This window comes from Anabrus simplex, chromosome 3 (assembly GCF_040414725.1).
Source record: "Anabrus simplex isolate iqAnaSimp1 chromosome 3, ASM4041472v1, whole genome shotgun sequence".
NCBI lineage: Eukaryota > Metazoa > Arthropoda > Insecta > Orthoptera > Tettigoniidae > Anabrus > Anabrus simplex.
The window spans coordinates 183,951,196-185,104,628 of NC_090267.1; the positions used below are offsets into that span (position 1 = coordinate 183,951,196).

Sequence of the window (1,153,433 nt, forward strand, 5' to 3'; positions counted from 1 at the left end):
CTCAGTTAGGAATGTTGAATTGGGTGACATATGGGTAAGATTTTCTCTCGGTGCATTACATTTCGGATACTTATGTACAGCTACAAACATAGAATTTGGCTCACATGTAGCTACTGGGCGAACAAATGTTCGCGTAGAATTTGATGATCCCATGTTTCGGATAAGTGAATCACACTACCAACTACACGTGTAAAAAATGCAAAATTTATGCACAATCCAGAAATAGAGCCAAATTTAACGTATAAAGGATAGAGATACGAAAAATAAGTCATAGGACCAAAGTTGTAGATCACTCCTAATTGAACTGAGATTGTGCCATCCGTTTTGTCATGCGACTTACCGTTTCTCAACCAAATACCTCGAAAGTAAGCTCTGAACCGTCATTAAAATTGCCTCCTTATTTCGATCTCTTTCTGGGGTAAAAACGAAAAATTGGAACACCTCGTAACTATTCCGTCGGTTACAGGCTAAAAGCCACAATTTTGCCAAATATCAATTTTCTAGCTCGTCTGGCAGATTGTGCCACCACCTTGATTTTGGGGAGAGGGATTAAAAATGAGGACTTTCATGAAACTTTTCAGCCCATGAAACCTATAGGTTTTGCACAAATATATCCGACTGCGTTCTTATGCAAATTTGGAACTCTCATCGTGTTCCCCCTCAGAAAATTTAGAGAATTTTAGATTTTTGTAGGGATCTTGAAGTCATCAGCTTGTCTTTTTTGCTAGTGGCTTTACGTCGCACCGACACAGACAGGTTTTATGGCGACGATGGGATAGGAAAGGCCTAGAAGTTGGAAGAAAGCGGCCGTGGTCTTAATTAAGGTACAGCCCCAGCATTTGCCCGGTGTGAACATGGGAAGCCACGGAAAACCATCTTCAGGACTGACGACAGTGGGATTCGAACCCACTATCTCCCGGGTTTAAGGTAACAGCCACGCCCCTCTAACCGCACGCCCAACTCGCCCGCTCATGAGATTGTCTGATACCAAGTTTTAAGTTTCTAAGATGCCTGGAAGTGTCTCATTAATTCACGTCTGTTCTCAGTTTTATGCCTTAGTTTATAAATATATACAGTACTTATATCGCTGCAAAATGACTTCCATTTATTAATATGGTTTATTTTTCACCCCCTTCCCTAGTGGTTCTAAGGGTGTCTTACTCCCAAAGTATATTTTCCAGGTAGTAAGCCATACTTGTAAGTCATGCAATAAGTCATACTTGTAAGTCATACTGGAACACCCATACGTCCATTATCTCGGTCATTTCGGACAATTTACTTTCACCCCTATGCAAAAGGGGGCTGAACTTGAACTTTAAAAAATCCGAAACGTTACTATTCATGTCAGCGAACCGGAAAACTATGGATTCGACACTATTTTCGATTTTTATATATCCCCCCCATCGCGCCCCACCTCGAAGTGGCTGAACTTGGTTTAAAAATTCTGGAGTGTCACTGTTCATCTCAGCGACCCCGAAAAGTATGATTCGAGAATACTTTCGATGAGTTTTAGATCTCATCCCCTTCACCCCCTCGCCTCTAAAGGTGCGTGGGGTGTTTTACCCCTACCCGGTTTGTCTCCTGATACTAAAAATACGGAGTGCCGCTATACATCTCCTCGACCACGAAAACTGTGGATTCGATACTATTTTCGTTTATTTTTATATATCACTCCCACCACGCCCCCCACCCCAAAGTGTGATGAACTTGGACTTACGAAATATCCGGAGTCTCACTATTCATATCAGCGACCCCAAAAACTATGGATTCGACACTATTTTCTGTTATTTTTATATATCACTCTCCTATCGCCCCCTATCCCGAAGGGGGCTTAACTTGGACATTAAAAAATTCCGGAGTGTCACTATTCATTTCAGCGAGCCCGAAAAGTATGGATTCGATACTACTTTCGATGATATTTATATATCAGCCCCCTCGCCATGCCCCTCTAAGGGTTCCTGGGGTGTATTAACCCCACGTGATTTGTCTCCTGATACTAAAAATCTGGAGTATCACTATTCATCTCGTCGACCCAAAAAACTATGGATTTGAAACTATTTTCTACTATTTTTATATGTCAACCCCCCATCTCTCCCCCACCCCGAAGGGGGTGAACTTGGATATTGAAAATTCGGGAGTGTTACTATTCATTTCACCGAGCCCGAAAAGTATGTATTCGACACTACTTTCGATGATTTTTATATCACCCCCTCACCCCCCCTCCCCATTCCTAAGGTTTCCTGGGGTGTCTTACCCCCACGTGGTTTGTCTCCTGATACCGAAAATCTGGATTGTACAATTCACCTCAAAGACCCCAAAAACTCTGTATTCGACCCTATGTTCGGTTAATTTTATATATCACTCCCCCTCACCACCCTAAAGGGGGCTGAACATAATTCTTCTCGGCAACCCCGAGAAGTATGGATTCGACAATATTTTGGTTTTATGTTTTATCAGACCCCTTCGAACCCCCCCCCCCCCCCACTCCAATGGATGTTCGGGGTGTTTTACCCCCACGCGGTTTGTCTCTTGATACTAAAAATCTGGAGTGTACAATTCACCTCGACGACCCCGAAAACTATGTATTCGACACTACTTTCGATTAATTTTATATATCACTGCCCCGTCGCCTCCTACCCTAAAGGGGGCTGACATGGACTTACAAAAAATCTGGAGTGTCACTATTCATCTGATCTACCCCGAAAAGTATGGATTCGACACTGTTTTCGTTTATTTTTAATCTGACACCCCTCGCCTCCCGGCCTCTGTGGGTACTCGGGGTTTCTTACCTCCACGAAGCTTGTCTCCTGATACTAAGTCATAAGTGTACCAAGTTTGGTTGAAATTGCTCCAGTGGTTTAGGAGGAGATGTGTCATTTACACCCACACACACACATACATCCATTTTTATATAGAGTAAGATTTTCTATTAATTTCTACTTCCCTAACTGTATTACTTTCATCCTTAAACACTCCGTAAGTATGCGAATGTGGTGTAGTGGTTTGTGTAATTAGCTGCCACCCCCCGAGGCCCGGGTTTGATTCCTGGCTCTGCCACGAAATTTGAAAAGTGGTATGAGGGCTGGAGCGGGGTCCACTCAGCCTCGGGAGGTCAACTGAGTAGAGGTGGGTTCGATTCCCACCTCAGCCATCCTGAAAGTGATTTTCCGTGGTTTCCCACTTCTCCTCCAGGCAAATGACGGGGTGGTACCTAACTTAAGGCCAAGGCCGCTTTCTTGCTTTCTTCCCTCTTCCCATCCCCGCGCAAGTTCCCTGTTCAGAATAGCAGGTGAGGCCGCCTGGGCGAGGTACTGGTCATACTCCCGGGTTATATCCCCCGACCCAATATCTCATGCTCCAGGACACTGCCCTTGAGGCGGTAGAGGTGGGATCCCTCTCTGAGTCCGAGGAAAAAGCCGACCGTGGAGGGTAAATAGATTAAGAAGGAAGAAAAAGAAAGTATGCGAGTGCTAATCCCGAAACCTAGACATTCTTTGAGGAAAAGTTCCAAGCTGTTCTAATGTACAAATTTTGACCCCGGATAATATCAAAACATCGATGCATTTTAATGACGGCGCAGACCTTCGTTTCTGGATAATTGGTGGCTAAACGCTAAGTCGCAGCATAAAACAGTTATTTTAAATACCGTGTAATATTTGAAGCTAACTGCCAATGTTTGTAAAGGTAGGAGTTGACTTATATCTGCTCGCTGATGGCTGGATGTCAATTGTCTCATTGCGTTTCTGCGTTCTTTGTACTTAGTGTGGAAATTACATTTTGTTTGTCTTTTGTAAGTGATTTTTTGGGGGGTGGGGGTTCTTGGCTTTTGAGTTCATTGCCTGATTGGGAAAAATTGTTTCTTTATTTGAGTTTCATTAGTTAATGTGTTCCTCTAATGTGATGTTGGTTCTTGTTTTGGGAATACGTACCCTTAAAGTGGCAATTCATGCCGTTAGAATTTATTTCACTCTTCAACATGCGAATTTACCTTGTGTTATTCTGCTCTTTATCTCTCCTGTAAAGCTTCCTTTCCATGTTACAACACTTCCCAAATATTTAAGAGACTGTACTTGCTTCAACGTTTTCCCTCCTGTCTCTACATGCATATTTTAGATTGTTTTGAAATTTTATCACTTTTGACTTAGTGATGTTAATATTAATTCCGTGTCATTCTCCACTTTATTTTAAACTGCTCACCATTTTTCGTAATTTTTCTTCACTTGCTTGATTCTCTGCGTACTTGATGGCCTTTATCCTTTCTCTTTGAACTACTGTCCCATCGATGATTTCCAATGGCTCTTCTATCAGCTTCTCTGCATATTTATGTTGAATGGGATAAGAGACAAACAACACCGTTGTCTTACACTTCTTTCTGTTCTTGTCTCCTCGCCATCGATTATCACCGTGGCTGTCTGTCCTATATAAAAGTGTGTAATAAACCTTCAATCTTTTTTAATCTACTCCAATATCCTTAAGAGTCTTCAGGAGTATATTGCACTTCACTCTGTCAAAGACTTTCTCCCAGTCAATAAAGATAACATACTCTATGTTCTCTATGGCATACTAGTTTCTTTACCTTTCATGACGCCAGATTAGTTTTCTCACATACTTTCCCCTACCTTCCTCTCTACCGTTATCATTATAATCCTCGCAGCTTCTTTCGCCAAATGTGCTCTCAGACTAACGCTACGGTAGTCCTTACAAGCTTGAGTGTTGTATTTCTTAGGGATGAGAAACGTGTTTGACCCAAAAGATCATTCGGCCACACTCCATCAAAAATTATGTTGATTAAATCTGTGTCTTCCCATCAAATTTTCTTTCAATACCTTCAATACTATTACTGGTATCTCATCACGAAAGGAAGCCAATTAGAACAACCTTAACGATCACACACACACACACACTCTTTAAAATATCACGTTTTATACTCCTTAAAGCTTTAGCTGTTGTTAATTCACTATTGCCTAATAAAACATGCAAAAAAAACGGTGACGTCACCACTGCAAAACAAGCGGAACATTACCGGCGAGAACAACGATCTGTTGTGACGTCAATGATCGCGTGATTCAGTTAGGGTTGCCATACGCCACGGATTTCACGGACAGTCCGCGATTTTAGGGTAAATGAAAACGTCCAGGCCGAAAAGGCAAATGTCCGCGATATTTGCTGGATTTGAAGTCAACTTTCGGTAATTTAAAAAATTGTTGTCGAAGAAGCATCAATATGTTATCTCTTTGTCTTCAAATTATATCAAATCCAAAGAGAACAGAACAGCTTTAGAGATATCGAAACAGTGGGCAGTCAGTCATCTCTGTTAGTATAGAGTACATCCTCTTTGATTTGCGAGATTGCGAGTTGTCGATATAGTGGGCGGTCAGTCATCTCTGTTAGTATAGAGTACATCCTCTTTGATTTGCGAGATTGCGAGTTGTCGATATAGTGGGCGGTCAGTCATCTCTGTTAGTATAGAGTACATCCTCTTTGATTTGCGAGATTGCGAGTTGTCGATATAGTGGGCGGTCAGTCATCTCTGTTAGTATAGAGTACATCCTCTTTGATTTGCGAGATTGCGAGTTGTCGATACAGTGGGCGGTCAGTCATCTCTGTTAGTATAGAGTACATCCTCTTTGATTTGCGAGATTGCGAGTTGTCGATACAGTGGGCGGTCAGTCATCTCTGTTAGTATAGAGTACATCCTCTTTGATTTGCGAGATTGCGAGTTGTCGATACAGTGGGCGGTCAGTCATCTCTGTTAGTATAGAGTACATCCTCTTTGATTTGCGAGATTGCGAGTTGTCGATATAGTGGGCGGTCAGTCATCTCTGTTAGTATAGAGTACATCCTCTTTGATTTGCGAGATTGCGAGTTGTCGATACAGTGGGCGGTCAGTCATCTCTGTTAGTATAGAGTACATCCTCTTTGATTTGCGAGATTGCGAGTTGTCGATACAGTGGGCAGTCAGTCATCTCTGTTAGTATAGAGTACATCCTCTTTGATTTGCGAGATTGCGAGTTGTCGATACAGTGGGCAGTCAGTCATCTCTGTTAGTATAGAGTACATCCTCTTTGATTTGCGAGATTGCGAGTTGTCGATACAGTGGGCAGTCAGTCATCTCTGTTAGTATAGAGTACATCCTCTTTGATTTGCGAGATTGCGAGTTGTCGATACAGTGGGCGGTCAGTCATCTCTGTTAGTATAGAGTACATCCTCTTTGATTTGCGAGATTGCGAGTTGTCGATACAGTGGGCGGTCAGTCATCTCTGTTAGTATAGAGTACATCCTCTTTGATTTGCGAGATTGCGAGTTGTCGATTGTAGTAACCCCTCAATGGGGGTATATGCATATATGAATATATTTATTCATAAATCCAGCCAAGGGAAATCCAAAGTATCGGTGACACCATGTGCTTACAAACAGTAGGGAATAAATTTACGCGATGAAAAAAATGCCAAATTGAGAATTGAGGCCGTGGTAAAAAGGGTTCTTCAAATAAACATTCCAGAATAAACACAGATAGCGCAGTGGAAACGATGCTAGATAATATTCAAAAAAAACTAAAAGAAAATGGCAGGAGAAATAAGGGACAGGTGAAAATAGAAGAGAAACCAAGACAAAATTTGGAAATATACATATATTAGAAAAATCAAATCAAACTCTTACAATATTAGAAGAATAGAAGTCAGTACGAATACGGAATTTTCCCAACCAGAATTAATACAAATAGTTACATCAAGAGTAAAATATTCAAGAAAATGAAAGCAAATAAGAAAAGGGGCCAGGAGAGGAAAGGGATGGACGAAAAGGGGATGAATACAGTTTAAAGAAAAATGTTGAACAACGAGAATAAGAAAGAATGTTCGCAGTTACCAGATTGAAGTATACCAACATGAAGTCTACAAAGCAAAGTCTAATGTCATGTGAAAGTTGCCACCTCTTCAATTAACACCCGAAAATAGGCACAAATAAAGATTGTCCTACTGGCTTAAGTCACTGTATACAATAATGAAACAGTCTCCAAGTGTACCAAAACATACATGGTGAAGCATTAACCACAAGTGTGTATAGGAGTCGCAGAGTTGCGGATATACCACACGCACATTTTGAAAGCAAACAGTCACTGGATAGTCAATAGAGGCTTTGAAATTGAAAATGCAAGTAAAATCTCGGCCTGGAAATGCACTGCTCCCAGTCAAAATTTGCAAATAAAATAGCTCCAAATGCAACACAGCATTATTTACAATAAGGACATTTTTAGTTTGTCATACCTCATCTTGAACCAAGTAGTTCTGCCCAAAAATGGAGAGTCCAGGGCACATGTCGCTAAAGACGGAGATGATGTTAAAGGTTCCTCCCTCCACACAGGCCAAAGTCCATCTCAACACATTCAGAGGAAGGCCGGGTATTTATAGTGTGGAATAATGAGACATATGTCTGGAATATTCCAGAAGTTAGTGGAGCATGCGTGACAAAGCGGACGATGTCACATGACGTCAGGCAGCGAAAGGGAGGTTAGTTTATCGTCGATCGGAAAGGTGGATAAGGCAGAGTTCGTGCAAGGTATGATGTGTGCAAATCCACATAAGTATATAAATTCCAGTTGAAGAGAAAATGTGGTGTGTATCCAGATGAAGGTAAGTCCATATTAATTGTAGAAAAAGGTTATGTGCGTGGCGAGGTTGATAACAGTAGTTGCCGGTGAGGTGAAGAGTCCGTTACACGATACAGTGGGCGGTCAGTCATCTCTGTTAGTATAGAGTACATTCTCTTTGATTAGCTTGTTGAATGTTCACATGGTTTGTTGTGCTTGCTATGTAGTTGTGTTATATTGTATCAAATAGTTGTTATTATTGGCCTGGTGGTTTAATAATGTCGGCTAGACGAAAGGTTAAGTTCAGGGAGGAATATACTGAACAGTTTCCAAGTATAAAGCGAGGAAGAACTGAATATGAAGCTTTCTGCAAATTTTGCGGGTGAGTAACATTGCGTTTATACACAGACCCATTGAAATCGTTTTTAAATTGTTAATTGTGCAGGTGCTACATCGTTGTTTTTCTAGAAAAATTATTCTATTATACGTTTTTTCCTCTTCACAGTTCCTACATTTCAATCAGTAATGGAGGTAGACGTGATATTCACGACCACGTGCAATAGAAAAAGCATAAGACAGCAGTGTGTTCATCATCTTCCAAACAGCTCACCAGGTTTTTTAAAACACAGGCAGATGGTAATAAAGTATCTGCAGCAGAAGCTACATTTGCATTTCACTGTGTCAAGCACCATCCTTCATACAACTCCAGTTCGTGCACTTCAAAAATTATATCTCAGGTTTTTAGTGACTCAAAAGTTGCAGTAAACATTTCCAGCGCCAAAACTAAAACAGAAGCCATCGTTAATAATGTAATAGCACCGTTCATTGAAGACAGAACAAGGAACATTCTATCGAAGGCCAATTATGTTAGTATTAGCACTGATGCTAACAACCACAAGTATTTGAAAATATTTCCTGTTCTTGTGCAGTATTTTGATTATGACGAAGGTGTCCAAAGTAGATTGTTAAATTTAAATGAATGTGACAGTGATAATTCTAGTACAATAACAGAGAGTGTGTATACAGTGCCATTTTAGAACATGGGCTTAGTGACAAAGTATCTGCTTTAGGTGGAGATAACACAAATACCAACTTTGGGGGTGTTGCGAGAAAAGGAGAAAACAATGTGTACAAGAAACTTCAGAATAAACTGAATAGGGAAATTTTAGGAGTAGGTTGTCCAGCTCATATTTTGCATAAAACAATTCAGACTGGTGCAGATGTCTTCTCTCATGATATTGAGACCATTATCATAAAGGTTTTTAATTATTTCTCCATATATACTGTTCGTGTAGCATCGCTAAAATAATTTTCAGAATTTGTTGATGTGACACATAAGGACCTACTTAGACATATAATAACCAGGTGGCTCACCATGTTTCCTGCTATAGAGAGGTTCATCCACATGTTTAAGGCACTTAAGTTTTACCTTCTTTCACTTGATACGTGTCCTTCCCTTCTCAAGAAATTATTTTCTGATTCTATTGGTGAAATGTATCTGTTCTTCTTGAATGTACAAATTAATCCTCTCCAGAGGGCAGTTAGCAGTATTGAGAGGGAAGACATATCAGTGAATGAGGTAAGATTGGAGGTAGAAAATATACTGGAAATTTTAGGAGAGAAAAAATAGTGTGTTTTCGTTACGTCTAAAGTTAAAGAATCAATGTTTGACCTTACACAATATCAGCAGTCTACATTTCTATGGGAAGTCTCTCTTTTCTATCTATTATTGATTACTTGATAAAATGGAGTAAGCCCTTGTCTGATATTAAACATTTTGACTGGATTTTGCTAAAGACTGTACCTTCATGGAAAAATGTTGAAAATACATTCAAGTGGATGCATGAAAACACAAGCTGTAAATTGAATGAGTCCCTTCTCTTTGACCAAATACTGAAATTAAAGTGTGTTTTAGGGGAGGTCAAAGATGAAAGTTTTGAGAATTTGATGTCACATAAGAAATGGGTGTTCTTCATTCGTAATTGTATTTCTAGTGAGCAGTATTCAGAGTTGCTGAAAATTGTGGAATTTTATTTCTCCGATCCCGGTCATAACGTCAATGTAGAGAGGGTCTTTCCCTCAAGAATTCTCAATGGACAGAAGAAAGGAATAGGTTAACAATAAAATCAGTTAATGCAATGTTGCAAATACAGTACAATATAAAAAATGTTAGTTGCAGTGAATTTCATAAACTGATTGGGAACAAGATAAAGTTCCTTTCATCTGTTCAAGGTTCTGTAAAATACGATTGTATAAGAAAAGCTTAATAGATTACAGTGGAACTTCGTGTACTGAATAATTTTATGCATATTCTCATTTTTGGTAATAAATGCTTCCTTAATGAAGCAGTCCTTCCTCAACACTGGACCATTAATTAAATGCGCATTTCCCTTAGCTTAGGGGCATGAGGAATCCTTATTCCTCATATTTCCATTTCCTTCGATCGGTAGCGCTGACCGTGAGTTTTATCCTGATTTTGGATTTCGAGATTATGGCAACCCTAGATTCAGTCCATACTTGACAGCTATGAGAAGACGACGTGCAATAACCGGAGTGCAGTATGATAACTTAAGCTTTCAGAAGCATATCCACAAGTAATAAGGCATTGAACACACAATTTACAGTGCAATTTGGGTACGGGGTTTCAGTCATTTAGCTGTGAGCTCGCATTTGGTATATGGTGGTTTCGAACCCTACTATCGACAGCCCTGAGCATGGTTTTCCGTGGCTTCCTATTTTCACACAGGCAAATGATGGGACTGTACCTTAATTAAGACCACGGTCACTTCCTTCCTAATCCTACTCATTTCCTATCCTATCGTCAATATAACGCCTGTCTCGCTCGGTGTAAATTAAATAGTAAAATGGAACCCAGAATTTCAACATACAATGTTTTCACATTTTCTCGTAATAATCAGCCATTCTTAATCAATAACATTTCCACCACCGAGTGAGTTGGCAGTGATATTTGGGTACCTATGAGCCTGTGTACGAGAGATGGTGGGTTTGAATCCCTCCGTTGGCAGCCCTAAAGGTGCCTTTCCCTGGTTTCTCACTTTCACACCAAGTAAGTGCTGGGGTCTGTACCATAATTAAGGACACGGCCACTTTGTCCCCAATCTTAACACTTTCCTATCATTGCGTTGCAGGCATACCAAGGTCACGAACCGACTGACATCTCTGCGTGCATGTGAAACAACTGTTACGAGCGCTAGCCCAGGACGATATCAGATAGCGCAAGTCTAAAGGGGTGTATATTACACGTCCATAACTACGCTACTCCGTGCAATACAAGTATCATGTAAGGACTTACATAATTAAATATGTTCAACACAGCGCTTGCATAAAATATGCGACACACCATGTTTTGTAATCACCATGAACTAGGGAAGTAAATACTATAACGGTTGGCATAGAGCAGGGCCTCTCAAACGCCCAACATCTCACGCGTGCAAACTGAGGCTCAGAGTTCCTGTGCACAGTGCATCGGTCCCACTCGGCTCGGCTCGGACCAACGCTTCGTCTTTGGTCTACTTGGCTAACCTCGGCTCAACTCGGCTCGGTTTGAAACGCTACGGAGCAAGTGAGGAAGAGGGAGACAGGCGGAGCGAGCGAGACAGGCGTGGGGCATCAGAGAGACAGCTTATTGCTCCAAATCGAAAAGTGGGCGTCTGCACTCTGGTCAACCAAGCGAAGTCGTCTTTTGCATCGTGCACAGCGCAATGCACTGGTGCATGCACTCTGAGAGGCCCTGGCATAGAGTACGAAGTACAAAATAAAATGCAGTCATTCTTTCAGGGTTTTAACATGCTCAACTATTCTGTGAACAATTATGAAGCAGAAAAATGCCGAATACTCTGTTCCAGAAAGTCATGTTTTTATAAACTGAGAAAAAGGAATATAGGCTTCGATAAAAGTAACATCTCCTCAAGTAACCGTGTTGATACAAATGTACACAAATAGAAACACACACTAAGGAATTATTGTCAATCTTTATGTCACAGCTCTATGGAGCTGTACGTTTCAACCATTAATTGTAGACCAAAGCAGATGAGTGGAGCCTGTCATCGATAGACGTGCACAGCCCCGAGTCAGCAACGTGGGGAAGTACAAGCTGACTGAGGGGAAGAGATATACATCTGCATGCTCAGGTATTAATAATAATAATAATAATAATAATAATAATAATAATAATAATAATAATAATAATAATAATAATAATAAAAACTGTATTTGCTTTAGAATTCACTAACTACTTTTACGGCTTTCGGAGACGCCAAGATGCAGGAATTTAGTCTCGCAGGATTTCTTTTACGTGCCATTAAATCTACTGACACGAGGCTGACGTATTTGAGCACCATCAATACCGCCGGACTGAGCCAGGATTGAACCTGCCACGCAGGGCTCAGAAGGCCAGGCCCTCAACCGCCTGAGCCACTCAGCCCGGCACAGGTATTTCTAGTACAGACACTGTGCTTTTTACGACGGGGCAAAGTTTGACAACCGTGAGTCAGTGGGACGTTAAACTACTAGACAAAATAAAGGACGTTGTCACCGACACAGACAGGTTTTATTGCGAAGATGGGATAGGGAGTGGCTAAGACTTGGAAGGAAGTGACCATGACCATAAGGGCGAAAATGGGAAACTATGGAAAGCAACATTCAGAGTTGCCGACATTAGGATTCGAACCCACTCTCTCTATCGAATATAAACTACGTGGCCCAAATTGCGTAGCCACTCGCTCTGTAAATAGCCTATAAACAGTCACGCAACATTAATAAATCAATAATATCTGATACCTTGTAAGTTGATACTTAGGAAAAGAGGAAGTTACTTTAGAATAGAGTGAGTAAAATGGGTTATTAACATTTTGTAAATACATTTTTTACTTTTGCCGATTAATCAGTATGTCCAGCTCCATGGCTAAATGGTTAGAGTGCTGGCCTTTGGTGACGGGAGTCCCGATTTCGATACCCAGTGGGGTCGGGAATTTCAACCATAATTGGTTAATTTCGCAGAAAAGGGGGCTGGGTGTGCGTGTCATCTTCATCATCATTTCATCCTCATCACGACGCTCAGGTCGCCTACGGGCGTCAAATCGAAAGATCTGCATCTGGCGAGCCGAGCTTGTCCTCGGACACTCCCGGCATTAAAAGTCATACGCCAGTTCATTCAACGTGTTTTATGAATGAAGTTTTCGTGGAAACAGTTTAGTAATTCATTATTATTATTATTATTATTATTATTATTATTATTTATTATCATAAATCGTAAAAAAGTTATTCATAACGTAAAAGATAAACTGGAGAAATTAATCGCCGCTACACTCCTGAAAGATGATCAGAAATTAAAGATACTAAATAATCACATGGAAACAGTACTGTGAGAAGTTGTATAAAGAAGAGACAGTAAAGCCGATGATTGAATGGCGAGATTTTGAACAAGAACCAGACATCTTACTTCAGGAAACAAAAAGGGCAATTACATCGTTGCGACCGCACAAAGCACCGGGTTCTGACAACATAACAGCTGAACTACTGAAAGAGACGAGCGGTATTGGTGCTCAAATTATCACAGAAATTTGCAATAAAATATGGAGAAATGGAAAATGGCCAGCTGACTGGGTTACATTCATTTTCATCCGCTTGCATAAAAAGGGCTCCACAATGAAATGTGTTAACTATAGGACTTTATCGTTAATCTCACATGCTAGCAAGGTCATGTTGTGTATCTTGAAAGAGAGGCTCCAAAACTATATTAGTTCACATATTCCTTCTGAACAAGCTGGTTTCGTCAAAGGAAAGGGCACAAGAGAACAGCTGTTAAACATCCGACAACTAATCGAAAAGAGCAGATAATTCCAGCTTCCTATGATCACTTGCTTTCTAGACTAGAGGAAAGCCTTTGACTGTGTTCAATGGGAGAAACTTTGGCAAGTGTTATTGGAAATGGGAGTTCCAAAACATCTTACCTGGTTGATAAAGAATCTATATGAGTTTAACTCAGCAGTTGTCAAAATAAATGGCAAGATGTCAATCTTCAAGACACTAAGGGGCGTTTGCCAAGGCTGTATATTGTCACCCCAGCTTTTTAATATTTCTGGTGAGTACATCATGAGAACTGCATTGACAGGATGGACTGGTGGATTTCCTATTGGTGGCAGAAAGATATCAAATATCTGATATGCAAATGACACTGTATTGATTGCCATGGATGAGTCAGAAATGGCAGAGCTCTTAATCCGTGTCAGAACTGAGAGCATCAGTTTGGGTTTGCAGATCAACATGCAAAAGACAAAAATTATGGTAGTTGATAGGCCTGGCAAGCTGAACGAACTCGGTGCCTTCAGCGAAATGGAACTGGTTTCAGAAATGTTGTACCTGGGTGCCATTATAACTAGCAACAACAGCTGTGAAATAGAGATCTGGAGAAGGATTGCCATGGCCAAGAATATCATGTCTCGGTTATCTCATATTTGGAAGGATCACTCCATTTCTGTAAAGCTAAAAATGAGACTAGTACAGAAACTGGTATTCTCTATCTTCCTCTATGGTGATGAAACGTGGACTTTACGAGCTTCAGATTTGAATAAGGTCAACTCATTCGAGATGTGGTGCTGGAGAAGAATGCTTCGCATTCCTTGGACAGCATTTCGAACCAACGAATCCATCCTCAAGGAGCTGAACATCAGTACCAGGTTATCGGCAAAATGTCAACAGAGGATTCTCCAATTCTTTGGTCATATTATGCGCCGTGGAGAAGGAAGCCTTGAAAAGCACATAATCTTGGGAAACGTGTCTGGAAAGAGGGAGCGTGGGCGAGTACCTATACGCTGGACAGATGGCATAAAACATGCAACCCGTATAGCAGAAGATCGTGGAGGATGGAAACGGGTACAAAGAAATATCTTCAGAGCTCACGATCCTCAGGATTGAGGGACCGATATAGACAGACAGACAGACAAATAATCACATATGGCCAACGCATGTGTAGCCATTACGGAATGCCCCGTTCGGTCAGTTGTCAAAAGGATTCCCTGAGGATGTCGATCAGTCCTTAAAGAACGCGCTCAAAGATATTCTTTCACTTCCTGATGTCCGGCTTCATGACCAAATGGTTAGCGTGCTGGCCTTTGGTCACAGGGGTCCCGGGTTCGATTCCCGGCAGGGTCCGGAATTTTAACCTTAATTTGTTAATTTCGCTGGCACGGGGGCTGGGTGTATGTGTCGTCTTCATCATCATTTCATCCTCATCACGACGCGCAGGTCACCTATGGGTGTCAAATCAAAAGACCTGCATCTGGCGAGCCGAACATGTCCTCGGACACTCCCGGCACTAAAAGCCATACGCCATTTCATTTTTTACTTCCTAATGATATTCCAGATGCCATGATTTATTAAAATACAAAGGTTTATACGGGAGATAGTGGGTTCGAATCCCAATGACGGCAGCCCCGAAGGTGGTTTTCCATGGCTTCCCATTTTCACACCTTAATAATAGGCCACAGCCACTTCCTTCCAACTTCTAGGTCTTTCCACTCCCGTCGTCGCTATAGGACCTATCTGTGTCGGTGCAACGTAAAGCCACTAGCAAATAATAATAATAATAATAATAATAATAATAATAATGCGTCCGCCTCTGTGGTGTAGTGGTTAGCGTGATTAGCTGCCACCCCCGGAGGTCCGGGTTCGATTCCCGGCTCTGCCACGAAATTTGAAAAGTGGTACGAGGGCTGGAACGGGGTCCACTCAGCCTCGTGAGGTCAACTGAGTAGAGGTGGGTTCGATTCCCACCTCAGCCATCCTCGAAGTGGTTTTCCGTGGTTTCCCACTTCTCCTCCAGGCGAATGCCGGGATGGTACCTAACTTAAGGCCACGGCCGCTTCCTTCCCTCCTCCTTGCCTATCCCTTCCAATCTTCCCCATCCCTCCACAAGGCCCCTGTTCAGCTTAGCAGGTGAGGCCGCCTGGGCGAGGTACTGGTCATTCTCCCCAGTTGTATCCCCCGACCATAAGTTTGAAGCTCCAGGACACTGCCCTTGAGGCGGTAGAGGTGGGATCCCTCGCCGAGTCCGAGGGAAAAGCCGAACCTGGAGGGTAAACAGATGATGATGATGATGATAATAATAATATAATGATAATAATAACAACAATAATAATAATAATAATAATACAAAGATTTAGCGTTAGTTAAGGTTCAGTGGGAAGCATTTATACAACATCTTAACGTGGTAAAGATTCTAGAAAAATCTTACAACGTATTACTCTGTGGGAGAAATACTGAGAAAGAGAAAGCCGATTGCTTCCGTAATTTGAACACTGAACAAAAACAAATAGCAAAGCTGTCAGGGAAAGGCTAAGAAACGTGGAGTTCAAGAAATGGTGCTCCCTTCCTAAAAGAGGTAAAGGAATTGCCTTCTTCGCTCAGCGCCTTCACGGAAATAAATGGTTCGCAGTAAAGGTAGACCTTTCAACATCAGAGTGGACTGAAAGCATCAAAATGATATGGCAGACGTGGCTCCAGTAAGAAGCTTGTATGGTAGAAGCCATACATGCGGGGAGATGGAAATTTTGGGACATGTTATCGGCTACTGTCCATCCTGCTCACTGCTTAGAAATACTCGCCTTGACAGAATTCAAGGCCTTATTGCAAAAGCGATTCGTTATAACGCGTGGGAAGTACATGAAGAAGTGAGCTGCTTAGCTAAAAATGGTAGCGCGAGAAGAGCAGATATTCTAGCCATGCATAATCAGAGAGGTCGTTCTGTAATATAGGACCCAACAATACGGCTAGAATCAGGCGTACATTAGCCGCACGATGTTCACCTTCAAAATACAAACGTTTATCCGGGAGATAGTGGGTTCGAATCCCACTGTCGGCATCCCTGAAGATGATTTTCCATGGTTTCCCATTTTCACCCCAGGCAATGCTGGGCCTGTACTTTAATAACAAGGCCACGGCCGCTTCCTTCCAACTCCTAGGCCTTTCCACTCCCATCGTCGCCATAAGACCTATCTGTGTCGGTGCGACGTAAAGCCACTAGAACAAAAAAAGAAATACAAAGGTTTAACGTGCTGAAGAAATGTTAGGAAGGAAGAAAAGATCAACTAAGAATCAGTGGATAACTCAGGAGATACTAAACCTGATTGATGAACGACGAAAATACAAGAATGCTAGAAATGAAGAGGGCAGAAAAGAATACAGGCGATTAAAGAATCAAGTGGATAGAAAGTGCAAGGTAGCTAAGGAAGAATGGCTGAAGGAGAAGTGCAAGGATGTCGAAGGCTGTATGGTCCTGGGTAAGGTAGATGCTGCATACAGGAAAATCAAGGAAACCTTTGGAGAAAGGAAATCTAGGTGTATGAATATTAAGAGCTCAGATGGAAAGCCACTTCTAGAGAAAGAAGACAAAGCAGAAAGATGGCAGGAGCATATCCAACAGTTGTATCAAGGTAAAGATGTAGATAATTTGGTTCTGGAACATGAGGATGCTGTTGATGCTGATGAAATGGGAGACCCAATTTTGAGGTCAGAGTTTGACAGAGCTGTGAGCGACCTCAATAGGAACAAGGCACCTGGAATTGATGGCATTCCCTCTGAATTACTGACTGTCTTAGGAGAAACCAGCATGGCAAGGTTATTTCATTTAGTGTGCAAGATGTATGAGACAGGAGAAGTCCCATCCGATTTTCGGCAGAATGTTGTTATACCTATTCCCAAGAAAGCCGGTGCTGACAGGTGTGAAAACTACCGCACTATTAGTTTAGTATGTCATGCCTGCAAAATTTTAACACGTATTATTTACAGAAGAATGGAAAAACAAGTTGAAGCTGAGTTGGGAGAAGATCAATTTGGTTTCAGAAGAAATGTAGGAACACGTGAAGCAATCCTGACTTTACGTTTGATCTTAGAGGATCGAATCAAGAAGGACAAGCCCACGTACATGGCATTCGTAGATCTAGAAAAGGCATTCGATAATGTTGATTGGACCAAGCTATTTATGATTCTGAAGATGATAGGGATCAGATACCGAGAACGAAGAATTATCTACAATCTGTATAAAAATCAGTCTGCAGTGATAAGAATCGAGGGCTTTGAAAAAGAAGCAGCAATCCAGAAGGGAGTGAGGCAAGGCTGCAGTTTGTCCCCCCTCCTTTTCAACGTTTACATAGAACAGGCAGTAAAGGAAATCAAAGAGAAATTTGGAGAGGGAATCACAGTCCAAGGAGAGGAAATCAAAACCTTGAGATTTGCCGATGATATTGTTATTTTATCTGAGACTGCAGAAGATCTCGAGAAGTTGCTGAATGGTATGGATGAAGTCTTGGGTAAGGAGTACAAGATGAAAATAAATAAGTCCAAAACAAAAGTAATGGAGTGCAGTCGAACGAAGGCAGGTGATGCAGGAAATATTAGATTAGGAAATGAAGTCTTAAAGGAAGTAGATGAATATTGTTACTTAGGTAGTAAAATAACTAACGATGGCAGAAGTAAGGAGGACATAAAATGCAGACTAGCACAAGCAAGGAAGAGCTTTCTTAAGAAAAGAAATTTGCTCACTTCAAACATTGATATCGGAATTAGAAAGATGTTTTTGAAGACTTTCGTGTGGAGCATGGCATTGTATGGAAGTGAAACATGGACGATAACTAGCTCAGAAAGAAAGAGAATAGAAGCTTTTGAAATGTGGTGTTACAGAAGAATGCTGAAGGTGAGATGGATAGATCGAATCACGAATGAAGAGATACTGAATCGAATTGGTGAGAGGAGATCGATTTGGCTAAATTTGACGAGAAGAAGAGATAGAATGATAGGACACATCTTAAGACACCCAGGACTTGTTCAGTTTGTTCTTGAAGGAAGTGTAGGTGGTAAGAACGGTAGGGGTAGACCAAGGTATGAATATGACAAGCAGATTAGAGCAGATGTAGGATGCAATAGTTACGTAGAAATGAAAAGGTTAGCTCAGGATAGGGTGGCATGGAGAGTTGCATCAAACCAGTCTATGGACTGATGACTCAAACAACAACAAGCCTCAGTGATAAACATTTATAAAACATCTTAACGTGATAAACATTCTGGAAAAATCTTGCAACGTATTTTCACTCTGTGGGAGAAATACTAAGAAAGAAAAAGCCGACTGCTTCCGTAATTTGAACATTGCTGCGGAAAAAACAACAACAAAAACAAATAGTAAAGCTGTCAAGGAAAGGCTAACAAACGAGGAGCTCAAGAAATGGTGCTCCCTTGCTAAAAAAAGGTATAGGAAATTGCCCTCTTCGCTCAGCACCCTCACGGCAATTTACGTTCCAGTATACAATAATAATAATAATAATAATAATAATAATAATAATAATAATAATAATAATAATAATAATAATATAATTATTATTATTATTATTATTATTAACAATTACATAGCAATTGAGAAATATTCCGGTGAGAATGATACTTACAGTAGGTAGTGTGATAATATAGTAAAGTTAAAACATAATTACACAACATCAATAATTACTACTACTACTACTACTGCTACTACAGAGTACAACAAGCAATTCCATTGGAAAGAAAATATTACTAGGAAATATCACTAGTTTAACATTCTAAATCCAGCATCATCGTGTACAAATTCACACACAACTTACGCACTTCCAGTGCTTAAGACTAAGGCGTACAATACTATAGGTTGAGCAGCTCAACATTACGACACAGTCCTATAAAAATCACACGTACCTTAAGTATTTCAAAATTTTACACTGTGACTTACAGTAGATTGAGCGGTTCAGTATAATAATAATTTCGTGTGGCTATTTCTAGCCAAGTGCAGCCCTTGTAAGGTAGACCCTCCGATGAGGGTGGGCGGCATCTGCGATGTGTAGCTAACTGCGTGTTATTGTGGTGGAAGATAGTGTTATGCGTGGTGTGTGAGTTGCAGGGATGTTGGGGACAGCACAAACACCCAGCCCCCAGGCCAGTGGAATTAACCGATGAAGGTTAATATCCACGACCCGGCCGGGAATCGAACCCAGGACCCTCTGAAACGAAGGCCAGTACCCTGACCTTTCAGCCAAGTAGTCAGCGGTCCAATTACTAACTACTATCTTAGCATTGTAAACACAGCACGTTCATATAAAAATTCACACATATCTTAAATAATTCAGATGCCTTAATAATACAATTTACAGTGGTTTTGAGCGTTTCATTAAAATATGACACCATCACATAGAAATTTGAGCGTTTCATTAAAATATGACACCATCACATAGAAATTTGTATACAATTTTCAGAATTCTGCAGTCTATTCCTGAAGCATCTTATATTTTTGGGAAAAGGCTCTAAGACAGCTGAAGGTAATTCATCCCTATCATCAATTCCCCGGTTTACAAACTAAAATTTACCGTAGTTAGCTTTTAGCGATCTACCTTTTACTTTATATGGATGATCTGTCCTACTTATGTAGCAGGACTTTTCTAGTCGACTGTTCAACTCTCCCCAAACTGGCTTATTCATGTAGGCATTACAATGGCACATAACCGTGTTCGTTTCCTTCTAGTCCCCAGCGTCTCCCACCCAAGTTCTTCTCTCATACTTGTCACACTACTTATATGACTGATATCGTTAAGCACAAGTCTTTCGCTATAACATCTCAGGTTCCTAAATGAGTCCTGTTTGTCATGGGTCCCATATGGCTGCTCCATATTCCGGGAATGGCCTAATGAGAGATATACAGATGTTAGGGGTATACGTGCAGATATTTCTTGTAGCAATAAAGAAATACTGAATATGACGAACTACTATATATAAAACTTTTAGTAATCCTTGGAAGTTATTTTCGAGAGCAAAGGGATACGATGTTTTTAGAATAAGAAGGATGCCTTGTTCTTGTGAATGAATAGCTTTTCTTTGTAACCGGCAAGTTACGCGCCATCAGTGCCAAACTGGTTTCTGTTTAAGTTTAAGAGCAAATGTAATACTGTACCAGCTAAACGCTACCTATGCAATGCCACGAGATGTTACGTAACATACTTGCCAGACTGGTTTTATGTTTAAGAACAACTGAACTACGATAACAGCTGAAGGTCAGAATGGTTTTGCGGTTGTTAGTATTTAGTTTCCGTCTTAGGGGCTTCAGGCAACCCTGGTCATCGGTTTTGGATCCTGGAGATGTATCGAATTGTCAGCATTAATACTGGTTCATTTGCTGTTACGTCCTTTAGGGAATTGGGATATCTGTGGTCATCAGCCCCGTGGTCTAGTGAGTATGGAAATGATCTGAAAACCTGTGTCGGTGCGGGACCTGTACGAGCGTGTGATATAATTATTGGTTGAGACAGGTGCACCGGGGTGTGAAATACGGTACGATCCACGTTGTGAATTGCCTAAAGGTAGAAGAAAGAAGGCAGTTCCTTACGCCAACGAAAGCGTGCATGGGATAGGATGTCGAAATGAGTGGCATCGGAACTGAATTATCGAAGCACATCGAACGTTTTGTTTCAAACGAATAATGAACATGTTATACAACTAAATAAATTAATTGCACCTATATTTCGTGCTTCCTGCCGGGCTGAGTGGCTCAGACGGTTGATGTGCCGGCCTTTCGACTCCAACTTCGCAGGTTTGAACCAGGCCCAGTCTGGTGGTATTGGAGGTGCTCAAATACGTCAGCCCCGTATCGGTAGATTTACTGGTGTATATAAAAAGAACTCCTGCGGGACTAAATTCCGGCACCTCGGCGTCTCCTGGGTTTGTAAAAGTAGTTTGTGGGACGTAAGGAAATTAATATTATCATTATTATTATTGTTAATATTATTATTGTTATTATTGTAATCATCAGGTCATTAAGAGCTGAAACACGTGGAAGAAAATAGTAAAATTTGCGTGGTTTAGGAGGACACCAGGTAAAATGTACATCACGCGAGGCAACATCGGTCGCAGTAGTTATCTACAGATTACTGTGCGTAAGACGAGAACCAGGTAAAGCTCTTGGGGATGAGTCAGCTGTAACCTCGTATTGTGGTTAGCACGAGAGGACGAAGTGTGACAAACAGGTTTTGTGTATAAACATCAAACATACACATCAACAAATCGGAGAAACATAAGCAAGGTTACACGTGAGGGACATGCAGCTATTAACCTGAACGCCGGGCCGACGGTCGCTTTCATGAGTACATGATGATATCAAATTATACACAATTCACAGATGTTGAACGTGTCAACTACATCCTACATTTTACTATGATGGTGCTAATAACAAATCGCAGCAGATCACGCTACTGCGTGTTAAGTTGATGAAGGTAGAATACAGTATACCTGTTAAGACATAAGGCTCCAGAAGTAGTAGAAGAAGAAGAAGAAGGAAAAGAAGAAGGTAACGAAAGCCACATAGTCAAGCAGGACATGGCCCATCAAAGCTCACATTAGTGACACAGACATAAGTGTAGCGTGGTCGCAGGAACTACAGTCGTAATAGTAACACTCTGTTGTAGAAAATAATGAACTAACATACAGGAGGGGCTCCGTAATTCTAGGTGGACGGTAACAATAATATCTCGAATAGAAAAGCACGGATTTACGAAAACGCCTGTGTACACGAAAAATTTACATTACAGCACAACAGTTTAGAAAACAAAAACATACAGATTGCCTTACACTGAAAGAAATTTTAAATTGTCCTTTGTAAATGAAAAAACTCTCTAGGCAACATTCTTTTAAATGTTAACTTATAGTTCTTAGTTCTTATTTCATTAGTGATGAATATAAAACAAGCTTTTTATTGATATTTTAAATGTGATAATGATGATTGCTGTTTTAAGGTCATGGGCACTTAAAAACGCAAAGTGTCTTCTATTTTAACTCATAGTGAATAAAAAATTAAATATAAACTGCTCGAAAACACGTAATGAACCCAAACCACGTGCAGGGTAGGATTGAGGAACTGCCGAACTGCGTTCAAGGTGAATGTCTAGCGTTTTACCAAGCACGTCTTTCGCGTATTGTGTTCAGCTTTCGCCACGTACAAAGCAATCGCGCACTGAAATTCTTGATTTATAATTTTTGTTACCGCTACATAAATTTCTCTCCTCGGATTTGTGGGAATATCGAGCTATCGAGACTCAAAATACTATATAAATTCTGTACTGTACTCCCAAGTCAATACGTTGCAGAAATGGCGTAACATCTGACATACCGGAGTGAAAATCGCAGCAGAGGTTCAAAGTGACCACCTTGAGATTCTCTGCAGGCTTCACTTCTCCAAATCCAGTCGCAACGCATTCGAGCCAAACACCGGGGTTAGGTTAGGGGTGCGCAACTGTGAGCTCGCATCCGGGAGAAATTGGGTTCGAATCCAACTGTCGGCCGCCCTGAAGATGGTTTTCCCTGGTTTCCCATTTTTCACACCAGGCAAATGCCGGGACTATACATGTCCTATTAGTTTTCTCATAACTGAGCCAAATATTTCATAACCTAATGTGTTTTGAACGGCTGTAGCAGGATACGCGTAGTGGAGGTACAGTAGCAGAGTATAGGTGTTATTGAAACTGTTTCTTATCGCAGACCAACACATGCTGTTATGCACTTGTCATAAACGCTTGGCAAGTAGGGGAGGCTGACTCACGTTCCAGGCCACTTGCTGTACTCGAAAACCGGTCTAGGGTACTCTGTGTGAAAACTACACACAATCCTTACAGAAGTATCCACACTTGTACTTTCTCATGTTTCTGCCGAATGTTATTTTGTACTCATTTACGTACAGTACTAGATGTCCAAGATCCGTACCAGCACATACATGCGAACCCCACTGTCGGCAGCCCTGAAAATGGTTTTCCGTGGTTTCCCATTTTTTACACCAGGAAAATGCTGGGGCTGTTCCTTAATTAAGGCTAGGGCCGATTCCTTCTTACTCCTAGGCCTTTCCTATTCCGTCGTCGTCATAAGACCTATCTGTGTCGGTGGGACGTAAAGCCAATTGAAAAAAGTGAGTAGGCCTGGAGTAAAGCGGAACGTCGAAGCTGTTGACGAGCAGACAGTCAGTTGGCGTCAAATTAAAATGTCCGCACACGGTAGCTGAGGTCATACGATTATTATTATTATTATTATTATTATTATTATTATTATTATTATTAATCAGATGTCTGTCTCTTTAAAGGATGAAGTTATAGGCAAATGAAGGAGAGGAACACGAAGGGGGTCAAAATGAGGTACCGTAGGCCTCACAAAACTAAAGTAATCGGGATCAGAAGACAATGAGGATTGATCAAGGGAGTTCGAATAGGAAGGCCGAATATGAGAAGCCTGGTACAAGTGGAAGGAGTAGTAAACTCAGCTACGAGACTCGTGATCGCCAACCCACACTCCCAAATTGGGCGACTGCCCTAAATGCAGGTCAGTAGTGATTGATTGATTGATTGATTGATTGATTGATTGATTGATTGATTGATTGATTGATTGATTGATTGATTGATTGATTGATTGATTGATTGATTGATTGATTGATTGATTGAAATTGATCGACCCTGGAATTTACCACTTTCACTCACCTTTCACGACAGACGGGGCAGATTGCGAATGTACCCTGCCACCCCGTCAGGAGGTGGAAAATACACCCACCTCTTCCACTACATTAAAATTTTAAGTGCCGCGGTGAGTAGCTCAGGAGGTAGAACGCTGGCCTTCTGAGTTCAAGATGGCGGGTTCGATCCCAGCTCACTCCGCAGGTATTTGAAGGTGCTAAAAAAAGGTCAGTCTCGTGTCGGCAGACTTACTGCCGCATTAAAAAACTCCCGCGGGACAACATACCGGCATCTCGGCGTCTCCTGAAACCGTAAAAATGTAGGTACGTAAAACCAATATTATTATTATTGTTAAACCTTAATTGTTCCACGTATTTCTGACCGGGTCACTGGATGAAATTAATTCATCACGCATTTTTTGGTAAAATTCCACTGTAATGTTTAGAAAGCATTCTAAACTATTGTAAGTTATTAATGGATTAAACTTATCTCAATTATAAAACATTACCATTTAATAGGACGGACAACGGGCAAATATCCTCTCTTAACACAAATCGGGTGACATAAGGTTTCAGTACTCCATTACCTGCAGATGATGTTTAGTTTTCGAGGTTTGACTCGGGGTTTTATCCAACAGCAATCATTCAATCAGTTACTACTGATATGCATTTAACGCAGTCGACCAGGTGGCAGATACCCTATATGTTGTTTTCCTAGCATTTTCTTACATGATCCCAAAGAAATTGGAAATTTATTGAACATCTCCCTTGGTAAGGTTTTCCAATCCTTAACTCCCCTTCCTATCATATTGCCCCAATTTGTCCTCTTAAATTCCAACTTTTTCTTCATATTGTGATCTTTCTTACTTTTAACCCCCAAACACACGCGTATGGGGTGGAATCCACCCCAGGTCATTTTATTTCCTAGTGAAATGTACAAATAACTCTCCTGTGCTCTCCCCGCTCTTATATCTTTCTGGCTGGATCCTCGCAGACAGAGTCATTCTTATAAAATCTATATTAAAATCCCCAAATAATACAGTAATTCATATTTTACAATGCAATGATATGTCGGGTGGAAAGCACCCCCACGCGTGTGTCTGCGTCCTAAAACTTGGCGCGTGTGCTTGAGGGTTAAAGACACCACTCAAACTTATTCGTCTAATAATGTCATTCCACGCCATCTCTTCATTGACAGCTCGGAAAATACCACTTAGTCGAACAGCTCGTCTCCTTTCCCCTAAGTCTCCCCAGCCATAAACTTACAACATTTTGTAACGCTACTCTTTTGTGTGGTATCACCCAGAACAAATCGAGCTGCTTTTCTTTGGACTTTTCCCAGTTCTTGAATCAAGTAATCCTGGTGAGGACCCATACACTGGAACCATACTCTAGTCGAGGTCTTACCAGTGACTTATATTTCCTCTCCTTTACATCCTTACTACAACCCATAAATACCCTCATAACCATATGCAGAGATCTGTACCCTTTATTTACAATCTCATTTAGTGATTACCATAATGAAGATCCTTCCTTGTATAACACCTAGGTACTTACAATGATCCCCATCAGGAACTTTCACCCCATCAACGCAGTAATTAAAACTGAGAGGACTTTTCCTATTTTTGAAACTCACAACCTGACTTCTAACCCTGTTGATCATCACACCATTACTTACAGTCCATCTCACAACATTCTCGAGGTCATTTTACAGGTGCTTACAAACTTGTAAATTATTCATTACGCTAAACAGAATAACATCATCCGCAAAACGCCTTATATTTGTTTCCACTTCTTTACCCATATAATTTATATAGATATAGTCTACGTAAACATAAAGGTCCAATAATACGGCCTTCAGGATTTCCCCTCTTAATTATTACAGAGTCAGATAAAGCTTCGGCTACTCTAATTTTTTGAGTTATATTTTCTAGAAATTATAGCTACCCATTCAGTCACTCTTTTTTCAAGTCCAATTGCACTCATTTTTGCCAATAGTCACCCATAATCTACCCTTCCAAATGCCTGTGATAGGTCAATCACGATACAGTTCATTTGACCTCCTGAATCCAAGATATCTGCTATAATTTGCTGGAATCCTACAAACACGAGCTCGTTAGCTGCAGTCGCGTAAGTGCGGCCAGTATCCAGTAATCGGGAGATAGTGGGTTCGATCCCCACTGTCGGCAGCCCTGAAGATGGTTTTCCGTGGTTTCCCATTTTCACACCAGGCAAATGCAGGGGATGTACCTTAATTAAGGCCACGGCCACTTCCTTCCCATCTAGGCCTATCCCATCGTCGCCATAAGACCTATCTGTGGTGTGCGACGTAAAGCAAATAGCTACCAAGGAATCCTACAAGTTGAGCTTCAGTGGAATAACATTTCCTAAACCCGAACTGCTTTCCATCGAACCAGTTATCAATTTCACAAACATGTCTAACATAATCAGAAAGAATGCTTTCACAAATGTCAAACTGACTGGCCTGTACTTTTCAGCTTGATGTCTATCACACTTTGCTAGATACAATTTCCTAGAATGTTTTCAATTTCTCCTTATTTCCACAGCCATTTCTAACTCTGTTTCTTTCCAACCTGCATCTCCTTCGCAGTCTCTCTCTATTTCACAATTATAATAAAGTGGGTATTCACCATTCCTTAACCCCTTAAAGGTGCAAATCTGTTTTCACATTTCTCAGCAATTCCTTTAAACCATCGCAGAGGCTGGTTTTACTAGCACCACGTCCAGTATATTCTCCCCTCTAGTTGGTTCCATCACTTTCTGATCAGCTGCCTTTCCCTTATTATTTGCCAATTGTTGGTCTTGCTTCCTGTCGCTCACACTACCTTCCCAATTGACATTTGGTAAATCGAGATCACCCGCTACAATTACATTCCGTATCGTTTCCCACATACCTGGTTATCTTATCAAATAATTACGAATCAGCGCCGGAGTATAAAAATACCTCCCTATCTGAAGAACACTGTCTTTCTAGGCAACAAAAAGCTGAAATGTAAAGGAAGTTTACAGAGCCAAGACAAATTAAACTGGAAATCGGACAACAGCATATCAGAAGTTTGAAACAACTGTTTATCACGGGAATCAATCAATCAATCAATCAATTAATCAATCAATCAATCAATCAATCAATCAATCAATCGATCGATCGATCGATCAATCAATCAATACTGATCTGCATTTAGGGCAGTCACCTAGGTGGCAGATTCTCGTTTTCCTAGCCTTTTCTAAAACGATTTCAAAGAAATTGGAAATTTATTGAACATCTCCCTTGGTAAGTTATTCCAATCCCTAACTCCCCTTCCTATAAATGAATATTTGCCCCAATTTGTCCTCTTGAATTTCAACTTTATCTTCATATTGTGATCTTTCCCACTTTTAAAGACGCCACTCAAACTTATTCGTCTACTAATGTCATTCCACGCCATCTCTCCGCTGACAGCTCAGAACATACCACTTAGTCGAGCAGCTCGTCTTCTTTCTCCCAGTTTTTCCCAGCCCAAACTTTGCAACATTTTTGTAACGCTACTCTTTTATCGGAAATTACCCAGAACAAACCGAGCTGCTTTTCTTTGGTTTGTTTCCAGTTCTTGAATCTGGTAATCCTGGTGACGGTCCAATACAATGGAACCATACTCTAGTTGGGGTCTTACCAGAGACTTATATGCCCTCTCCTTTACATCCTTACTAAAACCTCGAAACACCCTCATAACCTTGTGCAGATATCTGTACCCTTTATTTTCAATCATATTTGTGTGATTACCCCAATGAAGGTCTTTCCTTATATTAACACCTAGATATTTACAATGATCCCCAAAAGGAACTTTACAGAGCTCGATAGATGCAGTCGCTTAAGTGCGGCAAGTATCCAGTATTCGGGAGATAGTAGGTTCGAACCCCACTGTCGGCAGCCCTGAAAATGGTTTTCCGTGGTTTCCCATTTTCACACCAGGCAAATGCTGGGGCTGTACCTTAATTAAGACCACGGCCGCTTCTTTCCTACTCCTAGCCCTTCCCTGTCCCATAGACGCCATAAGACCTACTAGCAAAAAAAAAAAAAAGGAACTTTCACCCCCATCAACGTAGTAATTAAAACTGAGAGAACTTTTCCTATTTGTGAAACTCACAACCTGACTTTTAACCCAGTTTATCGTCATACCATTGCCTGATGTCCATCTCACAAGATTGTTGAGGTCATATTGCAGTTGCTCACAATCATGTAACATATTTATTACTCTATACAGAATAACATCGTCCGCAAAAGCCTTACCTCTGATTCCACTTCTACCGTATCATTTGTATATAAATAAGAAAACATGAAGGTACAATAATACTGCCTTGAGTAATTCCCCTCTTAATTATTACAGGGTCAGATAAAGCTTCGCCTAGTCTAATTCTCTGAGATCTATTTTCTAGAAATGATAGCACCCATTCAGTCACTCTTCTGTCTAGTCCAATTGCACTCAGTTTTTCAGTAGTCTCCCATGATCCCCCCTATCAAATGCTTTAGACAAGACAATCGCGATACAGTCCATTTGACCTCCTGAATCCAAAATATCTGCTATATCTTGCTGGAATCCTACAAGTTGAGCTTCAGTGGAGTAACCTTTCCTAAAACCGAACTGCCTTCTATCGAACCAGTAATTAATTTCGCAAACATGTCTAATATATTCAGAAAGAATGCCTTCCTAAAGCTTACATGCAATGCATGTCAAACTTACTGGCCTGTAATTTTCAGCTTTATGTCTATCACCCTTTCCTTTATACACAGAGGCTACTATAGCAATTCTCCATTAATTTGGTATAGCTCCTTCGTACAAACAATAATCAAATAAGTACTTCAGATATGGTACTATATCCCTACCCATTGTCTTCAGGGTCAACAACAATGTATCACCCAGTTTAACTGTAATATTCGAGAGATTATCATAGTCATTCTCAGGTATCTTCAACAACGCAGCACTGTGCCTTTCATCGTCCTTAGTACATCACTTAATCCTGCAAAATGAGACGCGTTATCAAGTGTTAACGATCACAACAGAACTCCCCATTTGGCGCTGGTCTTTGTACTATCAAGATGACACTACGCATGTGTAATCTGTGATTCGCTTCATGTTTTGATCGGGTTACAGAGCATGGACGGAAGAGTTACAGGTCAAAATATTAAGACGCAACTCTCTCCCATCCCATTGTAGAGAAATATCGATTTTAAAATGTCGCTTTGGTTTAAATATATTAAAGGTACCAGAGTTTGTCGGTCTATCATCCCGATAACCTGGTTTCAGGTCCCAACATCGCTATCTTTTCTTTTTTAAATATTTGTGTTTTACTTTATTCATTTTATCCCGTTAAAGTTTTTGTATTCAACAAAATAGTTTGTTTTTGTCTGTTTTTGAAATAGAATTCCAGAATTCTGAAAAATATTTTATTCCGATTTAATATGCTTGTTTTCGTCACCCATTTGACGATTGACGGCGGTTGGTTAACATACGGAGTTGAGTGAAGGTGGATTTGCAATGTAGGGTATATAATCAATCTGAATAGACTGTCACTGATGCTGCTTGCTTATGTGCTTCACGTCTCTGCCATGTTTCACGCTTCCCTATCCCACCATTCTTCCTTTTCGGCTTATGACCTCACCCTTTTCCCTTAACTTTTACCTACCTGTTTACTGTGCCTTCTGTGTCGTTTGGATGTTATCTGAGCGACAGAAGTTTCGTCTATTAATTAATTCATCAGAACGTACTGTACGTATATATATTATATTTAATTCTGTCCGTAATTCACAGCGATATTGAGAAAAAGAGGAACTTTCAACAGGTGAAATTGGTACCAGTTATAGATTTGATAAGTCTTCTTTACAATAAAAATACGATGAACCTCTGGCGACCACGACTTTTGTACGTTTTAAAGAAAAATCTGTTTCTGTCAGCGAAGTTATTGTCACATCGCCATGATGACGCAAGTACACAGCTATATCTAGCAGCATGAGTTGGAACTACGTACACTATGAATTCTGTTGCCTTCTATCTGGTTATAAGAATAATGCAATCTTGACTATCATATTGTTTAGTGAAGTATGCTTTCAGTAAAATAAATGATTTTTTTTCCATCGTGGGGTATGAAAACACAGGCCGTCTGTGGCCGTAGTCGTTAAGTTGTAGAATTTATGGTCTGACACCGAGGTTATCCGGTTCGAATCCCATTGTTTGAAAACATTTTTTCCATCATAATGTTAGCTGGAAATGTAAGAGAGGTGGAGGTATACAATTCCTAATAACTAGATTGCGTGCCAAAAACCTGTATTAAATTTCAGACCACTTAAATTGAGAAACTAATATATAGAAGCTGTCGATGAGTACATCTATCTTGGACACAAGATAAAACTTGGAAAAGACAACCAACTTGCAGAAATTCCTTGCAGGATAGGTATGAGTTGGATAACATTCCGAAAACTAAGATTCATCCTGACCAACAAGGATGTTTCAATTAACCTGAAGAACAAGGTTTACCGACCTCGATAGCTGCAGTCGCTTAAGTGCGGCCAGTATCCAGTATTCGGGAGATAGTAGGTTCGAACCCCACTGTCGGCAGCCCTGAAAATGGTTTCCCATGGTTTCCCATTTTCACACCAGGCAAATGCTGGGGCTGTACCTTAGTTAAGGTCACGGCCGCTTCCTTCCCACTCCTAGCCCTTTCCTATTCCATCGTCACCATAAGACCTATCTGTGTCGGTGCGACGTAAAGCAACTAGCAAAAAGAAAAACAAGAACAAGGTTTATAATACGTGCGTGCTGCCAGTTACTACTTGCGGTCTGGAAACGATGACTCCAACTAAGTACTCGCAAGCTTCAGAGAACACAACGAGTCATGGAGTGACAGATGCTAGGAATCAGCCTTAGGGTTAAGATCCGTTCAGAGGACATCAGGAGAAGAACGAATGTAACATACATCCTGGAGAGAGTAACAAGATTAAAATGGCGATGGGTAGGACACATAGCTCGACAAGACTACAACAGGTGGACCTCTAGGATTGTTCATTGGAGAATATGGGAACACAAGAGAGGCACTGGAAGACTCCAGAAGAGATGGCTGGAACTCGCTGGTTCCAAGTGTCTCAAGGCCGAAGAAGATGGAAGCATATGGAAGAGGCCTACATCCAGCAGTGGATTGAAATAGGATAGAAAAGAAGAAGAAATTTCAAACCTCTCCACAGTGCTCATATGGGGTGCGGGCACCTCTCTTATCTATATTGTAACAGGAACGCCCGTACTTTAGCCTTATCGGAGAGCATGGTTTGATGCCAGTGCGTGTACGGTTCATACTAAGAACCACAGAGAGAAGGGTATTAAATAATTTCTTTTGAAATTTAAGTCTTTGCTTATTCAAGTTAGACAAGAAATATATCACCTTTCACAGATGTGAAGGATGAATCTGAGAAAATCCAAACAGTGGTTGGAAGTGACGCTCTCTGTCGGCATCGGCGTCGGCGATATTTCGCGTTGCCGGGCTCCTACCCTCTCACCATGATCTCCTCTCAGCACCATGAAAATCCATAGCCTGTTTCCAGTCATTCGACCGGGTCAGGAATGGAATGAATGAAGCCCTCATCTAGCGGCGAGGATAGGAAATGTACCGGCTGCCGAAGCCTGTCATACTCCTCTGGGACAATGATAAATGACTGACAGATGAAATGAAGTGTTAATGGAGAGAGTTGCTGGATTGAAAGATGACAGGGAAAACCGGAGTACCTGGAGAAAAACCTGTCCTGCCTCCGCGTTATCCAGCACAATTCTCGCATGGAGTGACCGGGATTTGAACTACAGTATCCGCGGTGAGAGGCCGGCGTGCTGCCGCCTGAGCCACGGAGGCTTTTCTCTCAGCACCATGGCACCACGTTAACCTACGGCGGTTGACAATTCTTGAAGATCCGATGAGGATCGGGATCGAATCCGAGAGTCTGACGTCTGATGATCGATTGCGTGCAATATGGAATTATTGATTTAGCATTTAATTCCACTTCGGCCCCATGAAGGGAGTAAAGAAGTGTATAGGAATCGCACAGAATGTCAATGAGATCTGGTACGATACTTCTTTACGGCATTGCAAATTTTGCGAATTAGTACCTTCACGGAATATTACTATATATTCGTAGAATTTACAAGTTCCACAGTTCATAACGAAAGAGGAAGATTAACACAGTTCAATGAATGTCGTTCGATGCACTTGTCGACGTAACTCAAGTTAATAGAATATCACAGTTCATAATGAAAAGAAGATTAATCCAGTTCAACATAAATGAAATCATTGTCGTTCGATGCACTTTTCTAGTGCACCAAGCCTACTTAGTTCAAAAACCTCGAGTCTGTTCTGTCACTAAGGCATAGTCTCATGAAAATAAATTCTGTTATTAAAGCACAGTTTTTACGAAATAAATTTCATCACTAAAGCACAGTCTTATGAACCTAAAAGGCACTAATATAACGTTATCAGCATAATTCTAAGGACAAAATTAACACTGCCCAACAAATAAACGACACAGTCTTTAGAAATTAATTATGACGCAGTTCGTTGAGAAAGATTGACATGAGTCAAATGGTCTCGTTTATAACTGAACTATCACTCCCCTGAATATGTACAATAACACGACGAACAACTATTATGTATCAAGTCCGCCCAGTTTATGCAAGTTGATAATACTTTATGATTATTCGCTCGGAGAATTTAGTCCCGTTCTCAAGAATGTTAATTATTCGAACTGTTCAAATTTTAATGCACAAGTCTATGAGCTGTTGACGACTCAAAATAATATGTCACTTCCTATCTCGCACAAAAATAGAGTTCAAAGGTTTCACTTTCGACACTTAGAAATGTGTATGTCAACAGACGCGAACACTTATACTTTCCGTAAACACAACTACCGTCGGCAGTCCGCCGAACAATGTAACGATCTCTGACCGATATCTTCCACAGCTGGCTCGCACACCGTGGCAGCTGAGAATACACACAGATACTGATTTAAGCTAACTCAACCCGTAGTCCGGGCATCGTGGCTTCTGATTCGTCAATTTTCTATCTAAAATTTCTCGGTTATCCCACCGTCAATTTAATGAATTTAGGCATCCTACCCTCTCTTGTTATGGGCTACACGATGATGTAATTGTAATTTTTGTATCACATTCTGTTGTGGGAATCATGAGATGAAAGGAATCGAATGTTCGATGGCAACGTCATATGTCCTTGGCTGGCTTTCCATCAGCGAGCAGGTTGCGTGCATAGCTGCTACATCCGTCAACTGCACGCACACCGTTCTTTTCAAACCTCTCGTATAGCTGTTGTTACGAGTTGCGCTCGTATGCACCAGAAATACTTTGTAAAAATGTCGCTGTGACATTCCCGTTTCAATATACAGCATCATGCGTAATTATGTCTGTCATTAACAGCGATATTGAGAAAACGAGGTTTCAACAGCTGAAATTGATACCAGTTACAGATTTCTATGTCTTGTGTTAAATATTTTGATCCTCACCAAGTGTCTGGTTCCTCAGATCAGAAGAAACTACGCTAGAGCCGACAGGTTGTGTGTACAGTGATACAGGTAAAGTGCAAGTGACGATGTATTGAGAGATGCTTTTTAAAACATGCCTCATTCCCGCTATTTTCTTCCCAGAGGTTGTTCTTTCCTGTATATCTCCCTCCTGGATCCCCACTTCTTCCAAGTCCTAGTGAACAGTGCTTTTAGAGAAGTGGTGAGTTGTGAGCTTTTGCACAGTTACGGCCAATATGGACGTCCCTTCACATCCGCATAAAAACGAAGACTATCAAATGGCCGAACTAACAGCACCAAGCCATCAGCGGAAAGAGTGATCAATTTGGTTTTCTGTCCGGAGATCAGGCGACACCCACCAGATCTTATGGAAGTTGTTATGTGGAAATAGTGATCCACCACTTACAAATCCAAAATTACTGCACATGTCTATGAATCTCTGACAATTATATTTTTCATCTTCTATTCCATGACTACCAACGATAACACCTCATCCTTCATTTCAACTACAAATTTTCGCATTTATAACTCCCATTAATACCACAATGTTCTTATTTAACACTGCCAGTGTTGACGTCAGCCGACCATAAAACTCCTCTGTCTCTTTCTCTTCTGCTAACTCTGTAGGTGCTTAGCACTGCACTATTGTCACAGGTCTAACTTTGGTTCATATTCGTACAGTGTGATATAGGGTTCTATTCCATTATGCTATGTTTTTGCTTTCTTTATGTGTAAGACACCCACTCCACTTTAATGCTGTTCATTTGCTTCTCTTCCGGAGTAAAATAAGACACCACCCTCTTATGTTCTCACCTCTACATAGCCAGTCCGTATGTTTCACTCAATCCAAGTTTCTCCATTTTATATTATTTCATTTCAGCCATTACTTCTCAGCCTGCCAGTTTCATACAAAGTTTTCACATTCCAGAATCCAATTCATGTCCTGTATTTCACTGCAAAAGTCGTCTCCATAAAATCCGGCCTGCATAAATTTCGTCGGCATTCTGTAATAAGTTTCTTTTCATGTGTGCTAGTTATTAGCTCATTCCACCCTAGTCCAGTGCAGGGGCTGCCTCCTGTCTGCGCTAGACCGAAGGTATTTTTGTAGGGGTTATCTCCCTTAGCCTTTAAAGACGCCACTTTACCACAAGGCAGTGTTTTCATCTTTGTTTATATTTGATCCATTCACCATAACTTATATTCACTTGGGTTGGGCTTTTTCTTTCTCTACAGATTTGGTTTATTATATTCTACACTTTCTTAATACCCTTTCTGAATCTCATCTCTGCTTAGTTTGTCAACTTGTTTCTTCTGCCACGAGAACTTTGTGTTTACCGACAGTTCTTTATACGATTTTTCGTTTGCTACAGAATGCAATTCCTGTTTCACTTTCATATATAATTTTAATGCTATCGTTACTTCCGTCCTTTTTTTGTATTCTTCATTGTACCACCCACTAGTTCTTAGTAACCCTGTCCCCTGAACTCTCATCTTTTGTCCTGCTATCAATATAGTATATTATAAGCTATATTGTCGCATCGATTTGGTTATTTTCAATCGTAATTCCTATCCCTATCTTCAAAATTCGAAACTTCTACCTTTAAATTGCCCGGCTCTATGGCTAAGTGGTTAGCGTGCTTGCCATTGGCCACAGGGATCCCGGGTTAGGTTCCCGGAAGGATCGGGAATTTTAACCATCATTGGTTAACTTCTCTGACAGGGGGCTGGGTGTATGTGTAGTCTTCGTCATCAATTCATCCTCATCACGACGCGCAGGTCGCCTCTGGGTGTCAAATCGAAAGACCTGCACCTGGCGACCCGAATATGTCCTGGGACACTCCAGGCACTAACAGCCATACACCATTTCCACCTTTAAATTTAAAATGATCCTCAAAGTCTTTGCTGAGGTCTTTTCTATATTTATAAACTAATGTCTTTTTAATATTTTCTTGATAACAACTTGTAAAATGCTCTTCCATACTTACTAGATTAATAATTTGTGATAAGTAGTGAAATTCTTCCCAGTTTTTCACTCTTACCCTTTGGACGATTGGTAATGCCTCCCTTGAAAATATTACTAGGTTTATAACACTTCCTCCCGTTCCTGTCACATATAACAAGTTACTCATTTCATATCATGGCCACCACCCGTTCCAAACATGCAATTCTTCTCTACGACATAGTTCTAGTAATTTTTCGCCCTTCATCTTGAATTGTTCTCATATTAACTACTCTTTCTCCTACCTCTTTACAATACACTGGTTTTCGATCTGCAATCTTTGCACTGAAGTACCTACATCTGCACGATACCTACATCTGCATACATATTCCTTAAACTGTTATTTCTGTTGCTAACTCATGGAAGAAATCTTTGCAAATGGGGAACCTTCAGGAGGGTTGTAGACAAAACCAAGACGTAAGCTTAATTCGTCTTAATTTTCTTCAAAGAACCTCTTCTATTTTTGTTTCTGTCAGTTCAATTTTCTCTTTTATTAGGTTAGTATTCTATCAGGATATATGCTCATCTGATATCTCTTATCCCTCGCCTTGCTATATATTTTAAAACCATCCACATGGACTTCATATCCTAGTGCAATCCAACCCTCGAAGAGGTAAACATGTCCATTTCGGCCATTAAATTTTTCACCTCTTCGCTTCCTATCTTGCTCAAAATTCCTCCTAAATTCACACACCCTAGTCTCCATTCTAGTTGCTTTTTATTGTTACCCACTATCAGATTGGTAGCCTTACTTCTTGTTACCCTCATTTTCTCTGCTTGTAAGGTACTGCCTTCTGGTAAACCAATACTTTCTTTGTCCATTTTATACCCATGTAACTTCCCTTTTTCTGATCAGAAGTCCTTTAAACTTATTCTTTTAACTCTAGCCGTTCTTTCCTTCCTCTTGTCTTCTGCCCATCTGCTGGACTCTTCACGTGGCTCGAATCGGCAGTCAGCTAATCCGATGTTCAAGACTTCTGCAAGCACAGCTGCCTGTTCACTATTTCTCACCGACCTTAGAGTGCACTGAACCTCTTTGCCATCTCTAGATTCACAAGTTAAGCCTCCGTGGCTCAGGCGGCAGCGCGTTGGCCTCTCACCGCTGAGTTCCGTGGTTCAAATCCCGGTCACTCCATGTGAGATTTGTGCTGGACAAAGCAGAGGCGGGATAGGGTTTTCTCCGGGTACTCCGGTTTTCCCTGTCATCTTTCATTCCAGCAACACTCTCCACTATCATTTCATTTCATCTGTCAGTCATTAATCATTGCCCCAGAGGAGTGCGACTGGCTTCGGCAGTCGGCATAATTCCTATCCTCGCCGCAAGATGGGGCTTCATTCATTCCATCCCTGACTCGGTCAATGACTGGAAAACAGGTTTTAGGTTTTCACTTTCAGTTTCACAAGTTGCCGCACAAGCACTATCCTTACTCGTAGGAACATTGCACGTTCCTTCATCTGTCGTACGCGCCACACTGTGCAGTTGCTAATGCTTCTCATCAATTTCCTTTAGTTGCACTGGTGTCCAAGCTCGCTACCAACAGCGATCACCTACTATTAAGCGCTTTCCTCGTATGTACACCTTGAGTTCTGAATTCCTTGCTCCTCATAAATGCAAATCAACAACCGGTTCCTAAGTATGGTATGGATGCAGCAATTGCTCCTGAGTGTTCGGTGCAGCAGAGTGAGAAACCTCCACCTCCACCTCATGTGCAATGTTCCTGGTGCTCCTCTTAAAATCGCTAGGACATGCCCAGGATTTCTTTTTCGGCTGTCAGTAAGCTTTGCTGCAGTGAACGACCCCTCCCCTCAGAAAAGGGCTGTAATCAAGTCTCTCAAGCACTAGGACGACACTTGAATGTCTTCGATCAAAAAAACGTTCACACTATAGTTGTCGTACTCTTGTACTGTCACCTATTACTTCACCATAAATTAATAACATGTCGCATACCTCATTTTTCGACAAGCCTATCATCCCGTCCCTGACTCAGTGTGTTCGTATCTGAACTTTCTTTTTGCTAGGGGCTTTACGTCGCACCGACACAGATAGGTCTTATGGCGACGATGGGATAGGAAAGGCCTAGGAGTTGGAAGGAAGCGGCCGTGGCCTTAATTAAGGTACAGTCCCAGCATTTGCCTGGTGCGAAAATGGGAAACCACGGAAAACCATCTTCAGGGCTGCCGATAGTGGGATTCGAACCTACTATCTTCCGGATGCAAGCTCACAGCCGCGCGCCTCTACGCGCACGGCCAACTCGCCCGGTCGTATCTGAACTTAAGTCGTCTGATGGCACTGGCGCTTACTCTGAATACATAGCACTTTGTGGGCGCTAAAGGATTTTCATAGAAGAATTATGCAGTCGCCTACCAATTGCACTCAATTAAATTGTCCTCGTATAATCGTAGTAAAAATGAAGAATTATATTAACAGTATTGGAGAAAGAGTAGGAAAGTTGATTAAAGGTAGGGAATGAAGAACCCTCTAGGAATCGCAAGTCTAATACTATTTTTGCTCGAAATAAACAAAGGTGAAACTAGGGACGTTGGGTAGGAAAGTTGACGGAAGGGGCGTGACACATGAAAATAGAAGCAAATTCAGTCTCAGCTTAGACTCTGTGCTTTAGACACACGTTCCACCAGGTTTTATTCTCTGTTTGGTAGGAACTAACAGCCATGGATGACAATCAGTTCCTCTATGCTTCGTCAGTCTCTCCACTGGTGTCTACCTTTGGACTTTTGAGGCAGCGGATTTTATTCTGAGTAGAATCAGTGGCATTTTAAGGGATTAAAACATCAAAAACAATCTCAATCCGAAGACAAGACGACTCATCCAACAAACTATAACCGATACAATTTCCAAGGTCAAATTCATTGAAGTGATCTTTCAACATTTTCCCATTAAAACCGGTGTGCGGCAGGGTGATGGACTTTCTCCGTTGCTGTTCAACATCGTTCTTGATAAGGCCATCAAGGAATGAGAAAAAATTGAAAAGTCGCAACATCTGGAAACCTGTCATGTTAGGAAGAAAACATGATAATATCAACGTTACTTGCTTAAACTTTGCTGATAATTTGGCAATCCTATCTGGAGATGAGCAGACGGCAATTAACCAGAATGAAGTCCTCAAAGAATGTGCTGGAAAAGTTGCTTCACAAATATCCTTCACAAAAACTGCATTCATGGTTACAAAACACATTGAACCACAAACATTGGTAACAAAATACGGCACAATAAACAAGGTTAATCATTTCAAATATTTAGATGAAGTCATTGAACCTACAGGTACAGGAATGATAGCACAAAAACACGTAAACTCAAAATACGGAAAGCACATGGGAAAACCACGAATATCTACAACAAAAATGCATGTGCATTAAGACACACTCTATGCCAGTGAGACTTTAAACCTCAATTATAAAGGGGATCTCGAATATATCAAGAAAGCTGAAATGAAAAACATCCGAAAAATCCCCGGTTCAAAACTTACAGATGAAAGATATCGTCTACAATCGTACAAGATCACAGAAGAATATTTTAAAAAAATTAAAAAATGATCGAAATTTTACGGAAGCATTATGAGGCTGGATGACAACCGACTAACAAAGAAAATATTGATGTACTCACAAATACTAAAGACGACAACGGTTTGGATCAGAAAGTCCAAACTGATCTCAATAATGCCAACATCACACCTACAGATTTCGAAGACCGCAAAACTTTCAGACATAAGATCTACACTTCGAAAGTTGCTTCAGAAACTAAGCCCAGCAGATCTGGGAGAAAATGTACTGACAGACGTCGAGTTAAACATAGCGACATGATGAAAGAATTCTGGAAGAACAAGAAAAATAACAACAAATCATAATTTGCTTAATGTGACCGTTTATGGGTCGAAACAAAATAAATAAATAAATAAATAAATAAATAAATAAATAAATAAATAAATAAATAAATAAATAAATAAATAAATAAATAAATAAATAAATGCTATTCACAAACTATTTATACGATTTTCGGGGCCACCGAGATGCCAGAAATATTTCATGCGTAAATGATCTTACTTTCAAACAAACTTACCGACGCGAGACAGAATATTTTAACATATTCAAATACTACCGGAAAGAGCCGCGATCGAATCCACCAACTTAAAATCAGGGGACTAACATTAAGGTCATCCACCCAAAAAGTTATGAATTAGTGCAACATTGAACAGCTAGCAAAAGTCAGATAATTCGCATTATTTCTAGGATTGTTGGAGCCATTCTGGGTTGTAGTCAGTGGCTTGAGACCGTATGATTTTCTTGACATCACTTAGTCCCTCAGGTGAATATTCCACCTGGAAGATATGGAATTCGAATCCTAGCAGTCAATGAAGAAATTAGACTGCTTATCCACTGATCATCGTACTCTACTGTACTGTCAGAACTACAATGACTTAGCAAATGTCATGGGATAGTCACCTAATAGCGTGTGGGACCTCCTCTGGCCCTGCCAACTGCAGTGAGTGGAAGTGAGTCGACAAGTCCCTGGAAGTCCTCTGGACGCAGGTGACACCAAACCGTTTGCAGAGCGGCCGTCAGTGCTGGTCTGTTCGTGGGTACAGGATCCATGGCACGGAGCCTGCGTTCCAGGATATCCCAGATATGCTCGATAGGGTTCATATCGGGGCTCCTGGGTGGTCATGGCAGTCGTTGGACCTCCGTTGCATATTCTTGGAACAATTCCCGGGCGACGTGGGAGCGATGTGGCGGCGCGTTATCATCTTGAAACACCACAGAACCGTCTGGGCGCTGGAAGGCCAAAAATGGGTGGAGATGGTCTCCGAGCAGCTCAACATACCCGCGTACCATTCAAAGTTTCTTCCAGAACAACTAGGGGGCCCATTCCATACCAGAAAAATGCACCCCAGACCATAACAGAGACACCAGCGCCCTGGACCACACTTTCGAGGCAGGCGGGATCCATCGCTTCATGTGGTCTGCGCCATACACGGTGCCTCCCATCGGCATGGTGCAGTTGAAATCGTGATTCGTCCGACCACAGCCATTGTTCCAGTGTCCATCCCTGGTGACTGGGGACAAATGCGCGTCGTTGTGCCCAATGACGTTGGGTTAACAGTGGCACCCGTGTGCGGCGCCGGCTCCCATACCCCATAGAACCCATGTTCCTACGGATTGTCCACTGGGAGACGTGTCTAGAACAGCCAGTGTTGAATTGAGCCGTGATTTGTTGCACGGTTGCCCGTCTGTCACTATCGACAATCCGTCTCAGATGACACCGGTCACGGTCATCGAGGGTGGCTGGACGGCCGGTGGTTTGTCTGTTGTGGACGGTGACACTCCCATTCAACCATTCACGATACACCCTGGACACGGTTGATCGTGTGAAGCCGAATTCCCGCACCACTTCCGAAATCGCACTTCCCATCCGTCGGGCACCGACCACCATACCCCGTTCGAACGGTGTCAGCTCACGACGACGTTCCATGTTACACCTGTCATATGCACAGCCACTGCTCACAAGGTCTCCTATACAACTACCGCTGGCACACGGTGCGTGTGGTGCGCAGGCAACACACCTGCGCATCAGTGCTCCGCTATCCCATGATATTTGCTCGGTCTTTGTATATTATTTATTTATAACGTTTGGCATCACCGTCAATTCATGTGGGATTTTTCGAATAGAAGTTACGTCGAAGTGGTTCGGATTCAACGTAAAGCTTGGAAGGATTTTTTTTTTTTTTTTTTTTTACAATTTGTTTTACGTCACACCGGCACAGATAGGTCTTATGACGACCGCGAGACAGGAAAGTGCTAGGAGTGGGAAGGATTCGAGCGTGGCCTTGATTTAGGTTCAGCCCCAGCCCGGTGTGAAAATGGGAAACCACAGAAAACCATCTTCAAGGCTGCCGACAGTGGGGTTCGACCCCCACTATCTCCCGAATGCCAGCTGACAGCTACGTGACCCAAACCGCGCTGCAACTCTCTGAAGTCCCATAGCTATAGTCATGAAACAAACTGTCACATATGAGTACAAGCTTGGTTTAGAAAGTGTAGTAATTAAGTTCATTCACGTTGTCATCACACTTTTATCAAGCAATATTTGTTCGATTCCCGATCAAAAAATGCAAGATTTTTGGAATTGAAATTCTTCTTCCTTATCCGCTTACCCTCGTTTTTCACTCGGACTCAGCGAGGGATCCCACCTCTATCGCCTCAAGGGCAGTGTCCTGGAGTTTCAGACTCTGGGTTGGGAATACAACTGGGGAGGATGACCATTACCTCGCCCAGGCGGCCTCACCTGCTATGCTGAACAGGGGCCTTGTCGGGGCATGGGAATATTGAAAGGGGTAGACAAGGAAGAGGGAAGGAAGCGGCCTTTGCCTCACGTTAGGTACCTTCGCGACATTTACCTGTAGAAGAAGTGGGAAAACACGGAAAACCACTTCCAGGATGGCTGAGGTCGGAATTGAACCCACCCCTACTCAGCCTCCATATACTGAGTAGACTCCGTTCCAGCCCTCGTACCACTTTTCAAATTCCGTGGCAGAGCCGGGAATTGAACCCGGGCCTCTGAGGGTGGCAGCTAATCACAAACCACTACACCACAGAGACGGGAATGAAAATTCATTCCTTGTAATTCATCTTCTGTGTGGAACTCAACATCTTGTAGCTTGTACGACAGGATTAAGTCACTTCATATTGTAGCTTAATTATTTCTGAAGGTCTTGTGCGTATAACGAAGCTTATGTTTTCACTCAAGTGTATTCTTTGTTGAGAGCAAAGCTGAGTATGGAAGCATCAGTCAGTCATCTGTCTTCTTTTATTTCATTAAGCTTTCTTTCTCTCTTTGCTTGGAGTTGTTACTTTTCAGATGATCTCTTTAATATGAAATAACTTCTCTTAAAAGTTATACACAAACTTTTACGAGTGATGGTGTTGGAAGCAATAGAAATATTAAAAATGTTACTTGAGTCAAAGAGAAAAGTAGGAAATTATAAATGCGGCACAGAAAAAAGTACGCATTAAGTATCGGTATAACGTAACGAAATAGCTTTCTATATGAGTCTAAAGAAGAAATAACTTTCAACCGTAGTTTGGTAATGACCTGGAACATTAGTGTTCTTGATATCTTGCCGGTTAGAAACTGTTTCCAATACCTTTGCAGTACAATATAACTTTATCGTAGTCTCTATTTTATCAGTGAAGTGTTCTGCATTTGATTTCATGTGGCTTCCCTAGCAAAGCATTATTAATTATGGTACCATTTAAAGCATGGAACCCAGTATTCGGGAGATAGTAGGTTCGAACCCCACTGTCGGCAGCCCTGAAAATGGTTTTCCGTGGTTTCCCATTTTCACACCAGGCAAATGCTGGGGCTGTACCTTAATTAAGGCCACGGCCGCTTCCTTCTCACTCCTAGCCCTTCCCTGTCCCATCGTCGCCATAAGACCTATCTGTGTCGGTGCGACGTAAAGCAACTAGCAAAAAAAAAAAAGCATGGAACACGAAAATTGTTTCAAGTTTCTAACATACATTCCTTCGAGTATCTGCGGCACATCGTATATTAAAACTAAAACAACACACACAGTGAATATATTTCCGGGAGTAAGGAGCATCCGTCATTATGAAAACATGTTATTCAAATCTCTGTGCTCGACAGAGCGAGCTGGCCGTGCGGTTGGTGTCCGGACATTTGCGGTCATCGCAAAATCACGGACATTTGCGGTCAATGAGATAAACATGTGCCCACTCACAGAAATTCCCCAGTTGTCACAGGACATTTGCGGTCACTGCAGCAGGGTGTGGGGCTCATCGGTTTAATCTTGGAATATCCCCGCTAACCTGCCTGATCTCCTGCTCGCTCCTTGCAGATCAACATTTTTCACCCGCGGGCATTATTTAGAGACTGATACTTTCAGACACAAACACAATTCTATATCTAAACTTCCTGGTGTAATTAGTTACTGTTGTGTGCTGTAAAGGATTTGACTATTACTAATAAGGCAAGTGGTTATATGTACAGGAAATATAGGGAAAGTCAACATGAAATCGTCACCTGGGTGTGTCTGAAGGAGAACAAGTCATGTCATGTTTTTGGTAACATACAATTCTGTAGATGATAAATGAATATATTCTATTCTATTTCCAATCCAGCCTCTCTTGGTAAACTCTTGTTCGCTTCCGACCCCCACGGTAGGATGTTTGCCAAACCCAGGCAGTCTTATATTTTCACATCCTTCGTTGCTTTTCCCTTCTTTTTCCCTAAAAGAGAGTCGGATCTATTCGACATTTTTTTTGGTTACTTTTAAGGAAGGATGGTGGCACGGTTCTACTTTTTCACAGAAAAGCAGTAATCACCACCATCACGAAGAGGTCCCGTGGCATCACGCTATAAACATTCCCACAGATATACAAGCTCGTATTTTTTATATTTAAACTCTAATTTAAACAAAGTGAATTTTTATATACAAACATCAGAGGCTAATTTAAAAAATAAGTTTCCTATTTATTTATCGTGGAATAATTAAAGGTAGGCCAGGGTAAAGGACACTGTTTTATTCAACACCAGTCCTTCATGTTTAGTAAAACTTAAGTTAATCCATCGCTGATTAATAAAAATCTACTTATTTATTTATTTATGGTAGTCTAACGTCACTTTAAACATGTTTTTCGGAGAAAATGGGATGGAAAAGAATTTGAAATACCAGACTCAGTGACTCACACGGTTGAGGCGCTGGCCTTCTGGCTCCAACTTGGCAGGTTCGATCCTGCCAACCCACGCTTCCAAGTTGTGAGCTCCCGGAGACCCATTTAGTCACCTCTTACGACAGGCAGGAGATACCATGGATGTATCCTTCGTCTGTGTCCCCCACCAGCAGGGGGTCAAAACCTCCAAACTCGAGTATATACAATAATTTTGTCAACAGTAAATTATATGTTTTAAAATGCTGATTAGCATCACACTTTATCAGGCTTTGGACTGGTATAATGACTGTATTAAAATGATTTTGGCGTGTTTAAAATCAGTTGTAACAAAGCTTCGTCAGTTATTTTTATCGGCTTCAGGTAAGCGTCGTTATAATTTTGTTCCTTTGTACATACCTATTTATATTAGGAATACCTAAAACAGCAAGGAGATTACGTAAGATTTTCTATGTAAGAAATTGCCTTTAAGCAGGACCTGATGTCGCTAGTCTCTTCATAATTTTTAAGAGTTCTTTCAATCCTGTCATCTTCCTTCACAAATTTCGTTTTCCACCTCTTACCTTCAAGATTGAGTTCCAGTTTCAGGTGCATGTAGTTCGTCGCTTCTGTTTTCTTCTTTAAACAAACCACCAAATCGTTGAATCGAGGATGTGGATTTCCAACTAAAGAGTTGATCTTGTGATGTCGTCCCTCTACAGCATTTGTTGTTCGATGTCGCTTTTTGTAACAGCTTCACATAGTGATTGGTTTCTTGCTGTTTTCAAGCCACACGTGTACAAAATAGTCGAAGAAGCAGTAGCAGGAGCATGAGAATGTATCACCAACCATACCTCACTGACGTCATCTGGCTTCAAAAATGCCAGAGCAGTGCACATTCGGATGTGGAGACGTATATCTTCGTTCTCCTTGTAGTCGCTCGTCAGGCAAGTTCCTGTACTTTTCTCCACATACGTTGCTTCATGTGAATAAAACAGCCACTTAACTCTGCTGACGGAAATACTTCTTGTAGGTCTGATATCGTACCTGCTTCGAAGTCAATAGTGATTTTCTTAGGATTCCATTGGGGAACCGCTTCCAAGATAAAGTGAAAGAAACGAATATTAAGTCCCTTTCTTTTTGTTAGGCAGGAACGCAAAGACGACTGGATAAACGTTGCTATCATCACTCCGGCCTCCAAGGTCTGCGTAAATGGTGTATATCTGGGCGAACTGTTTGCTGCAACTGTCGAACGTGCCATCCATAAAGAAAATTGCGCATAATGCCTAAGACTTTCTCTAACTTTTTCGGCACTAAAAATTATAATTTTTTCTCCCGTGCCGTGGTCAGCTAAAAGAGACCGACTGCCATTATTCATCCCTAACGCCTCTTCATTAAGAATTATCTGAGCACTTGTTTTTGGCTCTAGAAGTCCACGTGCATGATTTCGTTGCCGAAGCACTGTTATTTTTAAAGTGTATTGAACTGGCATGTCAGTGACAAAGTCGTAGCCTCTGTTTTGCAGATCACCCAACTCCTGCACGTAAATCTGTGATAGTGGAGCCACTTCTTCTCTTGCTCTCTTCTTTCCCTCTTGAATCTGCTTTCTCACTGTGAAGGCCGCTTCTTCAGGTGGACCATGCTGATGAACGGCGGTATAAAGCATTTCTTCACCTCTTGTCCTCAGCCGTCCTCTACACTTGTCCTCCTTCAGACACACCCAGGTGACGTTAACAGGTTGACTCTCCCTATACTTTCTGTACATAACGATTTGCCTGATTACTGATTAGTAACTGTTAACTGTAACAGCACACAATAGTAAACACAGTACTCACACCACTAAGTTTCGGTACCGTAATTTCCTACAACTATGTACCACTTTTTACATGTTTCTGTGCATAACTTGGTTCTATAATTCACGAATCAGATGAATAATTTTATATATGTAGAATAGGATATAAGAAGGTCGATTACTATAACAGTTGACCATAGAAATTTCTATCTGCAAGTGTAAAAATGTGCAAAAAGTGGTACATTGTTGTATGCTGAAGTGCCCAACTATAGTCCACTGAGGGATTTGTATATTAGACCATAGTTGTAAGTACTTTAAACCATATATTTTATACTTGTTACACTTACAATTATCATAGAAGTATTTTTTGACAATCAACTGAAACGGCGATAGGTTTTGAAGATTTACCAGGGCACACCATTAATTGTGGCCTAATGTTAAAGAAAATTGACAGTCTACTCCATAATACCCCACTTGCCTTTCAGTTCAGGGACGTTATGTAGCTCCCTCTTAGATGATACCTTTGTAGGTGGCTTGATTTTACAAACAATATCTGATAAACTGTAACTTAATATATCCTCCTGAGAAGGCCATTTCCAAAAATTTCCACTTCTTGTCATACAACTCACTGTGATGCCTGATTTGTGCACTTTTGTTATAACACCAGGCCAGTATTCTTCTTCATATTTAACTATCACATTATCATCTACTTCAGGGACATATGCTTCAGTCTCTTCCAGAGGATGTGTCAGTCCATCCTCACTTTCTGATAGACTCAGGTCAAAGTCATTATCTGTGTCAGATTTGTATGACACAGTGTCGTCATCACTACTGATAGTTTCTATCTTCTTAGGATTCTGAAAAAGAAAGTTAAATCAAATCAATAAATCATGGCTCTAATCTCAACAGTACAAGGTAATGTAAAGAAAGTAAATGTAACCCAAACTTACCATAGATTTATTTTTCTTTTGTGAAATTCCTGAAGATCCTTGTTTATCTTGTTGATCACTGTTGATTGAGAGAGCTGGGATATCTGTAGCATGTACACTCCTTCCTGGTTCAGCATTGAGTTTTCTTTTCCTTCTGTTTGTACCGGTAAGTGTCTCCTGTGCCCTGACTGATTCTAGATGCGTTATAAAGGATGAACTCATTAATGGCAATGACGAATCTAGTTCAGCATTCGGGAGCCTGGCTAATACTTCCTTCCTGTTGATAGGATACAGTCCAGATTTTCTGAACCCAGCCTTCAAAATTGATGGTCCATTGTTGGCTAATTTGTCCACCAACTTCTTTAATAGTGAAGGAAATGTGTCCTTTGGGATTGTTGGGTATTTCCTTCCGAAAGATGTTCGTTTCCATTCATCTAGTATCTGCCGCCAGTAGATCTTCATGGGGCGGAAATAAGACAAATCCAGAGGTTGTGTCAGGTGTGTAGCATTTGGAGGTAAACAAACAAATGCAATATCATTGCGTTCACACGTATCAATAACTCTAGGGCTAATATGGCTACTTAAATTGTCCCCTATTATAACCTTTCTCCCATCCTTTTTCTTTAGCTCAGGTAAAAGTAAAGTGTTAAACCAATCTTCGAAAGTAGTCCCATCGAACCATCCGATTTTTGTACGGTTATATCTGGCACCCGTAGGGCCACCCTCAGTCCAAGTGTCCCTATTTTCTCCGCCTTATAATTAACATAAGGTGGTAAAATCTCGCCAGCTGAGTTTCCACACATCATGACAGACACTGATGCTTTGGATGAATTCTTTATGGCTTCAGAATACTTACATCCCCGTTTTGTTAACACCTTTTTCTTCCCGGGATCATCAACCAGGTTAGTCTCATCGTAATTATACAGATTTCCAGGAGGAATACCTTCCAGTTACTTCTGAATGTTATCAAAGTATGAATTTATTATGGCCTTATTCACAGCAGCTCTACTCCTCTTAATATTACTGGCAAATCTTTGTGATAAGGCACCATGATGGCGTTGAACAAATGATTCAGCCCAATGTTTTCCAGGAAAATTTGCAGTAAACCTCAGTTCCTCGCGGCCGCAAGCGTCCAAATACATTTTTACAATGCAGCGAAGGTCAAATGTTGAAATAGGAAAACCGAATTCACTCAGTTTGATGGCATGTTGTAGAAATGATTCCTCCTCTTCAGAAGTAAAGACACAGCAACGCCCAGGCAATGCCTCGTTATTTTCCCTTACAGCCTTCATCTTAAGTATTATAGAACTACGGGGAATTCCATAAGTCTCAGCAGCCTTACGAGATGATAATCTTTTCTCTTTTACATCTTTCAAACACTGTTGCATTACGTCCTCCGAATAAGGTTTGTACGGGCGACCTCCTATTTTCCGTCTCTTTTCTTTGCTGTCACTCATTGCTGCCTAGGCCTAAAAAAAGTAAACAAGAAAGCCATACGGCTTGTTAGTTTGCGTTTATTGCAATAAATACCCGTGAAGAAGCTTGCACCATCAGACAAGTAGGCCTACACTGAACACAACTATGGTCCACCCAGAAACATGGACCATAGTTGTGTTCAAGGTTACAGTAATTTATTATATTGCACGTTTCTCATAAACTGAATCGACAAATCTACTTCAAGCATGTGATAATGCGTGCCTAATACGCAACAATGTAAATAAAGAAAACACACTTGAGGTAACACTTACCTTCCTTTCAGTACGATGGAAAGTAGAACACCAAAGAACAAAGTATTCACCCTCGTGGTTATGAATCAGCTCTCACCATGCACTGTCATGCGGAAACATGCAGTTCCCGACCCTGCCAATAGATGGCAGAGTAGTTTAGCACTTCAGGAACGATGATAGCGCACTGCTGTCCATAAATGGTAGTACGCGGAGAATTTATAATCATAATGGACCATAGTTGTGCTTAAGGACCATAGTTAGGGGAAATTACGGTATAGAATGGTGTTTGTGGCTGAAGGTATCAATCTCTAAATAATGCCAGCGAGAGAAAAATGTTGATCTGCAATGAGCGAGCAGGTGCTCAGGTAGGTTAGCGGGGACACCTCGAGATTAAGCCGATGAGGCCCAACCCCTGGTGCAGTGACCGCAAATGTCCGGTGACAACTGGGGAATTTCTGTGAGCAGGCACAATTGTATCATAGTGACCGCAAATGTCCGGAGACCGCAAATGTCCGCGACCGCAATTGTCCGGCAACCGTGCGGTTAGGATCGTGCAGCTGCGACTTGCATTCGGGAGATAGTGGGTTCGAATTCCTCTGTCGGCAGCCCTAAAGAAGGTTTTGCGTGGTTTCCTATTTTCACACCAGGTAAATGCAGCGTCCGTATCTTATTTCTTTTCATACAATTGGCTTTACTTCGCACCGACACAGCATGAGCCTGGTGTGAAAATGGGAAACCACGCAAAACCTTCTTTAGGGCTGCCGACAGTGGTGTTCGAAGCCACAATCTCCCGAATACTGGATACTGGCCGCATTTAAGCGACTGCGGCTATCGAGCTCGGTGTGTACCTTAGTTAAGGCCACGGCAGCTTCCTTCCCACTCCTAGGCCATTCCTATCCGATCGTCACCATAAGACCTACCTGTGTCGGTGTGACATCTCGATTTGTTCTGAGTGATTTCCGACAAAAGAATAGCGTTACAAAAATGTTGCAATGTTTGGGTTGGGAAGAACTGAGAGAAAGAAGAAGAGCTGCTCGACTAAGTGGTATGTTCCGAGCTGTCAGCGGAGAGATGGCGTGGAATGACATTAGTAGACGAATAAGTTTAAATGGCGTTTATAAAAGTAGGAAAGATAACAATATGAAGATAAAGTTGGAATTCAAGAGGACAAACTGGGGCAAATATTCATTTATAGGAAGGGGAGTTAGGGATTGGAATAACTTACCAAGGGAGATGTTCAATAAATTTCCAATTTCTTTGAAATCATTTAGGAAAAGGCTAGGAAAGCAACAGATAGGGAATCTGCCACCTGGGCGACTGCCCTAAATGCAGATCAGTATTGATTGAAAAAAAGTTGTAAAAAAAATATTTTACTAACAGACTTAAGGTACCCGCGGAGGGTACAATAGGAACAGATAGTGTGGGACGAAAACTAGCGTGAGGGTAAACCTGCATTGAATGTGGCGGGTGAAAATTCGAACAGCAAAACTCAGTGTCCAGTGTCCAGTGACTGACTGACTGACTGACTGACTGACTGACTGACTGACTGACTGACTTACTTACTTACTTAATTACTTACTTACTTACTTACTTACTTACTTACTTACTTACTTACTTACTTACTTACTTACTTACTTACTTACTCACTCACTCACTCACTCACTCACTCACTCACTCACTCACTCACTCACTCACTGGAAAAAGAAGTCACCTCGCATATTTGCACGCCATATGCTTGGTGTAGATAACTGCCTTCGCGATCCTCTGAACCAAAGGCCTTAACGCTGACCAGTCAGCCGAGGACGGAGTCGGCACACTTCCTATCTTCGCTGTTAGATGGGGCTTCATTCTATTTCGAAGCTGGAAGTGACTAGAAACAGGCTGTAGATTTTTATTTTCACTTCTAACATATAAATCAGATATTTCTAGTTATTCAATAATAATAATAATAATAATAATAATAATAATAATAATAATAATAATAATAATAATTGTACCGGGTGGTACACCTCCACGCCGCTAATTTAAAATGTGTGCCTGTTGAAACTCCCCTGCTGGAGGAGGGCTGAACTTTATCTACGCTGTTAATTCTTTACCTTCTCAGAAGATGTCACCACGTGGAAAATTTTGAGTTTTTGAACTGTGTCATTTTTGATGTGTTTTTGTTTCGCCTGAAGTAAGAAGTGTAAACTTTCTCTTCTAGAGGACACTACTGAAGATCTACAATAGTGCAACCTAGTGCGGAGTCAAAGAACTATTTTGTTGGAGAAAATTTAATTTCAAGAGTTTGTTCTTTGTTAAATTTCTTTCTATCTTTGTTTAAGTTGGCAATATTTACCCCTTTCTTCCCCTTGTTATGAATGTATCCAATCCCGAAATTCTTCTATTAATTTCTGACCAATCTGGTGTATCTTCCCCCAACTTGCATCGGTTGCGGGGTCCTACCCAATAAAATAATTGTGGGCGGGTGTTTTCATTCCCCTAACGCCTAGAACCTTCCACGAGAGGATATAAACTGCTGATTTTTGGGTCTCCGCGCCACTTCTGTTCCATCTTTCAGTGTGTTAAGTACATAGCAGGGGGCGGGAAGCGCCTCTTTCTTCGGCAGCGGTCAACAACAAGGTAATGGCCGATTAATAACTTCTTTTTTTGCTAGCTCAGCAGTTTAACTTTCGGGGCGGGTTCTAAGCGTTCAACCATGTAACCTTTTCCTAAAATGTAACTACTCTTTTCATATATTCTCTTTTAAAACGACATATCGGGATAGAGAGTGCTTAACCCTCTCGAGCTCCCACTCACATCGTCTTGAGGTGAACTTATTTTTCTCAACCAATTCTTCCGTAATGTAATGTAAATTGCTATTAAGTCACCTCTGTAGTATGGGATTAGCCCTTGTATTAACGGCCTAGTGCCAAGTAGGTCTTTAGCAAAGTGTATTAGGAGTGCAAGTTCGCCTCCTCTCAAATTGTTTTAGAGGTCATTTAATTAACCTGCTTTTCATTTAATAGACCTCAGTAGATTGGGTATTTTACCCCTGTGTTTATGTCCGTTGAGGACAACTTGAAGGTGGAGTTTGGTGTGGCCTGGGAGAGGCTTAAATTAAAGAGCGTGTGGCTCTTTTGGAAACGGAGTGTTGTATGCCTCGAGGAGGCTTTACTGTGTAATTTGGAGCAAGTGCTCCAGGGTTTGATTGGGGTATTCTGCCCCTTTGTTAAAATTTGTATATCGGAAAGTTGGGCTAGTTGCTCAAGAATTGTGAACTCAGGGCTCGAAGCCCAAACTCTGTAATCCCTGTAATTGTACATTTCAAATTGTGTTTCGGCTACTAAGTACCTGTTCTTTGTTATTACTTAATATTGAAAAGAAAATATAACCTTGTTAAATTTTACATTAACTTTGATTCCGTAGTTTGAGACCCATTCACGCCCGCACCTTCTTACACCTCTACCTACCACCAAAACACGGTAACAAGTGGTAGCAGAGCGTGGTTGAATGGGTCTCAATTTAGCCCCTTTTGACGGCTAAACATTGTTTGTTCCGAACTCTAACTATTTTCCCAGTTGCTGGAATTTTTTTTGAGTTTCTCAAAATTGTTCTGTCACCATGCCCGGCCCTCGCGATGTTCTCCATCTTAACTATTTGCGCAAAGAGGAGTTGATCTATGAATTAACTATTAGAAATGTACAATCTGGAGGCACGGTTGCAGTAGACACAAACAAGCTTAGAGAGTCCCTAGATTTGCCCATTTCCATCCCCAATTTGGGAGAGAAAGAAATTGACGACTCTCTTTCCACGATCACGGAGAATATTACTGGTCTAGCTTCTGTAGTTAGTTTTTTTGATGAAAATGATCCTTCTCCTAATCAAATTAAGCGTGTGCAAGCTAGGCTATATCACTTTTCAAATAGAGTTAACGATCTGTTGTCTCTAAAACTGAATGACGTTCAGAGGAAGGAAGCTAGTACGCTGCTTGAAAATATGTCTGAATTATCTAACAAGGTCACTCAATTGTTAACGGGGGAGGTTCCTCCCAAAACTGATCAACCCGTCACGGTGAATGTCGGTAGTGAGGAAGAACCTCCTAAGGGAGAAGTAAATAGGAAAACCATTGCTGCCCAAACTATCTCTGCCCCATTGGACAACGAGCCTGAACGCCGTGCATCGTTGAGTAACATCCGTTCTGAATTAACTTCCTTGCCATTGAAGCCTTTACCTACTATGTCACCCGGGTTTAGCAGCTTGCCTCATCCATTGGCAATGTTGCTCAGAGGTATCTCTAAGTTTTCGGTTAATACCACCAGTGAAGTAATTTCATTTTTAAGATTTCTGGTTGAATTTCAGGATCATGCCCTTGTGTTTTCTCTTTCTCCATGTCAAATTTTGCAAATCATCTATCCTTATGCTATTGGTATTCTCTCTGACAAAATAGTAAGAGCCATAGCCGAACAGTCATCTATTGAAGATTTTCATGCACACTTGCTTGCAAATTTTATTCCCGCCCGCGCGAGGTCATCTCTGATTCAAAAGTACTATTATCGTGTACAGCGATTGGATGAGAACTTGGCCTATTTCATACAAGACATTAAGTTTTATACCAGGGTGTTTGCTCTTCACTTCCCTGACGATCAAATTGTACAAGCTATTGTGGAAGGCATTTCACCATCTTATAGGTCATACTTGTGTTTTGCGGCGTGCCCGCAAACTTTCTCTGAACTTGAAGCGTTGGCCGTCTCAGCGGAAGGAGTTAGATACGCCGATTCTTTGCGTGTAGCGAAAGAACCCCCGCCTTCCTTTAGTAACACTCGGCCTCCACCTCGCCGACCAGTCACACCCCGTAAATGTTATGCTTGCGGGTCGCCTGACCATCTTCGCAATAAATGTCCATTGGTCAAAAGTAGTAGGGCAAATAATGGAGCTGGTTCAGCACAAGGCTGTTTTAAATGTGGGGCCTTCTCACATATCGCCAAGAATTGCCCAAACTCAAATAGCACCCCCTCCTGCTCAACTTCTGGTGCAAATTCCACCTATGCCAATAATAAAAAGTGACTAGGGCCTTCGGCTGAGTCGTATAATCCACCTTCCCGAGACTCAGCCCCGGGTAAACAGGTTGTAACATTAGAGAACGAGCAATTTTCAAATTTATCTTTTGAAGGTCCCAAAGAGTGTCTCAGGATTGCGGCGGATTCCCCCGCACCGGTTCCTTTTCTTAAGATTGAGGTAAATAACGAGCCTATTACAGCTCTCTTAGATTCAGGCAGTGTTTGTTCGATTATTTCGGCGGAATGGAATTCTAAATTGAAATCTGTTTGTAAACTACCTGCCTATGTCTCATCTCCTGTTCAATATGTTTCGGCTAATTCATCTCCATTAGAAATTCTCGGTTCCTTATATGTCAAAATTCGTATTTTTCAATTCACATGGAAAGTTAAATTGTTTGTGGCCAAGCAATTGTCTTGCCCCATTATATTGGGAGCTGACTTTATTTCTCACACTGGTCTTGTGCTCGATCTCCAGTCTAGGTCGTGCACATTCAAATTTGCTTCTAATTGTAAAATCCCACTATTAAAGTGTAATTCTGTGTCATGTTCTTCTATTTCGCCTACCCAGGATGAGATGTTGTTAGACCTTAGACATCTACCTGAGGAGCAGGCTGATAGTATTCGCAAACTGTGTCAGTCGTTTCCCGAGGTGTTCTCTGATACTCTTGGTGTTACTGACCTTATTGAATACAAAATTGAGGTCACTGATTCGATTCCTGTCCGTTTTCCACCGTATAGGCTATCTCCACCTAAAATGAAGGCTCTGAAAGAAATTATCGATCAGACGTTGAAGGATGGTATTATTAGGCCCTCTAAGTCGGCGTATTCTTCGCCTATTTTTCTAGTTCCGAAACCCCAAGGAGGCTTCAGGCCTGTCATTGATTATAGGGCTCTCAATCGGAAGGTGGTGTTGCAATCTGTGCCCCTTCCTGACCTTCATTCTTGTTTTTCATGGTTTCGTAAGGCCAAGTTCTTCACCATCTTGGACTTAAATCAGGCCTACAATCAAATTCCCCTTGCCGAAGAGTCTAAACATCTTACAGCGTTTGCCACGGACTGGAATTTATACGAATACAACCGCGTGCCTTTCGGGCTCCCCACCGGAGCAGCTGTACTCACTAGGCTACTAGATAGGGTCTTCTCCGACATCAAATTTGAGTACTTATATCACTACTTGGATGATGTCGTATTTTCAGAGACTTTTGAAGAACATCTAGATCATCTGCGAGAGGTTCTCGATCGCCTTCGTAAGGCTGGGTTAACTGTTAAGTTGTCCAAGGTTGCCTTCGCTAAGCCCTCTATGTCCTTCCTAGGGCATATTGTGTCACCTGATGGTGTAGCAGTCGATCATTCTAGAACCCAGGCCATCCGTGATTTCAAACCTCCCAAGGACATTAAAGGTATCGCCAGGTTCATTGGTATGGTGAATTTCTTCAGGAAGTTTATTCCTAACTTCGCTAATAGAGCGGCGCCCTTAAGCCTTCTTCGTAGGAAAGGCATCAAATTCGAGTGGGGACCTTCTCAACAAGCCGCTTTTGAAGACCTTAAATTAGCTCTTTGTAATGCCCCTGTACTTGCTATGCCTGATTTCTCGAAGAAATTCATCGTCCAAACCGACGCGTCGTCGTCAGCGGTAGCGGCAGTCCTTCTTCAAGAGACTGAACTAGGGAGGCGACCCATCGCCTATGCATCTAGGACTTTGTCGGCTCAAGAAGCCAAGTATTCCATCTATGAGCTCGAAGGTTTGGCAGTCTTATTCGCCTTAGAGAAATTCCGTCTCTATCTGGAACATGTTAAATTCGACCTGGAGACAGATAATCAAGCCTTAAGCTGGGTCTTAGGTAGGCCGCGTCGTAGTGGTCGTATAGCCCGTTGGGCCATCCGTATTTCTGCCTTCCAATTCGATGTCAGGCATATCAGAGGTACCGAAAATGTTGTTGCTGATGGACTCAGCCGTATGTTTTCTAACGACGTCGAGACCCGGGAACCGGTCAACAGTTCATCACCTCCCGAGTCCATACTATCTGGTGTTAATGCCATCTTAACAGATGCTCCCATGCTTTTTAGGGATATTGAGAAATACCAACGCGAAGATCCGACGCTGGCTCCGATAATGGATACCCTTTCTTCTGGGGAACATGTTGTCCCTTATGTTCTGAGGAATGGTGTTTTATGTTGCCCTTCGAGGCACGACAAGATGATGAAGGTTGTCGTTCCAGCTGTTCTTGTGCCTATGATCTTCAAGTACTATCATGAGACCCCATTAGGGGGGCATCTTGGAATCTTTAAAACTCGTGAAAAGATTCGTGAAATGTTCATATGGAAAGGTATGGACGGTGAAATCCGTGAACTAGTAAAGGCTTGTAAACCCTGTTTGATTAGTAAACCCACCATGTCCACCAAGGTAGGGCTTTTGTCTTCGCATCAAGCATCGCGCCCCATGGAACGCCTGTATATTGATTATGGAGGACCCTTCCCCCAGTCAAAGGGTAATGCCAACAAGTTCATCCTTGTATGTGTAGATGGTTTTACCAGATTTTCTTGGTTATTTCCGACTAAGCTGGCTACCGCTCAGTCTACAATTACTTGCCTAAATTCTATTTTTGCTTCTTTTGGTCCGTGCCAATATATTGTATCTGATAATGCTAAGGCTTTTACATCTAATTTATTTCGTAAATTCTGTTTTGACTTGTCCATCTCTCATGTAACTACTTCGGCTTATTACCCTCAACCATCTCTGGCTGAACGGGTTAACCGGAATCTCAGGTCCGCACTTATTGCCTATCATCATGAAGATCATTCCAGGTGGGACACGTCCCTGCATTGGTTAGCTTTTGCTTTGAATTCGGCGGTTCATGAATCACATAAATTCACTCCAGCTTCTTTGATGTTCAAGTTTGTTCCCAACTCGCCGCTCTCTAACCTCTGGTCTCTGAGTGACATTCTACCCGAGACAATAGATCCAGATAATATTAAAGATCTTTGGAAGAAGGCTAAAGCCAATCTTAAAGTGTCTCATGAAAAGGTTAGAGAAAAGTATGATCGTGGACGGAGACCCACCACTTTGAAGGTAGGTGACCAGGTGATGGTCAAGAATTTTGTTCCCGCGGGCAAGCTTGCTCCCAGATTTCATGGGCCATGCATTATTCTTGATTTCCTTACGCCGGTTACGTTGTTAGTAAGCAATCCAGCCACCGAGAGGATATTTAGGGTTCACCTGTCACAGGTGAAACCAGTGTAAATTTTGTGTCAACTTTCTTCATATAATTTGAAAGGAATATGAAGGTTATATTTTTTTTTTTGAGTTCAACTTTTAAGGCTTTCTGCCCCTTCTATAATATTTTGGTCTTATATGTAAGCCTCTTGTAAAACCTTCCCCGATCCGTTAAACTGCCATTCTGTCCTTGCCTCGGCCATTACCACGCTCCCGTCTCCTGCTTCAATACACACTGCGGCTTAATTTGAGTAAATGCCATGGATATCTGCACGCCGCTGACCCCTCAACCTCCTCACCAAGCCTGTGCCCTCAAAAAAAGATGATGGTCCAACACAATTCTGCCGCCTAGCTTTAATGTTTCAGTGCTCCCGCAGCCGCGCGGCGCCGTGCAGCAACTGGAGCAGAGGACGGGCCCCCTCGGCCCCAGCGAGGACGACATGTGCACGGCGAGCCGGAGCTCTCCTCCCGGCCAAGGCTGATGTGCGGCGCACGACCTGCTACTTGCCCGCAGCCTGTATGTTCACCGCGGGCGCGGCGTGCTTCAACACCTCTGCTCCCCTCATAGTGCGGGCGAGCGGTATCTCAGGGTACTTAAGGGGTCCGAGCGGCCTCCCTTTGGACGCAAGCTGCAACGGCCGGTCTGGCCATCCAACTTAGCCTACATCAACTACATAGACATTCCTGTTCAACCTTAATACCGTTTCATGGGAATTCAACAGCAATATTTGGTGGACATTGCAAAATTTTCCTTCGTTTTTAAGTATTAAAAGTTTATCTTCAGAACTCAACTTCTACAAACATAAAGACTTTACTTCACTTGCAACAACAAAATTTTGAATTTGAAACAAACCAAATTAAGTAAATCTCATAAATGCTTCTGCAATCTATCTTCATATTCACATCATAACTTGGAACTTGTTTCAAACTGACTTCATGTGTCATCCCTGGAGGAACTTTTGGGGGGGGAGGTCTGTACCGGGTGGTACACCTCCACGCCGCTAATTTAAAATGTGTGCCTGTTGAAACTCCCCTGCTGGAGGAGGGCTGAACTTTATCTACGCTGTTAATTCTTTACCTTCTCAGAAGATGTCACCACGTGGAAAATTTTGAGTTTTTGAACTGTGTCATTTTTGATGTGTTTTTGTTTCGCCTGAAGTAAGAAGTGTAAACTTTCTCTTCTAGAGGACACTACTGAAGATCTACAATAGTGCAACCTAGTGCGGAGTCAAAGAACTATTTTGTTGGAGAAAATTTAATTTCAAGAGTTTGTTCTTTGTTAAATTTCTTTCTATCTTTGTTTAAGTTGGCAATATTTACCCCTTTCTTCCCCTTGTTATGAATGTATCCAATCCCGAAATTCTTCTATTAATTTCTGACCAATCTGGTGTATCTTCCCCCAACTTGCATCGGTTGCGGGGTCCTACCCAATAAAATAATTGTGGGCGGGTGTTTTCATTCCCCTAACGCCTAGAACCTTCCACGAGAGGATATAAACTGCTGATTTTTGGGTCTCCGCGCCACTTCTGTTCCATCTTTCAGTGTGTTAAGTACATAGCAGGGGGCGGGAAGCGCCTCTTTCTTCGGCAGCGGTCAACAACAAGGTAATGGCCGATTAATAACTTCTTTTTTTGCTAGCTCAGCAGTTTAACTTTCGGGGCGGGTTCTAAGCGTTCAACCATGTAACCTTTTCCTAAAATGTAACTACTCTTTTCATATATTCTCTTTTAAAACGACATATCGGGATAGAGAGTGCTTAACCCTCTCGAGCTCCCACTCACATCGTCTTGAGGTGAACTTATTTTTCTCAACCAATTCTTCCGTAATGTAATGTAAATTGCTATTAAGTCACCTCTGTAGTATGGGATTAGCCCTTGTATTAACGGCCTAGTGCCAAGTAGGTCTTTAGCAAAGTGTATTAGGAGTGCAAGTTCGCCTCCTCTCAAATTGTTTTAGAGGTCATTTAATTAACCTGCTTTTCATTTAATAGACCTCAGTAGATTGGGTATTTTACCCCTGTGTTTATGTCCGTTGAGGACAACTTGAAGGTGGAGTTTGGTGTGGCCTGGGAGAGGCTTAAATTAAAGAGCGTGTGGCTCTTTTGGAAACGGAGTGTTGTATGCCTCGAGGAGGCTTTACTGTGTAATTTGGAGCAAGTGCTCCAGGGTTTGATTGGGGTATTCTGCCCCTTTGTTAAAATTTGTATATCGGAAAGTTGGGCTAGTTGCTCAAGAATTGTGAACTCAGGGCTCGAAGCCCAAACTCTGTAATCCCTGTAATTGTACATTTCAAATTGTGTTTCGGCTACTAAGTACCTGTTCTTTGTTATTACTTAATATTGAAAAGAAAATATAACCTTGTTAAATTTTACATTAACTTTGATTCCGTAGTTTGAGACCCATTCACGCCCGCACCTTCTTACACCTCTACCTACCACCAAAACACGGTAACAATAATAATAATAATAATAATAATAATAATATTAATAATAATAATAATAATAATAATCCCCTACGAACCATGTGACCTTGGCGCAGTGGGGAGGCTTACGCGTCCCAGTGAAGCAGATATCCGAGCCGCAGGTGCAACTATATCGGATAGGTTTCTGTTGAGAGACCAGACTAAGGAATGGTTCATCGAAAGGGGGGTAGCAGCCTTTCGGAAGTTGCAAGGGCGGCAGTCTAGATGATTGACTGATATGGCCTTGTAATAATACTCAACATGGCTGAGCTGTGTTGATACACGGTTGAAAGCAACGGGAAACTACAGCCGTAAATAACTCCCGAGGACATGCAGCTCTCTCTGTATGAATGATGTACTGATGATGGCTTCCTCCCGGGTAAAATATTCCGGAGGTAAACTAGTCCTCCATTCGGATCCCCGAGTGGGAACTGTACGAGATGGGTGATCATCAGGAAGGTGGATACTGACATTCAACGAGTCGGAGCGCGGAATATTAGAAGCTTAAATCGTTGTGGTAGATTAAAGAATCTGAAAAGGGAGATGGATAGACTAAAGTTAGATGTAGTTGGTGTAAGTGAAGTACGTTGGTAGGAAGAACATGATTTTTGGTCAGGCGACTACCGAATTATCAACACAAAATCAAACAAAGGAAATGCAGGAGTTGGTTTGGTAATGAATAAGGAAATAGGGCAGCGGATAAGCTACTACGACCAGCAAAGTGAAAGAAGTATTGTCGTCAAGATAGTCACCAAACAAATGCCCACCACAATAGTGCAGGTCTATATGCCTAGTAGCTCAGCGGATGATGAGGAAATCGAAAGAACATATGAAGAGATAGAAGAGATAATACAATATGTAAAAGGTGACGAGAATCTAATTGTGACGGGAGACTGGAATGAAGTGGTAGGCCAAGGAAGAGAAGGTAATACAGTAGGAGAATACGAACTGGGACAAAGGAACGAAAGAGGAAGTCGGCTGGTTGAATTCAGCACTGGTCATAATTTAGTCCTTGCCAATACTTGGTTCAAACACCACAAGCGACGGCTTTATACGTGGAAGAGACCTGGAGACACTGGAAGGTATCAAATAGACTCCATTATGATTAGGCAAAGATTCAGAAAGCACGTGTTGGATTACAAAACTTTCTCAGGAACAGACGTGGACTCTGAACACAACTTGTTGGTAATGAAATGCCATCTGAAGCTGAAGAAATTGAAGAAAGAAAAGTCTGCAAAAAGATGGGATCTAGACAAGTTGAAAGAAAAGAGCGTGAGGAATTGTTTTAAGGAACATGTTGCAAAATGGCTAAGTGAAAAGACCGAAGGAAACACAATAGAGGAAGAGTGGATATTCATGAAAAATGAACATATCCAACAGTTGTATCAGGGTGAAGATGTTGATAATTTGGTTTTGGAACAAGAAGATGAATTGGGAGACCCAATTTTGAGGTCAGAGTTCGATAGAGCTGTGAGCGACCTAAATAAGAACGAAGCACCTGGAATTGATGACATTCCCTCTGAATTACTGACTGCCTTAGGAGAAACCAGCATGGCAAGTTTATTCCATTAATGTGTAAGATGTATGAGACAGGAGAAGTCCCATCCGATTTTCGCCAGAATGTTGCTATACCTATTCACAAGAAAACCTGTGCTGACAGGTGTAAACTATCGCACTATTAGTTTAGTATCTCATGCCTGCAAAATTTTAACACGTATTATTTATATAAGAATGGAAAAACAAGTTGAAGGTGAGTTGGGAGAAGAACAAATTGGCTTCAGAAGAAATGTAGGAACACGTGAAGCAATCCTGACTTTACGTCTGATCTTAGAGGATCCAATCAAGAAGGACAAGTCCTTGTACATGGCATTCGTAGATCTAGAAAAGGCATTCGATAATGTTGATTGGACCAAGCTATTTAAGATTCTGAAGGTGATTGGGATCAGATACCGAGAACGAAGAATTATCTACAATCTGTATAAAAATCAGTCTGCAGTGATAAGAATCGAGGGCTTTGAAAAAGAAGGAGCAATCCAGAAAGGAGTTAGGCAAGGCTGCAGATTGTCCCCCTCCTTATCAATGTTTACATAGAACAGGCAGTAAAGGAAATCAAAGAGGAATTTGGAAAGGGAATCATAATCCAAGGAGAGAAATTCAAAACCTTGAGATTTGCCGATGACACTGTTATTTTATCTGAGACTGAAGAAGATCTCGAGAAGCTGCTGAATGGTATGGACGAAGTCTTGGGTAAGGAGTACAAGATGAAAATAAATAAGTCCAAAACTAAAGTAATGGAGGGCAGTCGAACGAAGGCAGGTGATGCAGGAAATAATAACTTAGGAAATGAAGTCTTAAAGGAAGTAGATGAATATTGTTACTTGGGTAGTAAAATAACTAACGATGACAAAAGTAAGGAGGACATAAAATGCAGATTAGCACAAGCAAGAAAGAGCTTTCTTAAGAAAAGAAATTTGCTCACTTCGAATATTGATATAGGAATTTGAAAGATATTTTTGAGGACTTTCTTGTGGGACGTGGCGTTGTATGGAAGTGAAACATGGACGATAACTAGCTCAGAAAGAAAGAGAATAGAAGCTTTTGAAACGTGGTGTTACAGAAGAATGCTGAAGGTGAGATGGATAGATCGAATCACAAATGAAGAGGTACTGAATCGATTTGCGAGAGGAGATCGATTTGGCTAAATTTGACGAGTAGAAGAGATAGAATGATAGGACACATTTTAAGACACCCAGGACTTGTGCAGTTGGTTTCTGAAAGAAGTGTAGGTCGTACGAACGGTAGGGGTAGACCAAGGTATGAATATGACAAGCAGATTAGAGCAGATGTAGGATGCAGTAGTTACGTAGAAATGAAAAGGTTAGCACAGGATAGGGTGGCATGGAGTGCTGCATCAAACCAGTCTATGGACTGATGACTCAAACAATAATAATAATAATAATAATAATAATAATAATAATAATAATAATAATAATAATAATAATAATAATATTGGCCCGTGCCCGGTCAGCTTGCGTGGGTGTCTAGCTCTGAACTTAGTAGGAGTTAGGCATAACTCTATGTAAGACACTGGGGTGGGGCCCTCAACCCCGACACGGCGCGTCCCAATGGCTGATAGGGAAAGTTCCTGTAGATATGCAGGACAGGTGCGAATAAGGTGTAGCCAAATAAGCACCCGCGTATCAACTGAGGGAACAAGGAAAATGGTCAATGGCCTCGTCGGCAGAAGAGGATTCATCCCGATGGCGGAAAGGGCGGAAGAACTGACTGAAATCCACGTCGCGTCTGACTTACAGCAAGCGGCAAAGTGGTCAGCGTCTGTTCACCAGAGGTGCGGCTGGAAATGTATGTTCTGGAACTATCCAGTCCAGTCCTATGAAACTGGACTACGGTCCAATACTTGGATAATCAAGTACCATGAGGCGTGGCAGGAAACAAATTTGTACTCCAGGTGGTAACCAATCCACTGCTGACATTAGCAGCACAACCAGACTATCGGATTCTGGGGAGTCTGGCTGGACACGCAAACAGAGGGAGTCGGAGACCTCTGGCCAACTTCGCCCAAACAGCAAAACATTTTTCGAAACACTGACCATAAATTCTCTCTTGCGGACAGGGAAGTTGTACGAACTAGAGCAAAGCCTAAATGATCAAAAAATAGAAATACTGGCACTCCAAGAAACAAGGCTGACTGACGAACACGCAATGGATTTCGGGAACTACAGATTCTTCAAAAGTAAAACAGACAAACAGATTCTAAAAAACACACCCCATTTAGGAGTTGCTTTTGCAGTCAAGAAGAGCATACTTAACTCAGTAACAGGTGTGAAATGTGTAAACAATAGGCTAAAGACAATCACCCTAAAGTGTGCAAATAAATCATACACACTGATCAATGCACATATGCCAGTCAATGAAGACAATAAAACAGATCGCGAGAAGGTAGACAAATCCCGGGAAATACTAGAAGAAACAGCATCAAAAATTCCTCAAAACCACGTCAAAATTCTGTTAGGAGATTTCAACGCTCAGCTAGGCAAGGAAAGGAAATACAGGAAAACAGTTGGAAAATTCCCAGCACATAAATGGACGAACCAAAATGGACGGAGATTAGTCGAATTCTGCAGGGCATTAAATCTTAAAGTCATGTCGACTCACTTCAGGAAGAAACCTTCTAAACAAATGACATGGAGATCACCCAACTCCCTCTTGGGCGAGTTTCAAATTGACCACGTGGCAATTTCATACCCAAACCACAGAGAAATTATGAATGTCCAAGTAAGGAAGGGTGCAAACACAGACTCAGACCACTATCTGACAAGAGTCAAACTACAGTTGATACCCCAAAGGTTCAGAAGAAGGAAGCAAATAATTCCGAAATTTGATGCTAGTCGGATCCAGCCATCTCTCACCGAAGAATTAGAGAAAAAGCAGTCCAACAATTGGCAGCAACTCAAGACCAAACTAATTGAAACAGCATAAACACTGATTCCTCTGCAGAAAAGAAAAAAACACCCTTGGTGGAACGCAGACTGTGAACAAGCCATCCAATCCCGGCAGAATGCATACAATAAGTGGAACAGCAAAAAGACCGATAAGAATCACAAAATGTTTTTGGCAGTCAGGAAAGAGGCAGCGAAATTAATCCGACAGACCAAAAGGAAACTCGAGAAAGATCAACTACTAGAAATTGAAAAGGACTTCGAAAAAAAACCACACATGAAATTTCTACAAGAACTTCAAAACAAAGCTAACAGGGTATCAGCCACAAAACCTTTGCTTTAAGAAAGTAAATGGGCAATTTGCACTGAACAATCAAGAAAACTGCACCGAACTTGCAAGGTATTTTGAAGAACTGCTTAACTGCCCAGAGCCAACACAAAGATTTCCACCGCAGGAACCTGACTTCACAAACCCAAATTCAGTACCACCGGATGAAGAAGAAATTACCAGACAGATAAAATGACTTTAAATTAATAAAGCTGCAGGTGAGGATGGGATCATAGCAGAAATTCTCAAATCAGCAGGCCCAAATACTATAAAAGAATTCACCGGTATCATCCAAGAGATTTGGGAAACAGAACAAATTCCAGAAGAGTGGAAAAGTGCACTAATTCTTCCTTTACATAAGAAAGGAGACAGAACAGACGTACATAACTACAGAGGAATCTCATTGGTATCTGTTGCCTACAAAATTTTATCTCAGTGCCTTCTCGATAGAGCCCAACAGCAACTAGAACAAAAAATTGGAGAATATCAAGCAGGTTTCAGACCAGGCCGTTCATGTCCAGAGCAAATTTTGAACCTATAATCCTAAGGCATCAGAGAATTTGTAGCAAAAATGTAGTTTGTACTTTTGTTGATTTCAAAAAGGCCTATGATTCAGTTGATCGCCAATCACTGTTTCAAATATTAAAAGAACAGGGTCTAAACCGTAAAACACTCGCAATTGTAAAAGAGATATTGACAGACACAAAATCTAAGGTTAAATTCATGGGGGAAATCTCAGACCCTTTTCCGATCAAAACAGGAGTAAGACAGGGAGATGGGCTCTCTCCACTACTCTTCAACTGCGTCCTTGAAAAGGTAATACAGGAATGGAGCAAACAGAAGTCTGTCCTCAAGATTGACCAACCAATCACTCTTGGTAGGGGCAAATTAGCAGTAGACTGCCTGGCATTTGCGGACAATCTGGCAATCTTAACTCATGACGTTTCAACGGCCATAAACCAGATCGAACTCCTGAAAGAAACAGCGGAAAAAGTCGGCCTCCAAATATCGTTTGAAAAAACTGAATACATGACCTGCAGCAAAGAAGCCCCTAAATTCATGGAGACAAAATATGGCAAAATAAATCGGGTCCAGCAATTCAAATATCTCGGTGAAATAATTCAGGAGAATGGAATAGAAACAAAAGCCAACGAAGTTAGATGCCAAAAAATGGAAACTGCACATAGACTCACCCAAAATATCTACAACAAAAAGTGTCTCTCCAAGCATGCTAAACTAAGACACTATAATACAGTAATAAAACCAGAATGCCTCTATGGTTCAGAGACACTAATTTTGAACAGGAAAACTGATCTAGAAAATATTCAGAAAAAGGAAGGCAAGATCATTAAAAAAAATTTAGGCCCAAAACTCGTAGATGAACAGTACCGCCTTAGAGGAAACAGGAAATCAAACAATTTTCTAACATTCACAGGGACATCAAAAAACGCAGATTAAGATTCTTTGGACATATAAAAAGGATGAACCCAGATAGACTTACCAAGCAAATAGTTGAATTTTATGAAAACCGAAGTAAAGCCAAAACGGACACAATAAAATGGATTGGCGAATTTAAAACAGATCTCAAACTGGCAGGAATTACACCTGAAGACATCCAAAGCCGGGTTATCTTCAGAGCCAAGTTCCTAAGTGGCAAGTTGACCAAGAGGAGGAACCAAGGAAGAAGACCGGAACAACATGGTCTCAAGAGAGAAAAGAAGCACACAGCAAACGAATGAAGGAAGTGTGGGCACAAAGAAAGGCAAATGCCCGTCTCTAAGTACTTTGCGTAGTCCTAATGGGCTCATTCGCAAATAATAATAATAATGTTATTGGCTTTTTATCCCACTAACTACTTTTACGATTTTCGGAGAAGCCGTGGTGGCGGTATTTAGTCCTGCATGTGTTCTTTTACGTGGCAGTAAATCTACCGACACGAGGTTGACATATCTGAGTAACTTCAAATACCACCGGACTGACCTGGGATCGAACCTGCCAAGTTAGCGTCAGAAGGCCAACGTCTCAACCGTCTGAGCTTACCGATCTCAATTCGGCAGGTTCGATTTTGGCTCAGTCTCGTAGTATGTAAATGTAGTCAAATACATCAGCCTTGTAACGATAGATTTACTGGTATATGAAAGAACTCCTGCGGGGCAAATTTCACCACCTCGGTGTCACTGAAAACCGTAAAATGTAGTTAGTAGGACGAAAAGCCATTAACATTATTATTGAATATCTAGGAGTGATTCAATTCCTCTAGTAAGCGGAAAATGGAACCCGGGCCCTCTGAGCCGAAGGCCATAACGCTAAGCATTCAGCCGAGGATGGGTTTCGCACAATTCCTATCTTCTCTGTTAGATCGGGCTTCATTCTATTTCGAACCTGGTTAAGTGACTAGAAATAGGCCGTACACTTTTTTACATAAAATAAGATAAATTTATTTAATAACAATAATGTCATTGGCTTTTCGTTGAAATAACCACTTTTATGCTTTTCGGAGACGACGTTGTATCGGAATTTAGTCCTGCAGGAGTTCTTTTACGTGTCAGTAAATCTACCTGAACGAGGCTGACATAGATAGATAGATAGATAGATAGATAGATAGATAGATAGATAGATAGATAGATAGATAGATAGATAGATAGATAGATAAATAGATAGATAGATAAAGCCTTTATTTTCTGTGGCGAAGTTGGGGCTCCTGGCCCTTTCTTACACTTAACCACACATATATTAGTACTTATTAATACAATGACACTGATAAACTTAAAATACTAAGAACTACGAATGGCACTATTGTTTAAGACAAAAATATGAATATAAACACAAAGAAGAAATAAATAAAAAAGGAACTGCCTATATAATACAGATTTGAAATAAATACTCATTTCAATTTACAGCGAAAGAAATACAAAAGTAAAAACACTAGTAAACTTAATAAAAATATTCAATGAAATTTAACTAATCGTATTCTTGCGATATTACATCTAAGTTAAATACTGTAATTTATACTAGCTATGTTTACTTATAATTGGTAACTACAGTACGGATGTTTTCAATTTAATTAAATAAACACATTAACCCAATATATTATTAAATTTTACAATAATCTCATAACATCATTTTCACCCACAATCACTCGCTCCACTCATACAGGTACCTTGCTGGAAGCAATTAACGAGGAACTGCTGGTAAGAGGTTTTAAATATACTCTTTGATGCAGCATCCTTGATGTCTTTGGAAAGAGCATTCCACCATCCCGAAGCGGTAATAGTAAATGATCGATGGTATGTTGTTGTTCGGTGTACAGGTATTTCTAGGAAGGACACTGAGCGAGTATCGTGGAGATGTCAAGAACCAAGGTGACGAAAATTGCTGGAGAGATAAGCAGGAATGTCAACCGAAAGTACCTGGTACACAATAATATTTAAATGTTGTTTACGCCTGTTGTCTAGTCGTAACTAAGATAATTGTTTATAGTAAGGATAAACTCCAGCGTGATACCGTAAATTCATAGCATATCTAAGGCAAGCATTTTGAGTGCGTTGTAGTTTCAAGCTTAATTCATTTGTTATATCCGTAAGAATTACATCACAGTAGTCAAAAATGGGAAATAATAAAAGACTGAACAAGTTGAATATTTAGTGATCGATATTTATGAACCGTTTTAAGGGGTGCAAGCCACAATACACCTTTTTAACAGATATTCTTAAATTGCGCTGACCAGTTTAGAGTTTCCGTTTTATAATAACTCCAAGGTTAGAAACTGATTCACTAAAAGGTATAACAGTACTATTAAAAGTTATGGGAGGAATGCAATTTTGTTTTAAAATGTGAAGATTCTTTGATGTACCGATGATAATGCCTTCCGTTTTATGGGGTTTTAATTTAAGGTTGCTTTTAATTGCATATCCATTAATTAGCTCAAGTTCAGCATTTATATTACACATGGCTTGTATATTATTCGTTCTAGCGTGGTAATAACTTTTCAGATCATCAGCATAAAGATGGTACTTGCAGTGCTTAATTGATCTGGTGATATCATCTATATATATAAAATAAGAGTTTTGTCCGTATATTGCTGAGTATTTGAAAATAATGGTATTTGTGTATCGGTCATGTCCATAGTAACAAGAAAATGCACTTTTTACTTTTCCGTAATTTCTGTCTGTCTGTCTGTCTGTCTGTCTGTCTGTCTGTCTGTCTGTCTGTCTGTCTGTCTGTCTGTCTGTCTGTCTGTCTGTCTGTCTGTCTGTCTGTCTGTCTGTCTGTCTGTCTGTCTGTCTGTCTGTCTGTCTGTACACGCATCACGAGAAAATGGTTGAAGAGAATTTAATGAAAATCGGTATGTGAAGTCGGGGGATGAGCCTCTATCATCTAGGCTATAAATCATTTTGCTCACGCTGAGTGAAATGGTAGTTTAGGGGAAGGCCTAAAATTGAATTCTCAACTATAATGTTATTAGTGGTCTAATGAAAATCGGTATGTGAAGTCAGGGGATGAGCCTCTACAATCTAGGCTATAAATCATTTTACTCACGCTGAGTGAATGGTAGTTTAGGGGAAGGCCTAAAATTGAATTCTCAACTATTTATGTTATTAGTGGTCGTATTTTAAACAAAATGGGTATGCAAAGTTGGGGAGTAAGTTGCTACAATCTAGGCTATCAATAATTGTATTCACGCTGAGAAAAATGGTAGTTTAGTGGAAGGCCTAAAATTTAATTCCCAAATATTGTTGTTATTAGTAGTCCTATCTTGATGAAAATCGGTATGCAAATTCAGGAAATAAGTCGCTATAGTCAAGGCTGTAAATTATTTTATTCACGCTGAGTGAAATGATAATTTAGGGGAAAGCCTAAAATGTAATTCTGAAATATTTCTTATTAGAGGTTTAATCGATGAATGCTACATAACTAAGGTTATATAGCATCAAATTTCCTATTATTCATGTCTTATACATTGTTACCGTACTGGCTATGATCACAAAGATATTCATGAATTTGGATTTTTGTTACTACTGTTAAGTCCATATCAGCGCCGAGTAACGAGAAAATGGGTAAACAGCATTTAATGAAAATCGGTATGTAAAGTCGGAGAATAAGAAACTACAATTTATGGTTTACAAATCACAGAGTCGAAAGAAAACTGAATGTGAAGGCCTACAATATAGAAAGCTCATAACATTGATCAACAATAACATTACATTGACCATTGTTTGTCGTGATGTGCTTTGTGTCTTCTGTTGCCCCTCATCTCCGGTAGATAGGATTACTGCTGCGTACAGAGTATTTTTATTTGATTTACGTTACACCGACATAGATAGGTTTTCTGGCGACGATGGGATAGGAAAGGGCTAAGAGTGCCTTAGGCCTTAATTAATGTACAGGCCCAGCATTTGACTGGTGTGAAAGTGGGAAACTGCGGAATACCATGTTCAGCGCTGCCGACAATGGGGTTCGAATCCACTATCTCTCGGATGCAAGCTCACAGCTGCGCACCGCTAACCACACGGTAAACTCGCCCAGTCGTACAGAGTGTAACAGCCTGTCTGAATATTGATGGGAAGTAGCTAGGGAGTTAGATAACTTTCTTCTTTAGCATGCCATACCCCTGGTTTATAAATTTTCTGATACAACTGGTACGTAACACACTGGATCATCATAGCATTCGGGCTATTCAATCCCTACTCTGAGGAACTGATTGGAATGAACAGTGTGCATATTTAGCGGAATAATGGCAGATGAGTGTTCATGGCAATCTGCGGCCTGGTCATCCCAGCTCTGGAACTTCGGACTATTAGTTTGGCACCGCAATCTAACGGCAGCTCTGTTCGTTAAAAGTGATAAAACGTGCGGCTTTCCATTTGATCGAGTATTTTATATGATAGCATTGCTTTTAATCGCTACATTCATACTTACGTTTTTGTAATGACCTATGTTGATTTCAGGTTAGGGAAACCACAAAGTCAGTCTTTCTGAGAATCCCGTAGCGAAGCACGGGTACATCAGCTAGTTTATATATAAAGGGAACCGGAGAGGGCCCAGAACTGACCCTTGTGGGACACCAATATATTTTTTTGGCCACGTAGATTTTTTATTATTATTATTTGCAAGCACATACTGCCGGCGGTTTGTGAAGTAAGAATAGAAAAATTCCAGCACTTCCTGGCTAAAGTTTATGGACTGTAATTTGGAAAGAAGCAACCTTGGATCGACAGTATCAAATGCGCTAGTGATATCTAAAGAGTAAGTATTGTCACTCGTTTCTTATCAATTGTATATCTAATGTCATCTGTCACTTTCAGCAGAGCTGTCGTGGTATTATGTTTTTTCTTAAAGCCCGATTGGTAAGAATCGAGTAAAGCATATTTATGTAAGTAGGTAAGGATTTGCTCGTATACGCGTTCCAGCACTCTGGACAGAGGTGATAGGATAGAAACTGGTCGGTAATCTGAAGGAATATTGGGTGCATCTTTTTTCGGGGTTGGGATGGCGAGGGCATCCCTCCACGCCGTAGGGAAAATTCCTTGGGTTATATAGTAGTTAGAAATGTGTGTTACGATTGGCAGAATGGCGTCAATCACATATTCGTAGAAAGATAATTGAGCACCTTCAAATACCACCGGACTGAGCCGCGAGTGAACCTGCCAAGTTAGCGTCAGGAGGCCAGTGTCTCAACCGCCTGTGGCTTCCGACCCCAATTCGGCAGGTTCGATTCTAGCTCAGTCTCGTGGTATGTAAATGTTGCCAAATATATCAGCTTTGTGACGACAGATTTACTGGTATATAAAATAATTCCTGCGGGACAAAATTCTGACACCTCGGTGTCTCTGAAAACCGTCAAATCTAGTTAGTAGGACAAAAAGCCGATAAAATTATTAAATAACTCACAGTAATTTAACTCCACTACTCGGACAGTGAATCGAACTCGCGATCCTCTGAACCGAAGGCCTTAACGCTGACCATTCAGCCGAGGACGGAGCTGCTACAATTCATATCTTTGCTGTTAGATGGGGCTTCATTATATTTCGATAATTCTCTCCGCTGTGCTCGTATGGAGTGACGGCATATAACGCTGATGTTGGTGATTCGTCTGTCGGATTGGGACGTAAAGTCTTGAGCAGACCTCTTAGTGGTATTCTAAGTGAGAAGGCTATGCCCCATTACCTGGTTTTACCCTCTCCCTTTCTGCTATCATATACCATGTTATTCATTTCATCTTATTAACTTCCCTGATGAGGTTGACGTCAGGAAGTGGATCCGGTCATAAAAATCCATCTTGACAGATTCATCTCAGCACAAACCCGACACCGTAGAGAAACGGGAGAAGGAATAGACAAACAATAGTTTTTAAATAGTATATGTTTCTTCTTCTTCTACTACGATGGACCACGTGGTTCTTGACTCTGGTGAGCTCTTTTCTTCCTCATAGCCCAGTATTCCTTCCTTCTAGCGCTATGGATGTCTTTTCTTTCTTGAGTCCATTTCACTCCTACTCCTGGGCGCAGTGATTTAGTTGTTAGTGACTGGAGAGAGTCAGATGTCTTGACTAACTTTCTGAACTTATCACTGTTGTAAATGTCAATGTGATCAATGTTTAGGTATTGTAGGTCTTTCCGCACTAAATTCGTCAGTATATGTTTATTATTATTATTATTATTATTATTATTATTATTATTATTTTTTTTTTTTTTTTTTTTTTTTTTTCAATGTCTGACTCCTTTGCTGAATAATCAGCTTTGCGGCTTTCGGTTTAGGAGGTCCTGGGCTCTATTTTCAGCCGGGTTGGGGAGTCATCTCACACAGTTCGAGTCCACGACCCCACAGATGTAGGGAAAAAGCGGTGAAGTTTTCTTCTTCTTATTATTATTATTATTATTATGGGACCACCTGTAAAACCATCAACAGCATAACTACAAAGTAGATCGAGTGACCTCCAGAAGTGCATAAGATAAGCTGAAGGAAGTTTATTATTACTGCTATTTATCACCTCTGGCTAAATGGTCAGCGTTGAGGCCTTCCGTTCAGAGGATCGCGGGTTCGATTCTCCGTCGAGTCGAGGATTTCAATCTGATTAAGTATTCTGGCTCAGAAGGGACTGGATGTTTGTGTGTGTGTCTGTCGCATTACTTTCCTCTACATTTTCAGACAATACGCTATACTACTGTACCATTACGCTATCCGTAAAGTGGAAATATATTAAGGAGATCGGAACAAATGCAATGGCTGGCGGTGACATCAAACAGAGTAAATAAGCATACAATGTCATAGAATTCCAAATTCGCAGAATAGCACAATACATGGAATCATGCTGGCCGTGTAAAAGACAAAGAAATGAGATATGGATTATTAACACGAAACAACAGTAGAAAACAATGAACGACTTTTAAAATCGGCAATCCAAGTATACAAACGTCCGAGGGAAAAACCGACCCTGGAGTGTAAAAGTACGAACGAACGAACGAACGAACGAAAAATATTCTCGACGTATGGGACATCTATAATAACCTTGGCTATGATTTGGCGTCTACACATTCTCGTAATGCTCTCCCATGGTATAAAAACTGTTGGGAAGACTTGGATTCATTTATACTACGGTCACTTCTTACTTCAATATAGATAGATTGGCACATAATGTTAATCGTGAGAGCTAGACATGTCAAGGAAGTTGATTTCCACGATCACAACAGATGAATTGGGTCAGATTATACATGTTAATGCAGTTTTCTCTAGCAATCTTTGAATTGATTAAATGTTAGCCCCTGTATAGTTTACTCTGGTCTCTAATTACCTTTAAGTGATTATTTTCTGAACTATTTCCGTAACTGAATGAAATCCGCGTAGATTTGATCTCTTTATATGGGCTACTTTGTAGCTTATCTGTAGTTTTGATCTTTTTCTCCGTACGGATCGATTGTGTATGCGTAAAATGCTCTACTCTTCTTCCAGTTTTTAAGTTGCACTTTTCTTGAAGTGCGTATCCTTTTTCCTTGCTTGCGAATGGATATCGCTAATTTGGCAGGCTAGACTCCTTAAATCGCTTCTAGGTCAGTATTTCCTTTTCTTTTCTACAGTTTTGTAATATGATTTTCTCTTCTTGGCTGAATTACGTCGAAAGACGGTCTGAGACAAAAAATTTCATGCTTTCACGCTCACGGCCACCAGACTGTCGGCTTTATTGGTTGTTTATGTATAGTAATACTTTGTTTTTACACTTCAGAATGGAATACAATTATTCATTCAATTCACAGAAAGAGACTATTTTTCACTAAACCGTTCAAGGATGATGGTCACCCTTGCACTGTTCCTGTAAACCATACCTTGTACCAGCTTATGTCTGTCAAACGTTATCGTTTTCTCAATATACTGTATATGTGGAAAGCAAAAGATGCCTGGCTCAATTCGAGAACATGCTGATAGATATAGCTGTGTGTCAACGTCATCATGGCGATGAGATCGTAACTTCGCTTATGGAAACATATTTTTCTTTAGAAAAGTACGAAAGTCGTGGTCGTGAGAGTTTCATTGTATATTTATTGTAAAGAAAACATAGTCCGCCTGTGTGGTGTAGTGGTTAGTGTGATTAACTGCCACCCCGGGAGGCCCGGTTTCGATCCCTGGCTCTGCCACGAAATTTGAAAAGTGGTACGAGGGCTGGAACGGGGTCCACTCAGCCTCGGGAAGTCAACTGAGTAGAGGTGAGTTCGATTCCCACTCCAGCCATCCTGGAAGTGGTTTTCCGTGGTTTCCCAACTCTCCTCCAGGCAAATGCCAGGATGGTACCTAACTTAAGGCCACGGCCGCTTCCTTCCCTCTTCCTTGTCTATTCTTTCCGATCTTCCCATCCCTACACAAAGCCCCTGTTCATCACAGCAGGTGAGGCCGCCTGGGTGAGGTACTGGTCATTCTCCCCAGTTGTATCCCCGACCAAGGGTCTGCAGCTCCAGGACACTGTCCTTGAGGCGGTAGAAGTAGGATCCCTCGCTGAGTCCGAGGGAAAAGCCGATTCTGGAGGGTAAGCAGATGATGATGATGATGATGATGATGATGATGATGATGATGATGATGATGATGATGATGACCAATATCAGCTGTTGAAACCTTCTCGTTTATTCAATATCGCTGTGAAAGGCAGACAGAATTAAGTATTTTATATATAAAGAAGATAAATCGTTTATTCAATGTTAGCACTGAGAGTGTTACTTTTGTTTCAAGTGTTGTTCACACACTATGCACCTAATCACTATTGACCCCGCTTGAATATTACGGATATAAAACATAAATTTTAGTTTATTGGTGCAAGAAAGGACACGTCCAATTACAAGTATAATATATTTCTTATAGGAAATACATACTTATTTCTGGTCCTTTCGTAGTATCGTGCGCAAGACATATACAAATCAATCAGTGCAATTGGGTTTCAAAAATTCCAAAGAGTTTGCGTTTAACTCTCCTTTTTAATTTTTAAATTCTTTTTAAATTTGGACTTACGTTGTATTTGCACCAATGCCCTCAATTATGTTCAGTTTATGGCTTTCAGCAAGCCTAAAATGTTGGACTGTTCCTACGGAAATGTACGAACGTATTGCCGCCGCTAAGTATATTGTGTGGGAAAACGCAGCTTATAATACTTGCGATATATTGTAACCATTTTCCACTGAGTATGCGATGCTTCATCCAATTGACTGTCGTAGTAATACCGGTAGGTAATATATTCTTCAATGTACATACTGTATATCCATGGCGAAATGTCAAAAGGTAGGACTTTAATGCCCGAACATACAATCCTCTGACACCAAGCATTGTAAGTGAAAAGTTCAGTTTTTGGTTCTTACGACCTTAATCCTTAAAGAAGCCTGAAATTGAAGTCTCGTTGGAGATTATAGTATTCAGAGAAGCGTATACGCTGAAGTCACAACACATTTGGTGTTATACAGTCAACATTAAGACAAGACAGAGACGTCTTGTGTTAGATGGGTAGTTCACAGTGCAGTCCGCTGTCATCTAATCCGCCAGGACACGGGCACTGTGTAAAATTTACCCGACCAGTTCATCGGAATAAAACATTGTGTATAAGCAGGTCTGCTTCGTCTTAAATGGGGTAAGACAAAGGTAATGTCTATTTGTACCTTTAAGAATCTAATAATACCACGTTTGCGGGAATTTATATTAAACGTTAATGCGAAATATGCATCTTAGTACTGTTTACGAGGCGTGTTTTTTAAGTAAGGACCGTTTGTAAATAACTACACAAGAAAGGCGATTTTCAAACACCATATTTATTTTCAGATTCCACATGCTTTACTCTATTTATCAACATAGCTGTCAATTTGTTTAAACACTTATCATGCCTCATAACTAAGTTTTGAATACCCTCTTCATAGACACTTGCCGCCTCCTCCGAAAACAAGAGTCCTTGATCATGATCTTGCGCTGGGACAGAGTCTGTTTTGCCTTCATCCTTACAGGAGAATGTGCGTGTCTCCATTCCATGCTCTGTTGCTTCGACTCGGGCGTGATATGCCAAACCCATGTTTCGTCTCCCGTTACGATCTGACTCAACATATCGTCACCTTCTTCGGCATAATGAGTCAAAAACGTCATCGAACACTCAAATCTGTACAAAAACAAAAGAGACGATATTGAATTTTGGCATCAATGTTTGCATGTTTTGAAAAGTGACTGCCCAGATAGGGAACGTGTTCAATATTTTTAAGCTAGTTCCATTAATCATGATAGCAGGAGCAGCAGCGTTACAGGTTGGTGCAGACTGATATATAAAAATTTGCGTTTTACTGGTGTTTATGTCTAGAACATTGCTCCTATATGCCTCGTTAAATGCATTCAGGCCATGCTGAAGATCATCTTCTGACTTTGCCAATATAACATTAGAGTCTGCACAGTGGAGTTCAAGAATAGAAGTAGTAGATACCTTAGTGTTTGCTCGCAGTCTGCTAAGATTGAATAGTCCTCCGTCTGTCCTGTGTACAGTGTCTACACACTTTGGATTTTTTATTTGACCAGATGAAGTATGACACCAATATACAATATTGGAAACAGTGTGAGGGGCATCACAAAGCCCTGTTTCGCACCAGTTGCGGTATTAAATGGTTTTCCAGGTCCACTATTGTGAAGGACTGCACCATTCATATCATCATGCAGTAATCGATGAATCTGTATGCAATTTGGAAGGCAACCAATTATAGATGGGTCCGATGACCTATATGTTAGGCCCCTTTAAGCAACAACCATCATCATCATCAGTTATAGATAGGATCCTCCAAAGAGTTTCTCGACTGATTGAATCGAAGGCCTTTACGATATCAATGAATGCCGTATATAGAGACTGACCTTGTTGTCTTGATTTTTCCTGCAATTGCCTAGCACTCAAAATCATATCAGTTGTGCCTCAATTTGGTCTGAAGCCACATTGAGTTTCAGGCAACATTGTTTCGGCCAGTGGTTTCAGGTGGTTGACCAGAATTCTGGCGAGAATTTTTCCAGCAGCAGAAAGCAACGATCTAACTCCATAGTTGCCACATTGCGCCCTATCGCCCTTTTTAATTATGGTTACTATCAAGGCATCCCTTAGATCACCAGGTATGGTTCCATTTTGCCATATCTCGTCAATGAGCATGTGTATGTGGTGAATTAGTGATGTGTCCCGTTCCTTGAAGAGCTCAGCAGGAATTGCATCCATGCCTGGTGCCATATTACTCTTGAATTGACTGATAGCAATTTTCAGTTCTAATAGACTGTGAGCTTCACGAAGGTGGCCTTGTATAGGGCTCTGAGGAATTTAGGTAAAAATATTGTCATCAATTTTATGTGTCCCTGTTCAGTAGTTCTTCAAAATATTCTTTCCAGCGGGAGTTGATGGAGTTTGTGTCTCTACGAAGTTCAGTGTCATCCTTCGATTTTATGGGATTTATTTCGTTGTGAGATGGACCATATGTTGTTTTAGTTGCATTGAAGAAAGCATCGATATTGTTTGAGTCAGCTAGATGCTGCTTTTCACGGGATTTATATATCCACCATTGGTTTTTCATGACCCTAGATTTCCTCTGAACTTCATATTTTACATTTTGACACATTTGCCCTTTGGAGGTAGATTTAGTGTTAATTTTCCACACATTAAATCCTTTCATTTTCGTTTCTCTGAGAGACTGAATTTCTAGGTCATTCTCATGAAACCAATCTGCATGATTCTTTTTGGAGAAACCAGCCGATTCTTCAGAGGCTGAAAGCACTGTTGACTTAAACGTTTGCCAATGGTTTTCGACATTCTCTGGATAATTCTCAGGCATCTTTTCCTCAAAGAGTTGGTGTATTTTTCGATTTAAAGCTATCATCTTTGAGACGCTCGGTGTTCATCCTAAATCTGATGTGGATGTTTCGTTGGATGAAACTGTACGATTCGGTCTGACACACTCTGACGGCACAATATTGACATTTCTAGCCTATGTGGGCGGGTTTCATCCCAGCTCATTCCTGTGCTAGTTGAAGGTGCTCAAATACGCTAGCCATGTGTGCGCAGATTTATCGACACGTAAGTGAACTTCTGCAAAATTAAATTCCGGATTTTCGGTGTATCCAAATACCGCAATAGACTTAGTTGAATATAAAAATCCCATAGTATAAATATTTCGTATGCCTATTTCTAGCCTGGGTGCTTCCCTTGTAAGGCAACCTCTCCGACGAGGGTGGGTGGCATCTGCCGTGTAAGGGAAAATGCGTGATATTGTAGTGTTGTGTGTGGTGTGTGAGTTGCAGGGATGTTGGGAATAGCACCAACATCCAGTCCCCGGTCAAATGTTAACAATTTAAGGTTAAAATCACCGACCCGGTGCCCTCTGAACCGAAGAGCACTACGCTGACCATTTTGCCAAGGAACTGGACAGAATCCAATAACTTGATGATTATTAAATCGTACGTGCGATAGAAGAGAGAGTTCACATAAGATAATAACGAACAAAGCAAGTACTGTAGGTTTATAGTTTCATATGATTCCTTGTACATGCAGCTTTATTTGGAATCCGAATTACACGGACGTGAATCTACATTTCAAAATTCCACAGGCGTTGATGGGGATTCGAACCACGACTGGCTTTCTGAGATTCTACTCGGATATTCTAGGTACTGAGAGAAGTAGAGAGAGGATAATAGTTTCAGTTTTTATTATTTCGGGATACTAAAACACCGAAGAGTACAACGTAGTTGGAAAGAGTGGATTATGCGGTACTTGGTACATTCGCAGAGGCTTGCGAACTGAATATAGAAGGAAATAAATGCCTATAATCATACTGGATACCTAATTCTTCGTCATCTTCAGATATGTTGCAGTACATTTTCCCATGAATTATTCATGACGTTATTTTCCCTTACCGCATAGCAAGGACGTATCTTGTCAAACACAATTTGCACTCTTCACTGAGCTCTAATTATCGGCGCGTTATGAAGTCACTCTACCAATGAATTTTTTTTTTTTTGCTAGTTGCTTTACGTCGCACCGACACAGATAGGTCTTATGGCGACGATACCAATGATTTATGAACGAGACATTAATACTTGTTTAAAATATTGTATTACTTTAACTACGGCTAGGGAACCCTTTCTTAGTGAACTCATACTGTAACGGTTAGCAAGAACATGAGAGACGAGGAGCATAGTCACTGATATCTCACCAAAGTTGCTGCGGTTCAAATCCTGGTCAATGCATGTGAGATGTTTTAAATCGAAATTCTCCTTCCTGTGGTTTGGATTACACGTAACACTGTCGTTTTCATGGCTATGATCACGATGTCAATAGTCATGTAAGACTACACTGGCGGAATAAAATATCCAAACACCAAGAAGGTGTTGTGTTAGATTAACAAAAGTTGGTAGGCGTGTTTACACATCTGAAAGATGACGTTGATTCAAATTTCCCGCAAAGCGCATCAGCGTGGTGCTAGTAGCGTCCTCATGACCTTTAATATCAGGTTTGCTTTAAATACGGGTTGTACTGTGCCAGAGCGTTAATCACCTGTGAGATTGGACGGACTGACTGTGAGTGGGTCCAGAATGCCTTTAAGGCAACGAAGAGGCCAGTATCAACAGCTCACTGCGGTTGAACGAGGCCGTATAATAGGGCTATGTGAAGGTGGATATTCCTTCCGCGCTATTGCAGAACGATTTGGCAGGAACGTCTCCACAGTGCATGCGTGTTGGCAGCAGTCGTCACGAGAAGGTACGCAAGAAGACCGGGCTCCGGACGTCCCCGTGGCTCCATCGAGAGGAAGGAGCGCCATATTCGGCCTATGGCTGTGGCACAGCAGACTGCATCTGCAGCAACAATTCGAGCGGCAGTTTGCACCACAGTACGCAACGAACTGTGCGAAATAAGTTACTTGAAGGATAGCTCCGAACCATTCAACTTACCCCAAACCACCGCCGTCCGCGACTTCAGTCGTGTCAAGCGAGAACTCATTGGAGGATGGAGTGGAGGTCCGTTTGTGTTTCCAGATGAAAGCCGGTTCTGCCTTGGTGCCAGTGATGGTCGTGTGTTGGTTAGAAGGAGGCCAGGTGAGCGCCTGTATTCCAACAGTCTGCGGCGTCGACACACTGGACCTACACCGGGAGTTCTGGTCTGGGGAGCAATTTCCTATGGCAGCAGGAGCACTCTCGCGGTTATCCCACGCACCCTGACTGCATATATGTACGTTCGTCTGGTGATTTGACCTGTTGTCCTACCATTCATGAACAACATTCTCGGGGGTGGTTTTCCAACAGGATAATGCACGCCCCCATGGCACTGTTGTAACCCAACGTGCTCTATAGAGTGTCCACATGTTGCCTTGGCTTGCTCGACCGCCCCGAACTGTCCCCAGTCCAGCACGTATGGGATATCATTGGACGACAACTCCAGCGTCATCCATAACCGGCATTAACCATCCCTCTATTGACCGACCAATTGAAACAGGCATGGGACTCCATCCCACAAGCTGACATCCGGCACCTCTACGATACAATGCATGCACGTTCATGTGCCTGCATTCAACAGTTGTGTCGTACCCACTTGGCCCACAGATGAATGACAAAATTATAACATGGCGGGTCACTTTAATATTAAAATAAATAAATGATATGTCATTGTTTCTCCATAAACAGTATCCCAAGGGCGCCAGTCTTCAAGCTTATGGCTTGAAAACAAAAGTAGATAATTAATAATAATAATAATGCGTAATGAGACTCAAAAAACTCCCAGGGGTGAGGTGAACGGAACACAAATCATTAAGTACACTAACTTGGAATTTAAGGATCATTAATAATCATTTCATAAAATACAAATTAGAACAGCTGTTTATTAAGATGAAAAAAACGTGACGTAACGGCGTTTTAACGACATCTGAACTTACGGAAGCAAAAGAAAAATTGAATGAAATTAATTTTAAAAATGAACTGTTGCGCGAATACTTGCAGTAACTTATGCCATAAGCTCACCATATGTAGACTCTGTTGTCTTGAAGCTGATGATATGTGGATCTCGTACCGGCTGCCTTCTCTGTTGTTGGATTCCAGTCCTACTTCTACATTTCCTGTCCTTAACACTTCCTACTGTACTCCTTACATAAAGTCGTAATGAGTCCTAATTTTAAGTGTAAAACCACCATGGGTTATGTTCATGGAGAGAATACATTCGTATTCTTCCGTATTACGGAACAGTAGCGTAGCTAAATTCATAATAAAAGCTCTCCTGCCCTATACTAGTCAAAGCCGGTCTCCCGTTGACTACCTCTCGTCATTGAGATAACAAGTCCCAATGAGAGTAACTTTTGAGTAGAATATACTCAGATGCGAAGTGAACTAAGTTAAAATCTTCTCCGATGTGTAGACGTAGAATCGTAGTAAGAGTATGAATAAGAATATAAATGAGAAAGTCCGAATGTCCTCTCCAGCCCTTGTCGGTGGTATTTATCGGTTCAAAAGTCTCCTTCCATCAGCCATATCACATGGTCCAGTAAGATTCGAGGTCTCATCCCTTCTCCCTTGTATTGCTGTGAATCCATCACGTTGCTTCATTACGTTCATTCACATAGGCTGAATTTTCCCGCTGAAATAAAGCGTCTCGAAGTGGAGTTTGAAAAGTGGGTGTTAATAATGTATCAACTGTCTCTTCATGAGGTGGAGAGGGTAATATCTCTCGTAACCTCGATGACGTACTTTTCCTGGAACTGGGCTGAAATTAGCCTGCTGACTCTGGTCACCTCACAACGGCTATTGGAAAATTTACTGCAAGTTATAAATAAGCGTGATGTTGAAATACTTTACCCAATAATTTGTTCGTTCAGAATACGTTATAGCCGCGATACAAAGAAATGAAATGATGATTGAAATGGATGATAAAAACCCTATATATATATATATTAATTTAAAAATGACCTATCAGTGATTAAATATATACATCTTATCAATTAAAAATATAGTTCAATAATTAAAAATATACAGTGATGTCCCAAACATCACACAGTCAGGCGATTACACCGGTTAGTAATGGACCAGCATGGTATCTTTGCGATGTCTTTTCTCGCTCGGATATTAACCTGTTGTACCTTTAATCAATTAAATATGTTACCCCGACAGATATATTACCAAAATTTCCGTATTCTATATTCCTTATTCCATAATGGTTTGGTAATTCTTTTTCCGCCAGTGTAAAAAAGGCCGGGTTGAGTGGCTCAGACGGTTGAGGCGCTGGCCTTCTGACCCCAACACGGCAGGTTCGATCCTGGCTCAGCCCGATAGTATTCAAAGGTGCTCAAATACGTCAGCCCCGTTTAGGTAGATTTACTGGCACGTAAAAGAACTCCTGTGGGACGAAATTCCGGCACCTCGGTGTCGTAAAGCTAATAACAATATTATTAAAACTAAAAACTATCTTTCTAGTCCAGTGACTTGTGTTAATGCATCTGAAGACAGACCAGGATGGGTGTATACAAAGAAATGTTGTGAGGTTGATAACTTCTGAGATAAGGAGTTTATGTAAATTCCTAGAAATGTGCCAACGGCCGTAACTGTGTTGAAACACCGGATCCCATGAGATCTCAGAAGTTAAGCAACATTGGGCGTGGTCAAGATATGGATGGGTTGCCACGCGCCGTTGGTGCGGGGTAAGGGAATGGAGGAGCGGAAAGGAACTGGCCACCCTACCGTACGTAAACTTCGGCTCAGGCACACCTCTGCGGAGGTTCGGGCCTGCCTTCGGACAGAATATACCCTTACCTTACCCTAGAAATGTGGATCACCTATGGAACGTTAACTCTTAGCACTTGTTATGCAGCAATAGTGACATCATTGTCGTAAAATTGATGATTCATTGACGCCTTTCTAGGCTTCGAATGAAACTGGCTCTGAATTACAGCAGTCACTGTGTGCCGCGGAGGTAACCGAGATGCTAAGTCGAAACGGGAAATTCCTCTCAGTGATAAATTGTTTATATGGAATAGAAGAGGAAAGGGTAGACTGAAGACTAGGTAAATACAAGACACCAACATAAGTGATACACATTAACATCTAAATGTTATTGAATCTAACAACAAGCGGGAATCAAACCCAACCATCAACTGGAACTTGTATTTGAATTTAATATTTTAATATTTAACGGCAGAGAGTCACACAGCTTTAAAGCACACGGTGTTATTTTAAAATAATATTTACTAATATCGATTTACCACATTTGTGCGAACTTGAAAATATTGAAACGTAGTATCTAACTCACATATGTCACATACTGTCCTAAGTCCATTAAAGTTAGGAGGACAAATTTTATATTAATTAAGAATATTCCGCGGAAATAACATAGTAGTTGTTGTGGAATAACTCCAGGATTCTACAGTTCCCTTTACGGTCGCCAAGTATATATCATTTGTAGTAGTTTACGCAGAAATTGTTTACGACTTTACAAATTCCTGTACTTCATAACATCGCAATACCGCAACTATATCAGGAATGTCAGCTATTTGATTATTCAACTACCTAAACTAGTTCAAAGTAAACTCCCTCTATTCTGGACGAAAACATAATTGGCCTCTTTTGATCATTAAAGCTCTATATTTAAATGGCACTAAACAAGTAGATCTTTTGTATTTGTTGATTAACTACGTTCTCATCCATGGTCTGGTACTTAGTCCTTGTGGGGAGTTGATGCCGGCGGTAACTTCGGCTCCTGACAGGGTTTACCAAATTAGTAAGATTGAGGATGAGAAATCAGACTAAATAACGGACTGCTTTCATATAAGATCCACGGTAATGTCAGTAACGGCAGCTTACGTGGAGGAGACTTTCAGTGCGCTGAAGTTCTTGGATGAAACAACTTTCCCTCTGAGGATTAAATACAGATTATCTTGAAATGACGAAGGATCTTTAAAGGCTAAGGGAGATAATACCAATAGAAAACAACACGCTTGAAGGTTTCAGACAGCAGCCCTAACAGTGCTACGGCTAATAACTGGCACATATTAAACTAAGCTGTTATAGCAATGGTAAGACCAGGTATTGGCGCACTTTGTTCAACATCATATGGAAATTCCTTATAGTAGACGATTTATCGCTGGTGGGAGGAACGCATAGTGAGGTAATAATTAATTGAAGCTTTATAAAGAACTGTTATGACGGAGCTTGTTTTCAAACACACCTTTGCAGAGAAGGAAAATGTTATCACTCTTACCTGAGTGGCGTTCAATCCTGTAACTGATTTAAAACCAGACACAACACATACCCCCTACACTTTAACCTTTTTCATTGATTTTTCCCTTTAGATATGGCCAAAGAGCTCCTTTGTTGAGCTGATGGCCCGCCCTTCCACGTGGGAGGAGTGGGAATGAAATAACTATTTTCGCTCGCTCGGGTATACTTCATTAAAGGAAACATCTCTATCCGGCTTCTTGTCTGCATGTTCAGGGGGGCCAGAGTTCGATTCCAGGTTGGGTCGGGTCAGGTCGTGCCGGGGATTTGAATCCCGTTTAGTCGATTCCTCAGGTTCGGGAACTAGGTTTTTTTGTCCCAGCACACTCCCTTTCATACACACCCATTACACCACACTACCAACCACCGCAAAAACACGCGAGGGTTGGTGTCAGCTGCCGTGGATATCTACACATGAGACGCAGTTAACATCTGCAAACCAATCAAGGGAAAATCGGTAGGAAGAGGAGATTGCTGTACGTAAAATCTCTGTTAATGGAACGACCAGTTCTCTGCTTATAAGGCTATCGTAAAATAATTTCGTTTCAACATTTAGATTACGACCCGGGCTGAGTGGCTCAGACGGTTAAGGCGCTGGCCTCTGAACCGAGCTTGGCAGATTCGAACCTGGCTCAGTCCGGTAGTATTTGAAGGTGCTCAAATACCTCAGCCTCATGTCGGTAGATTTACAGGCACGTAAAAGAACTCCTGCGGGACTATATTCCGGTATCTCGGCGACTCCTAAAACCGTAAAAGTAGTTAGTGTGACGTTAAAAGGATTATAGTATTATTTAGAATACGATTCGATTTCGTATTAAGAATTTCAGTGTGTTATTTTTGAAAGGCGGCAGTTTTGCGAAATTAATAATTACGCATTTACAATAGAGTCTCGGAAATCCGAGGCTCAGTTAAATCCGAGAGTTATTAGAATTTTTATTTTCGCAAATTTTAATGAGTTTTCAACAGCTAGACGTTGCGGAATGGATAAAGAATGATGAACAGTATGAACTTACTGTACCTTTCCAAGGCATCAGTACATGAACCAGTTACCATTGTTCATAAATATGACGTTAAAATGGAGCACCATCGGTGAGCCTCGAACTCAGCCCGGTTGTCGAAGCCTCACCCTCCCCTACTAGAATAATTCGCTAGCCGAGTCGGTATCGCATTTTCGGGTCTGTAGACTGTCCGATGGGGGCGGTAAATTCTTTAGCAATAGTCTCTATAGTAGGGGGAAAAGTTAATTATGAGAGGAATACCATTTCATTACTAATGAGAAGAGAGACAATATCTTGTATAACAAATTTTTACTTATACTAGTGAAACACATTATTTACATGGATATGCCATACAAACACCTTACATACAGTAATTTGGGTGATCTTGACGTTTAAATGTTCGGTAGTCTTTTTCTACACTTCATTATACGTTTAAATATTCAAACTTGAGAAGGCGTTCCCTCTTGGGTTATTTACACTATCTCAGATTTAGAGGGGCGTTTCCTCTCGAATTATTTCACTCTACACTTACATTAAATCACACACATATTTAATCAGTATGGACACACCCCGCTGTAAATCTGTTTACCTGCCAAGAATTAATATATTCAATTTGCATCAAATTATGATATAAGTTTGCTAGAATCGGATGAACTGAAATAGGCAATTTACACTCCCAATCCTTTGAAAGTCGCGTTACAACACTTCCTTAAGTTAAACGTTGCCAAATATGCAGTATAATAAACACCGTCATTTCATTAGGATTTTTATCAATACATATATCAGGACATTATTTACACAACGTTGCTACCTATGGACAAGCACTTAGCGACTTCAATACCAGACATCATAAACAAAGTATCATAGCACTACCTGCGATAAATGGACAAGAATATATACATTTCACACACACACACAATGAGTCACAGATGGTACAAGCCACTCGCTGTTGGTAACAGTGAACATAAACTTTCACTGTCTCCTGGAACGAACCCAAGATCTTCAGAGACGGGGTATATCTAACCTGGAATTCCCTGCACGCTATAAGTAATTAAGAAAATAAATTGGGGGGATCCTTCCTTCAATGCTCATTTGGGATCTCTGCGACGTTGGCTCTATTTAAATTAACACACGTAATCTCTGTGCCGAAAGGAAAGAAACTCGCCACTTGTATCTGTTCTATTTCACTGAAGAAAACGCCTTCACTCCCCCGTTTGAAGGGGCTCATAAAACTCCAGCTGTTAGCTGAACGTGACACACTTCCAAAGAGCGGTCCACTAAGCCTTCTCGGACAATGGTTTCACGGCAAATAATCTATCTCACTTCTTTCTCTCGGGCCACAATGGCATTACCACAAATCTCGGCCCTATATCCGGCCGTACTCAACATATTCACATCGCGATATGCACCTCTCGTATCTTAATGACAGATTCCAAGGGAACTTCACATTTTCATTTCACACTATATATTATGGCTACAGCCTGTTCAACCATCTCATTTCCTCTCGGTACATTGACCACGATGCAGATTTAATGATGATCTCCTGCCACCAGGGTACAAATTAAGTTGCGCATTCGCGAACTAAGTAATTAACGATGTAATATACCCACTGTCTCGATGCCTTGTTCCAGGTGCCTTAGTTACTAATTAGGAGGGATCACTACCAGATGAAGCACACCAAAAAAAAAAAGAATTACTGAAAAATCTTGATGACTCGTATATGCTATGGAAAGATGATAACTGGAGTCATTTTTACAGAATATTTAAGCCCTCTCTACTTGACAGCGCTTCACACTTAATTAAGCCAAGTTCCTTATAATTACGTCATGCATTATCGAACCCTTATACAAGGATGGAAGTAAAATATGGTCATCCCAAAACCATGATGAAAGTATTCTATAAAAGACCCAAATAAAAATGAAAGTATTATTATTATTATCCCTCTGAAATGGCGTGCTTGCACTCTACGTTAAATCTAAGTGAAAAATCTACATATTTACAATGGGACACGACCTTCAAAGATATAAATACTTGGAAATGTACTCAGCCTTCTGGATACTACGTTCAGAGCTTTACAGGGAGGCAACCATGGTTTACTCGGCTTCCATCACGTCATCAGCGATCCATGATGACTTCCTGGCAGGTCACACACATGACAGCGACTTTCCAGACGTTCTCTGCTACCAGGCGAAATTTCGGCAAACAGCTAGATGACTCGTTCACTCCGGTACACAGGCAAAACTTTGGCATTCAGCTGGATGTCGACGTTATCACAGACATGTAAATGAGGGGAAGTTATCTCATGTGAATGCGTTAGTTTATTATACATCACAATTTGAATATATGGTTGGATATACTCATTAGCACGAGCATTCTAACACGATGTCGGTAATGTCCAGAAACCCGACATTAATCCCTTCTCATTTATCTATTCTTCTTGTAGGCAGCTATTATAGGCCCAGAAATTTCACTAGTTTCTCTAGAAACGACAGTGGTTAGGCCACTAATGTATTAGCATTCTTGTATTTCATGATACTAGTTCAGGCCTGTTCTATTGCACTTATCCGTAAGTCGAGCTCTCAACTGCACTACGGATTACTTTAACGTGGCACTGTCCTCATTTGGGTCGACAATGAGCCGTTCACTGACTTTCTTGGTAACTCACATTTATATCAAGCCCGCTCGTTCCACACACTTCGCTAAGTACGTCCCTATATATGTTAACTGAGCCGTATTAGCTTAGATACATAGGAGGCTCGATGTACGACCTCTTCTACACACGGACATCGGTTATTGCGGTTTCGCACCGTTCCTATTTTATTAATTAGCGGCACACTGTACACGCTAACATCTCACTCAGAGGGTGATTATTTTCACATATATTCACAGACTTTAATAAATCACTTCATTACACTGCTCAAATTACAAGATTATTTCTTCACAAACGACTCACACACAAACCACGACGAAATACTACCGTACTAGCGTTACACTGAAAATGCACTGGGTAGTGTCTGCCTCTCAGCTCTTGAATATATAGGCGAGCTACGCGAGAGACCCGAATGCTGAGGTTGGGGGAAAATGCAACCCTTTCTCACACGTTGGTCCGTTAATACGCAACGTATAGTGACGAACAGGATATCAAATTGTAGCTCTTGCATTCTCATTTCCACTGAGTGAATTTTTTTGAAATAGATTCGTAGATTCTCAAGCAATCTTAAAAGCGTCCTTTTGTCTCTGGCGGTGAATGATGACGAGCACAGGGGATTCCTTGTGTTCGCTGGCACGGTTAGGGCCCAACATCTGTTAGTCATTAAGACGCGCCCTTGTTTACAGCGTAGTTACCGCTCTGTCTGTTAAGTAGAGCACTTCTCGGTCTCATAATTATGCGTAAAATTCCCTGATTCAAATGAATGTTTGCGCTTAATTATCCATTGGGTATTTTGCGATTTATAAAAATTAACAGAAATAAAACAGCTGAATGCGATAAGTTGGCAGTGGTGAATGAGCGAGAAAAACAGGGTATAATGTTAGTTTTCACGTTGGATATACTCTCTGGGCTCAGCTAGTGACTTAGATTCTCTGTCACGTGATAACGCGTCTCTTTTCATCTCGCTCGCGGTTGGAGTGAGAAAACGTCGAGTACAAGCGCTCTTGCACCGCCTTGCTGCTAATTACCAGCAACTAGAGCTGGGTCGCGCGACTCTGGATACTGCAAATCGAGTCCTGGAGCGGGCAGAAAAATTCTAACTTGGGCAGTTTTTATCCCAGAATGTCGCGGAAAATGGCATATTTCATCGCCTGTATATCATGACATACCATAGGTGACGTTGTGAACGGTCACATTACTGATGCATCAATTATTGAAATGTTGAATGAACTAACAAAATATAGCGAGAAGGAATTTTAGTACAGATGGCGCCAAATATGTCTCAGAGTGAGGGTCTCACTACGTAAGCTACGTAGAACAACAAACAGAGGTAACTCCCATGGACTCCCTGCTCTGCGAGCCAATCACGTAACATTGCAGAACAGAAACAGAAATTTAAGGACTTAAGGAAAACCTTAATCCACGCCATATCACTGTAAGAAAAGGACCTTAGCTCCAATCGTTGTCGATTTTTTTTTCATATTTCATGATTTTATCTGTGTTGCTCCGTGTAGTTCGAGTTATTCCAAATCCGAGGTACCTTCCCCACTAATTACCTCGGATTGTTGAGGCTATACTGTATACTCTATGTACGTCATGTATAAGTAATCATCAAGCTATTAATGACAGTTAATTTCCTCTAGGAAACACTTTCTTTAGTGTTCCCTTATCATATGCTAGGTGTCCGGCTCCATGGCTAAATGGTTAGCGTGCTGGCCTTTGGCCACAGGAGTCCCGGGTTCGATTCCCGGCGGGGTCGGTAATTTTAACCATAATTGGTTAATTTCGCTGATACGGGGACTGGGTGTATGTGTCGTCTTCATCATCATTTCATCCTCATCACGACGTGCAGGTCACCTACGGGTGTCAAATCAAAACCTGCATCTGGCGAGCCGAACTTGTCCTCGGACACTCCCGGCACTGAAAGCCATACGCCATTTCATATACCAGGTGTATGCATAAGTTTTCTCCGGTTTCACTAAGAGATGGCGCCAGCGAACAGTTCGCAGCGTATGAAATTGACACATACGTCAGTCTGTTCGTCTGACATTAACCTACCAACACACACAAGTTGACTCCATCAAACACTAGCGTCTGTGTTGTATCGTTCAGTGATCATGCCGACGTTTGTGCCTGAAAAAGGACATTTGCGGTACGCATTACTTTTCTTACTTAATCAAAAGGAAAAGGCTGTGGAAAGTCATCGTTTTCTGGTAGAAACATATGGTAAACACTGTTCATCGATTGGAACATGTGAGACATCGTGTCGACAATTCAAACGTGGTGATTTCAATGTGAAAGACAGGGCGCGCTCTGGTAGACGACAAAAGTACGAAAACGAGCAATTGCAGGGGTTACTGGATGATGACCCAACTCAAACTCAACAGGATTGGCACAAGCATTAAACGCGTCACAAGAAATAATCTGCAGACGTTTAGGGGCAATGGGTAAGATCAATAAACGCGGTAAATGGGCGCCACACGATTTGAATGAACGGCAAGCAAAGTCACTTGTGAAATGCTGCTTCAACACCAAGAAAGAAAATCATTTCTGTACCGAATTGTGACGGGTTAAGAAAATTGGATTTATTTTGAAAACTCGAAGCGGATAAAATCGTGGCTGTCACCTGGCGAAGCCGGTCTTTCAACACCATGGCCAAATTGCTTCGGCAGGAAGACCATGCTTTGTGTCGGGTAGGACCAGAGCGGTTTCTGTATTATGAACTCTTGAAACCCGGCACAACGCTATCGCCAACAAATTATTAATTTAAGTCACGCATTGATAGACAGACGACCGCCATGGGCTAGAAGACATGGTAAAGTTATTTTGTTACACGACAATGCGCCGTCTCACACAGCAAAACCAGTGAAGGACACCTTCAAATCGCTTGGATGGGACATCCTTCCGCATCCACCGTACTTGCCCGACCTGGCGCCATCTTCGCATCAGTGGGGCACGCGCTCAGAGACCAGCACTTCAGCAATTTCGAGGAAGTTGTAAAATGGCTCGCGAATGGTTTGCTGCAAAAAGCAAGCGATTTTTCTGGCGTGGTATTCATAACTTAACTGAAAGATGGGTAAAGTATGTAGAAGCCGATGGCCAAGATTTTGATTAAACAAAAAATGAATTTCCCTTGCAAGTTACGTGTTTCCCTTTCCACAAAACCGGCAAAAACTTATGCATACACCTGGTATGTCTGTTTTACAATACGTAAGTAACTAGTTAATCTTCCGAAAAGAGCGATTTCGCAAGTGTGGGTGTGGTAAGACATGCTACTTCCATTGGATTCCCGAATTATTGGACAGAACCTGAGAAGGGTACTGATATTGTTTATTAATGCCAGGAGAGTTTCAATTTCCTTATTGTCCAGTATAGTAGACTGAAACGTCGAAACTGACAGGCAGGCAGTCTAAGTGGTATCAAATCCAAATGCATTCAAATGGTGGTGGTGGTGTTGGTGATGATTATTGTTTTAAGAGAAACTACAACTGGGCAACCATCCTCAGAGAGAAACTTCGAAAAATGAAGGTATCGGTCAAAGAAAAGCAAGAGCCACGAAGAGCATGAGAAAGAGAGACTCCCTAGTACTTGTAAACCTAATAACATTGGAATCGTAAAAGAACAAGAGCTGACCAAGGGAGGGTGGATAGAATTGATGACAGTGAGGAGCCTGTCACAAGTAAAATGCCTGCACCATGGTAGCCGAGGCATTATTATTATTATTATTATTATTATTATTATTATTATTATTATTATTATTATTATTATTATTATTATTATTATTATTATTATTATTATTATTATTATTATTATTATTATTATTATTATTATTATTATTATTACCGTGGTTTGGTGGATTAGCAGAGGTGAAAGAAGGTACCGGGGTGAATGGGTCTAACTACTTTGTCAAGGAAGAATTTAAACTGAAATGGAAAGTTATACTTTCTCTAAGCAACAAGTTAACAATTTCTCACTTAGTGAGTTGACAAGAGCAATTTAAAAACAAGACTAGAATAATCCAAGATATCAAATCTTTAACACACATGGGCTACCAGCCCTTAGTTTTACAACCTTTGAGCTTCCAGAACAAAATTTACAGACAAGCATAAATTTACAAAGGGGCAGAAATCCCCTAGTACCAGGAGCACCAGCTCCGTAATTAACAAATGTCAAGCCTCTTAGAGGCACTTTTATAACGCATAAAATAGCTGACCCGCTCTCAATTTTTCAAGCCTATTAAAGGCAATTCCAGACTTTACACTTAATTGCCATCAAGGCACAACTTACAAAATGAAACGGGGGTATCTTGTACCCAACCTACTGGGCTTTAGCAGAAAAAGAACGGTTAAGTAAATGGCCTGACATACAAAAGGAATGGAGGCGTGAATTTGCACTCCTACATGAAACTTCTTAAAACCTAAAAGGCACTAGGCCGATGAAACAGGGGCTATTCCTAAACTATGGAGGTGACCCGTATAAGAAAGAAATCTGAACATTACGGAAGAAAAGAAATTCAGTTACCAAAACGTAGTCACCTCAAACCAAAATGAAGGGGAGCTCGAGAGGGTAAATCACTCTCTATCCCCGAATTACAGTTACAAATTTACTTAAGTTTTTACATAAGCAGGTAGAAATGTACATATTTATAGAGATGGGTTACGTGGTAAAGGTTTCGGACCTTTCCCGCGCGTTAAACTGCTGAGCTAGCAAGAAATAAGATGTTAAATGGCCATTACCTTATTGAAGACCTGCTCCTAAATGAAAGAGGCGCCTCCCGCCTCCTGCTACACGTCCATACACTAGGCTAGATGCTAATCAAGTGGCCGAGAGACAAGAAAATCAGCAGTATATAAACCCTTGGGTAAAGTTCGAGACTTTCATGAATAATCAAGCCACACCCACTTACTTTCATGGTCAGTCTTGAAAGTACACTCAAAATCGAAGGAAAAAGACACGATTGGTCAAAAATTAATTACAGAAATTCCGGATTGGCTAAGTTCAAAACCGGCGGAAAGAAAAGATTAATATAGCCAACCCACAAATGAAAGAACGAAATTTATTTAAAAAAAAACTAATGAGTACAAAATTTCTTAAAGAAAGTTCCTTCGCTTCGCACCAGGGTGCATGATCATAGTTTTTAGGCAGTGATATCTATGAGAGAATGGCCAAACTTCTTGATAAATAGTAAACAAAAACACATCGAAATTCACACAGTGGCATCTTCAGAGGAAAGGTTTAAGTAGGTCCAGATTTAAGTTCACTATTTCTCCTGTAGAGGAGCACTTTAAGGCGGAAAATTCAAATGAGCGGCGTAGAAGTGTACCACCCGGTACAATTATTATTATTATTATTATTATTATTATTATTATTATTATTATTATTATTATTATTATTATTATTATTATTATTATTATTATTATTTACCGAGCGAGTTGGCCGTGCGTTTAGGGGCGAGCAGTTGTGAGCTTGCACTTGGGAGGCAGACCCCGCTGTTGGCAGCCCTGAAGATGGTTTTCCGTAGTTACCCATCATCACACCGGGCTTCCTACAAACTCCTAGCCCTTTCCTATCCCATCGTCGCCATGAGACCTATCTGCGTTGGTGCGACGTAAAGCCAATTGTTAAATATATGTACTTTACTTTATAGGCATATCAAATGTGTTTGTCCCAACACACTCCACTTCGTACAAACATGTATCACAATGCCAACCACTACAAAAACCCGCGAGATTTGGCATCAGGAAGGTCATTCGGCCGTATATGTTTAATTGGTGAGTGGATTTTTTGTCATATAGCTGATGCGTAGAGTGGCATTTGGTACAACGTAAATAAGGAATTTAGTTCTTGTTACATTCTGCTCCTACAGATAAAAATGTAAGGAGCGTTTCGAAAAACAATTTCACGTACTTTAAGAATGAGAATCTATCCGGCTTTTTGCATGTCTCCCGTGTTATGTGTTTCAGGATCAATGTGGGTATATCCAATATTTAAATGTTTACTTTTGGTTTCTAATAAATAAATAAATAAATAAATAAATAAATAAATAAATAAATAAATAAATAAATAAATAAATAAATAAATAAATAAATAAATAAATAAATAAATAAATAAACTAGAACAAAAATAGATATTTTGGGCTGCCAGTGTGACTGCTGTCCAGCCAGATGTCGTGGATGTATTACAGTGTTAGGTGCTCAGACCGATAACTTCCTCAGCTTTATTGACCGGTCCTATACCTCTTTTATCAAACAGTACCTCGACTATTCGCACAAGTCTGAGTGAACTGTGTTTCGGCCGGATCAATTAAATTGCCTCCACATGTAAAAAGTTGACTGAATCTTCCTCCTGTTTACATGAGCTTCGGTACGTAAATTGCCTCCCTTTTACCTGCGAGAGCGAACGTGCTTCCAGTATATAAATACTCCACGATAACTACATTTACTTTCTTAATTTCAGACTTAAGACTTTCCGTATTATAGGATTTATCTGTATAATTTGCACAAAATACTGGAAGTAAGAGTTGAACATATCGTTAAATGTGATTAAAATATAGGTCATTTTCAATTTTAATAAACTTTGTCTTGAAAGGTCTGACATTAATATCTGTTCTCTAAATTTCTAAATACCAAGCAACTGGAAATGTGTAGACAAAAAGATGAACAGAAAATTATTATATGGGTAGCGAATCAGTGGAGAAACAGCAACGACCTGAATAAGTTCTTATGTGCAGTGAAAAAGCAATGTATGAAAGAAATACGAGGTTGTATATGATGCAAGATCTTGGAATGTAAATAGTGGTGTAGATAGCATAAATAGGTCAGTAGGAGATTGGCACTTGGCATTTTAAATGTTAGAAACGTCAGCTTGTAGTAATGATTTCATTAGACATGCGGACAGGGTAGGATGCAGATGGAGGTGTACATTTAGGCAAGTGCGTTTCTCTCACTATTCACGCATAGTAGGGAATGGTAAGGAATGAGGGGCAAGGGAGATCAGGATACAACCGTAAAGGGGATGGCAAGGAATGAGGGGCAAGGGAGAACAGGATATAACCGTAAAAGAATGGGTGGGACGGGCCCACCCGAAATATGGAAAAGGGAGAAATGTGAGAAGTGGGATGTGTTTATAGATCTGTTTATAATTGTTCAGTTTCGTTTGCTTTAATGATTATTTCTGTTTTATGGAGTGGCAACTTAGCAGATTTAGTCTAGAGGTGGTGCCTTGCATGGAGACTGGTATCCCGCTCGTGTGGGGGGCCACCAAGTTAGTTGTTAGAATATAGGGTTGCAGGCTTGGCCCTTACATGTGGACTGGTCATCCGCCCATGTAAGGGACCGTTCAGTAGATTAGTGGTAGGGAAGAGAGCGGCTCCAGCTTTACGTGGCCGGCCGCAATGGAATGGTGAGAGAAACACACGATCATCTGGTAAGTTGTGGGGGTCCTTCTTAGGGCCCCACGGATAGGGCCGGTCGTGTCATCATCGGGAGGGCGGCTTCTTCTCACCAGGGGTGATGACACGGCCGGGCAGTAGCGGTAGATGTTCTTAATTTTAGTCCTTGTTTTACTTTAGGATTAGATTATAGTGTTACAGGGTTGGCCCTTACATGTGGACTGGTCATCCGAACATGTAAGAGGCCGCTTAGTTGATTTATTTGGAGTGTTTATAGATCTGTTTATAATTGTTTAGTTTCGTTTGTTTTAATGGTTCTTTCTGTCTCATGTAGTGGCAACTTAATAGAATTATTATAGGGTTGCAGGGTTGGCCCTTACATGTGGACTGGACATCCGCCCATGTAAGAGACCGCTCAGTAGATTTAGTTGGTGAGTTTATGGATCTGTCTATAATTGTTTAGTTTCGTTTATTTTAATGTTTTTTTCTGTTTCTTGTAATCTGGCACTGTGAACATGTATCTTGGGCGAACAGCCTGTAATGTTCAATAAATTACTACTACTAATATCTGTTGAATGATCACTTATTCTGAAATATCGTATCTTCATAGTTTGAGTATGGTATATATTTAGGCTACGATGTTTACTTACAGATTACCGTGACAATATACTAACATAAATATATTTGCCTAAAACTCAGCTTTTTGTCTCAGTTGGTTGATATAGGCTAATGCAAAGGTTTCAATAGGTGTAAAAATGGACTAATAATTAAAAGCGGTTAAGTAAACGTCAAAATACAATTTCTAGAACGAGTAAGAAATGAATAATAAATTTTATTCGTTCAGGAAATTCGAAATTATTTTGCGGGATACATACCTAGAAATGTCAAATTCCTAGGCTTTTACGATTCTAATTCCTCTTGAATAGTCATCGGCACACCCCTTAATTACTTTAGTGATGTCGTTTTGTGTCACTTCTGAATATATTGCAAATAATTGTGTTGCGTTTATCCTGGAAAGAGTTCCTTGTGTTACATAGTTCATTTCGCACCCTCAGTGCGTTAGTGTATCAGCTCAAAATTGCTTGTTTTGACGAAAATGTCTTCGAAGTTGCGAAATGAAGGAAACATGTACAGCCAAGCATTCCTGCATTTGTTATTGGTAACGATATTTCCATATTCAAGTTTTGAGTTTTTGTAATATATGCTAGGAAAATAAAGTAAATTGTTCCTCTTTTAGCAAATAAATCACTGATTTTAAGTTATAATAGTAATGCACTGAGTTACATGCAGAATTTCCGAAATGCTATAGGTACATCCTTACCTTCTTTCAAAATAAAGCTGGATAACTACTGTAATTTATTCTCTTAAATATTGTGGTAAGTCATTATTTAATTTCACAGACTCTTTTAAAACATGACGAAGAAAGGATGCAATATTGGTCTTTGTGCTTTCAATAATATTCCTGATTGAATATTTTGTTTTTGCCACACATTTATTGAAAAATGACGCTTTATCACCATATTTTCAAACACTTAGATTGTAATAGAAATTACATTACATAGTGGGCATCAAATTAACAATACAAAGAGAAATCAGGTCATCGTTCTTGCATTTAGACATTTTCGGAGACTATCTTTTCTGGATATAAGTTTCCGATCTATAATGTTGTAAAAATTCGTGACCTTTCAGCAGTAAAAGAAATGGCCGAACTTCTGATGGTAGAAAACTCTGTCATTGCTAGCAGTGTCCCTGATTTGTTTAGAGTGCTGCAAATTTATCTCACTTTCCCGCTTATAACAGCATCCGCCCAGCGATTGATCAGCAAACTAAAACTTATAAAAATATACTTGCGCAGAATTCTGTCACACGAAAGGTTACGTTCGCTGGTTTTACTTTCAATTGAAAGCCATTAAACCAGAGATATTAATGTAGAAAGTGTGGTTAACGAGTTTCGGTTAAAGAAATAACGACGCTTCGGAAAATTGTGATGGATGCCACTTCTGATGTGTTTCAGTTAACTATAAAAATCTCTTTTATGTAAGCATGCAGTGATTAATGTAGGAAGCACCATTCCCGTACTATGTCAGAATTCGAGGAAGGTGGCCCAAAATATTATTTTGCGGGGAACCCGTCATTTCTTAGTTACGCCACTGCCTACGACTCATTTTATTTTTCAATCAGTTCAGTTGACAATAAATGCTCTACACTGGTTGCAATCGTTGTAAACAAAACACTGAAGTCCGGTAATAATATATGTGATAATGTTCTACTGCATCAGTAGTCTCGTGCATTACTGTAGTATCTCTGTTAATACAGTAATGCACTGGGCAGTTGTACCAAAATGGCTCGTTGTAATATTGTATTAGCCTGTCATCTATGGAGGTTATATGGAATTATTATTACTACGGTATTTCACTGGACAGATCACATTCCGACGAAGTCTCGTATGTAAGTATCTCAAAATCAACCTTTCATGACTTACTACACTAATACACTGAGGGTGCGATTTCATGCTAAAACTAATCGATATGGATGCACTGTAGTCTACTATAGGTTTATTTCTGTACTTGGTTTGGAATTAAATCCAGTCTGTTATTTCTATTTTATTAAGTAGAGTATTCAAATCCAGTAATGAGTCTGTGTTTAATTCCATTAGTTTGATGACTTTATTCATAATGTATTATACATTTGGTGGGCTAGAGCTTCGCTTAATCGCATTCTATGATGAATAGTTTCTGTACCCTTCCTGCATATCTGCACTATAGGTTGCTCTTTAGTATTCCCATGTTATTTGAGTGTTTCTTCACAAATGCGTGTTCGGAGAGAACTGCTACTATGGATCTTAACTGAATTATGCTGCACTTTACAGTTATTTTCTTGCATGTTCCTTCAAAAAATAAGTTTTCCATGTTCGATAACTGTGAATGTTTTGAACATGTTGAGATATTTGGCCACAGACCAGTGTATGATGTATAAAAAAACTGGTTATTGTAAACATGATGTCGATAACTTTCGCGCAAGTAAATCAGATTAATCATTTAATTCGATGTCTCTGTTACACGAGACCCTAAACCGTTTTACAACAGTGTGTTCTATAAGTTTCAACAGTGCACTGAGGCACTCTTCTACCAGCTTAGAAGTTACTTTGGGATTCAGTAAAAATCTAAGCATTGAATGCTACCCGATGCTCATCAGTGTTGTGCCAATTAAATTTGAGGGTCGGGACACAGCACCAGGTATTAAGAACAGAATACTCATCACGGCTAGAGCCCGGATTTTTGGGTACTGATAGGTTAGACTGCAAACTTATTTAAGCCAATAAGAAGTGTACTCTACCGTGTACAACAGTTATGCTATGAGGTTTGCATAGACATTAGGAGTACGGCCTATTGAACTCCTAGAATTTATGTTACTCTTGCTACAGTATGGAAGAGCGGGTTGTGCGACACTTCGTATTAAACAAATAAGTTTGCATTCTAACCTATTACCACCTAATAATCCGAAGTACGGCTCATTAGTTTAAATGTGAAATTGCAATTGGTGTATATTGAAGGCAAGGTACTGCTTGACAGTATACGAGCTGAATTCTCAAACCAGTGGTTGTCGTTATGATGAGAACATAGTAAATGGGATGTTTCGGCAAGACAATGTCCGCGTTCAAATTGTAAACTATCTATGGTAGCACAACTTTGCAATGGGAGGTAGGTCCCTGACCTAAGCCCTATTGATCGACATGGTGGACAGACAACTAAACCTCTCCTTTTCATCACCTTAAGCTAATCCGAAAATTCTGCAGGACATCGTCCAGGGTCTTATTGCCTGCATACCTCAAATACGTCTTTGTACTGTAGTTCCAGTACTGACTTCGGTCCAAACGCAGAGGAACCAGAAACTGTTGTCACGTCACTCTCAAAACCTTGCCACTTGTATTCATTTTTGTTTTGGTAGCCATGTCCCTTCGTACCACTGCACCTTCTATTTGATTATTGTTTGTGGAAATAGGAATTCGATGCAAATCTATCAACGAGTGTACATATTCAAATTAATTTTGGTTGGTTGGCCAATTTAAGAAATGCAAGGAACACTTCTTAGATAATAAAACACAAGCTTATAGGAACGATAGATTGATTAGGTAACTGGCAAGCAACTGATATGATCGCAATTAATGGATGTGACAGAAGAGAAGCGACCAGTACTGCTTGGCCAGCTCAGTCGCGGCTTTTGTTTCTTTCTTTTTTCAACTTGCTTTACATCGCACGGACACAAATAGGTCTTATGGCGACGATGGAATAGAAAAGGGCTAGGAATGGGAAGGAAGCGGCCGTGGTCTTAAGGTACAGCCCGAGCATTTGCCTGGTGTGAAAATGGGAAACTTGCATGGCTGTTCACTTTTTGAGAGTTTGTCATCCCTTTTACACACCATAACTCTGGGTTTTTGTGGATATAATTTTAGATTCCGCCATAGATTCTTGTGAGTTAATCACTCACTTAAGAATCTCTGGCGTCTGTTAGGTACCATCCTGGTGTTCGACTATAGTGTACTGTGGAACTATCTTCCTGCTTTTTACATGCTCTTCGGGGCCTTCAAATTCGACCACGGGGTCGGGGTAACGTCTAGAAAGCTCCTTAGCCATATGAGAAACAAAGCGGCTGGCTAAAACTCAGTTAAGCAGGACAGAGTCTAACTCATTTATACAACGACTGATTTGTAGGCGTGTCGTGCAGTATATGCGCTGTGAATCACCAATGAAGTACTGCCATTAAGCACTTACGACAAATGCATCACTAACAGCAGCACTGTATGTGAATATGAAGTACGGTAACATTTAAAGGTGACTCATAAGAATACAGCTCAGCTTCGCCCTATGGTATTGCATCATCAAACCCATCATATGTTTGTGCAGCATACAGTGATTAAAATATTTTTAGATGTAGGACTAACTAATTTAATTCTTAAATAATACAGAAATCCGTCAGTAACAATGTTCTATACAAATAAAACTCAAAAACACATTTTTCCTAATTATTACATTTAAAATGAAAAAGTTTTCTATGACGACACTACAGACCACGAAATTATCCTAAAATCATGTAAAGCTTTAGTTTATATCCCGGCGAAGGGAGATATTTAGTTCTTTTATAGGGCTGCTCTCAAACACCGTCCATTAAGTATTTAGTACAAGATCCGTTATGCCTTCTGCGCTTTAGCAAGCCTCTTCTGTACGAGCTTACAGTACTTTGTCTGATATTTTACTTTAAACAATCTGGAAAGTATGTTCAATCCTACATATATTTCCGCTATGTGCCTTAAGTAACCTCTGATGCATAAAATCATTCGTTGCCATGAGCATTTTATGTATATAGTGTGATTCAGTAGCCCCTGACAATTTCTTTTGCTGCAGCCCAACTGCACATGGTTATAGGAGTGCTATTCCCCTGCAGGCGTACTGTATGGAACCAATGTTCAGTGAGCACATTTCACACAGGATTCTGAACCCTAGCGCAAAGTTATATTATCCATTCGCAAAACATGACGCCTTGAAATCATACAACAACATTCTTTACCATGAAACTATGTTAATGTCCGCCTCTGTGGTGTACTGGTTAGTGTGATTAGGTGCCACCCCCAGAGGCCCGGGTTCGATTCCCGGCTCTGCCACGAAATATGAAAAGTGGTAGGAGGGCTGGAACGGGGTCCACTCAGCCTCGGGAGGTCAAATGAGTAGAGGTGGGTTCGATTCCCACCTCAGCCGTCCTGGAAGTGGTTTTCCGTGGTTTCCCACTTCTCCTCCAGTAAAATTCCGGGATGGTACCTAACTCAAGGCCACGGCCGCTTCCTTCCCTCTTCCTTGTCTAACCCTTCCAATCTTACCATCCCCCCCCAAGTTCCCCGTTCAGCATAGCAGGTGAGACCGCCTGGGCGGGGTACTGGTCATTCTCCCCAGTTGTAACTCCCGAACCAATGTCTCACGCTCCAGGACACTACGCTTGAGTTGGTAGTGGTGCGATCCCTTGCTGAGTCCGAGAGAAATCCAAACCTGGAGGGTAAACAAATTAAGAAGAACTATGTTAATGTGTCGTACCTCGTTACCGGGTGTAACGAAGAGGGGAATCAATGCATAAAACTAGGTAACAGTGCAGTAATTAATGTCTTAAACACCGAACCGAATGGCATATATATTCTGTCTCGTCGTACAAGCAGCGTGGTTCAAGCAGAGTAGCGTAGGGGATGTGGTTAGACGTTCGCCCAGCAATCAACGGAATATTCCAGCGGTGGTTCGAATCCTGCGTCGTGGAAATATTTTTACATCGGTATGATGCTTGATTACGTAAACACAGGTCCACGTTTGCCACATTCAAACAGTAGAATGACGATGTTATACATCTTGTGCTCTGCGCATACTCCGCTGGTTAGAGCCTGAGTGTACTGTAATCTCTGCTTTCATTCGGCATGTTTTCCACAGAGGAATACGTTGACATACTCCTCATTTATGGAGAAGCAAGCCAAAATGCGTGGGAGGCGCTACGTTTGTACCAAGAACAGCATCCCGACAGGCGACACCCGGCTGCTACGACATTCCGCCATGTTGAAAGAAGCCTAAGGACAACAGACGTGATTTCCTACCAGCTACCAATCCACGATAGGTCGTTACATCGGGTGAAACAGAAAAGGCCGATCTGGAGGCAGCTCGCAATAATCCACACATCAGTACAAGGGCGATTGCACGACAGATGAACACCAGCAAACCGTCCGTCTGCCGAATACTGCATGAAGATAAATTTCACCCATACCATCTCGAGCTACACCAAGAGCTCCATGAGCGGGATTTCGAAGCTCGAATGGAGTTCTGTCGGTGGCTATTGGGCAGGCTGGACAATGATGCAACATTCGTATCGCATATCTTGTTCTCGGACGAATCGCTCTTCCACAATAATCGGAACGTCAATCCACACAATATGCACTATTGGAGTTCGGACAATCCCCTCTGAGTGCGACAGGCAGCCCATCAAGTACGATGGGGATTGAATGTTTGGTGTGGAATCTTGGGAGATCGCCTGATTGGACCTTATTTCTTTGAGAGTCATTGTACGGGTCCACGCTACCTGCACCTTCTGCGTCAGGAACCCCCACTGCTGGAGGATGTGCCCTTGCACGGTCGTTTGACGATGTGGTTGCAACAGAATGGAGCTCCCCAACATTCGACTTCACCCATTAGTAACCATCTGAACAAGCAACTGCCAGGGAAATGGATAGGACGAGGAGGCCCTGTTTCTTTGGCCCACCAGATCACCGGATTTAACGCCGTTAGACTTCTTCTTGTTGGGACATTTGAAGAACGTCGTTTACACTCAAGCGCCGGAAACTAGCTCAGGAAACTCATCACGGACGCCTGCCGTGCAATTACACCTGGAATGCTTCAGCGCGCAAGACGAACTATTGGACGCCGGGCCCGAATGTGCATAAACTAAAACGATCATCACATCGAGCATGTGCTGCGATGAAACATTGTCAAGGCAGTTGTGTTCCTATTATTTCCGGTCTGTATGTGTTCGGCCTGCTAACTAATCGGCCCTTCTTAGGGCCACAAACACATTCATTCACACACAGTTTGCATGAAAGCGGGTACTGAACTTACATTGTGTGCGGTACGTATTAAGCTAATTTTTCAAAGTTTGTAATCTTCGCTAGGGACTCGATCATCCCACCTGACATGCAAGCCCTCTCCGCCACGTCTTTACCTACTATACTACGGTTCCGTACGGCACACTGGGCAGCTTATAGCATGTATTAGTTTTAGTGCGGTCACAATATCAATTTAGTGTTTCGCCGGCGTGTCAGGCTCATATGATCTAGAAGGCACACGCATGTCGTCTAGTGTTTAATACGAGTATAACATTAAAGCGTCCTATCATGGTGAGGCGGTAAATACCAAGATATCCGGTTGTGATGTCTGAGCATACCGGCAGGGCAGATGTTTTCAGGATGGAATTAATATTGTGTGTTGCATAAAACTACATTGGAAGGGGCGGCTGAATCACGCTGTATACATCTACTAACCGCCGTCACAATCCTCTACTTGTAACTAGTTTTGTAGCCTCGTTTAGTTCTAAACATCCTTTTCTTAAATCGTTAGAATCTTAGTCTAACCATCGTCGTGTGGGTCTCTCTCTACTTATCATACCCTTCATAACTGAGCCCATTATTCTCTCAGTGATCCACTCTCCTCCATTCACTTCTCAGGACCCCCTCACCGAAGCCTGTTTATGCGTACAGCTTCATCCATCGAGTTCAATCATAGCATTTATCTCCTCATTCAGAGTACCTTTCTTCCATTTTCCCCACCTGTTTGTACCAGCAATCACCCTCACTACTCTCATATCTGTTACTTATGAATAAAATATCCTGTGTCCTCCCAGCTTTCACTCCCGTAAAGCAGGTTGATCCGAAAACAGATCGACGCAAAGATAGTTTCGTCCGGGAGCTCTCTTTCTTCTTATGTTGATTTCAACTCTGAACTCGACTAATGCCCTCAAACCGGTCTTAAAACACCTGCAGATTTAGCAACACCGCCCTGCAAAGCCGATTTTAATTCGTCCGCGAAGCGATCTGATTGTCTAACTTCAGCAGCTGTTAAAATGATAACGACACGAAATATCATAATACACTGACTGACAGAGCAAATGCAACACCAAGAAGGAGTGGTCAGAACTTTATGCCAATTGCAGGGTAGACTGACGTCACTGAGGTATGCTCATGATGTGAAATGCGCCGCTGTGCTGCGCACGTAGCGAACGATAAATGGGACACGGCGTTGGCGAATGGCCCACTTCGTACCGTGATTTCTCAGCCGAAAGTCATTGTAGAACGTGTTGTCGTGTGCCACAGGACACGTGTATAGCTAAGAATGCCAGGCCGCCGTCAACGGAGGCATTTCCAGCAGACAGACGACTTTACGAGGGGTATGGTGATCGGGCTGAGAAGGGCAGGTTGGTCGCTTCGTCAAATCGCAGCCGATACCCATAGGGATGTGTCCAGGGTGCAGCGCCTGTGGCGAAGATGGTTGGCGCAGGGATATGTGGCACGTGCGAGGGGTCCAGGCGCAGCCCGAGTGACGTCAGCACGCGAGGATCGGCGCATCCGCCGCCAAGCGATGGCAGCCCCGCACGCCACGTCAACCGCCATTCTTCAGCATGTGCAAGACACCCTGGCTGTTCCAATATCGACCAGAACAATTTCCCTTTCCCGTCGATTGGTTGAAGGAGGCCTGCACTCCCGGCGTCCGCTCAGAAGACTACCATTGACTCCACAGCATAGACGTGCACGCCTGGCATGGTGCCGGGCTAGAGCGAACCGGATGAGGGAATGGAGGAACGTCGTGTTCTCCGATGAGTCACGCTTCTGTTCTGTCAGTGATAGTCACCGCAGACGAGTGTGGCATCGGCGTGGAGAAAGGTCAAATCCGGCAGTAACTGTGGAGCGCCCTACCGCTAGACAACGCGGCATCATGGTTTGGGGCGCTATTGCGTATGATTCCACGTCACCTCTAGTGCGTATTCAAGGCACGTTAAATGCCCACCGCTACGTGCAGCATGTGCTGCGGCCGGTGGCACTCCCGTACCTTCGGGGGCTGCCCAATGCTCTGTTTCAGCAGGATAATGCCCGCCCACACACTGCTCGCATCTCCCAACAGGCTCTACGAGGTGTACAGATGCTTCCGTGGCCAGCGTACTCTCCGGATCTCTCACCAATCGAACACGTGTGGGATCTCATTGGACGCCGTTTGCAAACTCTGCCCCAGCCTCGTACGGACGACCAACTGTGGCAAATGGTTGACAGAGAATGGAGAACCATCCCTCAGGGCACCATCCGCACTCTTATTGACTCTGTACCTCGACGTGTTTCTGCGTGCATCGCCGTTCGCGGTGGTCCTACATCCTACTGAGTCGATGCCGTGCGCATTGTGTAACCTGCATATCGGTTTGAAATAAACATCAATTATTCGTCCGTGCCGTCTCTGTTTTTTCCCCCAACTTTCATCCTTTTCGAACCACTCCTCCTTGGTGTTGCATTTGCTCTGTCAGTCAGTGTATTTTTCAAACTCATCACATTATTTCCGAACACCCTATATATACAGGAATTACATAAATTTGTGTCAAATACTTTGGAGTCATATTCCTAGCAAGAAAACGTTAAACTGTCTTCATACGTGCATGTCTCTGAAAACACTTAATTTCTAAATTAACAAGAAATCTATTATACGTCCCTTGATGAGGAATCAAATCAAAATGTTGTCTTCTTACAGTAAATGTTTATTGAGAGCAAACCATGATATTGATGATTATGATGATGATGATGTTCGTTGTTTAAAGGGGCATAATATCTTGGTCATCGGCCCCTAATGGTACGAAAAGGAACGAAATATCATGACAATTTAAAATTCTAAAATTCATCCACTGACCAGAATTCAAAACTTGATGATGAAGAATGAATGGATGAATATGAATGTAAAATAATCAGCGGATCCAACTCACAATATTAAAAAATAATTCCAAAATAAAACCACTGACTAAAATTCGAAAAGACAACAATGAACAATGAAGTTAAAAGCAAAAGTTAAAAGCAAAGTTAAAATAATAGTATATACTGACCAAGGGGCTGCTTCCAAAGCGAAATCCTGAATCGATGATGTTTGTTGTCTAAAGGGGTCCAAAAACCAGGTCAACGACCCATTATAATGATACTTATTGCTAGTAAAGTAGAACCATGGTATTTATCATGTAGCGGTGCTAATCACAAGTAACGTAGACTCACTGTGTTCCTCACATTGTGCTCCTACTCACAGGTAACGCAGACCTATGGTGTTTCTCACATTACGGCGCACTCATAGCCCACGCAAATTCATGGTATCTCTCACATAGTGGTACGCACAGCCCGTGGTGTTCCTCACATAGTGGGCACTAATCATCGGGAATACAAACCATGGCTTCGCTCGTATTGTACCACTAATCACAGGCAACACCCAGACCCGTGGTGTACCTCGAAGCGCAGACCATGATGTCCACAACCAGATGTTGAAACACCCCAACAGGGATAGCCCCGTTTCATCTCCTCCGGGTGTTCCAACCTTATCTAGACAGAGGTTAGCCTCCGTCAAAGTGTCGGATAGTATAAACGTGTACTGCAAACCCATAGTTATCCACCCACAGACCCATAGTATCCCGCACATACTGGTACTAATCACAGGCAACGCCCAGACCCGTGGTGTTCCTCGAAACGCAGACTCACGATGTCCACAACCAGATGCTGAAACACCCCAGTGAGGAGAGCCTCTTTTTATCCCCTTGGGGTGTTGCAACGTACATAGGGGAACCTCGTCATATTTGCGGATAGTATATACGGGTACTGCAAACCCCATAGTTGAGCTTAAGCAAGTAGTGACAGTGGATGTGCTGAGTGGTTGGGGCCGAGACATGATTTCAGTTGAGCAATATCGAGTGGTAATTGGAAGATTGCAGAGGAGCATGAAGAGAAAAGCAATAAGGAGAGCGTAGAAGGGTGATATGGAAAGTATGAGGGAAGTGGCATTGGTGGAAGCTTTGGTGGCAATTCTACTAGTTATTGGAGATGTGGAATTGAATCACTGCCCTGCTATAAGTGGTAACATCAGTTGGGATGATAATGAAGCCATTAAGGAGGTGGTTAAGGATGTGGTTAAAAAGGCGTGTCAAATGGACCAGATTAAGGAAATGATAAGTGATCAATCGAAGGAGATAAATTACATGAAGAGGTGGATTCGAGAAAAAATGGCGGAGACAACGTCCAAGGTGAGAAGCAATGCGGAAGAAATAGTGCCACTGAGGAAGAAGGTGAAAATTTTAGAAGAAGAAAGGTGAAGCAATTAGTAGCCAGGAACGTCCAAGGAAATGTATATTTATCTATGGTGTTCAAGCGGGAGCGAAAGAGAATAAAGTGGATTTAGTGTACAAAGTGGTGGGGGTGATCCGAAATGAAATGGAGATTAATTTCAGTGAAGTGGATATTGACGATGTGGAAAGGGTAGGAAAAGAGAGAGGTTAAAGGTCAATTCAGGTCAGGCTGTTATCTACCTTGATGGCCGATATTGTGGTAAGAAACGCAGGGAATCTACGAGGGGAAAAACTATGGGTGAAAAGAGACATGGGGAGTGAAGGTAGCCAGAGTTTTAGAATCTTAAGAAAGCACCTAGTAATAGCCAGGAACCAAGGACTGAGAGGATACTTCAGGGGCCAACAGCTTGTTGTGGCAAATGGAAGATGGTCGAGAACTCGAACAGTGGCTAAGTTACTGGAAATGGATGAAAATCTTAAAAAGGAAGAGTGTCTGGAGACGTGGCAAGAGGCGGGGACATGGTATAGGACAGAGCCAATTCAACTCAAGAGCGGATACGAGATGTCAGCAGGTATTAGTGGAAAGAGAAATTGATGAATCAGGAAGTATCGTCTACAGTGTGCACGTGCATGGAAAAGGCGAGTGAACAAGAGAAGAAAGAAAAAGAAGCGAGGCCTTGAGCAGAGCAAAACGTTTTAGTTTAAGGGACCTATGGGGAAAGAAAAATAATGAAGTGGAGATAAACACGGATAAAAAGAGTCACAAGATGCCTGAAAAGACGGAATGAAAGTGGAAAATGAGAGGGCCAGAATAACAAGAAGTAAATCAAGTAATGTGGCAGAGGGGTTAAAAATAAGGGGTGAAGGGGATATGCAGGGGAGGAAATGTTAAAACTAGATTGAAGGATAGGTTTTAGTAAATATTGAAGGTTTTCAAAGTAAGATGGGCATGAAAAAGTGATAAAACTAGTGGGAAGCTTCGATATTGTAGCACTGCTAGAGACGCGGTTAGAAATACGGAATGTGTTAACGTGGAGGGTGTTTGTGATCAAGTACAAATGAAAAAGAAAGGAGAGGATGAAGGGCAGGACGCCGCGGGTATAGTTGTTTTAATAAAGGAAGGAATTAGTGAACTAATTTATGACATTGAAAATGAGGTGGAAGAGGTGGTCTGGATTAAGTTCAATATAGGGATTGAGAAAGTGAGATAGAAGAAGGTGTGCTTGGCTTTCCTATACTGTCACCCCAAGGGATCGCTATACGCTCGTGATTTTTTTCAGGATTTATTATTGGAAATAAGTGTCCTTGGGGGAAATATGAGGAAGACGGGATGTTGTTATTTGGTGACTGGAATGTTAGGATAGGTGACCTGTGTCCAACATACAGCAAAGAAGATAAGACGATGATGAGAGGAATGAGGTGTAGTGAAGATGAAGAAAGGAATAGTTATGGGTTGAAACTGTTAGGATTATGTGCGACAGGTAACCTATATATTCTGAATGGCTTGTGGGAAGGGGATAGGAAAGGGAAGCTGACGTACATTATACCGCAGGGTGGAAGTGTTATAGACTTAGCAATTAGTTCGGAGGACATGTTGGAGAAAATTAAGAGGATAGAAATAGGGGACTGGGTAGAATCCCATCAGGCCCTGGTATAAGTTAAGCTGGAAAGAAGTGACAGGGATGAAGAGGTTAGAGGAAAAAGGAGGAATGTAGAGAAACGTAGAAGATACATTAAATATATGTGGACAGAAAATGTTAAACGGGATTTAGATACTCTTGTAGAAAATCAATTGCAATTAATCAAGTATGGGTGGGAGGTAGCTTTAAGAGAAGTCATTGTTGACAGAGCGCTGGAGTTAATTGAATATCCAATGAAGAGGGTAGCCCAGACAGCTACGTTCAAGGAAAGAAAGAAGGGAGGGGGAACACGGGTGGTATAATAAAGAGTGCAAGTAAATGAGGAAAACAGTCATGAGGGCTCTAAAAGACTATAGAAGGGGCGGAGGGAGTGCAGAGAGAGAAAAGTTTTGCAAATTAAGGAAATAATACAAGCATAAAATTGCAGAGAGGAAGAAATTATGGCTGAGAGTACAAGCAGAGGCGGTAAGCAGGGAGTTCAGAATGAAGCAACCTGTTAAGTTAAGAGTGAATAAAATTAATAAAGGGGGAAGAGGGTTGACAAACCGAATTTTGACTACGATTCATTGGTGACTATTATGAGGAGGGAAGGATAGGGGAGAGAAACAAGAGGGAAGAAGGTTTTTTACAGAGGGAGTAGATGCACAGATTTATGAGGTAGACAAGGAGATATCAGTAAAGGGGGTAAGGGGGCTGATAGGAAAACCAAAGACTAGGTCGGCAGGAGGAAGGAATTAATAATTTAATTTGGAAAGAAATGGGGAAATATAATCAATTGATACAGGGCATAGTAAAGTTGTTCGACAAGATTTTCGAGGGTGGTAGGTTCCCTAAAGAGTGGAAAATTGGGATTATATGCCCAAATTATCAAAAAAAGAAAGGAGAGAGAAATCTCCCGAGTAACTGTAAGGCTCGGTTTCATCAACACGTGTTAAATATATACTAAGAAGTAGTTAGTTACTACGGAGTTAAAAATGTAACATCTTGTTAGGTTTCTTGCGTTTCATCAAACTTTTCTTGTGAAATGTTAACTAACCGACTGTTATTGCGAACTGGTGCGAATCAAGGAGGCAGTGGTACGAACATGCTGTTTTACAGCGCGCTCCGATGCGCTTCTGTTTGAGTACAGCTATATGGCGCGTGAAGTGAAACGGAATCGTAGTTCTAATTTTTCCTCCTTCGAAAAAGAGTTGTTAATTGAATTAGTTAGTAAATATATATGTTATTGAATGCAAGCGCACAGATGGCTTGACGATAAAAGAAAAAGACGAGGCGTGAGAGAAAGTCCGCGAGAGTTTCAATGGGGTTAACAGATACTTTTTAGCGGGTATCCACTGTTACCTAACAAAATCACTTCGTTAATTGTCCCACTTCAAACTGTGCTCCGATATGGGAGTTATTAAATATTGTATTGTCGTGTGCAGAACCAGACCACCTAGCAAGTATATCCCTGATTTGGAGGTTAGGCTCACTAGTCACCTGAACATTAACATTAACAGAGAAATATCCCTTCCGATTACGATATATTTCGGATCAATTGCCTCCAAGTGATTAGATTCTTACGTGTGTGCAATCTATTTCACCTAGAACAAACACCAGGAAAACCGCATATTTCATAGAAGTCGCGGATAATTTGCTGACGCTCTTCTACTGAAGGGAATGTTATATACCTCCCTCTCATGGATGCTATTGCTGCAGACACTCGACAAACAACTCTACTAAGAGTGGATTTAGAAATTCCAGCATTGTCTCCGACCATTATGTGAAAAGGAAAGTTTCTATTCGTAGGATAATCCAACCTCACTAGCATTTCATCAACAACCTTACCAACGATTATTTTCGATAACCTGTATATGAAGAAGTCCCGCATCGTCAAATTTTCAAAGTCATTACGTCGCTGAACTCTTCTTTGATCAGGATTGTTTTGTAAAAGATCTAAATAGAGCAATTCCACATCGAAAGCTAGATTCACAGCAGCCATTTTGTAACAGGTTGCTAAATGCTAATGTTAGCCATTTAACATTGGAAATAGCTGATGTTAACTTTAATACTCAGTTTAACATTTGTTAATGTTAACAGTTCTTGATGAAACGCAAATTTTCTTAAATCGTATGTTAAAATTATTTAACACCTTGTTACGTACTAACATGTGTTGATGAAACCGGGCCTAAAGGAATAACTTTACTGACTCCTTGAGTAAGATTTACACAGGTATATTAGCGAACAGACTGAGAGATTGGGCTGAAAGGCAGTCGATACTGTCTATTTTTCAAGGTGGTTTTAGAAAGGGCAGAAGGACGACAGGTAATATAATGATAGATAAGATGATCCTGGAGAAATATCTGAATAAGGAAGGAGGCAAAAAGCGTATTTAGAAGCCATTGATTTCGAAAAAGCTTTCGATACAGTGAGTAGAAGCGCGTTAGTAAAATAATTAGGAAGGGTGGGGGTTTCACGAAAGATAATCCGAGTGATTGAGGCCATTTATGATAAAGTCTACTGTTGTATTAAACTGAAAGAAGGCTTAGTAAGCGACCTGATTGAATGTAAGATTGGATTGAAGCAGGGACGTAAACTATCTCTGATTTTATTTTTATTATTTATAAAGGATATTTTTCAAGATCACGGAGAGAATAATTGGGCATGTCCAGTTTTAGGATGTAAAGAGATCCTAGGATTGTTTTTTGCTGACGATGTGATATTAATGACTTTAACAGGGTGGGGTTTACAGAGAAGTTTAAATGCGGTTTCAGAGTATGCAAGTAAGTGGTGCCTGAAAAGTAGTTGTAATAAGTCGACGGTGTTAGTAGCTCGAAAGAACAGGAAGATAAAAAAGAGGAGGAAATGGGTGGTCCAGGGGGAGAGGATTGAAGAGGCAGAAACATTGGAATATTTGGGGGTTCCTATAAACAAAAAGGGGGATGGGCAGATCGTATTAAGAGAGCGAAATGGAGGCTTTCTCAGTTGTCAAGATTTTGGAGATCAAATACCCTGGAATAAATTATAGTATACAAAGGACGGTGTACAAGACATTAGTGTTAAGCAGAGTACTGTCTGGAGCTGAATTATGGGGTCTGGAGGAAGAAAGGGATACGCTAAACCAGATTACTAGTAAATTTAGTAAAACGTTGATGCGACTTCCCGATCGCACAGCAAACGCGCGGGCGACAATAATTTATGGGGAGTGTATAGAAGTAGAAATTGTGAAGAGGGTACTTAATTACTGGATGAGATGAAAGAGAGGTGAAGAGGGCATATTGCTACAAACTGATTATCAGCACCGGATTAAAAGCATATATGGCGAGAGCTGGCTGGTGAAGATAGAAAGGTATGTGGAAAGGATGGGTACATGGTACGAGGATTGGAATAAGAGAGGAAGTAGGCTCCGGAGAGTTATTATAATGAGGGTTATGGATAGCCAAGTGCAACGTTAGATGGAGGAATGTTGGGAGAGAGCGTCCCTAAGCATGTTTAATACTGTAAGACAAGTATCGAGGATAAGTATTAGCAATGTAGATAGAGCTGCAAGGACACGTTTATTATGGTGGAATTCTGACCAATACAAAAACAAGGGGTGGATTCGAAAACAAGGATAATACATTATGTTTATTTTGTGGAGAAGTAAGGGATGACCTGCCTGTGTTAGAAAGATGAAAAGAAACAAAAAACTGAGAGTGAAAATATTGAGTGAAAATCAGCAGGGCGCACTAAAGCACAATGGTAATGATCAGAAAATTATTGGATGGGTGGTAAAAGAATGGAATATGGTAGGGAATTTAAATTGGTGTTTAAGTGCAGTGAAAAAATTATACGTAAAGAAAATAAAGGAAGTGGATGTATGAGTAATGCTCGAAAGAAACTTGCACCTGAAATTAGATACAGTATGTATAAAAGTGTGTGTAGGAATTTGACATAGTGATTTTGTATGGTTAGGTAACGTTTGTTGTTCCATATTGGGGTTCTAGGTAAGAAGTCACAGGAAATGAGGAATATATGGCACTGAGGCTCAGCTGGATAGGGAGGAAAGAGGGTTGAATCAGCAAAGGTCTTGATTACAGTGAGGCAGGTCGGGGCCTGGAGCATAGAGCCTTGACGAGAATCAGTGAAATATGATTCAGGGACGAGGTTATGCATTGTTCTAGGTCGTGGATTGCGAGTGTAGAGTTTAGAGTTGGAGGACAAGACTTGCTGATTCAACCAGGGTTTGACAGGTAGGCCATTGTTCTTTTGTTTTTGTTTTTGTGTTACCGTTTTGCCGCTGAGTTTTATTTAATAGTTTTTCATTATTTGTATCTTTGTAGTGTTATTGATTGTATTCATTTGTTTCTTTTCTTTATTTTCTCCATAAAGGTTAATAGTTTGAGAAAACTGTAAAATCTGCAGAAAATAAAGATACATATATACTGTAAATCCATAGTGATCCACTAATCGCAATAAAAGTCGACTCATGGTGTTCCCCGAGTGATGGTACGAATCACAGCTAAGTTCATGGTTCAAAAATCAGCAAGCCTTTATCGCCCCTTTTAGTCACCTCTTACGAGAGGCTGGGGATACCGTGGGTGTATTCTTCGTCTGTGTCCCCCACCCACAGGGGTAAATCATGATATTTGTTTTCCTCCATTTGATTCTCGTTTGTTTGTTTGTTTGTTTGTTTGATTTGTGTGTGTTTGTTTGTTTAAAATAACAAGAACTGGTCTAAACAGTAGCAATAAAGTAGTAGTTTCATTCAACTGTGTATAATTTCAGTATCACAATATTACCTCTGTTCCGGTTTTAGTACATTACAAATTAAAGAAATACAGTAATTTTCTTTTATAATGTTGTTCCTCCAAACGGTGAGTGGAGGTCACGGCTACAATCGATCCTCTTGTTCGAGAGTAGGCCATATCGCGGACAGCAGACCGGACTGTCGTCTCACCACTCCGTTCAACACCGGACAATGTTACGAGATGCCTACCTGGTGGTCATAGCCGTTAAGACTTCAAGTCTACAGTATATTTCGAGTCCTGTTGGTGGAAAAGTTGTCACCATCACAGTGTTCGCCAGCAGGATAGGATTACGTGACAAAAGCCTGTATTCATTTACAGTTTTCTACGCAGTGTTAATATGGAATGAGGGCGTATGACTCTATAGATTTTTTTTTTGCTAGTTGTTTTACGTCGCACCGACACAGATAGGTCTTACGGCAACGATGGGACAGGAAAGGGATAGGAGCGGGAAGGAAGCGTTCGTGGCCTTAATTAAGGTACAGCCCCGACATTTGTCTGGTGTGAAAATGGGAAACCACGGAAAACCATTTTCAGGACTGCCGACAGTGGGGTTCGAACCTACTATCTCCCGAATACTGGATACTGGCCGCACTTAAGCGACTGCAGCTATCGAGCTCGGTTCTATTGATGTTGATTGGTCCGTCAAATGGAGACATTAAGCCATGAGCAGACCACTTGGTGTTACTCGACAGGAGTAGGCAATGTGGCGACACTTGATTTCACCCTCCGCCTACATCATCATCAGCAGCAGCAGCAGCAGCAGCAAGTGGCTGTGCGGTTTGGGTCACGTAGATAACAGCTTACATTCGGGAGATAGTGGGTTCAATACGTGGTCTCCTATCTTCATACCAGGCAAATGCTGGGGCTGTACATTATTTAAGGCCACGGTCGCTTCCTTCCAACTCCTAGCCCTTTTCTATCTCATTGTCGCCATAAGACCTATCTGTCTGTGTCGGTGGGAGTAAAGCAGACTGTAAATATTTTTAAAAAAATCTTCATCTCACCCATGAGCATAAAGTGCAAAAATCTGCACTAGGCGAGACAAACATTTCCTGGGACACTCCCGGCACTAAAAGCCATACGATAAATAATAAAATGACATTACGAGAAGAATGAGATATAATTCAAGCATTTCACGCTGATGTTGCGTCTAAAAGTGAGATCTGGACAAGTACGGCACAGAGTCATACAACTCGTTACTCGTATCGCGTAATCGATGTTGAACGCGCCCTTCATGAAACTGATGAACTGTGTGTTCTGCGTTACGTCAACACTGAAGTCGCCGCATCGTTTACTGAGCCCTCTCAAAGTAGAATGGTCGCTCGGAACAGTGTTTGTTTGGTAGATCATAAACCAGGGCAATCTATACATCGATGTAGGTAATTGTATAGATGATGGAACAGTTGACAAGAAGACTTATACAATAACAGACTGAACGTAGTGTTTAGGTTATTGGTTTCGTCGTCGATGATCTTTCGCATATAAAATAAATAAATACAAATATGTAGGAACAATGGCAGGAGAGTGCCCGAGATGTTAAGAATAAACGCGATGGAGGAAGCTGTACGCACAATACACATATCTGCTTCCACGGTGATATCCATGGAACTCTATACTGTATAAGTAAAGTTGTAGGAGGTACACTGTCTGTAATTTAGTTTGTTTTGCCAGTTTTCAAATACTGGTCCGTTTAGGTCAACTCAAGACCGTATGAGTGGTTTTGAGCTTTCATGTCTGTTCGTCTGTTTGTTCCACCATCAGGCGAAACGGCTCGGTAGATCTCGACCAAACTTCATGTTTAGTATAGCCTATTCATCCAGAAGCAGGTTTAGATATGCATATGATTTAAAAATCCCTCAATAGACTGGGGATTTATAAGAAAACCAGAACAGGTTTTCCATTTTTCTTTTATACTATTGATTTTGTGTAAAATCATTAGAATAATTGTGAAACTTCACTTCATTTTAAACAACTTTCTATGTACTGTACATAGTTTCGAATACTCTTCCAATGACTGAGAAAAATACTATTTTCTGCGGGTTTCATGCTCTGCATGCTCTACACGTACAGGCCAAGAACGAACCTATCGGTTACCATGGCAACGTCTCTGGCTGCTTGCCAGCAGGGGAGTGACGTAATGCCAATTTCGTCATACTCGTGGTTGTTCGTTGGGAAGAATGCGAGAGAGGCGTCAAGCTGCCATTCTGCCGAATACCGTTGGAAGTTTTAATCATCTTCGAATAGCACTAAGAGTGGCTGTTAATATTTGAAAAGTACCAGGAAGTATAGCCCATTATTTCACACCGTAAGGTGTTTTCTGACATTTGCTCTAACTTTTACTGTATTTCTGTTCTACTTCATATTATTATTAATAAAAACAAAAATAAAAATTCAAACCCGTGGCGTAACAGCCCATTCCTGCCAAGACGACTGTTGCTCAGCCAGACGGCTTTCAAATACTGGAGTTCTGCGTGATCATTGTGAAGATATACTCCGCCGTACTGCTTGCATCTCTTCACCGAGTTTGCTGAATCTCGCGTAAGTTTGCTCCTCTGTTCGTTTCACGAGGCTGTGTGAACCCATTCCACCCCTCAATCGATGGACTGACCGGGAATCAAAATCAGGCTTCCGGATAAGAGGGAGGCACGCTACGTCCACACCATGGCGATGAAAATAATAATAATAATAATAATAATAATAATAATAATAATAATAATAATAATAATAACATATGGAGACATTATCTACCTCGCTGTGTTCACGATTTCCAGGTACCTCGCCACTGACTCCTATGACTTGCTTAGGTCCTGGCTTCTTTCCAGTCAATACCTCCAGAAGTCAGTGCATCCAGGATGTTTCTCTGCCACTTTATTCGAGAACGACCCCGTTGTTGCTTCCCACCAAGTTGTGTTTTCCCAGCCATTTATAGGTACCGATTCTCAGACATCCTGACATGGTGGCCAAACCAGCAAAGTTGTGTTTCCAGAATAACTTCTTTCACAAGTTCCACGTAAATTCTCACCTGAATGGACTCGTTGTGGACTCCATCCCATCTCTTCTTGTTTTCCACTCTTCTTAGGTTCCACACATCTGACGTTTATACTCTACTTCGTTGACAGGCAGTGAGTGCTCATGACTGGGGCTTATGTGTAAGAGCAGCAAGGTAGACCGTACGATGACTGTCAATTTGGTTTTCATGCTCATTTCTCTTTTCCTAACGAAGTTCCTGTTGGTAGCATGGAACAACCACCCTTGTTGCTCCAGCTCTATGGTTGATTTCGTAGTCGATCTTCCCTTCCTGGGTAATGACTGCTCCGAGGCATTTGAAAAGTATAATCTGCTGTAGTTGCTCTCCAGTCAGATTAATTTATGCTGTCCTCGATTGCATGCGTTGATCATAGTATTTTGTCTTCACAATGCTGTTGACCCTGCCACGTCGTCTCATATCCTCTTGCCGGACGTCTAGATTGGACTTTTAAGTTCCTGGCCGTGCTCGCAACTAGAGCTACGTCATCCGCAGAGGCAAGTTCTGATATTTGGACTGGAATCTTATTCCAGTATCTAAGAGTGAAAGGGCTTCGTAAATAATAATAACAATAATAATAAAAATATAATAAAACTTTAATAATAATAATAATAATAATAATAATAATAATAATAATAATAATAATAATAATAATGTAATGCCCTTTTAGCTGTACATAGATTTAAGATAAGTTGATGTGCAACAGTTTTTTAGTCATATTAATAATTTCGTGTGGCTGTTGCAAGCCCAGTGCAACCCTTGTATGGCAGACCCTCCGGCGATAGTGTGCAGCATTTACAGTGGACAGAAAGTTGCATTTTATTGTGGTGGAATATAGTGTTACGTGTAGTATCCGAGTTGCGGGGGTTTCACGGACAGCACAAACATCCAGGCCCTAGCTAAAAATAATCGTTATGTAAGACTAAAGTTGCTCAAGCAGCCAGGAATCGAACATTGGGCCCCAAGGACCGAAGGCTAAGATGCTGACCACTCATCTAAGTGGTCGGACAGAGCTGCAGTGAACAAAGTTCATTAACGTAGTCCTAATTGTACTTACATAGCTTTCTTATTTTTTAAGTACTCGTAAATGCCGAATCGAATGTCCTGAGATTGGATTTTGTGATCGTGAATATGGATGATAATTTCCTGACAACCACGTTATGCAGTGAGTAACCAGCCGCGATTCTCTTGGTCTCGATTTCACATGTGATTCATGATGTAACGGGCAAGACACTATTGTCCCGTATTGGTATATTTTGATCACAAGGGCGAGGATCGAGGATATGTAGGCTGGTACAATATGCATAACCCGACAACACTTTGTTTTCGCATACTGTTGTTGTCACAATACTGTAAACCTTTTAGTATTAATATCTCAATTGTTATAATACAACATAATTAGGTGGTTTATTTCATATTATAATAATGTTGATTTAGGCCTATAACCAAACAAGTGGAGTGAATTTTAAGTGCCTGCTTCTGTTATACAGTTTAACTGAATATTGGAGATTTATACAGCGTAATGTAAGCACTCATTTATTATGGAAAGTTTTACCCCTTGTAATGACTAGTTATGCCTTTTGCTGTTTTCTGATGGGTGAAGTACCTTTATTTGGTGAAGTATCTTAATACCTTATCTTTCTTTTGGGCAGGCAAGCGTTGGTCTCATTTTTGACGTCGCACCGACAGAGGTAATCCTTACAGCGACAATGAGCTAGGAAAGGACTAGGAGTGGGAAGGAGGCAGCTGCGGTATTAATTCAGATGAAACCCCAGCATTTGCCTCTTGTGAAAATGGAAAACCACGGAAAACCATATTCAGGGCTGCCGACAGTGGGGTTCGAACACATTAACTCCCGAATGCAAGCCCACAGCTGCGAGCCCCTAACCGCACGGCCAACTCGCTCGGTGGTCTCATATATGGAAGGAGAAGAAGAAAGAAGGCTACTTGTCTTAACGTCGCACTAATACATCGAAGGTTTTTGGTGGCGGAAGTATAGGAAAGGCTAGAATTGAGAAGGTAGCGTTCGTGGCCACAATTAAGGTACAGCCCCAGAATTTGCCCTTTGTGAAAATGGGAAATCACGGAAAATCATCTTCAGGGCTGCCGATGGTGCGATTCGAACTCACTATCACCCGAATGAAACTCACAGCTGCGTGCCCCTAACCACACGGCCAACTCGCTCGGTCTCGTTCATGGCTATCCGGCTCCATGGCTAAATGGTTAGCGTGCTGGCCTTTGATCACAGGGGTCCCGGGTTCGATTCGCGGCAAAGTCGGGAATTTTAACCATCATTGGTTAATTTCGCTGGCACGTGGGCTGGGTTTATGTGTCATCTTCATCATATCATCCTCATCACGACGCGCAGGTCGCCTACGGGAGTCAAATCAAGAGACTTGCACCTGGCGAACCGAACCTGTCCTCGGACACTCTCGGCACTAAAAGCCATACGACATTTCATTTTCATTTATTGGTGAGAGAATTATGAAAGTTGCTGCGGTATGAATGGTACTAAGAAATAATATTTGGAACACAACTAGTGGTTCTGGATTTTAAGCAGGGTACTCCTCACAGGTCTGACTAGCTGCAATAGAAATTTCTGACGCAGAGAGGAAAGCAATGCCGTGTCACCTCACGCTATATGTCCCTCATTATGCCACCGCCATCGGCTTTTGTAGTTTCCCTATAAATACAAAATCTTTGATGGTACTATTTGAAGATCCAATTATTCTGTACGCTGAAAACTCAACAATGTCTAGAATTTGGAACATGACGGGACTCGGAACTACCAAGTGAGTTGGCCGTGGGTTAGGATCGCACAGCAGAAAGCTTACATTCGGGAGATAGTTGGTTCGAATCCCACCGTCGGCAGTTCTGAAGGTGTTATTCAGTGGTTTCCCATTTTCACACCAGGCAAATGTGGCTATACCTTAATTAAAGCCACAGCCATTGCCTTCCCAATGTTAGAGCTTTCCCATCGTTCCGTCGCCGAAAACCGTGGATCTGTTACAGTAGTAGGACGTTAAACAAGTACCATGAAAAACGAGCTGGGAACTATCTTCATCGCTCTATTTCTGGAAACATCTCCTCATATATTTATCCTTTTATGTCCACATGTAAAATTCTCTGTTTCTTCTTCCGCTGCATTTTTCACACGTAGGTGGAATCGCCGGTGTTAGTTGGGTCACATATTTGGAGCTCCCATTTTAGGACCGTATATCCTCCTTCACATCAACCCTATGTGGAGGGATGTGTTCAGTACTGGAGTAGGTGGTCTAAATATCGGCTAAGATCAAAATAAGGGCCAGAAGATGCTACTGTTCTATCGGTTGTGCTGCCATCCTTTCTAATCATAAAAAGCAAGCTTGTAGTTTAATGCAGCTGTTAATTATGATCGAAGCTTTTTATTTTCTTTTTTTTTTTTTGCTAGGGGCTTTACGTCGCACCGACACAGATAGGTCTTATGGCGACGATGGGATAGGAAAGGCCTAGGAGTTGGAAGGAAGCGGCCGTGGACTTAATTAAGGTACAGCCCCAGCATTTGCCTGGTGTGAAAATGGGAAACCACGGAAAACCATCTTCAGGGCTGCCGATAGCGGGATTCGAACCTACTATCTCCCGGATGCAAGCTCACAGCCGCGTGCCTCAACGCGCACGGCCAACTCGCCTGGTATGATCGAAGCAATGGGACCTCTAGTTCTCTAGGAATCTGCATATAGACGTGACATTTCAAATCAGAAATTCCTCATAAATTGGCTGAGATTTGAACTGAGGCTATCTTATGTATAAGCCACTGATCAAGTCACTCTGCCATACTCTCCCTTCGTACCTTCTATTACTGTTCTAAATAACTCCTCGTTTGAGTGCGAAAAACAATTTACCCACGCATATCATTCTGGAATTCTATCAACAATTCTGTGTTCACTATAACCTGGAATCGTACATTCTAGTACAGATTTGAGATTTATTTTATACCTTGATGATCTTGATGATATTTTGCCGTAAATCACCCGATTAGCCAGAAACGTCAGATTCATCCGTATACAAGAGGGCATAACAGTACCGCGAATTTTTCTGAGTAGTCTTGAACGAGTGCTTTAGTTACAATATGTGAGGCAGGTGAACGATGCAGATACCAGAATCTGTAACGTGTTCAACGGTGATGTAGACCCATTAGAACTAACTTAACTGACAGGAGCACTGTCCCAATCGTTATCCAGTCTCATGACTGTCCAGAGAGAATACAAGTTATTCGAATAGAAGAATGATGGAATTACTACTTTTCTCGTAACTGTTGCAGCTCAATTATTCTGACGAGATCCTCAGTTACAGCTGTCCAGGATTGTTACTCATCCCTCTGGCTTAGGCCACACTGAACAGGAGGACTGCACAAGGCTACCGTTACAACTGCCCGCTCGTAAATGTCGGAGTGACACAATGCTTTGGCGGATTTCCTTTAAACCTTATTTACGTATTGCCTGTACATTTCATTATGTGGCCTAACCGTCATTATTGTTCCAGGCTACATGAACCCGGTGAGCGAGTAATGCGTTGGTTAACGACTGTAGCATGTGTTGAGAGTGGATGAGGCGAACTTTATATTACCCATATGGTGAGTTACCATTTTGCTATTCAAACCTAGATCCATCTCCTGTGAGATAAAGAGTTCATGACACATGATACCTCCTAATAAAAGAGAGAATAAGTTCGTAAAATCGTAACGACCGTGCGTCTGTACATTTCTTACATTTATCCGTTTCACGTGTGATAATGACCATCTGAATATATTTTAGCTTTGGAGTCTGTTTGTGTGTCGGTGTGTCTGTTTGTCTGAGTTCTTACAGGTGGAAAACTACTGGATATATTTATTTCAAACTTCATATTTAGAATCCACCTGTCCTTCGATAGGTTTTAGGGCCAAAATTATTTCTAAATCCCTGAATGGATTGGTAGTTTATAGGAAACCGAAACAGTGATTTCACTCTCCCACAAAATATACGAGACCCAACCGAATAGAAATCTACCAACCTTAATGGAAATACATTTCTAAAACTGTTTTACATGTGCACCTTTTCATGGGAGAATTAATAAGGGAAATGAAATGGCGTATGTCTTTTGGTGCCGGGAGTGTCCGAGGACAAGTTCGGCTCGCCAGATGCAGGTCTTTTGATTTGACGCCCGTAGGCGACCTCTGCGTCGTGATGAGGATGAAATTATGATGAAGACGACACATACACCCAGCCCCCGTGCCAGCAAAATTAACTAATTAAGGTTAGAATTCCCGACCCTATCGGGAATCGAAACCGGGACCCCAGTGACCAAAGGCCAGCACGCCAACCATTTGGCCATGGAGACGGACATTAATGAGGGAGATGTCCCAGTGGACGTAGCACAAAAGTGGGTGTAATTTGTAACGTACTCATTCAGGATGGTGTTATCAGGCGCATATGGCATTAAGGTATATTTGAGTTAGCGTTCGTAGAAAGATTATTCCCAAATTATATAGGCTATTCGTTGAATTAAGTCTTTCAAAGGACTGTATATAACAAACGCCTAAGAATATGTTATTTCCGTAATTTTATGCCGTGTGCGTATTTATCGTACGACGGATAACAAAGGAGATGCTTATGAAAATTTGGATTTTTGGTCCAAGCCTCGTGGATCACTTGGTGCATGTCACTTTAAGGTACGTTAGCGGGAAGAACTAACGAGACAATTTTAATCTTTTCGATAGAACTGATAGTAAGGGAGCTTATCATCGGCGATGGGTTTCATGAGTCTTCAGCAGTAGCGCCACTGCTGTGGTCAGAGAGATAACAATATGTAACCGAGAAAGGGAGAATTTCGCACAACTTCGGACCAGGAAATTTACCGTCCAATAAACACTGCAATCGTCCTCATTCAGTTTCGACTTTGTTCAGCTTTATCATACTTCACGCTGCTCTCACGTGCTTTCGTAGAAAAGTATGTTTAACATGCCCTATTAAACGTTTGCTTACAGACATGTAACTTCGCAAAAATTCATGAAGGGACCGTGTAATCAATCCATTTCAAATTCCGTGTGATGAATGGGTACACATGTTAGCATTTATACATACCTAATGGAACGAACTTTAACAACGTGTTGCTGACGAACAGGTAATTATCGGCGAGCTTTTGGGTGTGAGAGTACAGAGGATCATCGACTTGAAGTGTCCCTCGGAGGTACGAAATAATTCATCTGCAAAAGTATCCCATTAGCATCGCTGAGACAAGCAAAGGAAAACCAGATCGCTCATTTTACTACCTCTTAGTGACACTTGGTCTATCTATGAACGCTGATGCTGGAGCTGTTGGATATCCTTCAGGCTGATAACTCAACATATTCATGTTAGTCTAGGTGATGAAGCATATATATTTCATTCTAACGCTCCGCAAGGAACAACGTTAATATGACATTTCCTTAAATCCACACAAATGCTCCAAAAATTTACAAATTATCACTTATTTCTAATATTGAGGATTATCGAACTGTGTTTTAGTCCGCCTCTGTGGTGTAGTGGTTAGCGTAATTTGCTGCCACCCCTGGAGGCAAGGGTTCGATTCCCGGCTCTGCCATGAAATTTGAAATGTGCTACAAGGGCTGGAACGGGGTCCACTCAGCCTCGGGAGGACAAATGAGTAGAGGTTGGTTCGATTCCCACCTCAGCCATCCTCGAAGTGATTTTCCGTAGTTTTCCACTGCTCCAGGCAAATGCCGGGATGGTACCTAACTTAAGGCCACGGCTTCTTTCCCTCTTCCTTGCATGTCTCTTCCAATATTCCGATCCCTCCACAAGTCCCCTGTTCAGGATAGGAGGTGAAGCCGCCTGGGCGAGGTACTGGTCATTCTCCCCAGTTTCATCCTCCGACCCAGAATCCAAAGCTCCAAGACACTGCCCTTGAGGCCCGTCGAATCAAACATGTTTTTGCTTGGACACGCTGGCATGTGTCACAGATAATACGATTTCTCTCACTGTTTCCCTTAAATTGACCCACGTAAGGTTTTCCTGTATGGTTGACACCACATTGTTAATGCCACCATGATGTAGGGCTTAATGTATACTACACTAGTCCTTTCTGAAACTGTGGTGTTATCAGAATTCGGGATTTTACATGGTCCTTACCCACGAACGTCGGGGAGCTATGATTACTATATCATAAATGCCTTCTAGAGGTATCTGGAGGCGAAATGTGGAAATAAATTCCATGTTCATAGCGAAAAGCTCATTAGGCTTCGAAAATAAGAAAGGAATAGGTGTCCGTGACCATCGACGAATTCTCGAAATTTACAACCCTGTTTCCCATGCAAAATATTAAAACCAAACTTGTTCTAAGATGCATAATTCACAATACCATGCCTGAAATGGGAAAGTCCCAGTTCCTTTTGACCAATCATGGACCACAATTTACGTCAGCATAATTCAAAACGGCCATCCAAACATTAGAAATTCACCATATCCTCAGTAGCAAAAGATATCCGGAAGGAAACTCTTCTGAACGGGTAAAGCAAGTTATCCCGAAGTCCTGCAGGATTTATTGCACCCAGAAACACTGAAAATGGGTCAATGTATTCCATATGATAGTCAATTGTGTCATCAGAATTCCATCAGTCGTTCATTTCAATAGCTACCCTGTAAGACAATGGCATAATGTAATCCTGACGATCCTAGAACATCCCAGGAACTATAAACTCAACTTCCGGCAGAATACCTACGTGAACAATCAGATCTCCGTCTCTGCAGAGAAATAGAAGTTTTCACTGTCCCCTAGAAGATAATCTTGACATGGGATCAGTAATATCGACTCGACAAGGGAATGTCTATGCTAAATTTTCTCCCTTCTATATGGGACCGTTCAAGATTATCCAAAGTTTCAGAAACAATTCATATAAAATTCAAAGCCTGGGCGGAACTACGGAATCAGTTTTCAACGCGGAAAGCTTAAAGTGATTTAACAGCCAGTGGACGCCAGCATACCAGCAGGAGGAATTCCCGCATAAGAGGAAGGAAATATACAGCCCGTGAATGTCACCATATCAGCAGGAGACACACCCGCAGAAGAGAAAGATAAGCAACGTTTTGAAACCTGTGGTATAAAGGGCGGAGAAGTCTTCCCAGAAAGTATGTCCATCATAGAAGGGAAGGTCAGAGAAGCATGCACAGAAATAATGTCCCGTCATACAAAAAATCGGAGGATATGTCAAGCGATTGAAATTCTACGACAGAAACGAGACCGACCGGAATTTTAAGAAAATTTGAAAAGTTTAATGTAGGATTATGGCTAATTTTAAAGTTTCAAAATTTTCTCCAGGCATTTTAAAATTTTGAGTAGAAATTTAAAAGATTACCCAAAGCTTCAGGAACAATTTATATAAAATTCAAAGTCTGCACGGAACTACGGAGTCAGTTATCAACGCAGAGAATTTAAAGGTGTACCATCCACCAGGAGAAGAGATTCAACAGCCAGTGGACGCCACCATACCACCAGGAGACATCCTTGCAGAAGAGAAAGGAATTCTACAGATAGATTATGAAGCCATAATCCTACAGATTCAAAGGAACCGTTGCGGGAGTCATGAGAGACAGAGCGCGGGAAAGAGAACATCCGTCTTGTTGTAAAGCGAACTTCCCGGTGGAGATTTAGATCAATGTTCATTGTTTCTTCAATTTTCCTTTTCGTCGCACCGACACAGATAGGTCTTATAGCTACAATAAGACAGAGAAGGCCTAGAAACGAGTAAAAGCCGCCGTGGCCTAAATTAAGGTACAGTCCCAGCATTTGCCTGGTGTGAAAATTGGAAACCACGGAAAACCATCTTCAGGCCTGCCGAGGGTGGGGTTCGTACCCACTATCTCCGGGATGCAAGCTCACAGCTTCGCCACCCTAACCACGCGGCCAACTCGCCCGGTTACAAAATTTTACCTCACGAGGAGATATACGGAAATAAGTGCCTCGGTCAAACACCAGAGATAAATTGGCACGTGTCGAAATCAACTCATAAAGCCGCGGGAAAGTCAGGTAAGAACTTTTGGTAATTACGCCCGCTGGAGGGAAGGGAAAAATTGACAAATACCACCATTGTAATCAGTCTAATGCGAGGAATGCCTGGTGATAAAATTAGTAAAAATAGGCCCAACGATGTAGAAAGTGACGTGTTGTGGTGCAATAATACGCGCATTGCCTAGCGTCCTAGGATTTCTAATAAATACTCTCATACCTGTGGGCACACTCAGTCTGATTCAGCGGTCCGAGGGGGTGAACCTGCTCTAGAAATCAACACGAAAAAAGGAACTTTTATTAACTCTCAGAATTAGGGGATAGACCTGAGATCTTGAAAGCTGTAAGGGCTTGAGAGGCGGTGGAAGAAGCGAAGTTTTGGGAAAAATTCAAGTGAAATCTAAGTACAAGTAAGATTTTTTTCACAGTAGTGCTATGGTAAATGTAGATAGTGCGAAGATTTTTTGAACTTCTGCAGAGGATAAATACACTGACTGACAGAGCAAACGCAACACCAAGAAGGAGTGGTTCGAAAGGGATGAACGTTGGGGAAAAAAGCAGAGACGGCACGGATGAATAATTGATGTTTATTTCAAACCGATATGCAGGTTACACAATGCGCACGGCATCGACTCAGTAGGATGTAGGACCACCGCGAGCGGCGATGCACGCAGAAACACGTCGAGGTACAGAGTCAATAAGAGTGCGGATGGTGTCCTGAGGGATGGTTCTCCATTCTCTGTCAACCATTTGCCACAGTTGGTCGTCCGTACGAGGCTGGGGCAGAGTTTGCAAACGGCGTCCAATGAGATCCCACACGTGTTCGATTGGTGAGAGATCCGGAGAGTACGCTGGCCACGGAAACATCTGTACACCTCGTAGAGCCTGTTGGGAGATGCGAGCAGTGTGTGGGCGGGCATTATCCTGCTGAAACAGAGCATTGGGCAGCCCCTGAAGGTACGAGAGTGCCACCGGCCGCAGCACATGCTGCACGTAGCGGTGGGCATTTAACGTGCCTTGAATACGCACTAGAGGTGACGTGGAATCATACGCAATAGCGCCCCAAACCATGATGCCGCATTGTCTAGCGGTAGGGCGCTCCACAGTTACTGCCGGATTTGACCTTTCTCCACGCCGACGCCACACTCGTCTGTGGTGACTATCACTGACAGAACAGAAGCGTGACTCATCGGAGAACACGACGTTCCGCCATTCCCTCATCCAAGTCGCTCTAGCCCGGCACCATGCCAGGCGTGCACGTCTATGCTGTGGAGTCAATGGTAGTCTTCTGAGCGGACGCCGGGAGTGCAGGCCTCCTTCAACCAATCGACGGGAAATTGTTCTGGTCGATATTGGAACAGCCAGGGTGTCTTGCACATGCTGAAGAATGGCGGTTGACGTGGCGTGCGGGGCTGCCACCGCTTGGCGGCGGATGCGCCGATCCTCGCGTGCTGACGTCACTTGGGCTGCGCCTGGACCCCTCGCACGTGCCACATGTCCCTGCGCCAACCATCTTCGCCACAGGCGCTGCACCATGGACACATCCCTATGGGTATCGGCTGCGATTTGACGAAGCGACCAACCTGCCCTTCTCAGCCCGATCACCATACCCCTCGTAAAGTCGTCTGTCTGCTGGAAATGCCTCCGTTGACGGCGGCCTGGCATTCTTAGCTATACACGTGTCCTGTGGCACACGACAACACGTTCTACTATTACTGTCGGCTGAGAAATCACTGTACGAAGTGGGCCATTCACCAACGCCGTGTCCCATTTATCGTTCGCTACGTGCGCAGCACAGCGGCGCATTTCACATCATGAGCATACCTCAGTGACGTCAGTCTACCCTGCAATTGGCATAAAGTTCTGACCACTCCTTCTTGGTGTTGCATTGCTCTGTCAGTCAGTGTATTACAGTCTGTCAATCGAGCTACACGAAACATTTAGATACATTTGGGACAGACTGGAAGGCGAGAAGGAGCTATTTCCTCCCACAGTCGCGAAATAAGAAGCATATGGTCGGGTAGTAGTAATTTTGTGTGTGCCAGGAAGGGTCAGTTCCAGAAAGTTTGTTCTGCATATTGTCTGTCTCGTGCGGAGAGGCTGAAGTGTGTTTTCGTCATAAATGTTCTCTGTATAGAATTAAAAGTTCAATCATATTTTTTGCGTGTGCTAGTTATATAGTATCAGGATCATTTAGTGTCAAGTTGCGTGCGAATTATTTTAAATGTTCCTGTGGTTTCGGTTCAGGTCAATTTCGTAAGAATGGGGCACGTACTGTAATAATATCCTTAAGTTTTGAAAATAATAATCGTGGTAAAAATTATTTAATTTCGTTTATGGCGGTTAAACCTGTAATAATAATACTTCTTGTTCTTGTAGTGCCTTTTCCATTTCCGAAGGTTGGTCACAATCACAGCGATGTCTGTACGATGTTCGGCTGTCCTCATCAGTCTAATAGAATCTAGTCCTGTCTAATCTCGTAAAAGTGATGAAATAATAATAATTTCAGAAGTAAAATAGCGACGGTGATAATGTACGTAATGATCATGGGTCGTATGAATGAAAGTGAGTAACTTCTCAGCAGTACTTTCTCTGGAGCAGAGAAGAAGTGGCTCACTCGAATGAGCAATTGCTTAGTTCCGTATGAATAAAAAGTTGTTTGCAGCTGCAGATACTTTGCTCTGCGATTTGAACAATCGCTTAGCTACTGCTCACTTATGACATCAGCGCAATCGTACTTCTGGAGCCGTCTAAGCATAAGAAAAACTAGGTGGAAGTCAGGGGGATTTAAAACCTCTTAAGTTCGTCATCATTCCGGAATAGACAGCAGTTATGAAGAAGAAACTAGCTGAGAGGCTCAGGCTTCATTCTTGCCAATGAGTAAACGTTTCCTCGTTTTGGGTGAAAAGTAGCAATTACCAAGAGTCTGGTAAGCAGAAATCTGAAGCTTTAAAACAAATTGTATCAACATATCAGTCAAAATATGTGTAGGAATTACAGAAGCGCAGTTAACTAAGAAAATGTTCAGTATGCGAAGTAGGCTGGGAAAGAAGACAAGCCTGAAGAAAAGTGGAAACAGAAGGCTAGTGTTTAAAGCCTGGAAGCAGACCCTTCATGATCTTATTGAAGAAGACAGGAATATATCAATTTAAAAGTTAGATATTTAACGCCACTATCTCAATTTAAAATAATTATATAATTTCAGATTAACACGGGTGGTCACTGGGAAACATCGTCATTTGCAGGTGGATGTGGTGGTTTTGGTCCTGCGACAAGTGGCAGTTCACATCATCTTCTATGCCCATGTCCAGCTCATAAGAAAGCAGACAAGAAATTTACGGCCAACGTTAAAGAAACAGAGGAAACAAAATCGATGTCCAATAACAAGTTGCAGAGATTAGTTCTTCTAGAGCAAATAACTGTGCTGAGGATAAGAAAAGGAAAACCCCTTGTGGAAGAAAGGGGATAGAGAAAATATTACAAGTGTTGACATTGTTGCAAATATTTATCGTATGTACTTTATACTGTGAGGTCCTTCCTTCAGTGATAACATTGACGTGCGTATAAAGTGCTGTAGGGCCTACTGTATTTTTTATTTTAGTTTCTGTAAATTGTGAAAAAGTGATTAAATACTGTTGCAAACTACCCATAGGAAAAGATATTGGTAAGTTTCTTACTTGTCACTGAAATCCGTATAGAGTACAATCCCTGCAATGTCATCTCGCCTTCGTTGTTCTCTCCCTCCCGCACGCAAAAGCCAATGAGTAAACGAGTAATCTGTAAATGAGTAATCTGTCGTGTTCTCTTCTAATACTCTACATACAAGGAACTTTCTCTAGACGCAGGAATCGTGTACAGATTCAGGCCCAGAAGCATCTATGCTTATAAATCCTTATTTTACGTTACATGTGGCTTGGATGATAATGCTTTCAGTGCAGCTTCATCTTCCCCAATGATTTCGTTTTATATTTGTTTCATTTTCGGACACATCATGATCCTGATAATTTACATGTTTAGCAACAATATGTAGAATGAAGCGGCATGGAGCAGTCGAAGGTACTTCCTCTGTGGCTAGTATTACTTTACTCTGTAGTATATAAAAGAGCTGTTGTACTTGACCTAAACTCCTTTCAATTGTTAAGCTTTTCTTTTTTATGGCACTTGTTATGCGATAACTGCTCTGGAGTTGTAGGGCTCTGATACAGTGACATCAGCCAGGGCGCAACTGCATAACCAGCATCACAGTAGCACAGAATCTGTCGTGTTCTCTTCTATTAATGTCTTTCTGCACATGGCGGGGCTCAGGCTATGAAGCCTGCTATTATGCCAAACCATATAATTATGCACCTGCATAAACATAATATACTGAACATTATAACTACTTTAAAAAAAAAGTTAATTATAATTTAAAGTTAATGTGAAATGTAATTTGTATGAAATGTAAAGCATCATAAAAATCATTTTAACATTTTAAAATTAATTTATAATATTTACTATTATTAAAGCTATATCTCGAAAAATATAAACTATAATGTTTCTAACCTTACATTGACATTTTATTCATTTAATAATCTAAAATTTAAGGGTACTTCTAAGAGTAAATCAATCTGAGTGTAGGTAAAATTTCCAGCACATTCTTCTGAATAGCTTGAGGTTGCTTATGTCTCTAATTTCAGCCGGGAGAGAATTCCAGGAACGTATGGTCCCCGGTACAAATGACTTGTTATACGTACTATTGTGATGAGTGGGGATGGACAGCAGGGTTTGTACTGATGACCTTGAGAGTGTTCTGCCTGAGGGAGAGAGGTAGTTGAAATCTATTCTCAGATAATGTGGTTTACCTGTTCGTAGTATTTTGTGAAGAAGAGAAACAGCATGGTATTTACGTCTATCACATAATCTTAACCAGGACAGCTGATGGAGGAGTGGGCTGATGTGGGAATGGAGCGGAACATTTAGAATGAATCGAATGCAGGCATTATGCGCCCGTTGAAGTTTAGAACCAAGTGAACAACTTATGTTATTATAGACTACATCACCATAATCAAATATTCGTAGTATTAGTCCTTGAATGAGCAGTTTCCTGGTTTTTACAGGTAGAAAATCTCTCAGTTTGTATAGTGAGTGTAATGAACCGAATACACGTTGACAAAGTTTTGTTACGTGCTCTGACCAACTTAAATACTTATCAAAAATTATTCCAAGGTTCTTAACGGAATCTTTCAGTGCTATAGGTGTTTCATTGATCTTGACAACCGGTACGTTAATGCTTTCTAACTTGGCATTCTAATACTCTACATACAAGGAACTTTCTCCAGACGCAGGAATCGTGTACAGATTCAGGGCCAGAAGCATCTATGCTTATAAATCCTTATTTTACGTTACATGTGGCTTGGATGATAATGCTTTCAGTGCCTTTTCAATTAATTTAATCATCTCCGAAACTACTAGGCTTTTCGCTAACATACGAGTACAATCGAGAGCTCCAATAGCCGCAGGGAATCTGTACTTTTCTTGCCATTCGACTGATGCGGCTTCCAGGGCATCGTTAGTAGCATAAAATCGTATCCATTGGTCTGCATTTGCTAAGATGGCATTCATCAACTTTGTATAGTCTACGTCAGAGGTACAGCGGTCTGTTCAACTCCTACTTCTTCTCGTACTCCACGCTGAAAATAGTGATTCACCCACATAACACAAGAAGATTCGCATTTTCTCTTCTCTACGAAAAGCTCCCGTCTTCTTTCATTGGTGTCCACCAAGAAGTGCTGCGCTAACCGTCGAACTTTCTGCTTCTCAAACCTATAAAGCTCTGTACAGTTTTTATGAATATTTCTGCGGTGTACCACAAACATATACTCCGCCATTTCACGTTTTCACTCAATCTTGAGTCACCTACAGAGATAACTCCAAAATTCACGAGTATTTACTCCATCAGGTGAAAAATATGTAGATTTTATTCATACCATTATTGAGTAAATGTTCTGCGGCTGAATAGAAAGAGAGCGACTGCTCAAGGTGGAGAACTTGCTCCCAAAGTGAGCACGTACTGCCGAGTTTTATTCATACCAATGCGAGTAACTGCTCCAAAACTGTAAATAAAGAGTAATTACTCACTTTTCATATGACCCCATGCCTAAGAGGTATTTACGACGTCATTATCGGAACTCAGAGAAATTTAGCAGCGTGTTTTTGTGACAATGTGTGTTAAAAAAACTATTCATGCCATTTAATTTCTTTCTTGAGGTCTGGAATATTTTGGACATTTTTCGGATATTTTAATGAATTTATTGGGTTACGGAATTACTTGTGATTAAAATTATTTGAGCTCTGAGATAAAGAAATGAATTTTCATGAGAATGAAAAGAAAGTTTTGCGGCAGGTTGTGCTGAGAGAAGCCACTATATTTTTATGAGGAGGAATTTTTTGAGATAGTTTGTGTTGGTGGAACCAACGGTTGACAAATTTAAGTACAAGCGACGTCGAACCCATGATTTTGATTCCATGCGAATCGTTAGTTAACGTCGTTTATGTCCATGTGACGATTTTCCGTAATGTGAGTGAGAAGTTATTCAGTAACCAACCTCAATAATGACCTATGTTTCGATGCAGTGTCAAGGTAGCTAATTGCTGTTTGGAGACATATTTCGGCTTATTTCAACTTCACTTTAAAACACTGCAGGTTAGCCAAGCAGGTTGGGTGAACTGCAGAGAGCCAGTGCGGAGAGAGTTACTGCCAGCGAGTTTAACAAAAGATGAACTTTGGTGAGTAGTTGAGTCGTCACACATTAGACGTTGACTTTGTAGGCAGTTTGGATCTTCAATTATTTCCGGTCATTTATAGTTAGCTTCATGTTTGATTTGAGTTTAGCATGGATTGTCATGTGAGATCATGTGTTTATCTTTTATGAGAACTTCACTTTATTGTTTGAACATTCAAGATACATTTAGACTGAACCGTCCGCTAGCTAATTTTATTTTTATTTACAGTGTATTTTCCGGAACATCGTAGATAGTGATCGTTAACCTCAACGATAAAATCGGGGCACTGTAGGTATTTCGTGTTCTGGATTAGTTGTCTAATTTGGTAGTTTGATCGACAGTAGTGTCTGGACTAGTGGACTCAGACAGCGAAGGTATTAGCAGGTTTTATTCATGTCACTGCAAGTTAATTCAGTTCGATTAAGGATCCATTCGTGTGCTATTCCTCTATCCGATAGGATATACGACTGGTGGATAACCTTAATTAAATGTGAGTCTGGAATTCCTTTATGAAGGCCCTATTTTCAGCGGAGCGTGTGAGTTAACTCACAGTTATCGCTTGGAGTCAGCGTTACCCGATTTTCAGGTTTTTGCGCTTTCTTTCTGGTTTTGCTGTTCGCATATTTTTCGCATCTACATTTCAAGAAATGTTGTAAGACTCTAATGTAATCATTTAAGATATTTTCAATAACTTTCTCGTCGTCGAATGTGACAGTTAATTTGTGAAAAATGTCGATTTTAATCATTGCTTCCCTCATAATTGCTCCTTTTGAACACATTTAACTTAAACTTAGGATTAACAAACTTCAGTTAGCTTATTATTTTAAGTAGTTATGCTCTCGTCTGAACCCTGTCGGCGAAGTGACAAGAAAAAACCCGGAACATCGTAAGATTTCAAGATTTGAATGTCCTACCGGAGCAGTTGAGACAGACGACCCACGATCGACGGGTGAACCAATACTGTAGATACGGTAGATTACTGCCTGCTGTCATTTCTTGATGGTTACAGTACTTTTGCATCTATCTCATGGCACAGGCCAGAGTAAAGTGTAGCTTCCACCGAAGTCCCAGTCAACATCCATGGCTGTGATAATATGGAAGCTGCTGGGTAATGACATTCAGAGCACGACTAGTGCATCTGAGTGTTATGAAAGGTGCTGCTCAGAGGGTCAGTCGTGCTGCAATAGTACTTTCTGACCCAGTGAGGAAAGCAATGGCAAACTACCTCACTCCTCATCTTGCCTAGTACGCCTCATTTTGGTGCTGCCATTGGTTTTCGGGGTTTCCTTATAACCGCATAACCTTTGGTGGTGCTATTTGAGGATCCAACCAGCCCCTGGGCTGTTGACCTGACAGACACTGTAGATTCTTGCCTATCATTCTGAGCGCTTCACAGTACAACCGACAAGGAATACACATTTGATCTTGCTGGTGTGAACTTTCATGATCCGTGCGGAGCATCATTTTTCATTTGCTGTTCATTGTGTAAGTTAAATTTTGGTTCTGGACACTTTGTGTACGTCTATGATGTCAGTTTTGTGAAGTGTACGTAATAAATTCCATAGAAGGGTGCTCTCTACACTTCCCGCACATTACCTTCTTGTTGTTCTCGCATGCATATGGCAAATCATTAGCATCTTACTGTATATTTTATCCTCATCAGCAGAATAATCTTAACTGGACATTACACATCCATCCTCGCACTCAAGTAGGTTCATTTTTACTGTATTCTACCTGGCACAGGAGGCGATCAGCTGAATATTTCTGAGACTCCTAGTACAATACGGACCAAAAGAAAGGAATATATTACTCTAGAGATTCTTTGGCTAGATAGTTATTATTATTATTATTATTATTATTATTATTATTATTATTATTATTATTATTAATCGATACGGCCACCTGTGGGCCACGTTTACACAATCTTCCTTCTGTCACGCAGACTGATACCCTTCTCTTTACACTCTCGCCAAAGATTCTTGAGTCTTTGACTTCTTCTTGCTCGTTCTTCCACCGAGATGTTCCGTGGCTTCGCATGTTGCTCTTCAGACGTATCCCTCAATCCCGTAACCTTCTTCCTAAATGATGTCCTTTCTTTTATATCCTCCTCCTTGATACCTATTTCTGCCAAGTCATTGTGCACGTGTGTAAGCCATCCCGGTTGTTTTTTCCACCTTTCCTGCAGAAGAAGTATCCTGTTGGTCAATCTCTCAGGGTTCATTCTTTTGATATGTCCATAAAACGTCAGTCTCCTTTTTCTCATCACAGTCGTGATTCTTTCTACTGTCTTGTAGAGCTCCAAATTCGATCTTAACCGGAATGTGTTTGGGTCACTCGTCGACTTTCTAGGGCCTAAGATTTTTCGCAAGAATCTTCTTTCTCTTTTTTATTATTATTATTATTAACAAATACATCACAATTGGGAAATATCCCGGTGGCAATTATCATTTCCAGTAGAGTCACAAAGTACAGTTAAAACATAATTACCCAACAACAACAACAACTACTACTACTATTACTACCACCAGTATTACTACTACTACTACTACTACTACTACTACTACTACTACTACTACTACTACTACTACTACTACTACTACTACTATAAGAATACAACATTCGGTACCATGGAAACAAAATATTACTAGGAAATACTACTAGTTCAACATTATTTTTTTTTTTGCTAGGGGCTTTACGTCGCACCGACACAGATAGGTCTTATGGCGAAGATGAGATGGGAAAGGCCTAGGAGTTGGAAGGAAGCGGCCGTGGCCTTAAGTAAGGTACAGCCCCAGCATTTGCCTGGTGTGAAAATGGGAAACCACGGAAAACCATCTTCAGGGCTGCCGATAGTGGGATTCGAACCTACTATCTCCCGGATGTTAGCTCACAGCCGCGCGCCTCTACGCGCACGGCCAACTCGCCCGGTAGTTCAACATTCTAAATCCAACATCATCATCATCATCATCATCATCATACTCAAATTCACACATAAATAAATGATCATCTGCATATTTTTATCTTTAGTTTGCTGAAATTCCTCATTTTTACCCCCTTCCCTCACAATCAAAATTGCGGCACAATCTTTCATTCGAGCTAGAAAACAAAAATTTGGCAAAATTATACGTTTTAGCCTGTAATTGGCGGAAAATTTCCAAGGTCTTTGAATTTTTAACTTTTTATCCCCGAAGAATATCGAAATATGGAGGCAATTTTAATGATGGTGTAGACCTTCGTTTCGAAGTATTTCGTGGCTATACGGCAAATCCCATCACAAAACTGATGGAACAATCTCGGTTCAATTTGGAGTGATCTACAAATTAGGTCTTATGATTTTTTGTCGTATCTATATCCCTTATACGTTAGTTTTGTCCCTATTTCTCAAATGTAAGTACATTCTGCACATTTTACACGCATAATTCATACATTAATCACATATAGCAAAGATAGACTCATCAAATTCTACACCCAGTAGCCATATGCGAGCCAAATGCTATGTTTGTAGCTGTCACATAGTTATCCGAAAAGTAATGCACTGTAATACAATCATCCACAAATTACACCCTATTCTACGTTTCTAACTCAATCTGACCCATGAATAGACGAGATACGAGAAAATATCATAGGATACGCCGTTTAGACCGTTAAATGTGGCGTCGTATGGTATAATTCGTTTGCTTCGCTACGGTATTCTCCATTGTATACGGATATCGAAATAAATTACTGCGCATGCAGTGAATAAGATATTTTTAAATTGTATATCTCTTAACAGTATCCGAGAAACAGCAAGCGGAGTTCCACATACGTTGATTCCAATGTAAAGTGTGAGTTCAGGAGTTGTGCTGCTAATGGCAGGCTCACCCCCTACTGTCATTCACAATCGAGTTGGAAAGTCTACAGTATAATCGCAGGCCCCCCATTGCCTACTGCGCGGTCACAATCGATTTGGGGAGTTTTCGTTAAAATAGCAGGCCCTCTTTTCTATTTTCAGACGAATTACATTTGAGGAGTTTCTATTATAATGGCAGACAACTTCCCTACTGCGAGTCTGTGCTGTTATCATTATAATGAAAGGCCCCTTCTCATACTGCCAGCCAGCGTATTGCCAGTCACACCGAGTTGGCGAATTTCCATTAAAATAGCAGGCCATTATGCCTAATGCCAGTCATATTTTAGATTAGTACACTTTGTTTATAATGGTGGGCAACCTTGCCTATAGCCAAATACAATCGGGTAGGGGAGTTTTGAACAAAATTACATGCTCTCTTGCCTTCTGCAAGTCAAATCGAGAAGGCAATTACTTATTACAATGGTAGGCCTTTCTTACTAATGCCAGTTATCTAGAAGGTGGAGAAGGATCCCATTCCTACTGCCAGTCAAAGTCGATGTGGGGGTTACTGATTACAATAGCAGGCACACACTTTCTCGATCGCTACAAATCGACATCAGTGAATATATATAGATCGACATACGAAAGTATATGCATGTCTCGAGCACTAAAAATCGACATCAATTAATATATATAGATCGACATACGAAAGTATATGCATGTTTACAATATTGCAGACCATTTACAGACTAACTGCTGCTAAAAGGGTACGTCATATCGACAAACGGATTGTACTATAAGACGCCGTATTTAGTGGTCTGAATAGCTGGTCCCATGATATTATCTCGTATCTAATCTATTCATTGGTCAGAATGAGTTAGATGAGTTGACTAGGATGAAATTTGTGTAAGATTGTCTCACAGTGCATTACTTTTCGGATAATTATGTGACAGCTACAAACATAGCATTTGGCTCACATATGGCTAGTGGGTGGGCTAATATTCGTGCAGAAGTTGATGATTCTATCTTCTCTATAAGTGATTCAAAGTATGAATTATGCATGTAAAAAGTGCAGAATGTACTTACAGTTGAGAAATAGAGACAAAACTAACGTATAAGGGATAGAGATACGACAAAAATCATAGGACCAAAGTTGTAGATTACTCCAAATTGAACTGAGATTATGCCATTCGTTTTGGGATAAGACTTGCCGTTAGCCAGGAAATACCTCGAAACGAACGTTTGCACCTTCATTAGAATTTCCTCGAAATTTCGATATTCTTCGGGGATAAAAAAGGAAAAAATTTCAGGATCTTGGAAGTTTTCCGTCGGTAACAGGATAAAACGTATAATTTTTCCAAATTTAAATTTTACTAGCTTGTCTGGCACATCGTGCCGCAATCTTGATTTTGGAGGAAGGGGTAAAAATTAGGACCTTCAGGAAACTAAAGCTTAAAACTATGTAGGTGGTCATTATTACCCCTTAAAAGGATAGCTAAACGAAAATTTCACCAAAATAGTCAATGTACAGACACATGGTAGTTATGATTTTATTTATATAGATAGAAGATAGATAAGGAATCTGCTGCACGTACAACACATTTTGGACTATTTCCGCTGGACTTATCCTGCAAACTCGACCGTTATTAATTCTCCCGTCGAAAAATCGCATGAGAAAAATTTTAGAAGTGGATTTTCATCAAGGTTGGTTTATTTCCAGTTACTTGTAGGTTGGTCTTGCATTTATTGTGGGAGAGTAAAATCATTGTTTCAGTTCACTATGAACACCCAGTCCATTCTGGGAATTTGAAATGTTATGGATCTTAAGACCTACCTGTGTACGGGTGGATGCCAAACAAAACGTTTTGTTGAATTATTTTCAGTAGTTTTCAAATTATAAGAAATACCCCTTACACGCACCCGCTTTTGTGTTAAGTCCGCTGGGACTTGTGCTGAAAAACCGTCCGTTAATGATATCTCCCTTGTTAATCCACCTAACGAAATGATGAACATGAGAAAAATATTTAGAAATTGATTCCATTAAGTATGGTAGATTTCCATTAATTTTTGTTATGCATATTTTGTGGGAGTGCAAAATCATGGTTTCGGTTTCGGATAAACCCGCAGAAAATTTAGGTATTCAGAAATATTATTGGCCCTATATCCTGCCCAAAGATAGGTAATGCACTGTGAGACAATCATACATAAATTTCACCCTATTCAGTTTATCTCATTCTGACCAATGAATAGATCGGATACAAGATAATGTCATAGGACATATATTACCTCCATATTCCAGGACTGGCCTAAGGAGTGATATGTAGCCTGTGCCTTCGCCTGGGAACTACTGCCCTTTAGCACCCTCATCACGAAGTATAAAGACTTGTACGCTTTAGAAATTACACTTCCTACGTGGGTATCCCATTTTAGATCTCTCTTTTTCATATGCTACCTCTCATGCGACAGTATCGCAGTGCCATTTTTCAGCAGGACAATGCTCATCCACACACAGCACGTGTGTCTCTGAACTATCTACGTGATGTTGAGTTACTCCCGTGGCTAGCAAGATCCCCAGATCTGTCCCCTATAGAACATGTGTGGGACCAGCTCGGGCATCAACTCTGTCCCAGTGCAAGTATCCAGGATATCGAAGACCAGTTACAACAGTTGTGGGCCAGCTTGCCTCAGCAGAGGATACAACGGCTTTATGACACCCTTCCCAACCGAATCAGTGCATGCATCCAGGCCAGAGAGGATGCAACGTCGTACTGATAAGTGGCTCGTACTGTCAAGTTGTTTATAAATTTGACTCGACTTTGTATTCACTGAAATAACATCACAATACACTCTCAACATGTGAAGTTTCTTTTCGTTTCCTCCTCTCCTAGGTCCTTTACATTTTTCAGGCAGTGTATATTATAGTATTATATACTCGTATTTATACGAGTAGTATTACATTAATTGCACTTTGAGATCGTCTACTTTTCCGTTTTTTAACTTGATTTACGTCGTACCGACGCAGGTAGGTCTAATGGTGACGATGGGATAGGAGTGGGCTAGGAATGACAAGGAAGCGGCCGTGGCCTTAATATTAAGGTACAGACCGATTTGCCTGGTGTGAAAATGAGAAACCGTGGAAAACCATCTTCAGGGCTGCCGACAGTGGGGGTCAAAACCACTATCTCCCGAATGCAAACTCACAGCTACGCACCACTAACCGAATGTCCAACTCGCTCGGTATTTTTCCATTCAATCTGTATTGTTCTTATTATTGAAAGATTATTTTTATTATTATTATTATTAGTATTATTAGTAATATTAACCAACAAGCGCAGGAGAAGGGAAGAAGCGGCAGTGCCAAAACAGCTAAAAAATGAGACCACACAAAGAATTTAAAATTTGAAGATATGTACTAAATAATGTTTTTGTCTTTACTGTTTCAATTTATTTTCAAAAATAACATCAAAGCAATTCAACAAATTTTAACAAGAGAAAACAAAAAAATTTTTATAAGAGGAAATAACAAGATAAGCTTTATAACCTAATAATCAACAATCTTTAACAGGGGAGAAGTAGCTCTCACTTTTACAAGACGAGACTTGCTAGACTATCATTGGTTTGATGCCGAGGCTTGATCCTCTACTAAGAAATGTTTCCCTCCAATTGGAAACAGAATCTTAAATAGTGATTTACTATGAATATGAAGGAAGGAAGCCAAGGTTTCGAAGACATCAGAGGCGATTCGTAACCTCAACTTCAACTCCAAATTTCAATGGCTTAACGGACCAAGAATAGACATTAGAATACCTCTTAATGCATTTAAAAGCTTAGTAGCTTTTACATCACGTGACACTTTATTCAAAGAGTAGCAACACAATCCAAGGATTAGAAAAATTCATAACAACAGGAGCCGAAGCTCATACTAGACGGTCAAGAAAGACATAAGCAAAAGGTTAATAAAAAGAGCGAGAACAAAATGGAATAGGATGATGAACCCACTCAGGCAATCCCGTGACATAACCTGCCACCTAAACAAGGCAGAAGGCCCGATGACACAAAGTGTGAGCGATACTACGTTGGTGACTAAGGCAAGAAAGAAACGTTAACGACCGAAATGCGAGATAGAAAAAAATAGAAGAATTTTGAGAACCTTAGTCACCAAAAGCAAAGTGAACAAGGGGCACGAGGGTCTACACTCGTGCTTCCTTATGAAATTACATTATACTCACTAGGGGGATTACACACCATCCGTAGACAGTCTAAAACGTACCTATTACACGCTAACAGAATATTAGGATGCATTACATTAAAACTAAGATAAACGTGGCACACCCCAACTATTACATGCTAGACGGGAACGCTGGTATCTTCCCGTTGGCACACGCAGAGAAGCTAACAAATTAGATCAGAATATAGAGGCCGTTCGTAGTCTCCTGGGAGAACTTCTCTTATCACCGCGCAGTCCCAAGATCCAGATAGATAACAATGTTATTGGTTTTTACGTTCCACGTACTACTTTTACGGTTTTTGGGAACGCCGAAGTGCCGGAAGTTTGTCCCACGGGAGTTATTTTTACGTGCCAGCAAATCTACTGACACGAGGCTGACGTGTTTAAGCACCCTAAAATACCTCCGGTCTGATCCAGGTTCGAACCTGCCAAGTTAGGCTCAGAAGACCAGAGCTCTACCGTTCAAAGTACTCAGCCCGGCGAGCCAGACAGACACATAAGACCCAATATTACCAGTATTTAAAGAGGTGAGCTAGGCGCTGATTTGTAGGTTTGATTTGAACTGACAAAAGTAGCAACTTACAAACAGATGACGTAAGTTCACGAATACCAGCTCACAAATAGGTTGAATGCTCTACTGATACTCATGCGTTCCAAGTCCATAGGTGGCACTCATAGTCGGAGGTTGTGACATCCATTAAGCAAGTAAGTTGAGTTCATAAAGTTCTGCCTGTCTCAGAGAGCCTATACTGCTCTCAGCCGTTAAAAGTGTTGCCTACCCCTAGGGAGAGGCCGTGCTGATGTTACACTTACTAATTATTATTAGTATTATTATTTATCGTTACGGCCACTAAGGACCGCAGGAACTCAACTGTTTGTCTTTTTGTGGACGCATCAGGTTTTCATCCTTTCGAAGGGTGCTTTCTTCCATGCATCAGAATGGACATGCTTCAGTCGAGTTGGGACTTCTTCTTGATGAACCTGTTTAAGTTTGTCTTTGAGTGGTGCTCGGAATTGAATATCTGTTTTTGTGATTCCATACTTTAAAAGATCCTTGTCGATATTCACCAACAAAGGAGGAATCTTTTTGAGATTTCTGAAGTTGGATAACAAACGTTTACTGATTCTTTCAGCTAGCAGTCTGAAGTGGTGAACGTAAAAAAGTTATCCTTCTATTTCGGATTACGCTTGATATAATTTTGGCGTGGGTGTATATTTCTAAGTTTCTCCGAAGTCTGTAAAAACATTCATTGAGTTTGGGGCCAAGCTTTTTTCGGATAATCCACCTTTCCTTAATCGCTAATTTTTCAAACAGGCTGTGTGTTCGAAGTGTTAAACATTCTTCTGCATATAATGTTTCAGGTCTAGTTACAGTTTGATGTCTACTTATTGTATTTTGAGAGATATACTTTCGGTTATATATGATTTGAGTGAGTCGGAGGGCTGTTTCAAACTTGTTGACACGTGTTAAGATAACGAAATTCACAGAATTATTATTATTATTATTATGATTATTATTATTATTATTATTATTATTATTATTATTATTATTATTATTTTCATTATTACATCAATTTAGGAAGGCTCGGCTTGTGCCGGTAACATCATGGGCTGACTCGGCCTAAGCAAGGAGTCACCCTCTTGATTATGAAACTATAGGTACATATACAGTATCTACAAATATTTACAACAGAAATAATTACAACATATACATTTATACAATAAATATGAACTGATGATGACGCTGAACAATTTCTTATCTCCCCGTTTCTGGAATCTGTTCTTCAGTATTACTAGAACTGCTGCCTGCAACTTCGTGCTGTTTGGCGTAAGTCACAGGAAAAGTCGTTTCTAGAAACTTTCTCACAATGTGGCAGGTGCTTAGGAGGGTGGCTTTCTGTAGTTCAACGTATGTGTATTGATGCAGGTTCACCGAGCTCGATAGCTGCAGTCGCCTAAGTGCGGCCAGTATCCAGTAATCGGGAGATAGTGGGGTCGAACCCCACTGTCGGCAGCCCTGAAGATGGTTTTCCGTGGTTTCCTATTTTCACACCAGGCAAATGCTGGGGCTGTATCTTAATTAAGGCCACGGCCGCTTCCTTCCCATTCCTAGGCCTTTCCTATCCCATCGTCGCCATAACACCTACTGTATCTGTGTCGGTGCGATGTAAAGCAAATAGCAAAAAAAAAAAATGCAAGTTTAATGCGGCCAGAGAGCTGTGCAAGCTTTTTGGAATAACACCGGTACATGATATTACTACTGGAACTGTGGTGATTGATTCTAGTTTCCACAGGCGTTGTATTTCTATTACCAGTTCTGTATATTTTGATATATTTATGGCTAATGTTTGCAGATTGGAGGTGTTTAGACAAGCAATTCCTATAAGGGATGCGGATCTTTTTGATTTATCGATTAAAATAATATCTGGCCTATTGTTGCTGAGCGTGACATCGGTTATGACTTCTCGGTCCCATAGTAGTTTATATCAAGAGTTTTCGAGAACGGGTGGAGGTGTATATTTCCAATGTGCAGTTGTTGACTGAAGAAATCCACATTTTACAGAAAGTTTTAGGTGAATTATTTTAGCTACATGATCTTGTCGGTGTTTATAATCGGTGTTGGCCAAGTGTGGGCAACCAGAGATGACGTGCTATATGCTCTCTGTTGTTCTGGAACAGCAGCGGCAGTTGTCTGAGACAACTGTTGGATCATTCATGATGAATCTACGGTAGTTCCATGGAGCAATTACTTCATATTGGATGGCCAGAACAAATCCTTCTGTTTCTGGGAAAAGACCGGAGTAGGTCAGCCCAGCGTGCGACGCAGGTTTGTCGATATGAGACTGATCCAGTTCGTGGGGGTATTTCCCGTAAAGAGGTGTTTGCTTCCACGTGACCATATTCCTCTCCTTTATAGGTGAGGTAGTAACAGGCATTATTATTATTATTATTATTATTATTATTATTATTATTATTATTATTATTATTATTGAGCCTCTCCCTATTTTCAACTATTGCTGCTCAGTTGTATATAAAATTTTATTAAATACAATAGTGAATTCTTTAATCCAGTCTTGACCTGCTGGAAACGGAGTGAAACACTAAACCTGTTTGTATGGAGATAGAAGGAGCATTTTATTCTCCTGGACTCCACACGGCCGACTTGCCGTTGCCATAGGGACATCGCAATTCACCTGCAATACTGACTGCCCGAAACTTCAACCTCTTCACATGTATTGTGAGGATAAGGGACCAATTATCGGTTTCCTTAGGCTTTCAGACTTCCAATTGGAGAGGGGATGGGGAAAGGGGATGCAGCAAGCTGCTAATTAGAGATCCAAGTTTTCAATACACGCTCTGACAGGTATCATTTCCAATGCGAAAATCAGTGAGTTCCTATACTCTCACGAGGTAAATGCCGGAACTGAATATGAATGGATGTATGAATTAATTTAATTAATTAATTAAATAATCAATCCCAATTATACAATAGACCTCATGTCAGACTACAGAAAATAGTACCTGTCAACAATATATCGTTCTCTTATATGGTTGTAACAGTGTACTGTAGCAGCAGTATTGGTGTGATGGTGCTGAGTGATGCCGTTCATAACGCGTTAGTGCCTCTGACTGCTATGATCGATGTTACTTAGACGATCATTTGTGTTGAGACAGCATTTCCTGGTTTAGTGAGCAATGCAATAGGAAACTAGCTCATCCCACTTACGTAAGTAACAACAATTTAACCTTCAATCTTCTCGCTTATCTAGTCAGTCTTCGGAGAAATGAATTAACAGATATAAGGTACTGGCACAAATAAAACTATAAGACACTTAAGAACGTTCGGAGAGTACATAGAACCGATGACCGCATGAAAAGAGGATTTCTAATAATAATAATAATAATAATAATAATAATAATAATAATAATAATGTAAAGAATATCATCATAGAAAAGAAGGAGTAGCTGAACTGATGAGAAAGAGAAGGTTACAGTTCTATGGACACTTGTTGAGGATGGACAATAATAGACTAACGAAGAGAATCTTTGAAAAAACTGAAATGGTTTCGAGAAGTAAGGTTGTACTTGACGAAGATGGGGGTTCCGGGTGATTACATTATGGACAGAAATCAATTTAGAAAATTCGTCAAAATGTTCCGTGCCGGGCTGTTCGGCTCAGACGGTTGAGGCGCTGACCTTCTGACCCCAACTTGGCAGGTTCGATCCTGGCTCAGTCCGGTTGTGTTTGAAGGTGCTCAAATAGATCAGTCTCGTGTCGGTAGATTTACTGGCACCTAAAAGAACTCCTACGAGACAACATTCCGGCACCTCGGCGTGTCTGAAAACCGTCCAAATTAGTTGGACGTAAAACAATAACAATATTATTACCAAAAATTCCGCGCTCACCACGAGACTGTGGAATCGCTAGTGAGGAAAAATAGGTCCTATACAGTAGAAAAGAAGAAGGGAGTATGATAAAGGATGAAAAGATACTGGCGGAGAGAGAAGGATAACAATACTACAAAGATTGTCAAACGTGATCCATGAATGGCCGAAAATAAACGAAAAGAAAAATTATGTATAAAGAAACCATTGAAGATGGAAGAACGTTTAGAAGTCTAATAAACAAACATAAATGTAGGCTACACATAAACCTAAAAGAAAATATACAGGTTGGGCATAAAAACGCAAAAAGGAACTCAGTATGTGAATGAAGGAATATTGGGAAGAAAAGATTAAACCGTGTGTTAATAAGTTCATACGCGCTCTCTAGTTGAGATTAACAAATCAATGATGATGATAACAGAGATGGTCTTTAGAGTTAATCACGAAATTTACAAATCCAATTTCATGTCCATTCGAGCTAAATTAAAGTGTTATTGTACGAAGTCATAACGGAGAGTCATCGTGCTGGGGCAAAAACCCCGTCTTGGGTTACGGATCTGAAAATTATTAAAAGGGAAAAGGATTTCTTAGAAAGATTCTTGGTCTAACGAGGTCATTAAAGGAGTGACTCGTCTTCTACACGAGATAAAATCACAGGCTTAATGAAAGAGTAGGAACAATAACAAACTACTATGAAATACAGGAGACTAGCTTTCCATGGACACATCAAAAGGATGAACCTGGAGAACCTGGTTCACAAGAAACTGACCCGGAAAGAAAAATGGTAAACTAAACCTCTGTGGCTAAGGAAGGTATACAAAGACTTAGAAGATATGAGTATCGAAGAGAGTGAAATACAAGAAATACCAATTATTAGGGAGAAAATTGTGAATGAGGGGTGCACGCGAGAAATAACTTGCCAAGCTATGAGGTATCTCACTTGAAGAGCGAGAAAGGAGACGTTAGTACCTTAGACGGTAGTGCAAAGAAAAAGTCTTTAGTCTAGGGAATGCAGAGACTGGTGGCTTGCGTCAGCGTGGTCCATAAATGGCTGTAACGATGAATGAACGAACAAATGAATGATTAAATGAATGATGACGATGAAGTTCAGAGACTCATAAACCGTCCAGGATCATTCAATGATAGAAAACTACCCAGTGGTAATGTAATGTACTTTACTGAACCCTTGAACTTACCCTTCCATCGTTAGTCGTCAGCCACAGCTACTTCAATAGAGCAATATCAAAGTCTTAGATCGTGGGGTCGTAGCGAGTACTTACTGTCACTACAATGACCAAACGATGGGGTTCAGAAAAGAGCCTAACTACTTTAAATGAGGAGCAAAAATGTACTTACTAAAATATTTATTCAAAATCACGTTGAACATATTTATTAAATTGGTTAGAAAAATCACTTAATAATTTTACAACGTTTTAACGCAGTAACAATACATAACGTGAGTTTTATCCTGTTAATATTATTGTTCCACAGTACTTAGAAGAATGAAAATTTCATGTAAAATTCGTGGACAGCAAAAATCAAAAAAACCAGAATTAAAACCTGAAAATCGGGCACCATTAATCCGAAGGATAACTGAGAGTTAATCAACACGATACGTGGAAAATCTGACTGTCAACAAGTAGAATTCCAGATTTACATTTAATTAAGGTTATCCACCAGTTTAATATTCTATCGGATATTGGAACATCCCCCGAATTGACCCTTAAACGAACCAAATCGACTATCAGTTGCTTTGGATAGGTTGCGAAACATTACCAGAAAACATGGTGTTCATTACAAGTTAACAACAATTAGCAAATCAAAATAAAATTCCACCATGTATTGTCATCTCGGGACACCCTCAAGTTACAGAATAATCGTGATGCTGAAACATGCATCACCCCAAACAGATGTTCAGAAGGAACGAAAAACGACTTGATCCGAGGGGATCTTACGTTACGTCGCCCTGAAGGAAAAAAACTGCGAAATGCAGGAAACGTTTATTCACTATGCATTTAGAAGAAATGCCAAACACTGAAGTTAAAGAAAAGCGATAAGTCACTTGAAAATGTTCTTACTATACCTACTTTGAGGTCATAAAAAGTTATGTCCTTAAGTTTATTAACATACAAGTCCACATCCAAACAAAGTACAGGAAATCTTTCAAATTTCTATAACTACGACTGCCATTACAAATCTGTCTACCTACACTTGTCCCATTAAACCAAACTACAACTGATCGGTACCACGTCTCACCTAACATAAAGTGAAATAACAGAAAATAAAAATGAAATATTATTAACAGCTAACGAATCGAAACCCCATTCGTAGCGTAAATCCTACATAAATCAACTACGTGTCAACACATGGTACTGCCATAAGATACCGGACATACAAATAAATAAATATAAAAGTAAAGAAAGTAAATAGTTCATCGAACTTGAACCCGCGCGGCTAAGCAGTAATGATCAATCTCCATTAGCTAGGCTTCCACGTGGGGCAACCCTAACATTCATGCCACTACTGATGCAACAATATTATGGGAGCACCTTCTGGCTAGTAAGAATTATGCCGAAACATGGCCTGGATAATACCTGCTAACAATCTTCACATTCGTATTCACTACTGCAGACACTAACATCGTTCAAGTCGATTCGCAAAAATGACTAAGCCATGACTTCACTATATACAGATGACGCCCTAATCCTGTCGTCCCATGTCGGTGCGACGTAAGGCAACTTGCAAAAAAAAATATATATATATCCTGTCGTTACCGGGCGAGTTGGCCGTGCGGTTAGGGGTGCGCGGCTGTGAGCTTGAATCTGGGAGATAGTGGGTTCGAATCCCACTGTCGGCAGCCCTGAAGATGATTTTCCGTGGTTTCCCATTTTCACAATAGGCAAATGCTGGGGCTGTTCCTTAATTAAGACCACGGCCACTTCCTTCCCACTCCTAGGCCTTTCCTATCCCATCGTCGCAATAAGACATATCTGTGTCGGTGCGACGTAAAGCCATTAGCAAAAAAATCCTGCCGTTGAGCCTACGTAGTGTCTACACATCCGTATATTTATATAATACACCCTGCATCCTAAATCTATCGCTGAGCCTACATTAGGATGTCTACACATCATTTACACTATCAGGCGAAATTGAAACTTTAAACACAATGCCCGATATTTAAATCTAATCCTCGATGTACAAAACTCGAAAACATAAGAAAAGGAAGCATGAAATGGACACAAGTACGCATTTACGGAGTTTATCGGTGATTAATAATTCAAGTTGTTTAACGTCCTTCCGTTCTTAACAGACGCCGGGGTGTCGGAATTTCGTCCCACAGTAGTTTTTTAACGTGCCGGAAGTCAACGACATGGAATTGTCACCGTTAAACACCCTTAAAAGCCACTGACTTCAGTCGGGTTTGAACCCGTTAAGTTGGGATTAGTAGACCAATACCGCATCCACTACTCCACTGTGGCCGGCAGACAAAAGTTAAAGCAAAAGTCAGTCTGATACCTCCGACTGTACTGTACACTACATATGCTAAGAGTACAATAGAATCCCGACGAGCAGAAGAGTAGAATTTTGCTTAACTTTTGACTCGATCGTTTCCGGAATACAGTTCGTTATCTCATATTGATCCATTTGTCGTCCTCCATCAACCCTGAAAGTTTGCAACATCATCACGGATACACCCCATATGTGTTCATCAAGTGACTTCAAAGAGTTCCCGTCCAAAACTTAGGCACTTCTAGAGCACTTGAATTACCTTGAGTCAAATCACTCATTGTACATCTGCATGGGCACAGCTGATAATAAAAGATATGTTGTGTTGTTTGAAATTCACCATAATCACATAGAACTGTCTTGCTCTAAAAATGCCACTTATACAAGTTGTCCCTTGTTCATTCAACTTCAGCTCGCAGTCTGTTCATGGACTTCCAGATTGCCCAGTTTTCTGTGTGGCAAGGAGGTATAGATTCCTCCGGTGCCATCCATTCACACAAATTACTAGTTCTTTCCATCAACATGCACCTTATGCTTTTGCAACTGTTGCTTGTAACGGTTGAGTGGTTGTTATGAAGCTTTTCTCGATTTTAATCCCCTTTCAGCAGGTTGATATCCATAGAGGGGATGAGAGGTCATAGTAGATGATTTTCTCCTATCATTGTTGGCAGCCACTTCCCTTCTGATATCAGATGGGGCTCTTCAAGCTCAATAGTTCACTTGATTGACAGGAGTTCGCCACAACCAACCTGAAATAGTCCTTTAACTCTCGTTTCAGGCAACATCAACCTGTTTTGCATGGGCTGACTTAAATACGACACAGGACAGACATATTCTCCTGCTGAATTGTATACGGCCAGTGCTGCTGTTCTTAACGTCTGTGGATGAGTGCCCCAGTTAGTTTCTGCCTGTTTATGGAGATCTTCTGCTTCAACTTAAGGCACTGCTCCTCGTAGGAAATTCGATTTACTGCTCCGAAGTAGTTCACTTTGGTTTTGGATAGACTGAACTCTTTTGATCTGTGCTGGCCGTCATTCGTTCTCCAGTTGCTGCTCATGGTGCAAGTAAAAAGTCTGGTTTGATCACTTGGGGAACTGACGATGACAGCTTTTTGAAATGTAACTCATATGTCTTTAGATCATTTTCTTATTCAGAGGCAGATTCTTTATTTCACCACTCAAATCATAACGCTCCAGTAGTGTACATATGACTGCACAGATTATTTATTTCACCACTCAAATCATAACGCTCCAGTAGTGTACATATGACTGCGCAGATTCTTTATTTCACCACTCAAATCATAACTTTCCAGTAGTGTACATATGACTGCGCAGATTCTTTATTTCACCACTCAAATAACGTTCCAGTAGTGTACATATGACTGCGCAGATTCTTTATTTCACCACTCAAATAACGTTCCAGTAGTGTACATATGACTGCGCAGATTCTTTATTTCACCACTCAAATAACGTTCCAGTAGTGTACATATGACTGCGCAGATTCTTTATTTCACCACTCAAATCATAACGCTCCAGTAGTGTACATATGACTGCGCAGATTCTTTATTTCACCACTCAAATCATAACGTTCCAGTAGTGTACATATGACTGCGCAGATTCTTTGTTTCACCACTCAAATCATAACTTTCCAGTAGTGTATATATGACTGCGCAGATTCTTCATTTCACCACTCAAATAACGTTCCAGTAGTGTACATATGACTGCGCAGATTCTTTATTTCACCACTCAAATCATAACGTTCGAGTAGTGTACATATGACTGCGCAGATTCTTTATTTCACCACTCAAATCATAACGTTTCAGTAGTGCATATATGAATGCGCAGATTCTTTACTTCACTACTCAAATCATAACGTTCCAGTAGTGCATATATGAATGCGCAGATTCTTTATTTCACCACTCAAATAACGTTCCAGTAGTGTACATATGACTGCGCAGATTCTTTATTTCACCACTCAAATCATAACGTTCGAGTAGTGTACATATGACTGCGCAGATTCTTTATTTCACCACTCAAATCATAACGTTTCAGTAGTGCATATATGAATGCGCAGATTCTTTACTTCACTACTCAAATCATAACGTTCCAGTAGTGCATATATGAATGCGCAGATTCTTTACTTCACCACTCAAATCATAACGTTCCAGTAGTGTACATATGACTGCGCAGATTCTTTATTTCACCACTCAAATCATGACGTTCCAGTAGTGTACATATGACTGCGCAGATTCTTTATTTCACCACTCAAATCATAACGTTCCAGTAGTGTACATATGACTGCGCAGATTCTTTATTTCACCACTCAAATCATAACGTTCCAGTAGTGTATATATGACTGCGCAGATTCTTTATTTCATCACTCAAATCATAACGTTTCAGTAGTGTACATATGACTGCGCAGATTCTTTACTTCACTACTCAAATCATAACGTTCCAGTAGTGTACATATGACTGCGCAGATTCTTTATTTCACCACTCAAATCATAACGTTCCAGTAGTGTATACATGAAATTAGAAATAGACGTTGTGCAGTACTTTCAAAAACATCAAAAACCTTATGTTTCTCCCACTTCAGAGAGATAAGATCCTCGGTGCTGCTTCCTAGTATCGGAAATCGAAGAGGATTTCTGTATCTCGCGCGGAGATTTGTCACGCCCGTGCTCGCGCGCGGTAAAGTATTACCCCATTCTTTCGTGAAAATTTATCAGAACATCAAAATAAAATGATGTGCATTTCATCACGTTTCTGAATAAGGACTCCATAAATGAAGGAAGCACGATTTAAATAACTCCTGGTATTGCCGTTAATAAATACACCATACAGAAGTTGATATCCCATATAACTTCAAGGCAGACAAATATTGTTCGTGATAACACTTGAGTTCATGAAGCCGTAAAAGCTAGAACTATGAAAATCGGATCGTACTTCATTATGGTTTGAATGCTGAAGTTTAGTCTGATTTACTCCCTTTCGTTTTTCTGGTTGAAAAATTCTTCTCTCTTTTTTTTTTTTTTTTTTTTTTTGCTACGGGCTTTACGTCGCACCGACACAGTTAGATCTTATGTCGACGATGGGATAGGAAATGCCTAGGAGTTGGAAGGAAGCGGCCGTGGCCTTAATTAAGGTACTGCCCCTGCATTTGCCTGGTGTGAAAATGGGAAACCACGGAAAACCATCTTCAGGGCTGCCGAGGGTGGGATTCGAACCCACGATCTCCCGGATAAGAAATTCTTCACACACGGTATTGCAGACATACGTTTCACAAAGCACACAAGAATTTCTGCTGTTTCTGTCCCTACTCCTAGGACATCTTCCAAATGATACTTGTGTTTTCCTCATGGCATCGGAGAGCCCTGCAAACTTTCTTCTTTATCCTTTGAACTCATTCGCAAGGCTCTATCTCTGATACTAGCAAATGTACCCGTGCATCGCTACAGTATTCTACAATGTATACGGATATCGGAGTAAATTGCTGTACATGAAGTGAATAAAAAAAATTTAATTGCATGTCTCTTGGCGTTATCCGAGAAAAAGCATAGGGAGGTCCGCAGACGTTGTTTCCAATGTGAAGTGCGGGTTGCAGATTTTTGATGATAACGACAGGTCCACTTGTCTGCCGCAATTCACTATACGTTACGTCAGTCACATTTTGATGGGTAAATTTGTTTATAATCGGGGGCACCTATACCTAATGATAAAGAGAATCAGGTAAAAGAGTTTAAAAAAAATGCACGCTCCCTTGCCTTCTGCTAGTCAGATCAAGAAGGGAATTATGCATTACAATGGTACACAGACGTTGGAGAACTACCCTATTCCTATTGCTAGTTAAAGTCGATGTGGGGAGTACTGATTACAACAGCAGACGCCCTCCTGCTGAGAGTCACTATTGATTTGTAAAGTATTAATTACAATGTAAGACACACCCCTTTCTAGATCGCTACAAATCGACGTAGATCGACATACGGAAGTATATGCATGTTCACCTTCATTTACAAAATAACTGCTGCTAAACGGTGCATTCATATTGAAAACCGGATTGTATAAAAATACGACTCTGGCCCCAGTTAGCTATCTAAATGGCTGTCCCTATATTTCCTCGTATCTCATCTATTTAAAGGCAAGATTATTTTAGAAACGTTGAATAGGGTTAAATTTGTGTAAGGTTTTCACACAGTGAATTACTTTTCAGATACTCATGCGACAACTTCAAACATATAATTTGGCTGGTGGACCAATATTCGTGTAGAATTTGATGATACACTCTTTCCTATAAGTGAATCAAAGCATCAATTTTACGTGTACAAAGTACAAAATTTACGTAAATCCAGAAATAGAGCCAAATTTAACATAAGGGATAGAGATACAACAAAACGTCATAGGACCAAAGTTGTAGATCACTCCAAATTGAATGGAGATTATGCCATCCGTTTTGTGATACGACTTACCGTTTAGCCACCAAATACCTCGAAAGGAAGGTCAGCACCGTCATTAAAATTGCCTCCAAATTTCGATATTTTTTTGGGGGGGGGATTTTTTTAACGTCTCTTAAATTTTCCATCGGTTACAGGCAAAAAGCTATAATTTTGCCAAATTTCTATTTTCTAACACGTCTGGGAGATTGTTCTGCCATCTTGACATGGGGGAGGGTTTAAAAATTAGGACTTTAAGGAAACTTTTAAGCCCATGAAACCTATAGGTTATCGTTCAGGATAAATATCACCGACTGTGTTCTTATGCAGATTTGAAACTCCCAACGTGTCCCTCTCAGAGAATTTTGAGAATTTTAGATTTTTCTAGGAATCCTGAAGTCATCAAGTTGTCTGGTACCAAGTTTTAAGTTTCTAGTATGCCTATTATTGTCTCATTAATTCACGTCTGTTTTCATTTTTATGCGTAATTTATATATGTACAGTACAGTATATATATATCGCGCCAAACTGACTTCTATTTATTAATATGGATTATATATTTCACCCGTTTCCGAAGTGGTTCTAGGGGCGTCTTACTCCCACAATATGTTTTCCAGGTAGTAAGTCATACTTGAAAGTCATACTGGAACATACACACATCTATTACCTTGGGCATTCTTGACAATTTATTTTTTCACCCTTTCTCACCCTCTATGCCGAAGGGGGATATTTTTGACAATTTATTTTTTCACCCCTTCTCACCCTCTATGCCAAAGGGGGCTGAATCTGGACTTTAAAAATCCGGAATGTTACTATTCATCTCAGCGACCCGGAAAACTATGGATTAGGCAGTATATTCGATTATTATATCTCACTCCCCCTCCCCCTTTAATTTGAGTTTTAAAAAATCGGGAGTGTAACTATACATATCAGCGACCACGAAAAGTATGGATTCAACACTACATTTGATGATTTTTGTATCTGAGCCCCCTTGCCCCCCTGCCCCTAAGGTTTCTTGGGCTGTATTACCCCCACGTGGTTTGTCTCCTGATACTAAAAATCCGGAGTGTCACTATTCATCCCAGCGACCCCAAAATGTATGGATTCGACACTATTTTCGTTAATTTGTATATCTGACCCCCTCACCCCCCGCCCCTAAGGATTTATGTGCTGTCTTACCCCCACGTGGTTTATATCCTGATACTAAAAATCCAAAGTGTACAATTTCCCTCGGCGACCCCGAAAACTATGTATTCGACACTATTTTTGTTTAATTTGATATATCAGTCCCTCCTCGCCCCCCACCCAAGTGGGAGCAGAAATTTGACTTTTAAAAAAATCGGGAGTGTCACTATTCACCTCAGCGACCTCCAAAACTACAGATTCGACACTATTTTCGATTTTTTTTTACCTGAGCCCCTAACCCCCACTCCTAAGGGGGCTAGAGGTGGCTTACCCCCACAGTGCTCGTCTCCGGATAGCAAATAATACGTGTTCAAAATTTGATTGAAATTGCTCCAGTGGTTTAGGAGGAGATGTGTCATTTCCATACACACATACATCCATTTTTATATATAGTAAGATTGCGAGGCAAATTTGTTTGTGTTGCTCCAACTGCCATCTGAGGTTTCACAAATCTGTTTCAATTGATCTTAAGAAGATAATTTAAGGGAGAGTATTTTCAAGGTTATTTCCAAAATAAAAAACAGAGCTATTGATATCTTCTCACAATAAAAACACACGCAAGAATGGAAATTGACAAGCCAATTTAGTTTCGCCGGTACTCACGTGGGGTAAGAGGTTACCCCAATCAGCTTTGTCCCACTGATAATATATACAACGTACCAATGTCAGAAGATTTATGACAAACAACTCGGGAGGTGCCACACAGTATCCTTGAAAGGTACACAGCAGCCCAGGGTACGGTCAGTGATAGAAGGTAATTTATTACCCCACGCGAGTATTAGAGGGTTAATTCTTTTGAATGGAAACTGTTTTCTAATTCCATGAGCACATTTGCGGCCAATTAATATTCTGAAGAAATAATTTACTTTCCTTCATCACCTTACCACGTGGTTGGTAAGCAACATGTGAACTTCAGACAAAACAGATATATCTGACTCTGCTCTTGTTATAGCTTCATACATAGAGTAGAAGTTGATTATCCGCAGTGCTTCTCCTAGTTCCACCCAATTCAGTCTTGTTCATCGTTAAGGAACTCTCAACTGCTTTGTTAACTTCTCTCGGCGGCTAACAATTGTTCCCAACATAGCTTCTTAGCTCCTCAGGGAACTGTCAAAGCACGTCTTTATAGCAACCCAGTGCGGTAGAGATTTTAATTTAAGCGTCATGAAAGATATGTGGTATTTTTCATTTTTGGTCTTGACGTACATATTTCGTTAACAACATAGCTGTGTTAAAAAAAACATTATTTATTTATTTTATGTTCTGATTCGAAGAGGTTCTCAAAGTAATTTTAGGACCTTTAGATATTTTATTAAAAATGTACTCTGTGAACGCTATACTGAGTTTGTATTATTATTCTTTCAAAATTTTGTCAAAAATGAATATACATATGGCACAGTCGGTGATAATTCGTCAATACAGATTTCGTCGTTAACTTCGATTATAATTCTTGTAACATATTAAACTGTTTCACTTCACCTTTCTGGCCGAATGCTCATATAAAATACTAGAAAATGTACCCGTGCTTCGCTACGATATTCTACATTGTGCACAGATATCGAACTAAATTACTGTACACGTTGTGAATAAGGTTTTTTAAATTGCACGTCTGTTAGCTTTATCCAAGAAACAGCGTGGGGAGGTCTGAACACGTTGTTTTAAATGTTAAGTGCTAGTTGCGGAGTTGTGATGATAATGACAGGTTCGCCTGCCTGCTGCCATTCACAATCGAGTTGGGAAATTTTCATTATAATAGAAGGCCCCCTTGTCTAGTGTGCAGTCACAATCGATTTGGGGAGTTCCGTTACAACGGCAGGCCCCCTTTCATACTTCCAGACACCATCGGTAGGAGAGTTTTGAAGAAAATTGCATGCTATCTTGCCTTCTGCCAGTCAAATCGAAAAGGGAATTATCCATTAACATAGTAGGCCCTCCTTACTAAGGCCAGTTACTCAGGAGTTGGAGAAGGACCCCTATCCTGCTGCCAGTCAAAGTCGATGTACGGAGTATTGATTACAATACTAGACGCCCTCCTGCTGACAGTCACCATCGACTTGTAAAGTCTTAATTGTAATGGCACACACACCGCTTCTAGATCGTTACAAATCGACTTCACTGAATATTTAGAGATCGACATACGAAAGTATTTGCATATTTACATTATTGTAGACTTTCATTTACAGATTAACTTCTGCTAAAAAGTACGTTGTATCGACGAAAGGGTTGGACCATAATACGCCACCTTTAGCGGTCTAAATGGTTAATCCTATGATATTTTCCGCATCTCCTCTATTTATGTGTTAGATTTAGTTAGAATCGTTGAATAGGGAGATATTTGGAGAACGTTTTCACACACCACGTTACTTTTCGGATACTTATGTGACAGCTAGAAACATAGAATTTGGCTCACAAATGGCTACTAGGACGGTCAAAGTTAGTGCCGAATTTCATAATTCTGTATTTCCTATAAGTGTATCAAACTATGAATTATACGAGTAAAGAGTGCACAATGTACGTACAATCGAGAAATATGGCCAAATATAACGGAGAAGGGATAGAGATACGACAAAACGTCATAGAACCAATGTTGTTGATCACCCGAGATTGAACTGAGATTTTGCCATCCGTTTTGCTACGAAATACCTCGAAACGAAGGTCTACGCCGTCATTACAACTGCCCCCATATTTAGATATTTTCCGGGGGGTAAAATGTGAAAAATGTAAATATCGTAACAATTTTCAGTCTGTTACAGGCTAAAACCTATAATTTTTCATCCACGAAGAGTTTACATATAGTCAATCGCAAAGCATATTTGGTTGAAATTCATGAACGGTTCTCTGTTTTCAGCATTACAAAGTCCGGAGTAATGCTGTATCCCTGTGAAGAAGAGCAACAAAGAAATACATTACGGAATTAAAATTCAATTTGTGGATCACGACATTCTAAACTCGAGAGCGTTCTCGTTGTGGGAATGAGCCACCACGTCCTGGTCTTTTGAAGCACTCTGGAAATATGCAAGTTCCACTTTCTCGGAACTAGGTGGTAATTCTCCCTTGCAAACGGAACCGGTGAATGTTCCCAACTTCTTATTGGCAGATATAGTAGAAATTTCTAGAGATGGGCAATGAGAACGGATGTCCGAGAGCATTCTTCGGTCTCTCGCTGATGAGACACGTCTCCTGAGACTCTCCAGAATAGAAAGCTAGCCACCGCCGTCACGCGGTGCATTGAGAGCAAAGACACACTGTGTCGTCACGGTCAAACGGACGAGTCAGGAGGCGGCTTGCTTTGCAGTTCATAGCAAAGACGTATGTGCAAACTGACAAACAATCGGAGCAATGTTCAATTTCACATATGTCCCAAAAATCAATTGCATTTTAATATTTGTTACCAATGTTTGAGTTTCGACATCTCGAACAGATGAATCTTTCCAAGTATCTAGGATGTGTACCTTCCCAGGATAGTAGTGAATCAAGGTGTACGGAAAGTAACGCAGTGAGATTGCAGATACGGCCAACGGTGTTATGTAAGAGAGAAGTCAACACTCTGACGAACCTTCCCCTTCAGAGTGGGGAATGAAAGCAATTAAAAAGCTCAGACGAAATTACCTTTACACCGATCAGGTTTTTCTGACCGTTTTTGCTATACGATAGTGAAGTTGGGCAGACTCAGGATATTGCACCCGTACAGTGGGGGGCATGGGTCTCGGCACTCACAAGGGAACATCCACAATGGTGAAGTCGCCGATCGCGATGAAACTTAGCAAACACATTGAGGTACATGTAAAAACAATGCCAGCATCAATTTTAGGCGCCAACATTCATTAGCGCGTTAACTAAGGGGCCTAAAAATTGTGACATTTCAGGTTCCGCGCGATCAGCGATGAATACCTGCTGGCCAATGCTAAGCCGGCACACACACTTCCCGTCTGGAGACACACCCTCTGCACCTCCTTTTACCCTCCAACTGGTTCTCCCCGGCACGTTCCCCTCCCTTCTCCTCGCGCTTGCCGGCTGCTTGGCTGTGGAACGAGACCGGCGCTATATTTTGCTTCTTTACGTACTATAATTATTGAAATCCTTTAAATCACGTTCCGTTTCACACATAATGATAATAAATAACCTAAACGTATTTACTCATATTTTATGCAAATGTTATATTTTCATTCCTGCTAATTCCGGTGGGTAGTCAATTCGTGGGTACAACCCCGAGTTAAGCACCATCGGGCGTGGACAAACGTGGTATAAGGTACCGCGTACGACCTAGGCTTAAATTCTTATTTACGTCTGAAACACCTTGAAGCTGTCGGTAGTGTCATTTAGAGTGGACATACATATGAAATTTATTAAAATAAATCACCCACCTTGAAACAACGTTAAATATCCTTTTATTTAAAGAAATTACGTGCCCGGGTAGAGGATCTCAATGAATGTAATGAGATTTTGTACCTCGGGATATCAAAATATGGTTACAGGTCCAGACCTTCTTTTCATGTCCACTCCCCTACCCCCATTTTGTGTACGCTATCAGTTGTGTCATAACGAAACGAAATCGCGAACAAAAGCAATTATAAACTCCGAGTGAGAAACTGCTGGTATTTCCCGTATTACGTACTCTGGTATAAGGAATCTACATAGAATGTTTTTATTTGTGCTTGTATTGAACGATGTATTTATGTTGTGCAGTGAAAGGCACAACACATTTCAATTGCAGCCATTGTTGTCGAACATAAATCAATTAAATGCATAGACAACTTTGATATGAGTATGACATGGAATGATTGACGTAATAAGCAAAGTCTTTAAAAAGAAATAAAGATGTGCATTTATATATGCAGTAGATATACCGTAATCACAGACAGAGCTGTAGTCCTACTTACTCGTACTTTTGCGCTATAGCTGACAAAGGTCTATGTATTCAACAAGTAGCCATATTAAAGTATCGCACTACAGTCTTCTGGGTACAATGGCAGTTACATACGTAAAAGTGTACATGGCTATTGTGAGAACTGGTACAACAATGTAAAATGCCTATACAATGTGGAAATTCCAAGGGAGAGCTATGAGGAAGGCTGATAGCGTACGCAGTGTAGCACAGGTTCTGTTCGTTAGATAAGCAGACGGCAGCGCGGGGAGAGGGAAACGAGTGGTGCTGAACCAGGCGGGTGGAGGGAAGGAGGAGCAGAGGTGTGGCACAAAGCAGTGTTCCGGCTAGCATTGGTCAGGAAGAATTCATCGCTGTTCGCGCGGAACTTGAAATGTCGCAACTTTTAGGCCCCTTAGTTAACGCGCTAATGAATGTTGGCGCCTAAAATTGATACTGGCATTGATTTTACATGTACCTCAATGTGTTTGCTAAGTTTCATCGCGATCGGCGACTTCACCATTGTGGATGTTCCCTTGTCAGCGCTTTTCACAGGTCCTTTTACCAACGAGAACAGCCTGAAATGTATGTTCGCCACAGCTAGTCAAAATTGCAACGATGCTGATTAAACGAGGTCACATATGACGTCAAGTTGATAAACATCCAAGATAACAGGAAATCATGGTTATAGTTGGAGACATTGGGCGATTAATGTTCAACATCGATAATGGATGATTCCGATGATTTTACATCCGATAGCCTATTGTGAACTTATCCTGGTACCATTCTGGTATACCAAATAGTTGTATCTAAACACGACTGTCATTTTCATTTTACACATTCATGATATTCAAACATATTGTATACTAATGGATGAAATAATATTATACATGATCATAGATGGTTGGATATATCTACTCTACACAGAAAACAACTGAGATATGCAGGTCGGTCATTTTTTATTCAATAAATCCCCATTCTATCACATTGACGAAACCAAAGGACATTATTAAGTTCGAGGCTAAAAGAGAAAAATTATAAACATAATAATTAATTACTCTGATAGTTTCCAAGCCCGTAATTTAAATTATCATTCAAGTTACTCCCGTAAAATAAGGGATAATGACCATTGATATGCGCCTTTAACAACGTAATGCAGTGGAAAATCTCTTGCATTGTTTGGCAAATATCATCATCCTGTTACACGAACACTAGTTTACATAAATCATTAATTTACTTTCTTTCAGCTTCTAAAATGTATCAAAGTCCATATTTGTTGAAATTCTGAATTATAGGTATAGTAGTTTTATGATATAAACGTAGGTTATCTCAGATTTTAGAATTATCTTGTCACATATCCCATTTACCGATACTAATTTCCAAGTCAGATTTTATAAACTTTCCATTACTCAGATTTGTTTCCGTAACAACATCCTACCTAATAACGTTCTTTCTGCAGTAAAATAAATGCAATTGAAGTCTGATCTAACCTACTCTGAGGTTGCCAACACATAATGGCGTACGCATGTAAATCTGAGGACGTATCTCCCTAATGAAGTAATTAAATGAAATGGCAAATAAAATAATACTGTATAAAACAAGAAAGCAAAAAATAAAACCCCACTGTGTAAATGAAACAAATAAAACAACAAAACAACACACCTCTGAGACAGTACAACTTAACCTAGAATTAACTACAATTAAACTATAATAAAATAAATGGCAGAAGTCCTCCTAGTTATATGCCCCGTTTAATTAATTAGTGATGGTGTCATTTAAATATCATCTCAGTCTTAAGCAATGTGACACAAACATAGCTATGTCCGTCCGTTAGGTCATCAGCCCAGAGGCTGGTTCGATTCACAAATAGCACCACCAAAGGTTATGCAATTATAAGGAAACCGCAAAAACCAATGGCAGCACCAAAATGAGGCGTACTAGGCAAGACGAGGAGTGAGGTAGTTTGCCATTGCTTTCCTCACTGGGTCAGAAAGTGCTATTGCAGCACGACTGACCATATGAGCAACACCTTTCATAACACTCAGATGCACTAGTCGTGCTCTGAATGTCATTACTCAGCACCACCCATACCCCAGCAGCTTCCATATTGGCTGCTTCTTGAAAGTTACCCGTTTTAACCTGCCGTTGGCATGGATCTCTCTCTGATTGAGGAACAGCGCATCAACATCAAGTCTCAGAGCTCGTGTGGCCCGAGTTCGACCGGATTTGGCACAAGGGGGCAGGTGGATCCTTCATCACGACAATGCGCCTGCTCACACGTCGCTCGTTGTGCGTGAGTTTTTGGCCCGAAGCTCAATCACCGTGATAGACCACCCGCCTTATTCACCCGATTTAGCCCCTTGTGACTTCTTCCTGTTCCCGAAATGCAAAATGGTGCTTCGGGGGCGGCACTTGGGTGATGTGGAAGCCATCAAGGGAGAAACGACACGGCAACTGAACAGCATCACAACTGAAGACTTTCAACAATGTTATCAACAGTGGAAACGCCGTTGGCAGAAGTGCATCTTGTCTCAGGGAGAGTACTTTGAAGGAGACCATATTGTAATACCTGAATAATTGTCAAATAAAGTTATTATTCAACTTTTATACGTATTTTCCGGACATACTACGTATAGGTGTTCAAGGTCTCTATTATGTGGGACATGAACGCGAAATATGGGGTAACTCGTCCCGCTGCGGCGTATATACGTTTCAAAATATATATAATGTAACACTGGAACTTAAATTAAAATATGTCATAAACTCAAGAACATACCACATGTCGTATTTCAGTTACTAAATATACGTAGTTTAAGTTTACATATAATCTACTCTTTTGGTATGTCCCGAAGAATCTGCTTCTGCCAACATAAGAATAATCGTCGTTTCCATCAGTACCGGTACTCAATAGCACATTACCTCGTCCAATACATCATTCAAACGTAGATCAACAAATATATATATATGAGCCACACACCAATCATAAATCTAACACTTCACATGTAACTTAACAATATCATATATTCCGAAGACAATTCAACAAAAAACACATGACGCATTTATGACATACCTGCTTATATCCTGAATTATAATTAACTGACATGTTCTAGGCTCCAATCCCTTAATATCTGCCTGGACTAACACGTACCATCAAATGTACCAACCAGCTCCTCCTATGTTACTACTGTATCCCAAATTAGGCCTATATGAATAATAAAAAAGCAAAATCATCTCCATACAAGCCATGAAGGCCCTTGGAGGGGTGGAAGGTAAAGGCTTCCACTTTTGTTAACCTCGGCACGTGATGGGGTAGAGTGGTTACCTCTACGCCAGGCCGCCTTTGCCCCAATGAATTAACCTTGTACTCATTACTGCTTTAGGCTGAGTGAACCTCAGGGCCATGAACACCTCAGGAAGTGGAAATCTCGTTTCTTAAATTTTACGACTTCGTGACGGGGAATAGAACCCATGTCCTTCCAAGTGAACCGAACACGCCTTTACCGCCCCGACCATGCAGACCCTTATGTAAATAATAGGTAAAGTAATTCACACCGCACACGAAAATCACCACACGGTTCACCAATAACTCTTGACATTATATATTATTCAAACTACCGAAATCGAAATACCACTAGTATAGCATAATCAAACACACGCCAATCGAAATAGCAAATTTAGAAAGCCAAACTCGGATAAATACGCACCGAAATAATTCTTACTACGACTCGCAATAGCACGTTACGTCTTTGCTCTCTTCATCGTTTCGAATACCTAAGGGCAAATTAGGCTTTATATATTGTACATCTTATTCCTAATCAAGCTAAAAAGAAGACAAGAAGAACGTTGTTTCAGCCTAGATTACAAAGCAGGTCACTGACTTGGTTGCAGGGTCCAGGTCGCACATGGCTTACGTTTCCTCTTCACTGTCACGGCGCTTAGGGTTCACAGCCACGTTTAGCAGCACATCATTGAAATTTAGAGCAAGTTATGAACTTGAAACATACTTTTGTAGGTCTTACTTTCATATAACTATGATTTAGTGCTACCAGCTATCGCCAATTTTTCCATTCAGTTCCAATTTGGAGTTTTAACTTGGAAAGCTTTAGCTTTTAAGAACATCAACAGCAGCTGACTGATCGTCTACTTTTCAACACAGCGAGAAATTGGAATAAAAGAATTTCTACTTAATACGCCTTCTCTAATACCTTCAGAGAGTATAGTTTAAATAATGTTGACACACGTGACGCCACCAGCGTACTGTCAATCAATCAATCAATCAATCAATCAATCAATCAATCAATCAATCAATCAATCAATCAATCAATAGTGATCTGCATTTAGGACAGTCGCCCAGGTGGCAGATTCCCTATCTGTTGTTTTCCCAGTCTTTTCTTGAATGATTTCAAATAAATTGGAAATTTATTGGTAAGTTATTCCAATCCCTAACTCTCCTTCCCATAAACGAATATTTTCCTCAATTCGTCCTGATGAATTCCAACTTTTTCTTCATATTGTGATCTTTTCTATTTTTAAACACCCCACTCAAACTTATTCGCCTACTGATGTCCTCCCACGCCGTCTCTCCACTGACAGCTCGAGCAGCTCGTCTTCTTTCTCCCAAGTCTTCCCAGCCCAAACTTTGCAACACTTTTGTAACGCTACTCTTTTGTCGGAAATCGCCCAGAACAAGTTGAGCTGCTTTTCTTTGGAGTTTTTCCAGTTCTTGAAAAAAGTAATCATGGTGAGGGTCCCATACACTGGAGCCATACTCTATTTGAGGTCATGCCAGGGACTTGTATAACCTCTCCTTCACATCCTTACTACAACCCCTAAACACCCTTATAACCATGTGCATATATCTGTATCCTTAATTTACGCTCTCATTTATGTGATTACCCCGATAAAGATCTTTCCTTATATTAACACCTAGGTACTTACAATGATCCCTATAAGGAACTTTCACCCCATCAACGCAGTAATTAAAACTGCAAGAACTTTCCCTATTTGTGAAACTCACAACTTGACTTTTACTCCCGTTTATCACCATAACATTGCCTGCTGTCCATCTCACAACATTATCGAGGTTATTTTGCAGTTACTCACAATCTTGTAACTTATTTATTATTCTCGCCGCTTAGATACTTTCCTCTTCTTTCATTGGCCTTCATCACTTACTCTTGTTGGTTTCATCTTATGTAATATGCTAACTACAACGTATTGAAAATAAAAATTAATACTAAATGGTTATTATACACACAATTAAACTGCTCTAATAACTTTAGAGTCCAAATCTCACTGTTAAAATTTGCTGTTCTCTAGTATTTACAAAAGACACTAGGAAAGTTTTGCAATACGCAAAAATGATTGGCTGGACACCCGTGTTATGGTGAGGGATGAAGAGAGGGGTGTAAACCGGTCTAGAAGACAGCAAGGCGCGACCTTCACACCAGTTGTTACCACGCATTGCGACTGAAAGCAAGTTAAGATGTCAGTGTGGTCTAAAGGTGAATATCGCGTGATTACCCTCTACAATTTTGCTCGTGGATTAACTGTTGATCAGTGCCTGGAGTAAATGACTCCTGTGCAGCGAAAAGAGTGTCCACATCGGACAACAATTTTCCTCTGGTACAAAGAGTTCCAGAGGGGAAATTTTGGGGTTGAAGATGATTCTCATTCTGGGCGACCGTCTGAATCAGTGACTGAGAAAACATTGAAGCTGTGAGGAAAATGGTGCAGCAAGAGAGGCGGTTGACATATCGGCAGGTAGAAGAGACCCTCCACATCCCCGCACCAGCTATTCAATCAGTTCTACACGACCATCTCCATGTTAGAAAGGTTTGTTCCCTTTGGGTGGCCCATTCACTTTCAGAGAAACAAAGGGCACATCGAGTGAAATGGTGCCGAAAAATGCTAAAACAGTTTGAAAATGGGACTTCGCGTAACGTCAATAGTATCGTTACAGGCGACGAAACTTGCCTTTATTATTGCGATGTCCAAACAAAATCCCAGAACAAGGTGTGGCTGTTTGAAGATGAGGGTACTCCTGTGACTCTGCGAAGATCAAGGTCAGTGAAGAAAAGGATGATTGCAGTATTCTTCACTAAACGGGGGATCCTGACTCGGGTTGTGCTAGAAACACAAGGGACAGTTACTGCGAAGTGGTACAGTAAGACTTGTGTGCCTCGGGTCATCCAGGCTCTCAAGCAGCTCCGTCCAAGGTCACGGCTCAACACTTGGATCTTGCATCACGACAATGCTCCAGCACATCGTGCTAATGAAGCAATGGATTTTCTTGCCAGATCAGGGTTGACTGTGCTAGATCACCCTCCATACAGTCCCGATCTTGTCCCATGTGACCTCGCACTCTTTCCAGAAGTGAAGACGAAGCTGAAAGGGTGGCGTTTTGCATCCGACGAGGAGCTTCTAGCAGCATGGGATCAAGAGTGTGAAAATGTAACCGAAGAAAAGTGGCAGAGTCGGTTCAGTGGCTGGTTTCGACGTATGGAGAAGTGTACTGAGTGTGGTGGAAATTGTTTTGAAAAAAACTAAAGCGTTCGCTCACATTGCAAAACTTTCCTAGTGCCCTTTGTATATTACTGCCGCCACGTATATCTGTACCAAACAAGGAGCCTTCTTAAGTCCATCACCATATTTGAGGGAACATTGCCACGCTCTATTCCTCGCCTCTGCATTCTTGCTATTTCAGTTGGTATTTCTAATTTGCACCATGGGTAAACGGCACAATATGTTATTCATAAGTAGCAAGTAACTAATATAACAGCAGAGACAATGATTGCTGGTGCAAAACAGTTGAAATATTTTTGAAATGAAATGGCGTATGGCTTTTGGTGCCGGGAGTGTCCGAGCACAAGTTCGGCTCGCCAGATGCAGGTCTTTCGATTTGACTCCCGTAGGTAACCTGCGTGTCGTGATGAGGATGAAGTGATGATGAAGACGATATATACACTCAGTCCCCGCACCAGCGAAATTAACCAACTATGGTTAAAATTCCCGACCCTGCCGGGAATCGAACCCGGGACCCCTGTGACCAAAGGCCAGCACGCTAACCACTTAGCCATGGAGCCGTACTGGAACATCGGTAAGACGGGAGAACTGTTAACTGTTTTTAAGGGTAAGCTAAGTTAGTTTTAGTCACTGAACTGATACACTACGACCATTGTGGTACAGAAAAAACAAAAACACGCTTCACGAGATAAATCTTCTTCGTTGCGGTTCGCACTCGGGCTCAAAGAATGTAGCTCTATTCACTTTAACTCGAAATCTATGAGATTCTTGTTTCAGCTGCCGGCCTCGAGAATCTCGAGTGAAAAGAATTCCCGTCCCTATAATTTTCAGTCCCATTTTTTGTGGGAGTGCTATAAGATCCTTCGACATATGACCTTGATCCGAGTACATTTAGACTTTATATCAACCTCAGAGACGTTCTCATCTTAGCGACAGGCATGATTTGCAACATCATTGTATTTGTATAATTGTTATTGCGGAGTTTAGTGGTAGACTTGGCATGATTTATTCATAATGCAGTGGCATATAAGAAAATATGAGATACTCGGCGTTGTTTTGCAATGTTCCTTCTACGTTTCTTCACGGTTTAGGATATGATATTGTTACCTACATTGTCTTAAATCCGCACTGGGAGTCGTAGATAATTTATAGAATTAAACATATAATTTTCTTTTTCTGTGTAAATAATTTCTTCCATTTTGTATTTACAGGGTGCTGCTAAAGGATAAGTTCCAGAGATGACAAAAATGAAGGAACATTATAGTGTTGCTTTTCTTCGTAGTGAAAGTGATAATTAACAAGTGTGTAACATACATTGCGAGAAAAATGAATGTGTCGGAATTTAACACGTCCTTAGAGACGTACTTGCTCATGATGCGTGGACCTAAACACTTACCCATGCAAGTAGTGCTTCCCATCACTATCGTTTATGCGCTCATCTTCGTCACTGGCATTGTTGGCAACATTGCGGTATGTGCAGTCATCGTGCGCACCTCCGACATGCACACTGCTACCAACTACTACCTGTTCAGCCTCGCCATCTCCGATCTCGCACTGCTCCTGTTGGGTAAGTAGAATTTCAGTGCATATTGGTAACAATATATTGTGTGGTTTTCACGTCTATACTTTAACCATCCTCAAACTCCATCTGCTATTCAAACATGATGTAGTGTTTGGTACTGCATTCAAGGATGTGGAAACATCCGACTTGTTAATTTGGTTGTATATAGCTCTTAACTATATCAGGTCTAATTGATATGTAATTCAAAACTTTAACACAATCCGTGATCGTGACCGAAATGAAAGAAAAGGAGTACTGTTGATGGGTGAGCTTTATGTCTATTAGAATACAAATATGGACGGTGAGAGATCTCTCCAAACGGGAATCTGGTAATATGTTAACTATTCCCTTGAAGAAAATGAATAAGCTACGAATTGCTTACATTATCGAAAGTCTTAAAGTCCAAATTCAGTTGAAGAAGCTGTAGAAAGTATAAGTAGGTATTATTAAAGGGAGAAAATCTTGAAGCCGGTGTTGGCCAAGCAGTAGGTGGGGCTTTATGACCAACAGTATATGGACCAGGGACAGACCTCAGAGAAGCAAATGTGGTAGGCGACAGTGTTGGATATAGCAGCTCCTAACATGCAGCCTTACACTGTACCGTTACAGGAGGCAGTAGAAAGTTTGATTCATCAGTTGCTGATTTGGGAGTATCGGGTTGAATCCGTAGTAATAATGATAAATATCTGGGACAGGAGAATGGGACATAAGAGTTTCTTCATTTGCTGCTTATTTTAACTTACCTCTCTGAAGAGAAATTGGTGTTCTCGGTGTGTCTCCTGGCCTTGGAGGAAAGACATCTCGCACCATCAGTGCGAAAAATGTTATCTCATTGACCCAGTCTTGACCTTAGGTCAGACCCATGACTGACCAGCAGTCGTTCACTTCAATGTCTCATCCTCATTACCCAGGACTAGATCGCCAACTGTCAGTGAAGAAGTGATAAATCCGAAGGAGCTTTGGAGACTGGAATGCATAGCCTTCCATCGTCAACAGAAAATTTCCTTCATCCCTCAACGGTTACTTTTGTACAGTATTAGTTCATTGCTGAAAAATATGAATTGTGTTGGTCATGGAATAGTGAGTTTTCTTCCATATGTGAAAGTGAATTGTGTACAAGCGTACGGAAACAATGCTTACCTAGCGTCGTGCAGACCTCTGTCTTTTCATTCATACAAGTCTTGTGTAGACTTGATATACTTGCTTTCACGCCAATATCCATGGTGTCCTATCTCGCTAACAGGTGAGGCACCGAGCGGTAAGTGGACTCACCTGATGGCTAACAACAGTACTAAAAAGGAAGGAATTGAAGATGGTAATTTATAGGCGTTAAGTAAGTTGGTCGTTAAGAGTTGAAACTCATATGATTTCCTATAGAGGGAGAAGCGAAATTCGCGCACTCGGGCGTCGCAGCGCGACTCATTACGTGCCAGAAATAAAAAATATCTCTCACAAAAGTTCGTCCTGCGAGTATGTCCGGCAGAAAAAGGACGTTCAAGAGCGGCAATCTAGAAACACTGTAACCATATGTAGGGTACCTAACTCTGTCAGCACATATTATCCGTTCTGTACAGTTGGTTCAGCGGTTAGAGTTTTGGCTTAGCATTCAGGAGGTCGAGGGGTCGGTCCTGGCTTGAGGCGTATGTTTTTTATTTCGTAAATGTAGTCTAGATGGTATGGTATCTGGCATCTTAATCGTCAACAGCGATTGTAGCGGGTCCTCTAGAAACCATTTGCACTTACGTACTACGATCCTAGAAATGGACGAACAATCGTTTTCATTGGTCAGCTTTGAAAGACGCCCTTTCCACGTCGTGGGCGTGAATTTATTCGCTGTTGACGATTAAGATGCTAGATACCATACCACCTGGACTACATTTAAGAAATAAAAAACATACGCCTCAACCCAGGATCGACCCCTCGACCTCCTGCATGCTAACCCAAAACTCTATCCCCTACTGTAAAAGTAGAACAGTAAGTTTTCATTTTCTCCCATAAAGCTCTCTTTTATTCGTGTCAAACTGGGCCAAATTGCATCCTCCTCCCCTCGTCCCTCTCTTTCTCTCCCGAAATAGGGAGATATTCTCTTCATCTTTCATCGGATCTCTCTCTTTCATTATTCAGTTGCAAAGCGAGTTAGCTGCAGGGTACGTTTCCTCTTGTTATAAGCTTGCATTCGAGAGATTGTCAGTTTAAAGTCACATCGTCGGCAAACCTGACGATGGTTTTATATGGTGTCCTATTTTTAGAACAGGCAATTGCAAGGACTGTACACTTCATCATCATCATCATCATCTGTTTACCCTCCAGGGTCGGCTTTTCCCGCGGACACAGCGAGGGATCCCACCTCTACCGCCTCAAGGGCAGTGTCCTGGAGCTTCAGACTCTTAGTCGGGGATACAACTGGGGAGAATGACCAGTACCTCGCCCAGGTGGCCTCACCTGCTATACTGAACAGGGGCCTTGTGCAGGGATGGGAAGACTGGAAGGGATAGGCAAGGAAGAGGGAAGGAAGCGGCCGTGGCCTTATGGTAGGTACCATCCCGGCATTCGCCTGGAGGAGAAGTGGGAAACCACGGAAAACCACTTCCAGGATGGCTGAGGTGGGAATCGAACCCACCTCTACTCAATTGACCTCCCGAGGCTGAGTGGACCCCGTTCCAGCCCTCATACCACTTTTCAAATTTCGTGGCAGAGCCGGGAATCGAACCCGGACCTCCGGGGTGGCAGCTAATCACGCTAACCACTACACCACAGAGGCGGACTGTACACTTTCTGACACAAAAATATTGAGTCTCTGAATACAAGCACGACCGAAAGAATGCGGGGTACTATCCGAGAGATTGTTCAACTAATTAATACTCTGAAGTTCATGAAGAGTTTGACAATATAAGGTCGAATTTCTATGACATTAAAATTAATTTACATAAAAATATTCGCTAGAAGTAACCGCTAATACTGCTTGTCACTTTCTCAACATCAGAAAGCTACCCAAATGCATTGTTAAGCTGTGTATTAGATAATTGTACATATTAAATAATCACACAAGAGTTACAGTACATCGAGAAAGACTATTGCTTTGGATGAGGTACAGGAAAACTGAAACAGTTTTTAAATGTGGGAAAATCAAAATCTCTCTATGTTGTGCCCTACATCCTCCAATACACGTCAAGCGAATGCTGAGAACGTATCGGAAGTTCTGTAGTGTCGTATAAATACCTACCTTTGGGTCGTAAATTTTGGCACATAGCTTACTAGCTGCTCAGTCGGCTGCGTTCGTGGATATGATCGAGCGACTTAGAAATACATTAAGAGGTACAGGAGATATGCCTAAGGTTTTACTTTATCTCAAATGTTGTGTGAGTTCGAAAATTATTTCATTAAAACAAATAACACTTCATTGAAAAATAAAGATGGATGCAAACTCCAAAATCAAACATAACTCGTAGGCTAATTACTGTAATTACATAAGATTTTTACGAATAATTCTGCCATGAAGTGGCATATTCCTCTGGCGATCACCGTTGACTTATCTCGTATGTGCTGGAGTGGTGTCTAGGTGTAGGCAGACTCTCTTTAATTCATAATGGAGTTTATCTTAAACAGAGTATGCACAGTATTAGGGAGGAGTAACTTTGCATTACTTAAATTACCAGTTCCCCAGTCTAGGGAAATATTTACATTACACTACAGGACTGAAATTAGCCTATTAAACAAATACTTAAAAACTACACACGCAAACATCATCGTTCATCAGCTGGGATACGAACACTGGACCCCTATCGTATCCATGCAATTTCTCTAAGTGTAACATAACTACAAACGAAAGACACATTACAATGACAATACACGGAATAACACGTGCATCTTCGATCCCCCGTAATAAAGTACAATTATGAAATGTGTAGATTCTTGCAGCTTTCAAACTAATACAGACGACCTTGTTTCCAAGCCATACTGCCTGGGCTATTGCCCTTCTTCCTGGGTGAAGGGGAACTCAAACCAAAATAAATTACGTTAGCAGCAGCATTCAGCCTTCCCTTTACCTCTCCAGTCATGTTACGTCACATCAGCGGCCATTATTCTTGCCATACAGACTCTCATAAATTATCAGCCTGACCATCTGACAGTAAGTCTATTCGGGCCCGTTACTTATCACATTTTCATTTATTCATTGCATACATGCTAATAGGAAGCTTAACTGCCTGGCCCTTTTTCATATCATTATATATCGCGAAGTATAAATTCTAACAGTTTGTGCGTATATCTGCACACAATACAGCTCATCTGCGGAGCTTTCTACAGGCCGTTTAACATCGTACATTATGCATTTATCTTGTGCGTAACCACGCAAATGAAGGCTTATACAGCCTGGCCACCAACGGGCTAATCAAACTTATTCATCTGGTCTTGGCATCATATCCCTGAACTCTATGGTCCACCGTTCAAACCGTACTCATGTCTGAGAGAGTATTTGAGGGAATAGTTGTGATGATCTTACTGAGTACAACGCTGACAACATCAAGTTGTGGAAACCATATCTGTAATACATGCTCATGCAAATATATCTATAACTAGCTCACCTAATTCACAAGATTTGCCTATGATGTCAATAGACCGTACAGGTCTCCTTCTCTAAATGATCTTACACTGCAACCCCTCTCACCGAAATATATCATACATCTATTTACATAAACAAGAATCAAACCTACAGCTGTGAACAAATATGACCTAACACACCCAAATGGAAGAAACTACACTATCCACGCATGCAAATCCTGAGTGTGAAGAATATATCATTATTGCTTGAAGGGCGAAAAGTATTTACAAACATCAGCGAAGCTACCCTGTCATAACCCATGCTTAAAATAGAGCCTGTCCCACTTTAATATCTGCTGATCTTAGCGGTCTTCCATGGCGGACCATAGGCCTTTAGCACACCATGGCACAGCTGTTGTCCCTCGTCCAGGGTCTTCGGTTCCACATGGTCTTGCTTCTTCTTAATCGTTGCTCCTGGGCTGCTGGCTCGTTCACGACCGTGTTGATCCTGGCTTCTGTTTGATACTAGATCTTCTCCCGGCAGCAACTGACGTCTTCTGGCACCTTTTCATACAACTGGGGCACGCCGTTATGTATCAGCGTTTACAGTTGAGCGTACGTGCGGTGTAATGTTAACTGAAAGGAAATGCAGTTTTAATATCTGTATCTGTTTAAGTGCATATTCCCTTATTATCGCAAAGCACCGTTACTCGTCATTTATTTGACAGAAAGTTTTAAAACAAACAACGTGCTAAACCGCACACGCACCTCTATTATAGCAACTTGTACAGCAAGGTTCTATGCTAGTTCATCTTACTTCCTGCTAAGCTTACTACTGTTAGTGCGATTCACCTAGTTTCTCCTAGCTTAGCGCCCTGTACATCGGCAGATTTATTTCTGTCCACATGAAGACTTCAAATACAATACTGCTAATCTACGCAGCTGAGTCTGAACTCACACAGTTCTGAGAGCAAGTTAGCATTCAGGCGTTACTAGGTTTATGCCTACACAGCGGGCGATTCTAGGTAGAATATCTCTAATTCCCACCATCGTTAACTAATTGCTGCTCGGTTTTATAATACCGGTTTCAAAGTAGCTGACCGGTATTTTAACTGCGCAGACATAGAAAAGTTCTCCAGATACCTAACACAGTTCTGAGATGCTTTGTTACACAAATTTATGCTTCAGCGCGATCGACACGCGTCGTCAACCATGAAAAGAGCCGTTTCCTAAGAAAAAAAAATCTTCCTCTTCATTTTTCTTAAATTCTACATTCATTGTTTTCCCAATTAGCAGCGAGGAGGGGTTTCTCCTCTGGCTTGGAGCAAAAACTGCCTCCAAGTCAGATAGTTATTTCCCCCGCCAGTATAGTGAATAGAGATTTTCCGACTCATCGGGTACTCCTACTAAACAGACTCTACACTATTCGCCTCGCCCCCGAATTAAAGAGTGTTCACTGCTTACGGCTGTCTACGGCCTGGTCATTCCAGCTCTGGAACTTTGGACTGTTAGATCGGCAGCGTAGTAATTTTCGTTAAAAGTGAGAAAATGTGTGGTTTTTCATTTGATCGAGTATCATATGATAACATTGCTTTTAATCGCAACAATCCTACTGGCGTCATTGTAATGACCTATGTTGATTTCAATTGGGAAAACCACTAAGACAGTCTTTATGAGCATGTAAAAGGCAGGTGGAGAGTGAGTGTCTGCCATTAAAATGAAAACACCCCAACTTGATTGTGACTGATCGTGGTAAAGAGTTCCTACCGTTACAATGAAGATTCCCTAATCCAGTATGCAAATAAGAAAAGACGTTTGGTGACTTCCCCGTCGCGTTTCCAGGGTAACATTAAGAGCTGCGCAATTTAATACAATCTTACTCACAACGTGTACACTACCTAACCTAGAAATCTGTATACAATGCAGAATTCCGTAGCGAGCTCAGGTACATCAGCTAGTATGAAGACGAAGTTGATACTGAGTGCGACAAATACGGGCAAATAATCTATTCATTTTCAGGAAGATGAATTAGGGGTTGAAATAGTGAACCAAGGGAGATACTCGATACATTTCTAACTTCTTTGGAAATTATTTGAGAAAATATTTGGTAAACAATTTGATAGGGAGTCTGTCCCTAGGAAACAACCCTGAATGCACATCAGTGGTGAAGGAGATGATAATGATTTAATTCCAGAACATCAAATATCAAACTTTATCTACTTTATCAAGTATATTATTCACTGGCCAGCTTTTCTCTACATCAGCGGATTACATTATGGATTATTCAATGACCTGTTTCATATGTGGACATTTGGTCTCTATTTACAATACTCGGTTTATACCATTCAAATGCTCTAGCGACTTGGATTAATCGATTAGTAAGTCTGATCGTTTCAGTTTCCTCCTCTTGATATGTTATACCTTTTTCAATGTTCTCAAGAATACCCTTTCTACACATATATTTCTGAAGCAGTGTACTCTGCAACTTTGATCAATATTTCCCAGAGAAACTCCTTCTCTTCCACGTTCGCTAACAGGAACTTGAATCCTCTATATATTGAAGAGGGACCTTTCTTTCCATTCGATTTAACTCACCCTCATAAACTCAAAATAACTTCTTCCACATAACGATATTGAATAGTTGTTTGAGGCATATAAATGTCAGAATTGGCTCATTCTCTGTTTGGTCATCTAAGATTAGACGTACGGTTGGTGAGAAGAGTTGTCGTAGTTAAAAAATTGAGCCTTTCCCTATCCCATCGTCGCCATAAGACTTATCAGTGTCGGTGCGAAGTAAAACAACATGTAAAAAGGGAAAAGTTATTGCTGAGAAGTTTAGGACTTGAGGCATTGCAGATCATCACATTTTTGTTTTCATTAGGCTCTGCAATTTGAGCGCATTCGAGGCCTAAACATTCAACCTCCTCCTCACCCATTTATTATTCCATCGGTCTTTGAGGGATGATTCCTTCATGTTTTTATTCTCATTTCGTTAGTCATCCCCATTATCATCTCACGCAATAGGGGCTAATATCCACACGGTTTTGCATTTTATAAAAATGATCTCAACAGCCACCACCATCGCCAATTAGTTCGTCAACATGACGTCTGAAATATTTACATGTCAGTGAGAGTCCCTGTTGATGGACTTAATAATAATAATAATAATAATAATAATAATAATAATAATAATAATAATAATAATAATAATAATAATAATAATAATAATAATAATAATCTGAAAATATACTTCGTATAATTGTAATTATATACATTTTTTCGTTAAAACTAATATGAGCCGAGAAATTTGGCATTTCTTGTTTTGGTCCCTTAATCAAATAATACTTAGAGCATTGCACAAACCATCTATTCCTGAAATTTAATAGTGAGTTTGAAGAAATACCTGTGAGCCATGAGCCGTGATGTAAACGACAGACAGACAGATAGGTAGACAGACAGACAGACAGACAGTCAGACAAAGCAAACATTGAACTGGATCTCCTTTCGATATTTATAACATCTATACCTAACCCGAGATTTTAAAAAATGATGCAAAAGTGAGATGTATAGAAAACAAACCACATGGCACATCAGCCATTTTGGGCACTGATTTACCAAGTGACCGCTACTCAGCCCGAAGGCATGCAGATTTCGAGGTGACACATGGCCAAGGCGATGAAGCCTCGAAACCGTTATTCTTGGTTTTCTAGACCATGGTCACTATCTTACCATCTGATAGCTACTAAGCTGATTGAACCTTGATCCAGTCCTCAGAAGCAGGTAAAAATTCCTGACCTAATCACGAATCGAACCCTGAGCGCCCGAGTAAGAAGCAGATTCGTTATCACCAGACCAGGGAGGCAGCTTGAAGCGTACAGATAAAACTATTATATTTTTAAAAAGATTACGACTGATCCATTCAGTAACCGTGTCCGATGATTCAAGTGAATTCTACTGTTCCTTGTATTGATTTAAGCAGTTGTATATTAAATGTGAATTAACTCATTTGAATTAAACTGACTTTATATTATCTAATATTCCGTGGTTTTGAAACATAGGCCCGAAGAGTTATGAATATGAAGAAATTCTACTCTTTTGAAATATGGTACTTATAGTCTACCTCATACTTTTTTTTCAAATTTCTGCTCAAGGTGTTCAACACCAAAATCAAATTATAAGAAGAAATATTTACGCAATCTTCAGTTCCTTGGTCACATCATACGACGTGGAAAAAGGAGCCTGGAATGGAGATAACCTTGGGAAACATATTGAGGAAAAGGGTGAGTGGATGAGCTGCATCAAAACTGGAACTAACACACCACCTGATGTACATGAGCAAGTTGTGTGGCTGACGTCTGCAGAGCATGGAAACGGACACGAAGGAATATCTACGATGTAAAGCTCCTCAGAAATGAGGGAAATATATGTTCTTTCTTTTTGTTTCTTTTTTACAGTTGGCTTTACGTCGCACCGACACAGGTAGGTAGATAGATATGGTTTATTTCAACTGGCAAAGTTAGAGACACGTGTCCCTTTCTTAAACTTAACCAGTGAAATACAAAAGTAACATAAAATAAAAATGTTAAAATATTGAATAAATGAAAAGAGACAAACAAATTCCTATGCTATTGTCCTATCTTACTGTACATGAAATGTATATTTTAATCTATATAAAGTAAGTTGTAGGGGGTCCGCTGTAAGTAATTGCATTTTTTGCCAATGTTTCAGATATTTATCCGCTTTAGGTCAACTCAAGACCGTATCAGTGTTTTTTACTTTTCGTGCCTGTTTGTCTGTTTGTTCCGCCATCACGGCAAAACGGCTGGATAGATCTCACACAAACTTCATATTAAGAGTACACTCGTCCAGAGGAAGGATTTTATATGCATTTAATTTTAAAATCTCTGAACATATGGAGGTTAATAGGAAAACAAGTACAGTTGTCTTCCATTTTCTCTTATACTATTGATTTTCTGTAAAATCCATGGACTATATCTGAAACGTCCCTTCATTATAAGCAACTTTTGTCATGTACATAATTTCTCCTACTCTTCAAATGACGGAAATGACGGAGGAAATTACCATTTTCTGCGAGTCTCATGCTATGCATTGAGTGACTGACAGACCGAGGACAACGAATCTAGTGATTACCATTGCAAAGTCTCTAACTGCGTGCCAGCAGGGAAGTAACGTATTGTCATTTTCGTCATCAATCCTTTAAACTAGTGGTTGTTCAAATATTAATAACACCCCTTAGTGCTATTCGAGGACGATTGTAACCCTCCAACGGTAATCAGAAAATTTCCCGCAGAATGGCCGCTTGACGCCTCTGCTTTCTATCTAAAGAACAACCACGATACAGGTACACGGTTTGAAGGGATGCGTAGGTGGGGAAGGGAAGTGTGACGAGGAAAAGTATTGCTATGGTCGGCGGGATTACTGCTGTTTGTGGTATGCGTTGCCAATTGCAAAAATGGAACTAACTAGAACTAGAACACAGCATGCAACTGCATCCAATTAATAATCAGCAATTAATGAATTTTGCTTAATTAAATTGTCAGTAATAACAATATTAATAATAATATGCAACAGAAGATTAGATGTACGTAATATATTGAATAGGAGCTTATTCTACGTAATGTTGATGTTAGATCTATGTAGACGTAATACGGAGGCCCTGACTTTTATTAGAACCTGTTAAGGAAATGATTAAAGAGAAAGTAGATCGACAGGTAGTAATAATATAATATTGATGAGCAAATAGATATTTAGAAAAGTCTTATAAATAAAATCCTAGGGGGTCCGCTGTCTGTAATGTTATTTATTTTTCCAGATTTTGATATATTTATCCGTTTTAGGTCAACCCGATATCATATCAGTAGTTTTTAGCTATCGTGTCTGTTTGTCTGTTTGTCTGTTCCACCATCACGGATAAACGGCTTAATAGATCTTAACCAAACTTCACATTTGGAGTCTACTCATCCAGGAGCAAGTTTCGACATGCATATCATTTAAAAGTCGCTAAAGAGACTGGGTATTTATAGGAGGACTCGAAGAGTTTTATTTCGGCTAACTTACACTATTGATTATACGTCAACCAAACTTCATATTTAGAGTCTACTAATTCAGGAGCATGTTCCAATATGCATATCTTTTAAAAATCACTGAACAGGCTGGGAGGTTTATAGGAAGACCAGCAGAGAGTTTATTTTATTTTATTTTGTACTACTGATTATATCTCGCACAAACTTCATATTTAGAGTCTACTCATTCAGGACCAGGACTTGATACGCATATCATTTAATAATCACCGAACAGACTGGGGCGTTTAGAGGATGACCAGAAGATGTTTTTTCCCATTTTCTCTATCATTGTTGATCATATTTCGACCAAATGTCATATTTTGTGTATACATTGTACCCGGATGAGATGGCCCTAGTTTTCATGATTTGATTTTTGTAAGATGAATGCAGACATATCAGAATATTAAATTATGTACAGTGTCAGTTTTATGTGGACAGAAGAATTTCAACATAGTCAGACATATCGCGACAATCCGTCGCCACAGTTAAGCCTGTCATTATGGGGAGAATATTCTTGGTCAAAAGTTAAGAGGATTAAATCTAGAGCTCACAACAACAGAAGTAATGACTATAAGGAAGTTGAAGAGCATTTATTTCTGAACAAGGGCGAGGCCATGTGAATCACCGATACGGAGAAAATTACGAACTAATATTTCCAACGCCTTGAGGCATTTTGTGTTGTCAAGTTGCAACGAAGAGATTTTAAACTAACCGATGCGGGGTTGACCAATGGCAAAATTTATCAGAGGCTCGCAGATAAACCAACATAAGAGAAACTCAGAGTGAACTCCAGTTAGCTTCTCCGATAACAATAATTAAATTATTCCAACCACAGAATTGAATAGAGGGGATTGTTTTGATATAATTCCCATGTTGATTAATTGTAATTGTAATGAATTAAAGTAATGAGTTTTTGGAAATGACCCACGCTATCTCGCCATTGGTCAAGATGAGCACGCCATCAGGGACGCCGACTTAGCGCGCGAAAGGTGGAGGACAGGAATGAAGTGATATTTCCATGATCACCGAACGATATGAGTTCAGAATACGACACATGAATGTGTATCGCCAGTTTATTAAGTGGGATAAATTAAGAGATCCAAATCCACCTGCATATGTCAATTTAGGATAACCAACCCCCCTCCCTACGAGATGACCACGGATGACCCCGGCGGGAAACCATATCGTCCATAAATAACCAGCAATGGGACCTCACATCACCAGTTGTTACCAGTCACCAGTTGTTACCAGTCGAGCTTCACATCAACCAGTCGTTTGAAATAATTTGATACGCTGACACGGTGACTCTGTAACTCAGTACCAGAAAACGCATTATAGATTCTGTTAGAGTTGAAAATACGTTAGTAGTCATGAAGGTGAAGACGAACAGTGATAATTATTCAGTATATCGAGTGTAAATTATCAATATCGCTGTATGTGAAATTAATACATTTCTCAACATTTCATGTGTTGGAATTTAAAGGATCGACTGGAACGCCGATAATACTTTCTGAAGGCAGTGTTCAGAGCCTGAAATAAATATTTCATGATAGACGGTGTAACAATTATTGTAGCAGGGAACTGTAGGAGCGAGGCGATCACGAAACGGTTTCATATACTTCAGGAAGTGCGGATTGAAGAACGCGATACGCGCCGGTTCGAATGAAACGACACTTCGTCGTAATGTGCCACGACGTGTGATTCGGGCTCAAGGAAGAATAATTGTGCAAATGTAATGGGTCTAGAGGCACCTATAAGTGTTTTTTTATTCTTGTATAAATTAGTGTAAATTCTCTAGTAAGGTATTAATCATGGGTAGTCGCCCAGAAGTGTTTTATTGTGTTAAATTTATCAAGTGCGATATGAAGTACGAGTAATATTACCATGGGGCCATGAGGCTTCCCATCCGCTATGAGACAATGGAATTCTACATAGGAATGAGTACATAAATTTAATATTTGGGGATGTTATCGCGACTAAACGGGGTTCAATGTAGATTAATTATGGTTACTTAACATGGTCCGCCTCCCGAATCCATGATTTTATTTTTTGTTAGACGGACGAACTAATGTATATTAACGTAATAATGGGTTAGATTAATTAAATGAGTATTTGTTTGTTGTATATAATGTAAATATGGGATATATTTCTTTCAATTAATGCATGCTGTTTGTAATACTTTGATTTAAGTTCATTTGAAGTGTTAAATTTCTTTTGTGCTAACCCATTTATTTGATTTTCAATCACTGCGGTGATGATTTGTATTTTAGTTAGGAATATTTGCTATCGGACAGCCAGATTATGAAAGTGCCAGAGTATGTAAAATTTGTGTTGCGTACGGAAGGTCATAAATATAATAATGATACTGTTCTATCTGCTTTGGGTGTTCGCAAGTTCTATAATAATAATAATAAGATTTTGTGCGTTTGCAAGTTAAAGTATAATAATGACAGTGCTTCGTGAGTTGGCTAGTACAAATAATAATCAATGTGGAGATGACATGTAGCGTTAAAGAATTTAATTCGGGTAATCAGTTTGATTGTACGTAAATTGTTGATTTCATGTTTTTGGACTTTATCTTAACCATTAAAATTTGTTTAAAAGCGATAAAGGTACGTGAATAGAATGGTCACGATATGTTAAAAGCCCAGAGTGGTTTGAGCCCATATTTAGAGTTGGAAGTCATGATGGACGAAAATCCGGCATGAAATAAAATTGAGCCGTACTGTTTTTAATGATGAAATAGATGAATCTCAAGGCCTAAGATGATATAAAATGCATATTCCGGTGTTATGAGTGGCAGAATCCACGCACCGAGGAGTAATTTATGAATTAAATATTTGAAGAGTTCCAATAAGAAAAAGTTGGATTTCAAGCGAGTAGGAAGGAATAGTTAGCAATCGCCGGCATTGGAGGTATTTGCCCAGCCGCGACGTGCCATAGGTTGTGAGATGTGTCTTGGGAGGATATGTGTCCCCATAAAATTAACGGCAGTACGAAACTGAAGGTTGCGGTACCGAATACCGTGTTGTCCCAACCGATATAAAGCAGATCTTAGTGGTTCATAACGGGATTTAACATATGTGACTGAATTCTAAAGTGTGGAGATTAAAATATCGAATTTCTCATTTTAATAATAATAATAATAATAATAATAATAATAATAATAATAATAATAATAATAATAATAATAATAATAATAATAATAATAATAATCCAAGTGAATCTTGTCTTAAATCAATTGCTTAGTGCCAAAGTAGACCGAAATTGTAAAAGCTTATGCATTAACCATAGATATCCCTAACGGTAGTGTAACACGTGAAATTAAGTTACTATAATAATAATCATAATAATATGAAAAGAAATCATAGGAAGAATTTATTCGATTAATTTGAGAATAATTATGCTGAGATCTAAGTAAACTATTAAATCCATGATGAATAAGTGATACGAAAATGATAATCTCCATTAATAATAATAATAATAATAACAATAATAATAATAATAATAATAATAATGAAAAGTTGAAGAAGAAGAAGAAGAACTTGCGATAGTAATTTGATATTAATAATTATGATGAAAGGAAATTAAGATATTTAATGAGCGATGATTCATTGTTACGAATTGTTACGAATTGTTACGACATCATGGAAAATCGTGGAGCTTTTAGAACCAAAGTAGCCAATCATAAATTTAGGGAGAAACCAAAAAAGACAACTGGTAGGAAGTGGTCGACAGAACGCAAGATGCAACACAGTGCATTCATGAAGAGATTTTGGGAGGATAAGAAGGCACAAACCATCAAACCAACTAACAAGTTCAAACGCGCTCTATGAATGGGCATAACGAAGAAAGAAAGAATAATAATAATAATAATAATAATAATAATAATAATAATAATAATAATAATAATAATAATAATAATAATAATAATATTTTATTAGGAAACTGATCATTAAATTGTGCGGATAAAGTACGAGGAAGAACGACTCGTTGTTTGAAACGTCAGCAAGGGTTAGCATATAATCATCCCGGATGACAACTGATAATAATCAAATATAGGATTATAATTGAAATTAATGATAATAATAAATAAATTGATGGTAATCAAAGAATATGATAATGCTCAGGTAATGAATGATAATGATATTATTTAATAATCATAGGAGGATATGATAGGGACAGTCGTCATGTGTCCAACTGCTCAGAACCAGATGTTGGGTTTTCACGGGGGAGATTGTTAGCGGTAGATACGAAGATAACCCACGGACGGCACATGTCTTCATTGTCAGAGCATAGTAATGAACCTTTCCGTACGTCTTGTCGTATTGACAAGTGTAAATATTGAGATAGGCTTTGGGTTAATGAGCTCTACCTGGCATGTTTGTGAATCTGGAAATAATAGGCTAGAATTTGTCCGTACTATAAAATCCCGTTTTCGAGATGATAACATTTCCACGGTGGGTGTCCGGCTCACCAGAATGTACATACCGGAAGTGTCTCATGTCCAAACGGAACGAGGAGATGACAGTAAATAGTTACTGTCATGCCTTCGTCTCCGAAAGAAGATCTCCAGCGATGAAACGTCCACTCATACGGATGTGAATTCGACCCCCAGTAACCAATTGGGGCGAATTCACCAAATGTTTTACACTACCAGAGTAGTGAGGTAAATCCAAGTAGTATGTCATTTATTTTTCAGGATGGAAGTGTCCCAATGTACTAATTATCATCATGTGTAGTTTGCAAAATAAGTTAATAAATTGCTCCTCATTGTAATTTCAATAGGAAACAGTTTCCATATCTTTTTATTGTAGTTAGTCCAGTATGCCCATGGAATTTAAATTGTCACTTCCCTGTCCTATTGTTGAGTCTAAAATTTGTATCCATGAATGAGCAGTCCCCCGTTACCTTAATTTGCATGCCCCGTTCATCCCTGTGTTCATTTGGTGCGTCGATATATATTTTGATTTTTTGATTTTTTTTATTTTATGAGCTGATCACCCCTGAGATTAAGACTAGTCTGGGACTCAGGAGGTGAGCGGTTGCAGGAGTCCACTCATCCAGGAGCATGTTCTAATACGCATTTTGTTTAACAATTACTGAACAGACTGGGGGTTTATATTAACAAATGACGTTTCTTTTTGATCTGCTTTTACGCTATTGATTATATGTAAAATCAGTGGACTATATGTGAAACGCCCCTTCATTTTAAATAATATTTTTATGTACCTAATTTCGCTTACTCTTCAAATTACGGTGAAAAATACTATATTTCATGCTCTGAAGCCAGTACGGACACCCTCGCACACCTACAGTTATTTGAAGGATCCATAACTGGAGAAAATCAGAGGATTCATAATACTTCTTTCGGCTTGAAAATTAACCCCACGGAATGTATCTGAGCACCGAGGAAATGTAATGTAGAACCTTTCCTTTTGTGTCTGTCTGTCTGTCTGTCTGTCTGTCTGTCTGTCTGTCTGTCTGTCTGTCTGTCTGTCTGTCTGTCTGTCTGTCTGTCTGTCTGTCTGTCTGTCTGTCTGTCTGTCTGTCTATTCCTAAATGTGGAAAACTGGTGGATTTATTTCAACCAAATTATTTATTTGGAATATACTCACTCGGGATTGTGTTATCAGGTGCACATGATATCATGGTAATCACTTGGAGTTAGTATTTATAGGAAAATTATTTTTAAATATTTTCGTTGTCATTATGTCTATCAAAAGACTGTATACAACAAACGTTTAAGAATATATTATTTCCGTTCCTTTATACCATGTACATATTTGTCGTACGAAGGATAATAACGCAGGTGGTCACGAAAAATTGGATTTTTACTCCAAGGCCCGTATGGCATGCCGCATGTCGTACATGTCACTTCAAGGTGGGTAACGGGAAAAACTAAAGAGCCAATTTACTCTTTTTTGGTAGGGAAGGTACTAAGAGAGCCATCATCAGCGTCAGAGCGCCACGCAACCTGAGAACCATGGAGAATTTTGCACAATTTCGGGCCAGGAACTGTAGCGTACAATAAATTCGGAAATTGTCCTCTTTCTCGGATTTGTTCAGTTTCATCATATTTTCGTTACTGCCTCGGGCTGTCGTAAGAAAAAATGTTAACATATCGCATTAAATTTGTGAATAGAGCCATGTTACTTCGTATAAATTCCTGAAGAAAACATGTAATCCTCTGGAAATTCCCGTGCGAAGAACGGGTACAAATGCTGGTAGATAAATAAATACGGTAAATGGATAGATAGGTTTACAAGCAGGGATAGATAGATAGATAGATAGATAGATAGATAGATAGATAGATAGATAGATAGATAGATAGATAGATAAAGTTACTTAAAATAAATAAAAAGCTAGCTTCTCGGCTGTGACTTACGGTAAAGAATGAGTGTGGACTCACATTCTCAAGGGATGAAACAGCACCGCAACATAAGCTTATGCCATAGGAAGTTCCTTTAACATGCACTCTCTTAATTTCATCACGTCGGCCTTCTTGATGAAGATGTCTCCTGAGTCAGTCCAAGTGTGTGTAAGTCCAAAATGCTGGATTGCTAAGATGGACATTCTGATAGCCGTAAGATCTTCACCAGTTATTGTGGATGATCCTTTCAGTTCCCTTTTCCTCGTGAAGACGTCTTGCCGTGAACGGCAAGACACAAATTTCACTAGGATAGGTCGTGCTTCTCCTGGTGATCGAGGTCTTACTCTATGACACATATCGATGGCATTGTCTCACATCTGCACCTAATGCTTTGCACACGTTGAGCACTAGTTCATAGCAAATTTCGTTAGAATTTTCAGGGATACCAATTTTTTTTTCGTTATTTCTCCTGCTGTATTGGCTCGAATGAATCACACTTGGTGTCCATATCCTCCTTCACATTGCGGATTTCCGCCTCCTTCTTATCGAGTTTTTCAGTTATCTTTGACAACGTTTCGATATTAAATGTTAAACCTTATTCAAGTTCTTTTATGACCACTTCCGTGATGAGGGTCGAAATGGCCTGCACAATTTTTGCAAGGAAGCTGTCCGAATTAATGAAGTCGTCCAGCTCGCACTTCATGACATGGTCTACGTTGGCAGCACTGGTAGAGGTTAGGCTTCCAACTCCGTTGTTTCGGCGACCCATTTTCTTTACAACGTAAATTTGGAAGAAAGAGGAGTTCAATACCGACAAGAGGTGTGGTTTTATTAATCCTTAAATATAAACATAAGATTCCGCAAATGTTTATCACTTTCACTGCTGTATATCACCTTCAAATCACTTGATTACTGCGGAGCCTCACTCCCTCACGTCTGTCACCAAGCATGCCACCAAGCAGATAGGTCTTATAGTGACGATGGAACGGGAAATGGCTAGGAGTGGGAAGGAAGCAGCCGTGGCCTTAATTAAGGTACAGCCTGGGGTCCAAAATGGGAAACCACGGAAAACCATCTTCACGGCTGCCTACAGTGGGGTTCGAACCCACTGTCCCCAAAATGCAAGCTCAGAGCTGCGCGACCCTACCCGCATGGCCACTTGCTCGGTGAAAGATAGATAACAGACAATTTTGAATGTAATTTATTAGTTACAATATGCCACTGAGGTTAATGACCCCTTTAAATAGAATTATTATGAGCTACGTTGTTGGTGGGGTACGCTGTGTATCTTCATAACACAATAAATATGCATTTCCAACCATTGGCTCCCTATCTCAATATAATCGGTTGTGAACCCATTGTCACCTGACCCAAAAGGTTTGAGGCACCTGCATAGAGTTACCTTTTGTTGCTAATGTATGACCATAGCTGCGCAAACAGCACTCCCGGTGCGCATGAGTTGCACGGGCCAGCTTAAGGGTGTCTGCCTGTAGCTTACCTGGCCATAACATGGCGCTTGAAGTAAGGTGAAAAATGTATACTTGATGGTAATATTTCAGCTGCATGCAGTGTCGGAAATAAATAGAAAAGTGGCGAGTCGTCAACCTTCAAACAGGTGTAGAACGTTAATCATTTATTAACTTCACTTAGTGGAAACGCCAAACGTCGTTTTATGTGGTCTTGGCCTTTTAAATTTAGAGAAATATTTCCTGGAACACCACTGTAATCCGAAAGACAGGTAAATCATTCGATATTTGAGCGAGGAATTTTTCACGCGGTTTATTGTCTTTGCAAAGCTCAAATCCACTCCTGACTTACTACTGAACGTTTTTCTGTGTCAAATGAAGACGTTCCACATACCTTGTATTTGCAATACCAAGCCGGAAGATAGGTCCAGCAACTCTTTTGCTGATGATGATGATGCTTGTTGTTTTAAGGGGCCTAACAGCAACTCTTTTACTCTGCAGAAATTTTACTGGAAATTCCCTCAAGAAGTATAACCCAGTCTCCATAAGGAGGTGGCGGAATTCCTTTTTATGTTCAGTTGTACTTCGTAGTGTGAAAGTCTTCTTTTGCCTTTGCAGTTCATCAACCCCAGGTTTTGAACATCTCTTACGGACGACAATCTCTACCACTGAGTGTAATTAGTGGTTTTATCGACGCTTATTCTCAATATAGGAAGTATTTTCAATACAAAACGTTGGAAGTACAGGAGTGTACACAACACCCTAATATACAGTGAATGAAAATCCACAACCTGTTTCCAGTCATTCGACCGGGTCAGGAATGGAATGAATGAAGCCCCCGTCTAGCGGCGAGAATAGGAAATGTGCCGGCTGCCGAAGCCTGTCGCACTCCTCTGGGGCATTGATTAATGAATGACATATGTAATGACATGATATTGGAGATTGTTGCTGGAATAAATAATGACAGAGAAAACAGGAGTACCCGGAGGAAACCCTGTCCCGCCTCCGCTTTGTCCAGCACAAATATTACATGAAGTGCCCGGGATTTGAACCACGGAACCCAGCGGTGAGAGGCCGGCGTGCTGCCACCTGAGCCACGGAAGCTCTCTAATATACAGTATATTATGTAAATAAAAATAAATCAAAGCACCTAATAATCACGTAATATTTTTACAATTTTTATTTCTTATATAAAACTAGCAAATGTACCCGTGCTTCGCTACGGTATTCTACATTGTATACGGATATCGACGTAAATACTGTGCGTGCAGCAAATGAGATTGTTTTAAAATTGCATGTCTCTTGGCCTTATCCGAGAAATAGCATGGGGAGGTCCACATACGTTGTTTCCAATGTAAAGTGAGGGTTGCGGAGTTGTGATGATAACGCCAGGCTCACTTGCCTACTGCCATTCACAATCGAGTTGGCAAGTTTACATTATAATTGCAGGCCCCAATGCCTACTGCGCGGTCACAATCGATTTGGGGAGTTTTAGTTACAATGGCAGACCCATTTCCTACTTTCAGACAGGTTACAGTTGAGGAGTTTTTATTATAATACCAGGCAACTTCCCTACCACCAGTCAAAATTGAGTTGTGCAGTTATCATTATAATGACAGTCCCTTTTTACTGCTGCTAGCCAGCTTACTGCCAGTCACACAGAATTAGTGAGTTTCCATAAAAATAGCAGGCCACTATGCCTAATGCTAGTCAAATTTTAGATTGGAACATTTGTTTAAATGGCGGGCACCCTGGCCTAGAGCCAAACACAATAGAGTAGGGGACTTTCGAACAAAACTGCATGATCCCTTGCCTTCTGCAAGACAAATCGAAAAGTGAATTATTCATTAAAATGGTAGGCCCTCCTTACTAATGCCAGTTACACAGGAGTTGGAGAAGGACCCCATTCCTACTGCCAGCAGTCAAAGTCGGTGTAGGGAGTACTGATTACAATAGCAGACACATCCTTTCTCGATCGCTACAAATCGACATCAATGAATATATACAGATGGACATACGAAAGTATATGAATGTTTACAATATTGCAGACCTTCATTTACAGATTAACTGCTGCTAAACGGTACGTCATATCGACAAAGGATTGTACCGTAAGGCGCAGTATTTAGCGATCTAAATGGCTGGTCCTATGATATTTTCTCGCATCTAATCTATTCATGGGTCAGATTGAATCAGAAACGTTGAATAGGTTGAAATTTGTGTAAGATTATCTTACATTGCATTACTTTTCGGATAATTATGTGACATAGCATTTGGCTCACATATGGGTACTGGGTGAACCAATGTTCGTGTAGAGTTTTATCACACTATCTTTCCTGTAAGTGATTGAAATGATGCACATGAGAAGAAAAGGTTTAGAAATTAATTTCCATTAAGGCAGGTAGATTTCCATTAAGTTTGGCTGTGTGTATTTTGAGGGAGTGCAAAATCACGGTTTCGGTTTCGTATAAACCCCCAATTAGTTCAGGGATTTAGAAACAATATTTGCCCTAAAACCTCCCCAAAGGATAGGTGGATTCTAAATATGAAGTTTGGTGGAAATATATCCAGTAGTTTTCAAGTTAGAAAAAGACAAACAGACCAAACAAACAAACAAACAAAGAAACAAACAAACAAATTAACTAACTAACAGACACCAAGGAAACCTACCCTTGGACAGATGGATGCTATATATAAAATTTGGTTCAAATATCTTGTTAGTTTTCAAGTTGTAAGAAGTACGCTTTACACGTACCCGCTCTTGCGTTAAGTCCGCTGGGATTTGTACCGAAAAACGGCCCGTTAATGATATCTCCCTTACTAAATCCTGTTATCGAAATGATGCACATGAGAAAAAAGGTTTAGAAATTAATTTTCGTTAAGGCAGGTTGATTTTCATTAAGTTCGTTTGTGTATACTTTGAGGGAGTGCAAAATCACGGTTTCGGTTTCGTATAAACCCCCAATTAGTTCAGGGATTTAGAAACGATATTTGCGCTAAAACCTATCCAAGGAGAGGTGGATTCTAAATATGAAGTTTGGTGGAAATATATATTTAGTAGTTTTCAAGTTATAGAAGGACAGACAAACAGACAAACAGACACCAAAGTTAAAAATGATGCAGATGGTCATTATTACACCTGAAACGGATAACTGTACGGAAATTTCGCCAAAATAATCAATGTACGGACACACAGTCGTTACGATTTTATTTTTTGCGCTAAAACCTACCCAAGGACAGGTGGATTCTAAATATGAAGTTCGGTGGAAATATATCCAGTAGTTTTCAAGTTATAGAAGGACAGACAAACAGACAAACAAACAGACAAACAGACACCAAAGCTAAAAATGATGCAGGTGGTAATTATTACACCTGAAACGGATACCTGTACAGAAATTTCGCCAAAATAATCAATGTACAGACACACGGTCGTTACGATTTTATTTATATAGATGACGGATAAGCATGAGCACGTTGAAAAGTGCAGACTTCCACTTCGAGATTCATATCTCCTAAACGGTTTATGATATTAAGAAACGGTTTGCGCCATCAGACGCCTCATTTATCGCTCTACATGTTTGTTTCTAAACCATATCCTCGTATCTCCCATATTAAGGGGGTAAATTGAGTTCAAAATTTGAATAGGGTGAAATTTGGGTGCATTTTTAACATTTTACATTAAGTTTTGCCTACTTATGTATAAGCTAGAATCATGAAATTTGGTACACATATGTCCCTTAATCGTGCCAATGTGCGCACCTAACGCGATGATCCTATCATTCTTACAAGTGTGTCAAACAATGAAATATACTTGCAAAAATCACCAAATTTACGAACAATCCAGAAATACGGCCAAATTTAACGTATAAGGGAGAGAGATACGACAAAATGTCACAGGACCAAAGTTGTAGACCACTCCGAATTGAAGGGACATTGTGCCATCCGTTTTGTGATACGACTTACCGTTTAGCCAAAAATAGCTCAAAAGGAATGTCTGCACAGTCATTAAAATTGCCTTCATATTTCGATATCTTTGGGGGTAAAAAGTGAAAAATTTGAACATCTTGGAATTTTCCCGTCGGTTAGGGACCAAAAGCTATAATTTCACCAAATTTCAATTGTCTACCTCGTCTGGCAGGTTGTGCCGCCATCTTGATTTGGGGGGATAGGGGATAAAAATGAGGAAATTCCCGAAAATTTTTAAGCCCACGAAACCTATAGGTTATCGTTTTGGATATACTATACGACTGTGTTCTTATGCTGAGCCCAAAATTTGAGCCCCCCCAGCGTGCCCCCTTCAGGGAATTTTGAGAATTTCCGATTTTTCTAGGGATCCTGGGGTCATCAGTTTCCCTCGTACCAAGTTTCAAATTTCTGAGATTTCTGGAAGTGCCTCATTAATTCACGTCTTTTTTCATTTTTAAATAATTATATATACATCGCTCCAGCCCGACTTGCTTTTATATATATAGATAGATGACGGATAAGCATGAGCACGTTGAAAAGTGCAGACTTCCACTTCGAGATTCATATCTCCTAAACGGTTTATGATATTAAGAAACGGTTTGCGCCATCAGACGCCTCATTTATCGCTCTACATGTTTGTTTCTAAACCATATCCTCGTATCTCCCATATTAAGGGGGTAAATTGAGTTCAAACTTTGAATAGGGTGAAATTTGGGTGCATTTTTAACATTTTACATTACGTTTTGCCTACTTATGTATAAGCTAGAATCATGAAATTTGGTACACATATGTCCCTTAATCGTGCCAACGTGCGCACACAACGTGATGATCCTATCATTCTTATAAGTGTGTCAAACAATGAAATATACTTGTAAAAATCACCAAATTTACGAACAATCCAGAAATACGGCCAAATTTAACGTATTAGGGAGAGAGATACGACAAAATGTCACAGGACCAAAGTTGTAGATCACTCCGAATTGAAGGGACATTGTGCCATCCGTTTTGTGATACGACTTACCGTTTAGCCAAAAAATAGCTCAAAAGGAATGTCTGCACAGTCATTAAAATTGCCTCCATATTTCGATATCTTTGGGGGGTAAAAAGTGAAAAATTTGAACATCTTGGAATTTTCCCGTCGGTTAGGGACCAAATGCTATAATTTCACCAAATTTCAATTGTCTACTTCGTCTGGCAGGTTGTGCCGCCATTTTGATTTGGGGGGATAGGGGATAAAAATGAGGAAATTCTCGAAAATTTTTAAGCCCACGAAACCTATAGGTTATCTTTTTGGATATACTATACGACTGTGTTCTTATGCTGAGCCCAAAATTTGAGCCCCCCAGCGTGCCCCCTTCAGGGAATTTTGAGAATTTCCGATTTTTTTAGGGATCCTGGGGTCATCAGTTTCCCTCGTACCAAGTTTCAAATTTCTGAGATTTCTGGAAGTGACTCATTAATTCACGTCTTTTTTCATTTTTAAATAATTATATATACATCGCTCCAGCCCGACTTGCTTTTATATATATAGATAGATGACGGATAAGCATGAGCACGTTGAAAAGTGCAGACTTCCACTTCGAGATTCATATCTCCTAAACGGTTTATGATATTAAGAAACGGTTTGCGCCATCAGACGTCTCATTTATCGCTCTACATGTTTGTTTCTAAACCATATCCTCGTATCTCCCATATTAAGGGGGTAAATTGAGTTCAAAATTTGAATAGGGTGAAATTTGGGTGCATTTTTAACATTTTACATTACGTTTTGCCTACTTATGTATAAGCTAGAATCATGAAATTTGGTACACACATGTCGCTTAATCGTGCCAACGTGCGCACACAACGTGATGATCCTATCATTCTTATAAGTGTGTCAAACAATGAAATATACTTGTAAAAATCACCAAATTTACGAACAATCCAGAAATACGGCCAAATTTAACGTATTAGGGAGAGAGATACGACAAAATGTCACAGGACCAAAGTTGTAGATCACTCCGAATTGAAGGGACATTGTGCCATCCGTTTTGTGATACGACTTACCGTTTAGCCAAAAAATAGCTCAAAAGGAATGTCTGCACAGTCATTAAAATTGCCTCCATATTTCGATATCTTTGGGGGGTAAAAAGTGAAAAATTTGAACATCTTGGAATTTTCCCGTCGGTTAGGGACCAAATGCTATAATTTCACCAAATTTCAATTGTCTACTTCGTCTGGCAGGTTGTGCCGCCATTTTGATTTGGGGGGATAGGGGATAAAAATGAGGAAATTCTCGAAAATTTTTAAGCCCACGAAACCTATAGGTTATCGTTTTGGATATACTATACGACTGTGTTCTTATGCTGAGCCCAAAATTTGAGCCCCCCAGCGTGCCCCCTTCAGGGAATTTTGAGAATTTCCGATTTTTCTAGGGATCCTGGGGTCATCAGTTTCCTCCGTACAAAGTTTCAAATTTCTGAGATTTCTGGAAGTGCCTCATTAATTCACGTCTTTTTTCATTTTTAAATATTTATATATACATCGCTCCAGCCCGACTTGCTTTTATATATATAGATGACGGATAAGCATGAGCACGTTGAAAAGTGCATACTTCCACTTCGAGATTCATATCTCCTAAACGGTTTATGATATTAAGAAACGGTTTGCGCCATCAGACGTCTCATTTATCGCTCTACATATTTGTTTCTAAACCATTTCCTCGTATCTCCCATATTAAGGGGGTAAATTGAGATCAAATTTTGAATAGGGTGAAATTTGGGTGCATTTTTAACATTTTACATTACGTTTTGCCTACTTATGTATAAGCTAGAATCATGAAATTTGGTACACACATGTCCCATAATCGTGCCAACGTGCGCACACAACGTGATGATCCTATCATTCTTATAAGTGTGTCAAACAATGAAATATACTTGTAAAAATCACCAAATTTACGAACAATCCAGAAATACGGCCAAATTTAACGTATAAGGGAGAGAGATACGACAAAATGTCACAGGACCAAAGTTGTAGATCACTCCGAATTGAAGGGACATTGTGCCATCCGTTTTGTGATACGACTTACCGTTTAGCCAAAAAATAGCTCAAAGGGAATGTTTGCACGGTCATTAAAATTGCCTTCATATTTCGATATCTTTGGGGGTAAAAAGTGAAAAATTTGAACATCTTGGAATTTTCCCGTCGGTTAGGGACCAAAAGCTATAATTTCACCAAATTTCAATTGTCTACCTCGTCTGGCAGGTTGTGCCGCCATCTTGATTTGGGGGGATAGGGGATAAAAATGAGGAAATTCCCGAAAATTTTTAAGCCCACGAAACCTATAGGTTATCGTTTTGGATATACTATACGACTGTGTTCTTATGCTGAGCCCAAAATTTGAGCCCCCCAGCGTGCCCCCTTCAGGGAATTTTGAGAATTTCCGATTTTTTTAGGGATCCTGGGGTCATCAGTTTCCCTCGTACCAAGTTTCAAATTTCTGAGATTTCTGGAAGTGACTCATTAATTCACGTCTTTTTTCATTTTTAAATAATTATATATACATCGCTCCAGCCCGACTTGCTTTTATATATATAGATAGATGACGGATAAGCATGAGCACGTTGAAAAGTGCAGACTTCCACTTCGAGATTCATATCTCCTAAACGGTTTATGATATTAAGAAACGGTTTGCGCCATCAGACGTCTCATTTATCGCTCTACATGTTTGTTTCTAAACCATATCCTCGTATCTCCCATATTAAGGGGGTAAATTGAGTTCAAAATTTGAATAGGGTGAAATTTGGGTGCATTTTTAACATTTTACATTACGTTTTGCCTACTTATGTATAAGCTAGAATCATGAAATTTGGTACACACATGTCGCTTAATCGTGCCAACGTGCGCACACAACGTGATGATCCTATCATTCTTATAAGTGTGTCAAACAATGAAATATACTTGTAAAAATCACCAAATTTACGAACAATCCAGAAATACGGCCAAATTTAACGTATTAGGGAGAGAGATACGACAAAATGTCACAGGACCAAAGTTGTAGATCACTCCGAATTGAAGGGACATTGTGCCATCCGTTTTGTGATACGACTTACCGTTTAGCCAAAAAATAGCTCAAAAGGAATGTCTGCACAGTCATTAAAATTGCCTCCATATTTCGATATCTTTGGGGGGTAAAAAGTGAAAAATTTGAACATCTTGGAATTTTCCCGTCGGTTAGGGACCAAATGCTATGATTTCACCAAATTTCAATTGTCTACTTCGTCTGGCAGGTTGTGCCGCCATTTTCATTTGGGGGGATAGGGGATAAAAATGAGGAAATTCTCGAAAATTTTTAAGCCCACGAAACCTATAGGTTATCGTTTTGGATATACTATACGACTGTGTTCTTATGCTGAGCCCAAAATTTGAGCCCCCCAGCGTGCCCCCTTCAGGGAATTTTGAGAATTTCCGATTTTTCTAGGGATCCTGGGGTCATCAGTTTCCTCCGTACAAAGTTTCAAATTTCTGAGATTTCTGGAAGTGCCTCATTAATTCACGTCTTTTTTCATTTTTAAATATTTATATATACATCGCTCCAGCCCGACTTGCTTTTATATATATAGATAGATGACGGATAAGCATGAGCACGTTGAAAAGTGCATACTTCCACTTCGAGATTCATATCTCCTAAACGGTTTATGATATTAAGAAACGGTTTGCGCCATCAGACGTCTCATTTATCGCTCTACATATTTGTTTCTAAACCATTTCATCGTATCTCCCATATTAAGGGGGTAAATTGAGATCAAATTTTGAATAGGGTGAAATTTGGGTGCATTTTTAACATGTTACATTACGTTTTGCCTACTTATGTATAAGCTAGAATCATGAAATTTGGTACACACATGTCCCATAATCGTGCCAACGTGCGCACACAACGTGATGATCCTATCATTCTTATAAGTGTGTCAAACAATGAAATATACTTGTAAAAATCACCAAATTTACGAACAATCCAGAAATACGGCCAAATTTAACGTATAAGGGAGAGAGATACGACAAAATGTCACAGGACCAAAGTTGTAGATCACTCCGAATTGAAGGGACATTGTGCCATCCGTTTTGTGATACGACTTACCGTTTAGCCAAAAAATAGCTCAAAAGGAATGTTTGCACGGTCATTAAAATTGCCTTCATATTTCGATATCTTTGGGGGTAAAAAGTGAAAAATTTGAACATCTTGGAATTTTCCCGTCGGTTAGGGACCAAAAGCTATAATTTCACCAAATTTCAATTGTCTACCTCGTCTGGCAGTTTGTGCCGACATCTTGATTTGGGGGGATAGGGGATAAAAATGAGGAAATTCCCGAAAATTTTTAAGCCCACGAAACCTATAGGTTATCGTTTTGGATATACTATACGACTGTGTTCTTATGCTGAGCCCAAAATTTGAGCCCCCCCAGCGTGCCCCCTTCAGGGAATTTTGAGAATTTCCGATTTTTCTAGGGATCCTGGGGTCATCAGTTTCCCTCGTACCAAGTTTCAAATTTCTGAGATTTCTGGAAGTGCCTCATTAATTCACGTCTTTTTTCATTTTTAAATAATTATATATACATCGCTCCAGCCCGACTTGCTTTTATATATATAGATAGATGACGGATAAGCATGAGCACGTTGAAAAGTGCAGACTTCCACTTCGAGATTCATATCTCCTAAACGGTTTATGATATTAAGAAACGGTTTGCGCCATCAGACGTCTCATTTATCGCTCTACATGTTTGTTTCTAAACCATATCCTCGTATCTCCCATATTAAGGGGGTAAATTGAGTTCAAAATTTGAATAGGGTGAAATTTGGGTGCATTTTTAACATTTTACATTACGTTTTGCCTACTTATGTATAAGCTAGAATCATGAAATTTGGTACACACATGTCGCTTAATCGTGCCAACGTGCGCACACAACGTGATGATCCTATCATTCTTATAAGTGTGTCAAACAATGAAATATACTTGTAAAAATCACCAAATTTACGAACAATCCAGAAATACGGCCAAATTTAACGTATTAGGGAGAGAGATACGACAAAATGTCACAGGACCAAAGTTGTAGATCACTCCGAATTGAAGGGACATTGTGCCATCCGTTTTGTGATACGACTTACCGTTTAGCCAAAAAATAGCTCAAAAGGAATGTCTGCACAGTCATTAAAATTGCCTCCATATTTCGATATCTTTGGGGGGTAAAAAGTGAAAAATTTGAACATCTTGGAATTTTCCCGTCGGTTAGGGACCAAATGCTATGATTTCACCAAATTTCAATTGTCTACTTCGTCTGGCAGGTTGTGCCGCCATTTTCATTTGGGGGGATAGGGGATAAAAATGAGGAAATTCTCGAAAATTTTTAAGCCCACGAAACCTATAGGTTATCGTTTTGGATATACTATACGACTGTGTTCTTATGCTGAGCCCAAAATTTGAGCCCCCCAGCGTGCCCCCTTCAGGGAATTTTGAGAATTTCCGATTTTTCTAGGGATCCTGGGGTCATCAGTTTCCTCCGTACAAAGTTTCAAATTTCTGAGATTTCTGGAAGTGCCTCATTAATTCACGTCTTTTTTCATTTTTAAATATTTATATATACATCGCTCCAGCCCGACTTGCTTTTATATATATAGATAGATGACGGATAAGCATGAGCACGTTGAAAAGTGCATACTTCCACTTCGAGATTCATATCTCCTAAACGGTTTATGATATTAAGAAACGGTTTGCGCCATCAGACGTCTCATTTATCGCTCTACATATTTGTTTCTAAACCATTTCCTCGTATCTCCCATATTAAGGGGGTAAATTGAGATCAAATTTTGAATAGGGTGAAATTTGGGTGCATTTTTAACATGTTACATTACGTTTTGCCTACTTATGTATAAGCTAGAATCATGAAATTTGGTACACACATGTCCCATAATCGTGCCAACGTGCGCACACAACGTGATGATCCTATCATTCTTATAAGTGTGTCAAACAATGAAATATACTTGTAAAAATCACCAAATTTACGAACAATCCAGAAATACGGCCAAATTTAACGTATAAGGGAGAGAGATACGACAAAATGTCACAGGACCAAAGTTGTAGATCACTCCGAATTGAAGGGACATTGTGCCATCCGTTTTGTGATACGACTTACCGTTTAGCCAAAAAATAGCTCAAAGGGAATGTTTGCACGGTCATTAAAATTGCCTTCATATTTCGATATCTTTGGGGGTAAAAAGTGAAAAATTTGAACATCTTGGAATTTTCCCGTCGGTTAGGGACCAAAAGCTATAATTTCACCAAATTTCAATTGTCTACCTCGTCTGGCAGGTTGTGCCGCCATCTTGATTTGGGGGGATAGGGGATAAAAATGAGGAAATTCCCGAAAATTTTTAAGCCCACGAAACCTATAGGTTATCGTTTTGGATATACTATACGACTGTGTTCTTATGCTGAGCCCAAAATTTGAGCCCCCCAGCGTGCCCCCTTCAGGGAATTTTGAGAATTTCCGATTTTTCTAGGGATCCTGGGGTCATCAGTTTCCTCCGTACAAAGTTTCAAATTTCTGAGATTTCTGGAAGTGCCTCATTAATTCACGTCTTTTTTCATTTTTAAATATTTATATATACATCGCTCCAGCCCGACTTGCTTTTATATATATAGATAGATGACGGATAAGCATGAGCACGTTGAAAAGTGCAGACTTCCACTTCGAGATTCATATCTCCTAAACGGTTTATGATATTAAGAAACGGTTTGCGCCATCAGACGTCTCATTTATCGCTCTACATGTTTGTTTCTAAACCATATCCTCGTATCTCCCATATTAAGGGGGTAAATTGAGTTCAAAATTTGAATAGGGTGAAATTTGGGTGCATTTTTAACATTTTACATTACGTTTTGCCTACTTATGTATAAGCTAGAATCATGAAATTTGGTACACACATGTCGCTTAATCGTGCCAACGTGCGCACACAACGTGATGATCCTATCATTCTTATAAGTGTGTCAAACAATGAAATATACTTGTAAAAATCACCAAATTTACGAACAATCCAGAAATACGGCCAAATTTAACGTATTAGGGAGAGAGATACGACAAAATGTCACAGGACCAAAGTTGTAGATCACTCCGAATTGAAGGGACATTGTGCCATCCGTTTTGTGATACGACTTACCGTTTAGCCAAAAAATAGCTCAAAAGGAATGTCTGCACAGTCATTAAAATTGCCTCCATATTTCGATATCTTTGGGGGGTAAAAAGTGAAAAATTTGAACATCTTGGAATTTTCCCGTCGGTTAGGGACCAAATGCTATAATTTCACCAAATTTCAATTGTCTACTTCGTCTGGCAGGTTGTGCCGCCATTTTGATTTGGGGGGATAGGGGATAAAAATGAGGAAATTCTCGAAACTTTTTAAGCCCACGAAACCTATAGGTTATCGTTTTGGATATACTATACGACTGTGTTCTTATGCTGAGCCCAAAATTTGAGCCCCCCAGCGTGCCCCCTTCAGGGAATTTTGAGAATTTCCGATTTTTCTAGGGATCCTGGGGTCATCAGTTTCCTCCGTACAAAGTTTCAAATTTCTGAGATTTCTGGAAGTGCCTCATTAATTCACGTCTTTTTTCATTTTTAAATATTTATATATACATCGCTCCAGCCCGACTTGCTTTTATATATATAGATAGATGACGGATAAGCATGAGCACGTTGAAAAGTGCATACTTCCACTTCGAGATTCATATCTCCTAAACGGTTTATGATATTAAGAAACGGTTTGCGCCATCAGACGTCTCATTTATCGCTCTACATATTTGTTTCTAAACCATTTCCTCGTATCTCCCATATTAAGGGGGTAAATTGAGATCAAATTTTGAATAGGGTGAAATTTGGGTGCATTTTTAACATGTTACATTACGTTTTGCCTACTTATGTATAAGCTAGAATCATGAAATTTGGTACACACATGTCCCATAATCGTGCCAACGTGCGCACACAACGTGATGATCCTATCATTCTTATAAGTGTGTCAAACAATGAAATATACTTGTAAAAATCACCAAATTTACGAACAATCCAGAAATACGGCCAAATTTAACGTATAAGGGAGAGAGATACGACAAAATGTCACAGGACCAAAGTTGTAGATCACTCCGAATTGAAGGGACATTGTGCCATCCGTTTTGTGATACGACTTACCGTTTAGCCAAAAAATAGCTCAAAGGGAATGTTTGCACGGTCATTAAAATTGCCTTCATATTTCGATATCTTTGGGGGTAAAAAGTGAAAAATTTGAACATCTTGGAATTTTCCCGTCGGTTAGGGACCAAAAGCTATAATTTCACCAAATTTCAATTGTCTACCTCGTCTGGCAGGTTGTGCCGCCATCTTGATTTGGGGGGATAGGGGATAAAAATGAGGAAATTCCCGAAAATTTTTAAGCCCACGAAACCTATAGGTTATCGTTTTGGATATACTATACGACTGTGTTCTTATGCTGAGCCCAAAATTTGAGCCCCCCAGCGTGCCCCCTTCAGGGAATTTTGAGAATTTCCGATTTTTTTAGGGATCCTGGGGTCATCAGTTTCCCTCGTACCAAGTTTCAAATTTCTGAGATTTCTGGAAGTGACTCATTAATTCACGTCTTTTTTCATTTTTAAATAATTATATATACATCGCTCCAGCCCGACTTGCTTTTATATATATAGATAGATGACGGATAAGCATGAGCACGTTGAAAAGTGCAGACTTCCACTTCGAGATTCATATCTCCTAAACGGTTTATGATATTAAGAAACGGTTTGCGCCATCAGACGTCTCATTTATCGCTCTACATGTTTGTTTCTAAACCATATCCTCGTATCTCCCATATTAAGGGGGTAAATTGAGTTCAAAATTTGAATAGGGTGAAATTTGGGTGCATTTTTAACATTTTACATTACGTTTTGCCTACTTATGTATAAGCTAGAATCATGAAATTTGGTACACACATGTCGCTTAATCGTGCCAACGTGCGCACACAACGTGATGATCCTATCATTCTTATAAGTGTGTCAAACAATGAAATATACTTGTAAAAATCACCAAATTTACGAACAATCCAGAAATACGGCCAAATTTAACGTATTAGGGAGAGAGATACGACAAAATGTCACAGGACCAAAGTTGTAGATCACTCCGAATTGAAGGGACATTGTGCCATCCGTTTTGTGATACGACTTACCGTTTAGCCAAAAAATAGCTCAAAAGGAATGTCTGCACAGTCATTAAAATTGCCTCCATATTTCGATATCTTTGGGGGGTAAAAAGTGAAAAATTTGAACATCTTGGAATTTTCCCGTCGGTTAGGGACCAAATGCTATGATTTCACCAAATTTCAATTGTCTACTTCGTCTGGCAGGTTGTGCCGCCATTTTCATTTGGGGGGATAGGGGATAAAAATGAGGAAATTCTCGAAAATTTTTAAGCCCACGAAACCTATAGGTTATCGTTTTGGATATACTATACGACTGTGTTCTTATGCTGAGCCCAAAATTTGAGCCCCCCAGCGTGCCCCCTTCAGGGAATTTTGAGAATTTCCGATTTTTTTAGGGATCCTGGGGTCATCAGTTTCCCTCGTACCAAGTTTCAAATTTCTGAGATTTCTGGAAGTGACTCATTAATTCACGTCTTTTTTCATTTTTAAATAATTATATATACATCGCTCCAGCCCGACTTGCTTTTATATATATAGATAGATGACGGATAAGCATGAGCACGTTGAAAAGTGCAGACTTCCACTTCGAGATTCATATCTCCTAAACGGTTTATGATATTAAGAAACGGTTTGCGCCATCAGACGTCTCATTTATCGCTCTACATGTTTGTTTCTAAACCATATCCTCGTATCTCCCATATTAAGGGGGTAAATTGAGTTCAAAATTTGAATAGGGTGAAATTTGGGTGCATTTTTAACATTTTACATTACGTTTTGCCTACTTATGTATAAGCTAGAATCATGAAATTTGGTACACACATGTCGCTTAATCGTGCCAACGTGCGCACACAACGTGATGATCCTATCATTCTTATAAGTGTGTCAAACAATGAAATATACTTGTAAAAATCACCAAATTTACGAACAATCCAGAAATACGGCCAAATTTAACGTATTAGGGAGAGAGATACGACAAAATGTCACAGGACCAAAGTTGTAGATCACTCCGAATTGAAGGGACATTGTGCCATCCGTTTTGTGATACGACTTACCGTTTAGCCAAAAAATAGCTCAAAAGGAATGTCTGCACAGTCATTAAAATTGCCTCCATATTTCGATATCTTTGGGGGGTAAAAAGTGAAAAATTTGAACATCTTGGAATTTTCCCGTCGGTTAGGGACCAAATGCTATGATTTCACCAAATTTCAATTGTCTACTTCGTCTGGCAGGTTGTGCCGCCATTTTCATTTGGGGGGATAGGGGATAAAAATGAGGAAATTCTCGAAAATTTTTAAGCCCACGAAACCTATAGGTTATCGTTTTGGATATACTATACGACTGTGTTCTTATGCTGAGCCCAAAATTTGAGCCCCCCAGCGTGCCCCCTTCAGGGAATTTTGAGAATTTCCGATTTTTCTAGGGATCCTGGGGTCATCAGTTTCCTCCGTACAAAGTTTCAAATTTCTGAGATTTCTGGAAGTGCCTCATTAATTCACGTCTTTTTTCATTTTTAAATATTTATATATACATCGCTCCAGCCCGACTTGCTTTTATATATATAGATAGATGACGGATAAGCATGAGCACGTTGAAAAGTGCAGACTTCCACTTCGAGATTCATATCTCCTAAACGGTTTATGATATTAAGAAACGGTTTGCGCCATCAGACGTCTCATTTATCGCTCTACATATTTGTTTCTAAACCATTTCCTCGTATCTCCCATATTAAGGGGGTAAATTGAGATCAAATTTTGAATAGGGTGAAATTTGGGTGCATTTTTAACATGTTACATTACGTTTTGCCTACTTATGTATAAGCTAGAATCATGAAATTTGGTACACACATGTCCCATAATCGTGCCAACGTGCGCACACAACGTGATGATCCTATCATTCTTATAAGTGTGTCAAACAATGAAATATACTTGTAAAAATCACCAAATTTACGAACAATCCAGAAATACGGCCAAATTTAACGTATAAGGGAGAGAGATACGACAAAATGTCACAGGACCAAAGTTGTAGATCACTCCGAATTGAAGGGACATTGTGCCATCCGTTTTGTGATACGACTTACCGTTTAGCCAAAAAATAGCTCAAAAGGAATGTTTGCACGGTCATTAAAATTGCCTTCATATTTCGATATCTTTGGGGGTAAAAAGTGAAAAATTTGAACATCTTGGAATTTTCCCGTCGGTTAGGGACCAAAAGCTATAATTTCACCAAATTTCAATTGTCTACCTCGTCTGGCAGTTTGTGCCGACATCTTGATTTGGGGGGATAGGGGATAAAAATGAGGAAATTCCCGAAAATTTTTAAGCCCACGAAACCTATAGGTTATCGTTTTGGATATACTATACGACTGTGTTCTTATGCTGAGCCCAAAATTTGAGCCCCCCCAGCGTGCCCCCTTCAGGGAATTTTGAGAATTTCCGATTTTTCTAGGGATCCTGGGGTCATCAGTTTCCCTCGTACCAAGTTTCAAATTTCTGAGATTTCTGGAAGTGCCTCATTAATTCACGTCTTTTTTCATTTTTAAATAATTATATATACATCGCTCCAGCCCGACTTGCTTTTATATATATAGATAGATGACGGATAAGCATGAGCACGTTGAAAAGTGCAGACTTCCACTTCGAGATTCATATCTCCTAAACGGTTTATGATATTAAGAAACGGTTTGCGCCATCAGACGTCTCATTTATCGCTCTACATGTTTGTTTCTAAACCATATCCTCGTATCTCCCATATTAAGGGGGTAAATTGAGTTCAAAATTTGAATAGGGTGAAATTTGGGTGCATTTTTAACATTTTACATTACGTTTTGCCTACTTATGTATAAGCTAGAATCATGAAATTTGGTACACACATGTCGCTTAATCGTGCCAACGTGCGCACACAACGTGATGATCCTATCATTCTTATAAGTGTGTCAAACAATGAAATATACTTGTAAAAATCACCAAATTTACGAACAATCCAGAAATACGGCCAAATTTAACGTATTAGGGAGAGAGATACGACAAAATGTCACAGGACCAAAGTTGTAGATCACTCCGAATTGAAGGGACATTGTGCCATCCGTTTTGTGATACGACTTACCGTTTAGCCAAAAAATAGCTCAAAAGGAATGTCTGCACAGTCATTAAAATTGCCTCCATATTTCGATATCTTTGGGGGGTAAAAAGTGAAAAATTTGAACATCTTGGAATTTTCCCGTCGGTTAGGGACCAAATGCTATGATTTCACCAAATTTCAATTGTCTACTTCGTCTGGCAGGTTGTGCCGCCATTTTCATTTGGGGGGATAGGGGATAAAAATGAGGAAATTCTCGAAAATTTTTAAGCCCACGAAACCTATAGGTTATCGTTTTGGATATACTATACGACTGTGTTCTTATGCTGAGCCCAAAATTTGAGCCCCCCAGCGTGCCCCCTTCAGGGAATTTTGAGAATTTCCGATTTTTCTAGGGATCCTGGGGTCATCAGTTTCCTCCGTACAAAGTTTCAAATTTCTGAGATTTCTGGAAGTGCCTCATTAATTCACGTCTTTTTTCATTTTTAAATATTTATATATACATCGCTCCAGCCCGACTTGCTTTTATATATATAGATAGATGACGGATAAGCATGAGCACGTTGAAAAGTGCATACTTCCACTTCGAGATTCATATCTCCTAAACGGTTTATGATATTAAGAAACGGTTTGCGCCATCAGACGTCTCATTTATCGCTCTACATATTTGTTTCTAAACCATTTCCTCGTATCTCCCATATTAAGGGGGTAAATTGAGATCAAATTTTGAATAGGGTGAAATTTGGGTGCATTTTTAACATGTTACATTACGTTTTGCCTACTTATGTATAAGCTAGAATCATGAAATTTGGTACACACATGTCCCATAATCGTGCCAACGTGCGCACACAACGTGATGATCCTATCATTCTTATAAGTGTGTCAAACAATGAAATATACTTGTAAAAATCACCAAATTTACGAACAATCCAGAAATACGGCCAAATTTAACGTATAAGGGAGAGAGATACGACAAAATGTCACAGGACCAAAGTTGTAGATCACTCCGAATTGAAGGGACATTGTGCCATCCGTTTTGTGATACGACTTACCGTTTAGCCAAAAAATAGCTCAAAGGGAATGTTTGCACGGTCATTAAAATTGCCTTCATATTTCGATATCTTTGGGGGTAAAAAGTGAAAAATTTGAACATCTTGGAATTTTCCCGTCGGTTAGGGACCAAAAGCTATAATTTCACCAAATTTCAATTGTCTACCTCGTCTGGCAGGTTGTGCCGCCATCTTGATTTGGGGGGATAGGGGATAAAAATGAGGAAATTCCCGAAAATTTTTAAGCCCACGAAACCTATAGGTTATCGTTTTGGATATACTATACGACTGTGTTCTTATGCTGAGCCCAAAATTTGAGCCCCCCAGCGTGCCCCCTTCAGGGAATTTTGAGAATTTCCGATTTTTTTAGGGATCCTGGGGTCATCAGTTTCCCTCGTACCAAGTTTCAAATTTCTGAGATTTCTGGAAGTGACTCATTAATTCACGTCTTTTTTCATTTTTAAATAATTATATATACATCGCTCCAGCCCGACTTGCTTTTATATATATAGATAGATGACGGATAAGCATGAGCACGTTGAAAAGTGCAGACTTCCACTTCGAGATTCATATCTCCTAAACGGTTTATGATATTAAGAAACGGTTTGCGCCATCAGACGTCTCATTTATCGCTCTACATGTTTGTTTCTAAACCATATCCTCGTATCTCCCATATTAAGGGGGTAAATTGAGTTCAAAATTTGAATAGGGTGAAATTTGGGTGCATTTTTAACATTTTACATTACGTTTTGCCTACTTATGTATAAGCTAGAATCATGAAATTTGGTACACACATGTCGCTTAATCGTGCCAACGTGCGCACACAACGTGATGATCCTATCATTCTTATAAGTGTGTCAAACAATGAAATATACTTGTAAAAATCACCAAATTTACGAACAATCCAGAAATACGGCCAAATTTAACGTATTAGGGAGAGAGATACGACAAAATGTCACAGGACCAAAGTTGTAGATCACTCCGAATTGAAGGGACATTGTGCCATCCGTTTTGTGATACGACTTACCGTTTAGCCAAAAAATAGCTCAAAAGGAATGTCTGCACAGTCATTAAAATTGCCTCCATATTTCGATATCTTTGGGGGGTAAAAAGTGAAAAATTTGAACATCTTGGAATTTTCCCGTCGGTTAGGGACCAAATGCTATGATTTCACCAAATTTCAATTGTCTACTTCGTCTGGCAGGTTGTGCCGCCATTTTCATTTGGGGGGATAGGGGATAAAAATGAGGAAATTCTCGAAAATTTTTAAGCCCACGAAACCTATAGGTTATCGTTTTGGATATACTATACGACTGTGTTCTTATGCTGAGCCCAAAATTTGAGCCCCCCAGCGTGCCCCCTTCAGGGAATTTTGAGAATTTCCGATTTTTCTAGGGATCCTGGGGTCATCAGTTTCCTCCGTACAAAGTTTCAAATTTCTGAGATTTCTGGAAGTGCCTCATTAATTCACGTCTTTTTTCATTTTTAAATATTTATATATACATCGCTCCAGCCCGACTTGCTTTTATATATATAGATAGATGACGGATAAGCATGAGCACGTTGAAAAGTGCAGACTTCCACTTCGAGATTCATATCTCCTAAACGGTTTATGATATTAAGAAACGGTTTGCGCCATCAGACGTCTCATTTATCGCTCTACATATTTGTTTCTAAACCATTTCCTCGTATCTCCCATATTAAGGGGGTAAATTGAGATCAAATTTTGAATAGGGTGAAATTTGGGTGCATTTTTAACATGTTACATTACGTTTTGCCTACTTATGTATAAGCTAGAATCATGAAATTTGGTACACACATGTCCCATAATCGTGCCAACGTGCGCACACAACGTGATGATCCTATCATTCTTATAAGTGTGTCAAACAATGAAATATACTTGTAAAAATCACCAAATTTACGAACAATCCAGAAATACGGCCAAATTTAACGTATAAGGGAGAGAGATACGACAAAATGTCACAGGACCAAAGTTGTAGATCACTCCGAATTGAAGGGACATTGTGCCATCCGTTTTGTGATACGACTTACCGTTTAGCCAAAAAATAGCTCAAAAGGAATGTTTGCACGGTCATTAAAATTGCCTTCATATTTCGATATCTTTGGGGGTAAAAAGTGAAAAATTTGAACATCTTGGAATTTTCCCGTCGGTTAGGGACCAAAAGCTATAATTTCACCAAATTTCAATTGTCTACCTCGTCTGGCAGTTTGTGCCGACATCTTGATTTGGGGGGATAGGGGATAAAAATGAGGAAATTCCCGAAAATTTTTAAGCCCACGAAACCTATAGGTTATCGTTTTGGATATACTATACGACTGTGTTCTTATGCTGAGCCCAAAATTTGAGCCCCCCCAGCGTGCCCCCTTCAGGGAATTTTGAGAATTTCCGATTTTTCTAGGGATCCTGGGGTCATCAGTTTCCCTCGTACCAAGTTTCAAATTTCTGAGATTTCTGGAAGTGCCTCATTAATTCACGTCTTTTTTCATTTTTAAATAATTATATATACATCGCTCCAGCCCGACTTGCTTTTATATATATAGATAGATGACGGATAAGCATGAGCACGTTGAAAAGTGCAGACTTCCACTTCGAGATTCATATCTCCTAAACGGTTTATGATATTAAGAAACGGTTTGCGCCATCAGACGTCTCATTTATCGCTCTACATGTTTGTTTCTAAACCATATCCTCGTATCTCCCATATTAAGGGGGTAAATTGAGTTCAAAATTTGAATAGGGTGAAATTTGGGTGCATTTTTAACATTTTACATTACGTTTTGCCTACTTATGTATAAGCTAGAATCATGAAATTTGGTACACACATGTCGCTTAATCGTGCCAACGTGCGCACACAACATGATGATCCTATCATTCTTATAAGTGTGTCAAACAATGAAATATACTTGTAAAAATCACCAAATTTACGAACAATCCAGAAATACGGCCAAATTTAACGTATTAGGGAGAGAGATACGACAAAATGTCACAGGACCAAAGTTGTAGATCACTCCGAATTGAAGGGACATTGTGCCATCCGTTTTGTGATACGACTTACCGTTTAGCCAAAAAATAGCTCAAAAGGAATGTCTGCACAGTCATTAAAATTGCCTCCATATTTCGATATCTTTGGGGGGTAAAAAGTGAAAAATTTGAACATCTTGGAATTTTCCCGTCGGTTAGGGACCAAATGCTATGATTTCACCAAATTTCAATTGTCTACTTCGTCTGGCAGGTTGTGCCGCCATTTTCATTTGGGGGGATAGGGGATAAAAATGAGGAAATTCTCGAAAATTTTTAAGCCCACGAAACCTATAGGTTATCGTTTTGGATATACTATACGACTGTGTTCTTATGCTGAGCCCAAAATTTGAGCCCCCCAGCGTGCCCCCTTCAGGGAATTTTGAGAATTTCCGATTTTTCTAGGGATCCTGGGGTCATCAGTTTCCTCCGTACAAAGTTTCAAATTTCTGAGATTTCTGGAAGTGCCTCATTAATTCACGTCTTTTTTCATTTTTAAATATTTATATATACATCGCTCCAGCCCGACTTGCTTTTATATATATAGATAGATGACGGATAAGCATGAGCACGTTGAAAAGTGCATACTTCCACTTCGAGATTCATATCTCCTAAACGGTTTATGATATTAAGAAACGGTTTGCGCCATCAGACGTCTCATTTATCGCTCTACATATTTGTTTCTAAACCATTTCCTCGTATCTCCCATATTAAGGGGGTAAATTGAGATCAAATTTTGAATAGGGTGAAATTTGGGTGCATTTTTAACATGTTACATTACGTTTTGCCTACTTATGTATAAGCTAGAATCATGAAATTTGGTACACACATGTCCCATAATCGTGCCAACGTGCGCACACAACGTGATGATCCTATCATTCTTATAAGTGTGTCAAACAATGAAATATACTTGTAAAAATCACCAAATTTACGAACAATCCAGAAATACGGCCAAATTTAACGTATAAGGGAGAGAGATACGACAAAATGTCACAGGACCAAAGTTGTAGATCACTCCGAATTGAAGGGACATTGTGCCATCCGTTTTGTGATACGACTTACCGTTTAGCCAAAAAATAGCTCAAAGGGAATGTTTGCACGGTCATTAAAATTGCCTTCATATTTCGATATCTTTGGGGGTAAAAAGTGAAAAATTTGAACATCTTGGAATTTTCCCGTCGGTTAGGGACCAAAAGCTATAATTTCACCAAATTTCAATTGTCTACCTCGTCTGGCAGGTTGTGCCGCCATCTTGATTTGGGGGGATAGGGGATAAAAATGAGGAAATTCCCGAAAATTTTTAAGCCCACGAAACCTATAGGTTATCGTTTTGGATATACTATACGACTGTGTTCTTATGCTGAGCCCAAAATTTGAGCCCCCCAGCGTGCCCCCTTCAGGGAATTTTGAGAATTTCCGATTTTTTTAGGGATCCTGGGGTCATCAGTTTCCCTCGTACCAAGTTTCAAATTTCTGAGATTTCTGGAAGTGACTCATTAATTCACGTCTTTTTTCATTTTTAAATAATTATATATACATCGCTCCAGCCCGACTTGCTTTTATATATATAGATAGATGACGGATAAGCATGAGCACGTTGAAAAGTGCAGACTTCCACTTCGAGATTCATATCTCCTAAACGGTTTATGATATTAAGAAACGGTTTGCGCCATCAGACGTCTCATTTATCGCTCTACATGTTTGTTTCTAAACCATATCCTCGTATCTCCCATATTAAGGGGGTAAATTGAGTTCAAAATTTGAATAGGGTGAAATTTGGGTGCATTTTTAACATTTTACATTACGTTTTGCCTACTTATGTATAAGCTAGAATCATGAAATTTGGTACACACATGTCGCTTAATCGTGCCAACGTGCGCACACAACGTGATGATCCTATCATTCTTATAAGTGTGTCAAACAATGAAATATACTTGTAAAAATCACCAAATTTACGAACAATCCAGAAATACGGCCAAATTTAACGTATTAGGGAGAGAGATACGACAAAATGTCACAGGACCAAAGTTGTAGATCACTCCGAATTGAAGGGACATTGTGCCATCCGTTTTGTGATACGACTTACCGTTTAGCCAAAAAATAGCTCAAAAGGAATGTCTGCACAGTCATTAAAATTGCCTCCATATTTCGATATCTTTGGGGGGTAAAAAGTGAAAAATTTGAACATCTTGGAATTTTCCCGTCGGTTAGGGACCAAATGCTATGATTTCACCAAATTTCAATTGTCTACTTCGTCTGGCAGGTTGTGCCGCCATTTTCATTTGGGGGGATAGGGGATAAAAATGAGGAAATTCTCGAAAATTTTTAAGCCCACGAAACCTATAGGTTATCGTTTTGGATATACTATACGACTGTGTTCTTATGCTGAGCCCAAAATTTGAGCCCCCCAGCGTGCCCCCTTCAGGGAATTTTGAGAATTTCCGATTTTTCTAGGGATCCTGGGGTCATCAGTTTCCTCCGTACAAAGTTTCAAATTTCTGAGATTTCTGGAAGTGCCTCATTAATTCACGTCTTTTTTCATTTTTAAATATTTATATATACATCGCTCCAGCCCGACTTGCTTTTATATATATAGATAGATGACGGATAAGCATGAGCACGTTGAAAAGTGCAGACTTCCACTTCGAGATTCATATCTCCTAAACGGTTTATGATATTAAGAAACGGTTTGCGCCATCAGACGTCTCATTTATCGCTCTACATGTTTGTTTCTAAACCATATCCTCGTATCTCCCATATTAAGGGGGTAAATTGAGTTCAAAATTTGAATAGGGTGAAATTTGGGTGCATTTTTAACATTTTACATTACGTTTTGCCTACTTATGTATAAGCTAGAATCATGAAATTTGGTACACACATGTCGCTTAATCGTGCCAACGTGCGCACACAACGTGATGATCCTATCATTCTTATAAGTGTGTCAAACAATGAAATATACTTGTAAAAATCACCAAATTTACGAACAATCCAGAAATACGGCCAAATTTAACGTATTAGGGAGAGAGATACGACAAAATGTCACAGGACCAAAGTTGTAGATCACTCCGAATTGAAGGGACATTGTGCCATCCGTTTTGTGATACGACTTACCGTTTAGCCAAAAAATAGCTCAAAAGGAATGTCTGCACAGTCATTAAAATTGCCTCCATATTTCGATATCTTTGGGGGGTAAAAAGTGAAAAATTTGAACATCTTGGAATTTTCCCGTCGGTTAGGGACCAAATGCTATAATTTCACCAAATTTCAATTGTCTACTTCGTCTGGCAGGTTGTGCCGCCATTTTGATTTGGGGGGATAGGGGATAAAAATGAGGAAATTCTCGAAACTTTTTAAGCCCACGAAACCTATAGGTTATCGTTTTGGATATACTATACGACTGTGTTCTTATGCTGAGCCCAAAATTTGAGCCCCCCAGCGTGCCCCCTTCAGGGAATTTTGAGAATTTCCGATTTTTCTAGGGATCCTGGGGTCATCAGTTTCCTCCGTACAAAGTTTCAAATTTCTGAGATTTCTGGAAGTGCCTCATTAATTCACGTCTTTTTTCATTTTTAAATATTTATATATACATCGCTCCAGCCCGACTTGCTTTTATATATATAGATAGATGACGGATAAGCATGAGCACGTTGAAAAGTGCATACTTCCACTTCGAGATTCATATCTCCTAAACGGTTTATGATATTAAGAAACGGTTTGCGCCATCAGACGTCTCATTTATCGCTCTACATATTTGTTTCTAAACCATTTCCTCGTATCTCCCATATTAAGGGGGTAAATTGAGATCAAATTTTGAATAGGGTGAAATTTGGGTGCATTTTTAACATGTTACATTACGTTTTGCCTACTTATGTATAAGCTAGAATCATGAAATTTGGTACACACATGTCCCATAATCGTGCCAACGTGCGCACACAACGTGATGATCCTATCATTCTTATAAGTGTGTCAAACAATGAAATATACTTGTAAAAATCACCAAATTTACGAACAATCCAGAAATACGGCCAAATTTAACGTATAAGGGAGAGAGATACGACAAAATGTCACAGGACCAAAGTTGTAGATCACTCCGAATTGAAGGGACATTGTGCCATCCGTTTTGTGATACGACTTACCGTTTAGCCAAAAAATAGCTCAAAGGGAATGTTTGCACGGTCATTAAAATTGCCTTCATATTTCGATATCTTTGGGGGTAAAAAGTGAAAAATTTGAACATCTTGGAATTTTCCCGTCGGTTAGGGACCAAAAGCTATAATTTCACCAAATTTCAATTGTCTACCTCGTCTGGCAGGTTGTGCCGCCATCTTGATTTGGGGGGATAGGGGATAAAAATGAGGAAATTCCCGAAAATTTTTAAGCCCACGAAACCTATAGGTTATCGTTTTGGATATACTATACGACTGTGTTCTTATGCTGAGCCCAAAATTTGAGCCCCCCAGCGTGCCCCCTTCAGGGAATTTTGAGAATTTCCGATTTTTTTAGGGATCCTGGGGTCATCAGTTTCCCTCGTACCAAGTTTCAAATTTCTGAGATTTCTGGAAGTGACTCATTAATTCACGTCTTTTTTCATTTTTAAATAATTATATATACATCGCTCCAGCCCGACTTGCTTTTATATATATAGATAGATGACGGATAAGCATGAGCACGTTGAAAAGTGCAGACTTCCACTTCGAGATTCATATCTCCTAAACGGTTTATGATATTAAGAAACAGTTTGCGCCATCAGACGTCTCATTTATCGCTCTACATGTTTGTTTCTAAACCATATCCTCGTATCTCCCATATTAAGGGGGTAAATTGAGTTCAAAATTTGAATAGGGTGAAATTTGGGTGCATTTTTAACATTTTACATTACGTTTTGCCTACTTATGTATAAGCTAGAATCATGAAATTTGGTACACACATGTCGCTTAATCGTGCCAACGTGCGCACACAACGTGATGATCCTATCATTCTTATAAGTGTGTCAAACAATGAAATATACTTGTAAAAATCACCAAATTTACGAACAATCCAGAAATACGGCCAAATTTAACGTATTAGGGAGAGAGATACGACAAAATGTCACAGGACCAAAGTTGTAGATCACTCCGAATTGAAGGGACATTGTGCCATCCGTTTTGTGATACGACTTACCGTTTAGCCAAAAAATAGCTCAAAAGGAATGTCTGCACAGTCATTAAAATTGCCTCCATATTTCGATATCTTTGGGGGGTAAAAAGTGAAAAATTTGAACATCTTGGAATTTTCCCGTCGGTTAGGGACCAAATGCTATGATTTCACCAAATTTCAATTGTCTACTTCGTCTGGCAGGTTGTGCCGCCATTTTCATTTGGGGGGATAGGGGATAAAAATGAGGAAATTCTCGAAAATTTTTAAGCCCACGAAACCTATAGGTTATCGTTTTGGATATACTATACGACTGTGTTCTTATGCTGAGCCCAAAATTTGAGCCCCCCAGCGTGCCCCCTTCAGGGAATTTTGAGAATTTCCGATTTTTCTAGGGATCCTGGGGTCATCAGTTTCCTCCGTACAAAGTTTCAAATTTCTGAGATTTCTGGAAGTGCCTCATTAATTCACGTCTTTTTTCATTTTTAAATATTTATATATACATCGCTCCAGCCCGACTTGCTTTTATATATATAGATAGATGACGGATAAGCATGAGCACGTTGAAAAGTGCAGACTTCCACTTCGAGATTCATATCTCCTAAACGGTTTATGATATTAAGAAACGGTTTGCGCCATCAGACGTCTCATTTATCGCTCTACATATTTGTTTCTAAACCATTTCCTCGTATCTCCCATATTAAGGGGGTAAATTGAGATCAAATTTTGAATAGGGTGAAATTTGGGTGCATTTTTAACATGTTACATTACGTTTTGCCTACTTATGTATAAGCTAGAATCATGAAATTTGGTACACACATGTCCCATAATCGTGCCAACGTGCGCACACAACGTGATGATCCTATCATTCTTATAAGTGTGTCAAACAATGAAATATACTTGTAAAAATCACCAAATTTACGAACAATCCAGAAATACGGCCAAATTTAACGTATAAGGGAGAGAGATACGACAAAATGTCACAGGACCAAAGTTGTAGATCACTCCGAATTGAAGGGACATTGTGCCATCCGTTTTGTGATACGACTTACCGTTTAGCCAAAAAATAGCTCAAAAGGAATGTTTGCACGGTCATTAAAATTGCCTTCATATTTCGATATCTTTGGGGGTAAAAAGTGAAAAATTTGAACATCTTGGAATTTTCCCGTCGGTTAGGGACCAAAAGCTATAATTTCACCAAATTTCAATTGTCTACCTCGTCTGGCAGGTTGTGCCGACATCTTGATTTGGGGGGATAGGGGATAAAAATGAGGAAATTCCCGAAAATTTTTAAGCCCACGAAACCTATAGGTTATCGTTTTGGATATACTATACGACTGTGTTCTTATGCTGAGCCCAAAATTTGAGCCCCCCCAGCGTGCCCCCTTCAGGGAATTTTGAGAATTTCCGATTTTTCTAGGGATCCTGGGGTCATCAGTTTCCCTCGTACCAAGTTTCAAATTTCTGAGATTTCTGGAAGTGCCTCATTAATTCACGTCTTTTTTCATTTTTAAATAATTATATATACATCGCTCCAGCCCGACTTGCTTTTATATATATAGATAGATAGATAGATGACGGATAAGCATGAGCACGTTGAAAAGTGCAGACTTCCACTTCGAGATTCATATCTCCTAAACGGTTTATGATATTAAGAAACGGTTTGCGCCATCAGACGCCTCATTTATCGCTCTACATGTTTGTTTCTAAACCATATCCTCGTATCTCCCATATTAAGGGGGTAAATTGAGTTCAAAATTTGAATAGGGTGAAATTTGGGTGCATTTTTAACATTTTACATTACGTTTTGCCTACTTATGTATAAGCTAGAATCATGAAATTTGGTACACATATGTCCCTTAATCGTGCCAACGTGCGCACACAACGTGATGATCCTATCATTCTTATAAGTGTGTCAAACAATGAAATATACCTGTAAAAATCACCAAATTTACGAACAATCCAGAAATACGGCCAAATTTAACGTATTAGGGAGAGAGATACGACAAAATGTCACAGGACCAAAGTTGTAGATCACTCCGAATTGAAGGGACATTGTGCCATCCGTTTTGTGATACGACTTACCGTTTAGCCAAAAAATAGCTCAAAAGGAATGTCTGCACAGTCATTAAAATTGCCTCCATATTTCGATATCTTTGGGGGGTAAAAAGTGAAAAATTTGAACATCTTGGAATTTTCCCGTCGGTTAGGGACCAAATGCTATAATTTCACCAAATTTCAATTGTCTACTTCGTCTGGCAGGTTGTGCCGCCATTTTGATTTGGGGGGATAGGGGATAAAAATGAGGAAATTCTCGAAAATTTTTAAGCCCACGAAACCTATAGGTTATCGTTTTGGATATACTATACGACTGTGTTCTTATGCTGAGCCCAAAATTTGAGCCCCCCAGCGTGCCCCCTTCAGGGAATTTTGAGAATTTCCGATTTTTCTAGGGATCCTGGGGTCATCAGTTTCCTCCGTACAAAGTTTCAAATTTCTGAGATTTCTGGAAGTGCCTCATTAATTCACGTCTTTTTTCATTTTTAAATATTTATATATACATCGCTCCAGCCCGACTTGCTTTTATATATATAGATAGATGACGGATAAGCATGAGCACGTTGAAAAGTGCATACTTCCACTTCGAGATTCATATCTCCTAAACGGTTTATGATATTAAGAAACGGTTTGCGCCATCAGACGTCTCATTTATCGCTCTACATATTTGTTTCTAAACCATTTCCTCGTATCTCCCATATTAAGGGGGTAAATTGAGATCAAATTTTGAATAGGGTGAAATTTGGGTGCATTTTTAACATGTTACATTACGTTTTGCCTACTTATGTATAAGCTAGAATCATGAAATTTGGTACACACATGTCCCATAATCGTGCCAACGTGCGCACACAACGTGATGATCCTATCATTCTTATAAGTGTGTCAAACAATGAAATATACTTGTAAAAATCACCAAATTTACGAACAATCCAGAAATACGGCCAAATTTAACGTATAAGGGAGAGAGATACGACAAAATGTCACAGGACCAAAGTTGTAGATCACTCCGAATTGAAGGGACATTGTGCCATCCGTTTTGTGATACGACTTACCGTTTAGCCAAAAAATAGCTCAAAGGGAATGTTTGCACGGTCATTAAAATTGCCTTCATATTTCGATATCTTTGGGGGTAAAAAGTGAAAAATTTGAACATCTTGGAATTTTCCCGTCGGTTAGGGACCAAAAGCTATAATTTCACCAAATTTCAATTGTCTACCTCGTCTGGCAGGTTGTGCCGCCATCTTGATTTGGGGGGATAGGGGATAAAAATGAGGAAATTCCCGAAAATTTTTAAGCCCACGAAACCTATAGGTTATCGTTTTGGATATACTATACGACTGTGTTCTTATGCTGAGCCCAAAATTTGAGCCCCCCAGCGTGCCCCCTTCAGGGAATTTTGAGAATTTCCGATTTTTTTAGGGATCCTGGGGTCATCAGTTTCCCTCGTACCAAGTTTCAAATTTCTGAGATTTCTGGAAGTGACTCATTAATTCACGTCTTTTTTCATTTTTAAATAATTATATATACATCGCTCCAGCCCGACTTGCTTTTATATATATAGATAGATGACGGATAAGCATGAGCACGTTGAAAAGTGCAGACTTCCACTTCGAGATTCATATCTCCTAAACGGTTTATGATATTAAGAAACGGTTTGCGCCATCAGACGTCTCATTTATCGCTCTACATGTTTGTTTCTAAACCATATCCTCGTATCTCCCATATTAAGGGGGTAAATTGAGTTCAAAATTTGAATAGGGTGAAATTTGGGTGCATTTTTAACATTTTACATTACGTTTTGCCTACTTATGTATAAGCTAGAATCATGAAATTTGGTACACACATGTCGCTTAATCGTGCCAACGTGCGCACACAACGTGATGATCCTATCATTCTTATAAGTGTGTCAAACAATGAAATATACTTGTAAAAATCACCAAATTTACGAACAATCCAGAAATACGGCCAAATTTAACGTATTAGGGAGAGAGATACGACAAAATGTCACAGGACCAAAGTTGTAGATCACTCCGAATTGAAGGGACATTGTGCCATCCGTTTTGTGATACGACTTACCGTTTAGCCAAAAAATAGCTCAAAAGGAATGTCTGCACAGTCATTAAAATTGCCTCCATATTTCGATATCTTTGGGGGGTAAAAAGTGAAAAATTTGAACATCTTGGAATTTTCCCGTCGGTTAGGGACCAAATGCTATGATTTCACCAAATTTCAATTGTCTACTTCGTCTGGCAGGTTGTGCCGCCATTTTCATTTGGGGGGATAGGGGATAAAAATGAGGAAATTCTCGAAAATTTTTAAGCCCACGAAACCTATAGGTTATCGTTTTGGATATACTATACGACTGTGTTCTTATGCTGAGCCCAAAATTTGAGCCCCCCAGCGTGCCCCCTTCAGGGAATTTTGAGAATTTCCGATTTTTCTAGGGATCCTGGGGTCATCAGTTTCCTCCGTACAAAGTTTCAAATTTCTGAGATTTCTGGAAGTGCCTCATTAATTCACGTCTTTTTTCATTTTTAAATATTTATATATACATCGCTCCAGCCCGACTTGCTTTTATATATATAGATAGATGACGGATAAGCATGAGCACGTTGAAAAGTGCAGACTTCCACTTCGAGATTCATATCTCCTAAACGGTTTATGATATTAAGAAACGGTTTGCGCCATCAGACGTCTCATTTATCGCTCTACATGTTTGTTTCTAAACCATATCCTCGTATCTCCCATATTAAGGGGGTAAATTGAGTTCAAAATTTGAATAGGGTGAAATTTGGGTGCATTTTTAACATTTTACATTACGTTTTGCCTACTTATGTATAAGCTAGAATCATGAAATTTGGTACACACATGTCGCTTAATCGTGCCAACGTGCGCACACAACGTGATGATCCTATCATTCTTATAAGTGTGTCAAACAATGAAATATACTTGTAAAAATCACCAAATTTACGAACAATCCAGAAATACGGCCAAATTTAACGTATTAGGGAGAGAGATACGACAAAATGTCACAGGACCAAAGTTGTAGATCACTCCGAATTGAAGGGACATTGTGCCATCCGTTTTGTGATACGACTTACCGTTTAGCCAAAAAATAGCTCAAAAGGAATGTCTGCACAGTCATTAAAATTGCCTCCATATTTCGATATCTTTGGGGGGTAAAAAGTGAAAAATTTGAACATCTTGGAATTTTCCCGTCGGTTAGGGACCAAATGCTATAATTTCACCAAATTTCAATTGTCTACTTCGTCTGGCAGGTTGTGCCGCCATTTTGATTTGGGGGGATAGGGGATAAAAATGAGGAAATTCTCGAAAATTTTTAAGCCCACGAAACCTATAGGTTATCGTTTTGGATATACTATACGACTGTGTTCTTATGCTGAGCCCAAAATTTGAGCCCCCCAGCGTGCCCCCTTCAGGGAATTTTGAGAATTTCCGATTTTTCTAGGGATCCTGGGGTCATCAGTTTCCTCCGTACAAAGTTTCAAATTTCTGAGATTTCTGGAAGTGCCTCATTAATTCACGTCTTTTTTCATTTTTAAATATTTATATATACATCGCTCCAGCCCGACTTGCTTTTATATATATAGATGACGGATAAGCATGAGCACGTTGAAAAGTGCATACTTCCACTTCGAGATTCATATCTCCTAAACGGTTTATGATATTAAGAAACGGTTTGCGCCATCAGACGTCTCATTTATCGCTCTACATATTTGTTTCTAAACCATTTCCTCGTATCTCCCATATTAAGGGGGTAAATTGAGATCAAATTTTGAATAGGGTGAAATTTGGGTGCATTTTTAACATGTTACATTACGTTTTGCCTACTTATGTATAAGCTAGAATCATGAAATTTGGTACACACATGTCCCATAATCGTGCCAACGTGCGCACACAACGTGATGATCCTATCATTCTTATAAGTGTGTCAAACAATGAAATATACTTGTAAAAATCACCAAATTTACGAACAATCCAGAAATACGGCCAAATTTAACGTATAAGGGAGAGAGATACGACAAAATGTCACAGGACCAAAGTTGTAGATCACTCCGAATTGAAGGGACATTGTGCCATCCGTTTTGTGATACGACTTACCGTTTAGCCAAAAAATAGCTCAAAGGGAATGTTTGCACGGTCATTAAAATTGCCTTCATATTTCGATATCTTTGGGGGTAAAAAGTGAAAAATTTGAACATCTTGGAATTTTCCCGTCGGTTAGGGACCAAAAGCTATAATTTCACCAAATTTCAATTGTCTACCTCGTCTGGCAGGTTGTGCCGCCATCTTGATTTGGGGGGATAGGGGATAAAAATGAGGAAATTCCCGAAAATTTTTAAGCCCACGAAACCTATAGGTTATCGTTTTGGATATACTATACGACTGTGTTCTTATGCTGAGCCCAAAATTTGAGCCCCCCAGCGTGCCCCCTTCAGGGAATTTTGAGAATTTCCGATTTTTTTAGGGATCCTGGGGTCATCAGTTTCCCTCGTACCAAGTTTCAAATTTCTGAGATTTCTGGAAGTGACTCATTAATTCACGTCTTTTTTCATTTTTAAATAATTATATATACATCGCTCCAGCCCGACTTCCTTTTATATATATAGATAGATGACGGATAAGCATGAGCACGTTGAAAAGTGCATACTTCCACTTCGAGATTCATATCTCCTAAACGGTTTATGATATTAAGAAACGGTTTGCGCCATCAGACGCCTCATTTATCGCTCTACATGTTTGTTTCTAAACCATATCCTCGTATCTCCCATATTAAGGGGGTAAATTGAGTTCAAAATTTGAATAGGGTGAAATTTGGGTGCATTTTTAACATTTTACATTACGTTTTGCCTACTTATGTATAAGCTAGAATCATGAAATTTGGTACACATATGTCCCTTAATCGTGCCAACGTGCGCACACAACGTGATGATCCTATCATTCTTATAAGTGTGTCAAACAATGAAATATACCTGTAAAAATCACCAAATTTACGAACAATCCAGAAATACGGCCAAATTTAACGTATTAGGGAGAGAGATACGACAAAATGTCACAGGACCAAAGTTGTAGATCACTCCGAATTGAAGGGACATTGTGCCATCCGTTTTGTGATACGACTTACCGTTTAGCCAAAAAATAGCTCAAAAGGAATGTCTGCACAGTCATTAAAATTGCCTCCATATTTCGATATCTTTGGGGGGTAAAAAGTGAAAAATTTGAACATCTTGGAATTTTCCCGTCGGTTAGGGACCAAATGCTATAATTTCACCAAATTTCAATTGTCTACTTCGTCTGGCAGGTTGTGCCGCCATTTTGATTTGGGGGGATAGGGGATAAAAATGAGGAAATTCTCGAAAATTTTTAAGCCCACGAAACCTATAGGTTATCGTTTTGGATATACTATACGACTGTGTTCTTATGCTGAGCCCAAAATTTGAGCCCCCCAGCGTGCCCCCTTCAGGGAATTTTGAGAATTTCCGATTTTTCTAGGGATCCTGGGGTCATCAGTTTCCTCCGTACAAAGTTTCAAATTTCTGAGATTTCTGGAAGTGCCTCATTAATTCACGTCTTTTTTCATTTTTAAATATTTATATATACATCGCTCCAGCCCGACTTGCTTTTATATATATAGATGACGGATAAGCAAGAGCACGTTGAAAAGTGCATACTTCCACTTCGAGATTCATATCTCCTAAACGGTTTATGATATTAAGAAACGGTTTGCGCCATCAGACGTCTCATTTATCGCTCTACATATTTGTTTCTAAACCATTTCCTCGTATCTCCCATATTAAGGGGGTAAATTGAGATCAAATTTTGAATAGGGTGAAATTTGGGTGCATTTTTAACATGTTACATTACGTTTTGCCTACTTATGTATAAGCTAGAATCATGAAATTTGGTACACACATGTCCCATAATCGTGCCAACGTGCGCACACAACGTGATGATCCTATCATTCTTATAAGTGTGTCAAACAATGAAATATACTTGTAAAAATCACCAAATTTACGAACAATCCAGAAATACGGCCAAATTTAACGTATAAGGGAGAGAGATACGACAAAATGTCACAGGACCAAAGTTGTAGATCACTCCGAATTGAAGGGACATTGTGCCATCCGTTTTGTGATACGACTTACCGTTTAGCCAAAAAATAGCTCAAAGGGAATGTTTGCACGGTCATTAAAATTGCCTTCATATTTCGATATCTTTGGGGGTAAAAAGTGAAAAATTTGAACATCTTGGAATTTTCCCGTCGGTTAGGGACCAAAAGCTATAATTTCACCAAATTTCAATTGTCTACCTCGTCTGGCAAGTTGTGCCGCCATCTTGATTTGGGGGGATAGGGGATAAAAATGAGGAAATTCCCGAAAATTTTTAAGCCCACGAAACCTATAGGTTATCGTTTTGGATATACTATACGACTGTGTTCTTATGCTGAGCCCAAAATTTGAGCCCCCCAGCGTGCCCCCTTCAGGGAATTTTGAGAATTTCCGATTTTTTTAGGGATCCTGGGGTCATCAGTTTCCCTCGTACCAAGTTTCAAATTTCTGAGATTTCTGGAAGTGACTCATTAATTCACGTCTTTTTTCATTTTTAAATAATTATATATACATCGCTCCAGCCCGACTTGCTTTTATATATATAGATAGATGACGGATAAGCATGAGCACGTTGAAAAGTGCAGACTTCCACTTCGAGATTCATATCTCCTAAACGGTTTATGATATTAAGAAACGGTTTGCGCCATCAGACGTCTCATTTATCGCTCTACATGTTTGTTTCTAAACCATATCCTCGTATCTCCCATATTAAGGGGGTAAATTGAGTTCAAAATTTGAATAGGGTGAAATTTGGGTGCATTTTTAACATTTTACATTACGTTTTGCCTACTTATGTATAAGCTAGAATCATGAAATTTGGTACACACATGTCGCTTAATCGTGCCAACGTGCGCACACAACGTGATGATCCTATCATTCTTATAAGTGTGTCAAACAATGAAATATACTTGTAAAAATCACCAAATTTACGAACAATCCAGAAATACGGCCAAATTTAACGTATTAGGGAGAGAGATACGACAAAATGTCACAGGACCAAAGTTGTAGATCACTCCGAATTGAAGGGACATTGTGCCATCCGTTTTGTGATACGACTTACCGTTTAGCCAAAAAATAGCTCAAAAGGAATGTCTGCACAGTCATTAAAATTGCCTCCATATTTCGATATCTTTGGGGGGTAAAAAGTGAAAAATTTGAACATCTTGGAATTTTCCCGTCGGTTAGGGACCAAATGCTATGATTTCACCAAATTTCAATTGTCTACTTCGTCTGGCAGGTTGTGCCGCCATTTTCATTTGGGGGGATAGGGGATAAAAATGAGGAAATTCTCGAAAATTTTTAAGCCCACGAAACCTATAGGTTATCGTTTTGGATATACTATACGACTGTGTTCTTATGCTGAGCCCAAAATTTGAGCCCCCCAGCGTGCCCCCTTCAGGGAATTTTGAGAATTTCCGATTTTTCTAGGGATCCTGGGGTCATCAGTTTCCTCCGTACAAAGTTTCAAATTTCTGAGATTTCTGGAAGTGCCTCATTAATTCACGTCTTTTTTCATTTTTAAATATTTATATATACATCGCTCCAGCCCGACTTGCTTTTATATATATAGATAGATGACGGATAAGCATGAGCACATTGAAAAGTGCATACTTCCACTTCGAGATTCATATCTCCTAAACGGTTTATGATATTAAGAAACGGTTTGCGCCATCAGACGTCTCATTTATCGCTCTACATATTTGTTTCTAAACCATTTCCTCGTATCTCCCATATTAAGGGGGTAAATTGAGATCAAATTTTGAATAGGGTGAAATTTGGGTGCATTTTTAACATGTTACATTACGTTTTGCCTACTTATGTATAAGCTAGAATCATGAAATTTGGTACACACATGTCCCATAATCGTGCCAACGTGCGCACACAACGTGATGATCCTATCATTCTTATAAGTGTGTCAAACAATGAAATATACTTGTAAAAATCACCAAATTTACGAACAATCCAGAAATACGGCCAAATTTAACGTATAAGGGAGAGAGATACGACAAAATGTCACAGGACCAAAGTTGTAGATCACTCCGAATTGAAGGGACATTGTGCCATCCGTTTTGTGATACGACTTACCGTTTAGCCAAAAAATAGCTCAAAAGGAATGTTTGCACGGTCATTAAAATTGCCTTCATATTTCGATATCTTTGGGGGTAAAAAGTGAAAAATTTGAACATCTTGGAATTTTCCCGTCGGTTAGGGACCAAAAGCTATAATTTCACCAAATTTCAATTGTCTACCTCGTCTGGCAGGTTGTGCCGACATCTTGATTTGGGGGGATAGGGGATAAAAATGAGGAAATTCCCGAAAATTTTTAAGCCCACGAAACCTATAGGTTATCGTTTTGGATATACTATACGACTGTGTTCTTATGCTGAGCCCAAAATTTGAGCCCCCCCAGCGTGCCCCCTTCAGGGAATTTTGAGAATTTCCGATTTTTCTAGGGATCCTGGGGTCATCAGTTTCCCTCGTACCAAGTTTCAAATTTCTGAGATTTCTGGAAGTGCCTCATTAATTCACGTCTTTTTTCATTTTTAAATAATTATATATACATCGCTCCAGCCCGACTTGCTTTTATATATATAGATAGATAGATAGATGACGGATAAGCATGAGCACGTTGAAAAGTGCAGACTTCCACTTCGAGATTCATATCTCCTAAACGGTTTATGATATTAAGAAACGGTTTGCGCCATCAGACGTCTCATTTATCGCTCTACATGTTTGTTTCTAAACCATATCCTCGTATCTCCCATATTAAGGGGGTAAATTGAGTTCAAAATTTGAATAGGGTGAAATTTGGGTGCATTTTTAACATTTTACATTACGTTTTGCCTACTTATGTATAAGCTAGAATCATGAAATTTGGTACACACATGTCGCTTAATCGTGCCAACGTGCGCACACAACGTGATGATCCTATCATTCTTATAAGTGTGTCAAACAATGAAATATACTTGTAAAAATCACCAAATTTACGAACAATCCAGAAATACGGCCAAATTTAACGTATTAGGGAGAGAGATACGACAAAATGTCACAGGACCAAAGTTGTAGATCACTCCGAATTGAAGGGACATTGTGCCATCCGTTTTGTGATACGACTTACCGTTTAGCCAAAAAATAGCTCAAAAGGAATGTCTGCACAGTCATTAAAATTGCCTCCATATTTCGATATCTTTGGGGGGTAAAAAGTGAAAAATTTGAACATCTTGGAATTTTCCCGTCGGTTAGGGACCAAATGCTATAATTTCACCAAATTTCAATTGTCTACTTCGTCTGGCAGGTTGTGCCGCCATTTTCATTTGGGGGGATAGGGGATAAAAATGAGGAAATTCTCGAAAATTTTTAAGCCCACGAAACCTATAGGTTATCGTTTTGGATATACTATACGACTGTGTTCTTATGCTGAGCCCAAAATTTGAGCCCCCCAGCGTGCCCCCTTCAGGGAATTTTGAGAATTTCCGATTTTTCTAGGGATCCTGGGGTCATCAGTTTCCCTCGTACCAAGTTTCAAATTTCTGAGATTTCTGGAAGTGCCTCATTAATTCACGTCTTTTTTCATTTTTAAATAATTATATATACATCGCTCCAGCCCGACTTGCTTTTATATATATAGATAGATGACGGATAAGCATGAGCACGTTGAAAAGTGCAGACTTCCACTTCGAGATTCATATCTCCTAAACGGTTTATGATATTAAGAAACGGTTTGCGCCATCAGACGCCTCATTTATCGCTCTACATGTTTGTTTCTAAACCATATCCTCGTATCTCCCATATTAAGGGGGTAAATTGAGTTCAAAATTTGAATAGGGTGAAATTTGGGTGCATTTTTAACATTTTACATTACGTTTTGCCTACTTATGTATAAGCTAGAATCATGAAATTTGGTACACATATGTCCCTTAATCGTGCCAATGTGCGCACCTAACGCGATGATCCTATCATTCTTATAAGTGTGTCAAACAATGAAATATACTTGCAAAAATCACCAAATTTACGAACAATCCAGAAATACGGCCAAATTTAACGTATAAGGGAGAGAGATACGACAAAATGTCACAGGACCAAAGTTGTAGATCACTCCGAATTGAAGGGACATTGTGCCATCCGTTTTGTGATACGACTTACCGTTTAGCCAAAAAATAGCTCAAAAGGAATGTCTGCACGGTCATTAAAATTGCCTTCATATTTCGATATCTTTGGGTGTAAAAAGTGAAAAATTTGAACATCTTGGAATTTTCCCGTCGGTTAGGGACCAAAAGCTATAATTTCACCAAATTTCAATTGTCTACCTCGTCTGGCAGGTTGTGCCGCCATCTTGATTTGGGGGGATAGGGGATAAAAATGAGGAAATTCCCGAAAATTTTTAAGCCCACGAAACCTATAGGTTATCGTTTTGGATATACTATACGACTGTGTTCTTATGCTGAGCCCAAAATTTGAGCCCCCCAGCGTGCCCCCTTCAGGGAATTTTGAGAATTTCCGATTTTTTTAGGGATCCTGGGGTCATCAGTTTCCCTCGTACCAAGTTTCAAATTTCTGAGATTTCTGGATGTGCCTCATTAATTCACGTCTTTTTTCATTTTTAAATAATTATATATACATCGCTCCAGCCCGACTTGCTTTTATATATATAGATGACGGATAAGCATGAGCACGTTGAAAAGTGCAGACTTCCACTTCGAGATTCATATCTCCTAAACGGTTTATGATATTAAGAAACGGTTTGCGCCATCAGACGCCTCATTTATCGCTCTACATGTTTGTTTCTAAACCATATCCTCGTATCTCCCATATTAAGGGGGTAAATTGAGTTCAAAATTTGAATAGGGTGAAATTTGGGTGCATTTTTAACATTTTACATTACGTTTTGCCTACTTATGTATAAGCTAGAATCATGAAATTTGGTACACATATGTCCCTTAATCGTGCCAATGTGCGCACCTAACGCGATGATCCTATCATTCTTATAAGTGTGTCAAACAATGAAATATACTTGCAAAAATCACCAAATTTACGAACAATCCAGAAATACGGCCAAATTTAACGTATAAGGGAGAGAGATACGACAAAATGTCACAGGACCAAAGTTGTAGATCACTCCGAATTGAAGGGACATTGTGCCATCCGTTTTGTGATACGACTTACCGTTTAGCCAAAAAATAGCTCAAAAGGAATGTCTGCACAGTCATTAAAATTGCCTTCATATTTCGATATCTTTGGGGGTAAAAAGTGAAAAATTTGAACATCTTGGAATTTTCCCGTCGGTTAGGGACCAAAAGCTATAATTTCACCAAATTTCAATTGTCTACCTCGTCTGGCAGGTTGTGCCGCCATCTTGATTTGGGGGGATAGGGGATAAAAATGAGGAAATTCCCGAAAATTTTTAAGCCCACGAAACCTATAGGTTATCGTTTTGGATATACTATACGACTGTGTTCTTATGCTGAGCCCAAAATTTGAGCCCCCCCAGCGTGCCCCCTTCAGGGAATTTTGAGAATTTCCGATTTTTCTAGGGATCCTGGGGTCATCAGTTTCCCTCGTACCAAGTTTCAAATTTCTGAGATTTCTGGAAGTGCCTCATTAATTCACGTCTTTTTTCATTTTTAAATAATTATATATACATCGCTTCAGCCCGACTTGCTTTTATATATATAGATGACGGATAAGCATGAGCACGTTGAAAAGTGCAGACTTCCACTTCGAGATTCATATCTCCTAAACGGTTTATGATATTAAGAAACGGTTTGCGCCATCAGACGCCTCATTTATCGCTCTACATGTTTGTTTCTAAACCATATCCTCGTATCTCCCATATTAAGGGGGTAAATTGAGTTCAAAATTTGAATAGGGTGAAATTTGGGTGCATTTTTAACATTTTACATTACGTTTTGCCTACTTATGTATAAGCTAGAATCATGAAATTTGGTACACATATGTCCCTTAATCGTGCCAATGTGCGCACCTAACGCGATGATCCTATCATTCTTATAAGTGTGTCAAACAATGAAATATACTTGCAAAAATCACCAAATTTACGAACAATCCAGAAATACGGCCAAATTTAACGTATAAGGGAGAGAGATACGACAAAATGTCACAGGACCAAAGTTGTAGATCACTCCGAATTGAAGGGACATTGTGCCATCCGTTTTGTGATACGACTTACCGTTTAGCCAAAAAATAGCTCAAAAGGAATGTCTGCACGGTCATTAAAATTGCCTTCATATTTCGATATCTTTGGGTGTAAAAAGTGAAAAATTTGAACATCTTGGAATTTTCCCGTCGGTTAGGGACCAAAAGCTATAATTTCACCAAATTTCAATTGTCTACCTCGTCTGGCAGGTTGTGCCGCCATCTTGATTTGGGGGGATAGGGGATAAAAATGAGGAAATTCCCGAAAATTTTTAAGCCCACGAAACCTATAGGTTATCGTTTTGGATATACTATACGACTGTGTTCTTATGCTGAGCCCAAAATTTGAGCCCCCCAGCGTGCCCCCTTCAGGGAATTTTGAGAATTTCCGATTTTTTTAGGGATCCTGGGGTCATCAGTTTCCCTCGTACCAAGTTTCAAATTTCTGAGATTTCTGGATGTGCCTCATTAATTCACGTCTTTTTTCATTCTTAAATAATTATATATACATCGCTCCAGCCCGACTTGCTTTTATATATATAGATGACGGATAAGCATGAGCACGTTGAAAAGTGCAGACTTCCACTTCGAGATTCATATCTCCTAAACGGTTTATGATATTAAGAAACGGTTTGCGCCATCAGACGCCTCATTTATCGCTCTACATGTTTGTTTCTAAACCATATCCTCGTATCTCCCATATTAAGGGGGTAAATTGAGTTCAAAATTTGAATAGGGTGAAATTTGGGTGCATTTTTAACATTTTACATTACGTTTTGCCTACTTATGTATAAGCTAGAATCATGAAATTTGGTACACATATGTCCCTTAATCGTGCCAATGTGCGCACCTAACGCGATGATCCTATCATTCTTATAAGTGTGTCAAACAATGAAATATACTTGCAAAAATCACCAAATTTACGAACAATCCAGAAATACGGCCAAATTTAACGTATAAGGGAGAGAGATACGACAAAATGTCACAGGACCAAAGTTGTAGATCACTCCGAATTGAAGGGACATTGTGCCATCCGTTTTGTGATACGACTTACCGTTTAGCCAAAAAATAGCTCAAAAGGAATGTCTGCACAGTCATTAAAATTGCCTTCATATTTCGATATCTTTGGGGGTAAAAAGTGAAAAATTTGAACATCTTGGAATTTTCCCGTCGGTTAGGGACCAAAAGCTATAATTTCACCAAATTTCAATTGTCTACCTCGTCTGGCAGGTTGTGCCGCCATCTTGATTTGGGGGGATAGGGGATAAAAATGAGGAAATTCCCGAAAATTTTTAAGCCCACGAAACCTATAGGTTATCGTTTTGGATATACTATACGACTGTGTTCTTATGCTGAGCCCAAAATTTGAGCCCCCCCAGCGTGCCCCCTTCAGGGAATTTTGAGAATTTCCGATTTTTCTAGGGATCCTGGGGTCATCAGTTTCCCTCGTACCAAGTTTCAAATTTCTGAGATTTCTGGAAGTGCCTCATTAATTCACGTCTTTTTTCATTTTTAAATAATTATATATACATCGCTTCAGCCCGACTTGCTTTTATATATATAGATGACGGATAAGCATGAGCACGTTGAAAAGTGCAGACTTCCACTTCGAGATTCATATCTCCTAAACGGTTTATGATATTAAGAAACGGTTTGCGCCATCAGACGCCTCATTTATCGCTCTACATGTTTGTTTCTAAACCATATCCTCGTATCTCCCATATTAAGGGGGTAAATTGAGTTCAAAATTTGAATAGGGTGAAATTTGGGTGCATTTTTAACATTTTACATTACGTTTTGCCTACTTATGTATAAGCTAGAATCATGAAATTTGGTACACATATGTCCCTTAATCGTGCCAATGTGCGCACCTAACGCGATGATCCTATCATTCTTATAAGTGTGTCAAACAATGAAATATACTTGCAAAAATCACCAAATTTACGAACAATCCAGAAATACGGCCAAATTTAACGTATAAGGGAGAGAGATACGACAAAATGTCACAGGACCAAAGTTGTAGATCACTCCGAATTGAAGGGACATTGTGCCATCCGTTTTGTGATACGACTTACCGTTTAGCCAAAAAATAGCTCAAAAGGAATGTCTGCACGGTCATTAAAATTGCCTTCATATTTCGATATCTTTGGGTGTAAAAAGTGAAAAATTTGAACATCTTGGAATTTTCCCGTCGGTTAGGGACCAAAAGCTATAATTTCACCAAATTTCAATTGTCTACCTCGTCTGGCAGGTTGTGCCGCCATCTTGATTTGGGGGGATAGGGGATAAAAATGAGGAAATTCCCGAAAATTTTTAAGCCCACGAAACCTATAGGTTATCGTTTTGGATATACTATACGACTGTGTTCTTATGCTGAGCCCAAAATTTGAGCCCCCCAGCGTGCCCCCTTCAGGGAATTTTGAGAATTTCCGATTTTTTTAGGGATCCTGGGGTCATCAGTTTCCCTCGTACCAAGTTTCAAATTTCTGAGATTTCTGGATGTGCCTCATTAATTCACGTCTTTTTTCATTCTTAAATAATTATATATACATCGCTCCAGCCCGACTTGCTTTTATATATATAGATGACGGATAAGCATGAGCACGTTGAAAAGTGCAGACTTCCACTTCGAGATTCATATCTCCTAAACGGTTTATGATATTAAGAAACGGTTTGCGCCATCAGACGCCTCATTTATCGCTCTACATGTTTGTTTCTAAACCATATCCTCGTATCTCCCATATTAAGGGGGTAAATTGAGTTCAAAATTTGAATAGGGTGAAATTTGGGTGCATTTTTAACATTTTACATTACGTTTTGCCTACTTATGTATAAGCTAGAATCATGAAATTTGGTACACATATGTCCCTTAATCGTGCCAATGTGCGCACCTAACGCGATGATCCTATCATTCTTATAAGTGTGTCAAACAATGAAATATACTTGCAAAAATCACCAAATTTACGAACAATCCAGAAATACGGCCAAATTTAACGTATAAGGGAGAGAGATACGACAAAATGTCACAGGACCAAAGTTGTAGATCACTCCGAATTGAAGGGACATTGTGCCATCCGTTTTGTGATACGACTTACCGTTTAGCCAAAAAATAGCTCAAAAGGAATGTCTGCACAGTCATTAAAATTGCCTTCATATTTCGATATCTTTGGGGGTAAAAAGTGAAAAATTTGAACATCTTGGAATTTTCCCGTCGGTTAGGGACCAAAAGCTATAATTTCACCAAATTTCAATTGTCTACCTCGTCTGGCAGGTTGTGCCGCCATCTTGATTTGGGGGGATAGGGGATAAAAATGAGGAAATTCCCGAAAATTTTTAAGCCCACGAAACCTATAGGTTATCGTTTTGGATATACTATACGACTGTGTTCTTATGCTGAGCCCAAAATTTGAGCCCCCCCAGCGTGCCCCCTTCAGGGAATTTTGAGAATTTCCGATTTTTCTAGGGATCCTGGGGTCATCAGTTTCCCTCGTACCAAGTTTCAAATTTCTGAGATTTCTGGAAGTGCCTCATTAATTCACGTCTTTTTTCATTTTTAAATAATTATATATACATCGCTCCAGCCCGACTTGCTTTTATATATATAGATGACGGATAAGCATGAGCACGTTGAAAAGTGCAGACTTCCACTTCGAGATTCATATCTCCTAAACGGTTTATGATATTAAGAAACGGTTTGCGCCATCAGACGCCTCATTTATCGCTCTACATGTTTGTTTCTAAACCATATCCTCGTATCTCCCATATTAAGGGGGTAAATTGAGTTCAAAATTTGAATAGGGTGAAATTTGGGTGCATTTTTAACATTTTACATTACGTTTTGCCTACTTATGTATAAGCTAGAATCATGAAATTTGGTACACATATGTCCCTTAATCGTGCCAATGTGCGCACCTAACGCGATGATCCTATCATTCTTATAAGTGTGTCAAACAATGAAATATACTTGCAAAAATCACCAAATTTACGAACAATCCAGAAATACGGCCAAATTTAACGTATAAGGGAGAGAGATACGACAAAATGTCACAGGACCAAAGTTGTAGATCACTCCGAATTGAAGGGACATTGTGCCATCCGTTTTGTGATACGACTTACCGTTTAGCCAAAAAATAGCTCAAAAGGAATGTCTGCACAGTCATTAAAATTGCCTTCATATTTCGATATCTTTGGGGGTAAAAAGTGAAAAATTTGAACATCTTGGAATTTTCCCGTCGGTTAAGGACCAAAAGCTATAATTTCACCAAATTTCAATTGTCTACCTCGTCTGGCAGGTTGTGCCGCCATCTTGATTTGGGGGGATAGGGGATAAAAATGAGGAAATTCCCGAAAATTTTTAAGCCCACGAAACCTATAGGTTATCGTTTTGGATATACTATACGACTGTGTTCTTATGCTGAGCCCAAAATTTGAGCCCCCCCAGCGTGCCCCCTTCAGGGAATTTTGAGAATTTCCGATTTTTCTAGGGATCCTGGGGTCATCAGTTTCCCTCGTACCAAGTTTCAAATTTCTGAGATTTCTGGAAGTGCCTCATTAATTCACGTCTTTTTTCATTTTTAAATAATTATATATACATCGCTCCAGCCCGACTTGCTTTTATATATATAGATGACGGATAAGCATGAGCACGTTGAAAAGTGCAGACTTCCACTTCGAGATTCATATCTCCTAAACGGTTTATGATATTAAGAAACGGTTTGCGCCATCAGACGCCTCATTTATCGCTCTACATGTTTGTTTCTAAACCATATCCTCGTATCTCCCATATTAAGGGGGTAAATTGAGTTCAAAATTTGAATAGGGTGAAATTTGGGTGCATTTTTAACATTTTACATTACGTTTTGCCTACTTATGTATAAGCTAGAATCATGAAATTTGGTACACATATGTCCCTTAATCGTGCCAATGTGCGCACCTAACGCGATGATCCTATCATTCTTATAAGTGTGTCAAACAATGAAATATACTTGCAAAAATCACCAAATTTACGAACAATCCAGAAATACGGCCAAATTTAACGTATAAGGGAGAGAGATACGACAAAATGTCACAGGACCAAAGTTGTAGATCACTCCGAATTGAAGGGACATTGTGCCATCCGTTTTGTGATACGACTTACCGTTTAGCCAAAAAATAGCTCAAAAGGAATGTCTGCACGGTCATTAAAATTGCCTTCATATTTCGATATCTTTGGGTGTAAAAAGTGAAAAATTTGAACATCTTGGAATTTTCCCGTCGGTTAGGGACCAAAAGCTATAATTTCACCAAATTTCAATTGTCTACCTCGTCTGGCAGGTTGTGCCGCCATCTTGATTTGGGGGGATAGGGGATAAAAATGAGGAAATTCCCGAAAATTTTTAAGCCCACGAGTCCTATAGGTTATCGTTTTGGATATACTATACGACTGTGTTCTTATGCTGAGCCCAAAATTTGAGCCCCCCCAGCGTGCCCCCTTCAGGGAATTTTGAGAATTTCCGATTTTTCTAGGGATCCTGGGGTCATCAGTTTCCCTCGTACCAAGTTTCAAATTTCTGAGATTTCTGGAAGTGCCTCATTAATTCACGTCTTTTTTCATTTTTAAATAATTATATATACATCGCTCCAGCCCGACTTGCTTTTATATATATAGATGACGGATAAGCATGAGCACGTTGAAAAGTGCAGACTTCCACTTCGAGATTCATATCTCCTAAACGGTTTATGATATTAAGAAACGGTTTGCGCCATCAGACGCCTCATTTATCGCTCTACATGTTTGTTTCTAAACCATATCCTCGTATCTCCCATATTAAGGGGGTAAATTGAGTTCAAAATTTGAATAGGGTGAAATTTGGGTGCATTTTTAACATTTTACATTACGTTTTGCCTACTTATGTATAAGCTAGAATCATGAAATTTGGTACACATATGTCCCTTAATCGTGCCAACGTGCGCACACAACGTGATGATCCTATCATTCTTATAAGTGTGTCAAACAATGAAATATACCTGTAAAAATCACCAAATTTACGAACAATCCAGAAATACGGCCAAATTTAACGTATTAGGGAGAGAGATACGACAAAATGTCACAGGACCAAAGTTGTAGATCACTCCGAATTGAAGGGACATTGTGCCATCCGTTTTGTGATACGACTTACCGTTTAGCCAAAAAATAGCTCAAAAGGAATGTCTGCACAGTCATTAAAATTGCCTCCATATTTCGATATCTTTGGGGGGTAAAAAGTGAAAAATTTGAACATCTTGGAATTTTCCCGTCGGTTAGGGACCAAATGCTATAATTTCACCAAATTTCAATTGTCTACTTCGTCTGGCAGGTTGTGCCGCCATTTTCATTTGGGGGGATAGGGGATAAAAATGAGGAAATTCTCGAAAATTTTTAAGCCCACGAAACCTATAGGTTATCGTTTTGGATATACTATACGACTGTGTTCTTATGCTGAGCCCAAAATTTGAGCCCCCCAGCGTGCCCCCTTCAGGGAATTTTGAGAATTTCCGATTTTTCTAGGGATCCTGGGGTCATCAGTTTCCTCCGTACAAAGTTTCAAATTTCTGAGATTTCTGGAAGTGCCTCATTAATTCACGTCTTTTTTCATTTTTAAATATTTATATATACATCGCTCCAGCCCGACTTGCTTTTATATATATAGATGACGGATAAGCATGAGCACGTTGAAAAGTGCATACTTCCACTTCGAGATTCATATCTCCTAAACGGTTTATGATATTAAGAAACGGTTTGCGCCATCAGACGTCTCATTTATCGCTCTACATATTTGTTTCTAAACCATTTCCTCGTATCTCCCATATTAAGGGGGTCAATTGAGATCAAATTTTGAATAGGGTGAAATTTGGGTGCATTTTTAACATGTTACATTACGTTTTGCCTACTTATGTATAAGCTAGAATCATGAAATTTGGTACACACATGTCCCTTAATCGTGCCAACGTGCGCACACAACGTGATGATCCTATCATTCTTATAAGTGTGTCAAACAATGAAATATACTTGTAAAAATCACCAAATTTACGAACAATCCAGAAATACGGCCAAATTTAACGTATAAGGGAGAGAGATACGACAAAATGTCACAGGACCAAAGTTGTAGATCACTCCGAATTGAAGGGACATTGTGCCATCCGTTTTGTGATACGACTTACCGTTTAGCCAAAAAATAGCTCAAAAGGAATGTCTGCACGGTCATTAAAATTGCCTTCATATTTCGATATCTTTGGGTGTAAAAAGTGAAAAATTTGAACATCTTGGAATTTTCCCGTCGGTTAGGGACCAAAAGCTATAATTTCACCAAATTTCAATTGTCTACCTCGTCTGGCAGGTTGTGCCGCCATCTTGATTTGGGGGGATAGGGGATAAAAATGAGGAAATTCCCGAAAATTTTTAAGCCCACGAAACCTATAGGTTATCGTTTTGGATATACTATACGACTGTGTTCTTATGCTGAGCCCAAAATTTGAGCCCCCCAGCGTGCCCCCTTCAGGGAATTTTGAGAATTTCCGATTTTTTTAGGGATCCTGGGGTCATCAGTTTCCCTCGTACCAAGTTTCAAATTTCTGAGATTTCTGGAAGTGCCTCATTAATTCACGTCTTTTTTCATTTTTAAATAATTATATATACATCGCTCCAGCCCGACTTGCTTTTATATAGATAGATGACGGATAAGCATGAGCACGTTGAAAAGTGCAGACTTCCACTTCGAGATTCATATCTCCTAAACGGTTTATGATATTAAGAAACGGTTTGCGCCATCAGACGCCTCATTTATCGCTCTACATGTTTGTTTCTAAACCATATCCTCGTATCTCCCATATTAAGGGGGTAAATTGAGTTCAAAATTTGAATAGGGTGAAATTTGGGTGCATTTTTAACATTTTACATTACGTTTTGCCTACTTATGTATAAGCTAGAATCATGAAATTTGGTACACATATGTCCCTTAATCGTGCCAATGTGCGCACCTAACGCGATGATCCTATCATTCTTATAAGTGTGTCAAACAATGAAATATACTTGCAAAAATCACCAAATTTACGAACAATCCAGAAATACGGCCAAATTTAACGTATAAGGGAGAGAGATACGACAAAATGTCACAGGACCAAAGTTGTAGATCACTCCGAATTGAAGAGACATTGTGCCATCCGTTTTGTGATACGACTTACCGTTTAGCCAAAAAATAGCTCAAAAGGAATGTCTGCACAGTCATTAAAATTGCCTTCATATTTCGATATCTTTGGGGGTAAAAAGTGAAAAATTTGAACATCTTGGAATTTTCCCGTCGGTTAGGGACCAAAAGCTATAATTTCACCAAATTTCAATTGTCTACCTCGTCTGGCAGGTTGTGCCGCCATCTTGATTTGGGGGGATAGGGGATAAAAATGAGGAAATTCCCGAAAATTTTTAAGCCCACGAAACCTATAGGTTATCGTTTTGGATATACTATACGACTGTGTTCTTATGCTGAGCCCAAAATTTGAGCCCCCCAGCGTGCCCCCTTCAGGGAATTTTGAGAATTTCCGATTTTTCTAGGGATCCTGGGGTCATCAGTTTCCCTCGTACCAAGTTTCAAATTTCTGAGATTTCTGGAAGTGCCTCATTAATTCACGTCTTTTTTCATTTTTAAATAATTATATATACATCGCTCCAGCCCGACTTGCTTTTATATATATAGATGACGGATAAGCATGAGCACGTTGAAAAGTGCAGACTTCCACTTCGAGATTCATATCTCCTAAACGGTTTATGATATTAAGAAACGGTTTGCGCCATCAGACGCCTCATTTATCGCTCTACATGTTTGTTTCTAAACCATATCCTCGTATCTCCCATATTAAGGGGGTAAATTGAGTTCAAAATTTGAATAGGGTGAAATTTGGGTGCATTTTTAACATTTTACATTACGTTTTGCCTACTTATGTATAAGCTAGAATCATGAAATTTGGTACACATATGTCCCTTAATCGTGCCAATGTGCGCACCTAACGCGATGATCCTATCATTCTTATAAGTGTGTCAAACAATGAAATATACTTGCAAAAATCACCAAATTTACGAACAATCCAGAAATACGGCCAAATTTAACGTATAAGGGAGAGAGATACGACAAAATGTCACAGGACCAAAGTTGTAGATCACTCCGAATTGAAGGGACATTGTGCCATCCGTTTTGTGATACGACTTACCGTTTAGCCAAAAAATAGCTCAAAAGGAATGTCTGCACAGTCATTAAAATTGCCTTCATATTTCGATATCTTTGGGGGTAAAAAGTGAAAAATTTGAACATCTTGGAATTTTCCCGTCGGTTAAGGACCAAAAGCTATAATTTCACCAAATTTCAATTGTCTACCTCGTCTGGCAGGTTGTGCCGCCATCTTGATTTGGGGGGATAGGGGATAAAAATGAGGAAATTCCCGAAAATTTTTAAGCCCACGAAACCTATAGGTTATCGTTTTGGATATACTATACGACTGTGTTCTTATGCTGAGCCCAAAATTTGAGCCCCTCCAGCGTGCCCCCTTCAGGGAATTTTGAGAATTTCCGATTTTTCTAGGGATCCTGGGGTCATCAGTTTCCCTCGTACCAAGTTTCAAATTTCTGAGATTTCTGGAAGTGCCTCATTAATTCACGTCTTTTTTCATTTTTAAATAATTATATATACATCGCTCCAGCCCGACTTGCTTTTATATATATAGATAGATAGATAGATGACGGATAAGCATGAGCACGTTGAAAAGTGCAGACTTCCACTTCGAGATTCATATCTCCTAAACGGTTTATGATATTAAGAAACGGTTTGCGCCATCAGACGCCTCATTTATCGCTATACATGTTTGTTTCTAAACCATATCCTCGTATCTCCCATATTAAGGGGGTAAATTGAGTTCAAAATTTGAATAGGGTGAAATTTGGGTGCATTTTTAACATTTTACATTACGTTTTGCCTACTTATGTATAAGCTAGAATCATGAAATTTGGTACACATATGTCCCTTAATCGTGCCAACGTGCGCACACAACGTGATGATCCTATCATTCTTTTAAGTGTGTCAAACAATGAAATATACCTGTAAAAATCACCAAATTTACGAACAATCCAGAAATACGGCCAAATTTAACGTATTAGGGAGAGAGATACGACAAAATGTCACAGGACCAAAGTTGTAGATCACTCCGAATTGAAGGGACATTGTGCCATCCGTTTTGTGATACGACTTACCGTTTAGCCAAAAAATAGCTCAAAAGGAATGTCTGCACAGTCATTAAAATTGCCTCCATATTTCGATATCTTTGGGGGGTAAAAAGTGAAAAATTTGAACATCTTGGAATTTTCCCGTCGGTTAGGGACCAAATGCTATAATTTCACCAAATTTCAATTGTCTACTTCGTCTGGCAGGTTGTGCCGCCATTTTCATTTGGGGGGATAGGGGATAAAAATGAGGAAATTCTCGAAAATTTTTAAGCCCACGAAACCTATAGGTTATCGTTTTGGATATACTATACGACTGTGTTCTTATGCTGAGCCCAAAATTTGAGCCCCCCAGCGTGCCCCCTTCAGGGAATTTTGAGAATTTCCGATTTTTCTAGGGATCCTGGGGTCATCAGTTTCCTCCGTACAAAGTTTCAAATTTCTGAGATTTCTGGAAGTGCCTCATTAATTCACGTCTTTTTTCATTTTTAAATATTTATATATACATCGCTCCAGCCCGACTTGCTTTTATATATATAGATAGATGACGGATAAGCATGAGCACGTTGAAAAGTGCAGACTTCCACTTCGAGATTCATATCTCCTAAACGGTTTATGATATTAAGAAACGGTTTGCGCCATCAGACGTCTCATTTATCGCTCTACATGTTTGTTTCTAAACCATATCCTCGTATCTCCCATATTAAGGGGGTAAATTGAGTTCAAAATTTGAATAGGGTGAAATTTGGGTGCATTTTTAACATTTTACATTACGTTTTGCCTACTTATGTATAAGCTAGAATCATGAAATTTGGTACACATATGTCCCTTAATCGTGCCAATGTGCGCACCTAACGCGATGATCCTATCATTCTTATAAGTGTGTCAAACAATGAAATATACTTGCAAAAATCACCAAATTTACGAACAATCCAGAAATACGGCCAAATTTAACGTATAAGGGAGAGAGATACGACAAAATGTCACAGGACCAAAGTTGTAGATCACTCCGAATTGAAGGGACATTGTGCCATCCGTTTTGTGATACGACTTACCGTTTAGCCAAAAAATAGCTCAAAAGGAATGTCTGCACAGTCATTAAAATTGCCTTCATATTTCGATATCTTTGGGGGTAAAAAGTGAAAAATTTGAACATCTTGGAATTTTCCCGTCGGTTAAGGACCAAAAGCTATAATTTCACCAAATTTCAATTGTCTACCTCGTCTGGCAGGTTGTGCCGCCATCTTGATTTGGGGGGATAGGGGATAAAAATGAGGAAATTCCCGAAAATTTTTAAGCCCACGAAACCTATAGGTTATCGTTTTGGATATACTATACGACTGTGTTCTTATGCTGAGCCCAAAATTTGAGCCCCTCCAGCGTGCCCCCTTCAGGGAATTTTGAGAATTTCCGATTTTTCTAGGGATCCTGGGGTCATCAGTTTCCCTCGTACCAAGTTTCAAATTTCTGAGATTTCTGGAAGTGCCTCATTAATTCACGTCTTTTTTCATTTTTAAATAATTATATATACATCGCTCCAGCCCGACTTGCTTTTATATATATAGATAGATAGATAGATGACGGATAAGCATGAGCACGTTGAAAAGTGCAGACTTCCACTTCGAGATTCATATCTCCTAAACGGTTTATGATATTAAGAAACGGTTTGCGCCATCAGACGCCTCATTTATCGCTATACATGTTTGTTTCTAAACCATATCCTCGTATCTCCCATATTAAGGGGGTAAATTGAGTTCAAAATTTGAATAGGGTGAAATTTGGGTGCATTTTTAACATTTTACATTACGTTTTGCCTACTTATGTATAAGCTAGAATCATGAAATTTGGTACACATATGTCCCTTAATCGTGCCAACGTGCGCACACAACGTGATGATCCTATCATTCTTTTAAGTGTGTCAAACAATGAAATATACCTGTAAAAATCACCAAATTTACGAACAATCCAGAAATACGGCCAAATTTAACGTATTAGGGAGAGAGATACGACAAAATGTCACAGGACCAAAGTTGTAGATCACTCCGAATTGAAGGGACATTGTGCCATCCGTTTTGTGATACGACTTACCGTTTAGCCAAAAAATAGCTCAAAAGGAATGTCTGCACAGTCATTAAAATTGCCTCCATATTTCGATATCTTTGGGGGGTAAAAAGTGAAAAATTTGAACATCTTGGAATTTTCCCGTCGGTTAGGGACCAAATGCTATAATTTCACCAAATTTCAATTGTCTACTTCGTCTGGCAGGTTGTGCCGCCATTTTCATTTGGGGGGATAGGGGATAAAAATGAGGAAATTCTCGAAAATTTTTAAGCCCACGAAACCTATAGGTTATCGTTTTGGATATACTATACGACTGTGTTCTTATGCTGAGCCCAAAATTTGAGCCCCCCAGCGTGCCCCCTTCAGGGAATTTTGAGAATTTCCGATTTTTCTAGGGATCCTGGGGTCATCAGTTTCCTCCGTACAAAGTTTCAAATTTCTGAGATTTCTGGAAGTGCCTCATTAATTCACGTCTTTTTTCATTTTTAAATATTTATATATACATCGCTCCAGCCCGACTTGCTTTTATATATATAGATGACGGATAAGCATGAGCACGTTGAAAAGTGCATACTTCCACTTCGAGATTCATATCTCCTAAACGGTTTATGATATTAAGAAACGGTTTGCGCCATCAGACGTCTCATTTATCGCTCTACATATTTGTTTCTAAACCATTTCCTCGTATCTCCCATATTAAGGGGGTCAATTGAGATCAAATTTTGAATAGGGTGAAATTTGGGTGCATTTTTAACATGTTACATTACGTTTTGCCTACTTATGTATAAGCTAGAATCATGAAATTTGGTACACACATGTCCCTTAATCGTGCCAACGTGCGCACACAACGTGATGATCCTATCATTCTTATAAGTGTGTCAAACAATGAAATATACTTGTAAAAATCACCAAATTTACGAACAATCCAGAAATACGGCCAAATTTAACGTATAAGGGAGAGAGATACGACAAAATGTCACAGGACCAAAGTTGTAGATCACTCCGAATTGAAGGGACATTGTGCCATCCGTTTTGTGATACGACTTACCGTTTAGCCAAAAAATAGCTCAAAAGGAATGTCTGCACGGTCATTAAAATTGCCTTCATATTTCGATATCTTTGGGTGTAAAAAGTGAAAAATTTGAACATCTTGGAATTTTCCCGTCGGTTAGGGACCAAAAGCTATAATTTCACCAAATTTCAATTGTCTACCTCGTCTGGCAGGTTGTGCCGCCATCTTGATTTGGGGGGATAGGGGATAAAAATGAGGAAATTCCCGAAAATTTTTAAGCCCACGAAACCTATAGGTTATCGTTTTGGATATACTATACGACTGTGTTCTTATGCTGAGCCCAAAATTTGAGCCGCCCAGCGTGCCCCCTTCAGGGAATTTTGAGAATTTCCGATTTTTTTAGGGATCCTGGGGTCATCAGTTTCCCTCGTACCAAGTTTCAAATTTCTGAGATTTCTGGAAGTGCCTCATTAATTCACGTCTTTTTTCATTTTTAAATAATTATATATACATCGCTCCAGCCCGACTTGCTTTTATATATATAGATTATTCTTTGTCGCAAAGCAACCTCTACATGAGAGCAACTATTTAATAAATAAATAAATAAATAAATAAATAAATAAATAAATAAATAAATAAATAAATAAATAAATAAATAAATAAATAAATAAATAAATAAATAACATGTAATTTAAAGCTCCAATATTTAGCACAGTACTCGAGAAAAAAACGAAGAAAATACATTTATATTTATGAGACTTCCGAAAAGTATATTCGAATGCTGCTCTGTGAAGTTGTTCTCAATAGGGCTCTACTTGTGTTTTCAGGCGATCGTAAGCTAGTGTGTAGTGCTTAGCCTGCTACGGTGCTTCTTGGCGCGCTAGCGCATTGGAGTCGCGTTACCTGTGGACAGACTTTTGCTGCCACAGATTTCAAGAATGTTATCTGAAGAGAGAATAATATATTATTCTTATTACTGCTAGAGAAGGTATCTTGTAATTAATGCGAAGTAAGATATTGCAATAGAGGTGAACCGGACGGTGTAAGAAGCCTCATCAATCAATAACACTGAGCTCAATAGCTGCAGTCGCTTAAGTGCGGCCCAGTATCCAGTATTCTGGAGATAATGGGTTCGAACCCCACTGTCGGCAGCTCTGAAGATGGTTTTCCGTGGTTTCCGATTTTCACACCAGGCTGTACCTTAATTAAGGCCACGGCCGTTTCCTTTCCAGTCCTAGCCCTTTCCTGTCCCATCGTCGCCTTAAGATCTATCTGTGTCGGTGCGACGTAAAGCCAATAACAAAAAATCAATTGCTCTTGGTTGAGAGAAATGACAATGACTTCATAGTATTTGTGTAAAAAGCTCGGAAATTACTCTACCTATTGTGACAACACACATTAAAACAGCGATACCAAATAGATGACTAACACAAAATACAAACTAATTTACTAACGACACAATTACAGCCAGTAATCTCCGGTCGTGTCTCTTGATCTGGCAATCCATGGTAGACTCTAAACCATCAACATCTGTAGCTGTTCTTTGTAATTTGGTAAACTGGTAACATATTGAATAAAACAACTGAAGAACGAGTACATTGTCCATATCTATACAAAAGTAATTCAAAGCCATTCCCTTACAGGTCATGACAGACCCTGAATGATGGAAAATAAAGGCTTTCACATTCTTTATCTCAGTACTTTGTGACGTAGAGTGGTTATTAACATAAAGATGCTAAATAATAAACACACCCTTGAATTTGATTAAATTAATACTACTGTTTGTTTTACGTCGCACCGACACAGACATGTACTATGGTGAAGATGGGATGGGAAAGGGCTAGAACCGGGGAGGAAGTGACCATTGTCATAATTTGCCTCGTGTGAAACTGGAGAAAACGCAAAACCATCTTCAGCGCTGGAAACAGTGAGGTTAGAACCTACTATCTCCCGAATACAAGCTTCATAGCTTCATGACCCAAATATCTCACTCTATATTAATTTTAAAACGTGTCCCTTGATTAATTGTGGATATATAAATATTTGTATCCAAGATATAAGAGATGATCAGTTAAAGCATAGACTGTGTCAATAAATTCACGCTGTATATATTAGACAACATACACTACATCATAATAACACAATACTGATGACTGATTGGGCGATCCTGCAACTAATCAGCTCAACCATTGAGGTACCTCTCCCAACGTAGAGCAAGTTTCTCTACACCCTCCGCAATGAAGTATGCTAATTAAAGGACTCTTCCACAACCTCAGGATCAGCTTTATTGATGGCGAAACGCTTCTTCTTCAGGACTTTCCTGAACTGACCAGAGGCGTGACTGTCGCAACTTGACGGATTTTTACTGTAAGTCGGGGGATCCATAAAATCCTACCGAGAACAGCGCCTAATGTCGATTGCTAGCTGGCGGCGTGTTGACGTTCGTTACAGTGGAGTACAAGCACACCTCGTGATAGTTTTCTCCGACAAATCACCTTATTTCCACATGAACTGAATTATAACAGGCTGAATTCGTTTGAATGTAGAACTAGAACTTCTCACTCTCAAGAACTTCACTGAATGAAAGGCGTAAGTAAAATATATTTGTATTGATAAACAAACTTCTGCATAACAACTCGCCTCAGTACATTCCCCATTTAAATGTTGTTTCTCTCCTCCTTTCATAATTTGGAACACTCGCGCTGGCACTCCTCTTTGTATTCCTCTTCACCACTCATCTACGTATAACAATTCTTTTACTGCCACCGTTCCTGATTTTGAAATTCCTCACCAGTCAGTTTCAGGGAGAGTGATTTATTAGGTAAGTTCATAAAATCTTGCAGAGATTACCTGCTGAAAGCTGACGATTGCCAGCTGGGCGTGTGAATGACAAAGGATAGTGAGTGTTTCCCTGGATATACAGACCTGGTTGGTAGTAATGTAATATGTATCATTATTGTGTGCATATTTGAGCAATATTACTTCATATGTATATTGCTTCGTGTGCAGGATACTATTTTAATTCTTTTATGCAAGTTACACTGTGAGTATTACTATAGTATAATGCATTTCTGTTAGATTTTAAGTTTAGCTGAAGATAAGAGCTGTAAAAAATATCGGTAAGTAAGAGAGGGACAGGTGCCCTAATTTAGCCACTTGAAAGAAGTCATAACAAATTAATAGTCAATTTATCCCTTCTTCTGATCAAGTTCCGCCAAATCGTTTTCCATTCACCAACTCGATTCAATGGAAATGGAACTGGCGTATGGCTTTTAGTGCCGGGGGTGTCCAAGGACATGTTCGGCTTCGCCAGGTGCAGGTCTTTCGATTTGACGCTCCTAAATGACCTGCGCGTCGTGATGAGGATGAAATGGTGATGAAGATGACACATAAACCCAGCCCCCGTGCCAGCTAAATTAACCAATGATAGTTAAAATTCCCGACCCTGCCGGGAATCGAACCCGGGAGCCGGACACACGGTTCAATATCCGTTCGTAATCCAATCTAATCATCTCACCATCAACATTTTTCTACAACACTATACATCAAAAGTTTATATTTTCAATCTTTCTGTGCTATGTTGCAAATGATTACTAGTAGGTAGATAACGTGCTGTAGTGAGGTCCCAAAGTAGCGAGGAAGGTGGACCAATAACTAATTGTTCTACTCAACTGGTGTGGATTAAATATAATGGTACTTTCGTTCCTAAATGCAAGGGGCGTGTAATAAGTGGAACTGAAAATCTGTCTGACAATAATCTGTGCGGCTGTGATTTTTATTCATGAGACCGAAACTGTGGCTTATATTCAGAATGTAACCCTACACCTGCCAACAACGAGAAACTGCAGAGATGTTGATGTGTTGGATGATGACTCGAAACAAGCTGGACATAAAAGGAAACAAACATAGAAATAGTAATGGGGGATGACGAAAAGGGAGATTTGCTGGCTATAGAAAAAAAAGAGCGGAGACTAATTTGTGGGCCGTGCATAATGTATATATGGTTTCTGAAACCAATTATAGAAGGAACGTTTCGTGAATGAGAGGAGATAGGAGGATCGAGGAAGAAATGCCTGGAATATATTAAGAGCCGGGTGGAATTTGAACGTTATGAGGAGCTGAAGAGTGCAACAAAGACAGGAAACTCTGATTTCAGTGATAAGGCGTAGCATTTAGCAATAATGACACATTTACCACTTCGGTATTCATCTGGAGTATCCTGAACATGCTATGGATAATCACTTGTAGTAGGTCTAAGAATAGGATTGGAATCCACTACTTTTAAAAACTACAGTATATGAGCTGGCAATAAGTACATTCCGTTCCAATAGCTTTTTTATTGCTATTTGTTTTACGTCGCACCGACACAGATAGGTCTTATGGCGACGATGGGACAGGAAAGGCCTAGGAATGGGAAGGAAGCGGCCGTGGCCTTAATTTAGATACAGCCCCAGCATTTGCCTGGTGTGAAAATGGGAAGTTCCAATAGCTCAAACTAGTTTGAAATTCGTGACTGAGATGGTAAGCCAACCTCGAAAAACGAGATGGGGAACTATTCAGTTAACAGTTCATCCTCAACGGTGGACATTCTGTGTGTATGCTGTTGTATTGGCTGTGGTTACCGTTTACGTTCGTTTTATGGAATAAGATAACATTTATTACGCACGAGTGTACTAATGCAAAAAGTACTGAAGAGTGAATAAATTGACATAAACAGTAAAAATGCAGGAGAGTTATGTTCATATTTCATGCCCACTCTTTCTCACTAAAGAAAACTTGCATAAAATATCAATTCATAGGGACGCTGAACGCTGAACGCTGAAAATTACTAACAGTCCATATGTAAAATATTAGGAAATAGTGAAAGAAAATTTGTTCACAGTTGTAAAAATGTGTATTCTATCATATGAGCCTACAGATGTTCTGAAGCTTTCTTAATATCTTAAATTACAAAATTGGTATAATTTCAAAAATATCACCGAATGAATTCCCAACAATGCTTAGTAGAACATCATTCATGAATTATAGTGGCTTCCAATGAGAATTGTCTGAAAAGTTTAACCTGATTGTACAATTTCGATATCCCAAAGTCAGTAAAAGAAATGTCTATCGCTCGTCATTTTTTGCTAACTAATATTTTAATTTCAATGTCTACAGAACCCCTGAATATAATGGAAGAAAATTTTTATTATACCATTTCATCGTTTTATACATAGAAGGCATGGCTCCTTAGTCAGAGATTACAATATCATGTATCGATTAAATTATTGCAAGAGAATTAGGTTTGGCATGATAATTTTAAAGAACAGTTAATATCATATTATAACCAGTGCCAACACAATTTAAAATTTTTCAGTAGAACTCTCGGCCTATTAATGCAAACTGGGAGTCCCTTCAAAGATAATTATATACTCAAACCATTCAAATCGCGCCTACCAGTGAGACATGGCTTTATCCCTCAATATTACTTAAAGAATGTAATGTTCTCTACCATGACAGCAGGTGGGAAACGACGTGCAGCAATACTACTGAGAACTGCGTTACAACAAGATGAAGTATCAGTAAACTACTCAGATATCGAAAGCTTACAAGTAATAACTGCTGGAGTTGAAGACCTCAGTCAACAAGTAACCTTAATTTCTACATTTACTGTTCTCCACACACAAGAATCTGCTCAAGAGAATGGAACAGGTTGATTAGTAAATTCTGGCCAACCTTCTCATGTTATGGAGATTTCAATATAAAGTAAAGTAAAGTAAAGTAAAGTAAAGTAAAGTAAAGTAAAGTAAAGTAAAGTAAAGTAAAGTAAAGTAAAGTAAAGTAAAGTAAGGTAAGGTAAAGTAAAGTAAGGTAAAGTAAAGTAAAGTAAGGTAAAGTAAAGTAAAGTAAGGTAAAGTAAGGTAAAATAAAGTAAAGTAACGTAAGGTAAAGTAAAGTAAGGTAAAGTAAAGTAAAGTAAAGTAAGGTAAGGTAAAGTAAAGTACAGTAAGGTAAAGTAAAGTAAGGTAAGGTAAGGTAAAGTAAAGTAAAATAAAGTAAAGTAAAGTAAGGTAAGGTAAAGTAAAGTAAGGTAAAGTAAGGTAAAGTAAAGTAAAGTAAGGTAAAGTAAGGTAAAGTAAAGTAAGGTAAGGAAAAGTAAAGTACAGTAAGGTAAAGTAAAGTAAGGTAAGGTAAGGTAAAGTAAAGTAAAATAAAGTAAAGTAAGGTAAGGTAAAGTAAAGTAAAGTAAGGTAAAGTAAGGTAAAGTAAAGTAAAGTAAGGTAAAGTAAGGTAAAGTAAAGTAAAGTAAGGTAAGGTAAGGTAAAGTAAAGTAAAGTAAAGTAAAGTAAAGTAAAGTAAAGTGAAGTGAAGTAAAGTAAAGTAAAGTGAAGTAAAGTAAGGTAAAGTAAAGTAAAGTAAGGTAAAGTAAAGTAAGGTAAGGTAAAGTAAAGTAAGGTAAGGTAAGGTAAGGTAAGGTAAAGTAAAGTAAAGTAAAGTAAAGTAAAGTAAAGTAAAGTAAAGTAAAGTAAAATAAAGTAAAGTAAAGTAAAGTATGTTCATGGGACAAGCCTATTAGATATATTTAGATATATTTAGAGTAAAATAACTTACTTTAAATGACGGATCACTAACTTTAGCAACATTCGTGAAACAACGAGCTCCTGCAACAGACCTTACATTTTGTTCATCAGTTTCTACAGAGTTCCGATGGAAAATGCTCCCGTATACTATGGGATCGAACCACGTTCCTTACATATATCATCAATCGAACTTCATACACCTGATTTACATCAGCAAACTTAAAACTGAAACATTGAGAGAGGAGACTGGATAACATATAAACAACAGTCTATCCTATCCATGACATCAGACATCCCAGACCCAGCATAAAAGTACCTACGAAGCATTTATACAATTTATAATTACCGCAGCAGCATACATAGCAATTCCACAATGAACATCATTTGATACTTATTTTATTGTCATGGCATTAGCCCAAAAGTTGAATGACCAGGTCTATTAATACGATAAGTCTAAATCATTTACATTTTAATAATAATAATAACTCGATGGATTAGAAAGTGCAAATAGAATTAAGTGGTGCAAACAGACAAAATCACTTTCACGAGTGTGGTCGTGTCCGTGGCACGCGAACTATACACACCGACTGAGCAGTCAGCTCTTCAACAGGTTGTTTGACTCACAGCTATCACACAGTCGAGTACACTCGCGACCAAAACATGAACAGAACCTATAGGTCCATATGTTGACAAGACACCATACAGATTGCGGGATGGTGAAATTCACGACCATAGGACATGAAAATAATGTAGACATGGGCTTCGAAGACAGAAGACCGATCTATTAGCATTACAAAGTTCAGAAGGCCATGAGAAGGCCATAATGGAGATGGATTTAAATGTTTAAAAGATACGAATGTTAAGGAAGGAGAGAGGCAAGGATTCTGCCTATAACCATGTATGTTTAATACGAAAGGCGTAATATATTGTTTTACACTTTATTTTTGTACCCAAATGAAGTACATTACACATCAGTAGTTACGTCCACCTTCTCAACATAATCTCCTTGTAACTGTATGCACTTTTGCCATCGATGTGTCAGTGTCTCCAGACCCTCCTGCGACCACGGAGAGGTTATATAGAGATTGAAGATAGAAAGTAGTGATGCAGAGACCATACAACTGGGCCTTCTATATAGCTTTTTCGTGCGTCAGTCTCTCCAGGCCGTCCTGAAACCATTCTTTCGGAGTGCTGCGTGCTTGACAGCTGTGTCCATTTCTGAAAAAACCGCAAAACGGCGACCACGCAGAGGTTTCTTCATGTTCCCGAACAGGTGATAATCACTTGGTCCAAGTCGACAGAGTATGATGGGTGTGGAAGCACTGTGAATCCCATTTGATCAATGGCAGCGGTGGTCTCTCGGTTAGTGTGGGGCTGGGCATTGTCATGTTTCAGAAGCACACCTTTAGTCGATTTTCGTGGCCGCTTAGTTTGAATAGCACGACTTAAGCGCTTCATGGTTGCCACATGTTCTGCACAGTTAATCGTGGCCCCCAAATTCCAGCCAGTCAATGAAGATGATGTCCTTTGTGTCCCAGAACACTGTCACCATTCGCTTGCCAACTGATGGCAATGTTCGATATTTATTTGGCGGTGGACTGCCCCTATACTTCCATTGCATCGAAGTCAAGTGAATCAGTGAGGGAAATATTTCGTATAAATTGTTAAATGTCCGGTCAAGAAGAATTCAAATTCATGCCTAGTTTCTTTCAGTTGCAATATCATAATTTCATATTCTCATCTGTTTTACCGCAACAAGACTCACTATTTTTTGATATATTATTTAAAGAATATATATTGTTCTATCAAACGAATTCATAGTTTTATTTCAATGAAAGTAAAATATCTTAACCTCAAAATTAATGGAGAAACCGAACGCCAATCTCCTTTTCCCAGAACTTATATGGTATGTTGTCAAAAGTAAGCTTATTACCCCACACCCTAGAGATAGTCAAGAGTCTCATTGTATTATTGCTGTACTGAGTGGCAGCTGGCGCCCTTCAAATAACGTATGTGTAAGTAAGCAGGTAACAAGTAAGTGTGAGTACAAGGTCAGACGAGTGTGTATTTCATTTAATGAATGTTAATTTTCAGATTTTCCATTTTAAATGCAGATATTCAGATTTTTCAAATTAAATGCAGATTTATATGTTTCAAAAGTTAGTAAGACAGTTAGGAAGTTCTCAAAACAAAAGAGAATTGACGAACAAAACTGCTATCCACCGGTATATGCGTTGAAAAGAGAAAAAGAATTCTCATATATGCAATAAACAAACGACAAATGAACTTTCCAGACTGAATTATGACAGCATAGTCTAGAACACCATAAATGTTAATTTTGCCTGTTGATATTCACTTCAACGAGCCTGTGAAAGTGCGTAAACAACGATTACTAGATAAAATACTCCTCTTACGGAGCAATATAATTTCTCTCTGGTCAGGACAAATGAAAATGAGTGATTACGGTACGCTAAAAACATTTTAACAACATAGCGCATAGTCATTTCAAAAGAAACAATATTCCACATCAAATATTCGATTTATACAATGGAATAATGAACAAAGGAAAATTACGTTAAACAACGTACAAAATCATTAACAGAATACATATCCATCCGCAGTTGTGTTATTATTTCCACAGTGAATGTATTTTGTCATCCGTACTGCGGCTTTTATGTGTACCTACCATAGCTAAATTGTGATCAGCCCTCGAAAATTTGGTGTCGAATGTTGATCACATGAGGTGGAACGCACAAATCGCTACCGCACGTTGCGTAAATAATATATCTTTAGGTTAATAGGCAGATATCTTACTGTCACTGAGTGGCTTGCGACAGTAGAAACGTTGATCTTATGAATCCACAAGCTGGGAGGTCCGATCCCGGCTCAGTCCGGCGGTATGTGAAGGTGCTCAAATACACCAGCCTAGTGTCGATAGATTAACCGGCACGTAACGGAACTCCTGTGGATCTAAATTCCGGCATCTCACTCTCCCCAAGACCCACAAAGGTAGTTAGTGGAACGTATAACCAATAATAATAATAATAATAATAATAATAATAATAATAATAATAATAATAATAATAATAATAATGCTGTTTGTGTCATCAGTCCATACACTGCATAGACTGCTTTGACGCAGCCCTCCATGCTACCCTATCCTCTGCTAACCTTTTTATTTCTACGTAACTACTAGATACTACATCTACAACCTGTTTATCATATTCATACCTTAGTCTACCCCTGTTGTTTTTACCCCGTACACTTCCCTCAAAAACTAACTAACTGAACAACACATAGGTGTCTTAAGATGTGCTCAATAATAATAATCATAATAATAATAGGAAAGAGAAGAATGTATCACGCGATGACGCGATGATAATGGCCTTACTGGGCACAGCTGTTGTTGGTTGGAGAGCTGCTAAAGTTAACCAGTATCGGATTTCGTTATTATTATTATTATTATTATTATTATTATTATTATTATTATTATTATTATTATTATTATTATCGTACTTCATTTACAAGTATAATGTATAAATTAAAATATAGAAGTAATTAAACGAGAATGTCCAGCTTCGACAACCAGTCCACTGCACTTGATGTCAATGCTGACAGCGAACAGCTCTCAACAACATGAAGCAATGTCTGCTTCTCAGCACCACACTCACACGCGGAACTTGCACAATATCCCCATTTTTCATCATATATCGGCACCTGCCGTGGCCTGTCCTGAAACGGTTGAGTTTTGACCACTCATGTCGCGGAAGATCGAAACCTCGCACTGTCTTCGTTGGGTCTTTAATCAGAAAGGCGTTGGTGGGTGGACATTGTTCCCATCGCTGTCTCCATTCTGCTGTTACACTGAATTTTTCATAGGACTGTAGATCAGTCCAGAGTGGATTTCGGGATTTTAACCTCATCACAGGTGGATCTCGTAAGGCACTGAACAAGAGTGAGTTCCTGTGTGCAAAGGTCTTCTTGAGCAACTGTACTTTCGCTGCTTTTTTTCCTCAGATCTGGAGGAGCAATGTTTACTAAAACAGGCAGCCACTGAGTAGGAGTGGACCTCACTGTACGTGATAAAAGGGCGTAATAGCTGAGTGACGTCTTCACGGGTTTCAGATGAATGTGACGGCGTTAGGAATCTTAGTCGAAGCATGTGTGAATTCGAAAAGATACGCGATATTCCCAAGGTTCGTATGCAACATAAAACTGACTAGGATTACGACGTTAACAGCCGTGTATTACTCACTCACTGTCTTCAGTAATGAGCAGCACTTGATGACATCCAGTCCGCCTCACCTACCAAGTTCCGAGGAATGCAATGTTGCCACTCTGTTATACGTTCATGCGATCATACGATTGTTAAAATTAGACATGACAGACTAAAGAAGCAGTTGTTGTGAACACAGTTAAGGCAGGGGGGCCATATTTCGTCCCCTTAGCAGATTTGGACTTGTAAAAATTCAGGAATATTACGGACAAGGCTAGAAATTGATATATATACACTGACTGACAGAGCAAATGCAACACCAAGAAGGAGTGGTCAGAACTGTATGCCAATTGCAGGGTAGACTGACGTCACTGAGGTATGCTCATGACGTAAAATGCGCCACTGTGCCGCGCACGTAGCGAACGATAAATGGGACACGGCGTTGGCGAATGGCCCACTTCGTACCGTGATTTCTCAGCCGACAGTCATTGTAGAACGTGTTGTCGTGTGCCAAAGGACACGTGTATAGCTAAGAATGCCAGGCCGCTGTCAACGGAGGCATTTCCAGCAGACAGACGACTTTACGAGGGGTATGGTGATCGGGCTAAGAAGGGCAGGTTGGTCGCTTCGTCAAATCGCAGCCGATACCCATAGGGATGTGTCCACGGTGCAGCGCCTGTGGCGTAGATGGTTGGCGCAGGGACATGTGGCACGTGCGAGGGGTCCAGGCGCAGCCCGAGTGACGTCAGCACGCGAGGATCGGCGCATCCGCCGCCAAGCGGTGGCAGCCCCGCACGCCACGTCAACCGCCATTCTTCAGCATGTGCAAGACACCCTGGCTGTTCCAATATCGACCAGAACAATTTCCCGTCGATTGGTTGAAGGAGGCCTGCACTCCCGGCGTCCGCTCAGAAGACTACCATTGACTCCACAGCATAGACGTGCACGCCTGGCATGGTGCCGGGCTAGAGCGACTTGAATGAGGGAATGGCGGAACGTCGTGTTCTCCGATGAGTCACGCTTCTGTTCTGTCAGTGATAGTCACCGCAGACGAGTGTGGCGTTGGCGTGGAGAAAGGTCAAATCCGGCAGTAACTGTGGAGCGCCCTACCGCTAGACAACGCGGCATCATGGTTTGGGGCGCTATTGCGTATGATTCCACGTCACCTCTAGTGCGTATTCAAGGCACGTTAAATGCCCACCGCTACGTGCAGCATGTGCTGCGGCCGGTGGCACTCCCGTACCTTCAGGGGCTGCCCAATGCTCTGTTTCAGCAGGATAATGCCCGCCCACACACTGCTCGCATCTCCCAACAGGCTCTACAAGGTGTACAGATGCTTCCGTGGCCAGCGTACTCTCCGGATCTCTCACCAATCGAACACGTGTGGGATCTCATTGGACGCCGTTTGCAAACTCTGCCCCAGCCTCGTACGGACGACCAACTGTGGCAAATGGTTGACAGAGAATGGAGAACCATCCCTCAGGACACCATCCGCACTCTTATTGACTCTGTACCTCGACGTGTTTCTGCGTGCATCGCCGCTCGCGGTGGTCCTACATCCTACTGAGTCGATGCCGTGCGCATTGTGTAACCTGCATATCGGTTTGAAATAAACATCAATTATTCGTCCGTGCCGTCTCTGTTTTTTCCCCAACTTTCATCCCTTTCGAACCACTCCTCCTTGGTGTTGCATTTGCTCTGTCAGTCAGTGTATATATATATATACGAGGATCGAGTCATAAGTTATGGCAACTATTTTTTTCTCGCGAACAGGAAACAACACGGAAAATCTCAGATATGCATTTGGAAATATAGGGCATGTACTTATGCATAGCGCCTGAAGACAAATTCTGCTTTCCGGAGATTTTCGTAGGAAAGTGACAGAACACAGGCCATTGATAAACATTGTTTATTATTGTATAGACAGCAAATACACAAGACTACGTACAAAGGACAGGTCACCACTGGTTTAAGATCTTCGAAATAATCACCCAAGGTTTCCACTGTGCGTTGCCAGCGGTGGGGCAGGTGCTGAATACCATTCGCTGCATGTGTATCGCTAACGTGTGGCATCTCTCTCCCAAATGCTGTTACGATATCCTCTTTATTAGCAAACCGTTGTCCACGTAATGGCTTCTTGACTTTGGGGAGTATATCATAGTCACATGAGCTCAGATCAGGCGAATAAGGCGGCTCCTGCTTGTTGACTTCCATTTTGTGACGCTCTCATTCACACACTGAAATTGGGGGCATGCTTAAACCCACACTGCTGTTTACAGACACCATCTAGTGGCATCATACACAAGTAAATACCGTACGTTTCCAATTACATATCTTAGATTTTTAGTGTTGTCTACTGTTTGCGAGAAAAAAATTGTTGCCATGACTTATGACTCGACCTACGTAATACTAACTATATTCCCCACTTACGGGCAAGTTAAAATGAAACTGTTACAACATAACCCGTCTGGGCCCAATGTCACCTACAGGGGACACCTAATATTAAAATCATTTTCTGATCATCAGCGTGCTTGAACTCCTCTGCCTTTTGGAAGTACAGTATTTAAGAAAAGCTCCATTTTTGAACTCGCAGCCTGCACTGGTCAGTCAGCTCCCGCTCAGATAAATGGGGAAAATTTAAGTGGAATAACAACTGAAAGGTGTTATGGCATGGAAAGTGTGTGATAAAAGGCAGGCTAATTATATTTTATATCTATGGTTCAATAATGAAAGTGATATATTTTTAAGCACAATATTATTATTTAAGCGTATTTTATTGCCGCTAAAAGGCATGGTGCCGCCTGTAGGTGGCATTGGTCACATAAAGCAGTCCTTTTCTCCATTTTCATTATTATGAATTGTATCCAATATTCATGTTTTCTCTCTCCTTTCACTCTGGCACTGGATTAGGTACTAGAAATGTTGGAAGATGATGGTAATTGTACCGGGCGGTACACCTCCACTTCGCTAATTCAAACCTTGCGCCTGTTGAAACTCCCCTACTGGAAGAAGTCTGAACTTTATCTAAGGTGTTAATTTTCAAGTTTCTCAGAAGATGTCACTACTTGGAAATTTTGAAGTTTCTGAACTGGGTCGTTTTCGATGTATTTTTGTTTTGCCTGTAGTAAGAAGTGTGAACTTTCTCTTCTAGAGGACACTACTGAAGAACTATAATGGTGCACCCTAGTGCGAAGTGAAAGAACTGTTTTTTTTTTTTTGGAGAAATTTTTATTTCAAAAGTTTGTTCCTTGTTAAATTCCTTTATGTTATTGTTTAAGTTGGCTGTATAACCCTTTCTTTCCCCTGGTTTTGAATTTAGCCAATTCCGAATTTCTTTAATTAATTTATGTCCAATCAGGTGTATCTTCTCCAACTTGTATATCTTGCTTAACCCTAGCCAATAAAGATTTTGTGGGAGGGTGTTCTCATTCCTGAAACGCCTCGAACTTTCTGCGAGAGTATATAAACTGCTGATTTTCGGGTCTCCGGGCCACTTCAGTAACATCTTTCTGTGTGTAAAGTACGTAGCAGGGGGCGGGAAGCGCCTCTTTCTTCGGGCAACAGTTCATCCATAAGGCAATGGCCGTTTCATAACTTCTTTTCTTGCTAGCTCAGCAGTTTAACTCTCGGCGCAGGTCCGAAGCCTTTTCCATGTAACTTCCTTTAATAATGTAAAGACACTAGGTGTCAATTCTTTCTGTTTAACTACATATTGGGATAGAGAGTGCTTAACCCTCTCAAGCTCCCACTCATATTGCATTGAGGTGAACTTATTTTCATAACCTTTCTTCCTTAACGTAATGTAAATTGTTTCCTTCTATAAGTCACCTCTTTAGTATGGGATTAGCCCTTGCATTAACGGCCTAGTGCCAAGTAGGTTTTAAACAAAATGTATTAGGAGTGCAGATCGCCTCCTCTCAAATTGGTATTTTAGAGGCCATGTAATTAACCTTTTCTCACTTAATAGGCCTCAGTAGGTTGGGTATTTTACCCCTGTGTTTATGTCCTTAGAGGACAGCTTGAAGGTGGAATTTGGTGTGGCCTTTGACAGGCTTAAATTTTGAGAGCGAGTTGCTCTTTCTTGTAAATTTTGTTTTCTGAGCGCCTCAAGGAGGCTTTACTGTGCAATTTGGAGCAAGTGCTCCTGGGCATGAATGGGGTTTTCTGTCCCTCTGCTAAAACGTGTTTTGGGGTAAAGTTGGGCTAATTGCTCAAGAATTGTGAGTTCGGGGCTCGAAGCCCAAATCCTGTAAATACTGTAATTGTACTGTGTTGCCTTGCTACTCTGTACCTGCCATGCTTGTTGTTTCTTGATTTTGCAAAGAAAATATAACCTTGTTAAATTTTAAATTAACTTTAATTTCGTAGTCTGAGACCTGTTCACCCCCGCACCTTCTTTCACCTCTGCTGTTCCACAGATACCTCGGAACAAGTGGTAGCAGAGCGTGGTTGAATGGGTCTCAATATAGCCCCTTTTGACGGCTAAAAATTGTTTTGATCCGAACTCTAACAATTTTTTCTGTTGCTGGAAATTTTTTATTTTCTTTTTTCAAAATTGTTCTGTCATCATGCCCGGCCCTCGCGATGTTCTCCATCTTAACTATTTGCGCAAGGAGGAGTTGATCAATGAGTTAAATATTAGAAATGTGCAATCTGGAGGCACGGTTGCGGTAGACACAAATAAGCTTAGAGAGTCCCTTGATTTGCCCATTTCCATCCCCACTTTGGGAGAGAAAGAAATTGACGACTCTCTTTCCACGATCACTGACAATACTACTGAGCTAGCATCTGTAGTTAGTTTTTTTGAAGAAAATGATCCTTCTCCTAATCAAATTAAGCGTGTGCAAGCCAGGCTATTTCATTTTTCAAATAGGGTTAACGATCTGTTGTCTCTGAAGTTGAATGACGTTCAGAGGAAGGAAGCTAGTATGGTTCTTGAAAATCTTTCTGAATTGTCCAGTAAGGTTACCCAATTGTTAACTGGGGAAGTTATTCCCAAAACTGATCAACCCGCCACGGTGAATGTAGGTAGCGAGGAAGAAACTCCTAAGGGAGAAGTCAATAGGAAAACCATTGCAGCTCAAACAACCTCTGCCCATTGGACGACGAGTCTGAACGCCGTACCTCGTTGAATAATGTACGTTCTGAATTAACATCTTTGCCACTTAAACCTTTACCTACTATGTCACCTGGGTTCAGCAGCTTGCCTCATCCATTAGCAATGTTGCTCAGAGGTATCTCTAAGTTTTCTGTTAACACTACCAGTGAAGTTATTTCATTCTTAAAGTTTTTAGTTGAATTTCAGGATCATGCCTTTATTTTTTCTCTTTCTCCATGTCAAATTTTGCAAATCATCTATCCCTATGCAATTGGTATTCTCTCAGACAAAATAGTAAGAGCCATTGCCGAGCAATCATCTATTGAAGACTTCCACGCCCACTTGCTAGCTAACTTCATCCCGGCTAGGGCAAGGTCCTCCCTTATCCAGAAGTACTATTATCGTGTACAGCGGTTGGATGAAAACTTGGCAGATTTCATCCAAGATATTAAGTTCTATACTAGGGTGTTTGCTCTTCACTTCCCTGAAGATCAGGTTGTACAAGCTATTGTGGAAGGCATTTCACCATCCTATAGATCATATTTGTGTTTCGCGGCGTGCCCGCAAACCTCCTCTGAACTTGAAGCATTGGCCGTCTCAACGGAAGGAGTTAGATACGCCGATTCCTTGCGTGTAGCGAAAGAACCCCCTCCTTCTTTTAGTAATCCTCGGCCTCCACCTCCCCGACCAGTCACACCCCGTAAATGTTATGCTTGCGTGTCGCCTGACCATCTTCGCAATAAATGTTCATTGGTCAAATCTAGTAGGGCAAATAATGGAGCTGGTTCATCACAAGGTTGTTTTAAATGTGGGGCTTTCTCACATATTGCCAAGAATTGCCCAAATTCGACTAGCACCCCCTCCTGCTCAACGTCTGGTGCAAATTCCACCAATGTCACTAATAATACGTGACTAGCGGCTTCGGCTGAGTCGACTAATCCATCTTCCCGAGGCTCAGCCCCTGGTAAACAGGTCGAAAATTCAGGGAAAATGCAGTCCTCAAATTCATCTGTTGAATGCCCCAAAGAATGTCTTAGGATTGCGGCGGATACCCCCGCACCCGTACCTTTTCTCAAAATTGAGTTAAATAATGAGCCTATAACAGCTCTATTAGATTCTGGCAGTGTTTGTTCTATTATTTCGGCTGAATGGTATTCAAAATAGAAATCTGTTTGTATTCCTGACTATTGTTCGTCTTCGGTCCAATATGTTTCGGCTAATTCATCTCCATTAGAAATTCTAGATTCTTTACATGTCAAAATTCGTATTTTTAAATTTACATGGAAAATCAAATTGTTTGTGGCTAAGCACTTGTCTTGCCCCATTATATTGGGAGCTGACTTCATTTCTCACACTGGTCTTGTGCTCGATCTTCAGAGTAAGTCGTGCACCTTCAAATTTGCTTCTAATTGTAAAATCCCCTTGTTAAAGTGTAATTCTGTATCATGTTCCTCTATTTCGCCGCCCCAGGATGAGATGTTATTAGACCTTAGACATCTACCTGAGGAGCAGGCTGATAGTATTCGTAAATTGTGTCAGTCGTTTCCTGAAGTGTCCTTTGATACTCTTGGTGTTACTGACTTTATTGAATACAAAATTGAGGTCACGGATTCGATTCCTGTCCGTTTTCCACCTTATAGGCTATCTCCACCTAAAATGAAGGCTCTGAAAGAAATCATCGATCAAATGTTGAAGGATGGTATTATTCGGCCCTCTAAGTCGGCGTATTCTTCACCTATTTTTCTACTCCCGAAACCCCACGGGGGCTTCAGGCCTGTCATTGCTTATAGGGCTCTCAATCGGAAGGTGGTGTTACAATCTGTGCCCCTTCCCGACCTTCATTCTTGCTTTTCATGGTTTCGAAAGGCCAAGTTCTTTACTATCTTGGACCTGAATCAGGCCTACAATCAAATTCCCCTTGCCGAAGAGTCTAAACACCTTACAGCGTTTGCCACGGATTGGAATTTGTATGAATACAACCGCGTGCCTTTCGGACTCCCCACGGGAGCAGCTGTACTCACTAGACTGCTAGATAGGGTCTTCTCCGACATCAAATTTGAGTACTTGTATCACTACCTGGATGATGTCGTCGTATTTTCGGAGACCTTTGAAGAACATCTACATCATCTGCGAGAAGTTCTCAATCGCCTTCGTAAGGCTGGGTTAACTGTTAAGTTGTCCAAGGTTGCCTTTGCTAAGCTCTCCATGTCATTCCTAGGGCATATTGTGTCACCTGATGGTGTTGCAGTCGATCATTCTAGAACACAGGCCATCCGTGATTTTAAACCTCCCAAGGACATCAAAGGTATCGCCAGGTTCATTGGTATGGTGAATTTCTTCAGGAAGTTTATTCCTAACTTCGCTAATAGTGCGGCGCCCTTAAACCTTCTTCGTAGGAAAGGCATCAAATTTGAGTGGGGACCTTCTCAACAAGCCGCTTTTGAAGATCGTAAATTAGCTCTCTGTAATGCCCCTGTCCTTGCTATGCCTGATTTCTCAAAGCAATTCATCGTCCAAACCGACGCGTCGTCGTCGGCGGTAGCTGCAGTCCTTCTTCAAGAGACTGAACTAGGGAGGCGACCCATCGCCTATGCATCTAGGACTCTGTCGGCTCAAGAAGCCAAGTATTCCATCTATGAGCTCGAAGGTTTGGCAGTCTTATTTGCCTTAGAAAAGTTCCGTCTCTATCTGGAACATGTCAAATTCGACCTGGAGACAGACAATCAAGCCTTAAGCTGGGTCTTAGGTAGGCCGCGTCGTACTGGTCGTATAGCCCGTTGGGCCATTCGTATTTCTGCCTTCCAATTCGATGTCAGGCATATCAGAGGTACCGAAAATGTTGTTGCTGATGGACTCAGCCGTATGTTTTCCAACGACGTTGAGACCCATGAACCGGTCGACAGTCCATCACCTCCCGAGTCCATACTATTTGATGTTAATGCCGTCGTAACAGATGCTCCCATGCTCTTTAGGGATATCGAGAAATACCAACGTGAAGATCCGACGCTGGCTCCGATAATGGAAACCCTTTCTTCTGGGAAACATGTTGTCCCTTATGTACTGAGGAATGGTGTTCTATGTTGCCCTTCGAGGCATGACAAAATGATGAAGGTTGTCGTTCCAGCTGTTCTTGTACCTATGATCTTTAAGTACTATCATGAGACCCCATTAGGGGGGCATCTTGGAATCTTTAAAACTCGTGAGAAGATTCGTGAAATGTTCATCTGGAAAGGTATGGACGGTGAAATCCGTGAACTAGTAAAGGCTTGTAAATCCTGCTTGCTTAGTAAATCCACCATGTCCACCAAGGTAGGCCTGTTGTCTTCTCATCAAGCGTCGCGCCCTATGGAACGCCTGTATATTGATTATGTAGAACCCTTCCCCCAGTCGAAGGGAAATGGCAACAAGTTCATCCTTGTATGTGTAGATGGTTTTACAAGATTTTCCTGGTTATTTCCGACTAAGCTGGCTACCGCTCAGTCCACCATTAATTGTCTAAATTCAATCTTTGCTTCTTTTGGTCCGTGTCAATATATTGTGTCTGACAATGCTAAAGCTTTCACATCTAATTTATTTCGTAAATTCTGCTTTGACCTGTCCATCTCTCATGTGACAACTTCTGCTTATTACCCTCAACCATCTCTGGCTGAACGGGTTAATCGTAATCTCAGGTCCGCGCTTATCGCCTATCATCACGAAGATAATTCCAGGTGGGACACATCCCTGCATTGGTTAGCTTTTGCTTTGAACTCCGCGGTTCATGAATCTCATAAGTTTACGCCAGTTTCGCTGATGTTCAAGTTTGTTCCCAACACGCCGCTCTCTAACCTCTGTTCTCTGAGTGACATTCTACCTGAGACAATAGACCCAGGTAACATTAAAGTTCTTTGGAAGAAGGCTAAAGCCAATCTTAATGTGTCTCATGAAAAGGTTAGGGAAAGATATGATCGTGGACGGAGACCCACCAATTTGAAGGTAGGCGACCAGGTGATGGTCAAGAATTTTGTTCCCGCGGGCAAACTTGCCCCCAGATTTCATGGGCCGTGTATCATTCTCGATTTCCTTACTCCCGTTACCTTATTGTTAAGCAATCCAGCTACCGAGAGGATATTTAGGGTTCACCTGTCACAGGTGAAACCGGTGTAATTTCTGTCTTAACTTGCTCCATTTAATTTGGAAAGAAATAGGAAAGTTATATTTTTTGAGGGGTTTCACTTTTAAGGCATTCTGCTCTTGGAATCTGTTTCCTTTGTGTGTAATTATTTATTGTAAACCTTCCCCGCACAGTTAAACTGCCATCCTGTCCTTGCCACAGCCATTACCACGCTCCCGTCTCCTGCTAACATAACACACAGTGGCTTATAGATGCCATGAATATCTTCACGCCGCTGGCCCCTCAACCTCTCCACAAAGCCTGTGCCCTCAAAATATGATGATGGTCCAACAAAATTCTGCCGCCGTGCTTTAATGTTACAGTGCCCCCGCATCAGCGCGGCGCCGTACCGCTCCTGAGACAGGGTACGGGCCCGCCCTTCCCCAGTGAGGCCAACTTGTGTACGGCGAGCCGGAGTCCTCCTCCCGGCCAAGGCTGATGTGCGGCGCACAACCTGTAACTGGCCCGCGACCTGCATGTTCGCCGCGGGCGCGGCGTGTTTCAACTCCACTACTCCTCTCATAGTGCGGGCGAGCGGTATCTCAGGGTACTTGAGGGGTCCGAGCGGCCTCCTCTGAACTCAAGCAGCGGCGGCTGATCTGGCCGTCAAACTGATCAACGTTTAAAAGTACATATCCAGCTATATGGACATTCCAGTTCAACATTACTACCTTTTTTGGGGGATTTTACTGCAATATCTGGTGGACTTAGAAAATTATTCCTCTACCTTAAAAACTAAAAGTTTCCTTCTGAATTCAACTTCTACAAACATAAAGACATTACTTCAAGAGTTACTACAAGAATTTTGAAACTGGATGCAATCATTTTAAGAAAAATTGTTGGTAAATACTTCCGCAATTAATCTCCATATCAACATCATAACTTGGACCTTGTTATCAAACAAATTTTATGTGTCACCCCTGGAGGGACTTTTGGGGGGGGGGGAGGTCTGTACCGGGCGGTACACCTTCACTTCGCTAATTCAAACCTTGCGCCTGTTGAAACTCCCCTACTGGAAGAAGTCTGAACTTTATCTAAGGTGTTAATTTTCAAGTTTCTCAGAAGATGTCACTACTTGGAAATTTTGAAGTTTCTGAACTGGGTCGTTTTCGATGTATTTTTGTTTTGCCTGTAGTAAGAAGTGTGAACTTTCTCTTCTAGAGGACACTACTGAAGAACTATAATGGTGCACCCTAGTGCGAAGTGAAAGAACTGTTTTTTTTTTGGAGAATTTTTTATTTCAAAAGTTTGTTCCTTGTTAAATTTCTTTATGTTATTGTTTAAGTTGGCTGTATAACTCTTTCTTTCCCCTGGTTTTGAATTTAGCCAATTCCGAATTTCTTTAATTAATTTATGTCCAATCAGGTGTATCTTCTCCAACTTGTATATCTTGCTTAACCCTAGCCAATAAAGATTTTGTGGGAGGGTGTTCTCATTCCTGAAACGCCTCGAACTTTCTGCGAGAGTATATAAACTGCTGATTTTCGGGTCTCCGGGCCACTTCAGTAACATCTTTCTGTGTGTAAAGTACGTAGCAGGGGGCGGGAAGCGCCTCTTTCTTCGGGCAACAGTTCATCCATAAGGTAATGGCCGTTTAATAACTTCTTTTCTTGCTAGCTCAGCAGTTTAACTCTCGGGGCAGGTCCGAAGCCTTTTCCATGTAACTTCCTTTAATAATGTAAAGACACTAGGTGTCAATTCTTTCTGTTTAACTACATATTGGGATAGAGAGTGCTTAACCTTCTCGAGCTCCCACTCATATTGCATTGAGGTGAACTTATTTTCATAACCTTTCTTCCTTAACGTAATGTAAATTGTTTCCTTCTATAAGTCACCTCTTTAGTATGGGATTAGCCCTTGCATTAACGGCCTAGTGCCAAGTAGGTTTTAAACAAAATGTATTAGGAGTGCAGATCGCCTCCTCTCAAATTGGTATTTTAGAGGCCATGTAATTAACCTTTTCTCACTTAATAGGCCTCAGTAGGTTGGGTATTTTACCCCTGTGTTTATGTCCTTAGAGGACAGCTTGAAGGTGGAATTTGGTGTGGCCTTTGACAGGCTTAAATTTTGAGAGCGAGTTGCTCTTTCTTGTAAATTTTGTTTTCTGAGCGCCTCAAGGAGGCTTTACTGTGTAATTTGGAGCAAGTGCTCCTGGGCATGAATGGGGTTTTCTGTCCCTCTGTTAAAACGTGTTTTGGGGTAAAGTTGGGCTAATTGCTCAAGAATTGTGAGTTCGGGGCTCGAAGCCCAAATCCTGTAAATACTGTAATTGTACTGTGTTGCCTTGCTACTCTGTACCTGCCATGCTTGTTATTTCTTGATTTTGCAAAGAAAATATAACCTTGTTAAATTTTAAATTAACTTTAATTTCGTAGCCTGAGACCTGTTCAACCCCGCACTTTCTTTCACCTCTGCTGTTCCACAGATACCTCGGAACAGTAATAATGCACCAATACTATGATTCCTCCAAATGAAGAGCATTGCTACACTAACACAGCTCAGCATGGAAAATGAATCCTCCTTGTACATGGAAACTGAGAGTGGTGTACACAACAAGACAACGGGGTGAGACTAAGTGTGTTCTCGCGGCTAAACATTAGGTACTGTACCTGTTCAAGGCTTCAGTACATAAACAAAACACCGTGGCTCATAAACATGATATTAGAATGGAGCACCTTCGATGAACTTCGAACTCAGCCCGGTATCAAAGTCTCATCTCCCCTACTAGAATAGTACTCTAGCTAAGTCGGTAGAACATTACGAGTCTGAATGGACCATCCGATGGGGCGATAGTCTTCTAATAGTCTCTATAGTAGGTGAATATTAATTATGACAGGAATACTAGTTCATTACTAATGAGAAGATAAACCGTGTTATATAACAGCTTTACTATACTAGTAAGACACATCTTATTCACATGGATATGCCATACAATACACTTTACAAATAATATTTAGAGTGATATTGACGTTTTAAATGTTTGGTAGCCCCTTTCTACACCTCATTCTACGTTCAATTATTTCAGTCTTAAAGAGGCGTTTCCTCTTGAATTATTTACACTTTGCACTTGCACCTATCACATTGCGCATTGCCTATCGCGATTACACATATTTAATTAGTATGGGCATACCCTTCTATAATTCTGTTTATCTGTCGAGAATTTATTCAAATTATACCAAGTTACGATACCCTAACCTCGGATGAACTGAAATAAATTGTATGTTTCTATGACTACATTTCCAAATATTTGAACGTCGTATCACGTCATTTCCCTAAATTAATCATTGCTTAATATGCAAAATAATACACACGCTTGTTTCATTAGGATCCCAGCAAATACCCAACATGACATTATATACAACGTTGCAGTGTACGAACAATAGAACGACTTCAAACATCCAATATCTCATGAATATACAATTTGCACTTTCTGTAATAAATAGACAAAGCATATGAACTTTAAACACACTATATGTAGTTGCAGGAGGTTCACTCCATCTGTCGGTAGTAACAGTGAGCACCAACTTTCATCATATCCAAGGAGTTAACCTGGGTCTCCTGAGACATGGAATATGTTAACCTGTAACCCTACACGTTTTAAATGGTTAAAGAAGATACTGTGGTGGGATTGCTCATCTCAGAGCACTTGAGCTTAATCAACGGTGTTAATAATAAATGGTAGCTTGGAATCATTGTTTCGAGGGAAATACGACAGATAATACTCCTCTACCCTTCACAAACAGAGCGAGCGCTCGGCCCGTCTTCGTCCTTTTGCCGGGTATCATAAATCAAGCCAGCTGTGACCTGGTTCCATTCCAAAACACAACGGGTCGCCCTTCCGGGTCCCTTTAAATCTGCCTCTTCACAGCGAAATACATCATTCCTTTCCTGGCGGCTTATCCCGACTCATTACACCTTGTATCTACCTCCGGCCTTAATTATTTTATCTACGGTGCGGAATGCACTTCACGCTAATAAATTTAACTCGAAAGGAGCTTCATCTACATTTCACAATACCACGTCCGAGCTGCAGCCTGGACAACAAGTTATCTCCTTTCCCTCGATACGCCGAATACAAGCCACCTTGAAGATGAATCTACTGCACGGGTCAAGTTATTCCGAACACTCCCGAGCTAAATAGGCATGCAACGTAAATTCCAATTTCATGTCTCGTTCGTTGTCTGCGACGTCTTACAATTCTAAACGGGAGTTTCCTATCTCATAATGTGGAGTGTCCAATCAACAAATTGAAAAAGCTTGTGATGACTCCTGTTATATAGTGAATCGGTGATGATCTGAGTCATTTACACAGAATATTTGCGCCCTATTATTTACGACACTTCGCACTTAGTTAATCTAAGGTTCTTAAATCTACGTCATGCACTATAAACCCTTATAAATAAGCAGAAAAGAAATATGGTTGCCTCAACCATGAAGAAATATCTCCTATAAAAACCCGTCAAATAAAATGCTGTCATCCCGCTGAAATAGCATACTAGCGACCTATGTTATATCTACATGCAAATTTACCCTTTTGTATTTTACATGATGATACGATATTCAAATAATATTAATAGCTGAAAACGTACTCATCCTTCAGCGACCACGAACACGGCTTTACAGGAGGCACACCCTTGTATTTACTCGGTCTTCATGATGCCCTCAGCAATATGTAGTCCTTTGATGACCAAGTGGTGAGTCCCGAACATGCCGGCTTGATCTCGTGCAAAGTTCCGGACGATCTCTGATATACACGGCGAAATTCCGGCAGGCAGCTAGATGTCTCGCTCTCTCTGCTATACAGTACAGGGCAAAACTCCGACAGACAGCTAGATATTTCGTTCACTCCGACGTTCTTGTAGACTCCCTATGTAAATGAGGGGAACTTGTTTCATGTGAATGCGTTATTTTATATCACACATCACAGATTAAATATGCGGTTGGATCTGCTCAATGACACGAGCACCCTAGCCTAATGACGGTTATGTCTCTGAAGCCCGACATTATATACTCCTCACCTACCCATCCTTCTTAGTTACTCTAGGCCCGGACGTTTCACTGATTCACTTAGACATCTCACTGGATACGCTACTAATGTGTTAACATTATCTTGCTACATAACAATAATTCAGGCATACTCCACTGCACTTAGTAATACGTAGGTCGAGCTCTTTACTGCGTTAGGGATTGATTTGACGAGACACAACTCTTATACATTGCCGACAATGGGTCCTTCATTCACTTTCTTAAATATTTCACGTCCGTTTCTGATACACTCGCTCCACGCACTTATCTAAATACTTGCCTATTTATGTTCACTGATGAGTACTAATTTAGCTATATATGAGGCTCGATGCACGACCTCCTCGTCACACGGACAACGATCATCCCAGTTTCGTACCGTTCCTACTTAAATTTGTTAGCGGCGCACTGTGCCTTACACTGTATACGTAAGTAGCTTAATCAGGTCGTGGTTACTTCCACATAAAATCACAGACTTTAATACATCACTATTGTGTGATCAGAATGATTCCTTCACAAAGAACTCACACACAAGTCACGACGAACTGGTAACAAACTGATGACGAACTGAAAATGAACTGGTGATGTTGTTTCGTAACTCCGTAATATATAGGCAAGATACCCTAAAGCTGGCCTCTTTCTCAAAATGCGCTCCGGTAATACGTGACGTACAGTAACGAACGGAATATCAAATTGTAACTGCTGTACTCCCATTTTCACTGAGTGAATCGTATTAAAATAGCTTCGTGGATTCTCGAGCAATCTTAAAAGCGTCCTTCGGTCTCTGTCGATGGATGGTGACGCGGGCTAGGGGAATCCTTGAGCTCGTTGTCGGGGTTAAGACCCAACATCTGGTAACCATTAAGGCGCGCCCTTGTTACGGCGTAATTACCGTTCTTTCAATTATGTAGAGCACTTCTCGGCTTCATAATGAATGAAAACCTACAACCTGTTTTCCAGTCATTGACCGGGTCAGGGATGGAATGAATGAAGCAGATATAGGCTATTAGTACGATGAGGTCGCCACTCCCAAAGTGATTTATTAATGACTGAATGATGCTCTGAAATGAGAATGGAGAGTGTTGCTGGAATGAAAGATGACAGGGAAAACCGGAGTACCCGGAGAAAAACCTATCCCGCCTCCGCTTAGTCCAGCACAAATCTCACATGGAGAGACCGGGATTTGAACCACGGTATCCAGCGGTGAGAGGCCGACGCGCTGCCGTCTGAGCCACGGAGGCTCTTCTCGGCTTCATAATTATGTGTAAAATTCTCTGATTCAAATGAATGTTTGCACGTGACCATCCGTTGAGTATTGTGCGATTTGTATTAATTGTCTTGTGAAAAACAATTGAATTCGGCGAGTTGGCAGTGGCGAATGGATGAGGGAAATTCAGTATTATGTTAGTTCTTACGTTGGATATCCTCCATGAGCTGTGCTAGTGACCTAGATTCTCAGTCACGAGATAACGCGTCTCTTTTCATCTCGCTCGCGGTTGGAGTGAGGAAACTTCAAGTACCAGCGCTCCTGCAATGCCTCGCTGCTAATTACCAACAACTAGAGTTGGGTCGCGCTAGTCAGCGACCTGTCATTCGTGTCCCGGAACGGGCGGAAAAATCTTAACTTGGGCAATTTGTATCGTAGAATGACGTGGAAAACGGTATATTTCATCTCCTGGGTATCATAACATACTATAGGTTAGGTTGTGAACGGTCACAGTACCAACCGTGCAAACTGAAAATTCCTAGGAGGACGAAATTAGGTACGGAGACGGAATTCCCCTCCCCCCCCCTACCTTATAAGTTTCTCATTGCCCAAACATAGAATAAAAATAATGCTATTGATTTTAAGTTCCACTAACTACTTTTACGGATTTCAGAGACGCTTCACGCAACGTAAAAACGTCAGTATAGTGATGTATCATTCCTATTGAAGAATGATACAAATGGATTATTGCTGGTCTTTTTCCAGTTACCTGGAGTCAGCACTTTGTGTTGGTTTAGCTCAGTTTTACAGCAGGGTACCTTTTCTCACCACAACCCTGTGTGGAGGCATGTGTTCACTATTGCTTGTTTCTGTGATGGACTGTAGTGGGATGTGCTGTATTTAAGGGAATATGCGTATTAAGATTAAAACAAACATTCTGCCTTCGACCTGGAGGAATTAACCAGAAAAGTTAAAAATTCATGACTCGGCCGGGAATTAACCCCAGGGACATTTAAACCAAAGACAGTACGCTGATCTTTTGGCCAAGGATAATTAAGACGGTCCAAATATATAAGTTATTCGTATCATCGTGTTCTAGGTGAAAAAGTTTACTGATTTTTCAAGATTGAATACCTCATTCCGTCTCCCAAAACTAAGTGAGCTGGAAAGGATCAATAACCAACCAATTTAACACCTCCTTCGGTAAGTTATTCTATCCCCTAACTCCCCTTCCTATAAACGTTCCTGATGCAGTCAATCCCTGTGATAAATGGTAGGAAAGTGTCGTTTGTAGGGTTAAATTAATGCTCTCTTGCTAGATGAGAAAAGAAAAATCCATAATGCTATACCCCAGAGAGGCTCTGGCCTACCAAACGACCGCTGCTCAGCCCGAAGGCCTTCAGATTACGAGATGATGAGTGGTCAACGCAACAAATCCTCTCCATTGGTATTATTGGCTTTCTAGACTGGGGCTGATATTGCGCCATTAGGTAGCCTTTCGAAATTTGTTCTCACGTAGGCTGAGTGGACCTCAACCCAGCCATCAAAACCCCGTGAAAATCATTGGCCTAGCTGGGAATCAGAGCTGGGACATGAGCGTAAGGGGCAGTTTCGCTCTTAGCTTATAATTTACATTCTAAACTAGCGCGCAATAAGTTATAAAACTTGTTGACATATATAGCTTGTGATGTTAAGTTTGCAACCCACATTCCTTCTCCAGTACTGCGAGAAGTTTCGTAATAATAATAATAGTAATAATAATAATAATAATAATAATAATAATAATAATAATAATAATAATACCGAGTTCGATAGCTGCAGCCGCTTAAGTGTGGCCAGTTTCCAGTATTCGGGAGATAGTGGGTTCGAACCCCACTGTCGGCAGCCCTGAAAATGTTTTTCTGTCGTTTCCCATTTTCACACCAGGCAAATGCTGGGGATGTACCTTACTTAAGGCCATGGCCACTTCTTTTCCACTCCTAGCCCCTTCCTGTCTCATCGTCGCCGTAAGACCTATCTGTGTCGGTGCGACGTAAAGCAACTTTAATAATAATAATAATAATAATAATAATAATAATAATAATAATAATAATAATTGTACCGGGCGGTACACCTCCACGACGCAAATTCAAATATTGCGCCAGTCGAAACTCCTCTACAGGAGAACGCCTGAACTTTAACAACCTATATTAATCCTATGGTTTCTCGAAAGATGTCCCCACAGTAAATTTGGTAATTTTGAAGTGTCTGAACGGTGTCTATTTCAACGTGTGTTTGTTTCTTCCGGATCAAGAATTTGGACGTTCTCTAATAGATGTCTCTACAAAAACTATAATAACGCACTCTGGTGTAAAGGAATGAACTGTCCTGAAGAAATTTAACATTCATAAGTTTTGTTTTTGCTAAATTTTATTCTGTGGTTGAGAGTTGGCAATGTTAATCCTTTCTTTCCGCCAGTTTTGAAATTAGCCAATCCCGAATTTCTTAAATTAATTTTCAGCCAATCGGGGCTTTCGTCCCCAACCTGCTCTGTAAATGTGTTCTGTAACCAATAAACTGCTGTGGGTGTGTCTTATCATTCATGAAAGGTCTCGAATGTTCCGCGAGGGTTTATAAACTGCTGATTTTCTGGTCTCCTGGCCACTTCAGTAACATCTCTCCTAGTGTGATTATGTAGCAGGGGGTGGGAAGCGCCTCTTTCTTCGGGCAGCAGTTCATCTATAAGGTAATGGCCATTTAATAACTTCATTTCTCGCTAGCTCAGCAGTTTAACACTCGGGGAAGGTTCGAAACTTTTCTCATGTAACCTATCTTTAAAATGTAATAGGCACTTGGTAAAACTTCGTCTCTTTAACTATAAATTGGGATAGAGAGTGCTAAACCCTCTCGAGCTCCCACTCCTATTGTTTTGAGGTGACTTTGTTTTCACAACCGTTTCTTCCTTAAGTCTTCTTATACAAGTCACCTCTTTAGTATGGGATTAGCCCTTGTGTATACGGCCTAGTGCCAAGTAGGTTTTAAAGTGTATTAGGAGTGCAAGTTACGCCTCCAGTCAAGTTGGTATTTTGGGCCATGTAATTAACCTGCTTCTTTACTGAATAGGCCCAGTAGGTTGGGTATTTATTACCCCTGTTCTTGGTATGCCTTGAGGGCAGTTTGAAGTATAGTTTATTGTAGCCTTCATGGGCTTGAACCTTGAGACCGGGTTTGCTCTTTCTTAAATTTGGTTTCTGTGTGCCTCGAGGAGGCTTAATATGGTAATCAGGAGCCAGTGCTCCTTGGCATGATTGGGGTTTTCTGCCCCTTTGTTTGAACTCGGTATATAGGTAAAGTTGGGCTTATAGCACAAGGTTCGTGAGTGTCGGGCTCGAAGCCCAAATTTTGTAATGAACTAAAATTGTACTTTCTTAATTTGTTGATCTGCTACTTGGTACCTGTTATATTCTGTTATTTATTTATCTTGAAAAGAAAATATAACCTTTGTTAAAGTTTTAAATTAACTTTAATTTCGTAAGTTGAGACCTATTCCACCCAGCACCTTCTTTCACCTCTGCTGTTCCACAGATACCTCGGAATAATAATAATAATAATAATAATAATAATAATAATAATAATAACAATAATAATAATAATAGACTGCGTGTCAAATGCCTGGATTCAATTCCATACCTCTCCGCAGTATTCAGCATATGACGCTCTTGATGGTGATTCGTTTGGTGGATGGGGTTTATGTCTTGAGCAGACTCCTTGGTGCTATTCGGCAGGAGTGGGCTATGTGCCAACACAGGGTTTAATCCGCTCCTTCTTTCTGTCATATACACTGACTGACAAAGCAAATGCAACACCAAGAAGGAGTGGTCAGAACTTTATGCCAATTGCAGGGTAGACTGACATCACTGAGGTATGCTCATGATGTGAAATGCGCCACTGTGCTGCGCACGTAGCGAACGATAAATGGGACACGGCGTTGGCGAATGGCCCACTTCGTACCGTGATTTCTCAGCCGACAGTCATTGTAGAACGTGTTGTCGTGTGCCACAGGACACGTGTATAGCTAAGAATGCCAGGCCCCCGTCAACGGAGGCATTTCCAGCAGACAGACGACTTTACGAGGGGTATGGTGATCGGGCTGAGAAGGGCAGGTTGGTCGCTTCGTCAAATCGCAGCCGATACCCATAGGAATGTGTCCACGGTGCAGCGCCTGTGGCGAAGATGGTTGGCGCAGGGACATGTGGCACGTGCGAGGGGTCCAGGCGCAGCCCGAGTGACGTCAGCACGCGAGGATCGGCGCATCCGCCGCCAAGCGGTGGCAGCCCCGCACGCCACGTCAACCGCCATTCTTCAGCATGTGCAAGACACCCTGGCTGTTCCAATATCGACCAGAACAATTTCCCGTCGATTGGTTGAAGGAGGCCTGCACTCCCGGCGTCCGCTCAGAAGACTACCATTGACTCCACAGCATAGACGTGCACGCCTGGCATGGTGCCGGGCTAGAGCGACTTGGATGAGGGAATGGCGGAACGTCGTGTTCTCCGATGAGTCACGCTTCTGTTCTGTCAGTGATAGTCACCGCAGACGAGTGTGGCGTCGGCGTGGAGAAAGGTCAAATCCGGCAGTAACTGTGGAGCGCCCTACCGCTAGACAACGCGGCATCATGGTTTGGGGCGCTATTGCGTATGATTCCACGTCACCTCTAGTGCGTATTCAAGGCACATTAAATGCCCACCGCTACGTGCAGCATGTGCTGCGGCCGGTGGCACTCCCGTACCTTCAGGGGCTGCCCAATGCTCTGTTTCAGCAGGATAATGCCCGCCCACACACTGCTCGCATCTCCCAACAGGCTCTACGAGGTGTACAGATGCTTCCCTGGCCAGCGTACTCTCCGGATCTCTCACCAATCGAACACGTGTGGAATCTCATTGGACGCCGTTTGCAAACTCTGCCCCAGCCTCGTACGGACGACCAACTGTGGCAAATGGTTGACAGAGAATGGAGAACCATCCCTCAGGACACCATCCGCACTCTTATTGACTCTGTACCTCAACGTGTTTCTGCGTGCATCGCCGCTCGCGGTGGTCCTACATCCTACTGAGTCGATGCCGTGCGCATTGTGTAACTTGCATATCGGTTTGAAATAAACATCAATTATTCGTCCGTGCCGTCTCTGTTTTTTCCCCAACTTTCATCCTTTTCGAACCACTCCTCCTTGGTGTTGCATTTGCTCTGTCAGTCAGTGTATCACGTCATTTATTTCATCTCCTTAATTTCGCTGATTAGTTTGACATCAGGAAGTGCATCCGGTCATAAAATCTTTCTAAGAAGATTCATCTCACCTCATTCTCTCGGTGGTGGCGGTGATGGTGGGCGGGGGGGGGGGGTTATTATTGTTTTAAGAGGAAGTACAACTATATAACCAGCCGGAAAGCCTTCAGATTACGAGATGTAGAGTGGTCAGCTCAACAAATCCTCTCGACTGTTATTCTTGGCTTTCTAGACAGGGGCTGATATCGCGCCATTAGGTAGCCTTTCGACAATTGTTCTCACGTAGGCTGAGAGGACCTCAACCTAGCCATCAAATCCCGTGGTTACCCATTTTTACACCAGAAACATGCTAGGGCTAAATAATAATAATAATAATCGTATGGCCTCAGCTACCGTGTGCAGACATTTCAATTTGACGCCATCTGGCTGTCTGCTCGTCAATTTCGACGTTCCGTTTTACCCTAGGCCCTCACTAGATGGCAGACCGAGTAAACCGAAACTCTCTTGGGCGTCTATGGCTGAGATTTAATGAATTTTGTCGGGTAAACACCAAATGTGTCACCAGAGATCTTTAACATGCCGACATCGTACGACATGGAGTGTCGAATGGACTTTTTTCCGCCCTTCAAAAATCCGACTACCTCTGCCGGGTTTGAACCCGCTATCTTGGGATCCGGAGGCCGACACTCTACCGCTGATCCTCAGAGGCATGCTAGGGCTGTTCCTTAATTAAGGCCACGGCCACTTCCTTCCCACTCCTAGACGTTTTCTCTCCCATCGTCGCCATAAGACCTATCTCTCTCGGCGCGACGTAAAACAACTTGTAAAGAAAAAAAGATAAGTTACCGAGGAGAATGATGATCTCGGCCATGAATGGCAAGAGGAGTAGAATGAGACCAAGGTGACGATGGTGACGAGAGAAAAATGGAAGGGATCAGATATATTCGAGAAATGAAGGAATGGGTGAAAGGAAAACAAGGGCCACGGAGGGCGTTAAAGTGAAAGACTACCTAGGCCTCGAGTGCTCTAATACCGTCAGAGTCGTAAAAGAACAACAGTTGACCAAGGGAGGTCGGATAGGGCAGATGAAAGTGAGGAGCCTAGCACAAGTAAGTGCAAGCAGTGTCAGGACTCAGCTAAGGGTCTCGTGGTCGCCACTTCACGCTCCGAAGTTCAGAGTCACTGGGGTCCCTTCTAGTCGCCTCCTACTTCAGGGAGGGGATGCAGGGAGGGGATGCGTGGGTGTTATTCTATCGCCTCAACCCAGAGGGGCACCCGACAAAGAATGGACAAACAACAATAATGTCATCAGCCCAGAGGCTGGTTGGATCCTCAAATGGCACCACCAAAGGCTATGCAGTTATAGGAAAACCACAAAAACCAATGGCAGTACCAAAATGAGGCGTACTAGGCAAGACGAGGAGTGAGGTAGTTTGCCATTGCTTTCCTCACTGGGCCAGGCAGTGCTATTGTAGCACAACTGACCCTATGAGCAACACCTTTCATGACACTCAGACGCACTGGTTGTACTCTGAATGCCATTACTCAGCACCACCCATACTCCAGGGGCTTCCATATTGTCACAGCCAGTGATGAGACTGGGACTTCGGTGGAAGCTACACTTTGCTCTGGGCTATGCCAATAATAATAATAGTAATAATAAATCAATAGAATAATTCTGGGGCACGTATAAGCCAGGTGTATTCAGTGGCTTCTCACCAAGGCAAGCGCGTCTGGAACCCTGACCAGTGCATGTGGTAGTTTCGAAATGGAAAATTATGTCGCTATGTTTCGGATTCCATGTAATACTTCAGTTCTCATGAACGCGGTATCAAGTGTAACTTATTTATTACTCATTTTTAACTTAATTATATTATTTCGTAAAATTATTATAATAACATACATTTCAAAATGTGATGCATGTTATTTTTTGTGCTTTAATTTATGGAAAGAAGTCTACTCGACAGAAAAAAGAACCTCTTAATTTGTATATATTTGTTTGTTTTTTCAACTTTTATGTTTAACTGTTAATTTTCCTTCCTGTTCTTGCTGACCATTGTTCAATTTATTGCGGTCGTCACTTGATGTATATTTGGTCCCGTTTTACGGCTGGATTTCTTTCCTGAGACCATTGCTATGTGAAGGGATGTAATCACTAACGTATGTTTCTGCGGTGGTTGGTAATGTGTTGTGTGTTATGTAGATGAAGAGAAGAGGAATAAACCATATACAATAGAAATCCTCGGCCTGGCCGGGAATTGCAACCGGGGCTCTCTGAACCGAAGACCAGTAAGTTGACCATTGATCCAAAGAGCCGGATTACGTTTAAATGTGTATTGATAACGTAAACTGCATAAAGACCGAGTTCGGGATGAACACACTGGATGGAGCTGTACGTGCAAATCGGCTCCGTTGGTGGAAGCCATGTGAGTCGAATCGAGGAGGACAAGTTACCGAACCAAGCGAGTTTGCCGTGCGGTTAGATGCTCACAGCTGTTGGCTTGCATTTGGGATATAGTGGGTTCGAACCACACAGTCGGAAGTACAGAAATGTTGTTACCCATTTTCACACCAGAAACATGCTGGGGGCACGGCCACTTCCTTCCCACTCATAGACTTTTTCTCTCCCATCGTCGCCATAAGACCTATCTCTCTCGACGCGACGTAAAACGACTTGTAAAGAAAAAATGACAAGTTACCGAGGAGAATGATGATCTAGGCCATGAATGGTAAGAGAGGTAGAATGAGACCAAACGTGACGATGGTTAGACTTTGCTTTTAATTTTTTAACGGGAAGAGGCATGGAACTAGATGGAGCCACAGAGGTAGTAGAAGTTAAAGGGCTGTAAAGGTGCATAATTCACGAAGGCTTGCAGAATGAACGTTGAAACTCGTAACAGTTTAATGAAAATGTATATATGACCTACGTATGTTATTGTGATTGACCGTAAAGCACTTTTTCACATTCTTACTATCAATTATGTTAATTTACTTTACGTCCCACTAATTACTTTTGCGTCTTTAGAAGGCGCCGAGGTGTCGGAATTTAGTCCCGTAGGAGTTCTCTTACTTGCCAGTAAATCTGCCGACATGAGGTTGACGTATTTGAGCACCTTCAAATACCACCGAACTGAGCCAGAATGGAACCTGCCAAGTTGATGTCAGAAGGCCAGCATCTCAACCGCCTGAGCCACTCAGCTCGGCATTCTCACTATTAACAAGACAACACATAACAAAGGTCTCTAAAAAATCATATCCTTATTTCTTTCAGAGTTCCTGGTTATTTTCTTCCATAATATTATCAGATATATATATTTTATGAAGGTTCCCTACCTGGAGTTATACGGTATTTTCGATATCCCGTACATTTAATGTGTGGAAGATTCAGTAGCGCCAGTTAGGGATATGAAATGCCAAAATACTCATGAAGCGAATGCAAATCCACAGCCTGTTTTCAGTTATTCCACCGGGTCAGGAATGTAATGAATAAAGCCTCCACCTAGCGGCGAGGATAGGAATAGTGCCGGTTGCCGAAGCCTGTCTCACTCCTCTGGGTCAATAATTAATGAGTGACACATGAAATGAAATTATATAGGAGAGTGTTGCTGGAATGAATGATGATGTAAAACCGGAATACCCGGAGAAAAATCTGTTTCACCTCCACTTTGTCCACACATAGAGTGACCGGGATTTGAACCACGGAACACAGAGCCACGGAGACTCTACTCATGAAGCGAATGTTTTAATTATTGTCGGAACAGACCAAACAAACTCACCAGGCTTGAAGTTCTCAGTAATAATGAACATAATCGATGTACAAAGCCGCATAAGTTACTATCTCAACATGCTTCGTTTCTGTCAAATAGGACAGCGTACGTTGTCGATCCGAAAATATCACAATACTGAATAAGATGACGGATCATATTGATAGGAGATCTATGAGAGAGAAAACTGCGAAAACTCGTGTGCAACAGGTCGGTTAAAAATGAAAAGTCTTATATTGATCCATTTGATAAAATCAAAAGATGTTAAGAAAGTGTATAATTTTCTCTGTTGATTGTGTTCATTTTGATGCAAAATTTTATATCCTGGGGAGTTTTATCGATCCATTCCAAACTTCCAATACTTTTCACTTAAGCATGTCATTCTGTCGTTTATTTTATTTAAATACAGGCCATTGGCATGCTAAGTTCATGCTGCATGGGAAATATTTTTTAATCTCCGCTAAGTTCCAATTCATAACGGCACCAGTTTGTTGGAGGAAAGTTTACACGAAGTTTAGAGGAAGTTTGAGGAAGGCTTCACTTCCAGCCTTGGGGTAAAGTCGTTGCCTTAGTTCTGAAGCATAAATGGCGAATCTAGACAAAATCACGGTATTCCTTTCATTTTCAAGCCTCGAGCTGTAATTTAGTAAAACTGAAGAGAAACATATTTAGACTGCTAAATATTGATCTGCTTGGGATTATCGTACATCTTTGGAACGCTGCTACATTTAATAATGTTCTTCATTGAACCTTCAATGTTTTGGAAATGTTAAGTTGGTACTATAGAAGTGGAAAACGTTCTCTTTAACAGCGTTTATTGGAAAGGCAGCCATTGAGAAAAGTCGATATAGCGTATTTCGCAATTTAGACTGATTTCTTCTTTCGTTTCACGTGGTTACTCTACTGAAAGTAAATAATAAGAAAATAAGTATATCCTCAGAGAAAATTACAAAAGTAGAACAACGGGAGCGAAGAAATTGAATAGTACAAAACTTTTCACTTGATGGGTGTTTACTCAAATTTTAATTTACTGCTTCTGACTGGGGAAATAATCTTCGGTTTCCGAAATAGAACATGGGAATAAATTTTAATTCCTTTTGGTATTGTAATCACCGCCAACTGATATAGAATATTTACATATTAAAATTACAATTGACTACTGTTCCATTTTTCTCTCAGGCTCGTTTTTCTTAATATTATTATTGCACGAGGGGAGTACTATATTGTTTCACACTTTGTTTTTTGTACGTCCGGGTACAGTTCACATTTCACTTTCGAAGGAGATGACGTGTAACTAGTGTCTTGCCCCACCGTTTGGTAGCAGCACACGCAAAGGTGCCAACGAATTGACTCGCGATAGCCACTTCAGAACAACACTGTCAGCGTAGGAGCAGATAACATGGAAAGCACCGGTCAGGGACAGCGCTATACGACTTGGTTCCTATGGAAAGAAGGCGTGACCACTGCAGGAATTCATCAGCGCTTGGTTGCAGTGTGTTGAGAATATGCGCCATCACGGAAAACAGATTACAACTGGGTGGAAAGTTGGAAAACAGGACGCACATCGGTGGACAAGGAAACCAGTTCTGGAAGGAATGTGACAGTGTCAACACCAGACAACATTGCCCGGGTCGAACAGGCCATCCAAGGAAACAAATGCATCACATTTACGGAAATGGAGGCAGCCACGGGAATTAGCCGAAACACCCTGCAGCGGATCGTGCACGGCCACTTACGGTTGGGGAAGGTGTCATCCACGTGGGTTCCTAGACTCTTTCTGCAGAGGAAAATGAGAGGCGTGTGGTCGTGTGCAGAAAACTTTTGCAACGCCATGATCAAGATCCAGCCGTCTTCAAGGCTAGGCTTGTGACTGCTGATGAGACATGGCTCCATTACCATGAGCCACAAATAGGATTCACGGTGCTGCCACACCCACCATACTCTCCCGACTTGGCACCAAGTGATTATCACCTGGTCGCTGTTTTGCGGATTTTGCAGAACTGGACATAGCTGTCGAGACATGGGTACGCCGTACTTCGAAAGAATGATTCCAGGAAGGTCTGGAGAGACTGACACATCAACGGCAAAATTACATAGAGTTACAAGTAGATTATGTTAAGAAGGTGGGCGTAACAAGTGATGTGTAATGTACTTCATTTGGGAAGAAAAAAAATTAAAGTGTAAAATATTAATTTGGTGCTAATAATACCCACCTGACCTGATATTACTTCATGAAGTGTTTCAGATCACTGACGTTCAAGTGTTACTGCCTCTTTTTTCTGCTTTGCTTTCGTGATCCGTAGGGTGTCCTTAGATGGATTGGTTCTCTGCTCTCTATCGTCTTCCAGATTATTTCCTACATCGGAAAGCATTCTGTGGATATTCCCTAAGCATCATCGGATACTGCTGTTGCCAAGCCGCCTTGAACCAATAATTCTGTGCAATAATAATAATAATAATAATAATAATAATAATAATAATAATAATAATAATAATAATAATAATAATAATAATGTACACAAACGGCAAATTTACTACCAGTGAAGTCACAACCTGGAAGTAGGAATATAAGTCATTGGCCTAATGTCAGGAATGCGTGGAACCATCCCTCACATATTCACGGTCATCTGGCGAACTTTCCTCTACTGACTGACGTCATACAGAAGATGGTGTTAGCCTTGGAATGATCGATCTTTGGTTTTAGAAAGATTTAACAAACTGAATATTTTTAAGTACACTTTGTCAGATAAGCAACCCAAGGATGAAGTATAAAGTGAATAAAATCCTAGTTATATGCTTCAGTTTACAAGTTGCTTTTCGTTGCACCGACACAGATAGGTCTTATTGCGACGATAGGATAGGAAAAGCCTAGAAGTGGGAAGGAAGCGACCGTGGCCTTAATTAAGGCACAGCCTCAGCATCTGCCTGGTGTGAGGAAGGGAAACTCCGGAAAACATCTTCAGGACTGCCGACAGCGGGGTTCGAACCCACTATCTCCCGAACAGAAGTTCACAGCTGCACGCTCCTAACTCGCTCGGTGGCACTACGACTACTACTACCACTACTGCTACTACTAACCCCAAACCCTACAGCGTAACAGTTCCGAAGGGCCATGGGCTACCAAGCAAAGACCTGCAGATTATAGAAATGTCGTGTGGTCAGCACGACGAATCCTCTCGGTCGTTATTCTTGGCTCTCTAGAACGCAGCCACCATCTCACCTTCAGATAGCTCCTCAATTGTAATCATGTAGGCTGAGTGAACCTCGAACCAGCCTTCAGATCCATGAGAAACCAGGTCGGGAAACGAACCCGGGGCCTCCGTGTTATAGACAGGCACGCTACCCCTACTCCGTGGGACCAGCTTACTACTACTACTACTACTACTACTACTAATAATAATAATAATAATAATAATAATAATAATCATAATAATAATAATAATACCGGGCGAGTTGGCCGTGCGGTTGGGGCCACGCAGCTGTGAGCTCGCATCCGGGAGATAGTGGGTTCGAATCCCACTGTCGAAAGCCATGAAGATGGTTTTCCATGGTTTCCCATTTTCACACCTGGAAAATGATGGGGCTGTAACTTTATTAAGGCCACTGCCGCTTCCTTCCCATTCCTAGGCTGTTCCTGTCCCATCGTCGCCATGAGAACTATCTGTGTCGGTGCGACGTAAAGCAAATAGAAAATAATAATAATAATAATAATAATAATAATAATAATAATAATAATAATAATAATAATTGTACCGGTGGTACACCTTCTCCGTCCTGTTAAACTGCGCGCCTTCTATAAGGCCATCTGTGTTATTGAATATGAACTAATGTAATGCAAGATAGGGTCTACTTGCGTTTGCAACTGTTAGATGTCTATACCATCAGCCTAAGTGCCCCCTCTGGTACGATTAAGGTCAATTAATTCATGTGGGAAATTCCATTTTAAACGTTGGCTAACCTTAGTTTTTGAAGATTGTTTTGTTCACGTATTAAAGTTGTCAACACTCCTACTGCTTCCTTCTTCCTTAGTTACCAACCAATCAGAAATTTTGTGAATATTTTCTCTAGCCAATTACAATTGGGGGTATGAACAGGCATCCAGCCTATCTGTAAAGAGTTCTGGAATCTTTCCCTCGAGATACTATAAAAGCTGGGCGCTTTAAGGCAGTATTGCCATCATCTTTGTTTGTTCCAGTTTAGTGCTAGCTTTCAAAAGCATTTTATTCATGTGAAGTTCTAATTTCATGGTTTAAACGTAGATTTTCGGCAAGTCTGAGAACTTTGTTCAAATCCCTGCTGCGAAATTTGTATTGCAAGGGAACAAGTAGTGATTACTCCCTGTTGATTCCCATTCATCTTGGTATAGGGTGACTAAAGTTTATTATCCTCTAAAATTCTTAACACACTTTTGGAATGTAATGGATTTAACTTAGTTAACCCGGCGTAGAATAGGCTTAGCCTTCGTATCCCTGGGCCATAAGCCCACTTAGGGTTTTAAAAATTTCTAGGATTTCAAGCGTATTGCCTCTTACACTTTGTTCATGGCCAATCGTAATAAACCTTTCCTTTTAAAATTAAGGCCATTTCGAATGGGTACTAATTGCCCCTATTTATTTTGTAATAGTTCATAGACCAGTGTGTAACAAACTGTTGAGCGATAAATAAGCCCACACCAGGGTAAAGATGTGTAAATACTTTAGTTGAGAAAAACCTACAAGTTGTAAGCTCGCTATTAAAAGCATATGCCTTCCGGCACTTCGCTTCTCAGAAAACCTCTAAATGTAGTTGGTGTGACGTAAAATTATTATTATTATTATTATTATTATTATTATTATTATTATTATTATTATTATTATTATTAAGACCACGGTCGTTCCCTCCTCACTCCTAGACCTCGCCTATCCCATCGTCACCATAAGACCTACCTGTGTCGGTGACACGTAAAGAAAACTGGGAAAAAAGAGGATGTCATTAACGTTTTACAGCGTGCTCCATCCGGGGAGATAAATAATCATTATACATATCTATATATATAAAAGCAAGTCGGGCTGGAGCGATGTATATATAAATATTTAAAAATGAAAAAAGACGTGAATTAATGAGGCACTTCCAGAAATCTCAGAAATTTGAAACTTGGTACGGGGGAAACTAATGACCTCAGGATCCCTAGAAAAATCGGAAATTCTCAAAATTCCCTGAAGGGGGCACGCTGGGGGGGCTCAAATTTTGGGCTCAGCCTAGGAACACAGTCGTATAGTATATCCAAAACGATAACCTATAGGTTTCGTGGGCTTAAAAATTTTCGGGAATTTCTTTATTTTTATCCCCCATCCCCCCAAATCAAGATGGTGGCACAACCTGCCAGACGAGGTAGACAATTGAAATTTTGTGAAATTATAGCTTTTGGTCCCTAACCGACGGGAAAATTCCAAGATGTTGAAATTTTTCACTTTTTACCCCCAAAGATATCGAAATATGGAGGCAATTTTAATGACTGTGCAGACATTCCTTTTGAGCTATTTTTTGGCTAAACGGTAAGTCGTATCACAAAACGGATGGCACAATATCCCTTCAATTCGGTGTGACTTTGCTCCTGTGACATTTTGTCGTATCTCTCTCCCTTATACGTTAAATTTGGCCGTATTTCTGGATTGTTCGTAAATTTGGTGAATTTTACAAGTATATGTCATTGTTTGACACACTTATAAGAATGATAGGATCATTACGTTGGATGCGCACATTTTTACTATTAAGGGACATATGTGGACCAAAGTTCATGATTCTAGCTTATACATAAGTAGGCAAAAAGTAATGTAAAATGTTTTAAATGTACCCAAATTTCACCCTATTCAATATTTGAACTCAATTTACGCCCTAATGTGGGAGATACGAAGATATGGTTTAGAAACAAACATGTATAGCGATAAATGGGGCGTCTGATGGCGCAAACCGTTTCATAATATCACAAACCGTTTAGGAGATATGAATCTCGAAGTGGAAGTCTGCACTTTTCAACGTGCTCATGCTTATCCGTCATCTATATATATAAAAGCAAGTCGGGCTGGAGCGATCTATATATAAATATTTAAAAATGAAAAAAGACGTGAATTAATGAGGCACTTCCAGAAATCTCAGAAATTTGAAACTTGGTACGGGGGAAACTGGTGACCTCAGGATCCCTAGAAAAATCGGAAATTCTCAAAATTCCCTGAAGGGGGCCCGCTGGGTGGGCTCAAATTTTGGGCTCAGCATAAGAACACAGTCGTATAGTATATCCAAAACGATAACGACCCCAAGATATGGCCAGAAAGTTCGTCTTATCGTACAATCCGTTTTTCGATTTGATGCTCCGTTTAGCAGAAGTTATTCTGTAAATGATGGTTAACATCCTTATACTTCCGTATGACGACTATATTCTTTCATTGACGTCGATTTGTAGCATTCTAGAAAGGGTTTGTCTGCCATTTCTATTAAATACATTGCAAATCGTTAGTGACTGTCAGAAGGAGGACTTGTTTTCATTCCTCCCAACATCGACTTTGACAGGCAATAAGAATGGGGTCGTCCTACATCTCTTGTGCACTATTTTAATGCATAATTCCCTTCTCGATTCGACTAGTAACTCTAGGGAGCGTGTCTTCCATTATAAATAAATTGACCCATCTGAAATGTGACTGACGATAGACATAGTGGCCTGCTATTATTATGGAATCTCACCCACTCGGTGTGACTGGCAGGAAGCTGACTGGCATTAGGAAATGCGTCTGCCATTATGAAGATAAGAACGCAACTCACTTTTGACTGGTAGTAAGGAAGGTCCTTGCAAATATAATAAAAGTTCCTCAACTGTAATCTATCTGGAAGTAGGAAATGGGGTCTGCCATTGTAATGAAACCTCCTCAAATCGATTTTGGCCGCGCACTAGGCAATGGGGTCTGTCGTTAAATGAAAATTACTTTCTTCGTTGTGAATTGCAGTAAACAAGTGGACTTGCCGTTATCATCGCAATTCCGCAAATCACACTTTCATTGGAAACAACGTCTGTGGTTTTCACAATACTGATTTTCGGATAAAGCCAAGACAAACCCAATTTAAAAATCTTATTAACTTAATGTGCACTAATTTACTTCAATATCCGTATACAATGTAGAGTACCGTAGCGAAGCACGGGTACATTTGCTAGTCCAAATATAACTTCTTTTTTGTTACACATTTCTAATACTACTATGGGTTATTATTATTATTATTATTATTATTATTATTATTATTATTATTATTATTATTATTATTATTATTATTATTATTATTATTATTATTATTTCTGTTGTCTAACGTAGTGGTTAGCCAGTTCAAGTCCCATAGGTGGAAAACATTCTTGCCATCAGAATGTTGGTTGGCAGGGTAGGAGAGATGGCGGTATACAATTTGTGATCACTAGACTGCGCGCTAAAAGCCTGGGTTCAATTCTAAACCTCTCCGCAGTGTTCATAACGAGTGAGGGCACATGCTGCTCTTGATATTGATTCTTTCGTCGGATGGGCCCTTATTCCTTAAGTAGACACTTTGGTGGTATTTGACAGGTGTAGGCTATGTGGCCGGCCCCGTGGTGTAGGGGTAACGTGCCTGCCTCTTGCCCGAAGGCCCCGGGTTCGACTCCCGGCCAGGTCAGGGATTTTTACCTGGACCAGAGGGCTGTTTCGAGGTCCACTCAACCTACGTGAATTGAGGAGCTATCTGACGGTGAGATAGCGGCCCCGGTCTAGAAAGCCAAGAATAACAGCCGAGAGGATTCGTCGTGCTGACCACACGACACCTCGTAATCTTCAGCCTTTGGACTGAGCAGCGGGCGCTTCGTAGGCCAACGCCCTTCAAGGGCTGTAGTGCCATGGGGTTTGGTATGGTTTGGTAGGCTATGTGCCGACACCGGTTTTCACCCAGTCCCTACCTCGTTCTCACCATCTTCTCACACCTAGGTGTGCGAGTCACCCATCGACGGCAAACAGAAAGACTTGCATCACCGAAACCGAATATGTCCTCGGACACTCGTGCTACTAAAAGACGTGTTCTAGATAATTTGTTGTTAATATCAACTTAACTTCGATTTTTAAATGTTCTGAAACTATCACAGCCTTGGATATCGAGTCTTTCCCCACAGTTCCCTCTTCAACTGAGACTCGCTTACAATTCTCGATGCGCTTACTTACAGCGTCAGTGCATCGTCGTATACAGTGGTATGGACGGATTATAAATAGAACTCCCTGGACTACAAATTAATTTGTACACATCAGTTTTCCTATTCTTCAATGAAACTTAACATAATCACAAATTCACCCTCGACACAAATCAAGTGAATTTCGAGGCCAATCTTAATGTATAGAAACTGAAGTAAAGTTAGAAGTATTAACAAATTATATATTTGTGATTAGAATAATGTCGTCCACAGTTCAGCGTTTTGTTTAGTTGCACTCTTCCTCTTCACTCCATTTAAAATAAATTAGCAACGTATTAAAAGGGATTGTTCCAATTTCGCTAGAAACAATGGTAAAAAATTGTTTTTAAATATCGAAAATGTAATAAAATATAAAGGAACCCTCCTGAATGGCGGTTTTTTAAATGTTATTTTTCCTTTGAATGCAATTTTTATAGTGCCTGCAGGCCTAAAAATTAAGTTAGTAGTTTTATAAATTGAATTAGCTAGAAATTCAATGAAGCGTGCAAAATTTATTGTCTTATTTAAGTGATTTCTAGGGCATAAGTACATAAATTCGAAGTAGATTGAAAATAAAAAGCTGTTCCCAATTTCCGTAAGAGAACTGATAGAAAATCGGTTAGTTGCGGATTTAAAAATATTTAAAATCAATTCCGTGTTTTTCGCAATCTTAGACATATGGCAAGAAACGCTGGCTTATTCTTTAGTTCTCTGCACGAGTGCTCGTAGATCACATTAACGTCACGTCACTGTGTCTCACCGAGTACTCTGCTTGGTTTTCTGCATTTGTGGTGCGGGTTAGTAGAGAATCAGGAGCTTCGAGAGACGTGAGCAGCATCAACAGTCTCCTTGCCCTACTCTAGTACTGATAAACGAGGTGGTGGTGGTGGTGGTTGTTATTGTTTAAGAGGAAGTAACACTAGGCAACCATCCTCTATTAACATTAATCAGAGTGAAAAATGGAAGGGGTCCAACATTTTGAAAAATGAAGATATCAGGCAAAGAAAGGCAAGAGCCACGAAAGGCGTGAACATAAAAGACTCTGTAGACAACGAATGCTCTAGTACCGTCGGGGACTGAAAATAGCAAGAGCTGACCAAGGTAGATAGGATACGATAAACGAAAGTAATGAGTGGAAGTAATGTCAGGACTCAGATAAGGGCCCCTTGGTTGCCAACCCCATGCTCCCAAGTTAAGAGCCCCTTGGGCTAATAAGTTAGGCATCAGCAATTCAGATATTGAGCAGTGACTGTTGCAATTTGTTTTTGAAATAACACTCTCGAATAATTTGATGAATCATCATATTTGAAAGATGTACTTCAATCGGTCTTGAAGTACACCCGACGTAATAAACATTATACCAATTGTACGAATTTTGGACACTATTCATACAAAGAACTTTTATCAACTTAGCGAAACTGGCCAAACTTTCTTTGGATCAAAACACTACGATAGTACAAAACAAAATCTATACACTGAAGAAAATGGAAATTGCAACACCCAGAAAGAGTGGTGATACATTGCTCCAATTGAACATGCAGGACGTGTTCAGTTGTGATTTGATGATTACACTTTCAGGTCCCTCTGACTGCAAGTTTGGACAACAATCAATACAGGATGTGCCCACCACGAGCTGCAATACATTGATGAATTCGTCGAGGCATGGAGTCAATAAGGCCCTGGATCGCTTCCTGAGGAATTGTGGCCCATGCTTGCTGCACTGCACGGGTCAGTTGTTCCAGAGTTGTGGGTGGCTGAGGACCGTTGGCCAGTTGTCGACCCACCATGTCGCACACAAGCTCAATAGGACTGGGGTCCGGGGATCTGGCGGGCCATTCTAAGATTGTGATGTCGTGGAGAACTTCTCTGGAGATGCGTGCAGTGTGAACCCGGGAATTGTCCTGCTGAAACATCCCATTAGCAATGTTCGCCATCATAGGGACAACCACTGGATTGAGTACCCTGTCAACGTACCGTCGAGCAGTCATAGTGCGCTTAACAAGCACTAATTGTGATTTCACATTAAAGCCAATAGCTTCCCAGACCATAATGCTTGGTGTTGGCCCTGTGTGCCTCCTCGACAATAAGATCTGGGTGGCCCCTCTCCCCGGTACGTCGGCGCACACGATTTAGGCGATCACTGCGGGCAAGACAGAAGAGCGATTCATCACTAAAAATGACCCTATGTCATTCGTCGACCCACGTCGATCTTTTTCGACACCAGGCCAGCCTTAAATGTCGCTGTTGTGGGGTCAATGGAGCACCTTCTCCAGGGACATGGGCTCTTAAGCCAGCTGCACGCAGGCGATTACCAACTGTTTGTTGTGTAACGTGGGGTGCCACAGCTGCTCGAATTTGCGCTGCTGTTGCATGGGGTTCCATCCGGCCCATCTGAATGATGTGGCGATCCTCTCTCACAGTTGTCTGTCGCGCTGGGCCTGTGCCAGGTCTACGAGTGTGGGTACCTTCATTTGACCACTGCTGCCATACACGTTGTACCGTAGATGCCTGTCGGCCAACACGTGCAGCGACAGTCCTTAGCGATAATCCAGCCCCACACAGCCCAATTATCCGAGCCCTCTCAAACGGCGACAGTTGTTGATAGCATGGTCTTCTCTGTCATCGAGGTATGTTTGACGGGGAACTCTTCACTGCACAGAGTGCAAGTCAACTACGCTACGCCAGAGTCCGTGTACTGGAGTTGATTCCTCCGCGACCAATCACGTGGGGAGACCTGTAGCAACAATCCAATGGGTCTGAAACTTTGATCGTTGACATACCTACATGGAATAATTCCATATCTTGAAAATCGAAACAAACGACCAATGCCTTCATGGTGTTGCAATTTCCATTTTCTTAGATGTATTTTACTCTATACATTGCAGTCTTATTATCATATCATTATTGAACATTGCTTTTACAACTTCGCCTTATGCTGAGGAGAACTCAAGTAATATTTTTCAAAAAATTACGTAATTTTGCAACAAATGATATTTACATTCAATTTAGGGTTCATTCCGAAAACATTTGTGACTAACGTACACGCTTCCATAATTCTCTGTTTGAACCTAGCATCTGAGGCGAATGGAGGAATAGAGTTTAACTAGGCGAAGAATAAGTCTGGTTATAGGTGGAAAGAGAAGTGAAGATAGACATAGTAAACGATCTTTAGACTTGGCATTCCATAATTCCAGGATAAACAGTGTGTAAATAGCACAATGACAGTGCTAGATTTAAGTAGACATGAGCCACACTGTTTGCCACTTTGTTTATTAACTCACTCTATAAATTTCAGCAGATGACTGACACAAAATATTAAAATTAAGGCAGGACATTTACAGATTTCACTAATTTCTTTAACTACATTTATTTTACAGTAGCTGCCCTATATTTCTGGTAATAGCCTAATCTTTATAGCATAATGACATATTATTTGACAATCGATTGTGGTGTAGCAATATCAAGGGGGTCAAAACAGGAAAGGTAGAGTTTCTCCGTTGATATAATCTTATTGAACTGAATATATGACAAATGTTGACCAATACGATTTTTCATGTTCCTGACAACTTTTACCTACAAGATTCTGATAACTGAGATATTCGGGATTATTTATTTTTCATAAACTTCTAATACATTTCCAGATAAAAGTTCTATTTGGAATTGCACGTACGGAGCGATTTGGACGTTCAATTAGGGCGCGCATTTGTGAGCTTGCATTCGGAGGATAGCGGGTTCGAATCCCACCATCGGCAGCCCAGAAGATAGTTTGCAGTGGTTTCTTATTTTCACACTAGGCAATTGCTGGGACTGTACATTAATTCAGGCCATATTCGCTTACTTTCCACTCTCATCCCTTTTCTATCCCATCGTAGTCTAAGACCTATCTGTGTCTGTGTAACGTAAAACATATTGTATGAAGAAGACTTCTGCTAGGCATGTATTGAAGACAGCCTACTAAACTGGAAATCTATTTCACGTGTATTGCGGTCGTAAGAGTTATATATTCGTTATAATAGGCCTGGTACGTCGGAGGAAAATAATCTAATCTGAAAACCGTGATTATGCTGTTTATTGTTATTATTATTACTATTATTATTATTATTATTATTATTATTATTATTATTATTATTATTATTATTATTATTATTGAATATGAATACCTACAACCTGTTTTCCAGTCATTGACCGGGTCAGGGATGTAATGAATGAAGCAGATATAGGCTGTTAGTACGATGGGGTCGCCACTCCCAAAGTGATTTTATTAATGAATGATTGATGCTATGAAATGAGAATGGAGAGTGTTGCTGGAATGAAAGATGACAGGGAAAACCGGAGTACCCGGAGAAAAACCTGTCCCGCCTCCGCTTTGTCCAGATTATTATTATTATTATTATTATTATTATTATTATTATTATCCAAATTCAGTCCCTAGATTTCTTCTTGTGCCACGCTATGGAGAGACAGAAAGATATAATTAACGACTGACACAACATTCTCGCTTCCTGAACAAGATGTAGTTCTGAGATAAAATTACTTCAAACGATGTGTGTAACGGTACAGAAACCTACGTTGTTGCGGAAATTACATCGGTTATGGAAAGGAAGTCCGTCATTAAAAACAAATTAGCTAAAGTTCTGAGAAAGTTTACCTCGTTAAAGATTAAATATGTGATAGTCCTAACAGAAGAATTATGAGATAACCAAAGACTGCTATGTTTTATTATTTTATGTGGACCATTCTCATCAGTATTTAAAGTTACAGTATTGTTTGACACTGAGCGGTAGGAGCAAGGGCAAAGTTCACTTTCTGACCCAGAAACTTAGGAACTCTTGTACGGAAGAATCAGTATCAAGCTTTACACACCTCGTCCCATGCTATAATCATTGGTAACAAAATATTCCTTGCCCTTCTCTTTAATATACATTCAGCTAATGCACAGCTTACCGGTAATCTTATGTAGTTCTATTATGTTAGAAGTTTGAGACACTTTTTAGGGAAATTTGCGGTAAATATCATATGATCTCATTCTAAAAAGGTAGAAGTGCACGTGTTTAATGGGAAAATGTTGTGGATATCAGGTCTCTCTATGAAGAGTGCGAATACGGAGGACCGGGAAAGTATGTTTTTTTTTTGTTTGTTTAGACTCATGACTAGAGCCCGGATTTCCAGGCAAATGCATGTTTTTAAATAAGCTAGCTACACTTCTCAAACTTCGCAAATATTCGTTTTGACGGCTTAACAATTCCAAATAACCGTTCTTTTTCCGTGCATGTTTGCATGTTTTGGCATTTTTCGGAGAAAATTCGTGCATAATGCATATTTGGAAGATTTTGGATTTAATAGCGCATATTTGGACGTTTAATATTGCATAATATGACTTTTATTCTGACTTTGACGCATATATATTGTTAACTTGCATCATAGTGCATTTTATGAATGTTAGTTTGCAGAATTTGGGACAATTTTTCACGTTGTAGGCTACAGTATGTCTATTACTGAGAGACGGAGAGAATGTATTCCTGGCATCTTATGTGACAACCATAGTTAGTAGCCTACATACGATACAGGTCCTACAGTATAATGCAATTAACCAAACACATTCTTATCTGTTGCTTGAGTAAACAATGACGTAAGTCGGAAGGCCCCACGTCGAAATCTAATTCTTAGGAATAAGGTATCACAGTTTTACAGTTGTACATTGCTATAAATTGAACCGTAAATTGTGCATTAATCATTGACGGCTCATTTTTCGTCTGTTAGACGAACAAAAGAAAGCTTGTATCGCACTTCTGTGGCGCCGCGTTACTGGGATAGCAGCTTACAAATTCTGGTTTTTCATTGAACCCTCTACCGTTGTTATCCTGGAATGTCCTACCGGGAACTCTCAATCGTCACACGTCTATGTTATCGCAGCAAGCAATCGTTGAGGACATTCAAATGTGTCTGCAATCATCGCATGGAGAAGCAGCTGCCGCAGATAGAGATAAGTTGAACAAACTAATTCCTTCAAATCCTGATTTTGAATTCGTCAAGCTTATAAAAGACGTACTGTAGTGAAAATGCAGAAGACGTACAATTTGACCTCACTTTGTCCAAATGTCTTCATTGAATTATGCATCTATCACTTCTCGTGACGTAAAAAGATAATTTTCTGTGCTTAAGTATGTGCTGAATGATAAACGGATGAGCTTAAATCAAGACAATTTGGAGAAATTAGGGTACTTTTTGTTCATGTTTCAAAAGGAACTGAATTTTGATAGTGCATATTTTCCAGTTTATTGTGCATGTTTTGCCATATGGTAGTGCATGAATGCATGCATATTTTGAGATTTGATAGTGCATGGAAATCCGGGCTCTACTCATGACATTCCCAATACTATGAATATATCTCATATCGTAAGCCAGTATTATTATTATTATTATTATTAGTAGTAGTAGTATTAGTATTATTATTATTATTTTATGGAGATACCGTGGTGGACAGAGGTGAAAGAAGGTGCAAGCATGAATTGGTCTATCTAAGACAGTCAAAAATTAATTAAAATTTTAAAATTAGTGTCATACTTCTTTTCTCGGTTATCTTTCTTTTATTTTAAAGACCAACTTTATAATTAAGGTACAAAAGTTTATAAGATAGGGTAACAGTATTAGAATATCGAATGACAACAATTTTGAGCGTGAAGCTCCCTAATTATACATTCTCCTTGAGCACTTCGGCTCCTTCAAAAAACAGTCAGGGAGACGAACCTCCCAATTTCTTCTACAGAGTATTCAAAATATACATTGTTTCAAGAGCACTCTTTTGCTCCACAAAATTATCTAGGAGACTACTCTCCAAACACTATACCACACCGGCCTTCCAAACGCACCATTTAACCATTACAAAGAAGGAGCATATTTGCTCTATTAAAATTTTACACTTGGAAACCTAGTTCCAGAAATGTCCAGGTCTATCAAAGGCACAACCTACATTTTACAATTCAGACAGTATTCACTGTCCTAGACACTCAACAGTCCAACCTCTTAACATAAAAGAATGAAATTGAATTTTACAGGGGTATCTAAAACCCATTCTACCGGGGTTTTTGTGGAAAACAACAGGTTAAACTTACTGGCCCAAAAATCAAAATGATATGGGGGCGCACAACTGCATTCCTTGAAATTTGCAGTTAAGAAATTAAAACCATATTTGGGCTTTTGGCCCGAAGTTACAGAGGCTAATCCTATGCTACTGAGGTGACTATATGGAGGAAAGTTAAGTTACAAAGATTACAAATATGAAATTATTGCAAAGTCATAGTCACCTCAAAATCAAGTTGAGAGGGAATACAATAGGGTACTGCACTCTCTATTCCCTAATTTCACCTAAGTTCTTTTCGGCTTGTTTGAAATTTACATTAGAAGTAGAAATTTACATTTTTGGAAATTGAAGGTTACATTATTAAAGATTGGATACCTTCCCCTCGAGCTAGCTTTCAGAGGCTATCACTTATATAATGGCTGCCATTACCTTAAGCTGATGGAATACGCGATGATGGGCGAAACGCCTCCGCCTCCTCTATTAACATACACTCAGTAAACTGGAAGATCAATAAGACAACCTGGTCGAAGAATGTGCCAGGTTTTATACCCAAGAGGAAGGTCCTAGAGAGCTCTGGGCTAAAGCCCGACACACCCCAATTTTCGTTCGGTAATTTAGGTACAAGACAGATCATATTGGTTAAAAAATAAATATACAAAATTTTCTATTGCCCAGCATCCAAAGTTGGCGGGAAGAGATAGAAGTGTTACCAACTTTGACGCACACAAAACAAGCAATAAATAACTCAGTTCAGTAAACCTTAAAATGACAAACTTTTCAATCTTAATAGTCCCTCCTCACACCAGAGGGAATGACGTAAGAGTATAGGCATCTGTAGAGAAAAGTCCAAACTTATTGGACTAGTTGTTGCAACCGTCATATAACAGATGGCATTCTTCAAGGCGCTTCATTTGAATGAACGTGGCGGGTGTACCTCGCGGTTCAATTATTATTATTATTATTATTATTATTATTATTATTATTATTATTATTATTATTATTATTATTATTATTATTATTATTATTATTATTATTATTATTATCATCGAAAAGCTGAAATCATAATCGCCCATCAGGCAATACGCCCGGTACGGTGAGGCCTAGCTAATCCCAGCTTAGGGCCTGATTTTCGGTCTCTAATTCGAACTTACCGTGCTCAAGGTAAATACCATCTAAAGCAAAGTCCTTCTAACTCGTATATAGCGTACTTGGCCTCTTGAGGAGACAAGGTCCGAGAAGCATAGGCGATGGACCGCCTTCCGAGTTCAGATTTCTGAAGAAGAACCGCAGCGCCTGCCGATGAAGACACGTCGGCCTGTACAAAAAAATTGCTAGAGAAACCCGACATAGCCAAGACAGGGGCGTTGCAGAGGGCTAGTATGAGATCTTCGACAGCGGCCTGTTGAAAAGGGCCCCATTCGAACTTGACATCTTCCCGGTGAAGAATATTCAGTGGTGCCGCCCGATTAGCGAAACTGGGGATGAATTTTCTAAAGAAATTTACCATGCCGTTGAATCTAGTAACTCCTTTAACATCTTTGGGAGGTTTGAAGTTACGAATGGCTTGCATTCTGGATTGATCGACTGAAACTCCATCAGGTGACACAATATGCCCCAAGATGGACGTAGATACGTTTGACAACGTGACCGTCAAACCTGCTTTACGAAGGCGGTTTATTGTTTCCAGTAGATGAGCTAAATGTCCTTCGAAGGTCTCAGAGAAAATAACATCATCAATTAGATAATGGTAAAGATATTCAAATTTAATATCTGAAAAGACCCTATCTAGCAGCCTAGTAAGAACCGCTGCGCCCGTGGGGAGACGGAAAGACACGCGTTTGTATTCATACAGGTTCCAATCAGTAGCGAAAGCAGTCAGATGTTTCGATTCTTCCACCAGAGGTATCTGATTATAGACTTAGTTTAGATCTAGGAAGGTGAAGAACTTAGCCTGACGAAACCCCCCAAAGAATACATGAATGCAAGTCGGGAAGGGGTACTGATTGTAGAATAATCTTACGATTTAATGCCCTGTAATCAGTTATTGCCCTGAAGCCGCCTCGTGGTTTTGGCACCAGAAAAATAGGTGAAGAATACGCCGACTTGGAGGGTCGAATGGTACCAGCATTCAACATCTTATCTATAATTTCTTTGAGGGCCTTCATTTTAGGTGGAGGTAAATGCATAAGGCCTAACTCAATCTCACTCTGAGGAGACGAAATAAGCGAACATAAAGCAAAATTACATGTCAAAATGGATATATGGACATTATTATCAAACTTGAATGTACATAACTTATTTTGTAGATCAAGCACCAGACCGGAGTGAAACATGAAACCGGCCCCTAATATTACAGGGCATGACAAATTTTCAGCAACAAACAACGTAAGTTTCCAGGTACATTTTGAGATACGAATTTTCGCATGGATACATACTAAGATTTCTAACGGGAAAGAGTTAGCTGAAACACATTTCACAGAAGAATCATATTCAAGAAATTTACAACAGAACTTTAACTTAGAATACCATGCTTCAGAAATAATAGACCCAACACTTCCTGAACCCAAGGGTGGAGTAACAGATTCATTATGTATTTCAATTTTGAAGAATGGAACAAATTCTGGAGTATCCAGAGACAATTTTCAAGCATTCTTTGGGACCTACACATATGGTCTTTGACGGCCTTCCTTCCAGATTATGTGACATAGTACCCTCAGGTTTAAATTGGGCTGAGCCTGGAAATACAGCTAGGGTAGAGGACTCAGCCGGGCACTTTGTTGATGGAACTAGAGGTAAGACACGAAGGAGTACTACTTTGTAATTTACAATTCATAGCCAGGTGTATACTGTAAATGATCGACATTCGAAACAGCCTGAAGAAGCCGAAGGCCCATACATTTGTTTATAATTGAGTACAATTGTTCCTTAAATGGCCCGCAGACCCACACGCATAGCATTTTGTTGGGAGTGAAAGTTCCTCGAGGGGGTGGCCGAGAAATATCAGGAGAAGGTGCTGCGTCCCGAGCGACTCGCAGAGTATCGGCATATCTCACTCCTTCCACCTTCACGCACATGGCCTCAAGTTCCCTAAACGCATGCGGACGGGAAGAAAAACACAAATATGATATATATATAAGAACGAAATACCTTCAATCCCTTGACCTTCAGAATAATGCAAAGAAAAACTGTAGTGTAAAACTTAACATCCTAGATTTTCATCTAGCCTTTGGACTCGGAAATAATATTTTTCAATTTGAGATGACAGGGCTCTCGCAGGGTGAAAGTTGGCCAACAAGTGAGTATGGAAGGTTTTAAAGGAACTCCTTTCCGATATAGCCGTAACAATCTAATCTGATAAAACACCAACTACGTACGGATAGATTATTTGCAATATTTGTGAGTGCGACAGGGCAAACACCAAAGCATGGTCCTGGAATTCTACGAGAAATCTTAAGAAGGTTATGACCTCATTGGTTAAATTCACAGAAAATCTCGAAATCGCCTTAAGCAACATGGCTAAAGGATGGCGAAAGTTGCTAAAACCAGTGGATATGACCGAAGAGGGCGCCGAATTTTGAGGAGATTCGAAACCGGCATTACAAATGAAGAATGGTTGGAGTTGTTATGAATTTCCAGGTTGAATGTAACAGCGTTCAGAGAGAGTGAGGAACAACTGCTGAATGTCAAACGCCAACCAGCCGGCTCAGTTGTAAGGCGCACGCTGTTACATTCAACCTGAGGTGAGTTTCATATCTTCAATTCTTTTCTATAGTACCGCGTATCGTTCTCAATAACTCATACTCATTTCACTATTTCCTTTTTTAGGTCCGTACTGGTTCGAGATTAACACTATTTACGGCCCATTTCCATCTGGCACATAAAATAATATTCAAGATCTTAACCATAGTTTCGGCCTCAGCCACACAGTTATTTACATTGGAAAATACTAGAAGCAAGGTTCAAATACTCAAACAAGAAAAAACACATCAGAATCTGCTACTCCTTACATAGTCAAACAGACTGTTGTGTCAATAAGTTTTAAGGAAGAAGAACCTGTATTTATTATCTAAAACAGTACAAGTCGCATATTATGAGGAACTAAGAAACTGTGCTTAAAAAATGACAGAGGTTTTTATAGAATCATTCATCAATTTTATAGAAAATTTCCTGTGTATCAACTATATCAAACCATAGTCTTTTCAAGCACCTAAAAACAATTCTAGACGCACCAAATAATACTATAATTTTTAACAAGACATATTACTTGTATAACATAAAAAAGGTTAATACTAACTAGCCAATTTTTAATATTTTCCATGTAAAATAGGACTTGTTGTTTTAAAACTGTGGTTTAAATGGCAAAAATAGATTCTTTTATCAATTTTACATGATTCTATTGTACATAAGCTACACCAAATCATAGACTTTGCCAATTATATATAAAAAATAATTTTAGATGCACTAAATAATATTGTATTTGTCAAAAAAGACATGTTATTTGTATAGTACAATGGGCCTATGCTATTTAGCTATATTTTTAATGTTTTTCATGTAAGAATAAGACTTGCTATTGCATATTTTTAAATTTTTGAATGTTCCTTGCTATAAAAAAACTCAATGGCTGATGATGCCATAGTGGATTGCCGAAACCGGTCCCAAAGATGTATTTTATCATAAGTTAAATAAATATGTGATGTCCTAAATAGACCATTACGATAACGTATTGAATAGGTGGAACCTTTAGCTTTACTAAGCATTGTAAAATCTTGAGTCAATACGGACAAAAAAATGAAGTTTTTAATACTAAGCAAAGCAATCTTCAAAAACTAAGGTTAGCCAACTGTGAAAATTCACATTTCTTAAACAAACTAATTAGAATTCTGCCCGCTAGGGAGAGCAATTAAACCGATGATAGAGACATCTAACGGTTGAAAATCTAAGTATCTTGTAATACATCAGTTCAATTTAGTTTACATAGACGGCCTTATAGAAGGCGCGCAATTTAACTGGCCAGAGAAGGTGTACCACCGGTAATGTTATTATTAATATATTGGTTTTACGTCCCACTAATTACGTTTATGGTCTTAAGAGACGAAGAGACGCTGAAGGCCCAGAATTGTATCTCACAAGAGTTCATTAACGTGCCAGTAAATCCACCGACATGAGGCTGATATATCTGAGAACCTTCTAATACTACCGAACTGAGCCGGAAACGAATCCCCGAACCTAGGCCCAGAGGGCCAACGTTCCTAACGTCTGAGCCGTTCGGCGTGGCAATAATAATAATAATAATAATAATAATAATAATAATAATAATAATAATAATAATAATAATAATAATAATAATAATAATAATATCAATTCAATGCAAAAAATGGGCTTCAAAGACATGAAATATCCATAGTTTTTAGACTATAAGTACCTGCAATGCCGACACAGTAAATATAATCTAAGAACGTGAAGAATTTTCCCTTGAGATATTCGCGGCTAAGATGACGTGGTCAACTCGAGTTCCGGCTGACATCAGCTGACACGTCAGCCAGTATAAACTTACTAATCAATTTGTTTAGTTGAAACTTGATTAAAAGACCGACCTATAAATACAAAGGGACATTCATTGGTTATACAGAGAGAATCTGGACTATTTATACGAACTTCAGTAAGTCACACCTGGCAGGAAAGGAAAAATATAAGCTTCTCTCAACATATATCCAACTGACGTTGTGGGGTGTTTTCAGTGAAGGGGAAATACAATGGTTTGGCATTTAAATCAGGAACACTGGGTGAGTTGGCCGTGCGGTTAGGGACACGAAGATGTGAGCTTGCATCCGAAAATAGTGAGTTCGAATCCCACTGTCGGCAGCCCTGAAGGGGGTTTCCCATGGTTTCCCATTTTCACACCAGGCAAATGCTCGGTCTGTACTTTAATTAAGACCACAGCCGCTTCCTTCCCAATCCTAGGCCTTTCCTATCCCATCGCCACTATAAAACCTGTCTGTGTCGGTGCCACATATGCAAATTTAAAAATTCAGGAATAAGCCCAGGTGGTATTCGTCTATCGACCAAGAAATGGATTTACTGCGAAAGGTTCTCCAACAGACAGCAGCACCATACTCACCGAATATCTGCAGCCATATTTTGGCGTTTGTGTGACGCGGGAGCAGTTACTGGGCGTAATGAACATGGAGAGCGTCCGCGGCATATTCGTACACTAAATTTGGATGAACAATTTCTACGCTATATTGAGCACAACTTCGCTTCAAGCTCCAGGCAAGTGGTCCGCCGGCATGGGGTGAGCCAAATGACAGTACTGAATATCCTACGTGAAAATCGCTGCTGTCTCTCTCACCTGCAACGTTTGCAGGGATTATCGCCAGATGAATTTCTCCCCACGGGAAAGGCTTTGTCTCAGGTTTTTACACCAGGCCACCACTACTCTGGCATTCCTATGGTCTGGGTTCTTCACTAATGAAACAACCTTTGCGAGAGATAGCATCAACAATCTACACAATCATCACCTGTGGCCCACAAAAAGTTCTCGACGAATTGATGAATTATCTCATCAGAAACGGTTTACCATTAGTTTTTCGGTAGGAATACTTAGAAACTACCTAACTGGACTACTTGTCCTTCGACAACGCCTTAACAGAGCGGCATATCTGGACTTCCTGCACAACACTCCGGCAGAACACTTGCTCGAGGATGTGCCGTTGGCAGAACGAACGGTCATGTGGTTCATCCATGATGAAGCTCCAGCACTCTTCCACATTCCTTTTCAACAATACCTCAATACCATCCTCCTCGATGATGAGTAGACCATTGTGACGTACCCACTTAGCCCACAGATTAATGACAAATTTATAACGTGGCGGGTCACTTTAATATTAAAATAAATGAATGATATGTCATGGTTTCTCCAGAAACAGTATCCCAAGGGCGCCAGTCTTCAAGCTTATGGCTTGAAAACAAAAGTAGATAATTAATAATAATAATAATAATAATAATAATAATAATAATAAATAAAAATACGTAATGAGACTCAAAAAACTCCCAGGGGTGGGGTGAACGGAACACAAATCATTAAGTACACTAACTTGGAATTTAAGGATCATTAATAATCATTTCATAAAATACAAATTAAAACAGCTATTTATTAAGCTGAAAACATGACGTAACGGCGTATTAACGAAATCTGAACTTACGGAAGCAAAAGAAAAAGTGAATGAAATTAACTTTAAGAAAATGAACTGTTGCGCGAAGACTTGCAGTAACTTATGCCATAAGCTCACCAAATGTAGACTCTGTTGTCTTGAAGCTGAAGATGGGTGGATCTCTCGTACAGGCTGCCTCATCTGTTGTTGGATTCCAGTCCTACATCCACATTTCCTGTCTTTAACACTTCCTATTGTACTCCTTACATAAAGTCGTAATGAGTCCTAATTTTAAGTGCAAAACCACCATGGGTTATGTTCATGAAGAGAATACCTTCGTATTCTTCCGTATTACGGAACAGTAGCGTAGCTAAATTCATAATAAAAGCTCTCCTCCCCTATACCAGTCAGAACCGGTCTCCCGTTGACTACCTCTCGTCATTGAGATAACAAGTCCCAATGAGAGTAACTTTTGAGTAGAATATACTCAGATGCGAAGTGAACTAAGTTAAAATCTTCTCCGGTGTGTAGACGTAGAATCGTAGTAAGAGTATCTTCCAAGCGTGAGAATCAGAATCAGAATGTCCGAATCTCCGAATCTGAATGTGAGTCTGAATGAGAATCTGACTGAGAATGTCCTCTCCAGCCCTTGTCGGTGGTATTTATCGGTTCAAAAGTCTCCTTCCATCATCCATATCACATGGTCCAGTAAGATTCGAGGTCTCATCCCTTCTCCGATGTATAGCTGTGCATCCATCACGTTGCTTCATTACGTTCATTCACATAGGCTGAACTTTCCCGCTGAAATAAAGCGTCTCGAAGCTGAGTTTGAAAAGTGGGTGTTAATAATGTATCAACTGTCTTTTCATGAGGTGGAGAGGGTAATATCTCTCGTAACCTCGATGACGTACTTTTCCTGGAATTGGGCTGAAATTAGCCTGCTGACTCTGGTCACCTCACAACGGCTATTGGAAAATTTACTGCAAGTTATAAATATGCGTGATGTTGAAATACTTTACCCAATAATTTGTTCGTTCAGAATACGATATAGCCGCGATACAAAGAAATGAAATGATGATTGAAATGGATGATAAAACCCCTATATATATATATATATATATATTAATTTTAAAATGACCTATCAGTGATTAAATATATACATCTTATCAATTAAATATATAGTTCAATAATTAAAAATGTACAGTGATGTCCCAAACATCACACCATGGGGGTCCTGTTTTTGGCCCACCCCATCACCGGATTTGAATCTCCTTGATTTCTGTGCGGTTAGGGGCGCGCAGATGTGAGCTTGCATCCTGGAAATAGTGGGTTCGAACCCCACTGTCCGCAGCCCTGAAGATGGTTTTCCATGGTTTACCATTTTTACACCAGGCAAGTGCTCGGGCTGTACCTTAATTAAGACCACGACCGCTTCCTTCCCAAACCTAGGCCTTTCCTATCCCATCGCCACCACAAAACCTATATGTGTCGGTGCGACGTAAAGCAAATTTTTAAAAATCAGGAAGAAGCCCAGATGGTATTCTTTTGTGGGGGCACCTTAACATGTCGTGGATGATGAGCCAGTTCTTGATCTTTAGACACTTGAAGAGCGTGTCATTGTAGCTTTCGGCGCTATTCGGGGACGGGCTGGAGTATTCGAACGTATTAGGAAAACCATGATGCGACGTGTGGACACTTGCATTGCAAACCATGGAGGACACTTCGAGCATCTTTTGTAACTGTGACAAACAATGCCATAGTACAGTAATGTTGTGTAAGTGCTCTTTGGAGGGTTGTTATGGGGAATGATGTGGATGTCAGTATTGACTACTACTACTACTACTACTACTACTACTACTACTACTACTAAATTGTTTTCGTTCCTCCTCTGAAGGGTGAGGCGGGCCTCTTACGCGGTGTCGCTGTCTCTGAGGCCAGGATATTTGTGGTGGTGGTGGTGGAGATGTGTGGTGGCAGTGGCCTATGCTAGGAATTGTCCCGGCATTCGCCTTACTGTACGATAGTGTAAAACCACGGAAAACCATTTTCAGGACAGCCGATGGTTGGGACCAGCCCCTCTCCGTCTCCCGAATGTAGAGGTGTAGAGCCACGGTAGAGCCATGGCCATCCCTCCTCTGCTCGGTTTGTCGGTCGAAGTGCAGAGCTGTCGGACTACGGACCAGCCGTAGCCACTTTTAGGCTGAAACCTACACTGTAATCTTCGACAAAGCAGTATTGCCATCTATGAAATATGCGTTTTCGGACACATGTTTATGAGAGCTTTTTGCTCCTTTTCCTGTCAAGAATCACCTTCTGAAAGGCTCTGCGAATAGTTAACGTTCACTCTGTACAGAAACGCAATACTACGTTTCATGCAGTTTAAAACAGACTATAACCATGACCAACGCATTTATGAACTTCGTTGTCGTTGACGGATTAGTTATTTGCAGAAGTAATGCCATCTAGCAAAGATAAGTAGCTGCCGAAAAGTTAGCCAGTGTAATGTTTTTGTTGATATGTTCTACGGGCTTACGACATTGTAGGTCTAAGCAATTCGTTTCCTTCCGGCGCGGCGATATCATGGTTTTCGCGGTCTAGTCTTTCAACACCCACATTTTTAATTACATTTTCCCCTAATTCGTAGAGTAATAATTTTAGGTGATTAGGACATTGAAGTGGATTGTATGTTGTTGTATGTTGGGTTTCAACCCGAAGGCTGGTTTGATCCTCCACAGCTATGCCAACAGCTGTCATAGATGGCCTATGCATCACCAAAGAGGCGTACAAGGGAAATGAGGAGTGAGGTAGTTTTTCTTGCTAATGGCTTTACGTCGCACCGACACAGATAGGTCTTACGGCGACGATAGGATAGGAAAGGCCTAGGAGTTGGAAGGACGCGGCCGTGGTTTTAATTAAGGTACAGCCGCAACATTTGCCTGGCATGAAAATGGAAAATCGTATTCAGGGCTGCCGACAGTGGAATTCGGTGAGGTAGTTTCCCGTTGCTTTCCTCGCCGAGCCAGAAGTCGCTCACATGTGCCTGCCAAGGCCACTGAAATGCACGCCCCAACTGACCCCATGAGCGATATTCATACCATTCATAACAGGGACTGGCTGCATAAGGAATGGTATTACTAGCATCGCTCATACAACAGTAATTTTCATGTTGTCAAAGCCGAGGATGAGACTGAGACAGGTCAATGAAAGTAACAAATTTATTCTAGCCCATACCAGAAGACATAGTGCAGTGTAAACACTACATCTCACCAGCAAAGGCACTGAATTGGATTAATGTATACTTTAGTCAACATGGAGATGGCGGTAGATTAATTGAGCGGGGAATGGAGAGACGCCAATTTTTACGCAGACGGGTATGGAGGAACAGTTCCACAAACAGGCAGAGAAACAACTCACTATGGTTAAGCTTGGTGTTTGTTGAGTTATGATCTCCCTGACTGTCCGTGTTTACATTTCTGTGAACCGGAGTTCAACCAATCAGAGACGATTTCTAATCATAGAGTGTGGCCAGTAATTACAGTACGGTAAAGTGTTATTTCCGTACACGTTTGAGTACGGGAAGAAGACTATTACGTCATAATACGAAATTCCCATTATTCTCATTACATATTCTTTTCCGATACATCTAAGAGAATATTAGTAGTCCCCTCGAAATTGCTACATCACTGTATAAGAAACCTGGAATTCTTAAGGGAATTTAAAGAAGAAAGATTTTTAAACGAAATGGAAAACAGGAAATTAAATTTTTTGGACATGTCATCAGACACAATACTTTTACCAATAACATACTTGAAGGAAAAGTGCTGGGAAAGAAAGGGAGAGGAAGACCTAGGATGAAGTATTTGGACGACATCAAGAAGAGGTTAGGTTGTGTGGAACTGAAACGAACAGCCAATGAAAGGAAAGAGTGGTTGCATCGACAAGGCATTAGCCTTTAGAATATTGATTGATCGATCTACATTTATGGCTGTCACCCAGGCGGCAGATTCTCTATCAATTGTTTACCTAGTCTTTTCTAAAAATTATTTCAAAGGAATTGGAAATATACCGAACATCTCCCTTGGAAAATTATTCCAATCCCTAATTCTTCCTATTAATGAATATTTTCCGCAATATTTCCTCTTGAATTCCAACTTTATCTTCATATTATGATATTTCCTACATTTGAAAACTCCTATGCCTTTGTTGGCAAGACCTAGTGTTTACAGTGCACTATGTCTTCTGGTATAGGCTAGAGCAATTTTGTTACTTTCATTGATCTGTGAGGAAAGTAACGGGAAACTACATCACCCCCCCCCCTTTTCCCTAGTACGCCTCTTCAGTGATGCCTAGGCCATCTATGATAGTTGATGGTGGAGCTGTTGAGCATCCAACCAGCTTTAGAGCTGAGGACTGAACATACACACTGAAAACTCCACTCAAGCTTATTCATGTCATTCTTGAATGATGCTCCAAACACAGTCGTGTTCGCTCTTTAAACGCAAGGTAAATAACGAAACATATTCAATCCTTTTAAAATAATGGAGTTTACTCTCGTACGTACTCAACATCTCGACCTATGGAAAGGTAATCAATATCACATGTTGTCCCCCGCCAGTCCAAACAACTTTTATCTGAGTAAATTTCTATCGTTATGAACGGTAGTGTTATTCAGGCGGCTTTCTTTAAGTTTTTCTCCTTGTAAATATACAAACTCACACACAGTCCGTATATAAATTTACAAGAAATTTTACTCAACATGCTGGAAAATATGTATATACTGTATACTTTCCTACAATTCAAACTTCGAATTTCTAACACCAGGGCTGATCCAACTCACACTCCTCAGCAAGTGCTGCTCTCTTGCTCCTTCATTAGTTACTTCTTCATCTTGGTAAAGAAGGAGGATTGTGGAGGACCATACTCTACCAATACATTTCTTACCGTCAAACTTCAATCTTCTCTCATTCTTCTTCCTGACCTTCCCCAGTTACCTGGGAGCGGCACTGTATGAATTTATTACGTCTTCCTGTGTAGATTTGTAGCGTGATAAAGTGTAAAACAAAGACGTGTATTACAACGAACACACAGACACACACAGCCCCCCGAATTAACCAGATGCGATTAAAGTCTCCGGGCGGGAATCAAACCCGGTGCCCTCTGAACAGAAGACCACTTCCTTGCCTATTCGGCCTCCAAACTTGCCTACAAACTAGTCTAATAATAGTAATAATAATAAATAATAATATTAATAATCTGATTTTGACCCACTTACTACTTTTATGTTTTTGGAGACACCAACTTACTGGAATGTCCTTCAGGAGTTCTTTCGAGTGCTGGCACATCTTCATACACGACACTGGACGTTAAAATACCACCGGAATGAATCAAAATCGACTCTGCCAGCAGGTGAGTGCATTGACGTCTGAGCCACTCATCCCAGATGACAAACGCCAACTGAGATAATAAAGTTACAAAGCTGCCTGTTGCCTGTCACTGGTCCAAAGTAAGTTTGACTACATAAATCCAGCTGCATGGACCTTCAGGACCCTCAAATTATTGGAGTCCTTCTTTTTCCTTTTTGTCTAACAAAATGTGATCAATTGCCATGGATGCATAACCATGACTCGGATAATTCGACTTTACTGCGTTAAATGTCTCCCAGATTATATAAAGGTATTCAACAATTAAAATGTAAGCGTGTTTTGGAAATTGATAACATCAGGTCCACTTTTCAAAGACTCCTCGCCAAAATGCATCTTTTTAAGGTCAGACAATTTTCTCAGTCGTAACGCCGTATATATTGTTCCAGCCTTCGATGCATTTCAATTATTTTCGTCTCTCTCTCTCTCTCTCTCTCTCTCTCTCTCGAAGATTCATCGTCGTTATTTGTACCTACCTTCTTAGCCAACCCCTTGAAATCAGGCTCGCAGATAATACAAAGCTATACGATTTGGAGATCAGAGGCTATCGTAAGTATGGCCTTAATCGAATTCTCCTTAGTTTAAGAGCTGCCTAGCCAAGGCCTGAAACCCATGCTTGGTTTACGTGAAATAACGTGGGTTCGACTCCCCGTCAGGAAGTCGAAAACACCACTTTGTTTGCTTGGTATGCCCAGTATAGCTGTTAGTTAACATTCAGCAGGTAGTGGGTTCGAAACTCACTGTTGGCAGTTTTCCGTGTTTCTTCCAATTTTCACACGAGTTAAATGTACTTTAATTAAGGCCACGGTCGCTTCCTTTCCAGTCTTAGCTCTTCCTTGTACTATAGTCACCGTAAGACTTACCTCAGACGGTGTGGAAATCAAAACATATAGAAACCAGATCTCGACATGCGAAAAGACACACCCTAAGATTCAGCCTAATACAAAATTAGTACCTGTGTAATTCCTTGGGAGCAAAGATGGACAGACACAGAGCTAACCAATCTCTCCCACCTTAGTGCCTAAGTTATGAAGAGTGGAAACATTCACCGTCAGCTCATCCAGAGGTCCCATCGTCTGTACGGAGATAGCTTAAATTATTGTTATCTTTAGTTGACTGCTTTCACATTACCGTATCTTCAAATTTCGAAGTACCCAACCCCTCCCCAAATACACCAACGCCGTATCATTGCCATGCACACTATGAAACACGAAGTTTACGAATAGGGGGCGGTTTTCTTTATAGTGATAGATAGCCTTATCAAGCATCCCTCCCCTGCGAACCATGTGACATTGCCGCGGTGTGGGGAGGCTTGCGTGTCCAAATGAAGGGCGAGTAGCAGACTTTCGGAAGTTGCAAGGGCGGCAGTCTAGATGATTGACTGATATGGCCTTGTAATAATACTCAACATGGCTTATCTGTATTGATAATGCTACACGGCTGAAAGCAACGGGAAACCACAGCTGTAACTAACTCCCGAGGACATGTAGCTCTCTCTGTATTAATGATGTACTGATGATGGCTTCCTCCTGGGTAAAATATTCCGGAGGAAAAATAGTCCCAGGTGGGGACTATACGAGAGGGGGCGATCATCAGGAAGATGGATTCTGATACTCTACGAGCCGGAGCGTGGAATGGGAGAAGTTTGAATCGTTGTGATAGGTTAGAGAATCTGAAAAGGGAGATGGATAAATTAAAGTTAGATGTAGTTGGTATAAGAGAAGTACGTTGGCAGGAAGAGCACGATTTTTGGTCAGGTAATTACAGATTACAACACAAAATCAAACCGGTGAAATACAGGAGTTAGTCTAATAATGAATAAGAAAATAGATCAGCTGGTAAGCTACTACGACCAGCATAGTGAAAGAATTATTGTTGTGAAGATAGATACCAAATCAATGCCCACCAAAATAGAGTAGGTCTATATGCCCACTAGTTCATCAGATGTTGAAGAAATCGAAAGAATAGGGAAAGAGATAGAAGGTTTATTACAATATGTTAAAGGTAACGAGAATTTAATTGTGATGGGAGACTGGAATGCAGTGGTAGGCCAAGGAAGAGAAGGTATTGCAGTAGGAGAATTCGGATTGGGACAAAGGAACGAAAGAGGAAGTCGGTTAGTTGAATACTGCACCGATCATAACATAGTCCTTGCTAAAACTTGGTTCAAACACCACAAACGACGTCTGCATACGTGGATGAGACCTTGAGACACTGGAAGGTATTAAATAGACTTCATTACTATTAGGCAGAGATTCAGAAACCAGGTGTTGGATTATAAAACTTTCCCACGGGCAGACGTGGACTCTGGAAACAACTTGTTGGTCGTGAAATGCCATCTGAAGTTGAGTAAATTGAAGAAAGGAAGGAATGCAAGAATATGAGATTTAGACAAGTTGAGAGAAGAGAGTGTGAGGGACTGTTTCAAGGAACATGTTGCACAAGGACTGAAAGAAAAGGCTAAAGGAAACACAACAGAACAATAATTGACAGTCGTAAAGAATGAGGACTCTAGCGCTGCTGAAGAGATGCTAGGAATAAAAGAAAGATCAACTAAGAATCAACGGATAAGGTAAGATTTTAAGATTATAAGAAAAATCCTCGGTCCAAATAAATGTACCGACACATATCGATTACGCAGTAACAAAGAAATATATCAAACATGCGGTAGGATTTCAGATGCGATTCCAAAGCGAAGAGTTAAATTTTTTGGACATATTTCATGAATGTCGGATGACAGACTTGCTAAGAAAATCTTCATTTCAATAAGCCCAATAGGAAAGGCAGTTCTTATGAAAAATGGTTTGTTAACACGAAGAAGGATTGCAAGAAATGAACATCAGACATCAAGACATCCACAACAGAACCACCTTCAGAAAAATGTTACACACATTTAAGGGTTTCCTAGAGCCAGAAACAGCGACCAAAAAGTAACAACAATGTACGGCTGAAAGGAAAGAAGCAGCAAGCAGGAGGATGAAGGAGTACTGGCGGCAAAGGAAACTTAAATCATGAGCAGTTATTTGCGTGGCCAAAATCGACAAAAGAAGAATGATAACTCAGGATATACTGGACCTGATTGATGAACGATGAAAGTACAAGAATGCAAAAAATGAAGAGCGCAGAAGAGAATACAGGCGTTTAAAGAATGAAGTGGATAGAAAGTGCAGGTCAGCTAAGGAATAATGGCTGAAGGAGAAGTGCAAGGATGATGAAGGTTCTATGGTCGTAGGAAAGGTAGATGCTGCATAAGGAAAATCAAGGAAACCGTTGGATAAAGGGAGTCTAGGTGTATGAGAAACCACTTCTAGGGAAAGAAGGCAATGCTGAAAAATGCCAGGAACATATCCAACAGTTGTATCAAGGTAATGACGTAGATGATATGGCTCTGGAACAAGAAGAGGCTATCGATGCTCATGAAATGGGAGACCCAATTTTGAGGTCAGAATTCGACAGAGCTTTAAGAGACTTGAATAGGTACAAAGCATCTGGAATTGATAACATTCCCTCTGAATTACTGACTGCCTTTGGAGAACTCAGCATGGCGAAGTTATTCCATTTAGTGTGTAAGAAGTATGAGACAGCAGAAGTGCCATCCGATATTCGGCACTATGTCGTTATACCTATTACCAAGAAAGCCGGTGCTGACAAGTTTGAAAACTACCGCACCATTGGTTCAGTATCCCATGCCTGCAAAATTTTAACACGTATTATTTACAGAAGAATGGAAAGACAAGTAGAAATTGAGTTGGGAGCGGATCAGTTTGTCTTCAGAAGAAATGTAGGGAGACGTGAAGCTATTCTGACTTTACATCTGATCTTATAGGATCGAATAAAGAATGACAAGCCCACGTACATGGCGTTCGTAGATTTAGAAAAGGCATTCGATAATGTTGATTGGACCAAGCTATTTAAGATTCTGAAGGTGATCGGGATCAGATACCGAGAACGAGGAATTATGTGCAATCAGGATAAAAATCAGTCTGAAGTGATAAGAATCGAGGTCTTTAAAAAAGAAGCAGCAGTCCAGAAAGGAGTGAGGCAAGGTTTCAGTTTGCCGCCCCCCTCATCCTTATCAAAGTCTATATAGAACAGGCAGTAAAGGAAATCAAAGACAAATCTGGTAAAGGAATCACGATCCAAGGTGAGGAAATCAAAACCCTGAGATTTGCTGATGATATTGTTATTTTATCCGAGACTGTAGAAGATCTGTAGAAATTGCTGAATGGTATGGACGGGGTCTTGGGTAAAGAGTACACGATGAAAATAAATAAGTCCAAAACGAAAGTAATGGAATAAAGTCGAACAAATTCAGGTGATGCAGGAAAAACTAGGTTAGAAAATGAAGTCTTAAAGAAAGTAGATAGGTATTGTTACTTGGGTAGTAAAATAACTAGCGATGACAGAAGTAAGGAGGATATAAAATGCAGACTAGCACAAGCAAGGAAGGCCTTTCTTTAGAAAAGATATTTGCTCACTTCCAACATTGACATAGGAATTAGAAAGACTTTCGTCTGGAGTGTGGCATTGTATGCAAGTGAGACATGGGCGTTAACTAGCTAGAAAGAAAGTATAGAGCAGCTTTTGAAATGTGGGGTTACAGAAGAATATTGAAGGTGAGATGAGATGAGATGAGATGGATAGATCGAATACTGAATCTAATTTGTAAAAGGAGATCGATTTGGCTAAATTTAACGATAAGAAGAGATAGAATGATAGGACATATCGTAAGACTCCCAGAACTTGTGCAGTTGGTTTTTCCGGGAAGTGTAGGCGGTAAGAATGGTAGGGGTAGACCGAGGTATGAATATGACAGGCAGATTAGAGCAGATATAGGATGCAGCAGTTACGTAGAAATGAAAATATTAGCATAGGAAAGGGTGACATGGAGAGCTGCATCAAACCAGTCTAAGGACTGATGACTCAAATAACAACAACAGCAACATGATCAAGCATCTTCCAGTATTATTAACTACGGATTTACAATACATGAGGGAATAACTGAACTCCAAGTTTAAAATCAAATTTGTATTTAATTAATTGCCCAAAGTTTTAACAAAAAAGTATTCCTTTTGGTCTCCAGTGCGGACACACAGGACGTATTATTGCGTGATATTCTTAATATTTTATTAGCGCCACATTCACACAATGGATAGGTTCTTATTACCACTTATCGTTGAGCTCTTCAAATACTCCGTGGTTTTTCTGTAAGCTTATGAGGTTAAGTGTTGACCAACTTCCTCAATGCTTATCAAATACAGGGACATGTTGTGTAATGTCAAAGATATCAAGAGATCTATAAATGCGATTATTTCCGGTTCAGGGGAGTATTGGGTGTTCATGCTGAAATTGTTGGCCCTAAGACCCTGGAGGATTTCCCAGTTATGTATATGGTCGTTATTATATATTATAAGATACTCTTTAATGATAGTATTCCATCTGCGAGGACATGGTGAGAGATATGACTCAATAAGATTCCGAAAGACTTCTATATTTTCATATTTCATAAACCCTGGTATATATGCAACACAGCCTACAGAAATGTAGTACGGAATAGAGAACAATAAAGAAAGTCAGATCCAATACACAGTACAGTGTGTGCAGAGACACTCACTCACCAGTTGCGGGGAAGTTTAGAGCGAAAACAGAAGGTCGTAAAAGAAAAGTGGATTAAGTAGTTTCAAGATATACGTCACACGACCTATAAATTAATGTGTGTAACTGGAGTGTAGGTTGTTAGTTTCTTTTGTGTGGTATCTTACTGTATCCTGCACAGCACAATGGCTTCACTTGATTGAATGAAACCTGTTATTGTTTGTTTAATATGTTTTGGATCTCAACTTTTATATCGTAATATTTCTTTTATATTTTATTAAAAATTATTTCATTTTATGGACTGAATACTTTTATCACATTGTTGAGCTTTTCTAGTATCACATGTTGGCGAACTGTTCATTGTTTACAGGTAAATCAAACTGGCATTAAACAGCGTCCTCTGAGCCGCAGTAATCATATTGTAAGATTGTTACTTAACGTTCCTCTTGTTAAATAGCATGTGGTCGATTATCTTCACAAGGACTGATCACGACCACTGTTACTTAGCTCCAAAAGTCTTCACCGATCCACAGCGTCAACACGAGTACGCTGCCAACCTATAAGGAAATTTGAAATGTCTAATCTCACTAGTGTTAATATTTCTAACTTCTGTCTCCGTAATTTTTAAAACTTTCCATCTCCAGCTACTTTTCGATACAATCTTTAATAACTCATTGATTGATATTATTTTTACATTTTTTTTACAATTGACATTACGTCGCACCGAACTAGGTAGGTCTTATGGCAACGATGGGGCATGAAAGAGTTAGGAGTGGGAAGGAAGCGACCGTGGTCTTAATTAAGGTACAGTCCCAGAATTTGCATGGTATTAAAACGAGAAACCACAGAAAACCATCTTCATGACTTCCGAAAGTGGGGTTCGAACCCAATATCTCCTTGTGCGTGCTTTGAACGATCCATTAGCTCTTAAATGCTAGTCTTTTCGGCAAAAATACGTGTATAGATGGTAGGTGGACACTTAAAAACTCCTGCGCGTACCGTCTGAGAACATCGGCTGCATTTCGACCAGATACTCGTTAGATTACAACTATGTCTGTACATTCGTCGTTACTGAAGACATCAGTCATTGTCGATGTGGCGACAGCAACTGTAGCGCTGCTCTACCAAATACAGGCCTACCACTGTGCGTTCGAAAACAATGCTTACTAACGCAAGCGGGCGCATTAGACGGGTAACGCTGAGGAACATGCACCGAACAGCCATCCGGTTGTTACCTCTTCGTATTCTGACATAACCTACCTGCACGCAGTGTTAGCCCTGTGGAAATAAGATAGAAGACATCCCATTCATCGTTAGTGCAGCGGGACACTTAAAATTAGAAAGTACCTGGTAGACCTATATTGTAAATTGTGATAATTCTTCTTCTTCTTAATATGTATACCCTCGAGGGTGGGTTTTTCCCTCGGACTCAGCGAGGGATCCCACCTCTGTCGCCTCAAGGGCAGTGTCCTGGAGCTTCAGACTCTCGGTCGGGTGATACAACTGGGAAGGATGACCAGTGCCTCGCCTAGGCGGCCTCGCCTGCTATGCTGAACAGGGGCCTTGCTGGGGGATGAGAAGATTGGAAGGGATAGACAAGGACGAGGGAAGGAAGGCACCATCCCGGAATTTGCCTGGAGGAGAAAACCACTTCCAGGATGGTTCAGGTGGGAATCGAACCCACCTCTACTCAGTTGGCCTCCCGAGGCTGAGCGGACCCCGTTCCAGCCCTCTTACGACTTTTCAAATTTTGTGGCAGAGCCAGGAATCAAACCCGGCCCTCTGGGGTGGCAGACAATCACACTAACTACTACACCACAGCGGCGGACTATTGTGATAATACTACGTAAAAATAGAGACTTCTATGTCCGAAATCCCTCGATCCGAAGAACAAAATACTGACAATTCAGCAACGAATTGGAGTAGTTAATTATTAAAGTCACCAGGCGAGTTGGCCGTGTGGTTAGGGGCTTGCATCCGGGAGATAGTGGGTTCGAACCCCACTGTCAGCAGCCCTGAAGATGGTTTTCCGTGGTTTCCCATTTTCACACCAGGAAATTGCTGGGGCTGTACCTTACTTAAGGCCACGGCCGCTTCTTTCCAATTCCTAGCCCTTTCCTATCCCGTCGTCGCCATAAGACCTATCTGTGTCGGTGCGACGTAAAGCAAGTAGAAAGAAATTAAAGCTAAGAAACATGCCAGAAATGCCACCTCTGTAATTCAGATTATGATTTAACTTGAACTAAAGCTGTAACTACCTGAACGTTAGGTTGTCACAATCCCCTAGGGACTCCATTAACTAACAACCCAGAGTGAATTGTTTGAAGTCATTATTTTTTCGAGTTGCTGACGTATTTTTGAAAAAGTTTATCAAGATGTAATTATTTAAACTCTAACTACTAGGTGTGAGATAAAATTCATAATAATAATCAAAGTGTCCCATGCTTCTCCCGAAACACCCTCGCTAATGCGAATTTCACAGATGGAAGCAAACAGCGAGTATAATTACAGAGCAAATACAGTCCCAGTGGGAGAAAATTTTATAATTAGACACCTCATTGTATTATTCATCGTGCTGCGCGACATGAAACTTGTCCTTTGTTATCTCAGTGTTACTTGCCTCGAGATTAATTAAATTTAGGAAACAAATGCAGTGCAAGGTACACATATATCTGCCTATAATAATAATAAGAAGAAGAAGAAGAAGAAGAAGAATGTATTTACGTCTCACTAACTGTTTTACGGTTTTTGGAGCCACCGAGATACGGGAAATTCGTCCGGCATGAGTTCTTTCAAACACTATTAAATCTACCACAGAAGGCTTGCGTATTTGAGCACCTTCAAATATCACCAGACCTAGTCCCCCGTACACCCCGTACTTTGGTTCATAAGGCCAGCGTTTCTACCTTCTGAGTTACTCAACCTGTCATCATATGATCAGTGGGGAGCTTGTCGTACTAGGAGGGGACAACAGATTATCGCGTGGTGATGAATCAGTTTCTTACACTTGCTTGATCATGTCCAATCTATATAAAGTTTTAGATAATCATTTCTCTATAATAAGCTTATTTTGCTAATATTTCAGATATGTAATCGTTTCAGGTCAACTCAAGACCGTATCAGTCAGTGGATTTTAGCTTTCGTGATGTTGTTTGTTCCACCATCACGGCGAAACAACTCAATAGATCTCAACCAAACTTCGGGTATACACATCCAGGAACAGGTTTCAATATGCATATGACTTAAAACTCGCTGAATATACTGGAGGTTTACAAGAAGACCACAACAGTTGTTTCCAATTTTCTGTTATACTACTGAATTTCTGTAAACACCGTAGACTATATGTAAATCGCCCCTACATTTTAAACAACTTTTGTTATGTACATAATTTTGCGTTCTCTCCAAATAACGGAGAAAATTACTATAATTTTGCGGATTTCATGATCTGCGTTGTGTGACCGACACCCTCGCAGACGGACAACGAACCTATCGGTTTCCATGCAATATCTCCGGCTGCTTTCTAGTAGGCAAGTAACATAATGCCAGTTACGTTATCATTCCTGTAAATTCGTGGTTGTTCCTTGGGTAGAAGACAAGAGAAACGCCAAGATGCCATTCTGCGGGATGTGCCTTTGGGGATTACAATCGTCTCCGGATAGTGTTAAGGGAGGCTGTTAATATTTCAACAGTACCGTGGAGTGTGGTCCATTATTTCACACCGCAAGGTGTTCTTTGGCATTGGGTATAATTGTTACTTCTACATCCGTTTCCTGTTTTAATTTGTCGCCTCTGCCTTGCCTCTTTCAGATTAAGTAATATTACCTTAAGTCATCTTAAGTCTCCTCTGTTACTGCTTTCTTAAATCCGTAACTCCTACTATCACAATTTAGCAAGGGACATTTCAGTTGTTCAATATATGCACATGTATTTATATATTTGTCCTGTCCGGATGTCCTCAGTTTCCTGTCTTCAATTAATGTCAACTTTCTTAACTGTGTTACTTTCTACCTTAATTCTCCGCATGCATGCAAGTGTTAATCCAGAATTCTCTACTCTCTTTCCTTTGAGTGCTAATGTGCAGTACTACTACTTCCGTGCATTTTTTTCTTCCGAATTCTATGTTTTCGCCGATTAATTCGCACAATGTCCGCTAACTACAAATTCAGAGTCAGTAGGTAGGATCTGAGAGTTAGTGGCTCTATCTATGGCAACTAAACGTCGAGCTGCCAGTGGAAATTCTTCGTTCCTAGCCTAAAAATTCCAGTCCACGTCTAGGGTGTCTGAGAATGCTTCTGAACGTGAGGCCGGTTTAAATGTGCTCAGATTTAGGAAGACATTTGGGGAACGATGCTGATAGGAGGCCAGGTTCAGCTCGCAGAGAGAACGTCAATGAAAGTCTACGGCGTCTGAGGCTGCTTTTAATAATGTTGCTTTGCGTCCCAAGGTTTCTAAAGACACCGAGGAGCTGGACATTTTGTGCCGCAACAGTTCATTTATGTACAGGTAGATCTACCGACACGAGAAGAGAAGAGAAGAGAAGAGAAGAGAAGAGAAGAGAAGAGAACAGAACAGAACAGAACAGAACAGAACAGAACAGAACAGAACAGAACAGAACAGAACAGAACAGAACAGAACAGAACAGAACAGAAGAGAAAGAGGAATAGGAATTACTATCGCGTAACCGGGCATGCCGTAGTGAAGCACGGGTACATTTGCTAGTAATCTAATGTAGTAACAGTCTCTCACAAACAGTTAGCTGATGGCCTGCCATTATCATCAAAACTCCCAACGCTCACCTCACACCAGATACAACGTATGAGAGCCTTCCCGTGGTGTTTATCACATAATGTTAAGAGACATTAAATTCTTACTCACTGCGTGTACAATAATTTACGTAGAAAACCGTATAGGTCAAAAGAGAAGGGTTGGGGAAGAGAGGTCGTATAAGAAAAAAATATTGTGAGGATCCTGGCATAAGTGGATCCAATATCTGAATCGGCTAGAGAGCCCATTGTTACCGCACCACCCACCAAAGTTTATGGCTCCTGAAGTGCCGCCATTTGGATTCGCTTTCTACGACAAACTGGGAATACTATGGATTTTCGCTATGCCCCCATCCACAGGCGGTAAAACTGGTTAAGAATATGGAGGAATAAAAAGAAAAGATCCAACGGGAAGTAGCACGATTTGTTCTAGATGATATCCGAGAAAAGAGTAGAGTTACGAAGATGTTGCAAACTTTGGGCTGACAAGACTTAGGAATAAGGAGACGGGCTGCTCGACTAAACAGTATGTTCTAAGCTATCAGTGGGGAGATGGCCTGGAATTACATTAGTATACGAATATGCTTTTAAAAGTACGAAATATGAAGTTAGAATTCAAGAGGACAAAATTGGATCAAATTTTCATTTATAGGACGAGGAATGGGGGATTGGAATAAGTAATGTTCGGTACATTTCCAAGTTCTTTGAAATGTCTAAGAACAGGCTAGGTAAACAACTGATGGGAAATCTGCCCCATGGACGACCGCCCCAAGTGCAGATCATTGATGGCTGATTGAAGAGGGAAATAAATCCCCCTTTCACTCTCTGTTTATCCACCTATTTCTCCGCTTAGCAAGATAGTCTATGTTATTCAAGTATCGTGTCTCAAACTAAATTACGAGGTAAAATATGAAGCATTGGAGTAAACAAAGATATATTACAAATGAAAATGCAGCTTAACCGATCGATTTCATTTTTTTGGGGGGGTATATCTAAATCAAACATTGACCCAGACGACAACGAATAAGAACAGATTTACATCAGCTTTTCCGTTCTCCGTTTGATAAAATGCTAGGGAATCATTTTTTTTATGCATCAGCATATTCGGTTATTTGGTAATACAATGGGTTTTCTTAATAGTGAAAATTGCGAATGATTGTCCTGACTTTATTCTCCTTCATTGAAAAAACCGGATAGACAACCGAGATCATTGTTCATTGTCCACAAAATAACACTATGATTTCAATGGTAATATGTACAACAATATAAAATATGGCTTAAAAATCAATATGAGGATTCCTGCTTAAGGCGGACTCTTTTATGGTTTGTACGTAAAGGATGGATCATTTTCAAATTACCTTTCTTTGCTCATATACTCATACCAATTTTGTGCCTTAATACCGATATTTCTCTAGACGAAGTATGTTCGGCGAGAGGTACATCATTGGATGATAGACATAAAACTCCAAGAGTTAGTGCTAGCGTCCACTCCCGAGTGGTGGAGACAGGAATTTACTCGGAAGTGAAGAAAAATTTGAAGCAATTTAGTGCAAATTCGTAACGCGAAGCGACACGAACAAGCTTTCACTGCAAACACTATCAGCAAGCATGCTGTGGAGTTTGAGCTTTGGCTGAGAATTGTATCCGGTCATTTGTCTTAGATTCTGTTGCCAGCACAACACCCGAAATTGCTCCCGATACTTCAGCAATCCCACTCTGGAAACCAGGATCACACTTACCGCAAAAACATCCTCATCCTTTCTTTGGTTGTTGAGGCTACCACCTCTTATTTCATCATTATTGTAGGAAATGTTGAGCCATCAACTGTATACTTTCCTTCACAAATGTATAAAACTCTTTGTAGTTAATGGAAAGAGAATCACTACATTGCTTTCATGTTCTCCTCCTTTCCGAAAAATCCATATTTTATTCCTTAGTTTTCGTGCAGTCTTTCTCCCTGCATTAACAGGTGAGTGCAGTGTATCGTAACTCACACATTTCCAAGTTGATGCTACCAAATCCCGATCTATGTGCATACTGAAGAAGAGTAGACACTACAGCGATGGCAGCCTACGAGCATCCACTCATACTGGTTACCGTCACGCTGAAATTGTAGGTCATCAATCCGTTCTTTTCCTTAATACTACAAGTAGATACTCGAAATTATTTGTAAGTGAGAAGCTCATAGATTATTTATCCTCTCTGCATATCAGTCATTGTCCTGTGAGATTTTTTTTTTTTGTTTTTATAAATGGAATTTGATGGGGAGCTGTCAATATTAATGGGACTTATGGAAGAAACAAAGTAGAACTGGACGAGTCAGCAAAGAGGATGCATCTGGATATGTTAGCAGAAAATAATTTTCGGGTAAGTGGAGATAACGAAAGATAGGAGATTATAAAATGTACTTGTTGAAAGGAGCAGGGCAGGGTGTGGAATAGGGCTGCTCACCAGTAATACTATCGCTCGCAACATAGTTTAGGTTAGGCACTAAAAGGAGTGAATGATGCAGGTAGATTTAGCAGTTGGAGGAATTAGGACGGGAATTGTCTCGGAGTACTCACCATGTGAGAGTTCGACTCGTTGGCTGAATGGTCAGCGTACTGGCCTTTGGTTCAGAGGGTCCCGGGTTCAATTCCCGGCCGGGTTGGGGATTTTAATCATAATTGGTTAATTCCAATGGCTCGAGGGCTGGGTGTGCGTGGCGTATTCAACATTAGAAATCATCCTAGGTAGGGCCCTCATCTTCACAGACATGCAGGTCGCCTAATAGGCCGTCTACTAGAACAAGACCTGCACCAGGCCTCTCTTGAGGCCATACGCCGTTATTATGTTACCATGTGAGAGTGCAGATGAAGATGAATTTGACAAGTTCTATGAAGCATTGAGTGACATTGTAGTCAGGGTGAACAACAAGGATAGGATAGTGTTAACGATTTCAATGCGAGAGTTGGAAATAAAACTGAAGGATACGAACGGGTGATTGTTATATGTGGTGGTGTAAGTTAGGTATCTTCTGATTGGACAAAAGCAGTAATTGCACTAATTGCAGCTGTCTATAAGCAAGGGAACAGGAAGGATTGCAACAACTATCGAGATATCTCATTGAACAGTGTACCACTGTTCGCTGGCTTTTTCGAAGGGAGGGTGCGATCAGAGGTTGAGAGGAAGTTGGTAGTTTCAGACCACAGAGGGGTTGTCAGGATTAGATTAGTATGCGCCAGGTAACTGATAAATGCTACGCGAGAAATAGACAGTTATGTTTGTGTTTCGTATGTCTAGAGAAGGCTTATGACAGAGTACCGAGGGAAAAGATGGGGACTATGCAATTAAGGATAGATTATTAAAATCAATCAAAAGCATTTATGTTGACAATTGGGCTGCAGTGAGAATTTAAGGTAGAACGAGTTCTTTGTTCAAGATACTTGCCGAGTTAGACAAGGCTGTAATTTTTCACTTCTGTTGTTCATAGTTTACATGGATCGTGTGCTGAAAGATAGTAATTGACAGGGAGAGATTCCGTTTTGTGAAAATTTAGTAAGCAGTCTGGCCTATGCTGCTGCCTTGGTCTTAATGGTCTTAATGGCAGATTGCGCCGGGATCCTGCAGTTTAATATCTTAGCACATGAGAAAAGGTGCTATGAGAATTATATGAAAATTGCCCTTTCCAAGATTGAAGTGATGTCAGTAGGTAAGCGAGATTGATTCAAAGTGCAGTAAAGCTAATGCAGTGAGCTCACAGTTGCGATCAACAGTGTTCTGTAAGAAGGAAGTCAGCTCCCGGACAAAACTATCGTTACATCGGTCTGTTTTCAGACCAACTTTTCTTTACGGGAGTGAAACCTGGATAGACAGAGAATATCTTATGAATAAGTTATGTGTAACAGGTATGAAAGTACCGACCACGATTGCTGGTACAAACAGAAGAGAACAATTGCAGGGTAATCGGAATGAGGTGAGAAAGGCTAAGTTACGAATGAACTCGATAGATGAAGCTGTACGCATAAGCCGGCTTCGGTGGTGGGTTTGTGTTAGGTGAATTGAGGAGGTTAGGTTACCTAGGAGAATAATGGACTTTCTTTTAGAGGGTAAGAGAAATAGATGGATACCAAGACGACAATTATTAGACTCATTTTTTTTTATGATTTAATGAACTAAACGAACTAAACGAGGATACAGAACTAGTTACAATATAAGGAATGTGGCTGCGGCCAATAAATACACAGAGGTTTACAGACTGAACGATGAATGGCATAAGTCTGTAATGAATATGTACGTACGTATGTATATATGTATGTATGTATGTATGTATGTATGTATGTATGTATGTATGTATGTATGTATGTATGTATGTATGTATGTATGTATGTATGTATGTATGTATGTATATATGCATGTATGTATTGTACCGAGAAAGCAAGTTCGAAGCATGAGAGTTAAAATTCGCGCGAGGCGAAGGATAGGCAAGCCCGCCAAACTCCGCTGACGTACACAGCAGTGAGGTGGCCGCCTCGGCCCGGCTTCACACAGCGAGCATGACAGTGTATGGTGATGTTCCGATCCATCTGTAAAGTCTATTTGGAGTTAGCGAACAATTATTTTTGCACCGCCAACTTTGAGTCCATAATAACAGCTGCAAACTATCAAATTGTTGGGCAAATCTACCATGTACTTTAGGAGTTAGAGACGTGGATAATATCAACGTTTCGAGGTGCTTCGTCGCCTCCAGGTATAAAAGCTAAAAGATCTAGGCTATAGACAGGCAGTAATACTCCACTGTCTCTGCGATACGGGTGACAGGTGGAGCTCTACAAGTGCGGCAGACCGAACCTATGTCCAGGCGGAACTCTGCATTTCGGTGGGACGATACTCTGACTCTCTAGTACTCGGTTCCAGTGGAAGCGACGCCGTATTTTTCTTCAAGTGCCAGATTAGGTCTTGTGTTTTCTTTGCAAACAGTGGCGTTACAAGGGAATATATAATATTTCGAAGTTTCATTTGAACTTGTGTTATTATAACAGACTGTGAGAACAGAATATTCCCGAGTGCCACATTTGAACTTATGTTTTCTTCTCGTGAAGTTCCGTGAGAACATAGAATTTCTCAGTGCCACATTTAAGCTTGAAGTTCCTACTTTGTAATAATAATTATTCACAGACAGTGTTAAACATTCTTCAAGTACCGTTAAATTTTAATAATTATTTATAGACAGTGTTTAACAGTCTTTGAGTGCATGTAATTTCAGTCATTACTTACAGACAGTGTAGAACATTCTCTGAGTGCCATTAAAGTTGTTTAACTTATAACAAACATGCTAATACATCCTGAATTGCACGAATTGTAAATATTACGTTCAGATTTGTGTTCCAATCATGACGAAGCCAGCCAGTTAGTAACAGTAATAATACAAGTTAGTGACCTAACAGAATATTTCAGCTATCATGCCAATATCAGCGGACACTTACGTCGCGAATATGGCATTGTAAATTTGTAAGTAATTTTCCCAAGTATCAATTCGGCTGACATGCAACGTGTGATGAGTTATATAGTTCAATTGTTTTGTTTTCAAGTGTCAGTTTCATGTACCTTTGACCTTTGTCACTCAACGAGGTGTTTGAGACAAAGATTCAAGTGTCAATTCCACTAACATTTGACGTAACCCACCTATAATGAATCAATACAGTATTTAGAGCAAAACTTAATTTATTCGACAGTGACACAAGTGAGTTGAATAACATACGGGGGACGTGCGTGCTTGTCGCACCTCACCTCTCAGTATTCTCGTGTGAGATCGAACCCCGCAACGTGTGCACCTAGAAATTCGAGAACTTCCAGATCCTCCAGAAATTCGAGAAATTCTAGAACGTCGAGAACTTCACATCGAGGACGGGCGTGGTTCCTGTCCAGACCGAGCCCAGTAATCATCCCGGAGTCCGGAGGTTCCAGCCTGCTACAACGCATCAAACCCAACTTGTGTAAAAGGTGATATAAGTTTGTTTCAAATAAACAATAAAACCATATTTCCAAAAATACAAATTCAGTGAACTAATGCCACTCTCTGTACCAACTCCAATGCTTACGTACCACCCCCTTTGAAATGTTCCATGCTCTTCAAACTTGTATCTGCGGCTAAAGACATTTTCTCCTGGTACAGTATGTATGTATGTATGTATGTATGTATGTATGTATGTATGTATGTATGTATGTATGTATGTATGTATGTATGTATGTATGTAATTTAATGATCGGTCCGACTCATTGGCTAAATGTGAAGCGTGTTGTTTGTCCGGACATTTGCGGTCACAACAAAATCATGGATATTTGCTGTCACTGTGATATGTTTGTGCTGGGCTTGTGTCGGCCGTGGTGCGAGAGTTATCTGCCTCCGGAGAAGTGCGGTCATCTATCAAGTCGACCAAAATATTATGTGTACTGGAATTTGGAAATACCAATAGGCTTACAGAAAATGCAATAACACCATCATTTTCCTCGTTAAATTTCACGTTAGATTATGCAGGTCTGGATTGTGTCATTTATATTTTAATATTTTATCGCAGATGAAACGCATAAAGTGCTCGTTTTTAAACGCATTTCAACCGTACGTAAAATTTAAGATATCGTTTCTCAAAAATCATATTTTTGAAAATATAAAATTCTACAGTTAAAACAAGTTATAATCCATCCGAACGTATATTGTGTAAAAGGTGGATTCGATCAGATGTGAAGTATTTCGTTACCTCTTGTGCTCAGCCACCATTTACACTTGTTCATCTGTTTCAGACACACCTCGGCCATAAACAAAAGGCAATGAGGCGAAACAGTAGCTTCTAGCAGAAGTTGAAAACTTACTAAAATGGATCAGGCACCAAGAATGATTTGGAAGTCAAAACTACTAGTTTTCTACGGGGCCTATACTGTATAAAGAGCTCAACTGGCGTACTCTAGTCAGTTTTGAGTGAGTGAGTTTTGGGTGGGTCAGTCGCAGGTAACAAGGGCACTGCACCTAAATATTTTCATGTGGCTTCTCAGTGGTTAAAAAGAAAAGATTACAGCACCCACATTGACTGCATATTTTTACGTACGTAGACATGTTTTACGGCCCAACTCCTTGGCAGAACTGTCAGCGATTGAGCTTTCGGTCCAGAAGATACAGTGTTCTCTTCCTGACTGCTGCTGGGATTTTAATCGCGTCTGTTTAATTCCTCTGAGTAGGCGCTGTATGTTTCCAGTAGGGCATATAAATGGAGTCTGATGACTGCGTGGAAGGTCCTACATTTCAGCCCAAAAAAGATTACATATTAAATATTAGGAAAACTGCTGAAATATTCCCCTCGAATACCCTCCGGCACGGTCATATATTTAGGTAAATTCTGCCATTACTTTGCAGAACTGGATCTCCTTCAAGCCGGCCGCACCCTGCCTCTTAGCTCTCTCTAGACTCCGTCAAGTCGCACTCTCAATAACTGGAGCAAATCGGACAAGACAGCCCTAAAGGCTCTCCTTAAATAGCTTCGTAGGAGAAAGTTCCATATTAAATTAAAATAATAAGCTCTGATAGGCTAAATCTCCATAGATACTCCCGAGTTTTATTGGCTAGGGAACATAGTTACCGGCACTTTATAGGCAGATTACTTTAGAAGAGGAATCAGGTGAAGTGCTGACAAAATCGGTACATAAAGAAACAATCATCAGAGAGAAGGTTTACCAACCAACTACAACAACAAAATATCTTCAGCAATTAATTTGTGTTTAGTCCGCCAGATATCACTAGGAAATAGATGGCAGAGCAATTTCACCGTTGGAGAAGAAAGTTTTAGAACGTTTTTAAAAGTTCCTGTTCACTGACATAGATAGCCATAAAGAAGGCACGTAGTTTAAATAGCCGGGCAATTTGTACCCCTGGTACAGTGAAAGATGTTCAAAGAACAATTCCGTTAATTAGATTAGATTATATATGTAGGTATTACTTTATATTTATTACAAATATCATGTAAAGTGAGAATAGAACATGCGGTGATTGAAAAGAAAAGTCGTTGCATGATTAGGTGCATCTGTGCCATCCGTCACTCAGTGATGATCAACATCTTCTGGTTCTGATATGAATGCAGCAATGAAGAGTATATGAGGTATTCTGGATGATAAATTGCTTGAAAGTTACTGAAAGTCATGCGAGCCAGGAGTAAACGAACTGGCAACTACAGTTGAAAAAATGTGCTTGATTAACACCTGTCCTCCACACGCCAGCTCCAGAGTTGGTTACGCAGTTGGGTTATATAGCTGTGAGAATGCATTCGGGAGATAGTGGGTTCGAACCTCACTGTCGGTAGCTCTGAACACAGATTTTTCATTGTTCCTCATTTTCTAACCAGGCAAATTCTGAGAATGTGCCTTTATTAGGACAACGGTCACTTCCATTCCATATCATAATAGATGAAACAATTCCACATTCTGACTCTATCAGTTATTTTTGGTAATATCGAACATATTACATGTTTATCGGCAATTAACTTATAGTTGAATTGAGAAATATATAATAGGGCATAGAACGTTTCTCTCACTTCCCATATGTTCCAAGTTAGAGTAGAAGAAATGATACCCAATAACAACAGCAATTCAAGATAACATAACTGGGTTATTTTCCAAACGTCCTTATGAAAAGCACTACCATTCAAGACTCATATAAAGAACTGAAACCCAATCATTCGTAAAATGAATATTGGAAAAAGAAACCTACTATCAACTGAGCAACGTTAAATTCTACACCAAGCGATTTGGCCGTGCCGTTAGGGTCGCGTAGCTGTGAGCTTGCACTTGTGTGATAGTGGGTTCGAACCCCACTGTCGGCATCCTTGAAGATGGTTTTCGGTGGTTTCCCATTTTAACACAAGGAAAATGGTGGTACTCTGCCTCAACGAAGGCCATGGCCGCTTGCTTCCTAATCGTGGCCCTTTTCTTTCCCATCGTCGCCAGAAGACCTATCTGTATCGGTGCGACTTAAAGCAAATTGATGTTAAATTCCACAGACTATGTGCTTTCAGTACTATATCCGTAGACTGGTAAGGTCCCTGGATAGATACTGTGGGCATGCATGTCAACTCACAGGGTTAGAATCCATGTATCAAGTTGAGGTTTCCATCCACGAGCACCCACTCTGTTCTGAATGATGGATGACTTGCTGTGAAACCACGTGACGCATTAACTAGCGCCAAACAGGCGTGCACGTACTTTGACGTATCTTCTAACTTAGAAAATGGTGGACTATATTTTAAGACAAGGAAAATGTCCTTTAAGTTTACGGTGAAAGAATTTAGACTATTTAAAATTACCTGTTATATCTTATGAAAAATATACGTAATTTATGTAACATGTTGGAGCTAAGAGTATTTTAATATACTTACAAAAGGAACAGTGTAAGGGGTACACGAGTACTATCACAAGTAGTATGAGAACATAAACATATCATATCAGATGAGACAATTAGACGTTCTGTCTCCATCCAAGCCTTAAGGTGTTTCACAGCTCTAGCGTAACAGCTATTCTGTTCATCCTTTCTTCATCTAGTCGTCAGTAACTAGTCACTGCAATTCATTCCTAGTCTAGAATCAAGCGTTTATAGTATGAAAAATTCAGTATTAGAACAGTTTAAGTGAGCAGAGGAACAAATTCTCCAGCTTCAAATTTTCATCCAGATTATTATTTTTAATATTATTATTACTTTCTTGTGTTTACATTATTGATACTTGTTTTATTACTCATAATTTAAGATGAACTTCAGCAATATCTATTTCATGTTGTTTATTAAGTCTTTGTGTAATAGATGGCTTCATTTATTTACCGAGCGAGTTGGCCGTGCGGTTAGGGCCGCGCAGCTGTGAACCTGCATTCGGATGATAGTAGGTTCGAACCTCAATCTCGGTAGCCCTGAAGATGGTTTCCCATGGTTTCCCAATTTCACACCAGACAAATGCTGGGGCTGTTCTTTAATTAATGCCACTTCCTTCCAACTCTCAGCCTTAGTGACATTATTTATTTTTCCTGACGTGAAAATGGGTAACCACAAAAAGATCTATCTTCAGGGTTGTCAGCGGTGGGGTTCAAATCCACAATCGTCTGAATCCATGTTTACTAGTTAATGAAATAAATAAATAAATAAATAAATAAATAAATAAATAAATACACCATCTTTCTATTCTGCTATTCACAGCGCAGTAGATAAGAGGTTCTCCGGCACACATGGTCCAGGAAACTCACTAGACCGGTGAATGCAGTTGGAGTTTTGCATTTTTCTGAATGATGTACTAAAATCAAGGAAATCAATCCGATAAGCACAGATAGATTATTTTTATTTTTTTGAACATAAAATTTGTCCCCATTTTCACCTGAAAAAACCACGTCATACCTTTCCTCTTTCTCCAGTATTATCCATATGGTTTTTCTGGAATGGTCTGGAATTCTTACGTACCGTAATACCCTCTCATATATTATGGAAGTTAGGATGAAAGAAAATTGTTAATGAAATCCATAAAATTGATCCTGTGACATGCCTGGCACAAACGTTATGAAAGTGGTTTTAGTCTCACTCATCACGCGCACAGCACTCATGCTTGGTCTGACAACATGAATAGCAGTATCTCATCAGCGATTTGATTTGCCTGGGATAATCAATCTACTCTGCACTCTGGCTATACACAGTAACTAAGTAATCCCAACTATACGCCTTGCATTAAACACCACCATCAGGTGAGGGTAAGAGCTAACTACATTTGCGGCATTAAGTAGAAACAAATACACAGGAGTTGAATTCTGATTTCAGGATAGAGTCAATAATATCAACCTGTTTAACATAAAGCTAGCCAGTAACCTGGAACGGTAAGTCAGAAACAAAGGAACATAGCTTGCTCCAACTGATGTTTGCAGTCACACTAATACGATCGCACAGTATCCGTTTGCTTCAGGTAAAGACAGAGATCATGTCAATCTTCACAGAGAGAAAATTATGTCTGTCCAACAAGTTCGGAAATGGTGCAGTGAATTTTCAGAGCGCGAATGACTGAAGGACGAAAAGTGGATTGGCCTCCACTATCATAAGACTTATTCATTTCTGCCATATGTGAAAAGAAACGAGCGAGCGGACGAGTAACACTGGGTCAGTTAGAGGTATTCAGTGAATATACGCCACTTCCTACCGTTAAAGGGAAGGATACACTCATTTTATGGCGCATTTTTCTTCACATCATCGGCTGACGATAATCTCTGCCACTTGAGCAGTGTTTTGACTTTCGAAAAATAGCAATCCGCTGGAGAATACTGAGGATGGGGAAGGATCGATATGTTATTTGAGGTATTCCCTCACTTAGAAGATTGGTATACTAGAACGTTGTCGTGATGGGCAGCTCGATTCTCTCCTTGCCGTAAACAAAGTCTCCTTCGTCACGAAAACGCTGAAGAATGGCAATTTATGTAGTGACAATTCAACCTTCAGGAATAAATATAGAATATATTATCAGTCCCTTAACTTTACCCTTGCGCCTGGTACTATAGGCTATACAGCGTGCAAGAAAGTCGAAGAAGTTGCCTCCACAGTAAAGTCCCCTACTTTCCGTTACTACTGGTGAATATTTTATCCAATAGTCCGGTTCCATGACTAAATGGTTAACCTTTCATCCCAGGGTAGCCAGGTTTAGTTCCCGGTTGGATTGGGGATTTAAACCTCCAATGCTTAATTCCTCGGACCCGAAAGCATGGTATTTGTGCCATCTTCAACATTAGAATTCTTTCAGGTGGGGCCGCACTTACAGACGCGCAAGTTACCCATAGGGCATCAGTTTTAAAGACCTGTCCGGGCCACCACGGAGACCATGTGATATTATATTTTGTTAGGAGAAAACAAAAGCCAGTTTGTAGTGAAAGTTATCTTCCAAATTAATTCTTAAATCATGGAAGTGGTCCGCCTCCGTGGGGTAGTGGTTACTGTGATCAACTGCCAGTTCCGGAGGCCCGGGTTCAGTTCCCGGCTCTGCCACGGAATTTGAAAAGTGGTACGAGGGCTGGAACGGGATCCACTTAGCCTCGGGAGATCAACTGAGTAGAGGTGGGTTCGATTCCCACCTCAGCCATCCTCGAAGTGGTTTTCCGTGGTTTCCCACTTCTCCTCCAGGCAAATGCCAGGATGGTTCATAACTTAAGGCCACGGTCGCTTCCTTCCCACGTCCTTGTCTATCCCTTCCAATCTTCCCATACCGCCGCAAGGCCCCTGTTCAGCATAGCAGTTGAAGCCACCTGGGCGAGGTACTGGGTCATCCTCCCCAGTTGTATCCCCCGACCCAGAGTCTGAAGCTCCAGGACACTGCCTTAAGGCGGTAGAGGTGGGATTCCTCACTGAGTTCGAGGGAAAAACTGATCATGGAGGGTAAAAAAATAAAGAAGAAGATTTTTTTCGCTATTTACTTTACGTCGCACTGACACAGATATGTCTTACGGCGACGACGGGATAGGAAAGGCCTAGGAATTGGAAGTAAGCGGCCGTGGCCTTAATTAAGGTACATCCCCGGCATTTGCCTGGTGTGAAAATGAGAAACCACGGAAAACCATCTTCAGGGCTGCCGACAGTGGGGCTCGAACCCACTATCTCCCGATTACTGGATACTGGCCGCACTTAAGCGACTGCAGCCATCGAGCAGAAGAAGAAGAAGGAATGGATGTGGACTCTTTTATTGGTGGCAAAATTTAGATGTAATCACGTGCATTACGTTGCAAATAAATCTCTATGGAAATGTGTTCCTCTTTTTCTGTCGTTCTTTTGAGAACTGTGAAGATTCTGTGGCATGAAAACCAATGGAATTATCTACAGAGAATTAACACAAAATACGGATTACGCAAATAGCCCGATCGAAATTGTAAAATTTTACACTTTCCTAATTCTCGAATGCGTTTCGACCAGTCGCATTCAGGAATATAAGCTAAAACTGGAAGGTTTTTATTCACCAAAGTTACTTTAGAGCTTAATGGACATTTAGCTCATGGCGGAGTACGTCAGCATTAGAAATCATCCTAGGTAGGGCCCTCATCTTCACAGTCATGCAGGTCGCCTAATTGGCCGTCTACGATAAAAATGCCATTATTATTATTATTATTATTATTATTATTATTATTATTATTATTATTATTATTATTATTATTATTATTATTATTATTTAATTGTCGAACATATGAACCGATTAAGCATGAGGTAAATGTCCATTAAGTTCTAAAGTAACTTTGGTGAATAAAAACCTTCCAGTTTTAGCTTATATTCCTGAATGCGACTGGTCGAAACGCATTCGAGAATTAGGAAAGTGTAAAATTTTACAATTTCGATCGGGCTATTTGCGTAATCCGTATTTTGTGTTAATTCTCTGTAGATAATTCCATTGGTTTTCATGCTACAGAATCTTCACAGTTCTCAAAAGCCAGAAGTCAAACTACCGGGAAAGTTTTTTTATAAGTAAACATGTTTTACTAGCTCCTATAAATGATCAAAAATCCTCGAATAGGGAAACAAAATAGAAATGACCAAGGTAAAACATACTGTAAACCACATTCTAGTATTGAACACCTACAAATGATCCTCCCCAACACCACCACCAACAAACAAAGGGGTAGTACGGGATTTAAGCAACACCGTTTATATGAGGTGGTTTTGAGCTAGCGATCGATACTTGTATGCTTCTATGGATAATGATTTAAAGTTTCCCACCCAGTTCGAGGAAAATATTAAAAGAGGGAAGTTGCACGTGAGAATCAGCTTTATTCTTTACAGATATATTTCCTTTAAATACAATCACTTCTTTTTAGCATTATTCTTTCAAATAATGGCCACATAAGGTTTCAACTAACATAACTTATTACGAACATTTCAGTTAATATTATTATATTGCCATCAATTCATTTGGATTCACATTCTCTGTAATATTCCGAGTATAATCGCTTGTGCTTTATCGTTTTTCATACGAACGCTCTCAAAAACTGTAGTTCAAGAAAACGTCCATTGCTCCAGATATTATTGCTTCTATCTGATTTGTATTACGTTACAATCGGCATTAATATAGACTCTTCATTAAACTATGATTCCATCTTATCCTCTAATCAACCCCTATCGGGTAACATTATAGCTTGCTCTTCCAGACTTTATTAATCAGGTAATGGTTACTTTTAATGCAACTTCAATAAACTAGTCAAATAATGGTTCAAGTTTGAAAGCGATTATTTTAATGACGTCCCATGTTGCAGCCAAACTTAAGACAACGTGGGCGGGCGGGGGTTAGAGCGATTATCGAGTGGTTTGCTGGCTACCTTTCCCTAACACTGAAGTTTAAAATTCCGTTTATTCCAGGGAGAAATTTTCACCTGATTGTAAATATGGTGTCATGACAAACATTCCACTTCAAACGCCCAAGCGAAACCAACCATCAGTCTTGGTAGTTACAGCGACTTCGTACATCACTTGAATAAGTTTAAGATCCCTTTTCATAGCATGCCAGTGCCATCTTGAATGGACACACTCCTTCTTTTTACAGCAATCGAGCAGGAGTACGGCCCGCCATTTATGAGTGATTTCGTTGCACTAAATCAGTTGCGTGGTAATCTACTTTGCTCTTTGTTATCAAATACCGCATGTTCCTGGTAATAAAATAAGTTTATATCGAAATATATTGAATTATTAATGACTAATCCACTAGAATTACAAGAACATAATACCAGCTCTATGGATTGGACCCATGGATTGTGAGATGTATTTTAAAAAATTCTGAAAGTTCAGTTATATCCTATCGGACTCAGGAATTCAGTTCTGTTCAAATTTTCTTCTTATTGTTACTATTCTCCCTCCTTTCCCTTTTCCTAATTAGCATATACTTCTTCTTCTTCTTGTTCTTCTTAATCTGTTTAACCTCCAGGTTTGGTTTTTCCCTCGGACTCAACGAGGGATCGCCCTCTACCGCCTCAAGGGCAGTGTCCTGGAGTTTCAGACTCTGGATCGGGGGATACAACTGGGGAGAATGACCAGTAACTCGCCCAGTCGGCCTCACCTGCTATGCTGAACAGGGGCCTTGTGGAGGATGTGAAGATTGGCCTTAAGTTAGGTACCATCCCGCAATTTGCCTGGAGGAGAAGTGGAAAACCACGGAAAACCGCTACCAGGATGGCTGAGGTGGGAATCGAGCCCAGCTCCAATCATTTGACCTCACGAGACTGAGTGGACCCCGTTCCAGCCCTCGTACCACTTTTAAAATTCCATGGCAGAGCCGGGAATCGAACCCGGGCCTCCGGGGGTGGCAGCTAATCACACTAACCACTACACCACAGAGGCGGAATAATTAGCATATATGGCAGAAAAATTGTTATAAATTTATTGAATGGATACAAATTAAATATAGAAGGTCCCGTCATACCAATGGTGTATTGTATATAAACACGTCTTCGTGCATAAGAAATAGTATCATAGCACTATTAATAAAACTGAAAAATATGTTATTTAAATGGTACATCCAATGATCAGAAGAACCAGAAATGGAAGTAGCGACCAAATAACGACAGGAAAACCACAGAAATATTATCACTATGCAGAGCTCATCTTCATGTCGAGTAGTCATAACAAAAAGTTATTCCGGGCATTTATGGGTTTAATAAACTGATGCGTCCACTACGACTTGTTATACGTCTGTACTTCTGTAAAATGATTGCTAATTACTTTACTACAATGTAATCCCGAAATGTAAAGACCGAAGAGAATGAGTGAAAACGGAAATCTGGCTCGAGTCACAACACACACGTCCTTGGTTAGAGTGCATACAAGCCTACATCACGAGGGAATTCTGTGCTGCTCGATCTTGCTCGACCATGCTCGACACACCAGTTCGTGATGTCAGCACTCGAGCCTGCGCGAGCAGGCGATCGAGTGGCACATCCCTAGTTAGCTGGAAAATTTATAATGTCCAATAACGGACCATTATATTGGTGTTATAAACATTTTATACCTATAATCATTCGTGATGGGATATAAATTGCTAAACACCCGAATAATTTTAAAAAAGGTGACAGCTATATACTGAGTAGATGATCCATAGGCAACTCATCAAAACGTGTCAGCAGATTATTAATATTATGTGACCTAATATCCCCAAATTAAGTATTATTATATTACAATAATATGTTTGTTTGCTTCTTATGGCTTTCCACAAGTACATACAGATTTTCGGTGACGGTGGAAAAGATTGCGTCTATGAAGCGAGTGGCCGTGGCGTTTAGTGAGGGGACTTACCTGGTACTGCGCCTATCCTGCGTCCAGGGCGGGTCGCGAATAAATCCAGATTAGCATACTCTCAGGGTTGGTTGACTGTCATAAATTTTTAACGTGAATTCCGGGAAAGTCGCGAAAGACTCCCTGAGGAACGATTCATTTGTCCAAAATTAACGATGGACGTCGCCATCATTAGTTTCAGCAAGAAAATAATTCATATTATATCTCAAATCTAAAAATATGAAATGCATAAGCTATGTGTTGAATAGGAATACCAATATATCTTAATCATAATTATTTATTCAAATTCAAAATTTGAGAAAATAGAAATATTATTGAAGGAAATTATAATTTGATATTAAATTCAAAAATTCTGCTTCGTCGTAGTAGTTAGGATTGTTGATTATAATATAATAATTATGTACAATTATAATAATTATTTAAATTTGAAATTTGAAGTGAAATTAACTCACATAACATCTTCACATCATCAACCACATTATAAAAATGTTCATAAATCAAAATCAAAGTTTCTTTAAATTATTTACAAATCATCTTGGAAAGTATCATATTTCGGCATCATATTTCACTCTTCTTCTTGTAATTACTTAGGATGAGCATTAGGTTTCGTTTGTTGTAGGATTGTTAATACATTTAAATGCGTCAGGAGAAAGATAAGTATATCAAGTTAGCAATAACATGTGCTAATATTCACATTAATATCTAATATCATTTTTCAACATAAATATGTCACTCATCTCAATAATCTTCAATTCAATTTGACCATAAAAATGTAACTGATGAGCTATATTCTCACATTAATACCTGAATTCTAACACATTACCTTGTGTCATTAACTAAAATAGGTAAAGGATGAAGAGTCTATGAATTATCTAACCTCCTGGAATTATTTATAAATAAATAATAATGCTTATGCATATGAATCCATGTATGCCATGCTTATCTCCAAGGAAAATAAAGATTACGGTAGATATCTAGGTTAAAAAAATAATCAACTCACTACTCAAGACTTCCTAAAATTGACTCATTTCGATTATCTGCTTATGCTATAACTTATTATAAACACCACAACATGTTTTCATCATTGTAGGATATGGATTACTTGTCAACTAATGATCATCATGGTACCTTGAATATTAATGATCCTGGATTGCGTCATATATCCTCTTCTTTCTCTTCATATTAATCATTTTCTTCTTTACCGAAGTAGCAACACATATTCCAATTCTCTATCCCTCCTTACATTCATTTAATACTTCAATATCATTTTCATCTCAAATATCATATCATATTTCTTCCTTTTCTTCCCAATAATTATCATATGTATCTCAACTTGATGCTTGGAATCATTTAATTCTTAATTATTCATTTGATTAATCCAATCTCTTCTAAACTATTCTCATCACCTCTTTGAATTATTCTCGTATCCTACTCTGACATCCTATGGCACTATTCAACCTTCATACTCCATAATATTAACCATCACTCACAGGTAACCTTAAATATTCTACCGATATAAATCTCACAATTCATATTGAATAACCTTTCAGTATGTTTATATGTCATAGCAATGGCACTAATGTATAATTCACTTCACACTCCCTAACCAGGATTTGTTATGTCTTAAAGATTACTATCTACATCCATGTATTTTGACACAAATATAAAATTATTCCCAGAGAATCTAACATATTTGGGATGTTTTGAAGACTACAACAATCAACCATATATTCACAAAAATTAAGAATGATAACATTGGAATTTATAACATTTATTTACCTTACTTTAATGAAAAACTTATCTTTTTCCTTCGGCTTCTCCGGGATTTGGATTAGTTTCTCCTCGACATCTGCAGCTCTGGCTTGGAAATCATATCCTGCCGTTGGTCATCATGATGCTTTGGGAAATGAAGACCTTTGTTGCCGTCATCTCAGCTCAGCCTCCTCCGGACAATCTTACCCAGATCTTGCGCAAATGGGATACAGAGATACATATATGCAGTTAGTTGTCTCATAATATTGAATCCAAAGCCTTCTAATATTACAGTTTCAATGATAATCCTTTCGTCTTGAATTTTTTCTTAATAACGTTTGCAGATCACCAATATGTCTACCCTTGTCTCAGTTTTATATATTGTAATTATTGTTTTAGAAGTTGATTTACCTATTTCCGCGTACTATCGAATTCTCTTCCTTGTAAAATGAGTCAAGGCGTAGTCTTCGCCCTGATGATTTTTCAATGTATGAATTTCTTTATAATTTTCTTATTTGGCTGTTTTAATCGCTGCTTTCGTTAATTGTGCGTCCTCTAATAAATGTAGACCTCGCAAACCTTCTTCTTCTAATGATTTTCTTCCAACTCTTGAGATTATATACGCGTTTTCAGTCTCTTCAGATTAACATCTCCGTTCATTAAGCTTGCTCATTCAACTATCATTTTGCAATAGTACATTGTCTTAACAATTCTGAGTCCTTTTCTGTCTCAGACACTGCCATGTTGATCTTTACTATTCCGATCTCGCGTTATATCGTACGTCCTTGATATGAATGACTGAGTTTATGCATCATGTTTAACTTTGACGTCGGCCATTGCGACCATTTTAGCTCCATTGCATTATCATCTTAAGACAGTGAAATGGCACAGTACTTTCCTGGTTTGAGAACAATAACAGCGTGAAAACGCTTAACTTTTCTTTCATATCATGTTATTTTTCCTTCCTTCTAAGTTTCTCGAATAAATATATGCCTACTATTTAGTAATTATTCCTTTTTTTACATTGAAAGTACCTAGAAAGACTGAAGACGATGACCACACCATCAATAAGTAATAATTAACAATTCCATTTGAGGAATTAATTCGGCGTTTAATACCTCAATAAAATGATAATAATAATAATAATAATAATAATAATAATAATAATAATAATAATAATAATAATAATAATAATAATAATAATAATAATAATAATAATAATGTGGTACTGGAAAGACGGGACACGCGTTCATTGCAGTATACGCGCACTGACTCTCACCTGTACAAGACGGTTGCCCAGTTGTACTTCCTCTTTAAACAACCATCACATTTAACTATCTGAGTCGTGTCATTTCAAAGTATTTTCGTGTACGTATAATTGATTTTTTGTTTTTTATTGGTGCAAGAAAGTAGTTGTAATTGGATTTAATGGTTCCGATGGATTCGTCACACGAGGAAATTTTTTAGTTCACTGAATTCAGTGATTAGGGGCCCAAAGCACCCGTCGCACTATGATCATTTTGAAGTGTAGGACGTATGGGAGAGGACAATGGCGTGATTGTAAGAAGATAGTAAAATGTTTCCTGTTAATAAGAAATATGATTTGATGTCAATATTTTTTAAGTCACAAAAATGAACGCAATCCATAAAGACTAGCATAGGGAAGGGAAGAGGCAAGAATATTCGAATGTAAATTGCAATATTATGAGCCTCACTTTCTAAAACAGAATTCATCCACCACGCCCATCACTATCTTTTCTTTCTCCTCTTCTTCTATAATAACAGAAATTTTCCGCATGAAACAACTAAACCTTGTCTGTATAGTCCATATTGTCGATAGCTGAGCACAAGCCACCACACAACTACACGGTTCAACATCTCAACGACACAAGGCTAATCTACGCATGCCAGTTTGCTGTCCGTCTTCCCATCTCTCACCCCGAGCAGCGCATTAGTCTCTTACCTTAATGTTTCAGATTCTAAGGCCGACGTGTGAAATTAATGTGGCTTTCACGAGCCACTCGCAGTCTCTTTCCCGCCTTTAGGTGGCAGCAAATCGCAATGCCGACATTCGTGATGGCACGTGAGCAACTGAGTTATTGTTATTATTCCACGAATATTTTAATTGATTCAAGTAGGCCTACTATTCACCAGAGTTCAGAAAACTCTCACCACGGCTGTATTTCAAGAGGTCGCTTTACGTCTTCCTCCTACTTTTTCCTTCCTCTCACCTTATATCTTTTCTAATCCTGGCGTCGGGGTCTGCCAATCATGGTCTATATCCCTTCCTATCCCAGCAAGCTACTTGACTTTTCTCACCGGAGCATGTCATATTTATCGTTCCGGCTCTTCTCTTTATTATCCGAATTTGATATTTCATCGAATGTGGGGCTGCTTCCATACAAATGCCATGCCTGCTGGAATTTCTATCAGGGTTTCCCCCTTAGCCAAGTTCATTCAGTTTTAAGCACACGAAAGTCGTTGTAACCCCCGGTCACGAAAATAGGCAAGCCTGAAATTTACCGGACAGACTTACTGGACGCAGATGCCTCCACCGAAACTCATTAACGGGCAATTTACCCTCGTCTTTTCTCAACCGGGCTTGGGACCGGCTACGAAGGAGTTCACCCTGTGTCGTGCAGTACAAAAACTAGATATTTATGCTTTCATTTTCCAATGATGACTCTGAAAGATGCAGTATATTGTCAGTACTTCGAACAGTGTGACAATATTGTGAGCAGTTTTGATCAGTCTAGTACATCCTGCATTACATGTAATAAAATTATATCTATGTTTATCGTTCACAGATTACCTGTTCATGTCTCTAGTTATATTATCAGACACAATGTAACAAACACATAAGTGGACGTATTACATCACTTTTGAGTTTATGTTCTTGTATAAAGGCAAGATAATTCTTCCTTCTAGCATTTTCCCAAAAGATTATCTGGTATCTCCACTAATGTGGATTAAACCCAGTTATACGGGTGGATTCCGCCTGTGACGTCAACGCTGTTAGGAAGGATATCTTCCCTATTGCGCGTGTCTATGGCTGTTGATAGAGCCGTAATATAAATGAAGATGTGTATAGCGATGATCACAGACACCTAGCCCCCGATCTAGAGTTCACCAAACGTGGCTAAAATCCTGTCCCTACCGGAAATCAAACCTAGCTCCTTCTGAACCGAGGCCACTCCGTTGACCATTTAGCTAAGAACTGGACAAAGACAAGTATTAAAATAGTATTTGTCGTCCTTCCATCCACCACGGTTCATGAGTATTGCTCTGAAAAGGATTTCTTTTAGCACAAGTCTTTCGATTCAAGCACCGATAAAATGCCAATCAATTTTGACAGAATTCGATCTTGTAACATTGAGTGCACGAGGTGACGGCTTAAATAACTGTGTTCTCTGGTAAGACATAGGAAAATAAATTTTTTACAAGTTGCTTTACGTCGCACAGTTACAGCTAGGTTTTATGGCGACGATGGAATATGAAAGGGCCAGGAGTTAGAAGTAAGCGGCCCTGGCCTAATTAATGCACAGCCTCAGCATTTTCCTGGTGTGAAAATGGAGAAACCACGGAAAGTCTTCTTCAGAGCTGCCAACAGTGGGGTTCGAACCCACTATCTCCCGAATGCAGGCTCACAGCTGCGCGACCCTAACTGCACTGTCAACTTGCTCGGTAATATTAGTTTTAGTAATGTGGGTATTCTGTTAGAGTAATTCGCGCACACAACGTGTTTTTTTTTTCTGGGAAACTACACAGTTAAATGTATTTCAATATAATGTCAATGTTTTAACTTAACGTTCCATAATTATTTATTTCCGCTAAAACGTAACAGTTAATTTGCAAACAAATAGAGATGAATATTGCTGTAGTTCTATTTTATAGTTTTATTAATAATGCTACAAATATACTACGCTTACTCTGAGAGAATTAAAATATAATTATGAGAAAAATTGATAGGATTTACATGTTTTTACAACATTTCATTATTTTTATTTGTTTGTGATATTTATCTATGAACCACGAGATGAATAAACTAACAAATATGTGTTTACTTGGCGATAATTACTTCAAACATACTGGCGGAAAATGAAATCCTATCACAAGAAAAATTATGCTAGGTAAACGATATTCATACTTTTGCTGGCAGGACCTAGTGTTTACAGTGCACTATGTCTTCTGGTATATGCTAGAGCAATTTTGTTACTTTCATTGATCTGTCTCTGTCTTATCCTTGGCTTTGACAATATGAAAGTGACTGAGGTATTAGGGATGCTAGTATTGCCAATCCTTATGCAGCCAGTCCCTGCTATGAATGGTGTGAAAATGTTGCTCATAGGGTCGGTTGGTGTATGCATTTCAGTGGGTTTGGCAGACTTATATGTAATAGCAACTCTGGCTCGGTGAGGAAAGCAACGGGAAACTACCTCACTTCTCATTTCCCTAGTACGCCTCTTCAGTGATACCTAGGCCATCTATGACAGCTGATGGCAGAGCTGTTGAGGATCCCATCAGCGGAATCGCCGACGGACTGAACATACAAACGATATTCGCGAGGTGTGTTTTCACATGTCAACGATGATGCCTATCCAGATTTTCGCGGTAGTCGACGAAGTGGTACTAGTAGTGCCACTGTGACCCTGGAAAACGAGTTTGCTTTAAATACGCGCTGTACACTTCGTGAGCTTTAATCATCGACCGATTTGGACGATGTGATATAGGTGTGAGTCAAACATGCTTTTAAACAGACGAAGAAGGCAGTATAAGCAGCTTACTGAGTGTGAACGAGGGCGTATAATAGGGCTACGGGAGGGTCGATATTCTTTACGCGAAATTGCATAAAGACTCGGCAGGGATGTATTCACAGTGGATCGGTGTTGGCATCTACGGTCACAGGAAGTCACTGTCTTAAGGAAACCAGAGGCCGGCAACACACGGTCAAGTGCAGAGAGGGAAGGGCACCGTAATCGTCGCATGGCTGTGGTGGATCGCGCTGCATTTGCTGCGGCCATTAGTGATTCAGATGCTACCACAGTGACACAGCGAGCTGTAACATATAGCTTATTTGAGGGGCAGCTCCGAGCCAGACGTACTGTTGCGTTCATGCCAGTAACTCCGAATCACCGCCATCTGCGACTTCAGTGAAGTCAAGTTGGTGTTTATTGAAGGACGGGGTGGTGATCAGTTGTGTTGTCTTATTTCTTAGTGCCAGTGATGGCAGGAAGTTAACAAGAACGATGTGCGCTGATCACATGGAAACAAGGTGTCTGCGGCGTCGAAACACTGAACCTACACTACGAGTTACGGTCTCGGTAATGATTTCCGTTGACAGCAGGATCACTCTCGTCGTTATCCCAAGAAACTAGGCAGCGGATTGATCTGGTTATGCTGCCATTGTTTCGCAGCATTCAAGGACCTGTTTTCCAACCGGATAACGCTCGTCCTCATACCGCTGCTGCCACTCAACCTGATACACGGAGTGTCGACCACTTGCCTTGGCCTGCGAGATCACTAGATCTTTCGCCCATTGAGCACGTATGGGACATTATGGGACGACAAATCCAGCGTCATCCAATACCAGAATTAACCGTTGCAGGTTTGAAGGGCGTGAAACTCCATCCCACAAAATGACATACGGTACCTGTACGACACAATACATTTAAAATCACGGCGACTACAGTGGTGATTAATGTACCACCATGTAACATGTCTTCTCGCGTATACAATACTTGAACTTGTGACTTGAAAACTTTAATCGAAAATAAACATGTTACCTAGACGATTCTAGTTTGTATTCTACTTTGTATTTTGCTTTGTGGGATGAGTACCGTTATAATCACTGCCAGCTGCGGACCTGACTGCCCCCTACCCCTAACCACTCCTATCCGAGACGGGAGACACCCCACTGCCTGAGCTCATTAGTGAAAGTATTTCAGGCCAACTCACGATCATTGAACTGCATTCACTTAAATTCTTAGCTGCCTCTGTGGATCAGTGGTAGAGTGTCGGCCTCCGGATCCCAAGATAGCGGGTTCAAACCCAGCAGAGGTAGTCGGATTTTTGAAGGGCGGAAGAAAGCCCATTCGACACTCCATGTCGTACGATGTCGGCATGTAAAAGATCTCTGGTGGTACATTTGGTATTTACCCGACAAAATTAATTAAATCTCAGCCATAGACGCCCAAGAGAGATCCAGTTTACTCTGTCTGCCATCTAACGGACCTAGAGTAAAACGGAACGTCAAAATTGACGAGCAGACAGCCAGATGGCGTCAAGTCGAAATGTCTGCACACGGTAGCTGAGGCCATACGATTATTATTATTATTATTATTATTATTATTATTATTATTATTATTACTTAAATTGTTAATCCCTATCTGCTCACCATGACAGAGAAGCCTATCTGAAATAAAGAAAGAAATACGTGTAAGAACACAATTGACAGGTGGGACGGGCCTGAGAGTGATGGGGTAATGATGACGCAGATAGTGGAAGGGGAAACAGAGCGAGTGAGCGAGTAACAGACGAATCAAATGGGTTGTGAATGTTATGAAGTGTGAGAACTGTGAAGTGTTTGAACTAACAGGTCATTGAAATTGAGTGGTTAGGTTCACACTTCACAGGAGTTAGCCGTTCAATTTTAATGACTCCTTCACGAGCTACCCATCACAGGATTACGTCGCTGACAGTGAAGATCAATTAGCGGTGAACGTTCATTTGATTATTAAAGGAGTGGTGTTTTTATTTTATTTCCAATGGAAAGAAAAACTGATAATTTTCAATATAACTTACATTGTTAGAAATTTGTTATTTCTGATCTGTTTACTCATATTGACCGGATACAATGAAGCTTATCGGTACCTCAAAATATTTTTTTCTACTTAACGCAATGAATTACAATTTTTCTGTTATATTTTAAATGGGTATGTTTTAGAAACATTCCTAATATGATTGACTTCATGTCGCTTCAGTTTAAATTATTTGATAAACTCATAAATAATCCAATCATGCTAACATTGATTCTTTCACGGCCCGTACTTGTAGACTCGATGCTGGCTTTGGCCTAATTCTGTGTCGAGAAAACAAGCTGAAATTCTTTACGTTTCACATAGAACTTTGCTCCACGTCTTCCGAAGGAAATCTCCACTCTTTAGGACGAAGACAAACGAAAAATATTTCACCTTGTTTTCTTGACACGGTACAACCCCAAAAACCTATATCATGGATACAATCCAATCATGTTTACCGGAAATAACGTAAGTTAAATTATTTGTCTAAAGGCATACTGTATATCTTCTTCTTGTTGCATGTACTGTGTTGTTGTACTTGGATAATAAATAGTTGTATCTTCGCTATTTATGAAACTCACTCGCTGTTCAGAAACTAGGTATTATCAATGGACGTCTGATACGTCTTAAATACTATTTTAAGGAACGCAATGAACAGGGAAAGTCGTAGAGCATCATAACACTGTGCAAAATCAAGCATTAAACGTTTTTGAAGTATGCAAATAAGTTATATTCCGTTTTACTAAAAGCATGACAGAAATCTTTCTTTCTTAGTGGGAATTCTGTCAATCCCATCAAAGAAACTGTACATCCTAGCTTGCACGCCTAAACCTTTTTTATTTTTTTACATTTTAAGACTAAATTTGTGACGTGTCAACTGAGGTAGTGACGGGAAGGAAAAGGCCCATCATAATGAAGTTCACGCGATATCACGAACGTGACAGTATGTGGCGTGCAAAGAAATCGCTGAATGGATCGTGTATGCTGATAACGGAATCGCTAACAGCAGCGAGAGAGGACTTACTAAACGCCGCGCGTGACCACTTCGGCCAAAAATCTGTTTGGACTCAGGATGGACAAATCATTATTCTAAGCTCTGATGGGGAAAAATTACAAGTGACCACACGAGTTGATCTTAACAATGTTATTCACGCAGCTAGGGGTGAAACAATGTAGTGAAGTAATCACAGTGTGGACTAGTTTAAGTTTATATTATAGTGTTTTATTCTTGAGTGTGAATGTGATTGAGTGCATGAAAAGCCAGCGTGGTATTGGAGGAGATTCGTACGTAAGAAGCATGTACCGGTATTCTAGTTTGTACTCTACTTTGTATTTTGCTTTTTGTGGTGAGTACCGTTATAACCACTGCCAGCTGTTGACCTGACTGTCCCTCTACCCCTAATCACTCCTATCCGAGACGGGAGAACCCCACTGCCTGAGCTCATTAGTGAAAGTATTTCAGGCCAACTCACGAGCATTGAACTGCATTCACTTTAATTTCCTATCGCTACCTCCTCGCCATGAGGAGCTAATAGTTCTCCTTGAAAACAGCAATAAACACGTAGCTTGTGTTAGTGACAGCTGGTTACGCGCAACTATCCCTAGTAATATGGTACACATAACAGAATATAATATTTGTTACGGAGGTTTCCGTGGAGAAAAACGAGGTGAAATAAGGTGCTGGGTGGAATGGGTTTATCTTCTATATCAAATAAATCAACACTTTAAAAATAAATGTTATATTTCTTTTCAAAAAACAAACTTAACAACTTGTCACTTAGAGAAATAACAAGGTTACAGGTACAATGACAATTTCAATTTCAAGAATTGGAATTTAACAATTTTTGAAATTGAAATTTAACAATTTTTGGGCTTCAAGCCCCTAGTTTACAAATACACAATTTAGACAAGGACAGAAATCTCCCAATTCAAGAGCACTTTGCTCCAAAGGTTACAAATCTATAGCCTTCCAGGGGTACCCCTCAATGTTACAGAACTCTCAGAAAAGAGCTTACATGCTCTCCAGCATTAATCAAGGGGACGGCGCTCCCAATTTCTTACAGCCTACTCAAGGCAACATTACACAAAATTATACAGTTTCCGGCCTCTCTAGGCCCAACCTACAAGTGACAATTTTACACAGGGTATCTATTACCCAAACTACTGAACTTCGTGGAAAAAAGAACAGCTTAAATGAATGGAGGCGTACACATGTACTCCTAGAAAATTAAAAACCCTAAATGGGCTCTCGGCCCGATGATGCAAAGGCTAATCCCAAGCTACTGAGGTGACTAGGAGGTTACTAACACTTTGCAGAAAAGTTTACAAAAACATAGTCACAAATTAAACTGAAAGGGAACTCGAGAGGGTAACGCACTCCCTATCCCCGATTTACGCTTTAAGTCTTTATGAGATATTACATTAGTCGAAAGATGGTTTACATTTTAGAAAACAGGAGCTTACATAGTTAGAAATTAGAACCTTCCCCTCGTGTAAGTCTGCGGAGGTAGCTACAGAGAGATATGACTGGTGGCCATTACCTGGGCTGATGGACTGCCTGGCGAAGAATGAGATGCCCCACCTCCTGACTTAACGCACACACTCTCAGAATTTCGGCTATCCAATGGCAAGGCAGCCTGAAAAGCCGCAGATTATATACCCAAGGGGACGGTTCGAGAGGGCTCTGGACAAATCCGGACACACCCTCTTAATTTTATTCCTCCTCCTCCTCTTCCTCCTCAATTTTATTGGTTTACCAAAAACCTACAAGAAGCCAGTGATTGGCTGAAAAATAATTACAGGAAACCATGACTGGCCAGATTCAAAAACTGGCGGAATGAGAAAGAAGTGTTGCAAACCTTGATATAACAAAATAAATGAAAGTTAATTTAGTAGAGAAAACATAATAAGACAAAACTTCTTTAAATCATTAATTCTTTTACTTTGCACCAGAGTGCATTACCTCAGTTTTTGTAATGACATCTAAAGAGAAAAGTTTAAACTTCTTGATGTAAACAAACACAAAACAAATAAATCCAGTCAGTTTAGGCAACTTCACAATAACACAATTACTCAATACTTCAATGGTGACATCTTGTGGTCAATGTCCCAACTTGATGCATTAGTTGTTTCGCGTTCCTTAAGGCGCTTCTTTTAAATGTGCGGAGTTGGGGTGTACCCCCCCCCCCCGGTACAATATTTATAGGCATGACCGAACAGGTATAAGAGGTGGAGGAATAGCCTTTTTGTGTAGAGATAATATTTAATGTAAAATACTATGCACTTCTGCCCACTGTGCGGACCCGAGACTTGAGTTCATTTCTGCCGATATCACTGTGACAACAGTTAAAGTCTTAATTGGGGCTATTTATCGGCCACCACGGGTAGGTCACCTCCCAGACATTGAAGATATTCTACGTAGACTATCACCTGCTTATGAATATATTTTAATATTTGGAGATTTCAATACTAATTTACTGGAACAGGCTGGAGATACAAAAGAACTGTTAAGTATTTTCTACACATGTGACATGACAATACTTCCAAAAAAACCGAAAAATCGTACCTCACCTTCACATACACTAATTGACTTAATGATCACTAACAACCCACAGAAAATAATACCACATGGCCCCACTCCAAGCATATCGACACATGACTTAATATATTTTGTCTTACTCTCTCAAAGTACCTCAGTATAAGTCGAAATTCATCACATTCAGGGACATTAAACATATAAACGTAAATCCTCTGGGATTTGATGCCTTAAATAGTTCTTGGGAGGACGTAAAAATATAAACGATATCGATAAGAAAGTTGAAACTTTTAATTCACTTATACTTGGCCTCTATGATAACATGCACGTAAGCGTACGGCCAAAGTCCCCTGACCTCCATCTCCATGGCTGACCGATGACATTAATTAAACAAATGATGTCTCACCGGTACGCGTTACACCGGCTCTACAGACGCACTCTCTCGCAGTACGCTTGAACAATATCGGACACTTCGGAATAGAATTAAAGGAATAATCCGAAATAAGAAATTTTCTTTTTACAATCACCTGGCTGGAAATTTAAATGTGTTGAACACTTGGAAACAACATCGTTCCATTGGAATTGGGGAAGCTTTACCCCAGCCATGTATTGCAGAAATCTCCCTGGAGAGATTAAATGCTCATTTTTCTGAAATAAAAATTAAACCAGAAAGGAAAACAATATCTGACTATACATTTTCTTTTGAACTAGCCACCACCAAATAGGCCATTCTTTGAATTTTGCGAAGTCACAGAGATTGGCGTGAAACGCGAGGTATTATCAATCACAACATTTGCTATAGGATCTGACGAAATACCCATATTCATAATAAAACACATCGTTGACATTATTATTCCCGTTATTACTCATATATACAACACGTGCCTCACAAGTGGCCTATTTCCAAAATTGTGGAAAAAATGGCATTATAAAACCTGGCCATTACATGGTGAAAATCAAAATTAAATTCACACCAGTAAAAAACCCAAAATAAAATGTAAATTGAAAAAAGTGCATGATCCCCATAAGCTAATAAACAATGAACAGTATAAATAACTAACTCGAGACATTGATAAAACCGATAAATTAGAAGAGACCATCCCGAAACTAAACGACATAGCTAAGAAAATAGCCTTACCAAGTCCAAGGACAAAACATCAATGGTGGAATGAGGTATGCGATAAATCATTTGAAATCATAGATACCAGGCATGATTAAATGATCAAATTCAGAAGGCAGAGACACCGCATGAAGAATTTACCAAGCAACGAAAATTAACCCAAAAGAAATCAGAAATATTAAAGGCAACATCAAAAAAGCATTAATCAACAAATATAAATAGATCACAAAAAGACCCTTTTTAGGTATCACTATAAAATATTTAGTAAACAACTTAAAAAATATGAACCGCCAACAATTATGCTAAAAGATAAGAGCGGAATGATGGCACTTAATACTAAAGATAATATACAATTTCTATCAGACATATTTAATGAATTAATGCATTGTGAAAACCTAAAAGTACTACTTCATATAAACACGGACTTGCCAATTAAAACTCCACCAGAAAATATCGATCCACCCAGCTTTGATGAAGGTAATCAAGTCATTAAAGAACTGAAAATTATAAAGCTTGTGGGAAAGACCGAACATGTGCCGAGTTGTGGAAAAGTACAGCGGAATCAATTAGAGAATCACTTCATCAATGCTTGATAAAAATTTAGAATGATGAAAAATTACCAGACCATTGGGAAACTGCAGAAAGCCACCCTTTACACAGAAAAGGATATGGAACAAATCCTGATAACTATAGAGGAACATTACTCCTGGATTGTACTTATAAAATGTTCTCGGGAATAATTTACAGTCGGTGCAAATTTAGGTGTTCAGATCAAATCATAACACTAAAATTATTAATGGACATCTACAAAAGACGACAGAACAAATGATTATCAGTTTCGTAGACTTTCGGAAAGGTTATGATTGCATTCACCGACCTTCAGTATTAAAATATTAAGAAATTTTTGATTACGTCCTAAATTAGTTAAAATGATAAGCTTAACGTTAACAAATACTAAATCAAAGGTGAGGTTTAGAGGAGAATTATCCGAATCATTCACAATCAGAACAGGAATAATACAAGATGATGTATTATCACCACTTTAGCTTCATTGTACTCTGGAATACTTGATGAGAGAACGGTATAAAGAGAATAACAAAAATATAAAAATTGGATACATTAAATATGAAATAATCCTGAATTGATTAGGATTTGCAGATGAGCTGGCACTACTATCTAATAACCTTAATGAAACTCGGAATCAAATCCTAAGTCACCAAATTATTGCTGAAAGAATAGGATTAACAATTTCATTTGAAAAAGCTAAAATAATGACAATAGATCCCCTTTTAATAAGCAGTGTTCTGATATATGCTAATGAAATAGAAATTGTAAAACAATTTAAATACCTTGGCGAAAGTATAACATACAATTTAAATTAAATCTTGAAGAGAGAGAAAGAATAAATTATCCAGAGCCCAAAAAGTAACCAGAAATACATACAACAAGAAATATCTGTCAATAAATACAAAATTGAAACATTATAAGACTGTAGTCCAAACTGAAGTAACTCATGGAAGTGAAACATTATCTAAACTAAGGTAAAAGAATAACATAGACAAAATTTTAAAAATACAATGAAGAATAGTAAGAACATGCATTAATAAGAAGTACCAAAAAGAAGGAGAATGGCTTATCATCCCAAATGCAGCAGTATGTCTAGAAATAGAACCTATAACGGATTTCATAGAAAATAATCATTCTTTGGTCATCTGTTGAGAACCTCAAGACAGGTTAATGCGCAGAATTTTGGAGAAGCTTTGGAAACAAAAACAATAAGCTGTCTGGATAAAATAAGTAAAAGAAGACATGAACGAATTAGACATAACACTGGAGGATTTAAAGAATAAATCAAACAAAGTAAATAAATTGAAAAATAGTAAAATTAGATTCCTACCAAAAATTGATAAAATAGGAACAACTAAAAGGGTATTTTCAAAAGAAGAACGGAAAAGATCAGATATAATAAAGAAATACTGGAAGAAAAGAAAGGAAAAAAACATAAAATGTCATAGGAAATCGGAGAGAAACTGACTACAGAGGTCCAGTGCGGGCTTAAAAGCGCAATAATAATAATAATAATAATAATAATAATAATAATAATAATAATAATAATAATAAACCTTTTCCCAAAACTTCCTCACCTGTACTTATAACAGATTATCGGCCTGTCGCATATTTTCGTCTCTTTCCAAGCCTCTTGAACGCTTAGTACACGTGAAATTATTTAAATAAATACAAACTATTTCACCCTTTACAGTCGGGTTTCTAAAAGGTACACAGTACGGCCACTGCCCTGCTGAAGGTTACAGACGACATGAGACGTGCTATGGACAAAAATCAGGTGACGTTATTTACAGTTTTTGATTTTAGCAACTCCTGTGACACAGTAAATAGAGAAGTACTTGTTGCTAAATTGAAATCACTTCACCTTGGACAGACAGCTGTGGAATTCTTTCTGTCATATCTTACCGAACGCAAACAACACGTACACGTTATCTAAATGGGTAATGAAATATTGAGGAGTACCACAAGCCGCAGTACTTGAACCAGTTCTTTGTTGTCTATAATAATGATATCTCAACACGGCTAAGACATACAGGCTTCGGCAGCCGACACAATTCCTATCCTCGCCCCTAGATGGGGGCTTCATTCATTCCATTCCTGACCCGGTCGAATGGCTGGAAAGAGGCTGTAGATTTCCATATTCATTTATGAGGAGGTGCCGGTTCGAATCCCAGTCAACGTGGAAATTTAGCGGCACCTGGTTAATTCCTGTAGCTTGTGGACTGAATGCAGTGTTTGCCTTAATTGGCACTTTTTTTTTATTTCATACGCAACCAGTAGTCCTACACACATGTAATATATTATACAGGACCTCCAACCAATAACATATGGTCGAATTTAGCAAGGGCATCCAATCGTAAATCTCGTCATATTCACATACGCGAAACATATCATACACACGTGACGCCACCAAGACGTGGGGAAAGCGTCGTAGGAAAAACAAGATATTTATTATCGAAAGGACGAGGAAGACGTGATGTTGGCCGTGATCATTGTTTTAAGAGAAAGTACAACTTGGCAGCCACACCCTCTTAACTCTAATGAGAGGAAATTATCTAGAAAAATGACTGTTCCCCCGAAGAAAAGAAAGGGAATCATGAACTTCCCAGACTTCATAGCATCAAGACTGGAAGAGAAAATGGGGTGACCAAGGGAGGTCAAATCGGAAATTTAGTAAATTCATTTTCGTCGAATTCTAGCTGAACTGGGATATATTTCCCAAATCACTAGGATAGTACACAGCATTGATCTTCTTCCGAAGTGGGATATACTCCTTATACTATTATATGAGGAAACGGTAGGCAACTTATTTCCTTGATGTCAAACTGTTCTTATTTCCGAAGTGTCTTAAATCCACATTACAGTGAATGTCTTGTTGTGAAGTTCGGTAAATCCAATAAGTATCAGATTATAACGATAATAAGTTTCGAGTTAAACTCTTGGCTTTAAGAAACTGAATGTTTCAGATTTAGTTTCGGCTCTGAAGCTCAAATTTTATACACCGTGAATCTACATAAGAGTATTGTCTGTACATTGTTCGGTATTAAGAAATAATGACATTTCCTTATCGGTCTTGTCCACAGTCACAAGGAAATGCACTTATTCACTTGTCTGTCTGTCTGTCTGTCTGTCTGTCTGTCTGTCTGTCTGTCTGTCTGTCTGTCTGTCTGTCTGTCTGTCTGTCTGTCTGTCTGTCTGTCTGTCTGTCTGTCTGTCTGTCTGTCTGTCTGTCTGTCTGTCTGTCTGTCTGTCTGTCTGTCTGTCTGTCTGTCTGTCTGTCTGTCTGTCTGTCTGTGCACTCATCACGAGAAACTGGCTGGATAGAATTTAATGAGAATCGACATGTAAAGTCGGGGAATAAGGCACTACAGTCTAGGTCAGTGGTATTCAAGTGTGGTACGCGTACCACTAGGGGTGCGCGGGGTCGTCTCAAGGGGTACGAAGATTCGTCGTAGCGTCTGTTTTCAGAAAAAGTTGAATCTGCTCATTTTCAATAAAACGTTTTGATGTAGTGTTTTTGTCTCCCACTACACAGAGTCCTCTTTCCGAACTATTCATTCTAAAATATGTGTCAGTTTATACCTCCCATTGACTAGGTATGTAAAATGCTTACTCATGCTGCAGTGCTCTTTTTAATATTTTCTTTTGAAATCACTCATTCACTTTATTTTTTCAGTAGCAGTAGGCTTAAATACAGTACAATAATAATTCTTCTTCTTTATCTTTTTACCCTCCAGGGTCGGTTCTTCCCTCGGACTCAGCGAGGAATCCCACCTCTACCGCCTCAAGGGCAGTGTCCTGGAGCTTCAGACTCTGGGTCGGGATACAACTGGGGAGGATGACTAGTACGTCGCCCAGGCGGCCTCACCTGCTATGCTGAACAGGGGCCTTACGGGGGGGGGGGGGAAGATTGGATGGGACAGGCAAGGAAGAGGGAAGGAAGCGGCCGTGGCCTGGAGTTAGGTACCATCCCGGCATTTGCCTGGAGGAGAAGTGGGGAAACCACGGAAAACCTCTTCCAGGATAGCTGAGGTGGGAATCGAACCCACCTCTGCTCAGTTGACCTCCCGAGACTGAGTGGACCCCGTTCCAGTCCTCGTACCACTTTTCAAATTTTGTGGCAGAGCCGGGAATCAAACCCGGGCCTCCGGGGGTGGCAGCTAATCACACTAACGACTACACCGCCGAGGCGGACCAATAGTAATTCTTGCATTAATAATTCCACTCACTAGAAAATCACGTTCTTCCATCTGCCTTGTGAAGGCTTGCCACGTTGCCTGAGAAAGGAGCAGAAGACTCGAATGGTCTAATAATTGAGGCATCGTTAAGCAATGAATATGCCAGGAACAGTTTTTTAATTGCTTGCTTATCTGTTTCGTCTTCAAGTGTAAACTTCACTCCGAAGGAGTTGCCATGTTTCCTTTGCCCAGCGACGATTTATATACAATACATTACTGTTATTGTTGGGGAACAGAACGGTGTAGTGGCTTACTTGCTTGCCTGTCATCTCGGCGACCGTGGTTTGATTCCTGGTGCTGCTGGGATGGGATTTTTAGTAGAAAAATCCTGTGGTACCAGAAAGGGCATGTGATCTTAAATCCCCCGCCACATTTCTTTCATGCTTCAGTGCCTGCAGGTATCCTCAGCAAGCGGGATAAGCTGCGGAAGGTGATGACGGTGATGGTGATGATGATTACAGTTAATATTATATGGCATCCAACAACAATAAATTGTTATTTCTAGTATAATAGCAGTATACTCGTACTTCGGGGTACGAAGGAAAAACAACTGGACTTTTGGGGGTATGCCCACAATAAAGTTTGAATACCACTGATCGAAGCTATAAGTAATTTTATTCACTCTGAGTGAAATGTTAATGCAGAGGAAGGCCTAAAATGTAATTCTCAAAAACTATGATTTTAGTGGTCCTCCCGATAAATACTACATAACTAAAGCTATATAGAATTATGAAGAACCGTAAAGGATGAAATGCTCTCTCGTTGGAATGAACTGTGGTTAGCAAGTAAAAATGGCTCAGTAACCAAAGACTTGTTTTTCTCCAAATGTATATAGTAGGCTGGGATGTAAATATATAGTGTGCAACTTCCATTTAACTCAAGTGCTATCAAGTCATGGTAAATTCAATGCTTACTTCGAGCGATTCAAAATTCCAACACAAAATGGCTCACTGTGCTTCTGCACTGAAGACATTCAAACTGTAGAACACATTCTGTTCAACTGTCCTGCTTTTGATAGAGCACGTTTCGAACTTAAGGTGCATTTGTTAACTTGCAGTTGCTATTTTGAAAAACCACTAAATTTCATATTTTATAAAAAATGCACTTCTCAATTTTCAGAATTTATTGACTATGTATTTAAACATATATAATTTGATACTGTCTGCTTATTAACTGCTTAAGATATGTATTGTGTATATTATGATCTGGTATTTTTAAATATTACTACGGTACTCTTAGTATTAAGGACTGTATATATCACACTTTATTTTTCCATTTCTGTTCATGTCTATTTTGCTGTTTATGTATTTTGAATTTTATCAGAGAAATTGTATATTTTGTATAAACTACAACCCTAACATACCTTATGGTAAAATAGGGTTCATAGCACTTTGGAGATTAAATAATAATAATATATAGAATTATGTATTACACATGTTTACCTTATCGGCTATGGTAACAGAGATATTCATAAACATTTTTTGTTGCTAAATCCATGCCAACGCCGAGCCACGGGAAAATGTGTGAACAAAACTGAATGAAATCGGCATGTAAATTCGGGGAGGAAGGCACTACAGTTTAGACTATAAATACTTTTATTCACGCTGGATGAAATGGTAGTGTAGAGGAAGGCGCCTAAAATGTAATTTTTAAATACCTATGTTACTGGTCCTATCGAAAAGTACTGCATAACAAATGTTACAGAAAATACAATATCCGATCATTTAAGTTTTGTCTTATACAGTTTTACCGTACCGACTATGATAACAGAATTAATGAATTTAGACCCTTCTTGTTGCTTAGTCAATATCAATGCCGAGCATTGCTAACACGGAAACATTGTTGAGTTGTGTTAACTGGCAATTGACTTTGTCATGATTGTCTTAAATGCAAAATTGCATAGCCATCGGTTCATATCAACAAGGAGATTTTGAAGATGATTATAAAAATGAGAAAATACTGTAAAGGAAAGATCGCTTGAAGAATACAAGTGGGATTCATGAATGAAAGAAAGAAAGAAAGAAAGGAAGAAGTTCTCCCTTTACATTCGATATCCTAATATCACAGAGTCGGAGGAAAAGACAATGTGAAGGCCTACAATATCGAAAATAAAATTGATCAACAGTAAAACTACTTTGACCTTTGTTTGTTGTGATGAGCTTTGTTTCTATTGCTGCCACTCATCTCCAATAGATGGCATTACTGCTGCGTGCTGCCTGAATATGTTGGCAAGAAGTAGCTGGGGAGTCAGATTTTTTTTTTTTTTTTTTTTTTTGTATGGCATTCTTCAGGTTTATATACGTATGTTCCGATAACTACTTGTACGTGACGCACTGGTTAATCATAGTATCCCTGCTATCTGATCTCTACTATCAGGCGCTGATAGAAATGGAAGTGCGCACACTTTACGAAAAATTGCTTCGTTGTCTGTGGTCGAGTCATTCCACCTCTGGAATGTGGAACTGTTTGAACACCAGCGTAGAACTGTTCGTGAAAAGTGAGAAACTCTGCCGTTTCTCATATGATCGAGCATTTCATATCGGCGCTCTACGGGTAATATCTCGTCTCCCACAATGCTCTTCATATCTATTATCCTCGTTAAGAATGGCCACGCCTCCCAGCTACACACGGATATGCACTCCATCAGAACAACGTTCGTTGTGTTCATTATCCTGTGCTAACGTGTAAAGGAAAATTAACCTTAAATGCATTATACTGTAGGAGTGCGTAAATACTTCATGTAAACATATATTTCTACAGTACGGTACGATAAGGTTATACTGGCATAGGAAAATGAACGCAACGAACATTGTTTTGATGGACTGCATATCCACAAGTACCTGGGAGGCGTGACGAGCCTTAAGGACAATAAAGGTTAGGAAGAACATTGTGGGATACGACGTATTGCCCGTAGAACGAAGATATGATAGAATTGCTTTTAAACGCGACTTTACAATCGGTTGATATTGTATTCTAACAAGAATACTGACGTCACTGTAATGACTTACGTCGAGTTCAGTTTACTATTTGTCTGTGTCTGTTTCAGCATCACGGGAAAATAGATGGGTCTGTTTTTGATGACATTTCGAATTTCAATTTAGAGTAAGGTCAAGCAGGATCATAGCTGTACGTTGTTCAAAAATTGTAATAATAATAATGTTATTTGCTTTACGTCCCACTAACTACTTTTACGGTCTTCGGAGACGCCGAGGTGCCGAAAATTAGTCCCGCAGGAGTTCTATTACGTACCAGTAAATCTACCGACACGAGGCTGTCGTATTTGAGCACCTTCAAATACCACCGGACTGAGCCAGGATCGAACCTGCGAAGTTGGGGTTAGAAGGCCAGTGCCTCAACCGTCTGAGCCACTCAGCCCGGCCAAAAATTGTCAGCGGTTGGGTATGCTTTAGAAGAGACCTAAAGCAAAAAACTAGATGTATATTTCTTACGATTGGTTTTACACGAAAATAGCTCATGGCTATTATTTGTTCTATACTTATTTCCGATGCAGCCAACAATAATGGAAGTATCAGTGGCAATCGTGTGAAATTTTACCCAAGAGCGGTAACTAACTCTACAGACTGTAAAGAGAGTTGATACGGAGATCGTGCCGGCGATGTTTTAATATTCATCCGCTCGCGCAGACGGCAATTTGTATTATGTCGCACATTTCGTGTCAAAGAGTTGAGAGAAATCTGGGAGGGGCAGGTATTCCTTAATTAGTCACCTCGACGGTAGCAAGCGTTCGATGTCAGTCCGTTCATTCCTTCCCGGCATCTCAGCACAGTCAGAAAACTGACGGTGACCACCAAGCTGTCGTCTTGCGAGCGGAAGTGACAATTATTCTTCTACCTCTCAACAGAATACTAAGTAAATATTTACTTTTTTTCTTAGTATTTCTGAATTATATTTTTCTTTCGATTCACTAGTGTGGCTTAAAGACTTTCCGTGTACATTTTTCTTTGAAATATAACTTTCATTGCTAGAAGGATTATTTAGTTTCTGCTTTTCTCAAAGTGCTTTTTTCTTCGCCGTACGAGTTGGCCGTGCAGTTAGGGGCACGCAGCTGTGAGCTTGCATCCGGGAGATAGTGGATTCGAACCCCACTGTCGGCAGCCGTGAAGATACTTTTCCGTGGTTTCCCATTTTCACACCAGGCAAATGCTGGGGCTGTACCTTAATTAAGGCTACGGCCGCTTCCTTCCCTTTCCTAGGCCTTTACTATTCCATTGTCGCCGTAAGAGGTATATGTGTCGGTGCGACGTAAAACAAAAACTAAAAAAAAAATCCACAAAGTTACATTTTTCTACCTAAGTGCCTTTTTTTTTACCTATAGTGATTTTCTAATTTTGTTATAGGCAGCTGTTTTGCGTTATTATTTTGTATCATACCTATTAGCACTATTTTCTCTTGAAGAGAATATGTAAAAAAGGTAAATATGTAGATTTTAACCTCCTTTCACTTTTATGTATATGCTTTTCTATAAATACCTACGTATTTACCTTTTTGGGTGAAGTATTGGAGAAGAAAAATTTTAAATACAGAAAATGTGTTACCATTTCAGTAACCATAACATATGAATTACCTATTTTATTTTGAAGATTTCTGTGATAAAGACCTAACGTAACAAACTTTTCTGTGAATTTTTTAACAAATAATTTTGTTAAAATGCCCTTGTGAAGTTTTGTCGGAGTAACAGTCCTAATTTTTTTGAAACGTAGCAGGTGAAAATGATAAAAAATGATGGGCGACCAAATTGTACATTTTCCAGTACTTTTTATATTGGCCCATTTCTTGGCTTGCTTTAACACGGGAGGGAAGACATCATTTCAAGATCAGCAATGATGACAAAAATTAAAATGCAAAGGGCCACAGAGAGCAAATTACGTCCCGACAAGCCGCTGACATGGTCAGGTATATCCACTATTGTACCTCAAACTCTGGGGGGAAAATGTGAGGTGGTGGACAAAAGTGTAATCATGCACATACTAAGTGATTGTCCATCAACGACTGGTACTCCAGCTAGTAATAATTATGCAAGTGGATTCGCGTCTTCGTCCCGAGATTGTACAACTCCTTATATACATACCGCCAATGGAGGTGAGTTGCCTGTCCAATTTTAACCGTAGTGTAATGGTTAGCACTATTAGCTGCCGTCCTCGGAGTCTCGGGCTCGATTACCGGTACTGCTAGTAATTTAAGAATGGCGAGAGAGCTGCTATGCGGTACATTTTTCATCGATTAATGGATAAAAAATTTATTTCTTGTAGTCAAGATGCATTGTAAGTAAACCCCTCAACAGCCCTCATGCATATTTCCTCTGATACTTCAATGTTTTATCGTAACTGTAGTGTAATTTGTTATTACATTCTAAAGCAATAAAATCAAGGAAAGTTCTGATTTATTAGTATTTTAATTCATTAATTAATAAACATTTATTTCTTGTAGTTAAGTTGCATTGGAAAAAAACCTTCAACTACGGTCATGCATATTTCCTCGAATGCGTACTGAGAACATATTTCTGTCTTCACTCCTATGCCGTACTGAATTGAAGGTTCCTCTTACTCATATCCAACTCTCTCAGCCCTTTACCTTACGGTAGAACAGTTCTGTTTCCACATGACATTCTTCTTGCCTCCTACGAGATATTGACAAGGTGATCCTCTCGCTTTCAGATAGTATTTCCAGATCTCAGGCATGACAATGGAAAGTTTCTCTCTGTGTGTATTGGTTGAAACTCTGTTTCAAGACTTATTATTTTCCTCCTTCAGTACATTCATCGACAAAAGAAAGAATCACTCATCAAGAAGGGGTAATCCTTTTGCTTCAAAACAAGGTATGCAATTACATCACAAATCCTGTCGAATGAATAGTGTAGTGGCGTGATTAGTTGAACGGTCTTTTTATCGAAGGCCGTATACCTGCTCACAGAGGTTACACATATGCAGAGGAACCTAGTTCCGATTGTAGAAAACTCGTTGACTATTCAACATGCCTCTGCGAAGCAACATATTTTGCTTAGTTATTATAGTTTGAGAAGGAACGTCTTATGAAAATGTACGAGGCTGGATGGTCGTTTCGACGAATCGCCCATTTTGTAGGCCATTCTTACCAGTCAGTTCGTTTATAAACGATTTGTGAGGGCTCGCACACACGGCAAAGGGGCTCAGGACGCACTCGCCTGACCACCAGGAAAGAAGTTCGATCTGATCCAACTGTTATGGTGTCCACCATCCAGATACAGTTGACACCATCTGTACAGGCCCCTCTGCCTGAATCATTCCTAGGTACTCGGCTGAAATAAATTTAGTTTCACAGCGCCAATTACATATCCTGCAATTGGCACCCTCCCACTGTCGTCTCTGTTTACATTGTTGTTGTGAACCTTGACTGCGACGGACTGGAGCCGGATTGTCTCCAGTGATGAATTCGGATTCTCTTTGCGCTCTGACAACAGCCATATTAGTGTCTGGAGGCTTTGTAGTGAGTGCCTCAGTCTCTTCACTGCTGCGACGTGATACACCGCCACCACAGGAGAGGTATCATAAGAATGACTCCGTAAAATTGCTGCACTCCCATGGCTTGTCCGATCACCAGATATATCACCCATCGAACATGTTTGAAACTACCTCGGATGCCAAATTCAGCAACCGAGTTTTCATTATCTGTAAGACAAGACATAGTAGCAAATATGGAAATATATTCCTCGGGGTACCATATACCTGTATACTTCCATGCTAGAGTCCGACCCACAGGGTACTAGAGCCTACCTCCAATTTTTCAGCTTTCCCCAATAAATTATTCTATTATTGTGATTTCGTAATTGCTTCTTTGCATCCGTGTTACAATCACATATATCTAGTTTCACGCGACTCCATCAACTCCTTCTTAGTGCGTGACTATTTATTTCTTTTCACAATGAGTTTATAAAGCGAATTAATAAGTTCGACACCTCTCACAAGAAATGGACGGCTGCTTAATATTGTATGAAATAATATGCGAAGAAATTGATCATATTTTAAGAAACTAAAGTCTGGGTTTGTCTGTAGTCTATGGACTTCAAATGTTATAGTCAACAGGACCACTTACACTCGAAATCATTAATATATCGTGGCCAGAAATATTCATTTCAGGCAAGAAATCAGTACAACCCTCAGAACCACCCAGTACCTGCTTACACACATTCTCTCATTGGTCACATCCATTAGACGCGTTAACACATGCACACATTTGAAGAGTGAGGGGATGTGGAGAAAACGAAGTACGAAGATATCTAGCATGAACGAAACACACGCGGAGGGGAAGGTACTCGCTTCCCCGCCTGCCCACACGTCTCACTGGCTCGACAATGAAGGGAGGAACCACACGGATCCTTCAAGGAAACAGACGTAATGTGTATGTCAACTCATTGAGGGTCAAATTCTCCAGTTTGTTTTTTAGTAATTCGTGTGTGCGAAATCTGGGTGAAATGTTGGCGGTCTCGACTATGACTTCATTTCCAAATGGTATCACGCTTAACCACTGTAAGATAGAATGACCCTCATTTTCGTCAATATAGGCCCTGTTAAATAATAATAATAATAATAATAATAATAATAATAATAATAATAATAATAATAATAATAATAATAATAATAATAATAATAATAATAATAATAGTAATAATAATAATCCTAAAAACCAAAGTAAAAATAACCTGGCATTAAGTAATTATGATAATCATAGACGCAAGGGCGTTCGGAAAACCGTCCGTATAAAGTTATTATCAGCGCTGATCAAACAATTAAATGCCATATATTCGGGTGGGATTACATCGTGCACACTTCGTCGCAGTTAAATTACATTCAATTAATTGTTTTCCTTGGTTAGGGAAAGCTAGTATAGTCAGAATGTTTAACCATAGAAACATCTTAATCAGTTCTCGAAGAAAATGGAGTTGGGAGTGACCTTAGAGTGCGCAACGTCACAAGCCATACCTCCTGGAAGACGAACACATGTGACGTTACCTTGGTTACTTCTCCTTCATTCTCAGGGTTGACCAAAATTTCGCCCAAACGTTACCTGTTTCCTTTTCCACCCAGAATTCTTGTGATCGTGATTGTACAAACACACAAAGGTCACGAATATGTCGAGAAATCTTCAGCTGAGAACGACAACGGGCCGAAAGGACACGTGTAAAATATTAAAAAGCAAACAAGCAAACTCGTGATGCTTATAGACCACTAACTCACTGATCTGCCAAGAAAACTACTGCCGATAAAAATGGCCTGCAAACATTGGAGTGTCAAGTGTTCAGCGTAATGATATTCTCAGGCGTTCATGACCGGTGTGGACATCCTCAGATTCCTGAAATCACATCAAATATGAGAGAAAACTGCCTTGGAGACATACAGAGTAATCATAATGTAATGTATTCAGGGTGTATCGGTGATGGTGTTACAAACTTTCAGAGATGATGGCGGACGGCACATGGATCAATTTGAGATTCAGGAACCGTATTCCGAAAACGTTCGAATCAAAAGTTATTCATAATCAAAGTTTTTTTAATGTCCGTGCGTTCTTAACAGACGCTGGGGTGTAGGAATTCAGTCCCGCAGTAGTTCTTTCACGTGCTGAAAGCCAACGACATGAGGTTGTCGCCTTTAAACATACTTAAAAACCACCGACCTCAGTCGGGTTTCAACCCGTTAACTTTGGATTAATAGACCAACGCCGTATCTACTACACCACTGCGGCCGGCAATCAAAAGTTAAAGTAAGAAGCGGTCTGATACATCTGACTGTAGTTGTACACACATGTGCTAAGAGATCCTTTTCATTCTCGAGAGGTGTCTCACACACAAGGCAAGAATTATGGTTACTGGGCGAGTTGGTCGTGCGGTTAGGGGCGTGCAGCTGTCAGCTTGCATCCGGAAGATAGTGGGTTCGAACCCCTCTGTCGGCAGCCCTGAAGATGGTTTTCTGTGGTTTCCCATTTTCACACCAGGCAAATGCTGGGGGTTGTACCTTAATTAAGGCCACGGCCGCTTTCTTCCATTTCTAGACCTTTCCTATCCCGTCGTCGCCATAAGACCTGTCTGTGTCGGTGCGACGTAAAGTAAATAGTAAAAAAAAGGAAGAATTCTCGCTACTTGCGACGCTGTTCAAACAACACCGGGGATATTCGAACTGGTACGACAAAACTTAATGGGACGATGCCATGGTGAGACCCCAACTAGAGTATGGTTCCAGTGTATGGGACCCTTACCAGGATTACTTGATTCAGGAACTGGAAAAAATCCAAAGAAAAGAAGCTCGATTTGTTCTGGGCGATTTCCGACAAAAGAGTAGTGTTACAAAAATGTTGCAAAGTTTGGGCTGGGAAGACTTGGGAGAAAGGAGACGAACTGCTCGACTAAGTGGTATGTTCCGAGCTGTCAGTGGAGAGGGCATCACTGGCGTGGGAGGACATCAGTAGACGAATAAGTTTGGATGGTGTCTTTAAAAGTAGGAAAGATCACAATATGAAGATAAAATTCAAGAGGACAAATTGGGGCAAATATTCGTTTATAGGAAGGGAAGTTAGGGATTGGAATAACTTAACAAGGGAGATGTTCAATAAATTTCCAATTTCTTTGCAATCATTTAAGAAAAGGCTAGGAAAACAACAGATAGGGAATCTGCCACCTGGGCGACTGCCCTAAATGCAGATAAGTAGTGATTGATTGATTGATTGATTGATTGATTGATTGATTGATTGATTGATTGATTGATTGATTGATTGATTGATTGATTGATTGATTGATTGATTGATTGATTGATTGATTGATTGATTGATTGATTGATTGATTGATTGATTGATTGATTGATTGATTGATTGATTGATTGATTGATTGATTGATTGATTGATTGATTGATTGATTGATTGATTGATTGATTGATACTACAAAAATATGCCTGCAATGACGCAGGGGGACGCCATTTAGAACATTTGTTGTCAATGGAGCAGCTTGTGAAACTTCGGACTTAAATGAGTAGAATTTTGCTTAACATTTGATATCAAATTGATCTATTCACCGTCCCCCATTATCCCTGAAAGTTTGTAGCATCATCACGGATACATCCTGTATAATTTAAAGGGACTTATTCCTTACTGAATTCGACATGGATTAAACCCAGCATACCTCACCGCTGCCTGTCATATGAGATATATTCTCAGGTTGCCACATGAGGCTGAGTCAACCCTATTCCAGCATTAGAAGGACATCCAGAATTTAAAAAGTTTCACCGGCCTGAAATCGAACCTAGTGCTCCGGTTGAGAGGCAGGCATGCTACCCCTACCGTTTCGAAAAAGCCCATAGCCCACCCAAGAAGACTTAAACGCTTGTAAAGTGTGCGTCTTCATATATAACGACGTGCACCACAGCTGTCCTCGAGAGTTGGTAAGGAACGGATGCGGTAGTTTGACATTGTTATTGTTGTATGCAGAATGATTCAAATAGAAGTTCGTGTCCCTGTGGTTGGAATTCCCCGTAAAACTGAACCTCCGAAAGATCATAATATACTCGTATACTAGTAATCCCATAAAAGCACAAATTTGCTTTAGAGTTTACTGCCACATTCTACAACTGGATTCACTCATGTTGCTGCGCCGGATGCTTGCAACGAACCTGACTATATTTCGAATGTCATCGTTATCTGTTCCCTCGTGTTAGTAAAATTTCTTCTTCTTCTTCAAGATGCTCAAATACCATAGCGAAGTGTTGATATATTTAGAAGCATATAAAAGAACTCGTGCTCGTCAACATTCCTTCACCCAGCCATCACCAAAGAATAATAATGTGGTTCTTATTAGCGTTTTCCCGATGGTACATGGTCTTATGTTTTGATATTGTTACGCCACACTCACCAAGGTAAAATGCATCATCTGGTCGTAGATTGACTGTTCTTTTATCTTGATTAATTGTATCCTGCTATCTATGTCTGTTTTCTCAATATCTCGATAGTAAGCTTCCTGAACAACTGTGTTGGATGAAGTTTCCTGGACATATTCATACCAGCGACGGCTGCTTTTCCAGACTTTCTCAGCAATTTGTTGCCGCGCCAATACGCTGCCTGAGGGCGTCCTTCCTAATGTTGTCAAGTGGAGAGATGTCCATCATTCTCCAAAGCATTCTCTTTTCCATGATATGGCACGCGAAAGAATTCCTCTGGAACAAAATCGTACAGCTAATTAGAGGGAGGTAAAATCAATAGAATTATAATAATTATTATTATCCACAAGTCCGCCTCTGTGGTGTAGTGGTTAGCGTGATTAGCTGCCACCCCCGGAGGCCCGGGTTCGATTCCCGGCTCTGCCACGAAATTTGAAAAGTGGTACGAGGGCTGGAACCGGGTCCACTCAGCCTCGGGATGTCAACTGAGTAGCGGTGGGTTCGATTCCCACCTCAGCCATCCTGGAAGTGGTTTTCCGTGGTTTCCCACTTCTCCTCCAGGCGAATGCCGGGATGGTACCTAACTTAAGGCCACGGCCGCTTCCTTCCCTCTTCCTTGCCTATCCCTTCCAATCTTCCCATCCCTCCACAAGGCCCCTGTTCAGCATAGCAGGTGAGGCCGCCTGGGCGAGGTACTGGTCATACTCCCCAGTTGTATCCCCCGACCAAGAGTCTGAAGCTCCAGGACACTGCCCTTGAGGTGGTAGAGGTGGGATCCCTCGCTAAGTCCGAGTGAAAAACCGAACCTGGAGGGTAAACAGATGATGATGATGATGATGATTATTTTCCACAAACCATCACAGACAGGCATTATAATTCTTATGTCATATATACTTAAGTCAAAAACGCTAAATCATGCACATGGTCCTTGGAAGGATTGAAGGTAAAGGTTTCCACAATCGGTAACCTCGGCACCTTGTGCGATAGGCTGGTTAGGTTGACGCCCGGCCGCCTTTGCCTCAAGGTATTAATCTGGTACTCATTTTCGGTGTAGGCTGAGTGAACCTCAAAACCACGGTGCACCAGTGGAAATGGTAATCTAGCTTCTTAAATATTTCGACTTCCTGACGAGGGATCACACTCGTCTTTCCGAGTGAACCGGACACGCCTTTACCATCTCAGCCAGACAGCCCCATATACTTAGGTACAAGAGAATAATAACCAAAATATTCCAAGCCTGTAAAGAAATAACACTGTTAACGAAACAAGCACCCTTGACTTCCCCGGAAGTACCTCAGTATCCTCATTATCTCATCGCAGGAAGTCGATATTTGAGTGACAGGCAAGAATATAATCACTTTAGACACGGTATAGACCTCTAGTGGCACTCTCAGCGTTCATTGTCAGTAATTAACTACTGACTACTACTACTACTACTGTCCGCCAGAGTTGTGCTATTTGCCACTAGATCTCAATGTAATTAGAACATCGAAATTTGTTCAAGGCTTCGAAATAGTGATACCACAGCCCGGCATCACAGGCTATATTATTATTAGTATCATAAGTCTGACTTCGGCAGTCGAAATACTATCTGAGAAGTAACTGGACATTTAGAATGAAATTTTAATATATATTATGAATAAAGGTTACAATTTCCAGGTTTCATATGGCATTTGAGTGGAATCACAGAAGGTATTGCAGCATTTTGCGTGTAGTAGATTGAAGTTGTGCTTTTACGTCTATTGATCTGCCTACTCTTGAGAAAGCTGCATACAGCTGTCCAAAACACTGATGCTAAATTTATTCTTCCTACAGCTGAGTCCGTCTGCATTTCTACAAGTCTAACTTCAGTATAATCAATCCGTTCCACAAACCAGTTTGATTAACTTCATTCATTAACATCATCACACTCTACGCAGTCAATGCTAATGCACGTTAATTGCTCACCTATCAAACTATTCAGAACTCGTTTGTTTCTTGTGCGCAAAATTGCTAATTTGTAAAACCTTGCACTCTCATTGAATGAATAATAGAACCAAGTGAATTTCGTAGAATCTTTTTTGAAATACTGCTTTATTGAATCTTTATAATACAATTTGGCCTAGTTTTCCGTTGCCGAGTTTTATAATCAGTTCACTGAAGTTAAACCTCAATTTTGGGCCATAAAGTAAAATATGTGAAACTGCTGCTCTGTGACACTGAGGAATAACTGCCAGGCACTGTTGGAAGTCAGCACCAAGCAAGATCACTTTTCTGGCGAAAGGAAATTTGTTGTTCATTGTAAATATCTGATGTATTACTGAAAGAGCGTAAGGGGGAGCCATGGTCGCCTCGTCCCATACGATTAACTTAGTCTGCCTCATTTCATTTGCATCGTGATATGCTTATGTTAGCCGTAGAGGACTGAGATTTAGAATCGTCAGTACTCTCTCTTTCCTGTGAACTTTCTACAATTCATATTTCTTCAAAAGTATCGTTTTAGTTTCAGTTGCTTGTCCCAGTAACTGCATATTTTATCTTTGACACTTTTGTTTACACTTTTTGTCTTTCTCGTGGTGTTTTAGTATGTTCTCTCTCGTAATTATCATTGGAGATAATGTATTTTTATACGCCAGAATGGAAAAGGAAAAGATCTATTCACTTCACGGAAATATAGTACGTTTCACTAAACAATTCTGTCATCATTGTATTGTATTGTATTGTATTGTTTTTGTAACATATATCTGCTACCAGTTTCAGTATCTTCCTTAGAATAACGACACTCCTACTGAACTTTTAACTTCATGTGGGCAACCCTTAAAAATTGGTAAATGAAACCAGTTGTATAGGAATTAGGGTTTAAGAGGCAAAAACAAAACTTATGCATATCAATAGAACAGGTAAAAAAAAGTCTCATATTACAAAAATCTGTCATTTGGGAGGATTCATGATTCCAGATACCTTGGTGTGAAAATAATAGAAATAATAACTGGGAAGAAGAAGAATTAAAAAATTAAATTACTTGTAGAATAATGCATGCCATATTTGTTAATTTTCCGTTAAAATATATCAACTTCAAAACTACCAAAACATTGAAGCTTTTTAGACCCTTTCAATCGTCAAGCGTTTCGACCCAGTGTGGCATCCAACTGATGGGCCCACTGCCCTATAGGGGCGAAACTTTGGTAATTTCGCGATGGAAAATTCCTAAAGTTGAATGTTTAAATATTTGCAGTCGATTAAAATTATGATTTCCTTCTAGGAACTTAACTGTCGATTCAAAATTATTGTTCAGAGTCACAATATTCAGGATTTACAGAGCAATTATCCTACCAATGTGGCTCTAAAATCTGGGTCTTACCTAAGAAAATCTATCTATCCCTCACTATGCTTCGAAATAATATTCTCAGGAAAGTCCTAGGACCTCTGAACGAAGGAAACCCTGGAAACTACTCAGCAATGAAGACATACGAAGGAACTACAGTGACTCTGATATAACTGGCAAAATTCGGAGCAGCTGTCTGAGATGGTTAGTACATATTCTGCAAAATATTCTGCCTTCATTGGATTTAGCCAGGTGGGAAGCTACTGTACCTCTCGGAGGAACGAAATTGCAATGAAGAGATCAAACTGTAGAGGATCTTCTGGATGTCGATAGAAAGGGCAACAATCATGGGACCGAAGGAAATGGCGAACATTTTTTGGTGAAGCCGAATACTTTGATGTTTCAAATGGTCATGGTTGTAATTATTATTATTATTATTATTATTATTATTATTATTATTATTATTATTATTATTACAGGAAAAAGGGTGGTTATGGAATAGGCTGGGATTACGTAATTTTTTTTCGTATTTCCAGCTTGCGTTGCATTCTATCGATGATTATCATTACTACAACGACTGAAGGTGATTTGATGTCCTAACATGGCGAGTGAGTTTTAGTGGCATCTGCATTATTTAGAAAGCATCATTTTACCCTGGAAAAACTACTACCGGTTTTGGTTCTATATTATTTTTTTACTTTGTTTCAAGAGAGAATTTTCCAACTTGGAAGTATCATAGAAGGTACTGGTTGGACATTTAAAAAATCTCTAACCGGATTTGACGCATTTAGTTGAGTATGAGAGAAATGAATATGGATGACGGTTGAAGCTGTGGATGGGGGTTATGAACCACTTGACCACTTGATATGTTTGATATTCCATAAGCCCTCCCACGTTTATCTAAGCAATGAAGTACTGGTTTATTTACTTAACAATATTTTAATTTTTACCACCTAATAAGTAATATAAATGATATATAAAATATTGAGTCTGCTGAAATTACTTTTGCGTAATACATCTATAAATTACCTGAAAAAGAAAGCATATGGTAACATTAAGCTGTTAAACTTAAAATGAAGCGACTTCATTAAAATATAATGGCATGTTTAGTTCTTCAATAAACATCATCAGATTCTAACAATTAACAAATCATAAATAAAAAATTTGGTAACATATACATATTACTTATGTTTAGTTCTCTTTAAATAGGAAATTGAAATCTGGAACCTTTCTCTTTTGAGGACAATACTGTTACCAGATGTTTTCTTTTTCAGGTAGATAATAGATTTATTATTCAACGTTAGTTGCGACAGACCGAAGAACCTAGGCAAAACTGAAAAGAAATGGCTTCCACCATAACAAAAATAGAAATGTCTGTAAATGGTTTCAGAGTTCATGACATTGACAGTGCTGAATGCCTATTTTTGTGATATGATTTTTTTCTAATTATGTGAGAGAGGAAATACGGGTGCAATGCAAGCAATTGAATATGCGGGTCCATGAGAACTGTGCTGGATGTGACTTTTGCAAATAGGTTTTGGTGATTTAAGATAATAATTGTAGTATTTCATAAACGCAACCCTGTTCCATAAATCCAACAATTTATCATTTTTATTCTATGTTAATTGTAGTTCATAACTCTCTATTTTAGGGTCAGCAGTTTATTGGATAGGAAATATTGTTACGGTTTCATCCATTAGAAAGTTATTTAACGTCGCATGTCTGTAGAATTCCTAAATGCATAAAAAGAGTATTTCATAACTACCTCCTTTCTTCTTTTATTATTGTTCTGCTCATATCTTAGAAATAATAATCTATCTCACTACATGCTGAAAGTAAGTGTGCAAATCCCTAGAAGTTCGTCTTCTAACTGGAGCAACACAAACTGAATTATTAATGTAAATCCCACATGCCACAAGCCGTACACTTTCACTCCGTTGTTCTCAAGACGACCACAGTGATCGATTTGCTCGCATCTCCCATGTATAGCAGATTCCCACTGACTCGTAGTGGAGGAATGAAGGAATGTATTGGTTACTAGATGAATAAGAAGATGCGAGTCTGAGCACTGCTTACGTATACTAACGAAGCAACTGGTTTGGTTGGACCAGACGAATTTCAATTGAACTTGGTGGGATTAAATAATTTCGTGTGGTTATTTCTAGCCGAGTGCAGCCCTTGTAAGGCAGACCCTCCGATGAGGGTGGGTGGCATCTGCCATGTGTAGGTAACTGCGTGTTATTATGGCGGAGGACAGTGTTATGTGTGGTGCGTGAGTTGCAGGAATGTTGGGGACAGCACAAACACCCAGCCCCTGGGCCATTATAATTAACCAATTAAGGTTAAAATCCCCGACCCAGCCTGGAATTGAACCCGGGTCCCTCCGAACCGAAGGCCAGTACACTACACTTGGTGGGATGGTCAACTACCACAACATAAAAGTAATGCTACAAGTAGGAATTATATATTTCATCTTGATCTGTGGGGGAATTATTATATATTAAAAAATTTCAACTTGTATGTTTGGGATATTCCACTTTTGCACCACTTTAAAATCTTAAGATTTTTTTAGATTACAATAACATTTCTTGGGGGGTACATGTTTCGTTTCCCACGGAAAACATATTCAACCGTGATCTTGAATGATAATTAAAATGTACACAAAAAAACATAGGTAACTAGTCAACTAGGAGGAAAGCAGAGTTGAGCGCTGTAGGAGGCCCGGTGTGAGTCGGCCGTGAGGGGTGTCAGGTCGTTTGGACGCAACCACAAAAGAAAGAATTGCTCTCCATCTTGAACACAATTAGGTCTAGTCCATTTCATCTAGCAAACGATTTCCCCTTTCCATCACATCAAGGCTGAACTTGCATAGCTACACACTACTGTTTTAATTATTTACTAAGAAAAAATAAAAAAAACCCTTATTTTAGGATAGTTTATAAGTGGTTTTCATGGACACATCTTTTACATCAAAAATAAAAAACCCTTATTTTAGGATAGTTTATAAGTGGTTTTCATGGACACATCTTTTACATCAAGAGATACCAAAGAGTGACAACGAAACGAGAAACATTGACTCTGTATACATTTAAACCTCTTATTTAGTCAAGGACAAGTTGATTTAATATTGTGTTTTATACTACGTTACTTATGTTTTTGTGTATATTTTAACTATCATTCAGGATCACGGCTGGAGATGTTTTCCATGGATTACGAAACATGTACCATCAAAAAAATTTATAAATTAATGTTATTGTAATTTACAAATATCGTAAGATGAAAAGTTGTGGAAAGGTGGAATTTCTCACACGTACAAGTTGGAATTTGTTATGTATAACATAGTGAAAGGAGGATATGCACATGTAATGTATGTCAAGGGAATTTCAAAGGAGGATAAGCTCAAGAACTTACAAGAAACGTCTACAACATTCGGAGAAAAAGCTATAGGAAAACGACGAGTGCAAGGTTACGCTTTCACCAAGAAGGAACCTAAACCCTCCCTGGGAAAAACGTGCACACTTGTCAATAATATAACAGCGCGTTTTCGCGAATTGTTGACCTCAAAAAACACAATTGCATCCACTCGGGGGTGAGACTACACATGTGTACCATATGCAGTAATGCGTTTTCATGAAACAAATTAGAGATTAACCTATATAATAATGCTCTTCAGGACCTACTCAGCTGATGAGTTAAACTGAGCACGTGGCTAATTTATTTATTTGTTTAATTAATTTATTTTACATTAATAATAACTTTAATTCTACCGTAAAGTGGTATTTTTATAGTACATTTTTGCTGCGATCTTAATTGGAACGTGGTCAGTTTTTTCTTTGTTATTTGCTTTACGTCGCACCGACTCAGATAGGTCTTATGGCGACGATGGGATAGGAAAGATCTAGGAATAGGAAGGAAGCGGCCGTGGCCTTAATCAAGGTACAGTCCAAGCACTTACCTGGTGTGACAATGAGAAACCACGGAAAACCATCTTCAGGGCTGCCGACAGTGTGGTTCGAACCCACTATCTCCCAGATGCAAGCTCACAGCTGAGCGCCCCTAACCGCACGGCCAACTCGCCCAGTAGAACGTCGTCTATCGAAGGCATCGATTCCACTAAAACTCGGTAGGATGATTAAATAAGACATCAGAACAACGCTGCATGCCTGCCGTTATACCACAAGCTAGTCACAGTATCATAAAATGAGTGCTTCTAATAAGGAAACCGTTATTTCCCTCGTTGGCGCTAGTAAAAAATTAATAATATGCACGTTTATACATAGGCTAGATGACTAACTTCTCATACTATACAGTATAATATTCATTAGCTTCCTTTATAAACGAGACAGAACTATTGAAACACTCATATTTTGATATATTCACATACCGGACGTGTGTAGCGAGTTAAATCATGCCCCCATTGTAAAAGTCTCACTTTCGGTATACCGGTAATGCGTTGTAAGTAACTTTCAAAATAGAACTACGGTATATTTCTAAACTGCATACGCAAAATGTAATAATCAACTAACTGCATCGAGACGCCCAATCGTTTTTCAGCAATTATGAAATAACCGTTAATTTTACGAAACAGTCATTATTACCAATAAATTCAGGATATGTCAATTTTCACCCAAGTTTCATCGAAATATGTCTGGTTCAACCCGAAGAGATCGCATTCACATTGCCACTAGAGAATGTTTTCTCCATACACATTTGACGCCACATTAGCATTTGAACGTCTCTGGCATTTATCTGGTGTATGCAAATAGGAAACCAGAGTATATAATTGTTAAGGCTGACGACGGTGATGACAATCCCGCTATCTGCGATCTAAATATTTGTGACCGCCTCTGCGGTGTAGTGGTTAGTATGATTAGCTGCCACCCCTGGAGGCTCGGGTTCGATTCCCGGCTCTGCCACGAAATTTGAAAAGTGGAAGAGGGTCCACTCAGCCTCGGGAGGTCAAATGAGTAGAGGTGGGTTCGATTCCCAGCTCAGCCATCCTGGAAGTGGTTTTCCGTGGTTTTCCGTGCTTTCCCACTTCTCCTCCAGGCACATGCCGGGATAGTACCTAACTTAAGGCCACGGCCACTTTCTTCCCTCTTCCTTGTCTATCCCTTTCAATCTTCACATCGCCCCGCAAGGCCCCTGTTCAGCATAGCAGGTGAGGCCACCTGGGCGAGGTACTGGTCATTCTCCACAGTTGTATCCCCAGACCCAGTGTCTGAAGCTCCAGGACACTGCCCTTAGGCGGTAGAGGTAGGATACCTCGCTGAGCCCGAGGGGAAAAAACCGACCCTGGTGAGTAAAAATATTAAGAAGAAGAAGAAGTAAATATTTGTTCTTCTATTACATTATATACCTAATCCATTTCATTTTCCAACATGGCTACGTCGTTAGCATAATATTATATCTAGTCTATTTAGATTTACAACATGGCTACGTCGTTGGATTATAAGAATGGAATGGTGGTAGCGTAAAAGGACTTCCACATTAAATAAGAAGCTTATTGCTGAACAACCATCTCAGTTCGGAGACCAGAAAATGATTTCTTATGACCTTTGTTTGGAGTATACTACAGTATGAATGCGAAACCTGGACATTAGGAAAACAGGAGGAAACAAAAATTGAGGCTGCAGAAACAAGTTGGATGGACAAAAATCAATCAATCAATACTGATCTGCATTTAGGGCAGTCGCCCAGGTGGCAGATTCCCTATCTGTTGCTTTCCTAGACTTTTCCTAAATGATTTCAAAGAAATTGGAAATTTATTGAACATCTCCCTTGGTAAGTTATTCCAATCCCTAACTCCCCTTATTATAAATGAATATTTGCCCCAATTTGTCCTCTTGAATTCCAACTTTATCTTCATATTGTGATCTTTAAAGACGCCATTCAAACTTATTCGTCAACTAATGTCATTCCACGCCATCTCTCCGCTGACAGCTCGGAACATACCACTTAGTCGAGCAGCTCTTCTTCTTTCTCTCAATTCTTCCCAACCCAAACATTGCAACATTTTTGTAACGCTACTCTTTTGTCGGAAATCACCCAGAACAAATCGAGCTGCTTTTCTTTGGATTTTTTCCAGTTCTTGAATCAGGTAAACCTGGTGAGGGTCCCATACACTGGAACCATACTCTAGTTGGGGTCTTACCAGAGACTTATATGCCCTCTCTTTTACATCCTTACTACAACCCCTAAACACCCTCATAACCATGTGCAGAGATCTGTACCCTTTATTTACAATCCCATTTATGTGATTACCCCAATGAAGATCTTTCCTTATATTAACACTTAGATACTTACAATGATCCCCAAAAGGAACTTTCACCCCATCAACGCAGTAATTAAAACTGAGAGGACTTTTCCTATTTGTGAAACTCACAACCTGACTTTTAACCCCGTTTATCAACATACCATTGCCTGCTGTCCATCTCACAACATTTTCGAGGTCACGTTGCAGTTGCTCACAATCTTGTAACGTATTTATCACTCTATAGAGAATAACATCATCCGCAAAATGCCTTACCTCCGATTCCACTCCTTTACTCATATCATTTATATATATAAGAAAACATAAAGGTCCAATAATACTGCCTTGAGGAATTCCCCTCTTAATTATTACAGGGTCAGATAAAGCTTTGCCTACTCTAATTCTCTGAGATCTATTTTCTAGAAATATAGCAACCCATTCAGTCACTCTTTTGTCTAGTCCAATTGCACTCATTTTTGCCAGTAGTCTCCCATGATCCACCCTATCAAATGCTTTAGACAGGTCAATCGCGATACAGTCCATTTGACCTCCAGAATCCAAGATATCTGCTATATCTTGCTGGAATCCTACAAGTTGAGCTTCAGTGGAATAACCCTCCCTAAAACCGAATTGCCTTCTATCGAACCAGTTATTAATTTCACAAACATGTCTAATATAATCAGAAAGAATGCCTTCCCAAAGCTTACATACAATGCATGTCAAACTTACTGGCCTGTAATTTTCAGCTTTATGTCTATCACCCTTTCCTTTATACACAGGGGCTACTATAGCAACTCTCCATTCATCTGGTATAGCTCCTCCGACCAAACAATAATCAAATAAGTACTTCAGATATGGTACTATATCCCAACCCATTGTCTTTAGTATATCCCCAGAACTCTGATCAATTCCAGCCGCTTTTCTAGTTTTCAACTTTTGTATCTTATTGTAAATGTCATTGTTATCATATGTAAATTGTATTACCTCTTTGGCCTTAGTCTCCTCCTCTATCTCGACATCATCCTTGTAACCAAAAATCTTTACATACTGCTGACTGAATACTTCTGCCTTTTGAAGATCATCACATACACACTCCCCTTGTTCATTAATTATTCCTGGAATGTCCTTCTTGGAACCTGTTTCTGCCTTAAAATACCTATACATACCCTTCCATTTTTCACTAAAATTCGTATGACTGCCAATTATGCTTGCCATCATGTTATCCTTAGCTGCCTTCCTTGCTACATTCAATTTTCTAGTAAGTTCCTTCAATTTCTTCTTACTTCCACAGCCATTTCTAACTCTATTTCTTTCCAGTCTGCACCTCCTTCTTAGTCTCTGTATTTCTCTATTATAATAAGGTGGGTCTTTACCATTCCTTACCACACTTAATGGTACAAACCTGTTTTCGCATTCCTCAACAATTTCTTTAAACCCATCCCAGAGTCTGTTTACATTTTTATTTACCGTTCTTCACCGATCATAGCTACTTTTTAGACACTGCCTCATGCCTGCTTTATCAGCCATATGGTACTGCCTAACAGTCCTACTTTTAAGACCTTCCTTCCTCTCACATTTATTTTTAACTACCACAAAAACAGCTTCATGATCACTAATACCATCTATTACTTCAGTTTTCCTATAGAGCTCATCTGGTTTTATCAGCACGACATCCAGGATATTTTTCCCTCTGGTTGGTTCCATCACTTTCTGAATCAGCTGTCCTTCCCATATTAACTTATTTGCCATTTGTTGGTCATGCTTCCTGTCGTTCGCATCTCCTTCCCAATTGACATCTGGCAAATTCAGATCTCCCGCTACAATCACATTTCTTTCCATGTCGTTTCCCACATAGCTGACTATCCTATCAAATAATTCCGAATCCGCCTCAGTGCTACCCTTTCCCGATCTGTACACTCCAAATATATCAAGTTGCCTATTATCTTTAGAAATGAGCCTTACACCTAGAATTTCATGTGTCTCATCTTTAACTTTTTCGTAGCTTACTAATTCTTCTTTCACCAGAATGAACACTCCCCCTCCCATCCTTCCTATCCTATCTCTACGATACACACTCCAGTGCCGTGAGAAAATTTCTGCATCCATTATATCATTTCTCAGCCATGATTCAACTCCTATTACAATATCTGGTAAATATACTGTATATCTATTCAATTACTTAATTCTATTCCTTTCCTTACAATACTTTATTCCTTTCCTTAAAAGAAACAAATGACCTTGTTTTAAAGAACTTAAATTAGGATAGGTGTTTATTAAATACGATAAAGAAGAGAAAAACAAAGTTCCTTGGACACATACTGAGACATGACTCTCCTCTCCAAACCATTATTGAAGGTAAAGTACTGGGAAAGAGACCCAGGGGACGACCAAGGATGTCATAGATCAGGAACTCGGTCGGTGAACTGGCAAGTGGTTCATATAGCAAAATGAAGAGGCTAGCAGAAGATCGTCAGAAGTGACTACAGCAACAAGGCATTGCCTTCAGTAGATAATGATGTACGTTGTTGGCTTATTATTATTATTACTATTATTATTATTATTATTATTATTATTATTATTATTATTATTATTATTATTATTATTATTATTACATTGTATGTATGTTCAGTCTTCAGCCCTAAGGCTGGTTGGATCCTCAACAGCTCTGCCATCAGCTGTCATAGATGGCCTAGGCATCACTGAAGAGGCGTACTAGGGAAATGAGGAGTGAGGTAGTTTCCCGTTGCTTTCCTCACCGAGCCAGAAGTTGCTATTACAATCAGTCTGCCAAGCCCACTGAAATGCATGCACCAACTGACCCTATAAGCAACATTTTCACACCATTCATAGCAGGGACTGGCTGCATAAGGAATGGCATTATTAGCATCGCTCATACCTCAGTCACTTTCACATTGTCAAAGTCAAGGATAAGACTAAGACAGATCAATGAAAGTAACAAAATTGCTCTAGCCCATACCAGAAGACATAGTGCACTGTACTACATACTTAATCTGCTACCGTCCAGGGTTGGTTTTTCCCTCGGACTCAGTGAGGGATCCCACCTCTACCGCCTCAAGGGCAGTGTCCTGGAGCGTGAGACATTGGGTCGGTGGATACAACTGGGGAGAATAACCAGTACCTCGCTCAGGCGATCTCACCTGCTAAGCTGCACAGGCGCCTTGTGAGGGGATGGGAAGATTGGAAGGGATAGACAAGGAAGAGGAAAGGAAGCGGCCAAGGCCTCAAGTTAGGTACTATCCAGGCATTTTTCTAGAGGAAAAGTGGGAAACGACGGAAAACCACTTCCAGGATGGCGGAGGTGGGAATCGAACCCACCTCTACTCATTTGACCTCCCGAGGCTGAGTGGACCCTGCTCCAGCCCTCGTACCACTTTTTCAAATTTCGTGGCAGAGCCGGGAATCGAACCCGGGCCTTCGGGGGTGGCAGCTACACTAACCACTACACCACAGAGGCGGGCATTATTATTATTACCACGAAACAATATTTATCTGTGTGAGGAAGAAAGGAAGGAAGGAGCCGGCCCCGTGGTGTAGGGGTAGCGTGCCTGCCTCTTACCCGAAGGCCCCGGGTTCGATTCCCGGTCAGATCAGGGATTTCTACCTGGACCTGAGGACTGTTTCGAGGTCCACTCAGCCTACGTGTTTAGAATTGGGAATCTATATGACGTCGAGATAGCGGCCCCGGTATAGAAAGCCAAGAATAACGACCACACGACACCTCGCAATCTGGAGGCCTTCGGGCTGAGCACCGGCCGCTTGGTAGGTCAAGGCCCTTGAAGGGTTGTAGTGCCATGGGGTTTGGTTTTGGCTTGGTTTGGAAGAAGAAAGGACTTGGACTTCTTTCCCAATATACCGGGTGGTACAGTTGCCCCTATTTTTTTCCAAACATATGCAACCAGCTAGAATTAATGTCAGTCCTATCTTGCGCAATATCTTACAGCAATTTTATGCGCGGTTGGTCCCACAGACATACAGATTTAGACTAGTAATGACCAGCAGAATTCTGAAGTCGGAAGCTTGCGGCCACCGCCATTTTACGTCACTACACTATCCCGGTGCACTAATGTAAAATAGTAGATGAAACGGGAATATTGGACAGGAGATAATTAAGATAATTAGAAGCACATCGAACGGTTAGTTCCGTTATTTTACTGTTAAAAAAGAGAAACACCGGTAAATCAATTTACAAATGCTCAAAAATAGCCAACCTCTTACGTATTTACAAATACAGTGATGACATTACACTAATAAGGCGATAGCCATGCGTGTTGATTGACTTTAGATCTAAAGACTGTGAACTTTACTTCGAAAACATTTTTTTTTTTTTTTTCATACAACTGAACTGTGACTTCGTTAGGTATTTCCCTTCCATGACTGAGCTTAAACCATCACATGTATTCTCTCTGAAGTACATCTCGGTAAGTTTGCACACATAAACAACATGTACCGGGCGGGTTGACCGTACGGTTAGGGGCGCGCTGCAGTGAGCTTGCATTCGGGAGATAGTGGGTTCGAATCTCACTGTCGGCAGAACTGAAGATGGTTTTCCATGGTTTCTCATTTTTACACAAGGTAAATGCTACGGCTGTACCTTAATTAAGGCCACGGCCACTTCCTTCCCATTCCCATCGTCGCCATAAGATCTGTTTGTGTCGGTGCGACGTAAAGCAAAATGAATAAAAAAGGCATATAGGCCTACAGATTACCCCTATTCTTGAAATTAAAAACGAATGGTTAAGGATTTTATTTTTGTACAACAGTCCGCCTTTATGGTCTAGTGGTTAGTGTGATTAGCTGCCACCCCCGGAGGTCCAGGTTCGATCCCCGGCTCTGCCATCCTGGAAGTGGTTTTCCGTGGTTTCCCACTTCTCTTCCAGGCAAATGCCGGAATGGTACCTAACTTAAGGCCACGGCCGCTTCCTTCCGTCTTCCTTGTCTATCCCTTCCAATCCTCCCATCCCACCACAAGGCCCCTGTTCAGCATAGCAGGTGAGGCCACCTGGGCACTGGTCCTCCTCCCCTGTTTTATCCCCCGACCCAAAGTCTCACGCTCCAGGACACTGCCCTTAAGGCGGCAGAGCTGGGATCCCTCGCTGAGTCCCAGGGAAAAACCAACCCTGGAGGGTAACACGATTAAGAAAGGAAGAAAGGAAAGAATAGGTACATACTCTACTCGTAGGAAGTTGTTTCAACTATCTGGGCTTAAGAGAGACATGATTCTTTAGCACGCTGTGGTGTTTGCAGCAAGTTAAACCGGTCTGCACATACGAGTTCAGTACTTGTAACATACAATATCAGTTTCGAAGCGATAGCGTGCATTATTCCATTAGTACAGAGATACGAGACCTGCTCATCGTCGCCTGGAGTGGCTACATAGTACTAATCGCAGCGAGCCTGTGATTTTTTCACGATGGATTCAGAATTCGAATCTAGCTGTAAGCTTTTCGTTTTTATTTTTATACACTTAAGGCATTCGTAGTTAAGGTTTAACTTTCTTAAGTCTCAAAAGTCACTTTTCACCTTTAGAAAGAACGTATATGTACATCAGAAAGGAATAATAACAGGCGACTTTTATATGGCAAATGGCCACAACGAATGCGGGGCACTGCACTTACTATCAGCATTATGACACTCCCATTCAACCAAACAATTGCGCACGTTCGACTCGAAGAACGACTGCACATGAAACAGCACATAGTAATCTTTACATCAAAGTGCAGGCAGGTTCCACCACGCATGCTGCAGCAAGCATGAATGACTCACCTCTACCGTACTCAAATAAGCATTAACGAAGGAGTTGTTCATTTTGAATATTTCCTTCATTAATCGATTGGCCATGCACAAGCCCATTGCACCTCTGTCTGTAATAGCTTATTTTACTACAAATAGCTCTTTTAAGAGCCACTTAGAAATGAACAAAACAGGGTACCTGTAACATGAGAAATGATCATGATCAGCGAGGGATCCCACCTCTACCGCCTCAAGGGCAGTGTCCTTGAGCCTCAGACTCTTGGTCGGGGGATACAACTGGGGAGAATGACCAGTACCTCGCCCAGGCGGCCTCACCTGCTATGCTGAACAGGGGCCTTATGGAGGGATGGGAAGATTGGAAAGGATAGACAAGGAAGAGGGAAGGAAGCGGCCGTGGCCTTAAGTTAGGTACCATCCCGGCATTTGCCTGGAGGAGAAGTGGGAAACCACGGAAAACCACTTCCAGGATGGCTGAGGTGGGAATCGAACCCACCTCTACTCAGTTGACCTCCCGAGGCTGAGTGGACCCCGTTCCAGCCCTCATACCACTTTTCAAATTTTCGTGGCAGAGCCGGGAATCGAACCCGGACCTCCGGGGGTGGCAGCTAATCACGCTAACCACTACATCACAGAGGCGGACACGAAAATTTAACAACGAAATGAAAAATCGTTCTGTATGGTACTCGGATCTCCGACTAACGAGCACCGCTCTCCTCCTCTAACTTCAAGCACGCTCTGCTATCACGAGCTGTCGATTGCCAGCGTTATATCAACACTACTTCTAGTCATTCGTCCATCACATTCTCTGTACATGAACTTTCTGTGATTCAGAATTTTCACGTTTCTTTACAATCATTCGGTATTTTATCGTTAATGCTGTTTCCTTGACACGCATAAAAGAATTATAGAAAGCGTAGTAAGACCAGAGATCGCTGTGAGTAGCCAAGGTCAATGTTTTTAGGTTAGGATTTAATCTGCGGGTTGCGTGAAACTGGGTGAATAGGGGCAGCTGTACCACTCGGTATGTTCTAATTTGTTAGAAACAGGACACACCACAAGAGAGACCATCACGTTACAGTTTATCAGACTTCAAAGGTTCTCCGAATTAAAGATTGTTGACTACATACCAAAAGCCCCATGTATAAAGGAGAAGCAGTAGTAGCAACAAATTTTCAGAGACTATTGTTGTCGTTTCTTGTAAGATCTTAAAGGATCAGAAAAGTGAACTCAGGTCCCTGGACTACGAAGGTGTTCTCAAAAAATTTGGTAGCGTCAAACACCTTACGTCACGATCGTAATAATATTTGCTTATCATATTCTCAGTAAGACTCTACCAAACGTTGGATATTAAAAGAAAACACAGCCTACAAGGTGATTTCCTTCAACGGAATATGTATCCTGAAGGATGGAAGAAGGCAGACAAGTGAAACCACGTTGAAATGGCACTTAACTCTTGAGTAAATCTTCTGTGAGTAATGGAACTCTCTACGCTGGCAAGCTCAAGTTCTTGACATAACTCCTTTCTTTAAGAAGAATGAACAAATGAAAAATTCAAGGGAGAGGCACTCATGCCTTTATCTTCAGCAAACGTAATATTTTCCTTGGCTTCCTGCTCTATGGTAACGCTGTCTTGGAGCTAGCAGACTTATCCAAACAAATCTGAATGGATCGCCTTGCAGTAATGTTATATCGAAAAGTAAGGGCCGTGTAAATATTTGCAAAGAGCTGTAAAACTTACCGACACAAACTCTGAGCAAACTTGTGTGCAGAAGAATCAGCGTCAAACTCTTTACACCTCATCGCATACTCTCTAGTAATTAAATATTTCTTCTCCTGCTTTTTAATACATAAATATGTCTACATTTGAGGCACTGTGAAAGGTATGGTGTGAACTGAACTTCGGACGAATACTCTCTCATTTAATTTTTGAGTAGGGGTTCGTAGAGAACGGCAATGTGAGCACTCTATTGAAGTCATGTTTATTTCCTGTCAATAAGACTTTAGTACTCGGGTTTCAGAAAATACCATTGTAACTCAGGTGAAGTGTGAGACACCCCCATCGTGTACATGAACGCTGTCACCATACAGTTACTTGTTTAGAGATAATATTTATTTAGGCATATAATTACGCAGATTTTATAATAATAACAATCTTGCTTTTGTAGGTTGCAGTTTAGAAAAGTAATGATCATATATAAAAATCTCAACACGTTCAAACAAATATATGAATCCGTATGTCTTATTATGATAAAAAATTACAATGCATAACAAATCAGTACGACACATTATGAAGCACATATCATGTTAACTGTTACAAGCGACAATGAGTTCATAAGTGTACATAGCCACTTCGATCAGTTTGGGGCATCTTTAGTCTGACTCACTGTTACTAAAACAATCTAGCAAAAAAGTGGAATGAGGTGGTCTCTCTCAATCTTAGACTTTCAGCCCGCTTTGGTGGAGGTTGATCTTTTCAACTATTTTTCAGCGTCTCACATCTGAAGTGATAAGAAATATTTATGTAAATACTAGATGACTCGTGTGGAGTATGACGCACGCCATACACATTTTGACGCGTATGGCTGGCGATAACGGTCGGGATCTCTTCCTCGTGATCCAATTTGAAAGTATCGGGATGGAGTAAATACCTGCATCTAGGTTCGATCTGTAGTTACCGAAATTAAGACCACTGAGGTGTGTGACACCCCACATAAGTAATGATCGGATAACAAGCATTGATGGAAACCGAGCAAATACTTTGAGCAAAGCGGCAGGGAGTACGAAGGGTGAACTCAACAATTCTCCTCATGGTTTACGCAGTCTTCCGAGCAGTTCCAAATGCAACCTTCGGCTGGTCAAGTCAGCTCAAGTATCCTGTCTTGAAAACAAATAGAATATACAAAAAATATTGCACGGCTCTTCAATCTCTATACCTTCTGTACAACTAAAGGACGGACGCGAGTTATTGCGACATGTCCCTTTTCAAGGAGCAAGTTCCTTTTCGATATTATTGATATCGAAATTAATGTAACACAGGTACAAGGAAAAAAGAAAGATGACAGTGATGATGGTATGTTTCAATTCTTTTTGCTATAGAAGAAGATCTGGTTTGAAAAGTCCTGTGTTGTAATTTCTTAATTTGTTCATTATAGATATTCACTCCTTGAAAATATTAAACGCGTTGGGGTAGGCTGTGTCATAAATGAAACTCAATTTACAATGCAATCGGAAGGACGAGTTCTTAGGACAGAAATCTGTTTGACGTACAAGGAAGGAAAATATTGAACATAAAATCAAATTGCATCAATATTTTACGTTAAATACTGTCGTTGAGCCTCAGTGAGTTTCTCTGTGACACTGAATATGATGATGACGCAACGGCGTCGTGGGTTTGACTTAGCGGCGCGTCACTACTAATTTCATCGTCACATAATATTTGATCAGGTGGAGACACCTTAGCAATGCTTTCACCGCCGTGTTTGTCTTGCCAAACGCTCCTCATAGTGTGTAATTTAATTGGCAAGGGTTGAATGGTTACATATAGTTACGGTGTCCGCCATTATATTATAAGGCCTTAGAAGAAGCAAGTTAACTTGGCCATGGACGCAAGTGACGTCACCGATTTATAGCTCGCTGCAACCAGTCCGGAACGAGCCTAGCACGCAAGGCCAGCCCTCTCTGTCACTACTCCGTTATCTCACTGGAGGTCTTCCGTCTGTGGGAGGTGGGGAAGTCGACATACAAGATCTGGAAATTGAATCCAGATCATTCTGATACGAGAGGACTCTAAGGCCCCCTCATTTCGCGAAGTGTCTGGAAGGGTCAGCCTTCCTATTTAAAGCAGGCCAGATGAGCTCCAGTGGAGGACTGTACTTTCACAATGAATGTGAACAACAGGAAAGACAATTTTCTATTCAAACTTCCGCAGACATTGATTAGGACTAATGTCTCCAACCGTCCAGGTATAAAATAATGGTGAAAACACCTGACCTAACATGTCCTGAATAACAAGAACGTAGCTTGCTGTATAGAATCGATGGCTTCTCACTTATCTACCGTGGCCAGCATGCAATCGGTCTTCAATTAAATGTGCTTAAATGCAAGGTACCTGAACTAGTAGATTTAATTTAACCTTACGCAACATGCGTATGAACTAAGATCCCTGTTCCTATGCCTATTGTACGCAATTCATAGGATTATTATTATTGTTATTATTACTATTATTATTATTATTATTATTATTATTATTATTATCATTTTCTGTATTCGAGATCCCAATAGCAAGTCCGTTCAGATATCTTGGTACATCTATCTAACAAGATGGTGGACTGGACGAGGATGCGGTCGGGATGGTTAAAATGTAGAAAGACATCGAATGTACTGTGCGACAAAGAGATACCAAAAAAAAAAATATAGTGAAAGGTACACAAGGCCGTGGTGAGACGAGCAATGATATATGGGATCGAAACTTGGCAATTAACAAAGAGATGGGTGGAAGAACTGAGCGTGGCAGAAATTCGAATAGTGAGGTGGGAAAGTGGACATACAAGGTTAGACGAAATGAGAAATGAAGGGATTGATGATGATGATGATGATGATGATGATGGTGATGGTGGTGGTGGTGATGATGATGATGATGGTGATGATGGTGGTGGTGATGATGATGATGATGTTGGTGATGACGATGATGGTGATGATGATGGTGGTCATGATGGTGATGATGGTGATGATGATGATGGTGATGGTGATGATGGTGATGGTGATGGTGATGATGATGATGACGACGATGGTGATGGTGATGGTGATGATGGTGCTGATTATGATGGTGATGATGATGATGGTGATGGTGATGGTGATGATGATGGTGATGGTGATGGTGATGATGATGATGATTGTTGTTTAAAGGGGTCTAGGTCATCGGCTCCAAATGAAAGGATTAGGATAAAACGTGGTGCAAGTTTCTGAGGAAGTCATAGAAGTTGGGCTCAGAGAAGAGATGAAGATTATGTGGGCAATAAGATAATTGAACTGTATCCACCAGGGAAAAGGAGTCGAGGACGACCCACAAGGTGATGGATGGACAGCATTCAAGAAAGCATGAAACAATTGGAGCTTGTGAAGGAGATGGTTTAGGATAGAACAAAGTAGAGGGGAAATATCGGCATCAGCGACCTTGCGGCTAATCATTCAGAAGAAGAACATTATTATTGTTATTATTATTATTATTATTATTATTATTATTATTATTATTATTATTATTATTATTATTTAAATTTCATCACAGGGCAATATTCGTATGGCCATGCAAACTTCGTTTACTAGATATTATATGAGTGATCAAGTCAAGCAATGTATTGTAGAGGTCGAGCTACCCCGAATTTTTTTAAAAATCAAACCCTAATACAGTAAAGAGTAATGACATTCAGAGCATGACTAGTGCATCTGAGTGTTGTGAAAGGTGCTGCTCATAGGGTCAGTCGTGCTGCAATAGTACTTTCTGACCCAGTGAGGAAAGCAATGACAAACTACCTCACTCCTCATCTTGCCTAGTACGCCTCATTTTGGTGCTGCCATTGGTTTTGGGGGATTCCTTATAACCGCATAACCATTGGTGGTGCTATTTGAGGATCCAACCAGCCTCTGGGCTGATGACCTAACAGACAGACAGAATACAGTAAAATATTTCACCCTTCGTCCTTCTCAAATGGAACTTTGTGTTTTATTTGCTGGCTGGTCAGTGCCATGCTGCATACGTTTATGGCGACGTTAGTATGGGAAAACGCTAGGACAAGGTAATATTCATCTATTGTAAAAATAGGATCCGACAGACAATCATCCTCTGGCATCCCATGATGGGCTTCAAACTCATTCACTTCCGAAGGCTAGCTTACAGCTGCACGATCGTATCGAGTAACCAACTGACTCAGCAAAAATGAACATTCCTCGTCTCCGCAGCTGAAAGTGGCTTGTAGAGATATTATGTCTGAGAATGCAGGTCATTCTTTACGAAGCATTTTGCCATAATTTTCTTGGAAAGAAGAATTTAGAGCAGTTCATTCTTCTGACGGGCTTCACTTGAAGACATCAAATGAAGACCTTCGTTTGTGATGAGAAAGTGTATTTTGTATTTTATTCTGTGGAAAGGAAAGGTTACTAAGCTTTAACATACTCGTATATTACTTTATGAATCATTAATTAACTTCAAATTTAAGTGGCCGGAATGGCTCAGATGGTGGAGCGCCAGTCTTCTGTGACCAGTTTAGCAGGTTCGAACCCAGCTGATCCCAGTGGAATTTCAATGTGTTCAAACACGCCATTATCGTATGAGTAGATTTACCGGCACGTGAAAGAACTTGTGCATGACAGACTTCCGACACCTTGGTGTCTTCAAAGTCTACAAGTACTTATAGGGACGGAAAACTGACAATATCACTATTAAGTAGCTGGAAGTGTTACGACGAACTCGACAATTGAGTAATGGTAGATCAATTGTGATAATATCCCCTTTATTTCCTTACACATAATGTAGTGTTTTTCTTATATCTTCACCTTCTTTGCCCTCAGGGAACTGTCTTCTAATAGAGTGAAACTCTACCAAGTCTATAGTCATAATGCTTTATTCATCTAGATACTGCATACAAGTAATTAATAATTCAATAACGGTATCAGTACCAAGCAAGTTGGCTGCGTGGTTTGGGTCATGTAGCTGTGAGCTTTACTTCGGCAGGTCTCAATATTATTTATCCTTGGCTTCCTATTTTCACACCAGGCAAGTGCTGGGGACGTACCTTTATCAACTCTATGACCACCAGGTTTCCCTTTCTCGTAGCTGAGGAGCCGAAAATTTCCATTGCTTTAATGTGATGTTGAACTACTAGCATAAAAACTAACCATATTCAAATTTAATAAGTTTAAATGATATTAACTTATTAAATCCCAGTGACCTATTTGGAAGATCTTTTTCCAAATAAAGTCGAAGTCTAATTTAATAAAAATCAATACCGAATCGTTTGAAGTAAGATATGAAGTTTTCTTCGCGTACGTTGGTGGGGGTGATTATTTTTAAGAGGAAGTAGAACTGGGTAGACATTCTTTCTTTACACTAATCATCGGGAAAATGGAAGAGGTCCGAAATTTCAAGGGTTAAATTATCCGCGAAAGGAATGGAAGGGCCATGAATGGCGTCAAAATGGAAGACGACTTAGACCTTGCAAACCAAATACTATAGAGATTGGAAGAGGACAAGAATTGAGGTCAGAAGAGGAAAACGAAAGGGAGAAGCTTGCCACAAGTAAGTTGAAGCAATGCGAGGCTAAGCTAGGGACTCCGTGGTCACCAGTCCACGTTCCCAAGTGAAGACCCTCTTTATCGTCCCTCCTTACAACAGGTGCCCGATACCGTGGGAGTATATACTGTCCAACACACAGGATGAAATAAAGTCGGTATTTATAATCGTTTTAACAGGATGACGTATTTACAGTATATTGCTACACCATTGGTACTCTGAGCAGCACTAACTCTGTTATTGTGTTCACGTACACTTTAAAGATTTATCATATAAAATTATCATATAAATAGTTTATTTAAACCAAATCGTTTCTGCCTTTGCCATGTATGATAGTGTCTTCAAAACAAACATTTTCTTTTTGATAGCAATTGATACGGATTATTGTCATCATCAGCATCATCATCATCATCATCATTTAAAGCTCCACGCATTAACGCTTATTTCTAGAGTTCTAACGTGCGAATTTACGAATTACGATGGCATTCGAAAGCTTCGGCTGAATGGTGTCCAAAAATAGTGGCAAAACCTGGCGAGTGTCTCCGGAATCCCCACAAGAAAAAGTCGAAAAATCTCGAACTCCTATACTAATTAAGTTGGGCACTCTTTTATTCGATTCCCTGGCCCATAAAACTAGAAACTATTTGTATCGGAACGTAAATTACCGGTACCTAAACTTTACTACATATTTTAAAAATCGATAATGCCTGATTCGAAAAAAGCTACTGAAAAGAGATCTGTGTGTTATTAGATGGCAGCGGAACCGAGCATCTCGAAGGGCATGCCAAGTGATATAACATCAGATATTTGTAACGTAACACCACATCACAGGTATCGGGAGCATTATAGCAGTATAGTTTGAACTCTGCCTTGAGGAGGATGCGATTTAAGGACTTAAGAAAGAATAAGATGCTAATAAAGGAATAAAAATAATGGACATCACTTTTGAAAATTGGAATGGAAAATGGATTAAAAATTAATTCACACCTCTTTCGTATACGAAAAACCTATGACCACTTGCGCATTTTCGGTTTTTAGTTACAGAACTTCTCAAGGATATTTTTCACAGAGCTCGCGGTATTTTTGCATAAACGGGATTTATTGCTTTTATTAAGTAAAATACGTATGTTTCTATAACGTTCGTCTCCTTGGCTGAATGGTCAGTGTACTGGTCTTGCCTTCAGTTCAGATTGCCCTTGGTTTGATTCCCGCCGAGCTGAGAGATTTTAGCTGCGTCAATTACGCGTACTCAGGGAGGCTCGACCGGCTTGTTACGGAATATAGTACCAGACAGCAGTCTGGGATGGAAGCCTCGGTTGTAGCGGTGCTTTTGGTCATCGGATGCGTGGAAATGAACCCTGGATCCGGTTCTACTTGTGCAGTTGGGTGGTAAGAAATATAAAAGATCAAATGAATCTTCAAGGAGACTTGCCAAGCAGAACAGGTCAGTGAGCTTCTACGGGAGCAAGTGAGTTAAGAGAATCAAAAGGTTGCATAAAAGAGGATCTAAAGAGGGTAACAGAGATAATCATGTATTTGAACAACAAAGAAACAGCAAGTTTAAAGGACAAGGTAAGGTGAAGAAAATAAAATGGGGATAAAGGAATTGAGGTGGCAAGAGAGAAAGCTCCAGCAGGAAACCCGTAAGAAGAAACATCATTATATACGGGTTAACGGACAAAGCCCTGGAAGATTTAAAAGATAAAGTAATAGTTCCAATAAATGAAAGTTTGAAGATCACTTGTAGTGAAGCCCATTTTGACGAGATTCAGCGGCTGGAGAAGTTAATAGGTAAGCGATCAGTGAAAGTGAGATTTGCAGCACTCAATGGCGAAGAAGATCTTGGACAGTACACGCCACTTGAAATGTGGAAAAGTATGGATAAAGCACGAGATAAAGAGATACGGCATTAGGAACCAGAAATCGCTTCGATTTAATCTGACAAAGGCTAGGCATTCCGGATTCTGGGGAAACCAATTAGTGGTCGGTGAAGTGAAGTGGAGACGATCATGCTCAGTAAATCTCATGAAGGAGATGGACAGCGCCTACAGAACGACTGCCGATATGGAATGCGAGTGCACGGGCTGCCTGAAGCGCGCGAATCAGCTGGAAATGCACAGCACGAGAAAGCGGGCGAAAATTACAGGACGAGGAACATTTTGATTCGGAGTCCGTCAGCAAGGAGAGCAGCCATGGTCATCTTCAGCTAGGGACGAGTACGGAGACTGTGAGGAAGGACTCAACTCCCAGACGAAGGCGCTTGAGCTTGATAGAATTCTGGCAGTAAAAAAATATATTCCAAATGAGGAAATTTGTGATGGGGAAAGTGTTAGCGCATTAGATGAGATCTTTGTTGAACAGGTAATAACAAGGATTAAAACAAGTAACACCTGCGGTCAGAGTGAAACGCAGTGATAATAGTGTTACGTGCGAGCCCTTTGGTAGCCAATTTTGGTACTTCCTGGCAGGGGCTAGTGAGTCACACGACCAGGAGCTCCCAACCGGTCTGGAGAGCGGGGCCGCCCTTTCCGTGTATTGTTCTCTTCGGCTGATTTCCCCGTGAATTTCTGGAAGGAGCAACGAGAATGCAAATATCCCGGTACACGTCACCCGAGGTATAAAAAAGAGGCTAGCCGCGGACAGTCAGTCAGTGTTAAATTCAGTATGGGACTTACTGGTGAGTCAGTGTTGGACTCAGTGTTGGAGTCGGAATTGAATTCGGTGCATTGGGGTTCGGTGGCTGGACTGAAGGGGTGTAGCAGTGTTGGCTGTCGCTAGTGTCCTATCGGAATCTGAACGAGGAGTGGTTGTTGTCGCGCCGGAGTGTCGAGTGAGTAGCTGGACTGAAGATGACGCACGGAACGGAAACTGTGTAGTGCCGTCGTGGCATCAGCGACTGGAGCAGCTATCGTGAGTGTAATTGGAACAGTGTTAATGGTCATTGTTTTAAGGAGTATAGTACTGCTGTTTGTTGCTGCTGTTGTTGTTGTTGTTGTTGTTGTTGTGCTGTGCGATCAGCAGCCTGTGTTTAAACCTAGCGGTCTGCACGTAGCTGTTGTGTGGGGTGACTGGACTCGTGAGCACAAAAGAAAGGCCTGTCAATCAGGACTACCGTCCCCAAGTAATACCAGCGAGTCGGACCACCTGCTGTGTGAAAAGAAGAGATACTTTTAAATAGGTAGCAATTAGTAAGTGTGGCCGTTCATGTTGGAACAGAATTGTGTGTGCATATATGCGTGTGTGCATTTATTGGGTCATTCTGAAATAAATTAGAGCAACAAAACATACGGCGTTTTATCAGTAACAATAGGTTCTAATAATAGTAGAAGTTCTGTGAGAAATTTAGGGCATTAATATTTTCAAGAACTGATGGGAAACTAGTATGCCCTTCCTTGTGTAGTGAGCTGGATTTCACCGGGAAGTAAGATACGTGTACAAGAATTTACAGTGAGTACCAAGGCAAAAGAAATCAGAGTTTGTAGAGGGAGATATTCGGATGGAATAATGGCTGCTATGATGAGGAAGGAGGTGGAGGATAAAATATACATTGAATCCGAAATAGAGGAAATGATTTGGTTAAGGGCAAAATACTATGAGAAGAGTGAACGAAATTTATGCATTGGTTTCGTCTACAACCCTCCTGAGGCCACTCCGTTTGCGAAATGGACTTTTCTGATGCGTAAACATTAGAAACTAATCGGATACAAAATAGTTTTGAGGACTTTGTTCTGACGGGGGTCTTCAATTCGAGGGTTCCGCACCAGAGACCGTTGTATGACAAAGATGCAGAGGAAACATATTCAAAAGAGAGTAAGTCAAGATAACAAAAAATGGTAAAAAAAACTGTTGCCTAAGAGCATGAAGATCGAGGACTGGGGAGAGTAGTGCCTCAACAAACCACAGGAGGAAATTTAAAGAGAGGTCACTTGTTAATGCTGGAGGAAAGAGGAGCTAGGGAATATTTTATGAAATATTTTGAAGCAGTAACATGTCAAAAATAGTGAAAATTGGAATAAACTCAATGATTGAGAATAATCAAATGGATGGTGATTTAAAACTATTACAAAACACTTTTAAGGTGGCGGGAGATAGGATGCGAGTAAAGGAGGGAGATGGATGGTACAGTGATGATTGCAGGCATAAAAAGTACTAAGTAGTGAGAGCATTAAAGGCATACAGGAAACATGAAGATGACAATCAAATAACAGAATTCTGCCCTAAAAGGAAAGAATGCAGAGAACTGTTGTATATAACAACATTTGAATGGTGGTTATAAAGGGATGATGAACTAGATAGAAATATGAAACATAATAATAATAATAATAATAATAATAATAATAATAATAATAATAATAATAATAATAATAATAATAGACCGTATTGCCATTAGACAACATACAGAAGAAACAGACAAAGTCAAATACATACATAAGTTGCTGTTAAAAAAATATAAATACATCTAAATGGCATTAAACAGAACACTACATATAAAAGTTTTACATACACTGAAAAGTAAAATAGAAGCTTATCATAACACTTTGGGCTATTTGTCTATTAGACAGTGACCGTTGAGTCGATCATAACTACCAGTATCACCTACCTATTAGGAAGGTGCTGACTTTCATATTACCGAGCGAGTTGGCCGTGTGATTAGGGTCGCGCAGCTGTGAGCTTGCATTCGGGAGATAGTGGGGTCGAACCCCACTGTCAGCATCCCTCACGATGCTCTTCGATGGTTTCCCATTTTCACACCACGCAAATGCTGGGGCCACATCATAATTATGGCCACGGCCACTTCCTGCCCACATCTAACCCTTTCCTATCCCATCGTCGCCATAACAGCTATCAGTGTCGGTGCGTCGTAAAGCAAAATTGTAAAAAAAAGAAAAGGCTTTCATATTCTCCCCTTGACAATAGCATTATTTTTTCTTCAATGAAGGTAGGGAAGTGTGAGGTACGATTAAGAGGATATGCAGAGAGCTGCTCGGCAAAATCAAGTAAGTCATGCTAACTGGGCAGAGTACTATAGGGTATTATTGGGTGTTTAAGACAGGTGCAGACCTAAAAGAGGAGGGAATGGAGTACCGCGAGGATTGCGATGTACTGAGTCAACATTAAATAAGGAAATATCGATAGAAGTAGTACGATAGATTTTAAAGAAATATAGGAAAGCCGAGCATTACTAATGAATTTTGGAAGCAAGTAGCAAAGAATAGGTTTATCCTAAAACGTACTGTCAAATTATGTAATAAAATATTTGAAGGGGGGTGAATTTCCAAAATCTTAGCAAGAGGAAGTGAATTGCCCAATCTATAAGAAGAGAGGAGGTAAATCAAACCCAAATAGTTACAGAGGCATAACGTTGCTAGATACCTAAGTGAAATATGCACAGGTTTGCAGGCATAAAGATTATGAAGTGGGTGGAGGGTGGTTCGATCCTGGAGAGACCCCAGTCAGGTTTCAGAGGAAGAATGAGAAGGATGTTTGTGGAGAGAACAATAATGGATAAATGTGTAAAAAAAATGAAAGGAGGAAAATTGAACATCATTGCTATTTACTTAGATAATGCATTGGATTTGATGAGTAGAGGGGCTGTCGTGGCAAAGATGATTAGATCGGTTGAAAACACATTTTCAGAAGTTAAGTGCTTATTTAAAGTTAAGGTGAGTACAGTAATTGGAGAAATATTCTCAAAAGTAGGGTAAAACAGAGATATAAGTTCGCCGCTACACAGTTTTCATTGTTCATAAATTATATATTTCATTCGAAAGGCTTCGGGTCTGGCATTTACCAAGTCTTGAGAGACAGGATATTCCGGTTCACATTTTTGTGGATGACATCCTCCAACTTACACTGACTCATGCCAGCATGCAGGGTAGTATAAATTAAGTGGTAAATTACTGTCAAGATTGAAATTTAAAAGTTAATGCACAAAAAAGTCAATGTAATGGCGTGTAAAAATGGATATAAATTATCACTGAAACATGGTGTATGGGTGAAGCGAAGTTAGAAGTCGTCAAGGAAACAAGATTACGTGGGCATGACGATGAGTGGAGACGCAGAATAGGCAGAACAAATAAATAGAGAAAAACTAAAGGGTATTAGTGCATTGTAAGCTGGCAATATTTTGTTAAAAAGTGCCAAATACTGATTACAGAGCGTATAAAATGTATTTAATGCATTATATATTTAAGGCTAAATATTGTACGGAGCAGAGACTAGGGAGTTGAAGAAAAAGTTTCTAAATTTGATGTAATCACTAGTAAATTTGGTAAAATAATTATGGGTTTACCCAGTTGTACAGCAAACTGTGGAGTAAGAATGAGGCGTGATGATGTATGTCTAAAGGGAGTTATTGATAAAAAGATAATTAAGTAATGGCTAAGACTGAAATTGGGTTCAGTTGGTGAAATGTTAGACATACAGTAGGTTTCCAACACCAAATGAAATATTACAATCAAGGGTACTGGTTGGATGGGGAACGGAACATTCTGGATATGGTGCGAATTGGATACTATTTGGAAAGGAATTGTATATAGCATCAAGAATGTGTAAAAATTTAGTTCTATGAGTTAGGGATATTGAAAAGCAACAAATTGCTTCATAGTGAAAAATTAAAGACACTGGGAGAATTTTGCAATGTAATTGGGAGAATGAGGACAAACGTAGATAACGTGTCAAAAATTAGAGGTATAATGTTGGTTAACGGGGGTACACAAAAATAAAGCATACGCACAAAATAAAGATAATATAAATATTTACTATATTCTAAAGAAATGGGGTTGACACATATTTTAAAAGATTGTTCAGAGACAAGGAAGTAAGAGAAATACTTATGGATGAGAATATGTGCTAAACTGAAAACCAAACTGAGTCGTATACGGTTGTAAAGTTAATGACCAGAGAAGATGCACCAGGGAAGAATTGCAGAATTACTCGACATTATTAAGGACCTGTGGGGAAGAAAATTGATTGGAGGAAACTAATTGATTCATGCATTTATAAACGGAAATGTATCTAAGGCAACCTAGACAATATAACTTTGTTGAATTCTAGAGCAATTAATCACGTAGATTATAGTTATAGCATATAATTAAATCGCCGTCTTATTTATTTATTTTTCATATTTCTTGACAGGCTAATACTAATATACAATTGACATTTGGAAGTGGTATGGAGGGACTAAGGATGACTACTGCGGTGATCTTCATTTCGGGGGTCACGTTGCCAATTCTATTTTGGTTATTACTTTAAAACTGATTTCTTGATATTTTATTCTTTATTTTTCATTCTACTGCATGTTTTCCAACAATACTAAGTTATATGGTAAAAATTGTTGTTAAAATTGCATGTATCAAAACAAACGATTACAATAAACAACATATTTTACTTGCCAATAAATCCACCGACACGGGCTGACGTATTTGAGCACTTTCAAACACCACCAGACTGAGCAAAGATAGAACCTCCGTAGTTGGGCTCAGCAGGCCAGAGCTCTACTGTCTGAGCTACTAAGCCGGGGCTGTGCCTTTACTAAGGCTACGGTCATTTCCTTCTCAGTCCTAACCCTTATCCATCCCGTCGCCGCCATGAGACCTGTCTGTGTCGGTGCGACGTAAATCGAAGGGCAAATATAAAAAATATATAACATTTCTGGGGAGTAGGGTTAATAATAATCGACTCAAATTTCCAAGAAAGGAATAAAATGTAATGAAAAGTAAATTATAAATTACTCTAACGGTTCATCTGAAACAATATTATTAATTTCTTCTTATGACAGAGTAGCGCTTAGTGAGTCACCTCTTGACGGATTGAAGTATGGAACTCCACGCATGGAGAATTTTATCTAGTACATGGAGAAGAAGCACCAACGAGGATAAACTAATTCATATTTTTGTTGAAATTGATCCTTTCACAGCTCAGGTTAATTGACATGATATACACCGTATCCTGTGTGTCTGCCGTGTGAAAGACGTAAAATATAGGGAAATTTTACGTTTCGCTAAGGCTAAATGGCTATGGCGTCCTTTGAAGAGAAACTTGACTGACTACAACTACGAAATTTCTAACAATGCTGAAAGCTTTGAAATTATTTCACCGTTGTTCTATTGGTAAAATGATACTCCCGTCCTTCACCAGATGGCTCACTATGCGCTACTATGTTGTCAGTAAGTATGTATGTGTTGCACCCATAAGCGAATGTGCATAATAGATGCATAAATTAAATGTTTAATAATTCGCATATGGGAATACTGCAGAAGGCTGGGAAAAGCTTGCAGTCTCACAAAGCAACAGTCAGGCGCCGTTCAGACTGAAAATATATCCACAGAATATGTCTTAAGGCACGAACAGGAAGTAGCTAGCCTGAGTGGTACGTTCAATTATGTTTATGATGCCGACGAGAAGTGGAAACTTTCTATCCAGTTCCCACGTGAATCCGCACATCAGAATTTGCCCTACCCAGAGGTGCGAGTGAGAGACGAATAATGCCCGTCATCCCTTGGCAGAAAATGGAAGAATCCAAGCTACTAAGAGCGCGAACGTCTCAGCCAATCACAAAATTGCTAATTTTAATGCCTTGTCATAGCGGGAATCTACAGCTAGTATTTCGCGATTTGGTGCCCGAAGTAGCTGTGAAAGATTGTGTCCTGACTTCCAAACAATATTTGAGGATTTATCAGTGCAAACGTGTGGTTAATCAGTGGTTAAATAAGAAATTTTCAATTATACATGGAAGAGTGGTATCGCCCAGGAAATGAACAGTCATGGCGGGAAGGCGCCATACCCTTGCAGAAAACAGAGCCAGTGACGCGCGCCGTTGTATAAATTAACCTGTGATCGTTTCTCATAACGCAATGTAACACGTAAATCGGACCAAAATTAGGAATGTTTAGAACACATTTCGTAAAATTCTAACCTACGGACGTATGATAACCCTTTCCTATACCATCGTCGCCATAACAGCTATCAGTGTCGGTGCGTCGTAAAGCAAAATTGTAAAAAAAACGAAAAGGCTTTCATATTCTCCCCTTGACAATAGCATTATTTTTTCTTCAATGAAGGTAGGGAAGTGTGAGGTACAATTAAGAGGATATGCAGAGAGCTGCTCGGCAAAATCAAGTAAGTCATGCTAACTGGGCAGAGTACTATAGGGTATTATTGGGTGTTTAAGACAGGTGCAGACCTAAAAGAGGAGGGAATGGAGTACCGCGAGGATTGCGATGTACTGAGTCAACATTAAATAAGGAAATATCGATAGAAGTAGTACGATAGATTTTAAAGAAATATAGGAAAGCCGAGCATTACTAATAATTTTTTTTTTGCTAGGGGCTTTACGTCGCGCCGACACAGATAGGTCTTATGGCGACGATGGGATAGGAAAGGCCTAGGAGTTGGAAGGAAGCGTCCGTGGCCTTAATTAAGGTACAGCCCCAGCATTTGCCTGGTGTGAAAATGGGAAACCACGGAAAACCATTTTCAGGGCTGCCGATAGTGGGATTCGAACCTACTATCTCCCGGATGCAAGCTCACAGCCGCGCGCCTCTACGCGCACGGCTAACTCGCCCGGTAATGAATTTTGGAAGCAAGTAGCAAAGAATAGGTTTATCCTAAAACGTACTGTCAAATTATGTAATAAAATATTTGAAGGGGGGTGAATTTCCAAAATCTTAGCAAGAGGAAGTGAATTGCCCAATCTATAAGAAGAGAGGAGGTAAATCAAACCCAAATAGTTACAGAGGCATAACGTTGCTAGATACCTAAGTAATACCCTTCCACAGAACTATTTTCGAAGTGGGGGGAGGACAGTTTACAAAACCGACGACACCAGTGTGGTGAATCTCGGTCTTGGAAGAATCGCAGTCTTGTAAGAATTTTCAGTCTTGTGAGAATTCGCAGTCTTGTAAGAATCTTCAGTCTCGTAAGAATTTTCAGTCTTGTACAGTTGTTGGCACCCGAGTGAGTAATGTATTTACTTGTGTGAGTAATATCTTAGCCGAAATGAACACTTTGACAAACTTTTATTCAACTTTAGTTTATGCAGAGATAATCAGGCAATTTAATTAACAAATGACAATGGTAGTTATATTCTTAACACTTGCCTTGAATGAACTTATAACGTGCTAGGACCGGAATGAACAATGAATCTCTTCGTAACACGTAGCTGCATAACATTTTCCCTAGTTCACGTGTAGCTTGTATATTTTGTGGAAAAGTCATATTTTGGAGGACGATTATTATAAAAATTCTCCACATATCATCGGGAACATTACATTTAAATTTTTCCACTCTCTCATAGAACTATTGTTGTAAGTGAGATATTTGGGAGCAGAATTAGTCAAGCCAGTTACAGGGAGAAGGACTTTGTTTTCGCTAGTGGAATGCTGCGGCACTAAGACCTTGAGTCCAGTGTTTTGGTCAGAGAAGGTGAATAACCAATAATCCTTTACACAAACAAACTGAGAGGGGTGAGAGAGACGACAGTAGGAGGCTAGGCAGGTAGCGGAGTCCAGACTTTCAACTTCACGTCAGGTTCTCAATGCAGTGTCATTGAATAATCTACATAGGAGTGTTAAAAAATGCGAGTGCTAATATAAATGTGGACGTGTGCAACGCTATCGTAAAAATGCATCAAGTTTGTGCGTGTGACCTCTCGGATAACAACATCAGCTTGAAGATGGAGTACTAAATTCATCATGACGGAGTCCGGAGGGTGATCTGACCTGCCTCTAGCACAAATAAGGTAAATGAGCAGAATGTAAATATGTAAATATGTAGGACTATGAACAATCGATGATCAAAAATGTAGTTTAGAATTTTATATAGGACTGTAAATAATTCACAGATCCGATGGGATTAATTGTAGTTTGATATCATTTTCATTTTTGAGTTAAACGTGAGACTACGACAATTATATTTGACGATTCGGAATATAAATGCCATAGTGTCACAATAATAGTAATTATAAAAATTAGGATCGTAATAATAATAATAATAATAATAATAATAATAATAATAATAATAATAATAATAAATAAGTGTTAGCGAGTGTTATTTGCGTAGTTTCCTTAAGTAAAGTTTTTCATATTATTTCTGGATCATTTTGAAGTAAGTCATTTTGACATATGAGAATCCTATTTTACTAAGAAATTAACATACAGTGTAGTGCAGATTTTATAATAATAATAATAATAATAATAATAATAATAATAATAATAATAATAATAATAATAATAATAATAATAATAATAATAATGATAATAATAATAATAATAACTATGGTAATGAGCGTTATATTTTTGTTGACGTTTTGATTTTGTAGATGCCGCCATGTTAGTTCAAATGTTTGCTTTTGCTGCTGGCGGATCCAGTTTATTATTTCATGTTATGTAATCATTATTCAGATGACCGTTTCCGGTAGCTCTCATACTTTGTACTTAGCGACGATATGGTTGATACGCAAAAGTTAATTTCTTTATGTAAACGTGGTTACACATTTCGATAGCCGTGTTTTTGAGAGGCAATCTCGTTATTTCAGTTAAATAATTAGTGACAGGAAGCCATTGATAAGTTAGCTCTGATATTTCACAATATGTGAAACGGTAGATGATCAAAATAACGAGCAAAGTAATAGTAATATCCCTGATGATATGCGTTGAAAAATGGAAAATGTGATATTTGGACCATGTCCTGAATAATGTCGTAAAAGTGAATATGTGAACGACACTGTTATTTCGCCCGCCTGATACGAGCGAGGCCGTACTATGAGTTACTACGTCGAGAATATTGATGAATAAATAGAATTGAGAGATGAATTATTTAACCGAGAGTGTTAGATATGCGACGACATGTGTGGTGGTTGTAGGCGAAAAGCCTGTATTGTTTCAAATAGTTTCCAGGGGAAAATAGATGCTCGGAAAATATGCAAGTTAGAGTCCGAGGTGAATTGTGAACAGAGCGACCGATCAATGTGTGTTTCGACAGTCATGTATAATCATTGATGACATGTAATACCAATAATTAGTGTCCGTAAAGATTGAATAGTGTCATGTCCAGACATTTTTCGTCTGAGGTTAGAAGATTGCCATCAAATTCACATAATTTTGCTACTTGAATCAGGGTAATATTTTATACTTCGATATTGCGCATTTTTATTTTTAAATGTTATTAGGCAGCGATTTTTGGGATCTGGATTTTTATTATATATCCTTTCTTTGCATATATTTTGTCACTGTATTATTTTAGAATGTGATGATACGTGAATAGTGTTTGTATTTAATTTATGTAAATAAAATAGGTGTAGTCAGGTTATTATAATTTCATTATTTCTTGGGAGCAGTGTTTCTCCATTGACATGTTCATTTATGTAAATAAGATTTCATGTGTTAGGGTAATAGATCATCGATTAGTTCATAGTCAAAACCATAGTAGTGGTATGCTCATACCAGAAGACAGTTAGTAATCACCAAGCCTTAGAAATCCACTATATTTCAGTTAGGCAAATGAAGAGATCTTTAATAAGCAGTTGTATTACAAGTGCCGCAGATGAGTTAAATAAATAAGATGGGATCTGCCTCCATCTAGAGTTGGTACCACACAAATATGCATTCGCAATGAAAATGCAGGCAGCGGCAAACTAGGTAAAGTTGACGATGTAAAGGGATCGCTTTCATTTAAGATGTAAACTTGAGGCACTTTGCCTAATTAATTTAAGTATTTTAAACGTCCAGACTATCACAGTTAAATAAGTAAGATTTAACTAATTAAATGAGTGATGGTAGCACTCAGGGTTTTGGTTCTATAAATTTTCTTGTTTTCAGCCACGAGTAGTTTAAATATGTGGCAAAGGTTATATAACGGATAAAGTACCATGTTCATGGTTGTTTTGTTTTTCTCTCTTTTTCTTTTATTGGTACACATGGTTAGTGTATTCTACTATTATTCTAGAGTTGGCTGTTTCCCAACTGAATTTGAATATGGGTTAAATATTTGATAGACACCTCAAAGTCAATGTCAATTTGATGAATTAACAGATTAACTAATTAATTACTGAATTTATTTTGAGAGGACATTTTCCAAGGTATTGTAAATCATTTATTCAAATGAGGCTGTATTTCTGACCAGTGTTTGAATGTAGTCACGTCATCGTCATGGACACGGTGGTTCGATGTAACCCAGAATATTTAAATTTTGAGCGACCTTCAGTTGAAATTTATTAAGGCAGATAATTAACTTATTGTAATGCAGATCTTTTAATTGTTTTAAATTTTAATTTCATTTCACATTATTTTATTTTACACCATTTTACTTTCATTTTTACACTTTGCAAAATTTGTTAAATAAACCATTTTATTTATTTCAATTTTAATTCACTCTTTGGGTACCGTCATTTAATAGTTTAGTTTACCCCATCTTTCATTTCCTCACCCCCGATCGACGTGTGGCCCATCAACCCGAGGGATCCAAGGACGCACCACCCCTGAGGAGAAGAGTCTAAATGTCATTATTTGCAGGAGCAGCCGGCGCACATATCAAGAAAGAAGACCACCGCATTGGGTGCCTTAAAAAGGTCACAGTATGTATGTATGTATGTATGTATGTATGTATGTATGTATGTATGTATGTATGTATGTATGTATGTATGTATGTATGTATGTATGTATGTATGTATGTATGTATGTATGTATGTATGTATGTATGTATGTATGTATGTTTAGTCCTCATTCCGAAGCTGGTTGAATCCTCAACATTTCTACCATCAGCTGTCATAGATGGCCTAGGCATCACTGAAGAGGCGTACTAGGGAAATGAGGAGTGACGTAGTTTCCCGTTGCTTCCCTCACTGAGCTAGAAGTTGCTATTACATATCAGTCTGCTAAGCCGACTGAAATGCATGCACCAGTCGACCCTATGAGCAACATTTTCACACTGTTCATAGCAGGGACTGGCCGCATAAGGAATGGAATTACTAGCATCGCTCATACCTCAGTCACTTTCATATTGTCAAAGCCAAGAATAAGACTGAGACAGATCAATGAAAGTAACGAAATTGCTCTAGCCCACACTAGAAGACATGGTGCACTATAAACACTAGGTCGTGCCAGCAAAGCCATAATGTTAGAGTAATTTATAATTTATTTTTTATTACATGTTATTTTATTAATTTACTAGCGAATGTACCCGTGCTTCGCTACGGTATTCTACATTGTATTCGAATATCGAAGTAAATAGTGTACATGCAGTAAATAAGATAGTTTTAAAATTGCATGTCTCTTAGCGTTATCCGAGAAAGAGCATGGGGAGGTCCCCGTACGTTTCCAATGTAAAGTGTTTGTTACGGATTTGTGATATAACGGCAGGCTCACTTGCCTACTGGCATTCACAATCAGGTTGGGAAGTTTACATTATAATTGCAGGCCCCATTGCCTACTATGCGAACAGAATCGATTTGGGGAGTTTTCGTTAAAATGGCAGCCCCCCTTTCCTACCTCCAGACAGATTACAGTTTTTATTATAATGGCAGGCAATTACCCTACTATCACTCGAAATTGAGTTGTGCAGTTATCATTATAATGACAGGCCCCTTTTCCTACTGCCAGCCAGCGTACTGCCAGTCACACCAAGTTGGTGAGTTTCCATCAAAATAGCAGGCCACTATGCCTAATGCCAGTCACATTTTAGATGAGTACATTTCTTTATAATGGCGGGCACCCTTGCCTACTGCCAAACACAATCGGGTAGGGGAGTTTTAAACAAAACTGCATGCTCACTTACCTTCTGCAAGTCAAATCGAGAAGGGAACTATTCATTACAATTGTAGGCCTTCCTTACTAATGACAGTTACACAGGAGTTGGAGAAGGAACCCTTTCCTACTGCCAGTCAAAGTCGGTGTGGGGAGTACTGATTACAATAGCAGACCGACCCTTTCTCGATCGCTAAATCGACATCAGTGAATATATATAGATCGACATACGAAAGTATATGCGTGTTTACAATATTGAAGACCTTCATTTACAGATTAACTGCTACTAAACGTACGTCATATCGACAAAGGATTATACCATAAGACACGCCGGATTTAGTGGCCTAAATGGCTGGTCCAATGATATGTCATCTATTCTTGGGTCAGATTTAGAAACGTGGAACAGGGAAAGGTTTTGTAAGATCATCTCACATTACATTACTTTTCGGATAATAATGTGACAGCTACATACGTAGCATTTGGCTCACGTATGGCTACTGAGTGGGCCAATTTTCGTGAAGAGTTTGATGATTCTGTATTTCATATAAGTAATTGAAAGTATGAATAATGCATGTGAAAATTCCAAATTGACTTAACATCGATTAATAGAGAAAAATCAAACGTAAAAGGGATACAGATACGGCATAAAGTCATAAGACCAAGGTTGTAGATCATTCCAAATTGAACGGAGATTGTGCAATCCGTTACGTGATAGGAATTTCCGAAGGTCTGCACCATCATTAAAATTGCCTGCATATTTCGATATTCTTCGGGGATAAAAAATGAAAAATTTAATGATATAGGATTTTTCATTCGTTACGGGCTAAAACGTATAATTTTGTCAAATTTCAATTATCTTCTTATTCTTCTGGCAGATTATGCCACAATGTGGATTTTGGGCGAGGCGGGTAAAAATTAGGACTTTCAGGAAATCAAAAATTATGGAGATTGTTATTATTACCCCTTAAACGGAAAGCTGTACGAAAATTTCGCCAAAATAGTCAGTGTAGAGGTACACAGTCGTTACGATTTGATTTATATAGATAAGGAATCTGCTCCATGTAAAACACCTTTTGGGCTATGTCCGCTGGACTTAACCTGCAAAAGTGACCATTCATGATATCTCCCTTATTAATCCTCCTGACGAAAAAATGCACATGAAAAAAAAGGTTTAGAGGTGGAATTCCATCAGGTTTGGTCGATTTCCAGTCAGGTTGGTCTTGTTCTGTATATATTGTGGAAGAGTAAAATCACCATTTCGGTTCCTTATAAACCGCCAGTCCATTCCGGAACATGAAATGTTATTTACGTTTAAAACCTACCTTTGGACAGGTGGATGCTAAATATAAATTTTGTTTCGAATGTCTTCAGTAGTTTTCAAGTTGTAAGGAATACGCTTTACACGCACCCGCTCGTGAGTTAAGTCCGATGGGACTTGTACAGAAAAACGGTCCTTTGATGATATCTCCCTTATTGATCCTCGTATCGAAATGATGCACATGAGAAAAAAAGGTTTAGACATTAATTTCTACCAAGGTAGGTAGACTTCCATAAACTTTTGTTGTGTATATTTTTTGGAAGTGCAAAATCACTGTTTCGGTTTCGTATAAACCCCCAGTTAGTTCAGGGATTTAGAAACAATATTTGCCCTGAAACCTATCAAGGACAGGTGTATTCTAAATACGAATCTTGGTGGAAATGCATCCAGTAGTTTCTAGCATTCACGTACATACGGCGTAATTAAGGAAGAAAATAATACAGTTAAGAATGTTGAAACTAATAGAAAATGGATTATAACTGAGGACAGCCGGATAACGACAAATAAATAAATGCCGTGAGTTATGGATATAATAAAGCGCTAACAGAGGAGAAATTTAGGTTCAGTGATTCTTAGGTAAACAAATATGAAGATGACTAATGGTGTTATTACTTAATCTATTCGAGGGCGGTTATAACCTCCAACGATATTCCGCCAATATCCCGCAGATGAGCCGATTGATGCCTCTCTTGCCATCTACCCAAGGAACAACCACGAATTTAAAAGCATGATGAGGAAAATGGCAATACGTTACTTCCCTACTGGCATGCAGTCAGAGACGTTGCCATGGTAACCTGTAGGTTCGTTGTCGGTCTGTCGGTCACTAAATGCAGAGCATGATACCAGCAGAAAATTGTAAATTTCTCCGTCATGTGAAGAGTAAGGTAAATTATGAACATAACGAAAGTTGTTTATAATGAAGAGACGTTTCACGTACGGTAAACGAAGTTTACAGAAAATCAATAGTATAAGAGAAAATAGAGGAAAACCACTGTGGTTTTCCTATAAACACCCCGTCTATTCAAAGATTTTAAATTTATATGCATATCGGAACCTTTCCTGGGATGAGTATACTCTAAATATGAAGTTTGGCTGAGATCTATCCAGCCGTTTCGACGTGATGGTGGGAAAACCACTCTGGTTTTCCTATAAACCCCCGTCTATTCAAGGATTTTAAAATGATATGCATATCTAAACCTTCCCCGGGATTAGTATACTCTAAATACAATGTTTGGTTGAGATCCATCCAGCCGTTTCGACGTGATGGTGGAAAAACCATTCTGATTTTCCTATAAACCCCCCATATATTCAAATATTTTAAAATGATATGCATCCCGCGATGAGTATCCTCTAAATATGAAGTTTGGTTGAGATCTATCCAGCCGTTTCGACGTGATGGTGGAAAAACCATTCTGGTTTTCCTATAAACCCCCTGTCTATTCAAGGATTTTAAAATGATATGCATATCAAAACCTTCTCCGGGATGAGTATACCCTAAATATGAAGTTTGGTTGAGATCTATCCAGCCGTTTCGACGTGATGGTGGAACAGACAAACAGACAGACAAACAGAAACAATTTTATTTATATAGATTTTTACACTCGTTCTTCACCCCCTTTCCATCCCCGCCCAAAGGAGTCCTATGAGTCCCTTACACAATAGTATATTTTTTTCCCAGATATTAAGTCTTATTTGTACCTATTTTGGTTGACAGCTATGCCCAAACGTACATGCATAATCTCACTGCTCTAGAATCCTGGAGCTGACGTTGCCATGGTTACGGCAGTTCATTTCTTTATCCGATTCCTAGAGCAGGGGTAGTGTGGTGCCAATATCTCCGTAACGGTTGGTTTTAGGGCCTTAAAACATGGTTTTCGGGCCCGTAGGGCTTACCGAGTTTTGTTCTTTGCGTCAAGAGGATTAAATTGAGCTTTGTCTCGTCCTTATACGACAAATTCGATATTTTGCCTATAATAGTATAAGAGAAAATGGAGGAAAACCGTTTTTCCTATAAAACCCCCGTCTTTTCAAAGATTTTAAAATGATATGCATATCGAAACCTTCCCCGGGGTCAGTATACTCTAAATATGAAGTTTGGTTGAGATCTATCCAGCCGTTTCGACGTGATGGTGGAACAGACAAACAGACAGACAAACAGACAAACAGAAACAATTTTATTTATATAGATTGGAAATTTAGGATTTTTAACTAAACGTCAATATTTTTCACTTTCAGTGACGTATCCATTATGTTGACCGACGAAGATATGGACACAACGGAACGTTAGCCATAAGCCGGGCTGAGTAGCATGGTAGAGCGCTGGATTTTTGAGTTCAAGCTGGCGAGTTAGATCCCGACTCAGGCTGGTGATATTTGAAGATTCTAAAAAACGTCAACCTCGTATCGGTATGTACGGTGGCACGTAAAAGAACTCCTGCGGGACAAAATTCCGGCACTTCAGGATCTCCGAAAAGCTTAGAAGTAGTTAGTGGGACATAAAATTATTATTATTATTATTATTATTATTATTATTATTATTATTATTATTATTATTCATCGTTATGACCACTAAAGACCGCGAAATCTCAACTGTTTGTCTTGTTGCGGGCCCACCACGTTTTCATCCTTTCGGAGTGCGCTTTCTTCCAAGCATCAGAATTATTATTATCATTATTATTATTATTATTATTATTATTAATAATAATAATTTTGGATAACCATAAAGAGAAAACTACAGGTAGGAGATGTAGGGCGGTAGAGCACCTTTCCACAGGTAAGCAGCGGGCATCACCTAATTAAACAGTTAAAGAAAACAGTAAATCGAGTCCATAGGAAAATCCCAATATCTCTCTGAATTGGACAAAAATACTGTTTTCTCTTCTTAAACACAGATTAATTTAAAGGAAAAACATAAATCTTACTCATACCATAAATTCCACTCTTCAGAACCACGTCTTTCGTTTAATAAAATTCCTTTACAGTAAGCGTCACGCTTATAAAATCGACATACACATAAAAAAGCTTGTGTGAGGCTACAACTTCTAAATTTCAAATTACTAGTCATAAATGCAACGAACTTCCTGACTAGGCTGTACTTGAGCACACATTTTCTCCCTTTGACAAGAGCACTATTTATCGGCAGGCCAGTAGTGAACAAAGTGATAAAAAGAAGAATGAATTGAGAGTCTGTGGTGCTATTACGGGTTACATATTTATAGCCAACTTAACATCAGTTTTAACATCAGAGACTCGGATTTGACCATAAAAGAACTAAATTCCCTTTATTACTTCAGTGGTACGACGTATTTTAAAGGCTGGTATTGACATGGCTATGACTGTTCGTCTTTTTAGAGTTCGAGTTTTCATTTGTCATATTACAAACGTGAATTGTACACTCCCTGACAAAAATAAATAATTAGCTTGAAATTTGTATGTAGCAGAGGGGGGAACATTTATTATCATAGTGACTCTCTCTAGTTAATACGAGAAAGTTTATCTACAACTTAACTTCTGTGGTTTCAAAACAATTATAAATTACCAGCAGTTACCCGCGGGCTCCACCTGCAGTGTATTACGTTTTTCGTATTGCAATGATACAAAATTTCGACGTAATGGTATAATATGCATGATCTGTTCTGGTAATAGAATAGTATTACATCAACAAACACTTAAAAATATATCACAAATGGAAATGGAATCGCCTTTCTTTTTCTGCAGTTTAGTAACTTTTTGAACTTATTGCGAATTGTTGGTTATCCGTAATAGGCTATATATATTTTGTCTGTGACACCATTAATCTAGTGCCGTAGGGTAAACAGCATTACGTGTCTCGCTATTGGGAGCGTAAATACCTCGCAGCTCCAACCCTGCGGCAAGCTACATATAGCTGATCATGAGAGAAGCATGTAATTATACAGTAATTTCCCCTAACGATGGAGTTAAGGTGAAAGAATCAATCAGAGCAGATTTTCCTATTGCTGCAATGTACGGCTTCGGTATATTGTCAAAAGGAAATAATTGCTTTGAATTAATTGCATGTGTTCAGAATTAAATTATGAAGGTAATCTGGTTGCAGTCGGTCGATTTATTCATTTACACATTACGTAAGTTACGAAAATATGATGCACATAACCGTGCTTTTCTTTCTTTCTTTCCGAGCACTTATGAATAAGTGCCATACCCCCTGCAGCAACAAACAGTTTATCCACGTACCTCTTTAATCTCTATGAAGTTTGGTCATTGTCAAAAACAATATGTTGTATCACAGAGCAAAATCCACCACCTGAAAACAATAATTTCATAGTCATGTATAGAACTGAGGTAAAGAAACGTAGAGGAAAGCAAAACTACGGTACATACGATTGGAGCAAGTATAGTAATCTATATATATAAAATAGCTTGTCCTGACTGACTGACTGATTCATCATCGCCGAGCCAAAACTACTGGACATAAAGAAATGAAATTTTGGGGATATATTCACATTATGATGTAGGTGCTCGCTAAGAGAGGATTTTTGGATATTCCTACGGTAAGGGGGTGAAAAGGGGGGTGAAATTTTAAAATGAGTGTATCTATATCTCAAAACTTTAAAAGTTTATAGATGTGAAAATTGGTATTTAGAATCTTCTTTAAAAATAAGGAAACACGTATTTTTTCTTTTTCAGAAAATCCCAATAGGAGGGGTGAAAAAGGGTGAAAATGGGGGAAAATGGGTTGAATGCCTTTAATCAGGATACCGGTACTTATATATCAGAAACCGAAGATATTACAGACCTCAAAATTGGTACTTTTGATCTCTTTTAAAAATAAAGAAACACGTATTTTTTTGTTTTTGGAAAATCCAATTAATGGCAGGGTGAAAAGGGGGTGAATGTTTAAAACGAGTGAATCTATATCTCGAAACTTTTAAAGTTTGCTGATGTAAAAATTGGTATTTATAATCTTCATTAAAAATAAAGAAACACGTATTTTTTTGTTTTCGGAAAATCGCAATAGGAGGAGTGAAAAGGGGTGAAAATGGGTTGAATGCCTTTAATGAGGATACTTATATCTCAGAAACTGAAGATATTACAGACCTGAAAATTGGTGTTTGGGATCTTCTTTAAAAATACACACGTATTTTTTTGTTTGTGGAAAATCCAATTATGGGGGGGGTGAAAAGGGGGTGATTTTTTTAAATGAGTGTATCTATATCTCAAAACTTTTAAAGTTTATAGATGTAAAAATTGGTAATTAGAATCTCCTTTAAAAATAAAGAAACACGTATTCTTTTGTTTTCGGAAAATCCCCATAGGAAGGGTGTAAAAGGGTGAAAAATGGGTTGAATGCCTTTAATGAGGCTACTTATATTTCAGAACCTGAAGATATTACAGACCTAAAAATTGGTATTTTGGATCTACTTTAAAAGTAAAGAAACACGTATTTTTTTCGTTTTTGGACAATCCAAATATTGGGGGGTGAAAAGGGGGGGTGAATTTTTTAAAATGAGTGCGTCTACATCTTAAAACTTTAAAATTTACAGATGTAAAAATTGGTAGTTAGAATCTCCTCTAAAAATAAAGGAACACGTATTTTTTTATTTCCTGTAAATCCTAATAGGAGGGGTTTAAAAGGGGTGAAAAATGGGTTGAATGCCTTTAATGGGGATACATATATCTCAGAAACGAAAGATATTACAGAACTGAAAATGTGTATATGGGATCTCCTTTAAAAATAAAGAAACACGTAATTCTTAGTTTTTGGGAAATCCAATTAATGGCGGTTAAACAGGAGTGACAAATTGGGGTGAATTTTTTGAAAGACTATATCTACAGAATATCTTGGAAACGTAAAATGTTGCAGACGTAAAAAGTGGGTGTTTGGAATCTCCTGTAAATGTAAATAAACATGGGTGATTTGTTTATGGAAACTCCACGTAAGGGGAACTCAAAAGGGGTGAAATTTTAAAATGAGAATTTTTACAGTATATCTAAAAAAACTTAACATGTTACAGAAGTGAAGGTATTTTTTATCTCTATTAAACATAAAGAAACGTGTGTTTTTAGTTTTCGGAAATACCACTTGGGTGGAGGGGGGTGGTAAAAGTGACTGAAAATGGTGTTGAATTCTTTTAATTAGGCTACTGATATCACAAAAATGAAGACGTTACAGACGTGAAATTTGATATTTGCAATCTGCTTTAAAAGTAAAGATACACGTATTCTCGGAAAATCCAATGAAGGGGCGGGGGGGGGAAGAATTGAAAAATTAATTGGCTTAATTGTATGAGAATACATACATCTAATAAAAACTAAAGTTGTTACAGACGTGAAAATTCGTATTTGGATCTCCATTAAGAACAAAGAAAAGCGCGTTTTGGTGGGGAAACCATCTTGGAGGGCGGGAGTGTAAAGGAGTTGAATTCCTTTCATGAGGACACATAAATCAAAAACTGAAGAGGTTCGAGTGGTGATAATTGGTGTTTAAGAAGATCCTTTACTATTAAAGAAACAAGTATTTTTTGCGGGAAAATTCACTTGGGGGGGGGGGGGAGTATTGTGATATGAAGTGCAGAAAGTAAATTATTTTTATTGGGATACTTATATCTCAAAACTGAAGGTAATAGACGTGAACATTGGTGTTTGGAATCTCCCTTAAACATAAAGAAACAAGCATTCTTTTAATTTGGGGGGGGGGGGGGGTGGCGGTAAATAAACTTAACGGCGGTGGGGTGTAGAAGGAGGTGAGACCAATTGATTTTAGCTGTTATTAATGTACTTATAAGGACCCTCCGTTGCTCAGGCGGCAGCGCGCCGGCCTCTCACAGCTGGGTTCCGTGGTTCAAATCCCGGTCACTCCATGTGACATTCGTGCTGGACAAAACGGTGGCGGGACAGGTTTTTCTCCGGATACTCAGGTTTTTCCTGTCATCAGCCATTCCAGCAACACATAATAGTAATAATAATAATAATAATAATAATCCGGACCGTCGTCAAATGTGCGGACCGCGCTGGAAACGGCTCCTGGACGGGTAATGACTAAGAATGCAGTCCGGCCGCGGGTTCAGTGCCGCCAAGGCACCCAATATGACACCACGCCGGATCTCCTGAAGGATTTTATCCATATTAAAAATGATTATATGAAAAGATGGCAAAGATTTACGGGCCCAACTGACCGGGAGGAATACCTGAGCCTAACCCGGGAAGTACGAAAACGATTGCTGGAAAGGAAGATTTAAAAATGGGAGGAAACGTGCCGTAAAATAATAGAAAACCAGTCAGATCGGGAATTTTGGTGGATTCTCGCAGAAAACGAGTCAGATCGCGAATTTCGGCGGATTATATATCTAAAACAATAAGCATTCAATTATAAATTTCAGTATAATACCGTAGCGAAGCACGGGTATCTTGCTAGTCCAACATATGACTAATACGATCTCTGTAGAGGTAAGAGTTGGCAATACTGCCTTGGCATAACAATGTCTATGAGTAACCTATGGTATGTGTTCACATCAGTAACTTTGACTGACTACAGCTGCCACATACATCTATATTTATACTTCACCTAGATCATTTGAGTCATAATGCACATATTCCTTCAATGTGCGCGGTGAATAAATACTAGTTATGTATACACTTCGAGAGCACGACTTTTATTGCATTGAGCTGCACAATTCCTTGACCACAAGAAAAAAATTCACCGCCTCATCACGTCAGATTCTCAATCGCGTCAGGGTCACCAGTCATCGCGTATTCAGTCTCATTACTGTAATTTATTTCCACTACTATTTACACAAGAAAAAGATATGACTTCATTCAAGACTCGACAACTCTTATCTCGTTTAATATCTTTATTTTCGTAGGAGAAACTATATAATAATAAATTTTATTGCGCACAATGTGCAAAATTTACATATTACATCAAGTAAATTACAATTCACTCAAGGAGCACTTTGTTCAGAGCAAAATTGCTTCAGAGAGACTGTTCTCTTCTTGCACTTCATTACGTGATATGTATCACACTGTACTTTGCTGGCCCGGTGGTAGGACTTCTTGGCACAGATGCGGTGATGAAAGCCGTGTATTGCAAAGCGTGTCACCAAATGTCTCAACTCATATTCCTTTTTCATCCAATCCTTATTTATCTGTGCGTCTGTACTGTAAAAGCTTTCCTCGATCGAGTCCATTTTCTCTCGTAGTTCTCGTAACAGCTCCTCGTATGCCGGAGTTTGCTGTAGAGGCATTTGTAGTCTTAAATCCTCTATCAAGAAGGTTTCCCGTGCTAAAACATATACGTACCGGGATCGGGTGAATTTAGATACCCCTAGCACCCTCCTAAAGTATCTCGGTTTCTTGCTTTCCAGTTCTCGTAGCTGTTTACATGGTAGGTACTCCATATTACTTCTAATCCGTATGTGAGCGTTGATAGCACTTTGACTTGGAAAAGTTTCATGGCCGTCTCCAGAGACATTCTTTGCAGATGTTTGATTTTACTTATGCTTCTAAGTGCAGCAGATAATCTCTTCTTTATGTGTGCTGAGAAGATCGTCCCGGAGACTTGTAGTGTGATCCCTAGATACGTGAACTGGTTTTTCGGTGTTAATGTGTGTCCCCCACGTACAATGTAGTCACCTTTCGATAAGTGTCCTCCTCCAGGAGAAACTATATCGTGTACTAAAACAAAGACATTGTTCTGCTAAGGTAATATTGCCAACTCTTACCTCTACAAGTCTGTATGGGTTTGAATAAATAGAGTCAAGAAAATAACATAGTCAGTTTTAGTATCACAGCTCATACTGAAAGATAAAATTATTACAGAACCACTAGACTGTTGACGGGTCTCTTAACTGATGCATGAGAGGTGTAATCATATGGATATCGAAGCTCTATGTGCAGATGTTCTGGTTAATGATTGATTCATTCCATACACCAAAAGTCTCATTGTGACCAGCTGTTCAGGAATAGTTCCCCTTGCTCCTAGCGTGAGCTCTATGACCATGATATCTTCAAACTTGTACTTGTCCTTGTAATATGAGGTGGTAGGCACATATTGTCCTTTCTTCTCTTCATCCACTTTTTGAGATTGTACAACGGGTCTCAAATTCAATGGTCAGATCAAGAATGAAGCTCTTCTTTGTCTCCAGGTTTAAATGTAATCATGTTGATTCTTTTAGTTTCCCCCTCTCTGAGTTGCAAGCCCACTGACTTCTTCATGCACTGCATACCCTTTATCCCGTTGTGTGTCGGCCATTGATGACTTGATGCTGCGGTATCTCGAGTTCCTTAGACATTCTTTGTAATGTCTTTACCCGAGACATGCGCCAGTGTTTTGATCTCATTAAGTACCTTTCGCATTATGATAAATTTTGAGAAGGCTATTCTGTCAGTGGAGGGAGAATACTGGAACCAATCCTTATTAGAAAACAATGTCATCACCAGGGCACGGATTTTGATGATCTAAAAAGATCCTAAAAATGACCTATAAAATGCCCCCAAAAACTTGAGAAAATGACCTAAAGTATTTTTAAAAACCTGAAATCTTTTTTTAAAATGATCTAAAAACAAATTCATGTTTATTTGAAAATCTTACCTTAAAATAAATTAACAGCTATCCTCTCCATTGCAGCAAATGACCATGTGCATTTGAGATTCTCGAATGTGAAAGAATGGCGGTTGTCGGTGAGGACATTGGTGTACATTGAGAAGCTTCTTACCACTTCCGCAGAGACTGTAGGAGCATACTGGAACAGCAACAAGTCATTGGCCGTCAATTCTTATTGTATCTCCACAGTTTCAAAACTATCCCCTGAAAGTACTCTATCATGCAAAATGTTTTGTATCCTGGATTTTTGTCTAATACGTTTCTAAATTTCCTTAAGACCTTCTCGCCAATATCACTAGTCGTGCTATTCATTGTAGCTTCAACTTCCTTAACCAGAGTTACAGCTTTTGCCAGTGCAATGTTCCTTTCTTGAAGACTTTGTATGGTAGACAGTAAACAACCAAAGTTTAACTTGATATCAGCTAATTTTCCCTCTATTACATCATTGTTAAATACCTGTTGGTCCACCTCAATTGCACTTCTTCTGTATCAAGAGTGTTTACAATTCACTGTTTGTAAATGCTTACAAAAATATAAAAAAAGCTTCTAGCCAAGAGCCCCAACACGGTATTATTGGTTGTGCAGGTAATGGAACTCATAAATAGTATTTGAAATTTTCTCTGCGCGGGGGGTGATTTGACAAATATCTTTTTGGTATTTGAAATAAGTGAATTCACTTGCGGAAAGTGTGAACTCACTTCTTCTGCCACTATGCAAACCATGCGCATATCTGCCAACCCTTCCAATTTACCCGGAAACTTTCCGTTTTTTAGCTTGTCTTCTGATTTTCCTATTTCTTTTTACTTCTTCCTATTTTTGTCCAATATAACCTCCAGTACGGTCAATACTATTCCCCTAGGATAAAGGATAAATTCTTATGTGCTTGTGTATTTTACGCAACCTCATTTTCAAGCGTATTTGTTTGATGCTTTATTTTGCGAGTGTATTGTCCGACATCCATCGCTTTCGTGCATCGTATTTCCTGCTCACCACTGCAGCGTGTGTGCGTTACAGCTAGGAAAATAACGTCTGAAAGCAATTACTCAATACTCGTTCCAGATAATAAATTGCTATGTTGTATCATAGAGCAAAATCAGTCACCCTTAAACAATCGTTTGATACTAATTTATGAAACTGAGGTTGATTTTCCAGAGAATAAGTCGCTAGATTGAATCATAGATACTTCTTGCTATTTAAGCTCAACGTTTGTTCAGTCTACCCGTTAAGAGTTTTGGTATCAAGAAACGCGTCAACTCAAAAAACCTTCTACCCGTATATCATACGTTATGACCAATTTTATGAAATCTTTGACGATATAACTACCTCTGTGACCGATTTATTTATGGGATTGAGGTTAATTTTCCAAATAATAAATCGCTAAATTGTATCATAGAGTAAAATTCAGGGAAGTACAAACAAAAGTTTTAGTCTGTACCTCTGTATGAGATTTCATCATATTCATTGCTATTCTAACTTCTATGCTTTTCGTATGAACAGTCTACTACTCCATGATATTCTAAGTAACATGCTTTTCGTGTGTCCAGTCTATTCCGTAAGAGCTTGGATATTAAAAATGGCGTCAACTTGTAAAAACTTCAACCCATGTAACACATGAATGAAAATCCACAGCCTGTTTCCAGTCATTTGTCTGGATCAGGGATAGATTTAATGAAGCCCCCATCTAGCGGCGAGGATAGGAATTGTGCCGGCTGCCGAAGCCTGTCGCAATCCACTCGGGCAATTATTAATGACTGACAGATGAAATAAAATGATATTGGAGAGTGTTGCCGGAATGACACATGACAGGGAAAACCGGAGTAACCGGAGAAAATCCTGTCCCACCTCCGCTCTGTCCAAAACAAATCTCACATGGACTGACCGGGATTTGAATTACGGAACTCGGCGGTAAGAGGCCGGCGCGCTGCCGCCTGAGCCAGAGAGGCTAGTCGTATATCACATGAAAATGAAAACATACAACCTGTTTTCCAGTCATTGACCGGGTCAGGGATGTAATGAATGAATCATATAATATAGGCTATTAGTACGATGGGGTCGCCACTCCCAAAGTGATTTATTAATGACTGATAGATGCTATGAACTGATAGTGGAGAGTGTTGCAGGAATGAAATATGACAGGGAAAATCGGAGTACCCGGAGAAAAATCTGTCCCGCCTCCGCTTTGTCCAGCACAAATCTCACATGGAGTGACCGGGATTTGAACCACGGTATCCAGTGGTGAGAGGCCGACGCGCTGCCGTCTGAGCCACGTAGGCTCTCCGTATATCACATATTATGACCAATTATATTTTATTAAATCTTTGACGATATAGCTAGATCTACGACCCTCCGAGTGCCGCACGAGCCTTGTGCAAATTTTGGTACTGATCAATGCAGGCATGCAGATTTGTATAACGCTTTTTTTTGCTATTTTGCTTTACGTCGCACCGACACAGATAGGTCTTATGGCGAATATGGGATAGGAAAGGCCTAGGAAGCGGCCGTGGCCTTAATTAAGGTACATCCCCAGCATTTGCCTGGTGTGAAAATGGGAAACGACGAAAAACCATCTTCAGGGCTGCCGACAGTTGGATTCGAACCCACTATCTCTCGGATGCAATCTCTCAGCTGCGCGCTCCTAACCGCACGGCCAACTCGCTCGATAATTGTACAGAGCAATTCAAAATGATGGACCCGATTTCATAAATTTATTTTGTGAAATCTAATAAACATATCGTAATGTGGGACATGTGCTAAGAACGGTAAACTCTCAAAGTTTTTTCAATGTGAGCACCTCGCGAAACACGACATACATCATCTCTATCTCCTGCCAAACTTTGTGTAGTGTGTCGCGGTCAATCTCGGCGATGGCTGCTGTGATGCGGGCACGAAGGTCATCCAGTGTCTATTCACAGTCCCGGAAAGGTGAAAATTCACTTCATCACTGAAGATTACCCTTTCGGAGAACCCATCCTCTTCCATTAATTCGGGAAAATCAGCACAGAAGGACGCTCGAGCAGCATAATCAGTGTTTTTTAAGGCCTGCACCAGTGGCAAGCGATAGGGTTTCATTCGTAAACGTTTCCACAGAATGCGCCAAACAGTTGCCTGTGGATGTTCAAGTTGCCTCGCTGCCCGGTAGGTGGATTTCTACGGACTCCGCACGAAACTGGTGTGAACACGTTCCACTGTCTCTTCCCCGGTCAAAGGACGGCCAGTCGCCTTTCGCTTACAGATGCAGCCCGTATCTCTGAATTTTGTATACCACGCACGAATGGCTTTTCTAGTAGGTGGGTCTCTTCCATACCTGGTACGGAAATGCCGCTGAACACTAATCACAGACTTGTTTACATGGTAATCAAGCACACAGAACGACTTCTGCTCTCCAGCCGCAGCCATTTTCTTTACTCTAGAGTTGGGTCGTTCATGAACTAACTAGTTCATTTGAACGACTCGTTTATTTGAACTAGTTCGAGTTCGTTCAAATATTTTGAACGAGTCGTTCACGCGAGCATACAGCATATTAAAGGAGGACGAAGACGTAAGCAAGCACCATCTATTGTAAATCTTAAGTACTAGCTTACGTCCAGCACGGAATACAATCTCTCTTGCGCCGCTGGTGCTGTTGCTAAGATAGCTTTACCTAGTTCATTTGAACGACTTCGTTCATTTGAACGAAATGCTGCGAGGGCTGCTTGTATGAAGACAGCACAAATGAACTACCTCGTTCATTTGAACGACAAAATAAGCACGCACGAAAATGGCCAATGGCGTGCCGTGTTAATGATCACATGACAGCACATTTCTCAACTGGTGATGGAGCAGGGAGAAGAGTTATAAAAAATTAGAAAGTTTACCTGTTTCTCTGTCTCTCGTAGATGACTTTTCTCCACCTAGGCAGGCTGGCGGCGCCGCTGGGCACTGGGCAGCTGTTTTCTGCTCGTGCTAGGCGCTCCGCAAGACGATGAAGTACTAAGTTCACAGAATGTCGTACTAGTCGCCTAGCTTTGTAACTGAGCGCATGTTGGTTCGAGTTCGGTCCTATGCAAGATAGGTCCACGAAACACACAATGGGGTGATAATGTCGCTGGTTTACCTCTTATAACAACGATATCCCACATAATATTAACGAACAATACCGTATTCGAGGTTCCTCAGAATTCCATTACGAAAAAAAAAAAACAGAAAAAAAACGTGTTCACTGTCTGGCACTTGCGTAAGCGTTCTATCATACACGACAGTTGTGGGGAATAATACACGGGCACCGGTAAATAAATACTCTGTCTACACACAAAATAAACAATGTCAACAACGAAATCACACGCATTTGGAGCGGAGTAGCAAAACCATTACAACAATTACAACACATCAGTACACATAAGTTATCTTAAGATGCGATTGACACAGAATACGCGAAAGTTTTCATCATTTCCACCATCATAAACCACATAAAAAATACGCCTTAAGAATATTTTCTCTAAACAAATACATCTTAAGCAAATAATACCGTAAACTACGCTAAGGTGAATCAGCAGTGAAAATTTGGCTATTTCCCTTCAAATAGGCCTATCAATATTTCAGTTTTGGGCTTTAAAAACTGTTCAGTTTCCCTGTATAAAAATGTAATCACTATCACCCTACCACCGTTTTTACAGCTCCAAGCCCAAATTTTAAATTTTAAAAGGAAGTGGTCATGTGTGTAACAAGTGCACTCATTCAATTGCTGTATTATAATAATACCGAGCTCGATAGCTGCAGTCACGTAAGTGTGGCCAGTATCCAGTATGCGGGAGATAGTAGGTTCGAACCCCACTGTCGGTAGCCCTGAAGATGGTTTTCCGTGGTTTCCCATTTTCACACCACGCAAATGCTGGGGCTGTAGCTTAATTAAGGCAACGACCGCTTCCTTCCTACTCCTAGTCCTTTCCTGTCCCATCGTCGCCACAAGACCTATCTGTGTCGATGCGACGTAAAGCAACTAGCAAAAATATAATAATAATAATAATAATAATAATAATAATAATAATAATAATAATAATAATGCCCACCTCTGTTCTGTGGTGTGGTGCTTAACGTGATTAGCTGCCATCCCCGGAGGCCCGGATTCGATTCCCTGCTCTGCCACGAAATTTGAAGAGTGGTACGAGGGCTGGAACGGGGTCCACTCAGCCTCGGGAGGTCAGCTGAGTAGAGGTGAGTTCGATTCCCATCTCAGCTATCCTCGAAGTGGTTTTCCGTGGTCTCCTCACTTCTCCTCCAGGCAAATGCCGGGATCGTATCTAACTTAAGGCCACGGCCGCTTCCTTCCCTCCTCCTTGTCTATCCCTTTTGACCCCCCCCCCTCCTACTAGGCCCCTGTTCAGCATAACAGGTGAAGCCGCCTAGGCGAGGTCTAGTCCTCCTCCCTAGTTGTATCCCCCGACCAAAAGTCTCAGGCTCCGGAACTCTGCCCTGAGGCGGTAGAGGTGGGATCTCTTGCTGAGTCCGAGGGGAAAACCAACCCTGGAGGGTAAACAGATAAATAAATTATTATTATTATTATTATTATTATTATTATTATTATTATTATTATTATTATTATTATTATTATTTTAAGTACGCTTCAGCTAACATGTACAGGCATTTTGATTTGACGTTCTGCTTTATTTCACCAGGAGGGTGATCTGACTGACTTAAGGTAAACACCATATGTGTTACCAGAGATCTTTTACATGCCGATATCGCACGATATAGTTTCGAACGGATTTCTTTCCGCCCTTCAAACATCCGAGTACTTCTGCCGGGTTTGAACCCCCAATCTTGCGGATCGGAAGTAGACTACTGATCTACAGAGGGAATTTTGCATTCCCATTAACCTATGTACGTATTTATTGTCACTTTGTCGCATACAAAATATTTTTCTATCATATTCCTTCGAAATTACCATACATTCTTATGATCAAGTGAATAGAGCAAAGAACTACGCTTTAACAATGGTGTGATGAAGACAAATTGAAATTGTGTATCTCCTACATTTCTTCCCTGACAACGAAACTATTAATTACGTCTGGGTTAAGAATCAGCTGACCGCATATCAAGTTCATAATGTCAGTCACAACTCACTGCAATATGTTGTAATATTAATGGGGAATGTTTATCGATGAGGGAATTAGATTTTTCATACCAATAGAGCATATCAAAAGTTCTGATAAATTCATGTGCATACACCCAATCATCGTCAGTGGATAGGGCCTGACACATTCCACTCTGATGAGTGTAATGTCAGGCCTAAGACGAAACTCTAGTTTTATACAGCAAACGCCTTAAAGGACTTACATCTGACATTTTATTAGTTAGCTATTCAGGAACATCCCTTATTAACAGGACGTTTCATACGGTTCGTCCTCCCAGCTCTTTAACAGATAAAAAGGACAATTATCACCTTAGTGCAATGTTTTCCCGTGTATAAAGGCAGTAAATACAGTAACTTCTTCTCTCTCAAACAGCTGATTCATACGCCCCTTAAAACCACCGAGCTTTAAACAACGAAGGAGGTGGGGTGGGGTCAAGGCTGTATGGTTTGCCATTAAATTAAAGGAAGACGAAGACGTACGCAAGTACCATCTGTTGTAAAATTTACGTACTAGTTCGCGTGCGGTACGGTAAACTATATACCTCTCCTCACGCCGCTTGTGCTGTTGCCAAGAGAGCTCATAATAAACTACCTCGTTCATTTGAACGACGTGCCACGAGAGCGTCTCCATGAAGACAGCACAAATGAACTACCTCGTTCATTTGAACGACTTCGTTCGTTTGAACGATTTCGTTTATTTGAACGAAATGCCGCGAGAGCACAAATGAACTACCTCGTTCATTTGAACGACAAAATGAGCTCGTTCAAAAATGGCCAATGGCGTGCCATGTTAATGGTCACGTGACAGCATATTTCTCACCTGCTTATGAACTACCTCGTTCATTTGAACTAGTTCATTTGAACGACTCAAGGCGATGTACGGTATCGAATGAACTAGTTCAAGCAAATGAACTGACTGGACCCATCCCTACTTTACTCGCATTCTGCGCGCTCGTAACGGCTGAAAATGAAACCAAGTGGGATGAAATCTAAGCTGAACTAAACTTTGAGAGTTTGCCTTTCTTTGCGCATATCTCACAGTATGATATGTTCATTAGATTTCATAGAATACATTTATGAAATCGGATCCATCATTTTGAATTGCCCTGTATAACGAACATCAAAATTAAATTTGGTGATATAGACACAGATTTCTTCTTCTGCTTCTACTTCGTCGTATTTCATACACTCGAATGGGGTCATACGTGCTAAATGTCGCAGATGTGGAAATGGCCCTGTTTTACGGCCTGCAGCCCTTCCTGGTAGCAATCCTATGTAAATAGATATAATAACTATGGTGTGTTTTGGGGTAGTCGGTGGTGTGTGATTATAAGAAAAGGTGTAGATTGGGACGAACATAACTATCAAATCCCCGATTTAAGGGAATTAACCAGTTGTGGGTGATATCTCCCACTCGGCTGGGAAGCGAATCTGAGACCCTCACTACCGAAGACCTGTATGCTGACCATTCAGCCAAGCAGCCGGATCATAAAGTAAAATGATAACAATCCCTACAAATTGTCCTAACGCCCCTTGTCACTCTCATTATGCAACGCTTACTCGAGTTTATTGGCGAAGTTTATATTGGACTAATGTAATTAGACAAGAAATACTCTATTAGGAAAGTCATAGCAAAGGAGGAGGTATACAAAGTTTAACCTTGACTTTTCAGTATAAATATCCATTCACATTTCGTGCCAGAAAACGTCCTTTATTCACAGAGTAGAAATACCTTCCGCACTGAAAATACTAAGCGATTTGCTGAAAAATTATGCTAGATGTCAACAGATATTTCCCTCATTTCCTGTTACAAATCTATAAATTTATAATGTTCCGAACTTCTAAATTTTATAAATTAAGTTGTAGGGGGTCCGCTGTCTGTAATTCCTTTTGTTTTGCCAAATTTTCAAATATCTATCCATTTTAGGCCAACTCAAGACCGAATCGGTGGTTTTTACTTTTCGCGTCTGTTTGTTTGCTTGTCTATTTGTCTGTTCCACCATCGCGTCGAAACGGCTGGATAGATCTCAACCAAACTTCATATTTAGAGTATACTCATCCCGGGGAAGGTTTCGATATGCATATCATTTTAAAATCTTTGAAAAGACGGGGTTTTATAGGAAAACCACAACGGTTTTCCTCCATGTTCTCTTATACTATTGATTTTCTGTAAAATCTGTTTACCGTACGTGAAACGTCTCTTCATTATAAACAACTTCCGTTATGTTCATAATTTACCTTACTCTTCAAATGACGCAGAAATTTACTATTTTCTGCCGATACCATGCTCTGCATTGAGTGACCGACAGACCGACAACGAATATATGGGTTACCACGGCAACGTCTCTGACTTCTTGCCAGCAGGGAAGTAACGTATTACCATTTCGTCATCATTCCTTTAAATTCGTGGTTGTTCCTTGGGTAGAAAGCAAGAGAGTCGTCAATCGGCCATTCTGCGGGATATTGGCGGAATATCATTGGAGGTTATAACCGTCCTCGAATAGCTTAAGTAATAACACAAATCATCTTCTTATCTGATTACCTAAGAATCCCTGCGCCTAAATTTCTCTCCGATTACCGCTTTCTTATATCCATAACTCACACCGGCATAATTTATTGAAGAGAATTTGATTTTCCAATACATTCACTTGGTATTTACATATTTGTCGTCATCCGGATGTCCTCAGTTATAATCCATTTTCTATTAATTTCAACTTACTAAACTGTATTATTTTCTTCCTTAATTACCACGTATGTATGCGAGTGCTAATCCAGAATGCTGGACACTCTTTTCCTTGAGGAAATATTCTAAGCAATGCAAATGTATAACTTTTGGCTCAGGAAAATTCTGAGATATGGATGCAATTTTAACGACGGTGCACACCTTCGTTTCGGGGTAATTGGTGGCTAATCAGTAAGTCGTATCACAAGTCAGAAAGCAAATGGCGTTTCATTTTGGAGAGATCTACAACTTTTGTCCTATGACCTTTCGTCGTCCCTAATACGTTAAATACAGCTGTATTTCTCGATTTCAAGTTGATTTTGTACTTTTACACGTATATGTTATCATTTGGCACACTTATAGGAAAGATAGAATCATGACATTCGGCACGCACATTGACATGACCATTGGCCATGTTATATCCAAATTTTATTATTCTAGCTGTCACATGAGTATCAAAAATATAAAGTAGTATGTGAAAACTATACAAACATTCACCCCATTCAATGACTCTAACTAAATCTAACCCATAAATATAGGAGATACGAGAAGATATTTTAAGACCAACCATGTAGAGCACTGAAAGGGGCGTCTGATGGTGAAGTCCGTTTGTAGATACGTCGTACAGTTTCAGAGCAGTAACTATCGAAATAAAGGTCTTCACTTCTAGAGTGTGTCTGTACATTGACAATTTTGGCGAAATTTCCGTACAGTTATCGGTTTCAGGTGTAATAATGACCATCTGCATATATTGAGTTTTGGTGTCTGTCTGTTTGTTTGTTTGTTTGTTTGTTTGTTTGTTTGTTTGTTTGTTTGTTTGTCTATAACTTGGAAACTACTGGATATATTTCCACCAAACATGATATTTAGAATCCACCTGTCCTTTGGTAGGTTTTAGGGCAAATATTGTTTCTAAATCCCTGAATTGACTGGGGGATTATACGAAACCGAAACAGTGATTTTGCATTCCCACAAAATATACACAACCAAACTTAATGTCAATTTACCTGCCTTAATGGAAATTAATTTCTAAGCCTTTTTCCTCATGTGCATCATTTCAATACGAGGATTAATAAGGGAGATATCATTAACGGACCGTTTTCCGTTACAAGTCCCACCGGACATAACTCAAGAGCGGGTGCGTGTAAAGCGTATTTTTTACAACTTGAAAACTACTGAAGATATTGGAGTCAAACTTTACATTAACATCCACCTGTCCAACGGTAGGTGTTAATCGTCAATAATATTTCATGTTCCCGGAATGGACTGGCGGTTTACAGGGAACCGAAATGGTGATTTTACTCTTACACAATATATACAGTACAAGACCAACCTGACTGGCAATCGGCCAAACGTGATGGAATTCCATCTCTAAAAGTTTTTTCATGTACATTTTTTCGGCAGGAGGATTAATAAGGGAGATATCATAAACGATCCGTTTTTCAGGTTACGTCCAGCGGATATAGCCCAAAAGGTGTTGTACGTGGAGCAGGTTCCTTATCTATCTATGTAAATAAAATCGTAACGATTGTGTGCCTGTACATTGACTATTTTGGCGAAATTTCCATACAGCTACACGTTTAAGGGGTAATAATGACCATCTGCATACTTTTTGGTTTATTTTTTACACCCCTCACCGAAAACCCAGATTGCGGCATAATCTGCCAGAGTTGAAGAAGGATATTGAAATTTGGCAAAATTATACGTTTTAACCTGTAACGGACGGAAAACTTCGAAGATCTTTAAATTTTTCCCTTTTTATCCCGAAGAATATAGAAATATGGAGGCAATTTTAATGATGGTGCAGACCTTCGGGAAGTATTATCACATAACGGATAGCACAATACCCGTTCAATTTGGAGTGATGTACAACCTTGGTCTTACGACAATTTGTCGTAATTCTATACCTTTTACGTTTGATTTTTCTCTATTTCTCGATGTTAAGTAAATTTTGACTTTTCATATACATAATTCATACCTTCCATCACTTATAGGAAAGATAGAATCATCAAACTCTACACCAAAATTGGTCCACCCAGTAGCCATATATGAGCCAAATGCTATGTATGTATCTGTCACTTAATTATCCGAAAAGCAATGCAATGTGAGATAATCTTACACAAATTTTACCCTATTTCACGTTTCTAACTCAATCTGACCCATGAATAGATGAGATATCATAAGACCAGCAATTTAGGCCGCTAAATCCGGCGTCTTATGGTACAATCCTTTCTCGATATGATGTACCGTATAGCAGCAGTTAATATGTAAATGAAGGTCTGCAATATTGTAAACAAGCACATACTTTCGAATGTCGAACTATATATATTCAATGATGTCGATTTTGTAGGGATCGAGAAAGGGTGTGTCTGCTATTGTAATCAGTACTCTTCACACCGACATTGACTGGCAGTAGGAATGGGGTCCTTCTCCAATTCCTGTGTAACTGGCATTAATAAGGCAGGCCTACCATTGTAATGAATAATTCACTTCTCGATTTGACTTGCAGACGGCAAGGGAGCATGCAGTTTTGTTCAAAACTCCCCTTACCCGATTGTGTTTGGCTGTAGGCAAGCGTTCCCGCAGTTATAAACAGATGTACCTATCTAAAATGTGACTGGCATTAGGCATTCTGGCCTGCTATTTTGATGGAAACTCACCAACTTGGTGTGACTGGCAGTAAGCTGGCTGGCAGTTGGAAAAGGGGCCTGTCATTATAATGATAACTGCCCAACTCAATTTTGACTGGTTGTAGGGAGGTTTCCTGCCTTTATAATCAAAACTCCTCAATTTGTAATATGTCTGGAAGTAGGAAAGGGGGCTGCCATTGTAACGGTAAGTCCCCAAATCGATTGTGACCGCAGTAGGCAATGGCGCCTGCAATTATAATGTAAACTTCCCAACTCGATTGTGAATGGCAGTAGGCAAGTGAGCCAGTCGTTATCATCACAAATCCGTAACAAGCACTTTACATTGGAAACAAAGTATGGGGACCTCTCCATGCTGTTTCTCGGATAACGCTAAGAGACATGCTATTTTAAAACAATCTTATTTACTGCATGTACAGCATTTACTTCAATATTCGAATACCATGCAGAATACCGTTGCGAAGCACGGGTACATTTGCTAGTAATAAGATAAAAACGTAAATACATAATCCTATAATGTAATCTGCTTATACACTGTGTAAATTCTGTAATCCTTTCCGTTATAGAAAGAAAGAGAAAGCTTGCTCACTCGTTGCAATACAATATTGAATTAATTTAATTTTTAAGTTAAAATAATTACAGATTTACTACTCATTAAAAGGAAAAAATAATCCTAGTGCTTGATATTAAGAGCACTAGATGGTGGTGGTGGTGATTATTGTTTTAAGAGGAAGTACAAATGAGCAACCATCCTCTATATTTAACACTAATCAGAGAGAAAAAACTGGAAGGGGTCCGACACTTTGAAAAATGAAGGTATCGGCCAAAGGCAGACAAGGGCCACGAAGGGCGTGAAAATGAAAGACTCCCTAGCCATCGCAAAACCTAATAGCGTCAGGGTCTGAAAAGAACAAGAGTTGACCAAGGGAGGTCGGATAGAAAAGATTAAAGTGACGAGCCTGGCCCAAGTAAGTGGAAGCAATGCCAGGACTCAAATATGGCCCCGTGGTCGCCACCCCACGCTCCAAAGTTCAGAGCCCCTTAGGCCCCTTTTAGTCGCCTCTTACTACAGGCAGGGGATTCCGTGGGTGTTATTTTACCGCCCCCACCCACAGGGGGTAAGAGCACTAGACCGTATAAATATTGAATCACGATGCCTTCCTTGAATGTGGAAATGAAACATAATTCACTAAACTACAAGCCAAGAGCAAGCGGTTAAAAGTACTCAAGAGTGCCTGATTGTCCAGTGTCCCCAGTGTCATAATAACAGACATGAAATATCTAATTCAGTTTCTTTCTTAGCCCCAAAATCTTGTTATCCTCATTCGAGGAAACTGGGCGTTAATGGGCGTAAAAGCCACGGCTGATACCTTCAAAATCCTAGACCTATCCCATCCTTGCCGGAAACCTTCCATGTACCATAGCAACATTAAACCAGCAGCAATAAAAACGTAGATCATTAGACCAGACAGTTTCACACACACACACACACACACACACACACACACACACACACACACACACACACACTAACTTTACAATACTGTTGACTGTTATGTGAAGCAACATCAATACCACAGTCCAATTATATGTCGTACCCTTCAACTGTCAACCACTGTCAACATACTGTATTGTAAGTTTCCTAACTGTCTGACTGACTTTTGAGACAGATAAATCTGAATTTAATATGGAAATTATGAATATCTGCATTTAAAATGGAAAATCTGAAAATTAACATTCATTAAATAAATTACACACTCGTCGAACCTTGTACTCACACTTACTTGTTACATGCTTACTTACACATACGTTATTTGAAGGGCACCAGCTGCCACTCAGTGCAGCAATAATAGAATGAGACTCTTGACTATCTCTAGGGTGTGGGGTAATAAGCTTACTTTTGACAACATACCATATAAGTTCTGGGAAAAGGAGATTGGCGTTCGGTTTCCCCATTAATTTTCAGGTTAAGATATTTTACTGTTAATGAAATAAAACTATGAATTCGTTTGATAGAACAATATATATTCTTTAAATAATATATCAAAAAATAGTGAGTCTTGTTGCGATAAAACAGATGAGAATATGAAATTAAGACATTGCAACTGAAAGAAACTAGGCATGAATTTGAATTCTTCTTGACCGGACATTTAACAATTTATACGAAATATTTCCCTCACTGATTCACTTGACTGTACCTTCAACACTTTGAGTGTAATTACCACGTAATCCATTGATCTGGTGTTTACTGTAGATGTGTCACGCCTAACTTGGTGATACATCCTTCTGACTGCTTCTTCTCCATCTCATCTGACTTCTTTGTAAGTCAATATGGTATTCCCTCTTGGTAGGTCCTGGGTTGCCCTCTCTGACTTCATGGTAAGCCCTTGCGTCCGTGTTTTCCACTAAGTGACGGACCAACCATTTGGTCTCACTCTCTCAATGACCAATAACGGTTCACTGAGTCTTCACCATCTCTCGTTCACACTGGTTGACTGACCAACTAAGGCCTCTTGATCTAGTAGACTACTTCACTGTACTGCATCCGTATAACTAATGACTGACGCTACAATATGCACCCACCTTATATAGACGTTGGTTGACACCGCTACGTGATCTCCAGAGATAACAATGACATACTCCCACCTACGCGACAGATATTACATACAGTGGTGAAATAGCCCGGAGGCGGCTGACTCTCTGAGCGCATATTCTAAATAAATACGATGACATAGCCATGGCGCGGCGATGACTTGGCAGAATCGCCACTAATCTTGCACAATGTCCCAACGTCACACCCAATCTCTGATATATACAACAATTCTCACTGTACAGGTATTGAGTGTTATTCTACACATACGTATATATGCATACATCTAAGTACAATCTTGCAAGCAACAGGCAATTGCAAAATCGAATTGAATAAAACGGATAATTACAATAATAGTAATAAAATCACAGATAAAATAATAATAATACTGACATAATAATAATAATAATAATAATAATAATAATAATAATAATAATAATAATAATAATAATAATAAAATACAGATAAAATCATACAATAATAAAAATACAGATATCATCTTGTAACGCGATATGAACCGTTACAATTCGCCTCCCTCATAAATAAATCGAAGAACAAAGAATCGATTGATTTATGAACAACATAATATAACACTAACACATATAAACACTTTAAATGAGTATACAACAATAATTTTCTTTTTTCAGCATCTATACATTTTATAATACATCACATATATGAGCATTTTCTCGCACATTGTCATCACAGATAACTGTCCAGTGTCCCATTCTCATACAATTCACAAGAGCATAGCCCTTAATTTAACACACACAAATAATTTTAAATGATTACACTACATTCTTCTTTTTTTCTTAACATATCAAAACATTTTGTGAAAATTTACTTATATGATAACTTTTCTCGCATATTGTTATCGCAGATAACTGTCCAATGTCCTGTTCTCCGTTTTTTTTGTCACACTGTACATGACAATGTAGCACTTATTCTTCCAATACACCAATACGACACTTGGTTCACATGCAAATTCACATATGTTAGTTTTATTTTGCCAGTTTCTTACAAAAATTTAATCATCTTAATCTTATCTCAACAAATCTCACGTGAAGTACATCTTTACATTCATTATACTATAAATACCGACAATATCCCCTTCCTGAATTTAAAGACTATGCACACTTCCCGATACGGTTCACAATAGTGAAATACCCCTGATACAAAAGAATAACAACATATTTCCCGCCTCTGCAGATGATGAAATGGAACTCTGAGTAGCACTCTGTCACTCAAACTGAATTCGTCCAATTTTGCCCTTATTAACTTACATATCTCAATAAATCACATCCTCTTTGGCAACAATAATTAAAGAATCAATACTATGGCTACAAGATGGTTCAATTATTCCATAATCCAGCATAACGTTTATCTGTTCTTCGACAGCACTAGCATATTTAAGTGGAATAGGGTACTTAGGTCCCACAAATGATGAATGGTCATGTACAACAAACTTGTGTTCATATACATGTGTTCTTCCTGGCTTATCACTAAATACATCTCGATGCTCACCTAACATCGAACACAACTGCTCCTCCTGTAATTCACTCAAATTACTTCTCGCCACTGTCTCATACAGACTATCCCTTGGATCCTGTCGTATAGACAAGTGACACACGTCAAAACATCTCCTCTCACTAGGAACACCTTCACTCACCTCCCGAATACCTTTACCAGAAGACACGTTATCAACACTTACCTCAGACCCTTCATAATTCACACATACTTGTTTGCTAGTTTTCTCCCAGAACAAACACACACTACCTAAATCAAAGTCTATTCTACTTCCATGATTTGCAACCAAGTTAGCTCCTAAAACAACTGAATACACAAGTTCTGGTACAACAAGGCATGGTTGAAACTTACAATTATCTTCAATTGACTGGTATCGCTATCTTATTTACTCACTGTGACTTACCTATCAGCTGTTATAATCTCTATTAGAACCTTCATTTACCTTCTCAATTTCCATCATCGGAGTTACTATCTCACTACTTACGTCATATTCTCGGCATTACAAGTACTTACATCACTTAACAGAACACTTCTTACGTCTAACTTACTGCTACCATTAATTACATCATTATCTACGACTACGTTATTACTTAAATATCTCACTTAACATTACATAGGTCACAATCACACTGTACTCTTAAATCTACTTTCACTATATAACTACTTATACTACATACCTGTACAACTTCTGCCTTCGGCCTGTCCACTTAACTTACCCGATTCCCTGTGAATCTGAAATACTCTGGCTCCATAAAGAAACCTGGATAACATTCATATTACGACTATCATAGTCTCTCTGATAACTCGAATCCGTACGCCTCCCATCTTCCGATTCTCTCTGATTACTCCTCTGACCTTCTCTCTCATAACTCAAATACATACGCCTCCCATCTTCCGATTCTCTCTCGTTACTCTTCGGACCACTATCACCATCAACACAACTATTAATCCTCTGCGGATCATGATCACCCCCTCTCCTCTGATACACGGCTAACATTTCCCCCCCTCTCTTTACAATGCTACTTTCCCCAGACATCATGCGCTCACTCTCGCGCCCCTTTAAACATTCCTCCCAGAGCCTGTCAATGAACACTTTAAACTCTCCTAAATTAGACATATTATTCCAGTATACTCGAAACCATATTCTACTTTCACCGATAAAAACATTGGACAACATCTCCAGTACGTATTCCCATTCAATAACATTATTCCTCAACTTACTTGCAAATCTTTTCTCAACTACTTTTACAAATTCTATAGAATTGAACTGTTCTCCAGAAAACTTGGTTAAATCACGATCCCTACTGAACAAACCACTCGCTACTATCACCTCTAAAGCTGTCTCACCTCTAATTTCTTGCCGTATCACACCCTGGCAGTTCACAACTTCTTCTTCTTCTTCTTCCGCTGCTCTCTCAGAATTCTCTTCCACTATTCTTACGTCTTCCTGCAATTCTTCCTCTCTCTCTCTCACCTGTTGTGATAGCATTTCCTGTTCGTTCCGTAGTTCAGTGACCTCCACAAGTTTGCTTTCAATTTGCTCATTTCTACTAATCTGTTCCCCCATCTCTTCCCAACTGCATTGTAACTCTTGTCCAATCTTTTCTCGACTACGTCATGAATTTCTTCCCGATTACTCGAAATTTTATTACTTAACAGTACGATCTTGTTTGTACATGTTCCTTTGACATGCTCAATTTGAGGATGAAAACCGCTCCGACTCAACTCCCTTCCTCCTCTAAGGTCAACACACACTTTACTAAACCTATTTTCTAACTTGTATATTTGACCAGTTACCTCTACCATCTTAATATATATTTTAGAATTTAGTGATTCATTTAACCTATCTAATTTATCATTAATCACACTGTTACCATTAATTAATTCTTCGATTTTACTACTTATAGCGTTAATCTGTGTATTACAATTTTCATTATTAGTACTAATTAATTCTTTCATCTCTTCCTTACTATTTTCGTTACTACTAATTATTTGTTCCATTTTACTACTTATTTCTTTCTTATTATTTTCACTACTAGTATCAATCTTTTCCTCCATTCGTTTCTGACTATTTTCCCTACTATCAAACTTTTCCTCCATTCTACTACTGAACTCGGTAAATTTGGCCATCAGCAAATTTAGAGTATCTTGGTTCATTCCCCCCGCGATTTCCTTTTGGGTTTCAGCGTGCTTCTCAATTTCTGCACTCTCCTGAATTATCTCAGAAGCTTCCATCGTCTTCACCTGCTCCCTATTTTGAATTTCACCTTGGATGTCCACAGAAGCAATGACCTCGTCGTCACAGGACTTGTTATTGTCTTCCTTGTCCATCTTTGGTTCACTAGTGATAGTACGCGATCTCAAATTAATTTCCCTCTTCAAATCCCTTGACATATCCCCAAAATATAAATATATATCACAAAATTACAGTCCTGAAATTTACTGGTAATAATTCCGTTGGCTTAAATGTGCATACTCTTCCCAAATGAACCTATGATACGCTGTCATTCAGAACAGATTCTGAATTTATTCGAGTCCCACGTTGCGTCGACACATTGTTACATATTTATTACTAAAAACTAACAGGGTGTGGGGTAATAAGCTTACTTTTGACAACATACCATATAAGTTCTGGGAAAAGGAGATTGGCGTTCGGTTTCCCCATTAATTTTCAGGTTAAGATATTTTACTGTTAATGAAATAAAACTATGAATTCGTTTGATAGAACAATATATATTCTTTAAATAATATATCAAAAAATAGTGAGTCTTGTTGCGATAAAACAGATGAGAATATGAAATTAAGACATTGCAACTGAAAGAAACTAGGCATGAATTTGAATTCTTCTTGACCGGACATTTAACAATTTATACGAAATATTTCCCTCACTGATTCACTTGACTGTACCTTCAACACTTTGAGTGTAATTACCACGTAATCCATTGATCTGGTGTTTACTGTAGATGTGTCACGCCTAACTTGGTGATACATCCTTCTGACTGCTTCTTCTCCATCTCATCTGACTTCTTTGTAAGTCAATATGGTATTCCCTCTTGGTAGGTCCTGGGTTGCCCTCTCTGACTTCATGGTAAGCCCTTGCGTCCGTGTCTTCCACTAAGTGACGGACCAACTATTTGGTCTCACTCTCTCAATGACCAATAACGGTTCACTGAGTCTTCACCATCTCTCGTTCACACTGGTTGACTGACCAACTAAGGCCTCTTGATCTAGTAGACTACTTCACTGTACTGCATCCGTATAACTAATGACTGACGCTACAATATGCACCCACCTTATATAGACGTTGGTTGACACCGCTACGTAATCTCCAGAGATAACAATGACATACTCCCACCTACGCGACAGATATTACATACAGTGGTGAAATAGCCCGGAGGCGGCTGACTCTCTGAGCGCATATTCTAAATAAATACGATGACATAGCCATGGCGCGGCGATGACTTGGCAGAATCGCCACTAATCTTGCACAATGTCCCAACGTCACACCCAATCTCTGATATATACAACAATTCTCACTGTACAGGTATTGAGTGTTATTCTACACATACATATATATGCATACATCTAAGTACAATCTTGCAAGCAACAGGCAATTGCAAAATCGAATTGAATAAAACGGATAATTACAATAATAGTAATAATATCACAGATAAAATAATAATAATAATAATAATAATAATAATAATAATAATAATAATAATAATAATAATAATAATAATAATAAAATACAGATAAAATCATACAATAATAAAAATACAGATATCATCTTGTAACGGGATATGAACCGTTACACCTTCAACTGTCAACCACTGTCAACATACTGTATTTTCTCCTTAAGGATAACGCGTTATTTCATATCCTGGTGCAGCAGAGCGAATCTCTCACTATCGCAAGATATAGACAAGCATTCACCACATTTGTAGCCAATATCAAGTAAACCTGCTGAAGTACATTAATAATAATAATAATAATAATAATAATAATAATAATAATAATAATAATAATAATAATAATAATAATAATAATAATAATAATAATAATAATAATAAACTGTTCGTAATTACGGATTCATCTTCGAGAACAAGGGTAGATCACATGGTGTGCTTTTCGTCATAAAGAAAAAGGATTAGAAATGCGCGCAACAACAAATGTTTGCATCGCCTCGGACCAAAGGGTTCCTGAAAACAAATGAGATCCTCTACAACAATATGGCTTTGCTGTCTCAATTTCAGTTATTTAATACAGTACAGTACCTTTAATACTGATAACACTTCCCCTTGCATTGTCCCCACTTTTACATCCTAGGGTATACGAAATTCCCTGTACTTGCGGTAAGGTATATATCGGCCAAACATGCCGGTCCATTAGTACCCGTATCAAAGAACACGAGCGGAATATTCGTCTCAACCAACCAGACATCGGCAATAGCTGAGCACACTCTATCGTCAGGTCATGATGTCATGTTCCAAGATGCTCGAGCTCTTACCCACACTAGACACTACAGGTCCAGGATTATACGTGAAGCTGTCTGTAGAAATCCTAACCATTTCAAGAGGGACACCGGCTATCAATTAAGTAATACCTGTTTGCCAGCCATTAAAAATTTAATGTAGGTAGTTCCCTTCCCGGTCCTTTCACTATTGTTATTTCGTCTCGATGTTTTCCAAATTCGTACGTTCCTCGTCGCCAGATGTTTCATTCCAGGCTTGTGTTTATGCCATACACCTGCCAATGTCGTGTCACGCAAACACGTTATATGGACCGTTTAAACTGATTGTGATGGTTCGGTCAGCTTCCGCTTCGAACGCTAGCGTTGCCACGTCCTGGGGGCCATCTGGTGGCGAATAAACGTACCATTTTTCCACTTCTATCATGACGTCCAAATTTAAATTGTCATAGTTTAAGAAGCCTTTCTCGTGGACAGTCGAAATTTCTTATGAGGACGCAGAGCACAGCTCCCTGCGAAACGTTAAGAATTTCACTTTATTTTCTTGACATGGCATAAGCCCAAAAGCCTATAGAGTTTCAAGCCTTCTTTCATCTATGCGAAGCATGTTCTGGACGTAATGCTACCGCAAAACATCAGGGAACTACCACCTTGCTGCACGTGCTGGAAAATGTGTCCGGGATCAGTCGTAGCCCTTGGACGACCTGTGTGAGACAAGTCATTAACACTTCCCGTCTCCCTGTACCGCTTCCATGTTCGAAACACATCGCTTTGATTACGGCCCACACGTTAAGCAACCACCTTTGTTGACCTTCCTTCTTGACATAAGGTTATCATATGCGTACACGTTCGCGTGTCGACATTTCTCGTCAAGCCATCCCAAACGAAACTACACTGTTTAGAACACACCTCTAATGCTACCACTGAAAACTTGACTCACACTTGAGCGTGACGTTCTTCCTGTGTGTGTGTGTGTGTGTGTGTGTGTGTGTGTGTGTGTGTGTGTGTGTGTGTGTGTGTGTGTGTGTGTGTGTGTGTGTGTGTGTGTGTGTGTGTGTGTGTGTGATTGCGGGTATGTTTACAAACATCCTAAGGGTGTATTTTTGGTCTGTTAAGGACGGACCAAGATAGCAACATCGTTAAATGACTCACAGGGGTGATTCAAAAATATTCTTTGATGGGGGCATTTTCGCAAGTTCCATCCACTAACACATGGCCTTTCTAGCTCTAAATGGAGGAACATTTTAAAAGCGAATGCTTTACTTTATTATTACACTACTGTAAGTAGCCATTGTCACTGGGATATTTCCCATTTGCGATGTCTTTGTTAATAATAATAGCAATAATAATAACTGTTCCGGGGTTACCCATGGACGCAGATGTGGTTAAAGAAGGTGCCGGGGTGAATGGGTCTAACTACAAAATCAAAGTTAATTTAAAAATGTAACAAAGGTTATATTTTTTTTTTCTCTTTTAAAACAAAACCAACAAGTAACAATGTCACAGGTACCGGTAGCAAAAATAAGTCTAGTAAAGACAAGATTGGTCGTATAAACAGAACTTGGGCTTCAAGTTTTCACTTAACAATTCCTGAGCTACACCCTTAGCTTTACGAAGATCACCATTTTATGCAAGGGCAGAACACCCCTCAATACATGGAGCACTTGCTCCCAATTTTTAACATCAAGCCTCCCAGAGGCACTTTTACAACGCTAGAAAAGAGCTGACACGCTCTTTTTTCAAGCCTATTCAAGGCGATATCAGAACCTTATACTTGCCATCAAGGCACAACTTACAAAAATGAACCAGGGGTATCTCGTACCTACAGGACCTTCGTGTAAAAGAAATAACAGTGAAATAAATGGCCCGAACACAAAATGAAAGGAGGCGAATGCTTGCACTCCTCGATGTGACTTCTTAAAACCTAAAGGGCACTAGGCCGATGACACAGGGGCTATTCCCGAACTATGGAGGTGACTCGTATGAGAATAATTTAAGACATTACAAAACGTAGTCACCTCAAACCAATATGAAGGGGAGCTCAAGAGGGTAAATCACTCTCTATCCCCGAATTACAGTTACAGATTTTATGAAGTTTTTACATAAGCTGGCAGAAAATTATATTTTTAGAAAAGTAGGTTACATGGTAAAAGTTTCGGAATTATCCCTCGGGTTAAACTGCGGAGCTAGTAAGAAATAAAGATGTTAAACGGCCATTACCTTCCTGAGGACCTGCGGCCTGATGAAAGAGGCGGCTCCCGCCTCCTGCTTCACGTACACACACTTAGTTAGATGTTGATCAAGTGGCCAAGAGCCGTGAAAATCCCCAGTTTATAAACCCTCGGGGAAAGTTCGAGACCTTTCATGAATAATGAATAATCAAGCCATAACCTCTTACTTTTATTGGCTAGCGGAAAGTTACACACCAAATCGAAGAAGAAGCCTGTGATAGGCCGAAAATTAATTACAGAAATTAGGGATTGGCTGAATTCAAAACTGGCGGAATGAACATAATTTAGTAAAGAACAAACTTATGAATACAAAATTTCTTCAAATAAAGTTCCTTCACTTCGCACCAGGGTGCATGATCATAGTTTTTGTAGTGACATCTGTTGCAGAAAGTCCAAACTTCTTGATAATTGGTAAACAAAACACGTAGAATTTGATACAATACTGAAAACTTCACAATCACAAAATTAAGGAGGTGACATCTGAGGAAAAGTTTAAGTAGATCTAGTTCCAAGTTCTGTGTTTCTCCTGTAGAGGAGTTCTAATTGACGTAAGATTAAATGTGAGGCGTAGAGGTGTACCGCCCGGTACAATAACAATAATAATAAAATATCTTGCCTGTACATTCCATTCCCGGACGCTTCACCCGCACAGGCCACTGCCCAAAGGGGGAACGTTACGAATTAGACCACTAAAAATTCTAGTACAGCAACATTATATTATACAAATCCGATACTCCCACGTTGAAATATTATTTTTCAGATCGGCAGCACGCTGTATTTTCTTAATTATGTGTGAAGCGAAATTTTGTAGATTTCATCATTGTGACGTGGGGTGATTAAGACATATTTTGTAGTTTAAGAGTTACTGTTATGTGTTTAATTTCAAATCTTATAGATTATTTTGTTTCTAGTTAATTAAACTAATCTCTGTAAATTTGGACATTTTCTTCATCACCACTTTTCGCCACGCCTACGCAGCTAAACTGGTACTTAAACGGCATCCAGAGTGCCCCAGTATAACTCAGCGACCGCGTAAACTATGGATTCCACGCTAATATTGGTCGTTTACGATCATTTTCTACGTCATTCCCTCCTCTAGATTTGCTATAAGGTGTTTTACTCCTCCAGTATCTTTGTGAGATAGTAATTTGTATTTGTACAAAGTTTGTTTGAGGGCTATTCTGGTAGATACTGTACACATACACATCTGAAATTTTGGTATTTTTCTATCTGACACCTTTTACTTTTAGGATTTTCAATACCTGTTTCAAGTAGTTAGTTTCAAGTGTTCTTAATTGCGACGTTGATTGATTGTTCATGAACACTTTTGTAAATTTAGAAATATTTTTATGTGCATAATTTTATGTTTTAGCTTGAGATTATTTAGTTTCGCCTTAAAATATTTCCTGGTAGCAGCCTGGATTGTCTGGGAAGTAGCTGATCCTTTCAAACAAATAATGAAAATAAGTTGTAACGTATTTACGCGTCGCATTAGTCTATAGATATCATGTACACTATTCCAACTGCCACTGGGACTGTCATCAATCAGGCGAGGGACCCCGAAAACTGTGTAAACACCATTTATATCGGTGAATTTGGACATTTCCTTTATCACCCCTTCTGAATCACCATGCCGATGGGAGCTGAACTTGGCCTTAACACGCGAGAGGTCGCGCGAAGGCAAATTGCTCACGCTTAATATTCTAATGAGCTGCTATTTTCCTTTTGCAGTGAAAGCTCTCATATAAATATGTAACCTGTATAACTGCCTTTCAACTAGTACTGACATAATTACCCAGTAACAATATTTTCTCAATGTAAAAATTTAATGAAATGTGTTTGCAAAATCTGGTAAAATTACGTGAGTTTTTAAAGAACGCGAGAGGTTGCGCGTGAGCAAATTGCCTCAACGTTTGCATTTGTACATTTCAATGAATGATTTGGTCACAATTCAAGATAAAACTACAGCACCACACTTCACTGAAAGCCACCATAAACCTCAAGACCTTTACTTAAGAAACTTTCTTGGCGAGGGATCGCTCGAAGGCAATTAGCCGCGGCAGATGCGAGAGTGAGGAAAACTTCAACTGCTCCGGAACGCAGCAGGCAATACACTGACGATAATCAACGTCAGGTTCGAGAGAGGGAGGGGAGGGATGAAACGAGCGCCCTAAGCCCCACAGCGGCTAGCAACGAAATTATTAACAAATATTTTAAAAGTGCGGCAGATTGCCGCTGGATCGACCTCTCGCGTTTTAAACGACATTCGGATTGTCACTATTCATCTCAGTGACCCCGAAAACTATGGATTCGACACTAATATGGGCTATTTCGATTATTTTACATGTTACCCCCTCGCCCTTACCCCACCCAAAAAATGTCCGGTTAGTATAGTAAGTCATGTGTGCACTAATTTTAGTAGAAAGCTATGGTAGAATATAACACATACATCCATAATCTCCGTCATTTTGGACATTCTTTTTCACCCCTTCTCGCCGCCGTGCCGATACGGGTGAACTTGGACTTACACGACATCTGGAATGTCACTATTCAACTCAGCGACCCCTAAACCTATAGATTAGACACATTTTTATTATTATTATTATTATTATTATTATTATTATTATTATTATTATTATTATTATTATTATTATTATTATTATTATTATTATTATTCTACCGCTTTTCCCACACCTGTGGGGTCGCGGGTGCGAACTGTGTCGCACATGTGGATTTGGCCCTCTTTTACGGACAGATGCCCTTCCTGACACCAACCTTATATGGAAGGACGTAATCACTATTGCGTGTTTCTGTGGTGGTTTTTAGTGTAGTGTGTTGTCTGAATATGAAGAGGAAAGTGTTGGAAAAAACACTTTTTTTGCTAGTTGCTTTACGTCGCACCGACACAGATAGGTCTTACGGCGACGATGGGATAGAAAAGGGCTAGGAGTGGGAAGGAAGCGGGCGTGGCCTTAATTAAGGTACAGCCCCAGCATTTTCCTGGTGTGAAGTTGGGAAACCGCGGAAAACCATGTTCAGGGGTGCCGACAGTGGGGTTCGAACCCACTATCTCCCAGATGCAAGCTCACAGCTGGGTGCTCTTAGCCAGGGAAATTAATCAAACACGATTAAACTCCCCGACCCGGCCGGGAATCGAACCCGGGACCCTCTGAACAGTAAGTCTCAACGCTGACCATTCAGCCAATGACTCGGATAAACCTATAGATTCGCCACTATTTTTGAATATTTTTATATGCCACCCCCCTCCCGACCACAACCCATAGAGGGTGGCTTACCCCCACAGTGCTTTATTCCAGACAGTCATGTGTGTAGCAGAATCTCTCCTTGGCCTAGCCTACATTAACGCACCTGCCTACTTCGAACACCAGGCCTGTTTGTACTGCAGAATACTTGAGCTGACGTTGCCATGGTTACTGCTGGTCATTTCTTCAGCTGCTATGTTGGGTGTTGCCTGGCTGAGTATTTCAGACTGTAGACCTAGAGAGCTAGTTCTGACTACAAGTTGGCCGGTTCGAGCCTGGCTCAGTCCGGTAGTATATGAATGTGCTCAGATACGACAGACTCGTGTCAGTTGATTTACCGGAACGTAAAAGCACTCCTGCGGGAAATAATTCTGTCATCTCGGCGTGTCCGTAAACCGTACGAGAAGTTAGTGCCACGTAAAACTATTATTATTATTATTATTATTATTATTATTATTATTATTATTATTATTATTATTATTATTATTATTAAATCTCATCAGGATTTAGTTTTGCGAAATCAACGACTTTGGCCTATATACCTTTTCCTTTAAATCTTGTTATTGGTTCCATTTCAAAGCCGGTTTTCTGTTGCCTGCCGTTAGCATTAATTTCAGCTCGTTTACTGGATCCTTGTGCTGAGATATATCACTCTCTTATATCTACGAAAGCAAACAACCTTCCTTCGTAAACCTACTTTATCTCAATATTCTTTTTCCGCTATTAAATAAACTTATAGGTTAGATTCCTAAGATATTTGAATCCGTACTTCGTTAATTAATTCAGACTGAAACTTTCTTCTGATGGCCTCAAACATTCATTTGAAATTGGATGCCTATCCTCCATACGCTCTGAGTAAATTAGAATATCCACCTCAAATGTGTCGTGATCTTTTGAAGACACATGTACGTTACTGTACCCGTATAAATTAAAATAAATAACTCATGATTATGCAACGTTTTACCATCCATTATTAACCATCCAGATAGCGATGCTGACTGAGATTCTTATGGCACGATACGAATTTCCTCTACCAGCACAGCAGTATTAAACTTCCCATTTTAACGGTGTTCTTATTTCCTTTGTACGACCGATCTGTTGGAAGCAAATTAATATTCTAAATTATACTCTTTTTAAGCAAGACGTAGATGTTTGATACAGTATATTCATCGGCATTTCGTGGACGTTCAATAAGAGTCACAACTAGAAATCGGAAAAGTTTCTTTTTTCTGGAGCTGTACGAACTGTTTCGTTTCGAAGAAGGTACACGGCTCCATAGAAAAGTTTGAAAATAACAAATCCAAAACCAAACCCCATGGCACTACAGCCCTTGAAGGACCTTGGCCTACCAAGCGACCGCTGCTCAGCTCGAAGGCCTGCAGATTATGATGTGTCGTGTGGTCAGCACGACGAATCCTCTCGGCCGTTATTCTTGGCTTTCTGGACCAGTAAAATAACAAATACTGAGAGATTAAAAAGAAGGCATATCCGTTGTTTGAGTCGGATGTGTATTCAGTACGGTAATTATAAAATAAATGGTCAGGATGAGTGGCTCAGACGTTTGAGGCACTGGCCTTCTGACCCCAACTTGACAGGTTCGATCCTGGCTCAGTCCGGTGGTATTTAAAGGTGCTCAAATACGTCAGCCATGTGCTGGTAGATTTACTGACACGTAAAAGAACTCCGGCACCTCTGTGTCGCCGGAAATCGTAAAAGTAGTTAGTGGGACGTAAAACAAGTAACATTACATTCATTCATTCATTCATTCATTATAAAATGGATTATCCATTATTATAATAGTTCGATTCGATATAATTAGAATTTAATAAAGGCTAGTGGAGCAAAAATAAAATGAAAGAACTTTGTGCTTTTAAATTGTTTGATAAATTGTAGTCATATTTTATAATTTATTTCCAAAATCTTAATTCCAGACCTAATAATTATTCAAATTCATAATCAGGTTATGTTATCGCTATTGTGTTACCTTACGATGAAAGGTCTACATTAAAGTAGTTTTCATTCATCGTACATTCAAAACATCCTAACATCTGGCTCCATGCCTAAATGGTTACCGTGCTGGCCTTTGGTCACAGGGGTCCCGGGTTTGATTCCCGATAGGTCGGGAATTTAACCATCATTGGTTAATTTTGCTGGCACGGGGGCTGGATGTTTCATCCTCCTGACGATGCGCAGGTCACCTACGGGAGTCAAATCAAAAGACCTAAACCTGGCGAGCCGAACATGTCCTCGGATACTATCGGCACTAAAGCCATACGCCATTTCTCAACATCCTAATACGAAGTACAATTTGGAAGAGGCGTTTAAGTTAGCCTGCATTATGACCATCGTGATGAATCGCTTACAGTAACATATTTCAGTATCGTAATAATGCTATGCCCGAAATATGCTAACATGAAGTGAATTTGCTATAATTATTGAAGATAATGCATCTTTTTTCTTTAAATAGTGGTTTTAACGTCGCACTAACAAATCGAAGGTTTACAGCGACGCAAGGACGGGAGAGGACTGGGAAGGTAGCGGCCGTGGTCTTAATTAATATACAGCCCCAGCATTTGCCTGAAGTAAAAATGGGAACCCATGGAAAAAACATCTTCAGAGATGCCGACAATGGAATTCTAGCTCAATATCTCTCGAATGCAAGTTAGTGCATGTAGACCAGGGCTTCTCAGGGTGCATGCGCGTGGTGCATGCACTGTGCACGGTGCAAAAGACGACTTGGCTTGGTTGACCAGAGTGCATACCCCCCACTCCTCGATTTGGAGCAATAGCGCTTACTCTCTCTTTCCTCACGCCTGTCTCGCTCGTTCCGCCTGTCTTCCTCTGCCCCACTTGCGCCGTAGCGCTCCAAATCCGGGCTGACTTGAGCCGAGTATAGGCGAGTTGAGCCGAGCTTAGCCGAGTAGCCCAGAGACGAAGCGTTGATCCGAGCCATGCCGAGCGGCAGCGATGCACAGTGCACGGAGCTCTTGCGCATCTATCTGCACGCGTGAGATTTTGGGCGTTTGAGAGGCCCTGATCTAGACAGAAAGTGTGGTTAAAGCGGGAATAATAATATATATAAATAATTTTATAAGCCGTTTTCTGGTAATTGAAATTCTGATGAGGAAATAGCTAAACAGATTCCAGAGGAGCAAGCATAATTTTGAAGCCTACTATCTGAAAGTCGTAGGATAACAATAGTAGTTATTGTAGGATTTTATATGGTTTTCTAAGTTTCTAGTAGTTCCACGGTCTTTCCAGTAGGTACCGTGGTAGTGCGCGGCTAGGCTCCTTAAAGCTGCTGATACAGTTCCTAGGCCCTCCCTTACGTACCCTGTGCAGCCTCTTGTCCTAATATTAAAATAAGCGTTCTGACAGCTAGCTATTGTAGTGCCGTTGCTGAGAACTGAAAGCTCTGACAACTCCAGGCAACACCAAGTGGACAACTGGCTCGTCTCCATGGTGATCGCAGTGGGTCAGCCCACGTTTCCATGGTAACCACACCCCTACTCCCTTCTGTCCAGCCAGACAGGAAGTAAACGGACCCTCCCTGCTATCTGTTAAAACGTCTCTTTGAATATTAGGACTATAGACACAAGGTCTCAGCAAGAAACCGAAATGGCCAACAATAGAGAGGCCACAATCATAGTATCAAATTGGCACCTGAAGATGTCAGTTTAAATTAACCTGGTTACTGCATGTAACTTAGCAGATGGGTGCATTACCTGCCAAAATAATGGCCCCCTCACAATAGCCTCTCACAGTGGCCCTCACATTCTTCTATACACAAATACACCTTTCCTAGAACTAGAGGGGTTCGTCGTAATCATCATACTTTGTCTCTCCACCACCTATTTATTACTACATCTACAAGGGCTCAAACATAAAACCTGCTCGTCATTGATCATCGAACTGCAGCATGTAACAACTCATTTTCTGTGTTTACCGCACGAGAATGAAACGGTTTACCGGATGATGTCAGAGTAATATCAACCAGAGTGTCATTTAAAATATCGTTATGAGGTACAGCAGGAAACGAGTGAACTGTGCATTTCTGATCTTTCACTGATCGTGCTATTACAATATTATTAGTTGCTATTATTAATATTATTATTGCTATGTATGTCTCACTGAGGTGGAATTTTATTCCGGTTATACAATATTTTGATTGTGTTTATCTGTTTAAATTTACTTACAGTAAGATTTTACTATAGTATTAATTATGATTCGAATGTATAATAATTGCTTTAGTGCAAGAGAAGGCCTAAATGGCCTTAACTACACCAGTAAAGACATTTATCTATATATCTATCTACTTATGTTTAATTATGTCAATATAATACAGGAAGGGACAGGGGAAAAGTAGGTTAATGAAGTTGCAAACAGCAATAAGAAAGTTTATCAATTTGATTTTCTATACCATATGAACTGAACGCCTCTCTTACTTCAGTCTTTAAAGTGTTCGTTAAGAAATCGAAAGCTCTCAAGTGTCGAATTGACATCACTACTATCCTTCCGCTCTGGTAAATGAAATGGCGTATGGCTTTTGGTACCGGGATATCCCAGGACGGGTTCGGCTCGCCAGGTGCAGTTCTTTCTATTTGACTCCCATAGGCAACCTGCGCGTCGTGATGAGGGTGAAATGATGACGAAGACAACACATACACCCAGCCCCCGTGCCATTGGAATTAACCAATTAAGGTTAAAATCCCTGACCCGACCGGGAATCGAACCCGGGACCCTCTGAACCGAAGGCCAGTACGCTGACCGTTCAGCCAACGAGTCGGACTTCCGCTCTGGTGAAGTAAGTAAACCAGACGACGCGACGTGGTGCTGTGAGGAATAGGATGCTAACAATAGACTAAGTGATCGATTTTCTGTCACTCGTTGTAAGTTTACGTTTTCCCTCTCCTTATTGCAGATAATAGTAATTCAATACCGTCTAACAAGCCATGCTGAGATATCTATCGCGGAAGAAAAAGACAGATGTTCTGCCAATGACATGAACACTTTTTCTCGGTTTCTTCATGCAAAGTATATACAATGAACCTGTGTTCTTATTGTTGTCATGTTTTGAAAGACTTGGGGCTCGTAAAGATGGAGTTGAATTCAATGTTATTATTTTATTGGTAAGTGAAATGCCACTGATGCTGAGAGGCTTATTCAAAATATGTCAACTTTAGAATGAATATATCAAAATATATATATGTCGAATTTTAAGTATGTTTGGTAAATTTCGAGTGAATTCCTTTGCGAGTACTTGAAATTACTATTGTTACATATTTGTAAGTAATTTTCCTGTATTGGAAAGTATCACATATTTATCAGAAGATATTGATATACTATTGTAAATAGGTATTGCCAACGAGATACTGTATCTCTATTTGTCATGCACTTGCTATTATTGTCATTAATAATAATAATAATTATTATTATTATTATTATTATTATTATTATTATTATTATTATTATTATTATTATTATTATTATTATTATTATTATATTATATTATAATTATTATTATTATTATTATTATTATTATTATTATTATTATTATTATTATGCCAGGCTAAGTGGCTCGGATGGTAGAGGGTTTGGCTTTCTGAGCCCAAATTCGTGACTTTATCTTAGCTCATTACGGTGGTGTTTCAAGGTGCACAGATGCATCAGTCTCGTATCAGCAGATTTACTGGCGCGGAAGGAACTCATGCGGGACAAAATTCCGGTGACCTCAGTGTTCAGAAAGTAGTAAAAGTAGATAGTGAGAAGATATACTACTACTACTACTACTACTATTATTATTATTATTATTATTATTATTATTATTATTATTATTATTATTATTATTATTAATGATTCATGGTGTGCGTTACTGTAGTCACGTCCCAGTTCGTGAACCATGAGCAACGGCTGAGTGGCCTAGTAAGTAGCGATGAGAGTCGGGATACCAGTTACTAGGGAATGGGAGTGGACATCTCGGACATATTCTGAGTCATGTCCCTCCTTGTGTTCAGGTGGCTAGGACTATATAATCCATCGGTGGTCCCTAACCGTTAGAGGACAGATCAGCCCTTCGACTATGTGTAAGTATTATAGCATCCTGCTTTACGAATTTACTGAGCTCAGAACATTTTAGCAAGGCTCGGACCTATGGGAGTAACGGAATCCCACTCCCGTTTGACTGGCGAGAGATTACTTGGAAACAACATGACGAACAAAATGGAATTCGATGGGGAGCTATCAGTATTTATGGGGCTTATGGAAGAAAGAAAGTAGAACTGACTGAGTCAGCAAAGAGGATGCATCTGGATGTGCTAGGAGTAAATGATATTCGGGTAAGGGGAGATAACGAGGAAGATATAGGGTATTATAAAATGTACTTGACGGGTGGTAAAAAAGGAAGGGCAGAGTGTGGAGTAGGGATGTTCATCAGGAATACCATTGCACGCAACATAGTTTCTGTTAGGAACGTGAATGAGCGAATGATGTGGGTAGATTTGGTAGTTTGAGGAATTAGGACGAGAATTGTCACAGTGTATTCATCATGTGAGAGTGCAGATGAGAATGAAGTTGACACGCATTGCGTGACATCGTAATCAGGGTCAACAGCAAAGGATAGTGCGAATGGGCTATTTCAATGCGAGAGTTGGAAATAGAACTGGAGGATACGAAAGGGTGATTGGTAAATGTGAAGATATGGAAGCTAATAGGAATGGGAAGCGTCTGCAGGACATCTGTGCTAGTATGGGTTTAGCAGTTACCAATACATTCTTCAAGCATACGTCAGCGAAGAGGATGCATCTGGGTGTGCTAGGAGTAAATGATAATCGGGTAAGGGGAGATAACGAGGAAGAGATAGGAGATTATAAAGTGTACTTGACGGGTGTTAAAAGGGAAGGGCAGAGTGTGGGGTAGGGCTGTTCATCAGGAATACTATTGTATGCAACATAGTTTCTGTTTAGGCACATAAATGAGCGAATGATGTGTGTAGATTTTTGTTATTTGGAAGAATTAGGACGAGAATTGTCTCAGTTATTCATCATGTGAGGGCGAAGATGAGGATGAAGTGGACAAGTTGACATCTGGGAAGGTAGGGGTACCAGATCCATAATAGAATATATCATAACCAACTTCGGGTTCAGGAAATCTGTTAGGAATGTACGGGTTTTCCAGGGATTTTGAGATGAAACAGAGCACTATCTGATTTGTAGTGATCTAAGTATCTCTAGGCCTAGGATATAGAAAGTGAAATCTGTCTGCAAACGAATAAGTGTAGAAAATTTCCAGGAAGAGGAAACAGTGGACAGTAAGCGGTTTCAGGATATAGAATGAGAGTGTGTGGCATACAGGGATGCTGTAGTAGAAACAGCAAGGGAATGCGTAGGAACAACTGTGTGTAAAGATGGGAAAAGGCGAACATCTTGGTGGAATGATGAAGTGAGAACAGGTTTTAAACATAAAAACAGAAATGGCTCCAAACATGGGCTGATATAAACAAGCATTTGTACGTAGATGAAATAAACAGAGCGAAACAAATAGTTGTTGAATCCAAAAAGAAGTCGTGGAAAGATTTTGGTAATAACCTGGAAAGGCTAGGTCAAGATGAATCGAAACCTTTCTGGACAGTAATAAAGAATCTTAGGTATGGAGGGAAAAAGGAAATGAACAGTGTTCTGCGTAATTCAGGTGAACTCATAATAGATCGCAGGGACTCCCTGCTGGACAGGTGGAGGGAATAAATTTAAAATCTTCTCAACGTAAAAGAAAATCTCCGTGGTGGTGTCGCGAACAACCGAGCTCATGGAAAGGAGGAAAATGATGTTGGTGAAAGTATGCTTGAGGAATTGGAAATGGTAGTAAATATACTCCATTGTCATAAAGCAGCAGGATTAGATAAAATTAGACCTGAAATGATGAACTACAGTGGGAAGGCAGGGATGAAATGGCTTCATAGAGTAATAAGATTAGCATGGAGTGTTGGTAAAATGCCTTCAGACTGGACAAAAGCGGTAATAAGCAAGGGAAAAGGAAGGACTCCAACAACTATCGACTGATTAGTATACCAGGCAAAGTATTCACTGGCATCTTGGAAGGGAGAGTGCGATCAGTGGTTGAGAGGAAGTTGGAGAAAACCAGTGTGGTTTCAGACCACAGAGGGGCTCTCAGGGTCAGACTTTAAGCATGCGCCAGGTAACTGAAAAATACTACGTGAGGATAAGCCCATTATGTTTATGTTTCATAGATCTAGGAAAAGCATATGACAGCGTACCGAGGAAAAAGATGTTCGCCATACTGGGGGACTATGGTATTAAGTGTAGATTTTAAAATCTATCAAAGACATTTATGTTGACCATTGGGCTGCACTGAGAATTGATGGTAGAATGAGTTCTTGATTCAGGGTACTTACAGGGGTTAGACAAGGCTGCAATCTTTCACCTTTGCTGTTCGTAGTTTACATGCATCATCCGCTGAAAGGTATAAAGTGGCAGGGAAGGATTCAGTTAGGTGGAAATGTAGTAAACAGTCTGGCCTATGCTGACGACTTGGTCTTAATGCCAGATTGTGCCGAAAGCCTGCAGTCTAATATCTTGGAACTTGAAAATATTTGCAATGAGTATGGTATGAAAATTACCTTCGAAGACTAAATAGATGTGAGTAGGTAAGAAATCCAAGAGAATTGAATGTCAGATTGGTGATACAAAGCTGGAACAGGTAGATAATTTCAAGTACTTACGATGTGTGTTCTCCCAGGATGGTAATATAGTAAGTGAGATTGGTTCAAGGTGCAGTAAAGCTAATGCAGTGAGCTCGCAGTTGCGATCAACAGTATTCTGTAAGAAGGGAGTCAGCTCACGGACGAAACTATCTTTACATCGGTCTGTTTTCAGGCCAACTTTGGTTTACAGGAGTGAAAGGTGGGTGGACTCAGGATATCTTATATAAGTTGGAAGTAACAGGCGTGAACGTAGCGAGAATGACTGCTTTTACAAACAGGTGGGAACAATGGCAAGAGGGTACTCGAAATGAGGAGATAAAGACTAAGTTAGAAATGAACTCGATGGATGAAGCTGTACGCATAAACCAACGTCGGTGGTGTGGTCATGTGAGGCGAATGGAGGAGAATAGGTTACCAGGAGAATAATGGACTCTGTTATGTAGGGTAAGAGAAGTAGAGGGAGACCAGGACGACGATAGTTAGCAGTTTCTAACGGTTTAAAGGTAGAAGGTATAGAACTAAATGCGGCCACAGTACTAGTTGTAAACAGATGATTGTGGTAAAGTTTAGTAAATTCACAGAGGCTTGCAGACTAAACGCTGAAAGGCATAACGGTCTATAATGGTGATGTATATATTGTTATTATTCCGAGCTTCGATTTTAATTAATTTGTATTTTTACACATATACTAGCTTAGTACCTTAAGTCAATGGTCAGCGCAACGACCTTCGATTGAGAGTATCCCGGGTTTTATTCCACGCCAGGTCGGGGATTTTAACCACGTCTTTTTAATATTGTAATGGTTATAGCGTCCGCCATGCCAAGTCGCTACGCGCCGAGCTCGTCACCCATCGCCCCACCCCCTTAGGCTCGAGCGCGCCAATCACGTGCAGCACTTTAGTGTGCTAGGCTAGCCACTCTCGCCTCCGCCTGCGGTCCGGCAGCAGAGGCCTACGGAAACGACTGGAAGATTAATCTGGAGTCTTCTATCTCGCGAGGTTCCTGGAGACATCTAGCATCCGGACTGTTCTGGAAGGCCCAGAGCAGGTATATAAGGAGAGGAGTAACTTGGAGTGAGAGTCGGTCAGTGAGAGTTAGACGGAGTGAGTGAGTAAGAGTGAGTGAGAGCGAGACTGAGTTCGCTGGAGCGCAGACAGTGATGGCCTGGGAGAGTGCAGCCTGATGAATTATCTGCCTGTTGGAGCCGAGGACTCGGTCCTGTTCCCCTGACGTCGTGTGTGTGTGTGTGTGTGTGCGCGTCCCTTGTGGTTGGCTGCTGGAGAAGAACCTTGGATGTTCTGGAGCGGCGAAGAAGGAAACACTGGGGTGCTGACGTGTGTAGACTGCGAACGGGGTTCGACGGATTTGAGTGAACAGCGGACTGACTGCGAGACTGACGTGTAGGCTGTGGACCGTGACAGCGCTAGCGAGTGTGACTGAGTGGCTGAGTGAGTGTAGTGTACATAATCGAAGACGCTGTGTGTGTGTGTGTGTCATTGTAGATGGAACATGGGAAACTAAGAGAGAGAGCGCGAACCGTGTGAGTATACTTGCGTAAGTTGTAATCTCGGCTATCGTCTGTCTGTCTGTGTGTGTGTGTGTGTGTGTGTGTGTGTGTGTGTGTGTGTGTGTGTGTGTGTGTGTGTGTGTGTGTGTGTGTGTGTGCGTGTAAATCTGTAATTGTAGTGCTAAGTTAATCTTAGAAATAGGTTGCTACCAGGTTTTGTACTCATTTATTATTTATTTACCCCGCCAACAGGTCACAATGCCTTCAGCTCGTATACTATTATTTGCGTAGAAAGTTTGTGAACTCGAGTTTGAAACTAAACATCGGAACCACTCCGTCTGTTTTCACGAAATAAACTCCAACGTTAATCTGTATTTTGATATTAATAAAGTGGAAATAAACTTTTAGACTGAATTGAAGTAATGTTCTGGTATTGGGAACGAAAATAGATCGTTTTTTAACCTTTTCTGAGTTAACATGGATTAGGGAGATAGTTTTAAAGACGTCTAAATTTATTGATACCAAACTTTAACGCCATTCCTGCAACATAGGTGTGTTCGCACTATTGCCTTACTCTTTGTAGGAACTGAGCTCCCTCTGTGCATGAGTCTGGTAGAGGGTCGGCCTCCAGATTGGTTCAAACCTGGCAGAGGTAGTCGAATATTTGAAAGGCAGAAAAATGTCAATTCGATACTCCATGTCGTACGATATCTGCATGTAAAAGATCTCTGATGACACATTTGATGTTTATCCGACAAAATTAATTAAAACTCAGCCATAGAAGCCCAAGAGATATTTGGTTTGCTCTGCCATGTACTAGGTCTAGAGTACAACGGTACGTCAAAATTGACGAGCAGGCAGCCAGATGGCGTCAAATTCAAATGAATCGTTTGTTTCAGAAACGACACTTCTCCAACATACCAAATTGTTCAGAAAACAGGAAAAACTGTCTGTAGTGTGTAATGTCATATCTATCCTTCCGATATTTATTATGCTAATTCTACTGTTGAAATGACTATGACAGATAGGTTGTTTGTATGAATTAGTTCAATACGTTCCTTTACAGACTTTGTTGAAAATGGTGGAGACGTGCTGTTTCTGCAACAAACACCATTATTGAGAACATAAGGAAGTGTAACATTGATTTTAAAGTCATTTTAATTTCAAAAGGAACTTTATTAAATAAAGTAAAAATTTTGTACTGAGGAAATACAGTGTTTAAAGCCATTATTTAATAGTTATTTTTAAGACTTACTTATTTGCACATATTATGATTAGACCACATTGTATAGAAAAATAAACAGAAGAATACTCCTTTTATGTCCCTTTCCAAAGTTCGTAAAACAAAACAACACAATATAATACAAGTAACATGCAAGTCTCTTATCTTTGAACAATACTTCTCACTTCTATTGCGCTGATGTTGTCCATGCAAACAGTTCATTATAAAATTCATGGTGTTCTTCTGGTATGTAATATTCCAACTTCTTTATGTCTGCTAATTTATTTTCATTTAATGGAACACAGCCTTGTGGATAAGCAAGTCTAGTTGGTAACACAGGGAGACGAGTTGCAGAAATAAGCAACTTGAAGGTATGAATGCACAGTCCATCGATACAGTATTTTCCTAAGACATGATTTGCCTCATACTGAAACCCCATAAATTGATTTACATGAAACGCGACTTTTGCAACTTTTTTCACACCTCTTCCTAGCGACTCAAGTGAAGTAAAAACAACACCTCTCCAGGATACGTGTTCTTTCTGCACAAAATGGAAACTTTCATTCGGGACTGACAGGCAGAGGTATGTGGTAGAAGTGTTTTTCCTGCACAAAATGGTAGCCCTTCGTGCATAATTATGGCAGTATTAATAACTCATATAGTGTCAAAAAGTGGAGAAGTGCTGTTTCTGCAACAAACGATTCAAATGCTTGCACACGCTAGCTGAGGCCATACGATTATTACCGTATTGTTATTACTATTTTTCTAAGAGCTATTGTTAATTTGTTCAGTCCCAGTATGTGTGAAAATAATCCAAAATTATGCTTTCCACATCGTTGTCGTCGTGAGATGTTCCATACCGTGGTCAGAGAATAGTATTTGAGTGAAGTTAAAGGTATGATATACAGAGAATTTTATCGGTTTTAAAATTTTTATGTCGCTTGGAGTCTGTTTTTAACATACAATACTACGGCGTTGCCAGATCAATCACCATGATTTAACACATACTTTTTATCTGCAGTCAGATTTTCCCATAGTATATTCAGTTACAAATTTTACATTATTATCCTTATTTCAACTTCTGTATGTCGTGCAGTGAGCCTCGCAGCCTAAAATTCAAGGGGCCCCCTAGACCACGATTCTTTTAGCAAGAGATATGGATAATTAAGAAGATAAATGTAAGGATAAGCGTTATCCAGGATAAAAATATCTCAGATTGCCGTAGCATTTCTGAAGTGCTGTTAATAAACTCGGAGCATGAAATGCAGAGAACATGATGGAAGAAGAGTATCAGCCAACTAAAAAGCAACGTTCAGAAATTGGATGTCTGGGACTGTGCATCATTCAGTTTGCTAATGGTGTAATTCGTAGAAATATTTATGAATTTTGCGTCAATCAAGTGTTTCCGACCACCGACAAACTGAAGTAAAAGTTCAAAGAAAACATGGCGAACTTTAGCGTTATGTCAGACACAAAGCATCGACAAATAGTGAGTTTAATTTAAAGAATGTGCACAAAAAGCTGTTGGTGTTGGAATACCTTACTACGTATTACTCCTGCTGGACACCCATATTTAAGAATGGTGTGTAATGTACGGTTTCGGGGCTACAAAATATATTATACTGACGAAATCTGGTGCGGCACAAGTCATACGGGTTGGCAAGGTCGTTTCTAAATCCCATCTGGTGCTGTAAAACGTCTCATTATATTACACACTGGAAGATAAGATAGACTTCTGGAAGTAGCTGAACATGTGTCGTTCAGAAGGGCAGCTCAGATTACCGTAAGGAGATAATTGCGCAACGTTTCTAAGAATGGTTCCGAAAGTTTTAACAACTTTTCCAACTCAGTTGGCAGTAGTAATAAATCAAGCACCCTACCACACTATGGTAGATCAGAAACGAAGAACCCGACGAAGATATGGAACAAAAAAGGAGGCACAACTAGCTGGATAAAAAGTAGAAATATAGTCTAGCAATTCCACCCATTTTTTTAAATTTTGAAATATTGAAATCAGCTCTCATGGATCATGCTAGAATGAAAACTTCATCAGTTAACGGCATAAATAAGACCTGATGTGAAACTGATTTGGTTACCATTATTATTATTATTATTATTATTATTATTATTATTATTATTATTATTATTATTATTATTATTATTATTATTATTATTATTGCTCATTGTGAGTCAAATGCGATCGAATTTATTTGGGCCTACGTAATAAATATAAGTACTGAGGTTAACATGGCGAATAGTACTGAAAGTATAAACGGACATGGAGCCCTTGTGAAGAAGCCTTGCGTTCAGTTGCATGCGAACTGTGGAAAACTATTACTGGAAGAAAGATCATCTTACAGAAGATCTCCATGTTGTATGTTGGGTATTCAGCCCGAAGGCTGGTTTGGTCCTCTGCAGCTCCGCCAACAGCTGTCATAAATAGCCTAGGCGTCACTGAAGAGGCGTACTAGGGAAATGAGGAGTGAGGTAGTTTCCCGTTGCTTTCCTCACCGAGCCAGCCGCTGCTATTACATATCAGTCTGCCAAGCCCACTGAAATGCGTACACCAACCGACCCTATGAGCGATATTTCCACACTATTCATAACAGGGACTGGCTGCATAAGGAATGGTATTACTAGCTTCACTCATACCTCAGTCACTTTCATATTGTCAAAGACAAGGATGAAACTGAGACAGGTCAATGAAAGTAACAAATTTTATATAGCCCATACTAGAAGACATAGTGCACTGTAAACACTACATCCCGCCAGCAAAGGCTTATCTTCATTCACCTACAAAGCTCAAAATCTGACAGACTTCAGCCTTCTAAACTTGGTGAATAAGGAATTTAAATCTTACCTTTCCGTGTGCATACTGTAAATATATAATTCTCAAAGCTGTCTTTGGATATCCAAATCCCTTATGCGAAAGGAAATTGGGAAAAGGTGAAATAAAAGTTTAAGTGCGTAACTCTAGTGGCTGTTCCTAGTACAGACCACCACGTTTCCTTTGTTGTCGAGGTTTTTGCAACATTTGTTTCTATGTCACCGTCATAGTTATTTATGAGTTTGTTTTCACGTTATAGACCTATTGGTTGCTATGTACATTAATTTCGTATATAAGTATGAAATATAGATATCACAGGTTGTTTTCAATTACGGCCATGTTTTCATCAAAACGAAACAAACAAAACTGGTGGTCGTTATACACATTTTTGTTGCAGAAATAAATCAATTCACAAGTTAAATGTGACATAACATGTTTTTTTTATCGACAAACTTTATGCATATACAATACAGTAAATATTTACTAGGTTTATTCCTGATCTGTGATGTGTCGTGAAAACGTTCTACGCACTGCGCTCGCAGTATGCCCGGAGCGTAATATTTCTCCCGCTGAGGTCTATGCACGCACTTAAAGCAGCGTAAAATGTGTAAGGTCTCAAATATCTCCTTAAATATTACGCCTATTGAAAAGTGTAATGACAAGTGGTTGAAAAATGGTTCAAGGCTTACTGTGCCATGCGCTATCTTCCTTTGTGACGAACACTATCAGAGATATTTACTGTTTAATACTTTTACATGTTACACGATTTCATTCGATTCCCGGCCGGGCCGGGGATTTTAACCTTAATTGGTTAATTCCTACAGCACGGGGGCTGGGTGTATGTGTTGTCTTCATCATCATTTCATCCTCATCACGACGCGCAGGTCGCCTATGGGAGTCAAATAGAAAGACCTGCACCTGGCGAGCCGAACCCGTCCTGGGATATCCCGGCACTAAAAGCCATACGACATTTCATATCTATTTTATTAGTGTAAGGTGGTCATTGTTTAGAGGAATATAAAAAATGACATATCAAATATCACCACTAATGCATGTTTCATAATACTGTGTAAATGTGTTAAGTCTGTAACATGTTAGGTTTTTGTTATTTATTGTAGATAATTTCGCTGCTGTAGAATCCTAGAGCTGACGTTGCCATGGTTACGGCAGTTCATTACTTTATCGGATTCCTAGAGGAGGGGTAGGGTGGTGCCAATATCTCCGTAACGGTTTGAATTAACTTTCTTCTGTCCCTCAAAATCCTATTATAATTGTTGGGCTTGAACACACGGCCTTGGAGTCTAGAGGTTGACACACTACCATTGATCCACAGAGAAAATATTGATATTTGGAATCCCTTTAAAAGTAAAAGAACACAAATATTCGTTTTCAGAAAATCCACTTAATGGGGAGGGGTGTGAAAAGAAGTGAGGAAGGAGTTGAATGATTTATGTCAGGATACATATATCTCAAAAAATGAATTACAGACTTTAAAATTGGAACATGGAATCTCCTTTAAAAATAATATCTACTAGACAGCAGTCTGTGTAAACTGGTGGGTGATCTGTGATGGAGATTTTATTAATTTTGTTCGGTAAACACTAAATGTGTCACCAGTGTTTTTTCACATGCCGAAATCGTACGACATGGAGTTTTGAATAAACCTTCTTCTGTCCCTCAAAATCCTATTATAACTGTTGGGTTTGAACACACGGTCTAGGGGTCTAGAGGTTGACACACTACCATTGATCCACAGAGGACATAAATAGTAATGCTAACGAATTACTGTTCATAACGAACGGAGCATGCAATCGATTCAGAATCACTGAAGAACGCAGATCTGACTCCAAACTACAAGCAGAATTTTAACAACGCAGTACAAGAGTAATGGGTTTTTAAAATCAGAACAGCGAATGCATTTTGACGAGCGTTTTCATTTCGTATGAGCTGTATTTAGGCTGGGGAAATAAATAGGCTTTTAAACATAAAGCTTTCGTAGATCGGGACATATTCCCTCTGGCCAGTTATAGTCCAAATAACAGTTCACCTTTCATGTGAATGTTTGTGTACGTATTTTATTCAGAGAATGATGTATATTTCATATTTTACGATCCCCAATGCATATTGATCTATGTCACGGTATATATCCCCTTGACTATGGGAGCCGGTATCCTCTGCCTGTATAATCAGAGGCAACAAACATGCGAACTACAGGGATTCTCAACTTGGGAGCGTGGGCTATAGATCGTGTCAGCATCCTGACGTTTCACATTTCCTATCCGACCTCTCGTGGTCAACTATCATTATCTTCCAATCCCAATGGTATTAGGTTTGCGAGGCCTAGGGAGTTCGTGGCCAATCCCTTCCTTTCCACCTTATCTTCGTTTTTCGAAGGATCAGACTTCTTCATTTCTCTCTTCTGATTCGTTAAGTGGGGATTGTGACTAGTTTTACTTCTCTTTCAATCAAGACTACCACCATTTCTAACTATGGGATTTATGGTGGTATGGTCCGATGAATCCCGGTACCAGTTGTATCGAGCTGATGGGCGCGTGAGAGTGTGGCGTATGCCCCATGAAGCTATGGATCCTGCTTGTCAACAAGGTTGTGTCCAGGTGGGAGGTAGCTCAGTTCTGGGAATTTTTCATCAAGTACCCTATTCTCCCTCGGCGTATTTCACGGTCATACCAGTTGAATTCCAGGGTGGTATCTTATTTCAAGAACTTTCATTTTTTTGCTATTTTGCTTTACGTCGCACTGACGCAGATAGGTCTTATGGCGACGATGGGGCGGGAAAGGCCTAGAAATGGGAAGGATGCGGCCTTTGCCTTAATTAAGGTACAGCCCCAGCATTTTCCTGGTATGGAAATGGGAAACCACGGAAAACCATGCTTAGGGCTGCCGACAATGGGGTTCGAACCCACTATCTCCCGGGTGCGAGCTCACAGCTGCGCGCTCCTAACCGCACGGCCAACTCGCCCGGTATTTCATGAACTGAAACATAGATTCTGATTGGCACAGATACAATCTACCCTAATCGGAGTATATGCCTTTCAAAGGCTGCAACAGCTGTAATAGCTGCATTTTTTTTTTCCTCGTTGCTTGATTTCCCTTCCGTAACAATACCTCAGTAGTCTAGTGTGTAACTTATATTTTCAACTTTCATGGCCTTCCTCTTTCCTTAGCGGATCAATGTGCTTCGAGGGGTAAGATAATTTCCTCCTTGGATTTATATAACTAGGTGCTAATGGCTCATGAGTCTAGATTCATCTCTGGTGTGATTCAGTGCTTTCCCAGCGGTTTGACCTCATACTAACACGTAGGTATTTTCCTTGATGCAAGTCTAGGAAAGTAGTGGCCGTGGCCTAAATTAAAATACAGCCTAGCATTTATTTGTGGCAATAGATTTTTTTTTGTTTGCATTCTGCTTTACGTTGCACCGGCGCAGATAGGTCTTATGGCGACGATGGGATAGGAAAGGGCTAGGAGTGCGTAGCCTCAATTAAGGTACAGCCCCAGCACTTGCCTGGTGTGAAAATGAGAAACCATGGGAAACCCTCATCAGGGCTGGCGTTAGTGTGATTCGAGCCCACTATCTCCCGAAAGCAAACTCACAGCTGCGCGCCCCTAACCGCACGGTCAACTCGCTCTGTATTTGACCTTTTATACCAGCGGTTTTAATTAGCATAGTTCCATTAAAATGAAGTTGGTATCGATATCACGGTTATTAATTATCCCACGGCAAAACATATCACAATATTTTACAAACCCCTTACAGTCATTTAAAAATATGAAACCTTCAACGGATTAGAAGTTATTTAGCTATAACAACTTACTGTTGGTGACTAACCCTGTGTATACTCGACGTCCGAATAAGCTTGAAATTTATTTCAACCATAATATTATCGTGAGAGGTACATATTCAATTCAACAAACACTTTAACAAAGTGGCACTGTCAACCTAAGGATTGCTTAAAATGTATCCAACAGAATGAATCCACAATGCGGAATCATGGCAGTCAATGGATCAGAATTATGGCAATAAATGAGGGTGTATATGTGCGTGCTGACATCCGTGAGGTATGAGTTATTTGAAAATTAATCCCCACACTTTTATGATTTCTAGAAAGTGTTCTGAAATATTATTTCTGCAGAACTGTTAGACATTAACTTGCATAATATGTTTATAATTGTGAAATTACATGAATCCACTCACGAATTAGAGTTTAATACAATGCATTCATTGTATACATAACGAGCTACACAAAACACACAAAACATTTTAAATGCGTATCACTAGCGGTGGCTTGTCGTACTTTTACCACAGACGAGATAATTTCTATAACGTGGAAGTCATGCTTCACTCTGGTTAAAAAATCTGAAAGAGGAGAGAGTGTCCATCTCAGCAATTAACTTTTGTTAGTTAGTAACGCGGCAGTGGTATAATGTTTGCAGCACATACAGGTTGCTTTCCGTGTCAGTTGAGATGACAAAGGACAATTAATTTTCAGAGCCGTTCCCTGCACATTCCCTGCATTACTTTCATGATTAAAGGAGGACACCAGTCGCATCTACATCCGCGCACCAAGCGAGCACGAAATTAATTCAAATAATATAGAACATGAAGACATTGTCTGCATGAAGAATTTAAGCTCGCCATACCTGAAAATAGGACCAGAGGAGGAATAGAGGGAGATGAAAAGCTAGAGAAATGAGAGAATAAATAAATGGGGTACGAACTTCGGAAATCGGGAATGTTAAATTGCGCTTCAAGATAGCGTGAGAAAGGGCGCTTCATTACGAGTTCACGGTGGAATTTTACAGCGTCGTTGTTCCCTGGTGAGAGATAGTGTTCTTAAGACATTTAGAAAGCTATCTTTAAAGTAAACAAAACACTTCCTTCAGTTTATCCCAGGAGTTTCTGAGGTAAATTGAGCTCCCCTAGCTCACTTGGTATTTGGTCATTGGTTTAAGGCCGGATACTCTTCCTGAGCACCACGTAGGATTTCAGCTGAAACTTTCAACTCGAAATTGACTGGGTTGAAATTGACTGAGTTGAAAGCCATTGCACTTATCACGTCCCCAACACCCCTCCGTAGATTATTCTGAACTTTTAAATTAGTATACTTCATCGAAATCCAGTAATTTGTTACTGAGAGGCTTCATTATGAAGAAAATATAGGATGAACATTATTTTCCAGATTTCAAATACGTTTCTAAATTTACAGGTTTAGTTACTAAGGTAGTGCAAAAACTGTTACAAAGTTTGAGAAACTTTGATATTGTGGTTCCAGAGACAAAATATGATATAGAGATGATAACAAGCGTCTAGGTTTTTGCCGTGTCAAGAAAACAAGGTGAAATTATTTACGTTTCGCAAAGAACTTTGCTTCGCGTCTTCAGAAGAAAATTTCGTACGTTCACGAGGAAGACTCCTCTAATGATAAGATACGATATAATATTTAAAATATATTTTTTTACATCGGTGTTAAAATGGAAGTTGTTATGCACTGAGTGGCCAAAAGTCACGGGAAGAGTCGTCCGTTTAGAAAATTTGTCGTGCAGGCCTAGGACTCTTCAGCATTGAGGCTAGCTGCGGCGTAGCTGAGCAGTCTGTCATAGACATCAGTCTCGCGAAAATGGAAACACCTCGCAAGTTAATCGACTTTGAACGTGGGATGATCATCGGCGCACGGCGCATGAGTCATAGCATTGCGGAGATTACACGCGAATTATGGTTTCAGAGGTCAACAGTGTAGAGAGTGGATCTTCAATATCTCAGAGGGAATGTTACCACCCGCGTAAACCGACGCACGGGGAGATGACAGGTGTTTAACGAACGGACATCACGTCGCCTCCGTAGAACTATACTGAGCGTTCCACGGGCTACTCTGTCACATCACCGCCCAGTTGAATTTTGGGAGCCAGAAACCCATTTCTACCAGGACTGTAAGGTGGCAACTACACCGCATAGGCTTCACCAGCCGACGACCAACTCGTGTCCCTTGTTCACACCTCGACACAGAGCTCAACGACGTGCGTGGGCCGACGAACATCGGCAATGGATCATGAAACAGTGGCGGCATGTGGTATGGTCCGATGAATCTTGGTTCCAGGCGTATCGAGCTGATGGGCGAGTGAGAGTATGGCGTGAGGTTATGTCCAGGTGGGAGGTGGTTCAGTTCTAGTCTGGGCGGCGTTCTCATGGTCGCAATTAAGCCCCATTGTCCGGCTACAGTTAGCGCTGATAGGTGTACGTTTGGTGGGCATTATTTCAGACCATCTGCATCCCTTTCTGGCCCTAGAGTACTCTGATGAAAATGCCATGTTTCAACAAGACAATGCGCCATGTCACCGCTCTATGGTGGCAAGCAGGCGGCTGGAGGAGCACTCCAGTGAAATTACGACCATAGATTGGCCTTCCAGATTCCCCGATCTTAATCCAATCGAACATTTATGGGATGCTGTCGATACTGGTGTATGCTCCATAAACTCCGCACCAACTACACAAGACCAATTGTGGGCAGCAATGCAAGATGCGTGGGTCCAGATCCCTCCAGAACGATTCCAACATCTTGTAGAGTCGATGCTTCCCCATTTTGAGGGCTCTTGGAATAACAACTCATTATTAACATCACGTTCAGTGTCTTCCCATGACTTTTGGCCACTCAGTGTATTTGACAGCGCCCTAAAATAGTATTCCTTCAAAACACAACAACAAACCAATAATATGTAGCGATTCGTCTTTGACAGAGTAGCCATCATACAGACTAGCGTTATCTAACGATAGTTGCCTTATCAGAGCAACCATTCCAAATTATCTATATTTGAAACGTGTCGTGTCAAAATATAAACCTTTTTCTCGAATGCATATTTGTAATTATAAATTACAACTACATCGACATTTCTTACCAAAATTACTTTTAATTTTATATTAAGATCAAATTATTCAAAGAGTTGCTTCTCAGAAAAGTTTTACATTTCACATTTTTTAACTGGAATGGATGGTTCGTGGTGTGAGTTACTGTAGTCGTGAACCATGGGCAACAGCTGAGTGGCCTAGTGAGTGGTCCTGGGAGTCCGGACATCAGTTGCTATGGAATGAGATTTGACATCTCGAACATATTCTAAGTAACGGCGGTCTTTATGTTGAGACGGCTAGTATTGTACAGTCAACTTATGGCCCGTAGCTCGTTAGAGGAGAAATCCTCACTGAAACTAGGTGTAAGGGCATTAGCATTCTGCTTCACAGAATTTTTTATCGAGCACGCTCAGAACGTTCCAAGCTAGCCTCAGACCCATGGGAGTAATGGAGTCCAACTTCCATTTGGTAGGCAAGGAACTCTTTGGAAACAAATGGGCGAACAAAATGGAATTCGATTGGGATATATCAGTATTAATGGGGATTTTGGAAGAAAGAAAATAGAACTGGCTGAGTCAAGAAAAAGGAGGCCTCTGGATGTATTAGGAGTTTATAATAATCGGGTCAGGGGACATAACTAGGAAGTGGTAAGAGAGTGTAAAGTATTCTTAACAGGTGCTAAAAAGAGAGAGGGAAACTGTGGGGCAGGGCTGTTACTCAGGGGTACTATTGTATGAACATAGATCTTGTTAGTCACATAAATGAGCGAATTATGTGGACAGATTTATCTGTTGGCGGAATTAGGATGAGACTTGTCTCAGTCTATTCACGATATGAGGGTATAAATGAGAATACAGTTTTATGAAGCAGTGAGTGATATCGCAGTCAGGATCAATAGCAAGGATAGAATAGGGCTAATGGGACATTTTAATGCGAAAGTTGAAAATAGAACTGAAGGGTACGAAAAGGTGATGGGTGAATGTGGGGAAGATGCGGAAGCTGTTAGGAAGGGGAAGCTTTTACTGGACTTCTGTGGTAGTATGGGATTAGCAGTTACGAATACATTCTTCAAGCATACACATCGGGGAGCAGAGGCACCAGATCCATAACAGACTACGTCTTAACCAACTTTGAATCAGGAAATCTGTTGTTTTTGTTTTCGTTGATGTTGTTTTAGTTATCGAGAGAGTAGCTGCGTGGTTTCGGTCACGTAGCCATTAGCTTGCATAGTGAGAGCCCCACAGTCGGCAGCCCTGAACATGGCTTTCCCATTATAACACTTGACAGATTCTGGGGATGTACCTTAATTAAGGCCACGGTCACCTCCTTTCCCCTCCTGTATGTTATGATACAGACCACGATCTGATCTGTAGTGAATTATCTCTAGACCTAGGATAGTGAAATTTAAATCTGTCTGCAGACGAAGAAGGGTACATAATGTCCAGGACGAAGAACTTAGACATACGTACGTGGATATGAGAAGTGAAAAGTTCCAAACAACAGACAGTTAAATATAAATATATAGAAAGAGAATGGGAGGCATTCTGGGATGCTCTAGTAGATTTTTTTTTTTTTGCTAGGGGCTTTACGTCGCACCGACACAGATGGGTCTTATGGCGACGATGGAATAGGAATGGCCTAGGAGTTGGAAGGAAGCAGCCGTGGCCTTAATTAAGGTACAGCCCCAGCATTTGCCTGGTGTGAAAATGGGAAACCACGGAAAACCATCTTCAGGGCTGCCGATAGTGGGATTCGAACCTACTATCTCCCGGATGCAAGCTCACAGCCGCGCGCCTCTACACGCACGGCCAACTCGCCCGGTGATGCTCTAGTAGAAACAGCAAGGGAATGCTTTGGAACAACAGCGTGAAAAGATGAAAAAGGGAAAATATTTCTGGAATGACGATGTGAGAGCAGGTTGCAAACGTAAAAAGAAGGTGTATCAGAAATGGCTTCAAACAGACAGGGAATTGTCCTCAGATGAAAGAAGCAGAGCGAAGTCCTGGAAAGCTTCCGGTAATAACCTGGAAAGGGTAGGTCAATCAGTAGGGAAACCTTTCTGGACAGTAATAAAGAATCTTAGAAAGGGAGGGAAAAATGAAATGATTAGTGTTTTGGGTAAATTAGGTGAATTCAATATATCTCAGGGAATCAGTGGATAGGGGGAAGGGATATTTTGAAAATATCCTGAACGTAAAATGAAATCTGACGACGTGAACAGCCGATCTCATGGAGAGGGTGACGATGATATTGGTGAAATTACGCTTGAGGTAGTGGAAGGGATGGTAAATATACACCATTGTCATAAAGCAGCAGGAATAGATGAAATAGTAAATCTACTGGGGAAGGAGATACGAAATGGCTTCATAGAGCAATGAGATTAGCATGGAGTGTTAGTAAGGTACAGCCTGGTTGTACAAAAGCAGTAATTGCACCTATCAATAAGCAATGGAACGGGTCGAGGTATTTCATTCATCAGTATACCAGGCAAGGTGCTCACTGACATTTTGGAAGGGAGAGTGCGATGAGTGTTTGAGAGTAAATTGCATGAAAACCAGTGTGAATTCAGAACACAGAGGGGCTGTCAGGATCAGATTTTCAGTATGCGCCAGGCATACTGGCTAGGAGATGGAATAGACAGTTATATTTATGTTTCGTAGATCTAGAGAAGACATGTGATAGAATACCGAGGGAAAAGATATTACTCGTATTGAAAATCTATGGGATTAAGGGTAGATAATTAAAAGCAGTCAAAAGCATTTAGGTTGACGCTTAGCCTACAGTGAGAATTTATGATACTGTAGAATGAATTCCTTGTTCAAGGTACTTAGAGGGATAGACAAGGCTGCTATTCGCAATTAACATGTATCATCTACTGAAAGATATAAAGTAGGAGGGAAGGATTCCCTTATGTGTATCATGTAGTAAACAGTCTGGCTTGTGCGGATGATTTGGTTCTAATGGCAGATAGTGCTGAAAGCCTTCAGTATAATATTCTTGAGCTTAAAAATCGGTGTGCAATGAGTATAATATGAAAATTAGTCTTTCCAAGATTAAAGTGATGTCAGTAGATATGAAACCTAAGAGAAGTGAATGTCAGCTTGGGAATGGAAGCCGGAACAGTATTTAACATGTGTGTTCTTCCAGGATGGTAGTATAGTAAGTGAGATTGAATCAAGATGCAGCAAAGCAAATGGAGTGAGATCGCGGTTGCGATAAACGGTATTCTGTAAGAAGGAAGTCAGCTCCCGGACGAACACCGGTCTGTTTTCAGACCAACTTTAATTTACGGGAGTGAAAGATGGGTGGACACAGGATATCTTATTCATAAGTTATAAATAATATAGTCTACATGTAAGTAGCTAGAATGATCGCTGGGACAAACAGGTGCGGACAATGGCAGGAGGGGCTCGGAAAAAGGAGATAAAGGCTAAGTTAGGAAAGAACTCGATGGATAAAGTTGTAGGCATAAACCGGCTTCGGAGGGGGGGTCATAGGAGACTATTAGAGGAGGAGGAGGGTAAGTTACGTAGGGAAATAATGGATTCGGTCATGAAGGAGTGTTGATCCACTCGTGCATGCATGGATATAATCCAATCAGGCAATTAATTCATTTAGACATTCAGTCATTCATGCAATAATTCAGTTAATTCATAATGTATTGTAAGCTAAGGATAACTCTGTTCATACTCATGAAATAATAAAATAAATAAATAAATAAATAAATAAATAAATAAATAAATAAATAAATAAATAAATAAATAAATAAATAAGTACATAAATGAATAAATAAATTCACTAGTACAAACTAACAAGGGTAAAATAAAATACATAATTTCCTAGACTATATGGCACTGTTAACGTCTAGGACAAAAATAAATAAAATCATAGACGCTACAGTTTAGAGGTGGGTGTAAATAGTGATTAGGCGTAATTGTAATATTTAAGCTAGTAATATATACTGTACATTAATTATAACAAGAAACTCATGCATGTATAAAAAATAATTTGGATTCCAACAAGTGATTACTCCCTCTACAGTTCCTGGTGATCCCGAACTAGGGGATGGGAGTATTATATTATATTATATTATATTATATTATATTATATTATATTATATTATATTATATTATATTATATTATATTATATTATATTATATTATATTATATTATATTATATTATATTGGGGATCTACAACTTGTTAGATATGAGTCGCCAATCTGATATTATTTCCAGTCGCCTGCGCTGTCCAACTCTGTGGATTACAGGTCAGCGTTTTTGTCTTTGATCTCCTGATTGGATTCCCAGCAGGATCATGGGATTTCGATCGTGAGTCGTTTATGGCCTATTCTTGAGGACTGGTTGTCTGTGCGCACCCAAATATTCCGGAAACCCTCGCACGAAACAAACTTGCACCTCGTTAACACGCAGTTTCCTACACAATTAGGCACCGTCCACCCTTCTCAGTAGCTTTAGCTTATAAGATGGAAAATGCTGGTAATAACCACCTGGAACATTTCTTTTTCCACGTCACTTTCTCTTTCATATATAGGATAGCGTAAGAACTTTCTGGGACCTCGGTCTAGTCCTAATGTAAATTTCATCTGAAGTCGCCAGAATTTGAGCCGAGGCACGTGGATAAGGAGAAGTGTAACCATCGTTCTCGCAATAATAATAATAATAATAATAATAATAATAATAATAATAATAATAATAATAATAATAATAATAACGCAAAACATTTACAACAAAAATGCCTTTTAATCTTCACCAAAATTCGATATTACAATACCGTGATAAAACCTGGAATACTATACGTGAGTGAAACACTGGATCTCCACAGAAAAACAGTACTCGAAGACGTCCTGAAAGAGGAACGTAAAATCATCAGAAAAATTCTCGGCCCAAAACTGACTGACGAAGGATACCGACTGCAATCTCGTACAAAAACCGAGGAGATTTCAAACCTTGCGGCCGACATCAGAAAAGGACACCTGAAATTTTACGGACACATAAAACGCCTTCCAGAAAACAGACTGACAAGAATCTTACTTGAGACAACAGAAAACATCAAAACAAATAGGTGGACAACGGAAATCCGCCAAGACCTGGAAAAATCAGGAATCAAAGTGACCGATATCGCTGACCGAACCTGCTACAGAACGAAAATCAGCAAGTGGGAAGTAGAGTCAGAGAGAAACCACAAGAAGTCAGGAGCTAAGTGGACAGAAGAACGAAAAACCACGATGAGAGAAAAATTGAAGGCTGCCTGGCAAAGAAGGAAATGCACAACTTCTAAGTGAGCTTTGCGTGATCTGTTTTTCTGGACTTTTTCGCATCTAATAATAATAATAATAATAATAATAATAATAATAATAATAATAATAATAATAATTAAGATCCGAGTCGAGATATAAATCCCCAAACAGCACCGGAGGATGAGCATTTGTTAACTGGAGAGGTCTAATGCATGCTTCCGTTGCGAGTACGAATGGTTGTAGAGTACAGTATTATTAGAATGTAATTGGAAGCGGAAAGTAGAAAACGTAAAGAAAGCCTGTTCGTCTTCAATTTTTGCTTTGAAATGATGAACTGGAAATTCCTTTTTTTCTAATTAGTGCCAAATTATTCTGTCGGCAATTAGAAAATAAAATATTGACTTCAAATAATTTATTTAGAATGTTTTATTCAACTACAGCATTTAAACTCCCCTGTGAACCGTGTGACCTTGCCGTGGTGGGGACAATATTGCGGGTCTCAGTGAAACATATATCCGAGCCGCAGGTGCAACCATATCGGATAGGTATATGTTAAGAGACCAGACTAAACAACGGTTCATCGAAAGGGCGGTAGCAGCCTTTCGGAAGTTGCAAGGATGGCAGTCTAGATGATTGACTGATATGGCCTTGTAATAATACTCAACATGGCTTACCTGTGCTTTTATACTGCTACGCGGCTGAAAGCAACAGGAAACTACAGCTGTAACTAACACCCGAGGACATGCGGCTCTCTCTATATGAATGATGTACTGATGATGGCTTCCTCCCGGGTACAATATTACGGAGGTAATATTGTGCCCCATTCGGAACTCCGGATGGGGACTACACAAGAGGGAGCGATCATCAGGAAGATGGATACTGACAATCTGCGAGTCGGAGCGTGGAATGTTAGAAATTTGAATCGTTGTGGTAGTTTAAAGAATCTGAAAGGGGGTTTGGGTAGACTAAAGTTTGATGTAGTTGGTATAAGTGAAGTACCGGTACGTTGGTATAAAAAACAGGATTTTTGGTCAGGCGACTACAGAATTATCAACACAAAATCAAACGGGCGAAATGCAGGAGTTGGTTTAATAATGAATAAGAAAATGGGGCAGCGGGTAAGCTACTACAACCAGCATAGTGAAAGGGCTATTGTCGTCAAGATAAACACCAACCAATGCCCACCACAATAGTGCAGGTCTATATGCCTACTAGCTCAGCGGATGATGAGGAAATCGAAAGAATATATGAAGAGATAGAATATTTAATGCAACATGTAAAACGTGACGAGAATCTAATTGTGATGGGAGACTGGAATGCGGTGGTAGGCCAAGGAACTGAAGGTAATACAGTAGGCCTAGGAGAATTCGGTTTGGGACAAAGGAATGAAAGACGAAGACGGCTGGTTGAATTCTGTACTGATCATAATTCAGTCCTTGCTAATACCTGATTCAAACACCACAAACGACGGCTATAGGCCTATACGTGGATGAGACCTGGAGACACTGGAAGGTATCAAATCGACTTCATTATGATTAAGCAGAGATTCAGAAACCAGATGTTGAATTGCCAAACTTTCCCAAGGGCAGACGTGGACTCTGACCACAACTTGTTGGTCATGGAATGCCATCTGAATTTGAAGAAATTGAAAAAAGGAAGGAATGCAAGGAGATGGGATCTAAGACTATATGAAAAAAAAGAGTGTGAGAGATTGTTTCAAGCAACATGTTGCACAAGGACTAAATGAAAAGGCTGAAGGAAACACAATAGGGGAAGAACGGAAAGTCATGAAATATGAGATCAGTAGGGTTGCTGAAGAAATGTTAGGAAGGAAAGAAACATCAACTAATAATCAATTGATAACTCAGGAGATACTAGACCTGATTGATGAACGACGAAAATACAAAAACGAAAGAAATGAATCGGCCAGAAAACGCAGACGATTAAAGAATGAAGTGGATAGAGAGTGCAAGATAGCTAAGGAAGAATGGATGAAGGAAAAGTGCGAGAATGTTTTGAAGGTTGTATGGCCCCAGGAAATGTGCATGCTGCTTACAGGAACATATTCAACAAATGTATCAAAGTAAAGACATACTATATATGATTTGCTTCTGGAACAAGAAGAGGCTGTTGATGCTGTTGAAATGGGAGACTCAGTTTTTAGGTCAGAGTTTGACAGAGCTGTGAGAGACTTAAATAGGAACAAGGCACTTGAAATTGATGACATTCCCTGAGAATTACTGACTGCCTTAGGAGAAACCAGCATGGCAAGGTTATTCCATTTAGTGTATAAGATGTATGAGACTGCAGAAGTGCCATCCGATTTTCGGCAGAATTTTGTTATACCTATTCCCAAGAAAGCCGGTGCGGACAAGTGTGAAAACTACCGCACCATTAGTTTAGTATCTCGTGCCTGCAAAATTTTAACACGTATTATTTACAGAAGAATAGAAAGACAAGATGAAGCTGAGATGGGGAATATCAATTTGGCTTCAGAAGAAATGTAGGAACACGTGAAGCAATTCTGACTGTACGTCTCACCTTAGAGGATCGAATTAAGAAGAACAAGCCCACGTACATGGCGTTCGTAGATCTAGAAAAGGCATTCGATAATGTTGATTGCACCAAGCTATTTGAGATTCTGAAACTGATTGGGATCAGATACCGAGAACGGAGAATTATCTCCAATCTGTATTCAAATCATCTGCAGTGATAAGAATCGAAGACTTTGAGAAGGAAGCAGCAATCCAGAAACGAGTGTGGCAAGGTTGCAGTTTTCCCCCTCCTTTTTAATATTTACATAGAACATGCATAGAAGAGGAATTTGGAAAGGGAATCACAATCCAAGGAGAATAAATCGTAACCTTGAGATTTGCCGATGATATTATTTTATCTGAGATTGCAGAAGATCTGGAGAAGTTTCTGAATTATATGGACGAAGTCTTGAGTAAGGAGTACAACATAAAAATGAATAAATCGAAAACGAAAGTGATGGAGTGCAGTCGAACGAAGGAAGGTGATGCAGGTAATATTACATTAGGAAATGATGCCTTAAAGGAAGTAGATGAATATTGCTACTTGGGTAGTAAAATAACTAACGATGGCAGAAGTAAGGAGGACATCAAATTCAGAATAGCACCAGCAAGGAAGAGCTTTATTAAGAAAAGAAATTTGCTCATGTCAAACATTGATATGGGAATTAGGAAGATATTTCTGAAAACTTTCATCTGGAGCGTGGCATTGTATGGAAGTGAAACATTGACGATAACTAGCTCAGAAAGAAAGACAATAGAAAGTTTTAAAACATTGTTTTTAAAATGCTGAAGGTGAGATGGATATATCGAATCACGAATGAAGATTTACTTAATCGAATTGGTGAGAGGAGATCGATTTGGATAAATTTGACGACAAAAAGAGATAGAATGATAGGACACATCTTAAGACACCCGGGACTTGTTCAGTTGGTTTTTGAGGGAATTGTAAGCGGTAAGAACGGTAGGGGTATACTAAGGTATGAATATGACGAGCAGATTAGAGCAGATGTAGGTTGCACTAGTTACGTAAATATGAAAAGGTTAGCACAGGATATGGTGGAATATACAGCTGCATCAAACCAATCTATGGATTGACGAGTCAAACAGCAACAACAACAGCATTTAACCCTTTATTACAATAAGAATATTCTTACTAAGATAAAAATGAACATTTGTCCTTAGAAATTGTACCATTTATTAAATAAATATGATTCATAGTGAGTTATGATGTAGGAAAACAATCTAGATTCAGTGTTTTAGCCTGTTTCTGAAAGACCTCTATCAGATTTCCATATGAATTTACCATGTAATTCAATGAAAATCATTCTTAGAGGTACCTATTGTAGTAGCGTGTTGGCTCTTAACATTCGGAGATGTGTACGTTCACTTCATGGTGGAAGGTATTTCTCACGTAATTGTGTGCCACTCCCTTTCTTCTCTCAGGCATTTATATGCTCAGGTTCTTGTACGAACATCAATTCGAATGGCGAAAGATAATCCAGTATATACGGTTTGCCTTTGTCCACATTGCAGCTGCTGCTCTTCGTTGTATGAAACGTAAGAATAAACAGTACAAGACTGTCGTATTTAAGTTTGCTCCTTTACAGAATGGATCTCTGATTGCCTAGTTGTAGAAATTTAGACACAGAACTACAGAACTTACATCATTGTAAGGAGTGGGAAACTGCTAACAACTGCCATTGCTATAACATGTAGAGTGACTTAGTGAACTTCAGTTGTAGAAGATGACTTATGAAGAGTGGTCGGTCATCGGAAGTATGAAGTTAGTTATGTCACGTGTTATACAAATTATGTTGTCTACCTTAACTAGAAGTAGTGCAGGTACTTGCAGTAAGCACCGCTATACCTGAATCAAAACATCTCTTAATTCACAAGTGGTTTTACGCCGCACCGACACAGATAGGTCTTATGGCGATGATGGGACAGGAAAGGGCTAGAAGTGGGAAGAAATCGGCCGTGGTCTTAATTAACTTACAGCCTAGTGTGAAAATGACAAACACGGAAAACCATCTTCAGGGCTGCCGACGGTGGGTTTCGAATCAACTATCTCCTGAATACTAGATACTGACCGCACTTAACCGACTGCAGCTATCGAGCTCGGTCGCTTAATTTAATTATGTGACTAAAACGAATATTGCAGAACAAACATTTATGAAAGTGATTTACTCCTCTGTTCTCTGCAGAAAATTATTATAGATTTTACAATAATAATAATAATAATAATAATAATAATAATAATAATAATAATAATAATAATAATAATAATAATAAACCGTGAACCTTAAGTGTCAGTCATTTCAGTCATTTTGTTGAAACGTACAGTTGTACAGATTTAACTTGGAATGAACAAGAACTTTCATTATGCGAACTTTCTTTTTTTCATACGATCCTGAAGGTACATCAGTAAACAACTGACGGTATTCTACAGAAAGGGTTCTCCAAATGTGTAGCCAGTTCTTTGCAGTGTTTTAGAGTCCAGACTTCGTTCCCTGCTTAATTAATAATTAAATAATTAATGTTATTTGCTTTACGTCCCACTAACTACTTCTTAAGGTCTTCGGAGACGCCGAGGTGCCAGAATTTAGTCCCGCAGGAGTTCTCTTACGTGCCAGTAAATCTACCGACATGGGGCTGTCGTATTTGAGCACCTTCAAATACCACCGGACTGAGCCAGGATCGAACCTGCCAAGTTGGGGTTAGAAGGCCAGCGCCTTAACCGTCTGAGCTACTCAGCCCGGCGTTCCCTGCTTAAACGCTGGCCATCTTGCGTTCTGCTACTTTGGTTTTCTATTATATCGAGGAAGGTGAAGAGATGTAAAAGTAGAATTAGCGCTCTGGACGTTCTTGAACGATGCGATTACAAGGAAAAATCGTTATATAAAAGCTGCTAGCGATGCTAGTAATGCCTTTTCTTATGCAGCCAGTCCCTCATATGAACAGCGTGAAAATGTTGCTCGTAGGTTCCGCTGGTGCATGCTTTTCAGTGTTTCTTACAGTATCTTCTATACCGATGTTCAGCTGCTTCTCATTGTCACTGCTACAAACTGTTTTATGTTTCTGTTGCTGCCAAAACACAATTATTTGTCACTAGGTGGTATACTGCACTCGCTCAAAGCCTGAGTCAAAACCAGCATTTATCTCAGGGGTGTTACGGTTCGAAACTAGCGCAAATGATAAACAGCAACAAAAATATGATGATGATGATGATGCTTGTTGTTTAAAGGGGGCTAACATCGAGGTCATCGGCCCAACAAAAATATGAAGATACGGAATCTCCGATTAAATATATGGGCGCCGTCTAATTAGTACTACAGGGTTGAACGGGGCACTCAAATTATTAACCTTAAGGCTGATCATAAAAACAAACACAAATACATCTAAAAAGATCAAAGGGAAGAATTTGAGGCTCCATCCTAGGGAAAGGGGGCGGATATTTTAAACAGTGACCAAGGGTTTACTGTTCTACAAGAGCAAGAACTTGGAACTGTTTCCTTGGAAATGCTTAAGGAGCACTTTATTTAAATATAAACTGCAACACACACAAAACTTTGTTGGCCCTTATTTTGCCCATAATTTGTCAAATCATTCCTGAAAATTTACATAATGAATTTGACACTGTAGACCACCCATCCCCTTGGGTGGTTGAACCGTTGATTGCCGAGGGTTGAAACACGACCCTCGTGCCAACACCACCACCACTTTTGGTCGACACCATTTACCTGTTGAAATGAGACCAACCCGGGATAGTATAATACCGTCCGCGGGTTCCTAAACCGAGATATGCTATCATTAACTGAAGGAAATGAAAAAGGGACTCTAGCATAATGGTCCAGATGTATGGATTTGCCATCACATTTAACATCACAAACTTACATTATTTACAACAACTTGACATTATTTCGTCATTTCGCGAGCTGACTTATCTAGTCTCTGTCAACATCATCATCCGAAATAATTCATAAAAAATATTTCATTATTATTATTATTATTACCATTATTTTCATCAGTGGGGACCATCATTATCGAAACACTTAATCATCATTGATTTAATATTTTAATTTCATTTTTCGCCATTATTATTATGTTTAGAAATAACATCGTGAATTCTTCTGAAGGCCTGCAGATTACGAGGGGACTCGTGGTCAGCACGACGCATCATCTCGGCCGTTATTCTGTGCTGTCGAGACCGGGACCGCCCTCTCTCCGTCAGACAGCTCCTCAATTCTAATCACGTAGGCTGAGTGGACCTCGAACCAGCTCTCAGGTCGAGAGAAAAATCCCTAACCTCGCCGGGAATCGAACCCGGGGCCTCCGGGCGAGAGGCAGGCACGCTACCCCTACTCCACGGGGCCGGCTCTTCTTCTTATGCTCCTTCAAATTATTATTATGATAAATTAATTTCACTTGTTACACGGCAGTTAACTATTATGGATTTTAAAGCGTAACCCTTCACGGTTGCGGTCTTGTTTGTCACTAAGCAATCAGTTAAGACACGATTTACTTGGAATTTATTATTATTAATTAGAAATTAAAATTTCTAATCTTTAGAATAGTCACATACATTAAATCCAATATGAACAACCAAGATCCGATTTCACATCGGTCGGGACTCAATAACGGTATTGGAACCGCAACCTTACTTCATTTCGTACTGTCATTAATTTATGGGGACACCATGTTATCCCAAGACAAATCTCAAATTCCATAGCATCTCGCGGCTGGGAATCTCTATCCAGTCCCTGCGAGTGCCAAATTATGCTTTCCTCCTCATCTGAAGTCAATTTATTCCACTGAAATTCTTCAAAACCTTTTATTTACTGTATTAATACTCGGTACGTGGACTCTTCTGCCACTCATAATACCGGAAATGGCAGGATTCATCTATTTCTTCATCAACATCAGTACGACTCAATTTTATCTCCTGCCGGATTTTTGTCCCGCTCGACTTCCAAAATCAAAAATTGGCTTAACCCACTGTGGGCCTTCAACATAACGTGACCATCATATACAAGTGCCTCTATCACTTCTAAACAAATTATTTTGATAATTATTATGTCCAAAAGCATTAAATCAACAATGAATATAAAAATCAAATTTACTACTCGAATTAAAGACTTCCACGTGTCACATGTTATCTCCACATTTAAATTACTTCAACTTGCAATCATTCTATAAAACCAATCCCGTGCCTTATTCACAAAGTATTATTATTAAACACTCATTTAAACATAACCCACGTCCATTTATCTCTCCGATACTTCTAATGATTATTATTATTATTATTATTATTATTATTATTATTATTATTATTATTATTATTATTATTATTATTGCTGTCTACTGGCTAAACTTCGCGGCACACATAATCATTGCTATTTACATTCAAAACTATCATTCCAGTCCAACAATATTTAAAATTCACTGGCAGAAAACATATCTGGAGCACTTCTAAAGTGAATCTCAAATTATCTTTAAGTGAAACATGCTCCTATACAAACAATCATGAACACTTCAAGCACTTGAACAAAACAAAATCAACCCTAATTTACTCTGCTAAAATAATCAAGAATATTATGAGTGCTTGATATAGTTATTTAGATATTTTCCTTTGTCTACCTATATCTGAATTGGAAGAGCCGGGAAGCGGCTCGTTTAACGCGCAAGTTACCATAATTAAAGAATATGATTCTCCCGTTAACATTAGCAATCTACATAATTAAATTGATATGATACTCTTCCCTGCCTGTAGTTTGCTAAGCCGGACGAGGAGCACCTGGCCCGTCCAGTTTTGCACGCCATCTTGCTGGTCTCCATGCCAGCATGCAGAGGCAATACTTTACACTTTTCAATTTGACACATTTTAAATTGTAGAAAAACAAATAATAATTAACACTTGGAAGATTTTACACTCTAATTTTAACACAGGAATTTTTACACTGCTGGACTTTTATCTGGCCCACTTAATGTCAACATACATTCTTCATTCCTTTCCAGCACTAAGGAACGCGTGATACACCGGTATCAACTTCAACGGCTCGGCACGCACTCGAGTTTCTAACCCGGCACTTCCGTGAATGTTCGCGTTTCTTCCGGCTTACGTACGCTTGGCGGACTAGGTATCAATTTGTAATCGACTATTCACTGGCGTCTAATTATACCGAACAACCGCGACCGTTCTCATGTAATATACACTGTTCCCTCGATATATTATATCACTCCTACCCGTAGGTTTATATTTAATTAGTTCCGTAAATGTTCATACATTTCTATTGATTTGTCGGTAGGCAATTACTCGTAACTTTCTCCGGTATTCGAACTCATGATACTGTTGAATGTTCAAGTCCGTAACGCGTATTACTTCACGTACTGGATCACTGTGCTAACGAGCGTAGTAACGGCTCGAATAAACTTTTACAAGGTCTACACGCACTGACGTAGTAACTACTCGACGAACTTTTACCAAGTGTCAACTCAGTCGCCCTGACCTGGTATTAGTGAATGTTCATTCCCTCTCCGAGTTCACGAGAGGACACGTAGTCAAATGGAAAAACTACATGTAGACCTGGCGGTGGCTTGAACTTTGGGTCAACTTTCTTTTCTTTCTTTTCCTGCCGCTTTTTCCCACACCTGTGGGGTCGCGGGTGCGAACTGCGTCGCACATGTGGATTTGGCCCTGTTTTTACGGCCGGATGCCCTTCCTGACGCCAACCCTCTATGGAGGGATGTAAGCACTATTGCGTGTTTCTGTGGTGGTTGGTAGTGTAGTGTGTTGTCTGAATATGATGAGGAGAGTGTTGGGACGGACATATACACCCAGTCCCCGAGCCAGAACAATTAATCATAAGCGATTAAAATCCCCGACCCGGCCGGGAATCGAACCTGGGACCCTCTGAACCGAAGGCCAGTACGCTGACCGTTCAGCCAACGAGTCTGACTGAACTTTGGGTCAACTAATGTGATTATATGATTCTTGCCTCTATGTTAAATCTCAACTCATTTCGATCGCAGGTAATTAATATAATTGCGAATTCAGCTCCTGCATACTTGGCGGGTAAATACGCGCCATTTGTGGCGTCCCTAGCCTTCAACCAATCAGCGAATAGCGACACTGATTTCTAAGAATTATGACAGTAAATCTTCATTAATTAATAACTTTTAATATATGGTCATGTTTCTAAAATTGTCCTGATTACGAATCTGTATTCAGTTTTCCTTTATAAATTTAATCAGCGAAGTTACTTTTGATACCCCTTCCTATAATACTGCTTCTCCCCAGCGAATTTTACTATTGCTCCATAGCTAAGCAGGAGTTTGAAATCTCATGTTTTCCTTTAAATATCATCTGCCTCACACCCGTTTGCAGCCCTGAACTTTCCCTGACGTCATTTCCAAGAATCTTGCGCGCCGTCATTTCCTTGTTTTAAATATTACTTGGCCCTCAGGCTCGGGATTTTCTGTTGACTCGGAAATAACTATCCCCTTCTCTCCAACTTGGCAATAATCCTGAGAATACTAATTTTGCTGGTCATTGTGTTTCATAATCTCTAGTGGAGACAGAAGTCTGTGTAGGTTTCACAACACCTTCCGAACTGGCCAGTAGGCCTACAATATAATGTAAGATATTCTGTCTTAGCGAATATGAAATCTATTCCTTAATACATAATTCTAATTGAATGACGCAGCTGACGTTCCACCAGGGTACAACACCTAGTTTAAAGATACGTAAATAAGCCAATAAATAAATATTGTGATGATAAGTATGGGTGTGGTGACACGGTCCATAATGTATACAAAGTATTCTGAAATACTATTAACGAATGCCAGAACGGGTATCTCTGAATTAACGAATGCCAGAACGAGTATCCCTGAAGGACATAGACACGGAACTTATGTGTACCAGTGCAAAGAGATGTCTTATTTGTGAGTAGATGGGGCCACAGGTCGTCAGATCCATTCTCCTAGAACATGTTTGAAAACTGCATTCTACAAATGAATGTGAATGCTGTATTACACGTGTAGTATACAGTAAACATAGTTTTTTTTTTTTTTGTGATATCACAGTTTATAACTCTTTTAAGGGGTTTTACATCTTGGTGGTATATAAAGAGTCACACTGCGGCAGCACATAATGTGACTTGTTCTCTGCATGCCGACTGTCCGGGAGGAATGAGTCAGAAGTACGAATCACTGTAAACAAATCAGTGTAACTGCATACTGTGGTAAGGTAAACGTGTTGCATTTTGCATTTTGCTTTGAGGCATTCTGCAAATGAAGCAAGTGAGCATCTACAGTATACGCCTGTTTTGTCGCAGTCAGTGTACACGTCCCCTGTCCGGATCCATTGCTAAATGTTCAGCGCGCTGGCCTTTGGTCACAGGTGTCCCGGGTTCGATATCCGGCAGGGTCAGGAATTTTAACCATCATTGGTTAATTCCGCTGGGACAGGGGCTGGGTGTATGTGTCGTCTTCATCATTTCATCATCATCATCACGACGCGCAGGTTGCCTTGACCTTGGGCACTCCCGGCACTAAAAGCCATAGGCCATTTCATATCTTTTCATTACGCGTTTCCGCCGCTTCCTGCTTTAAGGTACGATTTGGAACCCGACCGGCGTGGCCGCGCGCTGCCGCTGCCAATGCTGCACGCTGCCATGGCGGTGGAAGTTCGCTACCGTTCCACATGTCAGGGATACATGTGGAACTCCGCCACCGCTGCCAAAGCAGTGCCACCTTCGCAGCGCCACGTTTGGAGCGGGCCTGCCCAGCCGCGCCAGTAGCAGTCTGGCAGCTCCGCCGCCCGTCGTCGAACAAGCATTCATATTGTCTTTTTCACTGTCAGATGACGAAAAACTCGTGGAGCTTGTATCAAGATATCCAGTTTTGTACGATGCAAAGGTGGCATGTTGTAAAGACGCAGTACTACGAGAAAATATTTGGAAGGAGATTGGAGGCAAATACACTGACTGACAGAGCAAATGCAACACCAAGAAGGAGTGGTTCGAAAGGGATGAAAGTTGGGGAAAAAACAGAGACGGCACGGACGAATAATTGATGTTTATTTCAAACCGATATGCAGGTTACACAATGCGCACGGCATCGACTCAGTAGGATGTAAGACCACCGCGAGCGGCGATGCACGCAGAAACACGTCGAGGTACAGAGTCAATAAGAGTGCGGATGGTGTCCTGAGGGATGGTTCTCCATTCTCAGTCAACCATTTGCCACAGTTGGTCGTCCGTACGAGGCTGGGGCAGAGTTTGCAAACGGCGTCCAATGAGATCCCACACGTGTTCGATTGGTGAGAGATCCGGAGAGTACGCTGGCCACGGAAGCATCTGTACACCTCGTAGAGCCTGTTGGGAGATGCGAGCAGTGTGTGGGCGGGCATTATCCTGCAGAAACAGAGCATTGGGCAGCCCCTGAAGGTACGGGAGTGCCACCGGCCGCAGCACATGCTGCACGTAGCGGTGGGCATTTAACGTGCCTTGAATACGCACTAGAGGTGACGTGGAATCATACGCAATAGCGCCCCAAACCATGATGCCGCGTTGTCTAGCGGTAGGGCGCTCCACAGTTACTGCCGGATTTGACCTTTCTCCACGCCGACGCCACACTCGTCTGCGGTGACTATCACTGACAGAACAGAAGCGTGACTCATCGGAGAACACGACGTTCCGCCATTCCCTCATCCAAGTCGCTCTAGCCCGGCACCATGCCAGGCGTGCACGTCTATGCTGTGGAGTCAATGGTAGTCTTCTGAGCGGACGCCGGGAGTGCAGGCCTCCTTCAACCAATCGACGGGAAATTGTTCTGGTCGATATTGGAACAGCCAGGGTGTCTTGCACATGCTGAAGAATGGCGGTTGACGTGGCGTGCGGGGCTGCCACCGCTTGGCGGCGGATGCGCCGATCCGCCGATCCTCGCGTGCTGACGTCACTCGGGCTGCGCCTGGACCCCTCGCACGTGCCACATGTCCCTGCGCCAACCATCTTCGCCACAGGCGCTGCACCGTGGACACATCCCTATGGGTATCGGCTGCGATTTGACGAAGCGACCAACCTGCCCTTCTCAGCCCGATCACCATACCCCTCGTAAAGTCGTCTGTCTGCTGGAAATGCCTCCGTTGACGGCGGCCTGGCATTCTTAGCTATACACGTGTCCTGTGGCACACGACAACACGTTCTACAATGACTGTCGGCTGAGAAATCACGGTACGAAGTGGGCCATTCGCCAACGCCGTGTCCTATTTATCGTTCACTACGTGCGCAGCACAGCGGCGCATTTCACATCATGAGCATACCTCAGTGACGTCAGTGTACCCTGCAATTGGCATAAAGTTCTGACTACTCCTTCTTGGTGTTGCATTTGCTCTGTCAGTCAGTGTACATATGTTACTATTTTACTCACTGATTGACACATTCCGTTTAGTACACGGGAAACAAAGCATACTTTTAACGCAATCATTGGCAGAAACTTACTATTTGCCAGTTCGATTAACGGTGTCATGTTGCCAAGGTACTTTCCCAACTGAACTTAAGAAATAGCTCTTGACTTTGTCCCTCACTTCGAAGCCACTAGCGTTTGCATATCAACCCCTTCGATGAAATGGCATCATATTATCTGATAGGAGGTTAGCTGTATCAGATATGACGTAATGCGGTTTACATTGTTTTTCTAGGTACCCATCCAGTAATAATTTGTGCAAACAACGTGCGACTGATATGAGATAATCACATGTTTGGGGCGAGCAGGAAATAGGTGTGCAAAATACTCTAAAAACTTGGCAAAGGATTGCAAATGCGTTTTCAAATACCTTCCTTGCTCGACTTAAGCGATAATTGAAAACTGCCTTCGTTAAACACCGTTTGGCGTCATCTCTGGAATAAGGTTTCATCATAAATATATCTAAAGCGAAGGCTACGTCGCCTACAACAAGATATGGGGCTATTGCATCACTACCTGGTAAGGCACTTTCTTCAGGGATATTGAACTGCCTGGCCGCAATCTTCTTTCCCATGGCAGATTTCTTGAAAATGCTACTGTAGCCTTCTTTTCCATAGGAACCTATATCTACTGCTATAAATTTGTAATCTGCACTTACAAGAGCCAGAGAAACAATGAAAATTATTGTTTATAATTTTAAGAATAGCGACTGGCTGTTGTTGGGACATTTAATACGAACATGCTTACCATCAATTGCGGCTATGCAATTTGGAAAGTCCCCTTGATACCAGAAATCGTCTGCTACACGTTTTAAGTCTCTGACTGTCGGATTAGGCATGAATATTGGAATGAGTTTTGTACTCATTTTCGGTAATGTTTGCTTCAGGATGACGCTGACAGAGGATGGTGAAATGCGATATACAATGCCAGTGATTGGAAGAACTCTCCCGTCGCCATAAACCTAAAACAAATTAAATTAATTTACTGTGTGTACAGTAGCTTATGTATAATTTAGGAGTACATAATTACATTTCAGTCTGATTCACCATTAATTACTTATTTTAATTTTAGGTGAAGAATGCAAGAAACGTTGGAAGTCTCTGAGGGACTCTTATTTCAGATGTAAAAATAAAGGAAAGAAGGTAACGGGCTCGGCAGCAAGCAAAGTACTTTAGGACCGACTGACATTTCTAAATGCGGTACAAAGAGAGCGAATAAGCATTTCTAACATACATGAGCCATCACAAGAGAGCAGTAATGATGTAACACCATCCCTCGGTTCAGAAATACCCACGCAGTGTAATTCAGTCACCCAAACACCGAGTACTGAAGACCAATCTATACCGAGCATTTCCAGTGAAATAACAAATACACGCAGATAACTCAAAAGGAAAACAAACAGTGACAATGATCAATACAGTGAACTCATCAAGTTCATGAAAAGAAGGGAGGAGCAGCGGCAGAAAGAAATGGAAAACTTGAATTTTACAAGATACAGCTCTCCAATAGAAAGTTTCGGGGAACATGTAAAAGCAGTGTTAAGTAATCTTTCTCCAACATCGATAATAGAGGCAAAAACTGAAATATTTAATATTTTAACGAAATTTGAACTTCAGCACACCGGAATAAACTTTCAGTCAACATCAGCTCCGAAGATTTTATGCAACTCTCCTCTCCTCAGAGCACAACAACGTCACACGGCGACAATAGCCACCATGAATATGTGCCTTTACACCTTCATGCTAATACGGACAAAGATTCTCAGGCTCCAATTGTCCAAATTAATAACAGCTCTTGGAGTTACACACTTAGTGACGAAGTATCGTAAAAATTTTATCTCTTGTTTACAATGATTTTGAAATAACTAATCTTTGAAATTGTACACTCCTTTGGTTATTAAATCAATGTGGATACAGGTGATATAAAATTGAATGTAGTTACAGAGATAAATGCAATAAAATGTAAATTTAATTCTTATTTGATTATTACAACTTCAGAGACATTTACACTTATTTTTCAACTGTCTTCCTGAACGGAATAACTATTAATTACCCCAGGGTTACGAAAAGTTTCTGTTGGGCATTGATGCATTTTTTTTTTTTCTATTTGCTTTACGTCACGCTGACACAGATATGTCTTATGGCGACGATGGGATAGGAAATGCCTAGGAAGTGGAAGGAAGCGGCCGTGGCCTTAATTAAGGTACAGCCCCGGCATTTGCCTGGTGTGAAAATGGGAAACCACGGAAAACCATCTTCAGGGCTGCCGACAGCGGGGCTCGAACCCACTATCTCCCGATTACTGGATACTGGCCGCACTTAAGCGACTGCAGTTGATGCATTTCCGCTGTGTAGAAGGCTTCAAATCCTCAGCAACCAAACGTCAATACCATCTCGAATTGCTCGTAGTGAGTCTGCAGTATTGTCTAAACAGATCTTCAACTCTTTTCGATGTCTTTCAATCAATATTTTAAAGCAGCCTCTCGGTTTTTGTAGATATCGTTCGTGACTTTTCTTTTCCTTTTCCGGAGCAATAAAGCTAGAAGCATCAAGTTGTCATCGTCTTCTTCTTCCTGCAATAGTCTTCTTTTTTTTTTGCATTTCGGACATGATTTGTGTACTGAGCGGGTGAATCACACCAACTGCGCTGCCGAGGAAGAGAGGAACGAACACACCACAACTGTTCAGGCGGCGCCGCCAGTGTCGGACCGCATATACATTCACACTCTATCTGTTTCAGAAGTTTCATAACACTTTTACTACGCATTTCTTTGAAACGAAGTACTTCCCAGGTATACCGCTTGCACACTGCAAAATCTGTCTTCTGTTCCTTCAAATATGACCGTCCAGATATACGTGAAAAGTAATTCAGATACACTCTATATAGTGAATGAATTGCGTCTGGATGTTCTTACAGAGGTAAGGAATTCTCGTTTTCAATCAACTTTGGAGATAACACCAAAGAGTTCCTATTGAACAGTAGCCTAACTTACAGTTCGCTTGTTGTACTTCTTCCTTTTGACCATCCAAAATGAGGTGATGAATGATATATTATTTTACTCGAACAACCTGTAAATGGGAGAACTTGTGCCATTTAATAACAGTTCAAGAGAAGCCTTAAATAACATTTGAGTTTAACTTTAATTTAACTTAACTTCAAGTGCTACTAATTACGTTCTGCTTGCAATATTGAAAGCAGTCGAGTGGTGCATAAACAAAAATACGTGTGCGACTATACTCAGTGACTCACAAGCGGCGCTGAACTCCATAAAAGATAAATACAACTTACACAATTTGGCAGTACATGTAAGAGAGAATATATCAAAGTACAATAAACATATATGTTTCGGTTGGGTGCGAGGTCATTCCGCCATAAAAGGGAACGAAAGAGCTGACCAATTGGCCAAAGAAGCTTGTAATTCTAACTTGTCAGAGAATTATACTAAATGCCCAATTTCTTTTGTCAAAAGAACCGTAAAGGATGAAATGCTCTCTCGCTGGAATGAACTGTGGTTAGCAAGTAAGAATGGCTCAGAAACCAAAGACTTGTTTTTTCCAAATGTATATAGTAGGCTGGGATGTATATGTATAGTGTGTAACTTTCATTTAACTCAAGTACTATCAGGTCATGGTAAATTCAATGCTTACTTCGAGCGATTCAAAATTCCAACACAAAATGGCTCACTGTGCTTCTGCACTGAAGACATTCAAACTGTAGAACACATTCTGTTCAACTGTCCTGCTTTTGAGAGAGCACGTTTTGAACTTAAAATGCATTTGTTAACTTGCAGTTGCTATTTTGAAAAAGCACTAAATTTCATATTTTACAAAAAATGCTGCACTTTTCAGTTTTCAGAATTTATTGACTATGTATTTAAACATATATAATTTGATACTGTCTGCTTATTAGCTGCTTAACATCATCATCATCATCTGTTTACCCTCCAGGGTCGGCTTTTCCCTCGGACACAGCGAGGGATCCCACCTCTACCGCCAGGACAGTGTCCTGGAGATTTTTTTTTTTATGTTAGAGTGTAGACTAAATCTTCAGATATGACAATTTAGCAAAAACATAAAACAGAACCGGTTTTTTTTTTGTTTTTTACTTACAAGCACATTTAATTGATGAAACGATTATTAAATATGTTAATGAAAACACAAACAAGAATTGAGGAGTTTTCTTAAGTCATTTTTGTTTTTTGTGTTAAAAATATTGTTAGAATGACGTGTTTTTTAAGCTAAATAATTTTTTGTGAACTTTTCAATATTACAGTTGGTTACATTTAGTTCAGAAGTACCAGTATACCATTTTTTTCTGAAACGTTCGTACAACTTTAGAGTTTTTTATATAATTGGATTTGATATGTATAAACATTAGTTCATCCAAATAGTTTGGCAACAAACACTTATAAACGTTACTAAAACACTCATAAGTACAAGTATGCCATACAGTTCGGTGGCAAAGGACACTTGTCTGAGGAAGTTGGTCACCTGATAGCTGGAATGTTCCCTCACTGATGTGACTTCCTAAGTCGCTAGCATCCTAGTTAGCCAACTGAAACATGTGTACCAAATGAACCAGGACCGAAGGACATCCATTGTGTTGATCAAAGATCAAAAGTGATATAGATGGCGACCAAAGGCTGCATCAAGCTGTTGATGTCGGGAGAGTCTCCATCGTTCCTTCCTCAGATGATCCAGAAAGCCGGTGAGTGTGAGGAACATTGGTTGCATATAGCCAGAAAGGTTGTAATGAATGGCAGCGGCTAGAAACCATAAGACTGCGTTCTTCTTCTTGCTCGATCGTTGCGGAAAGTCAAATTGCAGAAGCGTTTGTTGGAGAGAATTATCAGACTCTGCACCCTGTATTTTTTTGATAACTTTCAACGTCCATTTCCATATGACAGTAGCATTTAGGCACGTAGTAATCCGGTGAACCAAGGTGTCTGTAGAATCACAGAGAGAGCATCTGTCATCCACCAGCTGCTCATGTCTTTTCAGTTTTTCACCTGTAGGGATGATTTCATTTAGATAACTGTATACCGACACTCTCCATTCTAAGGGTAGCCACTGATTGCTGAGCTGTTTCACGTGATCAAAGGAGCCATGTAAGACTTGGTTATGCGGAAGCTGTTCAATAATTGCTAGCGCTCTCTTGTAACAATATTTGAACTCACGGGTTCTTCGGAAATTGGGATCTTCTCTTAGCTGACTGAAGTGACTATCGAAGGATTCTCCCCTCATATGTATTGCCTTAATGACGTGTTTGACGAAGAGGGAACTACATTTCAGTTCCACTGCATACAGTCCTAATCCGCCAAGATGTTCCTTTAAGTTTAACTGTTCTCGTCGCACTCTGTACCGAAAGCCTTTCCAAAGATAGTAGCCAATTGACATTTCTATGCGTTGACAGATAACATGTGGAGCAGGCAGTATTTGTGCGATGTACCAGATTTTAGATAAGGCGTAAGTGTTAATAAACCAAGTTTTTTGAAATAAATTTAGCCTTCGTGCGAGATTTTCTGCAAACTGGAAGCGAATCCCGTTCAGGAGAGCATTCCAATTTAGCTCTATTGTCTCGAGGATGTTCTTGCAGAAGGTGATACCCAAGATTTTTCACTTGTTGGTCGGAGGAATACCGATCTCGTCTGCACAAATAGTGCGTCCCTCCGATCCTAGTAGGAGCAGGGAGGACTTTTCAAAGTTTACCTTTGCCCCTGATGTGGTTGAAAATTCCATCAGCATACGACGCACGTCTGATAGGTCATCGCCATCGGTAAGGAGTAACGTCAAATCGTCAGCATAAGCACGCAACGTAAAGTGTTCATTGTTTAAACGAAGGCCATGCAGAGTGCTGTCCAGTCTCCTGATAAGTGGTTCAATGGTTAAGATAAAGAGCAACATTGACAGAGGACATCCTTGGCGTACAGACCTGTTAATTGGAATTCGACGGGACAAATGGCCGTTGATCAGCAGCCGTGATGTAGCCGTAAGGTACATGCGCTTCAAGGCCGTTACAAGTTGTGCAGGAAACCGAAGATGACTTAGTATTCTCCAAAGATAATTATGCGAAATCCTATCAAAGGCTTTGCTGAAATCTATGTTGGCAATTGCAGCAGGCTCTTCAGGAAAAGCAGAATAATAAAGAATTAAGTCTCGGACTGCCAACAAATTATGCATAATAGTTCTACCTGGAACGCCACACGTTTGCCCAGTACCAATCAGTGTAGGAATAATCTGTTTTATTCTATTAGCTACCACTTTAGCAAATAATTTATAATCAGTATTTAGAATAGTTATTGGTCTATAATCCGACACATATCGGCAGCTTACTTTCTTCGGAATCATTATAATAATGCCTTCCGTAAATGCGGGCGGAAATCCTGCACGGAATGCGTAGTTAAGAACTTGGGTAAGGTCATCTCCAATCATAGACCAGAAGCGTTTGTACCATTCATAAGGGAAGCCATCTATTCCGGGCGTCTTGTTTGGAGCAGCTTTCTTGAGAATTTGTTCTAATTCCTCTTTGGTGATAGGTCTCATGAGGAAGGAGCGATCTTCTTCGTCGACGTGTGTTTCTACAAGGGAAAGCATGTTGTCCACACCTATGCCACACTCGTCATCGTCTGCAAACATTTCGTGAAAGTATCGTTCACCCTCGCGTAACAGCTCATCTTTGGAGGTAAGAATGTTCCCCTGAGAGTCTATCCACTGGTGTATAAATTGTCGATTAGCAGATTTACGCATCTGTGCTGCGTGGTGTAAAGATATCCTTTCCTTGTCCAAGAGGGAAGATCTTTTAACGTGTTGCTGAAGACGTAAATTTTGCTCTTTTTAGTCGTAAGATGGTCTGTTTAATCGTTTTCATTTCATTGAACACATTTTCTCCACGTTTTTCTTTGGAATGTAAATCGCACATTACCCGTTCATAGAATTCTAGACTAGAATGAAGTTCCCGCCGGTGTTCATAATCTATGTTCCGTGCCACTGATTTCATAGCCGGTTTCAATTTCTGCATCCACCAGTCCATAATATTCCTATAACGCGAAAGACTGCTTTTGCACTGATGATACGTAACACTAAATCGCTGAACATCTTCCTCAGCCCTAAAAACATGTTTATTCATTTTCCAAATCCCCCTTCCTGGCTGAGAAATGGGTAATCTGGCAAAGTTTAACGTGAATATTACGCTATGGTGATCGCTGAATGCAACTGGTACGGCTCTGCAGTATTCTAGAATATTCGCCTTTGTTGCAGAGATATACACTCTGTCTATCCTAGATTTTGTATCACCGCGGCAAAATGTATATTCAACACGAGGAGCATAAAGTGTCTCCCAAACATCAGCCAACTGCATTCTTTGTACTAGCATCTGCAGTCCTGGGCAGAAGTTAAAAACACCTGTTGAGTCACGTGGTTGTAAAATGCAACTGAAGTCGCCCATCAGAAGAACAGTATTTGGTGTCGCTATATGTGGTAGAATGTCCTGAGTGAAAAATGAATTCCGTTCCTGTTTAAACAGGGAACCAGGTGGACTGTACACGTTAATGATCGTGATATTATTAAAGGAGGCTGATAATATTCTTCCCGTGTGGTCCATTGTAATGTCCATTAGGTTAATTCCTTTCCTATACACAATAGCAGTTCCTCGAGCACTATCACCAATGTTTACTACATAATCATAATTAAATAAATAGCCTAAATGACTGCTGTTCACTTCTTGTAACAAAGGAACATCAACATCATACTTCTTTAAGAAACGTCCCAACAGACCCAACGTTGTGTCACTTCTCACTCCGTTTATATTAAGAGTGGCGAAAGTCGTTAGAACTGAAGGCATAACAAGAAGACAGAGTAGCGATAGAAACATGAGGTTGATAAACATTTTGGTCGACTGCAAAAATCACCTTCGCCTAAACTATTTTTTATGTAACTTAGGGTGGTCGTACATCCGCTCAACACTTTTCCGAGGCGTACGCAAGCGAGGATCTCTAGTAGCAGTAGTACTTTTCACCGTCAACTCGGGTCGCTCCTCTTGGGAGACCGCCTCACGTTGCACCTGTTGTGAAATCAAGTTATGCTGGCTTTGGTGGGGCTATGCTATATTACTGTCTCGCTGTTCTACTACTTGATCAGTGTCCATCAGGTCCGAAGGACGTACAGTACAAGGATCATATAAGAGAAATAGATCCGTCACTCCTGTATAATAAAGTTGGCTGAGAAAACAGGTCATGGAAGCTACAATGGCCACTTTCTCTCTGCCAACATAAGGAAATAAATCCCACGATAGTACCTCGTAGTAAACACGATGATGATAGTTGTTACTTTGTTAAAATTTGAATTGTGATAGAGATAATGATTGTATTTCGGTAAGAAAGTTGTATCTAAAGCTTCTCTTGTGTCGTTTACTTGAAAAGTAAATTACCGTATTTGTATGTTGGCAATACTGTTATAACGCTAGCTTGTATCGTTGTTTCACCGTTCGCATTTTAATGTAAATTTCCATCTATTAAGTGATAAATGCAACATTGATTACTGAAAATGTTAATGCAATTCACATAAAACCCCCAAACGCTCATACTTGACTAAATCACGATCTAACATAACCTCATTCTTTCGTTCGTTCGTTGAAGCCTTCCCACGACTTTTATGTATGGGAATGGAAAACACGAGAAGGAAAGGATGAAAGTAAAACACAACATAATGCACACAGTTTACATTTCGAATTTATTTATTGCAAACAGCAGGTAAGAAGCACAATCACACAGACGTTTACTCGCAACAGCTTGGTAGTTCAATGTGAAGTACGTTCATGATCATAATACTAATTCTTCACACTAAGAACGCGCATAATTATAATTTCACACCATACTCTCAAAAAACTGGATCAAAAATCTCGTTCAATGAGAAAGAATCTCAACTATTTTCGTCTAACAAGCTCTATTACATACCGTACGACCAAGGTCCCTTCGCGCGCAACGATAACGGAGCTGTGTTTTGAATTTGCTGTACCACGCAACTGAATGTGTAATGCCAACCTCTGCCTTCTAAATTAACCCTCTCAAAGAGAATTTTAGTTTTCATTAGTTGGCGGAGATCGATTGGCCCATCTCAGAACGGCTTCGGACGCTCCCTATGAAGTGTCACCCCCCTGGTATAGTATTCCCTTGGGCGGTAGGTACAGGAGGAGTGCATACAGGAAGGTTGGTGCTGTGAGTGATATCATCACCAGAGTGAAGAGGGTCAGAAGTTGATTCCGTATCTACAGGTAATTGAGACATTCCCATATCGCGATTAGAGGATGGGATGGAAATATCAGTAGCCTGGGAAGAAGGTACATGGTCGCCAGTGAGTTCAGTTGTCGATGACAGAAAGGAATTATGGGAATGAGATACACTACTGTCGATTTTCATCCGTTTAGATGTTGTTTCTTGAAGAGTAGGAAACTGTGCGGTCAGCCACACGAACTTGTGTGTTGTTTACATTCCGCACTTCGCCGGGCTGAGTTGGGGTCGCTGTGTTGTCAGTCAAGGTTACTGGAGCAGGGTCCGGTTGACTAGTCGCTAACCCACTTGAGTCACCTGTATTAGCTGCAGTTTTGACAAGCCTCCTCTCGGCTAACCTAGTCTGACGTAAGGGGCATTCCGGTCGCAAATGAGTAGTGGAATTACAGGCTAGACATGTACGCACTTGCCCATCATAAATAATTTGCGCACGGTACCCTTCAATATAAATGAAAGATGGAATAGATGTTTTAATTTCCATTCGAAAAGCACGTATACCATTATGCACTCTGAAGGCATATTGCTGAGACCATTCTTCTTTCCTGTGCTCGATAATTTTGCCGTATTTACTAAGCACCGAGTTAAAAGATTCTATCGGGACTTCTGGTGGTACATTTAACACTCGAACCGTTTTCTGTACTGTTTCCGCATCACTGATTTTAACCTTCCCTATCCGACCATCCTGTAATGCCATATTGTGTGTACCCTGATAGTTACAAACCAGTCTTTCAAAAAGAGTAGTGGATATTACCTTGATGAAGGCGGCATTTTCTAAGTTGTCCAGCTGAATCATTTCGATTTGGTCCTCATTGAGTTTCAAGAAGTGTTGGATCCATTCATGAGTTTCCCATGCCGAAGGTCGGTTGTCGCGTTCGAAGGTACATTTCAAGGTATTTTTACGTGTGAATCTTGTTGCCATGTTTGTTTTCTGCGTAGTTACACAACGAACTCACTTGAATTACAGTTAACTATCACAGTTATTAGACTCGTTTACAGTACTGTTATACTGTTCAATACAACACGCTGAGAACACTACACACACACACACACACACACACACACACACGGAGCGCAGGCACGTTTCCTTCCTCTCATCGCGTGTAGCGGCCAACTGGAGCTTCAGACTCTTGGTCGGGGATACAACTGGGGAGAATGACCAGTATCTCGCCCAGGCGGCCTCACCTGCTATGCTGAACAGGGGCCTTGTGGAGGGATAGGAAGATTGGAAGGGATAGGCAAGGAAGAGGGAAGGAAGCGGCCGTGGCCTTATGTTAGGTACCATCCCGGCATTCGGAAAACCACTTCCAGGATGGCTGAGGTGGGAATCGAACCCACCTCTACTCAGTTGACCTCGCGAGGCTGAGTGGACCCCGTTCCAGCCCTCATACCACTTTTCAAATTTTCGTGGCAGAGCCGGGAATCGAACACGGGCCTCCGGGGGTGGCAGCTAATCACGCTAACCACTACATCACAGAGGCGAACGCTGCTTAACATATGTATTGTATATATTGTATATATATTGTATGTCTGGTATTTTAAATATTAGTACGGTACTCTTAGTATTAAGGATTGTATATATCATATATCATACTTTTATTTTTCCATACCGAGCTCGATAGCTGCAGTCGCTTAAGTGCGGCCAGTATCCAGTATTCGGGAGATAGTAGGTTCGAACCCCACCGTCGGCAGCCCTGAAAATGGTTTTCCGTGGTTTCCCATTTTCACACCAGGCAAATGCTGGGACTGTACCTTAATTAAGGCCACGGCCGCTTCCTTCCCACTCCTAGCCCTTTCCTGTCCCATCGTCGCCGTAAGACCTATCTGTGTCGGTGCGACGTAAAACAACTAGCTTATTTTTCCATTTCTGTTCATGTCTATTTGGCTGTTTATGTATTTTGAATTTTATCAGAGAAATTGTATATTTTGTATAGACTACAACCCTAACATACGTTATGGTAAAATAGGGTTCACAGCACTTTGGAGATTAAATAAATAAATAAATAAATAAATAAGCACATGAATGGTCTTTCTCTTCCCAAATATTTATCCAGTGGCCCACTTACTAAGTGTTCTTCAGACACGGAAACCAACAAGTTTTAGGAATTAATTGCGGTCAAATAACGACGATAAAAGGAACAGTCGTCAGTAGGTTAGTTCTCTATTGAGGCTACATTATGCTCATTTTACCTCATTATCGTATCCTTCGTAGAATATGGGTAACTTGGAAAGTTTCATCGTCATATTACGAGGTGCTGAATGCATAAAGGAACCAATATCATCATCATCATCTGTTTACCCTCCAGGTTCGGCTTTTCCCTCGGACTCAGCGAGGGATCCCACCTCTACCGCCTCAAGGGCAGTGTCCTGGAGCTTCAGACTCTTGGTCGGGGATACAACTGGGGAGAATGACCAGTACCTCACCCAGGCGGCCTCACCTGCTATGCTGAACAGGGGCCTTGTGGAGGGATGGGAAGATTGGAAGGAATAGGCAAGGAAGAGGGAAGGAAGCGGCCGTGGCCTTAAGTTAGGTACCATCCCGGCATTCGCCTGGAGGAGAAGTGGGAAACCACGGAAAACCACTTCCAGGATGGTTGAGGTGGGAATCGAACCCACCTCTACTCAGTTGACCTCCCGAGGCTGAGTGGACCCCGTTCCAGCCCTCGTACCACTTTTCAAATTTCGTGGCAGAGCCGGGAATCGAACCCGGACCTCCGGGGGTGGCAGCTAATCACACTAACCACTACACCACAGAGGCGGACATAAAGGAACCAATATAAGATTTCTAAATGACTCTGGATTGCGTTAAAACCTCTATACATTGGTAACTCAGACTATGCAAACGGTGAGGCGCTCAACAACTTTCGTTAAATGGAGGTATCAGCGCGACCTGGCCAGACTTGTAAATATTTTGTGAATTGTCTTACAGTTTTTCAACTATCATTGGATTCTTGTGGACTCCGTTGAAAGAAAGCAGTGAAAAATGATGCATTTTGCATTTTACCCTTAGCGTGGCAAAAAAAATCTTCAAAAACGGATCTTCCGTCGAGGGAATACGGCATAAGTGACCCTATGATTTGAAAACTCGTAGCCGGGCTGAGTGGCTCAGACGGTAATGGCGCTGGCCTTAAGACCCCAACTGGGCAGGTTCGATCCTGGCTCAATCCGGTGGTGTTTGGAGGTGCTCAAATGCGTCAGCTTCGTGTCGGTAGATTTACTGTCATGTGAAAGAACTCCTATGTTTCCGAAAACCGTAAAAGATTAATTAGTGGGACGTAAAGCAAATAACTTTATTATTATTATTATTATTATTATTATTATTATTATTATTATTATTATTATTATTATTATTAGTATTATTATTATTATTATTATCATCATCATTTGAAAATTCATGGTCGTATCAGTTGACAAAGTCGCTTCCTTTTATGAAATTATTTTATAATGCTCTCCTCGAATAATTTACACACCAAATTTCGGGACTCTTCCTAAATTTACAAAGCGTGTTGGCTACGTGGTTCAGTCACGTGGTTGTGAGCTTGCATTCAGGAGGTAGTCAGTTCGAGTCATACTGTCAGCAGCCTTCAAAATAATTTTCTGTGGTTTCCCATTTCCACACCAGGCAAATGTTGAGGCTGTTATAGTCGATTTTTCCAAGTCCAAGATATGCAATCAATCAATCAATCAATCAATCAATCAATCAATCAATCAATCAATCAATCAATCAATCAATCACTACTGATCTGCATTGAGGGCAGTCGCCCAGGTGGCAGATTCCCTATCTGTTGTTTTTCTAGCTTTTTCTTAAATGATTGCTAAGAAATTGGAAATTTATTGAACATCTCCCTTGGTAAGTTATTCCAATCCCTAACTCCCCTTCTTATAAACGAATATTTGCCCCTATTTGTCCTCTTGAATTCCAACTTTATCTTCATACTGTGATCTTTCCTACTTATAAAGACACCATCCAAACTTATTCGTCTACTGATGTCTTCCCACGCCATCTCTCCACTGACAGCTCGGAACATACCACTTAATCGAGCAGCTCGTCTCCTCTCATCTAAGTCTTCCCAGCCCAAACTTTGCAACATTTTTGTAACGCTACTCTTTTGTCGGAAATAGCCCAGAACAAATCGAGCTGCTTTTCTTTGGATTTTTTCCAGTTCCTGAATCAAGTAATCCTGGTAAGGGTCCCATACACTGGAACCATACTCTAGTTGGGGTCTCACCAGAGACAAATATGCTCTCTCCTTTGCATCCTTACTACAACCCTTAAATACTTTCATAACCATGTGCAGAGATCTGTACCCTTTATTTACAATCATATTTATATGATTATCCCAATGAAGATCTTTCCTTATATTAATACCTAGGTATTTACAATGACCCCATAGGGAACTTTCACCCCATCAACACAGTAATTAAAACTGAGAGGACTTTTCCTATTTGTGAAACTCACAACCTGACTTTTATCCTCGTTTATCATCATACCATTGCCTACTGTCCATCTCACAACATTATCGATGTCGTATGTCCTGTCCAATCGCCATAAAACCCATCTAAGTCGATGCGAGGTAAAACAAAACAGCTAATTATAGTTCGTTCATGATCTTCTCATTGAGCAGACTTTTCTTAAATTTATATTTTACCAGTTTAGTATCACATTGGTGACATAATCTTGTTCTCATTCATGGTTACTGTAGCTTCACGTCGCACGTGGATAAAATCAATATGAGGAACTATACACCACAACAAACGTGACTTCATGAAAGAGGTTGTGAAGCTAAACATGAACCATTTACCAAGATACCTGACTCACAGTACTATCGGACTTCACACAGCGAACAGTGTTTACAATCAGCGTGCTCTGTGTTTGTGTCCTAGTGCCTTTATCCCTGTCTCGCCTATCTTTGCATACACGTAGAAGTTCATTACTCGACAGACGCAGCAGCCATTGTGTGTTCTGGTGCGTGTATGCATGCCACGTAGACGAACAAAGAAGTTCGAGGGAATCTACAGTACATGTGTGGTTCATACAGCAATATGCTGCTTGAGCAGATAAATGTGACTAAAGGCGGTGTGCCTTGAAGTACAGAGAGACCAGCAGCGTGAATTATTAACCTCATAGCTGTCGTCCCTCCGTTTTTTTTTTTTTTTTTTTTTTGCTAGTTGTTTTACGTCGCACCGACACAGATAGGTCTTGCGGCGACGATGGGACAGGAAAGGGCTAGGAGTGGGAAGGAAGCGTCCGTGGCCTTAATTAAGGTACAGCCCCAGCATTTGCCTGGTGTGAAAATGGGAAACCACGGAAAACCATTTTCAGGGCTGCCGACAGTGGGGTTCGAACCTACTATCTCCCGAATACTGGATACTGGCCGCACTTAAGCGACTGCAGCTATCGAGCTCGGTCCTCCGTTATTTACACAATGGCAGGACTGGTTGCTAAATATAAGTTGTTTTCACGTATCTAGAGGCTACAGGAGTTAGTGTCAGTAGCGGCCATTTGGGGGGAGAGGGTGCAGTCGCTCGCACACTTTGTGGGAAAATCATTCCATTTTTATTCCATTTTAGACGCCTGAAACTAGGAATTAATAAAACAAGCAATTTGTTCAAGCCCTGTTGTCTTCTCGGCTAATTATTTCCTTTAATTCTTCTTCTTCTTCTTGACCTGCTTACCTTCCAGGGTCGGTTTTCCCTCGAACTCAGTGAGGGATCCCACCTCTACCGCCACAAAGGCAGTGTCCTAGAGCTTCAGACTTTGGGTCGGTGGTTACAACTAGGGAGGATGACCAGTACCTCGCCCAGGCGGCCTCACCTGCTACGCTGAACAGGGGCCTTGTGGAGAGATGGGAAGATTGGAAGGGATAGACAAGGAAGAGGGAAGGAAGCGGCCGTGGCCTTAAATTAGGTATCATACCGGCATTTGCCTGGAGGAGAAGTGGGAAACCACGGAAAACCACTTCTAGGATGGCTGAGGTGGGAATCGAACCCACCTCTACTCAGTTTACCTCCCAAAGCTGAGTTGACCCCATTCCAGCCCTCCTACCACTTTTGAAATTTCGTGGCAGAGCCGGGAATCGAACCCGGACCTCTGAGGGTGGCAGCTAATTACACTAACCACTACACCACAGAGGCGGACTCCTTTAATTATTAACAACATTATTAGCGGAAATACGCAAAAGAATATCGTCCGCCGTGGCTAACCGATTTGTAAAATGCTACAGCATTTAGTGGACACTTTGCATGTGTTGCCAACGGCCGTAGACGTGTTGAAACATCGGATCGCGTAAGATCTCCGAAGTTAAGCAACATTGGGCGTGGTCAAGATTTGGATGGGTTGCCACGCGCTGTTGGTGGGGGTTAACGGAATGGAGGAGCGGAAAGGAACTGGCCAGTCTACCACACGTAAACTCCGGCTCAGGCACACCTCTGCGGAGGTTCGGACAGAATACACCCCCTTGCATGTGCTGTGAGGAAGGGAACAGGGGTATATATTTTTTTTTTTTTTTTGCCAAGGTTATGGACACTGAGATATGATTCACCCACTTGCCGTGCTCGTTCGTCAGTCTGGCAGTCTCTTAAGTGTCTGTTAGTTCCTTAGTGTGTAGTCAAATATTATTTTTAATTCTACAATCACGTCGTACTTCTATTACTGGTAATACATACGTAATATTGTTCTTTTGGTGAAAGTTTTATTTATAGTATTAGATCAAAATCTCAAATAGCTATTATTACCGCATTTTTAAGTTGGTAAGTGTCAACCTTTACCTCTCTGTCGAAATTCACTCAGGGGGCATCAAAAACTTACAATTTTGTACCTTTTATTTCAGTTTTGATGTATACACCTCCTCTCCTCCGATATATGCCACAAACTCTTATACCTTTTGTTGTCTGTACACATCCACCCCCCCCCCTACTTCTAATTCCCAATCGCTACTACTGGTTAGTAGTCTATTCCAGAACAAACTGTACGCCAAAGAATAAACGTGGTTGATTTCCACTCCAAAAGAACTATCCGATGTTTAGATAACTGAGCTTATCGAACTGGTCCCTTGTTAATTGACATTGAATCGAGTTACTTAACTTATTTTCAGATGCACCTGCTTGTGCATAGGTCCTATTGGCAGTCAGCCACTTTACTTCACTCCAGGTTTTCCCAGCTTCTATTGCTGCTTCTTCAACACTCCTCCTCCAGCTCTTTCTTGGACGACCACGTCTCCGTGCAATTTGAGGATTCCCTCCAGCGCAGAGCTTTCAATTGTTCCATGCGGCTCATTTAATGCGTGGCCGATCCACCTCCACTTTCTCCTTTTAATATGAATATGTATTGGTTGCTGGTTTGTTGCCTTCTACAGATCCCCATGGGATATCACATTTATTTATTTATTTATTTATTTATTTATTTATTTATTTATTTATTTATTTATTTATTTATTGACTTGTTTTACATGGCGTGGCTCAGGCTATGAAGCCTGCTGTTATGCCAAACCATCTTATATCCAATACATTGTACAAACTACAGAGTATTAAGATTTCTAATTACATATAATTAATTATAAAATTAAACTTAAATAATAGTTATAAACAAAAGGTAAATTTCTGAGAGTCACTATTAAAAAAACATTAAATACTAATTCCTTAAGTTTATGTACCATTTATAACATATTTTTTTAAATACATTTCTACTATGTATGTCTCTAATTACAGCCGGAAGGGAATTCCAAGAGCGTATGGTTTCAGGTAGGAATGAGTTGATCAACCCATCTCATACATAATTTGGTGCACACACTGGTTATTTAATAAATACCTGTAGTCGGTTTTCTATTTGTTGTGAGGCCTTCCAATCACAGCCACAGAAATGAATTACCGTCAAATTGTGATCGAATAGACAAAGTTTTATTTCCTGAGATGATGTTGATTCGCCAAGCAGGGCGCAACTACATACAAGCTCCATTTGCTTCTGGATGCGTCTCTTGACATCATCTCCTGCTCCTCCACCTTTCCGAACAATGCTACCAAAGTATACAAATAACTCAGTTCGGTCTATTTCCTTGAAAGCACCTTACCTGGTGCAGACAAGGCAGTGGTGCCTGCAATATTGGTAGTGTCACTTTTTTGAGTGGCGTGAACCTAGACCTTTCCTTTAGTCTTTCGGTACATTTTCTCTCTATATATCTTTTCCAACCATGGGAGCTGTGGACTAACAGTGGTCTGAATGTCTACCTTCAATACCTCACTACCAAATTTTCCTCAACATTGGAGTTCATTCTCACTTCATTAGTTCTTCTGACATTGATCTTTAGTCCTACTTTGTCTGCTTCATATTGCAGTTTCACCAACTGCGCTTCCGTGTTGCAGAATATTTGTGCGATAAACGAACATCATCTGCAAAGTCAAGATCCTCATGCCCATCTTCAATTCACATTGAATACCTCCCTCCCTACATGCTACAGATTTCATCATCACTCCATCCACCACTGACAGAAACAGGGTGGGTGGGAGTGTACAGCCTTATCGCGCTTCTAAATTAGTCTGAAAAGTTTGGCATTTGTATCCTTTATACAATTCCTTGGTGATATCAATGCCATTGTTTGAGGAATCCCAGATTCTTCCCTTTTTACTGAGTATAAAGTCAATAAATTTCAAATCCAGTATATTCTGGCATTCGGCACTCTATTCATTTATTATGTTGGTTGTGTTGATAAGGACGACGCTTATTCCACAGAATCCTTCACACGTTTCAAAATTATCCTTGAAAGCACCTTACTTGGTGCAGACAAGGCAGTGGTGCCTACAATTGGTAGTGTCCCCTTTTGTGAGCAGCGTGAAACAAGACCTTTCCTTCAGTCTTTCGGTACATTTTCTTCTCTTCATATCTTTTCCAGCCATGGGAGCTGTGGACTAACAGTCGTCTCAATGTCTACTTTCAATACCTTACATGTGAGTTAGAAATCTCGGCACAACTAAGAATGAAACGCTTGACTGGGCTGATCATGCAAAAGAAATGCATAAAACAATTTTTCAGTGTCGTGTTAATGGATATGGAGATGTATTTCTGTATGAGATAAAGCCATACAAATACAGACAATGCTTCTCCTCCCTATCATTGATTATTTTGACGTTTTAGTTGACAAGACAAGGGAACAAACACTAAAACCTCAATGAATACTAATCTGCCTGCGACATATTTACAGTATCAGATATGATATTCGTATCACCCAATAGTGTCAGGCTGTCTCATGACTGAAGCCTGATAAACATTACCAGTTACACATTTTTACGATGGTGTTTAGATTGTTACGTGAATATCAGCCGATGTGTATTTCTTCTAAATTCACATTTTAATAATTTCTTCACGACCTAAAGACCCGTTCGACCTCCTTTATTTCTATTCCTGCACACCGCACACATAAATTTAATAGATCATTTGTGGCGTCCACCGCCAGATTATGGAATTCCCTGACACCTCAGCTCAGAGAAATAGCTCGTTATGAAGATTTAAGACCGTCTACCGAGATTACCTGCTGAGGATAACTGAATCGTGGTAGTACGAATTAATGTGTGCCTGAGGATTAGTTAGATAGTTTTAAAAGCATGAAATACCGGGCAAATTAGCCGTGCGGTGAGGGGCGCGCAGCTGTGAGCTTGCATCCGGGAATAGTGGGTTCGAGCCGCACTGTTGGCAGCCCTGAAGATGGTTTTCCGTTGTTTTTCATTTTCACACCAATCAAATGCTGGAGCTGTACCTTAATTAAAGCCACGGCCGATTCCTTCCCAATCCTAAGCTTTTCCTATTCCATCGTCGCCATAAGACCTATCTGTGTCTGTGCGACGTAAAGCAAGTTGCAAAGGCATTAAGTAGGACCTACGGAATAATTATTAAAGATTTATTAAACACATTGTGCTCAAATGACTGTTAACTTACAAAAAGTTCCTGTCGTCTGCAAAATACGCCAGTTAATTAGGCCTTGCTAGGCAGGATAGTAAATAATACTGTTCACATCGCTACCCACAGGGAGTGCAGAAGCACTGATACGATGCCTGGTGAAATTCTCTTTGGCCACAGATCCTGTAATGGAAGCCGTGAGCCGCAGTCCTGGTGAACACTTGCTGCATAGCAAAGTTACTCTCCTCCCGTTCGTTTGAATTAAGGGTGGGTGTTAGACAGAAGTGCTGATCTACGTTCGCTGCTTTCCTGTCCCTTATTTTTGACGTGAAATTCATATGCTGCTGTATTTTCTAGGCCATTGATTTATACTAGCACCGTGATAATGAAGTCTGTGTCAGCAATTCGATACACAAGTTGGGTCAGTGCTGTTCTCGAGAACAGGGAGACAAGGGTTCGTTTAAAGCATGCAGCTTCAGCGGCCTTCAGTAGCTTCAGGTTTGCAGGCATAAGATAGATCCATATCTTACTGATTGCAAAGCAGTCCATTGGTGCTCTCCTAATAAGAAAGAGGAGCAGAGCGGTTCCTAGCGAAAGTTTCTCTTTACATCAAAGATTTCTTTGATCGCAGCTGTACATCTTTCTTCTAAAAGCTTCCTAAAGGCTTTTCCTGTTACTTGTAAAGTTATTCACGAATACTTATAGGAATTAACCAATTCCAGGCTGTCATTTCCGCAAGAGAAAATATATTCCCAGGAACTTATATGCAGAGCACAAATGTATAGACAACATACTTCCTCCAAATCGTCAGTTTGATGGACGCCGAAGTAATAGCCTCTTCCTTAAAATGCTCCATAAAGAAATTAGCCACTACCGGCGAAGGTGTAAACGGCTAAGGGACTTAATTTCACTGCCGCTGCCTGAAAAATTACGACTAAGGACTCCTTGTAAAAATGCCCATCCACAAGAAATAGCTGGAAATCATGCAGTGGTAAAATAGCCTAAGAGTGTTCTCAGGGAACAAATGCTCAATGAGAGACATGACCCATTCACTCGGCACTTTAGTAAACAAGGACATCACGTCAAAACTCACCAGAAGTGCATTGGGTTGAAGAGTTATGGTTGACAACTTATTAACGAAATGTAGAGTGTCCCTAACGTATAAACCATTACGTTATATATGTGGCTGAAGCAATTTGCTTAGATATTTAGCCAGAGCATATGTAGGAGAACCTTTCGCACTATTTGTCTGAGGGGAACGTCGTCTTTATGGAATTTTCGTAAAATCCATATAATCTTGGCAGCAATGCGCCCCCGGCCTCATATATTTAACCTCCTCTTTTGAAATTCAGGGCTGCCTTAAGAACTTCACTGTGACGTTGGGCATACGAGTGGTATGGTTACGTGAGCTCAGCCTGTAAACAGGCTCTGACAAAATTGCCGAGATCTTGTGCTTAAACTCGTCAGTGTCCATTACCACCATCGCATTACCCTAATCAGCTGAGAGAATGGTCAGTTCAGAATCACCTCTGAATTCCTTCAGAGCTCTCCCCTCACCTGTTGTTAATTTGGGCGTGGGTACCGCAGCAGACCTTTTCAGTCTCACACATTGCTATCGTATCTCCTCAGCCTTATCCATAGGTAGTTTGTGGATCGCTGCCTCAATAGAAGAAATTAAGTCCTCAGTCGGAATTTTTGAGGGAGCGACAGTGAAATTAAGTCCCTTGCCCGTTTAGTTCTCGTCCAAGGATTTCTTGGAAAGACTGACGACAATTTTGCTAGCATCGAGGTTCGTGCGAGGGACTGTTTTTGAGCCAATCGAAGGAACTTATATTTCTGCCTGAATGAAGCCTGATTGGCTTGCTTTCAGCTTGTGTAGTATTAATGCGATTGAAAGACAACCACAATTCCACTCTAGTCTATCTGCTATCACCATACTTTCATAACCTGTATACACCTGTTACTGTATTATTCTTAGTCCTTTTCACTCCCGTGTCTTCAGCGTCATTGTAGGACGTCCTTCTTCCTCCCCACCCCCGCTGATTCACACTCATTTTACTCGTTTGTCTGCTACACACTCTTCTTTTCATTTTCAGCTCTATTCTATCCTGTCAGTCTTTAGTTGCTCTTTATTGTATTTTTCAATTTATTGTATTTATTTCTTCTATCACATTCACCCCTGATTCATCTGATGAATTTGCTGTTTACTTCGCGCTAAGATGGTGTCGTCACCTCCCACTCGGAAGGCCAGCGCACAGCGAGCCATCTAGTGACGAACGAGAGTACCACTTACTACAGACCAACACTGAAGCTTTCTTAAATTCAAATCTTCATTATTAGGAAAGTCTTGCTAGTGAACGAGATTTTCTTCTGAAGACGCGGAATAGAGTGCAGACCTACGCTCCTCTATTTTGAGCAATAGTGCTGCCTCTCTCTCTGTCCCTACTCCTGTCTCGCTCGCTCCGCCTGTCTGCCCCTTCGTCACTTGCTTTGAAAGGCTCCATCATCCGAGCCGAGTTGAGCCGAGCTCAGTTGAGATTAACCGAGTCGCCCCCAGTCAAAACGCTGGTCCGAACCGAGCCGAATCGGACAAATGCACGGTGCACAGAACCTCTGCGCCTCGGTTCGCACGCGTGATATTTTGGGCGTTTGAGAGGCCCTGGTCTAAACAATCAATTACATGGACATAATATATTACAAAATATTGTATGTAGACAAGAAATGTCATGGTAAGTAAAGAAAAGTAAATATGAAGTGCCTTGAAACAGAAAATAAGAAATAATATCTGTATAATAATAATAATAATAATAATAATAATAATAATAATAATAATAATAATAATGCTTACATTTTAACATAATTAAAATCAATCGCACAAAATTCAAGCAGAAGGCTGTAGCGGGGTAAGATCTTAAAAATTGCTGTTGAGTTAAATCGAGCAAGTCATATACAAGTCGTTAGTCCCTCATTAGAGAAACATTTATGCCAATCAACAAAACGCTATCGGAATCTTAAGAGGAAGTATCGGTTTGAACGTGTGGTTTGGGCCAAAATGCATCTCTGAGAAACCCGAGATAGAAAACTTCCACAAAATATCAGGGACGTTTGGGACATCAATAAAAACATCCCATAATGGTTGAAAAGTTTTAAATTAATCATGACAATATTTCCGGCATTTTTATTTTTTATAATATAGCATTTTTTGTGTGAACTTATAGAAATATTCTAATGACTAAAGTCCTTCGTGTATGGTTGTAACTTCTCCTACTGCTTATTATTCATCTTGGCTTTTTCCCAATGTATTGGCTTTTGCACTTCATGTTGATTTGGTACGGTTTTACGGCAGGTTGCGCTTCATGACGCCAACCCTATGCGAAAGGACGTATATTTACTATTGCGTGTTTCTGTGGTGATCGGTTGTGTGTTGTGTTGAACGTGGATGAAGTGACGTGTGTTAATACGAACACCGACACCTAGTTCCTGAGCCGGAACACCTAACCGTACGCAATTAAAATACTTTGCATCGTCACATTATCACTGTATCTGTCCAATCGTTCGCCAAGAACAACGAACTCGTCCACCGCAGCTATGAAATTCACTTTCGCAGCTTAAGTTTTTAGTGTAAATGTTATGCTACACGTTTTTAAACATATTGATCAACATGTATGTATGTTATTTCGCTATTTTATTGAAAATATTTCACTCCAATTTTCCTACCGTCTATCTACGTATTAATTTTGGGAATGTATTTTTTTTTTTTTTTTTTTTTTTTTTTACAAATTGCTTTACGTCGCACCAACACAGATAGGTCAAAGGGTTAGGAGTAGGAAGGAAGCAGCCGTGACCTTAATTAAGATACAGCCCCAGTATTTGCCTGCTGTGAAGATGGGAAACCACGGAAAACCATCTTCAGGGCTGCCGACAATGCGGATCGAACCCACTATCTCCTGAATACAAGCTCACAGCTGCGCGCCTCTAACCTCATGGCCAACTTGCACGGTTTTAGGGATGTAAAGCAAGCTAAATTGGTCACTTCGTTTCTCTTTTACTGAAATACATGTACGGTATTGGTAAAACTGGCTGTCATTGTGTAAGCAAAATGAATTACTTCTAAACATATTTTTACTGAGCTCGATAGCTGCAGTCGCTTAAGTACGGCCAGTATCCAGTATTCTGGAGATAGTAGGTTCGAACCCCACTGTCGGCAGCCCTGAAGATGGTTTTCAGTGGTTTACCATTTTCACACCAGGCAAATACTGGTGCTGTACCTTAATTAAGGCCACGGCTGCTTCCTTCTCACTCCTAGCCCTTTCCTGTCTCAACATCGCCATAAGACCTATCTGTATCGGTGCGACGTAAAGCAACTTGTAAAAAAAAAGAAAAACAACTTATTTTAAAAACGAAATTTATCTATAAACTGTATTTTATTTCCTGTTCAAAATTTATCATGTTTCCTTATTTAAAGAATTAATACTTGTGGGCCGCCACGCGATTCTTGGAAGGTGTTGTGATCCTCCGCCCCTCTAAAGTTGAAACCCCAGGTCTAGACACGTCGTCGCTTGACCTAAGCAGATTCAAAGGACATTTCAGGGCGCCGACCCGTGTTATAAGCGATTACTGTATTTCCTGTAAGTTTTCCGTTCTCCTACCCGCATTGATACTCGTTGGTGTAACGACGCGTTAACATCTCATTTGGATGTGAATCAACAATGTAGTGTACATCTTTCTCACTCGTTACTTTTTTCTTTTCTATCTTGATAACGGTGTGTATTATTCTCGTTTTGCATTAACTTACTTATTGATATATGAGAGTAATATCAACATTTGTAAGATCATTCCGCAAGACTTACTTCCAATCTAATTTAGACATCATTAATTTCATTTAAAAAAGTTTAAAAAATATACTCTCTGCTTTGTGTCCTCCTTCTTTCACTGAGTGGCGTTTAAATAAAATCACAAAACTCATTTCTGCCCTCGTCTAATAAGACGTTCTCATATAAAGGGAGAAGCACCCTCAAAGAATCAGACTCAATATTGGTAACTTCAGTACTAAAAGGATTAGAGTCTTTACTGTGGAATATATCAACGAAAGAAGTTACATACTGGATAGAAGACATTGGTGAACTTGGTCAGAATAATTCCACCCTCCGTGAGGTCTCGTAATGGACAACAACAACTACTACTACTACTGTAAGCTTTCATTCCACCTTCTCACAGGCCGGAGATGTGTTGCAGTGAGTTTTGTGCTGAGAAGGGTGATAGAGCAGCTTCCGTGGTGATGAAAGGAACTATCACTGCATTTACCTTCCAAACCAAACCCCATGGCACTACAGCCCTTGAAGGGCCTTGGCCTACCAAGCGACCGCTGCTCAGCCCGAAGGCCTGCAGATTACGAGGGGTCGTGTGGTCAGCACGACGAATCCTCTCGGCCGTTATTCTTGGCTTTCTAGACCGGGGCCGCCATCTCACCGTCAGATAGCTCCTTAATTCTAATCACGTAGGCTGAGTGGACCTCGTACTAGCCCTCAGATCCAGGTAAAAGTCCCTGATCTGGCCGGGAATCGAACCCGGGGCCTCCGGGTGAGAGGCAGGCACGCTACGGAGATTTGCGTGTGGTAGAGCCAGACACAACAGGGACATTTAGTGGCATTCTGTGGAGTTCAGCGATGAATCTCGCTTCTGTTCTTGGCGGTTAAATTGACGTGAACATATCCGTAGACGACCTGGTGAAAGGTCACGGGAAGCAGCGATTATCGAGGCGCATACCTATCCAACTCCTGGAATCATGGTGTGGGAAACAATTGGATATGACGACAGGATCGATTTGGGACTTGTTGAAGGGAGACTAAATGATCGTCAGCATGTGGCAAGAATGGTAGATTGTCAAGAATGTCATACCCTTCATGATGAGGGTACCAAATGGCATATTCCAGGAGGATAATGGAAGAGCCCTCGCTGCAGTTCACAAGAGAAACGCCTTGAGGAACGTACGGATCCTTGACTGGCCTGCCCGGTCCCCTGATTTGTCACTCTTGAGCATGTCTGGGCTGTGATGGGAAGACGCATAAGGTCATACCAGCCTCCAACCAGCAATCTTCATGAACTGACACAGCATGTGTTTCAGGGATGTAAGAAATCTCTCAACATGACATTCGGAGGCTCTTTGCTTCCATGTCACACCAAAAGTAAGAGTGTATTCGTGCCAATGGGGTCATACCTCATACTGATGATGACGATGATGATGGACAGTTCCGAACGGACGAAAGTTTAATCATTTAACACCTGTTATATGATGAACATTTCTACAAAGTTTGATAAATATCGGAATGGTAATTCATGGTATAACACTTTCCATTTCCGCTGGTGTAGGGTATATACGAGATATGCGACATATTCATACTCTAAGATGGTATATGCTGTAATATATCTTCCTCTTTCAAGCGCCTATCATTTTCTGTTATTTATTTCATATCTCACAACATTTTGCATCTTACATTTAGTATCATATCAATGTTTTAACTTATTTGTTCCTTTTACTTCTATATAACTAGAATGCTCTTACGATTACTCACTTCGTTCACCTACCCAGCTTATATTGGAAATTATCTCACGTGCTGACTGACTAAAAGGCCCATGTTATTATTTTGACTGAACGAACTGAACAATACTGAACAACACTGGAAATTATACTTTTTAAACAAACTTTATTCCATTATGTAATGAAGGTGTCCATTTAATATGGGACAACATATCGGTAGGCTGACTGGGTTTGTAATTAGCACTACTTAATGAGTAGTAGAGCGAGAGTAAATTATGAATATAAACTATATTTCATTTTAAATTCTAATGAAATAATTAGATTCATTTAAATGTCAAACCTAGTAGGATAATATAATTAATGTTTACCCAAATGTTGGAGAGTCTAAAAAGACCAGTCTGCAAGATATTTAGCGACATGAAGCAACACAGAGCACCAGTATTAAAGAAGCTCAAGATCATTGTTGCGATTCTCGAAACTTCCTCTAAGCTATAGGTTTTTATCTGTTCTCAACGTGTGATGTTCTTTGGAAAATTCTATCGGAATACATAGAATTGAACTTCGAGTTTTATGTTTTTCTAATCATGTGCACGATTATTTAATTCAAACAGAGCTACTTAAATTTCCCGACGAAATAAAAATATAAAATTCTGATATTATGAATAAAGTTGTCCGCCTCTGTGGTGTAGTGGTTAGCGTGATTAGCTGCCACCCCCGGAGGTCCGGGTTCGATTCCCAGCTCTGCCACGACATTTGAAAAGTGGTACGAGGGCTGGAACGGGGTCCACTCAGCCTCGGGAGGTCAACTGAGTAGAGGTGGGTTCGATTCCCACCTCAGCCATCCTGGAAGTGGTTTTCCGTGGTTTCCCACTTCTCCTCCAGGCGAATGCCGGGATGGTACCTAACTTAAGGCCACGGCCGCTTCCTTCCCTTTTCCTTGCCTATACCTTCCAATCTTCCCATCCTTCCACAAGGCCCCTGTTCAGCATAGCAGGTGAGGCCGCCTGGGCGAGATACTGACCATACTCCCCAGTTGTATCCCCCGACCAAGAGTCTGAAGCTCCAGGACACTGCCCTTGTGGCGGTAGAGGTGGGATCCCTCGCTAAGTCCGAGGGAAAAACCGAACCTGGAGGGTAAACAGATGATGATGATGATGATGATGATGAATAAAGTTAATCATCGACGGATAATCCGAAACTCCCGATTCCTATTCGGCATCCTCTAGCACGGAAACTGGTACGGAAAATTTATATTTTTCAATGTAAATATCATGCAAGTATTATAAAAATTTCGAAACACTCCGAAGCGGACGCTGAACAATTTAAACAGTTTTTAACTACAATTTATGAGCAGCCGCAAGCTCTCATTACACAGCTTACCTCTGATTTATTCCTAGATCAAACTGTAATTCAAATAATTACTTTCTTTACCGTAGCTGCCTTCGAGAATTTCGACCCTCGACGGAATAGATTATTTTATGGTCTACAACGTTTCGAAAATTATTATACAACGAAGAATGACTGATCCATATGAAATAACACAACTTTCACGCGAGTTTATCGGTTCAACCAGTCCGCCTCCGTAGCGTAACGGTTATTGTTATTAGCTGCCGTCCTCGTGGGCCTGGGTTCGATTCCGGTACTGCCAGAAATTTAAGAATGGCAGGAGGGCTGGTATGTGGTTGAAATGGTACACGCAGCTCACCTCCAATGGGGGTGTGAATGAAAAGAGCTGCACCACCTCGGGATGAGGACACGAGTTTACTTTACTTATCGGTTCAACCGTCCGGCTCCATGGCTAAGTAGTTAGCGTGCTGGCCTTTGGCCACAGGGGTCCCGGGTTCGATTCCCGGCAGGGTCGGGAATTTTAACCTTAATTGGTTAATTTCGCTGGCACGGGGGCTGGGTGTATGTATCGTCTTCATCATCATTTCATCCTCATCACGACGCGCAGGTCGCCTACGGGTGTCAAATCAAAAGACCTGCACCTGGCGAGCCGAACATGTCCTCGGACACTCCCGGCACAAAAGCCATACGCCATTTCATTTCATCGGTTCAACCTAATATATCACGTTAGTGGCATTTTTAGGTCCATAGAACCCTGCATTCTGCCTCTGTGGTGTAGTGGTTAGTGTGATTAGCTGCCACCCCCGGAGGCCCGGGTTCGATCCCCGGCTCTGCCATGAAATTGAAAACATTTTGGTACGAAGGCTGGAACGGGGTCTATTCAGCCTGGGGAGGTCAACTAAGTAGAGCGGGGCTCGATTCTGTCCTCAGCCATCCTCGCAAATACCGGAATGGTACTTAACTTAAGGCCACGGCAGCTTCCTTCTCTATCCCTCCCAATCTTTCCATCCCACCCGCAAGGTGTCTGTTCAGCTGTTCAGCGTAACAGGTGAGGCCGCCTGGGCAAGGTACTGGTATTCCTTTCCAGTTGTATCCCTCCGACCCAAAGTTTCGTGCAGCAGGACACTATTCTTGAGGCTGTATAGGTAAGATCCTTAGCTGAGTCCGAGGGAAAAACCAACTCTGGAGGGTAAACGGATTAAGAAAGAAAGAAACCGTAAAGTGTCTCACAGTGAACTAACAAAATGTTTCAATAATGGCTGAGGTGGGAATCGAACACACCTCAGACTCACGGGCCTTCTTTCTGGCAGATGTTCAATAATTAGTGTTGAGAAACAAATACATTCTTTCCTTGGTGTTAATCTATGTATTTAAAAAAATATATGAAAACTAAAGTCAGTCAGTCCGGCCATTCTATCCGGTCGATTTCCTTCATTTTTTAACTTAAAGGTATTCAAGCGCAGATTTGTCATCACTTAACTTCCGCCTTCCTCAAATTATTTGATTATTTAAATTTTTTGTCTCTTTGAAGCAATCATATCTTCGTCATGGAGACAAATGTACTCATAACTTTTCTCAGAATCTACTAATTTATGTAGTTATTACCTCAAAAGAAAGCGCTTGATCCACTGAGTGTTTTTAAAGCAAAACAAACTGCGTACCTTAGTTACAACGAAAGATATGATTGCTTTAATGAAAAAATGTTGAAGAAATCAGACGTCAAATTGAATGTGCACTTATAACTTTCCTCAGAATCAACCAATTTGAATAGTTAAGAGCTGAAATGAAAGAGCATCCACTGAGTGTTCTTAGGTCAAAATGAACTCCGTACCTCAGTTAGAACCAAAGATATTGATAATTTGTTGTAGAACTTCGGCGTGACCTCGTTGAGTGTGAATTTCCAGTAACAGGCCGCTGTAAACAATTAGCTGACGAGTTCATTGGAACCCTTCCAAGAACACTATTAAAATTTCAATTACTTCAAGCTATCGCTCCAGAAAGCATTCTAGGTCTCGACCATGTAATCAGTCATTCAGCCTAGAGGGACGCAAATCCAATTTTCACCTTCTTCAAGTAAATGACAAAGCTCCTTATGTAGAAAATCTCTGCATTGTGTGGTAAATATAATCGCAGAATATCTGACTGCTGAGGTGACAAATTAAATCTGAAATGTAATATTTGTAACATAAATAGATATATGTTCTAAGTTTGTATTTCAGTTCTTATTAAGGCCTCACATAACATGTAGAGTAGTTCCAGTTCTTTATTTAAAGATATGAACTTCATTAATGTTTCCGTATTGAATTGAAATTAACTAAAAGATATATATTAGGTTCAACCTTTTCAATACTAATTAGGTACGTTTTTATGTTACAAATACCTTTTATTCAACTTTGGGACCGGTTTCGACATATATAATGTAATTATCAGCCATAAAATGACCACAATATATAAGCAAGGACACAATCTGTAACTGACTATTCACACCATGTGTCATAAACATAACAGAAGAGTAACGGCTTAATAATTAAATCTGGCGCAGTGACACGTTGAAGTAAACATAAAGTCTCTCATTATTCAAAGAATAAAAGAAGGTTCTTCGATATATAGTCTTTGAATAATGAGAGACTTTATGTTTACTTCAATGTGTCACTGCGCCAGATTTAATTGTTAAGCCGTTACTCTTCTGTTATGACACATTGTGTGAAAGTCAGTTACAGATTGTGTCCTTGCTTATACACTGACTGACAGTGACAATGCAACACCAAGGAGGAGTGGTTCGAAAGGGATGAAAGTTGGGGAAAAAACAGAGACGGCACGGATGAATAATTGATGTTTATTTCAAACCGATATGCAGGTTACACAATGCGCACGGCATCGACACAGTAGGATGTAGGACCACCGCGAGCGGCGATGCACGCAGAAACACGTCGAGGTACAGAGTTAATAAGAGTGCGGATGGTGTCCTGAGGGATGGTTCTCCATTCTCTGTCAACCATTTGCCACAGTTGGTCGTCCGTACGAGACTGGGGCAGAGTTTGCAAACGGCGTCCAATGAGATCCCACACGTGTTCGATTGGTGAGAGATCCGGAGAGTACGCTGGCCACGGAAGCATCTGTACACCTCGTAGAGCCTGTTGGGAGATGCGAGCAGTGTGTGGGCGGGCATTATCCTGCTGAAACAGAGCATTGGGCAGCCCCTGAAGGTTACGGGAGTGCCACCGGCCGCAGCCACATGCTGCACGTAGCGGTGGGCATTTAACGTGCCTTGAATACGCACTAGAGGTGACGTGGAATCATACGCAATAGCGCCCCAAACCATGATGCCGCGTTGTCTAGCGGCAGGGCGCTCCACAGTTACTGCCGGATTTGACCTTTCTCCACGCCGACGCCACACTCGTCTGCGGTGACTATCACTGACAGAACAGAAGCGTGACTCATCGGAGAACACGACGTTCCGCAATTCCCTCATCCAAGTCGCTCTAGCCCGGCACCATGCCAGGCGTGCACGTCTACGCTGTGGAGTCAATGGTAGTCTTCTGAGCGGACGCCGGGAGTGCAGGCCTCCTTCAACCAATCGACGGGAAATTGTTCTGGTCGATATTGGAACAGCCAGGGTGTCTTGCACATGCTGAAGAATGGCGGTTGACGTGGCGTGCGGGGCTGCCACCGCTTGGCGGCGGATGCGCCGATCCTCGCGTGCTGACGTCACTCGGGCTGCGCCTGGACCCCTCGCACGTGCCACATGTCCCTGCGCCAACCATCTTCGCCACAGGCGCTGCACCGTGGACACATCCCTATGGGTATCGGCTGCGATTTGACGAAGCGACCAACCTGCCCTTCTCAGCCCGATCACCATACCCCTCGTAAAGTCGTCTGTCTGCTGGAAATGCCTCCGTTGACGGCGGCCTGGCATTCTTAGCTATACACGTGTCCTGTGGCACACGACAACACGTTCTACAATGACTGTCGGCTGAGAAATCACGGTACGAAGTGGGCCATTCGCCAACGCCGTGTCCCATTTATCGTTCGCTACGTTCGCAGCACAGCGGCGTATTTCACATCATGAGCATACCTCAGTGACGTCAGTCTACCCTGCAATTGGCATAAAGTTCTGACCACTCCTTCTTGGTGTTGCATTTGCTCTGTCAGTCAGTGTATATTGTGATCTTTTTATGGGTGATGATGACATTATATATGTCGAAACCGGTCCCAAAGTTGAATAAAAGGTATTTGTAACATAAACACGTACCTAATTAGTATTGAAAAGGTTGAACCTAATAGATATCTTATCGTTAGTTCCAGTTCATCAAACTCGTATCAGCCACTCCATTCCAGAACTGCCATGTGGCTTCGAAAAAATGTGGACGACTATCTCAGCAGCATGCCGTCCGCCTCCGTAGCGTAACGGTTAGTGTTAATAGCTGCCGTACTGGAAGGCCCGGGTTCGATTCCCGGTACTGCCAGAAATTTAAAACTGACAGGCGGGCTGGTGTATGCTTGAAATGGTACATGCAGCTCACCTCCAGCGGAGGTGTGCCTGAAAGGGGCTGCACTACCTCAGGAGGAGGACAGGAGTTTACTTTTTGTATAGTTTTTGTCACCATGAACGGAAAAATACAACAATTTGAGGTTGATTCAGGGGGAACATTTTCTCTTTTAGCTGAAATTGGTAATGATTTTTTCAGTTAAACTTACTTTCTTAATACGTTTACCCTCCAGGGTGGGTTTTATCCTCGGACTCAGCGAGGGATCCCACTCTACCACCTCAAGGGCAGTGTCCTTGAGCGTGAGACTTTGGGTCGCGGGATACAACTTCGAAGGAGGACTACTACCTCGTCCAGGTGGCCTCACCTGCTATGCTGAACAGGGGTCTTGTGTAGGGATGGCAAAATTGGAAGGGACAGGCAAGGAAGAGGGAGGGAATCGGCCGTGGCTTTAAGTAAGGTACCATATCGGCATTTGCCTGGATAAGAAGTGGGAAACTACGAAAAACCACTTCGAGGATGGCTGAGGTGGGAATCGAACACACCTCTACTCAGTTGACCTCTCGAGGCTGAGAGGACCCCGTTCCAGCCCTCGTACCACTTTTGAAATTGCGTTTCAAAACCGGGAATCGAACCCGGGCCTCCGGGGGTGGCAGCTGATCATGCTAACCACTACACCATAGAGGCGGTCGATTAAACGTATTTGTCAGAAACTCACAATTTGCTTTCTCTTATTCTAGGGACATAACAAAACCCAAAGAAATAGTTTCTGCAAATGTAGCCTACGACGGAAGGACCGGGCGAGTTGGCCGTGCGGTTAGGAGCGCACAGCTGAGAGCTCGCATCCGGGAGATAGTGAGTTCGAACCCCACCGTCGGCAGCCCTGAAGATTCTTTTGAGTGGTTTCCCATTTTCACACCAGGCAAATGCTGGGGCTGTACCTTTATTAAGGCTAAGGCCGCTTCCTTCCCATTCCTAGGTCTTTCCTGTCCCATCGTCGCCATAAGACCTATCTGTGTCGGTGCGACGTAAAGCAACTAGCAAAAAAAAAAAAAAAAAAAAAAGAGAATACAACGGAAGGGTAATAGTAGGTGAATTACCATCCAGCCATGATAATGTTCATGATACTTCGCGGATTTCATCTCCAGCCTGTGGATTCTATATATGGTAAATACTTTGAAAGATTGGCGTGTTATCTGATAAAATAACTTGTAAAGGAATTATTCACCGGGCGAGTTAGCCGTGCGGTTAGGGGCGCCCAGCTGTGAGCTTGCATCCGGGAGATAGTGGATTCGAATCCCACTGTCGGCAGCCCTGAAGATGGTTTTCCGTGGTTTCCCATTTTCACACCAGGCAAATGCTGGGGATGTGCCCTAGTTAAGGCCACGGCCGCTTCTTTCCAACTCCTAGCCCTTCCCTATCCCATCGTCGCCATAAGACCTACGGTATCTGTGTCTGTGCGACGTAAAGCCACTAGTAAAAAACAAGAAATTATTCATCTCTATACAAACGACCTGGATGAACACAATATCTAAATGCTTCAGAAGGAACTTCAGGCGGCAATGAACGACAATGGTACAATCAAGAGTAAAGTAAGGAGTATTTTTTAAAAATTTATTTGGCTTTAGATCAGTTACAGACCAAACAGCCACCTGGATAAGGAGTATATTCTCCGGTATAAGGCAACATCACCGGCCTTCGACAACTCTCCTGCCGAATTTTACATGAAATGAAGATTCTGGGTTTGATTGAATGCAACCTTCCCGTATCGTCTTCAACCATCAAAACTGGATGCTTCCCCAGCTTGTCCCCTGCAACATCGATGTGTAATTCAACCGTTAAAGGAAATTAGTGAAGTACTGAAAAAACGTTAGAGATATTAGTTCAGTAATTTTTTACTTCAATTTAGTAGATTGAGAGCACCAGATAATTGCACACTCAATGTACTCTGATGAACGAGTTCTGTCGGCAGAACTGAAGATGGTTTCCCGTGTTTTTCCATTTTCACACCAGGCAAATGATGGGCATAAACTTAACGGTACGGTTCTTTCCTTCTCAGCCCCAGCACAGTCCAGTCCCATCGTTTTCGTAGGACTTCTCTGAGTCGGTGAGATGTACAACCCATAGCAAAAGACAGTGTTCACAAAGACCTACAACTTTGACACCATCATCCCTCCCTCGAATATAAGGTATACGGTTGTAATGATGAGCCGACCGTAAAGTCCTTTAGAAAACTCACCGTTATAATGACATACACTACCCGATCGAAAGAATCCAGATGAGCACTGAAAACTGTCCTTGAAGTATTGCTCGTTATACTGCCCAGTAGTGGATATTAATACCGGGTGGGCCAACACTTGGCCTTTATACAGTTCGAACTCTGTGGAAGAGGCCGTCTACCAAGTGTCAAAACATATTCGAGTGAGTCACAAAACATTCTCCCTGCAACATTATAGCCAGCGTAGTCTATTGCCAGCTTGCTGTAGCCCTCGTATGGAAGAATCTCCAATAAGAAACTGCGTGTTCTTGTGTTGGAGGATAGTGTTGAATGCTTTGTGAGATTCGCAGGAATGTTGGGAATATATCGAACATCCAGCCTCCCAAGCCTAGACAATTATCCTTCGAAATGACAGGCCAACGCCTGCGGAACAAAATGTCGGCACCGCAGCGTCTCTGAAAACGATATAATATGTTAGGGGGACCTAAAATTATTATTATTATTATTATTATTATTATTATTATTATTATTATTATTATTATTATTATTATTATTATTATTTTTAGCCCACCTGGTGGCCATGATCGTAGGCAAGATATCAATGAAAAATGTAAATTAAAGAAATGGCTATTTTGAATTTAAATTTTTATTTCAAGCGCCATTGCTTGAAGAATAAAATTCAAAAACTTCGTAGGGATATCTTGTGGGGAAGTTCCTCAAAGCAATTAAATAAGGGTCAGCAGTAGAGAGAGCCACGCCCTTTTTTACAGCAATGACATACACTAGGTAGGGCTTCACTCCTGGAGTCCACATGGTACAAACACTAAAGGGTATTGATGCTAAGAGGGTTGACGCTGGAGAAAAATCAGTTGATAACATGTCCCAGTTTGCCCAGAAAATGAGAAGAGGCAAGAGAGCAGCTTAAGGTGATGCTAATGATCTTCAGTATTCATATGGAGCCTTCTAAATTCCAAGCGAAACAGTGAAACATAGTAGCACAGAACTTTATTCTAATTTCCCAAAACTTACCAATTTTTAACTATGTGTGCACTTTTATCCGAAACCATGTGGAATATTCAGCTGAAATTTAACATACTTACTGAACTATAATCCTTCATTTCCATGTAAGCAATTTCCAGTATTATTAATACTTTTCAATTATTATTATTATTATTATTATTATTATTATTATTATTATTATTATTATTATTATTATTATTATTATTATTATTTTATTTTTTTGCTAGTTGCTTTACGTCGCACCGACACAGATATGTCTTATGGCGACGATGGGACAGGCAAGGCCTAGGAATGGGAAGGAAGCGGCCGTGGCCTTAATTAAGGTACAGCCCCAGCATTTGCCTGGTGTGCAAATGGGAAACCACGGAAAATAATTTTCAGGGCTGCCGACAGTGGGGTTCGAACCCACTATCTCCCGGATGCGAGCTCACAGCTGCGCGCTCCTAACTACACGGCCAACTCGCCCGGTACTTTTCAATTTTTACTATTGTTAAATTCAAATCTGAAAGAATCATAACTGCTGTAGCAAAAAAACCTAGAGAGAATTCCTTACATGTAATTTATCTTATATATGAGTCAAAACAGCACACAAAATCTCATGGTAATATCTTCTCCTGTTTTCTCAAAAGAGTGAAATTTAAATTTTTTAAATAAAAAAAATTTGGAGCCAAAATACATCCAAAATTGTTCCGAAATTTTTTAAAATGAGGTAACATCATTGGAAAAGGGTAAAGTTTACCCCATCAAATTTCATACCGCTAGATTTAAAACTTCCTGATTTATTTTAGTTTCTTTGAAGCACTGCATTTACATTGACATCTCCCCTTCTTCTTCTTCTTCTTCTTATTATTATTATTATTATTATTATTATTATTATTATTATTATTATTATTATTATTATTATTATTATTATTATTATTATTGGGCCGATGACCTCGATGTTAGGCCCCTTTAAACAAGAAGCAACATCATCATCATCATCATCATCATCATCATCATATTATTATTATTATTATTATTATTATTATTATTATTATTATTATTATTATTATTATTAATAATACTAGCCCGCCTGGTGGCCATGATCGTTAAGGCATTGAACTCTGAACGGTCTGACATAATGGTCAGCCGGTTCAAGCCCAGTTGGTCGAAAAAATTTCACCATCAGAATGCTGGCCGGCAGGGTAGGGAAGGTGGTAGTATACAATTTCTAATCACTAGATTGTGTGCCAAAAGCCTGGATTAAATTCCAAACCTCTCCGCAATCCTCATATGGAGTGATGGCATATGACGCTGTTGATGGTGATTCGTCTGTCGGATGGCGACGTTAAGCCTTGAGCAGACCCCTTGGTGTTGTTCGACAGGAGTACGCTATGTGCCGGCACCGGCATCCTCTCCCTTCCTACTATCACGTCATTCATTTCATTTCATTAACTCCTGTGATGAGGTTGACGTCAAGAAGGGCATCCGGTCATTAAAACCCGCCATGACAGATTCATCTCGCCTCATACCCTAGCCCATAGGGAAACGGGACAAGGGTCGGATAGACAAAACAAAATTATTATTATTATTATTATTATTATTATTATTATTATTATTATTATTATTATTATTATTATTATTATTATTATTAGAATACACATCTAGTACTGGTATCTGAAATGATCAGCCTGTTTTAGTTGTCCTACCATACATTCAGTCATCTTAGTTTATTTCTTATTGATTGATGTCAACTTATCTTGAAAATATTAATTTTCATGTTTTCTTACTCGCTGCATTTATTTTCAGTTTCCGAGATATTAGACTGAAAGCTTTCTGCCTTTAAAACCAAGTCATCCGTACAGGACAATCCCCTCATCACTTTTCCACCCAACCGAATCCCCCTCTGCCATTATATACATTGAAGTTTTAGTTAGCGATTACATGGATCATGAAAAGAATATTCTTCCAATACAAGTGACGATAATGTTATGGTCACCTTCACCCTTTTCTGAGACTTGTTATATAATCTATAACAATCTAAGTCGGCCAGGGGCCACTAGGAATTCGGGCGACAGTGTTAAATTTCTCTTTGCTGATCTTCATTGTCAGTAAACTAATGGCGGGCATAGAGTATTGCCGTGGCTGAAGTAAACTATAGCAGAATTCTAGCGTTCACCTATAGTAGATTGAATGAGAATTAATTTGTGTGGTTTGATGTGGGAGAAACTTAACTTTAGGAAATCAGTACTGTGCACATTGACAAGATTCATTTTTCATCCTACTCTTCAGCGGAAGATTACGCGCACTATTAGTAAATTAAATTCTCGAACATGTACTTCATCAGAAAAGATTAATATATTTATTTCCTGTGCGAACATAAACTTCCACTTCATTGTGTAAGTAACCTCTATCACATCCGTAGGTCATACATAGCTGAGAGGGGCATGTATGTACGTAATTCACACTACAACATGGCTGCCAGCTCAATTGACATAAACTGTCCAATCTTCCTATTGCGGTAATTTAAACGTAATGTCGTTGTCAAATATACATCATTAACGAGATAATATGTGTTAATAGCCCGCAATGTATAAATGCTACCGTTACAAATCATGTTTGTTTTTGCAGGACAGAATGGTATTCACATCCCCACAGGATGTGTAGTAGGCACTTACACACATCGTGCTTTTGGAGTAATTTTGATACGTATGAATACAGATCTTTTGTAGAAAAATACACCCGTGTCATTTTACAGTCGAGAATTGAGAGTTACACTGCAAGATCCATTGTACCTTTGGCTTTCTGATCATTATCATCTGAACACCGTAACCCATCGACCCAGCACAATCGTTAAAATACCCCCCCCCCACAATATCAATGGGAAGTTGCACAATTCTGATAAGAGAGTGCCGAATCCTTGAAAAGACACAAATATATTCTGAGTGTTTGTTATATATCACACCTCTTATATATGTACACTACTTATTTTCATCGTCCTACGATACTCACTCAATATTTTACACTAAAATCAAAATTCACAGTAACGAAGGATAACACAAGTCACAAAAATGAAATATGAGCAACTATTTCCGTTCTAGGTGTGTGTGTTATGCGTTGATACTTAAACCAGAATTTCTGTTGTCGCTACTGTGGACGAAATTAAATCTTCAATTTTGGCACATCAGTCTGATGGATTTGATTATTTCCGCCACTGTTTTTGATTACGTTCCGTCTATGGTAGTCTACCAGGCAGAGAATTATTATATTGTTGTTATTATTGTTGTTGTTGTTGTTTAAATATTTATAGTACTTACCAGCAGGTACCCGCAGCTTCGCCCGCGTTTATTAATATAACAGATTACTTTCAAACCATTTAATTCTAAGCAAAATAAAATACTATATTTTATTAACAAACATCGTTTTTTACATAAATGGTATGAATTACTTTTAATTATATTGTTACTGTCATTGCTTATGATACCAAGTTGCTGGGTGGTGCAAATAATATTTAACTAATATTAAAGACCATATTATATTTTAAAAACGTATAGAGCTTCCGGATAAACTATATTTCCTTCCATTTGGAGCTAATATAAAGGGCGATAAAAAGTTTTCTTTCGAAACGCGACCCGCACGGAACTTGGTGCACCATTCCACAACGGTGGTTTTCGACAGACATGCTGCCCCATACACAGTCTTCATTCTCCGATGGATGTCCACCCGTATTTGTCCTTCGACAGCCAAGAACAGAATAATAGCACGTTGGTCCTGTTTGGACGCATTTGATAATAACGTCGCCATAGTTCACGTGGCCGCATTTAACGCACGCACCTCACCATGACACGACTGCCGCACTAATCCCTTTGCCTACATGACCGTGCTTATATATATATACCTGCATCGGAGTCACGCTGCAGCAACACCCTCAGATGGAAACTTTTTGATCATGCCTTAGTATATAGCGTTTGCCTTTCCAAATCTTGAGCCACCCACGTACATTCGACCATGAGAGAAGCGCCTTTCCGAAGATCAGTCCTACAACTTTGAGCGATTGTTGATACACATAGCGAAACTCAAACGAACGGGGAACTGCAGAAGTCTATAATGAAGCGGCATATCCGTAGGGATGGTTGAATCCAAGTAACGAATACTACTTCACTGCTGCATGTCCAGTCGTGATGGTGGCTTCAATAATATTTGGCATCATTTCCTTGACTGAGAGTCTTGTTCCATATCAGAGGGAAGGAGGATTAATATTCCTGAAAAGGATAACCGGTGCCACAATTGTCCGTTCCAAGATGTACATGGGTACTCCAGGTGACACCAAGTTGTTCAAAAGTTCTGTCGTGTAGTTGACACCCTCATCTGTATTACATGTCTTGTCGATATACTTGTAAATTTGTAGAACAACGGATAATTATTGTAAAATTCGCTTGTTGATGACGTTGACAGCTGCATTTCTTGAAGCAAGAATTGCTCTATGACACAGACATGCGTGATCGGTGAAATGCTGTGCCAATGTGTGTGAAAAATTTTAGAACTCTGCATGCCGTAGATTTGGGTGGGCATCGCACACATACACACAAACACTTCTGGATACCACGGCCTGATTTTGGCTCCTTGTGTCGGAGATCGAAAATGTCTTCCTATGCTATGGACTTACTGTAAAATGGCTCCTTGACATGTATTACCTATCTTATGTTCGTCGCCTAGTGACATTTAATCCTGCTAACAGCACAATGGATTGTCATATCTCAACACACGTTTTCGGCTTCGAGGTGCATTTGGACCCACATCTAAGTTAAAAATATCATATCTCCACGTGCCCCAGACAGACACTCCTTTTATTATTATAGATTATCATTAGTTGTTTTGGGATATCCGTTCTATTTTCCTTAACGAAATTTGGGAAGTACGCCTAAGTTGAACATCGTCAACGATGCAAACACATATTTGAAAATGCCAGTACTTTTTGACAGTAATAATAATGTACCGTACGTCTACCCCTGAGTCTGTTTCCAGATATGGGATCGGGGATGAGTTGAGATGAAGTTATGTGCCATGTTTTACGGCCGGCCACCCTTCCTGTCACCATCCTCATATGAGGAGCTAATGAAGATGAATGCTGGTGAATGAATTTGTACAAGCAGGTGGAAGAAATCTTGTGTTGCTTCTGAATGGGAACTATCCTTATATTGCCTGGAAATGAAAATGGTAAACCACAAAAACCCATTCTTATGACAGCTGACGGTGGGATTCGAACCAACTCGTCTCCCGAATCCAGAGCCTGGCTACATTTTATAGTAATATTGTTATATAGCAAATCCATGATAGCGTAAATAATAAACATAATCATTCGAAGTTTTGAACTCAGTCAGGATTAAGAATATTACGCGATCGTGAAATTTATTTATTTACCCGTGTCAGAAGCATACTTAATCATACAGTTAAAATAAAGTGATAATTAGACTATTTACAAAACTTAAAAAAATGGACAAGCAAAGGAAAATTGACCAAATTTACTATACATCTAGATGGTGTTTTTCCAAAACTGAGTCACACCTATGGTATTGTCATCAGCAAGCATTAAATCTTGCTCTGAACATGAAAATGGGCAGAGAGGACATTTATACATGTGGATTACTGTTTGTTCTTCACCGCAGTCGCACTTGCTGTCCTCTGATGTGAAGCCTCATAACTTAAGTGAGGACTTAGCCCTGCCGACACCAGTTCTTAATCGGTTAAGGAACCTCCAAACACTCCAGTCTTCATTGTAACCAGCCGAAAGAGGTTCACGCGGCTCCATCCATTCTTGCTGCTTAGATTTCCACAAGGAAAGTCTTGCCTTATCTGGTGGTCCTTTCAAGGGCTTTGATGTCTGGAGGAAACTTTTCCTAGATTTCAGCCTAGATTGAGATTGATGATGACCAAACAGCGGGTGAGCTTCAACGTTCTCAACCTTCAGTCGTTCTTGATCAGCAGCGATTTCTCGACGAATACTTGGAGGTGCAATGCCAGCAAGACAGTGTAGCTTCTCAACAGGGGTAGGTTTCAGGCATCCTGTGATTAATCTACAAGCTCCATTCAGGGCAGGGTCCACAGTCTTGGCGTGGGATGATCTGTACCACACAGGGAATGCGTATTCTGCAGCAGAGTAACACAGAGTCAATGAAACAACAGAATTATGTTCCCGTTTCCCACGGCGGTCTCCTATTCTGTTGAATAATAACTATTAAACTCGGTTGTTGTTATATATTCTAATTATACAAGACGTAAATATTCCGATAAGCATAACAAAATGCGCGCGTCTGATTGATTTCTCCATGCTGAAATCACTCGTGAATTCAAATATCGTCTTTGTTGAAATGTCTTTATTTTATTTTCATTTGTAGAACATGAATAAACCGAGCTCGATAGCTGCAGTCGCTTAAGTGCGGCCAGTATCCAGTATTCGGGAGATAGTAGGTTCGAACCCCACTGTCGGCAGCCCTGAAGATGGTTTTCCGTGGTTTCCCATTTTCACACCAGGCAAATGCTGGGGCTGTACCCTAATTAAGGCCACGGCCGCTTCCTTCCCAGTCCTAGTCATTCCCTGTCCCATCGTCGCCATAAGACATATCTGCCTGCAGTCGCTTAAGTGCGGTCAGTATCCAGTATTCGGGAGATAGTAGGTTCGAAACCTACTGTCGGCAGCCCTGAAAATGGTTTTCCGTGGTTTCCCATTTTAACACCAGGCAAATGCTGGGGCTGTACCTTAATTAAGGCCACGGCTGCTTCCTTCCCACTCCTAGCCCTTTCTTGTTCTATCGTCGCCATAAGACCTATCTGTGTCGGTGCGACGTTAAGCAACTAGCAAAAAAAAAAAAAATGACATATCTGTTTCGGTGCGACGTAAAGCCAATAGCAAAAAAAAAAAGAACATGAATAATTCTTCTTGTCTGTAGATTAATTTCCCTTTTGTTCGCACCATGTGCTTATCTCTGATGGTTTTAATTTTGATAACCAAGGAAATATATGGGCTCTACACGTGTATCAAGCTTACATCATCGACTTATGAAGCAGTTACAGTTTAAACTGTGTTATATTTTTAAATAGCTTCTTCGATGGAGGAGATGAAGAGTGTATGATTGTAGGTTCAAGCACGACGTCGTCGACTTTTGAAGACAAGAAAAAATATTCACACTCGTTATCATAATAGTGAGCTAAGTGGAAGGTGTTTAGTAGCGCACTTTAGAAGTCTTGCAACACATTAAGTGAGACCATAACGTTACTAGTTATTTATCTGTAGTGATAATTGTGAGCTTCACTACATGCACACACTCAGAAGGTCTATAGAAAGAATGTTTGCTATAAATGTATATTACCATTGGAATGGACTGGGTTATATGATAATACTGTATTAATAAACAATTAAATAGATATATTTATTCATCATCAACAGGTTATTTACCCAATTATACATGATTCAATAAAACATTATATAGAACAAATACACTTTAAATAAAAGCTAATTTCCTAAAATAATTACTAAGTTTAAACTGAATCTAGAGACGTTTATATACACATGTTTAGAACATCTTAAATACATAGAAATAAATCTTCTAAAATAGTTTCCAAGGTTAAACTTAATCTAGGGACATTTATATACGCATATTATGCAGAGAAGACCTTAAGTCCTTGAGGTCGTTGGGTACGTCTAATTTTAGAAGGGGGTGAGTGAAAAAGGTCCACTGATTCATCTACCTCATTCATTGATTTTATTGCCGTCAGCAGCCACGAGTTTGCCCGAGCCACAGTTCTCACTTTAGGCAGATGGAAAATATACCTTTGGCTAGTATTGCGGCGAGGAACATGTAATAGAGTCAACTCCAACAATGCTGAACAATCCACTCTGTTCGTCTGACACTTGTAAAGAAAGAGAGCATTGGCACATCTGCCGCGCGAGTGCTACGTTCCTCATACTCGTGGTTTCACAAAGAGACTCATAATCGGACGAAGAGAGAGACGCACTCAAACCTTTGTAGCTAATCCATTTCATGGAACTTTATTTGGGCTCTTTCCAATATTTTTATTAAATACTGCTGAGAAGGTAGCCATACCTCACAACTATGGCCCATGGGCGCCCGCAGGATCTTTTCCAGGGAGGGGGGGAGCACATGAACAATTTTCTTGAATATAAAAACCAATATAACGTCAGCAACATTAAATTGTTTACAGAAATTTCCAGTTATAACAGATGCTAGATGACTGTCAGTAAGTTCAGTTTATAAAATAATCTGGTATGATATTAAACAACTGAACATCAACCTTTTTAGAATTCCAGGGGGGTCAAGCGCCCCCCCCCCTTGGCCCCCTTTGCGGGTGCCCATGCTATGGTCTGATTAGAGTGCAAAACGAAGTTATGAAATCCATCGCAATCTTCACGTTAAATGACCAAAATACACCATACGCATAAATTATTTATTTCCTGTAGATTCGTTCAAAATGTGTATTACATTGAGTGTCCGAAGCTCATGTACCTTATATATTTGAGAAGAAAGTCCCACTGTCTGCGAAAGTCCTTATGCTTGAGTACATATGGTGTTTTACTTCGGAGCCCCAATATTGACTTTTCTAGGGGTCTTGTAACAGTCTCTCTGGTTCCAAGTTTGAATTTCTGGGGTACCTGGAAGTGTTTCATTAATTCAGGACGATTTTCATTTCTATACACGCACATAGAGATCGTTAACTTGTATAGATATTTATATGGATTTATATAGATATTTACATAGATAACTTAAAATAATTATGTGATTAATTTTGTATTCTGTGTATTATTTTAGGTCATATTTAAAATCGTCCAAAATTAGAACAGGTCAAAATATGTAACTGAAGGTCTCAAAAATACCAAATAGGGCGTATGTATTGGTAGTGAGTGAATTCGAAGAAATCAAAGCAACATTAGACTTTGCCCTAAATCGATAATTTTCACCAGATTGCTGGCGTAATCTATAACAGGTTCAAACAATTGAGTCTGTGTCTACCGAGACTAGGGAGATGGTGTAAGACTTAATACATGTGCTTTATTCATAGAGGCTCAACTCTGAAAGGTGACCTTAGCTCTTGGAGCTCAGCGACCGCATAAATGGCAAAAGGGTAAAAAGGGCTAAATGTCGAAAGGGAAAAACGGCTAAATGGCAAAAGGACAAAAGGGCAAAAGGGCTAAATGGCTAAAGGACTAAAGTGTAAAGAGCAAAAGGCCAGAAGAGCAGGAATAAAAAAAAGATTCAAGGAGCAGGAGGGTAAAAGGGCAAAAGGGAAAAAGGGCAGAAAGGAATTAACTATGGTCTAGGTCTTAGAGCTGAACTTGGAACAAGACCGTGACACGGGACTAGGAAGATGGTGTAAGGTTTAATACATGTGCTTTATTCATAGGGAATTCATAGGGGCTCAATGTCCAGACTTAACCTTATAGACTTCAGGTTCAACTCCCAGGTTTAAGGCCGTTAACCCTACAGATCCTAGTTCGAAGCCTGAGAGTAAAAGCTTGACCTAACTTCCATGACTTAATGATAACGCTCTTTCTAACCTTGGATGACACCTTAATATGGGGTGTAGTTGCAATTGTTTAGAAGTAAATATTTTGGCACTATGAAGGCTGTCACTCTAGCGTGAAAAATTACATTTTGTTCAAAAAATCTCACAACTCAGCAAAAGCCTAAATTTATTATTATCTCTCTTTTATAACCTGTACGGAAAAACATGTTCAGACAAGGTGATTAGAAACGTAATTTTCTACAGCATTTGTTATGTCGTATTTTTTGATAGAACAATTACTAACGCGATTATACGAAATATAGAACGGTGTCCTGACAGTGTGCACATCTCAGCAGAAAACTGACTTTACGAGCTCGAAGGCCGGGTGTTTGAAATAAATGCAAGTTTTTAATGCACGATCATTTAGTTAATCCAAAAGAAGGAGCCCTCAGGCAGAGATTCATCTTTTGAGTAACGTGAGAGTTTCGTTATTACAAATTTCTCTACATGGAGCAATCGATTCCTATCTACAGTTGCAAAGATAGTGGAAAGACGTTTCTCCGGAGCTATCACAAGAGACGCCATGAGATGTTATGTTTTAGATAGATACCTTCAGCCATTAATTTAAGTTTAGACCACCAGATACCACTAGAAAATAGATGGCAGAGCCATCTCACCTTCGGAGAAGGAAGTTTTAGATAGTATTTAGAAGTTCGTGTTCACTGACATAGATGGGCATAGAGAAGGTGCGCAGTTTAAATAGCCCTTTTAAATTATTATTATTATTATTATTATTATTATTATTATTATTATTATTATTATTATTATTATTATTATTATTATTATTTCCATGCACACTTCAGTACACGCAGCCATGACAATGATCTGTTCCTCAAAAGTATAACGTTTACCGGTTACGTGAACGCTGGTGATCCACGAAATATCACTGTAATATTTGTCACAAATTGAAGCGAGTAATTGTTTTTACTCAAATAAAGTCTCAAATCCCAGGTTGATTAAGAAATAATACGAAATATTTTATTTTAGAGAATACATACTTTACTGCCTTACAACTATTTCTGCTACGTCGCAGCGCTTCCGTAAGTATTTTGTTTGTCCAACACTGTCGTATGTGATGTCTTTGCTCACTGAAGTTCTTTGGTGTCGTTTTATTGATTTTTCTCATTCGATGTAATTTGATGGGCTGTCACTTCAAGAGCACTATAACTGATTCATTAAACGATTTATTGGTCCAGGGATCATGCTATTTTCCTTTTAATATATATATGTATTGGTCCAGGGATCATGCTATTTTTGGTTCAACAAAATACCCGCACTCCCATTCATCGGTGCCAGCCAACGAGCTAGAAAGAGAGCTAGAGCTCGTTGGTGCCAGCCCTGGACCTTAAGAAAAAACAAACGACGGCGCGAGCAGCGGAATGCAAGACATATGGACAAAGATAACAAAGATCACAGACATAGCACTCCCATTCATCGGTGCCAGCCCTGGACCTCAAGAAAGAAACAAAAAACGGCGCAAGCAGCAACATAATGGACTCCTGTTTACAGCTCGTATGTACGTATTCATATTTCTTGCTAGAAACGACGGTATTTCTTAATCAACCTGGGATTTGAGACTTTATTTCAGTAAATCAATGATTACCTTCCATTTGTGACAAATATTATAGTGATATTTCGTGGATCACCAGCGTTCACGTAACCACGTTTACCACCATGTTTTACGAAATGTTACTCCAAACAGGAGGCGATTTATGATGCAATTTTCATCACAGGTCTGGAGTTCGATAGCTGCGGATGGTGGCCAGCAAATTGGGCAGTAATCCTACAGGCTCCTAGTAGCGGTATTAAGTCATTGTCATAGGTCCTGCGCTTAACATCTTTTGTCTTCGCAACATCACCGTCACTCATGTCAGATTGTATAGCAGATACCGTGTGCGGTATTCATGATGCCATTCATTGTTGCCCTTTATTGTAAAGTACCTCTCCCTAACAGCGCAAAGTGGACGCTAAGATCTACGCACCTACAAGTAATCAAATAATCCACTATCAATATATGAATTTGCGAATTAATTTCGGTAGAAAAGTAAAGAACTGTACATATAACTAACATTACCAGGTTAACTTTCATCATACTTTTGTATTAGACGGATCCAAACCAATTCGCATTTGAGGAGGAAAATACCCAAAAACAACAGAGATAAGAAACGCAGTGGTAGCAATCGGAGTAAAGGTACTGGCCCAGTAAATTCCGAACAGAGCAGAAAAGTAACCAGTCTAAATTTGAACTCATGTCTTGTAAACTAAAAACAAACTATCTAAGATAAACTGAAGTACCATATAAAATAAGGGGTAGAAGTACAATATAGAGAAAATATATAACATTTATTTAAAGCGGGAAATGAACAGAAATAGGGACCGTGCGTAACAACAAATTTTCGAACGCAGCGCCCCTAGCGGAAGAGACGATTATTTATCGGTAGGAGAAACACCAGAACAACATCAGCTGTCGTAGTTTACTTATTGAAACGTGTTGTGAATACGTATAATTTTAATTAATCAGCTATGTCGAATGCTGTTATTCTTGTGGGTTTTCAGAAAATTATGTGGAGTTCTCAGTATTTTAGGAATTCTACTTTGAGGAAAGGAAGAGAGCTTAATGATAGCCATCACATATATCAGGTGGAAGAAAAACTTTCAAGAGAAGTATCTGGTGTATGTTTGGGAGAGACAAATGTTAGTCGAACCCCATATTAAATTAACATCAAGGTAAGAATTTTAAAAAAATTCTGAATTTAGATCCTTTGGTTACGTGAACGAATCCGATCCACGAAATGACACGATATTATTTGTCCCAAATGGAAGATAATAATTGTTTTTACTCAAATAAAGTATAAAATCTGCGGTAAATTAAGAAAAAGGACGAAATATTTTACTTGTAGAGAATAATATGGATACATACTTTACTACCTTACAACTATTCTTTCTGCTACGTCGCAGCGCTTCCCTACGTGTTTTGTCTGTCTAACACTTTCGTGTGTAAAATTGTCAGAGTTTCTGAATCACATTTTGAATTATCACTGGGCAAAATATAAATTACAAAACAGTACATTTACATTTCCCTGGTCAAATGAAAATGGTAAATTATCAGTCTGAATAACTATACTACAAACAGTTTGGGGAGATTGTGATTCAGGAACAGAATTCATGTTTTCTTGCACTTCACTTTGTCTCCCTTTCCTCCTCTTGTACCTGACTGTCAGTTTCCTCTGTATTTCGTCCCAATTAGTTCTTCCTGGTAATATATGCAAAGTAGGTTTATATCCAGGGCTATCAGGGTCTCTGGTAGGTGTTCCATCAATGAAGTGTTGGATCCAGATTCTGGAATTACTGGCAGGAACCCACGGTTTTCCATCAAGTGCTGAACGATTTAAAGATGTTATCCATGCTTCCCTTCTGATCTTATGGGCAGGTGCGGCTGGAAAAGGAAAAAATCGTTCCTGGTGGGCTGTTTTAGTAGGTGTAATTACAACCGTACACGGAACAGTTCACCTGACATTTACTGCGTTTACTGGTACGGTACTATGAGTTTCGTTCATACTTAGAGAATATGCTGAAAGAACCTAATCAAAACATAGGCCAGCTGAATGAACCTAATGAAAACATAGGCCACTTCAGTAAGCAATGTGAACAGTCAAAGACTTACAGCTAGTAAAATAAAAAACACTATTCACTAACTCGATGGTGAAAAATGCTCCTACCGCTCCTACCAATTACTTCAGATTAAGCCACCAGATGGCAGCACTCGCTATACGCACAGTCTCTATAAGGCAAACCTCGCAGTGAGTACATAAAATCAGATGTTGCAGTACTTGCAAGAGTACATTAAGATGCTCAGTAATGGTGCTTTCAAAGTACTTAGTAACATCACGTTTGCCTTACATCACACGTTCCATCAACCGATCCGGGGCATCAATATTCCATCTCGGCTAAGCTCTCGGGTGAGTAGACTCAAAATATGAAGTTTGGCCGAGATCTATCTAGCCGTTTCCTCGTGATGTTACAAGGGAAAAACAGACACGGAAGCTGCAAACTACTGATACAATCTTGAGTTAACCAAAACCGGATAAATAACTCATATTTTGAAAAATAAACGAATTTACAGAGAGCGAATCCCCTACAACTTTATTTATATATATTATTACATTACACATTAATTAAATTTTGCCACTGAACTGTATTTTTGAACATCCAGTTTCGGCACTGCTTTTTAAAATTTAATATACTTAACGTGCCCTAATTTCAGTAGCTACGAAATTCCAAGTATTAAATAATTATAACTAAAGTAAAGGAATATTCCTGGGGAAATCTAGCTTAAACCTGTACAGATCACGCACGGTCTTCTGGGAAGGATGCGGTAAATGTCCGATTATCTTCTCTCGTCAGGTCTCATTACCCGTTGCTCCGCTCCACTGTGTAAGCCAATTATTGTTGTAAGTTGATCCAGGATTGTTTTCCTGCCTTGTCGATTCGACCGTAAGTGGTTCGTCGTGATGGCAGATCGAGTCCATTCGAATGTGAGAACTGAACTTTTCAGCGAGATGTGAAGTCTAGAAAGGATACTCACTGCATACGTTTGTAGGGCTCGCCATTTTTCGCCGGAACTCCCATATCTGTCTTTGGAGTTGTTGTAAATATAACATAATACTAGTTGATAGGGAAGAAGAAATTACTGGACAATACATCTTATCCAGTAAAGATGAAGGAGAATTTGTAGCAGTTCGCAAACAGTTGCTCTTTGAAGAGCCTTTGCCTTTGCTGGCAAGACCGAGTGTTTACACTGCACTGTGTCTTCTGGTGTGGACTTGTACAAATTTTTTATTTTCATTGACCTGTCTCAGTCTCATCCTTGGCTTTGACAATATGAAAGTGACCGAGGTATAAGTGATACTAGTAATGTCATTCCTTATGCAGCCGGTCTCTGCTATGAATGGTGTGAAAACGTTGCTCATAGGGTCGGTTGGTGCGGGCATTTCAGTGGTCTTGGCAGACTGATACGTAATAGCAACTTCTGGGTCTGTGAGGAAAGCAACGGGGAAACTACCTCACTCCTCATTTCCCTAGTACGCCTCTTCAGTGACACCTGGGCCACCTATGATGGTAGAGCTGTTGATATCCAAACCAGCCTCTGGGCTGAGAACTCAACATACAAGAGTAAGGTGGTAGTGCTTCCCTGATTTTGGCGGTTTGATTTAAACATTTCATTGATATGGGCTCAAATTGCTATTATTTCATGTGAAATTTATTCTGAACAAAGCTGGGTAGAGTCAGGTTTTGGATTCAGTTTAAGTAAAGTTATTACAGATTAATCTGCCATTATATGATGCCTGGTAAGGTGGAAATCCCGTTGTATCAACCTCAACGTATCTCTCAACGTAAAAACCAGTCTGAACGTCCATGTGCAACCTTTCGAGAGATTTTACTTCGTACGAGCTCTCATACAGAGAATCGAAACAATTGAAATCGAAGCTGATCATTTGTTTCATCATCTAAAATATTACTATCAGTTTTTTTAAATTTTAAATATACAGGTGATAGGCTACCTCATCACTGGTCAGCAGGAGTAGGTGCCCACAAAAAGTTTCCTTTTTCTGTCACAGTGGATTAATTTTAAAGTAACGAGTTAATGACGTCCTTTTCCAACAGTCTAGCGATTTCTCTATGGAATGAATTACAGTATATTCATCTTTGAGCACAAATACGGTAGTGAGAAGCGTTCAGTTTCATAGTCAGTATGGAATATGTTATGTTACGATTGTTCTGTGGCCGGTGCCACGGTCTAGGGGCAGCGAGCCTGTCTCTTGGCAGAAGGGTCAGGGCCAGTTCAGGAATGTTCAACTGAATCTGAGAACAGTTAAGTCAACTTGCTTCAGAAGAGGATGCGACTACACAACTCCCTTCCGAGCCGAGCCGAACCGAATGGCCGCATTTATCTAGGGCCGAAGGGTGCTGCTTATTACTGACATGGGACAAAGCAGTATGCCCGCTGTCTGTCTGAATTTATTGGAAACATTTGTGGATTCAAATCAATGGAAGTAAAGCTAATCAAAATCACTATATACGTCACATTATAGTTTCATGTTGCTTACTTATATATTTCATTAATTCATTTTAAAAGATGTAGTTACCAATCTGAGCCTGGTTCCTTGACTGAATGGGCAGTGTAGAACCCTTCGGTTCATAACACCTCAGGTTCGATTCCCGGTCGGGCTGGGGATTTTAAGTACGTTTGGTTAATTCCTCTAGCTGGATAAATGGGTGTTCTTCATTTACACAGAACAAACCACCACAAAACCACGCAGTAGTAAATATATCCCTCCAGGTAGGGTTGACATCAAGAATGGCATCCAATCGTAAAACTAGACTCAAACCATATTAGTGCCGACCCCAGATAACTAGGAAAAAGGCCATGAAATAACATGATGGTGAAGAATAAGAAATATTTTCTCCTATATTATCCTACGTTTTCTCCCACCTGACTCTGAACAAAATAAAACATCGTTTGGTGGAGGTGGTGGTGATGGTTATGGTGATTATTGTTTTAAGAGAAAGTACCACAAGGTAACCATCCTCTATACAGCACTAATCAGAGGGAAAAATGGAAGGGATCCGAAACTTCGAAAAATGAAAGTATCGGCCAAAGGAAGACAAGGGCCACGAAGGGCGTTAAAATGAGCCTCCCTAGACCTAGACTGCTCTAATACCGTCGGGGTGGGAAAATAACAAGAGCTGACCAAGTGAGGTCGGATAGGATAGATGAAAGTGAGGAGCCTGGCACAAGTAAATGAAAGCAATGCCAGGACTCAGTTAAGGGTCCCGTCGTCCCCAACCCACGTTCCCATTTTGAGAGTCCCTAGAGCCCTTTCAGTCGCCTCCTACGACAGGCAGGGGATACCGTGGGTGCTACGATGACACTGGCTAAAACCATCGGTGTGCTTGTGTATGATGCTAATTTCTGAGCATGGCTCTCACCTTGGTCATGAGTCACGTGCAGATTTGTGCCTCGCGGTGTCCAATTGAAATCCCCCGCGAAGTGATCTCATTGGCTATCTTTAGCAACTGATAAAATGGCAACGGCGTGACATATCGTGTTTTGTTTTTTTTCAAATTATTTACGAATTACGGACCGTCTAAACGCTCATATACCTGGTTCACGCAGTTTCGGACCAACCTGCATATATTCAAAAACAAGTTAGCCATTCCACATCTCTCTTCCCACAAGAATATGGAAATAATCTATTTATTCGTAATCGTTTAGAGAGAAAAACTGTTTATGCAATTTTATTATCAGTTTCTCCGTAATTCCATTATATATGAAATTTACTTAGGACCTAAATTTGAACGAACATATTTCTAAATTTGCAACCAGTATGAATTGAACGTGAGAACTTTCACTTATAAGTATTCCAAGTTTGTCGTACAGCACACTGATCCAGCAGCCGTTTTCTATGACTGCTATGCTTGCCGCAATCTCCTCGTAGCGGCCAGCGTCTTTCAAGACCTACTACTCTACGTGGTCAGATTTTTTGTCAGTAAGTGTATAGGGTATCATGATTATCGAAATAATGGTGTGGTGAAAGAGACCCTTCACTTCACAAGTTAGTAGGCCACTTCATGTGTTAATCCGATTTATTTTCTGTCATTGCCAATGTGGAAAGTGATAAACAAACAGGAATAACTACAGTGTAACCAAGCGTGCAATTTTAAGTGCCATTGGACCTGTACTTGTCTGTGGTGGAAAACCGCAGACGAACGAAGATGACTTGAATTGATTTCATTTACCTATATCACCGAGCTCGATAGCAGCAGTCGCTTAACCCTCAAGCACACGCGCCAGATCTTAGGATGCAGACACACGCGTCAGGGTGCATTCAACACATAGCCGATTATTGTATTGTAAAATATGAATTACTGTATTAATTGGATATTTTAAGATAGATTATGTACGAATGATTCTTCCGCAAGGGATCCAGCCAGAAAGGTACAAGAGCGGGGAGAGCACCGAAAAGTTATTTGTACATTTCACTAGGGAAAAAAAATGACCTGGAGAGGATTCCACCCCATACCCGTGTGTTTGAGGGTTAAGTGCGGTCAATATCCAGTATTCGGGATATAGCGGGTTCGAACCCCACTGTCGGCAGCCCTGAAGATGGATTCCGGTGGTTTTCCATTTTCACACCAGGCAAATGCTGGGGCTGTACCTTAATTAAGGCCACAGCCGCTTCTTTCCCACTCCTAGTCCTTTCCTGTCCCGTCGTCGCCATAAGACCTACCTGTGTCGGTGCGACGGAAAGCAACTTGTAAAAAATAAAAAATTACCTATTTCACCTGTCACGTGTACATTTCCACATTATCACTAGCCATATAAATACATTATTTTAACAACATTTTCCTATCAATGAAAGACCGTTAACGCTATGTTGTCATCACCACCATCATTCACAATTTATATTTAGGGCTCTCACCCATATGGCAGATTCTTTATCAGTTGTTTCACGTAATAGCCCTACTCGTTGGCTGAATGGTCAGCGTACTGGCCTTCGGTTGAGAGGGTCCCGGTTCGATTCCCGGCCAGGTCGGGGATTTTAACCTTCATTGGTTAATTCCAATGGCCCGGGGACTGGGTGTTTGTGCTGTCTCCAACATTCCTGCAACTCGCACACCACACATAACACTATCCTCCACCACAATAACACGCAATTACCTACACATGGCAGATGCCGCCCGCCCTCATCGGAGGGTCTGCCTTATAAGGGCTGCACTCGGCTTGAAATAGCCACACGAAATTATTATTAATCCTATGCAAGTAATTATGTTCTTGTTTCAGAACCCCCGTGGATACTTACTACTTGTAAGCTGATATGACTGTTGGAAAATAAATAAAATAGTAATTTCTTGTTGTTGCACCATGGGTTCGTTTAACCATAATACACTTGCTGACAGAGTCTCCGTGGCTGAGGTAGCAGCGCGTCGACTTCTCACCGCTCGGTTCCGTGGTTCAAATCCCGGTCACTCCATGTGAGATCTGTGCTGGACAAAGCGGAGGTGGGACGGGTTTTTCTCCGGGTACTCCGGTTTTCCCTGTCATCTTTCATTCCAGCAACACTCTCCATTATAATTTCATTTCACCAGACAGTCATTAATCATTGCCCCAGGGGATTGCGACAGGCGTCGGCATCCGGCACAATTCCTATCCTCGCCGCAAGATGGGGGCTGCATTCATTTCATCCCTGAACCGTCAATGACTAGGAAACAGGTTTCCATTCACACTTCCTGAAAAAATAGTTTCCGGGTGGAAATTGCTAAGTCCCAGAGTACAAGCATGCCCGAGAGAAAATAAGGTTATTATCATAGAGATTTCTTCACTAATTTCTGCACGGAGGCTTACCTAAAGGCGTATGCGCTACTGTGCATTTAGAATGAGTTTGACATATAGCTTTCGCTACAAATTTCCCTGAAGGCTGTGAAAGTGCGTAATGGATAAATCTATAAGGAAATGGAAAGTAAGAAATATGTTATTAAAATCACGAATGAGGTATTATAATTAATGCTGATTCTGCTAGGGGGTACAAATACAAATATTCGACGCTACACTCGTTTAAGGAAGGTTGACTGCTAACTTCTCAGGCGGTCAAGTCTAAACCTGCCACGCCATTTACTTGTTGTTTACATTTTAGCTGCTGACAATGAAACTGGACACATGTACAGTACCGTTCAGATATCAGGAAATGTACAAATAATAACGATATATTTATTCCTTACCATTTTGCACCTCCTTCCTCTCTTCACCGCTGGTTATGTACTGTACTGTATAGGCTAAAGTATGTAAACATGTCTAGGAGCAACAGAGTAACAGAATTACAAGACCTCTCTGCAGTTGTTTGATTATTGTGTACTGCCAATCAGTTATCAGTGACGTATGTTCTGACGCTGTAATACATTTACGGAGTTAGTCGCAATTGTTTACTCCGCATAGCAATAACCTAAATTTCCGACGTCAGAATATTAAATTATGACGATGATAATGATCAACTAGCAGAAAACATACATCATGAAAATGGATCGACTTTAATATTACGGGTGAAAGTTAAATCTACGATTTCTACCACCTAGAGACGTGGGACCTTCGAAGGTATATTTAGAGGAGGGTCCAGGAAGTCCAGAAAACCTAACCCCGAAATTTTCTCTGCTCGTTGCAAGCTGAAGTCACTAGCTTATCTACATCTACTAAACGTATAATATAAACGTAAAATATAGCAATGTACATTAAACAAGATTTAGATTATACGTCAATTGTCATCAAACATTCACATTTGGTGTTTCAATTTTTGAACGGAGTTAGCTTTCCTGAATCCCAATATATATACAGCATATACAGAAGTACCCCGATATAACTCAGCCCAATATTCCACATATTCGGATTTAACGCGGTGAAGAGTAATGCCTCCTCAAATATACCATAGCAATATATTAGTGAAATTCTTATTTTAGAAAGTCAGTAAATTTGTCTGATAATAAATAGTAAAACACGGAATACCATCTCCAAGACGGTCAATATGGGGTTAGAACACATTTCTCCCGAGTCCAGCTATACATACAAGTTGCGTAAATACTTTTTTTATAAGAGTGCTAGGGGGTACAAATACAAGTATTGTAAACATAGAGTTTCGACGCTACACGCGTTTAAGGAAGGTTGGCTGCTAACTTCTCAGGTGGTCAAGTCTAAACCTGCCACGCCATTTACTTGTTGTTTACATTTTAGCTGCTGACAATGAAACTGGATACAGTAAGTACATGAGAGCAGATGTTCGACATGGCGCCCTCCAACCTGGCGGCACATTACTCATCGACGCAACATTGATTCGCATGCTCTTTGGAAAATTCTTGGTGCTTCTCGGACACGATTTGCTGCCTCAGTGATCCTCACGAATAGGTCCACCTCAGCCGCAACCGGGGTTTCATACACTAGATCTTTAATGTGACACGACAGGGCGTTTGGATGATAGGCCGCCGAAACTAATCATCGCAGACTTATGGTTCCTACCGTCACAAAACATGTATTTGTGCCCTCTAACACAAGTTTAGGCAGCAACGTTTTTCTGCACTCTGTACAGTATTTCTAGACAGCACGTTCACGCTCTGAACCTTAGTGGTCAGTGAAACTTCTTCTTTTACTATTTGCTGTATTGTCATTCCACTACGACGATCATGCTAAGCTGCATCTCAGCAAACCCTTCATCCTTTCAAGGCCCCATCCAACAGGAAACAACGCAGTACAGTTCTTAGTACGGTCTTATGCCTGTTGCTCACGGTAAAATTTTCTGTCAAATTTATTGTACAATAATTTAATTTTATAAAATTTCTGTTGCTCACGGTCAAATTCAAGTTTTATAAAACCTTTGATAAAACTTTTCTAAAAATAGGACATGTTCTATTCCGTAAAATTAATTTTACAAAACGAACCAATCAGCGAAGGTACATCACGATAATGCTGGCGCTACGTTGTGAGAGGATTGTGAAGCTCGATTGTAAACAAACACTTCTTTGTAAAATGTGAGGACCCGGGTGGACTAAGGAAGCTGTTAGTGTTTTACTGGACGAATACCAGAAATATCCATATTTGTACGAGGTTAAAACGCCACTTTACCAGAATAGAAATGCAAGAAGAGAGGCAGAAAACACAATCGCCGAATTCCTATATGAATGCTGGTCTTCTAACCTCAACTAATTTTCGACCAACGACAGCAATCGTCTACCTTCTTCTCTTCTTTTGATCCAATCCCGAGTCAAGCATTTCCTGGCATTTCTTTTCTTCCTTTCTACCACCGTACAACATATAATAGGGAACATGCATGATCCGGGGTTTTAATTAAAAATATGCTAATCTGATACAAAATTACATGCAGAATTCAAAAATGTGATCAGAATGTACAAACAATAACTCCAAACATGATAAAAATCTACGAAAATGTCATGTCACGCAAGTACGCGATCTCATTGGCCTGACGTCATCGTACAGGTTGACTGAATTAGCAGACGAAATAACACGTAGTGTGCTGTGAGAAGCAGGATACACTTCGCGTATTTCTACTTTACGTTAGTGTCTAGTATGGTTAAATTCGAGGTCTATACATTGGATAATAATCTGGTGGTATATTTTAGACTTAAAATGAATCCTGCGCAGACAGTGAGGCAGAAAACTTATAAATGGTGTAGAGTTCCGATGTGCAATAACACATCGCATACCATCCCAAACAAATTGTTTATAAACGTTCCAAAGACGCTAAAACTAGGGAGAAATGGATTTTGGCGAGCTGGAGAAATGCTGGTGATATATCGGAAAAGTCTACAGTTTATTTTTTTGAAGATTTTAACGTAAGATGAATTTGTTTGAATTTTCAAATAACTTTTCCATGTCAGCTGTTCTAGTGGTAAAACTTTAAATTTTAATGTATGATGCTTTATTTAAATGCTTCAATTACATCTTGGAATATGAAAGTAATAAATGGTGCATTAAATAATGCTGATTATTAAAGTATTCTCCAAACCTAACCTATGTTTTGGGTGATCCACGTCAAGATAATAAATCAAAGGGGTTATGAACCATTTTGACAGCTCTAATTCTACCAATATATCTTGGCATGGGACAGTTATGTATGTCTTTATTGAAGAGCTTAATTGGTAAAAACAAAGGGTAAAAATACCGCGCGAGTTGGCCGTGCGGTTAGGAGCGCGCAGCTGCGAGCTCGCATCCGGGAGATAGTGGGTTTTGAACCCCACTGCCGGCAGCCCTGAAGATGGTTTTCCGTGGTTTCCCCATTTTCACACCAGGCAAATGCTGAGGCTGTACCTAAGGCCACGGCCGCTTTGTTCCCATTCCTAGGCCTTTCCTGTCCCATCGTCGCCATTATGTGACGGTGTGACGTAAAGCAAACAGAAAAAAATTAAAGTCACAGCACCCAAAGACATTCCTGTATTGAGCGCCTAAAATGTCACCAGGACACTTTTCTTTCCTGATATGCTCAGCTTGTTAAAAGCCAAATGTAATTAATGTTACTGGCTTCACGCCCCGCTAACTACTTCTACGATTTTCGGAGACGCCGATGTGCAGGAATTTAGTCCTGCAGGAGTTATTTTTACGTGCCAGTAAATCTACCGACACGAGGCTGACGTATTTGAGCACCTTCAACTACCACCGGACTGAACCAGGATCGAACCTGCCAACTTGGGGTCAGAAGGCCAGCACCTCAACAGTCTGAACCACTCAGCCCGACTTGTGAAAACTAGATGAAGTCATATTTACCTTTATCATGTTTAACTTTTTCCCTCCACAAAGATATTTAATTCTCTTTCATGGGCCCCGGTAGTGGGTAGGCCAGTTGTCCCAACCATAAATATATATTTTTTGGGGAATGATAGATTATAGCCCTATAGTACTATGATCTTTCTTTCTTTCTTTCCTTCTTTCTTTCTTTCTTAATCAGTTTATCCTTCAGGGTTGGTTTTCTCTCGGACTCAGCGAGGGATTTCACCTCTACCACTTCAAGGGCAGTGTCCTGGAACGTGAGACTTTGAGTATGGTGATGAAACTGGTGAGGAGGGCCATTACCTCGCCTAGGAGGCCTCACCTGTTATGCTCAACAGGGGCCTTGTTGGAGGATGGGAGGATCGGAAGGGATAGACAAGGAAGAGGGAAGGAAACGGCCGTGGCCTTAGGTGCCTGGAGGAGAAGTAGGAAAATACGAAAAACCACTTCGAGGATGGCTGAGGTGGGATTTGAAACCCTTCTACTCAGTTGACCTCCCGAGGCTGAGTAGACCCCGTTCCAGCCCTCGTACTATTTGTTTTCAACTTTCATGGCAGAGCCGGGAATCGAAACCGGGCCTCCGGGAGTGGCACACATTAACCACTACACCACAGAAGCGGACTAGTACTACAATGCTACCTATATGTTTATGTTAGTGCTGAAATCCGATTTCTTACTTTACTAATGCTGAAAGCCCGAAAATGTAATGTTATTCTTTAATAGGGGAATCAGTCTAGAAGGAAATGTTGAAAGTGATGTGATATCTATCCAGGTTCAGTTGTTATCCTAATACTATGGGTTACAGTACATTGCACGTATATAAAAGATGCCACTTACAAACTTGTTTTTTATCCGCGAAATTCTGCGGCCACAAAAGTCACTATTTTTCAAGAATGACGACGTCTACACATGATAGATTGTCTGATTGTGCTGTTTTGAACCTTCTTTCTGTCATTTTGAAGTTATTCGCGATCATGAATAATAAACAATCGGCTTTTAGCAACGGCTGATGCATAACGGCTGGTTGAGCTCCATGCGGTACTGGATCGTGACGTCACAGCGCGCCGCTTACGTCAGAGGCCGTTTCACTCGCCTTGCGGAAAGGCACTATTAAATATTTTTTTAATGGTAGAAAACAAGGCAACATACCACAATGTAATACGTTTACATACTATTTCATTGGTGTACTTTTCAAAAAAAATATTTTTGAAAATGATGCATGTTCCCAATTGCAGCTAAAGCAGCAAGTTTTGCTTTGTTTGTTGGAGCCATACTCTCAAACACACTGTAAGCTGTACAGCTGATTCTTCGTTTATAAGTTTATCGATAGATGGCAGCACATATACATCTTAATTCAGAAGTGAGTTCATAGATGGTCATCGCGATGTTTCCACGGATTTTATAACATAATTTTACCGTGAGCATCACAACTTGTTTTCACCGAATTTTTATAAAATTAATTGTACAACAAATTTTACGAAACAATTTACCGTGTGCAATAGGCATTAGACTTTGAGGATGTAGGTCTGCAACCGTAAACAAACAATTCGTAAGTTATTTTTTTTTTTTTTGCTAGGGGCTTTACGTCGCGCCGACACAGATAGGTCTTATGGCGACGATGGGATAGGAAAGGCCTAGGAGTTGGAAGGAAGCGGCCGTGGCCTTAATTAAGGTACAGCCCCAGCATTTGCCTGGTGTGAAAATGGGAAACCACGGAAAACCATTTTCAGGGCTGCCGATAGTGGCGTAAGTTATTTACAGCGTGTACAGTTCTAAGAATTCTTCCCAAGACAAAGAGCGGTGTTCTCGGAACGAGCCAGCGCAGCCTTAATCCACCTCCCCTCCCTTCAAAAAGTGAAGGCTATAGTAGAATGTTGACGTGCGTAGTGTTGAATTCAGAGTTCACTGCATGTGCAAGATCAAATCATGCTCGCCTGCTGCATCTCACGAGTATAAAACAATACGCGTAAAACAGAAGTTACGGACTTGTTTAAGGCAGTAGACAATATGGTAAGTTGAATGATTAATTTCCAACTAGCTTGGTTCATTTATTGTTCCATTGGAGTAAAGAGTATAGCTGGTAAGTTTACTTTTATTTCATTTCTACACTAGATATCATAATTTACAAGTATTATATCGTAGTATTATGCCCTTGTCCTTCTGCCCCGTCATTTGTCATTGTCCGAAATACCCCGATATACGGGGATTAAGCTATAGCCCGGAATAGAAGCATGTCCCCCAACAAACGCGTTATATTGGGCTCCTGCTGGAATATGTGAATGTTTCTGCATATAAGTGTATTTTAAATGGATGTTTATATATTGTGGCCCCACTGAATCCTCTTCAAGTGTCAAACTAACTGTACACCAAGAGCGACATTTAAAAAATTATTTCCGTACATTAATTTTAGGAACCTACAATACACTCATTTGCAAAGGAAATTGCATACCATGAACGAATCACGCGGACATAATAAAAGTTGCCACACAGTATCGTCATGGGCTGACATGTGTCCCATTTGCGTTTAATGCTTTTTTTTTTTTTTTTTTTTTTTGCTAGTTGCTTTACGTCGCACCGACACAGATAGGTCTTATGGCGACGATGGGACAGGAAAGGGCTAGGAGTAGGAAGGAAGCACCCGTGGCCTTAATTAAGGTACAGCCCCAGCATTTGCCTGGTGTGAAAATGGGAACCACGGAAAACCATTTTCAGGGCTGCCGACAGTGGGGTTCGAACCTATTATCTCCCGAATACTGGATACTGGCCAGTTTAATGCCAACTGATTGGGAGCGTGCATGTCCCTTCCTCATTCAGAGATGCAAGACGCCAAATATGGCCTAAGTTGCAATGTGAGCAGTATGCCCTAATGACACGTTCGACAAGCCTTTGACCAGATAATTGAATCTGTGAGAGGCTGCATCGTTGGACTAAGAGAGACAAGTTGGACATGTTGGTGCTTTGCTGGCCACTCGAACCGTTCTGACTACACTGTGTGTCGTTGTCGGACATAGTGAAATCGTTAGGGCATACATATTACTCGCGCAGCTTTTAGTGATATTTGGTGTTACGGGGGTGAGGAATAAGGAGGGAGCTCTCCCGGTTCCAGTAATACGGCCAATTGAGTGGAAATGAAATCTGAATTGAATCGATAATATTAATCGATCGATATGAATTTTCTAAACCTTTATTATCTTAACCCAACAACTGTGTCACACACACATATAACATCATATAACATTTCTCGATGCGAATCTTGTTCCTAGCATGAATGATATAGTTTGGCTTTGCTGTGTAAACAACAACAGTACTAGTACATAAGTGTACGCCAGATGTCTCACAGCGATGCATAAGCGATTCATAGTTTGTGTTTCAAAGGTTACTGTACCGGGAGGTACACCTCAACTCCGCGCATTCAAAAGAAGCGCCTTAATGAACTCTATCTATCCAACAAAATTTGAAACTGCTATCACAAGAAGTGGGGACTTTAATCAGAAGATGTCACTACTGAAGTATTGAGTAACTGTGTTGTTGTGAAGTTGCTTAAGCTGACTGGATTTATTTGCTTTGTGTTTGTTTACTTCAAGAACTTTGGACATTTCTCCATAGATGTCATTACCAAAGACTATGGTCATGTACTCTGGTGCAAGGTAAAATAAGTTGTTATTCAAAGAAATTTTGTGTTAATGGGTTTTTTCTAGTATTGTTTTTCTTATATATGTCAAAGTTCGCAACACTTCTTTCTCATTCCGCCAGTTTTGAATCTGGCCAATGGGAATTTTCTGTAATTATTTTTAGCCTATCACAGGCTTCTTTTTGGTTCTTTGGGTGTAACTTTTGAGTTTGCCAATAAAATTGAGAGGGTGTGTCCGGATCAGTCCAGAACCCTTTCGAACCTTCCCTTCGTGTATATAAACTGCGGCTGCTCTGGCTACCTTGTAATTTGATCGCCGAATTTCTAAGAGTGCCTGTTAAGACATCCTTCGCCCGGCAGTTCATCAGCGCAGGTAATGGCCATCTCTCTGTAGCCACCTCCGCCGACTTACACAAGGGGAAGGTCCAAATTTCTGACTATGTAAACCGTTTGATGTAAATTTCTTCCTTTTCATGTACAATTTCATAAGTTCTTAAAACTGTAAATCGGGGATAGAGAGTGCATTACCCTCTCGAGTTCCCCGTCAACTTTGTTTGAGGTGACTACGGTTTAGTAACTGTTTTTTTTCCTTTCCTGTAATGTATTAAATTAACATTCATTTGAGTCACCTCAGTAACTTGGGATTAGCCCCTGTATCACTGGGCTGAGAGCCCCGTTGGATTTTATTCTTCTTTATCTAGGAGTGCAAGTGTACGCCTCCATTCATTTTATGTTCGGGCCAGTAATCTAACCTGTTCTTTTTCCATGAAGGCCCAGTTGGTTGGGTAATAGATACCCCTGTGTAAAAGTCATTCCAATTGTAAATCGCGCGTAGAGAAGCCCGAGATCATAAAGTTTGGTGTAATGTTGCCTTAAGTGGGCGGTTAAAATTTGGTCAATGTGAGAGAGCATGTAGGCTCTTTCCTAAAACTCTGTAATATTGAGGAGTGCCTCGGGAAGGCTGTAATTTGTGGGAGCAAAGTGCTCTTGAATTGGGGGATTTCTGCCCTTGCCTATATTATATCTCATTTTCGAAATTTTCAGTTTGTAAACTAGGGGCTTGAAGCCCAAAAATTGTTAAAGTTCTTAATCTTGGATCTTCCAATGCTTGAATTTCATTGTACCTGCAACCTCATTATTTCAATGAGTGAAAAATTTGTTAAGTTTGTGATTTAAAGAGAAATATAACCTTTGTTAAAGTTTTAATTCAATTTCTGGTATCGTAGTTAAACCCATTCAACACCCGCACCTTCTTTCACCTCTTTCTGCTCCACGGATATCTCCGTAACAGTTACCAATAGGAAGCTCGAAGATAACCGAGGTCTACCGATTCAGCACTAGGGAGCCCATGTGTCACTAAAAGTTGCGTGAGTAATACACGTCGAGAAAGCTTGAGTTTACTTCGGTAGACCACCAGCAGGCTGTAAGCACTCCACAGGCGCACTGCGCACTATCCAGGGTCATGTCACCTTTACTAGGGTTACATCAGGGCCCTGAACCAGAATTGAACCTAAGACAATCTCTCCATATCCAAAGTTTGCCATATTACAGTACAAGAATACTCACTGGTTAGAATAAGTTGCACTCGACTACTGTTCGCCCTCCGTCCCCTCCCCTCTACCGCTCCTTGTGCACGTCACGTCTGGTTCTCGTACTTTCTGGACTCTGCTCTTACCCTATAAATGCTCGCCCTGGCCTCGAACTGGCAGTCAGACATTCAGTGACGAACTGTGTGGAGGAAGGCGCTCATACTCGCATTACGGCGATATCTTATCTTATGTACAACTTAACATCTGAACCTTCGACGGCTGGCTGGGTGAGCGAAAATTAATCTTATCGATTTCTAATTCAGGAAACTATTATTCTCTTCTAATATGCCCTTCTGGCTGAATATGCAGTGTTGCATTTGGTGTGGCTACTAAAAATTTATCAACTAGTATGTTCATTTTGAACTTCTCATGAATATTTCCAAAACACCATTCAAAAAAAAAAAAAAAAAAAAAAACTTACTTCGTGAACAGACGCTAGAAGTGACAATCATACCTGTGATTTTCTGTATTTTAGAACTGTGTTTACTCCCGGTTGTGTGCGTGACCCTACTACTTTCTCAAAACTTATTTGCAGGCTGAACGTTTTCCTTTCCCTTCGCCAGCCCTTGGATTTAATTTTCTCCCTTATTGTTCCTTTATTCTCCTTTTTAGCTGACCCTGGTGGTTTTCACATTGTACAGTGGCCTTCGTGATTTTAGAATTCTTTCTGGATACAGTCAATATATTTTTTGATAGGGTAGTAGTGATATTGCATCTAGTCAATCATTTGTTGTATCTAATCCTGTTCATTATTTTGGTGTATAAACCTAGAATTAATATTTTTCTTCCCATCTTGTTTGAATTTATACTATTTATAAAATTGCCCCGTATCATTGGTGTTACAACCTCTACTTTGTTTGGTTTCAATTGAATATCGTCCTCTATCCTGTAATAATCAAAACATTGTCCATGTAATCACATTTTCTTGGTTTTATAATACATATGTATTGTGCAAATGTAACTGGTTGTACCATCCTGATTGCCGTGTCACCTATTCTTAATTTCTTGTGAACCTGTACCTACCACGTATGACTTCTGGAAAGGTCTCAGCATAACGCTTCACGCCTGACTCTGCTCATTCGCTGCGATTGGATTCTGAATACTATTTGATGAAGAATTTTGTTAAACGCTGGGCACGCATTATGTGAAGGTGTGCATTGGTTTCACTGTTTATATTACCTTGCTGCTTCGCCCATGTTTGCTGGTCAGACTGGTGCCTTAATTTTTGAAGCATATTTCTATCCTACGCGTTATTTCGATTTTTGCTTATTTTGAGTACTCTATTCTTCTACGATAACTAAACACTTCCTTTTTTTAACAACATTTACGTGATACCTTACAGCGTCATAAAATTACGAATAAGTGATTCTATGGTTGAGAAACCAGGCATAAACTAGTCTCAAGCATAGAATCACTTCTTTGTAATTTTATGACACTGTAAGCTAAAAAAAAGTTATTGTTAGATTCAATTCTGGCTCAGGGCCCTGACCTAATATTTGAGTATTAATGGCTAATGATGCTCGCTATGTCGGGCGAAATATGTCTCACAATTAACATGGTCTAGATTATACCCTAATTGTAAAGAGTATATTGTATTGAATAGGTGGTCACTAATAAAATTGTATGTAACGTTTATTATAGTAACTTCAATACGGTGTCCGCCTCCATAGCGTAACGGTTAGTGTTATTAGTTGCCGTCCTCGGGGGCCTGGGTTCGATTCCCGGTACTGCCAGAAATTTAAGATTGGCAGGAGGGCTGGTATGTGGTTGAAATGGTGCATGCAGCTCACCTCTACTGGGGGTGTGCCTGAAAAGAGCTGCGCCACCTCAGGCTGAGGACACGAGTTTGCATTGTTACTTCAATACGGTCACATTATGAGACTAACCACGTGTAGTGAGGTACTGCATGCCATTTCCCACAATTCACGCTCCCCACTTTTGGTAATCCAAAGAACACTGTCGTCCAGAAAATTCTTCTACGGTGTGTGCTTCACTTCCTGGTGCAGTTCAACAACCTAATTCTTCAGTAGGTTAATATCAGGATGCTTCCTTAGCCACCAAGGTCTCCAGACCCACCGAGAACGTTTGAGACCAGATTTGACGACCACTTAGGCCAGCAACAACTACGGCGGCATTGGAGAGTCAGTTGCACCAGCTCGGACAGAATCTTCCTCGATGTCTGCATGCATGCTTACATGTCCGGCCGTCTTACCACCTGTCTCCATGTTACATGTTACGCTTTCTTTATACTGCCATGTCCTCCACCTGTACCCACTTATGAGCCCCTGCAATAGCTCCTTCATAGTGTGTATTATTATTATTATTATTATTATTATTATTATTATTATTATTATTATTATTATTATTATTATTATTATTATTATTATTATTAACAGTTGCCTTATTGGTTCTACGAGCTACTAACTACTATTTGTGTCTTGCAACGAATGCTTAGTATGGTATAATATTTTGACGCTTTCTTTATACTGCCATGTCCTCCACCTATACCCACTTATGAGCCCCTGCAATAGCTCCTTCATAGTGTGTATTATTATTATTATTATTATTATTATTATTATTATTATTAACAGTCGCCTTATTGGTTTTACGAGCTACTAACTACTATTTGTATTTGCTTTACGTCACACCGACACACATAGGTCTTATGGTGACGATAGGATAGGAAAGGGTTAGGGGCGGGAAGGAAGTGACCATAACCTTAATTAAGATAAAACTCCAGAATTTGCCTGATGTGAAAATGGGAAACCACGGAAAACCACCTGTAGTACTGGCGACAGTGGAATTCGAACCCACTATCACCCGAATGCAAACTGCCAGCTACGTGCCACTAACTACTATTACGATTTCTGCAGACATCGAGGTGTCGAATTATTGACTCGTAGGGTTTCCGTTACGTGCTGATAAATCTACCTACACTTGGCTGACGTATTTTAGCACCTTCGAATACCACCGGACGAAGCCAGGATCGAACCTGCCATCTGTGGCTCTAAACTTCTTAGCAACTCAGTCCACGCTGCTATGAATTAGGATGCACATATATTTAAGAACATCTGAGGACTCTGATAGCCTAATGACGTGGTCACTAGCTTCTAATGCAGCCAGTACATGAGAGATTTTTAAGATGAAAATGTCACGTCTCTGAGGACCATATTCCACTCACTGCTGTTTCAGTGCAATTATCGATCTTCCGTCAGTATGTACTTTCAAGGGAAATCTCATTCAACGCCAGACCACTCCCGTAAGAATACAACCATCGTAATTAATTTCCCATCTATTGCGTTATTCAGAGACACGGGATTGCCCTACACCGTACGATAGCCAGAGCCTTTTCAAGGGCCCGAGATTCAACTACTGGAGCTTATAGCGACAATCCTGGGTGTGACTTTGAACAGATTTTGTTCTGCTTACATGTGACCAGTTACTTCTTTGCGTATTTCAGTCCGTGTTTCCTTGGTCAACTTTTTTTTTTTTCGAGGATATTACGATATTACGTTATCTGGGAGTTATGGAGCCTAGATTTTCTGCCTGGCATGGCCTTTGCTTTTGTAGTCTGACATATTCGAAATCAGAGGTAACAGAATTAGTAACCTACTGTATAATTCCAATATGGAGGTCGCGACTTTAAAATTTCTCCCAGCTGAACCAGGGCTCACTGATCATACATTCTGAAAGGCAGATTACGTGTGGTACAGTGGACAGTTCCTTCACACTCCTCTAGCAACACTACCTGGCCAACCCATCCAAGTGGGGACCACACTCAATTTTCTATAACTTCAAATTTTTCACGGGATCCAGTTTTCAGCACTGCTACGCCGTTATACTGTGTTAGAACTAATAATTATAATTACCCTTATTCTTCTTAGAGATGGCTCAAACACCTACACCGTTAGAGAATAAATAGAACTAAATGAAACAGGTTTCTTCCTTAAACTGTAACCAAAATAACTGTAAAAATACAACACGCTACTGTAAATATCGCCTATGAAGATTTCGCAAAGTGGTAAACCGGCAGCTTTCTTGAGTGAAGCCATTTATGTCAATTCCATAGCCAACTACAGTTACAAGTCGGAGTCATGTAAGTTTGGCAGCGTCCAGTGGAGGCCAAAGTGAAAGCGCGGGATCTATCCGTGTATGTTGATGTCTAGTGAATTTCGTCTCGCGTTTTGTTTAATTTTTCACGCATAGGTTCGAGTCTATAATTATAACAATAAGAGTGATAGAACAAGCATACGTAGAGCCTAATATTGAAATAATGTGAAGGCTAAGTAGGGCTGAGTAGCTTGGAGTGTAGAGCTGGCTTTTTAAGCCCTGCTCAGTCCGGTGGTATTTGAAGGTGCTCAAATACGTCGGCCTCGTGTCAGTAGATTTACTGGCACGTTAAAGAACTCCTCCGGAACAAAATTCTGGCATCTCGGCGTTTCTCCAAAACCGTAAAAGTAGTTAGTGGGACGTAAAATCAATAACGTTATTATTTGTGATGGTGCGGACTGAATTTGGCATATTAATAAAATGTTTCGTGTATTTGCAGATGCCCAGAAAATGTTGTGTTACCGTGTATCGTAACAACTATAACATTAAAAAGGTTTTGTTACCTCGTTTAGTTTCCTTTCAGACGAGGAATTGAAACAAAAATGGACTTGTCATTTTAAACGGGATAATGAACCTGGGAAGGATTCAGTCGCATGCATAAAACCTGTCACACACGAAAGTTTTCCAACAGGGGATACAATTTGTGATGGTAAAGTCAACGTAACTATACTACCACCTAAACCTAATGAGCTTCCCTGATGTATGTTCAATTATTTTCCCAAATTTTCCAAAATATTTATTTGTCATCGAAAAGTGTTAAAAGAAAAGATCCTGAAGGTAGGCGCCTGGAAATGTAGAACAGGGTAAACAAGAAGATGGATAATATGCCAAATGTAACCCATTTACTCAAAATTCACCAAGATATGATATGATATATTCGAAACGTCGGCAAACTGTACGTGATGTGCAGACAAGTACAACAGGGTTCAACCCGGAAATTAAATTAAATAAGAAATGACATGTTTAGCAGATGGTAAAATATCAAAGTAGTCTCAACTTAATGCATATCTATTAAGTTATATAGGAGCTACTCCTTGTAGTGTTAGCGTTAAATGTGTACAAATTAATCTATTAAAATGCTTCACAATCTCATAGAGTATCGCGAGATAAGCAGTGAAAAAACACTCTTCGTCTTTTTAAGGGAATACTTCGAACTCTTCACTAAAAGGGCCGGGCTGAGTGGCTCAGACGGTTGATGCGCTGGCCTACTGACCCCAACTTAGCAGGTTCGATCCTGGCTCAGTCCGGTGGTATTTGAAGGTGCTCAAATACGTCAGCCTCGTGTCTGTAGATTTACTGGCAGGTAAAAGAACCCCTGAGGGACTAAATTCCGGTACCTCGGCGTCTCCAAAAACCGTAAAAGTAGTTAGTGGTACGTAAAGCAAATAACATTATTATTATTATTATTATTATTATTATTATTATTATTATTATTATTATTATTATTATTTGTACTAAAAGGAAGAAGAGTTAGGCCTTACTCAAAAAGTTTCTTTTGAAACTGTGAAAGCAAGTTATTTACTGCCAAGAAAGTTTCAAAGTGATAACTTAGAAAGAAGGTTTAGTCAGTTGGTTGTAACTGCAATGTTACTGCACTTCAAGTCCTAGAAAGTGAGATGAAAATTAGGATTAAGGGTGTTCTAGGGTTGCGGTGGTGGTGTTGATGGAACGGAAAAGTGAGGCTTGGCTGTAGCCAATTAGAAATGTCTGATTCCATCAAGACAGATGTTATTGGGCTCAATATGGAAGTAATAAAGAAGTTAGAGTCACTTTTATCATGTGAATTTGCTTGGTGGGCATTTTGAGATGTCGGAGGTAAAATGCTGTACATTTCTGTGTACACACTAAGGACAATATTCAGAAGGATAAGCTGTGACACTTCTTTAGGTCTCCTGCAGAGTAATGAAACAGGTGATTCCTATTTCGAAAAACTTCAGAGGTGGGTTAGTGGTGCCATCACATAGTGTTGTGTGTGTCTGCACATGGATTGTGAAAATTATAAAGAATTTCTGTTCTCTCTATCCTGAACTGCTTTAGGAAGAGATGACAATCAACAGTTCTGGTTTGAACGCCGTCATGGTGGGCGTGACAATAATGGTGCGATAGATTTGTTATTGTCTACATTTTCCAATGTCGTGTTAAATAAGTGCTGAAAGCAGATGAAGAACATGAGTTATGTCAGCAATGAGAATAAAAACACTAAGCGGAGGAAGCTGTTAACGCTCCACAATAATTGAGCTTGTGAGGACTGTTCTTAATGTGTTTTGTTTTTATTGATTTAAAATGTGGATATCTAACTTCAGTGAATGCATTTACTGTCGTGTCCGTTTCTTCGTGTCATTTTACGAAGAGTGTGCATTTATCATAATTATCATGTTGGTCTAAATATAGTGAATATGGGTGAAGTCATTCAAAATCGGACTTGCCCCCGTTTCTCTCGGCCTCCGCTTGACAGATAGATACAGCGTTGCCAAGCGTACATTCCGGCTTTAACTGTAGATGGCTCTGGTCAATTCCATTAACAGGCTGAGAATCGTGGTTGGCTCGGCATTCGTCTCCTGCATTCGAAGTTGTGGGGTGAAATATTCGTCAGCGAATTGGAATTTCAGAGCCTTAGCCCTTATAGTGCCCAATATGATCTAATTGTATCATAAGTTCCCTTAACATTTCTCTTTTGTAGGAAGACTGAAAATGTTGTAGCTATGTCTTGACGAATTACGAAATTTAAGCTAATTTTGTTCATTGTTTAAGTTTCTTTTTAGACCAACGTATGATACGAATGAATATTCTCGTACACACTATCTGTGAAAAGTGAACACAAACACTGGCGTTCACTAGTAAGCAATATGAACAGGAATAATCAGCTTAAATGGAATATGGTGAAAATACATATAATGCTTACTTGTGCTGTGTTACTTGTGTTACAAAACAGTTTTTAAAAATTGTTTTACGTCGCACCGACGCAAATAGGTCTTATAGCGACAATGGGAAATAAAAGGGCTAGAACTGGGAAGGAAGTGACCGTACCCATAATTAAGGTACCGCCCCAGAATTTTCCCGGTGTGAAAATGGGAAACCACAGAAAACCATCTTCAGGGCTGCCGATAGTGGGGTTCGAACCCACTATCTCCCGAATGCAAGTTCACAGCTACGCGCCTCTAACCGCATGGCTCTCGCTTGAGTACAAAAACTAACATGCAAGCTAAAAAAAGGTAAAAATTGTTATCTTTAAAGAAAGGTTTAGGGCCTACTAGTTTCAAAATGTTCAAATATGTTCACTTATTTGTAAGAGAAATCTTCAGCTTTAAACAGAAAACAACACACAGGCAGATCAAATATTTCTTAACACATCAGAAAAATAAAAAAATACATAAGCTACTGTAATCTGGTAAAATAGTTCCGCATTTTATATAGGAGAATCTGCCAGGACGCACTGGGTTAAATGCGAAATAGTAGTGTTAGTTGATTTATCATTATTTCCAGTAGCTTGAAAACGAATCGAGCATTGTAGAGCAGAGCAAACTTATAGGTTTACGTAATGTAGATATTGTGATCTCGAGTTATATGTGGTATTCGAAAGACATTGGCCAAGATTCATATCGTAGCCACATAGGCAAGGAGCTAATGACTGATATCACTCGGCTCTTATGTTTTGCCCTGTGCCTAAACTTCCTGCTATCTGTATTACATGGTTTTCTTTTAATCCCAGCCGGGCTGAGTGGCTCAGACAATTGAGGAGCTGGTCTTCTGACCCCAACTTGGCAGGTTCGTCCTGGCTCATTCCGGTGGTATTTGATTGGTGCCCCAAATACGTCAGCCTCGTGTCGGTAGATTTACTGGCACGTAAAAGAACACCTGGGGGACAAAATTCCGGCACCTCGGCGTCTCCAAAAACCGGAAAAGTACTTAGTGGGACGTAAAAATAATAACATTAATTTTAATCCCTACACTCGTTCTTCGAGGGCCGAAGGCAACTCCCTTTCCTCAGTTCCTATCCCTATAGGAATGGCTGAGTGGCATCGTGACCTGCTTCTAAACAAGACAGCTTCGGTTTAAATTCCGGCCAAGGCATCTGTTATTTCGAAACCATAATTCGCGCTACTGTGGTTCAGTTTCCGCGTAAAATTGGATATTCCATGGCTATGATCTTGAAATCAGCTGTGACGTAAAACTATAAGGTTGCCTTGCCTTTATTTTCTTCCTACTCATTATTCGTAGAGTTCAGAGGAATCGTACGGTATGAACTGTTGACGTTGTCACCATAACTCAGTGAAACGGTCCCTCACCTGTCTCCTCCTTTTTTTTTTTTTTTGTAGAATTTGAATATAGTAAGCGACTACAGAGTCTCGTATGTAAACTAGGACCATCGTAGCGGCGGTTTACTCTCCGATACCTAACCTGCAGTATTGGAGGCGCGCGCATAGTTCTTGACCTTACAAGCAGCCTGCACGTGTTCGACCGCGCAAGCATGAGTCGCCAGTCTGAGTGTCAGCTGTTAACATGGTGAGACAGTTATCATTGCAACACCGTATTTTCTTATGTAAAAGTTCTGATTTCATCTTAATGGTCGTATGAGCAGTCATAACTCTCGCTAGTGGTGTGCAGAAAATCCTCATGCTGTTTATGATAGGACGATTGGTGTTTGGTGAACTGTTAATGCAAGACGAATAATTGGGCTTATTTTATCGACACGACAGTAACTTAAATGCAGAGAGGTTCCAAGATGACATTTTGACGCCGTTCATCCATCAGTTAACAGAAGAAGAATCGCTTGGGTGGTTTCAACAAGTTTCAGCCCCTGCTCATACAGCAGAAGATTCCCTTCTTACAATCTCGGAACTGTTTGCAGACAGAGTGATCAGAGCTGGTCTGTTCTCCCCTCGTTCTCCAGATCTAACAGTGTGTGATTTTTTACTTGCGGGAAAAACTGAAAGAAAAAATCATCTTCCCACATTGGAGGAACTGAAAAAAAAATCATTACGAATGAAATCATAAATATTACAGTGGCAGAACTCATTCGCGTCAGCCAGAAATTGGTTATCATATGCAATGCCTGCTTAGTCCAGGAAGGGTGATACTTCCAGCATCTTTTTCCAGGTCGGATTTTATTTAAGACTGTATACACGCTTAAAGGTCCACCTCTGTGGTGTAGTGGTTAGCGTGATTAGCTGCCACCCCCGGAGGCCCGGGTTCGATTCCCGGCTCTGCCACGAAATTTGAAAAGTGGTATGAGGGCTGGAACGGGGTCCACTCAGCCTCGGGAGGTCAACTGAGTAGAGGTGGGTTCGATTCCCACCTCAGCCATCCTGGAAGTGGTTTTCCGTGGTTTCCCACTTCTCCTCCAGGCGAATGCCGGGATGGTACCTACCATAAGGCCACGGCCGCTTCCTTCCCTCTTCCTTGCCTATCCCTTCCAGTCTTCCCATCCCTCCACAAGGCCCCTGTTCAGTATAGCAGGTGAGGCCGCCTGGGCGAGGTACTGGTCATTCTCCCCAGTTGTATCCCCGACCAAGAGTCTGAAGCTCCAGGACACTGCCCTTGAGGCGGTAGAGGTGGGATCCCTCGCTGTGTCCGAGGGAAAAGCCGACCATGGAGGGTAAACAGATGATGATGATGATACACGCTCAAAGCAGGGCGGCCGCGCGAGACATAAGTTCGGCTGAGGCAGCTGCCATAGCGCAGAGTACAAACACCCTGCGTTCCGGCCTTAATTTATATGAGAGATCCTGTACCGTAATGTTCCATTTTCCATATGAAGAACGTAAACGAACGTAAATCGATTTAGTTATGAAATAATTGAAATATTTGCGTACGTCGTACAAGTCATACTTTTTAGTACAATTACTCAAAATTATATGAGGAACATATGAAAAGCCTCGGATAATCCTTCAACTTGTCTAAGTGACATCGCCTTAAACATTATTTAGGACCCACTTAAAATTCCCCATCGTACTTCACGTGATAAGGAGTCAATCCTATTACTGAATAATACACACCGATACTCAACAGTTCAAGAAATTATGTTACTGTTTCAGGACCCCCGTGGTCACTTACTATTTTTAAGCTGATATCTCTCATGGAGAATAAACAAAACAAAAATAAAATGTCATACTGAGTCACCTTTTATTCGTATTTGTTACGCATCTACAAAGGGCACATTTCTGTGCAACAGTACGCTCATATTTATTGTTATAATGGTAATGTATTTTTTTACAACTTGTTTTTACATCGCACCAACACAGATAGGTCCTATGGCGACAATGGGACAGGAAAGGGGTAGGAGTGGGAAGAAAGCGGCCGTGGACTTAATTAAGGTACAGCCCCAGTATTTGCCTGGTGTGAAAATGGGAACCCACAGAAATCCATCTTCAGGGCTGCCGACAGTAGGTTCGAACCCACTATCTCCCGACCACTGGATACTGTCCGCACTTAAGCGACTGCAGCTATCGAGCTCGGTTGTATTTTGTTTAAGAGTCCGCTAAAGTGTTACGATAACAACTTTAGTGGCCTACTGAAGTAAAATGTTATGCTGGCTTATAGTCTAAAATGCAACTATTTTATAGAGCAAGCACTAAAATATAATATATTTAATAAGTTTAATACACGTCCGACTCTGTGGTGTAGTGGTTAGTGTGATTATCTGCCACCCCCGGACGCCCGGGTTCGATTCCCGGCTCTGCCACGAAATTTGAAAAGTGGTACGAGGGCTGGAACGGGGTCCACTCAGCCTCGGAAGGTCAACTGAGTAGAGGTGGGTTCTATTCTCACCTCAGCCATCCTGGAAGTGGTTTTCGGTGTTTCCCAATTCTCCTCCAGGCGAATGCCGGGATGGTACCTAACTTAAGGCCACGGCCGTTTCCTTCCCACTTCCTTGTCTATCCCTTCCAATCTTCCCATCCCCCCACAAGGCCCCTGTTCAGCATAGCAGGTGAGGCCGCCTGGGCGAGGTACTGGTAATCCTCCCCAGTTGTATTCCCCGACCCAGAGTCTGAAGCTCCAGGACATTGCCCTTGAGGCGGTAGAGGTTGGATCCCTCGCTGAGTCCGAGGGATAAACCGACCCTGGAGGGTAAACAGATTACGATACGATACGAAGTTTAATACATGCAATAGTCATTGTCAAAGAAACTAAAACCATAAATGTACGTCCAAGTACAGTACTTGCAATTTCAATACACAACAAACTCGTTAGCTGGCCTGAGTATCTCAGACGGTAGAAGCGCTGGCCTTTTGAGCACAAGATGGCGAGTTTTATATCGTTTCGTCGGATGGCAAATGAAGGTGGTCAAATACGCCATCACCGTGCCGGTAGATTTACCGGCACGTAGAAGAACTCCAATGGGACAAAATTAACCATAATAGGGTCTCCGACAAACGTAAATGTCGTTAGAAGGGTGTAACACCAATAACATAACTTTCATTACAAACTCGTTATTTCAAAGTATTCCTAAACTATGATGATGATAATGCTTGTTGTTTAAAGGGGCCTAACATCGAAGGTCATCGGCCCCCTAAACTATAAAACGATTGCATAATTACTCACTTTTTATGTCCGCCTCCATAGCGTAACGGTCAGCGGAATTAGTGTCTCCTTGGAGGCCCGGGTTCGATTTTCTCTACTGTCAGAGTTTTTAAAAAATGGCAGAAGGACGGATGTAATTAAAATGGTACAAGCAGTGCACCACCATCTGGAGGGTGGCTGAAAAGAGATGCATCACCTCGGGACGAGGACTCGAAATAAGTTCTATACCTTTTTTCAGCTTACATCTGAATACATTGAATGGTAGTTACTTTAGTCTAACGTCAGTTTATTAAAACTTTTAACGGAACAAATGCAAGACTTGAACATGTCTTTTGTACTCTCTACTCATCGACTTCGTGTCCGGATCCATGGCTAAATGGTTAGCGTGCTGGCATTTGGTCACAGGGTTCCCGGGTTCGATTCCCGGCAGGGTCGGCAATTTTAACCATAAGTGGTCAATTTTGCTGGCACGGGGGCTGGGTGTATGTGTCGTCTTTATCATCATTTCCATCCTCATCACGACGTGCAGGTCGCCTACGGGTGTCAATTCAAAGGACCTGCACCTGGCGAGCCGAACTTGTCCTCGGACACCCCCGGCACTAAAAGTCATACGGCATTTTTTATCGACTTTGTCAACTGGCCTAGTGTTATACCGAGTGATTCAGCTGACCCTTCCAATGTAGTTTGATAAAACCCAACTAACGTGTGACATGGTTATAAGATGGCTATTTGCTTGCAGGCGTGCTGTATGGTAATAATGCCCAGTGAGCACAGTTTGTGTCCGCCTCTGTGGTGTAGTGGTTAGCGTAATTAGCTGCCACCCCCGGAGGTCCGGGTTCGATTCTCGGTTCTGCCACGAAATTTGAAAAGTGGTACGAGGGCTGGAACGGGGTCCACTCAGCCTCGGGAGTCAACTGAGTAGAGGTGGATTCGATTCCCACCTCAGCCATCCTGGAAGTGGTTTTCCGTGATTTCCCACTTCTCCTCCAGGCAAATGCCGGGATGGTACATAACTTACGACCACGGCCGCTTCCTTCCCTCTTCCTTACCCGTCCCATCCAATCTTCTCATCCCTCCACAAGGCCCCTGTTCAGCATAGCAGGTGAGGCCGCCTGGGCGAGGTACTGGTCATTCTCCCCAGTTGTATCCCCGACCCAAAGTCTCAATCTCCAGGACACTGCCCTTGAGGCGGTAGAGGTGGGATCCCTCGCTGAATCCGAGGGATAAACCGACCCTGGAGCGTAAACAGATTACGAACGAACGAGCACATATTGTACACGATTCTGAACCCTACCGACAGGTTATATCGTCTGCTCGCAAAGCAGACTCCGCTGGTTAGGGCCTGAATGTAATCTCTGCTGTCATTTGGCATGTTTTCCACAGAGAAATACGTTGACATGCTCCCCGTTTATGGGGAAGCAGGACAAAACGCGTGCGCGACACTACGTCTGCATCAGGAACGATATCCCGATAGGTGACACCTGGCTGCTACGACATTCCGCGGTGTTTAAGGACGCCTAAGGACAACAGGTGTGATTTCCAAGCAGCAGCCATTCCCCGATAGGCCCGTTACATCGAGTGAAACAGAAGAGGCCGTTGTCGTAATAACCCACACATCAGTACAAGGGCGATTGCACAACAGGTGAAACCAGCCAGCCGTCCATCTGGCGAATAATGCATGAACGTAAATTTCACCCATACCATCTTGAGCTACACCAAGAGCTCCATGGACGAGATTTAGAAGCACGAATGGAGTTCTGTCGGTGGCCATTAGGCAGGCTGGACAATGATGCAGCATTCGTATCGCACATCTTGCTCTAGGACGAATCGCACTTCCACAAAAATGAGAACGTCAATCGCCGCAGGATGCACTAGTGGAGTCCGAACAATCCTCACTGGGGGCGACAGGCAGCCCATCAAGTACGATGGGTCCTGAATATGTGGTGTGCAATCTTGAGGGATCGCCTGATTGGACCTTATTTCTTTGAGGGCCATTGGACGGGCCCACGCTACCTGAACTTTCTGCGTCAGGAACTTCCACTGATGCTGGAGGATGTGCCTTTGAACGATCGTTTGACGATGTGGATGAAACAGGACGGAGCTCGGCCACATTCGACTTTACCCGCTCGTAACCATCTGAACGAGGAACTGCCAGGGAAATTGATAGGACGACGTGGCCCTGTTCCTTGGCCCGCCAGATCACCGGATTTAACGCCGTTAGAATTCTTCTTGTGGGGGCATTTGAAGAACGTCGTTTGCACTCAAGCGCCAGAAAACCTGTCAAGCTCCGGCAACTCATCACGGACGCCTGCCGAGTAATTACACCTGGAATGCTTCAGCACGCAAGACGATCTATTGGACATATTTCCCGAATGTGCATTAACCAAAACGGTGATCACATCGAGCATTTGCTGTGATAAAACATTGTCAGGGTAGTTTTGTTCCTATCATTTCCGGCAGTATGTGTCCGGCCTGCTAACTAATCGACCTTTCTTAGGACCACAAACACATTAACTCATGCGCAATTTGCATGAAAGCGGGTACTGAACTTACATTAGGTGCGGTACGTATTAAACAAATATTTCAGAAATATTGAATCTTCACCCCAGACTCGAACGTCCCACCTCATACATATAAGTCCTCTCCGCCGCGCCTTTACCAACTACGCTATGTTTCCGTACTGCACACTGTGCAGCTTGTAGCATACCCATATATTAGGTTTCCTGCTGTCACAATATCAATTTAGTGTTTCGCTGACGTGTCAGGTTCATATGATCTAGAAAGCACACGCATGTCTTCCAGTGTTTACGGAGGGTTGCCCGAGGTAAGTTTGGACGATTTTCACGTACCTACCTTTTGTTCTAGGCGATTCTTTTTCTCCAGACCCGGTTGTGCTTGATGTGATAGCCGGGGGCACGGACGATTGCCCTACATTTCAATTTCCACTATAGAAGACTTCGACGGAGTACAAGAAGAGGAATATTGTCCCATACCTCCTTGCACACTTTCCAAAGACACTCAATAGCAGTCGGATGTCTAGAAAACATCCCCCTTTTCAGGATATCATCAATCGGCGAAGAATCCGAAGATTTGGCAGGGATGTCACTAAATGGTATGACACTGACACCCGCCTGTGCTTCTTTTATCTCGTAATAGATGACATGATCTGACAGTATATGACTGAATGCTTTATCCATGAGGATCCCGACATCTGAAGCATCCTTACCGTATAGATGTGGGGTTATCTTCGTCGAAATAGCGGTCTATGATATTCTTCTGGAAGTAAGTAGCATTGATCTTCACATTTTTCGGAACTCTTGAGGATTCTGGGTCTACGTAGCCTACCACTACCATGAACCCCTTGGCAAAATTTTCTTTGTTTTCCTTGACGAAGTTTGATTGGCCTTTTGGGCGATAGTAAATTTTCCGGGGCTTGTTGGTGTCATCCAATTAAACCAAAGCTTCATCTAGGGTAAAACCCGACTACCATGTATCACCTGCTAGGTAGTTTTCATATAATTATCTGGCGTTAGTGAATCGTTCTTTAACGTGCCTTGCTTTCAAAACATGTCCTCGTGCCTTATGTCGCTTTATCAAGATCAGATCTTCTTTAATTATATGTGCTTGTGTGGCTGGTAAGGTGTCTTTGAGTTGGTGTATTATCCTTCAGGAAAGCAGCCTTTACCTTCTTAATGATGTCCGGGGTCCTGGTCGGTCAAACTCTCTTCCGCGGCAGTTTTTTCGAAGTTGTTGTTTCTGGCTGGAAATCATTCTGATGTAATTTTATTGCATTGCCTACAGATGACTTACTAGTGTTGAGACCTTTCATTTAATACTCTTGGACAACCATCGATAATGAGAAATTAGCATCGGAAAGGCCAGCAACGTAGCCTTGCTATTTATTTGATATTCGGCAGGCCATGAGGCAAAAATGGTATGATATGACTGTTCACGTCACTTCTCTAAATCACACTGAACAGACAGAACAAAATAAACTACATACAACAACTGCTTCCAGGCGTGGCACGTGCGCTCAAGATCGCGTCCTGTTTTAACTGGGTCAACCCTCCGTAATATAAGTCTATCACGGTAAGGCGGTAAACCCCAAGATATCTGGTTGTGTTGTCTGAGCATACCGGCAGGGTAGATGTTTATATAGCCCGATAATATTGTGGGTGGCATAAATATACAATGGAAGGGGCAGCGATTGAATCACATGGTATATGCTAACATCAGTTCTAAAATATTAATATTTACTTATGATAGTAACATTTACAATACAATACAAATGTTGAACATTACCAAAGCAACTGGAATTGATAAGATTTCTGCGGATATACTGAAGTCAATGGGTTGGGATATAGTACAATATTTGAAGTATGGTGTCTTAGAAAAGTATAAGAACACCATACAAAAAGTTCCTTTTTTCACTTTACACAGAAAATGCTACTAGGAAAAAAGACAAAATGTCTCGGAAAATGTACACAGAATTCCCTATGTCCGCCTCTATGGTGTAGTGGTTAACATGATTAGCTGCCATCCCCGGAGGCCCGGGTTCGATTCCCGGCTCTGCCACGAAATTTGAAATGTGGTACGAAGCTGGAAGGGGATCCACTCAGCCTCGGGAGGTCAACTGAGTAGAGGGGGGTTCAATTCCCTCCTCAGCCATCCTCGAGGTGGTTTTCCATGGTTTCCTATTTCTCCTCCAGGCAAATGCCGAGATGGTACCTAACTTAAAGCCATGGCCGCTTCTTTCTCTCTTCCTTATCTATCCTTTCCAGTCTGCCCATCCCCAGACCAGGACCCTGTTCAGCATAGCAGAGGAGGCCGCCTGGGCGAGGTACTGGTCCTCCTGCCCAGTTTTATCTCCCAACCTAAAGTCTGACGATCCAGAACACTGCTCTTGAGGTGGTAGAGGTGGGATCCTTCGCCGAGTCCTAGGAAAAACTAACCCTGGAGGGTGAACGGATTAAGAAAGAAAGAAAGAAAGAAAGAAATCCCTATACATTTAGTTGTCTGTGTGGCCACCACGATCCTTCCTGCAAGCGACAATACGTTGTGGCATACTGTCAATCAGGGCTTAGCACTGATCCCTGCTAATTGTACACCAGAGCTCGACAAGTTGATGCTTCCTATCCTCCTTGTTTTTAGGGTTTCCTTTCTTGAAGTCTGTCTGCCATGGAGTTCCACAAGTTCTCAGTACTTATTTGATTACTGTTTACAAGAAGAATCTATACCAAATGAATGGAGAGTTGCTATAATAACCCCTGTATGTAAAGGAAAGGGGGATAAATATAAAGCCGATAATTAGAGCCCAGTCAGCTTGACATGTGCTGCATGTAAGCTTTGGCAAAGCATTCTTTCTGATTATGTTGGACATGTTTGCGAATTTAATAATTCAGTTCGAGTTTAGGAAAGGTTACTCCACTGAAGCTCAACTTGTAGCATTCCAGCAACATATAGCAGCTATCTTGGATTCAGGAGGTCAAATGGTCTGTATCGCGATTGACCCATCTAAGGGATTTGATAGAATAGATCATGAGCGAATTGTAAGCGGCTCTTCCACCTCGACGTTTAATTTCCATGACACAGCTCTGATTCATATTTTACAGCGTTCCTGTAGGTTCTCTCACATCACTTTGCACAAGCTACTAACTTGGCGGTATTAGAGGTAATCGTATTATGACAATACATAATAAACAATATGTTTATAAGATAGTCCTTTTATCCTTGCGTGAAGAATGCATATAGTCGTATGAAATGTAGGCAGCAGACAGAGCAATATCGGCCTTAAGGACTAGCAGTGTAAGAAGGATTGCACGCCTTCAAGTATTTTAAGGCACTGGTGGACCACTCTGTACTCATCTCGATTTTTTCTTGAAGACCAATATCAGACAAATCAAATCAAGGTTACACCCCCATCAGTAATGAACTACGAATCTCATGGTTGAGACCGTGTGATAACATTCTATGCAGTCATAAAACCTTGGCACACAAAACATTATTTGTCATAGTATCAGATTTAAGGTCATGGAAGTGACGAAAAATGTGGTAGTATAAAAGGTTGAGGTATGATTTGTATCGTGGAACAATTTTCCGCTAGAGATCGCTTGGACCATGGTTAATGGAGTAAGCAGTGTCTCCAAGCGGAGCTGCTACTGAAGGGGATAAAAACTTAGGAGAAGTAGAAGGACGTAATGTATTCTCCTGCGCCTCTGTGTTGTAGTGGTTAGTGTGATTGGCTGCCACCACCCCCCCCCCGGAGGCCAGGGTTCGATTCCCGGCTCTGGCACGAAATTTGAAAAGTGGTACGAGGGCTGGAACGGGGTCCACTCAGCCTTGGGAGGTCAACTGAGTAGAGGTGGGTTAGATTCCCACCTCAGCCATCCTGGAAGTGGTTTCCGTGGTTTCCCACTTCTCCTCCAGGCAAATACCGGGATGGTAACTAACTGAAGGCCACGGCCGATTCCTTTCGTCTTCCTTGTCTATCACTTCCAAACTTCCCATCCTCCCGAAAGGCCCCTGTTCAGCATAGCAGGTGAGGCCGCCTGGACGAGGTACTGGTCCTCCTCCCCAGTTATATTCCCCGACCCAGAGTCTGAAGCTCCAAAACACTGCCCTTGAAGCGGTGGAGGCGGGATCCCTCGTTGAGTCCGAGGGAAAAAACCGACCCTGGAGGGTAAACAGATCAAGAAGAAGAAGAATAAAACATACGGAGCTCCATTCATAACAATATAAATACAACACGCCACATCACACTTCCAACCGCAAAAGAAACACACAATGGTGAATACGCCAGGAAGGGCATCCGACTGTAAACCAGAGCTAAATCCTCATGAGTCATATCGGAGTGTATATGACGGTCGGTAAAAAAGGGTCTGGTGCCGTCTTTTTTTTTTTTTTTTTTTTTTTTTTTGCTAGTTGCTTTACGTCGCACCGACACAGATAGGTCTTATGGCGACGATGGGACAGGAGAGGGCTAGGAGTGGAAAGGAAGCGGCCGTGGCCTTAATTAAGGTACAGCCCTAGCATTTGTCTGGTGTGAAAATGGGAAACCGAGGAAAACCATTTTCAGAGCTGCCGACAGTGGGGTTCGAACCTACTATCTCCCGAATACTGGATACTGGCCGCACTTGAGGGACTGCAGCTATCGAGATCGGTTGTTTTGTTTTCAAGCAGACAGGCTAACAAATGTTAATCGCATTATGGTGTATACAACTACAGTTTGTGAATAACTGACTGAAAACACTGTAACAATAAGCGCCCGATTCAGATTTCAATACCGAAGGAGATCACTGGCTTTTGATTTAAGTGTGATAATGCCGTATCATTCGCTTGTGATATATTAAAGAACTCCTGTTCATTTCAACAGACTCGTAAAACTACAAGCTTGATTGCTTGCTCCTAAATAGGGGCTGATATGCTTGGTTGTAACAATCCATTTAGTGCATTGTCTTTATTCTCTTGCGAAGTCCAAACTGAACTATTAAATAATACAAGAGATCAGCACAGCGACATGACATAAAGTGTCTTTCCCTGTTTCTCAACCGCACTGGAATAATTCAAGAGAACGTCGGCAGTTTCTCTCTCCATCACTCTGTAGCTGACGCTCATCGATCTTCACAGCTCCTCTGATATGAAAACATTTCTGCATTCTACTGTATTTACAATTTGTTTTGCGTCGCACCGATACAGATAGGTCTTATTGCGACGATGGGACAGGAAAGAGTTAGGAGTGGGAAGGAAGCGGCCGTGGCCTTAATTAAGGTTCAGCACCAGCATTTGCCTGGTATGAAAATGGGAAACCACGGAAAACCATCTGCAGGCTGCCGACAGTGGGGTTCGAACCCACTATCTCCTGAATACTGGATACTCGCCGCACTTAAGCAACTGCAGCTATTGAGCTCGGTAATTTATTGTATCCTGGACACTTGATTTCACTTGTAATAATAATAATAATAATAATAATAATAATTTGTACTATACATCCCACTAAATACTTTTACGGTTCTCAGAGAAGACTGGTGCAGGAATTTAGTCCCGCAGGAGTTCTTTTACAAGCCAGTAAATCTACCGACACGAGGCTGGAGTATTTGAGCACCTTCACATACCACAGGACTGAGCCAGGATCGAACCTGCTAAGTTGGGGTCAAAAGGCCAGCGCCTCAACCGTCTGAGCCACTCAGCCAGGCACTTGTAATTTTCGGTAGATTAGTATATATACAGAAATAAGCAAGACCAAGGAACTACCTCAAAGACCGCAACGCATTGACATTGCATGATTCAAATATATCTACAATCCTCGGCTCTTACAGTACGATATATTGTCGCTGGTCGGGCAAAAGGTCATATCTCACAATGCTCTTCCTATCCATTATTTTCCTTATTTTCCTAGCCACGTACGGATATTTAGTCCAACAGAACAATATTCGTTGTGTTAATGCTCGTATGCTTACGTGTAAAGAAAATTGAACCTTACCGTACCGCACACTTATTTACGCACTCCTACAGTATAATGTACTTAAGGTTCGTTTTTCTTTACACGTTAGCATACGAAAATGAACACAAAGAAAATTGTTCTGATGAACTGGATATCCATATGTGGCTGGGAGGCATGATCAGTCTTAAGTAAAATGGTGGATAGGAAGAGTTTTGTGAGATATGGCCTTTTGCCCGAACAGCGACGATATATCCTCTCTTTCTCTACATTATCGTACTTTTGTTCAGAGTAGTGGCGTAGTTATCAATCTGCCTACTTTGTATATCCTCAATCTGTTGGTGCAATAAATTATCGAGCAATATCACAGGAACTGAAAGAGCCTCTGTGGCTCAGGCGGCAACGCACTGGCCCCTCACCGCTGGCTACGGTGGTTCAAATCTCGGTCACTCCATGTGAGACTTGTGCTCGACAAAGTGGAGGCGGGACAGGTTTTTCTCTGGGTACGCCGGTTTTCCCTATTATATTTCATTCCAGCAACACTCTCCAATAATCATTTCATCTGCCATTCATTAATCATTGCTCCAGAGGAGTGCGGCAGGCTTCGGCAGCCGACACAATTCCTTTCCTCGCCGCTAGATGTAGGCTTCATTCATTCCATTCCCGACCCGGTCGAATGACTGGAAACAGGCTGTGAATATTCATTTGCATCACAGGAACTGAGCTGAGTAGCTACGAGAGTGAAGCGCTGGCCTTCTGAGCTAAAGTTGTGGGTAGTGGGTTTGAACCCCACTGCCAGCAGGCCGGAAGATGGTTTTCCTTTTTTCCCATTACCACACGAGGCAAATGCTAGGGCTGTTCCTTAAGTAAGGCCACAGCCACTTCCTTCACACACCTAAGCCTTTCCTATCCCATCGTCTCCATAGGACCTATCTGTGTCGGTGCGATGTAAGGCCAATTGTGAGTTTCAGTCCCGGTCCAGTTCGGTTGTATTTGAATGTGCTCAAATATTTCTTTATTTCCATGAGTCTATACAGAGTTTTCCTCGATTGTTAGACCCTGTGAAATAACCAGACCTAAACAAGCTCTTCAACTCCACTTACTGGAAAAATATACAAACAAACAAATAAACAAAACAAAATAATAACAATAATAAAAATAATAATAATCAAATGGCCCACGACCAACCACCTTCCGGAGATCCGATAGCCATGGTAATGCGGCAAAAATAAACTGTCATAATATAAGGAGAAATAAAATAAAACTGCAATTGTCGGCCAAATGGCATATGAAGGTTAAAAACCTTCCTATCTTTCCTGACTGGACACGCAAACCTTTGCATATTCCACTCCTCATACAATCCTCCTTCTTAACGTACTAAGGCTTGGTGATCCAGATTTAACATTACATCACCTGCCGTTTGTGTGCCCCATTCTGCTCACGTTGCAACTTTATCCTTGTACTACTTCTCTGTTAATACTCATCATTATCTAACTTCACCTCCAAATCAATCTCTTAACTTTCAAATATATACTAAGCAAACTTAATCTCAATTTAAATTGCAAGCCAGTCTACACATTAAAAAATGCCATCACGTCTTACCATAGCAAAATTTACCAGCCATCCTTCACTACCTCCCTTTCCATCACACTTTCAGTCACTCCTTTCATTATAAACATGATCACTCTTAGCAACCTTAACTCAAAATTACCATCATACTTTCCCTTCATATACAATTAACAAACACAATCACTCATAGCCACCTCCACTCCGTCCATCAATCTCGTACCACCAACTCATCATTCAAATGAACTTATCTATCCAAATGAATCTCTTATCCTTCAAATAATCACTCTTCCAAATTAACTTAATTATACTCCACCTATAGCTTCATCACTCTTCACCTTAACTTTGATTATCATCATTCTTTACATACCTCAAAACCAATCTCTTAGCATTACAATACTCAATCTCATTTAAACTGAAAACCAAACTCCACTACCGACCATACTCCACTCACCTTCCTACTTAATCTTTTTCGCCTTTCATTAATTACCCTCATTCTTTACATCCCAGCACATCAACCTCTTAATCATAATCACTCTCACCTTCACTTCTACTGTAATTCAAATATACTCAACTATCAAACTGCACATTAAATTCACTATTCATTTCAAATAAAATTAACATACGCACTCTCCCATCTACCAAATTTAACTTCTTAACATCTTCCACTCTGAATATTTGCAAACCGGCACACGTTTCATTATGACCACTCTCTTATTAACTTAATCACACTCCACATATAACTTCATCCCTCTTCACATTAACTTACCATTCAAATACACTTAAATCACACTACACCTTCCAACCTAATTATACATTAACACCATTACCTAGCTTATTTACGAATACTACTTGACTTTTTACTTCTCGTTACTATGCCTTCATCACTTTTACCTTTCTTACCCCATAGTTCCCTTAAACTCAAGCTTCTCCCTTTAATCATAGTTCCCCTGACTTCTGCTTCCTCCATCAAACCATTATTTTCACTATGCGTATATAGACTTGCCATTTCTTGTGTTTTTCCCTCCACCGGCACTTCCTGTATCCTCGTTTCTTTTCCCGCACTGGCCTCCAGCCACAGTTCTTTTTCACTACGTGTGTGTCCACTTGCCTTTTCTTGTGTTTCCCCCCTCCACCACTTTCCTGATTCCTTCTACCACCACATGTATATACACGTCCTCTTCAGCCATATTACTCAGTGCTCCACCATTTCTATAATGCACGACTTCTTCAGCCCTGTTCATTTCTTCCTGCTTAAGACACTCTTTCAATGCCTGAAGTTTTGACACTGTCCAACCTCGGATCCATTTTCCATTGGTCACCATCAGTTCCTCGCCCCTAATATGTACCCTCAACACTTGCAGCCTTACCCTCACTAGACGTTTCTTTAAAATTTTGAAATTCTTAATCCCATCTGTTCCCATATCCCTATTAATCCAAATGTTTTCGCTCTGCAGTTTGCCAGCGTTTTTTTGTCACTATGGCTACCTTCAATGTGGAGAGCAGCGCCACTTTTATAGGTATGCGCCCTCTCACCTACCTACTCTCCCAGCATCATCTATATCGAACTCACTGAAATTGATTTTCATTTTGATTTGAATGGCATCTACCACTTTATAAATAATGTGCACTTTAGCTTCTGCCTTTTCTTCCTGCACACCGTAAATAAATATGGATTTCTTCCTACGTTCTTGAATGTTGGCTGCTGTTTCTCTCTTCAGTTTCCGCACCTCCTCTTTCATATTTTTTTATTTTCTCCCTTAGTGACACAATTTCTATCTCACTGCTTTCAATTTTAGCCTTTGTTTCTTTTGAGTTTTCCTGAATCCACAGCCTCGTATTTTCGTGCTCCTTAACTTGCTCCTGTATCATCCTTTTTAATTGATCAAACGCGTAGAGCTCCTCAACAACCTCCTTTACCACCTTCCTAATGACTTCTATGTCCTCCCAGCTCATGTTGCTACTGCTCTGCGGGCCTGGATTTACTTCCACGCCCCCAATAACCAGCAGCACCGTGACCACCACTGCCACCAACAGCATCTCACCCTTCAATCCCATCACCACTTTACATTCCTTTCTTTTGGTTGTTGTCTCCTCATTCTTCCCTGCCATCTTCAGATAACTACCCGATATTGCTCTATACCGATCATATTCCTGGTCACACTCCACTTGAACCGTCCACCCCCCCCCCTCTTACTCCACCCCACTCAACCGGCACACTCAACACGGCATGTTCGTTCCCGTTGCTTGCTTAGGCTAGACTGAACTGCTCAAATACGTCACTCTCGTGCTGGTAGATTTACCGGCACTTAAAAAGAAACTCGTGCGGGACAAAATTCTGGCACCTCGGATTCTCCGAAAACCACAAAAGTACGGTAGTTAGTGGGACATTTATTTATTGTCCGTTTCCTTAACTGAGTGATCAGCGTAGTGACCTTCTGTGCAGAGCACCCCGGCTTCTACTTAAAGCTGGGTTGTATCGTTAATTCCTGTGGTTCGGTGACTGGGTGTTTGTGTTAGTGTCAGTACAAATCTTCATCTACACATAACACATCACACTACTAACCACCAGAGAAATATGCAATAGTGATAATAATAATAATAATAATAATAATAATAATGGTAATAACAATAATAATAATATTTGCTTTACGGCTCACTAAATAATTTTACGATTTTCGAAGACGCCGAGATGCCGGAATTTAGACCCGCAGGCTTTTTCTACGTGCCAGTAAATCTACCGACACGAGGCTGACGTATTTGAGCACCTTCAAATACCACCGGACTGAGCCAGGATCGAACCTGCCAAGTTGGAGCCAGAAAGCCAGCGCCTCAACTGTCTGAGCCACTTAGCCAGGCAATAGCGATTACATCTCTTCACAGAGGGTTGGCGTCAGGAAGGGCATCCCACCACAAAACTGGCCCAAATCCACTCCCGTTCAGACCCCAAGAAATTGGAGAAAAGAACAGGAAGACATTTATTTATTTATTTATTTATTTATTTATTTATTTATTTATTTATTTATTTATTTATTTATTTATTTATTTATTTATTTATTTATTTATTTATTTATTTATTTATTTATTCAGTGTCATGCTTCATTAATAATACCGTAACTAAATAAATACAAAGTGTGCATTAGCTACTTAACTAACTTCTACGGTTATATAAAAAGCGTGAGTTTCAATATCACTTCAAAATTATTATGTTTTAAAGACTCCAAGTACCGTACTGGGATGTAGTATAATTATACTAAGTGAAAGCTACTTCTGATTATACAGATATGGACAAAAGTATTCATACCTCAACCCATCCAAAACAAAATGCTTTATTGCTGGACCAATACGGAGTAAAGGTCAAAATTACAAACCCAAACGTATACCTTGTACAGCAGTGTACATTAAAAAGCACAAAATAAACTGGAAGTAAATAACAGTACATAACAAAGTAATAAATTCGTACTCCATGACACTACTTATCTGGACATAAGTATTCATACCGTATTCCAGAAAAAATCACAACTGTTTCAAGTGCGGTTTACCTGTTATGTGGTATTTTCTTAGTCTTGACTCCAATTCACTCCACAGATGTTCGATGGGGTTGGTATCCGGCGATTGGGGAGGTGTTTATATTGTGTGCAGCCTGTTGTAGAGTACCCACAAACGAACAATTTCCGCCGTATGTTAGGGTCATTGTCGTGTTGGAAGTAAAAGTCATTAGCAATCCCGAGCTCTTCGGATCTTTTGCGAACGTTTTCTTTCAGGATGTTCAAATATTGAAATCTGCCCATAAATACCAACTCCCCGACACCTGAAGCGGCCATTGAGCCCCACACCATAACCCCACCCCCGCCGTGCTTCACAGTGGTAACGAGGTTCTGCTCATCGAGCCCTGTGTTAGGGCGTCTCCACACTAAAATGCGTCCATCACTTCGGAAAATATTAAATTACTCTCATCTGTAAACATCACTGTCGACCAAAACGGATAATCTTTCGTCACATATTCTTCTGCAAATTGTAGTCTCTTCCGTCGATTCACTTTCGTTATATGAGGTTTCTTTCTTGGGACCCTAGATCGATACCCAGCACGATGAAGGACCCACCTTAGTGACACTGCATGATGGGAATATTTTTTCCAGCTGCGATGCTATTGCCGAAGATGTAGTGTGTGGTTGTTTTTTAATTGTGGTTACTATGAACCTTTCTTCTCTTGCGGTCAGTTTCTTCGGACGTCCACTTCTTTTTTTGTTTATAAGAACATCCTGTCCTTTTAACTTCTGTATAATGCTTAGCACAGTTGGTTTACTTCTTCCAATGATGTTTCCGATCTCGGAATACGATTTTCCTTGGTGGTGAAGGCATAGAATAAGTCGTCTCTCGTCAACAGACGTTTCCCTGGTTTTTCTCGTCATTGGACTAGTACCGTCTATGACCAGCTGATCCCTGCGTCTCTGTCTGCATCTACCATATAACTAATGCCACGGAACAACAAAGGTTTCTGTTTACTCGCTCAAACCCCATTTTTACACGTAAGGTATGTCCAGACAAGTAGTGTCATGGAGTACGCATTTGTTGCTTCGTTATGTACTGTTACTTTTTTCAGTTTATTTTGTGCTTTGTAATGACTACTGCTGTACAAGGTATACGTTTGAGTTTGTAATTTTGATCTGTACTCGGTATTGGTCCAGCAATAAAGCATTTTGTATTGGATGGGTAGGGATATGAATACTTTTGTCCATGTCTGTATATTCAACGTGTGAGCCAGGGCTTGAGACGATCGAGCCGCTCAGTTGTCTTGTAGGATTCAACGAACATAAACGGAGTTGTCTTTCTACATAACCAGCATACTGCTACGCGAAGGACAGCAGCTCTTGGCCATATTTTTTTAATGAATTTGAACGTAGGAATTTCATGCTCACACGTCTTTTCTATCGCGTGACACGTACGTCGTTCACCGATATGTATTTCAGAGATCCTTTATTGGAAAAATCGACCATACCTGAGCACTGTTTGGGAGCTATAAATATTCAGTGTCCACTGCCATGACTTGCATTTCACTAACGAGGAAGTAAATGATCATTTCAATTCCTCTTCTCATAACGGTCAATTTCCCTTCCAGAACTTCAGGTAAATACGGAGCTGAAATAATTTTGTCCCAAACATCCGGCAATACAGTAGTGTGATATCATTCGCTTCCTTCTCGTTCATGATAAAGGGATATGTTTGGTATACGTACTGATTTAAAATTCAGGGACAGACTCATATGTATTTTTCCAAGAACACAGAAATGCTGTTACAGAACGACGCAACCACCTCGGATGGTTTGCTGACTTTATTTTAGAAAAAATCGTTTCTCACTTTAGTGGAATATATTTAAACATTCTCATTACCCCAAGAGGCTACTAGTATCTACCAAATAGACACTCCTCAGCTTTTAACTGGTGCTACGTTCTGCGGTTTGCCTCTCGACTGTTATACCAACCTCAGGGAAGTTTATAAACAAGTTTCTCCTTTCTCACACAAATATGAGCTTGGCTGGTGCCGCTTGGAAACTTTCGCGGTTACCTCTAAAAATAAACACCAGCTAGTCAATACAGCCTGACTATATAACTATATTCAATTACATTATAAGGTAATCAAGTAACGGCACCAGATGAAAAAAACCGCTCTTTGTATATTATTGAGAACTTTGTTTTATACACTGCCTGAAAAGAAAAAATTGAAGCACCCAGAAGAAATGGTCGGGTGTCAATGTAACTTAGTACACGTACACATCATCGGCGAATATATACATGATTAGAGTTGCAATTCTCTGTGACAGGTAGAATGCCTGCATTAGTATTGTTACCAGGCCTGGTATGGTATGTAAGGGGCGTGACCAGCGTCAGATGTTGAGTGATCACTGTGAAGGACACGGAGATGCCGCGTTCTGGTGTTAGACAGCGTTATCAGCACCTGATGTTGTTGTTGTTTGAGTCATCAGTCCATAAACTGGTTTGATGCAGCTGTCCATGCCACCCTATCCTCTGCTAACCTTTTCATTTCTACGTAACTATTGCATCCTACATCTGCTCTAATCTGTTTGTCATATTCATACCTTGGCCTACCCCTACCGTTCTTACCACGTACACTTCCTTCAAAAACCAACTGAACAAGTCCTGGGTGTCTTAAAATGTGTCCTATCATTCTATCTGTTCTTCTCGTCAAATTTAGCCAAATCGATCTCCTCTCACCAATTCGATTCAGTATCTCTTCATTCGTGATTCGATCTATCCATCTCACCTTCAGCATTCTTCTGTAACACCACATTTCAAAAGCTTCTATTCTCTTTCTGAGCTAGTAATCGTCCATGTTTCACTTCCATACAATGCCACGCTCCATACGAAAGTCTTCAAAAACATCTTTCTAATTCCAATATCAATGTTTGAAGTGAGCAAATTTCTTTTCTTAAGAAAGCTCTTCCTTCCTTGTGCTGGTCTGCATTTTATGTCCTCCTTACTTCTGCCATCGTTTTAGTTATTTTACTACCCTAGTAACAATATCCATCTACTTCCTTTAAGACTTCATTTCCTAATCTAATATTTCCTGCATCACCTGCCTTCGTTCGACTGCACTCCATTACCTTTGTTTTGGACTTATTTATTTTCATCTTGTACTCCTTACCCAAGACTTCGTCCATACCATTCAGCAACTTCTCGAGATCTTCTGCAGTCTCAGATTAAATAACAATATCATCGGCAAATCTCAAGGTTTTGATTTCCTCTCCTTGGACTGTGATTCAGAGTTTCAAATGTGCCTCATTGTGGGCCCCCATTTGGCCGGCTGGTCGAATCGTACAATATACATATTTGTGCGGCATTAGGATGTGACAGAAGCGCGATTGGACTGCATAGGGACGTGAGGGCAGGCATACTCGTAGGCAAGGTTCTGGTCCACCGCGTATGACTACCCACTGTTATGTTCTGAACACTCTACTAAATATACTTAACTAGTACTTAACATTATTTTATTACGATATGCATTTGCTGCACAGCATGGCGTAACTATTTATTACAATGAAAGTTCCAATGAGAAGAACAGCTGTTCTCTCCAGAGAGTATACATCTCTGTGTCGTTACGCTGTTATTACTAGCGCACTCACTGTATTATTTTTTAAAATACACTACACCCACCAGAAGGGAAGATCGGCGTATTGTGCACCAAACACACCGTAACTCCTTTACATCTGCGTCTGCCTCAAGCCAAAGAAAATGGTAAACACTCTGTAGGTCACGTTGGGTAACAGCAGCGGTATGAGGTTGAGCGTTATTCTGTTGGAAAACACCTCTTGAATACTGCAAATGAATGACAGCACAATAGATTTTATCACCAGTCTGACGAACAAACTCCGTTGTAAAGGTTCTTGGGATAACGCTGATAGTGATCCTGTTGTCAAAGGAAATAGCTCCCTTGATCATAACTCCTGGTGTAGGTCCAGTGTGTCGACGCCGCAGACAGCTGGGTTCCAAGTGCTCACCTGACCTCCTTCTTACCAAACTACGGCCATCACTAACACCAAGACAGAAACGGCTCTCATATGAGAACACAACAGATTTCTACTGCGCCCTCCAATGAGCTCTAGCTTGATACCACCAAAGTCGCAGATGGCAGTGACTTGGAGTCACTAGCATGAGCGCTACAGGACGTCCGGCTCGGAGCTGTCCTTCAAGTAATCGATTGTCACAGTTTGCCGTGTCACTCTGGTGCCAGCTGGAGCTCTAATGGCAGCTGCAGATGCAAAACGATCCATCACAGCCATGCGACGAATACAGCGGTCTTCTCTCTCCCCAGATGCCCGTGGGTACCCGAACCACAGTCTTCTTCTGACAGTTCCTTCCGTGACCATTTTTTTCAACACTGATGCACTATCCTTACTTATTCAGTACTTAACATTATTTTATTAGGATATGTATTTGTTGCACAGCATGGCGTAACTATTCATTACAATGAAAGTTTCAATGAGAAGAACAGCTGTTCTCTCCAGAGAGTATATATCTTTGTGTCTTTACGCTGTTGGAAAGAGCATCCACTTTCTCATACCCCTGTTACACGACCTCGTTCAAAATCAGTAAGTTGTTGATACTGCCTTCTTCGCTTCCTTAAAGACATGTTTCACTCACACCTACCTCACAACGTCAAAGTGGGGCGATGAATAACGCTCACGAAGTGTTCAGTGGGTATTTAAAACAACTGGTTTCCGTCACAAGTGGCTTGACACGCAAGATAGGGAAGGAACACATTGTCAGCAAGTGCCGGTGAGATATGATATCCGTTCTCACGTTGCGAGGCTGGTGGTGCGTCATCGGGTTGATGGGCTTGTGTTCCACACCGGAGCTGACGCAGCGACCAGTCTACTCAATTGTTAGGTGGTGGATAGGAGTAGGTGATTAGGGTAGTTTGTAGTGCGGTGGCATCCTGCATGTGTGCTGGCTATCCGCGTACGTGTGGGATGATACTGAGTAGATGTAGAGGTAGTTAATTTAGTAAAGTAGTTTTAAGAGAGATGTAGTGGTTATTTTTTGTTTCGTTCTGTCATCATTACCTGTAAGCCGATGGTGTATACTAGGATGGGGAATAAAGATATGTATTTAAAACCAACTTGATTCGCAAGGCCATAGTGGCACTATTAGCACAACTCTTCGTTGACTATCGCACAAATTTGAATAGGCATCATAATTCAGATGTGCCAACACGCCTCCCAAATTTCGTTTATCTAGCAAGACGACTCCTCGGTGCTGGAATTTCATTTTCCGCCAGTGTATTTCACATTTTACTTACTCTACTACGATGACATGTTTGGTAGACCTTAAAAGGTCTCTTTATATGGGATGCAGCTCTTACAGCTTGAGACGCGATTGGATTCAAAATACGATTCCTTGACCGGCAGTGAGTTGATTAATGGAGCAAGTGCTCATGATGGATAGTAATACGGATGTGTCTCAGTTGTACTATGGACAGCTTGTTCGTTATCATAAGACGTCACTGGAGTATCCATAACAGATGGTTCCGTTCCAGCGAACATTGTTGTAGGCAGGTACCTTACAACTCTTGGAAACATCTACAGTCGACAATCTTCGTCCAGGAAATTGTTTTTTTTTTTTTTTTTTGTTGTTGTATAAGCGTCGTGCTTTGCACGCCTTTAACGTACGTCTTGCTTCTCTATAGAGTAATACAGTAGCATACCCATGAACTTATTACCTGAATACATAGTAGTTGCCTGAAAAATAACTGTCTCTCGAATGTCCAGACAGATTTTCCTTGCTGCAAACACCATAGAATGTTGAATAATCATATCTCTCCCAATCCCAGATATTTGTAACCATTCCTTACCGAGTAGAGTACGTACCATTTACTTGTTTGAATCGGTCCAGCATAATGCTGTCAATGGCATACAAAATGTATGTGTACTAAGTGAAAATAAAGGAAATATTATGAGTGAGGGAAAGCTTGAATCCTCACTGATCTGAGAAGTTAACTATCTGCCCCATATAAATCTTCGCAGCTACTTGAAGCGTGCAGTTTAGTGCATTATAACCCTACTTCGAAAATTTACTTGTGTGTTAAAGTTTTATGGCTCAGTTTTAAGCATTTATTTAACGCACTAACAGTAGTAATTATAAGGCATAAACTATTATGTCTGCTGTGCACCATTTACGTGCCGTAGTTTATAATTTGAAAAGAAAACCGTTTGTATCAGTTCTAATGTGACGACACTGTACTATTTGCTGCTGAAAAAGCTTGTCTGAAATAAAATGGTTTGTCGCACCAATCCGATACCGCAATTATTCTCCAAAGACATCTATGCAATGGATATACAGTAGTTTACACAGTAAAGTGGCATTTCTTAACAATAATTCAATCAGCAATCACCACTGTTCTGAATTTAGTGCTGTCGCCTCAGTTGTTTAGCTAATAATAATAATAATAATAATAATAATAATAATAATAATAATAATAATAATAATAATAATAATCGTATGGCCTCAGCTACCGTGTGCAGACATTTCGATTTGACGCCATCTGGCTGTCTGCTCGTCAATTTCGACGTTCCGTTTTACTCTAGGCCCACTAGATGGCAGACAGAGTAAACCGGATCTCTCTTGGGCGTCTATGGCTGAGATTTAATTAATTTTGTCGGGTAAATACCAAATGTGTCCGCCTCTGTGGTGTAATGGTTAGTGTGATTAGCTGCCACCCCCGGAGGCCCGGGTTCGATTCCCGGCTCTGCCACGAAATTTGAAAAGTGGTACGAGGGCTGGAACGGGGTCCACTCAGCCTCGGGAGGTCAACTGAGTAGAGGTGGGTTCGATTCCCACCTCAGCCATCCTGGAAGTGGTTTTCCGAGGTTTTCCACTTCTCCTCCAGGCGAATGCCGGGATGGTACCTAACTTAAGGCCACGGCCGCTTCCTTCCCTCTTCCTTGCCTATCCCTTCCAATCTTCCCATCCCTCCACAAGGCCCCTGTTCAGCATAGCAGGTGAGGCCGCCTGGGCGAGGTACTGGTCATACTCCCCAGTTGTATCCCCCGACCAAGAGTCTGAAGCTCCAGGACACTGCCCTTGAGGCGGTAGAGGTGGGATCCCTCGCTAAGTCCGAGGGAAAAACCGAACCTGGAGGGTAAACAGATGATGATGATGATGATGAAATACCAAATGTATCACCAGAGATCTTTTACATGCCGAAATCGTACGGCATGGAGTGTCGAGTGGACTTTTTTCCGCCCTTAAAAAAGCCGACTACCTCTGCCGGGTTTGAACCCGCTATATTGGGATCCGGAGGCCGACACTCTACCACGGATCCACAGAGGTATTAATCTGTTATTAAATGATTTCAAATAAAGTGGAAAATAATCGAACATCCCCTTTGATAAATTATTGCAATCCCCAATTCCTCTTCCTGTAAATGAATATTTGCCCCAATTTTTCCTCATTAATTCCAACTTTATCCTACTCTTCAAGCTCATTCGCCTACAAATTTAATACCACAGCAACTCTTCTCTAAGCGCTCGGATCGTACCACTTAGCCCAGCAGCTCGTCTCCTTACTCCCAAGTATTCCTAGCACTAAGTTTGAAAGAATTTCAGTTACACTATTCTTTCATTGGATATCACCCAGAAAAAAAGTCGCACTGCTTTCCTTTGGACCTTTTCCATTTCTCGAATCAAGTCATCTTTTTTGCTAGCGGTTTTACGTCGCACCGACACAGATAGGTCTTATGGCGACGATGGGATAGGAAAAGCCTAGGAATTGGAACGAAGCGACCGTGGCCTTAATTAAGGTACAGCCTCAGCATTTGTCTAGTGTTAAAATGGGAAACCGCGGAAAACCATCTTCAGGGCTGCCGAATCAGGGATTCGAACCCACTATCTCCCGTATGCAAAATCAAGTCATCCTGGTGAGGGGACCATACACTAGAATCATAATACAATTTCAGTCTTACCACCTAATTATAATAATTATATTATTATTTATATGTTTAAGGAAGTAAACTCCTCGCCACATAAAAAGATACAGTGCTCTTAAGGTACGCCTCACTTACTACCTCTTGAACGGTTTTCATATTGTTCGAGGGAGTCTATATCAGGCTATTTGTACACACAATATGTTATAATATTTTGCATATGATACTAGTAAGGAACATTTTATTTCTAGCAGTGTGTATATGTGCGAGAAAATATAGGTTCAGCTCATTTACTAGCTGTAAAGTGCTCAGGCTGTAAACAAGTTTAATGCCCGCACGTTAATATCCATCACAATGTGGACTAGTTAAGTATATGAAACAGTCGCCCGTGGTTCGGTCAATAGGGCAATATTTAATTCCACCAATTAATTTTTTTTTTGCTAGGGGCTTTACGTCGCACCGACACAGATAGGTCTTATGGCGACGATGGGATAGGAAAGGCCTAGGAGTTGGAAGGAAGCGGCCGTGGCCTTAATTAAGGTACAGCCCCAGCATTTGCCTGGTGTGAAAATGGGAAACCACGGAAAACCATTTTCAGGGCTGCCGATAGTGGGATTCGAACCTACTATCTCCCGGATGCAAGCTCACAGTCGCGCGCCTCTACGCGCACGGCCAACTCGCCCGGTACCACTTAATTAGCCAATTTTGTTCTTATCCATGTTGAGTTATCTATAACAGGAAACGAACAACAGCGAAAATATAAACTTTTCTGCCTACATTACTTAAAATTTCAAGTGAGTATCAGCCTAGCTTTAAAATGGATTTTATGTATGGGGAAGAGTGGGAGAAAACACTAAGAAATTAATGAAAATCTAATTAGCTCAAACGTGGAATTTCTTGATCTGTAGTGTCATTTGACGATTTCTTCACAATCCTGAACACGATTTAATCTCCAGCCGGTGAGTCTCAGGTACTAAACTACAACCTCATCGCATATTTTGAGAAATTTACAGTGCTAGCTCGAATCACTAGGCCCTGTAGTTCAAATATTCATATGAAATTATTAATAGAAGCAGAAATGGGCAATCGCCCTTGCCAGACTTGTTGAAGGTAGACTTCTATTTTGTAATTTGTTTTACGGCGCACCGACACAGATAGGTCTTATGGCGACGATGGGATAGGAAAGGCCTAGGAGTGGGAAGAAAGTGACCGTGGCCTTAATTAAGGTACAGTCCCAGCATTTTCCTGGTGTGAAAATGGGAAACCATGGAAAAGTATCTTCAGGGCTGTTGACAATGGCGATCGAACCCACAATCGCCTGGATGCAAGCTCACAGCTGCGCGGGCCTAACCGCCTGGCCAATTCGCCCGGTGATAGACATATGAAGTCCTATTTAGACGCAGACGTAGAACAATGAAACCAGAACATTAGGAAGATACAATTGGTTACGGTAGTTGTTCAACTGTGGATTGTCTTTGATGATGAATTTCAATTAGTTCATCCAAGAAGCGAGCGGTGACCCGTACGCTTTGATTGACAGACTATTATCCTCGAAAGTGTTCGGCTTCATTACCAAATGGTTAGTGTGCTGACCTTTGGTCTAAATGGATCCGGGCTCGATTCCCGGGTGGGTCGTTTGGCTCGGGGACTCTGTGCTGTGTGTGTGTGTTTTCAACATTAGTATTCATCTTAGGTTGTCTATAGACTTCGATTAGACAGACCTAACTCTCCGGAGGCCACACGCCATTAAAATTAAACTCCACAATAGATGACTAGATTAATCCCATGGGTGCTTGCTTCAAGTCGGATTATACACAGTTACCGTAAGTAAAATCCACACTGAGCAAAATTAAAAAGGAATCAAAGCAACATACATTTTGGCAAGAGCTCGTTACAAAAGAATAGTAGGATTCGAACTATAAACTTTTAATTACGGACCCAAATTACTTCCGTGGTGGTGATTATTGTTTTAATAGGAAGTACAACTAGGTAACCATATTCTATTTAATAATCAGAGAGAAAAATGGAAGGGATCCGACACTTCAAAAAATGAAGGTATCGGTCAAAAGGAAGACAGGGGCCACGAAAGCCTCGCAGCCTAGTACCGTCGAGGTCGGAAAAGAATAAGAGTAGACCAAGGAAGATCGGATAGGATAGATGACAGTGAGTAGCCAGGCACAAGTATGTGGAAGCAATGGCAGGACACAGCTCAGGGCGCCGTGGTCGCTAACCAACGTTCCCAAGTTAAGAGACCCCGGGGGCCCCTTTAAATCACCTCTGACGACAGGCACAGGGTACCGTGGGTGATACTCTACTGCCCCCACCCACGAGGGGAGTTACTTCTGTGTTTGCGCTTTAACTTTCACAAGAAACTGCATCTATTTCAGTTCTCACTAAAACCTGTACCTTACTGCAAGAAAGAGTACTTCAGGATGAATTCATAAAGTATATTTTCTGATATATCCCTGCTAAATAGCTTATTCCTATGTGGTGCCTACTCCGAATGAAGTTTATTAATAATAGGAATATAAATTGAAGTGCCGTTCTCATATGGTACCCAAACCCAAACGCCATGGCACTACAGCCCTTGAAGGGCCTTGGCCTACCAAGCGACCGCTGCTCAGCCCGAAGGCCTGCAGATTACGAGGTGTCGTGTGGTCAGAACGACGAATCCTCTCGGCCGTTATTCTTGGCTTTCTTGACCGGGGCCACTATCTCACCGTCAGATAGGTCCTCAATTCTAATCGCGTAGGCTGAATAGACCTCGAACCAGCCTTCAGGTCCAGGTAAAAGTCCCTGACCTGGCCGGGAACCGAACCCGGGGCTTCCGGGTAAGAGGCAGGAACGCTACCCCTACACCAGGGGGCCGGCTGCTCTCAGATGGTAGAGTGTTGAATTTCTGAGCCAAAATTGGTGGGCTCGATTCTAGCTCTGTCCGGTAGTATCTAAAGGTTCCGAATGACGCTAACCTCGTGTTGGCAGATTCACCGGCACATAAAAGAACTCCTGCGTGACAGAAAATTTACCTCGAAGTCTCTAAACCCGACCCTCCTCTTACATCCACCTTCCGCAAAAGAAAGTAGTTAGTGGGACGTATGGCCAATAATATAACATATAGAATTTGTTTAAGAAATACCTCTGAGAGTCATTTCCAAATTCGAACTACGAACTTCCTATTTTCCGACAGATAATTCTATACATTTTATTTTTCCCTAAGAATAGATATACAGTGAGTTTCTCTTATCGGTTGGCCGTCAGGCACGCCCAGCGTATCTGCCTCCCGTTAACTCATCACTCCCCGCTCCGAGTACCTTTCCTAGGCATCTTTTTCAGAGCCAACCATTATCTCCCAAAAGCCTCCCTACTAAGCCGCCGTCGGTGCGATAAACTTCCAACGGTTACCATTGTGAGCAGTGATGCGCATTAGTGTCTGTCGCAATTTTATTGAGTTCTATGAGCTCGTTATGAGCGGCTAGGAAGGTCTGGGCGTTGTCACTGGCCACTGCGTGCAGGTGGGTGTTGGGTCACGTGGCCATGCGTCTCCGTACTTGACGAGCCAATGAGGACCATGCCACCATGTTTCTAAGGAGTCTAGCTGATCTGCGTTATCTCCTCGAGATGAGGTGATCTGCAGGGTTCTGATCTCCAAGACAGTGTCTCCATTCACTGAGGCTTACGTGATTATGTATTTCTGTCACGCGGTTACAAACAAAGGTATTCCACTTATTCGGAACGTTCCGAATACACCCAAGTGTAACAGTAGAATCGCTCCACAGCTGAGCCTTCTTGATATTGCAGCCAGACTCTTGACAGAAGTAGTGAAGAAGGCGTGTACCAGTAAGTCAGCTAGCAGCTTTAGGCTTGGTAGAGTTACTCATTTCACGAGCGCTAGTCTGTTTTTCCGGCAAGTGAGTTTTGTGACAGGAGTTGACCTCATGCAGACGACGGCTCCGTATGCTCTCTTCGAAGCATCACAGAAGACGTGCAGCTCTGGTTCGTGTTCTGGACCTGTAATGCTCGCCCACCTGGGAACGGATATGGCTGATAGTTGCTGAAGCCTGGGAGTCCACAAATACCAGTTATGTGTAACATCTGATGGAAGTACTTTTCCCATAGTAGGCCTCGGAGCCACGTGTCTTGGAATATAAGTTTTGCTACGATCCCCACAGGTGAAAAAAGTGCGAGAGTGTCATATAATCTGGCAGTGGAGCGTAGAATGTTCATCTTCGTCCCTGGTTTGTCCACTAGGTCTTTTGCTATTTCCCCCTTGTCGGTCGAAATTATATCTTCAGAGAGATCCCAACTGATAACCAGCACACTCGTAACGGATCTCATTTCCACCCCCTCATTGTGCCAGGCTTCCTTCAGGGTCAGTGAATTGATAGCCCACTTAAGAAGTGGGAGTTTGATCTCCATCAAAACATCGGTGAGTTTGTGATATAACCTCGTCGCACGGATGTCGTCTGCAACGCTTGTTGTAAAGTCACCCATAAATGTTGATTTATCGAGAAGTACTGATGCAAATGGATAATTATCTCGACACAGTGTTGCCAGTTCACTAAGGCTAGCGGACAGAAGAAATGGGCTCGAAGTAAGTCCAAATGGCAAACTTTTGAAACGGTAGACTATGACCTCGTCAGTGAACTTGTACGTATCTTCTTGTGTATTCTCGGTGCGATACCACAGGAACCGCGTGAGGTCTGTGTCGTTTTCGTCTAATGCTAACTGCAAAAAGGCTTGGTGACCATCACATGCTATAGCCTCCGGGTAGCTCCTGAAATATAGCAGGTTTCCCAATATTTCTGGAAGCAAGTTAGGAACTATTTCCAGTGTGTCGTTCAGTGAAGGCAGTGAAGTCTGATTCATGTGACGACGCGTGAAAGACAAATCTGTATTTTATGATGTCTCTCCTTTATTTCTTTACAATGTGGTGTGAAATGTAGTAAACATTATTAGGAGTGACGTCCTCGGGTGCAACTTCCACGAGCTCTTGTTTTATGTAATCTCACATGTGGTTGTAATGGGTGTGTTTCAAGTCCTCGTCTCTCTGCAGTTTAGCATCTAAGAGGTAGAATCGTTTATCGACGGTGGTGCGATTGTGAGCTAAGGGAATTCCCCCCTTTCGAGGTAATGATACAAGTCTTCGTCCATGTTCGATGCGGTAGGAGTCTCGAAAAGCTTGCAAACTGGAGTTTTCTTTAATGGATAAATTTCGCCCCTGATTATCCAAAATTCCAATAGTTTCCAAGTCCCGTCGCGGGCTTTCATCAGTTATCTGATCCGTTGTAAATGAAACATGGTGGACCATTATTTGGTTGATCGTAGTGCCAGATCTTCTTCCGCTGAGTATCTATCCAAATACAGTAGGAAGAAGAACCAGTGATGGTGAAACCCTGATAGTTTTTCATTGTTACTATCTTCCAGTATGAATCCGCGCCTATGAGTACCTCGATCGGAAGTTCTTTGTCAGGGTCGTCACTCAGATCAACCAGTTTTATCTTCCTGAGCGATGCTAGCGCAGTTATGTCTTGGGGGCACAGTTGGTTGAGAATGTAGGAGCTGTGACTTTCAAAGGCGGTAATCGAGACTTGAGCTCTGGTTGAGTAGCCCATAATGTCGAAACAAATCTTCCGTCTAATATCATACATAGCGGAGGGTGATTCAAACGTGCTTATTTCTAGAGATCAGTAACGTTAAGCTGCAGCGAATCAATCAGAGAATTGTGGATGAAGCTCGATTGACTCCCTGCATACAGGATACAACGAGTTAGCTTGCTTCGCCCAGTCGGCCCCTTGATCCATACACGGGCCCGTTGCAGGTGGGTGAAATTGGACGTGATGACCCCTATCTTGCCCACGGAATTGTGTTGACTGCTTCCCTCGGTCCAAATGGATACATGGTGTGACCCTCTTCATTTGTTGCAGGATGCCTTCCTATTCTCGAAAAACTGTGTCTTCTTGTGTCCTAGACGTAGGCAAAGAAAACACCGGTTTGTGGTTTTCAGTCCCTCGACTCTCACCTGGGAATTCTTCATTTCCTGACCCTAGTGACCTCGGCTTTCGCAGTACACACAGGAAGGGTCTGGTCCCAGCTTCTGTTTCCCCTTTTCTTTGTTTGGTTTTGTTTTTACGTGAAGAGTGGCTGCTGTGTGTATTAAAGAGGTCGTTAACGGGGCGTTACCCCGTATCCTTTCATCGTTAAGAGCTCCTTCCACTTCTTCGTTAAGGAACGCCACTAGTCGGGTAGTGCACGTTCTTGAATGCCTTATCTTTTAGCGTGGACGAGCCAGCGGTGACAGACGTCCTCTGGAAAGGCTTGTAATAGTTAGGGTGCTAAAATTCGACAATATGCGTCGACGTCTTCACCTAGTGTTCTCAATGCTTGTATCCGGCGGTGGCATTCAATGTAGGTCGTGTTTAATAATTCGGGGCCTCCAAAAGTGCAACTTCGAGATTTTCCAAGTAATCAAGCTGAACTGGATAATCTTGTTCTTATCGCCGTATCGTGCTTTCAGATTTTTTTTTAGTTTTTAGTATGTGTCTGCCGTTATAGTTATCCCGTCTACGGGACGCCTTGGTTCTCCCTCCAAGTACCCGCGGAGAAACACGAGTTAGTTTACGACGGACACCGTCAAATTTTGACAATGGAAGAATCGAATTGCTCACAGAATCCCGACTATTCTTTTACGTCCCCTTAGAATGACTGGATTTTAATGTTAGGAAGCTCATGTACCAAAGGCCAGTACGCTAACCATTTACCCATGGAGCCGGACACACTTACACCGATTCACCGATTCACATAATTTATCTAGTTGTTATGTTTCCCATGACATGTTCAGTTCACATAATGCTTGGCTCAGTAATATTGCTTGGCAAAATGATATAAAAATAATATTCAATGCTTTGGATCTGCATCTATGGAGCCAGTGATAAGATTAAAATACCTTTAACTCTGTGAGAGCTGAACTGCTCTTTTCCTACCTGGTATTAGCGCCAGAAGCTTAAAGGACTAGCAGTGGTATTAAGCGTATTAACATTGGACTTGCCTTCGTACTCATTGACTTGTGTATCTTGATTAAAACAGAAGTTATTAAAATAACTTCAATCACGGTGCAGAAGCTTTTAGTATGAAGTTTTTATAATCGTCTTTTCACATTTGAAACACAGAGAGAAAAAATATATTTTACCAGTCAATGAAGATATTTTGCTCACTCCTCCTGATTTTGAATTCAATATACTATATACAGCAAGAGCAGGTGTTAACCCCAATCTCCGCTCCTCCGTCCGACTCCATGGCTAAATGGTTAGCGTGCTGGCCTTAAGCCACAGGGGTCCCGGTTCGATTCCCAGCAGGACCTGGAATTTTAACCATAATTGGTTGATTCCGCTGGCACGGGGGCTGGGTGTATGTGTCGTCTTCATCATCATTTCATCCTCATAACGACGCGCAGGTCACCTACGAGCATCAATTCAAAAGACCTGCACCTGGCAAGCCGAACTTGTCCTCGGACACACCCAGCACTAAAAGCCATACGCCATGTCATTTTTCCGCTCCTCCACAGAGCCTTGAAAACTGCACAAGGTAATAGGCGTAGGAATACATGGTATCTTAATGCTAGTTTCGAACAAAACATTTTGTAGGAGTCACAACATTCACGGAGGCTTGCAGGTCAAACACTACGTAAAGCCATGATATTCTGTGACGAAAAAATACCGTCGAAGTAAATGAAGCTGAATTTCTTTTACATTCCTACATTCCTGATTGTATGCTTGTTGTGGGGGGGAGGTTTGGTCAAAGACAGAAGTGAGAGGGATGAATATACTGGAAAGGAGAATTACAGATATCCATAGGCAGAAATTATTGGGGGAAAGCAGACTAAGAAATTCGCTGACTGTTTTGACGAAAATAGAGGAGATAGCAGGGTTGAATATTAGATACGTCGATAGGTCAAAACGATATGGGATGATGTGGTGGCTTTTAGGTTTGCCAAGGAATACAGGCTGGTTACAGGGGAGGGATAAGACAAGGTGTGTACTTTGTGGAGATGTGAATGATGAGTTTCACTTGCTAAGAGACTGTGAGGTAACGAGGGGGTTAAGACATGGATTATTGAGTGCCGAGCATAGGGAAATATTGGGGAGAGGGGATGAGAACGCAATACTGAGATGGATTATTAAACAATGGGAAAAAGGGGGTGAATTGAACAGGTATTTTTGTGCGACAAAAAAGGCCTGCGAGAGTAAAATGAAGGAGAGTGAGTTAGAGGGTGGGCAGGGGAATAGGGGGGTGGAATAGTTATCTGTATAAGGGAAGGGGATAGTATGTTAAAATTTTAATGGATTAGGGAATATAGGGACTGAGTACTTAGTTAGGTGGAGTTGGGTAAGAGGACAGGATTGCATGGTCTGTTTGTTTTAAAGTTAGCTGGAATGCAAGTGCTGAAATGCTGAGTGTTGTTGTTTGATTATTGATCAGGTGTAGGTCAGTAACAAGAATGTGACGCAAGTACAGAGCATAATAAGGACACTGGTTGAACACTGAGTGAGTGAACTGCTTCAGCTAATGACTGCTAATTATTCTTATTATTATTATCCTTATTATTATTATTATTATTATTATCCATTTTATTATTATTATTTATTATTCATTTTATCGTTATTATTATTATTATTATTATTACTATTATTATTATTATTATTATTATTATTATTATTATTATTATTATTATTATTATTATTATTATTATTATTATTATTATTATTATTATTATTATTATTATTATTATTATTATTATTATTATTATTATTATTATTATTATTGCATGTGAACATGTATAGGGGCGAAGTCGCCTGTTATGTTCAATAAATGTATGTATGTATGTATGTATGTATGCTTGTTGTGGTGTAACGTCACGCTAAGGTAACTGCAGTTTTCAAGCGACGCTAGGATTGGAAAGGTAAGGTCTATGGCATTAATTACGAAATTATGGAAAAGTGAAAATGAAAAACCTCGGAAAACCCCATCCTGTGCGGCCGACAGTGGGTTTCGAATCTATTATCTTTCGAAATAAACACGAGTTAACTATAGATTAACGGGCAATAAACTGAATGGATTATTTTGACACAAATTATGTGGAAGTAATGCTTGATTCATCTAAGAGCATGTGATCCTTACTTACACATGTGTGCTATAGAAGAAGTTTCTATTATCTATTTTCACTGTTTATATTCACTGTCTATAGTCTATCTATATTGATTCGAGAACTGGAAAAATCCGAAGAAAAGCAGCTCCATTTGTTCTGGGTGATTCCCTGCAAAAGAGTAGCGTTACGAATATGTTGCAAAGTCTGGGCTGGGAAGACTTGGGAGAAAGGAGACGAGTTGCTCGACCAAGTGGTATGTTCCGAGCTGCCAGAGGAGAGATGGCGTGGAATGACATTTTAGTAGACGAATATTATTGAGTGGTGTTTCTAAAAGTAGGAAATATCACAATATGAAGATAAAGTTGGAATTCAAGAGCTCAAATTGGGGCAAATATTCGTTTATAGGAAGAGGAGTTAGGGATTGGAATAATTTACCACAGGAGACGTTCAATACATTTCCAAATTATTTGCAATTATGTAAGAAAAGACTAGGTAAACAACAGATAGGTTACCTGCCACCTGGGCGACGGCACTAAATGCAGATCAGTGGTGATTGATTGATTGATTGATTGATTGATTGATTGATTGATTGATTGATTGATTGATTGATTGATTGATTGATTGATTGATTGATTGATTGATTGATTGATTGATTGATTGATTGATTGATTGATTGATTGATTGATTGATTGATTGATTGATTGATTGATTGAATTGAATTGAATTGAATTGAATTGAATTGAATTGAATTGAATTGAATTGAATTGAATTGAATGGAAAATTCCGACATATTCAAACAATACAGTGTGAGGGTAGGATATCGTAGTGATATCGTCACTGGGTTCTCACTGAGTCAGTCTTGGTTCGAATCCCGTCAATGCATGTAGGATGCTTGAAAAGAAAGGAAGACGTTAAGAACCAACCACTCACACGAACCACTGATCTTCAACTACAACTACTTATTTGTTTGTTAGGGGATTTTTGTGAGTATTTTTCAAAAGAAACCAGCATTGTAGATTCAAGTTTGCGACGCTCCCTTAGCTGTTTCATTCGTTCTACAGATGTACTTTTGGTCTTATTCGATCCCATGACTTGCCTCCTGCGTATATTCTGACATTTTTGTAGAGTAGACTATATCAAAATTCGTCTGTTCTCACTCACCGAACTTCCAATATTTTCTTTAGTTAGAGGCATATGTTAATCATTACATCTTGTGGTTTCTGAAAGATATTGACAATACAAAGCAAACTGCACATCACTCATCTCGTGTCCAAGCGCCAAAATCATACCTTAAATGGGTGGCCTTCTTGTGATGACGTCATGCGCATTACGTCAGGGTGCACATCGTATAAAGCGTAACATCAGTTCTTTGCGGGAAAACTCCAACCCAAACTGCACGATGTTTCATGTCAAAATCATTTCCCTGTGATTCCGATTCCACGCACAATTTGTGGTCCTATTGCTATCATCACGATATCTATAGTGGCATAAAAGTGCATTTCTCGGGGAGTGAGTGGCTGGTGCTTGAGCTACAAATGAGAGTCATGTCTATGTTAATGAACGTAGAAATCATGTTTCGTAAGTGTCAGACTCCCAAGAAGATTGAACCATAAGTAAGAAAATGAATACCGACCTCAATGACACAGTTGGTTAGTTATTGTCCTTCTTTCCCGAAAATAACGAGTTCGATCCTGGCTCAGTTTTGTGACATTTTAGAGCGTTTAAATGTGACAAATTCGTGTCATTATCTTCCGGAATGTTAAAGAGCTCCTGCGGGACATAATTCCGACAACTTGGCACTTAAATTGTATCAATTTGAGAACCATTATTCACATAACATATATCTTCAATCAATCATAAATAATCTGCATTTAGGGCTATCGCCCAGGTGGCAGATTACCTATCATTTTCTTGCCTAGTTTTTTCTTAAACGTTTTCTAAGAACTTGGAATTGTATCAAAATGAATATTTGCTCCGTTTAAACCCAACCTTATCTTCATATTATGACCTTTCCTACTTTTAAAAGCTTCATTCATAAATATACCTAAATAATTAAAGTATGAAGGCCGGTGTCAATATAATAAAAATCTTCCGGGCTATTATGCCGTGGTCCACTCCTCTCGCTTCTCCCAGACGTTGCGGTAGCCATCTTCTGTCGCCAGCGGGATACAGGGGAGAGTATCTACACGACGCCACAGACGATTACTGCCGCAGCAGTAGTCGAAACGTCTGGGAGAAGCGAGAGGAGTGGACCACGGCATAATAGCCCGGAAGATTTTTATTATATATACCTAAATAAAATAATGACCCAAGTCAAAACTTGTATATCTTATAAAATTTCGAAGTTCGTTTATCAGAAGGTATAATTCAAAGGGAATGAGTTTCAGAAATAAGGGACAATATTCAGTACTTCCTATATGATTTTAATTTCTGACATCAGAATATTATTCAAACTTCAAGCCAACAGAAGGTACCAAGACCTAAAAATAGGTTATGTTTCCACCATGAGAGCCCATGTGATGCCCAGCGACCGCTGCTCAGCCCGAAGGCCTGCAGATTACGAGGGGTCATGTAGTCAGCACGACGCATCCTCTCGGCCGTTATTCTGGGCTTTCGAGACCGGGGCCGCCATCTCACCGTCAGATAGCTCTTCAATTCTAATCACGTAGGCTGAGTGGACCTCGAACCAGCCCTCAGGTCGAGAGAAAAATCCCTGACCTGGCCGGGAATCGAACCCTACACCACGGGGCCGGCAGATGAGATCCAATTAGATATCAAAATAAATTTAAAAATCAAAACAACTGAGCAAGGCAGTATATAAAATAAGAACATGTTCTTCCTTCACCCTAAATCTCATCTGAGCTCCACTTTGGCCTTTCTTCCAATTTATTAGCATCGGCACTTATGTAGAATTCGCCCAGTTTTAAATCAGGATGGCCTTCCTGACGATAAGCTTACGTGGAAGGAAGTACTCACTATTGCGTGTTCCAGTGGTGGTTATTTTCTTTTTGCTAATTGTCTTTCGTGACTCCGACACATAGAGGTCTTATGGCAACGATGAGATAGGACAGGGCTAGGGCTGAGAAGGAAGTGACCGTGGCTTAATTAAAGTACAACCCCAGCATCTGGCTGGTGTCAAAAATGGAAAGCATGGTAACCCATCTTCGGAGCTGCCGACAGTGAGATTCGAACCCACCATCTCCCAAATGAAAGTTCACAGCCACGCGACCCAAACCGCGCAGCCAACTCTCTACGATTGTGGTGGTTTGTAATGTGGTATTGTGTATGTATATGAAGATAAATCGTCAATCTGGCAAGAATTCGAACATGGGGTCCTCTGAAGAGAAAGCCAGTACGTTGACCATTCAGCCAAGGAACCAGGCAACCTAAAGCTCATTTCACGTCAGAATGTAATTCAGGAATCAGTCCAGAAAGATTAGTAAGATCTAAATCTTAGGTAGGCTTACTTCACTCATCTTAACAGCGCATTTAACATCAAAATGTCATTCAAAAAGACAAACCGAAAAAGGGTGCCAAGATTGAAAACAAGGTAGGATATTTCTTTCATCCTAAGAGCTAATTTATTTATTATCGCCACGCGAAATCTTCCTTACTGCCTTAACGATCAGCTTTCCTTTGCAGGTTCACAATAAAATTAAGTCCCCAGTACGTATTTGTCTGTAAATTTCTAGGACCACTGAACGTATTTTGATGTGGATTTCACCGTATTATAGAACATTTGTCGAAGGAGGTTTAAGTAAACAAAACATTAATCTGCAAGTGGGAGTGAGAGGGAGTTAAAAAGAAAACGACCATCCGATCACTTTCTTGGCATACGCTGCCTAAACCGTCAAAGGTAGACCACAATTACCGTATGTCAGGAGCAACTGCTGAGCATAAAGAGCTCTTCAACAATTTCCGCGACGGTATACAAGTGTCCCCTACCACTTATCCCTTAAGTTGCTTCGTTAGCCTTCAGGATGTGTACGGTTCGTAAGGGCCCTATCTACTAAAATTAACATGAAGGGAAGGGGACGGGAACAGCTAACTGCAACGAATGAGAAGCGAACAATAAATCTGGTGAAAATGGGTTCATTGCACCCCTTTGCGGATGCTTAAATATGGTAAGAACAGAAATCGAATTACAAAGCTATATAAATTGCTCAGGGTCAAACACCTAGCCACAAACATAATCAAGAGGCTATTTTTGTATTCTTGTTTTACTTCGGATTGGAGTATAAAAACTACAAACTATGACAAACCGCTAATTGTGGGCTACGGTTTACAAATAGGTAGGCCTGTACACAGAGTGTTACCAAACATGTGGGAAGTAAATGTCGGCGGGGAGGGGAAATGTACAGTTCACCCCAAAACAGCACAAAAAGTCCCTATGATCATGTACCCCATGGTCGATCTTCCTTCCTTTCCAACCTTTTATGGAAAGTATTGGTATTAATAGCATTTCGAGGCGCATCCCACACTGAGTAACTCTCACCATGTTGGTGTACCATCAGATATATTTCCTTTAAGTTCTGAAGTTTGCAGTTAAAAAATCAACCTTAACATTCGATTAGTCACCACATCCTTATCAAAATAATTGTTTATTCATATCAATAATCTTGGACATGTAAGGAGACTTCCCGAGTGTTGAATAAGCCATTCGAACATCCGCTAGATAATACCAGAGTTACTACTGTACTACTACTACCATCGAGATATAAGATCTTATTCAGATAAAAATATCCATTGCAGCATAGGTGGACAATAAGATAGCGTGGGAAGAGCCGACAGCAGCCGACTTCTAATAGTTCGTGCTATAAAGACTAGATGGCGACATGAGGTTTGGTTTGGTTTGGTTTGGTTTGGTTTGGTTTGGTTTGGTTTGGTTTGGTTTGGTTTGGTTTGGTTTGGTTTGGTTTGGTTTGGTTTGGTTTGGTTTGGTTTGGTTTGGTTTGGTTTGGTTTGGTTTGGTTTGGTTTGGTTTGGTTTTGTATCTTCCGTCAGAGCGCACAGGCTACTCAGCTCCTTTCCCTACCTGATCTGGAACGTTGCTCATTGAGCTGAATTGTGCCCGCCTTAGTTTTACAGTATAGATTTATCTTGAATAGTTCACGAGTCATCGTAGGTTTAGCGAAATCGCAGAAATTTTGCAAATATTGCATGGGGAGAAAGGAGCGAGCTTAACAGGCAGGCGACCAGGAGGACCTTGGAAAAACGCCGTACTCAGCCACGTACAAACACGTTGAGGAAAGCAATTAATGTCGTCTGCAAGGAAATCTTAAAAGGCATATCACCAAAATTAAAAATTGCTCCCGTGCGAAGCCGGAGCGGGATGCTGGTATTAAATAAAATATTAAAATCGTGTGCACCCTTTCCAGACATTTAGACTTAGAAGAATAGGTTCCAAGTTATTGAATTCGTTTGTCGGTTGAGCGAAGCGTATTACGCTAGTACAGTTGTTTGTTCAATACCTACTGACGGGTCAGTGATTCATATTTTGAACCATTCAGTCCATAGTAGCGTGTTGTGTCAACGTAAGCCATACAGCGGTGTGTGGTTTGTCAACATAGTTATGTAATTGACAAGCTATCCCCGGTGGGCAGGTAGCTGAATATTCAAAATAGTAGTGAGGTACAGTCACGAGAGCTCTGGCGCTAACCACGATAGCAACCTTTCGACATTGTTGAAGGTATCACTTTCTATCCTTGAAATTATACTCTTCGTGTGTATGAAATTTTGTCACTGACAGTATAGCGCCTTTTTGTAGCAATTGGTAGTGGAATTTATTAAGTTATATCTTGATAATTTATTTCTTATATTTTTCTGTTGGATTGAAAAAATACCGGCCCCGTTGTGTACGGGTAGCATGCCTGCCTCCTTCCCAGAGGCCTCGCGGTCGATTCCCGACCAAGTCAAAGATTCTTACCTGTATCTGAGGGCTGGCTCGAGGTCCACTCAGCCTACGTGATTACAATACTGAGGAGCTATATAACGGAGAGATGGCGGCCCCGGTCTATAGAGCCAAGAATAACGGCCGAGAGGTGTCGTCGTGCTGACCACACGACACCTCATAATTTTCAGGCCTTCGGGCTGAGCAGCGATCGCTTGGTAGGCAATGGCCTTCCCGGACATTTGCACCACGGGAGGGGATTTTAAAAAAATACTCAATATTGTTTTGCCTATATCTTCTGAAAAGGGGACTAATCTGATGTAACAAACTGATCTTTCTTTCAAAGAGAAGAATACATTTTGGCCGCGTATTTTAAAATCTTTTAATTTGTGAACGAGATACTTTTATTCCACTACCAGTTTTCTAAGTTCAAATTGATGCTCAACTATTAAGGGAGTCTTATTAAAAATTTAATGTAAGAAGACCTAATACTTCGAGAGAAAATGTAACTTTGGTACTAAGAGATATAAATGTTGGAAAATGAACGATAAAGCAAAAAACGTACGTGTACAGCTACCACCTTACAGCATCAATTTCAAAAGACCATATCATGAAAACTAATAGAGATGTCGACAAAAATCTGCTGATTTAAAGAGAGGAATATATGAGCTTTGAAAAATGACAATATTTTGTCCACTTGTCCTGCAACCGCGGTTAGCGTCCCTTAACTTCACCGCCACCCCTATTTATTTATTTATTTATTTATTTATTTATTTATTTATTTATTTATTTATTTATTAAGTGGCGAACCTAAAAACTATTGTTTAAATGGACACGACCTATTGTTGTTGGTTGCTGTTGCATGCTCAGTCACTACTGATATGCGTTTAGCGTCGTCACCCAGGTGACAGTTTATCTGTCAGTTGTTTAACTACCGGGAAAGTTGGCTGTGCGGTTAGGGGAGCGCATCAGTGAGGTTGCATCCAGGAGATAGTGGGTTCGAACCCCACTGTCGACATCCCTGAAGTTGGTTCTCTGCGGTTTCCCATTTTCACACCAAGCACCTTAATTAAGGCAACGGCCGCTTCCTCCCCACTCCTAAGCCTTTCCTATCCCATCGACGCCGTAAGACCTATCTGTGTCGGTGCGACGTAAGGCAAATTTTAAAAAAAAAGTTGTTTAACTACTCCTTTCTTCGAGGAAGTTGGAAACTTATTGAATATCTCCCATGGTAAATTATTCCATTCCATAATTCCTCTTCCTATCTTTATCTTCAACTCTCTTCGACTTTCCTAATTTTAAAAACTACACTCAAGCTTTTTCATCTATTATTGATATTCCAATCTCTCCGTCGACAGCTCGGAACATACTGCTTAGTCGAACTGTACGTCTCCTTATTTGTAAGTCAACGTAGCCTACAATTTGCAATATGTTAATAACAATACTCTTTTGTCGGAGATCATTCAGAACAAATAATGCCGTTTTCCTTTCTATCTTTCCTAATTCTCGAATTTATTATTCATGGTGAGTCCCACTCTTTGGCTGAATGGTCAGCGTTAATGCCTTCGGTTCAGAGGGTCCCGCGTTCGATTCCCTGCCTGGTCGGGGATTTTAATTGCGTCTGTTTCATTCTTCTGGCCCGGGGACTGGGTATTTGTACACTGACTGACAGAGCAAATGCAACACCAAGAAGGAGTGGTCAGAACTTTATGCCAATTGCAGGGTAGACTGACGTCACTGAGGTATGCTCATGATGTGAAATGCGCCGCTGTGCTGCGCACGTAGCGAACGATAAATGGGACACGGCGTTGGCGAATGGCCCACTTCGTACCGTGATTTGTCAGCCGACAGCCATTGTAGAACGTGTTGTCGTGTGCCGCAGGACACGTGTATAGCTAAGAATGCCAGGCCGCCGTCAACGGAGGCATTTCCATCAGACAGACGACTTTACGAGGGGTATGGTGATCGGGCTGAGAAGGGCAGGTTGGTCGCTTCGTCAAATCGCAGCCGATACCCATAGGGATGTGTCCACGGTGCAGCGCCTGTGGCGAAGATGGTTGGCGCAGGGACATGTGGCACGTGCGAGGGGTCCAGGCGCAGCCCGAGTGACGTCAGCACGCGAGGATCGGCGCATCCGCCGCCAAGCGGTGGCAGCCCCGCACGCCACGTCAACCGCCATTCTTCAGCACGTGCAAGACACCCTGGCTGTTCCAGTATCGACCAGAACAATTTCCCGTCGATTGGTTGAAGGAGGCCTGCACTCCCGGCGTCCGCTCAGAAGACTACCATTGACTCCACAGCATAGACGTGCACGCCTGGCATGGTGCCGGGCTAGAGCGACTTGGATGAGGGAATGGCGGAACGTCGTGTTCTCCGATGAGTCACGCTTCTGTTCTGTCAGTGATAGTCACCGCAGACGAGTGTGGCGTCGGCGTGGAGAAAGGTCAAATCCGGCAGTAACTGTGGAGCGCCCTACCGCTAGACAACGCGGCATCATGGTTTGGGGCGCTATTGCGTATGATTCCACGTCACCTCTAGTGCGTATTCAAGGCACGTTAAATGCCCACCGCTACGTGCAGCATGTGCTGCGGCCGGTGGCACTCCCGTACCTTCAGGGGCTGCCCAATGCTCTGTTTCAGCAGGATAATGCCCGCCCACACACTGCTCGCATCTCCCAACAGGCTCTACGAGGTGTACAGATGCTTCCGTGGCCAGCGTACTCTCCGGATCTCTCACCAATCGAACACGTGTGGGATCTCATTGGACGCCGTTTGCAAACTCTGCCCCAGCCTCGTACGGACGACCAACTGTGGCAAATGGTTCACAGAGAATGGAGAACCATCCCTCAGGACACCATCCGCACTCTTATTGACTCTGTACCTCGACGTGTTTCTGCGTGCATCGCCGCTCGCGGTGGTCCTACATCCTACTGAGTCGATGCCGTGCGCATTGTGTAACCTGCATATCGGTTTGAAATAAACATCAATTATTCGTCCGTGCCGTCTCTGTTTTTTCCCCAACTTTCATCCCTTTCGAACCACTCCTTCTTGGTGTTGCATTTGCTCTGTCAGTCAGTGTATTTATCCCAAGACTTTACTCTTTACAGTCAGACAACCCACTACACTACCAACCACCACAGAAATACGCAACAGTAAGAAGAATAAAAAGTATTCATGCTGAGGATCCCGTGCACTGGAATCACTGGAACTTAGGAAATATAAACACAAGTAAGGTCCCTATTTTAAATCCTGAGTATACTCCTACTGGGCCCTATTGCTTAAATAGGTTTTTAACTCGCATGTAAACTAAAGACAAAACATTTCAACACAAATAGTAGGCAAGTAAAACATTTCGACACTAAATATTAAACAATAAACCCATTTTATATGATTTTGGTTGTGTGAAATGCCGTGAAACGAGGACCTTCTCCTGAACTATCTTCATAAACAACTCCAGACCTATCACACGCACTACGTTTTATATCGAACTTTTCGTCACACTCCATTATTAGAATGCATGAAGTACACTTCGAAAGTCATAGATAATAAAAGCCACCAGATCAGGCTGGCTGAGTCACAGACATTCACTGGGGGTTGAGTGAGAGAAATATACTGTCGTAAATAAGAATCCAAAAAGAAAGATTAATTACGGTCTGTTGGAACAAGAAACTAATATATTCGCTCTTTTAAGCTGTGTACAGATCAGGAAGCGAAATTCCCGAGTATTCTGGGCATGTTATGTTAAGAGGTTAACACCCACTTGCGGACTTGTCCATCACTCACAGTGCTGAGGCCGTACACTGCACAGATCTGGTGATGAATCTCTGCCGGTCTCACATTTTTTACTGTCAGGATCCGGATAACTGGCCGTATCTCACATGCTCGATCGTCTTAATTTCCATTGCACACTACGAAGCAACAGCACAGTACCAACGTAGCAAAAAGCGTGTGTTTGTGTTCGAGGGTGTTGGAAATCAGTGCGCTTGTGCGAAAAAATGAACGCTAAAGATCTTAAAAGATAAGGACAACCGATTGTTAATAAAAAAGACCCTTTTAAATACATTATTTGAACATGACTTGATTCTCTTTACCTGTGTGGTATTATCCTAACAGATTTAAAATCCTAAAGAAAGAGAAAATATTAATGTTTCACTGTGAAGTGCACACGCATGCACAGAAACGGTGTCTCGACATAAAAAAATATCAACACTGCCCCTAGTAGTGACAAGGACCGGGAGTTAAGGGGTAGTGTTGAGGGCACAGTATTGCTATACTGATACCTTGGCGGCCTAGAATTCGTTATACTGTAACACAGTAAGGTGGTTCCCATGTTATCACCAGGGTTGGGAAGTAATTGAGTAAAAGTAATCCAATTATATCGATTACAGTCTTAGTAATTTTTACTTGTAATCGTTACTTTTAACAAAAGTAATTTTTACTTGTAATCGTCACTTTTAACAAAAGTAATTTTTACTTGTAATCGTCACTTTTAACAAAAGTAATTTTACTTGTATTCGTTACTTTCAACAAAAGTATTTTTTACTTGTAATCGTTACTTTTAATAAAAGTATTTTTTACTTGTAATCGTTACTTTTAACATAAGTCTTTTTTACTTGTAATCGTTACTTTTAACAAAAGTAATTTTTACTTGTAATCGTTACTTTTAACAAAAGTAATTTTTACTTGTAATCGTTACTTTTAACAAAAGTAATTTTTACTTGTAATCGTCACTTTTAACAAAAGTAATTTTACTTGTATTCGTTACTTTCAACAAAAGTATTTTTTTACTTGTAATCGTTACTTTTAATAAAAGTATTTTTTACTTGTAATCGTTACTTTTAACATAAGTCTTTTTTACTTGTAATCGTTACTTTTAACAAAAGTAATTTTTACTTGTAATCGTTACTTTCAACAAAAGTAATTTTTATTTGTAATCGTTACTTTTAACAAAAGTAATTTTTACTTGTAATCGTTACTTTTAACAAAAGTAATTTTTACTTGTAATCGTTACTTTTAACAAAAGTAAATTTTACTTGTAATCATTATTTTTAACACAAGTAATTTTTATTTGTAATCGTTACTTTTAACAAAAGGAATTTTTACTTATAATTTACTTCTTAAATAAAATTTACTGTAATCATTTCATTGTAGTAATTGATATACATCGCATGGAAGCAGAAAGGTGAAAAAATAAATTATGAAGAAGATAACTTTTTCAGTTCTAGAGCAGAACCAGTAGCTTTAACAGTTTTGGATGAGGTACTTCCTTACCTCTTCACTACTTCCAAAGACTTTCCAAAGATGGTCTTCGAATTAAGCACGGGTATTTCTTCAAGTGCCCATGTACGGCGTCTTTTCAGTAAATTAAAAGATATGCTTTCCATTGAAGACGTCGAGGATTAGCGGTGAGAATCTTAGGAACCAATTACTTTATTTGCAAAGTAAATGGAAAACCATTTCAAACACTAAAAGTTATTAACTAAAATAAAAATTATGGGAAAATCCACAGTTCTAGCCTTTCAGGCAAGTAACTCAATGTTGAGAACATCCTAGGGATATGAGCTACATATTTTAGGTAAATAAAATATAATAAAGTATGAGAATATATTCCTTATTTATTCCTTCTTATTATTCTTCTTAATCTGTTTACCCTCCAAGGTCGGTTTTTCACTCGGACTCAGAGAGGGATCCTACCTCTACCGCCATAAGGGCAGTGTCCTGGAGCTTCAGACTTTGGGTCGGGGGATACAACTGGGGAGAATGACCAGTACCTCTTTCAGGCACTCTCACCTGCTATGCTCAACAGGGACCTTGTTGAGGGATGGGAAGATTGGATGAGTCAGGCAAGGAAGAGGGAAGGAAGCGGCCGTGGCCTTAAGTTAGGTACCATCCCGGCATTTGCCTGGAGGAGAAGTGGGAAACCACGTAAAACCACTTCTAGGATGGCTGAGGTGAGAATCGAACCCACCTCTACTCAGTTGACCTCCCGAGGCTGAGCGGACCTCGTTCCAGCCCTCGCACTACTTTTCAAATTTCGTGGCAGAACCAGGAATCGAACCCGGACCTCTGGGGATGGCAGCTAATCACACTAACCACTACACCATAGAGGCGGACTTTATTCATTCCTAAAAATTAAAATCATTTCTTAATCATCCTTATCCGGTCTATTAGATGAGCAGTTTGCCTTTTCTACCACTGCGTGCGCTAATGTGAGTCAATGCAGAGTTTCACTTAAGCACTTATAACTACTTTCGGTGTGGAAATATTGCACAAAAAAAAAATCAAAAAATGCCTGAGGGCATTCAACCAAGGAACACATTACAGAAAGAATTATGTAAATAAATTAATTTGGCTAGGAATTGAATCAAAAAGAAAACCAGAAAAGAAACAAGCGATTTTAGGCTGTTTTTTCGGAACTGCATTTAGACTGGAAGTGATTTTAGAAATTTGTTCTTTTAGTTTCATAGAGATGTTCCTGACTCACAACTTGAAACTTTTGCGGGCCCTTTAGCCCTTAAATGTTCGTCACAATTGAGGAAATTGCTTAATTTTACGTTTTTGGTAACTTGGGGACCCCCCCCCCCCACATTCCTCATGGGAAATGTTTTTAACATTAAAAGATGTATGTATGTTTAGTTATCAGCCCGAAGGCTGGTTGGATCGTCAACAGTTCCGCCATAAGCTGTCATAGATGGCTAGGCATCACTGAAGAGGCGTACTAGGGAAATGAGGAGTGAGGTAGTTCCCCGTTGCTTTCCTCACCGAGCCAGAAGTTGCTATTACATATCAGTCTGCCAAGCCCACTGAAATGCATGCACCAACCGACCCCATGAGCAATATTTTCACACCATTCATGGCAGGGACTGGCTGCGTAAGGAATGGTATTACTAGTATCGCTCATACCTCAGTCACTTTTATATTGTCAAAGCCAAGTATAAGACAGAGACAGATCTATGAAAGTAACAAAATTACTCTAGCCCATACCAGAAGACATAGTGCACTGTAAATACTAGGTCCTGCCAGCAAAGGCATCATTAAAAGATAATTTCAAAAATTCCAATATATGACGTTTAGTCTCGCCTAGTGTTGAGAGCTATTTAATGCCCCTATGCTAAAAACACATTAAAAGAAGTAATAGTTCTCTTCCTTGAAAACATTTGTATTATTCCAGTCTCATGCGGAAAAATCAGTGGCTACCTTAAGATTAACATTTTGTAAAGTAATTGCAATTTTACTGATTACTTCTGAAAAAATAATTTTTAATCTTGAGTAAAATATTTCTCAAGTAACAGTAATCGAAACCAATTACTTTTTTCTTGTACTTTTCCCATCACTGGTTATCACAAGTTAATCGGGTTCGTATTTTTGGCATGTCCGCTCCATGGCTAAATAGTTAGCGTGCTGGACTTTGGACACAGGGGTCCCGGGTTCAATTCGGGACAGGGTCGGAAATTTTAACCATAATCGGTTAATTCGTCTGGAACGGGGCCAGGGTGTATGTGTCGTCTTCATCATCACTTCATCCTCATCACGACGTGCAGGTCGCCTACGGGTATAAAATCAAAAGACCTGCCACTGGTGATCCGAACTTGTCCTCGGACACTCCCGGCATTTCATTTCATTGTTGGTATATGGGAGGCTCACATGGCCTCTAGCTCAAGCAATACCATGCAGTCTTAAGACAGTTCGGAGATGGAATAACAAGAACGAGGTGAAGAAGGAATTCTAGATCATAGGACACATAACAAGGCTTCTAAAAGAACTACTCTTTTTCGGACGAGTTGGCCGTGCGGTTACGGGCGTACAGCTGTGAGCTTGCAGCCAGGAGATAGTGGATTCGAACCCCACTGTCGACAGCTCTAAAGGTGGTTTTCCATGGTTTTCTATTTTCACACCAGGCAAATGTGGGTCTGTACCTGATTTAAGGCCACGGTCACTTCCTTCCTACCGGGCGAGTTGGCCGTGCGCGTAGAGGCGCGCGGCTGTGAGGCTTGCATCCGGGAGATAGTAGGTTCGAATCCCACTATCGGCAGCCCTGAAAATGGTTTTCCGTGGTTTCCCATTTTCACACCAGGCAAATGCTGGGGCTGTACCTTAATTAAGGCCACGGCCGCTTCCTTCCAACTCCTAGGCCTTTCCTATCCCATCGTCGCCATAAGACCTATCTGTGTCGGTGCGACGTAAAGCCCCTAGCAAAAAAAAAACTTCCTTCCTACTCCACGCACTTTCCTATCCCACCGTCGCCGTAAGATCGATCTGTGTCGGTGCAACGTAAACCAAAATTGTAAAAAGAAAAAACTACTCCCGAACGGTATGCTGGAATCGTGTTCAAACTATTGACAACAAACATTTGCGACTATAGGAAAGGTGATTGCCGCATTGGACCTGCCAGTAAGCCGGACTACCTATATCATAGCATACTGTTACTAACCGCAACTAATTAAAGTTACTCGTTTCATCAAACACGTAATTTTACACGGGAACGAACCCGACAGCAATTTCCAGCGACCATTTCAGCTTTTCTACCAATTTTCATGCAATGGGGAACGTTCAACAAAAATACATCCGTCGTTAGTCACAGATAAGCTCATTTGCAGCTAATAACATTATTATTACTATTATTATTTGTATTATTATTATCTCAAAGTAGTAGAGAAGTGATACGACGTTGATTGAAATCTCTCAGGCCAACAATCTGCGTTAGGATCTCATCAACTTCAGTTACCGTTCCATTCGTCATCTTCTAAGCTGGAATATTTTATAAACAAAGCGTTGAACCGTGGTTCATGTCTTTATAGATATTTGACCACCAAATTAATTTCTAACAGTCTACCAGCTTCAGTCACTTATAGAAGTTTTACGTACGTACTGAATATTTAGTGTGCTCTTTGGGAAAAAGTTGTCCCTATTTTAAGTGCAACGTCAGAGATGCCACTAGCTAGTAGTGATACGATCTCTGTACGTCAGACTTACTAACTGGGGACAATAACCACCAGCGTAGTGTATTTCTCTCTCCCTCTCTCTCTCTCCTCGATCAATATCATCCACCCTAATTCTCAATTCCTTCAATTATCAGTAGGGCATGCAATTATTGATGAGACATGATCATACAGTTGATTCATCATTGGCATCCCCTCTGTTAATCAGTCATTTAGATGACTAATAACCTAGTAATCTCCTTCAACGACATAAAATGAGAGTTCCTGCCAATAGAGCTCTCCCTCTCTAGTTTGTTTTGCATTCTTCTAAACAGAGAGTCAATCCTAAGTAGACTGCATGGTTCTAGTCCTGTGGTCTATATTTCCCTCTGTGGGCGGCGGCGTGCTTTACAGGGTCCAAAAATATAATACAGCCAAACGTTCGGGACACGTAGAAGAAGGAAATATGTTGTATGGATATAGGGCTACAACTCTACATACTACATTTTGGTGGGAAACACAGAACGCGCCAGTATACCACATGACACATAATTCTTCAATAATATTAATAATGTTAATTGTTGTACGTCCCACTAACTAATTTTTTTGTTTTCGGAGACGCCGAGGTGACGTAAATCTACCGACACGAGGCTGACGTATTTGAGCACCTTCAAATACCACCGGACTGAACCAGGATCGAACCAGCCAAGTTGGGATCAAAGGACCAGTGCCTTAATAGTCTGAGCAACCAAGTCCGACCATAATTGTTCAAAAATGCTCAATGTTAGCATTGGTACATACATCAGTCCACCGTCACATTGAATCCCGGATGTAATGATGGCGGGTTGATGCATGTATCAATGATAACGGTGAATATTTTGAACATTAAATGTTCAGTGTTCAGCAGTAGTCATCCTTGCAATGCTCTGAACTTAGCAGCGTGGGTTGGTGACCACGGTCATCCTGGTCTGCTGGAAGAGGGGAGTAAAGTATCAGGGTGTCTTGAACCCCCCTGCGAATGGTACACATCAGTAGAAGGGTGGATACTCCTAGGTATTCACCTTTTCTTCACAGTGGCAGATCCTTTACCTTATTCCTTTTTTATTGTCCTAATGTTATGTTAAGTAATGATGTTCATATCCACACTCCACGATCCACTCTGGAAGAAGTTCATGAACCATCACCTCCGGAATTGCGAAGGTTAATCTCTTCGCCTTCAGTGTGTGTCCAACGGATCGCACTGTCTTCTTAGAGACAGACCATGTTTACAGGACGAAATTTCAGTATTTATTACGACCCGATCTGTCACTTGGGCCTCGTGTTGGCCCCAGCAATATAAATCCTACGTGTTAATCAACGGGTACTATAGGAGGGTAGGCTGTTCGAACCAACCCTATTGGTAGTTCCGCTTGATCCGCCACGTGGTAATGAGCCTTCTTGGGGCTTGCTGGTTCCCCCGAGAACCACACAGAAGAATATATTAATAATGTCGACTTACCTTTTCTGTACTTCTCTCAACCATCTCCTTAGTTCAACTTGTCTTAGTGAAGTCTTGTTTTCTTCCAACTTACCACATATATGATGTAGCTTTCAAGATGCTTGTTTCCTGTATTCAAGATTTCAGTATCAAATCTGAGTGCAGTCAGTAGGCATTTAATTACCTGAAGATGAGATCTAATTAGTAGCTTTTTACATTGAAATGAAATGGCTCCTAGTGCTGGGATGTGTCCGAGGACGTCGCCTCGCCAGGTGCGGGTCTTTTGATTTGTCTCCCGTAGACGACTTGCGCTTCATGATAAGGATAAAATGATGATGAAGACTGCACATACACCCAGTTTCTGTGCCAGGGGAATTAAGCATTTATGGTTAAAATTGCTGACCCTGCCGGGAATCGAACCCGGGTCCCCTGTGATCAAAGGCTAGCACGCTAACCATTTAGCCACTGAGCCGGACTATTTTACATTCAACATAATATATAATTATCTCCCGACCTGGATGATGTTAAACTGACCGATTCCTGAGACCATTAATTCTCCACGGTCATCCTGGTCTGCGGTAAACCCACCTGCGAATGGTACACATCCGTAGAAGGGTGGATAGTCCTGTATCCTATCCGTTTTATTTTTTTAATGTTAAATGTTAAGGGTAACTGATTTTTTTTACTATTTGTTTTACATCACACCGACACAGATGGGATAGGAAAGGCCCAGGAGTGGGAAGGAAGCAGCCGTCTTAATTAAGATACAGTCCCAGGATTTGGCTGGTGTGAAAATAGGAAACCACGGAAAACCACCTTCAGGGCTGCCGACAGTGGGGTTCGAACCCACTATTCCCCAGATGCAAGCTTACAGCTGCCCAGCCGTAATTGAGATTTAATGGAAGACAAGAAAATGGATGATCTCCTAGGTCCAACAATCACTGTACCACGAATGGTTGTCAATGAACGGAGATAGGACTGAAAGAACAACAGTGGGAATATTGATTACAAGTAAGTGGAGGGTAAGCCATCCCCATATGGGTTCCGTAGTTTACTGACATATCTCTTGGTTAGTGTTATTTATTTTCTAATCCCTTAGATTCCATCTTCATTTACCTTCTTTTTTTTCTTTTTTTCTTTTTTTTGCTATGGGCTTTACGTCACACCGACACAGATATGTCGTATGACGACGATGAGATAGAAAAGGCCTAGAAGTTGGAAGGAAGCGGCCGTGGCCTTAATTAAAGTACAGCCCCAGCATTTGCCTGCTGTGAAAATGGGAAACCACGGGAAACCATCTTCAGGGCTGCCGGCAGTGGGATTCGAACCCACTCTCTCCCGGATGCAAGCTTACAGTCGCGCGCCACTAACCGCACGGCCACATCACCCGGTTACCTTCATATCAACTTATGGACAAATCATTAAGATAACCATATCACGTCAGATGCAAACACTCTAACGATGCACTCCACGCCTGTGTATGAGCAACCGACTCGAAATCAGGAGGCTGTGAGTTCGGATCGCACTGGTGTCCGGTTGGCCATTTTTATTATGTACTTAATATCTCTTCAACACGTACTATGAACAGATAACACGATCTGATAGATTGATTTCGATTACAACACGGTTGTGAAAATTCAGTATTCATTGATTTGGCCCTCAACGGACAACTTGTACGCACTCTACAGTGTGATGGCATTAGTGCCAGACCTGTAGCTTAGATCCCTTCCACCAGAACAAAGATGACCTAGGCCACCATAACTCAATTGGTAGAGCAACCGACGCGAAATCGGGAGGTTGTGGGTTCGGATCCCACTGGTGTTCGGTATCCCACTTTTGTTCTGTACTTAACATCTCTTCAACACGTACTATGTACGTATAACAGGCCTAATAGGTTGAAAGTGGATTTCGACTACCATGCGGTCGTGAAAATTCAATATTCAAGCATAGTCGATCCTACACCACGGCTGTGCTATGAGATTTTCATAAACATTAGGGGTACGGCCCATCAAAATCCCTAAAGTTTATATTACTCTCTCTGCACAACGGAAGAATGGGCTAGTCAACACTTCCTAATAACCACATAGTATCCATTCTACTGCACAAAAATCCTAGGTCTAGTGATTACTTGGATTAACTTGGATCACGCTTAATATGAAGACTACGAACCCCTTCTTTCAAAATATAGCACTATTCAATTACAAATACACAATCTAGTCCAAAGAACCACAACCATACAGGTTAGTCATCACCGACTAAATACATAGGGCTCTTGAATATAATGTAACACTCCCCAACAATAAAGCAATAATATAAATGATGCGTTTTGTGTGATGTTGGGAGCGTAAATAAAGGTACCTTTCCTTTTACTTTTTACACTACCTTTGGTATGTTTTATAATAACTCTTAAAATAAATGAGATGTAGGTTTATGAGGCTACTTGTGCGTGTATACGACCAACTAAAGGGTACATGGAAAGACCAACATTCTAATAACTGACATTTTATAGGGAAGAAAAGGGAGATAATTAATGTGATACTCTTAAACTCAGATACCGTTGTGCCGCTTCCAGTGGAAATATTTTTTTTAATGTGGTAATGTTCTTGTATTTTACCCAAACGACAAAAATATTCTTAATTTACCTACGCGGACTTTATTGGTTTTCCACTGAGTTTTCCTAGAAATAAACAATATCGGTGCTATACCTTATTTAAGACCACGGTCGCTACCTTCCCTTGCATAGCCCTTACCTATCGCAGTGAGTAAATAAAAATCTATCCAGTGTCTCCACACCGTTAATCAGGTAGTCAAAAAGGGAAATGCCCAAAACTATCTAGAATAAACACCTTCTCTACCTGTTAGTATGAGCGCTTCCAACTTTTTTGGTGACTATTTTGTACCTAGGAAGAGGCGTATATATAGCAAGATACCCGTGCTTCGCTACGGTATTATACTGAAATTTATAATTGAATGCTTATTGTTTTAGATATATAATCCGACGAAATTCGCGATCTGACTGGTTTTCTGCGCGAATCCACCAAAATTCCCGATCTGACTGGTTTTCTATTATTTTACGGCACGTTTCCTCCCATTTTTCAATCTTCCTTTCCAGCAATCGATTTCGTACTTCCCGGGCTAGGCTCAGGTATTCCTCCCGGTCAGATGGGTCCGTAAATCTTTGCCATCTTTTCCTATAATCATTTTTAATATGGATAAAATCCTTCAGGAGATCCGGCGTGGTGTCATATTGGGTGCCTTGGCGGCACTGAACCCGCGGCCGGACTGCATTATTAGTCATTACCCGTCCAGGAGCCGTTTCCAGCGCGGTCCGCACATTTGACGACGGTCCGGAATATTATTATTATTATTATTATTATTATTATTATTATTATTATTATTATTATTATTATTATTATTATTATGTATTGCTGGAATGGCTGATGACAGGGAAAACCTGAGTATCCGGAGAAAAACCTGTCCCGCCACCGTTTTGTCCAGCACGAATGTCACATGGAGTGACCGGGATTTCAACCACGGAACCCAGCTGTGAGAGGCCGGCGCGCTGCCGCCTGAGCAACGGAGGATCCTTATAAGTACATTAATAACAGTTAAAATCAATTGTTCTCACCTCCTTCTACACCCCACCGCAGTTAAGTTTATTTACCGCCACCCCCCCCCCCAAAAAAAAATTTTAAAGAATGCTTGTTTCTTTATGTTTAAGGGAGATTCCAAACACCAATGTTCACGTCTATTACCTTCAGTTTTGAGATATAAGTATCCCAATAAAAATAATTTACTTTCTGCACTTCATATCACAATACTCCCCCCCCCCCGCCAAGTGAATTTTCCCGCAAAAAATACTTGTTTCTTTAATAGTAAAGGATCTCCTTAAATACCAATGATCACGACTCTAACATCTTCAGTTTTTGATTTATGTGTCCTCATGAAAGGAATTCAACTCCTTTACACTCCCGCCCTCCAAGATGGTTTCCCCACCAAAACGCGCTTTTCTTTGTTCTTAAAGGAGATCCAAATACGAATTTTCACGTCTGTAACAACTTTAGTTTTTATTAGATGTATGTATTCTCATACAATTAAGCCAATTAATTTTTCAATTCTTCCCCCCACCCCCGCCCTTCATTGGATTTTCCGAGAACACGTGTTTCTTTACTTTTAAAGCAGATTACAAATATCAAATTTCACGTCTGTAACGTCTTCATTTTTGTGATATCAGTAGCCTAATTAAAATAATTCAACACCATTTTCAGTCACTTTTACCACCCCCCTCCACCCAAGTGGTATTTCCGAAAACTAAAAACACACGTTTCTTTATGTTTAATAGAGATAACAAATACCTTCACTTCTGTAACATGTTAAGTTTTTTTAGATATACTGTAAAAATTCTCATTTTAAAATTTCACCCCTTTTGAGTTCCCCTTACGTGGAGTTTCCAAAAACAAATCACCTATGTTTATTTACATTTACAGGAGATTCCAAACACCCACTTTTTACGTCTGTAACATTTTACGTTTCCAAGATATTCTGTAGATACAGTCTTTCAAAAAATTCACCCCAATTTGTCACTCCTGTTTAACCGCCATTAATTGGATTTCCCAAAAACTAAGAATTACGTGTTTCTTTACTTTTAAAGGAGATCCCATATACACATTTTCAGTTCTGTAATATCTTTCGTTTCTGAGATATATGTATCCCCATTAAAGGCATTCAACCCATTTTTCACCCCTTTTACACCGATCCTATTAGGATTTACAGGAAATAAAAAAATGCGTATTCCTTTATTTTTAGAGGAGATTCTAACTAACATTTTTACATCTGTAAATTTTAAAGTTTTAAGATGTAGACGCACTCATTTTAAAAAATTCACCCCCCTTTTCACCCCCCAATATTTGGATTGTCCAAAAACGAAAAAAATACGTGTTTCTTTACTTTTAAAGTAGATCCAAAATACCAATTTTCAGGTCTGTAATATCTTCAGGTTCTGAAATATAAGTAGCCTCATTAAAGGCATTCAACCCATTTTTCACCCTTTTACACCCTTCCTATTGGGATTTTCCGAAAACAAAAGAATACGTGTTTCTTTATTTTTAAAGGAGTTTCTAACTACCAATTTTTTACATCTATAAACTTTAAAAGTTTTGAGATATAGATACACTCATTTTAAAAAATCACCCCCTTTTCACCCCCCCACTATTAATTGGATTTTCCACAAACAAAAAATACGTGTTTCTTTATTTTTAAAGGAGATCCCAAACACCAATTTTCAGGTCTGTAATATCTTCAGGTTCTGAAATATAAGTAGCCTCATTAAAGGCATTCAACACATTTTCACCCCTTTTCAATCCACCTATTGCGATTTTCCGAAAACAAAAAATACGTGTTTCTTTATTCCTAAAGGAGATTCTAAATACCAATTTTTACATCTATAACCTTTAAAAGTTTTGAGATATAGATACACTCGTTTTAAAATATTACCCCCCTTTTCACCCCCCCTTAATTGGGTTTTCCAGAAACCAAAAAATAGGTGCTCCTTTATTTTTAAAGGAGATCCCACACACCAATTTTCAGGTCTGTAATATCTTCAGTTTCTGAGATATAAGTATCCTCATTAAAGGCATTCAACCCATTTTCACCCCTTTTCACTCCTCCTATTGCGATTTTCCGAAAACAAAAAAAAATACGTGTTTCTTTATTTTTAATGAAGATTCTAAATACCAATTTTTACATCAGCAAACTTTAAAAGTTTCGAGATATAGATTCACTCATTTTAAACATTCACCCCCTTTTCACCCTCCCATTAATTGGATTTTCCAAAAACAAAAAATACGTGTTTCTTTATTTTTAAAAGAGATCAAAAGTACCAATTTTGAGGTCTGTAATATCTTCGGTTTCTGATATATAAGTACCGGTATCCTGATTAAAGGCATTCAACCCATTTTCCCCCATTTTCACCCTTTTTCACCCCTCCTATTGGGATTTTCTGAAAACAAAAAAATGCGTGTTTCCTTATTTTTAAAGAAGATTCTAAATACCAATTTTCACATCTATAAACGTTTAAAGTTTTGAGATATAGATACACTCATTTTAAAATTTTACCCCCCTTTTCACCCCCTTACCGAAGGAATATCCAAAAATCCTCTCTTAGCGAGCATCTATATCATAATGTGAATATATCCCCAAAATTTTATTTCTTTATGTCCAGTAGTTTTGGCTCGGCGATGATGAATCAGTCAGTCAGTCAGTCAGTCAGGACAAGCTATTTTATATATATAGATTAACTGAGTACTTTCACCAATATTTGTGTAGTCTTGATGTTTTCCACTAAATTAAATTTGAAAAGGTCTATACAATTTTTATGGCAACCTCTGTGGTGCAGACGATGGAAGCGCTGGCTTTCTGAGCCCAGGTTGGCGGGTTCTATCCTGGCTCAATCTGATGGTATTTGAAGGTTCTCAGGTACACCAGTCTCGTGTCAATACACACTCTTATGAAATGAACAGTATGAGCCTAAAACGAGTTGAATAAAAGAAGGATTTATGAATAATATTTGATAGTAAACTTCAGTTCAATATACACATAAATAACGCCGTAAATAAGGCCTGTAAGAGCCTAGGATTTCTAATGAGAAATACAAACAAATTCAAAAATATCAAAGCTATTATACAATTCGCTAGTTATAACAGTAATAGAATATGCATCTATAGTCTGGAATCCATCATGTATGAAACGTATAAAAAATAGAAACTGTTCAAGCTAAATTTCTAAGATATCTGTATTTCTGTATCTCCAAAACTAGTGCATATATAGTGACTTAATAACACATTTTGAGACGGATAAGTTGCATATTAGGAGAACGTTAACGAGTGTAGGATAGCTACATAGAATTTTCAAAGGTAAAGCAGATAACCGAGAGTTACTCCACCAAATAAACCTGTATGCACTGTTTGGAAGTAATAGAAATAATTTAACTTTTTGTATTAAAATGTTAAACAAAAATCACCATATGAATTCACCATTAAAGTAAATATGTCATTTAATTAAGAAAATGCCAACCGTGGATATATTTCATGAGAAGAGTGTCTTCTTAAGGTCAGTCAGGGGGAAGACACAAATTAAATAGAGTAGCATATCTGTGTACCATGAATAGTTTAGTCCTTAGATTAATTTAGATTAACAGTGTATACTTTAGGAGGAATTAAAACAAAAAGTTGAAACACACACTTACCACTGTTCATAGTTCATATCATAAGTACAACATTCGGTACCGTATCATATTTTAATTTTTATCGTAAATTATTTATAACACTAGAAATAAGAAGTGGAAATGTTCTGTAAGTGTTCAGAAATGAATATTGAACAATAAATCAAATAAATAAATAAATAAATAAATAAATAAATAAATAAATAAATAAATAATATGAGAGAACTCATTCGTGACAATATTCTGTCTGTTCGGCGTTTCCGAAAACCATAAAAGTTGGGACGTAAAACTAATTATAAATAATGATATTGGTTTCTACGCCCCACTAACTGCTTTTACGGTTTTCGGAGACGCCAAGATGCCAAAATGTAGTCCTGCAGGAGTTCCTTTATGTGCCAGTAAATCTACCGACACGAGGCTGACATATTTAAGCGCCTTAAAATACCACTGCTCTGAGTTAGGATTGAATCTGCCAAGTTAGGGTCAGAAGGCCAGCACCTCAACCGTCTGAGCCATTTAGCCCGGCAATAAAACTAAAAATATTATCCTTAAATTTGCACGAATGTGCAAAAAATAAGAGTATAAATGAAATTTAATGAAGTGGTAGACATCACCATTTTTACAGGTATTAAGAAAGCAACGTGTTCTAAACCTTAACACACAAATGGTGTCTTCATAGGCCTTACCCATCCTAAACATCTGGGAAAAGTCGAAAGTGAATTCAGCAACAAACAAGTTATTAAAAATAATAATGAAATAATAATAATAATAATAATAATAATAATAATAATAATAATAATAATATGATACAGTAAAATGCGAAAAAAATTGCAAAATTACCCTTGCATTTGTAGGGTTGACGATCCAGAGTAAGAAATAACATCTCCTGCCAAAGAACAAACTTGAGACTCTCACCGAATACTGTCCACTATCCTCTACAGTGAAGTCTTATTTTGCTGAAGGAGGAAATTAGTAGAAGGAGGGACTGTAAATGGATAACCACTTTAATTGCATCATTTCAGGAGAATTCATACAGACTAGAGGACTGGTGTCTAAGTCAATAAGGTGTCGACTATGAACACGTGATTAACTATCGTCTCATCTCAGCTATCAACTTCGTTCTACTCTCTTGTTTTGTACACACAGCTTGTAGTCAAACTTTAAGTAAGCTAATTAAGCCACCTTTTGGCTCTCACTGGTCGAAGCTAAGTTTTATTCCTCAACCTGTCTGAAGTTGTATAGCAGCATACACTTTATCCCTTTAAACTTCAAATTATTCCCGTTGTAATGAGGTCAAACAAAATGTCATGAATTGAATTTGGTGCAGAGTGATGTCACATATGATTAGATGTTACTGCTTTAAATTATGCAAAACGCTTCTGTAAGCATATTGAAAAAAAATACAAACTAAATGGGAACTGGGAACTTGGTGTCTTGTATATACTTTTAATAAACTTACAATTTTGTCTGCAAACTTCAAATAATTGCCTCGTACATCGTTTTTAATGTATACTTACATTCCTCGACAACGGGTACATGCAAAGAAAAATTTTAGGTGCTTTTATTGTTTGGGTAGAATGCGTATATCATCAAGAGTATTTAACATATGATTATGATTCATGTCTCAATTGGCAAATAAAAGAGGAGGCTGTCTGTTGTAAAAACGTATTGAAAGTCTGACACATATTTTTCATGAAATGGCGCTTCAAAGTAAGGGAACATTTGTGCTAAATATGTGAGGCACACTCTGTCCGACTCATTGGCTGAATGGTCAGCGTTGAGGCCTTCGGTTCAGAGGGTCCCGGGTTCGATTCCCGGCTGGGTAGGAGATTTTAAATCGCCTCTGATTAATTCTTCTGGCCCGGGGACTGGGTGTTTATGTTTGTCCCAACACTTTCCTATTCATATTCAGACAACACACTACACTACCAACCACCATAGAAACACGCAATAGTGGTTACATCCCTCCATATAGGTTTGGCGTCAGGAAGGACATCCTGCCGTCAACAAGGCCAAACCCACATGTGCGACACATTTCGCACCCGCGGAAAAGCAGAAGAACAAGAAGAAAGAAGACGTGACGCATACTCTGTTACAAGATGGATCTGTGTTGACTCGCTCGCTCAGTTGGAGGTTAGCTGTCTTTGTGAATACATCGTGGTCAGTTCTATGGAATAACAAATTTAAATTTAATAAAGGAAAATAAATATTTGATTAAGATTCGGCAAAAAACGTGCAGAAGAAAGAGTTGAAACGAGAAAAGCTACTGATGAAGGAATAAAAGAAATGAAACAAAAACGCGTAATAGGCGTTACTATTAGAAATAGAAACAGCGAAAACAATTTACAATAAGTAAGTCTTAAATTGTCCGCCTCTGTGGTGTAGTGGTTAGTGTGATTAGCTGCCACCCCCGGAGGCCCGAATTCGATTCCCGGCTCTGCCACGAAATTTGAAAAGTGGTACGAGGGCTGGAACGGGATCCACTCAGCCTCGGGAGGTCAACTGAGTAGAGGTGGAAGTGGTTTTCCGTGGTTTCCCACTTCTCCTCCAGGCAAATGCCGGGATTGTTCCTAACTTAAGGCCACGGCCGCTTCCTTCTCTCTTCCTTGTCTATCCCTTCCAATCTTCCCATCCCCCCGCAAGGCCCCTGTTCAGCATAGCAGGTGAGGCCTCCTGGACGAGGTAGTGGTCAACCTCCCCAGTTGTATCCCCCGACCCAGAGTCTGAAGCTCCAGGACTCTACCCTTGAGGCGGTAGAGGTGGGGTCCCTCGCTGAGTCCGAGGGAAAAACCAACCCTGGAGGGTAAACAGATTAAGAAAGAAAGAAAGAAAGAAAGAAAGAAAGAAAGAAAGAAAGAAAGAACTCTAAATAATGTATCTTATTGCTCAATATGACAGGCCCATACTACACCAAGTTATTACCAACATTCCAAGTGTGCCACGTTCTATTCAATAAAATTAATTATCCACATAATATTTGTCTTTTATTTCTAATAAGTAAGTCCACAAAACCCTCGAAACCATGCGGCCGTTACGATAGTGACAGCCTACCGCCAATATTTTTTCTCTCCAATTAAGTGAACAAAAGACGAATACAGGTTCAGCTCATTTGTGACTGTTCGTTCGTTCGTTCGTTCGTTCGTTCGTTCGTTCGTTCGTTCGTTCGTTCGTTTGTTTGTTTGTTTGTTTGTTTGCTTGCTACATCTCAAAACTCGGTATTTAAGTTTAGGAATAGCCATGTTGAACACTAAATTACTGTTATGTATTACTTGATTAGTGTTACGTAGAGCTGAGCAGTAAGCTATGTTCTGGGTTCCTGATACACGGAAATCATGCATTTGGACAGTACACATCGCTCAAAAACCGTGTACACAGATAATCAGTCAACACGAAAGTACGAACAGCTATATGTTTGGAACTCAATGGCAGGCAGTTATAATCGTTTATGGGCTAAAAATGGAGCTGGACAAAGTAGCAGAAAGATGCCATATCGGCTATTCATCCAGCTATCTGCAATGAGTTTTCTAGCATAAAAATTCACGTCTTCGAACAATGTAGAATTGCCTCAGTTTAACTGCAAAATGCATTTTCGGTCCGAATAGTAAATAAAGTAGCCTATCGGACTACGAGGTGAACTGTTAGCGAAGCTGAACGAGGAGGATTGGATACGTGAACCACACTGAGAAGATACCGTGCAACAAAAGGCTGCGTGTGGGAATATGTGGAACTTACCGTGTACGATGATGAAATGGCTACCCGCTGCAGTGCCGCCTGTGGTTCTACCGTAGTTCTATAACTGAGAGTCAACTCAAGACCTTAGCGGTCCCTTTGATGTTAGTCAGACTTCTGGTCGGTGAAAAGGCTTTCGCAGCGCCAAGTAGTTCCCTAGGTTTGTTACCTGTTCCTGAAGTCAGGAGCTTCCTTCAGTTTGGTTAGATATTCTGGTGAACAGACTTGACGAATTAAAAATTCTTGCCCTGTATAAATATGGAAAATATATCAAAGGTTGTATGTTACTAGGGTTCGTTACCAACTCTTATATGTCATACGTAAATGGCTATGAATAGTTATTGATCTCAGTGCTGTATGTAGCAAAATAATAATTATTTAATGTGATATTGAAGTCTTATCGCACTGTGTACTTAGTAAGCTTTGTTCGAGTTCATTCCATTGCTGATAAGTTCGCATAATATGTGCGACGTTGAAGATGGATCCAAGAAAACTGTTGGCAATACTGGCTGCAACAGCGTGTTCAGTATTCATAATGGCTGCCAGCTGTGAGCAAGGCTTGTGTGATGCTGTGACGCTAGAGTTCCCTGTGAAATACTTTAAAGCTAACAAAAATGGAGAAAAATTAAGTAGGAAAACTAAAGCAAATAGTTTTAAACGTTTACAGTAGCCTACGAGATTAGAATCCGCTGTGGACTGTGGAAGACGGGAAAAAGACCGCGCAGCTGATCGGCGTTTCTCTGTACAGTGTGTACGCCGCTCGCTTGGAATTTAAAGTCCAGGGAAAATCTAAGTCTCCAGCGAAAGGTCGATGTCTCAGCTCAGCACTCGCCGTAAATAAAACAGGAAGGGCCTTAACACGGTATGGGAATAGGATCCTTGGCGTATTCGATGATAATAATAATAATAATAATAATAATAATAATAATAATAATAATAATAATTTGTACTTTACTTTATATTCGTAACCGCCCTCTACCTCCAGAAATGTTGTCATGAGCGGATCATGAGTTTGTTTTTTACTTTCCGAATGACGAGACTACAATATTTACTACATTCCTGGAAACATTGTATTTTGCAATCCCACTCACAGGTGTTGTATTCTTTTCCTGCTTTTTGAACTGTGAAAAACTGCCACTGACAGTCGTTGCACGAGATCAGAATCGTATACTTATGTTGTAAGTCCCCTTGTGCCTCACAGAAATTGCATTATGGAATAAAAATAAACCTTGCTTCTCTTGCCTCGGTATTCGTCAGTAATCTGTAGGTTTTAAATGGTCAATGAAGGAATAAATAGGTATAGTACGTAATCAAAGTACAGCTTTGTGAAAAGAAGAGATTTCGTTTGATGCTTCACTATTTCAGAATGAAGTACTTCTCAGATAGACGCACGGCGTTAATGATAAGCTGGTTATGGCGGAGATGGAGAACGGAGACGGGAAGGGGAACAGGGGCCGTGCTCACATGCGGAAGGATACTTTTCCTAAGCTCTTGAGTTGAATTTCAGTTATAACTTTAAGACCAATCAAGTTGGCCGTGCGGTTAAGTGCGCGCAGCTGTGAGCTTGTATTCGGGAGATAGTGGGTTCGAACCCCACTGTCGGCAGCCCTGAAGATTCTTTTCCGTTGCTTCCCATTTTCACAGCAGGCAAATGCTGCGGCTGTACCTAAATTAACACCACAGCCACTTCCTTCCTACTCCTAGCCCTTTCCTATCTCGTCGTCGCTATAAGACTATCTGTGTCGGTGCGACATTAAAACCAATTGTTTTTTTATTGGGCCGATGACCTTCGATGTTAGGCCCCTTTAAACAACAAGCAGCATCAAAACCAATTGTAAGAAAATAAATAATAAACCTTTAAGATCCTACTGTATGTCGGAAATGTTTCGATATCACGATTTTCTGTTGTGCTCGTATGACGGAAATGTTCCTACATGAGGTTTTGCTCCATTAATAACGTGTTATAAAGGAATAATTGATGTAACTAGCGATTCTCAGGCAATAGCCAGAACTTAGGGAATCCATGGCCTACTGAATATTATTTCAAGCAGGCAGTCCACGGACGTACTGTATATCTAGCGCTGTGTTTACAGTGGAAAGCGCAAAATAGTGTCACACAAGTCAAATGTGTGAGCTGTACTGTATGCCAGAAATATTCCGATATCACGATATTCTGTTGTGCACGTATGGTGGAAGTGTGCGAGGTTAAGTCTTTTAATCCAAGTCGAGTTTTGCAAAATAAACTGTTTTAGTCTTAAGAAAAGACATCAGTATAGCCATATATTGACATAAAAGTAAATACCAGTATAGATATGAGACCAGCTAAAGAAATTCGAGTTTGCAGGGATTTCTCCGCCCTGTTTTCGTGCAGAAGTAGCTGCGAACAAGGAGAAGACTACATTAGAACGAGAAAGTGCTCATATATTGCAGGGCTATATACCACCAGTTCAAAGTCTCAGGTACAGGAAATATTTCCACAGTCATCACGGGAACTAACTGAAACACCTGAAACCGGAAGAGTACAGTCGTGTAAAACCAAAAACTTTGACATCACGGGATAGATTTTTTTTTTTTTTTTTTGCTATTTGCTTTACGTCGCACCGACACAGATATGTCTTGTGGCGACGAAGGGATAGGAAAGGCCTAGGAAGTGGAAGGAAGCGGCCGTGGCCTTAATTAAGGTACAGTCCCGGCATTTGCCTGGTGTGAAAATGGGAAACCACGGAAAACAATCTTCAGGGCTGCCGACAGTGGGGCTCGAACCCACTATCTCCCGATTACTGAATACTGGCCGCACTTAAGCGACTGTAGCTATCGAGCTCGGTACGGGATAGATAGCAGTAGCCTAATGTTTACCACCTGACAACAATGAAAACAGGACTGTATGGAAATCTTTGAATAGGCTGAGGGCAGGAGTGGGCAGATCCAAAGCAAACCTCGCGAGATGTGACCAGATAGATGCTGACAACATTAAGTGCGAATTCGGCGAAGAGCAAATCATGAAACACTTGCTTCACTGTTCGATGTGTCCATCTCCTTGTACTGAAAATGGACTGTTTCAGGCATCGCAGAATGTCGCAATTGGTCGCAATTCGTGTCGAATAAAAAGGGTCGTAAATAGCAAGGTACTAGGCTGTGCATTTCATAATGCTTTATCTTCCTCGCCTACAAAACTTGTCACTTCATACAATTGTATAAACATTGAATTTCATCATGTATATTATTTTCAAACGCGTACAGTATATCACCGTAAATATAACATATAACATTCAAGGTTATAGTACAAGCATTACACCATAAGAGATGCTTTCATAATAATTGTATCTCGCCTTATTATCTCGCCTATAGGTGTAACTTATTTAAAAGAAATAAACTTCAACTTAAGTACACCTATGACTGAACTACAGGTTGTGAAAGCACCAGGATTACACTTTACGTATACAATTTGTAGTCATTTCAAATATAAGTAGGGTATCATCCTGCAGTGAATATTGAAGAAGTAAGTCTTGTAACTTCAGTAGTAATGATGTAAAGGAGAGGGCATATAAGTCTCTGGTAAGACCCCAACTAGAGTATGGTTCCAGTGTATGGGACCCTCACCAGGATTACCTGATTCAAGAACTGGAAAAAATCCAAAGAAAAGCAGCTCGATTTGTTCTGGGTGATTTCCGAAAAAAGAGTAGCGTTACAAAAATGTTGCAAAATTTGGGTTGGGAGGAATTGAGAGAAAGAAGAAGAGCAGCTCGACTAAGTGGTATGTTCCGAGCTGTCAGCGGAGAGATGGCGTGGAATGACATTAGTAGACGAATAAGTTTGAGTGGCGTTTATAAAAGTAGGAAAGATCACAATATGAAGATAAAGTTGGAATTCAAGAGGACAAACTGGAGCAAATATTCATTTATAGGAAGGGGATTTAGGGATTGGAATAACTTACCAAGGGAGACGTTCAATAAATTTCCAATTTCTTTGAAATCATTTAGGAAAAGGCTAGGAAAGCAACAGATAGGGAATCTGCCACCTGGGCGACTGCCCTACATGCAGATCAGTATTGATTGATTGATTGATTGATTGATTGATTGATTGATTGATTGATTGATTGATTGATTGATTGATTGATTGATTGATTGATTGATTGATTGATTGATTGATTGATTGATTGATTGATTGATTGATTGATTGATTGATTGATTGATTGATTGATTGATTGATTGATTGATTGATTGATTGATTGATTGATTGATACCTCTGTTTCAGTAGCTTCGTAATAGACATCTATTCTGTTTAGAAAGTACACTTGTCGATGGGTATAAAGGTCAAATTGCCGTCCAGCCTTGCGTTAAACATTATTTGGAAGATTTAATTATGCATTAAGGAAACTCTGTAGACATTATGCACAGGCACCAAATTATGATATTCAATTACCATATAGATAAAGTGTGGACAGCTCAACATGGACATTTAACAGTTTGCTGTCATTACACCTCTGATACTCTATTTTGGAGTAATTATTCAGCTAACTTAAAACTTGATATGCCAGTGCGTAACAACCTTTTCTTTTAGAAAGTAGATTTTAACTTTTGTAACAACTTTAGGTGAAAACTTTAGTAGAAAATTTGTTAGTTGTAACATACAGAAATACAAGAAAATAGGAAAGCGCAGTAACTAAGATATATATACAAACATTTGAATGAATGCATGCAAGCTTTTCATAACTGACCGTGAAATCATTTACATCCGTATACTCTGAGTTGTACGGGTACTCGTAGACTGGTACACGTTTATTACTGTACCCGTGGTTGGTAGTGTAGTGTGTTGTCTGAATATGAAGGGGAAAGTGCTGGGACAAACACAAACCCCCAGCCCCCTAGCCAGAAGAATTAATCAGCCGCGATTAAAATCCCCGACCCGGCCAGAAATCGAGCCCGGGACCGTCTGAACCGAAGGCCTCAACGCTGACCATTCAGCCTAGGAGTTGGACGCACAACAAACGACACTGAAATGTTGTTTAACTGCGTTGGTACACTATGTGTACATCACGTGTCACACAATGTTCATAACCTTTCTGAATATTATTGAACATATTTGTGATCAAAGATTCCTGTAAGGACACAAAAATGACTTTATCTTCTAGCGTGATTCGGGAACATATGTAGATGAGTCATCTGTCTTGAAAACTGATTCTTTCAACTTGTTAAATACGTAAACATCTGGCGCCGTGAGATCCAGAGAACAGGAAGGCTAAAAGAATTGAATTCCACGTAAAATCAGGCGTTCTGCAAAGTGTCCTTGTAAAAGGGTGACTCCCTAACGGTGTGGGCTCCATCTTGCTGGATCCAGTGTCGTTAGAGAGGTAAGTTTGCGAAATAAAATGAAAACGTAAATCCCACACGAATGAGGTATGTAAATCCATCCAGCTCTTTAAACATCTGCCGAACAGAAACCGTGTTTCAGCTACGTTCGTCTTAGACTACGATTTGGAGACTGTAACGCGTATTGGAGAAGTCGTCCGTGATTCTGGCTTGTGGTGACGGCTCTTGGGTGCCATGTTGTACCCTTTCGTTCACATAACATTGACCCCATATGACTTAGCTTGTCAACGACAGCTAACATTGTTCTGTCACGTGATGCCTCCTTTTTAAATCGCTCCTCGTATTGTTCTTGAACGTGAAGCAAACGCGGCCCATTCTGACGTTCCACTCCTTACGACCGGAAATAATTTTCGACGATAAACACCTTCTACCCTGTTGTGAGAACCATATCCCTTGTGGGTGGGAGCGGTAGAATAACACCCATGGCATTCCCTGGCTGTCGTAAGCGGCAACTAGAAGGGGCCCCTGGGGCTCTTAACTTATATCACGGGGCTCTTAACTAAGTCTGGGCATTGCTTCCACATACTTACGCCAGGCTCCTCGCTTGCATCTATCCTATCCGAAATCCCTTGATCAAATAATGTTCTTTTCCGACCCCGACGCTATTACAGTTTTCAAGGGGTAGGGTGTCCTTTATTTTCACGCCGTTCGTGGCCTGTGTCTTTCTTTGGCCGATATCTTCATTTTTCTAAGTGTCAGATCCCTTCCATTCTTGGTCACTGATTAGTGTTCTATAGAGGATTGTTGCCTAGTTGCGCTTCCTTTTAAAACAATAATCACCACCACCCCCATCTGCGAGAACCATAATTGCCAAAATCAACGTAACAATGAATTTACAATATGTCAAACTATTACATACAATAAATAAATATTTCATTGCTACGGAAACGCGGACAGGACGCAATAAAAATACTTCATTGTCGTTTGTTTTGCCATACATCGTATCAAGTATCGTAGCAATATTTAAGGGACCAAAGTAGGAAATGTCAAATTTCTCCATCGAAAATGTGTACATAATAAAATTTGTGTAAAATATACTTTTCGACCTCGTACGTTTCATAATAATAACAATGACGAAGGTAATTGTGATTATCACATTTTTTCAAAAACTTCCAAATATCTCCACAAATATTAGTTAGATCTGAAAGATGCAAATAACAAGAAACATAGAAAATCCAGTTCACAATCATTATACCTGATATATATTTTACTGTACGAGCTATAATAATGGAAATATCCACGAATGTTCGTTGTTTTTCTTACGCATTCATCAACGCTGAACATGACTCACTATACTAGACTTAACTAAAGTTGGCGTCTGACAGGTAAGGTTGGAGGGAGGAGCGCTGCACGTGCCATTTCACGATGTTGCCACATTTCAGCATTCCTTTCTACATGCTCTTACCCCTCGCTTCCGGCTCACTTGTTCCCTCCTTCATTCTGACCGCTGTGATCTGTTGTAGACTACCTGGCCAGGCGGTGTCGTCCCATTTGCGATCACTCTTATACAATCAGATTCTTATCAGTGACAGTGAGAGGTTTGGCAACTCCCAGAAAGACGAGCTGCCCTGAAGTTTTATCTCCATGGCAACCGCAGTCGCCCCACCCTCGTTTCCATGGCAACCACACAGCCACTCCCTTTATCCCGCCTCGGCAGGCAGTAAACTGACCTCCCTCTAAGAAATGTCAGACGCCAGCTCTTATTATTAGCAGTATAGAAATGTTCTTAGGTTATGATCGTAGCGAAATAACTGCCGATGGTGATGTTGGTTTAGATTGTTTCCATAAACTACAAAACTGCCATGCCGTGAATGCCTATTTATCAGGAAGACAAAGGAAGACAATGAAGACAACTAAATATTGAGAAGAAAAGTTTTAAGAAACGATCACTTGAAGAATAAAAGGTGTCATAAAAAGGGAGTTTGAATGCTGTAACATCTCCGAGCCGGAATGTATTGACTTACAATGGTCCAAGTCCCTAAAAGTTATCAACAGTAACATTACACTGACTGACCTCTCGATTGAAATTTACAACATGTAAAAATTCAATGACAAGCTGATTTTATTACAAGACGTGTATGCATTTAATGTTCGAAAGAGTGAAGTACCGTCGACTGGAGTGGCTGTAGTCAAAAAAATATTTTGCCTGTTTATGCATTACATTTTTGAAAGATGTATTTTCTCCCTCGATTCCAGACACACTTTTCTCTTTTTTATTAGTTAAATACCTGAACCTACTCCTATATAGGGGCTGCCTGGCCGAGGCGGTAAAGGCGTGCTCGGTTCGCTCGGAATGACGTGGGTTCGAAACCCCTTCAGGAAGTCGTAAAATTTAAGAAACAAGATTTCCACTTTCGGTGGTGCATATGACCATGAGGTTCACTCAGCCTACATCAAAAATGAGTACCAGGTTAATTCCTGGGGGCAAAGGCGGCCGGGCGTAGAGCTAACCACTCTCCCTCATCATGTGCCGAGGTTAACAATGGTGGAAGCCTTTACCTTCCACACCTCCAAGGGCCTTCATGGCCTGTATGGAGGTGACTTTGCTTTGCTACTCCTATATACTGTTACCAATAAAACTCCGTCTGTTTTATTACTCGTATAATGTATTTCATGATGACGCAATAAATACACAGACGAGTCTATTCAGCTACGAATGGACACACTTACTAATTACGGTACAGCAGGAGGTCAAGCCCGTTGCTCTACCTGCGAACGGTTAATCCTTACTTTCACTTCCCCGAGTTCAGTCACCTCATACCGCTGGATCTGAACACAGGAGTACGGACCACTCAATGCACATTTACTGTTCGTTGGTTCGACTCCAGAGACAGTCCAGTAATTCACATATTCACATGCAGTGAACAACCAAACAGCCACAGCTCAACAGTATTCAACAGCAGTACGATACTCACAACAGCGAATATATTTTTTTTTTTGCTAGGGGCTTTACGTCGCACCGACACAGATAGGTCTTATGGCGACGATGGGATGGGAAAGGCCTAGGAGTTGGAAGGAAGCGGCCGTGGCCTTAATTAAGGTACAGCCCCAGCATTTGCCTGGTGTGAAAATGGGAAACCACGGAAAACCATCTTCAGGGCTGCCGATAGTGACAGCGAATATTAACACAGTTCCATTTATCCTCACACTCGCGGCAGCGGCTCCTCTCGCTGACTCACGACGATCCTCAGTTCACAGAAATACACAAACAGTACTCTCTGGTAGTACACGTCTTCCGTTCCGTCGTCTTCCCCCTACCTACTCGTTGGATTCTCCTACACTACCACCACAACAACAACAGCTCCTCGTTCAGAGCCCGATGGGACACTAGCGACAACCAACACCTCTGTCGCCCTCAGCAAAGCCATCGAGCCCCAACACACCGAGTCTCACACTGACACCACCACGGATTCCAACTCTGACTGTCCGCGGCTAGCCTCCCTTTTTATAGGTCGGGTGATGTGGACCAGAAATTTGGCGAGGTGGCTAGAGGTGGAACATTCCCGTTTAATCTCCAAGAAACTCACAGGTAAGCCATCCGACGAGAACAATACACCTAAAGGCCGGCCCCACCCCAGAAGTGAAATCCCCGGTAGTTTGTGTCACTAGCCCCTTCCTGGAAGTACAGAAAGGGGGTACTACGGGGTGACACGTAACGATACGTTTTAGTACTAGTTCTTGGCCTAGGGCGTGATTAGGTCAGTGACTTAGCTGCTGACTTCCCATTCAGAAGGCTGAAGTTCGAATTCCGGTCAATTCTGGGTTTACATTTTCATCTCAAAAATTACGTAGGGTTCGGAAAGGTATCCGGCCCGACGAAAACCAAAAATGGACCTTGGTAGCTCAAGCGACCGCAGAAATAGCTGGAATAAGCTGAAGAAAGTTTATTCTGGTTCATTGGCGGAATCAGCGTACTGGTCTTCGGTTCAGAGGGTCCCAGTTTCGATTCCGAACCGGGACGTGGATTTTAACTGCAAATTATTAATTTTAATGTTTTTGAGGACTGGGTTTTTGTGTTCATCTCAATACACTTCTCTTCATCTACATACAACACACCCACCACAGAAACACACAATAGTGGTTACATTCCTCCACGTAAAGTTGGCACCAGGAAGGGCATCTGGCCGTAAAATTGAAGCAATTCCACACAAGTGCTGACCCAAGAAATTTGAAAAGAATGCCAGCAAGAAAAGAAATCTTAATTTTTGTTCGCACTCACCGCAGTTGATGGGATTCCACTTTATAATCCTCTTTCCGGAAGATTAATCATCACGAATTTGGTGTAGCTACCGGTATCCGTGTTTGTACATGGAAGTGATACAAATCATCACTGAAGATTGATAGCAAAATGTGTTCCTGAATCAATATCTATCCAAATGTTAATGAAGCCATGTTATCAATTCTGCGAGATTGTAATTAATAAAGATAAAGGGAAGTGCTGGCAACACAAGGAGTAGCTACATGACGTGACCAAAGGAAGTCCCTATAATTAGGCAATTAATTAGCTATCTGAAGTTTAGAGCAAGTACATATCATGAAGATGGAAACTAAGACGAGAACAGAGCTCCCATCGAACAGCTCAGGCTGAGACGAAGCGAATCTTAATGACTTTCGTTTCTACACACTTTCAATATGCAGCCCAGAGGGGAATTATTTGATATTCTGGTTATACACACTGGACATTAGAAGACCAAGACCGTGAGGTAAATCGTCGTTACGCCAGCAAAAACGACTAAGTGAAATATTTCAGTTTGGCATTTGTCCGGTAAGTTTGTGTAACCTGAAGTTCAATACTGTGAGAGTTTCCTGCAAGAATTCTCGTTCTTAATGCTATATGTCTCCGACGACATCATCACATGGTAGTTGTATCAGGCGCAACGATGAATTATGACATCCTAAGTAAGACCGATCATTTCTGCCAGCTTGAATAGTCATTACGAAAATAAACAGTATCTCTATGCAAGTACCAAGCAATAACTAAGATCCAGTTACCTGATTATATTTTTCATGAAGCTAATAATGTAATCCTACTCCTCCTTTTTCTCTTCTGGTGCCGTTTCCTTACAGAATGTAGGTGACCATAAGATAACACAGAAACAATTACTAAAGTCCATAGACTAGCATGGAATCTACAAAAAGGAGTGATATCGCGTAACGTGAAATACATTAACTACAAAATAATTATCTATCCGGAATCCATAACCGTAGGAGACAAACTTCAAATCAAGAACGGGAAGTTTCCAAGCAAATTCTTCGGCCCGAAACGAGAAAATGGAATCTGGATCAAGAGGAGATTTGTAGATTTTTACAGTCTAGCAGGCAGGTTCGTTATTGTACTACGCAAGAAAATTTTCGAATTATATATACCTGTGTACATAATGGATGCCAGTAAATTCACCTAGAGACAATTTAATATAACAAACTCATGGGATACCGAAATTTACTGGCTAGAAGAAACAAAGGCATGCGAGAAATGAACATCACAGAGGACACCATAAGAAATCACGGAGCCTTTCGAACATTAGTCATTACAAATTTACGGTGAAACGTACAACTTATAGAAGAACACAAGAAACAACGTAGCGAATTCATGAAGAGATTTTTGGAAGATAAGAAAGTGAAAGTCATCAATCCAACGAACAATTTCCAACGCACTCTTTGAATGGACAAAACGAATAAGAAGAAGAGATATAATAATAATAATAATAATAATAATAATAATAATAATAATAATAATAATAATAATAATGCGATAACGAATCGGCCTCAGATACCGAGTTGCTAGCCTTATGATATGGTGTCATATAAGAATTTCGACATTTTTATTCTGTCTAGCAACGAAATTTTAGTTCTTATGAACGACCCTCATGGCTGAGTTGTCGGGTGACACTGAGTGCGCCACCACATATCTTTAACACGCGCGCAACTATGATGCAGTGCCAGGATTTTTGACCACCGTCCAAAATTCGACTCTTGAAGCCGAGATTGAAACCATAAACTGCTCCCAATTAAAGCCAGTGTTCTCACATCAGTCTTCCTGAGCCGGAGTCTACTGTGATAGTTTGGCCAGTTTTCCCCTCCTCTTCTAGACAACAGTACATGGGCTCTCCATTCACATTGTTGCTTAACTTCGGAGATTTCACGAGATCCGTAATTTCATCATGCCTACACCGTTGGAGCGCGATTTAGTATACTCCGATTTTTGTTGTGTCCATTCCTGGCGCGGAGGAAAATCACTCACACAAAATATAGAGGAAAATGAAGCACCAAATCCGCTTGCGTATATCAGTGGGATTATTTCATAATGTTCGCTTTATTAATAAATATATTGCTAGAGGTTTAACGTCACAATAACACATGGAGGATTTACCACCAAACAAGGATGGGAAAGGGCCAAGACTGGTAATTTAGCGGCGTTGGGCTTAATTAAGTACAGCCCCGGAATTTTTCTGGTACAAAAAATGGGAGACCATGGAAATAAACTTCAGGGTTATTGACGGTAGAAATTATGATTCTGAAACTCGAAGACAATTTGAACTGAACCGCAAGCTGTATCATCCCCTATACCTCTGCAGAGAGGAAACTATGGGCCAGGCTGTAGTTTGATTTTCTTTAAAACGTCCTTCTAGGTGAACGAGAGGAGTGGCCTGCCTGGTAGTGTGGGGTGACATAGGAATATTCTTACATTTATGTGGGTGATGGAGGGTTCCGTGGTCTGATCTCGACTTTCTCCGGATACGTCGGTGGTAATTAGATTCTATCGAATCCAATGTATATCAAGCAAAATCTGTCTTCCTCTTCTTCCTAATCTTTTTTTCCCACTTTCTTGGGTTTCGCACTTCATCTGGATTTGGCCCACTTTTAAGACCGGGTGCTCTTCCTTACACCAATCCGATGCGTGCTTCTGAGGAGGTCGGTAGTATGTTATACTGTAAGTAGATAAAGATGTGTATTAAGACGAACACAAATACCCAGTCCCCGAGCTAAAGAAATTAACCACACCCAGATAAAATCTTCGGCCCGATCGGGAATCGTAACCAGCGCCCTCTGAAATGAAGCACACTACGTTCACAATTCAGCGAAGTAGTCAGACATCAAAGTAATAAAATACTTAAAATGAGGGTACAAATTTTATCAGACAAGCTGTCACTACTCCTTGCTGATGGATTACGTTTGTAGCGAGAAATTTTTGTATTCTACACTTCCTGTCATATGCCGGGCTGAGTAGCTCAGATGGTTGAAGCGCTCGTCTTCTGACCCCAACATGGCAGGTTCGATCCTAGCTCAGTGCGGTGGTAGGTGAAGGAGCTCAATGCGTCATCCTCGTATCGGTAGATTAACTGGCACATTAAAGAACTCTTGTGGGACGAAATTCCGGCACCTTGGCGTCTCTGAAAATCGTAAAAGTAGTTAGTCGGGCGTAAAGGCAAATAACATAATTTTCTTGTCATGGGCAGTTTTTCGGTAGCATTAACATTAACGGATATAAAGTATCTGAGATCGCACTCAATTCAATTTCCCCTAACGTACCCCTATCTTAAATTAATGTCCGACTCGTTGGCTGAATGGTCAGCGTACTGGCCTTCGGTTCAGAGGGTTCCGGGTTCGATTCCCGGCCGGGTCGGGGATTTTAACCTTAATCGGTTAATTCAAATGGCTCGGGGACTGGGTGTTTGTGGCGTATTCAAAATTAGAAAAGAAATCTCCTAGGTAGGGCCCTCATCTTCACAGACATGCAGGTCGCCTACTATAAAAAGACCTGCACCAGGCCTCTCCGGAGGCCATACGCCATTATTATTATCTTAAATTAATGAAATGGCATACTGCCTACGGTTGCAGTGTATTACAGTCTCTACTTTTATTGACTTAAATACGCAGTTTATTAAAATTACAATCCTCAGCCTGTTTATATCTAAATTCGTGTAACACAAAAAGTATTAAAAAAGTAAATTTTTCCGTTATTGTTAGTCGTATAGCACAAAACATAAAAGGTCAGTAAAATTATTTTCTACCAATTCTGGATAAAATATTTCAAAATACATAATATTAACGGAGATATCTGAGACTTGTTGTACACATGCAGCTCGCACTAATGAAATGATTTATAACCAAGGAAGTCATAAATCAAGTAACCAGTCCACCTCCCCGCAATGCTAGATATAATTTTCTCAGCCCAAACTGGATTTGCTGTATGCGTTAGAAAACAAAGAGCCTTCCTCACTAAATAAGCAGCCGATTCTCGTATAGGGCGTTTTGCTTTCACTCCATAGTCTGAAATCTGTATAGAGTTGTGTTAGGAATGCGTTCATTTAACAGCCTGGAGCAACCCACGCAGCATTTGTGCTGGATGTATGGCAAGGTGCCTCTTACTTCCCCGATTAAACTGACTGAAGGAGAGAAACAATACTAACTAAAGGCAGGAATTTGGGCATCAAACCTCTAGGTCTAACGACGAAGGACATTGTAATTATCTGCTATGAAAGCTCTCCAATACTGAAGCTAACGGAGTTATGAGAAGTTGATCATCCTACCGGTGAAATGAAACGAAATGAAATGGCGTATGGCTTTTAGTGCCGGGAGTGTCCGAGGACAAGCTCGGCTCGCCAGGTGCAGGTCTTTTTATATGACTCCCGTAGGCGACCTACGCGCCGTGATGAGGATGAAATGATGATGAAGAAGACACATAACCCCAGCCCTCGTACCAGCGAAATAAACCAATGATGGTTAAAATTCCCGACCCTGCCGGAAATTGAACCCGAGAACCCTGTGACCACAGGCCAGTAAGCTAACTATTTAGCCATGGAGCAGGACATCTGAACTGGAGTTCTACATGACCGATCGTGTTTTATGTGATAGTGTGACGCCCGGACAGATCGGCAATCCGCCAAACGTTTCTGTGAAGCAGGAGAGTATACTGCTATTTGTCTATGCCCCTTCTCGTTATTTTTGTTTGCTATAGAATAGTACCACTACCACCATCACCACCAACAACAACAACAACAACGAACGTGATGCGATATGGTGTTTATTTATGTTTTACTTGTCATTATGAGCCAGAAAATAATCTAATTTCAATTATTATACACTAGTCATTACCAAAAGAGCCCTTGGAGAAGGGGAAAGTTAAGGTTGTTGGTGAAATCTAATATTTTTTTCCCTTTGCATTAGGATATTGCCCAGTAGTATAGAAATTCATTCTGCGATATAACAACCGATAAAAACATGTTTTTATTTTGCACTTCATTTTCATTCTTTGCTGATTTTGGATGATAAGTTATTATTTCAACTTTCAAGATGGTTTTAGATTTTTAGACCATTTTCAAATTATTCTTTTAAAATTTATGCAGACTGATAAAAGCCCAAAACTGATAACATAAACAATTATAAATGTTTCTTACATATAGTAAAATTTGCTAAATATAATTCATGACCAAGCAAGCTGACCAGCAGTTGTTAACTAAGAAAGGGTGAGGAAAGGATTTATACCTGTGAGTCTTGTGTTTCCATCATATATACAACAACACAATACAGAAGTCAGATCATTAGGAGAAAAGTATTTCGTAACGTGTCTCAAGCACATAAGGCAGAGGCCTTCGCACCCACCCCTACAGCCAGTCATTCACCCCCACGTACCTCAAGGCAAAGAACAAATGGAAATGAGAATGGATTGGAAACAGTAGTTATGTAGGCCTATCTTTCCGCTTCAGTACATAATTTTCCTCCCAAGTGTGTGCTGTAGGTCTGTGCAAGGAAAAAGCCGAAAGTATTTTAGAATTATTTAAGACTGTAGATCTAATTTAACAATCGTTCTTAATTTCTCGAGGTTTTACAAATTCGGCCATCTCTTGTTTAATCAATATTCACTGTGTTGTGTATTCTTTGTCTTCCGGCAGCCTCCAGGGGGAAGAAGTATTTTAAATTACATAAAATGAATATCCAGCCAGTGAATTTGGAAAAGACCTGTTTACAACAGATGGACGTGTTTAATTTTGTAAAATGTGCAGCGTTAAAGTGAGTGAGGAAAGGAAGTTTATTGCTCAACATTATATTAGACGAGAAAAACATCTGAACGTTGTATAGGGTGCGAAGAACAACAAGTGTTTCCAGGTTCTTTGGGTGCTAAGTGTTAGCTAGCACTACATCCAGAAAACCATTATGCCTGCATTACTTAGATAATTCTTTCTATAAAAACAAGGGTTGAGCAGTGAATAGAACACGGTCATGGGAATTCACTTTGGTAATAATAATAATAATAATAATAATAATAATAATAATAATAATAATAATCGTATGGCCTCAGCTACCGTGTGCAGACATTTCGATTTGACGCCATCTGGCTGTCTGCTCGTCAATTTCGACGTTCCGTTTTACTCTAGGTTCGCTAGATGGCAGACAGAGTAAACCGGATCTCTCTTGGGCGTCTATGGCTGAGATTTAATTAATTTTGTCGGGTAAATACTAAATGTATCACCAGAGATCTTTTTCATGCCGACATCGTACGACATGGAGTGTCGAATGGACTTTTTTCCGCCCTTCAAAAATCCGACTACCTCTGCCGGGTTCGAACCCGCTATCTTGGGATTCGGAGACCGACATTCTACCACGGATCCACAGAGGCAGCTTTCACTTTGGTAAAATATTTTGAAGTCCTTTTTATAGCATTTTTCTAAAAATTCAAGGAATTTTTATTGGTCATATTCAGTAAAATTTTAGGTCATCAACATCCACCCACTAATAATGACGGTCGACTGCAGAGCTGATAGTGGTGCTGGCATCTTCCTCACACTATATCCACTATCGCACACGAAGCCAGACTTGGCCCTTTGAAAAGATTATCCATAGAAACAGGGTTTGCTGTCATTGTTCCTTGCTGTTAGTTCTACGTCTCAGCGCCTTAGACAGGTCTGCCGACAGTGGCGTTTGAATCTACCATCTCCCGAATTCAAGCCTAAAGCTATACAGCCCAAACTGTCCAGCTAACTTGCTGAGTACCGAGCTCGATAGCTGCAGTCGCTTAAGTGCGGCCAGTATCCAGTAATCGGGAGATAGTGGGTTCGAGCCCCACTGTCGGCAGCCCTGAAGATGGTTTTCCGTGGTTTCCCATTTTCACACCAGGCAAATGCCGGGGCTGTACCTTGATTACGGCCACGGCCACGGCCGCTTCCTTCCAATCCCTAGGCCTTTCCTGTCCCATCGTCGCCATAAGACATATCTGTGTCGGTGCGACGTAAAGCAAATAGCAAATAGCAAAAAAAAAAAAACCTTGCTGAGTAGTTTTCTTGGGGAATTTGTCCTATAAAGGCGTAAGTTGTAGCGTTGCATTATATCGAGTGAATCAACCTTCTATCTGAAGACGAAAATACTTCAGTTTTTTTAAGCACATAAGTAGAAGCTCAGTTCTTTTGTCTCGTTTGGAAAATGTCGCCGTATATCTTTATTTCTTTTGGACTACTTCGACGTTTTATACATAAATCTACATTCAGCTATTAGTAAAGCGATTAGTATGGTGCAATTAGACTTCATTTGATATTCAAGATGAGGGCAGGAGTTTCCCCGGGGAAATCAAGAGAATCCATTTGCTAGCGGGCACTTACATAGGTTACATGTTAATTAACGTGGCTAACATAACTCATTATTCAATTATATAAAACTAGAGAAAAAATAATAAAACATTGTCCGGAAGGATAAATAATCCTGTACGTTTTCCTTCTCTATTATAAAATACAGCAATGCATGTCTTTGGTCCTTCAAGCTAACTCCATGCAACGGTACTTGCTTATTTCGATTCAAAGGTATCTCCTTCATCGCATCCCCCTTTTAATGCCGTTACTTCGAACATGTTAGACCCTGAATACATTCCTCCACATAAGGTTGGCGTCAGGAAGGTCATCCGCCCATAAAACATGACGAAATCCACATGTTCCACTCAGCTCACACCGACGACCCACCAGAGCGGGAAAAACGATAGAAAAAGAAGATTATTAATTTGAACTTGAAACAGAAAACAAACTGTACAATCAATACAATTAATAATAATAATGATATTTGTTTTACGTACCAGTAACTACTTTTACGGTTTTAGGGGACGCTGAGGTGCCGGAATTTAGTCTCGCGGGATTTCTTTTACGTGCCAGTAAATCTACCTACACGAGGCTGACATATTTGAGCACCTTCAAATACCACTGGACTGAACCAGGATCGAACCTGCCAAGTTGGGGTCAGAAGGCCAGCACCTCAACCGTCTGAGCCACTCAGCCGGGCTTTTTTTTAATAGAATTATAGCATTTCAAAAAAGAATGGTTCGCACTGGATTGGACAGCAAACTTTTGGTATAGTAAAAAATATGTGGCAAAAGAGAATAAAAGAAAAGAAGCATGAAGTCATCTTTAAGTATCATGGTTGTATTGTCGTTGTCATTAATTTCCTTGCAGCCTGCGTGGCTGAGGCGGCAGCGTGCCGGCCTTTCACTGCTGGATACCGTAGTTCAAATCCCGGTAATTCCATGTGAAATTTGTGCTGGACAAAGTGGGGGCGGGACAGGTTTTTCTCCGGGTACTCTGGTTTTCCCTGTCGTATTTCATTCCAGCAACACTCTCCAATAACATTTCGTCTGTCAGTCATTTATCATTGCGCCAGATGAGAGCGACAGTTTTCGGCAGCCGGCACATTTCCTATCCTCGCCGCTAGATTGGGGATATTCCATTCCTGACCCGGTCGAATGACTGGAAACAAACTATGGATTTTTATTTTCATTTTCATTAATTTCATTAAGGTAACTATGTGTTAGATTGCATGTTAATTTGCATAGGTTACAATAGATGGAATATTCCTTCCTCAGCTGCTGGATTCCGTAGCTGTCGGCTAAGTGCATTTATTTATTTATTTATTTATTTATTTATTTATTTATTTATTTATTTATTTATTTCAATTAATAATAAGGGCTCTCTCCCCGTTATGCGTGACTGGGGGAGAGAGAGTATTTTCCTTTTTTCTTCATTTTTTATACATGTATGAATTCAGTTCATTCATCCACATTGGAAGTTCTCACCTTATCTGCTGGAGTTCCGTAGATGATGGCTGAGGTAATTCATTCAAATCACTCGTGCATTAATGAACGTTCTCTCCCCAGTTAGTGGTTATCCGTAACTGTAAAAGAGAAGTGTTTATTTATTCGTGAATTCATGAATACAGTTCAATGATACAATAATTCATTCAGTTATTCATTCCTGCACTCTTTCTGTTCATTAATAATATCTATTATAAGTCTAGGATAACTCTGATCAGACCAGTGACATTAATACAACTTAATAAACGTAAGATACATGTTGTCCTAGACTACATGACACTATTAACGTATAGGACAAACATAAATAACATTTTAAAAACTACTATTCAGAGATTGGGTGTAAATAGTTACTAGGTTTAACTGTAATGTTTAATGTAGTAATAGATACATTAATTGTAGCAATAAAATCATGCATGTATCAGAAATAATTAGGATTGCATTGCAACTAGGGGGGCAGGAGTTTCTAATGAAATTAACATCAACAGAAATTAAAAGTGACAGTGTCTTATGATGTTACAAATATGAACTTACATTCAAATAACCGAAACAATTGACCTCATTGCAGTTATTTGTCAGTGTTAGTCGCCTCCTCTATCTGGATGTTATCCTTATATCCAATTACGTTTGCATAGTGCTGACTGAATATTTCTACTCTCTGTAGGTCCTCACATCTGTTCCGTCTGATCTGCAAATAGTTATTCATATAGCGAAGAAAGTTAGGCCATTTACTGAAGACTACTTTGCGAAAGAAGTGATTGCGATGGCCGCTTAAGATATATGTCTACATTTGGTAGTCGAATTTAGAAAAGTAAGTTTGTCTCCTACAACCCATTATACGACGTAGTTAGGATATGAGTGAAGATATCGACGAGGAACTCGGTGACATGGCACGTTATGTTTCTAGATAGCTGTCATTGAGAGTGGCGACATATTGAGCGTACATAAATAAGTGCAGTACTTCCCAATCCTGTCAAAATGACAACGAATTCAGGAGTCTCCGCTTTGAACCTTCCGCAGTAACCTTCATTATGTTAACTGAGAATAACTATGACTGTAATCTACAATCACACAGAGCATGGGAACACAGCGGACTGTGACGTCACACCCCTGTGCCTATGTTATGTGCCAGCTGCCCGTGTAGCAGCTCGCTGCTAGTTTCCCAGCATCTGCACATCACTGGTCTAGAGTCATTCATTTATGAATCCCTCTCTGTTCGTTTTAGCAGCAAACTTGTTTTCTTACCAAACTATCTGAGTAGTAGAAGAGAAGTATAATCTAAGGGAATGACCTCAAAATCGCCCACTGCACCTCTCTGCTAGACCCCATAAAGTACAACAGACAGAAATGGTTGGAAATAAATATTCATTAGTACATTACAACAGGTTTGATAACATCAGAGGTATCCCTTTAATACAACTGCATTTTACCTTAGAGTAAGTCTCTTTTGTACGGTGTTAATGGAGATGAAAACTAATTAGAATGGAGCTTATTCAGTAAAATGGGCGGGCTTTCAACAGAATTGATACTATACATGCATGCATGTGAAAAGAGACGCTTTTGTGTCGTACTTCTCTAATTATGTGGAACGCACAATATGTTAGAAGCCGATACCCTACTGCTATTTCGGTCACAGCCAATGACATGTGAATAGCATTTCAAGGCCGTCGACTCCACTTACACAGGCACACATCCACTCCCGAGCGCACAACGTTTGTTTACTCTTTGTTATTCCCGTCGAAAATGCGACAAAGGTCAATCTGATAAATACAGTGACTGTAGATTTGTTTCGAACAGGCTTCAAATGTGCGCTCAGTTCAACACGAGAGAACCTATACCGTAAACAGGATGGCACTAATTTTGTGGTTTTCAGAGACACTGAGTTGCCACAACATTGTCCCTTAAGAGTTTCTTTTACATCCTGGTAAATCTAACGACTCGAGACTGGCGTATTTGAGTATCTTCAAATACTGCTGGACTGAGCTGGGATCGAACCCACCAACTTGAAGTCATATTTCCAGCGCTCTGTTATCTGAAGAGACGTTTAAAGAGCTGTATATCGCAAAACCACTCAAACCTAAAACATGCTGTTCGTGCGTACGTCATCAGAAATGTACTGCCTTACAGCATCTTACATTAGAGAATGTGGAATGATAAAACGCCAGTCTAACGCGATTGACATGCATACACTTCTAAGGATAATTAGCAGGACCCATGTTGCTGGAGTCACTTGGTTATTCCTTCCGTGCTGAGTAGTTCAGATGATAGAGCTCTGGCTTTCTGAGTCCAGAATGGTCGGTTCGATCCCGCCTGAGTCCGCTAGTATTTGAGGAAGCTCAAATTTGTCGGAGTCGGGAGAGTAGATTTTTAAAGTAACTCCTGTGAAACAATATTCTGGCACCTCGGTCTCTTCGAAGACCGTAAAGGTGGTTAGAAGGACGTAGAACCATTAGCACTTTTATCAATTCCAGGACTGGAAAAGGATTCACTCAGCCTCGTGAGATAAAATGAGGAGCCGTGTGACGTAATACACAACAGAATCAGTCATAAATGTCGTGTGATATAGCTAAGAATGTTGTCACGCTAACCAGGAAGAATTCCAATATTTTAAGGTCAACTAGGTGGGTAACAGTCATCTTGGTTTGTCAAGGCCCATTGGATTGTATCTGACAAATAAATATAAATGATTACATATTAATTATGGCAGCACGTTTTGGCCAAAGTTTCAAGATGCTGAAAGCTCTAGATTGGGTACTATTCTTCATATAAGTCGACGGCTGGACTAGTGACTCAGATGGTAGAGTCCAAGTAAGTGGACTCAATCTTAGGTCATTCCGGTGGTGTGTTTAAGTGCTCAAATACGCCAGCCTAGTGTCGGTAGGTTTACTTATTGGTGAAATAACTCCTGCTGGGCACATTTCTGACCTTCGTATCCTTGAAAGCAGTAAAAATTTAGTTAGTGGGACGTCAAACTAATAATATCATTACCTATCAAGGACAACGTGTGTAAATATCTTCAAATTTCCATTGGAATTTGGAAGCTTTCAATCAATCAATCAATCAATCAATCAATCAATCAATCAATCAATCAATATTGATCTGCATTTAGGGCAGTCGTCCGCCTCTGTGGTGTAGTGGTTAGCGTGATTAGCTGCCACCCCCGGAGGCCCGGGTTCGATTCCCGGCTCTGCCACGAAATTTGAAAAGTGGTACGAGGGCTGGAACGGGGTCCACTCAGCCCCGGGAGGTCAACTGAGTAGAGGTGGGTTCGATTCCCACCTCAGCCATCCTGGAAGTGGTTTTCCGTGGTTTCCCACTTCTCCTCCAGGCGAATGCCGGGATGGTACCTAACTTAAGGCTACGGCCGCTTCCATCCCTCTTCCTTGCCTATCCCTTCCAATCTTCCCATCCCTCCACAAGGCCCCTGTTCAGCATAGCAGGTGAGGCCGCCTGGGCGAGGTACTGGTAATCCTCCCCAGTTGTATCCCCCGACCAAGAGTCTGAAGCTCCAGGACACTGCCCTTGAGGCGGTAGAGGTGGGATCCCTCGCTAAGTCCGAGGGAAAACCCGAACCTGGAGGGTAAACGGATGATGATGATGATGATTTAGGGTAGTCGCCCTGGTGGCAGATTCCCTATCTGTTGCTTTCCTAGCCTTTTCCTAAATGATTTCTTAGGTAAAGCGGGGTAAAACGGTGAAATATGGATAATATACAACCGAGCGTTTAAGATTAAACCAGGTATGTATATTAGGTATAAAGTGACTTGTGAAGCCACATAATATTACCATGAGAACAGGTAGTCATTTTGGCAGCTTACCGCCCAGCTGGGCTGTTTTTGAATAGTATTGTAGTCCTCCAAGCAATTTCAGCATGTTTTGAAGATCTATTTATTAATATCACGATGTAACACGTTTCGTTCCATTGATAATAGTTGAGCATTTCTGTGAACGCTCATTACGATTTGTACGTGCAGTGAAGCGCATCGTTGCCACTATTTTATAATAGTTTTGTTGTATTCAGTGTGTGTTATTTGCATTTTTAATGCAATTGGAGCGTAAGCTCTGTTGTAGCTATAAATAAATATCCTTATTAACCCTTTACTGCATGAATTATTTTTCGTTTTCGTTTGGTGAAGAAAATTTCAAGCTTCAATATTCAACTTACGTTCAGTGTTTCAGATTTACCAGCAATTCTTAACTGGAGCTAATAGCTTAACACTCGTATGTGATGTGGATTGCCATAACGGGGTACATATACGATTTTTTACGATTTCACGCTAAGCTTTTAACATTCAAAGACCGAACATTACTGCCTACTGGCCATGCGTACGCACTGCAAGGCGCAAGTACAGCTTGCACGACCATAGGTCGGTAATGTCATTTGAGGTTGATCCAGAGGTACTCCTGAAGCCTGTGGTAATGTGATGGGGAGGGCCCACGTAAAATAAACGGTGGTTGGTACGCGTGGATGCTGACGGGGTGGAAGGAGTACCTTTGGTTGTGGGGCTGTTTTGTCTTATGTTATGTAAAAGAACAAGGCACCACTGGTATATGTCTTTAAATGACTGTACAGTTGAAGGTGTGCCGTAAAACTACCTCTGCCCACAATCTGTATCCATTTATACAGGTGAAAAGTTGTATATTGTCCATAACTGCGCTAGAAACGAATTACACCCTGATCCGTACTCATTATCAGTTTCTCGTCCCCAATACCGAAATTTTGTAAATTTGATGGAATACCGGGGGAGTTGGCCGTGCGATTAGGGGCGCGCAGCTGTAAGCTTGCGTCCGGGAGATAGTGGGTTCGAACCCCACTGTCGGTAGCCTTGAAGATGGTTTTCCGTGGCTTCCCATTTTCACACCAAGCTGTACCTTAATTAAGACCACGGCCGCTTCCTTCCCATTTCTAGGCCTTTCCTATCCTATCGTCGCCATAACAAATAGCAAAAAATATCTGATGGAATAAACACTGAATGTACACATGAGGTAGCAGCAAACTGCCTCTACCTCCTAACCCCTGTTCACTCGGCCGTACTGCTAGCTCTGACTTGTCTGGCGGGTTGCATACAATACGTGTGAGGGCTCTAGCACAAAATCTAAGTTCCTTTGTACATCCAAGGAGTTCTTATCTAATCGTTACCTATTTATTTTAGAAATATTAACCCTCGATGCTTCCTTTTCTTTCTTTCATAATCCGTTTACGCTCCAGAGCTGTTTTTTCCCTCGGACTCAGCGAGGGATCCCACCACTACCGCCTCAAGGGCAGTGTATACCCCGCAAGTGAATATAAGAAATATCAAGGAGAAGAATGTGATGCAATATTATCGGAATTAAAGGAACATGCTGATGTGGAGGACTATCAAAGTAGCAAAGCATCTGTCCGTCTGAGCTGCAAATAGTTATCCACATAGCGAAGAAAGTTAGGCCATTTACTGAAGAGGACTTTGCGAAAGAAGTGATTGCGATGGCCGCTTAAGATATATGTCTACATTTGGTAGATGAATTTGGAAAAGTAAGTTTGTCTCCTACAGCCATTATACGACGTAGTCAGGATATGAGTGCAGATATCGACGAGGAACTCGGTGACATGGCACGTATGTTTCTAGATAGCTGTCATTCAGAGTGGCGACGTATCAGATACTGCGCAATTAGCTATTTTCAGTGGGGGCGTCGATGACAAGTTCGACATCTTTGAGGAAATGTTAGATTTTTTCTCGTTAAGGGCATCATCAGGGTTTGGCATTTTCAAAGATGTTGAAGAAGCTGTTGTAAATGTCCGCCTGAGTTTGAATAAGCTTGCTTTTGTCGCAATGGATGGGGCTCCGTCTATGGCAGGAGTAAATGTTGGATTAATAACGTTGATGAAAGAACATATTAAACGTGTTACTGGTGCAGCATATGATCTCATTGAAATATTCGTCAAGATAATCCTTCCTCCAAGTATATAAAAGTTAAAAAATGTTATGAATATCGTAGTACAAGTTATGAACTCCATCCGGTCAAGAGGCCTTAGACACAGACAGATTAAACCTTTCCTTTCAGAATATAGAAGTTAGTATGTTGATCTTCCTTATCATTGTAACGTACGCTATTTGTGCAGGGATAAGGGGCTAGATCTTTTCTTTGAATTAAGAGACGAAATAGCATTATTCATGACTAGTTAAAATCATCCTGTTTCTCAGTTGCGAGAAAAAGCCTGAATTTTAGATTTCTTATTCCTTGTCGATATAACTTTGCAATTGAACTATTTAAATATCTCTCCAATGCAAAGGACTTATCATAACAGGCATGTAATATATAGGGTGTACCAGAAGGAATGGCCAATCTTCAGCAATATGACAGAAACAATCATTTGAAGCAAAAGACGTCGTATGAACATATGACCTATTCCGAATGGTTTCAGAAATAGAACACATTTAATGTACATTCGTTTTTGGGCTAAAGAGCGCAATATGTCTTACCCACCCAACCTCTTTGACGTTTTATTCTATCCCAACCTACCTCGTTGCATTCAACCTCTTTGCTCGGGATGTCTTTCTGTCATTAAACTGACTCATTGAACGCGCAATTGTCCATTGGTGTGTTGTGAGTGAAGTAGTGCGAGGGATTTAGAGTGTGTCAGAGAGAAGCAATGTGGCGATTTGTTGGAAGGCAAATAAAAATACAAGGAGAAACTGGTTTATTTTTACAAGAACATCCCCCAAACCAGACTTCCGAGGTTGTATGCTCTTGCTCCACGGATATTATGTATGTTCGGTTCGATATATACGTATGTGTGTTTGTACACACGGTGTTTAAAATGCCATACATGTACACGTATGAAGAATATGCAGATATGGTGTATGTTTAATGCTTCTGCGATGGTAGTCCTCCTGCTGCTGTCGAGGAATACCGCCAGCGCATTCCTTTTACGTTGAATTGCTGATCGTAGAGTGTTTACCAGAGTTTTCAGCATATTGCGTGAAACAAGAATTCTTCCAAATTACCTTTTATTATCCTAAACGCGTAGTTCAACAACCTGTGCAGGAACAGCAACACATCGTTGAAATGGTGCAGCGTAGTCCTACCACCAACACAAGGTGACTTTCTGCACGATGGCCCACTAACACGTGTGAAAGTTGTACCCATTTCAAAGCGTCAAAGTGGCTAGGCGGGTAAGACACGTATTGCGCCCTACTATCCCCAAAACAAATGTACATTAAATGTGTTCCATCTTGGAAACCATTCGAAACAGGACATATGACCGTATGTATCCTTTCTGCTTCAAATGGTCGTTCCTGCCATATCCCTGAATATTGACCAATTCCTCATGGGACACCCTGTAGAACTAAACTCTTTAAAATGACATTGTATCTATGGACGAATCAACTGCTGCCTGGGAACGCTATGCATATTCCGAGTTAACGCGCGTGCATGTTCCTGATATTAGTCTCTCTGAAGAATGTGTGCAAATTCTACAAGATTTCAAGATATAGAAGCATTTTCTATACATATTGCACCCAAATTGCATTAGGCGCTATGGCGGAATAAATTAATTCAAATCTTACATTCGACAATTTTACCAAAGACTTCAGATTGTTCACGAACCACTAACGTGGAAGAGCTAAGCCACCTTGGTAAAGGTATGGCACGTTCTGTTGGGGAATTGTTAAACAATTATGTCGTAAATGCACCTAGCCAGATATTGCCTGAGAACTTCCGCCCACCGCACCCATGGGACAGATGGTCACCACACCTTGGGAACATTTTTTGAAAACTTTCCACAAGGCCAGGTAAGACAGAGCAACTTAAGATACGCGAAAAGGACAGAGGATGGCAGGAATCTTTGGAATTGGACGAGTAGACCCCAAAGAAAAATGGAGATTCCCGCTGGGAATATTTTAGTCTGTGACAGATAGCACGTAAATTGGGTTTCTAGTCACAGTACTAAAATGAATTTGTGGTGGACATAATGGAATTAAGTATAACGTGAGTGAAACAATAAGTCTTATGCGCAATTAATCACGTGTGTATATCGTAGGTCAGGGCCTCTCAGAGTGCATGCGCACGTGCACTGCACGGCGCAAGGTGCAGGAGACGACTTCACTAGGTTGACCAGAGTGCAAACCCCTATTCCACTTCCCCTAAACCTGTCTCACCCGTACGGCCTGTCTTCGACTTATCCACCTTCCCCGCTGATTCTCACCTCACTGTTAAATGTTTATGTGCGGTGAGCGGTGACACTGTTGTATAGGACAATATTACCGGTGTTAAAACACTCTTCTTTCAATTTGATTTGAGCAGACAATTTATCTTCTCTAGTTCTTCTTTTCCTTTACCTTTGCAATGATACCAATTATGCCTGGAACAAGGGACCGGCTGACAGCAATTCTGAGAGTCTTCTTTAAATTACAATCAGAAATAGTTCTACTCGCACGCAATCTAGTTTTCGTACAAGTCAAAACAGGATATGGAACCAAACATAGAAATAATCTTAGCTGCTTCTCGATGCAGCTTAAGAAAATCTTTCTTCGACAAATTCTCGTAGAATTTGAGCAAAGCCTTTGTATTGGAAAATAGATCTTTTTGATTAACCTATCTCATAATTATTGTCCACAGATTGGCTTTATCGTCACGACTGAGAAAAAATACGAAAGTTCCCAGTTCGATTGAAATGGATTTTCGGAAGCCTTTGCTTTCTTCGAAACAGGTTGTTCCATTATTATGTTGTTGTCTTGCGCGTATCTATTTCACTGATAAACAAGCCGTCTATCACCGAACGCTTCGCCCACCTCAGCACACTACACCATCCGAGTCAAGCCGAGTTGACCCGAGTCGGACCATGCACAGTGCACGGAGCTTTTGCGCCTCGATTTGCACGCATGAGATTTTGGGCGTTTGAAAGGCCCTGGCGTAGGTGCATACGGAAATAACAACTTTCGCGCCATTAATCACATGGCCGACGTTAGTTTAATTCAACCGACACCAAGTGAATTGCGCAAAACGGTACGATCGGACTCAGACTTTCTACTCTGTCCCGTGATACAGTAAAAATAAGAAACCACGGACACTGGTTCATAACCTAGTGAAGCCAATGGATAAAATTGTGACGCTCCGTAATGTCATCGGAAGTTGGGTGAGAACCACGTAGTCGGACCGTAGGCATATAACGGACGTGCATTGAACCAGTCAAACAGTCGGTATTCTGCAGTCATCAGTTCGACACTCGGTATTCCAGCATTCGGCAGTGAGCACAATTCAGCACTTCAGTTTACAAGTGAAGTCCATCGTGTGAATATTCAACCGAATACGAGAGGGAACGCCAGGTTACAGACTAGTCAGGAATTGCAACCAGATTATTGAAATCTAAGTGAATAATTCATAAACTTTATTTATTCACTCGCCGGGGAGAAATCTTCTTCTTGAGACGTTGTCTCCAAACGGAGGTAGACGATCCACACGGCCAGCTCTGATCTTGACATTACAGCCATGCCATGTGAATTTATTGGAATATCTCTCAGGATCTTTAATGAAGTGGTTTCCCGTTGCCTTCTGCATCCTAATGCAGTTGACCAAACTGGTTCCTCCCCCTTTGGCAACGTAATCATGGGCTATTGCCGAGTACAATGTGTATATCGCACGTCAATGGGAGAAACACAAGTTGCTGGCTTGTTTTGGAACAGTAAAGGTGAGTGAATGACATTCCACACAGGCTAAAGGAACATTTGTGCAGGTAGTAAGGAAGCAGTTAGCAAATCCAGGGGGGTGCACTCAGCCGTGCGCAGAAGTTGTTGCATTTTCCTCGCTTAGCGCATGACGTCACGGTGGAACAGCTAGCCACGCGGGACCAGGGTAGATCGAGGCAAATTCTTCAGTTATCACATGTATCGGATGTATTTGTTTACCTTTAAAGTGCGTGGGTGTTTAAAAGAGTGTCAGAGGACCTAGTTTCTTTTTTCGTTTGTGCTGTTCAAATACATGGAATCTTTCGGCGTTAAATACATTCTCCCCCAACTTGGCAGGTTCGATCCTGGCTCAGTCCGGTGGTATTTGAAGGTGCTCAAATACGTCAGCCTCGTGTCGGTAGATTTACTGGCACGTAAAAGAATTCCTGCGGGACTAAATTCCGGCACCTCGGCGTCTCCGAAAACCGTAAAAGAGTAGTTAGTGGGACGTGAAACAAATAACATTAATTATTATTAAATACATTCTCACAGCAAGTTTGAATCAATTTTGCCTGGAAAATTTTCGCGCCTAAGAGGTCTTGGGCATTTTTACGATCATCCATCTCCACCTGATGTGAAAAATAGCATCAGACTGTTGTTGTTAGGAGCCAATCCCAGCGATATTCCTCATTCCAATGAGTTACCTGTAGCTCCAGAATTTGTTACATCGGCTATGTTTGGCAACATCCTCCCGGATATGACAAGCTCTGGCGATGACTGAGGGTAACAAGGATATTAATGACATTGAATTGCCAGCTGTTGATAGTGATGATCTATCCGTACAGGAAAATACTGACTGTAGTGCGGAGGGATTCAAATACATTGCAGGGTTCATCGCATATCGCTGCCGAAAATTTGACAGGTCCCTGGGCACGCCTACAGGAGAGTTGTTGATACCACCTGATGACCCAAGTCTGGGGTGGGTACACGTACTGTTTCGGGGAGGTTTGCTCGTCCCTTCCGATAGTTTTATGGAAATTATCACTAAATTCGAACTGATATTTGCTGAAGTTCACGGACGAACAGATTTGAACAGGGAACCAGAATGTGTGAACAATATGTTTGTGAAGTTGAAAAGCCGTTTACCTGACGTCCATCCACAAGTCTTGAAATCATGTGCTAAGATCCGAACCTTACTCCGTTTGCGTTGGTTGGCTGCAAAACAGAAATAAAAAATAGAGGCTTCCCGTAATAATTAATTTATTTTATTTGCTTTACGTCCCACTAACTACTTTTATGGTTTTCGGAGACGCCGAGGTGCCAGAATTTAGTCCCGCAGGAGTTCTTTTACGTTCCAGTAAGTCTGCCGACACGAGGCTGACGTATTTGAACACCGTCAAATACCACCGGACTGAGCCAGGATCGAACCTGCCAAGTTGGGGTCAGAAGGCCAGCGCCTCAACCGCCTGAGCCACTCAGCCGGCAAAGGGGCTGCCCGTAAGCGAAAAACGAGAATGTGGCATTTATCAACAAAGTAAATGTCAAGAAATGTTCGTTACCGTTGTATTTGTTGTTTTAAACTTCGTGTGCAAAGCCACGGGACCTTTGCCTTATGCGCAGAACTCGGAAAAGAACTTATTTCATACTCTGTCTCGCTTTCATTGACTACGATTCGAACTGTAGCCCTTTTGATGAAAATCGGATAGATAGTGAATATACTAGACTGTGATACTCTTATAGACTTATGTTAACGGAAAGAAAGACAAACCGTTTATTTGGTGCTAGTGTTCCAAGACTTGAAGTTATTACATATCGCAATGTGTCCTGTAAGTTTTCACCGTGAAGTGTTGAACAAATTAACAGTGTTTGTGATATAAAACAAAACCCATCTGTCAGTCAGAGTGAGGTACAGATTCCATGCATTTCGTCAACACCATCTTCACTGAGGTAAGAGTGAATAACAGTAAATAAAAATAGTCTTATTTGTCCCGAATCTGTTGATTTAAATCTAACATATCGCGCACTTCTAAGTACCTACCTCTTATTTTGTAGCGCTACGATGTTATACGTACTTTTATCTTGTACAGAATGTATGTTTCTACAGAATACATTGTATGACGTTCAAAAATTCCAAAATATCACTTCGGTATATTATTAAAATGTGAAACATTACCCGCGCGCTAATACAATCTGCCGTCAGCGGCTACCAGGGATGTTCCATGGTGACGTCACAGCGACAGCCAATGGCAGCCCGTAACGCGGAATGACTAACCTTACTGTTCTCTATTAACCTTGAGCAAATCCCCTGTGTGGTCACCTGTATTTCGATTCAGGGAGCAGATCTTCAAAATTCATTAAGGACATTCCAATGGCCACCGGGCGAGTTGGCCGTGCGCGTAGAGGCGCGCGGCTGTGAGCTTGCATCCGGGAGATAGTAGGTTCGAATCCCACTATCGGCAGCCCTGAAGATGGTTTTCCGTGGTTTCCCATTTTCACACCAGGCAAATGCTGGGGCTGTACCTTAATTAAGGCCACGGCCGCTTCCTTCCAACTCCTAGGCCTTTCCCATCCCATCGTCGCCATAAGACCTATCTGTGTCGGTGCGACGTAAAGCCCCTAGCAAAAAAAAAAAAAAAAAATCCAATGGCCAGCCTAGCAGAGGACAACGAACGCGAGCAGAGAACAATTCCTAGCCAGACGTCGGAACACGGACAGATAAGACGAGTTTTCAAGAGTGTCGCTTTGCCGCATATTCAGACCAGCTGATGGGAAGTAGTTGAATGTAGGTTCGCATTACAAGCTGTGCAGGTTGGGCGAAGTCATTCCTAGGAGTGTGTTAGGATAAGTCATAGCATTAGAGTTTAGGATTAAGTAGAAGAAGAGTGTTACGTGTGTAAATAAATCGTGTCACGAGTGAAAGATGTGCCAAATCGGATACACCCCAGTCGTCATCACGGAGATGTTAATGTCTAACATGGAGTAAGCACCAGTAAGTAACCATGTGGTACATGGGAAAGCCTGACTGGGTGCAGCCTAGATGCAGACATGTAAGTACCAGAGTATTGAAATGTTGTTCTAATTAATATGTAAATAATTAACTATAGCCGCAGCCACACTGTCATCCGTTAGAGACATTTATGTCTATTTTTGATTTAGTTTAAGGTTTCGTAAAGGACAACTAATTTTGTTTTGGATGTAAAATTGTAGATAACGTACCAGAATTGACGAACATGGCGTGAATTAATTTTGAGGGCCCAACATTAAATCAATCTATTTGCGTAACGTGTGGATTTCGTTGTGTGCTAGATGTTGGAACGTCCACTCAATTGCTTAATAATCCGAACTGATATCTATCCGTGCCCAGATTTTAAATCACTGGGAAATTGTAAATAGAGGTCAATTAATAATAATAATAATAATAATAATATGTTGTGTTGCGGATGACAGTTTTATAGTGAAGGACCGCAACAAACGTAATGATAAATTTGTCATGATGTCTTTTTCTTTACGACGCGGTTAACAAATGTTTAGGGAAAATTTATAAAATTAGGTAATTATTGTGACGCCACTACGATTTGTATTGATTGATTTAACTGTCTTCAGTAATAAAAGAATTGGGAATTTGTAATAAATAAACTATAAGTGTGTTACATTTTCACGTAACATTGAGTGAAATAACGCAGTGCACATCGGATGTCTAGACGGGAATTGAGGTCTGATGTAAATAAAATACCGAGCAATAAACGAGAAATATGAGAATGAGAGAAATTCCCGCAAGAAGCGGAATTAATACGTTGAGATACCAGTAGAAATAGCGATGAGCTAGCGAATAAATGTCTACTCATTAAGGAAGAATAGTAATGAAGCTGCGATGAAATAATAAGAGAAAATGCGAATCTACGAGGAGATAAGAAATAAAATAAAGAACTAGTCGCTGTTTAATAGAAATAGAGACAGGCAGAGGTCTGCATAAGAGGCTCGCATACATGAGATGAGACCCGATACTCTCATCCAAACGCACCGTGACAATTTAATTGATATTGAATTGATACCCAATTATTTTATAATCTAAAATTGACACACGTGAATTGTAACAATAAGCCATTACCCAGGAACATTTGCTACGGAGTTTAAATTAATGTTTATTTATTTTTGTCTATTTATTTTATTGACCTTTCATGCGTAATTTTTGTCATGGAAAGTTGAAAAATGAAAACCTACAACCTGTTTTCCAGTCATTGACCGGGTCAGGGATGAAATGAATGAAGCATATATAGGCTGTTAGTACGATGGGGTCGCCACTCCCAAAGTGATTTATTAATGACTGATAGATGCAATGAAATGAGAATGGAGAGTGTTGCTGGAATGAAAGATGACAGGGAAAACCGGAGTACCCGGAGAAAAACCTGTCCCACCTCCGCTTTGTCCAGCACAAATCTCACATAGAGTGACCGGGATTTGAACCACGGTATCCAGCGGTGAGAGGCCGACGCGTTGCCGTCTGAGCCACGGAGGCTCCCTCATGAAAAGTTAATATTGGATAATTTGTTGATTTCCCAGTCGTACGTATTTTTATGCCTATTTGTTTTTTGAACCTAATTTTCTTTGATATTATAGTAAAGTGATGGTCCAATCATTTAAATGACAGTGGTGCCTTCAGCACCTGAGATAGGAGTTACTTCTATTTTGTACGTGATCTTTCTGCTTGATGTAAATACTATAATTTCGTTATAATTGGATGCTTTCTCTTTCAGGAGTGTATTTTAGATCTAGGACATTGATTATTGTCCACCTCTGTGGTGTAGTGGTTAGCGTGATTAGCTGCCACCCCCGGAGGTCCGGGTTCGATTCCCGGCTCTGCCACGAAATTTGAAAAGTGGTATGAGGGCTGGAACGGGGTCCACTCAGCCTCGGGAGGTCAACTGAGTAGAGGTGGGTTCGATTCCTATCTCAGCCATCCTGGAAGTGGTTTTCCGTGGTTTCCCACTTCTCCTCCAGGCGAATGCCGGGATGGTACCTAATATAAGGCCACGGCCGCTTCCTTCCCTCTTCCTTGCCTATCCCTTCCAATCTTCCCATCCCTCCACCAGGCCCCTGTTCAGCATAGCAGGTGAGGCCGCCTGGGCGAGGTACTGGTCATTCTCCCCAGTTGTATACCCGACCAAGAGTATGAAGCTCCAGGACACTGCCCTTGAGGCGGTAGAGGTGGGATCCCTCGCTAAGTCCGAGGGAAAAACCGAACCTGGAGGGTAAACAGATGATGATGATGATGATGACATTGATTATTGAAGATCAGCTGTCTCTTTCATTTTTTTCATTTGATTTATTTGCTTTGTCAATGTGGTAGAATTCACCCGCACTCTAATGTAAATTGAAATTAAGGGAGGAAGACAGCTTGGTTACATTCCTAAAACAACATTTCACTTACAACATCCAATGCAACTTATCAATAATTAAGTCTCTGAACAGGCCTGTGTAGAGTTGTAAATGTGTAGGACTGCACGTGTAGAACAATAGAATTAAGACATGTGTTTATAATCTAGGTAAATGGTATGCGAGTCATGCAAACCTGGTAGGGTTAAACCTGTGAATATTTAATTAATGTGTAATTGATAGTCAGGTCTGTTCAAATGATTTCGTTATGTGAATTTTAATTTAGGTAATATGTGGTGACTGCACTTTGATTCATGAAATACTCATCGATAAAATTTATTGTTTGATTATCCTTCTGATACCAGATCATGAAAGTACAGTTGAGGCTATACTTAATGTGACGCTAATTTAAATAATACTAAGATAACAGGGAGCAGTGAACTACCAAGCTCAGGTGTGTTCTCAGAAAACTCCTAATTAATTTAACGGAGCAGTGCAAATTCCCAAATATCAGTGTGATCCTTTTGACGATTTTATTTTTGATATCTGCAAATTAAATTAATAAAATATAATTTTGGGACTGCTCGGAGTTCCTTTATGTAACAATTAATGTATTTGACATTACGTCAGCCATTGGTGAATATTGTACACCTGTGGTGTCAATAATTAATTTCAATTTTAATTACTCGGTTATCAGAGTTCTTGTTTATGACGCAACCGAGCTACTGATGGCCGTTTTACAGCCCATATCCATTGAAAAAATCGGTGTGCTTACTTAACATTTCTGATTTTAATTAATCTCAATTGGAATATATTAATTAGTAAAATTTTAACCTGGTCCATTATCATTTGGTAGTGAATATAGTACCCGTAGTACTTGATCCTTATGTACCTGAAGAAGGGGCAGAAGAAGAATACCGACCTGATCGCGCCCCAAGCAGATGAGAGTCTCCATAGCGGTAAGTGTAATTTATTTACACAGCGCCGTGGCAGAAAAAGATGATAGAGTAGCTTACCGCTAATCGACATTCACAAGGGTACAATATACCCCGTATTCAGTGGATGTCAACAGTTTTCTGGCAGATACGTCATGGAACTGTTAAGTGTACAATGTGGCAATTTGTTGAAAGATAAATGTAAATACAAGGCTTATTTTTACAAGAATATCCACCAAATCAGACTTTCTAGGTTGTATGCACTTGCTGCACGGGTATCATGTATGTTCGGTTCAACGTATGTGTGCGAAACTTGTTATGAACTTGCTAAGTCGAAGTATAGAAGTACCATATCAGATCATAACTTAACATGCAGTCTTCGATTACAAATTGCCTAAACATTGATAAACTAGAGAAAATATTCATAGTTTAACTACCTAATAAATAGGCCTACACAATATTGCAATCTACTACATATGCTAATGTGATTTTCATCTTATTTAAGTGTTTGTGTGCTGATTATGGATCTAAGAGCCTAAAATGCCCACTTTTTTCATAAATTATCTTTATAGATTATATCATGTACTGATTAGGCGGTGAAACTATATTTTTTTCTCATGTTATGTAGTCAATACGGACCAATATGAACTACTTGTAATATTGATAAAATAGTTAAAGAAAAACGAAACAAAAAATTCAGGAAAATGTCCATGTAGGCTAATTGTTTCGTATAGATCTCTTCTAACCTGTAGGGAAAATAGTATTATATTCTGTACTTTTTACGTAATAACATGGCTGTCTTTCACATAAACTGGAATTGTTATTTATTTTCTCATAACTCATAACATAGAGCCGAAATGTAATTGTTTGTAATCTGTAACCAATTGTATAATTCAAACAGTCAGCCTTAACATCGGTATCATGACGTTATTAACATCAGATCTGTTTCCTGTCTTTCCTACATCGCCTTCTGACCCAGATTGGCAGATTCTATCCTGGCTCAGTCCGGTGGTATTTGAAGGTGCTCAAATACGTCGGCCTCGTGTCAGTAGATTTAATGGCACGGAAAAAAGCTCCTGAGGGACTAAATTCCAGCACCTCGGCGTCTCCGAAAAACCTAAAAGCAGTTAGTGGAACGTAAAGCCATTAACATTATTATCATTATTATTAACTTTCCAACATCGCTGCATCCCGAATGCCTCAAACCAGTTCCTCTTACCCTGTGGCTGGTAGAACGCCGTGCGGTGACGTCACACAGCTGAAATCTTCTACATTTCCTCTTACCCTGTGGCTGATAGAACGCCGTACGGTGACGTCACACAGCTGAAATCTTCTACATTTCCTCTTACCCTGTGGCTGCTAGAACGCCGTGCGGTGACGTCACACAGCTGAAATCTTCTACATTTCCTCTTACCCTGTGGCTGATAGAACGCCGTGCGGTGACGTCACACAGCTGAAATCTTCTACATTTCCTCTTACCCTGTGGCTGCTAGAACGCCGTACGGTGACGTCACACAGCTGAAATCTTCTACATTTCCTCTTACCCTGTGGCTGCTAGAACGCCGTGCGGTGACGTCACACAGCTGAAATCTTCTACATTTCCTCTTACCCTGTGGCTGATAGAACGCCGTGCGGTGACGTCACACAGCTGAAATCTTCTACATTTCCTCTTACCCTGTGGCTGCTAGAACGCCGTGCGGTGACGTCACACAGCTGAAATCTTCTACATTTCCTCTTACCCTGTGGCTGCTAGAACGCCGTGCGGTGACGTCACACAGCTGAAATCTTCTACATTTCCTCTTACCCTGTGGCTGCTAGAACGCCGTGCGGTGACGTCACACAGCTGAAATCTTCTACATTTCCTCTTACCCTGTGGCTGGTAGAACGCCGTGCGGTGACGTCACACAGCTGAAATCTTCTACATTTCCTCTTACCCTGTGGCTGGTAGAACGCCGTGCGGTGACGTCACACAGCTGAAATCTTCTACATTGAGAGCTTGTACCGTACAGCGGCGTGAGTTGACGTCAAACTGGAGCGTCCTGTCCTCCACTAAAACAAAGCCCGTGGATATCCATAACAAACATTATATCTCTAGGTTAAATTGATTCTGAGAAAAGTGTACCTGCGAGGAACGTATCCAATACTGTGCGCCAGTGACGTAACGAATATGATGCGGGCCCGCCTCCAGAAAACAAAATTGGGCCACCTCAAAGAAATTGTACAAAACCTATCAATAACGCACACAAAATTAACTCCAGGAGATAAAAGCATAACTTTAATACAGTCTATATCCATTTAATATATGCATACAAAGGAATTGCTCTTAAACTAAAGAATCTATTATGTATTTTATTTTCAAAATTGTTATGTAGGATTTGTAATATAACGTAAATAAATGTTTCCATCTTTTCTCAAATGCTTAAAACTATGCTTCTTTCATATTCGAGTCTAAATAAACTGGACCATGCGGTATACTTTCTGGGATGCAATGGCCTTGCCGACATCAATTCCATCAGTGGATGTCACAGTTGATGCTGAGAAGGCTGAGTTCGCTGAGTATGTCTTGGGTCATACCATTTCACAGGTAGTTCTTTATAAGTTCCAGTTTCGAAACTGATCGTTTTGCAAAAGGAATAGTAGCAGGAATAATTGGGTCTAAAATATGATATGTTAGCATCAATTTTCATGGGCTTTCCTTATAATAATTTGATGCAAGTTAATTTTGAAAGAGCGTGCCGCTAGTATTACGAGAGAATACTGTGATATACTCAACACAATAAGAATAACTGCAGCCAAATTAAACTACTTAGCAATTACTCTATTTATAAAATGTAAAAACAATATTTTCCAACCCATTCTCAGGATGTCAATTTTTCCTTGCAAACTGTAAATCGGGTAAAATCATGTTCCTTTTATTTCTGAGGAATTCTTCGGGCCTCTCATTCATTTCCGTTTTCACTTTGCTTTACGTCGCACCGACATAAATAGGTCTTATGGCGACGATGGTATAGGAAAGGTTTAGGAGTGGGAAGGAAGCGGCCGTGGACTTAATTAAAGTACGACTCCAGCATCTGCGTGGTGTGGAAATGGGAATCCACGGAAAGTCATCTTCAGGACTGCCGAGAGCGGGGCTAGAACCCACTACCTCCCGAACAGCTATGTGACTCAAACCGCGCAGCGACTCCCTCGGTCGCTCATTAATTTTGGCGCCACTGTGCAATAGTTGAACGACTCAACAATGATAATATCAGACACGATCTAAAAATAAACTAGAGCTGTATACAAAAAGGGAAAGCCTACATTTTATGTAGTATATGAAACATGGGCCGTAACAACGTTTTAAGCGACACAATTGTGCGATGTGAGATTCCCGTGCAAGATGGTTATATTTCTTCTTCTACTTCTCTGGATATGAATGTAACGATCATATTGACTCTGGCTACGTCAGCAGGGTGTTTTCTATCACTGGCTTCGGTGGAGCAACGATGCACGTAGAGAAAATGGAAGTTAGAATCATGTTTCATACTACATAAGCTCTGATTGTGGTTCACTCCTAAAATTAGAAGTTAAATCTCCTCGGCAGTGTTTAAACATCGCCTGTTAAATATCGGTTTTAGATAGTGCCCAAGTGATAAACAACGTCAACGTAGTCAGGCACTGTTTAACCGTGCACTTTGTCTAAATGCCGTTGCTGTAAACGGCGCATAGTGTCCTATCTTCCATGAAGGAATTATCAGGACAGGAGTTTACTGTGGATGACGCCGCGAAGAAAATGTGGCTGAAAGTGTTCCCACGAGGTAATTCATTCAGACAGCACATTAAAAAAAATAGTTCACGTTTATCAAAGGATCCAATAACCATTAATATTGCACCTGTCCCAGGCCCGACAGAACGTTGAATATAATATGTAACTTCAGAAATATATTATCGAATGGAAATCTCGTCGATGAAGAACTTCAGAAAATTCAAACCCGGGCATTGAAGTCCCATCCTCCCTACTTTAAACCAGCACAGCGGCTACGCTCAAGAGCATAGGGGTCAGTGATCTTGTTCGTTAAGGATGGATATGTAATCTAAATATATTGAAAGTAGGGCACTATAGTAAGAGGAATACGCTAGTCTACTAAATAATAAGAATGGATTTTTCCAAATTCGAAGGCACAATTTCAATCGCTGAGAGAATCACTTGTGAAATTTTTACACACGCGAGAAATGCCATATAATTGCCTGCGTAGCAATGTTAAATTATAGTACAAGCACACTGGAATTTATCGTATGGGTAATGCCGTTAAATGTCTTTATCAGTTCGTTGATCACTCCTGAATCTCATTTTGGCATTCTCAAACCAAATCATTAAGCATTTACCCTACGTTGACAGGGATCTGTCCCTTTTATCTTACTATTGATATCGCTTGGATATCCACTATATTATAATATAACAACATAAATTATATTTAAAGAGGGCATTCTCGTTAGGAAAGAATATTTTAGATCATTGTTGTTGTTCATAACACTTGACTTGTACATTTCTTCTCATCCACCTAATTATCTCGTCATGAAAATCACGTGGTCGCTTGTCGCTAATAATGTCTACATTATTAGATTAAATATTATCGCACTTTCGAATATACGTGTTCCTCCGCGGTAACAACTTATTCTAATATTTACAAAGCGGACACACGACGTTGGTTAGCCTGTAATCCCACTGACACAATACACAAGTAATAATACGTAATCAGGCTGAGCATTATCCTGTAAATACACAATACACACACTTTAATGCTCTCCAAACATATGTGACCCTTTTCAGGTCTCCTAATGTCAATCCAAGGACACCAATACAAATCGGGTATCGAATCACGCCATCCATATTTTGAGGTTCTATCTGAAAATTCCTACTACGATCGTATTTAAATATCCTATTTGGAGGAGTACATCACCTATCGGCTAAATGAAACACATAGACCTGAGATGTAAAACAAATTATTAACAAGTGAATATTCAGTACAATGTGAAATGAGCAACACTCTACGCAGGTTATTGTGCAGGCTACCGATACATATCTAACGGTACAACAGCTGAGAGTCTAGAATTCACTTTCTTCTGCCCCCATTCTACAGCCACAAATCACTTCCTTCGAAGCCTGCCGAGCTTTCCAACGCAGCTGAACAGACACCACTTTCATCCGGAACAAACAAATAATTATCAATTCAATTATCGTGTGCTTTCCGGGCATATACCCTCATGGGCACTCTTCACGTATAATCATTTTATATCAATATTTCGGCCAATTGCGTTGATGGCTTATCTCAATATTATTATTATTTCTGTCTTCCACGTTCTCACATATCTGGTTCACCATCAATTTCACACACGTGTACATAGTATCCACATTATTCAAACAGATTGAGATGATCCTACCGACAGGGGTTTTACATGTAACATACCACTCACTCGCGTATCTATCTAAGGTCATTAGTTTGCACCTCGAGTCAATCGCTTCCATTCTCCAATCGTCTGCATCCTTAAACTAAAGGAGGAATAACTGTAGTAATGCATTAAAATTGTGAAGCATCTGGACAATCTATATTCGAAAATTTAAGAAGAACCATATCAGCTGGTTGAAATTGGAAAGGCTTATGAAATCCGCCGAATGATCTCAGTCCATCCCTATACGAATTCTTCACTACTTACACGCTAGTTCGTGCAAATTCCCGGAATAACTTTGTGATCACCCAATAATCACAGAAGACAAGGAAAATAAAACTACTAAAGGAAACTTTACCCATTGAAACTCGCACATTGCATTACCTACACGTCATATAAAAATCCAAATGCATGCTGCTAAATTTTATTTACAAATTTAACTCTACATCTTAATACGACATGAGCTGTTCTTCATGCTAAGATATCATAGGTATGTACTTATCATTTTGGTGTGTAACCTGCTATCATCTGGTGGCACCCATATGGATTTAGTTATCCATAGTTGCCGTCTCCCTAGTAGAGATTCCTGGGTTCATCTCGTTCCGTGCTGACTTCATGATGTCTGGGGATTGCTACCTCCAGCTGATGAATGTTCCCCGATGTCTTCACACAGGAATTCCGAAGGCACACAGGCGCGATCTCGATGTTGCAAATCGTGGGTTCGAGGAGCACTCACATACATGCGAATTAGGAATCGGTTACTTGAAGCAATGTTTATATTAATTCAAAATAATACAACACTGATAGATCCATTTATTGACTCGAGGTGGACTACCATAAATAGCGATTACTGTCCGTGAAGACTGCTACTCGATTCCCGTTCGTTATAGAAATAAATATTCTGTTTATTCCTATTTGAGTATCATTATTCATTGATGGTACACTTTCCTGGCTAATCTGACAACGTTGATTTTACTATGTGTATTGCCTCTGATAACTGCACATTCGTTAATTATGGTGCAATAACCACTTGTTCTATATACTAACTAACTCACTACGTCATGACGATTGCCAAAAGTGCAACCCGTTCTTAATTAAAACATATTCATTTAGCCTGAAATAATATTACTTGTCTGCGTTTCCTTAAGGAATACTGAGAGTGGTATTTCACACCTCCACGAGCAATACCTCGTATCCGACAATGCTCTTCCGATCTACGTGTATTATTCTCCTTAAGACTGGTCAGGTTATACTGTAAGAATGCGAAATACTTCATGATCATCGCCATAAGACCTATCTGTATCGGTGCGACGTCAAGCGAATTGAAAAGAAAGTGTTCATGAACACATACATTCTTACAGTATGGAACAATAAGGTTAATTTTCTTTTACGAACTGACATAGGGAAATGAACGTAACGAACATTACTCTGATGGAATGTAAATCCATGTGTGGCTGGGAGGCGTGACCAGTCTTAAGGAGAATAATGGAATGGAATAGGAGGTATTGGTCGCGCGCCTTCGATATACACAGTTTCGACTCCAAGTTAATGGGATTGGACGATCAGGGTAGATGTACTCTTGGACTGAGACTTGGGAAAGATAAATAACACTCCTGCCCTTACAGCATTTAAGGGCACGCAATGAAGATAGCCACCTTGCCTTCATTTCAAGTAGTGCTCAGGACTGGCATATCAAAAGGCAGCTCTGCTTGAATCAGCGTGCGACCAAGTGAAGCCAGTTCAAGAGATTAAATACTAGCTTCCTGGTTTAACGAGACTGTTTTTGCTTGTGTGTGTGTGTGTGTGTGTGTGTCTGTGTGTGTGTGTGTGTGTGTGTGTGTGTGTGTGTGTGTGTGTGTGTGTGTGTGTGTGTGTGTGTGTGTGTGTGTGTGTGTGTGTGTGTGTGTGTGTGTGTGTGTGTGTGTGTGTGTGTGTGTGTGTGTGTGTAAGTGAAAAATGATAAGCGCTTGACAGTGGAAACAGATAAAGTTGTGAAAAGAAATCTAAGTATTTATACCGTAGTTAAAACGACATCTTGTTATTGTAAAGGTAAAACACGGTTGTGATTAACTTCACGGAACAAGATACGCCCGAATCAGTCCCATCCGAAGCACATGACTCGACTTTTGATACCTTCGGTCTAGAGGAAAGTGACGCTCAGATAATCCAGCTTAATAGTATATCAGCACAAGAGAATATCAAATGCAGGAACATGGAAACAGCTGATAAACTGGCACTGGATTATGCGGGTTAACACTCCTTCTTGCACAGCAACGGTTATCATGGTTAAGTGACTATAAATTCTGCTAGTCTTCGTACAAAGTTAGTAAGAATTTTTAATCTTCCGATGGAAGTCTCACACAGAAGAATAATTACGAAACAAATAATAATTTAGAATAACACATATATTCCAGGTTTCCGGGACAAGGTTCAAAATAGTATATGAGCAATTCGATTAATGCTACAGCAATACATACCATCTCGGTAAGATAATGGTGGGCATAAAGACCCGATCAGTTATGAAAATTTGCCTACTATGTGTTGGTTGTGCAATACAGTAGGTCATTTACGGGGTCAATACCCACGACATAACAAACTTGTCCAACTAACTAAACAATCTGCCAATTCTACCCGGGCGACCTTGTCGAGTGGGAAATTATCTACAAAGCACTTTCCATTCAAAGCCACACCGTTGAAAATTGAAGAAAATTCACGTACACGAAGCTACACAAGCAAAACAAAATGATCTGCAGAAAGCCATTCCCTCCATTTCTCAGACGCACAGGAGGACAGATATATTACAGTAGATCTACAGATGGGGCAACAGATAAGTGAAAAATAACAATTCCAAAATCAAACATTGCTACCGAAAACGCCATGTGCGTTTAAGTCAGGTTTATTGCTGCCAGATCAGCTACCGCTAGTGTTAAAACAAAAATAGTCATAGCCTCCACAACTCAAGAGATGTAACGGCCACAATATTTCAATTACAGACACCACAAGCAATGGACAGGGACAGAAACATGCATTTTAGGTAAGACCAACTTTCCAAAAAGAGGGACGTCAGTTCGTAGAAGAAATGAAAAATACGGAGGCAAAGCTACCTCAAGTTACCCAAAGCACCCTAGGTTAAAACGGCCGGTAGATGACAATGGCAAAAGGAAAGGCACTAAAATGATTTGGAATGTTCCGAATAAATAACTTCCGCACACGTTTCTACTCCAAACTCATCAATATGATTGGTATTGTGTCATTCACACTAACCATTTTATTTCTTCACTCCGTAGCATCACTTAATGTAAATGTCCTGAGAATTCGAATCAAACAGGTACTATTACGAGAATTTATTATATATTATAACATCAATATACTTTTTCTACAAGAAGTCAACGTCTTTGCATTGCCATACCTTGGAAATAATTAAAATACATTACCAATTCTGGGGAATACTGGAGAGGTACCGCTATTACATAAATATGTGGAATAACCACTAAAATTTCCGAAACACGTCAATATTAGCAGAGGATAACGCACTGCACATATACATCCACCTGCACTTTGGAACACACCGGCGCCGTGCGCGAGAGGGGTATCTGACCAAACAACTATTCATGACATTACTACAAATATCTGATTTTCGGTGGGAATTGTAAATGCGTTTTACAGCAAAACAACACATCTCCAGCGCTTGAAGGGATATCAAGGCATACAGGTTCGTGATGCATGGGAAAATAGACATGGCTAGTTCGAACAATTTACATTTTTCCTACGAGCATTTGCCTCCAGAATTAGACTTTAAATAAATCGAGACCTAAAATCCAGTGTACATGATATCAGTATTAAAAATGCTACCCTTCAGTGTATTCCACACTGTCTTACTGAAGATACGTACCAACAGTAGAATACCAACCATAGGGGGATATTGGAAATTAAATAATGCGTTGCTAGATGATGAATTAATGAATGATGAATTTCAACAGATGTGGTCAGACATGCGAAGTTGTCGCACCAAACAGGGACTCACTAATAATTCACTAATGGTTATACAACTTTAAACCAGCGATTCAAACATTCTTTTTTTTTCTTTACGTCGCACCGACACAGATATGTCTTATGGCGACGATGGGATAGGAAAAGGCCTACGAATTGGAACGAAGCGTCCGTGGCCTTAATTAAGGTACAGCCTCAGCATTTGTCTGGTGTGAAAATGGGAAACCACGAAAAACCATCTTCAGGGCTGCCGACAGTGGGGTTCGAACCCACCATCCCACAGATAGGTCTTATGGCCGCACTTAAGCGACTGCAGCTATCGAGCTCGGAATTCATTCAAACATTCAAGAAACATGGAACAGAGAATGCAAGTAACAGAAGGAATACTCTACATTCCTACTGTTCTATATTAAATGACCTTCTGGTGCGTCAACAAGTAGGTTACAACGCAACAGTCAAAGAGTCGCAGTTTAACGAAGAATAACATCCATTCAGGAAAATGTTCTAAAGGGATCCCTAGTTCGTTCATGATCTAAATGACATTCAGCAGAACAAAACACACAGTCTTATACACTGACTGACAGAGCAAATGCAACACCAAGAAGGAGTGGTTCGAAAGGGATGAAAGTTGGGGAAAAAACAGAGACGGCACGGACGAATAATTGATGTTTATTTCAAACCGATATGCAGGTTACACAATGCGCACGGCATCGACTCAGTAGGATGTAGGACCACCGCGAGCAGCGATGCACGCAGAAACACGTCGAGGTACAGAGTCAATAAGAGTGCGGATGGTGTCCTGAGGGATGGTTCTCCATTCTCTGTCAACCATTTGCCACAGTTGGTCGTCCGTACGAGGCTGGGGCAGAGTTTGCAAACGGCGTCCAATGAGATCCCACACGTGTTCGATTGGTGAGAGATCCGGAGAGTACGCTGGCCACGGAAGCATCTGTACACCACGTAGAGCCTGTTGGGAGATGCGAGCAGTGTGTGGGCGGGCATTATCCTGTTGAAACAGAGCATTGGGCAGCCCTTGAAGGTACGGGAGTGCCACCGGCCGCAGCACATGCTGCATGTAGCGGTGGGCATTTAACGTGCCTTGAATACGCACTAGAGGTGACGTGGAATCATACGCAATAGCGCCCCAAACCATGATGCCGCGTTGTCTAGCGGTAGGGCGCTCCACAGTTACTGCCGGATTTGACCTTTCTCCACGCCGACGCCACACTCGTCTGCGGTGACTATCACTGACAGAACAGAAGCGTGACTCATCGGAGAACACGACGTTCCGCCATTCCCTCATCCAAGTCGCTCTAGCCCGGCACCATGCCAGGCGTGCACGTCTATGCTGTGGAGTCAATGGTAGTCTTCTGAGCGGACGCCGGGAGTGCAGGCCTCCTTCAACCAATCGACGGGAAATTGTTCTGGTCGATATTGGAACAGCCATGGTGTCTTGCACATGCTGAAGAATGGCGGTTGACGTGGCGTGCGGGGCTGCCACCGCTTGGCGGCGGATGCGCCGATCCTCGCGTGCTGACGTCACTCGGGCTGCGCCTGGACCCCTCGCACGTGCCACATGTCCCTGCGCCAACCATCTTCGCCACGGGCGCTGCACCGTGGACACATCCCTATGGGTATCGGCTGCGATTTGACGAAGCGACCAACCTGCCCTTCTCAGCCCGATCACCATACCCCTCGTAAAGTCGTCTGTCTGCTGGAAATGCCTCCGTTGACGGCGGCCTGGCATTCTTAGCTATACACGTGTCCTTTGGCACACGACAACACGTTCTACAATGACTGTCGGCTGAGAAATCACGGTACGAAGTGGGCCATTCGCCAACGCCGTGTCCCATTTATCGTTCGCTACGTGCGCAGCACAGCGGCGCATTTCACATCATGAGCATACCTCAGTGACGTCAGTCTACCCTGCAATTGGCATAAAGTTCTGACCACTCCTTCTTGGTGTTGCATTTGCTCTGTCAGTCAGTGTACATAGCCAATAAAGAAAGAAACAGGAAGATGAAAATAATTACTCTTCATAAAGAAGACAACAGACAAATAATATCTACAAAAGATGTATTTTTTTACAACTTACTTTGCGTCGCACCGACACAGATAGGTCTTATAAAGACGATTTATGGAAGGACTAGGAGTGGGAAGGAAGTGGTCATGACCTTAATTAAAGTACAGCCCCAGCATTTGCTCGGTGGGAAAATGGAAAACCTCGGAGGACCATCTGCAGAGCTGCCGACAGTGGGGTTTGAATCCACTATATCCCAACTGCACGCACACAGCTGCGTACGGCTAACTTGCTCGGTAGACTGTCTAAATGAAGCTGACAAGTACTTGAGAGAAACGTTCCGGGACTCTGAGAATACCTCCCTAGTTCGACCGATCAGTCTGTCCTTTGCCGAACAACAATTAAATAATGAAAAGCAGCACCTCTTATGCCCAATTGAAGGAGGGGTACTATGCAATGCCTTACGAACAGCCAGTAAGAGATCAGCTCCAGGCCGTGACGTCTGGTTCATTTGTTCTACAAAAAGTACTGGCACATTATGAGAGCAACTCTTAACACTGATGCAAATATTATTCGAAAAGTTTTAGGATTGTACATTAAAGACTTTAATGAAGGAATTCTAAATCTGAACTTCGAAAAAGATTGCGGCAGAGTGGATCGAGGGTACTTGATATCGGTGTTGCAACGAATGGGTCTCCCAACTTCAAACTGCAATCATACTCGAACCCTTTACAGTTCGGCCCATTCTCGTTTACTTCTTAATGGACACTTCTCCAGACCAGTTCCAATTCATATATCGGTACAACAAGGATGTACCCTATCAATGACTCTTCCTTCGTCAAGTATTGAGCCTTTTATCCGGGCAGTCCACTTCGTATTCTGTATTGTACCCAACCGTTGTTCACTGTTACAGCCTCTGATGCCGACGTCACCATATTATTACTGACACCAAAAGTTGCCCCGCAGTTGCGTCACAGTTGAAATTCATAATAATAACTTACGAGAGAACCTCTAACCGAAGTCATAAGAATTTCAAGATTATATCACTTGGCAGCTGGTCAAAAGATTCGACAGTAGTGTCAATACCCATTAAAGGTAGAATATTGATTTTAGGACTAATACGCGCCCCTAAAATGGATCAAGCTATTGACAAAAACAGGACAACGATAGTTTCAAGCGTTCGTGCTACACTGTCAAACAGTTTGAGTCGAAAAGTGAACATCATTCAAAAGGTGTGGCGTTTAAACGTGTTTGCCCTATATAAATTGTGGTAGATGGCACAAATTCTGCCAAAGCCGGAAAAAAACGAGCCAGTGAGTTGAAGTATATATTAGCTATTATTTATGGCAAGGGTACAGGTTACGTGCAGCAAGATCACAAAAGAGAAAACCAGTATGTAAGGGATAACTGAGTCTCCTCGCAGTCGCTGAAACAATGCAAAAGCGCTATTAATGTGAGAGATATATTTTTAATGCTATTTATTCGGGGCGTCGACCTCTACTGATCTTTTGCCCCTACTTTGCACCATATGTTAGGAACCTGCGTGTCTTTGGAAATTGCGGAAGTGTAAAGTGTTGAATGTGAGAGTAACGTTAAAGACGACACAAACACCCAGTCCCCAGGCCAGGGATATTAATTATTTACAATTTAAAAACCCCTGACCTAGCCGGAAATCGAACCCGGGGCCACCGTAACAGGCGGACACGTTGCCCCTACACCGCGGGGCCGGACTATGTGAGAGAGATAATGATTGCTAAAACAGAATCAGGAGCTGAGCAATTTACCTACTTATGGAGCACGCTTCAGCTAATTCCAAATTATTTAGTTATCACACGATGTTTCAGAAGCATGCTGCAGGTGATAGATGCGATAGAGTGACGGGAAACACGGTACATCCACAAAAGTAATACAGGTAGACATATATTACGGAAGAATGAAAGCCAACCACAGGTCGTGGAAAAGCATCCAAATAGGAAATGGAAAGATATCTGGAGAAATTTAAAAAATTCATATATATCAATTGACTGTAAAGTAGCCTCATACAAAACAATTAAGGAAATAATTCCAACAGAAAGTAGGAAATTCCACCACAACATCATCCTATCCCCATTCTGTAAGAAATACCTGGAAGTGAACACACAGAGACATAAAATTACTAACTTTGAAAATGTCGAAATTGTTTTTAAGTTGGTTTTTTCCATGCTCAAACAGATAACAGAATCACCCAATCCTAATGAAGCATATAGAAGGGTTTTAGATCTAGAATTCAATGCACAGTATTTGAAATTTGCACGAGACTTAAGTAAGAACAGTGCAGTATATTTTACATAATGCTCATGGTGTGGTTTTTGTGGGTTTTTTTTGGTTTTTTTGTTGTTTTTTTTTTTTTGCTCTTTGCTTTACGTCGCACGACACAGATATGTCTTATGACGACGATGGGATAGGAAAGGCCTAGGAATTGAAAGGAAGCGGTCGTGGGCTTAACTAAGGTACAGCCCCGGCATTTGCCTGGTGTGAAAATGGGAAACCAAGGAAAACCATCTTCAGCCCTGCCGACAGTGGGGTTTGAACCCACTATCTCCCGATTACTGGATACTGGCCGTACATACGCGACTGCAGCTATCGAGCTCGGTCATGGTGTGTTTTGTGTCAGTATGTATTTTTTCCTCAGTTGAAATCGCTTTATTTTAGAGAAAAAATTCAATAGAGACTTTGTATAAAGTGTGATTGATAAAGGAAAAAATAACTGTTACAAATGAACATCATACTGTAACAAGATAATGAGCGATGGTTGTGATTTGCTTGTTGTTTCACTATTGTATGTTACTTTATTCCCTTTCAATTAATGAGAAGAAGATGCAGAACAGCGAGGTTTTCAAGGCCTTGTAACATAACCTATGATGAGAGATTAAGAGTTTTCACCTCTCAAAAAATAGGGTTATTGGGTAAGTAAAACATAGCTTCATGAAAACCTGAACATTGATGACTTTGATGGGCTCACAAAGCTTAAATTTGTCACTGTCAGAAGGCGCAGAAAATGACCAAGGTAGGACCGAAACGACCCGTAATAACTTATTATTATTATTATTATTATTATTATTATTATTATTATTATTATTATTATTATTATTATTATTATTATTATTATTATTATTATAGCTGCCTCTGTGGATCCGTGGTAGAGTGTCGGCCTCCGGATCCCAAGATAGCGGGTTCAAACCCGGCAGAGGTAGTCGGATTTTTAAAGGGCGGAAAAAAGTCCGTTCGACACTCCATGTCGTACGATGTCGGCATGTAAAAGATCTCTGGTGATACATTTGGTATTTACCCGACAAAATTAATTAAATCTCAGCCATAGACGCCCAAGAGAGATCCGGTTTACTCTAGGTCCGCTAGATGGCAGACAGAGTAAGCCGGAACGTCGAAATTGACGAGCAGACAACCAGATGGCGTCAAATCGAAATGTCTGCAAACGGTAGCTGAGGCCATACGATTATTATTATTATTATTATTATTATTATTATTATTATTATTATTATTATTATTATTATTATTATTATTATTATTATTATTATTATTATTATTATTATTATTATTATTCTACTGCTTTCTCTCACAGCCTGGTGGGTTTTTGGGTACTCTCTGTGTCACACATGTAGACTTGGGCTTGTTTAACGTCAGGATGTTCTTCCTGACGGTAACCTCATGTGGGGGGATGTATTCACTATTCTGTGTTGGATCTGTATGAAGAGGATAGTGTTAGAACAAACACAAACACATACTCCCCCAATCAGGGGAATTAACCAGACGCGATTAAAATCCCCATCCGGCCGAAAATCGAACCCGGAACCCTATGAACCGAAGACATCAACGCTGACCACTCAGCCAGGGACCCTGACCCGCGAAGGAACTTGGTTTAAGGAATTGGAATCCATGTTACACTCAGCCGCAGTCCATGAGCTGCGTATGACTCACAATCCATGAACAGTTGATGTGGCCGCCTATTCAATAAGTGAATAAATATATTTCAATAACGTTTACGAAGAATATATAATGCCAACTGCATAACATCCTACAAATATCAAACGAAGTGTCATAAAGCAACATAGAATTATAAGCAGGAGTGTAAAACATACACTGACATAAATATACGGACTTAATTCTAGCCTTGGCTAGGTTACCTTGTCTGGGTTGCTGGCTTACTTCCTAAAGCACCACGAGCTCTATGCTTCTCACAGCGTCAACGGGCAGATTTACTGCCGATGGAAAGAAAGAAAGAAAGAAAGAAAGAAAGAAAGAAAGAAAGAAAGGAAATATTGTGTCGACCGCAATAATCTTAAACTAAGCAGAACTTAAAATCACTCGTGATAGAAGTTCCGACGCCGAACGTATAACGCTAACAACTTACAAATTCTCTTTGGGCTGTGTTTCTGAGCGCATGTACATCTTTGAGCTTCAAATGTACACTTTTGGATACACATACTGCTTTGTAGGGGAAATAAACATTTCAGTAACAATGTGAGCCAAGAAGACTTTCATTGAAATTATCCATAGACGTGTTTTCCACGTTACATTTACGAGCCGATATTTGATTTTTACACCTCCTGTCACAAAAATCAAGGGGACTTTTATAGGTCAAACTTCATGTAACTCGTCTCAAATAACATAATAGCTACAGTCGCTTAAGTGCGGCCAGTATCCAGTATTCGGGAGATAGTGGGTTCGAACCCCACTGTCGGCAGCCCTGAACCCTCTTAGTGCCAGGCCCAGGTGCTCAGAGTATGCCAAGAGTGCCAGACAGATTTAGAGAATTTTGAAGGTTCTCACTCTCTGGACTACATAGTTCACAAATATTATAACTATGATTTGAAATTCGTATTAAATGTTAACAAGAAGCCGCTCTTACTGCTGAAATAAATTAGAACACTAAAATGCTCTTGGGTATTTTGAAAAAAAATATTCCAAACAATTTTAAAAAACCAAAAATTAAAAATCAGAAACAAAACACACACAAAAACAGAAAATTCAACTTGACAATAAATATTGATGACTTCTTTGAAATTTCCTATTTCAGGTGAATAAACATGTAAAGTTTCATATTTTTACCTTCAGTATTTTAAGAGTTATGCACAATGGCATCGTAATATACAAATGGCATGTTCAACAATGGGATCGAACCTGGAACATGGGTTGTAGTCAGGGTAACCAAATGGTGATAGATTATCATTGTTCACAAGATGAAAGAAACTCAAGATCAATTGGAATCTGTTTCTTGAGAACATATTTCCAAACCATGGAATATAATGGGAGTTTTTGACCCAATAAGAAAATATGCTCGGCCTTCTAGTTATACACATTTCCAACAAAACAGCAATGAAAGCCTTCATTTCAGTCAATGTAACCGGCGCCAATGCTGTACTCTGGCATGTGGTGAAAAGACATGATTTCTCATATCTGTTTGTCTCTGTAGTTCTGAGGTTCCATAATTGAGCCGTGAAAAATAAAATAAAAATACGCTATAAGTTAGCGTCTGACAAAGGGGCGTGTTTCGGGCCAGGAGTATCATAATAATCAGGTGAGGGTTGTATTTTGCATCTTGACCTAATTGAATTTCACGGAAAACAGGAAATTATTACTGCTGGATATTGTTAGAGCCGTCATCATCATCAATACTGTCACTCAGACGGTCATTACCACTTTCAATGATTACACTCGGACAATGAGCACGTGGTTGAGTGTTTACAGAAAACTCTCTGTTATCACTCCCAATTACACTTTCCCACTCCTCACTACTTGGAGGAATGAATTCCTCATCCGAGTCTTCATCATCCTCTCCTTCACTAAAAATTATTAAGATATACAGCCAACTCGTCATATTTAACAAAATAACTTCTCCCGCTAGTCGCCATTTTACTCACGCGCCATGGAGAGCATACGTCGAAGAAAAACACGGCCTTTAAAAAATTCAGTGCGTGATAATGAAGTCCGCCTCTGTGGTGTAGTGGTTAGCGTGATTAGCTGCCACCCCCGAAGGTCCGGGTTCGATTCCCGGCTCTGCCACGAAATTTGAAAAGTGGTACGAGGGCTGGAACGGGGTCCACTCAGCCTCGGGAGGTCAACTGAGTAGAGGTGGGTTCGATTCCCACCTCAGCCATCCTCGAAGTGGTTTTCCGTGGTTTCCCACTTCTCCTCCAGGCGAATGCCGGGATGGTACCTAACTTAAGGCCACGGCCGCTTCCTTTCCTCTTCCTTGCCTATCCTATCCGATCTTCCCATCCCTCCACAAGGCCCCTGTTCAGCATAGCAGCTGAGGCCGCCTGGGCGAGGTACTGGTCATTCTCCCCAGTTATATCCCCCGACCAAGAGTCTGAAGCTCCAGGACATTGCCCTTGAGGTGGTAGAGGTGGGATCCCTCGCTGAGTCCGAGGGAAAAACCGAACCTGGAAGGTAAACAGATGATGATGATGATGATGATGATGATGATAATGAATGTATTTACGCACCATCTAGCGGCGTAGTTAAAATCTAATGACAATTCTCTATGGACTCGACACGTAAGATGTTGCAATCTGACGGCCCAAGTTGTACAAACTCGTATAGAATTATGCGCTTTTCAAACAACGAAATATCGTGGTTGGCACTTTACGCGTATATACGAAACAACGATATATCGTTGTCTGGCTCTCTACGGGTGAAGATGGGTTTCCGTGGTTTCCCATTTCCACACAAGGCAAAAGCTGAGGCTGTACCTCAATTAAGTCCGCGGACGCTTCCTTCCCACTCCTAGCCCCCTCCTGTCTCAGCGTCGCCATAAGACCTATCTGTGGTGGTGCGACATAAAGCAACTAGCAGAAAAAAAATCTTTAATGTTAATCTGCCCAATACGCACCTTGCCATTTAAATATATTCTTAAAAGCAGAGAAGTGCACCTCTTATTGGAAACGTACATTTAATAATAATAATAATAATAATAATAATAATAATAATAATAATAATAATAATAATAATGGCGTATGGCCTCCGGAGAGACCTTGTGCATGTCTTCCGATTTGACACCGTGGAGGCGACCTGCCCTATCTAAGATTAAATCTAATGCTGAAAACGTCACAAACACCCAGCTCCCGAGCCATAGGAATTAGCTAATGAAAGTTAAAATCACCGACCCTCCCGGGAATCGAACCCGAGATCCATTGAACTAAACGTCAGCGTGCTAACCATTTAGCCACGGAGCCGGACAACGTACAGATAAACCTTCGTGTATTAGCCATGAAACATATAGAACAATGTAGGCCTACTTTCTCCTTTCATTCAAACACGGGGACTTGGAATGTTCATCCAATCACTTTTTATATCATGAAGTGTGCAGTGGTGTACAATAAATGTGAAAGATACAGTTGCATCATTAGAATAGTTTTTATCCGTTGTCCTGTAAGATCAGCGTCTTCATCCGTTTTACCAAAATATGCTAAATGCATATCATACGTGAATTTATACCAGAAACTTTCAGAAAATTGTACATACACTCATCAAAATTGTTTGCTCCGGACAGTTCATAGCGTGCGAGCCGTTCATACAGGAACACATTATTATTATTATTATTATTATTATTATTATTATTATTATTATTAAATATATCGTTTACATGAGACCCAATATTGGTGGAATATCTTCCTTAAAAGGAATTTCTTGACGTGATGTGACAAAGAAGTATCGCGCATATGTTATTGGAGATCAATATTGTGAGAACTTAATACATACACCTACACAAAACCTGAGTTCTCATGTTGCGCTGAAAGCGAAAAACATATCTGGGATTTTGCGTAGTTTCATCAACGTAAGACACCCTGCACACATCGTGGTACATTGTCAATGAATTCCGCATCATAAGAGCATAATGCCTCGGTGGCACTGTATGTATGACCAAATACTCAGCGATAAGTCCATTTTAAAATCATACTGATATACGCCCGAAATTTTATAAGTAGTGGGGAGAGAACCATTCTCTCCTATTACCGCTGCTCGTTTTCTGTGCCAACTAAAAAAAATTCACACTCTATTTGGTTAGAGTGAGATTCATAATGTTCTCTACAGGTTTAACCACGAACGACTGCTGCATGTGCGTTTTCAAATCCACGTCACGATCGATATTAATATGCGATCTGTTTACAACCTGAGAAACATGGTTCAACCTATAGAGCACATTATACAGGACGACCAACTTTAATTTTTCATCTGAAATACACTGGTGGAAAATGAAACCCCAACACAAATAAAGAATTGTGCTAGATAATGAAATTCAGGAGGCGTATTTGCTTATCTGAAAGAGAACATAATTTAAATTTGCGTGCTTGTCAATGAACAGTGGTGATAGTAGTGCAACTATGACCTTGCAAAGCAAATTTGCTTTAAATAGGCGCTGTGGCCACACACGGGCCACTACGTAGAGGGAATACCACCGTACTCGCCGCATGACTGTAGTGGATCGTACTACACCTGCAGAAGCCATTGAGCTTCAGTTGAGATCAGATCAGAGTGACACAGCAAACTGTAACAAATCGATTACTTGTGGGACAGCTCCGCGCAAGACGTCCTGTAGTGTTCGTGGCAGTAACTCCGAATTACTGCCATGTGTGACTTATATGGAGTCAAGGAACTCATTGGAGGACAGAGTTAAGACCTGTTGTGTTTTCAGATGAGAGCTGTTTCTATCTTGGTGCCAGTGATGGCCGTAGGTTGGTAAGAAAGAGGCCAGGTGAGCGCTTGGAATCAAGCTGTCGGCGGCGTCGACACACTGAACTTACAATAGGAGTTATGGTCTGAGGAGCGATTTCCATTGACAGCATGAGCACTCTCGTCGTTATCCCAAGAACATTGGTAGCGGATTTGTACATCAGACTGGTGAATGAACCGGTTGTGCTGCCTTTATTCGCACTATGCAACGGGGTGTTCTACAGGATAACGCTCGTCCTCACACCGCTACTGTCACCCAACACGCTCTGTAGTGTGTCGACCAGTTGCCTTGGCCTAAGAGATCACCAGACCTTTCGCCCATTGAGCCGTATGGGACATTACGGGACGACAAATCCAGCGTCATCCAGTAACAACATGAGCCATTGCTGATTTGACTGAAAAAGTGCAACAGGCGTGGAACCCCATCCCACAAAATGACATACGGCACTTGTACGGCACAGTGCATGCTTGCATTCAAAAGCGTGGCGACTACAGCGGTTATTAATGAAGCACCATGACACATGGCTTCTCGCGCTTACATATACCTGCGACCTGGGATTTTTAATCAAATCAGTATGTTACCTAGACAGTTACTTAGCCTAGATTTCATTCCTCTAAACTAGAGTTGCTCAGCTGGGCACCCGTTGAGACCAGCCCAGTGTGGCTGGGCAGGCTTGACGTAAATGCGGGCGGCTTACGTGAGTACGTCCCAATCAAGCGACAGGGCGAACACATTCAGTACGGAAAAGGAGGAGTGCCGTTCGATTGTGAATGCAGAGCTTTTCTCGCATCATTGTCAACGGAATGTTGCTTGAGATAACGAAAGACACTATAAAGTCAAGAAAAGGCTATTTTAATATTCGTTTACTATATATGCTGCGTTCGATATTAACAGACATGGTTTTATTTTCCTGTATTTACATATTCAAAGAAAATGGGACGCTACATTCTTTGTTACAATGCACAGTCAATCAAAAAGAAAAAGGAGCTCATCAGATTTCACGTTCCTTACACTTAATATTTTGAAAATGAAAATGAAAATCCACAGACTATTTCCAGCCATCGACTGGGTCAAGAATGGACTGAATGAGGCCCCTATCATGCGGCGGGGATACGTCGCACCGACATAGATAGGTCTTACGGCGACGATGGGACAGGAAAGGGCTAGGAGTGGGAAGGAAGCGGCCGTGGCCTTAATTACGGTACAGCCCCAGCATTTGCCTGGTGCGAAAATGGGAAACCACGGAAAACCATTTTCAGGGCTGCCGACAGTGGGGTTCGAACCTACTATCTCCCGAATACTGGATACTGACCGCACTTAAGCGACTTCAGCTATCGAGCTCGGTGGGGCAATGATTTATGACTGACAGATGAGATGAAAAGATATTGGAGAGTGTTACTGGAATGAAAGATGACAGGGAAAACCGCAGTGCCCTGATAGTAGTATAATGGGAGAGTTCTGGCGCCTCCTCCGCCGCACGCCTCCGCCCGCCTCCTCCTCCGCCGCCGCCGCCGCCCGCGGGAAATTTGAATTTTGGCGGGAGATTTGAATTTGTAAACAAAGCCACGTGCTTTTTGACAGCTGTCATCGACAACAACGCAACGCTAACCTCACTGCTGCCATCTTGACGGGCCTAAACCTCACTAGTGCCAACTTAACCTAACTAGCATGAGGTAAACAAAGCCACGTGTTTTTTGACAGCCACGTGCTTTTTGACAGACAACAACGCATCGCTAACCTCAGTACTGCCATCTTGACGGGCCTAAACCTCAGTAGTGCCAACTTAACCTCACTAGCGCGAGGTAAACAAAGCCACGTGCTTTTTGACAGCCACGTGCTTTTTGACAGATTTGTAAACAAAGCCACGTGCTTTTTGACAGCTCGCATCAACAACAACGCATCGCAAACCTCAGTACTACCATCTTGACGGGCCTAAACCTCAGTAGTGCCAACTTAACCTAACTAGCATGAGGTAAACAAAGCCACGTGTTTTTTGACAGCCACATGCTTTTTGACAGATTTGTAAACAAAGCCACGTGCTTTTTGACAGACAACAACGCATCGCTAACCTCAGTACTGCCATCTTGACGGGCCTAAACCTCAAGTTCGGGCGCCACCTCCACCTCAGGCTCCCAGATGCCTCCTCCACCTCCTCCGCCGCCGCCGCCGCCGCCCGCGGGAAATTCGAATTTTGGCGGGAAATTTGAATGTTGGTGGGAGATTTGAATTTGTAAACAAAGCCACGTGCTTTTTGACAGCTGTCATCGACAACAACGCATCGCTAACCTCACTGCTGCCATCTTGACGGGCCTAAACCTCACTAGTGCCAACTTAACCTAACTAGCATGAGGTAAACAAAGCCACGTGTTTTTTGACAGCCACGTGCTTTTTGACAGACAACAACGCATCGCTAACCTCAGTACTGCCATCTTGACGGACCTAAACCTCAGTAGTGCCAACTTAACCTAACTAACGCGAGGTAAACAAAGCCACGTGCTTTTTGACAGCCACGTGCTTTTTGACAGATTTGTAAACAAAGCTACGTGCTGTTTGACAGCTGTCATCGACAACAACGCATCGCTAACGTCAGTACTGCCATCTTGACGGACCTAAACCTTAGTGGTACCAACTTAACCTAACTAGCATGAGGTAAACAAAGCCACGTGCTTTTTTGACAGCTGTCATCCGCCATCTTTAAACCACAGAGCACTGTGCTGCCCTCTTGCGTCACCTGTCATCGGCAGTGCTGCCATCTTGACGGGCCTAAACCTTAGTGCTACCAACTTAACCTCACTAGCTCGAGATAAACAAATCCACGTGCTTTTTGACAGCCACGTGCTTTTTTGATAGCTGTCATCCACCATCTTTAATCTATAGAGCACAGTGCTGCCCTCTTTAGCTACTTACCTTTGAAATGTGGTGGCGGATAATTTGAAAAATGCTTTTCGACAAGCAGCCATCTTTAATCCAGAGAGAACAGTGCTGCCCTCTATGTGGTGGCGGCAAATTGAAAAATTCCACGTGCTCTTGTTTGAAAACAAACTCACGTGCTTTTTTGACAGCTGTCATCTGCCATCTTTAATCTATAGAGCACAGTGCTGCCCTCTTTAGTTTGAAACGTGGTGGCGGTAAATTCCACGTGCTCTTGTTTGGAAACAAAGCCATGTGCTTTTTGACAGCTGTCATCCGCCATCTTTAATCAACAGAGCACCGTGCTGCTATCATGCGGGCAATTTCATCACCTATCACCCGCCATCTTTAATTTACAGAACACCGTGCTGCCCTCTTTATGGCTACTACCTTAAGCATGTAGTAGCGGGCAATTTGAAAAGTTCTGTTAGCTATCATCCACCATCTTTAATCAAGAGAGCACCGTGCTGCCATCTTTAGTTGAAATGTGGTGGCGGCAAATTCCACGTGCTCTTGTTTGGAAACAAAGCCATGTGCTTTTTTGACAGCTGTCATCCACCATCTTTAATCAACAGAGCACCGTGCTGCTATCATGCGGGCAATTTCATCACCTATCACCCGCCATCTTTAATCTACAGAACACCGTGCTGCCCTCTTTATGGCTACTACCTTAAGCATGTAGTAGCGGGCAATTTGAAGAGTTCTGTTAGCTATCATCTACCATCTTTAATCAAGAGAGCACCGTGCTGCCATCTTTAGCTAGATACCTTTGAAATGTGGTGGCGGCAAATTGAAAAATTCCACGTGCTCTTGTTTGGAAACAAACTCACGTGCTTTTTTGTCAGCTACCATCCGCCATCTTTAATCAACAGAGCATAGTGCTGCCCTCTTTAGTTTGAAATGTGGTGGCGGCAAATTCCACATGCTCTTGTTTGGTAAACATAGCTACGTGCTTTTTTGACAGCTATCATCCGCCATCTTTGAGCACCGTGCTGCCCTCTTTATCGCAGTAGATGTAAATTCGTCACCTGTCATACGCAGTGCTGCTATCTTTAGCTAGATACCTTTGAAATGTGGTGGTGGATAATTTAAAAAGAAAAATTCTACAGCAGTCCTCTCTCAACGCTAATTGCATAAGATGGCGGCTATACATGACTCCTTAAGGGTGCTTACGCAAGATGGCTGCTATACACAGGTTCTTATGAGACGCCCTTGGGATGCTTGCGCAAGATGGTGGTTATACAAGGCTCCTTATGAGACGCCCTAGTGATGCTTGCGCAAGATGGCGGTTGCTCTTATGAGGCGGCTTAAGGGTCCTTGCACAAGATGGCTAGAGACGCCCTAAGGATACTTGCGCAAGATGGCGGACACAAGATGGCGGCTATACACGTCTCCTTATGAGACGCCTTAAGGGTGCTTGCGCAAGATGGCTGCTGCTCTTAGCTTAGAGACTAACGTGTCGTGCTAGTTCGATTCATTAAATTTAGGGCTTAAATGCAAAATGTTAAATATCTCGAAAGCAGTGCATCGTAGAGCAAAACGGACAAAAAAATTTCTGCCCAATACCTCGGTTCGCAGTACGAGGATCAAGTAAAACATAGTCTAATGATGAGATCAACGGTTCGGTTCCTACTTAGGCCCTTTGGCATTCACTCTGTTTTAGCTTGTATTGAAGTAAGTCTTCGTAACATGATCAGGTCTAGCTATGGTAGAGAGTATAACGTGCCGTGCAGGCTCGATTCATTAAATTTGGGGCTTAAATGCAAAATGTTAAATATCTCGAAAACGGATAAAATTTTTCTACCTGATACCTAGGTTTGCAGTATCAGGAACATGAAAAAAACATAGTCTAATGATGAGATCGACGGTTCGATCCTTACTTAGGCCCTTTGGCATTGGCAGCTATCTATTTCTACAAGATGGTGACTATACATAGCTTCTTATGAGACAGCTTAAGAGCGCTTGCACAAGATGGCTGCTGCTCTTATGAGACGCCCTAGGGGTGCTTGCGGGAGGTAGCAGCGACAAGACGGTGACTATACACAGCTGCTTATGATACGGCCTAGAGGTGATCACACAAGATGGTGGCTGCTCTGATGAAGAAAGTTAGCTTTGCATCGTGCAGGTATCTTTACAGCACTAAACCTCATACCTTTGAAATGTGGTGGCAGGTAATTTGAAAAATTCGACGTGCTTTTTCTTCACAGCAGCTATCTTTAAACAATAGCGGCTATACATAAGCTGTTAAGGCCTCCTCTTATGTCAAGGTATAGCTCTATCGAACAAGTTTAAACCTGCATCGGGATAGCTAGAGTAAGCATGTGCTGCAGTGATGACGTCATTATGCATGTTTAGACTTGCAAATCACTAAAGAATCATAACAAGACTAGAATCGAACACCGCACTCTATGCCGTTAACTTTATCATGTGATCGGAACATTGATTGAAGTGTTTAGAACACTAAATAAGTGATCAAGACTATAATAGAACACTGTACTCGATACAACATGTGTTTAGAACATGTCAGGGGATACCTTTGTTCTAAGAAGATTAGATTACCGCACATTCCTTGGCTAAAGGGCTAATGGGCTAAAGGGCTAATGGGCTAAAGGGCTAAAGGGCTAAAGGGCTAAAGGGCTAAAGGGCTAAAGGGCTAAAGGGCTAAAGGTCTAATGGGCTAATGGGCTAAAGGGCTAGGGCGCCTCTCCTCTCTTTATCCGGGCTTGAGACCGGCTCTACAACTAGAGGCGGAGTTAACACCCTAAGGAAGGGAGAATGTTGGGAAATAATCTATACGAATATAGCTACTCGATCGACTATATACTACAGATGGATGACTTAGGTGTGGGTAAGCGCTTACTTAATAATACCAACACGACGTAATTCATGCTCTATTTCAAAAATATCTTCTTTGTACTGTGTGTAACCAGCATCATGATAGGCTCTTAGCAGTTGTAAACGTTTTACCAGTACGTTGGGGTCTTTACAGTAGCTTATATCTACATAGGGTAACAGAGGCTTGTTGTGAACTTTGAGTCTATATGCAGACAGTTGATGTGCAGGGACTTGTTTTGATATAATACGTGCTTCAGCAGTAGCGTTTCTAGGTACAAACATAACTTGTTTCGATAGCGATGAAGCGTTGAAATTTCCTTCTTCTTTACCTTGCATCTCTTCTTGAGATGTTTGCACTTCGACAGAACGTGTAGTAGGCTTAGGAAATGAAGTAAAATCATCAAGCTGTAATGGCAATGAATTTTCTTCTTCTTCTACTTTCCCTTTACTACTGTTTTGATCAACATCATTATCCTTATTATCATAATCATGATCTTGCCTCTCTTTATCTTGAAGTTTGTGCTCAGTAACAGAACTTGCAGCAGGCCTAGACAGCAAGGGAGAATTAAAAATCTCTCGCAGAGGTGTACTTTTTAAACATAAATCAGTGTTCGCTGGAATATGGTTGAGCTCGTTGTATTTTGTTCCCGATGAAGCTACATTACACGCGGCTTCATGACATTGAGCGTTGTATGCGTTCTTGAACTCTCTTCTACAATGTTTGCATTGAAAAATCGTCCTACATGATATCTCATGACGTCTCCTGTGATAGCTTCGGGAAAATGCTTTTCCACACTCTTCGCTAATATACCTAGAAATAGGTTTTTCCATGACGGACTTTTATCTTCTGCTAACAGATTCTTCTTTAAATCTACTCGACATTTGTTACTCTCTACTTCGATGATGCGAACAGCTTAGCGATTAATAGTAAACTAACACAAAAGCGTATAACCAAGGTAGCAACAGTAAGGTTTAAGCCCATCAAGATGGCAAGAGTGAGGTTAGCGACGTTCTGCTGTTGGATTTTAAATTCCGCGCTGTAACATGCATAAGGTGCCAGCCTTGAGGTTTACTGCCGTAAAGATGGCAGCAGTGAGGTTAGCGACGCTCTATTGTCCTTCAAAGTGAGGTTAGGGTTCGTCAAGAAGACAGCTGTCAAAAAAGCACGTGGCTATGTTTACCAAACAAGAGCACGTGGTCGTGACGTCACGGTCACGTAGTATGCTGCTTCAGCATGCAATGTTCAATGTCTACACCTACGTAGTAAACACTCTGCTATGTTCACAAAATTTTTACTCACAACTATTTTTTATGCTTTAAGTTCGTGCACATAGGTTATGTTAAGATAGCAGCACACGTACAAGCGATGGTCACGTGCTCTAGTAGAAGATGCATGCATTATCAAAAGGTGATACGTACACGCTTTTAAACCTTGCTATTCTTACTGCTACTATGTTCGCAAGATTTTCAAAGATCGCTATTCTTTGTGCTTTAAGTTCGTTCGCATAGGTCATGCTAAAGTAGCAGAGCAAACACATGCGAACGTTGTACATTCTAGCGGAATGTGTTTAGTACGATAGTTGATGCATGCAAAATCGATAGGTGTTGTGTACACGCTTTGAAACTTAACTATTCTTCGTGCTTTAAATCCGTGCACATAGGTTATGCTAAGATAGCAGCGCACTCTAGCGGGAGAAGTTTAGTACTCTAGTTGATGCATGTATAATCGATAGGCAATGCGTACACGCTTTTAAAACATTGCTATTCTTACTGCTGCTGCTATGTTCACAAGATTTTTATACATCGCTATTCTTTATGCTTTAAGTTCATGCGTATAAGTTATACTAAGTTAGCAGCATACTTATAAGGTTGTTGCACGCTCTAGTGGAAAAGTTTAGTAAGAAAGACGATGCATGCAAAATCGATAGGTGATGTGTACACGCTTTGAACTTGGGTATTTTTTGTGCTTTAACTTCGTGCACATAGGTTATGTTAAGATTGCAGCACACACAAGCGATGATCGCACGCTGATGTGACAGAAGTTTAGTACAAGAGTTAATGCATGCAAAATTGACTCGTGTTGTGTACACGCTATTCTTTGTGCTTTAAGTTCACGCACATAGGTAGCAGCACACAATTGCGAACGTTGTACACTCTAGCGGTAGAAGTTTAGTACGATAGTCGATGCATGCAAAATTGATAGGTGATGTGTACACGCTTTGGAGCATAGCTATTCTTTGTGCTTTAACTTTATACACATACGTTAGCAATACACATATGCGATCGTTGTACACTCTGGCGGTAAAAAATAGTCGATGCATGCAAAATCAATAGGTGATGTGTACACGCTGTTAAACATCGTTATTTTTGTGCTTTAAGTTCGTGCGTATAGGCTATGCTAAGATAGGAGTACAATCTAGCGGAAGAAGTTCAGGGTGATCTGTACACGCTTTGAAACATGATTATTCTTTGTACTTTAAGTTCATGCACATAGGTTATGCTAAGATAGCAGCACAATCTAGAGGAAGAAGTTTAGTACGAGAGTCGATGCTTGCAAAATCGATAAGTAATATGTACACGCTTTGAAACATGGCTATTCTTTGTACTTTAAGTTCATGGGTATAGGTTATGCTAAGATAGCAGCGCAATCTAGCGCAAGAAGTTTAGTACGAGACTCGATGAATGCGAAATCGATAGGTGTTGTGTACACGCTTTGAAACATGGCTATTCTTTGTACTTTAAGTTCATGCTAAGATACCTGCACAATCTACCTGAAGAAGTTCAGTACGAGATTCGATACATGCAAAATCGATAGTTGATGCGTACACGCTTTGAAACATGACTATTCATTGTACTTTAAGGTCATGCGTATAGGTTATGCTAAGATAGCAGCACGATCTAGCGGAAGAAGTTTAGTACGAGAGTCGATGCATGTAAAATCGATAGGTGATGCCTACACGCTTTAAAACATGGCTATTCATACTGCTGCTCTGTTCCTAAGATTTTTAAACATAGCTAATCCCAATGCTGCTCTTAACGACGTAGAGCTAAGGATTGATGAAGTGACCGTGACGTCACGACCACGTGCTCTTGTTTGGTAAACATAGCCACGTGCTTTTTTGACAGCTGTCTTCTTGACGAACCCTAACCTCACTTTGAAGGACAATAGAGCGTCGCTAACCTCACTGCTGCCATCTTTACGGCAGTAAACCTCAAGGCTGGCACCTTATGCATGTTACAGCGCGGAATTTAAAATCCAACAGCAGAACGTCGCTAACCTCACTCTTGCCATCTTGATGGGCTTAAACCTTACTGTTGCTACCTTGGTTATACGCTTTTGTGTTAGTTTACTATTAATCGCTAAGCTGTTCGCATCATCGAAGTAGAGAGTAACAAATGTCGAGTAGATTTAAAGAAGAATCTGTTAGCAGAAGATAAAAGTCCGTCATGGAAAAACCTGTTTCTAGGTATATTTGCGAAGAGTGTGGAAAAGCATTTTCCCGAAGCTATCACAGGAGACGTCATGAGATATCATGTAGGACGATTTTTTAATGCAAACATTGTAAAAGAGTGTTCAAGAACGCATACAACGCTCAACGTCATGAAGCCGCGTGTAATGTAGCTTCATCGGGAACAAAATACAAAGAGCTCAACCATATTCCAGCGAACACTGATTTATGTTTAAAAAGTACACCTCTGCGAGAGATTTTTAATTCTCCCTTGCTGTCTAGGCCTGCTGCAAGTTCTGTTACTGAGCACAAACTTCAAGATAAAGAGAGGCAAGATCATGATTATGATAATAAGGGTAATGATGTTGATCAAAACAGTAGTAAAGGGAAAGTAGAAGAAGAAGAAAATTCATTGCCATTACAGCTTGATGATTTTACTTCATTTCCTAAGCCTACTACACGTTCTGTCGAAGTGCAAACATCTCAAGAAGAGATGCAAGGTAAAGAAGAAGGAAATTTCAACGCTTCATCGCTATCGAAACAAGTTATGTTTGTACCTAGAAACGCTACTGCTGAAGCACGTATTATATCAAAACAAGTCCCTGCACATCAACTGTCTGCATATAGACTCAAAGTTCACAACAAGCCTCTGTTACCCTATGTAGATATAAGCTACTGTAAAGACCCCAACGTACTGGTAAAACGTTTACAACTGCTAAGAGCCTATCATGATGCTGGTTACACACAGTACAAAGAAGATATTTTTGAAATAGAGCATGAATTACGTCGTGTTGGTATTATTAAGTAAGCGCTTACCCTCACCTAAGTCATCCATCTGTAGTATATAGTCGATCGAGTAGCTATATTCGTATAGATTATTTCCCAACATTCTCCCTTCCTTAGGGTGTTAACTCCGCCTCTAGTTGTAGAGCCGGTCTCAAGCCCGGATAAAGAGAAGAGAGGCGCCCTAGCCCATTAGCCCATTAGCCCATTAGCCCTTTAGCCCTTTAGCCCTTTAGCCCTTTAGCCCATTAGCCCTTTAGCCCATTAGCCCTTTAGCCAAGGAATGTGCGGTAATCTAATCTTCTTAGAACAAAGGTATCCCCTGACATGTTCTAAACACATGTTGTATCGAGTACAGTGTTCTCTTATAGTCTTGATCACTTATTTAGTGTTCTAAACACTTCAATCAATGTTCCGATCACATGATAAAGTTAACGGCATAGAGTGCGGTGTTCGATTCTAGTCTTGTTATGTTTCTTTAGTGATTTGCAAGTCTAAACATGCATAATGACGTCATCACTGCAGCACATGCTTACTCTAGCTATCCCGATGCAGGTTTAAACTTGTTCGATAGAGCTATAACTTGACATAAGAGGAGGCCTTAACAGCTTATGTATAGCCGCTATTGTTTAAAGATAGCTGCTGTGAAGAAAAAGCACGTCGAATTTTTCAAATTACCTGCCACCACATTTCAAAGGTATGAGGTTTAGTGCTGTAAAGATACCTGCACGATGCAAAGCTAACTTTCTTCATCAGAGCAGCCACCATCTTGTGTGAGCACCTCTAGGCCGTATCATAAGCAGCTGTGTATAGTCACCGTCTTGTCGCTGCTACCTCCCGCAAGCACCCCTAGGGCGTCTCATAAGAGCAGCAGCCATCTTGTGCAAGCGCTCTTAAGCTGTCTCATAAGAAGCTATGTATAGTCACCATCTTGTAGAAATAGATAGCTGCCAATGCCAAAGGGCCTAAGTAAGGATCGAACCGTCGATCTCATCATTAGACTATGTTTTTTTCATGTTCCTGATACTGCAAACCTAGGTATCAGGTAGAAAAATTTTATCCGTTTTCGAGATTTTTAACATTTTGCATTTAAGCCCCAAATTTAATGAATCGAACCTGCACGGCACGTTATACTCTCTACCATAGCTAGACCTGATCATGTTACGAAGACTTACTTCAATACAAGCTAAAACAGAGTGAATGCCAAAGGGCCTAAGTAGGAACCGAACCGTTGATCTCATCATTAGACTATGTTTTACTTGATCCTCGTACTGCGAACCGAGGTATTGGGCAGAAATTTTTTTGTCCATTTTGCTCTACGATGCACTGCTTTCGAGATATTTAACATTTTGCATTTAAGCCCTAAATTTAATGAATCGAACTAGCACGACACGTTAGTCTCTAAGCTAAGAGCAGCAGCCATCTTGCGCAAGCACCCTTAAGGCGTCTCATAAGGAGACGTGTATAGCCGCCATCTTGTGTCCGCCATCTTGCGCAAGTATCCTTAGGGCGTCTCTAGCCATCTTGTGCAAGGACCCTTAAGCCGCCTCATAAGAGCAACCGCCATCTTGCGCAAGCATCACTAGGGCGTCTCATAAGGAGCCTTGTATAACCACCATCTTGCGCAAGCATCCCAAGGGCGTCTCATAAGAACCTGTGTATAGCAGCCATCTTGCGTAAGCACCCTTAAGGAGTCATGTATAGCCGCCATCTTATGCAATTAGCGTTGAGAGAGGACTGCTGTAGAATTTTTCTTTTTAAATTATCCACCACCACATTTCAAAGGTATCTAGCTAAAGATAGCAGCACTGCGTATGACAGGTGACGAATTTACATCTACTGCGATAAAGAGGGCAGCACGGTGCTCAAAGATGGCGGATGATAGCTGTCAAAAAAGCACGTAGCTATGTTTACCAAACAAGAGCATGTGGAATTTGCCGCCACCACATTTCAAACTAAAGAGGGCAGCACTATGCTCTGTTGATTAAAGATGGCGGATGGTAGCTGACAAAAAAGCACGTGAGTTTGTTTCCAAACAAGAGCACGTGGAATTTTTCAATTTGCCGCCACCACATTTCAAAGGTATCTAGCTAAAGATGGCAGCACGGTGCTCTCTTGATTAAAGATGGTAGATGATAGCTAACAGAACTCTTCAAATTGCCCGCTACTACATGCTTAAGGTAGTAGCCATAAAGAGGGCAGCACGGTGTTCTGTAGATTAAAGATGGCGGGTGATAGGTGATGAAATTGCCCGCATGATAGCAGCACGGTGCTCTGTTGATTAAAGATGGTGGATGACAGCTGTCAAAAAAGCACATGGCTTTGTTGCCAAACAAGAGCACGTGTATTTGCCGCCACCACATTTCAACTAAAGATGGCAGCACGGTGCTCTCTTGATTAAAGATGGTGGATGATAGCTAACAGAACTTTTCAAATTGCCCGCTACTACATGCTTAAGGTAGTAGCCATAAAGAGGGCAGCACGGTGTTCTGTAGATTAAAGATGGCGGGTGATAGGTGATGAAATTGCCCGCATGATAGCAGCACGGTGCTCTGTTGATTAAAGATGGCGGATGACAGCTGTCAAAAAGCACATGGCTTTGTTTCCAAACAAGAGCACGTGGAATTTACCGCCACCACGTTTCAAACTAAAGAGGGCAGCACTGTGCTCTATAGATTAAAGATGGCAGATGACAGCTGTCAAAAAAGCACGTGAGTTTGTTTTCAAACAAGAGCACGTGGAATTTTTCAATTTGCCGCCACCACATAGAGGGCAGCACTGTTCTCTCTGGATTAAAGATGGCTGCTTGTCGAAAAGCATTTTTCAAATTATCCGCCACCACATTTCAAAGGTAAGTAGCTAAAGAGGGCAGCACTGTGCTCTATAGATTAAAGATGGTGGATGACAGCTATCAAAAAAGCACGTGGCTGTCAAAAAGCACGTGGATTGGTTTATCTCGAGCTAGTGAGGTTAAGTTGGTAGCACTAAGGTTTAGGCCCGTCAAGATGGCAGCACTGCCGATGACAGGTGACGCAAGAGGGCAGCACAGTGCTCTGTGGTTTAAAGATGGCGGATGACAGCTGTCAAAAAAGCACGTGGCTTTGTTTACCTCATGCTAGTTAGGTTAAGTTGGTACCACTAAGGTTTAGGCCCGTCAAGATGGCAGTACTGACGTTAGCGATGCGTTGTTGTCGATGACAGCTGTCAAACAGCACGTAGCTTTGTTTACAAATCTGTCAAAAAGCACGTGGCTGTCAAAAAGCACGTGGCTTTGTTTACCTCGCGCTAGTTAGGTTAAGTTGGCACTACTGAGGTTTAGGTCCGTCAAGATGGCAGTACTGAGGTTAGCGATGCGTTGTTGTCTGTCAAAAAGCACGTGGCTGTCAAAAAACACGTGGCTTTGTTTACCTCATGCTAGTTAGGTTAAGTTGGCACTAGTGAGGTTTAGGCCCGTCAAGATGGCAGCAGTGAGGTTAGCGATGCGTTGCTGTCGATGACAGCTGTCAAAAAGCACGTGGCTTTGTTTACAAATTCAAATCTCCCGCCAAAATTCAAATTTCCCGCCAAAATTCAAATTTCCCGCGGGCAGCAGCGGCGGCGGCGGCGGCGGCGGCGGAGGAGGTGGAAAAGGCATCTGGGAGCCTGAGGTGGAGGTGGCGCCCGAACTTGAGGTTTGGGCCCGTCAAGATGGCAGTACTGAGGTTAGCGATGCGTTGTTGTCTGTCAAAAAGCACGTGGCTTTGTTTACAAATCTGTCAAAAAGCATGTGGCTGTCAAAAAACACGTGGCTTTGTTTACCTCATGCTAGTTAGGTTAAGTTGGCACTACTGAGGTTTAGGCCCGTCAAGATGGTAGTACTGAGGTTTGCGATGCGTTGTTGTTGATGCGAGCTGTCAAAAAGCACGTGGCTTTGTTTACAAATCTGTCAAAAAGCACGTGGCTTTGTTTACCTCGCGCTAGTGAGGTTAAGTTGGCACTACTGAGGTTTAGGCCCGTCAAGATGGCAGTACTGAGGTTAGCGATGCGTTGTTGTCTGTCAAAAAGCACGTGGCTGTCAAAAAACACGTGGCTTTGTTTACCTCATGCTAGTTAGGTTAAGTTGGCACTAGTGAGGTTTAGGCCCGTCAAGATGGCAGCAGTGAGGTTAGCGTTGCGTTGTTGTCGATGACAGCTGTCAAAAAGCACGTGGCTTTGTTTACAAATTCAAATCTCCCGCCAAAATTCAAATTTCCCGCCAAAATTCAAATTTCCCGCGGGCGGCGGCGGCGGAGGAGGAGGCGGGCGGAGGCGTGCGGCGGAGGAGGCGCCAGAACTCTCCCATTATACTACTCCTGATAAAAGCCTGTCCCGTCCCCGCTTTATCCAGCACAAATCTCACATGGAATGACTAGAATTTGAACCACGGAACCCAGCGGTGAAAGGTTGGCGCACTGCCGCCTCAGACACGGAGGCGTTACTTAATATTTTATCAGATGTTTTTATTATTATCAGATTCACCCACCATGGAGATGAAAACTCTGTGGGTACTCACAACAAACATTACATCTATAGGTTCAATTGTTTTTGAAACTATGTATCTGCGAGGAGCTTTTACGACATCATGCGTGCTTTTTATGTTCATTCTTTAGCGACTTTACAAAGATATACGAGGCTGAAGCGTGCAAGATACGATTCACAATTTCATGGATGTAAATGACAGAATTTCCACTAAGAAAAGTTAAATCCCTATTATTTTTTTTTTTTTTTTTTTTTTTTGCTTTACGTCGCACCGACACAGATAGGTCTTATGGCGACGATGGGAGAGGAAAGGCCTAGGAATTGGAAGGAAGCGGCCGTGGTCTTAATTAAGGTACAGCCCCGGCATTTGCCTGGTATGAAAATGGGAAACTACGGAAAACCATCTTCAGGGCTGCCGACAGTGGGGCTCGAATCCACTATCTCCCGATTACTGGCCGCACTTAAGCGACTGCAGCTATCGAGCTCAGTAAATCCCTATTATCCATTCACTAAAATATAGTGCTTAATTTAAAACGTTTTATTCTTGATTTTGCAAAGTAATCTAGTGTTTTGTGAATTTTCATGCTCGTTCAGTTTCGGAAAATAATATTTAAAATTTATCTTCATCCATTTTTATTCGAACATCCTCTACAACAGTACCATGCAAATGAGCATGTTTCGCTTTGTAGGAGCGTTCTACATTATACATTTCTTCGATGTAACAGACTGCCTTTACAGTAGGCATTTTGCACATCCGCTGCTAGGGAAAATCTCGGTTCTTCCCACTGGCTTCCTGCAGAGAGTTTCTGCCAACATTTCGAATTCGGTCATCGTCGCAGTGATCGAGTCTGACTAGCAGGCCTTCGCCTGGCATTGACCATCACAGCCTGTGACGTAACCGCAACGTCACTGTGGCTGAATAGCATGCCCAACGCCTGTCCTCCCGCTTACAAGGTTGTATGCCCGCGGGATGAAATGCCCAGCGTGAGGAGCATTTCTATTCTAAACTAATGTCTTCTTGGTGTAGGGATTTCATTTTCCGCCAGTGTATTTTCTAACTGGTTTTAAGATAGCGATAGGTGGTTTTCACCTGGATAAATAACAATAAGGGGTTCAGGAGAAATTTTACAATATGTGTCCCCTATTTTAAAAAAACAGAAGATGCGATACCAAGTTGCCATTTCTATCGCACACGTAGTTGTTCGTAGGCTGCTACATTCAGCGATGCAATTATTTCCGCAGTCAGACATGTAACACTGGCTAAAGGAGTACTGGAGTACTGACGTAAGCACGTTTACAAAAGCGTTGCCGTCAGAAGTCCGAGGGCCAAGAACACAAGACCTAGGCGTGACTCATACCTCGTGTAACTGTTACCGGATAGAGTGAACATACAAACAGTATCTGTCACATCATTATCACCAAGTCTTCAACGTTCAGAATATTGACGCCATGTTTTGAAAACCTGTACACTTCAATACCCCATTTCGCAGACTACTACATGTCAGACAATGGAAGTGATTGCATCATTCACCAACGAACAACTTTGTATGTGACAGTAATGGATATAGTTCTGTTTTGAAAACGAAACCCGGTATTGCTACCTCGGTACTTAAAAAAGCACAGGACACTTACTGCACGTTATTTCATGTATACTTTACTGTTACTGACCAAAGTGAAACCCCCTATCGATATCTTAAACTGGTCAGAAGATATTTGAGGTAAACAACTTGAGTGGGTCACCCTGTCAACCAGGTAAAGAACCTATTTTGTTCTTGTCCACATGGAGTTAGCAGGCACAGCAAACGGAACAGCGCGAGTTAGGGGGGACGGGACTAACTCCCTAGAACTACAGAGTGAGATTTTTTAACCCTCAAGTGTATTATCCGCGTACTATTCTTTGGTTAAGATCTCCACATCAAGTGATCCAGGGTCGTGTCACTTACCGATATCCAGACATTGCTTTTTTGTCATATTTATATATACGCTCCTATTTCTTATAAGAGCAATTCAAGGGTTTACTCCGGGCCTTGCAATGGAAACAGGTAGCTAATATTTTGCATGTGGTCTTCTTGTAGAACATCGGTTATGTCTCGAAAATTCCAAGGTAGGTTTCGGCATGCAGGGTGTGAATCTTCCCTCTTAGATTATAATATTCTTTATCGTATAATAATATTTAAAACGTTCAAATCCACAGGTGTGATTTATATGTCTCCGCAGGGCCTTTATATTGGCCACTCATGAAAAAGGAAATATCATCATGTGCCCTGAAGTATCTACTAGCAACAAAATCTCACTATTGTTTCTGAACCGATAATATAGTAGGATGCTTTAAGTTTAAAAATGAATGTATATGACATATGTATTAGCATCCTACACACGGTTCAAATTACCGCATAAGCATCACACTGAGGTTCTTCAAAGCCAGCGCGCTAGCTCACCGTTCATTGTACGTAGTTCGGTGACCTGCACTCCGCCCCTCAAGTTGAATTAGCTCAGACCGTCTGACAATCAGCCCTCTTGGCCGACACGAGCCAGCTTTGAACGAGCTACAAGAGCGTGATACATTTCCCTAATTGGCAACACTTGCCTTCTCTCTGTAAAGCCTAACACCCTCCCAAAATGTCGGCCTGAATTTCGTATCTAAGAAATTACCACATAAAGTGCAAGCACATGCATAACGACATTCATATCTGGGAATATTACAGGTCACTCCATATGGTTAATGGCGTTTCCTTTAAGATATCGCCGCACTGCCATAGTGAAATGAAGACTTGCATTGCCATCTACTACAAGAAAGTGGTTCATAACATCAAGTATTTTGGCCAAACATTGCCATCTAGAATCTCTTGACAGTCAGAGTGAATTCCATCATCTGACCATTACTCCAACCCATAACATAACACTTCCGCCTTAAAATGGACGAACATTTTTAAAGTAGCAGTATATATTATTTCGTGCAGGGATCCTCGATATAATATACGCCTGCTACCAGGTCTCAAACTAATCCTCGTTTCGATATTGAACATAACATTCCTCCATTTTTGAATGGTTCAATGATGATGAATTGAAGCTATGATATCAAAAAGTATCAATCAATGAATCAATCAATCAATCAATCCTGATCTTCATTTAAGGCAGTCACCCAGATGGCAGATTCCGTATCTGTTCCTTTCCTAGCTTTTCTTAAATGATTTCAAATAAATTTGAAATTTATTGAACATCTTCCTTGATAAGTTATTCCAATCCCTAACTTCCCTGCCTATAAATTATTTTTTCTCTTGAATTCCAACTTTATCTTCATATTGTGATCTTTCCTACTTTTAAAGACATCACTCAAACTTATTTGTCTACTAATGCCATTCCACGCCATCTCTCCGCTGACAGCTCGGAACATACCACTTAGTCGACCAGCTCGTCTTCTTTCCTCCAAGTCTTCCCCGCCCAAACTTTTGCAACATTTTTATAACGCTACTCTTTTGTCGGAAAGCACCCAGAATAAATCGAGCTGCTTTGGATTTTTTTTTTTCAGTTCTTGAATCAAGTAATCCTGGTGATGGTCCCATACACTGGAGCCATACTCGAGTTAGGGTCTTACCAGAGACTTAATGCCCCCTCCTTTACATCCTTACTACAACCCCTAAATACCCTCATAACCATTTTCAGAGATCTGTACCATTTATTCACAATCCCATTCATGTGATTACCCCAATGAAGATCTTTCCCCATATTAACACCTAGCTACTTACAGTGATCCCCATAAGGAACTTTCACACCATCAATGCATTAATTAAAACTGAGAGGACGTTTCCTATTTGTAAAACTCACAACCTGACGTTTAACCCTGTTTATCATCATACCATTGCCTGCTGTCCAGCTCACAACATCATCGAGGTCATTTTGCAGTTGCTCACAATCTTGTAACTTATTTATTACTCTATACAGAATAACATCATCCGCAAAAAGCTTTATCACTGATTCCACTTTTTTACGCATATCATTTATATATAAGAAAATATAAAGTTCTACTGTAATTACCTAGGCGTTACTATAAGGAAAGGCCCTCATTGGGGTAATCACATGAATGGAATTGTACTGTAAATAAAGGGTACAGATCTCTGCACATGGTTAGGAGGGTGTTTAGGGGTTGTAGTAAGGATGTAAAAGAAGAGGGTATATAAGGAATTCCACTCTTAGTGATTACAAGGTCAGATAAAGCTTCGCCCACTCTACTTCTTGGTGATCAATTTTTTAGAAATATAGCAACCCAATCACTATTTTGTCTAATCCAATTGCACTCATTTTTGCCAGTAGTCTCCCATGATCCACCCTATCAAATGCATTAGACGGGTCAATCACGATACAGTCCTTTTGACCTCCTGAATCCAAGATATCTGTTATGCCTTGCTGGAATCCTACAAGTTGAGCTTCAGTAGAATAACCTTTCCTAAACCCGAACTGCCTTCTATTGAACCAGTTTTTAATTTCCCAAGCATGTCTCATATAATCCGAGAGAATGCTTTACCAAAGCTTACATGCAACGCATGTCAAACTTACTGGCCTGTAATTTTCAGCTTCATGTATTTTTACCTTTCCTTTATAAACAGGGGCTACTATAGTAACTCTCCATTCATTTGGTATAGCTCCTTCATGCAAATAATAATCAAATAAGTACTTCAGATATGGTACTGTATCCCAACCGGTTGTATTTAGTATATCCCGAGAAATCTTATCACCGAGCTCGATAACTGCAGTCGCTTAAGTGCGACCAGTATCCAGTATTCGGGAGATAGTAGGTTCGAACCCCACTGTCGGCAGCCCTGAAGATGGTTTTCCGTGGTTTCCCATTTTCACACCAGGCAAATGCTGGGGCTGTACCTTAATTAAGGCCACGGCCGCTTCCTTACCACTCCCAGCCCTTCCCTGTCCCATCGTCGCCATAAGACCTATCTGTGTCGGTGCGACGTAAAGCAACTAGCAAAAAAATAAAAGAAATATTATCAATTCCAGCCGCTTTTCGAGTTTTCAAATTCTGTATCTTATTTTAAATATTATTGTTGTCATATGTAAATCTTAATACTTTTCAGCATTAGTCATCTCCTCTATTCGGAAATTATCCTTGTAACCAACAATCTTTACATACTGCTGACTAAATGCTTCTGCCTTTTGAAGAACCTCACATACACACTCCCCTTGTCCATTAATGATTCCTGCAATGTCCTTCATGGAACCTGTTTTTGCTTTAAAGTACCTATACAAACCATTAAATGTTCACTAAAATATGTATGACTGCCAATTATGCTTGCCATCATGTTATCCTTAGCTAACTTCTTTGCTAGATTCAATTTTCTAATAAGTTCGTTCAATTTCTCCTTACTTCCACAGTCTGTCGTTCGCATTACCTTCCCAACTGACATTTGATAAATTGAGATCTCCCACTACAATCGCATTCCTTTTCATGCCTTTTCTCACATAGGTGATTATCTTATCAAGTAATTCTGAATCAGCGTCTTTCAAGTCAGTTTGTTGAAGTTTTGAGTGAAACCCATGTAACGTATTCTCTGGCCTTCTATACTGACATTTTTTGATTAAATTAGAGAAAAATAAATACGCTATTCATGGCTCCTGCTGTATGTAAGAGCCCAAGAATTCATTTTAATGTTGAAAAATTAAGAGTGATTATTGACCTTGTCAAATGAAATACTTCTTCTAAAGAACTGTTTTTATATCTTTAACAAAAATAGTGGTGTATTGCTCTACAAGTTTGGTCAAGACAAGACCAAAAAAAATAATAAGAAGAAGAAATTACAGATAATACGCCTGATAATATAGCTTTTGGGCTTTTGACGTGTGAAGAAAACAGGGTGAAATTCCCAGAGACTGCGAAAACGAAATATAAAGAACTTCACCTTGATTTATTGACAAGGCAAAATCCCAACATCTATATTAGTCTACTACGTCTGTTTTTACCGGCCGTGAAAGCACCAACCTAAAAATAACGTAGACCTAAACTTCATTTACACTGGCTTCAGACGTCTACGTTATTTAATTTTCAAACCTGTTATCAATTTTCAGAAGAGATCTCCCTGAATATCAACAGGTGGTTACAAAGTAATCCAGTTATTCTCTAGTAGGTGTCTTTGTTGTAAAGTCTTCAACCTGAAGGCTGGTTGGATTGTCATAAGGCACCATTGATGGTCATACAGTTATGGGTAAATCACAAAAATCAATAACGGTACCATAATGAGGACTACAAGACGTGATGAGGAGTGAAGTAATTTTCCATTGCTTTCCTCACTGAGCAATAAAGTGCTCTTGCAGTACAAGTGGCCCTATGAGTAGCACCTTTCATAACATGTGGACGCACTAGTCATACTCTGAATGTCACTACTCACCACCACCCCTGTCTCACTAGCTTTCATACCGTTGGACATAAATGAGAATGAGACGAGGGCAGAAGCTAAATTTCGCTCTGGCTTCTGAGGTGCAAAAATACTTTCATCAAGAAATAGTAAAAGGTGGACAGATATCTCTAGAGACTGCTAATTTCGTCATCAAGGAGCTGTGTGTCTCGTTTTTGTGTTGGTCGACCAAGAGAGAATGGCTAATGCACCCTTCTGGAGAGCGAGAGATGGGGGTTCGAGACCTGAGTAGGTCTCACTTTCAGCACTTTCGTATTATTATTATTATTATTATTATTATTATTATTATTATTATTATTATTATTGCCACATAACCTAATAAAATTGGACTGGATCAGTTTCCGTAGGACAAATTACTGATAATTCTATAGGCTACTTGGGTTCTTCTTGAAGTGATGATCCATTGCTGTTTGATGGCAGTCCATATGTTGACTTCAGCCCGGAACTGTTGAAATCTGAAACCACGTTCTTAAACTTTAAAGCTAGGAAATCCATCTTCTTCCCAATCCGAGTCAAGCGGTCGATTTTCCCTGAAATATTGACTAATAACAATAATGTTATTGTTTTTACGTCCCACTAACTACTTTTTATCGTTTACGGAGACGCCGAGGTGCCGGAATTTTGTCCCTCGGGAGTTATTTTATGTCCAATAAATCTACTGACACAAGGCTGATGTATTTGAGCACCTTCATATACCACCGGCCTGCGCCTCAACCGTCTGAGTCTCTCAGCCCGGCGAAAAAGTATTAACTGCAGTATTCCCTGCCACTCTGAACATCTCTTCGCGCGACGTAGATGTTCCATTTTATTCCCTTGTCTGCACAACTTCCAGGTCTTTTTTTTAGTATCCTCAGTAATTTATAGTTAAATTTTTCGTCACTTCAATAAATATAAAATATACGACTATACGCCCACATCTTAAAGATTTCTAATTTTTGTGGTTGTCTAGTTCAATGACCATACCTCCCCACAAAAAACTATGAAGACCGGGCGAGTTGGCCGTGCGGTTAGGGGCGCGCAGTTGTGAGCTCGCATCCGGGAGATAGTGGGTTCGAATCCCACTGTCGGCAGCCCTGAAGATGGTTTTTAGTGTTTTCCGATTTTCACACCAGGCAAATGCTGAGGCTGTACCTCATTTAAGGCCACGGCCACTTCCTTCCCATTCCTAGACCTTTCCTGTCCCATCGTCGCCATAAGACATATCTGTGTCGGTGTGACGTAAAACAAATAGCAAAAAATAGAACTATGAAGACATTTTAGTTAGCGAACTTTAATTTATATTGAGACTAGCATGTGCCCGCGGCTTTGCCCGCATTTCGTAATTCAACCGTTAGATGTTTCTAAACTATTTATTTAAAAGCAAATTAAAACATTATATTTATTAACTCACATCGTTTTGACGTAAATTGCATGAAATACATTATTTTATTTGTATTATATTGTTACTTTCAATGCTTACGATACCGGGTTTATGGATGGTACAGATAATATTAAAACCATGTAAAAGACCATTTTATATAATACAAAATATATTGTTTCTTATAGAGCTTCGGAATAAAATATGTACTTCCATTTGGATGTAAGATGTATACTGTATTGTGTTTGCCTTTCAAACTCTTGAACAATCCACGTATAGTTGACAATGGCAAAAGCACTGTTTTCGAATATGTCCTATGTCAAAATTTCGGATCTCTGTGTGTCATAGATTTGACTGGGCTTCGCACACATACACCCAAACACTTCCGAATAAGATATTACGGGCTAATGGCTCCTCGTGTCGCAGGCCGAAAATGGCTTCCTACTCATTGGACTTACAGTCAGAGGAATACTACTTCGCCCGCGGCAAGCACAGTCATGATGGTGGCTTCAATAATATTCGTCGTCAGTTTCAGAGCCGTGTTCATTGCAGAGGGAAGGATTAGTATTCCGGAGAAGCATAATCAGTACCACAATCGTCCACCCGAAGATGTTCGAGGGTACACTAGGTGACTCCAAATTGTTCAAAATTATCGTGTAGTCGACAGCCTCATCTGTATGACATGTCGTGTCGATAGACTTTTCAATTTATAGAAAACTGGATAATTCTTGTGAGTGTTCCTTGTTGATGACGTTGACAGCTTCATGTCTTGGTGCAAGAATTGCTCTTAAACACAGCCATGCGCCTTAGGTGAAAACCTGTGCCCACCTATGACAAACATTTTAGATCTTTTTTGCCGTGGATTCGGCTGGGCATCGCACACATGAACACGGACAGACAGACAGACAGACAGACAGACAGACAGACAGACAGACAGACAGACAGACAGACATCATTAATTGAAGGAAAATGACTTCCTACTCCACGGACTTAAAATGGCATCTTGACTGATAAATGTATTATTCCTTGTTTATTATTATGGTCTATCTTGTGTCCTATATGTTTCCTCGAAATGTATACGTGTCCAACTCTTGTCCCCTTACTCTACGAGGTTTGGGTATGAAATGAGATGAATCTTCGTAGTGAGTTTTTCCGACCGGATGACTTTCATGACGTCAACCTAATCAGATGAGTTAATGAGATGATATGAATGACATGATATATGATAGTAATAATGAAGAGGATGAAACCCGGCGCCGGCACATAGCCCACTCCACTCGAATAGCTCGAGACTTTATGTCCCGATTTGACGGACTAATGACCATCAACAGCGTCATGTGCCCTCACACCACAAAGACCAAAAACGGCTTCCTACGCCCTGGACGTAAAACGGCTCCTTAAATTGTGTTCTCTACCTATCTTATGTACGTTGCCTAGCGACAGTGGCTCTATGCATTTAATTTTGGTGACAGCACGTTCGATTGTCATATCCCAATACACGTTTTCCGATGGTTTTTCGTTCATAACTCACCAACGAAAGCTAAAATGAAAATTCCGGCTTCGAGGTGCATTTCCACCTCCTTCCATCTACCAATGTTCAAAATTTCATATCTCTGTGTGCTGTAGATTTTGCTGGGCATCGCGCACAGACACACAGACAGACACACAAACACTTCCTTTTATGATTTTAGAAGAAGATGACGGCATTTTAGTACAGAGCTCGGTTTGATGCTGGGACATCTGTCCTAAGATCGCTATAGGAGAAAATTTATGTTCTTAGTTCAGTGAAAGGTGGAGGCTAGCCTACCGTGTTACCTTTTCACTCGTTTTAATATTCTCCCTTGTTGCCGTAATAAAACATACTCTCCTTTACATTAATTAAAACTAGCCTCTTTATTGCGCAGAAATAACAGTTCTAAATTGAAAACGTTTCTCATAAAGTGAATTGTTTGCTGAAGGAAAGGAGATACGAGGCAATAAAAGTCTTAATTCGTACAAGTTATTTAAATTAAACTCTATTGCTCGTCTGTTGTTGTGGCGATGATTATCACTTCAGTTTCTCCTGGTTCAAGCACAGCATCATATTTCTTATCTGTACCCAATTACACGAACAGAACAAAGTTGGATAATGTGCACTTCCTGATTTGAAAAAGTAAGTACGGAAACAAATCCGTAGCTCAGACCGTAGAGTACTGGCCTTCTGTGCTCAAGTTGGTGGGTTCGATCTAGGCTCAGTCCAGTTATATTTGAAGGTGCTCAAATGTGGCACGACCGGGCGAGTTGGCCGTGCGCGTAGAGGCGCGCGGCTGTGAGCTTGCATCCGGGAGATAGTAGGTTCGAATCCCACTATCGGCAGCCCTGAAAATGGTTTTCCGTGGTTTCCCATTTTCACGCCAGGCAAATGCTGGGGCTGTACCTTAATTAAGGCCACGGCCGCTTCCTTCCAACTCCTAGGCCTTTCCTATCCCATTTTCGCCATAAGACCTATCTGTGTCGGCGCGACGTAAAGCCCCTAGCAAAAAAAAAAAAAATGTGGCACGTAAAAGAAACCCTGTGGAGCTAAATTCCAACATCTTGGCGTCCCTGAGAACAATAAAATTATTTTAAGCATACTTTATTCCTAACGAATATAAGTATTTATTGGGATGTATTATTATTATTATTATTATTATTATTATTATTATTATTATTATTATTATTATTATTATTATTATTATTTGTAAGAATCAGCATCTGGCTTTCTGTACCTCATCCCGTCAGACAGTCCTTCATATAAACATATTTCTTGTCTCACTTTGTAATGTGTCCAGTTTTTGCTTCGCCAATAAAGCAGCTCTATTATGTTAGGAAAGTGGCAAGTAGGGCTGTTGAAATTTGTAGATAATGTTATCATTTAAAACTAGAAGTGCAATCCTTGATTATATAAGTGTTGATTACCGAGCTCGATAGCTGCAGTCGCTTAAGTGCGCCCAGTATCCAGTATTCGGGAGATAGTAGGTTCGAACCCCACTGTCGGCAGCCCTGAAAATGGTTTTCCGTGGTTTCCCCATTTTCACACCAGGCAAATGCTGGGGCTGTACCTTAATTATGGCCACGGCCGCTTCCTTCCCACTCCTAGCCCTTTTCTGTCCCATCGTCGCCATAAGACGTATCTGTGTCGGTGCGACGTAAAGCAACTAGCAAAAAAAAAAAAAAAAATTTTGATTAACTTCCATGTGTTACCTGGTCAAGGAATCTTTATCACAATGTTTACATTCGTGCCGAGGAAGTGATTGAGCAGTTTGGATCACGTAGCTGTCAGCTTGTATTCCGGATATAGTGGCTTCAAACCCAACTGTCGGCAGCCCTGAAGATGGTTTTCTGTGCTTTCCCATTTTCACACCAGACAAATGCAGGGCTTGTATGTTAATTAAGGCCACGGCCACATCCTTTCTCTCCTAGCCATTTCCTGTTCCTACGTCGCCGTAAGACCGAAGTGCGTCTAAGCGATGCAAAGCAAATTGAAAACAAAAATTTCGGTCTATTTTACTCGGAGATTTAGACATTTTCAACCAATCAATTCTTATGTCGGGAAGTGTAAATACTGTCAAGATTAAGGTTTTTGTGTGCTTCCTTAACTCTAACCAGGTTTATTTTATTTCAACAACATTCGCTTCAATAATCATTAACGTTGCTTAAATGCAAAGTGAATGGGAAAAAAAAAACCTTCTCTTGAAAATAAATTACAAAGAGTGAATCCATAGAAAAGAATACTTATTGGATGGTGTCGGAAGCTTAGGAAACGAGTCTCTGCTGACGAAAAAAGTAAAAATCAACTTTAGAAGTCAATATTTAATTATTCGTTCAAATTTTATTTGTAGTAGCGACTTAAAATCTCCCAAGATGTTAGTCCCAAAGATTGATTCCGCTACCGAAGGGTATATTCCCCTCGAATTTTCCAATATTATGTGAAATGGCATTTTGAGTGCGAGAGATATTATCATGATGGTATCATAAGTGTCGTAACTACCGTACTTAGAAAGTATGTTAAATCAATGGGGAAAGTTCGATAAGATAGCTGAAAATTTCAATAAAAATCACTCGATGGAAATACTGCTTGCAATCCTCTGTCACACTTACTGTTATTGGAGTGTGCCTGCATAGTGTGCCTGGTTGACCACTCGCGTTCTATGATCAATGTTCCATGATCGAAACCTGTTACAGCTAGTTTGTATTTAAGAATGGAAATAAGGCACGGATAAATTATCGGCGTTACTAAAGAACTATAGCGATCTAAGTGACATTAAACACATATTATTATTATTATTATTATTATTATTATTATTATTATTATTATTATTATTATTATTATTGTTACCGAGTTTTGTGGATGTGCAGAGGTGAAAGAAGGTGCGGGGGTGAGCAGGTCTCAAAATACGAAATTAAAGTTAAGATAAAATTTAACAAGGTTATATTTTCTTATCAAGATCAAGAAATAACAAGAATAACAGAAACACAGTTGAATATCAACAATTTAAGAATGTACAATTACAGTTTTTACAGAATTGGGGCTTCGAGCCCCGGACTCACAATTCTTGAGCAATTAGCCCAACTTTACCCAAATACAAGATTCGACAAAAGGGCAGAAAACCCCAATCATGCCCAGAAGCACTTGCTCCCAATTACACAGAAAAGCATCCTCGAGGCACGCAGAACCAAATTTTAAGAAAGAGCCACCCGCTCTTAAGTTCAAGCCTATCAAAGGCCACACCAAACTCCACGTTCAAGCTGTCCTCCAAGGACATATACACAGGGATAAAAATACCCAACCTACTGAGGCCTATTCAGTGAAGAAACAGAAATATTACATGGCCTCCACAATACCAACTTGAGAGGAGGCAAAACTGCACTCCTAATATACTTTACTAAAACCTACCTGGCACTAGGCCACTAATGCAAGGGCTAATCCCATACTAAAGAGGTGACTTATAGAAGGAGACAATTTACATTACGTTAAGGAAGAAACAGTTGTGAAAATAAGTTCACCTCAATGCAATATGAGTGGGAGCTCGAGAGGGTTAAGCACTCTCTATCCCAATATGTAGTTTAAAAAGATAGAATGATACCAAGTGTCTTTACATTTTAGGGGAAAGTTACATGGTAAAAGGCTTCGGATCTGCCCCGAGAGTTAAACTGCTGAGCTAGCACGAAAAGGAGTTATTAAAAGGCCATTACCTGGTGTTTGAACTGCTGCCCGAAGAAAGAGGCGCTTCCCCCCTGCTACGTACTTTACACACTGATAGATGTTACTGAAGTGGCCCGGAGACCCGAAAGTCAGCAGTTTATATACCCTCGTGGAAAGTTCGAGGCGTTTCAGGAATGAGAACACCCGCCCACAATCATTTTATTGGCTAACAACGAAAACCCCTACACTAGATGAAGAAGAAACACATTATTGGTGGAGAATTAATTACAGAAATTCCTTATTGGTCGAATCCAAAACTGGCGGAAAGAAAGGGTTAATATTGCCAACTTAAACAATGACTGAAAGAAATTTAACAAAGAACAAACTTATGAACGCACAATTTCTCCAAAAACACAGTTCTTTCACTTCGCACTAGGGTGCATAATTGTAGTCCTTCAGTAGTGCCATCTGGAAGAGAATGTCCACACTTCTTACTACAGGCAAAACAAAAATACATCGAAAACGACCCAGTTCAGAAACTTCAAAATTTACAAGTAGGGACATCTTCTGAGAAACTTGAGAATTAACACAGTAGATAAAGTTCAGACTTCCTCCAGTAGAGGAGTTTCAACTGGCGCAAAGTTTGAATTAGCGGCGTGGAGGTGTACCACCCGGTACAGACCTCCCCCCCCCCCCAAATCCCTCCAAGGGGTAACACAGAAGAACATAAACTTTTGTTTCGAAATAAGGTCCAAGTTATGATGTTGATATAGAAGTTAATTGCGGAAGTATTTACGAACAAGTTTTCTTAAAATAATTGGATCCAGTTTCAAAATTGTTTGGTTACTATTGATGTAATGTCTTTGTGGTTGTAGAAGTTGAATTCAGAAGGAAAAACCTTTAATTCTTGAAAGTCGAGAAAAATTTTCTAAGTCCACCAGATATTGTCGTTGAATTCAAAAATAGTAGTAAAGTTGATATTAAATGTCCATGTAGCTGATTAAATATATATTCAAGGTTGACTAAGTTAGACGGCCAGACCGGCCGCTGCTGCTTGTGTCCAGAGGAGGCCGCTCGGACCCCTTAAGTACCCTGAGATACCGCTCGCCCGCACTATGAGAGGAGTAGTGGAGTTGAAACACGCCGCGCCCGCGGCGAACATACAGGTCGCGGGCGAGTAGCAGGTTGTACGCAACACATCAGCCTTGGCCGGGAGGAGGACTCCGGCTCGCCGTACACTGGTTGGCCTCACTGGAGAGGGGCGGGCCCTTACCCCACCTCAGGGGTGGTACAGCGCCGCGCTCCTGCGGGAGCACTGAAACATTAAAGCTCGGCGGCAGAATTTTGTTGGACCAGAATGATTTTAGGGTACATTCATTGTGGTGGAACTGAGGGGCCAGCGGCGTAGAAATATTTATTTCATTTAAAAGCAACTGTGTGTTGTTGTGCAGGAGACGGGAGCCTGGTAATGGCCATGGCAAGGACAGGATGGCAGTTTAACTGGTCGGGGAAGGCTAACAAAACTGCTTACATACAGGGAAACAGATTCCAAGGGCAGAAGGCCTTAAAAGTGAAACCTCTCAAATAAAAATATAACCTTCATATTTCTTTCAAAATTATATGAAGCAAGTTAGCACAGAAATTACACCGGTTTCACCTGTGACATATGGGGTCTCATGATAGTACTTAAAGATCATAGGTACAGGAACAGCTGGAACGACAACTTTCATCATATTATCATGCCTCGAAGGGCAACATAAAACTCCATTCCTCAGTACATAAGGGACGACGTGTTCCCCAGAAGAAAGGGTTTCCATTATCGGAGCCAGCGTCGGATCTTCACGTTGGTATTTCTCAATGTCCCTAAAGAGCATGGGAGCATCTGTTAAGATGGCATTAACCTCAGATAATATGGACTCGGGAGGTGATGAACTATCGACCGGTTCATGGGTCTCAACGTCGTTGGAAAACATACGGCTGAGTCCGTCTGCAACAACATTTTCAGTACCTCTGATATGCCTCAAGTCAAATTGGTAGGCAGAAATTCGGATGGCCCAACGGGCTATACGACCAGTACGACGCGGCCTACCTAAGACCCAGCTTAAGGCTTGATTATCCGTCTCCAGGTCGAATTTGACATGTTCCAGATAGAGACGGAACTTTTCTAAGGCAAATAAGACTGCCAAACCTTCGAGCTCATAGATGGAATACTTGGCTTCTTGAGCCGATAGAGTCCTAGATGCATAGGCGATGGGTCGCCTCCCTAGTTCAGTCTCTTGAAGAAGGACTGCAGCTACCGCCGACGACGACGCGTCGGTTTGGACGATGAATTTTTTGGAGAAATCGGGCATAGCCAGAACAGGGGCATTACAGAGAGCTAATTTAAGATCTTCAAAAGCGGCTTGTTGAGAAGGTCCCCACTCAAATTTGATGCCTTTCCCACGGAGAAGGTTCAAGGGCGCCGCTCTATTAGCGAAGTTAGGGATAAACTTCCTGAAGAAATTCACCATACCAATGAACCTGGCGATCCCTTTGATGTCCTTGGGAGGTTTAAAATCACGGATGGCCTGTGTTCTAGAATGACCGACAGCAACACCATCGGGCGAGACAATATGCCCTAGGAATGACATTGAAGGCTTAGCGAAGGCGACCTTGGACAACTTCACAGTTAACCCAGCCTTACGAAGGCGATTGGGAACTTCTCGCAGATGATCTAGATGTTCTTCAAATGTCTCCGAAAATACGACGACATCATCAAGATAGTAATAAAAGTACTCGAATTTGATGTCGGAGAAGACCCTATCTAGCAGTCTAGTGAGTACAGCTGCTCCCGTGGGGAGCCCGAAAGGCACGCGGTTGTATTCATACAAATTCCAATCCGTGGCAAACGCTGTAAGATGTTTAGACTCTTCAGCTAGGGGAATTTGATTATAAGCCTGATTCAAATCCAAGATGGTTTAGAATTTAGCTTTACGAAACCATGAAAAACAAGAATGAAGGTCAGGAAGGGGCACAGATTGTAACACCACCTTCCGATTGAGAGCCCTATAGTCAATGACCGACCTGAAGCCACCTTGGGGTTTCGGGACTAGAAAAATAGGTGAAGAATACGCTGACTTAGAGGGCCGAATAATACCATCCTTTAACATTTGATCAATGATTTCTTTCAGAGGCTTCATTTTAGGTGGAGATAGCCTATAAGGTGGAAAACGGGCAGGAATCGAATCCGTGACCTCAATTTTGTATTCAATAAGGTCAGTAACACCAAGAGTATCAGAGAACACCTCTGAAAACGACTGACACAACTTGCAAATACTATCAGCCTGCTCCTCAGGTAGATGTCTAAGGTCTAACAACATCTCATCCTGGGTAGGCGAGATAGATGAACATGATACAGAATTACACTTTAACAAGGGGATTTTACAATTGGAAGCAAATTTAAATGTGCACGACTTACTCTGAAGGTCGAGCACTAGACCAGTGTGAGAAATGAAGTCAGCTCCCAATATTATGGGGCAAGACAAGTGCTTGGCCACAAACAATTTAACTTTCCAAGTAAATTTAAAAATACGAATTTTGACATATAAGGAGCCTAAAATTTCTAATGGAGAAGAATTAGCCGAAACATATTGAACAGAAGATGAACAATGGTCAGGAACTTTACAAATAGATTTCAATTTCGAATACTATTCATTCGAAACAATAGAACAAACACTGCCTGAATCTAAAAGAGCAGTTATAGGCTCATTATTTAACTCAATTTTGAGAAAAGGCACAGGTGCGGGGGTATCCGCCGCAATCCTAAGACATTCTTTAGGGCATTCCAAAGATAAATTCGAAGACTGAATTTTCTCTGAATTTTCGACCTGTTTACCAGGGGCTGAGCCTCGGGAAGATGGATTAGTCGACTCAGCCAAAGCCACTAGTCACTTTTGATTGTTTTTGGAAGTTGCACCCGAAGTTGAGCACGAGGGGGTGCTGTTGGTATTAGGGCAGTTCTTGGCAATATGGAAGAACGCGCCGCATTTAAAACAGCCTTGTGATGAACCTGCTCCACTATTTGTCCTACTCGATTTGATCAATGGATATTTATTGCGAAGATGGTCAGGCGACCCGCAAGCATAACATTTACGGGGTGTGACTGGTCGGCGAGGTGGAGGCCGAGGATTACTAAAAGAGGGAGGGGGTTCTTTCGCGACACGCAAGGAATCGGCGTATCTAACTCCTTCAGCCGATACAGCCATAGCTTCTAGCTCAGCGAAAGTTTGTGGACGCGACGCAAAACACAAATATGATCGGTAAGGTGGTGAAATACCTTCTACAATAGCCTGTACAATCTGCTCTTCAGGAAAATGAAGAGCGAACACCCCGGTATAGAACTTAATATCTTGGATGAAATCTGCCAAGTTTTCATCCAACCGCTGTACACGATAATAGTACTTCTGAATCTGGGATGACCTCGCACGAGCAGGAATGAAATTTGCAAGAAGGTGTGCATGAAAGTCTTCAATGGTTGACTGTTCCGCTATTGCTCTAACAATTTTGTCCGAGAGAACACCAATTGCATAGGGATAAATTATCTGTAACATTTGACACGGAGAAAGAGAAAAAACAAGAGCATGGTCCTGAAACTCAACTAAGAACCGTAAAATGCAATTACGTCACTGGTAGAGTTAACCGAAAACTTAGAGATAACTCTAAGCAACATTGCTAATGGGCAAACTGCTGAAACCCGGGGACGTAGTAGGAAGGGACCTAAGTGGCGGAGAAGCAGATTCGGAAGGAGCATTATTTAACACAAAGGGTGGAATGGACTTGCGACGATCTGACATATTTTCTGATGGGGCAGATGTACGTTGGGTTGTCGCCTCAGTACTACTTCCTTCCTCTTTCGAAGAATCCTCCCCACTAACAATATTTACTACCATAGGTTGGTCGACTTTATGGATGGCAGGTCCAGATAACAACGGACTAACTTTACTAGACATTTGGGACAAGTTTTCGGCAAGGGCGCTAGCTTCCTTACCCTGAACGTCATTTAACTTCAGAGACAATAGATCACATACCCTATTATAAAAGTGGTACAACCTAGCCTGTACTCTTTTGAGTTGATTAGGAGATGGATCACTTACTTCAAAAAAACTAACTACCGATGCTAGCTCAGTAGTATTGTCATTGATCGTGGAGAGAGCATCGTCAATCTCTCTCTTTCTCCCAAAGTCGGGATGGTAATAGGTAAATCAAGGGAATCTTTTAGCTTATTGGAATCGACTGCAACCGTGCCTCTAGATTGAACGTTTCTGAGAGATAATTCAAAAATTAATTCCTCTTTACGCAAATAGAAAGGATGGAGAACCTCGCGAGGGCCGGACATGATGAGAGAAAATTTTTGAGAAAGGCAAATAAACAAAAATTCCAGCAACTGAGAAAATTGTTAGAGTTCAAATCAAAGCAATGATTAGCCGTCAAAAGGTGGCTAAATTGAGACCCATTCAACCACGCTCTGCTACCACTTGTTACCGAGTTTTGTGGATGTGCAGAGGTGAAAGAAGGTGCGGGGGTGAACAGGTCTCAAAATACGAAATTAAAGTTAAGATAAAATTTTACAAGGTTATATTTTCTTATCAAGATCAAGAAATAACAAGAATAACAGAAACACAGTTGAATATCAACAATTTAAGAATGTACAATTACAGTTTTTACAGAATTGGGGCTTCGAGCCCCGGACTCACAATTCTTGAGCAATTAGCCCAACTTTACCCAAATACAAGATTCGACAAAAGGGCAGAAAACCCCAATCATGCCCAGAAGCACTTGCTCCCAATTACACAGTAAAGCCTCCTCGAGGCACGCAGAACCAAATTTTAAGAAAGAGCCACCCGCTCTTAAGTTCAAGCCTATCAAAGGGCATACCAAACTCCACGTTCAAGCTGTCCTCCAAGGACATATACACAGGGATAAAAATACCCAACCTACTGAGGCCTATTCAGTGAAGAAACAGAAATATTACATGGCCTCCACAATACCAACTTGAGAGGAGGCAAAACTGCACTCCTAATATACTTTACTAAAACCTACCTGGCACTAGGCCACTAATGCAAGGGCTAATCTCATACTAAAGAGGTGACTTATAGAAGGAGACAATTTACATTACGTTAAGGAAGAAACAGTTGTGAAAATAAGGTCACCTCAACGCAATATGAGTGGGAGCTCGAGAGGGTTAAGCACTCTCTATCCCAATATGTAGTTTAAAAAGATAGAATGATACCAAGTGTCTTTACATTTTAGGGGAAAGTTACATGGTAAAAGGCTTCGGATCTTCCCCGAGAGTTAAACTGCTGAGCTAGCACGAAAAGAAGTTATTAAAAGGCCATTACCTGGTGTTTGAACTGCTGCCCGAAGAAAGAGGCGCTTCCCGCCCCCTGCTACGTACTTTACACACTGATAGATGTTACTGAAGTGGCCCGGAGACCCGAAAGTCAGCAGTTTATATACCCTCGTGGAAAGTTCGAGGCGTTTCAGGAATGAGAACACCCGCCCACAATCATTTTATTGGCTAACAACGAAAACCCCTACACTAGATGAAGAAGAAACACATTATTGGTGGAGAATTAATTACAGAAATTCCTTATTGGTCGAATCCAAAACTGGCGGAAAGAAAGGGTTAATATTGCCAACTTAAACAATGACTGAAATAAATTTAACAAAGAACAAACTTATGAACGCACAATTTCTCCAAAAACACAGTTCTTTCACTTCGCACTAGGGTGCATAATTGTAGTCCTTCAGTAGTGCCATCTGGAAGAGAATGTCCACACTTCTTACTACAGGCAAAACAAAAATACATCGAAAACGACCCAGTTCAGAAACTTCAAAATTTACAAGTAGGGACATCTTAGAAACTTGAGAATTAACACAGTAGATAAAATTCAGACTTCCTCCAGTAGAGGAGTTTCAACTGGCGCAAAGTTTGAATTAGCGGCGTGGAGGTGTACCACCCGGTACAATTATTATTATTATTATTATTATTATTATTATTATTATTATTATTATTATTATTATTATTATTATTATTATTATTATTATTGTCGTCATCAATATATCATCCACCTTATTCATAAATTTACAACAGATTAAAGAAATCTTAGACATTTAATTTTGTCTTAGCTGAATATTCTCTTTCAAAATTATCCTTATTCTTCTACAGAGGCATTCAATCTAACGGCAGTTTGTTCAAAACATCGTCTTCACTCCTTCCCGAAGAGTTACTTCTTTTATATAGCTCTCTTGACGCTTACCATCGCGTTTCGTTCTGATATGGATTTCACTTCGCTCTAGGTAGAACATAATATAACGCCCAGTTTCAGGTTCTTACAGAAAGTGAGATTGTAACTTGATCTCCCTCTGAATTAGGCAACACCTCTTGCACTTCGTGTCACCTAGTGTAGATCACTTAAACTAACATCCGACATAAGTTTCATGTCCTAGGTTGGTAACCCTCCAAAACAGTGCCTGATCATAACACCATTGCAGCTAGCTATATTAATGTGGTGTGTCATTCGCTGTGTATCATACTAGAGTCCGGATTATTAGGTACTGATAGGCTAGAATGCAAACTTACTTAAGCCAGTAACAAGTATACCCTACACTGTACAACTGTTATGTTCTGAGATTTGCATAGATATTAGGGGTACAGCCTATAGAACTCCCTGAATTTATGCTACTCTTCCTACACTGCGGTACAACGGGTTGCATCACACTTCCTACCAACCAAATTACTTTGCATTCTAACCTATTACCACCTAAAAATCCGAGGTATAATCATAACACTTGTGATCATCGAATAAGACAGATGGGTTGGAGAATGGCTGATGGACGAAGAAGGAAGGAAATACTGAAAACTACTGCTTAAGAAGCAACCTCATGATTTCCCCTCCTGGTTGACAGACATTATTTTAATATAGTGCAATTTTAAGCTCGAGCCTTTATTTCTATTGTTAAATAATGTAGGTAAAATTCATTGTCTTTTCTCCAGACGGTAATAACATACGAGTATTTTGAAATGTTCACCCTTCTTTGCATTGCTATTCGGGGTTTGAACCTTCTTGTATTGCTTTAACGTCAAAAGGAGAGTGTTTCCCTCGGAATCCTGTTCACTTCTAATTCATTGTGGCTCGGTTTATCAACATATAATCTTCTTTTGTCTGTTGTAATTTAATCTTTCCTTCTCACCGGCCGCAATTTGGATTGGCCTTATCCTCTGTCAAATTGGGCAGCTATAACTTGGTAGGTTGCACTCAAAAATGGTCATTGGATTCTCTATCATATTTTTAATACATTGCATCTTGTTATATTAGGCCTTTGCTCAATTTATTATTACCTCTTTTGATTAAACGTTTCTACAATCGATAAGCTTTAACAGCTTCATTTCAAGTAATACTAATCCCGTATTGAGTATAATCAATCAATGAATATTCAAGATAAACTTAAATATTATAATTAAGCGGTCCGCCTATTCAATATAATATATAATTTATTAATATCTAGGACATATTTCGTCCCCTAAGGGACATCATCAGCTAATGATAAATTAATATTAATATATCAGAAATAAATATTAAAATTGGAAAGACACATTAAAATTTTTGACAATTTAAAATAAGATCTTCAAATTTTGTTAAAATTGTAAGTCATAAGACAGGTAAAATAGTTAAATTGTCCATATTTCTCTTGTTGATGTTCTTGGAAAATACCAGTTTAGCTTATAAAATCTTAAAATATCATTTCTTGTAAATAGCACACTTGATTTTTATTCCTTGGTGAAAGATTTGTTGAAACTTAATAAGCATTCCTTAGATGGTATACTAAAATTTAAATGCTTCAGGATTTAAAGTCAGATCGGGGCCGTGATGGTAAAGTTCTGTGTGGTAATGGATATAATTTTATTCCTTATTATTGGCCCCGATGTGCGGAGAAGGACTCACTTCTACCGAGGTAAGTGTGCATCTGTGTATCGAATAGGCGGACCACTTAATTATAATATTTATCTTGAATATTCATTGATTAAACGTTTCTTGCATGCCTTTTATATAGAATGAGATTAACTATTATGTTCTTGGATGGGTATACCCAATTTGGATTCTTCTTGCTATGACCTCCCTTTTACTCCCTTTCTCGTGGTAACTGAATGAATCCCCACCTCCACCCCCACCTTGGCACTACAGCCCTTGAAGGGCCTTGGCCTACCAAGCGACCGCTGCTCAGACCGAAGGCCTGCAGATTGCGAGGTGTGGTGTGGTCAGCACGACGATTCCTCTCGGCCGTCATTCTTGATTTTCGAGGCCGGGGCCGCTATCTCACCATCAGATAGCTCCTCAATTCTAATCACGTAGGTTTAGTGGACCTCTAACCAGCCCTCAGGTCCAGGTAAAAATCTCTGACCTGGCCGGGAATCGAACCCGGGGCCTCCGGGTAAGAGACAGGCACGCTGCCTCTACACCACGGGGCCGGCAACTGAATGAATAACGCACAAAATTCCTTAGCGGTACGTGAATGTACCAACCTTCTGTCCTGTAATCTAACTGACAATACTTGGTTTACATGCCCAAATTATTATTAGTATTATTATTATTATTATTATTATTATTATTATTATTATTATTATTGTTGTTGTTGTTGTTGTTGTTGTTACCGTATTTTTGTGGTAGGTAGAGGTGAAAGAAGGTGCGGGGGTGAACGGGTCTCAAACTACGAAATTAAAGTTAATGTAAAATTTAACAAGGTTATATTCTCTTTTCAAAATCAAGAAATAACAAGCATGGAAGGTACAGAGTAGCAAGGCAACAAAAGAGCAACAACAGTATTTACAGGCTTTGGGCTTCGAGCCCCGAACTCACAATTCTTGAGCAGTTAGCCCAAGCTTACATGTACATAAGGTTTAACAAAGGGGCAGAAAACCCCAATCATGCCCAGGAGCACTTGCTCCAAATTACACAGTAAGACCTCCTAGAGGCACGCAGAAACAAATTCCAAAAGAGCGATCCGCTCTCAAAGTTTTAAGCCTATCAAAAGGCCACACCTAACTCGACCTTCAAGCTGTCCTCTAAGGACGTAAACACAGGGGTAAAATACCCAACCTACTGAGGCCTATTACGCGAGAAAAGGATAATTACATGGCCTCTAAAATACCAATGTGAGAGGAGGCGAACTGCACTCCTAATATATTTATTTTAAAACCTAATCTGGCTCTAGGCCACAAATGCAAGGGCTAATCCCATACTAACGAGGTGACTTTAGAAGGAAACAATTTACATTACATTAAAGAAGAATTGGTTGTGAAAAGGTAAGTTCACCTCAAAACAATATGAGTGGGAGCTCGAGAGGGTTAAGCACTCTCTATCCCAATATGTAGCATAAAAGAGAATAGATACTAAGAGTCTTTACATTTTAGGGAAAAGTTACATGGTGGAAAAGCTTCGGACCCGCCCCGAGAGTTAAACTGCTGAGCTAGCAAGAAAAGAAGTTATTATACGGCCATTACCTGGTTGTTGAAGTGCTGTCCGAAGAAAGAGGCGCTTCCCGCCCCCTGCTATGTACTTTACACACTGAAAGATGGTACAGAAGTGGCGCGGAGACCCGAAAATCAGCAGTTTATATACTCTCGCGGAAAGTTCGAGGCGTTTCAGGAAAGAAAACACCCGCCCACAATCATTTATTGGTTAGGGTTAAGCAGCATATCCAATTTGAAGAAGAAACACCTTATTGGTCATAAATTAATTAAAAAAATTCGGGATTGGCTAAATTCAAAACAATGGGAAAGAAAGGGGTATACAGCCAACTTAAACAATACCAGAAAGAAATTTAACAAGAAACAAACTTTTGAAATAAAAATTTCTCCAAAAAAAACAGTTCTTTCACCTTGCACTAGGGTGCACTATAGTAGTTCTTCAGTAGTGTCCTCTAGAAGAGAAAGTTCACACTTCTTACTACAAGCAAAACAAAAATACGTCGAAAACGACCCAGTTCAGAAACTTCAAAATTTCCAAGTAGTGACATATTCTGGGTAACTTGAAAATTAATACATTAGATAAAGTTCGGACTTCCTCCAGCAGAGGGTTTTCAACTGGCGCAAAGTTTGAATTAGCGGCGTGGAGGTGTACCGCCCGGTACAATTATTATTATTATTATTATTATTATTATTATTATTATTATTATTATTAGTATTATTATTATTATTAACGTCTATTATCTTTTTATTGTCTAGTGGTATAACGTCTCACTACCACATCGAAGGTTTTCGGCGACACAAGAATCGGAAACGGTCTCGAAAGCCAAGAATAACGGCCGAGAGGAATCGTCGTGCTGTCCACACGGCACCTCGCAATCTGCAGGCCTTCGGGCAGAGCAGCGGTCGCTTGGAAGGCCAAGGCCCTTAAAGGGCTGTATTGCCATGGGGTTTGGTTTGTTAAGAATCGGAAAGGGCTAGGATTGGGAACGTAGTGACCGTGGGATTAATTAAGGTACAGCCCCAGCATTTGACTGGTGTGAAGATGAGAAACCACGGAAAATCCTCATCAGGGCTGTCGACGGTGGGTTTCGAACACACCATCTCCCGAATGCAAGCTCACAGCTACGCGTCCCCTAACCGCGTGGCCAACTCACTCGGTCTCTATTATTTTTATTTCGTTGTGTTCTCTTTTTTTTTTCTTCTCAAGAGGAATCTGGGCGCTCTCCATTTACACTGGTTCACAGGATATCTTCATTTTGCTAAACAAGTAGGTTTCCTACCAATTACTTCATCTATGAATTTTTTGTTATGGTGAAAGCCATTTCTTTTCAGTTTCGCCTCAGTAAATTTATGACTGTTAGGTTCTTCGGTCTGTCGAACTAATTCATTCATTTTAAAAATTAGAAAATACCCGAAAAGGAAATCATATAACAACAGATTACACCTAAAAAGAAACAACCTAATTAAATTAGAATCATCATCGCCATCATCTTCATTATCACCATCAGGAGGAGCGCAACAACTACGGATACCCTAGATGAACGAATATTTCTTTCCTACAGCTCACAAAAGGTATGAAACTTACGACCAACGTCTGAAAATCATTTCAGATAAAATCATGAGTAAAGTAAGACAGTACACACAGAAAGGATCATTGTCAGCACTAAATGACCAACGCCAATATGAATTCTTAACCAAAAATAGATAAAAGTATGAGTGGCACACTTGTGCCCAACGAAATTTCACTGTTAAAATGTGACAAATCTGTGTTGCATCAGGAAGATTGCAGTCTAATTTCTCACTCTACTTCCACGTACTTATATTCAAACTTCAACGAAAATGAAAGGAAAATATAGAACTGAAAATAATCATTTATATCAACTTGATACATTTACCAGGAGAAGGAGTAGTTAGCTAATTGGCAAAGATTACTGAATTGACCGGAAATCCAACTCAAAGACGTAGTTACAGCGTTAGAATATACAGTGTATGAAACTGAAAATGCAAAACCGGTTAACCCTAAGTAATAATTCCTTAGGAATGTTGTCTTTCCACCCATGCTTAGGCCACTCACACAGTCGCTAGCCTTCGATTTCCAGGTGGTAAACAGTTTTGGCAACTGGAGGGTACCACCCTTAGGATGCCCTAACCAGCGAAGCTGGCTTTCTCTTATATTTTCTGTAATTGGTGGCGCATTAAATTGTTTTCGAGTGGTGCTATTGGTTACAAGGTCAAGAAGAGAGATACCAAGTACCATCGGTGCATTCAACAGTGTCGAGGGTGGATCTTCAATATCGCAAAGAGAATGTTACCACCCGCGTAAACCGCTGTACGGGAAGACCTCAGGTGTTTAACGAACGGAGATCATGTCGCCTACGCAGAACCATACTGGGCGCTCAACGAACTACTGTGAGCCAGATCACCGGCCATGTAATGTTGGGAGTCAGGAACCCATTTCTACCAGGACTGTAAGGAGGCAAGTGCACCGCATAGGCTTCACCAGCCGACGACCAACTCGTGTTCCTTTGCTCACACATCGACACAGAGCTCAACTACGTGCATGAACCCGCGAACATCGGCAATGGACCACGGAACAGTAGCGGCGTGTGGAATGGTATGGTCCGATGAATCCCGGCTCCAGTTGTATCGAGCTGATGGACGCGCAAAGAATGTGTCGTGTGCCCCCTGAAGCTATGGATCATGCGTGTCAACAAGGTTATGTCCAGGCGGGAAGTGGCTGAGTTATGGTCTGGTCGGCGTTCTCATGGTCGCAATTAGGCCCCATTGTCCAGCTGCAGGGAACGCTGACAGGCACGTTATGTTACATTCCTTCAGACCATTTTCATCCCTTTCTGGCCTTGAGTTACCGTGATGGAGATGCAATGTTCCAGCAGGACAATGCATCATGTCATCACTCTGTGGTGGCATGCAGGTGGTTGGAGGAGCACTCCAGTGAAGTTACGGCCATGGATTGGCCCTCCAGATCCCCCGATCTTAATCCATTCGAGCATTTATGGGATGATGTCGATACTTGTGTACGCTTTATGAACCCCGTACCAACTACACAAGACCAATTCTGGGTAGCAGTACAAGGTGCGTGGGTCCACATCCCCCAAAACGATTCCAACACCTTGTAGAGTCGATGCCTCGCCGTATTGCTGCCGTTTTGAGGGCTCGCGGAGAATCAACTCCCTATTAACATCACATTCAGGGTCTTCCCATGACGTTTGGCCACTCAGTGTATGTACTGAATTAGTTGAGAAACGTTGTCACCCTGTTGTGCAATAACACTTGCTATGGGCGGAATTTTCTCGGTATCACGCCATTGACCACCTTTGTTTAAGATTCTCATCTTTTAAGCCACGCATTAGCCAATGTCAATGTTGTCTGAAACACCGGATCGCATGAGATCCCTACCGCCAAGCAACATGAGGTAAGTTATATTCTCGGGTAGGTGACCACATGATGCTGACTGTGATGCGGGAGTGTAATGGAGGTGTCATTTGCCTCTCAGGAAAATTCCGACTTAGAATGTCCGATCAAGATAGAATTCAATTAGCTGGAGCACTAGCCAGGTCACCAAGCATGGGGACTGCGCAGTGCACTAAGCTTAAGACGAATCCGCTAAATTTCAGGGCAGACTGTACAAAGGTGAGAGGAAATGAAAATTAATTCTGACGTGATGGATTTGATATTTCCCTCCTTAAAACCAGTATATTACACCTCAGCGGATTTAGTAAATTTGAAGAAGAGGTTTTCCGGCCCCGCGGTTTGGGGTAGCATGCCTGCCTGTCACCCGGATGCCCCGGGTTCTATTCTCGGCCAGATCAGGGATTTTTATCTGGTTCCGAGGGTTGGTTCGAGGTCCACTCAGCCTACGTGATAACAACTGAGGAGCTATCTGGCGGTGAGATAGCCGAGAAGAATAGTTGCACTGACCATGCGTCACCTCAACCTGCAGGCCTTCGGGATGAGCAGCGGCGGCTCGGTGGGCCAAGGCCCGCCTCAGCTGTAGTGCCACGGGGTTTGTTTTTTGTTTTGAAGAAGAGTTTTCTTCTCTTAATTTTTAAATTTTACGATTATATCCAGGAGTGATGAATAAATGATGAGAAAGGGGACGTGATTAGTGCAGTGGGTTAGTTGCTAGTTTTCCACCCGGACGGCCGAAGTTTGAATCCTGATCGATCCTAGGTTGGAATTTTCACTTGAAAGGTCACTGGGCGTCAAGAAGGGTATCCGGTCTTTAAACCCGGGCCACAACCAAAATGAGCCTGTGTGGCTACAGTGAAAAGATAACGTTAGTAGATGAGGAGGAAGAGGTCAGTCTCGCACAGATTCAAACAGTTACCGGCCGATTTTACTTGGCATTTTAATAGAAGTGAACGTATTGTTCTGCGCACAAATTAGGACTGTAAATTGTAATCAGCTCCAAAGGCACTTATTGTACTAACAAGGGAGCAGTAGTAAGCTTCAATTCTTGTAGACATTCGATGAATTAGTTGATTTTGTACACCCCTTCAAACTACCGGCCACGAGATCAGCTCTGTCCTGTACCTGCACGCGTCACAACAGAATAATCCTGGACCTCAGAGGTAGGCTGTCGTACATGCCAAACGACAATTTTGAGGTTTTTTATCGTAGGTGACTTGTTTTGGTCCTGTCTTCTTATGGGTATACTATTGTATGTTTCACAGGAATGAACATAAGTCGTATAACAGTATGGTATGTGCGAGGATAACTCAGGGATAAACAATGTAAGTGATCGCTGATCATACGACAATTCAACCTTATGCCATCTGCCGTACCCCTTATTGTACTGGCTCTTACCGGGCGACTTTGTCGTGCAGTTAGGGGGTGCGCAGCTGTGAGCTTGCATCCGGGAGATAGTGCGTTCGAATCCCACTGTCAGCAGCCCTGAAGATGGTTTTCCATAGTTTCCCATTTTCACGCCAGGCAAGTGCTGGGGCTGTAGCTTAATTAAAGCCACGACCGCTTCCTTCCCACTCCTACGCATTTTCTATCCTATCGTCGCTATAAGACATATCTGTGTCGGAGCGTCGTAAACCAAATAATAATAATAATAATCATAATAATAATAATAATAATAATAATAATAATAATAATAATAATAATAATAATAATAATAATAATAAGTGTTGGTTCTTCTTCTTTATCTGTTTACCCTCCAGGGTCGATTTTTTCCCTCAGACTCAGCGAGGGATCCCACCTCTACCGCCTCAAGGGCAGTGTCCTGGAGCGTGAGACATTGAATCCGGGATACAACGAGGAAGAATGACCAGTACCCCGCCCAGGCGGCCTCACTTGCTATGTTGAACAGAGGCCTTTAGGAGGATGGGAATATTGGAAGGGATAGACAAGGAAGAGGGAAGGAAGCGGCCGTGGCCTTAAGTTAGGTACCATCCCGGCATTTGCCTGGAGGAGAAGTGGGAAACTACGGAAAACCACTTCCAGGATGGTTGATGTGGGAATGAAACCCACCTGCACACATTTGACATCCCGAGGCTGAGTGGACCCCGTTCCAACCCTCGTACCACTTTTCAAATTTCGTGGCAGAGCCGGGAATTGAACCCGGGCCTCCGGGGGTGGCAGCTAATCACACTAACCACTACACCACAGAGGCGGACAGTGTTGGTTCCTACGATAGTTTACCATGGTCGGAACTGTCGAATCGACTTGACTTAAAGGCAGCAAAATTTGCGCGACAGCAGCTCTTTTCTGCTCTCCTGTAAAGTTAGTGAAATGTCGTCATTTACGATAGTTTAACTCTGACGTCCAGAGTTGCTGTGCGGTATTAGAAGAAACGTAAACAGGTGACGCGAAAGGAACATATTGCCCAGGAGTGGTGCACCGCAGCATTAGAACATCTTCATTGCATGTCGATGTTAATGTTGGACACATTTCTCAGCAGACGAAGTAGGGATCCCCATACAACGAAAAAGGTAAAATTAAGCAATTTTCCAAATTGTGCCGAATGTAGAAGGGCTAAAGGGCCCGGAAAGGTTTCAAATTGTGAGTCTTGGATAGCTCTATTAAAATAAAAAACAAATTTCCAAAATCACTTCCGGTCTAAATGCAGTTACGGAAAAAGAGCCTAAAATCGCCCGTTTCTTTGCTCTTTTTTTTATTCAAATCCTAGTCAAATTAACTTATTTACATAATTCTTTCTGTAATGTGTTCCTTGGTTCAATATCCTGAGGCGTTTTCTTCTTCTTCTTCTTCTTCTTCTTCTTCTTCTTCTTGCGTTCCGGCCTTCTAAGGACCACGTTACAATTTCAATTGTTCCTCCTTAGTTGTTCTTTCCTTTTCTTCCAGTATTCTTTCATTGTTTCACTGTGTTTCTTTTTCCTGTCTTCAGTCCACTTTGTGCCTGTTTTCTTTTCCTTCCTCCCTTGGAATCCTTCCATTTGTAAGACTTTCTTCCTAAAAATCTTTCTTTCCAATAATTCTTCTTCTCGTATGTTGTTCCTTTCCAGGTCTTTCTTGACTTCTTGAATCCAGGTGGTAGTTGAATTCTTTTCCCAAAGGTACTTGAAGATTCGTTTAGTTAGTCTATTGTCATCCATTCTGTAAATGTGTCCAAGAAATAGCAATCTCCTTTTTCTTATTGTTTCTGATATGTTTTCTACGTTCTGGTAAATTTCATTGTTACTTCTTAATTTCCAAAACTCTGCAATTCTTAGAGGACCTAATATTTTCCTTACAATTTTTTTTTCTAATATTTCTAATTTATCAAGCTTGTAGTTCAGTGCTAGACATTCGCTGGCATAAAGGCATTTTGGTTTCACTACTGTGTTGCAGTGCTTTATTTTAAGTTTTCTTGATAAGCACTTTTCATTTTGTTGGAAAATGTCCACACCGAAAGTATTTATAAGGGCTTAAGTGAAGTAATGCACTGCCTCACATTAGTGCTCGTAGTGGTAGAAAAAGGCAAACTGCTAATCTAATAATGGTTTTTTGCCTCACGTGCCACTAACTACTTTTACGGTTTTCGGGGACGCCGAGGCGCCAGAGTTTAGTACCGCAGGAGTTCTTTTACGAGTCAATAAATCTACCGATACGAGGCTGACGTATTTGAGCACCTTCAAATAGCACCGGACTGAGCCAATATCGAACCTGCCAAGTTGGGGTGAGAAGGCCAGCGCCTCAACTGTCTGAGCCACTCAGCCCGGCAAACTGCTAATCTAATCGACCGGATAACGACGATTAAGAAAAGGATTGCGTCCGCCTCTGTGGTGTAGTGGTTAGCGTGATTAGCTGCCATCCCCGGAGGCCCGGGTTCGATTCCCGGCTCTGCCACGAAATTTGAAAAGTGGTACGAGGGCTGGAACGGGGTCCACTCAGCCTCGGAAGGTCAACTGAGTAGAGGTGGGTTCGATTCCCACCTCAGCCATCCTGGAAGTGGTTTCCATGGTTTCCCACTTCTCCTCCAGGCGAATGCCGGGATGGTACCTAACTTAAGGCCACGACTGCTTCCTTCCCTCTTCCTTGTCTATCCCTTCCAATCTTCCCATCCCTCCACAGGGCCCCTGTTCAGCATAGCAGGTGAGGCCGCCTGGGCGAGGTATTGGTCATACTCCCCAGTTGTATCCCCCGACCAAGAGTCTGAAGCTCCAGGACACTGCCCTTGAGGCGGTAGAGGTGGGATCCCTCGCTAAGTCCGAGGGAAAAACCGAACCTGGAGGGTAAACAGATGATGATGATGATGATGATGAAGAAAAGGATTGCAATTTTCAGGAATAAATAGATTATATATTATATTTTATTTACCTAAAATTCGTAGCTCCTATCCCCAGGATGTTTTCAATATTGAGTTGCTTGCCGGAAGGGTGTTTTTAGGTTATAAGTCACGTCCGTTTGGTTGGGAATCCACGCAAACTAGCGGTCGCATGACTGTCATCAAGATGACAGAAACTGCAAGCATCCTGGCTTTTCCTATCGGTTACATGTGTCTGCCTCACCATCTCGTTTTTCATTGTACCTCCCTTCCCCAGGATCTCTCATTAGAAGTATTCGAAAAACAGATTGAAGGCGAAGGAGAGCAAAAAAAAAAAAAGCAACCTTATCGACACAAGCGTAATGAAGTGCTGCCTGAAGCCCAGGCGTTATTCATTAGCATAACAAGAAATGATGTCCACAAGCATCCATCCAATTCTGTGAAGAAACTCAATTAGTAGCGAGCTCCCGAACAATGTAATACCCCTACAGGTCTGTTCGGTATTAGTTAGCTAACAACTGAGCAAGTTCTTTTTATTACTAAATCCCATACAGAATGCAAACCACCAATAAAGGAACTAGATAGGGCAAAGGAGTGAAAGATACAATTATTTATTTTCAAATTTATTTATTTATTTATTTATTTATTTATATTTAACATCGCAGAAACTCAGACGATCTTTTAGCGACTACAGGATAGGAAAATGCTATCATCATCATCATCATCTGTTTACCCTCCAGGTTCGGTTTTTCCCTCGGACTTAGCGAGGGATCCCACCTCTACCGCCGCAAGGGCAGTGTCCTGGAGCTTCAGACTCTTGGTCGAGGGATACAACTGGGGAGTATGACCAGTACCTCGCCCAGGCGGCCTCACCTGCTATGCTGAACAGGGGCCTTGTGGAGGGATGGGAAGATTGGAAGGGATAGGCAAGGAAGAGGGAAGGAAGCGGCCGTGGCCTTAAGTTAGGTACCATCCCGGCATTCGCCTGGAGGAGAAGTGGGAAACCACGGAAAACCACTTCCAGGATGGCTGAGGTGGGAATCGAACCCACCTCTACTCAGTTGACCTCCCGAGGCTGAGTGGACCCCGTTCCAGCCCTCGTACCACTTTTCAAATTTCGTGGCAGAGCCGGGAATGGAACCCGGGCCTCCGGGGGTGGCAGCTAATCACGCTAACCACTACACCACAGAGGCGGACTTGGAAAATGCTATCGCTGGCAAAAATGTATGACCACGTATTTATCCGTAGTATATTGGAATCTCCGAAAAACCATAAAAGTAGCTATTTGGACATAAAACCAATAGAATTATTGTCTGGCTCCTTGGCTGAATGGTCAACGTACTGGCCCTTGGTTCAGAGAGTTCTGGGTTCGATTCCCTGCCGGGACAGGGATTTGATCTGTGCCTGGTTAATTCTCAAGATATTTCTCTTCATTTATACACAACACACCACAGAAATACCCAATGGTGAATACTTTCCTTCATATACTGTAATGTTGGCTTCAGGAATAGCATTCAGCCGTAAAGCAGGACCAACTCCTGCGAATTCGCGCCTCCATAAAGGTGTTGTTTAAAGTTAATTACAAGTAGATCCCTTTGGCTGTAACTGTCTGTAACCGTAACTTAAGTGTATCAATTTAGTATACAAAATCTGATAACAAGAATACATAAAAGAGCTTGAGATACATTTCCATACTGAAGATAAAGTAAAGATTAAAAACTAAACATCTAGGATATTATAATATTAATTTTGACATTTCAGAACATAGACTATACTAACAAGGAAGAACCTAAGTTCCTACATTTTAATGCCGAGGATGAATTAAGATCAAAACAAAACATCTAAAACATACTGTATCTAGGAGATTACGGTAATTCCTATTTAATGAATTTGGTTAAAATTCACTAACTTGGCTTAATAAGAGGAAACGTAGCAGTATTTAAGATATTTCTTCTGGTTTTTGATAATAATTTGCTGCACTTCATATTGTTTAAGGTCATTGTAGACCGGCCCCGCGGTGTAGGGGGAAACGCGCCCGCCTGTCACCCGGCGACCACGGGTTCGATTCCCGGCCGGGTCAGAGGATTTTAATTGTAATGATTAATATCCCTAGCCTGGGTACAGGGTGTTTGTGATTTCCTTAATCTTTTTTTCCTTACACACAACATTCCACACTACCGCCATTCCAATTACACGCAGGTTCATACAATATGGTGCTAGTAGGGGCAAAATATCCACATAGTTCAACGACCCGAGCAAATAGCATTTTAAAAAAAAGGTCTTTGTATTATTGAGAGGCAGCGACATACTGCATTTTACCGTACGATGCTGTGGAATCTGAAAGATGTTGGCTGTACACTTATTGTCCCGTTCATGCTCTTGACTCATATGAACAATGGACATGACCAAGTATGAGCAAGCATTAGTTTTTAAAATTCTCAGCGGCAGTTGAAGAGGAAGAAGAATAAGAAACCAATATTATTATTTTTCAATTAATTTAATTAATAATAATAATATGCTGTAACATCACCTAGTTACCTACTAGAGTAACGATGTGATCCATTTAACTACAGCTTTCATCTCCTTGTACCCTACGAATCAATAATTCAGTTCGTCTCTTTTATATTTATTTTTTTACAATACAGACCATTTATAGTTTTTCAATGTTGTACGTTAAGAATTTTGTAAGTGTGTTTACCGAACTGCATTGGCGTATCGGTTTTCGTGGTATTGCTATAACTTACTCCACTTGTTTACAGGACTTCCTAACGACCTCAGCGTCTTCTGGCAACAATACCCATGGGTCCTGGGCGAGACGCTCTGCAAGTTCCGGGCTGTTGTATCCGAGATGTAAGTAGTCTGCTCCTCTGTTGTTAGTAACTTAAAACACGCTGATGAAGGGGTAAGGGAAAGTAGGATCATATTAAAATATACACTTGTTATAATATAAATTATCTGGTAGACGTCTGCTTATATGGGATAAACTGGAGACTCATCGAGCGGATTCTTTGACACCGTTTTACCGTTGAATATAGCATTTATGAAGGAAAATTTACGATTAAGACTATGAAACATCAATTTATATTAATAAGATCGTAACGGCCGTGTGTCTGTACGTTGAATATTTAGGCTAAATATTCGTACAGTTATCCATTTCAGGTCTAATAATGACCATCTGAATATTTTTAGCCTTGGTATCTGTTTGTCTGTTTGAGTTCGTACAATTAAAAAACTACTCGATATATTTCCACCAAACTTCATGTTTATAATATACCTGTCCTTGGGTAGGTTTTAGGGCCAAATTTATTTCTAAGTCCCTAAATAGACTGGGGCTTTATAGGAGTATTGAAACAGTGATTTTACACTCCCACAAAATAAACATATATATTTGTTAAATTAGGTCTTAAGTATATGTCGTTTTCATTATTTTATGTCGTAAATATATTTATCGTACGACTTCAAATAACTGAAATGCTTTCAAAAAAAACGGATTTTTAGTCCAAGTCCCGTGGAATACTTGGTTCATGTCACTTCAAGGTGGGTTAATGGAAAGAACTAAAGAGCCATTTTACTTTTTTCGATAGAATAGATAATAAGGGAGGTAATAATAATAATTATTATTATTATTATTATTATTATTATTATTATTATTATTATTATTATTATTATTATTATTATTATTATTATAATCCGCCTCTGTGGTGTAGTGATTATGTGATTAGCTGCCATCCCCGGAGGTCCGAGTTCGATTCCCGGCTCTGCCACGAAATTTGAAAAGTGGTACGAGGGCTGGAACGGGGTCCACTCAGCCTCGGGAGGTCATCTGAGTAGAGGGGGTTCGATTCCCTCCTCAGCCATCCTGGAAGTGGTTTTCCGTGGTTTCCCACTTCTCCTCCAGGCAAATGCCGGGATGGTACCTACCTTAAGGCCACGGCCGCTTCCTTCCCTCTTCCTTGTCTATCCCTTCCAGTCTTCCCATCCCCTCACAAGGCCCCTGTTCAGCATAGCAGGTGAGGCCGCCTGGGCGAGGTACTGGTCCACCTCCCCAGTTGTATCCCCCTACCGAAAGTCTCAAGCTCCAGGACACTGCCCTTCAAGCGGTAGAGGTGGGATCCCTCGCTGAGTCCGAGGGAAAAGCCAACCCTGGAGGGTAAACGGACTACGATACGATACGATAATAATAATAATAATAATAATAATAATAATAATTGTTGTATGTCCGGCGCTCCCTTTCTCGCTCCACCAGCCAGCTGCAAGCGCGCCTGTGTATCATTCTGCTAGCTTCGACGCGCAGCCCTCAGTGCGCGTGCCTGACCATCGAGTGTACTATAAATAGGAGCTCCCTGCCTGCTCAATTGCCCACTTGCCCGGTGTCCAGCTCCAGAATACACCCTACGTCGAGCACGGAGGCTACTCCTCTTGAAAATGTGCTTCGACCAGGTGGACTGAATTTCTGGCAGTACGAGGTTTCACCTCTGGTCACCGCTCCCTTTCCTGTTTCCACTGCCTATGTTCCGTAATTCTTTTACAAGCCATTTTCATTCCTTAATCTATGCAAGCTCCCTTAGTTTCGCTAGGTGGAATTTCTTCAATCAATTGAACTTGCTTTTTAGGAATTCAGGCACTTCAACAAACAAGGACTCTCAAAGACATTCATGTTAGTGTGCCAGATAGTTTTCGACTATCAACGTGTCAATTCACAAAGACTATCTTTTCAAGATAGAAGTGTATATAAAGACTGTAAACCTGTACATATTGTATAAAGACAGACTTTTCTCAAGATTCAATATTCTTTTTTGCTTCAAATTAAATTTCAGTTATTTGTGTAAATATCATAAAGTGAAGCAATAAAAGTTGTGTTCTGTAAACTTCAACCTTGGTTACAACACAACTCTATGGCGACGAGGTAAAAAAGCAACCACCTACCATTCTTCGACACCAGTTGCCAACTCTATGGCGACGAGGTAAAAACGCAACCACCACTACCATTCTTCGACCCCAGTTGCCAACTCTATAGCGACGAGGTAAAAAAGCAACAAACTACACGTCATCAGCCCCATTCGCCAACTCTATAGTGACGAGGTAAACACGACACTACAATTCAACAGGCCCAGTTGTCAACTCTACGGCGACGTGCTAAACAACAACGACACTCCAACCAGTTCTGACACACAGCTTACCTTACTCTTTCTTGCACGCATCTCGCAATGGCTACTGCGGAACAACTCGCTACGGTCTTCCAAGCCTTACAGCAGCAACAACAACAGTTTATGCAACAACAACAGGCAGCATTACTTCAGGCTATTCAAGCTATTTCTGTCTCTACACAGCCATCAGCTATTCCTCCGTTCTCTGCTTTTGATCCGGCTAAGGAAGAATGGTCAGTTTATTTAGCCCGTTTGCAACAGCATTTCATCTGCCATTCTGTCACAGATGATCAACGCCGCCGCGCACTATTTCTTAGTTCGGTTGGCAATGCTACGTGTGAATTACTACATAAATTAAGTCCGGAAGAACACTTATCTGAGGTACCCTTCACGCAGCTCTTGGCCCGTCTCACGGAACACTATGCCAAAGCTCCTCACATAGTGGCTGCTCGCTATAAATTTTTTCAAAGCAGAAAGCAACCCCATCAGACACATACTGAATGGATAACTGAATTGCGTGGTCTAGCTAAACCCTGCCAGTTCATCTGCTCCAAGGACGGTTGTGGTTCATCCTACACTGATTCTCTCATTCGGGACATGATAATTTTACATACTCCTGAAGACAAAATACGTTTTGACGCTGTCAAGCAGAGTAACCCTTCTTTAGAAGACGTCCAGCGTATTGCTACGGTTTATGAGCTTACTACCAAGACTGCCGCAGCCATAGCTTCTCCACACGAAGTTGCACAAGTCTCGCCTCAGGCCCGCAAGTCCTCTGCTACAGTGAACCGTACGGATAAGGCGCTCTCCACCAAGCATTCTCGCCAGGTTCCCTCTCGTAATGCTACACGGAAGCCCAATTCTAAAAGCACCTCGAAACTCCTGCCTTCCTGCCGAGGTTGTTTCAAGCATCATGAACGTCGTGACTGTCGTTTTTTCAAAGCTACTTGTGAACGATGTAATAAACTTGGACACATTAAGACTGTCTGTCAAAGTTCGCTCCGCCCTGCTAAGACTACTGCAGCACGCCGGAAGCATATACAGCCCCGCCAAGACATGGAAGTTGATCAGATCAATCTTATTCTTCCCACCAAGGATTCTCACAAAATCATCATTCCTCTCTCATTCTCTGATCGATCTGTCGATTTTCAATTAGATACTGGATCACCTGTCTCTATTATTAACCTGACTACCTACCACAACTTAGGTTCACCTTCATGCTCTCCAGCTGACATCCAGCTCGTGACATTTAACAAGAAGAAAATTGACATCAAAGATCAAATCAAGCTTCAGGCTAGTTATAAAGGAATTCAGAAAGCCATTCCTCTTCTCGTAGTTAACAACTACACTGCATCTAACATTATGGGCATGGATCTATTTAACTTATTTGGTTTCCAGATACATGACAACATTAACGTCGTATCTACATTGCATCCTACTTCTGACGTTACCGCTCTCCTAGCGCAGTTTCCTGAAGTCTTCGACTCTCAGCTCGGAACAGCCAAAGACTATACAGCTCACATACAGCTGAAATCCGGAGCTAAGCCTCGCTTCCTCAAAGCCCGTCCAGTACCCCTAGCACTTCAAGACCAGGTCACGAAAGAATTAGAAAGATGGATACAAACTGGAATTGTTGTACCAGTTACTTCTAGTCCATGGGCTACTCCACTCGTGGTAATCAAGAAACCTGATGGTAATGTTCGACTTTGTGGCGATTTTCGATCTACAGTCAACGCACAACTCGACACAGATATCTTTCCTATTCCACGTACAGAAGACTTATTCCGTCGTCTCTCTGGTGGACAATTCTTCTCTCGAGTTGATCTTAAAGAAGCATATCTCCAGCTACTTTTAGACGAAGAATCTAAGAAATTTCTCACACTCAACACTCCTCTCGGACTGCTCCAGCTCCAGCGGCTCCCATTCGGTGTTTCATCCTCAGCGGCTATTTTTCAGCGCTATTTGGCTCAACTCACCGCCTCCATTCCCGGTTGTGCTAACTACCTGGATGATATTATTGTTACTGGAAAAGATCATCAGGAACATCTAACCAATCTACGCCTCCTTCTCCAGAAATTGAAAGACAATGGACTACGAGCGAATCTCGCTAAATGTACCTTCTTTCAGCCTCAAGTTCACTACCTAGGACATATACTTGATAAGAATGGAATTCGTCCTAGTACACAGAATGTCTCAGCGATAGTAAACATGCCAGCACCTCAGAACCTCAAGCAGCTTCAGTCCTTCATAGGCAAAGCAAACTATTATAATAAGTTCATTCCACACTTCGCTACAGTGGCAGCTCCATTAAACGCTCTACGTAAAAAAGGTGTTAAGTTTCAGTGGACTCCGCAATGCCAACAGGCATGGAAAACAATCAACAACGCCTTAATTCAAGCTATACAACTCACTCATTTTCAGCCCGACAAGATCATCACGCTAGCTACTGACGCTTCAGACTACGGTGTCGGTGCCGTTCTCTCCCAGAAGGATCGTCATGGACAAGAACGCCCCATCGCCTTCGCTTCGAAAACACTTAATGACCATCAACGTCGATACTCACAGATAGAGAAAGAAGCTTTAGCCATCATCTTTGGTATTCGCCGTTTCAATGAATATCTCTATGGCAACCATTTCCTGATCATTACCGATCATAAGCCTCTCGTACACTTATTCCATCCTGGTAATAAGATCCCAGAGAATTCCCTCAGAAAGCTTCAAAGATGGTCCATGTTCCTTTCTGATTATTCCTATCAGATTGTATATCGAGCCACATCCCAGCATTGTAATGCTGATGCCCTCTCCCGCTTACCCGTTGGTCCTGATACTGCCTTCGATTCTCAAGAATCTGAATGTCTTCAGTTGGACATAGAACTTGAAGATACTGTATCCAGTTTTCCTATTGATGCTACCTGCATAGCTAAAGCTACGGATAAGAACAGTACACTTGCTACTGTACGTACTTACATCCGCAACGGTTGGCCTCTGCAGAGCACACTTCCTGCCCACCTGGCACCTTATCATCGTATGCAGCATCGTCTCACGACTCGTGCCGGAGTTGTATTACTAGAAGCAGGCACCATCTTCCGAGTGGTTATCCCACTTAGCCTACAGAAACAAGTTCTCGAATTATTACACCAAAGCCATTGGGGTATCTCCAGAACAAAGCAACTCGCCCGTCAACACTGCTACTGGCCCGGTATTGATGCCGCCATCGAAAAGCTAATACGTCATTGTGAGCAATGTCAAACGAATCAGAACGCCCCGTCTTCTGATCTTGCTTCATGGCCTCCTGCTACTACTCCATGGGAACGAGTTCACATCGATTTCGCAGGTCCTTTCCTCAATTCCATGTGGTTAATAGTCATCGATTCACTGTCAAACTTTCCATATGTCGTGGATATGCATTCGACTACTACAACCGAAGCTACCATTCGTGCTCTCCAGAAAATCTTTACTACAGAAGGTTTACCGCAAGTACTCATTTCAGACAACGGACCTCAATTTACAGCTACTGCTTTTCAGAACTTTTGTACACATAATGGCATTCGTCATATCCTTGCACCACCTTTTCACCCTCAATCTAATGGTGAAGCTGAACGCTTCGTACAAACATTTAAAAGAAGTATGAAGAAAGCTGTCTCTTCAGGCTTAACTAAAGACCAAGCCTTGCTCCAACTCTTAAACAACTACAGAACTCTACCCGGCGCTGATAATATCACTCCTGCACAGAAGCTCCATGGACGACCTCACAGAACTTTGCTTTCTCTGTTACAGCCTCTTCCGGCCCAGCATAAGACCTCACCAACGAAGTTCGCCCTCAACGACAAGGTCTACACCAGGACATTCAAATCCAACCCACTCTGGATACCTGGAGTCATCTGCAGATCTTTGGGTCATCGTCTATACGAGATACAGACTACGGAGAAACGTATCTGCCGCCATCAAGATCAGATACGTCTGCGCTACCGCCCCTGTCCAGCTATTGATGCTATTGCTAAACCTGATAAATCTATTGCTGAACGCGCTTTAGATCATTTAATAACAATGGGTTCCTTTCAGGACGAGACAGCGCCACTCCGCCCAGTTCCAGCTCCGGACAATACAACAGAACCATCAGCAGCTCCGCCCCAGCATCGCAGTCGCCGCCAGCGCCGCCGCCGTTTCACGCCGTACCGGCGTATTTAGGAGGGGGGGGTGTTGTATGTCCGGCGCTCCCTTTCTCGCTCCACCAGCCAGCTGCAAGCGCGCCTGTGTATCATTCTGCTAGCTTCGACGCGCAGCCCTCAGTGCGCGTGCCTGACCATCGAGTGTACTATAAATAGGAGCTCCCTGCCTGCTCAATTGCCCACTTGCCCGGTGTCCAGCTCCAGAATACACCCTACGTCGAGCACGGAGGCTACTCCTCTTGAAAATGTGCTTCGACCAGGTGGACTGAATTTCTGGCAGTACGAGGTTTCACCTCTGGTCACCGCTCCCTTTCCTGTTTCCACTGCCTATGTTCCGTAATTCTTTTACAAGCCATTTTCATTCCTTAATCTATGCAAGCTCCCTTAGTTTCGCTAGGTGGAATTTCTTCAATCAATTGAACTTGCTTTTTAGGAATTCAGGCACTTCAACAAACAAGGACTCTCAAAGACATTCATGTTAGTGTGCCAGATAGTTTTCGACTATCAACGTGTCAATTCACAAAGACTATCTTTTCAAGATAGAAGTGTATATAAAGACTGTAAACCTGTACATATTGTATAAAGACAGACTTTTCTCAAGATTCAATATTCTTTTTTGCTTCAAATTAAATTTCAGTTATTTGTGTAAATATCATAAAGTGAAGCAATAAAAGTTGTGTTCTGTAAACTTCAACCTTGGTTACAACAATAATAATAATAATAATAATAATAATAATAATAATAATAATAATAATAATAATAATCGTATGGCCTCAGCTACCGTGTGCAGACATTTCAATTTGACGCCATCTGGCTGTCTGCTCGTCAATTTCGACGTTCCGTTTTACTCTAGGCCCCCCTAGATGGCAAACCGAGTAAACCGAAACTCTCTTGGGCGTCTATGGCTGAGATTTAATGAATTTTGTCGGGTAAACACCAAACGTGTCACGACATAGAGTGTCTAATGGAGATTATCATCAATGATGGGTTGCATAAGTCTTCTGCCAAAGCGCCATTCCTGTGGTCAGAGAAACAACAATATGTAACTGAGAATTTCGCATAACTTCGGACCAGGAACTATACCATACAACAAACTGTAATCATCCTCATTATGGCTGTACTTTCCTCATCTTTATCATACTTCATGTTACTGTCACGTGCTTTCGTAGAAAAATATGCTTAACATGTCGTATTAAATGTTTGAGTATAGGCATGTAACTTCGCATAAATTCATGAAGGAAGCATGTAACCCATTGCAAATTCCCGTGCAAAGAACAGGTACAACTACTAGTACTACTACATATTTTATGAATACTGCATATTTAATTAGGCCTTTGCTGGCAAAATTTAATGTTTACAGTGCACTATGTCTTCTGGTATGGGCTAGAATAAAATTGTTACTTTCATTGACCTGTCTCAGTCTTATGCTTGGCTTTGACAATATGAAAGTGGCTGAGGTGTAAGTGACGCTAGTAACACCAATCCTTATGCAGCCAGTCCCTGCTATGAATGGTGTGAAAATGTCGCTCATAGGATCGGTTGGTGCACGCATTTCAGTGGGCTTGGCAGACTGATGTACAATAGCAACTTCTGGCGCAGTGAGGAAAGCAACGGGAAACTACCTCACTCCTTATTTCTCCTAGTACGCGTCTTCAGTAACACCTAGGCCTTCTATGACAGCTAATTGTGAACCTGTTGAGGATCCAACCAGCCTTCGGGCTGAATACCCAACATAACATATTTAATTACATATTTACTACATTCTTATGTCAGGCTGATCCTCCGAAGATGGCGCACAGTGCGTCGACCAATAGACAAAAGCAATTTTTTAAACAGTTGTATTTTAAGTGTGCGTAGGACGGAATGAGTTATTTTTGATTGCCAAGATAGAAAACCCACGTCGCAAACAGATGAAACTCCCACAGTCAACAGAGTGAGCGCTTCAAGCGACATTATTCGACCAACCTGAGTCGTTACCTCCCCACTTGCCAGTCAACACGTCCGGTGTGTGCATTGGTGTTTGAGACCACAGTGAAAACTGAGGGTTCTTCTTACTAGTGGACAGCTTCTGTACAGCTACGCGAGTCCTTTACGATGAACCTTTGGTAAACATGTTTTCTCTGGTATATCAGGGATACTTTTTTCAAAAGGTACAGTCAAAGTTTCCACCTTTACAATACTAAAAGATTTTTTTTAAAATTAACAGTTAACAGAATATTAGTACATGTTTCGTCTATCTTGTAGACATCATGAGCCGAATAGTTTCAAGAATAAATACAATAGACAAGGACAAAAACAGATTAAAATTATTCGGATTACCGAAAACGTCAGTTAAAATTCATGTTTTCTTTCTTGTTGTTTGGAGAATGTTCTGGAGCACAAATATTTGGTTCTATTAAAATGAAGATATTAAACACTTGTGATAGTTCAATAAAATATGGTATATTTATTTTATATCAGGATATCTTTAAAAAAAACATGTCTCGAGATCTCTGCAGTAATATCTTTCTCTTAACATTCCGCTTTAGGTTTATCAATAATTTGTATGCAGTTGTCCGCAAGGTTGAATTTTATGACGTATTTTTCAGGGGAATGCACCATGAAACACCAATACATTTTTGAAAGGTGGATGTCAATGATGGTAGTCGAAAGAAGTTGGAAATTTTGAAGGCTATTTGTAGTTCCTATAAACTTTAAAACTGCACAGAAAATATGTACAACAGTTAACGCAAATTTAGTGAATTACTGCACGTTACTTTGAGAAAAAAATGGTGGATGTCTCGCAGGGTTCGGTCGGTGTTTCTAGCTAAACTTGCAGAGTGGCTCGATCGTCCGTGTACGCTCCCGGACTATATAACACCATTGATAACTGTTTCAGGGTTGCCGACAGTGGGGTTCGAGCCTACTATCTCCCGAATAGCCTACTGGATACTGGCCGCACTTAAGCGACTGCAGCTATCGAGCTCGGTCCCCTTCAAATTAGTATATTATTGCAGCCACCTCTTATAACATTAAGCACGGACCACACAGAGGATGTGGTGCCGCACGCACGATTGTTGTCACACAAAGCAAGTTAAGACATTAAAACTGATAATAATAATAATAATAATAATAATAATAATAATAATAATAATAATAATGGTGTGTGGCCTCTGAAGAGGCCTAGTGCAGGTCTTTCGAGTTGACGCCGTATAAGCGACCTGCACCTCGGTGAGGATGGGGCCCTACCTATGATTATTTATAATGATGAAGACGATACACACACCCAGCTACGAGCCATCGCAATTAACCAATGAATTAAAATCTCCCTTCCCGGCCGGGAATCGAATTCGGGACCCAGAGCACGCTAACCATTTAGCCATTGAGCCGGACATTAAACCTAAAGAGAAGGGGTTAATTCAGTAGGCTGTCCGAAAATGTTGTATTACCGAACCCAAATGCAATTACATATGGACTGATCTCTTGCAGATGATCTTGATACGAAAAGGAAAATGAGAAATTTGCCGGGCTGAGTGGCTCAGACGGTTGAGGCGCTGGCCTTCTGACCCCAACTTGGTAGGTTCGATCCAGGCTCAGTCCGGTGGTATTTGAAGGTGCTCATATACGTCAGCCTCGTGTTGGTAGATTTGCTGGTACGTAAAAGAACTCCTGCGAGACAGAATTCCGGCACCTCGCCATTTCCGAAAACCGTAGAAGTAATTAGTGGGACGTAAAGCCAATAACATTATTACTGAAAATGAGAATTGGATTTTGAAACGAGAGGACCCTGGAAAACACTTTCAGGAAAGTGGGGACGGCCAAAGAAACCCCGAAGACATAACATTCAGGAAGGAGCTTGTAAAATCGCCGACATATGTGCTGAACATGGTCATGTAAAGAGGCACATGGAGGAATCCCTATGCTCCACATGGATTTAAAATATTGTCATGGACGATGCTCAGGACGGGAAATTTTGCTTAATGGTATACTTGAAGAGGACGAAACCATTAGAAAACTCACTTTTTTCAATTTGCGTTACGTCGCACCGACACATACAGGTTTTATGGCGAAGATGGGATAGGAAATACCTAGGAGTGTAAAGGAAGCGGCCGTGGCGTTAATTAAGGTACATCCCCAGCATTTGCCTTGTGTGAAAATGGGAAACCACTGAAAATCATCTTCAGAACTACCGACAGTGGGGTTCGAACCCACTATTTCCCGGATGCAAGCTCACAGCTGCGTGCTCCTAACCACACGGCCAAATCACCTGGTCTTTCAGTTTTTAGATACACCAGTAGAAGACATCCTGTGTAAAATAAATTTAACTAGGCACATCAATCAACTCATGTGATCAACGCCGGAACACGCCCTTTCGGGAACAAACTGCAGGCTACTATATTCATAAATGATTTTGATGAGCACTTCTGCGTAAGACACCTTATTGAAAATAAACTTCAGTTTACCTGGCACGTCAACGAACTCATCTAGTCTATACTGAGATTAAACAACCCTGTCGAATTATTTAATATGTAACCTGTTGTGCGGAAAGTGACCCGAAGTCGGCAATGGAAACTTTCAGTGGAGCTGAACAAAATTGTCTGGGGTGTAAAAATTGCATTTCTATGTTTTAATAATAATAAGATTATTGTCTTTACGTCCCACTAACTACTTTTCGACGGTTTTCGGAGACGCCGGGGTACCGGAATTTTGTCCCACGGGAGTACTTTTACGTGCCAGTAAATCTACTGAAGCGAGGGTGACCTATTTGAGCACCTTCAAATACCACCGGACTGAGCCAGGATCGAACCTGCCAAGTTGGGGTTACATGGCCAGCGCCTCAATCGACTGAGCCACTCAGCTCGGCGTTTCTATGTTTTTCTTTTTTTTTTTTTTTTTTACGTCGCACCGACACAGATAGGTCTCATGGCGACGATGGGACGGTAGAGGGCTGGATGTGGGAAGGAAGCGGCCGTGGCCTTAATGAAGGTATAGCCCCAGCATTTGCCTGGTGTGAAAATGGGAAACCACGGAAAACCATCTTCAGGGCTGCCGACAGTGGGGTTCGAACCCACTATCTCCCGAATACTGGATACTGGCCGCACTTAAGCGACTGCAGCTATCGAGCTAGGTTTTTTTATGTTTTGACTTCTTGCGCTACCTATGGGTCTTCTTAACAAACTAAGTTACGCAGCAATTCGAGCCTTCGCCACTTCGTACAATTGGTAAGAAAATTAGTCAAAGTCGTAATTGTGTTGCTCTCAAAATATAGTTTCCTTAATAACAACAGTTAATATCTTCTGAATTATTGCACCTAGAAGCATTAACCCTTTTTTGTAAATGCTCACTAACTTACGCAAATGTTAGAACTACAAAAGTCTAAAAAATGAAAAACCCACTTTAGGTCCCTTTTCGCACAGCAGGTCACGTATTGTAAGTCGTGGAAAGAGAGCCAATCTCTTGGTTTCAAGTACATGATCACCCAAAAGTCCGTTAAAATTTGACGACGCAATACTTCACGGAATATGGGAGGTAGAGATGTAATAATTGACATACATGATTGGCATGACATGGGGGTTTGACACTAAAATAAGGTACCGTACACAAAGACATCCTGTGTTGCTGGACAGCAACACTTTAGGAACAAATGTCCACATACGCTTGACATGACATGGGGTTTTATTGACAACGAGTGCACAAACAGGCCAACAGATGGCGCTGGACAGTGTAACGTGCTACTGCCATAACCTCTCCATCGACGTTCTACGAGTTTCTGCAAACTTCGTCGCATGTACATCTCCACATACTCTACAATTTTATGTTTCTACAAGACTATAATGCTATTATTATTATCTGCTCTGGTTATCAATACTTCTTCCTATCATCGGAATTACCTTACTTTTTGCTCACCTGTCGTTACCCTCCGACATTTCTCGACACACTGACTGCTGTCTTTCTGTCTGCCTCGCACCTACTACGTCATCTGCCATATCACATGATCTTTCTCGCTTCCGGGCGTGTATATATTGGACTGCTTGTCCCGTCTTGGGCAGACTGGCATCATCTTCTGTAAATTTTGTGTGTGTGTGTGTGTGTGTGTGTGTGTGGAGGGACTACGGACCTCGCACGGCTTGCCGTGTGCTGCGCCATTTTCTTCCCTACCAGCTGATGGAGTTATTCTGAAAGGACTTTGGTGAGCTAAACATATCATTTACTAAACTTGTTTTGGAAACTTTAAACTCGGCCTGTTTCGGCATTTTGAGTGATGGCATGCTATGAAAACTTTCAAGGCCTTGGTTCGAGTCTAACTCCCTGCCACCTTCAAACTGATTAAGATTAATTGATGTTTAGTGCTTAACACTTGCTGATGTGGACTGAGCCTAAACATTGTGAAACAGAACTTTCTCAACCTTAGATGATTCTGGAAAACATCTATTGGCAGATCAAACATTCTCCAGCATTACGCAGTCGGAGTTTCCTTTCTTTTCAGCCTGACTTATCCTTATTGTTACTGATCCTCCTTTTTACCCTACCCTTTTCTCTTTTATTAGGTGTATATGTTTTTTATATTAGGGCGCCCTGGAGGCGTACTCGTTTTTTTTTTTTTGTGGCCAAATATTTCTTGATCTTCATGGTAAAAGTGTACTTGTTCCCTCCAGATTTGATCAGATAATAATATTAATAATTATCATTTGAGGTGATTGTGTATGTGACACCTCTCTTTTCAAAAAAAAAATTATAATTGAGAAAACTGGTTTTGTGATCTAGTTCCATCATATGGTCGAGACTCACGCTGACACAGTGTTCTATGTCACGATTTTTTGTAATTTTGTCCAAACTTATCTGTGGGTTAGTCCCCTTTCGAAAACTTTTCCTCTAGAACGGGGACCCGAGCTATTTTGCCTTTATAATCAATGTCTGGGATTTTTGCTCAGACTATATCTTCTTGCTTAACAAGGTGTATATTGTGATAAACTTTTTTCACCAATTTTATTGACAAAAAAAAGAGTTGTTCTTTCAAAGGTTTTTGAAACTCTGCTTAAGAAATATATCATCTGAGATGATTATCCGTACAACTTTGGGAAAACTGTTAAAGCACGGACCTTGCATGGCAGTTCCTTTTTAATCTTATATATATATTGGTCAATTTAATTCTGTAGGTTTAGCTTAATTATCCCTTTACTACTTTTCTTAAAATGTCCAGGGTATATTTGAGGATCTATTTTCTCCAAAAATGTTAGTGTGTACTGTATTCTCGTTTAAAGCTGCTGTTCCAATACACTTGGTCATCTAAAAATTTTTTGAAAGGTGGTGTTCTTTTTTGATGTTTGGTACCTACCACGGTAAACCTCTCCTACTATCCCCCCCCCCCAGTACTGCTTCCGCTCACTCTGCTCCTTTCTTGTTTGATGTGATCGACTCCTCGGTGCAGTGTTGCCTATGCACAGACATCGTTTGGTATTTTTTTCTTACAACCGGATGGAAAGATTAGTTTTGGAGAAAGCTCTCAAGATATCTTAACCACATTGCACAATACGTCACAACAGCAACACGTCAGTGATGTCGAGTGAGACCCGGGTATAAAAGGAGCTCTCCTGAGAGAAAGCGTCAGATACGCCTGCAATCGCGGCATGTTGACATTACTTGAAAGGGCACTGTTAGTGAAGCTTTATTTACTTTATTTTGGTATGAATAAACCCCTATATCATGCCAATGGTGTGTGTCGATTATTACCTCTCTACCTCCAATATTCCATGAAGTATTGCCTTGTCAAATGTTAACGGACTTTTCGGTCACCGTGTATTTTCCTTCAAAGTTCATGCTTCATTCTTGACTCCAGTCTTGGGCTTTCTGGCCTTTGGTTGCAATCGTTGGTCCATCAAACTCGGTATTCAGGTTTTAAGAACTCTATGGGGAGTTCCACGGCACTAGTTCCAAAATGTAATTGGCCGTCTTCGGATGTTTGAATGGTCAAACGCTTTTGGGAATGAAAGAAAACGACTTCGGATGAGTAAAGTTCGGTTCAGCCGTTGACAAGCAGAACTTCAAACATGATCGAGCGAGTACGACACATGCTGACACAATATCGGCGAGAAAGTCTAGGATTGATGGTGAAGGAATTGGGCATTAGCAAGCACACGGTGCGCACCATTGTCCACAATGATTGGGTAAGACGAAGATCTGTTCCCGATTTGTGCTGCACAAACTGATAGGTGAACAGAAAGCAAAATGAATGGAAACTTCTGGAGATTTCATTACCATGTGTAAGCAGAATTCATCCTTTCTGCGAATCATCTTCACAGGAAATAAGACTTGGTGCTACCCTTTCGACTCGGAATCCAAGAGGCAGTCGATAGAATGGCGGTGACCAAATTTGCTGTGACGAAACAGGAGTCGCCTGCTAAACTCCAAGATCAAAACTCTATTGATCGCCGACGTGGCAGCCATCCAACATCGTGTGACAGCCGTTCTATGATCGATTCCTAAAAGGAACTTTGTTGACAGTTTTCAGAAGTTGTATGACACCGTTGTCTTTGTTGTCTTTGAAGCACATAGCGATTATTTTGAAGGAAAATAAAGCAAATTTGTTTGTGTCTTCTGTTTTGTTTGTGTTCTGATAGCCTTCACCGAGCTTATTTTAGGCGCATCATGTATGTTGGTGTTGATCAGCTGAGTTAACTGCCCGTCTGGTGGGCATGATCTTTAAGGCGTCAAGTCTTTATGGTCTGGCACCGTGGTTATCCGGTTCGAGTCCCGTCGGTGGAGGAAAATTTCATCGGAATGGCCGGAATGATAAGAGAGGTGGTGGTATATAATTTCTGATCGCTTGATTACGTTCCAAAACCCTTAGTTCAATCCCAAATCTCTCAGCGGTTTTCATAAGGAGTGGGGCCACATGACGCTGTTGATGGTGATTCGTCCGTCGGATGGAGGCGTTAATCACTGAGCCCACACGACAGGAGTAGGATATGTGCCTACCCAGACGCGCACATCACCCATAGACGTCAAATACGAACACCTGCACTCGGTGAGCTGTATCATATCCTTGGACACTTCCGGCACTAAAAGCCATCCGATAAATAAATAATGATGAATCAGCTTGTTATTTGGATCAGTAGTCGAGTGTCGGCTTACAGGTCCGAAGATTGCGGGTTCGAACCTGGCAGAAGTAGTCGAATTTTGAAGAGCGTGTAAAAGTCAATTTGGCACTCCATGCTGCACGATGCCGTCATGTAAAAGATCCCTGGTAACTCATTTGGTGTTTACCCTTCAAAATTAATTAAAACTCAGCCACAGATCGTCCAATAGGAATCTGGTCGTAAATGACGCGAAACCAGCCTAAATAGTGTCCAATTAAAATGCCTGCACACGGTAGATTATATTTAGTAGTGAAAATCCACAGCCTGTTTCCAGTATTCGATCGAGTCAAGAATGGAATGAATGAAGCGACCATCTAGCGGCGAGGGTAGGAATTGTGGCGGCTGCCGAAGCCTTTCACATCCCTCTGGGGCAGTGATTAATGACTGATGGATGAAATGAAATTGGAGAGTGTTGCCGGAATGAAAGATCACAGGGAAAACCGGAGTACCCGAAGGAAAACCTGTCCTTCTTCCACTTTTTCCATCACAAATCTCACATGGAGTGACCGGGATTTGAAACACGGAACCCAGCAGTGAGAGGCCGGCGCGCTGCCGCCCGAGCCACGGACGCTTCTCATTCTACTTAGTAGTTGTAATAAAATACTAATGTTATTCTCTTTACGCCCCAATAACTACTTTTCGGGCACCGAGGTGCCCGAAATTTAGTCCCGCACGAGTTCTTTTACGAGCCAATAAATCTTTCGACACGAGGCTGACGTATTTGAGCACCTTCAAATACCACCGGACTGAGCCAGGATCGAACCTGCCAAGATGGGGTCTGAAGGCCAGCACCTCAACCGTCTGAGCCACTCAGCCCGACAGTAGTATTAATATCATTATCAAATTAGTTCATTGGTGTGCCAAATAAAATGTTTATTCAGCCGAAAATATCTTGCACATCAGTCCTAAGCATCAAGATTATTGATGTGCCAAATAAACTCAAGCCTATTTCGGACATAATGTCTAACAATTCAGTGTTACAACATGTTTAGTGATGTATGTATTAAAATTATGTTTCTTCTCTACAGGATGTCTTACACATCAGTGCTGACCATAGTGGCCTTCTCCATGGAGCGATATCTTGCCATTTGCCACCCACTCTACTCCTACAGCATGAAGGGGTTGAGAAGAGCTTTACGCATCATCGCTGTGGTGTGGTTAGTGTCACTAGCAAGTGCTGTCCCTTTCGCTGCGTACACCACAGTCAACTACATCGACTATCCTCCAGGTATTTTTTTTTATTTCAAATGTAGTTGAATATGTTGTATGAAGTAGATTCAAGATAATTACTTGAGGTTAGAACTGAGTATAGTATGTTTATGGGCTCTCTGTGATGTTTAGGCTGGCACATTTCAGCGCGAGGTTTACCCTCAAGAACAAAGACAGCCATGAGACACCTAGCTCTTTGAACACTTTCCACCGTACTAATTCATGTAAATTCGGGAACATTTAATGAAAAAAGGGATGGAGAAAATTGGATAGTAATTAGACAAGAACCAATGATCTGGTAGACAAGGAAGTTACCGAATGAATATTTGATAACTAACGGAAACCTTCTACTCCTCGCACTATCATGTCAGTGTGAGACACTCAGTTTCATAATGTTACCGTTCCAGAGGTTGCCATATTCCCCTGCCCTCCTGTGACTTATCAACCACCAATTTTGTTCCGTTATGTTGTCAGCCAATGAGAAATCTTCTGTTTCTGGAGACAGTGGAGGATTTTCAAAATGACTGTGTGAGATTATGTGTGTGTGTGTGTGTGTGTGTGTGTGTGTGTGTGTGTGTGTGTGTGTGTGTGTGTGTGTGTGTGTGTGTGTGTGATCGCAGTGACTGCTACGCTATTACACTATGTTGTCACTGTTGTAGATGTATGTCATCCATGTACTGCAACCATTCTCTTTCAAAAGCTCTGCCTTTAGTACGCACACTAAGGCTCTATAAGTCTTTAGAAAGCCCTAACGCACACTGAGACGTCACATAGAACTCTCACCTGTTAAGTGCCTAAGTACAGCACACGTCAGCTTACAGTTCCTTAAGCTGTGCTGCAGGATATCTCTGAACCGTAGCTTGATTTATCCTACATTTCTGGTCCCATCGCGCTATTCATAACACAGCACTTTGTGGGGGAAATTGATTGTACTTCATCAGAATCACTGTCCGCCATTGCAACGTAACAGTTAGCACTATTAGCTGCCGTCCTCGGATCCCGGGTTCGATTCGTTGTACTGCCGGAAATTTAAGAATGGAAGGAGGGTTCAAATAGTACATGCAGCTCACCTCCATTGGGGGTGTGCCTGAAAAGAGCTGCACCATCTCAGGATGGCAGAAGTCCCCAAATTTAAAGAGCACTTGCTCCCAACATTATAACATCTGGCCTTCAAGAGGCATTCATTAATCATACAAGAACTTTGAAAAAGAGCTAACAGGCTCTCAGTTTCTCAAGCCTACTCAAGGCAACATTGCATGAAAATCTGATAATCTCTGGCCTTACGAGGCACTATTTGCACATAGACATCTTATTACACAGAGGTATCTAGTACCCAACCTACAGGGCCTTAGTGAAAAAGAACAGGTTAAATAAACGGCCCGTGTACAATTTGAATGGAGGCGAAGACTGAGCTCCAAAAATTTAAAACTTATAGGGCGCTTGGCCGACGAAACAAGGGCTATTCCCAAACTACTGAGGTAGCATGCATGGAAATCACTTTAATACATTGCAGATACGAAAGGTTACAAAAACGTGGGACCTCAAACCAAGCTGAAGGGGAGCTCGAGAGGGTACTTCACTCTCTATCCCCGATTTACAGTTAAAGATTTATGAAATTTTTACATTAGCCGACAGAAATTTAGATTTTTAGGAAAACTAGGTTACATAGTTAATGATTCGGACCTTTCCCTCAAGTTAAACTGCGGAGCTAGCAAGAAAGAAAGATGTTATGTGGCCATTACCGTGTCGATGTACTGGTGCCTGATGAAAGAGGCCGCCCGCCTCCTGCTTTGACACACACACTTAGTAAGATGACGATCAATTGGCCAAGAAACGAGACCATCCGCAGTTTATAAACCCTCGGGGAAAGTTCGAGATCATTCAAGATTAAACTAGCCACACCCTCTCATGTTTATTGGTCAGGTTAAAACTTACACTCAAAATCGAAGATGAAGAAGAAGAAGACTGTGGTCTGTGATTGGTAGAAAATTAATTACAGAAATTAGGGATTGGCTAGATTCAAAACTGGCGGAAATAAAAGGGAAATATTGCCAACCCAAAAATAAATGAACATCAATCAGTAAAAAAACTTACGAATACAAAACTTCTTTGAATAATAAGTTCTTATACTTCGCACCAGGGTGCATGATCCTAGTTTTTAGTAGTGACATCTGTGGAAGAATGTCCATACTTCTTGATGGATGGCAAACAAAACTAGTAGAAATACAGTCAGTTCAGGAAACTTTACAATAACAAAATTACATCATATTTTAGTGGTGACACCTTCTGAGTAAATTTCTGAGTTGGAGTAATTTCAGTTTCACTGTTTCACCAATAGAGGAGTTGATTTAGGCGCTAGATTTAAATGCGCGGCGTTGGGGTGTACCACTTGGTACAATCAGAATCATTTATATCAGTGAGTTGCAGCACAGTCGGTTATGTTTACTAGCTCTGAAATCAGGGAACAAGTGCGTTCGAATCCCCTGTCGACCATCCTCGAAATGGTTTTTCGTGGTTTCCCATTTCAGCCCCAGGAAAAGCCGGATTAGTACTTTTCTCAAGACTATGGCCTCATCCTTCCCATTCTTAGCCCGTACAAATATGCCTCCATGTACGAGTACAGTACATATAACACACAGCGATACATATAGCTCAACCAAACCCCACAGCACTTAGCGCCCTTGAAAGGGCCTTGGCGTGCCCAGCGACCGCTGCTCAGCCCGAAGGCCTCGAATTACGAGGGGTCGTGTGGTCAGCACGACGCATTCTTTCGGCCGTTATTCTGGGCTTTCGAGACCGTGGCCGCCATCTCACCATCAGATAGCTCCTCAATTCTAATCACGTAGGCTGAGTGGACCTCGAACCAGCTCTCAGGACGATATAAAAATCCCCCACCTGACCGGGAATCGAACCCGGGGCCTACGGGCGAGAGGCAGACAGGCTACACCTGCACCACGGGGTCGGCAATTAGTGAGTAGGCGTAATTATAATATTTAAGGTAGTGATAGATAAATTAAGTCTGACGAAATCATGCATGAACCAAAATAATTTGGATTACAATAAATGAATAAAATAAAATCAATCAATAATGATCTGCATTTAGGGCAGTCGTCCAGGTGACAGATTCCTATCTGTTGTTTTACTAGCCTTTTCTTAAATGATTTCAAAGAAATTGGATATTTATTGAACATCTACCTTGGTAAGTTATTCCAATCCCTAACTCCACTTCCTATAAACGAATATTTGCCCCAATTTGTCCTCTTGAATTCCAAATTTATCTTCTCACTGTGATCTTTCCTACTTTAAAAAACACCACTCAAACTTAATCGTCTATTAATGTCATTCCACTCCATCTCTCCGCTGACAGCTCGGAACATACCACTTAGTCGAGCAGCTCGTCATTTTTCTTCCAAGTCTTCCCAGTCCAAACTTTGCAACATTTTTGTAACACTACTCTTTTGTCGGAAATCACGCAGAACAAATCGAGCTGCGCTTTTCTTTGGATTTTTCCCGTTCTTGAATCAAGTAATCTTGGTGAGGGTCCCATACACTGGAACCATACTCTAGTTGGCGTCTTACCAGAGACGAATATGCCCTCTTCTTTACAACCTTAATACAGCCCCTAAACACTCTCATAACCATGTGCAGAGATCTGTACCCTTTCTTTACAATCCCACTATGTAATTACCCCAATGAAGATCATACCTTATATTAATACCTGGGTACTTACAATGATCCCCATAAGAAAATTTTCCCCGTCAACGCAGTAATTAAAACTGAGAGGACTTTTCCTATTTGTGTAACTCACAACCTGACTTTTAACCCCGTGTATCAACATGCCATTGCCTGCTGTCCATCACACAACATTATCGAGGTCACGTTGCAGTTGCTCACAATCTTGTAACTTATTTATTACTCTGTACAGAATAGCATCAGCTGCAAAAAGCCTTATCTCTGATTCCACTTGTTTACTCATATCATTTATATATATATATATATATATATATATATATATATATATAAAAGAAAACATAAAGGTCCAGTAACACTGCCTTGAAGAATTCCCCTCTTAATTATTTCAGGATCAGATGAAGATTCGCCTACTCGAATTCTCTGAGATCTATTTTCTAGAAATATAGCAACCCATTCAGTCACTCTTTCGTCAAGTTCAGTTGCACTCAATTTTGCCAGTAGTCTCCCATCATCTACCCTATCAAATGCTTTACACAGGCCAATCGCGATACAGTCCATTTGACCTCCTGAATCCAGGATATCTTCTATATCTTGTTGGAATCCTGCAAGTTGAGCTTCAGTGGAATAACCTTTCCTAAACCCGAACTGCCTTCTATCGTTACCAGTTATAAATTTCGCAAACATGTCTAATATAATCAGAAAGAATGCCTTCCCAAAGCTTACATGCAACGCATGTCAAACTTACTGGCCTGCAGTTTTCGGCTTTATGTCTATCACCCTTTCCTTTATATGCAGGGGCTACTACAGTAACTCTCCTTTCATTTGGTATAGCTCCTTCATAAAAACAATAATCAAATAAGTACTTCAGATACGGTACTATATCGCAACCCATTGTCTTTAGCATATCTTCAGTACACTTACCAATTCCAGCCGTCAGTGATTAATGATTACTCTGTCCCCAGTTCTTGGCGATCCGGAACTAGTGGATGGAAGTATTCTATTCCATTCTATTCTGTTCTATGCTATTCTATTTTATTGTCAAATAATGTTGCATATTTGGACTAAAATATTTAAGAAGGGGAATGTTCCATAATTTTCCAAGTTCTTTTAAATAATTTAAGGGAAGTCTAGGTAAAAAACTGATAGAGAATCTGCCACCTGGGCGATAGCCATAAATGTAGACCATTGATTGATTGATTGATTGATTGATTGATTGATTGATCGATCGATCAATCGTGTTACTGAATAACAAAGCATGTGCTACGTGTGATACAGCATTCTCACGTTTAGTGGATAAGTGTAGTAAATTAAATTTTAATTGTAATCCCACTGACGTAGTTGCGGACTTCCGACATTTGCTATGCACAGGGCGGTGCGAACAATATTTCCAAATACTAATGTCACTGGCTGCCGCTTGCACTGAGCGCAGGCATGCTGGAGAAATATACATAACAATAACGTTATTGGCTTTACGTCCACTAACTACTTTCACGGTTTATCGCGGAATTTAGTCCTGCAAGAGTTCATTTACGTGCCAGCTAGTCTACCAACACGAGGCTGACGTATTTGAGCACCTTCAAATACCACCGGACTGAGTCAGGATCGAAACTGCCAAGTTCGTGTCAGAAGGCCCGCGCCTCAACCGTCTAAAACACTCAGCCCGACAAGAGAGAGAAATATACAGGCTATAGACCTGAAAAGCGAATTCCAAAATCCTTCTGATATTGGAAAATGTTAAAGATATTCATTTGTGTTAAGTTTTCTAGATCCAGATTCAGTGGGAGACAGTTTGACAGATGTTTTCATTTCAAACATACCATCTTCCGATAAACTACTGGAATATTATTATTATGACAATTATACGGTGGAAGGTGCAATATTTTCATCATTAATATGGGCTAAGAAATACGCTTCTGTGAAACAAACTACCAACGCATGTAAAACGTTCATTCGAACTTTAATTCATGTTTCTATTCAGCACATCGAGATATTTACACTTTTGTCTTAAAGAAATTACAGGTTGAGTGAGCTTAAAAATGCACTGACTGACAGAGCAAATGCAACACCAAGAAGGAGTGGTTCGAAAGGGATGAAAGTTGGGGAAAAAACAGAGACGGCACGGACGAATAATTGATGTTTATTTCAAACCGATATGCAGGTTACACAATGCGCACGGCATCGACTCAGTAGGATGTAGGACCACCGCGAGCGGCGATGCACGCAGAAACACGTCGAGGTACAGAGTCAATAAGAGTGCGGATGGTGTCCTGAGGGATGGTTCTCCATTCTCTGTCAACCATTTGCCACAGTTGGTCGTCCGTACGAGGCTGGGGCAGAGTTTGCAAACGGCGTCCAATGAGATCCCACACGTGTTCGATTGGTGAGAGATCCGGAGAGTACGCTGGCCACGGAAGCATCTGTACACCTCGTAGAGCCTGTTGGGAGATACGAGCAGTGTGTGGGCGGGCATTATCCTACTGAAACAGAGCATTGGGCAGCCCCTGAAGGTACGGGAGTGCCACCGGCCGCAGCACATGCTGCACGTAGCGGTGGGCATTTAACGTGCCCTGAATACGCACTAGAGGTGACGTGGAATCATACGCAATAGCGCCCCAAACCATGATGCCGCGTTGTCTAGCGGTAGGGCGCTCCACAGTTACTGCCAGATTTGGCCTTTCTCCACGCCGACGCCACACTCGTCTGCGGTGACTATCACTGACAGAACAGAAGCGTGACTCATCGGAGAACACGACGTTCCACCATTCCCTCATCCAAGTCGCTCTAGCCCGGCACCATGCCAGGCGTGCACGTCTATGCTGTGGAGTCAATGGTAGTCTTCTGAGCGGACGCCGGGAGTGCAGGCCTCCTTCAACCAATCGACGGGAAATTGTTCTGGTCGATATTGGAACAGCCAGGGTGTCTTGCACATGCTGAAGAATGGCGGTTGACGTGGCGTGCGGGGCTGCCACCGCTTGGCGGCGGATGCGCCGATCCTCGCGTGCTGACGTCACTCGGGCTGCGCCTGGACCCCTCGCACGTGCCACATGTCCCTGCGCCAACCATCTTCGCCACAGGCGCTGCACCGTGGACACATCCTTATGGGTATCGGCTGCGATTTGACGAAGCGACCAACCTGCCCTTCTCAGCCCGATCACCATACCCCTCGTAAAGTAGTCTGTCTGCTGGAAATGCCTCCGTTGACGGCGGCCTGGCATTCTTAGCTATACACGTGTCCTGTGGCACACGACAACACGTTCTACAATGACTGTCGGCTAAGAAATCACGGTACGAAGTGAGCCATTCGCCAACGCCGTGTCCCATTTATCGTTCGCTACGTGCGCAGCACAGCGGCGCATTTCACATCATGAGCATACCTCAGTGACGTCAGTCTACCCTGCAATTGGCATAAAGTTCTGACCACTCCTTCTTGGTGTTGCATTTGCTCTGTCAGTCAGTGTAAATTCATCTATAATAATAATAATAATAATAATAATAATAATAATAATAATAATAATAATAATAATAATAATAATAATAATAGTGGCGTATGCCCTCCGGGGAGGCCTGGTGCATGTAATGTCCTAGTAGACAGCCTATAGATGACCTTCATATCTGTGAGGATGGGGCCGAACCAAAGATGATTTCTAATGTAAATAATATCACAAACACCCAGCGCCCAATCCCCGACCCGACCTGGAATCGAACCCCAGAACCCTTAGACAGAAGGTCAACATGCTAACCATTTATCCATGGAGCTGGGCAAATTCTGCAATGAAAAACCGCAAAACTAGGGTCAGCGAACACTATTATGAAAATCAATAAAACCCAGTCCCTCATCAATGACTTCGATAGAGGCGAACTATGCATCTCGCAATATGTAATGTTCTCACTTTTTGTAATATATCAAATGCACTTATTCAAAGCTGAATATTTAGGAAAGTAGGAAAGGATGAAAGTATGGGGGCGTGACTAGCTCAGTGCGTTAGATGTTGACTTCTCAACCAGAAGGCTGAGTTTCGAGTGCTGGTCGATCCTGGGTTGAGATTTCCATACCAAAAATCACTTGGCGTTAGAACGGGCATCCAGCCTTAAACGCCCGGCGACCCCATAACTAGCTGGAATAAGCTGAATAAAATCTGAATTAAGGAGGAAAGTATATTCTGTAGAAAAAAATTGAAAATGTAAAATTACACTCCATGCCACCATTATGCTATGTTTCAGGTTCAGGCAACATAGTCGCCGAGTCTGCATTCTGCGCTATGCTGGATGAAAATGTGCCGTCACACTACCCGGTGTACGAACTCAGCAGTTTGGTGTTCTTCTTGATCCCCATGTTGGTCATGGTGGTGCTGTACGTCCGCATGGGACTCACCATCTGGAGACCGCGTGGTGTCGGCAAACGAGTGGAGGGCTCGATACATCGTAAACTGAAGCACAACCAGTCCCGGAAGAGCATCATTCGAATGCTAGGCAGGTAGCTTTATACCTTATCTCATGTATCTATTGTGTTACAATCAAATTGCTGCTCAACTCCTCGAGAACACAGGCTGTACCATAAATCTTGGATTGCTACTATTCATAATAATTTGTATCATTTGTTTTTTGTTGTTGTTGTAATTTCTGTTTATACTTATATGATCATTGAACTGTGTACTTGTGAATGCATAAACTATTTTATAACTTAGTACTAGGCCTACTAATAGTACCTAGTCTTTTACGTTCATTAGCTAGTAGTAGTAGTTTGTGCGTATAGAGATGTGGACAGTGTAAACAAACTGCATAGAGGCATGACCCTGACTGACGGAATTTCCTCGGTTTTTTTTGACCATTGTTAGTCGTTCTGTGGTCCATATAGCTCGGCGTTATAAACAGAAAACATGCTACCTGCACATAGCAAATTGCTGAAGATGAGGCGTTAATAAATGCATATAGTTTTTTTTTTTTTTTTTTTTTTTTTTGCTAGTTGCTTTACGTCGCACCGACACAGATAGGTCTTATGGCGACGATAGGACAGGAATGGGCTAGGAGTGGGCAGGAAGCGGCCGTGGCCTTAATTAAGGTACAGCCCCAGCATTTGCCTGGTGTGAAAATGGGAAACCACGGAAAACCATTTTCAGGGCTGCCGACAGTGGGGTTCGAACCTACTATCTCCCGAATACTGGATACTGGCCGCACTTAAGCGACTGCAGCTATCGAGCTCGGTACATATAGTTTTGAGATGCATAAGGGGACCCAGTTAAACTATTGACCGCACGGAAGCTAGTACCAGAAGCCACTAGCGAATCATTCAGTTCAATGTACGGTGTCAAATGTTAGCTGAAAAGTATTCAATCAAACGAGTTCTGTATCATTTTCTACGCCTCATAAAGTTCTAGACTATGGGCGGGTTAACGTTGCTCACTGCTGCACTCATGTAAAAGCATAGCAGGTCACTCCTTGTGGAGTACCTTCCACCTCAAGAAACGACAATCACGAAGAGAACTAGAAGTCGTGTGGTGGGTTAACCGTCTCGAACACTTCCAAACACCAAAATATCTTGGTATCACGCCGGACCGTACTTTGACGTTTGAAGAGCATTGTGCCAATACTTGGAGGAAAGTTGCTCGAAGTAATATCATCAGTACTAATGAATAAAAACTGTGATTCCAACCCCAAGATGATAAGAACCTCACTCCTGGTATTACGGGTGTGTCTCGCAGAGTATGCTGGACCAATGTGGTGCTACTTCAGCACATGCGAAACAGGTCGGTGTCGCTCTGACTGGAACTAAAAGGAATGTGTCTAGATTCCTCAACTCTTGTAGATAAACTACCTTATCCACTAATTGTAATTGAGATACCTCACATCTGGAGAGAAATTCTACTGATTTTGTAGGAAAGAAGCAACAAATGGATCCCTGCCGTCCACTTTCTGGACACCAACCCGCAGCTATACGAATTAGACCTAGGAAGAGTTTCCTGCGTAGAACGCAGGCATTGGAATAACGCCGGAAAGAAACCGCGTCATCAAATGGAGGAACGAATTGGGCCACCATAAGCCCCATGCCGAAGAACTACTAGGTCCCAGCAATCATGCCTGCACGATGGAGGACTTTCAACCGCTTGAGTGTCGATGTGCCAAGATACAAGACCATCGTGTGGAGATAGGGTCTCTTATCAGCTGATGCGAACGTACAATTCCAAAGCTAGGGCCTCCTTGAACAGTTCAAGATATTGTGCAAACCATCGATGTAGCCATATCTTGTTGTAGGTTGTGGAAAACTGTTGTTTGGTTGGAAATGCGTGTATATATGTGTGATGTCCCAGAATCGACGTTAATTTCGCTGGATAATACGATCATTTTCACACAACGAAACCGAATGCTGACCCCAGTACAGGGCTTTATGCAGAATACAAATATTTATTAAGAATTATTCTACCAGGCATAGTCATCTGTATTCTGAAATGCGTTCTGCGTTATATAATGAAGACTATCTTGTACCAAAATATCCAGATTTCATGACTTTTTTTGCTGAACAAACATTATTACAGTAAACTACACGTTTCTGTTTAGTCTTTGAAGTCACTATCGCGACCTCGATAAATACATATTGTGCCATTTCACTGTTATGAGAAGTTACAACTGTAAGTAGAACAAAGATGGAATCCATGTATCCGGGAATAATTAATGCCGAAAGATCTGAATCATACCGCATGTGAAGACAAAAGTGCTCGCATCAAGTGGGAGAGAAGAAAAAGTAAGATCCAGAAGGCAGTGAAAAGGATCGAACGGGAATATTGTTACTAACAATTAAAAAAAAAAAAAGGAGAACGAGATTGGATTGCTACCAAGAAATATATGGATTGAGGATAGAAGTAACTGTACCAAACTTGAAGACGGCACAGCAAGAAATCAGCTCCGCGGGATAAAGGAGGAATTCTAAAAGCTACATTGCGAATTGAACTAGAGATCAAAAATTCCATTCAGCGATCTCCAAGAGACGTGAAGAGAGGAAATAACGGCAACTACCTTACGTCACTGCAGTCCTAGCTGACGTACTTCACGATATTACCGAAGTGAAGAGTTACAAAGGGAATCCTACAATAACTTGAAATATAGTGAAGAAAAAGAATAATCATTTCAAATTCTAAAATTACATCAAGTTCAGGAAATATCCGACTAGTAAATCAACTTTTTCAGAGGAAACAATCTTCATATTAGACAACTTCTCACAGTTATTCTCAAAGGAAATGCTAATCAATCTTATATGCCATTCTATTCCGTCTAGACCACAGATGAACATGAAACTCTAAGGAGATGGTAAGCCAGACTGCCCAAGTGGGTGCCGCGGGATGACGTGGCCGACCGAGATGACTGAGCCCAGAGGAGGAACATGTGAATATTTCCCGTCCACCAAGGGAAATAAGTAGCGACGTTTCATTATGTCCTGTCAGCTGGACATATGACGGCGACTGGAGCTGCTGAATTCAGATAAGTTTTACTCTTAAATCAGTGTAATAATGTTTGTATTTAACCGTAAATGTAGTATGGTTTATTATCTTGTTCGGTGCGAAGTGATTAAACAACAAGAGTGGTGTGATAAATTAGAATGAAGGTGGATAGGTAATCTTCAGATGTGCATAACAAATCCTTAGATAGGTAGTCATTCAGTGAGAAAAGCCTACGTTCGAAATGTGATCCGTGTAGTGTGAAATTCTGAGTTAGTCAAAGTGACAGTAGTTGTATGATACATAAGAGAGCGATAGATACATGTGTACATTGGTTATAGTCAATGAATGTCAAGTTAGGAACCAACTGTAGGTTATGCTTGCTAGGTAGACAAATCTGTTTATGATAAATGGTGGTTATGACTGAATGAAGGTCATAGTATTTGGAAATGTATCCGTGAACCGTAATTAATTAATTTAAAAAAATAAGGGCCACAATGGCAAGAAGTGAACCCGTGTTAGTGAGGAGACAGATTATGATTTTGAAAGTATAATAGTAATATTTTTTAGAGAAGTTCATACGTGATTGATGATTGAGAATAATGATAGTTATTAATTCTACGCGAGGATGAACACGGTGATGTGGCTATGTACTTAACGGTTTTCATGCAGAGTTTTTCTAATTAGGAAATGAACGTGTAGCAATTTCATGTTCTGTTTATCTCACGAGCAAGCAAGTAGGAGTACAAATAAGATCTGAGTGACATCTGTTGGTCAGAACGCTCACTTGGTAGTGTCAACAACATTTCAGTTAGGAGGACGAACTGAACACATGTACTGTCATAAAGTTTTCTTAATACCAATTTATTCTCAGACGAGAGGAACGTAGTAATTTCTTAGGCGACATCCCATCACTGATGACCAAATGGAAATATAGAAATGATTTTCAACGATCAAGTTTTCACACTATGAACCACTCTTGATAGCATACTTCGGACAAGAATAGTAGGGTAGTCATTAACAAGTAGGATATCGCACCTATGTTTAACTTAAGATGACGAGAGTATTTGGATCTTTAAATGGTATATGTGTCTTACTGGTTCTGATTGAACTTTTATGAGAGCTACATTGATTTGAAAGGGAAACTTATCGGAATTCATGCAGAATGAAATCGTCTGAGACGAAGAAGCATTAATATTCAATATTGTGAGCTGATTATGTAAGGAAACATTAGGGAACTATCCTCCCAGATTAGCAGCCCTAGGTATTTATTAATATGTTGAAGGATAGGATTATTCTATGGCAGTAAGTGAATATGAGCTCCGAGAGAGAGAGCTAATAGTTAATTCAGACCTCATATGTAGTAGGAAAGATTCCAATTCTTGAGATATTGCTATAAGTCTTAGAAATGCGTCCTGGATACCATGAAGAAGATACCCTCAATCTATATTTTGCTTATTGGAACTCATGTTGTAAATATTTCTTTTCTTTCTTTGCTAGGGTGCACCCAAACTAATAATTTTCTTTCTTGTTACCTAGACCAATAATATATTTTATTTCTTGTTACTCAGATAAGGAAGTAACTATACAGATGAGCTTTTCTTTAGTCATCCAAGTAAGTTTTCAATTATTTATATGAATTTTTGGTTACCTAGGTTAGGAAAGCTTTCACCAATTCAAGTATTCGAACATATTCGATTTGTTTCAATCCATTAATTGAATGCTTTATTCCAATGTAATTATTGCTTTAAAGGCCTAGAGGGAAAATTTGACATTTTCTTTTGGATTATGGGTTTGATTTGATAATTATGAGCTGGTGCATAAGAGTATTCAGCTTAATGATGACCTATTCAGAACTTAATACCTCACCATACATCGCATTATGTCCCTGATTTTGTGGGCAGACATGACCTGAGCATTTAACGTAATGAATTTCAATAGATATATTACAGGTGATGACGAGGTTAAGCAACCTTTACTTTAGAGTGCGTAGTGGACACTGAATGTGCCAAATATCAGTAGATTTTCCGTAAACATTGTTTACATATATCTTTGCACGACACCGCCTTTTCTTCGATTTTTCTTTCCACCCAGAAACGTGGAAATGTGGAGTAAAGGAATGACATAGAGCAATTAGAAGGGAAAAGGAAATGAATAATTAAATATTGAATGAGGAAATAAGTAAATTCATGAAGTTAAGTCCATGTTCCCTCAAAATAGGTCAAATAAACAGTCGACCATATAATTTCCTTTACCAGATTTTTCTTTTTTTTATGGAGGATAGTCCAAGATTCGAATTCTGGATTGAGATATTGTTATAATAAATAAATATGGAAATATTAAACAGTTCTTTCAATGTGTTTGTAGTATAGAGACCTAGATTTAAGTAAATGAGAGCAATAACATCTTGATAGCATAAGAATTAGAATAAGCAGCATATGAGAGTCGTTTCTATAGATAATTTAAGTCTTATTTGGCTCCGCATGGTATATCTTTCTCTGAATCGGAACTCAACACCCAAATTATTGAAATGTTTAGTTGGAAGATTATAATTAAGCTAGCCTGGATATTATGCGTCCTTCCAGTGAGCCGGGAACGGCGCATAGTAAAATGGCGCCTCAACGTGTTGCGAATGGAGAAAGGCGCTGTGCGAAATGAGAAAAAGATACATACGAATGATCGCCAATAGTAAATTAATCCCCAGCAGTGGAGCAAAATAAGGAGAATGGTGCCTATAAATGATCACCAGTAAATAAATTGACACCGCAACGTGTTGCAATTTAAGAGAAAACGTCGTGGGATGTCAAGAAAAAGAGTTATTGATCACATAGAAACTGACACATTAAGATTGAAAGTGGAGAAGGGTCGTTGTGCATGAGGAGTACGATACTATGAGGTAAATTAGAGTGAGAGGAAATACTGGAAAAACTTGACAGACGAATGGATACCAGAAATAAGAGGAAAGTAATCGGGTAGTTGGAAAGAAAACATACAAGTATTGCAGAAATGGATTTGGATGGAATAGAGGAGGTATCATCTGACCTAACCGTGGTAAATTGGAGGAGAAGATGATACAGTAAGAGAAGGAAATCAGCAAGATATAATAGTAGGAGAAGAGTTCGGGAGCTCAGGATTTGAAGGACAGAGAGTTATTTCTTGATGAGTGATAATAATAATAAGGTGTTAATGTTAATAATATGTTAAGGAATGTTGTAGTTTGTAAGAAGTAGATTTTAAGAGGATTATTTTTTTTTCTTCCTTGAGTTCGTTGCAATTGATCTAGAGTGAGGGTTCTCAAGAATTGGAATTGAAGGTAATGGAATGAATATTCATGCTTCTTGGCTAGAACGGGAGGCAAAGTCATCTTTAGGTACTTAATTTGGGTAGTTAGGCTTATTTATTTGTTGAATACATATACTAATATTGTGTATAGAGTAACTGTGAGATTGGAGTGTTGAAAGAGTTGATTGGTAAAGAATTGGGGGGAAGTATTAGAGCATTGTTAGGCAATTATAGATTCCAAAAACAACATTAAACCAATATGACGACATTAAGCCAAATGAAGGCGCAGTTCGAGCAATACCAGAGAGATCAGGAAGAGAGACAGGAAGAATTTCGAAGGGAACAGAGAGAGAAGCAGGAAGTGTATCAAAGAGAACAAGAAACGCAGGAGAAATGCCGGAAAGAACAAGAGAAGCGGTTGAAAAGAGCAGAAGAAGCAGTAAAGGAAGTGAAAGGAGAACAAGGAGGATTGGTAGAAAGATTCCAGCGGATGATGGAGCAGATGATGGAAGAAACCAGGAAGCGTGATGAAGAAGCGAGGAAAGAGAGACAAGAAGAAGCCCGCAAGCGTGAAGAAGAAACCAGGAAGCGTGATGAAGAAGCGAGGAAAGAGAGACAAGAAGAAGCCCGCAGGCGTGAAGAAGAAGCCCGGAAGCGTGATGAAGAAGCGAAGAAGCGGGACGAGAAACAACAGGAAATGATGGAGAGAATGAATAAACATCAAGAGGAGATGAAAGAAGAAATAAAGAGAGGTCAACGAGAACAGAAGGAGGAAATGAATAAATATCAGGAGAAGATAGAGGAAATGACTAGGGAGCAAGAGGAGAAACAGAGAATAATGATGGAGGAAATGAAGGAGGAAATTAGGAAAATAGGATCAGATATGGATAGGATCAGGAATAACATGGACGAATTGAGGGTTGAAATGAGTGATAGGATCGAGGAGAAAAATAAGGAAATTCAGGAAGAGATAAATGAGATTAAAAGGGAAATGATAGAGAACAACAATTGCCTCCAGTGTCTGAAGGAGAACGAAATGAAGAAGCTAACCGATAATATGGAGCAGTTGAATATTGATTCACAAGGGAAATGGAAGCAATGTGAAGAAAAGATCGACAAGTTAAGCAATGAAATTCAAACAACGAATGCTGGTATAGAAGACAGATATAAACAAGCTAGTGAGCAGATTGGAAATAGGATTACTATGATAAGGGAAGAGATTAAGCATAATAAGGAGGAAATAGAGCAAAGAATCTCCAAGTCTGAAGAAGGGCTAAAACAGATACAAGTACAGATGAGAGAGATTAGAGAAGAGGCTCAAGGGAAGACACCAATGTCAACGTGTAGTGATGGACGAAAGACGATAGAATTACAGATAAACGAAAGGGAGACTACACCCACGTTGATCGCTCAATCTAGTAATGGCAATGGAGAAATGAGTACGGAAGGTGCAAACGGTGGAAACCCAACCATCATCAATGTGATTAAAACATATGAGGATAGACCGAAACATTTCAATAACACTGCTAATATATCACCTAAACGTTTCCTTAGGGAAATGGACGATTATTTTAAAGACCATAATATTCCTGAGGAAAAGAGATTGAAGGTTTTGGAGAAATACCTGGATGCAAATCCTAGTCTTTGGTTTCAGGCCTTCAAATATACTTTTCACGACTATAATGACTTTAAGACGGCTTTTCTGAAGCGCTATTGGTGTCCGGAAATTCAGCAGAATCTTCGTTTGGAGCTATACTCGAGGAAATATGCAAGTAATGGGCAAACAGGACACAGTGACTATTTTTCCTATATGTTTCACCGTTTTCAGGACCTTGATTCGCCGCCCAGCGAATTGGAAGCCATCAAGACCATACAGAGACAGTTTCCTTTGGAAGTCCAACGTTTATTAGCTGCCAATAACATGGTCACTGCAGTACAGATGGAAAGCACTTTGAGACAGATAGACATGACTACAATGCCATGTTCGCACAGGGTAGGCAGAAGCGCTCACGGAGAAGAAACGATTAATATGCTAATGCCGGAACAGACAAAGGAAAGTACCTCAGAAGAACGAAGAAAAATAAATAGGAAGAGAGAATGGAATAATTCAGAAGGTAGAGGAAGAGAAGATGAAAGATGCGTCTGTAGGAGAAATTCGTACGAACAAGGAGCATATTCGGGAAATAGAAGATACAGGCCTTATATGCATTGTAGAAATTCATCCAGAGATGGAAGAAGACGGTATGAATTTAAGGGCAGATTTAGATACGACAGAAAAGATAATAGAAATGACAGAGGTAGAGGGTATTACAATAGACGATATACGAGAGAGCCGAATGAATGTCAGAGCGAGAAGAGCAAATGGGAAAGAGCCATAAGGGACCAAGATATTAATGCGGACGTAGAAGGAGCGGAAAGCTTGGAATTACAGAGATTTAAAAGGAATAAACAAGAGACGTCGAAACTCAATCCTGACACTAAAGAATTCAAGTGTAGGAGAGAGAATAACCAATCTATAAATAAATAAAAAACGCCAATTTCAGATTAGAGGGTGAAGAAAAAGGTATACAGGACGCTGAAAATATCAAAATTCATGGTTATTTATAATGCATCAAATACGAAACCATATATTAAGGAAGAAGACTAAGGAATACAGACAGATGTTCCCAAATGAAACAACGAGATTCGAACCGGAGTGCTTCACACTAAAGAGGGATTGATCTGTAGCTTTGAAATGTTTAGTTGGAAGATTATAATTAAGCTAGCCTGGATATTATGCGTCCTTTCAGTGAACCGGGAATGGCGCAATATTAGCTGAGTAGATTCCAATTTTTGAGCCTAGAACTTGAAACTTCATCCAATTCTTTCGACAACTTTAAATCACGAATAAGATCATTAAGAAAGTTAAAAAGTGAGGTTCTCGTGAACAATTTGCTCCAAATGTACGATCACTTCCCTAGTCTCTTTGTTCTTTATCACTTGGGTCGGAGTCAATGGACGGGTCATGGACATGAACACCAGTAAAGTGAGTGGTAATCGTTCATGGACTGACCAAAGGTGAGTTTGAAGGCTGCACTTCTGCATAATGGCAAAATATTTCCATCAATACCTCTAGCCCATGCCACTGATATGAAGGAGGCATATGAAAACTCTGTTAGAAACAATCCATTATATAAAATATAATTGGAATATTTGTGATTTCAAAATCATTGCTTTATTACTGGGTTTGCAACTAGGATTAATATACACCAAATTCTACTGTTTTTATGTGAATGGGTCAGCAGAGATAGGAAGTATCACTACATTAAGAAATAGTGGCCTAAAAGTGAATCTATTATTCCAGGCCACAAAAATTGTGTCAATTACTCAATTTGTGAACCTTACAAAAATATTTTCCTCATCTGCATATAAAACTAGCATACGTGAACAATTTCGTAAAATCAATTGATAAAGATTTTGCTGCACTTATGCATTTGAAATATACATTTCCTAAGTTAGTAATACAAAACTGAATGAAGGCATTTTATAGGGCTACTAGTAAGATCAGTAATCAATGACGAACATTTTGAGAAACTCTTAAATTCACTGAAAAAAGCAGCCTAGAAATCATTTAATCATTCTTAGAAATCCAGAAAACAGTCGTGAATAGTGAGTGATCTTCTGAAATGCAATGCAATGTAATGCAATGAGGTGCAATATGTCTTTAAAGCTTCATTTCTTAGACTCTATCCTAGACTTCTTCTCAGAAAATATTGGGACAGTCAGTGATGAACATAGCAAGCGTTCCTATCAGCAAATTTGTACGACGGAAAAGAGGAATCAAGGAAAATAAAGTACCAGTATGGTGGTCGGCTACTAATGGACCCTTAATAGACACACCCCAAAGGCAAAATATGGCCGAAAATCATCATATGCAACTTTTTAAATAACTCCACATGTGGTGGGTACTTATCATTTAGATTTACGTTAGTAATAATTCTACAAAACTTAAAATGTGTTCCAAAAAAAGCATGTCCGATGGAAAATGCCTAATACCATATTTGATCTGAGCATTAAAACACACTTAGATTCAGATAATTTGGTTATTGTGAAAGAAAAATATTTTATTTCGTAGACCATTGTTTCCTAAAGTTGTACTCTCGTATAGGAGCGTGGTACACACACTTTGTTGATTGGGTCCTTCAGGAGCTTAACGAGGTAGGCAAAATTAGGCATAAGGTATTTTGCTTGCTTTCAATATTCACATGATCACAATAGAATAATTTTAATAAAACAGTATTAAATTGGTACATAGTTATTTCATTATATATATCATATCATGACTTGAATGCATAACTTGACTTGTTTCTGGAGCCATATTTCGTGTACGAAGTAATAACACTCGAGACTCCATTCAAGAGATTCAAGGTTAAATTCCGAAACATCTCAAGTTTCTAAACGTAAACACAATGTTTTAGAAGTTTTTAAACATGTTTTTCGCCTTATTTGAAGGCAACAGAAGAAATTTGAAAACTAGTAGGTAACATAAGACAGTGCCGTACAGGGAAAGAATATGAAAAACTTCACCCGTTTCATCAGCATACCAACGAATGCATATGGCACAAATCATCGAGGGACTTATGTAATATTGAAATGTGAGTCATCAACCACTGAAGTGACAGAAAAGAATCACTAGAACTGAATATATAAGAGAAAATAAAATTACATTTAATATAGATACGCACAGAATGGAGGAAATATATATATTATAGAAGTGGAAATGGTACGTTCATTCGCCATCAGGTGGCCTCCAGGACGTGGCACAACGTTAGCGTTCGAAGCGGAAGCTGACCGAACCATCACAATCAGTCTAAGCGGTTCACATAACGTGTTAGCGTAACATATGACATTGACAGGTGTATCGCATAGACACAAGCCTGGAATGAAACATCTGGCGACGAGGAACGTACGAATTTGGAAAACACCGAGACGAAATAACAATAGTGAAGGGACAAGGAAGGGAACTACCTACGTAAATTCTTAATGGCTGGCAACCAGGTATTACTTAATTGATAGCCGGTGTCTATAATAACTTCCAAATTTAAAAGTGTCATTGCTTAAGAAGCCTTTCTCGTGGACAGTCGAGATTTCTTCTGAAGACGCAGAGCACAGTTCTCTGCGAAACGTTAAGAATTTCACCTTATTTTCTTTACACGGCATAAGCCCAAAAGCCTATACGGTATCATGTCTTCAAGTACGGGCCGTGAAAGCACTAATGACAATATGCATTCAAGTGTTCGCTGCTACCACCGCCGTCGCCGCGGCCGCTGTTACCACTGCTAATTCCAGGGATGATGATCATATTAATAATAGTAATGCCGTTCGATAGAGAAACAATGACTGGAAGAAACAAATCAATTCATAATACAGCTGTCCAAAACGTATCTCTAAAATAAAAAAATAAAAAAATACAGTTTGAAAGAAAATAACGTATGGATTATCTTCACCGCTCGCTCAGTAGTCCGTAGCCAGCCATTATGCCGCGTTTACACGATGCCAGGTGATGAGACAATTGTTGGCAATATTTGTCCTCTAATTACTGCGGGACAATCGCTTGCCAGTCCAGTTGAACGAGAACCCGTTCAAACGAGGAAGCTATTGTCACGGCAGTAGATAACGAGAAATGGCTGAGTACGCAGCATCTGTAGAGTCGTGTGTGGAAATAAATTTATTTTGTAATGATACGTGCCGGGGATTCATTGCTAAGTCATGCAAAGTTTTGACCTCAGTCACATTAACTCCTTGAATGTTCATTTTATCGGTAATATAAAAAATTGCCGCTTAACGAGCATTTTTGACATTGTACAGGTCATCGTGCTGGTCCCACAAACACGGTTGTTCCCTACACAGCTCCACGAATTTTACGTGGCGGCTACACCTCTCTGTTGACACAAGTGAACTGGCACAAACTACATCTACTGGCCCGTGAGATTCACACGGCGCCAATGGTCGTGGCAATACTGAGCTCCGGGTGGTTGGGGGGCACAGCTGGGCACAGTTGGTTATCGTCAGTCTACTCCTGGAGAAGATAAAATATCAAATGAGGAAGTTCTGAAAGAAGTGGTAGAAGTGAAGGGCATGTCGACCGTAATCCAAAATAGGAAGAAAAAAACACGCAACACTTTACTACGAGTAGCAATTGAAGAAATTATAAAAGGAAAACGAGGAAGGGGAAGGATACGATATCAATTATTAGACAGCATTAGAAAAAGAAAGGAAGATTATGCAGAAGTGAAGAAAAGGGCACAAGATCGAGGGATATGGAGGTCACAGCCACGATTGCACCTGCCGGATGGCAGAACAACCCATGATGATGATAATGATGATGATGATGATGATGATGACTCCTGGAGACAATCGATTTCCTGAGCAATTGTGAGGGAAGTTGCCTAGACAACTGGTACTTACAGTTCTCCCCATGAGATAATATCACCCCATCAACACATTAATTAAAACTGAGAGGACTTTTCCTCCTACTGAAACTTACAACCTGACTTTTCATCTCGTTTGTCATCATACCATCGTCTGCTGTTCATTGAGGTCTTCTTCTAGTCGCTCACAATCGTGTAACTTATTTACTACTTTATACAGTACAGCATTATCCGCAAGTAGCCTTATCTGTGATTCTAGTTCTTTATATATAAGAAAACGTACTGGTCCATAATACTACTTTCTACGGCCCACCTCTTGACCATTACAGCATCATATAATACTTCGCCTACTCTAGTTTTCTCAGTTCTGCGTTCTAGAAATTTGACCACTCTTTTCTTAAATCCAATAGCCCTCATTTCAGTCAGTAATCTGCCATTATCTACCCTATCAAAGGCTTTGGATACGGTACGTCAATAATGATACAGACTATTTGACTTTCTCAATATAAAATATCTGCTATATCTTGCTGGAATCCTAAAAGTTGAGCCTCCCTGGAATAACCTTTCCTAAATCCCAACTATCTTCTATCAAAACTGTACGTTTTTAGATTAATGCTCTATACCAGGGGTTTCCAATTTGTAAGGGTTCGAGGGTCTTATTGGAAACCTTAGTCATGTTCGGGGGCCGCATTTCACTAATAGGCCAATTTTCCTAAAATTCTGCGTATAGTAGACCTACGGAAGTACCATTACAAAATAATATGCATAATTCAATTGAAATAAATATTTCATCATTTTAATTAGGTAAAACATTATTTTACAATAGCATAAAAGAGTAAAATTTGGAGCCGGGCTGAGTGGCTCAGATGGTTGAGGCGCTAGCCTTCTGAAGGTTCGATGTTAGATCGTTCCGAAGGTGCTCAAATACGTCGGCCACGTGTCGGTAGATTTACTGGCACGTAAAAGAACTCCTGCGCGACAAAATTCCGGGACTTCGGCGTCTCCGAAAACCATCAAAAGTAGTTATTGGGTCTTAAAAACCAATCATTATTTGAAATTAGGATTTTAAATTTTTATAAATAAAAAATAATCTATTCAGATCAAGTGAATATTTAAAAACGACTAAAACAATTAAATTGGTTCAGAATGGGGTCTATACCGGGTACAAAAATTAATACATTTTTGAACGATCAACAAAATTTTCTTTTGTAACTATTCTTCATATTATTCATTAAAATGCTCTCGCGGGCCACATGCGGCCTGCGGGCCGCCATTTGGAAACCCCTGCGTCTATACAATGGTGAAAGCCGCATCACAATTTCTTCGTTGGCCTTCTATATTATCCTGCACAAACAGATAGGCACTTACCGGAGATTTTATCATATGTATTGACTGATCAGGTTCATTCCTTTTGCTCCAAATGTGATGAACAACTTCATAGGTGACACAAAACTAAATTATGATCTGTGTATCGTTATACTGATATTCACTGTAACTAAGCTCCTATCATGTACTTGTAATACCATGCTCTTTCTTCTTCTTTCTTCTTCAGCTGCCGTCGTCATCGCTTTCTTCTTGTGCTGGGCACCATTCCACCTGCAGCGACTACTGTACATGTACGCCAGAGACTCTCCAAACTTCCCCGAGATCAATGAGTGGATGTACTACATTGCTGGCTGCTTCTATTACTTCTCCTCAACAGTGAATCCTATCCTCTACAATGTGATGTCGGCTAAATATCGCGATGCCTTCTTCCGGACCTTGTGCTGTATGCATCCCAAACTTCGCCGAGGAGTGCCAGGAGATACTTCCAGCTTCCAGGAAACAACTCTCGGCTACACCACCTCTATGTACGTCCATAGCCGGAGCAGTCCTCGCTACAGCCGCTACGCTATGTACCGAGAAGGAGAACTAGTGACTACTGACGAGGACACTGATAAAACAGAGATCTACAGCGCCCTGGTGTTACCAGAGAACACTCATTCAGACCAGTTAGTTGTGACAGCAGACGAAAAGGCCACACCTAGAACGTGGTCGAGAGCCATCTTCACAGACTCGCCCACAGAGCTGAGTAGGAGTGACGAGGAAAACTCGTGTATGTTAACGCCGTCCAAAGGAGGGCGCTCTAATGTGCTAGTAGTAACCAACAATGGCAAAGTGACCTCTAAACCATGGACGAAGACGGTTCTCTTAGACTCAAGGACAGATCTCAATAGAAGTGATGAGGAAAGTGAATTTGCTAAGTTGTGTAACAGCAAAAATCATCAACAAGAAACATGTATATAATAAGAAAACGAACACTGATACAAGCATAAAGGTCATTTGCGGAATGAACTTATTGTATTTCTGTAGTTCATTACCTAATAATGAATGTACAATATAATGGCATTATTTTATCTCATAAAATAAAATGTTCATTTATTGATATTATTGTAGGAAGTGGAAAAGTATGTGGTACTCCAAGAAACTGATCAACTATAGTACGACAAGTTGAAGTAGACTACCATTACTACCAAACGTTTTCATTCCTCCCCTGAAGGGGGAGGCGGGCCTCTTAGACGGTGACACCGTCTCTCAGGCCGGGAGATTTGTTACGGTGAAGGAGATGTGCGGAGAAGGTGAGGGGGTGGGCGGCCGTGGCCTATACTACGAACTGTCCCGGCATTTGCCTTAGTGCAAGAGAATGGAAAACAACGGAAAACCATTCTCAGGACAGCCGACGGGTGGGGCCAGGCGACGGGTGGGGCCAGGCGTGAAGTCCGGCACTGTGCCCCAGGCCCGTGTCCCGAATGCAGAGGCGTAGAGCCACGGTAGAGCCGTAGCCATCTTTCCTCTGCTTGGTTGGCCGGTCCGAGTACAGAGCTGTTGGACCACGGACAAGCCGTGGCCTCTTAAGGAACGAAACCCAAGGACCGAAACCCACTCCGCATCTACCGACCTTGGAGTATGACCCTGGAAGCCAAGCGATATAAGTGCTAGTTCCGTCAGCTGGTGTGACAGAGTAGTGGTGAGTATGAGAAAGTAGACAAAGAACGCACTGTTGCTATCTCTCTCCCTTCACAATGAATAACTTTGTTTTTAACACTTACCATTATTTAACCCACGGAAGTAATAAACTTCCCATAGGATATAATATCGCATTCCAACAAAGACGTGAACGAAAATCTCGCACTGAATACATTGCAACAGTCAGCGTACAAGAGGTAGCAGCACTGGCTATTTAAACCTTGGTGTTGCCAAGCCGTGCTCAGTGACAGACAAAGCACGAAGATACAGCACTTCGATGCTGGCTTTACGGAAACCTCTCCCATGAGAGCTAGGCAAGAACTGACCTGCGGTCACTATTCGGCAACATTGGGCAATCTTCACTTCGATGGGCTTGCGGCGAGGCCGAGTTCTAATATACATTTCCCACGGATTATGAAAATTAATAAAAACAGAGTTCAGGCAATGTGACAGGCTTTTCTCATTCCTCTTCAACTGAGTTCATGAAAGTGCTGTGATAAAATAGCGTAAGGAACTGCTCGGTTTGGTTGTCCAGCGTGGGTTCTACCTAGGGAAGGGTTGACAGAGAATTCTCTGGTCTTTGGAGACGACATGGCCCTGATTGCTGAATCTCTGGAAATATCGGCTATCCCTATAATTTGTTTCAGAAGACAAGAGACCAAAGCGGGACTCTAAGTGTCACTGGAGGAAACCAAGCACCAACTTCACCAACATCAAAGAGGCTAATAGAAAGATGTCACTAGAATAGGGTAAAACCGACCAAGTGGAGAAATTTAAGTACTTCTGTGATTGGATTGAACGCACATTGTCAAAGAAAGTAGCCTTCTCCACAAGAGTAAACAATCTGAAATTGGCCTTTCGACTGACTCAAAAGAACCTGCAACAACCTGTGCCTGTCACGAAATGTGAACCTGAAACACTACATAACAGTCATCCGCCTGGGAGTCTTGTATGCCATGGAATATCTGTCACTAAACAGAATTCGTTTGATAAAAAAACTGGAAGTCAGAGACAGAAGAATTCTTAGTAATATGATACAGCCAGTACCAGAAGACGGAGAAAACGTCATAATTTATAGATCAACTCCCACATAGAGAGTCCTTCTGGCTGTTCCAGGAAATGGAGAGCAGGTTTCTATTGTTGTGCAGACTAACCAGCCACCTGTTCACGTTCTGGCAAAACAGGAAAGACGGTACCACATGGTTGACGGAGACTGAGTAGGACATAAATGAACTAGAGCTGACAAGCTGTGAGACAGATTCTGAGAAAGTCCATGGCTTTCCGGAAAAACCACTGAAGAGGAAAGGTGCCCCCCCCCCTGGTCGGGGAAAAGAAAGAAGCTACACTGGGAGCAGATGCGACAATACTGGGCTAAGATCGAAGGCCAACGGTTGAACAAGCGCGGCTCTAAGTAGGCCAATTTGAAAGAAGAAGAAAATGTGTTTAAGATAATTTCGAGTTATGAAATTCTAGCCTCTTTTGAGAGTTGAGGTATGAGATCATCACTGCGTTCGTGAAAACAACTTAATATAACATAGCGGCAAAGGCTTGCTGCTTTGTTTTGCTATAACTGTTTTGTAGTCACTCAGATACTGGAATCTGTAAAACAAGCTTTTTTTAATCTCTATTGAATTTTGCTATAATAATTGCCAATGATTTCACGCAAGACATTTCTCTTTCGGATCGTAGTCAAGTTTTCGTTTTATGGAAGAATCGCAAAACAACTCCTGCGGAAATATTCCAAATACGGTAGACATATTGTACTTTTCTTAGTAGAATGCTGAATATTACATGTTTTATTTTTTGTTTTTAATTATTATGTTACTACTAGCATTTGTACCCATTCTTCGCACGGGAGTTTGCAATGGATTATATGTTTACTTCATGAACACGTTTAAAACGAATAATATTTCTCCGAAATAATGTGGCAGTGACATGAAAAACGATCAAGCTGAGGGAAATGAGAGGGAATCATAACGATTTCCGAATTTATAGTACGATGCAATATCTGGCCGGAAGTTGTGCGAAATTTTCCCTGCTTGTCGATTACATATTGTCGTTATCTGACCACTGGCGAGGCGCTGTGACTGAAGTTTCACGAAATCCTCCGTAGATGATAAGCCCTTTTATTATCCGTTCCATCAAAAAGTGTAGCAAGGCTTTTTTATTCTTCCCGTTAACCCACTTTGAAGTGAAATGTAACAAGTGTCCCACGGGACTTTGAGTAAAAGTCATATTTTCGTAAATATTTCCGTTATTATCCGTCGTCCGATAAATACTTATATAGCAGAAACAAATTAAAATAATACATTCTTAAACGTCTGTTATATGAAATCTTTTGATGAACCTAACGTTGACGAAGGTATTGGGAATAATCGTCCTATAAACCTTAACTCCATGTGATAACTTTGACGTCAACAGCACCTAATAACATGATCCTGAATAAACAGGTTAAAAATACGTAGTTTGGTTGAAATATGTCCAGCAGTTTCAGCAAAAAAGAAACAGGTAGATAACCAGACAAACAGACTAACATCAAAGAGAAAAAAATCCTTTAGATGATCAGTATCACGTATAAACAAATAATTATAAGGACATTTTGCTCATATAATGAATTTAAAGGAACGCGAGTCTTACTTTTTATGTATATAGATTATTATTAGTGATGGGCAGTCTGAGACGAGGTCTCGAGATTTCTAGAAATTTCTCGAGACTAGCGCAGACACTATTTCTCACGAGAAATTTCGAGAGATCTCGAGAGCGTTGTCCCCGCATTGTGTGGCGATCAGTAGAGATGGGCAATGCTCTCGCTCGAGACTCTCGAGACTGACGTCGCAGATCTCGAGACTCTCGCGAGAATCTCGAGACCAATCCTCCTGTAGTGGACGCTGTGCGACGTACCAGTAACTACAATACGACTGTAAACTTGATAGTATATCATTGGCAGTTATTGCGTGAAATAACGTTCTCATATGAATACGTGTGAGCCAATACATTTTGTCAAAAGCCTGGAAAAGTACTGTATGTTCAACAACGAACCCCTTAATACCATTAACGAAAGTGAAAACCGAACGTCAGTATCTTAAACTGTTCACGGCTCATTTGAGGTGAACATCTTAGCTGAATAACCCTGCATAATTCGTGAATAACTGTTGATAGGATGTACACCTACTTGGATATTAGAGGAGTGCGTTATTCGAAATACTTTCGAACTTCAGACGGGGAAGATGTGCTTTGCTACGTATGCAACCCCCATTGCACATGAGTGGAACGTGTAATCTAAACTGCCCGATTTTGCTCCAATTCTTTCAGCGGGGGTGATGGGCGACGCTCTCGAGACCGATTCTCGTGTGCTGCGAGCTGCGCGACGCGACGTCCCAGTAACTATGAGTGTAAGCTTCATAGTTACCATCAGCAGTTCTCATATGGAAACGTGTGTGACGGTAAATTTTGTCAAAAGCATAGGAAAGCACTGCATGTTGAACTATGAGCTTCTTAATACCATTAACGAAATTGAAGACAGAATGCCAATATCTTAAACTGTTCACGAGTTATTTCAGGTGGACTTCTTAACTGAATAACCGGTATAATTTGTTAATAACTGTTATTAGGATGTAAAACCTACCTGGATGCCTCGCAGTCTTAGTCGGCAGCGTAGCTTCCTGTGATTCAGACCGGGCCGGAGGTGTTCTGTGACTATTCCTCTTCATTTATATTACGGTATGTGTTTTTAAGTGTCGGATCATCCCAGAAGTATTTCCGCCCACGTATTTTACTTCTTTGGAATAAACAACACAGCGGGCTGTGCTATGTGGCATCTCTTCAAAATAACCGACATCCACGACTTACGTTGCATCTCGAACACCCTCTATAAGTTGTCGCGTACAACTAGACACAATTACACGTTGCACTGTAATTTTTTTAAATGACGTTAGTTCGGGGCGTCGACCTAAATAGATATTTTGCCCCTACTTGCACCATGTGATATGAACCAGCGTGTAATTGGAATGGATGAAGTGTAGAGTGTTGAATGTGAGGAACGGAGCGTTAAGGACGACACAAACACCCAGTCCCCAGGCCAGGGATATTTATCATTTACAATCAAAAAACAATGACCCAGCCGGGAATCGAACCCGAGGCCGTAGGATGACAGGCAGACGCATTGCCCCCTACACCGCGGAGCCGGGCTGCACTGTCATATACCGAAGTACCTAATTTTTAATATTAACAAATACATGGCAAATACCCTCGAAGACCGTGACCGACGACATCTGAGACGGATTGTCAATAGTGACAGACGGGCAACTCTGCAACAAATCACGGCTCAATTCAACACAGGCCGTGCTAGACACGTCTCCCAGTGGACAATCCGTAGGAACATGGGTTCTATGGGGTACGGGAGCCGGCGCCGCACACGGGTGTCACTGTTAAACCAACGTCATCGGGCCAGTCACCAGGGATGGACACTGGAACAATGGCGTAACGTGATATGGTCGGACGAATCACGATTTCAACTGCACCATGCCGATGGGAGGCACCGTGTATGCCGCAGACCACATGAAGCGATGGATCCCGCCTGCCTCAAAGGTGTAGTCCAGGGCGCTCGTGTCTCTGTAATGGTCTGGGGTGCATTTTCCTTATATGGAATGGGCCCCCTAGTTGTTCTGGAAGAGACTTTGAATGGTACGCGGTATGGTGAGCTGCTCGGAGACCATCTCCACCCATTTTTGGCCTTCCAGCGCCCAGATGGTTCTGCGGTGTTTTATGATAACGCGCCTCCACATCGCTCCCACGTCGCCCGGGAATGGTTCCAGGAACATGCAGTGGAGGTCCAACGACTGCCATGGCCACCCAGAAGCCCCGATATGATCCCTATCGAGCATATCTGGTATGTCCTGGAACGCAGGGTCCGTGCCATAGATTCTGCACCCACGAACAGACCAGCATTGGCGGCCGCTCGGCAAACGATTTTGTATCAGCTGCGTCCAGAGGACTACCAGGGACTTGTCGACTCACTTCCACGGTGGCTCACTGCAGTTCGCAGGGCCGGAGGAGGCCCCACACGCTATTAGGTGACTATCCCATCACATCTGCTAAGTCAGTGTATTTAAAAAATTGTATAACGAGAAACTTCTAATTACGCTCTCAGACTCAAAAGACGCTTACAGACACTTGAAGTGCGCCTGCGCTATGATTTGAGCTATTAATATGTGATTTGCTGTTTCTACATTGGTTGTTTCCCTTCCCTTTTCAAGCGTAGTCTTGGTGGCTGGTTGTGTCCAGCATTTGTCTCTCATTATTTATTTGTCGCTCTCTAGAGCATCTACTTGGGGTTCCTTTCGAACCCGAGGCTACTGGGCTGCGAATATCGGAGCGTAAGTCGTGGGTGAATGTTGCATGTGTACATTGAGTGAAAGGTTAATGCTTGTGGCCGCGAATGGGTGTGTAATTGGGTTAGAGTTGTGCTTCTGTTTGTGCTGTGTTGTGTGGATGTGCCAGGTTCGTAGTCCTGGGGTCTATGGCCAGTTGAAGGCCATTTCTTCTTGTAATATGTATTTTTCAAATGTTTCATTCTAGTACTACTTGTATTTCTGTTATATTACCTGTGGGTAATAGATATTATGTTCTCAGCTGTATGTACGAGGCCAATAGAAGTTTATTGGTTTACTTTTGAAAATGTTCTTCAGTTATGGTATTGTAAATATTTTGTTACCATTGAATAAATGACGGATGAATTTACGGATGGAAAACGCCCTAACCTCGTCCACCTAGCTTCCTCTTTGGGTATGTTCCTGTTTCCCTAGGCCCTAATGCTAGCACCATCTCAAATGGCTGTGGAAATAAGGAGAAATTAAAGGAACATACTAGAAAATTGAATCTAGCAAAAAAAAAACAGCTAAGGATAACATGATGGCAAGCATAATTGGCGGTCATACAAATTTTATTGAAAAATGGAAAGGTATGTATATTACTTTAAGGTAGAAAATGGTTCCAAAGAAGGTCATTCCAGGAATCATTAATGAACAAGGGGAGTGTGAATGCGAGGATCTTCAAAAGGCAGAAGTATTCAGTCAGCAATATGTATAGATTGTTGGTTACAAGGATAATGTTCAGATAGAGGAGATGACTAATACTAAAGAAGTATTAAAGTTTACCTATGATAAAAATAACATTTACAGTAAGGTACAAAATTTGAAAACTAGAAAAGCAGCTGGAATTTTCAATGGCTATAGTAAAGACAATCGTTTGGGATATAGTACTATATCAAAAGTACTTATTTGATTATTGTTTCATGAAGGAGCTATACCAAATAAATGCAGAGTTGCTATAGTAGCCCCTGTGTATAAAACAAAGGGTGATAGAAACCATCATCATCATCATCATCATCTGTTTACCCTCCAGGGTCGGCTTTTTCCTCGGATCCCACCTCTACCGCCTTAAGGGTAGTGTCCCGGAGCTTCAGACTCTTGGTCGAGGATACAACTGGGGAGAATGACCAGTACCTCGCCCAGGCGGCCTCACCTGCTATGCTGAACAGGGGCCTTGTGGAGGGATGGGAAGATTGGAAGGGATATGCAAGGAAGCGGCCGTGGCCTTATGTTAGGTACCATCCCGGCATTCGCCTGGAGGAGAAGTGGGAAACCACGGAAAACCACTTCCAGGATGGCTGAGATGGGAATCGAACCCACCTCTACTCAGTTGACCTCCCGAGGCGGAGTGGACACCGTTCCAGCCCTCATACCACTTTTCAAATTTCGTGGCAGAGCCGGGAATCGAACCCGGGCCTCCGGGGGTGGCAGCTAATCACGCTAACCACTACACCACAGACGCGGACGGTGATAGAAATAAACCCCAAAATTACAGGCCAGTAAGTTTAACATGCGTCGCATGTAAGCTTAGGGAAACATTCTTCCTGATTATGTTAGACATGTTAGCGAAATTAATAACTGGTTCGATAGAAGGCAGTTCGGGTTTAGGAAAGGTTATTCAACTGAAGCTCAAATTGTAGGATTCCAGCAGGATATAGCAGATATCTTAGATTCAGGAGGTCAAATGGACTGTATTGTGATTGACCTGTCTAAAGTTGATAGGGTGGATCATGGGAGACTACTGGCAAGAATGAGTGCAATTAGACTAGACAAAAGAGTAACGGAATGGGTTGCTATATTTCTAGAAAATAGATCTCAGCAAATTACAGTAGACGAAGCTTTATCTGACCCTATAATAATTAAGAGAGGAATTCCTCAAGGCAGTATTACTGGGCCTTTACATTTTCTTATATTTATAAATGATATGAGATATGAGTAAAGAAGTGGAATCAAAGATAAGGCTTTTTGCAGATTATGTTATTCTGTATCGAGTCATAAATAAGTTGCATGATTTTGAGCAACTGCAAAATGACCTCGATAATGTTGTGAGATGGACAGCAGGCAATGGTATGTTGATAAACAGGGTTAAAAGTCAGGTAGTGAGTTTCACAAATAGGAAAAGTCATCTCAATTTTAATTACTGCGTTGATGGGGTGAAAGTTCTTTATGGATATCATCGTAAGTACCTAGGTGATATTATAAGGAAAGATCTTCAGTGGGGTAATCACATAAATATGATTATAAATTAAGGGTACAGATCTCTGCGCGTGTTTATGAGTGCGTTTAGGGGTTGTACTAAGGATATAAAGGAGAGGGCATATAAGTCTCTGGTAAGACTCCAACTAGAGTATGGTTCCAGTGTATGTAATTCTCACCAGGATTACTTAATTCGAGAAGTGGAAAAAATCCGAAGAAAAGCAGCTCGATTTGTTCTGAGTGGTTTCCGACAAAAGAGTAGCGTAACAAGTTAAGTTTGGGCTGCGAAGACTTGGGAGAAAGGAGACGAGCTGCTCAACTAAGTGGTATGTTCCGAGCTGTCAGCAGAGAGATGGCGTGGAATGATATCAGTAGACGAATAAGTTTGAATGATGTCTTTAAAAGTAGGAATGGTCACAATATGAAGATAAAACAGGAATTCAAGCGGATCAATTGGGCCAAATATTCGTTTATAGTTAGGGGAGTTAGAGATTGGAAAACTGACCAAAGGAGATGTTCAATAAATTTCCAATTTCTTTGCAATCATTTAAGAAAAGTCTAGAAAAACAATAGATAGGGAATATGCCACATTGGCGGCTGCCCTAAATGCAGATCATTAGTGATTGATTTGATTGACTGTGTAAGTTACTTTGTGCTGTTTCCCTCATCCTGTCCCGTTCCCATTATAGTTGTAGCTTCTTGGTTGGTAGAAATGCTTATGCAAATTAAGTGTGAAAGTCTTAGTAAATTTAAGTAATTTATTCGTTATAATTACCAGTCACAGTTTTTATTAATTTGTACTCCACAACGCGTTTCAAAGCTAATACTGTATCGTCAGGAAGTGAAATTGTGACATTTAATCGTTGCCCTGTTTAGTTGTTTTCTAAGAATAGTATACTATTTTATCGAAGACTAGGTGCTATGTGCAATATGAATTTATTACATCCGTGTTGAGACAACTACACGAGTGTGCCATCTCAGAAATATTCAGTTGCTCCTGAAGCGTAGTATTTGAGTGTTAATTTTCATTTTTTTCATTGAGTATGTTTTGCCTATAAATTTCTAGTTTCTAAAATGTTCAGTTTTAACCCTTTCGGCTGTATCTGTAACACGGTGAGAAATTTTTATATATTTGATGCTTAAAATGGTCTGTGTCAAGTAGAGATGCACCAACTTCTGATGTTTCATGCTAATGTAAATAAAATAAAATGCATATTATTATAATATAAGCACTTTCAACATTCGCAAGACTCAGGGGTGTAGCCAAGGAGGGGTTTCTGAGGATTGGACCCCCCCACCAATGGAAGTTATACAAAAGGAAATAAAAGGAAACTGACAATAAAAATGAAATGGCGTATGGCTTTTAGTGCCGGGAGTGTTCGAGGACAAGTTCGGCTCGCCAGGTGCAAGTCTTTTGAGTTGACGCCCGTACGTGACCTGCGCGTCGTGATGGGGATGAAATGATGATGAAGACAGCATATACACCCAGCCTCCGTGCCAGCCAGCTAAATTAACCAATGATGGTTAAAATTCCCGAGCCTGCCGGGAATCGAACCCGGGACCCATGTGACCAAAGGCCAGCACGCTAACCATTTAGCCACGGAGCCGGACAATAAACACCTGAAAGTTGACTCAGTGTGATGGCTATTTTGAACATTCACAGAGACGTAATTTTAAAACGAGCAGATTTCTTGAAGCTATTTTCTAAGAAGCCTTGAAAATTGCATTTTAGATTGTAAATTGAGCGTACGATTCGCTGTAAAACTGTAACCTAATCATATTGATCTCGTTCTGTATTGTAACGTAAGATTTTGTAGTGTACTGCAATCTGGATATCAACATAATTCACTTGTACCAGTGTCCTTATACAGACAATCACGCATGCGCTCACAACACACTCACGAGCATCTTCATTATATTCTATCATAATTTTGTAAGTCCGCCTCCGTGGTGTAGTGGTTAGCGTGATTAGCTGCCACCCCCGGAGGTCCGGGTTCGATTCCCGGCTCTGCCACGAAATTTGAAAAGTCCACTCAGCCTCGGGAGGTCAACTGAGTAGAGGTGGGTTCGATTCCCACCTCAGCCATCCTGGAAGTGGTTTTCCGTGGTTTCCCACTTCTCCTCCAGGCGAATGCCGAGATGGTACCTAACTTAAGGCCACGGCCGCTTCCTTCCCTCTTCCTTGCATGTCCCTTCCAATATTCCCATCCCTCCACAAGACCCCTGTTCAGGATAGGAGGTGAAGCCGCCTGGGCGAGGTACTGGTCATTCTCCCCAGTTGTATCCCCGACCAAGAGTCTGAAGCTCCAGGACACTGCCCTTGAGGCGGTAGAGGTGGGATCCCTCGCAGGGTCTGAGGGAAAAGCCGAACCTGGAGGGTAAACAGATGATGATGATGATGATGATGATGATGATGATGATGATAATTTTGTAAGTATAACCCCTCCCCCAATCGGTCATAATAATAATAATAATAATAATAATAATAATAATAATGCCATTTGCCTTATGTCTCACTAATTTTACGGTTTTCGGAGAAGCCGAGGTGCCGGAATTTAGGCCCTCAGGAGTTCGTTTACGTGCCAGTAAATCTACCGACACGAGGCTGACATATTTGAGCACCTCCAAATATTACCGGACTGAACCAAGATTGAACCTGCCAAGTTGGGGTCAGAAGGCCAGCGCCTCAACCGTCTGCGCCACTCAGCCCGGCGCCTGTCGGTAGATCCTGGCTACGCTAATGTTTCAAATTTTCACATCAGACAAATCCTGGGGCTGCTGCACCTTTCTTCCCAGTCTTAGCCTTGTCCTATCTCATTGTAGCCATAAGACGTGTCTGATTCGGTACGCCTAAAGGCAAATGAAAAAGAAAATTGGCATTACCAAGAATATGGAATTTAGCCGGCCCCGTGGTGTAGCGGTAGCATGCTTGCCTCTAGCCCGGAGGCCCCGGGTTCGATTCCCGGCCAGGTCAGGGATTTTTACCTCGACCTGAGGGCTGGTTCGAGGTCCACTCAGCCTACGTAATTAGAAGTGAGAAGCTATCTGACGGTGAGATGGCGGCCCCGGTCTCGAAAGCCCAGAATAACGGCCGAGAGGATGCGTCGTGCTGACCACACGGCCCCTCGTAATCTGCAGGCCTTCGGGCTGAGCAGCGGTCGCTAAGTGACGTGGGGGTGGGTTAAAAATATGGAATTTAATTATTCAGGTCCATGAGAGATTTAACATCATTAACTAATATAATAATAATAATTTCGTGTGGCTGAGTGCAGCCCTTGTAAGGTGGTGGTGGTGGTGATTATTGTTTTAAGAGGAAGTACAACTAGGCAACCATCCCTTGTAAGGCAGACCCTCCGATGAGGGTGGGTGGCATCTGCCATGTGTAGGTAACTGCGTGTTATTGTGGTGGAGGATAGTGTTGTGTGTGAATTGCAGGGATGTTGGGGTCAGCACAAACACCCAGCCCCCGGGCCATTGGAATTAACCAATGAAGGTTAAAATCCCCGACCCGGCCGGGAATCGAACCCGGGACCCCCTGAACCGAAGGCCAGTACGCTGACCATTCAGCCAACGAGTCGGACATCATTAACTAATACAAACGGGTTAACCTACAACATTTTGTATATTGTTAATATTTATATTATTTATTATTCGTTAATCGGCCAAATAGGGACCACAATAAGCTTCTCAGTTTTCGATTGATCCACTAGGTTTTCATTAGCCCACTGTGTAGAGAACGGCGTTCACCCGGCCATTTTGCACCAGCTGTCCACTTCACATCCCGTAAAGTCCCAAAAGTCACGATGCATGTTTTGGAAACGTCTGGTTTGTGCGCGTCATCTGGTCGTAGGCCAATTTCTTCGAGGTCTTTCTTGACGTTAACGAACTAGGAAATTGTAGTTTTTGGTTTTGAGTCAAAATTATTAAAAATTATTCTTATTAATATTTTTAATCTGTTTACCCTCCAGAGTTGATTTTTCCCTCGGACTCAGCGAGGAATCCCGCCTCTACCGCCTCAAGGGCAGTGTACTGGAGCGTGGAACATGGGGTCGGGGATGAAATTGGAAAGGAGGACCTGTACCTAGCCCAGGTGTCCTCTCCGGCTATACACAACAGGGGCCTAGTGGGAGGATGGGAAGACTGGAAGCGATAGACAAGGAAGATGGAAGGAAGGGGCCGTGGCCTTTCGTTAGGTACCATCCCGGCATTTGCATGGAGGAGAAGTAGGAAACCACGGAAAACCACTTAAAGGATGGCTGAGGGAGAAATCGAACTCCCATCTACTCAGTTGACATCCCGAGGCTCAGTGGACCTCGTTCCAGCCCTCGTACCATTTTTCAAATTTCGCGGAAGAGCCGGGAATCGAACCCGGGCCTCAGGGGGTGGCAGTTAATCACACCTGTCCGGCTCCATGACTAAATGCTTAGCGTGATGGACTTTGGTTCCAGGGGCCCCGGTTAGATTCCCGTACGAGTCGGGTATTTTAACCTGAATTGGCTATTTCGAATGGCTCGGGGACTGGCTTATGGGACTGTGAGGTTATGACGTCACGATGACGTCTTAACCTAACCTGCAACAACGGACGCTAACCTAACCTCATTGGGATATGTTAGGGACCGAATTTTTGGGAGGGTGGAGAGGATCCTCTCCTCCCTCCCTGAGTGCTACCTCCCAGTGCACCCTTGCAGAGCTCCTTCGGTGTAGATTAGATGTCAATGTTGCCTCGGCTGCCCTAAAAAAAAAATATACTTACCGAAGGTGGTGAGGTCCTCTTCTCAGGCGCGATCAGTCCCTGTCGTCGAATCAGGATGCATAGGGATAGTGCATTCGGTAAACTATTGACTACAATAATTTATGACTCAGACTGATTTGAGTTTAAATATGTATATAAAATTTTATTGATAAATCAAAAGAGAAAAGTGAATAAAATTTTTTTTAAATGTAAAATAAGTTTTGTTAATGTTACATTATTACCTTATAAGACTGTACACGAATTCTCAATAATGACACACATGACTACCTCATTAATCCCTAAAGAATAATATTTATAATTTTCCATAAAATTTTGTTTTAAATGATGTTTCCCATATTTGTGCATCCAATTATATAATGTCTGTGTAACTCTACATTATTTACTAGGATAATGTTGTTTATAAACCAGGTGGATCAATTGAATAACAATATACTCATGAGAACATTTAGTGATGATAATGATAATAATAACCATAATAATAATAATAATAATAATAATAATAATAATAATAATAATAATAATAATAATATTAATATTGATATGAATAAATTTTTTTGTATAGACAATTCAAGTTATTCATCAAAAAACTACGTGCCATCAGTCAAAATAATTATAATAGATAAAATTGTTTTATATAGATATAAAAAAATAAAGTATCGATTAACTAATTAATAAAATTGTTTTGATATCACTGAATTACATTGTAAACCAATTAAAAGAATACAGGAAAGTCTCCACAGTGTATCCCAAATGCATATCCGTAGTTTGGAAAAACAACCTAAAATGTAATACAATAGTAATAATAATAATAATAATAATAATAATAATAATAATAATAATAATAATAATAATTGAAATAATACGACGATTCTGCGCAGATCAAATCTAGAAATTGTCACTACTAATCTCTCAAATATATGAAATAAGTTTGCAAACAAACATACCAGAAGTTACCATAATATAATAATTAATTAAATTACTAATTTTATTGCACTCAAATTTATTAATCATATAATTAACTGCTTAACTAACCACTGGAAATCATTGTCTTGTGACTCAAATCCTCCAATCTAGTGATATTAATGAATTTACAATGCATCGAGATGATAATAATAATAATATTGTAATAATAATAATAATAATAATAATAATAATAATAATAATAATAATAATAATAATAATAATTGAAACGATAATAATAATATCATTTAATGAATGTTATTTCTATGTTGGATATCATTAAAAAAAAATCCTAAAGAAGTAATATTCGCCTACCAAAATCCAATACTGTTGTTAACCAAATCGTAGACAAATTGAATAAAATAAAAAAATATAAAATGTTAATATTTAATTAATTAATAAATCCATAATTGACTGACACAAGTGATTAACATGGTACTCATCAAGACTCCCTAATTGCTTGTGAAATTCATTGGTAAAATGTTAAATAATAATATCCAATATTAATAATAATAATAATAATAATAATAATAATAATAAATAATAATAATATCTTAACATGACCTGTAATTACAGTATTCTTGATCCACCATCCTGATAAGTTATAATGTGTTTATGTCATTTATCTTAGAACATTCATTTGCCATGAATAACACCATTGGAAAATAATCTTACTTAACAGTGCTTATTGTTTTTCTTTTTCTATAAAACCATATTTGCCATAATTCAATGAAATACCTAATCCACTGTGTAAAGGCATAACCATGAAATTCTCATAATAGAGTTCACCAATATTAATAATAATAATAATAATATTTCTCTTATCAAAACTGTTACTGAGTTCCCATAACTTCAATATCTTCCTTCCAGGTGCAATAAACAATAATAGCTTTAACCTGAGAATTCAGTAACTTTAACTCACATAATGGACCTTGGTTGTTGTTGCACACAAATCTAAAGCTTTACTTTCGATATATGCGAGTGACCCTTACTTAGATATCGTAAAATTAATCTAGAAAAGACAGACTCTCCCAATTTAAATAAACATACCCTAATTTATGCTAATATGTACACCAAGCGAGATAACGCAGCCAGAAATCCTAACCTAATACCTAAAGTTCCACTAATATATACATATATGAACCTTGTCATCAGCACATACCACACTTTTGGCCTATTTCAGCGCCTCAACATATTATAATTCGCTGAAATATAGCCATGATCCATTGCAAATGTTACTGTGGTTTCTTCAGAATAAAATGCATAGACAATGCACAGACAATAAAGAAAGTACCTAAATAATGGCTGATATGAGGCAAATAAAAATAATAAATATATCTAATATTAATAATAATAATAATCATCTGTTAAAACCAATAAAATAGTTCCTACTGGCAAGCATCCACACCAGCCCAGTTGCGTGATCCATGTTACCAACCTAACTTTAAAATATCATTTAAATGCGTACTATAACTTTCTCTGAATAGAACGATATTGTCTCACGGCTAAACCATTTACATGTATCTTCTGGTCCTTCTAACTCGTATACCTTCTTTAACTGGCTTATTTATTTCCTCACATTTATTCATTTACGACGTCATTATCATTTCTTATTTTGCACGAATTTTATTACCTCTCAGCTATCACGCTGATACTTATATTTCCATTTTTATTTAGAATATGTTCGCCATACTCTTTTTTCTCCATAATTATCTTCAGGTAAATAACCTCATGTGTTACCATATCCTCTCAACTACGGACCTTCAAACATCTCAAATAAATTACCGTTGCTCAATATCGTTCTTATTATTTGACAACACCTTGATTTACCTGAGCCAAAATAAATCCTTTTATTTAACATTGTTCACTCAACTGTCTAACCGTGTTACTTGCCATAACAACCAATATGTGGATGTATCAGTGTTACTGTCGTCCCAACAGAATTCTCGACAGTAACTATTGAATATATATATATATATATATATATGTGTGTGTTTTATTATCATTAATTGACTTCATCACTCCTCCATTACGGTGACTGTGCTTGCGTGAAACAAATAAAATTCCGCCTAAATAAAATACTGAGAATGCTACTAATAATAATAATAAAAGTGCCGGTATAGGCGAATCACTCATTATAATTGCCTCGAAAATATAACTTGGTCAATACAGATCAAAATAGTACACGCACGACTAATAATAATAATATTTACACTACTCACAAACAGAATTATCCTAATTTTCTGGCTGTGTACTCGGGTTTATAATTACATCGTCGTCACTCGCATACCTATCTAAATAAAGATACCACTATCAAAGGAAAGCTTTAGATTTTAAATCAAACATGAGATTGTGTACTCACATTGAGGGCACTTCGGGATCGCCAGGACTAAAGGCAGCCATGTTGTCTTACAGATTCATGACCAACATGTTAATATCATTGACCATTCTTGCTGTATCCGGCATTGGCTTATATTACTACTTTCCACTTTTGCTTGACACACTTAACAATGCTTATTTCCTACTCATAATATTAAACACGATAACTTGTTTTAAAACTAGACATTACACTGTAACACATATATACACACATACGCAGTACTCAGATATTTGGGAACTTAGGCCGGATTTTACATACTCTGCTTTAACACACTGCTGCTTCTCACGAAGCGAAGTCTTTCACGGGCTTAACGGTTTCCTTTGTAAAGCCCCAGCTGGGGGAGAAAGTGTCCACCCCCACACGACCTAAATACTTATAGAGAGGGAGAGTATTTCCTCCGCTCAAATGTTTCAAACATACTAACAGCTCCGCGGTAGCAGGCTAATTGTTCTCCACCATTTACGGCTTACACATATATTTTAAACTGTTTGGGTTGCTCTGCGGGCTACACACTCTAACTGCGTCACCTAAGATGCACTACTGCATAATTCAAAGTTTCGTCTTCGCCCTGTATAGACTGAACACTCGTAAAATCTGTCAATTTAATACTCCACTCACTTGGGTGGTTTTAAATACCTTAACAGCCCAACTACTGTTTATAAAGCGTATTTCCACCTCCACTGTAGTAATAAATACACACAATTCTGTACCTTTGTACTTGAATACGGAGCAAAGTTAAGACACGTCTGACCCCCACAAGACTCTTGATGATGACTGACTCGTGAGAAGCCACTACTCGGGGGATGTTGGCGCACTAATCGGCGTAGGAACACTAATTCTTGCCACTAAAAATCCCAACCAAAGGAATGCTGGGTAGCTCCAAAATAAAGTTGCTAAAAACATAAAATGCCTTGTACACACAAATTGCATCAATTCTTGTTACTGCCATGATGCATCGTGACTCTAAAATTGTTCGTAATTTCTCTTACAATACAGTAGGCGTTAGTTGGACTATATCTTCTGCCGCGCTGATAAACCACTCTCCACGCTGGCAAGGGGTTCCCACTGCCGGTGATAACAAACATCTGGATACACAATATTCCAATCCATTTGCCACAAACCAATAAGTTAGTTCAGAATTACTACAATAATTACTGACATCTCCTCTTAATATAATCTTCCTTAAATAATGACAGGGATTAATTACAAGCCACATATCATTTGGTCGCGCTAATTTTGAAATTATTTAAATGCAGCAATCTGATTGGAGCACATACTCCGCTGTTCATCTATATGGACGAGTTCATTCCAAAATAAGGGGATTCGGGTATTTAGAACCATGATTCTCCATCTCAGTCACTCCTGCCAGTACTTTTCCACTCTAACTACGCAGTTCCAAAAGATGATGTAATAACAGGTGTCCCAATAATTTATTTTTAGCAGAGAGAGAAGCGTGGCTTCTTATCAAGGCTTCATTCTCACGAGCTAGCTACCAGAAATTTCCAATGCTGTCCCTTTGTTTAAGAACGCTGGCTATTACTATTTATTAACAAATACAATTATTAAAATGTTGCCAATCAGACTCATCCGATGGGTGCACCAGCCCTTACCAAAAATAGGGGAAGGGAGAGAGAGATTGCTCTCTCTCCCAGAGAACCACCTCCCGGTCCTCCACCAAAAAGATTGCCGGCTTCTTTCCCAAGAAGGCAGCCATGACCACCTTCCTTGTGGAAAGTGGTAAAGAGCGCAACTCGTCGCCGTGTTTTATAGATTGGTCGTGGGGGGTGGGGATATGTGATGAAGAGGGGAATAGCTAGTGTGCATGTGCGAGGGACATTACAGAGCAATCTGTCAGCTTGCGGAGGTGTGTTGAGGTACACTCCGGCGGTGAGTTTGAGAGTTACTGTAAAATAAACGGCAAACGGATGACTCGCGTACTCTGTTAGCCGTGGAGGAATGTAGGATTGCGGGCGCCATCTGTTAGTGTGTTCAAAAAAAAAAGGACTAGCAGTTCTGCAACCTGTGGTAGGTGTCGTATGCATCCTTGCATGACGGCGGACATAGGCGTTAACTTTAAACTTTTGTATGCACGTGTTTAAAACCAGGGGGATACTGTGGGGTCAGCGTCGAATAGAACAAGAGTTGACTGAGGAAGGTCGGATAGAAGCCTGGCACAAGTAAGTAGAAGCGATGTCAGAACACAGCTAATGGCCCCATAGTCGTCAACCCACACTCCTAAATAGAGAGACCCTGGGGGACCCCCATTTAATCTTCTCTTAAGAGAGGCAGGGGATACCGTGGGTGTTATACTAGCACCCCCTAGCTACAGGAATCAGAGTTGAAAAGAAAAGTGTTGACTAAGGGAGGTCGAATAGGATAGATAAAAGTGAGGAGCATGGCACAAGTAAGTAGAAGCAATGTCAGAACTCAGCTAATGACCCTATAGTTGCCAACCCCCACTCCTAAGTTGAGAGCGGCTAGGGGACCCCTTTTAGTCCCTGAGTGTTATTCTACGACCCCAGTAGAATAATGCTTGAAAAATATCTCACTCTGGCGTTTAAACGAAGAGAATAAAACCAAGAAACATTATTGTACGATTCGTTAAGTCATTAAGTAAGCAAAAGAAATAGTAAAATTAAAACTGTATAAAACTCCACTACTTTGATAATAATAAGAATGAAAAATCCATAGAATGTTTAGACATTCCCCCTTTTTAAAATTATACTGTTTGTTAACAGTTTTTTTCTAATTCATTATAAACATGATTGTCTATATATAAAATAAGAGTTTTGTCTGTACATTGCTCAGAATTTTTAAAAAAAAGGCATTTCTGTATCGGTCGTGTACACAGTAATAAGGAAATTCACTTTTTATTTTTCCGTAATGTCTGTCTGTCTGTCTGTCTGTCTGTCTGTCTGTCTGTCTGTCTGTCTGTCTGTCTGTCTGTACACGTATCACGAGAAAACAGCTAAAGAGAATTTAAAGAAAATCGGTATGTAAAGTAGGGGAATGAGCCACTACAATCTAGGCTATAAATCATTTCATTCACGCTGAGCGAAATGGTGGTTTAGGGGAAGATCTAAAATTTAATTCACAAAAATTTATGTTATTAGTGGTCCTATCGATAAATACTGCATAACTAAAGTGATATAGAATTAAATTTCCGATCATGTATGTCTTATATTAGCAGAGATATTCATGAATTTGTATTTTTATTGCTAAGTCCATATCAACGCCGAACCACGAGAAAATGGGTAAACAGAATTTGATGAAAATCGATGTATAGAGTCGGGGAATAAGAAACTACAGTCTAAGCTATAGACAATTTTATTCACCCTGGATGCAATGGTAGTTTAGGGGAAGGCGCCTAAAATTTAATGTTTAAATACCAATTTTATTGGTCCTATCAAAAAGTACTACATAACCGAATTTATGGAGAATACAATTTTGGTTCATTTATCTATTATTCAGTTTTACCGCACCGACTATGATAAGAGAGGTATTCTATCTCTTCTTGTCTTTCTAACCGATGTTCTTTAAAATGTAATTTCTACTGTTTGGATCTTACTATCTTGTCTCTTATTAGTTACCGGCGTTTCTAGTCCGTATGTTACAATTGGTATGAAATACTGTTTATATAATGTTAATTCCGTTCTCTTGGGTACTTTGTCATCCCATAAAAGCTTTCTGAATTGATGATAAAATGTTGTACCTTTACTTAGTCTGTTATTAATTTCAGGATTTATTTCATTACTTCCATTAATAATGCTGCCCAGATATGTACACTGTTCTATATTCTCTAACTGTTCTCAGTCTATGTTCACTTGGCTTCTCTTTTTCTCTTTTCCACAATGCATGACTACAGTTTTATTTTTACTAATTACCATTCCAAACTCCTTCATACTTTCATTCTAAATGTCCAGCCTCCTTTGTACTTCCTTTTCTCCCTTTCCCCAAATCACCACATCATCTGCAAATACCAAAGCATTCACTTCATCACTACTGATACTGTTTTACACGTTTTATGATTTCATCCAAAAATATAATAAACACTAATGCGACAGTGCACTTCCTTGCCTGAGACCTTTTTTTGTATAAAATGTTTCAGAGTCACCACTCCCTACTGGTACACTGCTTTTACTCTCATGATACAACATTTTTATCTTGTTAATTAATGATTTTGGTACATTCCTTTTCAGTAGGCAATCCCATACATGATTTCTCTTAATTGTATCATAAGTTTTTCTAAATCCAAAAATACGAAGCTGGTTTGTTCCTTTCAAGATGTTTTTCCATTATCGTTCGCACTGTAAATATCTATTGCTATTTGCTTTACGTCGCATCGACACAGATAGGTCTTATAGCGACGATGGGATAGGAAAGGCCTATGAATTGGAAGGAGGCTGCCATGGCCTTAATTAAGGTACATCCCCGGCATTTACCTGGTGTGAAAATGGGAAACCACGGAAAACCATCTTCAGGGCTGCCGACAGTGGGGCTCGAACCCACTTTCTCCCGATTACTGGATACTGGCCGCACTTATGCGACTGCAGCTATCGAGCTCTGTACTGTAAATATCAAATCTATTGTTGAACTATTCGGTCTAAAGCCATATTGTTTTTCCTCTAAGTGTGTTTCTATTATATCCCTCAGTCTTTTATCTATGACTTTTTCCATTATTTTTAGCCCATGTGACAATAGAGTTATGCCTCTATAATTTTCACATTTCTTCCTATTTCCTTTTTTGAGCAGTGGTACAATGCTTCCTTGTTGTTAATCTTCAGGTATCCTTTCATCCTTCCATAGAGCATTGAGGACTCTGTTTAGCCACTGTAGTCCAATGCGTCATGCTGCCTTAATCAAATCAGCATTGAATTCGTCTTTTCCACTTGCTTTACCTTTGGTCATTGCTTTCACTGCCCTTTCAAGTTCCAACCATGTTATCGGGTTCTCTTCTTTTTTCTCCATCTATTATTTCCATTTTCTTATCTCCTTCTTCCTCCGAGCAGTCATCCTCATTCAAAATTGCCATCACCTTCTGAAGGCCATTTTCGTCATGTACTATGGATCCATCTTCCCTCTCTAATGCCTTGATTTTTTCTTTTCGATTTTATTACTCTGTATAAGAGTTTCTGATTTCCTAGACTATCTTGCTCAATCTTGTTGGAAAACTCTCCTCGACACTTCATTTCTTCCTTGATACTCCTCTTTACTTGTAGTTACAATCTTTTGTATTACACATGTAACCTTTCTATCTTATTCTCGTCCCTCTGATCTTTTTTTGATTTTCCTTATCCATTTCTTTATTTACCTTGTTCCTTTTTTTTATTTCTGTTTTTATTTTGTCTGTCCACCACCGTGTCTCCACTCCCTTAACCTTTGCTTTTGTTTTCCCGCATACCTGAATTGCTGCTTCCACAAATGTCTGTCTTAAATTGTCTCACTCTTCTTCTCCACTTCGTATTTCCGTGTTAGGCAGCTTCCTGTTTATACAATCTTGGAATGCCATTCTTTTATCCTCCTCCTCCAATTCTGAAATCCTGATCTTTGGTTTCTTCTTCAATACAATTTTAGGGAATTTCACTTGTTTTAATTCCACAATCAATAATCTATGATCCACACTTTCACTAGGGATTATCTTCGTATCCATGACGTATCATCCCCATTCTCGGTCTGTTATTATAAAATCGATGAGTGTTCCATACTGTCCATCCCAACTATATCGACTGATCTTATAGCTATTCCTCTTCATAAACAATGTGTTTTTTATTATCAGGTTATTTCTGATACAAAAGTCCAACAGTTTCTCTCCATCTTCATGTCTATCGCCATACCCATGTGTGCCCAGAACATTCTCGTATCCCATTCTATCAGTTCCCACATGAGCATTCAGATCTCCCATTATCATGATCCCATCTCCAACAATATGTGTTTCCAGTTCATTGAGGAACTCTTCTTTTTCTTCCACGCTACATCCTGTCTGGGAGCATACCCCTTTATTATCTTCAGTAGTTCCTTGTTTACATGTATGTGCATTATTATAATTCTTTCATTTACATACTTAATTTCAGCTATTGGTTCGACATTCTGATTCACTACAAATCCAACTCCATTTCTTTTCTCTTTACTGTTACCCATCCAGTACAAGGTGTAACCCTTTCTTAGTTTCTTCATTCCTTTCCCTTTCCATTTTATTTCACTTAATCCCAGGATGTCGAGTTTTCGTCTCTTCATTAGGTCAATCAATTAATTCTCCTTACCATTCATTGTTAAAATATTTATTGTTCCAAATCGGGTTTTGTTCTCTGATCTAACACTTGCACGAACATCAGGATTACCATCATACTTTGCAACTGTAGTCAGAGACTTGTCAATTCCATTGAAATGTCGTATGGCTTTTAGTGCCGGGATATCCCAGGACGAGTTCGGTTCGCCAGGTGCAGGTCTTTCTATTTCACACCCGTAGGTGACCTGCGCGTCGTGATGAGGATGAAAGGATGATGAAGACAACACATACACCCAGCCCCTGTGCCATTGGAATTAACCAATTAAGGTTAAAATCCCCGACCCGGTCGGGAATCGAACCCGGGGCCCTCTGAACCGAAGGCCAGTACGCTGACCGTTCAGCCAACGAGTCGGACGTCAATTCCATTTCCATTTTTAAACTTCCGTCAGAGGCTTGAATTGCAGTTGAAAGCAAGTACAAATTTATTCATCTGCTGACCTGCTAAGCATAACACATCTGAGTATTTTCTTTCGGAGTTTACTCCCTTAGCCTTTGAAGATCCCTCTTCTCCACAAGGCAGTGGTTTCCTCTTCTAATTTTCCCCAAAGAGGATGGGTTGTCTCATCCTCCATCTTCGCCACTCCGAAGGTCTCCTTCTCTGCTTAAGATGCTGTTAAGGTCTTCACCCGTAACCCTGGACATGGGTTCCACGTTATACTCCGTGAGACTGGATCCCTGGCTGAACTTAGCTCTCCTTCACACCGCCCTACTGATGTGGAGGATACCTATCCCCGCAACGTGGACGCGCCAGACAAGAATTACTCAAGTGAAGGATAGGGCATATGACCCTATCTCCCTTGAGCCGGGTTAATGGTTGTGTATAATGCCACAACCAATGGCAGGTTTCACATAATATTACATATTAAATATGGAAATGAAAATATAAATTAAAATGATCGACGATAAAATTATCTCTTAAGATTTTTGTATTTACATACAGTACATATTCAATATTTTAATATAATGTAAAAAAGAGTTTTAAAATGTAGAAAACATCGCATTTCAGACAAAACAAATTTTCTAGAGTATTGTAGGTTTACTTGTCTAATAAAATGTAGAAAATATCATATTTCAGTTAATATTCATTTACAGCAATGTAAGTTTCTTATTTTAAAAAAGATATTATAACATCGTAAACTACAATAACTTATTGTATTCTGCTCATTTACATTTGGAATGATGTATTTTTTCATAAAAATATTAAAATATGGGGAACAACATATTTAAAATAGTACAATATACACAGTTCAGAAAAAAATAGGAGAACATGTTGTTGAACGTATGCCATGCTCCACAAAACAATACCTCACATCCTGGTATATTGCCAACTAAACATTCATTTTTTACCGTTGAAGTATACAAAAGAACATCGATGGATTCGCGTTCATTTTCAGAACACAAAAGGAATGTCCAAATAGGGGCAAAAACAAAGTGATAACAGTCCTCCAGTGTGGATTTTTATCACAGTTGGAGAGTTTCAGTATGGTGTATGTCCTCCACGACCATTTATCACAGCTTGGCACCTACGTGGCATGCTCCGTATAATTCGACGGAGGTCACCTTGCCGTATCAGGTCCAATTCTTCAATGAGAGCCTGATCGAGGTCTTGGAGAGTCTGTGGTGGAAGAGGACGCTCACGAACACTTCTGTCAAGCCTATACCACACATGCTCGGTGGGATTAAGGTCGGGACTCACTACTGGCCATTCCATCTCGTGAATGTCCAATTCTCGCAAGACAGCTCTGGTGATGCGCGTTACCTGAGCCCTTGCATTGTCATGCATGAGTACGAATTCAGGGCCCACACCGTATGCAGCAACCAACATATGCCGCAGCAGTATCTGCTAAGAAGGAGGTGCAGCTTGGAAAGAAATACAGAGCTGTGGAAGTAAGGAACTTAAGAGGAAATTAAATCTAGAAAAGAGTCAGCTAAAAATAAAATGATGGCAAGCATAATTGGCTGTCATACAAATTTTAGTGAAAAATGGAAAAGTATGTATAGATATTTTAAGGCAGAAACAGGTTCCAAGAAGGACATTCCACGAATCATTAATTAACAAGGGGAGTGTGTTGGCGAGGATCTTCAAAAGGCAGAAGTATTCAGTCAGAAGTATGTAAAGATTGTTGGTTACAAAGATAATGTCCAGATAGAGGAGGTGACCAATAATAAAGAAGTATTAAAATTTACCTATGACAACTATGACTTTTACAGTAAGATACGAAAGTTAAAAACTAGTAAAGGAGCTGGAATTGATAAGGTTTCGGGGGATATACTAGAAACAATGGGTTGGGATATAGTACCATATCTGAAGTACTTATTTGATTATTGTTTGCATGAAGGAGCTATACAAAATGAATGGAGAGTTGCTACAGTAGCCCCTGTGTATAAAGGGAAGGGTAATAGACATAAAGCTGAAAATCACAGGCCAGTAAGTTTGACATGCGTTGCATGTAAGCTTTGGGAAGGCATTCTTTCTGATTATATTAGACATGTTTGCGAAATTAACAACTGGTTTGATAGAAGGCATTTTTGGTTTAGGAAAGGTTATTCCACTTCATCTCAACTTGTAGGAAACCAGCAAGATATAGAAGATATCCTGGATTCAGGAGGTCAAATGGATTGTATGGCAATTGACCTATCTAAGGCATTTGATAGGGTAGACCACGGGAGACTACTGGCAAAAATGAGTGCAATTGAACTTGATAAAGGCGTGACTGAATGGGTGGCTATATTTCTAGAAAATAGAACTCAGAGAATTAGAGTAGGCGAAACTTTATATGACTCTGTAATAACTAAGAGGGGAATTCCTCAAGGCAGTATTATTGGACCTTTATGTTTTCTTATATATATATCAATGATATGTGTAAAGAAGTGAAATCAGAGATAAGGCTTTTTAGAGCTGATGTTATTCTGATCTGAATAATAAATAAGTTGCAAGATTGTGAACAACTGCAAAATGACCTCGATAAGGTTGTGAGATGGACAGTAGGCAATGGTATGATGATAAACGGGGTAAAAAAAGTCAGGTTGTGAGTTTCCAAATAGGAAGAGTCCTCTTAGTTTTAATTACTGCGTTGATGGGATGAAAGTTCCTTTTGGGGATCATTGCAAGTACCTAGGTGTCAATATAAAGAGAGATCTTCATTGGGGTTATCATATAAATATGATTGTAAATGAAGGGTACAGATCTCTGCATATGGTTATGAGAGTATTTAGGGGTTGTAGTAAGGATGTAAAGAAGAGGGCATATAACTCTCTGGTAAGACTCCAACTGTATGGTTTCAGTGTATGGGACACTCACCAGGATTACTTGATTCAAGAACTGGAAAAAATCAAAATAGAAGCAGCTCGATTTGTTCTGAGTGATTTCCGACAAAAGAGTAGCGTTACAAATATGTTGCAAAATTTGCGCTGGGTAGACTTGGGAGAAATGAGACGAGCTGCTCGACTAAGTGGTATGTTCCGAGCTGTCATTGGTTAGGTGGCGTGGAATGACATCAGTAGACGAATAAGTTTGATTGTTGTCTTTAAAAGTAGAAAAGCTCGCAGTATGAATTGGAATTCAAGAGGACAAATTGGGGCAAATTCTCGTTTATAGGAAGGGGAGTTAGGGTCGGAATAACTTGCTAATGGAGATGTTCAATAAATTTCCAATTTATTTGCAATCATTTAAGAAAAGGCTAGGAAAACAACAGATAGGTAACCTGCCACCTGGACGACTGCCCTAAATGCAGATCAGGATTGATTGATTGATTGATTGATTGATTGATTGATTGATTGATTGATTGATTGATTGATTGATTGATTGATTGATTGATTGATTGATTGATTGATTGATTGATTGATTGATTGAACACAGGTCTGCATTGGCGAAGTTGCCAGTTGACGTGGGTACGGGCAAACATGAAGCGAGCTGCGCGATGTTGTTGCGTTAAAGGGGGCACTTGTACAGGACGTCTGGGTCGTATGGACACTTCCCTTATCCTGTTCCTTACTGTCTGGTCAGACGCCATGACTCCAGCGACCCTCCTGAGGTCTTGTAGCATTTCTCTGACAGTTGCTGAATGACGCCTGCACCGCACAGATTGTCAGATTTCGGCCACCCTGTCAAGTTGTCATGCATCCACGACCTTGTCCAACCCACCTTGTGAACTGGTCTGTCTCATTGTAGCGATTCCACAAGCGTTGAATAACTGACTGAGAGATATTGAGATCCACAGCAGCACGACGAAACGTCCATCCTTCCTGGATCAAAGTGACGACCCTTGCGACTTGAACCTCGTTAAGACGCCTCATGGGATGTGCTGGTTTACTTACAACGTGCTGAAATGACCGCAGTAGTCTGTGTACCTCACAATGACACACGGACGCACCGCCATTCACTTTGTTTTGAAGGGTCACCTATCAGCGTAATACATGGCTACGCCTACAGATGGAATATAACTTCGATTTGACATACCCCGAGTAGCCAAGGTCTCAAGGTATGCTGTCCGACCATTGGAACCCTATCTACCAAATTAACGTTAACATACCAGACGTTACAAAACATGTTCCCCTACTTTTTGAACTGTGTAGCTTTTCTTTTCTTCCCTATATAATTATCAGAGATATGTAATTTATTATACATATTTGAATAAAATATTGACAGTGCGTGACAAATACTTTGTACTACACATTATTCTTCTGATCTATTATGTGGTAGGAGTAAAAGCATGTTCACTTTTAATATACCTTATTGTCTGCTATCAAATATTGATTAATACACACTATTATTTATTAAATGAGGGGTCTACATGCAAAACCGGCAATCTCCACTTTTGGGGAAAAATAAGTTTTTGGTCGGATTACTATTCTCTGAATTGTCTGTGATCTGTTCATAAACTTGTTTGGTTGCAAATCCGGCTATATCCCCCTCAAATAGAGGGTGAAAATAGGGGTTATTTGCAAAATCGGCAATCTCCTTACGGCGTTGAAGTGCAGAACCGGCTATATCCATGGCTCAACGTGACTCAGCAATACCACGCTTCCCTTGAACATTGTGACATGTTTGTGACTTTAGCGCTCCTATGGCCATAAGCGTCAACAATTTGCAGTTGAAATACAGTCGAGTTGCCAGTCAACAATAAGTTCCGCGGATTGTTGTTGTTGTTATGATTTAGGAAGTGACTTGTGAAGTTTGTTGGGACACTAACGACCTGATTTTAATTGCTGTGTCTAATAATAAGAGAAAAAGGTCATGGAGAGCAATGCAGAGTCCGTTTTACCAAGCAAGGCAAGAAAGAGGCAACAGCAACAGGAAAAATGGAAAAGGAATATCGCAAAGCAAAATAGGATAGTGTCTTTGAAAAATTCTCGGTAGACTTAATTAAAATATAACACCAAAGTAAGAAATGGAATGTGTAAAAGATCGTTTGTGTCTGTTCATAGGTGTTGTGCCACATTCCCGCCCGTCGTCCCCGAGTGCGGACATTCGACCAATGGTACCGCTGCTCGACCATAAAAATAGGCGAGATCACCGGTTTTCATAAGCAGTTCATGATAAACAGATGCAAGATGAGTTTCTAGTAAGCTACTGCACAAGTACCGTCTGCAAACGTAGGCGCGCCAGAAATGAAACCCGCGCTTCAAAAGTGTCTACAATACGGTGTCATGTTAGAAAAGTACGAAATGAACACGTGCCTGTCTGTCAAGCAGCATTCTTGAAAATATTACACAATACAAAACACAGACTGCAGTTTGTCATTAAAAATTTTGCAGCCACAGGGAAATCAACAAAAGAAAGAAGAGGTGTAGATCACACCAGCCACAAGCATCGCACCAAGAGGGAATCGGGGGCAAGATTTATAAGGAAATGTAAGTGTTTTGGTGCACATTATACATGATCGGCCAAAAATGTCAGACGGTACTTACCCTCCGATTTGAATATCAGAAAGATGGGGTGGATGTATAACAGCGAAACACAAAAAACAACTTTAAAAGTCAAAGAATGTTTTTCCGGCCTGTGTTCAATAATTATTTCAACCTGGGTTTCGGAACCCCTCATATTGATGTAAGTTCCACCTGCCTGTGCTTAGATGAAAAAATTTGAAGTGTGGTAGATCCAGCCAAGAAAAGTAACATTTTTATTGAAAAAACGCGTTCATACGTTACGAGCAAAAGCGTTTTATTCATTACTTCGAAAGAGGACGAATACTCTCCTCATTTTGAGCTTTGGCTGTCAGCAAAACCAGGTTTTGCCTAAGTTACCTGATCAGTCCGCTTACTACAGCCGGCACCTGTATCTTTATAACCTATGCCTTTTACAAGGTTCTTCTAGACACAAGGAGACAGTGGATAAGACTTTTATGTACACATGGACAAGAAACGAGTATCACAAGGGCTCCAGTGAGATCGCCTCCGCTGTCCATCACAGACTCAGCCAGACGGACTTCTCTGACATAGAAACACTGCGACTAGTATACGACGGGTGCAGAGGGAGGGGGAGAATAAGAATCGCATCACCATCGCAGCCTATGTTAAATGGTTTCTGAATTCACCCCGTACACTGAAGTCAATCGAAGTGATATACCCAGTAACAGGACATTTTTTTGCCTAGTGATCGAGTGTTTTGCAGAATCGAGCAGGTAGTAAGAAAAAGGGAAACTGTCACAAATCCCACTGAGTACAAAAATGTTTTTGGAAGATTTGGGACTGTTATTGAAATGGGAAGTGACTGTCAAGTTTCTTACTGGAGGACAGAAGAAAATGTGGTGTTAAAAATTCAGTTCGCTGTGAGACGTGCAAGCGTAAACATCGAACGCGCTGTTCTGTTGTGTGCTATGAGGTAGAGTGTTTCGAGTGGCATTAGTACAAAGTGAAAGAAAATGACAAGCTTCAATATTAGGAAAAAATTCAGTAAAAAGTGCATTTCCTGATAAACTAAACAAACCAGGACCGGCAGAGATTCATGAGTGGATTGAAACAGTTTTAATAATAATAATAATGTTATTTGTTTTACGTCCCACTAACTACTTTTTGAGGTCTTCGGAGACGCCGAGGTGCCGGAATTTAGTCCCGCAGGAGTTCTTTTTACGTGCCAGTAAATCTACCGACACAGGGCTGTCGTATTTGAGCACCTTCAAATACCACCGGACTGAGCCAGGATCGAACCTGCCAAGTTGGGGTTAGAAGGCCAGCGCCTTAACCGTCTGAGCCACTCAGCCCGGCAGAAACAGTTTTAAAATTAAATGTTGATGAAATGGAAGCAAAACAATTGGACAATTTGGAAACAGAAGTGTACATAAAATTAACCAGAAAACTTCTGATGGAGCGCATTCTGACTTCAACAGCAGGAAAATCTCAGGTGAAGAAATTCAATGGTTCATTTTCGAAAGTACCGTCAAACGGGGTGATTTCGGACGGTTTTGAGGTTATTTTCGCCGTAACTCACGAAAGGGATCTTAAATTGTATTGTTTGCCATCCTAATAATGGGGAATATATCCAATTAATACAATACCCTATAAACGAAAAATATATGCCAACACATGTTTTCCTGAGAAAACAAAACAGTGTGTCCGAATTCACCCCGTACATCGGGGTGATTTCGGACGCACATGCTTTTTAAACCACTGTCCGAAGTTTCAAAGCGTATTACGTGATTTCGGACACAAATAGTCCTTTATTTTAATTCTTCGTTCTTTCTGATTTAGTGCTGTGATACTTAAAGTGTTCTGAGGGTGTCCAAAACATGACTAGTCGGTTAAAATCATTGCAATGTTAAAATGTATGTGTTACTGACCGATATTTATTTTCTGACAAGGTAAATGTAAAATTTTTCCGGTCTAAATTGAAATATTAATAGTTATAAACTGCACAGAAACCCTACTGAAAGATCTTAATTTCTTAAAAACGATACAAATCTTAATGCAAAAATGTCGATACAGTGAACATGTAGCTACCGCGGCCTATAAATCTAAAATAAGTTTTCTCTGAAAATAAGCATTCCTCTCTACTCAACTTGGGCTGGAAGTATTTTTGACATTTTTTCTTTAGCTATTTTATCCTCATCAGGGATGTCAGGGAACACAAACACTTTTCTGTTGTTTTTATGTGGGTGCAAGTATTTGACATCCACATCCCTTGAACGAATATTTCAGGCCAGGCCACAATACTGCCTCGTATGCTCTTTGCTCCTCAAACTTGTATTTATAATCTGCAACAAGGAAAGTCTCTTCTTGCAACACCAGAACGTCATTGCCTTCATTGTGTGGTTCATCGCATTAATCCTCATGCTGCTGCCAGCACTATCACTTGTTTCTGCACTGCTTTCGTCTCGGCGGAAGTCACGCCAAAAATCGACTTTCGAGGAAGAACATTTTATTTGCGGCGGCGGGAGGTAGCAGGTTGTATTGGAGCATGGCCGGAGGGTGACTGAGCTTCCTTAAGCATTTCCTTCTTCCTTATTTAGCACTGGTTGCCTTCCCATTTTTTGGAAGTACGTACAATGTTTGTATTATAACATGTGCTCATGTGAACACGAAACTATACAGATAACGAATCTTATCGCGTACTTACAAGTGAAGTATTACACGACAGTAGTAGCACGACCAGGGCAAATTAAATTAAGCAAAGCACTTACCAAGATGTTCCCAACGGAAGGTCATAGCAAGGCGTGGAAGTTACCTGAGCCCACCGAGGTTAGGTGGACGAAGGAATAAATAAATTATTACTGATTAAAATAAAACCCAGTTTCAAGTTAAACAGAAACTTTAATGTTTTCTCAGGAAAACATGTGTTGGCATATATTTTTCGTTTATAGGGTATTGTATTAATTGGATATATTCCCCATTATTAGGATGGCAAACAATAGACTACAATTTAAGATCCCTTTCGTGAGTTACGGCGAAAATAACCTCAAAACCGTCCGAAATCACCCCGTTTGACGGTACTTTCGAAAATGAACCATTGAATTTCTTCACCTGAGATTTTCCTGCTGTTGAAGTCAGAATGCGCTCCATCCGAAGTTTTCTGGTTAATTTCTATGTACACTGCTGTTTCCAAATTGTCCAATTGTTTTGCTTCCATTTCATCAACATTTAATTTTAAAACTGTTTCAATCCACTCATGAATCTCTGCCGGTCCTGGTTTGTTTAGTTTATAAGGAAATGCACTTTTTACTGTATTTTTCCTAATATTGCAGCTTGTCATTTTCTTTCACTTTGTACTAATGCCACTCGAAACACTCTACCTCATAGCACACAACAGAACAGCGCGTTCGATGTTTACGCTTGCACGTCTCACAGCGAACTGAATTTTTAACACCACATTTTCTTCTGTCCTCCAGTAAGAAACTTGACAGTCACTTCCCATTTCAATAACAGTCCCAAATCTTTCAAAAACATTCTTGTATTCAGTGGGATTTGTGACAGTTTCCCTTTTTCTTACTACCTGCTCGATTCTGCAAAACACTCGATCACTAGGCAAAAAAATGTCCTGTTACTGGGTATATCACTTCGATTGACTTCAGTGTACGGGGTGAATAAGGAAACCATTTAACATAGGCTGCGATGGTGATGCGATTCTTATTCTCCCCCTCCCTCTGCACCCGTCGTATACTAGTCGCAGTGTTTTTATGTCAGAGAAGTCCGTCTGGCTGAGTCTGTGATGGACAGCGGAGGCGATCTCACTGGATCCCTTCTGATACTTGTTTCTTGTCCATGTGTACATAAAAGTCTTATCCACTGTCTCCTTGTGTCTAGAAGAACCTTGTAAAAGGCATAGGTTATAAAGATACAGGTGCCGGCAATTGCAATGTTATAATTTATGTGTTACTGACCGATATTTATTTTCTGACAAGGTAAATGTAAAAATTTTCCGGTCTAAATTGGAATATTAATAGTTTTAAACTGCACAGAAACCCTACTGAAAGATCTTAATTTATTAAAAATGATACAAATCTTAATGCAAAAATGTCAAACGGGGCGATTTCGGACACAGAGGTGGTTTCGGACAGTATGGTAGATTTGTCGTATTTTGTTGCATAGCAAGGAAACGCCGCTGCTTAGCACTTCCGCGCGCGTTTGAGTTTTATCTTGAGGTTATGTTTCGCGCGTTTGTTTACGAGTCGACTTCATACTTCGGAAAATTTCCCGTGTGCACTGGCGTTGTTGAAAGTTCATGGATTATCATTAAGTGGATACTTTCGATTGTCGCGGCCGGAATGGATGTATTATAACTATGGTTCCTAGCGAGATCAAGACTGAAGTGTTTATAAACGATTGCTGTGAAATTTTGGCGTGATTTAGTGAAAAATAGTGTTTTACGCACATTTTACTGAAAACTGAAAGCAGTCTGGGTGATTTCGGACAATGCCTAGAAATTATCAGATACAGAAAGAAGCTGCTTCAAGGTGTAATTACGAACCAAGATTATTAGAAAAAGCCGTACGTGATATTAAAAGTGGCAAGTTGTCTTATAGGAAGGCATTTGATTTGTATGGTATGCCTTGGTAATCCCTACAAAACAAAGTAATGTAAAGATAAGAAATTAAATGAGGCGTCTAGTATCAAAACCGGCCAAGTCACAAAATTTACGAAAATGAGTTAAGGTTATAAATTTGAAGTAGAAGTATAACACTATCAGGTGAAACAAGAATATGCTTTAAAATCGTCCATGTCTTCATGTTATAGAGCACTGAAATCCCGGTCGTGCAACAGAATCGGCCAAGTCATGCAGCCAGTGAATTCAAAACCGGCCAAGTCAAGGAACGAGCGACAATCTTTATGATGCAGCATCATTATCTGGAATCTTGTGTTGTTACATTAAGCAACAATGTGATAATATCAGTAGGCAAAATCGTTCCTTGTAATGTATATTCTTTGAAGTCATAATATTTTGCTTTTGTTCGTTTGCAACACTGATTTACGTATTTGCGGGCTTCTTACCGTCATTGGCGCCAAAGCAATCCCATTTCCGGTGTGCTCGTATTTTGTCATTATTGTATGCTGTAACGTGGATATTGTTCCGAGTGTTGAACTGAAAGATTTACTTTCATACCTTGTGAAATTGTACAAAATTGCAACAAAAACGGCAAAGTCAAAATTTAAATTAACAAAAAAGATGGGTTAATTATGAGTTAGATTTCTCAAAACAGCGGAACTTAAATATTAAGCCATTAAGGATATAACTGTGAAAAAAAATATTTTCTGACCATCATTGCTTTGTCTCTACAGGTTTTTCGTCCGTATTGAAAAATATGCCTTGAGTGACTTGGCCGGTTTTGATACTAGACGCCTCAAATGACAAAACAAATTGCAAGTCCCCAAGTTGAAGTAAAGAAAAGATTAATTAAATCAAGAAATGTAGGTCATTAGACTTTGATGAAGTTTAAAATTAAATAAGTCTGTTTTCGCAATTCAGTTCCCAGAGCGAATTATCAATGATTAAAAATAAAATAAAATAAAGAAACGGAGTACTTATTGAGAATCCCAACTCCGAGATCTTGGATCAGCTATAATATTATAGTGAAGTAGAAAAGTGTTTCTTCTGACTACTTCAAAAATAATCCAAATGTAATCCGGATAAGCTAAGTCACCGATCACAAGTTCCACCAGGAACAAACATTAGGAACACATAATCAAGAATAAACATTAACGTGAAAAAAATACACGAAGAATCACCAGAACAAATAATTTTACAGAATCAGATATTAATAACATTAACCACCGCGTAACACAGAGATACGAAGGCACGTATCCAGTCCCACGTCAATCAGCAAACACATAATTACCGAACGTCAGATGTCAAGAATAAAACAAAGGTAAGAGCCGTCAAATGTCAAGTCAAACACAGCATACACCCCCACACGTTAGTTATGAATGCTACCATAGCAACGAGATCACGTGACCAAATAAAGCAAAATGGCGACTCCCCAAACAGTTACCTACCAAAGGCAGAACTAGTCATCAGAAACAATTTTCAACTCTTACATTCACCTTCGTTCACACGTTACTGCGGATAATAGGATATTTAAGACATAGGATTAACCCAGCCGTAAGTGATAAGGATACTCATTTCTAAGTGTAGTAGTTCGGGACACATACTTGTTACTAAAACATTATTTAATATATGAATTACTTTTAAGAAGACGTTCTCAGAATGATTATCAAATCAAATAATCCTACAAATCATTACATCAAAGCCCCAAAAAATACTGGTAATTAATTCTCAACAAGATAACCTTGAATTACAGTCTCCTTTTGTCAAATAATTTCTCACTTTCGGAGGTAATAACATGTTCTTAACACGATTTAGATGAATGTATTTCAAAACCATTTAGTAAGATTCAGTCATCGTTAGGGCTTGTCACTACATGGTAGTTCCGGGACCAACAAGAACAGAAATGCTACTTACAGATATCAACGATGGAAAGAAAAATAAATCAAAAGAAATTTGGCGTGATACAATCACCCAGGATCAAAAGTTAACATTTTTCCTTCTTCTTCTGCTCAAAATATAATCCAAAAGTCCAGCCGCAACAGCAAGAGTTGATCCTTCTTGTACCAATCAATCCGTAATAACAACCGCCAGTCAGTCGATTGTCGTTAATGCATGGAGAAACGAAACTGAGGTAAGTTCGGTGATTGCTGCTAGATGGCAGTACAATCTCGACAGCATGCCTACTGGATGCTAGCGCTACCGTGGCGGATCCGTACAATTATGAGCTTGTAGCATAATATACTTCCAGTCAAATTCCGACGAACTCAGTAGGCCGAAATAATACATGATAATTAGTTTTGATCAAATATAGTAACTTGGTAAGTGTCCAAGTACATTATAACACATCCCAAACCCGTTACAATCTTCCTATTGAAATGGACAATGAACGCGTGGCAACTTATTTCAGTAAATATGGGAAAGTTAGGGAAATACGTAGGTAATGAAAAATGGTCTCCTATATACACATTTAATGTATTTAATGGAATTAAGAGCTATGCGTATCGAATTACAAAGTGCTATCCCGACAATATGCCTTTGCTGGCGAGATGTAGTGTTTACAGTGCACTATGTCTTCTGGTATGGGCTAGAATAATTTTTTTATTTTCATAGATCTGTCTCAGTCTCATCCTTGGCTTTGACAATATCAAAGTGACCGAGGTATGAGCGATGCTAGTAATACCATTTCTTGTGCAGCCAGTCCCTGTTATGAATGGTGTGAAAATTTCGCTCATAGGGTCGGTTAGTGCATGCATTTCAGTGAGCTTGGCAGACTGATATGTAATAGCAATGGCTGGCTCGGTGAGGAAAGCAACGGGAAACTACCTCACTCCTCATTTCCCTAGGGCGCCTCTTCAGTGATGCCTAGGCCATCTATGACAGCTGATGGCGGAGCTGTTGAGGATCCAACCAGCCTTAGGGCTGACGACTGAACATACATACATACATACATACATACACATCCCGACAATAGTGACAATTGACGGATATAGAGCTCAGGTGCCTTATAAAGGACAACCAGAAACATGCTATTATTGTAGTGGTAGTGACCATCTCCGACAAGACTGAACGGCAAGGCGAGTAACAATTTCGACAGGTGAAACAGGACCTAGGTTGATGAGTCAAGTAGTTGCAGGGAAATCTAATGCCCCATCTCTCGCGAGCTACACAGTTGTAAACACAGGCAGGAGCGACAAGCTGGAATCACAACAGGTTATCGGTCTTTAGTCACAACAAGAACAGACCAGCCCGGATCATAAACAAGATACACTAAACGAAGTTCAGGTTATCACAACACAAGCGGAGATACATCCCCTTCCGAATAATCTTGTAACACATGGCCAAGGCAACTCAGCCAATGTGAACGGACCAGAAATAGATTCACAACCAGTTCATGTCGGAACTGTAGGACTGGAACAATCTACGGATCACATTCAAGTTGAAGAACACTCATCCCACCATAAAACAAATGTCACTGAACTTACGACAGGAAACGAACTTATTAATTCTGACCTCGCAAATACAGACTTTGACGTAACCAGTTTGTTGGCAGACAAGTTAAATAGTTCTAGTTACCCCAACACTAACAGTCCCCCGAAGGAAGATATGGAACTAGATACTGATGATAGTAACACCACCGAAAATATGACAGGTCATAGTAAGACTCCTAAACAGCTGTGGTCAGATGACCTTGAACCGTCGCCTCATACACTGCTTAACGACATTAGCGAAATTCCCTCCAGTCAGATTGTTCCGCCAGAGAAAAACGTTAAAAGTTAAATCAAAACTACCCAGTCCACCAAAGATGCCGTCCATAAGTCAGTACAACCTTATATCAGCCCAAAGGATCCTCGAAGACAAGGAGGGAGGATAGGTGAGAGAAGGTAGTATGGTAATGTCTATCAGGTCCAAGGGCTCGATAGTTCAGTTTGGTATCAAGATGAATGTTACATTCCTCGTGCTATTAACGCTCCTACACTATAAAGACCTTAAACATTAACTGTATCCAGATAGCCAGCAAACAGCCGCTTCTTAAGAAATAAATTCATGACCAAGATATTGAGATAGCATTGTCCAGGAGGTTGCTACAGATGATTTAGTTAATATATTTGGGAATGACAGAATAGTAAATATCAACGAGACCAGAAGATGTACAGCTATATACACTGACTGACAGAGCAAATGCAACACCAAGAAGGAGTGGTCAGAACTTTATGCCAATTGCAGGGTAGACTGGCGTCACTGAAGTATGCTCATGATGTGAAATGCGCCGCTGTGCTGCGCACGTAGCGAACGATAAATGGGACACGGCGTTGGCGAATGGCCCACTTCGTACCGTGATTTCTCAGCCGACGGTCATTGTAGAACGTGTTGTCGTGTGCCACAGGACACGTGTATAGCTAAGAATACCAGGCCGCCGTCAACGGAGGCATTTCCAGCAGACAGACGACTTTACGAGGGGTATGGTGATCGGGCTGAGAAGGGCAGGTTGGTCGCTTCGTCAAATCGCAGCCGATACCCATAGGGATGTGTCCACGGTGCAGCGCCTGTGGCGAAGATGGTTGGCGCAGGGACATGTGGCACGTGCGAGGGGTCCAGGCGCAGCCCGAGTGACGTCAGCACGCGAGGATCGGCGCATCCGCCGCCAAGCGGTGGCAGCCCCACACGCCACGTCAACCGCCATTCTTCAGCATGTGCAAGACACCCTGGCTGTTCCAATATCGACCAGAACAATTTCCCGTCGATTGGTTGAAGGAGGCCTGCACTCCCGGCGTCCGCTCAGAAGACAACCATTGACTCCACAGCATAGACGTGCACGCCTGGCATGGTGCCGGGCTAGAGCGACTTGGATGAGGGAATGGCGGAACGTCGTGTTCTCCGATGAGTCACGCTTCTGTTCTGTCAGTGATAGTCACCGCAGACGAGTGTGGCGTCGGCGTGGAGAAAGGTCAAATCCGGCAGTAACTGTGGAGCGCCCTACCGCTAGACAACGCGGCATCATGGTTTGGGGCGCTATTGCGTATGATTCCACGTCACCTCTAGTGCGTATTCAAGGCACGTTAAATGCCCACCGCTACGTGCAGCATGTGCTGCGGCCGGTGGCACTCCCGTACCTTCAGGGGCTGCCCAATGCTCTGTTTCAGCAGGATAATGCCCGCCCACACACTGCTCGCATCTCCCAACAGGCTCTACGAGGTGTACAGATGCTTCCGTGGCCAGCGTACTCTCCGGATCTCTCACCAATCGAACACGTGTGGGATCTCATTGGACGCCGTTTGCAAACTCTGCCCCAGCCTCGTACGGACGACCAACTGTGGCAAATGGTTGACAGAGAATGGAGAACCATCCCTCAGGACACCATCCGCACTCTTATTGACTCTGTACCTCGACGTGTTTCTGCGTGCATCGCCGCTCGCGGTGGTCCTACATCCTACTGAGTCGATGCCGTGCGCATTGTGTAACCTGCATATCGGTTTGAAATAAACATCAATTATTCTTCCGTGCCGACTCTGGTTTTTTCCCAACTTTCATCCCTTTCGAACCACTCCTCCTTGGTGTTGCATTTGCTCTGTCAGTCAGTGTATATAAAAGATACAATTCCCCATACAGATGCCGTATTTCTTCCCAGTTCCCGTGGTATCAGTTTCAACATAAATGGACTTATAATTGTAAATATTTATGCACCTTCTGGTTCTCAGGCGAGAGCCGAACGAAATGACTTCTATACCAGTGATAGCATACATCTAATTAAAAATCATAGAGATCGCATGGTTATTGGCGGGAATTTTAATACAGTTATCAATGCCAGAGATCAAAGCGGGAGTTTCCAGAACTGTATAGCCTTAGCAACTCCAGTGAAAGGGCTCAAACTGATAGACACTTCAGAATTACAAGCATCATCCGACCCAGGCTATATATATTTTTGCGCTACAGGAGCATCGAGATTAGACCGAATATATGTCAGTCAAAGTCTGCAAGAGCATGTTGGGAATGCTGATGTGCGCCCCGTCGAATTTTCGGACCATGCAGCATATATATGTAAAACTAGCAAGATACCCGCTACGGTATTATACTGAAATTTATAATTAAATGCTTAACGTTGTATATATAATCCGCCGAAATTCGCTATCTGACTCGTTTTCTGAGAGATTACGGCAAAGTTCCTCAAATTTTCAATCTTTCTTTCCGGCAATCGATTTCGTACTTCCCGGGCTAAGTCCAGGTATTCCACCCGGTCAGTTGGGTCCCTAAATCTCTGCCATCTTTTCCTGTAAGCTTTTTTAATATGGATCAAATCCTTGAGGAGATCCGGAGTGGTGCCGTCTTGGGTGCCTTGGTGATACTGAACCCGCGGCCGGACTGCATTCGTAGTCTTTACCCGGCCAGGATTCGTTTCCAGCGCGGTCCGCACATTTTGACGACGGTCCAGAACATTATTATTATTAGGGTGGGTGATATTAGTTGAAAATAAAAATCCACAGCCTGTTCCCAGTCATTTGGCCGGGTCAGGAATGGAATGAATGAAGCCCCCTTCTAGCGGCGAGGATGGGAATTGTGCCGGCTGCCGAGGCCTGTCGCACTCCTCTGGGGCAATGATTAATGAATGATTAATGAAATCAGATGAGATTGGAGAGTGTTGCTGGAATGAAGGATGACAGGGAAAACTGGAGTACCCGGAGAAAAACCTGTCCCGCCTCCACTTTGTCCAGCACAAATCTCACACGGAGTGACCGAGATTTGAACCACGGAACCCAGCGGTGAGAGGCCTGAGCGCTGCCGCCTGAGCCACGGAGGCTTTCCGTGCATTATTGGCCTTATTACAGATGTGAACAATTGCACGGTCAATACCATTCCTATCGTTTACTTCAAATGAGTTTAAATTTTTACTTCTATGCTAGGAGAATCTACTGTAATCTAACTTTAAGTTCTCCAACGGAAAAGATTGTTCTTCAAAACGAACACAGGAAAGATTAAAAATGATCGGTTAATGATCAGAATAAGTATATTATGAACAGTAAAGTCAATTGGTCTCAACTACTTTTGCACCCTACCGACACCGACGTTAAGTTGATTTCCCCAGCCCCAACCCCCAAATAATAAAGATGGCGAGTTTCTTTAAATGAGATACAAAATACCAATGTTCACGCCTGCTACCTACAGTTTTGGGATATGATTATCCCCATAAAAATAATTCACTTTTTTCCACTTCCTTTCACAATCCCCCAACCCCACCCCCACGCCCACCGAAGTGAATTTTCCGGCAAAAAATACTTGTTCCTTTAATAGTAAAGGATCTTCTAAATACCAATTATCACGACTCTAACATCTTCAGATTTAAGATATGTGTCCTCATAAAAGGAATTCAACTCCTTTTCACCCCCGCCTCCCAAGATGATTTCTCCCCAAAAAACGCGTATTTCTTTGTTTTTTAAAGTAAAGAAACACGTATTCTCGGAAAATCCAATGAAGGGGCGGAGGTGAAATAATAGAAAAATTAATTGGATTAATTGTATGTGGATACGTACAGTTGTTACAGAGGTGAAAATTGGTATTTGTATCTCCTCATAAACGGTGTTCAACCGCTTTCCCCCCTTTAACCCCCCTTTCATGGGATTTTCCGAAAACAAAAAATGCGTGTTTATGTATTTTGAAAGGAGATTCTAAGTACCAATTTTTACATCTGTAAACTTTTAAAGTTTTGAGATATACTTACACTTATTTTAAAAAATCACCCCTATTTCAACCCTCCACTATTTGGATTTTCCAAAAACAAAAAGTGCATGTTTCTTTATTTATAAAGGAGATCCAAAATACCGATTTTCAGGTCTGTAACATCTTCAGTTTCTGAGATATAAGGATCCTTATTAAAGGCATTCAACCATTTTTCACCCCTTTTCTCCCCTCCTATTGGGATTTTCCGAAAACAAAAAATACGTGTTTCTTTATTTTGAAAGTAGATTCCAAGTACCAACTTTTACATCTGTAAAGTTTGAAAGTTTTGAGATATAGATACACTCATTTTAAAAATTCACTCTCCTTTTAACCCCCCATTAATTGGATTTTCCAAAAACAAAAAATACGTGTTTCTTTATTTTTAAAGGAGATCCCAAATACAAATTTTCAGGTCTGTAATGACTTCAGTTTCTGAAATATAAGTATCCTCATTAAAGGCATTCAACCCGTTTTTCACACTTTTCACCTCTCCTGTAGGGATTTTCCGAAAATAAAAAATACGTGTTTATTTATTTCTAGAAGAGATTCTAAATACCAATTTTCAAATCTGTAAACTTTTAAAGTTTTGAGATATAGATACACTCATTTCAATAATTCACCCCCCTTTTCACCCCCTCAGCGACGGAATATCCAAAAATCCTCCTTAGCGAGCACCTACATTGTAATATAAATGTATCCTCAAACTTTCATTTCTTTATGTCCAGTAGTTTTGGCTCGGCGATGATGAGGCAGTCAGTCAGTCAGTCAGGACAAGTTACTTTATATAGAGAGATAACTTGTCCTGACGGTCTGATTCATCATCGCCGAGCCGAAACTACTGGACATAGAGAAATGAAATTTTGGGGATACATTCATATTAACATGTAGGTGCTCGTTAAGGGAGGATTTTTAAATATTCCGTCGCTAAGGGGATGAAAGGGGGGTTAATTTTTAAAATGAGAATATCTTTATCTCAAAAACTTAAAGTTTTAGAGTAATAAAAATTGGCATTTGGATCTCCTTTAAAAATAAAGAAACACGTATTTTTTGTTTTAGGAAAATCCCATGAAAGGGGGGTGAAAAGGGGGGGAAATTTGTTGAACACCTTTTATGAGGAGACATATCTCAAAAACTGAAGATGTTATAGTCATAAAATTTTAAATTTGGAACCTCCTTTAAAAATAATAACACACGTATTTTTTGGGGGAAAATCCAAATAATGGGGGTGAAAAGGGGGTGAATTTATAAAATGAGTGTATCTATATCTCGAAACTGTAAAAGTTTTCAGACGTAGAAATTGGTATTTAGAATCTCCTTCCAAAATAAGGAAACACGTATTTTTTGTTTTCGGAAAATCCCAATAGGAGGGGTAGAAAGGAGTGAAAAATGGGTTGAATGCCTTTAATGAGGATACTTATATCTCAGAAACTGAAGATATTACAGACCTGTAAAAAGGTATTTGGGATCTCCTTTAAAAATAAAGACACATGTACTTTTTGTTTTTGGAAAATTCAAATAGTGGAGGGCTGAAAGGGGAGTGAATTTTTAAAATGAGTGCATCTATATCTCAAAACTTTCAAACTTTATAGATGTAAAAGTTGGTACTTAGAATCTACTTTCAAAATAAAGAAACACGTATTTTTTGTTTTCGGAAAATCCCAATAGGAGGGATGAAAAGGGGTGAAAAATGGTTGAATGCCTTTAATAAGGATCCTTATATCTCAGAAACTGAATATGTTACAGACCTGAAAATCGGTAAAGTTACTTGAGATCTCCTTTATAAATAAAGAAACATGTACTTTTTGTTTTTGGAAAATCCAAATAGTGGAGGGTTGAAAGGGGGGTGAATTTTTAAAATGAGTGTATCTATATCTCAAAACTTTCAAACTTTACAGATGTAAAAGTTGGTACTTGGAATCTACTTTCAAAATAAAGAAACACGTATTTTTTGTTTTCGGAAAATCCCAATAGGAGGGGTGAAAAGGGGTGAAAAATGGTTAAAAGTCTTTAATAAGGATCCTTATATCTCAGAAACTGAAGATGTTACAGACCTGAAAATCGGTATTTTGGATCTCCTTTATAAATAAAGAAACATGCACTTTTTGTTTTTGGAAAATCCAAATAGTGGAGGGTTGAAATAGGGGTGAATTTTTAAAATAAGTGTAAGTATATCTCAAAACTTTAAAAGTTTACAGATGTAAAAATTGGTACTTAGAATCTCTTTTCAAAATACATAAACACGCATTTTTTGTTTTCGGAAAATCCCATGAAAGGGGGGGGGGTTAAAGGGGGGAAAGCGGTTGAACACCGTTTATGAGGAGACTTATATCTCAAAAACTGAACATGTTACAGTCAAGAAAATTTAAATTTGGTACATCCTTTAAAAATAAAGGAACACATATTTTTTTGTTTTCGGAAAATCCAAATAACGGGGGTGAAAAGGGGGAGAGAATTTTAGAATGAGAGTATCTCTATCTCAAAACTGTAAACGTTTACAGACGTAGAAATTGGTACTTAGAATCCCCTTTCAACATAAAGAAACACGTATTTTTTTGTTTTCAGAAAATCCCAATAGGAGGGTTGAAAAGGAGTCAAAAATTGGTTATATGCCTTTAATGAGGATACTTATTGTACCGGTAAAAGAGCCCGACTCTCAGATTATATTTTAAAGTAAGCAAGTATATAGTTCTCAGGGCAAAAACTGGGTGACTAGTAGCTAGGGCTCGGTACAGGAGGTAGGGTCCTATCTACAAGAAAACTTTGACTTTGACTGAACATGAGTTTATTCATATAAGACATAAAATTGCACATCACCTCCAGGTAGATATAAGTTGTCTTCCACATAGTCCTATAATATGGCTCGGATTCTCCAGTTCACCAAGCCGGACAGGTTGGATCACGCTCCAGAAGATTCCAGGGACTCCGTACAGAAGCGGCTGGACTGTCTGGGTTGGTAGAAGGTACAGATGCCTCGAACTTTCGAGGCCCAGGTTGAACCCCGATAATCCTGGTGATGTTGCAGATAACCATTTACTACCTCAGTCCAATGTGACTGAGAGGGTTGATGTCTCCAAGGTCACTCGCAGTACTGATAAATCTGAGTTCATAAAAACCTTGGGTGATTAACCTATTAGCGAAGTCACTGGTTATCATTCATCAAGACTTTCAAAATTTAACACTCGTAAAAATGATATGTCTCTGTATACGAGGAAAATAATTTCAGAGTTCACCACTAGCAAAAGTCTTCGTCTCTGAATAAATACTGGCAAAAAAAACACAAGTCCCTTCTCATGAAACTATGACCAAATTTAAAGTTCACCACTGGCGAAGGTACAAGTCTTTGAATGAACATGGACGAAAAACACAAGTCCATCCACATGAATAAATTTATAGTCTATCACTGGCAAGGTATCCAACTCTTTGAATAAACACAGGTGAGATCCTAAATTTATGTTTTAAAGACGTTGAATGAAGTTAGAGTTCATCACCGGCAAAGTTTATAAGTCCTTGAACCAGTACCAGCAAAGTCACAAATTTATGCTTACGGGAACTTAAAGCACATTCAGAGATCATCACTAGCAAAGTTTATAAATCACTGTTTATTAGAGGAATGAGTCTCTTAACACCCGCAAGTATTGCAGGTTCAATTTATGAAGAATTCGTTCCTTAACATACGTAAATAATACAAGTCCAATTATGAGTTTAACACACGTAAATAATACAAGTCCATTTCATGAATAATTGGAAAAATTCCAATCTCGAACACCCGTAAATATTGTAAGTTCAATTATGAAGACTTAGAAAATGTTCTTTAACACTCGAAATATTGCAAGTCCACTTGAGAATACTTGGAAGAATTCGTTCTCCCACACTCGAAGAAAATACAAGTTCACTTTATGAATACTTAGAAAATTACAGAGTTCCTCGTCGGGACTATCACTACACGACTATAGTAGCAGCGAGAGTGTCCACGCTGACTACTCAGCTGTAACTGAGTGAACAGGCTACAGTGGGTCCTCCTTTTATTCGATCCGGGACGTCTAAGTCACAATAGGGCTTGACTGAATATCTCCTGAATCCCTCGATGGATTTACTTGAAACTCGGGCATTGCGACGTTCAGGTGATCCCAAACAAGATGACATATCGCTCAAGCCGCTAGCGTAATTATTACGGGAGTTACAAAATTTTCCCCGTCGAACAATCTGGAAGATGTGACGTGAAATCTAGAATATACGAGTCCAGGCTGGGAACACGTGATGGGACGGGACGGTAAAACAAACCAGGCGTGCTCAGAACATCACGCGCGATAATTAAATGTCATTTATACTCAAAAAATACTCATGTACAGGTCGTAACCGGTACATTATATCTCAGAAACTCAAGATATTACAGACCTGAAAAAAGGTATTTGGGATCAATTTTAAAAATAAAGGAACATGTACTTTTTGTTTTTGGAAAATCCAGATAGTGGAGGGTTGAAAGGGGGGTGAATTTTTAAAATGAGTGCATCTATATCTCAAAACTTTCAAACTTTATAGATGTAAAAGTTGGTACTTAGAATCTACTTTCAAAATAAAGAAACACGTATTTTTTGTTTTCGGAAAATCCCAATAGGAGGGATGAAAAGGGGTGAAAAATGGTTGAATGCCTTTAATAAGGATCCTTATATCTCAGAAACTGAATATGTTACAGACCTGAAAATCGGTAAAGTTACTTGAGATCTCCTTTATAAATAAAGAAACATGTACTTTTTGTTTTTGGAAAATCCAAATAGTGGAGGGTTGAAAGGGGGGTAAATTTTTAAAATGAGTGTATCTATATCTCAAAACTTTCAAACTTTACAGATGTAAAAGTTGGTACTTGGAATCTACTTTCAAAATAAAGAAACACGTATTTTTTGTTTTCGGAAAATCCCAATAGGAGGGGTGAAAAGGGGTGAAAAATGGTTGAATGTCTTTAATAAGGATCCTTATATCTCAGAAACTGAAGATGTTACAGACCTGAAAATCGGTATTTTGGATCTCCTTTATAAATAAAGAAACATGCACTTTTTGTTTTTGGAAAATCCAAATAGTGGTGGGTTGAAATAGGGGTGAATTTTTAAAATAAGTGTAAGTATATCTCAAAACTTTAAAAGTTTACAGATGTAAAAATTGGTACTTAGAATCTCTTTTCAAAATACATAAACACGCATTTTTTGTTTTCGGAAAATCCCATGAAAGGGGGGGGGTTAAAGGGGGGAAAGCGGTTGAACACCGTTTATGAGGAGACTTATATCTCAAAAACTGAACATGTTACAGTCAAGAAAATTTAAATTTGGTACATCCTTTAAAAATAAAGGAACACATATTTTTTGTTTTCGGGAAATCCAAATAACGGGGGTGAAAAGGGGGAGAGAATTTTAGAATGAGAGTATCTCTATCTCAAAACTGTAAACGTTTACAGACGTAGAAATTGGTACTTAGAATCCCCTTTCAACATAAAGAAACACGTATTTTTTTGTTTTCAGAAAATCCCAATAGGAGGGTTGAAAAGGAGTCAAAAATTGGTTATATGCCTTTAATGAGGATACTTATTGTACCGGTAAAAGAGCCCGACTCTCAGATTATATTTTAAAGTAAGCAAGTATATAGTTCTCAGGGCAAAAACTGGGTGACTAGTAGCTAGGGCTCGGTACAGGAGGTAGGGTCCTATCTACAAGAAAACTTTGACTTTGACTGAACATGAGTTTATTCATATAAGACATAAAATTGCACATCACCTCCAGGTAGATATAAGTTGTCTTCCACATAGTCCTATAATATGGCTCGGATTCTCCAGTTCACCAAGCCGGACAGGTTGGATCACGCTCCAGAAGATTCCAGGGACTCCGTACAGAAGCGGCTGGACTGTCTGGGTTGGTAGAAGGTAGAGATGCCTCGAACTTTCGAGGCCCAGGTTGAACCCCGATAATCCTGGTGATGTTGCAGATAACCATTTACTACCTCAGTCCAATGTGACTGAGAGGGTTGATGTCTCCAAGGTCACTCGCAGTACTGATAAATCTGAGTTCATAAAAACCTTGGGTGATTAACCTATTAGCGAAGTCACTGGTTATCATTCATCAAGACTTTCAAAATTTAACACTCGTAAAAATGATATGTCTCTGTATACGAGGAAAATAATTTCAGAGTTCACCACTAGCAAAAGTCTTCGTCTCTGAATAAATACTGGCAAAAAAAAACACAAGTCCCTTCTCATGAAACTATGACCAAATTTAAAGTTCACCACTGGCGAAGGTACAAGTCTTTGAATGAACATGGACGAAAAACACAAGTCCATCCACATGAATAAATTTATAGTCTATCACTGGCAAGGTATCCAACTCTTTGAATAAACACAGGTGAGATCAAAATTTATGTTTTAAAGACGTTGAATGAAGTTAGAGTTCATCACCGGCAAAGTTTATAAGTCCTTGAACCAGTACCAGCAAAATCACAAATTTATGCTTACGGGAACTTAAAGCACATTCAGAGATCATCACTAGCAAAGTTTATAAATCACTGTTTATTAGAGGAATGAGTCTCTTAACACCCGCAAGTATTGCAGGTTCAATTTATGAAGAATTCGTTCCTTAACATACGTAAATAATACAAGTCCAATTATGAGTTTAACACACGTAAATAATACAAGTCCATTTCATGAATAATTGGAAAAATTCCAATCTCGAACACCCGTAAATATTGTAAGTTCAATTATGAAGACTTAGAAAATGTTCTTTAACACTCGAAATATTGCAAGTCCACTTGAGAATACTTGGAAGAATTCGTTCTCCCACACTCGAAGAAAATACAAGTTCACTTTATGAATACTTAGAAAATTACAGAGTTCCTCGTCGGGACTATCACTACACGACTATAGTAGCAGCGAGAGTGTCCACGCTGACTACTCAGCTGTAACTGAGTGAACAGGCTACAGTGGGTCCTCCTTTTATTCGATCCGGGACGTCTAAGTCACAATAGGGCTTGACTGAATATCTCCTGAATCCCTCGATGGATTTACTTGAAACTCGGGCATTGCGACGTTCAGGTGATCCCAAACAAGATGACATATCGCTCAAGCCGCTAGCGTAATTATTACGGGAGTTACAAAATTTTCCCCGTCGAACAATCTGGAAGATGTGACGTGGAATCTAGAATATACGAGTCCAGGCTGGGAACACGTGATGGGACGGGACGGTAAAACAAACCAGGCGTGCTCAGAACATCACGCGCGATAATTAAATGTCATTTATACTCAAAAAATACTCATGTACAGGTCGTAACCGGTACATTATATCTCAGAAACTCAAGATATTACAGACCTGAAAAAAGGTATTTGGGATCAATTTTAAAAATAAAGGAACATGTACTTTTTGTTTTTGGAAAATCCAAATAGTGGAGGGTTGAAAGGGGGGTGAATTTTTAAAATGAGTGCATCTATATCTCAAAACTTTCAAACTTTATAGATGTAAAAGTTGGTACTTAGAATCTACTTTCAAAATAAAGAAACACGTATTTTTTGTTTTCGGAAAATCCCAATAGGAGGGATGAAAAGGGGTGAAAAATGGTTGAATGCCTTTAATAAGGATCCTTATATCTCAGAAACTGAATATGTTACAGACCTGAAAATCGGTAAAGTTACTTGAGATCTCCTTTATAAATAAAGAAACATGTACTTTTTGTTTTTGGAAAATCCAAATAGTGGAGGGTTGAAAGGGGGGTGAATTTTTAAAATGAGTGTATCTATATCTCAAAACTTTCAAACTTTACAGATGTAAAAGTTGGTACTTGGATTCTACTTTCAAAATAAAGAAACACGTATTTTTTGTTTTCGGAAAATCCCAATAGGAGGGGTGAAAAGGGGTGAAAAATGGTTGAATGTCTTTAATAAGGATCCTTATATCTCAGAAACTGAAGATGTTACAGACCTGAAAATCGGTATTTTGGATCTCCTTTATAAATAAAGAAACATGCACTTTTTGTTTTTGGAAAATCCAAATAGTGGTGGGTTGAAATAGGGGTGAATTTTTAAAATAAGTGTAAGTATATCTCAAAACTTTAAAAGTTTACAGATGTAAAAATTGGCACTTAGAATCTCTTTTCAAAATACATAAACACGCATTTTTTGTTTTCGGAAAATCCCATGAAAGGGGGGGGGTTAAAGGGGGGGAAAGCGGTTGAACACCGTTTATGAGGAGACTTATATCTCAAAAACTGAACATGTTACAGTCAAGAAAATTTAAATTTGGTACATCCTTTAAAAATAAAGGAACACATATTTTTTTATTTTCGGAAAATCCAAATAACGGGGGTGAAAAGGGGGAGAGAATTTTAGAATGAGAGTATCTCTATCTCAAAACTGTAAACGTTTACAGACGTAGAAATTGGTACTTAGAATCCCCTTTCAACATAAAGAAACACGTATTTTTTTGTTTTCAGAAAATCCCAATAGGAGGGTTGAAAAGGAGTCAAAAATTGGTTATATGCCTTTAATGAGGATACTTATTGTACCGGTAAAAGAGCCCGACTCTCAGATTATATTTTAAAGTAAGCAAGTATATAGTTCTCAGGGCAAAAACTGGGTGACTAGTAGCTAGGGCTCGGTACAGGAGGTAGGGTCCTATCTACAAGAAAACTTTGACTTTGACTGAACATGAGTTTATTCATATAAGACATAAAATTGCACATCACCTCCAGGTAGATATAAGTTGTCTTCCACATAGTCCTATAATATGGCTCGGATTCTCCAGTTCACCAAACCGGACAGGTTGGATCACGCTCCAGAAGATTCCAGGGACTCCGTACAGAAGCGGCTGGACTGTCTGGGTTGGTAGAAGGTACAGATGCCTCGAACTTTCGAGGCCCAGGTTGAACCCCGATAATCCTGGTGATGTTGCAGATAACCATTTACTACCTCAGTCCAATGTGACTGAGAGGGTTGATGTCTCCAAGGTCACTCGCAGTACTGATAAATCTGAGTTCATAAAAACCTTGGGTGATTAACCTATTAGCGAAGTCACTGGTTATCATTCATCAAGACTTTCAAAATTTAACACTCGTAAAAATGATATGTCTCTGTATACGAGGAAAATAATTTCAGAGTTCACCACTAGCAAAAGTCTTCGTCTCTGAATAAATACTGGCAAAAAAAACACAAGTCCCTTCTCATGAAACTATGACCAAATTTAAAGTTCACCACTGGCGAAGGTACAAGTCTTTGAATGAACATGGACGAAAAACACAAGTCCATCCACATGAATAAATTTATAGTCTATCACTGGCAAGGTATCCAACTCTTTGAATAAACACAGGTGAGATCCTAAATTTATGTTTTAAAGACGTTGAATGAAGTTAGAGTTCATCACCGGCAAAGTTTATAAGTCCTTGAACCAGTACCAGCAAAGTCACAAATTTATGCTTACGGGAACTTAAAGCACATTCAGAGATCATCACTAGCAAAGTTTATAAATCACTGTTTATTAGAGGAATGAGTCTCTTAACACCCGCAAGTATTGCAGGTTCAATTTATGAAGAATTCGTTCCTTAACATACGTAAATAATACAAGTCCAATTATGAGTTTAACACACGTAAATAATACAAGTCCATTTCATGAATAATTGGAAAAATTCCAATCTCGAACACCCGTAAATATTGTAAGTTCAATTATGAAGACTTAGAAAATGTTCTTTAACACTCGAAATATTGCAAGTCCACTTGAGAATACTTGGAAGAATTCGTTCTCCCACACTCGAAGAAAATACAAGTTCACTTTATGAATACTTAGAAAATTACAGAGTTCCTCGTCGGGACTATCACTACACGACTATAGTAGCAGCGAGAGTGTCCACGCTGACTACTCAGCTGTAACTGAGTGAACAGGCTACAGTGGGTCCTCCTTTTATTCGATCCGGGACGTCTAAGTCACAATAGGGCTTGACTGAATATCTCCTGAATCCCTCGATGGATTTACTTGAAACTCGGGCATTGCGACGTTCAGGTGATCCCAAACAAGATGACATATCGCTCAAGCCGCTAGCGTAATTATTACGGGAGTTACAAAATTTTCCCCGTCGAACAATCTGGAAGATGTGACGTGAAATCTAGAATATACGAGTCCAGGCTGGGAACACGTGATGGGACGGGACGGTAAAACAAACCAGGCGTGCTCAGAACATCACGCGCGATAATTAAATGTCATTTATACTCAAAAAATACTCATGTACAGGTCGTAACCGGTACATTATATCTCAGAAACTCAAGATATTACAGACCTGAAAAAAGGTATTTGGGATCAATTTTAAAAATAAAGGAACATGTACTTTTTGTTTTTGGAAAATCCAAATAGTGGAGGGTTGAAAGGGGGGTGAATTTTTAAAATGAGTGCATCTATATCTCAAAACTTTCAAACATTATAGATGTAAAAGTTGGTACTTAGAATCTACTTTCAAAATAAAGAAACACGTATTTTTTGTTTTCGGAAAATCCCAATAGGAGGGATGAAAAGGGGTGAAAAATGGTTGAATGCCTTTAATAAGGATCCTTATATCTCAGAAACTGAATATGTTACAGACCTGAAAATCGGTAAAGTTACTTGAGATCTCCTTTATAAATAAAGAAACATGTACTTTTTGTTTTTGGAAAATCCAAATAGTGGAGGGTTGAAAGGGGGGTAAATTTTTAAAATGAGTGTATCTATATCTCAAAACTTTCAAACTTTACAGATGTAAAAGTTGGTACTTGGAATCTACTTTCAAAATAAAGAAACACGTATTTTTTGTTTTCGGAAAATCCCAATAGGAGGGGTGAAAAGGGGTGAAAAATGGTTGAATGTCTTTAATAAGGATCCTTATATCTCAGAAACTGAAGATGTTACAGACCTGAAAATCGGTATTTTGGATCTCCTTTATAAATAAAGAAACATGCACTTTTTGTTTTTGGAAAATCCAAATAGTGGTGGGTTGAAATAGGGGTGAATTTTTAAAATAAGTGTAAGTATATCTCAAAACTTTAAAAGTTTACAGATGTAAAAATTGGTACTTAGAATCTCTTTTCAAAATACATAAACACGCATTTTTTGTTTTCGGAAAATCCCATGAAAGGGGGGGGGTTAAAGGGGGGAAAGCGGTTGAACACCGTTTATGAGGAGACTTATATCTCAAAAACTGAACATGTTACAGTCAAGAAAATTTAAATTTGGTACATCCTTTAAAAATAAAGGAACACATATTTTTTGTTTTCGGGAAATCCAAATAACGGGGGTGAAAAGGGGGAGAGAATTTTAGAATGAGAGTATCTCTATCTCAAAACTGTAAACGTTTACAGACGTAGAAATTGGTACTTAGAATCCCCTTTCAACATAAAGAAACACGTATTTTTTTGTTTTCAGAAAATCCCAATAGGAGGGTTGAAAAGGAGTCAAAAATTGGTTATATGCCTTTAATGAGGATACTTATTGTACCGGTAAAAGAGCCCGACTCTCAGATTATATTTTAAAGTAAGCAAGTATATAGTTCTCAGGGCAAAAACTGGGTGACTAGTAGCTAGGGCTCGGTACAGGAGGTAGGGTCCTATCTACAAGAAAACTTTGACTTTGACTGAACATGAGTTTATTCATATAAGACATAAAATTGCACATCACCTCCAGGTAGATATAAGTTGTCTTCCACATAGTCCTATAATATGGCTCGGATTCTCCAGTTCACCAAGCCGGACAGGTTGGATCACGCTCCAGAAGATTCCAGGGACTCCGTACAGAAGCGGCTGGACTGTCTGGGTTGGTAGAAGGTAGAGATGCCTCGAACTTTCGAGGCCCAGGTTGAACCCCGATAATCCTGGTGATGTTGCAGATAACCATTTACTACCTCAGTCCAATGTGACTGAGAGGGTTGATGTCTCCAAGGTCACTCGCAGTACTGATAAATCTGAGTTCATAAAAACCTTGGGTGATTAACCTATTAGCGAAGTCACTGGTTATCATTCATCAAGACTTTCAAAATTTAACACTCGTAAAAATGATATGTCTCTGTATACGAGGAAAATAATTTCAGAGTTCACCACTAGCAAAAGTCTTCGTCTCTGAATAAATACTGGCAAAAAAAAACACAAGTCCCTTCTCATGAAACTATGACCAAATTTAAAGTTCACCACTGGCGAAGGTACAAGTCTTTGAATGAACATGGACGAAAAACACAAGTCCATCCACATGAATAAATTTATAGTCTATCACTGGCAAGGTATCCAACTCTTTGAATAAACACAGGTGAGATCAAAATTTATGTTTTAAAGACGTTGAATGAAGTTAGAGTTCATCACCGGCAAAGTTTATAAGTCCTTGAACCAGTACCAGCAAAATCACAAATTTATGCTTACGGGAACTTAAAGCACATTCAGAGATCATCACTAGCAAAGTTTATAAATCACTGTTTATTAGAGGAATGAGTCTCTTAACACCCGCAAGTATTGCAGGTTCAATTTATGAAGAATTCGTTCCTTAACATACGTAAATAATACAAGTCCAATTATGAGTTTAACACACGTAAATAATACAAGTCCATTTCATGAATAATTGGAAAAATTCCAATCTCGAACACCCGTAAATATTGTAAGTTCAATTATGAAGACTTAGAAAATGTTCTTTAACACTCGAAATATTGCAAGTCCACTTGAGAATACTTGGAAGAATTCGTTCTCCCACACTCGAAGAAAATACAAGTTCACTTTATGAATACTTAGAAAATTACAGAGTTCCTCGTCGGGACTATCACTACACGACTATAGTAGCAGCGAGAGTGTCCACGCTGACTACTCAGCTGTAACTGAGTGAACAGGCTACAGTGGGTCCTCCTTTTATTCGATCCGGGACGTCTAAGTCACAATAGGGCTTGACTGAATATCTCCTGAATCCCTCGATGGATTTACTTGAAACTCGGGCATTGCGACGTTCAGGTGATCCCAAACAAGATGACATATCGCTCAAGCCGCTAGCGTAATTATTACGGGAGTTACAAAATTTTCCCCGTCGAACAATCTGGAAGATGTGACGTGGAATCTAGAATATACGAGTCCAGGCTGGGAACACGTGATGGGACGGGACGGTAAAACAAACCAGGCGTGCTCAGAACATCACGCGCGATAATTAAATGTCATTTATACTCAAAAAATACTCATGTACAGGTCGTAACCGGTACATTATATCTCAGAAACTCAAGATATTACAGACCTGAAAAAAGGTATTTGGGATCAATTTTAAAAATAAAGGAACATGTACTTTTTGTTTTTGGAAAATCCAAATAGTGGAGGGTTGAAAGGGGGGTGAATTTTTAAAATGAGTGCATCTATATCTCAAAACTTTCAAACTTTATAGATGTAAAAGTTGGTACTTAGAATCTACTTTCAAAATAAAGAAACACGTATTTTTTGTTTTCGGAAAATCCCAATAGGAGGGATGAAAAGGGGTGAAAAATGGTTGAATGCCTTTAATAAGGATCCTTATATCTCAGAAACTGAATATGTTACAGACCTGAAAATCGGTAAAGTTACTTGAGATCTCCTTTATAAATAAAGAAACATGTACTTTTTGTTTTTGGAAAATCCAAATAGTGGAGGGTTGAAAGGGGGGTGAATTTTTAAAATGAGTGTATCTATATCTCAAAACTTTCAAACTTTACAGATGTAAAAGTTGGTACTTGGAATCTACTTTCAATATAAAGAAACACGTATTTTTTGTTTTCGGAAAATCCCAATAGGAGGGGTGAAAAGGGGTGGAAAATGGTTGAATGTCTTTAATAAGGATCCTTATATCTCAGAAACTGAAGATGTTACAGACCTGAAAATCGGTATTTTGGATCTCCTTTATAAATAAAGAAACATGCACTTTTTGTTTTTGGAAAATCCAAATAGTGGAGGGTTGAAATAGGGGTGAATTTTTAAAATAAGTGTAAGTATATCTCAAAACTTTAAAAGTTTACAGATGTAAAAATTGGTACTTAGAATCTTTTCAAAATACATAAACACGCATTTTTGTTTTCGGAAAATCCCATGAAAGGGGGGGGGGGGTTAAAGGGGGGAAAGCGGTTGAACACCGTTTATGAGGAGACTTATATCTCAAAAACTGAACATGTTACAGTCAAGAAAATTTAAATTTGGTACATCCTTTAAAAATAAAGGAACACATATTTTTTTGTTTTCGGAAAATCCAAATAACGGGGGTGAAAAGGGGGAGAGAATTTTAGAATGAGAGTATCTCTATCTCAAAACTGTAAACGTTTACAGACGTAGAAATTGGTACTTAGAATCCCCTTTCAACATAAAGAAACACGTATTTTTTTGTTTTCAGAAAATCCCAATAGGAGGGTTGAAAAGGAGTCAAAAATTGGTTATATGCCTTTAATGAGGATACTTATTGTACCGGTAAAAGAGCCCGACTCTCAGATTATATTTTAAAGTAAGCAAGTATATAGTTCTCAGGGCAAAAACTGGGTGACTAGTAGCTAGGGCTCGGTACAGGAGGTAGGGTCCTATCTACAAGAAAACTTTGACTTTGACTGAACATGAGTTTATTCATATAAGACATAAAATTGCACATCACCTCCAGGTAGATATAAGTTGTCTTCCACATAGTCCTATAATATGGCTCGGATTCTCCAGTTCACCAAGCCGGACAGGTTGGATCACGCTCCAGAAGATTCCAGGGACTCCGTACAGAAGCGGCTGGACTGTCTGGGTTGGTAGAAGGTAGAGATGCCTCGAACTTTCGAGGCCCAGGTTGAACCCCGATAATCCTGGTGATGTTGCAGATAACCATTTACTACCTCAGTCCAATGTGACTGAGAGGGTTGATGTCTCCAAGGTCACTCGCAGTACCGATAAATCTGAGTTCATAAAAACCTTGGGTGATTAACCTATTAGCGAAGTCACTGGTTATCATTCATCAAGACTTTCAAAATTTAACACTCGTAAAAATGATGTCTCTGTATACGAGGAAAATAATTTCAGAGTTCACCACTAGCAAAAGTCTTCGTCTCTGAATAAATACTGGCAAAAAAAAAACACAAGTCCCTTCTCATGAAACTATGACCAAATTTAAAGTTCACCACTGGCGAAGGTACAAGTCTTTGAATGAACATGGACGAAAAACACAAGTCCACCCACATGAATAAATTTATAGTCTATCACTGGCAAGGTATCCAACTCTTTGAATAAACACAGGTGAGATCCTAAATTTATGTTTTAAAGACGTTGAATGAAGTTAGAGTTCATCACCGGCAAAGTTTATAAGTCCTTGAACCAGTACCAGCAAAATCACAAATTTATGCTTACGGGAACTTAAAGCACATTCAGAGATCATCACTAGCAAAGTTTATAAATCACTGTTTATTAGAGGAATGAGTCTCTTAACACCCGCAAGTATCGCAGGTTCAATTTATGAAGAATTCGTTCCTTAACATACGTAAATAATACAAGTCCAATTATGAGTTTAACACACGTAAATAATACAAGTCCATTTCATGAATAATTGGAAAAATTCCAATCTCGAACACCCGTAAATATTGTAAGTTCAATTATGAAGACTTAGAAAATGTTCTTTAACACTCGAAATATTGCAAGTCCACTTGAGAATACTTGGAAGAATTCGTTCTCCCACACTCGAAGAAAATACAAGTTCACTTAATGAATACTTAGAAAATTACAGAGTTCCTCGTCGGGACTATCACTACACGACTATAGTAGCAGCGAGAGTGTCCACGCTGACTACTCAGCTGTAACTGAGTGAACAGGCTACAGTGGGTCCTCCTTTTATTCGATCCGGGACGTCTAAGTCACAATAGGGCTTGACTGAATATCTCCTGAATCCCTCGATGGATTTACTTGAAACTCGGGCATTGCGACGTTCAGGTGATCCCAAACAAGATAACATATCGCTCAAGCCGCTAGCGTAATTATTACGGGAGTTACAAAATTTTCCCCGTCGAACAATCTGGAAGATGTGACGTGGAATCTAGAATATACGAGTCCAGGCTGGGAACACGTGATGGGACGGGACGGTAAAACAAACCAGGCGTGCTCAGAACATCACGCGCGATAATTAAATGTCATTTATACTCAAAAAATACTCATGTACAGGTCGTAACCGGTACATTATATCTCAGAAACTCAAGATATTACAGACCTGAAAAAATGTATTTGGGATCAATTTTAAAAATAAAGGAACATGTACTTTTTGTTTTTGGAAAATCCAAATAGTGGAGGGTTGAAAGGGGGGTGAATTTTTAAAATGAGTGCATCCATATCTCAAAACTTTCAAACTTTATAGATGTAAAAGTTGGTACTTAGAATCTACTTTCAAAATAAAGAAACACGTATTTTTTGTTTTCGGAAAATCCCAATAGGAGGGATGAAAAGGGGTGAAAAATGGTTGAATGCCTTTAATAAGGATCCTTATATCTCAGAAACTGAATATGTTACAGACCTGAAAATCGGTAAAGTTACTTGAGATCACCTTTATAAATAAAGAAACATGTACTTTTTGTTTTTGGAAAATCCAAATAGTGGAGGGTTGAAAGGGGGGTGAATTTTTAAAATGAGTGTATCTATATCTCAAAACTTTCAAACTTTACAGATGTAAAAGTTGGTACTTGGAATCTACTTTCAAAATAAAGAAACACATATTTTTTGTTTTCGGAAAATCCCAATAGGAGGGGTGAAAAGGGGTGAAAAATGGTTGAATGTCTTTAATAAGGATCCTTATATCTCAGAAACTGAAGATGTTACAGACCTGAAAATCGGTATTTTGGATCTCCTTTATAAATAAAGAAACATGCACTTTTTGTTTTTGGAAAATCCAAATAGTGGAGGGATGAAATAGGGGTGAATTTTTAAAATAAGTGTAAGTATATCTCAAAACTTTAAAAGTTTACAGATGTAAAAATTGGTACTTAGAATCTCTTTTCAAAATACATAAACACGCATTTTTTGTTTTCGGAAAATCCCATGAAAGGGGGGGGGGTTAAAGGGGGGAAAGCGGTTGAACACCGTTTATGAGGAGACTTATATCTCAAAAACTGAACATGTTACAGTCAAGAAAATTTAAATTTGGTACATCCTTTAAAAATAAAGGAACACATATTTTTTTGTTTTCGGAAAATCCAAATAACGGGGGTGAAAAGGGGGAGAGAATTTTAGAATGAGAGTATCTCTATCTCAAAACTGTAAACGTTTACAGACGTAGAAATTGGTACTTAGAATCCCCTTTCAACATAAAGAAACACGTATTTTTTTGTTTTCAGAAAATCCCAATAGGAGGGTTGAAAAGGAGTCAAAAATTGGTTATATGCCTTTAATGAGGATACTTATTGTACCGGTAAAAGAGCCCGACTCTCAGATTATATTTTAAAGTAAGCAAGTATATAGTTCTCAGGGCAAAAACTGGGTGACTAGTAGCTAGGGCTCGGTACAGGAGGTAGGGTCCTATCTACAAGAAAACTTTGACTTTGACTGAACATGAGTTTATTCATATAAGACATAAAATTGCACATCACCTCCAGGTAGATATAAGTTGTCTTCCACATAGTCCTATAATATGGCTCGGATTCTCCAGTTCACCAAACCGGACAGGTTGGATCACGCTCCAGAAGATTCCAGGGACTCCGTACAGAAGCGGCTGGACTGTCTGGGTTGGTAGAAGGTAGAGATGCCTCGAACTTTCGAGGCCCAGGTTGAACCCCGATAATCCTGGTGATGTTGCAGATAACCATTTACTACCTCAGTCCAATGTGACTGAGAGGGTTGATGTCTCCAAGGTCACTCGCAGTACTGATAAATCTGAGTTCATAAAAACCTTGGGTGATTAACCTATTAGCGAAGTCACTGGTTATCATTCATCAAGACTTTCAAAATTTAACACTCGTAAAAATGATATGTCTCTGTATACGAGGAAAATAATTTCAGAGTTCACCACTAGCAAAAGTCTTCGTCTCTGAATAAATACTGGCAAAAAAAAACACAAGTCCCTTCTCATGAAACTATGACCAAATTTAAAGTTCACCACTGGCGAAGGTACAAGTCTTTGAATGAACATGGACGACAAACACAAGTCCATCCACATGAATAAATTTATAGTCTATCACTGGCAAGGTATCCAACTCTTTGAATAAACACAGGTGAGATCCTAAATTTATGTTTTAAAGACGTTGAATGAAGTTAGAGTTCATCACCGGCAAAGTTTATAAGTCCTTGAACCAGTACCAGCAAAATCACAAATTTATGCTTACGGGAACTTAAAGCACATTCAGAGATCATCACTAGCAAAGTTTATAAATCACTGTTTATTAGAGGAATGAGTCTCTTAACACCCGCAAGTATTGCAGGTTCAATTTATGAAGAATTCGTTCCTTAACATACGTAAATAATACAAGTCCAATTATGAGTTTAACACACGTAAATAATACAAGTCCATTTCATGAATAATTGGAAAAATTCCAATCTCGAACACCCGTAAATATTGTAAGTTCAATTATGAAGACTTAGAAAATGTTCTTTAACACTCGAAATATTGCAAGTCCACTTGAGAATACTTGGAAGAATTCGTTCTCCCACACTCGAAGAAAATACAAGTTCACTTTATGAATACTTAGAAAATTACAGAGTTCCTCGTCGGGACTATCACTACACGACTATAGTAGCAGCGAGAGTGTCCACGCTGACTACTCAGCTGTAACTGAGTGAACAGGCTACAGTGGGTCCTCCTTTTATTCGATCCGGGACGTCTAAGTCACAATAGGGCTTGACTGAATATCTCCTGAATCCCTCGATGGATTTACTTGAAACTCGGGCATTGCGACGTTCAGGTGATCCCAAACAAGATGACATATCGCTCAAGCCGCTAGCGTAATTATTACGGGAGTTACAAAATTTTCCCCGTCGAACAATCTGGAAGATGTGACGTGGAATCTAGAATATACGAGTCCAGGCTGGGAACACGTGATGGGACGGGACGGTAAAACAAACCAGGCGTGCTCAGAACATCACGCGCGATAATTAAATGTCATTTATACTCAAAAAATACTCATGTACAGGTCGTAACCGGTACATTATATCTCAGAAACTCAAGATATTACAGACCTGAAAAAAGGTATTTGGGATCAATTTTAAAAATAAAGGAACATGTACTTTTTGTTTTTGGAAAATCCAAATAGTGGAGGGTTGAAAGGGGGGTAAATTTTTAAAATGAGTGTATCTATATCTCAAAACTTTCAAACTTTACAGATGTAAAAACTGGTACTTAGAATCTACTTTCAAAATAAAGAAAAATGTATTTTTTTGTTTCCGGAAAATCCCAATAGGAGGGGTGAAAAGGGATGAAAAATGGTTGAATGCCTTTAATAAGGATCCTTATATCTCAGAAACTGAAGATGTTACAGACCTGAAAATCGGTATTTGGGATATCCTTTATAAATAAAGAAACATGTATTTTTGTTTTTAGAATATCCAAATAGTGTGGGGTTGAAAGGGGGGTGAATTTTTTAAATGAGTGTATCTATATCTCAAAACTTTAAGAGTTTACAGATGTAAAAATTGGTACTTAGAATCTCCTTTCAAAATAAAGAAACACCTGATTTTTCGTTTTCGGAAAGTCCCAAGAAGGGGGTGAAAAGAGGGGGATGGCTTGAACAGCTTTCATGAGGAGACTTATATCTCAAAAACTGAAGAGGTTACAGCCATGAAAATTTTAATTTAGAACCTCCTTTAAAAATAAAGGAAAACGTACATTTTTGTTTTTGGAAAATCCAAATAACGGGGGGCTGAATTTTTAAAATTAATGTATCTATATCGCGAAACTGTGAAAGTTTACAGACGTAGAAATTGGTATTTAGAATCTCTTTTCAAAATAAAGAAACACGTATTTTTTGTTTTCGGAAAATCCCAGTTGTAGGGGTGAAAAGGAGTGAAAAATGGGTTGAATGCCTTTAATGAGGATACTTATATCTCAGAAACTGAAGATATTACAGACCTGAAAAAAGGTATTTGGGATCTCCTTTAAAAATAAAGAAACATGTACTTTTTGTTTTTGGAAAATCCAAATAGTGGAGGGTTGAAGGGGGGGGGGGCTGAATTTTTAAAATGAGTGTAACTTTATCTCAAAACTTTCTAACTTTACGCATGTAAAAATTGGTACTTACAATCTACTTTCAAAATAAAGAAGCTCGTATTTTTTTGTTTTCGGAAAATCCCAATAGGAGGGGTGAAAAGAGGTGAAAATGGTTGAATGCCTTTAATAAGGATCCTTATATCTCAGAAACTGAATATGTTACAGACCTCAAAATCGGTATTTGAGACCTTCTTTATAAATAAAGAAACATGTATTTTTTGTTTTTAGAAAATCCAAATACTGGGGGGTGAAAGGGGGGGGTATTTAGAAATTAGTGTATCTATATCTCAAAACTTCAAAAGTTTGCAGATGTAAAAATTGATATTTAGAATCTCCTTTAAAAATAAAAGAACACGTATTTTTTGTTTTCTGTATATCCCAATAGGAGGGGTGAAAAGTGTGAATAAGGGGTTGAATGTCTTTAATGAGGATACTTATATCTCAGAAACTGAAGATATTACAGACAAGACAGTTAGTATACGGAATCGCCTTTAAAAATACAGAAACATTTATTTTTTTGTTTTTGGAAAATCTAATTAATGCTGGTTAAACAGGAGTGTAAAATTGGGGTGTATTTTTAGAAAGACTGTATATAAAGTATATCTCAGAAACGTAAAATGTTACAGGCGTAAAAAGTGGTATTTGAAATCTCCTGTTAAAGTAAAGAAACAGGTATTCCCGGAAAATCCATGAAGGAGGGGGGAGGTTAGAAATTGAAAAATTAATTGAATTAATTGTATGAGGATACTTACATCTAATATAACAGACGTGAACATTGGTATTTAGATCTTCTTTAAAAACAAAACGACGCGTTTTGGGTGGGGGGAGGCAGGAACCATCTTCGGGGGCAGGTGTGAAAAGGAGTTGAATTCGTTTCATGAGGACCCATATCTCAAAATCTGAAGATAATCGGTGTTTAGAAGATCCTTTACTATTAAAGAAACAACTGTTTTGCCGGAAAATTCACTTGGGGGGGGGGGGGTGATCGTAAGTGAAAAAAGTGAATTATTTTTATGGGAATACTTATATCTCAAAACTGAAGGTAACACACGTGAACATTGGTATTTGGAATCGCCTTTAAACATAAAGAAACACGCCTTCAATATGGGGGGGGGTGGCGGGTGTAAATCAACTTAACCGCGATGGGGTGAAAACGGAGGTAAGACCAATTGATTTTACTGTTCCTAATATACTTATAAGGAGCCTCCGTGGCTCTGGCGGCAGCGCGCTGGCCTCTCACCGCTGGGTTTCGTGGTTCAAATCCCGGTCACTCCATGTGAGATTTGTGCTGGACAAAGCGGAGGCGGGATAGTTTTTTCTCCGGGTACTCCGGTTTTCCCCGTCATCATTCATTCCAGCTACACTCTCCAATATCATTTCATTTAATATGTCATTCATTAATCATTGCCTCAGAGGAGTGCGACAGGCTTCGGCAGCCGGCACAATTCCTATCCTCACCGCTAGCTGGGGGCTTATTCATTTCATTCCTGACCCGGTTGAATGACTGGAAACTGGATGTGGATTTTCAATGTACTTATTCTGATCATAATCCGATCATTTTTAATCTTTCCTGGGTTCGTTTTCAAGAGCCATCTTTTCCTTTGGAGAACCTTCTTAGATTACAGTAGATTCTTCTGGCATAAATATAAAAATTTAAACACATTTGAAATAAACGATAGGTATAAGATTGACCGTGCAATTGTCCACTTCTATAATAAGGTCAATAATACACGGAAGTATGTCATTCGTATCGCCAGAATTCCTGCGCACTTGCCTACGGGCGAAAATGGTGCTCGTCATACTGTCATCCATGACAAAGGCAGCAGATGTAGTTTACCGCCAAGTAGAGGTCTTGCATCTTGCTGTTGGGTCCAGAACATTAATAATAATAATAATAATAATAATAATAATAATAATAATAATAATAATAATAATAATAATAATAATACCTAAATTCAACTAATTTCACCCACCATAATAATAATAATAATAATAATATTCTGGACCGTCGTCAAAATGTTCGGATCGTACTGCAAACGTGTCCTGGACGGGTAATGAAAGACTACGATTGCAGTCCGGCCGCCTGTTCAATACCGCCAAGGCACCCAAGACGACACCACGCCGGATCTCCTCAAGGATTTGATCCACATTAAAAATGCTTATAGGAAAACATGGCAAAGATTTAGGGACCCAACTACCGGGTGGAATACCTGGACCTAGCCCGGGAAGTACGAAGTCGATTGTTGGAAAAAAGATTGAAAAATGGGAGGAACGTTGCCGTAATCTCTCAGAAAACGAGTCAGATCGCGAATATCGGCGGGTTATATATAAAACGATAAGCATTCAATTATAAATTTCAGTGTAATACCGTAGCGAAGCACGGGTATCTTGCTAGTGATATGATAAAACTTTATGAACACGTTGAAATCTGGTTAAGTGTCTTATTCATAAGGGAATGCAGCACTGAAAAATAATCTGAGCACTGTTAGCAGCATAGTGTTTCTTATCTTGAATTTGTACTATGCACGTCGAAAGGTGGTTTTCAATATACATGTAGGTCCTAGGATGGTATGTAGGACCGAGGTTCCTCAGTTCAAGCAGAACGTGAAACCTAGAGAAAAATGGGAATTGATATACTATAAAGGACGAGTCGTATGGAGCAATAGTATACAGAGTTATAGTGTGAGACTCACCTTGCTGCAGCGTGGCAAGAAGCTTAAACTATGGAGAGGAGTTGACAACTGGAGCTGGTTATGGGAAGGAGAGGGGAGGAAGGGAAGGGAGGAGCTTGGAGAGGAACCACCTACGGGGGAGGTGTTGGGGTGGGTCTGGAGGGCAATGTGGTGGGGACGTATAACGAGGTAGCGTGTTATGTAATGCGTGGAATAGTGACCGCATTCTCGAAAACTTAGTACCTTTAAGAACCATGATAAGAAAGTCGCAAAAAACCTTGGGTTCCTCAGAAATTCGGTTTAGGTTTAAAATGGGGTTGAAAAACTGATCAAGTTTTATGAAGCAATTCTCTGTGACATCTAGGAGAGGGCCCTTCTCTAAGATCGTGAGAATCTCTAAGTCTTGTTCCATAGTGGTAAAATTATTATTCACGTCATATTAAATTCACCCTCGAGTCGGAATCCAACAAACAAATTAACTTCCTAGACTTATGATAAGCAGGCTCGCATCCTTCTTAACGTTCATTATATATAGAAAAACCCACACAAACTGCTACAACCATAAGACAAGATTCTACACATCCTTACACACAACAATGTGCTACTTATAACAGCATGGTTAATCGCGCATTTAAAATACAAATGTTAAAGACAAATTTAAAGAAAGAATTAGATATGATCCGTTCCACTGCCAAACTGAATGGATATAATACTGTTTTATAGAAAGAATAATTAATAAATTCAAACATCGAATAAATACAACGTTAGAAAAAGATAAACCCAACCCTATTACATATTCTACTCTCACTTTCAATGAAAACGTTTACAGTATCACCAACATTGTTAAGAAACACAGTATCAAGATATCCTTTCGTACCAACAATAGGAGCTTGGATAAAATGCATACTTCCAACACAATAAACAAAAGTAACACCTTCTTGAGATCAAGAGGATACCGGTTTAGTTGTAATAACTGCAATTCCACGTACATAGGGCAGACCGGAAGAAACTTCAAAATTCGGTACATGGAACACCTCAATGCTGTTAAATACAATAGGTTTTCGGCAGTGGACCAGCATATGCATGACGTGAATCATAATTTTACCACCGTTGTTACGGTTCAAATCCCGTTACAAGATAATATCTGTATTATTATTATTATTATTATTATTATTATTATTATTATTATTGTTATTATGTCCGTATTATTATTATTTTATCTGTGAGATTACTATTATTTTCTTATAATTATTATTCAATCCGATTATGCATTGCTTGTCACTTGCGTATTTGTAATTGATTATATGCATATATACGTATATGTAGATTAACATTAAATACACCGAGCTCGATAGCTGCAGTCGCTTAAGTGCGGCCAGTATCCAGTATTCGGGAGATATTAGGTTCGAACCCCACTGTCGGCAGCCCTGAAAATGGTTTTCTGTGGTTTCCCATTTTCACACCAGGCAAATGCTGGGGCTGTACCTTAATTAAGGCCACGGCCGCTTCCTTCCCACTCCTAGCCGTTTCCTGTCCCATCGTCGCCATAAGACCTGTCTGTGTCGGTGCGACGTAAAGCAACTAGCAAAAAAAACATTAAATACCTGTACAGTGAGAGTTTCGATATATCAGATGTGGATGTGACGTCGTTATATTTTGCACTACTGGCGATTCTGCCAAGTCATTGTCACGTCATGGCTACGTCATCGTGCTCACTTAGCACTGAGCTCTGTTCCTTTGATTTTCTTACGGAGCCCCAGGGGATTTCAGCATTACATGCAATAGTTTGAGGCGTTGTGGGAGTATGTCATTGTTATTTCTGGAGATTACGGTGCTGCGTCAACTAACGTCTATAAAAGGTGGATGCATATTGTAGCGTCAGTCATTAGTTAAACGGGAGCTGAACAGTGAAGAAGTCTACGAGATGAAGAGACCTCAGTCGGTCAGTCAACGAGTGTGAACGAGAGATGGAGAAGACTCAGTGAGCCATTAATCATTGGTCATTGAGAGAGTGAGGCCAAAGGTTGGTCCGTCACTTAGTTGAAGACACGGATGCAAGGGCTTACCATGGAGTCAGAGAGGGATACCACCTACTATGAGGTAATACCATATTGACTTACAAAGAAGTCAGATGATATGGAGAAGAAGCAGTCACAAGGATGTATCACCAAGTTAGGCGTGACACATCTACAGTAAACACCAGATCAAAGGATTACGTCGTAATTACACTCGAAGTGTTGAAGGTACAGTCAAGTGAATCAGTGAGGGAAATATTTCGTATAAATTGTTAAATGTCCGGTCAAGAAGAATTCAAATTCATGCCTAGTTTCTTTCAGTTGCAATGTCATAATTTCATATTCTCATCTGTTTTATCGCAACAAGACTCACTATTTTTTGATATATTATTTAAAGAATATATATTGTTCTATCAAACGAATTCATAGTTTTATTTCATTGACAGTAAAATATCTTAACCTCAAAATTAATGGGGAAACCGAACGCCAATCTCCTTTTCCCATAACTTATATGTTATGTTGTCAAAAGTAAGCTTATTACCCCACACCCTAGAGATAGTCAAGAGTCTCATTCTATTATTACTGCACTGAGTGGCAGCTGGCGCCCTTCAAATAACGTATCGTCCCCACTCTGGCAAACTAGCGAAACTGACAAACTGAGGAATCTGTAGTTCTGAAGTTCTGGTCTAGATTTTTTTATTTATATATTGTCTACACTCTGACAAAGTCTCACATCTGCAGCTCGTTCTGTATGCCTAACACATAAAACCAATAATTAAATATAAAAATTGATTTGACATGAGTAATCACAACTTCTTTCAGCTCTCCTAACCTTTTGACAATTTGCAGATTCGTTAGTTTGCCAGAGCAGGGACGGTATGTGTAAGTAAGCAGGTAACAAGTAAGTGTGAGTACAAGGTCCGACGAGTGTGTATTTTTTATTTAATGAATGTTAATTTTCATAATTTCCATTTTAAATGCAGATATTCAGATTTTTCAAGTTAAATGCAGTTTTATAATATTTGTAAATTTAGTCAGTAATTTAGGAAAGTCTCACCATGGAACAAGACATAGAGTTTCTCAGGATCTTACAGAAGGGCCCTCTCCTAGATGTCACAGAGGATTGCTTCATACAACTTGATCAGTTTCTCAACCCCATTTTAAACCTAAATGAAATTTCTGAGAAACCGAAGGTTATTTACGACTTTCTTATCATGGTTCTTAAAGGTATTAAGTTTTCGAGAAAGCAGTCAATCTTACATAACACGCTACCTCTCTTACGTCCCCACGACATTGCCCTCCAGGCCCACCCCCAACTCCTCCCCAATAGGCGGTTCCTCTCGAAGCTCCTCCCTTCCATTACTCCCCTCTCCTTCCTATAACCAGCTCCAGTTGTCAACTCCTCTCCATAGAGTAAGCTTCTTGCCACGCTGCAGCAAGGTGAGTCTCACACTATAACGTGCATAGTACCAATTCAAGATAAGAAATACTATGCCGCTAACAGTGCTCAGATTATTTTTCAGTGCTGCATTCCCTTATGAATATGACGCTTAACCAGATTTCAACGTGTTCATCAAATTTTATCATATCATTGCTCGACATTTCAGACAGTGCCTCATGACAACAAAAACTATCACGCCGCCACCGCGTAACAATTTTCATAAATCTTATATAAACTATTTTAAATGTGCACCGTTATACTGAAATGTTTACCTAGCGTGTGTATATTGTTGCTATAAGTGAATTTGTTTTCTTGCTTTGTTTTACGAAAGGCTGATGATGACATTGAAAATATGTCGAAACCGGTACCTTCATAATGTAAATAATAATAAAAATGTTGTAGTATAACTTATGTGCAACAGTTTTGTATGTATTGAAAAGGTGGATTTCCTTACATTAAAATTACTTGTGTGATTCTCAGTTCAATACGGATCAACCATGAATTTTTTAGCTTTAGAGAACAACGAAAGTACAAGAATGCAAAAAATGAGGAGGGCACGAAAGAATACAGGCGAATAAAGAATGAAGTAGATAGAAAGTGCAGGACAAGCTAAGAAAGAATGGCTGAAAGAAACGTGCAAGGATGTTGAAGGTTGTATGGTCCTAGGAAAGGTAGATACTGCATACAGGAAAATCAAGGAAAACTTTGGAGAACGGAAAACTAGGTGTACGCATATAAAAAGCTCAGATGGAAAACCACTTTTAGGGAAATAAGGCAAGTCAGAATGATGGCAGGAATATATCCAACAATTGAATGAATGGCAAGGAGTAGATGATAGGGTTCTGGAACAAGAAGAGGCTGTTGATGCTGATGACATGGGAGACCCAATTTTGAGGTCAGAATTCGGTAGAGCTTTGAGAATCCTAGCCGACTCCGCGATGTAGGGGTAGCGTGCCTGCCTCTTACCCGGAGGCCCCGGATTCGATTTTCGGCCAGGTCAGGTATTTTTACCTGCATCTGAGGGCTGGTTCGAGGTCCAATCATACTACGTGATTACAATTTAGGATCTATCTGACGGTGAGATGGAGGCCCCGGTATAGAAAGCCAAGAACAACGGCCGAGAGGATCCGTCGTGCTGACCACACGACACCTCGTAATCTGCAGGCCTTCGGGATGAGCAGCGGTCGCTTGGTAGGCCATGGCCCTTCGGGGATGTTGTGCCATGTGGTCTGGGTTTGAGAGACCTAAGTAGGAACAAGGCACTGGGAATTGATGACATACCCTCAGAATTACCGACTTACCTTAGGAGAAACCAGCATGGAGAGGTTATTCCACTTAGTGTATAAGATATATGATACAGGAGAAGTGCCATCCGATTTTTAGCAGAATGTTATTATACCTAGTGTATTCTCAAGAAAGCCGGTGCTGACAAGTGTGAAAACTACCGCGCCTGCAAAATTCTAACACGTATTATTTTCAGAAGAATGGAAAGACAAGTTGCAACTGAGTTGGGAGAAGATCAATTTGGCTTGAGAAGAAATGTGGGAACACGTTAAGCAATCCTGGCTTTACGTCCGATCTTAGAGGTCCGAATTAAGAAAGACCAGTCCACGCATATGGCTTTCGTAGATATGGAGGAGGCATTCGATAATGTTGATTGTACCAAGCTGTTTGAGATTCTGAAGGCGATCGGGATCAGTTACCGAGAAAGGAGAATTATCTACAATCTGTACAAAAATCAGTCTGCAGTGACAAGAATCGAGGGCTTTGAAAAAGAGGCAGCAATGTAGAAAGGAGTGAGGCAATGTTGCAGTTTGTCCCCCCTCACCTTTTCAATGTTTACACAGAACAGGCGATAAAGGAAATCAAAGAGGAATTAGGAAAGCGAATAAAAATCCAAGGAGAGGAAATCTAAATCCTGAGATTTACAGATGATATTGTTATTTTCTAACTCTCCGACTCGTTGGCTGAACGGTCAGCGTACTGGCCTTCGGTTCAGAGGATCCCGGGTTCGATTCTCGGCCGGGTCGGGGATTTTAACCTTAATTGGTTAATTCCAATGGCACGGGGGCTGGGTGTATGTGTTGTCTTCATCATCATTTCATCCTCATCACGACGAGCAGGTCGCCTACGGGCGTCAAATAGAAAGACCTGCACCTGGCGAGCCGAACCCGTCCTGGGATATCCCGGCACTAAAAGCCATACGCCATTTCATTTTTTCTACAAAAGATCTGGAGAAATTGATGAATGTTATGGACAGAGTTTTGGAGAAGGAATACAAGATGAAAATAAGTAAGTCCAAAACAAAGGTAATGGGGTGTGGTGGAACAAAGTCAGGTGATGCAGGAAATATTAGATTAAGAAATGAAGTCTTAAAGGAAGTAGATGAGTATTGTTGTTTGGGTAGTAAAATAAATAATGATGGCAGAAGTAAGGAGGACATAAAATGCAAATTAGCACAAGCAAGGAAGAGCTTTGTTAAGAAAAGACATTTGTTCACCTCGAACTTTGATATAGGAATTAGAAAGATGCTTTTGAAGACTTTCGTCTGGAGCATGACATTGTATGGAAGTGAAACATGCACGATAACTAGCTCAGAAAAAAAGAGAATGGAAGCTTTTGAAATGTTGTGTTACAGAAGAATGCTGCACTTGAGATGGGTAGATAGAATCACGAATGAGGAGATACTGAATCGAATAGGCGAGAGGAGATCGATTTGGTTAAATCTGTCTAGAAGAAGAGGTGGAATGATAGGGCACATATTAAGAAACCCAGGACTTGCACAGTTGGTTTTTGAGGGAAGTGTACGTGGTAAGAACTGTAGGGGCAGACCAAGATACGAATATGACAAACAAATTAGAGCAGATGTAGGACGTAGTAGTTATGTAGAAATGAAAAGGTTAGCACAGGATAGGGTGGCATGGAGGGCTGTATCAAACCAGTCAATGGACTGATGACTCAAACACAACAACATCAACAACAATCACATACCTGAAAAGTCGGAAATAGTACTTGCGTTTATATTATCACCTAATAGACCTTGTCGTTGTCTGAGTCATCAGTCCATAGACTGTTTTGATGCAGCCTTCCACGCCACCCTATCCAGTGCTAACGTTTTCATTTCTACGTAAATATTGCATCCTACATCTGCTCTAATCTGCTTGTCACATTCATACCTTGGTCTACCCCTACCGTTCTTACCACCTAAACTTCCTTCGAAAACCAACTGAAGAAGGCCCGGATGTCGTCAGATGTGTCCTATCATTCTATCTCTTCTTCTCGTCAAATTTAGCCAAATCCATCTCCTCTCCCCAATTCGATTCAGTATCCCTTCATTCGTGATTCGATCTATCCATCTCACCACATTTCAAAAGCTTCTAATCTCTTTCTTTCTGAGCTAGTTATCGTCCATGTTTCACTTCCATACAATGCCACGCTCCACACAAAGGTCTTCAAAAACATCTTTCGAATTCCTATATCAATGTTTGAAGTGAGCAAATTTATTTTCTGAAGAAAGCTCTTCCTTGCTTGTGCTAGTCTGCATTTTATGGCCTCCTTACTTCTGCTATCGTTAGTTATTTTACTACCCAAGTAACAATACTCATCTACTTTTAAGACTTCATTTCCTAATCTAATATTTCCTGCATCACCTGCCTTCGTTCGACTGCACTCCATTACTTTTGTTTTGAACTTATTTATTTTCATCTTGTACTCCTTACCCAAGACTTCGTCCATACCATTCAGCAGCTTCTCAAGATCTTCTGCAGTCTCAGATAAAATAACAATATCATCGGCAAATCTCAAGGTTTTGATTTCCTCTCCTTGGAATGTGATTCCCTTTCCAAATTCCTCTTTGATTTCTTTTACTGCCTGTTCTATATAAACATTGAAAAGGAGGGGGGACAAACTGCAGCCTTGCCTCACTCCTTTCTGAATTGCGGCTTCTTTTTCAAAGCCCTCGATTCTTACCACTGAAGACTGATTTTTCATACAGATTGTAGATAATTCTTCGTTCTCGGCATCTGATCCCAATCACCTTCAGAATCTGAAATAGCATGGTCCAATCAACATTATCGAATGCTTTTTTTAGATCTACGAATAACATGCACGTGGGCTTGTCCTTCTTGATTCGATCCTCTAAGATCAGACGTAAAGTTAGGATTGCTTCACGTGTTCGTACATTTTTTCTGAAGCCAAATTGATCTTCTTCCAACTCAGCTTCAACTTGTTTTTCCATTCTTCTGTAAATAATACGTGTTAAAATTTTGCAGGCATGAGATACTAAATTAATGATGTGGTAGTTTTCATACCTGTCAGCACCGGCTTTCTTGGGAGTAGGTATAACAATATCCTGCCGAAAATCGGATGGGGCTTCTCCTGTCTCATACATCTTACACACTAAATGGAATAACCTTGCCATGCCGGTTTCTCCTAAGGCAGTCAGTAATTCAGAGGGAATGTCATCAATTCCAGGTGCCTTGTTCCTATTTAGGTCACTCATAGCTCTGTCAAACTCTGACCTCAAAATTGGGTCTCCCAACAGCCTCTTCACGTTCCAGGACCAAATTATCTACATCTCCGCCTTGATACAACTGTTGGGTATGTTCCTGCCATCTTTCTGCTTTGTCTTCTTTCCCTAGAAGTGGCTTTCCATCTGAGCTCTTAATATTCATACACTTATATTTTCTTTCTCCAAAGGTTTCCTTGATTTTGCTGTATGCAGCATCTACCTTTCCCAGGACCATACAACCTCCGACATCCTTGCACTTCTCCTTCAGCCATTCTTCCTTAGCTACCTCGCACTTTCTATCCACTTTATTCTTTAATCGCCTGAATTCTTTTCTGCCCTCTTCATTTCTAGTATTCTTGAATTTTCGTCGTTCATCAATCAGGTCTAGTATCTCCTGAGTTATCCACTCATTCTTTGTTCATCTTCTCATCCTTCCTAACATTTCTTTAGCAGCCCTGCTGACTTCATTTTTCATGACTATCCACTCTTCCTCTATTGTGTTTCCTTCAGCCTTTTCATTTAGCCCTTGTGCAACATGTTCCTTGAAACAATCCTTCACACTCTTCTTTCAACTTGTCTAGATCCCATTTTTTTTTTTTTTTTTTTTTTTTGTATTCTTCCCTTTCTTCAACTTCAGATGGCATTTCATGACCAACAAGTTGCGGTCAGAGTCCACGTCTGCTCCTGAGAAAGTTTTGGAATCCAACACCTGATTTCTGAATCTCTGCCTAATCATAATGGAGTCTATTTGATACCTTCCAGTGTCCAGGTCTCATCCACGTATACAGCCGTCGTTTGTGGTGTTTGAGCCAAGTATTGGCAAGGACTAAATTATGATCAGTGCAGAATTCAACCAGCCGACTTCCTCTATCGTTCCTTTGTCCCAATCCAAATTCTCCTACTGTATTACCTTCTCTTCCTTGTCCTACCACTGCATTCCAGTCTCCCATCACAATTAGATTCTGGTCACCTTTTACATATTGTATTAAATCTCCTATCTCTTCATATATTCTTTCGATTTCCTCATCATTCGCTGAACTAGTAGGCATATAGACCTGCACTATTGTGGTGGGCATTTGTTTGGTGTCTATCTTGACGACAATAATTCTTTCACTATGCTGGTCGTAGTAGCTTACCCGCTCCCCTATTTTCTTAGTCATTATTAAACCAACTCCTGTATTTCCCCTGTTTGATTTTGTGTTGATAATTCGGTAGTCGCCTGACCAAAAATCCTATTCTTCCTGCCAACGTACTTCACTTTTACCAACTACATCTAACTTTAGCCTATCCATCTCCATTTTCAGATTCTCTAATCTACCACAACGATTCGAACTTCTAACATTTCACGCTCCGACTCGAAGAATGTCAGTATCCATTTTCCTGATGATCGCCCCCTCTCGTGTAGTCCCCACCCGGAGATCCGAATGGGGGACTAGTTTACCTCCGGAATATTTTACCCGGGAGGAAGCCATCATCAGTACATCATTCATACAGAAAGAGCTGCATGTCCTCAGGAGTTAGTTACGGCTGTAGTTTCCTGTTGCTTTCAGCCGTGTAGCAGTATCAACACAGCTAAGCCATGTTGAGTATTATTACAAGGCCATACCAGTCAATCATCTAGACTGCCGCCCTTGCAACTACCGAAAGACTGCTACCCCCCTTTCGATGAACCATTCGTTAGTCTGGTCTCTCAACAGATACCCATCCGATATGGTTGCACCTGCGGCTCGGCTATCTGCTTCATTGGGACACGCAAGCCTCCCGACCGCGGCAAGGTCACATGGTTCGCAGGGGAGGTAATAGACCTTACGGGGATAAATTCTTGGGTTCTGTATGAAATGAATTGTGATGCTAACGATATTGCCACAAAACAGCAACTAAGTTTGGGTCAGTTTAGAAATGAAGTGGCCGATTCGTTGTGCGATGTAAGTAGTAACCAAGAGGTCAAAAGAAGGAGACCACGTAATGGTTCACTTGAAAGGGAAACACAGACAAAGAAAAGAAGGGGTCCTGCACATCCACTGCCTTACAAAGACAATCGGACTGATAATATTTCCCATTGGCCAGTGTTTTCCAACCGGTTGCGTTGTAAAATGCCGGAGTGTACTGATACTACTTAGTATTCGTGTGAAAAATGCAATGTTTCACTTTGTTTGAACCAAAAGAACAACTGCTTCAAAGCATTTCATACATCGTAAACAGAGACGGTGAAAAGTATAGCCTTCCTTGTAGTATCTCCTGATGTTACTGAAGCTACAGCATGTCTGTTTTGCATGGTGAAGTAGATATACAGCATACACAATTTAGTAAATAACAATTATTCTATTGAACCTATATTTTTAAAATTATTTATCTGATTCTGAGGTATTGCTTGCTTTTAATTTATTTCTTTCATAAAAATGAAAAATTCATGCATTGAAGGGAATATGGTAGACGTGGTGTTCAAATGGATTCAAATATGGCGTAGCTAATAGCCACTCTCTACCAGTGTAATTTTTTTTTGTGCTGTTAAAGTAACAAAGATTTGCCAGGACGAATAGAAGTACATAGTGTGACGACTTCTGCTGTTTGATATGTTCCTACACTACGCGGCGCTGGTGTAGGTAAACAGAAATCAGCTGTCCCTGAACATGTGATTTTAAATGAGATCTGATGTGACTTAATTCGGAATTTATCGTTTAAATAAATTATTTAAAACCGTGGGTTTATTATTGTTATGTTTCAGGAATGTGCATTCTCTTTACTGACCGATGACTGTGTTTATGTGCGATCTGTGTTTCGTGCAAATTAAGATTATAGTGTTCCTTGTTTTGAAAGTAGGCCTAATATGTTACAAATTCGTAGGAAATATTTTACATTTAGTAATGGTTTAATGACATTACTTCTGACATTGGTTCGTCAGTGTCTTAACGAATATGTCAAACGGGTATGTGTGCATAGAGCTATTTCATTAATTCACCACAAAATCAAACTCGGTTGCAAATATCAGCTATAACCTTAAAAAAGCACATGTTCGACTGTTAGTGTACATGCTGCGTAATTTACAAACATTAAAACTCTGCAGGCACCCACATGATGTTACGTACCGGTATGTCATACATATGTAATTCCTACATAACTACTTAAGTTAAATTATATATTAACATGCTCAAATTAATGAATCTTATCAGCACTTCACCCCATCAGTCAGTTACCTGGACATCTTGGACATTTTCCGGGTATGTTTTGCGGTCGTACAAGCTTGCACTTCTTTCCGTACTTCTTTTGTTCGGAAATAAAATCGGCATCGTATGTAATGAAAAATTAATTTTGGTATCAAGTCCTGTGAATGTTCAGTACAGCACCCAAGTCTATAGGAAACAGTAATTGAAGGTAAACTATCCAGGCATTCTTGAAATATTTCACCCCATATGCTTCTTGTACACTAATATTTCTCACAACAACTTCCTCTACATGACAAAACATCAATAATAATTCACTCGATGGATAAATAAGATAGTTTGATGCGTTAAAATATTCTTCTTGACTTGTTAGGTCCTCCTCTGTATTGTTTTGCATAGAACCAATACATGCTGTACAGCGTACCACTTAGCTTGCATGTTTAACAATATACCCATAGAACTGATGGATGATATTAATTTTTGAACTGGTGAAAGGAGCTATTTGTTCATCTCCCCAACTTGATAATGGTGGACCGAGCTAGTTGGTCGTGCGGTTAGGGGCACGCGGCTGTGAGCTTGCATCCGGGAGATAGTGGGTTCGAATTCTACTGTCGGCAGCCCTGAAGATGGTTTTTTCGTGGTTTCCCATTTTCACACCAGGCAAATTCTGGAGCTGTACCTTAATTAAGGCCACGGCCGCTTCCTTCCAACTCCTAGGCCTTTTCTATCATATCGTTGCTATAAGACCTATCTGTGTCGGTGCGACGTAAAGCAACTAGCAAAAAAAAAAAAAAAAAGAGATAATTGTGGTTGATCGAAGGTAAGCGTGCTGTAATTTTTTTCCTGAGCTGTACTTGTGATTTTGGCATTCTCTTTGACAACCAGCTTTTGCCATGGCTCTAATCTGACTGAAAAATTATGTTAAGGGCACTATCACTTTAAGGCAGATGTTGACGTGGGATAGCCTTCGACCACTTTGAGAACAGAGTGGGATCTTTTGGGGGGTGAAACAAAAATGACGCTTATCATTCGAATGTTTATTGTAACCCGAATTACAACCCGGGACATTGCAAGTTGTAGGCATATTCACAAGCGGTAGTAAATTGAAGCATATGTCAAAGTATACGTCATACTTCTCAAATGCATAATCTTTTTCACTTTTCAGTTCATGAAAAGTGAATGCCAGCTATTTTGCACTTATACAACTGGAAAATGTATAAAACTACTGAAAAAGACCACAAACTGTTTGCACACTTCCACAGTAAGCCGACGAAAAGCACGCGAACTTGGCCCTTTTATCAACAGCAGCGCTGCAGGTGGCGGAGAACATGTACACCGTGTTTGTTAACCACCGCCGTCTCAATCTCTATATACTGCCTGCTCTATGCTATGCGGTTAACATGCTTCTCAGCGTGAGCTCTTAGTGTCAGGAACCTCCGCTAGGGGCGCCAGCTAACGCACCCAACTTATCTCCGTACCCACGTTGTTGTGATCTAGTGCATTTGCATCGAGCACTTATGTGTGTGTCTCTGGTTGTAAAATTATTAATTGTTGTGTTCCTCTCTGTATATAAAAGCAGGAAATCCATATTCTTCAGGTGTGAGGATTCCTGTTATCCCCCCAAGTAAAGAACTTTGGGAAAATTGGCTTAAGCGCTATATCAAGGCAAGGATCAACCAAGGGTAAGCAATGGATTCCATCCGATTATTCTCGTGTTTGTAGCCTGAATTTTAGAGATGGAGCTAAAAGATAAAACTAAAAGAAAGATATATTCAAGACAGAGAGCGTGCCTAGTCGGTCTTCGAATTATACCCATTATCTTCAAACCAGAAAAATAGCTCCACGAAAGACCAGACAGCGACAAGATATATTTAGGGAAGAAATCTGTGGAAAACTAGCTCTTCAACCGCAGGAAATACATTGGATGACGAGTACGAAATTTATTTGAACTATGATGTATCAATCCAACTCAATATTACAACGAGTAAGAATGACGACAGTGTTCAGAAAATCAGACATTAGAGGCTCCGATCAAGAATTCTGAGACTGCGATAACAGCTGATGAGTAACCATAATTTAGTTAAAAGACTACAGAGACAATTCGAAGACAGTCCAGAAATTGATCGTCTGAATAAAGTAAAGGAAGCAGCCAAATATAAAGGAAAAACGACCCGTTTTTAAGATTAAATTCATAATTTTTGCAAGACAAAACCCGGGCAGTCAGAACCAATCAGGCGGTACTATGTGGCGTGGGGAATAGTATCCCAAATGGTTACGAATATGGCAGGACTCCTGGTCTAGTGTCAGCCCCGTCACGAAGTACTCTGGACAGGTAGCCTAAATGGAAAATGTTGATAATGTTTGTCAGGATTTCCCAATTAGTGAAGGAAAGAAAGCTGAATGTAAAACTCTCAGACCAACAGAGAGGAGTGTAACAGTGATCGCCGATTAAATGGCTAATTAGGTACGGCTCCTCTACGACCGAACAAGTGACAAGTTCGTTTGCATGGTCAATGTTGAAGGTGTATGCGGTACATATATTGTAAAATCTCCTGCTCTCGCGAATAAACTGTTGTGTTTTCTTGTAATCCGAGTTCTCTAGTCCAGCTATCTACTTGCTCGTTAAAGGCTTAGAAGTCTCCGATCTATCCCTTTTAGTTCAGGAATGATTACTGTAATGCTTTTCGGCAAAACAATCCAGATTGTGTGCATTTCAATCAATCAATACTGATATGCATTTAGGGCAGTCGCCCAGGTGGCAGATTCCCTATCTGTTGCTTTCCTAGCCTTTTCCGAAATGATTTCAAAGAAATTGGAAATTTATTGAACATCTCCCTTGGTAAGTTATTCCAATCCCTAACTCCCCTTCCTATAAATGAATATTTGCCCCAGTTTGTCCTCTTGAATTCCAACTTTATCTTCATATCGTGATCTTTCCTACTTTTATAAACGCCATTCAAACCTATTCGTCTACTAATGTCATTCCACGCCATCTCTCCGCTGACAGCTCGGAACATACCACTTAGTCGAGCAGCTCTTCTTCTTTCTCTCAATTCTTCCCAACCCAAACATTGCAACATTTTTGTAACGCTACTCTTTTGTCGGAAATCACCCAGAACAAATCGAGCTGCTTTTCTTTGGATTTTTTCCAGTTCTTGAATCAGGTAATCCTGGTGAGGGTCCCATACACTGGAACCATACTCTAGTTGGGGTCTTACCAGAGACTTATATGCACTCTCCTTTACATCCTTACTATTCACAAACAGATAAAATACTTACAATGGTCGAATGATGATTTCATCGAGTACGTTAAAATAATTCGGTTGGAATCAAAACGTGAGAAAATGAAGTGCCTGACTAATGAGACGGCAGATGCTGTCTCGTTAACAGTAAAATCTATAGTGGAATGTGTGTCTTATCTGTTACAAAAACGGTTATTTTATGTTCTGACTAGATGATTTTCTGGAGACGCAATAGAAGCTCTATTTAGTTCAGTGAGATTGGGTGGTGGATTTAATGACATGACGAACGCACGCATTATGTGCCGTAAAAAGCATCCTGAAATCTGGTTATAAACAAAGGGTCAGCGAAATAGTAATAGAAATTTTTTTGCGTCCACCGCTGGTAAATAACAGTAAGAAAAGGAGTGAAAAGGTGCTCCTTTACCCGTGTCGAGAAAATTCTGAAATGTTTATGTACCATGCAGCAGTGGGCATCAGTACGATGATCCTAATATATTTACTGTAACTGGTAAGATTTTATATATTTTACGTTTCTATACCTTAAGCCAAGCTCAAATGTGAAATGTAAGTTTCTGTATGTGCATTATCTTTTCAGTTAGTAACATGTTAAGGATTATTTTTCATTTTATATTGGTGTTACGGACCAACTCTCATTTAACCAACATGTGCTCAGGGTGCGGTAAGTGCTGCCATCTGCAATGTCGCTGTAAACGCAATTCTCGCGGCACAGAGCAGGCAGTATATAGAGATTGAGACGGCGGTGTTGTTAACATGTGATTCAGAGGGAGTCGTCGATTTGCGTTAGACTATTAATATAATGAGCTAGCTAAGCGATCTAGCTGGCAGTGTCATAGATAACCTCACATCTTATTTCACAGACTTTTAAAACGTATGGAGGTGTATATTGCCTGATTTAATGACAGAGAATGTAGAAGGAATGTCTACTACGACGAAGGTGTCTCCTTTAAATCACACCAGTTCGGGTAACTACGATTATGATTCTCACGATGTCGAAGATGTCGAGTATTCAGTGGTTCATGATAACACAGGTGAAGATTCAAAGTCATCTCATGGGGTCGGCGCACTATTTTGTCAGATAGTAATAATCGTAGTGATTATTTCAGTTTTATTCTACACAACACTTCAAATTATTTTGGAAGGGTACAACAACCTTGTATCCATGCATATAATATGCGGGATAACAGCGGTAAGTGTTTATTACAGATTCTTTAGAATAGATTATTATGATATGTGGAGATCCCGTGTTGTACTATGCATATATTTCATATACTGTATTCAAGCAATTTCTTAAAGCAGAGCAACTTCATTTTTTTAAACAACTATCATTTCATAATAGAGAGGCTGTCGAATTTGCATTTCTTAGACATCGCAGACAATAAAGAATTTGTTTTTGAAGAAAAATGAGGCCACAGTAGAATAGGTTACTTATAAAACGAAATGGCGGAGGATGCAAGATGTGAATCGAAAATCAAGAGCAAGATTGCAAAAGTCAAGATTGCTTTTATGCACAAGAGCACATCGCTGAACACCGACAAGCACAGTCTGTTTCTTCCTGTGAGTATTCTGCGTGCAATTTTCTGGTCAGTTTTACTATATGCTTTAGAATAGTAGGGTTATGTGAACGAATCTGATTCAGGAATAGTCACGGTATTATGTGTCCCAAATGGAAGATAATAATTGCTTTTACTCAAATAAAGTCTACAATCTGAGGCAAATTAAAAGGTAATACGAAATATTTTATTTGTAGAGAATTCTGTACATACTTTACTGCCTTACAACTACTATTTCTGCTACGTCGAAGCGCTTCCGTAAGTGCTTTGTTTGTCTAACACTGTCGTGTGTGATGCCTTTGCTTACTGAAGTTGTTTCAATTAACTAGGTGTTGTTTTCTTCATATTGCTCATTCGTTTTGTGCCCTAACTCATTCATTATTATTGGTCCAGGGATCATGCTATTTTATTTTCAACATAAGAGTAATATACTTATTGATCCAGGGATCATGCTATTTTGCTATTTGAACTGCCCGCGCTAGTCATATGGACAAAGATAATGGGAACTCACAGACATAGCACTCCCATTCGTTGATACTAGCCAAGGCCGCACTAGATAGACAGGCCACAAGGCTCGGACCGTGACGTCACGAGAGTGGCTAGCGTTCAGCATGGCAGTGTAGGGCCCGCTCTCACTTTCACCCACAGAACACCAATTTTTACCATGATATTGTTCATTTATTCAACCTTAACGATATAATTGAACGCTCCTTCAATTGTGGCTTTACTTAGGCTTGTATACTACACGAGTTTTATGCGGAGAGAAAACTGGCTGGGCAGTATTATGTACATTTCTTTACGTAAAATTATGCTGATATCTGTCACTTGTAACTGAACACGGTATCATGTAAAAGATTAGAACGCATAATACGTATACAAATAGTTGTAATGTTACTAAGAAAATACATGATGGCAATTCACAACAATAGTCTGAAACCTTTCTTAGAAATTAAGCTGCAACTTAAAACTTACCTAACAGTTCCTAAGGTTTCAGTTTATACATTTTTTATTTTCCTGAGGATTTCTTCTTCTTAGCCATTAGTTTGTCTACGGTATTGTTATTCAATAATATATTACAAAAGATGTATATACATTTGTCAACGAAATGTTTAAAACTATTTGTTTAATCACTGCATGTTTTAAACATGACGTTTTCGTTTTCCAGAACATTGTTGACAAGCGAAATCAGAATTTTTCTCTGAGAATACTCATGTAAAAACATTAGTATACAGGTTTACATTTTGTAGCTCTAATAGAGTCTGGTAAAACACCTTTTGGTCCAGGGCAGGAGTAAGCCAAGGCCGCACTAGATAGACTCAGATAGACATTTTTTTGTCTGACTCAGGGTTGTCAAAGTCAGAATAAGTTGTCAGCTTGATTAAGCCTGTTATTTATTAAGATTTTAAATAAATGACCAGTATTAAACAATTATTTATTTTTTGTATTTCGTCAAATGGGTCTTGAAAAGTGGTTTGTAAATTGCTTTTGCACAGCTTTTCAAACATTTTCCTACTAGCACTGTTATTATTAGAAATTATGCATGCTGCCTTATGAGCTATAGGCCTATCTGTTAATACTTTAAAGACTTGCAAAGTTAGTTCTTCTAAGAAATGTCACGTTAGGTTCATACATGAAAACAAATCAACAACGTCTTTATTTTTTTAAAGACTGGATGACAACATAAAAGTTTGTGGAGTTGTAGCTAATGTAGTGTTATTTTCCAGCCAAAAATTCGTTAAATGTCCAGTAGTTTTAGACGTTAATAAATTAATGAGTTGAGAAAATGGGGCAAGGTTAATTTTAAGAAATTTACGGACAAAAAATAGCCATATAGTTAAATTTCGAGGATTTGTATCAGTTAAAGGAGGCACTTGTGTTAATGACTGTTTAATAATCTCTAAATTTAATGTGGAAATGAGTGGATTTGGAGAAATAGGCGATGAGGTGAGTGGCCTAGAAGATTCAGGATGTAAATGATAAGTGGTGCTTGGAAGTTTTGGTTTTAGGTCTTGATCAAATAAGTCTGAAGTGTTAGAATGCGAAGACGAACAAATGGTGGATGAAGGTTCTGAGGGCGAAGTGTCATCAAAAGTAATTAAATCCGCACAAGGTGGATTAGGTAGAGACCGGGAAATCGGGGGTAAATATAAAGAATTATCAGAAGAATTTAATGGAAAATTATCGGAAAAAGTTGCCATGTTGAAAAAGAGAGCACAGTAACAAAGAGTAAAAAAAGAGAAGAATTGAAAAAAGATAACAGTAAATAAATCAGGTGAGTTACTCTGCTACCATTTCACATTTTCAGGATTGGGCTCAATTTCGCACATGTCTCCATAATTACTTTCTACCTTATGAGGTACGTCATACATTGAGTTTGGAATTTGTCCGCCGTCATCAACGTTCTGACGAACCTGTACATGATTATTTAGACTCACTTCTTACTTTTAGTGATGTTCTTAATATCGCTAATAATCCATCGGACTTAATTTCAATTGTTACATTTTACGCTGTTCCTTCTTTCCGACAACTTCTTCAGATACATTCTCCCCCTACCTCTTTGCTACTACTAAAAGCAACTCCCTCTACCTTTCCTCCTACCGGGCGATTTGGCCGTGCGGTTAGGGGCGTGCGGCTGTGAACTTGCATAGGGAGATAGTGGGTTGGAATCCCACTGTCGGCAGCCCTGAAGATGGTTTTCCGTAGTTTCCCATTTTCACACCAGGCAAATGCTGGGGCTGTACCTTAATTAAGGCCACGGCCGCTTCCTTCCAGCTGTTAGGCCTTTCCTATCCCATCGTCGCCATAAGACATATCTGTGTCGGTGCGACGTAAAGCCACTAGCAAAAACAAAAACTAAAAACAAAACCTTTCCTCCTTTATAGTTCAGCTCACGTTTTACGTAGACTCCATCCAACAAGTTACAAAATCTTTCATGCTTCTTTAACAATTTTAGTTTCTTTTCCAAGTAATTCCAATGTGAATCATCAATACCCGAATTTCCCGGGCCTAGTTTTGCAGTAAAAGACTGAATAACCGGGTGAGGCATTGTAAGAAACGTTGACAGTCTTATCTTCTTTTACGCCCCAGGAAATGCGAAAAATATTGAAGTGAACCATGTTATTGGTATACAGGAGTAAGATACTTTCTTTGCAAAGGCTATATTTAACTGTTCCTTACAAAATTATAATTTATCAGTAATGATACACTCATCAACCTCACTTTCAATTTCATCGATTATTTTGTGCACAGATTCTATTTTGTCGTGGACAGTCACTTTTGAGTTACAAGCAGGTCTAAACAGGAAGTTACAAATACTTTTCTAATTTGACCATTTTAATATCTTGCCCCCGTCACCTAATGCACGTATATCACGGTTATCACTCATGAAAATATCATGTTTAATGGCTTTAAAATCAAGAGCCTCGTTTAATGTTAAGGAAGTACCAACTTTCGAAATATTTTCCTCAGTCATATACATTTTGAAAATACAGAGACTTTGGCTGTTAAAATTGACGAAAACTTTGTCCAAATCTAATTTGCGTTTAATACTAAAATTACCCTGAACGTCATCGAAGTCATTGATCCTGTCATATTCTTCCTCAGCTTTCTTTCTTTCCTTCCTCTTCCCGTTTTTCAATTTCTTCTTGTCTTTGAATAGGATTTTTGCTCGGTGTTGGAAGATTTTTAGACAGATAGGCAGGCACATTTTCAAACTTAGGAATAGCGTCGTTTGAGAGTTTTAAATGGTTAGGTTTTACAGTTAAAATAAACTCATCAGGTCTTTTAACAGAATCCTCCCTAATTACGAAACTTCGTCGAAGTGTTGTATACTCACAACTGAGCTTGCTGAAGGGACGAATTCGGTTCGATGGATGGCTATGATCCACTTTTGTTTCCGAAACAAGTCAGTAGGAAATTTAAACACAGAAATATTAGGCTGTTTTGAACTGTAGTTGATTCTACAACCAGGTACACAACACGACATGGCCATAGGTCACAATGTTCACACACGTTTAAATCATTCAACACCATTGATAGCCTCACTGCTGCGAGGTTCAGATCAGCCTACAAGTCACTGGCGAGAAGTGAAGCGTCTGGCGACTTGTGTGACGTAGCGCCCGAAGTGGAGGGGGAGCCTTATGGCCTGCCTATCTAGTTGGTCTTGTACTAGCCCTGCACTTCAAAAAAAGAAACAAAAGACGGCGCGAGCAGCGGAATGCAACATAATGTAGTCTTGTCTACAGCCCGTAAGTACGTCTACATATTTCTCTAGAGATTTCTCTAGTAACGACGGTATTTGTTAATTTACCTCATATTTTAGACTTTATTTGAGTAAAAGCAATTATTATCTTCCATATGGGACAAATATTATAGTCACATTTCGTAGATAAGATTGGTGCACATAACCTAATCGCAGTATACTTGTACTTCGGGGGATACGAAGGTAAAACAATTGGATTTTGGGGGTACGTCAACATAAATAACCGATACTAAATAACATTAACTATAATCATCATCACCATCATCATTCGTAGCTTATACCGATTGCTCATAGTCCCTGAACGCATTGAGGCATGAAAGAGTTGTGGTGGGGATTTATGGTTGCATCCCCTCCCTGACACCACGGGATTCGCAACTGAAAATTCCACCCCAGCAACACTAGGAATCAAACCACGGTCGCCAGAATGACGAGCAAGCAGCTAAGCCACTACACCACCCTGTTCCCAATAATACCAATAATTTTTACATACAGTATATCGTCGCTGGACAAAGCAAAGGTTGTAACTCATTCGGAGTAAAAATGTTTACAGAAGAAGCCCAAAAGTGAGCGATCTCCTGGCATTTTGGTTTGCTTAATGATAGCCCAATTATTTTACCATTGGAGCCCACTGATTCCTTGTCAGGCAACGCGGCAAACGTTCACAATACAAATGGAAAAACGTTGTTCTCTCGTGAGTTGAATAATTGCCTAGAAACGATGTGTGTATGCGTATATAATGCAACAAATACTATTGCACTATACACTGCTACTGAAAAAACTGAAGTAAATGAATGGGTTTCGAAACAAAAAGTTGAAAAAGGAGCAATGCAGCAAAAGATGAATTGAGTAAAGTTAAGTCACAGGGAAGACAGAGAAATGACTATAAATTCGCAAGTACCACTTTGCAATTGCAAAACGGTGATTCTTGAGTGGTTCAGCTGTGGCTACAATAGACCACTTTTAACCAAAATTATGTGGTTCTTAGTCGTTATTTGAAGTTCGTATCTACCAAAAACTTTCAAAAAGCTCTACACTTGTAAGTATACGGTACTGAAATGGATTTTGAAGAGGAAGTATTGCTGTGGTTTTTATTACGTCGTCGAAGACGGCGTCATCGGAATAGAGTTTATTGGATTCATCCTATAATAGAAAACCGGAGCTTTTGCTTTTTCTATTCTGTTGCTATAAGATGTGGTTGTCCCAAAAGTTTGGTAACTTGCGTACCGGTACCTCTTCAATAAACAATTCCGTATCATAGGTATCATTTTCGTTCGACATTTTGCAGCAGCACTAGTGTCACCGGCTGCAAACTGAAGTGAGTGGGTATATGCGAAGTTCGCAGCACTATCACTTGCGTGTGGTTGGTGTGTCGCCCGTATGAATTGCATTCGACCACTGCCAGCGATGTTTTTGTGGGTGATATAGCCCACAGATTGAGACAGTGGTTGAACTTGACTGCGAAGTGTGGTATGTGTGAAAGCAACATTGCATTTCTTTAATAGCTTGAGACCGCCCACAGCCAACCAAAGTTGTGTGGTTGTCGTGTGGTCGCAAAGTGGTACGTGTGAATGTCAGAAGACGCGGAGTAAATGAGACAGGGGATCGGGCAACCATGGCTCCCCTTTGCGCTCTTTCAGCCGTAGGTCAGCTACATACAATGAATAACAAATCACCTTTCACCAGTAAAGTGATCCTGCTTGGTTCAGCCTTCAGACAGTGCCTGGCAGTAATTCCTCACTGTTACAGAACAGGTGTTATCCAGTAAAGTTTTGAATATTCTACTTTATGGCCCAAAATTAAAAATTAACTTCACTGAATGGCTTCTAAAACTCGAAAACGGGGAACTAGGCCAAATGACGGCTACTGAGATTCAACAGAACAGTATTTAAAAAATCCTTCAGGCAAGCAACTCAATGTTCACGCTAGGGATATGAGCTACGAATTTTTTATAGTGTGAAAGTTCCTTATGGGGTTTACTGTGAGTAACTAGTTGTTCACATAAGGAAAGATCTTCATTGGGGTAATCACATAAATGGGATTGTAAATAAAGGGTACAGATCTCCACACATGGTTATGAGGGCATTTTGGGGTTGTAGTAACGATGTAAAGGAGAAGGCATGTAAGTCTCTGGTAAGATCCCAAGTAGAGTATGGTTCCAGTGTATGGGACAATTACCAGAATTACTTGTTTCGAGAACTGGAAAAATTCTAAGAAAAGCAGCTCCATTCGTTCTGGGTGATTTCCGACAAAAGCATAGCGTTATAAAAATGTTGCAAAGTTTGGGCTGGGAAGACTTGGGAAAAAAGGAGACGAGCTGCTCGACTAAGTGGTATGTTCTGAGCTATCAGTGGAGAGGTGGCATGGAATGACGTTAGTAGACGAATCAGTTTGAGTAGTGTTTTTAAAAGAACACATCACAATATGAAGGGATAGCTGAAATTCAAGAGGACAAATTGGGGCAAATACTGGGGAGTTAGGGATTGGTATAATTTACTAAGGGACATATTCAATAAATTTCCAAATTCTTTGCAATTAGTAAAGAAAAGGTGGGTAAACAAGAGCTAGGGAATCTGCCACCTAAGCGACTGCCCTAAATGCAGATCAGTCGTGATTGATTGATTGATTGATTGATTGATTGATTGATTGATTGATTGATTGATTGATTGATTGATTGATTGATTGATTGATTGATTGATTGATTGATTGATTGATTGATTGATTGATTGATTGATTGATTGATTGATTGATTGATTGATTGATTGATTGATTGATTGATTGATTGATTGATTGATACATACCTAGTCAAGGGAAGGTACTGACACATATTTTAGAATAAATAGTTCGAAAATGGGACCCTTAATAGTAAACGTGCCATACTTCCAATACCAATGTTTTAGAAACCTGGACGATGAACAAAACTGATGTCAAACACCGAAGGCTTTTGAAATGTGTTGTTTCAGACGAATTACTAATGTAACATGGAAAGTTAAAATGACAAACACTGAAGTTGTATTTGTATGTCGAGCAAAACAAAGTAGATCTCTGGTGACATTAATACGCAGAAGACATCCTAATTACTTGAGCCAAACTTTACCCCATTCCCAGATATTGACAACTATATCTGATGGTTATAATGACGGCCAACGGAAGGTCTTATAAAATTGGTGTAAGCAGCTATGTACCAATGAAGAAGACAGCGGGACCTGGAATCACTTCGTGACAAGAGACCAGTCAGTCTTTGGACTATTGATGATGATGATTATAGCGATGGTACTGATGATACGAAATACATCCTTATCACTGAATCAGAACCTTCATTAGCTCAAGCATGACGTGTACATTGTAAAACTTATTGTCAACAAGCCACACCCGTTACATATCCGGGACAGTTAAGACCGTGAGTTGTACCAAGAGGACCGAAATCAACCTAATTAAAAGCACTCAAATAATATAATTAATCATAATCATTGGTCAGGATACTTATTAGCTGTTTGAAGAGCTTCCTGTTGTTCATATAAGCTTATACAAAAATTATTCGTTTTTAGCTTTGGATTTGTTATTCCTGTTTTTAGGGCCTAGGAACACATTCGTCACCATATCAATGTATGTTATATGCCCGCCTGGTGGCCATGACTGTTAAGGCATCAAGTCTATATGGCCTGACACCGTGGTCAGCCGGTTCGAGTCCCGTTGGTCGAACAAAGTATTCATATCAGAATGTCGGTCGGCAGGCTAGGAGATGTTGCCGTATACTATTTCTAATCACCAGACTGCGTGCCAAAAGCCTGGAGTCAATTCCAAACCTCTCCACGGTGTTCATATGGAGTGAGGGAATATGACTGGTGATGGTGATTAGTCCATCGGATGAGGAAGTTAAGCCTTGAACGGACCCCTTGGTGCTATTCGACAGAACTGGGTTATATGCCGACACCGGGTGTACGTTCCTTCCTAAAACCATACACAACGTCTTTTATTTCATCTCATTAACTCATCTGATTATGTTGACGTCAGAAAGGGCATCCGGGCGAAAAAACTCGCTGCGAAGACTCATCTCACTGCATACCCGACCTCGTAGAGAAATGAGATAACGATTGGACACACACACACATCAATGTGTGTTATACTAAATATCCAAAACCTACTTTACTGCAGTGTCTTCATTAGCTTATAACTGTTTAAGTCTCAGACTGGACCTACTACATTGAACATGAAATAAAGTTACCTTAAGAATAACTTTGGGGTTTTATCATTGTGTCTCCAAACAAAACCAACGGATTCTAGTCTGCTTACTACGTCTTCTAATCCCAAATTTCAATAAATGTATTGCCATCGAGATCAGATATATTAAACTTGCGAACCGCGAACCGCATGTGGCCCGTGACTGATATCAGAAAGAATGATTTCCCATAGTTTATATGCAACACATTTCAAGCTGATTCACCTGTAATTATCTGCTTTTCCTTTATTACACTTTCCTTTGTACGCTGGGGATACTAAAGCACGTCTCCATTCATTTGGTACAACTTCTTCATGCACACTGTAGTAAAAAAAATTACTTTGGATGCGGTACTATATCCCAACCCACTGCCTTCAGTATATCTCCAGAAATAACTCCCAGCTGCTTTTTTTAGCTTTTACCTTTTGTACCTTTTTGACAGCATCTTTATTAGCGTAGGAAAATGTAAATGCATCGCTAGTATTGGTTATCTACCTAAACATTTTCCTGATATCCAATTGTCTTACACATTTGCCTTCTGTAAATCTTCACATTTTCTTTGTAAACAGAACTTTTCTTAAAACTGACATAGAAAGAGGGACAGGTCATATGGAATTCTAGTTGACTGAGGTTCAATGCTATTTAAATTTAACCATGCTGATGTGTGATGTTTTCTAGTATTTGCATGTATGTTTCGAAGAAACTCTTAGTGCTGGTCGGAAGTTCCTACAAGTACAGACAACTTTTCTCATAAATGATAGGAAACAAGTCTCCTGCTAGATCCATCTTACTTCAGTCATAAAACTTGCCGCAGTATGTACCTTTATCTTGATGTAGGGATATTAGTGACACAAAGGACATTTCAGGTTTCCTGAAGAAAATATCAATCTGTGTTGTTGTTTTTTCCTAATAAAAAATATGCATTTCTGTAAATAAATATTGCTAACACATCACAAATGACGTTAGTCTGTCAAGACGACTGTTGAACACGCTAGTGAATGGTCGGCTGTTGAGAGTGCCCTTGTCTTATCGTAGTGATAAAGTAGCTGGTAGTAGTTGATTAATTTGTGTGTTATGTGATCCATTTAGTGCTGTATATATTGGTGTTTAGTGATTATTGGTAGACACTATTTATTTTACATTTTTATATCAATTAGTTCAGTTGATGTTCGGTAGATTACGTGTTCTAGGTGAAGTAGAATAGGTCAAGACCGACTCCAATCCTCAGACAGTAATATAACAAAAACACGGCGGTCGAAGTAGCCGGACTGCTGGTATTGGCTAACACGCAAATATCACGTACTATATAGACGGCGGTAATTTAAACATGATAAATGTAACATCAGAGGGACAATCACTTTTTCACGTATGAAAACACTTCGCCAACAAGTACGCACCACACATAATCAACTAGAATCACATATATTCTACTAGAAAAGAGGGCAACAAGCTGATTATTTAGAAATTTGAATTAGTCAAATAACGTTTTCTCTTAGATTTCACTTTGCTGGATAGATGAAAATACATGATAAAACTTTTAAAATGATATTTATAACATCATTTTGAATGTTTCAAAATAAATTAACGGGCGAAATTCCTCAATTAATTCGCTCTCATGTGAACTAAGGAGCATAATTTGTTCCCTTAGTTTTGAAGTGGTGGACAATTTCTTCTATTCAGCACCCAATAAAAGGGAAGTACACATGAAATAATAATGTTATTGGATTTACGTCCCACTAACTACTTTTTTATGGTTTTCGGAGACGCCTGCAGGAGTTCTTTTATGTGCCAGTAAATCTACCGATACGAGGCTGACGTATTTGAGCACCTTCAAATACCACCGGACTGAGGTAGGATCGAACTTGCCAACTTGGGGTCAGAAGGCCAGCGCCTTAACCGTCTGAGCCAATCAGCCCAAGTACACCTAAATAATTATGTTAACCCAATGAACGGCCCTGGTAATGCTAACATAATGTTGAAATATGGCACAGCAGCACTTCACAAAATGATGGTAACCTTAGTAATGAAACGCTCTATAATAGGTTTTTACCCATTAAGGAACATGAGTGCAAGAACTATTGACTGTAAAAATTGATATTTAACCACATGGACGAGCTTCAGTTCGATGTAGTCTGCTTAATAGCAGATAACCATAGCATGAATCAGAATGTGTTGGTAGTGTAAAACCCTGCGTTACAAACCCAGCTAATCCCTCCAACAATATTTCGTCTGTGTAACAGTATACCGACAGCTCCATCTGTTATACTTGAAAGTTCTGTTATTCTCCAAGATCCAGCCAAACATTTCCGCAGGCAAGTACAGATTATTGTAAAATACACTTGCATCTAAATCACTCGCATTTTGAAGCACGTAGACACTGACAGAATATCACAGTATCAATTATATTCTATCTAAATTAATATTTTTCGAGGAACACGAATAGTTTCACCGTTTGGAATTAGAGGATATTCCCTAACCTCAGACTTAATTCTCAAAATGATGTAAGCACACTACAGTTTTCTCATTGACTTCAAAATAATCACGATGTAGGCCTATATCCTGATCAATTTCTCTCTTAATGTTTTATTCCGTAGAAAACTTAAGAATTGTTGTATGAGAGGCATTACCATAGTTAGACTTAAACCTGGTTCACAACTCGATCAAAACTAATACTTTCTCACATTACTGCGTATAATTACCTATCCTAAGTGTCCACTGGCTCATATAAATACACTCGCACACTTTTACATTCTAAAAAAATAAAAAAACTTACATTTGTCGTCAACTTTCCTGAAATTACACCGACTACATACGATAACAACAAACCTATACAAACCCACATTTCTGACATGTCCGGCTACTCGATTCGCCATTTTTGAACGATCGAGAGTAACATTAAGGTCTGAGGATAGGAGTCGGTCTTGAATAAGTGTAGGGCCTACTTTGTTTCGAATTTAGGTTGGGGGAAATAGGAAATAATATTAACGTTTTTAATTTAAATATCTGTAGGTTCATTGGTAGAATAGTTACAAAGATAGGTTATTATAAGGAGTCATTTATGTCTTATACATTTTTACCGTATCGGCTATGATAATTGAGAAATTAATGAAATTCAATTTTTGTTGGTATGTACATATCAACTCCGAGGCACGAGGAAATGGGTGAACAGAATTTAATGCAAGTAGGTGTGTTAAGTTGGGGAATAAGGCGCTACAGTGTAGGCTATAAATAATTTTATACACGTGGCATTAAATGGTAGTTCAGGGGAAGGGGCCTAAAATTTAATTGTTTAATGCCTATATGATTGATCATACCGAAAAGCAGCTACAATATCCGATCATGTATGAATACAGTTTTACTGTACCGACTATGATAACAGAATTCATAGATTTAGACTTTTGTTGCTCAGTCCATATCAATGCAGAGCATTGATAACATGGAAGCATGTTGTGTTAACTGGTGATTGTTTTTATATCATGATTGCCTTAAAGTCTAAGACCGCGTGGTCACTGGTCCATATCGACAAGAAAAGATTATTATGTTGAGAAAAATCGTGAAGGAACGATCCCTTGAAGAATAAAGATCGCTTGAAGAATAAGACAAGAGGGAGTCAAGAAAGAAGGGAAAACTCTCTTTACACTGGATGCCCTAATATCACAGAGTTGGAAGAAAAATAATGCGTAGGCCTAAACTAACGGAAGCTCATCAAATTGATCAACAATAATATTACATTGACCTTTGTTTGTTGTGATGTGCATTGTCTCTTCTGCTGTCACTCATCTCCGATAGATGGGATTACTGCTGCATCCCGAGTACAACAGCCTGCCTGAATACTGGCGGGAAGTAACTGGGGAGTTAGATAACTTTTTTTCTTCTTTAGCATGCCATTCCTCACGTTCATAAATTTTCTGATAACTATTGGTACGTAACACACTGGTTCATCATAGTATTTCAGCTATTCGATCTGAGGCGATGATTGAAACGAGCAGTGTACAAACTTAACGGAATATGCCAGAGAAGTGGGCACGGCTGTCTGCGACCTGCTCATTCCGCAGCGAAGCAGAGGCACGTCAGCTAGTAAGGGCTTAAGTGTAACTCTGCACTGACTCAAATTAGCGCTCATAGTGGTGCTTAAGCGAAACAATGCATAGACTCACACTAGCGCTCGTAGTGGTAGAAAAAGACAAATTGCTAATCTAATCGACCGGATAACGATGATTAAGAAAAGGATTGTAATTTTTAGGAATAAATAAAGAACATATTCTCATACTTTATTACATTTCATTTACCTAAACTTCGTAGCTCATATCCCTAGCGTGAACATTGAGTTGCTTGCCTGAAGGATTTTTTTAAATACTGTTCTGTTGAATCTCAATAGCGCCATTTGGCTTGGTTCTCCGTTTTCGAGTTTTAGAAGCCATTCAGTGAAGTCAATTATTAATTAGGGGCCATAAAATAGAATATTCAAACCTTGACTGGATAACACCTGTTCTGTAACAGTGAGGAATTACTGCCAGGCACTGTCTGAAGGCTGCACCAAGCAGGATCACTTTACTGGTGAAAGGTGATTTGTTATTTGCCGTCTTACTAATAAAAAGTCCTTATACAGTTGTTTAACTCTTGTTTAGTTAAACAGTGAATAAACCCTGTATACGCGTTTTACATTGTTCTTACCAACGAGCTAGAATAACATAGAGAGGCGGAAGCGCTGCCTGGGTGAACCTAATAGAACGAACGTCCGCCATGTTTCCTGTTGTCACACAAGCAAGGGGGCATGGCCTTTAAATGACGAAAAGTGTAAAAAATGCGCATTTTAGAATCGCTGGGGGAGAATTAAAGTCCGTTGCCGAAAGCTTGAAGCATGAAAGCGAATACCGCCACTTCATCATATTGCGGCACGAGGCCAACATCACGATCAGTTGATTGTAGGGTAGTTCGAAATCATCGCACAGTGACATACGAATAGGCCTCGAAATCGGAACAAGAGCGTTACCCTGCTTGGCTGTTGTGGTTAAGCGTAAATTAGAATAAAAACGATGGACATAAATATTTATGACAGGAAACCTTAAAATCATAGGGACCTATTATGTGTTACAACCTCATTCTGTGTCCAACTCGTTGGCTGAACGGTCAGCGTACTGGCCTTCGGTTCAGAATTAGTTAATTCTAATGGCCCGGGGACTGGTTGTATGTATTGTCTTCATCATCATTTCATCCTCATCACGACGCGCAGGTCGCCTAGAGGAGTCAAATAGAAAGACCTGCACCTGGCGACCCGAACCCGTCCTGGGATATCCCGGCACTAAAAGCCATACGATATTTCATTTACCTCATTCTGTTAATATTTTTGAAATTATTGCATCCTCATGAGTACTGTGTTCCTTTCTTAATCTGTTTACCCTCCCGGGTTGGTTTTTCCCACGGACTCAGCGACGGATCCCACCTCTACCACCTAAAGGACAGTGTTCTGGAGCGTGAGACATTGGGTCGGGGGATACAACTGTGAGGGAGGGCTGCACCTGCTATGCTTGTGGGGGGGGAGAAGGAAGCGGCCGTGGCCTTAAGTTAGGTACCATCCCGGCATTTGCCTGGAGGAGAAGTGGGAAACCACGGAAAATCACTTCAAGGATGGCTGAGGTGGGAGTCGAACCCACTTCTACTCAGTTGACCTCCCCAGGCTGATAGAATCCCGTTACAGCCCTCGTGCCCCTTTTCAAATTTCGTGGCGGAGCTGGGAATCGAACCCGGGCTTCCAGGGGTGGCAGCTGCTCACGCTAACCAGTGCGCCACAGAGGCGGCCCATGAATACTTTACCACAATAATCGTTTAGTGTAATTATTTATTATAATATAGGGGGGAAATTATGTTTTTCCCATTACCATATCATACTGGGATTACTAGCTGAAAGGTAAGCTTGAAAGTTGTCCATTATGAAGTGTGGCATAGTTTTAAAAACCAAGGCAACAGACATCTACAATAAAGGCTGTATACATTTCAAAAATAGCAGTTAAATGCTGTATTCATCATACTTGGTGTACGTTTGAACGAAATAAGTTTTTTTTTTTGTGGTTACGTTTTCTTGGTGGGCGTTCCATTTCCTTTATTTGTAAATGTGAATGAAAATTAAATAGGGCTGGAAATGTACAGCGCATAAGCAACTCAATTGAGTGGGATACCATTTACCTCTTTTCGCCCTCACAACGCATTTTTCAGTTAATTACTTGTTCTTTAAACGAAATCTGAAACAAAATTCGACAAATAATTACCGTGGCTATCCGTACTTTCGCTAAGTAAACAATGAAATGGATTTAATTACAAACAGAAATTACAAAAAGGAATCTCGGCTATAATTCAGTAATACTTACTTAAAGTACGATATATCCTTGGTTTTATTACTCCGATTAGTACAACCATACGCTGAGCTTACGGCTGGCATTCTTGAAAGCGAGAATCTATCTTTTCACTTCTTAAAACTTAGGGAATTAAATTGGCATTCACGATCTCCCTGTCACCTCAACATATGCTCTCGCTCCAATTCGCTTTGTTTTGACAACCGTTAACATGGCTGCCCCTTATCAACTTGCTTCAAGCAGGGAGCGCTGATGTCAGGTATACAGCCCCTCTATGTTATTCTAGCTCGTTGGTTCTTACTAATAAACGAGGTATACGCATTGTATTACTATACAGCACGTATACACTCGTTCCAAGGCGTAGGAATCTCTTCCTGTAGTTCACTGACGTATTTCGAACGTTCACCGCCTTTATGATCGCTTCTGCTGGTTATCTACGAGCAAAACTTTTCGGAAAGTCGCACAGTAGCACGGCATATCGAAAAGGCAGTGGCAACACAAAGTGAGACGGCTGGAAATTGGCTTATACTGATATCAACATTTCTTCAGCTTGCTTATGTAATGAACGCCGTAAAAAGAAATGGAAAGGCTTAAGAAAAGATCAATAGCTCCTAACTGGGATAGTACGGAAAACGCAAGCAATTGTAATTGAATCGGCGACTTGAGAAGGGTACACATTCCAAAATCCTTACTTTTCAGGAGAAAGGAAAACCTTTTTTGTAGCTAAACGAAAGGTTTGATCAAAAATTTTTCTATTAGGCATTTATACATCATATTTCTGCGTTTTCAACTACAAAGTATGGAAATCATATTACGTATGGTTTTCAAGTTATGCCATTTTTTATCTCGAGGAATATGTCCCATTTTATAGGTACTCAAATTTCAGAAAGATCTTTGTAGGGGCAGATAATGTATAATAAACTCGCAATTTCAAAAATCTATTAAGCAATAATACATTATTACACACACATACGCCCAACCATCATTTCTTTTATAACTTAGTTATTCATTGTCATTCATGAGACAGCTGGAAATTGACTTATATTGATATCAACATTTCTTCAGCTTGCTTGTGTAATGAACGCCAAAAAAGACATGGAAAAGCTAAGATCAAAAGCTCCTAACTGGGGTAGTACGGAAAACGTAAGCAATTGTAATCGAATCGGCGAGTTGAAAATGGTACACATTCCAAAATCCTTATTTTTCAGGAGAAAAAAAAACTGTTTTGTAGCTTAAAAGAGAGGTTTGATCAAAAAAGTTTCTGTTAGGCATTTATACATCATATTTCTGGGTATTCAACTACAAAGTATGGAAATGATATTACGTATGGTTTTCAAGTTAACTTATGTCATTTTTTATCTCGAGAATTATGTCCCATTTTACAGGTACCCAAGTTTGAGAAAGATCTTTGTAGGGGCAGATAATATATAATAAACTCGCAATATCAAAAGTCTATTAAGCAGTAACACATTATTACACAAAAATACGCCCAACCATAATTTATTTTATAGTTATTCATTGCCATTCCGTCTCTTTAAAGTGTTTTACTTTACGAGATATCTAGCGTCCATAACCTCTGAACGGTGTATGTCTTCTATGTTTAAAATATCGTGAAGATCATCACGCTATCGTCCATTCCTTCAATGTTAAATGGAGAAGTCGAATATTTCACCACGATTATATTACTGTAGACAATAAATACCACGAAAATAAACTGCTCACTCGTTTCTTTTTCCGCTACTCGCTGCTATACAGCGCTTATACAAGGGTCCTGGTCTGTATAAGCAATTCAATGAATAACTATAACAGATGTATACACAGGAGGCTTATACACGGTTTATTGGTAGCGAATTTCACATAAACGGTGTATAAACCTTGTATGAAAGTTATGCACCGTTTATTAGTAAGACGTGTATGTAGCTGACCTTCGGCTGAAGGAGCGCAAAGGGGAGCCATGGTTGCCCGATCCCCTGTCTCATTTACTCCGCGTCTTCTGACATTCACACGAACCACTTTACGATCACAGGACAACCACACAACAGTGGTTGCCTGTGGGCGGTCTCAAGCTGTTATAGAAATGCAATATTGCTTTTACACATACCACACTTTGCACTCAAGTTCAACCACTGTCGCAGTCTGTGGGCGATATCACCCACAAAAACATCGCTGGCAGTGGTCGAACGCAATTCACACGGGTGACACACCAACCACACGCAAATGATAGTGCTGCGAACTTCGCATTCACGCACTCACTTCAGTCATACCCTTCGTTTCCAGGCGGTGACAGTAGTGCTGCTGCAAAATGTCGAACGAAAGTGATACCTATGATACGGAATTGTTTATTGAAGAGGTACGCAACTTACCAAACTTTTGGGACTGTAGGCTACAACCGCTTCTTATAGCAACAGAACAGAAAAAGCTAAAGCTCTTGTTTTCTATAATAGGATGAATCCAATAAACTCTATTCCGATGACGCCGTCTTCGACGATGTAATAAAATCCACAACAATGCTTCCTCTTCGAAATCCATTTCAGTACCGTATACTTACGAGTGTAGAGTTTTTTGAAAGTTTTTGGTCAATACGTATTTCAAATAACCACCAAGAACCACGTAATTTTGGTTAAAAGTGGTATATTGTAGCCGCAGCTGTACCACTCAAGAACCACCGTTTTGCAATTGCAAAGTGGTACGTGCGAATTTATAGTTATTTCTCTGTCTTCCCTGTGACTTAACTTTACTCAATTCATCTTTCTCCAAACGCCTCGTTTTAGCTTCAGTTGTCTGTCTCTGTAACTGCTTATTTTATCATTGCCTTTGTTTACTCTTTTCGTCTTCTTAGTGGAGATTTTGTACGTTGCATTTAAAAATGATTTAATTCACGAAATTTGTGCAGCCTTTGACGATCGAAAATTGAAATGAATGACGTGATATATGATATTAGGAAGGGAGAGTGTGAAGCTCGGTGCCGGCACATAGCCTACTCCTGTCGAACAGCGCCAAGCTGTCTGCTCAAGGAGTTACGTCTCCATCCGACGAACGAATTACCATCAACAGCGTCATATGCCCTCACTCCGTATGAGCATTGCGTATAGAGATTTGGAATTTAATCCAGACTATTGGTACGCATTCTAGTGATTAGAAATTGTATACCACTATCTCCCTTACCCTGCCGGCCAACATTCTGATGGTAAAAATATTTTCGACCAACCAGACTCAAAACCGCCTAACCGCAGCGTCAGTCGTAATCAACGCGTTAACGACCACAGCCACCAGACACCCTACTCAAATCTTCGCTTATAGATAGAGGTAGTGTGTATGTATACTCCGGAATGGAAGAAATGCCACTGAAAGAGAGTATTTTTTCACTAATCTGTTTAAGTATGATGGTCATCGTTGAATTATTTTCGTAACCCTTATCTTGTACCAATTCCCGTTTACGCAATAAAACTTTTCTTTCTTTCTTTCTTTCTTTCTTAACCTGTTTACCCTCCAGGGTCGGTTTTTCCATCGGACTCAGCGAGGGATACATCTACCGTCTCAAGGGCAGTGTCCTGGAGCGCGAGATATTGGCTCGGATGATACAACTGGGGAGAATGACCAGTACCTCGTTCAGGCGGCCTCACCTGCTATGCTGAACACGGGCCTTGTGGGGGATGAGAAGATTTTTTTAACAATTTTCTTTACGTCGCACCGACACAGATAGGTATTATGGCGACGATGGGGTAGAAAAGGCCTAGGGTTGGGAAGGAAGCGGCCGTGGCCTTAATTAAGGAACACCGGGCGAGTTGGCTGTGCGGTTAGGGGCGCGCGGGTGTGAGCTTGCATCCGGGAGATAGTGGTTGGAATCCCACTGTCGGTGGCCCTGAAGATGGTTTTCCGTGGTTTACCATGTTCACACCAGGCAAGTGTTGGGGCTGAACCTTAATTAAGGCCACGGCTACTTCCTTCCAACTCCTAGGCCTACCCTATCCCATCGTCGCCATAAGACCTATCTGTGTCAGTGCGACGTAAAGCCACTAGCAAAAAAAATTAAGCAGCCGTGGCCGTAAGTTAGGTACCATCCCGGCATTTGCCTGGAAGAGAAGTGGGGAAACCACGGAATGGCTGAGGCGGGAATCGAACCCACTTCTACTCATTTGACCTCCCGAGGCTGAGTGAACTCCGTACCACTTTTCAAATTTCGTAGCAGAGCCGGGAATCGAACCCGGGCCTCCGGGGGTGGCAGGTAATCACACTAACCACTACACCACGAAAGCGGACTTCAATAAATCTACGGAAGGAAATAGGCTCCGTGCGTTAATGGAAGAAATGCACCGCTGGGCTCCGTGTGGCGAACATTGTAAGTAATCGTGTGTTGCAATGGCCGACTAAATAATAACAGTGAGACTTCAGAGTGTTTTATATGACAGCTACCAGCCTAATTCTTCCAATCTTGCAGAAAGTGGTCATATATACAAGGAAAAAGTTCGCAGGAAATAGCAATTGAGTAATTTATTGGTAATGTGATAAGAGAAACATCGGTTCAGTAGGTACACTACCATTTCACGATAGAGGCAACGTAGTGATTTATGTGTCAGTAGGGGTGATAATGAGATTCTTGTTCATGTACACATTCAACAAAGCTGTCTACAGAAAAAAAAAAGCTTTTGCCTGTTTCTAATACGATATCATGTTAGCGGAGATAAATGTACTAGGGTGTGTATTTTTATTACTTGTCCTACAGGGTTTTTTTACAGTTATGTTATGTGCAATATTTATATCGAACTGTGTGTTACATAGACTGAAAAGCTTTTTAGTTACAACCCTGTGAATGGTCTTGCCCTCGCATCTCAAATGCGGGAAAAAAAATAAATTCCACAAGGGGAGCGGATTAGAAGAACTTTTGCCGATAAAAAGGCAGAGGCTTGATGTTGGACCAATTGAAATTCCTGATTTTGAAATCGTATGTCCGTTATAAAAAAAAAAAAAAGAAAGAAAGAAAAACTTAGCATGAGGACAAAAAAAGTCAAAATCAGTCAAAGTTGCCAATGAATGATTATTTACATTGTATTTTTGTATTTATAGCACCAATGGTTAAGTCCACGTCCGTAGTGTAATGGTTAGCGCTATTAGCGACCGTTTTCGGGTTCCCGGTTTGATTCCCGATACTGCCAGATTCAAGATTGGCTTTAGGGCTGTTATGTGGTTAAAACGGCATATGCAGCTCGTTTCCAGTAGGGCTGTGCCTAAAGAGATTTGCACCACCTCGGGATGAGGACACGAATATTCATATGAGTACGTATTTGCAAAATAAGGTATTTCTGTGAGTTATTGGTATTGTGAAATACAAGCCTATTTCTGTAAGTACATTTCTATATACTGCATTTTAAAATTAATTCTGTGCGGCCATGACTGAATAATAACATTTCACACGTTGCTCTGCATTGAAACATGACATGATTAGACCTATTATTATTATTATTATTATTAAAATTATTATTATTAAAATTATTATTATTAAAATTATTATTATTATTATTATTATTATTAAAATTATTATTATTATTATTATTATTATTATTATTATTATTATTATTATTATTATTATTATTATTATACTGCCTATCACTAAGACTATGGTTGTATGTTGGGTATTCAGGCCAACGACTGGTTTGATCCTCCACAGCTCCGCCATCAGCTGTCATAGATAGCCTAGGTGTCACTGAAGAGACATACAAGGGAAATGAGGAGTGAGCTAGTTTCCCGTTGCTTTCCTCACCGAGCCAGAAATCGCTATTACATACCAGTCTGCCAAGCCCACTGAAATGCATGCACCAACCGACCCTATGAGCGATATTTTCATACCATTCATAACAGGGACTGGCTGCATAAGGAATGGTATTACTGGTACTAGCATCGCTCATACCTCAGCCACTTTCACATTGCCAAAGCCAAGGACGAGACTGAGACAGATCAATGAAAATAACAAATTCATTCTGGTCCAAACCAGAAGACATAGTGCAGACTACAATAGCGTGTCTACTAGTGTGCTTTGGAAAAGATGGCCTACTTTGCTTACTTTGCAAATATAGCATTGCTATAATAATTTGTTTGCAAATGTTAACCTATTTGTAAAAAAAATAAGTTTCGTAAGGAGTTATTTTGTATTAAATAAAATATATTTAAACCGAGATACTTCTTGCGATTTACTGCTAAGATCCACCGTCGTTTGAAATCAATTTCGCTAGATCGTGAAAGAAAGCTCTGTATAACATTATCTATTAATGTGCCCAACAGCAAGCACATAGTTCTGCCGGAACGTTATGTCATTAATAATAATAATAATAATATAAAGACAGCACCATAAAATGATTGAATAAATGAATGTAAACATCGCACGTACTCCAGCTCCTTACGGTCAATTGTTGATGAAAATGCTTCTAAGTAGTTCTCGTATTATTCACCCGCAGCAGCACATTGCTATACACACGGAGCAAGACCGACTACAATATATCACACCTTAATACTACTATCGAGTGGGCGAACGTTTGAGACATCTACACTAGCGTCCAAAAGTTAAGCATAAGTTACGAGTAAGCAGGGCAATAGGAAATAGACCGCAAATCGCACAACATATGCACCTACCAACCTTACGTGTTCGCCCTGTATAGTAAAAGAGTGTTCTTGCTTTGATTAGCGGCGTAACAGCCAGTGTCTGCGCCCCATATTCCCTCAGTCGTGTTTGCCATGTTATAGTGTGCAGAGTGTAGCCTCGTGGTGAACGTGACAACATAATGGCACAACGACACCATTTGGACCCCGTTTTGCAGGGTAGAATACTCGTCCGCCTGGAAGCAGGCCAGACACAGACCGAAATCGCCATATCCTTGAATGTGCCACAAAGTCTCATTTCCAGACTTTGGAGACGATTTCGAGGCACAGGAGATGTTAGTCGTAGGCCAGTACCAGGTCGACCAAGGGTAATTACCCGACAGCAGAACCGATATCTGGCCTTAACCACCCGACAAAATCGGAGTGCACCTGCAAGACAATTGTCAGCGGAGCTTGCAGCCGTCTCAGGGGTTGCCGTTTCCCGGCAAACTGTACCGGAGGCTCAGAACGTCAGGCGTCCCGCTCACTCCAGCACAGAGACGGGCCCGTTTACTGTGGAGACGTCAAAATTGAAACTGGGCCATGAATGAATGGAGGCATGTGCTCTTCACAGATGAATCCCGCTTCAGTTTGCAGAACGATTCCCGTCGCACATTAATCTGGAGAGAACCGGGTAGCCGATACAACCACAGGAACATATTGGAACGGGACCAGTAAGGTGGTGGTGGCGTCATGGTGTGGGCAGCATCATATTGAATGGCCGTACGGACCTGCGCATTTTCATGGGTGGTCCGAGGAACACTGTTAACGCTCGGAGATACAGGGATTAGGTACTGAGACCACATGTTCGATTCTTCAGAGATGCGGATTGGTCCAGACTTCCTCTTAATGGACGATAATGCCCGCGCTTCTCTGGTGGATGAATTTCTGGCCGGAGAAGACATTCATCGCATGGACTGGCCATGGAGGTCTGCGGATCTGAAACCTATAGAACATGCCTGAGATGCATTGGGGAGGCGAATTGCATCCCGTCAGACTCCACCAAGGACCCTCCAAGACCTTCGCATTACCCTTTCAGAGGAATGGGTTCGCCTGCCACAAGAGTTCTTGGACCATCTGACAGAGAGCATGCCACGTCACTGCGAAGCATGTGTGGCCATTAGGGATAACCATACACCCTATTAACAGCATATTTTTTGTGGAAGACATTGCCAAGTTTTGTTAGGTGTACCTTAGCTATCATAGCCTTTCTGACACTGTTTTTTGGACACATTTTGTGACATATGATGTGTGACTCAGCTTCTGTTTGTTCAGAAATCCGTCTGACATTCCTATCAGGTGGTACGGCCTCGTTAAGTGATTATGCTTAACTTTTAAACACTAGTGTAGTTGGTTCAACTTTTAAATTCCCTAAAGATAGAGCTTTACGGGAGAAATGGATAAGGGATGTTCATCGGGAGAATTTGGACATCAAAGACCAAACTGTTGTATGTGTGAAACATTTCGAACCAAAATTTGTGGTTAGAGAAGTTCTCTTTCCAACCGAAATGGTGAGCCAATTCGTATCCCTCGTAAAATTCCTAAATTGACTACTGATGCAGTTCCTACAATTTTTCAAAAATAAACCTTCTTGCCATACAATTAGACTCCCCAAAGGTAGAAGAAATCCATAAGAACGATTACAACAAGTGAGGAGAAGAATTGTGCTAAGTGGTGTGAGCAGGATTGAATACCATCTTTTGAAGACTTCAGAATAATTCTCGGCAGCAAACAGGTGGCTCCGTTCACAGTAATTATGAGTGAAAACAGTGTTCTTTTTACTAAGATAGATGATGTTGGTAAATTTAACGAGTACTTTTAATGAACGTGTGTTTCAAAGTATCGAGTTCCTTAGATGTAAAAATATTTTATAAGAATCTGTGTGTGCCTACTGAGAAGTTTATGTAGATACTGTAGTGTGAAGGGAACAGTAACCTGGAGTGTAATAGGTGGAGTAAGTTGGACAATTTGGTGAGTCATCTTTAAAACTACAATGATGAACATGTTTCCACATCTGGTAGAATTTCTGTCCTAGTGAATTTTTTAAAGGAGGCCTCCTTTCTTGACAGTGATCTGCATATAATAAGATGTAGAACAATTAAATTTGCTCTAGAACAGTTGGAATTGTCTGCAGTAAGTCATGTACAGTATTCGTCAGAGCTTCTTATATGAGCTGCCACAATTGCCTATCAGTCCATTCGTAAAACTAACATTATGACTCTACCTCATCATGTTTATTTTAGTCAATTATTAGGTAGAATAGGTCCAAAAGGCTGTGGTATTGGGTCATCTCAAAAATGTTTCCTAATGGAGAAGTATACACTTTTGAATAATGAGGATGAAGTTGTTACAGTCATGATGAATGAAATTTATGTTAATGCCAAGCTGACATATTAAGCGGGAAATATAATAGGGATTGCTGAAAATGGGTCTGAGTCTGAGGCAGTCATCACTATGCAGGTTTTTTGTGTGTTCATCCTTACATTCGAAGTAGAAGGATGTTATAGGTCTCTTCCCAGTAAAAAAACATGAATGCTGAGACACTACTGAAACTAACAGTAGATGTTCTCAAAGTCATGAATGAACTTAACTTTGATGTAGTGTGCTTAGTCTCTGATAATCATCGAACAAATAGGAAAATGTTTGAGCTATTTAAGCGGCAGGATCCTAAAAACTTGTGTCCCTAATCCAGCTGATCCTTCCAAGTCTCTGTTTCTTCTCTTTGACAACGCACATTTATTGAAGTGTTAGTTGCGATAATATGGAACTTTATTCAGCATCTAAACAGATGTGGATTGAAGCATCCTTCAGCTTTCCTTCTATCCCTTACTTATGATGTGTATTGTCTTTTCCAAACCCTTATCGTTGTTGAATATGAACCACATTTTTTTTTGAAATTAGACAAACCGAGAGATGCTGTAGTGAAACTAGGTCTCCAAATGACTGAAAATACCAAGAATGCCGACTATGTCTGCAAGTGTCGCATGCCATTAATACAAATTTTGAAGAAGTGCATTAAAGTCCTGGCCAAAATTTGTGTCAAAAACTACTCAGAACTTCTGCATGACAAAAATTCCTTCAAGGACATTGCTAAAAATATTCACATTCAATAGATAAGAGGAGCAATACTGAGGACCGCCGCATAATAATAATAATAATAATAATAATAATAATAATAATAATAATAATAATAATAATAATAATTGTTCCGAGATATCTGTGGAACAGCAGAGGTGAAAGAAGGTGCGGGCTGGAATAGGTCTCAACTACAGAATTAAAGTTAATTTAAAACTTTAACAAAGGTTATATTTTATTTTCAAAATCAACAAAAAACAGATAACAACATTCAACAATTTCCACTAGGTGAAATAACAACGAAAGGCAGTTACAAAATAATTTTTCCCGTTCAGGGTTTTTTTTTACCAGGTTTTGGGCTTCGAACCCCACACTCACAATCTTTGAGCGATTAGCTCAACTTTACCAGGTTACCAAATGAACAAAGGGGCAGAAAACCCCATCATGCCAAGGAGCACTAGCTCCTAATTACAATGTTAAGGAAAAGAGCAGACCCGCTCTCAATTTTACAAGCCTCTCAAAGGCCACAACAAACTTCACTACTATCTGCCCTCAAGGCACACCAGGAAACAGGGGTAATTAATACCCAACCTACGGGGCCTTCGCATGAAGAAAACAAAACATCAGGTTAAGTTACTGGCCCAAAGCAAAGGGGATGTAGGCGTAATTTTTCACTCCTACACAAAGTTTTGTCTAAAACCTATGTGGCGCTAGGCTGATAATACAGGGGCTAATCCCAAGCTAGGGAGGTGACCCGTATGAGAAAACTTTACTACATTAAAGGAAAGAAGAACGGTTATGAAAACGTAATCACATCCATTTCAAAATGAAGGGGAGTTCGAGAGGGTGAAGCACTATCTATCCCCGCTTTACAGTGAAAGAAATAGGTAGTTTTTACATAGACTGAAAGGAAATTTACATTTTAAACAGGTGGGTTACATATTAAAGGTTTCGAACCTTCTCCGAGAGTTAAACGGCTGAGCTAGCAAGAAATAGAGATGTTAAAAGGCCATTACCTTGTAGAAGAACTGCTGCTTGAAGAAAGAGGCGCTTCCCGCCCCCTGCTACATATCCACACACTAAGAAAGATGTTATTGAAGTGGCCCCGAGACAAGAAAATCAGCAGTTTTTATACCCTCCTGGAAAGTTCGAGACCTTTCATGAATGATAACAACCCGCCCACAAACTTTTATTGGATAACAGCAAAAACTAATACACAAGACGAGGAAGAAACACCTTATTGGTGGAAAATTAATTACAGAAATTCCTGATTGGCTACATTCAAAACAGGCAGAAAGAAAGGATTTATATTGGCAACCCAAATATGACAGAACAAAATTTAGTAAAGACAAAACTTATGAATACAAACTTTCTTCAGAAGAGTACCTTCCTTTACACCAGAGTGTGTTATCATAGTTTTTGGTAGAGACATCTGTTAGAGAATGTCCAAACTTCTTGATACGGAGCAAACAAACACAAATCGAAATAGACACAGTTCAGAACACTTCAAAATTACCAAATTTACAGTAGTGACATCTTCCGAGAAACCGTTGAGTTAATACCGTTTGTTAAAGTTCAGGCTTTCTCCTGTAGAGGAGTTTCAACTGGCGCAATATTTGAACTAGCAGCGTGGAGGTGTACAGTAATAATAATAATAATAATAATAATAATAATAATAATAATAATAATAATAATAATAATAATAATAATAATAATAATAATAATAATAATAATAATAATAATAATAATAATGTTTATACGACCCATTAACTACTGTTGACTTCGAAGATGCCAGAATTTTGTCCCGCAGGAGTTCTTTTACGTGCGTAAAAATACCGATACGAGACTGACGTATCTGAACACCTTCATTTCAAGATTAATGTTAAAATGTACTTACTTAGAAGAAAAAAATTTAAATGAAGTGCATTAAAGAACAAGTACCTAAGAGGCTAGTGAAGATAAATACACACATACATGTAGTTATGTCAAATCAATTCCTTTAGCATCAGGTACATTATGACTAACACAACACGGACATACATAAATATGAAAGTAAATAAATACCATATGCAATAGGCTTCTTTCTGATGAACAACTTTGTCTAAATAAATAGTAACAAGGCTATTAAGGGAGAACAGGTAGAAAATAGAAAGTAATGTTATTCTTCTCTTCCCACGCCCATACCTTCGGGCGTTAACGCCATTCTAACTTGATGCCCCCATATTGTTTCCGGATATTGAAAAATACCAACGTGAAGATCCAGTGCTGGCTCCTATTATGGAAACCCTTTCTTTTGGGGAACATGTCGTCCCTTATGTATTGAGAAACGGGGTTATGTGTTGCCCGTCGAAGCATGACCAAAAGATTAATGTAGTGGTTCCAGCTTCTCTTTCCCTATGATCTTCAAGTACTATCATGAGACCCCACTAGGGGGGCATTTAGGCATCTTCAAAACTCGAGAAAAGATCCGAGAGATGTTCATTTGGAAAGGTATGGACGGCGAAATTCGTGAATTGTTAAAAACTTGTAAATCTTGTTTGATTAGTAAACCCACCTTGTCCACTAAGCTAGGTCTATTGTCATCTCACCAAGCATCGCGCCCCATGGAGCGCCTATATATAGATTACGTCGGACCCTTCCCCCAATCAAACGGGAACGCAAATAAATTCATTCTAGTGTGTGTAGATGGTTTCACTAGATTTTCCTGGTTATTTCCGACTAAGCTGGCAACCGCTCAGTCTAACTATTTCTTGTTTAAATACTATATTTGCTTCTTTTGGCCCCTGTCAATATATAGTTTCTGATAATGCTAAGGCATTCACATCCAACTTATTCCGTAAATTCTGTTTTGATCTCTCTATATCATATGTAACTACTTCGGCTTATCAACCATCTCTGGCTGAGCGGGTCAATCGTAATTTTAGATCTGCTCTAATTGCGTCCCTGCATTGGTTAGCCTTTGCTTTAAATTCGGTGGTTCATGAGTCCCATAAGTTTACTCCAGCTTCTCTTATGTTTAAATTGGTTCCTAACACGCCGCTCTCTAATCTTTGGTCGCTTAATGATGTATTACCAGAGACAATAGATCCCGATAATATTAGAGATCTATGGAAGAAGGCTAAGGCCAATCTTAAAGCTTCCCATGAAAAGGTTAGGGAAAGATATGATCGTGGACGGAGGCCCACCAATTTAAATGTCGGAGATCAGGTCATGGTAAAAATTTTGTTCCTGCGGGCAGGCTTGTCCCCAGATTCCATGGGCCGTGCGTCATTCTTGATTTCTTAACGCCGGTTACATTATTAGTCAGTAATCCAGCCACAGAGAGAATATTTAGGGTTCACCTCTCTCAGGTGAAACCTGTCTAATTTCATTTTTTACTTTAGCCATCAACATTTGGCACGAATTGAAGGTTATGTTTCTTTAATTCGAGGCCTTCTGCCCCAATTGTTTTATCAAATTTTGCATATGACCTGTTATGTACGATCTTCTCCTCTGGTTTCCCTGCTGTCAATTCCTTAGTGGACATTACAAAGCCCCCGTCTCCTGCATCTCCGCACTTTCAACACACACCATCCACGCCGCCCGCCCCTCTGCCTCACATAAACAAAGATCGTACTCTCCAGACTCCAACAACTCTTCTCTGTCACCAAGATCTTACTGTTTCAGTGCCCCCTCAGCCGTCAGCCGCCGTGCAGCAACATCTGGTGAGAAAAACCGGAGTGGGTTGGGGGCCCACTCCACTCTAGTGAAGACTCCTTGTGGACGGCGCGCTGGAGCTCCATCCCTCCGGCAAAGGCTGAAGTGCGGTATCAATACTGCCAATCCATCTGGTCCCTGTACATCTACATCTAATCTGCGGCGACCATCACCATGACTACCCCTCTCATAGTAGCGGGAGAGGTGTATCTGAGGGTACTTGGGGGGTCCGGGGGACCTCACCTTGGGTATCGGCAGCGGTGGTAGGTCTTGCCGTCAAACATCATCACTGTGTAATCAACTTCTGCAGTCACAAGAAGGCTTCCAAAGTTATGTTGAGTAACATTTTTAGGCAAACCTTTCGAAAAAAAACAATTTCTACTGGAAACGTTTTCTCCAAATTCTTAAGTGTCACCCCTTGGAAGGACATATGGAGGGGAGGTCTCTATAGGGAGGTACACCTCAACTCCGCTCATTTAAAATAAGCGCCTTAATAAACTCCTACGTCGATCAAAAGGTGAAACTGATACTACATGAACATGGAACGTTAATCAGGAGATGTCACCACTGAAATATTAAGTAACTGTGTTATTGTGGAAGTTTCCTAAACTGATTGAATTTCTACCTGTTTTGTTTTGCTATACACCAAGAAGTTGGGACATTTTTCCACAGATGTCACTACCAAAAATCTCTGATCATGCACTCTGGTGCAAGGTGGAAGGACTTATAACTTAAAGAAGTTTCGTATTCCTAGGTTTTCCATAACAATCTATGTTCTTTTATTTTTGGGCTGGCAACACCTCTTTTTCTTTCCGCCAATTTTGAATCTGGCCAATGAAAAATTTCTGTAATTAATTTTCAACCTATCACAGGCTTCTTGTTCGATTTTGAGTGTAACTTTTGAGTCTAACCAATAAAATTGAGAGGGTGTGTACGGATTAGCCCAGAATCCTCTCGAACCTTCCCTGAGGGTATATAAACTGCGGCTTTTCATGTTTCCTTGTCAATTGATAGCCGTCTTTATAAAAGAGTGTGTTAAGGCAGGAGGCGAGGCACCTCTTTCTTCGGCCAGCAGAACATCTACAAGGTAATGGCAACATAAATTCTATCTTTCTTGTTGTATCCGCCAATTAATCCGAGGGGAAGGTCCGAATCTGTAATTATGTAACAAACTTTTCTAAAATGTAAATCTTTTTTGGCTAATGTAAAAATGTCATTAAGTTTTAACTGTAATTCGGGAATAGAGAGTGAGTTACCCTCTCGAGCTCCCCTTCATCTTGGTTTGAGGTGACTACGTTTTCGTAACTGTTTTCTGCCTGTAATGTGTTAAAGTGATTTCCATGCGAGCCACCTCAGCAGTTTGGGAATAGCCCCTGTTTTATCGGTCGAGAGCCCTGTAGGATTTTACATTTAATTATCTGGAACGCAGTGGTCGCCTCCATTCAGTTTGTGTTCGGGCCGTTTATTTAACCTGCACTTTTTCGCAAAGGCCCTGTAGGTTGGGTACTAGATACCCCTGTATTAAGCAATTTTTATTTGTAATTCGTTCCTTGTGAGGCCAGAGAATGTAACATTTTGATGTAAGATAGCCTTGAGGGGGCTGTAAGAAACGGAGAGCATGTTAGCTCTTTCCAAAGTTTTGTAATAGTGAAGGGTGCCTCTGGAAGGCTTGACATTGTAGTTTAGGGAGCAAATACTCCTGAATTAGGGGATTTCTGCCCTTGAATAAATTAGTTCTCATTTTGAATTGTAAATTTGAACTGGGAGCTCAGAAATTGTAAAACGAGGGGCTTGAAGCCCAAAATTGTTAAAGTTCTGAATCTTGGAATTTTCCAAGTCTTGTTTCAAGATCGCTAATTGTACCTGTCATGTTGTTATTTGTAATTTTTGAAATCCTAAAGAAATATAACCTTTGTTAAAGTTTTGATTCAATTTTGATGTGGTAGTTAGATCCATCCAACACCCGCACCTTCTTTAACATCTTTCTGCTCCACGGGTAACCCCGTAACAGTTTTGATTAATATAGATCACTGAAGATAATTCATAACTAGTCGAAACATGTCTGAACAAACTTAATATTTCATCTTTCTTTTTATTCTTTCTTAGATCGCTTAACCTCCAGGGTTGGTTTTCCCATCGGACTCGGCGAGGGATCGCACCTCTATCGCCTCAAGGGCAGTGTCCTTGAGCATGAGACTTTGGGTCGAGGGGATATAACCCCACCCAAGTGGCCTCACCTGCTATGCTGTACAGGGGCCTTGTTGGGGTATGGGAAGATTGGAAGGGATAGACAAAGAAGAGGGAAGGAAGCGCCGCGGCCTTAAGTTAGGTTCCATACTAGCATTTGCCTAGAAGAGAAGTGGGAAACCACGGAAAACTACTTCGAGGATGGCTGAGGAAGGAATCAAGCCCACCTCTACGCAGTTAACTCCAGAGGCTGATTGAATCCCGTTCTAGCCCTAGTACCACTTTTCAAATTTCGTGGCAGCTGATCACACTAACCACTACACCTCAGAGGCGGACAATATTTCATTTTAAGAGGTGAAATAAAGTACTGAACAGAAGGATAAATAAATACATATATTATGGTAAGATTTTAACCGTCAATACGTAAAATGAAATGTATACTCTGAAATCAGACGGTTGAGGCGCTGTTCTTCTGACCCCAACTTGGCAGCTTCGATCCTGGCTCAGTCCAACGCAGGGTTGCAGTACGGTACGTTTCAGACTCACTCGTGATAACAAAGATGAATGAGAGTGTAATTGGTTACTTAGAAGGGCTTTCACAAATTAAAACAGCAAAATAACTGCCTTAAATTTAGTTTCATTTAAATGTCTCAAGATACTACTGTATATATTAAGAAAATGCAATATCAGAAGGGCAAGAAATCTGTACACTAAAGCTATAGCAAAACATTAGAATTATTTTGCTGTGTTACCGTAACTCAAGGGTTGATCAGAAATTTAAAATAACTTTGTAGTTGGTTTCCACATTTAGACATATTTGCCACTAGCACTGTCAGTTAGTTATTATACAGTTTATTCATTCTCGAGATTATCTGGTAAATAATAATAACACATATAAAACCAAACCAAACCAAACCCCATGGCGCAACAGCTCCGAAGATCCTTGGCCGACTAAGCGAGCACTGCTCTGACCGAAGGCCTGCAGATTATGATGTGTCGTGTGGTCAGCATGAAGAATCCTCTCGGCCGTTATTCTTTGTGTTCTAGACCACATAATAAATATAAAGATAATACAATTACAGCAAAACATTGTGATGCATTTTTCCAAATTCACATAAAAGTTCGCTGCCAATTTAACTGAACTATAATATAGTTCTACATAACATAAAGTACCGCCCGTTACTGTTTGTGATGGATGAAGTGCTTTTTCATCCGTCACTTGGCACATGCCACATAAAATGTAGCTTCCACCGAAGTCTCAGTCCCATGTAAGGCTCTGATTGTATGGAAGCTGCTGAGGTATGAATTGTGCTGAGTAATACTAATCGGAGCACAGATAGTGCATCTGAATATTATGAAAAGTGCTATTCATAGAGTCAGCCGTACTGCAATAACATTTTCTGGCTCAGTGAGTAAAGTGGCAAACTTCATCATTCCTCATCTTACTTAGTACGCCTCATTTTGACACTGCCATAGGTTTTTGTGTTTTCCCTTATCTACATAACTTTTCGTGGTGCTATTTGAGGATATAACCAGCCTTTGGGCTGAGGTACAAAAAAACAAACAAACAAACAAACAAACAACATAAAGTAACATAAAAGCTGCACAGTATTTGTCGTGATAATATTTCATATGAAAAATTACTTATAAACGGCAATACAATGCAAACGCTCACATCCAAAAGAGCTTACAGAGAGTCTTGTATCTTTCATTTTCTTGAAACCAACGCGGTCTGATTCTTGTGCCATCAGCCCTCCTATGCCTCAGCGATCATTCTTGTACGTAATGGGTTGGATCCCACAGATCGGGCGAGTTGGCCGTGCGTTTAGGGGCGCGCGTTGCTGTGAGCTTGCATATGGGATATAGTGGATTCGAATCCTACTGTGGGTAGCCCTGAAGATGGTTTTCCGTGGTTTCCAATTTTCACACCAGGAAAATGCTGGCACTGTACCTTAATTAAGGCCACGGCCACTTTCTTCCAACTTCTAGGCCTTTCCTATCCCATCGTAGCCATAAGGCCTATCTGTGTCGGTGCGACATAAAGCCACTAGCAAAAGGATCCCACAGAAAGCGTGGATCGAATAAGTTGATGAACTTCAAACTAGGCACATTTTCAATCACAAGACAGTTCTTGGATTCTATCATGATGACATTCAAAGCACTAAATCCTGTTCCACAGTCAGCGCTAGTTGGCAATGTTGATATACTGTGCTCTATAATGCCTTCGTCAACGTCAAGCCAATGCTGAAATTTGACCAAGTACATTATAGTTACCAATACACTCACCGCCAGGTGAAACACTTCGGCACATAGCTACCTGATCGATAATCCTCTTCATCAGCTCCGCCGTAACAGCAATCTTCAGGGAGTATCGGATAAGAAACGGTCAACGTAATAAATAAATTAAGTGAAGAGGAATAAAAAATGAGCAGGTCATGAACAAATCTAACCAAAATAACAACGATTGAGCTGCATCTTCGGTTTTAACAAACTGGTATATTATAATAAACTAAAAATTCTGATAATGAACAAATATCCAATGAAATTTTACATAACTGACATAATTGTCATAGACAAATCTAACTGATTTCTTGACATCAACGGGTATCTCAATTGACGTTATAAACTGTGTGGAAGAGATGTACTGCATCAGAGAAACATCTGACACTGCAACAAGCAGTATAATGGTTACATCAAATAAAATGAATTGAATCATAAATCTGCTCGTAGGCGACTCATATCTACAGAGAACATAATCTATTTCTAACGTGAATCTATGCCTCAGTGCTCATAATTACCCTACAAGTTATAAACAAGCATCCAATATACACGCTACTGTCTGGGATTCGATCGCGAGACTTTCCCAAGTACAACAACCATATGACATCAAATAAAATGAGAATAACCTATATTACATCAGGCAGATACATATGAATAGTGATGTGCCACTATGAATGATATCAACAATCGTGTATAAAATCTCGTCTACCGGACCCTAATATGAAAAGGTCACTGCTCTCCCGTCTACATGACGGACAAACACACAGTTTCCACCTTCAGACTTTCGTGTCATGACGTCAGAAACGACCCACATTGGCCCTTCAACACCTCGCTTTTTGTATAAACTGAGCAGCCATTCTTCTCTGCCATAAATATCTCCCTCAGCTGACAGCAAGTAAACAGAGACAAGGGGGCGGCTCTCCCCTCTCTCTCCGGCGGAATGTGTCTCCTATACGTATTTCCCTCATTGTAATATAATTACTGTAGGCCATTTTATTCCTCAGAGTACAAATTCAACACTCTATCGCAGATAAAACTCAAATATAACAGGCCCGTTCATTATTTATCACTGGTGCTCTCTGCGGCACATTCATATACATACCCTGGCCTTCTTATCGGCACTCACATTCACAAATTATTACTTAACCATTATTTCTCCTGCTATTCAGGGCCTCAACTCAATACTCTGGGCATAATAACATTATTCCTCATTCCTTACGGGCTTCCTACGACACGACTGCTCAGCTTAATACGCCAATCCGAGTGTATTCAAGAGATATAGAAGATCTTAGGCTTTCTTCATTTAACAAATAACATTACAGGCTACCCTGCTCATGCACTATGCTAATCCCTAAACTGTCTGTCTTGATTGCACTCAGATAAGACCGCATAGGTCCCGGTAAAGTGAAAATACCCGAGCCAAAATTCCCTACCTTGAACGTAATATCTCTGCAATAGTTACACAAACGAGACGAATGACAACAACAACATGCAAATTTAAACAATCTAGCTAAGCTTGAGTCCTGAGCATAAATTCTATTTACACGGGCATTCATATCCCCACCTATTTACATATTGGCGGAAGGCCAAATCTATCTACAATTGACTTAACCATTATCATACTGCTGCATGCTTAAACGATGGAATTATCTGACCTGTGTCTGATGATATAACTGAACAGTCCCCCTGTGGACATTGCGAATTTACGCCACCATGTTGACATTAGAAGCTGGTGACAGCACTCGTGGTTCAGAGACTGGTGACATCCTGGTTGGCTGTGATGTTCTCTGCAACTCGTTCAGGTGGCTTGATTATCGACTCCTCGATGTCGTGATGATTGGACGTCGCTGATGGTCCACGTTCGCAACTCGATGCCGTGAAGAATGATGTGCAGCTTCGGTCCCAATTACCGCTTCAACGTGCTGGATGAGCAGTGTAGTCCACTCGTGATGTAGGAGAAACTGTAAGGAAAATCAGATTATAATGTGCCCTCAGTTCGATCCTGTATCTCCCCTCTAACCTTTTCTTTCAATCCCACAATATCAGGCCACATTCTGATCGTTATCCTTGTAAGACAATTATTCAATTCTCACTGTAATTTACTTTACTCTTGACCGCTCTTTCTACTGACCGAATTGAATTAATATCGATCTTATGAGCCTACATTAGTATGTGCCATTCGTTTAGGACAATATTAGCCTCAGATTATGCAATGTGACTATGCGTAAACACCAACAATAGCAGCAGAATATTCTCACAGGAAAACAGGTCAACACTTGCTGTACAAAGTTCTGATCTCTATTATAACTGGTTGTTACTTACACTTCCCAAGTATAAGGTGAACTCTGACCGCGTTGCTTGTAGATGAAGGCGGTCTTCTCTTCGCTGAGTAGCGGCGTGACAGACACCTACGTGACAGCGATACACACATTGAATGACTCTCGCGCGCTCGGCAGTCGTTTATATTAGCGGTCTCGCATCCACGCTACTAAGCTCTACGTGAGTGGGCTTCATGCGCGCACCCGCGGAGTGGAAAATTTCTCCCGTGATTTGCATATTAATTACTCATACCTTTATTGTGATTACAACTAGACCCATGCAGCATATCAAAATTTTCAGAAAAATATCTTGATTGCAGTTCTTGTATCCAATCCTCTGCATTCATCTTGTAGTCGAAGATATTGAATGAATTCTTTTCCCTCCATCGTAAACCTCCCCGCGATAACTCACGGATCTTCGTGCGTCCCAAGCTGCAAGTGAAGAGGTTCGCTGGGGTAATGAATTTTAATGAGCATCTGGAAACTTCAGCTCGCTTCTGATGCTAAGTTCTTCTCGAAAAGCGCGCACTCTCAAATACTATTACACAATAAGGTGCCACCCAAGGCACTTTCTTTGTGGTCTCAAACGATTCCCATAATTATTATTAAATCAACATTCTTTGACCATGAACAGAATGGTTCATAGTCCTCCGTGAAAGACAAAATAAAATTTTGTCTAAAATTGTATTTTCTCCAATTATGAGACCATAATGCTATCCTTATTAATTGACTACTTCTGTGTTAAGTCTCCTGGAATGTGATTCTCTTCGATGACAGATAACAGTGCTTCCCTTTCTTTCCTAGCTTTGTAATATACATCCAACGGTGCTAAAAAATTTTGCTGATTGCTCTCGCATCCTGGCCAGTCTATCTCTTCGTGATGTTCAACTAGCTTTGGTCGGCTATCATTCGGAATGAGCATATTTATCTCTTCTTCTTGCTCGTAGTCTTCTGTTCCTGGAAGTCCTTCTTCATCGCCAGGCACGTCTTCTTCAGGTATAATGAGATCGTCTTCTTCGTTGCCTCTGGATCCTCTGGATCATTGTCGAGCTGATATTGACCTGGGCTCTAGTAAGGTTTAAGATTCGAGGAGTTAAAAACCTTTGTATTTGTCCCATCCAAGCTGTGAACCTTATATGAGTTATTGTTATAGCTCTGAATTACACGATATGGTCCAGTATATAATTCTGCGAATTTATGATAGTATCGCTCAGTGGGATTCGATACAGCGGGTGTTCATTCACTTGTAGTGGCCGATGAAATCTCTCGTGCCGTGTTCTTCGTAGTCGCTTCTCCGCTTGTGCTTTCAAGTGTTCGGCTACGTTCCTTATGCAGATTTCACGTGCGGGTCGCGGATCACGAGGGCATGGAATGACATTTTCCCATGGACGATTTGGAGGTTGATTATTGTGTATCCAAGATGGTACCATACCTGTGGACTTGTGCTTTGTAGAATTTATGCACTCCGTTATAATGGGTACGACACTAACCCATTTATAATGCTCTCTAGGACAATATATTCTACAGTATTTCGAGACTTCCCTCATGGCACGCTCACTCGGATTTGCCTCTGGGTGCCTTATGCTGGATAGAACATGCCTAATCCCTAAGCGTTCCAGCTCAAGCTTAAATCCGATTGCCGTGAATTGACTTCCATGGTCACTCAGCAAACTTTCAGGCTTCCCTATGGTGGGTATTATTTTATTCTTAATTTGATTAAGCGCAGAAAGAGTGTTCGCCTTTTGAACAGGACAAAGTGTTACAAATTTACTAAATACGTCCATGCATACCAATATAAACCTTAGGCCTCTGGTAGCAGCGGGCAAAGGACCAAACCAATCGATGGAGAATAGTTTACGGAGTTCTGTGGGGATTAATGGTCTTGGAGGTTGTTTCAACAGATAAGGGTTTGGCTTCACCCTTTGACAGATGTCACAGGTACGCAGTATTTTTTTGTACCATCGTCCTCATCTTTGGCCAAACGAATATCTCCTGTAGAACTGCAACAACCTTATAAATCCCAGAGTGTCCTGTGGAATGATGAGCTACCCACACCAAGTCAATTTGCAAACTGGGAGGTATAACTATTCTGAACTTAGTCTGATTTTCGTCTATGAATTTGTGTAAGATATTGTTGAAGTAGTGATAGCTAGCATCCTTCCTTTCTGCTTCTGTGTGCTGTGGGGTTCCGGGTTGCAATTCCTTACGAAAGTACTGTATCATCTGGCGAGTTTCCGGGAAAGCCATCTGTTCCTCATGAATGTTTCGTAACCTTTCTAGTATTCCTTGATCCTCCTGAGTTAGCGTAGTTAAATTAATGGTGACTTCTTCTGAATTTGGATTACGGCTTAATGCATCTGCTAGGACATTCAGCTTTCCTGGGCAGTGTTCAACTGATAAGTCAAATTGTTGCACTTAATGTACCCATTTACTTAAGCGCGCATTGGCCATGTCTGTCTTCAAAATGAATGTAAGTGCCTTATGATCTGTTCTAATTATTATTGGGAAACCGTATACATATTTCCTCCAGTGGGCTAATGCGGTCACAATGGCCAGCTTTTCCAGTTCGGTAGTAGTATATTTGAGTTCATGAGCTCCTAACTTCCGGCTCATGAAGGCCAAATATGTCACCTTGTGCTCCTACTCCGGTGTCTCTTGATATAGTACCGCTAAGATTCCTATTGCTGAAGTATCGGTTTGGATGATGAACTTTCTGTCAAAACTGGGGTATCCCAACTTTACGGAATTTTCGAGGAGCCTTTTTGTGTTTAGAAATGCAGTCTCTTGATCATGTCCCCAATTCCAACGATTATTAGCTTTAAGAAGTTCTTGAAAGGGTGCCACTGTTTCACCATATCCAGAACAATGATCAGCGAAAAACCTCGTTAAGCCCAAGAATTGCCTAACATGTTTAATCCTTACTGGTCTCGAAAAGTTCTGTATCGCAGCGATCTTTGCTGGGTTTGGCCTAATACCTTGGCCATCTAATATATGCCCCAGAAATAACACGCTACGTTGGCAGAAATGTGACTTCTCCAGATTTACTTTAAATTTGCTTCTATTTAGGTCAATCAATTCCATTTCTCATCTAAAGTTTTTGTGCAAATTAAGATGTCATCAATATAACGGATGGTGAAGTCTTTTACTTCTTGACTGAGGTTCATTTCTAAGGCTCTTCTTAACGCAGAACTGCTTGTTGTTAAGCCAAAGCGAAGTTTCTGGAAAATATACGTTTGATTATCAAACAGAAACCGTATTAGCATACTGGTGCTAGGGTCCAAAACAATGTGATGAAAACTGGACGTTAAGTCAACCGTGCTAAAGTACTCCATATCTCCAAATTTCTTTAGAATATCCTTAAGATTAGGGGCTCTCTCTCGTATTCAGGCACTAAGCGACTGTTGAGAGATCTCGCATCCAAACATACGCGAATTGACCCATTTGGCTTTGGTATCGTATATAATGGATTCAGAAATGGACTCGGGGACTTAGCGATTACCCCAATTTCGCTCCATGTCCTCAACAATTTCCCGGACCTGGAGAAACACCTTCTCTGGAATGGGATATGGTTTTTGCTTGTAAGGTTCCCAATTGTTAACGCACAGCTTATACTGGACATTTGGGATTTTTCAAGGTTTTGACCCAAAGACTGATTCATGCCGTAGCAACAATTCTTTAAGCCTATTCTTGTCTTCAGCAGCAATCTTTGCCTCATCCATCTTTCCAGGCATAAGACCCAAGAACTTTTCTTTTTCCCTTTGCTCTTCTAATTCAGACAGCATGATTTCAAACTCCGGTATTATCTCATCATATCCACCCAACCAATGTTCCGACATAAAATTTTCCTCATACAAATCTGTTGTCCAGATACGTTCTTCAGGTTGGTAATCCCTATTTACATTCAACTCTATCCCTTCATGAATACAGTTTGTCTTTAGCTTTATGGAGTTAGAGCCCATGTCAATAACCGCTTCGTAATCGCGAAGGAAATCCGCCCCTAGAATGAGGTTATATTCCATTCTTGGGAGTACTACGCAAGGATGAGAGACCGGTAAGTTCCCAATCTCAATGTCTAGTAACACCTGCTCCTTGCAAGTAGTAGTCTTGTCCGGAATGATGCCTTTAAGTTTTAATTTTGAAATTGGTATCGACGGGATCCGAACTCTGGGTTGTAATTCCGAAACAAGTGCCTGCGATACCACACTAATAGTAGCTCCTGTATCTGTCAGTGTCCTCACATTTAATCCATGAACCCTTGTATATATGACCGGCAATTCCTCAGGTACAGGTAAGTTATTTTTAATTGGATCTTCTATCAAATGTTCTGGCTTAACTACCCAACCGTGTACGGCTATGGTCATCCATTCTGCTTCCTCGGAATTCAGGCTATCTTCTTTAACCGGGTTCAAAGATTTTTTACCGTCCCGACTGTTTTCAGTATATACAGTCGCATTTGGATTTGAACTGTGGGGTAGCGCTGTGAAGAGGAGGCGGACCTCCTGTTGATTGAATCGGATAATACGATTACAGCGCTCCTCCGGAGACCTCCGGTAGTCCTCCGATTGAATTCACTGGCGGAAAATTCAAATGCTTTGATGTGGGCAATGTTGCAACGGTGATCTTAGGAGGAATTACAATTTAGATTTCAGTACTAATTCCACAGATGCATGTGTTCCCCTACGTTTGTCATTCAAATGATGTAGTCGTTTCAAGATCGGCGCATTATTTGTTACGTTATGAATAACAGATTTTGATCTGCTGACGTTCAGTTTGCAATAGGTGCAGGTGGATAGAATACTGTAGATTGAATATTGGCATATATTATACTGTTGCAAATGCGATAACAATATTATTAATACTGGTAGTAAAATAGTTTAAGTGGTAATTATATTCCATTGCATGTAAACATGTATTATATACGATGTTCTTACATTAATTATACTCGTAGCTCATTTATTACGGAACAGTACATCCGGCTCCATGGCTAAATGGTTAGCGTGCTGGTCTTTGGTCACAGGGGTCCCGGGTTCGATTCCCGGCAGGTTCGGGAATTTTGACCTTAATTGGCTAATTTCGCTGGCGCTGGAACTGGGTGTATGTGTCGTCTTCATCATCATTTCATCCACATCACAACGCGCAGATCGCCTAAAGACGTCAAATCAAAGGACCTGCATCTAGTGAGCCGAACTTGTCCTCAGACACTCTCGGCACTAAAAGTCATACGCCATTTCGATTTTTACTGAAGAGTACGAACTGATTGAAACTGGTTATATGCTGTACCGGGCCGAGTAGTTCAGACGGTAGAGCGCTGGCCTTCTGAGCTCAAGCTTGCGGTTTCAATTCCGACTTTGCTCGGCGGTACCTGAAGGTGGTCAGGTGTACCGGCAGTAGCAGCGATTGGGAATTAGAAGTAGGGGGGAAAAATGTAAAGACAACAAAGTACCCCAGTTTGTGGGATATAGCGGGGTGGGGGTATATACGTTATACATTAAAACTGAAAAAAAAAGCTACTAAATGGAATTTCGACAGAGAGGTAAAGATTCTCAGCCTACCAACTTACCTGTGTTGATAATATTTATTTGAGATTTTGATTCAATACTATACAATAAAACTTTCACGAGAGGAACAATATTACACATATATTACAATTAAATAGACGTACGGCGTGATTATATAATTAAAATCATTTAGTATTTCACTACAAACTAAAAAAAAAAACTAACTGACACTAAATAGACTGCCAGACTAACGAATGCACGCGTACCCTTCCTCGCAGCACATGCAAAGTCTCCACTACAGTACTCGCTGTGGCGCTATACAAATCGGTTAACCGCGTGAACGACTTTGTTGCGTATTTCCGCTAATAATTTCGTTATTAATTAAAGCAAATAATTAGCTGATAAGACAACAGGGCTTGTACAAATTGCTTGTTTTAATAATTCCTATAATACCTTGTTTCATCCAGCTAAAATGGAATACAAATGCAAAGTTTTCTCCACAAAGTAGGGGGGCGACTGTCCCCTCTCGCCCCCCCCCCCTAATCGCCGCTACTGTACCGGCACATGAAAGAACTCCTGTGGGGCAAAATGTCGGCACCTTAACGTCACAGAAAACCACAGAAGTGGTTATGGGAGTACAATAATAATAATAATAATAATAATAATAATAATAATAATAATAATAATAATAATCCTTCCATCAATTTACCCTCCAGGGTTGGGTGTTCCCTCGGACGCAGAGAGGGATCCCACCTATACCGCCTCAAGGACAGTGTCCTGGAGCGTGAGACTTTGGGTTTTGTTTTATGTCACACCGACACAGATAAGTCTTATGGCGACGACGGGATAGGGAAGGTTTGGGAGTGGGAACGAAGCGGCCGTGACCTTCAGTTAGGTACCATCCCGGCATTTTCCTGGAAGAGAAGTGGGAAACCACGGAAAACCATCTTCAAGGCTGCCGACAGTGGGATTCGATCCCACTATCTTCCGGATGAAAGTGGGTTCGAACCCCACTGTCGGCAGCTCTGAAGATGGTTTTACGTCGTTTTCCATTTTCACGCCTAGAAATTACTCTCCTTAGCCGTTCCTATCACATCGTCGTCATAAGACGGCATGACGTAAAGCAAATTTTTACAAAAGTAATCGACAAATGAAACACGAACGATAAATGAGAATGTATATATTTCCTATATTATCCTTCGTCATACTTATAAAGCAGTATTTACTATGTCGCTAGCACATCCGTTGCGCACCACGGATGGAACGGCAAGCGAGGCACACATTCAGTACTGTTGCTCCGTCCTCCGCTCGCCCTCCGCTCGCGTGCCGAAGCACCGATTGGTTTCCCAGCAACAGTTTACTACCGGAGAATACCGGAGGGAGCGCTCACTCGCACTACCGATTGCAATCATAGGAGCAACTGCTCCGTTCCCAGCTCTATTCGCAACAGTAGCTCCGAGTGTAAGGACTTAGTGGGCTGTAATTTCAAACGTCCATGAATGTAGGCGCCCTATAAAAATCGTTACCTACATAAACAAAAATTGGTCTATATCACCGATATTCCATACAATACCCCTTAACAAAGAACGTATAGTCATTCAGAATAATTAATGCATCCTCTCATTTGTTATCAAGAAAATGCAATTATATCGACATATAATACATACCCCATATACCTGTAGGTATAAACCCTGTAGATACAACAAACAATATATCTTAATAGGTTCAGTTCTTCCTCAGAAAAGTACAGGCCCTACCTGTGCAGAACTTACACAGTGGTTCGTTCATTATTATTATCATTATTATGGAAATATTCCCATTATATTGGCGCTAGAATACAGTAATTTCAAGTTAAATTTGAATTCGTTTTTAATTTCTGGACATATGTAAAACACGTGAAAGACGTGGCAGAAGTAAGGGATGATTATTTACGAGCGGAGGGAGGAGTTCAAGCGGTTCAAATCTGTAAATGCTGCGCTGTAAAACATGGCACAAATGACTCCTAACCACTGGTCTTGCGGTGTAGGTGGCAACGCGTCCGCGTGTCACCCGGCGGCCACGTGTTCGATTCCCGGCCAGGTCAGTTTTTTAATTGTAAATTATTAATATCCCTGGCCTGGGGACTGGGTGTTTGTGTCATCCTTAACGTTCCTTTCCTCGCATTCAACACTTTACCCTACCGCCATTTACATAATACACGCAGGTTTCCTCATATATGGTGCAAATAGGGGCAAAGGATCTTCATAGGTCGACGCCCCGAACAAATAGCATTAAAAAAAGTTAAAGGAGGAGTGTAGTTTCGCGCAAAAACAGCGACGTCATAAATTCCTGTGAAAATGCTCGTTCATTCCTCCCGTATGAAGTTCACACTACGCGCTTGTCATTCAATGTTTTTTTTCTTTGCTAGTTGTTTTACGTCGCACCGACACAGATAGGTCTTATGCGACGATGGGATAGGAAAGGTCTAGGAAGTGGAAGGAAGCGGCCGTGGCTTTAATTAAGGTACAGTCCCGGCATTTGCCTGGAGTGAAAATGGGAAACCACGGAGAACCATCGTCAGGGCTGCCGACAGTGGGGCTCGAACCCATCATCTCCCGAATACCATCTTCAGGGTTGCCGGCAATGGGGTTCGAATCCACTATCTCCCGGATGCAATCTCACAGCTGCGCGCCCCTAACCACACGGCCAACTCGCTTGGTCGTACCGACTGTAACAGCCTGCCTGTATATTGGTGGGAAGTAGCTGGGGTGTAAGATAACTTTCTTCTTTAGCATGCCATTCCTCTGGTTCATACATTTTCTGATATATCTGGTACGTAACACACTGGTTCATCATTGTATTCGAGCTATAAAATCCCTACTCTGAGCCACTGATTGGAATGAGTAGTGTGCATATTTAACGAAATAATGACAGAGGAGTGGTCACGGCAGTCTGCGACCTGGTTATTCCAGTTCTGGAACTTTGGACTCTTAGATCGGCACCGTAGTACTGTTCGTTGAAAGTGAGAAAGTGTGCGGTTTTTCATTTGATCGAGTGTTTTATATGATAACATTGCTTTCAATCGCTACATTCCTACTAACGTTTTTGTAATGACCTATGTTGAATTCAGTTAGGAAAACCACCAAGTCAGTCTTTCTGAGAATCCCGTAGCGAAGCACGGGTACATCAGCTAGTAATAATAATAATAATAATAATAATAATAATAATAATAATAATAATAATAATAATAATAATAATATTGGCTTTACGTCCCACTAACTACTTATAAGGTTTTCGGGGACGCCGTGATGCCAGAATTTGGTTACGCAGGAGTTCTTTTACGTGTAATTAAATCTACCAACACGAGGCAGACGAATTTGAGCATCTTCAAATATCACCGGACTGAGCCAGAATCGAACCTGCGAAGTTGGGGTCAGAAAGCCAATGCCTCAAACGTCCGAGCCACTCAGCCCGGCATGCAATGATAATAGTACGGTATTAATTATTTCATAACGAAGTAATTTACAGTCACGGACAAGGCCTAAATTATAACATGTTTATATTTAAGAAAATACATAATTATGTTTGTACGTAAGAATGCTATGTGTAATATCGATAAATAGTTAAGGTATTAACTGAGGGGCCTAGTTTCGCACAAAAGCAGCGACAAGTTTTAAATTCCTGAGAAAATGCTCTTCCATTTCTCCCGTACCAAGTTCACACTACGCGCTTGCAATTCAATCGGAGGTTCTCCGGAGGCAAACGATTGAAAGCGCCCGGAGCCTCTGCTCCGTAAACAACCGCTCCGTTAACAGCGCTACTGTGGGGTCGTGAAGCGTGACCATATTCTTGATAAGCCAAGCTTGTCGTTCCCAGAGAGTTAGCTTCGGCATGTGTGCGAATGGCTTCCTCCCACTTACCCTGGGGAGGTTGATTTTTTTCCTTCCCTGTCTCTAGAATGGAAGGAGCTGGTGTGCCTGCCACTATCGTGTGAGCGCAGCTGATCCCCTCGTGGTCTGGCACTGCTTTCTCTGTCTTTGTTCCAGCGAGGATACGTCCTTCTTGGCCCACGATAACCAACATCTCGAGTCCAATACGGTCGGTTATCTCGCCGTCGATCGAAAGATTTAATCCTCCTTTCTCGTCTTCTTCGTATTTCTGCATCATCACGTTGAGGGTTCCACCTCCGAGTCCGCCAGTTCAACTCTCCTCGGTATCCCGCGTTCACTCGCTCTTCTTCCATCAGCGACGAAGTTTGTGTGCCGGAGTTTTGACAGTTTCTTTCCTTTCTTCTTGTCAGATTTCCCTCTGCCATGGCATTCACGTGCTGTACTGTCTCCACCGTCCGTATCCTAGGTTGGTGTAAGGCGGACGTTTGGTCCCATTGTATTAAGGCCTCTTCTACTTCCACAGCTGTTTTGACATTCGCAGCGATTAAAGTCCTTTGCACTTCGATTGGCAATTGTTTAATAATAGTTATCACTGTTTCTTCTTCAAGTGGAGGGTTGTCGAGTTCTTGTAAACGTATAAACTATGATACAAAAAATTCGCTAAGCCTTGTGGGCGTTGAACCTGCGTACTTTAGCGCGTATAGTTCCATTCTCAAGGCTAATTGGTGACCCTGGTTCCAGTATTTATTTAGGAATGCTTGTTTGAATTCCTCATGCGTCTGGAAAGTGTACTTAAAAGTGCGAGCCCAGATTCCAGCAGATCCCCCTAAACAATTTTCAGCTGTGCGTAGTCGTCTTTCCGGTGGAATGTGGCATTCGTCCATGTACGTTTCTAGGTTTCTGACAAATGATCGTGGAGTGATCTCTCCGTTTGCCTCGAATTTCTTAGGCCTATCCTCAGATGAACGCATCCATCCATATACTGGAATCGTGTTGACATTATTAAACATTGTCGTGTTTCCTTCTCGTGGCTTGGAGCTGAACGACTCTCCCAGTATCACTGGTTCACTCCCCTGGCTTTCATTAAGTATGTCACGTTCATACTTATTCTCCGACTGATTATGTAAGAAGCCAATTTTCCTCTTCTTTACCTCACCATCGTCTGGGAATTCCAATTGGTCCAACTTGTCTCTAATCTTCTCTATATCCTGCTCTATTCCCAACTTGCGCCTTTCCACCAATTTCTGAGATTGTTCCCTGCGGTTTTCTAACCCCATTACTTCAGCTTTAACCTCTTTCCTGGTCTGTTGGAGACCCAATTCAAGTCCTTCTATTTTCGCCTTATTCTTCTCCGTCCTCTTCTTCCATTTTTCTATTATTTCCTGCGTCTTGTCCTCTATCCTATTCTCTAATTTCTTCTCTACCTTTTCCAAATCTTCTTGCGTTTTATCCATCCTAAATATAACTGCAATCAGATTACCCTTGACAGTCCCTAACTCACTTAGCATCCCACTCTTCCATATTTTGCTCTATTTCTCCTATACAGCCTTGTATTTCAGTAATCTGGTCGTCTGTAGTCTTACGCGATTCCTCGAACTGTTTCCGTAACTCTTCTGTGTTGGTAACACAGCATATGCGCACATCTTCTATCTTATTTTCTACCTCAGCTAGTTTTTCTAGTCACTTCATTCTCTGATGCCAATTGCTCTAAACGAACGCTAGTATGTTCCCTGAGCTCATTGATATGATGTGATATGCGTGTCTCAGTGTGGGTTAACTGTTCGGTCAGTTTATTAGATAGCTTATCCTCGGTGTTAGCTAACCTTTCCGTCATGTGCTTCTCACTTTCCGCGAATTTTTCTGTCATGCGTTTATCGTTCTTGGCAAACTGTTCTGCCAGACTCTGTTCACTTATGACGTTTGCTATCTGTCCTTTAATGACACCTAATTCCTCTCTAAATTGTTCGTTGTTCTTAGCAAGTTGCTCTTTAAGCTCCCGAAACTGTTCACTGTTCTTAACCAACTGTTCCTGAAATTGTTCGCTCAGACGCCGTACCACCTCCACAGTGTCGACCGACATATTGCAATTACTTGTCATAAAATCCTGCGGAGAACTGGTCAGTATATATCACAGACCTAACTCTTAAATTTTCTCATTTTTCATTCAACTATAATTTAGTAATAAATGCTCCCAACAACATAAAATTTGTTTCCGCACAAACAGACAAAAATAACATAAATATGCAACATCACACCTCTCCACATATCCACAATATAGCCACCACAAAATTTTGAAATTCAGACAACAATAGCTCTAAACTTCCAGCAAAAATAGGGACAACCGTATCTATAATGGGCTCTTAGAAAACATAAAATGGACTGAAAAATAACAAACAGTACTCAGTCCCCGTCAACTATCAACCCTACAAATCATGATTCATTTCATCCGATCTAATCATCAAACATATAACCACATATATTACCAACAAGCACAATATGCAATATCCTCGCTCCTAAATATGAGATCTGAAAGAAATAAAATTAACTACCTCTGCGTATACAAAATCATATTGGTGTTCCTGACATCCAACGGATATACCTAATATTTCGCGAGGCTAAACTCATAACCGTACAGATCAAATACCAATTTTGGTTCTTCTGTACTACCTATTATCGAATGCAGCTCATCAGTTTAGATACCGCTCTGCTAAGGCTTGCTCCACTTTACACATTTCTGCGCTATCGCCTCAACAGATATCCAACAAATATGCCTAATGTCAAATAAACTCGTACGACCCGTTTTTACGGAAATATCAGATCATGCGTTCATCAGCATAAAATTATGGTCGTAAGACCCTTATTTACGAAGATATCGAGCTCCACAAATATTGGCGTTCTAAAGTATGCTCGTATGACCCTTATTTACGGAAATATCGAGTCCCGCGAATATTGGGCGCCAAGAAACTATGTGCCCTATAATGCCTTCGTCAACGTCAAGCCAATGCTGAAATTTGACCAAGTACATTATAGTTACAATACACTCACCGCCAGGTGAAACACTTTGGCAGATACCTTACCTGCTCGATAATCCTCTTCATCAGCTCCAGCATAACAGCAATCTTCAGGGAGTATCGGATAAGAAACGGTCAACGTAATAAATAAATTAAGTGAAGAGGAATAAAAAATGAGCAGGTCATGAACAAATCTAACCAAAATAACAACGATTGAGCTGCATCTTCGGTTTTAACAAACTGGATTATTATAATAAACAAAAAATTCTGATAATGAACAAATATCCAATGAAATTTTACATAACTGACATAATTGTCATAGACAAATCTAACTGATTTCTTGACATCAGCGGGTATCTCAATTGACGTTATAAACTGTGTGGAAGAGATGTACTGCATCAGAGAAACATCTGACACTGCAACAAGCAGTATAATGGTTACATCAAATAAAATGAATTGAATCATAAATCTGCTCGTAGGCGACTCATATCTACAGAGAACATAATCTATTTCTAACGTGAATCTATGCCTCAGTGCTCATAATTACCCTACAAGTTATAAACAAGCATCCAATATACACGCTACTGTCTGGGATTCGATCGCGAGACTTTCCCAAGTACAACAACCATATGACATCAAATAAAATGAGAATAACCTATATTACATCAGGCAGATACATATGAATAGTGATGTGCCACTATGAATGATATCAACAATCGTGTATAAAATCTCGTCTACCGGACCCTAATATGAAAAGGTCACTGCTCTCCCGTCTACATGACAGACAAACACACAGTTTCCACCTTCAGACTTTCGTGTCATGACGTCAGAAACGACCCACATTGGCCCTTCAACACCTCGCTTTTTGTATAAACTGAGCAGCCATTCTTCTCTGCCATAAATATCTCCCTCAGCTGACAGCAAGTAAACAGAGACAAGGAGGCGGCTCTCCCCTCTCTCTCCGGCGGAATGTGTCTCCCATACGTATTTCCCTCATTGTAATATAATTACTGTAGGCCATTTTATTCCTCAGAGTACAAATTCAACACTCTATCGCAGATAAAACTCAAATAAAACAGGCCCGTTCATTATTTATCACTGGTGCTCTCTGCGGCACATTCATATACATACCCTGGCCTTCTTATCGGCACTCACTTTCACAAATTATTACTTAACCATTATTTCTCCTGCTATTCAGGGCTTCAACTCAATACTCTGGGCATAATAACATTATTCCTCATTCCTTATGGGCTTCCCACGACATGACTGCTCAGCTTAATACGCCAATCCGTGTGTATTCAAGAGATATAGAAGATCTTAGGCTTTCTTCATTTAACAAATAACATTACAGGCTACCCTGCTCATGCACTATGCTAATCCCTAAACTGTCTGTCTTGATTGCACTCAGATAAGACCGCATAGGTCCCGGTAAAGTGAAAATACCCGAGCCAAAATTCCCTACCTTGAACGTAATATCTCTGCAATACTGACACAAACAAGACGAATGAGAACAACAACATGCAAATTTAAACTATCTAGCTAAGCTTGAGTCCTGGGCATAAATTCTATTTACACGGGCATTCATATCCCCACCTATTTACATATTGGCGGAAGGCCAAATCTATCTACAATTGACCTAACCATTATCATACTGCTGCATGCTTAAACGATGGAATTATCTGACCTGTGTCTGATGATATAACTGAACAGTTCCCCTGTGGACATTGCGAATTTACGCCACCATGTTGACATTAGAAGCTGGTGACAGCACTCGTGGTTCAGAGACTGGTGACATCCTGGTTGGCTGTGATGTTCTCTGCAACTCGTTCAGGTGGCTTGATTATCGACTCCTCGATGTCGTGATGATTGGACGTCGCTGATGGTCCACGTTCGCAACTCGATGCCGTGAAGAATGATATGCAGCTTCGGTCCCAATTACCGCTTCAACGTGCTGGATGAGCAGTGTACAGTCCACTCGTGATGTAGGAGAAACTGTAAGGAAAATCAGATTATAATGTGTCCTCAGTTCGATGCCTGTATCTCCCCTCTAACCTTTTCTTTTAATCCCACAATATCAGGCCACATTCTGATCGTTATCCTTGTAAGATAATTACTCAATTCTCACTGTAATTTACTTTACTCTTGACCGCTCTTTCTACTGACCGAATTGAATTAATATCGATCTTATGAGCCTACATTAGTATGTGCCATTCGTTTAGGACAATATTAGCCTCAGATTATGCAATGTGACTATGCGTGAACACCAATACTAGCAGGAGAATATTCTCACAGGAAAACAGGTCAACACTTGCTGTACAAAGTTCTGATCTCTATTATAACTGGTTGTTACTTACACTTCCCAAGTATAAGGTGAACTCTGACTGCGTTGCTTGTAGATAAAGGCGGTCTTCTCTTCGCTGAGTAACGGCGTGACAGACACCTACCCTGACAGCGATACACACAGTGAATGGCTCTCGCGCTTTTTTTTCGGGGGGGCCCCCGAAGCCCGCTCCCCCCCGCGTGACCAACGACTCAATCTACATGGCCTCCGACATGCTATTATTTCTAAGAAGAAGAAAGAGATAGCAGGGAAGAGTGGGAAGTGATACAAGGAGTATCTGCCTGTTTACATGTCAAACACGCTACCAGGCGATATTTTATTAGGTATATGGTGTTGAAGTTTGGTATTGAAGGGTCAGGGAAAAACCACATAGGCTGAAAGAAGAAAGAGCCTACATGTAAAACCTGACATCTTTTGATAGCACATGCAAGGATGTGGGTAGGAAAAAGACCAGAGGTTATGTTAGTTAGGAACAGGTAACATGCACAAAACATAAACCAATTCCTCGCCATTCCATCGTCTGGAGATCAGTCCGTCTGGGCACTGCTGTGACTAGCACGGTCCTTGCCGGCTGCGGAGCCATGCGTCGAGTACCACTAGGGCCTGTCGCACGACTCCACCTCCTTGGGGTACCTCGTACCCAGTCTCCGATCCCGGAGAGTGAGGCCAAGCCCGCCGAGGCGGGGGCCTCCTGGAAGGGGTTGGGTCATGGCGCCGGGCCTCCTTCCTCTCTGCCCGCGCCATGGCCCGGTAGACAGGGCAACTGCGATGGGAGGCCGGGTGGCCCCCCGAGCAGTTGGCGCACACCGGCGCGTCTCTAAGTGCTGCGCAGGCCGTGTAGTGGTGATCACCACCACAACGGTTGCACCTCACCTCGAGCCCACAGCTGACCTGACGGTGGCCCCACCTCAGGCAGCGGAAACACTGCAAGAGCTGCTGAGGGGGACGTTTTACTCTCACCTGACTGCCGCTACCCGCGGAGGTCCTCTCCTGATTGGCTCCTCGGTTGACTGCTGTCCTGGGAGCAGTCCTGGGTTGCGGCTTGGCGGTCCTGTCCTGGTGAGCCAGCGACGCCTTCTGCTTCCTGGTGCGGCGTCGTCTTCTTCTTCTTCCCGGGGGTTGCTTCTCGGCGGGGGAAGAGGCCTCGTCCTGGTGGCCCTCCTCCCGGCCTGGTGACCCCGGGGTAGCTGGTGGCTGCGCTGCGTCGCCATCTTCTTCTTTCGCCTGGGTGGCGGCAGCGGCGGCGTCGGTCGGTCCCGGGGGTTGCTTCTCGGCGGGGGAAGAGGCCTCGTCCTGGTGGCCCTCCTCCCGGCCTGGTGACCCCAGGGTAGCTGATGGCTCCGCTGCGTCGCCGTCTTCTTCCTTCTCCTGGCTGGCGGCGGCGGCGGCGGCGTCGGTCGGTGCTAACGCCTGAGTGCATTCCCTGTCCTGTGGGGCGCACATCGAGGTCTGCAGCTCGACAGACGTGCTGTCAGGCTGGGCCTGGACAGCAGCCTCAGAACGCCAGGGGGCATCCTCCTCCACTGAAGTCGCACAGTCGTAGCGCCAGGGGGCGTCATGCCCCACCTCCGTGATGGCGTCGCTGGTCGCCGGCTGGGTGGCCAGGACTAGGTCGGTATTAACCGCCTTATTCCTTAGCCTCCTCGGCGTCTCCCTGGTCTCCGTCGCGGCCCTGACTGCGCCGGTGTTCATCCCTGGCACGCCGTCCCTCCCTGGTAGACGGATGACCTGGAACAGAGTAGAAAGCTCCTTCTCTGCGTCGCGCATGCGCTCCTGGTCGTGATGCCTGATAATGAGGCCTCCTGGTAGGAAGCTCTCGATGGCCATGGTTGTCGAGATGATCCTGCCTCCTCGGCGAGGGCGCCGCATTCTGTCCAGGACGAGGCCCCGTTCAGAAGTTACAGGGCGCCCCGGCCTGTAGTATACGAGCATCGCCTCGTACTCCGGATCGGTGTGGCCTTCGGAGAAGAAAAAGCCATCAGGGGGGTCGCACCCGTCCCTGTACGGCTCCGTCTCAATAACCGGCGCCCCCTGCTGCGGCTCCGGCTCGGGTGCAGGCGACTCGTTGTCCTCTGCTGCCCAGCAGTAGTAGTCCGACGATCGCCACACGTCCGTCTTCTTCATCCTGGTCCTCCTGAAAGAGAATAATAATAAGCGAGCACTGAGAAGTGCTCAGCTCAGACAAAAGCTCTTTCGAAGTCGTACTAATAAGTACAGCTGCCTGGTTAGCACTTGAAAGTACTGAGCGCCTGGCAAGGAGAGAGAAAGTGGAGCGACAGGCACGTACGACCTCTCGCTACGACAGTCAGCTGCTCCTCCTCGCGCGCTCGGCAGTCGTTTATATTAGCGGTCTCGCATCCACGCTACCAAGCTCTACGTGTGTGCGCTTCATGCGCGCACCCGCGGAGTGGAAAATTTCTCCCGCAATATGCATATTAATTACTCATACCTTTATTGTGATTACAACTAGACCCATGCAGCATATCAAAATTTTCAGAAAAATATCCTGATTGCGGTTCTTGTATCCGATCCTCTGCATTCATCTTGTAGTCGAAGATATTGAATGAATTCTTTTCCCTCCATCGTAAACCTCCTCGCGATAACTCACGGAGCTTCGTGCGTCCCAAGCTGCAAGTGAAGAGGTTCGCTGTTGTCATGAATTTTAATGAGCATCTAGAAACTTCAGCTCGCTTCTGATGCTAAGTTCTTCTCGAAAAGCGCGCACTCTCAAATACTATTACACAATAAGATGCTACCCAAGGCGCTTTCTTTGTGGTCTCCTACGATTCGCATAATTATTATTAAATCAACATTCTTTGACCATGAACAGAATGGTTCAATACATAGTCTCACTTTATTGAAATTGTCTTTCACACATTTACCGTTACTTTTTATGAAATCCCTGAAGTCTTTACGAACCGTGTCGAATGGCATGCGGAACCTTTCATATAGTTGTACAAATTTATTCTCTGCCTCAAGCAATGGAATAAATGGAATACATACATCTACTGGTCATGTAGTAGGTTCCATTACATGATTTGGTCAATCGGTGCTTTGAAATATGATGTATTGGCAGCATCATTTTGAGAATTACACCAGCGCTAAATTAATCACAAACTCGTGTGAACAAATATAAGGGCAGTGACCTTAATACATTGAACACCCTTTAGAAATGTGATTCTGGTCATCTGATGCCATAAGGACATATTCACACAGAGCTTTGTAATTCTCTACGGTTGCCTCAGCAGTTCTGTGAGATGAACTTACCCAGCGCATAGACAGAATTCTCCCTGCTTTTGCTATTTGCAGTCCTAGGTCATTTGGCTGCAGTTGATACTGATATTTTGGTTATCTATGGTAAAATGAATAGACTTTATTCCTGAAAATATAAAATTCATTTACTCTAGACACGGAGTTTACGGTTTTACCAACACTTAGTTCTATTCGATGACACAGACTATACCACTTGGTAATAGTAGAATTCTTCAGATTCAGTAATTTCAGCGCACCAGATTTTACCCATCGTAGAACTCGCACCATCTTTACATTCAATAATCAAATTTTTTAGAAGTGAAGCTTCCACGGTGCATAGACTTATTTAGTTAATTTTTCGGGTTGAACTGTGTTGTAGTTTTTGTTTGTTTATTTGTTAAAAATTCATGTGAGACGCCACTAGAAGATAATCAATTAAAAATGGATATTCACTATTCTCTCAGAAGAAGTAGACTCCAATTACTGTAGAGCAATATAAACAAATATTATTTGTTTTGTCACCAGTGAAATATTCGCCGATATATACTATAAAATGTATTGTTGATGATGTTGTTGATTCATACATAACAGCCAACAATTTACAATCAGCTACAACTATTTACTTGCATAACATTGATACAATTAATTGTACTGCCAGCTGATGTATGACTCAGGAGGCCTGTACTCTTATCCAGTTCACTGGCTATCTGTAGATCTTCTAAATCAGGGTATTTGTTATATGACATGCAACTCTTTTGTTAGACTATATACTGTGCGAAAAACCTTATTCGCGTCTACATACTGTTTACTGAGTTGTTGACCAATAAGATGCTGTAATTGCTGCTTTTCTGCAAGGTTAATTTTATCTGAGATTGTTCTGCTTGCCTTGGCTTTTTATGATTAAAATATTCTCTTCCCGTTTCTTGCTTCCATAATACGTAACCTCAGTGTTTTCCAATTTTCTAAAATATAGATCTCTGATTCTTTCAATACCCAAACCTGTTTCCAGTCCCTTTTCGACAACCATACAAGAAATGTTCTGATCTTCAATAACTAGCCACGGGTATGCATTCAGCAAGTTTTCTGATTGTTGAGCAGTCCAGTATTTTGGATATGAAGGCAAACCTTCGTTTACAGATGCTGGCATCTGAACTTAAATCACTTACAATAACAACGGTGTCATCATCACTAACTTCTTTTCTGTGAGTAGATTCTCCAGATTCCTCACAGTCTGTCCGTTTGTAAAAAACTGAATACGGTCTCCATCTTCGTGAAATAGACATTCACTGTTTATTAAAATTAACTTCGTATATATTTTATAAACTTGATCAAGACTCAAGACTTCCAGAAGCAAAAATAGACCCAAGCGGGATCAAGGAATAAAACAAAAGAAATAAAGTAAGAAAGAAAATAAAACGATACTACTGAAAACGGCTAGTAATTTTTTCCGTTAATTTAAAAATTAAAAGTTCTCTCACGTTTAGAAGTTTGAAGTAGGTAATATTCAATATCACATATCCAGAGATTGATGAAGCAGTGTAAGTAGAAATACAGTTGGCAGTAGTAATCTGATATGGAAGTTCTTCACTATAGACCTTTGAAATACTGTTGGAGATTTAAAACATTAAAATGTTATTCAACATAGAAACCCCAGTCAAGTTAAAGGAAAATAGATTTCAGACTGCATTTCACCTTTCCAGAGAGGTTTCAGACTCTGTTCCGGTGCGTTCCGGCACCACTGCATCCCTGGTCCACTGGTATTTGAAGGTGCTCAAATATGTCAGCCTCGTGTCGGTTGATTTACTGGCACATGAAAGGACTCCTGCAGGACATATTTCCGGCATCTTGGCAACTCCAAAAACCGTCAAAAATAGTTAGTGGGACATACAACCAATAACATTGTTAAATTAAAGAACTCTTGTAGGTCAAAATTACAACAACTTAGCATCTCTAAAAACTAAAAAAATAGAAGGTGGGATGTATCACCAATAACAAAAATATTAAAGAATAATTAAATAACAGTTAATTGCATTAATTTTGTTAAATCAGTGTTCTGAGAGAATTCATCCCTTGTTAAATGGTGGGAGGTTTCTTGGTTTCATGTAAGTAACCCCGGCCTCCAAGTGGAGTATGGCAACTTAGCCAGTTCTGCACAAGATATGTAGAATAGCATAAAACACAGTGGTAACATTTGTTTAGGAGTATTAACAGACACAAGAGTGGGCCAGTATGCTCATGTATGAAGGCAGAACCAGTTTGTTGAATCAAACTAGTGGAAGAATTTTGAAATTCAATGAAAAATATTATCTTGAGATGTCAGTGAGAAATAACATGATAATTAAATAACAGTTAATTGCATTAATTTTGTTAAATCAGAATTCTGAGAGAATCCATCCCTTGTTAAATGGTGGGAGGTTTCTTGGTTTCATGTAAGTAATACACTAATTATACAGTAGAACATCAATTATCCGAACCAATTGAGACCAGATATAGTCCGGACACCTGAACAATGCAAAATATTTAAGTCCCGAAGATAATGTTACCATACACATTGAATCAGTATTAATTACACAGCTTGCTTACCTTCCTCTTGTGAAGTAATCACTGTCTTTTGCTTTTACTATTGTCAACACTTACAATTACATTTAAAAGAAGATGCCATGCCTCGTATTACATATAAAACACAGAGATCTGAAGTTTATAGGATATAGCACAATAAAACCTAACACAGCACTTCAACTACAGTACTCTTCTTAAATTGAAAAATTTGTGTGAATTTACTGAAGTCAAATGGTCAAAGTACGGTGCAAAACTGGGTATAATCTGCCTGCTCTAAGAGGACGAGAGAGGAACTTGCACTTTCTACAAACAATATTCATTCATATGGAGAAATATTAAGCTGCTCTAAAGGCTGTTGATTAGGCTAAAAGATAATTGGTGTCAGATGACTGACAAGTGTAGTAGATGAGGGTCTGGCAGTCAGGATTTCCGAGAGAAGACATAAACGAAGTCTTTCACATGGTTATACTGCACTGTAAGCCCATGCATATTATATTTTACTTGCCAACTGGATTATTTCTCAAACTGTTACAGAGTGTCAAAGCAAAAACTTATTGTACCATGCATTTAAATACAATAAACGAAAAATGAAAACAGAGAAAATGTGGTATTGGATATTTGATGTGTCAGATAAGTGACGTTTGGATAATCAGTGTCCTGTTGTAGTACAAATAAATATTAACATGGATATTACAAATAATGATATAATGAAATGGAGGGTGATCAATTAGTAAAATCTCACAGATATATCAGTTGTATCCAATAAATACTCCTAGATTATTCCAAAATGATGCTCTCTCTCCCTCGTATGGTAAGTAAATGTACGTTCAAAGCAGTCTTCTATTTTGCCTTGTTAAGAGCAGGGATGTTACACCTAGCACCAAATATTGTGGCTTTGAGTTCAGGTGTCTATAATAAATATTTCTTCTTGATAGATACTAAAAATGTTGTTTGTTTTGCTTCAGAGTATGGGCTGTACTCCATGTGGGACCATGACGCTGTCTTATTACAGCATTACAAAATTCAAATTCACTCGAAAGGGAAGACTGTATCTTCACATCACACTACAACTACTTGCTTTTATATTAATGCTAACTGCATTTATTTGTATGTACATAGTTAAATCAACAAGAAATAAAGAACATTTCGCTATTCTACATTCAATATTTGGCGCAGCTACTATTGGATTGCACTTTTTTACAATGTTAACAGGACTTATTGCATATAATGCTCTTCGTCTGAATCAACTTATTAAAGAATTAAAAATGGTTTATAGCAAAACATTACATAACACTATTTCACTTTTCACTATTACCTTTCAGGTGATTACCTTATTAAGTGGACTGAATAATTATGAATTTATACTAATAGTAACAACCAGAGGACAAGTTATTTGTTTGATATGTGTAATATTTGTATACTTATTTTCAAATATTAGTGCTGTTAGATCGGCTTTCTTTCGCCTGAGAAGAACATGTGGCTGGAAACAATAGATATCTTGAAATAATAAAACTCTGAACACAGTATGTGACTATGAATATTGCGGTGCCGAATTTTAGCAACACAATGTTATTTTAAGTATGTGCGCTATATCAATGTAGTGAGAGAGTGTAAGGAAATGGTCATTAAAACTGGACATTAATATCCAGTTTATACATTTGCTCTGTGTATATAGTATATATTGTATTATTACAAGTAAGCCATATGATGATAATAAAAATAATAACAAAAATAAATTATTATTCTGTCAAATAAAAGATGCATCAGATAGTTTATGAAATTTATTTGCAAGGAAATTTGCTACATTTATTGGATGACTAGTTGATGTACCCGTGGTTCGCTACGGAATTCTACACTGTATACAAAATTCTAGGTTAGGTAGCATAGATTTTAACGTTACCCTAGAAGCGTGACTGACAAGTCACCAAACATCTTTTCTCATATGAAGACTGGGTTAGGGAATTTTAATTGTAACAGTAGGCCCGCTTGCCTACCTTCAGTCACAATCAGGTTGGGAGAGTTTTCATTATAATGACAGACACTCACTCTCCACCTGCCTTTCTACATTCTCAGAAAGACTGTCTTAGTGGGTTTTCCAACTGAAATGAACACAGGTCATTACAATGACGTCAGTAGGAATGGCCCGATTTAAAGGAACGCTTTCATATGAAATACTCCATCAAATGAAAAACCACACATTTTCTCACTTTTAACGAACAGTACTACGCTGCCAATCTAACAGCCCGAAGTTCCAGAGCCGGAATGACCAAGCCGCAGACAGCCGTGATCCGTCAACATTCTTCATCGTTTTTCAGCGGGGGATCAAATAGTGAGAGTCCCACGGCAAAAACTATGCCTATTTACTAATCTGTTTCCTAGCAGTACCCGATGAGTCGGAAAATCTCAATTCACTACACTGGCTACGGAAAAATCTGAGTTGGAGGCAAATTTTTCCTCCAAGCCAGAGGAGAAACCCCCCTTCTTCACTGCTAATTTGGAATAAAATGAATGTAGAATTTAATGAAAGTGAAGAGGAAGAAGCTTTTCTTAAGAAATGGCTCTTTTCAGGGTTGAATTTTGAGTTATTTAGTGAATTGTGGTGCTATATAATTTGGAATAGGCCCAAATTGCAATTCTAGACCAGGTCATACCACTACTAAGTGAGCCTCTACCTTAAGTGTGCACACTACTCATTCAAAACAGCGCATCAGAGAAGGGATCGAATAGCTGGAGTACTATGATGAACCCGTGTGTTACGCACCAGCAGTATCAGAAAACGTATGAATTAAATAAATGGCATGCTAAAGAAGAAAGTTATCTAACTCCCCAGCTATTTCCCGCCAGTATTCAGTCAGGCTGTTATACTCGGTACGCAGCAGTAGTCCCACCTATCGTAGTTGAGTGGCAGCATAAGACAAAGAACATCACAACAAACAATGGTCAATGTAATGTTATTGTTAATCGCTGTTATGTGCTTTTGATATTGTAGGCCTTCACATTTAGTTTTTTTCCGACTCTGAAATACCACTCTTATCATAGTCGGTATGGTGAAACTGAATAAAATAACATAGGTATATAAAAATTAAATTGTCGGCGCCTTCCCCTAAACTACAATTTCATCCAGGGTGAATAAAACTGTTTATAGCTTAGACTGTAGTTTCTTATTCCCCGACTCTATATACCAATTTTCATTAAATTCTATTAACCCATTTTCTTGTGGCTCGGCTTTGATATGGACTTAGCAACAAAAATACAAATTCATGAATATCTGTGTTATCATAGCTGGTACAGTAAAAATGTATAAGACAAATGATCAGAAATGTAATCCTATATAACTTTAGTTATGCAGTATTTATCGATAGGACACTAATAATATAAATATTAGAGAATTAAATTTTAGGCCTTCCCCTAAACTACCATTTCACTCAGCGAGAATAAAATGACTTATAGCCTAGATTGTAGGGCTCATCCCCCGACTTTACATACCGATTTTCGTTAAATTATCTTCAGCCGTTTTCTCGTGATGCGTGTAAATACACACAAATAGACCGACAGACAGAAATTACGGAAAACTAAAAAGTGAATATCCTTGTTACTGCGGACATGACCAATACAGAAATATCATTCTTTTCAAATTCTGAGAAATGCACAGACAAAACTCTTATTTTATGTATATAGATAATTAAATAAATTGAGATAAACTTCGCAACAATATACTGACTGTGAAGGCTATTACAATGAGTAATGATATCCCTTTCGTGACTAAATTATTTCTGTTAATGTTTTTAGTGAAATTTGCTGCTAAACATCAATATAATAGACCAGGACACTGTCTATATTTTTTCCACGAGTCATTTCTGAAAAAAAATATTGAGGGAAGTATACATCCCAATGGTCTCTGTGCTTTAATGCTGTGATTACATTAGCATTTCAAGTTGACAATTATGGTATGGAGATGCTCAGAAATACAATAATAACACAGTAATATATGTACATGTATTCTTAAACATAAAACCAATACATTTCCAAAAAAAAAAGAGTAACAACTTTACACACTGATCGTAACTAACTTTCAACCACCACTGTAATGTTCATAGTGCTGTATACTGATAGTCCAAATGTTTTGGTTTAGTAGGTAGTTTACTGCTCATGAAATTGAGCAAAACGAGGAACTGCACAAAGTGGTACTCGACAAGCCAAACAGATAATCTTGGACCGTTTCTCCTCATTTTTTGTTCTACACTGCCTACATCTACACCAGTCTTTGCCCTGTGCTGGCGTATGAATACCTACTTGTGACAGACGAATGTCATCAGGTACTCCAATATCACCTCGCTTTCGTACCTTGAATGCCACTATACCTCTCCGCTTTCTTGAATGTAGCCATCAATATGCTTTAGAGCTAATCCTTTCCTAAATGTCAGCTGGTCAGTAACTCCAAGTTTGTTAAATCTCCCCTCCATCACCAACTGTGGACTCAACAATAGATTCTTCAAGTATCAGCAAGTTGAATTCAGACATATTAGCCATCTTTACCACTGCACCTTCACCTTGTTCCTCCTCAGAGTCGTCATCACCATCAGGAAGAGTATACAAAGTCTCCAGTAATTGTAGATCTGACAACCCTTTCCGAGCCATCTGAAAAATATTACACATTCGTCACACAAAAGTTTCGATAAAGGGAAATATATTGGGATAATAATAGATCCACATAGTTTGATATTTCAGGTGACTAAGTATATATGCTTGAGATATAAATATGCAATATTTTATAGAAATTAAAATATATATATATGCTTATAATAAAAACCAGGTAACACGTGCTCATGTCATATGAGCAGACTAATGGCAGTATGTTTCCCACTAACTAAATGGGCTATAATTCTATAGATATTAATTATTTATGACCTAATATGATGGTAGCACATTTAAAGATAAACTAAAAATACATAAAAATGGAATAAAACATACCTGCACTCGGATTTCAGAAGTAAGGATGAAAAATCTCCGATTTTGCGCACTTTCAGCTCTGTTTGCATCAATTCACAGCCTTCTTGGCCAGATATCCATGTTTCACATGCACACAAGTCATGGGAAAGGGTTCCAGAGCTCCGAGACCATGGATAGATGAAGAAATTTGCCACCTAATGGCTAACGGGACGACACAAACACTACCCAACAGAGGTTCTTTTTTCGGGGGGCCCCCATAGCCCACTCCCCCGTGTGACCATCGACTCAATCTACATGGCCTCCAACATGCTATTAGTTCTAAGAAGAGAAAGATAGCAGGGAGGAGTGGGATTGTGATACTACAGGAGTATCTGCCTGTCCCCATGCTTGGCATGTTACCAGGCCAGATGTGGTGGTGGGTATTAAATAGCGGTGTAATCGGGTAATAAGGGTCAGGAAAAAACCACATAGACGGAAATAGAAAGATGCCTACATGTAAAACCTGACATTTTGTAGACAGCACATGCAAGGATGTGGGCTGGACTTTTCCAGGTTGTGTTATTGAGAAGTATGTATCATGCACAAGTCATGTCCATTTTCCTGCCATATTGTTTGTTATAGGGGATCAGCCTTCTTGGCACTGTGGCATTCCATGCGTGGGTCCAATGGCATCTGGGCTTTGGGACTACAGGAAAAGTCCCATTGTCCACCCGCCACTGTGCCCTGGTGCCAAGCCTCCGTTTGCGGAGAAGGGATAAGCCAAGCTTGCTGTGTAGCTGGGGCTAACGTCTTCTTCAACAACGTCTTCTTCTTCTCTTATCCCTTGGGTGTTCCGGTATTGCGTGCGGTGGTATTCACTCATGTCACTTCTAATCTAAAAATAAACAAAAACATACAAGAACATACATACATGCTTGATGTTATAATGATTACTGTACACTAACTTTGAGTGCGGACTCGGGGTTCCGCTTTCTTGTCGCTGCAGCCATTCTTATGCGATTGTTGTCCATGTATGCTTCTTGAGGGGCAGGTCTCCTGTTTACCCCTCGTGTTACTGAAAAATAAAAATATAGAAATACAAGGATATGGAAAACATATTATTTACATTTTATATACAGTGGTTTTTTTTTTTTTTTTTTTTTGTAAGTGATTTTTAAGTGGTGTTCATGTGTATATTTTTAGTGAGGTGGAAGACATAGAAGGATTTGGGGGGAGTCCCTTTATCTTCTATTCCTGTGGCTGAATAGTATTTGTTTTGGCGTGGGGTACTTTTTGTATTGGTCTGGGTCGTACCTTCCAATACTCCTGATTAAGGGATTGATCCTGTTGCCCCACGCCTTGGTGTACATTCGAAGTGTTTGCTTTCTGATGTGGTGTCTTATAGAGCTGGTGTTTGTTATGGTGCGTAGGTCCCTTGTTGCCGTTCCGTAAGGGAGTTTCGCCGCTGCTCGCAGGCATTTGTTTTGTATGCACTCGAGGCTGTTTATGTTGGTTTTGGCCGTGTATCCCCATGCTGGGGTATCATACATGATGATTGGCCTAATCAAGGCTTTATACATGTTGACTGCTACCTTTGTGTTTATGCTGGATTTGCTGTTTAGTATGGGGTACAGTTTGACAAGCCGTATGTGGACTTTTCGCCTTAAGCACAAGGAAGAGGCTCCAGGTAGCTCCAGGTACACGTGATGTAGCATCGTTAACTTTTTGTCCAGGATTACCCCTAGATATTTAGCTCTTTCATGCCATTTTATTTGTTTGTTGAATAGTGTCAGTGGTTTGATGTTGGCGGGTTGGTGTGTGCGCCTGTTTTTGCATGTGAACATCACTGCTTGACACTTCTCTACGTTGACTTTTATGCGCCATTTAGTGAGCCATGGTTTCAGTATGCGCAGCGCTACCTGGAGCCTCTTCCTTGTGCTCAGGAGCTGAGGGTGCTGGACAGTAATTGCTGTGTCGTCCGCATAGAGGTACGTGGTAGTGAGCTCTGCTGTCGGCATATCGTTGGTATACAGGACAAATAGGATCGGTCCTATTAGTGAGCCTTGGGCTAAGCCCACCTAATGTTTCGCTTACTTGATAGAGTGTTGTGTACGTCTACTTGAAATTTTCTGTCTGTTAGGTAGGACTTAATTAGCCTTACATATCCAGGATGGAACTCGTAGTCTATCAGCTTTGCCAGCAGGCCTTCATGCCATACTTTGTCGAAGGCTTTTTGTATGTCTAAGAATACCGTGCCTGTATCCCTTCTCTTGTTAAACCCGATTGTGGCATGTTCTAGGAACCGCGTGAGGAGCTGAGTGGACGAATGTCCATTACGGAACCCGAATTGTTCATTCCTTTCTCTTTGATGTGGGTTACGAGCCTTTTTAGCAGTATTTTCTCGAATACTTTGCTTATGGCTGTTAGTAGACTTATGGGCTGATATTTGTTGGGATCCGATTTATCTTTCCCTGGCTTCCTGAATACAAGGATTTTTGCTAGTTTCCATTGTTCTGGGAAGTATTGCAAATTAAGCATGGCATTGAACATGTTGGTAATTATTGAGAGGGCATTCTTGCTTAGTTTTTTGAGAACTAGATTCATGATGTCATCTGGCCCAGCGGCTTTTTATTTCATGGATAATGGTCTTTTTAATATCTGGCCTTGGTGCATTGTTAAGAAATTCCTATACCTTTGCTTCGGTTTGCAGTGTGAATTCGGGGTCTGAAGGGTGTGAATGCTGCCTCTAATGCATCAGCTATGATTTCAGCCTTCTCCCGTGTGTCGAATACTGGTCCATTTGGTCCCTTGATGGTTGGAATAACATGTGGTTCGCGTGTGAAGTGTCTTGCGAGTTGCCAGACGGGTCTGGTGTTCGTGTTGAATTTTTGTAGCTTGTTGTTCCATTCGTTGGACTGGTGTTCTTTTAGGGCATTTTGAGTTTCAGTGTTCATCTGATTTTTCATTTCCCTCTCTATGTCGTAGTGGTATCGGGCCCAGCTACGCCGATGACGGTTTCGTCTACGTATGAGATCCTTTATGTTACTTGGAATTTCGAATGTGTGCTCCTTATATGTGTGGATATGGACACTCACTTCCGTCGCTATTTGTATCACTTTGATGAGGGTTGATATTGTCTCCTCAATCTCGGCGGAGCTTTCAGGGGTGGTATTTTCTATTCCCTGTAACAGCGAATCAAGTTTTCTTACGAACTTGTCCCATTTGGCTGCTTTATAGTTTAGCCTTCGCTTGGGATTTAGCTCGTATCCCTCAGGGTCAGCATCCAGTGTTAGAAGTACTGGTTGGTGTCTTGATGCTAGGTCATTGATCACCTTCATACTGTATTCCAGAGGGATGTGATTGAGTAGGGCACTGTCTAGTATATCAGAAGTATGCCCTCTCGGAGCTAGGAAGGTGGGTTCCTTTGGTGCAGCTATTACGTATTCACGGGCGAGCATGTGTTCGTATAGCGTGGTCCCTTGTTTGTTAGGCTTAAGACAGCCCCAGCTTTCATGTTTTGAATTGATGTCTCCGCCAATTATCGTGTTTCTGGCTAGTCCTAGGAGTACGTCAATGTAGCCTGTGTTGACTGTCCTTGGGGGGGAGTACGTTGCAATGACGTTGATTAACGTCCTACGTACTAGTAGGCGTATTCCGCATGCTTCCATTGCCACTAGCTCTGGGTGAGGGTCTGTCGTACTTATGTACTTTGTAGCCTTTAACTGTTAGTTTCGAGCCTGGGGCGATAAATGTCTCCGCAATTAGTGCTACATGTATTTCGTGCTTTACTAGGAAGGCTTCAAGTTCTATTTTCTTGTTGCATATTCCTTTGCAATTCCAAATTAGAACTCGCAGCCCGTGTGTGTTTTGTGTGTTTATGTGGTGTGTATTTTGTGCAGCCATTTCAGGGAATAGAGATAAATGACTCGATGAGGTTTACTATTATCTGCAGCCAATTGAGATTCTCCTCCTCTGCCACCCTTTTTAAGAAGTTTAGAATGGTGGGGATCAGGGTGGTCAGCAGTATGTTTATGCCTAGTGACTTCAGTATGTCTTCGGCTGCGTTGGTCTTCTGACCTGGAGATTCTTGTGGGAGTTGTGGCTGGGGTGATGTGTTAGTGGTGGTGAACGTTGTCTGGGTAGCGGATGCTTTGTGTGTGATCCTAGGTACCATGCGCTTACTGCGAGGGGTGGAGCAGGCGGCGGGTTCTCCCTTCGGTTCCTGCTCAGGTTCCCTGGGCGTGGTTTTTTCGTCCCTTTTGTTGCATTTGGTTAGGGGGTTGGTCCTGCTTTGGTTGTTTGAGACTGGATTTCTGTTGCCCGAGGCTTGGAGAGGGGGGAGGTTGGTTGAGTTTGAGCCTTGGGGTGTCTGTTTTGACTTGTTTGTTTATTTTGTGTCTTGCCTCGGCCTGAATGGCCCATATCATTACCAGGGCCTCGATTTCCTGGTTGGCCAGGTTTACCTGAAGGGCCTGGTTGGGTAGGAGGCCTTTGCTGCCTGAAGGGCATTTTTGTGCCTCAGGGCAGCCACACTGTTGTTCTCTTGCACCTTTTGGTCTCTTAACTCTGAGGGAGCTATCGTATTCCCTGCGGCTCGGGCATTCACTGTAGTTGGCCGCGTGTTTCCCCTCGCAGTTACAACATTTAACATACTCCCTGTCTCCGCCTTTCGGACAGTCACGGGAAGAGTGGGGCCCAGCACACCACCTGTATCTGTGGCTAAGCTTACACCCCACTTGGGAGTGACCAAACCTTTGGCACACACTGCACTGGATGCATGTGGCTTTAGGCCGGTAAGGCTCAACCTTCACAGCCATGCTTAGGAGGGTGCGTAGACTCTCCATCTTTTCCACTCCCGACTGGTCCGATAACGTGACAAAGTAGAGTGGGGCTCGTTTCCTCCCCTCCCTTGTTTGCATCCGCTGCGTGCCCAGGACTGGAATTTGCTCAGCCGAGATAGTGTCTGTAATCTCGTTGAGCATGTACTTGTTTACGGGGGTTCTGAGTACATATCTCTTAGTCCTCCCGTAGTTGAGCAGTGTGTACTAAATATCATGCTCATCAAGTGTGATAGTTGCCAGGTGATAGCTTTTTTCTGAATATAATATCAGCTGGACAGCTTCATGCAAATCCAGCCTGGGCTTTAAGAACATATAGTTCCTTTCACCGTGTGGGAGGTACTTGAGCAGTGCAGACTAAATTTTCATGAGGTCGTTAGTGTATATTGTGATTGGGTGGTTTTTCATGTTGTTGTGGCGTCTCTTGGGTTGCTGTACTGTTGAGTTTAGGGACCCTTCAGAGCGGACATAGGCGTTGGGTTGGTCGTTAATCTGGGTTTCCTTACCCTGCTTATGCTCCCTCTGGCGTGTCCTTCTGCTCTTGACTTTCACATAGTGCCCCTGCTGGCTCTCTGGTTCAGGGGCCGTGGCCTGCAGGGTGGGTGCCATGAGCTCCGGTACTGCCCTCCCTCCCCTCCTTCTCAGATGTTTCCTTAGTCTGGGTGATGAGAGACTCATCTATCACCAGCCTCATATTGTCCGAGTTGGAGTCCGTGGCTGGGCTGTTCCGGTCTGTAGCCTTGAGCGAGTCCTCTAACTCTTCCTCTTGGGAGAGGTCCGACTTATCAGGGCGTAGGCCTGGTTCCCGTTCGCTCTCCTGCTCCACGTACCACTCAGTTCCGCTTTCCCTGTGCAGCGCACTTCTAGTTCGGGGCTCTGCTTTAATGCTTGCCGGCCGGCTAAGTACCGCTTGCACTGGTATGTGCATCCCTGAGCTTATGGCTGTGGTGGGGGTTGTGCATGTAGTGGTGGTAGTGACTGTGTAGGTTGTAGGTGCGCGGCCATGTTTGCAATGTACCGCCCCGTGAGATGGATATTCTGCTCCAGGTATAGTGCCTGCCTGTCAGGTGAAGTACCCGGTGCCAGGTTTGCTATACCTGTCCACAGTGATTTTTCCGATCTCGTGCAGCGTTCAGTGTGCGTCAGGGCCTGCCCACTATGCAGTACACTCCCCGTGTGTGCCGCAGTACTGCTGTCTGCGTGTGCGGCGCTTAACGGTGTCCTTGCAGCCTGGGGAATAGCCGGCATAGTGGCCTTTCTCCCTTTCAGGGTCTCGGTTGTGGAAACACTACCCAACAGAGGTGAATCACCAGACATAAAATGCTACGTTTTCGCGTTTCCTGGACTCTTCGCTATATGGCAGAACATACTGTTTGTGGGAATTATACATCCCAGTGGGTTTAATCTCGCAAAAGTAGGTATCCCACAGAGCATGAAAGAGATATAATGTTGCCAGAGACTTCAACACTAAGAAATTAGCCATTCGCCTGCACAGTATGAACGCAAGCCAAAGTTTTTGTTTGTAGAGATAACTCTGTCCAGAGCGAAATGCTTGCTAAGAGTTGTGTATAAGCATCTGAAAATGGGGTATTTGACCGATCTTGAGACTGAAATACTAAACCTTCTGCCAGACTATGAACACGTTATTATAATGGGAGACTTCAACACAAATGTATTAACTCAGTAGTGCAACTTCTACTTGACAGTTTCGTAATACTTTTGAAGCATGAAACATGGCAATTTTACCCCTCGGACCAACCCACCACACTAATTGCAATCTCACTCTCCTTGATTTAATAGTAATAAATAATTCAGAGAAAATTCTGAAAAACGGACGAACATCATCCCCGGGACTGTCTAGACACGGCATAATCTACCTGTCCCACCAATTACAAAGTCCAAAATCAAAGACAAAGAGATCACAGATGAATTGACGCAAACAAATTAGAAGATGCGCTTTCCGTGCCGTGGATGGAGATATATCGCGCCAAAAATGTAGAGGGATTGGTTTTAATAATAATGTTATTTGTTTTACGTCCCACTAACTACTCTTTTACGGTTTTCGGAGACGCCGAGGTGCCGGTATTTAGTCCCGCAGGAGTTCTTTTTACGTGCCAGTAAATCTACCGACACGAGGCTGACGTATTTGAGCACATTCAAATACCACCGGACTGAGCCAGGATCGAACCTGCCAAGTTGGGGTCAGAAGGCCAGTGCCTTAACCGTCTGAGCCACTCAGCCCGGCCGGGATTGGTTTTAATACTTAATGAATTAGTTACGCAACTCTACGATCGGCACGCCCCTGTGCACCTTGGGAAAGGTTTTCAGAACTCCGAGACCGTGGATAGATGAAATTCGCCGCCTAAAGGCGCGTCCAGACTTGTAACAGAACATCGTAACGTAACCGCGTCGCGCTCCTGTCTGGACGGTACTGCGTAACCTCGTCGCGCAACCTTAGCCCGCAACATGAACGATACGGAACGAGGTTCGCCGCGTTCCACTGCTTGTCGGTTTTCCAGCGTCACATCAAAGAGCTGCGCGCGCGGAAGTTACAGCAAGCTTGGACGTACACAGGACCTCGGCGCGTAACACACATTCGCCTCTGTCTGCTTGATCAGTAAAAATGTTGTGGACCGAGCAAAACACACTACTGCATTTTATTGAAATGTACAGAGCTAAGGAAATGTAGTGGCTAACTAGCCATCCCAGGCATTTCAACAAAATTTTATGGAATGACCACTTTCCCCATCCACTCCATTCTCCGGTTCACTCTACATATTCCCAATATCCCCATCATGCTGCACAACATAATGTTCATCAGCTGCCGAACCCATCACATTTTCAAGGTTACACCGTTTCAACACCCAGTCCTTCAGCTTCCTTATCCTCACCGAATATTACTACTACACCCAATTCTCCTCACTCCAACTCTAATCTGTCCACTGAGTGAAATACAGTAAGCAATTCCCACGATGTGGATATGGATTTTCAGGACTTGATTAGACTTACAAAGTAGTGTTTCTGTGTTGAATAAGCAATTAAAATAGATAATGTTTGATGTATGAAACCTAGAATATCCCAGCAATAAATTCCTTACTTACGTTCATATTTTCTTTTAGTGCTTCAATCAGAGGTTGTCACATTCCGGTATGATAACACTAATCGACTGTTTGGATATTTTGAAAAGATACTGCAGACTAGTGTTTGAATCACCGGTTGCTAGAAATCGTACTGTCACTGCCAGTCTCTCTTACACCGAGATAGCCTCTCTGAATGTGGTATCCTTCTTAGCAATTTTAGGCCCTATCAAATTGATGAGGTGGGATCTCTCGCTGAGTCTGAGGGAAAAGCCAACTCTGGAGGGTAAATGGATTAAGAAAGAAGGAAATACATGTATTATTATTATTATTATGGTTATTATTATGGAATTTCTAATATGTTTTCATGTAATAAGATACGTATTTCCATTTCATTGCTGTCATTTTTATTCAATTAATGTGAGTATACCTATGCAGTATAACTTAACCTCTACAAATGATGTTATGGCAGTAAATACATTGCAAAAATTATGTTGAAGATAACTACATTAATATTTTGCCTATGTAAATTGTGGTTTTTTTGGGCGTTTCTCTTCTTTTTAAGACTGTACCCCGCTGCTAGTCCAACAACTACAACAGCTGTTTGCCTTTCCTCTATGTTAAAACGAAATGCTATCAAACCTTGCCAAATCTTTTCAAATCTTATCAAACCTTCAGCAATGTTGAACAGTCTTCGACAAGATTTGACAAATTTCTTGTGAAATGTTGAACTGACAGGAAAATGTAATGGTGTACAACACGCATAAGACAGTGGTATTTCCTGCCCCAGAAGTTCAGGCGTTGTTATAGATTAAATTTATTAATTAAATATAAGCCCGCACATTCCTCCACACCCTCCCCGAATTATTCAGATCACGAAATGAATGAATGTAATAGGAGGGGGAAAAAAGGAGAAGTCTGCAGAGAATTACGACTTCCTTTCAAAGACGAAATGTGTAATTCGGTCAGTTCAGTCACTTCACCGTTGTAAAATCTTATATACTGTAATAATATAATGTTGTAAAACTAAAGTACAGAAAACCGTCGTCAGGCCTGAAAATCGCTGAGCAGGGTCGGCTACAGTCAATCACTTGTTTATTTTCACTCGATGAAAAACGTGTTTAATAATTGTTTTACTATGCGTTCACTACCCATATTACCGGGCGAGTTGGCCGTGCGGTTATGGGCGTGCAGCTGTGAGCTTGCATCCGGAAGATAGTGAGTTCGAATCCCACTCTCGGCAGCCCTGAAGATAGTTTTCCGTGGTTTCCCATTTTCACACCGGACAAATGCAGGGGCTGTACCTTAATTAAGGCCACGGCCGCTTCCTTCCCACTCCTAGGCTTTTCCTATACCATCGTCGCCATAAGACCTATCCATAAAAAAAACTCTACCCATATTGAAACATTTAAACCTCCGACTCGATTGCCTAAGCAATAATACTCTTGCGCGGAACTCGAAAACAAAAATCAACACAAAGCGTTGGAAACGGAAACGACGCCTTGGTCAGGTTTAGCAAGTAAAATGTTTAATAATGTTATTTGTTTTACGTCCCACTAACCACTCTTTTACGGTTTTCGGAGACGCCAGTAAAATGTTTATAATGCCCAGTAACTGTCTGAAATTTCATGTCAGCCAGCAAATTTGAACCACCATGTGTAGTTCTACGTGAATATAGCTGAGTTTGCCACTATCGCCTATGTTTCCGTTTGGTTGCATAATGCAAATAAATATAGGCTGCTGCAGCTAAGTCCATCTTTCAAAGCTGCACTGTCTCAACTGGCGGAACGCTGGTAGGTTACGCGTTACGACCTGCGGCGCGGGGTAGAAAAGTTTACCTCGCAACCGCGGTGCGTAACATTGCCCCGTTTAACCTTGGCGCGCGACGTGGTTACGTTACGGAGTTAGGCGCGCATGTCTGTACCCGCCTTAATGGCTAACGGGACGACACAAACACTACCCAACAGAGGTGAATCACCAGACTTATAAAACGCTATGTAATAAAATGACCTCTAAACTTCGAAGCGTTATACTACGTTACGCTTATAACTTGATTAAACCTGACGTATGACCTGTGACGATGTGGATATCTATTAAACATTTTGGCATCAATAACCAGAAACTTAACTGTGAACTAACAGCGTAGATGAATTGAATGCATGTTTCATCTCCTCGCCAACTGGAATGAATCTGGTCGTGAAAGAGAAAACATTTAATGCATATCCAGTATGATAATACAGCATCTCCACACAGGGATAAATTTTACTGCAGCCACGTCACAGCGCAATAAGTGAATGACTCAGTAAAACGCATCAAGACCAAGGCTAGAGGCAAAGGTAATTAATATAGGCCACAAAATTCTAATGAAATATCTCCATCACATCACTTATCCATTGGTGAATATCGTTAATTATTCATTTCAAAAGGGGATTTATCCGGAAATATGGTCATAGTTCGTCCGCTTCCAAAAATAAGACTGACAAAGGATGTCAGGGACTATCGGCTGATTATCATCTGACGTATACTATCAAAAGCTTTAGAATTCATAGTTCACAGGAAGATTACAAACTGTCTTACTCAAAACAATATCTTTGTTGATATCCTTTCTTTTTCTTTTTTTTTCTTTTTTTTTGCTATTTTGCTTTACGTCGCACCGACACAGACAGGTCTTATGGCGACAAAGGGGCGGGAAAGGCCTAGGAATGGAAAGGAAGTGGCCGTGGCCTTAATTAAGATACAGCCCCCCCCCCAGCCTTTGCTTGGTGTGAAAATAGGAAACCACGGAAAACCATCTTCAGGGATGCCGACAGTGGGATTCGAACCCACTATCTCCCGTATACGAGCTCACAGTTGCGCGCTCCTAACAACACGGCCAACTCGCCCGGTACAGAGTACTTTCAGTGCATTAACACATGTGCCTGATGAGTGATGACATAAGGCAAGCTATGGATAATAAACAACTGAGAGTTCTGGCATTATTGGACTTTACTAAAGCTTTAGACACTGTTGACAGACACATACTTATAGCCAAATAAACAGTTGAAATTTCTCCGCGAGTGCACTCCAGTAGATCAGTTCTTATCTCACCGGTCGCCGGCAGTATGTAATTATAGCTTCCGGATTGAAACACTGTAAATACCACTTCAATTCAGGTGGCTTATAGATACATACGTAGTACATCCGAGCAAATGTAGGATGTAGTAGTTATGTATAAATAAAAAGGTTAGCACAGGACAGGGTGTCGTGGAGAGCTACATCAAACCAGATGGATTGATGACTCAAACAACAGAACATACCCGAAGAATTCATAGTTCACAAGCAGATTACTAACTGTCTTACTCAAAACAATATCTTCGATATCCGTTGGGCTTTAGACCAAGACACAGTAGGCTACTTGCAGTGCATTAACACATGTGACTGATGGCATAACGCAAGCTATGGACAATAAACAACTGAGAGTTCTGGCATTAATCTCAGAAATATTTCTCCTAAATTAAGACTTGATGTCCAAAGACATATGGTCCAAAAATCATGGGATAAAATTGAACCGATCAAATTCCCAGGCAACAATTATAGGTTACCCTAAATTACTTAGCAAACTCAATCGAACAGCGTTACCACAGTTGTCCATAAATGGCACTCTCATACAGTATAGCCAAAACGCAAAGAATCTTGGTATAATATTCGATGAAAATCTGCCCTAGTCTGCCCAAACTATATATGTGGAAAAATATACGGAATGCTACATTGTCTCAGTAGATTTAAATTCACTTTCTTTTATACATTAAATACAATTCTTGTTGAATCATTTGCATTTCCTCATTTTCATTATTGCGATATAGTTTACAACAACCTAGATGTAGAATGGGGAAGGAAATTACAGTGTGTTCAAGAATGCCTGCGTGAGATTTAACTGTGAACTTCGTTATGCTGACCATATCACACCGTTGTACACGAGGGTTGGGCAGTTTCGCTTGCAAGAGCGCCGCAAACTTCGTACTTTTTGCTTAATATTCTTAAAACTTCTCAACCAGCCTACCTCTGTGATCGCAACAAACTCCTCTCCACAGATCATAACAAAAATACCTGATCTTGCAGCACCATGAGTTTACACACAGAATAACAATCTACGCGAGATCTTTCGCCATTACTGCAGCCCGGCAATGGAATCTTCTACTTGAGGACGACAGAACTATGTCCAGCAACCCGGCTTTTAAACATGCCTCTGTCAAAATACTAGGTAAACATGAATGAATCACCTAGTTTTGACCTGAAAACATCTTTTCCTACTTTCTCTTCGTTAATTATTTCCCTCTTCTTATGACAGATCATCATCTTCGCCATACAGGCTATGAAGGCCTTTGGAGGAGTGAAAGGTACAGTTGAAGGCGATATTTCGGTATCTTTTTTAAATGAATACATTTTTAAACTACAGTAGTATATCTAGTACTTAATATCCACATGTTCTTAGATACCTACAAGTTGTTTTATATATATATATATAGACTAGCAAGATACCCGTGCTTCGCTACGGTATTACACTGAAATTTATAATTGAATGCGTATTGTTTTAGATATATAATCCACCGGCATTCGCGATCTGACTCGTTTTCTGCGAGAATCCGCCAAAATTCGCGATCTGGCTCGTTTGCTAATAGATTATGGCAAGTTTCCTCCCATTTTTCAATCTTTCTTTCCAGCATTCGATTTCGTACATCCCGGGCTAGGTCCAGGTATTCCACCCAGTCACTTGGGTCCCTAAATCTTTGCCATCTTTTCCTATAAACATTTTAAATATGGATCAAATCCTTCAGGAGATCCGGCGTGGTGTCGTCTTGGTTGCCTTGGCGGTACTGAACCCGCGGCTGGACTGCATTCTTAGTCATTACCCGTCCAGGACCCGTTTCCAGCGCGGTCCGCACATTTGACGACGGTCCAGAACATTATTATTATTATTATTATTATTATTACATGGATCACCTGCTGAAAGGTATAAAATGGCAGGGAGGGATTCAATTAGGTGGAAATGTAGTAAGCAGTCTGGCCTATGCTGACGATTTGGTCCTAATGGCAGATTGTGCCGAAAGCCTACAGTCTAATATCTGGGAACTAGAAAATCGGTGCAATGAGTATGGTATGAAAATTAGCCTCTCGAAGACTAAATTGATGTCAGTAGGTAAGAAATTCAACAGAATTGAATGTCAGGTGGGTGATACAAAGCTAGAACAGGTCGATAATTTCAAGTATTTAGGTTGTGTGTTCTCCCAGGATGGTAATATAGTGAGATTGAATCAAGGTGTAGTAAAGTTAATGCAGTGAGCTCGCAGTTGCGATCAACAGTATTCTGTAAGAAGGAAGTCAGCTCCCAGACGAAACTATCTTTACATCGGTCTGTTTTCAGACCAACTTTGCTTTACGGGAGCGAAAGCTGGGTGGACTCAGGATATCTTATTCATAAGTTAGAAGTAACAGACATGAAAGTAGCAAGAATGATTGTTGGTACAAACAGGTGGGAACAATGGCAGGAGGGTACTCGGAATGAGGAGATAAAGGCTAATTTAGGAATGAACTCGATGGATGAAGCTGTACGCATAAACCGGCTTCGGTGGTGGGGTCATGTGAGGCGAATGGAGGAGGATAGGTTACCTAGGAGAATAATGGACTCTGCTATGGAGGGTAAGAGAAGTAGAGGTAGACCAAGACGACGATGGTTAGACTCGGTTTCTAACGATTTAAAGATAAGAGGTATAGAACTAAATGAGGCCACAACACTACTTGCAAATCGAGGATTGTGGCGACGTTTAGTAAATTCACAGAGGCTTGCAGACTGAACGCTGAAAGGCATAACAGTCTATAGTGATAATGTATGTATGTATATTATTATTATTATTATTATTATTATTATTATTATTATTATTATTATTATTATTATTATTAGATGTTCTGGGCTCCACCGCAAGATGCAAGACCGGGCGGTAAATTACATCTGCTGCCATTGTCATTGTTGACAATGTGACCAGCACCATTCTCGCGGGTAGGCAAGTGTGCGGGATTTCTGACGATACGAATGACTGACTTCCGTGCATTATTGACCTTATTATAGAGGTGAACAATTGCACGGTCAATCTCATTCCTATCGTTTATTTCAAATTTGTTTAAATTTTTATTTTTATGCCAGGAGAATCTACTGAAATCTAAGAACGTTCTCCGAAGGAAAAGATGGCTGTTGAGAACGAACCCAGGAAAGATTAAATATGATCGATTTATGATCAGAATAAGTACATCGAAAATCTATAGCCTGTTTCCAGTCATTCGACAGGGTCAGGAATGGAATGAATAAAGCCCCATCTAGCGGCGACAAAAGGAATTGTGCCGGCTGCCGAAGCACTCCTCTGGGGCAATGATCGATGAGTGACAAATGAAATGAAATATTGGACAGTGTTGCTGGAATGAATGATGACAGGAAAAATCGGAGTAAACGGAGAAAAACCTGTCCCGTCTCCGTTTTGTCCAGCACGAATGTCACATGGAGTGACCGGGATTTGAACCACGGAACCCAGCTGTGAGATGCCGGCGCGCTGCCGCCTGAGCAACGGAGGCTCCTTATAAGTACATTATGAAAAATAAAATCAATTGGTCTCACCTCCTTTTACACCCCACCGCCGTTAAGTTTATTAACACCCCCCCCCCCAAAAAAAAATTAAAGGAAGGCATGTTTATGTTTAAAGGAGATTCCAAACACCAATGTTCACGTCTATTACCTTCAGTTTTGAGATATAAATATCCCCATAAAAATAATTCACTTTCTTTCACTTCCTTTCACACGCCTCACCCCCCCCCCCCAAGTGAATTATCCGGCAAAAAATACTTGTTCCTTTAATAGTAAAGGATATTCTAAATACCAATTGTCACGACTTCTTCAGTTTTTGATTTATGTGTCCTCGTGAAAGGAATTCAACCCCTTTTCACTCCCGCCCCCCAAGATGGGTTCCCCCTAAAACACGTTTTTCTTTGTTTTTAAAGGAGATCCAAATACCAATGGTCACGTCTGTAACAACTTTAGTTTTTATTAGATGTATGTATTCTCATACAATTAAGTCAATTTTTCAATTCATTCAAACCCCCCCCCCCCCTTCATTGGATTTTCCGAGAATACGTGTTTCTTTACATATAAGGCAGATTCCAAATACCAATGGTCACGTCTGTAACAACTTCAGTTTTTATTAGATGTATGTATTCTCATACAATTAAGTCAATTTTTCAATTCTTTCACCCCCCCCCCCCTTCATTGGATTTTCCGAGAATACGTGTTTCTTTACATTTAAGGCAGATTCCAAATATCAAATTTCACGTCTGTAACATCTTCATTTTTGAGATAACAATAGACTAATTAAAAGAATTCAACACCATTTTCAGTCACTTTTACCCCCCACTCTACCCCAAGTGTTATTTCTGAGAACTAAAAATACATGTTTCTTTATTTTTAATAGAGATTAAAAAATACCATTTTTTACTTCTGTAATGTTATGAGTTTTTTGAGATACTGTAGAAATTCTCATTTTAAAATTTCACCCCTTTTTAGTTCCCCTTAAATGGAGTTTCCAAAAACAAATTACCTATGTTTCTTTACATTTACAGGAGATTCCAAATACACACTTTTTACGTCTGTAACATTTTACGTTTCTCAGATATTCTGTAGATATAGTCTTTCAAAAAATTCACCCCAATTTGTCACTCCTGTTTAACCGCCATTAATTGGATTTTCCAAAAATGAAAAGATACGTTTTTCTTTATTTTTAAAGGAGATCCCATATACAAATTTTCAGTTCTGTAATATCTTCAGTTTCTGAGATATATGTATCCTCATTAAAGGCATTCAACCCATTATTCACACTTTTACACCCCTCCTATTGGGATTTATGGAAAAAAAAAAAAAAAGGTGTTGCTTTATTTTTAAAGGAGATTCTAAATACCAATTTTTTACATCTGTAAACTTTTAAAGTTTTAAGATGTAGACACACTCATTTTAAAAATTCACCCTCCTTTTTACCCCCCCATTATTTGGATTTTCCAAAAACGAAAAATTACCTGTTTCTTTATTTTTAAAGTAGATCCCAAATACCAATTTTCTGGTCTGTAATAACTTCAGGTTCTGAAATATAAGTAGCCTCATTAAAAGCATTCAACCCATTTTTCACCCTTTTCCACCCTTCCTATTGGGATTTCCTGAAAACAAAAAAATACGTGTGAGAGTACAAAAAGACCTGCAAGTCTGGAGATGAAGCATTGGAAGAACTTTTGTCTTCATGGCCGTTCTTGTTCTTTAATCAAATGTTGTTCCTGCGCAATATACTGGAACAAAGAGATCTCAAAGGAAACATTGTATCTCCACAAAAAATGGCTTAACCTGGGAAAAATTACACCTTCAAAGATGTAAATGCAAAGAGGAGAAGAATTCCACCTAATCAATACTTGTTTATTGTTATTATTAAAAATATTGATTAAGTATTGATTAGGTGGAATTCTTCTCCTCTTTGCATTTGTGTGAATCATCAATACAGATATGAAGCTCATAGATTACGATTCAAAGATGTAGACAATTTAGTTTCACCATCTCTTGGAGAAGAAGATCAATCATCTACTTCACAAGAAACAAACGCCAGTGCAATTGATCTGGAGTAGCATAGCTTATCTGTTGAACAACCAAAATTGGGGCCTTCAACAGCCAAAACCAAACAGTGTAAGTGCAAGAAAACAAATAAGAAACTTGATACAATGAGGAGAAGTTTCCTTGACATAGAGAGAGAGCAATATTACAGTTACTTGTTTAAAGTAAAGCCATTCAGGATGGCAGTGATTACCAATTTTTGGTAAGCCTACTTCCATACATGAAGGTTCCTGAGAATCGCAAACTAACTGTTGGAAATAAACTCCAGCAAGTTTTTATAGACAAGGATGAATTATGTAATTCTTCTCTGCACACGCCATCTCCGCATACATACACACCGTCCCTGTCGTCCTGGACCACTGAACCAACACCCGAAACAAGCTCACCCAACGACACTCTCCAAGCGGGATCCAGCTCCGTAGATGTGGACTTACAACAATTGTTTGGCAACTTTTTCGGTGCATCGTAACAAACTTAGTGTTAAAGTGTTTAAAGTGTATGTGTTGTGGAGGTACAACAAACTGAAAAGAGAATATGATTGAAAACAACATTTACAGACTGTTGAAATTAGATTTAAAGGTTTTATATACTGTTTAACTCTTTTTACTTTTTATTTTCTTAAGGATTGTGTACTTTTCTCATTTTCGTATGTTACACTGATGTATAAAATTACATACTTAATTCGATCTTTGGTTCTTTAATAAATATCAACACTTTTTAAAAGCTATTCATATCACTTACCTTAGAGTCACAGTTAAATGTTCCACAGGTGTTATTGTCTCCTTGAAGTTTGACATTTCGGCTATTTTTGGCTCTATTGCATTCAAAATGTAGTGAAATGTTTCTATAGCATCCGATAAGAACTTCTGGGGGTCTTTGTCCAAATCATAGTGCAGATGATGGAATTCTCCCATTGGCTTCCTTTTAGCTAGTATTGGGTTTACCCAGCACCGATGTCTTCTTTTGCGATTTTTCCTCCAATGCCTCATCAGGTAGGGAATCTCCAGAATGTAAACTAAATCCTCCTCATCCATCTCACAGAATATTTAATACGTTTAATAACTTGAAAACATCTACGACAGAAACTCGTACAGACCTGTACAGAGTACAGACGCCAACTGACAGTCACACAAAGTTGCCTGCAGTGAACGACCCCAGTCACGTATAGTCGCATGGATCAAAGTCGCCTGTAATCGCCCGATCAAGTAGCCGGGAATAATCACTTCCAGTGGACAAACAACCTAAGAGCTATGCAATTTAATCTTACTCACAATGTGCACACTACCTAACCCAGAATTCTGTATACAGTGTAGAATTCCGTAGTGAAGCACAGGTACATCAGCTAGTAGAAGATGAATTCACTGAAGAAAATTGTGACATCATACAATAGGAAAGGTCATTTTCATTGTATAAAATATTCTTTACTAATAAATGTGGAGCTTCACATGAGAAAATCTCAGGACAACCTTTCTTGTAAACTGTACTAACCACAAATAAGCTAATATTTCCCTCAAAACAAATTTTCTTTTGTTCATTAATTTTTTTTAAATATTAGGGTGCATAATTAAAGAAAAAGTTGAACACTAAGATACAGATGTGAACCCAAATATTACTGTAACACTGATGTTTTAAGACTTCTCAATAAAAATTTTGAATGCTTATTCTTTTATTTTTTTGCTAGTTGCTTTACATCGCACCGACACAGATAGGTCTTATGGTGACGATGGGACAGGGAAGGGCTAGGAATGGGAAGGAAGCGGCCGTGGCCTTAATTAAAGTACAGCCCCAGCATTTGCCTGGTGTGAAAATGGGAAACCATGGAAAACCATTTTCAGGGCTGCCGACAGTGTGGTTCGAACCTACTATCTCCCGAATACTGGATACTGGCCGCACTTAAGCGACTGCAGCTATTGAGCTCGGTTTTGAATGCTTTGGAATGGATACACCGTGTAAAGACGACACATCCACTTCGAGCAGTAGCAAAGTGTTGAGAATCTTCAGAAACAGAGGATTAAAATGGATAGGCTGCTGGGATACTTTCCTTTCACACCTTCAGCATCAACCTTTCTTCCAGACAACAATTATTTTGGGTTTTACTTTCTTCCAGATCAGTAATATGATTGGAAAAATACCATGAGGTAAGTTTTTCTTGTACTTCGATTATTAAACATCATTAGGAGAGATAAGAATTTCATATCTCTTAATGCGCATTTGATCGGCGACTTCTTCATAATTTTTGCATCTATCGAAGGGCAGTGCTATTCCCTAAATGTATACAGTGTCTCATAATCTGCAACTGAACTCTTCAAGAATTTGCTCAGTACTATATTTGAATACGTATTTGATTATGGACTTCTTCCCGTGCAGTGCTCTCTAACGCTTATGTCTTACAGACATTCATGATTGACAGCAGTATCCTTAAAATTGCGTAGTGCCTTATACACTGCAGCTGATAAATACGTGTGTTATAGTGCTTCATAAACTGCATCTGACAATATCATCTAAACTTCATATTTTTACCTGTGCATCTTTCAACGCAGAGTACTCCCTAAAGTTTTTAGTGCTTCACTATCAGCAACCTACAAAATTCTTTATAATTCGGAATTTATTTATCTGAGCATTGTTTTACACCTGTTTGTGATCGGCTGATGGTGACCAAAAATACTGGTCAAAACTGGTATCATACATACATTCATACATACATTATCATTATAGACTGTTGTGCCTTTCAGCGTTCAGTCTGCAAGCCTCTGTGAATTTAATAAACGTCGCCACAATCCTCGATTTGCAAGTAGTGTTGTGGCCTCATTTAGTTCTATACCTCTTATCTTTAAATCATTAGAAACCGAGTCTAACCATCGTTGTCTTGGTCTACCTCTACTTCTCTTACCCTCCATAGCAGAGTCCATTATTCTCCTAGGTAACCTATCCTCCTCCATTCGCCTCACATGACCCCACCACCGAAGCCGGTTTATGCGTACAGCTTCATCCATCGTGTTCATTCCTAAATTAGCCTTTATCTCCTTATTCTGAGTACCATCCTGCCATTGTTCCCACCTGTTTGTACCAGCAATCATTCTTGCTACTTTCATGTCTGTTGTTACCGGGCGAGTTGGCCGTGCGCGTAGAGGCACGCGGCTGTGAGCTTGCATCCGGGAGATGGTAGGTTCGAATCCCACTATCGGCAGCCCTGAAGATGGTTTTCCGTGGTTTCCCATTTTCACACCAGGCAAATGCTGGGGCTGTACCTTAATTAAGGCCACGGCCGCTTCCTTCCAACTCCTAGGCCTTTCCTATCCCCGTCGCCATAAGACCTATCTGTGTCGGTGCGACGTAAAACCACTAGCAACAAATCATGTCTGTTACTTCTAACTTATGAATAAGATATCCTGAGTCCACCCAACTTTCGCTCCCATAAAGCAAAGTTGGTCTGAAAACAGACCGATGTAAAGATAGTTTCGTTTGAGAGCTCACTTCCTTCTTACAGAATACTGTTGATCGCAACTGTGAGCTCACTGCATTAGCTTTACAACACCTTGATTCAATCTCACTTACTATATTACCAACCTGGGAGAACACACAACCTAAATACTTGAAATTATCGACCTGTTCTAGCTTTGTATCACCAATCTGACATTCAATTCTGTTGAATTTCTTACCTACTGACATCAATTTACTCTTCGAGAGGCTAATTTTCATACCATACTCATTGCACCTATTTTCAAGTTCCAAGATATTAGACTGCAGGCTTTCGGCACAATCTGCCATTAAGACCAAGTCATCAGCATAGGCCCGACTGCTTATCATATTTCCACCTAACTGAATCTCTCCCTGCCATTTTATACCTTTCAGCAGGTGATCCATGTAAACTACGAACAGCAAAGGTGAAAGATTACAGCCTTGTCTAACCCCTGTAAGTACCCTGAACCAAGAATTCATTCTACCATCAATTCTCACTGTAGCCCAATTGTCAACATAAATACCTTTGATTGATTTTAATAATCTACCTTTAATTCCATAGTCCCCCAGTATGGCGAACATCTTTTCCCTCGGTACCCTGTCATATGCTTTCTCTAGATCTATGAAACAAACACAACTGCTTATTCCTCTCGTAGCATTTTTCAATTACCTGGCGCATACAAAAGATCTGATCCTGACAGCCTCTCTGTGGTCTGAAACCACACTGGTTTTCATCCAACTTCCTCTCAACGACTGATCGCACCCTCCCTTCCAAGATGCCAGTGAATACTTTGCCTGGTATACTAATCAATGATACACCTCGATAGTTGTTGCAATCCTTCCTGTTCCCTTGCTTATAGATAGGTGCAATTACTGCTTTTGTCCAACCTGAAGGTACCTTACCAACACTCCATGCTAATTTTACTACTCTGTGAAGCCATTTCATCCCTGCCTTCCCACTATACTTCACCATTTCTGGTCTAATTTCATCTATTCCTGCTGCCTTATGACAATGGAGTTTATTTACCATCCTTTCCACTTCCTCAAGCATAATTTCACCAACATCATTTTCCTCCTCCCCATGAGCTTGGCCGTTCGCAACACCACCATGATGATTACCTTTTACATTGAGATGTTCAAAATATTCCCTCCACCTCTCCAGTGATTCCCTGGGATCTATAATGAGTTCACCTGAATTACTCAAAACACTCTTCATTTCCTTTTTCCCTCCCTAAGATTCTTTATTACTGTCCAGAAAGGTTTCCCTGCTGCTTGACCTAGCCTTTCCAGGTTGTTACCAAAATCTTCCCATGACTTTCTTTTTGGATTCAACAACTATTTGTTTCGCTCTGTTTCTTTCATCCACGTACAAATACCTGTCTGCCTCGGCCCTTGTTTGGAGCCATTTTTGATAAGCCTTCTTTTTACGTTTACAAGCTGCTCTCACTTCATCATTCCACCAAGATGTTCGCCTTTTCCCATCTTTATACACAGTTGTTCCTAGGCATTCCCTTGCTGTTTCTACTACAGCATCCCTGTATGCCACCCATTCACTTTCCATATCCTGAACCTGCTTACTGTCTACTGTTCGAAACTTCTCACTAATCATATCCATGTACTTCTGTCTTATTTCCTTGTCCTGGAGATTTTCTACCCTTATTCGTTTGCAGACAGATTTCACTTTCTCTACCCTAGGCCTAGAGATACTTAGTTCACTACAGATCAGATAGTGGTCTGTATCATTGAAAAATCCGCAGAAAAATCGTACATTCCTAACAGATTTCCTGAATTCAAAGTTTGTTAAGATATAGTCTATTATGGATCTGGTACCTCTAGCCTCCCATGTGTAGCGGTGAATAGCCTTATGCTTGAAGAAAGTATTCGTAACAGCTAAACCCATACTAGCACAGAAGTCCAGCAAACACTTTCCATTCCCATTAGCTTCCATATCTTCCCCATATTTACCAATCACCCTTTCGTATCCTTCAGTTCTATTCCCAACTCTCGCATTGAAATCGCCCATTAGTACTATTCTATCCTTGCTGTTGACCCTGACCACGATGTCACTCAATGCTTCATAAAACTTGTCAACTTCATCCTCATCTGCACCCTCACATGGTGAATACACGGACACAATTCTAGTCCTAATTCCTCCAACTGACAAATCTACCCACATCATTCGCTCATTTACATGCCTAACAGAAACTATGTTGTGTGCAATGGTATTCCTGATAAAAAGCCCTTCCCTTTCTAACACCCGTCAAGTACAATTTATAATCTCCTATCTCTTCCTCGTTATCTCCCCTTACCCGAATATCACTTACTCCTAGCACATCCAAATGCATCCTCTTTGCTGACTCAGCCAGTTCTACTTTCTTTCTTCCGTAAGCCCCATTAATACTGATGGCTTCCCATCGAAATCCATTTCGTTTGCCAAGTTGTTTACAAGGAGTCCCTCGCCTGTCAAATGGGAGTGGGACTCCGTTACTCCCATAGATCCGAGGCTTGCTTAAAATGTTCTGAGCACGCTAAATTCATGAAGCAGGATGCTATCCTACTTGCACATAGTCCAAGTGAGGATCTCTCCTCTAACGGGTTATAGACCACCGGTGGATTGTATAGTCCTAGCCGCCTGAGCACAAGGAGGGCCATGACTCGGAATATGTCCGAGATGCCCACTCCCATTCCACGACTCTCAGGACCATTTACTAGGCCACTCAGTCGTTGCCCATGGTTCACAAACTAGGACGTGACTACAGTAACCCACAAACATGAACCGGTATCAATTTTAATTAAATAGGATTGTAAACTTACATTTCTTATTTTAATAATATTGAAAGGTTGAACATGTTACACTTTCTTTTAACTTATTAGTTTACACATCAGTCGTTTCAAATTTTTTTTAAGGGTCCTAATGATAAATCTGTTATTTATTTTCTGCCACATCTAAAGCTGGTAAGGTATCTTTTGATAATTATAAACAGCTTCCTGACATAAAAGCAGCCTAAAAAATCTATTAGAAACTTCTCAACTCTATTTAAGTACCAGCACTATAAACTCTTCCGATTGTATCATGCAAAGAATTATAGCTCATAAAATGAAATTTATATGAAAAATTAGTAATTTATGAGTGGTCAATAACAATTTTTATATGTTTTATTAATGTATACAATTTGTCATACAAGGAAGGATAGAAGAATGTTGGAGACCTGGCAACGACAAACTCCGTAACTGGACAGTCTCGTGGGCTGGTACAGGTTGATTATGATATCCCTGTTCTGGGTTGCCGAATCCAAATATAAGATCACTATGTTGATCACCAACTTTCAATAGAACACAGCAAATTAAGAAGAGAAATATTTCTTTATGTATGAACTTGTGTACATCATTTCACATTCATTGATTTTCTCGTTGTCGGTTAGTGGCTTTACGTAAAGTAAGTAAAATTCTTTCTTGAATAAAATAACTGTGTCCACCCATTCAATACAATTATATTTTGTAGTGATTAAATTCTATATGAAATATAAACGCTAGTTAGGGACATGTTTCGCCCTAGTTTTGGGCATCTTCAGCCTAATACTAATCGTAAGGTCAAGTCTTAAATCTATTAACATTGGAACTTGATACTAAACTTCAATTAATATTAAATACTAAATGCAATGGTCTTATGCTTATTAAAAGGTTGTGTTTTAGGTGATATTTACATAGTTTTACAATATGTATATTAACTAAATGCCAGAATTGTGAACAAGGAAGCAATAAAATATTTTATTTTACAATGACTAGAAAACGTCTGAAACGTCTGGATGAAAGTTTAAGCAAATGTGTATGGATTGGTTAGAGATTGATCACAGCATGAATTGGAGTTCCTCCAACTGTTTGACTAGAGATTGATCACAGCATGAATTGGGGCTTCTCAAACTTTATGGATGAACATTAGGTTGAAGGTTTTACAGCTGGTTCGTTCAAAGGCGGTTATGGTCATTATCATAAGTAGGTATATTGTTGCAAAACCGGAACCGTGATTAAAGTCGATTGTGTTGGATTTGAATATTTCTTTAGAAAGAAGCATGGTTGGACGGTAATGTTTAATAGGTTAAAGCGTGTGTGTTGGAAACATATTGTTGGTATTGTTCATTGGTGCTCATCTCATTAAAAAAATTTAATATTGTGCCATTCTTATTGATTAACGTTCCCATTGGTGCATTGTTCAATCTTGGGAGGAATTATGAGATGTCTGTAAGTGAATAAGAGAAAAAATAAATTTAGAATGCGAATGTAAAGCCCAATATAATCATAATTGTAAATTGAAAATATTTACTGCATAAAAGTGGACAAACTTACTTGTCTTGTCGATGTTAGCTGGAAGCACTTGTTCCGATTGTGTCTGAACGACTAACCTTACTACTTGATTGAAATAATAACATTAAGTTATTTATTAGACCACCTAATCAATTTTGTATTGATTAGGTGGTCTAATAAATAACTTAATGTTATTATTTCAATCAAATATCATCAATACGGACCAAAAATGATATTTATTACATGTAATAACCTTGCTACTCCCAGTGAAGTATTGATGCGGTAACGGAGGGGTGGAGCGTAGAGGGGAAGGGGGAGTAAGTTTCGATTTGTGCGTCTGTGTTGCTGCTTGTGAGGCGTTACTCGAATTGGATTGGGCGGGCCCAGCATTAGGCGTGGCAATTGGAGGGCATGCGTGCTGTGCTTTAAACAAACTGGGGACTTTATTCTGATTTACGGCCTGGATTAACCTCGGAGTTGCCTCATACAACAGATTTTTGTTGTCAATGACGTAGTTAGGATTATAATTTTTATTATAAGTTTGTTCCAAATAAATGTACAAGTTTTCCGTCTCATTTTATATCTTCCCCTTACCTAGGCTTCTAATGATCATCAAATCTTTCTCGATTGAGGTGAATTTATGGCCTGTTTCACTCATATGCTGGCTCATTTCTGAATACTTGTTATGTTTGGAAGCATTGTAATGTTCCAGATACCTTGTGTAAAAGCTCCTCCCTGTTTGACCAAAATATGTAAACTCACATTGTGCAAATTTTAACCTATAAACACCAGACCCTGCGTGAACGTTGTTATTATTATTGACTCTATTGTGGTTGTGGAATATGTTCTGGTTATTATTAACTGCCCTGAAGGCTATATTGACGTTGTGTATTTTTAAAACATTAGTGATCCGATGGATAGCCGGGCTATTGTGCGTAAATGTGGCATAGCTGTTTTTCTTTGATTTCTCTGGGATTAGGTTGGAAGATACCCTAGTTTTGATTTTTTTTTTTTTACTATTTGTTTTACGTCACACTGACACAGATAGGTCTTACAGCGACGATAGGATAGGAAAGACCTAGGAAGTGGAGGGAAGCGGCTGTGGCCTTAATTAAGGTACAGCCCCAGCATTTGCCTGGTGTGAAAATGGGAAACCACAGAAAATCATCTTCAGGGCTGCCGACAGAACTTTTTATTAAAGTTTTTAAATTTCGCTTTTTATTAAAGTATTTAAATGTTGCTATTTTTTTTTTTTTTTTCAACGATCAAGAGCAACAAAGACTTTTCAACATGAACCCCAATATTCCTACCGCCAGAGTTTTGCCGAAGATTCATAAGGACACCCCTATGCGTCCCATTATAAATTGTAGGAATAGCCCTACCTATAAAGTGTCGAAGTTCATTCATAGGTTTTTAAGAAAACATTATGTTTTCAACAATAAATCCCCCTTAAGAAATTCAATTAATTTCTGCAAAATATTGAAGGAATTTGAACTGCAACCCAACCATATTTTATGTTCTTTCGATGTCACAAACATGTTTCAAACCATTCCTACTAAAGAAACCATTAAAATTATCCATGACAACATCAATAAACACAGCGGCCTTAGTAAAATGGAAATTGAAGAATTCATGAAGATATTGAATTTTGTTCTAAACAATAATTACTTCTCCTGGTAAATATTATCAGCAGAAAGGCCTAGCTATGGGAGACCCTCTTTCTGGCATTCTAGCAGATATTTACTTGGACTCTATAGAACATACAAAAATTATTTTACAAAAGCATTTGTTTGTGGCTAATATTTGTTGACTATACTTTCATCTTTCGCCAAGATGTTTGGAAATAGAGCTGAATTACATAAGGCAGTTAGTTCAGTTCAATGGCTTTAAAATAAATGTCATCAATTGGTTAATTAATAAGATCAAATCCGAGCTTGATAGCTGCAGTCGCTTAAGTGCGGGCAGTATCCAGTAATCGGGAGATGGTGGGTTCGAGCCCCACTTTCGGCAGCCCTGAAGATGGTTTTCCGTGGTTTCCCATTTTCACACCAGGCAAATGCCGGGGCTGTACCTTAATTAAGGCCACGGCCGCTTCCTTCCACTTCCTAGGTCTTTCCTATCCTATCATCGCCATAAGACCTATCTGTGTCAGTGCAACGTAAAACAAATAGAAAAAAAATCAAAACTAGGGTATCTTCCAACCTAATCCCAGAGAAATCAAAGAAAAACAGCTATGCCATATTTACGCACAATAGCCCGGCTATCCATCAGATCACTAATGTTTTAAAAATACACAACGTCAATATAGCCTTCAGGGCAGTTAATAATAACCAGAACATATTCCACAACCACAATAGAGTCAATAATAATAACAACGTTTACTCAGGGTCTGGTGTTTATGGGTTAAAATGTGCACAATGTGAGTTCAAATATTTTGGTCAAACAGGGAGGAGCTTTTACACAAGGTATCTGGAACATTACAATGCTTCCAAACATAACAAGTATTCAGCCATGAGCCAGCATATGAGTGAAACAGGCCATAAATTCACCTCAATCGAGAATGATTTGACGATCGTTAGAAGCCTATGTAAGGGGAAGTTATTAAACGAGACGGAATACTTGTACATTTATTTGGGACAAACTTATAATAAAAATAATAATCTTAACGACGTCATTGACAAAAAAATCCGTTATTTCTCCGAGGTTAATCCAGGCCGTGAATCAGAATAAAGTCCCCAGTTTGTTTAAATCACAGCATGCATGTGCTCCAATTGCCACGCCTAATGCTGGGCCCACCCAATCCAATTCGAGTAACGCCTCTCAAGCAAACACACAAACGCACAAATTGAAACTCACTCCCCCTTCCCCTCTACGCTCCACCCCTCCATTACCGCATCAATACTTCACTGGGAGTAGTAAGGTTAGTCGTTCAGACGCAACCGGAACAAGTGCTTCCAGCTAACATCGATGACAAGTAAGAATCAGATCAAAAATTAGATGTATGGCTTTTCAGGCGTTTGCTCTATTAACCAGCATTTTGTCTTAGGTCTGACACTAGATGAAACGCTGGTTAATAGAGCAAACGCCTGAAAAGCCATACATCTAATTTTTGATCTGATTTTTTATATGCTCTATTGGTGGAAAAATATCTAATTCCCTCCATGGGAACTTAGAATTTCCATTCGGAATTGCTAGGCGGGTATTAATTCCATTGTGGAGTTTTATCTCCCTTACGCAGTTATCAGACTGTGCCTCTTAAATAGGCTTCAGATAAGTTCACCTGCATACACCCCAGCGTCAGTGGGTAGGGTCTGACACATCCCATTCTGAAGAGTCTAGTGTCAGACCTAAGACAAAACGCTGGTTAATAGAGTAAACGTCTGAAAAGCCATACATCTAATTTTCTATCTGATTTTTGATATGCTCTATTGGTGGAAAAATATCTAATTCCCTCCATGGGAACTTATAATTTCCATTAAGACAAGTAAGTTCATTCAATTTTATGCGGTAAACACTTTCACTTTACAATTATGATTATATTGGGCTTTACATTTACATTCTAAATTCCTTTTTTCTCTTATTCACTTACAGACATGTCATAATTCCCCCCAAGATTGAACAATGCACCAATGGGAACATTAATTGGCAAGAATGGCACAATATTAAAAAAAGAGCACCAATGAACAATACCAACAATGTGTTTCCAACACACATGCTTTAACCTATTAAACATTACCGTCCAACCATGCTTCTTTCTAAAGAAATATTCAAATCCAACACGATCGACTTTAATCACGGTTCCGGTTTTGCAACAATATACCTACTTATGATAATGACCATAACCGCCTTTGAACGAACCAGCTGTAAAACCTTCAACCTAATGTTCATCCATAAAGTTTGAGAAGCCCCAATTCATGCTGTGATCAATCTCTAGTCAAACAGTTGGAGGAACTCCAATTCATGCTGTGATCAATCTCTAACCAATCCGTACACATTTGCTTAAACTTTCATCCAGACGTTTCAGACGTTTTCTAGTCATTGTAAAATAAAATATTTTATTGCTTCCTTGTTCACAAATTCTGGCATTTAGTTAATGTACATATTGTAAACTATGTAAATATCACCTAAAACACAACCTTTTAATAAGCATAAGACCATTGCATTTAGTATTTGATATTAATTGAAGTTTAGTATTAAGTTCCTATGTTAATAGATTTAAGACTTGACCTTACGATTAGTATTAGGCTGAAGATGCTCAAAACTAGGGCGAAACATGTCCCTAACTAGTGTTTATATTTCATGTAGAATTTAATCACCACAAAATATAATTGTATTGAATAGATGGACACAGTAATTTTATTCAAGAAAGAATTTTACTTATTGTATCTTCAATACGGAACAAAATGAGATTAGTTACTTTTTACTTATAGTGGCTTTACGTCGCACTGACACAGATAGGTCTTATGGCATTTCTCGTTGTCAAGAGCTACTTTTCAGTTCTGCACCCTAACAACAATGAATTCAAGGTCTGCTGTAGATAATGTTTGTCTATTTGTCCCATTTCCAATACATTAATATGTTCCTTTGTAGTTACAAAGTAAAAGAAATTCCATACTATCACAGTACTCAGTTTGAGTGATACTTTATAACAGGGCCTCTCAAACGCCCAAACTCTCACGCGTGCAGAGCGAGGTGCATAGGCTCTGTGCACTGTGCATCGGTACGCTTCGCCTCAACTCGGCTTGACTCGGATGGTGTAGTGTGCTGAGAGCGACGAAGCGTTTGATGGTAGACGACGTGTTTATCAGTGAAATAGATAAGCGCACGACTACAACATAATAATGGAGCAACCTGTTTCGAAGAAAGCAAAGACTTCCGAAAATCCATTTCAATCGAACTGGGAACTTTCGTATTTTTTTTTGTTTGTTTGTCGTGACGATAACGCCAAATGCTTAATCTGTGGGACGATAATTACGTGCGTAAGAAAATCGTCTATTGAAAGACACTACAACAGACTACATTCGGAAAATTATTGTGAAATCATAGGAGACGTCAGAGAGAAAGAATTAAGGAAGTTGAAACAGCTTGAAGAAGAGCATTCTATATCCACAAATGAGGTTTGTTCCAGTACTGTAGCATTTTCATTTTGGTTACAGGTTCTGCATTTTTTTAATTATGTTTACATTCCTCTCAAACATGTATGTGTATTTCTAATTCACTTTTTTAATATTTTAATAACACTGGTAACCTTGTCCCATACAACTGTGCGTCTCCCCTCACCACACGTAAACATTTCGCAGTGGGGGAGAAACAGCAGTGAAGGTGAGGAACGCGGAGACAGGCCGAACGGGGAGACAGGTGTAGGGAGAGAGGAGTGGGGGGTCTGCACTCTGGTCAACCAAGCGAAGTCGTCTTTTGCACCGTGCACAGTGCATGCACCACGCGCATGCACCCTGAGAGGCCCTGCTTTATAAAGAGAAAACTTCAACCTTTCTTAGCAAATGGAATCCACTTCAATTAAATTTTGAGGAGGATCTCTTAATGCAAGATATTCCTCCTCTAATAAATGTAATTGATTAAGAAAACAAGGTGAAACAAGGTGTTTGGTGTCATCACCAAAACTGCTCACAGTTTAGGTAAAAGCAAGGACAAATTTGTCCCTACTATTACACCCTGGAGTATACAAAATTCTCTGTACTTGCGGCAAAGTATACATTGGCCAAACATGCCGGTCCATTGGGACTCGCATCAAGGAACACCAAAGAAATATCCGTCTCAACCAGCCAGACAAATCAGCAATAGCTGAGCATGCCCTATCATTGGGTCACGATGTCGTGTTCCAATATATTCGAGCTCTGACCCACACTAGACACTACAGGTCCACGATTATATGGGAAACTATGAAAATACGTAGAAATCCAAACAATTTTAACAGGGAAACTGGCTATCAATTAAGTAATAGGTGACTGCCAGTCATTAAGGATTTACGTACGTAGTTCTGTTCTCTGTCCTTTCACTATCATTTTGTTTCGGTGTTTTTCAAATGCGTACATTCCTCATCACCAGATGTTTCATTCCAGGCTTGTGTCAGAGTCATACTTTCATATGTGCGTACACCAGTTATACCCCCACCTCCCAGATCGATTCTGATGGTGCCGTCAGCTTCCGCTTTGAATGCTAGTGCTGTACCGTGTACGGTGAGCCATCTGGTGACAAATGAACATACCTTTGAAACATCTATTACTCATGTCTAAATTCAAACCTTCATTATTGCAGAAGTCCTCCTCGTCAACAGTCAAGATTTTCTTCTGAAGACGCGGAGCAAAGTTCTCCGTGAAACGTAAATGTTTTCTTGACATGGCATAAGCCCAAAAGCCCATATCATGTCTACAAGTATGGGCCGTGAAAGCATGAATATTATACACATTTTACTGTATAGGCTTTTAGGCTTATGCTGTATCAAGAAAATAAAGTGAAATTCTTTAAGTTTCACAGAGAACTGTGCTCTCCGTCCTCAGAAGAAATCTTGACTGTCCACGAGAAAGCCGTCTTAAACAATGACTCTTTGATATTAACAACAGTGATTAAGTGTCTGTTAATATGTACGCATAAAAGTAAATCGAATGTCATAGGGTAGATTTCAATTAATAATCACCTAAATTTACTATTAAAAGTTTCTTTTGCATTCCACGGCAGGCTTCATGTCAATTTTGTTATAACCTACTGTAAGTACTGTAAAACTTGCAAATAATAGCAAGAAGGCAATTAAAACATTTCTTAAATGTATAAGATAATATCCATGACGCTGATAAGTCATTACTCTTGAAGTAAGTTTTCTTGTCTTGGTGATAATATAACAGCTGAACAATCTTGAAGTTGCAAGTGTCCATCTGTAAATCTCTATGCAAGAAAGAGCATCAATTTTGATTTAATTATATTTAATGAAACTTAGCCTACATATTACTCAAGATCTACACTACGATATATTTTAATATAACAGAAAATGTTATTTAATTCAATTAATTGATTTTATTACATCTGTTTTCCTCTTCTGAGAGGCCAGGGAGCCAATACAAATCATAACAAACCATCACAGCACACAGGTAAATAAGGAACATTACACATGTCCATCAACGACGAGTAAGCACATCTAGTGTAAAGTTATACATTTGAAAGTACACACCTATTATTTACAATATTGATGAAGTGAATGAATGAATTTACAAATTAATTAATTAATTAATTAAATGAGAAAATAAATTAATAAATAAATAAATAAAAATCTATCGTATAAATATCATGACTAACATAATTCCCCATCTAATTGTAGTTCTCATCGTACTATATTAATGATATTGGGTCTGTGACTTTTCAAATTTTGCAAGGGAACTGTTTGGTTTGGATCAGACTGATTGCAATGAAACTTGGTAGGATGTTTAACTAAGATATCATAAACTTAATGGTAATAGTTATTTTGCCATAAAGTAATATTTATGAACTTATACTATTTCTAATCACAAGATTGTGTGCCAAAAGCCTGGATTCAATTCCAAACCTTTCTGCAGTGTTCATATGGAGTGAGGGCAAATGATGCTGTAAATAGTGGTTTGTCCATTGGATGGGGACGGTAAGCCTTGAGTAGACCCCTTGGTGCTATTCGACAGGAGTAGGCTATGTGCTGGCACCAGCATTCACCCTCTCCCTTTCTATCATCACAGAGAATATCACATCATTCATTTCATCTCATTAACACACTGCTGACTGGGTGCTCATTACACTGCACATCCCCTGTGCCCGGCCATTTCCTGAGCAACTTAATGTGAACATCTAGTGCAAGAATAAATTAAAATTTGTAAAAAAGTAAGTCACATCCATCCGTATGGGCCTAGCAATGAAATTTATTGCATACACTTAATGCGAAAGCACATGCATAGAATCAAATAAGCCTGGCTTCATTAAACTTGTAGGACAGGGAAACCTTCGGATCCCTGATAATGTTTCTGGTGTGTTAAGTTGGGTAACAATGACTTCCGTGAAGGGGCCCATAGAAACACGAACAGATTTCACGTCGTATTGAACGGTGTATATGTTCAGCACCACAACTCACACTTTCCTCACAAGAGCTTTCAATATCAAACTCACGTTCTTCAAAATTATGTGGGCATTCCGAATATTTATCCGAATACAGTTCATTAAATATGTCGTGCAGATCTAAATATACAATCAATCTGAGCAGCGCCATCTTTGCCACCACATGGCTCATTGAACAACGTAGACATGAGGTCGAAAAACTAAGAAAACGAATTATATATAAAACAGAAATTTTTAAAGTTAGATGGAATGCAAGTGCTGAAATGCTGAGTGTTGTTGTTTGATTATTGATCAGATGTAGGTCAGTAACACGAATGTGATGCAAGTACAGAGCATAATAAGGACACTGGATGAACACTGAGTGAGTGAACTGCTTCAGCTAATGACTGCTAATTATTCTTATTATTATTATCCTTATTATTATTATTATTATTATTATTATTATTATTATTATTATTATTATTATTATTATTATTATTATTATTATTATCCATTTTATTATTATTATCATTTATTATTCATTTTATCGTTATTATTATTATTATTATTACTATTATTATTATTATTATTATTATTATTATTATTATTATTATTATTATTATTATTATTATTATTATTATTATTATTATTATTGCATGTGAACATGTATAGGGGCGAAGTCGCCTGTTATGTTCAATAAATGTATGTATGTATGTATAAAACAGAAAAACAAAAGTAAAGGTAGCATGGAATAAACAAAACCTTCAACATCAAAATTCTATCAACCTTGACATCAACAGATGTCACCGAATGTACAAATCTCATGAACACGAGTTAACTCGGAACCCGTCAGCAACGTTTGGTCAGCCAGGAACGAGTAGACTCAGGTCCCTTCAGCAATGTGTATGCTCTCTCTTCTTACTGTCATATATCACGTCATTCATTTCATCTCATTAACTCCTCTGATGAGGTTGACATCAGGAAGGGCATCCATGACATCAGGAAGGGCATCCAGTCATAAAAACTTGCTATGAAGATTCATCTCAATTCATACCCAACTCTGAAGAGAAATGGGACAAAGGTTGCACATACACTGCTGTAGTTTTAAATGGACCATTTATTGAAGGCTCGACTGTAATGAAACTAGGTACGATGATAAATTACGACATCAGAACATCACTGCAAGCCTGTTGTAATTACATACTATAGATTGTCTACAGTATGACAAAATGAGTGATTCTGAACAGGAATACAGTTTCATTTCTGTTAATAAAATATTATATTAACCTTTTTGCTGCTGAATTCTCTGATAGGCTGGTGCGACCCCAGTGCTGAATTTTTTCAGCCAACAACCTCGTCAAGTATAATTGACAAATTAAACATAAAATACATGCATTAACTACAGAATAACATTTTGAGACAATATTTTAACTCACTAGTTTGTTCCTACAGTGTTGGAGACAGTTCATGTTTGGGATTCAGGTTTCGATTCCACACGAGGTGGCAAAAATTTCATCCATTATGAAGATGCTTAGAAATTTTCATTTGCATTATGGGCTATGCCTATTATATTTATGCACAATGCCAAGCCATAAACATGATTAGCAGTAGAAAGATTAAATTAAACACACAATATTGATAAATGTAGGACGGAACTTGTCATCAATTTAGCATCAACTGTCTGTTTATAAAATCTGTTTGCCTCATCTGCTACCCTCGCGGATGTCTCTTCAATCACAAATAACCTGAAATAATCCATTTCAGGGCATCAGGGGTCAAATTATTATTTGATATACAGTAGCTAGGTTTGGTGCTTAATTATCCTCTGGTCGCATGTTACGATCATAAGCAGCAGCCATGATGGAAACACTAGAGTATTTGTTTACATGAGGTGACAAAAGAAAAACATTTATACTGCACGTTGTATGCGAACAGAAAGGTAACTAAGTTGTTCTAAAGTTAGCCAACAGATGGCAGGAACATACACAAATGTTTCAAGACAGAACGAATATATTCAATCATAGCACTGACGGCGCAAATTTCAGGACGAGTATAATCTACCGCAGCACTGGCAGCTCACTTTGCGGAGATACTTGATTGCAGCAGTGAAAGAGTTAATAGCCTGCACGTTTAACACATTGGAGACCAAGCCCACATATGCCGGGGTGGGATAACAATGTAGACTGACTTAGGCCTCCGTATTTGCTGTCATTGGGGGGGGGGGGGGGGGGGAGACACTAGATGACCACTTTGTTAGAATTTTTATAACAGCTGTACGGTGCGTTCCTGTCCTCTGCTGTTTTCTTTAACTCACAGCACCTTATTTAGGCACCTATTTGCTTCTAAACTCCATGTTTCCAGCTGTTCAAAGACCGCACTTTCACTGTTTTATTTATAACGTGTTTAGCACGTGATCAAGAAGGGCAAGGTATACCAGAAAGGAAAATGTAAGGACAAGATACTATTGAGAAGAAAATACAAGGAATACAACAAGGACAGAATAAGTTGAAAAGAAAATTCGAGAAATTCAAGAAGGACGAATTATGGCAGAAAAGAAGATACAAGAAAGACAGGAACTTGAAGAAAAGAAGATATAGGAAATTTAAGAAACCATTAGAAGAGATATACAGAATGTGGTCAAGCAAGAAAGCCAGGAAAATTTGCATGAAATAACTACTGCATTCCAACATAAAATATGAACGACACAATTCAGGAAGTAGTCTAACAATTACATCCTGAGGTGAAAACATTAATTAGCACCAATAATGAAGAAATTTGTAAGCAAAGTGATAAATTACTGAATAAATTATTACAGAATATGACAGAAATGCAAGGACAATTAAATCAGGATATGGAAAGTATGAAAGGAGAAGGTAATTAATACTCTAGCAAGTCAATAGATGTGGTAATTTAGGGGAATTATGAAACCGTACGAGTCTAGTGTACACCAATGATCTGAGTCAAGTTGATAAGGAACATTTGCCATCCTAATACATTCAAAACTCCATCCCCGTAAGTGACTTTCATGTTATCTACTGAACTATCAGCAATGATTAAAAAATGAACAGACGGGTAAAGTATCATCTACAGTGATATGCAAGGTCATTCTGTCATCAGTTAAGTGCTCTGAAGCACCCAGCTAGTTTTTAGCAATGAATTATAACACTACCATTGATTTTCTGAAAAAATTATCATCATCATTAAATTTAGGATATGATAATCAATCATACACCCAAGTTTCATTACAATGTTGGGTTCTACCCAAACAGTTACATTGTCGGTGAACATTTCCATTATATGCAATAGACTTCCAGCTTATTAGGACATTCTGAGTATGTAAAGTACAGAACAAAAATGGCCAACTGAGTAACACCAGAGGTAACCAGATCCACAACCTTTGGATTATATATCCAATGCTCACCTGTTTAACATATGGTGGTCTTAGTCATTCTTGGCCTGTTGGCAAAATTACTCAACACAACCTATTACAGTAAGCTAAAAACCTAATGGGCTCGAAAACTATTTCAAATGCAATATGCTCACAAAAGCCAAATAATCAAATTCTATTATTACTTCATATTCAACTTGGAATGTATTAAAAGTTCTTTCTAAAGCATTACATTACAAAAATTATGCAATAGAACTATTCCTTTTGGAAATGGTGGGAAAACAATTTCTTTCTCAGTATAATATTCTAAAAAGACCTGACAAGCAAACGCTCTCATAGGACAGATAAAATTATTAAATTTCATTTTACTATCATGCTGTGTTCTACTAAACAAATATATATTTATATTCCAAGATATTTTAAAACTTGACCACAATTACAATATGAGAAAACATGATGTGAAAACTGTAATTCTAGGGGCATCATAGCCTGAGGACAAGTATCTATCTAAAGGGTCCCATTGACAGTCTGTCTTGCATGCATAGTTCTAAGATGACAGGTAAGACTAAACATGGAAGAGGTCACAGACGTTCTCTTTTGCTGGCAGACCTGCGGTCAGTTTTCATGAGTCGTTCATGGAGTAAAATGTAAGAGGAGCTTTCAGTTTACACCACTGTATCATTACTTTTGAGATAAAAAATAAAAAATAAATGGGCTAGATAAAAATGGGCAAAGGACCAGTTACTTAAATGAGATGACTGCTGCATTTAGGTGTCTGAATCATGCAAGGGAGAATTTACGAAGATCTAAAATTGTCTGCTGGATTTTCAGCCGTCTTTTGGAGTAATTATTTCTGTGACCTGCGCTGTAATATACTATAAAAGGTGCTCAAGAAACAGCATCTCAAATTAAGCAGTTTTTTAAATAAAGTATTTATACAAGGTTTTCGATCTGGCTGCTCCAGTCCAATACAGCAATAGAGTAGACCATAGAGCCAGTGACTCTGCACCAAGTGACGGATGATGACAAATAACTAGACCCCCTAAGAGGACCAACAGCTTCAGTGTAGGAAATGACACTGGAAACCATCAAGCAATGTCTGTCCCCAGATTAGGGGCAGGGGTAGAAGGAGTCTGTTCTCAATGTTCGGAGCAGCCCCATCACCTGCTGGCAGCAGCTATAAATTTCTTTGGGAGTGGCAAACCCGTCGTAGTAATAGCCTAAAATGAGTGCAAATATGGTGCAGCCTCAGAAAATGTAGGTACTGGGAGAGCTGTGAGAAATCAAGAACCAGTATCATAATATATCCAAAACCAGACAGACAAGACCGAAGAGCTGATAAGAGTTCATGAAAGAGGAGGATATAACCATTCTTTGTCTTAGTGAAACAAAATGGCGAGGAAGAGGAGAAAGAAAACTAAAGAAAGGTTACAGGCTGCTTTACAGTGGCCAACAGCATGCAGTAAATGGAGTAGGAATGATCATTAGAAAGGATGTCCTAGAATATGCGGAGGAGGTGAAGAAGATCAATGCCAGAATGATCAAAAATCAAATCAAAATCACTTTATTTGCAAATGAGGTGTCTACCTTGGTGGCAACTGGTACACACAGATACATTTTTGTCAAGCACTAAATTTTAAATTAACAAAGGAAGTATTATACAATTTACACTAACAATTTTTCTATTAAACACACAGCTCATCCTTAATAAACCTAAATTATTTACAAAATTCTACTCATAATATCTTCTGTACTTACAAATACAATCAACTCATATATGGTATGTGGAATTACTTCAAATAATATTACACAACTACTATAAGATTAAAATTTACATTGCTTTTTTTAAACCATTTTGGTACCTTAAGTGCATAACGACCTGCTGCGTCTTAACTAGAGCCCCTTTTGCCACTGCTTTTAAGAGTTCCTGAAGGGTCTTCACAGCTACTGTAGCAGTCCCAGGGCCCTTGAAGTCCCCACTGTACTTCACCCCTACAGGCAGTCTCCTACTTCGGCTGTCCAATTTCCATAAGGGGATGAAACGAATTTATTCACAATTCACAAAAATTCTTTATTTACAATAACCTACACAGGTTGAATGCCCTCTACCATTTCTTTTCTCTGTTGCTGTTTATTCTTTTCTTGAATACCTGTACAGATTTTGGAAAAGGATCAAACACTCCCCATGGTAAACTGTTCCACTCCTTCACGTCCTTCCCAATGAATGAAAATTGGGTAACATTTACAAACAGGAGCTTAAAAACTGAATTTAATTATACTTTGGATGAGGTAACGGTCCCAAGAAATGGCAAGTGCAAATACTTAGGTGTGAGATTTGAAAATAATTTGCACAGGAAGGGTCATGTTGATGACATTGTTGGGAAAGCATACAGACCGCTACATGGCAATGAGGCTACTTAAAAGGATGCAACAAAGAAGTAACAGATAAAAGTTACTTAAGTATGGTTTGTCCATTGTTGGAATATGCAAACAGTGTTTGGGATCCTCAGTAGGAATACCTAATAAAAGAAATTGATGGCATGCAGAAGAAAGCAGCAAGATTTGTAACAGGGGATTTCAGGAGAAAAAGTAGTGTGTCAGAAATTATAGAGAAACTTGGGTGGGAAGCTTTAAGTAAGAGAAGGGAGAAAACTAGACTTATAGGATTATATAGAGCCTATACAGGAGAGGAAGCATGGGGGAAAATCCGTGAGAGGCTTCAGTTGAATATAATTATATCGGCAGGGCTGATCACAAGTATAAAATTAGATGGGATTTTAGCAGAAATGATTGGGGTAAATTTTCATTCATTGCAAAGGGCGTGAAGGAGTGGAGCAGTTTACCTGGGGTATTGTTTGATCCTTTTCCAAAATCTGTACAGATATTCGAGAAAATAATAAACAGCAACAGAGAAAACAAATAGTGGGCATTCGACCTGTGTAGGTTATTGAAAATAAAGAATTTTTGTGAATAAGTGAATTCCATCCCCTTGTCTATGGAGACTGGACAGCTGAAGTAGGGAACTGCCTGTACGGGTGAAGTACAGTGGGGACTTTGAGGGCTCTGGGACCACTATGGTAGCTGTGAAGGCCCTTCAGGAACTCTGAAAAGTAGTGGAAAAGGGGCTCTGGTTGACTCAGCAGATCGTTACGAACGTTTAAAAAATAAAAAGCAATGTACATTTAAATCTTATAGCAACTGTATAGTATTTTTGAAGTGATTTCACATACTGTATACGAGCTGATTATGTGTGTAAGTACAGAAGATATTATGAGTAGAATCCTGTAAATAATATAAATTTATTAAGGATGAACTGTGCCTTTAATAGAACAATTGTTCATGTAAATTGTATAATACTGTATTTGAGGAAAAATGTCTTATCTTTTTAATTAAAAATTTAGTTGTTGAGAACAACGTACTGTATTTACGCGAATAATCCCGGCACACTAACTTTAGGTAGGCTTATTTTGAAAAAAAGAATTGCCAACTTTGACGCGAAAAACCGCATCCCAATTTCGTGCCTCAAATTTTTTTTAAATGTGCGGGTATTATTTGCGTAAATACGGGTATTTAAGCGAATAATCTCCGCCACCGTATTTACGCGAATAATACCCGCCACCGAATAATCCCGCACCCTAAATTTAGGAAGGCTGATTTAAAAAAAAAATGCCAACCTTGACGCAAATAAAACCTGCACCCCAATTTCGTGCCCCCATTTTAAAAATAAATGTGCGGGTATTATTCGCATAAATACTGTATTTTTGTGTATCATTTGCTACCTAAGTAGAGACCTAATTTGCAAATAAAATACTGATTTGATTTGATTTGATTTGATTTGATTTGATTTGATTTGATTTGATTTGATTTGATTTGATTTGATTTGATCAAGTGCTATGCCTACATGCACCAGAAGTTATGGTGGGCAATAGGGACAAAACACCCTCAACTAGTCTTTGAACATGACATTTTACTCCACAATAATGACTGCATACTACCAATGTCATCTGTGATACAACTGCAACAATTCTAGTGGGAAGTGCTAATGCAACTGACTCTATAGTTCTGTCACCTCCCCATGTGAATTTCATGTTTTCAGGGAGAAGAAATGCATTCTTGGAGATGAACAACTCACATCAGACAATGATGTAAAGGTTACATTTCAAAATGGTTCCAGCAGTAACTCAGAGACTTCTTTTACACAGGCATTTTTCATCCTGTTTCACAGTGGGATAAGAGCTCCAACACGTGCAGCAACTACAAGTACTTGTATATTTTCTTGCTCGAGTACTTAACTCGTGATTGGTATGTTTTTTCATAAGATGTTAGGCCTTTAAATGACTGACCCTCAATAAATCTTTCTATAATTGAAGTGGCACTATAATGTTTTATTTGACAGTCTTCTGAACTGACAAGACTTGGCAAAGCCTATGAGACATATCTGAGGTAGCTTCTTGAATATCCAAGCAGAAGAGACGAGGCAAAGTTTGTGAATCCTCTGATGAACCACTCCTTTCACCTAGAAAATATATAAATTTTACACACAGAAGAAAAATACAGAAAATATAATTTATTTTAAAAGACAGATAATCAACTCTGATTATTTACAGAACTAATGGAGTTAATCCAAAACTTTTCAACATTTCTTTAACAAAAAATGCCATGTTTTTATATGATGTCGATGATGCTGTGTTTAATGCCGCTGTAACTACCAATGTTTTTAAAAGACACCAGAGTACCAGCAATTTTTCCTGAAAGGGATTATTCAAAGAGCTATTAAATTTAGTACTCACATGGGTTACTAGCATTTATGCATTCTTAAAACCAAACTAATTATGTCAATTCATGTTGTAAAAAGTTGTTTAACATTCAAACTAACTCGATGTTTAATGTGCTGTTTTCAATTGGCGCACATCCGTTGTTAATGGTTAGGTTTTTCCAATATGCATGCTTAAAATTAGCATGCATTTAAATATAAAAAATTGAAGGGTCACCCCAGTCAATGAGTGCATGCACGAGGATGAATGGTGCTTTATGTAATTTTTGGTCATTCTGACAGCTCTCACCACTATCATGCTACATGCATAACATATAGAATGAGAAGTGTGAGCACTGCACAAGTTGCCATGGTCTGCTGCCTAGACGGCACTGCTAACACCTGAGACCTAATGCGATGAATAGTGGCATGCATGCATTATTGCTGCTAACTACGTCCGGCTCCATGGCATTGGATTCCCGGCAGGGTCGGGAATTTTAACCATCATTGGTTAATTTTGCTGGCACGGAGGCTGGGTGTATGTGTCGTCTTCATCATCATTTCATCCTCATCGCAACGCACAGGTTGCCTACGGGAGTAAAAACAAAAGACCTGCACTTGGCGAGCCGGACATGTTCTCGGACACTCCCAGTACTAAAAGCCATACATCATTTCATTTCACTGCTAACTACGTAAGAAATAGATATACAGAACTCGCACTTCAACAGCTGGAGAATTTGGAGTATTTCACAATGATTTTGTTTTTATAGAGCTAATATCTCCTTTCAGCAGAAGAAGAATCAGCATTTCAAGTAGCAGAATGTAAGTTAGCACAACACATGATCTTCACGGCATTCCATCCGCATGGATTTCACTGTAATTGCATTTAAATCACTTAAACACGCAAGGAATATAATCCCTCCATAAACTATTAGCATCTATTAGTTTTGCCATGATAACTGCTATTCCCATTCGCAACAATACATCATAATACCAATACAAATGGTCCATTATTGGACATTATAAATTTTCCAGCTAACTCATTCCTGGTTTGCCAGCGTTTCGCCTTCGTGTGCTAGGCTGGGCTCATCAGTTGGTACCTAGCACACCTACCAAGACGCTGGCTAGTGCATACCGGGGAGGCCACTGCGTAGGCTAATTGTAGCCACCGGCAGTGCCAATGCACTATGAGACACTTTGTCCCATTATCAAAAATTGATGCCTGCCTGGCCATCAGATGATATAGCCTAGCACACGAGGGTGAAACGCTGGCAAACCAGGAATGAGTCAGCTGGAAAATTTATAATGTCCAATAATGGACCATTTATATTGGTATTATAAATTTACTCATTTGGAACAAATATTTCAGATTCCCTATGGGAATCAACATCTATATCATCTGATGGCCAGGGAGGCATCAATTTTTGATAATGGGACAAAGTGTCTCATAGTGCATTGGCACTGCGGTGGCTACAATTAGCCTACGCAGTGGCCTCCACGGTATGCACTAGCCAGCGTCTTGGTAGGTGTGCTAGGTACCAACTGATGAGCCCAGCCTAGCACACGAGGGCGAAACGCTGGCAAACCAGGAATGAGTTAGCTGGAAAATTTATAATGTCCAATAATGGACCATTTATATTGGTATTATAAATTTACTCATTCGGAACAAATATTTCAGATTCCCTATGGGAATCAACATCTATATCATCTGATGGCCAGGCAGGCATCAATTTTTGATAATGGGACAAAGTGTCTCATAGTGCATTGGCACTGCCGGTGGCTACAATTAGCCTACGTAGTGGCCTCCCCGGTATGCACTAGCCAGCGTCTTGGTAGGTGTGCTAGGTACCAACTGATGAGCCCAGCCTAGCACACGAAGGCGAAACGCTGGCAAACCAGGAATGAGTCAGCTGGAAAATTTATAATGTCCAATAATGGACCATTTATATTGGTATTATAAATTTACTCATTCGGAACAAATATTTCAGATTCCCTATGGGAATCAACATCTATATCACAATACATCATATACAATTTCCGATGCATAGGTAAGGTACGCATCACTCTTCGTAGAAACATAATATTTAATTATTATTTGTGGAACACGTACATTATCAGGTAAAATTTTCGGACACATTTGAAGTGCCTTCTACAGTTGGTCTCAAGGATTCCAGCATTTTTTGAGAAGTAAATGTACTTTTACCATCACAAAGAATGTTCTGCCATGTAATTTAAAATTCTTCTGGAAATGTTCTTCCAACGTCCTGAAGGGGACATACCCAAACATTCAAACAACAGTCTATTGACTCACCAGTTGATTGGAGTACTCCCAAATAGATTAAACTTGAACATTTGACTGCAATACAAAAGTGCTGTTATGTATGGTGGAATTTAGGAAGCAACCGTAACTACAGAAGAGCATCTGCCATTATTTTTTCAAACTCGCAAGTCGGAAACCCATGACCATGCCATGCTCTATCATTCGAACAAGTACAAAAAATCATAAATCCAGTGTTCAAGAGCAGAGTATCAGGAAGGTGTTGGGAACCCGGAGCGGTACATGGTACGTACAGGAAAATGCAAATATGAGGAAATCAGAAAATATACACTAATCTCAACATCAAGAGAAAACATGTATTTTAGAAGAAAACAGGCATTAACAAGATCAATAGAATTTGAATCGAGAAAACAACATATATCAAAAGAGAGAGAGTAATCCTCATATAAGAAAATGTTACACAATTCGTTAAATTGGCCACAGAAAATTACAATTCATAAAAGCCAAGCTTGTGATGGTTAATTAAAGTATTTCCTGCCAGTGGAAAAGAATACAAAGCTGAACTACCTAAAAACAACATGTAGGGAACAGCGAATGGGTAAGCGAGAGGAGGGAGGTCGAATCCTACATCGGTATTTATTTGAATTTAAGCTAGAGGGAAGCAATGGAACACTGTTCTTTGTTTAGGATTTTGTGTAATAATTTTGAAATTTTGGCATAGGGACTTGGTGACCCCATCACCCAGTGGGAAACCACTGCAATCAGCTACCTGAGTATTGGCAGGAAAACCATACCTCATTGGGTTAAGAGGAAATGCCAAACCAGAACCCTGAACATCTGGGGTTGTCCCTCTGTGGTTAACAACCACAGTTGTAAATCAGAGCTTGCTCCACCCAAGGTTAACTACCTTTGAAAATTAACTATGGAAAGGTCTTTCAGGAAAAAAATTTCACCATCCTGTCCAAGAAAGCAGGAGAAGGCTACATGGGATTTGGTGGGTCAACGAGTCAGAGGTTTGGGAATCACCCATTCTTATGCCAGCAAATAAGAACATCAAACAAGATCAGATCAACTACATTGCAACTCATAATATTAATTCTCTACTTATAGCAGGAAAACTAAAGAACTTGACAGATGAATTAGATAAACAGAAAATTTTAGTAGCAGGACTCCAGGAGATGAGAAATACTACAGAGGAACCGTTCGAATCTCAAGGCTACAGAATTTACAACGGGAAATCTGGACTAAGGGTTATGAAACAATGTCCCCAATCTGGAACTGGGTTTATAGTCATTGTGAAACTAATAAATTCGATAATCAATTTTCAAGCCATCTCACCTAGAATTGCAACTTTGAGTTTAAAAGCATCCAACAAAATATGAAATTAATTAATAAATGCCCATGCCCCAACTAATGAAAATAATTTTCTAACAAAGACTAGGAAAGAAGTGGAAAAGGATTTGGAACTCCTTGACCAAACAGTAAACCAAGTACATATTAACAACATTAAGATCGTATTAAGGGACTTCAATGCCCAACTTGAAAGAGAAAAGAAATACCGAGATATCATTGGGAAATGGGCTCAGCATAAACATACAAATAAGAATGGTCAAAGACTTGTTGAACTCTGCAGAGAACACAAACTGATCTCAAAGTCCACATACTTCAAAAGGAGGCCAAACAAACTTAAAACTTGGAAACATCCTGATTGGAGAAAAGGGGAATGGCAGCTGGATCATGTGTTTATGGACAAATCCTTCCAAAGGGAAATCTACAATGTTAAAGTATTCAGGAGTAGATACAGGTTTAGATCATTACATAGTCAAAATCAAAATTAAGTTCACATCACTAAAAAATAAACCAAAACACAATAAACAAAAGAGGACATTCGAACCATTAGTCAATGTAACATGTAGGGTCACCGTATCAATTAGGTTCTTCAAGTTTTAAGAGGACCTATGATCCACACCAATTACGGTAATTAGAAATGATAAATATAGAGAAGTCACACAAAACATAAAACTGACAGATAACTTAGAAGAACTGGTTTCAATTCCCAGGCAACAAACTGAAAATTTAGCCCCACTGAACCCACTGGACCTCAGAATGTGACAAAATTCATGAAGAAGACATCAGGCATGGTTAAAATTTCAAACACACAAAACAGAAGAAAGTGCAACCGACATCAAAAATATCAGGAAAAAGTTCACATAAATTATCAGGCAAACCAAGAGACAATCACAGAAAGATCTAATCAACTCAATAGAAGAAATTACCACAAAACCAATTCCAGACTTTTAAAAAACGTTTGGAAGACAACTTCAAAAATTTGCCCCTCCCATGTTAATGCTGAAAAGTGAAGATGGAAAAAGACATATAATGACAAGGAAAATGCCGAAATCATGGTAAAAGCATTCATTAAAATTTTGAATTGTGAAGAACCCCAAGAACTTTTAGCAACTGATACAAACACGTCCATCAACTCATAAAACCCCCAACAATCCAAGAGGTGGAAACAGCACTCAGAGAGTTGAAAAATTATAAGGCATACGGAGAAGACCAAGTTTTTGCAGAAATATGGAAATATGCCACTGATACAGTTCAAACATCCTTACACATGGCTCTAACAAAAAAAATGGATAACAGAAAAGTTCCCCGAACATTGGACCACATCCACAATCCACCCACTCCTCAAAAAAAGGAGATAAAAGCAATCCAAATAATTACAGAAGTATTTCCCTCAGAATGCACATACAAGATTTCCTCCAGAATCCTATACAGGAGGATCAATGAGCAACTAGAGGAAGAATTAGGTGAATAACAAGGAAGCTTCAGACCTTGAAGAACATTTCTATCCTTTTTTACATGCAGGTCATGCTCAATTCTAATCCATTGTGTACAGTATATAAGCATATTCATCTCCGAAGAAGACTCATTTAAAATATGTATGAAAATCACCATAATCAATGCGGTAAATATAAGTATTTCTCTAACGAAGACTCGCATACCTGACATGAAATTATAATGCGAAAGATTCTCAACCCTGACACATAGTGATTACATTATTATCATTCCAATACAAAATATCTACGCAATAAATGGTCCGCTGAAAAATCAATTTTACGAAGACGGTATTTCATAAATATAACAGACATATTTTAGTAAAATTCCTTCATAGCACTCATGATTGTGTGTAAAACCAAATAAGTAGCATACGGATAACAAGGATTCCGATGGTATCATTATAAAGAACTCATCACCCTCCACGAAAGATCATGAAATTATTTAGCGACGATCCTGTTATATCACCCAAGTTGTCTTCTTTAAATTGTGTCACATTCTGATAACAGGAAATAACTACTCTACTATAAAGCAGCTACATAATAGAATAATGAAAGATAATCCCTTTGGGGTACTTATCGTGCTGACAGATTCAGGAAATGCAGCTCCATCGTCTCAGCTGTTAAATATTATGAATTGGACACTTTCAACATATTTCCAGACCCTCCAGGACACCATCCTGGGTTAAGGCCCGCATGGTCGTCTCGTTGGGTGAAATAATAATAATAATAATAATAATAATAATAATAATAATAATAATAATAATAATAATAATAACAATAACAGCTTGCGTTCTTTCAGTTCAACATAAATCATTGGCCGGTAACCTCCTTTCCATATGTTTCTGACATTTATAGATAATCTCTTTGATATTAAACATTCTTTTAATTAGGAACCAAAGTAAAGGAACACGCTTAACAATCTGTTTCATCTTCTCAAGTTATGTACCAATCGATTGCTTCATAAAATGACTATTCGAGTACTCGGATTTATTCTGTGACAACTAGATAATGTATAACCAATATAGATAAAACTGATCGTTCAATCCATTCCATGGCCTCCATCGTATATCTTGTTTTTGAAATTAGGCGTTACACATAGATATTTACTTTACTCTTCTATTGAGCTATGACATTTCATGTAGTAGTATTTGCTTATACAGACATTACTTTTCTGGACATGAATTATATGTATACCAGGAGGTTCTGAGCTTATGAATTTGTCTATATCTCCAAAATTTTGTTCTATTTATTGTTCAATTGAGCGAGTTCTCTCAACTTACTGGTGTGTCTGGACATATAACGACTGGACGTATACCATTATGTGATTTCTATACTTATTCTTTATCATAAACTTCAATGGTTCCTAAATTTCCGATCTGGAATCTATTGGAAGGTTACAATACACATTATGTATCACATTTGGCCATTAATCATAAATTACCTCATAAAAAATTAAGAAAATGCCCAGTAAGACCTGAAAAGTGCAAAAGTATATATACTGTACTGTTATTATTGATTTATGCAGTCACTACACAAAAATTAGCTCCTGGGTGTTAAGTAGGTCCTATGTTCCACCTAGATGCTTTTTATACCAGAGGGCACCTGTGAAGCCACCTGCTCATAATCAGCATTAAAAACCTCTAGTCATATCATCATCATTTCCCTTTATCCAGCTGTAGCCGGGTAGGGGCAAATATGGTTCCTCTCCATTTTCTTCGGTCTTTCCACCACTTCTCCTCCAACACTGTGTCCCAGTCCAGGTTTCTTCCTATAATACTGCGTTGGATTGTGTTCGTCCATCTCATCGTGGTCGTCCTGCATTTGCATTTCCATTTCCATCACCTTCTTTTGTCACTCATTCGCTTTGTGTGCCCAAACCATCTTAGTCGGCTCTTCTCTATTCTATCATTCATTTTTTCCACTCCAATTTCTTCCTGGATTTTCTCATTCCTTATTTTGTCTCTTCTACTCTTCTGTATCATACTCCTCAAGAACTTCATTTCGGCTGCCTGTATTCGACTCTCATCATTCTTTGTCATTGTCCAAGTTTCTGCCCCGTAAGTAGTTATGGGTACGTAATACATCTTGTACATAGCTTCCTTTGCTTCTATTGGCACATCTTTGTCCCATAACATGTTTCTTACACTACGACAGAAACAACTTCCAGCTTGAATCCTCTTGCTAATCTCAGCATCCAGTCGAGCATTCTCCATTAATTCACTCCCCAGGTATTTAAATGTTTCCACTACTTCCAGGGGCTTGTCTGCAAGTCTAATTTGATCTTTTCCTTCTTTCTCCCCTCTAGTCATAACAAGGGTTTTACTCTTCTCTACACTTATTTTCAACCCACATTCTTCTATTTTCCCATTTACCACATCCAACTGTTCTTGAACCTTCCTGTCGTCTTCTCCCCAAATCACAATATCATCTGCAAATAACATCATGTTCATTTCTCTTCCTCCATATTCTGCTTTTGTTGTTCTCATAATGTCATCCATTACTATTGTAAACAGGATTGGTGATAGAACACTTCCCTGCCTCAGCCCATTAGTTATTTTGAACCAACTTGTCCTCCCAACTTGTGCTTGCACGCAACTATAACATTCCTTGTACATTGCCATGATCATTATTAATCCCTGTCCAATTCCTTTTTGCACCAGACTGCCCCAAACTTGCGTCCTGGGGACACTGTCATATGCCTTTTCAATGTCAATGAATGTCATCAACATATCATTCCTATACTCCCATTGCTTTTCCATTAGCTGTCTCATAATGAAAAATGGGCTCTATTGTTGACCTTCCACTTCTGAAACCAAACTGATTTTCCAGTATCTGATTCTCGACCCTCAACCTTATCCTCATTTCCAGTATCCTCTCCATTATCTTAGCAACATGGGATATTATAGTAATTCCCCTGTAGTTCTTCAAAACTTTCTTATCACCTTTCCTGAAAATTGGGATGATTGTTCCTTTCTGCCAATCATCAGAGACCTCCTTATTCTCCCAAATAATCCTGAAAACTTGATATGTCCACTGCAGGCCTACAGCTCCAGCTGCCTTTATCATCTCCACTGAAATTTCATCTATTCCAGCAGTTTTTCCATTCTTCATCTTTCTTACTGCCATTTCAATTTCATTCATTGTAATTTCTTCTTCATCAACTAATTGCCTTTCCTGGTTGTCCATTGAATGACTGTCATCACTTCTTACATTCAGCAACTTCTGAAAATACTCTCTCCATCTATTCCTTATTTCTTCTGGCTTTGTTAATATTATGCCGTCTTCATCCTTCACAAATCTGGTGTTTACTTGATCTCTCTTTTTGTTTCTGAAGATACCATACAGTAATTTCTTGCTGCCCTGCATATCATCTCTCAATTTCTGTGTGAATAAGGCCCAGCTCTTCCTCTTTTCTTCCTCCACTACTTTCTTGGCCAAATTCTTTGCCTCCACATATTTTCTTCTACTTTCTTCAGTCTTAGGTGTTTTCCATGCTTTCCATGCCATTTTCTTTTCCTTCACTTTAACCTTTACCCTATCATTCCACCAGTGTGTCTCTTTGTCCTTCACATTTCCTGATGTTCTACCACATACCTTTTCTGCACATCCAAGTGCTTCCTTAAATCTTTTCCATTCATCTTCAACACTCCCCACCTCCGTCCTGGGTACCAAGGGTATTATTTCCCTTTGAAATTCTTCTTGTATGTTTTTCTCCTTCAACTTCCATAATTTAATTCTTTTCTCTCTTCTTAATGGGGGTTTTTCAATCTTTCCCACTTTCAATTTTCCTACCACAACTCTATGATCTCCACCGAAGGCTTCTTCAGGCATAGCTGTAACATCCAAAAGGTTCTTCCAGTGTTCTTTCTCTATGATTATATAATCAATCATGGTCTTTGTTCTTCTGTCTCCCCAACCATACCTTGTAATCTTCTGACTGTTCTTCTTCCTAAACCAGGTGTTTCCAACAATCATTTGGTTCCTCATCCAAAAATCCACCAACACCTCACCTTCTGGGTTTACCTTTCCATATCCAAAGGGCCCTACAACACCTTCCTTTCCTTGTCTTCCCATTCCTACTTCTGCATTTAGATCTCCCATCAATATCACTTCCTTATCTTCTATCTGTCTCTCTACTTCCTCTAAAAAGTCCTCCAGATGTTCATCTATGCAACCCGTTTGTGGGGCATACAACTGAAATAGATCTTTCACACCATTTTCAAAGTGGAGTCTCATCACCATCATCCTATCGCTGACAGATTTTGTATATTCCACATATTCTTGGATTTCTTTTGTAAGTATGATGGTCACTCCATTTTTTGCTGCAGGTCCTCCACTGTAATACAGCCTGTATCCTTCTTTCAGAAGTATCTCTTCCGTGCCCCTCTTCTTGGTCTCACACAGTCCAAGTATTGCTATATCTTTTTCTTTCATAAAGTCAACCAGTTCCTTGGTCTTTCCTGTCAGTGTCAGGACATTTGCTGTTGCAATCTTGATGAAGTTTGGTGTTGGTTGCCTCTAGTACCAGTCCTAATAATTCCCCCACCTCTATTTTTCCATCCCACATAAAAAAAGGGATGGAGGGAGGGATATGCTAGTAAATACAATTTATGACAACATGTGATGCTTACACTAAATTTAAGTCTCTTTTAATACAAAATTACATACCTGGATTATCGGGTTTCATCATTCGGCATAACACATGAAATCGACGTCGTTGAGGAGCTACCTCACAGTACAACTGCAAGACTTCTTCAACCATAGAATTACCACCTTCATCCTGGAAATTGAATACTATATCAAATGTGTATATAGCCACCCAATCAGTCAATAGCCTATAATCTTACCTAAAATCATGTTTACAATACTGAACCAGAATTAGCAATACTGCTTTGCCAACAGTAAATAAACCTGAAAGCTTGACAAGTGGTGTGGTGATTTAAAATGTCAGGGAACATGAGCGTAAGAGCCCTTTCAGACAGATCTCAGTATCCACTAAGAAAAATTATTCCGTCTTTGAGGAAATCCATCAGATCTCAGAAAGTGGCAGCATTCAACAATTCAACATGATGCTCTTCCAAGACAAGGGGTGGGTAATCGATGCGATGGTGAGAATAGAGATCCATGTGCAGCAACCACCTGAAGTCCACAATTTAGAAGTATGGCATACACAATACCATGATACCACATAAGACTGGCTGATATTCCAGTCTATGGTCTCAAGGTCGCAGCTACAGGGACCATTTCTATCCCTTCGTCCAATTCTGCCAACAGTTTAGCCTCGGCAGAGAACTAATCAAAGAGGTCTCTTTCACCTCGCGGAGAAGTTCCATTGCCGTACTACAGAGCCACTCATATGGTTCAGTACTTTGAGTGTGATTTGCTAATAATTTAGTTAATCAGTTCAATGACTTTTAATGTTTATTATGTTATTTTGTATGCTACTGTGTTCATTAGTACGTTATTGTAAAATAAACCCTGCCATTTTTAATTGTCTGTGTGCCGAACTGAGCTTTTTGTATACTCTGTCCATGATGACAGACTTAATAGTTGAAGGAGTATAGTATTAAATGAAAGCAAGTGCTTGACTGGGTTTTGCACAGGTTAAGACTTCACGTGATTTCCTGGTTCAATGAAGTACCTCCTTGTTGGTGACATGGTCTACCCATAGGATTTTGAACATTCAAGGATACACTCACATTTTAAATTTGATATTAGGTAGAAAGGCTCATTATTCATATACAATGTATACACCCACAAAGACATATTTCTTTAATTAATTTTAACTTTGATGGGGTGAAAAGGAAGAAAGAAGCAAGAAATGAGTTGCCCAAAAATGTTTCACATCCAGTTCGCAACATATCTCTGTTAAGAGATTTTCACAATCTTACCTGCCAAGCCTTAAATTATAACCTCATCATGACCAACTTAAAACATCCCATCACTCAACCAGACTACGCAAAGCCCTATAACTAGCTAGGGACCAGAACATTCCGCATTTTGTGATAGCCATGAATTTTAATGTGAATTTCAACTGAAAATGTGAATAATGCAAAATTAGCAAAAATTTGTGATTTTGTAGATAATTCATTATAAATGCATTATTTTTCAGCAAAAGCCCTGTTTAATGACAGAAAAACTTCAGACATTACAACTGATTAGCATTAATTGAACTGATTCATTAATAATCAATTTATACAACAGTCATACGACTTTTTATCGATTATTGCCAATAAACAATACCTGCAAGACGTGAATTGTGTGTCATTTTCTTCCTGAATGTCTGGTTTCATACAATTTTTCTATTGATTTTCACTGAAAAGCTCTACTGGCATGAGACAAGACGAGAGACGTATATTTTTACTTCCCGTCATTCCTGTTTGAATTTTGTTGTGCACAAGGTGAAGAGAATAAATCTGCAGGAGGTTACTGGGCACATGATCATTACTGCCCATTCGGCAATATTCAAATTATAGTTTATACGCTACAGATTCATTCATAGTGTTTTGAAATTTTGTAATTTTAGAGTTATGTGGGAAAACTGTGGACAGTATCATAAAACATGTTTACAGTGAAAATCACGTTAAAAAGCAATGAGAAAATTCTATCGCTGTCGCTGATCCATCTCAATCTCAAACAAACAGACATCTATTACAAAGCAATTAGACAGTTGTAAACGCTGGAAAACTTTCAAAGATCACTTCTCAGAAAGAACAGCTGGAGTGTTCACAAAGTGTTGGCAAAATCCAAGAGTTACGAGCATGGCTTACAGAAAATCCAAGAGTTACGAGCATGGCTTACAGAGTTTTTGAATGAAGAGCTGGCATGTGTGAAAACTCTATGTGAGAAATATTTATCAGGTAATTAACCCTTTCAGACCATGTACACACAATTGTGCAGATTCGTATTTTATTTATGTCTGAGCATACTTGACGATTTCTTGGCACTCGACCAGACTGCAGTGCTTGTGCGGGACACGTAGGCATGTACTTCAGTTGTTTTTATTTTAGCGCTTGACTACCAGGGTGCAGAAAGAAGAGTTTAAAAATACAGTTCATCGGCAAGATGGCGAGAAGCAGTAATGCCAAAAGTAAGTATTTATTTATTTATTTATTTATTTATTGCATTCATATTATTCTAGAGGCTTTACTGAATATCAGAATATAATAAATGAAGTGTGTAAATTGTTTAGTGAACGTAAATTGTAACGATACAACATCGTACATAATACCATGAAGTTTTGAATGTTGATATGCACAATTGTACGGGCTAGGTTTCCCTACAGGCTAATGCATATGGGAGTGCTGGGTGCTGCCACCAAAAGTACTGTGAAAGCAGAACTCATACTCTAAGTGAGAAATTTAATGTATAAGATTTTAATTGTTTTAAATCGTTCCACACTGTAAAATAGAACATTTGATCATGTACATGTGTATATTCACATGTACTGAGCTGAATTTTTTATTTTTTGTAGGTAGCAAATTAAGTCCTGACACACACAATTGTGTGAGTGCTCTTTTTCATATGATAGTTCTTATTTTGTAAAATAAACTGTAAACATATGTATTTAAGAGCTTTTTAGTAAGTTTTTGATGTACAAACAAAAATTCACACCTCCAGTTTTTTTTCAGGTCTGACAGCACGGTGCTGCCGCCAAAAGGACTGTAAAAGCAAAACTCGTACTCAATGTAAAAAATGTAATATATACTAGTGTTTGAACAAATATTTTAATTGTTTTAAATCATTCCACACTATAAAATAGAACATCTTTTTGCTATTTGCTTTACGTCGCACTGACACAGATAGGTCTTATGGCGACGATGGGATAGGAAAGGCCTAGGAATTGGAAGGAAGCGGCCGTTGCCTTAATTAAGTACAGCCCTGGCATTTGCCTGGTGTGAAAATGGGAAACCACAGAAAACCATCTTCACGGCTGCCGACAGTGGGGCTCGAACCTACTATCTCCCGATTACTGGATACTGGCCGCACTTAAGCGACTGCAGCTACTGAGCTCGAAAATAGAACATCTTATCATGTACATATGTATATTCACATGTACTGAGTTGATTATTTTTGTGTAAGTAGTGAATTAAGTCCTGACATGCACAATTGTCCGGGTACTTTTTTTTTTCTGATGTTCATTTTTATTTTGTAAAGTAAATTTAAAATATATGTGTTTGAGAGCATTTTAGTCTGTTTTTGACGTACAAACAAAAATTCACACCTCTAGTTTTCTTTCAGGTCTGAAAGGGTTATAATGCACCTAATCAAACCACACAGATCTGGGATGCATAAATACAACATTGCAGTGAGTGGACACAATGAACAGAACTGTCATAAGTAAAATTATAGTGATCTGGAAGTTGTGATCTGAACAAACCAAATGGCAGTGGAAGGTTAGTTTATGATCTCGACAAACCAAATGGAAGTGACAGGTTAGATTAGGTGCATTCGTAAAAGCGGCCCATAGACCTTTACGATCTCCCTTCGAGACATCAAGTTTTGGTTCAGGATTCAATTCTTAGGATTATTTTGGTCCAGGGACCATTCCTTCTTTCAATATCACCATGCACCTCATTCAGATTAGTGCATCCCAGTCACCAATGCAGTACCATTACTGACTATTTATTGCTAGATTCCTTCATTGTAATGTAAAGTATATGAAATTCTAAAAGTTATTCTTTAATTTTCCTAGAAGTTGCCTTTGGTCACTGTACACTGTCAACAGAAGTTGTGCCTGGGAAGAAAATAAACATCCTGTGTGATGAAACTACTGACAGAATGGGGCAACATATTTTTGTAATTATTTTCAAAGTTCCAGTTGAATCTGAAAGTAAACTGTTTGTTGCTGCAGTGAAGTATCTTGAAGCAGGAAATGCTAAAAACTGCTCCCAAGCTGTCTTGGATGCACTGCAAACCTACAATATACCATATGACGGGATGCTGTGAAAGTCCTTGTCAGTGCTCCATATATGACCATCTCTTATGAAAGATTATGAGTGGTTATAGGGGATCATCTTAAGCATGTAAAGTGCTGGGCACATAAGCTTAGCTTAGTTCGTAATTGTTGGGTCACAGTGATGTCTGATTTGAATGATGTGGTAACAATGGTGAAGTCTGCACTTTTTAATACAAGAAAGTGTATATACAAGTACAGTATTTACACTTCTTAAAGTTTCAGTGTGAGGATTCAGAGGAAACAAAGCTTTTTCCTTCACCTTTGCTTACATAGTGGAATAGTCGGTTTGATGCTGCTTCTATTTAAATGGGCTGCTGTTTGTCCAACCTTTGGCCCGTTTCTCTATGGGGTCGGGTATGAGGTGAGATGAATTTGTCTTGGTGGGATTTTATGAGAGGAGTTAATGAGATGAAATTAATGACATGACATATGGTAGTAGAAAGGGAGAGGGTGAAACCTGATGCCGGCACATAGCCTACCCCTGTCGAATAGTACCAAGGGGTCTGCTCAAGGCTTACCATCTCCATCCGATGGACGAATCACCATCAACAGCATCATGTGTCCTCACTCCATATGAGCACTGCGGAGAGGTTTGGAATTTCAACAAGGCTTTTGGCACGCAATCTAGAGATTAGAAATTGTATACCATCACCTTCCATATCCTGCTGGCCAACATTCTGATGGGTGAAATTTTTTCGACCAACAGGACTTGAACCGGCTAACCATGGTGTCGGACCGTTTAGACTTCAATACCTTAATGATCATGGCCACCATACGGGCTTTTCTATTTAAAATGGGTACTTTCAACATGTTGTCACATTTTCCAAGTCATCTGATGTGAAAGATATCAACTATGGCAAACTACCTAGGGGATCTGTGTGACCAGGAAGTGAATAGAATTAATGTGCATATGGTCTTTGTCGGCGATCATGTAGGTGAGATGGTTGAGCTGCTTCCTGAACTCTAGGGATCTCAGTATCCAACCTCTCATTTGCTGCACCCCAAACTTCATAACCTTGAGCTAACTTTTTCTGCAATCTGTGGCAGGAAATTTTCTGCAGCAACTAACAATGCATTAATCAAGCTCGCTCCTTTAAGGAAAGCTGCATACAAAGACATTTTCATTAAAGCAGCTCATTCTTCAAAGTGCAAGCTGCAGACTTTGAAAGACAAAGACCCTAACCGCAATAATTTTGTTGCAATTTCTCGCGCTCATCTTGAATAACAGGAAAGCAGCAGAGCTTGAGAAACTGCTCAGTTCATCAATTCTTTCACAAAAGGAAATGCGATCTGGTTACAGTTCTCTCAGAGATGCAATTCAAAATCAACTGAAGGAAGGTGTGAGAAGTGATATCATGCTTTTTTTTTTTTTTGCTATCGGCTTTACGTCGCACCGACACAGATAGGTCTTATGGCGACGATAGGACAGGAAAGGGCTAGGAGCGGGAAGGAAGCGGCCGTGGCCTTAATTAAGGTACAGCCCCAGCATTTGCCTGGTGTGATAGTGGGGTTCGAACCTACTATCTCCCGAATACTGGATACTGGCTGCACTTAAGCGACTGCAGCTATCGAGCTCGGTGATATCATGCTTGTACTAACTGCAGTGCAGTCAGAGTTCTCGGCATTTACTAAATTTTGTTTTGATTTATTGTGAATCCTAATAATGTCGACAAAGAGTGTGATACAGTGGTTACAGACAGAAGGTGAAGCTTGAAAGAAGGCAACGCTGAACTTATTACAATGCTTTCATAGGAACAGTGGTTTTTCTTGTGGATTTGAACATTTTGATTTGTTGTAGACCCTAACAAACAATATGACTGTGGGTGTGTTTTACCTCACTGAAAAATCCTATTTTCATTAAATGTATGCTAATTAAAAAAAAATAGATACTAATTTTGATTAAAATAGATACTAATTTTTCCAGTCTCTACTTATAGCTGACTCACTCATTAATTCAGAAGCAACATACAGTCTAAAAGAAATAATTTCTTTTACAATTGGCTTTACGTTGCACTGACACAGATAGGTGTCATGGCGACAATGGGATAGGGAAGGGCTAGGAGTTGGAAGACAGTGGCTGTGGCCTTAATTAAGGGACAGCCCCAGCATTTGCCCAGTGTCAAAATGGGAAAACACAAAAAACCATCTTCAGGGATGCCAACAGAGTCAAGTTCGAACCCACTATTTCCCAAAAGCAAGCTCACAACTGCAGACCTGTAACCGCATAGCCAAGTTGCTCAGTAATAGACGGAATACCTTTACAACAGAAGCAAATAACAATGAAGGGACTTTTTTTCCCTCTTCACAATGAAGTAGTGTTCAAACCTTTATCAAAATCAGAAATAATATCAAAACTGCATCTATTCTGGAGGTTAATATGGTTGTGAAAATGAAATATTCACTGCATTTACTGTTGTTTTTTAAACCTGTATATAACTGAAACACTACGACCACCACCAGCTTCTTCTCACAATAGATTGGCGACCATCATGGAGCAAGTTTTTTTCTGTTTTGCGTTTCCTCTATCAACGTTGCCGTATTATGGGTGTCGAACCATTGTGGGAGGTTCTGCATCCATGATAATCTTCTCCGCCGACAGTCCATGTTTCCCTTCTATCTTGCCTTCTATGACAAGTTGTACATTAGTTGTATCAAGCTAGATTTGTCATTTCTGAAGATGTGGATGACATAGGTTACTTTCCTGGGTTTTGCAAGGGTTACGACTTCACATAATTTTCTGGCTCAGTGGAGTACCTCCTTGTTGATGATAAGGTCTACCTATAAGATCTTCAACATTCTATGATGTATCCACATCGTAAAGGCCTGCAGTTGGTTCACATTGTAAAGCAGCACTGGCAACAAAAAACATTTCATAACATGCCAACAAGTTAAGAATTGGAGGTACACAGGATGTTTTAATTTCAGAATACTGCAATACTGTTAGAACTAAAACTATTCATAGAACAAGGTAAATATAACAGATCATATAAAAAGGCACATAATTTTAAGTTTGCATGAATTCTAAAGTCGAGGAAGTCATTAGGCCACTTGGTCAATTTTCAAAACTGCATGCCAAGTTTATAATTGGATAGAGTTGTAATACTACATTTTTTAAAGCCACAGACCAATTCTCTCAAAACAACATTATTTGTGGCTTAGAATTCAACTTAAGTGTTGGCTAATTATAAAACAAACAACTACCTCTCCATGTTCAAAATTAATTTGGTAATTGATAGTATTATGATAATTCATTTTAGAAGATAATTTATTTAAAACAATATCCACATATTTTCAAAATAGTCCAAAATACTACAGTCCAAGGAAAACAAAAAATATAAAAAGTGCAACAATATTACCAACCTTCTCACTATCATGTATAAATGAGGTTCCGTTCTGTCTAAAATGTTCAGTAAGGATCTCCCATATGTGTGTTGGAATACCCAGGAATGTCCTTACGTGCTCGTCTTGTAAATGGATCACAGCTTTACCCAACATTTCTCTCAGAAGGCACCTGTGTTGATCAAATAATGATCAGTAATTTCAAAGTTCTGAAGTTTCTGAAACATATCCTCCAAAATGTGCAGTATACATATACACACTACCTAAATTGGAAGTTGCAAAACTGACAAGGAAGTGGTCATTTATATGTTTAGGTATGGAAAGGCCATGCAGGTACATAAACAATACTGGTTGCAGGCTTATTGGATTCATTACAAGGCACTCCTCATGAGAGAGAGAGAGAGAGAGAGAGAGAGACAGACATATATACATCAACAACTGTAGCAATATCAGTGGACTCGGATAACACTGGTTAACACTTTGAACACTGAGCAAGTGAATTTATATCTTACACCATGGACTGAGCATTTTAGTGCATTTTAATACAAGAATAACCGATATGCTTACTTACAATGCCAAATCTGTTATAAAATCCATCTATCTTGATGGAGGCTGAGAAGAGATGGATGTAGAAGAATTGGGACTGATGAAGAGAGAGCCTATCTATTTGAAGATGTAGAGATTGCCCTTGTCATATTGTGTTTCTATGTTTGTCCTTGTCTCATATTTCTGTTGCTCACTCTTCCCACACTGACCTGCCATTGTGTTTGTCCTATTATACATGTTTCTCTTTCAGACTTAACATTTGCATTAGTAATGCAATGTAGTCAGAAAGATGAACTGACTGTGCTCATGTTTCCTAATATTTTTATTTGATTAGCTTCCTGAAAATTTTTGAGGCTGCCACAAGGACAAAGTGTAACATATACAAATATTAGGATTAGACAAATGCAGACAAAGGATAGGAAAATAGTACAAGAGATTAAGAACAGTAAGGCATTAGTTACATAATGTGTAAGTGATGTATAATTGCATAAATGAAGAGATTACATTTTCTTCAATTGTAATATGTGGAATTCCTAGTATTTTCCACATCTTTACAAGAAGACTTGGAATTGTTTCACAAGCATCCACTATCAATCCAATCATCTCAATTTGATCAAGGTTGAATTTACTTTTACAGCAGGACACTGTGGGCTCATAGATGACCTTCTTCACATTGTCAACCTTCTGTGGCTGGTCTGAAGAGTTGACCACCATTATCATAAAAATGTCGAAAAACACTTTTTCTACTACGTTAGGTTACGTCTATCGAAAAGATAGTAGCTCAACATTTGATAGCCATGGTCTATACCAGTTTTGTTCCAATTGTAATCAATGATAGCATCAGGATTCATTCTTTTTTAACAACACCATGTTCAGTTTTCATGGGAATATTGGTGGCTGCCATTCTGTGCTTAGCTGAAAGTAAGTAAACTTCTCTGGTATCTTTCCATTTTAGAAAAAATAAATGTTCATTTTGTTTTTGTTGAAAGGAGACTTCATTATTTTTTTAGTTTTTGATGTACTCTGATTTTTCATGATAGTTCCAACAGCAACAGTACCAGTATTTAGAATCCACAGTTCATCTAGTATAGGAGGACATGTATAAAAGCAACCCATGAAAACTGTATGGCCTTTATGAAAATAATCTGCATAGAGTTGTGTCAATTGTTACATACTCAGAGTCGAATTTAGGCATGGCATTATGGGCCTGGGACCTGGGTGACAAAAATGAAAAGCTCTGACAGTCTTAAAACAAGTTTTTAGAAGGTGCACACTTTCATAGTACTCAAAAACGAAAGCTTCCGACATGAATAACACAATTTTTGTTCCGCTTATGTGAAAGCTGTTGGTAATAATATTATAAATACCACCACAATGTTGAAACACAGCCTCCTCTGTTCTGCATATGGGTACCAAAATGATTTCAGGCTACAACTTAAGTCAAGCGGGCAGTAAATCAGCGCCACCTAGAGACAACTATATGGTATTGAGTGCATCGACAAGGCCGCTAATTTCCCATAATACCAAGAGTTATGGAGAAGTCTGTGAAAGTGAAAGGCATTTTTATTCATTTTGTGAGAGTTTTATGAAGTATTTTTCATGTTACGTACACAAGATGCATGGTCGAAAATGATTACGGTAAGTAGCGCAAATTATTGCAGATTAGCAGAAGAGGAAAAGAGGAGGGAAAATTAATTGTGCCTCAGACACCAAAATTAGCCTTGTCTTTCCACAGTATCCAAACTATAACTCAAACAATTTCCTCTCATACAAGGGCCATCTGGAAAGTAGTACCCATTAGTGCCGCATGAAGCGCTGACGACTCGGGTAGCCGCTGGGCAAGGTCAGACCGTGTCAGTGGCTTGTCTGCTGTGCGAGGTTGCATGTGTTGTGTCTGTGATCGTTTAAAATGTTTAAACAAATTGAGAAATCCACCAGTTGTGAATTGAGGGCCGTGATTAAATTTCTTAATGCACGAAACGTTTGACCTTGTGATATTCATCGCCAATTAACGGAGGTGTATGGAGACAATGTGATGCACGAGTCGTCTGTTCGGCGCTGGTGTCACAACTTCAACCTGGGGAGGGGGAATACACACGATGAGGAGCGTTCACGGAGACCATCTGTCATTACAGAACAACTGCTGAGCGCAGTAGACGAATGCGTGAAGAAAGATTGGCGCGTCACAACTGATGAACTCTGTGAACATTTTCCTAATGTGTCTCGAACAATTGTTCATGAAATTGTCAAAGACCATCTGCATTATTCAAAAATCTGTTCAAGGTGGGTCCCTCGCAGCACAAAACCAAGCGTATGGCTGCAGCACTGACGTTTCTGGGACGTTATTCCGATGAAGGAGACTCTTTCCTGACTCGCATCATTACTGGGGACGAAACATGGGTTTGTTATGTATCACCTGAGAGTAAACGACAGTCAATGGAGTGGCATCATGCTCATTCACCAACCAACCGTTTTCTGGGATCGCCAAGGTGTACTGCTCATTGATTTTATGGCCCATGGAGACAATTAATGCTAATGCGTATTGTGAAACATTAAAGAAATTACGGCGGGCAATACAAAATCGACGGCGAGGTCTGTTGTCTACCAGGCGTCATTCTCCTTCATGACAATGCCAGGCCTCGTGCAGCTGTGATAACACAACAACTTTTGAAGCAATTCAAGTGGGAAACCTTCGACCACCCCTGTTATAGCCCGGACTTGGCCCCTTCGGATTTTCATCTCTTTATGAAACTTAAAGACTTTCTGGTGGGAAAAAGATTTGACAGCAATGAAGAACTTAAACGAGCCGTGACTACATATCTCAATACGCTGGCGGCGGAGGACTATGACGCTGGAATACAAAAACTCGTCCCACGTTATAACTAATGCCTACATTTGCTTGGAGATTACGTGGAGAAGTAGTGTAAAGTATGCTCTTTCCAATAAAAATGTGTATATTTGTTAATATTTACTCCTGTGTCTTTATTGCGCAAACGGGTGTGACTTTCCGGATGGCCTTTGTACAATGACTAAAATAAAAATTATGGTACCAGCACAGAAAATTTTGCTGAGCGTACGCCCAGTACAATTGCCCTTATTTTTAGCTTAAACAAACAAACAAACAAACAAACAAACAAACAAACAAACAAATAAATAAATAAATAAATAAATAAATAAATAAATAAATAATGTTACTAAAAGTGGAGTGAAAGAGTATCAGGACAATTTTTGTAACTCTATGCAGATGTATCAAGACAATTAGCGATTTCTGACATAAGTGCTGTTTGAAAGAAAGCTTTTAAATGGAGACATTATGAAATGTAAGTATCTGGTTTATTCCTGCAGTCAACGATCTCTTTTTGTACTCCTTGTAAACTTTTTGGATGATGATGATGATGATACTTGTTGTTTAAAGGGGCCTAACATCTAAGGTCAACGGCCCCTAATGAAACGAGATGGACGACACATGATATGACAATTAAAATTGAAAATGTATCTAGTGACTGGAGTTTAAAAAAACTGTGATGAAAAATGGTTATGAGATTAAAACAATCAGTGGATCTAATTCGCAATTCCTTATTGCTAATAAAATAATAGAAAATACAGGTGACTAAGGAATATGATTGACTGATGCTTGTTGTTTAAAGGGGCCTAACATCTAGGTCATCAGCCCCTAATGGTACAAAATGAGATGAAATGAAATGACAAATTAAAAACCCAAAATCCTCCACTGACCACAATTCAAAACGTGAGGACGAAGAATGAATGGATATGAATTTAGACCGATCAGTGGAACCGACCCACAGTGCCTCACATGTACAGAAGCTGGCGTAAAACAATAGTATTACTGACCAAGGGACTGCTTCTATAGCACGATACTGAATCGATGATGCTTGTAGTCGAAAGGAGTCCAAAATCCAAGTCATTGGCCCCTCATAATGGTACTTATCGCTAGAAAAGTAGAACCATGGTATTTGTCATGTTGTGGCACTAATCAAGAGTAGTGTAGACTCGCGGTATTCCACACATTATGGTACTACTCACAGGTAATGAAATCCGCACATGTATTACAGGCCTATGGTGTTTCGCATATTGTGGCGCAGTTGACAGGCAACACAAATCTATGGTGTTCATCACCCAAGTGTACTAACCACAGGGACTCTTACTATCCCACGGTGTTCCTCATATAGTGGGTACTAATCATAGAAAAGCCAGAACCATGGGTTCTGTCATCCCATGATGTCGCTCATATAGAGCTACTACTAACCACAGGTACTGTAAAAGTCGTCGCGCTCTCGTTTGCTGCTAATCACAAACCTATTTGGTACCTAACATAGTGGTACTACGCGCAAGGAAAAGCGACCCATGGTGTTCCCCGTGTGGTGGTACTAATTACAGGAAGGTTTATGGTTCTAATATAATCAACCCTTGGTCGTCCCTTTTAGTCGCTTCTTACGACAGGCAGGTGATACTGTGGGTGTATTCTTCATCTGCTTCCCCCACCCACAGGGGGTCTTTTTGGAGGAACATCCCAATTTGCAACAACTGGTTTCAATGATTGGAAGCACAGAAATCAGTAGTTAATGGAACATCAGAATTTCCACTCTCATAGTGATTACGTGTTAATGTTTAAAAGACGGGGGAGTGAACTGTGCAGAGTTGATAGCCGTCTTCTCTCTCGGTTAAATTAATAATAATAATAATGTTGTCAGCTACTGTGTGCAGACAAAATTCAATTTGACGCCATCTGGCTGTCTGCTCGTCAATTTCGACATTATGTTTTACTCTAGGCCTACTAGATGGCAGTCCAAGTAAACCAAAACTCTCTTAGGTATCTATGGCTGAGATTTAATGAATTCTGTCGGGTAAACACCAAATGTGTCATCAGAGATCTTTTACATGCCGTCATCATACAACATGGAATGTCAAATGGACTTTCTTCCGCCCTTAAAAAATCTGACTACCTCTGCCGGATATGAACCTGCTATCTTGGGATCCAGAGGCCAACGCTCTACCACTGATCCAGAGAGGCAGCTATTCATTATATTACAATAATTGTAATTGCAATTTTGTCCTTATCAAGTTTAAGGAAGGGGGACACAAAGTTACGTGGGCCCAGGGGCGTTGCAGTATTTAAATTCGGCTCTGGATATAGTATTATCCACATTACCAAGCGAGCCAGTGTAAATATCACTATTCAACATGTATTCTGTCTTAGCATTACACATACATAGAAATTTATGCCATATTTATGTGTTTTATTTTTTGCGTAAATTTTGAAACTTATTCTTCCTCGAAATAGTCATACTTCCTAATTAACTGTGAGATTCTCTGATGAAAAAACAAAAGTACCAACACACTGTTTTACAAATCTATCAAAACTTGGCCTAATTGTATACAGAGGGTTATGGTCAGGTTCAGACTAAGGTACAAAGATATTATTGTCTAAAATATGCAGCATGCTCTGGACTGATAAGAAACGATCTTGGGTCATCAATTTACAACCAAAACTTGTTTGCAATACAGGATTATTTGTCCAACAATCTTTTAATTTGGGCTTCTTCACAAGATACATGTGTAAAACTATGCCAAAAAAACATTTACATTTCATGTAATTTTACACAAGTCAATTTATTCCACACAAATTTCATTTTTAGTCTGCCATCTGCACTCACTGACAGCCTGGAGTACTGATTAGTTTTCATTTTGGTTGTTTTGAACATATTGTCATTAAAGAAAAACTTGAAGAGATCCATTGCTGTGGAACTGAAAGAGCCAAGTTGGGCTGCGAAGATCAGCACTCTACTGTTCATGTCACTCAGTCCAGCTTGTCTCAAAGAATTCTGAAATATATTGTAGCTCAAGACAGTAACAACCGGTACTGACTTTTGCCCAAATATGGGCATAAAGGAACCAGAAAATATTATTATGCCGTTGCCCAATATCTGTAAAGCATGCTCACAAAGTAGAATTTAACCTGGAGAGGAATATGTATTGGGATAAACACAATGATGAGTCAGTATGAGAAGAGAGAGCAACAAAGAAGAGACAGGACAAACGAAAAAACACACCCACTTCATGCAATGACATCTTCATATAGATGGGCATCTACTTTTCAATCCCAGTTTTTCTGCATCTATTTGTTCTCAGCCCTCAGCAAGCCCACTTCAGCTCCCCAGTTTCATCAGAAGGAAAGGCATCAATACTCATCGAGGGAGCCATCTTGACAGATTTTCAGTCCTGATGTGGGAATGTTTCTTATGTTAATTATGGCATATTTTGGTTGTATTTGTTGTTCTGTAGGCCTATACGTTTTGATAAATATTAAGTGTTTTGACAATCTTCTTAACTTTCAAAATGGTGCTCCAGTAATCACAGGCTAAATAAAAAAAGAAGCATATGTCCTGAGATATTTCCGAAACACTGAATACAGAAAAATTTTACACAACAATTACAACAAAAATTATGCTTGCAATATAATACACTAATAATAAATATGCATTCCCATATCCTGCCACACATATGTAAACCTTAGTAAAAATTCAGATAATCAAGGTACAAGATAGTAGACTAAGGAAAATGGAAATTGCAACTCCATGAAGGAATGGGTCATTTGTGTTGATATTGGAGATACAGAAAGGCGCAAGCGAAGTACGTAAACAATACTGGTTTCAGGCCAATTGAATTGTTTATACGGCCCTCCCCACCTGTAAACTTCGGCTCAGGCACACCTCTGCGGAGGTTCGGACCTGCCTTTGGGCAGAATACACCCTTACCTTACCACCTGTTCGGTCACAGACAAACCCCTCTGGTATGCAAAGCCCAGTAGAACGTAGTTGACATATAGTCTGTCAGGTGCAGTGATGTGAAGTGTTTGCTTGTGAAATGTTGCAATCACAAAGACACACACACGAGATGCTGTCAATTGTGTAAACTATTTTATTTACAAATTATATACACATTATACACACACATTAATGAACCACCATTTTGACAAACATTTGACTGCTACAGTAGCATATCAACCGATTAGCAACACAGCAGAATCATAACATGAGTACATGAATTTCAGTAGCAACTCTCGCTAACAACTCCGCCCCAACTCCCAAGACTGCCTCTTTATATACATTGCCTGGTCAGGCTTCTCGAAGACTATGACACAACATGTTTTGCAAGTTGTGAATCTCATTGTAGAGCCATATTGGAATTCAGAATAAGAAGTTAATACATTAATAAAAACCACCTTTCCAATACATAGTAATCCTTTATATTTAGGATAAAACCATTAACAGATATTAAAAATTAGGACATGTTTTGCTCATACTTTGTGAGCATCATCAGCCAGAATAACTTAATTCAAGGTAGGTCAGGGCCCTGATTCCAGTACATATAACATAAAAATGTCTAATAATACAATGATAAAACTAATTACAACAATTTAAAAATGATCAGTAAAAATATAATATGTCTATTAAAACATTTAGTGATCATTAAAATAGCTTGAAGTGTAGGTGAATGATGAGAAATTTTATTGGTGCGTTGCTGTGAATGATTATTCTTACGGAACAATGAACGTAATCCTCATACGATGGCATTAAACTGTTTATAGTTGTGAACACTTTTACACCATAAGAGTGAACTATTGTGGACTGCTATCTTGTTCCAGATGTCTTAAAATCGCATGTGTTGGTTGAAAAACAAATTGTATGGATGGATAAAACATTGCCTGGTTAGCGTTATATGGCTTTAGGAGACTCCCTCATGTTATACTTCATCGTAGTGTTATTCAATATATAACGTCATTAATCTTCGAACAGGGGCCTAAAAGATTTCATAGATGGAAAACATGAAACAGGTGAGCCCTAAAAAAGAAAAGAGAAAGAAATTGTTGTAATTAGTTTTATCATTGTATTATTAGACTTTTTATGTTATATGTACTGGGATCAGGGCCCTGACCTACCTTGAATTAGGTTATTCTGGCTGATGATGCTCACAAAGTATGAGCGAAACATGCCCTAATTTTTAATATCTCTTAATGGTTTTATTCTAAATATATAAGGATTACTATGTATTGGAAAGGTGGTTTTTATTAATGTATTAACTTCTTACAAAATGTTTTCTCAAATTCTAGAGTCTCCAATAACCTATGTACAAATGGATCGAATGTTCGATTAACCTCTACTGACAAAGTGCATTGTTCTGTACTATTACCCTGTGTTGCACAACATTGCATTGGATTTATAAATCTAATATATAAGTATTAATAAATTATATACTATTAATTATGCGTTCTTACATTAAATAAACTCTTATTAACATACATAAAGCATTAAACGTAAGGAACTTCATCTTTTGGTCCGTATTGAACTGAGATCACAATTAAATTAGAATCTAGCGGGTTCCACCTTTTCAATACAAAATACAATGTTGTTGGATGGTATTTACAACATTATTTTACATTAAATACCATCCAACAACATTGTATTTTGTATTGAAAAGGTGGAACCCGCTAGATTCTAATTTAATTGTGATACATGAAGCAGACGTGTCTTAACATAACCTCTCGTACAACACACAAATAATAAGACCATGATTTATACCAAATAAAATCTGTACATAACTACGTAAATAATAATAATAATAATAATAATAATAATAATAATAATAATAATAATAACAGCTTTTAAATTGTCCAGAACCCAAAAAGAGATTCCCGAAAGTACAGCCAGAAATCATACCGGAAAATTCGGCACCACCAACTCAAGAAGAAATTTATTCACATATCAAGAAACTTAAAGACAACAAAGCATCAGGGGAAGACGGAATTGTAGCTGAACTTATGAAAAATTTAGGCCCTAATTCACTCAGAGAAATTACACAAATAATCCAAAACATTTGGCAAACCGAAAAGCTCCCGGATGACTGGAAGATTGCTCTAATCCATCCACTACATAAAAAAGGCAGCAAGTTAGACGTAAACAATTACAGAGGAATCTCTCTTGTATCAGTCACATACAAAATACTATCAGCCTGTCTCTTGCATAGAACACAACAACAATTAGAACCAAAATTATCAGAATTTCAAGCAGGATTCAGACCAAACAGGTCATGCCCAGAACAAATTTTCAACCTCAAAACCATACTTAAACTACGAGCCCTCAGACAAAAGCCTACAGTATGCACATCTGTAGATTTCAAAAAGGCATATGATTCGATAGACAGACCCTCACTATTCCAAATTCTAGAAGAGAGAGGACTAGATCCCAAAACCCTAGAACTCATAAGACAAACACTAACGGGCACAAAATCTAAAGTGAAATTTATGGGAGAAATTTCAGAACCCTTCGACATTCAAACAGGTGTGAGACAAGGTGATGGACTCTCTCCTATTCTGTTCAACGTCGTCCTAGACAAGGTTATGGAAGAATGGAAGAAGGAACTCAAGAAACGTGAATCTTGGAAACCGATCCGATTGGGCTTTCCCAAAAACCATCTCTACGTACCATACCTTGCATTTGCGGACGATCTGGCGATTTTAACAGAGGATGAGGAGACTGCCATCAAGCAGCTTGAGATACTTAAGGAATCTGCAGAAAAAGTGGGACTACAGATTTCATTTGAGAAAACTAAATTCTTCTGTTCAAAGACAGATATCACGAGCCTGAGAACAAAATACGGTAAAATCGACCGGGTCTCGTACTTTAAATACCTCGGAGAATTCATCGAACCGACAGGCCTTGAGAAGATCTCACAGCAAAACCGTCTCCAAAACGTCAAGAAGGCATTAGGGTTAGTTCAAGACATCTACAACAAAAAATGCATGTCAAGACAGACAAAAATTCGGCATTACAACACAGTCATAAAACCAACAGTCCTTTACGCAAGTGAAACATTGTCACTCAACAGTAAAGAAGAATTAGAAGAAATAAAAAAGCAAGAGAGGAAGATCATCAGGAAAATCCTAGGAGCAAGATATACCCAAGATGGTCACAGGCTACAATCAATCAAAACAACAGAAAAAGTTTCAAACATTGAAATTGACATTAAGAAAAGACGAATGAAATTCTTTGGACACCTCACAAGACTACCAGAAAATCGACTGTCAAAAAGAATATTAAATTATGTTAGCTCACTTAAGAATTCAACACCTTGGCTGGACGAACTTCGAAAGGACCTCAAAAACGCAAACATATGTGCAACAGACATTTTAGAAAGAGACACCTTCAGACACAAAGTCAACAAGTGGGAAGTTACATCAGAGCAACCAAAGCAAAAACAGTGCAGACCGAAATGGTCAGAAGAACGTAAACAAGCCTTCTCAGAGAGAATGAAAGCCTATTGGAAGAACAAGAAGAACCCAAAGAAAGCTTGATTGAGTTGTTTGCTTAACGTCTTCCATTATTGGGAGAATACGCTAATAATAATAAATAATAACAACAACAATAACAATAACAACAATAATAATAATAATAACAACAACAACAACAACAATAATAATAATAATAATAATAACAACAACAACACCTACTAATCGAGCTCGATATTTCCATTATTTACCCATGGGTTAGAGAATTGTTTCTAAGTTATAATAATGCACCAACATGCCTTGGTGACGGGTATGAGCATGATATCAACAACAGTCAGTGACTGTGAGATCCCAGATACTTAGTCTGTGCGGGCTGTAACTGAATCTGCATCTAAAGTACAACATATATGGCAGCAAAGGTCAAATGAAGGGACACATGCTCTGAAACCTGGGAAAGGACCAATCCAATGGACAACAGTGGGGGAGGATTAATGTATAATTCAGATCTCCCAGACAGACAACCAAACAACAGCAGTAGAAATCTGTACTACTGTGGCACCATACGTTATGCAGCAAATAATTGGTAATCATTGGCTTTAAATCCTGTGTCCCTGTAGCAAGTGTTTCACTGACTCCACAACATCAACATGTGATGCTGTCCTGGTGTTGGGAACAGTCATGCTGGGTCAATGAATGACAGTCTTGCCTTCAATGATGAATCATGCTTTCGTCTCAGCTGCAATGATCATCGCAATCATGTCCGATGGCGTACTGGGAAGAGGAGCCACATCAATCTTAACAGAATATGGACTGTGCTGTCAATGCAGTGGTTGCCCCTTTGATGGGGCTGTTGCAAATACAAGTATAATATTTCAGTAGGGCAATGCCCACTCTGTACAACTCCCCTCAGCGACCCTGAACTGTGGACAAAATGACCCTCACAGTGCAGCAAGCAAGGGCTGCAGTTCTGCAGGACATGACCCCGGGTCTTATCGACTCCACACCACACAGGATTCAGCAATGTATTGTATTGTACTTTTTACAGTGACGTGTGCTTCATTTGGTCTGTATTTGTAATCATATACTCCTGCAATGATGATGAATAAAACGACCTAGTTCTTGAGGATGTTGCATTTTTTTTTCAGCAATGTACATATATAAAAATAAAATCTGCTAACTGCATTTGATTTCTATCCTTCGTTGTCAATAGCCTGGTGAAAGTTACTTGATGTAAGAGATGTGTAATATGTCTTGTACAGCATTTCTTCACACTTCATTTATCTTTGCTTTAGACAAGATTTCATATTTTAGGCTAAAAGAAATACTTTTATGCTACATATTTTTTGTCTACATGTTCCTCATTCTTCTATCTTCAAACTACCCATGTAGTACATCAAGCAATTCTTCGATTCCTCATTTTTCCATCAACAAACAATACTAGATTAGGTGAAAATTTAATTTCCACTACTGCATTGTATCTGAAATAGAATTTGAGGTTATTAGGTTGTGTTGAGTACAAATTCTATATACTGAAGAGATGTTAAGTAGACAAGGTTGTGAATTTGGATCCCACTGGTATATGGTTGATCAATTTTGTTCTGTACTTAATATCTCTTCGGCATGTTCTACTAAAATGCACTACTAAGATGAAAGTCTATTTTAAACACTAGATTAATTCCTAAAATATTTAATTTTATTATTGGTGAGTAATGAGTTAGACAGATCTAAATGTATTCTTACGTTGCTTTGGCCTCAATGGCGATTGATCCCCTGCTCATACATCCTTTAAATGTGCACTGATTATTAGCAATCATTGAATGACAGTGAGAACAAACAGCATTCAGCGCAAGTTTGAAGTCATCAGGGCAAAGAATAGTCCAAAATGTCGATCCATAGACTAAAGGTTGGTCAAGCTGAAGAATGGTGTCTATATCTTGAACACTCGTTCTGCAACATTAAATAGTCCATAGGAAATGTCAGTACATATTTCATATACAGCTATCTTTCTTTTTCACAAGAGATAAGTAAAGAAAAAGGCAGGAAAAGAGAAGTGACCATTTATTATCGAGGCATTGTAAATAAAATAAGCATGACTCTGCTGTGTATGCACTGGTATGTACTCTATCTAATGTATGCACGTGTGAAGAGTAATCATTCTGAAGGATGGTTGGATACTAAACAGCTTCACCATAGATGGCCTATGTGCCAATGAAGAGGCGTTCAAGCGAAATGAGGAGCGAAGTAATTTTCTGCTGCTTTTCTCACAGAGTCAGAAGTTACTATTACATATAGGTCTACTAAGCCCACTGAAATGCATACATCGACCGACCCTATGAGCAACACTTTCACACCATGCATAAAGAATGGCATTACTATATTGTGGGCCACCTTTTGAGCAGACTAAAGCAGAAAAGAAGATGAGGGGGCATCCTACTGGGAGCCTTAATCAGAGTCTTCTCGAGTTCAAATATGAAGGAATTTGCTGTGTGGTATTCAAGCTCTGACTGTTTTGCATACCCTATGTAAAATGGGCAACACAGCTTCCAAGATGGAGATTGTAACATAGAGGTTTCAAATGTCCAAATACTGAGACCATGTATGGTGCCTGGTCACAAACAGCTTGCTGCATTTTCTTGAACAGCAGTCCTGAGGGCCAGAGCTTGCAGCAGCAGTCATTAAAACTTTGCACAACAACTGCAGAGTTGACTGCAATTTATACATTGCAAACAAAATTGGCTTTGGTGGCTCTTTTGACAGCGGCAACTCAAGGATAATTAGAACAGCTCTCAAGACAGAATCGGGGTTTTCATCCAAGGGAATATTACCTCATACAAAGACAGCTGTAAAGTTGGTGTGAAAAGCATTCCATCTCTCACTCAAATCTTCTGCTTTCTGCAAAGATGTATGAATGACTGCTTCAAATCTTTCCCATGAAGTACTTAATTTTTATGATGCTTTGCATATTGAAGATGTTGAACCTGTCTTAAATACGTTTTCCATCTACCTACAAGGAACAGTGGATAATCTTACAGTCACTTTCGATGAAACCGTCCTTGAAACAGCTGACTGCATTTCATGGCTGGCTACTGCTTGGAGCTGCCTTTAGCAATTTATCTTATACACACTGTCACAAGACAAAGTTTAAACTGTTCATAAATTATTCACATAAAGGTCTAAATACACTGAAGAATTACTTTCAACAAATTACACTGAGTCTTTTCTGTATGCTTCTTATCATATCTCAATCATGCAACATGTGTTACAAGTCTCACTGGAAGAGTCCAACTACGGTTTTGACTGTTTGTCAACAATATTTACACATGGCCTATAGCGTGAGTGACAAGTTTATTCTCATGCACAATAGCTTTCTATCTCTCTTGCACAGGCTTTCTATAAGTAACTTTACTCTTTGATTTCAATGACTTTTGTAGGTACCTAGGGGAATCAGAAGACTAACAATATTTACCACAAGCCATTTTTATACTTGCCTCAGGAAGTTATCAGTCTTTTAATTAGCTCTTTCATGTTTTTCATCATTTTACCCATTTAAATTGTTTAAAATATTTTATAAATGTTTAAGATGTCTTTCCAATGTGTATAGTTGGCTGAGAATGACCCAAATACGGTTGCCATTTACTTTACGTCGCACTGACATAGATAGGTCTTATGGCAACGATGGGATAGGAAAGGCTTAGGAATGGGAAGGAAGCGGCCATGGCCTAAATTAAGGTACAGCCCCAGCATTTGCCTGGTGTGAAAATGGGAAACCATGGAAAACCATTTTCAGGGCTGCTGACAGTGGCGTTCGAACCCACTATCTCCTGGATGCAAGCTCACAGTTGCGCACCCCTAACCGCATGTCCAGCTTGTCCGGTACCAAATAGGGTTGAAACATGTGCCGTGTTTTTCTATATGAATAAATTTACCACTTATTTGCAGTGTTTTAGTCTTTTGTGTGTTGACAGAAAGAGAGAGGAATTAGCCCATTTTTGCAATATTTTGCCAAACCAAAGACTAAAAAAGAGAATATGAACTAAAAAGTGGGAAAAAGATAGGAGTAAGGAGTATAAAGGAAATTTTTAAAAAGGGAATTCAAAACCATGACATTTGGTCAGTGGAAGACAGGTTTGAACACTGTAATAAATTATTTCATGTTCTTTGTTGAAATATAAAAGGGATTTTCTTTAAAATCCAGTCTCTGGTTACGAAGGTCTTTCCAGTACTTAATTCTGTAAGCAAGATTATACCAGTTTTTTAGGTTGAACATGAGTACTACTCTGAGTAGTGTTTCAAAATATACTGTATGCATTCTGACAGGTAAAATATCCATGTTCCTGTATATCTCAATGGAGGGTTTCCAGACGTATTTAAAAAATCTTAAGGCCCCCCTTTTTTTTTTTTTTTTTTTAGTACTTCAGGTTCTTTTACTTTTCTCTATTGCATGATCCCCAAATTACATTTATATAAAGTAAATGTGAGCATATAAGTGAGAAATATATGCTTCTAAGCTGTTGCATAGCTAATCCTGCACCCTGTAACCATTTCAGCACTTCTACATCAGCAGTAATTTTGCACTTTATATAAGATTACACTGGGTGGTCCTCATGCCCCTTGTTTTTTGGAGATATGCAACCCAACAAAACTTGTATATAATAGCCTACCTAAAAAACTCTAGTAGCTGATGCTATATTGTCTTAGGACAGCTATACCGCTGAGTTCATTCTCAAGATGAAATCATTAGCACAAATGTTATTTCAATGACAAACTATAATGAATGTTTCAAATGATCACAGCTGTGACTAACACTACCTTACATTTGGACAACGAACATATTCCATATGTGCCAGTCACATGCCATTGCTCGAAGTAGCTAAGGTGGCTAAACAATGCATCGCTGCTGTTGTGGTGCTGAGCTGCCATAAAACAGGTTCAATTTCCAGGCTGGTACAATTCATCCCCCTCTCACCACCTTCTGCTGTTTACAGTGGATGTTATATGATCACATACCTACATGTTCTAATGAGTGAATTTTCATTTGATCCTGAAAGTGTCTGATTTTATTGGATGTTAGGTAGTCAGGTTGGAGTACTACATGATGGTCTGTAGGTTAGAAGCATACTACCCTACATCTTCAGCGCAACAAGTGCTCAAAATGTTGACCACCTTGTTTTATACAGATTTCAGCCATTCTTGTTTGTTGTAACATGTGAGGTGTAATAGCTGGCACGCCTTGGTGATCAGTTTCTGAAGGTGACCAGGATTTTCAACCTCCTGTGCATACACTACCTGGTTTCAGTGACTCTACAGGTAGAAGTCAGGTGGCATAAGATTGGATGATCTGGCAGACCAGGGAACATGTCCTCGCCTTCCTATCAATTTATTAGGATGTGAAGCATGAAGATGGTTCTGGATGACTACTGATCCGTTAAGAGAGGTCCCGCCCCATTGAAACCACATTTGTAATTGGTCGAGCAGTTGCAAGTGTTCCAGCAACTCTCCAGTTTACTTTGAAGAGAATGAAGGTAGCATGCTCCCATTAGATGGTCTTCGAAGAGACATGGTCCAATTAGGTACTTTTCCAAGATCTCACACCACACATTTACTCCCCGCTGCACTTGAAATGTGCCCTGTCTTACTCAATGGGGATTCTTTGCGCTCCAATAGGATATACTCTGCCGATTCACAGTGCTGTTGTTAAGAAATTGTGATTCATGTGAAAACTGGTCTCTTGACAAAAAGGCTGTATCACTGGTCACACAGCGTAATATCCAGAGATGAAATAGGTATTACTTGAGCATCATAACCATGTCCATCAAGCTGCTGGTGTAACTGCAGATGATAAGCAATATTCATATAACAGACAATCGGCTGACGTTGGTCCGTCATACAAGTGTCCTTGTACTACTAACATGAGGATAATTCATTTCTTCATTTGGACCAGACATTTTAGGAACTTCTCCAACAGTAGATACCCTTCCCAGTTGACTGCAATCATTGTTCATGTTTTCGGAACATATTGGCAGTTTGTAGTCTTCTGTCAGGAAACCGTCGTTATACAGGCGTAATGACTCGAATGCATTCTGCCTCGTTTCTCCACAAAGCAACATATCAATGTAATTGTCTCTGGAATATATTGTGAGTGAACGAATAAGTGCTGTGATGTGATCAGGTAGGTGTGGATAAACACTGCGTCCCCATTACCCCACAAGCGACTGCCACATTACAGACTCAGCCAAAATGAATACATACATGATGCTCGCTACAAGTGTAAAACTAAAGTTAATATACGTGCCACAGTTTTCAGTCATGGTTTGTGGTGTTCATTTAACTTTCCACCATTACAGATCAAGTGATATAACCTATTAATTTGTTTGTATCATGGGTACATGTGTTATTTCAGGGAGCAATTAACTGCACGTCTGTACAATGGTCCATAGGAGTGAGCAGGGAAATTGTGCCTAGTTGTTTCTCCTTTGCTAGTTCCGTGGCTCATTACATTGTTGACACACAAAGCAGGATACAGGGCAATATCGGCTTCAGAAGAATTTAAGATATCTTTCTAATGTGTATAGTTGGCTGAGGATGACCCAAATACGGTTGCTATTTGCTTTACGTCGCACCGACAAAGATAGGTCTTATGGCGACGATGTCACAGAAAAGGCCTAGGAGTGGGAAGGAAGCGGTCATGGCCTTAACTAAGGTAGAGCCCCAGCATTTGCCTGGTGTGAAATTGGGAAACCACGGAAAACCATCTTCAGGGCTGCCGACAGTGGGGTGTGAACCCACTATCTCCCGGATGCAAGTTCACAGCTGTGTGACCCTAACCGTATGGTCAACTCGCCCGGTTATCACCAATTACAGGTATATCTAAGTCCATAATACCAATATAAATGGACCGTTATTGGACATAATAAATTTTCCAGCGAACTCATTCTTGTTGCCAGCGTTTTGCCTCCATGTGCTAGGCTGGACTCATCAGTTGGTACCTAGCACACCTACCAAGACGCTGGATAGTGCATACCATGGAGGCCACTGCGTAGGCTAATTGTAGCTACCGGCAGTGCCAATACACTATGAGAGACTTTGTCTCATTATCAAAAATTGATGGCAAGAATGAGTTAGCTGGAAAATTTATAATGTCCAATAACGGACCATTTATATTGGTATTATAAATTTACTCATTCAGAACAAATATTTCAGATTCCCTATGGGAATCAACATCTATACATCTATCTAAGTCCATGCGAATTTTATAAGTAGCACATGAGAAATTTTCCTTAGCAGTATTTCTGCTATGTTCAGTTCCCCAATGTGCAAAATTGGACAATCTATCACCTCTTGGATATACTATTTTGCCGTCCCTGGCCCATGTTGCAAAAATTTTACCCTTCTTTCTCAGGTTCCTACATCTCTTTGCAATTCTATCATTTGCAGCAACAGCACTGCAGTATTCAGTGTTCTTTTCTGAATTCTGTCCTGCACTATTTTCTCCTTTCTCCACCTGTTAATAAATATAACAATGATCTTCTTTGTATCAATTCCATATGATGGTAATCTGCGTGCAATATAGATATCAATATACTTCAAAGTCACACCAAGCGCAGCAGCCATTTTGACTACTTTATCGACCATGCTTTCTTTTGGCAGTTCGGATATTGCAGAAATGAGTAGGTTGTTCTTCCTGGCATAATGCTAAATGTTTTGAATATCATCTAGCACACCTTTTATTTAATTCTCATATTAGTTAGTTCCTTACCAAGCTCCTCAGCTTTTACTTGAACATCTCTGGTTATTTGCCAAAATTCTTTGAACTGAACATTCATAACTTTAGCTGCCTCGTTTACTTTCTGCATTTCTTCCACTAGCACTTGTTTCATTTTCTTCATCTGCATGTGTACATTCTCAAAGAAAACCTTTATCAAGTTTATTAAGTTAATGGACGGCAAACAATCAACCCATTTACACTGCCATTTAAAGTTCTCACACTCTGAGTATTTTTGGTAATCACTGTTCAAAATTTCCATACTCACGGCAAAACCATTGATCACAATCCCCATTACAACAAAGATCTTTATCAGTTGTTTTGACCTTTCTACAACATAATGAACAAGGAAATGCATACATACAAGCTGCCATCTTGAAGACTAACATTAAAAAATCCTACAGGTGACAATTTTTTTAAATTTTTTTTTTTTGCAATTCCAGTGAAACTTAAACCTTCAAACTTTTCAGTGCAACATACCTGCTATTATCAACAAATGAAGATAATGATAAGAGGTGTATGTTGGTCATTGAAGTACACACCAAATAGCTATTCTTTGTTGTAATTTTCTTCACAAATGTGGCACAGATGTGAGCACCAATCAGCATTCCCAAAGGATACAAATGATTAGCCCAATTACTAATGTACAAGCATATAGTATCAATGCCATTACCATCTTTCAATTTCAGGACAGCATTTTTCATATCTGAAAGCAATCATAATATAAGAAATACACAAATAAGAGCAATTCACAAAAGGAAGTAAAAGTGTAATAATATATATATATACATACATACATACATACATAACATCATCACTTGTTCTAAGTGTCGTTGATGCAATAAGAGGGTGGAATTAAATGGAGGTCATGTCTTAAAACTTTAATTTGCATGACTTATATTATGTAGTGATATACTGTATGTACTGAACGAGGATTTTCTGGATTAGTATTAATTCAACATTTTATTTATGTAGGTATTTTGTATTCATATAATAATAATAATAATAATAATAATAATAATAATAATAATAATAATAATAATAATAATAATAATAATAATAATAATAATAACAACAACAACAACAACAACAATTGCAGCCAATAGCCATACAGATGTAAGATCATGTTACAAGAGGTAATATAGAGTAAATTGCGATTTTTATTTTTAGTCCGTTTTATGTCTTACAGAAATCTGTTAGTGAGGTTCCTCTGTTTTTGCACCACTTTACATGGTATCAGTCACAATTTGACCCACATAGATTGCACTTGCACTTGTCTTCTGGGTTATGGTATTTCTCCGTTGTGCATAGTCGGTGGTGAAACCCATGGACCGCTACTCTCATCACGATGTGTCGTAGGTCGTATCTGGCTTTAGTTCATTCCCTGTAGATCATCGCATCCGTGGTGAAAAACTCTGGCCATATCTCTTGTTTCTTCTTGGTGAGTTCTCTTAGTAGATCTTTGTAGGCTTTGGTGGCTGGCAGGAGCAGGTCTAGGCGAAGTTCTTCTATGAACTGTTCCTTTTCTAGTACGTAGGCCAGGCAAGAGGGTGTGTACTTTGATAGACTTAGAACTCTTCAGGAAGTGAGCTTTGTCTTCTTCTTTGACTATGTCTTATAGATTTTTCTTGTTTAGGTTCTTCCATGTCACCTCTAATCCGTAGGTCATAATTGGTGCGATTTTCCGGCAGAATATGGTCATCGCCATTTCCAAAGATAGTTTCTTCAGAGTAAATTGTGATTTTTAAATTTACATTTATTTATTCTGCTGCCATCCTGGCTATTGAGGTGCATTCTCTGATGTGTAGGTCATGTGTGTCAACATGGCTTTGCAACGTGATTCCTAGATATTTGAAGTTTGGTACATTTCACAGTGGATTTCCTTTATAAAGGATGTAGTCATTTGCTGCCAGTCTTCCGCCCCTTCTAAATCTCATTTTCACTGTTTTCTTCTCATTTAGATTAAAATTGTTTTCTTCGGCCCATGCTACGAGTTTGTTGAACACTTCTTGGGCATTTTGAAGTTCTTGGGATACGATTACCATGTCGTCTGTGTAGGTATATATTTTTACATTTTCTGTTGCTATTTCTTCTGGTACTGCTGCAGTGGTTATTATGAAGAGCAGGGGGCTCAAAGGATCACTTTGAAGGACACCGTTTGTTTGCTCTACTGTTCTTGAGACTCTGTCATCTATTTCTATTTGGTTTTTGGATAAGATACTTTGCATGAATCTGGATTCTTGACTTCCTCCTGTGATTTCTTCTGTTATTCTTATTATCAACTGCCTATTTAGGAGGTCGAACGCTTTAGTGTAATCTATGAGGATAGCATGCAGGTTTCCTCTTGGGTGTTCTAGAGCTGTTTCAATGTCATCTTCTAAGCATTTCACAGCGTGAAATGTTGATTTCCCTTTTACGAAGTCGAAATGTTGTTCCGGTACAGTGCGTTCCATCATCAGTCTCACAGATCTTCTAAATGAGAAGAAAACAGTGAAAATGAGATTTAGAAGGGGCGGAAGACTGGCAGCAAATGACTACATCCTTTATAAAGGAAATCGTTTGTTTGCTCTACTGTTCTTGAGACTCTGTCATCTATTTCTGCGTAGGTATATATTTTTACATTTTCTGTTGCTATTTCTTCTGGTACTGCTGCAGTGGTTATTATGAAGAGCAGGGGGCTCAAAGGATCACTTTGAAGGACACCGTTTGTTTGCTCTACTGTTCTTGAGACTCTGTCATCTATTTCTGCGTAGGTATATATTTTTACATTTTCTGTTGCTATTTCTTCTGGTACTACTCTTTACCCTCAAATTGCGTTGTCCAGGGTTCCAAAGCTATTCTCAGAAACAGTCCACATTGTTAAGCCATCAGGAAATTCCCACTGCATGCCATTACCATTCATTCAGAGCAAGTACAATAAATCCCTTGGGCTATGCCAATCGAGATGATAAGAGTCAGTAGCATCCAGCCTGTTCATATTCCTAAAGGATTGGGTAAAAGCCAATGAGCTACAAGAAAGACTATAGAGTGGCTGTTGGACCACCATATTTGAATCCACCTGGATGCTGCATCTACCATACTTTAAGCGATAAAAACAAGGGGGCATGGTGATGAAGCAAGTACACAGGCTGCAGGAATAAAGACGGTTTCACAGTTTTCTTAATTAAGTACACAGGGGTGCAAACTTGAAGGGCATTCAAAATAAGAGACATACATATTTATTTATTTTTATGGCTTCAGTTCACCTAGAGCCACCGGCGAGTGCAGACGTACGGAGTGGAGGGTCCCTGGAGTGGGAGAAGGTAGTGTAAGTGCGGAGTGTTGGAAGTCAGCGAGGTGCTTACAGGCAATGATTGGTGTAGAACAGTACAGGGCGAGCATAGGTGGTTGGGAGGGAAGAAAGAAGAAAGAAGAAGTGAAGACAAGAGGATGTAAAATAGAACTGGATAAAATAGGAGAATTTATGCTTTCTGCAGCGGTGATTTTGATATTGCTTTGGATCGGGGGAGTAGAACTGAACCCAGGTCCGACTTCCAGGGGAAATATGAGCTGGGAGGACATGGAAACAATCAGAAAAATCGTAAAAGAGGTGGTCGCGGAGACATGTCCCTTCGAACAAATCAAAAACATGATCAAGGAACAAACGAGGGAGTTTGAAAAAATGAAGGGGTGGTTTCAAGAAAAGGTAGAAGACACAGCTTCACAGGTGAGAAGAAATGGTGCAGAAGTTTCAGCATTGAGAGGAGATAGGGAGATTGGAAGAGGAGATGTCGAAACTGAAAGCCGACGTAGTTGCTAACACCCGAAGTCGTAGAAATAAATGCTTATTTATATATGGAGCGCAAGAGGGGAAGAAGGAAGATAAGACGAGTATAATTTATAAAGTAGTGGACATAATTCAGGGTAAAATGAAAATAAATTTCAGTGAAGTGGACATTGATGATGTGACAAGAGTGGGAAGATTTAGAGGTAATAGGCCAATCAAAGTGTAATTATTTTCTACATTGATGGCTGATACAGTGGTGCGTAATGCAGGTAACGTGCAAAGGGAAAAAATATGGATAAGGAGGGACATGGGAACTGAAGCGTGGAGGAATGAAAGAATCCTTAAAAAACACATGATACGAGCCAGGCAGCAGGGGTTGAATGCAGTCATCAGAGGACAGGAATTAGTGGTGACAGGCAACAACTGGAGGAGAATATGGTCGGTGAATAGACTGATGGATCTAGAACGGAGGATGAAACAAGATGAGGAGGCTAAGAGAAGTGTAGTGAATAATGGGGAAGACAAACGAGTGGAAGATAATAGGCAAGTGAAGGATAACGAGGGTAGAAGTGTAATTATCGGAAGTATTACTGAAAAGTGTCAAGAGAGACAGAGAGAGGTGCTAAATGGAAGTATGAACAACGGCAAGGAAAGAGCAGTGGACGGACAGTGCAGTGGAGAGGCTGAAGAACAAATGGGTGATGGGGGCAAGGAGAGTGAGCAACAAGAAGCTGAGAGGGCTGAGTGTAGTGGTGTAGTAAGGCAAGATCAGGGTAAAAAAGTAAGGTCAGAGTTAACCCGTGAGAGTTTCGAGCGGAATCAGAGTTTGAGCGGAGGGAGAAATAGAAACTTTACGGACATGTGGAGAGTTACGAAAAGTAATGAGGGTATTGTAACAAGAAGCAAGAAACAATAATATAGCGAGTAAGTAAGTAATTAAGGGCATGGGAGGCTGAAATGTTGTGATGATTGAATGCAATGTTAGTGTTATGGCTGGTTTGGTATGCAATCGTGTAATGTTACTGTTGTAGCTTATTTTGGAGTAGGTCAGGAAACAATAAAGGTGATGAAAATGCTGAAGCAAGAAGGTTGCGTAATGAGTGGGTACGTGTGAGTGATAACAAGCAGAAAGTTGCAACACCAGCAGTAGAATGTAAACATAGACCCGGCTGAGGAGGTAAGATAGTTTGGGACCAGCAATAAGAAATGGGATAGTTGTTATTCTTAGTCTTATTTTTACTTTTATTTTTTTTCGTGAGTTGTTGTAAACTGTTGTTGATGGAGTTGGTTCTGGTCTATAACTGAGGCGTTAGGTCTTTTTGTTTTATTGTTCATTTTATTTTGTATATGGTGGAGAGTGGTGGCTTAGGTTGGACTACGTTTATTAATTTTATTAGTTATTGATGTTTTATTATTTTTGTTTGTAAATTTCTGTTGGAGGAGTAGGGTGGCTTAAGTGTGAATTTAGAATTAGACAGGGGAGTAGCTGGACGTGGCATGAAGAGATGGAGGATGACTACCGTGGTGACCTAACTTTTGAGGTCACGTTTCCGGAGTATCTGACGTGCTTCATGGCACAGCCAAGGTGTACAGTAGCAGAAGTTAGTATTTATTTATTTATTTATTATTATTGTGAACATGTATTCGGGGCTGAACGCCTGTTATGTTCATTAATAAATACGATACGATACTAAATGAAATATTTATTTTTATGGCTTCATTTGTGGCTAAGTTAAGGCTCACAGCCCTCTCTTACACTTAACCACATATTATCTATAATAAACTTCATAAAACAGAGTAAAGAAATAATACAAACAAAATATAAATCCTAACCTTATTCATTCTTCCATTCATACTGCCGTTCATACAAGCTGGTTATACATTTAATAGGTAATCTCAGCAAGACCGCTTGAAAGAAGCTAAATAAGTGCAATTCCTAACAATGACTGGAAGGGAATTCCATAGCCTTGCACCAGACACTTGAAAGGAGCGGTTAAATGAACATGAGCGATGCATAGGAATTGAGAGTGTAGTAGTCTATCGTGTGTTATGTTCATGAGAGGAGGAGAGTAAATTAAGCTTTGAAGATAAATACTAGGATTTAGATTCATTCAACAGACGAAATACTGCATAATGAAGGAAAATTAACACATTTCCAGTATTGCAAGCTGTCCACTTCATGACCGCATTGATGAGTTAAATCAAATTGTTAGATTAAATTACCACCTAATCAATACTTTATTACATGCCTTTGTCAAAATTATAAAAACATTAACAATCACAGTACATGTTTCGACCACTTAGTGGTCATCTTCAGTTGTGTCCAACAAACTTAGATGATGATACATATATAGTAAGCACGTTATAAAACCTTATTCTTTCTTCCCATGGGAACCTTAAAAAACTATTACTATGTGGTGTTGAAGAAGGAAAGGTGGGGGGGGGTTTGGATAAGAAGGGATAAAGTAGGATACCTAAAATTAAAATCCATATCTATAGTGTTGGTGAAACATATTAAACATTTTTGAAAACGTCTTTTAAACGTCTGTGGTGAGGCACTTCTATAAAATCACTAAATGACTAGATCTTGTATACAATTAAAAAGTCGATGTGTATTACAGTCATCAAGTGTTTAATAATTGTATGATGTGTTAAAACTCTTCCTTGGAAACTCCATTTAAACTGTCCTAGAAGGCTGTGAAAAGCTATTCTTTTTGCTGTCGTCTGAAGGTAGCTTCACTGTTGTATTGGGTGAAATAGCGGTTTTCTAATTGGGCAACTTGCCTCACAACCTGCAACCAGCAAAGGATACATAAAATTGTTACAGTGTGTCATTAAACATAGAGTTATATCAGAATTTAATTAGTCACGGAAAGGGATGGAAATACAAAGCTTATGTTGTCTTAACTCACCTCTCTCTAGAAGGTTTTTATTCCCCAGTACCTTGAGGATGTGTGTGTACTCCACTTGGTGTAATAACGATGTGTCACTACCTGCTTATTCGCACGGTTCGGCGGAAAAAGGAGAGGCAAGGCTGTGTCATAATTTATTGCGTCTTGTGAGGAGGGAGGGGGTTCTAGCTGTGCTTCCGTGATGTCGTATTTCAACATTTTACTTGTTGAGTCTATATGTTTCCCGTTTACCCATTCTCTTTATTTGCTTACATGCTTGTATAGTGGTTTTTTATGCTCATTCATTTCATTTAAATTCCGGTCTTTGTTCTCTAGTTTATCGAGAAGAAAGTGAATGTTTTCTAGATTGTTCATGAGGCTTCCTTTATTAATCCTGCTAATAAAGCCTATAAAGGTACAACAGTAGTAATACTCAACAAAACCAACTACATTGAAAAAACAGAAACTTTCTTCAACAACAACAAGTTTAAGGCCATTGAGAAAGATGCCAGCTTAAGAATACAAAGGAATTTGAAGTCCCATATATAAAACCTCTCAATTTATTCATAAGTTTTTAACTCAAAATTACATTTTTTACACCAAAAATTTCATTACGAACTCCAGTGAATTTTGCAAGATAATTAAAGATTTTAAATTAACTTCTTCTCATGAAATATGTTCTTTTGATATTAAAGATATGTATACTAATTTCCTATAAAAAACACCATCAAGATTATTAAAATAAATCTATTAGATCACACACGCATCAGTACACCGGAAATATAAGATTTCATAACTACCCTAAAGTTTGTGCTCAATCACAATCTCTTTTCTTCCAATAATAATATACGTCTACCAACAAGACGGGCTCCCCATGGGAGCTCCGGCTTCAGAGATTTTAGCCAACATATACCTACATTACCTAGAACACACTCGGATATTAGGTCACATCAAAGGACTGGAGCTTTGGTTACGCTATGTTGACGATACTTATGCCATAATAAATAAGGAACTTAACGACATTCACAATATTCTGAACATCTTAAATGATTTGGACCCTAACATTTAATAACATTAAATTTACAATAGAAGGAGAAGAAGAAGAAGAAGAAGAAGAAGAAGAAGAAGAAGAAGAAGAAGAAGAAGAAGAAGAAGAAGAAGAAGAAGAGAGTTCGCTCAATTTTTTAGATAATAAACAGCTATTAGACATGTACATACCCTGTTAAAACAAAATACTAGTCCTGCTATGGCTTGGAAAGAACTTTCTTTTTTTGCTAGTTGCTTTACGTTGCACCGACACAGATAGGTCTTATGGCGACGATGGGACAGGGAAGGGCTAGGAGTGGGAAGGAAGCGGCCGTGGCCTTAATTAAGGTACAGCCCCAGCATTTGCCTGGTGTGAAAATGGGAAACCACGGAAAACCATTTTCAGGGCTGCCGACAGTGGGGTTCGAACCTACTATCTCCCGAATACTGGATACTGGCCGCACTTAAGCGACTGCAGCTATCGAGCTTGGTAGGAAAGAACTAAAACACATGGGAATAGGTAAACAAAGAGACAATCATCCTAATGACATACCCCTGGACTTCCTCAATACATACAGTATTTTACTACTCCCGGACATACAGTTGACAGAGAAAGGAAACACAGAACACTATACATCAATTACAACTCCCCTGCACCTGACAGAGAAAATTTCTACTTTTCAAATGTGACACCCTCGCAAGTTAAACAAGCCATATTTAGAATAAAATCGAAGTCCAAAGGGATAGACAACACAGAAATAGAAGTTATTATGACAATAACTGACATAATTTTACCTATTATATCTCACATATTTAACCATTCACTAATGACTGTCGCGTATCCCTCCTTATAGCAAGCTGCCTTTGTCGTCCCGCTTGCTAAAAAATCACCGCCTGAAGACGTAACCGACTATAGACCTGTAAGCATATTATCGGGCCTATCAAAAGCCCTAGAATTCATTGTACACCAACAAGTCTCCAACTACTTGCTAACACACGATATTCTTGACGAACACCAGTCTGGTTTTCAACGTAACCACAGCACTAGTACTGCACTACTTAACTCTTTCCGGTCTAACTGCGAGCATAGCTCATAGCGGCCAAAATTACGCTCAGGCCACGCTGCGGGCATAGCCCGTAGTAAGGTTTGACAATTCACTAAAAATCGAGAACGAGCTATGCACGCATTCTGGTGGTTACATTGTGTTTCTTCATGTATTAGTTACGAGAGTATTTTAGCAGTTGGCAGTATTATATGTCTAAGTCAGAGAATTTACGATATTTTCGACCAGCATGCATCAGTAATGTTGTCACTCAGTGAACTCTAAGACATGGCTTCTCGCAGCAAACATGTGCTTGACGAAAGTGATATTTTCGATATGTTACAATATATTATAGGTTTATGCGCAAATGAACATATTATTGACATATGAATTCGAAACAGCTTCTTACATTTCATTATGATTGGAGTTCGTTTTACGGCCTACCGCATGTTCCCGCGTATTTCATATTTGCGTGAATACGTAAGATTGTCTACATATTAGTAAAGTTATCTGTTGAGAAGACTGTATTTTCTCTTTCTCAGAAGTCTTTTGTGGTAAATGGAACAATAATTTTACATTTGAGTAACTTTTGACGAAGTTTATCAATTAAAATAAAATTTCATATGAGCTCCCATTTTCATTATTGTAATTATTACTTCTTCTTCTTCTTGTTTCGTATAGGCCAGCTAAGGACCACGACATTCAACTATTGCATTCTGGAATGGACTTTGATGTTTGCCCAGTAGTTGCGCATCCTCAGGCTGTGTTGCTCCTTCCTCTCCTTTGTCCAAAGGGCGCCAGTCTTCTTTGTTGGTAGTCTGTCCTGGAACTTCTTATGTTTAAGCATTTTCCCGAGTGCTGTCCGATCCTTTAAGATTCCTTCTGTTATTCCCAGTTCCTGTAGATCTTTATCCACTTCCATCAACCATGGTGACTTGGTCTTCCTATTTTGCCAGTAGCTGAGAATCCAGTTGGTCAACCTGGTAGGATGCATCCTGCCAACGTGCCCACAGAATGCTAGGTGTCTCTATTATTACTATTATTATTATTATTGTTGTTGAAAAATTGTTATTTTTATAATGTGCTCATTATTGTTGTTGTTTTGTAATTGCTATACACATTTTATATTAGCAAAATATTAACAATTTTAAAATCTCAAGTGATAGTCGGCATGATACAAACAGCGTTTTTCAAAACTAGATGCTCAAATAGGCACAAAGAAAAAAAAATTAAAATTTTCGATAGAGACTTACAAGAAATACGTAACTGGACTCACAGGCATGGACTTTGATTAAATAACGTAAAATTTCAAGCTATTACAATTCTCATCCTCAGTTTTGTACGAGAACCATAAGCAACTTCACTTTACCAAAACTATACCTACAAAATTCACCTATTGATTTCAGTGAATCTATCAAGGATCTCGGTGTTATGATAGACGAAGATCTTTCTTGGAAGCAGCAAGTTACCAGCATCTCCAGGAAAGTAATTGCGACACTTAACTCACAAGATTCCACAACATATTTTCTCGAGTATTAAAAGAACGCCTCATTTGCACTCTCGTATAACCTCATTTCGACTACTGTGACGTATTGTACAACAAACTGACTGCTACTCTTAATGACAAACTACAACGCGCGCAAAATGCCTGTGTTCAGTATATATGTAACCACAGAGACTTATAATAATTGAAAATCTTCCACCTTTTTGACACTTTTTATTTGTTTTTTAGCAAAATTAATTATGAACAGTACATGTTTCATTCTTATTTCAGAACATCTTCAGCTGTTATTTAGCTTAGGTGAATCACTAAGTTTTTGAGAACATTATTTTCAGGTACATTGTTCCTCTTAAAAACTATTTGAATATAAATTGGATTAAAATGATATTAAAACAATGTGGTGGTTAATGGGTTGATGAAATGAGACAGGATGAATACATAGTTAGCCTACTTTAAAAAACTATATCTATTCATTTGAATAGTTGTTAAAAATTTCAAAACTCTGTTACACTAAAAATTATCTGTTTATCTTCCAGTTAAAAGGTTTTTTTTTTTTTTTTTTTTTTTAAATGATTGACTTCCTGACACTGTTCTAAATATTGTTGAATGTTCACTTCTTTCACTCCTTTCAGGTTGGCTGTTATTTATTTTGAGCTTACTTAATGTGTCTTAAATTGAGTTTAATGCGGAACTTTGAAGCTGATTGCTGTTCACTTTTTGAGAAGGGAGCTTCGTCTCAGTTTCTTGCTGTTGTTAAACTCCAATTCAACCCTGACCCTGGAGGAGCTACGTATAATTATACAAGACGTAAAGCAGCTTCAAATGTAGCTCCTCCAGGGTCACGGTAGAATTGGAGTTTAACAATAGCAAGAAATTGAGATGAAGCTCCCTTCTCAAAAAGTCAATGGCAATCAGCTTCAAAGTTCCGCATTAAACTCAATTTAAGACACATTAAGTAAGCTCAAAATAAATAACAGCCAACCTGGAAGGAGCGAAAGAAGTGAAAATTCAACAATATTTAGAACAGTGTCAAGAAGTCAATCATTAAGAAAGAAAAAAAAAAACCCTTTTAACTGGAAGACAAACAGATAATTTTTAGTGTATCAGAGTTTTGAAATTTTTAACAACAATTATTCAAATGAATAGATATAGTTATTTAAAGTAGGCTAACTATGTATTCATGCTGTCTCATTTCATCAACCCATTAACCATCACATTGTTTTAATATAATTTTAATCCAATTTATATTCAAATAGTTTTTAAGAGGAACAATGTACCTGAAAATAATGTACTCAAAAACTTAGTGATTCACCTAAGCTAAACAACAGCTGAAGATGTTCTCAAATAAGAACGAAACATGTAGTGTTTATAATTAATTAATTTGCTAAAAAGCAAAAAGGTATCAAAAAGGTGGAAGATTTTCAATTATTTTAAGGCTCTGTGATTAGAATTTGATACGGAAAATGAAGCTGATTACTTGCAATATATGTAACCTACGTTACTATGACCATGTTACACCTGCCTACAATGAACCCTGTTGGCTAAAACTCAAGCAGCGCCGTAATCTTCATGCTTTATGCCTTCTTCATCGAATACTCTCCTCATGCACACAAGTATGAAAACGATTAGGTGGAAAATTCTCATCCTTCATACTTGTGTGCTCAAACTATCAATACGGACCATGAAGCTGATAGATCATAGTGCTCTCCTCGTGCTCACCTCCCTACTTGTACAGTCAATTTCACCACCTCTCATCCAATCACAGTTTCGGAACACATTCAAAATCTGATGCACTCTAATCTATTCCACCTCACCGCACCACATGATACACAAACTCATTTGTTATTTCTTCAGCACGGCAATGGAATACACTACCCATCTCTATCAGAGAAGCCTCACCTGCTAGTTTTAGGCAACTCTGTCACCGATACCTACCAAGTAATAGACGAAGTCCTAAATTGTTATTCGTATGTTATGGAAATATTGTAGATTTAGCCTTCCTCAAACTATAGACTTTATATAGTCACACTGTTATTATTAAGGTTAATAGAAAATAACTAATCATGTCATAATTGTGTAAATAATAATCATCATCATCATCATCATCTTGGTATCTAGGTCGTATGTTGGGAGATGGTTACCCTTAGGCCTCTAAGATTGACTTGTAATTTATATATCAGCAATTCATGACACACAATCTGCACTTGGCCGAGTTGTTGCTGCTGTAATGGTACTCCTCCATCTTCTAGAACCTGTATTTTCCATCAGGTGATGTAGAGGTGTATAAGCAATGATTTGGCTCTTGAAACATGTATTGGCAATTATTGCCGGAATCACAGAAGCTAAAACAGCCATTCTCCTGCTTTATTTTGAATGCCCAATCCACATGATCCAACAAAATTTCCTTCTTTGCCTTTTCCACTTTTTGTATTCCAGTCTCCAATCAGAAGTAACAGATCTTGTCTGCAAATTGTATCCATTACTGGCTGTACTGGATTATAAAATTCACCAATATTTTTTTTTTTCCCTCAGTATCAGTTGTTGGGGCTTATACCAGTATTATAGTTAAGAGGTAGACCATTAAAACTTATGGACATCACTTGTTCATTTACAACATTGTAACTCAGTACAGTTCCTGCAGTCTTCTTGCAAATCACAAAAGCCACACCATGCTCTTGTTTCTCCTCACATCCTGAGTATATACTGTGTGTTCTCTTGATTGAAAATGGCCATTTCCAGTCCATCTTAATTCTGTGATACCTAGAATATCTATATTTAATCGTGTCATCTCATTTTTAACAATTTCTAATTTACCTTGTTTCATAGTCTACACATTACACATGCTCACAATTTATTTTTCCTTACAGCTTTGGATTCTGTTTTCTTGAATGGATTCTGTTTTCTTGAATGGCAGCATCGGCAGCCATTAGTGCGTCATTAGCATCACCAGTACTTTGAATGATCTTCCTCAACAGCATAATGAGTGCCATCCAACCTGAGGGTCCCATCTTCTGGCACTATAACTTCATTCATTTCATCCGTTTCTTCCATCATGCAGTATTCTCGATAAGATATAGAAGAGGTTTAACACTGCCTTCTGCCATGCAGTGGTCCTTGCTGTTGCCACCCATGTGAGCATCTGCCTCAGACAATCTCCTACACTGCTGCTGCCCGGTATAAGAGGCTCAGCCAACCCTAACGTGGAGAACAGACGCTGCTTTATGGATTCAGATGGCATTTCCTCCACCCAGAGAACCTCATCCCATCTAAAGAGACTCATCCACCCAAAGCCATTGGTCCCCTTAGGGAGTCGAAATATTAACTTCCGCTTGACACATGGTGTTGAAACGCTGGCATTACAGTCTACTTCATTACCATAGCAGGATGTCCTGGCCAGATCTGGAATATCTGTGAAAATGGGAACGACAGAAAACCATTCTCAGGACAGCTGATGGTGGGGTTTGAATCGCCCACATGCAGAGCTCTGCTCCATATTTGTATATATTGTATTAAATATAATCTGCGTTGGTAACTTACATAATACATAGGTTTTTAATAATAATGTTATGGGTTTTATGTCCCTTAGGTGGATTTTTAAAATTTACTAACAAACAGAAAAATTAATGAAAATTATCACAACGCATTTAAAACTAAATATAGTAATAAAGAATGTACTGATACTTACTTCACAAGCTCTTTGATTTCATTTTCCTTCATGTTCTTAGGGAACAAAATGTAATCGTAATCAATCATCTGAAGGAAGGTCACCCCTGCCATTAACATATTTATTCATCTACTTACAAAGTTATGGATTATGCAGCTACACAGGTACACATGCTGCATAGAATGCTTCTGTTGTTTCTGCAATACAATCTTCTTTATTGCAGAAAAGTCAGTTTTCTTTTTTAGTGCAGCTGATTGGGCTCTGTGTTTCCAAACTTGTGTTTTTTGCTCTCCATGTATTTTGCACACACACGTCTCCATTCATGTTCCACGTAGAAGTTGTAGAACTTGCACAACAATATATTAATATTACTTTTATTTACATATCATCCTTCAATTAAAGTGCTCGAGTTTTAACACTGACAATTGGAATAAAGTTCTACTGTACCACTCTCTAAATGTTCAATGTCTGACTTATGCAGCATCAACCTGTGTGCTGTGTCTCCGTTCCACACCATTGCTCGAGTGTAATTTAATAGTAACTTTAAATAAAGTCAGAACAGGCTGCTATCAACAAAAGTAACAATACAGTAAAACCTCGTTAATTCGAAGCCGTTGGGACTCAAAAATCGGACTTCGAATTACGTGATTTCGAATTAACCGCCAATTCGCAATTCAGAAGTACCAACCCCACTGCGTTACAAAATATTCTAAGGCCCATTACTGCATGCAGTTAACCTTGATTCACAGTTTATACCTTTCAAATGCCATGAAAAAAAGAACTATTTCCAAAATGTATCCAAGAAGGTGCATTTACAGTATTCAAATAATGCACTTGGATATCTCGCTAGCAAACATAACCTCACGCAACGAAAGAAAGAAAGAAATAAAAAAAGCACGATTCAAAGATAAGAAATCTATGCTGGCTCCCATGTGCAAGTACTTTATTCATTGAATTACTATACTGTAAGCATTTTAGATGCCTTGTATTTACACAGAAAGTGCCCAATGTCCTTAAAATTGAACTTTCCTATGACTATCCTTGTACGATTTCCTGCCATGGCACTTCTCTTATACTTCAGAAATGTAAACACTAGCCACGTCACAAAGTATTCTAAGACACATTAATATATGCAATCACCTCGATTCATGGTTTAAACCTTTCAAATGCCATGGGAAAAAACTATTTCCAACATGTAACCAACAAGGCGGATTTACAATGTTCAAATAAGGCACTTGGGTAAATAACTTACAAACATAACCACACGCCATGAAAGAAAAACATCACACAATTCAAAGACGAGGATAAATTATGTTGGTTCCCCTGTGCAAATGCATTATTTTTTGGATTTCTGTACTGTTTGCATTTTTAGATGCTTTGTACTGGCATGGAAAGTGCCCGACACCCATAACATTGTGGCTTATCGATCTTTCCTATGATGAGGGGATAAAGTTTCTCGCTTCCGTGTGCACTGCAACGCACTACAATGACCCTCCAAGACCTCGCATTGCCCTTTCGGAGGAATGGGATCGACTGCCACAAGAGCTCTTGGACCATCTGATAGAGAGCATGCCACGTCACTGTGAAGCATCTGTGGCCGTTCAGGGTAACCATACACCCTATTAACAGCATATTTTGTTGTGGAAGACATTGCCAGGTTTTGTTAGTTGTCAAAGGTTTACCTTAACTATCAGAACCTTTCTGACTATTTTTTTGGACAAGTTGTGTGACATATGGTGTGTGAGTCAGCTTCCGTTTGTTCAGCAATCCGTCTGACATTCCTATCAGGCGGTATGGCCTCGTTTAGGAGGCTGACAGGATGCAATTTGCCTCTCCAATGCACCCCAGGCATGTTCTATAGGGTTCAGATCCGCAGACCTCACTGGCCAGTCCATGTGATGAATGTCTTCCCCAGCCAGAAATTCATCCACCAGAGTAGCGCAGTGCGGTTGGGTATTATCGTCCATTAAGAAAAAGTCTGGACCAACCGCACCTTTGAAGAGTTAAACATGTGGTCTCAGTACCTCATACCTGTATCTCCGAGCGTTAACAGTGTTCCTTGGACCACCCATGAAAATGTGCAGGTCCGTACGGCCATCCATCATGATGCCGCCCCACACATGACGCCACCACCACCATACTGGTCCCGTTCCACAATGTTCCTCTGGTTGTATTGGCTACCCGGTTCTCTCCAGATTAATGTGCGACAGGAATCGTTCTGCAAACTGAAGCAGAATTCCTATGTGAAGAGCACATGCCTCCCTCCATTCATTCATGGTCCAGTTTCAATGTTGACGACTCCACAGTAAACGGTCCCATTTCTGTGCTGGAGTGAGCGGGACGCACACCGCTGGACGTCAGGAAAACAGCCCTGCTGTACTGAGCCTCTGGTATACAGTTTCCCAGGAAAGAGCAATCCTTGAGACAGCTACAAGCTCCGCCGACAATTGTCTTGCAGGTGCACTCCGATTTCATCGGGCGGTTAAGGCCAGATATCGGTCCTGCTGTGGGGGGGTTACTCTTGGTTGACCTGGTATTGGCCTACGACTAACATCTCCTGTGTCTCAAAATCGTCTCCAAAGCCTGGAAATGACACTTTGTGGCACATTCAAGGATACGGCGACTTAGGTCAGTGTCTGGCCTGCTTCCAGGCGGCCGAGTATTCTACCCTGCAAAACGGGTTCCAAAAGGCGTCATCGTGCCATTATGTTGTCACGTTCAGCACGAGGCTACACTCCGCACACTATAGCAGGGCAACCATGACTGAGGGAATATGGGGTGCAGGCACTGGCTGTGTTTACCTTGCGGTTACGCCGCTAGTCAAAGCAGGGAACACTCCTTTCCTATAAAGAGCGAACACGTAAGGTTGGTAGGTGCATATGTCATGTGATTGGCGGTCTATTTCCTGTTGCCCTGCTTACTCATAACTTATGGACACTAGTGTACATACACATACATACACATACATACACATGACAAAGACTGATAGCATTTCATTAATTAAAGACTAACTGCAAAAGTCTCTTGTTCTCTCAGCAGGTCTCCAGCTGGTTCATATTTACCTGGAATGAGTGATCCTTCTGTAATCATAATTAACAGGATCCACATTTCACTTGGCTTCGCACGCACCAGTCACTCCACTCAGCAACCATGCAAACAGGTTTGAACACAAGTCTGTTAACTATCACAACACATGACTGCTGTTCACTTGACTCCAGACAAGACCAATAACTCGCATAATCAATTTGTGTGACTGCTCCATACACTGAGCTACACAACACATATTGCTTGGCAAGAAAACAACACAAAACAACAACACTACTTCAACACAATCCAACACTGCATCACAACACTCCCTTGTTTGTGGTAAGCCTTCTTTTATATACCTGCTGATGATTTTCTAGAATCTTCAGGTTACGGCCAGAATAGGAATGTTCTAGTTTCATCTTTCGGAAAATTCACAGACACACCAGACAAAAATTGCAATACAAGCAGAGGCTTCCACACGCCCACAGGGTGGTCAGGCACTTCCAAGCCTGACTCGCTTGTACCTCCCAGGAAATATTGAAAGGGAGGGGATGAGGAGTTCAAGAGAGCTGGCAGTCGCAGTTGCACAATCACATAACATATCAACTAGATCAAATCAAAATCTCTTTATTTGCAAATGAGGTGTCTACCTCGGTGGCAAATGGTACACTAAAATACATTATCGTCAAGCACTAAATTTTAAATTATCAAGAGAAGAAAATTTTCCTAGAATACAATATTATACAATTTACGCTAACAATTTTTTCTGTTATAACACACAGCTCTTCCTTAATAAATTTATATTGTTTACAAAATTCTAATTATAATATCTCCTTACTTACAAATATAGTCAACTTATATACAGTATGTGGAATTACTTGATTTAATACTATACAACTGGTATCAGATTAAAATTTACATTTACATTTATTTACTTATTAATTTTTTTACCCATTTTGGAACCTAAGTAGCATAACGACCTGGTGCGTCTTAACCAGAGTCCCTTTTGCCACCACTTTTCAGAGTTCCTGAAGGGCCTTCACAGCTCCCGTAGAAGTCCCAGGGCCCTCGAAGGCCTCACTGTACTTCACCCCTACAGGCAGTCCCCTACTTTGGCTGTCCAAACTCCTTAGACCAGGGGATGGAATTAATTTATTCACACTCATTTTTTATTTACAATAACTTGTACTGGTCGAATGCCCTCTAAAATTTATTTTCTCTGTTGCTGTTTATTCTCTTCTTTAATATCTGTACAGATTTTGGAAAAGGATGAAACACTACCGCTGGTAAACTGTTCCACTCCTTCACACCCTTCCCAATGAATGAAAATTTACCCCAATCGCTTCTGCTAAAATTCCTTCTAATTTTATACTTGTGGCCAGTCCTGCCGATATAATTATTTTCCAATTGAAGCCTCTCACAGATATCTCCCCATGCTTCTTCTCCTGTATAGGCTCTATATAATCCTATAAGTCTAGTTTTCTCCCTTCTCTTACTTAAAGGTTCCCAACCAAGTTCCTTTAACATTTCTGATACACTACTCTTTCTCCTGAAATCCCTTGTTACAAATCTTGCTGCTTTCCTCTGCACACTATCTATTTCTTTTATTAGGTATTCTTGGTGAGGATCCCAAACACTGTTTGCATATTCCAATAATGGACGAACCATACTTAAGTAACTTTTCTCTTTTAATTCTTTGTTGCATCCTTTAAGTAGCCTCATTATGACATGTAATGATCTGTATGCTTTCCCAACAATGTCATCCACATGACCCTTTAAGTGCAAATTACTTTCAAATCTCACATCTAAGTATTTGCACTTGCCATCTTTTGGGATAACTACCTCATCCAAAGTATATAGTTTTAAAACTCCTGTTTGTAAATGTTGTAACAGTTGATTTGCCTCCATTAACCTTCATATTATCTTCAACCCATTGCTGGATACTCTCAAGGTCCCTTTGTAACTCTGAACAATCCTCAATGTTATTTATTTGCCTATAAACAATTATGTCATCTGCATACAATCTTATTTTTGATGTTATATTATTCCCTAAATCATTTGCGTATATTAAGAAAAGTAACAGTCCGATTATACTACCCTGTACAATTCCCTTCCAAACTTTCCCTTCCTGCGATACATTATTTCCTACTTTGACTTTCTGAACCCTTGAATTTAGAAATGTTTTTATCCAACGTGTAACCCTTACGTCCAATCCTATTCCCTCCAATTTCTTTAATATTATTCCATGTTCCACTCTATCAAAGGCTTTGGAAAGATCTATGACTATGCAATCTGGCCTCCTCAATCCAACTGATCTGATATGTCCAGCTGAAATCCCACCAGTTGTGCCTCACAAGAAAATCTCGTTCTAAATCCATACTGGCTCCTCATGAACCAATTTTTATCATCACATATCCCTCTGATGTACTTTGATATTAAACTCTCCAGTATTTTACAAACTATATTGGTCAGGCTGATTGGTCTGTAGTTCTCTGGTTTCCTTTTATCGCCCTTTCCTTTATAAATTGGTATTATTATAGATTCCTTTCATTCCTTTGGTATTACACTATTATTTATGACATAGTCAAAGATAAATTTTAAATAAGGCACTATATACCACCCCATCGTCTTTAATACCTCCCCAGTAATTTGATCACTTCCTGCTGCTTTTCCTTGCTGAAGCAGTTGGATTTCTCTGAAAATATCTTCATTTGTGAGTGAGAAGCTTCTTGTTTCCCTATGTGTCTCTCCCTCTCTATCTTCTGTTATGGTTTCCAAGTCCTGACAATCTTCTACTGAATCTCTGAATTCCCTACTGAAGAGGTTTGCTTTCTCAGTATCTGTTAAATAGTGTTCACCCCCTTCTCCCACCATTGTAGGAATTTGGATTCCTTTTCCTTTTTGATTCCTAATATATGAATACAGCTTTTTCCATTTCCCTTTGTGGTCATTACCCTCTTGAAAAATGCCATTCATATAATTCTCTTTTGCTTCCTTTTTCACTCTATTCAGTTCCCTCATTAGCTGTTTTCTAGTTTCTCTATTCTCCCTACCCTCTTTGATTTTCCTGTTTACTATTCTACATTTTCTTTTTAATTTTCTTATTTCCCTTGTATAATAAACAGGGTCTGAGGTTATTTTACCCTTCTTAACAGGTACAAATCTCTTCTCTCCATCCCAAATGATTCCTTTAAATTTAGCCCAATGTGTATCCACATTACTCCTTTCTCTTATCCAACAACTGAATTGTGATTTAAGGTAAGTCCCAAATTCATCAACTTTAGTTTTTCTGTACAATTTCTTGTCTTGTGTGACCCTCTTATTAAGCCTTTTGGTACCAGTCCTACATCCTTTATTACAGCCTTATGGTCACCTATTCCTTCAATTACCTGTTTTATCAACAATTTCCCTTGGTTTAATCAAGAATACATCTAGTAAGTTATTTAGACGAGTCGGTTCTTGTACTACTTGTGTATATCCTCCCTCGCAAATTAACTTATTTCCCAGTTTCTGTTCATGGGCATCACTTGCAGCTCCATTCCATTCAACTTCAGGCAAGTTTAGATCTTCCCCGATTATTACCATATCATTATTATTGTTTTTATGGGTATAATCTATTACTTTCTCAAATATTTCCATGTCTCTTTCCTCTTTTACAGGCCTATATGTTCCTATAATTCCCAGCTCCTTCATATTATCACAAACTAATTTTATCCCTAATATTTCATCCCTTTCATCGGTAAACCGTTCATGTGAACAATAAGTTTCCTTCACCAGAATAAACACACACCCTCCCATTTTATCTCCTCGGTCTCTACGATAGACTGTATACGCTTCTGGAAATACTTCTCTATTACCCACCCCTTCCTTCAACCACGATTCCACTCCTATCACCACGCCAGTCTCATAAGATTCCATCAATGTATCGAATTTTAATTGTTTATTTACTACACTCTGACAGTTTACCAAGAGCAATCTCAGATCCCCTTCCTCCCTAAAACTTGACTGTTGCAATTGGGTAACTTGAAATTCCTTACTTTTGAGAGTTTCATTTTCTAGTTGACTGAGCCAGCTTGAAGTACAGCTGGTTCTTTCTACTAGTTTTCCTGGTCAGTATTATAACTCAAGGGAGTTGCCTTTTTTACAGTACATATCTTAAGATTAATAAAATCTAGAACAATATTTGCTATCTTTCATTTACCTGAATTGTTTAGATGAAGGTCATGCTTTGTGTAACAGTCTCTCTCGAAACTGCTGCATTCAATTACCTGAGTATTACGAAAATGTTTACAAATTTTAACCATATCTGTGTTAACTTTATCCACTTCAATGTTCACACACAAGTCTTGAATCAAATCATGCCTGTGGGGCACGTTCATTACAAAGATGTTAATGTGAGTCAGCTTACCTAGTGTAAATTTAAGTTCAGAAATTACATTCTTAGCGTCGTTGTGAGAACCGTCGTTCGTCCCGCCGATGATCACTACTGCATCACGACTTCCGAGATTTCTTGCTGCCTGCTCCGTGTTTTCCAATACCTTCTTGATTGGGACCCCATAATAGATGACGGCCGATGGTGCAATATCTTCATTGTTCATTTTCTTCGTAATTACCCTCACCTGCTATCACCAAATATAAGAATGTTTGACACTTTCGCCGGTGCACTGTGTGGGATTTTAGGCCTAACTTTGCCGCTTCTCGTAACGGAGTTTGCGCTATACGTTTGGCTGCTTCCCATATGGAGAAGTCCTTGCGTATCGCTTACTTCCCTCAGGGCTGAAAATCTATTTTTGGTATCAATTACAATGTTGTCCTTATTTAACTGTACATTTTTCCTCCTAGAATCTGAAGCAACTTCTGCATCCTTCTCCTGGCACAGACCACAGTAAAATGTGGCTTCCACTGAAGTCTCACTCCCATTTATGGTTGTGACAGTACAGAAACTGCTGCGAAATGGATGGTGCCAAGTAATAACATTCAGAGCACGACTAGTGCATCTGGATGTTATGGAAAGTGCTGCTCATAAGGCTAGATGGGATGCAATAATACTTTCTGGTCCAGTGAAGAAAGCAATGGCAAATTACCACATTCCTCATTATAGTGTCTCCATTGGTTTTTCTGTTTTCCCTGTAATCGCACAACCTTTGGTGGTGCGATGTGAGGATCCAACCAGACTCTGGACTGAAGACCAGACAGACATGATTCTGTTATTCAAAATCAAATCAAAATCAAAATCTCTTTATTTGCAAATGAGGTGTTTACCTCGGTGGCAAATGGTACACTAAAATACATTGTCAAGCACTAAATATTAAATTAACAAGAGAATAAAATTTTCCTATAATACAATATTATATAATTTACGCTAACTATTTTTTCTATTAAACACACAGCTCATCCTTAATAAATTTACATTGTTTACAAAATTCTACTTATAATATCTCCTGTACTACTTACAAATATAGTCATCTGATATACAGTATGTGGAATTGCTTCAAATGATACTGTACAACTGGTATAAGATTAAGATTTACATTGCATTTATTTACTTTTTCTTTTCTTTACCCATTCTGGAACCTAAGTAGCATAACGACCTGCTGCATCTTAACCAGAGCCCCTTTTACCACCAACTTTCAGAGTTCCTAAAGGGCCTTCACAGCTACCGGTGGAGCACAGTGAAAAAGACAGTGACACTGTTAGCCAAGAAGCTGTTCCTGACTTTCGTTAAAACTGTCAGGACTGCAACTGCACTCTTATCACAGGTGACTAATTAAACATTCATTAGTACCATTTCATTGAGGGGAATAAAAGCTGACTGTTGTAAAACAACAAGGGTACAATTTTCCTTATTGCCTACTTTTCTCACTATACTTTCTTGTTCTGGTGTTATCAGTGTTTCAACTTAGTCTGGCTTGCTTGTGAATGAAAATAAGACATGATGCTGATGGTGATAAGTTAGTATGTATATTGGGTATTCAGCACGAAGGCTGGTTCGATCCTCAACAGCTCCACCGTCAACTGTCATAGATGGCCTAGGCATTACTGAAGAGGTATTCTAGGTAAATGAGGAGGTAATAGAGTATTTGAATACTTTAGTCTTTACTGAGAGCAACTGCAAGCCTGATTTTGCAATAACTAACAGTGGAGCGACAATCTAAGTGGTGAGATTATGCTGGAAACTGTGCCTGTAAGTACTATGATTATATTTTGTAACCGTTACTTCAGCGGCTACAACAAACACAGTGAAGGGAGGAAAGTAAGTGCAATTACATGGTACCTAAGACACTACACACACAAGAAAACAGCTGATGAACTACGCGGAACTCCGCTGATAACAACACTGGTAAATATCAGTAGGGGCAACTTGATGATAAAAACCCAGGAACGTGAAAGGAGCTGGGAACCCACCAAGGGCATGGAGATGGCTTAGGTTGCAGATTCCAGAAAATCAACCCTGATCCTTGATTTTCAAAATATATTCTTTACCAAAATATTATTTACAAAAGATTTTACAAGCGAATTCCGAACAATTTCAGTCATACCGAACTTGCGAACTACAAATTACATGTTCCTTGAGACACACAAATTGCACGTTCCTTGACAATAGCTTCCTATAGGTTCAAAGAGTCAAGCAAATACCATACATCTAATTACAACCCAAGTCGTACAATACAATTTAGAGTGAAGCTAAACGTACCTTTCAAAATATCTGAACAACATAATTGAAAAAGGGTAAAACCAAAAATATCAAAACTTGGCGCAGATGCCAGTTCAACTTGGTCCCACACCCAAAAACACTTCTGATGCGGGGCAGAGGAAAACTAGCGTACGTCAAGTGACACGGAACTACTAGAGGCAAAACCCCAAGGTAAATACATAAAACTACAATTTACATGTTTAGTGAAACAAGGAAAGGGGAATGCCTCGGAAACAAACAGGCAAGCCCAGCTGAAAAGCTAAGGCATCCGAAAAAATTGAGTGGGGAGTCTGGGTGAGGTTAGAGCAAACTCCTATATGAAAAAACAAGCAAACATTAAATGAAATTTAAGGTGGAACAGAAATCAAGAGTGCTCACCCCAAAGTGCCCCATCACGGTAGCGAGACGACGTCAAAACTTTGGACAGTCAAGAGATAGAAGACGGACAGCCAGACAGACCACGAAATGCTGCCTCGCTCTCTTTAAAAGGGAACCCTGGCCTTGGAGTAGCCAATCAGAATGCAGGAGCCTGCCTATCGCCACCCAGATTCACCAATCACAACTCCTACTTCAGTCGCGAAGTTTAAATAATTTTCTCGAATACGCACAATCGCAAATCTTCCATTTTCAGAACAGTCAGAACATACTTTCTAGAATACATAACTAACAAAGGCCAATACACCCTGTTCAAAAATTCAAGTTACAACTTTCTGGAGAGTTCCAGTAAATATAGAAATGAAATCTAGTTGTTACAAATACCATATGTTACCAAAATATTTGCACTGTACAGGTTAGGTAGTTACATGGAATACAAATAAAATATTTTATCACCACACTTCAGATCATACAGTAAGTACTACTTAACAAGGTTTACAAATAAAATCTTCAATAAACACTTTCCACTTCCAATACATTCTACACCTGTGACATCTTTGATAAGTGGTAGTGAGTGTCTGATGAAGAGCAAATATGTACCTCTTTCCCCATAGATAGTGCTACAAAAATTTACTTCAATAAAAACAAAGCAGAATTTTTTTTTTTTTTGCATATCTTCAGACATCATCCTTAGTGAGTGCCTGAATGTATTAGGTAAAATTTGTAGCATTCTTATCATAGCCAATGTAATTAGGCATGACACTAAGAGATTCAAGCTGATGGTTTGAAGTAATTGCATTTTATGTTCACAACAAGTAGTCCATGATTTATGTTTTAATTGTCGTTTATTCAAGTAGGTCTAGAATCACTTCAATTAAGACTGCTTCAATTGTTATACGGGTCAGGACACATGATCTTCAATGCCAATCAGATTTCTTCACCCAACTGAGGAAATTGCTTCAGATATATGAAAAGAGAAGAAGTAAGTTTGTAATTTTAGTGAGTGCTGATACTGTAATAACAGCCAATCCAAACCACATGGACATATTTTCTTTTCTTAAAATGTTCCACAAGTATTGGCTTGGATTTGAACTATAGTTGCCTTGGTGAATGAAAAGAACTTTGGTATTCCATTCTTATTATTTTATTACTCTCACAGGTTCACACTACAGAAGTATACTTAGGTATTCTACTTTTAGGGGACACAGTGCTATTTAAATTTGTTGTAGAGTAGAGATATGGAATGCATCAAATGCATAACATTCATAAAACTCTGATCAGCCTCTGAAGAAAAAACTAGTAACTGTTTAATCTTTCATGAAGATTATTATTAGTGCTATATCCACCTTGCAAGTTAGTAAGCTGATTAGTGATAAGTGATAAGGCATTTTGAGCGGAAGTTTATTAGAGGGAATCCTCATCAGTCAGTCACCCAGCTAAATATTGATCATGTTAAATGTTGCTTATATTTAGGATTATTGAAGACTCCAGTACTTCAAAATGACTAGGCCTACATCCTTTGAAGATTACGAAGACTCACTAAGACCACAAACTTGCCTTTTCTCTTTTTATATATTTGAAGCAATTTCCTTAGTTGGATGAAGAAATCTGATTGACACTGAAGATCATCTGTCCTGTCCCTTATAATTTGTGACCTCGTCCTGAGGTGGTGCGGATATTTTTACACCCTCTCATGGAAGCGAGTTGCGTGTACCATTTTAACCCCATACCTGTCATTCTGAAAATTTTAAATTTCAGGCAGTATCAAGAATTAAACCCAAGCCACCAAAGACAGCAGTTAACAGTATTAACCATTATGCCACAAAGGCAGAAATAATAATAATAATAATAATAATAATAATAATAATAATAATAATAATAATAATAATAATAATAATAATAATAATAATAATAATATCAACAACAAAAAACAACAACACTATCGTATAATGTTTAATTGGAGATTGGAAGACCGTTTACAGCCATGTATAAAATAAATTAAAAGCATTACCTGGTATTCCATAATCTGTCAAATTCAAGTTTCTCAATTCTGTTGTATGGTTTGGAGAGAGATGCAGACGGTCATACACAAATCCTTCCACATTAATTATTTCTGAGTGTTGTATATCTTGTAAACCACTTACGCTAAAATAAAAAAATAAAAAATTAAATAAATAAAACATAACATTATAGACTGTTACGCATCCCAGGTGCTAGATAGGGGTGTCTCACCACCTTACTGGCGGACTTCAACAAAATAAAATAGCCTATCTTTCGTCGACCAAACACATAAGCACCTCTACAATTAACAACCATAGTTGTAACTCGGAGCTTGCTCAATACGAGGTTACCTTTGAAAGTCAAACATGGAAGGAAATCTTTTAAGGATAAAGTCCACTGCCTGGAAATAGGCAAGGAAGACTGCACTCAGATACTGTGGGCAGTCACTTGAAAGATAACTTAGATGAATCAGAGCATCTGAAAATACCCAAGACTTATAGAAGATCAAAATATACACTCAAGACAGAACAGATAAACAACATCGCAACACACAACACAAATTCCATCATACAACCAAGGAAACTCAAAATTTTGACAGACAAAATGGATCGCAAAGAAATTCTAATAACCGGAGTTCAAGAAATGAGAAACACTCATCAGGAACCATTGTGTAGGGTAACTATATTTCGAAACTGACTTTCAACCTATTAGGTCGTATTACGTACATTTAGTACACGTTGAAGAGATGTTAAGTACAGAACAAAAATGGCCAACCAGACACCAGTGGGATCCGAACCCACAACCTTCCGATTTCGCGTCGGTTGCTCTACCAATTGAGCTATGGTGGCCAAGGCCATCTTTGTTCTGTTGGAAAGGATCTGAGCTACAGGTCTGGTACTACTACCATCACACTATAGAGTGCATTTAAGTTGCCCGTTGAGGGCCAAGTCAATGAATATTGAATTTTCATTGTAACCAAAACCGACTTTCAACCTATTAGGTCGTGTTATGTACATTTAGTACGTGTTGAACAGATGTTAAGTACAGAACAAAAATGGCCAACCAGACACCGAAGTCTAGTCATCTCTATTAGTGCACTCTATCTAGTTGAGGTAAAAACAATCACCAACACCTTTGCGAGAAACAAGACAATGGCTTGGCAAGAACCGACTGCCAATGCCCATATTATGAAACAAGTCCACACACGACTTTGGCTCAAGATAGCATACTAGCAGGAAATTGACTGTCAGCACCCTGGGCCCACTCTTCTTATCATTGGAAGAATACTCCCACTATCTTCCGAATGCAAGCTCACAGCAGCGTGCCCCTAACTGCACAGCCAACTCGCTCGGTCAGAATAACACCACCAACAGTCCTTCCGCATAGCAATGAAGCAATGTCCACAATTCGGAATGGGATTCATGGTCAATCTTAAAATAATTGAGTCCATAATAGAATTCAAAGCACAATCTCCCAGGCTCTCAAGACTAACTATAAAAGCTGCAAATAGAATATACACAATAATAAATGCCCATGCCCAAACTATTAATAAAAATAATAAGAAAGAACAAAGAGAAGATGTGGATGGATTTTGGGTAGGAAGAGAAAAGATATATAGAGACGTAATAGGGAGGTGGCCAGCACAAAGAAGAGCAAACAGATATGGCATAAAACTGGTGGAATTCTGCAGAAACCATGACATGATCTCAAAGTCAACAAAGGGAAGACCAAAAAAGCTCAAAACTTGGAAAAATCCAGACTGGAAAAAGAGAGAATGGCAACTGAATCATGTATGGATAATAATTACCACAGGAAAATCTACAATGCAAAAGACCAGACAGATGCCAAAACTAATCATTACTTGATAAAAATTAAATTCACCCCATTGACAAAGAAAACATCCCACCTCAAAAAGAAGAGAACCTACAATCCTCATAAACTGGTAAATAACAAGGAACACAAAGAACAAACTAGGAATATAAAAATAACAAATGATCTAGAGGAAATAATTGCCTAACTGAAACAAACAGCTGAACAAGTAGCCCCAATAAAAAAATTTGAAAAAACACCAATGGTGGATAAAACAATGGAAGATGGACACCAAACCTGGTTAAGGTAACAGAGTAAAAGAATGGAAGAATCACACTTGGAACTCACAAAACAAAGAAAGATAACCCAAAAAAATAATAAGGAGGATTAAACGCCAATACAAAAAATATATACTTCTGATGATAGAAACAAATAGTGAGAAAACAAACTCAAGAGATTATTACAAAATATTTAGCAGACAAATACAAGGATATGATCCTCCAACATTAATGTTTAAAGATAATTTGTTCTGGGTGATTTCCGACAAAAGCGTAGCGTTACAAAAATGTTGCAAAGTTTGGGCTGGGAAGACTTGGGAGAAAGGAGACGAGGTGCTCGATTAAGTGGTATGTCATAGTCTATTAGCTTCATCTCCGTACTGATTGCTACTACAACATAAAGATAATTTAGAAGTCTCCACCTTATCAATACATTAATTTATTTACTTTAAAGTAGTAAATTCAGTCAGTACCGGTTTCGATCCCTATGGGATCATCCTCAGCTGACACACAAAGAAATAGTTACAAAAACATCACATATGAAAGATTACACCTTGTAAAACTAGTCCAATTAAATCAGACGTTAAAAGTTGTTTGTTAAAATATTAGTGATTATATCTTTGGTTAAAAGCACCTGCTGTGCGAGGCATGTGACCCCACTATGTCTAGACTATTATTATAAATATGTCTAAATATGTCTATCATTTTAATAAGCAATTTTGAATGTTTGAATCAAATAGATCAATTATATTAAGTGTAATATCCTAAACACTAATGTGAACAAATGTAAAATCCATAAAATGTATAATAGTCTAGACATAGTGGGGTCATATGCCTCACACAGCAGGTGCTTTTAACCAAAGATATACTCGCTAATATTTTAACAAACAACTTTTAACGTCTGATTTAATTGGACTAGTTTTACAAGGTGTAATCTTTCATATGTGATGCTTTTGTAACTATTTCTTTGTGTCAGCTGAGGATGATCCCATAGGGATCGAAACAGGTACTGACTGAATTTACTACTTTAAAGTAAATAAATTAATGTATTGATAAGGTGGAGACTTCTAAATTATCTTTATGTTGTTAAGTGGTATGTTCCGAACTGTCATGGAGTGACAGCGTGGGAGGACATCAGTAGACGAATAAGTTTGAGTGGTGTCTTTAAAAGTAGGAAAGATCACAATATGAAGATAAAGTTGAAATTCAAGAGGACAAATTGGAGCAAATATTCATTTATAAGAAGGGGAGTTAGGCATTGGAATAACTTACCAAGGGAAATGTTCAATAATTTACCAATTTCTTTGTGATCATTTAAGAAAAGGCTAGAAAAAACAAGATAAGGAATCTGCCACCTGGGCGACTGCCCTAAATGCAGATCAGTAATGACAGATTGTAGATGGTTTCTGCTACAGTCGAACCTCCCTTCTGTGGACACCGTCGGTTCCGAGGAAAAATGTCGGTTACGAAAGGTATCCGCTAAAACAAGTTTGTAAAAATAATTTAACATTTTAACGGCAAAGAACATCCACCTTAAATATAAGCATACATATCTTTACTTTTTATTATTCAAAGTCATTTCTGTGTTAGTATTTTATAGATAGTTATTATAAGTGATTTGATGATGCTTGTTGTTTAAAGGGGCCTAACATCGAAGGTCATCGGCCCCTATAAGTGATTTTACATCATTTACAAACATTACAGCTTCGTGAAGTAATCCATTGTTACTTATGTTTAACAGACAACTGAAATGCCTACGGTATTTCTGTCTCACTAATTAGCGCCTGTACTGTCTTTTCCTTCTCAAGTTGACTACATGAGCTCGACCTTATCAGCGATAATCTGAGTTATGAATATAATGATGCAAGAAGGGAAGAAAATCCCCAGGTAACTTGTGAGTCAACGGTCTCTGGCAGCATTTCTGGGCAATTAAAATTCTCGGAATAGGCCTGTACACCACTAGGTAGAACTGCATTCTGATGTACCTCCTCTCCTCTTGCTCTCGAAATAGTACAAACATTCAAAAGGTATTTCCTCATGTATAAACAATGGTTTTAAAAGAAAGGATGACATGTGATCCGGCACATATGTTGGGAGGTGGAAGGCTCATTGCACCATGTCTCCTTTCATAGTCCAACTTATACTTTGCTTTGTAGTTGTTTTTCACACACAATACTTTTAGCGTGAAATTGTAGTCAGTACATTAAAAATGTAATTCAGTAAATCAGTTGTTTAAAGATGTAAGCCGTTAAAAGACTGTATGGGATTCTAACACGCATAAGTTAATGTATTAATTCTTTTAAATGCACTTGAGGTTCAATCCGTAAGCTGTGCTGTATTATAGTGCTGGAGTACAACTTTGTAATTCTGAGCCGCTGTCCATTCTGACGACTATCGTTATGCTAAATTGGCAAAATGTGGATTTGCATTTTGTTATTACTTCCAAAGCACATTAACTTTTCGGTGTTGCTATCTCAAAAATGTGAGAGTAGCATTCCTTAATAGCGATTTTCCATCAGTATTGAAGAGATTGATTGCCGCCAGCTCCTATGTCCTTGGGGGCATCTTGTCTGGTAGAAGGGGTTCATTTTTCTGAGCTCTGTGCTGGGTGCACTGAGGGCAGAGGCCTACCAGTCTCTCTGCGTCTTGAGATATGCCGGGCCACCAAACACTGTTACTGGAGCATAGACGGCATTTTGTCACTCCCATGTGACCAATGTGGATTCTGTTTAAGAATTCCTCCCAAGCACAGCTGGTGCCATGAGCCGTTAACCCCTTAACAACATGCTATCGATGACTGCGATTTTATCTCTCACACTGTAATATGGCAGCTAATCCGCAGGGAGCTTCGAATACTCAGGCCAACCTGCGATTTAGATGTCGAATAAGGACTTGTACACATGATCTTGATGAGCTATTACAATTTGCTGCATGTTGCTGTCTGTTGTTTGGATGTACGAGACCACTTCCTTTATGTATGCACCTATATCTTCTTCCAAGTTGTACTGCTCTACATTGTCCAAAGGGTTCCTGGAGAAACAGTCCATAGGAATCATATGCTTCCTTAGTGTGTAAACTATTTTGTGTGAGTAACACAATCTTATTCATAGCCGTTGAAGATGTGGAGTCAAGCAGTTCAAATTTTTTGTCTGCAACATATTCAAAAGCGGCTTCTGATCAGTCTCCAAATTTATTTACTTGTTTGTTTGTTTATTTATTTATTGTGGCATGGCTTAGGTTATGAATCCTGCTGTTATGCCAAAACATCTTATGTGTGCGACATTGTACAAAGTACAGAGTCTTAAGGTTCCTAATTATTTATACTACTGGTAATTAATTATGAAATTAAACTTAAATAATAGTTATAAATGAAAGGTAAATTTTTGAGAATTACTATAAGAAAACATTACATTACCGATATATGATAATTTCTTAAGTCTATATACCATTTACAATCATGGTACTTGCGGTGATAGAAAATGCGATAGGATGAAGACGTTCATCCGGAGATGAATTATTGTCGCACACGGTCAATTTTCTCTTTGAATTCACGTAAAGCCGAGTTATTTCATGAAGATTTACCCAGAGATGTTAACGAGCTACTGGAGTATTTTTTCTGTGTGTTGTACCTGGGCGCAGGATGGGCGCATATAGATAAAGCTAAAAATGAAAATTCCCCTTCAGAAAACAAAAAAAAATTCTTTGGTCCAAAGGGATCAGAAATGCCACTGATTGGGACACCTACTATTAATGTTGAGTATAAATCTAATACTTGTGAAGGAAAAATTTTACGTTTCAAAAATGCTAAGCTTCCCAATTTACCACACGACAAGTTACAGCATCTCATTCATACCTGCAACCATATGCTCCTGGAATTCCTTTCGGCTGTAATTAGAGACATACGTAGTAGAAATGTATTCAAAAAGAGATGATCTCCAGCAAAGTCCAGGATATGGTATCCATCATCATTTACCTCCCATGACTCCACCACACAAGATGGCTTATAATCGCAGCTTCATAATTGCATTTATTCCTTAGACTTTGCAAGTGCCTCTATGCAGTTGTTCCAACTTTCTTGTACCAGTAATCATTTTTACTACTTTTGCATCTGTTACCTCCAGCTTCTACTAAATCCTCACCTTCATTCAGTACTCACTGTCTAGTCTTGTAAGAAAAAAAATTCACACTATAAATGTTTTCAAATAGGATTGTATGCTAATTTTTTATTATTATTATTATTATTATTATTATTATTATCATCATCTTTGATTTTGGCCACTATTGACCACGCTGTAATAACTACGGTATCCTGGATCATCTTTTTCCTCCACTGTCTCCATGTTAGGGGTGGCCTAAAGAAAGACTAGGCTCACAATCATACTTCTATTGACTTGAATGGTGTTTGCCTGTTCAACCAAAAAAATATTTAACCACTATCACTAAAACTAAATTTTAAATGATATACCCCCAGAACATGTAAAGTGGAAATAACTTGATAGAAAAATACATCTGCACAAATGATTAACTAATTACAAATGACATTTCTTAATTTTTATTTTGATATTACTTTACATGTGTAAGTAAATTTCAATAATATGATAGTTTATTTGCCATTTACACCATTTCAGTACATAATTAGGTTGTAGCCCACCAAGACCATGGCAGGTAAATGAGTTAAGATGATAGCATAGATAGCCTAAAATAGGCTCTATGTCACACAATCATTTGAAGCATGTATTAGCAAACAATGAGTGCAACATTCAGTAACCAGTAGCTTTTTTGAAGTTCAAAGCGCAAGGCACAATCTTCATTCACCTGAACTAGCCTAAAAGCTAGCTCTTTTAAACAAGCTTAAATATTTACCTTACCTATATGAATCTTGATGAAATGTTATACGTGGAAGACTTTGCTGCACCAAGTGTATGTCTGATCCTTTAGGAAGAACAACAACTCCACAGTGTGGAAGAACATTACAAAACGAATTACCCCTGGACCTGAAACAATTTTTAAGAATAGAAAAGTCAGAATACACCACTCTGGTATTGTTCACTGATGAACATTTCAAGTTGTCCATATAAGTGCAAAATTCCATCATTACAAGTAGTCTAATGAAAAGAACAAACAAGTGCAAAATATGCCATATACAGAAAGGAACATAAAAAAGAACACATAATAGGATAAACAAAATGACAGGTCAGTGTGGGAAGAGGGAAAAACAAACAGAAAACAAAAAAAGGACAATCTCAATATACTGTTGTATCCAAACAGACTGACTCTCTCCTCCTCATTCACAGATATTACACATTCATTTCTTCTCAACCCCCAACGAGCTTGTTTCTGATTCCCAGCTACATTCAAAGCACAGCTTTTAATATTCATAGAGGAGCTACCTGGACAGATCTTCAGTTGTGAGATGTTAAGTGTAGAGTGTTAAAAGTAGAGTAAGAAGAAAGCCAGATAAAAGGGAAGAAAAAAAAAAAAAAAGTTGAATACAGGTGGTAAAACACCAGGAACACAGGAAAACATAGAAAAAATGCTGAAGCTTTTACAAGTCAACACCCAGGTCTTCTTCTTCTTCTTCTTCTTCTTCTTCTTCTTCTTCTTCTTCTTCTTCTTCTTCTTCTTCTTCTTTTCTTCGACATGATTTGGAGCACATATTGCAGACATGGCCGTACTCATCAATTTTACCCTTCTGTTCAACACTCTACTATTGTTGTCAGTATTTGTTGGGGCAAGATAGGTGGCATAACAGTTGGCCAAAACATCTCTATTCTTCTGCTCTAATGAACACTACATCATTCGTTACTCTGTTTCCAAAGTTTCAAGTCTCCTCGTCTCCATAGCTCTCACTGTTCATGAATCAAAGCCATATAACGCAACGCTCCAAACATATGCCTTCATTAGCCTCGTCTTTAGTTTGAAATTGAGGTTATGAGATGTAAACAGTTCTTCTTTAAGTTGAAAACATTTCTAGCTTGCATTATGCAGTTAATTATATCTCATCTACTTTGATCATCCCTTGTTATTCTATTCCTCAACAAAGCAAATTCTGTCACTTTGGACAATGAAGAGTTTCTCCATCTCAGTCAGTATTTTCTCCAAATCATCTCTATTATCTGTGATGATTGCAATAATATCTGCAAACCTTAACATGTCAATCCACTGCCCATTCAGCTTTGTAACCGAGGTTACAATTTTGGGCCCTCTTCATTCACATTTTAGACGTGGCAAACTTGCCGTAGAAATGTGTGTTACTGGGAATTCGTTTCCAATTTGTTTTCTCCTATTATTTTCTATGGGACTGGGTGTCACATTTTAAATTTTAATATTCACTTTGCATTTGAGCGCTAAGCTCCTATTGTTCAAATACTTCACGATGCATCTCTTCAACTCAGCACGAGTAGTGCTCATTCGTTCCTGCTATGTTCACAATTAAGTATTTAATTTATTTTCCACCTAGTCGATACAATGATTGCTTAAGGCAATTTTTAATGGTCAAAAGTGGTACATGTTTCGTATATTATCAACATCTTCAGCCACATAACACTGTTTAGATGAAAAATATATAAAATTGACAAAGTAATGCTTTAGAGGAAGTGTCCTTAAAATTAACATAAGATTGACAAGATTAAAACAAACAAATAACTCAAGAGAAAATATATAAATTATTTCTACAATAGGAAGCAGTCATCAAGGAAACACTTGTACAATATTCCATAGAGAAATTGTCCTAATAAATATTCTTTTCTTAATAATTCATGAAAAAAGATCAATTTATAAATTATAAATTATACAATTTATAAGTAATTATCGAAACGAAGAAATCCTGATATCATAGTGCGGCTCTTATTATTAATGTAGATGAAAATATAACTAATTCCTAGTTGTCAAATCTTATTAAGCCTGCTTTCCTTTGGAACAGTAACTCCTGTCATTCTTTCACAGTTTTGCGCCGGGTGTAATATTGATGATGCGATCTTCCTTGCTCTTGCACCTGAGGAGGTGGAGGAGCGGGGGATATAGGTGTGTCAAGAACTTCCTTGCTGTCACCTATAGCTTCAACTGAGGAGGAACACTTGTTCCTCCACCTCCTCAGGTGCAAGAGCAAGGAAGATCGCATCATCAATATTACACCCGGCGCAAAACTGTGAAAGAATGACAGGAGTTACTGTTCCAAAGGAAAGCAGGCTTAATAAGATTTGACAACTAGGAATTAGTTATATTTTCATCTACATTAATAATAAGAGCCGCACTATGATATCAGGATTTCTTCGTTTCGATAATTACTTATAAATTGTATAATTTTTAATTTATAAATTGATCTTTTTTCATGAATTATTAAGAAAAGAATATTTATTAGGACAATTTCTCTATGGAATATTGTACAAGTGTTTCCTTGACGACTGCTTTCTATTGTAGAAATAATTCATATATTTTCTCTTGAGTTATTTGTTTGTTTTAATCTTGTCAATCTTATGTTAATTTTAAGGACACTTCCTCTACAGCATTACTTTGTCAATTTTATATATTTTTCATCTAAACAGTGTTATGTGGCTGAAGATGTTGATAATATACAAAACATGTACCACTTTTGACCATTAAAAATTGCCTTAAGCAATCATTGTATCGACTAGGTGGAAAATAAATTAAATACTTAATTGTGAATCTATTGAAGTGCGATACGGACCATGAAGCTGATTTTATGTAATCCTGCTTTGTTCTGCGCTCTACGGCAGCTGGTTCAACCTTACAGGCGCTGTCTCCGGCCAATGACAGCACGGGGCCATTATTGGGCTAGCAATGGCTCCCTGTAAGCTTGTAGCAGCCATAACTTGCTGTTTTGCTACGATGGAGGAAGGTCATTTCGTAAGAGGACGCAGCGTCCTGGCTTCGGCTTGGGTCATGGATCCAGGATAACTAATCTAGTGTGAGGGTGTTATCACCCTCAGAAGATTCTTTTTTCTTTTTTTTTTTTTAAATAATCATCCTCACATTCTTTTGAATTTGTAGTGAATTAAGCTTCTCCATATAAGCTCATCTATTGTGAGTATGGAGTAACGTGTACTAACATATTAATGTAAGCTACAACTGAAACTGTAAGTTTCCTTCATGCATGTAAGTTTTTGATTTCCTTCATGGACTGTGAATTTGGCTTTAAAAGGAACTACTGCTCTTTGTGAACCTTTGTGTGTTTGGTATTACTCCTAGAAACTACGTCCATTATCTGAAATTCTAAATTTACTTTTCCTCTGTATTTGAAAGGGTAGTCTGGTTTCAAATGTATACTATCAATTCAAATCACGAAGAAGGTCTAATGTTATATGTTTGATAACATTAAACAGATTGCACTCATATATGGTATTGGTCGATTATTATTATTATTATTATTATTATTATTATTATTATTATTATTATTATTATTATTATTATTATTATTATTTTACTTTAGAAATCATGTTAATGAAGTGTTTAACAACCATGTGAGTCTCCACAAGGGTTTTATGATTTTGTTTTGATCCCATTTTAAGTATCTACCTTCTGTTCCCCATTTATTTTATTTAACTGTAATTTCGAAGTTTTTATGATTTAATAGATACCCTTTGTTCTTCCTATGATAGCTCCTATTGTTGTGCTTTGGTTTCAGGATTGGTCGTTTCCTATTTCTTTTAGCGTGTGTACGTTACCATAGCAATGTTGATGGTGGTGATGACTATTGTTGATTGTTGATTGACCTGGTCGGTGTAACTGATTTCTCCTGTAAAGAATTTGGATCTTAATGGTGTATTTTCATGTTCATTCCCTCTTTCAAGTTATTTTAATGAACTTCCTTGCCTCATTCATGTTTATTTTTCCCTCTTTTTGGGTAGTTTTGGTAAACAAAATAAATTCTGTCTTGAGAGTATGACTTTTGATTTTCTTGCGGAAGCTCCCTCGAAAAAACCTAATCCTGGCGAAGTGCAATTAAATTAAGTAAAAGATTATTCGAATTGAAGAAGGAAAAGCATGATGTTACTGAAACTGCATAGATGCGTGCTTAAAGTGTTGTAATTGTAATCATTTTAGCTTTGTTTTCTTTACCTTTCTTTGGTCAGCCGGCCGCGATTAAGTTTAATTTAATTTTTCTAACCTAATAACTGAACACTTGTTCCAAAGCTTTAATTTTTATTTTACTCATTGAGGACAAAGGTTCTTTGTTACCTTAATTTGAATCTTTCTTCTGAATTAAAATTATTAACCTATACTAAAAGGGTATTTTCTTTTCTTGGTTAACTCTTGACAATATGGTATCATTCCAGGGGACTCATTGCTTCACGGGTTAATTGTGACTCTGTTATCTGCTTAAGGTAAGTCTTATGTTCGTTTTCCTTGGTAAATGTTATATTTTGAGGCATTTTTACTTGTACTGGCTCACTGACGGTACCAGGCCGGTACACCTTTACACCAGCTTACACTCCCTTTCTTACAATATCTACATCCTCATGAATATATACATTGGAAACTGTAGAAAACAAGGAGTAGCATTGCCTCATCCTTTCTTTAGAGTTGGGGGTGGTGGTGGGGATTATTGTTTTAAGAGGAAGTACAACTGGGCAACCATCCTCTATTAACACTGCCGGGATGAGTACCTCGGGAAGTAGAGCGCTGGCCTTCTGAGCCAAACTTTGTAGGTTTGATCCTGGCTCAGTCCGGTGATATTTGAAGGTACTCAAATAAGTCAGCCTCGTGTTGGTAGATTTACTGGCATGTAAAAGAACTTCTGCTCGACAAAATTCTGGTACCTCAGTATCTCTGAAAACCCTAAACCAATAACACTGTATAATTCTATTAACCCTAATCAGAGCAAAAAAAAATAAAAATGGAAGGAGTCCGACTGTTCGAAAAATGAAGGTATCGGCCAAAGATAGACAAGGGCCATGAAGGTAGTGAAAATGAAAGATTCTCTATGCCTCGAATGCTCTAATAACCGATTCCAATATATATGGTCGGTTATTGGAAATTACACATTTTCTAGCTAACTCATTCTTATAATCACAGCAATAGAACCAGCTTTTGGGTGGTTAGGCCGTGTGCATTATGCAGAGTTTCGTCCAGACGTGCCATTTGGACTCATCAGCTGGAATGGCATGCCCCTCCAGGACTCTGCTTAGCAGTGGCAGACCAAACTGTGTGGTCCCGCGGTGTTAGCAAATCAAGTTTGCTAACCTGCTAAAGGAGAAATGATTTCTCCGTTTAAAAAATGCTCCCCCATTGGAGATACAATTTCAAAAAAGGCTTTCACGGCCGCAGATCTTATAATCACAGCAATAGAACCAGCTTTTGGGTGGTTAGGCCGTGTGCATTATGCAGAGTTTCGTCCAGACGTGCCATTTGGACTCATCAGCTGGAATGGCACGCCCCTCCAGGACTCTGCTTAGCAGTGGCAGACCAAACTGTGTGGTCCCGCGGTGTTAGCAAATCAAGTTTGCTAACCTGCTAAAGGAGAAATGATTTCTCCGTTTAAAAAATGCTCCCCCATTGGAGATACAATTTCAAAAAAGGCTTTCACGGCCGCAGATCTTATAATCACAGCAATAGAACCAGCTTTTGGGTGGTTAGGCCGTGTGCATTATGCAGAGTTTCATCCAGACGTGCCATTTGGACTCATCAGCTGGAATGGCACGCCCCTCCAGGACTCTGCTTAGCAGTGGCAGACCAAACTGTGTGGTCCCGCGGTGTTAGCAAATCAAGTTTGCTAACCTGCTAAAGGAGAAATGATTTCTCCGTTTAAAAAATGCTCCCCCATTGGAGATACAATTTCAAAAAAGGCTTTCACGGCCGCAGATCTTATAATCACAGCAATAGAACCAGCTTTTGGGTGGTTAGGCCGTGTGCATTATGCAGAGTTTCGTCCAGACGTGCCATTTGGACTCATCAGCTGGAATGGCACGCCCCTCCAGGACTCTGCTTAGCAGTGGCAGACCAAACTGTGTGGTCCCGCGGTGTTAGCAAATCAAGTTTGCTAACCTGCTAAAGGAGAAATGATTTCTCCGTTCTTGGTTGCCAGCGGTTACCCCCAGTGTGCCAATTTGGGCTCATCAGTTTGTAACTAGCACACCTACAAAGACGCATGGCTAGTGCATGTAGCAGAGGCCACTGTGTAGGCTACTTAGAGCCACAGGCAGTGTCAATGCACTATGAGGGACTTTGTCTCTTACTAAAATTGATGCCTGCTAGGCCATCAGATGATACTGTGGCTTTAGTTACCTCTTACGACAGATAGGGGGTACTGTGGATGTTATTTTACTAGCCCTATGCACAGGGGGATGCCTTTCTTTATCTCTGCTTCTTCCTTACTAGTGCAATTTCTAAGGATTTGCTCTTTCATTTTTGTACAAAACAAAGATTATCCTCCTGTGTTTGTACTTAAATCCTGCTTCTTTTCGTTATACCGAACATCACTTCCCAGTTGCCATTATCAAAATCCTTTACCATATCTATGACGGCCATAAATAAAGCAGTGGCAATATTGCTAGAACGCAATATTTAATGAACTAACAAGTGCAACTGCATTACATTCCTTCTGTGTAGTCACCCGCAAAGTTTATAACTTTTGCCAAATGTGGGGAAGCTGTTGGGGGCTCTTAGTGAGGCGTTCTCTGTTGACGAGTGCCCTACTTCGCGGAGTAAAGATGCCATGTCACGAAATCTGCGGCCTCGAAGGGGTTCCTTCAACTTCAGAAACAGGTCGAAGTCATAAGGACTCACGTCTGGTGGGTATGGAGAGTGGTCCAAGACTTCCCAATGCCACCATTGCAATAAGAGCTTGACAATGTTCGCGACATGACAAGGTGTATTGTCAAGTAACACGAGAGAGCAATCATCTCGCAATAAACGAGGACATTTGCACCGCATAGCTGAACACAGATGTCGCTCCAGGAATCAGCAATAGTAGTCACTGTTGACTGTTTGTCCTTCAGCCACAGCATGTGCAAGAATTAACACCTTTGTAGTCGTATGCCATAATCAGCAAAAGCTTCATCCAACGGGTGTTTCTGCGGATGTGGCAAACCTAGGTGACGCCATTCATTCGACTGACGCTTTAATTCAGGTTTGTAGGTTCGTGCCCACATTTCAACAATGGCGACAATACGCTGCAGAAATAAGTCTCCTTTATTGCTGTATCTATCCAGGTGGATGCCAGCCAGTGTATACCAGTGCCATTTCTGTACGTCAGTTAATTGATGTGGAACCCAATGGGACATAATTTTCCACATGTTAAGACATTTTGTCAGTATGTGCCACACCAGTTGATGACAAACCAACCTCTATGAATAATTGCCGGGTAGTCCATCGATGGTCTACAGAAACAAGACCACTCACGATGTCAATCCGATCTTGAGGAATGAACCTGTGCAGTGCAAATCTGCAGTCTCGTTCCAATCCACACAAAACGCCTAGACCCATCGTGCGACCGTCCTATACGGTAATGCATTCTTGCCACAGGCTTCAGGTAATCCTCGATAACATTCTGATGCATTTTTGCCACGGGCAACCTCGATTTTAATCCATGCATGCTGATCACGTTTTGAAAACATGCTTTAGAGTGGTTAAATCAACGCTCTTCACTTCAACGCCACAAAGCAACACCACTCCCAACTCGATGCCCATTAAATGCACACTACACATCAACAACAGCGCCACCTGATCCCTCCCATATCTTATTTACACATGTCCAATCTCCTGCGAGTGTCTGGACTACGTTGCCACTACTTTATTTACAGCCCTCGTTCAAAGGCTACAAACATGCCTTTGCCTCTCTTTATCTGCTTCTCAATCAAGATTTGTAAAGGTAGGATTGCATTTCTGGTTTATGTTCCTCTTCTAAACCCAAAGTGGTCTTCTTTTAGAAAGGATTCTATTTTGCTTTCCATTTTTCTATAGATTCTTTTGGTGACTATCTTTGACGCATGCAAGAGGATGTTCAGAGTTCCGTACTATTTGCAACTGGTGGCTGCTATTTTCTTTGGGATGGCACTATAATGCCCTACTTAAAATCGTACAGAACAACAGCAGAATCATATACAGACATCACCAGCTGCATCAGAGCATTCTTCATTCCTTCACCAGAATTCTTAATCAGTTAAGCAGCAATATCATCAATACCGGCTACTTTCCCATCTTTCAAATTCTTCATCGCTTTCCCAAACTTTTCCCTTACAATTAGCTCTCCTTTATCATCTTCCAGTACTTGCTTTTCATCGTCTATTAAATTATCGCTAACAGAACATCCATCGTATAACTCTTCTAGGTATTCTTTCCATCCTATCCCAATATCCTCACAGTCAAACATTTCAATATCATTGCTCATTACACAATAGATCCTTTACTGAATAAGTTCTTCATAATCCTGTAAGCAGATTCCAGTCGTTCATTTCTCATGTCAATTTCTACCTTTTGTCAAAGTTCCTACAAATACTTTTATTTAGTCTTCCTAGATTCCCTATTTATTTGGTTCCTTGGCCTTTCGTAATTGGTAATACCACTGATGTCTTCAGCAATCCTGTATGTCTCCTCATTCAGCCAAATCTTCCTTTTCTCTATCTTGTGTAATTGTTTAAACTCAAACTCTCATTCTATCATTACTAAGTTATCATTAACTTGATTCTTAAATCTCTGCTTGACCAGGTTATAATCAATCTGATGCCACACAATATCTCCAGGAGCTTTATATGCGTAACTTCTTCTTTCAGGATGGTGAAACAAGATGCTCGTAAACATCAGGATATTCCTCATGCAGAATTCAATCAACTGTTTTCCTCTCTCATTTCTTTGGCTCAGTTCATTGCAGCCCACCAATTTACTATCCTCTCCCTCTCGAGCACTGGCATTCCGGTCACTAAAAATGATGATCTTTTCATGTCCCTTTGTATATATTATCACACTGTATATTTCTTCATACACTGCTTCTACAATTTCTGCCTCTTCTTCTGACATAGGCATATAAACTTGGACTTCCATTGTATCAGTTGGTTTTGTTTACAGTTTAACTGTGTTGTACAAAACCCTAGATCTGAAGGTCTTGATCGATGATCGATCAATCAATCAATCAATCAATCAATCAATCAATCAATCAATCAATCAATCAATCAATCAATCAATCAAATCACCTGCACCTTCTCCTTAGTCTCTTTATATCACTGTTATAATATAGCAGGTCTTTACCATTTCTTACCACCTTTGAAGGTTCATACCTGTTTTCACATTCCTCACCAATTGCCTTAAAGGGAGCCATACATTACACCATGCTAAAAAAAAAAAAATGTTGTTTTCAAAAAGAAATCTCAGACGAAAGGATGTGGCTTTCTAAATATAGATACGAAGTTTTATGTAAACATTCCTGATAGTTTTATAGATATTTACATTTTAGCAATAGCCTGCATATTGTGATGGGCATGGCTATGTGGCAATGTATGGAAATGTACAACGGCTGACGGATGTATGTTTTCTCTTTTCGTTATTTTCAATTATAACAGTGGCTGCATGGGTAGTATACACATAGGCCATGCCTGTATCCATGGTTTAGTAAGTTGTCTTTGAAAGTGGATTGCTTTGAGCTTAAAGTTTCTGTTGTGTACTCCTTGGCAGTAGTAAGAGTTTGTTTTGAAACTTTCCAAGTGTTTTTATTACACTGTGTTGTAAATCGTGATCATAATACCTAAGAAAGGGAATGTAGTAAGATTGAGAAAGAGGAGATTTGCTGGGAATCAAGAGAGAGGTGATAAAGGTGATGTTATTACTGAGGTAACCCATAGGCCTAGTGCATCAGCGAGGAAACTTGGGCCAGAGATTAGGTCATCTTTTAGTCCCAAGGGCTCAGAATCTTGCTGTGGCTATTAACGAGCTGAATATGAGTTGACTGTACTTACAAGTACCGACAACCTATTCCCAAACCAGTAATGGCCACCATACAGCCTGATTTCAAAGATCTAATAAAATAGAGTTACAGAGAAGATGTCTAAAGGGGAGAAACCAAAATGAAAATCATTCAACTGTAAAGTTTGGTTCATATGTCCCATAACATCGTGCAGTGGTAATAAAATTGTTCAAAAGGATAGCAACCGACAGTGCAGTAACCAGTTTTAATGACAGAGCTAGCAATAGCCTACAAGTTTAGAAGGCATTGGGAATCAAATTTGGGAAGAACATTGTGACAGCTTTGTGAAAGTTCAACCAGGGAAGGGGATATACAGATGAAAAAATGTAAGAAACTAAACTATGGAGGCTGGAAGGTCTAGGCAAAGGCTCAGACCGGAAGAAAAATCTAAGAACATCCAGACAGAAAGTATTGTGACCGTTCGTGGATGTGGGTGGTTTGAAATGACATGATTTCCTTCAATTAAACCTCGGCTAGTATCAACGGTTCTCAAGAAATTCCACTCATGGGCATGGCCATTCGGCAAGTACCGTTTAGATCTCTTCCAACATCAGCTCAAACACAGAGTAATTTCCACACCCTACCTAACTGTGTAAAGGCTCTTAAATTGTAATTTAAAAATGAAAAGATCGCAATAAAATTTTGGAAGGATAGTCCATTTAATTAATTACTCATGAAAGAAAATATAATAATAGTAATAATCATCTGACTAGACAACATGACAGAGAATTACAAGTAACACATTGATCAATCTTTGTTGGTACCACAAATACATTATAAACATTATCTGTCGTTAACTTCCTAAAATTCTTAAATAATTCATCACAATATCTGAAATTATTCCACAAATAATGAAATTGTTAACAGTTTCCAAAAATCTGCCAATCAAAGTATCATTCACTTCGTTCATTCATCTGAGTCAATATCTGCCCATAATCTGCCTTCCCATGTTCTATCTGTTTGATCATTTAACTGTCTAACTATCTAACATACAACTTGAATATCCCGACGGTTAGTCTCCCTAACGTTGCATGAGAAAATATAATCATGTCATTCATCCAAAAGGACCCAAATAAATTCAATAAGTAAACAATCATAGTGATGTCAACACTCATCTGGGACATTCAGCTTCGCCGTACCTAAAATCAACAACATCTAACTGCTGGCATGTTCAATGAAAGGGTAATATTGGAATGTCCGTACTGCATCTGCTCTCCTCCAAAATTTCCTGAAAATAACACTACTGCCCAAAATTAACTACAGCAAGCAATTACTTTGAACACTAATGCACTTCAACAGGTGACATTAACCTCTTAAAACAACTTATTTTACTGTTTAGATCCCGGTCTAGGATACCAAGAATAATGGCCGAAAGGATTCGTCGTGCTGACCACACGACACCTTGTAATCTACAGGCCTTCGGGCTGAGCAGCAGTCGCTTGGTAGGCCAAGGCCCTTCAAGGGCTGTAGTGCCATGCGGTTTGGTTTTTTTTACTGTTTAGATATGTCATTTAGCAAAGATCCTATCAATTCATCCGCTAATACATTCATTTTACCTTCATGTCATGCTGTAAATTCGTATTTTGATGATTTCCACATGCTTAACATTTAATCTCTCCGGGATACCTTTGAAAATACTAACATCACATTATTTCGCTTGCCTATCCAAAATCTATCATGATGAACATCTAACTTAAACATTACTACCCTAGGTTCATTGACATTCTCGAAGATTTACCACATTACCGTAGTATCAATCTCAACAAACCACATTATTATGATAATCACATTATCTTATCATAAGATATTTGACAACCCTAATATTTACCACACCTCATCTCAAAATGTGCACCATGTCTACATCATCCTTCAAATATACAAGCGCAGGTATCGAAGAAGCTCAACTATACGTGTATAAAATCATCATATCATTTACAGCATACTCGCACTTCATTAAATTATTCTGTGGCACAAGTTATTCTAAAGATCTCGACACTGACATTAATTACGCACTTACTGAACTTACATACGCCGCAGCACTCAATATTATCTCATTGCAAATAGATTCTCACGATTATTCAAACAGTATCAGGAAATTAGATGAAATATGATCGAGCTTGTATATCTTCACTACTTGACATTGATGATAGACCGAATTTCACTCTTACCAATGATCAGATCAACATCTCTCACAGATACATAATGACAGACACATTAGGTTACTCAATCCATATTCTTTAAGTCACCTGCATTCATCATCATCATCATCATCATCATCATCATCATCATTTCCCTTTATCCAGCTGTAGCCGGGTAGGGGCAAATATGGTTCCTCTCCACTTTCTTCGGTCTTTCCACCACTCCTCCTCCAACACTGTGTCCCAGTCCAGGTTTCTTTCCATCATGCTGCGTTGGATGGTATCCTTCCATCTCAATCGTGGTCGTCCACGGCCTCTCCTTCCTTGGATTTGCATTTCCATCACCTTTTTTGGCATTCTATCGTCGCTCATTCGCTTTATGTGCCCAAACCATCTTAGTCGGCTCTTCTCTATTCTATCATTCATTTTTTCCACTCCAATTTCTTTCCGGATTTTCTCATTCCTTATTTTGTCTCTTCTACTCTTCTGTATCATACTCCTCAAGAATTTCATTTCGGCTGCCTGTATTCGACTCTCATCCTTCTTTGTCATTGTCCAAGTTTCTGCTCCGTAAGTTGTTATGGGTACGTAATACATCTTGTACATAGTATCCTTTGCCTCCATTGGCACATCTTTGTCCCATAACATATTTCTTACACTATGATAGAAACAACTTCCAGCTTGAATCCTTTTACTAATCTCAGCATCCAGTCGAGCATTCTCCATTAATTCACTCCCCAGGTATTTAAACGTTTCCACTACTTCCAGGGGCTTGTCTGCAAGTCTAATCTGACCTTTCCCTTCTTTCTCCCCTCTAGTCATAACAAGAGTTTTACTCTTTTCTACACTTATTTTCAATCCACATCTTCCCATTCACCACATTCAACTGTTCTTGAACCTTCCTGTCGTCTTCTCCCCAAATCACAATATCATCTGCAAATAACATCATGTTCATTTCTCTTCCTCCATATGCTGCTTTTGCTGTTCTCATGATGTCATCCATTACTATTGTAAACAGGATTGGTGATAGAACACTTCCCTGTCTCAGCCCACTAGTTATTTTGAACCAACTTGTCCTGTCAACTTGTGTTTGCACGCAACTACAACATTCCTTATACAATGCCATGATCATTTTTATTAATCCCTGTCCAATTCCTTTTTGCACCAGACTGTCCCAAACTTTCGTCCTAGGGACACTGTCATATGCCTTTTCAATATCAATGAATGTCATCACCATATCATTCCCGTACTCCCAATGCTTTTCCATTAGTTGTCTCATAATGAAAATGGGTCACCTGCATTAAGATGACAAATTTACCACTAATATTTCTATTGATAGAATAAAGGAAGACAATGCTTGGGTACTTATCATCCGACGACTGTTGTTCATCCCATCCTTTAGGTTGTGGTAACTATGGATATCTATTTTCATATCATTGTGGCTATTCCATCACAGAACTTGGACCCATCAAGATACCAGTCTTGACTTAGGCCCACATCTCCGTCTTAATTGGATCCTTCGTCATAATAATAAGCAGTTTCGTTGTTCTTCCACCCTGAAACTCGTACAAATCAGATTAGTATAGTGCCAAATAGATTTTAAATTCTCAATTTCGTTTACTACACTCGCCTCTGTATATTGACATTGTTTAATTGGTTATTGAGCTCTTTAAAACCTTGCGATATCTTAAAACTTTTATAATCTCATCAATTCCTTTCAACATGCATCAGAGCTATTCTCAAATCAACCTTCTACGATGTTTTTTTTCCTCATCCATTGTCATAAAACAAAATCCCACTTTAATAACATCACAATAATACTTTGGTTCGCATTTTATGATTCATACTAAAATTACTATGCCGTAATCTCCGTTCCATCTGTTTTTGACATTTGAGGAACATTTTACCTAACACAGTCACTCTCTTCATTCACGGAAATGCACAAAGGAACACATCCTGCCATTCATTTATCTTCTCAATGCATACAATCCGTCACTCCGCATACACCTTCTTGATGATTAAACTTGCACTACTCCAAACTGTTCCATGGCCTCCGCCGCGTGACGTTTCTGGACCTAAATGTTACATATGAGATTTCTCCTTCATAGCTGTTGATGCGATCTTTTATCTGCTGGTCTCTATTTGTATCCCAACTCATGTTCTTAATTCAATCATCCGAATACCACGGGGTTCTGAGCTTGTGAATTTCCTGATTTCACTCCATTAAATTTCCTTTTAATGAGCGAGTTGTCTCAGTTTACGTACGTAGTTGGATGTATAGATTGGACGTATTCCGGCTGGATGTGTACTTATGCACCGCTTCTGTTGATCTATTTTATTTATATATTTCAATGGCTCCTTTGTACTTGACCTCGAGATCACTGAAAGGTTATGGTATAACATATCCCAGTGGAGCATTCTAAGGTGTATTGTGGGTTGAACTGTGTGTAATAATTTTACATGCCTTTTCCTGAAAACTTAATTTTTTCAAACAAGAAACATAATATCACAAGAACCATTTGTTTGAATTAAATGAAATTTTGCACAGTTCTTCAAATTCTATAGAGGATGAACTAAAATAATGGAACTAAGACAAAATTTAAAAGTAATATAATGATATATATTGGACATAAAAATTTAAAAATTATATATATATTGTACCGGTAAAAGTCTTCGCATTTTAATGAGCTTGAGATGGACACAGGGAGTGTGCGATACTTAACTGGAGCAGGTACAGAAAGGGATTTCTCCTGTGAATAACTATCATGGGTTAATTTAGATGGGTTAGCTTTATTCAAAAGAAAATAAAGTATCTTCCCTTTCTTGGATCTGCTAAGCTTGTTAAAGGATGAATATTGAATTTTCACGACCGCATTGTAATCGAAACCGACTTTCAACCTATTAGGTCGTGTTACGTACATTTAGTACGTGTTGAAGGGATCCGAACCCACAACCTCCCACTGGTGTCTGGTTGGCCATTTTTGTTCTGTACTTAACATCTCTTCAACACGTACTAAATGTACGTAACACAACCTAATAGGTTGAAAGTCGATTTCGATTGTTAAAGGATGTTAATTTCCAAAAACACAACTGAAATATAAATTTTAAGGATTCATTCCTGAAGAAATCTTTTCTTGAGCCATAAATCACCTTTGCAATATTGAAATTTAATAGGTATTGTTACATACAGTCTTTCTTTATGCAATAGGAATATGAGTTAAACACCAATTCTTAAAGTAAATTTTTGAGAGTAAAAGAAATAATTAAGAGTTTCTTCTCCCTACAGTCTTTTTTTATTTAGGAGCAGCCCCACTACTTTATAAATGTTTGTCTTTGAATCTTAAAGTTACACTGACTTGACTGAAGTTCCACATATTTGAGAAAGTTAATTGTGGACATGCTAAATAAATATGCACTTGATGAAAGTAATTGAGTAAAGTTATTATATCATCTTGTAATTTCATGTTGACTCTTGAAAAGACGTCTCTGCTCTACTGACATCACCATGGGCCCACTGTACCACGATCCATCACTGACCCTCATGACCATAGAACTACCATAGAACCATGGAACCACGTTTCCACAACATCACCACGATCCAAATGACGGAAGATCAATTTCCCCCAAGGCAAAAGTTGTAAGGCATTCACTCAAATCTGTCATGTGCAAGTACTTTTAAGAGTGCTAACATGGATCACAACTACGTCAGGATTTCACACGATCACTCAATGCCTGTGGGAATAACTGTGTGAAGCGTGAGAAAGTTCAACTGACTTGATATGAATGATAACGTTGAACACAGTTCTCTCAGTATTGGTGATAGGCTCAAATATTTTCAGAGTGTTTGAAAAACGCATCTCTCAGTCGACAAAAGTCTAAGTAAGGAAGTCCTATTATACTGTAACATAACTCGTGTCTTAATGAAATTAGAATCTCACTTGAAAATATAATAAAAATGTTTCTTCAATTACATACTGTTCACTAGTGTGCAAATAAACACAATACTTTGATTGAACGGTGTAACGTTTGTCATTGGAGAAATGAGAAATAGCTCACCGGCTAAATTCAGAATTATTCACATTTCAAAATGAACACAAAGTTGCTTATGAAAACACAAGTTCACTGATTTAAAAGTCACCAGATTGTGTGTTACATAAAATTGAAAACCATGTGGCACATGGTCTATTTTAGAGTTAAGCACACTATATAATGTCAAGAAGCACTTTGCTGTACATAAAAGATTTTAGTTTTATTATGCACTGGAAATAAATGAAGTCTTTAGCAGTTGCTACTATGCAAATGTCCAAGTGTTACGGAGTACTGAAAATAAACCAAGTCCATTGGAGCTATACTCACTCTAGATGTCACATGTACTTGGTTCAATTTCAAACTCGTTGACGCTCAAAATATTACAAGTATTTTACGGACGACAACTGTCACATACTCAACGGGTGACCAGCACTGGCCACTGCCAGTTGATAACTGACTTTGCTCCATATGAATCTCACATTTTGTACCAAATCAAATTACGAATGTGTCACCTGATACTAGAAAATTTGTTTCCTTAATACTTCAGTAACTTTGCTAATACATGGCTTACATTAGTGAAATTTGAAAGTTTAGCTGTTGTAAATTTGTGCTACAATACGTTGTATTCCAATAGTCGCTTTCTCTTCTGCTTGCTGAGATATAAAAAAATCTTCTAGAATGATCTACTGGGAGACTTCACTGTGTGCATGTGCTTAGAACCCGACGTCACCGCTACAGCTTGGCGAACATTCGGCTAGCATCTTGCTTGTACGACGGGGTCTAGCGCTTGATTTGAATATGAATCAGCCTGTGTAGAGATGTGTTGCATAATGTCTCACGCTTACTTTAAATACATACTGTGCCATACAAGGTTCCTGGTAAAATATATATAAATCTGCCGAATTAATTTGAATGCACCAAAAAGTTTCATCTTAGTCCATCCTCTGTAATATTCTGCAAGTTTCAATTCAAAAGAAAGAAAACAATAATTAAGCTCATATTTAAAGAGTTATCAGGTTTCTTGTAATATCATGTAGTTAAAAAAATTATCAAAGTTTATTAATTAATAATGTGGCTACTTTACATGACATTTTGATTTTTACTATATACAACCGTAGGTTAGGATGTTATATATCACTCAAATGGTATGGCCATGTAAAAAAGGATGGATCAAATGAGAACAGCAAGAAAATGACTTGAAAAGAAACTGGAAGGCAAAAATCCTAGAGGCAGACCAAGGAAATGGTGGATCAGTCAAGTAAAGCAGGACCAGGAAGGAAGAGGAGTGGAATGGCACCAAGTTGAAAAGGAAGAAATGTACCTGGATAGATAAAAATTGAGAGCACTCTTGTACTACACTCGGGAAACTGGAGAAGGTTATAGGATGATGATGTTATATATCACCATATTAAATGTCAATGCACTACTTGAAATAATGCAGGAAATGGTCATATTTTTGTCAAGTGGTGACTAAACATGGCATCACTAGTGTACGACTCCCTTTAAACCCATCCCACGGTGTGTTTACAATTTCATTTACTACCGTATATTCCACCAATCATAATTATTTTTTAGAAGCTCCCTCATGCCTGTCTTATCAGCCGTATGGTACTGCTTAATAGTACTATTTTTAAAACATTCCTTTCTATCACATTTATTTTTAACTATGACAAAAAAACTTCATGATCACCTTTTTCCTGTTCATTATTTAGGTTAGGTTATTTCCGTTTCAACGACCTGAAACTGACAATTTTGTATTCTTAAACTCTTCAAAATATTAGTAAATTAATAAATGACAAACATGAAATTCTAGGTGTAAGGCTCATTTCTAAAGATAATAGGCGACTTGAAGTGTTTGGAGTGCACAGACCGGGAAAGGGTAGCAGTGATGCTGATTCAGAATTATTTGATAAGATAATCAGCTATGTGAGAAACAACATGGAAAGGAATGTGATTGTAGTGGGAGATCGGAATTTATCAAGTGTCAATTGGGAAGGTCATGCAAACAACAGGAAGCATGACCAACAAATGGCAAATAAGTTAATATGGGAAGGACAGCTGATTCAGAAAGTGATGGAATCAACAAGAGGGAAGAATATCCTGGATGTGGTACTGGTAAAACCAGACGAGCTCTATAGAGAAACCGAAGTAATAGATGGTATTAGTGATCATGAAGCTGTTTTGTCATAATTAAAAATAAATGTGACAGAAAGGAAGGTCATAAACGTAGGACTATTAGGCAGTACCATATTGCTGATAAAGCAGAGTTTTTAAAAAGTAACAATGATCGGTGGAAAACGGTAAATAAAAATGTAAAGAGACTCTGGGATAGGTTTAAAGCAATTGTTGAGGAATGTGAAAACAGGTTTGTACCTTTAAAGGTGGTAAAGAATAGTGAAGACCCACCTTATAATAATAAAATATAATAGAAAATAAAGAGACTAAGAAGGAGATAAAGATCGGAAAGAAATAGAGTTAGAAGTGGCTGTGGAAGTAAGAAGAAAGAAAGTGAAGGATAGCATGATGGCAAGCATAACTGGCAGTCACACAAATTTTAGTGAAAAATGGAAGGGTATGTATAGGTACTTTAGGCAGAAACAGGTTCCATGAATCATTAATGAACAAGGGAAGTGTATATGTGAGGATCTTCAAAAGGTGGAAGTATTCAGTCAGCAGTATGTAAAGATTGTTGGTTACAAGGATAATGTCCAGATAGAGGAGGTAACTAATGCTAAAGAAGTTTTAAAATTAAAATATGATAACAGTGACATTTACAATAAGATACAAAAGTTGAAAACTAGTAAAGCGGCTGGAATTGATAAGATTTCTGGGGAGATACTAAAGACAATGGGTTGGGATATCGTACCATATCTGAAGTACTTATGTGATTATTGTTTGCATGAAGGAGATATACCAAATGAATGGAGAGTTGCTATAGTGGACCCTGTGTATAAAGGAAAGGGTGATAGACATAAAGCTCAAAATTACAGGCCAGTAAGATTGACTTGCATTGCATGTAAGCTTTGGGAAAGCATTGTTTCCGATTATATTGGACATGTTTGCGAAATTAATAAATGGTTCGACGGAAGGCAGTTTGGGTTTAGGAAGGTTATTCCACTGAAACTCAACTTGTAGCAAGATATAGCAGATATCTTGGATTCAGGAGGTCAAATGGACTGTATCGCGATTGACCTGTCTAAAGCATTTGATAGGGTAGATCATGGGAGACTACTGGAAAAAATGAGTGCAACTGGACTAGACAAAAGAGTGACTGAAGGGGTTGCTATATTTCTAGAAAATAGATCTCAGAGAATTAGAGTAGGCAAAGCTTTATCTGACCTGTAATAATTAAGAGAGGAATTCCTCAAAGCAGTATTATTGGACCTTTATGTTTTCTTATATATTTATAGATGATATGAGTAAAGAAGTGGAATCAGAGATAAGGCTTTTGTTGACGATGTTATTCTGTATAGAGTAATAAATAAGTTACAAGATTGTAAGCAACTGCAAAATGACCTCAATAATGTTGTGATATGGACAGCAGGCAACGGTATGATGATAAACAGGGTTAAAAGTCAGGATGTGAGTTTCACAAATAGGAGAAGTCCTCTCAGTTTTAATTACTGCATTGATGGGGTGAAAGTTCCTTATGGGGATCACTGTAAGTACCTAGGTGTTAATATAAGGAAAGATCTTCATTGGGGTAATCACATAAATGGGATTGTAAATAAAGGGTACCAATCTCTGCACATGGTTATGAGGGTGTTTAGGGGTTGTAGTAAGGATGTAAAAGAGAGGGCATATAAGTCTCTGGTAAGACCCCAACTAGAGTATGGTTCGAGTGTATGGGACCCTCACCAGGATTACTATGTTCTGAGCTGTCAGCAGGGAGATGGCGTGGAAAGACATTAATAGATGAATAAGTTTGAGCGGTGTCTTTAAAAGTAGGAAAGATCACAATATGAAGATAAAGTTGGAATTCAAGAGGACAAATTGGGGCAAGTATTGGTTTATAGGAAGGGGAGTTAGGAATTTTGCCAAGGGAGATGTTCAATAAATTTCCAATTTCTTTAAAATTATTTAAGAAAAGGCCAGGAAAACAACAGATAGGGGAATCTGCCACCTGGGCGACTGCCCTAAATGCAGATCGGTATTGATTGATTGATCACTAATACCATCTATTACTTTGGATTCTCCATAGAGTTCATCTCGTTTCACCAGCACCATGTCAAGAATATTCTTCCTTCTATTTGGTTCCATCACTTTTGGATTCAGCTGTCCTTCCCAGATTAACTTATTTGCCATTTGTCGGTCATGCTTCCTGTCATTCGCATTAACTTCCCAATTGACATTTGGTAAATTGAGATCACCCGCTACAGTCACGTTCCTTTCCATATCATTTCCCACATTGCTGATTATCTTATCAAATAATTCCGAATCAGCGTCTGTGCCACCCTCTCCAGGTCTGTACAGTCCATAAACATCAAGTTACCTATTATCTTTAGAGATGAGCCTTCCACCTAGAATTTCATGTTTGTCATCTTTTTCGTAGCTTACAAATTCTTCTTTCACCAGAACAAATACTCCCCCTCCTACCATTCCTACCCTATCGCTACGATACACACTCCAGTTCGTGAGAAAATTTCTGCTTCCATTATATCATTTCTCAGCCATGATTCAACTCCTATTACAATATCAGGTAAGTATATACTGTATCTATTAAATTACTAAATTCTATTCCTTTCCTTACAGTACTTCTACCGTTCGACATTAACATTTTTATGCCAACTCTATTTGACTCAGATAAAGCACTTGCACACCAAAGACTGACAATTTATTATTTTTGTTAATTCAATGTTTTTAGCTTGGATTTATGGGAATATCAAACTATCAAAACAGAGACTCTACTGTAGTGGCAGAAGAAATTAAATGTTTGATAGGCATGGTACAGACGACAGTGAAAGATACATTGAGAAATTAAGTCATATAGAAAGTCTATTGAAAACAATATTGGTAAATATTTCATGTGTGTAATCTACAACTTCCATCATATATATATATACTGTATATAAAAACTTATTACAATATAATTCAGATTTAATTCATAATAATAATTCATAACAATATGCAACAGTAATGGAGAAACAGATGTAACTTACCCTTTAGTAAGCTCTTCAAAATGATAGCCTGCTGGCAGTATGATTCTGTATATATTTCCAGCAATAAAAAATGGCCTTAATCTTAGTAACTGTCCTTTAATAATGATAATATATCTCTTAGCAGTTTCAGCAGTGGAATCAGAAGAAGTTGCATCATCCAATTCCTGTAATTTCAAAGAAGTATACAACATAAAAATCAGAGACTAATAGAATCCTAGATTTCTTTTAATGAAAACTGATCCCGATCATGGCAATAAGAACATTTTAAAATGAAGATTTTCTCTATTTCCTTTCCAATGGTTGTTAGATAAAATATTCTCTTAGTCTTTTATATATATACACATATATACAAACACTGTTACATTTAAAGGCATTCGGGAGATAGTGAGTTCGAACCATATTGTCAGCAGCCCTGAAGATGGTTTTCTGTGGTTTCCCATTTCCACACCAAGTAAATGCTGGGGCTGTACCTTAATTAAGACCACAGCCACTTCCTTCCTACTCTAGTCCTTTCCTATCTCATCGTTGCCATAAGAACTATCTGTGCGGGTGTGACGTAAAGCAAATTGTAAAAAAAAGTGTGAATATCCATCAACACAGGAATCACTGATAGATATTCAAACCACTTTGTATTCCCTTCATTTCATAGGATGTAAACTTGACCCGTATTGAATTGTGACCACAATAATAATTAAACTATGTCGTAATGGTCCACCTTTTCAATTCTATATTATGCAATGTTTAAACTACATTTCTAATCTAGGAGCTAGTTTCGGCTGTGGCTGGCCATCATCAGCCTTAATGCAAAACTCTACAAACACATCCAATAACTAAAACAAATGACATTAAAAAGTGTTCAAAACATCTGGGATGAACTATGTGCACAATGTGTAAAATATGATGAAATTAAAATCAGGCTCTAAAATTCTTAGATACGATGCATCATGTTAAAATGTTCCATTAGTGCTTGTTGTTAAAATATGATGAAAATATTGAAAAATTCCTCTGTTGGACATTGTCAATGGTTAAATCAAGGAATGGCACATGAAGATATAGTAAAATAACTGGCACGTTCTTAATTTGTAGCTGGTAGACATTCGCAATTCAATGTGGTATCCATGAAGTTAACCTTTCGTTGCGGCATGTGGTGCGTGGACCATTACGACATAAGTTTAATTATTATTCCCTTCCTTTGATCTGTTGACGCTTGATAGAGCTCTTACATTCAAGAAACACTGCATGAACACTAAACTTAAAGTTTCCACCAGGAATCATCTTCTACGTAAATTATCTGGATCAGAATGGGGCAGTCAACCAAAAACTATTCGTGCTTCCGCCATGGCACTATGTTATTCTGCAGCGGAATATGCCTGCCCTGTTTGATACAATTCATCTCATGCCAGACAGGTAGACATAACACTTAATGAGACCTGCAGACTTGTTACAGGTTGTCTAAAGTCTACTCCAACTGAAAAACTCTATCGTCTTGCAGGGATAGCACCAGCCGGTGTGCGAAGAGAAGTAGCTGCAAATAAGGAAAGGACAAAGGTTAAGCACGAAAGTACTCATCTACTGCATGGACATGAGCTTCCAGTACAGAGACTGAAATCTAGGAAGAGCTTCCTACGAACATCTCAAGAACTTATAGTACCAGCTGAGAAGGCAAGGATACAGCGATGGAAGACGAAGATCCCCCAAGGCTCTGAGCAGATGGCGGTTGAGGAACGTTTGCCACCCGGTTGCAATGAGAGCTGGACAATCTGGAAATCTCTCAATAGGTTGAGATCAGGAGTGGGAAGGTCCAAAGTTAATTTGGCAAGATGGGGCTTCATCAATGGCGACAACACCAAGTGTGACTGCGGAGAAGATCAAGCCATCCAGCATATGCTTCAGTGTCCGCTGTGTCCATCTTTGTGCACGCAAGATGACCTGCATCGAGCTACGAAGAGAGGACTCGAAGTAGCGTTGTATTGGTCCAAGATTATTTAAATGTTACTTGAAATTATTGTAACTGTTTTCTTTTTTTGATGTATCTGACACGAGAATAATAATAACTGTAAAAGGTTATTGAAACTATTATTACAATGGTTATATAAGAAAAGGAAACTACTGAAAGTGGAAACTTACAACATAAGAGGATGTGTTGCACAAAAGAAGAAACAAAACTGATGTTACTGATAGTACAGCTTTCATTCATGGAGGTGATACCTGTATTGAGATTTCAGTTACACTTCACATGCTCCTTATTGCTTCTCTATTTACCGTGCATACTTAACACTTCATTTTACTTCACTTTCAATAACATAACTATTTCTATGACCATCAACAAACCAAGGGCAATTTATTCATTTTGAGGCCAGTGTTTCAAATCCTGACTTGTTCTTTCTGTAAGAGAGAGAGGAAATCCACAAGGGATAGCTGCTCTAGAACAAGAGGTACCGTTTGGTAACAGCATCAAATAGATAATAATTTTTACACTATTTATCTTGGGATAAAATGAGCTTACATATTTTTGAATTTTGAAATTCCCCTGTTGTAGAGCTATCTCTAACCTGGAAAAATTTTTCTTTACATATACCATACAAATGGTTATTTATTGACAATGAATTATGTAAAACATCTAAACAAATATCTTTTAAAATGAAACTGGAATACCTAAATGAAGAAAGAAAGTAACTGAATATTTTGTGATAGATCCTCGTGCACCAAAGAGTAACTCAATCACCTCCCTGCAATTGGCGGGTATGTGTTACTTTTCTTCAAAGTACTTAAAAAAGATTAGTAGACTCTCTTCTTTTCAGAATCAACTTCTTTGGCCTGTAAACTATTACTCTCAAACCTTATTGCTGGATCAATAACAACGCCGATGTTTCTCGTTCCGACAATGTCTGCATGTTTAGTGATTCCACCGACAGAGATACAGTGCATTTCTTCAATGACTTAAAACCTGCGAGATTTTTGAGAAGTTCAGCAATACTGTTCCTAACCCTATGGTGTCTGTTATTTCTCAATAGCTCCCCTTTCAGGCAGAAACCAAGAACATGAGGGAAGGTTTCTATTTCGCTGCAGTGACAGCAATGGTTTTCTTGGCTTCTACCGGGAACGTTTCAGACTGCTATCACATTATAGTTCATTTTAACGACATTAATCCATTGGGAAGTTGAAAATCCTTTCTTCGTTGTAATCCAGGTGTTTGATTGTGTCTATTCTGAAAAATACGAGACAGCTTTTTCACGGTTCTAGTTTAAGAAAGAGTTCACAAGTAAGACCCAAATATTTAAGGTTTTCCTGCCTATCAGTAGATCACACCTGCAGTCCACTGACTGTCCTGATAATAACGTTCATCAATTGCCCATTCTCAATAACTATAGCTTTTGATTTAGAAGTATTCAATGTAAAACCTGTGTGTTAAATTTCTGTTCCATCTAACTTCCAACTGGCAAGCTTCTTGCGCAATTATTTGCTATTATATATAATGATTAAGAAGCCTCTACCACTTCCAGTATTTCATCCTATGATCTCAGGATAGATCAACTTCCTACGTTAGTTCATGGGGTGAGAACTCATACTCAGCAATGTAGTAAGTTATATAGATAAAATTCTGGTGAGCATAGGACTACTGACTGAAGACTGCATTAATAATAATCATCACAATCTTCTCATGTATTGGGTCATGTGTCCAGTTACAGTCTTGCATTGTCACGTCACCTTTGCACAGGATGTCCCTACAGCCTTGTCCAACCCCTGTAAGTACCTTGAACCAAGAACTCGATGTACTGTCAATTCTCACTGCAGTCCAGATATCAACATAAGTGCCTTAGATTGATTTTAATAATCTACCCTTAATTCCATAGTCCCCCAGTGTGGTGAACATCTTTTCCCACGGTACTCTGTCATATGCCTTCTCTCGATCTACGAAACATAAACATGACCTTGACTATTTCTCTCGTAGCATTTTTCAATTACCTGGTGCATACTGAAAATCAGATCCTGCCAGCTTCTCTGTGGTGTGAAACCACACTAGTTATCATCCAATTTCCTCTCAACCACTGATCGCACCTTCCCGTCCAAGATGCCACTGAACACTTTGCCTGGTATACTGATTAATGAGATACCTTGATGGTTGTTGCAATCCTTCCTGTTCCCTTGCTTAAAAATAGGTGCAATTACTGCTTTTGTCCAATATGAAGGTACCTTATTAACACTCCATGCTAATCTTATTACTCTACTAGCTGATTTACCCGTGCTTTGCTGCGGGATTCTCAGAAAGACTGACTTTGTGCTTTTCCTAACTGAAATCAACATAGGTCATTACAAAAATGTAAGTATGAATATAGCGATTGAAAGCAATGCTATCATATAAAATACTCGATGAAATGGAAAGCTGCACGTCTTATCACTTTTAATGAACAGTGCTGCGGTTAGATTGCGGTGCCAATCTAATAGTCCAAAATTCCAGAGCTGGGATGACCAGGCCGCAGATTGCCATGAACACTCATCTGTCATTATTCCGCTAAATATGCACACTGTTTATTCAAATCAGTGCCTCAGAGTAGGGATTGAATAGCCCCAATTTATAAATTTATAAACCAGGGGAATGGCATGCTAAAGAAGAAAGTTATCTAACTCCCCAGCTACTTCCCATCATTATTCAGGCAGGCTGTAACACTCTGTCCGACTGGGCGAGTTGACCGTGTGGTTAGTGGTGCGCAGCTGTGAGCTTGCATCCGAGAGATAGTGGATTCGAACCCCATTGTCGGCAGCGCTGAAGATGGTATTCCGTGGTTTCCCACTTTCACACCAGTCAAATGCTGGGCCTGTACCTTAATTAAGGCCTAAGGCACTCCTAGCCCTTTCCTATCCCATTGTCGCCAAAAACCTATCTATGTCGGTGCGACGGAAATAAAATAAAAAATACTCTGTACGCAGCAGTAATCCTATCTACCGGAGATGAGGGGTAACAGAAGGCACAAAGCACATCACGACAAACAATGGTCAATGTAATGTTATTGTTGATCAATGTTATGAGCTTTCTATATTGTAGGCCTACACATGTAGTTTTCTTTCGACTCTGTGATTTGTAAAATATTTTATACCGTAAACTGTAGTTTCTTATTCTCCGACTTTACATACCGATTTTCATTAAATACTGTTTACCTATTTTCTCGTTACTCGGCGCTGATATGGACTTAGTAACAAAAATCCACATTCATGAATATCTTGGTGATCATAGCCAGTACGGTAACAATGTATAAGACATGAATAATAGGAAATTTAATACTATATAACCTTAGTTATCTAGCATTCATCGACTACACTTCTAATAAGAAATATTTGAGAATTACATTTTAGGCCTTCCCCTAAACTACTATTTCACTCAGCGTGAATAAAATAATTTAGAGCCTAGACTATAGCGACTTATTTCCTGACTTTGCATACCGATTTTCATCAAGATAGGACTACTAATAACAACAATATTTGGGAAGTTAAATTTTAGGCCTTCCCCTAAACTACCATTTTTCTCAGCGTGAATACAATTATTGATAGCCTAGATTGTAGCAACTTATTCCCCAACTTTGCATACCCATTTTCTTTAAAATACGACCACTAATAACATAAATAGTTGAGAATTCAATTTTAGGCCTTCCCCTAAACTACCATTTCACTCAGCGTGAGTAAAATGATTTATAGCCTAGATTGTAGCGACTCATCCCCCGACTTCATATACCGATTTTCATTAGACCACTAATAATATAAATAGTTGAGAATTCAATTTTAGGCCTTCCCCTAAACTACCATTTCACTCAGCGTGAGTAAAATAATTTATAGCCTAGATTGTAGAGGCTCATCCTCCGACTTCACATACCGATTTTCATTAAATTCTCTTCAACCGTTTTCTCGTGATGCTTGTACATACATACAGACAGACAGACAGACAGACAGACAGACAGACAGACAGACAGACAGACAGACAGACAGACAGACAGACAGACAGACAGACAGAAATTACGGAAAAGTATAAAGTGCATTTTCTTGTTACTATGGACATGACCGATACAGAAATGCCATTATTTTCAAATTCTGAGCAATGTTCAGACAAAACTCTTATTTTATATATATAGATAAAGCCATTTTATTCTGCCTTCCCACTATACTTTATCATTTCAGGTATAATTTCCTCTATTCCTGCTGCTTTATGACAATGGAGTTCAGCATAATTTCCACTTCATCAAATATAATTTCACCAACATCACTGTCCTCCTCTCCATGAGCTCATTTGTTAGTTGTTTGCAACATCACAAGGAAGATACCCTTTTACGTTGAGAAGATTTTCTAAATATTCCTTTCACCTTTACAGCGATTCCCTGGGATCTGTTATGAGTTCACATGATTTACCCAAAATACTATTCATTTTGTTTTTCCCTCCCTTCCTAAGATTCTTTATTACTGTTCAGAAAGGTTTCCCCTGCTGCCTACCTAGCACTAAGGTTGGAAATCGAACTGAAGGATACGAAAGGGTAATTGGTAAATGTGGGGAAGATATGGAAGGTAATAGGAATGGGAAGCATTTGCTAGACTTCTGTTCTAGTATGGCATTAGCAGTTAGAAATACATGCTTCAAGCATAAGCTATTGACAGCTACACGTGGGAGGGTAGGGGCACCGGATCCATAGTAGATTACATCGTAACAGGCTTTGAATTCAGGAAATCTGTCAGGAATGTGAGGGAATTGCAGGGAATTTTTGATGATACAGACCACTATCTGATATGTAGTGAGCTAAGTATCTCTAGGCCTATGATAGAGAAAATGAAATCTGTCCGTAGACTGATAAGGGTAGAAAATCTACAGAGCAAAAAAATTACCAGAAGTACATAGATATGATTAATGAAAGTTCCATACAGTGGAAAGTAACCATGTTCAGGATATAGAAAGAGAACGGGTGGCATACAGGGATGCTGTGCCAAACAACCAGGGAATGTCTAGGAACAACTGTGTGCAAGGATGGGAAAAAGCGAACATCTTGGTGGTGTGATAATGTGAGAGCAAGCCTCGGACCTATGGGAGTAACGGAGTCCCACTCCCATTTGAAAGGCGAAGGGCTCCTTGGAAACAACTTGGCAAATGAAATGAAATTCGATGGGGAGCTATCCATATTAATGAGGCTTATGGAAGAAAGAAAGTGGGTAGAAAATCTACAGAGCGAGAAAATTACCAGAAGTACATAGATATGATTAATGAAAGTTCCATACAGTGGAAAGTAACCACGTTCAGGATATAGAAAGAGAATGGGTGGCATACGGGGATGCTGTAGCAAACAGCAAGGGAATGTCTAGGAACAATTGTGTGCAAAGATGGGAAAAAGCGAACATCTTGGTGGTGTGATAATAATGTGAGAGCAAGTCTCGGATCTATGGGAATAACGGAGTTCCACTCCCATTCGAAAGGCGAAGGGCTCCTTGGAAACAACTTGGCAGATGAAATGGAATTCGATGGGAGCTATCAATATTAGTGGGGCTTATGGAAGAAAGAAAGTGGAACTTAACATAATGTAAACTTAAAAAGAAGGTGTATCAGAAATGGCTCCATACAAGGACTAAGGCAGACAGGGAATTGTATGTCGAGGAAACAGAGCAAAACAAATAGTTGTTGAATCCAAGAAGAAGTCATGGGAAGATTTTGGTAATAACTTGGAAAGGCTGGGGCAAAACACTGGCAACCAAGAATGAGTTAGCTGGAAGATTTATAATTTCCAATAATGGACCAATTATGGGAATTACTGTTCTAAGGGGAATTACAACAAGACAACCATCCCATATGAAAGGAGAATAGTAGTAAGTGTCCAAGTGAACATCGAGAGAGCGGAGGTTGGTATAGTAAATCCACAACATTTCACCATATGAAGTGGGACAAACTCTGGGGAAAGAATGCAAAATGCATCTATTCGCCAAGTATGCCACATCCATGTTGGTGTTGAGAATCAACCGTGCTGCTAATTGAACCTGGGCAAGGACATGGGGTCACTGGAAAGGAAGAATTTTCTGAAGTACCATTGTCAAGAAACGAATGAGATTTTCAGAACTGGGGTGGGGGGTGGGGGGTTAAGGTAGAGGAAGAGGCAGGGGTAGGTCCTGGCAAGTGACAGGCACGGCGGTCTCAGGTTTGGAAATGTCGGGAGTGGGTTTCGCCTTACACTTATAACTGAAGGCAGGGTGAGGAAGGGTACAATTGACACACTTAGGGCTGGACTTGTTGGGACATAGGTAGGTGGAATGCTCCTCACTGCAGCAGATGGCACATAGCTCTGCTCGCTTGCAAGCGGTACCTGGTGGATGGTCATACTGCTGGCACCTGTCACACTGGATAAGTTGTGGTGATGAGGAGTGGGATCGCTCTATTCGATGACGACATGCGTAAATCGTTGACACTGAATAATGCTCAGTGTCACTGAGTGAGATCCAACGTTAAAGACTACCTACATCGCTCCTCCAGATCCTTTCCTGGGATGTGGAGACTCTAGACAACCTCCTCCGTGACGGCAGAGGTCTGAAGGAAGTTTGTTAGGTTTTAAGAAGAGGAGAATATTTGCCTGACCCCAATGTTTGAAGAAGGCACCAATATACAGGATGAAGGTATAGATAGAACTGAGGAGCTCAAAAAGGGAAGGAGGGATTTCTTGGATGCCTTGCAGTGTTTCCCATGTTGATGGGCTCCAATGTCGGTGAAAAAAATCATAGGAAGGTTTAAATGTTTTGATGTTATACCCCTCATGGGTCCGTTGAAGATCTAGTCAATACTCCTGAATGTTTGGAGTAAATTTGGCAATCAGTTGAAAGATGTGCTGAGGATTGGATTTGTCGAGATCATTGTTGGTGAGCTTAATGTCATAAAAATTGGACTCAGTGGGGTGTGATGAAGTGAAGGTGGCACTCTTCTGACGGACAGTAGGGAGAGGAGCAGGGTTTCTTTGCCACCAGGGCATAGGTACGTACAGTAGATGGCATGTAGGTAATAAGATTGAGAGATGGTGACGATGGACTGGAGAGGCGAAACCGAGCCGGTGAAGATGCTCGCAAAGGAGGGATGTCAACAAGGAGTGGCTGTTCGAGAACGGAGGCGGCAGAACTGGTGGAAGTATAATTGGACCCAATATTAGCCTGCGATGATTGGTCACCACAGTGCTTCTTGCAGCCAGTAGTTGGACTGGGAGATCCCGCATCTAAGGGCCGAGGCTTTTTTGCCTTTTCACTGGATTCCATCTCAGACTCACTATCCATATAATGATGACTCGTCATGACGATCTTCTATACCTACCTGTAGATAAAGACTTTAACTCGCAGAAACACGTCCTGAGGTGAAACCTCACTGAAACTTCTCTGTCCACCTTAAAGAACACTTGTTTAAAGAGCAATAAACTCTCGTGCCTTTGTTCAACGTAGGAGCTACAGTTGGACTGTAGGATGAGGTGATGAGCAGAGGCCAATGCACAGGTTGCTTGGAGCCTCAGGCAGTGCCAATGCACTATGAGAGACTTGCTCTTTTTTACAAAAATTAATGCCTACTAGGCCATCAGATGATATAGTTTTAGATTCCCTTAGGGTAATTGAAATATTTACCCTGAATGAGTAAATTCATAACTCCAGTTTAATTGGTCCTTTATTGGAAATTATAAATTTTTCAGCTAACTCATTCTTGGTTGCCAGCATTTCACCTCAGTGTGCCAATTCAGGCTCATCAGTTGGTAACTTAACACACCTACCAAGATGGATGGCTAGTGCATGCGATGGAGGCCACTGTACAGGCCTACACCAACTGAGGGACAGAACTGAACAGAACCAGAGGCTAGAGTGTGTAGTCTGATATTGTGCCTCTTACACTATTTTGCCCATTGTGAACTGTAACAAACAAATGACTTCTAATGCTCAACTTTACTATATAGAGTATTTCCAAACCAGAGATTATATTGTAACATAATACTAACTTATGATATAAGTACACACTGTTCTGGTCAAAGTAACTAAAATGTTTCTACACTGTTTGCTTTGATTTTCATCCTAGTAAGTAGCTGGTCTCTATAACCAGTGATCCAATTAACCAATTGGTGATGTTCTTGTACTGTATGTTTGTGCTGTCAATGATATGGACACACCCTGTGGGTGGGGGACACTACCCCGAAGGTTTCAGTGGTATTTTCTCCACTGAGGGACCACCACCCTTTTGAAGGAACTCATCTTCCCAAAGCCGTTGGCTCCTTAGAGGGTTGGATTATTTCCCGCTGACCAACACTTGGCATAGTCTCTGGCTGTATGGTCAACTCCATTACTGTTGCATGACAAACCTGGTCAGACTGGAATCAAGACATTAATTATACAAATCTTCTTTCTTTGAACTTCATTGCACAATAGCTAATTTTTAAAAATACAGTCAAATCTCTCTTCTATGAACACCGTTGGTTCCATAGAATAATGTCCGTTACAAAAAGTGTCCACTGAAACAAGGGTGTAAATATTAATCAAATATTTTAACACCAAAGAAAATTCACCTTAAATGTAAATACACATCTTAATTTTGATTATTATAAATCATCATCATCCAATTCTATCATTACACGATGTGCCCTCTTTAAGTCGTGAACTCAGTTAAGTCTTTAGCAGAACTCTCCAGGTAGGACGGTCTCGAGTTCTCTGCCAGGTAGTACCAGCTATTCTCTTGATGTCCTTGTCCCATCTGTCTGGCGGTCTTCCTCTAGGCCTTTGATGATCTCTTGCACTCCATTCTAACACTAGCTTCATCCACCTGTCATATTTCCTTCAAGCAATATGTCCAGCCCATTGCCATTTTAAGGTGGCTATTCTCTCAAGAATGTCATTAACTTTAGTGATTGATCTGATGTCATCTGCTTTCTTCTTCTTTCCTTGTAAAACCCAGAATTGACCTTTCCATGCCTCTCTGCGCTGTCCTAAGTTTCCCTTTCGTAAATTCGTTCAGTGTCCAGATCTCACAGCCGTAAGTCAGCACAAGTAGAATGCACTGATCATACACTATTTTCTTCAGATTTATTTGATTTGAAGACAGTTTCTTCCATACGCCTGCCATCCTAATTTAATGCGTCGAAAAATTTCTGGTCTTATATCACCTTTCATATTCATCAACTGGTCCAGATAGATATATTCATTGACCTTCTCTAACGTCATGTTGTTGATGTTCACAATTTCTGCTGTGACCCACTTGCTTGACATGACTTTTGATTTGGAAAGGTTCATCTTCAAGCCAACTGACTCATATTCCATGGCAAGATCAGTAACTAATGTCTGGAGTTCGTCATTGTCATTTGCCAGTAATGCAATGTCATCAGCAAATTTCAAATTGTTGAGTCTTCTGCCATTGATTCTTAAACCCTTTCCTTCCCAATTTAACTTTAACATTGCCATCTCCAAAACAGCTGAGAATAGCTTTGGAGAGATTGGATCACCTTGTTTAACACCTCTTCCGATAAGGAATTCTGAAGTTGCTTCACCGACATTAACAAAGGCTGAAGAGGTCTTGTAGATGTTATTGAGAACTCTTGATATAAGCCATTTCAACTCCCTGCTCATCTAAGGCCTATTCAATAAACAATAAATAAATTATTTTTGTGATAATTTTGCTTATAGCCAGTTTCAATAAGGATCAATCATGAGAGTTGTCTCTTGCAAAATGCTCTTTCTGTCTTTTAAGACTGGTCACGCTTCCCAGGCATACATGAATATGCAGTTCATTAGAACAATTTTCGTTGTGTTCATTTACCTGTGCCAATGTACAAAGTAAAATGAACCTTAAATACATTATACTCTAGGAGTGCATAAATACATCATGCAAACACACATTCCTACAGTGCGGTATGGTAAGGTTCATTTTCCTTTACACTTTTGCATAGAGAAATAACACAATGAACGTTGTTCTGATGGACTGCATTTCCATATGTGGATGGGAGGCGTGACCAGTCTTAACTGATAGGAAGCGCATTGTCAGATACGCAGTATTACTTTCGCAGTGACAAGCTACTTTTTCAGTGTAGGTTTTCTTGAAGCATCATCCCCATTATGACATTTTCCTCTTCTCAGCTATATGCTATTCCAGTGTAGATGTGCTTAATGGAGGCTTGAAATGTCTGATTTTTCCTATCAACACTGAAAACTGCTTCTGTTGGGAGAGTTACTGTCAGGTACACTTAATACTGCAAATACAACATTACTTAAGGTTTTATAGTGGAGAAGAGCAGAGTAGAGCTGCTTCATTCACACATAATTTCACAACGTGCATGGGTAGCCAAAGGAAGTGACAATTGAATGAGTATAGTTGCCAACTCACAAGCATTGAAATCAGGAGGGTTGAGCAGTAATACTCAGAAGGATTAATAAAAAAAAAATTCTGGAGAAAATTATATTTTTACGATAATGTATTTTTCCGTAATAATTTATCCTTTGACCGTAACGCCGTAATTGTGAGGTGAAATCTGTAATAATTACGGACAATCCATAATAGTTGGCACTTCTGCTATTGCAACGTTCAATTCTGTGAAAATTGATTCTCACTTTGTTTTTACTCCCCGATTTCTATTTTCCTCCCAATCACATAAAATTTAATTTTTATCCTTCACAAATGTGTTCATTTGAGTTTTCCTGCATTTCAGTTTTTCAGAAAGCTTTCTCTGAATGTCTTTGCACTTTCTGTAATTATATTTTTTCTTGTCTGAAGATCTAAACATGCTTGTCCCTTCTTACTCATGTTTACTTCATAACTGAAATGCTACGGTATTTCTGCCTCAATAATTAGCGCATCTCTACCTTGTCAAATTTAACTTAACTACCCAACCTCAACCTTATCAACAACAATCAGAGTTATGAATAGAATGATGCAAGCTAAGTTGGAATATCCCTTGGTAACTTGTGAGTAAACATTCACTGGCAGCATTCCCGGAAACTAGAAATCTCAGAATGTAGATTAATTAGAAGTCAGGACAACCATAACAAAAGGTTTGGAAAGAGCCCTGTACAGGACAATTAACTTCATGGCTACTATAGCATTCCTATGTACATTTCTTTCTCTCTTTTCCTTGGACTCGAAATAGCAGAAACATTCAAAAGGAATTCTGATTTGCCTGCAGAATGGTTTTAAAAGAAAGGATGACATAGCCCGGTGTAAAATAATAGTGTCCTGGAATGTGTAAAGTGTCTGCTGAAAACAAGTAGACAGGACTAATTTGTGATGTCCACTGTCTGGAATTCAAGGTGTCTGCTAAAATAAATCTTATTTATCACATGTAAAATGGTAAAATAGTGAGGTAGCAACTGAAAATTTATTTTGAATAGCTGACAGTGAATAGAAGATCAATACACATACAACCAAATTTGCTGTTGGAGGAATGAGATAAGAGTAATGACCCAGTTTGGAGTTTGTTGAACTGGCTTGCATGTTGCCCTACAACAATAAAAGAAAGCAAGGTCAATTGTGTTAACATGTGTACAGCTAACAGACATTTTAATGGTAAGAGGTTAAACACATATCTAGTTGGTGCTGGGTCAAGGATGGTTGATAGCAGGGAAGGAAGCTGCATTTGGTAGAAGATGCAAACTCTGAGTTGAAAGTTTTAATAAGTTTTCCAGACAGTTTTTTTTTTAAATTTTTTTTATTTTTTTTAATGTCGCACCGACACAGATACGTCTTATGGCGACGATGGGACAGGAAAGGGCTAGGAGTGGGAAGGAAGCGGCCATGGCCTTAATTAAGGTACAGCCCCAGCATTTGCCTGGTGTGAAAATGGGAAACCACGGAAAACCATTTTCAGGGCTGCCGACAATGGGGTTCGAACCTACTATCTCCCGAATACTGGATACTGGCCGCACTTAAGCGACTGCAGCTATTGAGCTCAGTAGTTTTAATAAGTTTGGATGAATTAGACATTTATTTTAGCTCACTGAATAGAGGTTGTTCTTTTGCCAAGGCTGGATTGTAAGTAAAGTAAGGTAAGGTAAGGCTGTATTCTGCCTGAAGTCAGGTCCAAACCTCCGCAGAAGTGTGCCTGAGCTGGAGTTTATGTACGGTTCCTTTCCACTCCTCCATTCCCTTACCCCCCACCAACAGCGTGTGGTAACCCATCCAAATCTTGACAACGCCCAATGTTGCTTAACTTCAGAGATCTCACGGGATCCAGTGTTTCAACACGGCTATGGCCATTGGCTGTAAGTAGAAGAAAGTGTATTGTTTGATTTTTTACACAGATTGTAGTTTAACTATAAGATGTCAGAATGAGTTGCTCTACAGGTTATAAGTAGATTTGTAACCATATGGCTTTGTACATTATAATGTTATACTGTAGATAATAGATCTAAGATTTTTGGGCAATTTATATAACGGCTGAAGAAGAGAGAATTGATGCTACTGAAACATGTATGGAATACACTGTGGTAATAAACAATTAACATAGAATTTTAAGTATTGACTAGGCTGATCGTATATGTATATGTGATTTTAATGATAATTAAAAAATTAGGAAAATTAAAAAAAGTATAGGCAACCTGCACATGTCTGAGGACAGGGCCCAGCCTAAATTGAAATCTAATGCTGAAGACGGCACAAACACCCAGCTCTGAACCATAGGAATTTACTAAATGAAAGTTAAACTCCCCGAACTGTAAGCTAACCATTTAGACATGGAACCAGACATTCATCCACATGAAACAGCCAGAGCTATAACCTCACTTCCTCCATTACTCTTCTAGGTTATATTTCTGATCAAGAAGATGTGTCCCTCCTAACATCAGATAACTGTCATCCTCAGTTTCCAGTTCTTTAATCTCCTTGTTAAAAATGAAATCCAACTCCTCAGTATCAAAATCAATATTCTATAATATAGCATTAATATCATGCACAACACAAACATGATGAAAAATATTTAAGAAAACTAGTCTGTAAGTGCATAACACTCTTACAGGAAGCACAGATAAAACCACAAGAAAGAAATCTAGAACAAGGGGTACACAAACTGGCTGTAAATGGAAGCAAACAGAAAAACTTGGTTTCAACTTACAGTTGACATCATAGCTGCAGCATTGTATGACATTTGTCAATGAAGTGTCGATGTGAGAGGGTAAAGAGTTAAGAAACTTTTCATGCGGACAATGCTGCATACCATTTTTTATACATAAAGAGTTCCAACTTTCAAAAGCAGAAAATATGATATTCTGAGCTGGTTACAGAAACATTTATATGAAGGCTTTCATGAAGTATGACTAAAATTGAACTCGTACAAACTGTACAGGGAAAATTTTGTCAAATAACTGATTGCTGAAAGCCTCCATGGCTCAGGCAACAGTGTGTCAGCCTCTCACAGCTGGGTTCCGTGGTTCAAATCCCGGTTATTCCATGCAAGATTTATTCTGGACAAAGTGGAAGTGGGACAAGTTTTTCTCCAGATACTCTGGTTTTCCCTGTCATCTTTCATTTCAGCAATACTCTCAAATATCATTTCATTTCATCTGTCAGTCATTAATCAATGCCCCAGAGGAGTGCGACAGACATCACCAGCCAGTACAGATGGCGCTAGATGGCACTTCTTTCATTCCATTCCTAATCTGGTTGAAACTGATTGTGGATTTTCATTTTTCTTGATTGCTGACACAGCAGAAAGACACTTACTCTGAGTGGTTTGAATACCTTCATATCATTGTCATTTTGATCTTTCACTTGAATAGAATTGGTGGAGTCAAGTGAACAGCTACTTTGTTGACAGAAACAAGACATTTTCTTTCAATGAAGTGGAAACAGAATTGGAAGATGCAATTAATAAATGCCAGTTGATGACTACAAGAATGTTATAAACCAGACCTAAAGGGTAATGAATTGGGAGTGAGATGGAATTTTACAGAAACGGAGAGTAAACTGGTAGCTACCGGTAGTCTCCGAGACAGAGACAGTAAACAGAATCAAATCAGTCACCAATGATCAGCATTTAGGGCTCTCACCCAGGTGGTAGATTGCCTTTCAGTTGTGTACAAAGACTTTTCTTAAATAATTCCAAAGAAGTTGGAAATAATTATAAAGAGAGCAATGATCTCGAGAAAGAAGTACTGGAACCTATCAATCAACTGAGCATGTACGAAGAAGGTGGGGCATTTCTTCTTCTGTCAGAAAATGAAGATTTTCTAGAAAGAAAGTAATTTACCTGCAATGATATTAGCATAAACATAATTCAGTTTTGATCACTAATAACTACACTAAACTCTTCGCTAGTCCAGGCCTCAAGAGTCTGCCCTCTAGCCATGACATTAAATAAAGAGAGGTTAGCTTCTATGCTGATTAGAATGACTGTCATACATACACAAATACTCTGCATATATTTCTTCTGGAATTTAGTGAAGAAAACATGGGTGTGTGTATTATTTGAAATAAGGTTGATACCACTTCATCTCAAGTAATAGACCCCGTTATAGTAGGGTATAGCATTGTCTGGTCTTGGTCTGAGTGGTGTCGTGTCAGTAGCACTTTGGAAGTGAAGTGTGAGGCATGTATCAAGTATGGGTACAAGTTCTCGTTATCATTCGTCTATGGTTAAAGAAAAGCTTAGGGGTATTGAAGATGCAGAGAACACTGGACACTGCATAGCAGGAAGAAAGTATAATGTCAGAAAAAGGTGTATTCATGACTGGTGACCAACATGCAGAACTCGAAAAAGATAGATGATAAAAGACAATATGGATATGCAGTTACAAGTCGGAACAATCACCATTCCGCTGTAATCCAAGCTCCTACATCCGACCCATTCTACTGTTAATCTCGATCACTGGTGGACACCTGTCCTGCTTTTATGATCAGTTCAATCTTTACTGTTCTAAGAAATCTATGTATCCTACAACTAACTGCATGCTGGCCTCTCAGCCATCTCTTTATTTCTGCACCCCTACATGTTATATTACATCGCGAGTTACATCTGTCTATCGCCATTGGACATATTCTAACTGTTGTGGTATTATGGTAAATGAAGTGTTATTCTCCTCTTGATCCTGTATAAATGACATTGGCAAACTCCATTCAATGTTCACTACTTCACATTGGGTGTATCCAGTAAGGAGGAATCCATTTTAGGCAGCTGGTCTGTATTGATCTGATTACTGCAACTAAAGGTAGGCCATATTTATATTGCAAGTATGGACTTCTTCATATTGGACTGGCAATTGTGTGACAACTCCAAATGGACTCTGTGAATATACTTCATTGTTTCTCGGGTAACGACGGGGATTAACGGAACTTATCTAAATATTACTGACTCTGTATCTGTTCTACAACCCTGACCTGATGTGCTTGTAAGTAATTTGTATGGTCCAGTCTCCAGACTATGAGTGTCAGCAAAGGTCTTGTTAGATTAACTAACTGTAACTCTGTAACTTCCTTTTGTGAACATTAGTAACCATAAGTTCCTACATATTTACATAATTTTTGTTACTTAGGCATGCTCAAGCTTTTCCTAGGACTAAGTTTTAGTAAACAATAAAGTAACTTAATGCCAGTCAATCTGTTGTTTCTTTTCATAAGTTAAAAAGAAAAATGAACATAAGGATGTTCTATTTAAGATAATCAAATCATTTTTTTTTCTATTTCTTTTACTGGCATCTATTGCTGATAGTTTATGAAGTCCAGTGATTTTTCCGGGGGGAAATATTTACGTTAATTCAGGTTTGTAATCATTCTGCACACACAACATTGTATCTTCGTCCATCAGAAGAACTTTAGCCAATTTAACCCTGCAGGTCCTTAATGCCTTAAAAAATGGATATACTGGTAACAATTTAGTTAGGGAGTGTTAAATTGCTTCTCTTGAAAATAATTGGAACTCTGCCCTAAATGGGTTATCTTACCCCCGTTTTTTCTTTCACAATATTTTATAAAGTGTTTGGTATATAGATTTTCATGCCATGCCACTTCATTCTTCGTAAAAAAAAAATACATGTACTATATTGGCAATTAAGGTCTTCCTTTTACAAAATTTCATAGGTTATGCAATGGTTGAGGTTTATTGTAATAGTGAATCTTGAAGGTTCATTCATTGCTAGTCAAATTTTATTAATTGTCTGATTTAAATACACTTGCAGAAAAAAGTATCCAAACACCATGAAATAAAAATGTAGAATATGGAAATATGGCAGTATATTTGTTGAGGTAATATATTTAATTAAAGGTACAAGACTACAGATCAATCAATCAATCAATCAATCAATCAATCAATCAATCAATCAATCAATCAATCAATCAATCAATCAATCAATCAATCACTGATGATCTGCATTTAGGGCAGTCACCCAGATGGCAGATTCCCTATCTGTTGTTTTCCTAGTATTTTCTTGAATGATTTCAAAGACTGGAAATTTATTGAACATCTTCTTTGGTAAGTTATTCCAATCCCTAACTCCCCTTCCTATAAATTGATATTTGCCCCAATTTGTGCACTTGATTTCCAACTTCCGTGCCTGGTCTAGTCCCGGTTGGGGACTGGTTCTGAATTGAGTAGGAGCCAGTCAGTACTCTTTAGGGAACAGACTAGGATGGGGAGGCCTCAACCCCGACACGGTGCGTCCCAATGGCTGATAGGGGAAGTTCCTGTAGATATGCAGGGCAGGTGCAAATAAGGTTATACCAAATAAGCACCCGCGGTATCAACTGAGGCAATCCAATGCCTTGTGAATAGGGTTTTGACCCAAAGGCTATGGGAGTAAACCCACAGAGAAAATCAAACAAGGACAAAGGCTTTAAGGGAGCAGCCCTCTCACTGTCCTAGCTCCATCATGAGGTTAATTACCCGTTTGGAGTGAATTTAAAAACAATTCAGAGAAATATTAGATTTGAAGCCGGATGGATCACAAGGCAACGAATTGGCAAGAAACGGAATATGAGAATCAGGTTCTGGAATATTACCTCTCTGACAGGCAAGGAAGTGGAAGTGGTGGAGGAGATGAAGAAGTACAAAGTCAAAATTCTCAGGATCAGTGAAGTGAAGAAAAAGGGAACAGGGTAGATGGAACTGAACCAGGGATACTGTATGTTCTGAGATATTCAGGAGTAGATATATATATATATATTTTTTTATTTTTTTTGCTATTTGTTTTACGTCGCACCAACACAGATAGGTCTTTTGGCGACAATGGGATAGGAAAGGCCTAGGAAGTGGAAGGAAACAGCCATGGCCTTAATTAAGGTACAGCCCAAACATTTGCCTGGTGTGAAAATGGGAAACCACGGAAAACCATCTTCAGGGCTGCCGACAGTGGGGCTCGAACCCACTATCTCCCGATTACTGGATACTGGCCGCACGTAAGCAACTGCAGCTATCGAGCTCAGTCAGGAGTAGATAAGAGAAATAGAGCTAAAGAAGGAGTAAGAATTATCACAAATGAACAATTAAGTAATAAAGTGGTGGATTGGAAGGCAATAAGCCCAAAGATAATGAGATTAGATCTGGATCTGGAAAATATCCAAAAAGTTGCTCTCATACAAATATATGCTCCTACTGCAGATAGTGATGAGATAAAAAAAGGAGATATTTTACTCTGCCCTCCACAGGACATTGGACAAAGCTAGAAATACCATAGAATCAGTGATAATGGGGACTGGAATGCTAGAGTTGAGAATAAGATGAGTTCTGGTCATGGAAGCTTGGGAAGGTATGGGGCAGAGAGAAGTCTGAAAAGCAATGGGAAGAGAATGCTTGAGTTCTCCATAGATAACGAAATGTGAATAGGGAATTCTTTCTTCCCTCATAAACAGGTCCACCAAATTACCTTCGAGGCAATAAGCAGAAATGTACGAAGTACAATAGACTACTATGTGTCCACAAATAATACCCACTATGATGTAATGGATGTGAGGGTATTTTGCTGTGCGGAATGCAACACTGAACATCATTTATTGGCAATGGAAAGCCAGTTCAGATATATATACCAGAATCAACAAAAATGAATTATGTCAAAGTGAAAGTATCTGCCACAGAGGATATCTCCAAGCAATAGCAATATGAGAATAAGTAGAGCGAACAACTGATACAGAAAGAGCAAAGTCACAGGGGTACGTGGAACGTGGAAGACAAATGGAAGGTAATGAATGAGACGATTAATCAGGTAGCTACAGAGGTGTGCGGGATCAGCAGATTCAAAGGAAATAGGAGACAGACAAGATGGTGGAGTGAAACAGTATAGGAAGCGGCTGAAGCCAAGAAAAAAGCATGGAAAAGATATATGAAATCCAAAATGAGGAAGACAAAGGAACATACATATAACTAAGAAATGCAGCATAGAGAGCAGTCAAGGAAGCTAAATACAATCCTGGGAACAGTTCAGAAGGGAAATAGAAGGAAGTTATAAGGAAAATCAAAGAAAGTTATGGCATGTGGTGAAAAGCTTGAAGGGAAAAAGGGGAAAGAAAATCAGAAACATTAAGGATTTTAAAAAACAGGCTGAAAACCAACATAAAAGACATCCTGGAAGGGTGGAGCGAATATTACTCAGAAACCTCAAGGAAAGCAATAGAATGGTGGAGATGACATCAATGGAAGAAGGTAACAGAGGAGAGAGGGAAAAGGAAGAAGGTATTACATTGAAGGAAGTACACGAGGCAATTAAGGCAATCAAGACTGGTAAAGCAGCACGCTGGGATAATATTCACACGGAGTTTGTGAAATTCAGAGAAAGAGAACTAGGATTACAATATTTAAAAATTAAGAAGGTTCCTCCTATTCAATACAAAGATATTTATTAATGTGAAAGAATCACATATCGTTCAAATGAGGTACTAGTTTCGGCACCAGATATGTGCCATCATCAGCCACAAAGTCAAATCGGGCAAACATAGTAAAACCCTAAAACAACTTTACACACACTATAACATCTGCATAGATGAATACGAAATATGACTTTAAAACAACTTTAAAAACACACTATAACATTTGCACAGATGCATATAAAATAAAATATGGTAGATGATGTTGCATTCCATTTTAAAATCCGTTAAAATGATGATTCCGTTGTTGTATACCCATGGCGGTTTGTCCAGCTTATATATAACTTTAGTTTTCTAAAACTGTTAAATTATGCTGTGAGGTTTATTGTCATATGATGTTGACACTATGTGTGTTCTGTAGTTGGTTCCGGAAAATAAATGTAAACATGAACTTGGTAAGATCCAAAGAATTAATTCCCACTTCAATATGGGTTGAGGAACCTGGCGAAGAAATTAGAAGTCGAATTAGGCAAAAGATCGGAAGGAGAGATCAAAAAGAAAAGTCTAGAAAAACCCAGAGAATACTAGAAACGAACTTACCTTGAGCAGCCTGAGTGATCGGCGGACAGAGCTGGACTGATGGATGCAATTATAAGGTTAAGGGGCGAGGCGTAAGGGAGGAGAGGGGAGGGGTAGAGGCGGAGCAACTGTCACGGAGCTAAGGTGGAGCGGAAGGATGTGGTAGTGGGGGTAAATGATGTGGATATGTACTGCGTATGGTTTGAAAGATCGACTTGTTTTTAGGTGGTCTGATATTTCTTAGCCATTTAATTAAGAGATCGTAAAGAATATTAGTTTTCTCGGAAATTTCATTTAAATTATAGTTAGGGTTGAAATATTGATCGCAATGAATGAAACAATTTTTGACGATGTTCATAATTGGCCCTTTGTTTGCTATTTGAAGTATTTCAAAATCACGTTCTATATCAGTAAACTTATGATTAGAGTCGTGAATGTGTTGGCCTATAGCAGAAAACTTGTTATATCTTACCGCGTTGACATGCTCTGAATATCTGGTTATGAAGTTGCGTCCTGTTTGTCCCACGTAGGAGGCGCTGCAGTCAATACACTTGAATCTATAGATTCCAGATTTGGAAAATCTGTTAGAGGTGTTGACTGATGTTGAATTATGTATAATTTCTGAGGTCCTATTATTAGTTCTGAAGAAGATTTTTACGTTATGTTTTCGAAAAACATTGGTGATTTGATGGATACCGTTGTTGAATGTAAAAGTAGATGAAACGTTAGTTATAGGTTTTTCTTTAGTGAGAGTAGTCTTGGGCCGGTGTCTAAATTTATTGATTATCTGTTCTATAAATGATCTGCTGTAACCGTTGAATTTGGCGATTGCTCTTATAGTGTTGAGTTCGCTATTGAGGTCTTATTTAGACATAGGTATCGTGAATGCACGATGAACCATGCTATTATACGCTGCACGTTTGTGTGTTTGAGGGTGTATGGAATCTTGACGAATAGTATTGGCAGTTTGTGTCTGTTTTCTGAAAATTCTATATGAAAGAGCAGATGGATTTCTGAGAATAGTTAAATCCAGAAAATTAATTACTTTATTATTTTCGAACTCAAGTGTAAATTTGATGTGGGGGTCAATATTGTTTAGTTCTTGCAGGGTAGAGGTCGCATTCTTGATTTCTTCATCCATTATAACAAATGTGTCGTCAACATATCTGGCCCACATGAGGATGTTTGGAAAAGTATTGCTATTTATTTTTGTATATGCCAGAAAATCTAAATAAATGTCCGCTAGAATTCCTGAAGCGGGTGATCCCATAGCCAGTCCATTTTGTTGATAGATGGTTTCATCGAATTTAAAGAAATTATTGTTGATGACCAGTTTCAGAAGAGAAATAAAATCTTGTATTTCTAATTTGCTGAGAGAGCACTGTTTGTTAAAGTTATCTTCAATAATGGAGAAAAGTTTGGTTGTGGGTATGCTTGGATACATATTTACTATGTCGAAAGAATGAAGGGTATGGTTGGGTTGTACATTAAATGACTTCATTTTTTCAACTAGTTCAGTAGTGTTCTTGGTGGATTTTTTAGAGAGAAATTGATAGTTCTTAGTTAAAAATCGTTGAACAAATTGCGCAATTTTATATAGGGGGCTGGGTTTATAGTTAATAATAGGCCGGATAGGGACGTCAATTTTATGTATTTTAGGGAGGGCTTTAACTGTGGGTAGACTTGGATTCATATTTAATAGTTTTTAATAATTTTTAAATATTGTAATCCCACTTCAATACGGATCATGAAATTTCTAAATATTAATGAAAGAGAACTAGAGAAATGGATCTGGGATCTCTTCAAGTTAGAGACTCTGACAAAACACCAGAACGTTGGGAGCGGACCATCATGGTTCCCATTCACAAGAAGAGAAGCACCGGGCGAGTTGGCCATGCGGTTAGGGGTACACAGCTGTGTATTTTCATCCGGGAGATAGTGGGTTCGAACCCCACTGTCGGCAGCCCTGAAGATGGTTTTCCGTGGTTTCTCAATTTCACACTAGGCAAGTGCTAGGGCTGTACCTTCTTTAAGGCCATGGCCGCTTCCTTTCCTATCCCATCGTCACCATAAGACCTATCTGTGTCAGTGCGACATAAGGCAAAAAAAAAAAAAAAAAGAAGGGAAGCTCAACTGATTGTCATAATTACAGAGCGATATGCTTAGCATCAATTCTCCAGAAATTATATTCAACTATAACAAGGAAAAGACTTAGAGAGCAAGTGGAGGAAGAACTAGAAGAAGAACAGGCTGGATTTAGATCCCATTGGCAAACACAACATTGGATCTTCTGTTTGAGAAATGCAGCAGAAAAGATCCTAAATCGGGAAGGAGAACTATTTGCAGCATTTATCGACTTGAAGTCGGCATTTGACAGAGTCAGAAAAATTAGAGTATGGTTATTCAGGCGTTTGCTCTATTAACCAGCGTTTCGTCTTAGGTCTGACACCAGACTCTTCAGAGTGGGATGTGTCAGACCCCACCCAATGACGCTGGGGTGCATGCAGGTGAACTTATCAGAAGCCTATTTAAGAGGCACAGTCTGATAACTGCATATGGGAGATAAAACTCCACAATGGAATTATGCCCGCCTAGCAATTCCGAATGGAAATTCTAAGTTCCCATGGAGGGAATTAGATATTTTTCACCAATAGAGCATAACAAAAATTAGAAAAATTAGATGTATGACTATTCAGGCGTTTGCTCTATTAACCAGCGTTTCGTCTTAGGTCTGACACCAGACTCTTCAGAGTGGGATGTGTCAGACCCCTGGAGTTTTATCTCCCATATGCAGTTATCAGACTGTGCCTCTTAAATAGGCTTCTGATAAGTTCACCTGCATGAACCCCAGCATCAGTGGGTGGGGTCTGACACATCCCACTCTGAAGAGTCTGGTGTCAGACCTAAGACGAAACGCTGATTAATAGAGCAAACGCCTGAATAGCCATACATCTAATTTTTCTGATTTTTGTTATGCTCTATTGGTGGAAAAATATCTATTTCCCTCCATGGGAACTTAGAATTTCCATTTGACAGAGTACCGAGAGAAGAACTTTGGATGGCTTTACAGATGGCACATATTACCCCCAAACTGACTAGGGTGATTAAAAGTATATACAGGAGAGTTATAGGTATAGTGAGGATAAATGGTCAAACCTCAAAGGAATTTACAATGGAAAGAGGTGCCAAGCAAGGTGATGGGCTCAGTCCTCTACTCTTTATAATATTCATGGATCAAGTTATTAAACAAAGCAACAGGCAAACAAGTAAATGCAAAGTTGGAAATTTCAAGATGAGACTAGCGTGGATACAGGCACTAGTATACCCTCTCGGTGGTGCCATAGAGATGTCCGGAGCCTGTCTTCTTGCAAGCGTACCTTCCCGTCACCACTGCTGCCAGCACGCATGCACAGTGGAGACATTCCTGCCAAGTCGTTCTGCAATAGAGTGGAAGGAAAATCCACCTTCACGTAGCCCTTTTATATGGCCTCGTTCAACTGCAGTGAGCTGTTGATACGGGCTTCTTCGTCATCGTAAAGGCATTCCTGTCCCACTCACAGTCACTCCGTCCAATCTCACAGGTAACTAATGCTCCCGCACAGTACAGCCCGTATTTAAAACAAACCTGATGTGCGTCATGGGGCATCTACTAGCGCCACGCTAATGCAATTTGCAGGAAATTTGTATAAACATCATCTCTCAGATGTATAAATACGCCTACCAACGTTCGTTAATCTAGCACAACCTCTTCTTGGTGTTTGGATATTTTTTTCTGCCAGTGATATTTGAGTATTATTCAGAATTTGTGGAAATCGTCCAACCCGCCAAGTCTCCTGTTGTCCTGTTCATATTATCCTTTCTGGTGAATCTGCAGAGGATTTTGCTAACTTGGCTGAGAAAATTTGTCACTCCCAAATCGCTCACTGCTTAGGGGACTTATTAACCTGACTTTCATGCTTCACCTGCTTTTATTCTCTTCTCTCTCTCACTCTCTTTCCCACGTGGAGATGATATTCGACAAAACGCAAGCCAAATGGACAGTGTGCTGGGAAACATAAGTGTGAGAATGGTAAAGCAACTGTTTACAAAGGGTTCATACAGCAATGCAGTAAAGGAATTCCTATCAGCTGCCCAATTACAAAAAAGGAAAAAGTAGAGGCATTTAACAATACCTGATACTTCACCGACATGTTTCACAAACTTCCACGAGATGGGAAAATTGATGAAGATGACATTTTTAAGTGGATGAACAAAGAAATCTGTAAAGTAAATCGTATTTTAATTTATGATGAAAAAAATCAAAAGTATGCAGGAAAGTAAAGATGAAAGTGATGAAGAAGAGGATATTTTTATTAGCAAATACTGAGAAATATCCTGGTGGCAATGGTCACTTACAATGGTGTAATAATAAAGTAAAGTTAAAATAGAATTCACACCACCACCACTACCAACAGGCAATTCCACAGAAAGAAATTTTACAAGTAATACCACTAGTTTTACATTCTAAATCTGGCATCATCGTATACAAATTCACACGCAACTTAAGTATTTCCAGCGCTTACCACTACAGCTTACAATACTATAGGTTGAGCTTACTGTTAGCAGATGTTGAGAGCTTGAAGATTTCTCAAATCACTAGTGGTGAAGCTGCAAATTTCTTCATAGAGTACCAATGCAACAACCAGATATCTGCAGTACTGACATATACATGCAAAGCAGTTGCATGACAAAGTATGTCACTGCCCAGCATCTCCAATGTGGTAACTAAAAATTCTGGACATGTTCTATAGTGAGTGATACTGCATGTAGGAAACGTGAGGATTGGTTTTTTCTAAAATATATAAATGCTATTATGTAAAAATGAGTTTAATAAAGCACGGTAGGTATTCAACTAAATTTATCAGACATTCCAGTAAAAAGAAACTCTCACTGCTCTGTGCAAGGAATGGCAGAATTAGTGAGAATGTAGTGTAATACAATAAAGGCAACAGTATTTTTATGAAAATTATGTAGTTTTCATATACCTTTTCTAGTTATTTCATTTGAATAATAATTTGAATAATGTACAAATTAATTTCAAAAGTTCAGATCAAGTTTTGCCTACGAGTAATGACATGACAATGATCATGTGTCTGCCATACTGAAATGACAGGCTTGTTTAAATCCTGCCAGTGTTTGTGCTTGCTGGCTCAGCTAGCAAATGTCAGATGATATTCTGGCTGTCCTAATTCTACAGTAGTAGGAACATCCTACAGCAAGATTTAACCACTCACACCCTTTGTAATTACAGAAATACCAAATTCTACCATCTGGCCACGATTATTTATTTATTAAAACTCAGGTTTTACATCAGCTCAAATCTTCAATATTCAGGATGTTGTACATGTACGTGCAATTTCAACTTATTAGACTACTAAATCTCTCATATCAACTTACACCATTCCTACAAGACAGATGAATTTGCTTGTTTATGAATTCATTTACTTAATATGGGAGTTGTCTGAAGGTTAGTTCATTCAAGAGAATTCTTCTGATTTCTACTTTTACAGTGATAACACACAGCTCAAAACACAAAAACAAAAGAAAATGCAATAATTAGTTCTGTAAATGGAAATAATTATGAATATTTACCTGAGAGATTTTATCAATTAAGCTCACTAGCAGGCAACACTCTGGTGGGCTATCCTTGCAGTCCTTCATGATGCTGGATACTTGATGTAATAAGACTGTCTCTGTATTTGACTGCTTAAAATTTATTTTACTATTATCATTCTTTGAAGATGATGGAATATCAAAATCTAGGATTATATCTGAATCTTGTACATCAGAATTCAACTTAAGACTAGACTGTTGGTTCGGTGGGTTACAAAATGTATCCAAATCTAGTTTCAGAGGTAGAGGATCTTCAACAACCCACTTAGGATCATTAAGACAACATATATCACTTGTCTTAAAATGTAGATAAATCTTCTTCACTATTTTTGGAACATTCTCATTCTTTACCTAAAACAAGATAGAAACAATGAATAGGGAATGAATGTCTAAATAAAATCAGTGTATTAGAAATTAAGTGCAGTAGAAAGATGTTATAGGTGTCTGGCTGCTTGTCTGAATGATCAGCACACTATTCAGGGGTTTGATTCCCAGCCTGGCATTTTAATAGCATGTAATTAAGTCCTATGGCTTGGGGACTGGGTATTCATGTTCATCTCAATACATTTCTCTTTATCTACATACAATATAGCACACTACCAACCACCACAGAAACATGCAATAGTGAAGAGCTCCCCCTCCAAATAAGGTTGGCATCAGGGAGAGTCTTTTGACTATAAAAATGGGCCAAATCCAGTGCTGACACCAATAAATTGTAATAAAAAGGCTAAGAAGAAGTTAGTAGTATTTCTTGGGGATTTAAGCAGACATGGGTAACTATCAAAAAGGTTTTAACTTTAAACCTTGCTTTCGCACCACAAAGTTTGTGGGATGAAATTACTATGCTGAAGTATTTTCTTTATTTCTTGAGGATAATGCAGAATTTTTTTCCTTTCAAATATTATATATTGTAATCTTGGAAGGCTTGCAGTCATAAAGATTCTGAAGTCTGACAACTTGTGAGTGGAGTGACTACCATGGCATTTCTTCTGTTTACTTGTTAGGCTCAAGAAGAAGAATCATCATTTGTGACTTCTGACGCGACGTCTCACTCTACAAGCCTACACGTACATAAAGTTAGCATTACAAAAATCAGCCTCACAGGTTCTTTCTGACAAACTATAAATAAAGGGTATATTTGATGTTCTGATATCGCTAGGTAATTCAAGGCCTTACCTAAATGTCATAAGAGTAAATTTAGCACAATAGTGCAACCTCTCCTTGCATACACTCTGTACACTTCTGAGAGGTATGCTAAGTGAATGTGTCGATTGATTTGAAAGATTATGATTTCATTTTGTTTGAAAACAGATAGGCTAATAAACATTAGTAACTTTAAAGCGAATACAAGTAAAATTAGTGAATAAGTGACTGTGAACATTGAACATTAGCAACAAAGTCTTTGATAAAATGACAATATGACCATCTAAATATCAATTCCAATGCCTCCTGTGGGGTAGCATTAGAAAGCTCTCTCCAAGTCTGAGATGATGGTACCATGCCCCCACGGCCAATAAGGCCAAAGTTATTGGGGGGGGGGGGGGGCAATCAAATTATTTATTTGCTGCATCTAACTTCTGAATGTAAATTCCGACCCATGGCATGTGTATCATAGGATAGAGAATCTTATGTCCAACATAATGGTACCATTGCAGTAGACTTAGGACACTTAAGCAGGAAGTTCCTTGGTGTACAACATGGAGAAGTTGTGCTGAGCAGATCATTACCCTCAAATTACTTACAGCATATTAGAAGAAACAAAATAAGCCTCAAAAAGGTGTAGCAATCCAACTGATGAGCCCACTGCTACACTGGGGCGAAACGCTGGTAATTTCACGATTGAAAAAGCCTACAGAGCTTAAACGATTGGAACTTTTTTTTTTTTTTTTTTTTTTTTTTTTTGCTACTTGCTTTAGATCGCACTGACACAGATAGGTCTTATGGCGAGGATGGGACAGGAAAGGCCTAGGAATGGAAGGAAGCGGCTGCGGTCTCAATTAAGGTATAGCCCCAGCATTTGCCTGGTGTAAAAATAGGAAACCACGGAAAACCATCTTCAGGGCTGCCGACAGTGGGATTCAAACCCACTATCTCCCGGAAGCGAGCTCACAGCTGCATGCCCATAACCGCACGGCCAACTGGCTCGGTGATTAGAACATTTGTGATCGATGAAATTATATTATGGTTTCCTTCTTGGAACCATATTTTTGATATAAAGACCAATGGCAGGCATTTATGCAAGTGGAGGCAGATGCTTCCCCTAGTGCAGCATCACTGCATTGTCCTACATAAGAGGCTTGCTGTGGGCCAGTGGTGTCTCAACGGCGCACTAGCCACCAGTATCTTGGAAAGGTGTACCAATCGAACTAATGAGCCCAGTGCTACACTGGGGCGAAATGCTGGTAATTTCACAATTGACAAAACCTAAAGAGTTTAAATGTTTTTAAAATAAGCCTCATTCAGTAATATTTGTAGATTTTAAGAAGGTATATGATTCCATACATAAGCCTTCAATATTAAATATTGAAAGGAATTTTGGACTCCATCCAAAACTAATTAAAATTACAGAACTTATTTTCATCATCATGAGTCATGTAACTCATTGCTGAGTGTCGTGACCCCCTTTTGACTGCACACAATATTCATGATTAAGCGGCACCAACTTTGACGATGTTCAGCTTCTCTTAAAGCCTGCTGAAGAGTCAGACCAGTTGTATGCAGAACTTGATCAATCCACCTGCTTGACGTCCTTCCTTGTGGTCTTCTGCCGACAACTTTGCCTTCCACGATACACTTCTCCAGATTTTCACTATCCTGTCTTACAATACGTCCGAAGAATTGGATGATTCTCCTTATGACACGAGAGGAGAGACGTTCAGAGATATTAAGTTCTTGAATAATAGATACATTAATTCTTCTTTCTGTCCAAGGTACACGGAGCATCCTTCTCCAACACCACATCTGAAAAGCGTTGATACGGTACTTAACTCTTGCCTTGAGGGTCCAGGTCTCGGAACCACAAACGAAGACAGAGAACACACGAGAATCAACTAGTCTAATCTTTGTACTGTTTGTGATTGCTTTGCTCTGCCATATTTTTGTGAGTTTGCTCATGACAACGCGCCTTAAGGTGATACGTCTCCTAATCTCTTTGTCAGAACTTCCGGTATCGCAGACGGTCGACCCAAGGTATATAAAGTCTTTTACCATTTCCAGTTCCCTTAATCGACCTGTCAGCTGGATCTGTGCCGCTCTGTCAATTACCATTAGTTTGGACTTGCTCAGGTTGATCTCTAGCCCAGATTCTAAACCTGCATCTTTTAACCCTTAATTAGTCACTCACAGAGATTTCCTCCGGGCTGATTACATTTTGCATGGTACTGAACTTCCCAGTTAAATTGTGGGTCTCCCCACCCCTGTACCTTTCTCCGTGTTCATTTGGACAATAGGACAATAAGCACAAATAATAAAAGTTCTTTGGAGACTCCTTTGTTAAAAAATGTCCTGTTCTGATGACCTCCACAGTGGAGGTCCTAATGTTTTTTCTTCTCAATTCTTTCTTTATACAGCTGAAGAGGACCACTAAGTGGTCGAAACATGTCCTGTAAGTGCTAATTTATATTCAATTTTGCCTGAGGCAATAATAAAGTACCGATTAGGTGGTTATTTTACTAACTTCTTGATTATATTCATCGATACGGTCATGAAATGGACAACTTGTAATATATAAATCATACAAAACGTAAGCATTCTTACATCACATTTTGATCAAGAAAAAAAAAAAAAGAAAGGAAAAAAACCTGTTTGTTGTGTTTCCAAATTTACTTTACAGTTGTCGCACAACACCACCAAAATGGATTACATCTGCATTACATAGTGTATGACGACTACTTGCAGCAATACAGGCCTGATAATAATGTAGTATGCTGTGAATAAGGTCATAATAATTTTGAGGTATAACTCTTACCCTTGCTGTAGAGCAACCCGTAACTCCTGGAGCATGAGTGGTAGATGTTGATGTGGAGCAGCGTGCCTGCTTAGAGCATCCCAAATGTATTGGATTTTAGTGGGGAGAGCAAATATCTTCTCTTTCTAGGAAGTCAGCGACCAACTATGCTTGGCAAGGATGGATATTAACGTCCATCTGTAGGAAATCTGAGCCTACAGATCATTGGAACAGAACATGGAGAAGGATGCCAGACACTCGTCACAATACCTGACAGTGGTTAAACCTTGTCAGCTCACCCGTGCAACATCATGGAGAGGAGACTGAGAGGTTATCATTATGCCTTTCCACATCAGTAAGTATCCATCCCCATACTAATCTCTTTCCACAATGCTGGAGGCCCAAAATTATGCTCCTGGTTCTGTCCACAAGTTAATCCTTCGCGAATTACTATGGAGACAAATCTCGATTCATCCGTACAGACTACATTGGCACACTTCTTGTCTATCCAGTGTTGACATGTTGAGGACTCCTTTCTAGATATAGTCTTCTGTGAATGCATGTCAAAGGTACACATACAGCAGGTCACCGACAACACGTGTTAGAGGTACACATACAGAGACAATGAAGGCCTCTCTGCCTAAGCCTTCTGTACACTACTGTATTTTCTTGAATAATTCATGCACCCCAATTTCTTCAGTTGGATTTGGTTAAAAGAAATACTTGCGTATCGTACTTGCTCATTTTCTTGAAAGTTTATTACACAGTTCACGGTGAGTTTCAAAATACAGAATTCAGGGTGAGTTTCAAAACACAGATGTTGTGGTTGCAATCTCCGTATTTTGAAACATGGAATTTCTGGACTGAGAATAGTGCTATTTGTTAGAAGGTGGTCATGACTACCAGTAGTTCACAGAAAGGGTTGGTATTGGCCTGACATACTGATCCCACCATCTACTGTTTGCTTCTGTTTTGTGAAATTTGACTGAAGAGCTTTTCTGTCTGTCGAACACACAAGTTAAAAATAAACATTACACTTTAATGTACATAACATAGTGTAAAAAAACCCACACTATTAAACAAGGAATAGTGTGTATTTTTATTCCTTGTTTAATTATGTGGGGTTTTTTTTACAGGTATGTTTTAGTGTCCAGTCTAGAAAGCCATGAATAATGGCCGAGAGGATTCGTCGTGTTGACCACACGACACCTCGTAATCTGCAGGCCTTTAGGCTGAGCAGCGGTCGCTTGGTCGGCCAAGGCCGTTCAAGGGCTGTAGTGCCATGGGGTTAGGTTAGGTTATGTTATAGTGTAGTGTTTATATTTAACTTGTGTGTTCGACAGACTGAAAAGCTTTTAAGTTACATTAAACTGAGTCGACACTGGAAAGAATGGCTTCCTTCTTAACAAAAAAATAAAATAAAAAATTTAAAAGATCTCTTCTGTGATACTGTATATGATACAGTTAAAACTGTAGGCTAATTATTGATAAGAGCTCTATGAGCATGTATTGACATAATACTGCCTCATTTAAGCTCGCCGAAGTACATGGGAGCAGGGCAGTGAGCCATACATATTCAGAGTCCAAAGGTAATGTACGGTACTGGTGGAAGCAGAAAGCAGCACTTCAAGCTATTGGTATTGGAAAGAATTGTCTTGGAAAGAATTCCATGGACCAAAACATTGAAAGTTTCAGCAAATAGTACAAGATTTCACAGAATACCTAATGCCATTATGTAACGAATTTGCTATTTCTCGTGAAATGGTATATTTTTAAGGTTATGAAATAGCTGCAACACATTGTACCAGTGCGATAGAATTTAAGGCAAGCCGAGGCTAGGTAATACATTATTTTTTTGAGGAGAAATGGCTAATGCCAAGTGATTATAACAAAGTGTTTGATTTTCGTAGGCTTTTCATAAAGAAGTGTAGAGAAAAACTATTTACTCTCCCAAATTGGGAACAGAGATCATTACCAAGAGAGTTTCAATGTGCTCTAGAGTACAACAATCGATGTGAAAGGAATATCACACGTTATTGTGAGAATGGAACTGAAAAAATCAGAGATGTACAGTTATGTTTGAAGTAACAGCCAATGACTGCAAATTTCCACCATATGTTGTTTTTAAAGGAAAAGCCATGCCATAAGTGAAATTTTCTAGTGGGATCCATGTTTGTGTACAAGAAAAAGGTTGGATGGACAAGTTACTCATGAGTTTGGATTCAAATGGTTTGGGAAAAGTGACCAAGGTCAATGCCTTGCTCTCCTTGTGTTGGACAGTTTTCGTGGCCAACCAAGAGATAGTACAAAGAAATTGCTCCAAACTAGGAAAACTGATTTGGCTGCAATTCCTGGTGGGATCTGGTGGGATGACGTTTATACTTCAGCACTTCGATATCTTTTAAGACAATGCGTGGAAATTCTATAAGTCCTGAATGGAGAAAAATATGCATAAACTTATTCTGAAACTGGAAACCCTCTGTTGAACTGCTTTGTCAGTGGAAATTGCGTGCTTGGGATATATCTTCACCGAAACTAATTGAGAAATTCTTCAAGAAAACAGAGTATGCGATTTCATAATGATATGATCAGTTTCTTAGTTAATTCAATTTTATTTGGCTTCAGACGTTGTTCTCAATCAGCTTGTAACAGGAGCTTTCCAGTATCTGTATATTCATTGTGCCTGATGAACCCTGTGTTTGACCTGTAGTAAACAAACCTGATTAAGTATACAAGTATGATTAAGTTTATTGTGCGTAATGATTAAGTTAATTTGACATAGAATGATGCAAACTTTCACCATGTTTAAATTTTTGTGTGTATACCATACTTCATATACATTAGTTTTCAAATTTATTTGTTAATAAATCTTTTACGTATTAGAATTCCATGGATAATTTACATTTTTTTTTTTTTGTCAGAAAAAATGCATGAATTACTTGTGAAAATATGTCATTTGCCTCAATAAATCTGTCCTAAAGGATGCTGTGAGGTCTGATGCAAACCACTATGCAGTATGATAGTGGTACAGTCTTGGTCCTATGGCCAGATAACGGTCCTCTGTTTCTAATATTGATCTTGGTCATCCCAGCCCTAGACTGTGAGTTACAATTTCAGACTCAACAAACTGCTACCACATCTAAAAAGCAACAGAACGAAGGAAATTAAGTCATTTGGTCACATCAGCTTGAGACTGTCCAGTTTCCATTTTTTCCATTGCTCTCCACCGCATAGTCTAGATGTATTCTCTCTGGCATAGCGGAATGTTAATATGGTGCCTGTTTGATGTTGAACTGATACGAACAGTCAAACCTGCAGTATGGACACAAATGCATACCTGCCAACTTTACAAAACCAAAAATCAGGAGATTTTGATATGAAAATCGGGAAAAATCAGGAGAAATCAGGAGCTAAATTGGTCAAAACTGCTTATTCTACATGACTTGTGCAATACAGTACTATGAAATATTTATAACACTTATAGTTTCAAAGCCCGACTGCTGCTATACAAGGCTACAAGGCTAAAAATTACACATCTCTATTACCTCACAGAAAGTATGTGAGTGAGATGATTGGCCTCTGATAAGCCTTCCGAAAATAGTATGAACTCATGTTTTACATGTGTAAATCGGTCATGCACTCAGATGCCATTACTTAGTAAATGCATAGATTACGGTAATATATTGGATCAAGTGCCTGCGCGATTATGTGAAGCTCAATGCTATTTGTATCAAATAACTAGCTGTTGTACCTGTGCTTCACTACAAAATTCTCAGAAAGACTGTCCTTATAGTTTTCCCAACTGAAGTCAACATAGGTCATTACAATAACGTCAGTACAAATGTCACGATTAAAAGTAATGCTGTCATATGAAATATTCGATAAAATGGAAAACAGCATATTTTCTCACTTTTAACAAAAAGTACTACGTGTCGATCTAACAGTTGAAAGTTCCAGAGCTAGAATGACCAGGCCGCAGACAGCCACAAAATACTCTTGTGTCATTATTCCATTGAAGTGTGCACACTGCTCATTCCAATCACTGCCTCAGAGAAGGGATCAAAAAGCTGGAATACTATGACAATCCAGTGTGTTATGTACCAGCAGTATCAGAAAATTTATGAACTAGAGGAATAGCATGCTTAAGAAGAGAGAGATCTAACTTCCCAGCTACTTCCTGCCAATATTACGGCAGGCTGTTATACTCGATACGCAGCAGTAATCCCATCTATCGGAGATAAATGCCAGCAGAATACACAAAGCACATCATAACAAACAATGGTCAATGTAATGTTATTGTTGATCAATTTTATGAGCTTTCTGTATTGCAGGTCTTCACATTTAGTTATCTTCCGACTATGCGATATTACAGCATCTTATGTAACGTGAGTCCTTTCTTCGTGACTTCATGTGTTATTATTTAAGTAATCGTTCTTTCATGACTTTTTTCTCATTCTTCTAATCATCTTCACAATTTAATCACCATCACCACCAATATTATTATAGTCGGTGCGATAAAACTGAATAAGACATAAATAACCAGACATTGTACACTCTATAACTTTTGTTATGTAGTGGTTTTCAATATGGCCAATAAGATAGGTAATTAATCTTTTTAAATCTGAGCAATGTACAGACACACTTATTTATATTGAGATAAATTAAAATTTATATCTCAAATGAGAATAGTTACTTGTAAATAAAAATTTGTTGGAAATGTCCCCAAGTGGCTCCTAAAATCTCTAGAAAAGTAACTAGTCGTTATCATTAAAATTCTGCCCCTAAATTACTAAAAACGAATCCATAACTAGTGACTAGAATCTGAATCTCTAGAATTGACTAGACTGATGTGAACGAACACGAACATAGCACGCGAGAACGAGAGATTGACAATCGATATACATGTCGCGATATACAGGTTTCAATAATCATCGCACATTCACGCACATTTCTCGCATTAATAAACGTCGATATTTCGTTTGAAATCGGCCAATGAGTGAAGGACTTCCGGCCACTGGCGTAAAAAAAAAAAAAAAAAAAGCTGAAATGGCGGGATTTGAAAACAAATGTTTGAAGTTCACCTAAAAATAAGCAAAAATCGGGAAAAATAACAGAATAATCGGGAGGCGGGAAAAACTGTGGAAAATCGGGAGTCTCCCGCCTAAATCGGGAAAGTTGGTAGGTATGCAAATGATATTGTTATATTCATAATATTCGTCTCAACCAACCAGACAAATCGGCAATAGCTGAGCATGCTCTATCGTCGGGTCATGATGTCATGTTCCAAGATGCTCGAGCTCTTACCCACACTAGATACAACAGGTCCAGGATTATACAGGAAGCTGTGGAAATACGTACAAATCCTAACAATTTCAACAGGGACACCGGCTATCAGTTAAGTAATACCTGGTTGCCAGCCATTAAGAATTTGTGTAGGTCCCTTCCCTGTCCCACCACTATTGTTATTTTGTCTCTGTGTTTTCCAAATTCGTACGTCCCTCGTCGCCAGATGTTTCATTCCAGGCTTGTGTCTATATCATACACCTGTCTATGTCATATGGTATGCAAACATGTTATGTGAACTGCTTAGTCTGATTGTGATGGTTCGGTCAGCTTCCGCTTCAAACGCTAGCGTTGTGCCACGTCCTGGGGGCCATCTGGTGGCGAATGAACGTACCATTTCCACTTCTATTATAACGTCCAAATTTCAAAGTGTCATTGTTTAAGAAGCCTCTCTCATGGTCAGTCGAGATTTCTTGAGGATGCAGAGCACAGTTTTCTGCGAAATGTTAAGAATTTCACCTTATTTTCTTGACAAGGCATAACCCCAAAAGCCTATACAGTATCATGTCTATAAGTATGGGCCGTGAAAACATTAATGGAAAAACACATATTGTATACCATAATACAGCACAATTTACACGTGACTACAATTAAAGTGCATTCTTATATAAATAAAATACAAACCTGAAATTCTTCAAGAATGATGTTATATTGCTTTATTAACACAAATTTTTTATTAAGTTGTAACACTGCAGATACCACAGGTAGTTTGTCACTGCAACCTGAAATTATACAGTTAACTTTTTGGGTTCCATCACTTAGTACCCAGCTGCCAGTTTGTGCTGATACTGCGAGATACCCGACTAAGACTGATTCATTATCCGATTGTGGTACTACTTTATGAAACCAGAAGGCAGATGGATTAACTTCTGAATTCTTGTTGAGTAAATTGACGCATTCTTCAACAGTGAGCAGTTCTGGAATGAAATGAGCCTGTAAAATATAAACAGTGAAATTTATGTGAGATACTGCGAGTTACTCAGCCAATTCATAAATCACCAAGGAGTTCATAGTTTGTTTAGCAAATTACGACAGGAAAAAGTCATTTTCAGAAAATACAAGCCCATTGTTTAAAACGTATACTGTATTTACTTGCAGGTATCTCACCATTGTGTCTATCATGCATATCAATTTTTTATAGAGAACTTAAGGAGAAAAATAATCCCTGATTATATCTCGCATCAATTTTTCTTTGTGTGCCAGTACAAATATGACAAAGTACACTTTGCGATATGCATGCTTCCTCTCAGCACAAGATCGAATAGTCTTCTATAATCCTCTCCTTATCTTAGTTGCAGCAGCTCTCTCCCCTTGTTTGGTGAAAAGCAGGAAGATAATTTCAGATCCTAGAATAATCCCCTGGTCCACTTAGCAAGATGGAACGCAATACTATTGAACTGACTGCAATTTCAGTATACATACGACAAGTCCAATGAATTACGATACCATATTTTGCTTTCCAGTGTGATTTCCATATAGGCAAGTTTTATGATCAGTTTTAAAGTTTGTGGGGTTAAATTTGTGGAGAAACATTATAATCATGTTGCAGGCCAAGAATTTAATGTGGCAGAGTTTAATCCCTTCAGTGGCAGATTTTCATGCAAGAAATTTAAGAATTTTCAGAGGAAATTATATATTTAAAAGAAACAAGGAACTGGTAGCAATTATTAACACTAGAATGTCTGCAGCAGTCATTTGACCAGTGGGAAACTTGAATACTTTAACATTTCCATGTTTTTGATTCCTATGACCAGAGGTTTATGAAATGCTCATATGGTTAGCAGTTCTTCTCATTAACATTTTATTTAGACCAAAAACTTGAAGCAGTGGCATAAAATTCAACGACCTACTTAGAACGGCCAGAGCAGTCATACTGACTGGGAATATTTTATAGATCACTGGAGTCATGTTTGAGCTACGGTTTTATAGAATAATAATGCAGATTTATTTATTTACTGCACACTACAGGATTTCCAATCCCAATTACAATGGCAATTGTTTCATCTGTATATTTGTCAATGAGTTCAAATTAGTTTAATAAGCTACTGTAACATCTAAACTATTCTAATATTATATTTACAGTGAGAAAGAAACAATATTTCATATATAATCTAATTCAATCCTTACAAGAAACAAGTAGATATAAAACATAATTTTGTACCTAAACTAGTCTAATAACCTAATATCTGAACTGTCCAACTCGTTGGCTGAATGGTCAGCATACGGGTCTTCGGTTCAGAGGGTCCCAGGTTCAATTCCCGGCCGGGTTGGGGATTTTAACCTTCATGGGTTAATTCCAGTGGCTCGGGGGCTGGGTGTTTGTGCTGTCCCCAACATCCCTAAAACTTGCACACCACACATAACACTATCCTCCACCACAATAATACGCAGTTACCTATACATGGCAGATTATTATTATTATATCTGAACTTTTCAAATTATTATTATTATTATTATTATTATTATTATTATTATTATTATTATTATTATTATTATTATTATTATTATTATTATTATTATTATTAACTTTATTGGCCACATTGGACCACTTCAATCTTCCATGTACACTTTTTCTTTGAAGGTTGTACTGTTTGATTCTTCTTATCTGCTCAGTACTTCTTCATTCATTCTGATCGCAGTGTTCTTAATTCATCTGAAATCTCTACAGGCCTTCTGTGCATCATTTAATTCTTGTTCTCTGCATCTGTAATTGTGAGTCCAACTGTTTTGAGATCCTCTTGAATTTCTTTGATCCAATGCCCTCCTGTCTTCTTTCCCAGATTTCTCATCACTAGTTGTCGTAAAATCTGGTTTTCTGGTAATCAAACTTTTTTCTAATATTATAGTTACAATCTGAAAGAAACAATATTTATATTTAATATTACATGACTTAGTAGCCTCCGTGGCTCAGACGGCAGTGAGTCGGCCTCTCATCGCTGGATACCATGGTTCAAATCCCGGTCACTCCATGTGAGATTTGTGCTAGACAAAGTGCAGGCGGGACAGGTTTTTCTCCTGTCATCTTTCATTCCAGCAACACTCTCCATTCTCATTTCATAGCATCTATCAGTCATTACTAAAAATCACTTTGGGAGTGGCGACCCCATCTTACTAATAGCCTATATATGACTCATTCATTATATCCCTGACCCGGTCAATGACTGGAAAACAGGTTGTAGGTTTTCATTTTCAATACACGACCTAATATCCCCAAATAATTATCATAATATTTATATCTAATTCAATCTTTATGAGAAACAGTACAATTAAAAAATAAAAATTTAATTTCATATCTAAACTATTATTTTGTGCTTATATTTATGGGATAAATTTAAAATACATTTTGTGGTTCATATCAGCGTTAAAAGTTATTTAGAGAGTTTTCACAGAGATGGTGGATTGTTGAAGAAACAGATCTAGATGAACGCAGAAATCTGAAGAATTATTTTTTCTGAACTGCACTGTTGTAGACATTGCATAACCTGCAGAGTGGGGAATTTTTGTGAAAGGCTGTTCTGACTTTTCTATTCTGAAATGTCACATTTATTTTTGCGTTAAAGCACGGCACATGAATGCTCAAGGGGCATAAAAAGTCAGGGTTATCAATTATAGAAATTACAGTTTTGAACAGAAATTTCATGTCATCATTTTGTCTCCTCAGTTCCAAGCTTCTATTTCAAGATGTAGGAGGAGTTTATTGTATGTTGTATGTGGATAATTACTGGTTTTTCTGAAATGTAAATATTTTAAATATCTCTTTTGGATTTTCTTGATCTGTGCAATATATAATTTGTCTGCTGCATTCCATAAAATGCTTGCGTATTTTACTTTGGGCCTAATGAGAGAGATATTGGGGTTGTATACAGATTTTTAGCCATTTAAAGGGTTTAACATTCCTCACCACAAATCCTAATGTCCACTATAACTCAGCAACTACCTTTTTGTTCATAAAAACCAGAACACGTTGAAAGGCTAGAGATAGGAAGTTCATACTCACATGACATGTGCATTAGTATGTTCTGAAGAAATGATTAGCATTTAAATCGTCAGCCCTCACGTTCAAGGTTCATATCGATATTTCGGCACACCTCCACCGATTGGTAAAACATGCCTGCGGCTCTCGTTGTCACTATAAACCGAAGGTAATAGATCAGTGTGACTTGAGCAGATGTGCAGGATGCCTCGCAGATGTATGCAAGAATTGTACCATCAAATGAGTGAGCTTGAAAGAGGGTGCATTATTGGCATGAGAGAACGTGATGCATCTGACAAGATAGTCTCTTTATATAGGTATCCTGGCCAGGCTTCCAGAAAGATACATTACAAACTAAACCTTCTCGAAAACTCTAGAGTGCATAATACATAGATTATAATGTATGGAATATTTTCAATCGTTCTCGTGCCTATTACCATTCTCAAAGTTACAGTGTGTTTTTCAATTATGGATTACAATTTATATATACAGGCAAGAATAAATTATAATATTAATTTACAGGTATCTACATTAACTGACCTGATAGGAATATTTATAGGCAGCACATGTTTCATGACATAACCTCACAAACAGCGCAATCATCTCATATGTACATATGATGTAATAATAATAATAATAATAATAATAATAATAATAATAATAATAATAATAATAATTCAACCTTGATATTTGCATTGGTTACCCACGGGGTGAGAGAATATTGTCTGCTGAAAACCTCACCCCGGAAAACCATCTTCTTAAGGATAAAATAAAATCCTTAGAAATCTATGGGGGGAATCTGAAGGAATACCATCAAAATACACGGAATTCCGGATATATCGAATGAATTTGTTCTTGACACGGTAAAGAAAGTCAGGAGTGCATTGGACATAGAACTAAAACAGAAATGGTGGATGCTTGCCATCGACTCATTAAGGCACCAAACCAGAAACACTGTGGGACCATAGCCAAATTGATAAGGAGTACAGACAAGGACCACTTCATGGAGCTAAGGTGAGTTAAGCAAAATCTCTCCAACAGACAATTAGCATTTGCCGGTGACAGCATCATCTGTATAGCGACCATTAAAAACTACTTAAAATAGTAAATGTTTGGGAGAGCATATGGTTGGATAGAATCATAAATTTGCAAACATTTCTAATTACATAGGATTAATACATTCGTCCAAGAAAGGGAAAACTCATGAATGTTTAAAAAAGTTGGAGAGTTTTGCAAGTATTCGGACTCCTTGGAAACAACTTGGCAAACAAAATGGAATTCGATGGGAAGCTATCAATATTAATGGGGCTTATGGAAGAAAGAAGGTAGAACTGGCTGAGTCAGCAAAGAGGATGCATCTGGATGTGCTAGGAGTAAGTGATATTCAGGTAAGGGGAGATAACAAGGAAGAGATAGGAGATTATAGAGTGTACTTGACGGTTGTTAGAAAGGGAAGGGCAGAGTCTGGGGTAGGGCTTTTTATCAGGAATACCATTGCACGCAACATAGTTTCTGTTAGGCACGTAAATGAGCGAATGATGTGGGTAGATTTGTCAGTTGGAGGAATTAGGACAAGAATTGTGTCCGTGTATTCACCATGTGAGGGTACAGATGAGGATGAAGTTGACAAGTTTTATGAAGCATTGAGTGACATCGTGGTCAGGGTCAACAGCAAGGATAGAATAGTGCTAATGGGGGATTTCAATGCGAGAGTTGGGAATAGAACTGAAGGATACGAAAAGGTAATTGGTAAATGTGGGGAAGATATGGAAGCTAATAGGAATGGGAAGCGTTTGCTGGACTTCTGTGCTAGTATGGGTTTAGCTGTTACGAATACATTAAGGTTATTCACCGTTAAACATGGAAGGCTAGGGGTACCAGATCCATAATAGACTATATCTTAACAGACTTCGAATTCAGGAAATCTATTAGGAATGTACGAGGTTTTCAGGGATTTTTTCGATGATACAAACCACTATCTGATCTGTAGTGAACTAAGTATCTCTAGACCTAGGGTAGAGAAAGTAAAATCTGTCTGCAAACGAATAAGGGTAGAAAATCTCCAGGACGAGGAAATTAGACAGAAGTACATGGATATGATTAGTGAGAAGTTTCGAACAGTAGACAGTAAGCAGGTTCAGGATATAGAAAGTGAATGGGTGGCATACAGGGATGCTGTAGTAGAAACAGCAAGGGAATGCCTAGAAACAACTGTGTGTAAAGATGGGAAAAGGCAAACATCTTGGTGGAATGATGAAGTGAGAGCAGCTTGTAAACGTAAAAAGAAGGCTTATCAGAAATGGCTCTAAACAAGGGCCAAGGCAGACAGGGATTTGTATGTAGATGAAAGAAACAGAGCGAAACAAATAGTAGTTGAATCCAAAGAGAAGTCATGGGAAGATTTTGGTAATAACCTGGAAAGGTTAGGTCAAGCAGCAGGGAAACCTTTCTGGACAGTAATAAAGAATCTTAGGGAGGGAAAAAGGAAATGAACAGTGTTTTGAGTAATTCAGTTGAACTCATAATAGATCCCAGGGAATCACTGGAGAGGTGGAGGGAATATTTTGAACATCTTCTCAATGTAAAAGGAAATCATCCTGGTGGTGTTGTAAACAGCCAAGCTCATGGGGAGGAGGAAAATTGTGTTGGTGAAATTATGCTTGAGGAAGTGGAAAGGATGATAAATAAACTCCGTTGTCATAAGGCAGCAGGAATAGATGAAATTAGACCTGAAATTGTGAAGTATAGTGGGAAGGCAGGGATGAAATGGCTTCACAGAGTAGTAAAATTAGCATGGAGTGTTGGTAAGGTACCTTCAGATTGGACAAAAGCAGTAATTGCACCTATCTATAAGCAAGGGAACAGGAAGGATTGCAACAACTAACGAGGTATCTCATTGATTATTATACCAGGCACAGTATTCACTGGCATCTTGGAAGGGAGGATGCAATCAGTGGTTGAGAGGAAGTTGGATGAAAACCAGTGTGGTTTCAGACCACAGAGAGGCTGTCAGGATCAGATTTTGTGTTTGCGCCAGGTAACTGAAAAATGCTACGAGAGGAATAGGCAGTTGTGTTTATGTTTTGTAGATCTAGAGAAAGCATATGACAGGGTACCGAGGGAAAAGATGTTCACCATACTGGGGGACTATGGAATTAAGGGTAGATTATTAAAAGCAATCAAAGGCATTTATGTTGACAATTGGGCTTCAGTGAGAATTGATGGTAGAATGAGTTCTTGCTTCAGGGTACTTACAGGTTTCACCTTTGCTGTTCGTAGTTCACATGGATCATCTGCTGAAAGGTATAAAATGGCAGGGAGGGATTCAGTTAGGTGGAAATGTAATAAACAGTCTGGCCTATGCTGGCGACTTGGTCTTAATGGCAGATTGTGCCGAAAGCCTGCAGTTTAATATCTTCGAACTTGAAAATACTGTAGGTGCAATGAGTACAGTATCAAAATTAGCCTCTCGAAGACTAAATTGATGTCAGTAGGTAAGAAATTCAACAGAATTGAATGTCAGATTGGGGATACAAAGCTAGAACAGGTCGATAATTTCATGTATTTAGGTTGTGTGTTCTCCCAGGATGGTAATATAGTAAGTGAGATTGAATCAAGGTGTAGTAAGCTAATGCAGTGAGCTCGCAGTTGCGATCAACAGTATTCTGTAAGAAGGAAGTGAGCTCCCAGACGAAACTATCTTTACATCGGCCTGTTTTCAGACCAACTTTGCTTTAAGGGAGCGAAAGCTGGGTGGACTCAGGATATCTTATTCATAAGTTAGAAGTAACAGACATGAAAGTAGCAAGAATGATTGCTGGTACAAACAGGTGGGAACAATTGCAGGAAGGTAATCAGAATGAGGAGATAAAGACTAAGTTAGGAATGAACTCGATGGATGAAGCAGTACGCATAAACCGGCTTAGGTGGTGGGGTCATGTGAGGCGAATGGGAGGAGGATAGGTTACCTAGGAGAATAATGGACTCTGCTATGGAGGGTAAGAGAAGTAGAGGTAGACTAAGATGATGATGGTTAGACTCGGTTTCTAACGATTTAAAGGTAAGAGGTATAGAACTAAATGAGGCCACACACTAGTTGCAAATCGAGGATTGTGGCGACGTTTAGTAAATTCTGAGAGGCTTGCAGACTGAATGCTGAAAGGCATAACAGTCTATAATGATAATGTATGTATGTTTTCATCCTGGGATATACGAAATTCTCTGTTCTTGCGGCAAAGTATGCATTGGCCAAACATTGCAAGAAATCAGCTTCATTTCCCGTATCAAATCCTACTTACAAAGACTTAATAACAATAAAAAATCTTCCACCTTTTTGATACTTATATTTGCATTTAAGCAAATCAATTAATCATACACATTACATGTTTTGTTCCTTTTTTAGAACATCTTCAGCTGTTTTACATTGGTTAGGTGAATTCACTAAGTATTATCATTTTAAGAACATCTTAAACAGGTACCTTGTTTTTCTTAAATACAACGTAAATTTATCGCTAAAATATTCTGCTTGTCTTCTAATAAAAAGATTTTTGAAAAATTAACTTTCCTTTGTCACTGTTCTGAATATTGCTAGGTATTCTCTTCATTTACTCCCTCCTAGGTGGCTTCTGTTTGTTTTAAATTTACAAAATGTCTCTTGAATTCGGTTATTTCAGGAACTTTGAAGCCGATTGCTGTTTTGCTATTAATGAAAGAGCCTCCCCATAATCTTGTTGTTGTCAAAATCCACTCCTACTGTGTCGTTGGAGGAGCTACAGTTGAAGCAGCCTTCTGTCTTGTGTATACATCGGGTCATGATGTCGTATTCCAAGATGCTTGAGCTCTTACCCACACTAGACACTACAAGTCCAGGATTATTAGCAATACCTGAGCGTGCTCTATCGTTGGGTCATGATGTCGTATTCCAAGATGCTTGAGCTCTTACACACACTAGATACTATAAGTCCAGGATTATACGGGAAGCTGTGGAAATACGTAGAAATCCTCACAACTTCAACAGGGACACTGCCTATTCATTAAGTAATACGTGGTTGCCAGCCATTAAGGAGCTATGGTTGAAGCAGCCTTCCGTCTTGTGTATAGATCGGAAGGCTGCTTCAACTGCAGCTCCTCCAAGGACACAGTAGGAGTGGATTTTGACAACAAGAAGATGATGTGGGGGGGGCTCTTTTATTAATAGCAAAAGAGCAATCAGCTTCAAGGTTCCTGAACTAACCGAATTCAAGAGACATTTTGTAAATTTAAAACAAACAGAAGCCACCTTGGAGGGAGTAAATGAAGAGAATACCTAGCAATATTCAGAACAGTGACAAAGGAAAGTTAATTTTTCAAAAAACTTTTTATTAGAAGACAAGCGGAATATTTTAGCGATAAAAGTGCTGGAAATATTTTTTTACAACATCTGTTCAAATGAAAAGAAATAGTTTTTTTTTAAAATAGGCTAACTGTAAGTAAATCCATTTCACTCTCATTTCACTACCCCATTCAATCATCCACACTGTTTTAAATTTATTTTAATTTATTTTAAATTTACGTAGTATTTAAGAAAAACAAGGCACCTGTTTAAGATATTCTTAAAATAATAAATACATAGTGAATTCACCTAAGTAATGTAAAACAGCTGAATATGTTCTAAAAAGGAACGAAACATGTACTGTGTATGATTAATAGATTTGCTTAAATCTATATATATATACATACATATAAAATAAGTTTTCTCCGTACATTGCTCAGAATTTTAAAAAGGATGGTATTTCTGTATCAGTCGTGTCCACAGTAACAAGGTGCAGTTTTTAATTTTCCGTAATTTCTGTCTGTGCGTCTGTCTGCCTGTCTGTACGTCTGTACATCTGTACGTCTGTACGTCTGTCTGTCTGTATGTATGTACATGCATCCCGAGAAAATGGCTGAAGAGAATTTAATGAAAATCAGTATGCAAAGTCGGAGAATAGGTCACTACAATCTAGGTCATAAATCAATTTATTCACGCTGAGAGAAATGGTAGTTTAGGGGAAGGCCTAAAATTTAGTTCTCAAATATTTGTTATTATTGGTCGTATCTAAATGAAAATCGGTATGTAAATTTGGGATAATAAGTTGATATAATCTAGGTCATAAGTAATTGTATTCACGCTGAGTGGAATGGTAGTTTAGGAGAATGCCTAAAATTTAACTCCCAAATATTTATCTTATTACTGGTAGTATCTTAATGAAAAATCGGTTGACAAAGTCGGGGAAATAAGTCGCTACAATCTGTACTATAAATAATGGTATTCACGCTGAGAAAATGGCAGTTTAGGGATGGCCTAAAATTTAATCCTCAAATATTTATGTTATGAGTGGTCCTATCTTAATGAAAATCGGTATGCAAAGTCACGGAAAAATCACTATAATCTAGGCCATAAATAATTTTATTCACGCTGAGTGAAATGGTAGTTTAGAGGAAGGCCTAAAATTTAATTCTCAAATATTTGTGCTATTAGTGGTTGTATCGATAAATACTACAAGACTAAAGTTATATACAATTAAATTTCTGATCATTTATGTCTTATACATTGTTACCATACAGGAAAAGATCACAGAGATATTCATGAATTTGGAATTTTGTTACAAGTCCGTATCACCACCAAGTCACATGAAAATGGGTAAACAGAATTTAATTAAAATCGGTATGTAAAGTCGAAGAATAAGGTACTACAGTCTTCGCTATAAGTAATTTTATAAGATGCCCTAATATCACAGAGTCGAAATAAAACTAAATGTGAAGGCCTACAATATAGAAAGTTCGTAAAATTGATCAACAATAACATTACATTGACCATTGTTTGTTGTGATGTGCTTTGTGTCTTCTGTTGCCACTCATCTATGATAGATAGGATTACTGCTGTGTACAGAGTATTTTTTAAAATTTGCTTTACGTTACACCAGCACAGATAGGTCTTATGGCAACGATGGGATAGGATGCGGCCTTGGCCTTAATTAAGGTACATAACAGCATTTGCCTGGTGTGAAAATCGGAAACCACGGAATACCATCTTCAGGGCTGCTGACAGTGTGGTTCGAATCCACTATCTCCCGGCTGCAAGCTCACAGCTGCGCGCCCCTAACCACACGGCCAACTCGCCCGGGCGTACCGAGTGTAACAGCCTGCCTGAATATTGGCAGGAAGTAACTGGGGAGTTAGATAACTTTCATCTTTAGTGTATCATTCCTCTGATTCATACATTTTCTGATATTACTGGTACGTAACATACTGGTTCATCCTGGTCATTCCAGCTCTGAAACTCTTGGACTGTTACATCAGCACCGTGGTACTGTTCGTTAAAAGTGAGAAAATGTGAGGTTTCTCATTTGATCAAGTATTTTATATGACAACATTGCTTTTAATCGCTACATTCCTACTGATGTTTTGTTATGGTCTATGTTGACTTTACTTAGGAAAACCACAGTCAGTCTTTCTGAGCATCCCGTAGCAAAGCACGAGTACATCAGCTAGTGCAAATATAAGTATCAAAAAGTGAAAGATTTTTTATTGTTATTAAGTCTTTGGCCAAACATGCCAATCTATTGGTACTCGTATCAAGGAACATGAATGAATATTCGTCTCAACCACCCAGACAAATTAGCAATAGCTGAGCATGCTCTATCGTCGGGTCATGCTGTTGTATTCCAAGATGCTTGAGCTCTTACCCACACTAGACACTACAAGTCCAGGATTATACGGGAAGCTGTGAAAATACGTAGAAAACCTAACAAATTCAACAGGGACACTGCCTATTCATTAAGTAATATGTGGTTGCCAGCCATTAAGAATATACGTAGGTAGTTCCCTTCCCTGTCCCTTCACTGTTGTTATTTCATTTCAGTGTTTCCCAAATTCATACGTTCCTCATTGCCAGATGTTTTGTTCCAGGCTTTTGTCCATGTCATACTTTCATATGTGCGTACTCCTTGTTATGTTATGTGACTCCCTCTCAGACTGATTGTGATGGTTCTGTCAACTTACGCTTCAAACACTAGCGCTGTACTGCATCCAGTAAGCCATCTGGTGACGAATGAACGTACCACTTCCACTTCTATTACAACGTCAAAATTCAAGCCCCATTCCTTGAGAAGCCTTTCTCGTGAACAATCGAGATTTTCTTCTGAAGACGTAGAGCAAAGTTCTCTGCGAAACGTAAAGAATTTAACCTTATTTTTTTGACATGGCATAAGCCCAAAAGGCTATATCATGTCTATAGTACAGGCCATGAAAGCATCAGTGGCAACAGAAGTATTAAAGATTGTAGGATTCAATTTGTAGCAGAATACACTACCCTGCCATTTCCCTTTCCTCTTCATAAATTGGGCTATCCAGCCACAGCTCACTTTCAGTTCTGTATGGCTAATACTGTGCTTTTCAGTATTTTATGTGCTTTAGGTTATAGTATTTAATGTGAAACGCCACGTCCATCACCACTTGAACGTATCACATGCTAAAGCAATTCATTTTATACCTCAGGAAACTATTCACTTTCCAGGCCCCTCCGCCCGGATGTTTTTGTTGATTTGTTGGTGTGTTCAAGAGCAGCATTTTGTTTTCACCAGTAGATTACATTAACCTCTTCAGTGGCACACCTGTACATTTTCGGGTGGTGTATGCTTGCCCATAATGTGACTGCCTGAGAAATTCTTGTTTAGCTGCAGTGTTCATTTCGTGACCGCCCATTTTTTTATTTTGGGGGGATATTGTAATCTCTTTGGAAAATTATTTCTTGAATTCTCAACAGATGATGGGAGGGTTTCCAGCTGCATTCATGAAGTCTTTGGCTTAAAATATGCCTTATTTTCTCTCCTCTACATAGTCTCTGACTAGTTAATGAGGTAAACGGGAATTGCAAGTGTACAACAGAAGAAATATTTCAGGCTTCAAAAGTGCTGTGTGAAATCATATGAATGCCTTTCTTGTACAGTATGGAATTTTAGCCTGTCTTTGGCTAATCGCCAGTGCCAAACAATGACTTTGGTTATGCTGTATTTTCTTGCAGCTGCACAATTATTTTTTATATCCATGAGTTTAATAACCATTAACTTAAAATTGGCATCATAATATCGAAGAGAACCCGTTGAAAATTTTCCAGCTATCCCTGTTCCACATCTCTACAATACAACAATCCATAGGGAAAATATTCCTGCTGTATATAAAACTGTTACTTCTACTAAGCGTCAGGTACAACCAGCTGCCCTAAGTGCACATCTCGCTTGCCGGCTTTGGCCAACTTCAGCAGCTAGCAATTTATAATGACGTCCCGGATGTTGAAGGTCAACAAGTTTATTGCGCCGTGGTATGACCATTCCGCCCTTCCATTTTTCCTGCACATACCTCACAATTTCATCTTCGACTTCTTTAAAGCGTCCTTGTTGTGGGCCACTGAAAGCATTTTTTGTACATTACGAAATTTTTTAAGCTATCATTGTCTTCATGTTAATGTGGAACATTGACTTTAGTAATACCATATTTTCTTGCAGCTGCACAATTCTTCTTCATTTACGCATGTTTAATAACCATTAACTTAAAATTAGCATCATAATATCGACGAAACCCGTTGAAAATTTGCCAGGAATACTTGTTTCATGTGTCTTCATGAAAGAGAGGAGAACAAGTATTGTGGGTACAGTAAATAAATCACAGCAAAAAGTCCCTGACACAGTGAGAAATTAGAATGCAGAGTTATATAGCAGTTCAATGTTGAAGCGAGGTGACACCACTCTCAATGTGTATAAAAGGAAAAAACAAATGAGTAAGGTGTGGTGCATCCAAGCAGAAGTGTAGACAGCAGTCACAAAAAGAAGTTACCTGAAACAAATACATATTACAATGCAACACAATATGGAGTGCACATAGTAGATAAGATGGCTCACTTTAACACAACAAAAGCACCGCCCCGATACTGGCCTGTTCAGGTTTTCTACGATATGCTAGATTTTGCAGGGATTAAAGCCCAAGTTTTCTACACAGGTGTCACTAGAAAAAAATTAGTCTAAAATTACTTTTGTGTCAGGTGGCTCAGAAGCTAAGAGACTTGTACAAAAGGAAGTAACCACAAAAGGCAGCAAGCCTTATCCATGATCCAAAAATGTCATGAGGCAACAAAAGAACCTGCTACAATGAAAAGACATCAGTGTCAGATAGCACATTGTAATGGCAACAAAACAATGGACGTGTGCTCATTGTGTGAGAAAGCTGTGTGCAGAAAATGTACGGACAAGATCAAGAAACAGTTTGTGTGCATTAATCACAATGTCAAGTAGCAAATCACAGCAAGAAAGACTTGTAGGGCCACCCTGCTAGATGAATGAATGTATGGAATAATGTAAAGTTCCACATTGTTGTATAACAATAGCAAAAAAAAGCATACAACAAGCAACAATGGTGGTGTGAAGATGTATGTGGGTAGTGCTCTGATTAGTATAATTTAGACGTAACATGCTGTTCATTAGCTGTAAATGGTCTCTCCTGCTGCTGTAAGTAGTACACAAAAAATTAATATATTTGGCTCATGTAGATAACTTTGATATTAAAAGTTATGAGAACAAAGATTCGCTTTGTGTAATGATAAACTAAGTTTTGGAGGTTATATGAACTCTATGATGAAAGACTATTGATAGCGGTCATTCTGCCAATTTAGAGCATGCTACCACCTTTGAAATGTCATTTTTCTTGGAAAGTAAAGTTTTAGTTGTTCCGCTAGATGTCAGTGTATACTCCATGTTACTGAATTTACTCTACATTGCATGTTGCATGTTTCTTGCCATTACAGCTTTGTTTTTCAATAAACATTTCAGTTAAATAATAGCAATTACTTAGGAGTATCCCATAAACCTAAATTACAATGAGCGATTGCTGTGTGTGTAATTTGAAACTCCCAAACAAATCAGATAAATCTGATAAATTACAGTTTCTGAGTGCAAACGAACATAGCATGTTAAGTGTACAAGCTTGAAGAAAGGTGAAATTGAGCACCTTACAGCAGTCGGTGGCCAGTGGAAGTGTCCAGAATGTTGATCTAGTAGGGTGGAGAAAGCCAAAAGTGAAGACACGGAGACTCTGAAGGAAGTGTTAACAATTCTGAAGGATGTAAGAAAAGAAATGGTGGATTTCAGGAAAAAAAATTCAACAAATTAAGGACACACAGAAAATTCGGCAGATCTTTAGAACTATGTCATGAAAAGCTATGATAGCTGATCACAGGAGAAAATTTTTGACTCATTCCTACTCATGATCAAGTCCCTGAAAAATGAAAAAAAAAAAGTTGAAAAAAAGGATTGAAAACTTCAGTGAGAGGATTACCGACTGTGAACTATATTCCAGGGTGAACACCTTAGAAATCCATGGAGTTCCTCATCAAGAGAATGAAAATGTGAGTGAAGTGGTGACATCGATGCTTGCCATAGGCTCTCTAACAGCAACAGTTCGAACTCCCCCACCATAATTGTTCAATTTTGGCATAGGTATTTCCAGGAAGAATTTCTTTGTCAAAGGAGAATAAAAAGGAACTTTTCTACACTGGATATTGGCCACACATTCAGTAATCCTATCTATATAAACGAGTCTTTGTCCTACTCTTAGGAAACTGTTTTTGAAAGCTAGGGAAGTCAAGATTTCCAAAACTGAGAAATACCTCTGGATCAGAAACGGAAAAATTTTAATGAGGAAAGAAAACGGCTCGCAAATAATTAGAATTCAAAGTGAAAGTGATTTAAATAAGCTTAAATGTTAACTTCACTCTATGATATTTATTACCAGAATGTCAGAGGTCTCAGGTCAAAGACAAATTTATTATGTAACAATATGCTGTGTAATTCTTACGATCTTATTGTATTAACTGAAACATGGCTCCATAATTCTATTTATGATTCAGAAGTGTTTGACGGTATGTATCATGTACAACGCCAGGACAGAAATATACAACTCACTAGTAAGAGCAGAAGTGGGAAGGGTGTTGATTGGTGTAAAGAATAGTTAAAGGAAATGCTGATTCACTATGCATTTCCTTCCTTAGTAACAATGTAAGGTTCATTATTTGTGTGGCTTATTTTCCCAAATTCCTTCTGACAAACTATAGTTTCTTCTTTGAAAGCCTAATTCAAATCAAAGGTATATTTACATCGAACATTATTATAATGGGTGATTTTAATTTACCTGAAATAACAGGCAGCAGTTATGATATGAGTCAAGGTAGCAACAAGGTTAAAGAAGTCCGAAAGTATTTACACTTGTTTAATTTAAAAGCAATTAATTATGTACGTAATATAAACGGAAGAACCCTAGACCTTGTGCTTTCAAATATAGATACAATTGATCTGAGTGAAGAATCAGAGATACTTATTGCCACTGATCAACACCATCCTCCTTTGTTAGCCTCTATCAAATATGCAGAAAATAAAACAAGTAAATAGTGAAAATAAATTTAATTTTAAACGAGTAGATTTTTTACACCTTTATGTACTGCTTAGGGAAGAAAACTGAAATGATATTCTGAATTGTGATGATGTAAATCTAGGTGTGGATGTATTTTACAACAACTTGTATTCAATTTTTAGTAAATTCGTTCCAAAAACTAAGTACTATAAAGGGAGGTATCCAGTCTGGTTCACTAAGGACTTGATATGTAAACTGAAGCTTAAAGAAAAAATTAGGAAAATAAAAGGAAAAGAATAATTCTAATTTGTTTATGTATAAAGAATTGAGAGCAAATATTAAGGAGGAAATGAATATTGCGTTCAAAAAGTACTGAGTTAGAAATACCAACGAACATACATTTATTCTCGTATTTTATAAAAAAACAAAATAAAAAACTGGAATAAAAGTACAGTGATGAAATTATATGGTAAAGTATTCAATGGCAATTAAAGTATTGGGGATCGTTATGCAGAATATTTTTCTTAAGTACAGTCAGAAAAATACTGCATCATATAATCCGCTCTGTTCAAATGGTAACTCAAACGCACAGTTGGATTTTCTTCTTTTGAGTAGAATAACTATCTATGAGATAGAGAAAGCAATAACGAAACTCAAGCCAATGAAATAGTCAGGACCAGATGGTATTCCTCCGTTTATTTTCAAGGGATCCAAAGATCAGTTACTGTATCCATTGGCAATAGTGTTCAATATGATTGTTAGGTCTTCGATTTCTCCCGATGCTTGGAAATATTCGAAAATTACTCCTTTTCTTAAATGATTGCAAAGAAATTGGAAATTTATTGAACATCTCCCTTGGTAAGTTATTCCAATCCCTAACTCCCCTTCCTATAAACGAATATTTGCCCCAATTTGTCCTCTTGAATTCCAACTTTATCTTCATATTGTGATCTTTCTTACTTTTAAAGACACCATTCAAACTTATTTGTCTACAGATATCCTCTCACGCCATCTCTCCACTGACAGCTCGGAACATACCACTAATATTACAAACTGTTCATTTATTGACTGGACATACCACTAAGTCGAGCAGCTCGTCTCCTTTCTCCCAAGTCTTCCCAGCCCAAACTTTGCAACATTTGTGTAACACTACTCTTTTGTCAGAAATCGCCCAGAACAAATAGAGCTGCTTTTCTTTGGATTATTTTTGAACATATAATGAAGCATGTAAAACCTATTATTTCTATTTGTCAACATGGTTTCATGCCAATGCGTTCTAACACCACAAATTTAATCCAATTTTCAGAATATATTTCAGAGTATTTGGATGAGAGAGGCCAAGTTGATGTTGTATTTACTGACTTTCAAAAAGCTTTTGATAAAGTAGATCATGATATATTTTGAAGAATGATTCCTTGAATTTCTCTCCGGGCTTTTACTCCTTGATAAGACCTTACCTAATTAACAGAAAACAATGTGTGTGTTATAAAGGATATTTATCTCACAATTTTATAGCCAATTCAGGTGTACCTCAGGGCTGAAATCTAGGACCTTTACTGTTTCTAATTTCTGTTAACCTTTTCGCTCCCAAGTTTCTTTCAGCATTATGCATGCCCCATAACAGATTTTTCCGGACGTTTCGACAGTGGTTGTAAAAGGCCATGAATATTTTGTATTTACACAGCTACTGAAAAGTCATGGAATGACAATATTAGCAATAGATTTGTCCTAAGACTTCTCCCAAAACTTGAAAGAACTTGGCGTGATATGTATCGACAGCTTGTTTCACTGAAACGCATCTCCACTATATTCATAAAACATCAGACTCATCATCATTGCCTAAAATGTTTAAAATTTAATCTTTCGTTATGCTTTCTTTACACTCCCGTGCACCCATTTCAGAAGACAGTTGTGAAGGAAAAACACAAGGCTCATAATTATCATAAAAAAAGGGTAAGGCGATTTATGAATCGTCCGTCGTCTGAACAAAATATGTCAACAGCGCTGGACTGAACTCAGAAGTGAACAAGAGCCCACTGCCTTAAATCCGAATTAACTCGTGTTTGGGACAGCGGGAAAAATGTTGACATTCAAGTTAACTCGGGCATGGGATGAAAAAGGTTAATGATGATCAGTCACTACTCAGTCAGTCACTACTGATCTGCATTTAGGGCAGTCGCCCAGGTGGCAGATTCCCTATCTGTTGTTTTCCTAGCCTTTCCTTAAATGATCACAAAGAAATTGGAAAATTATTGAACATTTCCCTTGGTAAGTTATTCCAATCCCTAACTCCCCTTCCTATAAATGAATATTTGCCCCAATTTGTCCTCTTGAATTCCAACTTTATCTTCATATTGTGATCTTTCCTACTTTTAAAGACACCACTCAAACTTATTTGTCTACTGATATCCTCCCACGTCATCTCTCCACCGACAGCTCGGAACATACCACCTAATCGAGCAGCTCGTTTCCTTTCTCCCAAATCTTCCCAGCCCAAACTTTGCAACATTTTTGTAACGCTACTCTTTTGTCAGAAATCACCCAGAACAAATCCAGCTACTTTTCTTTGGATTTTTTCCAGTTCTTGAATCAAGTATACCTGGTGAGGGTCCCATACACTGGAACCATACTCTAGTTGGCGTCTTACCAGAGACTTATATGCCCTCTCCTTTACATCCTTACTACAACCCCTAAATATCCTCATAACCATGTGCAGAGATCTGTACCCTATATTAACAGTCATATTTATGTGATTACCCCAATGAAGGTCTTTTCTTATATTAACACCTAGGTACTTACAATGATCCCCAAAAGGAACTTTCACCCCATCAATGCAATAATTAAAACTGAGAGGACTTTTCCTATTTGTGATGTAGATGTTGTGTCTTGAGTCTGAGGTATTACTCTTATATGCCCTCTCCTTTACATCCTTACTACAACCCCTAAATACCCTCATAACCATGTGCAGAGATCTGTACCCTATATTAACAGTCATATTTATGTGATTACCCCAATGAAGGTCTTTTCTTATATTAACACCTAGGTACTTACAATGATCCCCAAAAGGAACTTTCACCCCATCAACGCAATAATTAAAACTGAGAGGACTTTTCCTATTTGTGATGTAGATGTTGTGTCTGAGTCTGAGGTATTACTCTTCACCGATGATCTGAAAGTATTTTCTTCAATTAAAACCACTGATGATTAAGAATTTACAAAATGATCTAAATACTATATCATTGTGGAGTAAGGAAATATAAATAAATGTGTTAAAATGTCTTTCACAAGATGTCGCCAGCACATCGGGTATAATTATTACATCAACGGTTCTGTCTTGAAAGAAGTCGAACAAAAGATGGATTTAGGTATTCAGTTCACTATTGATTTGAAATTTACAAGTCATATTGAATATATAGTTAACTAGCAGAAGTACCCATTCTTCGTATGGGTTATCAGAAACTGGCTTTAGTTACTCATACTATCGGGGTGACCGACTTCAAAAGATATTTATATCACTGGTGTATTTACTTAAGTACGTAGAAATTATTTGTCATGTTTGGAATTATAGTGTATCTTCTTCTTCTTTCCTTCATGGGGGCTTCTAAATATTACTTCCTAATTAGCGTCGACCTCTAAGATCTTTTGCAACCATGTTTTCCCTTCATTCGCACCTGCTCTCTTCATAAAGCTGCAGGTTTAGTGTAAGTATACTTCCGCTAGATAGTACCACAAATATAAATATTATTGAATTTGTTTGATGTGACATTTTGTAACTATTACAAATGATCAAGGAAATATGTGATGCATAAAAGAAACTACTATAATTATCGAGAATTATAATTCTCAGGGCTTGTCACTCATGTCGCACATCATATAATGAATCTGAGTATAAATGTTGAAAAACTTTTTCAAGTCATGGTTACAATGATCGTAAAAGTGGACCAAAATATCAGCACTAATAACATCAGTGATCCTACTACTCCATGATTTGTTAGAAAATAGTTTAAACTATAGGTAACAGGCTCCGCAAAATGCTGAAACCTAAGTCAGTACGTAAAAAAGGGAGCCCGTCAAAGCCAGCTTTACTCTTGACAACTTGGTGCTTGAGGTCCGTCTTGGATCAAGATATTTCTAGAATCGCAAATTCGTTGAAAGTAATGTTTTCAAGAAATCCGGTTCACCTGTCTATTATCAAGTCTATCCATAATTAACGATGCTACAATCAAAACATGGACTATTGTGTACATTAATATTATTCAACAGCATTGTATTTACAAAGGATTGTCAATTAACTTAACATTCTACCAAGACAAAGTGAACCCTTTTTATAGTTCGCTAACATTCATTTTATGAGGAACTGTTTTTAATTAAAGACCTTTACTACAATGGACCTCCATTCCAAATATAAAAAGGTTTAATGTTTCAAAATGACATTAGCCAAATTTATTTTAATGCATGTCAATAACTAAATTGTACAATTGCCCAAGAAACACTGAATACCCTTAATGTCAAAAGCAGCTGTAATTTTTAAGAGATAGATTTTTCCCAAAAACTTGTACTGCAATGAATCTTCATACAAAGTACAATATGTTTAATGTTCCAAATATGACATTAGGCGAATTTATTTTAATATATGTTAGTAACTAGAATGTATAATTGGCCAAGAAAAACTGCATGCCCTTAAGATCTAAGCAGCTGTAAAAAAACTTTTTAAGAGATTGATTTTAACTGAACTAGATGTTTAATCAGCATTTTGCAACAACTACAAGGACTTGACAATATTTTAACTATTTATATCCAAAAGATTGTACAGAGTTAACAAATGAAATGAAATGTCATATGGCTTTTAGTGCTGGGATATCCCAGGTGCAGGTCTTTCTATTTGACACCCATAGGTGAACTGCGCGTCATGATGAGGACAAAATGATGATGAAGACAACACATACACCGAGCCCCCGTGCCATTGGAATTAACCAATTAAGGTTAAAATCCCCGACCCGGCCGGGAATCGAACCCGGGACCCTCTGAACCGAAGGCCAGTATGCTGACCGTTCAGCCAACGAGTCGGACAGAGTTAACAAATTATAATATATCGCATAAGAAATAAGTTTTATGGTGTACACCTAATATACAAAAATAGTTTAAGAGTATGGTTCAAGTTGTATATACATATATTTTAAATTATGTTAATATAGATTTGTATAAAGCCTTGTAACAATTTTCCTTTGGCTGATGATGGCAAATATAAATGCCGAAACCGGTCCCTATGTGGAAATCTAATAAATATGTGATGTATTAATGACGTCACACTGTTGTAGTATTGAATAGGTGGAAACAATTACCCTCACTCCTTAATGGTCCACTGGTACTCTTATCAAGGAACATGAATGAAATATTCGTCTCAGCCAACCAGAAAAATCAGCCATAGTTGAGCACGCTCTATCGTCGGGTCATGATGTCATGTTGCAAGATGTTCGAGCTCTTACCCACTCTAGACACTACAGATCCAGGATTATACGGGAAGCTGTGGAAATATGTAGAAATCCTAACAATTACAACAGGGGCATTGGCTATCAATTAAGTAATATGTGATTGCCAGCCATTAAGGATTTATGTAGGTAGTTCCATTCCCTGTCTCTTCACTATTGTTATTCCGGTTCGGTCTTTCCCAAATTCGTACGTTCCTCATCACCAGATGTTTCATTACAGGATTGTGTCTATGTCATACTTTCATATGTGCGTAGTCCTGTTATGTTGCGTGACTCCCTCTCAGACTGATTCTGATGGTTGCGTCAGCTTCCGCTTCAAATGCTAGTGCTGTACCATGTCCGGTAAGCCAACTGGTGATGAATGAATGTACCACTTCTACTTCTATTATAACGTCTAAATTTGAACCCAATTCCTTGATAAGCCTTTCTCGTGAACAGTCCAGATTTACTTCTGAAGATGCAGAGCAAAGTTATCTGCAAAACATAAAGAATTTCATCTTATTTTCTTGACAAGGCATAAGCCCAAAACCCTTTATGCCTTTAACACCTCCGTTAATAGTCAAGAATATGTTATGGAACATGCTAATATGCAATCTACTATGCAAAATCATTAGGCTTTATTACTGTTAAAAAGTATTCTAATTGGAATCTAGTTAATTTTACTAACTTCCCACATATACCTCACACTCCAAATTTTATGCTTAAATTTTATGCAAAAACAAAATGTGAGAAACACACAAGTAAATACAGTACTTCTTCAAAGAAACAGATGAAAAGCAAGATCACTTCACAATTATTAAGATAAGGAACTTCATAATATAATGCTAGCATTTAATGATCCTAATCATCTCCTATTCAGATATGCACAATACTGTACAAAATTGCAGGTGCAAGAAATGGTGAAACACACAGCATAATTAACACTTTCACATCCATACGTCTGGCCTATAATGACATAAGCATAATGGTACACAAGCAACATGTGCAGTCTAGAAGTGGCTGTAATACACTGCCTAACAAAAAATGTCAAGCATCTAGAAGGACTCGTTAAGTGAATGAAACTACATATTATGCTGAAAGATCATGTGTCTTTAAAGAACTAATGACAATATGGGACAAAGTAACAAGAGAGTTGGCAGTTACAGGTGGAATGTTGGCACCAAGTCAGTATGGTGTCGCATCACCCACTGGCTGCAATGCATGCCCTCGTGCAGTTTGGAACACTGTCAAACAGCCTTTGGATCCTCTCCTGAGGCAAGTTCATCCACAGTTGTTGCAGCTGTCCCTCCAGACCCCATAGGTTGGTACTGGGATGGAGTACCCTTCCAATATCATCCCTCACATGTTCAATGATGGAGAGGTCCGGGGATCTTGCTGGACATGGGAGGACCTCAATATGCTCTAGGCAGTTCATAGACACACATGCTGTGAGTGGACATGCGTTATCTTGTTGAAACACTTTCCCAGGGTGCTGTGTCATAAGAGGTAGAACATGCGGATGCAGAATGTCTGTGACGTATCGTTATGCCGTCAAAGTCTGGCAAAGCACTATCAGAGGTGACCTGAACGCACATCCTATGGCTCCGCACACCATGATGCCAGGGATTACGCCTGTGTGTCTTTCCACAATATGGGGAGGATCTGCCCTCTGCCCTCGATGCCGCAAACCTGCACACGATGGTCATCGGAGATTATAGAGAAGTGGGACTCATCACTGAACATGATGCGACACCAGTTGTCCTCTGTCCATGCCTCCCAGGCAAGGCACCACACCAAACACAGGCGCTGATGTTCTGATGTCAATGCATAGGGTGGCAGGACCCCTTTCCGGCAGATGTGAGTTGTCGAGCCACTGTGCGGGAACACACAGGATGTTGTAGTCTCCAGTACATGTTCGTGGATGGCGGGTGCCAAAGTTATGGGATCCTGCAAGGCTTAGCGCACCATTCGACAGTCCTCCCCCGAGGTGGTATTTCTTGGTTGACCCGAAACTGCATGACGTGACTGGGAGCCCTCATGTGCCCACTGAGTCCAACATAGGGCCATTGTGACATCTGAACGGCCTACATGCCTGGCAATTGCACGATATGACCAACCAGGCTCATGCAGTCCCACAATGTAGCCTCTGTCAAAAGCTGTCAGTTGGTGGATAGGCTGTCTAATGTGTGTGCGAGGCATCACGGATGCTTCAAACTGTACGTAGTTCCCTCTGCAAGTCTTGCTTAACTGTGACTCGCAACAGTTGACTGGTAAGAAAATGCCTTCACAACACCTATGTCAAAGAAAGACTTGAACATCGAACTTAATACTATTCAGGTAATCGCCAAATTTAATGGTTATAATAGCAGGACACAGAAAGCATCAAACTTCTACAGTCAAGTCAGGAATCTCGTCTGGGACTGCAAAATACCACAGAAAGCGGAAACAATCATGTACCACACTTACTTCGTACCAATCCTTACGTATGGTTTAGAGACATGTACCCTACTAAACAAAGACTTGAATTGAATCCAAGCGACTGAAATAAGATTCATTAGAACCATCAACCAAACAACCAGAAAGGACAAGATCAGAAATGAAGTCAATAAGAACGTAGCTGGTATCGAGGTTCCTATTATCAGTGTCATAAAGAAACGCAGACTTCAGTGGTATGGGCACATAATGAGAATGAACAGGGAAAGACCTGCCAGAAAATATTTTGACCTTAGTCTCGTAGGAAGAAGACCACAGAGAAGACCAAGAAAACGTTGGATAGAGACTGTAAGATCAGATGTGGAGGAGAGAGGATACAAATGGGAGGATGTACTGGATCAGAAGATGTATGAAGACAGAAGGAGATGGCGAGCACTTGTACACCACACCCGGGAAACTGGAGTTGGGAAATGATGATGATGATGATGATGATGATGATGATGATGATGATGAATAGGTCCTTTATTTATTTATTTAATTTTTTAGCCAACATAGGACTACTTAGTCAGGTTTACGAGGTTTTCTTCTTTTTGTCAGCCCAATACTGTTTCATCCTTTCTGAACGTAATTTTCTTTCTGCTTCTGGAATCACTCTTCCTATTCTCTGCTTGTTGATTTTTGTCTGTATTCTAGTGTGTTTATCTTTCAATATTTTGAGTGTATTGGTTTTGTATTTTAAATCTGCTATTGTAATATGCAACTCGCCCATGTCTTCTTTAAGTTCTGTGATCCATCTAATATTATTCTTACTCTTACTCTTCCATAATTTTTCTATTATTTTTCTACTAATTCTATTTTCTGGTGACCGTATTAGATGGTGTAAGAATGATATTCGTTTCTTTTTCATTGTGTTAGTCAAAGGTTCTATTTGTTTATAAACTGTCTCATTGGAAGCTAGTCTCCAGACTCAGTTTACTTGATAATTTTTATTTAAACAGGTCCTCACTATTCTCCTTTCTAACTTGAGTACTCTATCTATTGCAACTGTGTTTATTGTTTTGAATAATGTTTCACTTACATATGTAATTTGTGGCTGGGTGACTTTTGTAGTGTTTCAATTTGGTTGCTATTGAGAGTTGCTATTGAGAGACACTTTTTATTATATGTATTCTTGGTAACATGCTGTGCTATAACCAGTTTATCTATTCTATTTTGCCTGGCTGGTTTCTCGTTCAGGTTATGTGTGATTATTTCACCTAAATATTTAAATTTTTCTACAATTTTTATTTCTTGGTCTCCCGGCTTAATTTTGTTTGCAAGTGGAAGTTGTGTTAGCATAATTTCTGTTTTTTTTTCAAATGAAATGTTTAAACCAATATTTTGAGCTATTTCCTGTAAAGATTGTATTTGTTATTTTGTTTCTTGAATATCATTGGTCAGAAGAGCTAGATCATCAGCAAATCCTAGACACTCTTACTTTTTAAAAATCTAAAGCCGCCACTTCTTCCACCTTTACTTCCAACAACGATGTCTACAAAATTACTAATATCTTCAGAAAGCATAATGTAGAAATTTCTTTCAGAAAAAATAACAGGAATTCCAAAATTCTGCACAATTCCCCATCAGTTAATGTATCCAACAATTTTTCAAAGTCTGGAATCTACAGATTCAAGTGCAACGAATGTAGTTCCTCATAGGTGGGCCAGACAGGGCAGAGTTTTATGATTAGGTATTCGGAACATGTCAGCGCTATAAAATATAATAGGTTTTCGGCAATAGGTCAACAGATTTCTGACTCCAATCATAAGTTTACCGACATTGAACACGATTTGGAGATCATTTAAGTAGCAAATAAAGGGCCTCTCATGAATATAATTGAAAATTGTATTATCTGTTTTGATCAATACTTTAATCCTAACTTAAATGAAATTTCTGAGAAGCCTAACATTCTTTTCGATTTCCTAATTAACTGGTTTTAAAATATCAGAATTCCTAATAGGAGCGCAATCTTTCAAGCTATGCGCAATACGCATCCCCGTCAGTTACCCCCACTACCTCATCCTTCTGCTCCACCTCAGCCCTACTCCCCTGCTGTGGCTCCTCCTCCCCCCATCCCTTCCCCACCACTACTCGGCCTCTGCCATTGCACTCTTCAGTAGCCCAGCCTCCACTCCTTTCAACGTCTGCACCAACACGCTGCTCAAGGTGAGTTTCCCTCTTTTCACTTGACTTTCTGTCCGACTCGTTGGTTGAATGGTCAGCGTACTGGCCTTCGGTTCAGAGGGTCCCGGGTTCGATTCCCGGCCGGGTCGGGGATTTTAACCTGCATTGGTTAATTCCAATGACCTGGGGGCTGGGTGTTTGTGCTGTCCTCAACATCCTTGCAACTCACACACCACACTTAACACTATCCTACACCACAATAACATGCAGTTACCTACACATGGCAGATGCAGCCCACCCTCATCGGAGGGTCTGCCTTACAAGGGCTGTATCCGGCTAGAAATAGCCACACGAAATTAAAATGAACTTGACTTTCTTTTGTCTATGTAATTTTACCACAGCTAATTTGGCTTTCATTCTTTTCATCAGGTTTCCATCGTTCCATATCGAACTGGGAATCATAACAATGCGTCAAATTAAGATCTTCACACCCGAGTTAAGCCTGTTGAATAACACAGATTAAGAGAACAAGATTTATTTTTCCCATGGATAACACGTTTTGCAGTTTCTTTTTAATAAGACTAAAGATACACTTCATGATCTATACGCCTCAAGCTGGACTATTTTCTTCTGTATCTAGACTTAACAACTCAGTTACCATCTCAGATTTTATAGAATTTTACTCTATGGTCAGACGCACCATACTCTCATCATCTTGTACCACAATTTTAACTTGTTACAATTTAACATTTGTCATTGTAGGTGCCTGTCTTGTGTTTTATATTGTTTTTTGATTAGTTGTGATTTGCTTAATTGATTCACTGGCTAATGATGATGCATAATGAGCATCGAAACTAGCATCAATCTTGTATAAACGACATGTGATCTAACTAACATTAATAAATTGTCATTGTACTGAAAAGGTGGATTCGTAACATTTTCAATTTACTGGTAACAACATATCAACAACAGGACGGTGCCATCACAAATGCACTCAGGTGGGCATTCTGCACATTACAGATCCTTGTAAATCTTATCGTTTACTCACACATCAATAGTATGCATGTATACAAAAATGGGATATTATTGGACCACTCCTGGGTGCATAACGTTTTTCGTCAGACGGTGCATATTCTATTGTGTGCTCTTGGATAACTACATAAGTCATTCCCTTGCTACTTCAGGCTTGTGATGACATATACAGAGCAGAATCAAAATTTTAGATCATAAATATTGAGATTTAATGCACCTGATGAGGAGACACTTTTCATGAAGGTCACACCCACAGCTGCCAAAGGATTTAAGACAGGAAAATGTAGTGTGGCTCTGTGCCTTGAATATTTCAAGCCCTATCATGTACTTGAGAATTATTAGGGCATACAGCATCTCCAAGCAGCCACAACCATCAGAGTCGGGAGAAATATGTCATAACATAAGTACCAGATATTTAATGCACAATAAACTTCAAGATTACTGCAAAATGGACATTTCTCTTCAATAAATTTCAAACTATTCAAAACTGTTGCAAAAAGTCGCATTTTTAATAAATTACTGACAATGTGACCAATTCACTTTAAATACCATGGATACAGGAGGGGGCATTTAAATGCCCAGCAGACAGATATGAATGGATTAAACAGGAAAAAATATGCAGTAATTCCTAAATCGTGTTGAAATACTCATTACAGTACAACTTTTTCTATACAAAATATCAATGGTTCACTTACCTCAAGAGAGAGAATACAGTTGTGAGGAGAGCTGACAAATTCATTTAAAAGCGCCTCATTATTATATTTTTCAACATAACTTAAATTCCTCATAGTCTGCACAAATACTTCTGAACGGATGATCTGAGGGCTGGAATGAAAACAATTTATTAGAAGCTATTGGAGATAAACTCAAATCAATACTAGATCAGATATTCATGGAAGAACTCAAAATGCTAGATTAATTTAGAACAAGAGTCTAAGAAGAGTAACATACTTCACATTATTCCATTGGACATGCTCTCTGTAATGTAGAAATAGAGCAATCAGGTCAAAGGCTGTAGTCCCAAACAGCCTATCATTTTCAACCCAATGAAATTGAGAACATATCTATTGTTTAATTTCAGATTTTTCTAGGGCCAAGAAACTACTTTATCAGTGGTAGTACAGCGAGATGACAGATTTTTAAGATATACATCACATAAAATGAATTAGATATGAAATGTTTTAACTACTTAATAGTTAATTTGTGTCCTATCCTCAGTAAAAAATATTCCGAATATATATACCGGTATATATTTTTTAGACTTCCTTACATTATCGAAAGGAATGCCCTGCTTAGTATTTACTGCTGTAACAGTCGTGGTAACTAACATACATATTTATGAATGCATATTCCATTGAGCCTCCCCTGCAAACCATGTGACCTTGCCGCAGTAGGGAGGCTTGCACGTCCCAATGAAGCAGATAGCCAAGCCGCAGGTGCAATCATATCGGATGGGTGTCTGTCGAGAGACCAGACTAACAAATGGTTCACCGAAAGCGGGGTAGCAGCCTTTCGGAAGTTACAAGGGCGGCAAACTAGGTGATTGACTGCTATGGCCTTGTAATAATACTCAACATGGCTTAGCTGTATTGATACTGCTGCACAGCTGAAAGCAATGGGAAACTACAACCGAAACTAACTCCAGAGGCCATGCAGCTCTCTCTGTATGAATGATGTACTAATGATGGCTTCCTCCTGGGTAAAATATTCCGGAGGTAAAATAGTCCCCCATTCAGATCTCTGGGTGGGGACTACACGAGAGGGGGGTGATCATCAGGAAAATAGATACGAACATTTTGTGAGTCGGAGCGTTGAATGTTAGAAGTTTGAATTGTTGTGGTAGGTTAGAGAATCTGAAAAGGGAGATGGAGAGACTAAAGTTAGATGTAGTTGGTATAAGTGAAGTACGTTGGCAGGAAGAGCAGGATTTTTGGTCAGGCGACGACAGAATTATCAACACAAAATTAAACGGGAAATGCAGGAGTTGGTTTAATAATGAATATGAAAATAAGGCAGCGGGTAAGCTACTACGACCAGCATAGTGAAAGGATTATTGTTGTCAAGACAGACACCAAACCAATGCCCACTACAGTAGTGCAGGTCTATATGCCTACTAGTTCAGCGGATGATGAGGAAATTGAAAAGAATATATGAAGAGATAAAAGATTTAATACAGTATGTAAAAGGTGACGAGAATCTAATAGTGATGGGAGACTGGAATGCAATGGTAGGCCAGGAAAGAGAAGGTATGCAGTAGGAGAATTCGGATTGGGATAAAGGAATGAAAGAGGAAGTCCGCTGGTTGAATTCTGCACCAATCACAATTTAGTCCTTGCTAGTACTTGGTTCAAACACCACAAATGATGGCTGTACACATGGACAAGACCTGGAGACACTGGAAGGTATCAAATAGACTTCATTATGATCAGGCAGAGATTCAGAAACCAGCTGTTGGACTGCAAAACTTTCCCACGAGCAGACGTGGACTCTGATCACAACTTGTTGGTCATGAAATGCCATATGAAGTTGACAAAATTGAAGAAGGGAAGGAATGCAGTAAGATGGGAACTAGACAAGTTCAAAGAAAAGTGTGTGAAGGATTGTTTCAAGGAACATGTTGCACAAAGACTAAATGGAAAGGCTGAAGGAAACACAGTAGAAGAGGAATGGACAGTCAAGAAAAATGAGGTCAGTAGGGCTGCTGAAGAGATGTTAGGCAGAAAAGAAAGATCAACTAAGAATCAATGGATAACTCAAGAAATACTAGACCTGATTGATGAACGACAAAAATACAAGAATGCAAAAAATGAAGAGGGCAGAAAAGAATACAGGAGATTAGAGAATGAAGTGGATAGGAAGTGCAGGGCAGCCAAGGAAGAATGGCTGAAGGAAAAGTGCAAGGATGTTGAAAGTGTATGGTCCTATGAAAGGCCGATGCTGCATACAGGAAAATCAAGCAAACCTTTGGAGAAAGGAAAACTAGGTGTATGAATATTAAGAGTTCAGATGGATGGATCGATTGATGTTTGTTGTTTAAAGGGGCCTAACATCAAGGTTATCAGCCCCTAATGGTACGAAATGAGACGAAATGAAATTACAACTTAAAAGTTCAAAATCCTCCACTGACCAGAATTCAAAGCGTGAGGAAGAAGAATGAATGGATGGACGGATATGAATTTAAAATGATCAGTGGATCCGACCCACAGTGCCTCACATGTACAGAAGCTGGCACAAAACAACAGTATTACTGACCAAGGGACTGCTTCTATAGCACGATGGTGAATCGAATGCTTATAGTCAAAACGGGTCCAAAATCCAGGTCATCGGCCCCTCATAATGGTATTGATTGCTAGGAAAGTAGAACCATGCTACGTGTAATGTTGCTGTACTAATCAAAAGTAGCGGAGACTCGCGCTATTCCACAGATTATGGTACTATTCACAGGTAGTGTAATGCACACATGTAAAACAGACCTATGGTGTTCCGCTCATCGCAGCGCTATTTACAGGCAACGCAAACCTATAAAGGCAACGCAAACCTATGGCGTTCCTCACATAAGTGGACTAACCACAGGGACTCGTACTATCCCGTGGAATTCCTCACATAGTGGAAACTGAGCATAGGTAAGGCAGAACCATGGTGTTGCGAATCCCATGGTGTCGCTCATATAGAGGTACAAATCACAGGTACTGTAGGACCCACCTCCTGATTCACACACTGTTGCTACTATTCACAAACCTATTGCGTACCTAACATAGTGGTACTACGCGCAAGTAAATGCGACCCATGGTGTTCCCTGTGTGATGGTACTAATTACAGGTAGTCTCATGGTTCTAATTGGATCATCCATTGGTCGCCCCTTTTAGTCACCTCTTACAACAGGCAGGGTATACTGTGGGTGAATTCTTCGTCTGCATCCCCCACCCATGGGGGGGGGGGTGTTTGGTCCATGAGAGGTATTTTATTTCTCTCAAGTCCGCCGGCAAGCCGGTTAGGACCCCCCTATCCGCCACCAGGGACGCGCCACGTGGAAGAATCACCTATCCCCCTGCTACGCCAATGTTGAAGGTTCGTGGAGAGCTCAGATGGAAAATCACTTCTAGGTTAAGAAGACAAGGCAGAAAGATGGCAGGAACATATCCAACAGTTGTGTCAAGGTAAGGACATTGATGATATAGTTCTGGAACAAGAAGAGGCTGTTGATGCTGATGAAATGGGTTAACCAATTTTGAAGTCAGAATTTGAAAGAGCTTTGAGAGACCTAAATAGGAACAAAGTGACTGGAACTGATGACATTCCCTCTGAATTACTGAATGCTTTAGAACAAACCACCGTGGCGAGGTTATTCCATTCAGTGTGCAAGATGTGTGAGACAGGAGAAGTGCCATCCAATTTTCAGCAGAATGTTGTTATGCTTATTCGCAAGAAAGCCGGCACTGACAAGTGTGAAAACTATCGCACTATTAGTTTAGTATTTCATGCCTGCAAAATTCTAACACATATTATTTACAGAAGCATTGTAAGACAAATAGAAAATGAGTTGGGAGAAGATCGATTTGGCTTCAGAAGAAATGTAGGAACACGTCTAATTTTAGAGGTGTTGTTTATAAGTTTCATTTCCGTATTGATAGATATTACTTTACAAAAAACAATATATATATATATATATATATGAGTCTCCACCTTATCAATACAAATTTATTTTACATTAAGCAGGTAAATATAGTCAAGACTAGTTTCGACCCCTAGGGGGTCATCCTCAGTTGACATGCATTAAAAATGTATTATTAACAAAAACATCACATGTAGTGGTAAAAGCTTAAATTAATTTGAATCGATCATTAATGTTGGTATGTCTGGTACATTTGGGCTATTGTATGTGTCAATTTTGAGTTTTTAGCACACAGTGTGAAGGTAGTTGATTGACTAGTGTGCATCATCCATGAAGACACATATTATTTTTTATGCTACTACCATCCAATTTTTTTTGGGTTATACAATGTGGAATATACATACATTTGTGCAAATCAACAGTGGCAAGTTTAACAATATACATTTAAAGTTGGTTCATAAATTACACAAATTGGCTATTGATTAGTCATATGAAAATATAGGACATTGGTTTGAACACTTTTGACTGAAATATCAATGTAACACCTTACAGGCATATATCTTAGATGCTAAAATCAGTTTATAAAGCCTGTTACTCTTGATTGAGTCTTGGAATAGGGTTAAATTTTTTTAAATAAAAACTATTTGCTTAGTATAGGCATTAAATAATGCTGTTAAAATGGACATATAGCTAAAACAGTGGTATATGTATGCCATATATGCCTGGTTAAAAACACATTACATTAATGTTATTGATATGTGGTGCTACATGTACATTGTTTTGGAATAAATGGGGTTGACGAATTTTTCACAACAGTCTTAGATATAGTGTTCCGATAAAATGGGTCCATAAAAATATTTATATGTAAAAAACGGTTAGGTAAGTATTTGAATAATCCGCTGAGATCAGGTAATACTTAGTTATGTATCTGGAGATATTTTAGGCAGCTACTAATGTTGGAGTTATTAGAAATCTTGAATATATTAATGGAGCATGTTTTTCCATCCGTATGTCGTGATGTTTTAAGTTGGTGACATTTGTCAGAACGTGTTGAAATTATGCGTCTTGATGCACGTTGATTTTATCATGGAAGCGTATATGTTGTAAAAACAAGGTACAGTATCTGGAAATAGAAATAATAAGTGTGATAATGGTGTGGTGTGAAAGTGTAATAGTAAATCGTATGTCGTTTTACTTACGTAAGGTGTTGGAACCGTGCATTCTTTGTAGCTGCCTGTTGAGATCTGATACGTGTTGATCTAAGATTGTAGTTAGCGGCGGTAGAGGGGAGGTTTGCGGGGATGGGTGGAGTGTTAGTAATGGGAGTGGGGTTGGAGGGGAGGAAGTCTTGGGGCGATTGATTTGAACGTATAGATTTTTGTTTACTTATTCTTTTGATGTAGAAATCTTTTAATAAGGGAATTACTGCATGAAAAAGAATATTGTTTCTGTCTATACTTTCATTTAAGTTGGAGTTCGGATTGACGTATTTGTCTAAATTTATGTAAAATTCTTCTATTATGCTGAGCAAGGGACTTTTTGGATTCATATTGAGGATTTGCATGTCGTTCTTAATGTCCGTGAAATTATGTTTTTGATCGTCAATGTGCTGTCCCATAGCTGAGAAATGTCTGTGTTTGACGGCGTTGACATGTTCATTATATCGTATTAAAAAACTTCTACCAGTGAGCCCTACATAGCTGGCTCGGCAGTCGTTGCATTTGAGGCGATAGACTCCTGAGTGATTGTATTTATTTATGTTATTAACTGATTTGGAATTGTATAGTATGTTGGTGTTATTGCGTGCAGTTTTGTATGCTATTTTTAGGCCTTGTTTTTTGAAGATATTTGTTATGGGATGTATATGGTTATTGTTGTAAGTAAACAGTGCATATTCTTTTTTATTTTTGGTGATTCTGGTTAGCTTGGTTTTAGGTTGGTTTTTGACTTTGTTGATGATCCGGTTTATCATTTCTCTTTTATATCCGTTTTGTTTTGCTATTTCGTGGATTGTGTTTAGTTCTTTATTTAGATTTTCCTTTGAAAGTGGAATGTTGTATGCTCTGTGAATCATACTATAGTATGCAGCTCTCTTATGAGCATGTGGGTGGGTGGAGTCTATCTTTATTGTATTTGATGTGTGGGTAGGTTTTCTATATATGTTGTATGTTAGGTGGTTGTTATGTCTACTTATGGATATATCTAAATAGTTTATGGTGTTGTTATATTCAGTGTCCATGGTAAATTTAATATGGGGATCTATTCTATTTAGTTGTTCTAAGATTATGTTTTCATTAGTATGTCTATTGTCCATGATTATAAATGCATCACCGACAAACCTGCACCAATAGATGATATTTTCTATTTTTTTAATTTCTTGGTGTTCTAAGTAATCCATATATATATCAGCTATTATGCCTGATATTGGTGATCCCATGGGTAATCCTTTCTGTTGATAGATAGTGTCATGGAACTTGAAATAATTGTTATTGATAGCGAATTGTAAAAGTTTTATAAATTCATCTATTTCCAATTTGCTTAGCTTACTGTGGTTATAAAGATTGGATTCTATGATAGTGATAGTTTTTTGTGTGGGTATATTAGGATACATGTTTGTTATATCATATGTTGCTAGCTTGTAGAAGTGTTCTATTCTTATATTCTTAGTAATATTGCAAAAATCTATTGAGTTTTTTATGGTTTTATTTGCTTGAAAGACATAATGTTTTTTGAGGAATTTTTGTATGTATTTGGATAATTTATAAATAGGGCTTGGCCTGTAGTTTATTATGGGTCTCATAGGAATGTTGTCTTTATGGATTTTAGGGTAAGCTTTAGCTGTAGGTATCCCTGGATTCATAGTGATTAATTTTGTAGTTTCCTGTTTGTTCAAGAGAAAATTGATGTTTTTTAGGAGAGTTTTTAAGTTTTTTTGGATACTGTTAGTAGGATCTTTGGTCTTAATTTGAAAAGTTTCATCTTGAAAGCAGGTTTTTGTTTTTGTTATATATTCCTCTTTATCCATAATGACTGTAGTGTTTCCTTTATCTGCCTTTGTTACTATTAGGTTATTTTGCTGGATTTTATTTTTGAGTACCTTAATTTGTGTTTGGTTTGTGATATCTTGATTCTGAGGTTTTTGAGTGATCTTATCAATATATTGTGGTAGTGTTTTTTTAATTTCATATCTAATTTCATTTTGTTTTTCTTGGGGTATTTTGTTTAGAGCATCTTCTGTTTCAGTAATAATAGTGGCAATACTTTCAAAAACTGAATTGTTTTTCCAGTTATGTGTCTTCATGGATGATGCACACTAGTCAATCAACTACCTTCACACTGTGTGCTAAAAACTCAAAATTGACACATACAATAGCCCAAATGTACCAGACATACCAACATTAATGATCGATTCAAATTAATTTAAGCTTTTACCACTACATGTGATGTTTTTGTTAATAATACATTTTTAATGCATGTCAACTGAGGATGACCCCCTAGGGGTCGAAACTAGTCTTGACTATATTTACCTGCTTAATGTAAAATAAATTTGTATTGATAAGGTGGAGACTCATGTATATATTGTTTTTTGTAAAGTAATTTTAGAGGATCGAATTAAGAAAGGCAAGCCCACATACATGGAGTTTGTTGATCTAGAAAAGGCATTTGATAATGTTGAATGGACCTAGCTATTTGATATTCTGAAGGTGATTGGGATCAGGTATCGAGAAAAAAGAATTATCTACAATATATATAAAAATCAGTCTGCAGTTATAAGAATCGAGGGTTATGAAAAAGAAGCAGCAATCCAGAAAGAGGTGAGGCAAGGCTGCAGTTTGTTCCCCTCCTTCTCATTGTTTATATAGAACAGGCGGGTCTGTAAGGGGTAGTGATGTGCATTCCATAACCTCTCCTACCCAAATCTCAACCTCACCTGCCCGTGGTGCAGTAACCTGCTTTTACAGATGTGGCTCTGGGGACTGAGTCATGGCAGTATAACCATTCCATCTCAGTACTGAGGAAATGCAGTAACATGTAGCTGGTTCAGAAGCTGAAAGGTGACAGATCCACCACTGAACTTACCTCCTTCTTCCCAGCAACTAGTTGGGAGGACATTTCCTTGCTTTAAAGTCTATCAAAGGTACAATTGCAGAATGGAAAAACCGCTTAAAGAAAGCACTACCTCAGATGGCAGCACGGAAGAGAAATCCACCATTGTGTTATGCAATGCATTGGGACCTAGGGTTCTGGGGAGTCCCAACATTTGCAATAAGGATGAATCGGAGCGTCCTTGGAATCCTTCCACACTGGAGATTGAACAGAAATATTACAGCATGAATAAGGTTAATGAGTGGAAGAAAGAAAACATCCACCGGGCGAGTTGGCCGTGCGCGTAGAGGCGCGCGGCTGTGAGCTTGCATCCGGGAGATCGTGGGTTCGAGCCCCACTGTCGGCAGCCCTGAAGATGGTTTTCCGTGGTTTCCCATTTTCACACCAGGCAAATGCTGGGGCTGTACCTTAATTAAGGCCACGGCCGCTTCCTTCCCACTCCTAGCCCTTCCCTGTCCCATCGTCGCCATAAGACCTATCTGTGTCGGTGCGACGTAAAGCAGCTAGCAAAAAAAAAAAAAAAAAAAAGAAAAGAAAACATCCAGAGACCAAAAAGAAACTACAAGGTACAAAACAAACACAAAATTACCTACAGCTTTACGCTGGCATAACTTCCGAAAATCAAGCACAAGCAGGAATAATGATTGTGATATATAAACAGTTTAAATCTGCCATTACAGATTACACCTTCTGTAATGAACGAATAATAAGGATACGTCTGAAAATATCCAGAGGATACCTGTCTGTAATTGGAGTATATGCCCCAGTAGAAGGTGAAGAAGACACAAATGAAGATTTCAATGCAAGCCAATCTCCTTGAAAAGACAGCCAACATGACAGGCTTGAGAATCTCTGCTGAGAAAACAAAATTGTTGACAAATATGAAAAGTGCCCCAAGTTTTTTAATAACGGATATTGGTCAAATAGAAAAGGTAAAGAAATTCAAATATTTGGGTGAGGCAATTCAAGAAAATGGTTTAGAAAAATCTGCTATAGAGGAGAGGATACAAAAGATGGAAAGAGCTTATGGTATAACTAAGAATACTTACAACAAAAAGTGCTTATCAACAAAACTTAAAATAAAGCACTAAAACACAGTAGTGAAACCAGAATGCCTGTATGCCAGCGAATGTCTAGTACTGAACTACAAGCTTGGTAAATTAGAAATATTAGAAAGAAGAATTATAAGGAAAATATTAGGTCCTCTAAGAATTGCAGAGTTTTGGAACTTAAGAAGTAACAATGAAATTTACCAGAACATAGAAAACATATCAGGAACAATAAGAAAAAGGAGATTGTTATTTCTTTGACACATTTATAGAATGGATGACAATAGACTAACTAAACGAACCTTCAAGTACCTTTGGGAAAAGAAATCAACCACCACCTGGATTCAAGAAGTGAAGAAAGACCTGGAAAGTAACAACATACGAGAAGAAGAATTATTGGAAAGAAAGATTTTTTGGAAGAAAGTCTTACAAATGGAAGGATTCCAAGGGAGGGAGGAAGGAAAAGAAAACAGGCACAAAGTGGACTGAAAACAGGAAAAAGAAGCACAGTAAAACAATGAAAGAATACTGGAAGAAAAGGAAAGAATAACAAAAGAGAAAAAGAATTGAAATTGTAACATGGTCCTTAGAAAGCTGGAACGCAAGAAGATTTCTACAACAAACTGCAAAAGGTTTTGAATAAAATTAATAGGAATGATTATCTCTTATTGATGGGCGACTTCAATGCAAGAATAGGTAATGCGAAAGTAGGACAGTCAATTGGCTCATTTGACGAACAAGTCTGTAACAACAACGGGATTAGATTAATATTCTCCAATTACAATCAGTTAAAGGTAATGAACAGTTTTTTCACTCACAGAGACAGCCATAAATACACATGGGAGGCAAGAAGCATGAGATCAATACTAGATTATGCTATTTGCAATATCAAACTAGCAGAGATGGTTTTAGATACAAGAGTTTTTCGAGGCCCAGAATTAGAAAAAGATCACTACCTAATTAATTTGTCCCATTAGAATAAAACCTCGCCATTAGAATAAAACCTTGATGGCACAGCAAGATGAAGAAACCAACAAAATCAAATACAACCTCTCTCCACAAAGTACAACTTCTTCATGATCCTAGTATTAGATGGCTCTACTAACAATGACTAGCTGAATTAATGCAATCAACTCCAATGGTAGAAAATGTTGAAGAGGAATGGTAACACCTAACAACCAACTTAAACCAAGCAGCCAAAGAAAGCCTTGGCACCAAAACAAAATGGCAGAGGAACAAGGGACTCAGAATATGGGATGAAAACATCAAAGACATTACCAAAGACAAACAGGAAGCCTACAGGAAGTACTTATGTACCAAAAAAGATGAGGATAACATAGAATACCACAGAAAGAGAGCAATTGCAAAGAGTGAAGTGCGCAAATACTATAGGAGGAACTGGGAAGAATTTATATTCCATTTAGAAAATGACATAACCATACCTCAACCACAGACTTCAAAAATTTTGAAAAATTTAAATAGGGAAACTAAAGACACACCGAGAATCAACACAATCTCCTGCAACACTTGGTCAAATCATTTTCAAAATTTATGGTCACAGAATGTCTCACCTATTCAGACACTTCACTCAGACAATCCACACATCGAATCCATTACAATAGCAGAACTAGTTGCAGTCCTGAAAACACTAAAGTGGAATAAAACACCTGGGGAAGATGGATAAAATAGAGTTATTCAAATATTTATGCAAATCTTTCCAAGAAAGATTCACCCAGTTCCTAAATAGAACTTGGTAAGGAGAAAACCCACCTGAAAACTGGAATAAAGCAATAGTTATACCCATTTTCAAGGGAGGTGACAAAAATGATTGTGAAAACTACAGAGGCATATGTTTATTAAATTCTAGTTATACAATATATGCCAACATCATTAAAAATAAGCTGTACAAACACTATGAGAACATTCTGGGAAAGGAACAATTCGGCTTCAGAAAGGGAAGATCTTGCTGCGATGGCTATTTCACAATGAAAATCCTTCTAGAAACACACAGGGAATTTAATGCAGAAACACACACTGCCTTTGTGGACTTCAAAATGCTTTTGACAAAGTAAACCACAATACCTTACTTAATATTTTAATATCTGATTGCACCCCACAACAGATGGTACAGAACATAAGTAACCTTTACAGACATAACCTGATTTCTGAAGAGGTCAACGATAATTATCAGACTGGAAAGCAAACACAGGAGTAAGACAGGGTTGTGGTCTTTTCCCTCTCCTGTTCATAATCTATATGAATGCTCACATATGAGAATTTAGAGAAACAAGACATGGTTCCATCCGCATTAACAGAAATCTACAGCTGGACACAATATTATTTGCAGATGACTTATTGCTGGTCGCCACCTCAGAAGATGATTTACAGCGTTCAATGTATAACCTAAACCTAGTCTCAGAAAAGTACTCAATGGAAATATCCCCTGACAAAACTAAGATAATGGCTTTCTGTGGTAAGGAACCAGTAAGAAGCAAGATCTGCTTAAAAACACCATTTTGGAAAGAGTAAATGATTTTAAATACCTCGGCCACAAACTGTCTTTCTTTGAAGAACTGGACATACCCAAGAAAATCTCCAAATTCAACAGATGTTTGGGAATCATCAATAAAATGTTTAGACCATCATCAGTTCAAAAACACACCTGTACAAGAATCTACAAAACCTTGGCAAAACCGGTACTTTGCTATGGAAGCGAAGCATGGACTCTGAGGAAATGCGATGAGAGAAGAATAACTACAGCTGAAATGAAATACATGCAGTGAACAGCAGGAGTCACTAAGTGGGAACACAAAAGAAATACAGAAGTGCTGAATGACCTTAAAAGCAGACCTGTATTGGAATACATCTATGAATACCAGAGAAATTGGCTAGACACCTAAACAGGATGGACAGGAGGAGGATCCCCAAAGCAGTCATAAACTACTTCTATAGGACTAATACATGAAAGGATTATGATAATAATGATAGAGAACAGGCAGTAAAGGAAATCAAAGAAGAATTTGGAAAGGGAGTCACAATCCAAGGAGAGGAAATCAAAACCCTGAGATTTGCCGTTGATATTGTTATTTTATGTGAGACTGCAGAATGGTATGGACGGAATCTTGGGTGAAGAGTACAAAATGAAAACAAGTACGTCCAAAACAAAAGTAATGGAGTGCAGTAGTACGAAGTCAGGTGATACAGGAAATATTAGATTAGGAATAGAAATCTTAAAGGAAGTGGATGAATATTGTTACTTGGGTAGTAAAATAACTAACGATGGCAGAACTAAGGAGGACATAAAATGCAGGCTAGCACAAGCAAGGAAGGCCTTTCTTAAGAAATCTGTTCACATCGGACATTGATATAGGCATTAGAAAGATGATTTTGAAGACTTTCATCTGGAGCATGGAATTATATACAAGTGAAACATGGATGACAACCCACTCAGAAAGAGAGAGAATAGAAGCTTTTGAAATGTGCTGTTGCAGAAGAATGCTGAAGGTGAAATGGACAGATAGAATCATGAATGAAGAGATACTGAATCGAATTGGTGAGAGGAGATCGTTGTGGCTAAATTTACAACATAAGACTGATACTGAAGCCTCCACCTTATCAATACATTTCTTTAGATACTATCATTCACAGTACCGGTTTCGACCCTTCAAGGGTCATCCTCAGCTGACAATTACAAATATAGTTCATTAAAAATCATAGTGGAAAATGTTGTACAGTCGTGACAATTGTCCAATTCAACAGACCGTCTAAAACAAATGATACAATTAAAATAGTAAAATAAGTGCTCTCTTCTTGGATTGTAAAAGGGTTACGTGTTATAAAAGGACATGTCATTTGCAAATGTTTTGGTTGTTTTGATCAGCGTAAAAATTAAAACTTGCAATACTATGTACGCACTGATAGTAATATTCTTGAAGTGTCCACTATTTTGCGTTAAATCATATGGCTAATTGGTTAAAACATTTCGAGGGTTTATTCTTGTAATAACTATTACAGGAAATGTATTGATAAGGTGGAGGCTTCAGTATCAATCTTATGTTGTAGCTACAATCAATACGGAAATGAAACTTATTACAGGAATAAACCCTCGAAATGTTTTAACCAATTAGCCGTATGTTTTAACGCAAAATAGTGGACACTTCAAGAATATTACTATCAGTGCGTACATAGTATTGCAAGTTTTAATTTTTACGCTGATCAAAACAACAAAAACATTTGCAAATGACATGTCCTTTTATAACACGTAACCCTTTTACAATCCAAAACGAGAGGACTTATTTTACTATTTTAATTGTATCATTTGTTTTAGACGGTCTGTTGAATTGGACAATTGTCACAACTGTACAATATTTTCCACTGTGATGTTTTAATGAACTATATTTGTAATTGTCAGCTGAGGATGACTCTTAAAAAGTTGAAACCGGTACTGTGAATGATAGTATGTAAATAAATGTATTGATAAGGTGGAGGCTTCAGTATCAATCTTATGTTGTAGCTACAATCAATACGGAAATGAAACTTATAGATTATGGTGGCTAAATTTGACAAGAAGGAGAGATAGAATGTTAAGACACATCTTAAGACACCCACGACATGTGCAGTTGGTTTCTGAGGAAAGTGTAGAGGATGTGAATGGTAGGGATAGACCAAGGTATGAATATGACAAGCAGATTAGAGCAGATGTAGGATGCAGCAGTTATGTAGAAATGAAAAGGTTAGCTCAGGATAGGGTGGCATGGAGGTTGCATCAAACCAGTCTATGGACTGATGACTCAAACAACAACATTCCAATGATTAATTGATGAAAATATATTCACTTCAAACAGTTATTGTGGCTTGAAGAGCCAACGATAAAATACAATTATTCATTCATTCATTCATTCATTCATTCATTCATGTCATTCTGACCAGCTAAGGAACATGTCATTTCAGCTGTCTCCTGCCCCGGGCTTTAACATTTGTCCAGTACTCCCACATCTGTTGCCGGTGTTGTTCTTTTCTTTCTTCGTTCCACGCCTTCCCTGTTTTCAGCTTTGGCTTTTCTAGGAAACTCATGTGGTCTTGAAGTTTCTTCTTAAGTGGGTTGCACTCCAGGATATCACCAGGTGTGAGGATCTTTGCTAGAATTATTAATGCTTAAAAAATGGAAGGACCAGCAGATAATACAATGATCGGTTAATGAAGAGCCAGATATTTAAGGTTGTAGGCCTACTGTATGTAGTTAATAAGAAGCCACAACTGGTTTAAATTAAACTAAATATTTGAAATGAAACAGAACTAAAAAACAAAACAAACATATCGTCATCGTCGTCTTCTTCTCCTCCTTCTTCTTCTTCTTCTTCTCCTCCTTCTTCTTCTTCTTCTTCTTCTTCTTCTTCTTCTTCTTCTTCTTCTTCTTCTTCTTCTTCTTCTTCTTCTTCTTCTTCTTCTTCTTCTTCTGGGACTTGATTTTGCAAATTCAAAATAGAAATCTAGTTCTCTAATACCACTGATAAAGAAGTTCCAGCACAATCCCCACCATTTCTAGAATCACTCTCCATTGAATCTGTAGTATCACAAATGTCAGCTTATGAATGTATGAAAATTTATGTTTAGGACTTTAGTAAGATAAGTAACAAATTTCAAGGTTTTAAGGATTTAAACATAAACATGAACATAAAATATTTACATGTTTCTAAATAATTTTATGTGATTTGCTAGAATGTGATTATGTACTTTCAAGAACAAAACATGTCGTTCTATCTTAATTAAGTTGTTTCTTTTCCAGGTATAATTCTGTTACCATGTGTTTTCTTTTCAGGAAGTTTATAAATCTATTTATTCAACATTAGTAGTGGTTAACTGAAGAACCGATGAACCAAGTCAGAACTGAAGATATCACAAAAATACTTAGTATGTCCAGTTCTCAGACAAGTGTGTTAGCACTGCATCTGGTATTACTACCTGATCAGATTTAATAAGTACAACTAATATTTAACATTATTTTCAATTTCATTCAATCTTTCTAATACAAAGACTTAATGACAATAAAATATGACAATAGGTGATGTTCTAAAATGTTCTAAAAGAGAACGAAACACGTACTGTGTATGATTAATTGATTTGCCAAAATGCAAATATAAGTATCAAAAAGGTGGACGATTTTGTATTGTCATTAAGTCTTTGTAAATAGTATTTGATACAGAAAATGAAGCTGATTTCTTGCAAACTTTCTAATAGTCCTACATTAAATGTTTCATAGCATTAGTATATAGTTGAACCTGAGTTACACATCAAGGGGAAGGGGAAATTTTTACATACAACTGAGAATTACTTTCAAATCAGGTTTAGATAATGTCATATGATTCTTAAATTTTTTTGTCTATTTTCTGGAATGAAATTAAAGATGGATTATTTCAGATGTACAAAGTAAACAATGTAGGAACATTAAAGAGAAAGATTAATTTTGAGCCTTACCCTGGCATAAAGAAATCAGACATTTTGGTGTGTTTTAATTTTTCTAGCATTAAGTACACAATTCAAAAAAATTTGGGGAACATGTTTTTGAATGTATGCCATGCTACACAAAACAATACCTCACACCCAGGAATATTACCAACTAAACCTTATTCTTTACCGTTGAAGTATACAAAAGAACACCAATGGATTCGCGTTCATTTTCAGAACACAAACGGAAATGTCCAAATAAGGGTTAGAACAAAGTGATAACAGTCCTCCAGGGTGAATTTTTATCACAGTTGGAGAGCTTCAGTATGGTGTATGTCCTCCACGAGCATTTATCACAGCTTAGCACCTATGTGGCATGCTCCGTATAAGTCGACGGAGGTCACGTTGCGGTATCAGGTCCCATTCTTCAATGAGAGCCTGTTCGAGGTCTTGGAGAGTCTGTGGTGGAACAGGATGCCCACAAACACTTCTGTCAAACCTATCCTACACATGGTCGATGGCATTAAGGTCAGGACTCACTGCTGGCCATTCCATCTCTTGAATGTCCAGTTCTCGCAAGACAGCTCTGGTGATGTGCGCTATTGAGCCCTGCCATTGTCGTGCATGAGTACGAATTCAAGGCGAACACCATATGCAGTAACCAACACATGCTGTAGCAGTATCTGCTCGATGTACCCTGCAGCGGTAAGATTACCACGGACGACGACAGGATCCGTACGGCCATCAATACTGATGCCACCTCACACCATCACAGAACCTTATCCAAATCGGTCGCCTTCCTCGACAACATTTAGCATACACTGCTCACAACGGCGTCTCCATACATGTTGACATCCATCACGCTGTGTCAGGGGAAAGCTGGACTCGTCTGTGAACAACAGAGATCTCCATTGACGAAGTTGCCAGTTGACACGGGTACGGGCAAACAGAAGGCGAGCTGTGCTATGTTGCTGCGTTAAACGGGGCACTTGAACAGGATGCCTGGGTCGTAAGGACACTTCTCTTAACCTGTTCCTTACTGTCTGATCAGACACCGTGACTCCAGTGACCCTCCTGAGGTCTTGTTGCAGTTCTCTAGCAGATGCTGAACGACACCGCAACACACAGATGGTCAGATATCGGTCATCCTGTGGGGTTGTCATGCGCCTACGACCTTGTCCAACCCTCCTTGTGAACTGGCCTGTCTCATTGTAGGATCCCACATGCGGTGAATAACTGATGGAGAGACATTGAGATCCACAGCAACACGACAAAAAGTCCATCCTTCCTGGACCAAAGTGATGGCCTTTGCGACTTGAACCTTGTTAAGATGTCTCATGTGATGTGCTGGTTGACGTACAACATGCTTGAATGACCGCAGTAGTCTGTGTACCTCACGACGACACATGGACGCACCGGTATTCACTTTGTTGTGAGGGGTCTTGACAGGTTAATGCATGGCTACACGTACAGATGGAGTATAACCTCGATTTGACATACCCTGAGTAGCTAAGGTCTACTCCCATCTACCAAATTAACGTTCACATACCTGACGTTACAAAACATCATCATTATCATCATCATCAATGCCCCACTCCAGTCGCCAGGGTGTGGTTGTTACAAAACACATTCCTCTAGTTTTCTTGAACTGTGTACATACACCTCATTTTTCAAACTTATTAGTGAATTAATAGCTTTTTCAATACAACTTTTTGTGCTGATGGAATGCCTACACACATCCATTGCATTTAACAAGTAACTGAGTTTGGGTGTTTGAAGATTAAGTCATTTTCTCAATCACAAGTACTATCATCATTTGTAACACCTCCATCCTCCTGACCAGCACCATGTTAGTAGACATCAAAAACGATCTTCTTGTCCTGTAAGTCTCCACATACAGCCAGATCATCACCAAAGTGTACATAGACATCGAAATTAACCCCCCTCTAGTAAATCTAGCTACTCACTGCCAGGCGCATCCTCGATACCGATTCATAAGGTGGTCTCTTCTCGAAGAACACCAGCAACTGTTGATTGTAAAGGATGACACATGCCCCCAGGAAGCCAAAATGAACTCCATGGTCTGTCATACACTAATGGAGAAATGTACATTTCCAGCATTTTCCTGAGGCACACTTTAAAGCTGGCAATGGTACCCAGATTATGCAGCTGAATAACACTGGTGCAGTTTGAGGCAAAAAATTCCATTCAAACATTTTCCAGATAAAACGATAATACATTATAATTAGTATCTCCTTCTCCTTTTTCATTCTGAAGTCCAATTTCTTCAGCCATTGTTCCATAATGACCATGGTCATCCATGAATTTCTGTTGGACTCATAATTGGTAAGTTTTGTTTTGACATCCCTAAAGCATCTCGGATTTTGGGATTTTCCTATCATAAGAGGAGGAAGTTTGTTGGAGCCATCTGCATTGGAAGCAAGAACAGCAACATGAATCAACCTTCTCAGCTAGTGTTTTGAATGGAATGTTTTAAGGCTTATATTGTCTTGTGATTTCTGGTTGAATTTCTTCTTTTTAGTGTTGCATTGAGACTTCATCCATAGACTTGGACTCTGTGCAAACTGTACTTCTGGGGATTACATAATGATCTTTAAATCCTTGTAGCCATCATGACAAGGGCTTAAAATGTTTGGTAAAGTTCATCATTTTAGCTAAATTTATTACTTTTGTTATCAACATATTGGCACTAACTGGGAGAGTTACAGCGCATTTTTGTCGAAAGCGTGTAAGGAGAGCCGTTTCCAAACCTGTGTACCTCTCCCTTTGTTGATTTTGCATCCAATTTTACACATTTGTCTAAAATAGTTTTTCTTTTGTCAAAGATTGTGCGATGTGTGGTATAAGCATTTCCTAAATCTCCATCTGTTTCAACTTTAATTTTATGTTGATTTTTGTCAAATTCTAACCGTTTCTCTTTCTGTTCTCCCTGGCTGGCTGATAGCAACTAACAATTTCCACTGACAGAACCACAGTTTTTATTACTGAATACGGCAAATGTCAGTTGCTAGCAGCTGTGTCTTATAGTTAAACCAGAAGCATGTCCTTCATCCTGAACACATATCTTGTAATTTTTTTACTTTAAGTTTTATGCTGTACATTTGGTCTCCAGAACCTTCGCTACACCACTGTATCGCACCCCTCCAACATACAAGACTCGCCACTAACAATGCCGACTCTAATGTATTGCATTTCTAACTCACCTGTGTTTCGATGAAAGGAAATAAACTGCATTTCATGACAATTAGCATATACCGCTGAATTACAGTATGTATAAATGGTTATGAGCAAATGAGGTTTAATTAACATGTTTGTGAGTTTTTTCACCAGATCCTATAAAAATGTACATATAAAACAGAACTACACAGAACTAAATTACATATAAAACAATATCAACTGTGAAAAGGAAGACTATTTTTTCTACTCTATAATACCAATGTAAAAAAAATTAAACCATAATTGGGTTATATTAATATAAATATACATATCTCAAATAGAGAGGTCTAACCAGACTTGTGGATAACCATCAGGGGAACAAAACAAATAATATTTGCTACTGAAAATAAAAATTAAAAAAAGCTGTGCAACAATAGTGATTAAGTACCAAAACTAAATAACTAAAACATAAGAAAACATTACAAACTAAAAAAAAATCAAAACTGAAAGAAAACTAGTAAAAAAGGACAAATGTGTAGATAGCATGGATAAAGAATTCTTCAGAACCGTTAAAGTGATAAATGTTTTAGATCCTTGAGTGTGAATCCCATCTTCTTGAGGAAGGAGCTTGTGACCTTAAAGAAGGTTCCTCTGGCTCCACAGAGAAGGCCCTTTCCTTCCCAGATGTATCCAAATGTAAGGCAGCTCCCATATAAATGAAGGACACACGGGCAGTAAGCTGTGTTCTTCTACTCGTCCACTAGTGATGCCTTATATGAGTTCCTCTCAAAGCGTACTGTGGGGTGTGGAATCCAATACAAGAAATTTCTTCTCCTTGTGGTTGACGGCAATAATATTTGCACATTATTTTTAACCACCTTCTGCATTGCAATGAACTTCTTCTTACACCTCCCATTGAGCTTACTGTAGAGCAATGTGACAGCAGGCATTATTATGCAAGACAATGGTTGATGTATTTGGAAATAGTGCCATTTCTTTGCCAGTGCAGGACGACGATTATTTTCCATAAAGATGTGGTAGTATGCACATCACTGTTTAGTGTGACATCCTGTATATCGTATGTCACCTATGAAAACATCACTTTAGGTCAGTCTAGTAGTCTAGTCTGACATAACAAATTGATAGCTTCGCACTTGTTTGTCGGTAGGACCTGCACTAGCACAACTAGGTGCATTATATAGCTCCACCGTCCCTTTACATTTACTGCCAACAACAGCACCATTAATTGTTCCTACGCAAAGTGACAACACTTTTCTCATTACTTTCTTCCCAGCCCTTGCAGCATTAGCCAATAAAGTTATTGCTTCGGCAGTTTTCAATGACTTAAGTGTTCTGATGATAACTCAATCTACTTCTGATGCTGTATCAACTCTTATTCTGTAAACAGCGATTTTTACATCTACCTCTGTGATCTGAAAATCCTCATCTGTGCTTACTGGCTATCTGACAGACAAAGTGCCAGAAGTATGACACTCAGATTTTGAAGTGACTTTGTATAATCACAGTCATGTTCAACTGAAGTCCCACTGTGAAATAATATTTTGCACATATTTCTTTCTAAAATTTTATAGCATGTTAAATGTTTTGTGTTTGACTCGCTCACCAGCAGATTCTTTGTACGGAGGAGTGTAGTCAGGAGGATTGGGAAAATGTACTACTTGACTAGCGAATATTAAACATGACACTACTGGGTGAGTTGGCTGTGCAGCTGTGAGCTTGCATTCAGGAGATAGTGGGTTCGAATCCCACAGTCAGCAGCCTATGTTTTCCCATTTTTACACCATGCAAATGCTGGGACTGTACCTTAATTTTTTGTAATGTTATTTGCTTTACATCCCACTAACTACCTTTACAGTTTTCGGAGATGTAGAGGTGCCAGAATTGGGGGCCGCAGTTCTTTTACGTGCCAGTAAATCTACCAATATGATGCTTATATATTTGAGCACTTTCAAATACCACCGGACTGAGCCAGGATCGAACCTGCCAAGTTGGGATCAGAAAGCCAGCGCCTCAACCGTCTGAGCCATTCAGCCCAGCTGTACCATAATTAAGGCCACAGCCGCTTCGTTCCCACTCCTAGGCCTTTCCTGTTCCACCGTCGCCATAAGACCTATTTGTGTCTTTTCATTTTATTGATACATGTTCTTTCATTTATATTTCTTAGGCACAATATTGGAAAATGGTGACAAATCATGAATGACCACGAAACTTGCTCATTTTACAGAACTACTGCTTTATCTGTAACAGCAATGTGTCACTGATGCTCCAATAACGACCCAACAATAAGGAAGTGTAACATTATTTTTTAATTTTTTTTACATAAGCAGACCCACAGTTTTAACTTTACTAAGTATAACAACTTGAGACACATGAAGTGCAGTGGGACTATGAAGGTCATAAAGAAGCCACACCACAATAACATTAGATAATTGTCAACAAACTCAATTTTAGTACCACATACAAACTTTTTACAGGCCTTTGGACAAAACTAGAATGATATTCAGGTTTGAGCTATTAATGATGTTATTGTACTGTTGTTTTTATCTAGTATTTTGTTAGGACATAAAATAGTTTTAAATAAGGCCTTTTACATGCATGCGATTTTAATCTGTAAGCTGAAGAAGAGAATTTCAATTCTCGAAACATGTACTTATATTAATCTGTAAGCTGAAGAAGAGAATTTCAATTCTCGAAACATGTACTTATATTTATGTATCTGATGGTTTAGTATATATACTAGATTTTGAATTGTACTGACATGGCAGACCTTGATATAACTGATAGCAGGGGTCTATACCACGCATAGAGGTCAGCAGCATGTGAAGAAAAGGAAGTCTATACGACATATGAAGGTCGGCGTCAACCGTCAAGTGGTAAATCCTTCAAGTAGTTAACACACTGACGACGGGCCCCGAACAGAGGCTTCTACCTCATGTAGACCGGATAGTTCAAGCCTCCAAGAAAGAAATTACACTGCTGCACTCAAACTACTGTAACTCAAAAATTATTCAAGACATCGACCCCAAACTTGGAACATGTACTCACTACGTTGCTTAGTAGTCTGTACGGTGTGATACCTTTCAAACCAATACCCTTTGTGGTTCAATTTAAGTCATTCTAAGCACTATATAGTAAGAATGCCCTGTTTGTGCCTTTTGTGTACTTATTGCATTCAAGTATACAAGGACTTCTCTTTACATTTACTCCCCGTTTAGTGTTAGCCATTAATCATTAGAAATATCTACTTCACTGTCACTTGGTACCTACTATAACTGGTCTGCCCATAATTAATCCCAATTATCGGTAGCCGTCGGGAAATGAACATGCCGTGCCATGTTGACATCCACACCAGAGCTCCAGGGAATAGCTCTACATATCCGACATTATTTTGTTAAATACATTAAGGTTTAACGAAAGAAAGATGCAGCGATAATTTATATTACATGACTACACCATTTGGAACTCCTACACAATTTCATCAGTAATCAAGGAAATACGAAATTTAAAAATGCGGGAATCCTCTTAGCCTGGCACCTACTATCGGCTGTCACCTATCGTCAGCTGAGAAACTACGAGAATTCTCAGTGCTCATCACCCATGTGGCACATCAAACAATGAATCTGCACATAAATATTTAAATACCTTGTCGTCACATACGGCACGTTGCCATGTGTACAATGATTATCAGCGCGTAAGAACACCCGTGTATATGCGAAGTTTTCATGGCTACTAAGAACGTACAATTATCCCATTCCCATGCAATGACGGAAATATCCGTCATGGGTCTTCAGTCCGCATTTATACAATGACTGAAATATCCGTCGTGCTGTGGAAGTTCTTCTTCATGGCTGCCGATGATACATATTGTCTTTCAATAATGTTCACAATGTGCCTTAGAGATGCCAATTGTTCTATGCTTCCATTCCTGCTTGTTCACAGCCTGCTTGATTGTTATTTCATTATCAAATAAGTTATAAAAATTTCTCTTGTCACTTGGCACGAGAACATAAACAAAACATTATGGCTAACTCATAAGATGTTGAATGTGAATGTGATACGTTTTTCAGAGGACAGTGACTACAGTGACCCTTTCTCTGCGGTAAGTGATGCTGATTTATCTTCAGTGAAAGTTAGTGAAAGTTCTTCAAGTGAATTCGAGTGTGATATTAGAGAATTTGCATCAGTTGATAATGAGCATATCCTCCAAAAGTGGAACCGATCACTGACGGACAATCTAACGAAAAATTTATCCTGCACTACAAATGGTGAACTGAATGCTTGCGTAAGACAAAGACTGGGTGAGAATCCAGGGACGGTTGATGTTTCGGGTGAGTTTCTACCTCAAGAATTCAGGGAACTTGTTACAACTGAAACAAATGCTTATGCTGCTAAGGTACTTCAGGAAATCGATAATAACCCTAATAAAACCAAAACTTGTGATGAAGAAAAGTGGTTTCCTGTTACAAATGATGAACTGAAGGCTTACGAGTCTTTGTGTATTTTGATGTCCCAGACTAAAAAAGCCTACAGTTCAAGAAAACTGGAACAAAGGGCAGGTTCAACAAATGCCAAATTTATTTATTAAGTGTAGCCTCATAGACGGTTCAAGAGCATATCTAGATTTTTACATATTGCTCCAGATTCTCTACAGAACATAAGTGATAAACTCAGGAAAGTCAGGCCAGTATTACAGATATTGATAGAACAAATTTCAAAGGGTGTATGTACCTGGGGGAAAAAAAATCTTTATCGATGAAAGTCTAATGAAGTTTTGAGGACGGTTGTCATTTGTTCAATTCAATCCTTCTAAGTGGACACATTTTGGCATCAAATTCTATAAAGTTTGTTGTTCTGAAACTGGATACTGCTGGAATTTCAACATACATGTTGGGAAGGGAGGTGAGGATGTTGCTGGGGCAGGGGATGCCCGGAAATTTCCATGTAGTGAGAAAGTTGTGCTTGAACTTTGTAACGAGCTACTAGGATCAGGACGTATCATGTACATTGACAATTAGTACAGTTCTCCAATGCTTTTCAGTGAACTACTTGTGTATAACACCAATGCTGTTGGAACTGTATGTAAAAACAGAAAATTTTCATGCCGCCACACTTCGCAACTATAAAACTAAAGAGAGGGGAAATGACTTTTGCTTCAGCAAATGGAATTCTGGTCACAAAATGGGTTGTTAAAATGGAAGTCCATTTCCTATCAACAGTGCATGAAAAACCAGACTTTGTTGAGACGACAAACAAGAGATGGAAACTTGTTCTAAAACCAAATATGGCTGTGATTTACAATTTTGGAATGGGTGATGTTGATGTACACGATCAACACCTTGCTTCATACCCACTAATGAGATTGTATGCCAAAAGGTATAGAAAGCTATATTTCTATGTGCTTGATATGGCAATTTTGAATGCTAGTGTTATTTATCACATGCTGAATCCCAGCAAGAAGAGAAGTTTCTCAAGCTTCAGGACTGAAACTGCAGAGCAACTTTCGGAACAGGCTGTTCTGCCCAATTACCAGACCAGGGGTAGGCTAAGTACTGCAAGCACACCCTTAAGTTTGCAAGCTAAGCATTGGGAACATTTTCCTGTGAAGATAGAACTCATTGCAAACAAGAAGAGCCCATCCAGAAGGTGCAAGGTTTGCTATGACAGTCGCCGAAAAAATCCCAAGGGAAGGAATAGGGGGTGAATCCCGCTATGAATGCGAAAAGTGCACGGTGGCATTGCATATTGACGACTGCTTTAAGCTCTACCAGACTGTGTTGAACTATTGTCATCTGTAGTTCTGTAAATTGTTAAGATAATTTGTTACAAGTATAATGATAGTTTTCAATGTAAATTAAATTTCAATGCATGGCAAAAAATGCATCTGAATGGGTTAAAAAATTACATCAACACTAACATCTACGATCCCTCTACTCCATGACATGATTGAAAGTAGTTAAAAATATAGCCAACAGATAGCATAACAAACCGCAGACGAAGCCCGAGATCTCCGAGGTCAGACAACAACCACTGGCTGCAGTACTACGGAGATAACTGGGCCCAGTCGTCAATGTGTTAACAAAATAATATTGGAAATGTAGAGCTTCAGTGCAGCTGTCAACATGGCATGGTGCATGCAGTTGCTATTACCAAAATGTTTGATTAATTATGTGCAGACCGGTTTCAGATTTACTGAGTGACAGTGAACCAGATATTTCTAATGATGTGAGTGATTTAGAAAGTACAGTAATCTTGGTCCTTTGATATCCAATTATGGCCAACAATCTTGTGTGTTGGAATAGCAGTGACTCAGATACAGCTGATAAAGACTTAAACATAGGTTATGTAGTAGACAACCATGAGCCAAAGAGTACTGCTTTGAAAGGTATCACACTGTGTAAGAAACCTGGTGAGAACATGTTCAGAATTTGCGGTTGATATCTTGAATACTTTTTGAATTACAATAGTTTGAGTGCAGCAGTATAATGTTGTTCGTGCAGGCTTGAACTATCCAGTCAACAGGGCGTAAAAGCTTCCATTAGAAGCCTGTCACCAATGTTCTAACCACACCCTAACCCAGTGCTGCTGAAAATCTGTATGTGTTAGTGTGACATTAAATAACCAGTCCCAGAAAAAAAAAAAAAAAAAAGTATTACTGCTAATGGCCTGGAGTTGCCAGTGTTCTTTAATTTTCTCTCAGTCACGCTCCTTACATGTAAGGAAATCCAATGAAATCAGACTGTCACACTTAAGAAACCATCGACCAGAACCAAGACTGAACCTACAATTTTGGGCTTATTGATCGGGTCTAACCTCCGTGATGCAAATTGTCATCGTCGTCATCACAAACACCACCCATGTCATCCACAACAGTACATTATTATGAGGTTGCAGATATTAAAATACAGCAATGACCCTATTTTACTCACTCTTCAGCACCAACTGCAGTCAAGAAGTCATCATTAAATTTCTCCTGAAATTCTGTAATTATTTTCTTGAACTTCAAGAAATCCTGGTATCCAAATCTTGAATGTGCAACAGCAGTCGCTAAAGGCGTACTTTCATCATCTGAAGAGTCATCTTCCATAGGAGTACTGCAAAAACCCAAATAATAAGGCTATTATGAAGATACAACAAAAGGAGCAATGAAGTTCTTGAACATGTTGGGGAAGAGAGATAGTGTGTGTGTATGAGGGGAGGGGGGGGGGGGGAATTTTCAACCCTTATTCTGTTTCACTTACAGGGTCGGCTATGACGTGAGGTGAATCTTTCTAGCTAGTTGTTATTACTGGATGCCCTTCATTACATAATCACTTCTTTTCTTCCATAGAACAGGACTTAAAAATTATTTATTTTCATAATAAGGGCACTTTACTTAACGTTCTAGAAAACATCTATATTAATATAGATCAAAAATGTAATCCCATTCATAATTTGAATGAAAATTCAGAAACTGCGAACGTAATTTTCAAGGCATTGCTTAAAAAGTTCCTACTTCGACAAACTTACAAACAAGCTTCCACGTGATAGCTCCCCGCCTATAGATTCCAACCTTCCCCTACCTTCCTCTCATACCAGCTCCCATCACACACGACCTCCATGGTTCACCCCCAGTCAGCCACAATAATCCACGCTATATGGGAAAATATGAAAAGGAATGTGATTGTAGCAGGTGATCTTAAATTATCAAATATCAATTGGGAAGGTAATGCGAACGACAGGAAGCATGACCAACAAATGGCAAATAAATGAATATGGAAAGGACAACTGAATCAGAAAATGATGGAACCAACTAGAGGTAAGAATATTCTCTGGACATGGTGCTGGTGAAATCAGATGAGCTCTATAGAGAAACCGAAGTAACAGATGGTATTAGTGATCATGAAGCTGTTTTTGTCATAGTTAAAAAGAAATATGATAGAAAAGAAAGTCTTGAAAATAGGATACTAGGCATTACCATATGGCTCATAAAACAAGTATGAGGGAGGTTTAAAGAAAGTAACTATGATTGGTGGAAAACAGTAAATAAAAATGTAAACAGACTGTGGGATGGGTTAAGGAATGTGAAAACAGATATGTACCTTTAAAGATAGTAAGGAATAGTAAAGACCCACTATAGTATAACAGAGAAGTAAAGAGACTAAGAACGAGGTGCAAGTTGGAAAGAAATAAGAGTTAAAATGGCTGTGAAAGTAGGGAGATATTGTAGGAACTTACTAAAAAATTGAATCTAGCAAAGAAGTCAGCTAAGGATAACATGATGGCGAGTATAATTGACAGTCATACATATTTTAGTGAAAAATGGAGGGGTATGTATAGGTAATTTAAGGCAGAAACAGGTTCCAAAAAGGACATTTCAGGAATCATTAATGAACAAGGGGAATATGTATGCAAGGAATTTCAGAAGGAAGAAGTCAGTCAGCAGTCTATAAAGATTGTTGGTTACAAAGATAATGTCCAGATAGAAGAGGTGACTAAAACTAACGAAGTACTGAAATTTACCTATGATAACAATGACATCAATCTATAAATATAAAATAAGAATTTTGTCTGTACATTGCTCACAATTTAAAAGAATGGTATTTCTATATCAGTCATGTCCACAGTAACAAGGAAATACACTTTTCAATTTTCCGTATTTCTGTCTGTCGGTATATACGTATGTATGCATGCGCATCACGAAAAAACGGCTGAAGAGAATTTAATGAAAACTGGTATGTAATTCGAGGAATAAGTCGCTACAATCTAGGCTACAAATAAATTTTTTCATGCTGAGTGAAACAGTAGTTTAGGGGAAGTCCTAAAATTTAATTCTCAAATAAATATTTATGTTATTAGTGGTCCTATCTATATATACTACATAACTAAAGTTATATATATAATTAAATTGATGATAATTTACGTCTTACACGGAAGCCTGCGTGGCTCAGGCAACAGCACGCCGGCCTCTCAGCGCAGGGTTCCATGGTTCAAATCCTGGTCCCTCCGTGTGAGATTTGTGCTGGACAAAGCGGAGGCGGAACAAGTTTTTCTCCGGGTACTCCGGTTTTCCCTGACATCTTTCACTCCAGCAACACTCTCCAATATCATTTCATTTCATCTGTCATTCATTAATCATATCCCCAGAGGAGTGCGACAGGCTTCGGCAGCCAGCACAGTACCTATCTTCGCCGGTAGATGGGGGCTTTATTCATTCCATTCCTGAACCGGTCAAATGACTGGAAACAGGCTGTGGATTTTCATTCTTATTTTACGTCTTACATATTTTTACCGTACCGGCTATGATAACAGGGATATTCATGAATTATGATTTCTGTTGCTAAGTCCATATCAGAGCCGAGCCACGAGAAAATGGTTAAACAGAATTTAATGAAAAACGGTCTGTAAAGTTGGGGAATAAGGAACTACAGTCTATGCTATAAATAATTGTATTCACCCTGGTTGAAATGGTAGTTTAGAGGACGATGCCTAAAATGTAATTTTTAATTACCTATGTTACTGGTCTTATCGAAAAGTACTACATAAAAAAGAAGTATAGAGAATACAGTTTCTGATCATTTATGTCTTATTCACTTTTACCGTACTGAATACGATAAGACTGGCCATGGTGATGGTGATTATTGTTTTAGAAGGAAGTACAATAGGCAACCATCCTCTACATAACACTCTTCAGGAAGAAAAAAAATGGAAGGTGTCCGACACTTTGAAGAATGAAGGTATTGGCCTAAGAAAGACAAGGGCCATGGTAATCGATCCCTATCAACAAGGAAAATTGTGAAAATGATTATCAAAATGAGGAAAGATCATAAAGGGATGATTGCTTGAATAATAAAGCAAGAGGGAGTCATGAAAGAAAGGAACATTCCCTGTACATCAGATGCCCTAATATCACATAATCGGAAGAAAACTAAATGTGAAGGCCTACACTGTCGAAAGCTCATAAAACTGATCAACAATAACATTACACTGACCACTGTTTTTGTGATTTGCTTTCTCTTCTGTTAACACTCATCTCCAATAGATGGGATTACTGCTGCGTACAGAGTATAACAGACTGCCTGAATATTGGCGGGAAGTAACTGGGGAGTCGTATAACTTTCTTCTTTATCATGCTATTCCTCTGGTTCATAAATTTCCCGATACTACTGGTACGTAACACACTGGTTCAACATAGTATTCCAGCTATTGGATCCCAACTTTGAGGCGCTGATTTGAATGAGCAGTGTGCACACTTAAATGAATAATGATAGAGGAGTGTTCATGGCTCTCTGTGGTCTGTTCATTCCAGCTCGGGAACTCTGGACTGTTAGATCGGCAGCGGTGTTCGTTTAAAGTGAGAAAATGTGCAGGTTTTCATTTGATTGAGTATTTTATATGATAGCATTGCTTTTAATAGCAACATCCCTACCAACTTCACTGTAATGACCTATATTAACTACAGTTGGGAAAACCACAAAGACAGTCCTTCTGAGGATGTAAAACAAAGGCAGGTGGAAAGTGGGTGTCCGTCCAACTCGATTCTGACTGGCAGTAGGCAAATGGGCCTGCCATCATAATGAAAACTCCCCAACTTGATTGTGAATGATAGTAGGCTTGCCTTTAAACAGAAAATTATCTTAACCCAGTCTTCACACGAGAAAAGACATATAGTGACTTCCCCATCGCGTTTCTGGGGTAACGTTAAAAGCTCTGCCATTTAATACAATATTACTCACAATGTGTACACTATATAACCAGGAATTCTGTATACTGTGTAGAACTCTGTAGCAAAGCACAGGTACATCAGCTAGTTTACAATACAAAAGCTCAAAACTAGAAAAGCAGCTGGAATTGATAAGATTTTTGGGGATATACTAAAGACAACGGATTACGATATAATACCATATCTGAAGTACTTATTTGACTATTGTTTGCATGAAGGTGGTATACCAAATGAATGAAGAGTTGTTATAGTAGCCCCTTTGTATAAGTAGAGGATGACAGACATAAAACTGAAAATTAGAGGTCAGTAAGTTTGACATGCATTGCATGTAAGCTTTGGGAAAGCATTCTTTCTGTTTATATTAGACATGTTTGTGAAATTAATAAGTGGTTTGATAGAAGGCAGTTCGGGTTTAGGAAAGGTTATTCCACTGAAGCTCAACTTGTAAGATTCCAGCAAGATATCGCAGATATCCTGGATTCAGAAGGTCAAATGGATTGTATCGCGATTGACCTACATAAGGCATTTGGTAGGGTAGATCATGGGAGACTATGGGAAAAAATTAGGGCAATTGGACTAGATGGAAGAGTGATTGAATGCGCTATACAGACAGACTTATAAATAATAAAAAAGAGTGATTGAATGGGTGGCTTTATTTCTAGAAAACAGAACTCGGAGAATTACAGTTGGCGAAGCTGACCCTGCAATCATTAAGAGGGGAATTCCTCAAGGCAGCACTATTGGACCTTTATGTTTTCTTATATACACAAATGATTTTAGTACAGAAGTGGATCAGAGATAAGGCTTTTTGCGAATGATGTTATTCTGTATAAAGTAATAAATACGTTACAAGATTGTGAGCAACTGCACAAAGACCTCGACTATGTTGTACGATGGACAGAGGGCAATGGTATGATGATAAACGGGGTTAAAAGTCAGGCTGTTTCACTAATAAGAAAAGTCCTCTCACTTATAATTATGGCATTGATGGGATGAATGTTCCTTATGGGGATCACTGGAAGTATCTAGGTGTTAATGTAAGGAAAGATCTTCATTGAGGTAATCACATAAATGGATGTAAATAAAGGGGTAGAGATCTCGGCACATGATTGTGAAGGTATTCAGGAGTTGTAGTAAGGATGTAAAGGAGAGAGCATATAAGTCTCTGGTACGCCCCCAACTAGAGTATGGTTCCTGTATGTGGCACTCTCACCAGGATTACTTGATTCGAGAACTGGAAGAAATCCAAAGAAAAGCAGCTAGATTTGTTCAGGGTTATTTCCGACAAACGAGTAGCATTACAAAAATGTTGTGAGGTTTGGGCTGGGAAGACTTTGGAGAAAGGAGACGAGCTGCTCAACTAAGTGGTATGTTCCAAGCTGTCAGTGGAGAGATGGCGTGGAATAACATTAGTAGATGAATAAGTCTGAGTGGTGTTTTTAAAAGTAGGAAAGATCACAATTTGAAGATAAAGTTGGAATTCCAGAGAACAAATTGGGATTCCCAAGCCATGTGGGTGTAGAGGGAAATGCGTTTGCTGATAAGACTGCCAAAGAGGCTGTTACATTGCCCCCGTTACCTTACAAGGTTTCAGCCAGTGATACTCTCTCTCAGCAGAAACATTTGGTTATGTCCCATTGGGAGATGGAGTGGCAAGCCACACCTCTGCCAAATAAGCTGAGAGCGGTAAAAAGAACTACGTAGGTAAGGAGGACTTCCCTTTGAGCTTCTCTGAGGAAAGCAATGGTATTATGTCATCTTCGGATTGATCACGATACAGTAACACACTCTTATTTACTGTAGGGAGAACCCCCTCCATTGTGTACTTGCGGAGGTCATCTTACCACAGTACACATCCTTACAGAGTTGGTGGACCTGGCTGATCTGCACCATAGTCTAAAACTCCTGAATACTATCTCCCTCATCCTACGAGATGACGAACAGTCAGCAGACCTCATCATCCATTTTACGAGGAATGGTGGCTTTTTCATCGTGTATAAAGGTGTTTGTTCTATTAGTGTTTATTTTTTGTTAACTATACTTTTATTCCACTGACTATTTTAGTTTGTGTTTGTGTATTTTAATGTGTTATTTTTAACTTCTAACTTGAATGGTATATATCACTGTACTTCAAGGCAATGAGTTATTCCATTGTAATCTATACTTTCTATCATTTTATCAGAAAATAAGGCAATGCGAATTTGATCAATTATTTTAACTCTGAGCGCCAAGGGAAGATTTTTTATTCCTCTGTGAACTCGCCGAAAGTGTCAGGAATGATATTTCATCCCTCGTGCAGACTCGTTTACGAACCGTCATAGTTCTTCCTTTTCCGTTAGAAGGTAGCATATATCAGTACATTCTTATCAAGGAAGGTATGTAGTCTCCAAATTTACCACTAGGAGTTGCATAAAAATATTTGTTTCAGTGTGACGAACATTTTAAAATGTGAAGGCCATGTCTGCACAACTTGTGTGCATGTCAGCAGTGATGGTGCACTTACGGGACGACGTATTTCTAGACAATGATGGTCGAACTTATTACATACATAGTTTAGGGAATAACGGCAATTATGTCAAGTATATATATTTATTGAACGAATCAACAACTTTCCACAATTACGGGTTGCCACAATGGACAAAGTAAAGCATATCAGGATAGAGAATGTTTTATCACATAGAAATATAGCGGTGATACAGATTTTTTAGATTATACAGGTCCGAACCGGTGAGATTTAAGAATATGTACTGGACTTTATAATAGTGTTAGAAACGCTTTTAGTGAGGTTTTATTTGGTGAAAGTGGTTCTAAGAATGATTTTGTAAGTGGAACACCAGCAGTTGCCGAGGTTAGAGATAATTTGGAAAGTAGTGAAGATTTTCACGGTAATATTGGTATTAATAATATCACACATTGCCATTATATAGTGAAGTTAACCATGATAGTGATTTATCATACCAACCACCTGCCTTTTCCTCAAGTTACCTGGACCGAAACATGCCCTTCCTCATCACACTGAACCTATAGCTTAGATTTTGATTTTTATGACACATTATCACTCCAAATAACATAATTTTATCCAAAATGACATTCAAGAGTCTGTGCTACAAGAAATACCAACAGTTAGTGTGTCATGCTGATTTTTAAAACTACATATTTGCCTTAAAATGTGGATTTTCGTTCATTGTATTTTAAATTTTTAAATTCATGATTTATTTTAATTTTAACTATACATGATTTTAGGCATCAAGTGCCATTAATTCAAAGGAACATTCCTTTTATATTATAGAAAAAAGTTTCACTGAGAATGGGTATAAATTGAGAGAGTGATGAATTTTTTCTAGAGAGTTGCAAATCGGACAAAAAGTGGGTGGCACTCTTGGCTAGTACCTAACAAATACGCACGGCACTGGGAAGGTTAATATCATAATTATTTTTCATCATAATTTGTTTTAATTTCTAGTCGGTGGATACATTTTAAAATTTCAACCATCATGTCATTTCATTCCAACTCATACCATTAGAGGCTGATGACCTAGATGTTAGGCCCCTTTAACCTATTAAGTGCTGAGTTAGCAGTTGACTGGTAACTCAGTGATGAGTTTTTTCATTTGTATGTATAAAAAGTATGCAGAAGCCTCAATTTTTAACTTATCAGTGGGGTTTAAAATATTTTTATAAATGTGGTTCTTTATAAATCTAAATGCAAATGGAAAATCATACCCTTGTATTTATTTTGAGTTCTCGGGGACCATCTATAGACAGATGTAGCAGTGCTGGACCGACCATGTCAGCCCGTCTCGGGTTAAACAATAAGCATCATCATCATCATCATCATCATCATCACCAGAAGAAGAAGAAGAAATTGGGGCAAATATCCATTTATAGGTAGGGGAGTTAGGGATTGGAATAATTTACCAAGGGAGATGTTCAATGAATTTCCAAATTCTTTGCAATCATTTAAGAAAACAAGAGATAGGAAGTATGCCACCTGGGCGACTGCCCTAAACGCAGATCAATCTTGATTGATTGACTGATTCATCCATAGATCTTCTTCTTGACCACATAATCTTCAGGTGTGTTTCAATTGTGGTTCTTCTGACCACATACGGAGTAATTCTCCTACGAGTATGGCCCTAGGCACTTCTGGTCATTTAGTAGGTAATTCTGTACCAACCCATCACGCCTGACATTTTTGTGGAACTGGTAAGCATTTTAACAGGCAAGGATCACACAACTACTCTACTTCTTCTGGACACAAGCATTCTATGTCTAATAACAGAAGACGACTACTCATGCATCATAATCCTAGACCTCTCAAATGTACTAACCTTGTTGTTGCTACTGATACTTCAAACTGTGATTCTTTCAGCTCTGATGGTCGCATTTCAGAACATAATTTTCCAATTCTGATGAAAAATACTTTTTTCAATCTTGAGGTATTTCTGCTATGCAACCATGTAATTACCATATAATCCCGAATACCACCCGCCGCCGAATAAGACGCACACCCTAAATTTGAGACGGCAAAATATGGGGGGGGGGGGGGGTTAAAAAATCAAAAACTTACATATATATTTAATGTTTTTTCAAATATATCATGAATTCACACACCTTACAATTAATAACATCATCACAAAAATCATAAATAAAATCGGTCCAATACTCAGATCATTCACAATTCACCGTCTTCATCTGAAGTTTCACCATAGGAACTTTTGTCTCTGGCATCTTTCCACAAACAGTTGTCCTCACTACCGACCACTGAATTTGAAATTCCACATTTCTTAAAGCTTTTGGACACTAGATCGTTAGGAATACGCACCCATGCGGTCTTGATCCAGCTGCATATTAGTCCCACTTCAGGCCTCTTCACTCGTCCGGTTGGTGTTAACGCATGATCACCATCAGACATCCATTTGGTGTACAACTGTTTCACTGGAGTTTTGAAAGGCCGATTCACGCACACATCCAACAGCTGTAGAATAGAAGAGAGTCCTCCAGGAATTATTGTAAGATCGGTGTTTCCTTTCCTCATTATATCTTTTATGACGTCAGTTGTATGTCCTCGGTAACTGTCTAACATAACTGTTTCATTTTTGTAACAAAGCTCCCGGGCGACGTTGCCAAACGCACTTCACCCAGTCCTCAACTAACGCACTGTCCATCCAGCCAGACTCATGTGTTCTAACAATAACACTGGACGGTAAGTTTCCTCTCGGAAGCGTTTTCCTTTCCAGAACCATGTATGGAGGGAGTTTGGTTCCATCCGCTAACACTCACTACATTACCGTGCATCATTGCTTTTTGTTACCACTTGTTCTGATGGTTACACTTTTGAACCCTTCGTATCCACTGTATTTTCCAACGGCATTTCAAACTAGACAGGTGTCTGGTCAGCATTCCGAATTTGCGACAGCAAATAAGAATTTTGCATCGTCAAATGAACAATGTGACGCTGAAAGGCAGTTAATTTTTCTTCATACGCCCAAGCAAGACACTGTGAAACTGATGTACATCTCCGAATGCACAATCCCTTTCTCCAATAAGTTTCGGATCCATCCGCGGCTTGCAGTAAAATCCTGTATTTTGAGTTCTTTTGAGATCCCTAGTGCTTTCAATTGACACATTTCACCAGAAACACCATATCCTAACTCACATTTTTCTATCACAAATTTGTGGAGTCATTCTTCAGTTTCCGGAAACACTGCACTCCGCCCGTGGAACACTCTGCGATTGCCGTTACTTTTTAGAAGTTTTTCCTTCTTCTTCCGCCAATCATGAATACACGATTCAATGGCACAATTTCCGTATATTTCAGCTTCGCTTACAACTTTAGGTTTCTCACGCACAATAAATGACCGCAGACGCCGTCTTGAATCAATCGTTTACTACTGAGACACCACTTTCACGGGACAGATACAGAACTCAAATGTGAGCGAGGTAGACTTCCGTAACCAACAGTCTCAACTCTCGTAAAGTACGATATCTCGTGGGATCAACTATTCGCGCACCCAGCATGCCAGCAACAATTGTGAAACAAACGACGATCGAGCCTCTGCAGTAGTGGCTTTCATATTTACTGCATATTTACCCAAAATCCTTGATTTACCATATTTCATTACCTTACATTTCACATTTACATGCCACTGTAACTGTATTGAGAAAAAAATTGATTGTTTCCTAGAACGCAACTAAAACACAGTAAGACCTGAATGCCTGTTTACATGTGGTATATTGAGCATGGTAACTGTATTCAAATCTACTTCAATACTTCATGGAAGCGTAGTAAATATTTACGAGAATAAACGACTTGAATATGACCCGCACCCAAGATTTAGAACCAATATTTTGGTGAAAAAACTATGGGTGGTATTCGGGATTATACGGTATCTTATGTATGTGTTGAAGTGAATAACAAACCAGTTTGTGCCTTGTTAGATTTTGATAGTAGTGTACATTAATGAGGGAGGAATGGTTTCATACCATGAAAGCTGTGTGTAAGTTCCCTCCTTTTAACTCTGATTCATTATCGTGTTGCACTGCTAATTCCAACAAGTGTGACGTAAAGCAAGTAGCATTATTATTATTATTATTATTATTATTATTATTATTATTATTATTATTATTATTATTATTATTATTATTATTATTATTCCTCTGCGAACCATGTGACCTTGGCGCGGTGGGGAGGCTTGCGTGTCCCAATGATGCAGATAGCCGAGCCTCGGGTGCAACCATATCGGATGGGTATCTGATGAGAGACCAGACTAACGAATGGTTCATCGAAAGGGGGGTAGCGGGGTAGCAGCCTTTCAGTAGTTGCAAGGGCGGCAGTCTAGATGATTGACTGATACGGCCTTGTATAATACACAACATGGCTTAGCTGTGTTGAAACTGCTACACGGCTGAAAGCAACGGGAAACTACAGCCGTAATTACCTCCCAAGGACATGCAGCTCTCTCTGTATGAATGATGTACTGATGATGGCTTCCTCCCGGGTAAAATATTCCGGAGGTAAACTAGTCCCCCATTCGGATATCCGGGTGGGGACTACACGAGAGGGGGCGATCATCAGGAAGATGGATACGGACATTCTGCGAGTCGGAGCGTGGAATGTTAGAAGTTTGAATCGTTGTGGTAGGTTAGAAAATCTGAAAAGGGAGATGGATAGGCTAAAGTTAGATGTAGTTGGTATAAGTGAAGTACGTTGGCAGGAAGAACAGGATTTTTGGTCAGGCGACGACAGAATTATCAACACAAAATCAAACAGGGGAAATGCAGGAGTTGGTTTAATAATGAATAAGAAAATAGGGCAGCGGGTAAGCTACTACGACCAGCATAGTGAAAGAATTATTGTCGTCAAGATAGACACCAAACCAATGCCCACCACAATAGTGCAGGTCTATATGCCTACTAGTTCAGCGGATGATGAAGAAATCGAAAGAATATATGAGGAGATAGAAGATGTAATACAATATGTAAAAGGTGACGAGAATCTAATTGTGATGGGAGACTAGAATGCAGTGGTAGGCCAAGGAAGAGAAGTTAGTACAGTAGGAGAATTTGGATTGGGACAAAGGAACGAAAGAGGAAGTCGGCTGGTTGAATTCTGCACTGATCATAATTTAGTCCTTGCCAATACTTGGTTCAAACACCACAGACGACGGCTGTATACGTGGACGAGACCTGGAGACACTGGAAGGTATCAAATAGACTTCATTATGATTAGGCAGAGATTCAGAAACCAGGTGTTGGATTGCAAAACTTTCCCAGGAGCAGACGTGGACTCTGACCACAACTTGTTGGTCATGAAATGCCATCTGAAGTTGAAGAACTTGAAAAAAGGAAAGAATGCAAAAAGATGGGATCTAGACAAGTTGAAAGAAAAGAGTATGAGGGATTGTTTCAAGGAACATGTTGCACAAGGACTAAATGAAAATGCTGAAGGAAACACTACAGAGGAAGAGTGGAGAGTCATGAAAAATGAAGTCAGTAGTGCTGCTGAAGAAATGTTAGGAAGGAAGAAAAGATCAACTAAGAATCAGTGGATAACTCAGGAGATACTAGACCTGATTGATGAACGACGAAAATACAAGAATGCTAGAAATGAAGAGGGCAAAAAAGAATACAGGCGATTAAAGAATAAAGAGGATAGAAAGTGCAAGGTAGCTAAGGAAGAATGGCTGAAGGAGAAGTGCAAGGATGTCGAAGGCTGTATGGTCTTGGGAAAGGTAGATGCTGCATACAGGAAAATCAAGGAAACCTTTGGAGAAAGGAAATCTAGGTGTATGAATATTAAGAGCTCAGATGGAAAGCTACTTCTAGCGAAAGAAGACAAAGCAGAAAGATGGCAGGAGCATATCCAACAGTTGTGTCAAGGTAAAGATGTAGATAATTTGGTTCTGGAACATGAAGAGGCTGTTGATGCTGATGAAATAGGAGACCCAATTTTGAGGTCAGAGTTTGACAGAGCTGTGAGTGACCTAAATAGGAACAAGGCACCTGGAATTGATGACATTCCCTCTGAATTACTGATTGCCTTAGGAGAAACCAGCATGGCAAGGTTATTTCATTTAGTGTGCAAGATGTATGAGACAGGAGAAGTCCCATCCGATTTTCGGCAGAATGTTGTTATACCTATTCCCAAGAAAGCCGGTGCTGACAGGTGTGAAAACTATTGCACCATTAGTTTAGTATCTCCTGCCTGCAAAATTTTAACATGTATTATTTACAGAAGTATGGAAAAACAAGTTGAAGCTGAGTTGGGAGAAGATCAATTTGGCTTCAGAAGAAATGTAGGAACACGTGAAGCAATCCTGACTTTACGTCTGATCTTAGAGGATCGAATCAAGAAGGACAAGCCCACGTACATGGCATTCGTAGATCTAGAAAAGGCATTCGATAATGTTGATTGGACCAAGCTATTTATGATTCTGAAGATGATAGGGATCAGATACCGAGAACGAAGAATTATCTACAATCTGTATAAAAATCAGTCTGCAGTGATAAGAATCGAGGGCTTTGAAAAAGAAGCAGCAATCCAGAAAGGAGTGAGGCAAGACTGCAGTTTGTCCCCTCTCCTTTTCAATGTTTACATAGAACAGGCAGTAAAGGAAATCAAAGAGAAATTTGGAAAGGGAATCACAGTCCAAGGAGAGGAATACAAAACTTTGAGATTTGCCGATGATATTATTTTATCTGAGACTGCAGAAGATCTCGAGAAATTGCTGAATGGTATGGATGAAGTCTTGGGTAAGGAGTACAAGATGAAAATAAATAAGTCCAAAACAAAAGTAATGGAGTGCAGTCGAACGAAGGCAGGTGATGTAGGAAATATTAGATTAGGAAATGAAGTATTAAAGGAAGTAGATGAATATTGTTACTTGGGTAGTAAAATAGCTAACGATGGCAGAAGTAAGGAGAACATAAAATGCAGACTAGCACAAGCAAGGAAGAGCTTTCTTAAGAAAAGAAATTTGCTCACTTCAAACATTGATATCAGAATTAGAAAGATGTTTTTGAAGACTTTCGTGTGGAGCGTGGCACTGTATGGAAGTGAAACATGGACGATAACTAGCTCAGAAAGAAAGAGAATAGAAGCTTTTGAAATGTGGTGTTACGGAAGAATGCTGAAGGTGAGATGGATAGATCGAATCACAAATGAAGAGATACTGAATCGAATTGGTGAGAGGAGATCTAAATTTGACGAGAAGAAGAGACAGAATGATAGGACACATCGTAAGACACCCAGGACTTGTTCAGTTGGTTTTTGAAGGAAGTCTAGGTGGTAAGAACGGTGGGGGTAGACCAAAGTATGAATATGACAAGGAGATTAGAACAGATGTAGGATGCAATAGTTACGTAGAAATGAAAAGGTTAGCACAGGATAGGGTGGCATGGAGAGCTGCATCAAACCAGTTTATGGACTGATGACTCAAACAACAACAACAACATCATTATTATTATTATTATTATTATTATTATTATTATTAATTCCAATTTCTTAAATAGCCTGGGTTCTTTTAAGGTGAATATTTGAGCTCATGATTTTACATGTAAGTTACGTGTTTTGGTTTCTGAAGCTTTACGGTGTTCATTTATTTTAGGTGCAAAATTTATTGCTATGCCTGGTCTGATTTCGGATCTGTAGTACAATTCTTTCTACATTATATTTTGTAAATTGATCTATCCTTTGTGGAAATATTCTTTTCCTTTCTTTGATCACATTATGCCATTCAGAGTCATGAAGTTAATCCATGCACATTTAATTTTTATCACCTACCAGTTGAGGAAGCTGAAAAACTCAAGAAGCTGTATGATGCATTTCCTGATCTCTTCACTGATAAATTAAGTATTACTAATGTGTTGCAATTAAAATTGAGGTTATTGATAATGTTCATGTTTGTTCTCCTCCATACCGTTTGTCTCTGCCCAAGATGGAGGCTCTTCACACTACCATCAACAAAATGCTTAAGGATACCCTTCTAAGTCAACACATTCTTCTCCTATGTTTCTGGTCCCTAGATAGGAGCTTTTATGCCTGCAGTCAATTATAGTGGTTTGGACAAGAAGGTTTTTCTGCAGTCTGTTCTTCTAGCTGACTTACATCCCTGTTTTCCCTGATTTGCTGTTTTGCTGGTTTGCTAGGACTGATGACACAAACACAACGTCTTCACAACCCTGGATTTGCACCGGGCTTACTATCAGTTATCAGATTCCAGTTTACAAAGAATCTAAACCCCTAACCTTTTGCTGCTGATTGGTATCTGTTTGAATATAATTGTCCCGTTTGGCCTTTTCCACTGGTGCTGCTGATCTAACTCGCTTTTTAGGAAGCATTTTGTCCGGTATCAAATTTTCATTTATCTGTCATTATTTAGATGATTTGGTGGTATACAGCAAATCATTTGATGATCATTTCATTCATCTTAGTGAACTCCTGTTCTAGCAATGCCAGATTTTTCCAAATGTTTCATCTTGCAAACTGATACATCTTCTACAGGACAACCCTACCAGGAATTGTAACTGGTGTCATTGAGATCTTCAAAGAAGTAATCAAGTTCATAAGAAATACAATTTATTAAATATCAAAACTTCAATTAGAAAAATCATTACTATTAAACATACTAAATCAGAGAAAAAAAAAACAAAGATTTCTTAATCATGCAATTTAGGAAATGCATGTTAGAAGTGCCAAATTAAACCTCATTATTTTAGAACGGTTAAATATGGGAGTGCACAAAGGCACTAATATTTGTGATTTTGGTTTCAAAACCCACGTGATGTAGCTACCCAAAGAATAATGCCAGATAACTTAAAAACATTAACATCAAAACAGAAATTTAAATTTGGGAAACAGAAGTTTAGTAGCTTAGGAAACACTAGCAACCAAGGATGAACATAAAGGGGATTTTGAAGGCAGTACCATAAAATGCTTTTGACTTATATGGAAGTAAAGAATGTAGTGAAGTGGCTATGACATGACTTATAGATTAAGCTGAAAGTATATTTTGCAATAAATTGAAGATAATGCAACATGCCCAATAACAAAACCTAAGTTGGGAGTGGGCTAATCACATTCAAAACAAGCAAGCAAACATGTGACTTAAGATTAAATTTAAGGGTAATACCGAGGTTACAAGAAACAAAGTTTGGTTGATCCAAAAAGTTGCATAATCTAATACTGAATAATACTACTTCAAGAAAACCTTACATAAATGAGGATGCGGGAATCTCCTATGGAATTCCTACATGAAATAAAACAAACCAAATTAAAATTGTTAAAACAAGAAAACATATCCATTGAACCATTGCTCCCTGTAGAGCAAGCCCTACACAGGAATTCAACTGTCCCACAGCAGACCCAAGTAGAGAATGATGCATGCTAAAATGAGTGTCCAAGCAGGACCCCGAGCTAGCACAATGCAAACTCACAAAACAGCAAAAACTGATGACCAACCAACAAGCAGAATTCAAACTGGACAGACGATCACAGCCAATGAAATTAAAGTGGAATTTTCCAGTCCCTATGAGTACATTCTAAAAATGGCTTCTTCCTGTTGATCGAGTTGGATGGAAAGGAAGTGCATTGCTACACTGGGTGTTCCAAAAGTCATCTCCTCAAAAATTTTGCACACTTATGAAAATGTTACACTTTCACTCGGCTTTTTTTTTTTGCTGCACTTGGCACAATAATCAGAGTTTCAACTATGGAATGGATATGTGGGAGACTGGGAGTGAGATTTGTTAATCCTAATGGGTGGATAGGAGATCGAGATCTGCACTCAGAAAGCCTTTAATTGAACACTTTCTAAATCCAAACTGTTTGTTGTACAGCAAATTATTTTTGAAAAAGTACTTGTCGAGTTGTATAAATATACAGGATTCAATCATTTTGCTCAGAATGGGTACTATTGTTATAGGGCGGTAATTTGATGGGCACATTCTATCCCCCCCTTTTGGGTATCACTTTAGACATCTTTAAACACTCAGGAAAATCACCTTGTCTAAGCATTAAATGTATTAAAAATGTCAATGGCATCAATATCATGTCAATAACTGCTTTCACTGTATTGTTGGAGAGACCATAAATGTCGTGGCTACTAGATGAATTCAAATTTGTAACAATACTTCTGTTTGCAAATTTACTTCCACTCACCTAACACATTTGAGGGAAGATCAAAGTTATGCAACCATTCTAAGAAATTTTGTTTACTTGGATCCTCATCTGATGAAATGCTATTATCCTGATCACATGTGCATTGCTAAAATACCTATTACACCGATCAGATTCTAGAGGAATCACATCTTTGTTATTTAAAGTTTGACTAGCAATTCTTATGACAGACCATGCAGCTTTGCGTTTATTGTTCACACTTTGTATATACGAGGGTTGGAATTTAAATAGTGGCAACACTGCTGTGGAGACGCCATGCAACGGAATCTAATATTGTCGCTGATAGCACATGTTGGTTACATACCTACCTTACCTCAAAGCAAATGGACTCGCCCTTCCCACATCTCCTGCATGCGCACAAGCGAGAGAAGCACAGTCACTTGTGACCTTGCACGTTATAAATTTCATATTAGAGCCCATATTGTCAAAGTATCAACTTGTGAAATTTTAGATTTTATAATTCAGTAAAAACAGTTTTTACATATGATTTTAATTGGACTTCATGCTTCATATCATGTTCACACCGCACCATTTTAACATTGAAGATTGACAAGACGCTATCACGCCGCGTCACAGTATACAAAGACTTTGCATTTACTTATTTTAATGTGTCCTTGCCTTATTTTTAATGTTATGTATTTGTATTTGTGACTGAAGATGTCCTATAAGAGGACGAAACATGTTTCACGAGTCTAATTTAATGTAGTCTTTGTAATAAAGACAATTACAGTATTGTAAAGGTGGAATTATAAAATCTAAACTTTCACAACTTGTGACCTAGCGATCTAAAGTAACGTTGTCACTGTTTTCCAAACAGGAACAACGGAGTTGGATCAAGATTGAATGTGCCAGAGGTCGTACAGCACGACAGCATCATCAAGGTCTTCAAGAGGCTTGTGGGGAATCTGCACAACAGTGGCACGTTGGGTAAAAGCCTTCAACGATGGTCGGCAAACTGTGGCAGGCAGACATCGGGCAGGTCGTCCTTCGAGCGTCAGTGAAGAAGAAGTACATGCTCTTCTGCATTACTGGACAGGGATCAAAACCAGACAATTCGTGAGCTCACCCAAGAAACCGGATTAGCGCATACGACTGTGTTTCACATCCTGAAGGAACGCCTGGGCATGCGAAAAATTGTATCACAATGGGTTCTGAATGATTTGACGGAAATGCATAAATGGTTGCGTTACGATGCTGCTAAGACACACTTGGAGCAAAGGAGAGATTTTCTTACGCCATATCATAACCCTGGATGAGACATGGGCCAAATCGTACGAGCCAAAACTGTAACGCCAATCGAACGAATGGTGTCATTATGGGTCACCATGAAAGTCGAAAGTTCGTCAGAGCCCCAGTAGGATGAAAGTTATGGTGATCCTCGTGTACGACTGTGATGGTGTTATCCTAACGCATTACATTCCTCCATGGCAGACCGTCATTGCACAGTAATACTGTTCGTTTTTGGAGCACCTCCTGCAACCAGCTTTGAGAAAGAAGCAGCAAGACTTTCTGCAGAATCCACCCATCATTTTGCACGACAATGCTCGGGCGCATACAGCACAAGCTGTGGCTGATTTGTTCGGTCGATGGGACTGGGAAGTACTGTACCATCCACCATACTCCCCGGGCTTAAGTCCTTGTGACTTCAATTTGATTCCGAAGATGAAGGAACCACTTCGTGGCATTCGCTTCAGAACTGTTGCAGAGATTCGACAGGCAGTAGACTGCTCCATTCGCACCATCAACAGAACAGGGTCCGTTAAAGGTATACAATGACTTCCACATCGCTGGCAACGGGTTATACACAACGCTGGTGAATACATTGAAGGACAGTAAAGGTTGTTAACGCCGGCCCCGTGGTGTAGGGGTAGCGTGCCTGCCTCTCGCCCGGAGGCCCTGGGTTCGATTCCCGGCCAGGTGAGGGATTTTTCTCTCGACCTGAGGGCTGTTTCAAGGTCCGCTCAGCCTATGCGATTAGAATTGAGGAGCTATCTGACGGTGAGATGGCGGCCCCGGTCTCGAAAGCCCAGAATAACGGCCGAGAAGATGTGCCGTGCTGACCACATAGCCCCTCGTAATCTGCAGGCCTTCGGGCTGAGCAGCGGTCGCTGGGCAGGCCAAAGGGTGTTAAGTGCCGTGGGGGGTTAAAGGTTGCTATCATGTAGCTCTTGTATCTGTTGTAAATAAATAGTTGCCACTATTTAAGTTCCAACCTTCATACCTGTCATTTGCTGCAAGTTTAGCCTCATCTATATGCTTTTTATATAATTTCCTGTAGTTTTTTAATATTTCTTTATCCTCTAAATTATTACTTAGTTTACACTTATTATAATAAGCTAACATAATGCTACGCATTTTACCCAAATCAAGTGTAAACCAGTTTTTAACTCTATTTCTTGGTTTAGATCTGCTTAGCCCTTCTATGTTGATCTGCATTATTTGAATACTTCGACCTAGGTTCCTGTATTGTTGGTCCTTATAAGGATCGTTTCCTTGAAGTCTTGTCACTGTGATATGTTTTAAGCCAGGAGATCGCAAGGATTGTCTGGCTGCCAATATTGTTGTTTTCCTAGCACCACCCAGGGGTCACGTGTAGGGCACTTTGAGGTTAAACCTACAGACGTGAAGCAACTTCTGGAAAAGCTCATTTTTGAGAATTTGCCTGTTGAACAAACAGGGTTCCAACCAAACCGTAGCTGTACAGATCAGGTTTTGTCACTAACATCATTTATTGATGCAGGCTTTCAAAAACAACTGAAAACCTCTGTGGCATTTATTGATTTGACCGCAGCTTATGATACTGTGTGGAAACAAGGACTTATCTGCAAACTACTACACGTCTTGCCATGTAAGTAGATTGTACGACTTAATGATAGCATGCACACCAAGATGAAGTTTTGTGTAATACTGGGAAATGGCACTCGCAGTGAGAAAACTCTAAACAATGGTCCTCCCCAAGGTTCTGTATTAGCTCCTCTGCTTTTCAACCTGTACATAGCTGATATACCTGAAACTAGCTCTAGGAAATTCAGATATGCTGATTATTGGGCTCTGGCAGTACAAGATAAACTCATGGAAAAAGCTGAAAAAACTGACAGCTGATCTTACCACCTTGAGATAGTATTTTCGCAAATGGAGATTACAAATGAATCCAAATAAAAGTGAAGTTACATGTTTTCACCTTAGAAACAAAATGGCCAATCATGAACTGAAGGCTCAGTTTGAGAACACTTGTCTTGCCCGCAACAGATATCCACAATATCTAGGGATTACTCTTGACAGAACTCTGTCCTTCAAGAAATATCTTCAGAATACGGCTGCTAAGTTACGATCAAGGAACATCATCTTACAGAAGCTGTGTGGAACCACCTGGGGATCATTAGCATCTACCCTACGGTCTTCAGCTCTTGGTCTTGTGTAGTCTGCTGCAGAATACTGCTCATCGATATGGTTGAACAGCAGTCACACCAAATTAATTGACACTCAGTTGAATTCCACCACCTCACCTCCGTTGAGAAAATGCTCTCCTACGAGATTATAATAAAATAACTAACAATAGTCAGTTGCCAACCCATGGTGACATGAATGATGCTCTTATTAACAGGCTAAAATCTAGACACCCACCTATTAGAACAGCCAGAAACCTAGCAGACGCTAACTTTAATCTGCTTCAGGCCTGGAAGCAAGTATGGATATCCAGTGCTCCATCAGAATATCACAATCTACCATGGCGAAAAACAAACCAGAGGTTTTTGATCTTCCACTGAAGACCTGGACAACTATCAACAGGATTCACACTGGCCATGGCAGATGTGGCGACTCCCTCCATAAATGGGGAATACTTAATTCGGCAGCGTGCAGTTGTGGTGCTGTGAAGCGAACAGTTCGGCACATTGTGGAGCAGTGCCCTGTCACTGCCTACCAGGGAAACCCAAGAGACTTTTCTCTGCTCTCACCCTTGTGTGTTGACTATGTAAATAATTTGAATCTGTAGGCCTAAATACTTCAAACTGTAAATATTATGTATTACTACTGTATTTATATGTAACGTGATGTGTTAGCCATATGCTAAATAAATAATAAATAAATTGGTTTAGAGCTGTTGGCCTTAACAGTTACAACTTTTTCAGGGAAAGCTGAATTAAAATATATAATTATCATGTTAATGAAATAAGAAAATGCAAAGCTGACATCACTCATGGCATAAAGGCTACTTCAGTCTGTTCTTATTAATTTGTCTTGGGATTCTTTAACCCCTTTAGTTGACATGACACGTCTGACGCATTTTAATTCTTTCGCTGACTCAAAAACTCTTCTCTACAGTTAACTTTAAATTCAACTGAAATACCACCATGGTCTGACAATACATCTTGTCCTAGAAATGAACATTTGTAAAATGATTTGTATACATTGGTTACAACATTATCTAGGCATGCATTATTTCTTGTGGGTTCACCATGTGTGCAATATAAGTCATGCAATCTTAACATATTAAGGAAGTGTTGAGTATTTTGTGATATCTCTAGGATATTTATATTGAAATCACCAGTTATAGCAATATTTTGATCATATTTAGGAGTTAAATAAGAAATAAACTTCTCTAACTGTGATATAAATAATTTGCACTGGGATTCATAAAATTATCAGAGCATTATTTGCAGACTGCACTCTTTCTAAAACAAATCTCAGCTCAAGCCTTATATTTCGGAGCAGTAGGTTATTAAATATAGCTTGCTGGTCACACTTTTCAACCATGAATTATTTGCAGGTTAAACTCGGCCTTGTGAAAGAGGATTAATTCGACCGTCATCTCGAATGCGACAACACTTCAATCGACTCGAGTCGAGACTGTAAGGTACAAGTTTTAACATAGGCGCCAACATTGAAAGGTGTGGAATGCCTGTCCACTTTCTGGATTTCAATTCTATCTTCATTAGTAAGGGATATCAGTATCCATAACTGGGCTAAACAATAATATGACCATGCTAGTCAACTTCACACGATTATGTTTCTTATCCGTATGAAGACAATCACACGACAAATATTCGCTATCCCTCACTGTATCACTCAACACAGAATAAATTTCTAACTTCTGAATGGAATGCGAAGTACAAGCATAAATAGGCTTGCAAGACCATTTCTCGTTTTCGCGCAACTTTCTCCGGCCAGCCTCCTGTGGCGAGGGAAATCTGTTCTTTTCACAAGGGATGACAAAGAACATTTTTGAAGCTAGGAAAAATGTGATTGTACTACACAGTCGATAATACTGAAAATCTGTGACATGATAAGCAAGATTTTTTTAAATGTAGATTTAATACGACGTGAATTGGGGCTTCGAATTTACGATGTGCTAAGCAAGAAATAGTTTTAATGAGAAAATTCCTTATGAGGTTCCACTGTATTTTATTGCGTCTAGTTAAATTTTAGAAAGGCTATTCTTATGTTAATTTACAGCGAAAAGGTTATCATTACTCTACTGGCGCTTGAAATACAGTATATTTTTACGATGCATCTAAGTTAGGACAGATGACACTGTTTGAATAAGGAAACTGAAACGTTTGCCACAGAAGCCACTCGAGTGATAAACTTACTACTAGAATTTTTCAGAGAGAGAAGTTTAACATACGTGTTCATGTTGTCTCAGAATTAGAAAAAGAACTAACAAGTAAACCGTAGTATGTAAATCTGCAAAAAAACTCAAGTTTTGAACAAACTTATTGCTGTTTCATACCGGTTTTAATGTGTGTGGGGTTCCCCCCTAACTGACTTTCTTTTTACAAAAGATCGGATATAACGACAATCCGCTATGGCGAGTAAATTTTTTGCCAATATGAATTCCCGCTATAACACATTCCTACTGTATATATCAAAATTATTAGATAATATACCTGTATATAAAGTATGTGCTTTAGATCTTAATCCACGTATGTTTTGATAAATTATAAATTCATTATCTAACAAACACATTACACAATATTAATAGTGTTCTTGATTTGCTGATGTCTTCTTCACAGGCAATATAGACAACTGGTGAATTATCACTTTGTTTTATGAAGATTTGACCATTCCCTGTCCAAAGATGCTTCACATTATATGACCTACGAAGTTGACGACATTGAGCCAAAATGATAGAAAAATTTATAACGTCCAATAACGGACCATTTATATTGGTATTATTGAGCCAAAAGCTGCTTCCTGGGAGCGCAAAGGCTCTCACTGATATAAATTGGATTGTTGTAGGCGAATCCTATGTCCAAAGTCGACAGATTCCTTTTCACGTGGCGTTTCCTCAGCAGTTCATCTTTATGTACTGAAAATGAAAACCTACAACCAGTCATTGACCGGGTTAGGGATGAAATAAATGAAGCAGGCTATTAGTACGATGGGGTCGCTACTCCCAAAGTGATTTTTTAATGACTGATAGATGCTATGAACTGAGAATGGAGGAGTGTTGCTGGAATGAAAGATGACAGGGAAAACCAGAGTACCCGGAGAAAAACCTGTCCCGCCCCTGCTTTGTCCAGCACAAATCTCACATGGAGTGACCGGGATTTGAACCACGGTATCCAGCGGTGAGAGGCCGACACGCTGCCGTCTGAGCCACAGAGGCTATTCATCTTTATGTACTCTCCGACATAATTTGACGATAATAGTATTAGATGACTGGTAGTTAGGGTTACTTGAGAGCCTATGACATGCATCAATATCTTCTTCGTTAATGTTTATGACCAGAGTTCTTCACACAGCCTTCACTAAATGCACTGTATTTTTATTAGCTTTTGTTGGAATGACAGGAATCTCCACTGTATTTACCCCTCCAGTACCGTTTACAGTCTTCAATGCGTTGTCTTAGCTCCAGATTTTCATTCTTGAGTTTTATGTTCTCATCCTTCAAACTCTCAATCATCCCCAGGGTCTCTTGTAACACCTTGTTATATTCTTGTTGTTGTGTGATAAATGAAGCAAATCGGTCCAGTAGAACAGACGGACGGCTTAGCCAAAGATGTTTCTAGTAAACTCTTAATATCGAGATATATTCTTATGAAATATTGTAACAGGAGTTGAATGATTTCTGTGAAGTGATATTATGGACACAGAAATTCTCTCCTGGAACTAGAGTGTATAGATACCAGAGAAGGAAGAATTTTTAATTATGAAAAATTAAGGATGAAAAACATGAAATTCTATGTGTAAGGCCAATAGGCAACTCAATGTTTTCGGGTGTACAAACCTGGAAAGGGTGATGCCGACACAGAATTATTTGACAAAAACATGAAATTCTATATGTAAGGTTAACGGGGAAACTCCATGTTTTTGGGGTGTACAAACCTGAAAATGATGATGCTGACACAGAATTATTTGACAAAATAATAATATGTGGGGAAAGACACAGAAAGGAAAGTGTATGTAGCGGGTGATCTCAATTTACAAGTAACAACTCTCATTATTGTTCCGTATTGAAGATGATGTTAGGCATAGATATCAAGGATAATTTAATAAAAAACCACCTATTCAATACTTTCCACGTTTAATGTGGTTATTATCTACATGATTTTATGTAGACTTATATAGGTCAGGTACATGTTTCACCCATTATTTTGGGCATCTTCAGCCTGTAAACAACCTTTAGGTCAAGGTTTGGGACCTTTTTAACCAATATAAACATACCAATATATACACTATATACAATATATACAGTATATACAATATATACAAACATTAATGAACTCTTAAGATGGGTAACATAAGTTAATACAGTTAAGTTTTTGGTCCTAATCTATCTAATGTGAAAAATGTCCAAAACTAAAATGGATCTTCTTTTTCGTAAAGAGGATTACATATCGGGGTTTATGTGACCCCTATATCATATTATGTTCTTGACGTACCGTGTCTGTTGACAGGATGTGTCATCAACAATAAGTGGAGATTTGATATCAAGGGCTCACATAAACCCCGATATGTAATCCTCTTTACCAAAAAGAAGATCCATTTTAGTTTTGGACATTTTTCATATTAGATAGATTAGGACCAAAAACTTAACTGTATTAACTTATGTTACCCATCTTAAGAGTTCATTAATGTTTGTATATATTGTATATACTGTATATATTGTATATACTGTATATATTGGTATGTTTATATTGGTTAAAAAGGCCCCAAACCTTGACCTACAGGTTGTTTACAGGCTGAAGATGCCCAAAATAATGGGTGAAACATGTACCTGACCTAAATAAGTCTACATAAAATCATGTAGATAATAACCACATTAAACGTGGAAAGTATTGAATAGGTGGTTTTTTATTAAATTATCCTTGATATCTATGCCTGATCTCAATTTACCAAATGTTAACTGGGAAGGTGATGTGAATCACATAAAATACAACCAGCCATAAAGAAGTTAATCTGGAAGAGACAGCTGAATCAGAAAGTGAAGGACCCAAATAGACAAAAGAATATTATATTCACAGTGCTGATAAAACCAGATAAGCTCCCTAGAAAAACAAAAGTGACAGATGGTATAAATGTCAGGAAGCTGTTTTAGTCATAGTTGAAAGTAACTGTATTTTTACTGATTGTATATTGTGAATTTCTCACTGTGCTTGGGTACAAAATTTTGTTTTTTCTGAATGAGCATGGTCTGGTGTTTATTTAAAGTGCTTTAGAATGATATTAACATAATGACAGGCTTTGTTCCATTGTGAGAACTGTAACTCTGCAAGCAAGTTCTTTTGTTCATATCATGTTCAAGAAGTATTAAATTTCTATCGTTGGTTACTTTTATATCAATAAATTGGATTTAGTAATTTATATTCATCCTTTTAAAATGTCCTGAAATTAATGTAAATCATTATTCAAAACTTGGGACAGCATTATTGCCTCAGAAATGAAATGGCGTCTCTCAGATGCCATGCAATCTTCTACGATATAGAATTGTGAGCGACCAATGCGGGGTTAAGATTGTTCTTTTCAGCCTTTCTTTTTCTTTAACTCCACATTTATGTATTACTTGTTTACCCGTGTACTTCCATAGTTTGCAATGGCTGATAAAATAATCTACATAAACTGCAGGATATTCAGCAACTGGTAGAACAACTTCACGTCAAGATGACAAACACCAGACGGGGTAGCTCAGATGGTACAGCCGCTAAGGAAATTTATTCTTGAAGCATAAGGCCACTGACTGTTGTACTTAACAGCAGATCAAGGGTAAACTATTGTGACTTAATATGACTGCAGGAAATTTGAGAGGAATGTACAAGTATTTATGAAATTCTATTGTGATACTGACTAATATTTGATCTATATCAAACTGATTACTGCAAAAACTAAGATGCATGGTTGTAGTTTCCTAGATGAGCCTTCAGAGCAAACTCTTTCAGTTATGTTTCTTTAAATGGGTGATGACTCCTCTGGTGTGTGTAGAACAAACTCATGACTGTTCTTTCTGCGAACCATGAGAAAAATATATTGTCTCATTACTGCATTAGAATTAATAAATAAGTATAATTAAATTAATGTCCCCAGAAAGTGAAGATAAAGCATTGCCAGTTTACAAAAATGGAGGTCATACACCGGTTCAAATTGTTGTTATAATAACTATAACTGCAGTAGTAACTGAATCTCATGAACAATAAAAGGTTAAAGAAGAACAGCAAAAAATAATCGAAGATTACCTAGTATTACTTACCAACATTTGACATAACTCCGCCCACACAAGACAAGACATTTCTTATCTTCTTTACTTGTTACAATATGAGTATTATAAACGGTGATCTCTTGACCAACACTAAGTGGGGGACATGAAGTGCTTGTGTCAAGAAACGCAAGGCATAATTCCACTTTATTATCAAGCTCATACATAGACAGGAGGGGCTCTATGTGAGTAACTTTACCCTGAAATAAAAAAATAAAAGCAGGATCAAATAGTGTCTGTAAACAATTCACAGTTCAACTGAATAAAATTAAACAAATAAAATGGTAAGTGATCTGTACAGTTGGAACCCTGCTCCACAGACCAAGATATTGTTACCAATGAGAAGGGTTGCCAACTTTCCCAATTTTTGTACACAGTTCCCTTTTCCCATCTCATACAGTAGCAGGAAGGCCTTTTTTTTTTTTCCAACATTTGTCCAAAATCATCATATCACCAGCAAATTATGAGTTACCTGAATCCCCTATCAATGTTGACGTGAGTTATGAAAGAAAAACTCTAAGTATTTGACTGACAAACTAAGCATATTTTTAAAGTTAACTGTAAAATCACATTATTCATAATGCTACTAAGAAAGCATATGACACACTAGATGTTAAAATGTATTCAGAATGGAATAGAATGAAAAAGAACAGAATACTCACACCCCCAGTTTTGGATCACCTGAAATTTATTCTGATACATGCATTCTTTTCTGTAGTACTATTTGTTTATCTATTCCTACATTAAACATTACAATGAAACTTATTAACTACTTCCAGCCAATTTCTAAATTGTAATTTTAAAAAAATAGTATTTATTTATTTAACTCCACCTGCAGTTGCTGCTGGATGAAGTGAGTAGCTCAGTAGTTGCTGTTGCCAGTCCCAAGCCCGGGTAAAGGAGGTGGGTTCAATGTCAAGATTACAGCAACAAGCCAATTGGTAAAAACATTTGTTGTATCTAAATACACTGGCTAGAAGAAATCCTGACAAACAAATTGCCAGGGCATTCCCCACTTTACGCAACGTACATCATTATTGCCTGAATGGTGTGAGAAATGGGCAAGGGCTACCCACTCAAGGACGGGGTGCGCTAAAGAAGCAAGTCCAACAAATTAGGATGGCATCCATCAACACCGGTACTCTGAAGAGTCAAAGTCAAGAACTTGCTGATATACTCAATAACCAGCACACAGACATTGCCTGCATCCAAGAAACAAAGTGGACTGGTTCCAAGGCTAAAGATATTGGTGAAGGATACAAGTTGTTCCATCATGGGAAAACACCTAACTGTAATGGCGTAGCTATTGCTATGAGCCCTAGCATCCAAGATCATGTCATCAATGCTAGCCATTTATCCAACCAACAGATGTCCATCAAAATTAGTATTAGAACGAAATCGTTATGCATAATCTCCAGCTATGCCCCACAAAGTGGATGTGCTGATGATGAAGAGGATGAATTCTGGACCAGCCTTGAAACTTGCCTACAATCTCTTGAGGAAAACAAGCTCCTCCTCATTGGTGGTGACTTAAATGGACATGTTGGGAAAAATAGGGATGGATATGATAGAATACATGGAGGTCAGGGCTTTGGAGAGAGAAAAGAGGGTTGGAACAGAATCTTGGATTGTGCTGTAGCATTTGACTCTGCGATAGTCAACACCCTTTCCATTGTACCTCATTACTTTTTTTTTTTCTGCTAGGGGCTTTACGTCGCACCGACACAGATAGGTCTTATGGCGACGATGGGATGGGAAAGGCCTAGGAGTTGGAAGGAAGCGGCCGTGGCCTTAATTAAGGTACAGCCCCAGCATTTGCCTGGTGTGAAAATGGGAAACCACAGAAACTCATTACTTTTAGCAGTGGTGGAGGAAATACAAAGATTAATTACTGGTTAGAACGAAGGCATGGCATGATGTCAGTTACTGACACGAAGATTATTCCATCTGTTAATATTGCACCCCAACATCATCTGCTCCTCCTCAGTTTTAGAATGCACCTCGATCTTTGTAGAAACACCCCAAGATCTATGTATGAGAAAATAAAGTGTTGGAAAATAAACCTGCAGCATTACACCCAGCTGAAAACCTATCTCAACCTATCTCGGTCCTTTAGTTGTACAACATGGACAACATGTCAATAAGACCTGGACAGCAATTACCAAACACACAAAGACCTGTGCCACAACCATCGGGGTTACAACGAAACCTGGATGTTGTTTCATCAAGGATGGTTTAATGGTGGGGTGAACATGTACAGGAGACCATTAAAGCAAAGAAATTAGCCTTATAAGATCTGGCTCAATTCGGGAGTTGTTGGTGATCGTCAACAATACAGATGACTTAAGTCACTAGCAAAACGGAAAGTGGCAAAAGCAAAAGAACTTTATAGACACATGTATGATAAACTCAGCACCCCAGAGGGAGCAAAATATATTTACCAACTAGCAAAAAATCGTCATTGTTCCATGTTGGACATGTCAGGACCATAGAGGATGAACACCAGAAACTACTACGAAGACCAACTGAGATCCTTGACTGATGGAAGAAACATTTCAAAAAAATATCCAAAGAAGAATTCCCACATCTGCCAATACCAACAGTAAATTCTGTGTATGGTCCAGCTCCACCCATCACAGTTGCTGATGTAGAAGTTGCCACTAAGAAAATGAAAAACAGAAAGGCAACTGGACCTGATGACCTTCCATCAAAGGTGTGGAAGATGCTTGATGAAGACTGTGCCCTGGCTTACCAGTGTTACGCTTCCCATATGGAAAGAGAAAGGAGATGTCAGAAACTGCTCCAACTATCAACCAATTAATCTGCTTTGTCATATAATCAAGATCTTTCAGCATGTCCTAGATGCACACCTTTGTGATGTAGTTCACATTGCCCCAAACCAACATGGATTTGTGAAAGGAACAGGAATGATCAACGCTATATATGCAACATGGCTTTTGATAGATGGTCACAAGGAAAAGAAGAAATCACTCTACATCGCTTTCTTGGATCTCGAAAAGGCCCTTGACGGGGTGCCTCGTTATCTTATTCAGTATGCACTCAGGCTGCATTGTGTACTAGAAGTATATATATATATATATATATATATATTCGATGGATCCAGCATCTGTATCAGAATGCCACAAGCTCTGTCACCAGGAAATGCCAGCAGGAGTTAAAGATGGCGCCCGATAGTGACGATGTAGTGTTTTATCCTCCAAGTAAATTAATCATAAAATGTGACGAAAAGTGTGGAAAATGTCGAAGATTAGTGAAAAATGGAATGCTTGTGTGTTCATATGATCAATGGTGGCATTACAAGTGCAGAAATTGCCCTACAGACGTAAAAACTAATGAAAATGTTGACTGGATTTGTGAGCAGTGTGTTCGGAGTGTAGTAATTGGCGACAGCATTGACGATGAAGCACCGAAAATAAATGACGAGGAATACACAAGTGCACTGGAAATTACAATCATTCTACAAAAGGACAATGAGGCTCTTAAAGTAGAAAATCAAGAATTAAAAGAAAGACTGCGAACGCTAGAATTCGGGACTGACCATTCTTCGAATAATATACTGGTACCAGTAACAAACGTCGAGCATGTGGCATCAAGTACTTCATGGTTGGCTGGCTAAGAAGAAATCTACAGCTGAATATCCAGAAATAAACATCAGAAATAGGTTTTCTGCCCTAAATAATTTAATTCAGGAAGAAAGTGATAGCGCGCACAAAACCAAAACAACACAAACAGCTGCCGTTGCCGTACCAAGGTTAATATTTAGGCCTAGATTTCAGAATCAAAACCCAGCTAGGCCTAAATCAGCAAAGGTAGCTGTGTTTGGTGATAGCCAAGCAAGAGGAATTGAGGAAGTGATAAACGATGAGAATATAGCAGCAACCGGAGAAGTATATCCAGGAGCTTCTATCAGCAATGTCCTGGGAAACTAGAAGCAACTAGGAATTTCGGGACCGGAGATGCAGTGCTTATCATCGGTGGTGTGAACGACGTAGCTCACGGCAACGCCAAGAATGCACGTTCTCAAATTAAATATACACTAGGGATGCTGACTCACAGTAACATCTTTGTAGTGAACGTGCCCCGCAGGCACGATTTAAGTAGAGAATTGTGTATGAACATCAAAGTGGACAAAGTTAATACAGATAGTGTTAAAATTTGTAAACATTTTCGTAATACTCAGGTAAATGAATGCAGCAGTTTTGAGAGACACTGTTACACAAAACATGGCCTTCATCTAAACAATTTAGGTAAATGAAAGATTTCCAATATTGTTCTCTACTTTATTAATCATAAGATACATACTTTGCAAAATGCTACTCCCTTTGGTTATAATACCCACCCGGAAAACTAGTAGAAAGAGTCAGCTGTTCTTCAAGCTGGCTCAGTCAAGTAGAAAATGTTATGAATTTTAATAGGCCATGTAAACCAGAACTAGCATCTGTGACCAAATCAGATTGGTCACCAATTCAAACCATTATCAAAGATAGTTTAGTAAGTAGCCAAACTCAGGTATGTTGTTCTCCTATTCATAAAATACCAGTACATGAAACATCAGGTCAGAAATCTCCACCAGCAATGAGTGATAAAAATAAGTAGTTGTCAAGAGTACTAACAAGTAAGAACACTTTTATGGGATGACATGATTCCAAAACCGGCCAAACTGATGTTTTTCAGCTATTTCATGCCAATATTGACCTATGGTATTGAAGCGTGCATCCTCACAAAAAGAGATTCATCAAGACTGCAAGCATTAGAGATGAAATTTCTTAGATCCACCATCCAGAAGAACAAGATAGACAAGTTAAGAAATGAGGAGGTGAGGAAAAAAGCTGGAATAAAGACATCCCTATTAGACAGAATCGGCACATTCAGACTATGGTGGTACGGGCATGTGATGAGGATGGAACCTACAAGAACAGCCAGAATAAATTTGGAAGGACAGGTGGAGGAAAAAAGACCCACAGGAAGACCTAAAATCTGAAGGATGGACCCGATCAAGGTTGATCTAGTTGCCAGAGGATGGACAGTGGATGATGTTCTCCATGACAAGTTGTATATGGTAAGGAAGAAGTGGAAGAGGCTCAATAACAGTACCCAGGAAACTGGAACTGCACAATGATGATGATGATGATGATGATGATGATGACAATGATGATGATGTTTAGAGTTTGGAATTTTTTCCTGATTTACTTAAAATTTCTAAAGTTATTCCAGTATTTAAAAGTGGGGACAAACAATTTCTTCAGAACTATTGTGCAGTCTCAATTCTGCCAATAATTTCTAAAATACTTGAATCACTTTTGTACAATCAACTTAGCAGCAACTATTTTGAAACTTACAATCTCCTATCCAACAGTCAGTTCGGGTTTTGAGAAGGTAAAAGTACTGCTACTGCTGTTCTTGATATCGTTAATCAGATATTAACAACCTTTGAAAACAAGCAGGCCTTCTCTTTGGTGTTATGTGATCTAAGTAAAGCTTTTGATTGTATTAATCATGGAATTTTACTTGCAAGCTTGAGATGTATGGTGTCGAGTAACCCTCACTGCATATAATCAATTCATACTTAAATAACACATATCAGTTCGTCTTGATTAAAAATAGGTATCCCACTTTGAAGAAAGTTATGACTGGTGTGCCACAGGGCTCTGTCCTCAGTCCATTTTTATTTATTCTGGTTCATGGTGTGGGTTACTGTAGTCACGCCCTAGTTTGTTAACCATGGGCAACAGCTGAATGGCCTAGTAAGTGGTCCTGAGAGTCAAGATACCAGTTGCTATGGAATGGGAGTGAGCATCTCCGACATATTCTGAATCTTTTTTTTCCTTCCTTTTTTTGCTAGTTGCTTTACGTCGCACCGACATAGATAGATCTTATGGCGACGATGGGACAGGAAAGGCCTAGGAATGGGAAGAAAGCAGTCGTGGCCTTAACTAAGGTACAGCCCCAGCATTTGCCTGGTGTGAAAATGGGAAACCATGGAAAACCATCTTCAGGGCTGCCGACAGTTGGGTTCGAACCATATTCTGAATCATGGCCCTCCTTGTGCTCGGATGGCTAGGACTATACAATCCACCGATTCTCCCTAACCCGTTAGAGGAGGGATCCTCACTTGGACTATGTGTAAGTAGGGTATCATTTTGCTTCATGAATTTACCAAGCTCAAAACATTTTAAGCAAGCCTCGGACCTGCGGGAGTAACGGAGTCACACTCCCATTTGACAGGTGAGGGACTCCTTGGAAACGAGTTGGCGAACAAAATGGAATTCAATGGGAAGCTCTCAATATTAATGGGGTTTATGGAAGAAAGAATAGAGCCTCCATGGCTCAGACGGCAGCGCGTCGGCCTCTCACCGCTGGATACCGTGGTTCAAATCCCGGTCATTCCATGTGAGATTTGTGCTGGACAAAGCAGAGGCGGGACAGGTTTTTCTCCGGGTACTCCGGTTTTCCCTGACTCTTTCATTCCAGCAACACTCTCCATTCTCATTTAGTACCATCTATCAGTCATTAATATCCATCACTTTGGGAGTGGCGACCCCATCATAATAATAGCCTATATATGATTCATTCATTACATCCCTGACCAGGTCAATGACTGGAAAACAGGTTGTAGGTTTTCATTTTCATTTTCATGGAAGAAAGAAAGTAGAACTGGCCGAGTCAGCAAAGAGGATGCATTTGGATGTGCTAGGAATAGGTAATATTTGGGTAAGGTGAGATAACGAGGAAGAGATAGGAGTTTATAAAGTGTACTTGACGGGTCTTAGAAACGGAAGGGCAGAGTGTGGGGTAGGGCTGTTTATTAGAAATACCACTGCACCTAACATAGTTTCTGTTAGGCATGTAAATGAGCGAATGATGTGGGTAGCTTTGGCAGTTTGAGAAATTAGGATGAGAATTGTCTCAGTGTGTTCACCATGTGAGGGTGCAGATGAGGATGAAGTTGACAAGTTTTATGAAGCATCGAGTGACATCATAGTCAGGGTCAACAGCAAGGATAAGATAGTGCCAATGGGCGATTTCAATGCGAGAGTTGGAAATAGAACTGAAGGATACGAAAAGGTGATTGGTAAATGTGGGGAACATGGAAGGTAATGGGAATGGAAAGCGCTTGCTGGACTTCTGTGCTAGTATGGGTTTAGCAGTTACGAATACATTCTTCAAGCATGAGGCTATTCACCACTACACATGGGACGCTAGCGGTACCAGATCCATAATAGACTATATCTTAATAGACTTTGAATTCAGGAAGTCTGTTAGGAATGTACAGGTTCTCCAGGGATTTTTCAATGATACAGACCACCATCTGATCTGTAGTGAACTACTAAATATCTCTAGGTCTCGGATAGAGAAAGTGAAATCTGTCAGCAAAAGAATCAGGGCAAAAATTCTCCAGGACGAGGAAATTAGAAATACATGGATATGATTACTGAGAAGTTTCGAGCAGTGGACAGAAAGCAGGTTCAGGATATAGAAAGAGAATAGGTGGCATACAGGGATGCTGTAGTCAAAACAGCAAGGGAATGCCTAAGAACAACTGTGTGTAAATTGGGAAAAAGCGAACATCTTGGTGGAATGATGAAGTGAGAGCAGCTTGTAAACGTAAAAAGAAGGCTTATCAGAAACAGCTCCAAACAAGGGCCGATGCAGACACTGAATTGTATGTAGATGAAAGAAATAGAGCGAATCAAATAGTTGTTGAATCATAAAAGAAGTCGTGGGAAGATTTTGGTGATAACCTGGAACAGCTACATCAAGCAACAGGGAAACCCTTCTGGACAGTAACAAAGAATCTTACGAAGGGAGGGAAAAAAGAAATGAACAGTGCTTTGGATAATTCAGGTGAACTCATAATAGATCCAAGGGAATCACTGGACAGGTGAATGGAATATTTAACATAAAAGAAAGCGTAAAAGAAAATCTTCTGGGTGGTGTCGCGTACAATGGAGCTCATGGGGAGGAAGAAAATGATGTTGGTGGAATTACGCTTGAGGAAGTGGAAAGGATGGTAAATAAACTCCATTATCAGAAAGCAGCAGGAATAGAGGAAATTAGACCTGAAATGGTGAATTATAGTGGGAAGGCAGGGATGAATTAGCTTCATAGAGTAGTAAGATTAGCATGGAGTGTTGGTAAGGTACCTTCAGATTGTAGAAGTGCAGTAATTACACCTATCTATATGCAAAGGAACAGGAAGGATTGCAACAACTATCGAGGTATCTCACTGATTTGTATACCAGGCAAAGTAATCACTGGCATCATGGAAGGGATGGTGCGATCAGTGGTTGAGAGGAAGCTGGATGAAAACCAGTGTGGTTTCAGACCAAAGAGGGACTATCAGGATCAGATTTTCAGTATGAACCAGGTAAGTGAAAAATGCTACGAGAGGAATAGACAGTTGTGTTAATGTTTCGTAGATCTAGAGAAAGCACGTGACAGGGTACCGAGGGAAAAGATGTTCGCCATACTGGGGGACTATGGAATTAAGGGTAGATTATAAAAATCAATCAAAGGCTGACAATTGAGCTGTAGTGAGAATTGATGATAGAATGAGTTCTTGCTTCAGGGTACTTACAGGAATTAGACAAGGCTGTAATCTTTCACCTTTCCTGTTCATAGTTTACATGGATCATCTGCTGAAAGCTATGAAGTGGCAGGGAGGGATTCAGTTAGGCGAAAATGTAGTAAGCAGTCTGGCCTATGCTGACGACTTGGTCTTAATGGCAGATTGTGCCGGAAGCCTTCAGTCTAATATCTTGGAACTTGAAAATAGGTGCAATGAGTATGGTATGAAAATTAGGCTTTTGAAGACTAAATTGATGGCAGGAGGTAAGAAATTCAACATAATTCAATGTCAGATTGGTGATACAAAGCTGGAACAGGTAGATAATTTCAAGTGTACAGAATTTGTGTTCTCCCAGGATGGTAATATAGTAAGTGAGATTGAATCAAGATGCAATAAAGCTAATGCAGTGAGCTCGCAGTTGTGATCAACAGCGTTCTGTGAGAAGGAAATAAGCTCCCAGATGAAACAATCTTTACATCGGTCTGTTTTCAGACCAACTTTGCTTTACGGGAGGGAAAGCTGGGTGGACTCATGATATCTTATTCATAAGTTAGTGTAACAGACATGAAAGTAGAGAGAATGAAGGCTGGTACAAACAGGTGGGAACAATTGTAGGAGGGTACTCAGAATTAGGAGATAAAGGCTAAGTTAGGAATAAATTTTATGGATGAAGCTGTATGCATAGACCAGCTTCAGTAGTAGGGTCATGTGAGATGAATGGAGGAGGATAGGTTACCTAAGAGAATAATGGACTCCATTATGGAGGGTAAGAGAAGTAGAGTGAGGTCAAGACGACAATGGTTAGACTCAGTTTCCGACGATTTAAAGATAAAGAGGTATAGAACTAAATGAGGCCACACCACTAGGTGCAAGTAGAGGATTGTGGCGATGCTTAGTAAATTCACAGAAGCTTGCAGACCAAACGTTGAAAGGCATAATGGCCTATGATTATGTATGTATGTATGTATGTATGTACGGCAATCAATTATTTACCGCAAAATCTCACAGCTCTTATATCCCATGCAGACGATAGAAAGTTAATTACAAAACACCAGAGCATCTCATGTTTGCATCAGATGTTGCAGGAAGCTCTTGCAACTGCATTGGTTTTCATCCAATAGGCTGTTGTGCAATCAGGATAAAAGTCAATTTCTCACACTAGGTTTATCCACAGTCAGTCAGTCAGTCAGTCAGTCAGTCAGTCAGTTGATGCCAATTTGAACTGGGAAACACAAATTGAGCATTGTGCCATTCCACTATTCCAGCAATTAAGCTCAATCGAATTAAGACGGACACGATTATTAGTAATGAAGTTGGACACAATGAATAATTTACGTAAGATATCAAGGAATCGAGAGTAACGCAAAGTCGGAATGAATAAAATCCCGGTGACAGTGACCAAGATAAAATATTCGAATTGTTAAGGATGACACTGTTGAAAAATACAAATGAAAGCCTAACCCAAGTACATGGACGTATTCTGAAGAAGTAGTAAAGGGTAAAATCATGTCAAATTCTCAGAAACAGTGAAGGAAATAAGAAAGAAAAGCTGTTTATAGGATGAATATAAGCCTACAGCACAAGAAGATATTACAAGATTTACCAAATACACATAAAGTAATAAAATACGCCACATAAACTGATTCACAGCGGCAAACAAGAACAATGACAAGGCCGTGATTTCAAGAAATAATATTCATTATACCGCACTACAGACGATAAACAACTATTAAAGCCATTCTTTACTATAACAAACTGAAGTACCTGCAGACATATTGGAGATCTAATAGAAACATTGCTATTATATGATCTGTGTGTCATTGCAACTGTCGTCTTTGTAAGGTGAACTTGTAATTCAAACTTCGAATACTGTGTTTCTGGGTTATATCCCCTTTTCTCAATGTTGTAAATGTGGCACAACTTCTTTATTGAGAACGCTTGTTGTTGTTGTTGTTATTATTCCATTTGATATTATTGATCTTTCCTTCCTCGCATTAATCTTTTCTTAAATGGTTGTTAATCGGATCCTCTCGCTTCTTTTGCATAATATTGTTACTTCAAATTTTAAATTTTACGTTCTAATATAACATTGTACTTGAGACTATTCCGTACTTATTTATTGTTCCGTACCTACTACGGAGATTTCTGAAATCCCCAGTTGCTTCCCTAATTCATTTTATTACATTATCTAACTGCGACCACTACAAATAATAGCAAAGCATTTGACTCTATCCTTCCTATCTTAAATGCTTCATTTATTTCTGGTTCTGTATTACAGTTCCACTGTTTCATTTCAATTGTCACGTGAAGAATGATAATTTTACCTTACCTTTGTTCTGCTAGCCAGTGCATTTTGCAAACCTCATTCTGGAATATTTTTCACCATATCACTCTGATATTTCAATGGATCTTTTCATGTTCCCCCTAATCTGTTTGCTCGAAACCCTTGTCTGATTTTTTATGAATTTCTCTCTTCAAATCCATTTTCTGACATTTCGTCCTTTTTACCTTCTACCGCTGGTGGTCTTACCACCATACCTAGATCGATTTCCTATCAGCTTTCTCACACTTCGCCTTAAACGGAAAACAAGCTGTATCCCGACCTTCACATCCTCCTTTCAGAATCGAAACACTTGCCATGTCAGACCCCTGCTCCTCCTCCACTAGTTAATCCTTTTCAACACCCATCTCAATCTAATGCCGTTCACAGAACGCCGCCCCTTACTCCTTTTCCGCAATTTTTCTACGAATCCTTTGACAAACCTTATAATTCTCTTCACAACTGCAATTGGTGAATTTTCATACTTTAAAGAAGTGTTTAGATCAAGTTCCTCATCTGAATTCGACTCACCCTAGGGAATTAACCCTAGGGTTGTTCACTTCTAGAAAATTTTTAAAAACATCCTTAGCTCTGTTTTCTCAATTACCTTCTCTGTTGTATTCTAAAACCTCAGGACATTTCAGTAATTTTTGGTTACAACACATGATTCGCTTTACTGATTGGATGCAATTTCGTTCCGTTTTGCATAATTATTTTTTGCCATACAAAATTCGTCAGCATTTTCATTCGCCGTCACCATTTTTCCGAATAATCTACATACGATTTTTTAGATTCACTTACGGGTTTTTCCAACATTCTTGCAATTACTCAACATCTGCAAGAGCTTATTTCTTTGGTGCGTTTCTATGCTGCCACACCCTTTCGGCAATTAATCCACCCCTTCCCCCCCTCAAACTACTATTGCTCATTTATATAATATAGCTCAACTGGATAACTTTAACACTTATAGTAATATACCACACAAAGCATCTTAATCAACAGAGAAGGATGGTGTGCCATGTTAGCCAAGTGTCAGAACAATTTTGCAGATAGGATAACGTCCCTTATCTCAATTCCAGATTGTTCTGTAATGTTACTTCTGTACTTCTGCCACTTTAGGTCTGAACTAAACAGCTGTATGGCACGGACTCAGCACAATCTATATCCGAAGCAATATGACGCAAATAAAAAATCACGATCTGCTATGGAGTGGCATCTAGTGATCCCTTGACTAATCTTACTAATATAAGAAAAGTGTAGTGTCCAGGCCAGCAATACTACATCCAGGTCCACTAAGAATGTCTCACTGCTCATACCTAAATGTGTGACTATGATGATGATGATACTTGTTGTTAAAGGGGCCTAACATCTAGGTCATCGGCCCCTAATGGTCCAAGATGAGACGAAATGGAATGAAAAAAATTAAAAGTACAAAATCCTCCACTAACCAGAATTCAAAACAGGAGGACAAAGAATGAATGGATGGATATGAATTTAAAACAATCAGTCGATCCGAACCGCAATGTCTCGCATTCACAGAAACTGATGTGAAACAATAGTATTACTGACCAAGGAACTGCGTCTATAGTATAATACTGAATCGATGATGCTTTTAGTCTAAAGGGGTCCAAAATCCAAGTCATTGGCCCCTCATAATGGTACTTTTCGCTAAGAAAGTAGAACCATAGTAGGCCTATTTGTCATGTTGTGGTACTAATCAAAAGTAGCGTCGACTTGCAGCATTCTGCACAGTATGGTACAACTCACAGGTAATGAAATTCGCGACAGACCTATGATGTTTCGCACATTGCAGCACCATTTACATGCAACGCAAACCTATGGTGTTCATCACATACGTGTACTAACCACAGGAACCCGCACTACTCCATGGTGTTCCTCATATAGTGGGTACTAATTACAAGCAAGCCAGAACCATGGACCCGCACTACTCCATGGTGTTCCTCATATAGTGGGTACTAATTACAAGCAAGCCAGAACCATGGTGTCGCTCCGAAAGTGGTACTAATCACAGGTACTGTAGAAGCCGGCAACGCACTCTGTTGCTACTAATCACAAACCTATTTGATACCTAACATAGTGGTACTACGCGCAAGTAAAGGGGACCCATGGTGTTCCCCACATGGTGGTACTAATCACAAGTAGTTTCATGGTTCTAATACAATCATCCGTTGGTCGCCCTTTTTTATTGCCTCTTATGACAGGCAGGGGATACCGTGGGTATATTATTCATCTGCGTCCCCGCCACACACAGGGGGTAAACGTGTGACCAGAAAGTTCACACAGATTGTTTCTTGCCAACAGTCAACAACGTACAAATTTTTTATTGCCAAGTCTATCTATGGCAGGCATTGCATCGATGGAAATCTTATTGGTCATGGTAATGAACTAACTGAGAATGATTGTTATCGTAGTTGTTTTCCTAAGATCCAAAACCTTGTGGTCATCAGCCCCTGTCGATCAGGAATAACCCAGTGAGCCTGTTTGTGCTTCTACTTCACATTCCAGTCAGAAGTTAGAATTTTATTGTGTGTCGAGTGGTTCAGTGATGGTTAGCAAAAATTTATTGTGTGATAGCCTACCTACGGATTAGGAACATAATCGTGTGAAGTTGACTAGCATGGTGCATATTTGTTTTGTGATAGACAAATGGGGTTCAAAGTCTAGGCCTTGAAAGCCCTAGTATCACTGAGCTGAAAGAAAACAAAGTAATGTGTCTGCACTGAGTCTCTTCTTCTGCCACTCATCTCTGCAAAACGACATGCCTACTAATATTATAGGAACTAACCCGCTGATGACGGGTACACAACAGCTAATATATAGACATCATAAAAGCAACTTATTCTGTCATAATAACCTTGTAATTCTTCAGTGCAGGGCTGATATGTAAAATGTTTCGAACAGACACGTTGGGTCTCAGTATACATTCACAAGCTTCAGTTGGCACAAATACAGTCACCCTTTTGCCCTGCAACAAAAAATATATATATAAATCAGGCACAACATATTAAACATTTATATTCCTACTGTTGATAAATTAAAATATGTTAGGCCCTAATATTGTTTTAGAGTTTTCTGCTGAAAATAATCTATGTACAGTATATAAAATAAGAGTTTTGTCTGTACACTGCTCAGAATTTAAAAAGAATGGTATTTCTGTATCCGTCGTGTCCTCAGTAGCAAGGAAATGAACTTTTCAATTTTTCGCCATCTCTGTCTGTCTGTACGTACAGGCATCATGAGGAAATGGCTGAAGAGAACTGAATGAAAATCTGTATGTAAAGCCGGGGAATGAGGCACTACAATCTAGGCTGTATATAATTTTATTCACACTAAGTGAAATGGTGGTTTAGTGGAAGGCCTAACAACTCTCAAATATTTGTTATTTGTGGTCCTATCGATAAATACTACATATCTAAAGTTATACAGAATAAAATTTCCAATTATTTATGTCTTATACATTTTTGTTGCACTGGCTATGATAACGGAGATATTCATGAATTTTGATTTTTGTTGCTAAGCATTGTCAAGCCATGAAAAAATGGATGAACAGAATGTAATGAAAATCGGTACGTAAAGCCTGGAAATAAAGCAATACAGTATAGGCTATAAATAACTTTATTCACACTGGATAGGTAGTTTTCCGGAAGGTGCCTAAAATTTAACTTTTAAATACCTATGTTATTATGCAATTTAATAAAATCTTATTCACAACATGCACACGACTACATCTAGAATTCTGTATACAATGTAGAATTCCGCAGCAAAGCATAGGTACAACAGCTAGTAATTTATAAAATACCACTCACTGATCACGAAATATCCAGATCCAAAAGACCTAGAAAGCTAACATTCAGAACACAGGTTCATCTTTTGACCTAGAAGTACACTAACAAACGATTTTTCATAATTCAGCTTCTGCCCTTTGCCGCAATAGCATAGCTAATATATGTGAAAATCGAACATGTTGTACAAGGACGGTACAAAGCTCATTTTAAGTCTTACATTGCAAGGAACAAATCTTGGTAGACCATGTTTTATGGCATTAAAACCAATAGTTTATGAGATATGACACCACACTGTCACCACTCTACGATCTATGTGCTGGAGAGGAGATAGTGACAGACAGACTTCCGGTTAGGCAGATTATATAAGACATGCAGAAAGATTGCACGAAGATTATATTCTGTGACAGAATTTCACGGTGTTGTCAGTTGCCCCATTTACAGCAATACGAATAGATGTGCTTCTGCTTTCTTTTAGTCACTTATATACTGTTCACTGGACTAACTTTTATTCATCATACACATCTTTTCTTCTATATCTATCTTCTATTCTTAATACTTTCCACCTTTCCAGACTCATTTTGGTAATAATGCTATAGTTGTATACCAGGCTTTCCTATAGCTCCTGTACACTGTATTTCTTAATACTCATAGCTGATTATTTTCCTTTTCTTTTCCACATCCATCTTCTATACCCAGAAAAGCAAAGACGAGCTTCTGCATGCAGGTGTCTCATTTAGAGCAGTACGATTAGACGTACTTACGCGTTCTATCATACAGCTCATTCATGAAACTTATTTGTCATGCACATTTTCTTATCTTTTCTTCTTCTTGTTTTGTAAGGCCGCCTGAGGACCATGACATTCAACTACTGCATTTGGGGTGGACTTTGATGTTTGCCCAATAACTGTGCATCCGCTGGCTGTGTTATTCCTTCCTCTCATTTGTCCAGAAGGTATCTGTCTTCTTTTCTTTTCTAGAGCCCAGTAAAAGAAACATCACATCAAGAAGAAAACTAAAAATAATTCAGAGATTTATTTATGTTTATGTCTCCTTTTTCTGGAAATTACAAAAAAGTTCTTATTAACTACACTTTTTCGGTATGTATGAAAAACACACTGAAATTTAAGCACATTATAAAAACGCGGCAAGGGGGCCACATAAAATGCCTTCGCAGGCTGAGTCCGGCCTGTGGGCCATACGTTGAATTAGGGTTGGGCACTATGTCCCTGTTTCGGAACACCGTGCCGGTGCACAGTTACGTTCCGCTATTCTGGAACACCGAGTGTCAACTGTTCCGAAACATTCTCGAGCGAGACAGAGATACTGACTCGCTGTCCCGTCAGAAGCGCCACTATGCACTGCCCTTCGCCTACTAGCTGACTGTACAGTGGGCGCATGGGATGCGGGACTGTAACTGCGCAGTAGAGAGAACTTCGAGAGGCAACATTACATGCTCCGCGCCAGCGGGAATGTGCCTGTACCGAATGTGCTGTGGTTGGTGTGTGCCTGTGTGTAGTTACGGCCAAGTCCAGCATAAAGCTGCACGGAATGTGAACGAACAGTCGGAACACTGAAATTCACCCCCAAAAATCACATTTAAAGGCTGCTTTTAGGTTAAGATTTTTCCGGTCAATATGAAATACACATAACACGGTTACAATGGCAGAACAGGTGTTTGAACTAATAAATCATATTTTCACCAGTTGAAATCGGCCTGTATTGTAATTAGGCCCAGGATAAAACTTCACGGCACGTGAGAAAGCAGTCGGAACTCTGAATGAAATATGCACCCAAAAATCATGTCTAAATTTTCTTTTTAGGATAAGAATGTTTTCATTCATTCTGAAATACACCTGTCACAATTACACTGGCAGTACATGTGTTTACAAATGCCACAATGTTATTTTCACCAATTACTCTGTTACAGTACTCTGTTCACATACACAATATACAAGCAGAACACGAAAATAATAATTAACCCATACAAGCGAAACACATACACATACATACATACATACATACATACATACATACATTATCATTATTGTTATGCCTTTCAGCGTTCAGTCTGCAAGCCTCTGAGAATTTACTAAACGTCGCCACAATCCTCGATTTGCAACCAGTGTTGTGGGCTCATTTAGTTCTATACCTCTTATCTTTAAATCGTTAAAAACCGAGCCTAACCATCGTCGTCATGGTCTCCCTCTACTTCTCTTACCCTCCATAGCAGAGTTCATTATTCTCCTAGGTAACCTATTCTCCTCCATTCGCCTCACATGACCCCACCTCTGAAGCCGGTTTATGCGTACAGATTCATCCATCAAGTTCAATCCTAAATCAGCCTTTACCTCCTCATTCGGAGTACCCTCCTGCCTTTGTTCCCACCTGTTTGTACCAGCAATCATTCTTGCTACTTTCATGTCTGTTACTTCTAACTTATGAATAAGATATCCTGAGTCCACCCAGCTTTCGCCCCCGTAAAGCAAAGTTGGTCTGAAAACAGACCGATGTAAAGATAGTTTCGTCTGGGAGCTGACTTCCTTCTTACAGAATACTGCTGATCGCAACTGCGAGCTCACTGCATTAGCTTTACTACACCATGATTCAATCTCCCTTAGTATATTACCATCCTGGGAGAACACACAACCTAAATACTTGAAATTATCGACCTGTTCTAGCTTTGTATCACCAATCTGACATTCAATTCTGTTGAATTTCTTACCTACTGACATCAATTCAGTCTTCGAGAGACTAATTTTCATACCATACTCATTGCACCTATTTTCAAGTTCCAAGATATTAGACTGCAGGCTTTCGGCACAGTCTGCCATTAAAACCAAGTCGTCAGCATAGGCCAAACTGCTTACTACATTTCCACCTAACTGAATCCCTCCCTGCCATTTTATACCTTTCAGCAGATGATCCATGTAAACTACGAACAGCAAAGGTGAAAGATTGCAGCCTTGTCTAACCCCTGTAAGTACCCTGAACCAAGAACTCATTCTACCATCAATTCTCACTGAAGCCCAATTGTCAATATAAATGCCATTGATTGATTTTAATAATCTACCTTTAATTCCATAGTCCCCCAGTATAGTGAACATCTTTTCCCTCGGTACCCTGTCATATGCTTTCTCTAGATCTACGAAACATAAACACAACTGCCTATTCCTCTCGTAGCATTTTTCAATTACCTGGCGCATACTGAAAATCTGATCCTGACAGCCTCTCTGTGGTCTGAAACCGCACTGGTTTTCATCCAACTTCCTCTCAACGACTGATCGCACCCTCCCTTCCAAGATGCCAGTGAATACTTTGCCTGGTATACTAATCAATGAGATACCTCGATAGTTGTTGCAATCCTTCCTGTTCCCTTGCTTATAGATTGGTGCAATTACTGCTTTTGTCCAATCTGAAGGTACCTTACCAACACTCCACGCTAATTTTACTACTCTATGAAGCCATTTCATCCCTGCCTTCCCACTATACTTCACCATTTCAGGTCTAATTCCATCTATTCCTGCTGCCTTATGACAATGGAGTTTTTTTTACCATCCTTTCCACTTCCTCAAGCATAATTTCACTACATCATTTTCTTCCTCCCCATGAGCTTGGCTGTTTGCAACACCACCAGGATGATTTCCTTTTACATTGAGAAGATGTTCAAAATATTCCCTCCACCTCTCCAGTGATTCCCTGGGATCTATTATGAGTTCACCTGAATTACTCAAAACACTGTTCATTTCTTTTTTCCCTCCCTTCCTAAAATTCTTTATTACTGTCCAGAAAGGTTTCCCTGCTGCTTGACCTAGCCTTTCCAGGTTATTACCAAAATCTTCCCATGACTTCTTTTTGGATTCAACAACTATTTGTTTCGCTCTGTTTCTTTCATCTACGTACAAATCCCTGTCTGCCTCGGCCCTTGTTTGGAGCCATTTCTGATGAGCCTTCTTTTTACGTTTACAGGCTGCTCTCACTTCATCATTCCACCAAGATGTTCGCCTTTTCCCATCTTTACACACAGTTGTTCATAGGCATTCCCTTGCTGTTTCTACTACAGCATGTATGTCCTCCCATTCACTTTCTATATCCTGAACCTGCTTACTGTCTACTGTTCTAAATTTCTCACTAATCATGTCCATGTACTTCTGTCTAATTTCCTCGTTCTGGAGATTTTCTACCCTTATTCGTTTGCAGACAGATTTCACTTTCTCTACCCATGGCCTAGAGATACTTAGTTCACTACACTACTGTATCATTGAAAAATCCGCGAAAAACTCGTACATTCCTAACAAATGTCCTGAATTCAGAGTCTATTAAGATATAGTCTATTATGGATCTGGTACCCCTAGCCTCCCATGTGTAGCGGTGAATAGCCTTATGCCTGAAGAATGTATTAGTAACAGCTAAACCCATACTAACACAGAAGTCCTGCAAATGCTTCCCATTCTCATTAGCTTCCATATCTTCCCCACATTTACCAATCATCCTTTCATATCCTTCAGTTCTATTTCCAACTCTCGCATTGAAATCGCCCATTACACTATTCTATCCTTGCTGTTGACCCTGACCACGATGTCTCTCAATGCTTCATAAAACTTGTCAACTTCATCCTCATCTGCACCCTCACATGGTGAATACACGGACACAATTCTTGTCCTAATTCCTCCAACTGACAAATCTACCCACATCATTCGTTCATTTACGTGCCTAACAGAAACTATGTTGCATGCAATGGTATTCCTGATAAAGAGCCCTACCCCAGACTCTGCCCTTCCCTTTCTAACACCCGTCAAGTACACTTTATAATCCCCTATCTCTCCCTTGTTATCTCCCCTTACCCGAATATCACTTACTCCTAGCACATCCAGATGCATCCTCTTTGTTGACTCAGCCAGTTCTACTTTCTTTCTTCCATAAGCCCCATTAATATTGATAGCTCCCCATCGAATTCCATTTTGTTCGCAAGTTGTTTCCAAGGAGTCCCTCGCCTGTCAGATGGGAGTGGGACTCCATTACTCCCATAGGTCCGAGGCTTGCTTAAAATGGTCTGAGCTCGGTAAATTCATG

At 39.9% G+C, this 1,153,433-nt stretch overlaps 2 protein-coding genes across 2 annotated transcripts; one reads left to right on the forward strand and one right to left on the reverse strand.

Moving 5' to 3' along the window:
• Window positions 1-166,414: 166,414 nt before the first annotated feature.
• LOC136867150 (neuropeptides capa receptor) lies at window positions 166,415-746,435 on the forward strand. Its single transcript, XM_067144261.2, has 5 exons — window positions 166,415-166,655; window positions 706,431-706,521; window positions 723,132-723,331; window positions 731,227-731,475; window positions 745,677-746,435. The coding sequence occupies exons 1-5, from the start codon at window positions 166,415-166,417 to the stop codon at window positions 746,408-746,410; spliced, it is 1,515 nt and encodes a 504-aa protein (XP_067000362.2). The 3' UTR covers window positions 746,411-746,435.
• Window positions 746,436-926,700: 180,265 nt separating this feature from the next.
• LOC137498947 (uncharacterized) lies at window positions 926,701-996,832 on the reverse strand. The gene is made up of 8 exons (XM_068226822.1): window positions 996,726-996,832; window positions 996,045-996,170; window positions 989,100-989,233; window positions 963,582-963,807; window positions 957,080-957,286; window positions 944,509-944,659; window positions 936,858-936,969; window positions 926,701-926,831 (listed from the first exon to the last, which is right to left on the reverse strand). Exons 1-8 carry the CDS (start codon window positions 996,830-996,832, stop codon window positions 926,701-926,703), a joined length of 1,194 nt encoding a protein of 397 aa, XP_068082923.1.
• Between the last annotated feature and the right edge of the window lie 156,601 nt (window positions 996,833-1,153,433).

What these genes read in the sequence shown, in the direction of transcription:
- LOC136867150 (XM_067144261.2), top strand. Translation starts at nt 166,415, where the DNA reads ATGAATGTGTCGGAATTTAACACGTCCTTAGAGACGTACTTGCTCATG. An exon ending in CTACATCGACTATCCTCCAG is followed by an intron (nt 723,332 to 731,226) that starts GTATTTTTTTTT and finishes GCTATGTTTCAG; the next exon opens with GTTCAGGCAACATAGTCGCC. An exon ending in GAGCATCATTCGAATGCTAG is followed by an intron (nt 731,476 to 745,676) that starts GCAGGTAGCTTT and finishes TTTCTTCTTCAG; the next exon opens with CTGCCGTCGTCATCGCTTTC.
- LOC137498947 (XM_068226822.1), bottom strand. Translation starts at nt 996,832, where the DNA reads ATGTGCTCCAAATCATGTCGAAGAAAAGAAGAAGAAGAAGAAGAAGAA. An exon ending in GACAGATTATGGAATACCAG is followed by an intron (nt 963,808 to 989,099) that starts GTAATGCTTTTA and finishes GATTGCTTTCAG; the next exon opens with ATATGAAAAATGCTGTCCTG. An exon ending in TTATACATGATAGTGAGAAG is followed by an intron (nt 936,970 to 944,508) that starts GTTGGTAATATT and finishes TTCAATTTCCAG; the next exon opens with GATGAAGGTGGTAATTCTAT.